This window comes from Macaca fascicularis, chromosome 5 (assembly GCF_037993035.2).
Source record: "Macaca fascicularis isolate 582-1 chromosome 5, T2T-MFA8v1.1".
NCBI lineage: Eukaryota > Metazoa > Chordata > Mammalia > Primates > Cercopithecidae > Macaca > Macaca fascicularis.
Window position 1 is genome coordinate 6,776,082 of NC_088379.1, and position 817,772 is coordinate 7,593,853.

Consider the following 817,772-nt stretch of genomic DNA (forward strand, 5'->3'; position numbering starts at 1 on the left):
AATCACACAGGTAGCACATAACTCCTCATTCAGTTCTCCCCCACAGACGTGCCTGAGGGTCCCAGAGAATGGAAGCCTCGGGGGAGAGAAACGACAGGGTACCTGGATTCTTCAGGAAGCCAGAGAGGCTCTGCCCCACCTGCCACAATTGCTGAGCTAAACAGGAGCGTGTGCGGGTAAGTTTCCCTGCACCCTGCCAGGAGCCAGGCCCTGCCTCTGGCTTTCTTTTTTTTTTTTTTTTTTTTTTTTTTTTTTTTTTTTTTTTTTTTGAGACGGAGTCTCGCTCTGTCGCCCAGGCTGGAGTGCAGTGGCCGGATCTCAGCTCACTGCAAGCTCTGCCTCCCGGGTTTTTACACCATTCTCCTGCCTCAGCCTCCCGAGTAGCCGGGACTACAGGCGCCCGCCACCTCGCCCGGCTAGTTTTTTGTATTTTTTAGTAGAGACGGGGTTTCACCGTGTTAGCCAGGATGGTCTCGAACTCCTGACCTCGTGATCCGCCCGTCTCGGCCTCCCAAAGTGCTGGGATTACAGGCTTGAGCCACCGCGCCCGGCGCCTCTGGCTTTCAAGAGGGAGTTTTGGGCTTCAGGTTCAGCAGGAGGAAGGCAGGTGCTGTTCTGCGGGTCTGCTTTATTGGGGCTTTATTGGCGCTCAGTTCCACAGCTGCAACCTTTAGCTACAGTGCCAAGTGGAATCTAGTTTTCAAAACTCTGATAATGAATATCTGCATAGAGATAAGAGAATATGGAAAACATAGCCATAGAAACACATGGAGACGCTAAGGAAACCATGGAAATTAGAAGCATGATTGCAAAAATAAAGATCTCTGCAAAGATTGGAAGATATGGTTGAGGAAATTTCTCAGGAAGTAGAACAAAAAAAATCAAAGAGAATCCCAAAGAAAACAGATGAGAAAAAGGGATAACCTTGGCCAGGCACGGTGGCTCACACCTGTAATCCCAGCACTTTGGGAGGCCAAGGCAGGCGGATCACTTGAGGTCAGGAGATGGAGACCAGCCTGGCCAACATAGTGAAACCCGTCTCTACTAAAAATACAAAAATTAGCTGGGCATGGTGGGGCATGCCTGTAATCCCAGCTACTTGGGAGGCTGAGGCAGGAGAATCGCTTGAACCCGGAAGGTGGAGCTTGTAGTGGGCCAAGATTGCGCCACTGCATTCCAGCCTGGGCGACAGAGTGAGACTCCGTCTCAAAATAAATAAATAAATAAATAAATAAACAACAAAGCTAACCTCCTCTAAGAGGCCTCAGCACACAGATGTGAGGAGTTCAACAAAGAAAATGGAGGCAAGAAAATATTCAAAAGTTTTCTGACCTGAAGAATCAAACTTTGCAGATGAAAAGAAACCACTGTGTCTGGCACGACAGCAGAAAATCCACCCACTTCCAGGGCCATCCCTTTGAGGAATCAGAACTCAGGGAGACTGAGAACACTGTAAACCATGGCTTAGGAGAATCAGAATACGTCTTCAGGCATCCCAGCAGCAATAAGGGAATGGAGTGCTGCTTTCAAAGTCTAAGAAGAAATTTTCGAACCTCAAATGCTGGCTATGCCCCTTCAAACTATTAATTACACTCGAGAGGGAAACAAAGACGTTTTACCCACGCGAGGTTTTGTACCAATTAGCTTTTGATGTGTAATGAAACACCCCAGAATTTAGGGTCTTTTAAAAAAAAAAGAGTAAACATTGACTATTTCTTACAATTCCGTGTGTGGGCTGGGAGGCAGAGTTGAGGGTGAATGTTTAAGAACGGCCTCACTCACAGGTTTTCTGGTTGTCTCAGGGTAACACAGATGCCATCAGCAGGCGTCTCTGTCACCCAGGGGGCTCTCCCAGGCCAGCCCTGTGATCGCCCCAGTGTTACCAGAAAGCGGTCTCAATCCAGACCCAAGAGCGGGTTTTTGGATCTTGCACAAGAAAGAATTCAGGGCGAGTCCACAGAGTAAAGTGAAAGCAAGTTTATTAAGAGAGTAAAGGCAAGAAGGAATTGCTAGAAGGAATTGCTATCCACAGGCAGAGTAGGGTGTTCCCAAGAGCAAGAGGAGGAACGCATGTGCCTTAGGTACAGTGCTTGTTTATATACAAGACAACAAACCACAAAATCCTGGGGGAGGTGTGCTCTGCTGCTAGGGCTGGTGACTAGGGATTGTTCATCTTTGTGCAACTACTGTCTTCTGCAAGAATCTTTACAGCAAACCTTTTCTTTTTTTTTGAGATAGAGTCTTGCTCTGTCACCCAGGCTGGAGTGCAGTGGTGCAATCTCCACTCACTGCAACCTCTGCCTCCCAGGTTCAAGCAATTCTTCTGCCTCAGCCTCCCAAGTAGCTGGGATTACAGGTGCCAGCCACCATGCCTTGCTAATTTTTTGTGTTTTTAATGGAGATGCATTTCACCAGGTTGGCTAGGCTGGTCTTGAACCCCTGACCTCCGGTGATCTGCCTACCTCAGCCTCCCAAAGTGCTGGGATTACAGGTGTGAGCCACCGCGCTCAGCCACCAAACTTATTTTTAAACTAAGAATGCTTTTGTTCTTAAGGTATTGGGACATCAGGACATTTCCTGGGTTTGTTAAATCCGGGGTCTGTTCGGTAAACATTGTTCACTTATTCCCTATCTGTAAATCTCCTGTTGACTAAGAATGCCTAACCTCCTGGGAATGCAGCCCAGCAGGTCTCAGTCTCATTTTACCCAGCCCCCATTCAAGATGGAGTCACTGTGGTTCCAATGTCTGTGACACTGGAGCTCCCAAGGTCAGTAAGATAAGCCCCAAGGCACACCTGCTTCTCAAGTCTCTGCTTGTGTCACATTTACTGTCGTCCCGTGGGCCAAAACAAGTGACAGGACCAAGCCCAGGTCACCATGAGAGGAGACGACCCAAAGGTATGGACCTATGGTGGGGAATTTTTCAAACTGGCTCCCATTCACGTAAAGACAATTTCTCAGGAAGCCGCTGGAGGGTGTGCATCACTAACATGAAACCAGGAAAGAAGGAAACCCATGAGGCAGGGACCCCTGGTTGTCCCTGACATCTGACCTTCCCTTTGCACATCACAGTGGAGTTGTTGTCTGGACACAGGATCGTCCGCCAGAGCCAGGTGGGGCCCACAGAGAGGACATGGAAGTGATCTGCTCCAGGCACTGCTGTAAGAGGGGAGAAGCCTGTCCTTCACCTGCCCTCCCATCCTCAATGCTGGCCAGACTGTAGACGCAGGGCTGGAAGTGTAACCGCCCAGGGGGTTCACCTCGCCCCCTGCCTGGACAGCACCGATTTATCAAGACAGGGGAATCGCAATGGAGAAAGTAGTTTATGCAGAGCCAGTTGTGTGGGAGACTGGAGTTTTTTTATTATTCAAAATCAGTCTCCCCAAGCATTTGGGGATCAGAGTGTTAATTTTAATTTGATTAATTAATTAATTTGGAGACAGAGTCTCGCTCTGTCACCCAGGCTGGAGTGCAGTGGCACGATCTTGGCTCACTGCAACATCCACCTCCTGGGTTCAGGTGATTCTCCTTCCTCAGCCTCCCGAGTAGCTGGGACTACAGGCACCCGCAACCATGACCGGCTAATTTTTGTATTTTTAGTAGAGACAGGGTTTCACTGCCTTGGCCAGGCTGGTCTCGAACTCCTGACCTCAAGTGATCTGCTCATCTCGGCCTCCCAAAGTGCTGGGATTACAGGCATGAGCTACTGCGCCCGGCCAGGATCACAGTTTTTAAAGACAATTTGGCGGGTAGGGGCTTGGGAAGTGGGGAGTGCTGATTGGTCAGGTTGGAGATGGAATCACAGGAGTTTGAAGTGAGGTTTTCTTAATGTCTTCTCTTCCTAGGTACAATGGTAGAACTGGTTCAGCCTGGTTACTGGTCTGGGTGGTGTTGGCTGATCCATTGAGTGCAGGGTCTGCAAAATATCTCGAGCACTGGTCTTAGGTTTTCCAATGGTGATGTTATCCCCAGGAGCAATATGGGGAGGTTCAGACTCTTGGAGCCAGAGGTTGCATGACCGCTAAACTGTTCATTTCTAATCTCGTAGCTAGTTTGTTAGTCCTGCAAAGGCAGACTGGACCCCAGGCAAGAAGGGGGGTCTTTTTGGGAAAGGGCTGTTAGCAATTTATTTCAGTCAAACCATGAACCGAAGTCCTTCCCAAAGTTAGTTTGGCCTATGTCCAGGAATCAACAAGGACAGCTTAAAGGTTAGAAGGAAGATGGAGTCGGTTAAGTCTGACTTTTTTCACTGTCGTAATTTCCTCAGTTATAATTTTGCAAAGGCAGTTTCAGGAGCTGGAGCAGCTAGTTTAGATCTCAGGATAGAAAATGTGGGTCAAAAGAGAGAGAGCGACAAGAGAGAAGAGACCTGCCTGGAGCCAGCACGCTAGCCTGGGCCACTTACTCAGATGCTGACCTGAGAAAGAAACACAATTCTGTTTTGCATAAACTGTTGTACTGGGGGGTCTCCGTTATAGCAGCCTAGCCTGTTTCCAAGCTAATCCATCTGGGATCCCAGAAACAGGGATAGCACAGAGGAGAGACGCAAAGGGAACACCCGGGTGACAGTGAGGGAGTCCCCAGGGTGACAGCTGGGTGGTGGGCCTGGAGAGTGAACAGTCCAGATTGACACAGGAAGATGGAAAGTTCCAAACAACAAATCTACGGGGGCTGGGGAAGCAGAAATTGAGAGTTTATCTGATAGTTTTAACACATTGAGAAGAATTTTCTATTTTTCACAAATGAATTAGTGATCAATGTGGAAAAAAATAGGCAAACAAAAAACTAGATAATTATTAGGCACAGCGTAAACAAAAAGTAATCATAAGCCAGGCACAGTGGCTCACGCCTGTAATCCCAGCACTTTGGGAGGCTGAGGCAGGCAGATCACCTGAGGTTAAGAGTTTGTGACCAGATTGGCCAACATGGCAAAATCCCGTCTCTACTAAAACTTAGCCGGCTATGGTGGCAGGTGCCTGTAATCCCAGCTACTCAGGAGGCCAAGGTAGGAGAATTGCTTGAACCTGGGAGGTGGAGGTTGCAGTGAGCCAAGATCACGCCACTGCACTCCAGCCTGGGTGACAGAGTGAGACTCAGTCTCAAGAAAGAAAGAAAGAAAGAGAGAAAGAAAGAAAGAAAGAAAGAGGGAAAGAAGGAAGGAAGGAAGGAGGGAGGGAGGGAGGAAGGAAGGAAGGAAGGAAGGAAGGAAGGAAGGAAGGAAGGAAGGAAGGAAGGAAGGAAGGAAGGAAGGAAGGAAGGAAGGAGATCGTAGTGCCTTCCGTGGCCCAGCTGTGAATCCTATTTACACAGCACAGAAATGGTGGACACTGATTTAACAGGACCCGGTGAGATGGTCATATTGGGAAGGTGGCTTGTCCACTAAAGTCTGGTTGAAGGAGGCTGGGGGGCCATATGAGAGATGATTTTTCTTTCATAGTGTCCATGCATATTAAGTCAAACTGGAAAATCAGAAATAGTGTATGAACATGTTATTCCAAAACATGGAGGTAACTAGCAGAAGAAGCAGCTGAAAGGGGTGGAGGCCGTTCCTCTAAGGCATGGCAACGGGGGGTGAGAGCAAAGGGATAGAGGCTTTAAAACCCATGAGCATTTAATTTAACTTAAAGAGAAAGGAAGCGAAGATGTTGCGGAAAGAGGTCCCAGTGCAGACCCCAAGAGAGGGTTCTTGGATCTCGTGGAAGAAAGAATTCAGGGCGAGTCTGTAAAGTGAAAGCAAGTTTATTAGGAAAGTAAAGGAATAAAAGAATGGCTACTCCATGGACAGAGCAGCCCCGAGGGCTGCTGGTTGCCTATTTTTATGGTTATTTCTGATGCTATGCTAAACGAGGGGCGCACTATTCATGCCTCCCCTGTCTAGAACATGGAGGGTAACTTCCTGACATTGCCCCTGCCTTTGTAAACTGTCATGGCACTGGTGGGCGTGTGGCAGCAAAGGCGACCAGAGGCCACTCTCGTGGCCATCTTGGTTTTGGTGGGTTTTGGCCGGCTTCTTGACTGCAAACTGTTTTATGGGCGAGGTCTTTATAACCTGTATCCTGTGCCAGTCTGCTGTCTGATCCTGTGACTTCGAATGCCTTAATCGTCTGGGAATGCAGCCCCGTAGGTTTCAGCCTCATTTTACCCTATTCAAGATGGAGTTGCTCTGGTTCACACGCCTCTGACAGTCTGCCCTATGTGTCCTGATGGGTGGGGTGGAGAGTGTGAGAAGGGTTCAGGGACTGGCAGAACCTGAGCTGGGCTGGCAGGAGAGGGAGCAAAGCAAAGGCTTCCTGGGTGGAACATGCTCTGCTCTGTCTCCATTCTGGAGCAGGATTTGCTGATGACAGTCCCTGCACTTCCTCAGGCCCCCGCTTACCTAGCTGCCCACTGGAAGGGAGCATGTCTTGGCTGCGCCCAGCACAGGATCCTTGAGAACTGGAGAATGAATGGATGATGGACTAAATCCATAAATTCATGAATGATTGAATAAATGATTGAAGGAATGAATGGCTCCATGAATGAATGATTGTGTAAATGATGGTGTGATGGATACTTTATTTCTCAACAAATCGTAGCCACCCTGAAAAGCAGATCTTTATAATCCTGATCTCACAGAGGAGCCAACTGAGGTCAGAAAAGTTAGGAGGCATGCCCAAGGCCCATCCTACAGGTAGTGACAAGAGTGACCACTGATTGAGACCTACTGCGTGCCGGGCCTTGTGTTGCACACTTTGCACTCTATTTCATTCTACATAAACCTGTGAGGCATGTCCTATGAGTGCTCCTGTTCTAGAGGTAAGGAACTTGAGTTTCAGAAAGGTTAGGGAACCTGCCCAGGGCCACACAGTAAAGGCAGAGGCCAGGCTGGAACCCAGGTCTCTGAAACCTATGTGGTCATAGGTTCCGGAGCTGGGGTCTGGTCCCAGTCTGTCTTGACCCCAGCGCGCCTCTGTTCTTCCCGCACTGATATCGCGAGGTAAAGGGTGGTGAACTCCATGCAGCCTGCAGAATCTAGGGGAAGTCGTAAGGTTTCTGTTGGTACCTGTATTAGGGTTCTCTGGAGGGACAGAACAAATAGGATCTATGTGTCTGTGAAAGGGGGTTTATCAGGGAGAACTAGCTCACATGATCACAAAGGAAAGTGTCATGACAGGTGGTCTGCAAGCTGGGGAAGAAGGAAGCCAGTAGTGGCTCAGCATGAGTCCAAAAGCCTCAAAAGTAGGGAAGCCGACAGTGCAGCCTTCGGTCTTTGGCTGAAAGCCCCAGAGCCCCCGGCAAACCACTGGTGTAAGTCCCAGAGTTCAAAGGCCGAAGAACGTGGAGTCTGATGTCTCCAAGGGCAGGAGGAGCAGAAGGAAGCATCCAGCATGGGAGGAAGATGAAGCTGGAAGACTCAGCAAGCCAGCTTCCCCCACCTTCCTCCTGCTCAGTTGGAGCCGCGCTGGCAGCCGGTTGGATGGTGTCCACCCACATGGAGGGTAGGTCTTCCTCTCCCAGTCCACTGACTCAAATGTCAGTCTCCTCTGGCAACACCCCCATGGACACACCCAGAAACAACGCTTCACTAGCTATCTGGGCATCCCTCAATCCAATCCAGTTGACACCTCACGGTAACCATCACAGTACCCATCGGGATTCATTGTTCATATGCTACAAAAAGTTCCTGCGTAATAACTTCCGCCACTTTTTGCTGAAAGAAATCCAAACAGCCTCGAAGAGGGGACAGCCTCCTTGACTTAACTAAACACAAAGCCCTCCTACGTTTGGAAATACCTGGAGACACTGGTCGGTGTTCTGCAGGGAGCAGTCGGCTGCCCCACCCAGCTCTGGGCCCCAGCTCCCTCCTGTCATGGGGCTGACGTCCTCGGGGCTCTTCCAGCTCCAGCAGAAATGGGGAGTGGGGTACCGGGTCCCCTCACTGCCTGGCTTGCCGGGCCAGGCTCTTGGCTCTCAGCCCGTTGTACACTTAGTCTCAGCTGGGGCTTCCCACAACGCAGCACCCGAGTTCTTTCCATCTTTGGGGGTGGGATTCAGCACAGGACCCCACTGTCCTAAAGAGACAGGTTATTCTGTGACTAACATAGGAAGAAAATGGTCTTTCTGGCCAACAGCAGAAAAAAGCACATCATGTAGGCAGAGGAAAGCTAGAAACAGTGAGGTTAGCTGATTGATCACTTCTGGAAAGAAAGAAAAGGGAACCGAAGTCTTTTCTGTTTTCTTGTTTGTTTGTTTGTTTGATTTTCCCCAGGCTACTTTCCAAAGTCACGGCAGAAGTTCAACCCTTTAGGAGCAACTTTAACAATGGTTTGCCAGCCTCCAAGGTGCGGTTTCCTAACAACTGGGAAGCTTTTAGAGCTCCAGGTAATTGATCAAGTTATGAGTGAGTCAAGAAACAGCAAAGTCCTTTTTAGAAAAACAACAAAGCCCCTTTATCTTTACCTGGGTGCTCTTAGAATTATGCGTGGGGCCCACACAGTCAGATGACATCATGAGCCTCAGAGAGAGACAGACTAGCTGCAAAAGGCAGCAACATTCAGGGACAACAGGCAAGGAGCAGGAACCCAAGGGTTTTCCAGGAGACACCTCAGAGAGGGACTCAGGAGCCATGCAGAGGGGCAGGGGCGTGGGAATCTGGGACTCTAGAGCCCTGTCAGTGGCCCAGTCTGACGCCTCACTCCAGCTGTGTCTCACTGGAGGCTGCAGGCGAGAACCATCTCCTCACCTTTTCCAGCGTGAGAGACACCCACATTCCTTGACTCATGGTCCCTTCCTCTATCTTGAAGCCTTCCAATCTCTCACCCTGACCTTCTAGCCTCCCTCTTACAAGGACACTTGAGATTACATTGGGCCCTCCTGGATAGGAAAGTCCAGAATCATCTACCCGGTATCAAGATCTTTAACTGAATCCCATCCGCAATGTCCCTCTTGCCATACGAGGGAACACACGAACAGGATTTGGGGATTAGCCACCCGGACATCTTTGGGGGCTGCAATTCTAGTGCCCACAGTCTTCAGGATGGAACTGTCTATTTTGCAACAGCTGCCAGGATGAGAAAATGCATGGTATGTGTCCAGCATATAGTGGTTGCTCCATTAATGTTGGTGAAACTGGGCAGAGCATCACGGCGCTCACGGTAGATGACTGTAGCACTTTTCTCTACCTGCCATTGTGCTATATTCACTGATTGGTGTGTGGTCCATCTCCCCACAAACATCCCTCCCAGCGGGGCAGGGGCTCTTCTCTGTGCATTGCTGCATCCCCTGTGCCAGGAAGAGTGAAGCACACAGCAGGGGCTCAATATTTTGGGTGAATGAGCATTCATTTTATTTGTCACGAAGAGGAAGCACCATTTATTGGATAGGGGCCTGGCCGTCAAAGCATACTTTCCCCGGGCTGCTGGATGAGATGCACTGGGCCACGTGGCTGTTTAATAGCCCCGACACCCCATCCTGCTGACTGGGAGCTGGGGTGGTTACAGGATTCTGTCCTCAGGTGGCAGACTCAAGAGAGACAGGTCCTGCTTTGTGGGAATCTGCAGAAATGTGGGTTTTTGTCACCTCACTTGGAAGTGCGCTTGCATGATGTAGGATTCAAAAAAAAAAAAGGAAAAGAGCATTTGAATAATCGAACTTTGAATGCCTGGTCTTTAAGAGCATGTCCAAAGGAGGCAGAGTGGTCTTTCTGATGGCTTCGCCGCCCGAGAATGGACAGTGAAGGCCCCTGAAAGAACGCCCCGGGAGCTGGGCTTCCAGAGGGCTTGGAAACTCTGGTGCCAAACCCTCTCCTGGCACTTGGGATGGCACCACCCAGTTGGGTCTTTCTTGACTCATTCTCTCAAATGCTACTACCTCATGGAAGCCAAGTGAGACTCTGCCCCCGGTCCCTCCCTGGTTGTCCCACAGCTCCGTGGGGTGAAGGCCCAGCCCAGAGCAGGTGGCCGGGACGGGGTGTTAAATAACTGCTGTTTCTGCAGACGGCAGGTTCTTTCCTGGGTGGTGGGTGCGGGGGGGGAAGAGCCTTTCCGTAAACCCCAGGACAAATGTGGAGACTGCAGTGAGCCCAGATAGCACCACTACACTCCAGCCTGGGTGACAAAGGGACCCTATTTCAAACAAACAAACAAAAATGGTGTTGCTAAGTTTTGAAAACCACTGACCTAGCCCAGAACTTTCCATTTTACAGATCGGGACACTGAGGCCTGGGGACAGGTGCTAAATGGTGCCTGGTGGCATAGGGCTTTGTGGCAGAATGAGTGAAACTCCGGACCATGCCCAATCTGGACTCTGCCCAAAAGACAGCACCACTCCTCCTCCAAGCTGTGCCTCTGCTGGTTGGTTAGAAACTAATCAGGGGTGCTGAGTGGCAGCGTGGTGGCCCAGGGGAAGGGGACGGGGGGGGAATCTGTCCTTCCTGCTGTGCTATGTGCCATGTGCTACTGTGCTATGGCCTCCACTCTGCACCTCGGTGTCCTCTTCTGTAGATGGGGGATGTTAGAGCATCTTCCTCATCCAGGTGTTGTGAGGAGATGCTGTGTTGTCATCTTTGTCCACTCGGAACGCATCATGCGGCTTCCCTCCTCTGCACAGTCAGTGGGGATCCTGGGGGCAGAGTCACAGGGCGAGGGTCCTCCATGGCCTCACAAATCCGCAGGATGGGGAGAGGAAGTGGGACTGAACTCCAACCTCATCTCACTGCCTGGGAAAGAAACCCAGGGGCGAGCCCGTGGCTCGGAGGGATGACACCTCCCGCCTCTCGTGTGGTTTCACGCAGCACCCCCAGGCAGGACAAGCCAGGATGGGAGGACAGTGCGGGGGTGTAGCTGCCACCACCCAGTGCCGTCCGAGGAAAATGGAGCAACGACATCCTGCACGGCAACACCAGGTGGCCAAGCCAGAGCGTGTGACCACTCGACATTCCCCATCCACAGCAAAGAGGCGAGGCCTGCTGCCCAGCAGAGAGCAGCCCAGCCTACGGGGGACAGGAGCAGGTATAGGCCACATCCTCAACCTCAGGGAAGACACCAAAGACCCAAGGGGCTGGGACAGACACAGGCCGCCCAAGACGGGTGAGGCTTGCTGAGGGACCTCCAGCTGCTCGGGCACCCCCGAATGACTACGTTCTGCTTATAATTCCACGGGGTCATCACTGCAGATGAGGGAACACAGGAGGCGGTTTCACAACATACTCCGGCATGGGCGGCAGCCCCCACACCGTGAATCAGCCTATAGGCTCCGCTTCATGGGTAACTGGAATTCGAGGATAATTCGGAAAGTGACTATGCACTTTCCGCCCAGTAAGATCTGAGAGGATGGCTGGGCTGACACTCCATGGTCACCTTCAGCACAGGTGTCTCTGCACAGGCAGCCCACGCCCAGGCCACCCCACAGTTACAGCAGATGCCCCAGCTGGAGGTGAAGCCAGGGTCTGGCTTTGGCAGGAAGCTGTCAACTGTGAAACGTCAACCTTGCTCTTCTGTAACTCAGACCGCGCTTGCATTTCATTCGACAGGAGTGCGGGCTCTGCTGATTCTCACGCACGTACAAGAAATACTTCTTTTCAGTAAAGGAAGGAAGGAAAGCACTGCACGTTCCACCAGAGGTTTTTATTTCAGCCACTCAGGACCCCGGCTTTCTGCTCTACAGCACTGAACATGGTCAGGCTCTTCCGAGCACTGACAGGACCCCTCCCCCCGCCCCCCACCACAGGGTTCTCTGTTTCCCAAGTCCCGATGGATTCAGGCAAGACCCTCACAAACTCACCCACTACCTGCTGGACAGGAGGGTCATGAGGCAGCCTGTAGTGCTGTGCTCAGTGTGACACACTGCCAGTGCGCCGCCTCTCCCAGCCTCTGCTGGGGCTGGGCCTTGAGCACATGATAGGCGCCAGCTGCTGTGCACATCCCCCAGGAAAGGGGAACGGCTGCTAAGGGTTAGCAGTGACCAAAGAAATAAGAAACGCTATTGTGGAGTTTACACAGATGCTTATTTGGTTCTTTAAACAACAAATCCAACACAAAAGTAAATAAGAGGCAACGGGGCGCTTGAAGGTGGGTGAGGAGAGGGAATCTCATCTGTAAAGTGCTTTTCGAGACACAGGAACCTCCTAGTCTAGCCTGGCACACCCACGTCACTCAGAAAGGTCGGGCTCGGGGTGGAGATGGCATGCAATTCCCAACACACTGGGCATTCACAGTGGACAGAGCTACACAGCGGCCACCCCTTTGTCGGGGTCCACGCAGTCTACACATGGACGCGAGGTCTCTGCAGTCAAGGTCTGCACACGTGGGCACACATGGCACTGGAGCACGCCTGTCGGGCTGGGGCCACACTGGGGAAGGGCCTCACGGCAGCATGCACCGGAAGCTCCTCGTGGCGGACCATCCTCAGGCCGCCGACAGGAACGGGAAGAAGAAGAAGTCGAAGGCGAACTTCACGGCGCCATGCACGGTGCTGCGCCAGTCGTGCTCGATCTTCACGTGCCGCCTGGCGGGCGACAGCTGGGCCATGCAGTTGAGGCAGCTGATGGCCTTGAGCTCGAAGACAGGCCACTTGCTGCCCAGGCGGCCCTCCAGGATGGTGCTGAACTCGATGACGCTGCCCTGGCGCAGGCTGAGCAGCACGCTCTTGAACTCGCTGCTGGCCCGCAGCACGATGTCCTTGGTGACGTCGTCCTCCTCGCGGCCGCGCGAGCCGTTGGCGCCGCTGCTGAATGGCATGCCCACGGTGATCTCGAACTTGTAGCGGTCGAACTTCTTGATGTGGCAGGGGTGCTTGGCCAGCAGCTTAAGGCGACAGAGCTCCTCCTCGGCCGTGGAGGTGTTGCCAGGGCTGCAGGCAGGGTAGGCCTCGCCGTAGAGGCAGCGCATCCAGTCGCCGATGAAGAACGGGAGCATGTTGATGGCCGACTCGGCGCTGTTGTCGATGTCGGTCACGCGGACGTACTTGAAGCGGCCGGTCCACGTGACCCTGTGGCCCTCCAGGTGGCTGCAGAGGATCTGGGTGCGTGCCATGTTGGTCTCCTTCCAGGCGCGTGGCCCACACAGTGCCCCGTACTGCTGCCAGGTCAGTGTGGAGTTGTAGACCTTCATGCCCTCTGAGCGGTACACATAGAACCAGCAGAACAGCACGATGGCCGTGAGCCACACCAGGATGAGCTTGACCATAGAGCTCCGCGTCAGGGACTTCACCATCCCCACCACGGAGAAGCTGGCCTTGGTCCACCAGCGCAGCAGCAGGGGCACGCTGCAGACCGCCATGGTGACTGCGATCTTGGTGAGCTCCAGAGACATGAACCACCGGGCGAACTGCAGCACGCCCACCAGGGCCAGGCCGGCCACCAGGATGGGGAGGGCAAAGAGGAAGAGGAAGTAGCCGATGGAGGCACGGAGCAGCCCCAGGCCGGTGGACTCCAGCAGGATGACCACCGAGAGCTCGCACCACATGAAGCACACCAGGTAGGGCACCAGGTAGCAGTAGGTGCCCTTGAAATTCCTCAGCTGCGCCATGCGGAAGAAGAGGTAGAGCAGGTAGACGTAGAGCAGGCAGGGGACGCTGACGTTGAGGACGACCAGGTGGCCGACAGGCACAGTGATGAAGGTCTGGCCAAGGACCTTCAGGTAGGGCCAATTCAGGGGCATGGAGGGCAGCAGCGACAGCAGGCCGGCGGTGACCTCGGTGGCCAGGGCCCTGCGCGTGTAGGGCTCTGCGTGGGTGCTCAGGCTCAGGTAGCTGGTCACAGTAAAGAAGCCGGCGATGACAGCCAGCTCCGAGCAGGGGATGCAGTCCTTGCTGGCGATGGGAAAGGAGAAGATGACGAAGACAACAGAGAGCAGGAAGTGGGCGTAGGGCTCCAGGTGGTTCCAGCCGAAGTTGACTTCGGCCTGCTCCACGTCCAGGTTGGGCTCGAAGCGCAGCAGCAGGTCAGTGAGGGTGCGGAAGTTCTCCCAGGCCTTGCTGTCCTGGAACACCTTGAGGGTGCAGATCACCATGGAGATGAAGGACAGGTAGAAGATGACCAGCGGGATGAAGAAGGCGAAGAAGTCGATGGTGAGGTTGCTGATAATGAAGAAGAAGATGAGGGCGTTGATGTGGTGCGTGGGGATGATGGTGGACAGCCAGTGCATGCCCGCCCTGGAGGCCATGTCGATCAGGTACTCCTTGATCTCCATGATGGCGTGCAGGGGATACTTGACCACCTAGGGGAAAGACGGTATGTGGGAACCAGGCTAGGACAGGACCCCCACCGCTCCCATCTCATGCCTCCCTCTGACCACCCTGCCTCTGGGCAAAAGGAACATGCACTCCTGCGTTTTCCCGTTGCCGGCCCCATCCTAGTGGTCCTCCCTCCATCCTTTTCCAGGTGGCCCTCCCCACGCTTGCGGTCCCTGTGGGCCCTCCCTCTTCTGGGCCTGGAGCCCTTCTCTGTCCCGTGCCTGGCTCCCCACCTTCTGCCACCGTGACTAGACGCATGTGCTTCTCTCCCTGCAAGACCTCCAGCAGCCACGGGCTCCCCACTTCCCTCCCCTCAGGGTCACCCACATGAAGAGATGATGGAGCCCTAAGATGCCTGTCTGGGAGCTGGTTTTGTGACCCAGCTCTGCACTGCAGCAAGGATGTCACCTTCCTGAGCCTCCATGAAGGGAAACGGCAATCCTCATGAGGCTGGGCTCTAGGAGGGGAAGCCGCAGGCAGTCCTGGGAGGGGCGGCAGAGCAAGCGTCAGGAAAAGGGAGTTCAATGCAGACACAGGCAGAGGGACCAGCACCACTCTCCCAGCAAAGACACCATTCAACGGCACGGGGCGGCCAGATGAGCTGCCCTCCCTGTGGCAGAAGACACTGAGAAGCAGCTGCCAGGCCACCTGCCGCCCCTACACACACGCATACATTCACACACACACACAACCCACCCCTACACACACGCATACATTCACACACACACAACCCACCCCTACACACACGCATACATTCACACACACACAACCCACCCCTACACACACGCATACATTCACACACACACACGCAACCCACCCCTACACACACGCATACATTCACACACACACACAACCCACCCCTACACACGCGCATACATTCACACACACACAACCCACCCCTACACACGCGCATACATTCACACACACACACAACCCACCCCTACACACACACATTCACACACACACACACAACCCACCCCTACACACACACATACATTCACACACACGCAACCCACCCCACACACACGCATACATTCACACACACACACACAACCCACCTCTACACACACATACATTCACACACACACACGCAACCCACCCCACACACACGCATACATTCACACACACATACAACCAACCCCTACACACACGCATACATTCACACACACACACGCAACCCACCCCTACACATGCATACATTCACACACACACACAACCCACCCCTACACACACGCATACATTCACACACACACACAACCCACCCCTACACACACGCATACATTCACACACACACACAACCCACCCCTACACACACGCATACATTCACACACACACACAACCCACCCCTACACACGCGCATACATTCACACACACACAACCCACCCCTACACACGCGCATACATTCACACACACACACACAACCCACCCCTACACACACGCATACATTCACACACACACACGCAACCCACCCCACACACACGCATACATTCACACACACACACGCAACCCACCCCTACACACACGCATACATTCACACACACAACCCACCCCTACACATGCACATTCACACACACACACACAACCCACCCCAACACACGCATACATTCACACACACACACAACCCACCCCTACACACACACATTCACACACACAACCCACCCCTACACACACGCATTCACACACACACAACCCACCCCTACACACGCACATTCACACACACATACGCAAACCACCCCTACACACACACATTCACACACACACACGCAACCCACCCCTACACACACGCATACATTCACACACACACACACAACCCCTACACACACGCATACATTCACACACACACACAACCCCTACACACACGCATTCACACACACACACGCAACCCACCCCTACACACACGCATACATTCACACACACACACGCAACCCACCCCTACACATACGCATACATTCTCACACACGCAACCCACCCCTACACACACGCATACATTCACACACACACACAACCCACCCCTACACACACGCATTCACACACACACACGCAACCCACCCCTACACACACGCATACATTCACACACACACACGCAACCCACCCCTACACACACGCATTCACACACACACACGCAACCCACCCCTACACACACGCATTCACACACACACACAACCCACCCCTACACATGCACATTCACACACACACACACAACCCACCCCAACACACGCATACATTCACACACACACACAACCCACCCCTACACACACATATTCACACACACACAACCCACCCCTACACACACGCATTCACACACAACCCACCCCTACACACGCACATTCACACACACACGCAACCCACCCCTACACACACGCATTCACACACACACCCACCCCTACACACGCATTCACACACACACACGCAACCCACCCCTACACACATGCATTCACACACACACAACCCACCCCTACACACGCACATTCACACACACACACAACCCACCCCCTACACACACGCATACATTGACACACACACACAACCCACCCCTACACACACATATTCACACACACAGAACCCACCCCTACACACACACATTCACACACACACAGAACCCACCCCTACACACCGCATTCACACACACACACACAACCCACCCCTACACACGCACATTCACACTCACGCAACCCACCCCTACACACGCATTCACACACACACACACAACCCACCCCTACACACGCACATTCACACACACACACAACCCACCCCTACACACACGCATACATTCACACACACACAAACCCACCCCTACACACGCGCATACATTCACACACATACAACCCACCCCTACACACACGCATACATTCACACACACACATGCAACCCACACCTACACACGCATTCACACACACACACACAACCCACCCCTACAAACACGCACACATTCACACACACACACGCAACTCGCCCCTACACACATGCATACATTCACACACAAACCCACCCCTACACACACGCACACATTCACACACACACAACCCACCCCTACACACACGCATACATTCACACACACACACGCAACTCACCCCTACACACATGCATACATTCACACACAAACCCACCCCTACACACACGCACACATTCACACACACACAACCCACCCCTACACACACGCATACATTCACACACACACACGCAACTCACCCCTACACACACATTCACACACACACACGCAACCCACCCCTACACACACATACATTCACACACAAACCCACCCCTACACACATACATTCACACACAACCCACCCCTACACACACATTCACACACACACAACCCACCCCTACACACACACATACATTCACACACAAACCCACCCCTACACACGCACATTCACACACACACACAACCCACCCCTACACACACATACATTCACACACAACCCACCCCTACACACACACATTCACACACACACACAACCCACCCCTACACACACACATACATTCACACACAAACCCACCCCTACACACGCACATTCACACACACACACAACCCACCCCTACACACACACATTCACACACACACGCAACCCACCCCTACACATGCACATTCACACACACACAACCCACCCCTACACACACATGCACACACAAACCCACCCCTACACGCACATTCACACACACACACAACTCACCCCTACACACCCACATTCACACACACAACCCACCCCTACACATGCATTCACACACACATACAACCCACCCCTACACACACGTGCATACTCACACACACAACCCACCCCTACACACGCATGCACACACACACAAAACCCACCCCTACACATACACATTCACACACACATGCAACCCACCCCTACACACACACATACATTCACACAACCCACCCCTACACAATTCACACACACACAACCCACCCCTACAAATGCACATTCACACATGCACATTCACACACACAACCACCCCTACATACGCACACATTCACACACGCACTCACACAACCCACCCCTATACACATGCACACATTCACACACACTCATGCGACCCACCCCTACACACAACATGCATTCACACAGGTGCACACCCACCCCTACACTGTGCACACACATGTACACACCCAGTCCTACACGTGCATCCTCACACATGCACACCCACCCCTACACACGTGCACATATGCACACCTACCCTACACGTGTGCACCTATACATACACACCAGCGCACGCCCCCCATGGTGCTTATAATAGGCACACAATCCCATACAGCCACGGCCAAAGGCTGCCCTCCCCCCACCTGTGGGTCCTGCTTCCCTGCTCTGCACACAGCGCTGAGGTCAGAAGCAGCTCTTGGCCTTCACCACAGCCAAAAGGAGCAGAGGGCTGAGGAAGGCATGCTGGGAGCAGCATCAGGATGGGGTGAAGCAGTGCTGCCACCCAGGGCCGGCCCCCATGCCTGCCTGGTCTGTGCAGAACTCAGAGGCCCTGAGCCCTGCCAGAACACGGGGCAGCCAGGCAGAGGGACTGGAGGGGATGTGGGAGAAAGTGGCCATGGTGCCAGTGCTTATGCAGCATGGTGTGGCATACAAAGCAGGGTCTGGGCATCTTCAGAAGTGCCAGGAGCCTGGACCAACACCAGGAAGTGGACGCCTAGGAGGTGGCCCCACATGGGGGTACGGAAGCCTGGCTGCGTGTCCAGAGTCTACTGAGGGGCTACGTGACACAGCCAGGCTGGAGCACCGACAGACAAGAAGTCGCAGCTGCACCCTATGAGCTCAGGGCCTCGGGGAAGCACCAGCCCCCACAAATCCCCTGGGGCAGGCTTTCTCCACCCGGCCCACCAGAGGGCCAAGGAGGCATCCCAGGTGAATGGCAACTGGGTGACAACACCAGAATGTGGCCCTCACCTGCCAAGAGCCTTGGCTGTCAGCTCTGGAGGACCAGAACACCTGGAAGCAACCGGAAGACTGAGTCTTCCACAGATGAGAGGGACAGGCTCATGGAGGAAATGGAAGTAAAATGAGTGTTTGCATGCACATCTACACACACAGACTGAGCCTTCCACGGATGACAGGGACAGGCTCACAGAGGAAACGGAAGTGTTTAGGAGTGTGTGCATGCACAACTACACACACAGACTTGAGTCTTCCACAGATTTGAGGAGAGGGGCAGGCTCATGGAGGAAACGGAAGTGTTCAGGAGTGTGTGCATGCACGTCTACACGTATGGGGTAATATCTCTGCTGCTTCGTATATATTTGTGACAGTCCACTTAATCTCTGTTTTATAACAAGCAAATAAATGATTAAAGCAGCCAATAGCTCCCCCAGGTCTCTCTGGGGTCAACAACCTTCTCCACGAGCAGAGAGGTGCTCACACTGCCAGGAGATGGCCAGGGGTGACTAGGGAAGACCAGGCACTACAGGGTTTGAGGGCATTTCCAATGCTTGCCAGAGAGCCAGAGGGCATTTATGAAAACCAACCTACTCCAGGGTTTGTCTGGGGCGAGCCCCTGGAGTATGACGCCAGGCCAGCTGGCTAAAATCAACAGCTAGAAATGAGTCAACATGTGCGTCAGCCGGCAGGCTGCTCAGTTAATCCCTGTGTGGGGGCCTTGCTAACAGCAGGACAACTAAAGGTGGCCTGGCCCTCCACTGCTCACCACCACTGTCTCACGCACGACCGCCATGGTAGCAAGGGGGTGGCCTTGGTAAAAATTAATCTGAAATCCCGTCTTACTCAAAGTCATGCACATTCTTTTGCCTAGAGGAACACATACAGCCACCTGGTTGAGAGGGCCCTTAAAAGACAAGGAAGATTCTAGAACATTATGTCGGATGGCATCTTGCCTCTGCTCAGACAGTGTGGAGGGGCTGGCCATCCACCTGAACTCAATGACCAGGGAACGATTCTCTTTTTAAAGCCCCAATTTTGGCTCCCTGCAGTGTCCACTCAAGACCCTCCTCTGACATGGGATTAAAAAGTTCAGTCTCCTTTTCTGCAGAGAAGGTTCAAACAAATGCAACTCCTGAGATGGAAAAAGAATGAAATTTTAAAAATGAGTGAGGAGTCTGCTTCTATGAATAGAACGCGGCAGAGCTCTCGGTCTGGGCCCGCGGTGATCAGCCCTTCTGCTGCCACGAGAAACCTGCATCACCACACAGGTGGCCGAGCGGACCCATGAAGAACGCGGGCTGCGGAAGGGAGCCAAGACGAGATTCTGCTCAAACCTGTGGGCAAAAATGTTCCCGTGTCGGATTTTCCAATTATGTAATGTTAAAAATGTTCGGATTTTCAGATATTATGAAGTTTGTTTTCAGAGGATTTTATCTACGATGACAGCTTGCACCTCCAGGCTCCAGAAGAGAACTGTGTGGAGTCTGGAACATTCTTTGTGGGAGTAAGCCTGGCTCACAAAGAGGCATCTGCCATTTTCACTTTGGGTGAAGACCTCTCTGTTCTGCAAACGGCTACTAAAAGCTGGGACAGCTCTCAGCCGGGGGAGATGCTTGTGACGATTCGTTACCTCCCTCACAAGAGACTTCTAAGAAGACAAGCCGCAAAGGAATCAAAGTGCTCTGACAGCTTCAAAAACCGAAGCGAATCGGAGCCTTGTTTATTTCTTGTCAGAATAGTTTAAATCTCTCCCTTCTAAAAAGGACTTTCAGGCTGGCTGGACACAGGGTCTCACGCCTGAATCCCAGAAGTTTGGGAGGTCAAAGTGGGAGGCTCACTTGGCCCAGGAGTCTGAGACCAGCGTAGGCAACAATAGTGAGACCCCATCGCTACAAAATTGTTTCAAACAATCAGCTGGGTGTGGTGGCCCATGCCTGTCATCCAGCTGTTTGGGAGGCTGAGGTGGGAGGGTAACTAGAGTCTGGCACGTTGAGGCTGCAGTGAGCTGTACTTCACTTCAGCCTGGGCAACAGAAGAAGACCCTGTCATTAAGTAACAGAAAAAAATAGGACTTTCAGGCGCTACACAATATTGGACTCACCATCCATAAATAGGTGACATAATGCATCCAAACAGGATGCATATGCGAGGAGGCATTACTATAACAGTACTTACACCAGACGGCATAAACTGGGACACCTGGGCCATGGCCGCCTGGCCCAAGGGTCTTCTCCAAGTTGCCCTTTCACCTGTGACCCTCACTGGCATTTCGGGAGTGTCTTTGCCAAAACCATGCCAGAACCCCAGCTTCCTCATCTCCCATTAGTAAGGCGATGATGGCACCCAATCTCTGAATATGCCCGCCTAGGGCCAGCTCTGAGCAGACCGTCAGTCAAAACCATGTGCTCGCTTGGTTCAAGCTCTTGGCCATCCTGGCCCACGTCTCAGAACTTCGGCAGACCGGTCAGTGTCATACCCTGGACATACAAGTGGGAGGAGCAGAGCCTTCCACCTGCAACCCTAGAGGACTCGCAGCTCTGGGCACTCGGTGGGGCTCACACTCAGACTCATCTGGCTCCGAGTCCCCGGAGCAGGGCTGTTGTGCCTGCTGCTCTCTGGGCTGAAGCCGCTCCTGCAGCACCTGGGTTCCTGCTCTTCCCCCCCGCGAGGGTGGGCTTACTCTGACCCTCTCCCTGGCTCCAGGATGGTGACCTTTCAGCCTACTGCCTGCCTGACAGCTGGTGGCCCAACATCTCCTGGTCCTGGCCCTGACTCATGCACCCATCTGAGCACAATGATGGCAGTTCCTTCAGGTTCTCAGTCGGTTCAGAAGACAGAACCCCAGGGTGTGTGCATGATGCTGCCCGCAGGCACTGTGACAACCATCTGCTGGGGCCCCTTGTGCTGGCCTCAGTGGGGATCCTGTGTCATGAGGCCAAGCTTCTGGAAATCCTGGTACTCTCTGCAGAGTGAGACAGGCACACATCTAATTGAACCATGCGAGCTGAACCGTGGGCAACTCTGTGAGAGGCCATAGGGCCACATGGCCAAGAAAACAAGCTGTCAGGCCCACATTGCTGGGCTTCCCCGCTTTCCCCCTGCTGCCCAAGCTGCTCGTGTCCTCCAGGTGTGCCCAATGTCACCCTGCACAAGTGCCACCCACCACGCTCCCACACTGGCCTCACTCCCTGAGCCCTTGCAGGTCCAGGGGCAGTGGGCGCCTCTGCAGGTCCTCCCTGACCTGATGGACATGGGCACTTTGTTTTGGGGGAAGGCATCTCAAGGCACTGGCCTCCACTCTGGACATACACGGAGAAATTTGCTAAGTGACGAAGTCTAGATGAAAGTCGGCCTCAGCCCGCCCCACCGCCCCCTACGCTCTGCACAGAAGGACCCGAGGCCCCGTGCTGGCCATCCCAGCACTCCTGCCCAGCACCGCCCCTGGTTTCCGAGCCTGACAGCTCAGGAAAGAAAGGCCTCCCTCCCGAGGACACATCCTTATGAGGACAGATGATGTCCCGAGGTACCAGCGGCGCGGTTCTGGGACACTCTGTGATAGACGAGAACCTCCTCACCTGCAGCTTCCTGGAAGGTGCCCTGCCTAAGGTGTGCGAGTCCTCGGGAGGCAGGCTCTGGCCTCACTGGGGTCTCGGTCACTCACCTTCAGGCGCAGCGGCAGGTCCTCAGGGCTCTTCCCCGCCAGCTCGTCATCATCTTCGTCGTCCTGCAGGAACAGGCTGCTGGGGATGACGCCCTTGGCGTACTTCTTAGTGATCTCCACAAAGTCATCCAGTGCGATGTAGTTCTTGGCTGAAGCATGAGAGAAAACAGCATGGGGGCCCCACACTGCAGCCCCACTGCCGCCCTATCACAGAGCAGTGGGCTGGGGATGGTGGCGTGGGGCCAAGCTAAGAAAGGAGCTGAGTGGGTTCAGGTGGAGGAAACCCTTCCCCGGGCAGCCTGAGGGGTGAGGACCAGGCTGGGTGAGGAGGAAGGGGGCAGGTTTGCCGAGTGCCAGCCTCAACTCCTGGCCCCCGGCCCCTGGGTGTGCTGTCCCCACCCCAAGTGTCCCTCTCTGCCTAGCTCCTCATGCCTGGAGGCCACTTACCCACACCTTTCACCCAGTTCACCTACCAAGCCTCACAACCTGCATCTCCAGTGCATGCTGACTCCCTCCTCTACCTCCAGCCAGCGTGTGGCTTCTCACAGCACAGGTGACAAGCCGCCCTGTAGGCCAGCACCCTGCCAACCGCTCCATCCAACACGATCTGCGCCCCCAACCCCTCCGTTCAACATGATCTACCCAGGGCCTACTGTGCACCTGCTAACCGCTCCATCGAACAGGATCTGCCCACACCTACTATGTGCCTGCTAACACCTCCATCCAACACGCGCCCTGCCATGGGCCGACTTACCCCTCCATCCAACATGTTCCACCAAGAGCCTGTTACGTGCCCACTGACCCCTCTACCCAACGTGATCCACCGAGAGCTACGCGCCCACTGACCCCTCCATCCAACATGATTCCTAAGGAGGGAATGAGGCCCCTGAAGGACCCCAGCTACCGTGGGTGAGATGGTGTCCAGGAGGGCCTCCATGGGAAGGATGAGAAAGGAAGGACCATGCTGGGGCAGGGCAGAGGGAGACAAGCCAGGGTGCTGCAGAAACCCTAGGGAGGAGACAGGCTGCATCCAAGATGGCAGCCGTGATAGTGGGCGCTGACAGACCTCCTAATGGATCAGCTGTGTGTGCAGGAGGAGAGGAGTCGGGGCAGCACCCAGATGTAGCAGCAGCAAAGAGAGATGAGGCAGCTTGGGGGGCCCACACAGGTGGCAGGTGGCACAGGCCTCAGCAGCTCACTGTAGACACCCGAGCTGTGAGCTGACCATGGGACAGCCAGGTACAGGAGATGTGGAAGGAGCATGGGCAGGAGGCAACCCGGGCAGGCTGGGGGCTTTCGGGTTGAGGATGGCGTCTGACACACAAGAGTGGTCACCAAGGCCACCCACACATTTCCCTACCAGGGCACAGTCCCTACGGGAAGACCCTGGTCCCCACAAGGAAGGCCCTGTCCTCATAGGATGAATACCTCGGGCAGGATGTCCTGTCCTGAGAGACAGAACATGAGTCTAGGGACCCCAAGAAGGAGTGGCCAGGGTGGCAGCAAGGGCCCCGGGCCTGGCCGGGCAGAGGCTATAAGGAGAAGAGCAGTCATTTTTGCCCACGCTGCCGACGGACCAAGTCAGACAAGACAAGAAGTGGCTGAGCAAGGAGGTCACTGATGGCCTGGACGAGCCGCTTCGGTGGAATAATGTGGGAGAGGCCTGAGAGCACGGGAGGGGGGACGAGACACGGGGACGACAGACGCCTCTTTCTGGGAGTTCTGTTGGAAAAGCGGGCAGAGAAACAGGTGATGCCTGATGGGAACGTTCTGATGGAGGGGAAACAATGGGGGTGCTGGGGTCCTGTCCCTGAGGGCCCGGCGGAGGGGCCCCCAGGCTGGCAGTGCTGACTCCTAACTCACCCCCAGCAACAGAGACTGGGCCCAGCAGCGGGTGTGCCCGGCTCACCACAAACCCCTATGGGAGTGGGAAGTGAGGTGGGGTCTAGCCTCTGCCTGCAGTGCCACCCAGGATGGAGACCCAGGCTGGGCTGCTCCTGCCCAGAGGTGCCTCCCTTCAGGACAGCAGGCACCACGCCACCTCAGTGGCAGGACACTGTCACAGCCTCTCTGGTCCTTGGGTTTCCGAGTCACAGATTTCTTCCCATTTCCATGTGAGGCGTTTCTTTGTCTCCCCCAAATGGAGCAGGAAACCCGCAGCCCCAGCACCCATGCCCGCCCACGCAGAGGCAAGGGCTGTGACCACACCCTCTGGACAGTTTCTCACTGGCCCAGCGGGAAGGTGGGATCTGTGCTCCCACCTGTACTCTGCCCTACACGCCACAGAGGCTCCTAGGACAGGCGACGTCCTTCAGTCCCCTCGTCTGATCATCTCGCTGTTCAGAAGGGAAACTGAGACCCAGAAAGAAAAATGAGACCTGCCCATGTCACAAGAAGAGTCTGTGGCAGACCTGGGTCTTGGCCCAGGCCCCCACTGATACTGAGCCCCCGAGCCCCCCGCCTGTCTATCTTCTTCAGGACAGGAGCTCCCGGTGCCTCAGACTGCCGAGTCTACCCCACGTGGATGGAAGACAGTGAGGCTGGCCAGCTGCACCTGGAGGATGTGAAGTCTCTTCTCATTCTTTGACCACAAACATCCCAAAGGCACCCCCAGCTCAGTGTGCCCCAGAGCTCTATCCCCCCGCCTAGGCTCTGCCCGCTCTGTTCCCTGCCTACCTACAAAGGGCCTATGCTGGGGCAGAGCCCCTTCCACACCCTGCTGGGTCTCCTGGGCCTTTGCTCATGCTGTTCCCTCTGCCCTGGGCCCCTCCCCTAACGCCCTCCTCATCCTTCCCCACTCAGGACTCCCCCGCGGGTCCCCACCCCCGGTATTTCCCTGTCCAGGAGGGACTGGCACATCATGGTTTCTGTCCTGTGTCTGCCTTCCCTCCAGTGCGTGCACTCCAGGTGGGCAGTGTCCACTCCCAGCATCCAGAACACTGACCCCCAAATGGACCGCCTGAGATCCTAGCAGGGCCAGGATGGGGTCCCACAGGAAGGAGAGGTCACCCTGCAGACACGGGCCGGGAGGCATGGGTGAGACGGGGCAGGCCAGGATGGGGTCACGCAGGAAGGAGAGGTTGTCCTGCAGGCGTGGGCCGGGAGGCATGGGTGAGACGGGGCAGGCCAGGGAGAGGTCCCACAGGAAGGAGAGGTCACCCTGCAGACACGGGCCAGGAGGCATGGGTGAGACGGGGCAGGGCTGCACTCACACTCACTGCTGACCAGGCGCTCCAGCATCCGCCTCTGCTTCTGCAGGGACTTGGGCACAGGGCCTGGCTGCACCCCTCCATCTGCAGGGGACAGGGTGGATTAAGAGTCAGACAGGCTGACCATCCCCTCGTGCCCTGCAGCCCACCAGAAACTGACGCACTGTTCCCAGGGCACACCAATTCCAGGGGCGTCCTACGTTCTGGGGATCACAGGGCCCCAGGGCAGGCAGTGCAGGGGCCACCACACCTCTGCACCTCCAGCTGCCAGGGTGGACTCCACACCCTGTAGTGTGCTCCCACTTGGTGATGGACACGGTCCGTCCATTGGTAGACGTGGTCACAGAGCACTGGGCAGAATACCCTCTGGTTTGTTCAATGAGTGAGCGCTGGAGCCAGGGCAGATGCTGGCAAAATGCCACCCACACACCTCCCCACTAGGGCATGGTCTCTACAGGAAGGTTCTGGTCCCCTGGTCCCCACAAGGAAGGCCCCTGTCCTCACAGGGAAGGTCCTGGCTCCCGTGGGAAGACCCAGCCCCTGAGGGAAGGTCCTGGCCCCTGCGGGAAGGCTGGCGCCCAGGGTGAATCCTCGCACCGTGCTCGTTGACCTGGCCGACATTCTCCAGCAGCTCCGCCACGGCCACCTGCTTCTTCTTCTTGGGGTTGAGCTTCCAGTACATGACCAGGGCTGCCTTGCGCACGGCCCTCTCCAGGTCGGTCTCGGAGGAGAGTTGCCTCACTTCCCGTTCATTCTCGGATGTGATGCCTGAGGGACAGGATGTGGTCAAGGCCTTGTGTGCCCTGCCTAGAGCTTTCAGTGCCACTCTGACTCCACCAACTCTGCCTGGAAGGCTGTCGAGGGAGACTCATACAAGGTGTCAGGACCTGGTTACCAGGGAAGGATGGATGGACACCTGGCCCAGGAGGACGTCGCACCGTGCCCCTGCCACGTCCACTCTCCAGCTGGGAGGCCAGGCTGGTCTTGCAGCAGACAGCCCCAAGCGCACCCTATGTGGTGGCAGGAAGGAGGCAGCCTCTTCCTGTTCCTCCTGTTCCCGTTTCACCCTCCCAGAAGGTGCTGCTATCCCCCTCTCAGAGGTGCAGACACCGAGGCACAGGCCTGTGTTCTGGCTCACCCAAGGTCACACATTCAGAAAGAGGCAGAGCTGTGTTGAACCCACGGTGATCTCACTGCAGTCACAAACCTGGGCGCACTGGCAGGGCCACCCGTGTCCACAGACCTTTCCTCTGTCTCACACACGGCACAGAGTTTCCTCTGTCTCACACACAGCTCAGCCCTTTCTAAGGAAGGCTTGGACAGCAGGCAGAGGGAGAGCAGGTTTTACTGCTGGTCTGCGGCTACCCTCCTCCCTTTACCCTCAACAGCCTGGGACGCCCACACAACCCAGTAGAGGGCAGGAGGACTCGCATGGAGATCCTTTTGAACATTTCCCAAATTTTCCACGTGACCGTGTATTTCTTTTCAAATCAGAAAGCACAACTGCACGTCAGAAGGTGTGTGCAGCTGGGGGAAACACAGGGGGCCAACCAGCCTCCTCCCTTGCACGCTCTGCTCCAGCAGCCTCTGGGGTATCCCTGGCTCCTGCCAATGAGCCGTGTGGGCCGCCTGAGCCCCCTCCAGATCATTCCACCTGCTCTGGAATCAGGAGGCCAGACTGGTGAGAAATTCTGGCTAACAATGCCATTGTTAGTTTTTTCAAAACCGTCAGTTTGGTTTTCAAAGAAAGACTCTGTATAGTAAATGTAACTCTTAAAATATTATGATACAAGCTGGCTGCAGTGGCTCACGCCTGTAATCCCATCACTTTGGGAGGCCAAGGCGGGTGGATCACCTGAGGTCAGGAGTGTGTAACCAGCCTGGCCAACATGATGAAACCCTGTCTCTACTAAAAATAAAAAAATTAGCTGGGGTGGTAATCTCAGCTACTCAAAAGGCTGAGGCAGGAGAATTGCTTGAACCACAGAGATGGAAGTTACAGTGAGCCAAGATCACGCCACTGCACTCCAGCCTGGGTGACAGAGTGAGACTCCACCTCAAAAAATAAACAAAAAACAGAAGACAATACACCAAAATATGGGAGCTGCTTCTGGGCTTCAAGGTTATGAGTAATTTGTATCTTTATGTGTTCTACATATTCCAAGTTTTCTATGATAAGCATAAAATACTTATACAAAGGTATCATTACAAAAAACACCTTTGTGACACCCACTTTCATCTTTCCCTGAGACATGGAACCTTCAGGAAGCACACTGCCCCACGGCACCAGGGACAGCCACTTCCCTTGCGCAGGACAACGTCCTAACTGAGCACCCGTGGCCTGAGCTGCATCCCTTTCCTCCCCTGCCTCTCTGTTTGAAAGAGATTATCTTTGAGCGGTCAGCCTGCCTCCTCCCAAAGTGAGCACACCTGCCCAGGTCTGCGTGGGCCCACAGCCCCTCAGCTGGTCCGCCCAGACCGGATGGACGTCAGCTCAGGGGCATGGGCCACTCTGACTGCAGGTCACATCACAGTGTCCAGCTTTGCCTCAGGGAAACTGCCTCTCAGCTGAACCCAGGATCGATGTCTCCGTTTGGATCAGAACCCAGCAAGGAAGCAGGATGTATAGTTACCACTTGGAGACACCAACACAAGCCAAACAGAATGAAAATGGCTTGGTCTGTTAAATATCCCATGTTAGGTCCAGAAACAGTGTCTAAAATGACAAGGCCACCAGCAAAACAGAAACTGAAATTTCCCAACAGCATCACCGGCATTAGGTTTGGTAAGATTTTAGTTGTTCAGTTAGCAAGCAGCATTACAAACTGCTCAACCCTCCAGAGGCTGTTCTTTTTTTTTATTTTTTTTGAGACGGAGTCTCGCTCTGTCGCCCAGGCTGGAGTGCAGTGGCTGGATCTCAGCTCACTGCAAGCTCCGCCTCCCGGGTTTACGCCATTCTCCTGCCTCAGCCTCCCGAGTAGCTGGGACTGCAGGTGCCCGCCACCGCGCCTGGCTAGTTTTTTGTATTTTTTAGTGGAGACAGGGTTTCACCACGTTAGCCAGGATGGTCTTGATCTCCTGACCTCGTGATCCGCCCGTCTCAGCCTCCCAAAGTGCTGGGATTACAGGCTTGAGCCACCGCGCCCAGCCTCCAGAGGCTGTTCTAAGCCTCAGGCAGACCCACCCTTTCTGTCCGCCAAGCACCGGCGAAGCAGCTTCACAGCCTCCCGCCGGCCCTGCTTTGCGGCGAGGACCAGCCAGTCCACAGCAGTGCAGCTGTTGAGTTCTTCATCCGTGTCGCCGGCCAACTGCAGGTAGTGCTTCCCCACCTGCAAGACAGATGCCAGTCAGCCTCCAGCTTCTCAGACCCTCTCCCACCCCATGCTCCCAGCCAGCCCACCTCCTTTCACCCACTTCCCTTTGTCACCCAGGCCAGGAAGGAAGGGGCGGAAATGGGGTTACACCAGGCATGTCCACTAGGCTAGGCCCTACTGAGCCTCCGGCCACTCGCTCCTCCTCAAAACAAGGTGAGGAAGGTGTGGCCACCCCATCCACACAGTGAAGGAGTCATCACGGGCTCCGACTGGTACAGGCTCTCTTCCTTGAGTTGCTCCTGCCTGCCAAGGCTTACCATCAGTGCATGGAAATCAGAACCATGACTGGGTCCTTTACACCTCTCAAAACAGGGGACTACAGAAAGCCAGGGCTGGAGAGAGGCCAGCTAGCCAGGGGTTGGCACTGGCCCCCTGCCTGCTTTTGCAAATAAAGTTTTTTTGAAATACAACCATAACCACTCATTTGCATGTTGTCCATGCTGCTTTTATGTGCTCCACAGCAAAGCTGAGCAACACGAGAAATTGTGCGGAGTCCAGAATATTCACTATCTGGCCCTTTGCAAAAAAAAAAAAAAAAAAAAAAAAATCCCTGCTAAAATGGTTCAATCTTCTCATTCTACAGATGGAAAAAGTGAGGCCCAGGGCACAGAGAGCCCATAAAAGGGCTCACTACGCTCCCCCAGCCTCCAAATGCCTGGGCAAATGGATGTCGGAGGAACTTTTAAATACAATATGGCTGTGAGGTCAGGAAATAATTTTTTTTTTTTTTTTAAGATGGAATCTCACTGTGTTGCCCAGGCTGGAGTGCAGTGGTGCGATCTCGGCTCACTGCAACCTCCACCTCCTGGGTTCAAGTGATTTTCCTGTCTCAGCCTCCTGAGTAGCTGGGAGTACAGGTATGCACCACCATGTCTGGCTAATTTTTGTATTTGTAGTAGAGACACGGTTTCACCATGTTGGCCAGGCTGGTCACGAACTCCTGACCTCAGGTGATCCACCCGCCTCGGCCTCCCAAAGTGCTGGGATTACAGGCGTGAGCTGCCACGCCCGGCCAGAAATTCTCCATTTATAGTTTTGCATCGAAGCTTTTCTCCTCCTTAGGGAGAAGAGGGGGCGGGACACTGCTCAGGATAACTGTGGTCACCTGCTTGAGTCCTGTGCAAGGGGAGAGAGTGAGGTGGGAAGAACTTGCCTCCACAGAGGACACAGGACCCCCGGCTACCTCCTGTCTCAGCCTGCTGCTGGCTTCTCCCCTTACCGTAATTCAAAATTCAAAATTCAAAATCATTGTATTTCTGTCTGTCTACTTGGGTTTTTTGGGTCTACTTCTTCCACTAACCTGTCACCCATGAAGACAGGGCCACATCACGTCCCCAGCACTGGCACAAAGCCCAGCCCGTGGCTGATGCTGAGTTAACGGTCACTGCTCTGAGGGCCCTGTGCACACAGCTAAAAGCCAGGTGAAAGGCCAGTCAGGGAGACAAGAGTGTGCAGCATACACAGTGTATGTTGGGGGGTGGCACAGAGCAGGCAGCTGCAAGAAGCCAGGAGGTCATCCTGGAGGAGGTGATGCCCAAGATGAGGTGTGAGCTGGACAAAAGGGGGAAGAGCGCTGCTCCCCAGAGGGGTGCCAGGAGGAACACTGGCACAGTGAACATGGGCACCCCACCAACATGGGGCTCAAGCGGGGTAGGGTGCATCATGCTGGCTCCTGACCCCAGTCTCAGGCACCAACACTTCTCTGTGGGCTGTGGAGCTCGTGGCCAGGCCCGTTGTGCTGGGGGCAGCGTCCTGAAGTCCCCGCCGGCACTGCAGTCCTCACCTCAGTCTGTGCCTTGGGGTCCCCGGCCTTGGCCCTCTCCAGGATTTCTTCAAAGGGGATTTCCACGTCTCCTTTTGTAGGCCCTTTAACACAGAAGAAACAAACACACATGTCACAAAGCCAACTTTGTCGCTTGTCAGAAGGACGGAGGGGACGGCAGGAGGCTCTTCAGATCTGCTGCTGCTCATCACCTTCAAATCCAGGCCAGGAGTACAGAGAGACACAGACACAGAGAGGGAAGATGCCCAGAGAGTCACTGTTTGCCTTCCGATCACAAGCAGCCCCGAGCAAGGCGAGCAAACTCTACGCGGGTGGGGTGGTTCAACAGCAATTCGAAGTTCTTGGGGTGGGAGGCACGGGAAGCAGGGGAGCACAGAGCCAAGTCCCACCATCATGCCCCTCGGCTTAGGCCTGCTCTAGCTGGGGCTCTAGAAAGATCCAAGGACTCAAGTTTGACAGCCCATGACCTAAGGAATACAAAGAACCTGCATCCAAAGCCCAGCACCCCAACAGATCAAGTTCATGTTTTCCATGATCGTACCAACATAAAACATATTTTTTTGGAGATTATAATCAGTGTATATACATCTTGATATTACCTTTTCCTTCTGAAGAGTGAACGCCTTAGCCTGTTCGAGCTGTTATAACAAAAATATTAATACCATAGACCAACCCTGGTGGCTTACAAACATCAGAAACGTACTCCTTTCAATTCTGGAGACTGAGAAGTCCAAGATCATAGTGTTGCAGACTCCGTGTCTACTGAAGGCCTGTGTTTTGGTTCCGGTCTTCTGGCTGCGTCCTCACAGGGTGGAAGGGGCAAGGGGGCTCTCTGAGGTTTCTTTTATAGCGGCACTAATTCCACCGTAAAGCCATTGCTCACGATTCATCACCTCCTAACACCATCGGACTGGGGGAGAGGATCTCAGCACATGAATCTGGGAGAGACACAAACTTTCAGTCCACAGCAGTGGATTGTCCTCTGGTTTCCCATGATCCGCTGCAGTCAGTTCACCGTTTGGGTGGCTCCTAGATCTGTCAAGGAGACATAGTCAGGTTACTGGGCCTCTCCGCTCCTCTCCATCAGGTCCGTAGGTTGCTTCCGATAACCTCTTGTTTTCTCCAGTGGTGCCATGAACCGTTTCTTTTCTTTTGGGAAGTCATTTTCCTAGCACAGGTTCTCCAGTTGAATTGTTAGACCAAGGGTCCAAACATCAACTACAGTTCGTGCTGTATGTTACTTCCTAACAAGTTATCTGAATGTATAAAAGCATCACGCAGTCTTACCCATTTCACCCAAGTGTGCTGACAGTGGGACAGGCTGCATGGATTCCAGTAACACCACACCGAGGACCAGCCTTTCTGGTCCAATTCTCCCAGGGCCTTCCCAGAACCATCCCATGCCAGGCTCTGAACCAGCTCTGCAGCACCAAATGCTGCCTGGCCACTGCCTTCAGAGGACCCAGGTGTACAGGAGACAGGACTCCAGTGGGAGACAGCATGGGACGTGGCCAGGTGCAAAGGCACAAAGGAGGGGTCACACCCAGTTTGCAGAGGGCAGAGGGAGGCTGGGACAACTCAAAGTTGTAGGCGGCAGGTGAGGCCCTCACAGGTGAAGTTGTGTGGGTGAGACACACATTTGCAGAAGGGAAGAATTAGATGGATTCTTTACAAGCTCTTGTGGTCAGGCAGATGCACTCCAGCCCTCTGGATGGGCAACTTGCCGACACAAAGGCCCCTATCCCTGGATGCCCCTGTCCCTGGATACCCCTCTCCCTCGATGCCGCTTTCCCTGGACACTACCCTCCCTGGTCGCCCCCCTCCCTGGAAGCCCCCCTCCCTGGACGACCCCTCCTTGAATGTCCCTCTCCCTGGACGCCCCTCCTCCTGGACGTAACTCTCCCTGGACGCAACTCTTGCACAGAGTTTCGGCCTCAGCTTCCTTGCTGGGGTCCTCAAGGACGTTGCTCAGAGATGGCATCAGGTCCCGCAGGGCAGCCCTTTTGGACACCACCCTCCCCAGAGTCCTGAGACCTTGATGCTCCCTGAATCCAACAAGGGTAATTCTCCCTCCTTGCTGCCGTTGCCCCGCGAGCCCCCCCGCGTGCTTTCTGGTTGCAGGCTCAGCAGCAGGCTCAGCAGCAGGCTCACGATTCCTAGAGGAACTGCAGACACAGAGCCTGCAGGCATCAAGGCCATGGGCCCACACAGCAGTGTGAGCGATCACAATGACACAGACCCACGTGTGGGTCCACGCTCAACAGTAAGGTGCTGTGTGACCTGGTGCAGGTCACATCACTGCTCCGAAGCAGCTTCCATCTGATCGTTAACATCAATCTGACAGGATGGTTTATGATGAAAAGAGATGCTTTGCAGTGAGTGGTCCAAAGTTGCTGTTCACAAGAGGAGGCTTTCTCTTCCCTCCCCACTTCCCCAGGACACCCCAGGGCCGTTGCTGTGCTTCCCACCACAACGCCAGCACCTCTCGCGAATTCAAATCTCTTTACTTGACGAAGTTCACAAGCCATATTATTCTTCCCTTTAAAAAAAAAATCAAAACATGGAAGGTCCAAGCCTGTATGGTGGTCTAAAAAGATTCTTCCAGTCCGTAATTAATTTTTCACAGAAGTTATTCACAGCCTGACATTTCTTTTTTTTTTTTTTTTTTTTTTGAGATACAGTCTCGCTGTGTCACCCAGGCGGGAGTGCAGTGGCGCAATCTCGGCTCACCGCAAGCTCTGCCTTCGGGTTCACGCCATTCTCCTGCCTCAGCCTCCCGCGTAGCTGGGACTACAGGCGCCTATCACCACGCCCGGCTACTTTCTTGTATTTTTAGTAGAGACGGGGTTTCACCATGTTAGCCAGGATGCTCTCAATCTCCTGACCTCATGTGATCCACCCGCCTCGGCCTCCCAAAGTGCTGGGATTACAGGCGTGAGCCACCGCGCCCGGCCAATAGCTTTCAAGACATCTTCCCAATATATAGAATCTTTTTTTTTTTTTTTTTTTTTTTTGAGACGCAGTCTCACTCTCATCGCCCAGGCTGTAGTGCAGTGTTGTGATGTTGGCTCACTGCAACCTCTGCCTCTCGAGTTCAAGTGATTCTTCTGCCTCAGCCTCCTGAGTAGCTGGGAAAACAGGCGGCTGCCACCGCGCCCGGCTAAGTTTTTTGTATTTTAGTAGAGACGGGGTTTCACCATGTTGGCCAGCTGGTCTCGAACTACTGATCTCAGATGATCCGCCTGCCTCAGCCTCCCAAAGTGCTGGGATTACAGGTGCGAGCCACTATGCCCGGCCCAGAATCTTAATGAGATGGACAGACACCCTCTTCATTATTCCAGTTTCCGTATGGCAGTGGTGGGCTTGTCCTGAAGACCAATTAGCTTAGTCCATAAAGCAGGAGCCTTCATGGGCTCAAAGGCAAATCCCAGCATGCTCACTGCTCATGCCAGAAAGATCACCCCCAGAAGCTGGCTGCGTCAGTGTGGACCACCTAGGCCCATGAAACACACATTTTTCTGTGTGCTCGACCTCCGTTCCTTGCTTTTTCTGATGACTGCATCTTGATGCCCCTTTTGGGGAACCCCCCCACTCTCATGGTCTGGGTGGCACTGCCCTGTCCCCTGTGCTGCACAGAAGGCCTGCACCCCCACCTGGCCAATCAGAGTTGCCAGGTCATCTCCCTGACTACAGCACCTGGTTCAGCGATGGACACAGCCTAGCAGGGTTTGTGCTAGAACTGCTGGGAAATGGGCTTTCACCTTCTGCTGATCTTGGCACGTGGATGCCAGCTTGAACTGTGGAAGGTCACCCTGTGGGCAGAGCCCCTGAGAGAGAGGCAGCACAGGAAAGCAGAGTGGAATGGGGGCAGGGCGAGTACTTCCTGATGACATCACCTGAGCCCCCAGATCCAGTCATGCCTGAAGCAAACTACTCTAGGCTCTACAGATCCATGGACTCATCAATCCCTTGCTCCTCTACTTTTTTGGCTTGTGTCAACTTACATTGAGATTTTGTCACTTGAAACTAAAAGGGTCCTGAATCTAATTCATTCTTTGAAAGTCTGCCTATTAATCACAAAACAGCAGTGTGATCAGAGCTGGATACCATGGGCAGGTCTCCTTCCCTCTGTGAGGTTCCATGGAGAACACCCTTCACCTTTTTAATTATTTGTCATGCACAGGCCATATGGATTTGAGAGATTCATGGATGCCACGCGGAATCAGTCAATGACCCTCACTTTCTTAGGCACTATCTAGGGCCTCCTCCAGGATGCGCCCCTTCCCAGCACAGCCCACTGCCATTTCTTGCTGGAACCTGGGTCATCATCCATCGTCTATCACAGGTTCCGCCAGCCTTCGTGGATGCCATCTATGTCCATGGGTCTCACCCATCTTGCCCCCAGCTTCCACTACGGCGCTGGACAGTACACAGTGAGCAGATGTGGGGAGGAACAACGGGGATCCCAGGAGGGAGCCACTGCGAACAGGGCCTGCAGCTGCCCTCTCTCCTCCCCAGATCCTAGCATAGTCCAGGACACAGCACCTGCCTGGCTGAGCAGCTGAACTGCCAAGCTCAACTCCCTGACTTAAACAGATATTCTGCAGAAACAGAAAAGGATGGAGAGAAGGCTTCTTCCCAAACACAGAACATCAAATCCACCCAAGGGGCAGTGGCTGGGGCCTCTCTCCCCAAACAGCTGGCTCCAAACGTGCACAGAATTCTCCCAGAGTGGGCTGGGAGTAGGGCAGCTGGCTTCCACTTTCACATTACTGATGCCTCCAGACATGCTTCTATAGTGTTTAAAAAATTTTGGATGTATGTCAAACGCTCTTACGAGTACAATCTTAGGCATGTAGTAAATAAATACAATGTAACCCTCCCATCTCTAAGGGTGCTGCTGCCCTCTCCCTGACTCACTGGTCCTGGGCAAGCCCTTGACCTCCACGATCTCTCTGCTCCTCTCGTGACGACCACAACAAGGGGCTGTGCCAAAGGGAAAGGTGGAAAGAAAAGAGGATGTGCTGTGTGCTGTCATTATCCCTGTGCCAGAGACAGGGCACAGGGTGGTGGCCTCGCACTACCGGGGCATCCCCCACATGGGGAAGTTGAGGTCACCCTGCACCACAGGCATCCCGTCAGCCTCTGGGACACTGACCATGGTTCGCGTGAATGAACAGGCTGAATGGTCCTCAGCCCTCTCTTCCCAGGGCTGGCTGAGCTCTGAGGTGGGAACAGGGCAGACAGTGCCCTGGAGGCCCTGGCAGGGAGGGCACCCTTCTAACAGGCCCTGCCCAGGGGCGTTGGACTGGGCCCCCATCACTGACCCAGTGGACCTTTCCTGAGCAATGGCCAAACGCCAGTCTGGGGTGCCAGGAGCCGAGGGCACCAAACTGAGAGGCAGGACTCCTGAGCTCACCACAGCCCGCCCTGGGCCAGGCGAGAACGAGCACGTCCACCCATGAGGGTTGGGGCTGGGTACACAACTGTAGACTTCACTCGAGGCGGGAGGCTTCCTGGAGGTGATGTCCGAGGCTTGGAGCACAAGTAAGACAGACACGCTGCCAAGTTCCCAGAAGACTGAGCCTCCCCAGATCCTGCGGCCAGTCCTCACAGTGTGGTGTGGGGGCTCAGCAGGAACACAGCAATCAGATGGGCCAGGTCAGGATACAGAACAGACATGACAGCTGCTTCCTAAATAATCAAGGGCAGGTGCCCCAGCAGCCGGCACAGCCCTGAGCAGCACCTCCTGCTGTGCCTGTCCCCAGGGCAGCGGGGGCTCCGCGCACTCCACATCTGCGTCAGAGCCCCAGCCCCTCCTGGGCCCCGATCTAAGACTAAGCTCGCACCCCTCTGGGAAACCCCCAGGACCCTACCTCCTGCTGTGCCACCACCGTCCACCTGGCAGCCCCAGCCAGAAACCTAGAGGCCACCCTGGCTTTCTCCCCTCCCTGTCTACCTGTCCCTCAGCCTTCCTGTGGCCTGGTTACTCCTCTCTCTGCTCCACCTCCTGGCTGGCCTTTAATGTAAACAATCCATCTGACAGCTGAGGCCCACTCACAACAATCCCCTCTCCCTTCCCTGACCCTCGGGGCCCTGCTTGGCCTGGCTGACCTCTTGACACCATGGCCAATTCCTCATGGGTCTTGGGTGCCCTCTGCTGGGCTCCCTCTCTGCCCAGGGTGCCCTCAGTGTAGGAGCTGGGGTGCCTGCTTTCCCCACGCCCGAAGGCCCTTCTTCGTCCCTCACTCAGTGGCTCTGGCTGGCAGTGCAGCCTCGGTCAGCATTGGTGGGTGCTTCCCGGTGGGGTGCACCTCCTCCCCAGGGCTCCTGCTCCTGTCCATATCTGTGTCCCTGTGGCTGCCAAAGCAATCCCCCTATCCCCCATGGTTGGAAGGCCTGGCAGATTCAGCAGGCATGTGGGCTGGCCGCCCACTGGGGTCAACAGAAAGGGCGTATGACTGCCCCAGAGTCTCATAGTGAGCTGCGCCACCTCATAGGAGGGTGGGCCCCCGGTCAAGGTGGTGGCAGCACTGCTGTAGAGACTTGTAGAGACAAGACTGCTGCTCGGAGACGGAGTGGCAGGTACGGCTTGGAGAGCTCCCGCATATCGCCTCCTTCCTCCCCCACCAACCCCGGGCCGTGTCCTACCAGTCGACCTGTGAATGACCAAGGCAGCAAGAGAGCTAAGGGCCACACAGTGGGAAGGGGTGGGGCCTTGGCTGGTGCCCAGGAGGCCTGAGTGCCCACCAGAGCCACATGCTTAGCACACACTTAGCACAGGCTAAGCACATGATAGCCACAGCACGCCCAGCCTGAAGCTTTCCTTCCTCCCACCTGCACCAGGCCAGTCCCTCTGTGCGGCTGAGCCTGCCCTTTAGCCCCAGGGCTAAACAGAACAGGCCCAGAACAGACTCTGCCAGGGCGCGGACTCGCACAGCAGTGTCATGGTGGCTGAGTGACTTGGTGTCAACTCTAGGTCTCTGTGCCTGCTGGATCACCTAGGACCAGGTGTGACCAGCCCAGCTTTATTCTCTTGTTGAGCAGAACAACAGGTTCCCCCAGGGCTGAAGACAACACTGGGGTGATCACAGGACTCACCACAGCTACCTGTGAAGAAACGGCCCCCCGCCCAACAGCTCTGGGGCAGCCATGGATAGGCAGGTGCTGGCCGTGGCCCACTGGCACATCACTTGGGCTGCTGTCAAAAATCAGAACAGACACCACTTCTCAGCACACGGGCATCCACACTCCACACAGGACAGTTTCCCCTCTCAGGGCTGCCATGAGGAGTCACGCCCTGGCACAGGGACACCCAAGAGCCCCACAGCTCCCTGCAGTCTCCTTTCTAGCCTGAGTCGCTGTTTGTCTTTACCTGTCTGGGCCCGGGAGCCCCTGAGTTTCTAAGCCCTGACCCATTGGCAGTGGTTCCCCAGGTGGCAAGTGACTTGCCAAGGCCACAGGGCCAGGATGGGACGGAAGTGTGGGGCTCCAGCCCAGGGAAGTTTCTGAAGCAGCCCCGCCCCAACCTTGCTGAATGGAGGGCTGAGAAGGGGGTCAGTTCCTCAGGGAGGCAGCCAGAGAAGGGCGACCCCAAGGCTGCTCTTCTCCTGTTTCCCAAGTGTACAGGACAAGGAACAGCTCAGATGGGCCTCCGATGGTGCCTCCTCCAGGCAGTCTTCCTGATGCCCTAAAGAGTGACCAGGCTCTCCTGGAGGGCCCCTAGGGGACTGCAATGTGGGCTGTCCCCCGCGCTGCGCTTAGCCCCCAGAATGTAGTTCCTTGTTCACTCCTGTCTCCCATATTGCTCAGGGCTCCTGGAGGGCAGGCCTGAGCCTTCACTCCTGTCACCAGGGCCTGGCCAGGCACTGGTCTAGGGACAGGCCAACCTGCTCTGTGCACTTCTGAGCCTGTGACATGGGGATCCCTGGGCACAGCTGACCTGAGGTCCATAGTGAGCACAGGCTCCACGGTATGTTCAAATCTCCCCTCCACCCTTCACCAGCCACAGGACGCCAGGTCATCTGCTTAAGCCCTCTATCCTTCGGTTTCCCATCTGAAAAATGGGGCAGCAGCAGAGCCTGCCCCCCAAGGCTGGTAAAGAAGCAAGTGGGCTAATGCCCTAAAAAGATGCCTGGCTCAGGGAGTTTCAGTTAAATAGCCACTCTTGTTGTCACCTGTTGGTATGTTAACTGATGCTCACCCATCTATGTTGGCTGGACGGGGGAGCCAAATAACAGACTCTCGCAGCAGCTGCTACTGGCAGGGACGCTGGGCCCTGCCCTCCCTGTGGCCATTGGGCATGCAGGGCCAGGCCTGCTGTGGCCACATCAGTGACCAGTGACTGGGAGACGGGACGCCCACTGCCCCCAGCTGCAGGTCCAGTGTTGGGGTCTGGGCTCTCAGGCAGCGCCCAGGGCTTGCTCTTCACCACCCCCACACTGGAGACAGAAGCCAAACAAACCACAGCTGCTTCCTGACTCTTCTTATCTGAAACACACACAGTCTTGGACTCTGTCCCTTGCAGGCTGTTCTCATTACCCAGATTGAAACCAAGCTTCCCAGCCCTGGTCTCTGTTCCCCCGAAGCCGTGAGGCTAGGCCCAAATCCCGGGGTCAGGCCCTTGTCCACCCAGAGGCCTCCAAACAAAGCGGAGGAGCACGGTGATCTTTTAAGGAGATGCAAAGACAAACAGGACCCAGGGCTGTGGTGAGATTCTGAGGGCGCGTCCAGTAAGAGCGGTACGTGGGAGTCTCAGTGCACTGCGACCAGAGCAGGGAGGCCCCACGGCCCTGCCAGTGAGGTGACTAGAACAAGAAGGAAACCTGGGCCACTCGAGCGCCTCGTCTCTCACCCGCTGGGTCACTTGGCAAGTCACCTAGACTTAGTGCCTGAGTTTCCCCTCTCAGGACGGCCATGAGGAGTCCCGCTCTGGCACATGGACAAGGCTGGTGTACACAGCAGGAACTCACTATGGATCTGGGGCTTCTGCATGGGCAGGAGGGGCAGTGATGGGCCAGGACTGAGCCCCCTGGCAGCGGCCTCTCTAGCAAAAGTGGAGGCTGACTGAGGCCTGAGTGAGCTGGAGAAGGTGCCCAGAGGCCGGACTCCTCTGGCTTACACCCACCACCCTCACACCACCACCTGGGAACCAACAAGCCTGTCAGCTCTGCCTGTGAACATCAAGGGCCTCAGCTCTGCTCTGAACACCCAGGGCCTCAGTCAGCTCTGCCTGTGAACACCCAGGGCCTCGGTCAGCTCTGCCTGTGAACACCCAGGGCCTGGTCAGCTCTGCCTGTGAACACCCAGGGCCTGGTCAGCTCTGCCTGTGAACACCCAGGGCCTCAGTCAGCTCTGCCTGTGAACACCCAGGACCTCAGTCAGCTCTGCTCTGAACACCCAGGGCCTCAGTCAGCTCTGCCTGTGAACACCCAGGGCCTTAGTCAGCTCTGCCTGTGAACACCCAGGGCCTCAGTCAGCTCTGCCTGTGAACACCCAGGGCCTCAGTCAGCTCTGCCTGTGAACACCCAGGGCCTCAGTCAGCTCTGCCTGTGAACACCAAGGGCCTTATCTCTGCTTGTGAACACCCAGGGCCCCAGCATCCCGCCTCAGGATGGAGGTGAAGGATGCCCGTCCCTTACAAGTCTCCCTCAGGGAGAGGAGAAACTCAGCACCAAAGGCTTCGCCCGCATGTGGCCTCACTCCCGACAGTGTGGCTGTCACCTCTGGCCTGCCACCCTAGTTGGTTACAGAGGGCCCGTGAATTTACTCCACACGTTTGGACGCTGTTGCAAACGGAAGCTGTGAAGTGCTGCAGAGGTCCTGGGAAGAGAAGGACTGCAGAGGGGTGGGGGCACCAGCACCACCTCGAGTGGGTGCCACAGAGGTGACAGGTGCAAGGCTCGAGGACGTGGGTGGCCCCAGCGGACGGATGCCTGTGCACAGCATGGGAGCTGCACAATGCTGAATTGCAGGGGACCTGGAGGGGGGACCTTCCAGGGGTGGCTGGACCCCGTTCCCACCCAGCTATCCCTGAACAGCCCCAGCCTGGGCTTCCCGGCCTGCCCCCTTACCGGTGCCGTCTGCTCTCTCCCGGCTCCTGGTGTGCTGGGCGTGGGGCTCAGCGGGGGCTGCTGCATCTCTAACACCAGGGCCAGGGCCAGCCTGGGGTCCGGGGGCTCGGGGCCTTTCGCTCCTCTCCTGCTCCAACGAGGCTGTGGCATTGAGTCGGGAACGCGCCTGGGGCTGCGGTGCTGGTGGGGGCTGTGGGCAGGAGGGGCCCAGCGGAGCAGTGTCGGAGTCCATCCTGCCTGAAGAAAAGTCAGGGTCAGGCCCACCCAGCACCGGCAGAGCCCGCTCGGGCACTTAGTGTCTGCTGGAGATGGAAAAGCAGAGGGAGGCAGGCGGGAGCTGCCAGACACTCCATACAGGATCTCGTGAACACTCAGCACAGCCCCCATGGGCCAGCCCTGCTTCCAGGGAGGAAACCGCGGGAGGACACTCACCCATGTGACTCTACAGATGGCACGGCACTTACAATCCCAGACCAGCAAGTGCCGAGGCCCGGAGTCCTTGCCTCACTGGGCATGAGCCACACAACCCTGACCTTCCCTCATTCAAGAAATGGGGATGACGATAGCAACACCCAGACACCACCCATGTGGAGCCCGGCTGCAGGGGGCTGAATTGGGCCCCACATCATGTGTCCACCAATGTCTGTGAACATGCACTTATTTGGAAAAACAGGTCTCTGAAGACGTACTTAAGGATCTTAAAATGAGATCAGCCTGGAGTAGGGAAGCCCTGGCTCCAATAGTTGATGGCCTATAGGAAGAGGAGGGTAACAGAGCCATGTGGAGATGGGTGACAGCGGGCAAGGAGCAGGAGGACCACTGGCCACTGCCAGAAGCTGGACAGAGGCGAGGAACTGAGCCTCCCTCAGAGCCTCCGGGAGGGACCCACCCTGCTCACACTTTGACTTCAGACTTCTGCCTCCAGAACCATCACAGAACAAACCTCTGTTGTTTTAAGCCACCAAGTTTGCAGTAGTTTCTTACGGAAGCCCTAGGAAACTACGATGCTGGTACTGAGTAAAGTTAAGTAAATATGAGAGGGGAAGGGAGCTGGGGAGGGGAGAAGAGGGCAGGGGAGAAAAGAGGGGGAGCCAAGCTGGTGGAGCCGGGATTCATACCCAGCTCTGCCGCTCCACAGCCCCCACCCCAGGCCCAAGCCATGGCACCGAAGTCACAGGACTGATGCCCCAGAAATCAACACACGTAGTAAAAAGCAAACTAGGCAAACAGTGCGGTGGGGGCATCAGAAGAGACTAGAGTGCACAGAGATCCTGTGACCCGTGTCACGCCGGAGCAAGGGCTTTATTTTATTCAACAGAGGCCCTCACACGCTGCTTAGCAACATGGAAAAACACCACCATCCCTGTAATGAAGGACAACCACTGGCCACAGACACAGAGCTGAAAGCGTTGCAGGATCCTGAGCCCCGGGACCCAGATGGGGCCCTGGGTGAGAGGCGTTAGGGGTGGGATGCAAACCCCTGACGCTGTTGGACCTTGTACCTGCCGTGTGAGGCAGTGGAAACTCTTCCTCAGATTCCCAAATGACCCTCCCAAGCTCAGGGCCACAGCCATCCTCTGAGGGGCAGAGCAGGGAGAGGCTGGTAAGCAGAGAATCTTGCTCCCAGCCCCAAGCTGCCGCCGCGCTGTGCTCCTGGTTCTGTGCCCACCAGCTGTGTGGTCCTGAGCAGCCCACATCCCTCCCTGCACCTCAGCCTCCTCATCTGAAAATGGGGACAGAGCAACTGTGAGGACCAGTGAGACCAGTCACCATGGGTGGCACGAGGGAGTCCCCCGGCCACCTCTGAACACCCAGTGCTTGGCACGGAGCCGGGTTCCAGGAGGTGCCCAGAGGTCACTTTTGGGGGCAGCCATGACTGGAAGAGTCAGGAGTGGCCCCAGGCTCCCATACACAACAATTTCTGCTCCATTCCCAGCTGCAAATGGGTCCTAAAGATCAGATCCGTGCCGCTCAAGAACTCTGCATATTTCAGTCCACACGGTCCTCCCTTACAGGGACTGAGCCCTCAGCTTAAAACATCCCCCAGGTGCAAACCATGCATGGTCAAGCTTGGGAGCCTGCTCTATCCTGTTTCCAAGTTCCAAGCTCCCGGGAACTGGCACCTTCCACAAAAGCAGTCATTTAACTGCACGTGCAGACCTAAGTGCCCCCTTAGTCAGCTGTGGCAGAGAAATACAGGATTGCAAGTGGAACCCACACGCTGTGGACAAACAGAACCACGGTCCTGCAGGCCACCGGACCACCTGAGACGGTGAAAAGTCAGGTCTTCAAATGACACATGGCCATGTCTACCTTCTCTCCCATGGTTCCCACTGCCCCCAAGTCAGGTGCCACTTTCTCAGAGAGGGAGGGCACCTTTACTGAAGGCTGACCTACGCCAGGGCATCTCTGCCATCAAGACCAATGGCTCTGTTCTCGGTACTTGTCTTTTCTCATGAGTTCCTCGCATGGACCTGGAAGGTAGATCCTATTGTCATCCCAGAGTTATAGATGGGGAAATGTTTTATCTTTCAACCTCACCCCACTTCAGACAGGAACCCAGGTGCAGGGAGCGGAGGGACCTGCTCAAGGTCAAACATCTGCAGGTACCAGAGCTGAAAATCAAATCCAGACCTGCCCAATTCTAACGCTTCTGCAAGCTCATTTCTGAAAACGATGACTCTGAAATCCGACCGCCACTGCATCCTCTCTCCCTGGGCCCAATCACCGCAAAACGCTGGCTACCCTTCAACATCAGCGCACAAACACTGACCTCCACACTTCCCTCTCCCCAGGGCCCTCTTCCTGGAGTGCCTTCCCACCCTCCCCCAGCCTAGACCCTAAGCACCCTTTAAGTCAAGAGCTCCAGCAACACCTCCTTTGTGGGAGCTTCCAAGCTATGTCTCTTCTGAGTCCTTGTCTTCCTCACCTGCTCAGGTAAACATACAGCACTCAGGTGATCACCTCTCCATCAGAGCCCTCCCTCTGCTAGAAGTTACAGCCGGAAGCAACACGGCCTGGGGTCGGTTACCCTTACTAGGGGCCACAGGACCTCACTGTGTCTGTTTCTCTACATGTAAAACGGGGATAGCACCTCCCACATAGGGGTGCTATGGGGATGATGCGTATGATGGAAGAGAAAGCAAATTATTGGGCATTTAAAAAAACCCTAAGCCATTACACCCAGGTGCTAAACAAAGGCACGTTCAGTTGGAAAACACTTCGTAAAAGGAATTTCAGGAAAACAGATTCTAGCTGGCCTATGTACCATGTCACACTGCAGTTTAAAAAAAAAAAAAAACAAAAACAGTTTAAAGTAAAATCTCTGGTTAGCAAGAATGGATGAATACAGGGGGATTAATTTTCAGGTTCCCTGAGGGTCGGCCAAGTCTGGTTTGGATCAAAGGGCTTGTTATTTCAAAACCAGCAAACCCGATCATGGTTGGTCCCAGGGACAATGAAGATCAGAAACGATCTCCTGGTGGAAGGACCTGCTGTCTGGTCCCTCCCTGAGTTTTCCTGAGTGTGGCAGCCACTGTGAGCCCTGAGGGCAGGGGCTGCGGCTTATCCGCTCAGAAGACCTGCTGCCTTGCCTGGCCTATGTTAAGCACTTAATGTATGTGGGCAGAAGCCTGAAGTAGCCTGGCCTAGGGCAGGAGCACCATCCAGGCAATAATGCTGTGGGACCTTAGCAAGTCCCTCCCCCAGATCCCAGCATCCAGGCGTCCCCAGCTACATCTACTCTGTACCCCCAGATCCCTACCTGCACGGTGGGGTGCTCAGCCTCAACTCCCCACTGGTGACCACAGCAATGGCTTAGAAGCCGTCACTGTGTAAGATCCACAAAAGCAAAGTTGCTAGCATTCTTTCCCCATGAGCACTGAGGTGTATTTTTATCCCATCCAAACATAAGGAGTTCAGCGGAGAGGCCGCCACCCGGAGAGGGCTGCAGGGATCATGCATCCACTCAGACCCACAGCAGAATGACCACATGTGGCCTTCTGCCCTAAAGGCTCTGGCCCTCACCCAGGCCGCCCCCATTCTGTTCTCTCTGCGGGGGCAACCCCACCTCCCAAGCCAGCGCCTCAGAAACAGCCCCCGTGGGAAGCCGAGGTGATATTCACGCTCTCTCTGATCAGTGCTTCTGCCTCCAGGGGAGCCACTGGAGATGCCCTCGGGGGTCACACACAATGTCTGTCACGTGGCACTTTCAGCACTGTCCAGAAAGGGGCTGGTTATAAAATCTACACTCCTCCATACGGTGCAATGCTGTGCTGTGCAGCTTGTAAATGTGACCTCGTACATGAACATTTCGAGACAAGGAAAAGGTCGGCATAACACTGTTAAGGCAGGATTTAAAGCATTAGCCAGAGAAGATATTAGCAAGAGTCTGTTTCGGATGAAAACAAAATGTATCTGCAAAAAAAATGGAAGAAAATGCCCCCTAAAAAAGATACTTGCTGTCTCTGGGTAAAGATTATGCGTGGTTTCATTTTATTCTTCTTTTAAACATATTTCCCTAGTTTTCTATAATGAGTGTGTAATGTTTTTGAAATTAAAGCAAATGTTCTTTTAAAACCCATCTGTGACCAAGCCCTAAGGGAGCAGGCCCAGGAGGTCCCGGCCCTGGGAGGTCTGCTCTGGCATGGCCTGACCCAGCCCCCTGGCACAGTGCTGCTCCTCAAGACAAGGGCACAAAGCCCTTGATGGATCCCAGGTACCTATTTTTGCTCAGAGTATTAAGGGCCAAACCAAGGAACATTCCAGCTCTATCCAATGTGGCACACTGACAGAACACAGAGGGATTTGAATTGGGACTGCCCCAAGCAGCAATCATGACAGCCATAGTGGCCAAGCCCCCACCACACACCTGGCACTGGCTCCAGGCCTGGCCTGGATGGGCAGCAGGTGTGGACTAAGGGTAGGTCCATCTTGTGCCAGGCACTGTGCTGGGCCCCCCTGACCTAGAGAAGTCTCGTCCAGGGCCAGCATTGGAACAGCTTCATCTAGATGGGAAGGGTAACACCTAAACAGATACCCACAAAGACGGCACAGAAGGGGGCCCTCACTCCACTGTGGGAAGAGGCAGGCCAGAAATCCTGCAGGAGGCCTCAGCTGAGCCTTCTGGACAAGCAGGCAGGAGCCAGGCAAAGTGGGAGGTGGCTGGGCATTCCAGCAGGGGGTGTGCCCAGGAGTGGAGGCAGCAGAGGGACAGTGAGCCGGCCTTGTGGCCAGGAACATGCAGGTGGCTGGGAAGTGACTGCTGGGGAGAGGACACAGGAGGGAGAGGCTGAGTGAGCAGCGAGGCAGGTCCCTGAGGGCCTGAAGGAATGCTGGCTCAGGAGGCGGACTTGACCCGATAGCCCAGAGGGAAGTGGCAGCTGAAGAACCAGCAGGGCTGTGTGGAGCCAGGCCTGGACTGGGACCAGGGAGGAGCCTGGGGGCCATCCAGGGAGAGGCGAGGGTCCTGAACCAGGGCAGGCATCCGAGTGAGGCTCAGGAGCCAGGAGAGACAAGAGAGAACCAACTGGGAGTGAGGAATGAGGGGCACAGGGGGTGGTCTGGTTTGCGGCTGGGGCTGGCTGGCTGCGGTGGTACCACTTCTGGAGGTAGGGCTGTGGGAGGGGAGGGGGGCATGTAGGCATAAAGCTCCTGACCTATTATGATTCTTATTGCCACCATCATGGATGGGTGTTTGGGGTCTGGCAGTGCAGACATCGCTGGGGGTTGAGACTGAGCTGGGGTCCCCTCTGTGACCAGCCCCAGAAGCCTGTCCAGCCCTGGTCTGGGATGGGCAGGGCAGGCCTAAGTCAGAGACACCCTCCATGCTCTTCCATCCTGGGAAAGAAGGTGAGATGGGGTCTCCCAGCAAACTTTTCCTGTTTCTGCGAAGGGAGGAGGACAAAGGAACAGGCAGGGAAAAGAGGCTGAATACAACGGAGCCTCTATGGGAATCACAGACCCTTCGAGACAGAAGTAAACAGGTGGGGACAGTGGCAAAGGTGGCCTCCGAGCTTCCTGTGGTCTCCCTACCCTGCTGCAGAGAATGGGCAGCCAGCACATGGGGTACCCAGGGCTCAGCTCCTTGAGTGATGGATGCTGGCAGAAGAGAAGGCCCTTTACAAACTGCAAAGCCCTGGGCCAAATGCCAGGGGTCATCGTCCAAGGTGAGGAGAGGCTGGGCTGCTTCTGGAGAGATGGGGCAGAGGCCTCACACCAGGCTCCGCCCTGATCAGCTTCGTGGTCCTGGGCTGGCACCAAACCCTGCTGAGCCTCAGCTTCCTGGGATGCCAAATGGGAACTATAACTTCTCCACCTAAGGCTACCGAGAGGGTTAAATCTGGGTGGTGGCGGGGGGTGGGGGGTTGCACAAATGCGACTTCCTTGGAATTCATAACATCAACTACTAAGTGGGTGAGAGGCCAGGGCGCCATCACATCCAAAAGGGCTGGGCAGGATTCTCCAGAAAGTTTTCGTTGATCAAATAAAAAAACTAATGATCCAGAGGGTGGAGTTCATACGAGGCAGGGTCCAGGGGCCGCCACTGAACACCCTCAACTCTCTACTGAGGGACCCGGAGAGGGAGAGGAACTGCCACGGTGCTCCTAAGTGGGCTGTGGGGATTCAGAGTGACCCCTAAGCTGCCCCGCGGGCGGGCGGGTCCCTCTGGGGGACTGAACTCCCCTTCCCCCCACAACACCTCACGGGGGTCCAGGCGCGTTCTAGCGACCGGGCGGGCACCGAGGGCGGCCGTGGGTCCCGAGACCGCGGGGGAGGGGCATGACGGGGCAACTCGGGGGCGGGGAGGATGGCGCGGGGCGCGGGGAGGGGGCCTGCTCACCGGCCGATCCGCCTCTCGGGCCTGCTGTCCAGCCCGCGGCGGGGTTCCAGACGACAGCGCGCGGGGGCCCGGGGCGCGCCTCCCGAGTGACCCGTTCGGGCCCGGGACAGGGGTCGCCTTGCGCGTTGCAGAGCCGGCGGGATCCGCGGCCCTCCAACTTCGGGGACCTTGCCGGGACTCTGGGACCAGCCACCCATCAGCTCGGAAGGGGAAACTGAGGCTCGAAGCGGGCAGTGCCTCCGGGCTTTGCCCGCCTCCTGCGCGCCACCGCGCCAAGGCCCCAGCCCCGAAGTACTCACCGGCCCGTGAGTGGGCCGCACGCGGCTCCGCGACGCCCTGGGGTCTCTGGGCCGGCAGTAAAGTTGTTCTGGAGCAGCAGAACACACCAAAATCGGGAGACCGACTGCCGCGGCGGAGCAAACTGCACTGGCTGCTGAAGAGCCGGCTAGCGCGGCCCTCGGCACGAGGGGGCGGGGAAGGGGCGGGGCCTTCGGCCGCCCTCCACTCCAGACGCGGTCCCCCGGATGCGGCGCCAGCTCGGCCTGCTGAGTGGTCGGTACAACTGCCAATCACGCCACACCTCCGCCAATCAGGGCACGCCTCGCCTAGCTGCTGCCCGGCACTCTCCCTGCGCGGTTGGGCCCGAGGGGCCAGAGGGCGGGTCTGGCTCGCCCACAGCGAAAGTTTCCGAGCGGACTCGGGCCCTGGCCCCGCCCCCGCCCCGGCCACAGAACGTCCAGTTGCTTAGCGAGGCCACTTGCCTTCTCCTGTAACAGGTGGTTTGGACCCGTGGAGAAGGCTCTGGCTACCTTTCATCCACCACTCCGGCCTCAGCGGCCCCAACTGCAGATTCATTACATTTGCTGTTGCAATATTAACGCACGTCTTGAGCGCCTATTCCGGCGCTGCAAGAGCGTCTAAGGGCTCCCCGAATAACAGCAGCAGAGATGGAAAAATGGGGCCTGTTTGAAACGTGTGTCTGCAGCCAAGTGCTGCTTTCAGTGCACAGAATCAAATGCAATGTAGCAAGCTTTTCACACGGTGACTGTGGGATTCCTTTAAAGAGTGTGTTAGCCCAGGGAGTGAGCAAGGCTCCGGCAGTTTGGAGACCCTCTCCTTTGGTTGCTGTCTAGGAGATGTGGTTTGGAGACGAGAGAGAGGGTCTATCCTTGAGAGGCCCTCGGGCATGTGAGAACCTGCCTGCTCTGTCTCTGGTCCCCACAGCCAACCTGAGGTACCTGTCCTAGTTATCACAGCAGAAACTGCGGCTCGAAGTGACTGCCGGCGATAGTACTTACCAACATGTTGGGAGCAGATATTCCAGATGGCTTTGGAGATGAGTTCTGAACACACTACTTTGCAGGACTTTTGTCAAAGCGGCATAGTTCATGTCAGTCACCTCATTTGATTCTCCAGCTGCCCCCACTGCCCACCCTCGATCCCCAATGTTCACCTGTGACCCTGTGAGGCTTGCAGAGGAAGGAGGAAACCTGCCGTGAGCCTCGCCTGCTCTGTCCAGGTTGGCTTAGGGGCTTTCACAACTTTCACGGGCCCCCCTGGTAACCCAAGGAGGCAGGTGGCATTGGGCCCATTTTTATTGATGTGAAAATTGAGGCTCAGACATAGTTATTTGCCCAAAGTCTTGAAGATGTCTTTCCACCTTATCATACACTAACTGTAGAAAATTTGGAGAATTACTAAAAGTAGAAAGGAGAAAAAAATCACTCAAAGATGATTACTGTTGACATTTTGAGACTGATGCACATTTAAGAAAATAATAAATATTAATGTGAACACACAATCACAGAGAGGCTGACGCACTTCACAAACCCTTTGCAGGGACTCCTTAAGCAGAGAGAAGAGGATAGATTGAAGAGTTCCTCCTGTGGAGGTCTAAGGGAAGAGAGAAAGTGCAACAAAAATCTGCAAGACAGCTTAGGGAGTCTCCATCAGAACACAGCAACATGGAACATACGCCACGGAGCTGGAGACTGAAAAAGCAACAGGCAAATTCAGAAAGAGAAGAGTGGAGGTAAGGACAAATGAGCAAACTGGAAGATAATATGGAGTAAATGCTGCATGATATAGAGGAAAAGCACTTGAAAATCATCAGTACAAAAGGCAGAAACTGGAAAGACAGTTCCAGGAGGTGTATTACGCAAAGGATAGGTACTGCAGGAAGAGCTACAGGGGAAACAGAGGTTAGCAAAGTGCCAGGAGAAAGTGTCCCTGGGAATCCCAGATGCCAAGGAAAAAGAGAGGGTATTGTAGAGTTCCAGAAAGAACAGGTCACATCTAAGGGGAGGAAAGTTGAAGTGGTTCCTAGGGGACTTTGGAGCAATGTCCAGGGACTCTGATTATAGGATCAAGGATCCTTACCGTGGCTACTACAAGATTCATCTGTCTGGACAAAAGAAAGAAAATATCCAATGTGGCAGGACAGAGAAAGGACCCCAGCCATGTCCCCTTTTAGAGGAAGATATTCAGAGTTCCCCCGTCACCGAGACAGTTCAATCACAGTAGAGATTTCAAGATAGAGCAAACGCTCAGAACAGGAAGTGGTGTTGAGCAATGACCCTTGCAAAATATACAGTATGGCTAATCCACATGTGCCTGTGATTTTGTAACTAGCAATGTCACATAAGGATTCTTAAAACATAAGCTACATGCTGCAAGAGAAAGTTGTATTAGCCTGGAACTAAAAAAAAAAAAAAAGAAGAAAATAGAATCTTATCATGGAGAAGTCAGAATATTTTAAGATCACATTTGGTTGAGGGGAGAAGGAGGAAGTAAAAGGATCTGATTTGGTGAGTGGGGAAGGAAAGCCTTTTGGTAGTGGAGAGGGGGGCTTCATTACCATTTACTTTTAATACATTAGCAGGGGAAGATTGGTTTAATTATGACTCTCAGGAATTGGAAAGTAGCAACTCACGGGAAAGAAGCAGAGTAGAACTCCTGAATTACTAGGTAGAAGTTGGGGGAGGGATGGAGGGAGAGTAAGGAAGCAAAATTAAGGGGGAAAAGTAAATACTAGCAAGAACAATAAGCTTAATGACAGTAAACATGAGATAAAATAAATAAAGCCATGGCTACCAGACTTCATAACACAGGTGAATGGGCTGAATTTCCCATCCAAAGTCTGTAAGATTGGGGCATAAACTAAAGTCCAGTTAAGCGCTATTTACAAGAAACACACCAAAAATATTGAGAAGTAGAAGCTCACAGCAGACATTTGCAAAATGGCAAATTACTATTGATAAGGAAGACTGCGTGGTGGAAAGCATTCACGGGAACAGAGTGGTATTATGTAAGGGTGCCAGGCACAATCCACAGAGATTTCATTGTCATGAATCTGAATGAGCCAGAAAATCTAGTAGCCACACACTTAAAGCAGTAACTGCTAGAAATACTAGAACTCATTAAAACACAGCTCTGGTGGGAGAAAGAGCCAGCTGTTCAATGCTGTCTCTTCTAGGACGCCTGTCCTTGTTCCACCAAGAGCTGAGCCCTGCGTGTTGCTGTTGAGTATTGAATGAATGAATGGATGGATGGATGGATGAATGAGTCACCTATGCCAGGACTTCATACAAGCTCTTTCTTGCCCACAGGACAGTGTCCAAACTCTTTAACCTGATATCCAAATATGCCCCCCACAATTCAGTCATTTGATGTCTGCCCATGATTTTCAGACTCTGCATTCAAGTTCTTGCTCCACTTCCTTCCCTACACCTATTTAAAACTTACTTCCATTTACTCAACAAACGTTTACTGACTTTTGGCCAGGCGTGGTGGCTCATGCCTGTAATCCCAGCCCTTTGGTGGGCCAAGGTTAGTGGATCACTTGAGGTCAGCAGTTTGAGACCAGCCCGGCCAACGTGGTGAAACCCCATCCCTACTAAAAATACAAAAAAAAATTAGCCGGACGTCATGGCGCATGCCTGTAATCCCCGCTACACAGGAGGCTGAGGCAAGAGAATCGCTTGAACCCAAGAAGCGGAAGTAGCAATGAGCTGAGATCACACCACTGCACTCCAGCCTGGGCAACAGAGTGAGACTCCATCTCAAAAATAATAACAATAATAATCATAATAAAATAAATACAAATAAAAAAATGTTTAGTGACATCCTACCTGTTGCAGGCATTGGGCTACATGCCAAGTACTCAAAGGAAATGAAGACAGAGGCTTGGTGAGTTATCATCGGAAAGACAGCAGAGTTTGGGGGTTTACAGGCTATTGGGGTACCAGGCCCCCAACAAGATCACTTCCTGGAGCCTGTGAATGGCACCTTATTTAGAAAAGGGTTTTTGCAGGTGTGATTAAATAAGGATTTTGAGAAGGGGCCATTAGCCTGGCTGATCTCCTTGCAGGAGAGAGGCAGACAGAGATTCGGCCACACACAGAGAAGTTGATGTGGACATGGAGCAGAGAGAGATTCCAAGACGTGGGCATTGAAGATAGGAGTTCTATGGCCACAAGTGAAGGGATGCGGGCAGTCCCTGGACTCTGGAAGAGCAGGGAACAGATTCTCCTTGATTTTTGCCCAGTGATACTGATTTCAGACTTCCAGCCTCCAGAACTGTGGCAGAATCCATTTCTGTGGTTTAAACTACTCAGTTGTGGCAATGAGTTTTTAGCCCACTGAGTTAATGAGATAAAAACAACATGGGACAGGCATGGTGGCTCACACCTGTAATCCCAGCACTTTGGGAGGCCTGGGGGGTGGATCACCTGAGATCGGGAGTTCAAGACCAGCCTGACCAACATGGTGAAACCCCATCCCTACTAAAAATACAAAATTAGCTGGACTTGGTGGCGCATGCCTGTAATCCCAACTACTGGGGAGGCTGAGGTTGCAGTGAGCCGAGATCATGCCATCACACTCTATCCTGGACAACAAGAGCGAAACTTCATCACAAAAAACAAACAAACAAACAACAACAAAAAAAAAAACATGTGGCGCTGGCTGGGCGTGGTGGCTCACACCTGTCATCCCAGCACTTCAGGAGGCCAAGCCCCAGGGATTGCTTGAGCCCAGAAGTTCAAGATCAGCCTAGGCCGGGCGCGGTGGCTCAAGCCTGTAATCCCAGCACTTTGGGAGGCCGAGATGGGCGGATCACGAGGTCCGGAGATCGAGACCATCCTAGCTAACACGGTGAAACCCTGTCTCTACTAAAAAAAATACAAAAAACTAGCCTGGCGAGGTGGCGGGCGCCTGTAGTCCCAGCTACTCCAGAGGCTGAAGCAGGAGAATGGCTTGAACCCGGGAGGCGGAGCTTGCAGTGAGCCGAGATCGCGCCACTGCACTCCAGCCTGGGCGACAGAGCGAGACTCCACCTCAAAAAAAAAAAAAAAAAAAAAAAAGATCAGCCTAGGCAACATGGCAAAAACCCATCTCCACAAGAGAATTTAAAAATCAGCCAGACGTGGTGGCATGTGCCTATAGTCCCAGCTACTCAGGAAGCTGAAGCGAGAAGATTGCTTGAACTGGGGAGTTCGAGGCTGCAGTGAGCCAAGATTGCACCACTGCACTCCAGCCTGGGCATCAGAGTGAGACCCTGTCTCAAAAGAAAAGAAAGGAGAAGAGATAAGAAAAGAGCAGAACATGTCGGGGCATGGCGGCCACACATTGGACTTCCAGCAGAGCGCAACTGTAGGACCACCCATGTTGGCATCCCTGGGAGCCAGGCCCAGGAATCTGCACTGTGACAGGTTCCTGGCGGGGGATTGTGAGACACAGGAACATTTGAGACCCATACTATAAAGCAGGGTGGTTCATAGTGTGATGGGTCCACCAGACCAGCAACATCAGCATCCAGCATTCCTCAGTCACCTGGACGCCTGTTACAAATGCAGAATCCCGTGCCAACCATGGACCTCCTCAGTCAGAATTTGCATTTTAATAAGATGCCCTTGGGATTTGCATGCCCATTAAGGTTAGAGCCAGTGGTGGCATGTGCCTGTAGTCCTAGCTACTCAGGAGGGTTGGGCAGGAGGATTGCTTGAGCCCAGGAGTTCAAGACCACTCTGGACGATATAGTGAGACCCTGTTTCTAAATAAATGAATAAAGCAAGCTGGAGAAGCCGTGCTCCAAGCCGGAGGTGCTTAGCTCAGGCTGTGCACATAGAGCCACCTGGAGAGCTTGTCCTGCCCGGGTCAGCTGGACCAGAAGTCTGCATTCTATGGGGAGTCCTGGATAGGGGTGCAGCAGAGCAGACACATGGGTGCCTTTGCAATTTAGCAAGGTCTGGAGCTCACTCAGGCCATGTGCCCCATCCGCTGCCTCTTTTCTGAGGCGATCCCGCCAGGCCTTGACCACGCCTAAGGTAGGAAGCTCTCTTTTTTGTTACACCCCAATGGATCTTCGTAACACGATGTGACACACAGGGTGGCCTCCCTCGCTGTCCGAGAGTCTGAGGCTATGGAAGCTCCCCAGGATCATACACCCTGCAGCTGCTGTACCATAGAGCCTCTGGGTTCCCACCCTCCTCCTTCCTTCTCCCCGACTTCCCTGCTCCTATCCCACCCTGGGCCCGCCACTCCTTCTCCCTCCTTCCCAATGTTCCCTTTATAAACCTGAGTTCCCTGCCCACTCTGCAGTCTCCTTGGAATCACAGCCCAAGTGGCTGGAGTTGTGGCTGGTGGGGGTGTCGTGGGGGGCTTGGTGCTGGTCACACGGCTCTGTGTCACCAGGGCTGGTGCCACATCAGAGGCCCACGCCTGCCAGCACCTCCACACACACCCCCGTGCACACGCCCACCTGCACACACACATACTGCGTTGTCACCGGGTAGCTCTGAGCCCTCCCATGGGTCTGAGTCGTGATGTGCTCATCTCTGAAGGCAGAGAGCGAGTGCCACTTAACAGCCCGCAGATGAGTCACCAAGTGCATTGGGAAGTTTCATTCGGGGAATTAAAAAAAAAAAAAAAAAAGCCAGGATGCAAAAGCAACTTTGAGGCAGAAGGAAAATGCCCTGTGTGGGGAGAGGCGCTGTTCCCAGACCTGCCTGTGTCCCAGTCGTGTCCCTATGTCACTGAGCAGTGCCAGGTGAGGTCCCCCACCTCCCCAAGCCCTCACCTTTGAAATGGGCCCAGCCTGCCCTGGGTGCAGGGAAGAGTGACCATGACAGCAGCCAGCATGGGACGTGGGCACAGGTCTCAGGTCCCAGGGCTGTGTCACCAGGACTGGACACTGGACACAGGACACGGCAGCAGCAGGGGCCTCATTTGCTGAGCACATCAATATGCCCACACCACACAGCTGTCGTTTCATGCTGAGTCTCTCTTACAAATGTCAGTCATTGGCAGGAAGGGCATTCGTTCAACACCTGCTACCTGAAATGCAGAAGGGGAGCTTGCTGGATTTCACAGATGGATAAGTGTGCAGTGGCATTGCCACAGGGATTGGAGGCCGTCGGACCAAAGAGGTGACCCAGAGTGGCCACGGGCACAGCACTCAACCTCAGAGCCTCTGGTTCTTGGTCTATAGCCTGGGGACGATCCCACCTCCCAGGTTGTTGTGTGGATTTAATGAGCCACCAGGTGTAATCGGTATTCAGGAAGGGGTGGCAATGGTCTCTGGTGTGGCTCCCTCACAGGTCTCGCTGGGTGCCATGGTGTGAGGTGGAAGGGTCTAAGGCACACAGCCCTGTACCTGCCCTGGAGGGACTTGTTATGTCTGGAAACTGGAAACCCCAGCTGTTATTCTGGGGAGGGGCTAGCCGGAGGAGAAGTGATGCCAGCCTACAGCTTCCTGGCAGGGGGAGAAATTGCAGCAGGTGACGGTGATCAGGGAAGGCTCCCTGGAGGAGGTGCTGGCTTTATTCTTCCCCCTACTCCCCTAAGTATTTTTGAGATAGAGTCTCACTCCATTGAGTGTAGTGGTACCATCTTGGGTCACTGCAGCCACGACTTCCCAGGCTCAGGTACTCCTCGTTCCTCAGCCTCCAGAGTGGCTGGGACTACAGGCAAACACCACCACATCTAGCTACTTTGTGTATTTTTGTAGAGAAGGGGTTTTGCCGTGTTGCCCAGGCTGGTCTTGAACTCCTAAGCTCAAGTGGTCTTCCCATATCTCTCTGCCCCCCAAAGTGCCGGGAGTACAGGTGTGAGCCCCCACACCCAGCCGCCCCCTATGCCTTTTTAATAGACCTTATTTCTAAGAGCAGTTTGGGGTTCCCAGCAAAGCTGAGTGGAAAGTGCAGATGGTTCCCATAGACCCCACCCCTCCCCATGCAAAGCCTCCCCCACACCTGTTCCAATGGATAACCTGCACTGACACATTGCTATCTCCCAGAGCGCAGCATTTACATCGGGGTCCACCCTGGGCATTGTGCATTCTGTGGGTTTGGAAAAATGGAGAATGACATGGACCACCGCTGCAGCATGAGACAGAGTGGCCTCACTGTCCTAAAGCTCTTCACGCTCCACTGATTCATCCCTTCCTCCCGCTGCCTCATGGTAACCACTGATCTTTTCCCAGTCTCCATGGTTTTGCCCTGTCTGGAATGTCACAGAGTTGGAACGGTGCAGTGTGTAGACTTTTCATCCTGGCTCCCTTCACTCCGTGATATGCAGTTCAGCTTCCTCCATGGCTTGGTAACTCATTTCTCTTTATTGCTGAGTAATATTCCATTGTCTGGATGGACCACAGCTTATGGATCCACTTATGTATCCACTCACCTCCTGAAGGACATTGTGTTGGCTTCCAAGAGGCACTGACTTTAAATCAGGGAACTGAGCATGGGGAGGGGTTATGACACGCTTAGGCAATGTCATTAGACCTGGAGCAACTCACTGGACCTCCCCGAGTGTCAATTCAGTAAATCCTTTGCCCCAAAGGGTTATTGGGAAGACCTGGGAGCTAACCTGTGTGGAAGTGGAGCTGGTGGACATCGGTTTCCTCCATAACCACACCAGAGACCATTGCCACCCCTTCCTGAATACCGATTACACCTGGTGGCTCATTAAATCCACACAACAACCTGGGAGGTGGGATCGTCCCTAGGCTATAGACCAAGAACCAGAGGCTCTGAGGTTGAGTGCTGTGCCCATGGCCACTCTGGGTCACCTCTTTGGTCCGACGGCCTCCAATCCCTGCAGCAATGCCACCGCACGCTTACCCATCTGTGATATCCAGCAAGCTCCCCTTCTGCATTTCAGGTGGCTGTAAAGAAGATAACACGAAGGTCACAAAAGATGTTTTTTTAGACAAACACCCCCGGGGTGTGGTTTGGGGTGGAGGAGCATTTGCAGCATCTCTTCACTTTTTTTTTTTTTTTTTTTTTTTTTTGAGACAGAATCTTGTTCTGTCACCCAGGCTGGAGTGCAGTGGCATGATCTCGGTTTACCACAACCTCAGCCTCCTGGGCTCAAGCAATCCTTCCGCTTCAGCATCCCAGCAACCCTGTAGCTGGGACTACAGGCACACTTCACCACTCCCAACTAATTTTTTTGTTTTAGTAATTTTTGTAGAGATGGGGTCTTACATGTTGCCCAGGCTGCTCTTGAACTCCTGGGCTCAAGCAATCCACCTGCCTCAGCCTCCCCAAAGTGCTGGGATTACAGGTGAGAGCCACCACGCCTGGCCTCCTCCCTCACTTATTTCAGCCCTGAGTCCCTCCTGTCATCTTTTCAAAACCCAGAGCTAGGCTGGGCACGGTGGCTCACGCCTGTCATCCCAGCACTTTGGGAGGCTGAGGCAGGCAGATCAAGGGCGCCAGAGGTCGAGACCATCCTGGCCAACATGGTGAAACCCTATCTCTACAAAAAATACAAAAATTAGCTGGGCATGGTGGCGTGTGCCTTTAGTCCCAGCTACTTGGGAGGCTGAGGCAAGAGAATCATCTGAACCTGGGAGGCAGAGGTTGCAGTGAGCCGAGATCGCGCCAATGCATACCAGCCTGGTGACAGAGCAAGACTCTCTCTCTCAAAAAAAAAAAAAAAAACACCGAAAAATGAAAAACCAGAGCTGGTGGGAGAGGGAACTTCTTGTTCACTTTAGCAGGAAACAATAGAACAAAATTTTAGACATCACAGCACTTAGGAAATGTCAAGAAGAGCCAAAAATTACCCAACTCAGAATCCTCCCAAAACTTTCCGGACACCTGCTTGGCTTGGCAGCAGCGATCAGAATAGCACAGCTCCCTGTTGCCATAGAGACAGGCAGAGAAAGTGGGGGGCGGGGTGGGGAGCACTTTTGATGTTTGTGGGAGCAATTTGAACAGTTTTAGCAAAGGAGATACTGTTTTTGACAATCTTTAGAAATATAAATTACCCAGAAGCTTGCTGTGATCACAGATCATTGTTTTCCTTAATTGTTCAATACAATGGAAGCTGCCAGACTCTGGTTGCAACTTGCTTTGTGAAATGCCAAAGAGCTTCTGGCAAGAGAAAGAGAAGAAACCTGGGTATAGGAATGATCTTGGCACTCTCTCTAGGACTGCCGTTCTGGTGGGACCCAAAATGCTACATGAACTCATTTCGAGTTTTTCCTGGGGGAAGTATAGTCCTGGTGGTGATTCTCAATTCTACTTACCTTTGTCCTGCCCTGTTCAGGGACCACAGGCTGGCACCTTGAGAGCTCATCCTCTTTGTCCCTGAGCAAAGAGGGACAGTCTGGCCTGACATCTGTGCAGAGACCCTGCCTGCAGAGACACTGGGGGCCCAAGACATGCTGAGCTTTGAAAGCAGCACAGGCAGGTATTTTCAGAATAAGGCTCAGGGTGGCAGGTGCGGAGCATGGACGGTAGGATCCAGAGATGGACTGTGAGGGGCTGGGGAAAGGGTGGCACTGGAGCTCAGTCTTAAAGAAGAAACAGCTATCAGGTGGATTCCATCACTCCCCCTATTTTATGGTTCAGGAAACAGAGCTTTTACTGCCTTGTCTGGGGTCAGGTGGTAGTTGATAGAGACAGAATTCATGCCCAGCCTGACCTCACTCTTGTTTTTTTTTTTTTTTTTTTTTTTTAGACGAAGTCTTGCTCCATCGCCCAGGCTGGAGTGCAGTGGCGCGATCTTGGCTCGCTGCAACCTCCACCTCCCGAGTTCAAGCAATTCTTATGCCTCAGCCTCCCAAACAGCTGGCGCTGGTCACCACGACCAGCTAATTTTGTATTTTTAGTAGAAGTGGAGTTTCACCATGTTGGCCAGGCTGGGTCACGAACTCCTGACCTCAGGTGATCTGTCCGCCTTGGCCTCCCAAAGTGCTGGGATTACAGGCGTGAGCCACCGTGCCCGGCCCAGCCTGACCCACTCTTGACAGCTCAGAGCCTCCTGTGGGAATCAAATGGAATTGATCTTTTGCAACTGAGGTTCAGAAAGCTTAAGATGTTTGTTCGAGGCCACAGAGCCAAGGACCAAATCTTGTCTTCTCCCTCCTGGCATTTCTCACACCCCGACTGCTCATTATCAACCTGCCACATTTTAGACTGCTACCTCTGAGGTTCCTCTGGGAGTTGAATGACGGGTAAATGTTTCCCATCAGTGCACCTGGGTATGTGTCTCTATGATGGCTTTGCTATGGAACTTGCACAGCGGTTATCCTGTATGACCAGATGGAGTCAGACCTTCCTGAAGGTGAGATAAGATGTGTGTGCACATCTGCCTTCTCCCCACACCTCTGGGCCAAGGGAAGGGCTATTGAACTGAATTGCAGAAAGGCTTTGCAAATTATAAAGTGCTAATAAGGCCATGCTTGGTGGCTCACACCTGTAATCCCAGCACTTTGGGAGGCCAAGGAGGGCGGATTACTTGAGGTCAGGAATTCAAGACCAGCCTGGCCAACATGGTGAAACCCCATCTCTACTAAAAATACAAAAACTAGCTGGGTGTGGTGATGCGCACCTGTAGTCCCAGCACTTTGGGAGGCCGAGGCGGGAGAATCACTTGAGGTCAGGAGTTCGAGACCAGCCTGATCAACATGGTGAAACCCATCTCTACCAAAATTACAGAAATCAGCTGGGCATAGTGGCATATGCCTGTAGTCCCAGTTACTCGGGAGGCTGAGGCATGAGAATTGCTTGAACCCGGGAGGAGGAGATTGCAGTGAGCTTTTACCACTGCACTCCAGCCTGGGCGACAGAGCAAGACTCTGTCTCAAAAAATTTTTTTTAAAAAAGTGCTTATAAAACTTCTTGACTGTAACGATTAAGATCGGTACTGCCTGAGGAACAATTGAGCTCTTTGATAGAAAGCTGAGAGCATCACTATCAGGAATTTCTCACAAAATGAAAAAGTCATGAGAAGTAATTGTGGGAAGCACCGCCTCCAGCCTGGAGGAGAGATGGCTTGCAGGGGCGTGAGCTACCAGCCGGCCTTTGCGCTCGCTGCCCACCCTGGAGCACCCTTCCCTGCTCCAGGTCATCTTAGAGGGGACTTCTCCGACAGCCCTGACTCCCCAAGGCTGTGATCTCTCTGCCATTTCTTTCATCCACAGGCCTGGTCACGGTCCTGAGGTTGTTTGTATTATTACTTGTTGAAATGATGAATGAATGAATGAATGGATGAATGGATGCTTTCACATCCTCCACACAGTAGTCCAAATGACATCAATCCCATCGTGTCACTCTCTTGCTTAAAACCCTCCATAGACTTCCTGATGCACTTAGAAGAAAACGCTCACTCCTTCCTGTGGCCTCCCAAAGTGACTCTCCCCGCTGAGCTCAGGCCCCGTCTGCCCCTCACACCCACGCAGCCACACTGGCCTCCTTCCTGTCCCCTGAAGACACCAAGCTCTTTCCCAGTCCAGGGCCTTCGCCTGTGCTGCTCTCTCTGCCCAGAGTCCCTGCTTCACAAAGGCGCTCACTCAGCCCTCCTTCCCCACACCTTCACATGGCGTCCTCTCCTGCTGCCCTCCGCTGCACCCTCCCACCCCTGCTCAATGCAGGCTGTCTTGGTCTCCCTTGTTTGTGTTTTGTTTGTGTCTTTGCCTGTGAATTGCGTCTTCCTCATTCTCCCTTCCTGGCCTGCAGATGGCTCGCCCACTGGTTTCTGCCCCTCGCTGGTGGTGCCCTGGCTGCCGTAACAAAGCGCCACAATGAGTGGCTTCAGACAACAGAAATGCATTCTCCCAAACAGTCCTAGGGTCAGGAGTCTGCAACCCAGGTGTGGGCAGGCTTGGCTCCTTCCTGGGTCCCTGCCTCTCTCCTGGCTTCACTGGTTGCTGGTGGTCTTTGCGGCGGTGTCGCTCCCGTCGCGTCCCCATTGTTCCGTGGAGTCTTCCCTGTCTCTGTTCACATGGCATGAGCTTCTCTGTGTCTGTATCCAGTTTCCTCTTCTTCTTCTTCTTTTTTTTTTTTTTTTTTTTTTTTTTTTTGAGATGGAATCTCACTTTGTCTCCCAGGCTGGAATGCAGTGGCCTGATCTTGGTTCACTGCAACCTCCACCTTCTGGGTTCAAGCGATTCTAGTATGTGATTCTAATACAGCACTTGAGTTTTTTGTTTGTTTGTTTTTTGAGACAAGGTCTCACTATGTCACCCAGGTTTGAAGTGCAGTGGTGTGATCACAGTTTACTGCAGCCTCGACCCCCTGGGCTCAAGAGATCCTCCCACGTCGGCCTCCTCAGTGGCTGGGACTCTAGGTACACGCTGGCGCACCCGGCTAATTTCTATAATTTTTGTAGAGATGGGGTCTTGCCATGTTACCCAGGTTGATCTCAAACTCCTGAGCTCAAGTGATCTGCCCGCCTTGGCCTCCCAAAGTGCTGGGATTACAGGTGTGAGCCACCATGCCCATCCAAACTGACCATTTTAACTATTTTATTTTATTTTATTTATTTTTTTGAGATGGAGTCTTACTTTGTCACCCAAGCTGGAGTGCAGTGGTGTGATCTCAGCTCACTGCAACCTCTACCTCCTGAGTTCAAGCGATTCTCCTGCCTCAGCCTCCCGAGTAGCTGGGATTACAGGCATGCACCACCATGCCCGGCTAATTTTTGTATTTTTAGTAGAGATGGGTTTTCGCCACGTTGGCCAGGCTGCTCTTGAACTCCTGACCTCAGCCTGCCTTGGCCTCTCAAAGTGCTGGGATTATAGGCGTGAGTTACTGTGCCCACACTCCTCTTCTTAAAAGGGCACCAGTCCTCAGAGTAGGGCCCCTCCTAGCTGCTACAGGTGGTGAGACAGACATGAGCAGGGCAGGAGAAGGCTTCCCCAACCCACTAGGAATGTCAGGGTATTTGCTGCCGGTCACATAATGACCTCATCTTCCCTTGCTTACCTCTTCCAAAACCCTATTTCCAAATGAGGTCATATTCTGAGGCTCCAAGTGGGCATGGATTTAGGGGCCATTTAAGCAGTACACCCACACTGTCCCTAGCAACCAGTCCAGGGTATTTATTGACTGATCAATCAGATAACCACTGTGACCTGAGGAGGGTGAGAGGTGACCGGGAGGGCCCGCACTCCCACCTTTCCTCGTTTCTCGAACCACTGGACTTCCCGGTCAGCCTCAGGTCAGCCTGGAGGGCAGAGGTCAGCAGCATCCCAGAAATGCAGGTCCCAGGGCAGCAGCCTTACCAGAGGGTGACTCCAGGTCACTGGGCCTGCTGCAGCTTCTTGTCTGGCAGAGGCTAGATGATCATCTTGCCAGATTTGCAGAGCAGCTTCAGGTGCCCGATGGATGAACAGAACCTCAGAGCCTTTCTCACTTCAAGGCTGTGTGATTTTCCAACATCACAACCCCAGCCAGGTACGGTGGCTCCCACCTGTAATCCCAGTGCTTTAGGAAGCCAAGGTGGGAGGATCGCTTGAGCCCAAAAGTTACAGACTAGCCTGGGCAACACAGTGAGACCACGTCTGAAAATTAGTCCATTTTCACACTGCTATAAAGAATTGCCCAAGGCTGGGTAATTTATAAAGGAAAGAGGTTTAACGGATTCATAGTTGAGTATGGCTGGAGAGGCCACAGGAAACTTACAATCATGGTGGAAGGTGAAGGGGAAACGAGGAACCTTCTTCACAAGGCAGCAGGAAGGATAAGTGCTGAGCGAAGGGAGAAGAGCCCCTTATAGAACTATCAGATCCCATAGAACTCACTCACCGTGATGAGAACAGCATGGGGGAAATGCCCCCATGATCCAATCGCCTCCCCGGTCTCTCCCTTGACATGTGAGGATTATAGAGATTACAATTCAAGATGAGATTTGGGTGGGGACACAAAGCCTAACCATATCACTGTCTCTACAGAAAAATATAAATAGATAAATAATTAATCAGCCAGCATGGTGGCCCACACCTGTCGTCCCAGCTACTCTAGAGACTGAGGCTGGAGGATCACTGGAGCCCAGGAGTTCAAGGCTACAGTGAGCTACGATTGAGCCACTGCACTCCAGCCTGGGTGACAACTCCCAGTGCCCTCAGGCTGTGTGTGGTCACGTGACTGCTTCTTACCAATGGAAGCCTGGGAAATGACACGTCCCACTTCTGCGCTGTGGGTTTAAAGAAGCCTCTACCTTCTCTACACAGTCATCCTCCAACTGCCACCAGGAGGGGGCCCTCTGAAGCCCTGGGGAGCGTGAAACCACAGGCTAGACGCAGGTTGGGTCCCTGAGTCACCGTGTGGAGCAAGGTGGCCCACCAACCGGGAGCACCAGCTTGCACTGTTAGGGAACAAAAATGAACTTCTGTTGACCAAGCTCCTGCAATCTGGGGTTGATATGTTGCCGCAGCTAGCCTTGTCCCATCTAACACACAAGCCTGCCTTCGATCCCCGTCTCACCCTCTGCTAGCCAGCTTGCCTTGGGCAAGTGCCTTTCCTCCTCCCAGCCTTGGTTTCCCCATCTGTAACCCAGGAGTAATATCTGCCTCCAAAAGCTGCTGTGAGGAGTATATACGGTTACTAATCTAGGCGCAGCGATCTGCACAAAAGCTGGCACCAAGTAAGCAGCCTTAACCAAAGTTAACTTCCCTCTCTGCAGAACCCACACCTTTCCCAGGCCATTGTACAACCTCTGTCCCTCCCCCACTGGGAGCCAGGCATGACTGCACACACTGACAGAGGGTTTTGTGGAGCAGACTAGGCATTATCTGAATAACTCAATACCTAACAATAAACCAAAAGAGGCACTCACAGTTTTTCAAAGGAGACCAGAATGACAAAGGTATTCCTTGACCTCTCTCTAGGGCATGCTGAACCCTCAAATAAGCATTCTTCCAAGTCTCTGCACTGGTTATTCTCAAACATTAGCATGCAAATGCATCTCTTGGAGAAAGTGTTACGTTGCAGATTCTACGTCAGTAGGGCATAGGGAGTGCAATCTTGCTATTCAAAGTGCCATCTGTTTTTCCAGTGGTGCCAGCATCACCAAGGATGAGCTAGAAATGCAATCGTGGGCTCTGCCCTGGACCTGCCCATGGGAATCTGCATCCTAACCCAACCCCCATCTGATTCCTGAGCACAGTCACATTTGAGTCCTGTGCTCTAAAGTGACAGAGTTCAGATTTTGAGAGTCTGAATGAGGCAAGGTAGGAATTTTCACAGCTCTGAGAGAGGGTTCTCCTGAGAGGGGACAGACATGGCGTTTGCACAGGCTCACACACTGCGGTATGAGAAACATGATCACACTCACTCATTTCTCTCATTATAGATCTTCACTTCCCTAGAACCCACCCTCCCGTTAGACACTAGCTGTGCCTCCTTTAGCCTGACGGTCCTCTCTGGAAGGTGCACGTCTGTCTCTCAGCCCAATTCAAAGAGGTGGGAGAGGCGGCCCCAGCCCCTGTCGGCTTGCTGGGCACCTGGGGCTATGGAAGAGGGACTGAGGCTCAGGGAGATTAAGTGACCACATCCCACAGCTACTATGGCTGCTGCAGGATTTGAATTTAGGACGATCTCGCTGGACCCTACTCCCAGCAAGACAAATGAACACAAAACCCCAGGGAGACAAATTAACCCAAAGCCCCAGGCGGTTCCTAACAGAGAGTGAAGTGTCTCTGACCTTTAGCTGCACGTTAAAACCCCCGGAAGAACTTTGAAACCAGAAGCTCAACCCCCCATCCCCCAACACAGATTTTGTTCCATTGGTCTGGGTGAGGCTGTCCAGGAGGCCCTGCTGGGTGGCTTGGAGGCCTGTGTAAAAGGCCAGGTGCACCACTCCATGGTGTCAAAACCAGCCCAGCCCCCTGCTCTCTTACTAGGGCTCACATCCGGTACCAGAGCAGGCACATGGCATTTGAGCTTAGCTTTCATGAACATATAGGCGTCCTCCAAGCACAGCTTGCAGGGAGGGGCTCAGGTAGATGGAACGGCATCCACAGGGGTCCAGGTTTGCGGAAATGGGTTACCTCCCATGGTCTCCCCATTTCCTTCCTTGTCTGCCCTCCAGGCTCACCAGAGCAGCCTGTAATGTCCGGGCTCATCAGTCCTTGGACAAAGCCCTCCAGGGCTTCTGTCTTCTCAATGTAAAAGCCAAAGTCCTTCCAATGCCCCCAAGGCCCTGCGTGGCCTGGCAGTGTGGGCCCCATCTCCCACCGCCACCTTTTTTTCCTCACTGGTCTCAAGCTGGCCTTGCCGATCGTGGAACATGCTGAGCCCACTCCTGCCTCAGGTCCTTATACTTACTGTTCCCTCTGCCTGGATGCTGCACAGCCACGCCCAGTTCATGATCCCAATACATGTGCCACCTTCTCAGACACCCTCCCTGGCCACCCTAGGGGACACTGCAGCCCTCCCATCCCATCCCCCTTCCTGTCTCCCTGCTGGGTGCCATAAGCTTAGCTGTTGATTTCTTTGCCTGCCTCCCATTAGAACGTGAGTCCAAAGAGGGAGGGCTCTGTTTGCTCACTGCTGCCTCCCCAGTGCCTACAGCACTGCCTGGCACCAGGCAGGGGCTCTATAAATAGAGATGGAAAAAGGGAGGTGGGCAGGCAGGCTTGGGCTTAGGTGGGCCCAGCAAGAGATTCCCGTGGGCAGGACAGCTTGGTGTGCACGGCCAAGGAGGTTGGGTCCCAAGCCGAAGGACATCGAACTCCAGGCTGAGGAGTGTAGATGTCACCTGCTGTATCACCCAGGCAATAGGAAGCCCCTAAAACCTTTTTTCCCCCCAAGACGAAGTCTTGCTCTGTCACCCAGGCTGGAGCGCAGTGGTGCGATCTCAGCTCACTGCAACCTCTGCCTCCCGGTTTCAAGTGATTCTCCTGCCTCCCGAGTAGCTGGGATTACAGGCATGCGCCACCACGCCTGGCTAATTTTTGTATTTTTAGTAGAGATGTGGTTTCACCATATTGGCCAGGCTGGTCTCGAACTCCTGACCTCATGATCCACACGCCTCGGCCTCCCAAAGTGCTGGGATTACAGGTGTGAGCCACTGTGCCCCCGCCCCTAGAGGCTTTTAAGCAGGGAAGTGGCCTGGTCAGAGCCATGCTCTGGGGTGATATGGCCTCTACCACTTTGGCCCAGCAGGCTTGAGGATCCCAGTGAGTGCCCCTGGAGCCAAGCAGAGGACTGGATAGGACCCAGCGTGGGGAGGGAGCCTCCTGCTCTTGTTACCTTAGCAGGAACCCCAAGAACACTAGGACCGTGGGCAACCCCTGCAGGCCCGTCCTGCTCTGCTGGCCAAGGCTTGGAGCTCTGCCCAGGGAAGGAGGTGCCCATGAGAATGCCAGGGAGTGCGAGCTCCCCCAGAGACCCAGGCAACGAGCACCCACTCGATTCCAGGGCCCAGAGCCCTCGGGAGGACGCCCTCAGCATTTGGGCTGCCGCCTTTTGCACTCCAATACTTGAGTTCAAGTCCTGGCTCCACCACTGACTCTGGGCTACAGGGACCCGGGCTACAGCCATGTCCTCCTCTGAACCTTGGTTTCCCCATTTGTGAAATGGTTGGGTTTGTGCCCTCAGCTCTGCCCTCTCTGACCTCACACCTCCCTACCCATGCCCAGAGCCCCCTTGATACAGACAAGTATGCCGTCACCTCTGGGATGCTGGGTACCTTAACAGTCCAGGCCTGCCAGACACTCCAAATTCTAGGGCCTCCCAGGGCCTTAGATGACAGTAAGAAAAGGCCATCTTATCTCTGAAGACAGAAGCCTGGAGCTTGGTTCTATTTCCCTGGCAAATTCTGGGGCACAAACCAGAAAGCTGCAACAGGAAAAGACCCACACCATCCAAGCCTAGGCTTTAAAACCGAGAGGGACCCTGGGAATCCTGCGCTCCAACTGCCTGCACTTTAAAGATAGAGGCACGAGGGCCAGGAGAGAAGTGACTTGCCCAAGGTCACCTGGTGGCAGTGAGCACCGTGCAAGCCCCCCGCCCCCCAGTCCTGGATTCCCACATCCCTGCAGGCTGGTTCGACTGTAGGGCCTCTGCTGTGGAAATCAGTCCTCCCACCTCAGATCTGGAGGCCCTTGGCCAATGCACATTTCCGATTAAACATGCCTTTGAGGCCAGACACGGAGGCAAAGTGCTTGAAAAATCCAAGCACTTTGGGAGGCTGATGTGGGAGGATGACTTGAGCCCAGGAGTTCGAGAGCAGCCTGGGTAATATAGTGAGACCATGTCTCTACAAAAATAAAAATAAGAAAATTAGCTGGGCGTTGTGGTGCACACCTATGGTTCCAGTTACTCGCGAGGCTGAGGTGGGAGGATTGCTTGAGCCCGGGAGGTTGAGGCTGCAGTGAGCTATGATCACACCACTGCACCCCCTCCTGGGTGACAGAGCAAGACTCTGCCTCAAAAAAACAAAAACAAAAACAAAAGCTCCCAAACAAACAAAAAAACCCCAACTCTCACCTTGGCCCTCCCAATAAAAACCATGCTTTTGAGGAGGTCAGCAGAAAGCTCTTGTCTTCGGGGTGGGGATCGGGGTTGTAGAGGAGGATTTGACTCTTGGAGGTAACTCCCAGCCCTGTTTGTGCCATTTTTTTTTTTTCTTTTTCCAAGTTCCTGCTTGGCAAATCAACTAACCACTTGACTCTTGTGTCCTCTAGTGGTCATACTTTGAATAACAAGAATTAGGACTAATTTAAAGGGCAAAGCACTCAGGTAATATTGCCCCAAGCAGTTTGTCTAGGGCCATGCTTCTTAGACTTTCCCAGGCCTACAAATCATCTCGGAATACTATTAAAATGCCGATTCTGTCTCAGTAGGTCTGGGACGAGCTCGAGATTCGGTATTTGTAACCAGCTCCCAGGTGATGTCGATGCGGCTGGTGCTTACAGCACACTTTTGCGCAGGGAGGAGATTCAGCACTCAGAGTCACCTACATTCCCCTCCATGCAGGTCCCCTGTGCCATCTCACTATCTGATGCCAAAGAAAAGGTGCAGAGGTGACTTCCCCAAGGACACATAGTGGTGAGGCAGGGATTTTCACCAAGGATCTTTTGATTCAAAGCCAGTACTCCCCACATCCGTAGTAACATATTAGTAGACTCTTGAGGGGAGACATTCTATGTTAGCAGATATCACAGACAGCATGGCACAGTCCACTCAGAGCCCAGAGCTTCCCACCTGCGGGGTCCTCCCTTGCTGCGTAATTTGAAAGACCCAGTGCAAAATAAAAATTCAGGCCCCTTTTTCAAAAAGCAGGGGGAAAGTCCAGTTAAAGGAGTTAAATAGAAACCTTTTCCCTTGAAAAATTTATTACTTATACAATGTAATAAGGATGATAGTGATGCATGAGTAACAACATCAACTTACAAATTTGTCAAAATAATATTTTGGTTGTCATTATTTATATAATAAAACAAAAAATACTTTATTAATGTGATAACTGGATTAGAAGCTTTCCCTGACTCACTTTTCTGCAAATTCATTTATTAGGTCCTCAAAGCTTATGCCTTTAGCAACTTTGTTTTTAATCGATCTAATTGAATGTGACGTCAGTTGCTCTTGGCAAATACAAGCTCACAAGTCATTTTAGGTCACTTTTCATTTTAAGAAGGACCTTTCTGCTGATGCATTTGTTATTTGAGCTTTTAAGAGTATCTTATAGGCTGTAATAACTTTGAGATACATTTTTGATAATTTTGAAATACAAATGTCAGTATATCTAGAGCTGATGATTCTTGCAGAACAATTTTTCTAAAAATAGTTAACTCCTTATACAAATCATTTTTATGTGACTCTGAATTAAATTTTAAATGTAGACAGATAGTGGTATTTTAATGTTTCATGGCTGACCTTCCTGTAACCTGTGGGGGTCATACAGAGAACCAGCAGTGGCTATAAGACTTGAATGTACTACAGTGTAACTGCCCATTTGTGCCTTCTATCACTGTATCTTGAATTACAAGGGGAATTTAATTTTAAAATTGTCTTCCTCTTTAATAATTGTGTCATCAAAGCTTGGTACAAAAATGTTGTTCTTTTAGTCAAATGTGACCATCTTTATATTTTTCTATTTCTAAGTTATGGATATTTGCTTATTATAATGTTGCAATAGTTTTTGAAACCAGAGATTCTAAACTTGTTGGAGAGTTTCAGTAACTCCCGATACGCTTTATTATAGTGTCCCTGTGTGCACTTCTGTTTTGTAAGAACTTACAAAGTTTACTGCTTGAGCCTGGCAGTCCCGATCCTGGCCTGAGAGTTCCATATTTATGCAGGGGCCTCAGGGGCCACAGGGGCTGGCTCTTGGGATGGAAGGGCTGGCCGGCCCCCAACTATGGTCTAGGCACTTCCCAGCGTGGAGAGAGGAAATAGCTCAGGCCCGCGACTTCAACTTGCCTGGTCATAAAAGTGCGTAGTCAAATTTAAAGGGGCCGTGATGAGGATTGTCTAAAATTTTAAAGCTGCATCCCACGCTTTATTAGGAAGTCCCGAAAGCAATTTAGTGGGCTGTGCACAGTAGTTAAAAAAATATGAAATAGAAAAGAAAACAAAGGGTCAGAGCGCACCTCTGAAGTGGAGTAAATATTGTTGGGCAAGGCGCTTGGTCTTAGTTATATCTGTGTGCTGGATCGTATGTAAAATCCATTTCTTACCGTGCCTCCTGTCCCAGCAGGGTGACTCAGACTGTGATGCCACAGCTCTGCTTGCTAGGGGGCACAGTCGTGGCTCACCGATGAGTGCAGGCATCTCTCCTTCTGTTGCCAGGGAAGCCTCCCCACCCAGCTCATTCCTTTTTGTCCCAGGGCAGCCATGGTCCTGTTTTGTGCTCCGTTACCCCTAGTGATCTGGTTTCCTGGGGTACTTTAAATTTGTGCAGAGAAGCATGTCCTGCCAAGGCCTGGGACCCAAGCTCCAGGTGCAGGCCAGGCTGGCATCGGTGACCTGACCCACTGGGAGGGGGCGTGTGTGCACCAATGTCTGTGTCTGTCACTCCTCTCCGCTCCCCGGCCTCACACGCAATGCTGAAGGCCCAGGTTTGGCTGTTTCGTCCTCAATGACCCAGAATGGTGGCCCTGGGTCTTGTAAGTGCTGGCTCATTGGGTGGAGATGTGTGGGCACCTCAGCTGAGGGGCTTGCTTGCTGGCCAGACATGAAACCCAAGGCCCAACCTGAACCCCAAGGTGCACTGTGAATGGAATCACTTTAGCAATAAGGCTCAACCACGGGGGATTACACGAGACGAGACAGTCAGCACAGGCATGGCACACACCAGGCAATCCATCCAGGTGTTATTATCACAGCATCTCTCAGAACTGATCCTGGGAGAGTGACTGTCAATAACAACATGAATAACTAGGTCTAGAGCCCCTGCAGGATACAAGTATCACATCTGCTTTCATCCTTGCAGTAATCCCATCAGGTGTTGACATCCCATTTTACACATCTGAAACCTGAGGCTCAGAGAGGTGGTGCCCTGCTCAGTGCCCCACCTGAGCTAAGGTGGAGATAAGATTGAGTGTGGGGATTGGGCGTGTCTGCTGACATTGAGACTGGCAGTATTAGCTCCCCCAGCTATTCTAACTCACTTGTGGCAGGTGGGGAAAAGAAGGCGAAGAGGTGGGCTTCAGGTCCTGCAGGCTCCTGGAGGTAGCACCAAGGCTAGAATTAACCCTGCCCACCATCTGCAGGTAAATCCTTCCACTTGCCGCCTGAGACACCCACTGCACCTCCTGGACCATGGCACTGCCCCCTCCTTACTTGGAAACTGCCACTTTTGTGTTATTTTGTGGAAAAGCCCTGTCTCAGTTCCAGGTGCCTGGGGATAGCTACTACCAATTTGCTGTGTGTCTGGGAAGACCCCTTTCCCCCTCTGGGCACCTGTATTCCCTGTGATGACAGGAAGGGGCTGAGCTAAATGAGCAGAGTTGCCAGATAAAATACAGGATGCCCAGTGTGATGGTGAATACTGAGTGTCAACTTGATTGGATTGAAGGATACAAAGTATTGATCCTGGCTGTGTTTGTGGGGGTGTTGCCAAAGGAGATTAACATTTGAGTCAGTGGGCTGGGAAAAGCAGACCCACCCTCAATCTGGGTGGGCACCATCTAATCAGCTGCCAGTGAGGCTAGAAGATAAAGCAGGCAGAAAAATGTGAAAGGAAAGACTGGCTTAGCCTCCCAGCCTACATCTTTCTCCCAGGCTGGATGCTTCCTTCCCTAGAACATCAGATTCCAAGTTCTTCAGTTTTGGGATTTGGACTGGCTCTCCTTGCTCCTCAGCTTGCAGACAGCCTATTGTGGGACCTTCTGATCGTGTAAATTAATACTTAATAAATTCCCCTTACATATATGGATCTATCCTATTACTTCTGTCCCTCTAGAGAACCCAGACTAATACATCCAATTAGATTTGAATTTCAGATAAAAAATGGATAACTTTTATATAAGTATATCCCAAATATTACAAGGGATATACTTATGTTAGCAGTGGTGAATCCATATGGGTCTGTGGCAACTGCAATTCTTTGCATCCTCAGAAGAAATAATTCAATCTAGGGGCATGAGACAGAGTTGGAGACCGAGGCAAGTTTTAGAGTTAATGTGACACTTTATCTTTAAAAAGTTTTAGAGCAGGAAGGAAAGGATGTAAAGTACACTTGGAGGAGGGCCAAGCGGGTGACTTGAGAGATCAAGTGAGCGGTTTGACCTTTGACCCTGGGTTTTGCATGTTGGCATGCTTCTGCGGGGTTGTGTCCCTTCTCCCCGACTCTTCCTTTGGGGTAGGCTGTCTGTATTCACAGTGGCCTGCCAGTACTTGGGCGGGGGGCTGCATTTGCAGTGTGTTTACCAGAGTTGTACGCATGCTCCTTTGAGGCGTGTTTCCCTTACCAGTGAAGTTTTCCTAGAAGGTTACAGACCAGTTAAACTCCACCATTTTGCCTCTTAGTGTTCGCACTTGAGCCCACTCGCCCAGCTCCTGCGATCTAATTGGAAAGCTGCTGATCACCATCTTCAGGTGTTTCTAGGGATTGGGAGACAGCCTTTCCCTGGCACTGGCTGCATGGGGGTCGGGGGTGTCTCTCCTGCCGTGATCCTGTCTGACTATGTACCTACTGAACGTTGTTTATCTGGCATTGAGATTTAGCTGGTGGTGTCTGTATTTCTATCTGCTTTATCTGTCAATCCTATTCATAGTCTAATTTGGAGAATCTGAGTGTCAATCACTCATCAAGATTGGCCAAGCGGGCACCAGGGGCCGGGCTCTGGAAGAGCTCCCAGCCCAGAGGGGAAGCAGGGAGAATGCCCCACACCTTGGGGAGGGGGTAAAGTGGGAGGGCAGGGCCAATAGGGGCGGTGTAACTGACCAGAGGGAGAGACTGGTCTGGAAAGAAAAGGGCGCCCTTCCTCCTGCAAATGGGGTTAACGGCCCTGCAGGCCCCGCGGCCAGAGCAGAAAACAGACACAATCAGGATGGAAAAGAAACCCGCGCCTTTGCTGACGGCACCTCCAACAAGGTGTTGGGCTCCTCTCTTCCATTTGTAAACGACTCGACCTGCCCCGCCGCAGGGCTGCATGCAGGAAATGCAATTGTGTGTGCAGGGTGCGCGGCACAGAGCAGGCCTTCCAGGCGCTGGGAGCTGTCATCCACCTGGTTAGGAGAAGGGCGCTGGGGCTCCTGGACAAGGCGGCCTTCGCGGGGCCAGAACGAGCTGCTTTCCTCCCGCAGATGCCGTGTCCACGATGGCTTCTTGCTCCGGAGCCCACCCTGCTTTGACTCTGGGCAGCCCCCGTCTTCAGCGAAAACTACACCTCCCAGCAGGCCTTGCAGCGCCCCCCCTGGCCCCTGGGATGCGCGAGGGGCGCCCTGGGACTTTCTGGAAGCTCTAGTCCTGCCTGGAGAGCTGGGCGATGCCCGAGTCGCGAGGCCCCGCAGGGCGATGGCTGCAAGCAGTGCGGCCGCGCACCCGGGTGGCTGCACCGAGAGCGAGCGCCTCCTGACTGCGCAGTCCCTGTGCTTTCGTTGTGCTGCGAGACCACAGTGGCCAGGGCTCTGCCCCAGACAGCTTCCGTCCTGGCAGCTCCTCCCGCGCTGCACAGGAACCCCCTCTCCCACTGCGGGGTGCGCGCCCTTGATCGGCTCCCAGGCGCGCTGGCGACCCTCACACCCAAGCGCCCAGGGCACAGCTTCCCAGGGGCAGCACCGCCCTCCCTGCCCACAGGCTCTTCTGGCCTTCTGTGCGCACGTTGCCACCGGCACAGCAGGCCGGAAGTCCTCCTGGAAGCGGTCCTCCTGCAGACTGGAGGGAGCTGCTGCACAGACACCCTGGCTACCTCGCCATCACGTGTTGACTCTCAGATGCAGGGGCTGCGCTGGCTTCAGGCTTTCCCGGCTCCAGTGGCTGGGATAACCCCCTAATTCACAAAGCTGTCTTCCCTTTCCAGTTTCTCTTCCATAACTCCCGATGTGATATAATAAATTCCTCTTAAAAAGTTTTAGCCTGTAAATTGTTAAGTACACTGAGTTCTGAGACTCTCCAAAGAACCAATATATCCGTATGTTCTGCTCCCCCGTTCTTCGTTCTTCATTTTGAAGTTTAACTTCCTCGTTCTCTTTGTCTCCTTGCCCCTAGTTTCAGTAAACAACCCTCTCCTAGCCTCTATCACCTGCTCTGTCCTGAGTCACCCCTGGTCACCTGCTCTGGCCTGAGTCACCTTGAGTCACCTGTTCTGTAGCTGTCCTTCCCGCCAAACAACTCACCCCGCCACTCCAACTCGTGTCCTTGCTCTCTTTGAAATGATCAATCGGAATTAGCTTAGACTGTGCAGTCCAACCCTAGCCAACAGGGGAATGACAGAGCAGTAGGGGCTACTTGTGTCAGGAATAGAAACCCCTTCCCCTCCCTTTTTCAGGTGTGCTTTTGCCATGGCTCCATCCATGAATCACACCCTTCTATAGAAGTAAAATTGCCTTGCTGAGAAAATGAAATTTATGTCTGAGTGCTATTTCTTTTGCGGCCATGAAAATGTATTTATAACATCCCCTACCTGGGATTACCTCCCAAATAACCCACTTGCATGCAAATGCTTATCTCAGGGTTGGTTTCTTGGGGATCCAAACCTGGACAAGTTGATTGCCTTACTCCATCTTCACCCTACTCTTTGAGGCTGACAAGTAGCGATTATTGTCCTAATTCAATGGCGAAAATCAACTGTGCCCCAAGTCACCACGAAGGCCCACAGGAGGTAGCAATGGGCTCTAAATAAGGACTCCAGAGGCCAAAACCAGAAGTGGTCTGTCCCCACAGCTGCTTGGTACCTGTGCACATGGTCAGAGTAGGTGTGTACATGTCCCTCTGAGGGATGTCAGGTGTGGAAAGATGGAGCCACATTACCAAAATCTTCCCAAATCAAAGCTACCCAGGTTATAGTCCACAGTAGCAATATTTACAGTGCAGATGCTCTGCTGAGCCCCAGACACAGACACAGACTGAGCTGGTTGCTCACACACACACACTCACACATGCACACATACATGCACATGCATGCACACACATGCACACTCATGAACACACCCACGCACACACAATTTATTTTCTCCTTGGTCAGCAAAGTTGTCTGACTGTCCATCTGCAAAGCCCTGGGACTTTCCGTCCTTCCTTTGCTGCTATGGAAGCCACCCTTGAGCACCTGGGAGGGGTCCTGGAGGCTGGTCCTGGGGCAGGACATGGCTGTATGCTGCAGAGTTGGGAAGGGAGAGGAAGAGTTACTGCCAGGACAAAGCTGGGGGAGCACCAGCCTCACTTGATCGTAACTCACTCACTCTCCTCTTAAACCCTCCTGGAGACCTACTGGGCCTGGGAAAGAACTTGGAGGCTTGCTCTGCCCTGGGACTGGGTCTTGAAGGCTGAAGCCCTGCTCCCCACCTTGGCACCCCTGGTACCCCTGCTGTACATGACTCAAGGTCACCCCGATGCCTTGACCACACTGGTACCCCTGATTCACTACCCCTGTGCCACGCTTCTGAGACTCAAAGCCCTGTGAAGTCATAAAACATCCCTAATTTCTGGACTTCCAGTACCAAGCCCAGGGCTTGGCATACAGTAGGTGCTCAGCAGATGTCTTCTGGAAGGAATGAGCTGAGTGAGTGGACTGGAGTGGGAACTGCAGGAAGTAGAGAGAGTGGCTGGAGCCAGGAAGGAGCTGAACCTGGCAAAACTGGTTTCTGGACATTACTTGATGCTAGATGCATTTGTAACTTTGCTTTCTGAAAGCCAGGTTCCTTTCTCATCACACTGCCCAGGTGCCAGCTCCAGCACCTTCCATCACACCTTCCCTGTGAGGATGCTCATGTGAATGCGCATCTGACGTTAGCCAGCCCCCATCCCACTGCCCAACAGCCCACAGCATTCTTCACTGCTTCCCAAAGCGGCCAATGTCATGACTGCAGGAATTGCATCTGAGTGTCAAGGAAGAAAGAACAGGGGCTGGTGGGTTTATTAACACTAAAGAACGTGTCTCCTACCTGCTCCCTGCATCCAATGAGACCCAAGTCTGCCTATTCCTTTTTCCTTAGTAGCCCTTGAGCCTGACCACTTTCGTCTAATCCTACATGAGGTATGTGTAAAATTTCACATGGAAATCACTCCAAGGCCAATGCTGTCACTCAAGGTCAGGGGAATGGGAGGGGCGTGGAAGGGAAGGGTCTCTCTAAGCTTCTGCAACAGCAGGGCCCACCCACCCCTCTCATGCCAGGGGCCTGGGCCTGAGCTTCACTGTTTGAGAGCAGGAGTGCTCCAGCCTGTGCCCAGCCGTGGTGTGCTCTAGGAGTCACCGCACCATCGTGTGCTGGTGTAACCTTAGGCTATTCCCACTGCAGTGTCCATCAACAGGGACAGGGTGCTGGGGTTGGCTGCATCACACCGTACAGAGGTGACAACAAAGGGGACTATGTGTAGACGGGAAGGAGTGCTAAGTGAGGCACAGGAAGCACACCAAGAACAATATGAACAGTGCCCTCCTCTGGGTAAGAAATAGGAATCGTCGCCGGGTGCGGTGGCTCAAGCCTGTAATCCCAGCACTTTGGGAGGCCGAGGCGGGTGGATCACGAGGTCAGGAGATCGAGACCATCCTGGCTAACACGGTGAAACCCCGTCTCTACTAAAAAATACAAAAAAAACTAGCCGGGCGAGGTGGCAGGTGCCTGTAGTCCCAGCTACTCGGGAGGCTGAGGCAGGAGAATGGCATAAACCTGGGAGGCGGAGCTTGCAGTGAGCTGAGATCCGGCCACTGCACTCCAGCCTGGGCGACAGAGCGAGACTCCGTCTCAAAAAAAGAAAAAAAAAGGAAATAGGAATCGTGCTGCTGACAGACGAGCCTTTCTGCTAGTGTTTGTACGGTGCCGACGGCTGGCCAGTGACGCACTAGTGAGGCCGCATCAGGTCTGTTTGGCAAATGTCCCCCAGACCATCCACCATCTAACGTGTTGAAACCTGGCTCAGCACGTCACCCCCAGGGACCCTGCTCCAAGGACAAAGCCTGCTTGCTGGTGGTGCCCTGAGAAGTTCCGGTTTTCAACTCTCCGACTATCAACCCATTCATCCATAAATAGAAAAATGCTTAGAAGGAAAGATGCGCATGAAGATGTTAACAGTGAAAACGTCCAGGGAGAGGAAGGGAAATGGCTGCAGTTCCTGACTGTCCGAAGGATCATGTCGGAATATTTTAGGATGAAATGGCATTCATGATTTTTTCTTTAAAGAAAAGAGTATATCCTCCTGTTCTGCACAAGGATGCATCATTTACTGCTCTTCTCCCTCCCTCCCTCTGCGTTTCCAACCTCCTTCCCTTTGCACACACAGGTTTTCCTGCTAAAAGAACGTCAAAGGAGATGTGAAAATGCTCACGCTCTTCTGCAAATGGAAGCTGCAGGATGGATTTTACCTTTACGTCCATCTCCCTATCTCTCTTTCTCTCCATTTTTCTATCTCTATGTCTATATAGAGATATAGTTAGATATATTTATTTAGATAAATATAAGATAAATATGCAGATATACAAATACCATGCAGATATATTTAGGTAGGGAGAGAAGTAGGCGGATAGATTCAGATATTTATAGAAACAAGACTGGAAACACTGCACTGAAATGTTAACAATAGGGTTTATATTTTCTTCATATACTTTTCTGAAATTTTCAAAATTTTCTTCAGTGAATATGTTTATTTTATTTATTTTGAGGCAGAGTCTTACTCTGTCACCCAGGTTGGGGTGCAGTGGTACAATCTCAGCTCACTGCAACATCCACCTCTTGGGTTCAAGCAATTCTCGTGCCTCAGCCTCCTGAGTAGCTGGGGTTACAGGCGTCCGCCACCACACCCAGCTAATTTTTATATTTTTAGTGGAGACGGGGGTTTCACCATGTTGGCCAGGCTGGTCTCGAACTCCTGGCCTCAAGTGATCTACCCGCTGTGTTCTCCCAAAGGGCTGTGATTACAGGTATGAGCCACCACGCCCAGCCTCAATGAATATGTTAATTTTATAAGCAGAATAACACAACAATTTTATTTTATTTTATTTTATTATTATTTTTTGAGATGAAACCTTGCTATGTCACCCAGGCTTAAGTGCAGTGGTGTGATCTTGGCTCACTGCAACCTCCACCTCCCGGGTTCAAGCGATTCTCCTGCCTCAGCCTCCCAAGTAGCTGGGATTACAGGCATGTGCCACCATGCCCAGCTAATTTTTTTGTATTTTTAGTAGAGACGGGGTTTTGCCATGTTGGCCAGGCTAGTCTTGAACTCCTGACCTCAGGTGATCTGTCCGCCTCAGCCTCCCAAATTGCTAGGATTACAGGCAGGAGCCACCACATCTAGCCAAAACAACAAATGTTTAAAATGTGACAATACGCATGGTTTCTCCTCATTTTATTCCCTTTGTTCTCATTACCGGGAACCACCATGACTGCTTAAACTTACAAAATTTGCCATTGAAGAGTCCACACCACATACTGCCTATGACCAGGTAACCCCTCTTCCCAGAGAGCCCACCCCACAGCTCCATAAAAGGGCATGTGTAAGGATGTTCATCACACCCCTAGCTATGGGTGTGGGGAGCTGGGGCAAACTGGGACCTGCCAGGAAGGGAATGGGCCCACAAGGCAGATCTGACAGAAGAGGCCAGAGGCCACGTGGCAGCATGGATGAAATAGAGTATTGAGTGAAACAAGCAAGCAACACGAGCAGGCTCATGGCACAGATTCCCACGCACCAGGAACACCAAGGGACCAAACACTGTGTATTTTATAAGGGTACATAGCAAACACATCCTAGCATGCAAGGTTTGTAGAGTACCATTTTAAGTGGACCAAGTGGTATCTACTCTTTGCTTCCTAAGCACCTCCAGGTGGGCCCCCCCCACCAGCTGAGCCATGTGGGCGCTTCCCGCCCCAAGCCTCCGGCACGCACATGGGGCCATCACCTGGAACTCCACCAGCTGCCTCTGCAGGGCCTCCTCCTCTGCTCCAGCTCTTTCTACAGTCCTCCTCAGCTCCCTGAGCTCCAATTCCTTGACTGAGAGGAAAGGGAAGAGAAGACCATCATTGTCTGTTCTTCTCAATCCAAAACCTCCCCTTCCTTAGCTGTGCAACTTTGGACAAGTTACTTAACCTCTCTGTGCTACAATGTCTTCAGTCTTAAAAGGAGATGTTCCTGTAATCCCAACACTTTGGGAAGCTGAGGCAGGTGAATCACGAGGTCAGGAGTTCGAGACCAGCCTAACCAATATGGTGAAACCCCATTTCTACTAAAAATACAAAAATTAGCCAGGTGTGGTGGCACGCCTGTAATCCCAGCTACTCAGGAGGCTGAGGCAGGAGAATCGCTTGAACCTGGGAGGCAGAGGTTGCAGTGAGCCGAGATCGTGCCACTGCACTCCAGTCTGGGTGACACAGCAAGACTCCATCTCAAAAAAAAAAAAAAAAAAAAGAAGAAGATGGAGATGCTACTAGTACCTACCTCCTTATGCAGGTGATGACTGGTAGCCCTGTATAAACAGTTCATTCTTGAGATTTTTTTACAGGTGCATGCCACCATGCCTGGCTAATTTTAGTATCTTTGGTAGAGATGGGGTTTCACCATATTGGCCAGGCTGGTCTGGAACTCCTGACCTCAGGTGATCCGTCAACCTCGGCTTCCCAAAATGCTAGGATTACAGGTGTAACCCACCTTGCCCAGCCCTTGAAATAATTTTTAATAGAGTTTGTTTCTTCCTCTGATAGTTTAATTGACATCTATCCATTGGGGAAAATGTGGCAGACACAGAAAGGACTGAAGAATTACATAACATCTTCTTTCATCTTGCCAGCCAGGGATAACCACCATTACCATTGATGAGGGTTTATGTGTGTGTGTCATTTTACATAGTTGACATTGTTGAGAAGTAGTGAAGAACAGAGTTCTTGGACCCAGACAGCCTGGATTTAAATCTCAGATTGGCCATTCGCTGTTCAACCTTGGACAAGTTACTTAACCTCTCTGTGCTGCATTTTATCTTTAGAAGGAGATGATATTAGTATCTGCCTCGCAGTACTTTTATGAGAATTAAGACAGGTTATTTGTATGAAGTGCTTAGAACTGTACCTCAATGAAAACTTTATTCTTCATCTGATTGTAATTTTTACTATCGTTATTCCTCTAGCGACTTTTCTGTTTTGTTCCACCTCATATTATAACCTCTCTGTAGGTTACTCTGACTAGGATTATAAACCCTAGGTCATCACAGTTGCCAGGGAGTTGCTGAACTTGATTACTCACTTTTCAGCAATCTATAGACAAACCCTTGCGAGAAACACAAGTCGAGTGAAGCAAAACTCCTCTCTGGATGCAGACTTCTGAGCGGAAGGGATTCGGGGCCCTCAGCTTCCTCCTCTGACTCAGCCTCATTTGAATCTTGTCCTTTCTCTTCTTCCAGAGGCTCTGGGTGCTTTGAGTATGCGGCAGAATCTTTTTTGAATTCCCCTAAAAAGCAAAGAAAGCCTGTCACAGAGGTCGGCCCATGAGCATAGAATGAGCAGCACTTCCAGGCCTGGCTCTCTGTCCAGATGTGTGCGAATCAGTCCCCGCCTCAGGGTCCCCCATCTGGTGGACAGAGAGACAGACAAGCGGAACACGTCAGGACCAGGCAGGGGCAGAGGCCAGCAGAGGAAGCCTCTTGGGGGAAGGGTCCTTGACTGATAATTTTTTTTTTTTTTTTGGCCTAACAGCTTTATTGAGATGTAGTTCACACATCATGGTTGGGTGCAGTGGCTCACGCCTGTAATCCTAGCACTTTGGGTGGCCGAGGTGGATGGATCCCTTGAGTCCAGGAGTTCGAAACCATGCTGGGTAACACGGTATAAAACCCATCTCTACAAAAAAACCAGCCAGGCATGGTGGGAAACGCCAGTAGTCCCAGCTACTCGGGAGGCTGAGGTGGGAGGATCACCTGAACCTGGGAGGTTGAGGCTGCAGTGAATTGTGACTGTACCACTGGACTCCAGCCTGGACGACAGAGTGAGACCTTGACTCAAGAAAGAAAGAGAGAAAGGAAGGAAGGAAGGAAGGAAGGAAGGAAGGAAGGAAGGAAGGAAGGGAGGGAGGGAGGGTGATTCAGTGGTTTTTAGTAGATTCACAGACATGCAACCATCACGGCAATTTTAGGACATTTTCATCCTTCAAAAAGAACCTCTTAGACTTTGGCTGTCACTCCCTTATCCTCCCGAAACCCAGCCCTAGACAACCAGCAATCTCCTTTCTGCCTCTACAGATCTCCTGCTCTGGACATCTCGTGTGAATGGAATCACACAGTGTGTGGTCCTTTGTGTCTGGTTTCTTTCACTTTGTTTTCAAGTTTCCTCCACATCATGGCACATATCACAGTTCACTCCTCTGTACGACTCAACGTTGCGCTGTGGTAAGGATGGACCACGTTTTGTTTATCCATTCAACCCTCGATGGGCATTTGGTTTGTTTCCACCTTTTGGCTATTACGAACTGTGCTGTGATGAGCATTCATGTTTATATTTTTGGTTGATGATACATTTGCAGTTCTTTGGGTATACACATAGAAAGTGGTAAAGAACAGAGTCCTTGGAAACAGACAGCCTAGAATGAAACCTCAGATTGGCCACTGGAGCGGAATTGCTGGATCACACAGCAACTCTAGTTTAACCTTTTGAGGAGCTGTCAGACTGTTCTCCAATGCAGTGTGCCCTCTGACTCTGCCAGAGCAGCAGGGTTTCAGTTTCTCTACATGCTCGCCAGCACCTGTTATTGTCTTTTTGATGGGGTTTTGAAGCATGAACAGGTGCCAGACTGGCACACAAAGGTGAAAAGCCACAGCAGGAGAAGGGCAGCATGCAGGGAACCACAGGGAGCCACACAGCAGGTGCCTTCCATTCCTAAGAGGGGGTGGAGGCAGAAAATCACTGATCCTTCCAGTCCCCATACCCATCATTGTAACCACGGGCACCCAGAATGTGCCACACGGTTAGAGACTGTGACATGAGGAACATCGAATCCTACAGCAGCCCTTGAGGTTAGCACGATGATCCTGTTTTCACCTGAGGAAACCAAAGCAATGGGTGAAGAATTTGCCCAAGGTAAAAGAGGTAGTAGGAGACAGAGCAGGGATTCAGGCCCTTGATGGTGACACAGCACTGTCCACTAAGCTGTCCCTAGGTGGAGACGCCTGCTGGACTCCCCACAGAAAGGAGACATCAAGTCCTGAAACTTGGGGAACTCCTGCAGAGGCAGAAAGCTTGTCCTAGGCTGCTGGACTGGGATGCGGAGCAGGGGGAGTGACACCAGTGGGAAAGGGGTTGCTCTTTGGGGTGACAGAGATGTTGTAAAGTCCACTGCAGTGATGGCTGCACATGTCTGAAAATGTACTGGAAACCACTGAACTGTATAGACTTTCAGCCAGTGGGCACTATGGCACGGGAATTACAGCTCAGCAGCTGTGCTGAAGAAAACGCTGGACCCCTGCCCCCATCTTCTCAGCACCTCGTTTTGCAGACGAGGAAGCCGAGACCTGGGCTGGATGTGGAAGAGCAGGGAAGGTTCTTCCGGGGTGGAGATAGCCAAGGCCTGGTCTCGCTCCTCAGATCCCAGGGCTACAAGAACCATCTGAGACCCGAGCCCTAAAGAATGCAAGGTTAACAACCCCCTCCCCAATCAGGGCCCAGCCTCGGAGACGGCAGCTGCCGGAAGCACTGATTTCCAGAAAGATCCACCAAGAAAAGCGGAAGTGGGAAAGCTCTCAGGAGCCCGACTGCTACTGTACAATTGTAGGTGATTTAGAAGGGAGATGAAACAAGGTTTGCCCATGTCTGTTTCCTTTTAAATAATCACAAAGGCCCCCAGAGAGTTACACTGGTTCACGGCCACATACGTCTACAGCTTTTCATGGTTCCCCAGCACGTGGTTTTATAGATTTTGAAATAGGCCTGAATTCTCTCTGGTGGGTAATTTACACAGAATAACTCTACCCATCCAAGCACACATGTTTTGCTCCAGAGCAGGTGATAAGACGCATTTTCTGTCTTCAGTGCCGTTATTCACCCTAAACAAGACATTACCAAGAACAGTTCATTTCCTTTCAAACACCAGACGTAGCACGAGCCTCCTGGATATTCCTTCAGCAAATATTCAGTATCTGCTATGGATCAGGGATGCGCCCGGATCCCCACACAGCACTGCCCTCCAGACCTGTGTGTGCGCGTGTGTGGTATGAGTGTGTCGTATGTAGTGCGTACTACACGTGTGTGGAGTGTATGTGGGTAGTGTATGTGTGTATATGAGTGTGAAGGGTGGGGTATGTGTTGTGTATGTACTCTATAGTGTGTGTTATATGTAGCGCATGTGTATGTTGTGTGTGTGTAGAGTGCATATGTTTGTATAGTGTTGTGTGTAATGTGTGTTGTGGGACAGTAACAGGGGATGATCATTGCAAAGTGAAAGGTATGTGTGGAAGCCTTAGGAGCCCTGGGGAGGCCCAACCCCAAGTCGAGGTCAGGACAGTCTTCCTGGAGGAGGTGACCTCTCAGCTGCACTGGGCCCTGCACGAGGCACTGTGTATTCACGGGAGAGCACTGCCCGGCAGGCGGTGTCATCCTTGTTTTACAGACGAGGCCGGGGAAGCACAGGGTGGCTGCATAGCTGGCCCTGCATGACTCAGGAAGCAGACTGCAGAGCATGTGAACGTGAAACCTAGTTCTATTTTAACAACCCTAAAGGATAGGTGGGAAGAGAAAACCCAATGTCACCCCTTAGTCCAGCACCTGCCATGGCTGTTTTCATGATCATTCTCTCGATTTTACACAGATGCAATTGTAGTGGGGCCTCTCTGTGTCCAATGGGTCTCATTTCACTAGAATGCAAGATGTTTTAATGCCAGGATATTCATATTCATCCACATGCTTGGCCCTTAGTTTCATTAGCACAGAGCTCTGCCTCGTCCTTCCTGTGTCCCTAGCACCTCGCTCTGTTCCTGGAAGGAATACATGCTCCAGGGTCATTTGTTGAACACATTCATTCATTCGTCCACTCATTGGATACTTATGGAGCACCTACTGGGAGTGCCAGGTGTGGTTCTATGCCCAGGGTTCACCACAGTGAACAACACAGACAAAGCAATAGCTGAACTTGAGGGCCTTCTCTTCCAGGGGGAGATAGGCAATAACACCAGGAATGAGCAAGTGGAAGAGGCTGCGAGGCGGCGATGCAATCATGAAGAGAAACGGGCAGGGGCTGGAGTTTGCACCAGTGACTGGGGTGGCATCCTTGGGCAGGAGACAGGTGAGCAAAGACCTGGATGAAGGGTGGTCACAAGAGCCCTGAGGCCACATGGGCACAGAACCTGATCATAATCATGGGCACCCAGAATGTGCCACATGTCAGAGAATGCGGCATCCGGACCCGAGGTGGCTATGGGCCTGGGGTGCTCTGGGATAGTTAAGGAGCTCGTAGAGTTGGAATAAAGTGACCAAGGGCTCCAGGAGAAGCTGAGGTCTGTGTCCTGGGGGGCCCAGAGCAGGCGAGCCTGGTGAACTAAGAGGAAAACAGATACAGTGGAAGACCTATCCTGTCCTAAACACCCACCTGGTGGTAAGTGGGCTTGGCTAGAGTCTGTCTTAAAATTGCATTTTATTTTTTCTTTTCTTTTCTTTTCTTTTTTTTTTTTTTGAGACGGAGTCTCCTCTGTCGCCCAGGCTGGAGTGCAGTGGCGCGATCTCGACTCACTGCAAGCTCCGCCTCCCGGGTTCACGCCATTCTCCTGCCTCAGCCTCCCGTGTAGCTGGGACTACAGGCGCCCGCCACCGCGCCCGGCTAATTTTTTTGTAGTTTTAGTAGAGATGGGGTTTCACCGTGTTAGCCAGGGTGGTCTCGATCTCCTGACCTCGTGATCCGCCCGTCTCGGCCTCCCAAAGTGCTAGGATTACAGGCATGAGCCACTGCGCCTGGCCAAAATTGCATTTTAATAACAAGAGGCGTCATGTGGGCTGCCCATTGGTGACCTTTGGTGCAGGTGGAGTCAAGGCCAGTGTTTGTGGCTGAGCAGCCTGGCCCAGGCTGCTTACCTGTGAGGCGCTGCAGGTGCTGCCTCTGCAGCAGGTTGCTTCTTGTTGCTCAGGGAGCTGAAGAGCTGCCTGCAGGTCCCACAGTACAGGCCATTGTGTTCATCTCCCTGAGGACAGAAAGGGTTTCAGGTGAGCAGGGAGGAGGCTCAGGCGGTCCAGCCTTCTCTGAACGTAAAATCAGCTGAAAAAGACACATGGGCGTTGTGTGGACAGGGCTGGGTCTGGCAACTCCCTTTCCCCACTGTAAATTTCCTTGCTAGGTGTGATGCGTGTCTGAGCACAGATGAGAATTTCAATTCATCTCAAGACCTCTGTCATCCGGTGAGAGAGAAAGTGCTAGGGCCTCGGTAGATAGAGGTGCGTTTTGACAGTTGGCGGTGTTGTTTGAGAGAGCATGTAACCAATTCCAGGTCTTGCTTATTTTCAGAGGTTTTCTGAAATCTTAAACCAAAATGAACTCTAAGATGAAACAAGAACGCATCCTTTTAGCAGAATATGTATGCGCTAATCTGCAGGTGCCTGCATGTCTGTGGAGTGTTTCTGGAGGGTGTGCTGCAAACGGATCATAGTGGATGCCTGGGGATGTGGAGGTGGTTGTGGGTTGGTAAGGAAGAAAGTAAGGTTCTAGAACTCGCTGCATGCTCACTACTGGCAGCACTCCATGAGGCCTGGGAGACGTGGTGGGTGGATGACATTGGACAGGGAGATGGGAGCCAGGTTGTGGAAGGCCTTATCGTAAAGGCCATGGGGAGCCAAGGCAGGCTCCAGGAGAGGGTGGCTGGGTTGCTGGGAGAGTAGCCTGCAGCCCAGAGCAGGCCCCTTCCATCGGGAGTGGCTGCAGGCTGGAACCCCACTTAAGTGGCTCCTGCCACAGCAACCCAGCCTGGTCCACCGAGGACTGACCTTTCAGGCAGATGATGCACTCAGGAAGTCTTTTGCCCTTTAAGTCCTTAAGTCATGTCCTGATGATACAAGGTATTATATGCAAAGCCACTTACAGAGTGATTATAAGTGCATGCTGAAATTTTAAAAAAGGAGGGGGTATAAAGTCAAAAGCACAAGAGACCCAACACCCCATTTCTACTCACTACATAGTTTCTTGTGTAGCCTTCCAGAAAATGCCATTGTAAACACATGGATCTGCCCCTTAAAACTCATTTTCAGTCATTCTTCATTTGTTAATTAAACGTATATTTCACTGTCAATTAAAACTCAAAGGGGAAACACCTCCAGCTTCCATCCAGCTTGTTCCCACATCGGATGAGTCCTTTCCCCACCCAGCCCCATCCTCGTGCCCACACGCTAGGCACAGAGCCTGGTCCAGGCATCCTGAGCTGCTCATGACTCCCCAAACCTGCAACGCTGCTGCCCATCTCCGGGCCTTTGCACATCCTGTTTCCTCTGCCCGGAACACCCTGTCTGCATCATGTACCTCTGCATCCACCCCGTCCAGGGCTTCCTCTGGGAATTTCTCATTTCTTCTCCATTAGAGGTCATCTCAGAATCGCTGCCCTGTGAGTCTTCTTGGCCTCACCCAGCCAGCCTCAGACTCCTTTCCGTGTGGACACGCTGCCACGGAGTAAGAGATGGATGTGTGGGCCTCACTTCATTGATCCACAGTCTCCTGTGTTCAAATGTGTGTCTCCTAGGGCTGCTGTAACCAACTGCCATCAACTGGTGGCTTAAAATAACAGACACTGGGCCGGGCGCCGTGGCTCAAGCCTATAATCCCAGCACTTTGGGAGGCCCAGGCGGGTGGATCACGAGGTCAGGAGATCGAGACCATCCTGGCTAACATGGTGAAATCCCATCTCTACTAAAAATACAAAAAATTAGCCAGGTGTGGTGGCGGGCGCCTGTAGTCCCAGCTACTCAGGAGGCTGAGGCAGGAGAATGGCGGGAACCTGGGAGGCGGAGCTTGCAGTGAGCTGAGATCGCACCACAGCACTCTAGCCTGGGCGACAGAGCGAGACTCCGTCTCAAAAAAAAAACCAAAAAAAAAAAAAAAAACAAACAAACCAAAAAACAAAACAAAAAAAAACCCCCAAAAAACAACAGACACTTATTCTCTCCTAGTATTGGAGGCCAGAAGTTTAAAATCAGTCTGACTGGGCCAACATGATGGTGTGGGCAGTGCACAGTTCTCCTGGAGGCTTCAGGGGAGAGCCAGTTCCTCACCTCTTCCAGCCACTCCTGGTGACCACATCGCTCCAGGCTGCCTCTGCGATCACAAGAACTTCTGTTCTCCTGGGTCACATCTCCCTCTGCGTTCCTCTTGTTGGGACACTGGTGGCTGCATAATTTCCCCCCGCCCTGCCACCACCAAGATCCTTCACCACATCCTCCAACCCTCCCACCTTTTTTCCATCACAGAAGGTGACATTCACAGGGGCCAGGCATTAGGACATGGATGTCTTCCGGGAAAGACCGTGTTTCAGCCTCCCACACCAAATGAGGTGTGATGCAGCTTCCCTCCCAAAACACTGACATCAATTTCTGAGAAGTCAAGGCCCTCACTCTCAAATTCACTTCCTGGGGTCCCTGTTTCTGATGGGAAACAAAAGACATCCTTTAAAAAAGAATTTGTCTCAGAAAAGGACTCAGCCCTATTTGGGGGACACCAATCAGAGGGTCAGAGCCGCCTTCTTTGATTGCAAACATCATTTGAGGGGTCTTCGTGTTACCTGCCGGAGGAGGAGGATCAATGCTGTTCAATTTAATCTGAGGCCTGAAAACCCCAGTGAGCCAAGAGGAAACACCAGGTACCTCTGATGTCAATGTATAAGCACCTGGCTAGGTACGGAATGAAGATGAGAGAGAAACGAGCAAAAATGAAAACTTCATTTCTTAGCATGGCAGATTCTAGGTGATATTTTAAAAATGCATATTGACTACTAATACATTTTATATGGCTAACTCTTAAAATTACTATGTTTTAAATAAGGCAGTGACATATTTTATTTGTTTAAAGACCAAGCTGTGTTGGAGTGACCGTTCTTGGTAACACACCAGGTTTTTTGCATGATGACAATTTATAAACAATCCCCCAAATGAGGAGAAGGCCGCAGGGCCTCAGCATGAATGAAGAATTCAGCAAGATGAGCTGTTCTCTGCTAAGCTCGGACAAATGGCATTTTGGGAGAAAACCAGGAGCAGGAATGACAGCTGTTCTTAGGCACCCTCTGCTTAGCTCTGGTACCAAGAGATCTGACATTCATGATGAGGACCAGAGGCCTTGCAGCTCCCCTGGAACCATCACAGACGCCACCAGGCGTGGGTACATCTGCTAGTTCTATGCCAGACCAGAGATTTTCCAGTTGATTATTTTTATCTACAGGCACTTGATTGAGAACAAAGGTTATGTGGAAACCCAGTAAGTACGATGGGCCAGAGTAGCTACCTGTGGACCAACTCAGCCCTCTGTATGTTTTTACAAATAAAGTTTTATTGGCACACAGACACAGCCCTTTGTGTACATATTTTCTATGGCTGCTTTCCTGCTACAAGCATAGAGTTGAATGATTGTGACAGAGGCCATGTGGCCCACAGAGCCTATGACAGTTGCTATCTATCCTTTCCCAGAAAAAGTTTGCTGACCCCTCCTTTGGAGGAAGTTAGGGTGGGGGCCGTGCCCCAGCGCAGAGGGAGAGGCACTAAGTGTGAACACTTACTGCACACTTGCCATGTACCAGGCGCTGAGTACCAACCTCTCTGTGGGTTAGCTCATTCATCCACACTGAGCCCTGAGAAGGGCCTGTGACAGCCCCATTTTTCAGATGAGAAAACTGAGGCAGCGAGTGTTCCAGCAATTTGTGCAGGGCCACAGAGAGCCCCCAAGTGGTAGAGCTGGCATTCCAACCTGGGTACTTGGACTCTGGAGCCCACACCCTGGTCACTAGGAAGGCAGTTCTCTCAGCCAGTCCCGGTGGGAGCATGGGACACACGTGGCTGGTCTTGGAGTCTCGTGGATGGCAGAGCCCCTGATGCACGCTTCCTCCGGTGCTCAGCCAGAGAGGCGGCAATGTGAAGGATAGGCAGGCCTTGCTGTGATGTCCTAGGGACGCAGGCCAGCCCGGACCATGGAGAGCGCAGGCAGGAACATGCGGGGTGAATGGGGGTGGACCCAGGACCACTGGGAGAGGCCTACCTCTGCCCTGGAGCAGCCACTGGTGGGGCCAGAGACTGGCGCCTGGACCCCCACTGACAAGGACACTTCAATGCTGCCCTGCGGGCCTGTGCCCCTCAGAGGAGACTGGAATCCTGGTGGCTGGTGGCCACCCTGTGGGTCTCAACTTAAACGTGCCTCTGATGGGCTCTGCGTTGAGAATATTTTCAAAAAGCATGAAAAAGAAAAATGAGTGGAAGGTGCCCTCCATGGTGAAGGCATAGTGAGTAGACAATGAATAGGGTTCCCTCCTCTGCCTCAGGCTCTGGGGGCAGAGCTGGGCCCCCCAGATGACGATTCTGGTGTCAATGGTTTGTTTGGGTATTGACCTCAGGAAGCACCGGTAGGGCTGGGAGTGAGTCAGGTGACTGGGAAGGGCCATTACAGGAACGGGGCTCAGTCCCATGGGAACTCTCTGGGGTGTGGAACCCACCTTGGATTTGTGCCAGCATGGCAGTGGTGGTGGAAAGCTGCCTGCATGGGTTTACATGGATGCTCAGTTTGCTAGCTCTGCCCTGCACATCTGGCCCCATGGCCATCTGAGAAAAGCCCACAGCAGAGATGCTGGGCTGTGGGAGGGTGCCGCGACGTGTAGGAGTGGTGAGTGCTGCAGGAACCAACTTGCAGCATCGTCAGTGTGGGCCCATGGGCATGTCAGAAATGCAGACTCCCATGCCCCACCCTGAGCCTGCTGGAGCAGAACCTGCCTACTAGCAAGACCCGCAGTGACCATGTGCATGCAGGGATTTGAGACCTGCCAGGCCTGTCACTGTGATTCCTTTCCCTTTTCTAAACGCTACAAAGTAACCACTGCCCCAGCACTCCCTGAATGTCCACTGACCCTCCCAAGTAGAAGGGAACAAGCTGCCTCTTACCTTTAATCTTCAACCAGTTCAGGATGGGCTGAAAAGGGAGACTGGATGTCAACTGCTTTGGCTCTTCAATCAGGGTGACTGCTGTGAGCGCTGAAGGAGGTGGAGTAACACCAAGGGCTTTCCCAGCGCACTTTCTGTTGTGTAAACATCCCAGACCCCGACTTGGGAGAGGGGAGCTCCCATCCACCCCTGCGTCCCCACTCACCACACAGCGCCTTGTGGGCTGCACACCTCTGCAGGAAGGCTCAGTAGGCCTCAGGGCTCTGGAAGGCCTGCAGCTCTCAGATGTAGCTCTACTTGGCCTCGTCCACAGGGGACACATACCTCTGGAGGAAGGAGCACAGAGATTCTGAGGCGCTCCAGATTTGGGGTTGGGATGGGGATGGAGGCTGGTCACCCTCTTGTCCAACCTCCCTGGGGCTCTTTAGGATGATCCCAGGAAGCTACTGCTCAGCTTCTGCTTGCACACCTCCAGGGACAGGAAACTCACTACCTCCAAGCTAGTTCATTCATTGTTTGAATGGCACTGTTTTCCTTCCCATCAACTGGCATCTGCCTTGCTGTGGCCATACCATTCTCTAGGTTTGGTCCGATGACTTCAGAGAAAGGCAGCATTATCAGCTCCCACCTGGGGAACCTTAGACTTCTCTTCAATGATCCCTCATGCAAACATCAGCACTTTTCCCTGCAGAGGGTCCTGGGCTGGGCACTAGTGACAGATCCTAGACTTATTTGACAACTGGCCCATGTTTCCTGGATGGGCCACTCTGTGTGACCCAGTTTAGGAGATGCTGCCAAAAGCAAGAGGACCCATGAATTGCTCTAAATGGGTGGATGAGTGGCACCTCATGTCTGCACTCTAGAGGGTTCCCTCTGGCTCCGGTGGGAGAAATGGATTAGGAGGGAATGGCCCCTGGTGGTGTCTGAGGGCTGCCCAGGCCCCATCTCAGGGAGGGACTCGCTTTGTATTCACCACAGAGAACAGGACTTACCCCTTTTTGTCCTGAGACAGCTGAGCCCACTGAGCAGCCAGCATCTTTGTGATTTCCGTGAAAGGCAGATCGGGGTGTGTGGCCCTCAGCTGACTTCTCTGCTTGTTCAGGAATATCACGTACCTGTGCCGGGGAAGGGACGTACGTGGCTGTGGGAACCAGTGGGGAAGGGAGCGGCCGGGGGCGGCTCATTCCACTTTCCTGTTTTCATAACAAGTCACGGGTTTGCCCATCTTGTTCAGTCTAACCAGAAAACTGGAGGCTAAGAGGGGAACATCCTCCAATGGCTTTGCTAACCCAGAGTCTGGTAAAAGGCCTAGGAACGAGAAGAGGGGCTACCCATAGGACACGAGGTATATGAAGGCTGGGTGGCTGTGTCTGGCAGGGGACATGTTCAAATAGCCATGCTGCATTATGTGGACAAAGCACTTAACCCACCTGTGCCTCAGTTTCCCCCTCTGTATAATGAACATAATGCCACCTGCTCACAGGTGTGGCCTAATACTCCAGGTGCAGACCCCTCCCCTTCCTGATCAAGGACTTCTTTAGAGGGGGAGGGAGAAAGGCTGTGGCCAAACCAGTTTCATCCATATGAGCCACAGGAATACTGAAGAAAGCCCCTCAGCGTTAGAGCCGTGTGAACCCTGAAGATAAAGTGTACAAGCTTCCAGATGGGGCAAGGCGACCCTCAGAGCTCTGGTCAGCCGCTGGCATGGAACCTTTCCTCTATGGTGCAAGATTCACGGGAAAGGGACAAGGTCCCAGGTGCTGAGAAGGGTGGCTTAAGCCTCCTGAACGTTAACCAGCTTGCCCAAGGCCACAGAGCACCCATGTCTTCAAACCTGGGATGGAAAGCAGACCCACCAAGCCCACACCTACCCCTTTGCCTGTCTGGAACCCAAGCCTGGTTCTTCTGTCCTCTCTCCTCTAGCACCAGGACCTCATTACAGCTTAAATAACTAAGCAGCGCATCCCACACTCCCAGTGGTTTCAGGTTCCCTAACTAACCAAGGGCCCTAAAAGAACAGACAAAGGCTGAGATGGGATCATGCCAACCCAGCCACGTGGCCCAGGCCACAGGGTGAGCCCTGCAGATTACTTCAACGTTGGGTCAGAGTAATCTCCTGCATCTTACCCTGTCGTAGGAGCACGGAACAGCAAGGTCCCTCAGGGGGTTTCTCTTCTTGCCTTTAGGCCAGCCCCTTTTCCTTTTCTGAAATAGAAGCACCACACAGGAAAACCTCAAGACCATCAATAATGACTAACCATATTCAGATCACAGCATACAATCATGCCACCACAGGGCCCTGGGCTTCACACAGATGGCCTCTGACCTCCTCGCAGTTCCACGGTAGGAGTGAGCATCCCCCTGAAGTTGGGGGAACTGAGGCATGGAGAGATGCAGTGATCCCCATAGCATCGCCCAGCAGTGTGGGAGCCAGGACCTTTCTTCCCACCCAAGCTGCGTGATGGTCACTGGGCACAATCAAGAAAGTCACCCGAAGTTTTAGTTACTAGGTCCACGGGGGATAGGACAAAGCCTTGGCACCGGGAATGGTGGTGCAGAGGCTTGACAGCTGAGCTGGCAACTCCACTGGGGTTCTTGTCTCAGCCCTGCAACTGACCTGCTGTGCGGTATTTGGCAAGTTATGCATAGCTCTTTGCCTCAGTTTCCCCATTTGTAAAATGAGGATCATAGTCCCTATCTCGTGGGTTGCAGTGAGTACTGGAAATGTTGATATTCGTGCAGTTTTGAGAGCAGAGCCAGAAGCCCAGCAAGTGCTCAGTGAGTGCAGGCTGGCATGAGTGTATACAGAACCCTCTCCCACAGACGCCAGCTCTCAGGACAGAAATCCAAGTTGTGGGCTCACTCTTCCATCATTTCATTTCTGGGTTCGTAAACAGTGACTGAGCCCTCACTGTCATCAGGAGCCTGTGCCAGGCTCAGAAGCTACAGGGCTGGATAAGGCACAGGCTCCGCCCTCAAGTGGCTCACAGTGCCACGGACAGGCTGATTTTATAGAAATAATTGTAACAGTCCAGCACAGGGGAATGGGGTTATAGGATGACAGCCTGAATACCCCCGTCCTCCAGGCTCAGTTTCAAATTTTCCTGAACCAAACACACATGACAAACATGGTAGAGAATAATCAAAACGTGACCTTAAGAACCTCAGCTTCCAGTTTTCCAAGCTCCTTCACAAACATGCCCATGTCAGCCTTTCCAAGGCCAGGAGATACAAAGTAAGTCGGTGGCCCAGGAGGCTGGCTGGGTGGCACTGCCACAGGCAGGTCAGCTGTGCTAGAGACCAAAGGACAGAGGTGGTCAGGCCACACACGGGTTGGGGCAGTGGCTGGCACTGGGGGCTTCAGGAGCAGGAGGGCTGAGCAGAGGCCAGGCAGAGGCAAACAGTCCGGTAGCAACCATGTGTGATAATGAGATAATGCTGTGGAGGAAGCCAGGCACCAGGCACACAGTAGGTGGTCAGTGAATGACATTCTCACTGGCTCACTCCTATGCACAGACTATGCTGATCCTCGGAGTCTGAGGACAATTCTTTCAGCACCCCGGAGAGCTCCCAAGGCCCTGGGTTGGCTCTGATTTCATCGAATGGATTCTGCTACCATTTCTACAGACCACCATTTCTACAGCTTGAGTTCACCAGGGCTCTCAAATACACACATATCCCTGAATCTGAGGGTTGCCTTTCCCAGTTGAAGCGAATATCATCATTGCATGTCACAAGAAGACACTCAGAAAGATGACGTGGCTTGATCACTGAGCAGCAGTGGCAAACAGAAAGCCCAGAGCACACCCACGGCTCTTGTTAGAGACAGTGCCTCCTGACAGAGGCCCACAACTCTCTGGGGTCAGGGGGATGTGGGCCAGGTATCTTCTGCCCTGGAGCACAGGGGCCACCTTCTCCTCTTCTCCTGGCCAGCTGCCCTGCTCTGGTACGGAGAAGGTTTTTTGTTGTTGTTTAATTGGAGGGAATATTATATTTATTGTAATTCTCTATATGCAAGTATTATAAGTAAAAAATCAAAATAAATGTGTTCATCATTTTGTGGCCATCTGAGGCTCTTTGCTTCAGCTCTATTAAAAAAAAAGAAAAGCTTCTTGAGTGTTTTCTTAATTTGTCCAGAAACCATAGTGACTGAGACAAAGGGGAAGGCACAGGATGTTTTTCTCTGAAGCTTTCCGTTCTTGTTGAATTCCTCATGCAGGATTTACACCGAATTGCCTTGCCCTAAATAGAGTCACGTAGACAGCGCGCTCATCATTAGTACAGGGTGTTACTACGTGGAGAACGCTGCCCACACACGGGAGTGTGTCAACTACAGAGGAAACGGAGGAATAGAGCACAACCCAGCAAGGGAAGGCTGAAAAACCTATTTTTTTGAGATATGGTCTCCCTCTGTTACCCAGGTTGGAGTGCAGTGGTGTGATCTTGGCTCACTGCAGCCTCAATCTCCCAGGTTCAAGTTTTAGAAAGTGAGGCCAGTAGCAGAGCCGCAAATTAATTGATTGGCAAGATTCCAAGGGGAAAAATCCATTCCGACAGGCGTTTTCACCAGCACAGCCATTTTATTAGGTTGGTGCAAAAGTGTTTTCAGTTTTAGCCATTACTTTCAATGGCAATTTCAATTACTTTCAAAAGTGCAGCTACGTTTGCACCAACCTAATACATTGAGATTGCAACAGATGGTGAATTTTGGATATTTAGTTTTTTTAAACAGAATTTTGTTTTACTAAGAGAAGCTCCTTTGGGGGTCAGCAGAGCACAGCAAAAGCAAACAGGGGCTTGAATGACAGCTCTGGGCTCACTCCCAGCTCTGACACTGTGTGACCCTGAGAGCCCCTTTACCCCGAAGCTGCTAACTGGGAAGTAACAAGGAGCAGTGGTTGGGTCGGGGAGCTAATGTTTGTGAAGGGCCTGGCACATGGCAGAACCCGACATATGACTTCCCTCTGTCTCCACCAGGAAGGGAAAAAACTCAAGTACAAACCAATCAACCAGATTCTGTAAGCTTGCTGAGCGAGCCTCAAAGGGAAAAGGATTTTAGTTTATGCAATGTATCGTTTGTGAGCCAGACCCAAGCTCGGAAGATGATTACAATCACAGTTAGGAAACGGCCCATCGCCTCTGTGGGTTTACAAACAACTGCCCTAGCAAAGTCTAGGTCCTGGCTGTTTCCAAGGACTTTGTCAAGGGCACTCAGCACTCTCCCCATCTGAACAGTGGGAATGTTGATTACATCGTTCTAGACACCATGAGAAAAGTTAAACTGTTAAAGGCTGGGTCTCACCTTTTGAATCTATGGTCCTGACTTTGAAATTCTAGTTCATTTATTCCTGAAATAAACTAACCCTGTGCTGTGGACTGAATTGCATCCTCCACTCAGCCCCCACAAATTCAGATGTTTAAGCTCTAACCCCCACTATGACTGTATCTGTAGATAGGGTCTTTAGAAGGTATTTAAGGATAAATGAGATCATGAGGGTTGAGCCCTAATCCAATAGGACTGTCACCTTCTAAGAAGAAGGCAGAGAAGTCTTTCTCTCTCTCCACCACATGAGGACACAGTGAATCAGCCAGCAAGTGAGGGAGAATTCATCACCAGAAATGGACCCTGCTGGCACCTTGATCTCGGACTTCCAGCCTCTAGAACGGGGGGAAATTTCTGTTGTTTAAGCCACTCCATCTATGACACATTGTTATGGCAGCCCAAGGTGATGAATACACCGCAAAAGAAGTACTTTAATACTATTATTATATATATTTTTGAGGGTCTCACTCTGTCACCCAGGCTGGAGTGCAGTGGTGTGATCTTGGCTCACTGCAGCCTCAACCTCCCAGGTTCAAGCGATCCTCTCACCTCAGCCTCCCAAGTAGGTAGGACTACAGGCACACACTATGACGCCCAGTTAATTTTTACTTTTTGTAGAGACGGTGGTCTCACCATGTTGCCCACGCTGTACTTTATTATTTTTGAACATGGGACTGTTAGACACCAGCGGCCCTCCCTTGCCTCATTTCTCATCTCAACTTGAACCACATTTGCAGACAGGATTCCAAGGGGAGTCTTTACAATGCTGAGTGACAGTGGAGCGTGGTGGTCAAAGTGTGGATTCTGGAGCAGACTTCCCGGATTGGAGTCCCAACCTTTCCATGTACTGGCTCTGAAACCTTGAGCACATCACCTACCCTCTCTGAGCCTCGGTGACCTCCTCTGTACAATGGGGTAACCAGCTCTTCCCTCACTAGCTGCGAGGATTAAATGACTAGGTATAAGCTCTGGGATAGGTGCTGGAGTGCAGGGAGCCCTTCGGTTGGCTGCTATTGTTCGGATGGCAGCCCACTTACATTTGAATCCTGCTCCCCCACTGCACACGTTACCTTCTGAGAATCATCAGACCTTTTGGAGTCTACCTCCGCTCGTAAAGTGGACTGGCTTGTTGTGATCTATATGAACTTCTGGGACATATTCATAAAGAAATGGCATCTTTTTTCACCCTTACCTCCTTCCTGCTGGCTGGAATGCAGACATGAGGGCTGGTGCTCAGCAGCCACTTTGGACCATGAGGCAGAATGCCAAGGATAGCAGAGCAGTGAGATGGAAGGAGTCTGGTCACCTGCTAATGGAGATGCCTCCATACCAGCCCTGATCATGTCTCACTTTTATTGTACACTTATTATGGATCAGAACCTTTGGTATGTCATGATTATTATGTAGTTTTCAGGAATTCCTTTGAAGTGAGCAATGTAATCCCCATTTTAACGAGGAGGAACTGAGGTCAAGATTTAACGTGCCTTGTGCAAAGTGTCACAGCTAAGAGGTGGCAAAGCTGGGGCTCCCATATAAATCTGTCTGCCTCCACAGTCACCCTCTTCCAACCACAGCCCCCCTCTTCAACCGCAGCCCCCACTGCTGCCCTCCACAGCCCTCCTTGCCAGCTGCCTCTGCCACACAGAGGATTGATCAGGGCTGTCCCCGACATGAGCTCTGCCCACTTCACCCCAGAACCTTCACCAGCAACCCCTTCTTTCCTGGAGTAGGCAGGTCCAGGAGCCACACTCGGAGCACAGATCCTGCTCTGCCACTTGCTGCATGATCCTGGGCAAGTCATTTGGCTTCTCGGGGCCTCTATTTTGTTCTTACCAAAAAGTAGGGATAAAAATGCCAACCTCGCAGGATTGGGAGGATTCAGAGACAACATACAAGGCAGCCCAGTCCAGAGCTCGGAGCACAGAACAGGCTATAGGTACCGCTGGTATTGCTCTTGTTAAGATGCCAGTGCAGCCTGTGAGGCTGTCCCTGGCTGGCCCTGGTTACTGCACTTGCCTTTGGCTCCTTGAGTCCTGCTCCCTTGGGGCCCCCTTGGTTGGCCAGCACCACCTGCTGTACAGGCAGAGATGCCATGTCCTGGCATTGGACTTGAATCACTGATCTCCCGGCGGGCAGGTCGCACACCCCAGGTGAATGTGGCAGAAGGAACTCTGTAAGTATGAAAATAGCCAGAAATGGCCCATAAAGTCAGAGACATTGAAATCACCACCCCCTCAGAGTTCATCCAGCACAGGCACTCTAGGAAGTACATTTGCTTTTCAAACGCTCACAAGTGAAGCCTAGGTCAGGGGTCATGTTTCCGGGGCACAGATGGAGAGCTGCCCAGGGTGGCCGGTGCCTGGGAACAATTCGATCCCTGGTGAGCAGGCATATCTGGGGGCTGGTGCCTGTCCCACAAGCCCTGCTTCTTGCCCAGTGGAGTGTTATGACTAAAAGTGTGGGCTGGAACCAGACCATCTGGATTCAGGCTTGGCTCCTGTGAATTTGCTGCACATGATTACCTACACAATTACGTTCACTTGCAGGAAACTGTTTCCTCTGGTAAATTCGGGTGAATTTCAGACCCACTTCAGAGGATCGTTGCAAGGCCCACTCACGCAACACACAGGGTGCTTGCTGAGCACTGGGCACAGCAGACGTCGGTGCATGAACAGACATCCCAGGCCTCCTGAGTTTACACTGCGTGGGGAGGAGGGATTAATGAGGGACTAATGAAACTTACAAAGTCCTGAGAGCAGCACCTAACATTTAGGAGGCCTCCAGTCCATGCTGTTATTTTGGAGGACTTAGGAGGCCCCCAGTCCATGCTGTTATTTTGGAGGTGTTTGCAGCTATCACTTGAGAAAGTCAAGAGTTGATTGTGGTGAAGTCACTCCCCTCAAACCCCATGAGGGAGGCAGGGCGGTGATTACTCCCCAAGTTTACGTATGGGAGAAGGTGGGGTGGGACACTGGCATAGCTCAGGTCTATTTGGTGTGTCATTTATCTCACGCACACACACACACACACACGAGCCCATGTGTAGATGGGGATACTGAGTCACAGGGAAGCAGAGTTAGTCCAGAATCACACAACTGGGCAGAGCCCAGGTGAGGTCTTGGAGTTTTTTTGTTTTTGTTTTGTTTCGTTTTTGAGACAGGGCCTCGCTCAGTTGCCCAAGCTGGAATGCAGTAAAATACAATCACAGCTCACTGTAGCCTCCAATTCCTGGGCTCAAGCAATCCTCCTGCCTGAGCCTCCTGAGAGCTGGGAGTACAGGTCTGTGCCACCACGCCCAGCTATTTATTAAAGTTTCTGTGGAGATGGGGTCTTGCTATGTTGCGCATGCTGGTTTTCAGACTCCTGGGCTCAAGTGATCCTCCCACCTTGGCTTCCCAAAGTGTTGGGATTACAGGTGTGAGCCATTGCACCTGGCCCCAGGTGAGGTCTTGAACCCAGGTCTGCTGGCTGCCAGCTCCAGGGTCTGCAGGGCTCTTCCTGCAGAGGGGGACAGTAACAACTCTCTAGGTGCCATCCTCAGATGTGACCCCATCAGTGCCCCCTAGCCTTACTTAACAGGCCACAACACAGAAAACGCCTCCTTGTCAAGGCCTTTGAGACATCAATGCCTCTGAGATTTCGGGAAGACAGGAAGGAATACCCTGACATTCCTGTTGGCTTCCTGGGAAGAGGAAAGGTGGCAAATAGTGGTGACCACACCCAGTGCTCTAGAACTTTCCTGTCCTGTCACCTTGTCTGTATCTGCATGGCCTCGCCTGGCCCAGGCCTGGTAGTCCCTCACTGGGACTATTCTTATGTTTTTAATGGAATTTTTGTTTTGAATCATAACTAGTGGGTACAGTTTGGCACCCGAAGGGTACCGAAGGGGTGAAGATAAAAGGTAAAGCTGGCCCTGCCCTAGTCCTGCAGCACCCAGTCCCCTTTCTGGAGGTGCCACTATGGAGCTGGTCTGTGCATTCACAGATGCTTCTGTGCCCTGAATGACGGCTCGCCAGACACATCACATCTCACTTGCTTCTTTCTCTGCAGAAAGGGCTCCAAGACGTCCCATTTTGTGGTGAAGGCTGCACCATATTCTGCTGTGAAGATTGTCCACGGTGCATTTAGAAGCCCCCGACAATACATGAAGAGGTCACTCCTGGTCTCTGCACACATGGTGTCTCATGCACATGGGAAGTGGGTTGCTGGGTCAAAGGGCATGTGTGTTTGTAATCCAGATGGACCCATTTCATCCCCACCAGTAGCATAGACTCACCTTCCTCCCAGGGCCCCCTGTCTCTGGGCCCACAGGCAAGAGTCCCACCCCTGCCCCTCTGCTCACACCACCTGTGGCTCCCTCTGCCTTTGACATGAAGTCCAGGCCCCCAGCTTGACACTCAAGGCACAAAGAGGCTGGGCCTCACTTCCCCTCCAGTTCCACACTCATCCGACAGACACTGTGAAAGGTGGCGATCAGAATGGACGATGATCAGACCCTTGACACACTGCCCCATCTAACCTCCACCTCCACTCATATTACTATGGCAATATCCACACCCATTTCACAGATGGAGAAACAAGTTCAGAGTCAGTGACTCCCTGAATGTCCACAGCACAGCAGTGTGAGATGCAGCCCTTCATCTCTCTTTCCACTTCCCCAGCCACCCTCCTGCCCCGTGCAGCCTCCTGTGTAAGTGTGGATGCCCTCACCCCAGTGAGACCAGCCCCACATCTTCCCCGCCTTGACTCGCTTTTCCAAGAGTCCGGGCACAGCTGGACAGCTGGGAGGAGCCGGGTTGGCCAATTGCTCTCAGCTGACTGATTATCTCAGTGGAAGACATAACTATGGTGGCGTGCCAGGCCCCAGGCAGGGGCTACAGAAACAGCAGTGGGCAGACAGTGCAGCCTGCAGGGAGTCTGCAGTCCACCCAAATCTTAGTTCCATGGAGGCAGGCCCATGGTGATCGCTTTGCCGAATGAATACTCTTGTTTTAATTATGGGTCAACCGAGGCTCAGGAATGCCCTATGACTTGCCTAAGCGCTCCCATCCTGAGATAAGTGGTGCCTGCCCTGCAGCCCAGGCCTTCAGACTGGTTGGACAGTGCAGTGGTCACACCAATGACTCATCTTGTCACCCACAAGCCATGTCGTTTTTTCGTGCCTCAGTTCCCCCACCTGTAAGATGGGGCTACTAAGAGGGAGCCCCTGAAGACTGGCCTGGTTATTAACATGTCTGGCTCCCAGGAGGCCAGATAACCAAGAGCGGCTGTCATCCCCACTTCAAGGTCCATGAGAGAAAGAGAAAACTGTTTTCCAGTTAAACTTTGGGCCCCAATGCCACTTGCCCTCTGGTGATAAAAATACATTAATCAGGAGCAAATGACGGGATTTTCACTTAATTATCCTACAAAGTCAGAAAACAGATTTTTGTTTGTTTTTTCGTAAGAGAATGTTCTGGAGAGAAACCTGAACCTTTCCAGTGTCAACTTCAACATGTCCACGGCTGGTGCTGAAGCTCTGACACCCACCGACCAGGGTTTCAAGTCTGTTTACACGATTAGCTACCCGTGGGGCTGGTCCAGTCACCGAACGCCTTCAGGTTCCCACTGGGAGATGGGAGTCACGGTGCGTTACATGGGACAGGTGATACAGTACCCCGGGCCGAGAGCGCCCCATCAATGCAACTGCCTTAGGACAGGAGTTGCCTGTGACCGCGCGTCCCCGTTCGCCCGGAGCAGCGGCCCTGACCCGCGTGTCGCGGGCCTGGACTTGCAGAGGCCGGCTCCGGAGTCCGGGGCGTGGCTCCTTTAGCACCGGCGGCGCCGGGCGGGGATGGCGGGGCACGGGCCAGGCACCTGCACCGGGGAGCGCGCGGGGAGGCGGCTGGGCCAGGGGGGCAGGCCTGAGCCACGTGCCAGCCCCGGGGAATCGCTCGGGTGTTCTCAGCCGCGCTGCGCCGGCGCCCAGACCCCATCCAGGGACGCCCCCACTGGGGATCAGGGCACGCGCGACAGAGGAGGTGGGGGACCCAAGTCCAACCACCGAACCGCAGCCTCCCGCGGTACCGCTGCAAGTCGCTCGCCCGCAGCTGCTCCAGGGTCGCGTGGGCGGGACCGCCAGAGGGGCCGGGCCGCTCCGCGCGTTGCTGTACTCCGGCCTCCGGCCTTTCCGAGCAGCCCAGGGCTGGGAGGGGACAGTGGGCGGGGCAGAGGGGTGGGCGGGGCAGAGGCTCCGGGCAGCCCCGCCCCACCTGCCGCTCACCCAGCGGAGGCCTGCGCCCGCCCTGCAGTTACGTAAGTGCCCTCAGCGGGCGAGAGGGTAGCCTCGCCCGCGAAGGGTCGTCTTCTACATTATTTATATGACTTTTAATATTTTCGAATCACACAAGAATACATGATACATCACCACTGTAGCGAAATTAGAAAATTCAGAGCAGCTGCTCTCCGGGAGTCCTTTTCAGAGTCAACCACCTGTTAACCCTTTGGTGTACCTCCTTTACATAAAAATATTCAAAGTATAATTTAAATGACAGTTTTAAACATTAGAAATGGCCAGGAGCTCCACACCTCCTTCCAGTGGCAACGCTTCCATGTTTGCACATCCCCTTCCTGCCCGAGACAGGTGAGCTGGTGACAATCACAGGGTTCACCATATCTGTGGGTGGTAATTTTTGCGGTTGCCTAGAGACGGCACAGTCCCTGGAGCCCAGCAGTCTGGGCTCATCAGCCACCTCTGCTGGGTGCCGGTGGGCTGGTGACTTCACATATCTGGGGCTCAATCTCGTGGTCCGTTCACTGGAGATAATAATAGTGCCTATTACCGAAGAAGGTTGTGGGATTAATGATTCAATATTCCTAAAGTACACAGGAAGCACTCAACAAACGAGTAAGCTATTATTACTGAGGTCTCCTTCATGTATCAAGAACAATGTGCACTAATTATGTAATAACATAATTTGGTCTTTGCATACTCCCCCAAAACTTGCCACTCCATTCCCTCATTTTCTTTTTAAATCAACCAATATCTTCAGCAAATAAGTCACTACAGCTCTGTATTCTTTAGTTCCTTGTTGTATAGAATGGAGATAGCATGAATAGCACTTGCCTCCCAGGGATGTTTGAGGATTAAATGAGATGCTGAGGGGTGAATGTATATAACTGACTGAGCAGGACGCCTGACATGCATTACCTGGCCAATAAGAACATAAACAAGCTGAGTGCGGTGGCTCACAGCTGTAATCCCAGCACTTTGGGAAGCCAAGGTGGAAGAATCAGTAGAGGTCAGAGATTTGAGAACAGCATGGCTAGCATAGCAAGACTCCATCTCTTTTAAAAAAAATTAGCTCAGCATGGTGATGCATGCCTGTAGTACCAACTTGGGAGGCTTAGGCAGGAGGATTGCTTGAGTCAGGAAGTTTTGATGTTAGAGTGAACTATGACAGCACCATTGCACTCCAGCCTGGTCAACAGAGCAAGATGTTGTCTCTAAAACACACACACACACACATACACACCCCTATTCTTATCACTGCATGTTGTCCAGTGCTCAAGGAGAAGCAAACCTGGGCTGGGAATCTAGAGCAGGAAAGGAGCCCAAAGGTCTAGGGCACTAACCCATCCTTCCTCAGTGGCGAAAACTGAGTCTGGAAGAGGGTAAGTGACTTGGCCAAGTGAAATTCCATCTACCTCCCCATGAAGCTTCTCAATTTAGTCCAATTAAGTGTAGCAAATACCTGCTGAGACTGCCTCCTTACCAAAATGAGTACAAAATAGTCTCTGAAAATAAATCCTCGAGAATAGCTAACAAATTACAAAATGTAAGAACATTCAAGTGAGACCCGAGTGTTTCTACATCAGAGGATACAAAAAGCCACTGGAATCTAATCAGTAATTGGTGTTGATATAGGAATGGACAAATAGATGAATCGAACAGAAGATGGAACTAGAATTAAATCTAGAACATGTGCTAGACTAGTTTATGACAAATGTAATAGTTCGATTCAGTAAAAAAGAATAAATTAACAATATCGCTGGTAACTGGCTAGCCATCGGAAAGGGGAAAATGGATTCTGGCCTTATGCCAAATAAGAAAGTAAATTTTAGAGGGATTAAATACCTAAATGTAATAAAGTAAACAATAAAAAATTTGCAAGAAGGCTTTGGGATCCCAAAGGTATGCTCATCTGAATATGTTCAACTGAAACACCTTCACAGATTAAAATATGGAGATGGGAAACTATTTACAACAAACTCAAAATGCCCTGCTGAACTCACAGGAGAATCCAGAGAAGTGCCCAAAGACGATGCCTCTTCACAAAAGAGAGGAATAATCAGCCCAAACCAGAGTGGCTATGAAAATGGAAATCCGGGCCCAGCGGGTACAGGCACCTGCAACAGGAACTTCAAGCTGGAGGGATTCATACGGATATAGAGGACAGGAGAACAAAGCCGTCTCTGCTGCCTCTGGGTAGAAACACATACACAATGCTAGAGAGTCCTTCCTGAACTTCTGTAGCCAGAGGACTGCTCTGTTGTGTGTCTGAGGTTCAAATTTATACTGCCCCTAAGGTCAAGAAACATCACCCAGGCAATGAAATTGAAATATTATAGTTACAGATTGGTAGCGCCCCCTGGAGCCTAGAAGAAACAAATGCCAGTGCTGTCTGGAGAAAAGCATCCCCAAAGCAGTCCCATCACGAAATATCCTGCCTGAGCTCATAATAAAAATTACCCAACACATGGAGAAATGACTCAATGTAAGCAAGAGTCAGCTGAATAATAAACAATACGTTTGGGTCCTCAAGCATTTCTGATAGTAGACATCTAATTCAGAGAGCAAAAATAATCATGTATAAACATAAAATGTGTTAAGAAATTAAAAATGGAATTTAAAAGTTCAAAGAACAAAAGTCAAACAAAATGACCAGGAAGAATTGAGAAAGAACCAACTAAAACATCTTGTAGTAAGAAATACAGTGAATGTGCTAGGCATGGTGGCACATGCCTATTGTCCCAGCTACTCAAGAGGCTGAGGCAGGAGGATTTGTTGAGTGCCGGGGTTTGAGACCAGCCTAGGCAACATATTGAGACTCTGTCTTTAAAACAAACAAACAAACAAACAAATTTAATGACTGAAATTGAAACCTCAGATTGCCTGAAGACAGAATGAACCAGAGGACAGATCTGAAGATATTACCGAGCATGCAATGCAAAGTGACAAAAAAAGATAAATAGGAGAGGTTTGAAGACATGCATGATAGAATATAAAAGTCTAACACTTGTCTAATTGGAGTTCCAGAAGATTAAAATAGAGAAAGCCGAGGAGAGGCAATATTTGAAGAGACAGTGCCTAAGAATTTTTCACAACTGTTCAAAGATGACAAATTTCAAATCTAGAAAAAACAATGTATATCAAGCAGCATAAAGAAAAATAATCTACATATAATAATTTCAGATGAAAGAAGGCATCAAGAGAAATCAAGAAGCAACAAAAACAGAAAAGATACTCCACAAAAAATAAAAGTGACCATATGTCACCAATTCCAAGATATATATTTTTCCACAATTTAACACATTTCAAATTGGGACTAATCTTATCATTGATGGAGTCTTACAATTATAACTGGCGTTTTTCAATTTCTTACTGTTAATAAAATAATGATGGATTGCATATTCAGTGGTATCTTATTAACATTTATGAATGAAATATGGTAAACTGGCCACAGAGTTGTCAACAGAAATAACAGAAACCCAAAGACAGAGAACTTATATATTTAAGAAGCTGAGAGAAAATAAAGAGCTGAGATTTCTGTTCCTATTCACGAGGAAAACTGGACAAACTATATGAAAAAATTTTGTTTTCAGATCTTGGGCAACAAACAGAGCACAACAGTAATCTCTCAGAGAAGAAAAGCACATAAGGTGAATTCCATGATGACCTGGCACTTTTTCAACTGTAATGCAAGAAGAGGAACCCAAGCAGAGGACGGTGATTTTGCTGAGCTGAGGACAGGTAGAAGGCAGAGAAAGCCAAGGAAGCTGGGATTTGAGAGGCAGAGTATCAGACAAGAGAGAGCTATGCACATAAAGAGCTCTACAACTCTACATTTGGGTCCTCTTGAATCTCTGAATGAATACTAAGCCAAACATATATCAGACGAAACTTTTGGCATTTAGGCAAAGAAAAGCTACAAGGGAGCTGAAAATTGAATAACTACTGGATCTCTCACAAGACTGGTTGACATTTGAGTTCTAATCAGTCACAGTGGAAAGACCTTGCTGAATTCCCTTGGCATTCAGTAGAGAGCCCAGAATGGTCATGACTTAGGAAAAGGGCTGACCGAGCGATCATGTAAAAGCAACCCTAGGATCCAACCTAACAAAAATTAAAACTAAACTGCAAAGGCATCAAACTGATCCTCAAGTAAATTAAGTGTTGGACAGAACAAAGCCAAACATTCTTTAAAGGAAGAAAGCAAAACTCAACACTCAATGGCATAATGTTCACCATGTCCAGCTTCCAATAAAGATTATTAGACAAATGAAACATGAAAATGTGAACTTTTTCAAATTATTCTTTGATGATAGTAGTTTGAAATTGGAGTTTAGTAACAATGAGATGTCTACAAAATTCCTCAAATATTAGGAAATTAAGCAAAACACTTCAAAATAATACATGGGTCAAGGAAGAAATCAAAAGAATGAAAAGAGGGGAAATATAGTAACATATTTAGGAGTGAATGATAATACATACTGTGCACATAAAATTAGTGGTCTAATTTGTATGTTAAAAATGTAGATGTTAGAACTAAAAAACTGGACAAAAAACACAGATACCAATTACCTCTCCCTCCACCTTTTGGCAACCACCATTCTACATTGTACCTATGAATTTGACTACTCTAGGAACTTCATATCAATGGAATCATAAAATATTTGTCCTTTGTAACTGGCTTATCTCACTTAGCATAATGTAATTCATGTCACAGAATGTGTTTTACACATGATCTGTGAGAAAATAAATTGAGGTTAAAGCATTTATTGTTTGAGATGACAATTGAGATTTTGATTCCTTTAGGATTTGATTTATTTTACCATTAAAAAATGGTAAAATGTCTATATTAGTCACTGAAAATATGGAAGTAAACTGTATAACTTTAAGACAGTAGAGGAAAAAGAAATAAGAAAAAAAGCTCAAGCAATCCAAAAGAAGAGGGAAAAGAGGGAGAAAAGGAAGTAAAGAAAAAGCAAGACAAGTAAAAATACGAAATCAGATGGGTAGAAAGAACTCCAAAAATATCTGTAATTACAGTCTGTTTAGGTGAATACACTGGCTGGTTATCATGTTGGATAAAAATACAAAACCCAACTGTATGCTGTTTTCAAGAGATGTACCCAAAGCACGAGGAGGACACAGGAAGGTTGAAAGTCAAAGGATGGAAAAAGGCATGAGAAGTGAAAGATAGCTGCAGCAGCTCTGAATATTGGACGAAATCATTAGATTAAGATTAGATTAAGTAATAATTAGGATAAAGAGGTTTATTACCAAATAATAAATTCACCATGAAGAGATCCCAATTCTAGAACTTCATGCATGACACTGTATATAAAACAAAAATACATAAAACAAAGATTGAGAGAACTAAAAGGATAAATTGACAAATTCATTCCTTTGGTGGAGCATTTTAACATGTCACTTAAATTATTTTTATTGTGGTAAAATATACGTAACATAAAATCTGCCATTTTAACTGTTTTTAAGTGATTGTAAGTTCAGTGGTATTAAGTACATTCGCATTGTTGTGCAACCATCACCACTACCTATCTCTGTAACTTTTAGGTCACCCTAAACAGAAACTCTGGACCCATTAAACACTGACTCCCATTACCCCTCTCTCTACCCCTTGGCAACCAGCATTTTACATTGTATCTGTGAATTTGACTACTCTAGGAACGTTGTATCAATGCAATCATAACATATTGGTTCTTTGTAACTGGCTTACGCCACTTAGCATAATGTAATCCATGTTATAGTATGTGTCAAAATGTCTTCCTTTTTAAGGGTGAATAACACTCTGTTGCAGGTACATGTAACAGATCATCATATTACTCATTCATCTGTTGATGGACACCTGGGTTGCCTCCACATTTTGGCTGTTGTGACTAATGCTACTATGAACATGAGTGTGCAAATATTTGTTCAAGTGCCTGCTTTCACTTCTTTTGGGTATACCCAGAAGTGGAACTGCAGAATTGTATGTTAATTTTATACTTTTTTTTTTTTTTGAGAAATAGCCATATTGCTTTCCACAGTGACTTAACCATTTTAGATCCCTATCAACAGCATATGAGGGTTCTAATTCCTCCATATGCTCACCAACACTTCCTATTTTTTGTTTTTGTTTTTTAAACAATAATAGCCATAGCATCAGTCTGTTTGGGCTGCTATAACAAAACCGCTATAGACTGGGTAATTTATAAGCCATAGAAATTTATTGCTCACAGTTCTGGAGGCTGTAAAGTACAAGATTAACTCACCAGCAAATTCTGAGTCTGGTGAGGGTTTGTTCTTTGCTTCATAGATGGTGCCTTCTGGCATTGTCTTTACATGGCAGAATGAGCAAACAGACTCTTCTGGGCCTCTTATTAATCCCATTCAAGAAGGTTCCACCTCAGTACTTAATCACCTCCCACAGGGCTCACCTCTTAATACTATCACATTGTGGATTCTGTTTCAACATATAAATTTTGGGAGGACACGACATTCAAATCATAGCAGGCATCCTAATAGGTGTGACGTTTCAACATACTCTTTCATTAACAGGCCAAAGAGTAAAAAAGAAAAATTGGTAAGAATAGAGAAGATTTGAACAACACAATTAATGTTTTTGATTTAATGAGCACATGCAGAATCCTCTGCCTCTCATATAAAGAATGCATAATTTTAAGAATGATACATTTACAATAGTGAAATAAAATTTACTGAAAATAAATCTATTGACATATATGCAAGACCTTTGCACAGAAAATTATACTTCCATATAGAAAGATGTTTAAGAAGACCTACATAAATAGGAGGATTCATAACTGGGAGAACTCTGTCTTAAAAGATGTCATGTCTCTCCAAATTGTGTGATGGGTTCAACGCAATTCTAATCAAAATCCCAACAGAGTTCTTTGCAAAAGTTGCCGAGCTAGTTCCAAATTTTATATAAAAGAGAAAAGAACTAAGAATAGCTTAATTGCTCTGAAGAAGATGAACAAGTTAGGGGAACTTACTGTGACAGATATCAAGACTTGCTATAAAGCTAAAGTAATTATGGCAGTGTGATATTAGCATGGAAATAGACGAACGGAATAAAATAAGCAGACCATGCATTCATGGAAGCTTGATATATGTCACAGGTTGAATTGAGAAAGGATGGAGTTCTAAATAAGTAATGCCAGGACAACTGGTTAGACAACTGGTTATTCCCATGAGAGAAAAACATAAATAGACTCTCTAGGCCCCATTGCACATAAAACGCAATTCCAGAAGCATTTATTCTCAAAACAAAACAGTAAAACTTGAAAACATTTAAAAGGGAATATGGGAGAATATTTGTATTGCCTCAAGAAAGGAAAGCATTGCTTTAACTAAACAGAAAAAGTGCACATCACAAAGGAAAATATTGACTATATTATTATCATTATTATTTTAGAGACAAGGTCTCACTCTGTTGCCAAGGCCTAGAGTGCAGTGGGGTGATCATAACTCATTGCAGCCTTGAACTCCTGGGCACAAGTGATCCTCCAGCCTCAGCCTCCCAGGTAGCTGGGACTACACGCATGCACCACCATACCTGGCTAGCTTTTTTATTTTTTGTAGAAATGGGGTCTCATTATGTTTCCCAGGCTGGTCTCAAACTCCTGTCCTCAACTGATCTGCCTGCCTCAGCCTTGTAAAGTGCTGGGCTTACAGGCGTGAGCCACTGTGCCTGGCCCTACTAAATTAAAGTGAACATTTCTATATACCCAAAGGAAACTATAATAATATGAAATGACAAGCCCTTAATCAAAAGAATATATGTGCAAGGGGCCAGGTGCGGTGGCTCATGCCTGTAATCTTAGCACTTTGGGAGGCTGAGGTGGGTGGATCACATGAGGTCAGGAGTTCAAGACCAGCCTGGCCAACATGGTGAAACCCTGTCTCTACTAAAAATACAAAAATTATCCGGGCATGGTGGTGGGTGCCTGTAATCCCAGCTACTCAGGAGGCTGAGGCAGGAGAATTGCTTGAATCCGAGAGGTGGAGGTTGCAGTGAGCTGAAATCGTGTCATTGCACTCCAGCCTGGGCAATAAGAGTGAAACTCCATTAAAAAAAAAAAAAAAAGAATATATGCAAAACATGTACCTACCTTACTGTACTTACCTTACTTTGGTTGGCAAAGATTTAACATTCAGCCAATACTATACACTGGCAAATATGTGGAATAACTGGTTTCTTACAGACTGTTGGCTGATGCCTTTGATTGGGTGGATTGAGCAACAAAAATTCACTTCTCACAGTTCTGGATGGTGAAGTTCAAGATCAGAGTGTTAGCATGGTCAGGTTCTGGTGAGGGCCCCCATTTTGTCTTGTAGATGGTCACCTTCTGGCTGTATCCTCACATGATGAAGAGAGGGATCATCTCTCCCCTGTCTCTGCTTATAAGGGCACAATCCCATTTGTGAGGACTCCATCCTCATGACCTAATTATCTCCCAAAGACTCCACCTCCAGATACCATCAGAGTTAGGATTAGAGATTCCACATATGAAGTTTAGGGGGACACAAAAACTCTAGTCCTTAGTAGTTGGATAATAAATTGGCATAAACATTTTAGAAAACGTAGTATCTTGTAAAGTTGAAGATATTCATGACCATGACTTAGCAATTCCATCTCTATAACATATACTCCAGAATAATGTTTCTCAATCAGGGGTGACTTTGCCTTCTGGAAGGCACTGTCTGGAGATATGTTTTTGTTGTCGCATTTTGAGGGAAGGATGTGATTGGTGTCTCTTAAGTAGAGACCAGGGATACTGCTATGTATTGTACAATGCCCCCCTTTATAAAGAATTATCCTGCCCAAAGGTCGATAGTTTTGCAGTTGAATATCTCTCCTCTAGAAATATCTTATGCATGTGCATCAGAAGATAAGAATGCAGGTGCCCATAGTGGCACTGTGTAAAATGAATAAAACTAATGTCCATTCCCAGTTCAGTCGCAGATATCAAAATCGATTTAAAAACTTGATATTAATTAAAAAATAAAATGTGGAAGAAGACGTATGATACCATGTATATGAAATTGGAAAAAGATAAACACATGCTTGAAGATAATGGTTGCCAAATAGGGAGAGGTGTGTGGGATATGGCTAATATTCTATGTGTTATGTTGAATGGTGAGTCCATCTATGCTTGTTTATTATTTTATCTTCCTTGAATATAGTAAAGCCTTGAAGTCATGTCCCAGAAAGCACAGATATCACAATGCAACAATTAGTGATTGGATCCTGTTCTCTGACCAGCCCCTGTTCTCAAAAGGGATAATCAGAACTTCTCACTGTCTGGAGGGGCGGTGAATATAGACGTGACTGTGATCATTCAAAGCTTTCTTGGGTTATTCCAGGACCACTTGCACATGGTATAATTCCACTGCGTTTTGCGTGTGTGTGTGTGTGTGTGGGTGTGTATACACGTGCCTTTCCTTACAGACAGTGTATGGATGCAAATGAAATCCTCTTATTGTGCTTTAGAGAACATATATGTGTTGTATACATGATATTTGGCATTCTTACAACATTTCATACTCAAAACATTTTTAAAATAATAGAAAACTTATTTACTTAAAGGTATTTTATAAGGTCACATTTGCCAGCCAAACCACTTTCAAATTTTCTTGTACTGCAAATAAGCACTGTGTAACTGTCCAGTGGAACTAAGTTTTCTCACACTCTCAAGAAAATCTTGGAGGCTGCATAATAAGTCTATGTGTCCTGGAGACTTTCTACCAAGAATAAAACTCAGAAGCTATTTTTAAAAAGAGACGCATATTTAACTATATAAAAAGTTTATTGTTGTGTGGTAAAAGATGCCATGAAGTCAAGAGATGAACGCTGGATCTGGAAAAAGTACTTGAAGGCTGGTGACAGGCAAAGGGGTAATTGTTATGCTGAGAGCTGTAAAAGTGGACAAGACAAAACGTCCCAACTAAAAATGGGCAAAGGATAGAGAACAGATATTCTCAAAAGTGCAAATCAAACCTAAAAGAGCAAATCATATATATATATGTGTATATATATATGTGTATATATATGTATGTGTATATATATATGTATATAAAACCAGGTGCTCAAATCCACCAATGGACAGAGAACTGCACATTAAAATAACAAGGACATATCACTTTGCACCCATCAGAGTGACAACATTTACACATGCTGCAGCGTGGGTTGAGGCTGGCAATGCAGGAAAGACATCGAAGCAGAAGGGTGTGTGTTAGAGTCTTGGGAAGGTAATCTACATTTTTTTTTTTTTTTTTTTTGAGACAAAGTTTCACTCTTGTTGCCCAGACTGGAGTGCAATGGCATGACCTCAGCTCACTGCAACCTCCCCCTCCCAGGTTCAAGACATTCTCCTGCCTCAGCCTCCTAAGTAGCTGGGATTACAGGTGCCCGCTTCCACGCCTGGCTAATATTTTGTTGTTGTTGTTGTTGTTGTATTTTTAGTAGTTATGGGGTTTGGCCAGGCTGGTCTCGAACTTCTGACTTCAGGTGATCCACCCGCCTCGGCCTCCCAAAGTGCTTGATTACAGGCATGAGCCACCGCGCCCGGCCCCTATCTTGTTTTTAAAAAGGAGTATTTTGAATGGTCCCAACACAAAGAAATGATAAACATCTGAGATGATGGCTATGCTACTTGGCCTGATCTGATCACTGCACATTATATGTATCACAAAATCACTATGTACCCCATGAATATGGACAATTATTATTTGCTAATTTTAAAATGTAAATTAAAAAGTTTAGACCTTCTTGGCCAGGCACGGTGGCTCACATCTGTAATCCCAGCGCTTTGGGAGGCCGAGGCAGGTGGGTCTCTTGAGGTCAAGAGTTCAAGATCAGCCTGGCTAACATGGTGAAACCCCGTCTCTACTAAAAATACAAAAGTTAGCTGGGGGTGGTGGTGTATGCTTGTAATCCCAGGTACGTAAGAGGCCAAGGCATGAGAATTGCCTGAACCTGCGAGGCAGAGGTTGCAGTGAGCTGAGATTGCACTCCAGCCTGGGTGACAGAGCAAGACTGTCTCAAAAAAAAAAAAAAAAGTTTAGACCTTCCAACCAGCCATTCCACTCCTGGGAATCCATCCCATAGAAATAAAAGTAGTCCTGCTATCTGAGGGTTTGTGGAAGAATATTTAGCACCCATGGCTGTTGGTTGGTAATGACAAAAGGACATCAACCCATAGGGAAAAGCTCTGTGAACTGTGGGATGGCCTCAGCCTGCCAGTCTAGAGATTTCCCCAGATGCTAGTAGGAATTTGCATGAGGTGTTGATGAGTGTGAAAAGTGAGAAGCAGAAAATGTGATTATCACGAATTCATTTTGTAAAACAATGACCCCCAATCCCCCATATGTATGTATGTATATATGAATGTAGTTATTTATTCTTATGGAGAAAAATATTACAAATATGAAATAAAACAAGCTAGGTTGTTAACATGAGCTATTTGGTGGGGGATATGATACGGGAGGGGGAGGAGGAAGTATCCATAATAAAAACATCATGCATAAAATTAGTGCATTCCTGGAAAATTACACACATGTATCTGCTCATGAGCAGAAGCACGAAGGCAGGGTCACCTGAGTGTTTGCGGGATTACCCTTGGGTAGCAAGATTCAAGGTGACCTTTGGTTTCTTTTTTACATCTGCCTGTACTGTTTGAACTCTTTCCAATGAGCATGTATTATTCATGGAGACAGAAAGAGCCCACAGATAGCTGTTTTCATTGAAAGGTAGAAAAGACAGAAGAATGCCCAGGCATAGGGATCCTGTCGCTGGCAGACTCTCCCTGTGCTGCTCCATGATGGAGAACCTGGAGACTCAGCCTGCCTCACAGCCCTCCTGACTGATCCACCCTCATTTTTTTTTTTTTTGAGACAGAGTCTTGCTCTGTCACTCAGGCTGGAGTGCAATGGCATGATCTTGGCTCACTGCAACCTCTACCTCCCAGGTTCAAGCAATTCTCCTGCCTCAGCTTCCCGAGTAGCTGGGACTATAGGCATGTGGCACCATGCCCAGTACTTTTTGTTTTGTTTTGTTTTAGTAGAGATGGGGTTTCACGATGTTGGCCAGGCTGGTCTCAAACTCCTGACTTCAGGTGATCCACCTGCCTCGGCCTCCCAAAATGTTGGGATTACAGGTGAGAGTCACCTCGGCCAGACCCACCCTGTTCCTGGAGGAAAATGCCACAGGCCCCTGGTCCCATCTCCCTGCCCCAGGGAGGAGCCCTATGCTGTACAAAAGCCTAGATCAGCTACCTTCATATTCACCAAAAGATGGACAGTGTTCACCATTGCCTTTACAAGTTTTTGAGATAATTCTAGATTCGCATGCAGTTGTAAGAAATAATATAGAGAGATCCCATATCCATCCCCCTTTATTCAGACATCTCTGGTTTAACATGAACTTGTGTGTGCATGTTTAGTGCTGTCTCTTATCATGCGTAGGTTTGTGTGCCCAGCACCGCAGTCAAGATACAGAACAGCTCTAAACAAAGAAGCCTCAGCTACCCTTTTATAGCCACAGTCATTTCTCTCTTCCCTTTCCCAAGTCCTGCCAACCACAGATCTGTTTTCTATCTCTATAATTTTGCCATTTTGATAAAGTTATATAAATGGAATCACACTGTCTTTTTCACTCGGCATACTCCTCATCCCTGTCTTTTTGGATTTGAAAGTGAACTGATGGAGAATATGCACTTGGTGTGGTTTCCTGATCATTTTGTCTGAGTGAACATGGTCAAGTTACCTATGCTCTCTGTCTCCTCTGGAACATGGAACTGGCGCAGGGATGGAAGGAAGGAAGCTTTTCTGCCATGAATGCTGGCAGTGTTCACCAACTGAGCACATTGAATGTGCCAAACTCTGTTTTAGGTGAGCCATGAGTGTCATCTCCTGAAACAGCCTAACTAGCCTATGAAGTAGGTTCTGTTCTTCTCAGCACTCAGATGAGGGAGCGGGGGCTCCAGGTGATGCAGGGAGTGAGTGGTGGAAGCAGGATTCCAGTCCCAGACTGCCTGGCAGGCGTGGGGCTCTGGCCCTTGACCTTCCTTTTCTGGATCAGTTCAAAAGCCTCTAGTGCCCACCTTCCCATCAGCCTCCTTGCAAAGGCTGCACCAGCTTCAGTGGTGCAGTGCCCTGTTCAAAATTCACAAATCAGCAGATGTTCCAGTGTGGCCTTCAGGGCTCCCCATGATCTGACCTTGCCAGACCCTCCAACCTTGTCTGTCCTCTCGGGGATGGCAGGTGGGAAATTCATGGCGTGGTGCATATGCTTCCAGCCCTGTGCACATGCTGGTGGTCCCTCTGCGTGGCTTCTGCTCTTCTTGTCCAATCTCAAGGATTTTCTCCTCTAGGAAGCCTCTCTGGACTCCCTAGGCAGCCCTCACTCTGCAATTTTTTTTTTTTTTTTTTTTTTTTTTTTTTTTTGCCACGGTCTCACTCTGTTGCCCATTTTGGAGTACAGTCGCATACATTACTCACTACAGTGTTGAACTCCTGGCCTGGCCTCAAGTGAATTTCCCACCACAATCCTTCCGAATAACTAAGAGTACAGACACTTACCACCACATCTGGGTAACTAATTTTTTTGTAGAGACAAGGTCTCCCTATGCTGCTCAGGTTTGCTTGAACTCCTGGTTCCAAGGGATCCTTCTGCCTCAGCCTCCCAAAGCACTAGGATTACAGACATGAGATACTGCACCTGGCCCCTTCCTCTGCACGTTTATAGCCCAGGGCTACCCCATCATAATGATCCATGTACTCTTCTGTCTCTCCCACAGGCCCATGAGCCCTTGGGGGCAGAAACAGCTGTTTCCCTGCTGTGTTCCTGGTGCCCCCAGCACAGTAGATGTGCACCAGTGTTGGTGGGATCTTCCACGGGGCTGGTGAGGTCAGACTGCTCTTCCACACATGCTCACAGGCCTTCTTTAATCCTGCCACTCACATCCTGCCCCAAGAACCCCCAATGGCTCCCTTCCATCTGGAAGGTCAAATCCAAACTCCGGGCCTTCATGCTCCTGTTCACCAGGCCTGGGACACTGTTTCTCTTCCTCTGCTTCTAGCTAGCTAATACTCAAGCTAACCTCAAGGAAGACTCTCCACCCCTCAGACCAAGCCAAACTCCATGTTACATGGTCTCCTACCACCTTCTCTTCCTCCTTTAGAATGATCACACTCGTAGATAAATAATTGTATAATTCGTAATAACTAAAGGTATATGCACATCCTGGAAACTGTGATACGGGAACTCATTTGGAAAAAGAGTCTTTGCAGGTATGATTAAGTTAGGGAGCTTGAGAAAAGATCCTCCTGGGCTATCTGGGTGAGTCCTCCATCCAATGACAAGTGTCCTTATAAAAGACACTCAGACAAAGAGGAGGAAGCCGTGTGAATATGGGGGCAGAGACCGGAGTGATGCAGCCACAAGCCAAGGAACTCCTGGAGTCACCAGGAGCTGGAAGAGGCCAAGAAGGATCCTCTCCTAGAGCCTCTAGGGGAAGCACAGCCTTGCCAACACCCTGACTGTGGAGTCTGGCCAGGCATAACTTTAAGAAAATAAACGTCTGTTGTTTCAGGCCTCCCAGTCTGTGATACTGTATTAGGGCAGCCCAGGAAACAAACCCAGAGTCATATATATTCACTCACTTAATCCCCACCCAAACCTATGCAGTTATTATGATTAGAAGATTAATCTTACAGATAAGGAAACTAAAGTTTCACTTACTTGCCTAAGGTCACCATGGGTACCTCGCAAAGCTGGAATTTAATCCTGGCAGCCCAGCCCCGCAGTGGTGGTGGTGACCACGCTCTACTCTGCAAGAGCAGCAGGAACTGAAGTTTCTTTCCAGCATCCTTGCAAGTGGCCATCCCCTCCCAGGTGTTGGGTGCTCACAGCTTCCCAGAGAGGAGTCCCTCTGATGAGAATGTTTGTCTTTATAGGGAGCTGAAACCTGCCTCCCTACCACTTCCAGGTGTGGGCTCAGGGCGCATGGGGCGGGGAGAGCAGCTTTGGCTTCGGAAGACTGGTGGCTTCCACGCTGCTTGCTGTGAGTGAGCCCCTGGGTCCCAACCTCTCGTCCCTAATAGGGAGATCTTGGTGGTACCTGCCCCCCCGCCTCGTAGGTCGTCCTGAGGGTTATGTAGTGACCATGTGGTGGCAGTTGGGGGTGGATTCCCTGTGAAGCTACGTACAGACCCTTCCAACGCCTGGGAGGGCCTGAGCTCTGGGTTCATGTGGTCATGCGTTTGGAAATGTTTTCCAAAAGCGAGATATTTTAGCTGTAACTGGCTAAGCTGGCTGCCAGAGTTGCCAAGATAGGGTTCCACAGACAGAAGAGCTGTAACAACAGAAACTTATTTTTCACAGTTCAGGAGGCTTCAAGGCTGAGATTAAGGTGTTGGTTTCCTCCGAGTCCCCTCTCCTTGGCTCGCAGATGGCCGTCTTCTTGCTGCATCTCCACAGGGGCTTCCTTCTGTGTCTCAGTCTCTTCTTCTAAGGCCACCAGGCATATTGCATTAGGTCCCACCCTCAGGACCTCATTTAAGCTCAGTGACCTCTTCAAAGGTCCTGTCTCCAAATACAGTCACATTCTGAGCTCCTGGGGGTTAGGGCCTCAGCACTCAGGTTCTGGGGGACACAGTCCAACCCACGACGCCCTCTCTTTCCCTCTGCCACCCTCATCACGCTGCCTCTCATTTGGGAGCTGATGGGGAGGCCAAGGGCATTTTGGGGATGTAACTGAAGGGGGGTTGAGTTGGGGATGCCTTGGTTTGGGTTTAGTGGGGTGTGTTTATGTAGGTCTGAGCCAGTCTGTGTGGGTTGAGCCATTGCTCCCTGAACAGGCTAATGGCTCCCAGGACTGCCCTCCTTGCCACGGCACTGGCAATGTGTGCTATGGTGCCTGGTACCAGTAGTCTATGCGCAGTGGAAGACACATGAGGGTTGAAAATGTAATTCTTCCAACAGGAGAGGTCTGGATTTGCAGACCCTCAGAGTCACAAGGCAACTGGAGGGGTCACATAGCCCAGGACTGCTCAGCAGGAGTCACATGGGGCATTCCTGGGATTCCTGGACCTTGCCACTTTGAGGCTTCAATTCAGTGGGATGTGGAGGAGCCTGGGCATATGCATTTCTCCTATGCCTCTCCAGGGATGGGCACCAGCACTGAGGTTTAGGAGGTGTTGGTCGAGTCATGTTCTGGTTTGCAATTTTTCAGTTGCTTTTCATCATGAAAATTAATAAAATCCCAATAAGAAACCTGGAAGAAATAGAATTCTTCCAAGTCTTAGCATTCATTTATGAAAGAATGATAGACCTTTCTCCAAATTTGAAAACAATCTCAAAAAACTACATGACATTACCAATAATGAGTTATGAGGCTGACAAAGTTTTCCAATCAACATTCAAATTGTTCCCATCATTATAGGTGTACTCTGAATTATCTTTCTGTTTTCTCCACAGGAAAAATATTATAAAATCATTGGCTTCCAAAGAGGTAATAAAAAATGATGAAGAAGCTAAAAAAATGTAAAAAAAAAGATAAAGGTGGATGTCAGGTATCCAATTAATAAAATTTTATGTTAGTTTTCTAATGTTTTTGCAATGTTTTTGGTATTTGTCAACTTAAAATATTTTAAAATTTGTCTTGTTTTGTTATTATTCTAAGTAAGTTTTCATTTTTGACCAAGTCTTATACTGGGGTTTTTAAATTATTCTTCCTAAGAGGGACTGTAGAGGCCCCAGGTTTTACAAAACCTGGATCCACTAACTACTAGTTGCCTGTTCAAAAGTCATTCTTCTTCTTTTCCTCACTAATGGAACCCTGACTTTGTTTCAGGCAGCAATGTACCTTCAATTTAAAAAAAAAAAAAAAAATCCTTGGCCGGGCGTGGTGGCTCACGCCTGTAATCCCAGCATTTTGAGAGGCCAAGGTGGGTGGATCACCTGAGGTCTGGAGTTCGAGACCAACTTGGCCAACATGGCAAAACTCCGTCTCTACCAAAAATACAAAAATTAGCTGGGTGTGGTGGTGTGGGCCTGTAATCCCAGCTACTTGAGAGGCTGAGGCAGGAGAATTGCTTGAACCCGGGAGGCGGAGGTTGCAATGAGCCGAGATCACACCATTGCACTCCAGCCTGGGCAACAGAGCAAGAGACCATCTTAAAAATATATAATAATAATCCCAGCCTTCTCTGAAGCCAGGACTGGCCATGGGACACTGTCCCAGCCAATGAGATAAAACAGAGCTCTCTGGGGAGAGTTTTCAGGAAAGTGGTGAAGTGGAGCTGACCTAGTGTGGGTATGCCTTTTGTTCTTCCCCTTCTTGACTGGAATAGTGATGAGATGTCTGGGAAGAGGCAGCCAACTTGCCGTGTAGAAGACACTTTGAAAAAGAAAATTACATCCTGAGGGTGAAGGAGTGACAGAGGATAAAGTGAGGAACCGCTTGCCTTTGGGTTTCTTGTTGAGAGAGAATAAAAATCTGTTTAAGCCACTGTCTAGTTGTGATCCCGATTACTCACAGTCAGACATAACCCTTAACCTATCACAGATATCAAAGTACCACCAGCTGGGCTTTTTAAACAATAGAAATGCACTGTCTCACTTCTGTAAGCTAGAAGTCTGTGATCAGGTGTCAGCTGGTCCACACTCCCTATGAAGCCCTGGGGAAGGATCTGTCCCAGGCCCTTCTCATGGCTTCTGGGGGTTTGCTCCCATCTTTGGCATTTCCTTGGCTAGCTAATGCCTCGGCCTGATCTCTACCTTCATGTTCACACGGCATGCTCCCCTTGCTTGTGTCTCTGTATCCAATTTCTCCCTTTTATAAGGATAGAAGGCAGACTGGATTAGGGATCCAGCCTACTCCAGTGTGACCTCATCGTAGCTAATTACACCTACAACGACCCTATTTCCAAGTAAGGTCATATTCTGAGGTCCTGGGAATAAGCACTTCAATATATGAGCTTTTTTTGGGGGGGGGTGGTTAGCAGGAACGTGGGAACACAGTTCATCCCATAATACCTGGGCATTGTCCCTGATTGTCCCTCCCTCCCTCCTGCCCACGTCCAAGCCATGAGCAAGTCCTGCCAGTTCTGCACGCAGACTGCTCTGATGCGCTGATACTTCACTGTATTAGGGTGGGGTAGGCCCCCACACTGCCTCCTTGTCCCCACTCTTGACTACTTCAGCCCATGCCCCAAGGGCAGCCAGGGCATCTGCTAAAGATAGTCTCACATCTGCTCACAAATATCCTAGTTCCTCTCCACTCCCTGAACCTTAGAGGTCTGCACTTCCTCCTCTTCTGAGGTTACGCATGGTCATGTGACCTGCTCTGGCCAATGAAACGTGAGCAGAAGAGATGAGCGTCCCTTGGGAGGGAAGCTTTCAAAGCCAGCATAATTGTCACCTTTCATTCATGCTGCTGCACCATGTGGGTGCTCGGCTGGGAGCCACCACTCCGATGAACAGAGCCCCACTGACAGAGGAAGGATGTACCATGTAGCAAGACACACCAGGGAGATTTGGGTTTGGTTGTTACTGTGGCTAACACAGCTTATCCTGACTGGTGCAGTTTAAAAAATATCAATCTGACCATAGTCCATGGGACCACCTTCCAGGCGAGACAGTCTCCAAACTCTGCCCAGCCTGCAAGACCTTGCAAGCGCTGCCCCTCTGTGCCCCCACGCCCCATCTTCCACACTCTCCCTCTCATCATTCTGTGGCCCAGACACTTTTATCAGATTCTCAAACATGTCCCGTTCCCTGCAGTCAGGGTGTTCCCCCACGCTGCTCCCTTTGCTGGGTGCTCTTCCCTCCCTTCTCCTTGCTAGAAAGTAAGCTCTGGTGGGCGCCTCTTCCTCTCTGCTGTTCACTATGGTGTCCCCACATCTTCTTGACTGCCTGGCACACAGTAGGTGCTCAATAAATATTTGTCTAATGACACTGAATGAATGTTTGCCCAGCTGAGTCCTGCCCCTCCCAAGTCTCAGCTCGACAGCACATCGTTCATTTGGCTATGACCTGGTGATGTGGCTTTGCTGGGGGCAGCCTGGGCTGGTGGGGGCAGCTCCCTAGGCTGGCATATGTCCAGTTCTGCCCCTTGCTGGCTCTGCCGACTTTAGCGTGCGCTTTAACCTCTGACCTTCAGACCTCTCATCCGTACAGAGGGGGACATGGATCTCCGGGGTCGCTGCGTCTTCCTGACCACTGACGGCCAGGACGGCCCCAGCCCCGCTTTACCTGCAAGCTCCACGCCAGGCTCGAGCCCCCGAGGGTAGGGACAGCTTCCCGAGGCCCGAGCCTTGACCAGAGCCTGAAAGCTCCTCCCGGGGGTTGCTCCGACTCAGCGAGGCGCCAGGGTGCCCGGCGCGGCTGAGGGCGCTCAGCGCCGGGACCCCAGCCCCGCCCGGGCCGGCCGCTGGCCTAGTGCGCACGCTCCGGCAGCTCCGCGCCCCCTCTCGCGGCTGCAGAAGCTCTCCCAGAGTCTGCCTGGGGCGGGGGCGGGGGCGGGGAGGGGCGGGCGCCTCGCCCTCCTGCCTGACTGGCAGGAAGACAGACCAATCGGACGGGCTCCCTAGGGAGGGGCGGGGCCGTGCCGGAGCCGGGCGCCGGCGACCAAGGGAGCTGCAGCCACCCGCGTGCGGCACGCGCCGGCCGCCTGCCCCTATCGCGGCCACCAGTGCCGCGGCCTCTCGACTCCCGCCCCGCCGAGCCGCGCGCGCGACTGCCATCCTCCTCAATTGCTTTTTACGATTTTTTGTGCATGCATTCATTTTCTGTTCCGTTTTGTCCTTTTTAAGGCGGTGGCGGCGGCGACACCGGCGTAAGCTCGCAGCGGGGAGGGGGCGGCCGGAGGATGCGGCGCGGGGCTGCGCTCGCTACGCCCGCTGCTGCTGCCCGGCTCGGGCCTGAGCGCCGAGCAGGTGGGTACAGGTGCGCCGGGGGGCGGGAGGAGAGGCGCGCGCAGGCCAGAGAGAACCCGTGGACCCGGCGACCGAGGGGCGGACCCGGCGGCGAGGGACGCGGCGACCGGTGCCGCCCCGCCCCATCGTCCATCTCCCCGTCCTCCGGTCATCGCGCCCCCTTCGGGTCCCCCTTCCACTCTCGCATCCCACCTCAGCGTTCCCCCACCCTTCCGTACCCATCCCCCACTCCTCTTCAGACCCCCTTGCAAAATCTCCCAGCCGCTGCGTCGCTTCCCCCAACACCCCCTCCCGGTTCCGCCCCCAGCCCCCAGCTCTCCTTCACGCCACCCCTATTTCCACTCCTCTCCGGATTCCGCCCCCAAGCCAAGGAGCGGGAGGGGGGACCCACCCGGTGCCTGCCGGAGTGGCCTGGGGGGTGTGGCCGGCCGGTCCCCTCGGTGTCTTCCGCAGGGTAGGTCGTAGTCCCCCAGATCCCCGCCCAGGTGGCAAAGAAGATGGAGCTGGGGGCCGCGCCCCGGCGGCGGGGGGCCCGCGGGCGAGGCCGCCCAGCCTGCACCCCACCCCACGCACGGCACACGCCGCCGCGGCCCCTGCCACGCACACCCTCGCGCTGCTCCGCCCACGTGGGCGCCGGGGAGGAGGCTGGAGAGATGGGAAGAAAGGCTGGCACCCACCCTCCTGCCGGCCCAGCGCGCCCTGGGCGCGCTGGGCTCGGAGATGGCGCGCAAGGATTGACTCCGGTGGTGCCAGACACCTTGCCGGGCGCCGTGCGTCGGGGCCAGCGGCCTCGGTGGCCTACGTCAGTGCGCGCGCGGCGGCCTCGCCTCCCAGCTCCTCGGTCCTTCGCTCCATCCCCCCTGCTGTGGGCTCCTGAGGATCCGGCCAGGGCAGCCCAGATAGAGGCCGCTTACGAGGCTGGCTCTTCTTTTCGCCTTAGAAGCATCCCGCTCCCACACACCCCAGCTCGCCGGTCTCCTGAAGGCTGGGCCAACCTCGGCTCTCCGCCAGCCTCTGCCCGGCTCTCTGAGCTCCAGCGATACTGTATCTAACCGCCAGCCCTCCTCCGCCGCTCGCCCCATCTGCGCACACTCGCAGGCACACTGTCCTTGGCCTTTGCCCGTGTTGTGCTCTCTCCGGGAACGCCCTAACTTCGGCTGGCCAGCTCCTTGTAGACCAAGGTCAGGGAGATCCCCTTGCCCCTCCTGAGCTTTCCTGGACCGCGGAGCTGTCCCAGGATGCTGTTACCATCTGACGGCCTCTGCCTTCCAGAGCAGAGGAGGAGGTGGGGAGGAGGACAGGGGCAGCCTCAGCCCCTCTCCCAGGGCTCCACCCACAGTGAATGTTGGGCATAGCAGGGACATCTCCCCTAAGTCAAAGCAACCCGCTGGTGTGGAGGGCGAGGCCATGGGAGGAGTTGGCCCTTCCTCTAGCAACCTGGGCTTGTGGGTGGTGGCTCCAATAGCTGGGATGGGCAAGGAGGAGGGACACATTCGAGGATGGAGTGGGGGGATTAGGATCCTTTCCTAGCAGGGCACTGTCACCCTCCTGGAGATCTGCGGGTCTGCAGAGACTGATGTTGCGGCGCACAGTGGAGGTTTGTGGCTTGTTGCAAGATTTTTGTTGCTGAGATATGTACCGGTTTGTAATGCTGAACATCTCCGCTCTGGAGTCTGGGGTAATTCTTACCTGGAGTCTTTTTGCAGTAAGCCGCTCCCAAAGGATCACAGTGTGGACCCAATGCATGAGATGACTGGCATTTTCTTCCTTCACAAACCACCTATGACTCCCACTGCCCCCACTACCTCACCAGTTCCTTCCATCCTGACTTCCCTGGCCCATCTCTCCCCTCTTCCTGCCACGATGTCTCAGCCACGCCTGCTGCCTCTGTGTTGTGTAGACATGTCTTCACACTTGGGTTTTTCCCCACATGCTTTTTTTTCACCCCCCTCTCTAAAACAATGCTCCCCTCCCTTGTGTATCTGGAGAACGATTCATGATAAAGTCCAGCTCTTAGGTTCCATCACTGTGATTTTCCAAGACTCTACCGGAAAGATTGTGTGGTTCTCTCATTGTGTTCTCAGAACTTTTCATACACGTCCAGTGTGATATTTGTTTGTATAGTTTTTCCTTAAGCAGATCTTGCCCACTAGAGACTGGGGACACGGGACACGGGACACAGTGAGGTCACCTGAGAGATGGTCCCACTTTGGTCGGGGCTCTGTTTTCCTAGGGAGATGGCCACACAGACACTGCCCGTGCTGTCAGAGAGCCATGTGCAGGGAGAGGGGGACAGGCCCCTGCCTTGGCCCAGCCAGGAAGGCTGCCTGAGGAAGTGGCAGGACCGTGGCCCCACTCTCTTGGTGTGTAATGGTGGACTGGGCTGTGGGACAAGTGGCAGAGGGAACAATTTCTAGTCCATAAGGCAGCAGCAGTTGCCACTGCAGGCTGTGGCTCTCTGTTTAACTCCTCGAGGGTGGGACCTTGCATCTCTTCAGGCTCTGAGCCAGACTGCCAGGGTTCCCATTCAGGCCCTGCCTCACTTAGCTGGGATTGGGCAAGTGCCTCCCTGCTGGGCTTTCTAACTAAATGGGGGCTTCCCTTGGGGAGTCTGAGGATGACTGCGGTTTGTCCCAGTTCTCCTGGGTCACTCCTCTCCCCATAGTGGCAATGGGATCAACCTGCAGGGCTTCTGAAGTTGGACTCGCTTATACTTTATCCCTTATCCTTGTGTGATCTTGGGTAAGAGGATTAACCTCTCTGAGCCTCCGTTTCCTGTATAAAAGGGGGCAGTGGTATCTCTTTGGCTAGGTTGATGTGGGGATCAGAGGTGTGGTCCCTGAGCAAAGGTAGCAGCTTTATGAGGGATGATGATGGTGAAGAAGCTATGAGAATATTTATTCATTTAGCCTTGTCACAGAGCAAACTCCCATACCCACATCTGGGGTCCTTCTTTAGCTAACAATGAAACTAATGATCAGAGCAGTGGCCACCGTTGTGGTGGGCTGAGCGGTATGAGGGACCAGGCTAGGTCAGTGGAACTGTGTTGAGGACCAGCTCCCACCCTACTGACAGTGTGACATCGGGCAAGTCACTTAGCCCCTGTACTCACTTTCTTTGTCTGGATAAGGGGAATGAGGGCCACATAAGGAAATATCGTCACTTAACCTCCCGCTTCTGCCTTGGGTTATCTCATCTTTGCTGCATAGCACCACACAGGGTGAGGTCTACGTGAACACCAGAGAGGGAGCCGAGTCTCAGGACACCAGGGGACTCAGCAGTGGGGCTCCCTGACTCCAGGCCTCAGATGTTGCCCCATGGAGCACACTGACCCCTGTAATGGAAAACGACCTTCCAACAGGGATGGCATGAGAAATAGATCAGAAAGCCTTCTTGGTGGTTTTTTTTTTTGACAGTTTCTTTCTTGTTGCCCAGGCTGGAGTGCAGTAGCACAATCTCGGCTCACTGCAACATCCGCCTCGTGGGTTTAAGCAATTCTCCTGCCTCAGCCTCCCAAGTAGTTGGGATTACAGGCACCTGCCACCAGGCCCTGCTAATTTTTTTGTATTTTTAGTAGAGATGGGGTTTCACCATGTTAAGCAGGCTGGTCTCAAACTCCTGACCTCACCTCAGGTGATTTGCCCACCTCAGCCTCCCAAAGTGCTGGGATTACAGGCATGAGCTACCGCCCCTGGCCCCTTCTTGGTGCTTTTAATGGAAGCACATCACCGTCATGTCCATAGTGGCCATTGGTGCTGCTGTAAACCGAGACTCAGACAGTGACCCAGGGCTGGCCACTGGTGGGACCACAGCATCCTGACTCTAGCCCTGGATGCCTTCAGAAAATGTTTTCTTTGCTCATGCTTTTCTGAGGCCAGGTGGACAGTACAGGGGTCATGGATCAGCAGGGAGGGGCAGGGACAGGGGAGGAGCTCTGGGGGTCTCATGCTGTGAACGGCTGGGTTAGGAACCCCTCCTGTAGGACGTGAGAAGCAGGCGTGCTTGCAGGGAGTGGCCACAGAGGTCATTATTAGGTTGATGCAAAAATAATCGTGATTTTTGCCATTACTTTTGCACCACCCCCATACTGGAGAGTAGAGGAGAAGGGGCCCGTGGTGAAAGCACCTAGGGGCAGCTCAGAGTGTGGGAGGGGCAGCTCAGAGTGTGTGGGGGGGGCAGCTCCACAGTGGGGCCAGGGCCTCCCTCCTGCCTTTGATGTTAGTATCGGTTTTCAGAACCCCAACGAGAAGTGTTATGCCTTTCATAAGTCTGCAGAGGTGAATTGACAGAAATACCGTTTTTCTTCATTATAACAGTTAACGTGTGTGAATGGCACTTAGCAAGTGCCAGGATCTGTGCCAGGGGCTTTTGTAAATAAAGTTTTATTAGAACACAGCCACGCCCATTTGTATATGTATGGTCTGTGGCTGCATTTGTGCCAGACTGGCAGAACTGAGCAGCTGGGGGAGACATCTGTGAAGCCAAAGACATTTACTCCCTGGCTTTTTCTAGGAGGAGTTTGCCTCCCACTGGTCTGTGCTGTCTCTGGTCTGACTGAACCCATTCAGTCCCAGAGGGAGGCACGCACCTGCATTTCTATTTTATAGATGGGCACAGAGGGGCTCCGAAGCTCGCTAGGGATTATAAAGCGAGTATGTTCCAGAGCAGGGATTTGAAGCCAAGAAACCCATGTTCTGTTTTGAGGGGAGGAGACAGGGGCAGGGAGATTTATATTTTTATTAGCTTCTAATTTAATTTTACCATATTTAGAGAATGTGGTATGCGTGGTATCTATTTTCAAAAATTTGTTAACAATTCCTTGATGGGCTAGCACCTGACCATTTTAAAATATATTTTTATCATGGTTAATATACTAAATATATCAAAGTATTTAATCATAGCTGATATATTAACCATTTCTAAGTGTGCAATTCAGTGGCATGAAGCACATCCAGACTGTTGAGCAACCAGTGCTACCATCCACCTCTGGAACTCTCTATCATCCTCACCTGCAGCCCACATTCTTCACTGATGCCCTGTGCTGTCTTGTGGGAGTTTTGTGGAATAAAGCAAATGTTAGTGGCATCATAATTTAGCATAGAAGGCTTTGACATCAGACTTGGGTTTGAGCACCGGCTTTGCCATTTACCAGCTAATCTTGTGCTATTGTCTGCAGCCCCCTGAACCCTCTGCAACTCAGGTTCCTCATTTGGGAAATGGGGATCACCCCAGTCTGGTCCTTGCACATCCCTCGGTTGTGAGGATGAGACTAAGGAACGGAGGTGAAAGGCCTCGTCTAGCATCACACAGTGGACAGCAGCTGCAGTGGCTGCTCCCTTTGTTGGGCACCACCACCCTCTTGTGTTAGGTCAGCCCGTTCCCCTCTGTGTGGTCTGAGGTGGCCCCTTTATCTTTTCCAGGGCCCGCAAGCATCCTCAGGACCCACTGCATATCCTAAAACTCCCAATTGGCCTGGGAGGACCTGAGTACAGCCTGCCTGCTGTCCTGTCTCCCATGGGAGGACCCGGGTACAGGCTGCTGCTGTCCTGTCTCCCACCGTGGCTGAGACTGGCTGAAGGGCCACTTTAAGGAGTAAAAGGCGTTCTGTGTGCACCAGCCAGGGACTGCCAGCGGGTGCTCATTGTGGCAGAAATACCCTTATGCCTGCCAGGTCAGAGGGAGGCGCTGGCTCGGTGTGCTGGCCTCTGAGCTTCTCCCTCGGCTGCATTTTGAGTCAGGAGCCTGGACTGGCCCTGGGTCCCTCCTCAGTGCTGGAGGGGGTGGGACGCATCACCACGGGGTGGGTGTCCTTCCGGTGAGGACTGTGAGGGGTTGACAGTGGAGGCAAGGAGTGAGCTGGTAAGTAGCTTTCTGCTTCTTTTACCCTTGGGGCTTCTGTCTCCTGTCTTCTCCCACTCTACCCTGTTGCATCTGGTGGCTGGTCGCCCCTCTCTGCTTGTTCTGACATGGGAATGTATTGGATGAGATCATAACCTGTGCTTTCCATTAAAGCAGTTCTTTTCCCCCTTCTTTTTCTTAAAAAAAATTGAGGTGAAATTCAATCACTCTAAATTAACCATCTTAAATTATACAATTCAGTGGCATTTACTACATTCACAATGTTGTGCAACTATCACCTTGATCTAGTTGCAAAACAATTTCCTCACTCTCGAACAAAACCCTGTGTCCATGAGCAGTCACTCCTCACTTCCCCTCTCCCAGCCCCGGCACTCATCCATCTGCCCTCTGTCTCCTTGGATTTGCCTGTTCTGGATATTTCGTAGGTGTAGATCGTATGTGGCTTTTTGTGGCTGACTTCTTTCACTTAGTCTGATATTTTCAAGGTTCACCCGGGTTATAGCGAGTGTCGGTGCTTCCTTCCTCTTTATGGCTGAGTAGTATTCCATGGTGTGAATATAACACAATTGTCCATTCATCTGTGGACGGACATTGGGGTTCTCACCTTTGTGGCTGGTGTTGGAAGCAGTGCTCAGGGTGCCAACATTTTCTTCCCAGGGCTGTGGCTGCCCAGGTCCTGTTCTGTAGGCTTTCCCACCCTTTCCTCCCCTGCTCATTAATGCATCAGTTCAGTCCCTTGTGATGAGCACTGTGCTGGGGGCTCCCAGCCTTGACTTGTCCTTGAAACCTGCAGAATGGTTTGTTGGCTCCTCATTTTCCAAGCAAGAGCGTGGGAGCGCCCCGAGGCAGGAGGGACGATGTAGGGGCCAACCGAGTGCCCCAGAGAGGCAGCTGGCACAGCACAGGGAGCCCTGGCCGCCTTTCTTTCGGTTGCTGGAACATGCTGGATTCTTGCTGCTCAGAGCGCTTGTGTGAGCTGCTTGCTGCCTGGAATGTTCATCCCTGCCCTGGCCCAGACTGGCTTCTTTTCATCCCTCATGTCTGTATTAGTCAGGGTTCTCTAGAGGGACAGAACTAATCGGATATATGTGTATATGCAAGGGATTTTATTAAGGAGAATTGACTTACCAATCACAAAGTAAAGTCCCAAAATAGGTCATCTGCAAGTTGAGAAGCAAGGAAACCAGTGGCGGATCAGTCTGGGTCTCAAAACCTCAAAAGTACGGAAGCCAACAGCACAGCCTTCAGCCTGTGGCCAAAGGCCCAAGAGTCCTGGCAAACCACTGGTGTAGGTCCAAGAGTCCAGAAGCTGAACAACTTGGAGTCTGATGTCCAAGGGCAGGAAGCATCCAGCACGGGAGAAAGATGGGGCCGGAAGACTCAGCAACTCTGCTCTTCCATCTTCTCCTGCCTGCTTTATTCTAGCCATGCTGGCAGTTGGTTAGATGGTGCCCACCCACACTGAGGGTGGTCTGCCTTTCCCAGCCCACTGACTCAAATGTTAATCTCTTTTGGGAACACCCTCCCAGACACACCCAGGATCAATACTTTGCATCTTTCACCAATCAAGTTGACACTCAATATTAACCACCACAATGTCTCAGCCTAAATTTCTCCTCCTTGGGGAGGTTTTTGACTGTCCCAGATAGTGGCTGTGCCCCTGGTCCCCATCAGTACCCTGTTTACTTTTGAGAATCATCATGATCTGAAATGGTTTTATTGTCATTTCCCCTCCCCAGAAGCTAGAATCAAGCACTATGAGGGCAGGAACCCTGCCTGTGGGGTTTCCCCTCCTCTGTCAGCCTTGGACATTGGCACAGAGCAGGTGTTCACTCAGTAATCACTGCTACTGACTTAATTTCTGAACTCTACCCTGCTAGCTCTGATGATCGAGTGCTTGCTCCTTCATCTTTCTGAGCTTCACTTCCTTCTTTTGTGAAATAAAGAGAATGTCCCTATCTCTTGGGGTTGGTTTTGGATGTAGACCAAAACCAAAACAGGCTCAGTGGCATCTGCGTGCAGTGTTTGTCAGCCGGCGCTGCTGCTGGTGTTACTTGTGGAAGTCATGGTCATTGTGATTGTCAACGAGTTTTCCAATGCCAGGTGACTCTGACGCTTGCTCTGAGGCCACCAGGGGACCTCCTGGAGCTGAGCTGTCCTATTTCAGTAGCCACTCGCTGGTAGGGGCTATTAAGCACTGCAGTGTGGTTCCTGTGGACTGAGATGGACTGTGAGTGAAAAATACACCCTGGCCAGATGCGGAGGCTCACGCCTGTAATCCCAGCACTTTGGGAGGCTGAGGAGGGTGGATCACCTGAGGTCAGGAGTTCAAGACCAGCCTGGCCAACATGGCAAAACCCTGTCTCTACCAAAAATACAAAAATTAGCTGGGTGTGGTGGCAGACACCTGTAACCCCAACTACTCGGGAGGCTGAGGCAGGAGAATAGCTCAAACCCGGGAGGCGGAGGTTGTAGTGAGCCAAGATTGCACCATTGCACTCCAGTCTGGGTGACAAGAGTGAAACTCCGTCTCAAAATAAATAACTAAATAATAAATAAATAAAATGCACTCCTGGGCTTGAAGATGTATGAAAAAAACAGAATATAAAATATCTTAGTAATAATTTTCACATGAATTTCACTTCAAAATGATGCTATTTTGTGTATATTGGGCTAAATGAAATATATTATTAATTTCATCTTCTTTTTACTTTTTAAAATGTGGCTACTAAAACTGTGAAATTACATGTGGCATACATGTTGTATTCCACTGGGCCTTGCTGCTGTAGCTGTAAGCTCCAGAGGGCAGGGTCCAGGCTCAGGCCTATGGGGCTCAACCTCCTGCTCTGCCTTCTGTGAGGTCTGTGACCTCAGGCAAGTTAATGAAACGGTTTTTGTGCTTCAGTTTCCTCCTCTATAAATAAGAAGCTCAGCTGGATGACAAACAATGACAATGCACCTTTGAGGGCCACCTTGTGCCCTGCTAGGATCTGGGGCCCCATTAGGACAAGGGGTGGCAAGGTCTCTGCCCACAGCAGCTTACGTTCTGGGGGAGGGGGACCCATAGCCTCCACAGTTGAAATACAGAGGCTGACCCAGCCACTAAGGCCCGTGACGAGTTCTCTGAGGGCCTCAGGAGGGAGATGCAGGGGATAGTCACACGGGTGTTGGGAGCTGCATCTCTGGCTGTGAGCCCTCGGGAAGGCCTGGTGAGGAGCGCAGGGGTAGAGCTGTCTGGAGTCTGGAGCCTGACGCACACTGGGCTGTCACTCACTGGCAGTCAAGCCCATGACTTTAGCGTGGCCCAAGAGTGTCGGGCCACTCCATTGCCTCTTGGCCACTCAGTGGCTCTAGCCTGTGTAAGCCTTTTGCAATATTCATTGCACCAGGATTTAAGAGTTTGCAGCCTCATGTTCATTTTCTGCAGTCCCTGCATCCCCTAGTGTGGGCGAAGCTGCTGTTTGTCCCCATCCTGGAATTGCCCCACACCAGCTCTGATGGCTGAGAGTGGCTGATTCTCAGGATGTGGTGCAGGCTGCCTGCTGTCTTGTTTGATGAACTCCCTCTGCTCTGGACCCCATCTCCACTGCTTTCTGTCAGGCCCAGGAGGGGACTGTGAGCTGAGTTCCCAACTCAGCCAGGAACCACGAGGGAGACATGTCACATCACCCTGGGAGCTCCGGCATTCTGGGGTATCACCCCATCCCTGGCACTGGGTGTGTATGCTTGCTCCATGTGGAGAGATGCCTGGGGGCAACTTTGTCCTGAGATTTGTAGGGGTCAGCTAACACTGTCATCCTCACTTTCCTTGTGCACACCTGCCCTCAGGTGCCTGGCATTATGCTGCCTGCTGGGGTTGGGGGTGGGAAGTCAGCAGGAAGAGCCCCAGGTGATTATCGAGGATGGCAGTGGACCTTCCTCCCAGCCCTCTCCTTGGACCTCCACCACCTCATTGCTGGAGAACGAGTGACTTATCTGAGCTTGCACAGGTGGAAATGGCAGTGGTGGGTTCAACCTAGTTCTGGCTACTCCTAACGGTGCTGTTCACTTATGGAAAGAGTGTAGGATGAGCAAGTCTACGGAGGAAAAGTGCAACATGGGAACTTTGTTAATACAATTGCATTTATTGGGGATTTTTATTGAGTAAGTAGATTTTAGCTGCTCTTGCAACGAAAAATGTGTAACTATGTTAGATAGAGATATGTTAATCTGTCTCACTATAGTAACCATCTTAGGATCCATATGCAGCCTGTAACATCATGTTGTAAATTTAGCCTGGCATTGCAGCCCCCCATGGTCTGCTCCCAGTTCAGCTCCCGCCATTTCCCCCATGAACCATAGCCCTCTCCTGAGCACTGCTCCTCGGGTGCCACTTCCTCCACCCTTCTTGGGCCCCAGGAGTAGGGAGAGACCCACTTACTTACTCTACAAATGAGGATTGAGTGAATGAAGTCATTGGGGCTGGATTCAGACAGGCCCAGGGGCAGGGGAATGGACTAACGGGGCTTCCTTCTCTCCTCTGATTTTGCCAGTGTGGCATGACCCACCCTGCCTCCCTCTCCTGCCATGCCTGCAGCAGAGCCCGTGTCCAGCTACACAGTCCCCCGGCTGCTCTCGACTAGGCCGGGCCTTTGCACATGCTGTTCCCTTTGATGGATCTGCCTGTTCACCTCCCCCAGCCCCATCCACTTGTGCTTAAGATCCATCATGCGCCTTCCTCCAGAAAACTCCATCCCCAGACTGGGCCAGGTATAACCCCAGGACCCTCACTGCCCCACGCCACCCTCTGCCCTGGCCACAGTGTGTTGCAGCTGCCAGTGACTTGTCTGACTCCTCCGCTAGACAGAGGGCTCTATGAGGGTAGGAATGCTTTCTGATTCACACTGGAACTCCCAGAGCCTGGCCAGGGCAAGGTGCACAGTAGGTGGTTAATAGATTTTTGGCTTTTAGTTTCAGATTCCCATAATGTCAGTGTTGGGAGGGACCTTAGCAGGAGCACAGTATGTTCTCTCTATTGCTTGCATCAGGTCCACTCTGCGCTTAAAAAAACATCACTCTGTTCTCTGCAGAAGCCACCTCTAGTGACAGTCAATTGTCTGAGCCTCAGATACTATAATGCTTGGGGTGGGAATACCCCAGATTGTTTTATCAGTCCAGAGATGACATTTACGAAGGTTCCGTAAAACTCAAAGTTTCCCTTTCCCTCCTCAGACTGGGATTTCGCTGCCTTATGGTGCAGCCTGCTTTTAGTTTAAGGCAGCAGAAAAATGTTAGAAGGCTGTTCTTCAGAAACAAACCGCATGCCTGTGTTCCCGGAAGGTCACATTTCCTATTCCATTAGCCTGGTTTTTCTCTTTCTCCCAAGCCATACCCTCCGAATGCACTTTGGAAGACAAAGCTTCTTTCGGGACGTTGGCAGGGCTGCATTGTTGGGCCAGGGCGCTGGGTGAGTGAGCTCATTATGCCCAGCGGTAATTGGATTTCTGCAGCAAGTCTTGGAGCCTTCCAGGCTCGGGGCTTGACGAGGTTCTTTTTGCAAACCAGATATCTTATTTTGAAAAAGGGCCTGGATGCCCCCACATTGTGCCTAATCTATTTAAACCACTGGGCAGATGGATGCTTTCCTGACATGATCTGTCTCTCCCAGGAAGCACCATAGGTGCCCAGGATGAACCGAGTCTGTGAGAGCCTGGGCATTGCAGAGCCCTGGATTTTCCTATAGGGATGGCTAAAAACGAATGCAAGACACTTCCGACTGAAGACACAAACAAGTCTTATTGCTGGATAGGATATTAGAAATTGGAGTGCTCTAGCCAGAAGATGGGGGAGGGATGCTGGTGCCCTCAGGTGCCCCAAATAAATAAGTTGTTCATTTGGAATTTGACGATTCATTTGCTCCTGGATTGTAGCTTCCCTTCATCATTGTTAGTGAGCAGAGGGCTTTGGGGATGTGCTAAGAGGTCAAGTGGCAAGGTGTGTTAAGTGGGGTGTGGTAAGTCACTCTTAGGTAGGGATGTGGGCTGAACAGTTTGGGGTGGTGTCTTATCTGCTTATCGTGGCAAGTGCAGAAAGGACCTCTGCTTATCAGAGCCTCCTGAGCATAGGTGAGCAGGTGTCTGTGAGAACAATGCCACAGCATTTGAAAACACCATCATTGTGGACTCTTATGAATCCTGACCATCCCTTCCCACCTTAGTCTGAAGCACTGAGCTGTCTCCACACTTCCAGTCACCACATGTCACGAAGGGGATCTTGAAAATCTAATGGCCCCATTCTGCCTCCTTGTAAGAAGGTCAAGCTGTAGACTTCCAATCTTCCAACCCAGGAAGCTGGTAGTGGACGTTTTTGTAGGTGGTGTTCAGAGACTATTGGATAAATAATTGATTTGGTTCCATTTACTGGAACCAAAATGAAAAAAAATCATGACAAATTTGAAAATTAGCCATTTAAGAAACTTAACATTGTCAGTAATTTTGTTATCTAAATTTAAAAGAAATACCTCTTTGAAGTCCTTGCTCCTGACTTACATGGCAAACATGGTGCCTGATTCATTTAGTGCAAAAGAAGGCAGTAGTGGAAGAATAAAGGAGCAAAAAGACATGAGGCATATTGAAAACAAAATAAAATGGAAGACATAAGTCCAACTATATCAATACTATTAAAGATGAACAGGTTAAATAAGCCAATCAAAAGGTAGATGTTGTCAGGGATAAAATATATCATCCAAGTATATGCTGTCTTAGCCCTTTCAGGCTGCTATGACAAAACACCTTAGACTGAATAGCTTATAAACAATAGAAATTTATTTCTCACAGTTCTAGAGGCTGGGAAGTCCAAGATCAAGGCACTGGCAGATTCAATGTCTCATGAGGGTCTGCCTCCCCATAGATAGCAGTCTTCTTGCTGTGTTTTCACATGGTGAAAGGGGTGAGCTACCTCCCTAGGGTTTCTTTTACAAGGGCACTAATCTCACTTATGAGGGCTCACCCTCATGACCTAATCACTTGTCAAATGCCTCACCTCCTAATGCTATCATACTGGTGACTAGGAACATATGAATTCTTGGAGGACATAAACATTCAGATCATAGCACTATCTGTAGGAGACACACTTTAGATTCAAGGATACAAATAGATTGAAAGTGAAAGGATGAGAAAAAAATATATCATGCAAATAGCAACCATAAGAAAGCTAAGGGGCTATACTGATATTAGACAAAATGAGATGAAAACAAAAAAAGTTACTAAAGAGCAACATTTTATAATGACAAAAAGTTCAATACATCAGGAATATATAATAATTATAAACATATTTGCACCTAACAAGAGAGCACCAAAATACATGAAGCAAAAACTGACAGAAATGGGCTGGGCATGGTGGCTCATGCCTGAAATCCTAGCATTTTGGGAGGCTTAGGCGGGCAGATTGCTCGAGCCCAGGAGTTTGAGACCAGCTTGGACAACATGGTGAAATGCTGTCTCTACAAAAAAAAAAATGCAAAATTAGCCAGGCATGGTGTTGTGTGCCTGTAGTCCCAGCTACTTAGGGGGCTGAGGTGAGAGGATCACCTGAGCCTGGGGAGGCTGAGGCTGCAGTGAGCTGTGATTGCACCACTGCACCCCAGCTTCGGCGACAGAGTGAGAGATTGTCTCAAACAAATAAGCAAACAAACAAAAAACCTGACAGAAATGAAAGGAGAAATAGATAATTCAACAATAATAGTTGGATATGTCAACACCCACTTTCAATAACAGATAGAACAAGTCTACAGGAGATCAACAAGGGAGCAGGGAACTTGAACAACACTTTACACCAATTAGACCTAAAGGAAACCTATAGAACACTCGACCAATGACATCAGAATAAATATTCTTCAGTGCCCATGAATCATTTTCCAGGATAGACCATATGCTAGGCCCTAATACAACCTCAATAAAATTAAAAGGAGAGAAAACAAGCAAACAAAAAACCAAAGCAGGTTCTGTGACTACAATGTAATGAAGTTAGAAGTCAGTAGCATCAAACCGTGCCTGGCCTGTAGCTGATGTTCGATTCTTGCCAGTCAGACACCGGAGGCCCCCACTTTTCCCTTCCTGTCTCATCCTCCATCACTCCTGCTTGCCCCTTCACTTCCCTTTGCAAACTGACTACTTTACTTCCCTGACTCTCCCCACCTCCTTTTCCAACTTCCATGCTTTTGCTCACCGTCCCTCTTTCCTGGAATGCCCGTTCCTTGGACTTCCCCACCCTGCTGTGCCTCCTCAGTCTGCATCCTGCCCATCCGCCTGACCTGCCCCTGCCAGCTCCGGGGAAGCCTCGTCTGCTGTTCCTCCATTCCCCTCACTTTAGCTGGGAGCTTTCCCTGCTGGGGACTTGTGAAATTCTCACCATACCTTGTTCATTTTCCTTCCTGTGGCCCCTAACTAGCCACTGTGTTGAGTGACTGGCCGTGTCCACTTTCATCTCCGTTACCGAATGGAGTGCCCCTCTGCTCCCTCTTACTGTCCAGCACAATTGGGTAATGACCTCCGCACTGAGGTAATTTTAAAAAATGTCCAGTCTAAACTAGTCTCATATTTAATTGTAGTCTATAAATATTTTCTCAATGTAGTTTTAATAGTTTAGATAGAAGACCTGGCTGTGGACTGTTAAAGGTATTGTCTAGAATACCTGCTTTAATAAGCCTTAATCAGGAGGGTTTGTAATGAACAGATCAGAGACACGGTTCTCAAAATGAGGTCCTAGGCCAGCAGCAGCCTCATCTGGGAGCAGCTCAGAACCACGGGTCCTCTGGCCCCGCCCTGATCTCCTGGATCAGGGATTCTGCAACTAGGGTCTGGCTTTTCACAAGCCCCCAGAGCAATTCCAATACGCTCTCCAGTTTGAGAACCAGGGCAGACAGGGCTGGTTCCCACTTGTATTAGTCAGGGTTCTCTAGAGGGACAGAACTAATAGGATAGATGTATATATGAAAGGAAGCTTATTGGGAGAACTGACTCACACGATCACAAGGTGAAGTCCCACATCAGACAGTCTGCAAGCTGAGGAGCAAGGAAGCCAGTCTGAGTCCCAAAACCTCAAAAGTGGGGAAGCCGACAGTGCAGCCTTCAGTCAGTGGCCCAAGGCCTGAGACCCCTGGCAAACCACTGATGGAAGTCCAAGAGTCCAAAAGCTGAAGGACTTGGAGTCTGATGTTTGAGGGCAGGAAGCATCCAGCACGGGAGGAAGATGGAGGCCGGAAGACTCAGCCAGTCTGCTTTTTCCAGCTTCTGCCTGCTTTATTCTAGCTGTGCTGGCAGCTGATTAGATGGTGCCCACCCACACTGAGGGCAGGTCTGCCTGTCCCAGTCCATTGACTCAAATGTGAATCTCCTTTGGCGAGATCCTGGCAGACACACTCAGGAACAATGCTTTGTATCCTTCGGTCCAATCAAGTTGATAGTATTAACCATCACTCCCCTTATCCTGTAGTTATGCGTTCTATCTGTTTGGCTGTTTCTAAAATAATTGACAATTGGTTGCTTCCCTTCGATAGGCACAATCACCCCAGCTCTCTTGCTGAATCGACAGGTGAGTGCAGGAGACCCTTGTTTCCTAGAGTGCAGACGGCAGCTCTTCCCGTCCATGTAGCACACATCCCACACTGGCGCTCAGGTGTGCTTGGCTTCTAGTATTTTCTTGAGGAAGAGGGAAGGCACCCTGGCTCTTATAGCACAGTCACCTTGCCGCCTCTCCCTCCTTGCGATGCTGAGTGTGGGCTGTATTGTCATTTCTAGGAAAGGAGGGAAGGCGGCAGAGTCTGAAAACCAGAAGTGGGCTGGCAGTGGGGAGGTCTGAGTTCGAGTCCTGCCCGCTTCCTGCCTGTGGTGCCTGGGAGCGGTCCTTCCTTCCCTAGGGCATTTGTGGAGTGTCTGCTGTGTGCTGGGCACCTGGTTTCTGCCTACTGAGAAGGGATGGTACTCACAGAACAGTGTGATTCCCTCACCTCTCTTTGAGTTTGTTTTCCCATCTGCAAAATGAAGTCTTTTCAAAAATAAAATTTTTAAATAGCTCAACCATCCTGCTCCAATATACAAAACAGAGAAGTGATGGTTTATTCTCACATTTATCTTACGACTTTAAACTGACAACATTTACTAGTTATAAGGTCAGTTAATGAGGACAGTGAGGTTGCTCTGATGAATTCAACTGTCAGAACGAAAAGTGTAGGGTGACAGTTGCAGTGTGAACAGTTGTGGCATCCTGAGTATTAATGGACTTTGTTGTGGTTGTGAAAATATTCTGTCGTAATGATTTGCATACTGCATTTGTGATTCTGTTTTTGGGAGTGACTTGCCTTGCATTCTCAGAGTGCATTTCACTGGAGATGACAGGAGAGGCTGTCCCCCAAGCCCTGCACAAAGCTGAGTGTTCACCTGGCAGCCCAGGTCCCTGCAGTGGGGTCTACCCGGGTTAATATTGGGTTTGCAGCCCATTTGAGTTGGTATGATGTTTTCATAGTTTAAAATTATTACACCTAGAAAAAAGAAGTCAAGCATTTGTTGCTCCAGACCTTTGACTCCCGCCCCCCGCCAAACATCTTCAAGGAGCACCAGGGCTCCATGGAAGGTGGTTTGAAAACCAAGTCCCGGCACCCTGAGTGCTGAAGTTTCTGTTCCATTTTACTTTCATTTTTAAAATTATTTACTTATTTATTCATTGAGACAGAGTCTTGCTCTGTCACCCAGGCTGGAGTGCAATGGCGCAATCTTGACTCACTGTAACCTCTGCCTCCCAGGTTCAAGCGATTCTCCTGCCTCAGCCTCTCAAGTAGCTGGGATTACAGGTGCCCACCACCAAGCCTGGCTAATTTTTGTATTTTTAGTAGAGACGGGCCGTGTTGGCCAGGCTGGTCTCGAACTCCTGACCTCAGGTGATTTGCCTGCCTCGGCCTCCCAAAGTGCTGGGATTACAGGTGTGAGCCACCGCACCTGGCCCTGTTCCATTTTAGACATCAGCCAGCACCCCTTCACAGGGCACCTGTGTCTGTGTGTCTAGATATCTGTGGTATTGTTATCTGCCTGTATCGTGTTTAGCTCTTTGTTCTGTCTCAACCTTCAAGAGTCCTCGTATTACTAAGATGGGACCTGGGAACCTGGAGCCTCCAGGACCATCACTGGCTGGGCTGAGCTCAGCTGAGCGGGAGGAAGGGCTGCCATGGGAGCTGGCACTGGTCTGACCTCCAAGTCTCTGCGAGCAGACCTTGAGGGACCTGTGCCTTCCTAGGCATCTCCAGGCCATATCTGCTCCCTTCTTCCTTGGGATGGCTGTGGAGTTATAGGGAGTGTTTGGGAAAAGGAACAGTTGTATCTAGAAAGGGTGATATGTTTCTGAAATTCACACCGTGCTGTCACTCCACCGCTCCAGGGGCTCCCCGCTGGCCCAGGATAAAGCACAGACTCCTGGTTGTCACACACGTGGCCTCATCTCCTGATGCTCCTGCTGTTACCTACTGTCTCAGACCATTTGGCTGCCGTAGCAGAAATACCATAGACAGAGGGGCTGAAACAACAGAAGCTTATTTCTCAGCGTTCTGGAGGCTGGAAGTCTGAGATCACGGTGCCAGACAATTTGGTTCATGGTGAGGCCCCTCTTCCTGGTTCGCAGGCGGCTGCCTTCTTGCTGTGCCCTCACATGGTGGAGAGAGACAGGAAGTAAGCTCTCTTGTGTCCCCCTCCTTTTTTTTTCGTTTTCTTTTTTGTTTATTTGTTTGTTTTTTTTTGTTTGTTTTTGTTTTTTGAGACAGGGTCTCACTCTGTTACCCAGGCTGGAGTGCAGTGGTGCAATCTCTGCTCATTGCAGCCTTGAGCTCCTGGGCTCAAGTGATCCTCCCTCCTCAGCCTCCCGAGTAGCTGGGACTACAAATGTGCACCACCACACCTGACTATTTTTTTTTTTTATTTTTTGTAGAGATGAGGTCTCATTATGTTGCCCAAGCTGGTCTTGAACTGAGCTCAAGCAATCCACTTTCCTTGGCCTCCCAAAGTGCTGGGATTACAGGTGTGAGCCACCAAGCCTGGTCTCCTGTCCCTTCTTATAAGGTCACTAATCTCATCATGAGGGCTTCACCCTGATGACCTAATTACCCACCATAGTGTTTCAATGTATCAGTTTGGGGGGACATAAACATTTAGTCCTTAAGACTGTCCCTTACCTTATGGAATCGTCTGCTTTCCCTGAACTTGCCCAGACCCCTCCTCCTGTCTGCACAGGCTCATCTCCTTGAGCATCGCCCACTCTCCCAAAGCCAGGGAGGATCCTTCCCTGTACATCTGTCTGTCACAGCCATGGTCACAGTGTGTGACTGATGCGTTTCACAGTCTTCTTCCCCACTGGTTGGAGTTCTGTGAGGGAAGGGGCTGTGTGAGATTCATGTTTGAGGCTCAGCGCAGGGTCTGGCATGGAACAGGCACTAGGATGCTGTTGAATGAATGAATGAACGGAGCTTGCGTTGCTGCCTGTCTCCCTCTCTGATGCTGATTGACTTTTCTTTGACCCCTGCTCCTCCATCTGCATGTCCTGATTTCACCCCTGCCAGAGCCCACTTCGGATGTCCCTTCCTTCACCACGCTGGCACCCATAGCCCCTGGTCTCCCAGTTATCACCTGGGCTTGTTACAGTGTCTCCTTTGCTTGGCTAGGAGCTCCTCAAGGAGTAGGGGAGCCCTTGGGACATTGAGGGACTCTGCAAATGTCTGCACCTGAGAAGGACTTCCTTCCATACTGAGCTGCTGGTAACCTGATAGTGACCTGGCAGTAACCTGGTAGTAAGCTCATCTTGGTTTATGTACTCCAGGCCTGTAATTACTGTTCCTCTTTAAGCCCCTGGTCTCTTCCTGTCTCAGCACGACCCTCCCCTCCACCCTTTCTGGAACTGCTTTCTTGAGAGGAAGCCTGAGAAATGTGAACTGCGTCCACCAGCACATCTCACAAAGCCTTGTGCACACAGGAGGTGCTTGGTAGGTGTCTGTGGAGGAGCGCCCTGTTCAGCATGTAGATATACCAAGCCCACACGGGGTGGCGGGTGTAGAAAGGATGTAGAAACCACAAAAAGAAGTTGCCCTTCGCTTGGAAGTCACTGACTACCCCTTCTTATTCTTGGTGGTGTGGTGACTTGCTAGTCTCTTGACTCATTTCAGCAGAGGTGAGACACAAACGACCTGATGGCTGGGGCCTTTTCTGGGACTTCTTAAGGGGCCTTTGCATGTTAATAAAGAGGAGATTCCAAACTGATGCAATGAGTTGGCCAAGAGCCAGCAAGTAGCAGTTGAAAAAGAAAAAGTTTTTATACTCAGCCTGGGACTCCAGCAGCTAGACTCCTCCCTGCACAATGTGCCATGGCCCTCTGAGAACAAAGCATGTTGACAGAAAATTAAATATCACTGAATTAGCTGCAACATCCACTTGCTACAACCTCCACCCCCCACTTGCTAACTGGGTCATGTTGGTCAAAGTACTTCATACCTTTGCTGGTCCATTAAAATGAGGGTACTAAGAATACCCATGTCGCAGGGCTGCAGAATACTAGGTAATTTGGAGAGTTTGGAACAGGTCCTGCTACGCAGTGACTGTATTACTTGGTGACTGTTATTACTTGGTGCATGTTTGTTGAATTGTAGTAAATTATCTGATGGGAGAGGGGTGGCTGTGTTGTTACGGTGCTTAATTCTTCTTGTAGCACAGGTATCAGTCCCCATTGCCTATCCTCGCCTCCAAGTTTCTCTCCTGTTCAGCACCTGATAAAATTTTATAGTGAAAATCTCAATAAGAAAGAAGACTCCACGTGCACAGAATGTTCTAAAGGAAGCTTCATTATGTTCTCTTGAATGTTGATAAACAACTCTCATTTCTATTTGATGAGAATTTTATGTGGGTTCTGAATATGTTACGAGTAGCAATTTTATCAGAAATTATTTGTGTTTGTGGGTGTGTGTGGTGGGGAATTGAAGTAGGTGGTTTTCTGATGATATTGGAAGCATTTCATGAACTGGGATATTTTGAAACTGCTGTTTTATGAAAGTGTTGGGGCTAATTCAGTGGCACTTAATTTTCTGCCAATATGTTTTGTTCTCAGAGGGCCATGGCTTGTGGAGGAAGGAGCCTGCTGTTTATCCCTGAAAATGTTCTTGCATGGCTTCTAAGAGGATGTCAGGCATGCTGCTCGTCCTCAGGATAGAAAACAAAACAGACACAGTTCTTTGGGCAGCTGAGAACTGGTCTTAGATTCAGAAAGACCTGGGTTCAAGTCCTGACTCTGTCATTTATAAGCTATGGATTTTAAGAAAGTGACTTTACCTCTTTGAGCCTCAGGTTCCTTATCTGTCAAGTGGGGAGACTACTGCTACCTGTTTTCCAAGGAGACTTTGAGGATGGATTGAGATGAGGTGTGCCCAGCACAATACCTGGCAGAGAATAGGCTCTTTTGAGTGGCAGCTGTTGGTTTAACTGTTGCTTTTGGTCTGGGGGCAGGAGTGATACTCCAGGAGACCCATGCAGCCTGACTCAGGGCCACTCCTGGGCCACTTCCCTTCCCTTGTTCTCTGCCTGGTGCAATGAGCAGGGTCACCTTTTGCAGAGGAGGTGGTTTTGGGTCAGGGCAACGGGCTTGGTTTCCTGTGGGTTTGTGGCTTTGCAGTGTTGTCCCTTGGCGGTGCCTGTGGGGGGTGTCAGGAAGGTAGAGGAGGGAGGAGGTGGTGCATGCGGCAGGGTCCCCCTGTCTGGGGCTCAGCCTTCCTGTCCTGTTCCATCCAGTCAGCCTCTTGGCTGTTGTATTTACTGAGTACTCACCTGAATGGGTGCTTTAGTTTCCTCTCTAAGCCTCTCAACCACCGTGCAAGAAGGTAGTAGGAAACAACCCCGCAGTCATTTAGGGGTTAGAGTTAGTCAGTCTGGGGCTTCGAGATGAGAATCTCACCCTCTCTCCAGCCACATAGGGCTACCCAGGAGGTTTCAGCGAAGGTGGCATGGGAGACGTAGGTGTGCCTGTGGGTCCTTCTAAGACCATTTCATGAAAAAGAGCAACAAAGGTTTGAAAAGCACATTCTAGGCTTTTCCCAACTACTCTCTGAACATATACCCCAGTTTTATTTTTTCCTGGGAATATGCTATACCAGCTTTGTAACCTGATCTTTTTGGATGTGGCAATCTATTCTGAAGACATTCCAAAGAAACAATTCATAAATGAATGACCAAGTGTGCCCTCTGAGCCAGGCACTGTGCTGGGGCAGGGAGACAGCTGGTGAACAATCCCGTGTGAAGAGGGAGGGACCTTAATCAAGTATGAGGTGCTCTGAGGTTGGGAGATGGGGGAGGTTTGTTTGGGGATGAGGTCAGTGGAAGCCTCTCTGGGGACATGACCTATAGAATATGGTAGGATATGTTAGTCTGTCCTCACATTGCTAATAAAGACATACTCGAGATGGGAATTTATAAAGAAAAGAGGCTTAATTGACTCACAGTTTTGCATGGCTGGGGAAGCCTCAAGAAACTTACAATCATGGCATTAGGGGAAGCAGACACGTCCTTCTTCACCTGGCCGCATCAAGGAGAAGCAGTTTCGAAATATCCCAGTTCATGAAATGCTTCCAATATCATCAGAACCTACTTCAATTCCCCACCACACACACTCACAAACACAAATAATTTCTGATAAAATTGCTACTCGTAACACATTCAGAACCCACGTAAAATTCTCATCAAATAGAACTTACTCACTGTCATGAGAATAGTATGGGGTAAACTGCCCCCATGATTCAATTACCTCCCGAGAGGTCTCTCCCACCACACATGGGGACTATGGGAACTACAATTCAAGAGGAGATTTGGGTGGGGACACAGCCAAACCATATCGTAGGGTAACAAAGGAAAAGCTGCTTACCTGAAGGGTAGCCATGTCTCTCAATTCAAAAATGAGATACAAAACATTAAAGGATCATTTTTTTATACCCATGGGGGACATGGCTAATTACATCAAAGCCTTGGGCTGCTGTTTCCTTCTCTCCTATTCCTCCACTCCAGGGAGGAGGGGCGGGGACAGGAAGCAGGAAGTAGGCGTGGCCAAGGAGGCGGGGTTAGAACTGGACAGGAAGTAGAAAGGGAGGAGTCATGTTTGAGCTTAAAAGCCTGCACACATGCACTTGGAAGTGGAAACGTCAGGTTGAGTGGTTAGGGTAAATCTCACGTCTTCTGTGCAAAATTAACTCTGAGTTGAGGCATCTTGGCTGGGGCTGGGGAAGAGAGTAGTTGTGGGCAGAGGAACGGCCTGCAGCGTGTGCAGAGGCTCAGAGGCAGTGCAGAGGCAGTGGCTGCCCAGGTCACTGTGAAGATGGTGGCTCTGATGTGGGTAGTGGCATTGGGGGTGGAGTGGAGGGGGTTGCATTGATGTTTGGGGGATACAGCCATTGTTAGTATGGCTATTATCCGCCTAAGTCTGTGGGAGGGGCTGCTCTGCTCCAGACCATGCAGTGGATGCTTTAATTCGTTTAATCCACACAACAGCCTTAGGACAGAGAATTGAGGTGGTGATGCAGGTCACACAGCAGAAGGGCTAGATCTAGGATTTGACTCTAGGTCCAACTGACAGGGAAGCCCAGGCTCTTTCTCTTACACCCTTCCCAGGAGGCCCAAATGTTCAGAGGCACAAGCTGTGGCAAATATGGAGGGCTTGCTGGAGTAGGTGATGATGTGGCTTATAAACCGTTGCTAGGCTAAGTATGAGGCCCAAAGTAATTAGAGCACAGGACTGGGAGTAAGGGGGCTGGGTTCAAATCCTGTCTTTCTATGTATATTTGGATTAGCCACGCCCTCCCTGGACTGCACATCCCATCTGTGCAATGGGGAGGTCGGATCAGATGGCCTTTCTTAAAGTCCTCGCCAACTTGGGAGCTCACTTCTTGTCTACGTCAATATTTGCTAAGTGTTTTTTCCCTTTGGGAAGATTGACATTTGTCTACCAACACCCTCCTACCCGAAGCTCCCTTTTGGTTTCAGGATGCCAGTGGGTGTCTAGGCATGGTCACATGGTAACTGCTCATGACAACAAGGTTTGTACCGTTCCCACCATTAAAAACATTATTTCTGAGACAGGGCCTTACTCTGTCACCCAGGCTGGAGTGCAGTGGCACAAATCATGGCTCACCGCAGCGTCAACCTCCCGGATGCAAGTGATCCTCCCACCTCAGCCTCCCCAGTAGCTGAGACTACAGGCAAATGCCATCATGCCTGGCTAATTTTTGTATTTTTTGTAGAGGCAGGGTTTCGCCATGTTTCCCAGGCTGGTTTCTAACTTCTGGGCTCAAGTGATCCATCTACCTCAGCCCCCCAAAAGTGCTAGTATTACAGGTGTGAGCCATGGCACCCAGCTTTTCCCACCACTTTGATATAGGCTCCAATTTCTTGCTGGCCCCACAGGCTGGCAAATCCTGGGTCCTTTTGCATGTTCAGTGGAACCTTGGGTGAGTCATTTTACCACTGCAAGCCTCAGTTTCTCCATTTGTAAACATGGAATTATCTTCCAGCCCTTAATTCCCTGACCCCATTGCCCCATTCTGAGTGTGTCTGGGTGATATGGCAGTGTGCCAAGTCTTGTTTCTGCAGAACAACAGCACTGTGGTAGGAGTACTGAGGAGCTTGGTAAATCAATTAAAGTGTACAATACAGCTGAACTTTGGAAATCCTTCCTTGGCCCCATTCAGTTAGGCTGGAGGTCCTATCTGGTTTTACCTCCTAAAATATTTGTATTCATGGTTCACCTCAGGCCTCTTCATAGCCCAGCAGACCAGGACACAGCCTCAGCACTGTCTCTGCCTTCAGGAGCCCCCTCCGTGGAACCTGCTGCCAGACAGTCCTCCGTGTTGACTCTGGAGCACCTGGTCTGAAATGCATGAAGGGGTGATCTGTCCTTTTCCACCCACCTGGCTCCATTGCTCCCCACTGTGCTCAAAGTCAAACTCAAGCCTGTTAGAGATTTGTAGTCCCTTCTTCTCACTTGATCTCTGACTACTCCAGGGCAGCATTACACCTTGTTCATCTCTGTATCTTTAATGCCTGGAAAGTATCTGGTACTTAATAGGTTTTCCATAAACAATAATGATGCTAACTACCATTGTATTTATAATGAGCAAGGGACCTCATCTGCTGTAAGGATTCTCCATTTACAGCCTTGTGGGCAGATAGTTATCTCTGCTATATGAAACCTCAGGAAACAGGTTCAGAGAGGACAAGGGCCTTGATGGGTCAAGAAGATTGTTGAGTCAATCTACATTTAACTTTTTAATCTCTCTAAAGAGAGTTCCAAGGCATCTGCTACTGTAATTGGAAAAAACAGTCTGAGTTTTGAATCCTGTCTTTTCCAGGTGCCGAGAGAGCCACGGATTGGCAGGCATGCCCCAGGCACGAGCAGGGTGCTGGTGTTCTAAGGCAGCATCCATCTGCCTGGCAGAGCTGGGTAGGTGGGAAATCCCGCCTGGTGCCAGCCCTGCTGGAGTGAGTCCTCGGCTGAAAGCAGGCCACCATTTTTATCCCCTGTGCAGAGTGGATCAGTGATGAGTAATGAGTGAGATGCTTGGGGACGCCTTATCCCTCAGTGTCTGCTGACTTCTTGTCAGTATTGCTACTGGGAACTTTGAAAATTGTCTACAGAATTCATGAAAGTGTTGCAGAAAGGAAAAATGGCATTCACCTGTACTCCCAGCACTGAACTGCTGTGTTGGTGTTCTTTCAGGCTTCGTCCAGAGGCAGCGTGAATGTCGAGACTGTTGGTAGAGATGAAACATTTTACTTTTTATTGCGGAATGAAGGGAGCCCATTTGGAGCTCACTTACTTGTGTCCCAGTTCTATCACATAGGAGCTGTGTGATTTTGGGGAGGTTCCTCAACCTTTCTGAACCTTCAGGGCCTCAGTGGCCTGGAGAGTGTCACTTGCCTACGTGTCTGTGCTGTGTTGCTGCCGCCTGATGTTGGTCAGTTTGGCAGGTGAGGGGAGTTTGGGGGGACTTGTGGGAAGGGGAGGCGGGGGCTTAGATGAGGAAGGGCCTTGTCCAGGCTAAGGAGTTTGGTTTTTACCTGCAGGGCAGTAGGAGAACCAAGGAGAGTCTGCGGATATGTTTTACTGTTTTTTGTTTCTCAGAAGAGCAGTGGCCGTCACCAGGATCAAGAGACACTGGGTCAGAACTCCACATGGCTGAGGGTGGCCACCATCCAGGGGCAGATGGGGCCGAATGGGTGGGCAGAGGGTGAGGAAGGGGCCAGGGTGCAGAACAGTTGGGAAGACAGAAGGAACCAGTCCTTGATGTGATGGGGCCACCTGGGAGCTGGGTGTCGTGGTCTAGTTCGGGATGCTGAGGTATGGCCGGGAGGGGCTGGGGCTTTACACGCCCAGGAGCCCTTTCAGGAGAGCCTGGTGTAAATGGAGCATGTTTTAGCAGCTCCGGCGGGTTTCGGGAAGTCTTCAGGCTCTAGAGATGGGGAAACTGAGGCCTGCAGCAGTGTTGCAACTTCTCCACAGGACCCAGCAGGTTGAGAGCTACGAGCCCAGGCCTGTTATTCTGCACCCTGGTTTGCTCTGGTGCATGTGGCCAGCTCTCAAGAACAAGAGGGAACCATTGGGCCTGAGGGCATGCGACCTCTGATTTCTTAAACACGGAGCCGAAGACCAGGCCTGTCATCAGCCAGGGATTCACGGTCCTCTCTCGCCGTGCCTGGACCCTCCCAGCAGCCCTCCCTCGTCATATGTCACACGTGACTCTTGCCCTGGTGATGGCGGTTATTCCTGATTGTCATTAAGTTTTACTTTTCCACTTATTTTGGGAGTTTGTGGTTCATAATACCTCTGACGGAGACCTGGCTGCATCCTGTTTACAACTGCTTTTTCATATTAAATAAGTGTTCTGAGGCCTGGGGCAAGGCCTCACATCATCATTTTGCTATATAAGGTATTATTGCAACAATTGGTAATGTTTGCATAGGAAATGTTATCAGTGATAAAATTTCTGATTTTGATCATTTTGTTGTGATTTTATGTATGTATGTATGTATGTATGTATGTATATATGTATGTATGTATATATGTATGTATATATGTATGTATATATGTATGTATGTATATATGTATGTATTTTGAGATGGAGTCTTGCTCTGTGTTGCCATCTCGGCTCACTGCAACCTCCACCTTCCAGGTTCAAGCGATTCTCCTGTCTCAGTCTCCCGAGTAGCTGGGATCACAATGCCTGGCTAATTTTTTTTTTTTTTTGTATTTTTAGTAGAGACGGAGTTTCCCCTTGTTCGCCAGGCTGATCTCGAACTCCTGGCCTCAAGTGATCCGCCTGCCTCAGCCTCCCAAAGTGTTGGGATTACAGGCGTGAGCCACCGTGCCCAGCTGGTGTTATGATTTTATAAACGTCCTTTTCTTCAGAGATAAAAATCACAACATTTAGGGTGAGGTGTCATGGTGTCTGCAGCTTACTGTCAAATGGCACATAAGGATAGAAATACATACATCTGTCTTTATAGATAGATAAATGGGATAAGGAAAAATTAAACAGTTGGTGAATCAAGATGAAGATGTAAAGGAACTCATTGTTTGATGTCTTTGGAACTTTTCTGTAGGTTTTGGAATTTTCCAACAAGACATTTTTTTAAAGGTGTTCCTAGTGGCCAGACTGTATCCACCTGTCAGTCCCGTGGTCTTGGTCACCTGAGGCAGAGAGGAATGCTTGCTCCATAGTTCATATTTGGCATCCTCTTGGGCAGCAGTTTTGGACATAAAGCCAGAGGCTTTTGACGAAATTCATTCCTCCCCCCATAGAGAAATCATTACATTTTTAGAATCTTTGCTTTCAGACCAATTTTCCTTCAAATTTTCATTTCTTTCCTTCCTCTACATTTTTATTAAAGTTTGGTTGCCTTGTAAGATCACTGAAGTAGTGTTTGTAGTTTTAACTATTCAATTAGAGAAGAGACTAAGGACATTAACAGACCTTCTTTCTCTCCATCCCTCCAGATTCTGCCCCGTGTGTGGTAACCAGTGGGAGGTGAAATCTCCTGAACTTTTTCCTGTGCTTGCAGGAACCCACACAGATATGCGTGAACATCTTGCAGGACTTGGTTTCTTCTTTTCCTCGTTTATCTTTTGCTAATCAGGTTAGCCTCCTGCTGACCTTGAAGTTTCAGCTGGGGCATCACCTCCTCCAGGAAGCCCCCAGGCTCTCAGCTCCAACCTCACCCCAGTGCAATCATCTGATTCCAGCCTCCTCCTTTGTCTGATCTTGGGTAGTGTGAGAGCAGCATCTGTTCCTGTTTCACCCTCTGCACTCGAGCTGGGAGCCAAGAAATGCACAGTCAGTGTCTGTGGCGGGATCACGGGGGCGGGGTGGGGCATCTTGGGCAGGGACGCCCCATGAGCTGAGCTTGCAGGTCAGATAAGTTTTCTCCATCAAACAGCCCTTCCAGCTTCTGGGAACAGAGTCCTAGGGCCCTGAGCACCTGGGGACAGAAGGTCCCTTTGGGGACCTTGGTCACTGCCACTAGGGGCTCCCATCCCCTGGCTGATTCTGTCCCTGCACCATGTCCTGTGTGGGCGGGGCAGAAGAGATGGCCGTGAGCTACCTAAAGATGGGGCCAGGGCCGCATCCTCTCTCCTCCCCAGGGTTCAGAACAGGCTGGGGTTCTTGGGGGTGACCGGAAGAAACCCAGGCCGGAGCTGGAGCAGCATGGGATTTGGACAAGGGCTGGCCTGGGTCTCTGTCTTTCCAGAACCCCCAGTCCTTCCTCGTTACAGGCACCGTTTTCTGTAGCTGGGATTTATTAATGTTATCAGCAGATCGTCTGGTGGGTGCCAGGGGACCAGGTCACTGCCAGCTGCAGGAAGTTGGAAGTTGAACAGGATGTAAAGCTGAGGGCTGGCTTCTCGGCCGGTGTGCCCGGGCAGCATGGAGGAAAGCATCCTTTGCCCTGAGCAGCTTTCCTGCCAAGTCAGACCAGAGAAATCTGTGCTGGCCTGATCATAGGATCCTAGCCATTAGAAGCATTGGACCAGTGTTTCAGAAGGATTTACCTTAAGAGAAAAGAGTGGGACTGAGAATTCCTACGTGGCCTGGTGTGGGATGTGTCCAGGAAACAACAACCGGGTATCACATGGGAGCTTGTGGGAAGATGGAAGGAATTCTGCTGTTAGTTGTTGCTTATTAATAAAAAATATCAGTAATGCTTGGCTGTTAAATGTCTGCACGGCTTTGCAAGAATATACATATCACCAGGTTTGAAACAGGCATTGTCCCCACTTCATGGAGGCATAAACTGGGTGGTGAAGTGATTTTTGTGCAGTCAGGGATTGTTGACACATTCAGCCAACAAACGAGCCTCGATTCCTTGCCAGGCAGGGAGTTGGCATTTGAGATGAGAGAAGCACAGTCCCACCTGCACGGCACTCCTGGGTTTGGTAGTTTTTGAGGGTGAACCACCAACCTTCAAGACATGTACAGACTCTGTCTTCTCACACCTATCAGTGTTGTGCACTCGTGCTCTTGGTATTCCCTCCTAGACACAATCCTGGGGGGATCGAGATGGTTTACATCACAGTGGGCTCTGGATCCCTCCCTCTCTGTTTCTCATCTTCCTTTCTACTACGCTGATGTTCTTTGATGGCTGGACACGTATTGGCAATGCCTGCTGGTGGTGATGGTGATGGTGGTAAGAGTGGTGGTAGTGCTGCTGATGGTGGTGGTTGGTGATAATCGTGGTGGTGGTGATGGTGGTAAGGAGGGTGGCAGTGGAGGTGAGAAGGGTGGTGGGGCTGGTGGTGGTGATGGTAGAAATGATGGTGGTGTTGATGTTAATGGTGGTGATGACATTGATGAGGACAGTGGTAGGTGTGATGGTGATGGTGGTGGTAATGGTGATGGTGATGATGGTGATGCTGGTGGTGATGGAGATGGTGGTGATGGTGATGGAGATGGTGGTGGTGCTGGTGATGATGGTGGTAGTAGTGAGAAGGGTAATGGGGATGGTGGTGATAGTGGTCAGCATGGTGATGGTGGTGGGGGTGGTGATGGTGGTGATTATGGTGAATTATGGTGATGGGGATGCTGGTGGTGGTGATAGTAAGAAAGATGGTGGTGGTGATGGTGATGGTGGTGGTGGAGGTGATGGTAGTGATTGTGATGGTGGTCATGGTGATGGGGATGGTGGTGGTGGTGTGGTGGTTCTGGGATGGTGGTGATAGTGATGGAAGTGTGGTGGTGGTGGTAAGGGTGGGATAGTGATGTGGTGGTGAGGGTGGTGATGGGGATGGGGATGGTGGTGGTGATGGTGATAAGGAGGGTGATAGTGGAGGTAAGAAGGGTGGTGGGGTTGGTGGTGGTAATGGTAGAGGTGATGATGATTGTGTTGATGTTAATGGTGGTGATGACACTGGTGAGAACAATGGTGGGTGTGATGGTGGTAATGGTGGTGGTGCTGATGGTGATGGAGGTGGTGGTGATGGTGACTGATGATGGTGGTGGTGATGGGGATGTGCTGGTGGTGGTGGAGTGGTAATGATGGTGGTGGGAGTGGTGATGGTGATGGTGGTGATGGGAATGTGGTGGTGGTGAGGGTGGTGGTGATTGTAGTGGTGGTGGTGATGATGGTGAGGGTGGTGGTGATAGTGGTGGTGGTGATGGTGATGGAGGTGGTGGTAGTGGTAGTATTGGTGGTGGTAGAAAAACTTAAAAATTACAGAGTGCGTTGTAGGCACTCTTGTGAGCACTTTACCTGTATTAATCTGATGTCTACTCATAACAACATGGGGTTGTTGTACCTATGAGGTAGGTACCACCACTAGCCCCATGTTCCAGGTGGGGCATCTGAGGCACAAGATCACATAGTTAGTACATACTAGAGTTGGGATTCAAACCCTGGCAGACTGGCTTCAGGGCCTGCAGTAAGCTGGGGTTACCCGAGGTGTGATTCTTGGACCAGCAGTTTCGTCATCTGAAAATAATTCACACACATACACACACACACACACACACACACACACACACACACTTCCTAGGGCTGGTGTAACAAATGTCCACAAACTGGGTGCCATAAAACAAATGTATTCTCTCATAGTTCTAGAGGCCAGAAGTCTGAGATCAAGGTGTGGGCAGGGCCGTGCTCTCCCTGAAGGCTCTAGGGGAGGATCTTTCTTCACCTCTCCCAACCCCTAGTGGTGGCGGCAGTCCTAGGAGCTCCTTAGTTTGTGGCTGCATCACTCCAGGCTCTGCCTCCATCGTCATGTGGCCTCCTCCCCCTGTGTCTGTTTGAGTGTCTTTTATAAGGATCCCAGTCATACTGGATAAAGGGCCCACCCTAGTCCATCATGGCCTCATCCTAACTAATGACACCTGTAGCAACCCTACTTACAAATATGGCCACAAGCTGAAATTGTGGGGAGGACATGAATTTTGGGGGAAGCACTCTTCAACCCAATACATAAACATTTTTAAAATAATAGCGTTACTGAGCTATAATTCATGTACTATAAAATCTGGCCTTTTAAAGTGTACAATTAAGCTATTCTTAATATAGTCACAGTGTTATGCAACCATCATCACTATCTAATTCCAGAGCGTTAAAATCTCCCCAGAAAGAAATCCAATGCCTATTAACAGTCCCCACCACCAACTCTTCCTTCCACATGACCCCTGGCAACCACTACATCTACTTGTCCCTATGATTTTTTTTTTTTTTTTTTTGAGACAGGCTCTCACTGTGTCACCCAGGCTGGAGTGCAGTGGTGCGATTATGACTCACCGCAACCTCAGCCTCCCAGGCTCAAGTGATTCTCCCACATCAGCCTCCCAAGTAGCTGGGACCACAAGGGCATGCCACCAGGCCTGGCTAATTTTTGTGTTTTTTGTAGAGACAGGGTTTTGCCGTCCTGTCCAGGCTGGTCTTGGACTCCTGGACTCAAACGATCTGCCCGCCTTGCCCTCCCAAAGTGCTGGGATTACAGGTGTGAGCCACTGCCCCTGGCCATCCCTATGGATTTCCCTATTTTAGACATTTAATCTAAATGGAATATTCAATCTGTGGTATTTTGTGCCTGGCTTTCTTCATTTAGTGTAACGTTTTCCAGGTTCATTCATGTCGTAGCAGGTGTTGGGACTTCATTCCTTCTGATGGCCAAATACTATTCTGCTCTATGGAATATCATAGACCGCATTTTGTTTATCCATCTGTAGCTGATGGACACTTGGGTTGTGTTCATGTGTTGGATGTTAGGAATTGTGCTGCCATGAACGTTTGTGTACATGTTTTTGTGTGCGTATATGTTTTCCCATCTTTCAGTTATATATTTAGGAGTAGAACTGCGAGGTCACATGGTGATTCTGCGTTTTACATTTTGAGGAACCTCCAGACTGTTTTCCAAAGCCATTGCCGCATTTCATGACCCCACCAGCAGTGCATAAGGATCCAGTTCTCCACGTGCTCACCCACACTTGTCGTTGTGCGCTTTTTTGATTGCAGCCGTCTTGGGTGGAGCGTGGTGCCATCTCGCTGCAGTTTTGATTGGTATTACCCTGAGGGCTGCTGACGTTGAGCATCTCTTTAGGTGCTCCTTGGCCGTTTGTGTGTCTTCTGTGTTGTACACGGGGTGATGTGGAGGAGGGGCGGATTCCTCATTGTCTGCATGCTGTCAGCTCTGGGAGACAAAGTCTAACTGGTGCCACGATCTGGCGTGGTCAGCCTGACTGGTTCAAGCCAGCTCTGATTTCTGGCATGCTCTAAACTGAAACATTCAGTGCACTCAGTTGTCTATTTTTTTTTTTTTTTTTTTTTTGAGACGGAGTCTCGCTCTGTCTCCCAGGCTGGAGTGCAGTGGCCGGATCTCAGCTCACTGCAAGCTCCGTCGCCTCCCGGGTTCACGCCATTCTCCTGCCTCAGCTTCCCGAGTAGCTGGGACTACAGGCGCCCGCCACCACGCCCGGCTAATGTTTTTGTATTTTTAGTAGAGACGGGGTTTCACCGTGTTCGCCAGGATGGTTTCAATCTCCTGACCTCGTGATCCACCCGCCTCAGCCTCTCAAAGTGCTGGGATTACAGGCGTGAGCCACCGTGCCCGGCACTCAGTTGTCTTTTAATTTTCAAGTTGAGATGGTCACAAATGAAATTTAAGACATCCATAGAGCTGTGGAAAAGCTGCATGCCTTTGGGCAGGTCACATCTATAAACTGAGGATAGCAGTACATTCATGGTGGGGTGGAGGGAGCTGACACGTGTCACTCTAAGCTCAGTGCCCAGCCCATGGAAGCCCGTGGTTAAGGCTGGTGGTTGTCAGAAACGGCTCTGTAGTTTTGGGGCTCCTTGTTAAAAAATGATTAAGAATTTTAAGATGGCATCAGAAGAGCACTAAGCACAGGCCCTTCAAAGCTCGGGGCCCTTTGCAGTGGCCCAGGTTGCACAGCTGTGACACCATCCCTGTCTGCTGTCCTTAATCACTATCAGAGGCAGATTCACTTTGTGGGAAGGTGGCTGTCCCAGGGTGGAGGAGGAGAAGTTGAGGGTAGGGTGGTGAGTGAGGAGGTGGCTAGAGTGGTCCAGGCCAGAGCAGACAAGGTTGGAGGGAGACAAGGGCCACTGTCAGCGGGAGGAAGAGCCACATGAAAGATGAAGTCCCAGCTCTGATGGGGCCTGGGGACTGGTTGGATGCAAGAGGGAGGGAAGGAGGGAGTGCTCCAGGTGGACTGACAGGCAGTGGGTCTGGATGAGCGGCCAGAACATCGTGCTCTTTGTGGAGGCAGGGCCCTGGAAGGAGGAGCAGGTCTAGGGGAAGATGATGGATTTCAAGAATTTTAATAATACCAGCAGCCCACCCTGAGTGCCCCCTGTGCACCAGGCACTGTTCCAAGTACTTGATGTGGGATAGCACATACAGTGTTTGCCAGATCCTAGGAGGTCGGGGTTGTTATAACCCCTATCCTGAATGACGATCAGAGGCAGGTTTGCTTTGTGGAAGGGTGGCTGTGCCAGGGTGGAGGAAGGGAAGTGGGGGGTGAGGAGGTGAGTGGGGAGGTGGCTATATGGAATATCACAGAGGCACAGAGAGGGTAAGAAACTTGCCCGAGACCACACAGCTGGTGAGGTGAGCCTGGAGCCTGTTCTTTGGCCTTTAGGCCCTGTGGCCGTTTGGGTGAAAGTGCGCAGCACCCCTGCGGCTGCCACAGACCTCGCCTGTCGTTTTCCCGTCGGTGGGTGGTGCTGCTCGTTCTACCTTTGGCTACACCGTGATAGAGAGGATTCACATAAAATGCCACACATGCTGCCTGACATAGCAGATAATGAATGACACACCTATTGTTCTCATTATTATTCAGAGTTATGCATGGAGATTTCAGCGTGGCTGCAGGAGGTCCTCCCACCCCTATGGCCTCAGGTAGAGAGCCCTGGCTGCCTGGGCCACCTGGGCCTGCACACATCCTGGCTCCTGTGTCCCTGGCCACAGTCATTGCTTGGGTGGGCCATGGAAGGGGCATCTTCACTTCAGGCAGCTTATTGACTTTCCTCCTTTGGCCATTGCCTTTCCAGGAAGTGGCCCGGCCCACTCCTCACCTGGGCCAGTCTTGCTTGGAGAGGGGAGCCCAGGGGGCCTTCAGGCAGGCTCCTGGCTTTCAGGAAGCTAGACATGATACTGGATTCAGAACCCAGGGTTCAAACAGGTTGGCTTTTACATGTCGGATCAGTCTTGGGCTGAATGGAGGCCCCCCAGAAGCTAAGCCCACATCCTTCTTGGAACCTGTGAATATGCCTTATGTGGCAAAAGGTGTGATCGAGAATTTTGAAAGGAGGAGCTCATCTTGAGTTTTCTGGATGGGACCAGGATCCTTCTAAGAGTGAGGCAGAGGGAAACTGGACGGGCACCCAGGGGAAGGTGACGTGAAAGTGGAGTGGAGGGCAGAGTGATGCGTCCACGGGCCCAGAAATGCCGGCAGCCCTCAGGAGCTGGGAGAGGTGAGAGTGGACTCCGCTAGAGCCTTGGGATGGAGTGAGGAGGCACTGACACTTTCATTTTGGCCCAGTGATAAGAAATTTTGACTTCTGACCTTCAGAACTGCGAGAGAATACAAATCTGCTGTTTTGAGCCACTAAGTTTGTGGTACACACTGACCTTGGAGATATTGCAGGTTCTGTTCCAGACCACTCAATAAAGCAAATATTGCAATAAAGCGAGTCACATGAAATTTAGATTTCCCAGTGCATGTAAAAGTTATGTTTACACTCTGTTGTAGTCTCTTAAGTGTACAATAGCATTATGTCTAAAACAACCATGTACATACCTTAATTTAAAAATACTTTAGGGCTGGGTGTGATGACTCATGCCTATAATCCCAGCACTTTGGGAGGCTGAAGTGGCAAATCACTTGAGGTCAGGAGTTCGAGAACAGCCTGACCAACATAGTGAAACCCTGTCTCTACTAAAAATATAAAAATTAGCCAGGTGTGGTGGTGTGCACCTGTAGTTCCAGCTACTTGGGAGGCTGAGGCTGCAGTGAGCTAAGATTGTGCCACTGCACTCCAGCCTGGGCTACAGAGCCTATATCTCAAAACAAAACAAAACAACTTTAGCTATTTAGCTAAATAATGTTGATGATTATCTGAGCCTTCAACATAATCGTTTTGCTGGTGGAGGGTCTCGCCTTGATGTTGATGGCTGTTGACTGATCAGGGTGGTGGTTGCTGAAGGCTGGGGTGGCTGTGGCTATTTCTTAAAATAAGACAATGAAGTTTGTCCCATCGATGGACTCTTTCACGAAAGATTTCTCTGTAGCACACAATACCTGCCAGCATTTTGCCCACAGTAGAACTTCTTTCAAAATTGGAGTCAATCCTCTCAGGCCTTTCCACTGCTTTATCAACTAAGTTTAGATAATATTTTAAATCCTTACCTGTCATTTTAACAGTGTTCACAGCATCTTTACCAGGAGTAGATTCCATTTCAAGAAAGCACTTCATTTACTCCGTAAGAAGCAACTCCTCATCCGTTCAAGTTTGATCATGAGATTGCAGTCATTCACTCACATCTTTAGGATCCACTTCTCATTCTAATTCTCTTGCTGTTCTCACCACTTATGCAATTACTTCCCCTGAAGTTCTGACCTCAGAGTCATCCATAGGGGTTAGAATCAACTTCTTCCAAACTCCAAACTCTTGTTAGTGTTAATATTTTGACCTCTTCTCGTAAATCATGAATGTTCTTAATGCCTCTAGAATGATGAATCCTTTCCGGAAGGTTTTCAATGTACTTTGCTCAGATACATCAGAGGAATCACTATCTATGGCAGCTATAGGCTCCCAAAATATATTTCTTAAGTAATATTACTTAAACATCAAAGTTATTCCCTGATCCATGGGCTGCAGAATGGATGGTGTGTTAGCAGGCATGAAAACAACATCAGCCTCCTCTACATCTCCATCAGAGCTCTTGTCAATGAGCCATAACATTGTGAAAGTAATCTTTTTTTTTTTTTTTTTTTCCTGAGCAGTAGATCTCAACAGTGGGCTTAAGATATTCAGTGAACCATGCTACAGGCAGATGTGCTGTCATCCCAACTTTACTATTGCATTTTTAGAGTACAGGGCCTTAGGATCTCCTAATGGAAAATGAGCATTGGCTTCAACTTTGGCACGTCATCAGCTCTATTAGCCCCTAGCAAGAGAGTCAGCCTGTCCTCTGAAGCTTTGAAGCTAGGCATCGACTTCTCCTTTTTAACTCAGAAAGTCCTAGATAGCATCTTCTTCCAATATAAGGTTGTTTCATCTGTGTGGAAAATCTGTTGTTCGGTGTAGCCACCTTCATCGATGATGTTAGCTGGATCCTCTGGGTAACTTGCCGCAGCTTCTCCATCAGCACTGTCTGCTTCACTTTGCACTTTTATGTTACGGAGATGGCATCTTTCCTTAAACCTCCTGAGCCAACCTCTGCTAGTTTCAGACTTTTCTTCTGCAGCTTCTCCACATCTCTTAGCTTTCAGGAGAGTTAGGGCCTTGCTCTGAATTAGGCTTTGACTTAAGGGAATGTTGTGACTGGTTTGGTCTTCTACCCAGACCGCTCCAATTTTCCCCATATCAGCAACAGGGCTGTTTCACTTTCTTACTATTTGTGTGTCCACCGGAGTAGCACTTTGAATTTCCTTCAAGAACTTTCCCTTTGCATTCACAACTTGGCAAGAGGCCTAGCTTTCACCTTATCTCAGCTTTCCACCTGCCTTCCTCATGAAGCTTCATCATGTCTAGCTTTTGATTTAAAGTGAAAGGCATGCAACTCCTACTTGATCACGTAGAGGCTATTGTAGGGTTATTAACTGGCCTAATTTCAGCATTGTTGTGTCTAGGGAATAGGGAGGCCTGAGGCCAGGGGGAGAGATGGGAGAATGGCTGGTCAGTGGAGCGGTCAGCATACACGCAGGATTTATCCGTTAAGTTCTCTGTATTATATGGGCATGGTTCATGATGTCCCTAGTTCCAATAGTAATATCAAAGATCACTGGTCACAGATCACCTTGACAGATAACGAAAATGTTTGAAATTTTGCAAGAATTACCAGAATGTGGCACAGAGACACGAGGTAAGCTGTCGGAAAAATGACACGGATAGACTTGCTTATCACAGGGTTGCCACAACCCTTCAATTTGTGAAAAATGTAATAGCTGTGAAGCACGATAAAGTTGGGTGCAATAAAACAAGGTATGTATGTGACACCACAGCAGCCACAGGAAACTAACACAGCTTCCATCGTGGGAGCCCCAGGGTCTGAACTCTGCAGAACCCCGGGCTGGCAGCTCTCATGGGTACAGCTGTTTTCTTCTGTTGAGAGTCATGTCAAACCCTGAAGCTGGATTTGATTAGCAGACAACAGAGCCAGATGTTCCCAGCATCTTCCAGTGTCTGATGCTGTGACCTCACATGGTCCTGGTGAGGCTTTGCCTGGAAGCCTTGCTGCTCGCGGGCTAGTACGGATGTGCTTGCTTTGGTGATGGGAGGGAGTGGCAGTGAGTGGCTCTGGATTCAAGAGAGTCCTCGATGGTTAGGGACCCAGGCTTTGGAATCGGGAACACTTGGGTCCCACACCTGGCTCCTGGCTGGGTGACTTTGGGCAAGTCACTTAACTTTTCTGAGCCAGTTTCATTACCTGTAAAGTGGGAATGATGACAATGAGAGTAATGCTATGCCCTTAACAGGCTGTTGTGATGGTTAAGGAGCTAACAGATGGGCAGTGCCACACTGAGCCTGGCAGGTTGAACAAGATGGTGCCTTTGTTGTTGATATGAATGCCTTGTGCAAGTTAACCTGCTAACCAGAATACTAATACTGCATTCTCTTTTTGGAATGGAACAAATGCGAAACCTCATCTGGATTGTGTAGAAGGGACCAGGGGCCCTGGCTCCACTCGCCCTTGTCACTTGGCTCACATGGCCTCTGGAGGCGACTTCCCCAGGACCCTCACCAGAAAAGACGAGGGTTGGGCTAAAATGGGTGCCGAGGGTTTCCCAGGCTCTGGCTGCCTCAGCTGCACAGATGCAAGCTCAGCTGCAGTGCAGTGTCCTGGTGAGTCCCTCCTCTGCTGGCCCTGTCGCCACCTAGGTGGGCCTTCCAGCAGCTGAGAAGTCCCATTCCTCATAAGACCAGCGGTCTGCAGTAGCTCCCGCTGCCCTCCAGCAGGATGAGGTCCAAGCTCACAGCCCCTTGGTGACCTTCCCTGAGACCCTGCTGACCTCTTGGCCCCTTGTCTGGCCCATAATCTACCCCATCCCAGACATGGCTGAGCCTGAGCTCATGGCTGGCTGGTGCAATCCACTCCTTTCCTTCCTGCTCGACTCCATCAAGGAGGCAGCATGTACCCGTGGTATGAGACAGACACCGTGGGGAACTTTGACCCCACCTATTCCTTGACCCCATGTTGAGTATATCACCAAGTCCTCCCACGTGTCCCAGCAAGAAAGCTTTCAAACATGACTCATTCTTCATCGCCTCTGCACCATGAGCCCAGCCCAAACTTGCACCATTTATCTCTGGGACACAGTGACAACCTCCTGGGTTCTACCTCATCTAATTCGGCCCTCCAGTTCCTCCTCCACACTGCATCCAGCATCCAGAGTGGACCTTTTCAAACCCCAGGACCAATGAGGACACAGTCCTGCTCAGAGCACCCGTTGGCTCTGGTCACCCTTGGACAGCAAGGTGGACTTCCTGAGTCCAAGGCCCTGAGACCCAGGCCCTCCATGGGTTCCTTGCCTTCCCTCTCCTTGCTTGTATACCAGCTCTCTCATCTGGAATGTTCTATTTTTTTTTTCCCACTGGGTCTGCCTTCTTTCTTCTTTGGAGCTCAGCTCAGCATAACTTCTTGGTCTTTGGGGACCTCCCCATCCAGGCGGGTGGTGCACTCCCACCTTCCCATTGGGCCAGCCTCCTTTCCTTTAGCACACCTGCCAGCTATGCCAAAGCCCACGGGGCAGCCAGATAGGTCAGATCACAAAATGTGGGCTCAATCTTGCAATATAGAGGCTAAGGGAGGTGAGTGGAGGCCACAGAAGTCAGTGGAGGTCAGGGGAGATGAGTGGAGGTCAGGGAGGTGAGTGGAGGTCAGGGGAAGTGAGTGGAGGTAATTGGAGGTCAGGGGAAGTGAGTGGAGGTCAGGGAGATGAGTGGAGATCAGGGTAGATGAGTGGAGATCGGGGAGGTGATTGGAGGTCAGGGAGGTGAGTGGAGGTCAGGGGAAGTAAGTGGAGGTAATTGGAGGTCAGAGAAGTGAGTGGAGGTAAGTGGAGGTCATGGGAAGTGAGTGGAGGTCAGGGGGATGAGTGGAGATCAGGGTAGATGAGTGGAGATCGGGGAGGTGATTGGAGGTCAGGGAGGTGAGTGGAGGTCAGGGGAAGTGAGTGGAGGTCAGGGAGATGAGTGGAGATCAGGGGAGATGAATGGAGATCAGGGGAGATGAGTGGAGATCAGGGTAGATGAGTGGAGATCAGGGGAGGTGATTGGAGGTCAGGGAGGTGAGTGGAGGTCAGGGGAAGTGAGTGGAGGTGAGTGGAGATCAGGGAAGGTGAGTGGAGATCCGGGGAGGTGAGTGGAGGTCAGGGTAGGCAAGTGGAGGTTGGGGAGGTCAGTGGAGGTCAGTTGGTCAGGGGAGGTGAGTGGAAGTCAGTGGGTCAGTGGAGGTGAGTGGAGGTGTAGGGGCGGAAGACCCCTCGCAGGGAAGTGAAGAGGCAGTGCAGACTTCAGACGACAGGTGGAGACCATCTGGAAGGACTGTAGAGGGGCAGGGACGGGTGGAGATTGGCCTGTTGGGGACACAGGAAGACCTGTTTTGTTTGAATGGAGATGAGCAGGCGTGTTGAGAATCTGATGATGAGGGGTCCTGGAGGGAGGGATGCTTCAGGAGCCAGGATAAAGGAGGGTTTGGGAAAAGGTGGGAAGGAGAAGGGGTCCAGGGCCAGGGAGCAGGGCACGCAGCATGCGGGAGGGAAGCAAGGGCTCAAGGGTGATCCCGTCTGGATTGCACTTCAGTTTTCTTCTGTGCCCTTAATAAAGAAATCACATTTTCTTCTCTTTCCTGAACATTCTGTGCAATTTATTCCTAGCTCCTTTCGATTCGGTTATAAATGGGATCGTCTTCCAGTTTTATCCACTAATTGGTTGTTGCTGGTATAGAGGAAAGAACATTATGCTATCTGGCACTTTCCTTCACCCAGCAACTTAGGAGGACTCTAAAAATCCCATTAGTTACATCTCAAACCTGACGTTTTGACTTTTACCTGCTGGGTGCCATTGATGTTCTTCTCTCTGACCTAATTTCTTCTCTGTTTTGTTGGCCTGAGCTTACCCTCTCCTGTTTCCTCAGTTCTTTTTTCCTTTCCCTGTCTTTGTTGGGAGCATTCCACCTTCTCTTTCTAAGAATTCTCTTTTTTTCAAACAGCCTAATTCCCTTACTCCCAAAAGGAAATCACTATCTTGCTTTAATCCTGATCATTAGGGTTGTGACGTCCGTGAGTGTCTGATGTGGGTTTTTCTCCATGAATAATGGGATCACATTGTTTGTGACCCACTTTGCCTACAGCAGGTATGATGAACATCTCTCAAGCCCCCATGGTTTGGATCTACTATGATTTATTTAACCAGTCTCTTGCCAGGCGCATCTTTGTGGATTATTTCCTTAGGATAGATTTTCAGAGTGAAGCTATGAGCAAAAGCAGTCCACATTAAACAGAAATTGCCCAGCAGCACCCTAGAAAACATGTGCCAGTTTGTACCCAAGATTGAAGGAGAATAGCACTTTCCCAGAACCTTGCCAACAGCAAATCTTTAAAATCTTTGCCAATATGATGAGTGAAAATTTGTATCTTGGTTCTCGTTTCTTTAGTTACCAGGGAGGCCGAACATCTTGTCTGTGTATTGGCCATTTGCGTTTCTTCTTTTGAGAATTGTTTCTCCATTATGTATACTATTTTTTTCCACCTGTGTGTTGCTTAAAGCAAATTTGACTTCTGAAACCTCTTAATCTATTAAGAATATGAACCTGGGGTTTGTTATGTCACAGACTTTTTTTTTTTTGAGACGGAGTCTCGCTCTGTTGCCTAGGCTGGAGTGCAGTGGCATGATCTCGGCTCACTGCAACCTCTGCCTCCTGGGTTCACGCCATTCTCTTGCCTCAGTCTCCCGAGTAGCTGGGACTACAGGTGCCCACCACCACGCCTGGCTAATTTTGTTGTTGTTGTTGTTGTTGTATTTTTAGTAGAGATGGGGTTTCACCATGTTAGCCAGGATGGTCTCGATCTCCTGACCTCGTGATCCGCCCGCCTCGGCCTCCCAAAGTGTTGGGAATACAGACGTGAGCCACCGTGCCCGGCCACAGATTTTTTCTTCCAACTTGTGGTTTGATGTTTTTGCTCTATGATGATGCTTTTGCTGTACAGAGATTTAAAATGTTTGCCTTTTGTGAATGCTTAGACCTTTTCTCTCCTCCTCAAGAGTCTTTAAGTATTTTTTTAAGCAGATTTGTGGTTTCTTTGTTTGTATTTAAACTTGTAATCCACATGAAAGTTGTTTTGCTGTGAGGCTGTAGGTGCCTACCCAGTTTTATTTGTTCCTAAATAGCTAGCCTTGGGCCGGGCGCGGTGGCTCAAGCCTGTAATCCCAGCACTTTGGGAGGCCGAGACGGGTGGATCACGAGGTCAGGAGATCGAGACCATCCTGGCTGACACAGTGAAACCCCGTCTCTACTAAAAAATACAAAAAAACTAGCCGGGCGAGGTGGCGGGCGCCTGTAGTCCCAGCTACTCGGGAGGCTGAGGCAGGAGAATGGCGTGAACCCGGGAGGTGGAGCTTGCAGTGAGCCAAGATCACGCCACCGCACTCCAGCCTGGGTGGCAGAGCGAGACTCTGTCTCAAAAAAAAAAAAAAAAAAAAAAAAAAATAGCTAGCCTTTTGTCCAATGTTAATCCAGTGTTTATTGGTCGGCTATCATTTCTTCACCATTGTGTGTGTGTGTGTGTGTGTGTGTGTGTGTGTGTGTGTGTGTATGTTTAAATTTAAAAATACATATATATTTTTGAGACAGGGTTTTGCTCTGTTACCCAAGCTGGAGTGCAGTGGCACCATCATGGCTCAATGCAGCCTAGACCTCCCGGGCTCAAGCTATCTTCCTACCTCAGCCTCTTGAATAGCTGTGACTACCGGGGCATTCCACCACGGCTAGCTAACTTTTGTATTTCTTGTAGAGATGGGGTTTCACCATGTTGACCAGGCTGGTCTCGAACTCCTGAGCTCAAGCGATCCTCCTGCTTCAACCTCCCAAAGTGATGGGATTACAGGTGTGAGTCACCATGCCTGGCCCATTATGTGTTTTAAATTCCTGTGTACATCCTTGGATCTGTTTTTGGACTTTCTCTTCTGTCTCATTGATCCATCAAATAGCCTGATTTTTATCCAATACATTTTCAAACCAAATTTTCTTTCCTAACCTAAAAAGATGGACTTCCTTTGTGGAAATGATGACTACTAGCTGGGGCTGGTGGGGGTGGGGGAGTGGAGAAATGGCCCTATGGGATGGGGTTGAGCACTCCCCCAGGCCCTCTGGAATATCCTCATCCTTTCTTTCCAGTGAATCATGTTCCATCTGTGACTTCAAACCCAAACCCCAGCCCTTTATTTTACTCCAAAATTTGCTCTCCATCTCATCCAGCCAGGCCCTGTGCTGTGGGTGACCAGGTGAACATCACAGGGGTCCTGCCTCTGGAAGCCTTCCTGGAGCCACGTTCACCTGTGGCCATCACTGAGAGTCCTACATGGATACAGACTGGGAGGCAGACACCACCCCATCCCACTACCATCCCTATGATGGAAGGTTCTGGACTTTCAAGTGCTTCATATCTGAGCTTGTGACCCCTGGTGAGAAGCCTGTAGTGTCCACAGGGCAAAGCTGGGATGTATGGAGTGTGCACTGCGTGACCTACAGCATGGTCTGCCCTCCACACTGTGAGGGGATCTGTTCTCCCCTTCCTTGTGTTCCAGGTCAGGAGAGGAGGTAGAGAGAGCGGGAGTAACTTGACCAGCATCTCACACGGGGAAAGGGACAGCGCTGGCCGACAGCTTGAGCCCTACCTCATAGCACATAGCCCTGGACATGTGGCCCGGATAACTCTTCTGAAGTTGTAGAAGCTGTGTTCTTTGGGATAATGAAGTAATCCATAGAAAGAAAGCTGTTGCATCAGGAGTTAGTGCTGCTGATGCAAACCAAGATGCCCTTGGTTCTAACAGAGCCCAAGGAAAGGAAATAGACAACAATCTGGTAGCTGTGTTGGCGTCTAATTTAAATTTTTTCATCAGAATTCTTGACTCTACGGTCCCTCACTCACACCCTACTTGGTATGCTGCTTCATGGCTGGTGCTTACGGAGAGGGAGATCTAACCTTCGCAGGGAATGTGAAACCACGGACAACTGGTGCCAGTTTAAACAGGAGAAAGCAGGGGTTAGGTAGCATGGCCAGGGCTATGCTGGGGAACATGTCTGAGCTGGGACTCTAGCAGGATTGTAGCTCAGAGATCCCGGTTCTGAGTTGTGATGGTCTGTGCCAGTGGCTCATGAAAAGATTAGGAAAATGATGGATTCTCAGTCAAAAAAGGTAAGTGTTATGGAAAGTGTACACTGAAGTGTGATTTGAAAATTTGAAGATTCTTATATCTATAATTTGTAGCTTCCTAAACATCACGAATTACCTGAATTACCATATAAATTGCTGCTTTTCAGAGAGTTTTCAATTTAATCTCATTTGGTTCTTCGAACAACCCTGTGTTGTGGGCCAGCTTCCCATTCCGTGCACCTTTTTGTACAGGGAGTAACCTGCCCAGGTGCACTCGTCTTAGTCCATTATGTGTTGCTATAACACAATATCACCTCCTGGGTAGTTTATAAAAAAACAAATGTGTTTCTTACAGTTCTGGAGGCTGGAAAGTCCACGGTCGAGGGGCCTGCATCTGGCGAGGGCCTTCTTGCTGCATCCCATGGCAGAAGGCAGCAGGGCAAGAGAGTTCCAGAGAGAGAGCCAAGAAGGGGGTTGAACTCAGCTTTTTATCAGAGATCCACTCCTGCAATAATGGCATTAATCCATTCATGAGGTTAGAGCCCTCATGACCCAATTACCTCTTAAAGATCCCCCCTCTTAACTCTGTTGCATTGGGGATTAACAGCGAACTTTGAGGGACACATTCACACCACCAGCCATGGAACTTGTTATAGAAAATTCAGGGCTGTGGCTGTTGGCTGACAGGGTGTGGGTCCACTGAACAATTGTAACGTGACCAGCACCTGTCATGGGCAGACCATGCCCATGTGCCAGGTGTGGCCATGAAATTCCCAAGACCAGACATCTGGGAACAGTGGAGCTGGGATGTAACCAAGGTCTAGCCCAGAACTGACCTTTCTTGTACATCCTACAGCCTTCAATGAAGGAGATATTTTAGCTCCCACATCCCAGTGGATGCTGTCAGACGTGTCCTGGGTGAAGATAGATGAAAGCCTTGGACGTGCATCAGATCTTTGAGTTGCATCTCAGCAGCTAAGCCCTGGGTCACCAGGACAACTGGGGGCTGAAGCCGAATGCTCAGAACAGATGGCTCTGGATTTATTTCTGCAAATTATAAGAAAGGAAATGCACAACAATCTGTTAGCTATGTTGGCAGCTAATTTAAACTTTCAAATCAGAATTCTGGACTCTGTTAGGTACTGTATTTTATTAAATCTAAGCTGCTGTCAATTGGGACATGCATCATTATTTTTGTACCACTAAAGACATGGGAAAAAGTGCTGTTTGTTAAATGATGATGGACATTGAATGTGAGATGAATCTTGATTTCAGAAATGTTAACTTAGGATCAGTGTAATACAGTGGCATTCAGTTGTTCCAGTGTTGGTGGGCCACTTCTGAGGGCTGGCTTTGCGCGTGGCTGGCTGGCTCTGTGCTGGGCGTGGTACGGTGAGAAGATGTTCCTGGTCTCTGCTCCCAAGAAACCCATAGATGGGTCAGGTATTTAGAAACGCCAATAGATTATTTCAGAAGAGTTTGTTGATTGATGGGTTCTCTGGACCACCAAATATTTATTGAAGATCCATTATTGTGCTGGTCACTGTTCTAGGCACTGAGGACCCCATCATGGACAGAAGTCACAGAGCTGACCCTTTCCATGGCAGTATTCATGCCCAGCAGCGGTTCTCACACATTACTGCGCAGAAAAAATGTATGTGCTAACTTAAGATTGCCAGACCCCGCTTCTAGACAGTGCCATTCGTGAGGTCTAGGGCGGGCCCCAGGAAGCCTGCATTTTAGCAAGCACACTCGGGAATCGGGATTCACAGGTCTTCACACCAAAATTTGAGATGACAGAGCTTCAGCTTAAAGGACTCCATACTCTCCCATTCTGTAAATGTGCCATGGGGCACGCAGTCGTTGGTGAATATTTAGCAAATATTTAGTTGGCTGCTTATTTTCCTTGTTGTAAACAGCACATCTATGCATGTCCCTGCACGTAAATCCTCCGTGAGTTCTTTAGGGGAAATCAGGTAGCAGTGCTGGGCGTTTGGAAGTTTTCAGAATGAGTTAGGAGTTTGCTGTCATTTTTCCAACCACCATAACCCGCCCTGGAACCAAACTGTCTGGATATGAGTCCTGCTTAGTAGCTGTGCAGTTTTGGACAAGCGTTTTAGCCTTTCCATAGTTTTTAAATCTCTACAATACCTACATTTTAGGGTTCTTGTGAGGGTTAAATGTAAAGTTCTCGGAGCGGAGCTGACACAGGATACGGGCTGGGTAAACATTGGCGGTGGTGATGGTTGGGTGGTGGTTGCTGGTATTAAAAGGCGTTGAGCGCAGAGCAGGGAATGCTGTTTCCCCCTCAGGAGGAGCATGCGTCGTCCTCTTGGGCACACCAGGGGCACTGTGGAGGGAAGCTCCAGCCAGGCATTCATGTATAGGCCTTTTGATGCCGGAGAGTCGACTGCATTTTCACAGATCCAATTTCAGCACACCACAACACTGTCACCAGAAGTATCTTCCCAGCAGGCTGGGCTGGCGTCTCCCACCTGTCTTCCCACTGCTCGGGAATGAGCTTTAAATTCTTTTATCCACAGGACAAGGAAGGAAGCCTCTGAGGCTCAGACTCCACCCCACCTAAGACTCCCCTGCCCCAACCCCACATCTTTCCCTGGGTCCTCGCGTTGGTTTGTGGAGTGAGAGGGTCTCTGGGGGGCTTCCTGTGGGAGGCGATGGATGCATAGACCTTTGAAGGATGAATAGGAGCTTCCCAAGTGGAGGAGGAAGGAAGGACTGTCCACTGGAAACGAAGACAGAACAGGATGTTTAGGGCACTGTCTGTAGTTCATGATGGCTGGGGCTGGGGAGTTAGGAGTGGGCTGGGTGGTGAGTAAACTGAAAGAGGGGTTCAGTGGGCCGGGTTGAAAGGAGCTCCATTTGCCAGGGCTGCAGAGTTGGGCATGGTCCCTGCGTGCAGTGGGCTGTGCGTGTAGGGCTCTTGGAAGCCTTACTAAGTTTCTTGGTGTCTGCCTTTTCAGTATTGTCTTTTACAAGGCTGAAATGCACCCTCTTCCTTTTATATCCCCCTGCTTTTTTTTTTTTTTTAAAGGACTATAGACATCTGACAAATTCCTTGTCCAATCGCTCAGGGAACTAAAGGCTTCTGTTTGGTTTTTAGCTTGTGGTGAAACGGGGACTTGGAAGGGGACGGGTCTGTTCACACTGTCTGTGGTAAATCCCTTCTGGGCACACAGATTTAGCATCCTAGAGGGTTTTCCTTGCAATGGTTTTGATGTGAAAATGACTGAATTATTAAAGTAGCTCAATGGCCTAAAATAGGAGCAACTCCCCAGTGCAGCCTCTCTGCACATCCAGCGGTTTGCTGCTTGCTTCAGCCTCCGCCTGTGTCCAGCTCCGCTCTGTCTTCCCTCCTGCGAGGGCCAGTGTCTCCCTGAGTGCAGTGTTTATCAGCTGTGCGGGACACAAGCGCATGCTTTCTCACCACGGGCAGCAGGATGTCGTCAGCCAGAGATGGTCTGGGGGCTGCAGAGATGGCCTTGAACTCTCACTGTGGTTCAGCAGCCAGTATTTAGTAAGCATCTGCTGCATACAAGGCCTGGGCAGACTCTGTGACAAGTAAGAAGGAGGATCCAGACTTTCCCAGACGAAAGGAGCCTCAGGGAGCGGGTAGCTGGTTCCGCATTTCTCAGTGAGAGTGCTCGCCAGTGTTGCAACGTGAGATTTTAGGTGAAAGTAGCAAAACAATTTATTTTAATAATACTTTAGTGTCCATTAGGGAAAATACAACTGTATTTTATAGTTATAAACTACAGCACATGAAGCCTATGATTTGGGGGATATGTTTGCTTAGAATAAGACTGAAGTAGTGTATAAGTTTCTCAAAAGTCAGTAGTGTTAAAGAAAAGTACTAAGCACATAAAGGTGAGGTGCCGAGGGGCACACGGGAATGTGATGGCCTTCCCCAAAATATTCTGTCTCCAGATTGTCAGGGCTCTCTGAGGTGCACACTCTTACAGTGCGGATGACACCTCTGGAAAGCTGACTTTAAGAAAAGAAGGACCCTGCGTTTTATGCCAGAAGTCACAGCAGCGGCAACTGATGACTGAGGTTTGAGAAACACCATCGGCCCCAGTGCTCATTTTTCAAAACACGAAATTGAAGCCTAGACAGGGCCAGGGTCACGAGGCTGTGGAGAGAAGGGGCTTCAAATTCCAGGTCTCCTGATGTTCAGCGTGGCTCCTCTTCCCACCCACACCCGCCTGTGACCAAGGCCTGTGTGAAGGAGGCCAGGCTCGGGGACGACCCCTGGAGCTGAGGCTGAGGGACAGGGACGGCGGGGCCTCTGAGCAGGAATCAGGGTGCTGTGGAATGGTGAGCAGGTGTCGGCCTCTGGTGAGCCGGGCACTAGGAGCGTCTGGTGGAGCTTGATTTTGAAGCCTTGGCTGGGAAGTGTGAATCTGCCTGTGCAGTCTTCAGGCAGGTAGGGGAGGGGGATGTGCGTGGGTGGGGCCGATCACAGAAGAACAGACTGAGCTCAGGATAAAAGGTAGGTGATGAGGGTTTGCTAGAATTGGGGCTAAGCGATGCCCACTATCTTCTGTTGTTTTGAGACGGAGTCTCACTCTTGTTGCCCAGGCTGAAGTGCAGTGGCGTGATCTCGGCTCACTGTAATCTTGCCTCCTTGGTTCAAGCGATTCTCCTGCCTCAGCCTCCTGAGCAGCTGGCACTGTAGGCACCTACCACCATGCCCAGCTATTTTTTTTTTTTCTATTTTTAGTAGAGACAGAGTTTTGCCATGTTGGCCAGGCTGGTCTCGAACTCCTGACCTCAGGTGATCCGCTACCCTCAGCCTCCAAAAATGCTGGGATTACAGGCATGAGGCACCACACTTGGTCAGGATGCCCACTTCTGTGAGAATATTGCAAAGATCTACTGCAAGAGTGAAGTGTTGACTATTGAGATCAAAGAACTAGTATTTAAATACAGGAGTTAAAGGGTCACATAAATACTCCCCGGCATCAGGATCAGAGGTCGGGTTTTCTCTTAGAGACTGCCTGCCTTTTATTCATGTGGACACATTCTTCCGATGCCTTATCTCTGATCGTAGGATGCAGAGCAGCAGGCAGCTCCCCAGCCAGTTGGTGGCAGGGCTGGGTGAGGGCGGCTCTAGGAGTCGGGGCTGCAGGCTTAGGTAATGCAGCCTCCACCAAAGAGGAAGAAAGGAAGGCTTGGATGAGTGAGGACTCTCGATCACAGTCCCAGTGGGAGGTCATGACCCCAAGTGGAAGAAATTTCACCTTTTTACTCCCATTTAGAGCAGTGTTTGCTGGTTAGTTTTATTCCGAGCTGATTCGACTTCCTCCCTCCCTGCTCTCTCTTACTCTCTTTCTCCTCTTTTCCCACCCTCCCTCTCGCCTTCCTTCCTCTCTCCCTTCTTCTTCCCCCCTCTCTTTCTTCTTCCTTCCCTTCCTTCCTCCTTCCCCCGCTTCCTTTCTCCCTTCCAACCCTGAGACCTTTATTAAGTGGTTACAATATCTCAGGCATAGTGGTGAACCCGGCAGTGGTTACCAAGTAAGTCATCATAACAACAGCAGCTAATGTTCAGGGGAGGTCAATGTCATGCACCTGGCACTGTGCTCACTGCTTTTACTTATATTGTCTCCTTGAATTCTCATAACAACACTATGAGTTTGGTATGGTTTTTGAATAATCCCATTTTACGAATGAAGAAACTGACATCTAGACAGGTGGAAGGACTCACTAGCCTAAGGTCTCACTCCATACCCTTAGCCACTTTGCCATCCAGCTTCAATCTCTATTGAGATCCACCTTCACCTCTAAGTTTCAAAGAACTTGAACAGCAGACAGGAGAACAGGTGGTTCCAGCCAAGAGGACTGGAGGACTCTGAGCTTAAATGCGGCTGTGATGGTCACAGTGCTGTGAGTGCAACTAGGTGGGCGGTGGGAAGCTCTAGGAAGACTTAGGGGAGGTGACATTGAGGCTAGACTTGGCCAGGTCTAGGGTGGTGAGGATGGTGGGTGAGTGAGTGGAGGGCCTTCTGGGCAGAGAGAACAGCTTGGGCAGAGGCTGGAGGCACACCAGAGAGGGCGCTGAGCATTTAGGGATTTGGAGGCAGTATTTCTTGGTGCAGTGAGGAAGAATATGGGAGTCTGATCTCGTCTTTCATCCTTGGCTCTGCCATTGCTGGGCTTGAGATCTTGAGAAAGTTGCAGACATTCCTTTAGTTTTCCCATAGGGAAAATGGGAATAATTATACAAGTCACTGCAGAGGGTTGTTGAGAGGATTAAATGAGGTCCTGTATGGAGCATAGACGCGGTGGCCATTGTTTTCATTTTTGGCGTGTAGGGTGGCATGGCCGTGTCATAGTTGGGAGGGTGGCAGGAGACAAGCTCAGGAGCTCGAATGCCAGGCCCAATACTTGGGCCACAGCCTGGAGACAGTGGGGGACTGGGGAAGGTATTGGGGGTGGGGCTGCACAAGGTCACGTAGAAGCCAAAGCTTGGGGAGAAAGAGCTGCTATGCCCAGCAGCCTTCACCAGGTGTTTTGCTTTTGGTGGATGACAGAGACCCTCTGGCGGGGCTGTAAACATGTGTCATCTGGGCACACTCAATGCTGACTGCTTCAGGTGTCGCACTGGGTGTCTTCTGGGGGAGACATTATTGCTGTCTTGCTCAAGTGGAGGAGTTTGAGGCTGGGATGCGGAAATTTCATGCCCATTTTTTTTCTTCCTGCCATGGTCTAGGAAGCTGATTTTAGAGGCCTGCCTTTTAACATGCTTTTAAAAGATTTTTCTTCCCACCTGTAGCATCAGGGCAGTTTTCTGGGGCCCAGATGGAGTCTGTTGGGTTTCGAAGAGGAAGCCAGACAGACGCTGATGCAGGTGCTGCCGTCCCCGTGGTCTGTTCATGAAGGTCAGGAGTCGGTTGAGCGCCGGGGGAGCTGCCTCTGAGGCAGGGATTAAGAAGCGGGTGTCTATTCCTGGATGCAGAAACCACTCAGTTCAGCAAACAGGGCTGTGTACCTGCTGTGTCAGGCCCAGGGCAGGGCCCTGGGGACGTAGAGGCGGATGAGCCGCGGACACTGTCCTTGAGAAGCCCGCTGCACAGTAAGGGTTTTAGATAAAAGCTGACACCAGGGGCCAGCCCCAGCCCCTGGTCTCCGCGGGCTGCTTGCTTTCTCTGAGGTGTTTCTCCTTCTCTGTACTGGGAGGTTGGGTGGGAGGGAAGCTGGCACCTCCTTCAAAGAATTATGAAGATTACTGAGCTAATACACATAAGCCCAGAGCATGGGGCCTGTGCCAGCACTTCTGTCTCTCTCTCTCTCTCTGATGGAGGAGAATGTTCTGTGCTCTGTAGCTGAGGCACTACCTGTGTCATTCACTTTCTTCCCCAGAGCTTGGCAAACGGCAGGTGCTCTGCAAACTTGCAGGCATGTTTGTTGGAAGAATGAGTGTGTAATTTACCTTGGAGGATGTGAGATTTAGGCAAGGGGAGATTTGGAATTGGTGGGTGACACTCCCGGTAAGCAGGGGCAGTGGAGGGTGCAGAGGAGAGGTAGGAGGAGAAGCCTGGCGGGAGGGTGGGCCATGGGTGGGGAGAGCTGGGAGTTGGATGGGAGAGGTCACTGGGGCAGCATTCTAGGATCTTGACCATCAGCCTGATGCAGTTGCTGAGATGCTTTTGATCCTGGGTGGAAAGTGTTCGGCCTCATCTTCCCCAGGCCGATAGCAAAGGAGGGCTGCTCTGTGCTGGTGGGGGGTCAAGAGGTGCAGGGCCCTGGCCAGATCAGGAGAAAAAAACCCTGCAGGGAGAAAGGGAACTTGATATACTTTGGACTTCATGAGCCGATATAAATATTAAAAGTTAAATCAGGAACTTTTTGCCCTGTTTGTTTAATCTTCAGAAGAGAGATGAAATGGATATCCTTTCTATCGTGAGCATGTGTGTAGCAAACTGGGGTTATGAGTCTGAGTTGGTTTCAGGTCCCAAATTCAGTATTTCTTGCTTGCTGGTCTCGGGCCACATCCCTACATTTCACTGGGACTCCACTTTCTCACCTGGATCTGGTGAGGTCATTCTCCCACCACAGATGGCGAGGGTCAGCTGTGGGTGGCCTGGGCGGGCCTGCGCCAAGCACTCCTTCCCTGCTTGTCTTTTCCTTCTGGGAAAAGCCCTTAGCGGTGGCCTGTGGGGAGAGGAGACACTTATTTTGTCTTCTCTTCTGAAACTCTCACACTTTTTATTTGATTAGCATGATTTTACTTTTATTAAAATTACTCATTTTAACTGTATGTAGTTAAAAAGATTACTTATTTTAAAAAGACCCGACAAAGCATTCAGCTCAGTCCTGCCCAGCTGTCCAGCCTCAGCAGCCCTTTCCTAAGGCCATGGCCGAAGTCAGTGCAAACCCGGCCACCGTTTCCTGCGGGTGTGTTCTTGCCGGTTACATGGCCTCTTGGAATTCAACTCCCACCACCCTGCTGCAAACCTAAAGCATCCGTGGCACCACCTTGTCACCTGGGCCAGAAACCCAGATGTCTTCCTTGACTCCTCCCCCTCTCACCACACCCAGTCCCCATGCCCTGGCTAGAAAATACTCCTTTTTGTTTCTACATGTCTGCCGGGATGTCCATCCATAAATAAAATGGGTGCTTCTTCTAAGCTAGGCCTGAAGACACTGTGGTCATGCTGGCAGACGAGGTCCTGGCTGCCTGGGCGTTGCAGCCTCAGATGTGATGGGTGTGTGGGCGGGAGTTGGAGGCATGGTGATAAACAAGTAAAAATAAACAAGAACGCAAGGCTGCCATTACTTGGAGCTCCTGCAGGCTCAGCCTGCAGCCTCCCTTCTTCCCCCGCTCCTGTTTCTCACAAGTAGAGGGCACCAGGAAGTGCTGGTGAATGGAACTGGGTGAAAAAGCAAAAGAAATTGGCTCCTGCCATCTTGAAAAGGAGGACGCGCCCGATGCAGAGTCTGAGTCCACACAAAGCATTCCGATTCCTGGTGGCGTCCCATGTATCTTGAAGGGCTGCGGGGAACACTAATGAGTGTAAGCATTTCCTGGAGCCCTGAGGCTGAGGTTTGAAGTCCTCATTTGCTTAGGGAGAAAGAAATGCAAAATGGTGATTCTTCTGTGCTAGGAAAATGTTCTGGGCATGAGCCAGCCTTCAAGACTGTAGGTAAATTGCTCTCCTGGGGCATCTCACCGGGAAATGCAGTTGCCCTGCTCTTGGTCTGAAACAGGTACACCACAGCCATCACATCACCCCACTCCAGCTGGTATTCAACTTGGGGGTGCACGAGAGTCCAGTTAGCAGGTACGTGTTACCCAACCCAGGACATCTTCAGAAAGCTGCTTAGCAGTGGAGATCGGGTCTAATTTTCACTGCCGCACTCGCTATTCTCTGAGCACCTACTTAGTATCAGACACTGTGGTTGGTCCCAGGAGCACAAAGATGACTAAGACATGGTCCTTGCTCCTAAGGAATGAAAATTCAGAGAATATAAGCTCAAGGCTGATAGGGATTTCTGTCTGTTTTGTGTTTCCAATGCTGAGAACAGCATCCTCCACACAGAGGGGAAGCTCAATGAATATTTGTTGAATGAATGAACAGTTGGATGGGAACACGTCTGATGCCAGCCCCGTGGGGCCAGGGTGGCCATGTCAGAGGGAAGCACAAGAGCTTGGGTGCCCTGCAGCAGATGATGGGAGAGACTTGTGAGCTGAGGAGAGAGCGTGAGGACCCAGGCCAGGCCCTCTGGGCATAGGGAGGCGCAGAGACAGAACCCACACCTAGGTGGCCTGAGAGTTGGTGTGGAGCCGGTGGGGGAGAGTGAGTGTTCAGGGGCCGTGGATGCAGATGGTTAGGGCTTTGTTTGCCTGGCCAGCGGGCTTGAGCTGGATCCTGAGCCTGGGGGACCGTTTGGAGCCATCTAGTCACAGGAGTGACACAATGGGAAGCTCTTGAGGACCACATGGAAGACAGTTGGGCCAGCAGAGCCCGGGAGACAGACGAGGCTGTCAGTCAGAGCCCAGCCTGGCCTCAGCTCTTAATTCACCAGGCCACTGCCCAGACATTCTCTCATGTTTCCATGACTGGCACAGATGTATTCTGCATGGACAGCCAGTCACTATTTCCTTGTTACTTACTGATGTGTGCCTTTAAAACAAAACAAAACAAAACAAAAACAAACAAAAAACACAACTGAGTTAAGCCTTGGTGCCGTGGCTCACACCTGTAATCCCAGCACTTTGGGAGGCTGAGGCAGGTGGATCACCCGAGGTTAGGAGTTTGAGACCAGCCTGGCCAACATGGTGAAACCCTGTCTTTACTAAAAATACAAAAAAAATTAGCCAGGCATAGTGGTGGGTGCCTGTAATCCCAGTTACTCGGGAGGCTGACGCAGGAGAAAATCACCTGAACCTAGGAGGCAGAGGTTGCAGTGAGCCGAGATCATGCCATTGCACTCCAGCCGGGGCAACAAGAGCAAAACTCCATCCCAAAAAACAACAACAAAAAACTGAGTTAGGCTCTTAAGCGATGGTATTTCGATAGCTGGTCTTTTAAAAATTCTCATCCTTTAATGAAGTAGAGAAGTTTCTTATGTCATCTCCTCATGTCACCTTAAGTGTGTGGTAGGGAGAGTGAGGACTTTGGAGTTCAGACCCACGTTCAAATCCTGTTCCACCACTGGAATCACCTTGGCTGCTTTAGAAAAATACCAACATTCGTGCCCCACCACAGACCAGACCACCCTACCTCAGATCCTCTACATGTAACATAACATTGACCATCTTAACCGCTTTTCAGTGTACAGTCCAGTAGTGATAAGTACATTCACATTGTCGTGCAACCATCACCACAGTCTATTTATTATCAGGACTTCTTCAGCTGGGTACAATGGCTCATGCCTGTAGTCCCCACATTTTGGGAGGCTGAGGTGGGAGGATCACTTGAGGCCAGAAGTTCAAGATCAGCCTGGGCAACATGGTGAAAACCTGTCTCTACAAAAAATAAAAAATTAGCTGGGAGTGTTGACACACTCCTGTAGTCCCAACTACTTGGGAGGCTGATGTGGGAGGATCACTTGAGCCCTAAGGGTCAAGGCTGCGGTGAGCCATGATTGTGTCACTGCTCTCCAGCCTGAGCAACAGAGTGAGACCCTGTTTCAAAATAAATAACTTTTTCATTAAGCAAAACAGAAACTATACTCTTAAACAACAACTCCTCATTTCCCGCCCCCCTAGCCCCTGGCAGCTACCATTTGACTTTCTGTCTCTATGAGTTTGACTTCTCCGGTATTTTTGTGACTGTTTATTTCATTGAGCATAATATCCTCAAGGTTCATGCATCTTATACCGTGTGTCAGGATTTCCTTCCTTTTTAAAGCTGAATATTCCACTGAATGTATAGACCACAGTTTATTTGTCTATTCGTCTGTTGAGAGACACTTGCAATGTGTTATGGGCTGAAATGTGTCCTCCCCCAAAATTCCTAAGTTGAAGCCTTCATCCTCAGTACCTCAGAGTGTGACAGTATTTGGAGATACAACTGGTAAAGAGGTGGTTATGTTAAATTGAGGTCATTAGGATGGTCCCTAATTCAGTATGACTGGTGTGATTATGAGGAGCTATTAGGACATGGACATACACAGAGGGATGACCACATGAAGACACAGGAAGAAGACAAGGTCTACAAACCAAGGAGGGTCTTACACTAAAACCAGCCCTGCCAATACCACGATCTTAGATGCCCAGCCTCCAGAACTGTGAGGAAAAAAATTCTGATATTTAAGCCACCCAGTGTGTAGTGGTTTGTTGTGGCAGCCTAGCACACAAATATAGGTTGTTTCTACCTCTTGGATATTGTGAATAATGCTGCAGTGAACACAGTGCACAAATATTTCTTCAAGACCCTGCTCTTATTCTTTTGAGTATATACCCAGAAGTGGAATTCTGGGACCATATGGTAATTTTTTTTAAGGCATGGGTATTTTTAAGAGCACACCAGGCTAAGAACCCCTGGGACTATGAAGGCTGTGTGAGCTCAGTGCAGGGACAAGACATGAATATTGGAGTCAAACTGTCTGGGTTCAAATTTTGGTGCCTCCACTAATCAGCTCTGTGACTTGGGCAGGTTACTTTACCTCTTCACCACAGAGGTTCTGTATATGTCAGATGGGGAGAACTCCATTTGTTGTGAATGTTGAAGGAGATGCTGCATGGAAAGGGCCTGGCTCAGTGCCTTGCATGAGGCAGGTGCCTATGCATAGTGGCTGTTTCTACAACTCATTATTAATGATCATGCTGATCCAGTGGTGATGCAAAAAAGTACCTGCATTCTCTGGACTATATCTGGCTGTTTTCTTATTTCATTTTCACGTTGTTCATTGCTAGTGTATAGGAATACAATTAATTTTTGTATACTAAGCTTGTATCCTGCCACATTGCTGAAATTATTTATTAGTTCTAATAGTTTTTTTAGTAGATTCCTTAGCATTTTCTACATATAAGATTATGTCATCAGGAAATAGATAATTTTACTTATTCTTTTCTAATCTGGGTGCCTTTTATTTCTTTTTCTTTCCTAGTTACCCTGACTAAAACCTCAAGTCCAGTGTTGAATAGAATTGGCAAGAACAGACATCTTTGTCTTGTTCCTGATCTTAGGGTAAAGCGTTAATCTTTCACCATTGAGTGTGATGTTAGCTGTGGGGTTTTGGTAGATGCTCTTTATTGGGTTGTGAAAATCCCATCTGTTCATTCCTAGCTGATTGAGTGTTTTTATCATGAAAGGCTGGTGAATTTCGTAACGTGTCTTTTTTGTACCTATTTACTGGTCATGTGGTTTTTATCCTTTATTCCATCAATATTGGTATAATATTGGATTGATTTTGGGATATTAAACCAACTTTGCATTCCAGTGATAAATCTCACTTGCTCATGACATATAGTTCTTTTGTATATTGCAGGATTTGATTTTCTAGTATTGTGTTGTGAATTTTTGCATCTATATTTGTAAGGGATATTAGTCTGTAGTTTTCATGTGATCTCTTTGTCTGATTTCAGTATCAGGGTAATACTGGCTTCACAGAATGAGTTGAGAAGTGTTCTTTGCACTTCTACTTTTTGAAAGAGTCGGATATTCACTCTTCTTCAAACATTTGATAGAATTCACCCCTGCAGCCATCTAGGCCTGTGCTTTTCTTTGTATCTAGGTGTTAAGTATGTTTAGTATACCACTGTGTTCAACGTTTTGTTGTGGCATTACAGTTTTACCTCAATGGAAAGGGAATGACTGACAAGGCCAGGGCTTTTAAAGGACCAATTTGCATCAGATTTGCACTTTTTTTTTTAACATACAGGATGCGGGGGCCAGAAGGGCCTAGGGTTTGTCCAAAGCAGACCTCTGTGTCATGATGCAGCTCCTGCTTCCTGAGGTTCCTCCCCATGCCAGGCTCTGCACTGGGTCCGGGTGAACCTCTCTGCTTTGACCCCATGGCGTGCCTGTGAGATGCTGTGGTCCTTGCTCCAGCCCTGGAGACTGAAAAGAAGGGAAGGCACTCGCCCAGAGCCATCAGCCAATCAATGGAAGGGATGAGGCTTGCCTGGCCTGGGTCCTACAAGCCTTCTGTTATTCCCTGATCATCAGAAATTGTTCTTTTTCTTCTCTATTTAAATAAAAAAACTGTTCTAGAGCAGCGTGCATTAGAATCACTTGGAGGACTTGTTAAAACCCACACTGCTGAGTCCACCCCCAGGTTCTGTTCAGTAGATTAATGTTGAGGCCAAAGAATTTTAATTCCTAACACGCTCCCAGCTGATGCAGATGCTGCTGGTCTAAGGATCCCAGTCAGAGAACTGCTATTGTAGGGGAGGTGCCCAAATTAACTGAAAAGTTTAAAAATATTACCCAGGGGCCGAAGGCATAACTAAACGAGACCAGGTGGGACCCAGGCCGAATCGAGCAGGCCTGCCTCTTGTCCCATTGTGGAGGTGGCACATGCTGGCTCCAGAAGGGACCCAGTGACTCTTACCAGCCTGGGTCCAGATATGGCCCCAGAGAGGAGTTGGTGGCAGCTGAGTTTCGAGGCCTTGCTGATGCAAAGGAGGCTTCCCACACCCAGATCCCAGAATTGGCTGAGATTCAGATAGGAAGTCAGGAAGCCCCCAAGTCTGTTCATAAATCTTTTAGAATGTATCCAAAGGAAAATAAAAACAAAAATTAAGATAGTGCTTTCTGCAAACTCTACCACGCACCAGGCACTGTGCAAGGTGCTGTGCGTGGGTTAACTTAACTCGTACTCACAGGGAAGAGCTGTGCTGCTTTCTGCTTAACAGGTGGGCGACAGAGGCTCAGAGAGGCTGAGAAACTTGCTCAAAGTCACACAGTGAGGCAGAGCCAGAGTGTGTGTTGAACTTCAGGCTTCCAGAGTCTACCAGGCTGCCCCCAGAAGGCATTGAGGCAGTTTTTCTTTTTATATTGATAGGGTAGTGAGAGATGAGAGGCCATACACACACACACACACACACACACACACACACACACACACAGAATGCTGGACTGAGGGGCCACAGGACTCCACGCTGGGCTCTGTCATTGCCGGCCATGTCCTTTAAACCTTTCTATCCTCTGTTTCCTCATCTGTAAGCAGTGAAGTTGTTGAAAATCCTGTGATGCCATTTGTACCCCTCGGCGGATCTGTCACATAATGGGCTCTGCCTTCGTAAATTGATCTCTGCCTGCGGCCAGGCCCCGTGGCCAGAGCACCCCCATCCATTGCCATCTCCTGGAAACCTCAGGGTGGCGGCCGGGAAGCACAGCTGTGCCTGTCCAGAGGCCACACACTTGATCCCATTGCCAGCTGCCTCTTAAGTCTGAGAGCAGAGAGTCTGGCTATATTTTAAGGATTTAGGGTTGGAATTCTGATTGTTGTGAATATGGTAGATTAAGAAAAGCACCAATAATATGAAATAAAAGCAAAATCCCTTAGCTTTTTCATGTTGCTGAGCATACGTAGGACTTCTATCATGTGACAAATTCGTGTAAGATTTTGGCTGGAGGTGCAAAAAACAGTCATTTGAAAAACACTGGACTTGGCCGGGCACGGTGGCTCAAGCCCGTAATCCCAGCACTTTGGGAGGCTGAGATGGGCGGATCACAAGGTCAGGAGATCGAGACCATCCTGGCTAACATGGTGAAACCCTGTCTCTACTAAAAAACAAAAAAACTAGCCAGGCGAGGTGACGGGCGCCTGTAGTCCCAGCTACTTGGGAGGCTGAGGCAGGAGAATGGCGTAAACTCAGGAGGCGGAACTTGCAGTGAGCTGAGATCCGGCCACTGCACTCCAGCCTGGGCGACAGAGCAAGACCCCGTCTCAAAAAAAAAATCCAAAACGCTGGACTCAGGAAAGACAGAACATGAGAAACTGCCCTTTTAAAGCACAGTGCTCTCGGGGGCTCCCTTTCCCCCTGCCTGTGCGGGTATACATAGGTACGAGCCTCTTTGAAACTGTGCAGCTTTTGGCCAGTGAATTGGGAAGGGAATCTCTCCATGGGGAAAAATTCTAAATCTGTACAAAATCCTCGGAAATAACCAAAATGTCCCTAAATCCAGGATGGAACGAGGTAGGAAGGCCTCCACCACTCTTCAGAGTGTCTTGGAAAGTTCTTATTTCATGATGTGAAGAGGAAAAGATAAGCTAGAAAGTGATTGGTAGACGTGAGTTTAACTTAAAAACTACCCCTGGAAAGGCAGCCCAGAAGGAAGTCAGTAGAGTGTTCACAGTGGGTGGGGGTGGGGGATGGAAGAGAAGTTTCTTTTTCTCTTCCTTTTCCTTTTTGTGTTCTCCTAGGTTTCTTTCTGGGAGTAAACTTGATTTTTAAAATGAGAGAAAGACAGTTAATGCCCTTAGGAAGAGTAAGCTCCTCTCCATGCCAGAGCCCGCCGGCAGAAATGAGTGGTTTTCCCATCAACTCCGGCTCCCACCAGGCTGCTCAGTGGCCGGGGAAGTTGCCGAAGGGGTGGACAGTCAGCATCTTCACCATCAGTGTCCTGGAGCCACTTTCCATTTGTTGCGGAAATAGCTCTTGCATTTATCCACCTGGCTTCTGTGGATGAGGGCTGGACTAGTTACCAGCAAGTTAAGATGGAGAATCGTGTGCATTTGGGAGTGGAGGAAAAGGGGCATTCACAGGCCAGGCCCCGGGGGCATAGGTGCTGTTGCCCTAATTTTATGGGGTTCCTAAGGACTGTAGTCAATATTTGTTTTGTAAAGCAGCAACTCAGGAAGGGTTTCATCTACCACTTTGTTTTTTGAGTTTTTTTGTTTTGTTTTGTTTTGTTTTGTTTTTTGAGACAGGGTTTCACTCTGTCCCCAGGCTGGGGTGCAGTGGCGGGATCTCGGTGCATTGCAACTTCTGCCTCCCGGGTTCAAGCAATTCTCCTGCCTCAGCCTCTCAAGTAGCTGGGACTACAGATGCACGCCACCACGCCTGGCTAATTTTTGTATTTTTAGTAGAGACGGAGTTTTGCCATGTTGGCCAGGCTGGTCTCAAACTCCTGGGCTCAAGTGATCTGCCTGCCTCAGCTTCCCAAAGTGTTGGGATTACAGGCATGAGCCACTGTGCCCAGCCTCATCTGCCACTTCGAATGTTAGTAGCTGCTTCTCATTCTATGTGATACGATTTGGATGGTAGCGACTGGTTGAGGGGTGGGCCCCCCACCTCACATATGGCTCCTTCACTGTGAATGCTGGGCAGGGGGCCCATGCTGACTGCTGAGGTTACAGGTTCCAGATGCCTGGCCCACAGATCTGGCTCTGCTGTCACCCAGCTCTGGGGTCTTACGCAGGTGCTTTTCCCTCTTTGGACCTCAGCTTCTGATTTTGTGAAGGGAGGGAGCCCACCATTCTTCTCCAGTGTCTACCGGACACCAGGCACTGCGCTGAGGACACATGAGCTCCGACCAGTGTCTGTGGCTGAGCTGAGGTCGGTAATTTTCTTTACTGCAGTTGCCTACTTAATTGCATCTTATTGCCCAAAGGATGACAGCAGATGAGAGAAATATTATTCTACCACGTTGCCTGGGATGCTTTGTAATCCCTTTTCCAGGTAAAAGCATTACATTTTCATGGTGGAAAATGTCTTGGAGAAGACAGATCAAAAGGAGATAAAAAATCGTTTATTTCTCCACCCCTTCAGGAGCAGTGGGGACAGAGGTCCTCACACTGCAAACCACTGTCACCTAGCGGGCAGACTTCCCTCTGATCCTGCAGAAAGACTCGAGCCACACCACAGGAAGGAGCCTTAAGCTGGTCAAGGGGGACCAAGAATCACTGACCCCCAGTGTTGACGAAGCAGGCCCTGAGCACACGCTCCCGGGCTGGGTCTGTGGCGGGTCTTTTGGGGGAACAGGGATGGTGCTCCCGCTGAGCCAGCCTTGCCATGCGGGGGGATTTATGGTTGGCTCATCATCAGGTGTGCACCATGATTTATGTGGGAAGATGTGTATCACACAAATGTTGGTGAAAGTCCCTCCTCACAGAAAAAAAAAAAAAGGAAGAAAACAGAGAAATAGGGATCAGCCCAGAGGTGTGGGTGGAGAGCTGCACGAATATCGATTGTTTCTGCTGCCGTCAGCCTTTCTCCCCTGTATTTATGAAATTGGTCTCCAAAAAACTGGGACAATAGTTTATAGCTATTCTCAGCACATCTCAATACATCTAATAAATGTATTCGTTTCTTAGGGCCACTGTACCAGGGAATACGCGAGAGAAATGGATGGTCTCTTAGTTCTGGAGGCTGGAAGCCCGAGATCCAGGCGTGGGCAGGGTTGACTCCATCTGAGGCTTCGAGGGAACTCTGCCCCAGGCCCCTTCCCTGGCTTCCTGTGCTTTGGGGGCCGTCCTTGGTATTCCTTGGCTGGTGGAATCCTCCCCATGACCTCCTCCTTCGTTGTCACATGGCGTTCTCCTTGTCTCTGTGTCTCTGTGCTCCCACTTCCTTATTTTATTTTATTTTATTCTATTTTTTGAGATGGAGTCTCACTCTGTCACCCAGGCTGGAGCACAATGGCATGGTCTCAGCTCACTGCAACCTCCGCCTCCTGGATTCAGGCGATTCTCCTGCCTCAGCCTCCCAAGTAGCTGGGATTACAGGTGTGTGCTACCACACCCGGCTAATTTTTGTATTTTTAGTAGTGACAGGGTTTCCCTCTGTTACCTCGGCCTCCCAAAGTGCTGGGATTACAGGCGTGAACCACCACACCCGGCCCCATTTCTTCTTTTTGTGGAACACCCATCGTATTGGTTAAGGCCCACCCTCCTGACTTCATCTCAATTCGATGACCTCAGTAAAGATCCTGTCTCCCATAAGGCCACCTCTGAGGGTACTGGGGGTTAGGACCTCAATGTATGAATTTGGGAGTGACACAATTTAAACCCTTTAACATAAATCAAGAATACTTTTCAATGTCCTTGAAACGCTCTTCTGATGCTGTGGTTCTCAAATGCTTTTAAAAGGGGTGGAAACCTTTTAAATAGTGAAATTTTCTGGAGCCCATGGGAAACCTCCCAAAGCAGGTTAAAATTCAGGGGGAAAGTGGGACTCAGGCATAAGAGGAGTCCAGAGGAGAGCAGGGCTGACCTGCTGGTGTGTGCGTGTGTTTCTAATGATGTCACATGCAAACAGTTACAACTTGACTAAGGCCACCGAGGATGAACAGACAGGGTGGGGTGGGGAGACATATTCCAGCCAGAAGGAGGCTCTCGAGAGTTCAGGAAGCCCAAGAATCAAGGCAGTAAGCAGTAGTTGCTTAGCGCCCGTCTGGCCTTGCTCTGTTGAAAGTGCTCTGTGTGCATTCACTTTTGCTGGGGCAGGTATTATGATTGTCCTCATTTTTCCAGACTGGGGGAAACTGAAGCTCAGGGAGGACAAGTCACCTGCCCCAGGACAAACAGCTAACAAGTGGTAGAGTCAAGATTTGTACCCAGTCTGAGGCCAGAGCTGGCCGTTGAGAACACACCACTGCACAGCCGTTCCATGGTTCTAGAACGTGAAGTTCTGCCCCAGTGGATGTAGGTGTGTGGAGGGTCTGTCTGTAGTTAACACAGTCAAAATATTTGGTTTTCGGCGTCTGTGTGTAAAGTGGTTTTGTGTGTCCCTCTTTAATTTTAACTTGGGTTCTAGGCCAGGTGCAGTGGCTCACGCCTGTAGTCCCAGCATTTTGGGAGGCCGAGGCAGGTGGATCACCTGAGATCAGGAGTTTGAGACCAGCCTGGCCAACATGGCGAAACCCCGTCTCTACTAAAAATACAAAAATGAGCCAGGTGTGGTGTAATCCCAGCTACTCGGAAAGCTGAAGCAGGAGAATCGCTTGAACCCAGGAGGCAGAGGTTGCAGTGAGCCAATATTTCACCATTGCCCTCCAGCCTGGGTGACAGAGTAAGACTCTGTCTCAAAAAAATAAAAATAAAGATAAAAATAAAGTAAATTAACTTGGGTTCTGGGGTACCCCAGCTCTCGTCTGTGTTCAGGTGCAGACAACAGAAGCCACTCTGTCCAGCTACTTTAAGTAAGGGACGGAGCACAGGGAAGTAGGTGCTGGTGGTGGAAGGTCACAGAGCAGGGTCTTGTCTGGGCTTAGGCTTGACCCCCAGAGTGCCACCCCAGAGCTGGCCTCTCAGGAGCTGCCACCTCTGCCACCTCTCGGGGCTGGGGGATTGGGAGCCACTGTCCCAGAGCCGGTTACAGCCTCAGCTGCAAGCCAGGAAGGAGAAGGCCATGGTTGGACCCCCAACACCAGAGCACACCTTGTCTTGCAGGCCCATACCAGCAAGTGGGCGCCTTGCCCCATCACCACCTGGCTCTCACTTGTGTTCAGGTCAGGCCTGTGTGATTGAAGGATTGAAGAATTGAACGAATGACAGAACCTAAGTGATGTGCACAGCCCTAGCTCCAAGGGAGTCTGGGAGATGTAGTTTGAGGCTCTTTAGCCTCCACAGTTCAGGACAGCACATTTGGTCCCCTGTGGGGGTCATTTCCTGCAGGTGCAGAGAGAGTGTGGATTGACTGAGAAAGAGCCTCTCTCGAATGAGGCCATCTGGAATGTTCGAGCAAATCACAGCTCCTGATTTCCCCGAGCAAAGGACTTGAAGGGGGTTCCTACTTAGCACATCTGCTGTCACCCAGGGTGTGAGACGACTTTTCAGGAACTGTATCAGTTGTGACGTAATTAAGGGTCCGTGGGCCAGAGCCTTGTGAATTTCCTGAATCCTAGCAAAGGTATAGGAACAGCGCCATCTAAACCTGATCCGTCTGTTAGGAAAATGCCAGTGCGTGCCGTCTTGCAGCCACTGTGGCTGCTGTGGCTCAGCAGGCCCTGGTGAGCCCCGCTGCCAGCACGGGGAAGCTAGGACCTGGCATAGCACGTGTCCTGTCAGGTAGAGCAGGCAGAGCTGCACATGGCTCGATTCCAAGGCACCGTGGAGGAGGCTCTGCAAGGCAAGGAAACGGGCAGCACCTTACCATGAAAACGGTGTGGGGGATGGGGGGTTGAGGAGAAAGAGTGATTATTCCCTCGGTGGGGACATCGGAGGGAACACCGTGTGGGAGTTTGATTCCTGGTGCAGAGAAGGACTGGAGGGAGTAGGCTGCAGAGTGCCGGGGGCCTGACAGAATCCTGGCTCCCCACCCCACCTCCCTGAGCCTCAGTGTCCTCATCTGTACAATGGCATGGTCAGTGGAATCCCATGGGCTTGCCAAACTTTGACGCAACTCTGTCTAAATGCCTGTTACGTGACGGGCAGTGCCGCTGCTGGTAACTAGCGTTTTGCTTTCTGCCAGTGGTTCTGCCAGAGGACTTTCTGTATAGTAAGGACCCTCACCACATGGGTTGTGGTCAGCTGGCTGGACTGGACAAGGAGGAAGGTCTTGTTATTTATTTACTTATTTTTCCTGGGCAGGCCATTTCTTGGAATTCCAGATTCTTTAGTGTGGCTCCTGACTGGGTGTTAATCACCATAAAAAAATCAGAAAAGCAGGCAAGAAAAGGATAGCTGAGCAAGGGGCAGGTGACACGAGCCGTCCTTGGCTGTGTGACCGTGGACGGGGACTTAGCCGCTTAGTGCCCGAATTGTCTCAGATACAAAATACGGAAGTGAGGCCTCCCTCTTGGGACCTTGAGAGGTTAAGATCACTCTGGGCAGAAGCCAAGTTCCTCCCAGCAGGTCCCTCAATGTCATGGCTTTGCTTCCCTTTCCTCCCAGCAGGTCCCTCAATGTCACGGCTTTACTTCCCTTTCCTCCCAGCAGGTCCCTCAGTGTCACTGCTTTGCTTCCCTTTCCTCCCAGCAAGTCCCTCAATATGGTGGCTTTTGCTCCCCTTTCCTCCCAGCAAGTCCCTCAATATGGTGGCTTTTGCTTCCCTTTCCTCCCAGCAGGTCCCTCAATGTGGTGGCTTTTGCTTCCCTTTCCTCCTAGCAGGTCCCCCAGTGTCGTGGCTTTTACTTCCCTCATTCCTGCTCCCAGTGGGAGATGTTACCACTAGGGTGCCTATTTGTTGGAAGTGCTTAAATATTCCCATGGTGTTTTGGGTTCAAGCAGACTGAATTATGAATTCACAGATGCCTGCATTTAGACGTCAAGCACATAAATACATGTTATTTATGTATTTATTTATTTACCTTGAGTCTCACTCTGTTGCCCAGGCTGGAGTGCAGTGGCGCGATCTTGGCTCACTGCAACCTCCATTTCCTGGGTTCAGGTGATTCGCCTGCCTCAGCCTCCCCAGCAGCTGGGAATACAGGAACCCACCACCATGCCTGGCTAATTTTTGTGTCTTTAGTAGAGACGGGGTTTCACCCTGTTTGTCAGGCTGATCTCGAACTCCTGACCTCAAGCGGTCCACCCACCTTGGCCTCCCAAAGTGCTGAGATTACAGGTGGGAGCCACTGTGCCCAGCCTCGGTACATATTGAACGGACACTTCGTTCACTCCTTATTTTTGCTGCCCCCTCACCCCACCATTCCTTAAGTCCTGTGACACCAGCTTCTGCCAAGGTGTTAGGTGGCCATCTGAAAATGTTAGTAAGAAGTTCCGTGCGAGCCACGTTGTGCTGGGTAGTGTGGTTTGGGGGAAGAACCAGTGGAATGGGCTTTAGAAGGCTTGGGTTCAAGTCCAGCCTGGCTGTGGCTCTCAGAGTCTCTGGTTTCTCATAGGTAACATGGGGCAAGAAGCAACTTCTCAGTGGGGGTGGTATGGTTGATGCAGTGGTATGCAGGGGACTAGATTATTTTAATCTGCAAAATGCTGTGTACATGGTGGCTTTTTTTATCAAGGCTGGGCCAGGCTGGGCCTGGGAAGTGCCCATCCCTGGAGTGGGGTCGGGCACCTCAAGGAGCATCTCATGTGTCAGTCTGCAAGGGCTGCCATGATGGGGTCCACAGACCGGGCGGCTCACACCACAGACATTTGCTCCCAGTTCTGGAGACTGGGAGCTGCCTCCAGGGTTGGTTTCTTCCGAGACCTTTCTCCTTGGCTTGTAGACAGCTATCTTCTCCCCTTGTCCCCGCATGGTCTTCCCTCCGTGTGTCTGTGTCCTATTTTCCTTGTGTTGTTAGGACATCTGTCATCTTGGATTAGGCCCCCTTTTACCTGACTTACCTCCCTAAAGACCCTGTCTCCAAACATGAAATCATGTCCTGAAGTGCCGGGGGTTGGGGATTCAACATAAGAATTTTGGAGGGACACGAGTCAGCCAATATACCATGGCTTGAGAATGGGAGAGGATGGGGAGGAGCAGAGACTGAGCAACTCTGCCCCAGCCATACCAGACTGGAGACACACGAGCCCTATACCTGCCGTCTCCACATGTCCAGGGCCTGCCGGAGAGCCCAGACGCTGTCCTGTGTGTGGAGTCCCCAGGTGGAAGACAATTCTTTTGTCTCTGGGCATCCACAATGGTTTATCTGCATCTACACTGCGTGTTTTGGGCTGTCTTTATTTATGCATGCACCACCCTCCCATGCTGGGCTTGAGGCTGTGGTGGGGGAGGGAGGGCGTGGCTCATCTCTGCCACCCCAGGCCTGGTTGCAGTATTTGTGTGTGTGAAAGAGGACATTGTGACACCATTGTGTAGACAGATTGAGTCCATTTCACAGGCACTCAAGAGCTGCTTTGATTCTGGCAGGCACTGAGCCAGGCTCTTGGGAGGTTGAGGCAACAGGCCTGGCTGTCATGGGCGCCCAGTCTGGTTGGGGAGATGGGCAATGCCAGCACAGCATGATCAGAGCTGTGAGAAAGGGAAGCTTGGGGAACTGTGGGTATGCAGAGGAAGCCCTTGACCTAGCCTAGGGGTGGGAAGTGGTGCCAGCTAAAGCATCCCAGAGGAGGTGATGCCCAAGCTGAATTTTAAAGAAGATGAACAGGTGGAAAAGAGGGGGATGGGGCATTTCAAGAAGACAGCATTAGTCAGGTTTGATGAGGCAAGGCTGCAGTAACAAAGAAACCCCAAAAGGTCTGTATATAAGTCCATTCTCACATTGCTATAAAGATACTACTTGAAACTGGGTCATTTATAAAGAAAAGAGGTTTAATGACTCACAGTTCCACATGGCTGGGGAGGCCTCAGGAAACTTACAATCATGGTGGGAGGGGAAGGGGCATGTCTTACATGGCGGCAGGTGACAGAGAGCGAGTATTTGAAGGAGGAACTGTCGAACACTCATAAAACCACCAGATCTTGTGAGAACTCATTCACTATCATGAGAATAGCATGGGGGAACTGCTCCTGTGATCCAGTCACCTTCCGCCAGGTCTCTCCCTCAACATGTGGAGATCAGGGGGATTACAATTCAAGATGAGATTTGGGTGGGGACACAAAGCCTAACCATATTAGTCCATTCTAGTTCACACGTGCTCTAGTGCAGGCCCAGTCCAGTGTGTGATTCAGGGATCCAGCCCCCTCTGTCGGGTCATCCCACCATCTCAGTGCATGGCTTCAAAGGTCCTTGCATCCAAGAAGAGAGAGAAGAGTGAGGTGAGCTTTGAAGAGCTTCAGCCCAGAAGTGACACAGGTCATGTCTAGTCATATGACCCCTACCTCCTGCAAGGGAATCTGGGAAATGTCAGAAACCGTGTGGAGGATTTGCCAAGGACACCATGGGGAACACACTTGCTGGGGTGCTAAGGCCTGGAGAACAGTGTTGATGGGAAGCACGGTCTCAGGGCTAAATTCGCTTTGCAAGAAACTTGGTAAAACAATGATTCTCCCTCCATGCCCCCCCTGCCCACTACCCACTCTCAGGCATTAACATCACGGCTAGAAACTAGACCCACAGAAGGAACAGAATTTCAGAGGGGAGATGAATGAATCTGCTTGTGTCAGGCTGGGAAGGATTAATTTCTTTGAGAACTCTTGTTCATTTGCTTTTTGAGGAATTGGGTTTAACATGGGCTCTGTCTCTCTATTGCTCTTCCTCCCTCCCTCTGAAAGTATAAATAACATGGAGTACTTGTTCTATGCTTTTTCATGCGGAAACAAAATGTTTATGGTTGTGCGTCTTCTAAGGCTTTCAAAGAGCTTGTGCTCAGAGTCACCGGCCCCATTATCAAGGGGGGTACCTTGGCACTGAGCAGAAGCGGAGGTCTGCCTATAAAATATTCAGGAGCTTAGCTAACTTTAAAATTCTGGCTGGCACAGGCATTGTCTTTGTGATTTTCATTCAGATTCGTCATTATGAGTTTTCTTGGTATTCTGTTGGGCCATATTATTTCATTATGAGCTCCTTGAGTATCATTTTTTATAATGACATTTTTATCTGATTGAATTTATTACAAAGATCTTTTTTTAATTAAAGAAATAAGGCTTGCTTTTTTGGTTGTAGTTTAGAGATTGTGTCAACACCAAGAGATGAACAGTGGCTGGGAATTAATTGCTGCTTGCATTTCCCTTAATTGACTATGAATGTGTAGAAGTTGGCTGGCTTCGTGCATGCGAGTCTTGAAATGCGGTGCTTTCTTGTAGCACAGCAACAAATAACACAAGTTGGGCCTTGTTTTTTGATCTACCCCAACAGTCTCTTTTATTGGTATATTTAGACCATTGACATTTAAAGTGATTATTGATAGAGTTGGATTAATATCTATCATATGTGTTACTGTTTTATATTTGTTACCCTTAATCTTTGTTTCTTTTTTGTCTTCTCCTTTTCTGCTTTCTGCCTTTTTTTTTCTTTTTCTTTTTCTTTTTTTTCTTTTTTTTTTTGAGGCAGAGTCTGGCTCTGTCACACAGGCTGGAGTGCAGTGGTGAGATCTCAGCTCATTGCAACCTCCACATCCCAGATTCAAGCGATCCTCCTGCCTCAGTCTCCTGAGTAGCTGTGACTACAGGCGTGTGCCACCACTCCTGGCTAATTTTTGTATTTTTAGTAGAGATGGGATTTCACCATGTTGGCCACGCTGGTCTTGAACTCCTGACCTCAAGTGATCTGCCCGCCTTGGCCTCCTGAAGTGCTAGGATTACAGGTGTGAGCCACCGTGCCCGGCTGCCTTCTGTGGTTTTAATAACATTTCCATGTTCTGTCCTGAACATATCAATTGTACCTTTTAACAAAGTTTTTTTTAGGAGTCATCCTAGAGTTTGCAATATACAGTCACAACTAATCCAAGTCCAGTTTTAAATAACAACACACTGCTTCCTGTGTAGTGGAAGCATCTCATCACACGTGAGTCCCGTTTTGTCTCTCCCATTCGTTGCTCTTATCCATAAACTGTACCCATGAATTACACTGTTGCTGTTATTATTTCAAACAAACTGTTCTAGTCAATCAATTAAGAATAAAAAACGATTTTATTTTATCTTCACATATTCCTTCTCTAAAGATCTTCCTTTCTCTATATGGGTCTGAGTTTCTGACCTCTGTCATTTTCCCTCAGCTCTGAAGAGCTGCTTTTCATCTTCCTTTTCCCAAGGCAGGTGTCCATGGCAAATTCTTTGAATTTGTGTTTGTCTGAGAAAGACTTTATTTCTCCTTCATTTCTGAAGGATAATTTCACAGGCTACAGAGTTCTACGTTGGTGAGATTTTTCCTCTTCTCAATACTTTAAATATTTCTCTCTCCTCTTTCTTGCTTGCATGGTTTCTGCAGGGAAGTTAGATGTATTAATACATTTTTTTTGAGACAGAATCTCACTCTGTCGCCAAGGCTGGAGTGCAGCGGCACCATCTGGACTCACTGTAGTCCCTGTTCCCCGGGTTCAAGCGATTCTCATGCCTCAGCCTCCTGAGTAGCTGGAATTACAGGCAAGCACCACCATTCCTTGCTAATTTTTGTAAATTTTGTAGAGATGGGGTTTTGCCATGTTGGCCTAGGCTGATCTTGAACTCCTGGCCTCAAGTGATCCACCTGCTTCAGCCTTCCAAAGCATTGGGATTACAGGCATGAGCCACCATGCCCGGCCCCAGTATCTTTTCTTTACTTCTCTGCAGTTTGCATATGATATGCTAAGTGTAGGGTTTTTTTTTGTTGTTGTTGTTGTTTGTGCAGTTATCCTTCTTGCTATTTTCTGAGCTTCCTTTATCTGTGGTTTGGTATCTGACATTAATTTTGTGAAATTCTCAGATACCATTGCTTCAAATATTTGTTAAATTTCTTCCTCTCTTCTCGTCCTGTTATTCTTTTTTTTTTTTTTTATGTGTTTATATCTTTTGTAGTTGTATAGTCTTGGGATATTCTTTTTTTTTTTTTGGAGACAAGGTCTTACTCTGTCATCCAGGCTGTAGTGCAGTGGTGCAATCACGGCTTACTGTAGCCTTAATCTCCTGAGCCCAGGTGATCCTCCCACTTCAGCTGAGGTCGGAAGTGTATATCCCCACACATGGCTAAGTTTTGTATTTTTTGTAGAGACAGGGTTTTGCCATGTTGCCCAGGCTGGTCTCGAACTCCTGGGCTCAAGCAATCTGCCTTCCTCAGCCTCCCAAAGTGCTGGGATGATAGGTGTGAACCACCACGCCTGGCTGTCCTGGGATATTCTGTTTTATTTATTTATTTTTAGTCCTTTTGTTGTTGCTTTCCAGTTAGGAAATATTCTATTGACGTATGTTGAAGCCCACTGACTCTTCCTTCAGCTGTGTTCAGTCTACTAATGAGCCCATGAAAGGCATTCTTCATTTCTGTTACAGTGCTTTTTATTTCTAGCTTTTCTTTTTCATCCTTTTTTTTTAGAAGTTTCGTCTCTGCTTACATTGCCCATCTGGTTTTGCATGTTGTCTGCTTTTTCCATTAGAATCCTTGGCATATTAATCATAGTTCTCTTAAAGTTCCAGTCTGATCATTCCAGCATCTCTGCCATGTCTGGTTCCAATGTTTGGGCTCCCTTTTTTGCCTTTTAGTATGCCTTGGAATGTTTTTTGTTGAGAGCCAGACATGATGCATTTGGTAAAAGGAACCTAAACTGGTTCCTGTGGAGGTTTTTGCTGTGGTGTGGTGTGATTCTGTGTGTCTGCCTGTCTGCCTCTCCAAATGTTAGGGCAGTAAGTTGCCCTATGACCTCAGTTGTCTGACGGATCCAAGAAAAGTTCTTGATTTGCATTTTGTTTAACTTGCCTTGTTTAGATGGGAGTCATGCTTCTAAGTTCCTTATGTGACAGACCAGAAACTAAAAGTTTGACTCAGTTCTCATTGCGTCCTCCCTCCCTCCCTCCTTCTTCCCCTGCCTCCCTTCCTCTTGTATAGAATCCCCCACTTCATTGGGTAGGACTTTGCCAAAGTGGCCTGGGGCAGGTCAGCGCACAGTATTGCCCTAACTGGAAGTTTCTCTGATCTTTTTGGGGTTGGCATGATGAGCTTGGACCTGGGCTCTGTGGGTCTCTGACCATGAGGCCAGAGGTGTTCCAGAGTCTTCCCAATTTAGAGAGGCGTCTCCTCCTGAGCTTGGCTTCTTTGGGACATACCAAGATGGACTCTTAGGACCAGGAGAAGGAGACTGTTGAGGGCAGGGTCGTCGCGGTGTTCAGCTGTTGCTGTGTCTCCTGCAGTCCTCCACAGCAGAGGCGAAGGTGCTGATTCTTTGACTGGTGGACAGTGACAGGTGATGGTGACAGTTGAGGCTGCCAAAAACAGGAAGGGTGTTTTGACCTCAGAATACTTTTCTAGGGACAGGAGTGGTGCTCCAAGGAGAAAGCTCATTGTAACCTCTGGTCATATTTACAGTGCAGAGGGATGGTTTCCTCCTGGTCTGTGTAGGGAAATATTGAGAACAGCAGCTGAGTGGGGGTCTGGACGAAGGAGCTTTCAGCAGGAACGGCCATCAGCGTCATGAGGGCAGGGCATGGTGGGTCCTGCTCGGTATCCTGGTCCCTGTACCAGCATGGCACCTGGCTTTCAGGAGACGTGGCACAAATTTGTGCTGAACAAATAATGGGGTGATGTGTTTCACCAGTCGACTTCAATCTGATCTCAAACCTTATAGATTATAGAGATCAAACACTCATGGCTTTGTTTATCCAGGAACAAGGCCAAGGACCCTTGATGGTCAGTACCTTACCATTTAGCCAAGGGCCATATTTAAATATCGAGGGTTCCTGGCTGGCATGGGGTGGGGCCATGCCCAGCATCTGACCACACATGTGCCAGCTCTTGTCCAGTTGTTCTTGACTCTGAGGAGGGGGGACTCTTTTATATCAAGGAATCAGGAAACATGTGTCCCTTGATGGCTGGATGGCGTGTGTCCTTCTGCCTGAACTCTGTAGATGTGAAGACATCCTACAGGGTGAGAGTGAAACTGGGAAATGTGACGTCTTCATCATCCAGCAGGCATCCAAAGACGGCTCCCAGGGGTACTGACACCTGCTCAGGGCAGCCACTTTGCCTGGTACTGGAGACTCAACTAAACCTGATGGTGTGGAAGGAGCTCCGAAGGTTGCAAGTGGACCTGATGCCCGGGTGAGATGGCCAGGGCCCGGGCAAGGCACCCCGGAGGTGCGGGGGTTCTGGGCAGTGGGCCTCCACAGGCAGGTTCCTGTTACTGCTGGTTTATCTCTCCGCAGGGGTGGGGTGTGGCTGATGTTTGCTATAGGTGGTGCCTTCTGGTGGCCCTGGGTGGGTGGCTAGGAGGAGGAGGGGCAGGGAGACCCTGAAGGCCTGTGAGGTCAGCCAGTTGCAGGTGGCAAGGCTGGGGGCACCAGAAGGACTCCAGAGAGGACTTGGCAGGTGGAGCATGGGACTCGGGCAGTGCACGTGGGGAGCGAGACCCGGAGGGAATGGACGGAGGAGGCACGTGGCTCCCGTGTTTGCTCACCCGGGCTGGGGCTTTGTCAGGCAGACAATGGATCCATTCAGTTTTTTTTCCACTTGAAGAAGCACATTGAAGACCAGCTGGGTCTCCTGTTGTGGGGACAAATTTCCCAGGCCACGGGCTTGGACCTTGTGCCAATAAAACTCCCCTTCCCTCCCTCCCTGCTCCTGGTCCCCTCTGAGCTCATTCACTGCTCGCAGCCCCCGGGCCCCAGCTACGGAAGCAGGTGGCCTCCTGTCCACCCGTTTGGAGAACACACCTGCAGGGACACTTCCCTTGCCCTGACTCCATGGACAGCCACCACCTGTGGGGCTCTGACAGTCCAGGAGCCTGAATGCAGTGAGAGATCCTCCTTTCACAGATGGGGAAACTGAGGCCCAGACAACTCAGAGCACTGACCCTAGACCCTGAGTGACCCACCTGGGAGGTGAATCCATGTCTGTCTGGCTCTAAAGCCCTTTTCGAACCGCATGACTGTGGCCAGTTACTGTCTCGGGCCCCAGTGTCTTCACCCGCAGGTGGAGGTGGTGGTAGTCCTGGCATCACAGCCTTTACAGGGCATTGTTGTGCGGGTCAAATGAGATTGTCCTGCGAAAGGCGCCTGGTAAATAGCAGGTGTGACCCAGAGACGGGGGCGGTGGGATGGGAACTTTCCCATCTCTAAAAGGCTCCTGTGTGCAGGAGGGAGGGTGGAAGCAGTCTGGGGGCTTCTGAGTGCCCGGAGGAGCTAAATAGAAGGGTGCCGGGTTTTGTTTGCTTCTTTTTGGTTCAAAATGAGAAGTGCTTTCCGAAGTGAGGGCTACCAAGGGTGAGCCTGAGGCGGGGCTCTTGTCAATGGAAGGACTTTCAGAGAGGCTGGAGGACCGCGTGTCGGAGAAAGGGGATCAAGGAGGGAATCCCACAGGAGTGAAGGGGGGACGTGACCTGTGGGGCCGTCCCAGGTGTGCACTGGCCTTGTCTTCCTTCGCACTGTTTCTCTTCACACGGTGCAGGGCCACAGTTCTGGGCCACCTCCCAGCCTGCCAAGTCCTGTCGCAGCTGTTGCCCTGTTTGGACTTCACCAACGTGCCAGTGAGGTCACCGTTGCTACTGTCCCCACCAAGCCACTGGCCGGGGAGCCTGAGGCTGACAACCAGTCCTCCCCTGCTGGGCCCAGCCTTTGCCGGCCACCCCTGGCCCCTTCTTGCTCCCTCAGGCACAGGCTTCCCCCAGTCTCTCCCATCTCCTCTGCTTCCCATCTTTCCTTCCAGAATGGCCGGCTTTCCAGCAAACCCCACGGTGTGTTTTCAGTGTGTGGGGTGTGCCGTGCCTTTGGCTCTGAGCCTCAGTTTTCTCATCTCTAAACTGGGGTAACAGCCTACACTCTGCCTGCGCCTGGGTTTGCTGTGGCTCAGATGGGTCAGGTGGGCAGGGTGGGCAGTGCATGGTAAGGTGGACTGGGCTCGCTGGCCAGGTGACGTGCCAGGCTCTGAAGCCCCCCAGCCCAGTTTTCCCTCAGAAGAAAGAGAATGACATCCCTTGGCTGGGGATTGCCAGGGAGCCTGCCCTGCTCAGAACCACCAACTCTGCGCTGCTGGGTGTGGTATAGGGGGTGTGTCTTCTGTATGTGCGTGTGGCATATGTAGTATGGGTTTCTGTATGATGTGTGTGATGTCTGTGTATGCTGTGGTGTGTGTGTTGTACGTGGTGTGTGTTTCTGTATGATGTGTATATTCGTGTGTGGTGTGTATCTGTGGTGTGTGTGTGTATGGCATATGTGGTATGGATTTCTGTATGATGTGTGTGATGTCTGTGTATGGTGTGGTGTGTGTGTTGTATGTGGTGTATATTTCTGTATGACGTGTATATTTCTGTGTGGTGTGTATCTGTGGTGTGTGTGTGTGTGTGTGTGGCATATGTGGTATGGGTTTCTGTATGATGCATGTGTAATGTCTGTGTGTGATGCAGTGTGTTGCATGGAGTATGTTTCTATATGGTGTGTGGGTGTGTTTCTGTATGGTATGTGTGTGTTTCTACATGGTGTGTGTGTTTCTGTATGGTGTGTGGGTGTGTTTCTGTATGGTATGTGTGTGTTTCTACATGGTGTGTGTGTTTCTGTATGGTGTGTGGGTGTGTTTCTGTATGGTATGTGTGTGTTTCTACATGGTGTGTGTGTTTCTGTATGGTGTGTGGGTGTGTTTCTGTATGGTATGTGTGTGTTTCTACATGGTGTGTGTGTTTCTGTATGGTGTGTGGGTGTGTTTCTATATGGTATGTGTGTGTTTCTACATGGTGTGTGTGTTTCTGTATGGTGTGTGTGTGTTTCTGCATGGTGTGTGTGTGTGTTTCTGTATAGTGTGTGTGTGGGGTGTGTGTGTGTTTCTGTATGGTATGTGTGTGTTTCTACATGGTGTGTGTGTTTCTGTATGGTGTGTGTGTGTGTTTCTGTATGGTGTGTGTGTGTTTCTACATAGTGTGTGTGTTTCTGTATGGTACATGCATGTTTGTGTGTGTAACATGCACAGAATCACCCCCTCCCGGGCACATGAGGGACTCTTAGGTGTTTGTTGGGTGCAGAATGAACAACCTGACCCAAAACAGGAAGTCCGGACAGTGTGGGTCACTGTGGCCATAGATGGAGCTGGGAGAGTGGCATTGAGTGGCCTCCGTCCCAGCTTACTGGGACCGTGTGGCCCTGCCTGTGGGGAGGGGCTTGAGGGTCTTGGCCCCTGGGATGGGAGGGTCCTAGGCGAGGGGTCAGCCAGTCCGGGTGGGGTGCTCCGGCTGCTGGAGTGCTGATGACATAATTGCCCAGGGAAGTGGGAGCTGAGGGCACCTCAGCGAGCTGGGGCTGGGGACTGTGGTGCCTATGTGGGGTGGTGCCCGCCCTATGGCCTTTGACCATAGCCTGGCTGACCACTGGTGGGGAAGAGGCAGGTTCTCCTCTCCTACTCCGTCTGTGACCCAGGCCAGCCCCGACCTGTTAGGCCTCAGTTTTCCCATCTGTAAAATGGGTCTGTCTCCTGTGGCAATCTCAACCCAGCTGGCCTCATAGTCCTGGAGATAGATGGTCACGTGGTGGTGGCCTAGAGTCAGGCTTGGGCCTCAGGGATGCCCGACCTTGCTTGCAGGGCAGAAGAGGTTTGCCGGAAAGAAGTGTGGCCCAAGTCAAATACTGGGGACAGTTAGGAGGTGATCCCAGGTGGCCTGTGAGCTAGGGAGGGGCACATGCAGAGGCCTTCAGGGGACAGCAGGCATGACCCAGGCTGGAGCAAGGAGCAGGGTGCAGTGCAGAGGCCTGGCTGCTGTAGCCATGGACACTTTTTCCCCTACAGGGCATCAGCAGGGAACGGTGGGGAGGGTCACTCCCCATGGCCCTGGAGCTTGGATGGATTGGCATGTAGGCCTAGACCAGGGGAGGCCACTGTGTCACACGAATGCAGACAGGCAAGGGTGAGGGCTGGCTGGGGCAGTGGCAGTAGGGGATGCCTCTGAAAACTGGTGATAGGGGGACAGCTCTTGGCTGGATGTTGAGGGTTGGGGAAGGCTGAGGCCCATTTTCAGATTAAGCTGCCACACTTAAGCGTGGAACTGGGTCCAGGTCACTAAGTGCTCCTGAATGTGCTGGTACAGGTGGCTGCTCTGTCGTCATTTCTATGTTGATGAGACCCGCCAGCTGTGACCTCCTGGCATCAGTGATGGGACACAGGGCTTGGGAGCCCTGGCCACACGTGGCCCTCTCTGGGATTAGCAATCGTCGCCAACGCTCGTCCCATGTGGTGCCATCTGCACAGCCCACCTCCATTATGTATGGAAAGTCCTGCGTGGAGAGAACACAGCCGGGCCAGGGCCATGAAGGGGATAGTGGCAGAGCTGAGGCAAGTGAGTAAGCCTCCTGCTCCTCGTTCCGGGTTCTCTCTATGGCACTTCACCTCCAAGCCCAGAGTATGTGTTAGGAAACCTGACTTGGTTGACATTATTGACTACGCCTTATGGAAGGTTCACTTAAAACGCCCTCTAACTATTTTGCATCAGTATAAAAAGATTCGGCAAGCACCTTGTTAATTTCCTGTAATTGGAAAATGAGATCTCCTAAGAAAGTATCTCCTAGACTTCCCAGGCCTTTTCTTTCTTGTGTGTTTTAGAGACAGGGTCTCACTGCTCTGTCACCCAGGCTGGAGTGCAGTGGCGCCACCATAGCTCACTGCAGTTTTGAACTCCTGGGCCAAGGTGCTCCTCCCACCTCAGTCTCCTGGGTAGCTAGGACTACAGGCTCGCACCACCACATCCAGCTAACTTTTACATTTTTTTTATACAGACAGGGTCTTCCTCCATTGCCCAAACTGGTCTTGAACTCCTGGGCTCAACCATCCTCCTGCCTTGGGCTCTCAGAGTGCTGGGATTACAGGCGGGAGCCACCATGCCTAGCTTGAGGCTTCTTTTTAAGTATTAAAAGACTTTTTATTTGAATATCCTCTCTCTCTTTTGGGGTGGTGGCATGGAGGAAAATCTTTGATTTCTAGAAAATCTTTGCTGTCTTTCATTTTCCTGCCTGTGTCTTCGCCTTTTGCACAATGTGGTCTGTCAGTTCCCTGTGTCTCTCAGGCCCTGGGCTGGAAGAACAGACAGCTCAGCTGCTAGGATTTTGTGAAAATCCTGAGAACCAAGCTGTGTGCCTGGGATGGGGGCACACCTACCGTATGGTGTGCCATGGCTCTGGGTGAGGGGTTTGGGCTCCCCGGAAGCCATGCCTCCTCTGCCAGTGGCAACAGCTCTGTTCCATGGGACTGTACAGCCTCAAGATAGGTGTGCATTTTTGGGGTGATGTTGAAAACTAGTAGCATTGGCAGAAAATAGAAAAACTAACAAGAGCCTTTTGCATTTCCTAAATTATTAGAATGTTAACAAGTGACATCTTTCATTTAAAAGGTTTTGTAGTTTGCAATTAAATCATTATCATTGTTAACTGTTACCGAGTCCTTGTTACGGTCTGGTCCCTGTTCTGAAAAACCTTAAAAGTATGAAATCATTTCATGCCCAAAACAACCTTAGGAGGAAGGAATTATTACTAGCCTCATTTTCTGATCAAGAAACTGAGGCACAGAGAGGTGAAGTCTCCTGTCTGAGGTCACACAGCTGGTAAGTAGTAGAGCTAAGAATCCACCCAGTCACTCTGGCTCTTGAGCCCGTGCTCTCACCCTCCACGTCCCCCTCCCTGACCTCCACATCACATGGGCTGGGCGCTGTCCTCCCAGCTTTGCAGCTGACGAAACGGCAGTTCAGGGATATGAACTGACGTCTCCCGCATCGTAGAGCCGGCACTTGCTTGTGTGGGACTTGAATTCAGGTCAGCAGCTGCTCCCTCTAACCTCTATTTATATCACATTATGTTATTTTTCTTCATAAGGCCTCTGCCATGCCTTGAATCTCAGCACAGTCTTTTAAAGACAAGAATCTTTTGTGATTTCATGCTAAATATGCAATGCAGAGTCTTTGTAGGTCCTTTAGAAAATGTATCCAGGCAAAAATCAAATCCAAACAGAAGGAAAAACCCAACTACCCTTACCTCTTTCAAAGATGATGTCCACTCTCAATAGATTGTAAATATTTGTCTGTGCTATTTTATTATTATGATTATTATTTGAGATGGGGTCTCACTCTGTCACCCAGGCTGGAGTGCAGTGGTTAGATCTCAGCTCACTGCAACCTCTGCCTCCTAGGTACTAGCAATTCTCCTGCCTCAGCCTTCCGAATAGTTGGGATTACAGGCTAATTTTTGTACTTTCAGTAGAGATGGGGTTTCACTATCTTGACTGAGCTGGTCTTGAACTTCTGACATCAAGAAATCTGCCTGCCTCGGCCTCCCAAAGTGCTAAGGTTACAGGCATGAGCCACTGCATCCGGCCCTGTCTATGCTATTTTAAATGCCTACGCTTAAACATAAGCCTGCCTACAAATGCACATATATACAGTGTCTATTATATGCAGTATATATGTGCATTATATATATGTATACACTGTAGTATGCTGTATGTACGATTGTATAAGTTGCTTTTTCCATTTAATAGGTGGCAAACATCAGAGTTGGCAGGGCGATGGCCACAGATCAAATCTGGTCCACAGATGGATTTTGTTTGGGCTGAATGATATTTATACAAATCTATGTGAATTCATTTCTAACATATACAAATTGGGAAATTTCACATAAAAATCAATGTCAGCTTTCTCTGGAAAATTCAGATCTGGCTCCTCTTTTTAATGCTCTTGGGCATCGCTGGAGCTGCGTTGCGATTACTGGAGTAGATGGCGTGTGCCGAGGGCTCACTCCGGTGACTTCCCGCACGGGGAGCTGTGTGCTCCCTGCTAGGTCCGGGGGCAGGCCGCCTGTCTGTGATGGCGTACCCTCCTCCACTGCATACCCATCCCTGGGTTTACTGGTGCAGTTTTGTAGTACAAGGAATTCCCTATGGCGGTGCATTCAGGTTGCTTCCAACTTTTGCTCTCCTGATGCCTGGCACAGTTCTTCGGAAGGTGAGAGGGAAGTTGAAGGCAAGAGAGTATTAACCTCCAAATAGTCAGGTTGTTCCGGGCCTGAACACGGAGGACCATTTTATGCCCTTGCTCCTTATGCAGCCCACTATTGATAGAGTCATAGGAAAAATCCTGGGTCAAGCTATGGACATTGTTGGCAAATCCGGCAGTGCACGCCAATGAGAATGATGATGATGATAATGATGATGATGATGATGATGATGATGATGATGATGACGATGACGATGAAGCAGCTGCCTTTTTTTTTTTTTTTTTTTTTTTTTTGAGACAAGCTCTCTCTCTGTTACCCAGGCTAGAGTGCAGTAGTGTGATCTTGGCTCACCGCAACTGCCGCCTCCCGGATTCAAGCGATTCTCCTGCCTCAGCCGCCTGAGTAGCTGGGATTACAAGTGTGCACCACCATGCCTGGCTAATTTTTGTATTTTTAGAAGACATGGGGTTTCGCCATGTTGGCCAGGCTGGTCTTGAACTCCTGATCTCAGGTGATGCACCTGCCTTGGCCTCCCAAAGTGCTGGGATTACAGGCGTGAGCCACTGCAGCTGGCCTGCTGCCATTTTTTGAGCATTGCTTTGTGCCGGTAAGTGTGCCAAGAAATGCCCAAACCTGAAGGCACTTAGCCTCCAGCAGCGCTGTGGAGTGGGGACTCCGACAGCCTCTGAGTCCCCACTTGGCCCATAAAGGATTCATGGAAGGAGCTGAAGCTGGCCTGGGCTGCGAGCTTCACTCTGGTATTTCAGTACTGCTCAAAAGAGAACCTAGTACCATCTCTTTCTTTATTTTGTTGATTGCATAAACAGCATGCCCCCATCACAGGACTGAAAGCGAAATCGCGGGATGTGAACTGATGAGAAGCACACTTGCCATCTCTCCAGGTGCTGCCCGGCAGGGCTCACACGCCACTGTTGTCCGTGGGTCTCCCTCCCTGTCAATTCCTTGGCTGTTTCTGAGTTATCTAGTGTGCTTTTGCTCATTTGGCCATCAACAACTTTTGGATCCTGAGGTTATTTCCAGTTTTCCATTGCCATCAACAATAGACACATGAAAAAATGCTCATCATCACTGGCCATCAGAGAAATGCAAATCAAAACCACAATGAGATACCATCTCACACCAGTTAGAATGGCGATCATTAAAAAGTCAGGAAACAACAGGTGCTGGAGAGGATGTGGAGAAATAGGAACACTTTTACACTGTTGGTGGGATTGTAAACTAGTTCAACCATTATGGAAAACAGTATGGCGATTCCTCAAAGATCTAGAACTAGATGTACCATATGACCCAGCCATCCCATTACTGGGTATATACCCAAAGGATTATAAATCATGCTGCTATAAAGACACATGCACACGTATGTTTATCGCGGCACTATTCACAATAGCAAAGACTTGGAATCAACCCAAATGTCCATCAGTGACAGACTGGATTAAGAAAATGTGGCACATATACACCATGGAATACTATGCAGCCATAAAAAAGGATGAGTTTGTGTCCTTTGTAGGGACATGGATGCAGCTGGAAACCATCATTCTTAGCAAACTATCACAAGAACAGAAAACCAAACACCGCATGTTCTCACTCATAGGTGGGAACTGAACAATGAGATCACTTGGACTCGGGAAGGGGAACATCAGACACCGGGGCCTATCACGGGGAGGGGGGAGGGGGGAAGGATTGCATTGGGAGTTATACCCGATGTAAATGACAAGTTGATGGGTGCTGACGAGTTGATGGTTGCAGCACAGCAACATGGCACAAGTATACATATGTAACAAACCTGCACGTTATGCACATGTACCCTAGAACTTAAAGTATAATAATAATAATAAATAAATAAATAATAAAAAATAAAAAGAATTAAAAAAAAACAATTCAAATTATGCTACTCGCAACATCTTTAGGCAGATTGCTCTTTCCTTTCAGGAATTACCTCCTTAGAATAAATTTCCAGGAAGCATATTACTGTGCCTGGGGTGGGAATATGGCTGTAGCTTTTTAAGTCAGCACAATCAATTTGGATTTAGATATTTAAACCAAAGTCACATACTTACTCAGAGAGAGATTTTTTTCATAAGGGCTCATTAAGTAATGAATGTTTGTTTAAAAAAAAAAAAAAAAGTTGTGGCTAGATTCTTTAGGATAAACTGTTTTCTGTCCACGGAAAGGATTCGACTCTGCCAACCTACCTCATTCATATTTTCTCCAGGGAGACCCCTGGGATCTCCATGTAATTTTTGGTGAAGTGTGCAGGAAGTGTTACAAAGAAGACCTATTGGTGATGGGCTGGAATTTCTGCTTATCAGATATTTGGATTTGAGGTGTCTTGAAGGAGCTCATTTTCTTTTTGTGCCTGTGTTTTGTGAATCCTGTTATAAAAATATCAGGCCATGTGGGGCTGGAGGCAGGAAACCTGAGTTGGAAATACCATGGCAGCCACCAGGTCATCCAACAATCTTGGGCAACTCTCTTCTGCTTTCTGAGCCTTACTTTTTTCATCCACACCTTGGGAGCAAAGGTCCCTTCTAATCTCACCTTGTAGGTTGTGAATTGTGACTGTAGAGGGATGTGAGCGGCCCTGTTCAGCAGGGAGACATTGTGGTTTCTTGGTGATATTACACACAGTGAGGAGAGGGGCGAGGCAAGGCTCATTCAGACTTGTGTTCTGAGGAGCTGGTTACCTTCAGGCATTAAACAAAGTGCTGAGCATGTCCCAGGACTGGTTTGTTGTTGGTGTTGTTTGTTTGTTTTTGAGACGGAGTTTCGCTCTTGTTGCCCAGGCTGGAGTGCAATGATGTGATCTCAGCTCACTGCAACCTCCACCTCCTGTGCTCAAGCGATTCTCCTGGCTCAGCCTCCCAAGTAGCTGGGATTACAGGCATGCGCCACCACACTTGTCTAATTTGTATATTTAGTAGAGAGGCGGTTTCTCCATGTTGGGTCAGGCTAGTCTCAGACTCCCGACCTCAGGTGATCCACCCACCTCCGCCTCCCAAAGTGCTGGGATTACAGGCGTGAGCCACTGCGTCCGGCCCCAGGAGCGGTTCTTTCCTGCTTGCCTGGTATATTAATTTCCTGTGGCCTCCATAAAGAATGACCACAAACTGGGTGGTAAACAGAAATTTACTCTCACAGTTCTAGAGGTCAGAAGTCCCAAGTCACGGTGCTGGCAGGGTCACATTCCCTTAAAAAAAGCTGTCAGTCCTTCCCTCCTCCAGCTTTGGGTGGCTGTCAGCTGTCCTGGCTTCCCTGGTGTGGCCGCAGCGCTCTGGTCTCTTCCCTGGCTTCGCGTGGTCTTCTCTTCTGTGTGTCTTCTCCGCGCATCTCCTATAAAGACTCCTGTCAATGGATTTAGACTTCATCCTACTCCAGGAGGATTTCGTCTTGAGATCTTTCACTTCGTTACATCTTCAAAGGCACTTTTTCCTAACAAGGGCACATCTGCAGGTTCTGGGGACCAGGATGTGGTATCTTTTTGGGGGCCACGATTCAGCCCACCTCAGCCCTCATCAGCCAGAAGCTGGCCCATGCTGGCCAACCAGAGCTCTGCCCTTGCCTCCTGTGGCCTCAGTCCAGGGTCCCAGCCCTTCTGCTTGCCTCTACAATGTTGTCACCACGAAGCTGTGCTTTAATGAAGGGAGGAAATTTTGCAGCAGGCCTGAGAAGGCCAGACAAGGCCCTGCACCCAGTGCATGGGCAGATGTTGTTGGTGGGCATTGTGGAAGGCTGTGGGGTTAGAGCAAGAGCCTGGCATATAGGTCAAGGTTGGCGAATATCCACCTCCTGCGAACCAGTCCCGTTGGTTCCAGAACTGAAATATCTCTGCAGCCCACCCATCTCTGACACCACATGCCCCTTGTCCCAGCCTCCATGTCATTCGTCTGTGTCTCAGCAGCCCGGGTGATCTTTAAACAGCAGGATGATAGTCGCAAGAGCCTCTGCAGTGCTTCCTGTGTGACAGGCAGGGACCCATTTTACCCTTGCCACCACCACTGGGGTACAGCTATTACCATCTGCACTTCAGCGAAATGGAAATTTGAGTCACACCCTGCTAATGGCTTCCCAGCATGCTCAGGGTAGGGCTTGAACTCTGTCCAGGGCCAGCTTCACGGGCACACGACCTGTGCTGTCCTGCAGGGCCTGCACTCAGAGGGCCTGGCTCTTGGCTTAATGCTCTGCTGTTGCCATCATGCAAGTCTTAATAATTTTGAACAAGGAGCCTCACATTTTCATTTTGCACTGGGCTGCAAATACATAGCTGGTCTTGACTCTGTGCTTGGTGTAGAGCCCCCATGTGGTCTGGCAGTTTGCCCTCCCCACTGCCTGCCCGTGACAGGTGATATTTGATAGCTGTGTATCACAGTGCCCTGTAGACTTTTTCTTTCCAGCACCTATCACAAGCCATCATTATTTTATGTATTCATTTCCATAGTGGTCTCCCTGACTAGACAGTTCTGTGATGGCCGGGACCTTGTCTTGTCCTCCTGCATGCCTGGTATTTTAATTTCCTGTGGGCAATTAAAGGGCACCCACGCTGTCGAGGCACAAATGGCATGGAGGCTGGGACAAGGGGGCACGTGATGTCAGAGTTGGGTGGGCTGCAGAGATATTTCAGTTCTGGAGCCAACAGGACTGGTTCACAGGAGGTGGATATTTACCAACCTTGGCCTATATGCCAGGCAAGGCCCAGGATCAGCAGCGGGGCTCCCCGTGCCTTCAGGAAGGAGCATGCTCTGAGGACTCCGTCTCCTGTGTGTCCTGAGCAGTCACCCTCCAGCCTGTGGCGCTGAGCCACTGCTGTGCTCCTTCCTCCACAGTGGGTTGTGCCATCTTCTGCTTGGTGGGCAGTGGGCTCAGAATGAGAAGTCCTGGGTGCAGCAGACACCAAGCTCAGCTCAGGCAGGAGAGTTCCCTGCTGTTGCTCCTGCCGACGAGACTTTTGTGCAGCCCGCAGCTGGAGGAGCTGATTATAGAGATGCTGCGTGGCGCTGTGAGCGTCAGGACCATCAACAGTGTGTCCATGGCACAGAGGCCGGCTGCTGGGGCCCACCCTGAGCTCTGAGGTTGACTTGGCCCAGAACTTTGGACATCCTCCCCTCCTGCACTCCATTCATCTCCACACTCACTGTGGCCCAGCCTGGCAGTGTTTGGAACGGGGTGTTGAGAGTACCAGGCTTGGCATCAGCCCATGGAGATTTATTCATCCTGGAATTGGATCGAGCTTGGACTTTGGGCTGGGCACGGTGTGGGGCGCACAAAGGTGGGAGCTAAGGTTCTGACCCAGAGGAGCTGACAGTTGGCGCATGCTCAGGGTAGGGCTTCAACAACTTTTGGGTCCTGGACAGGGCAGCCCTCTCCCCCACCAGCGGCCCAAAGAGTTGGCAGACCTGCAGCTGCCCCATCCTGCCTGCGAGGCTGGCGGGCCGCTCCTGTGGATGTAGTCCATTTTGTTTCTCTTCTTCTTTCTTCAGGGGTCCTTCCTGGCTAATTGCAGATATTTTTCTTGCCTTTCTTAAAAAACAAAACAAAACAAAAAAAACTGCACTGTTTCTTCTTAAAAGCAGTCATTGAAGTAGAAAATTGCACTTACCTAGAAGAGTCTAAAGAAGAGAATAGATATCACCTGTAACTGCATCCCCGAGATGGTCCCTGTCAGTATCCTGGGCGTGTGGCTGCCATGTCCTTCCCACCATGTCCCCAGGGTGCAGGGCTGGCACCTCGCAGTTGCTCAACACGTATTTGTGACTGAGTGAAAATAATGAGCAAATATATATATATATATATATATATATATATATATATATACGTATATATATAGCAGAAAATCGAGACTATAAATTGTATTTTTTTTATTTTTATGTATTTATTTATTTATTTTGAGATGGAGTCTCCCAGGCTGCGGTGCAATGGCACGATCTCGGCTCACTGCAACTTCCGCCTCCCAGGTTCAAGCAATTCTCCTGTCTCAGCCTCCCGAGTAACTGGAATTACAGGTGTGCACCATCACGCCCTGCTAATTTTTTGTATTTTTAGTAGAGAGGCGGTTTCATCATGTTGGCCAGGCTGGTCTCAAACTCCTGACCTCAGGTGGTCTACCCACCTCAGCCTCCCAAAGTGCTGGGATTACAGGCGTGAGCCACTGCACCTGGCCTATTTTTTTATTTCACCTTTTTCACTCTGTGGCGCTGACCTTTTCCCCATGTGGAGTTTTCTGTCGGGGCTTAGACGTCATTGACGTCATCTATCCCTTCTGGCTGAGCACTGTGTTGTTGTGATGGACATCCAAGTGTTTCTATCAGAGACTTATCTCTGGTGTTTCCTTAAAGCACATTCCTAGAAGTGGCCACACAAAGGAATAAAAAGGAGCAAGCTTCCTTTTTTGGTGTTGCATTTTGTGTGTCTTCCTGCCCATCAGGGTATGGGGAGGTGCACTTCAGACCCGAAGGCTGATTTCTGAGAACTGCTGTGGTTATAAAAGCGGCAGGTCAGCGGAGGCGAGGAATGAATTATGTATCAAGCTCTAAGTCAGATCAAGGCAAATGGAGTTCATACTTCTCTGAAGACAGAATGTACCTTTCTGGAATCGATCAGCGGAGATGTTGATTAGCCCAGAATAATCCTTCATGGTGTTTTAAGAAACACTACTCTCTCTTGTTCAGGAGAAAGGCACCTGGCCTCCATCACTGCCTCCCAGATTTTGTAGATTGGAGGGATGTCCCAGGGCCTCAGCGCTAGCAGGTCCCGCCTGACTTCAGTTCAAGGCCACTGAGCATCTGCAACTCGCCGGATGCACTGGTGTTGCGGGGACCCCACCCCAGACCATTCCTGGGCACCCCTGTCCTATACTTCCTGCATCTCCCACCCACAGGCTGAGGTCACATGGACTCCAGGAGGCCGAATCCAATGGCCAGCTTCGGGTTCTCACCTTGACCTCTTCGGGGCTGCCCGCTGTTGGCACCTTCCTTCTTCTAGACACGCGATCTTCTGCAGCCTCCCTTGTGCCTTCTCTCCTTCCGTCCTGTTCATGGCCTGCCTTGCCACTTTTGTCTCATCTGCCCAACCTCCCAAGTTAGCATTCCTCCACACCGGAGTGTTCCCTCCTCGCTCTGCATTCATTCCCTACGTGATCTAATCCCAACACCCCACTCACTGGCTGTGTGGACTTAGGTAGCTGACTTCACCTCTCTGTGCTTTCATTTCCTCATCTCTAAAATGGGTCTAGTAAAATCCTCTCTCACCAGGTGTTCCAAGCATGATAGGACAGGATTCCCAGCTCCTGCCACAGGCCCTGGTACATGATGGGCACCTCATGACTCTCCTGTTGTCACTCACTCATTCATTCACGCACTTGGCGGATCCTGATGGAATGCATCTTACGTGCTGCCCTCTGTTCTAGGCATGGAGGACACAGCGGGAGCAGAGCAGGCCCAGGCCTTGCTTACTGGGAATCCATCCTCATGTAGGGGATGTAGATGAGAACTAAGTCAATTACAGTTTGTCAGATGGAAAATGAGACGGAGATGTAGGGAAGGGAAGGGAGAGCAGAGGCGGGCTTTCCGAGGCAGCTCGGGGCGGTGGTTAGGCTCAGTCCTGGCTCACCCGCTTCCAGCTGTGGACCTTGATCGGGTTCATACTGTTTCCTCTCTCAGTAGCTGAGTGACATCACCAGCAGTCAGCCTCTGTGTGTCTCTGTTTCCTCATCTGTAACACTGGGTGACATCACCTATCTAGTAGGGAAGGAAACCACTAACCTCTGAAATCAAAAAGCCTATTTCTCTAAGTGTGGTCCTCAGACCCGGCTCCAGAATTGCTGGGATTGTGGATAGAAATGCAGATTCCCTGGCCTACCATGCTCTGGGTGAGGCCCAGGGCCCTGCTTTTTGGAAGAAGTATCTTAGGAGTCTCAGGCTCACTGATGTTGGCAGACTGTGGTCTACAGGGTGCTGAGATGGGCTGGTCTCATCCTGATGGGAGCAGGATGGACTGAAGCTACTCAAAGTGTGGTCACCTGGGAGCCTCACCTGGAAGCTTGTTAGAAATGCAAATCAGATTCTCTATGGGTGGGCCCAGGACTCCATGCCTTAACAACCTCCAAGTGATTCTGCTGCAGCCCCCATCTGGGAGGCTCTAGGTCAGCTCTGGGAGTGGCAGGTCATCCTCCAGATGAGGCAGTTGCCTGGCCCAGGGTGCCCTAGGCAGGAACACCAGCTCCCCACCCTTCTCTCTCTGCTAACTTAGTTTCCCTCCTTCCCTCAGGATCCCAAGTGATGGTGGTTTCCTCGGAGGGCAAGCTGAGCCCTGCGCGACTGGTTAGCACGGTGGAGCTGGTAGCCACGCCTGCTGGCTGGCGTGCGTGAACGGGTGTGAACCGCAGGATCTCAGCACCTTGACCCAAGAGGAAGCATGTCGAAGAAAGGCCGGAGCAAGGGCGAGAAGCCCGAGATGGAGACGGACGCGGTGCAGATGGCCAACGAGGAGCTGCGGGCCAAGCTGACCAGCATTCAGATCGAGTTCCAGCAGGAAAAGAGCAAGGTGGGGGCTGGCGCCAGCTCAGCAGCAGCTGGGCTGCAAATGTCCCTTTGGGCAGTGTTGCCCCTGGGACATGTATGGAGAGCCTGTTCCAGGTGGGGGGCTGAGGGTAGGCGCTTCACCTCTCTAGCCTGCGGCCTGTCCCTTTGCAGTACAGAGACCGGTGGGCAGGAGTCCGGGCCCCACCAGTGCTTGCTGTGACCTTGGACAAGCCACTGAACACCCCATTCTTTGATTTCTCTTACCTGCAAAATGGGGCTTGTCAAAAGAAAAATGTTTGACAAATTCAGTTTAGCACAGTTTAATTGAGCAAAGAACGATTCGAGGATGGGGCAGCCCCCAGAGCAGAACAGACCAGGTTCAGAGAAACCTGCATGTGGTCAGACAGCTTTCATTATGGGGACAGAAAACAGAGGTGCTGAGGCTACTTGTTTGATTACAGCTTGACCCTTGATCCGTGGGTCACCTGTGATTTACTGATGCTCAGCTTCTGTGATTGGCTGAGCCTCGGCTGTTTGTTTAAAAATGCTCCTAAGTCAGCCTCTTGGTTAGTTTGCTTGCTGAGTTAGGTTGCAGTTCATTATATAGGAACTCATGCATGAAGGCACCCTCAGGCTAAGTTTAGTTTAATTTAGCAAGGTCATGGCAGTACCAGCTTTTCCTAAATTCCAAAAGGGAGGAGGGCATAGTGAGGCATGTCCCACTCCCCGCTTCCCATCATGGCCTGAACTAGCTTTTCAGGTTAACTTTGGAATGCCTTTGGTGGAGAGGAGGGGTCCGTTCAGATAGTCAGGAGGCTTCAAAGTTTATATTTGGTTTATGCTGCCTTGAGATCTTGTAAGCCACATATGTGCTTTCTTAGACATGATGGGGCTGTGGTCTGGACTCAGGGCTTGGCTAGGTAAAGAGCTTGGAACAGAGCCTGGCTCTGGGATATGAGCTACTCTCCTCTCTCCTAGAGCAGATTTGAGCTTTGGAGCTGGTCAGGACAGTGCCTGGTTGGGTGCTGGGAGTCTAATTAAAGCATGGGATGTCACAGAGGGGAGGAGCCCAGACTTTCTAGGCAGACCTGGCTTCAAACCTCAGCTTGTCCCCTAACTGGTCTCGTGATCTTGGCCAGGTGACTAAAAGTCTCTGAAACCTCTGTCTGCTCATCTGACACCAGCTATTATGGTGTAATAATAGCTGTCTGGTTTAAGATGGTCATGAGGATCTGATTAATGGATGCAATAAAAAGACCCATCAACATCTCGTGCCCAGGCCCAGCTGCAGTCCTGTTTGGTGGCCTGGCTCTGACTTGGGTGGACTTGAAGGTAGAGCAAGCCCAGGGCTATGAGCCCAGAGAGGAACCACTAGGCAGGCTGAGGACAGAAAGGGGATGGAGATGCGGGCTTGCTCCTGGGTGGCTCAAGCAGTTGAGGGTCTAACTGAAGCTCTGAATGTGCCCTCCAGCTTCTGATGTAGCACCTGGAGCAATGGGTGGAGGCTGCTTGGGAAATTGCATCAGGCATCCCCGTCTTGTTGAGCTGGGACTCAGGCCGCCAATGGGGTGCTGGGCCAGATCCAGCTGCCAGGTGGGGATAGGGCTGGGGCCTGGGCTCTGGCTCCAACCCCCAGCTCAGGATGGGCCACACAGAGCAGAGGCTGAGTTCTGGACTGGGGGAGTGGGCTTCTGAAGCTTGGGGACAGAGGCACCTGTCTCCGCCCCTAGGTGTTCAAGATTCCAGTCCAAGTGCATCCAGCCTCTTTTAGTCATGGATGCTGGTGATATTGACCTGTTCACCCTTTAGCCAGGTCAAGAGGCCAGGTCACCTCTGGGGCTGGGGCTGACTGGTTAGGGCTGCAGGGACTTGCATCTTGTATCTGGACGTAGCAATAGTGGCTGTGGTGACAGGGAAAGCTGCTCACTCACATCACACTGCCTGGGCTCCATCCCCTCTCCACCACCACCCCTGCCTGAGGTTTTATAAGCTGTGTAACCCCCTGCCTCAGTTTTCCCATCTGTAGATGGGGACCTCTAAGGTGTCTGCCTCCTGGGTTGTTTGAGGAATGAATGAGACAGTCACACACAGGGCCTGGGTGCTGCCTGTCATATTCTCACATGACCATCAGGGCGACATTTGTATGCCTACTGTGCGGATAGCGCCAGGTGCTTTAGAGGGTGTCATGACCCTGGCAGGGAACTGAGAGGTCAGGTGCGGCTTCCCCCGTGTTACAGGTGAGCCAGCCAAGGGCTGGAGAGGGCAGGGACTTGTCCAGGTGTGTTAGCTTGCCAGGGCTGCAGTAACCAAGTCCCACAGATGGGGCGGCTTCCACAACAGATGTTTGCTGTCTCACAGTCCTGGAGGCTGGCAGCCACAGATCCAGGTGTCAGGATTGGCTTTTTCTGAAGCTTCTCTCCTTGGCTTGCAGTCGACCACCTTCTCCCTGTATCTTCATATGGCTTTCTCCTGTGTGTGTGTCCATGTCTGTATTTCATCTTCTTATGAAGACACCAGGCAAATTGGATTAGGGCCCACCCTAATGACCTCATTAGGATCTGTCTCCAAATGCAATCACATCCTGAGGTCCTGGGGGTTAGGACTTCAACATATGAATTTCAGGGGACACAGTTTAGCCCCACACACGAGGCCAGCACAGTAGATGGTACTGCTGGGTTGAAAGCCAGGCCCATGCGGACCCCAGGCTGGGCCTCCCTGTTACCAGGCTGCCTCCTTGCCTCTGGGACATGTAGCAATTCCCACTTGGATGTACCCTGGCTGCTTATTTTCTCAATCCAGCCATCCCTGTAGCCCCTTGAGGTTGACTTTACCCATCTGGCTGCTGGGAGAATTTTGATTCTCTGAGAATTCAGCCGTGTGCTTATTGACTGGTACAAAAAGAATAAATGCAAACTTTACAATTGCATTGAAGTGTTACTTTGATATGATCTCATAATCACCATCAATGTCCCATTTAAAGTGCTGGTATTTAAGCACAGCATACCTGTTGAACACTGTAGGATGAGGGAGGGTGGTAAACGTGTCTGTTCATCAGCAAGCCTGTGGCACGCATGCTCTGTGCCTGGGCTGAGTGAGAAGTGTTTGGAAGTAACTCAGAGACAGCCCCTGCCCTCAAGTCAGATGGGTACAGAGGCTCACAGGAAACCAGCAATATAGCAGCCCTGGGCACATTGCATCAAAGGTTTTAGAAAATAGTGCAGGGGCAAGCAGAACCCAAGACTTCACAGGGGCAGTTTTGTGGGGGTTTTTTGGAACACTTCCTTACTTTCTGGCATCGTAAGATGCCCCAGGCTCCGCAGTGGCTCACGCCTGTAATCCCAGCACTTTGGGAGGCCGAGGTGGGTAGATCATGAGGTCAGGAGAACGAGACCATCCTGGCTAACACGGTGAAACCCCATCTCTACTAAAAATATTAAAAAATTAGCTGGGCGTGGTGGCAGGCACCTGTAGTCCTGCTACTTGGGAAACTGAGGCAGGAGAATGGCGTGAACCCAGGAGGCGGAGCTTGCAGTGAGCCGAGATTGTGCCACTGCACTCCAGCCTGGGTGACAGAGCGAGACTCCGACTCAAAAAAAAAAAAAAAGAAAACAGATGCCCCAGGCTCATCTTGTATATTTCCTATCCCAGCCCTAGATCCAGCAATTTCTCTGAGGAGTCCTGGTTCCTTTTATTGGAGAATGGCATTAGAAACAAAGATCTGGGCACCAGGTGTGCCCATTACTGCTGGGGTGTCATTGTTTCTAGGCCCTCTCAGCTGCCAGAACAAGGAAATATATGTGTATACTAACCTGCATATGTACACATACCTGTAAATATTTCTATATATGACATCTATATCCACAGAAAGTTAAACATGAGTTCTTACAGATGTCCCCGAGATGAATCCACTGCCACATGGCTCACTTCAGCCTCCTCTTGCTTGTCTGTAACCTCTTACTCCAAGTGGGAAACCTGGCTTCCCCATCTGCCATCCACTTCCTTTGTTCAACATTATACATGTATGATGGTTTCAGAGTAGTTAACCTGTACCCGTGAGATTTAGAGGGCTTTGAGCCTGGAGGGTGTGGTAGGGAGGGCTGCTGCAGGTGGCTTGGGCAAGGGGGAAGTGGGGAAGTGGCCAGGCCTGGACATAGAGAGCCAGTGCTGCCGGATTGGACAAGGATGGGGATGGAAAGGGGCGAATCTGACTCACTCTCTGAGTGGGAATGGCGAGTGGGGGTGGTTCTTGTGGTTCAGATAATTTCTCCAGGCCAGCCCCCACACCCCCAGGGCATGTTCCCTCTCTTGGCCTTTGTGCTACGGCTGCACCATTTAGGAGTGAATGGTGTGGGTGCCTCTACACGTGGGGTAGCTTGGAGGCACCTGGAGGTAAAGTGCTGGGTGGCTGTTTTCGGCCTGCTCAGTTGGGTGGAGTGGTGGGGGTGGGGAGTGCTCTGTGCACATCAGGGGTCACCCCAGCCTCACTCTGCTGCTTCTGCAGCATAGGTCGTGTCACTTGGGCTTGGCCCTCAGCAGCTTTGGGCAGAGCTGGAGGGACCCACCAGGGCCCTGTCCCCAGGCCCCTGCCTCTCTGTCACCGTCCCTGCCCTACACACCTGGATCACCAGCCTCAGCAGCACCTCTGCCCCTCCCAAGAAGCAGCCCCTCCCCCCCCAGGCTGCCCCGTATAGGCCTCTGCCCACCCTTCCATGTTCCTCATTCCCCTTCTACCTGTGACTCTCCCGAGAGGCTGCCCACACCTGATGCACAAAGTCAGAACCACGATAACAACAGACTTCATTCGTCCACCTACAGTCACCTCATCTTCCTCCTCCCAACGGGCCTTTGAGGGGCAGCTGTTGACATCCCTGTTTCCTAGTAGAGGAAACTGGAGCTCTGGAAGGTTGTGTCGTCAGAGTTCTTTAGAGAAACAGAACCAATAGATTGTGATACACACACACACACACACACACACACACCACAGAGTGAGAGGTTTTTTGTTAGTTTTAAGGAATCGACTTACGCAGTTGTGGGGCTGGCAAATCTGAAATGTGTAGGGCAGACCAGCAGGCTGGAGATTCAGGCAAGGGTTGATCTTGCAGCTTCCAGTTCCAGTGCAGTCTGGAGGCGGAGTTCCTTCTTCCTCAGGGGACCTCGGTCTTTCTTTTGAAGCCTTCGACTGATTGGATGAGGCCCACCTACATTGTGGAAGGCACTGTGCTTCACCCAGAGTTTACTGATGTAAATGTTAATCTTTTCTAAAATATACCTTCACAGCCACATCTGGACTGGTGTTTGACCAAACGACTGGGCATTGTGGCCCAGCCAAGTCCACCCACAACATCAACCACCATAGAGGTAGAGAAATTTTCCCCGGGGAAATGCAGCTCATCAAAACAGATTAGGATCTCATTGGATCTGACCCTGCTGAGCTCAGATGACTGTCAGCATTAACCAGGGACTTAAGACAGTGTTGCCTCGCAGTGGGGAGAACAGTCAAAACAACATTTTGTCCATAACCGGGACAGTTCTGTTAAATACTTAAAGTTCTGGCTTCCTGCTACTAAATCCACTAGGAAAAGATGCTGATTGCTGCCCCCAGGGTAAGGTGGACAGAGCATGGACTGGTCGCCTGGCTTCATTCCTATGATTGTGAGTATCTGGTGAAAGGAGAGGTTGCTGTGTGTTTTCCTGGTTTGGTTTTATTTGCTTCTTTACCTGCTGTTATAAGGAAGGATTTATTAATACTCAGGTATCATTGTAAAACTTCTCACCGAAAATTCATTTTAACATGTTACTGTGCTATCAAGAGTGTGGTCTGGGGAAAATTGTGCCATTTTCCCTGGAAGCAGCTTGTCCGTCAGAGACAATTCATTTCAGGTCTGCAGAGAGGGGCAGAATTCAGGAAAGAAGGGCTTGTCAAGTGTTCCTGTGGAATGTGTGTTGAGTGATATTGAAACAAAAAGGTTAAAGAAAGCATTTTGAAGTGTTTTAAGAACACACTCCCTTGGGACATTTTATAAGTAATGTTTTGAATTGTTTGCTGATAGAATGAATAAGCTCAAGGCAGGGTGGGTTGCCTGGCAGCAGCAGGGTCCTCATCCCTCACCCTGGGCAGGTCACCAGACCGTCTCTGAGCCTTGGCTGCCTCGTGATAAAACGGAGAGAGGGGAGAAGGGAGAGGGGAGAGGGGAGAGGGAGAGAGGGCTATCTCCTTCCCAAGACCGTGAGGGGTAAATGTGGCAATGTGGGTGATGCATTGGAGTCCCCAGCCCAGCTTGGGACCTCGCTCAACAAGAATGATCCCCCCCTGCTCACTGCCCCCCAAGACTTAGAAGCCTGGTCTGTCTTTTCCAACTCCAGAGTCCGTGCATGGGGCCCTGGAAATGTATTTCTGGTTTACAATCTTTGGCGTCTTGGTGACGATTTCTGCAGGGTGTGTTTTGTGATTGAGCAATTGTCCTTCCTCACATGTCTACAACCGGGAAGAGATGTCAAAGGCTTGAATACCTCTCCAACATCCTCGGGGGGTTGCCACCCCCGCGGAAAATCTCGGGGAACTAGCAGGAGAGATTCTAAGTGGGGCTGGCAGGAGGGTCGGCCTGCAGGGCATTGCCGAAGGGGGAATCCGTGGGAACGTGGGCCCAGGTGGGTGTCTTGGGCGCGGGGAGGCTGGGGCCAGCTCCCCCAGCTGTGACCCTGACCCTGACCCTGACCCTGACCGGCTCTCTCGCCGCTCTGGCTGCAGGTGGGCAAACTGCGCGAGCGGCTGCAGGAGGCGAAGCTGGAGCGCGAGCAGGAGCAGCGACGGCACACGGCCTACATTTCGGAGCTCAAGGCCAAGCTGCATGAAGAGAAGACCAAGGAGCTGCAGGCGCTGCGCGAGGGGCTCATCCGGCAGCACGAGCAGGAGGCGGCGCGCACGGCCAAGATCAAGGAGGGCGAGCTGCAGCGGCTGCAGGCCACACTGAACGTGCTGCGCGATGGCGCGGCCGACAAGGTCAAGACGGCGCTGCTGACTGAGGCGCGCGAGGAGGCGCGCAGGGCCTTCGACGGAGAGCGCCTGCGGCTGCAGCAGGAGATCCTGGAGCTCAAGGCAGCGCGCAAGCAGGCAGAGGAGGCGCTCAGTAACTGCATGCAGGCCGACAAGACCAAGGCAGCCGACCTGCGCGCCGCTTACCAGGCGCACCAAGACGAGGTGCACCGCATCAAGCGCGAGTGCGAGCGCGACATCCGCAGGCTGGTACGTGCCGCCCTCTCCCCAGCCCACGGGCACGCAGCCTTCCCTCCCTGCACGCGTGGGGGAAATGCGGAGCTCCGAGGACCTGCTGTGCTCCAGGCATTGTTCAAAGCACTGGGGCCCCAGCAACGTCCTTGCAGTCTTAGGTATGGTAAGGAGGCTTTGGGGCTGCAGGTAATCGGCTCAAAGAACAGTTTCCCCATTTGTCAAAGGAGTTTAATGTAGACTAGCGAGGGTTGTTGCAAATGCATATCGTGATAGCATATCTGAGTGCCAGGCATTTATTAATTCATTTACTTCAACTACCATGAGCAGACTTCCATCTCCAGGTAAGATGCCGCAGGTCAAGGCAGGCCGGCCCACTGGCTGCAACAGCAAGGGAAAAATACAAATTGCAAATAGGCCTGTTTTGAAAGATACTGGAGATCTGTGGAAGCTGTGGAGTGTGGATGAGCTAAAATTCCGAAGGGAAGGGGAAAGAGCCCTGCCTAGGTGGCCTGAGAATTGCCAGCTGCTTTCTTCCCTTGGGGCATTTGTGGATTCTGGGTGTGGGCTGAAGATTGGATGTCCTAAGAGAGATGAGTAGGATTTTTTGCCATCTCAGGGTGGGCATGAAAGAATGGAAACCAGAGGAGCCCCACCTAGGCCAGCTTGCTGCACAGGAGATCCTCCTGAGTCCTGCAGTGATGGGGAAGGCTGGTGAGCCCAGCTGGAAAGGCAGAGTGACAGCTCCCATGCCCTCACTGGACGTAGGAGGCAAAGGGAGGGGGCCCACCACAAACACATGGCCAGTCTGCCCCTCAGGGCGTTTGTCACACTTTGAAGCTGTGTGGGGCAGGAGGCTAAGAAGTAAAGTAAGCTGAGGTTTTCAGACTGGATCAAACAGTAACAGTGATATTTGCAAGAGAGACACCTTAATTATGAGGACATGGTGACACAGAGCATAAGAGGATGGGGAAAGATACACTGTGCAAACACTTCCCAAAAGCAAAGCTGGTCTGTCTGTATTAATGTCAAAGGCTCTAAGGCAAGAAGTAATACTAAAGACACAAAAGGACAGTTCTTAATAATAAAGGGTCAATTCAGTGGGAATGCATTCAAAAACAAAACCTCAAAATGTGTAAAAGAGAAAAACATCAAAACTAAAAGGAGAAGCAGAGAAATCCACAGTTATGGTTCAGGACGAACACACTGCTATCAGCAAACAGTAGAACACACAGACAAAGAATGAATAAAGACATGATTTCACCAACACAATTAACCAACGTGAACTTACCTGACAGAGCACTCTATTCCACAACTGCAGAATTCTGTGGATGTGACATACTTTTATCAAAATAGATCACATTTCAAAATTTGTGGGTTGTAATTAGTCCTTAGAGCAAAACATATTTTAGACAAAAAGAAGAAATGCTGAAAATCAAGCATCTAAGCTTCTATATCAAGAAGAGAGAAAAAGAACAGCAAATTAAACCCCAGAGAGCAGAAGGAAGGAAATTTTGAAGAGCAAGAAACAGTGAAATAAAATTAATAAAGAAAATCAACAGATTCAAGAATTAATTAAAATTGATAAATTGACAAACATTTAGCAATATTGATAAAGCAAAACAGAGACAATAAGTTACTAATATCAAAAATATAAAGGGGGAAATACCACAGCTCCTACAGACAATAAACCCACAGCAAACAGCATATACCAATAAACTTGAAACCTTGATAAAATGAACATATTCCTTGAATAAGCACAATGTACCAAAACTGACACGAAGCAAATAGAAAATCTAAGTAGTCCTATAGCTCCTAAATAAATTAAATCTGTAATGAATAATTACCCTATGAAGGCCCAGACCTAGACGGCTTCACAAGTAAATTCTTTCAAGTGTTTAAGAAAGAAGTAAAACTAATTCTAGCCAAAGTCTTCTAGAAAATAGAAATTAGAACACATTTTAACTAACTCATGAAGCCGGTGTAACTCTGATTCCAAAAGCAATAACATCACAAGATAAGAAAACTTTTGGATTACCTTTTATGAACATAGATTCAAGAGTACAAGCAAGATATTAACATATCAAATCCAGCAATACATAGAAAGGCTAATAAGTCATAACCCAGCCGAGTTCATTCTGAAAATACAAAGATTGGCTTCATATTCTAAAATCGCTGAATGTAATTCAACATAATGATATGATAAAAGAGAAAAAAAGTGGTCATATTAATAGATGCAGAAAAATCTGTTGGTAAAATTCAATTTCATGATACAAACTCTCAGAAAACCAGGAATAGAATAGAATGTCTCTAATATGATAGGTGGTTCTGTCAAAAATCTGTTACAAGCAATATACATAATGATGAAATATTGAACATTTCCCACCCAAGTTCAAGGTCGAAACAAGATGTTGACTGTTAACACTTCTAGTCAACATTGCACTAGCTGGAATGTCAAATACAAAAGACAGTAAACAAATAAAAGTTTTAGAGAGGGAGAAAAAAGGAAAACTCATTATTTGCAGGTGCTATGGTTGTGATGTAGAAAATCCAAGAGACCTGTGTGAGTTCATTACTGTTGCTATAACAAAATAACACAGACTGGGTAACTTATATATAATAGAAATTTATTTCTTACCATTCTGGAGGCTGGGAAGTCCAAGATCCAGGCACTGGCAAGTTCGGTATCTGGCAAGGGCCCAGTTTCTGCTTCTAAGATGATGCCTTGAATGCCATGTCCTCACATGGCAGAAGGAATGTAATGACAAAAGAGGCAGGCAGCTAATATTTCTCTTATAAGGTCATTAACTCCCTCCATAAAGGCTTTGCCCTCATGACTTAATCACCTCTTAAAGTCCCCACCTCCGAATACTATCACATTGGTGATAAGTTTCAATGTATGAATTTTTGTGGGACACGTTCAGAACGTGGAAAGTTCTGAACATGGAAAGACCCTGCAAACTATTAGAATTAATAAGTGAATTTATCAAAGTCTATATATACAAGGTACATACACACAGATTATTTCAATCTATTAGCAATGAACAATTAGAAAACGAAATCTTAATATCATTTACAGTAGAGCACCAAAAAACTCAAATGCCTAGGAGTAAATCTAATGAAAGTTGTGTAAGATGTCTCCCGGAAAACTATAAAACATTGCCGAGAAAAATTTAAGGAGATCTAAATCAATGGAAAGGGATATCATTTTCATCGATTAGAAGACTTAGTATAGATATCATGTTTTCCATGATTGAGCTACAGATTCAGTGCTATCCCTTACCAAAATCCCAGCAGACTTTTTTTTTTCTTTTTTCTTTTACTGCGTCTTGCTCTGTTGCTCAGGCTGGAGTGCAGTGGTGTGATCTCAGCTCACTGCAACTTCTGCCTCCTGGGTTCAAGCAATTCTCTTGCCTCAGCCTCCTGAGCAGCTAGGATTACAGGTGCTGCCACCATGCCCAGCTAATTTTTTTTTTTTTTTTTTTTGTATTTTTAGTAGAGATGGGGTTTTGCCATGTTGGCCAGGCTGGTCTTGAACTCCTGATCTCAAGTGATCTGCCTGCCTCGGCCTCCCAAAGTGCTAGGATTACAGACGTGAGTCACCGCGCCCAGCCCCCAGCAGACTTTTTAAAATGCAGACATTGGCAAACAGATTCTAAATTTGATGTAAAAAATTGAAAGGTGGTGGATCACAATCTTGAAGAAGAGAAAAATTGGAAGTTTCATACAACCTGTAACAAAGTTTACTACAAAGCTACAATAATCAGACAGTAAGGCTGAAGGTTAGAGAGGTCAGTGGAACAGAAGAGTCCAGAAGTACATCTTCACGTATGTGGAAAAAGATAGCATGGCAGTTCACTACAGAGAGGATGATCTTTCAATGGACAATATTGGACTGGTTAGCTATCTGTAAGAAAACAAACAAACAAACAGGAAATACACACACAACACACACACACCACACACACACTCTGTCTGTATATAGTATGAAGTCTATATCGTACTACCCAAGAAGATTAATTCAAAGTGGTCCATAGACCTATGCATGAAAAATAAAACAATAAAGCTACTAGTAGAAAACAGACTATTTTCATGATCTTGGGACGTGGTAAATATTTCTTAAGCAGGACACAATACACTACTTACATGAATATACTATTCAGAGAGGGTTGTGCATTGGACATGAAATAATCATTGTTCATCAAAAGACACCAATAAAAGAGACACAAGGCAAATTACAGGCTGAGAGAAGAGCTGTTGAATACCTATACCGCAAAGGACTTTTGTGCAGATTATAAAAACAACTATAAAACAATACGAAAAATAACTCAATTAAAAATGCACAAAAACTTGAAAGAATATTTCAAAAGCAGGATAATTAAATGACTTAACAAATATGTGAAAAGGTGTTCTACCTCACTGATCATCAGGGAACCAGAGTAAAATTACAACTAGATATAAATTCTCATCCACTAGAATGACTGCAAAAAAAAAAAAAAAAAAAAAACCAGACAATAGTAAATGTTGGCTAGCATGTGGAGGAATGAGTACTGTCATTCTGATAGGACTTTAAAACGGTATAGCCACCTTGATAAGTGGTTTGGTAGTTTCTTAAAAAGTCTAAAAAAAGGACACCTACGGACTCTGTAGTCCTACTCCTAAGTATCTGCCCAAGAGAAATGAAAACATGTATCTACATAAAGATTTGTACATGAATGCTTATAGCAGCATTTAATAGTCAACAAGTGGGAAAAGCCAAAATGTCCTCAGTTGGTGAATGGATAAATGTGGCATGTCTGTATAACACAATGTGAGTCAACAATGAGACGGTATGAAATATTGATTTATGCTACAATATCTGTAACATTTCTGAACCTCATAAACATTATGCTAAATGATAGAAGTTAGACACAAAAGACCTCGTATTGTATGCTTGCATTTATATGAAATCTCCAGAATAGCCAAATCTATAGAGACAGAGAGTAGGTTAGTGACTGACGGGGACTAGTTGGAATGGAGATTAGCTGTAAATGAGCATGAGGGATCTTACTGGGTGAGGAAGGTTCTGAAACAGATTATAATGATGGCTCCACAACTTGGAAGACTTACTAAAAATCGATGAAGTTCATGATATATAAATTAAACTCTAAAATGTTTAAAACAAGAAAAATTGGAAATTTAAATAGGATTGATTAAAGTTTAACAGTGGATCTTGTATTTGCATTTAAAAAGAGCATATTTATAAGAGGAAGAAAAGCACACAACGAGACAATACTACTCAGGCACCAGGATGGCTAAATTAAAAAGCTAACAGTGCCGAGAAATGGCAAGGATGTGGATCAGCCACGCCCCCTGGTAGCATCTCATACACTTAAGTGCTCTAAAGCAAAACAGACATCTGTTAACTCAGAATTTCATATCCAGCAAAAAATATTATTTTACAGTAAGAGTGAAATAAAGACCTTTTAGGTAAAAGGAAGCTAAGATTATTTGTCACCAGAGGCTGCACCACCAAAAATGCTAAAGGAGGTTCTGCAGGTGAAGAGAAACAATGCCAGATGGGAATTTAGTTCTCTTGGAAGGGAATAAAGAACAGAAGAAATGGGTAAAGGAGAGTCAATGTCTGAGATGATCTTTTTTTCTCAATTTATTTTAAACACAGTGACTGTTCAAAGAAAAACAGTCACATTGTATTGTGGGGTTTATGATATACGCAGAAGTAAAATGCACAAAAAAATCTAGAAAGGATGGGGTGGTGGTAAATGGATCTGTACTCTTGCACAGTCCTTCAATCTTGTCTGAGGGGGTGTGTGACGCTATGAATTCAAGGAGGCTGTGACAAATCAAGGTTCAAAAAGGCAGCAAAAGGAGGCACAGCTAAAAAGCAAAGAGGGGAAATAAAATGAGAGACTAAAGAAATCTGTTTGCACTAAAAGAAGGTAGCAAAGAAGGACCAAAGCAGGGAAAAAAACAGATGGGACAAATGGAGAAGAGACAGCAAAATGGTGGAATTAAACAAGTCATATCAGTAGTTACATCAAATGTAAATGGACTAAACCAGTGAAAATGCAGAAGTTGTCAGAGTGGATACAAAAGTCACACTTTAAATATAAAGACCCGCTTTCCCTAAAGGAAAATGATAGAAAATATGCTCTGTGAGCAATAAATGAAGCAATAAGATGGATAAAGGTGTATTTAGTCAATGGGATATTACACAGCAATGGGAAAAAATGAATTTCCAAAACAGGCAAGAAAATGAATGAATTTCCTAGATGTGGTGTCATAAACAAACCAAAGAAGATGAGCACAAAAGCTACATACTGCATGATTTTACTCACATGAAGTTTAAGAAAGGTAAAAACTAATCTAAGGTGCTAGAATAACAGTGTGGATGACCTCCGGGTGTGGCGTTGATCAGGAAGCGGTAGGAGCCAGCCTTCTCGAACATCAGGAATCCCTCCCTCCCTCCCTTCCTTCCTTCCTTCCTTCCTTCCTTCCTTCCTTCCTTCCTTCCTTCCTTCCTTCCTTCCTTCCTCCCTCCTTTCCTTTCCCTTTCTTTCCCTTTCTTTCTTTCTTTCGTTCGTTCGTTCTTTCTTTCTTTCTCTCTCTCTTTCTCTCTCTCCCTCCCTCCCTTCCTTCCTTCCTTCCTTCCTTCCTTCCTTCCTTCCTTCCTTCCTTCCTTCCTTTTCTTTCTTTCTCTTTCTTTCTTTCTTTCTTTCTTTCTTTCTTTCTTTCTTTCTTTCTTTCTTTCTTTCTTTCTTTCTTTCTTTCTTTCTTTCTTTTCTTCCTTCCTTCCTTCCTTCCTTCCTTCCTTCCTTCCTTCCTTCCTTCCTTCCTTCCTTCCTTCTTTCTTTCTCTCTCTCTCTCTCTCTCTCTCTCTCTCTCTCTCTCTCTCTCCTTCTTTCCTTCCTCCCTTTGTTCCTTCAGATGAAGTTTCGCTCTTGTTGCTCAGGCTGCAGTGCAATGGTGTTATACTGGTTCACTGCAACCTCCACCTCCTGGATTCAAGCGATTCTCCTGCCTCAGCCTCATGAGTAGCTGGGATTACAGGTGCCTGCCACTACACCTGGCTTTTTTTTTTTTTTTTTTTTTTTTTTTTTTTTTTTTTTGGTATTTTTAGTAGAGACGGGGCTTCACCATGTTGGCCAGGCTGGTCTCGAACTCCTGACCTTAGGTGATCCACCTGCCTTGGCATCCCAAAGTGCTGGGATTACAGGTGTGAGGATGAGGAATGTTTCTTTTTTGAAACGTTCCTCGTTGCACAGAGGCGGGGGGCATCTGCTATGCACCACACTGCACAGGCTCTGGGCTTTCACAGTGAACAAGACAGACTCAGTCCCTGTCCTTACAGAACTTGGATCCTAGTAGGGGGAAACACACAAGAAATAATCAAAGAGAGACAGATAAAAATGTCAGATGAGAAGTGCTGTGGCAAGGATGGGAAAAGGTGGCATGTAATTGAGTGACTCAGGGCTGGTCTAGATGATGCTCAGGCAGGCCTCCCTGCACGAGGGACACTGAGGAACGGACACAACGGACACGCGACAAGGAATGTTTCTTTTTTGACCTGGGTGGTAGTTGCGTAAAGTGTGTTCAGGCAGGTGTGGATTTGCATAGCACCTTGTTAAATGAGACTCATGCATATCAGAACCATGTTCTTGAACTCCAAACTCCACATTACACTTTCGTTATCTCTGATTCAATTCACAGTCACAGCTTTTCTGTTCCACAATGTAAGTGAGCCATAAAGGGCATTGCATTTTAATTATTCTTTCCGGTTGCATAGAGAGAGCTTTCACTACCTTTGAAATACTCAAAGCCAGACAAAAACTTAACATCCTGATCTTGAGTGATTTTGATCAAGGGAATCAAATTCTCCAAGCTGCCTAAGCAAGCATGGGCCTAGCTTTTCCCATGGAATGATTGATTCACACCATTTGTCAAATGAGGATGAGAATGAACACTTCTTATTGCATTTATTGTTGCAAAATGGGGCAGCTTCCCCTGTCCTTATGGAGTTCTGCAAAGGTGGTATAGAAATAGGTTGAGCATCCCTAATCCTAAGGCCCAAATGCTCCAAAATCTGAAACTTTGTGAGTGCCAATGGGAAGCCACAAGTGGAAAATTGCACACCCAACCTCCTGTGACAGATCGCATTCAAAATGCAGGTGTACAACGCAGTGTATTCAGCACACCCAAGGGGAAAAAAGATCCCCCTAGCCCACTTCGGCTGTGATATAGCTTCCATCCACACCCAGACTCCCCCAGGCAAGCATGCTTAGATGTTACCCCGAGCACATTATCTTTTCCGCTATATCAATGGTATGTGTGAATAAGTGTAAGAAATGGTTGCTTATTGGTAGCGTCTAAATTCAGAGTCAGAACTGGGCAAGATGGCTCATGACTGTAATCCCAATACTTCAGGAGGTTGAGGTGGGAGGATTGCTTGAGGCTGAGAGTTCGAGACCATCCTGGGCAGTGAGGCCTTGCCCCTACAAAAAATTTAAAAATTAGCCGGACGTGGTGGCGTACTCCTGTAGTCCCAGCTACTCAGGAGGCCCAGGTGGGAGGATTGCTTGAAGCCAGCAGATTGAGGCTGCTGTGAGCTATGCTCATGCCCCTGCACTCCAGCCTGCGTGACAGAGAAAGAGTCTGTCTTGAATAAATAAATAAATTCACTGTCAGGAATGATGGTGATGCCAGACAACCCCAGACTGTCCACTTGGGTGGCTGAGACAGTGAGACTTTTGCTTTCTGATGTTTCAGTGTACACAGACTTTTGTTTCATGTACAAAATTATTAAAAATACTGTATAAAATTACCTTTCAGCTAGATGTATCAGTGTATGTGAAACATAAATGGATTTCATGTTTAGACTTGGGTCCCATCCCCAAGATATCTCATTATGTATGTGCAAATATTCTAAAATCCAGAAATCCTCAAATCTGTGACACTTCTGGTCCCAAACATTTCAGATAAGGGATACTCAATCCATACTCCCATTTTACAAGGTAAAAGTTGAGCGGGAATTTCATACTCAGCCTCAGGCCATTGATCCTCTTTAAAAACTCGATTCTGAATGATACAGGATTAAAAGCAATGTCCAATGGGATCTGAAAATGAATTTGTTATAATAACAAATACTATTCTACCCCCAGTTTCCTCAACAGAGTATTTGATGGACAGATGGCATGCAGGCCTTTAGAAAAATGGAGAGTGAAGATCTAGCCTGAGAAACAGTCTTTAAACAATGTGGCACAGGGTTAACATTCTCAGTGTATAAAAAGTTCATCAAGTTTACAAGAGGAACAATAATTTATAATTAGTCAAGCCATGGGAACACTCAGTTCACAAAAAAGAAAAGCAATGCCTATTAAACATAAAAATGAGTTTAACCTCACCAGTCATGAAATGCAAATTAAAACAGCAGGATGCTATCATTCCCAATCAAATCAGCCAGGATTGTTTTTTAAAGGTGGGGTATAATTCAAGTGTCAAAAGAGAAGACAGCAGGTGCCTTTGGCAGGTTGTTCTCAGCCCCAGGGCCTTTCCACAGGCACTCCTGGGTCCTTGGCCGGGAGTGCTCTGCCCCTGATCTTTGCACATCTGGTTCTTTCTCACTGAGTAGCTCCCACCTCGGTGTCCCTTGTGCAGGGAGGCCTGCCTGAGCATCATCTAGACCAGCCCTGAGTCACTCAGTTACATGCCACCTTTTCCCATCCTTGCCACAGCACTTCTCATCTGACATTTTTATCTGTCTCTCTTTGATTATTTCTTGTGTGTTTCCCCCTACTAGGATCCAAGTTCTGTAAGGACAGGGACTGAGTCTATCTTGTTCACTGTGAAAGCCCAGAGCCTGTGCAGTGTGGTGCATAGCAGATGCCCCCCGTCTCTGTGCAAATAACAGCTTTAAGCACGCTCCTGCCCTTTAGCTTGCTAATTCCACTTCCAGGAGTCTACCGAAGGAAATGTGCAAAAGCATGCACAAAATCTTACATACACATCAGATGGTGCTGTGTGTGTTCTGCCAGTGGTCTATTGCATCTGCATTTGCTGCCTTGAGTTTCTGAGTCAGGACAATGACTCAGGCATTTATGACAAGCTATAGGGACTTGGGAAAGTGAACACAGAAGATTAAATACAGGATGTAAGGCTGCAAACAGGACTCTGTCTTGCAGAAGTAGAATGAGGGATCCTGACATCACGGGGGCTTTCCGTTTCCTTCTCTGTGCTTTGTTGTATTTTTAATTTTCCTTCCTTCTTTTCTTCTTTCTTTCCTTTCTTCTTTCCTCCCTTTCTTTCTCTCGCTCTCTCTCCCGTTCCTTGCTTCCCTCCCTCCCTCCCTCCCTCCCTCCCTTCCTCCCTCCCTTCCTTCCTTTCTCCCTTTCCTTCCCTTTTTCCTTTTCTCCTTCTTTCTTTTCTTTTCTTTCCTTCTTTATTTCCCTCCCTCCCTTCCTTTCTTCTTTCTTTCCTTCCCTTCTTCCTTCCTTTGCTATTTCTTTCTTTTCTTTCATTTCCCTCTTTCTTTTCTTTCCCTTCCTCCCTACCCCCTCCCTCCCTCCCCCACTCCCCCTTCCTTCCACTTTCCTTCTTTCCTTCCTTCCTTCCTCCCTCCCTCCCCTCCCTCCTCCTTTATATATTTCTTCTATCTTTTTTCTTTTTTGACAGGGTCTTGCTCTGTTGCCTAGGCTAGAGTGCAGTGGTGCAGTCACAGCTCACTGCAGCCTCTACTTTCTGGGCTCAAGCAATCCTCCCACTTCAGCCTCCTGAATAGCCAGGACCACCTATGCCCAGCTAATTTTTTTGTATTTTTTGCAGACACAAGGTTTCCTCATGTTGCCTAGGCTGGTCTTGAACTCCTGAGCTTAAGCAAACTTCCCACCTCTGCCTCCCAAAGTGCTGGGATTATAGGCGTGAGCCACTGCGTCTGGCTGTATTTTTCATTTTCTGTAATGGATCCGCATTCCTTTCCTAGTAAGAGTTGTATTTTTCATTTTCTATAATGGATCTGCATTCCTTTCCTAATAAGAGTTAAAACTTTAGTTTTAAAAGAGTGCCACTGTTGGGAACTAGTTGACAAGGTAGGAGGAATCAAGGCCACCTTAAGGCCTTGGACCTGAGGATCTCAACTAGGAAAAGAGGGGCCGATGGGCCAGCCTAGGCTGGGTGCCTGCAGCTCCTGAGAACCCAGGGGCGCCGGAGGTTGGTTGGTTTGTTTACTCCCAGGACTGTCTGCCGAGCCCTCTCACTGGGGCCGAGCCCTCTCACTGGGGCCGGGCTGTTTTCTCAGCACAATTCCTCCTGTCGGTTGGGTAGGAGTGGCCCACTTCTGGCCTTCTCAGTGGCCCTTTCGCATCTAGCTTGAGGCATCTGGGAGATAAAGGAGAGTATTTTCTTTCTTTTTTGCCAGAAAATTATGGAAGAGAGTCTATATATTTTCCGGGTGCTCCATTTGGTGAGCACCTGCTCTGAGCTAGACCCGGGGCTAGCACAGATTGTTTGAGATTTTATTTTATGCTTTTATAAAGCCATAATGGTTGTTTTTAAAACTCATGAACTGAGAGTGGCATGTGTTCGATGCATGTTCCCTATATAGATGCCTGCTGGGCCAGCCTCTCAGGGGAGTGGTGGAGGGCCGTGGCCAAAACCCTGCCTGGCCCTCTGCAGGGAGCTAGCAGTCTATAGGGGTGACAGGTGACACCCCCTCCCATGTGATCTCAGCTTGGGAGGTGAAGGGCAGGACATCTGGGGACTGCCCGGCCCAGCTGGGGCAGCAGAAAAGAGGGAAGATGCAGCCTTCCTGGGCAGGTGGGACTCTGGAGCCCCGGGCACAGGTTGACCAGACACATCGTGTGGTGGCGGGCAGAGGCACCAAGCCAGGACTTGTCCCCCACCAACTCCCACCACCTGCAAACCTGGCTCCTTCTTTGAGGAAAGTGACCTCTTCCCAAGTAAGTATCATTCCTCTCTGGAGACAAGATACTTTTCAGGGCATAGCAGCCACACGTCCCTGTACAGGTGGACATCATTCATTGTACTACGGGAGGTGTCTGGTTCAGGACCCTGAACTTTAAGAGACTGCTGACCTTTATGAGGCGACTGCTTTGCGTAAGAATTCGAGTGATAGTTTCTGAAGCTCTCTTTTTGGGACATCTCATTGGGTTGGTTATCAGCCTTGGAAGAGACACATGATCTGGACTTGCTGCCAATTGCTGCATATTAATAGTAAACAATCAGTTTAATGGGAGCTGGACACTGTTTATAGTCATCCACGGCGATGAAATTTGCTGTCGGTCAGAATGGCCCAAGAACACATAGAGCCCTGGGCAGGACAGTTCCCCCTCAGTTGCGTATTTATTTACTGAGTTGTAGAGAAAAATAAGACACGGTTCCAGGCAGCAAAGAGCTTACAGTTAACAGGAGTGTGAGCAGATTATTCTAGTGTGAGCAGGTCAGTTCAGCAATAGGACCATGCAAGCCAAAGAGGCAGCAGCAAAGAAGAGGATGTGGTCACTTCTGTGGGTAGATGCAGGAGTCATTTCACAGAGGAAGTGAGGTCTGAGCTGGGTTTTGAAGGATGCATAGGCGTTTGTTAGGTGATCCTATGCAGAGGGAGAAACACTGGCAAAGGTTTGGAAGTAATAGGGCCATGATGTGATCATTTTAACCATATCTCTAAAATAGCCATGATGACATCTGATACTTGAATTCCCAGTAAAATACCAAATGAAAATATAATGGAATCCTGTTGTCAATTACTGGAGACTTTGTTTTCTTACTTTTAATAGAAGTTTTAAAAGTGTGAAGTATTTCTGGCAAAAGATATAAATGAGATCATAAACAAACACCTGTGCCCGCCACACAGTAGATGAAGTGTCACAGGTAGAATCGAGGCCCCTGCACCTGAAGCTGGGGGAATGACTCCCAGGAATGCGTTTCTGATTCTATCTCCTATGCGTGTGATGATGACTGACGTAGTGGGTCTGAATGAATGCTGAAAAGGTTTTCTATTCTCTGCCTTCCGATGACTTGGGGTCAAGGACCCGCTTAGAAGGGGCCATGCTTCCCTGCAGACCTCACCATGGTGTGCACTGAGAGCTTCAGTGACAGAATAACGACAAAGGGTATTTTGCTTATATTCTACCTTTTCCTCCTATAGACTTTCATAGCTGGGCAGAACAAATAATGTTCTCTCAATGGCTTAAAACCCACCTCTGCCAAGCCCCGTGCATTCCCAGAGGAGCAGGAAGGGGGTGTGGCCATGGGGAGGGGAGCCTGCCGCTGCAGGGGGTGGTGCTCTGGTTTCCTCTTGGGCGTCGGTACACAAGTCCATTGGCAGGAAATGGTTCTTCACCCAGTGTCTCATTTTGTAGCACAGGAAGGAGACCCAGGGAAAGTGAATGACTTCAGAGAACAGAAGTGCCTGTACCCACACTGGTCCCCTCTCACTGACAGTACAGGGCTCCTCTGTTTGCAGGTTGTGGGCTGGCCAGGATTCCACCACACCTGGAATGTGCTCTTCAGGTGAGGATGGCTGGGAGGGAGGGGGCAGGACACCAGTGAAAGGCACTGAGAGTATTGCTGGGGAAGAAGGGAGCTCTCTCTTTTCATTTTCTTGCCTTTTAAAAAGTCCTGATGATTTGAGGATATAGTCATCTATTCCCCACCCTCAATATCAGAAAAACTCTGAGATTCCAAAGGTTCTTAGAAACTAAGAGCCTCCTGGGGAGGTAGTGAGTGTCCCAGCATGGGGAGGGTGTAAGCTGGGGCTGGGGGCCCTTTGTGGGAGGTGAGATGCTGGAAGAGATTTTGGGGCTGGAGGCAGGTGACAAGACACCCTTTTAAAGTCCTCATTCAGCTATAGCCTGGGTCCCACAGTTGGTGACAAACCACTAGTTCATGCCTTAACCCCATACTGTGCCAAGAATGGCAGAAGAGCTGTGTCAGTTTAAAATTTCTAATTTATAGACAGTGCAAGCACACCAATACTGAGTCCTCAGGAACAGTTTCCAGCCCCTTTTCTCTATCACGTGTGTTCATGGGTGTGTGTTCGGGGGGAGTCATCACATGGTGGGAAGAGAAGCCTTTGGAGAGAGGCAGCCCTGGGTGATTCTGGGTTCCCCGTTTGTTTGCCATGTGACCCTGGGACAGGTGGTTACTGTCTCCAAGCCTTTAGCACTTCACCTATAAAATGGGGTATTCCCATATCTGCCGAGAGTTAGAATTAAACAAGCAAGTGAGCTAAAGCATCTAGCAGCTTATAGTTTCTGTAATAGGATACCTGTAAAATATGTTCCTCTGTTATAGGAAAGATGTATATGTAAGAGAAGTAAAATGGGGGAAAAAAATCCCTGTGTATTTGCACAAGAGACGGTTTGAGCTTAATTTAAAATGTAGCAGGGATCTAGTATCATAAAGGCTCCGTTTCCATTTCAATGCCAAACAAAAATCTCCCCCATTCAGGTATCTCATTGTGTGGATGGTTTTCACCCAAAATGGCCCACTTAGGAAAAGGAGTGAAAAGATCAAATGTCCAGTTCTCCTATTCACCCACACCCTGTCTGATAAATATCACTCCTTAAGCAAACCTGTTGCCCATGGCAACATATTCAAGAGATGGGCTGCCAGTTTCATTTCTTTGTCAGCTGGATTGGATTAGAAATGCAAGAAGGCTTTTAGACTTTTGTCTACACATTAGGATGCCTGGTAGTAAAAGTCAAGAAGAAAAGATGGTTATGGTCAACATGGGGCAGTGACACTCTAGTTTGAGGTGGTTATGGTCAATCTGGGGCGGCAATGCTCTAGTTTAAGGCAGTTATGGTCAACATGGGGCGGTGATGCGCTAGTTTAAGGCAGTCATGGTCAACATGGGGCAGTGACGCTCTAGTTTAAGGCGGTCATGGTCAACATGGGGTGGTGACGCTCTAGTTTAAGGTGGTCATGGTCAACATGGGGTGGTGATGCTCTAGTTTAAGATGGTTATGGTCAACATGGGGTTTTGACACTCTAAGGCGATCATGGTCAACGTGGGGCAGTGACGCTCTTGTTTAAGGTGATTATGGTCAATCTGGAGCGACAATGCTCTAGTTTAAGGCAGTTATGGTCAACATGGGGTGGTGAAGCTATAGTTTAAGGTGATTATGGTCAATCTGAGGTGGCAATGCTCTAGTTTAAGGCAGTTATGGTCAACATGGGGCAGTGATGCGCTAGTTTAAGGCAGTCATGGTCAACATGGGGCAGTGACGCTCTAGTTTAAGGCGGTCATGGTCAACATGGGGTGGTGACGCTCTAGTTTAAGGTGGTCATGGTCAACATGGGGTGGTGATGCTCTAGTTTAAGATGGTTATGGTCAACATGGGGTTTTGACACTCTAAGGCGATCATGGTCAACGTGGGGCAGTGACGCTCTTGTTTAAGGTGATTATGGTCAATCTGGAGCGACAATGCTCTAGTTTAAGGCAGTTATGGTCAACATGGGGTGGTGAAGCTCTAGTTTAAGGTGATTATGGTCAATCTGAGGTGGCAATGCTCTAGTTTAAGGCAGTTATGGTCAACATGGGGCAGTGACGCTCTAGTTTAAGGTGGTTATGGTCAACATGGGGCAGTGACGCTCTAGTTTAAGGTGGTTATGGTCAACATGGGGCAGTGACGCTCTAGTTTAAGGTGGTTATGGTCAATATGGGGCAGTGACGCTCTAGTTTAAGGTGGTTATGGTCAACATTGGGCGGTGATGCTCTAGTTTAAGGCACTCATGGTCAACATGGGGTGGTGATGCTCTAGTTTAAGGCGGTCATGGTCAACATGGGATGGTGAAGCTCTAGTTTAAGGTGATTATGGTCAACATGGGGTTTTGACACTCTAAGGCAATCATGGTCAACGTGGGGGAGTGACACTCTAGTTTAAGGTGGTTATGGTCAATCTGAGGTGGCGATGCTCTAGTTTAAGGCAGTTATGCTCAACATGGGGCAGTGACGCTCTAGTTTAAGGCGGTCATGGTCAACATGAGGCAGTGATGCTCTAGTTTAAGATGATTATGGTCAACATGGGGTTTTGACACTCTAAGGCGATCATGGTCAACATGGGGCAGTGACGCTCTTGTTTAAGGTGATTATGGTCAATCTGGAGTGACAATGCTCTAGTTTAAGCCAGTCATGGTCAACATGGGGCAGTGATGCTCTAGTTTAAGGTGGTTATGGTCAATCTGAGGTGGCAATGCTCTAGTTTAAGGCAGTTATGGTCAACATGGGGCAGTGACGCTTTAGTTTAAGGTGGTTATGGTCAACATGGGGTGGTGATGCTCTAGTTTAAGGCGGTCATGGTCAACATGGGGTGGTGATGCTGTAGTTTAAGGCAGTTATGGTCAACATGGGGTGGTGACGCTCTAGTTTAAGGCGGTCATGGTCAACATGGGGTGGTGACGCTCTAGTTTAAGGTGATTATGGTCAATCTGAGGTGGTGATGCTCTAGTTTAAGGCAGTTATGGTCAACGTGGGACAGTGACGCTCTAGTTTAAGATGGTTATGGTCAACATGGGATTTTGACACTCTAAGGCTGTCACGGTCAATGTGGGGCAGTGACGCTCTAGTTTAAGGTGGTTATGGTCAACATGGGACGGTGATGCTCAAGTTTAAGGTGATCATGGTCAACATGGGGCAGTGATGTTCTAGTTTAAGGTGATCCTGGAACCCATACTGTGTGGCCTATGGCTTCTGAGAAACCCTGGTGTGGTGTTCTGTTAGTTTCCTGGGGGCAGCTCTAACAGGTGTCCTCTTCTTTTAAGGATGCCAGTCAGTGGGTTTAGGGTCCACCTTAACTTGGTATGACCTCATCTTAATGGGCATCTTCATTTCATCTGCAAAGGCCCTATTTCCAAATAAGGTCACATTCTGATTTTCGGGGTAGACGTAACATTTTGGGGGACATTATTCACCCCACTAACTAATTACCACACACTTGGAGGCTTACAACAATGACATTTATTTTCTCTTCAGTTCTGGAGTCCAGAAGTCCCAAATCAAGGTATCAGCTGGGCTATGCTCCCTTGGAAGGCTCTAGGGTGAAAGTGTTTTCCGGCCTCTTGTAGCTTCTGGTGTGGCCGGCAGTCCTTGGCATTTCTTGACCTGCAGTTGCACCACTTCAGTCTCTGCCGGCACATGGCCTTCTAGCCTGCATGTCTGCATCTTGTCCTCTTCTTCTTCTTCTTCTTTTTTTTTTTTTTTGAAATGGAATCTCACTCTGTTGCTCAGGCTGGAGTGCAGTGGTGTGACCTCGGCTCACTGCAACCTCCACCTCCTGGGTTCAAGCAATTCTCCTGCCTCAGCCTCCCAAGTAGCTGGGATTACAGGCATGCACCACCACACCTGGCTAATTATTGTATTTTTAGTAGAAACGGGGTTTCACCATGTTGGCCAGATTGGTCTCAGACTCCTGACCCCAGGTGATTTCACTTGCCTTGACCTCCCAAACTGCTAGAATTACAGGTGTCCTCTTCTTTTAAGGATGCCAATCAGTGGGTTTAGGGTCCACTCTAACCTGGTATGACCTCATCTTAATGTGCATCTTCATTTCATCTGCAAAGGCCCTATTTCCAAATAAGGTCACATTCTGATTTTCGGGATAGACGTGACATTTTGGGGGACATTATTCACCTCACTACAGGTACCAAGAATGAGAATGGATGTTGGGATAGTGGCCTCTGCTTCAGTCTTTGAGTCCCCCAAACTTTGCAATAAAGTGGAGCTCACAAAATCAGTCATGGGTCGGTGGGCTTGTTTTCACTGAGATATGTTTCCTGGTATACTTGACTGCCGAGAAACAACCAGACTCTGTTCCTTCGGGGCAGAGGGGACAGTGAGAGCTTGGAGAGGACAATCTGCATTTGAGTCATGGTTCTGCTGCTAACTGGAGTGTTAGCACTGGGCCTCAAGTTTGCATGTAACTTGGGGTAAATGATGTCCACTTTGAGGATTTAAAGACTCAGAGAGTGTCTTTTAAGTATAAAATAGTACCTAGCTCATGCTAGCATTGAGAGGAGCGATAGCCAACATCAAGTTTGTCATTCTTTCCTGAACTCTGTTGATTGCGATTCTTTTGGTCACAAGTGACAGAAATTCCATATCAAACCAGCTTAGGCCACGGGAGTCTATTGGCTCTCCCAACTGAAGTCATGGAATTTGCTGTAGGAGCAGCTCCAGGTGCACTAACGATGTTATCCAGGATCCTGGGTTCTTGGCCTCTGCTCTGCCTCCCGCTGTGTCATTCCCAGGCTGTGGGCTCTCATGCTGTGTTGGGGGGATGCCACCACTATGCCAGGTCCTGTGTTCTTACACCACACCGCCCAGAGTCCCTTTCTCAGCTCCTAAAGAAAAACAGGAGGATCCTGGCGCTGCCCTCTTCTGGCCATTGGTTCTGATTGGGTTGTGCATCCATCCTGAAGCAATTACTGTTGGGGCTGGGACATTTGGGTGGCATAAGCCAATCAGGGACTGCCCTGGGAACTTACAGTGGTGTTAGTTCCACCCCTTTCCTACTGCACATGCTAAGACTGGGTGTGTGGGAGAAGGGGAGATGGATGCAGGAAGGAAGCTGAGGGATGTTCCATACGGTCAGGTGAGCAGTTCCAGGAAGCTCAGGATTTCATCCGGGTCCCAAGGGCAGTGAGGTAGGATCACTGAGAGCTCAGCTTGTGATCCAGGAGTAAAGTCAGTGAACTGTGAGTGTGCCTGCCTCTTGCTACATGAGCTTGCCAGTGTCTTAACCTCTGGGGCCTCAGGACTCTCATGCTGGCTCTGGAACGTGTTCTGCATTGGCCGGCCGGCCATTTCTAGATGCCGTCTCTGCTGTTTGAGAATATTTTCTAGGAAACTTTCTTGTGGTGGCTGGGGCAGAAGCCCTCTGTCTCACTTACTAGGACAAGGGGGAATTGGTGCTCCTCCAGGTGGAGAATTTGGGATCCTGGAGATGTCTTGCTCGCGATGGTGCTGCCTTTTGTGGGGAGCTAGTGGGGGCTTCACTGCAAAGCTGACACTGAAGGGCAGATGAGAACCCTCTCTTACCCATGATGGACAGACTATTGGCTTGCAACACCCTTAGCTGCCCCTACCAATTTCCCTCACTTTGATGTTGTTATTGTTGTTTTTCTCCTCATAGCACAAATCACTCTGAATCGCTACCATGTCTGCTTATTTAATATGTTTATTGCCTACTCCCCCGTCCCGCAGAATGGAAGCTCCCAGGGCAGGGAGTCTGATCTCTTTTGCTCACTAATGTTTCTCAGCACCCACTGATAGTGCTTAGCTCAGTGTGTGTTGAGTTAATGAAAGCGTGCTTGAGCGAATTAAATGAATAAGCTCCTTCTGCATAATGATTTTTGCTTTGGGGTTGGCATCTACCTTGGCAGTGGTGTTTTCAGCATGTTTAAAGATTCCTCCTGGGCAATGGACGGTGCTCCTACCCATTTGGAAACTGCAATACTCGGGATTTGGGATTTGGCCCAAGCAGGTAGATGCTGGTGGACCATCACCAGGGAGAACAGTGGGCACATTCAGCGGCTGCTTAGGAGAAACTGCATGGGGCACGCATTGCAGGGGCCAAGAGATCATCCTGGCCGATGGAAGCAGCCTTTTGTCTTCCAAAGAAGGTGCCTCAGAGAGCTCTGAAGTATAAATTAGTACCTAGCTCCCAACTAGCACATAAGAGAGAAGTGATACCCCTGGCAAGTTTGTTGTTCTTTCCTGAGCTCTATGTTGATTAGGATTATTTTGGTTGCAAGTGACGGAAATTCCACATCAGAACTGTAGCACTGTGGTACTTGGCTGGAAAACCTGTCAGTCTGGAATCTAGGGGTACCATTTCCTTTCTTCTCTCATCGCTATGTTATTTTTTCAGTTTTTAGCGGTCTTCTTTTAAAATAAAATAGCCTCGTGTTACCTAGGGGCTAGAAGAGATTAAGAGTGGCAGCGAACACTGATGGCGGGCTTGCGATATGCCAGGCACTGTGCCAGGTTCTTCCCATGGTTGCTCCAAAGCTGCTCAACAGTTAGGCAGAGTTGGTTCTAAAGTCTTCTTATTGTCCACATTTTACAGAGACAGAAGTTGAGTCAGAGAGGTGGCCCAACCTGCCCATGGTCATATGGTAAGGGTTGGGGGGTGGGTGGGATTTTAGCTGGTTTCTCTCTGCTATCAGAACAGGGCCCTTCACCTAAATTCTCTGCTGTGGCAGTCTGTGTCTGAAATCAAGGTATATGATTTAGAAGTAAGAGCTTTGGATCGTAATCCACTGAAATGTAACCTGCTACATGAGCGGGCTGAGCAGGAGGAGCCTTTGCATCTGTTTCCTTGCAGTTGCTGCAACAAATACTCTCAAACTTCATGGCTTAACATGACAGAAATGTGTTCCCATACAGTTCTGGAGGCCAGGAGATTGAAATCAAGGTGTCTGCATGCCCACACTTCCCCCTAAGGCTGTGGAAGAGGATCCTTCCCAGCCTCTTCCTGATGCTGGTGTTGCTAGCTGACCTTGAGTTCCTTGGCTTGAGGCCGCGTCCCTCCAGCCTCTGCCTCCATCCTCACATGGCCTTCCCCTCTGTGTCTGTCTTCTCCTCTGATAAGGACACCAGTCATAAGGGCCCACCCTGCTCCAGGATGACCTCATCTTAACTAATTGCACCTGCGGTTACCCTCTTTCCAAATAAGGTTCCGTTCTGAAGTTCCGGGAAGGCCATGGGTCTTGGGGGGCTGCTATCTAACCAGAACAGTGCCCTCACTGGAGCATCCAGAAAAAGCCAGAGGGGATGACCTGGGGCTGACACTTCCTCTGCATACTTTTTTTGGTGTGGTTTCCGCACTGTCACCCGGCCCACTGTATTGAGCCTGTGTCCCTTCTGACACTCCCCCGTAGGAAGGCTGGACAAGACAGGGCTGGGGGTGAACTGAAGATTAAGTTCAGGTTTGTAGGTGGGGAAGCTGTGGTCCCTCCGAGATCCAAGCAGAGGTGTGAAGCAGCCAGCTGGTTCTGTGATTGTGGAACTCAGAGAGAAGTCAGGGCTGAGGCACGTGTTGAAGATCTGCTGCATCCGTGGGCTTGATACCATTGGGAAGGACCCGGCTGCCTTGGAGAGGATACAGAGTGAGAAGAGACCTGAGCCTTGGAAACTCCAGGCTTCAATGACAGCCAGAGCAAGACAGTCTATAAAGAATATAGAAACTGGGAAGTGACCTTGGGGAGAGGGAACAGGAGGTCATGAAGTCAGGGAGTGAGTGATGGAGTCAGGGCGGGAGGACAGAATGTCATCTGGTGGGTTCGGTGGCCAGGAGAGCACTGGTGACCTTGGCAGGAGCTGTCTGGTGGTGAGTGTTGGGGAGCTGTGGCCAGGCAGGAGAGGGTCAATGACTGAGAGGGAGACATGGGCCTGGAGACGGAGAGAGAAGCCAACTCTGCCAAGAAGCTGAGCTGCAGAGGCGTGGCTGGGGGCTGGCAGTGTTTTATTTTATTTCATTAACATAAGAGAGACAGGAGCATACACTGATGTCAGTACGTGTGTCAGGTTGAATATATACGTGCCTTAACCCCTAGCTCTGTCTCCTCTGTCTTGGGGCAGTGACAGGGAACAAGCCCTGGGCTGTGGGCTATGCTTGCTCTGCATCTGGAGTTTACTGAATTCAGTTGACTCAGGCCCGAGACACTGCTTTGACCTTTCCCTGGGCTGAAGGCCCCAAGCAGGGGAGAGATTTCCTTGGTCACAAGCCCCTAGGGCTGACTGCTTGTTCTTTCTCCTTTTCAGATGGATGAGATCAAAGGGAAAGACCGTGTGATTCTGGCCTTGGAGAAGGAACTTGGCGTGCAGGCTGGGCAGACCCAGAAGCTGCTTCTGCAGAAGGAGGCTTTGGATGAGCAGCTGGTTCAGGTCAAGGAGGCCGAGCGGCACCACAGTAGCCCGAAGAGAGAGCTCCCGCCAGGGATTGGGGACATGGTGGAGCTCATGGGCGTCCAGGTGAGGGGCAGCAGCTTGTGCCAGCCTCAGGCTGGTCCCCCATCCATTTACGGGGCATTCTTCTGGTCAGCCACAGAGGACACTGAGGCAGCATGTATTCATTCATTCACTCATTCACTCAGCATTGGAGGGGATGTTATAAATTCCTGGATAAATTCCTGTTATAAATTATAAAGTGCTGGACACTGTGTGAGGGGCCGGTGCATGGTGGCCTTTGTAAGAGATGCAGGGTGGGAAGGGCCTGATCACAAGGTCCCCAGGAGCCACGGAAGGATTCGAAGTCTCAGTGGCCTTCTAGGTGGAGTCTTCCGCAGGTGTGCAGTGGCCTTGCGTGTTCCCCACCTTGCTGTGTGGCATGTGGGCCCCTGAATAAGGATCTCACCCATTATGTCATGTGAATTTTCTAAGAAGGCTCCACACAACTTCTTCAAAGTACATTTACGTCTTGACTTTTTTTTTTTTTTTTTTTTTTTAGGATCAACATATGGACGAGCGAGATGTGAGGCGATTTCAACTAAAAATTGCTGAACTGAATTCAGTGATACGGAAGCTGGAAGACAGAAATACGCTGTTGGCAGATGAGAGGAATGAACTGGTAAGCAGCCCTGAGAGACAGGCGGTGCCTCACAGGGTGCAAAGAAGGGGCCCCGAGTCCCCGAAACATGCCCTGCACAGAAAGTTAATGCAGAGGCCTTCTGGTTCTCTGAACTTAACTTCTTTCTTCTTTTTGATTAAAAATCTAACACATGCTCATTGAAGAAATCTCTTACTGCCATTTGTTTTTGCAGGAACTTATCTTGAGCAAACAATTGGAGAAGTTCCATGAGAAGCATGGAGAGGATGTTCATTGCAGTGTTGTTTATATTAACAACCCAAACCAAACCAAATCAAAAATTAAAAAACAAAAAAACCCGATTGTTCAATACTAAAGCACAGGGCATAGTGATCATGGAATATTTATACAATGAATTCTAGACTATCATTAAGATTGATGATGGAGACCCTATTTAACTGACATGGAAATGTGTTCGTAGTAAATTAAATGAAAAATGCAGTTTACAGAACAATAATACATTGTCATCATCTTGAATATTAGAAGTTATTCTTTTTTTTTTTTTTTTTTTGAGACAAAGTTTTGCTTTTGTCTCCCAGGCTGGGGTGCAATGGCATGATCTTGGCTGACTATAACCTCCACTTCCCGGGTTCAAGTGATTCTCCTGCCTCAGCCTCCCAAGTAGCTGGGATTACAGGCATGCACCACCACACCTGGTTAATTTTGTACTCTTAGTAGAGATGGGGTTTCTCCATGTTGGCCAGGCTGGTCTTGAACTCCTGACCTCAGGTGATCTGCCCACCTCAGCCTCCCAAAGTGCTGGGATTACAGGTGTGAGCCACCACACCTGGCTAGAAGTTATTCTTTTAGGTGGTGTAATTATGGGTAATTTTAATTTGTGCTTATCTATTTACTTTTTTGCATAAAATTGTATATACTTGTAAACTAAAACTTATACATTACTTGTAAAAATAATGAACATAGACTTCTGGTTAAAAAAGAAATCTCCAGTTAAAATAGCAATGTCATGAATATGTTTATATTTTCTGGATAAGAGCAAAACTAATTTTTATGTAATGGCAGTTGATACATCAACTTCTTGACAGATGCCTCATAACTTTTATGTTTATTCTAATTTCTATTATGAAGGGAAGTATATCAGAAGAATATTTGAAAAAAATGAGTGGTGAACAGCGTCAATAAGTATCACCTCTCCACAACTTTAACAGGATCAAAATAAATTCGCTTCCTTCCAGTATTTTTAAAGGCTTTTTTTTTTTTGCTTTAATCAGACTGTACATCTAATATTATGTCTCCACTCTTCATTTAAATATTTATAAGCTCATAAATACTCATGAGCTGCATAATAGTTTACTGAGTGGATTAGGAAAAATCATAGGCTTCTGGAAACATGTCAGATCAGACTGAAGTAGTTAAAAGTAGAAACTGATAAGTTTGCCAACGCTTCAATCTTTTGTTTTTTTTGAGGTGGAGTCTTGCTCTGTCGCCCAGGTTTGAGTGCAGTGACATGATCTCAGCTCACTACAACCTCCACCTCCTGGGTTCAAGTGATTCTCCTGCCTCAGCCTCCCGAGTAGCTGGGATTACAGGCACTTGCCACCATGCCTGGCTAATTTTTGTATTTTTAGTAGAGATGGGGTTTCACCATGTTGGCCAGGCTGGTCCTGAACTCCTGACCTCAAGTGATCGGCCTGCCTCAGCTTCCCAAAGTGCTGGGATTACAGGCATGAGCCACCGTGCCCGGCCTCAATCTTAAAATCGTGAGGTAACTACTGCTAGTTTGGGGTGGTTCTTACATGTTTTTAACGTTTAAATAAATACCTTGAAACCCACCAAGAGACTTTTTATTTTTATTTTTTATTTATTTATTTTTTTTTGAGACGGAGTCTTGCTCTGTTGACCGGGCTGGAGTGCAGTGGCCGAATCTCTGCTCACTGCAAGCTCCGCCTCCCGGGTTCAAGCCATTCTCCTGCCTCAGCCTCCCGAGTAGCTGGGACTACAGGCGCCCGCCACCTCGCCCGGCTAGTTTTTTTTTTTTTTTTTTTGTATTTTTTAGTAGAGACGGGGTTTCACGGTGTTCGCCAGGATGGTCTCGATCTCCTGACCTCGTGATCCGCCCGTCTCGGCCTCCCAAAGTGCTGGGATTACAGGCTTGAGCCACCGCGCCCGACCGAGACTTTTTATTTTATGGTTATGAATTGGGATTTTTTTCCCCTGCTGTGTATTGTTCTGCAACTTGCTTTTTTCACTTCATGGATCAATTACAGCACTCCCCATCAGCGCTTAGAGATCTGTCTTTGTCTTTTTACCGGTGGCTTGGTAGTCCATTGTGTGGAAATACCATGGTCTGTTCAACTCTCTTCCCAGTGGTGGATCTTTAGGCTGTTGCTGCTTTCTGGATTTCTGTGAGGTGCCACATGCCTGTAATCTCAGCACTTTGGGAAGCCAACGTGGGCAGATTCCTTGAGCTCAGGAGTTTGAGCCCAGCCTGGGCAACATGGCAAAACCCTGTCTCTAAAAATACAAAAAATAATTAACTGGGCACAGTGGTGCACACCTGTAGTTCCGGCTACTTGGGAGGCTGAGGTGGGAGATCACTTGAGCCCAGGATGTCAAGGTTGCAGTGAGCTGAAATCATGCCACGACACTCCAGCCTGGGTGACATAGTGATACCCTTTGTCAAAATGACCCATGTCATTTTACCTACCTTCTGTCTCAAAAAAAAAATGCCATGTAGAAGATACATATGGGTCTTTACTGACTTTAAATAAAGGTTCAAGTCAGTAATGACACACATGTATCTTCTACATGGCATTTTTTTGGGGGTGGGTAAGTTTCTAGAAGTAGAATGCATGGGTCACATGGTACATTTTATATTTCAACCTATACCATCAGAATATTTTACCTTAACATTTACAGCCTGGGGAGTAAACTCAGGGGTCTAGAGTCAGTCCCTTGTGTTTAATTCTTGGTGAATTCAAACCACCAATCTTTGCAAGAGTGCAAAGCATTCTTAGCACTTTCTTTGTGAAGGTGGGCCCATTGCCTCCTCTCTTTGGGCTCAGGTTCTTTGTCTATAACATGGGGATGGGGAAGGTGTCCCCTTCACATGTGGTGGCTGTGCCTGTAGTTGTCATAATATTGATAGATATTTAAGTTGTTCCTAATTCTTTCCATGAAAATAACACTGGGGAGACTACCACTATGCATTTAGTTCTCACCATGTGCCTAGGATACAGGAGCTGCCATGATTCTCATTTGATAGATGAGGAAATTGAGGCTGAGAACTTGCCCATTGTCATGCAACTAGCAAACAAATGTGTCACCCAGGACACTGGCCTCAGAAGGGGTCCTAACCGGGTTGAGTCTCTGCTCACCTTGGTGCTGTGACCTTGGCCGTCTGTTGTCAAGTCTCTGTACCGTCTGAGTCTCTGTACCTGTTTCCAACCACAGCTGAAACGCTCGCGAGAGACCGAGGTTCAGCTGAAGCCCCTGGTGGAGAAAAACAAGAGGATGAACAAGAAAAATGAGGATTTGTTGCAGAGTATCCAGAGGATGGAGGAGAAAATCAAGAACCTCACGCGGGAAAACGTGGAAATGGTGAGCTGTGGGCCCCTTGGGGCCAGCCCTGGCACTCCCAACTCTGTCTGGGATTCTCCAGCCCTGAACCTCCCAGTTCACATGTTCTGGGCCCCACCTGCCACCCACCTCCCCACGAAGCACCAGGAGCAGCGTCAGTCACAGATATCTCTCGCTTCTCTCCACCTGTCTCACATTCACTGTTCTCTGGGTGTTTGTGTCCGGAGGGAGTCAGACAGCTGCGTCCTTAAACACATCCCCTATTCTCTCTGAGCCTCTGTTTCTTTATGCATACATGGGAATGAAAATATCAACACTGGAGGATCATCAAGAGGATGAAATGACAGCATGTAAAGACCTCACAGGGAACAGGCCCAGAGGACACCCAGCATGTGAAAGCCATTACGATGATCACTGGTGATGCTTTGCAGAGGGGTTTCTCCTCCAGCTAGGATGCCTGGTGTTTGTGGTTGGGGCGGGTGTCTTGTAGCTGACAGTTTACAGAATGCTTTCAGATTCATTGTTCAGAGTAGTATCAACCCCCGTTTTACAGCCGGGAAGACAGAGGCTCTGATGGCACACACGCTCTGCTGTCCGCACTGTAGCAGGTGCAGGGGTGTGTGTGTGTGTGTGTGTGTGTGTGTGTGTGTAACTGCTGTTGTGTGGAGTCCTCTCCTTCCCCTGCCTTCCCCTCCCAGCTCTCTAGGCTCATTTCAGATGTCATCTTCCACCCCCAGGCCCTGCCCATCCCTTCCTGTCAGCAGTGTGCATGGTGAGCCCCACCTTGGACTTGGCTTTGGTCTTCCCTGTTCCCTCTTCCAGCACAGGACAAGATGGCCACGTATTAGTCCATTTTCACACTGCTGATAAAGACGTACCTGAGACTGGGTAATTTACAAAGAAAAAGAGGGGTTTAATGGACTCACAGTTCCACGTGGCTGGGGAGGCCTCACAATCATGGTGGAAGGCTGTAGGCACATCTTACATGGTGGCAGACAAGAGAAATTGAGAGCCAAGTAAAAGGGGAAACCCCGTATAAAAACATCAGAGACTTATTCACTACTTATTCATGGGGTGGGGGAACCGCACCCGTGACTCAATTATCTCCCACCGGGCCCCTACCACAACATGTGGGAATTATGGGAGCTGCAATTCATGATGAGATTTGGGTGGGGACACAGCCCTATCAGGCCATCCTCTCCCTCATCCTCCCATCCATCCTTCTGTCCCTGCACCCCTGAGCTCCACTCCAGCTCCGTCCCTCACAGACATTGTTGGCGGCTAACCCTGTGGTGGTCTCTCTCCCTGTGGCTGCAGAAAGAAAAGCTGTCAGCGCAGGCCTCTCTGAAGCGGCACACCTCCCTGAATGACCTCAGCCTGACGAGGGATGAGCAGGAGATCGAGTTCCTGAGGCTGCAGGTGCTGGAGCAGCAGCACGTCATTGACGACCTCTCACTGGTACATCTAGCACAGCTGGCGCGGCTGCCCCTGGTGGGGGCGGCACTGGTGACGTGGGTGTCAGGAACAGGCGTTGGCGCTCAGAGTGATGCTGCTGAGCTGGGTCAGGGTCAGGCAGTGCTGACTTTGGGAGTCACCAAGCTCACCCTGGTGTGCACATTCCTGCTTCATTCTGCCATCAAGCAGCCTTGGCTTAAATGAGATCACTGGAACCTGAGGACAGTTTCCATGGCTACCCTTTTCTCACATCTTCTCCCTGGCTTGCTGTGGTTAAGAAGCAGTATCAGTTTTAAGGATGTCTTTTGGCCTTTAGAGACTTGGCATGATCTGTTCCAGAGAAGACTTTTTGTTTGTTTGGTTGGTTGGTTTTTAGCTTAGCAGTTGCAGACTGTGAATTTGGGCCCACAAACTTGAACCTTATAATCAGACTAGCACCTTGCTAAGGCTGCCTGTGTGAGTTTTGGATGTGCATATGGGGCATGGATCTCTCAAAGGGGATTGAGCATGTCCTAAGCAGGTGGGGAATTACACCCAGAGAATTCCACAGCTCTCTGTGAAAGGAGCTTAGGCAACAGGCAGAGAACACCTGAAGGGAGCTTTAGCTGGATCTTAGAAGCAGAATGCGTTCTGCTCACCGAAGAGGGTGTGTGATGGTTCCATGTACTGGTCTTCAAAGAATAGAAAAGCTAGTGATCAAAATTCTAGAAAAGGCTTTGATTATAATTGTCATGTTCATTTTGCCTGCCTCCATCTCACTTTGCCTCTTTAACTTCTCTCTTTCTTCCTTTCATCCATCCATCCATCCATCCATCCATCCATCCATCCATCCATCCTTTCATCCTTCCATCCACTTACCTATGCATCCATCTATCCATCCATCCATCTTTGCTTCATTACACGAAAGACTCAATGCAATTTAGGGTGAAGAATATATTTCAATGAAATAACAATAAAGTCAAAAGGTGGATAATAAAATCTCCCTGTAGCTCTCAGTTCAGAGAAGCAGCCATCACTTAGGCACTTAGAACTTGAACTAGCCATGCCTGGTGCGGATGGGCAGGCCCAGCTCCCTTTGAGAGCCAGTGGCTTTGATTCATGAGATGTGAGCCTGGCTGGAAATGCCAACCGTTGTGTTTCCTTCTAGGAGAGAGAACGGCTGTTGCGCTCCAAAAGGCATCGAGGGAAAAGTCTGAAACCGCCCAAGGTGAGCCTGCGATGGTGCACCTGCCCTGCCTTGCCACTGTGTCACAGATCTGCAGGGCAGATGGGCCGTGGGAGGGGGGAGGTTTCACAGGGGTCCTGAAGCGGACACACACAACTCGGCATGCCTGATGATGAAAAGCCTGTCATCGCTGTCTCTCAAAGCAACATCAATATGGCCGTGTCGTGCGACCCAGTTATTGTAATTTATTCATGGAAAACTTCCTGATGAATTCTCTACTTAGGCCTCAGGGTATATTCACCCAAAATTAAAAACATAAATACTTAAACCTTTTGAAGGATTTAAGGGACATTGAGGGTTGGTTTATATCAGAGCATATCCTGTTCTGAAAATACTCAGGAGCTTTGTGTTGTGTTGGAATCATGCAGAACTGTCGTCTTTTTGGAAAACACAGGTCTGCTGTTTCCTAGTAACAGCGTCTGAAGGAGTCGGGCTTGTAAAATTCAAATGCCCACATGGACCAATCTGGAACTGATACCAAAAACAAACAAGCAAACAAAAACATAGTTCGCCTTTAAACCCATAAACCTATTTTTTGCTTCCACAAAGACACAGGTCTCCTCTCCCTTTTTTTTTTTTTTTTTTTTTTTTTGAGACAGAGTCTCACTCTGTCGCCCAGGCTGGAGGGCAGTGATGCCATCTCGCCTCATTGCAACCTCCACCGCCCAGGTCAAGCAATTCTCCTGCCTCAGCCTCCCGAGTAGCTGGGATTACAGGCATGTGCCACCACACCTGGCTAATTGTTGTATTTTTAGTAGAGGCAGGGTTTCACCATGTTGGCTAGGCTGGTCTCCTCTCCTTTTTTTTGAATACAGGTGCCCCGTTTGGTTTATCTTTTGATCGAGATGTGGTTATAGAGAAATATTTCTCAACTATAAGGAAAACGGCTGTGCAAATGTGATAGTGAATGGCCAAGGACATATAGTCTTGGTGTCAAGGTGGCAATAGGGAGTGGTGGGGACTGTGGCAAACTGGGCCCTGAATCCTGGTTGCTATAAGAAGGTGGACTGGTGGCATCAGATAGTCTAGTCTTTCAGGATAAATGTAAATCCTTATCTGTTAGTTTCCTAGGGCTGCCTTAACAAAGTACCACAAAATCAGTGGCATAGAGCCACAGAAAAAGGCCGGGCACAGTGGCTCATGCCTGTAATTCCAGCACTTTGAGAGGTCAGGGTGGGTGGATTGCTTGAGCCCAGGAGTTTGAGATCAGCCTGGGCAACATAGCAAGACCCTGTCTCTACAAAAAATTTTAAAAATTAGCTGGATGTGGTGGTGCCTGAAGTCGCAGCTATTTGGGAGGCTGAAGCAGGAGGACTGCTTGAGCCCAGGAGGTCAAGGTTATAGTGAGTCATGATTGCACCGCTGCACTCCAGCCTCAGTGGCAGAGCAAGACCCTGTCTCAAAAAACAAACAAACAAACAAACAAACAAACAAAAAAACAAGAAGGGAAAAGAAGTGTATTGTCTTAACAGTTCTAGAGGCCAGAATGCTGAAATTAAGGTGTCGGTAGAGCCATTGTCCCTTCCTCTAAAACCTATAGCAGACCCTTCCTTTCCTTTTCCTAGCTTAGAGCAGTTTCCCAGCAATCTTTGGTGTCCTTGGTTTGCAGCCACCACTCATACTAGATCAGGTGTCCATCCTATTTCAGTGTGACCTCATGATCATTTAACTACATCTGCAGTGATCCTATTTCCAAATAAGTCACATTCTGAAGTACTGAGGTTAGAACCTCAACCTGTCTTTTTAGGGGATACAGTTTAATCCATAACACCTTACTTTATGTGAAATTGAAGGACATAAATGTTGGATTTTAAATGTCCGTAACACTGTGGTCTGAATACAGGTTGGGCATCCCTAATCCAAAAACCCAAAATCCAAAATGCTCCAAAATCTGAAATTTTCTAAGCACCAACATGAGGCCAGGGAAATTTCACACCTGGTCTTATGTGACAGGTTGCAGTAAAAACACGGGCAAAACTTTGATTCATGCACAAAATTATTTAAAATATCATATACGATTTCCTTCAGGCTATGTATTATATATAAAGTGTGTATGAAACAAATGAATTTCATGGTTAGACTTGGGTCCCATCCCCAAGATGCCTTATTCTGTTTATGCAAATATTCCAAAATCTGGAAAACATCCAAAATTCCTTCTGGTTCCAAGCATTTCAGATGAGGGACACTCAGCCTGTAAAATATATACCTGTGGGCCACATAAAATATAGCTATGGGTGCAATTTGGCTCCCAGGCTGCCTCCTGGTTGCCTTTACTGCAGTGTTCAGATAATGCCACTTAGAGTGGCCTGGCTCATTGATGATTTGCTAGGTCCTGGATTTGTGGATGAGTGGGTATTTACACAATCTCATTGAATTCTCACAGCCACCTCGTGTAGTTGGTATTATTTTTTCAATTTTACAGCTATAGAAGACATACAGATTTAAAATATAGAAAAAACTCAGAGAAAAATTAAATTGACAAGGCTGAGTTTCAAACTCAAGTCTGAGACTGCGAGTCCCAAGCTTTTCCCACCAAGCCGAGTCGAACACGGGCAAATCTCTGCACATCGACCTTGGAAACTCAGAAATGGGTGGTGGTTTGAGTAGAGCTTGTTTATATTTATTTATTTGTTTATTTTATTTTTTGTTTATTTACTTATTTTTTTTTTTTGAGATAGAGTTTCGCTCTTATTGTCTAGGCTGGAGTGCAATGGCACAATCTCGGCTCACCACAACCTCTGCCTCCCGGGTTCAAGCGATTCTCCTGCCTCAGCCTCCCAAGTAGCTGGGATTACAGATGTGCCACCATGCCTGGCTAATTTTGTATTTTTAGTAGAGATGGGGTTTCTGCATGTTGGTCAGGCTGGTCTTGAACTCCCGACCTCAGGTGATCCGCCTGCCTCAGCCTCCCCAAGTGCTGAGATTACAGGCGTGAGCCACTGCGCCCATCCTATATTTAAATATATACTTTTATAGAAGACATAGAACCACATTATAGAATATCTGGGGGGGAAAAAAAGTGATCTATCACCTGCGGTGCCTCCCCGGCACATTGGTGTTGCTATTTTAATTCATTTCCCCAGCTGGAACTGCGGTATGCACATTTGCACCCTGGATTTTATTTAACATTAGACTGCCAGCCTTTATCCCGTGATAGCTGTCATTGTAAACATAAATTTTTATGGCTACATAATCTGTGGAGGAGATGGGCCATAAACTGGTTTACTGTTCTGCGATTGTTGGGCACATTGCTTTCGGCTCCTCGGCACTACGAACGATGCTGCAATAAATGTGCTTCTGTTGACGCAGACAGCTCTTTCTGGCCCAGCTCTATTTTATTCCCTGACTGTTGAACGTGTCATTAAGTGACTACACCATTATTTAGCTACCCTTTCCCCTCCCTTTGGACTTGCTGCTTCTGTAAATGTCGCCACAGCAACCAGCTTTTGTCTGGAAAGCTGTGTCCATAATCAGAATCGTTTCTATGCATCGATTCCCTGAAGTTGAAATGTGGCTCAGAGGGCGAGAAGGCTTTGACCAGAGAGCATCGCTCCCACCCCACCCCACTGCCTCACGGAAAAGTTGCACCATTCGGAACCGCTCTGCTGGGAATGTGTGTAACAGCTGTTTTCACCATGGGACATACGTTTAAAAGGCACAAATCTAAAGATTGTGCAGTTTGTCCCATTAACGGGATGTGCTGTGGCATTACGCACCCCATAGAGCTTCCACGTGGGGTTTTGAAAATCCATTGTTGAGCCAATACTTTATTTTTAAAATCTATGTCAGAATGCCTGGAATTAAACAGAGGTTTCTCTCCCCCCATCTTCCTGATTTATTTATTTATTTATTTATTTATTTATTTATTTATTTATTTTTCTTTCTTTCTTTCTTCTTCTTTTTTTTTTTGAGACAGACTTTTTACTCTTGTTGCCCACGCAGCAGTGTAATGGCATGATCTCAGCTCGCTGCAACCTCTGCCTCCCGGGTTCAAGTGACTCCCCTGCCTCAACCTCCCAAGTAGCTGAGATTACAGGCATGCGTCACCACACCTGGCTAATTTTGTATTTTTGGTAGAGACGGGGTTTCACCCTGTTGGCCAGGCTGATCTCGAACTCCAGACCTCAAGTGATCCACCTGCCTCGGCCTCCCAAAGTGCTGGGATTACAGGCATGAGCAACTGCACCTGGCCATTCTTCCTGATTTCTGAATGTGTTTATGGGAGGAGAAATTCACAAAGGGTTAGAATTGAATCGTGATTTGCTACATTGCCTGTACAACGGGCAAGGACAGGGGCTGCGCCTGTCCTGCCCACTGTGGGCTGTTCACTGCCTGGCACAGAGGAGGTGTTGACTAAAATAGTCCCTAAATAGTTGTTGGCTAAATAAGCGAATGGCCTTTACTGGAAAAATGTATTTGTATGACACTGGATTGTCCCAGAAGAACGGCGATGCGTGGTCACTTTAATGAAGATAGTCCTGGGTCATTAGGAGGCCGAATTTGGGGATCTGTGTAGAAACTTTCCTGAGTAGGTTTAGGGTCTTTTCTATTCACTGTTTCCTGGGCCCACCAGCATTTTTTCTTTTTCTCAAGATTCAGTGTAGACTTCAGTGTGGACCAAGTTTTCTCCCATGTTCCTACATTGTTCCTACATCTCCCATGATCCTGGCATTGTGCAGGGCTGGATGGAATTGGTACTTGGATCCATCTGGGCCCGAGCAGGTTTTGTAATCCAGAGTTGCCTTTCAGGCCTAAGAAACTTCTTTTCCTTCCCTACCACAGGCCACAGGCATTCAGTGCACTTGACTTTCTGTATCTGTGGGTTTCATATCCATGGATTCAACCAACCTCTGACTGAAAACATTCAGGAAAAAAAAATGGATGGTTGCGTCTACACTGAACATATACAGACTTTTTTTCCTTTTCTTTTTGTTTTGAGACGGAGTGTCGCTCTGTTGACCAGGCTGGAGTGCAGTGGCGTGCTCTTGGCTCACTGCAATCTCCACCTCCTGGACGTTTTTCCTTTTCATTATTCACTAAAATACAGTCTAAAACTATAGTCCTGCATTCCTTAACAACAGGGACACATTCTGAGAAATGCGTCATTAGGCGACTTTGTCATGCAAACATCATGAAGTGTACTTGCACAAACCCAGATGGTCTAGCCTCCTACACATCTAGGCTATTCAGTCTAGCCTGTGGCTTCTAGGCTGCAAGCCTGTGCAGCCTGCTACTGTACTGAATACTGTAGGCAGTTGTAACCCAATGGTATTTGTGTATCTAAACATAGAACATGTACAGTAAAAACACAGCGTTATGATCTTATGGGACCGTCGTTGTATACTGTTGGGGACTGAGATGCTGTTATGCTGCACATGACTGGGTTCACAGGGCGTCTGCATTGTATTAGGTACAATATTATAAATAATCTAGAGATGAGTTAAAGTGTACAAGAGGATATGCGTAGGTTATATGCAAGTACTGCACCAATTGGTATCAGGGGCTTGAGCAGCCGTGGATTTTAGTATTCGTGGGAGGTTCTAGAACCAGTCCCCCATGGATACCGCGGGATGACTAGACTAGTTTCTTTTTCCCCTGAAATGCCCCCATCACTCTCTGTCCCTCACACATGGAAGTGCTGTAACACTTTGCCCAGGGCTTTGCTTGACAGAATACTGTGGTGAATGCATTGAAGGTTCCAGAATTTTCCAGAAATCTGACAGCCCTATCTCTGCTCTCCAGCTCCTGACTCTGTGTAAGAAAGATCCTAGCAAACCTCCCTGGACTCCCTGCAGGAGGGCACCTCCAGTCCGCTCCCACACTCAAGTTTGCAGAAGATGCAGTCAGGGCAGAGCAGAGGGTGCCAGCCTTTGTCTTCCTGGGACATTTGTGTCCCTGAGGGCCATGACTCAGTCTTACTGGGCCTGTCCAATGGTCCCCTTTTGGGATCTCCTCCAGGGACAAGATTGGTGTCAATTATCTCATTTCCCAGGAAGCCTGCTGGTTCAGCGTGGGCTCATGTTAGCCCCAAGGGAGAGGCTGGGGGAGAAGGCTCCTCAGTGGTTCCTTGGGCCGTGTCCTGGGGACTGGGGTACGGGGCTTGCTCAGGACCTAGACCTCTGGCCATGTGGCAGTAAATTGGGTTGCAGGCCATTGAAACTTGCACAGAAGTTATATCATCTTAGAGTTCTAAGCATATGCATAATGGCTAAAAATCAGCACAGTTTACTCACACACTTTGGTTGAAGGTAGGACCGATCATTTTGGATAAGGTTGGGAAATCGTAGCCCCAAGCAGTAAGGGAGTCAGACCCTAGCTACTAGCTGGATGGGATTGGCCAAGTCACCTAAACTCTCAGAACCTCAGTTTGATTCATAAAATGAACATTACATCCATGGGATCAAAGGAAGCTTCTGGTTCTTTGCTTGGTGCATAGCAGGTGATCAGGAAGTCAGAGTGTCTCCTTCTTCCTTTATCTTACAGCTCAATAACTTTCCTTTGGAGAGCCTGTAAAATGCAGATTCCCAGGCCATGCCCACACCCGCCTCCCCCACTAATTTATAATAGTGAGGTGGGATCTCAATGTCTTTTGCAGTGACCATTCTTCAATGGAGGGCTGTGCACTGGGAACCATCAAAGCACCATGGGAAGGAGAGGTCCTTTCTTGAGCCAGTGCATCAGGGCCGTGTCCTCTCCTCCCCGAATGACCTTGGGTCTGCTGTTGCCAGGGGTTGGAGGATGCCTGAGGTCTGGTGGGTCATTTTTGTCAATGACTCTTGCATCCATTCTGATAGGACCTATCAAAACACGTAGGACCTATCTAAACTTGACCCCTATCCCCGCACGCCTGAGGCCAAGCCTGCTGCCTGGTGGAGGGAAGGACAGGTGCTGGCAGCTGATTATGCGGTACCTTTGCCTGCCTGGGACACTCAAGTATCTTTGGAAAAAAAAAACAAAAACAAAGTCTTGCTCTGTTGCCCCTGCTGGAGCGCAGTGGCGAGTTTACTGCAACCTATACTTCCCGGGTTCAGCCAAATTCTCCTAAGTGGCTGGGGTTACAGGCACATGCCACCAGGCCTGGCTAATTATTTTTTATTTTTTTATTTTTATTTTTGTATTTTTAGTAGAGACAGAGTTTCGCCATATTGGCCAGGCTGGTCTCGAACTCCTGACCTCAAGTGACCTGCCTGCCTTGGACTCTCAAAGTCAAACATTTTTTCATCATGTGCATGCATTTTTCATTTGCAAGTTTTGCCAAAGCTACCTATTTTTTCCTTCGTGGTTGTTTGCAGTTGACCTTATTCCCAGGCTTCCTTCCCCACGGCTGTCACTGGTCCGTGAGCTCATGAAGGCTGGATGGTGCCCTGGGATCCAGCTACTCGAAGCTGCTGGCACAGTGCCTCGCACTCAGAGGGGCTAATAGTAGTAACTGTGTGAAACCAGTGGCTACTTCATGTCTGTCTTCAGGGCTGGCCTCGGTTGGTGTGCAACTGTGGGCCCTTTGCTGGGAGGGGCAAGGGCTTGCTCCCCCCAGCTCAGCAGTGACCCTGTCACCTGGTCCCTCCTCCACGGCAGCCATCAGGATTCATTTCATGCAGCTCTGATCAAAGGTAGAGAGGGCACTGGTAGCAGGACTTTGTGCCAGCCTTGCCAGCTGAGTGGCTGATGTAAACCAAAAATCTCTGAGGCACGTCTCAATCAATTTAGAAGTTTATTTTGCTAAGATTAAGAATGTACCCTGGAGACAGATCTGAACCTTTCTCCAAAGATGATTTTGAGGGCTTCAGTATTTAAAGGGGAAAAGCAGGCTGGAGGGGAAAGAGGGAGGGTGTGGTCACATGACTGAATCCACAGGTTGTGAGAGAAAAGGAGCAGGTAGGGGAATAGTCCAAATTATGTAATTGTCTCATGCTCAGTAAATCAGCACTTTACATAAGATAAGGTGAACATGAAGCTGCTACCTGTGGAGATGCTTAACCTTTTCTCTGCAGCTCTCTGCTTAGGAACAAAGGGAAAGGCAGCTTCTTGTATGGCTCAGCTTTCAGCTTAAGTTTTTCCTTTTGGTGTAGTGAAGTGGGATTCAGAGTTTTTATTTTTCTTTCATAGCAGGCTCCATGCCAGAAGCATGGGACGTCCCTCTGAGCATTGCTCCATGTCCCACCTGCTGGGGGCCCTTTGGTAAAGGACTCAGGAAGATGTGGGTCCTGGGGATAGGACACTGGGACGATTATGACGAGACAGGAGCTGTGTCCTGGGCTACACCCTGGCAGCTCAGCAGACAAGCACACACACCGTCTGTGCCAGTCCTGGAGGCACTGCCAGAGGAGCCGCAGCTGGTGTGGGTGGAGCAGAGCTCGGGAGGCTGACCTGGCCACAGAGGCTGCCTGGGTGCTTTGTCCAGGGTAGCAAACACCATGGGGACATCTGGCTCCCATTTGCAGACTTGGGAATGGACAGGTGCCATTACCTATGGTGGTTCTAGGTAATTTGTTCACACAGGGCAGGAAACCCCAGCGCCAGGAGTGAGCAGGGTAGTGAGTCCTGGACTCAGGGAGGAGCTGCTGCAGAGGCTGGGCCTTTAGGCACCTGGCCTCCTGCCTGGTTTCAGGAGGTGACTTCAGGCCCCGTGGGGAGGGGCTTGAGGCAAAGGTTCCAGATTGTAGCCCTGTCCCTCCAGGCCCCCGCTGTCTCAGGTCTGCACTGCCTGAGGCCAGGCCCAGGTGTCTCAGGTCTACACTGCCTGGGTCAGGCCCAGCTGTCTCAGGTCTGCACTGCCTGGTCAGATGGTGCCTCATTAGGAAACATGGCTTAAAGGGTAGTTGGCACTAGATTGAGTAGCACAATCGAGTCACACAGTTCATCTGACAATCACTTCCAAAGGACTAGAGCATCATGCACTGTTGAAGTTGAAACATACATGAACTTCGCTATGTGCATTTATTTTATGAATTGCCCATTGCCCTTTAATATTGCTTTGGTATCTGTCAAAGTACAGACATTTTAGTTTTCCATGGTAAAGTCTGTCTAGTTTTTCTCCAGCAGGACAGTTTCTGCTTTGGATGTTATGTCTGGTGACGCTTCTCCGAGAGATGGAAGACTCTCAGAGACACCCCTTCTGGGCAGGGGAATCTGAAGACTTTGATCTAGTTCAAAACATTAGTTTTTCTGTTAGATAATGGTTTGTTTTGGCCTATAAAAAATGGTAAAATAAATGCTGACAAAAGGATGGTAGAGAAGCCAATGAATTTGGCGAGTCTAGGGTGCGTATGAGGTGGTCCAGGGACAGCAGAGAAATTTCCAAAACACATGAGGACAGGGGCAGCTCCTCGGTTTGATCCTGAGGGAGAATCTCTCATGGCTTTGCCATTGCTAGTGCTGCCCTGGGGGCCTTGTGATTGTTTGGGGACCCAGGGCCTGTGCCATAGTGTTGACAACAGGCTCTCGGCTCAGGGAGGATGGGATCTGGGAAGAAGGTCCCCAGAGAATAAACTGGCTCGGAAGCTGTCCTCTGTGACGAATGCACCCCAGCCCGCCCCTGGAAACCTCTCCCTTCAGCCCACGGTTTGTGGGGCCAGCATCGGGGCTGTGCCCTGGAGCTGGCTTCCCTTTTACTGAAGGTGCATCTTCTGGCACACTCCTGTTCTCGGGACTCTGCAGCAGACGGATCCACAGGAAGCCGGGGAGACACTAGGGAGGATGTGTTAGAGGAAAGGGGAGTGTGTGGGGAGAGAATTGGTGCTTTTTCCTCGGACTGGAGGAAGCCCTGAAAATGGATACCGACGAGGTGGCTTTTGCCTAAGCCCACACACAGGGGCTGGCGTGTCTGCAGCATCGCGCCACCATGGAATGTGTCCTCTTTGTGCTGTATTTCTCTTTCTTCCTGTGTCTCTGCGCCCTGGTGTGCCTGTACTTCTCCGGCTGCCAGGAGATGACCTATAAGCATGAAGGTAGGCAGCTGGCTTGGGGTTTTGTTTTTTGAGGTTCTGTGGAGGTCCCCGGCTGTGACCGACTGATGCTCCCGCCTGTGACAGGCAGCTCTGTTGAAAATGAAAAGAAGACGAGAAGACAGGTGGTTGAGAGAGGCTGGATCTGGTTGAGGGGCTATTTGTTTTGGGGGTACCTTCTCTTTTTCCTTCTGGTTCATTTGACCCGCTAAGGAGGAGCTCCTCTGTATATTCAGAGTGTAAATGGAGAAGACGTGTTTACTCTTCATTCATTTTGCCAAAACTGATTTTTTTTTTTCTTTTGAGACAGGATCTTGCTCTGTCACCCAGGCTGGAGTGCAGTGGCACAGTCACAGCACACTGCAGCCCCAACCTCCCAGGCTCATATAATCTTCCCACCTCAGCCTCCCAGGTAGCTGGGACTACAGGCGTCAGCCACCATACTCAGCTAACTTTTAAAATAACTTTTTGTAGAGATGGGTTCTCACTGTGTGACCCAGGCTGATCTTGAACTCCTGGGCTCAAGAGATCCTTCTGCCTCAGCCTCCCAAAGTGCTGGGATTACAGGCATGAGCCACTGTGCCCAGCCAAAACTGAATCTTAATCTGAATCTGGATTCATCTGTAAAAACAAGTCCACAAGAAGAGGCTTTGGTTGCAAGGAACATGGAAGGCTAGAGGAATTACCTTTTTACTCAGTAGATGGGCTCAGAATGAGCAAATCATGGACATTTTTGCTTCTAATGTATCTCTTGTGAGGAAAAACCCAGAGACTCTTAGAAGAGTGGAGATACAGAAAAATGAACGGTGTCTTTCATGTTTGCCATTTTTTTTTAAAGCGCAGTGTGTGCCAATCATGAGAGGAAACAATGTTTTCTAGGTGGTTCTCCCCTCATTCCTTGAGAAGCAGGTGGTGAATTATTTCCTGCATGTGTGGAAAATGCAGAGCAAAACCAGTTGCATTGCCTTCAAGGAAGACGGCTACTGTGTTTTCACTTTAAACATTAATGTATCTTTTCTATTTTTTATTAATAAAGGCACAAATATATCAAGATATTGAGTACATGCAGGCTTCCTGTGTAATATAATCACTCAACGAAACTTTTCTCTAAAGGAAACAAACTAACCCAGCGTTATAAAATGTTACAAAAAAGTTAAGGCCGGGAGTGGTGGCTCATGCCTGTAATCCCAGCACTTTGGGAGGCCTAGGTAGACGGATCACTTGAGGTCAAGAGTTTGAGACCAGCCTGGCTAACATGGTGAAACCTTGTCACTACTTAAAACAAATATATATACACACAAATTAGCCAGGTGTGGTGGCATGCACCTGTAATCCCAGCTACTCAGGAGGCTGAGGCAGAAGAATTGCTTGAATTTGGGAGATGGAAGTCGTAGTAAGTTGAGATTGTGCCGCTGCACTCCAGCCTGGGCGACAGAAGGAGACTCTGTATCAAAAAAAAAAAAAAGAAAGAAAAGAAAAGTTAAAATGTTTTTTAAAAATACTCTGCATAAAAACCTGAGGGGTTGGGTCCCAGACAACCCCTTGCTGCTATAGGAACTCTGTGTGTGCTGGGCCTGGCCATGGATTCCTCTCCATTGCGGCAGGGTTCAAATTGGACTGCCGTTTTGTGTTTGGTTTCTGCCCTAAGAGCTGCTTCCTCTTTCCCTCAAAGCAGCGTAGTTCCGTGGAGTCTTGGTCTCTGGGGCCATATGATATGATACTGTCAGGGGCTCCACTGCGTCTGAAGTTAGGCTGTTTGCAAAGGCTGCTCTACTTTAAACACAGGCGGCAGCATCGGTAGTTAATGCCCTGTATTAGGGCTTGAGAGTTCAGTCCTTAACTAGCAGTCCTGCAGGGTCTTTAACAGCATCAGTAGTTAATGTCCTGTATTAGGGCTTGAGAGTTGAGTCTTTAACTGGTAGTCCTGTGAGGCCTTCACAATGGATCGTCCTAGGTAATTGAACACTGAGTCATTACCCCCAGGAGGGCCCCTGACGCTGACGTGGATGGTCACAGCCCAGCAGTGTGTCCTAAATGTTTGGAAAGTGTGTGACTTGAGGATGCTTCCTGGGCTACAGCAACAAATAGACCCATCCCCAGAGGCCTTGCGATTAGCGGTGTTTGCAAGAAATAAGGTCAGCTCAGCAGCTGCTCAGAAAAATGTGGAACCTGGAGCTCAGGGGGATGACCTGTGTGTGCAGAAGAGCTTGAGTGCTGCAGATGCATCACTCCTGTGGGTGCCATTGTCACTATGGGGTGGCACTACCACTGCTCTCTAGAGCCCGTTGGAAGAGTCCATGATGCCTGAAGTCAGGTGGGCTTCCCATCGGGAGGGGAGATTTGAGTAGATGATCGTCTCCAGCCTCTGCAAGGAGAGAAATGACATTGAAGTCGATGGTGCCCGTAGTCCTCACGTACTTGCCAGTGAGACTCATCTGGGGCATGTAACCACATGGTGCCCAACTGATGCCAGCTGTGTGAATGAATGGAAAGGGTGTCATGTGCAAAACAAAATCTGTTTGTGGATAGATAAACTAGTGTGGCTTTGAGTTCATTCACCCTGAGATACAGTCGGGAACAAAAGGGCCAACCCCCTGCCTTCATGGAGCTTCCATTTCAAGGGGTCGGGGGAAGACCATCAGTAAACACAATAGCTTGCTAGATCTTACGTCAGGTGGGAGACATGCTATGGAAAGGAATAAAGAAGGAGGCCCAAGAGGCTGGGGTGGGGATGAGGCAGGAGGGACCTGGGCATGGTGGCCAGGAAGCCTTTTCTCATATGATTGCATTTGTGCAGAGACCTAAGGGAATCTAGGGAAGGAGTCATGTGGATTCTGGGGAAAGTGTCTCGGAGTGCAAAGGCCCCGTGGCAGGCATGTGTGGGGTGCAGGATTGGAGAGCAGGAGGAGAGGAGAAGAGAAGGAGGGAGAGATGATGCCAGGGCAGGATGGGAGGTAGATCCCGCAGGGCCTTGCAGACCACTTGTAGCCTGCATGGATGTTGGTGGTTTTAATAATTCCAGACAGAGATATTGGTGGCTGGGACCAAGATGAAGGTGCCAAGGAGAGAGGGGGTCAGAGGGCTGGATTTTGAGTTGAAGGTAAAGTCAACAGCGTTTCTCCCAGAAAGGGCAGGCATGACAGGTGAGAAGAGAGAGGATTCCTGGGATGGGGGCCTGAGCAACTGAAGCATGAGCTGCTGCTGCTGCTGCTGGACTCAGGTTAGATTGTGGGAGGCATGTTGTCAGGGGTAAGTCACTGCCCACTAGGATTCCACAATGCCATGGAGGACGCAGCTGACATATGAGTCTGGAGTTTGAGCGAGAGGCATATTCCCCGTGCATATTAAAAAGCAAGGAGGAATATGGGGGTTGGGGGATGCAGTGCGCAGAAAGACAGGTGCCAAATGCAAGAACGTTCTGGGTGACATGTGGTGGTGGATGCCTCCCTTGAAGCCCCTTCGGAAACTGTGTAAGGTGACAAGGATGTCCCTGCATCTTCCCTGCCTTATGTCTAAATTATTTCCTAATCACATTATTAACTCTGGTGCCAGTCACATTTTTCTCACATTTATAGTAAATTTGAGTAAAACACACGGGCGGGGAGGGGCCCTTAGTATGTGGGGAGTGCCTGGCTTTTCTCTGTGGGTTGGGGGAGCTCTGGGTGAAGCCATGTTGTGGATGAGCCAGCAGAGCCTCGGGCTGGGCTCTGGAATTTGGTTTTGATTCCTTCTTTATGGTCTGAAAAGCATTCATTGATTGTAAAAACAAATAAAAATCCTTGTCAGGGGCTGTTTGGGAAAAAAACAAAAAAGCTATGTTCCTAAAATAAGGGACACTGATCTGGCGATTGTGGGTCAATGTCTGCAGCCCCCAGGGGATGGGTGCAAGCTCCTTGGGGCAGGGACCTGGCCTGGTTTTGATCCTGTTGTATTCCCCAGGCCTGCCCCCATGTCTGGCCCATAGAAGGAGCTTTGCCAGTGTTTGCCGAGTGAGTGAATGAATGGATAGACAGATGAATGAAGCCCCATATTGTGTGATATTTGGAGTGGGAGAAGTGCCAGCAGGGTAACTCAGAGGCCGGCATATAGCGCCTTACGATTTGTCTCTGGATCTGAGTGATGGGCGCGTGAAGGTCTATTACACGATTCCTTCTCATTCTGTGAATGTTCCCAGTTTTCTATAGTAAGTTAAGCAGAGATTGTCTCTTAATGTAGGTCTGGCTGGGACTTGGGCCATGCATTTGCCATGCTATTCAGAGCACTGGGACTGTGGCTGGGCTCTCCACTCCTTCAAGTTGTTGCCCCCTCTGGTATCCATCTTCATCCAGTTCTTCTCCTTGGAACTTGACATCTCCCTGGGCCCTGTCCCCCTTCTCGTTGGTACAGCCAGTGCGCTGCTCATGGAGCGTGACAGAGTGCTGGGCTGCTTTCTGGGCACAGGGCACGCATGGCCCCCTTTTGTGCTCACAGGTGTGGTGGCGTCTCACTCCATTTGTTAGAGAAGGAGGCTGGCACTCCAGGGGCCAAGTGGCTTGCACAGGTCTACAGCTGGAGAGCCAGGGCCAGGGCCAGACTAGCTTTCTCGGGCTGCAAACCCTAGGGTCATCTGCCACCTGCTGCCACCTTTTATCCCACCCAGTCAGTTACAAAGCCCACCAACAGCATCTTGGAATGCCCCAGTGGCCCAAATATGAATCGTTGCCCCCCTGCATTGGCATGCCCACGACCAGGGGCTGGTAGACTCTGGCAATCCTCAGTCATTGCTAACATCATACAAATTGCATTTTACAGAAGCATGTTGTGGAGACATTTTTTGGATTTGATGAGGAGTCTGTGGACTCAGAAACATTGTCCGAAACATCCTACAACACAGACAGGACGGACAGGACTCCAGCCACGCCTGAAGAAGACTTGGACGATGTAAGCAAACCTGAAGAGGGAGTGGGACCTCACCCCAGATGCTCTCGGGGTGGCACCTCCTGCTTTTGGTGGTTGCAAGTTTCGCTCCCTTGCCTGTAGTTCTGAACCCCAGATGACCCATTCTTACCAGTGCATTATCAAAGCCAATGGCGTGAAGGGAAGGCGAACCCCGCGGCCGTGGGCTCCATGAATGGTGATGGGAGGGCAGCACGTGGGGACCCTTTCTTTCCCCGGCACTGATTTCCCCACCAAGGAAATCTGTGTCTGCCAAGTTCAAGCTGGGTCACTGAGGAATGTCACCTTGGGTTTCCTCACCATTTGCAATTAAAACTGCTGCACAATGGTCTCTCCCTGGTCCCCACACATGTGTGCACACACGCACACATGCACACACCGCACACATGCACACACGCACACGTGCACGTGCACACACACGCGCACACACCGCACACGCGCACACACCGCACACACGCGCACGCCGCACACGCGCACACGCCGCACACGCGCACACGCTGCACACGCGCACACACGTGCACACCGCACACACCGCACATGCGCGCACACCGTGCACACCGTGCACACGCACACACGCACACACAGCACACACCGCACACACAGCACACACCGCACACACGCACACACCGCACACACGCACACACCGCACACACCGCACACACCGCACACACCGCACACACCGCGCACGCGCACACACCGCACACACGCACACACCGCGCACGCGTGCACGCCGCACACGCCGCACACGCCGCACACGCCGCACACGCGCACACGCGTACACACCGCACACGCGCACACACGTGCACACCGCACACACCGCACATGCGCGCACACCGTGCACACCGTGCACACGCACACACGCACACACAGCACACACCGCACACACCGCACATACCGCACACACGCACACACCGCACACACCGCACACACCGCACACACGCACACACGCACACACTGCAGGGCAGAAACGGCATCATTGTTTTTTGACTAAGATAAAGTATATAATCCAAAAATATATAAAGAAGAAAGAAGAGCCCCTGAAGTCCCATCACCCCAAAGTCGCCACCTCACCCTGTCCCGACCACCTGTGCCCATGGGTGCATAGCCAGGTTCTTGAGCGAAGTGGATTCACGAGGGGGCAAAGACCAGCTTCGTTCCCACTCACCTTCCCCAGGTGAATTCTTTCAGGCGTGCTGATGACATCTCAGGCAGACCTTGTGGGCTACTATGCCTTCCAGTGACAGGAATAGTCACATTTGATTAATTTCCTAAACTGCAGACTTCATTCAGCGCAGACCTTCCCCTTGCTCCCTGCCGGGGCCTGTGTCAGGCTTGGCTGATGTTTCCCTAGCTCGCTCTTCTGCCTCTTCCCATGCAGGCCCCTGGTGGCTTTTTCTGAGCCCAGGGAAGGGCAAGAGTGGGAAGGGGGTGCGGATGTGCTGGGGTAGCTGGCCCTCAGGGCAGTGCCCTCTGGCAGGGGCAAGTGGATTGTGCTGCCTCTTGGGGGAACACTTTTCCAGGTCTCCACGAGCTCTGCTTGCTGTGCTGCACCCCACAGCTTCCTGGTGAGGGACTGGGCACTGCAGCTCCTTGCGCCCCAACGTCCCAAGACTCTGAATGGTCCGCCTCCCACACACCTCTGCTCGTTGTCCTCGTCCCCTCCTGGCGGACTTTTCTGTGGAATCCCATCTGGAATGAGTTCTAGGCTGCTTTCCTCCCATGGGTCTATTTGCCGTAGGAAAATGTGGCAAGTGCTGTGGGTGCTGGCACATCCGACCCCAAGGTGGCCCTCTCCTTGCTTTTCCATCTTGTGCCAAAACTCTAGGGGACACGTGTCACCTCTGCAGGTCGTCCCCTTGACATCCCTTCTCATGCTGAGACAGACACACCATCCTCCCCGAGAGCCCACCAGCCTCAGCCCAAGTGCCGACTGGAGGGAGGGGCCTGGCCGGTGCTGGAGACACACCACAATCCATCAGCCTGTCCTGCACAGGGGTCTGGACTGGGCTACTCAGCCTTTAGGGTCTTGTTCTCAGCCATGGGCCTTTTACGTTTAACTTAAAACAGGACGCGTGTTTTCAGTTTGCTTTTTCCCAGCCAGTGATACGTAATAGGCATCTTTCAGCGCCAGAACAAGGGATTGCCTCCTCCTCTCTCGTGGCCATGTGGGGCTTTGCCTTGGATGAGCATCATGCACTGATGGGGGATTTATGCTGTGTCATTTTCCACACCTGTGAACCGTGCGTGGAGCTCCATCGTATTTGTGTCTTTACACACTTACGTGGCCATCTTCCTTTTTTTTTTTTTGTGGAGACGGAGTCTAACTCTGTCGCTCAGGCTGGAGTGCAGTGGCATGACCTCAGCTCACTGCAACCTCCACCTCCCAGGCTCAAGGAATTCTCCTGCCTCAGCCTCCCGACTGGCTGGGATTACAGGTGCCCACCACCGTGACCAGCTGTTTTTTGTATTTTAGTAGAGAGGGAGTTTTACCATGTTGGCCAGGCTGGTCTCGAACTCCTGACCTCAGGTGATCTGCCTCAGCCTCCCAAAGCGCTGGGATTACAGGCGTGAGCCACCATGCCCAGTCTTCTCTTTAGGATAAATTCCCAGAATGGGAGGTGCTGAGTGGGAGGCGTCACCCTTTACAATGGGGACCTTTGCTTCTGGAGTTGGGGCTGGTTCCATGGTATCAGCCCTTTCTCTCCCACCTGCTGCCACATAAGTCAAGTGATTCCTGTGGGTGGGAGCTCCTGGGAGGAGCGCTGATGACTGAGGAGGTGCCTCCTCCCGGCAGCCTTTTCCTCCAGTCCCTAGTTGCTTCCTGGCAATGCGAAGCTCCTTAAGTACCTGTTGGCAGCACTGTGAGATGTGGCCGTTTGATGTTGCCTAAGTTGACCCTGGCACTCAAAGCCACAGCAAGTGTTTGATTATTTATGTTTATTATTAAAATCAATCATCAATCGTTTATTATTGTAATTATGCACTTATTTGTTTTCTTCTCTGTTATGGGAAGACCACAGCCCGCGAGGAGGCTGACCTGCGCTTCTGCCAGCTGACCCGGGAGTACCAGGCCCTGCAACGTGCCTATGCCCTGCTCCAGGAGCAGGTGGGGGGCACCCTGGATGCTGAGAGGGAGGCCCGGGTGAGTGCAGCCAGCCTCAGGGCTCGAGGGAGGGGCCCCAGATCATGCAGGTCCTTTCCAGAAGTGTGACATACCCTGGCTTGGACACTCAGAGGGCATTCTGAGAGGTGGTGGGGAACCCAGAGCAAGGTCTTTGCTGTGGTGACATTCTAGATCCCTCTCTGCATCCTCGGTGTGATGTCAGGAGCTCTGGAACGCTGAGCTGTTAGAGGAAGCAACGCTACACATCACCCGTGCCGTCTGTTTGGAGGAGAGCATGTGTCCAGAATTTAAGACTAAGTGATGAAATCACAGACGTGGTCGGCTTGCGGGCTTCAGGCTCCTCTCCCTCCAGGGCTGCGAGACCCCGCCCTCCGGGACATCCACCAGAACACTTGCAGGGACTTTGGGGTGCTCCCCAGCCACCAAGGCACTCTGGGCCCTGTGGCCACCTCAGTCCAGGACACGCCATTCCTCAGGCTGGGCTGAGCTCTGCCTTCTGGAAACCTCCACCCGCTGGCCCTTCTCCCACCTTTGGGAGTCACATAGACTGGGTCCTGCTCTCCCTTCCTCCTGTGAGTGCGGGGTACTCCCGGAGAGCACACACGTGCTTCCCTGCATCCCCTTTCCCATCTCACCCCCACACTGGTCCCCTGAGGCAGGGGGAATTAACCTCATCTTCCAAATGAAGAAACAGGCTCAGAACTGAGCAACTTGCCCCCAAATGCCCAGATGGTACCTAGCAGAGCTGGGAGTCGAGGCCAGGTTTCTTGGACTGAGGGCCTGTGCTCTTTTTCAGAGCCCTGTTTGGGAATTCCACAAAGGGATGGATTTTGGTGGTCTTAAAGGTGATGGGCCAGAATGGGACATTGCCTGGCAGATCTGATGGCAAAGGCAGAGAGGAGAGGCCATGCCCACATGGAGCTTGTTCCAGGGGCAGCAGTGACCCTGTGTGGGGGGAGCCAGGAGTAAGGGGGAGCCAGGAGTAAGGGGGAGTCAGGAGTAAGGGGGAGTGAAGTCAGCAGGGCAGGAAGCTTCTTGTCCCACCGTAAAAGGCCCAGTCTTTATCATCTAGGTCAGAGGAGGGAAACTGTGAGGCTTTGTGTGGGCGGAATCATTTTTGTTTTGCTTTTTAAATTTCGTCTACTTGCCAACATTTAAAAGTCAAGAGATTCCATAGAGAAATCCAGGTTTGTGACCTCTCTTGAAAGGTCAGAACGTCTGGCAGCAACAGGCATCCCATTTCATGTGGCTGCTGCTGAGCGGCAGCGCCTCCCTGAGATGGGTCATGTGCCTCTGGTTTGCCACAGTCCCCACCACTCCCTGTTACCCCACACCCTGTTGACTTCCCTTGTTTCTATGACTTGCTTGGTGCTTGAAGTATTTTGCTTCGCAGCCCCTGCTGTAGATGATAAGGGGCCTGGACGGGGGCTACACAAGTGTGCAAGCGTGTTGAAGTTTGATGATAGTTGAATGAGCTTCAGATTCAGTGAGGACTGGACTTGGTCAGAGAGCTGGTCCTGGACCCCCAGTGTGGCTGGCTTCTGGCTCACTCACCCCCTTGAAAAACAGGGTCCCTTCTCCAGGCTTCATTTTCCTTGACTATAAAACCAAGCAAGTCGGACCTGTCAAACTCTCAAGGCTGTTCCGTTCTTAATGATTTTGTGTTTGAAGCTGAGCCATGCTTCTAGTAGGGCAAGGTGGAATATGTGCTCCTAAAAGTGAACCTGCTCCTAAGGTTTGCCTATAAGGATCCTAGGCATTGCTTGCATCGAGGCATGACACTTTCCACTTCCCTGTCACCCACTGGAGGTGACCAGCTCACTGCCTGGTCTTTTCCCTTCCAGACTCGGGAGCAGCTACAAGCTGATCTGCTGAGGTGTCAGGCCAAAATTGAAGATTTGGAGAAGTTACTGGTTGAGAAGGGACAGGTGAGCAGGAATGATCTGTGCTCTGTGGATCTTTGCTTTTCTGTCCCCTCGGTGGTGTCCCCAGGGCTCGCCCGTGTGCCGAGGGGGATATTCTGTGGGGCTGGATCAGGAGCTCCAGAGACACTAGAGGAAAAAACACTAGCAGAACCCAGGCACGGGTGTGCTTCCTACTGAGCCTGCGTGCCGAGTTTAAAAAATCAAAACAAGGTATGGCAATCTAACTTGGCCTTTTCTTTGTTTGTTTACCAAATGCACAAAAAGGAGGTAATTCCAAAAGCAACGGTGTGATCAAAACTGTTTTTGACTTGAACCTGAAGAAGAGCTGTCACTTCCTATCAAGATTTTAATTGTGAAAAAGAACCAGCACCCATGACTAACCCTGGGTTATTGCAGAGGCCCCACCTCTGGTCTCTGATTGTGTCTTAGAACAGTCTGATCCTGTGCTGCTCAGGTTAGAGTCACCTGCACCTACCCATCCACTGCATTTGATTAGGCAAGGCCCGGTTGACAGTAAGACACAGCAGAAAAGCAATGCCTGGGCCTAGACCTGTCCTCTGGAGTCGGGGAGATGCCAGAGGGGGCTCTGGGTGGAAATCTGGCCTCTCAGGGGGTGGCATCCAAAGGTTAGTATGAGTCGGCCTCCTCTGTGTCAGAAGTGCTGCTGTGGTGACATAGGTGACATAACCTGAATGTCTCCCTGGCCCCATGTGACAAGGTGTATTCTGTTCACACTCCTGTTTCTCCCTGGGGCCTCTCAGGGATGCAGGACAGGAGGCACCATCGTCTTGGAACTGCCCCATCTCGAACTCTTCCTCTGCTTGGCTGTTTGCTGCCTCAGCAAAATTCATCAGTCACATGGCCTCACTAACAGTGAGGGTGCCAAGGAGGGTGTGGGCAGATGGAGTGTCTGGTGGCCCCCACCCCCACCTGCAGAGAGGCATCTATGGGGGACTGAGGAGGCCGGGCAAGGTCTACTACAGGTCTTAGGCCCAGTGGGACACAGTGGGAGAAAGCAGGCGTGAAGCGAGGGGTGTAAAAGATTCCAGGCAGCTTAACAGAAGCAGCTCCGGAAAAGCACTGCAAAGCTGCAAAACCAGCAGCTCAGAATGGCTGCCACAGGGCTCAGGGTTGAGACTGAGGTTCCCATGGAGGTGGACGGCCAGCGACCAGCATGCATGCCTGGCACAGAGTAGGTCGCCACAGCAGACTTTACCAATGGACTGCGTGGGGGAATGTGAGTCTCCAGCCCTCTGGAATGACTTCTGTAAACCGTGGTCTGCATCCTCCGTGTGGTGGGATTGTGATGCAAAGATCACACACTATAGCTGGCCACCTGGGTCAGAGGGCAGCTCTGCCACTTCCTTGTTGCATAACCTTGGGCAAGTTACATAATCTCTTTGTGCCTCAGTTTCCTCATCTTTAAAATGGGGCTAATAATAATTCCTAATACCTTAAGCAGGAGGACAGAGGAGAACCCAGGAGTAGCTGGAGCAGAGATCCAGGTGCCAGATGATAAGGCTTTTTTTTTTTTAGGCTGCTAGCCTCAGTTTCCCTCTTCTAGGCTGAGCTGACATATCTGTAACTTGCCTGATCACAGTCTATGACTAACTTAGTGTTGTAAGTAAATGTTTATTCCTTGGTGCTGCAAGGAAAAATCAGCATTCAGACAAAAATGTTCTCAGCAAGGCAATTTTACTTTCCACAGAAAGGGTGCTGCCTGTCAGCAATCAGACACATTGAACAAAGAAAAGCAGGGATATTTATTCCTTACACATTGGGTCCTTACTGCTGCGTCCTATCTCCATTGACTAGAGCTGGACCTCCCAGTCTAAGCTAGACCCAACTGACTAACAACTTAAAACTTTTCTAGATAGGTAAAGGCAATAGAGAACAAAGGAAAAGAGGAAGTTGCTTGTGAAAAGACTTAGAGAAGTAATAACATTTCCAAATAAGGAAGGGGCATAAGCTGCAAGCTGGGACATGTTTGAGCATGTCTATAACAAATATCTTCGTTAAAGTACAAAGACCTAGAATGTACTTATTCCCTTATATCTAACAGCTACATAGGAGGGGCTTAACAAAGAGTTATTAGTACAAAAGCAAGGAGGCTTGAAGGAAGTTAGTTTTTTAAAAGAAACTATTATTTCTAACACTTATGATTTATTCTTTCATAAGAAGGGAAACTTTGAAGAGGAACTTTTTTACTTTCTGCACTTGGCCTCCCCCAGGGGGGTAGGTCCTCACTGTGTGGCCTGCTCTGCCCTCCATGCCTGCTGGAGAATGGCGCCAGTCTGGGGCAAAGCCTGTGGCTGTTCATCCAGCAAGCACTTCCCAGAACCCTCACCCATCCCAGGCCCAGTGCTGGTACCTGGGACACTGGGTCAGTTTGCTGTTGAGTAACAAACCACCCCAACACTTAGTTGTTTAAAACAGCAGGGATTCTATTTGCACACAGTTCTGTGGATCAGCAGTTTTGGCTGGGCACAGCCTGCCAGCTGCTGACCAGGTGCCTCTGCCTCAGGGAGGCCCACCTGGCTTCTTTCCCCATGATTTGGGGCAGGGAAAATGGGCAAGCCCAAGGCCCTGGCAGGGTCCAAACCTCTGCTCAGGTCACCTCTGCTAACATCCCGGTAGCCAGAGCATGGCATGGCCCAGCCCAGCTTTGAGGTTGGAGAAATGGACCCCATTACCTGCTGGGAGGAGCTGCCAAGTCACATGGCAAAGAGGGTGGACACAGAGGTGGGAGGGAGGGTTGCAGCCATTTTTGGCCACGATACGCCACAGACAAAAGGTGGGTGGAGCACAGCCACTCCTCACAGGTGCTTGCAGCCTGTGAGGCCCGCATGTGGGTCAGCATGGGAATGACGCAGGTGCCAGGTGCCAGGGAGACAGAAGCCTGGAGGCAACCAGGGCCTCTTCTGAGCATTCCATGCACTTGGGACCAGACCCTAGGCCAGGCCTCTGCTTCTCAGCATCCTAGAACACCAAGATTCTGTGAGCCCAGCCCAGCCTGGTGCTTGGGAGGGGCCTCTGCCCAGTCCCAGCTCTGTGGCTGACCAGCAGAGAAGGGAGGAGGGAGTTGGAGAGGGCTTCCCATGCCTTTACTTATTCCTTCATCTGCCCATTCCGCGATTCACCGAGTACCCCTGTCCCCATGTGCCAGGCACTGTGCCAGGCTCGGGGTGCCACAGTGACAAGATGGACTTGGTGCCATGTGCTCACAGGACTTATCCAGGAGGATATGGCCAGGCAAAGAAACGTGGGAAGGGTGTCACAGGCAGAGAGAGTAGAATGAACAAAAGCATATCTGTGGCTCTGGCCAGTCCACGGGGTATGAGGTCAGCCTTCCGCAGGCATGGAGGGTCTGCCAGTGTGGACCAGTCACCCTGGAGCCACGTTTCTGTCAATTAGACTGACAGAATGGAGTCATCGCGCTTTGGGGAACGTGAATGAAGTGGAGAAGGGATGCCCCACAAACCAGCCATTTCTCTTTTGGGGGTTTAAAAGTTGACAGGGACAATGAGGACACATCACGGCTGTCATTTTCTATGACCTTTCCTTAGTCAGTTTCATAGAAAGTGGCCTTTCTCACTAAAAGTTTGTTACTTGGCCATCTGTTTGCTTCCATGAATGTGACCGTATTTAGTGCTTTTCCTTAGGATTCCAAGTGGGTTGAAGAGAAGCAGCTGCTCATCAGAACAAACCAAGACTTGCTGGAAAAGGTGCGTGACCCGCCTCAGGGAAGCACAGAGCCCCAGGGCAGTTGGGACCCCGCAGCCCTGCTCAGACCACACGGGTCATGCCCAGCGCCATTTGGGTACTCTGGTGACCAGGGCCTCAGGGCCTGCACGCCTCTTATGAGGAGAAATGTCCTCCTCACATGGAATCAAAGCCACATCCATGGTTCTGTCCTCTGCGACCAGGTCTGCAGAGTTGGTTTAGATCATCCTCCTGGGGTACGCCACAGAAATGCAGAGGCCTGGCCTGTCTTCCCAGGCCACCCTGCAGAAATGGGGAGGGCTGGCCCCAACCTCTGGGGACACCCTGCAGAAACGTGAAGAGCTGCCCTGTCCTCTGGAGACAGCCTGCAGAAATGGGGAGGGCTGCCCCGTCCTCTGGGGACACCTGCAGAAATGTGAAGAGCTGCCCTGTCCTCTGGGGACAGCCTGCAGAAATGTGAAGAGCTGCCCTGTCCTCTGGGGACACCTGCAGAAATGGGGAGGGCTGGCCTATTGTTGGGCTGGTCCATCTTCCTGACATTGGGCTCCAGGCCACCTCTGCTGTGGCTTTATGGTCCAAAGCCCTTCACCCACCAGTGTGGTGGGCACCCGAGGCAGGTCCATGGGCAGATCCTCAGGCCATCTTTACCCAGTGCAGCTGACCCATAATGGGAACTGGGCCTTTGTTCTTCTCTTTCTGGTTGTGGAACTTTCCAGAGCTCTCGGGGAGTCTGCTTGGGGGTAGCTCTAATGCTTTGGAATTAAAATCGTAGCTTATTTTTTCCTAATTGGTGTACAATTCACTTATTCCTTTTGTAAATTTACTGTGTTGTGCAACCATCACCACAATGCAGTTTTGGAACATTATCGGCCTGGTAAAGACCCCTCCTGCCCATGGGCAGTCCCCCCTCTGCCCTGCCTCCCGGCCCCTGGCAGCCTCCAGTCCACTCTGTCTCTGGATGTTGCAAGTAAGTGGAGCCAGACCCTAGGTTAGGCCTCAGCTTTTGAGCGTCCTGGAGCACGAGGACTGGAGGAACCTGGCCTGGTCCTGGTGGGGGGCCTCGGCCCAGCCGCCTCTCTGCTGCTAACCAGCATGTGACCCCATTCCCTTCCCTACATTTCTCAAGAGCGTTTGGGACAAGGGCATTTGGGACGGCAAGCAGTCCCAGGCCTTGGGAGAATTTTAGCATCTTTGGTGTCTTGTTCACTAAATTCTGGGAGCCATGGAAAGCCCTCACCTCACCCCTCATGCCATTTCTAAAGGTCTCCCGGGGGTGGGATCACCTGGCAGAGGGCCCACTCTAGCCTTCTGTAATGGTGCTATAGGGCCCGCTCTAGCCTTCTGTAATGGTGCTATAGGGCCCCGCTCTAGCCTTCTGTAATGGTGCTATAGGGCCCGCTCTAGCCTTCTGTAATGGTGCTATAGGGCCCGCTCTAGCCTTCTGTAATGGTGCTATAGGGCCCCGCTGTAGCCTTCTGTAATGGTGCTATGAGGCTTTCTTTACTCAAAGCCCTCATTTACTTACGTTATTTTAGTGACTTCTCGCTGCTGCCAGGTGATAGGTGCTACTGTTTCTCTTCTTGGACAGAAGCTGAGGGCTGGAGTAGTTGGCTAAGTGATCCAGCATCTCCCAGCTGGGACTGGGATGCAGGCAGTGTCACTTCCCACACTGATCTGCACTCTCAGAGAACTCTTGCCTTTACGGCTTCTTCTGCAAGCTCTGTGGGGAAGCAGGAGGGGGCCTCCCTGCCGCAGTTGGCTGGGCCGCTGTCTGGGTAGGCTGAATCTGGTGGGGCTTGAGTTGGAAAGACCTGGACAGGCTTTGGGTGTGGCACTCTTGCTTCCCAGTGTTTGGCCGCAAGGGAGGGACTTAATAGCCCCATGCCTCAGTTTCCCCATCATTCATTTATTCAGCAAATATATAAGTAGCCCCTACTCCACTGGGCCAGGCTCAGAGGTGCAGGGGTGAACCTGGCCCAGCCTCTGTCTCCTTCATTCCCAGATGCATCAGCAAGAAGGACCTGCAGCACCTGCCTCCCTTGCTACAAACCCTGCCCTCTCCCGCCCCTTGCCCACATGGCCGGTCCTCTGCTTCCCTCCAGCCACTCAGTCAGGTGGCCTGTGACCAGGGGACCCCAGTGCTCCCGCCCATCCTGTTAATCCGTAGGTGTCTTTGCTCTAGATTTACAGACTGGAAATGGAAGAGAACCAGCTGAAGAACGAAATGCAAGACGCCAAGGATCAGAACGAGCTGTTAGAATTCAGAGTGCTAGAACTCGAAGTAAGAGACTCTATCTGTTGTAAGCTCTCAAACGGAGCAGACATTCTCTTTGAACCCAAACTGAAATTCATGTAAAGCTCCCAGACGTTTTCAAGCATGTGGAAAGGGGACATGTTCTAGTTTCTTTCTTTCTTCTTTCTTTTTTTTAAATCTGTATGTTCAGAATAATTTCACTGCCTTAATGTGTTCTGGAGAGAGTGCCCACCCAAGTCTATGGACATGTACCAGAGCTAATATATTTATTGCCTATGGCTTGTTTTGCACTTAATAAAATAATTTGTTTTTGCAATATTTTGCCTTTTTTATTTGTGTTTCATTTCCATAACTACTTCTTTCCTGCATGCATAGTCACCGGGTACGCATTCTGCACACCCAGACGGAAGCACTGTTGCAATTAATAACACACCTTTTTAAGTGATCTTGCATGCAGTAAATCTCACCTTTTGAAATAGCAGAGTCTGACCTGAGCCAGCAATTGACTCTAGAATGTGTTTAATGCCAGTTTGGGCTAATTTTCTATTTGCCAAGGTAAACACAAGGTAAGTAAAGACAGGGTAGAAGGATGTATTTGCATAGGCGTTTAAGAAAACTAGTTACGTTGTTCAAACTCTTTTATGCAGTAAATACAGACCCAGGCATTGCAGCAATATTGGGCTAAAGAAATTACTATTTGCAACTCAAACTGCAACTCAAAACTACTGGAGGGAGATCAGTTGCTGTTCACGTGTAGAAATCCCGTTCCTTCGGGAACTGCCCCAATGCACCGAGTGAGATTCAGTGAAACAATACTAATGGTCTTACTGCTTCCAACTGAAATCTTACCTCGGGTGTGTTACTGTATTGCCTTGCTCTCATGGTACGTCATAATCCTTCTTTTTGTTTCTGTTGAAAAATCATTGGCATTTTAAACATCACTTAAGTTTGTGATGAGTTTCTCTAAGCACCTGTAGTGGCGCGGCTCTGCTCTCTCTCAGCTGAAACCTTTGCATGCGTGAAACCCCCAAAGTGAGCACCCTCACAGTGTCTGTGGCTTCCCCAATTTTGTTTTCTCCTCCCGGCTTGAGTTACAATTCTGTCTGCATTAGAACTGACCATGTGTACCTTGTTGTGTGGGCAGGGACCTGTGGCCTGAGTATTTCTCACACCAAGTGTGACTCAGCTCTTGGCTCAGCATGACATGAGCATTTTATTTGTGCGGCAGAATTGGAAGTTATGTGAGATCATTGTTAATACTCCTGCCGCTGTTAGGGAACCTTTCACAAATCCTTGTTATGAGTCTTTCTCATGAGAATTCTATAGGCACTAACCAGTTCACTAAAGTTTTCTTTAATGGTCTCCACCCTCCTACAGAACCACCAGAAACAAAATGGCTTTTTTTTTTTTTTTTTTTTTTTTGAGACGGAGTCTGGCTCTGTCACCCAGGCTGGAGTGCAGTGGCGCGATCTCGGCTCACTGCAAGCTCCGCCTCCCGGGTTTACGCCATTCTCCTGCCTCAGCCTCCCGAGTAGCTGGGACTACAGGCGCCCGCCACCGCGCCCGGCTAATTTTTTGTATTTTTAGTAGAGACGGGGTTTCACCGTGTTAGCCAGGATGGTCTCGATCTCCTGACCTTGTGATCCGCCCGTCTCGGCCTCCCAAAGTGCTGGGATTACAGGCTTGAGCCACCGCGCCCGGCCTTTTTTTTTTTTTTTTGAGACAGAGTCTCGCTCTGTCACCCAGGCTGGAGGACAGTGGTGTGCGCTCTGGGCTCACTGCAACCTCTGCCTCCTGGGTTCGAGTGATTCTCCTGCCTCAACCTCCCTAGTAGCTGGAATCACAGGCACACACCTCCTCACTCAGCTAATTTTTGTGTCTTTAGTAGAGACAGGTTTCACCGTGTTGGCCAGGCTGGTCTCAAACTCCTGACCTCAAGGGATCCACCTGCCTCAGCCTCCCAAAGTGCTGGGATTACAGGCATAAGCTACCATGCCCGGCCTACAAAATGACTTTTCATATAAAATCTGAGCTTTTGGGGCCACTTTTTCTATGGAGACGCCATTTAAGTAAATTTGCTGATACAAAGGCATCTGTGGAATGGAACCATCATGAATTTTTTTTTTTTTTTTTTTGACTAATAAGGGGAAATAGGGTTTTCTTACTAGACTGTTTCAAACCTAGTTTAGTCAGGTTAGGGCTTCATGGAAATTAATTGAATTACTACCCAGTCCTCCCTCTTTCCTTCAGTCTCACTCCAGAGCATCTTCTTAAGCCCTGCCGTCTAGATTCGTGCCTCTCTTGGCTACATCTCTTTGTTGAATTATTCAAGACACCCATTGGTTCCGTAGCTAGATTCTGCTAGAATGGCCCAAAGTGTGTTATTTTGTACCTTACTGTAACTTTGCTCAAACCAAAGCAGTTTGATTGAAAGGTGTAATTTGCAAAGGTCTTCTCTGCTGCCCCGCCATGACAAATCTGTCCATCGCTAAAGTGTTTAAAGTGCGTTCTGTGCAGGAAACACATCTGAGACCTGAGTCCTGTTCTGCCTCTGTGCTTTAGCCCTGTAAGTAACTAGGTTTTCCCGACCTTTTAAAAACTCATCACTTATGTATGATTAATAAATACCTATTTTGGGAAAAGACTTGCTCTTCTTCCTCCCTTAGTAATTGAGCTTTGCTGTAAGTCTAAGGCAGGGGTAGAACGATCACTGGTTGTGCTAGTTTGGTTCAAAAAAAATTGTGAATGTTATTGGCAGATTGTACTGGAAAGAACAGAAAGTCAGCCTTTGGGGCCGGGCGAGGTGGCTCACGCCTGTAATCCCAGCACTTTGGGAGGCCGAGGTGGGCGGATCACCAAAGGTCTTTGGAGTTCGAGACCAGCCTGGCCAACATGGTGAAACCCCGTCTCTACTAAAAACAAAACAAAACAAACAAACAAAAACAACAACAACAACAAAATTAGCCCGGCATGGTGGCGCATGCCTGTAATCCCAGTTACTTGGGAGGCTGAGGCAGGAGAATCGCTTGAACCTCAGAGGTGGAGGTTGCAGTGAGCCAAGATTGTGCCATTGCACTCCAGCCTGGGCGGCAAGAGCGAAAAAAGAAAGAAAGAAGGAAAGAAAGAAAGAAAGAGAGAGAGAGAGGGAGGGAGGAAGGGAGAGAAAGAAAGAAAGAGAGAGAGAGAGAAAGAAAGAAAAAGGAAAGAAAGAAAGGAAGGAAGGAAGGAAGGGGAGAGAGAAGAAAGAAAAGAAAGGAAAGAAAGAAAGAAAGAAAGAAAGAAAGAAAGAAAGAAAGAAAGAAAGAAAGAAAGAAAGAAAGAAAGAAGAGAAAGAAAGAAAAAAAAAGAAAGTAAGTCAGCCTTTGGGTCCTCAGAGTGCAGGACCTCAGACTCAGCCTCCCTGAGCCACTGCCTCCCCTTTGTCTACAGAATGAAAGCAATGAGCCTGCCTCCTGGGGTTGTGTGAGGATTAAACGGGAGAGTGGTGTGCCTGGCACAGGGTAATAAACCATAGTTGGCGGCTTTTGCTATCTATTCAAATTTAGTGCAACTGTGTTTTTTAAATTTTGTAATTCTGTGACTTCGCAATGGATAAAGCCATGGTACCCTGTTAACCATTTCTCCCTAGATGAATAGGTAAGAAGTAAACACATTTCCAAAGGAGAACTGCTGCGTGGGAAGGCGTGAAAACGTCGTAGTTCACGGACGAGGCTGCTTCTAGTCCGAACTCGCGCTTTTTAGTAACATCTGTGCCCACTGGAATTCCTTGATTTTTGCTGAGTAACGTGGGAAAATGGCAAGCGGTAAATAATCCGGTCACATTCTGTTTTTAAACCGAATCTTTTCCCCAGGAGAGAGAGAGGAGGTCGCCAGCATTTAACCTCCAAATCACCACCTTCCCTGAGAACAACAGCAGCGCTCTCCAGCTGTTCTGTCACCAGGAAGGAGTTAAGGTAGCGTGCCTGGGGGGTGCCTCTGCTAAATGCCAGCCAAGGGCTTGCTCCGTGCCCGGCTCAGTTGTAAAGGGGGAGTGCTGGGATAGAATTGATTTTCATGAGATACCCCTTGTGTTAAAAGTCATAGTTTGACCATTTATTAAGGGGTCACCAAATGTGACTCTATTTTGACCCATGTGTTTAAAACAGCAGAGGCTTGGTGTATTGCCCCGAGGGTGAACCCCAGCTCCACCGCTGCTCTGGCCTGTAAACTTTCTGAGCCTTAGCCTCTTCGCTATGAAATCCAAATGACAATACCCACACCATGAAGCTGGGGTGATGATGAAATCAGATCATGAACAGACGCCAAGTGCCTGGCCCTGTGCCTGGCATAGCAAGGTTCTGTAGAGGGTGGCTGTGGTGGCTAGAAGGGTCCGGGGTTTGCCATGTCCTAAAGCCCTGCTCAGCTCCAGGGACAGTGTCCTGACTCACCCAATTCCATGGCCCTTCTAGAAAGCAGTGTTTGTGCTGGTGTAACACTCAGCAAATGAGCAGCAGTTATGCCTTCTCTCCCTCACTCCCCAGAGGAACGGCTGGGCACAAAACTTGGCCGGAAAAGAAAAGAAAGAGCACGGTGTCTTGTCGAGAGGAAAGGCCGTGGCCCTAGAAATTGGTGTGGTTGGTCTCTGTAGCTCACACAAAAATGAACGTTGGAAATCTCTTCCAGGATGTGAATGTTTCTGAACTTATGAAGAAATTAGATATCCTTGGCGATAACGGGGTAACTATGAGCGATCGGTTTCTGCTTTCGTGTTCTTGTTTTGATCTGGGTGTATTCTGTGTGACTTTCGTTTTGTTTTGTTTTTTTTTTAAATTTCTCTCTGATATAAGAGATCTAAGAAGTACAATGTAAGGCTTTTGTATGGCCGTGTTCCTGGGTGGGTGGAGGGGTTGGTATTCGTCAGAAGTGGGGTTCTGAAGTTAGGTTCCCCTGGCCTGTGAGTGAGGAGGGGATGGGAAGGCCTGAGAACCCCTACCCAGAATGCAGGTGGAGTCACATGAGATTTCTGAAATCAGAAAGGGATCTTTTGGCTATCCTGAAAGATGAACTTGAATGTAGCCATGTTTCACAAAAGCTTAGTGTCACTCTGTGAAATGTCCCCAAACAGAGGGACAGGAGCTGTGTGCCTGATGTGCTGGCCCCATTAGCGAGAGGGAGCTGACCCTCGGGTGCAGCTCGGAGAGAAGCTAAGAAAGTTGCTTGGTGTTGGCCGGGCATGGTGGCTCACGCCTATAATCCCAGCACTTTGGGAGGCTGAGGTGGGCGGATCACCTGAGGTCAAGAGTTCGAGACTAGCCTGGCCAACATGGTGAAACCCCATCTCTACTAAAAATACAAAAACTATCCAGGCGTGGTGGTGTGCATCCCAGCTACTGTAATCCCAGCTACTCGGGAGGCTGAGGCAAGAGAATCACTTGAACCCAGGAGGCGGAGGTTACAGTGAGCCAAGATCACACCACTGCACTCGAACCCAGGTGACAGAGACTCTGTCTCAAAACAAACAAACAACAACAAAAACAAACAAAAAAACTTGGTGCTGACTGTCTGCACGTGGATTTGGGATCCAGTGTCAAATGCCCTTGCCCATTTTTGTGTTTTAGAATTTGAGAAATGAAGAACAGGTTGCAATAATCCAAGCTGGAACTGTGCTTGCCCTGTGTGAAAAGGTAGAAGCCAGCGGCATTTCTGTGCTCACACCTTGTCCCGGCTTCCCAGCACCATACAAGAAACTGTACATTGGCGTCTTGCTTTGCGTGGGAGCATGCATTCCAGTCCGTCTGCGTCTGCACGTGCCCGTGCATGCCTTTCCGTTTTCTTCATGAAGGAAGTCCCACATGCTCGCTGTAGAAAACCCAGAGATGCAGGAGGAAATCAAAACCCGGTGGAGGAAACCGTCTGTCACATTTGTGTGTTTCCTTCCAGTGGTTTCCCTGTGTCTGTTGTTTTTAAACTTAGTCGAAATGATGCTTGACATCCGGTTTTCAATCAGGCTTTAGAAGCATCCTCCATGCCATTTAACATGGTTCATAAATGTGTTTAAATGACTGTGCATCTCTCCATCACACAGTTATACTGTTAGTTACTGAAGCCCCTCTTAGCTGTTAGATATCACAGGTGTTTCCACTTTTTTTTTTCCTTACAATCATGCAGTGGTAAACTGCACATTTTTTACACATAAATTTCTATCTACATCTTAAAATACGCCCATAGGATATGTTTTAGAAGCAGAATCACTGGGCCAAATAGTAAGAATGTCTTGAAGGACTTCGGCATGGTCAAAACAGTGTCCAGAAAAGCGGCACCAGTTACCCTTCTACCCACAGCCTTACACGTCGTTGATTGATGCTTGACATGGCATGTTACCGCTGCCAAGTACTTTGTCGATTGGATGGTGAAAACTGTATCATGTCATTGTTTTAATTTTTATTTGAGTGCTAGTGATACTGAGGTTTTTTTGTATGTATTATCTATTTTCTTCTCCTTCCTTGTGAATTGTAATTGCATTTATTTTGAGGGTTTTCCATTGGATTTATTCACCCATCCATGCATTCATTCATTTGACAAATATGTATTCATTGTCATTGTCTTTCTTACTGACTTCTCTGCGTGCTTTACATATTAAAGATATTAGCTTTTTGACCTGTTTGTTACAAAACACATTCCCGATGTGTTTGCCTTTTACATTGGTTTAGGGTGTGTTAGAAATACACAACTGTTTAGGGCTAAAGACCTTTTCCTTTCAAAGCACATGAGTTCAACTTTAAAATGCTATTTTTGCAGTGATGAGGTCTTAATGATCTTAGTTGGGATTCATTCCTGAATCTCTGGAAGGGCATTTAAACTAGAAATAGTTTCCTTCCCAGGGCATTTGTTCAATCCCTCAATCAAGTAAAGGATACTAAATGTTGGTAACAGATTTATGGCCAAACCTTGCCCAAGGTCACACTGGTAGGCAGTGAGAGGATTGGAACTCAGCTTTCTCCTATTCCTATCATCACTAAACCTGGCTGAGCTTGTGTCCTCAGGTGAACTGCGGGACGGGGATGACTCACACCTGGCCGGCTGGTGGCCATCAGGTGCAGGTGCAGGTGCAGGTGCAGGCATGGGGTGGGGCACATGAGACACATTCAGCACACCTTCCTTTCCAGCAGCAAAACCCTCCATGGCTGTCTAGGCTCCTCCAACAGTGCTCCGTGTAGAGTCACACAAAGTGCTGATTAAACACTTATGACGTTTATGACTCAGTTTACTCAACATCCACTGGAACATTTACTGAGAGAGAGCATCTTAGTGTCAAGTGCTGAGCACAGCCCTGGTAGACGTGGAGATGTCACATCCACCAGTGTCTGATTTGATGTCGGGGAGGCCTCTCCTGGCTTGGGTCTTGGTGACACCACTTGCCAGCTGCAGGGGTTTCAGCCGGTTTCTCACCACGTCTCTCTCAGCCATGACACTGAGCATCCTGGTGGCTCACAGTCTCTGTCGGAATCCGCGAGGCTGCATATTTCAGTGGCATCAGGCATTGCCATCTGGTTCAGTCAGGCACCTGGGGCCATGCTTACTTCCTGGAGATGCTTGGTCAATGCCTGTGGATCGGGTGAGCAAGGAGCAGGAACCTGCCAGTGACTCAGGGGACTGGTTCGTCACGGGGCTGGGGCAGAGGGCGTTGGAGGGCCAGGGCACCAGCTGGCAGGAGGCTTCCAGCCTCCGTGAGAGCAGCCCTCTGCAGGGCGCTGAGTTCTCCCACCTGAGCCATTCCTGATGCACCCCTCCCCACGCCCAACCCACAGCAGGTGTTCCAGGCCCGCACCTTAGGTCCCCAGCGCTCCTCATCCTCTGGGCATCTGTGAGATTAGCAGCCCTCTAGGACAGATGAGGAGGGGGAGCCTGTCTGGGATCCGGCCACTGTCTGCTTGACCCTCACCATGCTGTGCTTGCCTGGCAGCTGCCGACCTCCCCACTTGCACCCTGCCCACCCCTACCGCCGCCCGCCTGCCCCTGCCCACTAACCTCCCCAAGCCGGTCAGCCTGGTGCCGTGCCTTGTGCCCTACACACTAGAGAGCCATGCCGGCTGCCCTAGTCTGCCAGCCCCTCACAACCCCTACTGATGGTTATGGGGCCCCGATTCTGAGCCTGGCACAGAGGTGCCCAGCTCCTTGTCTTTGAGGACTGGACTTAAACCATGGTTTTCTCAGGTTGGGTTCTAGGAGACACTGGCCCTGCCATTTGTCTATGGATAAAGGTCCACTAAGCTTGGGAGTTGCCACTTGTCTTCTCCCAGCCTTGTTGGTGTGAGAGCTCCTCAGGTCCAGAAGTGGAGCCTCATGTGGGGTGGGAACTGCATCAGCAGGACCCTCTGAGAATCTGGCAGGACCACTAGGGGACTGACGGTCTGCTTTGCCTGGGACTGACAGCTTTCCTGGGACGTGAGAATTGCAGTGCTAAAAGAGGGACAGTCGTGGGCCAACAGGGACAAGCTGGTCACCCTAGAGCCGACAGGCACTGCAGGGAAGTTTGCAGAGGGGGAGGGCACCTGCAATGTCACTGCCAGAGAAGGCTTTCACAGACAGGCCCAGTTAACCCCCATGCCACTAAATACTCCTTATTTTAAAAATTGTCGTACCATACTAGTATCCGAATAAGCGGAAGTCAATGTCAATGTTCCCTTAGAGGCATGAATTTTTTTTTTTTTTTTTTGAGAGTGAGTCTCACTGGTTGCCCAGGCTGGAGTGCAGTGGCATGATCTCAGCTCATTGCAACCTCCACCTCTAGGGTTCAAGCGATTCTCGTGCTTTAGCCTCCTGCAGCTGGGATTACAGACATGTGCCACCATGCCTGGCTAATTTTTGTATTTTTAGTAGAGATGGGGTTTCTCCATGTTGGCCAGGCTGGTCTCAAACTCCTGACCCCAAGTGATCTGCCCGCCTTGGCCTCCCAAAGTGCTGAGATGACAGGTATGAGACACCTCACCTGGCCTTGAAGCCCATTTCTCAGTGTGTAGGTGAAGTGCAACCTGAAGGAAAGTCCTATGATGTGCCTGTGTTGATTTCCCTGCAAACAGCATCTTGCACCGGGCACGTGCCTTCCTCATCTCCACCCACTGAAGCCCTGCCCAGTCATCAAGGCACAGGCATCCATCCTGGCACCCGTCAGCCCCACTCCGGTTAGCCACGCATAGGATCAGGGCAAGGTCTCACTCGCCTCAGCACATGGCACGTGCCCTGCAGAGAAACTGAACCATGAGACATTGGAGGGTTTATAAATCATAGCAGTCATATCTCTTCTCCCTCAAGTTCAGAGTGGATCGAGAAAAAGACACTGGCCTCAGCCAGGTGGGAATGCCTTAAAGGCCGTGTTTTCGCTGGTAACGATGGATAGGAGAATGAGGCATAGGTCTGAGCCATAGTCAGACTTTCTAATAGTTGGCCCCGAGTTGAAGCCTTGGGACCCTCCCCAAAGGGAGAGGAGAGAGATGAGCCCCACCAGTTGCAGGGGATCTAGGCTCTGCACCTGAGGGGTCCTGGGAGTCGGGGCACAGAGAGCGGCCCCCACCCTGCAACAGGCCACCCCCATGAGGCTGCTCAGATTCCCATTAGCACCTCCCTGTGGGTGGACTCCCTTCTCCTCCCCAGCCTGAGACCCCCTCTCCTGGGGTTGGAGCATAACCATGAACATTGTTTCTCCCAGGAGTGACTGAGGCCCCATAGCTCTCTGGCCAAACTCTTTGATATTAAATTTCTGATCTCACGTGGCCGGGGGTCCTCATGGCCAGCTCGCTCTTCTCTTGTGTTCTCTCCCAGTTGCTAAAAAGGTCTTGTTAAATTTATTTTTTATATGCAAGTTTTTAAACGACAGCAACAACAAAGCTCAACACTGTGTTCTGTAGAAACCGTTCTGAGAGTAGCTTGTTGTCATCATCCAAAAATGGATTTCCCGTTTTCATTTCATTCATTTTTTGACTGCTTGCATGAGGATGTTAACAAGGAAATACCTGTAACTCCTCATCCAAAATATGCTTATCTGTTTCTAAGAAAACACGCATCTTGTCTGAGCCTTGTTTGAGGAAGTGCCGGCCACCGCGGCTGGCACAGGGTGCTGGGTGCTGCCTCCGTGGCTTGTACTGGAGTATATACTGGGGTCCGAGCTCACGGTGACGTTAGGGAGGGAGTTCTGTGACAGTACTCGATCAGTTCTAGTCCCATCTGTACAGACAGCACACACCACACCAACCTGCACACCCTCGATTCTCCTTCATTCAACAGAAGTTTATTAGGCACCTGCTTGTGTCAGGCCTTGTGCCAGTCAAGGAAGTCCAACAGGAGGTAAACATGGTCCCCACCTTCAAGGTGGGCAGCAGGGTGAAACAGACAACAGCGCCTGTCAGGTGAGTGCTGTGACCAGACATTCACAAGGTGACTGACATGGGCACCATGGAGGGTAACTGACCCCATGGACTCAAGCAGGGTAGGCTTCCTGGAGGAGGTGACAGCTAGCTCAGGGCCTAAAGACTGAGTGATGCTAGCTCAGTAAAGGCCTGGGGCTGAGGCTGGGGCCAGGAGAGGTAGGGACAGCACAGGGAAAGGCTGGGCATGTTCGAGGAGCTCTGTGTAGTTAGGATGACCAGGGCCCGGGATTTCAGCAGGGACAGGAGAGTGCTGACTGATGAGACTGTGAGCATTGCAGAGGCCACCCCACGCTGGGGCCTTGCCAGTGTTGTCGGGAGTGAGGGGATGTCTTTGGAGGGCTCTGAGCAGAGCAGGGAGGTTCCATGAGCCCATGTGTGGTTTTTAGGGAACTTGCTGGCTGGGGGGCAGAAAGGGATTTGTGGTGTGTGGGGAGGTTTCAGATATGAACCTGGGGGCTGAAAGGGGAATGGGGGGTTTGTGATGGGGAAGGAGTGCTGTGTGTGGGTTTGAGAACCAGAAGGAGGTGAAGCCAGTATGTTGGAAGTGGACGGAAGGAAGGAGGGGGCACTCTTCCCCATCAGGGGTCCTGGCAGGCCCTGGAGATTCCTTGAGACTTGGGAGTGGAGGGGTGCAGGAGGCAGCGGCACACAGGGTGTGGTGGGGCAGATCTGGGTGGGAGACATTTCAGAAAGGGTAGGGAGGGTGGATCCCGGGGGGAGGGCAGAGTAAGGTGGGGAAGGCGGAGGGCAGGGCTCCAGGACCTCACAAGGGCAGGGTGACCTCATGAGGGTAACCAGCTGCTGCCAGAGGAGGGGGAAAGAAAGGAGTACAAGGAAACTAGGGGATCCTGGGGTCAGGAAAGGAGGCTTTCTGCAGCTGGGGCCTGGAGTTAGGAAAGGGGGTGCTCCACAGCCGGGGCCTGGGGTCGGGAAAGAGGGAGCTCTGCGGTTGGGGCCTGGCAGCGGGAGGCCATCCAACAACCTGAGCAATGAGGAGGTCAGTGGTGTTGTCAAGCCCGGACATCTCTCGGTGCCTTGACCTCCCCGCAGCCCTCCCCCACATGGCAGCCCCCCTGTGCTGGCCTGGACTTCCTCCCATCTTAGGGGCTCCTCATAGAGACACATCTGCATATGACACCTGCTTCCGTGCTCACCCCCAGCCCAGACCCCAGAGGGAACGTGGACAGAGCTCCCACTCCCTTACCTGGCACTCAGGTGCACGCCCTACCTGTTTGCCCCCTATTCTGTGCCTGCACCCTCATGTCCTGGCACGAACCCTGCTTTCATGCTCCTACACCCCCTATCCTGTGTGTGATTCCACTTCCTCTCTTGGTGGCACCAGGCACTCTGGGCTGCTCCAACTCACGTTGCTGGAGGGATGAGGGCTTTGGCGTCCTGCAGGCTGGGTTCCAAGTCTCCATTCTGCACCTGTGTGACCTTGGACAAGTTACTTAACTTAGCCTCCATGTCTTTACCTGCAAAATGGGGGTGATGCTGCCTACTGCATGGGGTGGTCGTAAGAGGGTCAGATGAGGTCTCCTGAGTGAAGCATCAGCACAGAGCAGGCACTCTGTGACATCAGCTACACCACGCCACTTCCTCTGCTGTACACACTCGCAGCCGTCCACACTTGGGTCCACCCAGGCTCTGAATCCAGCTTCCACACCACGTACATGTCACACTTACACCTATGACCTCCTGCACATACAGGCTGGACCATGCACACACAACCACACCATCCGCAGGTGCAGGCATGTGTGTGCCGTGACGTGATCCATTCCTGAGCACACCCTGAAAAAGCCGATCTATGAAATTCACACACCTGTGAAATTCCAGGGCCCGTTGGGTTCTGACTCTCACTTTGCTGCACCCCTCCTGTCCCTGCTGTTTTCTAGTGGCTGAAGCAAATAGAGGGGACCGAGGCTGCCCTGACCCAGAAGATGCTGGACCTGGAGAAGGAGAAGGTAAAAGATTTGACTGCCTGGGGGTGGGGGGAGAGGGTTCGAAGAGCAAAGTCGATTGCAGGAAGGCTTTGCATGTGTTTTCCTAATGATTTGCATGCATTTCTCAATTTTGCTTTTGCCCCAGTGTTTGTTCTGAGTAATTATCACCCATTTACTTACTCTTTCACTTGCTCAGTTACTCATTGAATACCTATTTTCAGAACCTCTGCTGTGTCCCAGGTGCTATGCCAGGATTAGAGGCTTGGTAATGAATAAGTGGGGTCCCTGCCACCAGGAGCAAGCTCACAGGCCTGCAGGGTCGTGCAGTCATGAGCTCCTGTGAATGCAGCGTGAGGATGTTAGGAGAGACACAGCCCAGATATTGAAATGCTGGCGCAGTGACTCTAGGAACACACGGGCAGGGCTCAAACCTTTGCTGGCCATGAAAGCTTGGGAAACTGGACTTTAGTTTTCTCATTGATGAACAGGAAACTCCAATCTGTGCTTTGCTGGGCTGTGGGATGAGAAATGCTAGGTACATAGCCAGGGTTGCACTGTGCTTGGCACCTTGGGTACCTGATAAATGGTGGTGGAGGTTATTCACTGGGGTTATGGATGTATGGAGAGCCTGGGGAGGACAGAGAAGGTTTCCCAGAAGACGTGGTTCTTGAGTAGTCAAAGGCCGATTCGAGTTCTCCAAGGAGAAATGGAAATGGGAGGAGAAGGAGGAAGGTGGAAGGACTCGTGGGGCCTAGGAGCAGGGAGTGGTGCGGAAAGAGCCCTGACTGGGGCCAGAAGGCCTGGGTTTCTACTCCCACCTCTGCCATCACCGAACTGCGGCATCTAAGGTGAGGCTCTGGTCCTCCCTGGCTCTTTCCTTCCTTGTCTATAAAAGGAAGTGGCTACAGGAGATGAACTCTAACCCTGAAACCCGCAAATCAGTCATAAGAAGAGATTTGCACTTTGGAGAGATCAGGCTTGCCGGGTCTTAGAGAGTGATCCAGGGACATGGGAGGCAGTGAGAAGTGTGCTCAGTGAGACCGATCGGGAGGTGGGTGAGGCAGTTCAGGCAGGAAGAAAGAACCACATCTGGGACCATGAAGACAGTCTTCTGGGGCCACTAAGACGCAGCAGGAGGAACCCAGAGGGACTCCTGTGAACTGTGCCTGGGTTTGACGTGGGTCCCTTCCTTACAGTCAGGTACCCAAGAGGAAGGGAAGCAGGAGGAAGGGGATAGTCTTGACCGAGGATCCATGTGGGGCTGTCAAGGGTGCCCCGGGTCAGTGAGGCTCCCGCTGGGCGATTCACGTGGGGCAAACAGGGAAGACCACCAAGTCCCTTCTCATCTGAGTGCCCCCAATTCGGTGAGACTGCCACTGTCTAGCACACGGGCTCTGAAGCTGTCATGGATTCCTGTTCTGACGCTGGTCCCTGATGGCGCCTCCCTCTTTCTCAGGACCTGTTCAGCAGGCAGAAGGGCTATCTGGAAGAGGAGCTCGACTACCGGAAGCAAGCCCTTGACCAGGCTTACCTGGTAGGACCAGAAGTGGGTTTGACACTTTGGATTCCTAGACTCCACATTAGAGGCTGCTTTTCCCTCCGGGGCTGACACTGCATTTAGGGTGCTCCCCAATGCCAAACAGGAGCGACAACAATGCCATCTCCACCGTGTGGCTGGAATGACTGTACAGATGGTCCCTTTTCCCAAATCAATCGTGATTTTCAAAAATATTCAAAGTTACTTTAATGGTTTTCTTAGACATGCTTCTTAAATTCTAGTAATCATTTGGGATGAATGGGAAGAACCTCTATTTCTTATATGTTTGATGATACTTAAATAGTTGGACTTAAAGTCCCAAAGCAAGTTTTCCCATAAATAGGAAAAAGAGATGATCACAAAGGAACGCAGAGGTAAAGCAATTAGATGAGGCCAGGTGATTTTCAGAACCGAAGGGACGAGGTGTAAGGTTGGATGTAATATCGCATTTGGCTTGCAAAATTGGTTCTGTGCATCCTGGTGATTAAAGTACAGTGAGATGATGTTCAGGGTCCTGTGTCCTCACACTCAAAGCTAAGTGCTCCTGGCACTGAGAGAAATTCTCCTTGGGGGAGGCGGGGAGTTGAGTAAGATCATGGAAACGTGTCTCTGCAGGAGAGAGAATTTAGAGTTCAATGCCGTTCCTTGTAGGAAGAAGCTAGTGTGGTAGAGACTCTTGAGCAAATCTGTGCCCAGATCATTTGCAGTTAAAGTCATTTTACAAAAATGGGTTTGCACCTACAAAATGCAGAGCCAATCACTAAAAAAATGACTTTAAAACTCTGCTTCCCATGAGAGGCTCCAGGAAGACAGAGAGCAGGTAGCCTGGGCTTAGCTCAAATGGACAGGAGATTCTAGACGTGAAGGCTGGTGCAACTAGCTATGACCCTTGGCCCTTCCTGTCTAGGCTGTGAGGCTTGAATCCCTTCAGACTGAGAGCAGGAGATGCAGACGATTAGAATGGACTAAGCCTTATCAAGACACATTTCCCTCTGGGCACACGACGTATCAGCAGTGTTGAGGGCAACTAACGAATGGAGACATTCTCATCTATACCCTGGTCTGTCTCCTGCCTCTCTAATCTTTTAGGTTTTTCCTTGTTTTGGTCCTGGCTTGGTCCTTTTGAAAACACCCTGCAGGATGGGCCATCCCTATCACACATCCCTGTTCTCCCCTAGCGTTTCCCAAAAAACGCTGAGGAATGTGATTGTAGATGGACCCTAGGGCCCTGCAAAGCGTAGCGCAATAGAGTAAGTTGGAAAACTCTGAAGGACCTCTTGGGGTCTTAGTGTGCTAAAGGGTGAGTCGAGGCTCTGAGAGGAATGTAAGCAAGCAGTGTGCCAAGTTCACTGGATCATTGGACCTTTTTTCAAAGGACATCTTGCAGAACTGGCATTTCTGAAAACACACTTCGGAACACCTTGGGGTCCGCCCTTCCTTTGTCTAAGCACCAACTCAGGGAGGCCTGAGGGATCCCTCAGAGTGCTGACTCTGCAGAAGAGGCCCCTGCATGCTGGTTCTGCCACCATATAGAAGCTACCTTCACACTTGGAGTATTTGAAAGCCTGCCGTGGGCAGTGTGCTCCCAGTGGGATTTCAGTCGCACGGGTAGACAGGAGTTCTGACGCAGCTCTGGACTCTCATGAACAGTCAGGAAGTGAAATGCTCTGAGAGGGTGGCAGGGTCGTGTGTCCATGCTGGGGCCAGGACAGCAGGTGCCAGATGCAAGCCTGTGTCCCTTTGTCACTGAGCTGAGTGAGGTGGGGCAGGCCCGCGACGGGGTTTCCAGAATCAAGTGATGCGTTTCCATCTGGAAACTGGCCACGCGGGGGTCTCCTGGGAGCTTGGCTGCTGAGTAGAGAAGGGGTGAGCCTGCAGGCACCAGCAAGCTCTGCTCCATGTGGAGCCCACCTGGGGGCCCTGCAGCTCTGCCGGGAAACAGATTCCGGTCTTCTAATTCCCCAGGGGCAACCGTTGGGGTGGGCAGAGGTGAAGGTGATCATGTTTGTTGGTTAAAATCAGTCTGGCTCAATGGGCCTGGATCCCAGCAGGGAAAAGTCAGAGGAGACTTGAGAAGCAAGTGGCCTGATAGTGATGGAGGGCTACTGAGTTAGCCTCTGCCTCGGTGATGGAGGCCTGCTGGGTTAGACTGCCTCGGTGATGGAGGGCTACTGGGTTAACCTTGGCCTCAGTGATGGAGGGCTACTGGGTTGACCTCTGCCTCGGTGATGGAGGGCTACTGGGTTAACCTCTGCCTCGGTGATGGAGGGCTACTGGGTTAACCTCTGCCTCGGTGATGGAGGGCTACTGGGTTAACCTCTGCCTCGGTGATGGAGGCCTACTGGGTTAACCTCTGCCTCGGTGATGGAGGCCTACTGGGTTAACCTCTGCCTCGGTGATGGAGGCCTACTGGGTTAACCTCTGCCTCGGTGATGGAGGCCTACTGGGTTAACCTCTGCCTCGGTGATGGAGGCCTACTGGGTTAACCTCTGCCTCGGTGATGGAGGCCTACTGGGTTAGCCTCTGCCTCGGTGATGGAGGCCTACTGGGTTAGCCTCTGCCTCGGTGACGGAGGGCTACTGGGCTAACCTCGGCCTCGGTGATGGAGGGCTACCAGTTAGCCTCGGCCTTGGTGATGGAGGGCTACCAGTTAGCCTCGGCCTTGGTGATGGAGGGCTACCAGTTAGCCTCGGCCTTGGTGATGGAGGGCTACTGGGTTAGCCTCTGCCTCAGTGATGGAGGGCTACTGGTTAGCCTCTGCCTCGGTGACGGAGGCCTACTGGGTTAGCCTCTGCCTCAGTGATGGAGGGCTACTGGTTAGCCTCTGCCTCGGTGACGGAGGCCTACTGGGTTGACCTCGGCCTCAGTGATGGAGGGGTACCGGTTAGCCTCGGCCTTGGTGATGGAGGGCTAATGGTTAACCTCTGCCTCAGTGGCATGTTTCTATTGAAACTCATGGTTCCTCTATACCACCTGTAGTTTCTTTGGAAGAGAAGTAGCTGTCCCTTAGTAAGGACTGTGGGTGGGGATTTAGGAAGGCAGAAAAGGAGCTAATTTTCTTTTGTCCCTAGACATTCCCATAAGATAGCTATATTTAAGTGTCTTGCTGTGAAAAGGAGTAACATCCTGTAATGATGAAAACTCAGCTTTCGCAAGGATCCCCAGTTGGTCACTAATGTCTCATTCAGCTTTGCCAACAAAGGGTGTCTTCCTTTTGTGAGGGGTTGGGGCAATTAAAACATTGCCACTGTTTGCTTTGGGCTAGAGTTGCATTCTTAAGGCAGCTGAAAACCAAATGCAAATCCAGACATATTTTCCCATTGGCACCCATTAGAAAAGGGGAGATTTGTTCCCAAGGTGAGGAGAGTCGATTGGAAGCCAAGGATGAAATAAAACTCAGGTGACTTGCACCTCTGTTTGAGTCATGCATTTTAAGGGAAGGTTATGATTACTTTTTCTTCTTGCCCTTGTCCCCTCTTGTGCATAGTAGGGGCGTCTGGGTTGAATAGAGTAAAAAATGCTCCGGATAACATGTGCGTGGGGCCGAGTTGCTCCCTCACAGCCTGCTCCCCTGGGCACTGCTGGCCCTGTGCTTGGCCCCTGCCAGATGCCCCTCCCTGCCCAAAACCCCCTCCCTGACTCTGCCTCCACTGGCAGCAGCCTCCTGGTGGTTCCTGTTCACCTCCTTGTGACCTTCCTCTGTCTGTGTGATCTGGGCTCCTCAGAAAATCCAAGACCTGGAGGCCACACTGTACACAGCGCTGCAGCAGGAGCCGGGGCGGAGGGCCGGTGAGGCGCTGAGCGAGGGCCAGCGGGAGGACCTGCAGGCTGCTGTGGAAAAGGTGCGCAGGCAGATCCTCAGGCAGAGCCGCGAGTTCGACAGCCAGATCCTGCGGGAGCGCATGGAGCTGCTGCAGCAGGCCCAGCAGGTAGGCGTCAACAGCTGCTGTGCCCATAGCACCCCCGGCATCCCTGTCGTCCTGTGTGCACCTTGGCACCCTGATGGACCCCTGACTGCCCCAGGCTCTTTCCAGGGAGAGTTGGTGGTAAAGCAAGTTTCTAAGAAGCAAGATTTCACAGATGCCCGTCATAACTCCCTGTGATGGGGCAAGACATTCTATAGAGCAAACACTGAAACATTCATCCAAACCAAGTGCCTTCTCCCTCGGCCCTCCTCCTCCAGCAACTGCACGCTGTTTCCAGGTCAGATGCTGGTCACAGGGAGGCATCAGCTGAATGGTTTGCTTTTTTGCTGCCTTTTGTGATGGTGGCTCATTTGAGGATTGGGCCTTCCAGCTTCCATTGAGGTCTGAAAACCTCAGTGGAACCAAGGTTCCATGTTGCATGTGAGTTTCATGTGCTACTGAGCACACGGGGAGCTGGGGGCTTCATGACTCCTGATTGACCGTGAAGGGAAAGAAGTAGCAGCATGCAGAGCATCTATTGGGCGCTCACCGTGTGTTGGGCAGTGGCTCCCTGCACTGCAGATCCCTTATCTCAGGGACCCTACGGGTGGGCACTAGGATGTCCACTTTCCAGACAAGAGAACTGAGGCTCAGGGAGGTTAACTCATGTGACTGAAGGTCACCCAGATAGTAAGGATCTAGATTACTGGCGGGGAGGGATGTCACAGAAGGAAAAAAAGAAGGGGGATGTGGTCAGAGAGAGAGAGAGAGAGAGAGAGAAAGAGTTTGACTTATTTTACGGAACTAGCTCACGCAACTGTAGATAAAGATCAGCAAGTTCACAATCTGCAGGGCACAGCAGAGCCCCAGGGAAGAGTTGTTGCAGTTCAAGCCTGAAGGCCATCTGCTAGCAGCATGCCCCTCTCCTCAGGGAGCTCAGTCTTTCTCTCAAGGCCTTCAGGTGATTGAATGAACCCCCCCACACACATTATGGAGGCTCATCTGCTTCATTCAAAGTCTACTGATTTAGATGTTTATCTCATCTATAAAAGACCTCCACAGAAACATCTAGTTTGTTTGTTTGTTTGTTTGAAATGGAGTCTCACTCTTATCACCCAGGCCAGAGTGCAGTGGCACGATCTCAGCTCCCTGCAACCTCCACCTCTCAGGTCAAGCAATTCTCCTGCCTCAGACTCCTGAGTAGCTGGGATTACAGGCACCCGCCACCACACCCAACTAATTTTTGTATTCTTAGTGGAGATGGGGTTTCTCCATGTTGGCCAGGCTGATCTCAAACTCCTGACCTTAAGTGACCCGCCCACCTAGGCCTCCCAAAGTGCCATGATTATAGGTGTGAGCCACCATGCCCGGCAACATCTAGAATACTTGACCAAATATCTGGGTACCATGGCCTAGCCAAGTTAACATAAAATCAATCATCATCACCATCAAAGGGAAAGGGTATTCTGGGCAGCAGAGCAGTGTGGTGTGGGTCAGCTTAGGGCAGCAAAGAAGCTGAAAACACAGACACTGGGACCAGACGGCCGGGCTCTGAACTCGCTCTCCCACTTAGTTGTGTGGCCTTGGACACATTATTTAACCTCTCTGGGCCTCAATGTCTTCCTCATGGGGATGATGACAATGCCTGTCTCACCGGGGCATGGTAAGGTTTAGATAATTATTACTTGTAAACTGCTCTCAATCAGTGCAGCCCACTGTGGATTCTTGCTGAGTGTAGTCTATGGGTGGAGGTAGCAGGAGCAGATGGGGAGTTAGGAGCTGGGTGCCGGTTTGTCTCTAAGGCCAAGCACTGTGCCTTCTTTCCAGGACTTGCTCACTGAGTATGCAGCAAATGAAGGAATTGATTTCGTGTTCAGGAGATCCTGCTCAAAGGACAGAGCGACATTTGTGTGTTTGAGCCAAAAAAAAAAAAAAAAAAAAAAATCGTTACCCCACTCAAAGATTCAAGTCTCATGGAATGTGCTGCTTTTGGTGGCCTAAGTCTGAAATGTATGATGGGTTAGAGAGCACACCGTAAAGATACAGGGCAATGCCGCATTCCACTGTGACTCCTGGAAAAGCCCCCATGCTGCACATGCTGAGAAATGAACCCAGGATCTGAGTGATTTTTTTAAAAGCCAAAGAGCAAGCCATGGCAGTGTCTGCCTGCTGGGCAGTGGAGGACTCGCATCCCTTAAAGAAAACAGTCATTTAAAACGCAAGTGTTTTGTGGTGTTTATGTAAGATCATACGGGACAAATAACTTCCTTTTACCAAACTGTGTAGTCAATTGCATGGAGAAGCTTGAACAGTAGTTTAACCAGGGTTGATATTGCTTTTCCTTTATCTTTGGATCATTTTCAAATTAGTTGAGAATTCTGCTGAAGGTAATTCATAGACACTCCTTTCTCCCACTGAATATTGAAACTTCCCTGACCTCAGTTTTATTAAAATACAGTGATAGGCTGGGCGTGGTGGCTCAATCCTGTAATCCCAGCACTTTGGGAGGCTGAGACGGGCGGATCATGAGGTCAGGAGATCGAGACCATCCTGGCTAACACGGTGAAACCCCGTCTCTACTAAAAAAATACTAAAAAAAAACTAGCCAGGCGAGGTGGTGGGCACCTGTAGTCCCAGCTACTCAGGGGGCTGAAGCAGGAGAATGGCGTAAACCCAGGAGGCGGAACTTGCAGTGAGCCGAGATCCGGCCACTGCACTCCAGCCTGGGCGACAGAGCAAGACACCATCTCAAAAAAAAAAAAATACAGTGATATGTACATATAAGCTGAAGTCAATACATTTATTCAACAATACATTGCTCTGAGGCTTTAATGGGATAAGATATGCAAACCAATTCACCTGGTACATGGTAGGTCTTCAGTGAAAGAGGACTCTCTTTATGTCATAATGCGTGGATGTCAATACCCAAGGCAGTGTGCTGCCCCCTGGCCACTCAGTGTGGTTCAGGGACCAGGGACATTGGCATGATGCTGAGGCCTGCTAGAAATGCAGGTTCTCAGGCCCTGCCCCAGGTCTATGGAATCAGATTCCACATTTAAGAAGATCCCATGGTGACTTCTGTGCAACTTCAAGTTGTCAAACCTTGTCTTATAGACGCATGGCTGTGAGTTCTAGGGGGATATAAGGGTCTTGTTACTTTTTTGATTTAGTAAGAAAATGAGTTATTATTCCTTCCCTTCCCCATCACCCTGTCTCCCTCCTCTAGCACACCAGGCAGGAGAATCCAGTACCTACCTCCTCCCTGCTTTGAGTTCAGCTCCAGAATGGTCAGCAAGGCTTAACGTCTGCTGGCTTCAGCTTCTTCATCTGTACTATGGGTAGTTCTGAGCGGCTGCGCCTCCAGGCATTGCCTTGAGGCTCCGGTGTGGTTCTGCAGGTGAAAAAGCTTGGCCAAACTCTCCCAGTTTAACTGTTGATGCCGTGATGTGTGCCGACTCTCGCTCCCCTTCTCCACGTAGTGTTGCACACGTGTAGTAGCAGTGGGAGCCCGGAGCCCCCAGCCAGTAGCCCGGAGCCTTCAAACTTAGGAGTGCGTCTGTTTTACTGGATGCTTCCTTCAACAGGTCTTCCTGGAAGTGGGTGGTCTAGGTATGACTCCGGGGCAAAGGGGAGACTTTCCAGCCAGCCCCAGTGGCCACATGGTGCTGGGGAAATGAGATGCTGCTGCTTCTGGCTTCCATTCAACAACTATGCGTAGAGCACCCACCCCATGCCAGGCACAGTGCTGCCTGTTGGGAGTGGAACAGTGGACAAAGTCCTGCTTCCATGGGGAGGATGTTCTTAGATTCTGGGGAGGGGAAACAAGCAAGACTCGAATAAATACTGAAGATGTCAGAAACAGGCAGAGGCTAAAATGGTGTGAGGAGGTGAGCCAGGCAGCCACCTGGCAGAGAGAACAGCAAGTACAAAGCCCCTGAGGTGGGAATAGTTGACTGTGGTTGAGGAAATGCTTTATGTTTTCTAACAGCTGCAATTTTCAAAAGTAGTACCCTGTGTATAGGATTTTACGGAGAAACCACCACCCTGAAAGTGGTTGTAAGGAGCACCATTAAAACACCTGTTTGAAAACAGGTGTTTAGCTACCTAATTAAGTCTTCAAACCGGCTTAAACAGATGGAGAGATGAAGGCACAGAGACAAAACAGCTGGATGAAGGTCAGCCAGCCACAAAATGACCCCTCCAGGCCAGGCCTGTCCTGAGTCCACTGCCAGAGCCCTGGTCTCCACACTGCATGACCCCCTGAGGGTTCACTATTCATATTTTGCGATTCTTTGCTATCATTTGGTAGTCTCCAGAAATCTGGTATTTTCAAAAGAGTATTGCAAAACCTACATTTTTTTTTCCAAAGGGAAGTAATTCAAACCTGCATTACCGTGATTTTTTCCCCTCCAGGAACATAAAAATTAATGTTTTAAAGTTTATATATGGAAAGCTATGATGTAGCATTAGAAGCCACAGGCTCTCGGGTCAGACAGATTTTTATTCAAATCCTGTCCCTAGTGATGATGTAACCTGAGGCAAGTTAGTTCACCTCTGTGAGTCTCAATTTTCTTGTCTGTAGAATGGGTACAGTCAACGCACACGTCTTGAAGTGTTGTGGTCAATGGAGAATTTCTCTAAAGTGCTCACAAAGTAAGCACTCAAGGAATATCAGCTAACATTTGCTGCACTTGGCCTTTCTAACCCAACCTAATCATTATCGTGTCTTCTCTCACCTTTATATTTATAATAGTCCCTAACACTCATGTATTCAACACAGGCGACATGACATAGTACAGCCAGGTGCCCTGGTAACACTCACCCCACTTCTGATCTGGCCCAAGCACTGGCTGCCTGCTTCAACCATGGACAGACCCTCCCAGTCTCCCAGTTTGCTGTGGACATTGCCATTGTATTTCGCCTGGAATCCGGCCCACAGGGTACAGCGATGTCCCCTGCCCGTCCCCAGCTGAAACTGGCATTTTCCAGCCCTGTTAACTCAGAGGAAAAGAGGATGTGAAAACATCCATTAGTGGATGGCACCTTTCCCGACAGAATGATTCTGCACTTTTGTAAAAGGTTCTGCCTGAGTGAAGGTTGGAGTGAAGCCATTGGGGTAAATTCACTTTGTCCTGCCCTCTCTGAGGGTTCAGCAGCACTGGTTTCACTTCCTAGCCACAGTCGGCCTGCAGAGACATCTGCTGGGACAATTCACGATGGCAATGCCCTCTCCATTGTCTCTTTTTCTGCCGAAGCCTTCCTAACACACAGCACCACCACAGCACCTCCCCTGAAACCCTCACTGGCTCCCTAGTGCCCAGAGTACAAAGTCTAGGTTGCTTAGTCTGACCTTCGAAGCCCTCTAGAGCCCCTTCCAACTGCCCCAGCTGCATCGTCCACCTCTCAAAGATGCCCCTGCTGGCCATCATGGCACTGTGTTTTGTTTTATTTTGTTTTATTTTGTTTTGTTTTCAGTTGTTGTAACATTAGTGTACCAAGTACTGTTCTAGGTGCTGGGGCAATATTCCAGCCCAGGGAGACAGGGTGGCGCTGACACACAGAAGGCGCTCTATAGATGTTGGTTGAATGAAACTCACACGAGTCCTATGAAGACAGGTCATTGATGCCATTTTTCACGGGAGAGCAGAGTGAGGCTCAGAGAAGGTAAGCAACTTGTCCAAGGTCACACAGCCAGGAAGCAACAGAGCTCAGCTGTGAACTCAGGTCATCAGATCAGGAAACTCTTACCCACTGCTCCTTCTGGCCTGCCACACTCTGATGAGAGACTGTTTCCTAAGCATGAACGTCAAGAAAGATCAGAATGACAGCCAGGCTCTCAGGCTGATTTGTAAAGCCCAGAAGTTGTTCCTGGGGGATTCTCAGAAGTTGTTTGGAAACTGTAAAGCCGGACATTAGATTACAAAGCCTTGTCCTACAGATCCCATTTTGCCCTCCGAGTCACGGAGTCCCACACAGATATCACAGCAGAGGGTTCCAGACACAGAGAGATCGTGTCACTCACCCAGAGCCCAACAGCTGCTACATTCGGGGCCCAGAATTCAAGCCAGGTTCAGGCCGCATGCCCGCTGACTCAGCAGCTCCTTGGCCGCCCTGCATGTGAGGGGGTTGCCGGGAAACCCCTGCCACTGCCAGACTGAGGTCACACCATTCCCTTAGGGTGGGAGAGAGTAGAAAATTACCGGTTGTAAAAACTAACTTATGGTGTGCTCAATGCCAAGCTCTGCTCTAAACACTTGGTACAATTTTGCTTGTTAAATCCTTAGATGTGGGTGGCACCCGTCTATAGATAAGGACACCAGGCCTCAGGGAGGCGGAATAATGGCCCGAGGTCACAGATCCAAGAGAATCATTTTTTTTCTCTGTCTCCTTCATGGAATCCATTCTGTTTGGCTGCCCCTGTGATCATCCTGAAATCAAAAGCTCATCATGTCCCTGCTTAGAACCCGTCACTGGCTCCCCATGGCAACCCCAAAGCTGTGAGCACCTCATCGGGACATGGGCCATTCCAGACCCTCTGAGCTCTGTCCCCGACCCCACGCCTCAGGCCCCTTGGCCTCCTGCATGTGCCGTTCCCTCTGTCTGGAATTCCCTTCCCCTGCTGTGCATCTGGTGAACTGTCATAGGTCCCTGCTGGGTTCCACGTCTCCTCCAGCCCACAACTCAATCCCTCACCCCTCACCCTCCTCACGCCTCTTTAGTTATTTATTTATTGAGATGGAGTCTCGCTGTGTCACCCAGGCTGGAGTGCAATGGCATGATCTCGGCTCACTGCAACCTCCGCCTCCCAGGTTCAAGCTATTCTCCTGTCTCAGCCTCCCCACAGGAGCACACCGCCACACCCGGATGCCTGGCTCATTTTTGTATTTTTAGTAGACGCATTTCACCATGTTGGTCAGGCTGGTCTCGAACTCCTGACCTCAGGTGATCCACCTGCTTCAGCCTCCAAAAGTGCTAGGATTACAGGCTTGCGCCACTGCGCCTGGCCCCTCTTGGTTTTCTTGATGGCGTTTGCGTTCATCTGATGCCCTTTCTATTTATTTGTATGCTGCTATTGTTTGAACCATAATTGGACTATAAGGGGAGAGACTTTGTCTTTCTCCCCAGGACTGAAACACGCCCAGGCATATGGAGCCCTATTTACTGAGTGACTAAATGTGCCCACAGCGGTGGTTCTCAAAGCAGGGGCCCTGGACCATCCACGTCCTCGTCACCCAGGAGCTTGCTGGCATGCACCTTTCACGCAGGCCCCACCCCAGCCAGGCTGAGTCAGAAGCTCTGTGGGCGGAGCTTGGCAATCTGCATTTAAATAAGCTCTCTGGGTGATGCTGACACAGGCTGGGGAACCACTGCCCTACAGAATGCAAGACGGCTTCTCTGGGCCTAAATAAATCCACTTTTAATTTCTGCTGGCTGGAATCGTCCACCCTTCCACCTCCCAGCATTGTCTCAGTGCATGAGCTCTGTATCCCATTCAGGGCGGACAAGGGGCAGCAGCCCACTGGGCAGAGTTGCCCCAGAGGAACCCACTTTGGTGGGGCCCTTGATGGGGCTTAAGCCCTGTGAGCACATGAAGAGCTGGAAACGGGGGAGTTCACGGGGGAGTTCACCAGATTCCCTTGGTGGAGAGGCTGCGTGGGACGGGAAGGAATGAATGGTAAACCACCCAGGAAATTAATTCTGCAGGCGCAGCACCAAGGAAGGTGACCAAGAGTCCCGGTTTGCCCAGGACGGAGGGGTTTCGTAGGACTCACACCAGGAAAGTCCTGGGCAAACCGGATCTGTTGGTCACCATGGTACCACGTGCTGAGTGGGATTCTAAGAGGGTGGGGTGGATGCTGGTGCAGTGGCTCCCACCAACACCTCCTCTGCCCTTCTCCCTTCCCCCCAGCCCCCAGGCTGCAGCTAAATAAATCTTGGACAAGTACGTGACTTGGTGTCACATCCCAACCATGCCCTTTATTAGCTGCTCAGGGTGCCTACATGTTTTGGCCCAGTCTCAATGTTTTATTTTCAAAAGATCCCCTCTTAAGAATGGGTACTGTGTAATTCTATTTCCACAAACTTCTAGAACAGGCACGATCCATTATTAGCAACAGAAGTCAGAACAGAATCCCTTTGCAGGGCTGGAATTGAGCCAGGGGACCAAGGCCTTCTGGGAGCTGGGACGCTCTCTGTCTTGCTTTGGGCGGTGGTGACACGGGCTTGTGCACGTATCAGAGCTCACCAAGCTGCCCGCAGTGTTTGTATCCTTTATGGTTTCTGTGCTAGAGCACAATAAAAAAATAAAATAAAAATAAAAGCAGAGGTTTTAAACCTGGAAAATGTACTTTTTCTGACACATAGCCTGGTGTATTTCAGAGAATCCGAGAACTGGAGGACAAACTGGAGTTTCAGAAGCGGCACCTGAAAGAACTGGAGGAAAAGGTAGGTGACTGCAGCTCACACTGTCCCCAGGTTTCTTTCCATGAAATGTTAGCGCGGAATCATTTTATTTCATAACGTCCAAAGCATAGACTCTGTCTCCAGCCCTCCTTTCTCTGCCCTTCTTCCCCCAAATCAGCACCTCATGGAAATTGGTAGCTCCTCAAAATTCCTTCCTGGTAAAGGCATTTCCTTCTCAATGGCTGTCAAAAATTTGCAGGCTGGGGCAACTCTGTATATCTTTTTCACCAAAGCCTTTCCCCAGAATCCCTCCCCTGCTGTCTCACTAGGAAAGAGGTGAAGCATGTTAGCCCGCTGAGGTCGGTGGCATCCCCCTAACCACAGACACAGGTTCTCGTCCAGGGACTCATTCATTTTTAAATACCTTCTGTATGCCCCAAACCAGTTGCATGTTCCTGGAAGACGCAGCCTCTCCCATCCCAGAGGACGTGAGGCTGGCCTCTCACTGGGCTTTGGGTATGTTCCACCAGCCCATTTACCATGATGCCCATTTTATGGGTGAGGAAACTGAGGCAGAGATAGATTAGGACACCTGTCCATGGTCCCGCAGCTAGGAAGGGATGGCTGGGGTCTCCATGGACGTCATAGCCATCCCACCCTGCCCCTCCATATGACATTGGTCCAGACACACACATGAGTCTTGCTCAGGACACACGCAAAGCAGCTTTATCATGGCATTGCCCTTCATCTTCTTCCACCTGATGGCTGTGAATCCTTGAGGACAGGGTCTACGTGGTGTTCATCTGATTCAAGACATTTCTTGCCGCAGGATAGGGCATCATCAAATGTTTGTGGATGAGTGAGCAAATGATCCTAGATGAGTACAGAAAAACAATAATTGCCTATTTAGTGTCACAGAGGTAAGTTCCAGTGTGGCAACAAGATGGAGGGCCGCTGAACCCATCCAGGAGGTCCGGGGGCCGGCATGCCTTTGCCCGAAGAGGGGGTCCCACCTGAATCTCAAAGGTCGTGGTGGGATCAGCTTGGGAAGAGGAGGTAGAAAGGGCATCTCTGGGCTTCATGTGTCTGAGGCCAGTCTTGTGAGAGAGGAAGCTGACTCATTTCAGGGACAAACCAGGGCAGAAGTCACTGGAAGGCAGATTCCAGGGCTGTTCAAAAAAGGGATAACAGCCTTTCCAGTCCTGTAGAGAATCAAATCATGTGCCCAGAGAGATGGGACAGCTCTTAAGATTTCACCTGTGTTTCAGATGCTTCCTCTCCCTTCTTTTGTGAGAGTCGGCTCCCTGCAGAGGAAATCACCTTCCCATCTCTGCTGGAGGCGTAGGGCCCTGCCAGGTCGCAAGTGGACTGAGGATCTGTGCTCGCCTGCCAGTTCCCTGGTTACCCTCATGGGAACCCCAGTTTTAGCTGATTCCTAGAGTCCCCATCTGCCAGATGCCCCCCCCACCAACTCCCCAAGGATATTTTGAGAACTCAGGGGGGTCTCAAGTATGATTGAATTTAAGAATTGCTTGAGGCATAAGCTGGCTTTGCAGATAGATGAGCCTGGGCTCTCCTCTGGTCTTGCCCAAGTGGGCCCAGAGAGCCTGGGAAATTCACCCCTTTGCCCCAGGCCTTGGTGTTCTCATGTGCTGCTAGGAATGGTGCTCTGTCTCTGAGGGTGGATGTAGGGATGAAATTAGGTTGAGGATATGAAAGTTCGCAGCCCAGGGCCCAGGCAAGGCATGTGGACTGGCAGCACCAGTTCTTCCCATCTCATAGGTAGTTCTACCACTTCTGTTGGTAAAATGGGTCACAGAGCCAGATATGATAAAAGAAAGGCTTAAAACATGCCCAAGGTCATCCTTGCTGATGAAAATGTTAAAAATCAGGTGCAATGAGCACACACTTAAAATAACACTCACTATATCCTCAGCAGTGAGAATACCTGGGAAATGTTGGAATCCTCTTTCTGGCTCTGTTTTGACTCTTTTCTCAAAGCCAATGTTTGGGGACTGGTCTGTCTCCTTTTGCCGCAGAAGGGAGTTGTGGAGGCTGGCATGTAGAGCAGGAGGGACTGGCCAGGATGGACGCCTGATGAGGCCTGTAGGGCTGGAAACCTTCCAAGATGCCTCATGCCACCTTCATTTCCTTATAGGCACTGGGGTCTGTGACCGTGGAAATAGCTCCAGCCACCACTATCCCTGGCTCATCAGTCCCTTTGTCATTGCCAGAAACTCTTTCCTGCCACACCCCACTGGATGGTCTTAATGAATCCTTCCCTCTCCCCAGGCCTCAGTTTCCCCATGTGGAAGATGAAGGGCTGGGTGATTCCCAAGGCCCCTTCTAGCTCTGACTTCCAGTGATCCTACACCTTGTTTAGAAGTTGACGGCTGTCAGCTTGGACTTTTCCAATAAATAATATAAGGAGATATTACCTTGTTTTTGGGGGAAAAAAGGCCAACTCAAGGATTATTTTCAAAAGCGCCAGCTGATGTTCAGATATGTTTCACCTAATGACTTGCAACTTCTTTTCAACAAAGCAAGTCCTGAAAAGGGTAAGAAAAGAATTCTACTTTTAAGTCGACGTGTTTAATTTTTCCTCCTGTTAAGACCGTTTTTCCCTGATTTTTTTTCTCTGTAAGTAAACTAATCAAATGACATGAAAGATTTTAAACAGTGACTCTCTTGGAAGAAAGAACCCTGGTAAAGTTGGTATAGGGCTGGGGTGTCTTTGACTTCCCTGGGCCACATTGAAAGAAAAATTGTCTTGGGCCACATATACATTACACTAACACTAACAATAGCTGGTGAGCTAAAAAAAAAATTGCAAAAAAAAAAATTCATAATGTTTTAAGGAAGTTTACATTTGTGCTGGGCCACATTCAAAGCTGCCCTGAGCCACATGGGGCCCGTGGGTAGAGGGCTGGGCAAGCGTGGTGTAGGGGAAAGGGCTCTGCTGGTCTGTAAGTTGGACTGGGTGACCTTGAGTGGAATTTACCTTGATCTTTGGTGCACACATCATGCCCCCGTCTCTTGGTGGGAGCCACTGACCACGACCACTGGCTGGGCCTTCCTCTATTTATACTGGCCTGCCCACGTTCTGCGTGAAGTCCACATCACAGCACCAAAAAGACCTGTCCCGGTCCAGAGTGTCAGTCTCCCCTGTCTGAGTTAGCCGCATGTTTGGGGAGGGGGTCGGGATAACCCACCCTGAGTGTGGAAGGCCCCAGGTTGCGTTTCCCAGGGGAGATCAGTCCCTAAGGCCTGTTTACTTCCCATTTCTCTTTCCCAACCCAACAACTCAGTGTCATAATTCTTGTAAAATGCTGTCATTGAGTTCCATACTACATATCTTACATCTGTTTTCTTTTCTTTTTCTTCTCTTTTCCTCATTTTCTTTTGGTATTATTTTATAGTTTTTGTTCCTTTTTTTGTTTTTCTCACTAGCATTCATTCTGTGGCCTTGATGACTTCAGTGAGCCAAGACCTCGGGTTGGTATCCTTTCCTTTTCGCAGATGAAAATGATGATTTTCTAAAACGGGAGGAGTCCTCCCCAGTCCCTGACGGTCCCGTTCCTTGAGAGATGAGGCACTGTGGAAGGTGGCGTTGTGCTGGACGCCTCAGCTCACGGGGCTGGGTCACCGGGGGAGACCGCCCTGAGGAGGGGCATCAGGGAGGCTCACTGTGAAGAAGATTCTCCTCTGTGGAGTTTCATCCACAAAGGGGGACTCTGTTTTATTCTAAAGGTTCTCTCCAGTTTGGCTTCAGTCCCTGGTGCTCTCAGTTGCCATGTGGACCAGTAAGTCCTCTGTAGAGTCCAGAGTCTTTGGCTTCCAGGTTCAAGGGCTGCAGGAGCAGGAGGTTGCTGGACAAATGGCTCATGGGCCCAGACTGCCACTTACGTGCAAAGTGCCCCAGGGTGCCCATGTAAAAAGCCATCCAGCTCCCTCTCACCCCTGTCCTGTGCTGGGTTTTGACACCTGTGCCATGCTCAGGAACCTCTGGAACAAGGCCACCTCAGCATCTGGTCCTCCTCTGACCACTGAGCCCTGTGTGTCCCCAGGACCCAGCTCCCACCCTAGACACCTGGGCCCTTGCACATTCTCCCTGAGAGTGACCATTTCAGAGCCAGGGGCTGCCAGGACCCATAGACTCTAGAATTCTGTCTTTGAATCCAGCCCAGGCTGAGGGCCCCCTGGGTTCCGGGGATACCTACAGTACCCACCAGGTAGCTACCTGGACCCCTTGGGCTGAGCTCCGAGGCCAGGGCCCTGCCTGATGTCCTCATGGGCGTCCCTGAGGCTGACCCCAGTCCACAAAGGCTTTGGTCTGGTACCTTCTGTACCCAAGTGTCTGGGACAGTGCTGGACACATGGTCGATATTCATTCGATGTTTATGGACTGAGTAAGGGAAGGATCTCAGGTCTTAGAGGACAGCTGACACTCAGTCCCATCTGATCAGGGGTGGGGGTGGCCACAGGGGGTGGGTGGGTGTTAGGGGATGGGTGATCTGATCCTGCTGCTGCTGCTGCTTCTCCTGGGTTGTGGGGGAAGGTCCCTCAGGGCTCAGCTGGGGTGTTCATGACAGCAGTGGGGGGAGGGGGCAGATAAAGCCAAGGGATCCTGCAGTCATTTTAACCCTTGGTTCTTGTGTCGTTTCAAATTATGTTTTAATCTTTCAGGATAGAAAAAGAGTTTATGGAATAAACTGAGTCCCTACGGCAACCCCAACCCCACTCAAACCAAATTCAACAGCGAAACAAGCTATTCAAAGTCCAGAGACTGCAAACAGAATTTATGTATATTTGACAATAGCTTTAAGGGGAAGCCTTTGGACGCATGGCTGGGTCCTGGCCAGCCCAAGCCGTAAGGACTCTGCAGGGACGATGGGGATTTTGTCAAACTTGGAGCCACATCCATGTCCCAGCTCTGGCACCTTGAAGGCCCAAGGGGGCAGAGACCTGAATGCCAGGAAACTAAGTGCAATTACCAGAAACCAAGGGATCGGCAGCCACTGCACTGTCTGGGGACAGGCCCGAGTCCTCATCCCCACGCTAGATGCCTCCCCAGGCCACAGTGTGCGTGTCCAGCTGGACCCGGGTGGGTGCCGTCTCTGCCCTGTGTACATAAATCTCCACGAACCGTGGTGTGTTCGTCCCAGAGTTTGTCTGCCGGAGCGACTTGCAAGTGTCCTTGTAATGTGAATCCCAGTTCAAGTTCTGCTGAGCAAAACCTCTGAATCTGTTCACAGCTGGATTCAGCAGCTGGCAGCCAGAGAGACAGGGCAGGACTCTGATGAGGGGCTGGAGCCTTGCCCATCATGGAGGAGCTGACCCCAGGGACCTCAGATTTCCGAGGGGAGGCCGAAGGCTCTGTCACTCTTGTGGGTGTGACACGGCAAAAGTCTCAGAGCATGACTGTCCCTGCGACCAGGTGGACTGAGGACTGATAGAGCAGACGTGACCACCAACCAGGCCACACTCGGGCCTGTGTTGCATCTCGATGGTAATTTGCAAGGGGCTGCCAAGGAGGAGACGCTGGAGCACCTGCAGGAACTAGGTTATTTCCACAGCGGCCCCGAGACCAGGTCCTGCTGTCACCACTGTGGGGAGGAAGTGAGCTCTTCCTGCCTTGGGAGGCCACCCCTGGATAGAGCCAGAAGAGCTGTCAGGGTGTTGGAGGCCTCCCTGGAGAGCGGATGGAGTGGGGCAGCTACAGAGAGTCAGACACCAGCTGAGGATGGTCAGCCCAGGAGGCAATTCCCCAAGTTAATTTCCGATGTTGTTCCTGTTGTTATTCTAGGCTGGGTGGGGGCATCTCCAGAAGAAGCCACCTGCTCACAGGATGCTTCTCCCAAACTTCTGCACGGGAAGACGTTTGGAATTAGAATAGATGAAGTGAAACAGAAGACTGAATGTGATGAGGAGGCTGGCTGTGTCTGCATGGGAAAAGCCGGCTGAAGGCCAGGCCGGGTCATCCTCAGCTGGTTGCAGGTGGACAGGCTCAGGCCCTGCTCATCAGGTGGAAGGAACAGGTCTGTGGTCTCTGGTGAGAAGGACCTTTGGACAAAAGGGAAATGACTGAAATTTAGGCAGTTGAGGGAACTCATGGGGTGAGGGCGACAGAAGAGCTAGAAGTTCTCAGAAGACCAGATCCACGGATGGAGAAGGACACAGTGCCCTGCACAGAAAGGGCCCTGCCAGCCGGGGAGGGCTGCTCACACCACATCCCAGGATCCATCTCTAAGCAGAAATGCACCAGGATGGCCCAGCATTACTCATTCTCTTTTGAAATCAAAACCGCAAAGCACCCACTAGCTCAGCCTCCGTAACTTACCAACACTTGGTGAAATATGAACAAACTGATGTCGGTTGAAAACATAGGCATCCTAGCAGCCCAGGGGGCAATGGGAGAGTGGGATCACACAGTGAGTGAAAACAAAGGCACGCCTACTGTTTCCGGCCGGGAAGCACAGGATGCATTGCTGTGCTAACTTCTGCGGGCAGAAGTCTAGGGGCACCCATGGGTCTCTGGAATGTCGGTCCAGCACTCTTGTAGCCACTGCAGGAGTGCGGTCCTCACGCCTGCCTGTCCCCATCCTTCATTGGGTGAAGGGCAGTGTCTGTGTCTGCTGGGCTCTCCCACTGAGATCATGTGACCGAAATGGCCTTGGCTTTGAAGTCAGACCCATTGGTCCCTGCCAGCCTGGCCTCTTCCTGCTGCGGACACTGGCAATGTCCTTGCCACTCTGAGGAATGGTGGTGATAGTTCCCATGTGAGGCCTTGGGAGAGGTCTGAGCTGGAGGGTTAGACCCGCAGGCTCCTGCAGGCCACCGTGGCTGCTGGTGGGAGACATAGCATCCTCTGTTCTCTCCTTGGGAGTTGTCCTCAGAGGAGTCCATACAGCCGGCCCGGGGCCAGGACCCGTTCTCTTTGGCCCTCCACGAGGCGGTGCAGGATGAAGCATGAGGCTCACACTGGCAGGTATGAGGGTTTCCCTGCATAGAAATGCAGAGTCCCTGTTAGGAACCAGTATTTCTTGTCACAGTCCCAGCCATGACTTCCCGGCTCCCTGCTAGGCACAGTCCTGGCTGCTAGGACCCCAGTTTCAGGAAGCTTCAGAGCTGTGCTGCGCCCCAGTGCACTCACCCCTCATCCACAGCCCTGTGCACAGGTCAGGCACATCTGCCAGGGCTTTGAATGTTGTCGTCTAGTAACACGTATGTGGCTTCCAGGGCAGCAGAGTTACAAAGTCTGGGGAACCCAAGGTCACTTCCTCAGGTAGAAAGGAGAAGTGTAGCTCCACACTTTAGCATAGCCCTCCCCACGGGTCAGCTGGGAAGTTCAGCAGAGAGCCAGCCCCGAATGTTCCTGGCACAGAGATGTCCGTGGTGCAAACACAGGTTTCCACTTCTCTCTCTTACACCTCAATCCTCTGTAGGCCAAAGGCGACCAGGGAGGAGCTGGGGCAGAGAAGTCAAGGGGTCAGACTGCGTTCTGTCACCGCCACTCTGGCCGCCTCCTGCCGGCTGAGGAGCCAAGGCCGGGACTGAGGCCGGGAGACCAGTTATGCAGGGACAAGCCGGGCTGATTTGTCCAGGACGGCGGGGGGTTCTGGGAACACAGGACTTCCTGTTTTAAAATGGAGGAGGTTCTGGGCAAACTGGGAGGTCATTACCCCACGGGTATGAGGCTTTTCTCACCGAACCCCACTTCCCTTCCGGGTCTGCAACTGGCTGCAGGTGTTTTGGCTGAAGCGCAGTGCCTGTGCCGAGCAACTTAGGTGAAATGGGCTTTGTATTTCACACGAATGCCCTGAGAGCCAGCTCACGCTCAAGGGTGTGAAATCCTACACAGCCTGCCCCCAGTTCGGTGCTGGGCCCTGAGGGGAGGGGAGGAATACAAATGTGTGGGTGGGCGGGCGTCTCCCCCAGTCAGGAGCAAGGCTCACCCTGGCTGGTTGCATGCCCCGCTTTAGCTCCGGCTTCCCCATCCTTCCCAAGCAAATTCAACATCTGCTCCCATCCGCTGCTCCTTTATCCCCCGGGAGCATCCAGGACTGTGGCCCCCGGGTCTTCCTCGCCGGCTGTAACCCCTCTGTAACCAGTAGCAATCCTGCCTGACACCCCCAGGACAAACAGTGGCCAGTTTGACCTTTGGTTATTTTCTCACATTTAAACAGGGTTTGCCAGGGCTCTGCCAAATTGGGTGGGAAATGGCAAACATGCCGTTGTGGGGTCCTCTTCCCTCCCGCCCCGCCTGGTTGTCTGGACTCCTAGGGCCTTCTGTAGGGACTCTTGGGGCCTTCTGTAGGGCCCTTCTCTACGCCCCAGATTCCGGCTCTGAAGTAGGGTGGAGTCCAGGTCTTCACACGGCCAGACCTCCTTATTTCCCTCCCAGCTTCCCCCCAACTCTCAGGGGCTGTTGTTCCAGTAGAAACAGGGACTCTTGATTTCTTCCATAGCCTGTGTTCTCCCTGTTACCACCCTCAGTCTCAGGGAACCTCCCCAAGGATCCCAAGGGGTCAGAACCCCATCCTTACATCTGCACATCAATCTGTCCCCTTCTCCTGCCCAGGCCCTGTCACTTCTGAGGGGCCTGCAGGCTCAGATCTCCACCCCAGGCTACCACAGAGGTTGGTAAACCATAGGCAGGCCACGATTTTCTCTGTTTGACCTTCTTCTTCCCCCAAGATCCTCCGTCACTTACCTAAAAGACCTTCAGCTGTCACTCAATCCTCCTGCTCTGCATTGGCTCCTCCTGGCTGATGTTCCTCGGGGCTCATGGTGCAGTGCAGATACAGGACCGACCACCACCCCCCGCCACCTCCCCAGAGCTCAGTTAGTCATCGCCACAGCGGGGAGCGGGGACTGCTGCCAGTTTCATCTTGCAGGGGGCCAAGTCACTTGCCTAGGATCATGTGGCAAGCAGGCTTGAAAGTTGGACGCGGCTGGACAGTGTTGCGTCTGCCCCCCATCCAGCAGACAGCATGCGTATTTAGTGTGTGCCGGGTGCTCTGCTGAGGGCTTTGCAGGGATTGACTTATTTATTCCTCGACAGCTCTTCACTTAGGCACGATTTTTACCCTCCTTTTTTCTTTGAGAAGTTAAGTAATTTGTCCAAAATCACATCTGAGAAGCGATGGAGACAGGCCTGGAACCTAGGCAGCCTGGTCCCAGCGCCTGGGATCTGAGTGGCTCTACTGCACCCCCGCCCCCCGCCTCTGACCGCCCCAGGTCCACTGAAACCCCTTGTGGCCACCAAGACATTGGCCACTGTTGGGAAAATATGATTAAAGACAAAAGCTTCTCCCAGCGCAGAAAACCTCATCACAAAGAAAAGAAAAAAAAAAAGGTTTTATTATTGAATAAGCATTAAACCAAGATATGAGATGCATTACAGGCAACCCACTGAGAGATTGCAAAGACAGAAAGAAGTTTCAACCTTTTGTATAGCCAGGCAGGCACAATGCATGCACACATTCTCTCACCCTCATCCCTACGGAAAAGGACTTGATAGCGTCATTGCTTCACATGGTTCATCCTAAACTCACCTGGCAACTAGGGCAACCCTCTGTGTTCATTAATTTGTTTTATACAAAGGGAAAAAAAACGTCTCCTGCACCTGGGTTCCACCCTTCTGTCACTTCCTGTGACAGGTTTTGCATTTTGGAGCCAGGCGCCTGGCCAATTAGGCTCCTTCCTCCCACTGAACACTAGGGGCGCTGTTTTCCTTGGAATTTACATCCCAAAGAGGCGGTGCCCAGGTCCTTCAGGAAAACATTCCCGGGTCATACAGCTGGCAAAAGGCTTATTTCGCTTTAAAAAGGATTTACACATATTTCAAAGAGACAAAGAAAGAACTTACAAATTTTCTAAAGTAAATGCTCTAAGAAAAGGGAGGGGGGACGTTTCTTATTTTTAACAGGGAGATGGAAGCCTCTTATTTTCTGTTTGTCTGCCTCCATCTTGCTCCTGCCAACCCGAAATGCTGGATCCTCAAAATGACATTTGACCAGGCACCTCCCTTCTCCCAGGGGCCCACAGAAACGCCAGAGTCCTTGAGTGCCTGTAAGAGGATGGCACCCAGCCTCCTCTGTCCTCACTCCCCACTTCCTCCTTCTGTGTGTCCACCGGGCCAGCTCAGTCTGGTCCTCCCGTTCCCTTCACCTGTCCTGCCTCTCTGTGCGGGGCAGTGGCCTGAGGATGCTCCCCACCTGGGGGAGTCCCCTCCCCACCTCTCTCTGCTGTAATCCCCCATTCCTCCTACGATCTCTTCAGCCTGGAGCTCCCTCCCCCTCCTCCGGGTGCCCAAAGGATGCATTTGCTCCTGTTTTGGGGTCTTGTTGCTCACCTATGACCGTATCTCCTGTGTCAGAATGCACACTCTCTAGTGTGGGAGTCAGATCCATATTTGAATCCTGACTCTGCTACCTCCCATCCCACCTGTGAGGCCCAGATAAGCTCCTTCACCTTGCAGAGCCTCCATCGGACCATCTGTATAATGGTCATGTTAACGCCTACCTCATAGGGTCACTGGGAGAATTGGACTGGGTAAGGCAAGAGAGGCCCCCGCCCCTGGTGCAGACGGCACCCAGGGCAGCATAAATTTCCCATCCTCTTCCCCTAGCAAACTCTAGGTCCTTGAAAAGTATGTGTTGTACTCAGAGAGGAGGTGTGGAACTTTATTCATTATGTGGTAAAAAGATGAGCTTCATTGACTACTGGGCGTCTCCAACATCTGATGGCCTTACCTGGAGATCTTACTTTTCCTCTCTGTGTTCATCACCGGGCATTTCATCTCATGTGATTTTTCTGCAACTTTTTCTTGCTTCGCGTGAGTTCTGGCATGCTGACTTGTAAAATGAGAGGCTTTCATTCATATTGTATGATGCTTGTGCAGATGAAACCCAAGTCACCCACTCATGAATAATCCACCTGTTCTTGCCCTTCTCAAAGGATATTCTCCTGAACAATCTGAAGTCACAACCACCACCTTGAAACCTCCAGGAAGTCAATGTTGCAAACTCACTTAATTTTATTATTAAGTCTTGCCCCATGAAATATTTGCGAGATGGAGCCAACAGCTAAGGGACGGACTGAGAAGAGTTTCAGCTATGTCATCAGAGCCCCCAGCAGTGAGGGGTTCGACATAATGAACGTTGATGTGAAGATTGACACATCCTGGATATTCCAGGACATGGAAGATAGTGCTGAGGAGCAGGCAGGTCTTCAGGAAGAAGCAGCTGGTCACCCAGACGTGGATACGGGGGCCCTCAGGAGGCAGCTGGAGTCCTCCCAGCAGAAGCTGTCAGCAGCGGTGGACAAGTACGTGACATCAGAGTCCGGGCTGAGAAGCAGGTAGCGATGCCGTTTTGATTTCTCTGTGTGTATTTCACAAACCCCAGGGCCATCAGAGTGTGTCACCATAGTGTGTTGAATCACACCACGCAGTTGGGGAAACCACCTCTCCACAGGCACGTAACCTGCCCACTCAGTCACTTGCCTTCTGCTTCTCCCGCCTTCCTTCTTCGGCTCTGTACCTGCAGGCGAGGCTGCCTGGGCTCCTCTGCTCAAAAGCTTCCATGGAGGTGCAGCCAACGGGAGGCCCTGAAATGGAGGGAGGCGGGGAGAAGCCAGGTCCTTTCCCTCTCTTCTGCTCTGGGTGACTGTTCCATGAAAGGGCCATATGTGCAAAGTGACCCAGAAGGACAGAAGGAACGGAGAAACCAAAGAAAGAGGCAGACAAATCCAGTTGGTCGGTTTGGGGTGATTTTTTTTGGGGAACTGGCAGACAGAAGCATGATTTTAGGCAGCTGCCAGACAAATAGATGTCCATGCAGCAAACCTTCCACCCCCAAGCCAGGGCTTATATCCTGGGGAAAAAGCGTTTGTGCTCTGGAAGGCTTGCATAGGTGGCTACAGGAATCACAGCCTGTGGTTTCTGCAACAACAGGGGTGGTTTTGGAGGAAACTCACAATGAATAGGTGTTTCTACGTAAAGAGAACTACATCAAGTCCACATCTTGGAGGCATTCGTGGACTCAGGGTTAGTCAAGAGTCACGTGCTGGATTAGCATTTAAAATAAAGTCGCTCTTGTTCCCACAGTGACATCTCCCACTGTGGCTGTAACTCAGACGTGCTCTCAGCTTCCTCTGTGGTCCCAGCTCCCACTAGGTGGCCTGGCTGCTCCGCCCTGCCCTGGTAACAGCATCTCTTCCTTGTGTGACCATCCAGCCCCCAGGGCAGAGGTGGCTTCTGGCAGTTGCTAATCCAGGCTGCTTGTCATCTCTGTCTGGCCTTCGGACTCTGCTGTCATCTTTGAAATAGGTTCTCTGCATTCATTTCTCTCTGTAGAACTTCCTGGTGTGGGCTCTGTTTGCCTGATGGAGTTGACCTGGTCTCAAGGTGGAGCATTTGAATCCAGGTCTTTCTCTAAAGCCCATCCTGTTTCCTGATGATGTCTTGACACCCAGACTGGCAGAACGAGGTTAGGCCTTGCATGTAGATCAGAGACACCCAGCATGGAAGCACAGTGCAGTGGTGGCGGGGATCGATTCTGACAGGCTACTCATATCCCAGCAGCCACGTGCCTTGGATTTTTGTAGGACTTCCCCATTTTCTTGTACTTGCCTTTGTTTCAGTAAAGGCAGGCCATTGAATGTGGATACACATGTGATTCACTTTTCTTCCCTTTGGTGAAATTTTATGCATGAAGAAATTCACAAATCAGAGAAATTCTTCTGTTACTCTATGTGATTGCCCATTCCTTCATTCATTCAGCAACACACTTACCCTCCAAGAGTCATATACTAAGTTATGTTAGTTTGCCTGGGTTGCCATGACAAAGCACAGTAAGGCCTCACTGAATGTTGTCCATAGGTTGTTGGAAACTGTGACTAAGTGAACCAACATACAACAAAACCAATTTGTTTTTGTTTATTATTTTGCTTTGGTTTGAGATAGAATCTTACTCTGTTACCCAGGTCGGAATGCCATGGCATAATCTTGGCTCACTACAACCTCCACCTCCTGGGTTTAAGTGATTCTCCTGCCTCAGCCTCCCGAGTAGCTGGGACTACAGGGGCCCATCACCACACCAGGCTAATTTTTGTATTTTTAGTAGAGACAGGGTTTCAACACGTTGGCCAGGCTGATCTCAAACTCCTGACCTCAAGGGATCTGCCCACCTCGGCCTCCCAAAGTGTTGGGATTATAGACGTGAGCCACCACGCCCCGCCACAAAAGTAATTTGACCATAGGCTAATTGATACAAATAAGAGTTAAGTTCCTACAGCATATTTCAGGTCACAAAAACATCACCAAACTTTCAAATAAAGACCCCAACCACTTCTAATGTTAAACATTGAAATAAATGTGAAAGACTCAAACAAATTTAAATTTAAGAAAGACTCAAAAAAAACACAAGTAAGATGATTATTTACCCAGTTGTTCCAGTTCAGGGCCACAGGTGGCTGGGGCCTCTCCCGGCAGCTCAGGGTGCAAGGCCTGGACAGGACACTCACACCCACACGCACACTCACGCAGGCCGGGACTGTGTCGACAGGCCAGCTCACCTAATGTGCAGTTTTGGGCTGTGGGAAGAAACCAGGGTACCCCGAGAAAGCCCACGCAGACATGGGGAGAATGGGCCAACTCCACATAGACAGTGGCCCTGGCTGAGAATCTTTTTTTTTTTTCTCATCAGCATTATAATGAAATGACATTATTTGCAGACCTGGGTGACTTAACAAAAATTTATTTTCTCACATTTCTGGAGCCCAAAAGCCCAAGCTCGAGGGGTCGGCAGGGTTGGTTTCTCTTGAGGCCTCACTCCGTGGCTTGTGGACTCCACCTTCTCCCTGTGTTGTCATATGGGCACCCCTCTGTGTGTGTCTGTGTCCTCATCTCCTCCTCCTACAAGGACCCCAGTTGGGTTGAATCTGGGCCCACGCTCATGACTTTCTTTCAACTTAATTGCCTCTTTGAAAAGGCTTATCTCCAAATATAATCACATTCTAAGGAACTTGGGGGTTAGGCCTTCAACACAGGAACTCTGCAGGGATGCACTGAGCCCATATCAGAAGTCCTGGGTGCTGAGAGCTGGGAAAGGCAGGGCCCTGGCCCAAGAGACTAGCAGCGTAGGCCCATACAGGGTTGTACATTCAAATCTTCTAGAAAGGTTGGTGGTGGAAACCAGAAGATCAATGGACCCCAGGAAGACAGGCAGGGAACCTCAGCCAAAGGGGACCCCTCCACGGGAGGGGGAGACAGAGTGCCCAGGAGGACACCACGAGCCGTGGGGAGGAGGAGCCTCTGACCGGGCCTGTGGGGGAATGAGGGCTCATCCTCTGTTCTCTTTAAAGATGAGGTACACCATCTTGCAGGAGAGGGCCAGGGGAGGAGAAAAGGGAGCTAGCACAGGGCTAAGCCCTCCCATACTTGCCCCATCTTGGCTCTCTTGGACCCTGCGATGCATAGAGTGACATCAGCGCCTTTAACAGATGAGTAAACTGAGGCTGAGGGATGAAATACTAAGTGATTCAGGGCTGCCGAAAGCTGAGGCCAGGGTCTGAAAGCACGATTCTGAGCACGGATTTCAGACGAATGTCACAATGTGTTTGGGTTTAGCGGGGGAAGGCCAGGTAGTATGTCTTGGATTCGCTTTAAATAAAGAGTTGAAGCACAGAAGTATTTCTTCTCAAAATAATATAACAGCTTTGTTAGAAATGTGAAGAAATCCCACTCCCATCTTCATAACACTATCATGTTGCATATTTATTCCTCGTCTACATGCAGTAAAATTAATAACAGCTAAGTACTTACCGAGTACTTGTTCAGTACCAAGCCACTGTTCACAGGCTTGACAAGTATTAACATAATAAATCCTTAAAATGATACTAGGCCAGCACGGTGCCTGTAATCCCAGCACTTCGGGAGGCCGAGGCGGGCAGATCACCTGAGGTCGGGAGTTCAAGACCAGCCTGACCAACATGGAGAAATCCTGTCTCTACTAAAAATACCAAATTAGCTGGGTGTGGTGGTGCATGCCTGTAATCCCAGCTACTCAGGAGGCTGAGGCAGGAGAATCACCTGAACCTGGGAAGTGGAGGTTGCGGTGAGCCAAGATCGTGCCATTATACTCTAGCCTGGGCAACAAGAGCGAAACTCCATCTCAAAAAAACAAAACAAACAAACAAAAAAACCTAAAAACACAGTAAAAGTATCATCCACATTTGTCATTGGTTTAATTGGGGAACAGTGATACTTCACTGTCAATGTCATATTTGTGAGTGTATTAGCTTCCCACAGTTGCTGTAACACATCACCACAAGCTTGGTGGCCAGAAGTGGGAATCAGTCTTCCTGAGCTAGTAGAGCTGTGGGTGGAGCCAAGCCCTCTCCGAGGCTGGAGGGGAAATCCATTTCCTGGTCTTCTCCAGGTCTAGAGCTGCATTCCTGGGCTCCCGGCCCTGCCTCCATCTTTGGAGCCAGCTGCATGCAATCCTGCATTGGTGGCCACACTGCCATCCCTAGACTCAACCCTCTCTGTCTCCCTCTCTCAAGGATACTTGTGATTGGTCTTAGAGACCAGCCGGCGAATCCAAGTCCATATCCCCATCTCACCATCCTTGACTTAATCCTATCTGCAGTCTCTCTTGCATTTTAAGGTAACATTCATAGGTTCCAGGGATTAGGGCCTGGATAAACTTGGGGCCAAAATTTGCCCTGCCAAAGTGAAATTCGTCATTTTCTGCTTCGTTTAAGATTAGGAATTGTATCAGAATTAAATACTGTTCTCATAGTTATTGTTACAGACTGGTCTCAGAACTAGAAAGAAAGGCTTTTGTTTTTCCTAGCAAATCTCCCCATATCGTATAACGCATTGGAAAGCACTCAGCCTGACTGGCTAACTGGAGCTGCTCCTGTGGTCCAGTTTGGAAGGAGCTTGATTATGATCCTCACGAGAAAGCACGCTCTGGTCTGCCATCCTTGAGACCTTTCCTCAGGGCATGAGAACTGGAATAGGAGAGGGACTCTTGGCCTTATCATTAATAATAATGCATCATGTAATTTAATCTTCATGAAAACCTACTGAACAAGGTTAATGACCTCTGTTTTATAGATAAAGTTACGGAGGGTCATAGTGCTGAACTAGCCCTGCTAAGGCCCCATGGCTGGTGAATGGCAGAGCCGGCAGGCAAAGCTAGTTCTTCACCCAGGCTAGCAGTATCTGTCCTGGATGTGCAGATGTCCAGCGGGGACTTGGGGAGGAGTGAGGATATGCAGAGCTTAGGCACGGAGGCTATGAGTGCACCTTCACGTGTATCATGGTTTCTATTATAGAGGCAAGACTGACACATTAAGGGGACTTGGAAACTAGGCACAATGGGAGACAGGCCAGTCTTCTCAGTGCCTTCTCACCCTATGGGTCCAGGAGCCTGGGCTTTCTTTCTGGACTTTCTGCCCCCACCCTCCTTGTGTCTCCCTCCCACAGAGCTGCAATCAGGGTTCACATCCAGTCTGAGTTCACATCTGCTTGTGACATAGCTCCAGTGTGTTTGCAAGACCATGCAAAGCCTTCCTGTGACTTAGCCATTCCTAATAGACAGTTAAGCCACTTCCAGCTTCTCATCTGGAAGAGTAAGTAATGCAGAGATTAATTTTTTTCAGTTGTAGAAATCTTTTTCTGAATTTCAATCATTCCTTAGGTTTACAAGAATGTAGCTAAAATGGGAGACAGTAGAGCAGAGGCTGACAATGCTAAGTCCGGAAGTAAGACCAACTAGATTCTATAATGCTGTGTGACTGGGCAAAAGTCTGCCCCCTCTGATCCTATTTCCTCCTGTGTGAAGTAGGGGTAGCAGAACCCACCTGCAGCTGGTAATGTGAGGATTCATTGAAACCACCAAGTTAAAGCTCTTAGCCTAAATGGCTCAAGCTCAGGCACTCTTAGTTGGCATTACCTGAATCTGCAATTACTGGCTTCGGTGTGAGGACATTGAAGATTTCTGATGCATGGTACCTAATTGTTCAAATAACGTCTTTGAAGTATTGTAGATAATCTTTAGAACTATATGCATGAATATTATGCAAAACGTCATTTTGCCAGAACATCGAATTGATCAAATGACAAAAACAATAATAATAATAATTTGGCCCCGGGGTCTGCAAAAGCCTTAGGCCATGTTGACTGCACCTGAGCAAGTGCCTCCCTGCTCTTCACGCTGCAGAATTCAGGAGCTGGAGCTGTCAGAGAGGAAACTCCTCCGGAAGGTGGACCAGCTGAACATCCACGTGGCTCAGGAGAGAAGCGCCTGGCTGCAGGCCCAGGAGAAGCTGGCAGCGCTGCAGGGGGAGCTGGCCAGCCAGGTACGTTTCCTTCTTCTTTCCAGTCCCCGTTTCCCGGACTGCAGAGCTGCTGGAACTCAGTAGCAGCTGCAGGTAGACAAAGACAGTAGAGGGTGGGCCTGGGAGAGCCCAGTCAGGAGGGTTAGAGAGATCCTAAGTTCATGGTGCATGGTAGTGACTGCAGGGCCTGGGGCGTGCAGGGATGTGGGGGTGGGGGCTGTGATCTGTGGGGGCTGCACACTTGCTGGAAGCTCTTGTGCCTGAGGACCTCAGCTCCAGGCCACAGTCTGAGGACAAGAGTTGGCTGATGCAGGGCTCCTGGGGTCTGGAGCTCTTATGCAGATGGGGGAGACTGATAAAAAACAAGTAACTCTAAACCTGGATGTGGGGTGACATGGGGGAGTGTGGGAACCCCCCCGGCGTGTGTTCAGGGGGCTGGGGGAGTTGAGGAGAGCTACAGAGAGCTGAGGCCGTGTGAGTTGGGCCTTGTTGGGAAGGGCGTGTGGGGCGTGAGTGACAGCATGGGCCACAGCACAGAGGTGTGGGAGAATACAGAGGATGTCACCCTGCTGGGGATGGAGTGGGTGAGTTGGAAAGTTCCAGAGGGGCCAGATGGCCAACTCCGCTGCATGGCCCAATTCTGAATACAATGGGGAACAAGCTTTAGGGGACTTAAGTAGGGAAGCCTCGGGGTCAGATGGTCATTTGGGGAATGCCATTCTCCCTGCATGGCAGAGAGAGATGGCGGAGGCAGGGGGAGAAGTTGGAGAGCTCCCTGGAGAACGAGTGAGCAGTTAAGGGTCGGGGGCTCTGGAGGCAGAGGCCTAGAGCCAAACCCTGGCTCTGCCACTCACTAGCTGTGTGACCTTGGGCAAGTGACTTAACCTCTCTGGGCCTCAGTTTCTTCATCCGTGAAGTGGGAATGATATAGTACCAACCCCCTCAGATTGTTGTGTGGGTTGAATTGATACATGTAAAACACTCCCAACAGTAGGTATTTAAATGACACTATCTGCTTTTATAATCATTAGCCATTACTGAAATTTTCCAGGGGAAGGATGATGGGGCTGGAGGGTAGGCCATTTTTAGGAAAGGCTGCAGAGGCAAAAACCGCAAAACTCCAAGGTAGCCGCATGCGGCGCCCAACAGTCCCTGGAGGCATCCTGTTCTAGCCTGCTGCTATTTAGAATGCAGCCAGGGATTTTCAAATTGCAGGTTGCAACCCATCTGTGGGAGGTGAGATCAATTCAATTCAGGGGCTCACAACTGGCACTTAAAAATCAAATCAATAGAAACTAAGAAATGGAAAAGCACATCGCATGTGCTAGAGGGAGTACTGTTTTGAGAAACTTGTTTCGGCTGTACACAGGTGTGTATAATGGGCATGATGTTCATAGGTGTTTCATACATGTTTCTTACAGTGGGAAACTGTCAAAAAGCTGCAAAAGCACTTGGCATAGCTATTAGCGGAAATAGAATTGGACGTGGAAATCCAAGGATTCCAATTAAATGGAAAATAGTCCTTGAGATGCCAGGGAGATATCCTAGTGGAATTTTTTTTCCCTTTATACTGAACTTCAGGTGCAGAAAATCGAGTTACTTCTCCTCCTTGGCTCATAGTACCTCCTCATTACCGTCCTGAGGGGAGTTTTAACACAGGTAGAGTGGTGTTGAGTGGGACTCCTCCGCCACTGATGTGATGTCTCGTGGAAAATGCTGTCATAAATACTTTTTGAGCTGTGCCCTATGTGCCTATAGAATTTCCGAGGTGAATTGGACCCAGCCCTGTAATGATGTTCACAGTGTGATGAGGGGCAAAAGATGAGGGTGACAGCAAGTGACACGCTGTTAGGGAATGAAAGGTACTGCAGGGACCAGCAGTTTCTACAAGGGAACACCAAACCCTCTTCTACATGCGCCGTCTTATTAAATCTGTCTCATGTGCTGTGTATGCTCCTGGGAAAGACTCATCACAAAACTCCATTTCCAGATGGGCGGCAGATGTTCAAAGTGATAGCAGAATTGCTTAGGATCTCTCAGTTGCCCCTTGGCTCAGCTGCCACCCAGCCCCCAACCCTCTAACCCTAAATCTCTCGCTGCAAACATTTGTATTTTGAAGCGAGTTTTGCAGGAGTGCATGAGCAAGTTTTCCATGCCCTTCTCACCGGTATGTACCAGATAGCAGTTCTGCTTTGTTGCTGTCAGTGTTTCCAGTAAGCATTTGCATATGGAGATGCCTTGTTTCTGTAGTGAGCTGCGGTCATTCTGAAAGCTGTCAAAGGCAGACCATCCAGGCTCTGAAGTCCCTCCGCCGGGCACCATGCAAAGATCATTACAGAATACATGCCTTCAGGAAGACCGGGAGAATTCTCCTCCCAGGGAATCTGACCCCAACTTTTATCTGCCCCACGTTCCCCAAAACTATCAAACAAAGCTTGTCTGAGCTGTTCCCAGGTTTCCTCTTTCATGTTTGCTCGTAGCTTGTTTGTTTTTGTTTTCCGGAAGCTCCCTGGCAGAAGAGCAGCAGCAAGTGCTGGCAATTGAAAGATTAACATAGAGGCAGTTCTATCCCTTTGCTTGAGTTAATTCTGAAAAGTAGGCAACAGCTCTAATTTTCGCGGTGGGTGGTTCACCCCAGTCCAGCTCACGGCCCATGGGTGGGAAGAGGCAGATATGTTCCCTGGCCAGGCAGGTGGGCAGATGAAAGAAGAAAAGGTCTGAGTCAGGTACAGGGCGCTTAGCATCCTGGCCGCAGTGAATTTTAGCTGCATGATATGCAAGTCACTTCTGAGTATCCCTCAAGCTAGTAACATACCTCCCTTCAGGTGGAGTGTCCACAGTAATGACAGCTACTGTGGTACTGGTGTCCTGACTCACCTGCTGGAGCCAGCTGACCCTGGGTGGGCCAAGCATTGACCCTGTAGATAGGAAATGGGGATCTCTGGGCAGTTCTGGGGTGGAAGTGGGGACACCCGGGAGGCTCCGGAGCAGCTGTGTGCCCTCAGGTGCGGATGTTTTCAGTATCCGGACATCTCCAGCGGCCCTCAGGGTGTGCACCCGCTGATGGCCATCCTGCCACCTGCCCAGCTCCCTCCCAGGACTCAGGGAGCTCTTGAGGGTGCAGGGCCCAGACTAGGGTGGATGAGGTGAGGGAGACACTTGCCTCCGTGCAAAATTTAAAATGATGCAAAACAGTCAAAGAGATAATATTTTGATGCACTATTATAATGCACAAAATGCAAAAACGCACCATGCACAAAATACGGAAATGTTAAGTCAAGACAGAATCAATATGAGCCATGGCGTGTCCTTCGGGCTTGCTGACGCCCTCATCCACCGCCAACTTGTAGATCCGGGAGAAGGAGAGCGTGGCCAGGCGGCAGCAGTGGCGGCTGCGGCGGTTGCAGGAGCGGTTGCGGCGCAAGGACGAGGCACTGGGGCAGCAGGCGGCGGCCCTGGAGCGCTGCCGGCGGACCCAGCGGCGCCAGCTGGGCCTGGTGCGCGAGCAGGAATGCGTCCTGCGGGCACAGGTGCAGCGGCTGGAGCTCGACGTGCGACGCCTCTGCCACGCCGCGGGCCTCCTGTTGGCCCAGCGGGACATCGCGGCCTCGGGCCTCCAGAGCGCCCCCGAGGCGACCGCGGAACTGCGCGCCCTGCAGGCGAGGGCAGAGCGCAGCGAGCACGAGCGAGAGGAGGCAGCGCGCAGGCTGCAGCAGCACAGGGCCACAGAGCGCCAGCTCCGCGGGCAGCTGGAGGAGCTGCGCTGCTTCATCTATGGGCTGAAACTGTCAGAGATCGGCCTGCAGTGCCAGGTGGAGGACCTCACCCAGCAGAACCAGTGCCTGCGAGAGGAGCTGGGAGCCCAGGCCCCTGTTGGTCACTGCAGCCTGGTAAGTGGCAGCAACCCAGGGCAGGAGTGATCTTTTGCCTTTTTCTTTCTCCTCCAGCCACTTGGTCAAGTCTTGGACCCATTCATTTCCCGGGCTCCTCTTCATACACCCGTCCAACCCTGCCAGCCCTGTCCATCGTCCTTCACTGCATCTACTCACCTCCCCACCCCCTCTTCCATCTAACCTCACACACTCATTCAGTGCATGCCCACCTCACTACCCATCCACCAACCGTGTCCACCCACCTGTCCATCCTCAGATGCACACACTTGCCCATCATCCATCCATCCACCTATCCAACCACTCACCCACCTACCCACCATCATTTTCCCATTCATTCTAACAGCTGCTTGTCCACACAGCCACTTATGAGCGCACTTACTAAACCACTTGTTTTCCCATTGTTGAAATCTGTTTGGGCTTTTATAAAAAAAAAAAAAAAAGTATCATAGATGGTGGCTTGTAAACAACAGAAACTTATTTTTCACACTTTTGGAGGCTGGAGGTCCAAGGTCAAGGCACCAGCAGATTTGGTGTGGGGGAAGGGCCTTCTCACTGGGTCCTCACGGGGCAGGAGGGAGAGGGAAACTTCTGGGGTACTAATACCATCCATGAAGCCTCCACCCTCACAGCCTAATTACCTCCCAAAGACCCCACCACCTGACACCCTCACACTGAGGATTAGGATTTCATCATAAATTTGGTGGGGGGAACACAGCCATTCAGACCCTAGCACTCACCCTCCCACTTGTCTAGCCATATTCCACTATCTTCTCATTCACCACACCATCTGTTCATCTATCTACCCCTCTGGCCACTGGCCAGGCAGCTAACCAACCACCTTATATCCCTTATTGTCCACTCACTGTTGTCCATCCATCTATCCAACATCCAATGAGTTCCTGCTGACTGCCAGGCCCCACGCTAGACAAGATCTTCAACACGCTGTGCCACAGGACTCGTATGTGCTTGTGAAGTCTGGTCCCCCTCCTCTGGAAGCAGTCACCTCTTCTCCCACTTCACCTGTAGCACCAAAGGTGACAACGGTTCCCTGGTGGCAATTCTGTGCGTGCATCTTCAGTTCTCCCTCTTTAGACTGTGAGCTCCTTGAGGGCAAGGTCCAGACATGATGGTCTTTGTAGCCCCCATAGCAGCACACAGAAGGGCCTCAGGACTGTGGAGTAGAGAGCACACAGGGTAGGGTCCCTTTCTGGTTTGCATATTTACTCGCTGTGTGACCTTGGACAAACTTCTTAAACTCTGGAGGGCAGGCTGGACATGTATTGATTCATTTCATTGAGGGGAGGGTAAAAGCTTACATTTTATGTATTCCTACCGTGTGCTCGGCTCCATACTGGGTGTTTGCAAAGACATTATTTCATTTAATGCTTATGAAGGAAGGTGATATTAGCGTCTTCCTTTTGCATTTGAAGAAGCCGAGGCTCAGAGGACAGCATCTTTTAACTGTTGTCACACAGATATTAAGGGACCAAACTGGAATGTAATCAAAATTTCATGAGAGTCCAAAGTTTATCGTTTCTACTGTAGCAGCCTACCTTCTGCAATGAAAGCACTCATTCAGCTCCCACTTCTCCCCTGTGGTTCAATTTGCATTTAAGGAAAAATGAGTGAGCAACTGTAGCCCAAAAAGGAGTGCTCATTTTCTGGAAATAAAATTTATCTTCAAACCTGGACAATCCATTTAAAATTACCTGGAACCTTAAATGATCTGAATTTTCTCAGGATAACGATGTGTGTCTTATCCAGGTTATCTTAGTAAGGGCTTTATTGGTGGTCTTAGTTGACCTTTTTACTGCTTTATCCTCCTATTCTCGCTCTTGTACATTTCCTGTTCATTCTTCTTCCTTATGTTCATCAGATAAAAGGAAAACAAAGTATATAACATTGGCAACTTGTTGTAATTTTGGAAAACAAATTGTGCCTAGATGGAAATTGTCATTTAAAATTCTCTCTTGTAATTTTCCTAAACATAAGACTTTAGACTGTTGGCTTAAGTCCTTCTTCCCCCAATCTCTCCATTCATCCTATCTTCCTCTTGTAAAAGTCCCGGTGGCCCAGGGGAACTGCACCTCGCATGGGGCTCAGCTTTCAACGCTGCACTGCAGGCTGGCCTGCACAGTCACACTTCTCTTGAAAGTTCCATAAATTGCCCATCAAGTGTGGTCCCCAGCCACTTTTGCCTCGGTCTCTCATCAGCAGAGTAGCTGAGAAAGCAGGGTTGCAACTCAGGAACCTGTGGAGTGTAGAATGCTGAGCCTTCAACACTGGAGTGGAGCAAGGTGCTCACACTCAGAGGTGCAGGCGGGAATGAGAGTGGAGATGATGGAGGATTCCAGCACAGCTCTGCCTCCTACCAGCTGAGATGCTTTCGGGCAGGTTCCTAAATTCTCTGTGCCTCAGTTTCCCGAGTGTGAAATGGGATTAATACTGGGATGATAATAATACTAGTGCATCCTGGTATGACTGTGCGAATGAAATGAGAAAGCACAGGGAAAGCTCTTAGCTTAGTGCCCGGTATATTTTGAGTGATCAATCGAATCTAGCTTCTGTCACTGTTAGCATCATCACCACCATCACCATCATCACCATCACGTCATCACTATCACCATCATCACCAACATCACCATCACCATCGCCATCGCATCATCACCATCACATCATCATCACCATCACTATCATCACCATCACCATCATCACCATCATATCACCATCATCACTATCATCACCATCACCATCATCACCATCATCATCTCATCACCATCATCACCATCACATCATCATCACCATCACTATCATCACCATCACCATCATCACCATCATATCATCACCATCATCATCATCACCATCACCATCATCACCATCATATCATCACCATCATCACTATCATCACCATCATCATCATCACCATCATCATCACCATCACCATCATCACCATCATCATCTCATCACCATCATCACCATCATCATCATCATCACCATCATCACCATCATATCATCAACATCATCATCACCACCATCATCACCATCATATCATCACCATCAGTGACACCATCGCTATCATCACCAGCACCATCACCATCATCATCACCATCACCATCATCATCATCATCACCATCACTATCACCATCATCATGACCATTGCCACCCTCCTCCTCATCTCTTCCTGGGCTTGTGCTCATCTAGTAGGATGTTGGGTAAGTCAGCCTCACTACCTACATTGTAATTTTCTCTCTCTTGACTTTTTATTTGTTTTCCCTGAGGGCTTATCCTGGACTGGAGTAGGTTAGATGTGAGTGTAGTTTGTCACCATTGAGCTGTCAGAATGGCTAGTGGGAGCTCAGGCCAACAGGTCCCCAGGGTGTACGGGGCCTGTGGTTACCAGCTCCTGTATCCCAGTAGCCTGTGGATAGGCTGGGAAGGCTGAGAGAACTGCAGTGACCTTGTGCAAAGGGCTATCTGGGGGCAGTTCTCTGGGCCAAGGAGCTGAGAACCTTTACCTGGGTCTGCTGCAGGGCAGGGCAGGTGGGTGAAGCCCCCTGGCTGATAGAAGACCTGGGATGTCAGAGGGGGCGAGGGGAAGGGGCTGGCTTTCATCTTAGGAGCTGCCCATCTGTTACTCACTTAATCCTCAAGCGACATGGCCAGGTAGGTGTCCTCTTGTCTGCTTCATAGAGGAGGCAGAAGGCTCAGAGATGCAGTGCCCTGTCCAGGGTGACACAACCAAAGAGCGAGGACCCGATGTAATTCCCATTCCCTGACTTTCCTGTCGTATCCACCCAGCCTCCTGGGTTGGGGGTTTCCCAGAGGCAGCTGTGGGCGCTCATGCAGCTGAGAACCGCCCTCTGAGGGTGTGGGGAAGGCACCAGCAGTGACCCCGAGTCAGGTTGCCGGGGCTCTGAGCCCACCTGGCGGGGCGAAACGCTGGGGCAGGAGAGCATTGTCTGAGTCAGCAGGAGAGGCCCCAGCCAGCCACAGGTCTGGAGACAGAGTGTGACAGCAGCAGGCAAGGTGTTCCCAGCGGGTTTGGAGCTAGCTGCTGCAGGTAAGGGCCAGGTCACCCGGGGCATTCCCAGGGCTGCAGGTTGGGCCCTGAGGAAATAGGCAAGGCACAGCATGTTATTCTCCTGGGGCTGCTGTAACCAAGTACCTCAAACCTGCTGGCTTAAAACCGCAGACATTTATTCTCTCCCAGGTCTGGGAGCCAGAAGTTGGAAATCAAGGTGGCAGTGGGGCCATGCTTCCTCCTGAGGCTCTAGGGGACAGTCTGCTCCTTGCCACACCCAGCTTCTGGTGGCTCCTGACAATCTTCAGCTTGCAGACGCATCACTCTGATTTCTGCCTCCATCTTCTCTTGGCCTCTTTCCTCTGTGTGTCTGTCTCTGTGTCTCTTCTCTTCTTATATGGACACCAGATCTTTATTGGATTAGGACCCAGCCTAATCCAGTATGGCCTCACCTTAATTTGATCACATCTGCAATGACACTATTTTCAACTAAGGCCACACTCTCAGGTATGATTTATTTTGGGAAGACACAATTCAACCCACTCCACAAAGTTATGTGGCAGATGACGGCTTTTGGTCTCTTCTCCTCCTCCAGGTATTCCCTGACCCCAGGAGCCTCTTCTGTCCTCCCAGGGCCCTCACATGCATGGCTGTCAGTGCTGGGCTGAGCCTCCCAAGGGCAGGGCTGGGGCTGGGTGCACTCTGCCTTCCCAGTGTTTGCTGAGTGCCGCAGGCACACTGACATGCTATACATTTATTTATTTGTTCATTGACTGCCAACAAAACATGCATCTTGCAAAACAGGCACTGTCTTCTTTATTTTCTGCTGCATTCCCAGCTCTAGCACAGTCCTTGGCACGGAAGAGGTGCTGGGTGAATATTTATTAAGTGCAAGGAGGGAGAAGGGAAGATAGCGCTGACTCTCAGTTACCGGAGCCTGTGTGGGTTCAGGCCCCTTTTCAGCCCTGAGGCTAAAAACAGATGATCTGGCTTCTGGGCTTGTTTAGGACACTAGTCTTGGGACGTGTGACCTCCCCAGTGGATTTCTACTGGATGAGAAAGAGCAGCAGTTGTGTCCCTGGTGGTGTCAGAGGGAAGAACCCAAGAGAGTATGATTACAGGACCCTGCTGAACAAACTCTGGATAACATTCTCAGCATAAAATATCATGGAGCACGAACTCCTGACCTAAAGTGACCAGCCTGGCCAACATGGTGAAACCCTGTCTCTACTAAAAATACAAAAATTAGCTGGGCATGGGGGCATGTGCCTGTAATCCCAGCTACTTGGGAGGCTGAGGCAGGAGAATTGCTTGAACCCGGGGGGCAGAGGTTGCAGTGAGCTGAGATCATGCCATTGCACTCCAGCCTGGGTGACAGAATGAGACTCTGTCTCAAAAAAGTAAAAGAAAAAAAATGTCATTGGGTAATCACTGATCCTGCCTTCGAGCAATCTAAAACCGTGGCCCTTGAAAAACTAGGTTAGGAGAATTTCGACTAGCGAGAGGCTTGCTTTGGCTGTGTTTGTGTATCCATTTTATCATGGCTTTTGCATTTCTGGTATGGCTTGCTCTAACTTTCGGTGGAGGTGGGCTCTCCTGCCACTTACCGATGGGTTGCCCTTGGAGGGGACTCAGCACCGCTTCCTAATAACATCCCTTTGGGTATATGGGTTTTAACGGATGAGTTTGAGGGAACATGAAAGTTCAGACCATAATATGGTGGGACCAGGATTTGCCCTTTGGTGGGCTGATCCCATCACTGTGTCCCATGCCCTATTCCTTCAGTAAATACTGGTCAACAGGTCAACAGTCAGGATTTGATGGTATCCATTTGGTGCCTGTGCTTGGCTCCAGTCTGAGCTCAGTACAGGGGCTGGGGAGTAAGACAAGACTCTGTCCCACAGGATGACAAAACAGATTGAGGGAAGGGGGTAGGGGCAGAGGAAGGGCAAGGAAATGAGCCCTGTGGAGTCCGTGGGTCACTGGGGGAGGACCCTGGTGTTGGAGTGGGGGCTGGACCCAGGCTGCAGCGTGTGACAAGGCTGCCAGGCTCTGTCCATCTCTCAGAGGGAAGCTGATAGTTCACAAAGAGCATCTTGAGGTCAAAAAGGGCTGCCTGGAAAGGAAGAATCCCTCCTGAGAGGGCCACTGTGAAACATGAAGCGCCAGCCAGCTACCAGCTCTCAGGATGAATGTAGCCTGGAATTTAAAAATTAACGTGTGAGAACCCATCGATAAGGAAACTGCAGAGCCAGATGCGGCCCTTCGGTGGTGACTGTCAAAGGATCTCCCTCCATATAAGCACCCTGCCATGGCTGCCCACGGCCTCAGGATCAAGTTCAACCTCCTATCCATGGCATTCAAGGCCCCTGGTGTTCTGCTCCTTCAAGCTCAGTCCCCCATATGTCATTTCAGTCACACTGAGCTGCAGGTCCCTGAATGTGCCAGGCTCTTCTGCCTTGTAGCCTTCCGTGTGTCTAGAAGCTTCTAGTGCCCATCCCCACTCAGGCTGCTTAGAAGGCCTTGCGACTTTCTCTTTGTTCGTCGGGAATGTTGCTTCCTCTGGAAGACTTCCCTGATCTCACGTCAACTCAGTGCCCCCATGGTGACATGAGCCACCTCTGGTGGTCCTGATGTCCACTGTGCCCAGATGCCCACCCCCTCAGCTGTGTGCCCCTCATCATCCAAAACTGGTTCACTTTAGCTCCATTCCCAGTCCCTGGCCACCAGCTGTGAAGTGCTTGGTAAGTGAGTGCCTTGATGCACCAGTGAAGCTATTTGCTCCCCTGCCCCTGGGAAAAAGGAAGCTTCTGGCTGAAGGGACTGCTTCAGAGTGGCAATGCTGGAAGTGAAGCATAGAAATGGGGAAACGGTGACGAGGATCTAGTCCCAGAGATGTATGCCACAGATAGAAAATGATCACAAAAGCTGACTTTCGTCAGTTTTTGGAGTGCTTATTGCCTGTCCAGCGTGGTAATGTGTTGCATTCCCCACAACAAGCTTATGAGGTGGTAGAATTATTGATTCTCATTTTGCAGAGGAGGACACTGAGGAAGGGAGGTAAAGTCACTTGTCCAAGGAAGTGGAATCAGCAGCGTCTGAAAGGAGGCACAGGCTTGGCCCCACCTGCAGTGACCCCTTGGCTATGTCTGATGTGCTCTGGGAGCCATGGTGTGAACTACAGCAAGGGCAGTCATTATAAAAATGTTTCGTTTGTTTCATATTCACAAAGCACTTTCCTCAACAGGAACTCATGGACTCTGCAAGGTAGCTGGGGCAGTGCCCTGTCCACAAACCTGCAGTCTGGAGGATTCCCGTAGCTTGCCTGGGGTCATATGCTTCCTCCTGAGGTCATATGTTTTAGAGCAAGTCACTTGGAACCTTGATCCCCAGAGGAATGAGCCACTGCAAGGACAAACCGTGACCTGGGGAGGAGTTTGGGGACAGGGTTTCTGCTCAGGGTAAAAGGAAATAAGAACCATTCATAGTTGGCAAGACAAACGTGGTTTATCTGCAGACGGGTCTGAATTCTTTCCCGTGAGTGTGCACTGGGCACCTGCCATGTCCCAGGTGCAGTGAGCCAGGCATGAATCTTGCCCTCCAAAAGTTTATAGGGGAGACAGACACAGTTGCAAACCATGACACTACAATGATGCTACGGCAGAGGTCGGCACAGGGCTGTGCCTGGCTTGGAGGGTCCCAGAGATGCTCGTGCAGAGAGATGAAAAGCCGGGTTCTTAAAAAGTCCTTGTCCACTGTCATCCCAGAGCTGAGATCATGATCCAATGTCAGGGGCTTTACGAATTACTGTATGATCCCGCCAGCCTCTGTGCCCTGGCAGTGTGCGTAGAGTGACCCCTGGTGGCAGCTCCGTGAATCTCTTTGTTGTTGGGGAAATTCCAGGCAGCCTTGCTCGCTGCTTGCTTTTGTGCAGAACGGCATATTACACATTTGTTTCTCCAGCAGCAAGCGAGAGCTTTAAAAAAAAAAAAGTGTTAATAATGTCAAAAAATAAAACAGGCAAAAGGGATGAACATGCAAATAACATAAAAGGAAGTACAAAATGGCCAATGGTCTTATAAAAAAATATGGTCAGCTCCATTAGTTAAAAAATAACGCCAATGAGAAAAACCTCAGGATCTCATTTTCTTCAGAACATTTGTCGAAGGTTGAAAGGGCCTGCAGCCATGTGGTGCTGGAGCTATCAGGAGTGTAAATGAACACATCCCTTTGGAAGAGCTGTCAACCAATAAGTATTAAATGCCTTTAAAAAAAGGTTTATGCCTGAGTCTCAGCCATTTGACTTCCACGAATATATCCAAAAAGTGATCGGAGGGTGCAGAAGAGTCATATACAGTCATGTGTATCTCAGCTCTGCTTGTAGTTGGTAAAAATTCAAAATAACTCGACTGCCCAATACGAGGGAATTGATTTGATCTGGAACTTTCTCCCTTATAGCAGAGAATATTAGGTAGCTATAAAAACCACACTGCAGAAGATCCTGTAGAGAAATGATCCTTCTATATCATTAAATGCAAAATTCATGAAGTAAAAATTTACATTTTGTATAAATAGAACTTACACAATGTCTATGCCTAGGAAAATGTCTATGCATAGAAAAAAGCCCAGAAGGGCCTCTAACACGTTCGTGTTTATGCCTGGATGTCCTGATATTCCTCATTTTCTTTTTCTTTTCTTTCTTTTTTTTTTTTTTGCTTATAATTGCACATGAAAGCTGAGTCCAGACTAAGTTACAGGCAAATGTTTTCTTGAGGGTTGAAATGTAGGACGGACTGATAGAGCAGGCAGGGAGAGAGAAAGTTCCAGATCAAGTTTAGAAACCTGAGCTCTGCTCCTGTTCTCCCGTCGACTTACTGTGTGACTTTGGACAAGTGACTCACCCTCTCTGAGTACTGCCTTCATCGGTTGGGACATGAAGGGGTAAACTAGACAATGGGCAATGTTTCAGTACAGCGTTGTCTTCTAGGTTGTCTCCACTGGATGTCACCTCCTCGATGCAGGGATCTAGGTATGCTTATCCATGGCCGTGTCCCCAGCTCCAGAACAGGGCTTGCCACATAGTAGGTTCTCAGCGAGCAGTTGTTGAATTGCATTGAAGTCAGCCTGGATATGATAATAAAATCCAAAATGTACACCACCAGTAACCATTTCTACCTTCTGAGCTATGGAGTGGCCTCCACGCTGCCTCCCCAGCCTCCTCCTTTTTCTGTTTATGTAGTCCTTCCTCTTCCTTCAACTTCTCTGTCTCCCTCCTTTCACTTTGAATTTCCATCTCTTCCTTTCCCTATCCTATTCCCTCTCCTTTTCCTTTGTCATTCACTTTCTTTCACTTCCTTTCTTTGATGCCTTCTTTCTCTCTTTCATTTTCCCTTTTCCCTCTCACTCCAATGATGATTTTAAGCAGCTGACAAGGTACACAATTCTGGTTGAGTGGGAACCAAATGGATAAAGACAGGAAGCAGCTGAACGGGACTGTGAGAATGTGGACAGCTGCAGCGGTCAGCCAGGCCCTCTGGGTGCAGGCAGGTGGCCGTCAGGACAGGGTGCCGCTGCCCGGGCCCTCTGGGTTAATTGGTTCGGGTTGAGGCTCCTGCACAGGTTCTTGTTTAAAGCTTCTGGGTGACTGCATGATGTGGCCAGTGCTGAGGCCCCTGGCCTATGAGAAGAAAATGGACAGGACCCAAACCATCATACAGATCCACAGGAGGCCAGCAACCCAGAGTGGGAGGAGATGAAGGCTAAAGAAGGCCTCATTAAGGATTGGCCTTTAGGCAGGTCCCAGAAGGGGAGGAGGTTGGCCAGGCAGAGGGTGGGAAGAAAGATCCAGACAGTGTGCAAAGGCTCTGAGGTGTGGGGAGAAGAGTCCCTTCCAGGAGCACAGACGTGGGTGGGGGTAGCGGGGTGGAGGTAAGGGCAGTGAGGCCGGAGGGGGTTTCAGTGTAACAGGAAGCGTTGAAGGGTGAGAAGCAGGGAGCAACCAGGTCCAGTTTCCATTTTAGTGCCATTGCAGGGGCCTGAACGGTGGGTGGAAGGGAGGGGCCAGGAGCAAGAAGCAGAGAAAGCTTTGCCTGCAGCAAGCAAGCGATCAAGGCCCCTGCCAAGAAGGATGTGCCAGCCAGGTGGCAGGAACAGCACACGGGAAGGTGCAGAGACCGGAGACAGCACGGATGCCCTGGGGCAGGCAAGCAGGTTGCTGAGAGGGAAAGCTGGTGCAAAGCTGCAGGGGTGGGAACAAGGTGCCCAGGCAGCAATGACAGCCCATAAACGGGCAGCAGCACCTGATTTCAGCACTCATGCTGACCCTGTAGCCAGAGGGGAGCCAAGGGGAGCCTGGAAGATCAGCAGGTCTCCCGTAGCTGCAAGAACCTGAAGGAGGTGGGAGGACCAGCCAGGAGTCAGATGCTGGGTCTGCTGAGGGAAGGTGAGGACCTCGGGAGCAAGTGAGAAGGGGACAGGGCACTTACCTGCTCAATTCTGTTGAGACTCTCTCCTGGCCGAGAGTCACACCTGGCACACAGTAGGAGCCTAATAAATGTTTTCTGAATGACTGCACTCGTAAATCTAAAACATCTGCTTTTCCTCAGGTTCGATCTGTCCACCCGATAATGAAACATTTATTAAGCACCTACTGTATACAGGTTAGGGTGAGGGTGCAGACAAAATGAAGCCAAGTTCTCTTCCTAAAGGAGCCCACAGTCCAGTGGAGTAGGTCGGTGAGCCAGCCAACAGCACCAGGCTGGAGCACCGTAGTGGAAGCAGCCAGGGCCATGGGAACCCAGAGGAGACCTGTGCCCAGCCCCTCGTGGGTGGTGGGTGACAGCTGTTTTTGTTTTGTTTTGTTTTGTTTTGTTTGCCAGTCCCACGCCTGTCCCCCATGGCAGGGGGAAAGGAGCTGCCTCTGAATTATCCTGATCTGCAGCAGGGTGGCAGCTGGGGAAGCTCCAAGCTGTGGAGAAGCCCAGGGGGTAGGGTGCTGCCAAAGTACCGGGCAGTCGCATTTGGAGCTTATTGACAGTTGAAGGACAGGACGGTCCAAATTCCCTGGGCAGACACCCTCCTCCCTGGGCAGGACATGGAAAGAACCCGTGCACAGGAAGGGTGCCTTCTTCCAGGATGCCCTGGGCTGTGTTCAGGGTGACTCACTGCCCCCGCCCAGGGAGGAGGCTCTGGACCCCTGCACAGGAAGGGTGGAGCTGGGAGCCTTTGGTGCCCTTTAGGGCAGCAGTCCTCAACCTTTTTGGCACCAGGGACTGGTTTCATGGAAGACACTTTTTCCATGGGCAGTGGGTGTGGGGGTATAGTTTCAGGGTGAAACTGTTCCACCTCAGATCATCAGGCATTAGATTTTCATAAGGAGCACCCAATCTAGATCCCTCACTTCCGCAGTTCACAATAGGGGTCACGCTTCTACGAGAATCTAATGCCGTTGCTGACCTGACAGGAGGCGGACCTCAGGCAGTAATGCCTGCTCGCCTGCTGCTCACCTCCTGCTGTATGGCCCAGGTCCTAACAGGCCATGGACTGTACCAGTCTGCTCCATGACCCTGATTTAGGGGACCTGGATGCTTCTTGGCTGGACAGACACACTCCTCCAAGGACTGAACGCTGCCCTTGTTATCTGTGGACAGGAGTCCAAGTGCTAAGAGGGGACAGTTTGGCCTGGTGAACCAAAAGCACAAGGCCGGGGCTGTGCTGCCAGGCTGTGAGCTCTCTGCCCTCTGAGCCTCAGTTTCCTCACCTATGGAAGGGACTCAAGCTCCCTGCTGGGGAGGGTCCCCTGGGGATGGGCTTGGAGTGCACTCTTCAGCCAGGACACTGATGGCTCCTGACTTGCTCTGTCTTCCTCCAGGATGCTCTGGGCTGTGTTCAGGGTAACTCACTGCCCCTGCCCAGGGAGGAGGCCCTGGACCCCTGCAGAAGCCAAGGCTGGCGGAGCTCCCTGTGGTCCGATGATGCCCCTGGACAAAGGGCCTCAGAAGGTGCGTGGGTACCGCGGTGCATGGAGGACAGGGTCCCAGGCAACACCCATCAAAGGGCTAGCTTGCTTCCTCCTCATCATGTCCCAGTGATGCAGGGGGAAGGGGTGGTCCCCCCTCTCTACAGACAAGAATCGAGGCTCAGAGAGATAGGGTCCCTCACTCAGGGTCACACAGCTGCTGCAGAGGGGATCAGAGTATGCAACTCCCACCAGGGGCCTTTGGCTCAGGCTCAGCTGAACACAGGCTCATACCCTTGGCCCTCGGGAGGGTGCCAGCCAAGGGGCCTCACAGGCCAGCAGGTTGGCAGCAGGGACATGCTTTCACAGAAGTCCGTATGATGACCAGGAGCCATCCTGTCCCCCCATTTCCCACGTGACACCTCCAGTGTGAGGCAGTGAGAATCGCACTTGGCAGGTCTGGAAGCTGCTGGGGCTTAGAAGCCTCTTGTCCCTGATGTGAACCAATATCTCTCTCTCATTTTTTTTGTTTTGTTTTGTTTTTGTTTTTGAAATGGAGTCTCTCTTTGTCACCTAGGCTGGAGTGGAGTGCAGTTGTGCGATCTCGGCTCACTGCAACCTCAAGCTCCCGGGTCCAAGTGATTCTCCTGCCTTAGCCTCCCAAGTAGCTGGGACAACAGGCTCCCACCACCACGCCCGGCTAATTTTTGTATTTTTAGTAGAGACGGGGTTTTGCCATGTTGGCCAGACGTCACAAACTCCTGGCCTTATGTGATCTGCCTGCATTGGCCTCCCAGAATGCTGGGATTACAGGCATGAGCCACCGTGCCGGGCTTGAGTAGTATCTTATAATATCTCATAACCACCTCCGCCATGGATTCCAGAGCCCCTGCACTCAGAGAGCCTGACAGCCATGGAGGCCAACTGGGCATCTGTGGTTTATTTCCAGCCCTCCAGCCTCAAGGGCTGTTTAGGGATGGCATTATCTCGCATATGTGTAACACAGTGGTGCTGCTGACTGATGCAGCCAGCGTTCTCCCGTTATCTCATTTCTGGGGAGCAGAGCTGCTACGTCGACCCAGGTCAGATGTGTCCTCGTGCCAGCTGTGCAGGGCTGGGGTGAGGCTCATTACCCTGTTTGACAGATGAGGATGCTGAGGCTTAGAAAGGTTTGGTGGATTTTGTCCCGTGCAGGAGTCTGTGGGCTGCAGAGGTGGCTTGGAGCCCTGGGGCCTCTGCCCACCTACTGATGGCTGTTTCACATCTCTGAGCCTCAGCTGCCTCCCCTGACCAAGGTGCTAGTGGTTATCAGGCTGCCCTTGGGAGGCATGATGAGGCTCACAGTCGGGGGTGGCAGGGGGTGCCATCTTACCCAAGCCCGGGGGACGTGGTCCCTAGAGGCAATCATGGCAGAGCTCCTGGGAGCGTCTTTGTAACACCCAGGGTCTTGTTGCTTTCCAGGCCAGTTCCTGGAGGGGCCCTGCACCTGGAGCTGCATCGGGTCTGGACGGGCCTCTTCTGTTTTGGCTCCAGGCCCGGAGACCACAAGCGAGCTCCCCGGAGACCTGGCGGGATCCAACCGTGAACAGGTGAGGATGGAGGCTTTCTGTGCACGTGTGCAGTACTCCTGGGTCCCCTCAGCCCTGTCTCGTGCGGGGTGTGTGGCCACTCACAGGAGGTGGGAGGGGTAAAGAAGCTCCAGGTCTGGAAGAACATTCTGGAAAGAGTTGAGAGAGAGATTTGAGGAGAGGAAATGAAACATCCTGAGACCTGGATGGGGAGTGGGGAGGAAGGGGGTCAGCTGGGTGCCAGGCCTGGGCTGCCATGGAACAGACTTCCTCTCATTGGCACCTCCTGACACCCACGAGGCGTTGCTGCCACCTCTGCTCTGGAGAGGAGACGAGACTCCAAGGGCTGCTGTGACTCCCCAAGGCCCCCCGCTTGGAGGTGGACCCCGAGATCCAGGCTCGACAGCCCACACTGCCCCATGCTGGCCCTGAGGGTCAGGAGCCTGTGTCCCGCCTCACCTCCTGTGGCTTGCTCTGAGGCTGAGGCAGTCGTAGCCTTTCTCCACTTCCATTTTCTTGTCCCTGAGAAGCAGAGCCATGCTGGGACCCGTGAGCCCGGCTGTGGTTGTGTGGTTCTAAATAGAGAGGCCCTCCGTTATCTCTTCATTCATTCACGTCCTGCTCATGATGCATCTCTTATTTTTGTTGTTGGCCATCGCATCCCTATATGTCTCACTCCTCACCACCCCCTTCCCTTGAAGCCCAGGGCAACGTCTTAGAACACAGAGGTGCCCCATTTGACAGGTGAGGTGGCTGAGGCTCCAGCAGGTTAAGGAACTTGCTCAAGGTCACACCCAGGATTGAAGCCAGGTCTCTAGGTCTATACCTCTCTGGGGCAAATGCTCTTTTCTCTATGGGCAGCTGGGAGAGGGGCTTGGTGTCTGGATTGAAGGACATTGCAGACAGAGGCAAAGGCAACAGAGGAAGGGGTGCTGCCCACCCACAGCTCCAGGGAGCAGGGAGGTGGTGACCCCTCCAGGCAGGGGCAGCGCTCCTGGCCTTCAAGCCCCCTCTGCCTGAAGGGGCTTTGCTGCTTGTATGTCCACCTGTAAAGGCTCAGACTCCCTCTGTCCTTTGAGATGCTCCCTCTGTCCTTCTCTTCTGGGTCTTAGACCAGCTGAGCCTCTCCCAGCTATTCTAGGGGTTCCACTGAGAACTGCCTGCAGCCTGCCAGGTCTGGGAGCAGCCCCAGGGACTCACAGTGAGCCTAGCTAAAACCAAAATTCATCCTCAGGCTTCCCCAGCCCAGCCGGGGCCTCTGCTGTGAGCTGGGCTCCTCCTCTCTGGATAAACACATCAAATAAGCGAAGATAAAAATACATTTAAAATATCAAGGAAACACCTCCTGTGTGCCCAGCACTGTTCTAGGCCCAGGAGTTGAACAAAGATGAAGTCCTGCCCTCAGGGAGTGGACGGCCTGCACGAGCCCCATCCATGAGAGCCTTCTACAGCGCTATTCACAGTCTGCATCTGTGCTGCCCAAGACGGTAGCCACGGGCCACACGGGGCTAGTGCCACCGCAGAACTGAGTGTTAACCTTGATTTAATTACTTTACATTTTAGGAGCTCCATGTGGCCCATGACTAGTGGATTGGACGGGGCAGGGCTATAGGGGGAGTTAGATGATACAGACAGAAATATATAATATGGTGTGAGGGCATGGAGGGTGCTGTGGGGGAAGATGACATGGGGTGGATGGCCCGAGAGTGAGTCAGGGAGGGCCTTCTCAAGGAAGTCATTTGCACTGAGATACGAATGGAGCCAGGGAGCGAGCCCTGAGGGCATCTGGGGCAAGGACATTCTGGGTAGAGTGAAGAGCACGTGCAAAGGCCCTAGGGTGGTGCCAGCTGTGTCCTGTGTGGGAAAGAGCTTGTCCCCTGTGCAACTGGTGAGGAGACATGGAGAACCCCAGGAGGTGAGTGGAGGTGGGGGTGCTGAATGGAGGAAAGGGCTGTTTCACACCTCATTTTCTCTCTCCATTCGTAGCTTACTCTGGCAGAGCCTGGCTTGGATGAACAGATTCTTCTCCTGGTCTGTGGCTGCCCCCCAGGGGAGTGCTTGGACAAGTCACTCCTCCCCATGGACCTGGCCCGGATTTCAGAAAATCTAGCAGCTGACCCGGCCACAGAGGCCTTTCTCCTGGTGCAGACGTCCGCACTCCCTCTCTGGGGGCCGGCTGGGGACTCCGCTTCTTGGCGACCACTTCTGCTCCAGGAGCTTCCCTCAGATGGACAACAAACCCAAGAAGAGTTGGCCACCAGGTCCCCACCTCCTCCCAAAGCCACAGGACCCCCCAGCTGGGATTGTCACCAGGCAAGAGACTGCAGTGCCTCCCTCTCCTATGAGGCCCCCCACGTTTCAAATCACCAATTTCCAAAAAAATACCCCAAGGATCTGAAAGACACTTGGAACAATGGAGGAGGAAGCCTGGGGAGGAGAACTGAAGAGGGGGAGGCAAGGGGGACTTTGGGCAGGAAGGGGAAAAACCTTGGTGACAAGCACCAGCCAAGTCAGGAAAGCCGTCAGAACCTGAGCTTAGAGAACGGGGCTGGAGCCACAGAGGGCGTGCAGGACCAGAATGGGGCTTCAGAGACCAGGGCTGCCACCTGCCACCCTGGGACCTGGCGGGAGTTTTTGATGTCTCTTCTACAGGGGGAGGCCTCAGTATCAAAGGAGGGTCCCGAATCCCTGAGAAGGAGGGAAAGGGTGGAAGGATATGTCTGGGGTCTCCGAGGAGGACTGTCATCAGAGAAGGAGGAAGCGGCGCCCCTAGCCACCTTCTCCAGGTCTCACGAGATCAAAGAGCTGTGGCCAACAGACAGTCAGCTCCTCGCAGGAAGAGGCAGAGCCGTTGAGAGGACAGCTAGGGACAAGGAGGAAAACCAAATGTGGCTTGGAAATGCTCTGCTTCTGCAAGGAGAAAGCCCGGAGGACGAAGGGCTAGAGGAGAAGGATGAGGCATCGCATCAAGAAGCATCCAATCCAGGGTGCAGGGGTGCCCCGGAGGAGCCTGACTCCCAGGGACATGAGAGCAAGGAAATGCTTTTCTTCGCAGGAGAGACAGGTCTGCCTCTGTTTCCCAGATTTGCCTTATCAGCTGACAGGGGTGAACCCACTGGTCACAATCCACAGGCTGTGAGCAAAGGACACGACAGGTGTGCACTCACAATCGATGAGCTTGCACAGGAGGTGGAGGCTTGTTTCCAGCAGCTGTCCACCCTGCAGCCAGGCCGTGGGGGCTGGCGGCGCTCAGCCTCTGCATGTCGGGGAGAGAACTGGAGCTTTGCTCAGAAGTGGCACAGTGGCGGGGAGACAGCTCACTGTCAGCAGGTTTGGGGAAATCGGGGTATTTGTTCTGATGAAGAAGCAAAGTCTAAAGAGAGTGATGAAGGTGATAAGCCGGGAAAGACCATGGCCCTAGGAACCAGCGAAGTTCCTGGTAACCCAGGGACACTGCCTGATTGGGATGAAGCCAGCCCAAACCCTTCAGAGGGGCCCGCGGAGCCCTGGGGTGCCCTCGAGAGAGTGAGGAGCAGGTTTCGTCAGCTCATTTCTGGGTTGAAGAAACAGCGACGCCAGATTTTACACGACACCACCAAACTTCACGGAGACCAAGAGCGGTGCCATGAAAGAGTGTGCGCCCTTGAAAGAGAGAGAGAGCGAGAGGTGACAAAAATATCCAGGCTCGAGCGGGATAACCACAGGCTGGTAGGGGACATCTCTCAGTTAAAGAAAGAACTGGACCAATATTTACAGGTCATCTCCGACCTTGAAGACTGCAATGGGAAGAGTTACAGCAAAATTTTGGAGCTTGAAGAGGAAAATGAAAAACTGAAAGGGAATCTGGGCCAACTTCAGAAATCCATGTCTGAGAGTATCGGGAAATCCAAAGACACGATGGAGCAAGTCACTCTGGAAAACTGGAAGCTCCAGGCGCTGATCTCGGAGCTTGGCATTAGTTACAAAGAGCTGATAAAGGATATCGTGCTGGGAATAGAAGACATGATCCGGGCCTTAAGCGGGGAGAACGAGCACCTTCTACGCAGGGTCCATGTCCTGGAGAGGGAAGTCACCTTGCAAAGGAGCACGGATCAGGGGCGTTTGGTGAGGGGAAGGGAGCACCTCCAGGGAAAAGCCAAGACGCACACTGTAGACAAAGAGGTGCAGGTAACTCCACTCGCAGGGCAGCTGCTTTCAAGGGCCTATGGGCCACTCTTGGCGGAGGAAGTGGGTCTGGCTGCAGGGCAGACAGGACCTTCCACAGGCGCTGGGAATTCTAGATGCGGTACTGATTCTCCCCCTCCATCACTGGTCTGGAGAAACACTGATGTAGCCAACAACCTGCAAGGAAATGTCGGTGGAGCAGGAGTGAAAGAAGCACCTATGGAGAAAGATAAGAGGCCCAGGTGTTCTGTGGCTCAGGGGCAAGCTCTGAGGTCCCTGAGCAATGGCCCCGCGGTAGGTTGGGTCTGCCTGACAGCTTACTCATCACACACGACTCTGTTCCAGGGTCCACCCCATTCACTTATGCAGTTCACCAGAGTCCTGTGAGGGAGGTACAATCATTCTCACCACTTACCAGATGACAGAAGGTTGGTACAAAGAAAACAGAGAAATGCAGTCAGCGCAGTCGCACAGCCGGTGAGGGGTGGAGCAGGGACTCACACCTCGGTGCTCTGGTCCCAGGGTCTCTGTTCCCACCTGCCATGGGAGATTCAAGCCTGCCCCTCTGCTTAGGCTCCAGCGGGGCACCCAGAGAGTGTTCATATTTTAAGATCAGACCTTGCATTTTCCAACCCTGGGGTTTTTTAAGCAGCCCAAGTCCTAATTCTGTATATTGGGTCTTGAAAGTTACAATGAAAAGAACAATGGGCTGGAGAGCATGATAAAACGGGGTTCCAACCAGGCTCTGTGCTTACAGAGCTGTGACTTTCAGGCCACATGCAGACTTCTCTGAGTCCCTCTCCTCATCTGTGGACAGTTCTTGACTGTTGGGAGTCCTGCAATAAAACACTCATAATATTGCTATGGTGGCCTTCGCCATGTGTAGGATATTTAGTGTTGAGACCCTGGCATTCATTCATTCCATTTTCTATCTCTGTTTTTCTCTCCCATCTTGCTCCACCCTCTCTGCCTCCTTTCCCTTCTCTGTGTCTCCTTCTCTATCTCTCCATCTTTCTGTCTCTTGCTCTCTCCCTCCTGCCTCCCTTTCCCTCTGTCTCTCTTCCTTCTTTCCTTTCTCTCTTTCCTCCCCACCCCCAACAATGTTATTAATCATTTCAAAGAATCTGTTTTCAGTTTTATTGATTTTATTTATTGTTTGTATTTTATTTATTGGTTTCTTCTTAGATCTTTATTATATTCTTTTTTTTTTTTTTTTTGAGGCAGAGTCTCACTCTGTCACCCAGGCTGGAGTGCAGTGGTGTTATCTCGGCTCGCTGTAACCTCCGCCTCCCATAATCAAGCAGTTCTCCTGCCTCAGCCTTTCAAGTAGCTGGGACTACAGGCACACGCTGCCATGCCCGGCTAATTTTTTGTATTTTAGTAGAGACGGGGTTTCACCATGTTGCGCAGGCTGGTCTCGAACTCCTGAGCTCAGGCAATCTGCCCACCTAGACCTCCTGAAGTGCTAGGATTACAGGCGTGAGCCACCGTGCCTGGCCTCATTATATTCTTTCTTCCACTTTCTTTTGATTTAATTTGCTGTTCTTTTTCTTGCTTCTTGTGTTGAAAACTTAGGTCATTGATTTTCAGCTGTTCCTCTTTTGCAATCTATGCAATTAAAGCTATAAATGTCTCTCTAAGCATCCCACACATTTTGAGATGAAGTCTGTTCACTTCAAAATAGTTTCTAAGGATTAGAGGTAAGGAATATGTATTGCCTATCTACTATGTGCCAGGAAATTTATGTACTATCATTTATTCCTCAAAATTGCCTCAAGATGACATTGTTAGGGCCAGGCGCGGTGGCTCACTCCTGTAATTCCAGCACTTTGGGAGGCCAAGAAGGGCGGATCATGAGGTTAGGAGTTCAAGACCAGCCTGGCCAATATGGTAAAACCCCATTTCTACTAAAAATACAAAAATTAGCTGGGCGTAGTGGCACGCGCCTGTAGTCCCAGCTGCTTGGGAGGCTGAGGCAGGAGAATCGCTCGAATCCGGGAAGCAGAGGTTGCAGTGAGCCGAGATTGTGCCACTGCACTCCAGCCTGGGCAACAGAGTGAGAATCCATCTCAAAAAAAAAAAAAAGACATTGTTATAGCTAGCCCTATTTTATTGATTTAGAAATTAAAGTCAAAGAGGATGAAATAAAAACAAGCAACAATAACCAAAAAAAAAAAAAAAACTAAAATAGCTTCTAATTTCTATTATGATTTCTTCTTTGACCCATGGGTTATTTGGAAACATGTTGCTTAATTTTTAAGCATCTCTGGAATTTTTCAGTTATACATTTGTCCTGGATTTCCAGTTTTATTTCATTCCTGTCAGAAAGTATACAGTATGTTATTTTAGTCTTCCAAAATTTGTTGAGACTTGTTTTATTGACCAGGTTATGGTCTATGGCCAACAGTATATCCCACATGCCCTTGTAAAGAATGAACAGTGTTTGATTGTTGCATATCAATTAGGCCAAGCTGGTTAATTGTCCTAATCAAATCTGTTCTGTTTTTGCTGATATGTTGTCTATTAACCAAGGCATGTTTTAAAACCTTCCACTCTGAGTGTGCACTTGTGTATTTCTCGTTTTAGTTATGTTATTTAAAAATCTATATATTATAATGTTCTTTAATTCTTATTTGTTTATTTATTTATTTATTTATTGTTGAGACAGTGTCTCGCTCTGTCACCCAGGCTGGAGTATAGTAGTGTGATCTCGGCCCACTGCAACCTTTGCCTCCCAGGTTCAAGTGATTCTCCTGCCTCAACCTCCCAAGTAGCTGAGACTACAGGCATCCACCATCATGCCCAGCTAATTTTTGTATTGTTTAGAAGAGATGTGGTTTCACCATGTTGGCCAGGCTGGTCTCAAACTCCTGACCTCAGGTGATCCACCTGCCTCGGCCTCCCAAAGTGCTGGGATTGTAGGTGTGAGCCACTGCGCCCAGCCAATTTATTTTATTTATTCACTATTTTTTCTATTTGTCTCATCTGTTCTGTTTTCTTTTATTCTTTCTTTCGCCCTTTTGTTTTTGGTATTAATTATATTTTGTTATTTATTTTTCTTCTCCATTAGCTTATATTTTAGTATTATTCTTTTAGTGGTTACCCTAGGCATTTCAAAAATGTATCTAGTAATTATTTAAATTCACTTTAAATTAGTTTTCTTACCATGTCCTGATTAATGCAAAAATTTTTCAATAGTTTAACTTCATTTATTCTCTTTTTACTTTTTATTATTTATTTTTGTTATATATTACTCCTATATAGAATAAATCTTATAAGTCACTGTTATTTTAAACATCATATCTTTTTCATTTACCCATATCTTTACATGTTCTTGTGTTGTTCATTCTTTTTTACTCTTGTGGCTCTGATTTCCTTTTGCCTTAAGAACTGTGGGTTTTTTGTAGCGAGAATTTTCTGGTGATTAATTTTCTCATATTTCTTTTATGAAAACAATTTTTTAACCTTCATTAATTTTTTTCTTCCCATTGGGTTTTGAATTTTAGGTAGCCAGGTATTTCACTCTCTTGGCTCTTCAAAGTCTCATTCCATTGTCTTCTGCCTCTCATAGTTTCTGTCCAGAAATCAGTCATAATTGTCATTGTTTTTCTCCCTCACTCCCCCTGAAATAAATGTGTTGTTTTATCTCTGACTGCTTTTATAATTTCCTATTTATCTTTGAGTTTTGGCAGTTTCACTATAATGTGCCTAGATATGGTTTTATTTGTTTTCGTCCTGCTTGTTTTTATTTTTTAAAAATTTTTTTGAGCTTCTTGAGCTTGTGTGTTTATGTCTTTTTTGTCAGACTTAGAAAATTCTTGATCATTATTTCTTCAAATATTTCATTCTCTTCTGTTTTCTTTTCCTCTCCTTCTAGAAATTCAGACTTTTTGGTTCTATCTCACATCTTTCAAAAATCCTGTATCAGTTTAAAAAATGTGTGTTTCTGTTTGGATTTTCTATTGACCTACCTTTTAATTCACTAATCCTGTATTCTACTGTGTCCCATCTTCTGTTAAATCTATTCAATGAGTTCTTAACTTCATTTATTATATTTTGCAGTTCTAGAATACCCATTTTATTCTTTTAAAAAGAGATTCTGGTTCTCTGTTGTAATAGTCCATCTGTACATCCATTTTCTTTATTTTTCCTATGTTTTAAAAATATATATAGATCATAATTATTTTGAAGACCTTGAGGATTTTTTTTTCTGCTAATGCCAGTATTTGGATCATCTCTTTGCCTGCTCCTATTGACTATTTTGTTTATTGGTGAACAGTCACATTTTTCTGCTGCTTCATGTCTAGGACTTTCAAAAACTTTTATGTTGGACATTATGTATAATATGTTATGAAGATTCCTGATTATTGTCTTTCTCCAAAGAATGTTGAGTGAATTTTATTCTGGCAGGTAGTTGCATGATCAGCAGATCATCTTATTCTTGTGTAGGCCTATTTAAGTTTTGCCCTCAGACCTAGTAGGGCTTGATATTATTCCTGAGGTGTGACCCTTGCTCTTAGGACTTGGCCTGTCAGTGACATCAGCTGAGTTCCACAGCATTCACCAAGTCCTCTCCATTTTGGCTTTGCCAGAACTCTGCCATCTTCTTAGAAGTGTGTGACCTGTGACATTTCACCGATTAACCTCCAAGCTGCTGTTCTTTGCAAGGCTTAGAGTCTTCTACTGTGTCACAGAGCTTATGATTCAGCCAAGGACTCAAGGGACATTTCTAGGACGATATTTGGGCTTTTATTCTCTGCAGCTCTCTCTTCCCTGTTACTTTGTTCCACAAACCCCAGCAGTCTTAGCATCCCTAAACTCCAAGCTCTATTTCTCCATCTAGAAGGACCACCACTTTCAGCTTGGGCTCTATTTTCAGGACCATTATTTGGAAAATGTTTCAAAGAGAAATCCAGGGAAAATGTGGAGCCTGCCTTGTTGTGCATGCTTTTTCTTAAGGATTGTAGCCCTGCACCAGTCATCTTCCAATGCCTGCAAAACATTACTTGTATATATTCTCCCCAGATTCTATAGTTGTCCAACACCAGTGAGTAGGAGTGTGGAAATCTGGGGAGCTGAATACTGAGCTGAGACTTTCAAGGTTATAAAAGAGCAGCAAGGAAGAGCATTCCAGGTAGAGGGAAAAGCGAGTGGCCAGGCCTTGAGGCAGGACAGAGGCTGGCTCATTGGAAAAACAGAAAGTAGCCAGCATGGCTGGATTCCAATGGGCAAGGAGGGGTGTAGTGTGAGATGAGGTTGGAGAAGTTGTCACAAGTCAGGCTGTAGAAGGCTTTGCAGGCCCTTGTTTTGATCTTTTCTAGATGTCATAGGAAGCCATCAGAGGGTTTTGGGCAGAATGATGTGACCCAATTTATACTGCAAAAAGATCTGCCTGCTCTGAGAACAATGATTTGGGTGAATTGAAGGAGAACAGGTTGAGAGGAGTTGGTGGCTGGATAGCCAAGAGGTGACACTGCGGTTGAGAAATTTGGAGTGAAAACTGGAGCTGGAGTCCATGGGACTTGGTGATGGGCAAGAAGTCACCAACACCCGATGTGTTACTCTTTGACCTAAAACCCTCTGTGGCTTCCTACTGCACTGGACATGAGATCCCAGCTTCCTACAGTGAGCAGTGCTCTGGCCCTGAGACCCTCAGGAGCTTCCACTGTTGCTGCTTACACCCCCAGCCTCTGCACTCCATGCTGCCACCTCTACCCTCATTTTTCACCTTCTTCATCCACCCCTCCCTGCACCCAGCTTTCTCCTCTAGGTCTCCTGTTGGGGGGCCTCTCCTCCAGAAAGCTTCTCCCCACCCCCAGGCTGGGTTCTGTGCAGAGATGAGTCAGAGCCAACTCATGTGCATCTCTTCCCAACTCTGCCTTCAATGATACCATTTTGGTAGCTTGTAGTCATCATGGTGGGAATATTTACACCATGGAAACTGGCAAATGCTACAAATTGGTACTGTCCCCGCAACCCAGAATGTGGTTGCTATACAGTTGCCACCCCCCAACTGGATGATGTCTCTGTTCAGCGCCCCCTTCAGGTCGTCACAGCCTCCTGGCTTCCTTTTATCAGGTTGTATTGAATGTTAAATTACCTGCCTGTCATTCTCCCCACCAGCCTGAGCTCCTGGAGGGCAGTGTCAGCACCGCCCATCTCAGGCCAGTGTACAGCCAGCACATGTGCTCATGATGTCTGCTAGACAGCAGGAGACTCACTGGGCAGCTCACAGGGCTACTGTGTGGGGCGGTCCCATGGGACAACAGGCTGGTCCCACCTGCACAGCCATTCTCTTTAGAGGATACTTGGGTGCTGTCTGAGGGCCCATGGGAAAAAGCCCCAGTCCAAGTCACTGCCAGAGGAGGGAGGCAGAGGAGGCAACGTACTTCCCAGAAAGGCCAAGTTGTTTTGAAGTCTTGGAGCTGAATTTTACAGGACCATTCGGAGCACCCATCTGTTCTTGACAGGGCCCAGCCTGTGCATCTTAGGCCCACGTGGTGTATATTTCTATTAATTAAAAATATCTTCTTCTGCTATTGTATTTTTTTTTTTTTTTTTTTTTTTTTGAGACAGAGTCTCGCTCTGTCACCCAGGCTGGAGTGCAGTGGCCGGATCTCAGCTCACTGCAAGCTCCGCCTCCCGGGTTCACGCCATTCTCCTGCCTCAGCCTCCCGAGTAGCTGGGACTACAGGCGCCTGCCACCTCGCCCGGCTAGTTTTTTGTATTTTTTAGTAGAGACGGGGTTTCACCGTGTTAGCCAGGATGGTCTCGATCTCCTGACCTCGTGATCCGCCCGTCTCGGCCTCCCAAAGTGCTGGGATTACAGGCTTGAGCCACCGCGCCCGGCCTGCTATTGTATATTTTATTACAAGAGAGATGCCCCAGCAGCCATAGAGTTGCCTGTATTATTCCTTCTCCTCCACTTCTCCCTCGTCTCTCTTTCCCAAGCAGGGTAGCTTGGGTTCCCCCCCTACCTACCCCTGCTAGGTCGGGATGAGTTTTGGGGGTCTTACAACTCCCAGGGAAGCTGCCTTCACAAGGGGGAAGGGCATTTGAGAAGCATCTGAGTTTCTGGGCTCCTAAATCTTCACAAATGGAACTTTCAGCAGTGCTGTTCCCTTCTAAGGCCGCCTTAGCAGCATGAACCAAGAGCTTAAAGATGCTCATGTCGGGCTGGGCGTGGTGGCTCATGCCTTTAATCCCAGCACTTTGAGAGGCCAAGGTGGGTGGATCACCTGAGGTCAGGAGTTAGAGACCAGCCTGACCAACATGGAGAAACCCTGTCTCTACTAAAAGTACAGAATTAGCCAGGTGTGGTGGCACAACCTGTAATCCCAGCTACTCAGGAGGCTGAGGCAGGAGAATTGCTTGAACCTGGGAGGTGGAGGTTGCGGTGAGCCGAGATCACACCATTGCACTCCAGCCTGGACAACAAAAGCAAAAATCCATCTCAAAAAAAAAAATAAATAAATAAAAATAAAAATAAAAAAAGATGCTCACGTTGTTGACCCGGAAATACCCCCGATGATCTCAGGGAAAGCGTCAGAGGTATGTCCAAATATTTATGTACAAGGGTCTTTGTCACAGTTCCAATTATAACAGCAAAATGTTAGAATAATCCGAGTGTTCAGCACGGCCACAGGAGGCTGCGCATATACTAACAACAGCATTTTCAACATTATTTGGTAATATGGAAAAACGCCCAGGACATGGTATTAAGGGAGAAAGCAGAAAACAAAAGAAATATATCGTATTTTAAATTTTATATAGAAAAATATGTGTTAATATGTATGTATTTGTATACTTGTGTGTATGTATGTGAGTTATGTAAAAAAATAAGAATTTAGACTTCAAAACCATTTGGGGGCAGTAGCACCTCTCCCATTTTGCCACACTTCCCACAATGCAAAGCCAGCCTCTTCCCTCTCACTGTCCTCCTTCCCAGAATTTCCCTTTGCCATCTGAATGAAACCCGCTACTCTCATGTTAGATCCAAGAAGAGTAAGAGGCAATTGTGTATTGATTTAAGAAAAGTGCCTGTGGGAGATATAGTGTCTTCTGTTTTATATAAATGTATTATGCTTTAGCGTAATAAGCATCTCATAATTTGATTGGAACATTCAATTTCACTCATCACCCTGTTTCAGTATAACAGTGACTGGCATCTATTACAACAGATTCTGGAATGCCACCCCACTGCATATATTTTTGAAGCTAATATTCCAGGCTGTTATTCTGGGACTCTCCAGGCCCTCCCCAACGTCCCCCTCCGGAAACCAAGCAGAACCACCCACTCTTATACATGCACATGTCGAGGGGCTTAGCAGGAAGTCTGCAGAAAATCTATGGATAATAAAGCTTCTGCAGGATAATCGGATTGGGAGTGATTTCTGCTACCCTATTTTCTAAAACTGTTTTACTGTAAGGGAAATGTAAGTGGAAAAAAAAAAAAACAAACTAAGGAGTGGGGAAACAGGTACAGTTTGTTGGCTAAGGCAAATTGTTTGGAAGATAACCTAACAATTTCTTTCAAATCCGTGCGTTCCGCAGCCCCAGGACTCAGAGGCAGAGGTTACTGAGGAGGATCCCAGGCTGCGCGCCCAGCAGCTCCATCACCGGGTGCTGACCCTGCAGTGCCAGCTCCGGGACCAGGGCGCTGCCCACCAGGCATCTCGGGATGAGGCCGCCCGCCTCCAGGAGGAGCTCCAGACCAAGGTGTGGGAAGCACTTTCTTTCCCCTCTTGTCAGTCAGGGCTCCCACACCCCAGGCCGTTTGGGGAGTGGATAAGGACGAGCTGAGCGCTCCCTCACCCTTCCAGCCGGTTGGGAGCAGGTACTGGATTTTTTTTTATTTATTTATTTATTTATTTATTTATTTATTTATTTATTTATTATACTTTAAGTTCTAGGGTACTGGATTTTTAAAGTATAGGACAGTACTAGGAAGGAAAACACAGACTCTATGATCCCTTCTCTGTTAAATTTAAAAATGCACATATGTGGTTTCTTTAAAAAGTCAAGCAGGTTTACAGTGTCATATAAATAAAAGTCAAAGCCCTTCCTCTGTCGGAGGGAAGTGGATGTGTCCATGACACGGCGGTGCAGATGCAAAAGTATACAGGTACCAGAATTGCACAGAATTTAACACGCAGATGCACACGCGTAAAACTGGAGAGAGCTGAAAAAGCTCAGTGAATTGCGGCCATTTCAATTCCTGGTTGTGATATGACACTATAGTTTTACAAAATATTCCCACTGGGGGAAACTGGGCAAAATGTACAAGGGTGCACTCCAGCCTGGGTGACAGAGCAAGACCCTGTCTCAAAAAACATGTACGAGAGAGTTCTCTGTATTGTTTCTTACAACTCTCTGCAAATCTTAATCATCTAAATTTTTTTAAATAAAAAATGTAAAAGCTTTCCTTCTTCTCAACCTCAACCTTTTCTGACTTCCAATATTTTTTCAACCCTATCTACCCACTTTCTGAATGTGTGTAGATGTGTACATGTTTGAAATTATACCGTACAAAACTATTCTGCATCTTCATTTTCTCATTTAAGAATCTTATGGTATTTTCATATCAGCACATACAAAGTGACCTCATTCATTTAAAATCGTGTGTATTATGTCATCATGAGGCCAAATCATAACTTGTTTAATCAAGTTTTTTGTTGGTGGAAATTCAAGTTGTTTCCATTTCTTTGCATTACAAACACAGCTTCAATGAACATTTTTGTCTCTTGGCATATACATCTGCTGTATATCTAAATGGAAAATTTCCAGCAAAACAAAGGATGTATAAATCATTAACTGTGATAGGTAATTGCAAATAATCCTCCAAAATGATAGCATCTTTTGCTATCATTAGCAACGAGTCTACTCATTTGCCCATAACTTGTTATCCTGAATGTTAGCAACTTTACAATTTTTGGACAAGTTGATAGTTGAAAAATACAGCCTCAGCATTACAGTATAATTTCTGGCTCTTCTCCCATGTGTTTTTTGTAAGATCAAAGCATGTTATATGTAGAGTTTTATGTTCATTTGTCCATGTGGCTGCATAGTCCTCATACGTGTGACTGTTTGTGTAGTAATCTATGATTTTTTGTCTATGATTGACTGTGTAGTAATCTATTGGGTGGATGTGGTTTCCTTAACTATTCCCCAATTGTTGCATCTAGAGCTATTTCTATGAACTTACAGATAACTGTTTATATATAACAGTTCGGAGAACTGGGACTACTGGCTCCAAAGGTGGGAATATTGTTGAGTCTTAGCTACGTATCACAAATTGCTTTCCAAAGTAGTGGTATCCACTTCCATGCCACCAGCAATACATGAGTGTGTCTCGTTCACTGGGTCTTCAACCAACACAAGAGCTAGTATTGCTTTTTTCTCTTATCTGTTACTGGCCTGTGGGGAGGGGGTGTGTGTGGAAACTTCAGTTACACACGAATTAGACTTTAAGTATATTTTAAATTATTTTCATTCTTTTTTCTTTCTGCTCAGTTTCAGTATTTCCTTCAAATCTCTCTTCCAGCTAAATAGTACTCTTTGGATGAATCTAATTTGCTCTTAAACTCACTTTAGTTCTTAATTTCAGTTCGTCTATTTTGCAGGTTGAGAATTTCCCTAGGATTCTTTTTAGCAGTTCTCAGTTTTATGATGAAATTTTTGTAATATAATTCCTGAACATCTCAATCGCAGTTGCTTTAAAGAGGAAGAGTGTCTCTGATAACTTTATTTCATGTTCTCACCAGCAGTGTAGGAAGGTTCCAACTTTTCACCCTCACTAGCATTTGCTACTAGCTGTCTTTTTTAATCATAGACATCCTAGTTAGTGGGAAATTGTCTTTCATTGGTTTTGAGTTGTATTTTCTGATGGCTAATAATGTGGAACATCTTTTCACATGCTTACGGGTCATTTGTATGTCTTATTTGAAGAAGAGTTTATTCAGATTCTTCCCGTTTTTCTAATAGGGTTAATTGACTCTCTTTTTGTTAAGTTGTGAGAGTTCCTTTTATGTTCTAGATAGAAGTCCTTTATTAGATATATGATTTACAAATATTTCCTCCAATTCTGTAGGTTATCTTTTTAATTTCTTCTCGTTCGCTTTTTGATTGCAAATGCCCAATACTTCTCTCACTGTGGCATATTTATGTTATTTCCTAAACTGAAGCAGACAGAAGGTTTAATCCAAGCCTGCAAATATGATTGAGTGCCTTTTGAATATAAGACAGTCTGCTTAAAGCTGGAATTTTACTTTTTGAATATATTAGGAATGGTGTGCCAAAAACAGATACATGGAAATGTTCACTGAAATCTTGTTTGTAAAACAAAGAAACAGAACTAATATAAATTTCCATAAACAAATTGAAGTCAAATCAATTTGTTTCGGCTTCGTGATTAAATAACATGCAAGATTTTAAAAGAATGAGGTCAGTTTCTATGTGTTAATATGAAAATAGCACCAAAATTTTTGTATCACATACAAACTGAGCTCATTCTTTTAAAATCTTGCATATTATTTCATTATGAAGCAAGATGCAAGATCTTTTGCGTAGTATAATTTCATATACACACATTCTGACCCATATGGGTATGTTGGTCAGAAGAGGTTGGGGATGAGGAAGAGGCTTGTGGCTTTTTATTTGATTTTTTTAACTGACTACAAAGGGACTGAGAGAGTTAGAAGAACTCACACAACACCTGCTTTGTTGTATCTTATGGCTCAGGAATTCAGACAGGACTCGGCCAGGCTGTTCTGCCCTCCAAGGGATCAGTGGGCATGACTCAGTGGTATCCAGCTGGATGCCAGGCTTGGCTGGGGGATCCCTGGCGGCCTCACTCACGTCCTGGCCCCTCTGCAGGGTGGCGGAAGGCAGCCCCCTCCGGTGTCTTCCCTTTTTCTGTCATGTCTCACAGTCTCCCCAGTGGGCACTTGGGATTCTTAAATCCTGGCTCAGAAACAGAAGAGACCCAAAGTAGAAGCTGCCATTCCTCTTCAAGGCTGGACCCACAAAGGCCCCAGGGCCACTTCCACTGCATTCTGTGAGTCAAGGCTTCTCAGGCCAGCCCAGATCTGAGAGAAGAGGATAGGAACCCCCTCCACGGGGAGCAGTCTCAAAGAATCTGTGTCCAGCTTTCATCTGCCCCTAATAGTAACATGAGTTTATTGATCACTGACAGATGCCAGGGCTTGTTCTAAGCACTTTACATGAATGGGTTCACTGAATCCTCACTACAGTTCTCACCAGCGGGGGGTGCACTCATGTGAGCCCCCTTCACAGATGAGAAGACTGAGGCAGAAAGAGTGTCTTGCACAAGATCTCAGTTCCAGCGACTGGCTGAGCCGGGATTAAGGACCCCTGGTGTCTGGCTCAGGAACTTGTATATTTACCACAAGACCGGAAAACTGCCAGGCTGCTTGGAGACTCAGAAGAGAGCTTGGAGTTGGCCCCGGACACTGTAGCTGGGCAGAGCTGATTCTTGAGTATTCAGAACATCTGTCCTCCCGTGATCCTGCCAGGCAGGTGGTGGGAAAGGCCCCTGTTCCCAGCACTGAGTCCCCATGAGGGTAAAGAGGGCAGGCAACTGCCAGCTGCTCTGAGCCCGGCTTGCCTGGGGAAACTCTGGACAGTGGTAAATGACAGTGCAGTGTTGTCAAAAATGTTGCTTTCATTTCAGCTTGAAGAACTTCAGAAAAAGCAACATGAAGCAAAGTTGGCGGTGACTCCCCTGAAGGTAATATGTCCATAAAATCAATATGAAATGCGTCTTTCAAAACAGGGAGCTTAGTATTTTTCCTATTAGACATGTAATCCACCTCTATTGTATAAAAGTTGGGATAGGGCCAGGCGCGATGGCTCACACCTGTAATCCCAGCACTTTGGGAGGCTGAGGCGGGTGGATTGCTTGAGCTCAGAAGTTTGAGACTGGCCTGGGCAACATGGTGAAACCCCATCTCTACAGAAAACACAAAAATTAGCCGGGCGTGGTGGCGTGCGTCTGTAGTCCCAGACACTTGGGAGGGCGGAGGTGGGAGGATTGCTTGAACCCGGGAGGTCAAGGCTGCAGTGAGCCGAGATCACGTCACGTTCTCCAGCTTGGGCAACAGAGTGAGATCCTGACTCAAAACAAAACGAAACAAAAAAACTGGAAAGAATGAAGGAGACAGAAAGCAGTAGCCCTTGCTTGCACATGGCATTTCCGTGTCTTTTCCTTCGATGTGTTTCCCATGTGTTTGAGAGCCTACGATGTCTGTACGTTTGCCTCCTGCTGTTCCCACTCGATGGGGTGACCTAGGAGGTGAAGCGCGAGACGCCTTGGTTCATAAAATCGTCACCACTGCACTGTGTGCTCAAGCACCTTCCTTTCTATCTCGCTCTCTCTTTTGTATCATTAATTGTATATAAACACTGTGATGCACTTTTTTTTTTTTTTTGAGATGGAGTGTCGCTCTGTTACCCAGGCTGTAGTACAATAGTTCGATCTCGGCTCACTGCAACCTCTGCCTCCCGGGTTCAAGTGATTCTCCTGTCTCAGCCTCCCAGGTAGCTGGGATTACAGGCGTGCACCACCATACCCGGTTAATTTTTGTATTTTCAGTAGAGATGGGGTTTTGCCATGTTGGCCAGGGTGGTCTTGAACTCCTGACCTCGTGATCCACCCCCTCTCGGCCTCCCAGAGTGCTGGGATTATAGGCGTGAGCCACTGTACCCAGCCGATGTACAGTTTTTCTCAGAAAGGTTTTCTCCACATATCTAGACATTTATGTTTAAGATCAACTCCAGGAAATGTCATTACTCGCCCACTGGGTTTAATATGTTCTTTGCTAGCAGGACACAGAATTTGGTTAAGGTAACACATTTCATCTTGAACATGGGCCTGGATCTGGGAGAAGCTGGGGGCTCTGCTCTTTCTTTCTGGTCTCCGGGCAGAGTGGAGAGGGAGGTGCCCTGGGCTGGGCATCAGCAGAACCTGGTTACGCCCTGGACTCCCACTGACCTGCAGAGTCATCCTCCCTCTGGGGCCTCAGTTTCCTCAGCCGTCAAATCAGAAACATGAGCTACACAGTTCCTAAAGTTATTTGCCACCCCACATTTCCATGTCTGTCTGAGCCTCGAGTTGGCGCCTGTAAAATGAAAATCGTCATAATTCCTGCCGAGCCTCTGCAGACGTGGTAGCTGGGAAGGTGCAGAGCAGACCGTGAAGCTCCCGCAGTGCAAGGCTTCCCTCCTCCTCCCTCTCATTGCCATCATTTGCTGCGGAGCGTTTCTTTAAATGAAGACCACAATCCCTTATAAAGTGCTATCTAAATGTGAGATAAGGATAGAAACACGACACTTGGTAGGTGCCTCCCTGCCCCATCTCCTTTTATCCTGGTGTCCATGACAACCCCCATTGTACAGACGGGCAAGTCGAGGTGCAGAGGGGAGCTTGCTCACACAGCTGGTCCGTGGTGGGGCCCAAATCCACACTCTCGATCCCTGCTGCCTTGAGCCTAGACCATGGGGAGGGCAGTGGGGAGCTCCTGGGTGTGTGTGGCCGTCTGCTCCGAAAGCAGCCTGGCTTCTGGGTGCAAGGAGGCGTTGCAGGGAGGAGCCTGCTCCGCTGAGCGGAAGGAGAGTTGGGGATGGTGAGTTGGGGATGGTGAGGAGTAGGGGCCTCAGCTGACCCTCCGGCCCCCAGTCCCCCAGCTCAGCCACACAGCCCTGGTGGTAGCTCTGCATCCACGGCCTCCCTCCCTTTCAGGCCAAGATAGCTTCCCTGGTCCAGAAGTGCCGGGAGAGGAACCGCCTGATCACCCACCTGCTGCAGGAGCTGCACAGACATGGGCTGGGGAACCTCCCGCTCTCTGAGCTGGCACAGAACATGCTCAACGACGTGGCACTGGCTGAGTACGCGGCCACCTTCCTGGCTCCGGGAGTCCCAGAGGTAGAGTCCCAGAGACGACCCTGTCTCTGCTTCCTATGGGGTGTGGACACGTCCCTTGCATGCCCCTGCCTGGCCCGAACAGCCCCTCCTTTCCTCCCTGTCTCCATCCACGGACACGGCTTTTCCTCTGTGCCCGTGCCCACACCCTGGGTGGTCATGGGAAGGTGCATCTGGCAATACTTACCCTTTACAGTGCTCAGGAAATGGTGCAGTGCACAGATGCAAACCGTGATTGTAATTTAGCATCATACAAGCTTCACTGCATGTGTCACAAGATCGATCTTTTGTGCCGGGACCTGTGCACTGGCCACTTCCTCTGGCGGGTTGCTTCAGTCACCCCAGGACCTCCTGTCCATCCTTCAAGGTACAGGTATGACCTTGCCCAGGCAGCCTGCTCTGAGCCCTGCAGACCAGAGAGTTAGCCACAGCCTCCCCTGTGCTCCATTGCACGTGGCTGCGCATGACGGGGCATGACAGGGAGCTCTCCCGGCTGTTGCAGGAGTTTGCGGGCCGCTCTCTGGTGGGCCCAGAGCCGCTCCATAGCCATCTTTGTCTTCCCAGTGCCTGGCTCTGAGAATCTGCCACAAACCTGGAAGAATGTTTGTTGAATGAATGAAATAATGAACCAAATGAATGAGAATCTCCTCTTCCGGTGGTCAACAAAAGAGGAAATTGAGGCCAGAGAGGTTAGGAGATGTGCTCTGGGTAACACAGGCAGTGCAAGTGGAGATGAATGCCAGCTCTCCTGACTGCAGTCGGCACCCATGGGTGCCCAGCCATGCCTGCCCACACACATACATGCAGCCCCGTTCCTAGGGACAAGCCAGCAACGCCCGTGCCAGACCATCTCCGCTCCTTATGTACGCGGGAGAGACGCAGCTCCCACGGTAAACACAGCCAGGGCTGTTTTCCACAGTCCCTCCAGGCTCTGCCTATGGGACTTGCTCTCAGTCCCTCGGCACCAGGTCTGAGTCTCCCTCTGCAGCTCTGCCCAGCCTGGTCTCTGCAAGGCCAACCTCCTCTGACCCTTCCTTTCCCTCACAGCCTTCAGAGGTCCCTTCTGGTCCAAATCATTGCACAGCAGAGATGGAGGCCTGGAGGCCAAGAGGCATGTTCAGGGCCATTTGTTGACTCGGTCCATAGGCAGAACTTGAATCCAGAGCCCCAAGCTCCCAGTCTCTTGCTCTTCTCTTTGCCCAAGGGGTACAAGACTCCTTCAGAACTAGAATAGGGGTGAGAAAAGAGAGCAGAATTTTGTCAAAGTGCCTTCATAGTCCTTGAGATCCACTACAGACCTGATATCTGGGGGTTAAGTGAGATAAAACTGAAAGCAGGCTGGGTACGGTGGCTCACGCCTGTAATCCCAGCACTTTGGGAGGCCGAGGCAGGCGGATCACAAGGTCAGGAGATCGAGACCATCCTGGCCAACATGGTGAAACCCCGTCTCTCCTAAAAATACAAAAATGAGCCAGGTGTGGTGGTGCATGTCTGTAGTCCCAGCTACTCAGGAGGCTGAGGCAGGAGAATCTCTTGAACCCGGGAAGTGGAGGTTTCAGTGAGCTGAGATCACACCACTGCACTCCAGCCTGGTGACAGAGCAAGATTCTGTCAAAAAAAAAAAAAAAAAAAAAATCGAAAGCAGAGTTCCAGGTTGTGAAAGTATCAAATAGCAAATGCAGCTGGTGTCACCCTGGAAGGCCAGCTGTCTGTCTGCTGAGGGGACATCATAGCAGTGGCCCACCTTTCAAGGGCTGCTCCCCACTCTCATAGGCCATTGAGCTAGAATTGAAATGTTCACTGGGGTTGGATAGACTGACTTACAATGACCAAACTCAGAGAGAATGATGTATACACTGGAACATTAATTTTTAAGTTTCCTATGAGAAATAGAACTATTACGCAGGTTGAAGTATCTGATGGATGACTGAAAACTTGTCAGCATATTCTCTCCTTATAGTAGAATTATCTGGAAAATCAAAATTTTTCATTCATTTCCTCATCTGTCACTTGAGTGCCCAGAATGAGAGCAGGGAGAGTTATTATAATAATGTCATTGGACGGATTCATTCATCTCCTATAAGGATGTGCTTCTGGGCTCGGACATGCTTCCGTGGACCAGGGTATCCCTGACAGACCTTTTGAAAGTGAAAAAAAAGTATGATGTGTTTCAGAAATTCAGAGAACTCCAGGCTGCAGAGTGATCCCCAGGGGAGGAGTCGGGGGAGGCTGGGCTGATGGGAAGCCATGGGGAGGAGTGGGGAGAGGCTGGGCTGGATGGGAGGTCACAGGCACCTGTGCCCCGGCGGGGTGTCTGCATCTCAGTTCTTAGTGGAGAGCAGGGTGGGAGTGGCGTTGGCGGCTCCTCCTACTGGTAGCCAGGCAGGAAGCGGATCCAGTGCTGCTTGCTTGATGGACAGTAACTCTCGATTCAGAGGACACAGATGGAATTCCCGATGGAGGCCTTTGGGCTCTGGATAGGAGCCCAGGAGGACTGCCAGGATGGCTGAGGAGACTCTGATGGGCTGGAGGTGGGAAGTGCCAGAGCAGCAAGGGACAGGTCCTGGGAACTCCAGCCAGGCAGTGGAGGGTTGATGTACCTTCCAGGAACACCCCTGGAGGGTCCTGGGCTCCTGGTGCCCACAGTGTCCTGAGACGCTCCCATTCTCTGGCCCCTACCTTTGGGACGGGGGCATGGGCTGGGCTAGGGTCCCAATTGGACAGGCTGCCTTCATTTATCCAGCCAAGCCACGCTGCCCTCCAACTTGCACGCTCTCCCTGGATCTGCTTACTCCACCTTCCCAGCATCCTGCTGCAAGGGTCCACAGGGGACCCTGAGCCTCAGCACGTCCCAGGGCTGTTGAGGGGGTGGGGGCTGGGCCTCGGGCGGGGGCCACTAAGCTCTACTCTTTCAGGAGGAGGTGGCGTGGCCTGGTGCCCATGCAGGCAGCCGTCGGTGACCACCTCCCCTCCCTGCATGTGACTGAATCTTTGTATTTCCATTTTCTTTGCTTGCCCTGGTTTGGGTGGGTGGTGGAAATTGAGCCTCAGTCGGTTCAGCCCCAGTGCCCTTTCCACAGGCATGTGGCGATCGGCTGGGGGGCCATGGGTGCTGGCGCCGCCGTCTGTGCTGGCATCTGCTGTTGTACCGTCCGGGTCACTAGCATCCATGGGTCACCCTTGTATCCGCCCTGGCTTCCTTCCTCCTGCTGTGCTGATTCTCTCCAGCTCAGGCGCCTGTTCTGGAGATGGAGGGAATCCCACGAGGTCAGGCTGGCCATGGCAAAAGTCACTCTTCCTTCTGCTGGGAACACGGGTCTTGCCACCTCCCTGATGTTAGCTGGAGATGGGCCCTCAGGGAACGCAGGCTCCAGCTGTTCTCAGATTCCTAAAACCTCTCTGGAGTTCTTAATTCCACCTTGTCCCCTGGACGCCTTGAATGAGCAGGGCTCAGGGCACCTTGCTGGGCCTGCTTTGCTTCCTCTCCTATCCCCCCACCGACCCCTAGCCCCAGGGGGCCTTTTATTTTTCCTGTGTTTTGCCTGGACCTAGTCTGTTGATATTCACAAGCGTGAAATGAGACACCTTTGCTGTCTATACTCGGTTACCCTGTCCCTGAGACCTTGGAGGCAGAGGCCCGGGTACCAAAGGAGAGGAGAAGAGGGGTGCCGGGGCTCACCTGGGTCACAGCACTGGCTACGATGGCAGCTGGCTCTCCTGCCCTCCCCTAGGGTCTGACCCTGAGGTCCAATCTACAGATGGAAGTTCCCATCAGAGAACAGAGGACTCCCGAGCTTCCTGTGCTCCTAGGGGTGGTTTCCTGTCCTCTCTCTGGGAGATTCACCAGCAGATGATGACACCTTCATTCTCAATAATTACCCATCTCATGAACTTGGCACTTGCCCTTCACCTGCCTAAGCCACCTGTCGTCTTCGGCCGGGTGGAGGCTGCTGTCCCCCCATGGGGCTCTGTGAGGTTTGAATAAGACCCCATGTCAGATGCCTGGCACCGCACCTGTCACACACAGGCACCCAACAGCTTTTGGGGCACCTCTAAACAAACCCTCAGTTTTGCTCCCCTGGGAGCAGCCAGGGGCCTTGGGCACACTAGCAGGGGAGAGTCATCCGGTCGGGGCAAAGAGGTAGGTGACCTAGTAAGGAAGATGCTAATTTTACCTCCTCTCGCCCTGCTGTTTCCTCCCCCTGCCACCTCCTGCTTTCCTCTGGGTATTTGTCAACGAGATCTAGTTGAGGGCCTTTGGAAATGGAATCTGGTCTAAAAAAGGGGCAGTCATACTCAGATGATTGAAGAATTGTCCCTCAAAACCCTGAACTCCCCCAATTCATTAAATCTGCAAATCCCCAAGCCTGGGCCTCCAAGGATCCAGGCAATTATTTTCTCTTTAACTCCTGCCTTTATGAAACTTAGAATATTCCCCTAAAAGTCTGCGTGGGGAGAGAGGCAGGGCTCGCGAGAGTGTAGCACAAGTCTTCATCTGTCCCTTACTCTGTGTCACTGGCATTTAGTGGACGTTCCTTCTCATCTCATTCTGGTGGACTCCTACAAAGAACATATTGGTCCTGTATTTCCATTCCGCAGATGGAGAGGGTGAGGCTCAGAGAACTCAACTGACTTGACCAGGATCACGGAATCAGTGAGTGGCAGAGCCAGGACTCAGTCTGAGAAAGCCCAGCTCTGCCTCTCACACAGCCCCTCTCCAGCCACTCCAGACCCATGCGGTAGTTGAGGAGCTGGAAGCAGACAAGGGTCCTTGCACCCCAATCACATACTGAATGCAGGGCCACCCAGAAGTCAGTTGAGTGCACCTGAGGCTGCTCTGCCAGTGTATCCTCTACGAAGGCAAACAGAACCTCAGTCTCTCATTGAAGGAGCCTCTATCTAATGAGGGGACACCTGACTCTAAGCCCGGGGCAATAAAAGGCATTCATTCAAAGCGCTGGAAATAAGCAGAGAGGAGAGAGAGACAGACTCCAGGAGGAGGAAGCACTCAGGCCAGGCCTTGAAGGACAGAAAGCAGGATTTAACAGCTGGAAGGATGGAGTGAAGGTCTCAAGGCTGCGAGACCTGCTTGGGCACATGCACGGGGGTGGGAGAGTCCATGGTGCTTGAAGCCACAGCAGTGTTGATAGGGGCGACAGCAAAGTGCTCTAAGAGCACCGTTCAGGAGCAGGCATTGTGCCTGGTACCGAAGGCTCCCAGGGGTGCTGGTGTGATCCAGTCACTACCAGAAGATGGCTGAGCCATTACCCATGTCCCTGAGTATTAGGCCCTGCACCAGTCAATTCAGGTTAGAGGGGACCCTTACAGAGCCCAGGTGCGGCTGCAGCACAGGAGGGGCTGTGTGAGAGGCAAGTGGCTGAACTCTGCCAGGTGGAGTCAGGGAAGACTTCTCAGAGGAGGCAACATTTGACTTGGGCCTTGACATCTATGTAGAAGTTCACCAGAGACCGAAAGAGAGGGCAGGGCCCTTCCAGACATGGAGATGGCCTCCTATACCTGGAGGAAGAGTGTGACCAGGGTGTTGGAAGTGGAGACAGGGAAGACAGTTATCGCAGCAGCACTGCACACAGGCCCCTGCCCCCTCGGAAACACCCAGGAGGAAGCGAGATCCAGGCTGCCGGTCTGGAAACAACTCTCACTTGCCTTGAAGATGCAGCCGTTGTTCTTGCTCAACCACCTGGGGGCCGTGGGCCAATCGGTTGAGTGATCGTTGCCATCTCACTTCTCACCCGCCCCGTGCAGTGCGGAACCAGGAGGACACTGGTCTGTGCGGTGGTGCACTCAGACCCAAGCCCAACCTGAATTCCCGGGTGATTGAATCAGGGGCCCCAGGGGAGACATCAGAGTGCCGGATGTCCTCATTAAAATGTTTTTTAATAGCGATTTCTAAAGCACTTTTATTACTCTCTCCATTTGGAGATTTAATTTGAGAAAAGGAAATGGAATCATTTCTCTGTGCCCGTGTTTCCTAAGAACAAAACCAATTCCTGTTCTCCTCCGAGAATCCTGGAGAGAAGAGGAGGGAGGCCTTCACGCACACAGGCAGGGCTGGTCCTACACAGAATGCAGTTTTTTCGGGGAGGGGTGATGGCCCTGCTTGGCCCAGTTGCCGTCCTCTGTGCAAGGCTGTCCCTCCAGTGCCACGCGGAATAACTGCCAAGATGTTTTTTCTTGCAGACAAGCCACCACCTGGACATCAAGTCTGAGATGACGGCAGCTCTAAGAGGTCAGTGTGATTTTTGATCAGGAAAAGCGTGTGTACTCAGAAAAAGTCCAGGCCAGCAGGACGCTGTGACTGGTGGGCCAGGGGGGAGATGCCCACTGTCATGTTCATGCTACTAAAAGGAATGGGACCCACTTCTCCCTCCTCCTTTCCTGTGTGGCGTTGTCTTCTAATTTCACAATGAGAACACACTGGAAAAATACAAACGTTCAAATTCCTCAGCGCTAGAGTTTCACTCCTGGAAACTCATCCTAGGTAGATAATTCTGTATGTTCCTGCCAGTGCATCTACAATAGTGAAAAACTGGGGGAAACCCTCAATATTGTTAAGGAGCCCATATAATCAGTGAGTTACAACATAGTCATTAAAATGGTACTGAAAAACGCCATGCAACAGCATGGGAATTACCATGTTCTACTAAGTTTAAAACTGTTAGGATACGGGCCAGGCATGGTGGCTCGTGCCTGTAATCCCAGCACTTTGGGAGGCCGAGGAGGGCAGATCACAAGGTCAAGAGATTGACACCATCCTGGCCAACATGGTGAGACCTCGTCTTTACTAAAAATACAAAAATTAGCCAGGCGTGGTGGTGGGCGCCTGTAGTCCCAGCTACTCGGGAGGCTGAGGCAGGAGAATTGCTGGAACCCGGGAGGAGGAGGTTGCAGGTGAGCTGAGATAATGCCACTGCACTCCAGCCTGGTCAAAGAGTGGAATTCCATCTCAAAAAAAGAAAAAAAAAGCTGTTAGGATATGGAATGTTTCGTATAATTATAACTATGATTCCATGTGCACGTCTGGGTCTGATCTGCAACTTAGGCTAGGACAGCAACTAAAGTACTAGCCATGGTTACTCAGAGATGGTAACATGAGTGCTTTTTTTTTTTTTGGTTCTGTTATTTTTATTATTCATTTATTTATTTATTTTTGAGATGGAGTCTCGCTCTGTCACCCACGCTGGATTGCAATGACGTGATCTCGGCTCACTGCAACCTCCACCTCCTTGGTTCAAGCAATTCTCCCACCTCAGCCTCCCCAGTAGCTGAGATTACAGGCACCCACTATCATGCCTGGCTAATTTTTGTGTTTTTGTAGAGACAGGGTTTCTCCATGTTGGCCAGGCTGGTCTGGAACTCCTGACCTCATGTGATCTGCCTGCCTCGGCCTCCCAAAGTGCTGGGATTACAGGTGTGAGCCACTGCGCCTGGCCTATTTTTATTATTAAAAAGAAAATTAAGCCACTACCTGACCAGACAGAATTTTCCTGGGCCTTCTTTTACTTTTTTTTATTTCAATAGTTTTGGGGAAACAGGTGGTATTTGGTTGGGTCTTGTTTAAGCGCAGCTTACTACCCTCAGCGTGGGGGTGGAATGGGGGTCCCAAGGGTTTGTTTAGTGTTGTGTTTGGATCAGGTGCTTGATAAAAACATGTAGAACGTCTGGATGGTGTTACCTTTAAGACCGAGCTGCTATTGAGATCTGTTCATCTAGTGGTTCTTATTTCTAGATTCTATTCTTGCCATCTGTGTGGTCTTAGATGAGTTCATTAACCTCTCTGAGCCATACACTCTTTAACAGGAGGAAAACATGACCTTCCTCTGGAGTGTCTGGCCCCTGGCACATAGCATGATGTCAGTACACAAGCAGAGAAAACTGTTCTCAGTCTTTGACGCCTCAGGATGGGCCTGTCCTTCTCTACCTTGGCCTTCTGTCCCTACACCCTGACTTGGCACCTGTTCTCACAGTTGGAGAGGCACAGATCCTAGCTGGTCTGCTTCTGTCACTAATTTTCTCTCTGTGGCCCCAGGCAAGTCTCCTCCCCTCTCTGGCTCAGCTTCATCCCCTTTCAAAGAAGGACATGTACTAGACCGATTGGGTTATTTTTTCACTGGACATGTCTGGAGGGCCACCACGTGCCAGATCCCACATAGGTGTTTCTGGGCTTACGAAGCTAAGCCGGCTTGCGAAGGCTGTGGTCCCTGCATGGAATGAGCTTGCAGCCAGGTAGGGGAAGGCGAGGCAGGCAGGCAGTTTTCTGGGATGTTCCAAGATCATGAGAGCACCATCAGAGGCGTGTGGGTGACGTGCTTGGAGAGCTCAAAGGCATCTGAGAGGGCCTCTGCCCCAGGGCATGGGATCTAGGAATGATCTGGGCATGGCTAGAGAGTGAAGAAGGTTATGGCAGGGCCCAGACACTTGTAGACTTTTCACCTTGGTTCCTGGGTGGAGGCTTGACTGAGAATTTTCCCTTCCAGCTCAGACATATCTCTTGAATCCTGAAATGGACAGTGTCCTGCAAAGCTCATGGTCTTCAGAGTCCTGCCCTGTTCCCAAGCCGGAGTGGCCAGCACAGACAGCCCAACTGGATTCTCTGAAGGTGAGAAGGCACCTGTCACCTCATTTCGTAAATGAACTTTGTTATTGAAAGTACAACACATTTACAGCTTAGCAAATTATCCAAGCGATATGCACCTGGAAAGGTAGCACCAAGTCAAGAAATAGAACACAACCCACTCCCCAACAGCTCCCCAGGTTTCACCCTCAGTCTCTATGGTCTAATTTTAATGTTTGTTTCTGGTCAAATCATGTGTCCTAGGTCTGGTGACTTTTGTTTTTGTTTGTTTGTTTGTTTGAGGAGTCTTGCTCTGTTGCCCAGGCTGGAGTGCAGTGGCATGATCTTGGCTCACTGCAGCCTCTGCCTCCTGGTTTCAAGCAATTCTCCTGCCTCAGCCTCCCAAGTATCTGGGATTACGGGTGCCCAACACCACGCCCAGCTAATTTTTGTATTTTTAGTAGAGACGGAGTTTCACTCTGTTGGCCAGGCTGGTCTTGAACTCCTGACCTCCTGATCTGCCCACCTTGGCCTCCCAAAGTGCTGGGATTACAGACGTGAGCCACCACTCCCAGCTGTCTGGTGACTTTTAGTGGATGCTGGACATCATGTATGAAACATTGACGATACAATTTGAGGCCTGACAGTCTCTCCATCCACAGAGGACTTCCTTTGTTCTGGTCAGGGCAGATCATCTTCCTCACATCAGGGCTGAGTCGACGAGGAGTTCCAGTGCTCAGGAGGTCTGCTGCGTTTCTGGTTCACGCTCACTCCTAGGGCATAAAAGCCTGTCAAGTATTTCAGAGCCCTTTCCCCTGTCGGACCCAAGAGGCCGCTCAGAGCTCTCCTTAGCTTTTCACCTTCTCAGTTGGCTCTTTCCTGCACAGACCCTGCCTTCACCTCGAGGGGAAATACGTCCTCAAGTGTCCTGCTCGCTTTTCTTGGCTTCTCTTCTGTTTTCAAGTTTGGTCCCACAAGTCCTCATATCCTTGGTAGCTCTCAGATGGCTCCAGACAAATGTTTTGCTACAGTTCCCCGAGCTTTTCTAGTTGCGCTTACTGCAGGTTTGGTCCTGAAGATCCTAATCAGTCATTGCCAGAGCAGCACTCCCCTCTGTCTTCCCAGAGAACACTTATTTTACTTATGAGCTTTGGGGTCTGGCAGATCTGAGCTCAAGTCCCAGTCCTACCCCTTTTTAGTTCCCTGTGACGTTGGGCAAGTACTTCCTCTGCCTGCACGTAACTCTCAGCTGTGAAATGCGGCTGCCTGTCTGTTACTGTTAGGAGGAGAAATCAGGCAGGCAGAGCTGAGTGTGTGCCTGGCACATCAGAGGTGCTCACAGAAAAAAAAAAGAAAGCAGCCGTTACTCAGAAGGAAAACTGCTCTTATTTTATTTCAGCCGATTGTATTTTTTCTCCCTTCTTTTATCCCTATGGCTTCTTTCCTGCCTCCATGATTACATTAATTCATTTTATCTAAAAGATGAAAGAGACAATAATATTCACCTCGCAGGCTTGTTGGGACAATTCAGTGAAATCATGCATATGAAGTATTTATTATAGTGCCTGGAATCAAAAAAAATGATAGCTATTGTTATGGACCTTAAACTTTTTTTTTCTGACTGGTAAATTTCATTTTAAATGACTTCTTATCTAGGAATAATAACAAAGCTTTGATCATTCCAAGGTTAATTACCTCTGATTTTTAATTTTGATCTACCTTATCGGCAGTGGGTAGAAGATATTCTAGGCAGCCTGGGCGCAGTGGCTCACGCCTATAATCCCAACACTTCAAGGGGCCGAGGTGGGCGGATCACTTGAGGTCAGGAGTTTGAGACTAGCTGGCCAACATGGTGAAACCCCATCTCTACTAAAAATACAAAAATGAGCTGGGCATGGTGGTGCATGCCTGTAGTCTCAGCTACTCGGGAGGCTGAGGCAGGAGAATTGCTTGAACCCTGGAGGCCAATGTTGTAGTGAGCCAAGATTGTGTCACTGCACTCCAGCCTGGGCAACAGAGCGAGACTCCATCTAAGAAAGAAAGAGAGAAAGAGAGAGAGAGAGAGGAAGGAAGGAAGGAAGGAAGGAAGGAAGGAAGGAAGGAAGGAAGGAAGGAAGGAAGGGAGGGAGGGAGGGAGGGAGGGAGGGAGGGAAGGGAAGGAAGGAGAAAGAAAGGAAGGAAGGAAGGAAAGAAAGAGAAAGAAAGGAAGGAAGGAGAGAGAAAGAAAGAAAGAGAAAGAAAGAAAGAGAAGAAAAAGAAGAAAACATCTTAGGTGAAGGGAACACTTGCAAAGAGATGGGAGGGTGAGTGCCCATGAGGCATTTGGAGGCATGGCAAGCAACATCGCTGGAGCATGAAGTATGAGGAGGTAGAGAGGAGATGAGAAGAGGATAATGACAACAGTGATGGCAACAGCAGCGAAACAGAAAACACACCCAAATCTTACTGCGCCGGCATTGGCTCATCCAGTCCCACAAAGGGCTCACCAAACAGATATCAGCATCAGCTCCACTTTACCTGTGAGAAAAGATGAGGCACAGAGGGGGCAAATTTCACCCAGCTCATAAGCGGCTGGGCTAGGCTGGGCTCCCAACCCAGGGCGCCTGGTTCCCTCTGACCCTCTGATCGTTATGTGGCCAGATGGTGCGTGGCCCGGATGGGGCGGGGTTAGGGGGAAAGGAACAGTCCCCTCCTCCCTCCCTCAAAGTTCCAATCTGGAGCTCAGTGTGAGAACAAACTCTCCAGTGTCTGCTCTTGGGATACTGGCCAGAAACCTGTAGCAAAGCTTCTGAGGAAGTAGGTGAAGTAACATGTTGCATGAACGGATAAACCAAAAACGCATCTCAATACCCTTATGGTTCCAAGTTTGTCAAGTGTTCTTCAGCTTTCGTCAAAGTCATCACCACAAACACAGAATCCCACTGGACTGGAAATGCTATGGACTTGAAATGATTTCCTCTGTTGGAAATCATTTCAAGTCCATAGGGGACTTCCGTTTCTTTGCAGCAAGATGGCAGAATGTCAATTTAAACTTTTTCCCCATGCTTTGCATGGTACCTGGCCCGCGGGAGGCCTTCAGAAGCAATTGTTGGGTGAGTAGTTAGCCAGAGACAGGGGCCATCAGGCTCTTTCTCTGGAAGACGCACGGCACCTGCCCCTGGTTCCCAGCACTACATTTTCGCTGCAGTCTTGGTTCTGTCCAGTCATCATGAGCATCTGGGAACACAGCTCCTTGCCTTGGGCAAAAACAGACCGCAAGCCACATATCTGGGCTGGTTTTGGGGAAGAGCTTCCCATGCTGAAAACAAACTTGTTAAGTAATGACACCAGGAGATTCGTGATCTACAAGGAAAATGAGGCATGGAGTTTTGAAGGGCAGTAACTAAATTTGTCACATGTCACACAATTCTATTACTGTATGGTTGAGCTTAGCGAAAAGAGAAGAGAGCTTAAGAGTATACAAACATGTCCTGAAAAGGCTGACAAATCTTTAGTGAATGAGGAAATGTTTAGCCCTCTGTAATGTCAGCCTCATCCTATCACTCACCCACTGAACATCCAACACTGCATCCCAGGGTTCAGCTGTTACTGTGGTGGGGGTTCATGCAGGCTTAAGAGCCATATGGCCTGAGTTCAAATCTTGCAGCAGCCTCCTATTAGCTGTGTGGCCTTGGGCACATCACTTCACCTCTCTGAGCTTCTGTTGCTTCATCTGTATGATGGGATAATAATAATAACACTTATCTCCTTGGTATTTTGTAAAGATGCAATGAATCAATATATGGAAAGCCCTTGGAAGGATATATCGTAAGAACTCAGTAAACTGTTGTAGATCGAACCCTAGGAAATTGCCAATATTATACTACTCTTTCCCTCAAAAACAGTAGTTTCATATTGCTTAAATTATCATTATTATTATTATTGTTATTATTTTGAGATGAATTCTCCCTCTGTTGCCCAGGCTGGAGGGCAGAGGCACGATCTCGGCTCACTGCAACCTCTGCCTCCCAGCTTTGAGCGGTTCTCCTGCCCCAGCCTTTTGAGTAGCTGAGATTACAGGCGTGCACCACCACACCCAGCTAATTTTTGTATTTTTAGTAGAGACAGGGTTTTACCATGTTGACCAGGGTGGTCTCGAACTCCTGACCTCAGGTGAGCCACCCACCTCAGCCTCCCAAAGTGCTGGGATTACAGGCATGAGCCAGGCCGACTATCATTATTATTATTATTATTATTATTATTATTATTATTATAAGATGGAGTCCAGACTCTATGCACACATTAGTAGCCCAGAATGACCTTGCGTTTTAAACACATAACAGAATCCTGCTCCTCCCCAAAAGCCGAGCTCAGACACTGCCTCCATGAGGCCTTCCCAGATCTTCAGTGTGCAATCGTCACTTCTGTCCTGGAGGCTTCGTCAGCACCGTGGGTCTCTCTTTGGGCTTGAACACTGCAGCATAATATCGAGTTTATGTGTCTGCCTCCCCCACTGGATTGGAAGTGCTTTGAGGGCAGGGACAGGGTCAGGCTTGCCACATAGTGATCGCCGATTCCCTGCCTCTGCTGTGCAGCCTCTTCTTCAGCCGTCTTCCACCGGCAAGGCAGAAGGCCCTGCACATTGCAAACCTGCGGCTGCTCTTGCCTCCTGGGACTGGTGGAGAAGTTGGCTCCATTCTGCAGATCTGTCTGGCAAGGCACAGACACACCTGACACACCCTTTAGAGGAAGGAGAAGAGGCATTAGCAGGACTCACATGTTACCTGGTGAGGCGGTCCTTCCTGTCGTTTGCAGAAAAGGTGCCTGAGAGGTGTGAGATGCTGGTCGTGAAGGGATCACAGGCACAATAGTGACTGGAAAGGAGACGTAGAAAGAGTGGAGATTTGAAATCAGATGGGCTTAGCTTTGAACTCTGAGCCAGCCACTTCAGAGCTAATGCATTTAGTGAAGGCATTTAGAATCTCAAACTGTTAAGGGGGTTTTCATCTATAAAGTGGGCCTGATGATAGCTTGTTGGGGGAACTAAGTGAAGGCAAGTAAGATGGCACATTTGGGGAAAGCCCTGAGATGTGCTGGGCATGAGGTTTGCAACCAGCAAGACATTAGTTCCTCTTTCAAGGGAAGGTCACTTTCTCTCGTCACTGGGAAGCAGAAAATTTATAGAGGACATCCACTCTACAGGACTCTTGACTGTATTGTCAAGCACCTGCCGCATGACGTGGAGGGGGAGTCTCACGCTGCCCCAATCTCATTTTCTGACCCAGAACACAGTGAGGACAGCGTGTGTCTCACTGAACTGTCACCAAAGGAAGTGAGCCAATGTGTGAAGAGTATTTGGTGCCAGGCACAGAAAGTGCCCCGTAACTGTTAGCTATCCTTGTCGTCTCTTCCTTTGATTAAACGTGTGAACGGAGGGGCTTTTACAAACATTTGGACGCAGAGACCATTTCACTGTCCTCTTGCCTGCAGCTCCCTCTGTCCTTGGTGTCCACGCTTGATCCTGGAACGTGCCTGGCAGCGGTCACTGTGGAACAAGGACTCCACGCACAACGTCTGCAAGAGAAAGGCGGAATGCCCTGTCCTGCCCTCCAGGCCGATGACGTCCCAGCACCCTCCGAGCTCCTGAGCCCGGCAAGGATCCTGGCTTTTCACCAAGAGCTTAGACAAAGCATTTGCAGCAATTCCCAGGTCCATAAATCACCGCTGGAGTTATAAATGTAATAGGGCCACTCATTCTCCGGAGCCGTTTCATAGACTCCATAAATATTTGAAGCAGAACCTTCAGAGAGTGCTTTAAGAAATTGGTAGCAATCAAAGTCCTCATTTAGTGGCAAGTGGTTTTGCCTTCGGCTTAGGGATTTTGTGTTCAATGTCAGAGCCTGAGAGAAATGCTGGCCTGTGCCTGGCAAATTCTGAGGAGTTTGGCTTCAGCAATGTCGAGGCAGCAGAGGAAATATTTACTGTACCAAAGCCTATTGAATGATTGGCCCAGAGGTTCTCAACTGGGCGCTGTTTTAGCCCCCAGGGAAAATCTGGCCATGTCTGGAGACATTTTGGGTTGTCACAGCTGGGACGCTGCTACTGGCATCTGGTGGGTAGAGGCCAGGGATGCTATGAAACATCCTACAATACCCAGGCCAGCCTCCTGCGGCAAAGAATTACAGCCCGAGTTTCGCCAATGCTGAGGCCAAGAGCCCAGGACGGATCTGAACATGATCAGCCATGAAGAATTGTTTTGTGATTTTTCTGCCCCTGGGGTCCTTCCCATGTTTTAAAGGATTTTTTTTTTGTCTACTAAGTGAAATCCCTAACTTAAATCATTACATATTTTACATTTAAAAACATTAAAACCAACCAGAACTTTCTAATCAGTCCATTTACTCCAAAAATGTCTGTCGATATCCACTGGATGCCAGGCCATGTGGTATGTAGGAGAAGAGATGAGTCAATGTTGATCCCAGCTCCAGGACCTCACAGGACAATGGGAGAGATACTCCTGTGAGTAAATCAGCAGGCACACAAGTGTCACCTGTGCCCTGAGCGACAGGATGAAGGCTAGGGTCAGTTCTACTTGGCTTGGGAGAATTGGAAGTCAGCCACAAAGGAATGGCTGAGCAGCGTCCTGTGGGTGAGGTGGGAAGGGTGCTGCCATATGAGGGAACGTATGTGCAAAGGCCCTGAGGCATAAAACTGAACTGCAGATGTTCCCCTGGAGGGGAAGTGGGTAAAGCATGTGCTTGTCAAGCCAGCTACAAGCAGTCACTGCCTCGTTTCCATCCAGCACCCCTTCCTTCCCCCGAGAACAAAGACTCATGCCCCAAATCAGGTGGGTGACCCAGGAGAAGAGCACTTCCATCCTGAGGGCAGCCCCCCAAAGAGAGAGTCCAGGGGGCTTGGACGACACACACCAGACCCTGACCCAGGCTCACCCACCAGAGATGCCACCTCTCTCTTTGGGAAGGGGCCGAGGAGGGGCTTAAGGAAAAGCCCAAAGCCACTACCTCTCCAATTCTGTCCCCTCCTGGAAGTGGCTGTCCCTTCCGGGAAGGACAAACAAGGACGAGGACGAGGAACTGAGGGCTCCCCAGGAAGTGTAAAAGTACGTAGATTTATTTTAACGTAGGTTAGCTTTTTGTTTGGAAATGAAAATTACACAAAGTTCCCACAGACTCCTCCCCGGGCTTCCCTTGATGTTAGCATCTCATGTGACTTATGTTGTACAATTATAGAAACTAGTGGGTTTTATTTTGAGGAAAATTGGGGAGCCATTGAGACGTAAGAAAGGCAGCCTCAGCACATTGAGTTCCACCCTTTAAATTCATTTATGGGGTTTTCTGATGGGTTAGCACATTCATCCATGTATTCCCGGATTGATTTACCCACAGATCTGTCTATTTATTTATTCAGTATGCATTTAGTGACTGCTGTGCGAGTGTCTGGCTAGATGCTGCTGGGGAAGAAGTAAAGATGATGCTGTCCACCTAGGTTTTCAGGGACCCCCCTGGAGACCCTGTGGCCCCGTTACCACCCCTCAAGGAATCCCCAGATTGAAAACCACTGCGGTGATCCCTTTGTCGGTTCGACCACCCCAGGGCTTCCCTATAATTTCCAAGCTGGAAGTGACCTGCCGCACTGGTTTGGTGATCCGCCTTCTACCTCCCTCTGTATTTTGGGACAACGTCATTAGCTTTGAGCATCAGGAACATGATGGAGAGAGGACAGAAACCGGGTACAGTTGAGGACAGCCAGCTGAGCCCTTGCTGAGCCAGTGAGATGCAGCGTGGTGCCACCACATCTGGTCTCCAGGACTCCCAGGAGCTCAGACGTCCGGCGTCTTGTCACTTCATGCTCCCCCCTGCTGCGCTCACGTGCTGGGCCTGGGCAGAAAGGCAACCCAGGAAATCCATTAAAGCAAGCCAAGATGACCTTTGCAGCTTAACCCAACGATCCCCTAATAAATCATGTTTCCAAGGCAGAAGCCACTTACTCTCTCAGGCCGTGAATTCCCATCTGGGTCTGTCTAGCACTTTGGGTTGGCTCAAGCTTTGTGCCGCGGCTCCCTGGGACACTTTTACAGTGCAGGATGGCGGACTCCTGCATTCCCCTTACCTGGTCTGTAGACCCCAGCTCTTGGAAGGGCACACAGTGACTCCTTGCCACCCATCAGATGCTCCAGGGCAGGACCTGCTCTGGCGACCCAGCGGGTTCAAGCAGGAACTTGGCACACAGGAGCTGGTCTCAGGCTGCCCCGCGGCAGGGAATGACTCTACGAGTGACCTTGAGGCCTCTGGAGACCAGCCAGACATCCAGTCTGGCTCTGCAGCAGAAAACAATTTGTCACACGGACTGTCAGCAAACAACAATGGTGGACTTCCCTGGAGGCGGAGTCCTAAACCCTGCAAGGTAAATGCACCCTTCCCCCACTGCACAAAGGGGCCCCAGCTGGGCTTTTAAGCAAATCAGAGGAGAGGGTTGGCGTGGCCCGAGGCCAAGCAGCAGAAGCATTAGAGTAAGGTCCCTCCATGCTGCCTGGCTCATTTTCCTGTGCTCCTGGGAGGCCTTCTGCTTGAGCCGCAAAGGAGTTCTGCTCAGCAGATGTTTCTCTGAGCATTTGTCAGGACAGGTGAAGGCCTGGGGTCTAATCACAGGAGTCTCACTCCAGGTTCCTGTCCTCCAGAGTCTGCTCTGACTGAGTGACATGAACAGGGACAACACAAGGCCCAGGGGCCATGGAGTGGGCAGCTGACCAGTGAGCAGTCAGGGAGGGCTTCCTGGAGGAAGTGCCCTCTGAGTTGAGCCCTGGAGATGAGTAGGGATCAGCCTGGGAGAGGAGGCCTCCAAGCTAGGAGAAATCATGAGCAAAAGCCCAGGTGGGGTTGGGGTAGGAAATGGTGGTAGAGATACATGGCTTTCTGTAATCCTGGAGTGGAAGGTTCCAGAAGGAAGACATTGCCTTTTTTGTGATCCTACTGTGTGACCCTCTCTGATGTTCCCACAATGAGGAAATCACTTAACCACACACTTCTCACAACCTATCCCCACGGTTATATGCATGACTGTGTATCTGAGGGTAAATTGCTAAGAGGGAATCCTGGGTCAGAGGAGGTTAACATTTGTCATTTTGCTGGCCTTGACCAAACTTGACTCCTCACCTCTCTTTGAAGTTGTAGCGGTTTTTGAATCTACTTGCAGAGCTTGGGGGTGCCTGGGGCCCCCAACCCTGCCAGCACCCACCTGTGATGTGTGGATTCCATTTAGCATCACAGGGCCCTGCGCTGACGGGGGTGCTTCTGAGTAGGGGAGATGGGAGTTAGCAAGCAGGTGTTTGCTTCCTGCCTCCACCGAGGAGCCAGCTCCGTTTCCATCTGCAGGTGCTCACAGGCAGGAGTGATCTCAGCTGGGAGACTGGGATCTGGCTGCCGGAGATGACTGATAGAGCACTGGGCAGTTTGGAGGCATGTGAGGGGCTGAGAAGTGGCCTTTGGGCTGAGCCAGGAAGGTTGATATGGTCCTGCGTTCCTATCCCCATCCACCACGCAGCGGCTGTGGACCCTCTGCCCAGGCCCCTTCAGGCCTGGCTTCCTCTTGGGAAAATGGAAATTACAGCCCTGTGACATCATCTTATCTCGTGGAGCCTTGAAAGGTATCAGGTGGCCAGTGCCCGGCGGTGGCATTCACAGCCCAGGTGTGTGACCACCCCTCGTCCTTTCCCCTGTAACGCTGGAGGCAGGTGACCCAGAAGCCAAGCACACACCTCCGCCTGGCTTTGCATCCCAGCTCTTCCCCTTGCCCCGCCTCTCCCCGCCTCGGTGATCTCGTCTGTAAAATGGGGATGCCTGCCTCCAAGGGCGGTGGCGAGGTGTGAGTGAGTTAGCATCTGTGAAGCGCTCAAGGGGGGGCCCTGTGACATGCTTAGAGCTACAGAAGTGCCGCCACTGCTTTATCTCCATGTGTGTCATTTTTAAAAAACAGAATGAAAACAAATCACTTAAGGTGCGGGTGGGAAGGAGAGGTGGGGGGGGGCGCTCAGAGGGAGACACGCTCACAGCTGAAGAGCTCAGGAGGAAGACAGCAGGGGTCAGAGGGAAGCAAGGCTGCTGCTTCGGGCCTGTGCACAGGGCAGGTCAGCGGAGGTCTGCAGGGGTTGTAACGAGCCTGTCCAGAGGTTTCCTTCTCAGCTTTAATCCTGAAAGTAACAGGAGTTCAACGCGTGTGGCTGCTGAGGCTTCTCTTGGGTCTCTCCCAGCCAGCATCTCTGGTCCGTTCCACTGGTCCGTCTTTTCTGGAACTGCCTTTCCCTTGGATTTGAGGGTTGTTTTGTCTGGGCCTTCTGGAGGTGGGCTGATCTGGGCATCTTCTGTTCCCTAAATGTCCACGTTTGTTTTTCCAGAAGAATTTGCATCCCTGCTGCTTGGGCCAGTACCTTTTACTTGATTTGACCCTTTTTAAAATGAACGAATCGAATACAGGCTGGCACGTGACGCTCCAGAGCCCTCTCCTCTCCATGCACTGCCTGCCCAGGGAAGCCTAGGTGAGAGTGGAGGTCAGCTTTGCTGCCTGGAGCTGATCCCCCTCCCCTATCCTCCCAGCGCATCTTTTCTCCTCTCCTTTCCCTCCCAACACATATCAACTCCCTCCTCTGCTACAGAACCTCAGCCCATTGCTCCCTGGGGCCCTCAAGCCATGGCTCTGTCTGAGTGGCCGAGAGTAATTTAGCATCGGGCAGCAGGTGCGGGGCTGAGAGCAGGGGTTGGGGGAGCTGGGCTCCCAGCTGCTGCTGCTTCCCCATGCCCAGCCCCGGGGCTGGGTTCCTGGTGTTTGCTGGACACTGGACCAGACCCCAGATCAATACCCCACCCCCAGCCTGACACACACAAGGGGACACTGCAGACGGGAGCCTAGAGTAGCCACTCCCCATTGTCACTGATAGTCCATCCATGGCACACACACTGACTGCTCTGGGCCTACTGTGTGCTGCTGCTGTCCTGGGAGCCAGGGAGACAGAGCCGGCTCTTAGCTTGACTGCTGGGTGGGGCTCACTGTCAGGCAGCAGGAGCCAAAGAGGCATCGACCCCGCTCTTCTAGAGCTACTGTGTCTGGTTGTTCAGGTTGTGTCCTAAGCAAGGCACTTGTTCCAAGGGCAGAAGGGGCTGAAATCCAGCCATACTCTCTCCTTGGGCTGTGCCTGACTGGAGGAAACAACGCCTTTTTTAAGTTCATGCAGAGGCTGCCTCAGTCATCCTGGCCAAGCCCTGCCACCTATGTCCATCTGGAGCGGGCATCTTTTTGCAATTCTGCACAAAGGCACTGTGTGGCCCAGCACAGTGTTTTTTGCTGACTCAGACCTAGTGGTGCTGAGTCAGCAGCCTGGTGTGAGCAGGTCTTGGAGTCCCCGAGGCCTCCCAGCAGGGCCCTCCAGCTTGTACAGTGCCAGGGGGGCTGGACCTGCCCCCAGGCGCCCTCCCGCCAGACTTAGGAGGCTGGCACTCTCCCAGGACCTGGCCTGCGAACAGCCCTGCTGTGGGATGGTGGGACAGTGCTCTCTGCTCACTGGCGGGATTAGGATACTGCTGTCACTGAGTCCTGCCTTTTATCCCCAAGTAGTCCCAGCACCTGCATCCTGGGTCCTTCTTTAGGAAGTTACTGTGACTCCACCCATGCCCATCTTGAGGCCAGTTAGTACAAGGACCCAGGGCAGTGGGGATGATCGCGGGGCTGCTGCTTCATAGCTGTGTGTCTTTAGGTGAGTCATTTAACCTCTCTGTGTAAGTCAACTGTGGCTGCAATATTATCGTGTAACAAACCAGCCCAAACTCAGTGACTCCCAGCCATTCTTTCTCACTCTGCAGTCTGCAGCTTGGCTAGGGTGCAGCTGACCCGGCTGGGTTCAGCTGGGAGGCTTTGCTTCAGGCAGAGGACTGGGATTCAGGCTGGCCCATGCCCCGGGAAGTCATGTGAACTTCAGTGGGGTGGGGACTCACGCTCCTCTGCTATGGCAGGAGGAGGAGGAACTGACGGCATCCAGCCTCCTGCCTCTCACAGCGGACCTAGCACACCCGATGCAGGACAGGGGTCAAGACCAGAAGCAGCCACCTGAGAACAGTGCTCATCACAGAGGAGGCTCCCAGCAGCTTTCGGCTCCCTTTGGCTCTTCCTTGAATATCTTCACAATGGCATAAAATATTTCCAGGCAAAACCAAAACTTACGATAGGGAATTCAAGTGGAGTCAGGGGTGGACGCACACAGCCGGTGCCAAAACGAGTCGTTCTTGGAGGCGGGAGTGCCCGGTGCCGGTAACTGTGCATGTCCAGGGCCTCTCTGAGTGCGCTCCTTCCTCTCCTGGAAACCTGGCTTTGCTTCTGGCTTCTCCCTGAGGATCTAAGCAGAGATGTGCAAAAAAGAACGATGGAGTCCTCAAAGGAGCCAACCAGTTTCTTTCTTTAGCACTTGGCCTTTTAGGAACTTTGGAATATCTCCCCGCAAGTTCCCTTAAGGCAGGGAAGTGGTGAGGGAAGGGGTGGATGGAGTGGATGGAGGTCCCCAGCCAAGGACCTTCCACCTTTCCACCCGCAGCCAGGTGGGGAGCGGTGGTGCCTTGACTGTGCCACCCAGAGCCAGAGACCAGCCCCGCTGCTTCTGAGGAGGGGTCAGTCAGTGCTCACGCGCTTCGCCCTGCTCCCTCGCTCTGGAGGCACCTGCTGCCCCCACTGCCAGCCCTTCCAGGATTCTGGGGTGCAATTCGGCTGACTTCTCATTGGCTTTCTGTGCAAAATCAGTAGAGCAAAGAAAGCTGAAAAGTGGCTTAACTTCTTTTCTCTCTTCCTCCTTGTCTATCTATCTATCTATCTATCTATCTATCTATCTATCTATCTATCACCTATCCATCTATCTTCAGATCCCCTCCATCAGCAGGTCTTGTCGCCTCCACCCAGGATCCAGCTGCCTCTTAGGACTCCTGACCCTGGTTCGTTGGCAGCTCCATCCCCGTTGCCTAGAACAGTGCCTGCCTCCTCCCAGGGCTCGATACATGCTTGTTGAATGACTCCATGAACCAGTTGCTTCGTTTTATTTGAATGACACTTCTAAGCACATATTTTATTGTATCTCACTGTCTCAGTGCAAGTTCTCTTAGATGAGAAAATATTATCATCCTTTTTATTTTTGCTTTGGGAGTAGAGGGGGTAGGAAGGCAATGGTTCAGGGAAGAGCAGGGGAGGAGAAGGATTGGAACGCAGCTCCCCCTGCACATTGCCACATTGCTACCTGCCGCTGAAGGAGGAGAGAGCCCGGGTTTCGCTGGGGTTGGGGAAGAGGTCTGGATTAGCGAGAAGGTAAGTCGGACAGAGAGCGAACGCATTATAGGAAGGAATGGAGAAGAAACAGGAAGTGCGGAGGGCGGTAGAGCAGGGAGACTTTAGACTCTCTTCAGCTTTGAAATTTAATTATTCGGCCGGGTGCGGTGGCTCAAGCCTGTAATCCCAGCACTTTGGGAGGCCGAGACGGGCGGATCACGAGGTCAGGAGATCGAGACCATCCTGGCTAACACGGTGAAACCCCGTCTCTACTAAAAAATACAAAAAAACTAGCCGGGCGAGGTGGCGGGTGCCTGTAGTCCCAGCTACTCGGGAGGCTGAGGCAGGAGAATGGCGTGAACCCGGGAGGCGGAGCTTGCAGTGAACCGAGATCCGGCCACTGCACTCCAGCCTGGGCGACAGAGCAAGACTTCGTCTCAAAAAAAAAAAAAAAAAAAGAAAGAAATTTAATTATTCTGTTGGAAGGACTATTATTTATTTCATACCGTCTGTCTTGGACCATTTATTATGGAATTTTATCTGTGCCGTTATTATTAGGGCTGTAAATTTTGCCTCATAGATAAAGTGACTTCCTTTCTCAGCTTCACATTTGTATTTCTTAGTTCATGAAGGTTATTCTCCGAGTGTTGGTTTGCAGGGTAATCAACAACTTGGAATGAGGCAGGCTGGGATACCAGCACCAGATCTGTCATTAACTAGCTTTGGGAGCTAAGGTGACATAACCTCTCTGAGCCTCAGTTTCTCATTCCAGAGTCTCTCCTGCTTCACAATCATGTGCCACCCACACCCGCAATCATTCCCTCAATGCAGGTGGCTTTACTCTATTGTTATGAGAAAAGTCACTTGGTTTAGCTATTTCACACTAAGTTGTGAATGACTGATAGTCTCTCAACCTTGTACAGAAAACTACCTTTTGTAGTTTGTAAAGAGGACGCTCATGGCATAGAGAAAATTTCAGTTGGCAGGTTTGGGAGGAGTGAGATAGAATGAGGGAACTCTTGACGGGACTCTAGTTCTGGTCCAGAAGACAGCCAGCCATCCAGCCAGGAGCTGTGGGTCCACGAAAACCAGGCAAGGAAAGCACGTGCTGCTTTGGGGATGACATTGTGGCCATGAGCCTCTACTGTGTTCTGCGTTGTGGGCTGAGCACCTTGTCTCACTCATGCTTATGCTGACCTGGAGGGACTCTTGTCACTGCCTTAATGCTGTGGGTGATTCATTCATTCATTCATCCATCCATTCATTCATTCATTCATTCCCATGATCAATGCTTGCTGATCGTCTCCTATGTGCAGTCCTGCTTCTTGGTGTATGGGATTTAGCTATGAAATGGGATTCAGCTATGAACAAGTCATAGCTGAATCCTACGAAGGATTCAGAAGAGAAAGGCTACACACAGGTTCATATATATTGTATAATTTCAAGTCCTGATGGATGTTGTGAGGGGAGAAAAACAGGCGGTGGAGACAGTGGATAGGAAACAAGGAGGGTGACCTTTTCTATTGGATGTTGTCAGTCAAGGCGTCCTGGAGGAAGTGCCATTCTGAGTAGAAAACTGGTTGAAGAAGGAAGGCAGGAGAGAGGTGAAGTAGCTTGCCCAGGAGAACTCAGCGAGTAAAAGAACAGATTCAGCCCCATTTTTGAAAATACTTGGTTTTGAAAAATTTCAAACCTTTACAAAAGTACACAGAATAATAAAAGGAACCTCACATAGTCATCAGCAACGTCGACAATGACCAATTTAAGAACAATCTCGTTTCATCTCTACACCACCCCCTTCTCTCCACTCATATTATTTTGAAGCTAGATATCGTATCATTTAATACATATTTTAAATAGTCATGATACCACTGCCACGCCTCAAACAAATGACGACTCCTTCACTTCATCAAATATCTAATCAGTGTTCAAATTTCTAAGTGGCCTGTCAGATTTATAGTTTAAAAAAGTATTTGCAGTTTGTTTGAATCAGAATGTAAATAAGGTCTTCACACTGCGATTGTCTTTTTCTGTGGCAAAATATACAGAACGAATAGGTTGGTGCAAAAATAATTGTGGTTTTTTTTATTTAAAAGTAGCACCAACCTATACAATTTTTTGTGCCAACTTTTGCACCAACCTATAAAATTTACATTTGAACCTTTTTTTTTTTTTTTGAGATGGAGTTTCACTCTTATTGCCCAGGCTGGAGTGCAATGGTGTGATCTTGGTTCACTGCAACCTCTGCCTCCCAAGTTCAAATGATTCTCCTGCCTCAGCCTCTGGAGTAGCTGGGATTACAGGTGCCCACCACCACGCCTGGCTAGTTGTTTTGTATTTTTAGTAGAGAGGGAGTTTCACCATGTTGACCAGGCTAGTCTCAAACTCCTGACCTCAGATGATCCACCCACCTTGGCCTCCCAAAGAGCTGGGATTACAGGCGTGAGCCACTGGCCCAGCCCATTTTAACCTTCAAGTACATTTATTTACATCCCATTTTAACCTTTAAATACATTTATTTACATTGTTATTCGACCATCACCACCATCCACCACAGAACCCTTCTCATCTTCCCAAACTGAAACCCTGTTCCCATTAAACACTAACTCCTCATTCTTATCTCTGCTAGCTCCTGACGACCCCCAATCTACTTTCTGTCTCTATGAGTCCGGCTACTCTAGGGACCTGATCTGAATGGAATCACACAATATTTGTCCTTTTGTGAGCAACTGGCTTGTTTCACTTAGGATAGTGTCTTTGAGGTTCATCCATGTTGGAGCGTGGGCCAGAATTTCCTTCTTTTGAGGGTGAATAATCTTCCCTTGTTTGGAAGAAGCATATCTTGTTTGTTCCTTCATGCATCTGTGAACACTGGTGGTATGTCTTTAAAGTCTTTTCATCTATAGCTTCTGCCTCCTTCTCTTTTTATTTTCTTGCAACATGCTGTTGAGGAAATCAGGTCACTGTGCTAAGTTTTTCATGTGCACACGGCGGGGGTCTTGCTGTTGTGTCTCTGCAGTGGCTTTTGCTGTGCTCTCCCCTCCGCCATCTGTCCTTAAATTGGCCATTGGCTCTAGAGCTTTGATTTTATCCAGAGTCAATGGTGTTATTTTCTTTTTTTTCTTATTTATTTATTTATTATTATTATACTTTAAGTTGTAGGGTACATGTGCATAACGTGCAGGTTTGTTACATATGTATACTTGTGCCATGTTGGTGTGCTGCACCCATCAACTCGTCATTTACATCAGGTATAACTCCCAGTGCAATCCCTCCCCCCTCCCCCCTCCCCATGATAGGCCCCGGTGTGTGATGTTCCCCTTCCCGAGTCCAAGTGATCTCATTGTTCAGTTCCCACCTATGAGTGAGAACATGCGGTGTTTGGTTTTCTGTTCTTGTGATAGTTTGCTAAGAATGATGGTTTCCAGCTGCATCCATGTCCCTACAAAGGACACAAACTCATCCTTTTTTATGGCTACATAGTATTCCATGGTGTATATGTGCCACATTTTCTTAATCCAATCTGTCACTGATGGACATTTGGGTTGATTCCAAGTCTTTGCTATTGTGAATAGTGCTGCAATAAACATACGTGTGCATGTGTCTTTATAGCAGCAATAATTTATAATCCTTTGGGTATATACCCAGTAATGGGATGGCTGGGTCATATGGTACATCTAGTTCTAGATCCTTGAGGAATCGCCATACTGTTTTCCATAATGGCAAAGTCTCAGGATACAAAATTAATGTGCAGAAATCACAAGCATTCGTATACACCAGTAACAGACAAACAGAGAGCCAAATCAGGAATGAACTTCCATTCACAATTGCTTCAAAGAGAATAAAATACCTAGGAATCCAACTTACAAGGGATGTAAAGGACCTCTTCAAGGAGAACTACAAACCACTGCTCAGTGAAATAAAAGAGGACACAAACAAATGGAAGAACATACCATGCTCATGGATAGGAAGAATCAATATCATGAAAATGGCCATACTGCCCAAGGTAATTTATAGATTCAATGCCATCCCCATCAAGCTACCAATGAGTTTCTTCACAGAATTGGAAAAAACTGCTTTAAAGTTCATATGGAACCAAAAAAGAGCCCGCATCTCCAAGACAATCCTAAGTCAAAAGAACAAAGCTGGAGGCATCATGCTACCTGACTTCAAACTATACTACAAGGCTACAGTAACCAAAACAGCATGGTACTGGTACCAAAACAGAGATATAGACCAATGGAACAGAACAGAGTCCTCAGAAATAATACCACATATCTACAGCCATCTGATCTTTGACAAACCTGAGAGAAACAAGAAATGGGGAAAGGATTCCCTATTTAATAAATGGTGCTGGGAAAATTGGCTAGCCATAAGTAGAAAGCTGAAACTGGATCCTTTCCTTACTCCTTATACGAAAATTAATTCAAGATGGAATGGTGTTATTTTCAAGACTGCTTTAAAGGTGGTGTTAAGTTCTTCCATCAGGGGCACATGTCTGGCCGTCTCTCTTTCTCTCTTTCTTTTTCTTTTTTTTTTCTTTTGGTGGGGGAAGAATGGAGTCTCACTCTGTTGCCCAGGCTGGAGTGCAATGGTGCAATCTCAGCTCACTGCAACCTCTGCCTCCTGGGTTCAAGTGATTCTCCTGCCTAGCCTCCTGAGTATCTGGGATTACAGGTGCCCACCACCACGCCTGGCAATTTTTTTTTCTTTTTTCTGAGATGGTGTCTCGCTTTGTCGCCAGGCTGGAGTGCAGTGGCACAATCTCAGCTCACTGCAACCTCTGCCTCCTGGTTCAAGCTATTCCCCTGCCTCAGCCTCCCAGGTAGCTGGGATTACAGGTGCATGGCACCACACCCAGCTAATTTTTTGTGTTTTAGTAGAGACGGGATTTCACCATGTTGGCCAGGATTGTCTCGATCTCCTGACCTCGTGATCCGCCTGCCTCAGCCTCCCAAAGCGCTGGGATTACAGGCGTGAGCCACCGCGCCTGGTCTTTTGCATTTTCAGTGGAAGCGGGGTTTCACCATGTTGGTCAGGCTGGTTTTGATCTCCTGACCTCAAGTGACACATCCACCTTGACCTCCCAAAGTGTGGGGATTACAGGCATGAGCCACCACGCCCGGCCCTGGCTATCTCTCTTTCTGTGATGTTAGCATCCCTATTGCCCAATACCTAGATCATGAACTCATTAGTTATGAATTTGAGGTGTCCTATAATATCATTCTTTCATCACTTATCCGCTGAAAGACTCCTTCTAGCAGCACTTCCCGTTGCTCCCTCTTCAGTTCCTCAGTTAATTGAATTTTCACACCTGCAAAGCTTACATGCTGTGTGAGCCTCGCTCTGTCAGTTCCCAGCATTTACTAACTGCCTGCTTTGTGCTTCTTGCTGGGGTCACAGAGAGAAGTGTCCCCAACCCCATGGGTGGTCACAGACCTGTGGGAGAGAAAAACAGGTACATATGTGGATTCGTCCCAAATTGACCATGGAGGTAGAGGTACTGACACGATCCTGTGGGTGCACATAGGGGACAGACCCTCCGGGAAGTGAGGGGTGCCTGGAAGAGGTGCCTGCGTCTGGATGCATCTGATCTCCTGCAGAGGCTCAGCTGGCTGGCAGAGACCCTGGGGGCTGGGCTGACAGCTCCCACTTTTAGATTTTCTAAGTTTAGTTTTTTGAAACTGAAAGCAGATAAAGCAGTCCCAATTTTGTCGGGGGCTCCCAGGGGGACGATCCAGCTTGTATCCTGGGGTTTCCTTCCATCTCTAGGTCTTGGAGGAGTGTTAGGCTACAGCCTGGGTGAGGCCACATCCGGGGCTCCAGTGGGGATGAAAAGGACCTCAGAGGCAGCAAAAGGAAGGGTTGTGAGTGTGGGAGGCCTTCAGGGCTGCAGTGCGGGAGCTGCCTCTGCCTCTCACCAGTTGATGATTTGAAGGGGCTCCCTAGCCTCTCGGGGACTGTTTTCCCATCTGTTGCTTGAGCTTGCATCCTGTGCATGGACAGGTCGCCTGGTTGCCACGGGTGTTTCTGGAGGCTGCATTCTTTTTCCCCAAGGTGCCCCAAGCATCACAATTACTGTGGTCTTTTCCTCCTATGCTGAACTTCCTTTCTCATCAGCCACCTCATCTAAGAGCATTTGCCTCTTCCAGGCCCATGGGTGTTGAGTTCTCAACACATCTGCAACCCTACTGGGGGCTTGATATGAAAACTCTCCAACTGCTAAAAGTGGAGTCAGTAGGAAGGGAGGTCATTCTTGGAGGTCACGCAGCTCAGTTTCCTCATCTCATGAATGGGGTCTCAGCGGGAAAGAGGTGACTGAGGGAGTCTATTTGTTCAAATAATAAAAGAAGAATAAAACAAGACATTACTGTTCAGAATATTCCACCTTTCATCTTAAATAGGTTCCAGGAATGAGTTGGTGGGAACTCTGATGGGGTGGAGACCAAGCCTGTGACCTTTCATGGCTGTCATCTTTATTTAGATGATGGTCTCTCCAAAGGCACTGGCCAAGAGCACCATGTGTGTTATCACCTCCCACGTTGTTATATGTAAATGCTTATTCCCGGGTGCCACAAAGAAATAGCACTTGAACATAAATGTAATTATCTCAGCAAGGCAATGTTTACTTTCTGCAGAAAGGGTGCTCATCGCAGCTGGAATAATGGCGAGAGCACATCCGCGCAAAGGAGGGAAGCAATTTTTATTCCTTACGCAGTTTGTCCCTGCTACTGTGTCCTGTCTCCATTGGCTGGAGCCAGACCACACAATTTAAACTGAAACCTGATTGGCTAACAGTTCAAAACTTTTCTAAATAGGTAAAGGCAATAGAAAGACAAAGGAAAAGAGGAAGTTGCTTATGAAAGGACTTAGAAAAGTAATAACATTCCCAAATAAGGAAGGGCAGAGGCTGTGAGCTGGGACATGCCTGTGAGTACGTCCAGCGTGGATATTTTCATTAAAGTACAAGAACATAGAATGTATTATGTGCCTGTGAGCATGTCTAGCATAAAGTTAGTCTTTAAAAGAAACTATTATTTCTAACACTTATGTTTATTATTTAACAAGAAGGGAAACTTTGAAGAGGAAATTTTACTTTCTATACACGTCTTTTATCATTCAGCACAGGGGACGCATTGAAGGTCTAGGGGTTTGGGGTTTGTGAAGAAAGCACTAAACCCTCCCACCTGTCCTTTCCAGGTCCCCTCAAGCCCTGGCCTGGCTGCTGTCCTCCCACCCTGGGAGCTCCTTCTGCAGCTGACTGTGCATTCCTGGGAAGCAGAGGGTGTGTCCTGCTCAGGGACAGGACAAGGGGTGAACAGGGTGGCAAGCATGGGAAGCAGTGACCACCCAAGGGTCAGGGGCAAGGAGAGGGCGGGGCCGCTCCTGGAGGCTGGGAGAGCTAGAACTGGGGGCTGCCATAGAGGAGCCTGGCCTCTGCCGGACCTACTCCTGATGGAGTGGAGAGTAAGTTCTAGAACTTTCTGTCCTCCCTTTCTCCAGCCTCCTCCTTGTGCCTCCCATTGGCTGAGCCCAGCTGGAAGCCAGAGGCCAAGGAAGCCAGGGCCATCATCCTTGGGATCAGCCGCCTGGGGCCAGAGAATGGATGAAACTGGGACCAAGAGGGCAGAACAACAGCCAGCAGGACAGCCGAGTGTGAAAAAACACAGACGGCACATGTGCCAGCCCAGGGTCCAGCCCAGCCCAGGGCCCAGCCTGCCAGCTGGTCAAGAAAAATGCAGGTTTCCTTCAAATGATTAATAGAAGCAACTGAGATGGCGACAAGGAGGTTGATGTTAAGGAGGCAGGGGCCGGGGCAAGTCTGATCTGCACCTCCTTGGGCAGGCCTCACCCTTCGGGGCCTCTGTTTCCTCCTCTCCAAGGTGAAGGCCTTGGAAGAAATCTTGCCGCCTCGACTCCACAGGGTCCCACGACTCATTTTGCTCGTTCGATTCCATGTAGGTCTCCAATCTGCAGGTGCCAGACTCACATTCAGGAACCATGTTTGTCAATGAAATGGGAGATTTCCCCTCTCCTGGGCACTGGCACTCTGGCCAGGCTACTTAAATGTGGGAGAAGACACGGAAGAAAACGAAGCGAGTCCCCTGAGATGTGGCCTCAGCCAGGGCCTGGGTTTTAACAGCTGTGGGGTCCCCCGGGAATGTGGATACCTAGCCGAATCATGAATAGCCCTGTAGGAAGATTGATTAAGATGTCATGCCGGCGGCAGGCATTCAAATCCAAATGCTGCTTACCAAGGGAAACCCTCGCCCTCTGCTTCGGCTTGCTTCATGCAGTGGGAACTGGGGGACTGGGAGGGCCTGGAGCTTCCTCCTCCCAGGAAGGGCCGCAAAACCCTCAGCCCAGGGCATCTCCCCATGCACACTCCAGTGCTAAAGGCACTGGCCTGTGACAAATCAGTTTGGAAATCTGAGGACAGGTGTGGAGCCTTGGTGTGAATTCCAGTCATGCCACTTACCAGTTACAAGACCTGGGGCAGGTGTCTCTGTGGTCCTGTGCCTCCATTTCCTTCCCTGTGAAATAGCCTTTGGTAAGGACGAAGTCAATCAGGCAGCTGGCTGGCTTATCCATCTTTGCTGCTTGGAAGTGTTGGTCCCCTCTGCTCTGATCTCCCTTTCCTGGGGAGGTCTTCCCAGATCCCTCCACCCCAGGCCTCTGAACTCCTGGCTTCCGTTTCCCACGGCGCCGCTGAGCCCTGTCCCAGCTGCCCTCTTCTGTTTCCTTGTCACCTGCCTGTCTCCCAGCAGGCTGCCTGCTCCTCAAGGACGTGGGTGCATCTGCTTCCTGTGGGTACCAAGCTGAATCTTTATCCTCCATTCCAGCACAGGCCAGGTGTGGGGGATGGCATTTCCTCCACTGGGGCTTCCAGAAGATTCTCCGAGGTATGAGCCAGGGTGGGGCTTGTGCTCACCAGCTATAGCGAATGGTGGGCCATGTGACTCTGGGCCATGCTTTCTATCTGGGGGCTGCCCCCTCACTCACTCCTTCTATTTGTTCCATCGATCATTTCATTCCACAAAGGTTCACCTAGCGTCTCCAAGGTTCCAGGGAGAACAGGATGAAGTTGAGAGAATACGAGAGAGAGAATCATGAGCCATATAAACAAGACATTCCTCTGCAGAGGACTGAGGGGCAAGAAGGGGCCTCCAGCCTCCATGGGGGGCTGAGGGAGGAATTCCCCAGGGAAGGCCTAGGAGAAGCTGAGAGCCCAGCCTTTGGGAGAAGAAGGGCACTTAGAGACTGTCCACTGTGACTCTCTCTGGGGAGGGAGGAACCAGGAGGCAGGGACACTTGATCCCCGGAGCACAAGTATTGTGACTTCCTCGCCAGGGTTTTATGTGTCTATTTGTCTCTGTATGTCAGAGACATGTGGCACAAGAGACAGGGTTCAGACGGGGGCTGCCAGAGGCCTCCCAAAGAGCCCATTGTGGGACTGTCCAGCTGTAACATGACAGGTAAGCAAGGACTGCTTGAGGGGACCCTTTGGCTCCCCACTGTCTGGCCTTGCCCTTGTCAGCATCCATCTTCATGTCTAGACAGCTGTACGGGCTTTATCTTCACTCTCAAAAGGAACTTGTCGTTTAACGAAATAAGATGAAGTATGATGAGTCTAATCTTACGTAGGGCAGTGCTTGCTAATTGAATGTGATTTCTGGAGCTGATAAGGGATTATTGTCAGGTTCTCAATTTCCTGTCCTTCTTCTGACTCCAACGTTTTTTGACGTGTCAGAGGCTTCATAGCTGAGACACTCAAAAGTACTTCCCGCCTCTTACATGGGAATTCGCAGTTTGTAAAGCATCTCCTGATGTGTGCTCTTGTTTGAGTCTCACAGCTGTGAGGAGAGAGGATCAAGGAAGAGGATGCCCATTTTGCAGATCAGAAAACTGAGGCACAGTGAGGTCTGGGAATCTTCCCAAGATCACACAGTTGGGGTGAAGGGGAGAGGCTGGTTTTCCTCTGATCCCCCAGCTCCCTGGAAATCGGACCTTCGGGCTGTCCCAGATTTCACCCCTGGTGCTTGGACATGAGTGCAAAGGTGCACAGCCAGTAAAATCCAAAAATCAAATGTGGCTATTCCAAATGTGAACCCCTAGAAAAACTCAGGGGCTTAACTTCAAAGTGAATGCAAAGAAACAAAACCATTAAGATACTGTTCGGTTCTGTTGTGTTCAGAGCAATTTTAGAAAAGATGTGATCACTTTAAGAAGAAGCCGGCCGGGCGCGGTGGCTCAAGCCTGTAATCCCAGCACTTTGGGAGGCCGAGACGGGCGGATCACGAGGTCAGGAGATCGAGACCATCCTGGCGAACACCGTGAAACCCCGTCTCTACTAAAAAATACAAAAAACTAGCCGGGCGAGGTGGCGGGCGCCTGTAGTCCCAGCTACTCGGGAGGCTGAGGCAGGAGAATGGCGTAAACCTGGGAGGCGGAGCTTGCAGTGAGCTGAGATCCGGCCACTGCACTCCAGCCCGGGCTACAGAGCGAGACTCCGTCTCAAAAAAAAAAAAAAAAAAAAGAAGAAGCCTACTGCGGGTGCCTAACAGACACACAGCATCACAGAAACAGCTGCCGCTTCTGTGAGGAACGAGGCCAAATGTTCATTGAGCATCGATTCTGGCTCAGGCTAGAAGTTTTCCAAGATCCTGCCTGGAACACTAGGATAATCAAATATCCTTTCGTATGTGCCTAGTGCCTAACCAAGCCTGGCACGGCAGAGAGAAAGAAACATATTTTAAATAACATTTTTCTGCTTATAAAAATTAATATATATGTATTTGAGTGAATTTGGAAAATAAAAAAAAAATAAAGTGACAAAAACACATGGAATTCTACCAACAAGAGATGTTCATTTTCAACATTTTGACATTTATCCTTAGGCATCCAGGCTTTTTAAAACACGAGATCGTACTGTATGCGATGATATTTAAAGCATTTCTCATTCAACATGCAGTATCGACATGCTATGTTGTAGGGGCAGGATAGCATGTTGGTTAAGATAATGGATTCTGGAATAGTCTCTCAAGCTGTGGGCAAGTGCTTAATCCCGTTGTGCCTCCATTTCTTCCTAAATAAAATGAGGATAAGAGCAGCACCTTTTTCATACTCTTGTAGGAGTAAACAAACTAAATATGTAAAGTGCTTAGAGCAGGACCTGGCATAGAGCAAGTTTTCACTAAATGTTTGATGTTATTATTATTTCAGTAAAATTATTTAAGCCTTCCTCGCTCATCCCCACTACTTACTTCGTGCTGGGCATTTTCCAGGGTCTTTTCACACATGTTGTCACATTGCACTTCTAAATGATGCCAAGAAACTGATATTGCCTCCCATTTCACAGATGTTGAAACTGAAACTTGGGGCAGACAGGTCACTTGCCAACTCATACCGGCAAGCCAGAATCAAACCCCTTCAGGTCCTGTATGACCCCCAAGCCTTTGGACAGTGCCCAGACCACCCTGCTCCCGATCTTAGCTCTAAACAAACCAGATTGGCACTGTGGATGCTGCTATTGATTTGTCTGACATTGATTGTTGCTACTACCTAGGGTTGTGTATGCAGGAAAGGAGGCCTTTTCAGTCCATTTGTAACCCAGCCCACACCTCTGGTTATTTCAAATCAGCTGCCACCTCTCCCTAAAGCTTCCTTAGACAGCTGGGACTGAGATTCCTCCAGGAGCAATCCTGTCTCCAGTGTCTGGTAGATGCCTGGCGTTCCATAAATGCATGCACAGTTGAGCTGAAAGCCACTTTTAAAAAATAAACATTGATAACTGGAGATGCTTTTGGGACTGAAACCAAAACCCAAGAAAGACAAAGAAAAGAGATGGGGTATTTCATTTAGAGAAGACTTGGAACCTACTGCCCCAAGGAGCACCTAGTGAAAGTGAGAGGAGGAGGAGTCCCATTGTAAATTGGAAAAGCCTTGGCCTGGGGCCAGGCCAACCTTAGTTCTAATCCCTGTGTGACCTTGAGTGAGTTTATTCCCCTCAGCCTCCTCCATACAATGGGGACAAGGTTGCGGTAAGGACAATAGGAGAGAATGTGTTTGGACTATTTAGCGTGTGCTGGGCATGAGTTTAGACTTTTAAGAGCAGAAGCCCTGTCTTCTGTGTTGTAGAAATTGGTGCCCTTAGTTTCTAGAAGAGTATTGGGCAGGCATGAGGAAATGTTATTGGACAAATGAATATTTAACAAATAAAAGTTAGTTTCTCCCTCCCTACCAGCCTGCACAGGTTCCAGGGAGTAGTTAGGAGGATGCGAGATGAGGGTGTGAGAAGATGGGGGAGGAGATGGTAGAATAAGAAATAAGCAATGTAAGGAGTAGCAACGGGTGCAGGAACCAGAACCAGCATGCCAGAGTCCCAGTCTCAGCTCTGCCACTGGCAAGCTCTATAACTGTAGCCAAGTTGCCTTATCTCTTGGGGTGAGCAAATAGAGACAGCGATAGTACTTAACTCGCAGTGTTGTTGTCAGAATGACAAGAGCTTTAAACTTATAAAACACTCAGCATAGAGTCTGGCACAAAGAAAGCACCCAATTAATGTAAATCATCATCATCATTATCATAACATTTTATTAATTAGAAGAAAAAAGATAAATTAGATATGGTTGGGTAATAAACCACCTTAAAGCTTACTGGCTTAAAGCTACAACCATTTTATATATTCATGTATACACATTAGACGTAGATTGGCTCTGCAGGGTGGTTTTCTGCTGGTCTCACTTAGGTCATTCATCAGATAGTTCTACTGGGGCTGAGTAGTCTAGGAGGGCTTTGTGTCTGGCCATTGGTGCTAGCCATCAGTTGACTGGTTTTTTAGCTAGAATGCTAATCTCTGCTCCCTGTATCCTCTCAGCCTCCAGAAACTAGCTCAGGTTTGTGCATATGGTGGTCTAAAGGCATGGTTCCAAAAGAGAGAGCAGGAGCTTCAAGGTCTCCTGAGGCCCAGGCTCAAATCTCCCACAATGTCACTTCTGCATCTTTCTGTTGGTCTAAGCATGTGGCAAGGCCAGTCCAAGATATGGAGAACCAGACTCCACCTCTAGCTGGGAGGGGCAGGGGAGTCACATTACAAATGAATGTACACACAGAGGTGGGAGGGATTCTTGCAATCAGCTTTGCAAACAGTCCTTCACTGGCAGGAAATGACATTTTTGAGGCCCTGATTACTTACCAGGCACTTCAGCTTCCACAGATGTATCCACATAGCAAAATGGTGAGGCGAAGACTTCACCGTCACCAGGAATACTATATTCAGGCCAAGTCTGCCAAGCCATTGAGGCATCTGAGATGGTGGGATTCAGGCTGCAGATCAGGACCTGGGGGAAGGACACCTGGGTTCTTTCTGTCAGTGAGAATTGCAGAATTCTAGGAAAACCATAATTGTAAAATGAATTACAGATAAGAAGTAAGATTTCTATCAAGTATGTCAACTGAATGATGAGGTTCATACATTTGGAAAGGAGAGCTTTATTTCCTATAAAGGATTGCAGCCTGCAGGGTGGCCATTCTGGCAGGCTAGGGAGCATAATCTCCAGCCAGAAGCCAGAAACAGACACTTCCAGCGAGGGACAAAGAGAACAGAAATTTATGCTGAGTTGGGTGGCCAGATATACATATTTAATTAGTTATGGGAGGAGTCATGAATATTTATGAAAGGATAAACATACACGTGTGCAATTGAGCTTCATGCATTTCCATGGGACCCACGTTCAAAAATGGCAGCATTAGCATGATCGGAGGGTGTTTTCAGCCGTCTGACATCAAAAGGTGGGGCAGAGGATGCCAAAACCCTTTTTGCATATTGTCTGTAGACTGGCCAGAACCATTTCATGGTTGGTGGTCTCTTATCACTGCTGAAGCAGTGAGAACTAAAGGAGCCAAATCCTGGAGAGGGGAGATCTTCTGAGAGTCGGTGCTGCTCTCCTGCTGGGGTTTTCTACAGTCTGGGGACCGGGAACAGGGCTGAGCATCCAGGCCTGGTTCAGTGCAATGACCACTGATGGGGTTGGAGAGACAAATTAGAGACTTGAGTGGCTTCAAAGGCCAGGGTGGGTTTCTCCTCCAGACGTTTGTCACATTCCAAAGTTGTGCAGAGTGGGGAGTAGGAAATGGAGTGAGAAAGCCTCTGAACAGCAGAGCAGAGTTTTCCATAGTCTAGATGCCCAGAAGAAAAGGATCAGTGTTACTCTGCCAGAGAAGCCATCAGTGAGCACACTGGGCCCTCACCTGGCTGCTGTTGATATTTGACCCCATGGTGCCCTCAAAGTCAAGGGGGAGTTTCAAACAGAGAAGGACTTCTTGTGGTTTAGGAAGACCATTTTGGATCCCTGTGGAGAAAGGATTGAAAGAGATGGGAAACGAGTGTAGAGGGGACAGGGAGAGAGGATGTTGCCTGGTTGTGGACAGTGGCTGATGTGCCAAGTGGTGACTGTGGTGTTCTCTCTCTTTCCTTCCTTCCTTCCTTCCTTCCTTCCTTCCTTCCTTCCTTCCTTCCTTCCTTCCTTCTTTCTTTCTCTTTCTTTCTTTCTTTCTTTCTTTTCTTTCTTTCTTTCTCTCTTTCTTTCTCTCTCTCTCTTTCCCTTCCTTCCTTCTTTCCTTCCTTCCCTTCCTTCCTTCCTTCCTTCCTTCCTTCCTTCCTTCCTTCCTTCCTTTCTTTCTTTCTTTCTTTCTTTCTTTCTTTCTTTCTTTCTTTCTTTCTTTCTTTCTTTCTTTCTTTCTCTCTCTCTCTCTCTCTCTTTCTTTCTTTCTTTCTTTCTTTCTTTCTTTCTTTCTTTCTTTCTTTCTTTCTTTCTTTCTCTTTCTTTCTTTTCTTTCTTTTCTCTCTCTCTCTCTCTCTCTCTTTCTCTCTTTCTCTTTTTCTTTCTTTCTGAGTTTCAGTCTTATTGCCCAGGCTGGAGTGCAGTGGCATGATCTTGGCTCACTGCTACCTCTGCCTCCCAGGTTCAAGCGATTCTCCTGCCTCAGCCTCCGGAGTAGCTGGGATTACAGGCACCCGCTACCATGCGCAGCTAATTTTTTGTATTTTTAGTGGAGACAGGGTTTCACCATTTTAGCCAGGCTGGTCTTGAACTCCTGACCTTAGGTGATCTGCCTGCCTTGGCCTCCCAAAGTGCTGGGATTACAGGCGTGAGCCACTGAGCCCTGCCCCCTTTTTTTTTTCATAAATCAGAAAAGCAGAGAAGCATGAGCAGACAGAGGAAGGGAAGCTATTTGATGGAGACGCCATCTGTCACACCAGCAAACTTGGGAGGATTAGGGGAAAGCAAAGGTGGAAAAGAGGCATCATTTGTCTTAAATGTTTAAAAAAAAAAGTTGACATCATACTATGAAAGAAGTTTGATAGATTTTGCAATAGGAGAGAAGAATTTGTCTTGATTAGCGTGATATTAAGTAGAATTAAAACTGAGGATAGGTTCAAATTAAATTTTAAAAAGGTTATCTGAGACTTGGAGATGAATCAGCTCAACCATCTCATTTGAGGAAACTGAGGCCCAGAGGGAAAAAAATGGCCTGTTCAAGGGACCTAGTAAACTGATTGTAAAACCACCCTAATATTGTTTCTTATTCAGTGGTGGGAAGGCTTGTCTTTCCCCATCCTAAGGCCACCTCCTTAGATCAGAGGGTCCTTCCTTCTGTGACCCTTGGATCCTTGGGTCCCACTTAGCACTTTGTAATAGTTAAGTTGTTGGAGGGGGTTATTGAAGAGAGAGCCCCTTGGTGACAAAGACTATATGATTCTCTTAATTCCTGTTATGGTCCCTTTGATCCATGAGTCATTTAGAAGGATATTTTCAAATTCTTAATATGTGGGGTTTTCCTTATTTTGTTCTTATTATTTATGTTTTAATTCCAATGTAACGAGAGAATATGGTTCATATAATTTCCATTTTTTTTGCTTGTCAGGGCTTGCTCTATTTCCAAGATTATAAATGCATTTTGCAAATGTTCCATGTATGTTTTGAAAATATTATGTATTTGGTTATTATAATAATGTTTCAGACTATATATATATATATATATATATATATATATCCATTACATGAAACTTGTTCATCGTAGTCTTCAAATTTTCTTTGTTTCCTCTTTAGTATCTTTGTGTGCTTGATCTGTCAAGTTCTGTGAAAGATGTGTTTAAATACCCAACTATGGCGATTCTCTTTCTAATTTTCTTAGTTTTTGCCTTATACATTTTGAGGCTATATTATTAATATTTAGTGCATATAAGTCTAGTATTTTTCTATTATACTATGAATCTTTGTTTTACAATTAGGCAGTAACCTTTATGATCTTTAATAATGCTTTGTGCTTTTGATTCTATTTTGTTTAATGTCAATATGGCTATTCTGAGTTTCTTGGGCTAGTATTTGCTTGGTACACATTTTCCCATAATTTTACAGTCAATCCTTCTCTGTCTTTATGTTTTTAGTATGTCTCTGTTAACAGCATATAGCTATATTTTAAATTTTTTAAGCTGAGAACAATCCTTGTCTTTTAAATGGAAGTTTAGTTCATTATAATGATTATGATAACTGATATATGTATATCATAATATATATGTTATAGCTTATATATATATATATATATATCCATCATCTTATTGTGTGCTTACTGTTTACCCTGCCTTTGCTATGCTTGTAATTTTTCTCTTTTCTTGCTTTATGCAAAACTGATTAAGTTTTCTCTAGTCTACTTTTCACCCCAGGTGTACATGTTATTTCTATTATTTTAGTGGCCACCCTTCAACGTTTCAATGTGCATTCTTGGCTTGGCATCTCTAACTTCCCCACGCACAGAGAATCCTAAGAAGGCTTTAATTTTCCTACCTCCCCTGGCATCTGTCATATTTCCCAGGAATAGACTTTCACTCTATTTTTATACTTTTCACATTAGCCACTATTATTATTTTATATAGTTAATACATTTTTAGATTTACCAGTTTCTTTACTTGCCATTCTTTCTTGATTTTTTTTTTCTTTTGAGTTTAGTTTAGTTCTCCCTGGAGCACATTCCTTACGAGTATTCTTTTAGCAAGGCATTTAGCAGTAAAAACCTCTTAGTCTTTGCCTGAGAATGTCATTATTTTGTTTTTATGGTTAGGTGATCATTTAGCTGAATATAGAATTCTAGATTCTCTATTATTTCTTCTTGTAATATGACAATGCTATTCCACTGGCTTCTGGCTTTCATCGAGAAGCCTGTTATTGGTGTAACTGCTATGTACTTTTAGGTAATCTGTTTCTCTCTCTCTGGTTGCTTTTAGCATCTTCTATTTGTCTTTGTGATTCTGGAGTGTTGCTATAAGACATATATTCATTTTTATCTATCCTCCTTGGGGCCTATGATTTCTAAATCTGAGAATTTGTATCTTTCAGCATTTCTGAAAAATTGTTATTATATATTTGAATATTACACCTTCAACCCCTTCTCTTTCCTTCTGAAATTCATATTAACAGTTTTAGATTGACTCAGTTTTTTCCTTTGTGGCTCATAACCGCTATATCTAACTTATAACTCACTCTGTCTTTCTTGTTTTGTTTTGTTTTGTTTTTGAGATGGCGTCTCGCCGTTGTTGCCCAGGCTGGAGTGCAAGGGCACAATCTCGGCTTACTGCAACCTCCACCTCCTGGGTTCAAACAATTCTCCTGCATCAGCCTCCCGAGTAGCCGGGATTACAGGTGCACACCACCACACTGGCTAATCTTTGTATTTTTAGTAGAGACAGATTTTCACCATGTTGGCCAGGCTGGTCTCGAACTCCTGACCACAGGTGATCCACCCGCTTCGGCCTCCCAAAGTGCTGGGATTATAGGCGTGAGCCACTGCGCCCATCCTCTTTCTGTCTTTCTAAGCTATATTCTAGGTAATTTCATTAGATAAATCCTGAAGCTCATTTTTTTTGTTTTTTTTGTTTTGTTTTGTTTTGTTTTTTCTGCAGCATGAAGACTCTGTAGCCAGACTGCTGGGGATTAAATCCAGGTCATGTGATCTTTCTGTACTTTGGTTTCATCATCTTTAAAGTGGGAGTTCCACCTACTACCAAAGTGGGTTCCTTCCACCTACCTACCAAAATAACCTAAAATTATTTTGAGGTTAAATAAGTCAATACAGATAAAGCTCTTAGAGTTGTACTGTCCCATCGTAAGTGCTGTATCCAAGTTAGTTAGACATTATCTTAATTGTTTTAAGAATCCACTTATGGTCTCTATTCAATAGTTCTACTGTTTGATGTTCTTGGGGGAACTTAACCTTCCTGATAAATACATCTTATGTCTTCATTCATAAAGGATTGCTTTCTTGGGCGTTTTGCAATGTTGGCTTCTGGGGCTTTTTTTTTTTTTTTTTTTCCCAAGACAGGGTCTCACTCTGTCTCCCAGGCTGGAGTGCAATGGCGCAATCTCGGCTCACTGCAACCTCCACCTCCCAGGTTCAATCGATTCTCCTGCCTCAGCCTCCCGAGTAGCTGGGACTATAGGTGCCCGCCACCACACCCAGCTCATTTTTGTATTTTTAGTAGAGACGAGGTTTCACTATGTTGGCCAGGCTGGTCTCAAACTCCTGATCTCGTTATCCCCCTGCCTTAACCTCCCAAAGTGCTGGGATTACAGGTGTGAACCACCGCACCTAGCCCTGGGGCTTTATCTATAGGAATCCTGTGTGTCTCAACGTCAGCCCCGAGTATATCACAGGCTCAAGGGAGTTCAACCCCAAATTCCCATGAGATATAGGGCTATGGTTACATCTTCTTAAGGATGGCTTTTTTCTTCTCACCTAGAACTCAAGCCAGGACAAACTTCCTCTCTATCTTCTAATTCCCCCTGTTACTGAGGGGACAGCCCTCCAAGGACATTGGTTCGGTTCCAGCTCCCTGACTCTGTCTGCGTCCACGTCGAACTGCATCCCCTGGTTTACAGAGGCCAGGGCAGCCTTCCAGGAGTGGCAGTGGCATCATCACTTGTGTGGGTTTTCCTTTACTGACCTGTGAGACCTGCTCCTCCTATAGAAGAAAAAATAAGGCCACCTTAACTGCAGCAATCATGAACCTAGAGCTTCCTATGTGTCAAGTGCTGTTCTAAGCAGTTTCTATATTTTAACTCATTTAGCCTTCATGACAACTGGATCTGCACACATGTTTTGCAGCTGGAGAAACTGAAGCATAGAGCTGTTAAGTAACTTGCTTGGGGTCACCCAGCCAGAAATGTAGGGAGCTGGGATTTGAACCCAGGCAGTTTAGGGTCACATGTATGCGCTTAAGCCTATACCGGGTTGTCTCTCAGGCTCTGGGAAGACACTTTGCCTGGTTCTTGGGCCCTAAAAGTGAGTACACGATAATAGCTGTTGGCATTATTATTGTAAATGGCATTATTATTGTTGCTGCTGCTGTTATTTACAAGTAAACCCTGGTTCCAGGCTTTAGGAGCTCATGGGCCAGGACATCCAGACACACATGGAAGGGAGGCTTGCACTCCAGCCTGGCTGTGGCAAGTGTGCAGGGCCTTTAGCTGGCCTGGGGCAGGTGGTTTGGAGCTGAGGAAAAAGCATGGGTAAAGAACATGCCAGGAGTCAGTGTGGCCAGGAGGAGGGTGCGGAGAGGAGCGGCAGGACACAGAGGAAAGGTAGACAGGGGCCAGACGGTAGAGGATGCTTGAGCCAGACCAGCGAGCCTGGAGCTTCTCCTGCAGGGATGACAAGCCACACAAAGTCCTTTTGTGGAGGAGTGGAGCTTGATTTATTTAAAAGGCTGAACTCTGCGCTGAGTTTTCCAATATAAGGAAGCTTGCAGAGGAATTTGCAGGCAATGCTTTCTGAGCAGGAAGAGAATAACGATAGTGAGGACCTGGAAAGGGCCAATGTGTGTGGGCAGTCGTGGAGTTTCAGAGCAGCCGTGACACCTGTGTCGCCACCAAACACTGTCCACCTTGCCTTACCATGCAGCCGTCTCCTCTCCACAGCCATCCAGCGAGGTGCTCACCCCTTCTTACAGATGAGGAGACCAAGGTGCAGAGAGGCGAAGTGAATTGCCAGCGGCTGTGTTAGAGCGGGAGGGCGTCTAAACCTGTGTCCTTAACCCTACACCATGCTGCTGCTCCAGTTTTAGAAGAAAAAAGTAGGGAGGTGGTTCTCGCTCACAGACACCCTTCTCTCTCTTCCTGCTTCTACTCTCCTCTCTGTCATCTCTTCCTTCCCTCTCCTCTTCCCCTCTCCCCCTTTCCTGACCTCCTCCTCCCAACCCTCCCCACCACCGGACTTGTCACTAGGACCCCCACATTGGCTTTTATTCTATCCTGGAGGGAACTTCACCATCCCTCGCTCACTCCCATGCCTCCCAGGGCTGCATCAGTGCAGGTCTTGGGAACAGCATCCTTCGAGGGGGTCTGGGCCAGAGAGGACCTTGCTATGCCCAACCGGTTTCCCATGGGCACCCGAGCCCCACAGGGAGGCGTGATTATAGTCAAAACAACTCCTGCTGAGCATGCCTCTTACCCCCAGCTCACTTAGTAGCAGACATTAGAGGGTCTGTGCTGGCTGAGTGCTGGTGTCGGGGACACGGGGATGAGCCACATAGCTCCAGCACTCGGGGGCTCCAGCCACATGAGCAGGTAACTGGCGTGGAGTCTGGTGTGTCCCAGTGTGTGCCAGGAGAGCCCAAAGGTCAGGGTCAGGGGTCAGCCCCACAGCAGATGGGGAATATAGAAGGGACGGGAGGTGGAGGGAGGACCTGCCATTCACAGAGGCTGGAGAATTAGGAAAAGCCCCAGCACAAAGTTCCGTGAGTGGCAGACTCAGGACCTTGGATCTTTTCCCAGAATCAGTAGGGAGCCTTGCAGAGTTTCTAAGTGGGGTGGTAATAAGCAAACGCTGCGCGTGTGTTCCATGAAGCTAATTTTCAACAGCACTCTTGACGAAGTGTTTTCACACGCATCCCAGCATCTGCTCCTTCCTCCACCCTCTGTGAGAGACGAGGGCAGCTAAGACATCGCATGGAAGAGAAGATCCAGCGGCAGAGAGGAGGCTCACTGGGATTGCTCAGGATGCACAAGACAGCACCAAGCTCCCATCCAGGGCTCTGGCATCAGGGTCCTGATCCCTGGTGCTGGGGGCAACTCTTCTGAGGAGAAAGTTGTTTACAAAAACTGTAAGGCAGAGAGAAAATGATGATCTTTAATATTAATGATAATATGGTTTCCGCCATTTATTGAGTGCCTGCTGTATGCCAGGAGCTGCACCACCATTAAAAATGCACTATCTCATTTAAACCCTATAACAATTCGTGAAGCTAACTAGTAATATTCTCCTCTGGGCAGAAGGAAACTGAGGTTCAAAAAAGATACCTTCTATTTCTGCAGGTCTGGGATTGAAATCCAGCTCTCTTGCTTTTCAAATACTGTAATGCAGCCGGGTGCAGTGATTCACACCTGTTATCTCAGCACTTTTGGAGGCTGAGGTAAGAGAATTGCCTGAGCCCAAGAGTTCAAGACCAGCCAGAGCAAGATAGGGGACTCCATCTCTATAAAAAAATAAAAATGAAATAGCTGGGCATGGTGGCATGTACCTGTAGTTGCAGCTGTTCAGGAGGCTGAGGCAGGAGGATCAATTGAGCCTGGGAGGTCGAGGTTGCAGTGAACTGTGATGGAGCCACTGCACTCCAGCCAGTCTCCAAAACAAACGAACACTGTAATGTCCCCTCCACAGTCTGGTGCCTTGCTTTTCCAGGTAGATGACCACCTGGCCACCTCAGATTCAGGACCTGGTCGCCCAGACAGCACCAGGCAAGCTGTCCCCTGCCTGCCTCCCTCTCTGATGGCTGGATTCTTTACGGAGCCCAGCCTAGCTACTCAGATGCATGCTCCATAAATGGGCCAAGGAAGCAGTGTGCCAGAGTGGAAATGCGACACGCTTCTGCTTTCTGGGGCATTCAGCCAGGAACTGTGTGCGTGGTTCACCTGCCTGTGAAGACAGCCGGCCAGTGAGTTTACACCTGGCAGGTTAGTGAGTTACACCTGCCTTCCTCACCTGAGAGGAGGGGCAGGAGGCCAAACATTGCATGGAAATTAGAGACAGTTGGTGGGGGCAGGGGGTGGGGGTGGCATTGGGAAGAGCTTAGCATTTCGGGGTCAGGTGACAACTCTGTAAATACTTACTGAGCTGGTGACATTGCCTGGCTTCTCCTCTGCTCTTCTGTGTGGTTTGCACAATTTGGCTCCCCTTTCCAGCCTCACTTTCCCCTTCTCTTTGTGCTCTGCTGATTTTCTTGAATCAATGAACAGAAGGAGGAAGTGACATTGAATGAGACAGTGACACCCCGGGGTGGTGATTTCTGTGTCAAAGCCTAAAGGAGAGCCTGGATCCACGGGGAGGATGGGAGGGAGGGGTGTGCAAACCTTAGGCTCCTCAGAAACCTTCCTGGAGGAGGCAGAGGTGAACGAGAGGGATCTCCCTGCAGAGAGGGTGGAGTGGGCCTCCCCGTCAGACATCACAGGGGCTGCTGATGGCTGGCGTGTGGAAGGACGGGAGGAAAACAGCCGCGCAGAGCCTGTGTTTGGAGCATGGAAACATGGCAGACTCGAAGTGCAGAGGGCAGGTTTCTAGATCAGCTCGGCCTCTCCAGGGCTGCACGACGTTGGGGAAAATTGCTCTATGTTTTTAAACTTCCTTTGTGTCTTCTGTGAAATGAGAATCTTGGCAAATCACTTTATGTTTGCACCCGAGAGGCTGACAGTGAAAAGTTTTTGCAAACCGTAAAGCTCTGTTCAAATGCAAAGATGTGTTCTTCTACATGGGAAGCCAACACCACTCCTAGATTCCCTAACTGATACTTGCTAGGTGTCCCTTGCACCTGTGCATCAGTGTTTGGGGGCTGCCTCTTGGTTCTCTTTCCTTTGCCCTGAATACAAACCCGTGAGGTCATGGGAACACACCAGCCAAGCAGCCTGGACGTTGAGTCTGCAGGGACTCATTCCAGGGCGTGTTTTCAGCTCAGCCCCAGTCTTGGGGAGTTCCTTTTCAACTGAGCCCGACAGAGATGGATTCCGGTGACCTGCAGAATCCGGGATATGGCTCTTTCATTCTAGTCTCACTGAGACAGATTTAGGCACTCCCACTTTCATGTGAGCTTTGCCAGCTGGACCTGAACTGTTTGCTCATTTATGCACAAGGCATTTGTGCACTCCTAGCCAGAACTGTCCCTCCCTTCTTTCCTTCTTTATCCCTTTACCCCTTTGCCTCTCTGCTTCCCACCACTCTTCTTCCACTTATATCTTCCAACATTTTGAGGAGCACCTGCCAGGCCCATGCTGGGCATCATGGACAGCAGAGGTGAATCTAAGCATGGTCCCTGCCTTCATGGTGCTCACGTGCTTGCAGGGGAGACAGGCACTGGAGTTGAGTGCAACACTGTAAACTGTAACACGTATATTTCATTCATGGAGGGGGATCCGGCTCTGGAGAGAGCTGGAGGGTGATGAGCAGACCCACCTAGGGTGGGCAGGGCCCCAGAGGCGCTTGCTGCATGCCCGCTGTGTGCAGAGCTGCTGCACACATGCCCACAGTGAGACACAGGAGGCACGGTTCAGACACATTGATTAAAGTTGTTAAAATTGTCTAGTGTTTCAAGATTCAGAAAACCTGAACACTTTGGTTCTTCTAGCAACTTTATGAGGTGGTCAGCTGAACATAAAAAAGGGGTTCAGAAAAGGCTGGTGGTGGATTGAGCCAATACCAGAAGCTAGAGTCAGCCTGCAGGGGTAGGAAGTCAAGCAAGGGTCGGGGACCGGAAGTCAGGGTTAATCCCTATAGAGCTGTCCAAATAGCACCCGACACATCAAGACACTCAGTGGGTAATGTTACCTCTTATAATTGGTTACTGTTTTCCAAAGAAAAGGAAGGTGCCCAGAGACCATCCAATCTAACATCCTCGTTGAACAGAGGAGGAATCTGAGGCCCAGAGAGATGTCAATGGGAAGGCAGCCACAGGACACTGAGTCAGGCTCCCTGATTCTCAGCGCTGTGCACCCACACTCTCCACCACACAGAGCAGCCTCTGTCATGAGCCCAATGTTTTCTCTATCAACACCTGGTTGTCACCATGCCTGGAAGTATCACCTGCATCCTGTTAGATACAGGAGCACAATTTAAAGGCCATAAACATTCACGAGGATATAAACCTATCAAGTAAACGCCACCTCAAACTTGGCATCTCTAGTAGAGCCCAATAAAATTTGCTGACTGCGGGGTAGCTAATATTTAAAGCTGGTTATTGTCACAACAGACTTTAATGGTTTAGCATCTTCAATGCTTAATTGCCCTTTATTAGATCATTGCAGAATGAGATAATTGGACCAAGCACTTGAACTTCTGACTCTGTCCTATTTATTTGGTGGTGCACACAGATGGGGAATTTCACAAGTGCCTTTTAGGGCTGGCGCTCACAGAGCTCTGGGCAGCCTGGAGTTCACTGCCACTGTATTTACTCAGGGCGTGCTTGATTCATAAAAGCTGCATTTCTTAGAGTTTCTCACTTTCATTTTTTCTGCTTATAAGAGGTAAATTATACATTTCCTTTCCCCTTTCCTTCTGTCCTTTTGTTTCCAGTACAAGTCACTGTTATTAAAACACAATTCACTTCAGAGTCAGTTCTCTTGGGTTTATAGAAGTGCATATTTCATACTGAGCATAAAAGTCAAGGAAATTTAATGTTATTCCTAAAGGAGAATGTGCTCGCTTTTGCAAAACAAAATGTAAATTCTGGCTACCTTGGTTGTTGGGTTTGGGATAAAGGAATATTTACATAACTTCCCGCCTTCAAAGTGATGCAGATATGGGCTTGAAAAAAAATGTCTGCTGACAGGCACATCAGAGCCTGAAAAGTATTCACACCTTTGAAAACTGACGGGTACTAGCTGCTCTGGGGGTTCTTGATTGGTCACTGAGACACAGATTTAACTAAATGCACAATTTATCATGGTATGATTTATAATAGTGAGTTCTTAGCAACAATCTGAATGTCCAGCTGCCAGGAAATGGGTGAGTAAATGATATATTCACTCCATGAAATAGTGGCCTTTTCAAATTTGTTGAGCTCATATTTATTGAATACTGTGGATATCAGGGACAGTGTTAGGAGGTAGCTATGCAATGATGAGTGGGAAAATTATGCAGTTGTTAGCAATCACTGCTGCAAAGATGATGCTTTGGGGAAATCTTATAATACGAAGTCAAACCCCCCCAGAAATATTATTATCTCAATTTTGTTGAAAGCACACAAAACACTGGGAAGGTTGACTTATTTTTTGTTTTTATCTCTTCCTCCAAATATCTGTAAGGCACATATAAAACATCTCTAGTAGGGAAAAACAAGGAAGTTTTTTAAAAAGCATTTGATGTGTTCATTTGGAGGTTCCCCTGTTAGGAATTGTGTCTGTGTGCCGGAAGTCACTGCACCTTTGGAAGTGACAGGAGAAGGTGCCGTCCACAGTAGAATAGCTGCTGGCCCCAGGGAGATGTTTTATCACCGGGAAACATGCAGGGTGTTCATGCCTTCAGCTCATCCCAGTACCCGTCCTTCTTCCTCCAGAGCTTCATGGGAAACCACAACTTCTCCCTGCCCGTCCCTGTCAGCACACAGGTCTGCCGGCTGGTTTCCATAAGCAGTTGGTCAGAGCAAACAAAGGTCTTTCATCATCTGCTCTGTGAACTCCCTTGGTGGCCGGGAACCCAGCTGCTGCTGTCTGAGGTAGCTTCGGTGTGTGGGTGAGTGTGTGTCTGTGTATGGGGGTGTGTGTGTGTATGAGAGGGGAAGAGTGAGAGCTAGCCCATGAAAGGGCTTTGTTTACAGTTTTTGCCTTTGTCCTTATAAGATTACCTTGCAGTTTTTATTCCAGGATCCTGTGTATGGTAGACACTCAGTGAATAGAAAATGGATACTGTTTCCAAGTAATTTTGTGAAAGATTTTTATTTTTGCCTTAATGAGCTCTATCTGAATTAAATTTTCAGGTGTATTATGAACATTTACCCTTTATAGATGACCATAAACATTATGTTCCTTAATATATTGCAAGTTGCACGCATTAATGTGAGCTCCATATTTGCAGAGGCCTCTAGGAAGCTGTAACTGGTACTCAGGTGAGTGAGACAGGCCTCCTGTGCAGTGGAGCTCGTCGACTCAGGACATATCAGTGGCAGGACACATGGGGGTTCTGGGACCCCAGGGGAGGTACCCAGGCAGGTGTTGGGGAGGGGATTGGCAGTGCATTTGAGGAAGGTTTCCTGGAGGAGGCCATGTCTGAGCTGAGGCGTGAAAAATGGGTATATTAGTCTGTTCTCACACTGCTGCAAAGATACTACCTGAGACTGGGTAACTTATAAAGGAAAGAGGTTTAATTGACTCGTAGTTCTGCATGGCTGGGGAGGCCTCAGGAAACTTACAATCATGGCAGAAGCAGAAGGGGAAGCAAGGCACATCTCACATGGCGGTAGGAGAGAGAGAGAGAGAGAGAGAGAGGGAGAGCAGGGTTACTCCCACTTTCAAACCATCAGATCTCATGAAAACTCCCTCACTATCACCAGAACAGCATGGGAGAAACTAGGGGATACCCAAGCCATATCACTGGGTAGGAGTCGTCAAGCAGAGGGCAGAGACAGAAAGCAAGAGAGTAAGCTCCAGGCAGAGGGAACAAAGGAGCATGGGGGAGAGGTTAGAAAGACCGGAGGGAGTGGAGTGTGGTCGAAGTGGGGAGTGGTCAGTGTCAGAGATGGGCTGGAAAAGGAGCAAGGCCTGGAGGCTTTGGACACATGACCTTCTGAGCTGTTGCCATAAGACCTGCTTCTGGGCCCTGATTCTGCAGTCTCTCTCCCATGGCCTGTCCTTTGGCCTCCAGGCACAGCTGGCTCCAGGGGAGACTGCACCCGCCAATCATTCTCTGCCACCTCCATCTCCTGCTTTGTGGTCACCACCATCTGACAAGCATGCATCTGCTCCCTGTCTTCCCCTTCCACAGTAGGCACTATAAGAGCAGAACCTTCCATGTATTTCACCAGAAACATGGGCACAGGGAAAGCAGTCATGAAATATTTGCTGATTGGATAAATGGTCAGTGAATGAATGAATATGGATGAGCCGCAGAGCCACTTTGGTTTTCCTGGGGCCAGAGTTCAGGTTTCCTGTTTGTGTGGGAAACAGCTGGAAGGATGAGTGGTGATGCAGGCAGGGTGGGCCTGGGGGCAGCTTTTGAACTTACAGCCTGGTTTATTTCAACCACTTTATTGTGCTTGTCATTTGGCTTAGAAATATGGTCTGTGGGCCCGGGGACACAGGTCCTGTGCTGGGTCATCTGCCCTTTTAAAAAAAAATTGAGGCAAAATTCACATGACATAAAATTCACCATTTGAACCACCTTAAAGTGCACAGCGGAGTGGCTTTTAGCGCCTTCACAGTGTTGTGCAACCATCACCACTAATTTCAGAACATTTTCATCATCCTAAGAAGAAACACTGTCCCCTTTAGGCCCTTGAGGCAGTCCCTGTCTGTTCCTTCCCCGCTCTGGGGTAACTGACATCCAGCGGCCCACCTTCCGTCTCTGTGGGTCTGCCTGCTCTGGACACTTCATGTGAACAGAATCATGCACCACGTGGCCTTCGTATCTGTTTCCTTCCACCTAGTGTCCCATTTTCAAGGTCAGTCCCCGCCGTAGCAGGTGACAGTGCGTCATTCCTTCTCATGGCCGAGTAATGTTCCCCTGGATAGATGAGCCACATGTAGGTTAGCCATTCATCAGCTGGTGAACATTTGGGTTGTCTCCATTTTCTGACTATTATGAGTGTTTAGGTCACAAGATTAATATGTGCTCATTATAAAAATCTAAACTTTATTGAAAGACACACTGGGCGAAAGGAAAATCCCCTGGATCCCCTCCTTCCAGCTATCATGTCATCTGCATGGATCTGTGTGTGACTCCACTTTCCCCATGGCAGACTCAGCTGCTGACGCCCGCAGGAGCCCCTCTCTGCCCACAGTCACAGCCTTCCCCGTGAGGCCTCAGGTTTCTCTGCATTGCTGAGATCTTGCCCTGGGTCTGCATCTCCTCCCAGCCCTCCCCAGTCCTTAAGACCCCCTTCTGAACTTACATCACCTAGTGAACTCTAGCTCAACCCCCACTCCTAAGGGTGGGTCCTGGGCCTGGCTCAGTGCTTCCCCAATCCTGGTCCTCGCTCCCAAACCCTGGTCTAGGTGTCTGTCTCCCCTACCAGACCGTGGGCCCCCCAAGGCCAGGGCCATACCTGGGCATTTCTGTGACCACAGGGTCGTGCTCAGGCGGTGCTGGGTGGAAGCTCACATTGGTGGGAGAAGCAGGTTACCATAGAAACCCAGTGTTATGCTTGGTGAAAGGACAGGATCTGCCCATGGGACGCAACCATTCTCCTCTCGGCATTTCCCGGGGCCAGGCTGGCTGCTTCTGCCAGCCCTTGTCCGCTGGTAGCGTCCTCCCGACAGGGCGACCATCAGTCCCGAGGCCCTGTGGCCTTGTCTCAAGCTTATCTTCCAGTTCTCAGAACATACGGTCACCAGTTCCCACACAAGCTTCAGGGTTCCCTGTGCCTCCCTGCCTGGAATGGTCCTTTGCAAAGAGAGTCAGGGAGCCTGGGGCCTGGGGGTCCCCCAACAGCCCTCCCCCCTAGAGCTCACTCCCCACCACACCTCTTTGCTGCTTCAGGGGATGTGGCTCTCCCCTCACCGATTGCCATATCCCTCCCCTCTGCCCATCTCAGAAGACCCTCCATCAGCTGGTCCCAGCTCTTCCCCACTCAGTGAGGTCTGTCTCCACTCCTTTGCTGGCCTCTCCCTCCCCACCCGAGTGGCCAAGACCAACATCTTGGCAAACCCAAGGGCAGCTTCCTGGTCCTCCCCTACCTGGTACATGGCCACTGCTGAGAACCTCCTGCCCCACCCCCCAAACCTCTCCCACTCCCCTTCCTGGTCAGGGAATTCCCAGGCTTCCTCCCGAGCTGTGCACCTGCCATCCGAGTGCTCCTTCCCAGGGTTCCACCCTTGCCCTGGCACGTGGCGCCCCCTGGGACCTCCCTGCTGAGCTCCAGACCTTCTGACCTGCTGTTCTGTAGTAATGCACCTTCTTGTTCCCACCCGGATGTTCCATGGGCAACTGAAAGTCAGAGCTGCAGCTGGACGTGGCATCTTCATCCCTAAAGCCGCTTCGTATTGTGCAAGTGGATACCCCTCTCCCCACATCCACGCGGAACTTAATCTCGGTCCCCAGCCCAGGAGCCCCTCCTCCTTCCTCCCCGAGAGAGGCGGCTGGCCACTCTGATGGAAGAAGACCTGGCCTGCTGCTCCAGGCCTGCCCTGAGTCCTCAGCACTTACAGCCCTGCAGCCAGGTACTGGGGCTTCTCAGCGGCTCATGCTCGGGGCCAGGCCAGGAGGGTTCTCTATCCCTGCTCAGCCTCCAACAAATGCACTCATTTGGCCTTTCCTGCTCTCTGCTCCTGCTGGCCCTGGGTGTGGGGCAGGCTGGGAATGTGCTGTGCCTGTCCCAGTTCTCCCTAAGGTAGGCCTCCAGGGCTGGATATGGGGAGGGTCCAGGAGCCCCCACTTTTGGCCTCGAGCCTAAGCCATCAGCTCCTGGAGTTTAATCAGAAATGGATGATTTTGGTTTCCATTTGACTCTTGGCTCTTGTATTAGTCAGGGTTCTCTAAAGGGACAGAACTAATAGGATAGATGCATATATGAAGGGGAGTTTATTAAGGAGTATTGACTCACATGATTAGGAGGTGAAGACCCACAATAGGCAGTCTACAAACTGAAGAGCCAGGAAGCCAGTCCGAGTCCCAAAACTTCAAAAGCAGGGAAGCCGACAGTGCAGACTTCAATCTGTGGCCCAAGGCCTGAAAGCCCCTGGCAAACACTGGTGTAGGTCCAAGAGTCCAAAAGCTGAAGAATTTGGAGTTTGGTGTCTGAGAGCAGGAAGCATCCAGCATGGGAGGAAGATGAAGGCTGGAAGACTCAGCCAGTCTGCTCTTCTACCTTCTCCTGCCTGCTTTATTCTAGCAGCACTGGCCGCTGACTAGATGGTGCCCACCCAGATAGAGAGTGGGCCTGCCTTTCCCAGCCCACTGACTCAACTGTTTACCTCCTTTGGCAGCACCCTCACAGACACACCCAGGATCAATAGTTTGCATCCTTCAACCCAATCAAGTTGACACTCAATATTAACCATCACAGCTCTCAATGTGTGTGGCCTAAGTCTGCAGGTTGGAGCCATTGGGAGGAAGATTGGTGGGAGGGGGCGGGTTAGGAGTGACCACACAGCGTCACATATTCCCTACTCATGGATCATGCCTGGCACCAGGCCAGCCTTCTCCCCCCAACACCCACTCCCTACTCCTCACGCAGCCCTGTGGGTTCTGCCTCCTTTCTATCATTCTTTCCATCTGCTTGCACCTGTGCTGGTGGGGTGGGGTCCAGGCACTAATGCTCACCTGTCCCCAGCCGCCCCTGCCACAGAAGCCTCCTTCCTGAGTCTGTCTACCTAATCTGCATCCCCCTTCCCCTTGTTAGCAATGAACACAATTAGTAGCACACGTGAGGTACCAGGCTCTGCACTTGGCCCAGAGTTCACACTCAGGGCTCATTGCTGCCATTGTTTCTGTCTTCGTTCCTGTTGTTATTACTGGACTTGGAGTCAGAAGCAGGTTCGAATCCCAACTCCACCATCCTTTAGCTGCAGTCCTTGGGCCACATTTGTAACCTCCCTGAATATCAGTTTCTCATCTGTAAAACAGGAATTATAATCGCTCCCTTGCATTGTTGCTGAGATAATTAAGTTAATTACACGTGCAAAATGTCAGGTGCCTTTCCCTCCTGGAACAGGTAAAATCGCGTCTACTCCAGGAAAGTTCATTCTGAGTCCCTCCTTAGAGTTTCTGTGGGCTCCCAGGGAGGTAATGGGTGAAAAGTGGTTTGTGAATGCTGAAGTGCTATAAAAACGTTTAGAATGATGATTACTAATTACAGTCTAGGGCAGCTGGGAGAGAAGCTGGGGTGAGGTGAAGGTCTAGGCTCCTGCCTTTCAAAGGCCTCTCGGAGCCATAGGGCAGGGTTGGGAGGAGACAGAGCAGATGAGGAGACCATGAGTTGTGTGTTACTTGGAGCCAGGAGATTGGAGTCCAGCAAATTCCCTGGGTCCTTTCCCACCCTGGAGTCTGACATCCATCTACCCATTTGATGAGCATGCCACGAGGGCCACTCCAGGCTAGGCACTGCCGTGGATGCAGGAGCTGGAGGGGACAGGAGGACAACCCTTCTCCTGCCCTCATGGTGCTTACCATCTACAAGTGAGATGGTTAGATAGGCAGTTTACAAGCAAGGCACACTCCCCGCAGACTTCTTCTGCAGAGTCGCCCATTGCATGCCATGCCTGCCCCTTTCTGTGGGCCCAATTCCCCCAAGGACTCTGTCTTATTTCCCGGCATAGCCCCAACACCTGATGTAGGGCCTGGCACCTAGAAGGTGTTTGCTAAGTAAGTGTCGGATTGGACCAACTCAGTGAAAGCTGACTTCTGTGCGGTAGAGGACCAGGCATGTGTTACCCGACCCGCAACGTTATTTGTTTTTCATTGTGTAGGAAACACGGAGTTAAGGTTTGCATCTTTTCAGGCAGTTGTTTTGAAAGACGCAAGTCCTGGGGTTCTGAGGAGATGGGAGGGCCCATCCTCTGTCCTCGTCCATCACTGTCACGTGCACTGCAGCGGGCCCTGGCCGGCCGCTCTGGGATTAGCTTTCCCTGCATGCGGCCCCTGTGCTCTGGGCTCTGACAGCCTCCACCCTGCAGGCTTGTCTTCCAGCCACTGGGATCTGAGCTGGGGCAGCCACCCTGGGATCTCTCAAGTGTGTATTTCCTCTGGGCTCTCATCACTCTCCTGCTTGACCAGAAACCAGCATGCTGGAGGCAGAGCGGGGGCTGCTGTTTCTAGTTACTAGGTTCCTTCGGGGGCTTTTTTCCAAATGGGGTCAGAGAGCCACTCTGCTGCCTTTCGTGCCTGACGCAGTAGCTGAGCCTTCTCTGCCTTCACAGGCAGCCCTCTGGCCACACCCTTATCACAGCTTTCCCTGGCCCCGTTTCCTCACCTCCCAGCACCGGCCGTCAGACTGCTCTTTCTTTAGAAAGGCAGCACTTTTTATATCACTCCTGTGTGCAAAAATACTTCTTATATCCGCCCCCTCTTATCTGCAGGGTAAAATCCAAACTCTCTACCTTGGCATGGAAGCTTTCCACCCTCTCAAGTGTCCCCTCCTCCTCTCTCCAGCTCTGCCTGCCAACTTACCCACCCGGTGGTACCTCCCGAAACACAGTCAGCATCTCCTCACCCCCCAGCCTCCCTGGAAGCTTTCCCCACGTCGAAGCCCTCCTGCTTTTTGATGCTGGCAGGGTCCGTCAGCTGGAAGCCAACTCTAACTTTGCATTCTGTTACTTTATCTGCACTGTCTCACGGCATTCATCCTTTCCCCCGTATGTGCACAGAACATGTGCCACCATCTACATACACAGACACGCATGTGTGTATATATATCCTGGACGCCATTTGTCCCAGGGCCTCAGGCTCCTCCTCCAGCCCACCACCCGACTGGGAGGCGGCTCTTGGCTTCTTTCTGAGTTCCTGAACAGAATCCACTTGCATGGAAGGACTGAGCAATGCAGATTTACTGAGGAGTCTGTCAGGGAGCCCAGGAGGATGACACGTCGTCAAGCCTATGACAGGCAACCGAACATTCCCGCCGGACACCTCTCATCCCCTGGGATCCTCCCTCAGCGTGGAAGGGTCCAGCAATGGATGGGGAGCTGGAACTGCTCCTGGGACGTTGCCTGGCTCTTCCTGGACCAGCTGCTTGCTCAGGTGTCAAGGTCTCAGGTCACTCAGATAAGCAGGCCACATCCCAGAGAAATGCTGGCTGTGGTCAGAGTTCTTCAGCGTGACGGTGACTGTCCACTGCTCCTTCCACTCCTGGAAGCACCTTACAACCTGAGGCTTCCCATGGGCTCAGCCATTCTGCCCTGACCAGTGAGACCAAAATCTAGGACCCCTTGGAGCTCACAGCACAGCTTTGCAGTAAGCACAGAATTGTTTGCGTTTGCTGTACCATCATGGTACTTGTGATTGGAAAACCAAATGCAATATTTGGTCAGGTGCTGTAGCTCATGCCTGTAATCCCAGCACTTTGGGAGGCCAAGATGGGTGGATCACCTGAGGTGAGGAGTTTAAGACCAGCCTGGCCAGACAGTGAAACCCCATCTCTACTGAAAATACAAAAATTAGCCAGGCACAGTGGCACATACCTGTAGTCCCAGCTGCTTGGGAGGGTGAGGCAGGAAAACAGCTTGAACTTGGGAGGTGAAGGTTGCAGTGAGCCGAAATTGCACCACTGCACTCTAGCCTGGGTGACAGAGCAAGACTCCATCTCAAAAAAAAAAAAAAAAAGCAATATTTATTCTCTCCCTTCATCCTCCACGCGGAGATGATCATCACAACCAGCATGGAGTAGGTACCTGCCATGTTTCAGGCCCTGTTATAGGCACCAGGCACACCTCAACCCACTTCATCATCACAACCAACTCCAAAGTAGACATGACTGTCATACCCTCCTCACAGATGTAAAAACAGATCTCACAGCTAGTAAGTGGCAGAGGTGGGATTTGAACCTGGCAGTCTCGTTCCAGAGCCTGAGCTCCCAATTTCTATGCAACAAACACTAATGCACATAGAGTCATCCTCGGTATCCATGCAGCATTGTTTCCAGGACCTTCTAAGGAGACCCGCATCCGAGGATGCTCAAGTCCTTGATAGGAAATGGCACGGCATTTGCATACAACCTACACGCTGTGTGCTGTAAATCATCTCTATTACTTAAAATACTTATAATTACTGTAATACCTAATACAATGTAAATGCTCTGTAAATAGTTGTCATACTACGTGGTTGAGGGAATAATGACAAGAAAAGTCTGTGCATGTTGAACACAGACTAAGTTTTCTTTGAATATTTTCAATCTCTGGCTGGTTGAATCCATGGATGTGGAACCCATGGATACGGAGGGTCACCTGTGCCCAAAGAAACCACTATTTCAGAGTTGATTCTGGTGAAGCGTCTTCCCCCATGGGCTTTGTGGGAGCTCAGCGAGAAAGCGTTTTCTTGTCTGCCGTGGCAGCGGTTTCAGCTGGTGTGGTCCCTCCAGGGCCCAGTAGGCACCGACTCTTGTTTGCAGCAGCCAGCCCTGCAAAGGCCGGACTGCTCATTGTCTCAGCGTGGCATTTGCTGACCCAGGGTTAATGCCTTGGGGTCAGGGTGGTTGCGTTGGAAGGGAGATTCTGGAGACAGCAGCTGTCCTCCCCACCCATGCTTCTGCTGGTAGCTGCTCAGGGAGACCTTCCTGGGAGATGTCCTCGACATGGCCTCCTGCAGGGTCTCTGTGGGGCTGCTGAGGCATGAGGCAGGTGATTCCCCTTTAGGAAAGGGTGTGCCCCCCACCCACACCTGCCGCTGCCTCTGTCCACTGCCTACAGGGAGTGAATGGAAGACGATCTGATGTGTCACCTGGAAGGGGATACACACTCCAAGCCAGTTCGTCCAGACTTCTAGAACCTTCCTGAGCTGTGGTAGCCATGGAAACCGGGCACTGGATCTGCCAACTCTCAAGCCTGGGGCTTCCTCTGAACTGGAAACAGGCCCCTGAGTACATCCAGCTCCGGAAATGGCACAGCCAGGGGCCCTGAATGACAGAAGAGTCCTGCGATCCAACGTTGCCCCCCAACTCCAGCATCCCCCGCTGCCACTCACTAGCAATGTCCCACCTGGGAAAGAGGGAGCCATGTCTGTCCCAACCAGAAGCCATGGCAGCAAGCTCTCTTGAGAAGCACCGAGACTTGAGCAAGCCCTTTGACTCCTCCAGGTCTCAGTTTCCCCATCTGTGCAGAGGAATGCATTCTGGACTGGTGATTCTCAGCCCTGGCTGCACATTAGAATCACCTGGGAGGGATGTGCTTTAAAAGATAGCAATGCTGGGGTCCCCCGCCAGGAGACTCCATTCATTTGGTCTGGAATGGTCCAGGGATGGACACTTTTGGCAGTTCCCCAGTGGTTCTGGCATGCTTCCAGGCTGAGAAGCACCGGCTGGGTGACCTCTGCAGTGGGGCCCACTTGCAAGGGATGTACAATAGTAGTTAAATGCAGAAGGGCTGAGACAGGTCATCATTTTCCTTAGTGTGCCTTTGGGATGCTTGGATGCAGCAAAAAGTCGATTTACAAGCCCCAGCTAAGATGTGATTTGCTCTCTCATTTCCCTTCGAGCTTCCTTCTGAAAATCACGAGGTGAGCCCAGACCAGGCACAGCCCTGAGCTCCACGCCTCTCTGGGCTGCAGCCACTGTGGCTGGACCCGGACCAGGAGCCCAGTTCATGACCAACGAATGAGCCCACTTAAGCCACTTAACTGTGGGAGGACATTGGTTTGTTTTTATTTCCAAAGGTGATGGTGTGAGCCAGTTAGGAATGTGGTTCTGAAGTGAAGTTATCCAGGTTTGAATTCCAGCAACACTGCTCTCTATGATAGATGCATAGCCTTGAGCGAGGCCCTCCCACTCTGTGAGTCCATTTCCCCATCTGTGAAATGGGAGGTGAGGTGTGATTTGTGCTACCTGGATTTGAACTGGCTGAATGTTCTTTCTGCTGTGTGATAACTGAAGCTCACCATCCCTGCTGCGGTGAGAGGTGCTTGTACGATATGACCTCGCCTCCTCTTTTGTTTCTTGTGGTTGAGTTTTGAGTTTTGGGGGGCCTACTGTTTCTGAGGGCTTCTTCCCGGAGCTTCCTGACAGCAGAAGTGACAGCACAGTTGCTTTATCCAATGTTGCCCTTTGATTACCTGCTTCACCCTCGGGGCCCTAGAACCATTTTTCTTAGTCGTCATTTGTGTCAGGCCAGTCCTCGCCTCTCTGATGAATGACCAGCCGCATCTCATTGCATTCTGTGCCAATTGCACGTCACCTCTCGCCTGGGCCCCTGCTTGGCCTGGGATGATTTATGGAAGTCGAAGGCAGGATGACTCCTAATGACGTGTGCAAACCAGGACCTGGGGTGGGCTCAGCTGAAACGCTGGAGTGCTCTATAATTAAATGCCTTCTGGGGTTGGGTGTGTGCTTTCAAGGCTCAAGAAAGAAACATATTATAGCTTTCAGTAGAAATACAGAAATTCGCTGGGCACAGTGGCTCATGCCTGCACTTTGGGAGGCCAAGGTGGGCAGATCATGAGGTCAAGAGATCGAGACCATCCTGGCCAACATGGTGAAACCCCGTCTCTACTAAAAATACAAAAATTAGCTGGATATTGTGGTGCGTGCCTGTAGTCCCAGCTACTCAGGAGGCTGAGGCAGGAGGATCGCTTGAACCCGGGAGGCAGAGGTTGCAATGAGCTGAGATCATGCCATTGCACTCCAGCCTAGCGACAGAGCAAGACTCCATCTCAAAAAGAAAAAGAAAAAAAGAAAAGAAATACAGGAATTGAAACCTCTAACTCTCCTGCATCAATGGCTTGAGGTTGTTATTCTTTTTAAGCAGCATCCATATATTTTTTAGTTATACTTTCCTGTATATTATGGTTCACAAGCACATTTTATTTTAAAGATTTAAAATGTCTAGCTTTTGCAGCCCCAGGCTGGCTGAGCAGGACTGTGTGAATGAGCCCACCTTCTCAGATTTTGGATAAGTTATTCAGTGTCTCTTGAGCCTCAGTTTCCTCATCTATAACATGGAGATAAGGATACCGTATTCATACAAATTGAGAATTACATCAAAACATGTGGGGGCATCTGGTAGCACAGACATGATGTAGGTGACCTGGAAATCTTGGGTCCACTTTCCTTTGGCCAAATCTTTACTTAGGTTTGGCTAATTAGGTGTCAAACCAGGGAAAATTCCAACTTCTAGGGAAAGGCAGCCCTGGATTTCCACCGTCCTCAGTCCACATAGTGATGCCTTTGGGGCCTGATGGCACTGTCCCCAACCTGCCTCTGCTCTCAGCTGCAGTGCCTTGTTGCTGGCAATCTCAGATTCTCTTTGTGCCCACCTCAAGCAGAGGCTCCTGTTCTCTAAGCAGAGGATCTGCAAGGCCTTCTGTGCACTCCACAGAAGCACTTTCAGGGCCGTGACCCTATTTCTTGCAGGAGTGACCTCAATACCCATCTGGATATTGTCTTCTCCGCCCTCCCTGTCTCACCTCCCTGCTCCCTCACTGCTGCTTCTGGGATCTCCTCCCATATAAACCACCTACACCCCGTCTGGGTCTCAGGCTCCGCTTTTGAGGGCGCCCAATCCAAGACAGGCAGCTTTTAGGAACTTGCAGGGTAATACCTTTGCCCTTGGGTGAGTCACCCTGCCCTGAAGGCAACCTGGTTCTCCTTTGTGTCCTGCGGAAGAAAGGAGGGTGCTGCGATGTGAGGCAGAACAACCCAGTGCCCAGGGTCTGAGCTCTGGGGGCAGGTCTTGGCTCCCAGCCTTCTCTGTGGTGGGCGAGGACCCAAGGCCATCTGTTCTGCACGGTTAAGCCCCACCCCTCTCCTAGTTGATTGGTCAACAGCCAGACACCAAATCCAGGCAAGGCGATGGGAATTCTTCACTCTGAAACTATGATTCTCTCTGCATGGGCCCCCCAGAGTAACCGGGAGCTGTTGGTGCGTCTGTTCCCCGTCCAGTGAGGGAAGCCAGGGCAGAATAAGAAAGGAGAAGTCACAGCCCACGGGAATCAGGAAGGTGGTAGGGCTTCTTGGCAGTGCTTGGGTCCCTGGTCACGGCTGTGTGGAGCCGAGCTCCGCCCCTGTGCTAGCTGCACACCCATCCCCTGTTACAGGACTAGCTTCGCCTTCCTGTGCCATTTTTGCCTAGGCAACTTCAGTTTGGTTCCTTTCACAAGTAGCCAAATTGCGCATGCAGATACGAAACCTGGTCTATCTCAGTGAAACCTATGATTCTGGGTAGCCAACTTGCACGTGCAAATACGAAACCTGGTCTATCTCAGTGAAACCTGTGGTTCTAGGTAGCCAAATTGCGCATGCAGATACGAAACCTGGTCTATCTCAGTGAAATCTGTGGTTCTAGGTACAGTGTACTTCCCAGCAGGTAAGTACAGCCTAAAAGGAACACTCAGGAAAAAAAGGAGAGGGAAGTAACCTGGATTGAGCTTCTAGAATGTTCCAGGCACTGAACTTACCTCCTGTGAGGGAAGAGTGAGTCAAGCAGGAGACACTTAGCTGCAAGAAACAGGACACATCCTATTGAAACTAGCATATGTTTATTACCTACTTATCAGGGAGACTGAAGAGCATGGCATCAGGGGTGGTTTGGTAGCTTGGTGATGCCACCAACCACTCAGCTGTTTTCCATCCTTCAGAACCACTGTCTTCAGTTTGCTAGCCTTTCTTCCTGGTGGTCATTGCCTCGTGTCATAATGTGGCTGCTGTGGCTTCAGTCTTCACAACGATGTTCCAAGAAGAAAGGAAAAGGCAAACCTCCAGCATACACTGGTGAGGTATGCCCACAAATGTGTCCCATGGTCATTCCTACCTGAAAGCCAAGATCCCTTTTTTCAAGCTCTAGTCTAGGAGAACACAAAGGAAAAAGGAACCAGGAGTAGCTGTGGGTTGGCCAACGAACCACGTCTTTCCCCAGTAGCATGTGCGCACATAATGGTATCAAGAACAAACTGTGTCTGAGAATGGCAGGAACTGGATATGATCAAACCTTAGAGTGTGTGGACAAAATGATGGGAAATGGTGATGTTGACAGGCAAGATGAAGGGGAGCCTGCCATGGCCCTGGGGACCACTGAGGCTCTTAAGGCAGGTGGACCCAGGAAGTGGATATTTCAGGACTACATTTACAGTCTAGAAAGATCCCTCTGGCTGTCCTGGAGGGTGGTTAGGAGGAGAGTTGAATTGGAAGCAGGGCAGAGACATTTGCAGTGCCTGTCCTGTGTATTGAAGATAATATTTTTAGGCGTAGAATTTAGAGTAACTACTTTCTGAGCCACTTATTGGATCAAGGAAGTGACCGGACAGACAATCGAGATTAAACTAAAACTCATTAGAAATACAGGAGAATTTATCCTACTGGGGAAATAGACTATGAGATGGCACCTTCATTTGATTTTTGATTTGATGGAAAGGGCTTTTATTTGCATTTCTGCGTGCATAAGCAAATTCCAGGCTACATTAAGTTACTGACTCAGCCTTGTAAAACAAGCTCAAGGTTATTATGTCCAAGTGAGATCAAGTACAAATAACTTTAATGCTATAGAATAGGACATTATACCCTCTAAGTATTTCTAACAAATAAAAAATGAGAAGCACCATTGCACACTTTTCTTCAGATAGATCTGCTGGCTTTGTAAGAGAGGACACGGTATACTTATATAGGTGTTACAAATTCAAACTGTGATAATCAATTTTAAGTGATGTATGCTTATTACAGAAAAACTAGAAAACAGAGAAAAGCAGTTAAGAAGAAAACATTAAAACCCATAAAAGGCCTGGCGCGGTGGCTCATGCCTGTAATCCCAGCACTTTGGGAGGCCGAGGCGGGCGGATCACAAGGTCAGGAGATCGAGACCATCCTGGCTAACACGGTGAAACCCCGTCTCTACTAAAAATACCAAAAATTAGCCGGGCGTGGTGGCGGGTGCCTGTAGTCCCAGCTACTCGGGACTTTGAGGCAGGAGAATGGCGTGAACCCAGGAGGTGGAGCTTGCAGTGAGCCGAGATTGCGCCACTGTACTCCAGCCTGGTCGACACGAGACTCCTCAAAACGCAAAACAAAAACAAAAACAAAACCCATAAAAACAAAATCACTATTAACCTCTTGGCTCATATTCTTTTTTATCCCTGTGGGTAAGTTTCCATACAATATCATAATTATAGTCAGTATACAATTTTATCTACTTTTTCATCTAGTCTTGTAGGCATTTTTTCATGCTAACATTGTCTTCATAAACTTTACTTCTCATGATTACATAGCATGAACCTTTCTCAACCCTTGTTATTGAACATTTGGGCTGCTGTTTTGTTTTTGTTTTTTTTGGGTTTTTTTTTTTTGCTATAATAAATAATGAGATGATTATCATTGTCTATAAATCTTTGTCTTCATAGAAGATTATTTATTGGAGATTGATTTATTGATTATTCAGAAATTGAATTATTTTCTCAAAGGGAATAAACATTTTTAAAGCTGTTGATACCTATTGTTGGTTCAGAAATTCAAACTTGTGATAAAAGTTAAATCAAAAGCAGACAATGCAGCGAGAAGGCCCCGCTTTCTGTATTCTTTCCCTTGGCAGCCTGGAGGTTTGGTCCCAACGTCTCTGGACGATTTATTGCCTTATTTCCAAATAGGATCAATACACCCAGGAGCCTTAGTGTAATGAGATTCAAAGGGACCCCGACTCCTGAACGAATCCATCAGTTGGACCAGAATGTTAAGAACAGCGAAAGTGAAAATGGCCCTAATGAATCTTGATATTGAAACAAAGATTAGGGCATTTTGAGAAGAAAGCATTTTATCTCATCTATATTTTCCATACCCCGTGTGATTAGGAAGCTCGTGGAAATTGAACAGTTTCTTCTGTTTCATAGTATATGCTGTTTCTACACACTAGAGCTTGCTCTGACCCCCACTACCCTCACTCAAAATGTATTCCCAAAATAGTCATTGCCTGCCTGCCATTCCCCAGGCATTGTGCAGAGCACTAGAGATATGGCCTCCTTCTCATTAAGGAGCTATGGTCTGGTGTTTTCAGTAGTTTCCCAGGATCAGATGGCAGCTCTGCCATTGCTAAGGCCTCTGAGTATCTCCTTCTTTACACCAGCCCTATGAGGGAGGCATTGTCATCCTCATTTTACAGATGGGAAAACTGAGGAAGAAAGAGGTTAAGTAACTTGCCCAAGGCCACACAGGTAGTCGGTTCCGAAGCTGGTTATACGAATAAAGTTTTATTTTCTATAGTTTGTGATGTTTTGCCATCTTGGTGCCTTGTTGGCCAGAGAGATATGACCCCTGCCACGGCTGGCTAATTTCTAGTGATGGAAATGACTCCCCTGTGAGCATGCCTTTCATATGCAAGTCAGACAATCCAGAGCCTGGCAGGTTTCCAGCCTCCTCCTTTATCTAACACACCAAGCCAACATTTCCCCTGCCCCATGTCATCCCAGGTATCAAACAACCAGAGAACATGCAAAAATATAACCCAGAGCATGCAACAATTTTAAAACTCTCCAGTCCTTGGCATGCTCAGTCTTGCCTCCCCTGCCTCACTCATTTCTTCCCGCAGAACCCACAATAAAGGCTCTGGGCCAGGCTCTCTCCGCACTCCTTCGCCTCCTGCTTCCCTCTGTGGCCCTGCATGACGTGGCATGCCCCTTCCTCTAGGGAACTGTGAGTAATAAACTCTTCTTTCAAACACAGTTGTCTCTAAGTCTGTCACATTACCATACCTGATTAAAACAAAATCCTGGGTGCATTTTAGAACACTGGTGCACTCTTTTACCATCATACCTCTTTTATAAGGGCAGATATATTTCCTGGAAAGTAATTTGGTGGAAACACTGCTGAAAATGCTTTGTACACTGATCCCAGCTCATTTTCCTCATAAAGGCCTATCTACTGCAGTTATAAAAATGTTTTGCTCATTCCAGTTATTTCCTATTACATTTGCAAAATTGGTATCCTGCTCTCATTCATTCCTGCATCCATTCATTCATTCATTTTTACATGTATGTCTTCCCCAAATACACACACACACACACACACCCCCATACACACACACACATACACACACACAGTGGAGTGCTGGACTGGAGCTGGCTCTTCCTGGCTTTTGAGAGCCAACTGCATCCATCTCTTACCAACATATCAGTGGCTTAAAATCAGCCATAGTGGGAGTGTTTATACCACAGAAATTTAAAAATGCCAAAAATCAGGTCTCTCTCTGTGTGTGTGTGTGTGTGTGTGCACGTGTGTGTGTGAGAGAGAGAGAGATGGAGTCTCACTCCGTTGTCAGGCTGGAGTGCAGTGGCGTGATCTCAGCTCACTGCAACCTCAGCTTCCCAGGTTCAAGCGATTTTCCTACCTCAGCCTCCCGAGCAGCTGGGACTACAGGCACACACCACCTCCCCAGCTAATTTTCCTGTTTTTAGTAGAGATCGGGTTTCACCATGTTGACCAGAATGGTCTCGATCTCTTGACCTTGTGATCCACCCGCCTCAGCCACCCAAAGTGTTGGGATTATAGGTGTGAGTCACCGCACTCAGCATTTTGTTTGTTTTTTGTTTTTGTTTTTGTTTTTGTTTTGAGAGCCAGTTGTTAAACATTTGCTAGCTCACCACTGTGGTTCTCCATTTCTGTTCCCCACCAGGACCTGAGGGCAACAAGTTTCCTCTTTGTCTTTTCACCTGGGGCAGGCAAAATGGATCCTGCCACCTTGAGCAGTGAAGCAGGCCAAGCTGGGCCTTTCTGCATGTTTTCTCATTCTGAGGGACCTGTAGGCAGCCAGGGAACGAGGCTCACCTATCTGAATAGACCCTTCTCTGTAAAGGGATCCCTTGCTGGGGTTTTAAGTGGCATGTGAGGCATTCCCTCCCTGGCTTCACACACATTCTGGCAAGTCTCGTTTTAACTTCATTCATGAATGAATTCCCCAATAGTTAGAGTTGTCCATGAAACAGGCTTCCCTGGCACAGCTGGTGGGCTCCCCATCAGAGGACACATCCATGTTTGGGCAACCATCCACCACAGATGCTTGATGTGGGGGTTCTGGGTTTGAGAAGGACCAGAAAACCCCACAAGTTCAGAAGGCATAGAAAAGGAAGAAGCCCATTGGCTCTGATGAAATATCTGTTAGACAAACAGGGACATGGTGCTACTTTCAAAATCAATAGAGAGGCATCCCCCCCACCCCAATGACAAAAAAAAAAAAAAAAAAAAAAAAAGAGAGCACCTGAGGGCAGAGACTTTACCTTATTTCCCCTCAAACACCAAAAAAGCTTCTTGCCCAGGGCTACACACATAGAAGATTCTTGAAGAATGCTGGCAGGGGGTGAGGTAGAGAGGTTATTGGTTGAGGAACTGGGGAGGCCACTCTAAGCTCAGCCATGATCGAGCTGGGTGATTATTGTGGGGTCATTTTCTCTCTGAAAATCTCTTCCCTCAACTGATTATACAAGGACACGCTCTAGATAATTCCTTAGGAATAACTAGTGTGTTAATTAAAAACACCACAATTCACACCAATTCTGTTTATAGCATAGTGTGGATCATAAACACAAACATTACTTAAAATATAAAAATTAGTGACCAGATGGAACAGATTGACGAGATTCTTAAATTTTGAAGCTTTTTGAAAGGCTTAAATTTTATATTTCATTCCCTGTGAGAAATGCTAACTATCCCCTGAGGAAATATGTTGGAACCAGGTTGCGTTCAGTAAAAATCACATTAAGTTGAACTGGGTTTAACCTGTCCTTGCTCAGCACCTGCTCTGTTCACATTTTCTCATGAACAGTTTCTCTTGGGGTTGTTTTATGTATGTTTCTCTGTGTCTTGCTCAAGAGCATGGGTCCTGAAGTCTGACAGATTTTGTTTAAAATCCCAGGTCCATTAATATTGCTAAAATTATGATACTACCCAAAGCGATCTACAGATTCAATGCAGTCCCTATCAAAATACCAATGCCATTCTTTACAGAAATAGAAAAAAAATTCTAGAATTCACATGGAACCACAAAAGACCTCAAATAGCTAACACAATCCTGAGGAGAAACAAAACGCTGGGGGCTCTACACTCCCTGACTTCAAAATATACTACAAAACCATAGTAACCAAAACAGTATGTACTGGTACAAAAACAGACATATAGATCAATGGAACAGAATAGAGAACACAGAGACAAATCGACATATCTACAGCCAACTGATTTTCAACAGAGGTGCCAAGAAAATACACTGGGAAAAGAACAATCTCTTCAATAAATGGTGATAGGGAAACTGGATATTCACATGCAGAAGATTGAAACTAGACCCCTATCTCTCACCACTTACAAAAATCAACAATGGATTAAAGACTTAAATGTAAGACCAAAACGGTGAAACTACTGGAAGAAAATATAGGAGAAATGCTTCAGGACATTGGTCTGAGCAAAGATTTTATAGATAAGGCTTTAAAAGTGTAAGCAACAAAAGCAAAAATATGCAATTGTGATTATATCAAACTAAAAAGTTTCTGCACAGCAAAGGAAACAACCAACAGAGTAGAGTGACAATCTATAGAATGACAGAAAATATTTGCAAACTATACATCCAACAAGACATTAATATATAGAATGTAAGAGGAACTCAAACAATTTAACAACAGAAAAGCAAACAATCTTGATTTTAAAATGGGCAAAAGATCTGGTTGCAGTCAGCAGCTAGATGATTTATTTCCCTCTGGGCACCTAACCCTGCTTTTGGTGGTCAAGGCCAGTGTGCTCAGCCTACAAGGAGGTCATGTGGCCCCTGCATGACGTTGAAGGGTTTGAATTTCAAGAGACGAACTCGAAGACGGAGGCAGGGCTAGACATGACAGGATATTCTGTAAGTCTTGCTAAGTTTGGCTGCGTCCTAAAAACAGAGAAAGACATGTAGTAGTTTGAAGCAATGGGATGATGTCATCAGCTTCCCAGGTATTCTGACTGCTGTGTAGAGTGGATTGTGTGGGGACAGCCTGAAGCAGGGAGCCTGGTTAGGAAACTCCCTGTGGTCCAGCTAAGAAGCAGTCATGGGCTGGGCTGGGAGAATGGCCATTCAGGGGAGTGAGTGACAGAGCAGGTAATCCCCATTCTATACTTTCCAGGCATTTTAAATCTGTGAAGTAGGTCAGGCTGGTTCTTCTTTGGTTTACAGATCACAGTGAGAGAAAGGGCAGTGACAAAATGGTCCCCAAATATGATATTCCCACATCCTCTATGCATCCTCATTGAAGGCTGCATGACCTTGGGGGTTAGGTGAATGGTGTCAAGGGCAGTTGCATATGTATTGGTCTCTCCTATCGGATGGTGATCTCTCATTGAGGAGCTTTTGTCTTCACAAAGGTCTGGAACTAAGTAGGTCATGGACTGGTGTCCCCATTTTTGCCCTCATTTTCTGATACCCCAGGGCTTTCCCCCTCCCATCACATGGTCGTCTCCCTGCCTGGAGTCTCTGCCATTGTCTGCTTCACACATTTGCTTCCTCCACTGGACTCTGAAGGGAGGCTATAGCCTAGTCGCTCCCAACTCCCCAGGGCGTGTGAATGCCTGCTATGGTTTTATAGAATCGTCACATCACAGAGCCCACTGGTTAAAGTCAGGGGTCCTCTCTGATATCCCCACAGGTGCAGTGCAGTGCAATGAGCTTCCTGCAGGTACCCTGTCATAAAGTCTCAGTCAGCTCTCTCAAGTGGATCCTTCATCTGACTCTCTTTAGCACACTGTTACTTCTGTTAACCTAGCATTTCCTTCTGTTCTGGCATTATACTTGCTTGCTTGTCTGTTTTACTCACTCAGATATGAGGCCCTTGAGGACACATGTGTCTGGGTTTTATTCATCTCAACATTCTCCATAGCCTTGAACACAGTGCCTGGCATATAGTAGGTACTTGAAAATGAGCAAATAGATGAGTGAATGAATAAACAAGCAAATGAGTGAGTGAATGAATGAATGAATGAATGAATCAGTGATTGCTCAGCTTTTGTTGTTAAAAAGTCCTTCTTTACCTTCAACTGAAATATGTCTCCTGTTAGCCAGCTTTCTGGGCTGATTCTACTCATTGACTCCACGCAGCACACTCTCCTCTTCCTCGTGGCACCTTCTCGTAGAGTGGAGCCTCAGGGTTCTGCTTTCTGTTCTTTGAACAGGCCAACCTGTTCTGCCCAGCTTGACCCCACCTTAGGGCCTTTGCACTTTTGTCTTTTATGCCCAAGATCCCTGGCCCTATTGCTTTCCACGGCTGGATCTTCTTTGTCATTTGGGTCTCAACTCAAATGTCACCTTCTCAGAAAGACCTTTACTAACAACTCAATCTAGAGCACCTCTGCCCTCAGCCCTCAGCCCTCATACGCCTCTTTATCTCTCTGGGCTGAATTCTGGATGATTTCCTCAGATCTGCCTTTCAATTTACTAAATCTGCCTTCATTTGTGTCTAGTCTACTGTTTAGCTTGCCTGTAGAGATCGTCCATCAGTTATTCTGTTTTCCATTTATAGAACATATATGCAAATATTGTGATCATTAATATTTAAAAAGGCTTCCTTTAGAATTCCTATTGCATGACCCTCCCTCCCTCCGCCAAAAGTGATCTATCCTATTTGTTGTATCTGATGATTGTCTCTCAGATGTTGGATATCTATAATTCCTGTGATTTTTTTAGATGAAACTTTATCAGAAATTATCATCTTGTAGTGTCCCACATGGGTTTTGGAAGTGACCCTGTGGTACTTATTACTTCTTAAATGTTGTTCCATTAACTTAATGGTGAATGCAGCATCTATATGTTATCATGCATAATGTAGGGAAAGAATATTGCCTTCTTGTGTTTGATATCACTCACCTGCTTCTAGTGACATTTACTTCAAGCTTAACTTGTTGCTTTGTCCCCCTAGTGGAGCATCACTGACTGCAGCAGTACCCAGATGCCAGGTGCTTCTGAGCTTAACACGTAAGAGTTCCCCCAGCTTAATGCAGGAGCACGGAACTCATTGGAAACACAGATTTCCGAGACCTGCCTCATGAACACTGAATTCATAAATCTGAGATTGAGCCTAAGAATCAGAATTCTTATAAAGTTCTCCAAGTGATTCTGATTTATATAAGTTTGGATACTAATAGACTTATAAGCTTCGAGGATTTAAATTTGGTTTATTTTTATCTTGCTTATTCCTTCCCCAAAAAGGATTTGAAGCTGTGTACCTGCAGATAGATAAAAATACATTTTGAAAAGCAGACTAAAGACACCTACACGAATAATGCCCTGAGCAGGTTGGCTTCCTTGCTAACACCCTTGGGATGGATGAGACCACGAGCTGTGTGAGCCATCTCTGCCCAGCTCTGAGACCCTTAGCATTGCAGCAAAGCCTGGCTTGGTGAAATCAGTCATGGGGCAACTGTGGAACTGCAAAGGGATGCTGTGCACAGACAGGGTTTCATTTTTCCTAGGGTCCCTCTCTGCACACTGTCACATTGCTCAGATATGTTTATTAATCTGGCACATCCATGAAGGCTCTTCTTGGCAAACTGAGCTCTTTAGACCCACTCTCCACTACTCACGCTGTGCTGAGCCCCTCCCAGCCTGTATTCTCCCATACTTCTTGGCTTCTGCCCAAACTGTTTCCGCTGCCCAGAAAACTCCTGTTTGTATCCAAGACTGCTCAAATGTCACCTTCTCCAGACAGTCTTTCTTTCACCCTCCTTCATGTTCTTCCTTCCTGTCATCCTTGCAAAATCATTTTTGAGTCCTTACCATGTCTGGAGTCCCCGCCCCCCACTTCTCTCCATGCCAGCATCTGCCATGCTGCCAACTGTCACAGGTTCATCTCCTGCCACATCACTCTTTGCTTCTCTGTTTTCGTCACACCGGCTCCTCCTGCTCCCTCCCTCTCTCTCCAGGGCTTTTGCACAGGCTGCAGGCTCCTCCCCTGACACCTGACACTGACTTCTGCTGTCCCTACCTCCAGTGTTACCCCTCCTCCTCTACAGCAGCACCTGCTACCTGCACTTGTTTTGTGATTCCTATGTCACCCTCTGTAACCTGAGGAGGGCAAGCAGGGCATCCCCCTGCTTAGCACAGAGACTACTACACAGCAGGTGCCCAAATGAAGACATGTCAGAGCACCCCAGTTTGTCTCTTTCTCCTTCAGTTGTTCTCAACCTTCTTTTCGCCATTGGCCCCTTTGAGAGGCTTCTGAAAGCTAGAAACCCTCTCTACACAATGTTCATGAATGCTTAGTTACATAAAATTTCTATATCATTTCAAGGGTGTGAACCCCCCCAAATAAAGAGAGCATTATCTAATAATTCCAAGCTAAGATTCTTTTCCGGAGAGCAGCTGATAATTGCATGATAGATACTCCATGATATAAGGTCCACCACATACGGAGTTTAAAGTGGGTCTCCCAGTGATGTAAAGGCGTGTGTGTGTGTGGATGGCTTCATGTGGAAGCCGCACTGGTTGCTATGTTCCCTTTAAGAACCGGTTTCCCTGATTTTGTCATTGCAGGAAGGAAGACAGCACAGGGGCAAACACAGCAAGCTGGAAAATACTTACATCCTTCTCAACTGACCGACACGGCAGAGGTGGCCTATGATTTATGATCCTTTCCAGTGAGCCAAATTATAAGCCAAGCAACCATCTTCCTGTCTCAGGTCACTAACAGGGAATATTTCTACTCTGTATGGTATCAACCTGAGGACCCAAGAGATGGCTGTTGACTGTAAGAAGCCCATATTTATTGCCATGGGTGAGTGGCAGGAAGCCGGGTCTGGAGTCCCAAGGACCTGTCGGCTCTGCTGCTCCTACGCTGGGTCGCTGTGCACAGATAACTTACCTTCTTCCAACATCCTCTTCTTCATCCGTTTGAGGGTCATATGCCTACTTGACAGTTTTGCCCTGATAGCCAAATGAGCTAATGGCTGGAAAAGTGCCTGAACACTGTAAGATTCTTCTCACATGTCAGGGTCCTTGTTGTGTTGGTAAAAAGGAGTTCCTTCATCTTAGGTACTTCACTGACGGTTGTCCTGGAGCACACTCTAAATCAATCAATCAAGCACTCATTGATTTACCATTCTGCATAGCTTTCATCCAAGATGGGTGATGAGGGGATGATAGGATGACGGTTTTAAAAAAATCATTGTAGTAGTTATCTTGATATTATAGAGCTCCTGAAGAAGCTTGGGCTAGGATGGAGTTCCCAACCTGCACAAAAAGTTGTATGCATGTGAACTCTTTCCTAGGGAGAAGGAGCATGGATTTAATCAGATTTGCAAAGAAGACTGGTAGACAAGCAACCAAGGAGCCAAGCCCCCTAGTCTAGGCAGAAAGGACTCTGTCCGGAAACCCAGAGACCGACTCTGCCTCCAAATTGCTGGCGACTTTAAGGCTGTCCCTTGGCCTCTATCCACCCCAGCTCCTTATCTGTAAAATGGGTGTGGCACAGTATTCCAGTTGCTAAGTTCCTGCTGAGGGGCAGGCTCTGGCCAGACCAGAAGCTTCCACACTCAGCCTTCTTGCTTCCAGAGTAAGCGAAGAGCTCTTCTTCTCTCAGCTTGTGTCCATGAGTTGCGCCCAACTGACCACGGCACCCCAGAGTGCCCAGGCACGCAGCCTCACTTCAACTCCTTTCGCTCTGCAGTTACAAAGCATCGCGGCCCAGTTGCTGTGCCTGGACCCAGGGAGTCTGCTTCCTCTGATACCATTTCCCTGTAAACTGCAGGGCTGTGAGACCTGCTTACACTGGCAGCCAGGGGCCTGACAGGGACCTGTGAAATCTCAGCATCGCCCAGGAAGATGCAGTGAAAATCCAGCTGTTGAGTGGGGAAACGTCAGTGAACCGCATGTTTTCCTGCCCTGGCTGCTGTGAGACAGTGGGCGGTGCCCGGAAGTCAGGCCTGGTGGATGGAGTTGGCCATGGGTGTCCCAGGTCTCCGCAGAACCTGGGGCCGTGGTCAGTGCTGGGTGAGCAACAGGCAGGCCCCACATCACATTACAGACCTTAGAGAGTTTCCAGTCCACAGCAGGTACTGGCAGCCCTTGCGCCAGATTTGGCCCACAAATGTGTCATGGTTGGCTTATTTATATTTTATTTTTTTCTAATTGTGAATGTACCCCGTGCCACTGAGCTGGATACTTAAAAATGGTTCAGAAGGTACGTTTCTCTAAAACTCTAAAACGTATCTTCTTAATCATTTTTAAGTATCCAGTTCAGTGGCACGGAGTGTATTCACACTGTGGCGCAACCATCACCATCATCCATCTCCAGAACCTTCTCATCTTGCAAAATTAGAAACACCATATTCATGAAAGACTCACTCCCCATTTCCCTGTCCCACAACTGCTGGCACCCACCCTTCTACTTTCTGTCTCTATAATTTGACCACTCTAGGACCTCGTGTGAGTGGAATCATACGGTCTTTGTCCTTTCATGACTGAGTTCACTTAGCACAATGTTTTCGAGGTTCATGTGGCAGCATGTGTCAGAGTTTCCTTCCTTTTTAAGGCTGAATAATGTTCCGATGTGTGGATGGACCACATTTTGTTTTTCAGTCACGTATTGAGGGACCTTTGGGTGGCTTCCACCTTTTTGGCTATTGTGAATATTGCTCCTATGAACACAGGTGTACAAAAACCTATGTTGCATTTTTTAACATTGGAGTTAGCAAGTGACATTGAAAAACCAAGAGATTTCATATACGAATCTCGATTTCTGGCTTCTCGTGGAAAATCAGTGGATCTGACAGCACTGGGCCTCGATCTTCCTGGCCACAGTCAAAGGTGAATGAAGCCAGCTCGCTCCCTCCCCCGCTGACAGGCACCCCACCCAGTGGACTGCAGGGCCCCCGCTCCTTTCCCCTCCACTCACTGCAAAGCCTGTCTGGTTTCCACAGGCTGTGGCTTGGTGACACCTCGTCTGCCCAGCACCCTCCCGTTATGGGTGAAAATGCAGAGGCCCAGGGAGGACGGGTGGCTGCGGCCTGAGGTCTCACTGTCCAGGAAGTGATACAACTGCCGAAACGCAGGAAGGGCCTGCAACTGGGCATTGCAAAGCCTTGATTCTACTTCCAACTCTGCCACCTGCTTGTCCCAGGTCCCTGGGACAAAGCCCTGAAACTTTCTGAACCTAAGTTTCCTCTTTGGAGGAAAATGGGAGAAATGGCACCTTCTCTTGCAGCCTCATGAAGTATTGTGAAGACAGAAGGAGATGATGTGCATTGGCAGTTGGGATGGGAAGGGGTGTTACTAAAAGCACAGGCCATGTCAGGCAACCTAGCGCCTGGGGTTCTGTTTTCTCATCTGCAAGACAGGAAAGGGGGCCATACCTTTCCCCACTGGGCTATTCCAAGGATTAACTGAGGCAGGGAAGGAAAGGCATCTGGCGAGGGCTTGGCACCCAGCAGATGCTTCATAAATGCTACTTTTTAACAAGTAAGGTCACGTCCAAGGGTTCCAAATCCTCTTCCTGCAGAACACAACCCGGCAAGAGGTGTAACATCATAGGAATGACCAGCTTCAGAGTCTATTGGCCTGATTTCAAAACCTAGGCTTGATGCATTAGCCACTGAGGGCACTGGGCAGGTGAGCCCATCTCTCTGAACTGCAAACTCTTCCATTGTTTAGTGGGGAAAATATCACTGTCCTTGACAGCACAGGGAGAAATGAGAAATGGAAGGCACTTTGCACATAACAGACATTTAATAACATCTAATTCCTTTCCTTGCCTTCCCCAGCAGAAATCTGTTTTCTAGGTTAAAAAGATGGCATGTTTTCCAAATATCTTCAAAAAACGAAACAAGGAAAAGTGTGGTTTCCAGCATCCCACTGAGGCTTGTCAGTCATCAGGTTTCATTCACTCATTCAAGGAACAAGCATTGATTGAGCACCACTAAGCGCCAGGCACCACAGTAGGCCCTGGGGTTCTAGGAGAGAACAGAGTAGACCAAATTGCTACCCTGGTGGGTGGACTTCTGCGTAAGTCTGGTCAGTCGCTCCATGAGTACTCATTAAGTGCCTCTTCTGAGCTGCCTTTCTAAGGGCCCTGGCTTTACCTGGAAGGCTCATCTGTTGCTGTCTGTGTGATTCCTGCATATCTGGACCCCACCCACTTCTCTGCCAGTACCAGAGAACATACCTGTCTTGGGCCCCAGACCTTTAGACAGCATGGTGATTCTGCCCGCCTGTGCTGCTTCTGTTACCCCCTCAGTCCTTTCCAGGGTCCCTGGGCAAGGCCAGTGAAGCACTCCTGGGGTGAACACTCCATTCCACTGCACACAGGACACCCTGTGGGCCAGGTGTGGGCCCCAGAGAGCCTTGCCTCTTAGTTTACCTTTAGGCTTTGAATGAAATGGGAATATGGATGGAAAGCTCTTTGTAAGATCTACATGTATATACAGAATTGGTGTTATTTGACTTTGATCTAGAGAGATGACAGAGACCACCTGATGTAGGAGAAAGAGGTTAGGGTTTGAGACCAGCATAGTTAGGCTGCAATCTGGGTTCTGCAACTTATTAGTTCTGAGACTAGGGAAAGTGGCCTGCCCTCCTCAGTTTACTTGCTGGGCAAATGGAGGTAATAAGAGACCCATCTCGGCACCTACTGTGCGCAGTAATGGAAAAACTGGTTGGGAAGGCATTTTGCAGACTTACGTCTTATGCATATACTCTACTCATGTCATTAATTTAATGCACATTTATTATACACCTACTGTGTGCCATTGTGAACAAGGTGATCTGTCATATGACAATTCGGAAGAAAGTCCACAGGCTAGGGAAGAGAAGAAATACTTGTCAGATGGTGGTACCGCACATTCATAGATTATGATTAGCAACAGCCAGCAAGTTGGCATGGCAACGTTTCCCCGTGAACTGCTAGGCACTGTTCTTAAAATAGGTATGTTGGAGGTGTGGCGGCAGCGGGGACACGCTGAGGTAGTGTGGTTTGATTGCTCTGCAGACCAATGTGGGCTGTGTGCTCAGAGTGGCCCTGCCATTACCCTTCCCAGGCAAGCCAGTGGGACAGTGATTAAGGTGGCAGATCCAGAAACATCCACTGTTGGAGCTGGAGACAGCCTCAGATTTCATCTAGTGTAAGCATCCTTCTCCTCCCCATTTTACAGGCAAGGAAACTGATTCCCAGAGAGGTTACCTGACATCTGCGGTCCAGTGACAAAACCACTTGACTGCAGATGGGAGTGAACCTGGCTTCGGATGTCATTATGCAGTATTCTCCAGCTGTGCCATGGGGCAGGCTCTTCTGATTCAGAATTTTAGGTCTTGGTCTGATGCAATTAATTTTCTACTGGGTTCCAATCTATATGGCATCATCTAGCAATAGATATTAGTTTAAGGAATTCTTTCATTTTGTGTGGAATTCATGCCTGCATTTCACCCTGGGGAAGCCCTGAATCCTAGGATATCTTGGAAACTCACCTACTTTTTGGATAGACTTACATGACTGAGCTTTCAATCCACCCTTCCATAGCCTTCCTTACCTAGTTTCTCCGTGTGAAATCAAGCATCAAAACTGATCAAAGGTTTTTGAATTGCTTTGGAATGAGATGATTATATGAGCGTAGGTACCCATCATTGCAGAGAACAGGGAACCCAAGTCCTTTTACAGATGAGGTCCTTTCTATTTGTTTTACTCAGCAATTTATTGAGTAAACTTTTGTAAACTTGAGAGGGGCTTTTCACCTTCAGGCTGGTGAGCTTTTTTAAAGAGATTCACAGCTCCCCTTTGATTCCAGGGTGAAATTCTAGGTTTGAAATGTGAAACCTTCTGAGAACTCAGCCAACTTCTGAGAATAGGGTGCTAGACATTTCTGACATGTTTTAGACACAATCTTTTTTTCTCTGTTGAGACAGTGCCATATGTTGGGAAGGGCTCTGGGCTGGGAGTCCAGGCAGGGTAAGAGGGGCTGCAGCCCTGCCACTTACCCCCTCCAGGTCATTTGAAGGATGTAAAGACTGCATTCTGTAGTGGTGATTCTTCACCCTGGTTGCATGTTGGACTCATCTGCAGAACTTTTAAAAAATCTGATGCCCAGGCCTCTCTCCAGGCCACTTAAATCAAGTTGTATTGAGTGGGGCCCTGGGCAGAGATCTATTTGAAAAACTCCCCAGTGATTCTAATGGGCAGCTGGGGGAGAACCATGGGAATACAGTCACATAGTCTCTTTCCATTCTCCCATTCCCTGTGCTAATTAAGTTCTAAAATACTACTGTGGTTTCTTCTGTGTTAGACTCATATTTATTTATACTCATGGCTAGGAAAGAAATGTGCCCTCAGAGTCGACAGGAGGAAACTTCTTATCTTTGGAGTATTTTTGACCATGAGTTGGCTTTGTAACTCTACCCTCAGAGGGCCTTTTAAACAGCTGATGTTTCTTATGGAAATGAAATGCATGATGTGTTACTGCATTGAGCTCCACTGTGGCAGAGACTGGAGCTGAGCTCTTGGTAACTGGTCACTGCACAATTCCATGAAGGTTCAGATAATATAATTGGGTGGTACAATAGACACACTAAATGAATCTCTTGGGTGCAGTTGTTTGCATCCTAAACTCCAGAATATCCAGAAAGATATATTCTATGATAGATATATCTACCAGTTGGGTAAGCAAACAAAAGTAGATTTATCTTCGACATGTGCACCAATGGCCAACTGTGTTCCTACTTGACTTTGAAATAAATTATCTGGTGCCTTAAGGTGGTGTAGAAGGAAAAAATCCGTGGGGTTTGTTAATGTATTCAGTCCTCTTCTCTGTATTATGGGAATTTCTAAAAACAGATAATTTGTACCTTGGACCTAAAACCGCTTTCAAGAATTCAGTAGACTTGGGATTGAAGGATTGGGTTTTCTCTTTCCAGTGTGAACTTCCCTAAATCCTACTCTGGCTTCAGAAAGCACAGCTCCTATACAAGCCTGACTTCTGCATCCTTAGTGTAAATGTAATGTCTTAAGTCATGGAAAGACTAAAAGAAGAATTGATAGCTCAAAAATGAGTTTTTTCCAACACATTTTTTTTTTTTTGGTCTCTGAAAACACCAGCAGGCTGTGTCCAAGCATGGGCTGATGATCCCTTTATGTGATGACAGAACGAGGGAAGAGAGAGACAAATGAATGGGATTGTTAAAAATGGCGGAAAACTTGATATCACCTTTGAGTCAGTAATATAATATTTGTCAATAGGACATTGAAAGTGATGGGGGAAATAAATGTCTATGCAGTGACGTTATAACCATTAATTCTTTAGTGGACAAGGACAAGGTCTGCACCTAACAGAAGTAGGAGAGTGAGTTATGGGGCCAGACACATGACGGCTCTGCCACCGACTAACTGTGCAAGCTTGGACAGGGTACCTACCTCTGTTAGCCTCAAAGTCCTCCATGGAAATAGTGGGTAAGGTGTGAGGATTAAAGAAATAGCACGTTTCTTAAAGCATTCAGCATGTCAGTGGATGCTGGGAGCCTTCCCTGACCCCTTTGAAAATGGGCTCTGCACAAACACATTTTGGTGGGAGGCTGGGGCCTATCCTACCAACCTGACTTGGGGGAATAAGATGATCTCTTCGCAGTTCAGGTTTCCACAACCAGCTTTTGCCGGGAAGGCAGGGAAGAGGCGTGGGTGTCATTGGCAGAGTGATAAGCAAGGCTGGCAAGTTCATCTTGGTGGTCTCCTTAGTTCTTCCAGGTTAAATCCTGGACAGAAGTCACATGAAAGCTGTGAAGCACAGACATCAGTTTAGAAATTGTGTACTTTCCTGCTGAATCCCAAATGCACAATAACTCTACACCTTGCGGTTGCATGAATCTACAAGGTCTCCTATGCGTCCTCATTAATAAACTCAAGGCTGAGAATTTTGGCAGGCCAAGTCCTGCCCCTCCCCAGAGTGAGCTGCCTTGGTTCACATGGGAGTGGTCCAGCGACAGCACCCGACGCCTCCCCTCCAGAAGCTCTTCAGCAGGACCTGCCTCGGGTCCTGGGGCAGCTGTCCTCCGATGCCTGCCTGCAGTGAAATAATCAGTCCGTGAAGATGTTCACTGGATTCCCGACCAGTTGTGGGTCGGGCTCAACCCTCCCTTTGGGTTTTCAGGATTTGTAATGATCGCTCCATTTGTGTAAAATAGGCCGGCATTTTCTCTTGTTACTGAGATGTATTTTTCTATGTTAGTTAAATGTATAATTTGTGTAATTTTGTACATTAAAATGTATGCTTTTTCACAATTAAAGGGTTTTTTTTTTCCCTTTTGAATGTTTTATTTATTGATGGTTTGTTACAAAATGTTGTCGACCCTGACGTAACATAAAAAGGCAATGGAGCTAGGAGTCCCTTGATTTTTGGTGGGGAATAAATGCTTTTCTTGATACTCAAATCCACTTTGCACAAATAATTAAATGATTTCCTTTATAATCCATTATATATCTGTAGTAATTTCTGATTGCTGCTTTGACAGATGACCATGAACTCATTGCCTTAGAACAACTCACATTCATTATCTTATAGTTCTGAAAGTCAGAGTCCCTGGGCTACAACCGTTGGCAGGGCTGCCTTCCTTCTGGAGGCTCCAGGGAGAAACTGTTTCCTTGCCTTTTCTGGCTCCTAGAAGTGCCCACATTCTTTGGCTTGTGGTCCCTTCCATCTTCTTCAGATCTCTCTCACTCTGACCTCTGCTTCTGTTCTCTGATCTCCTGTTCTCAGACTCTGACTCTCCTGCCTCTCTCTCACTTAAAAGGACTCTTGTGATGACACTGGCTCCACCAGGTGATCCAGGATCATCTCCACATCTTAAGATTCTTAAGCACAACCACCGAGTCCCATGTGCCATGTGGAGTAACATGGGCAGTAATTCTAGGGATTCAGGTGTGGGCATCTTTGAGCATCATTATTCTGCCCACCACAGTTCCCATATGTACTGATTTGGAGGCCACAGAAAAAAGCAGACATTTAAAAATCAAATGAGCCTGTATTTAAACTGCATCTCTGTCACTTGCTAGCCATGTAACCAGTTTGTTTAACTTCTCTGAACATCTCTTCTTATATCTGAGATGAGGACAATAATCCATTACTATATACCTAATGATAAACTACAATCCCCTTTCCTTCATTGTTTGAAAACATTCTTTTTTGCAATGAATTAATTTTTTGTTTGTTTGTTTGCCAAAACAAAATCCACATTGGACCTGAACTGGCCTCTTGTCCTCTCCCATCTGACATGTCCCTTTCATTTCTCTGCCATCACCCAGGAAGAAGGTTTCATGTCTGACAGGATGAGCTCAAGGTTTGTCCTTCGCCAAATGTAGTGGTGTAATTCACTTATAAGAACTCTTTCCCAGGAGGACTGGGAGCAGTTGAGGGATGGGTTGGGGGATGGGGGAGGTCACAGCTGTCGTCAGGATGGGGGCAATTTTCTCAGATATTGCCTTTGTTGGTCCCTGGCAGATATTGCTCCTCTCTGTCTCCCTGCAAGCTGGAGGGTGCATTTCCAACCTTATACCCTGGGTTTTGTTTCCTACGTCCCTTTCTCTGTTGCACTTGGGTTACTGACCTTGAGATGAGATGGTGTGGAAAAAACTCAGACAAACCTGAGTTGAAATCCCAGCTTAGTCACTTCCCGGTGGTTAACTTGAGCAATGGGCTTAAGGTTTGTCATCCTCAGCACTCCAGCCTGAAGATGGAGGTGGCCTGGTTCGCCACGTGGGGCTGTCTGAGGAATCCAGCAGTGTGTAAGGCGGAGCATGATGCGCAGAAATGACCTGTGTGTGCAAGAACCCTTATGCACAGTAGGCAGCTTCAGGAGGGTCCGATTGCCTCCTCTGCAGGGGGAGAACAGAGTGAGAGGAAGGGATATAAAGTCAGTGACACGCAGTGGGCGCCACAAAGGTGTGTTAGATGAATGTCGAATGATTCGTTGCCCAAGACTGCATAGAAAACGGGATTCTAACTCAACCACCTAGACTCTTCTGCCTAAACCAGGTCCCTTTATCTCTTATCTCCCAGTGGGATCACCTCACTCAGGCTCTTGGGGAGAGGAAAGGGTAGTTGTTTCGATGTGGACTCTGGCACCAGACTACTCTGTTTAAACCTTGAAGTCTTACTTGCCAGTTATGACCCTGGACAGGTTATTTATGTCTCTGAACCTCAGTTTTCTCATCTGTAAAATGAGGCTAAAATGGTACTTTCAAGGTTGCTGCGAGGCATAAAAGAGTTACTATCTGTTAAGTGCTTACAATGGTCCGGGCACATAGTAAGCTTTCTATAAGCAGAAGCTGTGAAGATCCTTTCCTGCTTGTGCATAAAGTCAGCCCTTTCTCAGCTCCTTGCTTGTGTCACTCCCTCTAATCTTGGCAACTGCCCAGCCCTTTCTCACAATGGCAAGTGTTTTCTTTAAAACAGTATGATTTCCATCACCACCAGCAAAGCCTGAGAAACTGTGTCCTCAAGATGTTGAGAACAGATTCAAGCATGCAGTAGGAGGCCTGGCCTCCAAAGTTCCACCTAACTCAGATTCTTGAGTTTTCTGATATTTCTCTGGGTTATGTCACCCTGAACATTTGTGGAGTTTTAGAAGAAGTTTCTATGTGGTCTTCAACATGAATTGTTCTTGCCTGGAATGGGCTTGGAATAGTATTTCACCAGACAGAGAAAAATTTTCATTGAAAAAATCGAAAACACTTGCGTGATAGCCTGGAGGCCGACAGGCCTCAACAGGAGTGCCTGTGGCAAATCTGCACAGTGGACCCAGGGACACAAGGAAAGAGGAGCCAGGATGCGGCTGTGGTGGGTGGAAGGCAGACGGAGGCTGTGTGTGGAACTGTCTATTCTCACATTCAGCACTCTCCCCCATTAGAGTATACACTTGTTGAAGGCAGACTTAGAAATACTCATCTGTGTCCCCACACTAGCTTCTCTCTCAAGCACAGAAAAAGAACTTGCTAAATTCCCACCAAGTGGATAAGCCCACACTCTAGGCCTGGCTGAATCTCCTTGAGGTTGAGGCCCTGAGGGAGCCATTTCACATCTCCCCTCCTGTTTCCTCTTCCAAGAGTGGGCAGGTAACAATACCTACCTTCTGCACAGACCCCTTGTTGCAGGGTTGAAAGACAGTAGATTCAGGGAGGTGTCAGCTGAGGCCATGGATCTGATGGCCCCAGGATCCTCAGTCCATGGGGCCGAAGAGTCATAAAACAAGAACATGAATCCATCTGTCTGGTATTCTTGGAGCTTGGGCACACTGCGGGAGCTCTGGCTTGCAGCTGGCAGGGCCGGGGGTTGAAGGGACAGCTCCCAGCACGCAAGGCTGTGGGTGGGGGGGCATTGCAAGAAGAACTGATGCTCTCCTCTGCAGTCCCCACCCAGTCCTGACTTTGCTTGTCTAGACTGGCCCAAGGAGGGGGTCGGCAGCTGGCAATTCTGCCTCTCCAGGAAGTGCAGCTGGGACTGCAGGGTCCCCAGGGACTTGCAGGATCCTCTGCCTGATAATCGTGGAGAAATACGGGAAGGTGTCTATAGGAGGCAGGTGGTGCCTGGCCTTAGAGGAGAGCCCCAGCAGAGCGACCTCCACGACAGAGGAACCCCAGAACGCCCAGACTGCAAGCTCCAGGAGCAACAAAGGTCGACTGTGCCCCTCGAATGAGGGAATATCTGTCCATCTGGTTGACTGCCAGCTGTGTGTGTGTGGTCATCTCTGTCTCTGTGTGTCTTTCTCTGGAGAGTTTTCATTTAAGCTTTTGACTTCCTTTATTCCTGGTGTGGACTTGTGTGTGGGTGTCCTGTTGCCAGTTTACGATGCACAAGTGTGGAATTGCCTTGAGCTTGCCTTTGATATTGGTGTGTTGTGTGGTGTCATTGTCATGCACCTGTATGTGTGCGTCACTGGTTCTCACGCAAGAATGTATTTCTTTTATGTGTCTGTCGGAGTGTGCCCCTAGCATGTCCCTCTTGGCTGCTGCACCACCCTTCCTGGACCTTACCACCCCTTGGCCCACCATATGGGTGCTTTTGTCTCCAATTCCCCTCCTCAGCAGGTCAGCTCCTGGAGGGCAGGCACTTGGTCTATTTTGTCCATGGCTCTGTTTCCAGCTCCTACAACAGTGCTAGGCACTAGTGGGCGCTCAGCAAAATAATACTGAGGGAATGAACGGTGTGTCCAACGCATGTGCCTCTCCAGTTGTGCAATTAATCTTGGTGTGATGCTGTGTGTGAGTGGGGTTGTGAGACAATGAGGATTTCTGTTGCGTGTAATGAACTTGGAATGTGCACAAGCATATATATGTATGTGTGTGCAACATTGAGTATGGTGTGCATTATCGAGCCCCTGTGTATCTCGGGAGAGCGTGTGTAATTGACTCTCTTGTGTGTGCCAGCATGTCTGTGCATCTCTCATGTGTTTGGCGTAATTGGTGTGCAGGTATGAACCCGCGTGTGCCTCCAGAGCGTATGGGCGCGCGAGTGTACCCACACGGCTCCTGCCCCACGCTCTCCTCGCGCCCTGCGCTCCGCCTGGGGGCGGAGAATGGGGGTGCGGCGAGGGCACTGCGGTGCTTCGGCCCGCCCTCCGCGCTGCGGTTCGGGCGCGTCACCATCCCTCCCCGCCCCAGCCGCGGTCCCCGCCTCCCGGTCCTTTGTAGCTGGCCGGGCCGCTAGCCCGCAGCCGCCCGGAGGCCCCGCCCCAGTCCCGCCCCGGCGCGCGCCCCGCCCCGCCTCTCCCCTCCCCGGGCCGCAGTCGCGCCGGGGCCGCCGCGGGCCCGCACCGAGGCGCGGAGCGCGGGGCACGGCGGTGGCCAGGGCCGCGGGCGGGCGGGTGGGAGCGCGGCGGGTGGCCGGCCTTGGACGGGTATGGCGGACCGGCGGCGTGCGTGGAACACGGAGGACGACCTGCCCGTGTACCTGGCGAGACCGGGTAGCGCGGCGCAGACCCCGCGCCAGAAGTACGGCGGCATGTTCGCCGCGGTGGAGGGCGCCTACGAGAACAAGACCATCGACTTCGACGCCTACAGCGTGGGCCGCCGCGGCTCGGCCCGCACGCCGCGCAGCGCTGGCCGGCCCGACGCGGTCGGCCTGCCAGGGCCGGGCGGCAGCGAGGACACCAACAGCGACGTGAGCGAGCCCTCGGGCTCCGCGGTCAGCTCTCCCGGAGAGCGCGACGAGCGGCCGCCGGCGCTGCGCATCCGCTGCCCCGCGCCCCGCCACCTGCCCCTCGGCCGGGACAATGGCCAGGTACCCTCGGGGCGCGCGCGGGCCGGACGAGGGGGGCGGGGCCCGGGAGGACCCAGGGCATGGGGCGCCCGAGGGCCATGCCTGCGCTTCGGGTGTTGGGGCAGCTGCCGCCAGGCTGGGGAGAGCCACGGCGCGGCCCCTCCCCCACCTCATCATGCAAGAGGTTCCTAGAGCTGGGGCGACTGGGTCAGGGCTGGCCGGCGTGGTCCGTGAGACTCGGAAGGGATCGCCCGGGTCCAGTCCGGGCTCCTTTTCTGCAGAAAGGGAGAGCGAGGTTCTGAGAGGGGAAGTAAGTTGGCTAAAGCCACCGCATGGACGCTTAAAACGCGAAGGAACCTCTGAGATGAATCTAACCCAGACCCCTCATTCTATTTTGTGAAAAGAACTAGAGCTCCGTTCCGCGTTGGTCCATTCATCCGTCCACTCACTCGGTAGTAATTATAGAGCACCCACTGTGTGCCAGCCCCAGGAGAGGTTCCGCGAGTCGCCTGCGGGCACACAGCTTCAAGCTGGAAGGAGCTTTTTCCCGAGTGCTCCCCTCATGCTTGCTGGGGGGAAGGATTTGACTAAGGATTTAGGTCGTCGGGCAGTTGGAGCCGTAAACCCCTGTCCTCAAGCGTCAATATATTCAAGGGGCACTCCTGAGCTCCACAGCACACACCAATGTGCCTGCTTCACAGAGCAAGGTGGAGGTAGAGCTGGGATTTGAACCGGGATCTCTAGCCTCCTAGACCTGAGCATGGGGCCGGGAGGATCAGGGAGAGGGAACGCTAGGGCTTGGGCCCTGTGGGTATTCTTTCTTGAGCTGGGGGTCACCAGGGAACTGGGGGAAGAAGGGTCGATGCATGGCATAGCCTTTGGTTGGACCGACAAGATCCAGGGTCAGGTGCCGGAAAAACGGAAGTTGAAGCACCCCAGGGCTAGGGAGTTTTCGAATTGGTCCAGACCTGGAAGCCGGAGCACTGCTAGGTGCCGGGCCCAGGGTAGGCGCTAGGTCCCTGGCTCAGCAACCTGGCCCCACCCTCCAGAAGTTCCCAGGTTAGGGTGAGCGACGGATTCATTGTGATAATTAAATCAGTTAATGCCCGTAGGTAGTGAGCATTCAATAAATGTTTGTTGTTGACTTTTATTACAATCATTATCATTTTAATTAAACCTTCCCCTCTTAAATGCTGTGAGTGACCCAGAGTGAGCCTGGAGGGAAGCAGAACTTGATCGGGGCAGATATCTGGGAGGGCTTCCTGGAGGAATAGGAGCAGGGGGCTGGTAGATACGGTGGTGGGCCTCTTCGGGCCCCATCCCTTCCCGGGCGGGCTTTCTGCAGCTCCAGAGCTCTCCGTGGTCCTGAAGTCGGCGCCTCGCGAGGGAGAGGTCCAACAGCAAGGGTGTGTGTGTGTGTGTGTGTGTGTGTGTGTGTGTGTATGGTGGTGGGGGTGGTCAGAAAGGGAGATGGTGCGAGAGTCTGTGTGTGTGTGTGTGTGTGTGTGTGTGTGTGTGTGTGTGTGTATGGTGGTGGGGGTGGTCAGAAAGGGAGATGGTGCGAGAGTCCAGCCTCCTCTTCCCCCATCCCTTCTTTATCTCCCCCATCCACTACCTTCCCTGGTGTTCCGACCTCTCTTGGGATCCAAACCCCCGAGGCCAATGGGGAGGCTTCTCGGTCGCGGGCGGAGAAGCCGGACCAGCACCAGGGAACCCGGGTTTCCAGCCAAGGCGCTTTGCTCTGTTGAGCGTCAGCTTCTCCATCTGTCAGATGGGGGTGGCCGTCTTCTCCTGGCCTTCTTCAAAGCGTGGTGGGGTACCAGAGAGGCGAGGGCGCTTTGTGCACTGCCCGTAGCTGTCCCAAGGAGAGTTCCTCTGGAGCTGCGGTCAATGTCACCAACGCTAGCATCACCCCGAGGGCGCAGGCTGGGCCAGCCCCACAGCTGCGCCCTGACGCTTGGAGACGCTGTTCGCTTCACCTCTCCGGTTCCTCTCCCCTATTCCTTCCTCTTCTCCATGTGGCCCCTTCTGCCTTTCTCCATGGCTTCTCAGGGACCGGACAAAAGGCAGCCGCTGTGGCGCGCCCAGGGCTCCGACAGCACTCGAGCTTCGCGACTGTGGAACTCAGGGGCTCCCGACCTCCACGGAGGGAGGGTTTTACTTTCTGCTGGCAGAGTAGCCTTGAGGCTTGGGTTACAGCGGGCTCAGGTTCCCGGGCGGGCCTCACCGCTCCAGGGATTTGCAACGGGTGCCCCGGCCCTTCCCCCCCGCCCACATGGCTTCTCCCTGGGCTGCAGGAGGGGTTTCTGCGGCGCAGGCGCAACGATTGCCGCTGCTGGAGGCTGAGCGTCTGCGGCGCTTTGTACCGGCGAAATCTGCTTGGGAGCAGCGATCTGTTTGGCCAGTGGCAGGCGGATGCTCCTCCCCCTGATACGCACGTGGTCTTGTCCCTTGCTCTGGGGGCTTTCTGCTCAAATCTCCAGACTGACCCCAGGGAACTCCCTGGTACGTGGAACCTAGGACTTAACAACTCCAAGGAAGGGAATGTAGGATTTGGGGAAGGACAGTGTCCCCACCTGCAATTTCCGGTCATTGACAAAGATTTTAGGCCTCGCTGAGAGCCAGGAATGCATGAATGCGTGGAGGGAAATGAGTTGTAAACAGTGTGGGGAAACCTGGCTTCTCCATGCTGCTTTGCTGCAGCTAATATGTTTTGCACCTGGGGTACATCATTTTACCTCTGTAAGCCTCAATTTCCTATCTGTAAAATGGGAAAATTATGCCTAGTGTTCCTGGGGATACTGAGCTGGCTTATCTGTGAAGCTAAAACCTCACCTCTATTTTAAGGCCCAGGTGTCTCTGGCCTCCTGCCCTGGATTAGGGGAATGGCCTCTGGGATGGTGGAGGTCAGGGCCCCAACCCCCAACCAGGGTGCTGGTGGAGCTGTATCATAGACTTGGCCACCCTCGCTCTGGATGACAACTTGGAAGCAGAAAAGATGAGTTATTTCATAGGACCTGTGGGGTTGGATTTCGCATGCAGAAAATGAACAGCGAAGTGGTGGATAAGGTTGGTGTTTTATTCTGCCTGGGGACTTGGGGCACCTGTTCAGTGAGGTGGGGGCTGGCTGGGACTCCCCCTTTTCCTCCATCTTTCATCTTTTCCCCTCTGCTGTTATGAACCTTGTCAAGCTGTGACCTGGCTTCCTGCCCACCTCCCTCTGGAGCAACATCTGGATCATGGACCCCGGGGCTGGTGTCCACACTGCTGGGAGGCAGGAGCACCCTAATCCTCCTGACTCCCAGCTTGTCCCCAGGGCTGTGGAGACCTTGGTGCCAGTGGCCCAGCCCTCCAGACACCTGCTGTCTTGGAGGCAATTCTGCGGGGTGACCTGGTGGCCCTGTAGCAGGACCAGCCGCAGACAAAACTCCTCAGACACCGGATTAAAGAAGGAAGTGGTTTTTTATTCGGCCGGGAGCTCGGCTCTTAAGACGCGAATCTGCCAATGCTCCTTGACGAATAAACCACTTCCTTCTTTAATCAGGTGTCTGAGGAGTTATGTCTGCAGCTCGTTCTGCTACAACCCCAATGCCAGGCTGCTGTGTGGTGAGGGAGCTGCTGTTGGAGTAGAACAGGTCAGCATTAATTAAGGCCGGACTCTTCTGTCCCTGCTGTTACCTCTGCCAGTTACGGAGATTCCACCTTAGAGGCCCCCAGGGAAGGCTGGTTCAATGCTAAGTTGGAGAGGGTGTCAGGGAGAGGCTTCGCGGTGGGGAAGGCAGTGGAGATGGGTCTAGGGGAGTGGGCAGCCTTTTGTCTGGGGAAGACTATTCAGGGAGAGGGTACAGCGTGAATAAAGGCTTGGGGTCCGAGATGGAAAAATTGCTTGGTGCATTCAGGGAGAGGCACTCGGAAAGGACAAACGGAGGCTATGGAAGGAGAGGCAAGAGGGGAGCGGTCGTTGGGCGCGATCCTGGAGGGCCAAGAACGTTCCCAGCAGCTTGGGCCGGTCCTTGGCCCGAGTCCCACACTCCCTCCCCCCACACCCCCGCAGATGTTCCAGGGAGGCCTACAGATGCGCGGCCGCACACCTGTGGCACCGCCAGCGGGCCCTGACCGCGCCGTCGTTTTCTTTTAAACAAGCCCTGAAAACCAGACTCTCTAGATCGCGAGAGCGAGGCCAGGGCCCGCCAAGGGCGTGTGCGCCGGGCGGGGGTCGGCGGGGCTGGGCGGGTGGGGGGCGGGGGCGGAGTGGGAGATCGGAAGGGAAGCGCTTCCTGGTTCGAGCCGAGAGGGGCGAATCGGGCTCCGCTCCGCGCCGCCGGGAGGAGCTGTCTGCAGCCCCCTCCTCCCGCCCTCGCCTCTCCCTCCTCCTTCTCCCGCCCTCCTCGCCGAGCCGGGCGGTGCTGGCAGCCGGAGCGGCGGCGGGCGGGCCGAGCAGCCTGGGCAGCCGCGCGTGGGCATCCACGGGCGCCAAGCCTCCGTCCCTCTCTCCATCCCTCCCGGGCCTTTGTCAGCGCGCCCGCGGGGAGCGAGGCCGAGAGCGCCGGACCGAGTCAGACAGCCCCGCAGGTCAGCGGCCGGGCCGAGGGCGCCAGAGGGGGCCATGTCGTACCAGGGCAAGAAGAGCATCCCGCACATCACGGTAAGCGGCCTCCGCCCCCGCTGCCCCACTCTGGCCTTCGTGGGCTGGGGGTGGGCACCCGGCAGGGTCCAGATCCGTGGGGCGCCTGCAGGGGCGGCCCCCGAGGCCTCCTGCGTCGCCGCGGGTGGGGCGGGGCCGGTCTCGGCATTTCAGCCCCCTCCCCCAGCCTCTGGGGACAATGGGGGTGGGGGAGCCCCGTGTGGCGGGGCGGGGCTGGAGCTGGGAGTCCCTCTCCCCGCGGGCTTGCCGCCCCCTCCCCCCACGGGATGTGCCAGAGGATGGCGTGGACAGGGAGGATGCGGAGCCGAACAAAAGAGGGAGGGGCGGGGTCCGAACCCCCTCCCCGCAGGCCTCGCGCGGGGGTGGGAGGGCGAACTGAGCCTCCCTCGCTCGGCCCCGCACCGTCCGGCCCATGCACCTCACAACCGGGTACCTCCCCCGCCAGAGGAGGGAAAAGACCAGCGCTCCCCGCTCCCCGCCCCTACTGATGGAGTGGAAGTCGGGACCTAGGGACAGCGCCATGATGGAAGCTGGGTCCACCTCTCCCCGCAGCTAAAAATAACCTAATGGGGTGACGCTGGCGGCTGCGGCCCGGGAAGGGTTAATGCTGCTGACGCTGGGCCGCAAGAGGGTGGGGATGGTAGTGGAGGCAGAACAGCAGGGCTGCGTCCCTGGGTGTGGCCGGAAACAAAGGAACCCCCGTCTTTACGCTTTGTCTCGGGGTGGGGAGCTGAGGGCGCAGCGGTCAGGAGCTGGCCCTCCGCGCCAGTTCCTGTCTGGCATCAAGGTGGAGCCTGACTGTTCCTGAGGGATGTGGACCACTGGAGCCCATGTATGCAGGAGCAGCCCGGGGCCTGGAGGCGGGATTCTGGGCGTGGTGGAATCTTCCAGGGTAACTCCTGAGGTTTGACTACTGGAGACTGAGCCTGCTCATTTATGCAAAATTCAGGCTCCTGGACAGTCGCAGGGCACCTGCCAGAGGGCAGCCTTGGGTAGGCAGAGGGATTTGACACTTCCACTCACCTGCCAGTGGCCTGTCCTGTATTGCAGGCCTATTTCTTTGAATCGGGGCAGCAAGGCTTTGCGGGTGGCATTATCCATGTAAAGCTCTCTGAGGCTGAAGCATGGGCTGAGGGCCTCCACCAGAGGGTCAGGAGGGAACCCAGGCCCCCTGCGTCCCCGGCACTGTTCTGCATCCGCCCCAGCTCTGGGCCGAGTCTTGAGTTAGAAAATTCCTCCTGGGCCCAGCCTCAGCTGTTGCCAGCAGGCCTCTGCCAAGCCCCCATCCAGAGGTGGTCACCACCTCTTCTCCGTCCCTCAGCTCTGCCCTCTGAGACATAGAGGTGTAGGTGGCCCATTTGTAAACACTGTAGTTGGTCGAGAATCACCAGAAGAGGTATGGTTGCTCCCTCCTGGGCAATGTGAGAAGAAGGCAGGTGATATTTGAGCAAGTCCCTGCCTTGGGACCCTCTAACCCTGCCTCCCAAGGGAACTGAGGCAGGTGATGGGGTCAGGGGTGATGCAGTGACTCAGGAGTTAGGAGCTCTGGGTTTGAGGCTGTGTGCCCACAGCAGGTCTTTGCTGCTCTCAGGTCCCCAGTCTCCAAGGTGGAAACCTAACAGGATGGCCTGCAAGGCAGGTCTGTGGGATGCTCCCTTAGAAGGTGTGCAGTCCCAGTCTGCTAAGCTGAAGTGGTCACCGGGCCTACTGGCTCTCACCCTCTGGAGTGGAGATGCCTTGGCTTTTCCAGCCGATGGAGCTGGGTGTCCGATGCCTCTGAACCTCAGTGCTCTGCTGTACAATGTAGGCCCCTTCACAGGACTCCTGAACATCCTAGGTGACCCTGCCAAAGCGTTTAGTGTGCTAGGTGCATGATAAGGGCTTCAGATCTGCTGACAGGTCTTGCTGCTTTAGTTCTTCATGTGAAACAATTAGTCAACTTCTATGTAAAGAGAAATCAAATGAGTGGTTCCAGCAGCCTCTGGTTTCAATGAGCATGGGAAGGAGAGAGGCTGTAAGTTCTGCTTAGTTCCTGGGAAAGAGGGACTTGATGAGGATCATTTGTGTTCATTTGGCTCACATCAGCCAGAAGGGTTTGTGATGTTAAACAAATCAAAACCTTCAACAAATCAGAGAAGATCCACTTCTATGGGGCTTCACGGTAGGGCCTTTCATCTTCCTGAAGACCTTTTGCTAATAACACACATACACATGTTGTGACAGGAACCAGATCCCTGCCTTAAATGCCATGTAACAAATGGGTGAGCACTGTGGCTTTTCAAATGGCTGCACCTTAACCTGTTCCATAGTAGTCATTTGACAAGTTAATGCAAACCCATTGGCTGTTAATGGGTTTGTCAAATGACTGGGTTTGTCAAATGACTGCCATGCCAGGCACAGTGCTGGGTGCAAGGAACAGTGGGAAAGAGATGAATGGGTTTGCCCTGGTCCTTCTAGAGCTTAGCCAAGGCTGACATTTCAGCCTGAAATGGTAGTGAAGTGTTAAAGGTATCACACGGAGGGGCAAAGGAGGCCCCAGCAGGGACACTCAGCCTGGTCCTAGGGGAGGCAGAGGGCACAGGAGGAGGGAGGGGTTCTTCGTGTAGCCCGTGGGGCCCCAGAGGCAAAGGAGTTGGTGTGCTGGAGAAACTGAAGGAAAGACGGCATTGGGAGAGCCCACCCTCTGCTTCCCAGGGCAACCTCTGCATAGTTAGATCAAATCATGAAGGCAGATGAGATGTTTCTGATAGCGAGGGTGTGTGGCCTGTGGAGAGGCCTGGGGGCTTAGAAAGGATCAAGTGTGGTTCATGGGAAGAAGTGCTGGGGTAGCAGGCATAGCTCTCAGCTTCATCCCCAGGTCCCCACCTGCTTGTTGCTGAACCATCCCGTGCCCCTCTGAGCCTCAGCTGTCTCATCTGCACAGTGGGGATAAGGGTGTAGCTCTGCCAATGAGTTCAGAGACTGGAGAGGTGGGAACTAGAGTGGGGGAGGTGAAGGGGCATCACAGGCAGGGGCACAGCATGGGCAAAGGCAAGGAGGCTATTCGGTCTGCTCATGTTGACGATGATGGTGGTTTCTTCCTCTTTTTTCCATCTCAGCCTTTTTCTGAGATAATATAGTAGCCGGTTAGAGATGGAAGAGCGAAAAAGCGGAAATACTTAGCTCCTGCCCGCAAGGACTGTTTGAAATATTTATAAAGCTCTCTTTCATGCGTGGCTTTTTTTTTTCTTTTAATGAATGGCACAGTTGGGGATTAACTTAGCTGAAGCGGCTTCTTGTGCCCACTGCAGTGAGTAGAGCATCCTGGGTGTGGCTCTGAGCAAACAAAGGCACATGGCTTCCTAGCCCTGCAGAAGCTGTTGGCTGTTAATAGAGCCACGGAAGAGGGGAGGCCTGCTCAGCTGTGAGAGGAGTAAGGAGTGTCCCATAATGATTACAGAGTATTGTTAAAAATGAAGCTTCATGAGTACCGATCCCATGTGTTTTTGCTCTAGTCCAAGCATTCAGCACAATTGCCATTACCTCTCACCTAGTTCTATGCATCGTACTGTGAGAAAGGCAGCCTAGGTAGATCACCCCTCTTTTCCAAAGAGTAAACTGAGGCTCAGAGAGATTCAGAGGCTTGTAAACGTTCTTCATTGGCCAGTGGAGGAAGGAGAGCTTACGTTCAAGCAGGGAGGGTAGATGGGCTGGTCTGCATGCTAGGAAAGCCACTGCCTCTGTGTGTGTGTGTGTGTGTGTGCATAGTTGTGTGTGTGAGTGCCAGTGTGTGTCTGTATGTAAATGTAAGTGTATGCCTTTGGTGTGTAAATGTGTTTGTGTGTGGGTGTGTGTGTGTGTTTGATAAAACAGTGAAGATGACCAGAAAAGAAAGATCAAGTAAAAATCACATCAGGCTGAATAGTTGCTCTAATTTGCAAGTACACAAAAAACGTGTGAGGCCTATTATGCTTTTTCTCAAGGGTGACATTCAGCCTATCTATGGATACCCAGTTTATTCCCTGCCTTTTTGCATAAAGGATTTGAGATGTCCACAGTGATTTGTCATGCCTATGGTGAAATCAGATGGAAGTCGAATAGCAGGACTGAGGATCAAGGAAGGACAGAACAAATGTGCCAGTGATGAGGACACTGGAGTGGCCATGATTAGTCATCCACTACTGACTCTGAGCGTCTGTCATCCAGGGCAGAGAAGCAAACACCCTTCATGATGTCAAGGTCATGATCAGAGAGGGAGAGGTGGAGCATTTTTAGGGAAAACATTATTTTGTTTAAATCAAGTTCTTAAAAATGTCTCAGAGGGGATATAAAAGTGAAAGTGACATAACTATGCCACCTTAACGCTGAATGCCCATTTATTCTAATGAACATGGCCAAGACTGAATACATGGAGCACACACAATACAACGTACATGAGTGTGCATGGCACATAGTAAATGTTTAACAGGTCATAGCTCCGTTCTGAAAACTCAGGCTGTGTCTTTGAGGAAATGAAAATTCAGAATGGTAGCTAACCAGCAGGTGTGGTGAGAAAGCATGTGTGTGTGTGTGTGGGTCCCTGATTTTAATGATCTTGCCATCTAAGTAACAAAGTGCATGCACATAAAACAACTTAAGAAAGACTGAAGGGTGCCTGTAATTCCAGCACTTTGGGAGGCCAAGGTGGGCAGATCACTTAAGGTCAAGAGTTTGAGACCAGCCTGGCCAACATGGTGAAACGCTGTCTCTACTAAAAATACAAAAATTAGCTGGGCATGGTGGTGAGCACCTGCAATCCCAGCTACTCGGGAGGCTGAGGCAGGAGAATTGCTTGAACCTGGAAGGCAGAGGTTGCAGTGAGCTGAGATCATGCCACTGCACTCCAGCCTGGGTGACAGAACAAGACTGTCTCAAAAAAAAAAAAAAAGAAGAAGAAGAAGAAAGAAAGAGAAAGAAAGGAAGGAAGGGAGGGAGAGGAAGAGGAAGGGAGGGAGGGAGGGAGGCAGGCTGCGGAACAGGGCACAGGTGTCAGAGGAATTCAGAGAAGAGATGATTCAGCCCTGGCAGAAGGAATGAGAGGTGGCTTCTTGGGGTTTGGAGGATGACATCAGCCAGGTGTTAAGGGACTTGATTGGTGGAGGGAAGGGAAGGGCATGCAAGGTGGGTGGAATATTTCACACAACTGAATCAGAGGATGCAGAACTGGAAATACATGTGAATGGGTGGGGCTATGGGGGGATTCTGTAAGGTTTTGGAAATCAGGCAGAATGCACCCAAGGGGATGGAAATAAGACGTGGGTTCTAAGTGTGTCTCAGATGTGAATGGGTTATTTGATGTTGACCAAGTCACTTTCTCTCCTTGGGCCTCAGATTCCTTTTCTTGACAGGGAGAGTTGGATTAGATAATTCAGTTCCAAGTTCTAGGCCACTCTGATCTTCTTCCATGGTTAATAGGAAGACACTGGAAGTTCTTGAGGTAAGAGGCTGGTACTATGAAAGCAGCTTGTAGGAATGTGGATTCTGAACTCAGACTATCTGGCTTTGAATCCTGGCTGTTTTACTTACTAGCTGTGTAATTGGGACAAGTCACTTATTCTTTCTATGCATCAATTTTCTCCGTACAGATTTATGTTTGGAAATCAGAATGATATTTCCTAAGATTTTTTCCCCATAGAATTAAATGACCTAATATGTGTAAGATGCTTAAAATACTGCCTGCACATAGTAAATGCAATGTGGGTTAGCTCTTATTATTATTACCGTGGGATGGTGTATTAGCTTTGCTCCATAGCACACAACCTAAGGTCTCAACAATATACGCTTATTTTTTGCTTATGCTACATGAGGGCTGTGGGTTGGCTGGAACTTTGCCCTGTTTACTGGTGGGTAGTGAGTCTGCTCTGTGCATCTCCTCACTTTGAGACCCAGGCTGAAGGAGAAGAAAAGCATAAGAGATTGGCAGCAACCTGAAATATCTTTAAGAACTTGTACTCAAATATAGCATATTTCACAGCTACTGATAGTGTACTGGCCAAAGCAAGTTGTATGATCAAGCTCTAAATCAGTGGGAGAGAAGCACAAAGTCAGTCTTTCTGGAGGAGATGTGAGGATTAAATGTGAAAGTCCTGACATGTGAAAGATGCTAATACACACCTGTGGAAGCTGATGATGAGGTGGTCAGGAAGCACAGGGACTGGGTTGGGAGAAAAATCCCACCATTGGTTCTTAGGTTGAACTGGATTTGGGAGCAAGCTCCAAATTGAGGTGTCTCAGTGGACAATAAGGAATAGATTGGAATGAGGGTGAGAGGCAGGGGACAGAGATAGAAATTAGGGGCCCATGTACAAAAGGTATTGGTAGAAGACAGAAAAATGCAAGCTATTTCAACACCCAGTGGTTCTCAGCCTGTGTGCTGTGAGCACAGTGGTGTACTGAAAAAAATTCTCTGCAGATGTACTGCTAAATTTTGATCAGCATTTAAAATTTATGTTTACTACAACCAAGTTTATGAATTATTGTAGCATCTCGCAGGTGGAGCCCTGAGTATTCACAAGCAGAGAGATGTTGAATAGAGTCTAATTTGCTGTAAGTAAAAGTCAGCTCTTGCCATGGAAGAGGGACACCAGAGGACTTTGCCCTGAGGGCATATAAAAGAACATGGTCAGGGCAGTGGACAGCACCATGGTGCTGAACAGTAACCAAGTGTAATCACAGCTACTATAGACCTGTAAGACAGCCACAGTCACACGGTAGTGGGAGGGCATGGTGATGGTTGCAGACATACTTGGTGTAGTTTTAGATCTTTAATCCTTCAAGAATGCTGCAAAATTTTATATGATTTGAAAGTATGTCCTGAATACAGTAAGGTTGAGAACCATTGCCCTAGAGAGCTGTAATGACCAAATCATAGCTTTGCTCTGAGAAGAAACAACTCTGAGTTGGTGTTGGTAGTTTGGGAAGTGGAGTGGGATCTTGGATGCTTCATAGAGAAGTTGGTCTAGAAAACAAGAGCAAGCAGCTAAAAGGAAGAAAGCAACGTTTGTGGCTATATGAGGTTGCAGTTCCTCACTCCTTCGCTGGGCCTGTGTTCCAGGCATCCAGAGCATTCTCCTTGACCTGGCACACCATGTGTGGCCCTCTGCCTTTGTATCAGCTGTGCCCATTATCCATAGAGGATCCCTCCTCCTGGGCTGGGGGTGGCGAGCACTTTGATTCCAGTAACTTTGGCTTGTTGCTCACGTCTATCTGCTCCACTTGACCATGGATACTTGGAAGACTGGGAAATTGTCTGATTCTCCTCAGGAGCCCCTCAGGAAGACTGGGGATTCACAGTGGGGATGCCACACTGTGTGAGTGAGTGAATGGGGCCAAGATTGTGGCCTTCCTTGCTGAATGAGGTTTCAGCCACAACTGCGTTTAGTCTTCCTTAACAAGGCCCTATCTGTGGATTTAACATGAAGGTAGTTACTATGCAGAAGGAGAAGAAGGTGGCATGAGGAGTTTGGAGCTCAAAGAGAAAAGGTGTGGGGGCCTCTGAAGTGGTGCTTCGACAATGGGGAGAGGGCAGATCTGGTTTAGTAATGGGCTTCACTGCATTTCACATGGAATAGGAAGCTTTTGCAAAAGGCACTTTTTACACACAAGCGGGATCATCACATTGCACATCTTCGCCTCTCCCCAGGGCCTTGACTGAATAATGACCTGGTGTTGGAACTTGGCGTCAATTCCATGGGAAGACTCATTGGATCTGATGTAGAATTGCATACGGCAAAAAGGTGGCTATTTGAGGAAATTTTGAATCTGCCCCCAAATTATGTTGCCATGTATTTTTTAATCATACCATATCCATAAACCCTTAGGGCTTAAGGTCTAATAACATCTCAGCAAATGTTTGATTTCTATAACCTCAAGGTTGAATGAAACTTCTAAATTATGTAAAATTTTGTGTTGTACAATTAAGGAGGAAGAAAAATTGTCTGTCTATTGCTTCTCCCTTGCCCCCACCATTCTCCCCTCAGTGCAGAAATTATGAATATGCTCTCTTTGCATACCTCCAATGACAGGGAGATTACCACTTTACATGGCAACCTGCTTTACTCTTGTACAGCTCTGTTGTTGGAAAGCTCTTCTTTATGTAGAGTGGGATTCTGCCTCGTGCCCTACTTTTGTTCTCAGAATCTTCCCAAATTTCTTCTTCCACACTGCTATTCCTAGAGGCACTGGAAGATGTTTTCTCCATTACTTAGGACCTTCTCTTTTCCAACACCACTCCAGTTCTTTATTCCTCCTCTAGCATGATTTCTGCATGCGGTGTTAGGTTTTCCTTTACCTTCTTTCATTTTCCTTTCCTTTGATCTCATTTCTTTTTTGCTATATTTTATTTCTGAATGTGCAGAATAAAAAGCAATCCAAATAAAACTTTAATTACTGGGGACCTCTTAAACTAGTTTAAAGGCTTTCTAAGGCCATCAACTCCTCTGGGATGCTGATAAAAGCAATCAAAGCTTTTTCCTGAGTCCTCAAATGCGTGAGCATTTGGCATAGAATGTTAGAGCATTTGGCATAGATTGTTAGACTTCATAGGCCAGTGTTCAGTGTATTGGGTGCTTTTACATATTATTTCAAGTAATCTTGTGAGGTAGGTATTTTGATGGGTTCCATTTATAGATGAGGAAACTGAAGCCAACAGAGATTAAGTATCTTGCCAAAGATCACCCTGCTAAGAAGCTATGTGGGAATAAGCTGCCGTATCCGATGCCAAGGATTTCAGTCTCATGGAGGAAATAAGATACATTAAAATGAGCTGGAAAATGAGTGTCATGAACCAATGCTGACCAGAGATGCAAGCCTCATGTTGTGGGAACTCCAAAGAGTGACCTTGTGATCCTGGACTCAAGACACTGCACGTGACTAAGGAGTTGGAAAGCAATGAGCAGAGCAGATGTGGCCAGAGATCCATGCTTCAGGGAGGCCATAGACGAAGGTACAGGTTGTGAAGGTGCAGTTAGGGAGGCAGAGTGTGGTGTGCATAGATAGATGTGGTGGGGCGCGGCCAAGAGAGGGCAGGGCTCAGGCCAGGAAGAGCCTAGGAGGTGTGCTTTGTCCTACAGACGAGGACAAGCTGGTGAAGGATTTTGAGGAGAGGCGACGCATGGTTGGATTTGCATTTCAGAAAGGTCACTGCCTATCATATGGAGCGGACAAGATATGTGGCAGGGAGATGGGGCGAGGGCTTACTGGGGGCAAGTGCACACTGGGAGGTGAAAGTCAGCAGGTAGGTATTAGAACAGTTCCAGAGTAGATGCAACAAGATCTAAAAAAGAGTTAGGCTTGGGGTGGGACAGATTAGACAGAAACTGAAAATGGAACTGAGCATTTTAATGAGATCTGTTACCCCACATTGCAAGGATTAAAAAAAAAAATAAGGCACTGTGTGAAGTGCTATCCGTGGGTTAATTCATTTCACATTCAAAATTTTCCTCTGCATTTGTTGGAAACAGAAGCACAGAGAGGTGAACTAACCCATGTGACACAGTTTGGAGGTGTGGGGCCACATAAGAGCCTAGGTAGTCTGCCCTCTGCACCCATGTTGTTAGGTGCAGTCTGACCTCTGCATTCATGTCCAAACATCGCCTCTGTTAAACGAGCATGCAGTGAGAGAGTAAATATAAGTACCTGGCTCCCAGGAGGCATCGGCAAGGTTTATTAGGTGATGGGTCTCTGCATGTAATGTCTTTCCCCTAGAAAGCCTTTTGCAGTTTTCGGAAGCCTTTAATCTGCCTTAACAACTTTTGACCACATTCACAATAATTGTGTCAAGAGGGCAGGGGAGGTGCCAGGCCTGGAGTATGTACTTGATAAACACTGAACAGATAAGTGTAGTCTGTTGCTGCCTGTCCCTGTTTTACAGAGGGGGGAAATGAGGCTCAGATGCATCAGCTAGGTACACTGAAGAGAACACTGTACTAGTCTCACCACCGAGAGGTGGTGGGGTGGTCTCTGTATAGGTGCCAGGTGGAATTCGGTTCAAATCCTAGCTGCTGTACCATCTCTTGGCTGTGTGACCTTGAGCAAATTACTTCTGAGTTTCCTCACTTGTCATACTTATTCCCACTTTTAAGGTGATTTAAGAATTAAAAATGAAAACCCATGTAATGCAGAACTGATCCTTAATATGAGTTCAAGGAATGTGCACTTCTTAAGGCAAAGGAGTTCTATCCAGATTTCTTTCTATAGAGCAAGAAGCACAGACCAGAACACAGAGAAACGGGTCAAGTCACCGATCACACATGCAGCTAGCATCATCTTTCCCCATGCAGCATGCAGGCCCACTCTTGGGGTTGTGACAGAGGAGTGCTGTTTTAAAATCAGATATTCAGTCCATCAGGGAGTGCTCCCTGAAAGTCTGCTGGTACAATGGGACCTGAAATTGTGCGCTTATAACTGCAGTTGTCATAGAAACAGGCATAAGCTCGGGAAAAAAAAGTCCTGCAGTCCATGGGGACCACCTGTGTCTCCATTCATGAAGCGGGGAAAGCCACACTGTCCCCTATCCATGAGAGGGGGAACGAATGTGTGTTAATTAGATTCAGGCTTATACCAGTTGCCACTTCGTGGATTGCATGCCTGGATAGTGTGGCAAAGGGCCACTGGCTGACAGGCTGTCCCCGGAGGCAAAATCAAAGGCAAATGGATGGTTTCTGTGAATAAATATGAGTGTGTAGCTGAATGGGATGGCAGCATTTGCTGTTTCAGGGAGGCCAGAGCGGAGAGCTTGCTGAAGGAGAAGGCTCTGGTTATTCAAGGTAGGGACCAAGCCATGGAAGTTTGACGTATTTGAGCTGTAAAACCTCTCATGCAGCAAACCCTGTGACTCCCAACACAGAACCTTTCTGATGTATTAATTCGCTTTGATGCAATGATGCTACCTAACAAACATCCCCCTAGACCCTGTGCCTTACAGCAACAAATATTTATTTGTGGCATTGGGTTTGTGGGTGGTAGGTGCTTAGCAGGGCTCAGCTTGATTTGTCTTCAGTCTTCTGTTGGGGTCAGGTGTGCTCCTCATATCCTGTCATTTTGGGGCTGCCATTCCTTGGGTCCTGTGGTTTTCATGGCCGAGGAGTGGACTGTCAGGGAGAGCTGAACCCACCTGCCCCTTAAAGCTTGTGCTCGGACTGGTGCACCCCCAGCCAAAGCAGGTCACATGAGCAGCACACCCACTGTCAGCGGGGCAGAGGGCTGCACTGCACCCACTTTGGGTGAGGACTTGCCACAGAGGGTCTGTGTTGAAATTTTCTGGGGATGTTTGTTAATAATATAAATTCCTGGCTTGTAATCTAGATCTGGTGAATGAATATCTTGATAAAAGCCCCGAAGGGAATTTTTAGCAGGCAATTCCAGGGCATTTTGAGGACCAGCTGGGCCATGGTGTCATGCTGTCAGTTTTCGACAGGGGGTGGGGGGTGGCAGGGGGGTATGCCTACCGATCATCTTGAAGTTTTGAATTGCGAATGTCAGCCTCAATGTCATGAGTATGTGGTTTTAAAGGACTAAAAACTTTCAAAACCCACCTTGACATTTCCTTTGTTCTAAAAGAAAGCGATTCCCGCTGCATTCAATGCTTGGATAAGCACATTTCTACAAAATGGGCTCCCTTGATCTTTTTGAGGCTTATTTCCCTGCTTGCTCTTTGGAAAGAAAGGGTTTCCTCATCTTTCCAGAAGAGACTGGTCTTTTAGTTACCCTGAGCTTTCCTGCCCTTCCCACTGAGGAATCAGGCAACCTCATCTGAATTTGTGTGGCCTCTGAGACCCTATGTTGACACCCGCCTGTTCATGACTCCAATGACTGCCCTAGTGGAGCACGTGGGGGCCATGGGAGCTGCTTGCCCTCACCCCAACTTCCTGGGGTGGAAGAATTAAAGTATTGGAAGTAGTGTCAGGTCTTCATTTACCAACACTGAGAAGTACTTGAAGCCAGCTATGTCCATTTGGAAACATAAATCATGATTATTTTGACTCTGCAAGGCCAAAAGAAGAATTTTTGAAACAAGACTTTTTTAAGAAGCTGAGAAAGAAAAGCAGTAAGAAACTACAAGGTTGGATGTGGCAGGGGGCTGAGGGGTCTTCAGCGTCAGGGTTTGGAGAAAACTCAGTCTCTGTGCCCAGTGTCAATTCAGGACCGCGGACAGCACCAATCCCCACCTGTTCCTCACCTACCCACAGTACCTGGAACTTTCAGAAGACGGTGTCTCTGTATCTAATATTTATTTGGCTGGGATGTTTCCCTTCTCCTCTCCCAGTTTTTCCAGATTTCTGAACTCCTATTTATATTTTGGAACTCAGCTCAATTTTCCCCTCCTTGATGACAGAGCCACAGTCTTTTCTCTGTCACTGTAATAACAGCTTTGGTTCTCTGCTATTTTCCAGATAGCCAAGGTTGCTAAACCAGTGATTTTTGGATAAAGGTTGATTGGATAAGAATAGCATCCCATCTCTTTTTTTTTCTAAAATCTAGACCTTAATAGATTTTGTATGCCTTCTGACAGCCACCTTCATGGTGGAGATGACAGATTTATTCCCACTCTGCAGGAGGGAGAACAGAACCCGTGGAGGTTTAATGCCTCACTCAGGAATAGACAGTGATGCAGAAAATTCACTGTCATCCAGAACCTCCCCTCTGAGCTGAGGCTGACTGCGGTTGCTGCTGTTTGTTTTTTTGTTCTATGGATAAAAATGCCTGAAGCTTTAAAGGCTAGTTTTTGTAAGCAGAGCTCAACCTAATGCTTAATGTTTGTGAAAAGAACAAAAGTGTCCTGCCACTGTCAGCTCTGTCCTCCCAGTGGGGGCTGGATGGGAGATAACAGTAGGTTTGGAGAAGAATCCCTGTCTCCTGCCTGGCTGCTCCTCTGACTCATGAGCTATTTGGCAGTAGAAACACGGCTGCAGCCCAGCACGGTTTTGGTAGAGTCTTCATGAGGATGCCCTCCTGCATCATCTGTAGTGTGCAGGCTTTGCACTTGCCAGACTTCTCTCCCAGCCAGTGGGGTTAGGTTTTCAGGAATTTGAAAAGCAGAAAAGAGAGATTTACTATGTGTCCACCTATGCTTTTCTCCCTTTGTTTCTCTCTTCTCTCCTTTCTTTCCTCCTCCTTCCATCTTTCATTTCCTCTTTATCCTTTTTTTTAAATCTCATCTTCCTTTTCTCTCCTTTGCACTCCCTCTGTCTTTTCAAACTTTCTCTTTCTACTTTCTCCTTCCTTTGTCTCTTGTCTGTTGCCTCCCTCTTCCCCTCCTGCCCAGCAAACATCTGCTAAACACTGTGTAAGGTTCCTGGCTGGTTCCTGAGGATATAGAGATGAAATACTCAGAACTCCCCCGGCCATGAAGGGGTGTCCACCTCAATGAGAGATGGGCACATTGGGGGAGGGCTGTGCATTGGGAGAGGGCTGTGCATTATACTGGCGGTTAGATCATGGGGGTGGACCCCAAAGTCTCCATAGGGGAAGCCAATTACTCCAGATCCACTTCCTTTTGCATTCCTAACAGAGAATTTTGTAGTTTGCATTTTCTCCTTACATTTTATTATCTAGCACTTTTGTTCGTGCTTAAAACTTCCTGGAAAATATTTTAGTAGCTGTAGTAGCTGAATGATACCTCATTACTGGTGTGGTTATACCATTGTCATTAATTCTGGATCACGTCTTTGTGTGTCATTTTTTGACCCTGTTTTGGACATTTTCTGGAGGACAAATTCCCAGCACTAAATTTATGGGTCAAAGGACATGAACATTGTTAAGGCCTTTGATACCTGTTGCAAACTTGGCTGCCACATATTCTTACTGAGGAATCCCAGCTTTGAGGAGAAGATAAAGACGATTTCTCCCACTTCTCCCATTTCCACCCAGCGCTCATGCGATGTCTTGTCTTGGAAACGTTTCTATGTTCTGGTTCCTCCCTGATGAAAACCCCTCCATGACCTTCACCACGGAGCCCAGACTCCCCTGTACACACGGCACTGGGGTCCCTGAGATCTGGCTTCTGCAGTCGTTTCCACATTCCCCACTTTGAGGTCACCCTTCAGCCAAAGGAAACCACTTACAGACCCCCAGGCACGCACCAGGCTGCTTCTGACCTCTGTGTCTTTCCCCATGGAATATGGTCTGGATCTGTGTCCCCACCCAAATCTCGGGTTGAATTGTAGTGCACAGTATTGGAGGTGGGGTCTGGAGGGAGGTAATTGAATCGTTGGGGCGGATTTCCCCCTTTGGTGCTGTTCTCGTGATAGTGAGTGAGTTCTCAGAAGATCTTGTTATTTAAAAGTGTGGCACCTCCCCACTCTCTCTCTTCTTCCTGCTCGGCCATGTGAGGTACTCACATGCCTTCACCCACCCCCCACTTTGCCTTCCGCCATGATTGTAAGTTTCCTGAGGCCTCCCCAGAAGCCGAGCAGATGCCAGCACAGTGCTTCCTGTACAGCCTGCAGAACCATGAGCCAATTAAACCTCTTTTCTTTTCTTTATAAATTACCCAGTCTCAGGCATTTCTTTATGGCATTGTGAGGACGGACTGATACACCGTGTGCTTCTCTCTCTCGGGATCCCTTTTTGCCTTTGCTGTGTGGCTAATACCTACTCAGCCTCCAAGCTCAGAGGAAATGCTTTTCCCCTTAGCAGGGTTGATGTAGAGGCTGCCTCTGTGCTCTGTGGCCCTCTGCACTTCCCACACTGGGGGCAAAGGCCAGCTGTTGATTCAGCCTCCCTCACTGGCCTGAGCACCCCTTGAGGACACAAGCTGCATTTAAGTTGCTTACACCCATCCTTAAACAATGATTTATAGTGTGGAGTTCTAGCCACAGAAAAGGACAGAGAATGAACAATGAGCTGTTCACCTGCCAGACCTGGGCTGAGGAAGCACTTCAAATACACACCTAGGACGCAGAGCCCAGAGGAGCCTTTGGGAGGCCGAGGTGGGTGGATCACCTGAGGTTAGGAGTTTGAGACCAGCCTGGCCAATAATGGTGAAACCCTGTCTCTAATAAAAATGCAAAAATTAGTTGGGCTTGGTATCCCCATCTTATAGATGAGGAAACGGAGGCTTGGTAAATCACGTGGATAATAAGTGGAGTCAGGATCCAAACCCACCTCTGTCTTGAGTGTGGACGTTTTGCTTTTAAGCAGCACTGACACAAGAACATGATTTGCTTTAGGTCACTGCTGTCACCATGGAACGAACTGGCATCTCTGACATGCCCGAGCTAATCAATTCAGCTGTTAGACTTTGGCTGAGTTTTTCATGAAATGCTTTATTTCTTCAAGGTTTATGCATAATAACTTTTTTTGAGATGGAGTCTTGCTCTGTTGCCCAGGCTGGACTGCAGTGGCGCCATCTCAGCTCACTGCAACCTCCGCCTCCTGGGTTCAAGCAATTCTCCTGCCTCAGCCTCCTGAGTAGCTAGGATTACAGGTGCCCACCATCACGCCCGGCTAATTTTTGCATTTTTAGTAGAGACGGGGTTTCATCATGTTGGCCAGGCTGGTCTCAAACTCCTAACCTCAGGTGATCCACCCACCTCAGCCTCCCAAAGTGCTGGGATTATAGGTGTGAGCCACTGCATCCAGCCTAGTTTTTACATAATAATTTTTATGCAGAGCATACCATTTTTCACATCTGCTGTTTTCCCCTCACAGTAATCGTGTGAGAGGCAACAGACAGCACTGGTATTTTTTTTTGTAAGTGTGTGAATTTGGTATTATTAATTTTAAAAACATACATTATGTAACATTTACATTTTTTGGTATACAGTTCTGTGCACTCGTATTTCCTGCATGAGAAAGGCAGCCTTAGAAGGCAAGGCCCGTTGATCTTAGAACTTGTAGGGGGTATTCTAAGTTCTATCTTTTTACGAGGTGTCATGGATTCTAGAGTTTGAGAATGTTTAGACATGGGACAGAAGCGTGGCTTGGTGTCTGGAATGCTGGACAGGCCATTAGGAACCCTTGGCTCTAGGCTGCACCCTTACTAGTTGTGTGAACTTGGAGGTCACACCTGTCTGTGGAGCTCATTTCCATACGAGGTGGAATCAAGACCTAACATTCCGCACAGACCGTTCAATGCACATGGCCACAAAGTGCGTAACTCCTTCAAAGCCCGTTTCCCACAGTCTCTTCTGTGGGAAAGTATCTCTTCAGATTTTCCACACCACAAAGGGACCTGAGTTTGGAAAAGATATCAACTCAGTTCTCCTCTGGAATATCCATATCAAATATCAGCAGAGGCAAGGATCTGAAAAGTTCTGTCGTAAAGACATCATTGCTTCCGTTTAACCCACAGATTTCTTTTTTTTTTTTGGTGGGGGGGGGCGGAGTCTAACTCTGTCACCCAGGCTGGAGTGCAGTGGCGCGATCTCGGCTCACTGCAAACTCCGCCTCCCGGGTTCACGCCATTCTCCTGCCTCAGCCTCCCAAGTACCTGCGACTATAGGCGTGCGCCACCACGCCCAGCTAATTTTTTGTATTTTTAGTGGAGACAGGGTTTCACCATGTTAGCCAGGATGGTCTCGATCTCGATCTCCTGACCTTGTGATCCGCCTGCCTCAGCCTCCCAAAGTGCTGGGATTACAGGCGTGAGCCACCGCACCCAGCCTTAACCTAGAGATCTCTAAACTCACGGCACTGGGGAACCCCTGTCTGGGCCCGTACCTACTAAAGTCTCTCTGAGCTTGAGTTCTGAAGCACATGGCTTTGAAAATGCTTGTTTAAGAGGCAAAGGAACTACTAATTTTAAGAAAGAACATGACGAGGTTGAATCAGCACTTGGCTTCCTATGGGCTTTTTTTTTCGGAAGTAGACCAGCACCTGAGAGACACTAAGGGCTTGGAGCCCTGGGCGCCCCTGCTTGCAGTGTCTGGTGGTGGTAGTTGGGGAGGGAGTGGATTTGAACACGAGCTCCACCATGTGATTCTAGGAAGAGCATAGCAGGTTGGGCCGATCTTCTGGCACACAGTGCATTAAAATGCCACCTTTCAGACTGAGCCTGAAAAGCCCCCTATTAAATGTGACAAGGCAGACGGGTGCCTGCAGGGTGGCCGTGTTCCGGAAGCCATGCACCAGCTGCTGGTGACTTATGTTTCCTGTTCTGGAGCCGGGGAAACATGCACGCCAGCTTGTGGGTGCTTCCTGGATGTGCAGAGCCCGGGCCTCTTTTTCCCATTGGTCCTGGAATGCCGTCAAGAGGCTTGGTGAGTTTCCTCCCTGGGGATGCACACATCTCTTTTAGGGATACAGATAGGTTGTGGGGCCTAGGAGCAACTTACCTTGAAGCATCTTCCTCCAGAGACCCTCCTGCTGAAGAACAGGATGTGCCTTGTCACACTGCTTTTCCTCTACTCCCAGCTGTGACGTCTTTCTCTCCATCTTCACCCATTCATCTGTCAAGAATCAGTTCAGTCACCCAGACAGCCAGCCTGGCTGTGTCCAAGATGCCGGAGAGGCAGCAGTGAAGAAAACAAAGTCCGTTGCCTCCGTAGAGCTCACGGTATAGTAAAGACAAGTTTACTATGCAAACTCCAGGCAGTGCCGTCCCCACCAACACCCGTGTCATGCGTCCCCGGGGAGTTGTGTCCCGCACAGCCAATGGGGTAACATGCCAAAGCTGTGATTCCAGTGCAGCAAGTCACATTTTAGACAGACCTAGAAATACATAGTCTGCCAGATGTGCTGTAAGTACTATGAATACATAAAACGGATAAGGGATGTAGGGTCAGCTGGTGGGGTGGTGGCGTGTGTTGTCCCAAACAGGGCAAGTTGAGGGGACAGCACTCAGATAAGTAACATCAAGCAGGGCCCAAAGGAAGTAGGAGCAGGAAGACTGCCAGGATCCTGGGACTCGAGATGAACTGGGGTCTCGCTGCCCGTGGCTTTCACTCTGAGGGAAATATGATTCTGATGCAAGAAGCTTTGGGCAGCTAACTGCATGATGTGTTTCTGATTCCTTAGTTTGGGTTAAACTCTTCTTCTCTGGGCTTGCAGGGCATTGTGGCGGATGCTGTAAAACCATGGGACCTGGTCCAAGGGCACACTGAAGTGCCTTCTGTACACTTCCTCAGATGGCCTTGGCAAGATCAAGCTCTAGTTGCCCACAGTGCTAGCCAGGTCAATATGCACTCTATTGAACAGGATACCCTCCCTGCAGTCCCTGGAGCCACTTCCCAGATGCACCACTTGCCTCCAGGTTCTTGAGTGAGGCTCTGCTATCAGAGTACCACCTACTGTGGGTTGTTCTTGTCAGTTTACTTTTATTTTTTTTTTGAGACGGAGTCTTGCTCTGCGCTCGCTGGAGTGCAGTGGCACCATCTCGGCTTACTGCAAGCTCCACCTCCCGATGCAGTGAGCTATGATCATGCCACTTTACTCCAGCCTGGGTGATAGAGCAAGACTCTGTCTCGAAGAAAAGAAAAAAGAAAAGGAACACAAATTAACAAACATTAATAATAAAAAAGAGTGCTTAGTGTTTTCATGCGAAGAATGGGGCACTCCTTTTGGAAAGGAGTTTGGTCATCTTTATCAAGGGCTGTAAATAAGGTTTATGTCGTTTGCCTCAGTTGTTAAGCTTCTGAGAGCCTTGCCTAACAAATCATTCAAACTAAGGAAGGAGTTTTATGCACAAAAATGTTTTTTTGCAGCAATACATATCACTGTAAAAACCAGAAAATAACTTCAGTAACCAACAATGGGGGAATTATTAAACAATTTATTATGTATCCCTAAGATGGAATATTTTATGTTTATTTTAAAAATATAGTCATGAAGCGGGGGGGTCAGGCACAGTGGCTCACGCCTGTAATTAATCCCAGCACTTTGGGAGGCCAAGGCAGGCAGACCACGAGGTCGGGAGATCAAGACCATCCTGGCTAACACGATGAAACCCCGTCTCTACTAAAACTACAAAAAATTAGCCGGGCATGGTGGCGGGTCCCTGTAGTCCCAGCTACTCAGGAGGCTGAGGCAGGAGAATGGCATGAACCCAGGAGGTGGAGGTTCACGCCAAAGGCCCTGTTTCCAAGATCGCGCCACTGCACTCCAGCCTGGGCGACAGAGGGAGACTCTGTCTCAAAAAAAAGAAAAAAAAAGTATATGTATATATATACATAGTCATGAAGAATGTGCGGCAAGTTGGGATGTGATTATGGTAAAATGCAGGAAGGACAGAATTGTGTTCTTTTTGGTTCCCATAATATTCTGGTTTCTGACTTGCATATCATTCCCTCCGCCTGGAACACTCCATATGGTGAAGCTTTGTTTGTGTTTATGCATAAACATGTTTATGGCTGAGTTCCATTCTGGAATGGTATTGACAAGTAGAAGAGGGTTGAAAGCCTAGGTCTGTGCCCTTAGGATAGGCTGGGGGATTGAAAATGCCCTTTGGAGAACATCATCTGAATACATGAATATTTACATAGACATATTCATACAGTCCTGTTTGTGTGTGTGTGTGTTTATCCGCCTTCCTCTAATGACACATCCATTTATCTATCCATAGTCATACAGAGTGTAGATATAGGAAATATAAATAGACTGTTTTTTAGACTTATTTTCTGGGTCTACGCTTTCTCTGCCCAACCCCCCAGATAAGGTTGGCAGCGCCTTTGCTTGGCTTCCATGGCAGGTCACCACTCTTCTCCTCTTCAACCCCACATACCCTATGACTTGATAAACATCTGTCTCTCCATCTGTCAACCCCGGAAAGCAGATTCCAGCTCTATGCCTGGTCCCCTCTGGCACTCAGAGCATCAGTTGGTAGCTGATCGGTGCTTGGATGAGTGAGCGGATGTGTGCACTGTGGGGAAGAAAACAGAGGAAAAAGGGTGGGGAGACATCAGAATGTCAACCGGGAGTTATACGGGGAAAGTGGGGTTTTTAGTCTCTTCACTATCTTTTAAAATGTCTCTCAGTTGATCATTATCATATTTAATAATACCTTGATAACTCCCTGTTCTACAAATGACCCAGTTTCTTCAACAAATGAATGACATTCAAAAGGGAGGAGGGGCCAGTGCAGATGCTGACAGAGACTGCCGAGATGATGAGGCAGGTGTGCTATGGGGTCTGGTATGGCTCTTGATTCAAACCTTCCAACTACAAAAAGACATCCATGAGTCAATCAAGGAACATTGAACAGGGCCTGATTATTGACTGATAGGGAAGCTATTAAATTAATTGGGTTCGTTGGGATAATGGATTCTGGTTTTGTTTCTTTAAAAAGTCTTTACCCCTTTCCTGTTTAGAGAAAAAAAAAAGTGCATCTTGCTGCCCACACTCATTTCTCGGGGCAAACGGGAAGTGGGTTAGCAGTGAGAGAGATCTAGGAAAGTATTTCTGGGTGGAAAGATACAGTGCTTGGACTTTGTTTTAAAACATCTCAGCAAAAACAAAACAAAGTGAGAGGGGAGAAAGGTGAAAGGAGAACGGGAAGTGTTGGATAGAGAAGTATTGAAGCTGGTGATGGATCTGGGATGGGGGAAGTTAAATGCCTTTACTTTTGAAAATATTTGATAATTCTTTCATTCGAAATTAAAAAGAAAAAAATTTCTCCTGGCTTTTCTCCAAGGAACCTTAATACTTTGCCTTGCTTTGCAGAGTGACCGACTCCTCATCAAAGGTGGACGGATCATCAACGATGACCAGTCCCTTTATGCTGACGTCTACCTGGAGGATGGACTTATCAAGTGGGTTGATCAAAACGGACCTTTTAAGAAACCTGTGTCGCCAGGCTGCCTGGCCTTAGATGGAATGGAAGGCTGGCATTCTGCCCTGGAATGACAGGGCTGTGTGCCTGTGTTTCAGGGGTAGAGACCTCACGGAGGTTGGGGGAGGTGCACGCTGCGGGTGGACAAGGGGCTGGCATTTCTCAGGTGCCCTCCTGGGCTAGGCTCCCTGCCACACGGCTGAGGCAGCTCCTCTCATGCAATGCTCACACAAACGCTGCAAAATGCAGACATGTTTCCTGTTTTGTGGTTTTGGAGGCAGCAGGCCAATGAGTCTGGGTACCTGGCCCCATATGACGGGGTGAGTTAGGGTCAAGGCCCGGATTCCACCCTAAGACAACTGAATTCACAGCTCTTCCTTCCACCTACCCACAGTTTCTGGAATTGGGTTGAGGGGAGCAGGGAGGAAGGAGGAATGTGTGGCTTCCAAGCCCGGCCTTGGCACTTAAAGAAAAGATGGACGTTGGGGCTGGAGTTTCCTTTACTTTCTTCTCATTGGCTCCCTCCTCAGTCCTGCTTACGACAACCCAGGTGTCTTAGCCAGCTCTGGCTGCCGGAACAGAATGCCACAGGCTGGGTGGTTTAAATAGCTGCAGTTTATTTCTCACAGTTCTGGAGGCTGGAAGTCCCAGATCAAGTGGCCATCAGGGTTGGTTCTTCCTGAGGCCTCTGTCCTTGGCTTGCAGACACCACCTTCTGGCTGTCCTCGGGCTCTTTCTGTGTGTGTGCACACTCCTGGGGGCTCTTCTCCTAAGGACACCAGTCTTGTTGGATTCTGGCCCCACTCTTGTGGCCTCATTCAACCTTAATCACCTCCTTAAAGGCCCCGTCTCCAAAGGTAGTCCCATGGGGGTGGGCTGGGGCTTCAACATGAATTTTGGGAGACAAAATTCTGTCCATAACGCCAGGCAGGGGTCTGTAGGTGGCCTTCACTTTTCTTTTCTTTTTTTTTTTTGAGACAGAGTCTCACTCTGTTGCCCAGGCTGGAGTGCAGTGGTGCGATCTCAGCTCACTACATACAACCTCCGCCTCCCGGGTTCAATCGACTCCCCTGCCTCAGCCTCCTGAGTAGCTGGGACTACAGGCATGCACCACCATGCCCGGCTAATTTTTTGTATTTTAGTAGAGATGGGATTTCACCATGTTGGCCAAGATGGTCTCGATCTCCTGATCTCGTGATCCACCTGCCTCAGCCTCCCGAAGTGCTGGGATTACAGGTGTGAGCCACCGCGCCCGGCTGGCCTTAACATTTTACTGGTGGGTGAGGATCGGTACAGTTCTCCTTCTGGGAGTTGTGCCCTGGATTTGCTGGGTGCTCAGCCTCTTCCCTTGAAATCTGGAAGAGGAGAGAAGGACACTGTTTCAGGATCCAGCATGAGTGGTTGGCACAAGAAGGAAAGGCAGAGGGGAATTGGAGCTAGGGGAAGGCAGAAGGGGATTGATACCATTAACAGAATCATCCTGGGGCCCGTGTGGGCTTTGGGGATGATGATGCAGGAGGAGGAGGAGGAGGCTGGGGGAAAGGGGCTGTGGAGTATTGGGGGCATTGAAAGAGACTACATATGCAAATCACCCAGCGAAGAGGGGTACCCAGAACAGTTGAGCCCTCCCTGCCTCCCCCCAGCTCACCCCCCAGTTCTAGTCCTAAACTTTGACCATTTCAAGTCCAGCTCGGACCTCCCCTCCTCTGGCTTCATTCCTTGCTTACTCTTCTGGCCATAATGAAAACTTGGGACTCACAGGACTTGCAGGCTGCTGTCACCTCAGAGCCTTGCACCCATCAGTCCCCTGCCTGGAACACCTTTTCTCCCTGCCCCTCTGCCTTCCCCTCATCTCTTGTTTGTCCTTGTGGGCCCAGCTCATGCGACTCCTCCTCCAGGAAGCCTTCCTTGACCCCAAGATGGTGTGGGGTGCATCCCTCCGTCCCCAGAGCCCGTGAGCTGCTGTCTGTTGCAGCCCTCGTCACACTGCATTGCTCCTTGACCAGGGCCTTGCCTCGTGGCCCCCACCCTGGGGCCCAGCACCAGGCCTGCGGAGTAGGTCCTGGAGCGCCAATTCAGGGAAAGCATAAACAAATGAATGTTGGCCATCAGGTGGTGAGGGTGCTCCTGTCACATGCAGGGCACCTGGATCCCGAATGGTTAGGAAGGCAGATGGGGGGTGGGGAAGGGTGTCAGGATGCGTCAAAAAATGAGGTTTTCTAACTCAACCATGGCTTAGATATAGAGAAAGCAACTCCGAGGGAACACCCCTTTGTGTGGGGTTTTGGGCTTCTGAAGCCTGAAAGGTAAAATGACCCTTAGAATGATCTCGTGGGCTCCCCGCTCCCACACACCACCTGCTGCTTTGATCTGACCACATCCACGCCCGTCCTTCCCGGGCCAGGCCCCCTTATAGAGGGCCTGCAATCCCAGGGGGTATACAGATGGAGCAAGTGGCCATGGGTTGAGCTGCATTCATTAAGTGCCTGCTGTATGTATGAACATCAAGAATCCTAGGACTCCGGCTAACCTGGCTGTTGAGGAAATCTGCAGTTTCCCTAAATTCATTATCTGTCAGCCCCTCTTGGTCGTAAACCCCTTTTACTTGAATCCGTTGCTGAGAAGCTCTCTGAGTGTCAGCAGTTCTCCTCTGGCCTTGTGAAGCTGAGCGAGTGACAGTGACTGAGACCTCACACGGCCCTCGGGTGTTTATTCTGAATGTGCATCCTGCAGGTGGAGAAGGGTAGGTGTGGAAGAGCCAGGGACCAGCTGTGCTCACCCCAGGGACCACCTGGCACGCAGAGGCACAATTATTCTCCTCCACTTTAATTAAACCCCAAGAATCCTTTAATTTTGTGGCCATTTGCCAAGTTTTCTTAAGAACCGTTCAGCTGTCGTGATTCATTGGATTATGATTCATCGGGGTTTCCATTTAATTCACTTAGCCTTGGTGAATCAGGTGCCGGTGGTTGAGAGTTTCTTCTGCACTGTGGGGTGATGGTGTTGGGGGAGGGGCGTCTGTCTCATTCACTGAACTGAGCTTCCTCTCTCCTTTTTCCCTTTCAAGCACGTTGCTATTGAGCACCATTCAGTGAGTCCCGTTTAGTTTAAACCCAGTTCAGGGAGAATCTGGCTTCTATATACGGGAAGCAGGGCAACAGTAAAGCCCGCTGGTCAGAGCTCTGATCTTAGTCTTGAGTAGACCTGGGCTTAAATCCAGGCCCATCACTGACTTGCTGGGTGGCTTTGGATGAGTCACTACACCTCTCTGAGTTGTGTTGTCCTCTTTTGCAAAATGGGAATACCTCCTACCTCACAGGGCTGCTGGCGGGAGACCAGAGAGGGTTTGTTAAGAGGCTATGATTGTGCCTGGTAAGAAAGAGCCTCTGGCTGCAGAGATGGCACTCATTGTTGAACATTAAGCATCTTAGGACTGTGGCCAACCAGGCTGCTCAGGAAATGTGCTATTTCTTAAAAAAAAAAAAAAAAAAAAAAGAAAGAAAGAAAAGCCAGGCATGTTTGCTCAAACACTTTGGGAAGCCAAGGCAGGAGGACCCCTCGAGCTCAGGAGTTCCAGATCAGCCTGGGCAACATAGGGAGATCCCATCTCTACAAAAAATTAAAAAACAAAATTAGCTGGGCATGGTGGTATACACGCCCGTAGTTCCAGCTACTTGGGAGGTTGAGGCAGGAGGATCGCTTTGAGCCCAGCAAGTGAGGCTGCAGTGAGCCATGACGTGCACTACTCTACTCCAGCCTGACTGACAGAGATCCTGTCTCAAAAATAAATAAAAGAACCTCTCATCAGAGTACTTGTTGGCCCCCACAGCATGGTGACTCGGTCACAGGCTTGAATCAGACTGAGCTGTGATTCTGCTGACACTCATGCGTAGGTCCGTGCCCATGTGTAGACACACCATGTGCATGTCTACAGCCAGTGGCTCTTCTGACTGGACTGTGCCCAGGTCTTTGCCTGGGTTGGCATTTGGGGTGCTACCCTGTCCTCTGTTAGAGCTGGTTGTGAGCATTCAATGAGAGAAGCCGTGATGCGCTTAGAAGACGCTGTTCTCCTGTTGCTGTTCCTTTTAAGTTAAGGGCCAGGTGTCTTCCTGACCCCTTTCCCTTCAGCTGTTGGCAAGCCCACACGTTTGGAGAGGACGGCAGAAGGATTGGGGAAGACAGGATTTCCCTCAGTCAAGTTGGACATTCTGGGGATATTATAAGCAGTGGCAGTGGACATTCTGGGGATATTATAAGCAGTGGCAGTGGACATTCTGGGGATATTATAAGCAGTGGCAGTGGACATTCTGGGGATATTATAAGCAGTGGCAGTGGACATTCTGGGGGTAAGGGATTGGTTATAAGCAGCGGCGGTGGACATTTTGAAGGTAAGGGATTGGTTATTAAAAGCAGCAGCGGTGGTGATCCTGGTGGAGGTGGACATGTGTGGTAACATTTTCTGAGTGTCCACCTTGTCCCTGGCACTGTGCGGTCCTAGGCTTATTTCCTGGGTTAAGAGCACAGTGTGTGGCACCCACTTTTTCGGGGGAGCCCCAGCTGGGATCTGCTTGCTGGCCCAGGTTCTCCTGGGAGCCCAGGAGGGCAGGGGCTACTGTCTTGGTTGCCTGGCTGTGGGTTCTGTCTAGAACTGCACTTTTGGTCACTGAAGCAGCATCTTCCTGGGTCTTTACTACTGGCGTTTCATGTGACTTAGAAAATTAATATACTGCCCAATCTCAAGAGTTCACAACAATTGGATTTTTTTTTTTTTAAGTAAAAATCACTCACAGATCTCATGGTCTGAGCCAGACCTTGACCTTGGACGCTGCTGGGTCCTTTTCCTGGTTCTGGCTGAGCCTCTTCCCCCAGCGCCTTGATAGACCTCCTGACTCTGGTGCCAGCAAATAAAAACCAGAAGCCACCGTCATCAATAAGTCACCTACAGAGATCCCCGGGGGCCTGGTTTCTCTTTTCGTAGGCTCCTTTCCCTCCTTCCCCATTTGGAATTTACCCTCCTTCTGGAGGAAGTTTTCCGGCACCTGCTACATCGGAATAGATGTGACAGTCAGCGTGTGCATCATGCTGGTCTCACCTCTGTTGGACTGAGCTCTGCCACCCCCTCCACCTGGAAGCCTTAGATAACGGGCTGGATGAAAGAGCCCCTCCTCGTGTCCCCTGGCTCTCTCTGCTATACTGGACTCTAACAGTCTGCCCACCTGCCTTACCTCCTGTTAGACTGTGAGCCCCCTGAGGGCATGCGCCCTGCCTGAGTTATCTGTCTACCCAGGGCCTTGTGAAGGGCCTAACTCAGAAATGTTTATTTAACAGAACTGAAGCTGTGGGTTGACTGCCCATTCTACTTTTCCTTTAAGAACCAAGGCTGTCTCTATTGTTTGCCTCCAGACAAATAGGAGAGAACTTAATCGTTCCTGGTGGAGTGAAGACCATTGAAGCCAATGGGCGGATGGTTATTCCCGGAGGTATCGATGTCAACACGTACCTGCAGAAGCCCTCCCAGGGGATGACTGCCGCTGATGACTTCTTCCAAGGGACCAGGGCGGCCCTGGTGGGCGGGACCACGATGATCAGTGAGTGACACTGTCCCCTGCCTTAGGGACATAGACTGTGAGGTCCCCTCTTCATCACCAGCATCACAAGTGCTCAGTGTGTTCAAGGCTGTCTGCACAGGGTGCCACTGGATTTCATTCTCACTGCAGCCCTAGGACACAGGTCGCCGTTTTACAGAGCACACCATGTGTGCCACTGGGGCTACCCAAGATGGCTTAATAAACAACATGGTTTTATAGGCACCAATTTTAAAAAAATATTTTTAAAATATTGAAATACCATCTCATTGGTATAATTGCTTAGCATGAGACTGAAGTCACATTTAGATTTTTAGAAACAAAATTTGTTTAAAGAAAAGCATTAAGTGAAGAAGACATGGATTATAGGGAGATAAAGCAAAAAAAAAAAAAAAAAGAAAAAGAAAACCCTTCAACATGATGTGAAGATGGCTGTGGTTTCAGAACCCGTGACATAGGTATTATTGTGACAGATGGGAGAATAGAGGCCCAGAGAGGTGAAGCAACTTGCCCAAGGAGACATAGCTGGGAAGTGGTTGTATTAGTCAGTATTGCTGCAGTAATACTGTGATAAGACCGCATAACAAACAGCCCCCAAATCTCAAGCAACACTTGTTTTTCTCATTTGAGGGTGTGCAGGAGTGGGCATGGGGCTGGAGTGGCTGTGCTCAGCTGCGGGTTGGACTCGGACACCATGGGTCTCCCATTCTGGACCCAGTGACTCCCCAGCCACTCTGTTCTCCTGGTGAATGGCAGAACGCAGGGGGTTCTGGCTGAAACTTGCCTCCTCTCACTGCCTCATCTCTTCACTTCCATGCTGCAGCTTCCACCCACATTCTGTTGGCCAAGGTCAGTCACGTGGCCAAGCCCAAAGTTGACAGGAGCACAATTGTGCCACAGAGAGCCCTGGTGAGGCTGGGGAGGGAAGGAAATACTGTGGGCAATGAGACCAGTCCCCAACAGTGCTCGGTCTGGGAAACTGGATTCCTCCTCCATAGCCCTGTGCAGCCCGATTGCTGTTTCTTGTGTTGATTTTGAAGAGCTGCTTTTGCTTGAATTCATTTTAATAAGCAATTTGAACTAAATAGGCCACAGTTTATTGTAAATGTTCTGTCAACTGTTAGGCTCTTCAGTTCCAGGCTACTTGTCTGTAAGCTGGCCCCAACCCTGCCCGTCTCTCCCACTTCTTCACAAAGGAGTCCCTTTGGAAGCGTGGTCTGTGGGCTGAAGCCCACTGCTATGGGTAGAGTTTGCCAAGTCCCTGAGCCAGGAGTGGGGCTCGACTTCTGAGGCAAGCACTGTCCTGATCCCTCTTCCAAAGGGCAGCCCGTGGATCTGCTGGATGGGAAATGGGAGGACGATCTAGACTTGGACTTGGATCCCAGCAGCCAGGGTTTGAACCCAAGCACACTGGCACTCGGCAGGCACCTGCATGACTGTGGCCAGCACTTGGCCTCTCTGAGCCTCAGCTTCCTTGTCTGTAATGTGGGCCTTACCGTGGGAAGCGCCTAGGGTGGTTTGGAGACGTACATGAGATTCCTTCATGTAGTGCATGGGACATGAGAGTTCTGAGAGATGGGCACGGAAGTTCCGGGCTCAGGGGGACTGCCTAGGGCAGGGGAAAGAGTCCTGGATGAGGAGCCAGGGTTCCTGGGACGTCCCCTGCTTTTCTCCATCACCAGCTGTGAGATCCTGGGAAGCCCTGCCCTGTAAACCTTATCCTCCTCGCCTGTGAAGGGCAGTTTCCAAAGTGTGTTTCATGGAACACCAAGAGCCTGTGAAAGCACACGAGGACCACAGTCCGGGGCTCTGAAAGGGTCCCCGCCCTGCCCCATCTTCATTCAACAAATGTTAATTAAGAGTCCGCACCGGGTGCTGTATCAGGTGAACAAAAGCAGGAAAGATGCTCGTTGTCAAGGGCCTGTCATCTCTCTGGGAGTCACTAATCATCCACATGTATGACTAGAAACTGTGACTCCTGCTGCAAAAGAAGGGTGCACAGTGCTTTGAACTGAGGGGCGGGGCCTCAGGGAAGTGTTCTCTGAAGAAGCGACATTCGTACGGGGATCTGAAGAATGAGTTGGAATTAACCAGGGGAAGGGGGCAGAGAAGAGCAGAGCCCCGGGAGGAGGGAATAGCATATGCAAAGGCCCTGAGGTGAGAACATACCTCCCATTCCAGACACTGCAGGGAGGCCTGCGGGGCAGGGGTGTGGAGATTGAGGGATGACATCCTGTGAGGCAAGGCTGCAAGGAGAGGACAACCCTGAGCCTCAATGACCTGATGAGGCTGTGGCTCTTTCTCATATGGGTGACAGGCAACGTTGAGGTATTTTAAGCAGGGAGAGATGTGAACTGTTCCGTGTTTTGGTGAGACGGTAATAGAGTGGCCGGGATGGGATGTGGCAGGACCAGCTGGGAGGCGATGGCATAATACAGCTGAGAGATGAGGGCGGCGTGGCCGTGGGCTGGGCAGAAGTGGACAGCTTCTGGGTTTTATGAAGGCCAGTCAACAGCCCTCGGTGCTGGGTCAGACATGGGGCATGCGAGGGAAAGGAAGTGGCACGGGTGGCCTGGGCCTCTGGCTGTGGACATACTTGGTGATGTCCACCACAGCTGGGGTGGGGATGGGGACAGTACTGCATGAGGTTGTGGACATTCTGGTTTGGGGGAGCTTTTGAGTCATCTCGGTGGAGAAGCCAAGAACACAACCGGGTTCAGAGTTCTGTAGCTCAGAGCAAGTGGTGTGTTTCAATGAGCTGGTGCAAAGAAAAGGGATCCAGTCAGTGAGCCTAGTGAACAGTAGGGGATGGAGTCCTCAGGATGATTGAGAAGTGGCAGCCAAAGAAGTAGGACAAAGGAAAGAAAAAGCCAGAAGGTGGCGTTGCCATGGAAGCTGGAGAGGAACGAGTTTAAGAAAGGAGGGAGGGACCTTCTGTGCCCCGAGAGGCCAAGAAACTGAGGACTGCATGCTCCCGTTAGACCTAGAGATGTGAGGGTCATATTAGCAAAGGCTGATGCTTTAGGTGGATGGAGGTGTGAGTGGGAGGAGGAAAGGTGAGACTTCTCTTTTTGACATCTGCCTGTGAAGGGTGGGGGTATGAAGAAACAGGGCAGTAAGCTTCAGAGTATATGAAGTCAAGGGAAGTTTAAAAGACTGGAGGCTCCCCTTCCTCATCTACTTTACATTTAAGATTTTATTTGAAAAAAGGATGATGAAGTGAACTTGTTTGGTCTCGGAGGTCCTTTTCATCTTGGCATTCTATGCCAAAGGAGGCAGCTTGGAGCAGTGGGTAAGAGTTCAGACTATCTGACAAGTCTTGGATAACCTTCCTTCTGCTTACTAGTTGTATGCTCTTGGACAATTGCTTTACCCTCTTTGAGCCTCAAGTTTTTCATCTGCAAAATGGGGATATTAATTTTCACTTTACAGGACAGTTGTGAGGATTGAATAAACGAGCTTATGTAAAGCTTTTGTGGCACTATCTGACAAATAGTGAGCGATGGTGGTGATGATGACAATGGTGGCGATGATGGTGGTAATGAAGACTGAAGATAATGGTGATGATGTCATTGCTAATTAATGGTTATGGTTAATGATAGTGACAGTGATGGCAATATGACAATAATGATGGTGAGAGTGATTATGAAAAGGTTGGTGATGATGGTGGTGATGATAATGGTGGTGATGGTGATGGGGTGGTAATTGGGATGATGATGATGGTGATAGGATGGTAGTGATGAAGATGGTGATGGTGATGATGATGATGATGGGGTGATGATGATGATGATGGTGATGGTGGTGATGGTGATGATGGTGGTGATGGTGGTGATGATGGTGGTGGTGGTGATAATGTTAGTGATGATGATGGTGGTGGTGTGGTGATGGGATGGTGATGATGGTGGTGGAGTGATAATGATAGCGGTGATGACAGTGGATGGTGGTGGTGGTGATGGTGGTGATGGTGGTGATGATGATAGTGATAGTGGTGGAGGTGATGATAGTGATGAGTGATAATGATGGTGATGATAGTGGTGGTCATGGTGATGATGGTGAGGTGATAATGATGGTGATGATGGTGGTGGTAGTGGTGATAATGGTAATGACGAGGGTGGTGATGGTGATGATGGTGATGGTGGTGGAGGTGATGATAGTGATGAGTGATAATGATGGTGATGATAGTGGTGGTCATGGTGATGATGGTGATGGGTGGATAATGATGGTGATGGCGATGGTAGTGGTGATAATGGTAATGACGAGGGTGATGATGGTGATGAGTGATAATGATGGTGATGATAGTGGTGGTCATGGTGATGATGGTGATGGGGTGATGGTGATGGCGATGGTAGTGGTGATAATGGTAATGACGATGGTGATGATGGTGATTATGATTATGATGATGGTGATGGTGCTGGAGGTGATGATAGTGATGAGTGATGATGATGATGATAGTGGTGGTCACGGTGATGATGGTGATGGGGTGATAATGATGGTGATGATGGCGGTGGTAGTGGTGATAATGGTAATGACGATGATGGTGATGGTGATGGGTTGATAATGATGGTGATGATGATTGTGGTGGTGATAATGATGGTGGCTGTCATAGTGATGATGGTGATGGTGTGATAATTATGGTGATGATGATGATGGTGGTGATGGTAATGATGGCAATGATGGTGGTGGTGGTAATGATGGTGGCTACCATTGGAACATTTGAGTCTAAAGCATTATGACGCATATTTCCCTGTCCCAGTTGACCATGTTGTTCCTGAGCCTGGGTCCAGCCTACTGACCTCCTTCGAGAAGTGGCACGAAGCAGCTGACACCAAATCCTGCTGTGATTACTCCCTCCACGTGGACATCACAAGCTGGTATGATGGCGTTCGGGAGGAGCTGGACGTGCTGGTGCAGGACAAAGGTCAGTTAAAGCCTCAGAACGGGGTTTTGAGGAATCCCTGGTTCTTTGGTAGATCCAAGGATTATGTGGAGTGAAAAATCCCCCTGTCTGCATCTGCTCTGAGCCTGATTATGAGCTGCCCTCTGCCCCATGACAGTGAGGAAACAGGCTAGTCCCTTTACAGAGTCCATCCTTTTCTCCTTGAAAACCTGTGGGCTGTCCTTGTTCTCAGAAGCAGATCCAGTCTCTGCAGCCTACCATGCTAGGCCCTTGCTGATCTAACCTCAGTTTTCTTTCCTATCACCCTGATCACTAGCCTGGTTGCCATCTCTGAAACTGGCTATGCTGCGAGGCCGTTGCTCATGCAGATCCCCTGCCAGGAATGAATGCCCTTTCTCCTCTGCCTGCCCAGTGCTACTCACCTTCGAGACCCAATTCAACCATTACCTTCTCCCATTTCCCCACTCAGAATTGCTTCATTCCTTGAATAGCCAATGCTGGTTACTTAGGCCTCCTTTGGGGCACTTTTTCCATTGTTCCTGGATTATGGGATGTTGTCTGTCTGGCTCTTCTGTCAAACCCTGAGTTCTGTGAGGGAGGGGACCGTGTCTGTATGTCCCTGCTTCCCACCTTGGCTCCCCTCTGTTTGGGTTCACACCAGCACAATGTAGACACTTCATGGTGTGCATTACAGCGAATGGAGGGGAACTGATCAGAAGACACCAAGGAAGTGAAGAACAACAGAACGGAAAGAGTCAGGGCATGAGCGATCTGTACAGAAAGGGGCAGTCAGGGCCCCTCTGAGGAGGCAGCCTCAAATGGTGGTGCCTCAAGGAGAGCGAGGGTATGTTTCCCCAATATTTAAAGAAAGTCAGAAAATGGAAGGAAAAAAATTGTTTTCCTCTGGTTCTATCCCCAATCACAATTTACTCTTCATGTGAAGGATTATTGCTTTCCATTCCCTGTGTATTTGGATGATTTTTCCCTATGTGGTTGTGCAATAGCTGTTATGTGGAACCCTTCTTTTTTCACTTAACATTTTACGAGTCACATTACTCTTCATCAGTAACTTTTTAATGGCTCCTAATGTACAATATAATGGTTAATTTGCTTAGCTATTTTCTTTTTATTGGTCATTTAGGCTTTCTATTTGTTTTATTATAAATCCTGTTACGGTGAACATCTTCATGTATAAACATTTGGTTGCATTTCTAATTTTTCTTCAGATTTCCAGAAGTGGAATTAGAAGGTCGAAGGTTTTAGCATTTTTCAAGATTATGACGCTTATTGCCAAGTTGGTTTCCTGAAAGATGCATCCCCTTGTACCCCTGCAAATCCTATGCCAGAATCTCTAGTCCCTGCACCTTTGCACCACTGGGTGTTACTGCTTCTATGAAATTCTTGCCGATTCGATGGGTGAAAGACACCACCATTGTGGTTTTCGTGGCAGTTCTTTACTGATTACATTCAACATTTTGCATACATTTTTCCTTATGTGAGTATCTGATTGTATTCTTTGCCCACTCATCAATTTGCATTTTCATATAGCTGTTTAAGCTCTTTCTATAAAGAAGGCATTATTGGCCATGGTGGCTCATGCCTCTAATCCCAGCACTTTGGGAGGCTGAGGAGGGAGGATTGCTTGAGGCCCAGAGCTTGAGACCAGCCTGGGCAATATAGTGAGACCGCGAAAAAAAAAAAAAACAGCCGGGAGTGGTGGTGCAAGCCTCCCAGCTACTTGGGAGGCTGAGCGGGAGCATTGCTTGAGCTTGGGAGGTTGAGGCTGGAGTGAGCACTGCACTCCAGCCTGGCTCGGAGAGCGAGACCTTATCTTTTAAAAGAAAAAGGCATTATCCTTGTATTGCAGTTGCTGCGTGATTCACTGCAACTACATAACAGTAATAATCCAAGGAAATTGACAGTCTTGTATCTTACTTCCCTTACCTAATATTAAGTTCTGAGCAATTTTCCCTAGGTTGCTGCCCTAAGTGAATGGTCGTTTAGGGTGCCCCTCACTGAGATGCGAGGGTCTCTGGAGTGGCAGTGGAGTTTGTAGGGAAAGACACTGGGCTCCATGGGGCCTAGTGGGTCTGTGCTGCTTGCAGGCATCCAGGGAGCCCTGTGCTGTGTGCATCTGGGCTGGGTCACCAGCAGGCGAATGGCGATTGTGCTCAGGTCCTGGCAGCAACCTTTCTACTTTGTATGCTTCTATGAAATCAACTAACTTTTTAGATTCCACATATAAGTGAGATGGTGCAGTATTTGCCTTTCTGTGCCTGGCTTATTTCCCTTAACATAGGGTTCCACAACTTCAACTTTGTTGCTGCAATGCAGGATGTCCTTCTTTACTAAGGCCTCCATTGTGTACATTTACCACATTTATAAAATCCATTCATTCATTGATGGACCCAGGTTACTTCCTAATCTTGGCTGTTGTAAATAATGCCGCAATGAACACGGGAGCGGGGGTATCCCCTGGACATACTGATTTCAATTCCTTTGGATTTTTAGCCGGTAGTGGGACTGCTGAAGTATATGTTAATTCAGTTTTTAGTTTTGTGAGGAGCCTCTGTACTGTTCTCCATAAAGGTGGTGGTGCTAATTTACATTCCCACAAAGGGTGCTCAGGAATTTCCTTTTTTCCACATCCTCGCCAACACTTGCTATCTCTTAGATGCAGGTCTGGTCCTTCCTTCCTTCCTTCCTTCCTTCCTTCCTTCCTTCCTTCCTTCCTTCCTGCCTGCCTGCCTGCCTGCCTGCCTGCCTGCCTGCCTGCCTGCCTCCCTCTCTGCGGGTTTTTTTTTTTTTTTTTTTTTTTGACGGAGTCTTACTCTGTCACCCAGGCTGGAGTGCAATGGCGAGATCTCAGCTCACTGCCTCCCATATTAAAGTGATTCTCCTGCCTCAGCCTCCAGAGTAGCTTGGATCACAGGTGCACACCACCACGCCTGGCTGATTTTTGTATTTTTAGAAGAGACAGGGTTTCATCATATTGGCCAGGCTGGTCTTGAACTCTTGACCTCAAGTGATCTGCCCACCTTGGCCTCCCGGATTGCTGGGATTACAGGCGTGAACCACTGCTCCCGGCCAGGTTTTTATTTTCTAATCAGCTTAAACACTCTCAGCGGCTCCACATCATCCTCAGAATAAATCACAAGCTGTCCGCCTGACTCGTGAGGATGCGCCCACTCCTCCAGGCCGGCTTATTCCAGTTCCTTGGGCCCAGAGCCCCGGCCCCCTGCACCTCCGTTTCCCATCTGCTCGAGGCTGCCTTTGGCCCTTGGGGCTGTGTGAGTGAGCGCTGGCCCCTTCAGGAACACTCTCCCTGCCTTTTCCTAGCGATTCTCCTGTTCGTGCTGCGCTGCACTCCCCTGGGAAGCCTTCCCTGAAGCCCCCTGACAGATGCAACCCCCCATGCATCCCCCACATAGGGATCATCAGACTGAGTTGTCTTTGCCCGTTGACTTGCTGGTATTCCCACACCCCAGCCCAGATGGCGAGCCCCCTCCGGGCAGGGACTTGTCGTCTTGCTCACAGTTGCATGGCCGGTGCCTGCATACGGAGAGATGCATCAAATATCAGCGAACCAGCTGATTGATTTCCCGAAAGATGCCCTTAGTAACTTCTGTATCCCAAGCGCTTAGCACATGCCTAGCATAGAGCAGGCTCTCAATAAATGTTTATAATATGAATAAATAAGTTAGGGAAGGAAAAGAGAGAGAGAGACGCAGGGAGGGAGAAAAGAAAGGGAAGGAGGAACACACCTGGTTTCCTTTGTCCTAAAACGTTTTAGTGCATCCTTCTCTAAGTCAGAAGGCCTTCCCCAGAAATCTTGATAGTCGTCCTGAGCGTACTGTACAGTCCAGTGCAGGGCATTTCCAGGATGGGAAACCAGCACATTTGGTGTAATGTCCTCTTTGCAGAAATGGGGAAAGTGAAACCCAGAGAGGTGCAGTAACTTCTCCAGTGCTACACAGCAACTGAGGCCTGAACTCAGCTCTCCCGGGCAGAGCAGCTGTCACTGTTGATGTCTTTATGGGAATTGCAAGCACAATTTTTTTAAAAATGGGATAAAAAAGCATGTGCTTTAGGACATTTCTAGAAGCTGCATGACTAATGTCTTTTCATCTTCCTTGCAGATTCTTATTACACCCTTCCTTATCCTTATCACACCCCTCCCTCTCAGCCTGGGGAGTTTCCACCTCCTCCTCCTCCTCCTCTTTCTCTTCCTTCTCCTCCTCTTCTTCCTTCTCCTCCTCTTCCTCCTCCTCCTCCCTTTCTTCTTCATCACCTTCAGATTCTGCTTAGGTGTGACTTTCCCTGGAAGCTTCCTTTGACCTTCATCCACACCCTCAGGCTGGATAGGTGCCCCTTTGGGGATCCCAATGGCACTCATCTCTCCTGGTGACTACCACTCTGCTCTGTGGTCATTGATTTATTGGAAAGATATGCTTCTGTTTTTTCTTAAACATTTTTTTTATCCTTTTTATCTTGAAACAGGCGTCAATTCCTTCCAAGTCTACATGGCCTATAAGGATCTCTACCAAATGTCCGACAGCCAGGTAGGTCCCTCACACTCGCCCTCTCCCCTCTTGTCTGGGCAGGACTGGGCCAGCTTTGCCAGTCCAGGCAGCACAGGGCAAGGGAGATTGTGAGAAGCCACGGGGTTCGAGTCCTGATTCTGGCACGGAGTGGCTGTGTGATATGGTGTCAGTTGTTGCCCTTGCTGGCCTTGTGTTCTTTTCTGACCGTGTGAGTGGCATGTAGAAGGGGGTCCCTGGTTTGGCGGCTCCCAAACCTGGCTTATCCTCAGCATCATCTGGAGAGCTCACTCAAATACCAATTCTTAGTGCACGTTACGGATGTTGGGTGTTGGACTCAGGAACCTGTACTTCCCAAAAGCTCTGCATTTGATTCTGGGATTCAGGCAAGGATGGGGACCATTTCTGAGCTCTGACACAGGAAGACAGACTGCCTGGCCTTCCCTCACAGCAACTGCAACAGGCTAGGCAAGTCACCTTGTCACATTTGTAAGATGGAACATTTCTGGCCCTGCCAACAGCAAACAATTATTACGTAGATGCAGCAAGTCAAGGGAGATGGAGCCGCAAGTTGTTCTTCAGGAGTAGCTGTTACGACTTACAGGACACCTGGCCTTCTTATACTACTGGGTCTCCTAGTTTTGTTTCATTGTCACTTTCCTTTGCTCTGCTTGTTAGTGTGTGCAGAAAATCATGGAGGCTACAGCGAAGCCAGGCTGCAAGCCCTGGCCATACTGGCTGCTTGCTGTGCAGCCAGGGGCAGCTCTCCCAACTTCTCTGTGCTTTAGGCTCATAATAGCCATGCCTTATAGAGGCAGTTGAATGATTTCATAAGACGAGTAAAGTGCTAGGATGGTGCCTAGCACAGAATGCTGCCATACAGGCATCAGTAAGCAGGGTAACTGGTTATTACCATGGAGATAGATGGGCAATGGGAGAAGCACTTTATGTCCTTCCTTTCAAATAAACACTTGGGGTTACAGAAAATAACTTATCCCAAGATGTCCAGGAGGCCTTTGATACAATCAACAAAAGACATTCAAAGAGCTGAAAATTGGTTCAGTTACATAGAAAACATAGCATGTGATGTGCTGGCATAATTGTGATTTTCACCTGTTTCATTGTAACCACTGGAGCCCTGGGCATGGATGGAATCGAGCAGCCTCTGGGTGCAGGTTCTCAAAAGTGCTTCATGCCTCCACATGTCTTCCCTATTTGCTGAAATAGGGATGTGTGTCGGAAAGCAGGCATCCCAGGGGATGTTGTCTTGCATGCATGGAGAACAAAGTTGAGATTCAAGTACCCCGGAGAGGGAGCTTCATGGCTTTGGCCCTTACCAGGGGCAAATGCCCAAATACAGATTCTCCTCAGGTAGGAGGAGAACACTGGGCAGTGGGCCGGGCCTGTTTTGGCTAATTGAGAGGATGGTTAGCATACTATATATTATCTGAGTATTGGAGTGATTAGAGAGCTTGTTTTCCCCACCCCACCATTGTCTATAAAATGGTATGGGTTCACATTTTTGTAAGGATGCACACATCTTCTGTGGCATGTGGGTGGCTATGGTACAGCCTCAGCAGATTTAGTTAGACAATTTCTGTAAAACTAACCGTGATTTCTCAGGACCAGTTGTTGCCATTAACACCTACAGGTGTTTCAAAAAAGCCAACCCAAAAAGACAGCAAAAGGCACAGATAGGCACTGAGATTGAGTCTGTCTTCATGCCCTGGGGTGACTTGGACCAGTTGTGCCCCATCCTCAGCTCCCTGCTTTTGGATCTACAAGATGTCAGGGTCAAGGAATGGTCCTTCCAAGTCTGACTTGTATAGCAGCACATTCCATCCATATGAATGTGTCTGCAGAGGCTGGCAGGTGAATGACTGAATGGGTGTGAGAGAAGAATGGTCTTCGTGAATGCACCTGCTGTGATTTGTTTTTTTTAAATCTCATACCAACCCCTGTTTATCTCTCCATAGCTCTACGAAGCCTTTACCTTCCTTAAAGGGCTGGGAGCTGTGATCTTGGTCCATGCAGAAAATGGAGATTTGATAGCTCAGGTGAGTGGCGTGAATTTCCACTCCTTCTACCTCAGTCTGATTCTTCTTGTTGCAAAAGATTTGATAAAAGAGCATTGGTTAGTGGGGAGGCTATACAATGAAAGGTCAAGCCAGGAACCGGGTGTCATATCAGACACACCAGGTGAGAGTCACTCACACACCATTGGCAGGCCGCATTGACTCTAGAACCTGTTTTCTGACCTGTAAATGAGCACAATATAACTGCCCTGTGAACCTTGGAGGGTTTGCATGAGAGAATGAGGATGTGAATGAAATGCTTTGCCAACCCCAAGGAGGTGTTCCAGGCCAGCCTCCTCCATCTCCTAGTCATGTGACCTTGGGCAAGGAACTTTTTCCCATGAACGCTCTCATTTTTCATCCAGAGACACCCACCTGGTAGTGTTATTGTGTGGATCAAATGATATTATGTGCCGTGGTTTGAATGTGTCCTTCAAAAGTTCATATGTTGAAAACTTAATGCACAAGCTAGTAAGTTGATGGTATTTGGAGGTGAGGCCTTAGGGAGGTAATCTGGGTTAGATTAGATCATCAGGGTGGGGCCCTCATGATGGGATTAGTGGCTTTATAAGGATAGGAAGAGAGGCCTGAGTTGGCATGCACCTGCTGTCTCATGTTTTGCCCACCGCCATGCTATGATGCAGCAAGAAGGCCCTCACCAGATGCTGGCACCTTGTTATTAGATTTCCCAGCCTCCAGAACCATGGGAAATACACTTATTTTCTGTATAAATTACCAAGTCTATGGTATTCTGTTATAGCATCAGAAAACAGATTAAGACATCATGTACATGAGGTTCAGAATCTACACATAATTGACTGCAGCTGTGCAAAAGTTTTGGATAAAATGAGACATGAACATATTTTGATAATTCTAGCTATGAGGTGGAGAATATGTTGGGAAAAGAATGCAAGCTGGGAGTGGTGGCTCATGCCTGTAATCCCAACACTTTGAGAGGCTGAGGTGGGCAGATCACTTGAGGCCAGGAGTGTGAGACCAGCCTGGCCAACATGGCAAAACCCCATCTCTACTAATAATACAAAAATTAGTTGGGTGTGGTGGAGCACACCTGTAATCCCAGCTATTGCAGGTGGGAAGACAGCTATTACAGGTGAGAATGCAGCTATTACAGGTGTGAGGCTGAGGCATGAGAATTGCTTGAACCTGGGAGGTGGAGCTTGCAGTGAGCTGAGATTGTGCCACTACCCTCCAGCCTGGGCAACAGAGCGAGACTATCTCAAAAAAAAAGAAGTCAGCGTGACCAGCTAGGTTCTATTCCAGCAGTTCTCATAAGAAATGAAGAAAGGAGATAGGAGATGGAAGAGGTGAGTGTGACAGGAGGGAAACGCAATCTACAGGACCCAATCTACAGGATTGGGTGGAGGAAGAAGAGAAAGAAGTCAGGGGAGCTTCTGGGTCTCTAGTGCAGAGGCACGGATTGGTCATAATGCTGTAAATCAAGACCAGGCACATAGGGGAAGGTTTGGATGCAGCCAGTAAAGGTAGTTCATGCCAGGCCTGATGCAAAGGGCTTCACATATTCATACTCACAACTACTCCATATGGTAGATATAATTATTCCCATTTTATAGATAGGGAAACTGAAGCTCAGATATGAATAAGTTGCTCACTGTTGCTCACGGGGCAGTAGAGCCAGGATGTTAACCAGTTCCCTCTGGTTCCGGAGCACAGTGGAAGAGCAGCATAATGGTTCAGTGCTGGAGATCTAAAGCTTCACCATTAAGGTTCTTCTGTTGACTTCACTTCTTCTTATCTGGGTCCTTATAGTTTTTCTGCACAATTGACATTCTTTCAAATTCAATGTAAAAAACAAACAGTGCCTTAATTCCATCATGCAAGAGTATTCTGTTCATTGCTAACAGGTCACTGCATCCAGCCCACACTCAAAAAGAAGGGATTATACAAGGGCAGGAATGTCAGGAAGTGAGAATTACTAGGTCCACATCTGAGACTTCCTCCCAATCTGTCTTCTGGCCCCCATGATTGATGACCCTCTCCCGTGCAAATTACAATCACCCCCTCCCATGGTTCTTAAAAATCTCATGACAGCATTAGCTCAAAGTCTGGAATCTCATCATCCGAACCAGATCCAGGTGTGGATGAGGCTCCTTGGCTGTATTTCCCATAATCTGTAGGTCTATGAAGCTAAAGAAGGAAGATATCTTCTCGACCCTCCTGACATACAACATGCAGGGGTGGACCTGACATTTCTATTCAAAAAGGGGAAAATAGAAGGCACCAAGGAGTCACTGGTTCATGGCGGTTCTGCCATCTGGCTGGGAAATGTTGGCAGTTCCTTGATTGAGTCTCAAAGCCTGAGAATAAGTCTCCATAGCTCTTGGCTCTACCTTCTGAGCTCCTGCTTCCATCCTTTGAGTCGTCCGTCGTTTTTCATGAAAGGTCGTGCATGTCTGTCGCAGCTGAGTGGTTTTCTCAGCCTGCTTCTTGCTCAGTAGAATTTTGGGGATCAGCCAGGCATGGTGGCTCACGCCTGTAATCCCAGCATTTTGGGAGGTTGAGGCGGGCAGATCACCTGAGTTCAGAAGTTTGAGACCAGCCTGGCCAACATGGTGAAACCCTACCTCTACTAAAAATACAAAAACAAAAAACAAAACAAAAAAAACTAGCCAGGCAGTTGCCTGTAATCCCAGCTACTTGGGAGGCTGAGGCAGGAGAATCACTTGAATGTGGGAGGTGGAGGTTGCAGTGAGATGAGATCATGTCACTACACTCCAACCTGGGTGACAGTGAGACCCTGTCTCAAAAAAAAAAAGAGTTTTGGGATCCAACTGCTTCTTTTCATATCAATGCCTGTGTTCAGTCTCAGCTTCAAGTATTTTGCTAAGGCAACTCTCCTAAAAATCTGTGGGCCTCCTGTGAATCTCACTGGGGTTCACACTGTAAGACAAAAGGCACCCACCAATTTCTTTCAGATAATCCCTCCGCTACCCTGATGAGAGAGCTGAGAGACACAATGGCAAGCTTCCTAGAGGCCCTGTAGTTTGACTGAGACGGTCCACAGGCATAGCCTTCATCGCTTTGAAATGTCTCTTTAAAAAAATGTGTTTTTTAATTTTTTTGAGACTTAGTCTCATTCTGTCACCCAGGCTGGAGTGCAGTGGTGCAATCTTGGCTCATTGCAGCCCCCATCTCCTGGGTTCAACTGATTCTTGTGCCTTAGCCTCCCAAGTAGCTGGGACTGTAGGCATGCGCCACCACGCCTGGCTAATTTTTGTATTTTTAGTAGAGACGGGTTTCACCATGTTGGCCAAGCTGGTCTCGAACTCCTGACCTCAAGTGATCTGCCTGCCTCAGCCTCCCAAAGTGCTGGGATTATAGGTATGAGCCACTGTACCCGGCCTAAAGGGTTCCTATTTAAAGGATCTCTTTACTGTGACTGATAACACTGGGAGGCACCACCCCTCACCTTTCTGAGTTCTTACCAAGGGACTGTAGAGTCACATCCTTGGTTTCATCCCAAGACTGTTGATGGCTGCTTCTCGCCTCCTGTGAGGACTCACTGGCAATGTCCTCAGAGGCCCTATTTCTTCTTAGAGTCCATTCAAGGCTATTTAAAATGCTGTTTCAGAATTCATTCTCTGCCTGGTTCCAGAGCCTCTTCCATATATTTAGATATCTTTTATGGTAACACCCTCCTTCTGGTAGCAAAACCTGTACTAGTCATCCATGATTGCATAACAAATTACTTCAGAACATAGCATCTTAAAGCAAATTATCTCATGGTCCTATGGGTCCGGACTCCAGGTGCAGCTCAGCTCTTTCTGGCTGAGGGTCTCACAGGCCATAGTGAGTGGCAGGTGGGGCGGTGAGCATCTCAAGGCTCAACTCGTGCGGGATTTGCATCCAGCCTCTCGTAGGTGGTGTATTTCTGGATTTAGCTCCTTGCTAGCTGTCAGGCTAATGTGATGGTCTGTTCTTTGCTGGCTGCTGGCCAGAGGCCTCCCTCAGTTCCTTGCACATGGGCAGCCCCAGCGAGGCAGCTTCCTTCAGAGCAGATTAACCAAAGAGCAATAGGTGAGCAGGTCGGCAGCCAGAGTCTCTGTAACCTGACCTTGGGAGTGACAGCCCAACCCTTTTGTCTTGCTCTGCTCATCAGAAGCAAGGTGCTGGGTCCAGCCCATACTCCAGGGGAGGGGACCCCGCAGAGTCTTGAAAAGCAGGAGGCAGGATCACTGGGAGTCGTCTTAGAAGTTGCTGCCACACAAATCTTAGCTGATTTTAAACTTTCTAAAAATGGAACCATACAGCACACACACTCTCTTATGTCTGGGTCCATTTGCTCAATCCGAGGCATGTGAGATCCATCCTTTGGCCAGGCGTAGCACTAGCTTTTTCTATTTCATCGCTGTGTAGAATTCCATTGCACGAATCTGCACAGTGTATTCTCCAGTTGTTGGATATTTGGATAGTTTCACATTTGGGACCGTGATGCGTGAGGCTTCGGTGCTTGTTCTTGCTCCACTCTTGTTCAGCCTTTTATTAAACATAGGTTCACATCTTTCGCTGGTATATACCTAAGAGAGGAATGGCTGGGTGTGTGTAGATTCAGCTTTGGTGGTTACTACTACACAGTTTTCCAACGTGCACTCGCGCCCCCACCAGTGTGGCAGAGGCCCAGCCCCCAGCTCCTGAGTGACACATCAGGGGCTTGGCTCTCCTCACTCCCCTCACTGCCAGCAGAGATTTCGCTGTTCCAGCTGCAGCACATCTTTTGGACATCTGCTTTCCAGCTTTCAACATTTTGTTCCTGTGGTCTTCTCTGTATTTTCTTGGTTCCTGTGTATCTCTTTCTGTTGTGACTTCAGTGTGTTTTGGAAGGCAGTGAAACAAATGCATATGTGTAGTCCGTTATTTCGACTAGAAATCCTACTCTCATTTTTGTTTTTCCTCATTATGTCATCTTTCATCCTCCCTTCTTCCCCTCTCCTCCCTCCCTCCTGCCTTTCTTCCCTTCCTCCCCTTCTCTCTATTCCCCTTCCCTCCCCTGCCCTCCCCCTCCTTACTTCCTCTTTCCTTCCAGAATGGTAACTGACATCTAAACAATTTCACATAGGGATTTCTCGGTATTCTAAGATCCTTTTGTAAACATTTTCTAAAAATGCTTTGTAAACAGCGTCTTCAGTAGCTGAAATTATTCCATTGTTTACTTAAATCTACCCAGCTGTTAGACTTTGAAATGGTTTCCCATTTATATTCTTGTAACAGCCTCGAGCATAATAACCACAGACGCACAGTTGAAATTGTGATTTCCTTTCATGGTTGATGGGGCCCGGGGTTCATGACGGGGTCATGTCCAAGAACAATGACACACACACTGAGGAAGTTAAAATTAGCAACAGCACAGCTGGCATCTGGGCAATGTCAAACTTTTTTTTTTTTTTTTTTTTTAGAAATTAAAGTGTTCCTGGGACAAAGCAACTTTGGGCCAGATGGATTTGAATCTGGGCCATCAGCTCAGGGAGCCATTTCAAGGTTATATGATAAGTTTGAGGTAGTGGTTTCCTGCCAGAAAGACAGATGCCAAGAAGAGGCAGCTGAAGTAGAGATGAGAGCCGGCTGCCGATTAATGAGCGGGCGCTCGCTCATCAGGTTTTGTGCTGAGCGTGTTTCGTATGCTCGCTCATCTGATCAGCGCAGTCACTCTGCAATACAAGCACTGGTATCCCCAGTGTACAGAAGAGAAGACTGAGGCTCAGAGAGCTTGACCAGCCTGCCCAAAGTCACAGAGGAGGCTGTTCTGGATCCGGACTTCCAGTTTTGGGACCTTTGATTTCAATGTCAAAGACTGGAGTAGGATTCCTAGTTGAAGATATCCATGTTGTACCCAAACACCACGTTTCTTCTCAGAGGAGAGCCCTGCAGGGAGACTCCGAGATCGAGAGGGTGGTGGGTGGTCTTGGAAGCTCGTGTCTTATAATCCTGCTGCCTCTCATTGATCCCGGGAGATTCAATATAAAGCAGGTGCAGATGGAGCCATGCAGGGCTGCAAAGGGGAAGGTGGATGGGTGTGTAGTGGAGGGGACACAGGTCACTGCCGCCACCCAGCACACTGTTAACCTGGTGCAAGCCACTCACCTCTGTGGGACCCAGCTGTCCCCTCTGTCTAACCAGGGGGTTGGAGGAGTCACTTCTCCCAGCTCTGGCATCCTCTAATCACTGACTCATTCGTTCTTGTCTTGTAGGAACAAAAGCGGATCCTAGACATGGGCATCACGGGTCCCGAGGGCCATGCCCTGAGCAGACCTGAAGAGGTAAGGACTCCCGAACTCAGGCATGACTCTGACACTCACCACTGAGCACTCACCTTGATGCTCTTCCAGCTGGAACAGCCCAGCCAGGACCCGGCTCCTTCCCATGTCCTCTCCCAGACCATCCCAAACCATATTGTCTTCCCCGGGAACCCTGGGGCCTGCTGGCTGGAGAAGCCAGGAAGAGGTGCTGCCTCTCCCAGGGTCCTGGAACTTCACTCCAAGGCCCCGTGGGTGCTTCAGTGTCCCAAGTGGATATGGATTCTCACGGAGAACTTTGCATAGTGGATGATAGGAAAGTGGAGCCGCATGCCCAAGCCCAGCACCCGGGAGACAACGCCCACTGCCTGCCCTGCTCCCAAGCCTTGAAGAAGGATGACTTCCCCTGGAGTGGCTCTGTGTATCTGTGTGTGTGTGTGTGTGAGAGAGTGTGTGAGTGTGTGAGTGTGTGTATGTGTGTGTATGTGTGTGTGTGTGTGTGTGTATGTGTGTGAGAGTGTGTGTGTGTATGTGTGTGAGAGTGTGTGTGTGTGTGAGTGTGTATGTGTGTGAGTGTGAGAGTGTGTGTGCGTATGTGTGTGAGAGTGTGTGTATGTGTGTGAGAGTGTGTGAGAGTGTGTGTATGTGTGTGAGAGTGTGAGTGTGTGTATGTGTGTGAGAGTGTGTGAGTGTGTGTATGTGTGTGAGAGTGTGTGAGAGTGTGTGTATGTGTGTGAGTGTGTGTGTATGTGTGTGAGTGCGCGAGTGTGTGTGAGAGTGTGTGTGAGAGTGTGTATGTGTATGTGAGTGTGTGAGTGTGTGAGTGGGTGTGTGTGCATGTGCACACACCCACAGGGAGTGTGGAAGGAGGAAGGCAAGCTGATCTGGCATGGAATGGAGTGGGCACCCTGGAAGCCATCCTTTGAGTTGAGGACACTTTCTTTTTACTTTCTTTCTTTCCTTTCTTTTCTTTCTTTTTTTTTTTTTTTTTTTTTTGAGATGGAGTCTCTCCCCGTTGCCCAGACTAGGGTGCAGTGGTATGATCTTGATCTCAGTTCACTGCTGCAGCCTCCACTTCTTGGGTTCAAGTGATTCTCCTGCCTTAGCCTCCCAAGTAGCTAGAACTACTAGGCACAGGCCTGTGCCACCACACCTGGCTAATTTGTGTGTTTTCTTTCTTTCTTTTTTTTTTTTTTTGGGATGGAGTCTCGCTCTGTCGCCCAGGCTGTAGTGCAGTGGCGTGATCTCAGCTCACTGCAAGCTCCACCTCCCAGGTTCACACCATTCTCCTGCCTCAGCCTCCCAAGTAGCTGGGACTACAGGTGCCCACCACCATGCCCAGCTAACTTTTTGTATTTTTAGTAGAGATGATGTTTCACCGTGTTAGCCAGGATGGTCTTAATCTTCTGATCTCATGAAGAGAGACTGGGTTTCACCATGTTGGCCAGTCTGGTCTCAAACTTTCGACCTCAAGTGATCCATCCGTCTTGGCCTCCCAAAGTGCTGGGATTACAGGTGTGAGCCACCGTGCCTGACCAAGTTGAGGACATTTTCTGTTGCCCTTATCAGGTCATTACTGAGTCTCCTGGGCCCGTGCCCTGGGCCTGGTGTCTGCCGGACACGGGACACAGACGTGAGTGGACATGTTCCATGTCCTGAGGGGCTTGAGATCCACCCAGTGCTCTTCATGAGCTTCATGGCCCAGGGATGGCCACGAGCTGTGTGTTCCTGGCCCATAGTGAGGTCAGGACGGAACCGGGAGGCAGTGGTATAAAGTTGTGTAGCGCTTGGATGTTGCAGCTGTATCCCAGCGTGAGACCAGTGCCCCGCCCCAGAGAGCAGGGGCACTGTCAAGCGCTGTTGGACTCAGTATGTCCTTCTCATTCGATGGAGCAGATTTCCCTTCTGACCACATTTAGTTAAGGAAAATGGAGATGGGTGGTAGCTGTGCCCCCAGCCTTCCCTCCTGTGATACTGTGTGTGCTGTGTTCAGCTGGAGGCCGAGGCGGTGTTCCGGGCCATCACCATTGCGGGCCGGATCAACTGCCCTGTGTACATCACCAAGGTCATGAGCAAGAGTGCAGCTGACATCATCGCTCTGGCCAGGAAGAAAGGTATGCAGCCGGCCCTGGGCCTTCTAGGGCAGCTGGGGCCTGGAAGGGGGTGTCCTGCAGGTTCAAGTTCACTCCCTCCCGAACTCAGACAGAGTTCTGTCTGAGGAGGGAGAGGTGAAGGGGGGATGCTCCTGACACAAGGATGGTGGCTGGAATTCTTTGGTCCCATTGACCCTAGGACCCTAGGACCCTAGGACATTCACCTTGATAAGTTCAGCTCCATTGAAAGAGGATTTTAATCATATATTATATTTAATCTAATGGATCCAAATATTCAGCATGTCATCAATGTAAAAATCATTAATATTTTGCATGATGTTTTCTGTGCTCTCTTCAAAATTCCATGTGTATTTTACATGTACACAACTCAGTTCAGACTAACCACAGCCTCAGGTTATTGGTGGCCACATGCGGCTCAGGACTGCCTTATTGGACAGAGCAGCCGTGGACCCCAAACACGTTGTTTCAGTGTTTTTAAGGGCAAGCTGACAAGTAGAGGCTAGAACAGCACAGCTTGCCTGAAACTAGCCCCGTTTTGAAGATAAGGAGACCCGGGCTCAGAGAGGTTATGGAAATCTGGAAGCAGTACCAGCCGGGAGTGCGTGAGCAGGCAGGTTCTGGAGCCACAGGAAGCCATAAGGTGGTCACTAGCCCCACATGGCTATTTAAATTTAAATTAAGTAATGTTAAATAAAATGAACAAATTAGTTCCTCAGTGGCACCAGCCACACCAGCTTAAGAGCCACATGTGGCCAGTGGTTGCTGGTTGGGCAGCTGTGACGTAGGGCACCTGCCTCACTGCAGAGAGCGCTGCTTGATGGGCTGCCCTAGAGCCGGGCAGAGCTCACAGCCGCCTCTCCTGCTGGGCAGCAGGTGGCCTCGGGCGAGGGCAGCAGGGTCTCTCGGGCCACATCTCTTGCCCTTGGTCTCTAATGCAAAGATCTTTCCTGGGAGCCCCAGCTTCCGCCTGCAGGCTTTTCTGGAAGAAACCCACCTGGCCCACTCCATGAAAGGCAAGCGGGAACTTCTGGGAAGCTGGTACTCGGGATGCTGGTACTCGGGAAGCCGCCCTCTGGCCCTGGGCTGATAGAAACACATCCAACTCGCTTTCCCCTGGGGTGGGACAACCCCGAGGCGTGTTCCCGAGCAGGACTGAGTGCCGAGGCCCTCCACTGTGCCTCGATGAGAAATCTTCCTTTATTGGCTGCTTTCCCTGCCTTATGTCACTTCCTCAATCCCCAGCCAGTGTTTCCTGGAATCACCTCCCAAATAAGATGCTTGAACTAGAGTCCTAAGATCTGCTTCCAGCAGATCCCAAACCGAGACAGCAAATCGTGGCTCCGTGCCTTGGCTTACGAATCTATAAAAGGACATAATAATGTCCAAACCCTAAAAGCAACAGCTGTATCCACAAGGTTGCTGGGTGAGTCAGCTGCCGTCCGCCCCACGGAGCGCTTGGCGGGGTGTGGACAATGTGATGGAACCGGGCCTGACACCCAAGGTCCCTGCGGTGCAGGCGGTGATGCCTGTGAGAACGGCGGCCAGTATTCCGGCCTTCAGCCAGCCCCGTTCTCCCTCCACAGTCTTCCGATTTTGTGCCTTTGACATCTGCCTCAAGAGAGTATTTGCTTTTAACCAGGCTTGTTTGTGTTTGCCCCTCCCAAGGGCCCCTAGTGTTTGGCGAGCCCATTGCCGCCAGCCTGGGGACCGATGGCACCCATTACTGGAGCAAGAACTGGGCCAAGGCTGCGGCGTTTGTGACCTCCCCTCCCCTGAGCCCGGACCCCACCACGCCGGACTACTTGACCTCCCTGCTGGCCTGGTGAGACCTGTGAGAATGTGGGGCTGGGGGAGGCAGCTGGGGCCTTTGGAGGCAGAGAGTTAATGGCGGGAATCCGCAGGCTGGTTTGGACTCATGATTATAGAGGAGGCTCTGCCCCGTGCTCTGAAAGGACAGCGCTTGTGTGGCTTACAACAGGCCTTCAGGGACCTGAAGATCTGTGGCGTCCAGTGACTGTTCCATTCACATCTATTGACCTCCTCCTGTTGAGCCAAGCTACTGTTAAGCACCTGCTCTGTGGCAGGCTCCATGGTGTATTGGGAAGCACTCAGGATTAGGGATGGAGACAAGGCTGTGTCACCCTGGACCTGGGACATCACCCGTAACACCTCTTGGTCCCCCTCATTTTACTCAAAGCGGGAGCAGACAGTACCTGTGGCAGAGCTGCCTATGAGACAGTGCAGGAAAACGACCTGGAACCGAGGGCTCCAGAAGTGGCCGCTGCTGCCTCTGCTGCGCACCTGCTGTGGTGCACGCACACCGTGCAGCCCAGCACCTCAGCCCCTTCCCTTCTGTTAGCCACCACGAGGGACGAGCACTTAGCAATAGCAAGGCCACACAGCAAGCCTAAGTGTCCAGGCCGCTCTGGAAGCAGAGATGCATGCTTAGAACCCACCGGGAGGTTTGCAGAAGGCTTTCTGGAGGAGGTGGCATCAAGACTAAGGCTCGGGGATGCGTAAGAGTTTGCCCAATAGGGGAGGATAAGACGGGGCTTCTTGGCAGAAGGAACCTTGGAGGAGGGGGCAGCGGTGTGCACCCACGTGGAAATCACTGTCCCCCTGATGATACAGAAACCCTTGACTGGCATAGCCAAGGACTTACTCAACATCTGCAGTCCGATGTCTGGTGGGCAGCTCACGTTTACAGAGAACTGCAGATCTTCCCCCGTAAAGCTGCCACCCCCGCAGTCTGGCCCGTCTCAGGAAATGCCAGGAACACGGACCAGAGGCCCTGGAGTCTGACAGTGCCTCACCTGTCTGCTGTGGCCATCCTGGCTCAGGCCACCGTCCTCCCTGGCTTCCTACTAAGCCTTTCTGTTTCCACGCAGGCCCACCCGCCCGCTACCCATCACAGTCTGCTCTCAGACATTTAGAACCTAGGTTAGATCGAACACCCCTCTGCTCGGAACCAGTAAGTCCTCTCCCGGTGAAACCCAAGTCCCCACAACGTCCCACAAGGCAGAACTCAATCCGGTGCACATGCCCTGACCAACCTCCCTCCCTGGGCCTCCTCTGCCCTTGGCTCCCTTGGTCCAGTCCCGGCTTCATGCTGACCCTGAACCCCAGGCAGGACCCTGCCTCAGGGCCTTTCCACTCATGGGAACCCCTGGCTGGTTCTCTCTTTCTTAGACACCACATGGTTTGCTCTATGACTTCCTTCAGATCTTTGCTGGAAGGCTCCTTCTCAGTGATGTAATTTTCTGATTATCCTCCTGATAACGGCATCCCCAGCCTGTCCCCAGCACGCCTCACCCCACCTGCTTTAGTTGAATCCCTGACACTCGCTCTGACAGCGCCCATGTGCCCCATTTGCCTCTGCTTATTGCCAGTCTCCTCCATCCCTCAGTAGAGCTGACACATGCAGAAGCTCTCTCTTTCTGTTCTTAGATGCACTCCCTATGCCTTAAATTGTACCAGGCACTTAGGAAGCACGCAACACAGTTTTGTTGAATAAATGAGTGAAGATAACTTCTAAATATATTCCTCTGCATTTAGGTAATGGCTAACATTTCCTGGGCCTCTGGATTGGAGGACAGCCTCACCCTCTTCACCCTTCATTTAGAACCACAAATAATGGTCCATTCGTTTTTATATTTTATTTTATTTTATTTTATTTTTTGAGACTGAGTTTTGCTCTTGTCGCTCAGGCTGGAGTGCAATGGTGCAATCTTGGCTCACTGCAACCTCCACCTCCTGGGTTCAAGCAATTCTCCTGCCTTAGCCTCTTGAGTAGCTGGGATTACAAGGGCCCACCACCACGCCTGGCTAATTTTTTTTTTTTTTTTTTTGGTTTGTTTTTTAGTAGAGACAAGGTTTTGCTGTGTTGGTCAGGCTGGTCTCGAACTCCTGACCTCAGGTGATCCACCTGCCATGGTCTCCCAAAGTGCTTGGATTACAGGTGTGAGCCAACACACTCGGCCTCTTCCATTCATTTTACTGTCTTAGGTGTTCAGCTCAGGGCACCTGATGTATCAAAGAGTATATGTTTTTGAAACAGTTTTTGAAACACCAGGGGATGAAAGGGTAAATCCCAGTGAACTTGTGCCACTTTGCTATAACCAGTGAATAGTGTTTGTTCTGCAAGTACAGCACAAACACACTGGCCAGCCCTTGTGCCAACTGCCTTGTGTCAAGAAGACAAATGTCAGCACACATTTCTCGCTTTGTAACATGCAGAGCATGGGGCCAGTGATATCCCTGGGACTTGTGAGGTGTGCAGGCACACGCTGGAGAGTTTCTCTGTTACCCACTGGCTTCCTTGTCTATTCGTTCATTCACTGGCTGCACTGCATGTACCTGTCTGAAGTCGGGATTTGCCTTCAAAATGAACTAAGGTCTGAACTCCACCTTGTTTTGTCCTTGCCAGTGGGGACTTGCAGGTCACAGGCAGCGGCCACTGTCCCTACAGCACTGCCCAGAAGGCGGTGGGCAAGGACAACTTCACCCTGATCCCCGAGGGTGTCAACGGGATAGAGGAGCGGATGACCGTCGTCTGGGACAAGGCGGTGGTAAGGCTGGATCTGTTCTCAGGAGCGTTCGAGAAACACCCTACCTGCCCTGTGAAAGCCAATGCATTACGCACGCTGGGTTCTTAAAAGTTCCCTTCTTACATGGAGGCAGAAGCAGATATACTAGGAGGGCGCAGGAGGGAACGCGTAACTTGTGAGAAAGTAGCTCAAGTCCAGGAGAGGCCTCTGCATTCGCGGATGTCACCCTTGTCCTTTATATCTTAAGATTGAAAAATGTTTTGTTTTGTTTTGTTTCCCAACCACGTCTTAGTTCATGTGAAAATGGCTCTGGGCCGGGCGCGGTGGCTCAAGCCTGTAATCCCAGCACTTTGGGAGGCCGAGACGGGTGGATCACGAGGTCAGGAGATCGAGACCATCCTGGCTAACACGGTGAAACCCCGTCTCTACTAAAAAAAAATACAAAAAACTAGCCGGGCGAGGTGGCGGGCGCCTGTAGTCCCAGCTACTCGGGAGGCTGAGGCAGGAGAATGGCATAAACCCAGGAGGCGGAGCTTGCAGTGAGCTGAGATCCGGCCACTGCACTCCAGCCTGGGCGACAGAGCGAGACTCGTCTCAAAAAAAAAAAAAAAAAAAAAAAAAAAATGGCTCTGTAACTCTGTGTGTATGCCCGGGCACACGTGTTAGGAGTTGGGGTGTGGAGTGGGTAGAGAGAAGAAGAGCTGCAGAGGAAGAGCTGGGTTTCACTCTGATCACTGACCTGAAACCAAAGATTTTTATCTTCTGTTAAACTTGGGCCTGGTGACATGGACAAGATGTCATCGTGGCTCTTGTGTCAACATACCTCTGTGCGGTTAATTAAATGTCCTCTCTGATGAGGCTGGGCCCCTTGGGGTTCTTGACGATGGCACGTTTTTAGCTGGGAGAGGAGAGAATTCCAAGCCTTGCAAGGACTCCAGCTGGCAGGCTTCCATTTGTGCCCAGCCACCCCTCCTCCTGGCCCCATTATGAGATGCTCTTCTCATCTGTGGGTCTTGCCTTTAGGCTACTGGCAAAATGGATGAGAACCAGTTTGTTGCTGTCACCAGCACCAATGCAGCCAAGATCTTTAACCTGTACCCAAGGAAAGGGCGGATTGCTGTGGGCTCGGACGCTGACGTGGTCATCTGGGACCCCGACAAGGTGAAGACCATAACAGCCAAAAGTCACAAGTCGGTAAGTCCTGGCCTATTTGTGCTGCTGAGATAAGTGATTCTTCACTGTAACCATTTTAAAAGACTAATTAAAATGATTTATGAATTTTCCACCTAGAATGTGATCTGATACATAGCCTGACTGGAGAGACTGGGAGGAGGGATTTGAGCAGGCTCAGTTAAGCTGCTTCTCCTTCTCTCTCTGTCCTGCCCGTGGATGCACGCGTTGCCAGCCATCTGATACTGCTTCTAATGTGTAAGCTTCAGGGCTCAGCGAGGGAAAGTATTAGGTCTAAGGTTCTCCATTTAATTATCAAGCTAGAAAGGATTTTATTTGGTATATTAGAAAACTCCCACTCAGTTTTGCGGCTGGCTGCTCATAGACAGGAAAAGTTTGGCCCTAAAGTGCATACTTTTTCACATTCCATGCCTATCATTATGGGCCATTTCTGCTTTGTATCTTATATGCTTTTGATTTCTCCACTCATCCAGCAACCTACCAAAGATGCATGCACAGAAAGGGCGCGTGCAGAGACGGCAGAAGAGACCTGTGCCTCCCTGAAGGGCTTGCTTTAACACCTTGTGCACGGCCAGCAGTGGCCTTGGGTCTGGATTAACAATTACACGCACAGACCCAAGAGGCCACAGTGGTCCCTGGCTCACTGGAGTCTGTGCAAGCACACAGGCCAGAAGCAGGGCATATGCACACCGTGATGGAGCTGCAGTGGGTGTTCCCATAGTCCCTGGGCTCACATACTGGAGAAGGAGACCACAGATATGGGGACAGGACGCCAGGCACAAGGAAGTTTCATAAGAAAGCCACAGGAAACACTTGTAGCAGCTCATGGGCATGGCCCTGGAGTATCCACTTGGCTGCAAGAGACACGGCCTACAGAAGCAGAGGTCTTAGCTGCTCACTGACCTTGTCCGGCTCACCAATCCAGGTCATTCTTACAAGACACAATGCTCCCTGGTAACACTTGCTTCTCACAGTCCCCATCTCCGGGGAACAGGGTGCCTGAGATCATCTTCTCATGGAGAAAGGTTTCTGCCACTCACATGTACAGTCCAGCAGGGCATGCAATTCTACTATTTATTATTATGAATTATTTCATGTGTGTACACACTGCTTGGGGTCTGTGCACATAGGAGAAGCAATGGGAGAACATCTGAGAGGGTCTTGTCAGTGACAGGGTGTCTTGGTCCATTTTGTGCTACTGTAATAGATACCACAGACTGGGTAATTTATAAAGAAAATAAATTTATTTGACTCATGGTTCTGGAGGCTGGGAATTTCAATATTAAAATGCCGGCATCTGGCAAAGGTCTTCTTGCTCAGTTATCCCATGGCGGAGGGCAGAAGGACAAGAGAGGACAAGTGTGAAAGAAATATCAAGAGGACGCTGAATTCACTTTTATAACAAGCCCAGTCTCACAATAACTAACTCACTCCTGTGATAATAGCATTAACCCATTAATGAGGGCAGAGCCTTCATGACCTAATCAGCTCTTAATGATCTCACATTTTAGTAATATTGCAATGGCAATTAAATGTCCAGTTGAATTTTGAGGGGATATTCCGACCATAGCAGAGGGTGTGCACTCCCACTGCCATCTGGCTGTGGGAGCTGCTCCTTGCTTCGTAAGGTGATCCTCATCTAGAAAGGAACGTGAATGTCTGAGTTAGCCAGTCAAAGGTCAGCAGAAGAGGACCCAGAAGGAAGTAGACTGAGCTGGGATTGTCTCACTATTTCAATGTGGGATCAGGGGCCACACCAGATTCCATGCTTAGGAGTGGGCACTCCTGGATTATCATCACAATCCAGCCAAAGACTGTTTTGTAGTTACTCCGTGCTTAGCATTCTCCATGCGTCATCTCATTTAATCCTCAGGATCTTCTAAGTTAGGTATGTTGTTATTGATAAATGAGAAAATGGACAGACAGAGGACATGTGCGTTAAGTTTCCTCTGGATGCTGTTACAAAGTGCCACAGGCTGGGTGGTTTAAACAAAAGAAATTTTGTCTCTTAAAGTTATGGAGGGTAGAAGGTGAAACCAAGGTGTTGGCAAGGTGTGCTCTCTCTGAAGGCTCTGGGAACAGATCCCTTCCAGGCCACTCGTCGTGTCTGACGTCCCCCGCAGTACTTGGTTCCACAGCGTGTAAGGCATCCCTTACATCTCTGCTTCTGTCATTGCCTGGCCTTCTCTGCTGTGTCTTCTCCTTTTGTGGATGCCAGTCATTGGATGTTGGGCCCACCACACCCCAGTGTGACCTCATCTTAACTAATTACACCTGCAAAATCTCTGTTTCCAAATAAGGTCATATTCTGAGGTCATGGGGGTTAGGACTTCAACATATCTTTTTTTGGGAGCACGATTCAACCCATAACAATATGTAATATACCCAGGGTACCCATCTGGGAGGTAATTGTCTTCAGGTTAAACTCGGGGAAGCATCTCTTCTCTGCGTGAGGCAAGATTTGAATTATTTTCAGAGCAACAAGAGGGCAACTGAGGATACCATGAAGTGGTTTGACCAATGGATTTTGTCTGTTTCATTTTCTTTGTCCAAAGCAATGCCATGCACATAATTGCAATTTTTTTCAGAACATGGATTGAGAAATGTTGTTAGAGGTTAGTTTTGTTTTTATATGTTTTTTAAAAATTACTTTTAACAATGAAGAGAGATCATTTCTTGAATACTGACCAGTGATTAGATTTTAGATCTACTTTTCTATAAAACACACCTTTTATTCTTTCCTATCGTTGTGGAAAACATTCACGTCAAAGTGCCACGTCATGGGTGTGCATACATATTTGTATATCATAGACTATCTGGATGTTTTAAACTTTCTTATCAAGATATAATTCACGTACCATAAATGTCACCATTTTCAAGTGTACAATTTAGTGGCTTTTCGTACATTGAGAAGGTTGTACAATCATCACTAATTCCAGAAGGTTTTCATCACCTCCAAAAAAACAAAACCCTGTGCCCATGAACAATCAGTCCCCCTCTCCCTCCCCCATTCCCTAGCAACCAGTAACCTGCTTTCTGTTTCTGTGGATTTGCCTATTCTGGACATTTCATAGAAATGAAATCATCCAGTATGTGGCCTTTTATGTCTGGCTTCTTCTACTTAGCATCATTTTTTTGAGGATCATCCATGCTATATCATGGATGGGTACCATGTTCCTTTGATGGCTGAATAATATCCCCTTGTAGGGAGGAACCATGTTTTGTTTATGCACACATCAGCTGACTGGCTGCTTTTCAAAGGGTGTAAAAGAAACCAGTCCTTCCTGGAGGGAACCAGGGAACAGGGGCTCATGGATGGGAGAGACAAGAGGTTTTTTAATCACGGTGTTTTGTGTTGTTTAAATTTTTACATTGTTTGTATATTACCTTTAAGAAAAGAAGGAATTGACATTTAAAATTTGGTGGTGTTGTGAAATGCAGGGTGTGGCATTTGTGATAGGACCGGGGCCTCCTCACATCTCGCAGCTTGAGACTCTCACCACAGCAAAGCATGTTCCTCACCCAAGCGTAGGGACAGCAGCCCAGATCCCCATGGGCTGGCCAGTTTCAGCTGGGAGATGGGTGACTGGTTCCTTGCACCACCTCTCCGTATTCACAATTCACGTTTCCCTCGGCACAGTTATGAATCACTCCATAGTGGAGCCCCTTTAGGGTGAGGGAGAATTAGGTTAGCAAATGCTGACGCTGGAAATGCACTGTCTGCCTGGGTCCTGTGAGGCCGGCACAGTGTCAACAGCTGTGTGTAGGAGACGTGATTGCCTGGAACCCCCAAGAATGCACCTAAAAATCATCAAACACCATCAGATTACAAACCAATATAAAGAATTGATAGTTTTTCTGTGGAAGAATCAAAAAATCACTTTGGAAAATAGAATGGAAATCAAAATCCTATAATAGCAATAAACACTAAAGACTTGGTCTGGCATAGTGGTTCATGCCTGTAAACCCAGCACTTTGGGAGGCTCAGGTGGGGGAACTTGAGGCTAGGAGTTTGAAACCAAACTGGGTGACATAATGAGACCCTGCCTGTACAAAAAAATAAAAAAAATTAAGCAGGCATGGTGGTGCATGCCTGTAGTCCTAGCTACTTGGGAGGCTGAGGCAGGAGGATTGCTTGAGCCCAGGACTTGGAGGCTGTTGTGAGCCATGATTGTGCCACTGCACTGCGGAGTGAGACCCTGTCTCAAAACAAACAAACAAACCAAAAAAATAAAAAACTAAAGACTTACATAAATTCAAGGACCTTTACACTGAGAAGATTCAATATAGTGAACATATCAGTTCTTTCTAATCTAATCTATAAATTTGATGTGATCCCATCAGAAAATTTAATTATTTAGCTAGGAAAGCAGAGTTCCCAGATGGGAAATGTGAGAGTAGCTGAAATAGTTCTGAAAAAAGGGAAGACTGGGCTGGGAGTGTCAGTCATCCTAGTTATTAAAACATGTCATAAAGCTGCAATAAACCAAACAGTTTGGCATGAGTACAAGAAAAGAGAGCCAAGGAATAGACTGACTGCCTATGAGAATTTGGCTTACAATAAAGGAGACAATTAGAATTGGGAAACGATAGTTACTCATCCAAATGTGTTAGAACACCTGGCCCATGATGCTTAACATCTCTCTGCCCTGCTATTTACTACCAAAGAAATCAAACCATGGATCAAAGATCAAGATAAAATTAAACTATGAAAGGATTAGAATAAAACACACATTTTTTAAAAAAATGATAATTTTGAAGGGGAAAGGATCTTGCTAAGCAAGACACAAAACGTAGAAATGGTAAAGGAAAAGAATGGTCCGTTTGACCATTGACTACATAAAAAATATACAAAATAATCTGTGTGGCAAAAACAATTACTTCATATGAGTTCCAGACACAGAGGACCAGGGAGGGAGGAAATATTTGCAACACACATAACAAAGGATAAATTCTTTAACATTGAGTGTGTACTTTTAGAAATCAGTAAGAGTGGCAAGACCCTGAGAAGTAGAACAATGTGCAAAACGGAGTGACACAGTAAAAAATATAGAAACGGCATGTATTGATTTAAAAAGAGACCCAGTCTCAGTCACAAATGCAAATAACAACCTAGAGATAGTATTTTTCACCTGTGCCAGCAACTGAGATCAGGAGTTTAATATACAAAGATACTGTTTACCAAAGGCTGTCAGGTAGGCTCACAGAGTTTTGTTGGAAATGGAAACTAGTGTTGTCTTTTTTTGGAGGGCAACTCTATCAAAGGCGAAAATCCATTTACTCTTTGGCCCCAGACTCCACATCTCAAAACATACTCATGTGTGCAGATTGTGGATGCAAAGTCTGTTTCAGCATTATTTTTAGCAAAGGCATGGCAATGACCCAACTGTTTATCCTTGGGAACTGGGCATATAAATGGTCGTACATCTTCCTGATGAAATACGGTATAGCAATGTAAAAGTGTTTTGTATGTGTGCTGATATGGAACAATTGCTGAGGTAAGGAAAAATATGGTGAGAAATGTCTGTGTAGAGATGTGTATGTCAGACAATTATTCATGCCTTGGACATACCTAGAGATACAGAAGAAACTCTTCAAGGCATATGTCTCATACTCAAGTAGAAGACAGATTTACCTTTCTATCAAATATCTTTTTTACTATTTGATTTTTTTTTCAACCATATATGTGACCTACTTTTAAAATAATAAATAAAAGCAGTTGGCTGGTGACAGTTGACACACAAGTTCAAGTATTCACTTGAAGTGTGATGGAAGGAACATATGGGTTTTATTTTTTGTTGTTGTTGTTTTCTGGAAGCAGAGTCTCACGCTATCCCCCAGGCTGGAGTGCAGTGGCGTGATCTTGGTTCACTACCTCCGCCTCCCAGGTTCAAGCAGTTCTCATGCCTCAGCTTCCTGAGTAGCTAGGATTAGAGGCATGAGCCACTGTGCATGGTCAAATGTATGTTTTAAAGGAAATGTTATTTTGTCTTTCAAATTAGCAGAGAAAGAAAAAAATGGCATTATCCAATGCTGGAGGGCGCTAACATGAAATGTTCCCTTATTTTTTTTTTTTTTCTTTTTTTTGAGACGGAGTCTTGCTCTGTCGCCCAGGCTGGAGTGCAGTGGCCAGATCTCAGCTCACTGCAAGCTCCGCCTCCCGGGTTCACGCCATTCTCCTGCCTCAGCCTCCCGAGTAGCTGGGACTACAGGCGCCCACCACCTCGCCCGGCTAGTTTTTTGTATTTTTAGTAGAGACAGGGTTTCACCGTGTTAGCCAGGATGGTCTCGATCTCCTGACCTCATGATCCGCCCGTCTCGGCCTCCCAAAGTGCTGGGATTACAGGCTTGAGCCACCGCGCCCGGCCAAAATGTTCCCTTATTGCTGATACAGTGTCAGTTAGTTTCATCCCTTGGGAAAATAATTTGCCCATAGGGAACACATGCTTTAAAACAGCTCATATTATTTCACCCAGTCATTTGATTTTAGAAACCTATCCTAGAGAAAAAAATATTTTATTTAAAGAGACATTTTAAATAAAACAAAGAACATTGTATTTATTTTTATGTCCAGTATAGTCAAAGCAGCCACACTGCATAACCCCAGGGGGACCCCCTTCCTGTTCGTGATGCCACAGAACAATATTGATTTGATTATAGAACGCTACCAGCAGCCTACATGCCCAACAGTGAGCTGTTGGTTACATACATTGTGGACCATACAGTGGAATATTAGACAGTCAATAAAAGGTGTTTTTAGAGAGGAAAAAAAAAAACACTGGAACACGCTTATGATATAATGTTAGGCAAAATCGCTGTTATGAACAGCTCGGTTGGAGCAGAGCAAACCCTGGGAAGTAACGCTGAGGCTGTTGGTGCAGGCAGTGGAGTACAACATCTTCGAGGGCATGGAGTGCCACGGCTCGCCACTAGTGGTCATCAGCCAGGGCAAGATCGTCTTTGAAGATGGAAACATCAACGTTAACAAGGGCATGGGCCGCTTCATTCCGCGGAAGCCATTCCCGGAGCACCTCTACCAGCGCGTCAAAATCAGGAATAAGGTCAGTGTGTCTGTAGGGGAGCGGGCCCACCTGTGGGACCAGAGCCGACAGTGTCTCTTGGAGAATTGAGATCTGACATGTGCAGAGTTAATAATGTCATCACTCTGGGAACCTCCCTTTCCTTGTCTGTTAAGTGGGTTGAGACGCTGGCCTGGGCTCCTGTCTGAGGACAGGAGTGAGCATCAAATGAGGACACGCAAGTTCCAGGGCTTTGTAAACTGTAGAGGGGTGTGCACCCTTGAGGGTGGGTGGATCATAGGAGGGATGCTTACCAAGTTACTCTGGGCGCTGTCCTGCGTCATCGTAAGCAATCCTGCCCACCCACTGGAGGTGCTGTGATCCTTCTGTTGCAACCCAGAGCCAGGAAGGACTTAGCCAGAGTCACAGCCCAGAAACCCTCGGGTCTGGCCCTTTGGAGCAAGGCGTTATCCCTGGCGTCTTGCAGGCAGGGCTCCCTTCAGATCTGCCCTTTCTTCCTGTCCTTCCTCCCTTGACATTTCTGCCCTGTCATTCCTTATCTTCCTTGAACAACCTTAGCGCTGACCTCAGGACATCTATCAAAGGGAAGGAGCAGTCTCTATTCCTAACTTCAGAGCAACTCAGAGGAGGGAATTTTTTTACAGCTGAGATAGACTCCCACCCGTAGCCAACATCTTCCCTAGCCAGGCCCTCCCATCCCCATGGCACCTGCTTTCCCCATGAGACAGCTGATGTTTGCCAGAAAGGCCAGCTTAATGTGTGTGTGTGCACGCGTGCATGTGCATGTATGTGTGCATTATGTGTGTGTTATGTGTGCACGTGTGTATGCAGGCATATGGGGATGTGTGTGCATGTGTTGGAGTGTGTGTGCGTGTGTGTATATGCGAGTATGGGGGGCGCTGTGTGTGTGTGGGCATGTATGTGTGTGTGGGCATGTGTGTACGTGTGTGTGGGCATGTGTGTACGTGTGTGTGGGCATGTGTGTACATGTGTGTGTGGGCATGTGTGTACGTGTGTGGTCCTGCTCTTTGTGTGCTTTATAAGTGGCACCAATTGAGATGGAAAAGTCCAGAGGCCTTCCTGCATTCCCAGGCTCCAGCCCCAACTGTGAGGCTCTGTGTCTGGTTTTGGTCCCTCCTCAGCTTCCATAAGGTGTAGCACCCAAGTCAAAGACACCAGATTGCACAGATGCTTCGCACCGGATGGAGGAACAAGGGATGGGGCAGAAACAAGTCAGATCCGGGACAAGGCCAAGCACAGGCGACAGGCCACTTGTGGACAGGGGGACTCCTGGAAATCCCTGGCTGGGACACCCACCGAAGAGGCAGAAACAGCCCTTGGCGGGCTTCATTTCCTTCTTGGTCTGAATCTGAGGCCTGCGGTTAACTGTCTGCTTCCGTGAGAGCAGATATGTGACCCCAAACGCCAAGACAGCAGTTTGCAGGAGCAGTAGGACCAGGGGTCCCATCGCACGGGGATTCCTTCACGCCTGCAGGAGCTAGGCCAGGTGAGGGAGAGACCTGCACCAGAGCCTGCCTCTGGCCACCTGAGCTTCAGGGAGTGATGAAGGGCCTCACCCAGGAAGCAACGCAAAAGCCACAGAGAAAAGCGGACAGGATACAATGAGGCCCAGGGAGTCAGGGAGCAGGGCTCCAGGGACAGAGGGGAGGGCCGTCAACGTGATAGGCAGGTGGTGGGTCTTTGAACTTAGTGCTAAAATTGAGGCTTCCTCCTATGGGGAGGCAGGAACCCAGAGTTGGGGATCAGTGTGCTGTCACCTGCTATGGAGAAGGAGGGAGCCGGGGCTGGGGTCAGGACACTGTCACCTGCTGTAGAGGGTGAAGCCCCGTGTTGGGGTAGGGCGCTGCCACTGACCCATGGTGGGACCCTGGGCAGGTCCCTGAACACATGCTGTTCTCCAGTGCCTGGAGCAGGTGCCCTCCCAACCTTGGCCACCCTTGAGGTCACCTGGGCTGCTATCGGCAGTTCCTAGCGGGCTGACAGCCTCCTGCCTGGAAGCCCTGCTGCTTTCATGGTCTCCGCCCCCATAGCCCTTTCCCAGTGGGGCTGGGGCTGTGGTTCTGTTGTCCTCCTTCCCCATCCTCCTGCAGGCTGGTGCGGAGGTGTGCTCCCCACAGTGTCCCCAGCCCTGCCCCCCACAGACCTGGCCCACTCCTTGTCCCTCTGTACTGAGTTTTCTCCCTCCCTGTCTCACCTCCCCACTTCTTCCCCCTTTCTGGAACCATCTTCCAACAAACTACCTGCCCCCTGAATCTTTGCCTTGCCATTGACTTCTGCAAGAACGTACATGAAGATGGGGCCTTTGCTGCTGTGTGTCTGGGATTCAGAGGTCCTTTCCGGGGGTGGGTAGGCGGTAGTGTCAGGGAAAGCGATTTCTTCTTGGAAGGCATTTGGGGTCCTCCTGCATGAAGCTTTGTGTGTATGTGTATGAATGTGTATGTAAGTGTATATACGGGTGTGTATATCTGAGTGCGTATGTGTGTGGGCATGTATGCATGTGTATACATATGTGAGTGTATGCCTTTGAGTGTGAATATCTGTATATGTGTTTCAGAGTGTGTGTGCATGTTCACGTGTGTATGCTACTGTGTAGGCATATTTACTGCATGTGCATGTGTATATATGTGCATGACTGCATATATGCGAGTGCATGTGGTGTGTGCTTCTACGTATGTGTATGCATGTGGGTATGTATATGTGTATGTATGCATGCTTGTGTGTATGAACGCCTGTGTGAGTGTGGGTGCATATGTGTGATGTGCACATGTCATACGTGTGTGTGTTGTGTATGTGTGCATGCACATTCGAAGTGACCTCAGGTTTCTCTCTCACCCACAGGGCTCTGCTTTGTCTGCCCAGAAAGGCACAGGTGCACAGTGTCGATCAATCACACTCTCCCATCCTCTGTTTAGGTTTTTGGATTGCAAGGGGTTTCCAGGGGCATGTATGACGGTCCTGTATACGAGGTGCCAGCTACACCCAAATATGCAACTCCCGCTCCTTCAGCCAAATCTTCGCCTTCCAAACACCAGCCCCCGCCCATCAGAAACCTCCACCAGTCCAACTTCAGCTTATCAGGTAGGAATGAGTGGCGGCCCAGGCTCCCCACATGTGCAGCAGTTCAGGCCAAGTCCTTCCTGCTGCTCCTGAGGAAATGGACACGTGGCCTTGGACACTAGATGAAGAAGCAGGGAAGGGAGTATGCCCTGCCCGAGCCTGTTCTCACTAGTGGGGCAGAGTGGGCTGGTATGGTCACCAAGCAGAGGGGGGTCCATGTTAGGGGGGCAACATGGTGGTACCTGACCTGGGTTTACAAAGAGTGGCACCAAAATTGTCCCAGTACTCATCCTTACACACACTGGGAACATTTTCACTCTTCCTCATGAAGGTAAACATGAAGTGGTGGGGATGAGCAAGAGATGGGAGTAGCTGCCATTTGCAGGGCGTGTGGTCTGCGCACGTCTTTAGCCTGTTTGCCCACTGTGGTGTTGTACTTTCATAACCCGTGATCTTATTTTATCCTCACTACTCCATAGAGTGACATTATATCTATTTATTTAAAGAGGAAACTGAAGACCCAAGAAATTCAGTATCAAAATACCAGGACTTGGTGCTCAACAAATGTGTGGGAACAAAATTAGATACCTACTTGATCCCTCCTGACTTTCTTAAGGCCCCAGGGCAGTGTGTCTGCAATTTCGACAGATGGCCACATGAGGGCAGGCACGCACACGTTGAGAAAGTTAAATTGGAATTTTGTCCTGCAAACTCTTTGAGGCGTTGCATGGGTTCCACACTGTGCTAGGTACTAAGCCTATGGTGATTTTTTTTCTTAGAGGGCCAGATAGCAAATACTTTAGGCTTTGCAAGCTAAGAGGCAACATCTAGGATGTCAACATCTAGGATGTTATATTCAATAGCCATTTGAAAATGTACAAACTCTTCTCAGGTCATGGACTGTACAGAAACAGACGGTGGGCTGGATTTAGTCAATGGACCAGCTTGCTAACTCCTGGTCAGGAAAGGCGATATACTTAGCAAAAGAGAGAGTGGAAGGGGCAAAGAGAGAGAGAGGATGAAGTATCAATTTAGGTTGTGTGGTGGCAGAACCTCTCATCCATTCAGGAAGTGTCTGATTCAGTGATCAGGCAGAGGGGGCATGAATCAGGGAAGCCTCCCCATTCATCTCACTCTCCATAAGACTTTCATGGAAGAGCTTCCAGTGTTTAATATTTTTGTACAAAATGGAACCTAAATAGAATGCTAATAGTCATGTGATGCTCAATCAGCAAAACAGGGATTGGCTTCAGTCCTGGGAAAAGCTGTCTGGTTGCCAACAAGACACACGCTCTCAAGGAGTTTGCAAACTGGACCTCTTCTCTGAAGTTATGCAATTAAACGTTGCTCAATTGCAATTAAACATGGACAGAAAATCCTCCTCCCCATTGTTCTTAGAACAAGAATAACAATGAAGTTAAAAGCCTCCTGGAAGGGCCACTCCCCACCCTTGTTCTCTCAGTTTCACTCTTAGTCCTCCTGAGGCCCACAGCACCACTGCTCTCAGCCAGCCTCAAGGCAGGTTGATAGGTGACTTCATTTGGTACCAACAGCACAGATGCTTTCCAACATCAGTAAAAACCTCACAGATGCCGTTTTTAAATATCTGCATATTGTTACATATAGAGCTGTAGCATGGATTAGTGTCTGTTTTTGTCCATTTACATTGCTATAAAGGAATACCTGAGGCTGGGTAATTAAACAAAAGAGGTTTACTTGGCTCACGGCTCTGCAGGCTGTACAAGAAGCATGGTGCCAGCATCTGCTTCTGCTGAAGGCCTCAGGCTGCTTCCAGCATGGCAGAAGGCGCAGGAGAGCTGGTGTGTGCGGAGATCATATGGCAAGTGAGGAAGACAGAGGAAGAAGGCGGAGGCGCTAGGCTCTTTAACAACCAGCTCTTCTGAGAACTAACAGAGCAAGAATGCACTCATTACTATGAGGCTGACGCCAAGCCATTCGTGAGTGATCTGTCCTTCATGACCCAAGCACCTCCCATTAGCCCCCACCTCCAACTTTGGGGTCAAATTTCAATACGAGGTTTCCAGCAGGTATTTTCAAAGTACAGACACGTAACCAGCAAGGTACAGATGGTTATAAGGAAAAAGGTACTAAGTGCTAGGCCTGATTCCAGGCCTTTAGGGGATTCTCGTATTGCAAGAAGACATATACTGTCTACCAGTGAAACAGTGGGAGAAAAGAAAAGTCAGTACTCTGAACCAAATTCTTAGTGGCTTACATAGACAAATGAATGTCAGAGTTGGAATGGGCTTGTCTAGTCTACTGTTCTAATTGTGCTGAAAAGAAAATGAGGCCAAGGGAGTGGGGTGGTGTCTTACTCCAAATTGCCCAAATTCAAGGCATTACTAAATTACTAGTAATTCAAGGAATTACTAAATTCAAGACATCACTAAAACTTGAGTCTCCTTCCTGTTGCAGGTGGCAACTATGTGGGGCCAGTGTTCTGCAGCTAGTAAAAAGAATTCACCAAGACCGTTGTAGGTAAAGAAAGTCAGATTTATTAGAAAAAGTATGAAAGGGTGCAGTGGGTAGGTCAGCGAGAAAGGAGCTGACTGCAAGGAAACAAAGGCTTGCTGGAGATTGTATAGGATGGTGCTTGTGCTGTGTACTGAAGAGGGCTTTGTGCAGTACTGATAATGCTGTGGATGCAGTGAGCTAACTTACGTTTTTCCGTTAGCCAAGGGTCTGGTGATAAGTTGCGTGCAGGAAGACTGTGAGTTATTTGTGCAGGAAGGCTGTGTTCTAGACCATGAAGAAAGGCAGACTTACAGCTTCTTTGCTTTTATCTTTTTGCTTTTCCTTGGTTCCACCAGCTGAACATCCCCTCCCCGATTAGAACTCTATACTTCCCACCTTTCAGCATTATCCATCTTTCATGATTTACTCATTTAATAGAATGTTTGTTGAGCTCCAGGCACTGGGTTTGCTGCTAGAATTTTACATCTTTATGCAAGAGAATACATAAAATTAGAATGAATGGTTGGTTTTGAAAGTTTAAAATTAAGAACCTCTGCACACCGCACGCCCCTCCAGATCCACCTATTGCCGAGGGAAGTAAATCCAGCTTGCATAGTTCACATGCACGTGCACACACATATGCACATGCATATGCAAATGTGCACACACAAAATATGTAAAATACCTTTGGAGTGTGGGACACTGTGCCTAAGAGCACGGGCTTTGAAAACCAACCAGTTTGGGCTTTAATCCTGGCTTCCCCACCCAACACCTGTGTCCCGCAGGACACGTGGCCTGAGCCTCAAATTGCTCACCCGTAAGATGGGAGTACAAACACCCCCTTCATAGTATGATTGTGTGCCCTAAATGCAGTAACATGTTAAAGCACCAAATGTGTGCCTGCACACAGTAGGCACTCAGTAACTTGTTTGATCACCTGTCTCAGCAATGTCAGATTTTACTGGGGACTTTGACAAGAACAACACAAGGTGGTCAGGGCTGAAGGAGGGAGAGCCCAAGGACTGAGGGGCACAGAAGAGGGAGCAGTGGACTCTGCAGAGGCCAGGGGGGCTTCCCATGGCTGGTCCTGGACTGAGCCCTGAATGAAGGTCGGTCCAGTGGAGAACACCTGAAGACGGGGAGGGGTCATGGTTTCTGCTAAGGTGCGGGGCATGGCAGAGTACATGGCCTCCAGGAACAGCGTGGAGCTGATGTTAACCGATCCCATCCAGCAGCGACTGGCGCTCTCTTTCAGGTGCCCAGATAGATGACAACAATCCCAGGCGCACCGGCCACCGCATCGTGGCGCCCCCTGGTGGCCGCTCCAATATCACCAGCCTCGGTTGAACGCGGATGCGCAGAGGAGCTAGCGTGAAGGATTCTGGGAATCATGTCCATCCCTTTTCCTGTCAGTGTATTTGAAACCCACAGTTTTAGTTGGTGCTGATGGAGGGAGGGGGAAGTCGAAGGATGCTCTTTCCCTTTTCTGTTTAGGAAGAAGTGGTACTAGTGTGGTGTGTTTGCTTGGAAATTCCTTGCCCCACAGTTGTGTTCATGCTGAATCCACCTCGGAGCATGGTGTTTTCATTCCCCCTTCCTAGTGAACCACAGGTTTTAGCATTGTCTTGTTCTGTCCCTTCCACTTCTAACTCCACTGGCTCCATGATTCTCTGAGTGGTGGTTCCTTTGCACCCTGTAGATGTTCTAGGATAGTTGATGCATGTTACTAAATTACGTATGCAAGTCTGTGAGTGCGTCTGAGGGGACATCGCCAAGGACTGACTGAGACACGATGCCGAGACCTCAAGCCCTGAGAGACAGTCCCAAACCTCTTGCAGTGAAGATGTTTACTCATTGCCCCCACCTCTGGTCCACACTAGAAAGAAGCTCGCCCCACCCCCACCCGTGAGATCCGTGAATTCTCGGAATGGCAGGGGAAGCCTTGCACTAGGTTGCAAAGAAGCATCCTCCACATCCTGTGTCAGAAACCCTGGTCTCCGTGGCACTTGTAACTCACCGTGCTGTCTTCTGGTCTGTGTGTGTTCTTCAAGCCAGCTCTAGGCTTCAGGCCGAGCCAGGTTCACACTCAGAAAGAGGTCTCCCCATCCCCATTCGGGGCTGACAATGGGGGGGGGGTGATGGCTGCCCCTGGGTGGCCTGAGTCCTGGTCCCTCCGAGGCAGTTGATGGGGCAGTCAGATTTTTAAAGTTTTGTACAAAGTTTTCCTTTGTAATCACTCCCATTTTTACTTAACAACCAACTTGTTGTGGCTCTTATTTCTGAATTCAAAGCTTGTGAAAAAATAAAGAAAATGAACTGCCCACTGACCTGACTGGGGCACTTTGATTTCAGTGGTAGTATCTGGATTGTGTACAAATACTTGGCAGTCCCCCCACATGGTAATGAATGGTGGCGGCTGCTTCCTGAGGACTCACTCTTACAGACTGGTGGATGTGGGGGTGGGAGGAGAGGTTTAGTTCATGACTTCTGAAGGCTGAGTTCCTGAGACCCAAGGAGGAGAAGAGAGGGAAGATGGCTGATGGGCGGGCTTCCACAAAATAGGCTCAACTCTTGCATCTATTCCATTCTGTTTGGCCTTTACTGGCTCTCTTTCTTCTTATATTGTATGGATCAGCCTCAGACTGGAAACTTCAGTCTCCTAAACTTCACATTTATTCCCTCCATTTCCATGAGCTAGAGATACAATAAAGGAGGGGCAAAACACCAGGCAAAGTTGCTTGCTTCCATTAGCTATTAGTAATAGTGATGACAATGATGGTGGTGACAGTAATGATGGTGGTAATGGTGATAATAGTGATGACAGTGATGGTGATGATGGTGACAATAGTGGTGATGATGGTGATGATGATGATGGTGGTGTTGGTGATGGTGATGAAGTTGGCGGAAATGATAAATACATGGGTTAATATCTGTGTAGTGCTTGCTATATGCCAGGTGCTCTATGAGGTAGGGATTATAATCCCCATTGTACAAATGAGGAAACTGAGTCAGAGTGAGATCAATAACTTGTCTAGGATCACACACTTAGGAAGTGATGGGACCAGGATTTGAATCTAGGACCCAGGCACTTTGGGCCCTAGTCCAAAGCTCCTTGCTCCTAATTACTGAGCTCCAAGGACATTTGAGGCAGATGGCTTTGGATGGCCTGCTCCCATATCAACTCAGTGCTTTTCATGTGTCCTTCTCCTCCCCTACTCCTCAGCTTCGTGTGGATACCTTCGTTAAGGTTTAAAGAAGTGCTGGCTCAGGGTCAGTTATAGACTTCCTTGAAACAAGGTTAACTAACTACTGAGAAAGACCAAGAATGGATGGTAAGGATTTTTGGATGGAAAGACCAAGAATGGATGGTAAGGATTTTTGGATGGAAAGACCAAGAATGGATGGTAAGGATTTTTGATGTTCAGCTTTGGCCCATTTGGACTAATAAAGGGAAACTTCCAGAAGAGTAAAGTTAGCAGGATGAAGTTATCCAGTCTGCTCTCTGGGCCTCACCTCCTCAGTCCTGTCAGGGTGGAAGTGGAAGCAGAAGCAGCCCTAGCACCTTCTCTAAGACAGACTCTGATGGGGTGCTTGCCTGACTCCCAGGTCATGGGAACCACTGTCCAGCCAGCATAATCTGGAGCCCATGTCGAACTTCAGGTTCCCCAGCACCTCCAAGAGGCACAGTTACCGGGGATAGGAGACCTGGTGGCTCAGATAATCCTTAGTTCTTGACGACTAAGCTGCAACACTCCTTTTAAGGCATGTGACTTCCTTTTACCTCTTGAGATCTTGGAAGGAGGGAGAGAGAGTTTCTCAGAAAGTTTTAGAGGAAGGCTATTTATTCTCATTCATTCATCTGCACCCCAATTCTTTTAGCCATGTCACATAACATACTCACAGGCCCAGGGACTAGGATGTGGTCATCTTGGTGGCAGGGATGGCGAGGATTATTCTGCCTACCACAGTAGTCTTCTAGGTTTTCTCTATAAGTTTAATTTTTCACATTTAGGTCTATGAGCCATCTCTCAATAATCTTTATGTACAATATAAGGTAGGACTGAAGGTTCTCCATCTCCCATATCATCTCCCATTGACCCAACACCATTTATTGCGAAGACTATTCTTTCCCCCATTAAGATGCAGTGGGGCCTTTGTTGTAAGTCAGGTGATTATATCTGTGTGGATCCTTCTGATTCAGTGGTCCAGAAGTGTGCTGCCAAATCAATGTTGAACAATGGGTGAAGGTGGGTGGGGTAGAAAGCCCTTGTTTGTAGTGTTAGTTAGGTTCTGTGAACCCCACTTCTGGTACCAATTTTCTGTCTTAGTCCGTTTTGCATCACTGTAACTGAATACCTGAGATGGGGTAGTTTATAAAGAAAAGGAATTTGTTTCTTACAGACTTTGAGACTGAGAAGTTCAAGGTTGGGGTGGTGGTGGTGCATTTGGTGAGAGCCTTCTTGCTAGTGGGGACTCTGCAGAGTCCTAAGGCAGTGCAGGGCATCATATGGTGACGGGGCTGAGTGTATTGGTTCAAGTCTCGCTTCGTCTTCTTATAAAGCTGCTGGTCCCACTCCCATGATAACCCATTAATCCATTGACTCATTAATACACTAATCTATGAATGAATTAATCCATTCATGAAGGGAGAGCCCTCATGACCCAATCACCTCTAGCAGGGCACACCTTTCAGTACTGCCACATTGGGTATTAAGTTTCAACGTAAGTCTCTCGCCATGGCCAATTTCAACCTATCAACATGAAGTAAATGGGCTTGGATCCAGAGCACTTAACCGTTGGCTCTGATGTCCCAGGAGGGGCTGGTTCTGGCCCCTCTGCATTTGTTGGTGTATTAGTCCGTTCTCACTCTGCTGATAAAGACATACCCAAGACTGGGTAATTTATAAAGAAAAAGAGGTTTAATGGACTCACAGTTCCACGTGGCTGGGGAGGCCTCACAATCATGGCAGAAGGCATATCTTACATGATGGCAGGCAAGAGAGATAATGAGAACCAAGTGAAAAGGGTTTTCCCTTATACATCAGATCTCTTGAGACGTATTCACTACCACAAGAACAGTATGCGGGGAAACTGCCCCCATGATTCAGTTATCTCCCACTAGGTCCCTCCCACTTCGTGGAATTATGGGAGCTACAATTCAAGATGAGATTTGGGTGGGGACACAGCAAAACCATATCAGTTGGTTTGTCTATCTTTGCCTCCAGATTGCATATTGACTCTTAAAAGTGAGACAGAATGGGCAAGGTCTTTGCACATACTCTTCCCTCATCTACGTAAAGCCAAACCATTTTCAGATGTCACCAGCAGGGTCTACCATGTTCTAGCCCCCAGGGTTGGTTTGACCACCTTGATTGTAAACAGTGGACAAGAGAAGGTGCTACCCTTAGCCTGTGGCCAAATCTCTATAGACTCAACAGAGCTACTCTTCTGACAAAAGCACGTAACCCTCCTCTGTGTTACTCTTTCCAAGGCAGAATGTGGCCTTGATGATGCCCATTGACAATTTGCCTAAACGTTCATTCCAATCAAGTCCATTTATGAAGTGAAAAAGCATGAAGTTTCCTAAGCAAAAGGGGCTCTTAGCAACTTGAGGTTTCTATTTTTCTCTTAGCTCAGACCTGCAGAGATTTTAGAGGAAAGGATCCCGGGGCCCTGGTGCACCTGGCTTCAGAGTAAAAGCCTCTCACTGGTAGCCTGTTCCCAGGAGGAGAAAAGCTGTGGCATGGCTGTGCCAGGTGTCCAGGGTCCATCTGGGAGTTTTCTGGGAGATCTATCAAACCACTCAGGCAGCCTGGCTATCCATTATGCCTGGATGTGGTCTTCAAAGCCTTTCGCTATCAGACAGGAGCCAAACACCACGTGGGTAGCCTGGGGTCCCGGCTGGTGCCAGTTTGCAATGGACAAGACCCCCAACACGAAGCAGGAAGCCTCTGTAGCCACTGCCCTCCCCCATCCAGGCCATTGTATTTGGAAGGAAGAATGTTGACCAGGACCTCCATGACTCTAGTTTCGTAGCAAAAAAGAACACTCCGTATCCCAGCGTTCACCTGTAGCCATGTGAGCAAATGCCTGCTGCAGGGGATTTCTCCTGGACCAGGTGTCCCTGTGACCTTCAGGCTGGGGTCTCACCCTATTCCTTCTCCTGACCTGTCCTGCCTCTGCTCAGAGCATGAAGGAGGTGTCTAAGCAGTTTCCAGAGAAAGGAGAACATGGACAGGAGCCAGTTCTCTAGGATTGCCTGGGCCCAGAGTTCTCAGGAGGTTGAAGGGTCCCTAAGCCTGAGACGGCAAGTGCCTTAGTCCAGGTCCTCTGAGACGCAGACACTGAGCCAGGATTAGATGTGGGTGAGATGTGTATTAGGGGAAATACCTGTGAGGGGAAATGAGGAGGGAGCCAGAGGAGGCAGAGTCCACAGATTGTGATGCAGCTGGGAGCCCCATGATGGAGGGAGAGAGGGAGGGGACAGAGGGAAGAAGGGAAGGGAGGGAAGGAGGGGAGACAGGGCAAGAAGGGAGGGAGGGAGGAAAGAAGGACAGAGGAGGAAAGGAAAGAACGGAGGGAGGGGAGGGAGTGAAGAGAGGGAAGAAGGGAGGGAGGGAGTGAAGAGAGGGAAGAAGGGAGGGAGGGAGGGAAGAGAGTGAAGAAAGGAGGGAGGGAAGCAAGACTCTGGGGCTGCACAGTTCTAAGTCTCAGCAGGTAGAGCAAGAGGTCCTGGAGCCCAGGCTGTCCTCTGGAGGAGCCCTGTCATGCGGACTCAGGAGGCCTCCATATCCCTGCCTCATGCAGGCACTGGGAGCACCCTGCAGGAAGTGTGACCTCCACGCTCACACAGGGAAGGATTTCCGAGCATGGCAGGAAATCCCCAGGATGTTAGTTGTTTTTGCTCCTTGCTGTTGAGGACCCAAGAGGTACATGTTCATAGCCACCACAGCCAGAACAAGGCGGATGAAGAGCTGACCTCAGACCAAGTCCGGTGGCTGCATTGCAGGCCATGGACCAAGCCCATCAGCGGGAGCCCAGTGGGGAAAAAATAGATTGTCCAATCTGCTGACTCAGGATCTCTGGGATGGGGCTAAGAATGTTTTTAATGAGCCCCTGGGTAATGCTGACACACAGCCAAATCCATATGCCACGGGGAGAACTTATTCCCAGCCTCCCTCCCTCCCTCCTTCCCTTCCAATCCATACACCACAGGAGGAAAGTATATACTCAGCCTTCCTCCCTCCCTTCCTTCCAATCCATATGCCATGGGAGGAAAGGAATATTCCCAGGCCTCCCTCCCTCCCTTCCACCAGGTGACCATGAATGCCTGTTATACACCAGGTGGCATGTGGCCGGTCAATGGTGTACATTCCAGGGGGGATGTCAGGTGCAAATCAAATGATTCCTCAAAGCACCAAATTGCACACTCTGTTAAGGGCTATAGAGGAAACATTTAGGGGAGAATAGAGAATCCCCTCTCCCACTCTTCTGGTCTCCATAGAGGGAGGGGCTTCCACTGTCTGGGGGAGAGCACAGGGGACTTCCCCGGCCCCTCTCCCTCTCTCTCTTTTAATCTTCTTTGGGGAGGAGGAGAAATACCTGATTGGCCAGTCTGGAAAGGATTACTCCCAAGACAGTGCCTGCCTCTGGATCAATTCGTTCCCCCTATAAATCATGTTTTACCCTCTAAACAGTCACATTTCCCCCATTTCCCGACTCCCTATGAGGAGGGGTGTGGAAGCACCTGGACCTCACTGGTTTGTGGGGCCGTCACTCTCCTGCAATTCCCCCTGCCACGCACATGACATTGGAATGCTTTTCTTTTTCCTCTTGGTCTGCCTTGGTCAGTTCTTTCTCAAGGAGCCTTCACAGGGTGGAGGAAAAGCTTGCCCTCTGTGCCCCACAGCTGATTCACTGTAAAGCTAATGGAACTCACACTTCTGACACCCGTGCACAGACCCCACCAAGGCCCGGGATTGGCCTTAGCCACAGGTTCACCAACACATTCCTTATAGCTTACAATGCCACAGTCAGATCTTTTAGCTGCAATCCTTAAGACCACTGTTCCCTTTCCCGCTGATGCCACTGCATGTCAGGTGACACTAGGGAGGCCTGGGACATGTGGAGGATCTGGGTAAGGGCCGGTTGAGTTGGGTTTCGTGGGGTTGTTTACGTGGGTCTCACTGTACACCTCTGTGTATAGTTCTGAACTTGGACAAGAAATAGAGGAAGGTTATTTATCTCGCCCCAACCCCGATCCCAGCAGCAAAAGCACACAGGACCTAGAGTCTAAGGGGGGGCCCTGACCTTGTTCAGGGTTGGGGTAGAGGGGGATCTCTGGAGATGTGAGTCCTGCCTCCATGTGAGGAGTGGCTAGGAGCCACTGGGCAGAGGGCTGGGGAGGGGGCAGGGGTCTTCCAGACAGAATGCACATCACGAGCAAAGGCCCAGTGCGGGGAAGGGGTGTGGCCCACGTGAGGCCATGAGAGGAGACAGGGGCTGGGTGTGAAGGGGAAGGGCGTCTGCTGGGCCACAGGGGTGGGCTCAGCCTAGACCTCTCTGGGCCTCATGGTCCATGGTAAAGATCTGGCTTTTTCTCCTAAGAGCCAGGGAACGCCGCCCATAAGGCCAGGCAGATTTGTGTTGGAGAACATGTGATGGGCAGACGGCGGGAGCAGGAGAGGCAGCAAGATCAGCACCGCCCTGGCCAGGGCCTCAGGAGGAACGCTGTGCAGAACGTGACCCCTGGCTGGCCGGGAGGGTCCTGGGAGAGTGCACTCACCCTGGGAGGGTACAAAGAACCGCACTGGCTTCATCCTGGGGTCTCAGGCCAGAGGGTGCTATTTTCACCAAAGAATTAATTCATGAATTCATCATAATACATCATCTGTCATGGTCCCCTTCCAAATTCACATCCGTCCATCACCATAACAGCCCACAGCCCATAATAAGAACTGGGGATGGTAACCAAAGTGGAGGCAGGGCACCTGAGAGGCATCCTGGGGCCACACTGCTGATCCTCTTCTCTCTCCCCTGGCCCTGAGTGTTGCCTTCGTGTGGCTCAGCCCTTCCATCCTTCAAGCCTTCATCAGCTCCAGGGTGGCCCCGAGTCTGTGCCCAGGTACACTGGCTGGCATGCAGTGTCTTCCAGATAGCCATATCTCATTTTAATCAGGGAGCAATTCCAGCGTGGAAGTCCCCATCATGCTCCCGTTGGCAGGTACAGGTGCCAGTTTGTGACGGATGAAAGCACCGACAGCCCATGTGTCTTCATCATGGAGGCCTGTGCCCCAGACTGTGCCCAGCACAACAGCTGGGCGGCAAGGGTGGGGCAGGGTCGAGCAGCAAATGACACATTCCCTTTGGCTGAGGAAGCCACCCCGGAAGCAAAATGCTCCATGCAACAGCCAGGGAGTCTGGCCGCAAGCTTGGTGGCGGGGAGACAGCCAGGAGCCTTCTTAGAGGAGAGGGGTCCCGTGATCGAGGTCAGGAGTTCGAGAGCAGCCTGGCCGGTATGGCGAAACCCCGTCTCTACTAAAATAAAATACAAAATCATTTAGCCAGGCGTGGTGGCACATGCCTGTAGTCCCAGCTACTGGGGAGGCTGAGGCAGGAGAATCGCTTGAACTCAGGAGGCGGGGCTTGCAGTGAGCCAAGATCGTGCCATTGCACTCCGGCCTGGGCGACAGAGCAAGACTCTGTCTCAAAAAAAAAAAAAAAAAAGGGATTTCTATGCAAAGCAGGTTCTGAGAATATTGCACCGAGGAAGCCACAGCTTTGCACAACTCCATGGAATAATGAAATACTTTAGTGAACCACAAGAGGGAGCTGTCGGTTAACTTTGGAGAGCCCACTGGCTGATGGGTGAGGAAATTGAAGAAAGCACGCTGATATTAAGTTTTGGCCACTTCTGGGAAAGAGTCACTCGTTCCTGACTAAGAGAGTCTATTTCGGGTTTTAAGAAATGAGAAGTCACAAATGGCCCAGCAAATCCCTGAGAGAGGCTCCCAGAGCCTCTAGGCTCTGGGGATTTGTGGACATGTCCACGCCTATGTCCTGGATTTGACAAGGGCAGGCACCCTTTGACTCAGCGCAGTGGGTGATATCCTGGGGACACAGGGCAGTGTCTGGCGACATTCTTGGTTGCCACGACTGGTGGGAGTGCTGGCATCTGGTGGGCAGAGGCCGGGGCACTGGAACATCCTGTGATGCTCCGGGCAGCTCCTTCCCCTGAAGAATGATCTCGCCCGAAATGTTCACAGTGCTGAGGGTGACGGTCCCTAACCTCCACGAAAGGAACAATTTTCCCTCCAGGTGGGAAAGGCCTCTCCTGGCTGTGGTGAGATGGGCTGGTCTGGAAGTTTCTCTCCAAGTGGGAAAGGCCTCTCCTGGCTGTGGTGAGAGGGGCTGGTCTGGAAGTTTCTCTCCAAGTGGGAAAGGCCTCTCCTGGCTGTGGTGGACAAGAGGCTTGTCTGGAAGCTTCTCTCAGGGTGGGAAAGTCCCCTCCTGGTTGTAGTGTATGAGGGGCTGGTCTGGAAGTTTCTCTCAGGGTGGGAAAGGCCTCTCCTGGCTGTGGTGAGATGGGCTGGTCTGGAAGCTTCTCTCCAGGTGGGAAAGGCCTCTCCTGGCTGTGGTGAGATGGGCTGGTCTGGAAGTTTCTCTCCAAGTGGGAAAGGCCTCTCCTGGCTGTGGTGAGATGGGCTGGTCTGGAAGTTTCTCTCCAAGTGGGAAAGGCCTCTCCTGGCTGTGGTGTGAGGGGTTTGTCTGGAAGCTTCTCTCCAGGTGGGAAAGGTCCCTCCTGGCTGCGGTGTGAGGGGCTGGTCTGGAAGCTTCTCTCCAGGTGGGAAAGGTCCCTCCTGGCTGTGGTGTGAGGGGCTGGTCTGGAAGCTTCGCTTCTCTCCAGGTGGGAAAGGCCTCTCCTGGCTGTGGTGGACAAGGAGCTGGTCTGGAAGCTTCTGGATGCTCTCAGCATCTATCCGGGAGAGCAGGCACCCCCATGACATCTCTCTGCAGGGGGAGGGGGTCTGCTGTCTGGAAGAAGCCACCCCACAGGTGAAGCGAGGGTGGGGCCACACCCTCTTCCTCATATTCTAAGTGTCCTCAGAGAATACATTTCTGCAGGTGTCATTATGTATCTGTGTGTCCTCAGCTCCAGGTGGGCCAGGACAGGCCTCCAGCCCAGGGATTGCAGGGTCTGCATCAGGGGTCCTTGGCCTGAGACTCGGACCCCTCAAGACATCCCTCCTGGGGGAGAAGGATCCATGAGGCATCAAGCCACCGCTCCAAGCCAAATGAGATGCAAACTCACACAGACGTGTTTCCAACATGGGAATGCCTAGTTTTCTCAGGTGACAGCACCCACCATACTCATTTATGCTTTTAGGGCACATTTCTAGTCTTTCTCCATCCCTCTCAGAGGAGCCTGTGATGTAGAGATGCCACTGTCCTCTCCCTCCTCGCCACCTGTAGGCGCTGTGGGAGGGAAGGCGGAGTTCACACCCAGACCCAGGGCTTTGGGTCCTGTCCCGCTGTCTGGTCTTAAACTACAAGTTGCTTCTTCTCTTTAGCATCTTCTTTGAGTTCTCACTGTCCCCAGCTTCACTTTCTTGCTGACTCAGCCTTTTGCTGCTGAAACAGGAAAGGCAGCCAGTCAGGATGCTGACTCCATGCCCATCCTGATGCCATAACTTACCCAATCGGATTAAATGAAAATGCAGCCAAAGGTGATCAAAACAATTTTCACTTTGACATGGGTCATTAAGAAACAAATAGAATCCCTGTTTCCCTCTCTTGGGTAGGAGGTCATGCAAGTGCCATGACCACAGCCAGCCCTGGTCAAACAGGGGACTGCCCAACACTTCAGGCTGGATGCCAGTGGGGCATGGAGGTAGGTCAGGGCTCATCTGGCCAAATGAGACACAAACAGGAAGGGTATCAGCCATGTGGCACCCCTGCTATCATCATGGCTTACTGCCCACAAATTGCATTCATATCCATCATTTCTTGAAGCTTCACATTTAATGCCTCTGAGGGGACTGATTTTCCTGCCCAGACTTTTGACACATAGCAGCTGAGTGCATTTACCAAACCCAGCCACAGGCAATAGGCCCGGGGCCCAGTCGTACCTGAGTGAGCCTGAGGTGTGGTCCCCGGAGGCGAGGTCCTCATCGTTGGGCACCCCCAGGTCCCCTCTTTCCCGGGGCAGGGGCTTCTTCTTTTTAGTCCTTAGGGGCTTCTCTGTAGAGGACAGATGAACTCAGGCATGGCTCTGCGACTTTAGACAAGTGACAACTTCTTGCAACCTCACGCCAACCCAGCCTGACGTTTTTGAGCATGTTGTGTGGGCCAAATGTGTGCTTGGTACCTTATGCTATTAACAGCCACTCAACTAATGAGGAAACTGAGGCCCGGGAAGGTGACGTACTCTCCCAAGCCTGCACAAGCCAGTAAGTGGCAGAGCCGTGGCTTGAGCTGCAGTCTGCTAGGCTCCCACTGGGTTTCCACTCCACTCAGCTGACTGGAAGACTTAACGAAGCAGCAAGCAACTGAAAACGCAGCACCAGTGTGATAGCTTTTGTTTTAACAGATCTCTGTGTTCTCATACCACCTTTTGAGTCGCTCTCCCATTACCAGGCTAAAACATCCTGTGATGTCACTGAAGTTGTCACTGGCAGGGGTGGGAGAAGGGCTTATTATCCCCACTTGGCAGATGGAAAAATGGAGTCAGTAAGGAGACACGGCCAGTGAACACCAGACCTAGGAACTGGAATTATCCAATGCTAGAGAGCAAGCGGGCCTGCGGGGTGGCCTAGCCAAGCCTGCTCACTTACAGACAAGGTCACAAAAGCCCAGAGAGGCTAGGCACAATGCCTAAAGCCACACAGCGAGTGAGCAGCCAGTGTGGAACTAGAACCCACATCTCTCAGCCCAGAGTGCTTCCCGCTGCAGCGCAAGCATCTGCGACTCACCCAGCAGCCCACGCTTAGCGGGGAACAGTCTACTTTCAGCGAGGGGCACTCGGGCCAAGGCTGCCAGCTCGGAGATGAAGTTCTGTTCAGCTTCCTGAAATGCAAGCAGAGAGGAGCATTCAGCTGGACCTCCCTCTGCCTTCCGGACTTCTCTAAATCCCTCTCCCCTTGGTGAAGTCTGACACTCGAGGCTGGCCACCATGTCCCTAACGTGGAGGAGAATTTTCTAAGATACATCCCAGAGAGGAGAGGAGCAGGAGGACGCACTGACATCTACCAGCTCCTGCTGCGTAACTGTGGGTCCTCACTCACACCGGCCATCGGTCTTCAGTTGACAGAGTACACTGAGGTCAGAGGGCCTCAGTGACCTGCCTGGAGCAGGTGCAGCAGAATAGGATGGGACCCGCTTCTGCCCGACTCCACCGGCTGGGCTCTTAACTGCCAACACCGTGGTGTAAACAGACACACCAGAGTTCCATGACGCATTACCTGTGTGACCCTGGATAGCAACTTAACCCGTGTGTGCCTCAGTTTGTCCATCTGTAATGGGGACAGTAGCAGTCATCTCTTTTGTTGGAAAGTGTGTAAAGCTCTCAGCTCATGACTGTCTATCATAGACCCTCAGTAAGTACCTATCGGCACCACTGCTGGATTGTTATCATTGTACTCTGCGATTGCCATCGCCAGTGGAGAACACTCAGAAAGAGCCAACACTCTGCGAAATGCTTCCATTCTGGAAGATTTGATTTTTTTAAAGGCAGCCACTTTGCTTAGCCACACTTTATACTCTCACCTTACATCTCACTGTAGAACCTCACACAGATGGGATTTTCTGTGATGAAATATGCACTTTCTATCATGAGAGCTGAGCTTCCTGTTTGCTGTAAATAAAGTGTAAACTTTAGCTACCGCCAACACTGCCTGAGTGACACAGAGGTCACCATTACACCGGAAGCCTCCTGGTGGCCATGCACACACAGGGAACTGCCCAATTCTCTGTCAGGTCCATAGATGAGGCCTGACCAGCTGCTCAGGGCCTGGCCCTGCTTGGGGTGCTGCAGCCACTGGAGGGATTCGCACAGGCCACACCTGCCCTCCAGGGGCTCAGGGTCCCAAGGTGAGGCTGACGCACCCTTAGCAGCTGAGACTTGGCGGGTCAACGATGCCACAGCCAGGGAAGTGCAGGGACCAAGGAGTCCCCTCACAACAGTCCCCATGGCTGACCCACGGTCACAGGCTGGCTTTTGCTAGTTCTGCTCCTCTGTCAACCACTGCTTTTTGAAGGCCCAGTTCTGTAACTTGTACCTGCAGCTGGGTCTCCAGCTGGGCTTCCAGAAGGTCCATGACTCCTGCCTGCTGTTGCTGGGCGTGCAGACGCATCTGCTGGTGCACCAGGAACTGGGCCAGGAACCTCTTCTGCTGGGACAGCATCCTGCGGGGAGGAAGGCAGGCAGGCAGGGAGGCAGGTAAGCAGGAAGGGAGGGAGGAAGGGAGGAAGGAAGGAAGGAAGAGAGGGAGGGAGGGAAGGAAGGAGAAGGGAGGGAGGGAAGGAGGGACAAGGAAGGCAGGGAGGCCGCTGACCCCTGGGAGCCCCAAGAGGGGCCTGGCCATCAGGGGCACCATTCACAGTAGCTCCAGCTCCAGTCCCCGCAGGCAGCTGCCTCTCCAGCAAAGCGGACGCCCTTTACAACATGCAAGTTTACAGAGTCCTGCCCACAGTTTCCATGTGATCTTTGGAGGAGCTTCATGACACCAGCAGCAGAGTAGAAAAGCCAGGGGGAAGAAGCCCAGAGAGGTGGGGGCCTCCCTGAGGACACATATCTGTGAGGTGGCTGAGCAGAAGGTGGCATCTTCTCATGAGAAAACAGTCTTACCCCCAGGGAGGGGCATTCTTCTAAAAGGAGCAGAGGCCTACCTGCTACCCATCCCTGATTTTAAATCTCAGAATTGCCCTGGCCCCTCCCTTGTAAAATGAGAAGCTTCTTGGGATGCAGCCTCTGGGAAATCCCAAATATGGCAGGCAGCCCTGTTACTCTCAGAGAGGGGGACAGAGCTGGAGCAGAGGCCAGGTCCCTGAGCCCCAGGGCCCACCCACCTCTCTGGATGCCCTCAGTTCCTCAGCAAACAGGAACATCCAAATCCAGCCACCCTGTTTCCATTATTACTCCCTGCCTGCCTGCTTCCCTCCCATCTTTTAGGGCAGATTTTCTGAAAGGGTTCAAATTTCCAGACCTGAAGGCAGGGCCACCTTTAGCATGGACAGGCAGCTGTGCGTGTGGAGTGCCCGGAGGTGTGAAAATGCCACCCTGCTTCTACCTCATGCTCTTCTGTCTGCCAGTAACACCTTTCATCTCTGTGTTTTTGCCCAGCAAATTCCTGTGCATCCTACAAGACCCCGTCATCCATCCCTCCACCCCTCCCTCCTTCCCTCCTTCCCTCCATCCATCCATGCACTCATTCATACATTAAAGTATTTCTGGCCTGTCAAGTGCTGTGCTGGGTTCTGAGACACAGGTGTGAACAGAGACTCACAGTCCCTGTCCTCATGGAGCTCTAGTTTGAGTGGCAGGAAGGGGGGTGGACAGTAAACAAATCACTCATGTGGCACAGCTGAGGCCAGCGCTCCAGGGTGCAGCCTCTCTCACACCTTCAAGGAGGCCGAGTTCCACTAGAAACCGTGCCTATGGACATGAACAGACATTCTTAAAAAAAAAAAAGACACACAAATGGCCAAGAAGCACGTGAAAAATCGCTGAGCATCACCCATCATCAGAGGAATGCAAATTAAAGCCACAAGGAGAGATCATTTTACCCCAGTTAGAATGGCTATCGCTAAAAAGACAAACTATAACACGGTGAGGATGTGGAGAAAAGGGAACACTTAGCACCACTGGTGGGAATGTACATCAGTGCAGCCTGTATGGAAAATAGCATGATTTCTCAGGGAACTAAAAATAGAATGACCATTTGATCCAGCAATCCCACTACTGGGTATCTACCCAAAGGAAAATAAATCAATATATCAGAAAGATACCTGCTCTCGTGTGTTTACTGCATTATTCACAATGGCAAAGATATGGAATCAACTGAAGTGTCCATCAGTGGAGGACTGGATAAGGAAAATGTGGTCCATATACGTAATGGAATACTACTCAGCCATAAAAAAGAATGAAATCATGTGTTTTGCAGCAACGTGGATGGAACTGGAGGCCATTTTCTTAAGTGAAACAACTCAGAAACAGAAAGATCTCATGTTTTCAGTTATGAGTGGGAGCTCAATAATGTGTGCACATGGACGCAGCAAGTGGAGTGATGGCCGGGTATGGTGGCTCACACCTGTAATCCCAGCACTGGGAGGCCAAGGCGAGTGGATCACCTGAGGTCAGGAGTTTGAGACCAGCCTGGCCAACACAGCAAAACCCCATCTCTACTAAAAATGCAAAAAAAAAAAAAAAAATTAGCTGGGTGTGGTGGTGGGCACCTGTAATCTCAGCCACTCGGGAGACTGAGGCAAAAGAATTGCTTGAACCTGGGAGGCGGAGGTTGCAGTGAGCTGAGAGCGCACGATTGCATTCCAGTCTGGGCAATAGAGCAAGACTCCATCTCAAAAAAAAAAAAAAAAAAGAGTAGAAGGATGGACAACAGAGACTCAGAAGGGTGGCGAGACAATGGGAGGGGAGTGGATGATGAGAAATTAATGGGTAAAACATACACTATTTGGGTGGTGGTTACAATAAAAGGCTCAGACTTCACCATTATTCAATATAGCTATGTCCCAAAATTGTACTTGCACTCCTTCAAAAAAAATAAAAAGAAAAGAAACTGCCTCTCTGAATTCAAGGAGGTGCGGCTGGGAGGAAAGGGTGTCAACAGCCATATATAAGTTGTGAGTCACAGATGGCCTCATGCACCCCCTCTCCCAACACTGCGCTTCCTTTTCCTCTTCCATAAAGCAGGTTGGCCCAGGTGGCTGCTGAGGCTCCTTCTCTTGGATCACCTGGGCCAAAGTGAAGCCCTTGGACCACATCTATCAGAATCCCTTGGCGGGGAAGGGTGCGGCTAAAATTCAGATTCTTGGGCTCCCCTCACACTTTCTAAGCCCAAGTCTCCAAGTGTGGGCCCAGAACCTGCAAGTTTAGCAGGAAAGCTGAGTGATGCTTCTGCGCCCCACATCTGAGGACTTGCCGGACCGTAGTTTGCTGGGAGCCTGGAAAGTCAGGGCAAGTTCAGTCTGTGCAAATCCTGCAGCAGCGTGTTTCCTGACAGCTGTTACTGAGCCTCCTAAGAACAGCCCGGTCGGCTGGTCCCTTCCCTCAGGCCTTGTGAGGCCCAGAGAAGCCAGGAGAGCCAAGCCTGCCTTCTGACCTCCAGCACTGCGGGATAGGAAGTCTGCATGGCTTGGGGTGCTACATTTGCACTCATTGTGATGGTCACAGTTACAAGAAGCAGCCACCTCTTCCTTACTTCCCTGTCCTCTCACTGTGCTTCTGCGGGTCACCTCCCAGGTAAACAACCTGCCCCCAAATCCTCGCCAAGGTCTGCTTCTGAGAATGCCCCACGTACGAGAAGGGAGGCACGTGTCCGGGCTGCGAATGCCACTTAAACCTGGAATGAAGCTGCCACCACACTTTGACCTGCTCATTCATTTGTGCCAGGTGCCATTCCAGGTGCTGCGTGGAGGGCAGAGACCAGGACAGAGGCAGTGGGTGAGGGAGGCTGATAGCGCACAAGTCCACGGGCAATGCACACGATGGCACCTGCTGACGGCGCCACAGACAGACATGTGAAGGGGTAGAGGACGTCCCTACATGGGACCTCAGTTGGGACCTCACCTCTGGTGGACCGCCTGGGAGGTCTCATGAGCACCACCTGCCGTCCTGCTGCCCGACGAAGGGTTGCTGAGTTCTTGCTTTTTCCGCAGCTTGTAATTTTCCATCCTCTCACCTAGACCATTTAACACAAGACAATCAGGGACTCTGTTTGGAAGATCGACTGTGCCAGGGCTGGGGCAGATGCTGGGGTGCAGGGTAAGCGGGACACACCAGCTCTCAAAGAATGTGTCATTCCACCAGCACAGGGACAGGGCGTTGTGTGTGCCAACAACACGGCTTCCATCACGGACCAGGCACCGCAGAAGGAAACCATCTATGATGCGCCCTGTCCACCTGCTTCACCTCCAGCTTTCTTGTATCAGGAGAAAGGGGGGCTGACTAAGAAAAAGTCCACACTGAGAGGGCACCACAAAGAACTCAAAAGCCACACTGTAAAGGAAAAGTGATTGGCCAGGCAGAGTGAGGGCACAGTGCTGAAGTGGGTGCCCTCCAGGGACTTAGGAAGTCTGGGCTCTGAAGTCATGCTCCATATCTTGGAACTCCTTCTTGTTTGGAGATTAAGCTGCTCAGAAAACTCTTGACTTTTAAAAGCTTTAAAAGTAAAGTGAGGCCGGGTGAGGTGGCTCACACGTGTAATCCTAGCACTTTGGGAAGCCGAGATGGGTGGATCACCTGAAGTCAGGAGTTCAAGACCAGCCTGGCCAATATGGTGAAACCCTGTCTCTACTAAAAATACAAAAATTAGCCAGGCGTAGTGACGTGTGTCGGTAATCGCAGTTACTTGGGAGGCTGAGGTAGGAGAACTGCTGGAACAAAGGAGGCAGAGGTTGCAGTGAGCCGAGATCATGCCACTGCACTCCAGTCTGGGCGACAGAGCGAGACTCAGTCTCAAAAAAAAAAAAAAAAAAAAGGAAAGTGATGAGGCTGCCTGAGACAGGCATGGTTTAGACCCGGTCATCCCAGTATAATTATTAATAATGCCCCTGGTTTGGACAGGCAACTAACTATAAGACTACCTCTTCAAGATACCTCTCAGCTGAAAACCCAACTCACGTATCGGTGGCCATGGCAGGAGGCCCATCACACTTAACTAGCTGGATGAGTTTGCTGGCACTTACAGGGAGATTTAACCTGGATGGCCTCTGGGACATAGCATGTATGACTCTTAAATAAAACAGATTACTAAATAAGGAAAAAGGAGTTGATGTGGCTTAAGTTAAGCTATATTGTTTCAATGTGTTTACTGTGAAATCCCTGCATTAGAGCTGGGGTATCAGGAAGCAGGAAATAAGAGCTGAGAGGATGGATGGGGGCTGGGGTGGGGCAGTCTCCAACCCTAGTCCCACAGATGGGGAAACCAAGGCCTACCGAGGGAAAGAGACATGCCCCAGTTCTGGAATGTTCTGCAGCAGCAAGCAATGTCTGTCTCCTGCTAAATGAGCCCAGCTCTTCCTTTGGAAAACCTGGCAGATCTCTGGGCACATGCCAAGATTTTATTTGAATCTAGGCCTCAAATTCCTCAGGAGAAGGGGCAGACAGAGGTGGCCTCTGGGCTCAGCTGAGAGGAGAAACACTCAGGGAAGCCTCTCCCGGGATCGATTCCAACTCCGGTCCTTGGACACGCCAGGCAAAGCCCATCAGAGAAGAGGAATTCCTGCTCGGAAGCTCTGGATTCAGGGGAGGGTGTTATAAGAAGTGGCATTTATGAAACTGGCTTCCAACCATCCTTACCTGTATGTTCCTGGAACTGGGGATACTGTCCTTTCCATCACCCCAGGGTGGCCTTTTACAAGAGCCTATGCAGGAAAATTCTTGGGGTCTCAAACACCCCCTGGGCCACTGGGCTCATGGTCACTGTGGTAGCTTTAACTAAGTAGGTCTCCATCTCTTTGACCACCAGGAAGCTCACAGACAAAATCACTGAATGTCTAATTAGGATTTGCAGGCAGATGTCCTAGATCAGGGGTCCCCAACCCTGGGCCACAGACTGGTACTGGTCCCTGGACTGTTAGAAACCCAGCCACACAGCAGCACGTGAGTGACAGATGAGTGAGCGAAGCTTCATCTGTATTTACAGCCGCTCCCCCATCGTTCACATTACCGCCTGAGCTCCACCTCCTGTCACATCAGCAGCGGCATTAGAGTCTCATAGGAGCGTGAACCCTATTTCAAACTGCACCTGCGAGGGATCTAGGCTGTGCGCTCCTTATGAGAATATAATGCCTGATGATGTGCCACTGTCTCCCATAACCCCCAGATGGGATTGTCTAGCTGCAGGAAAACAAGCTCAGGGCTCCCACTGATTCTGCATTATGGTGAGTTATATAATTATTTCACTGTATATTCCAATGTAATAATAATAGAAAGTGCATGATGGACGTCATGTGCTTGAGTCATTCCGAAATCACTTCCCCTTCACCCTGGTCTGTGGAAAAATAGTCTTCCATGAAACCAGTCCCTGGTGCTGAAAAGGCTGGGGACTGCTGTCCTAGATAAGCCCTGGCCCTGACTCCATCTCAGTATCCTATCCTTGTCCTGAGTGATCGACTTAAAACACTCCCATTGCACTGGATGTGTCCTTGTGCATATGGTTCTTTAAGTGCCTTTTGAAAAAGGCTTTTTGAGACAAAGCAGAGGATAAAAAAATACATTAAAACATTGAAAGAATTAAATTCCCAAAAATAAAATTCACAACATCTGACATCCTGTTCTGCCCCAAACTAAAAGCACACGTTGCCAGCCTCTTCTGGGGCTTCCCCGAGGGGGGTCCCGTACCCTGCAGGGTCTTCAGGTGCTGCAGTTTTCTCTCCTCGTGGTCCTCCATGATCCTTCCGATATGCTGGTAATATGCCTGCACCAGGCGACTGACACCAGTGCTGGTCACATAGACGCTCTCCACTGCTGTCTCCATCAGTGTCCTCTGAGGGGAGAAAGGAAGGACGGACGGGGACAGCAGAGAAGTCACACGTGGGAGCCACCCACGGCCCATCCAGTCCCTGCCTCCCCATGCCCTGGTTCAGATCTTCCGCCTACTCACCAACCTGGATTGGTCAGGAAGCAGGCAGAGAGTGCATGGCTGGTTTAAGCTAGTCACGGGAATCCTATCTTCTTAGGTCAGGGATGCCTAGGGCTGGCTGTTTAATCTAGTTCTGGCCAATGAAATGTGATGTTAGGGAAAGTTTGCTAAGAGGCCTTCCCTTCTTTTTTTGAGATGGAGACTCACTCTGTTACCCAGGCTGGAGTGCAGTGGCACGATCTCGGCTCGCTGCAACCTCTGTCTCCCAGGTTCAAGTGATTTTCCTGCCTCAGCCTCCCAAGTAGCTGGGATTATAGGCACGCACCACCAGTCCTGGCTAATTTTTTGTATTTTTAGTAGAGATGGGGTTTTGCCATGTTACAGGCCAGGCTGGTCTCGAACTCCTGACCTCAGGTGATCCGCCCACCTCGGCCTCCCAAAGTGCCAAGGCCTTCCGTTTCTAAACATTAAGGTGGAAGACCAGCAGGTGAAAGACTGCTGTTCCCTCCTCCTGCCTGGAATGCAGGCCTGATGTCTGGAGTGACAGTGGCCATTTTAAGACTATGAAGCAACGAATTAACAGCAAGAATGCAGGGTGAGAAAGAAAGAGCCTTGTCCTTGGTCACATCACAAAGCCACTGTGGCAGCACCTCCACATTTCTTGTGCTATGGGCTATTTCTTTGAGCCATATTACTTGCAGCTACATGCATTTCTACATGATACATCTTCAGACCAAAGCAGAAAAGACAGGAGACCCTGAGACATCCCATCACTGGGGATGTGTTGGTTGCGCACTGACAATTATCATCCTTTTCCTCATAAGAGGTTGGGTAAAAACCAGAAAAGCTCATCCCCATTTCAACAAATATTTAGTGGATGGTGCTAGGCTTTGGGTAAGAAAAAATGCCCACTTACTCTCACCGCAGCATCTGAGAAAGGTACCAGAGCACACAGGTGTGGAGCAGAGGCTGCGGAGGTGAGGAGACTGTACAGTCTGGGGTGGCCGCGCAGGTCCGAGCTGGTCTTCTAACTCCCGAGCCCCTGCTCATCCCTTACTGCCAATGGTTCTTTCCTTCTCCTCTGCCCCATCTGCAAAGGGGGCTCCCACTCTACCCCTCCAAGGACCCGGGCTCCGGCTTTGCACTTCCTATCGGGAGCTCCCATCCTCTTTCCCCGAAGGTCAGCAAGCCCACCCACATCTTCACATCCTGTGTGCACCTGCCTTCCTGCCAGAGTAGAGTGGCGGACACCCCACTCTGCACCTACCTCTCCTCCCTTCCCCAGGCCCTTCATCCTTGGCCACCCCTTCTCTCTTCCTCCTCAGTTTCCTTCTGGTCAGTCTCCCGTACCCATAGGCACACACATTTGCGCTAGTGTTCCAGGAAGCTTCTGAATACAGGTTGAATAAATGAGCATTCTTCTAGAAACTAAACTCAATGTTCTTGTTTTTTTGTTTTGTTTTGTTTTTTGTTTGTTTTTTAGACAGAGTCTAGCTATATCACCCAGGCTGGAGTGCAGTGGCGCGATCTTGGCTCAATGTAACCTCCGCCTCCCAGGTTCAAGTGATTCTCCTGCCTCAGCCTCCCCAGTAGCTGGGATTATAGGCTCACACCACCACATCTAGCTAATTTTTCTATTTTTAGTAGAGACGTGTTTCACTGTGTTGGCCAGGCTGGTCTCAAACTCCTGACCTCGTGATCTGGCAACCTCGGCCTCCCAAAGTGCTGGGATTACAGCCGTGAACCACCTCGCCTGGCCTCACTTCACTTTACTTTTTTGTAAGTGTGAAGTTGTGGTGGTACTGATTTTCCAATCTCAACTCAAAATCCCTCTGGAAAGCTGAGGACAAAACACGACACCCTTATACCTTATTCCATTTCCATGCAGCGAGCATTTCCTATTAGGTAACACGTGGACAATTTTAGGGACAGGGTGACATTCCCAAGATCACCAGCCAGGCACAGCCCTAATGTTTGGATAATCTGAGGCAGATGTGAGATTTAGAATAAGACAGGGTGTTGCAGAAATGTGGGTCCAGCCTCTTTGCTGCACAGACGCACAAAGTGACTCACTTTATGAGATGAAAGGAACTCCTTGGAAGGCTCCTGGAAGAGCTCCTGCGCTTCCCGATGCCAGGGCTGCCTACTGGGCACAGGGCTGCAACCTGCTGCTGTCTGCCAGTCACAGACACACTTCCTGCAGTGGCCTGCAGCGAGTGAGGTGCTGTAAGGGACACCCCACCTCTCCTTACAGCTTGTAAGGGAGGCACTAGGCAGACGCAGCGTGTGTGCTGGTCATTCTCCTGCAGCCCCAGCGCTGCCACTCACTAGGTGGGAGGCTGGAATATATCCTTTGCCCAATCGTAGGCCTCTTTTTCCCAACGGGAAGAAAAGTGATCCTGACCAGGCAAGGATTGTGGGGAAAATCCAACAAGATGAGATCGGAAAAAGCACTTAGTTAGACTTAAGTGCAACACTAATGTGACTGCTTACTGTTATCATTTTTATCACTATTGTTTATGATTATCGTCAATAGATAAGGAGTTAAACCACTGTCTACTCCAGCTGAATTGATTTTTCGCGGCATTGCTCAGTCGTCAGGATGAACTCCAGAGAGCTCCAGTGTCTCAGCAGAGGCGGCCAGGGGTGCGGAAAGCACACATATCTCTCTTTCTGAGAGAGGGACTTGGGTTCGGATCCTGGTTCTGCCACTGACCAGCTGTGTGGCTCTGGGTGAAACCACATCCCAATCAGTGCTGCTGTAAAGACAGAGCCCGTGCTAAGGATGATGCAATGCAGGGCCTAACAGCAGGAGGAGAACCTGTGACCTGCTGCGACTGATCCTCCCCTTCTGTGAGGGAGAAGATCCCATCTTACGGATGAGAAAAACAAGTCATGGAGAAGTCAGGTAAAGTCTACTAGGCCACAAGCTCCATGAAGGGTGTGGCAAGGAGCAGACCCAGGCATGGACCCTACCCTGATCCTTCTTGCCCTCGGTGTCCCCAGGGACAGAGATCAGTGCATACCTTGAAGTCATCCCTGTCCTTGTCCCGGCTCTTGGTGGCCGCATTCCGTGCGTGCACCAGCAGCGCCTGCCCAATGGCACACTCCATGTGCTGCTGCAGAAGCTGCCCCACCTCCTGGGCCTCAGCCAGGAGCCGCTGCTGGAGCTGCAGCCGCGTCTGCTGCGCTTCCTCCTCCAGCCGGCTGGCCTCCTCCAGCACGCGCGTCTCCTGGGAGAGAAAGTACTGGGAGTGGGGGCCAAGTGCGCCTCTCACAGAGAAGCTCTGGCCAGGACTGGGATGTGGGGTTGTTTCTGTTCAGGGCCCAGGGATTGGAAAAGGGATGGAGAAAGGGCAGAAAGGGCTTGCAAAAATCAATGGATGAGGTTAGGTGTCTGTTAGGTGTCTGTGTCCCCCGAAAAAGGGCATTTATTGAGCACCAACTGTGTGCCCAGTACCATCTATGACCCCTCACAAGATGGGGGGCCTTGCTCATCCTTCTAGAACATCATGAGACCTGAACACTAGCACTGAGGAGGACACAAAGGCTCGGAGAAGTTAAGCAACTTTCTAAAGTCACACAGCAGAGCCAGGTTTTGAGCCAGATGTGAGTCTCTTAGGACATCATAGAAGCTGAGGCAGGGCACACAGGGCCCTGAGGACTGCCTTTATTTGTAGAAGTAAGACAGGAAGAAGTCAGTGGGGCTGGAGAGAGGTCCGTGAGTCCTGCGTGCTCCTCGGAGCTCTCCTGGATAGAGCTAAAGAGACTGTGGGCTTGGGCCACATTCGTGGGTCAAGGAGCAGCAGCTGCTCCCAGAGCTTGGGGGCTACGTGCAGGAGGCCTGGAGTCAGCCTACCTGGGTGTCAATGCCAGCTCTACAACTTGCTAATTCTTTCTTTCGATCTGTCATCACACTTCAAAGAGACCACAGAGGCCTTCTCTACCACACCCCCAATGACAATTGCACCTGTCCGTACAGTTTTTCCAGTATATTTCTCATTATATCAGTGATACTAAAAACTTTTGGTACATGGGTGGCCCTACGGGGGCTCCATTGTCTTCACTTGTTATGCTTAAACTGTGTCCTCTCAAAATTCGTATGTTGAAGCCCTGACCCCAAGTACCTCAAAATGGCAGGTCAGTAAGTGGATAGTGCCTTTGAGGAGGTGATTAAGGTAAAGTAAGGTCATTAGCATGGGCTGTGATCCAATATGCCTGGTGTCCCTATAAGAAGAGACGGGTTACCCACAGAGGAAGGACCTGGAGGACACAGGTTGAAGACGGTCAGATACAAGCCAGGGAGAGTGGTCTCAGAATCAAAGCAGCCCTGCCCATACCCTGATCTCAGAATTCTGGCCTCCAGGATGGTGAGCAGGGAAATGTGTGCTGTGTAAGCCGCACAGTCTGTGGGGCCTTGCCATGGCAGCCCCAGTGAATGATTACCCAACCCTGCAGCACCAGGGGTGGTAGGATTTGGGTGCTGGAAGCTGGGGCCTGCTGCAGGGGCACCGCCTGTCTGGAATGGGTGGGGCCACCATGCTGGTCTTACCAGGGCCCTGAGCAGCTGCCACTGATGCTCGTCCAGGCACTGGGAGGACCCCTGCTCCAGCGCACGCTGTTCCCGCAGCTCCTGCAGGAGGTGCTTCTTCCCCGACAGCCGCATCTGTGTCAGGGTGGCCAGGGCGTTGCCACGGAGTGCCAGCCTCCGGAGGGCCGAGCGCAATAGCAGGTCATGCCCCTGCAGGACACACCGCGTGGACCTTTGAGGAAAGCAGGTGGGGGGTGGGGTCAATGCTCTTGGCTTCACGGAGCCAGTGACAAGCTCCCCAAACAGCCACAGCCCACAGGGAGCTCCTCCTAAAGGAAGCAGGTTGGAATCCTCTTAGGCGTGGGTGCTCCCTGGGCACCACACCGCCATCTGCTTGTCTATTAATTTTTTTAACCTCATCACATCCTGCCCAGCTGTGCAACGCATGTGTACAGCAGCCTGTGGTATGCAGCCACTAGTATTAATGGCATGAATCAAAATCAGCACATCCAAAACTGAAATCTTGAGCTATTTTTGACTTCCTATTTCAGTGATTCATGTAAAAAACCTCAGCCTGCCAGAGGTTCAGAATTTGGTTGTATAACTTGAGGTGTCCGCTGAGAGGCTGAGAGGTGAACAGAGAGGTCTAACAGTCAGCTGCCAAGAAGAGGCTGGCAAACACTCCAGGCTTTTTGGTGGCTGCCTTCATCCTAGGAATAAAAGCCATTCCTCACAAAGACCTAATTCAGAAGCAGCTGAATTCCAACGTGGTGGAATGAATCTTCCACTATCTGAAATTCCTGCTAGAAGTAACATAAAATCCTCTCTGGAAAGAGATCGTATCATTTGAAGTCTTAAATTATCTCTACAATTTTTCATGCTTAGTGGTCATCATCCAATAAAAATACCCTGACATGCAAATAGGTGAGAATTAACTAAAAATAAAAGGAAAACAGACAATAGAAACATGCCCACAAGATATCAGAAAACACAATAGTCAGACAGACCTTTACACTAATTATGATTAATATGTTCCAGAAATTAAATAATAAGATGAAGAATTTCAGCAGATAACTGGAAACTATACAAGGAATCAAATGGACATCCTAGAACTGAAAACACAATAACTGACATGAACAACTCAGGAGATGGGTTTAACACCTGATAAAATATGGCTGAAGAGAGAGTGGTTGGAAGATACCTCAAAGGAAAATGTCCATGCTGAACCACAGAGAAGAATAAAAAATACAGAGTAGCATGTAAGAGACATATGGGATAAAGTGGAAAAGCCTCATAAATTCTGTCACTGGAGTACCAGAAAAAGAGGAGGGAGAGAATGGGTAGTGGAAGATCTAAAGAGAAAACATCTGAGAATTTCCATAAACTGATATAAAAACCCAAATATATACCAGCATGAGGATTTACATTAAACATAAATGGACTAGACATTAATACAATTAAAAGACACAGGTTTTCAGTCTAGACAAATTCCCCAGTTGCTCTCTGTTGTCCTCAGTATAGCTCACCAGGTGTCCCTGGTCTGAGCCTACTTATGTTTCCATCCTATTCTTTGTTTGCTTGGTTGGTTGTTTGTTTTTGAGATGGTGTCTCACTCTGTAGCCCAGGCTGGAGTGCAATGGTGCGATCTCAGCTCACTGCAACCTCCGCCTCCGGGGCTCAAGTGATTCTTGTGCCTCAGCCTCCCAAGTAGCTGGGATTACAGGCACCCGCCACCACACCCAGGTAATTTTTTGTATTTTAGTAGAGACAGGGTTTCACCATGTTGCCCTGGGTGGTCTTGAAATCCTGAGCTCAGGTGATCTGCCCACCTCAGCCTTCCAAAGTGCTGGGATTACAGACATGAGCCACCTCACCCGGCCTCCATCCTCTTCTGATGTTTCCCCTGTATTATTCAATTCCATAGCTAGACACCTGCTTCTTGATGGTATACACAATTTGTTTTCTGTAAAGGGCTGGACAACTAAAAAATAGTTATATCAATACCCGAAGGAAAATAAATTGAAAATAAATTCTACCAAAAAGACATATACACTTATACATAATACATATATATACATAAGTGTATATATAAGATATATACACTTATATGTTCATTGCAGCACTAGTCACAATAGCAAAGACACAGATTCAACCTAGGTGCTCATCAATGGTGGACTGGATAAAGAAAATGTGGTACATATACACTATGGAATACTATGCAGTCATAAAAAATAATGAAATCATGTTATTTTTAGTAACATGGATACAGCTGGAAGCCATTACCCTAAGGAAACTAATGCAGACACAGAAAACCAAATACTGCATGTTCTCACTTATAGGTGGGAGCTAAACATTGGGCACATATAGATATAAGGATGGGAACAACAGACACTGGGGACTACAAGAGGGGGCCAAGTGTTAAAAAACTATCGATGGGGTGTTGCATCCACTACCTGGGTGATGGGAGCTGTACCCCAATCCTCAGCATCATGAAATATACCTTTGTAACAAGCCTGCGCATGTGCCCTCTGAATCTAAAATAAAAGTTGCAAAATAAAACTAAAAAATAGCTATATCAAAATTTTTTTCTCAGCTGGGCATGGTGGCTCATGCCTGTAATCCTAACACTTTGGAAGGCTGAGGTGGGTGGATCATTTGCGGTTAGGAGTTTGAGACCAGCCTGGCCAACATGGTGAAACCCCATCTCTACTAAAAATACAAAAATTAGCCAGGCATGATGGCAGGCACCTGTAATCCCCCCTACTCGGGAGGCTGAAGCTGGAGAATCACTTGAACCCGCGAGGCGGAGGAAGGCTGCAGCGAGCCGAGATTGCACCACTGGACTCTAGCCTGGGCAACAGAGCAAGATTCTGTCTCAAAAAAAACCCAAAAAAGCAAAAAAACCTCACATATATATATACACGTATTTTTTTTCTCATATGAAAGAAGGAAAAAAATACCAGCAAATTGAAAAGACCATATTGCACTAATAGTTATAGCAAAAATGTGAAAAATGAATATAAAAACTGATAATTGGGGAGTGGCTGCAAGAGGGCACAAGACATCTTTTAAAAATTGCATTGTAGCAATTTTTGGGGTGATGGAAATGTTCTAAATTTGGATTGTGGTGATGGAGTAGAACTCTGTAAATTTACTAAAAATCACTGAATTGTACTCATAAAATAAATGTATTGTAAATTATACCTGAAGAAAGCTGTTTAAAAAAGTTCCTGTGACAGACAACTCTATGAAGTAGATATCATTAGCCCATTTTATAGATGAGGAAATCGAGGCTAAGAAACATTAAATCATTTACATTCAAAGGAAGCCGACGGGCAGTCAGTGTGCCCACTGTACAGATGAGGACACTGAGGCTGGACAGAGCATCATGCAGGACACAAAGCCCCAGGCCTTCAGGGAGCTGTACTCACTCTTCAGTGAGGCCGCCAAGTCGGCCCAAGACGCCGCGGATGGTGCCTTTGTGGTCCTCCCGCAGGTGTGTCTGCAGCACGCTGGACAGCGCACACTCCTCCATCCACACCTGAACTCAGGACAGAGGGACAGAGCGGGTATGTGGTTACTCATTTCAACAATCCTCCTTGCTCAGATTGTGCATTTTGTTTCTTGTGTGTGTGTTTCTTTTTTAAATCCCTTTCTGCTCTGATTTCATTAACATTTTCTCTTGCATTTTCTTCTAAAAGCTTAAAATCTTTCCTATCTGCATTTAGGGAAAATGCAAATGGGAAAATTTTAAATACTTTAAATTGAAGTATCTAAAATTTATTTTCTGTGGAGTTAGGAAGGGATCTAATTTTCTCTGGATAAATGGATAATTAATTGTGCCAACAATGTTTATTAAATAATTTATTTATTTCTGGCTTTCCTCCAATGCCACTTTGTCTTGTATAATTAACATATACACACACATCTTGTCCCAGCTTCTGTATTTTCTTCTATTGGTCTATTTCTGCACCAATACCATGATTGCTAACGTTGCAGCAATTAAACATCAGTGCAGCGAGGGTAGGTCCTGTCTTATCCTCTTGTTCAAAGCTGCCTTAGCTATTCCTGGTTGCTTTTCCTTTCATATGACTTTTAGGATCAGCTGGTCAAGTTTAAAAAGTCTCTTTGGAATTTTCTCATAATTGGGTTGATTTTACAGATCAATTTGGAGAGAATCGCCATCTTTGCAAAATTGAGTTTTCCACCCTAAGACATGCCATTTCTCTCAGTTTTCTTTATGCCTTCAATAACATTCTAAAAACGTCTCCCTTAAGCTTGTATACATATTGGTCAACTTATTTTTAGGCATCTTGTGGCTTTTATTCTGAAGATGATCTTTCTTTATCACTGGATGTTGCTGGTATGGAGGAAATCTACTGGTTTGGGATATTGATTTTGTATGTGGTGACATTTCAGAGCAATCTTCATAGTTGTGACAGTTTGTAGATCCTTCTGGCTTTTCAATAGAGACATTCATATTATCCACAAATATGGTGCACAAAATTCGATGTAGGAGCTTCTGCTCATCCTAATTGACTGTGTTGTTCAGAACAGATCTTTTCATGGCCTGACTTACTGTCTGATTGGTCTGTTATTTTCTGTGAGATGGGGTATTAAAATCTCCCACCATAGTTTCAATTTGTTCATCTTTCAAGTCTGTCAAATTTTGCTTTAGGTGTTTTGTGGCTAAATTGTTGTATGTTCCTCTCACACTATGTAATGACTCTCTTCATCCCTAAAACATGTTTTCTGCCTAAAGTATAATTTGTCAGATCTTAGTATCATGCACTTTCTTTAGGGGGATATTTGCCTGGGATATTGTTTTCCTTCCCTTGGCTTTCTAACTTCTGATGATCTAGCTGTGTCTCCTGTAATGCCACATAGCTAGATTAGGAAATGTGTTTTTAGCAATCGAAATGAATCTGCTAGTATTTATTGTGACTAATGGTAGGCTTGGACTTATTCCCACCATCCAATCTGGTGTTTTCTAGGTATTATGAAAAGTGCATTCTTCTCAACTTGTTTTTCTCTTTTATTGGATTCACCATCTTTTAGGTCTCTAACCTGCATTTTGGGATACTTTTTTCTCTCCCTTGAAAGTCATATATTCTGCTTCGTTATTTTACTCTGTCAATGCACTGCAAAGACCGTCAGAGCTCCCCTGCGGCTGAACAGATTGGGTTATCACTTCATGCAGCGAGGGAGAACATGTAGAGGGGTTAAGAAAGGCCCAGGTGTGGGCTGTGGGAGGTGATCTGGGGAGGGTTTAATGAAGCCAGGCTTGGCTCAGCCAGGACGGGGTGTCTGGGCATGTTCGGGGTGGGGAGTTGGACGATGTCCATGTTTGGTCTGTGTTCAGGTATGGTGGCCGGTTGGCCTCATTTTTGGCTCCACCTTTCATGGAACAGAGGGCCTCATCTTGTTGATGCCCAGTGGTTGGTTGTTCAATAGGAGAACACCCAGGCCCCGCTGTGAGTAACGGGCTGGCTTCTGGATGGGAGGCGCTGTTCTTTTCTCTCCCATGTGATTACTCTTCAGTTTTTAAGTTGTCTATTTAATTTGTAAATATAAAGTTAATACTTCTGCCCTCCTCCAGACTAGAAGGAGAAAGAGGATTCCAGTGTTCTCTCTGCCTTCTGGGATACCGCTCTCCATTATTGTGGTTCTGTGCTGTTTTCTAAATTCTTCATCTAAACTGTTCATTTCTAAACTCTTCAGTTCATTGTTTGAACCATCAATGATCCTTTGCCCGGGTATGATTTGTTATTTCCCTCACTCCCTCTGTTCTCACTCTTTCAAAAATTGCCTATTTTATTTCTACAGAATTAGATATGTTCTACTTCTATAGGATTTTGTCATCCTATTCTCCATGTCTCTTCTTCCATATTTTCCGTCTCTTCAGACCTCTAAGCTGTCTTCTGGGACCACCTTCTTACACTCATCTTCCAGTTCACACACTGTTTCTTTAGCCACCATTTAATCTGCTATTCTGTTAACTAATCCAATTAGATTTCTGTTTTCATTACTATAATGTTCTTTTTTCTTTGAGATGGAGTCTTACTGTCCCCAGGCTGAGTGGTCTCCTGTGAGATCTCAGCTCACTGCAACCTCCGCCTCCCGGGTTCAAGCAATTCTCCTGCCTCAGCCTCTGGAGTAGCTGGGATTACAGGTGCCTGGCACCATGCCCGGCTAATTTTTGTATTTTTAGTAGAGACAGGGTTTCACCATGTTGGACAGGCTGGTCTTGAACTCTTGACCTAGGTGATCCACCCACCTCAGCCTCCCAAAGTGCTAAGATTACAGGCGTGAGCTACCACTCCTGGCCTCATTACTATAATTTTCATTCACAAAGTATATCTTTTCAATGTATTGTCTTGTTTCTTAGTATATTGTTTTTAGGGCTATTAATCTCCTCTGTTTTTAAAAGAACACACGTTACAAGCACATTCTAACGAGGTCCAAGGTCCCACAGCTAATAAACAGTGAGGCAGGAACTGATATCTACATCTTTCTGTCTACAAAGTTCAAATATTTTCTAAATCCACCATGCTCCTCCCTGACGATCTCACATCACCAGGAGATGCACCTAACTCAGCAAGACCGTGCTACAACCAAGGACTCCATCCTTAAGGTGAGAGTCCTTCCCTTTTCCATGGCTTTTTAAAAGGCCCTACCTCTGGCAGCCTGGAGATGGCGCACACTGCATTTGGAATGCATATTAAACACAGAGGCCTGGACAGAAGCACCAGCAGCCTAGACTTCAGTTCTGGTGGACGCTGTGATGCGTAACACTTGTGCTTAACTCTCACAAAACGACACTATGCTATCTGGAACATTTCATTAAATCCCATCTCTGACTCCTCTTTGTGAGGAGTTTACAATAATCTGTCAGAGTGCTAGGGAAACCAGAACATTCTAGAAAATTCGGCACAGTCTTTTTTTTTTTTTTTTTGAGATGGAGTCTCACTCTGTCGCCCAGGCTGGAGATGGCGCGATCTCAGCTTACTGCAACCTCTGCTTCCTGGGTTCAAGAGACTCTCCTGCCTCAGCCTCCAGAGTAGCTGGGATTACAGGCATGCACCACCACGCCTGGCTAATTTTTGTATTTTTAGTAGAGACGGGGTTTCGTTGTGTTGGCCAGGCTGGTCTTGAACTCTCAACCTCAGGCAATCTACCCGCCTTGGCCTCGCAAAGTGCTGGGATTACAGATGTGAGCCACCACGCCTGACCAGTCTTGATTCTTTGAAAGGTGAGTTTGCATTGCCATTAAAGTATATACGGGTCTTTGCTGTGTGTTTTGAGAATGTAGCTAAAACTAGCAACAGGATTTAACGATGATTGATAAGGTCAAGATCTCTGGACCAGATGGTGCCTGCAGTTGTCACACAAACCTCAAACCTCTTCAGCATTATCAAATGCAGGCTTGTACATGCTGACATTCAGAAGAGGTGCTTCCTCGGGCTAGAGTGCTGGTCATTGCTACCAGGTCATTTTGTGGCCTCGGGTAAGTTTTACTCTTTTTTTCAAACTCTCATGTATTATGGGGCGAAAGGGAAAGAGCTATTGATTGATGCCTAGTATGTGCTGAAAATTTGGGAGTGTCCTCCTGGAAACAGGGAGGGTTTTTAGGTGGGGTGGGCTCTAAAATCAACTCCTGAGGGAAACACTGGAGTGCTGGGGGTGAGGGGGGCACTGCAGTTTTAAACAGCATGGTCAGAGTAGGCCTCATAGCAAAGGTGACATGGAGCAAAGACTCGTAGCAGGGTGGGATGAGGCAGGAGCGTGGCTCCAGCAGGAGCCAGAGGAGTGCAAGGAACCAGCGGGGCTGCGGGGAGCATGCCGGTGCAGTCAGAGGGCAGCCAGGGCCTGACATGGTGGGCTCTGCAGAGTGTGGTGAGGTCTGTGGCTTTTATGCTGTGGGAAATGAGAAGCCACTGGGGGTTCTGCAGAGAAGCAACATGATGTGACTTAGTGTTCCCTATCAAATCTATTGTGCTGACGACTGTAAGATGCCCAGTTATTTCCGGTATCACTAACAGAGAAAAGTCACTGCCAATTAAATTAAAATGTATCTTGATTTCAGGGGTGTTAAAATATTTTTAAATGTGTATCCTAAAAATTAGTGGCATATAGGATGTCTTAAAACAGGGGTGTCCAATCTTTCGACTTCCCTGGGCCACACTGGAAGAAGTACTGACTTGGGCCACACATAGAATGCGCTAACATGAATGATAGCTCATGAGCTAAAACAAATGCAAAAAAATCTCATGATGTTTTAAGAAAGTTTATGAATTTCTGTTGGGCGCATTCAAAGCCATCCTGGGATGCATGCAGCCTGTGGGTTGGACAAGCTTGTCTTAAAAGTATCATTCTAGCTAGGGGTTGAGAATGGAGGTAGAGCAGTTGGTCAGCTATTGCAGTAACCCAGACCAGAGTGGTTTTGACTAGGGTGCTAAGAGGGGAGGTGCTGAATAGTGGTCACATTCAGGATTAGACTGCAGGTAAAACCAATGGGATTTTGTGTCAACCAATGTAGGGTGTGAAAGAAAGAGGAGTCAAGGATGACCCCAAGGTTTCTGCCCCAATTTAGTACAAAAACGGAGGAAGGCTGTGGGTAAGGCAGGTTGGCAGGAAGAGCAACAGCTCTTTTTGACGCACGAATTTCTCAGATCTATCAATCATCTAAATGGAGACTTCATGTAGATCTGAGTTCAGGAACGATCCTGAGCTGAGGGTGTAAATTTGGAAGCTGTTGGCTCTCAGTCCAATGACCCTTGAGGAACTGAAACCTGACAAGAGCCATGTGAGTGAGCACAGAAGTGACTCTTCTCCAGTCAAGCCTTCAGATGAGACTCCAGCCCCAGTCCAGGGATTGGATGTTGCCTTGTGAGAGGCCCTCAACAAAGGGCCCAGTTAAATTCTGCCTGGACCCCTGACCCACAGAAATTGTGAGACAGTAAGTGCAAGTTGTTTTAAGCTTCTACTTTGGGGGTTACTTGTTACACAGCATTAGAAAACTAATACAGATGGTGTGTGACTGGATGGGATCACACTGAGACAGTGCATGTAGATAAAGAAGAGGATTGGATACTGCACTCCAGGGCTCTCCAGTGTTCAGAAATTAAGGAGTTGGGAAGGGGCCAGCAAAGGAGACTGAGAAGGAGAAAGAAGTGAGCTGGGAGGAGAAGCAAGAGAGTGAAGTGGGTGTTTCAAGGAGGAGAGAAGAGACCAACTTGGCCAAACACCACGCCTGAGTCCAGTAAGAGGAGGCCTGAAAGCTCTGCACAGAGGAGAGCAGACTTGGTGATGAAATGATGAAAACCACCTGGAGTGGGGTGCAGAGAGAGGGAGAGGAGAGTGAGGTGGGGAGCCAGGATTCAAACTCAGACAGACTGCCTCTAGCACTGGTGTTCTTTACTGTTTACGCTAAGGAGTGCACCAACTGCCACATTCCCTGCCCCACTCCTACCACTGGTGTGTTAGTTTCCTGTGGCTGCTATGACAAATTATTACAAATTTGGTGGCTTAAAACAACACTTATTACCTTACACTTCTGGAGATCGGAAGCCTGAAATGAGGGTCGGCAGGTCTGCACTCCTCCCCAAGGGTCTGGGGCAGAATCAATTTTCTTGCCTTTTCCAGTTCCTAGAGGGCACCTGCATTCCTAGGCTCACAGCCCCTTCCTCTGTCTTCAAGTCCAGCAATGGCTGCAGAGTCTTCCTCACTGCCTCGCTCTGGCACTGATGCTCCTTTTTCACTTATAAGGACCCTTGTGATGACATGGGGCCCAGCCAGATCACAGGGAGAATATCCCCATCTCACGATCCTTTGCTTAATCACATTTGCAAAATCCTTTTTGCCTTGTAGCCAGACATATTCACGGGTTTTAGGGATTAAGATGTGGGTCTCCTTGGGGGGCCATTATAGCCACCTACCGCAAAGGGACTGGGAGAAGCCCAGACATCTACATTAGAGCAGATTAAATTTTGAAAAACACCATTCTACAACCTGTTCCAACAGTGTAATTCACAAATTCCATAATTTTTAACCACTTCCCTGAGCAATGGGATATGAAACAATCAACTGTCTTTTTGCATAGAAAACAATGTGGGAAAGGCAATTTGCAGTTGATGTGTTTTTGATTTTCCATGAATAGCCTCATTGGTGCTTTTCTTTTCATGGCTAATATTCATCTGAACCACAGAGAGCTCATTTCTCCTTTTTTTCATCAGTGAGGAAATATGGCAGGTAGATCTCTAACTATCGTGTGTTAATTAATTAATTAAATTTATTTTATTTTATTTATTTTGAGACAGAGTCTCGCTCTGTCGCCCAGGCTGGAATGCAGTGGTGCAATCTCGGCTCACTGCAGGCTCCGCCTCCTGGGTTCACGCCATTCTCCTGCCTCAGCCTCCCAAGTAGCTGGGACTACAGGCGCGCACCACCATGCCCGGCTAATTTTTTGTATTTTTAGTAGAGATGGGGTTTCACCATGTTAGCCAGGATGGTCTCGATCTCCTGACCTCGTGATTCGCCCGTCTCGGCCTCCCAAAGTGCTAGGATTACAGGCGTGAGCCACCGTGCCCAACTATCATGTGTTAATTTAAGGCAATTAAGTAACCAGTAAGTTAACTATGACATAGACACCTTGAGAAAACAGTCTGGGGTCATACTTATGTAATCAGTTGATGAGGTAATTAATTCTCCTGCTTCCTTCCTGCATGCAAAACTCAGCTGGAAATCTTCCCCACATGCCAAGAAAAATTCACAATCATATGCTCACAAAGTAAACAAATAAAACATTACAAACAGAGCTGTGCATAGTCTACTATTTGCCTAAAATAACTTAAGACTCATAACCAGAGAGTTTTAGATGAATCATAGGTGTTTTGTCAGAAATGAAATTCTGGATTCCTTCACTGTCAATGCCATTAAATGAGTCAATAGATACTGTGCAAAAAGTCTTTTAAATGAGTCAATAGATACTGTGCAAAAGGTCTTAACTTGCATTATCTCCATGCAGTCATTTGGATATTGTGACCCTTAGTTTTCACGCAGAAGCTGGAGTTCTGAGGTATCTTTAGCAAGCTGTGTAAAATCAGAGTTGCAAGAGGTCAGCTCACTGGCTAAAGTCACACAGCCCGTTAACGTGCCTGCTCTGGCTCAAACCCCTGTCTCAGGCTTCTGAGGTTATGGGCCTGGCTGCAAAACCACAATGGTCTCTAAAAGGTCCCTACACTCATTTAGTGGGTCCACTTCAGAGGCCCATTAGGCTTACTTGGTTTCTAAGACACTGAGGCTCAGGTCCTGCTCCCTCCCCAGAGACTGTAAATGAATTGGTCTGCAGCCCAGGATTTGGAATGAATTGGATGAATTCAGCTTCACTTAGATCCCTTAGAAGAATACAAGGCAAAGGCAACACTGTCATCATTTCCAAAGCTGCATTATTGTTGCTGGAAATGCAACAAGTTTTCCTGAACATTTGCCATATTGCAGCCACCGGGCTTTGAATAGGCAGTGTAAAGATGAAAATCAGGGTTGCCGTCCTCAAGGAACTCATAGCCAAATGCAGGAGACAGACAAGTCACCTATGACAGGGCAACCAGATGCTACTGACAGAGGACTGAATGAACTAGAAGGAGGTCTAAGAATTCATTCGGGCAGGCAACTAGGCCCTGTGCCTGTCCCCACAGCTGTGACTGCTCATGCGTTTGCACAATGCTTTCCTGTATCTACTTTGTACTTTCTATTGCCCCAAGGAATTGTTTTAGGAAACCTCTTTTAGACGGATGCATCAGTCAGACTGATCTTTTGTAACTAATTGCAAACCCAACTTAAAGAAACAGGGCTTGTTTCTGACAATAAGCATGTAGGGGCTGGCGGTTCAGGTCTACAGCAGTGGCTTAACAGCACCGCCAGAGGCTCGGGGCTGTCTGAGACTGTTCCAACCACTGGAGCCCACCAGGCTCACACAGGCTGCCTCTAGGGCAGAGAAAGGCTGATACACCTCCAGGCCTCCCGTGCGTTCTAGGAAGGAAGAATGGGACACTGAAGAAGGGGGTTGCTCCAAGCAAAACCAGCTTTGGTATCAGGAAACAGAAGCCCTTTGCCTTGTTTCAAAGGCCAGAGCAGTGTCACTCAGGGATGGCTAGTTGCAAGGGATATGGATATTGAGGATGTTAGTTTCACAGTCTCTAGAGGGCCGAAGGCAGGGGAGAAAGGACTTGTGGGCGGTCTTGGTGGATGCTGAATTTGGAAATGCCTTCTTTCATTTAACAGTTTATAATTTTTTAAAGATAAAATCAATACGGCTGGGCGCAGTGGCTCACGCCTGTAATCCCAGCACTTTTGGAGACTGAAGCAGGCAGATCACTTGAGTTCAGGAGTTTGGGACCACCCTGGCCACCATGGTGAAACCCTATCTTACTGAAAATACAAAAATTAGCCAGATGTGGTAGCATGTGCCTGTTATCCCAGCTACTCGGGAGGCTGAGGCAGGAGAATCGCTTGAACCTGGGAGGCGGAGGTTGCAGTGAGCTGAGATCGCACCATGGCACTCCAGTCTGGGTGACAGAGCAAGATTCCATCTCCCAAAAAAAAAAAAAAAAAAAAAAATCAATCTGTATTATTAATTTCTCATTGCTGCTGTCCCACATTGCTACAAGCTGTGGCTGAAAACAACACAAATCTATTACCTTACAGTTTTGAGCCTAGGAGGCTGAAATGGGTCTTAATGGGTTAAAATCAAGGTATCAGCAGGGCTGTGCTCTTTTTTGGAGGCTATAGGGGAGAATATGCTCCTTGACCTTTCCAGCTTCTAGAAACAGCCAGAGTTCCTAGGCTCACAGTCACAACATTCCGACCTCTGCTTAGAACATCAACCCTCCTTCTCTGACTCCCACCCTTCTGCCTGTCTCCTGTAAGAACCCTTGCTGGGCTTACCAGCATCCCTACCTCAAAATCCTTCACTCAACCGCACCTGCTTTTTGCCATGTAAGGGAACACAGCGTAGATCTCTTTGGGGGTAACGATTCTGTCTCAGCATAAATCCATGATCTTCATAATCAGACTCTCACTGAAAAACAGGAGTCCCATGTGTGCCACTGCCCCACCCCCACCGAGTCCACTCCCTGTGAACCGCTTTCCTTCCTGCTATTTGGTTGGTTACTCATTTCTCTCGTTCTAAAGAACAAGCTTTGCTGCTCTTCTTGATCAATTAACTTAAGGTATGATCTCTGACTTCCCGCTGAGGGAGATGATGGCTCTGCTCTCTCATCCCGCCCCCGTGGTGGGCCATTGTGAAAGGGAGGCAAGAGTCATCTCCGTGGAGCACCTACAATAGGCAGCAGTGGGTGTTCAGGATGTGAGGTCTCTCACGCTTCTTCATGTGTTTCTACAATGCAGACCCCAGCCCCTGGGTTCCCAAATGCCCGCACCTGCTGGTCTCGCTCTTGGAGCTCCTGGAAGAGTTCCCACTGCTGCCTCCGGAAGCGATCTGACTTCCCCAGCTGCCAGGCAGCGTTCTCCTGGACTTCCTGCCTCAAGTAGTCACATTCTTCTGCGGGGAGGCCAGTCATGCCAGGGAGCGTCTGAAGGAACAGGGCGTCCACGAACTTCTGGAAAGTGTCCATGGTGCTGCAGTACAGCTCCTGAAGCCGAGAACCACAGATGGGGTCACAGGTCATGGCAGGACCCTGTGTGGGGTCTCAGCTGCTCTCTGCCTCTCCTCCACAAGCCTCCCACAAGACACAAGGAGACCCACAGACAGGAACTCTCAAGTCACACATATGCAAGCATGCATAGACACATACACAAGTACACTCCCCCACAGGCACACACACTTGTACACACAGACACATGCACATGTACTCATACACATATGCATGCAGACAAGGCACATATACACACATGCACACACACACACGAACACATGCATGCTTTCATACACATCTGAGCCCTGCACACACTCCTACATACATCCATGCATAGACAAGTGCACACGTACACACATACACTCATATATACTTGCACAGTGACACACTCTTACACACACACATGCATAGCCTTGAGATGCACCACTCTCAAGCTCCACTCAGCCAAGCTTCACACCTGTTCTCCTCGCCAAGCTTCACACCTGCTCTCCTCGCCAAGCTTCACACCTGCTCTCCTTGCCAAGCTTCACGCCTGCTCTTCTCCCCCAGTGAGCTCTTCATCTCTGGCATCTCCTCAAAACCATCATTTGGGCCTCCCCTGGGTCACTGTCTAGATTATTTTCACAATCCCCACTAGTCTGTCTCCCCCTCCACCCTCCATGCTTAAGTGAGTTATTTTCGTAAACTTCACGTCTTATCATGAGTCCTCCTGGCTCAAATAACATGGAAGATCTCTGTTCCCCTTACACTCAGGATCACCCAGCAGGGTTTCCGGGCAGCTCAGAGATGGCCCCAGCTGTCCTGCTTCTTGTCTCATCATTCTGTTGCCTTCCTCCCCCACCTCCCCCACCCTGATATCTTTCTAAAAACTATGAAAAACAAACCCACACCATAATAATAATATTAAGCATCTGTGAATCCACCACTCACATCTTTTTCTTTTTCTTTTTTTTTCATTTAAAACATGGAACCTTACAGGTAGCCGGGCATGGTGGCTCATGCCTGTAATCCCAACACTTTGGGAGGCTGAGGCGGGCAGATCATCTGAGGTTGGGAGTTGAAGACCAGCCTGGCCAACACAGTGAAATCCTGTCTCTACTAAAAAATACAAAAATTAGCCAGGCATGGTGGCGCAGGTCTGTAATCCCAGCTACGTGGGAGGCTGAGGCAGGAGAATCACTTGAACCTGGGAGGCGGAAGTTGCAGTGAGCTGAGATTGTGTCACCGCGCTCCAATTTGGGTGACAGAGAAAGACTCCATCTCAAAAAAAAACAAAAACAAACAAACAAACAAAAAACATGGAACCTTACAGGTTAAGTTGGAATTCTTTATGGCTCCCTGCAATTCTTTTCCCCACCCTCTCAGCCTCAGACAGCCATCCCCATGAACGCAGTGACCCTCTCTCCAGTTTACACATCTACACTTTCCCTGCATATCATGTTCATAAAGGTGGCTTTTGGTGTGTGTGTTCATTCACCCCATAAATGGCATCTCATTGCATGTTTCATTATGCAGATGCTTTTTGTTTTGTTTTATTTTGAGACAGGATCTTCCTCTGTTGCCCAGGCTGGAGTTCAGGGGTGTGATCACGCTCTCGACTTTCTGGGCTCAGGTGATCCCCTCACCTCAGCCTCCCAAATGGCTGGGACTATAGGAGTATATGCCACTATGCCTGGCTAATTTTTTTATAATTTTTTGTGGAGACGAGGTTTTGCCATGTTGCTCAGGCTACTCTCGAACTCCTGAGCTCAAGTGGTCTGCCTGCCTTGACCTCCCAAAGTGCTGGGATTACAGGTGTGGGCCACCACGCCCGGCCCAGAAGCTTTTTAAAGCCACTCCTTTTGCCCCATCTCCAATTACTTTCACACCTAGAATGGACTCCTCACCCTGAAAAATTCCTCCAAAATAATCCCTTCTCTGGAACCTTCCCTGGGCCACTAACATGGGCATTTCTGACCCTGAGCTCCCACCAGCCGTTTGGTTAGCCCACCACGGTATCTAAGCTACAGTTTATCTGTCATCCCCCAAGACCACAGCTCCCCGATATAGCGGTTTTGTCACACTAGGGTCTGCACCCACATATCATATCCTCCCCAACCAAGCACGTGCCGGCAGTCCCTGAATACGCCATGCCCCAACGCAACTAGAGCACCCACGTCCCCCTCTACCCAGGAACTCTCCTCGCATGTTCCAAAAATCAATTCAAGGTCTCCTATTCTGGCAAGGCCCCCTGACCACAGGGTCTCATTAGGTGCAACGTGGCTTAGCTGAACATCTGCTTTCCTTCCTGGAGTCTGGAATCTTGATACATGACAGGAAAGAGGTGTGCCCGTATGACTGATTCCAACAGAGCCCCTGGACTCTAAGCTCAGGATGTATTCCCTGGAAGACATTTCACACATGCTACCGCAACTCATGTGAATTAAGTGCATCCCGTGTGACTCCATGGGGAGAGGATTCTGGAAACTTGTGCCTGGCTTCCTCTGGATTTTACCCCTTGTAGCTTTTCCCTTTGCTGATTTTGCTTGGAATCCTTTCACTGCAATAAGTCCTAGCCATAGGTACAACTATAGGCTGAGTCTGTGAGCTGTCCTAGTGAACCACTGAACCTGGTGGTCTTACGGACCCCAGAGGAGGTGCCCCTCCTTTGCTGCTGCCCCTCCAGCACTCACCACCCTTTGCAGGCACTGGCTGTGTGATTGTCCTTCTCATGGACAAAACCACAGAGTTTCTTCTTACCACCTTTTCATTTGCAGGGCCTAGCAGAGTCCCCAGGAAATGACAGGTGATAATAAATATAATTGTTAAGAATTACTAATTTGAGTCAAGAACACTGTTTTTGCATAATATCACTCAATCCATACAACAGTTCAATCAAGGCATTCTATTTAATTATCATCATTTTATAAATGAAGAAACTGAGGCACAGAGAAGATGAGTAACTGGAACACAGTTTATAGATGGTAGGTCCTGGCCATTGGACTCTTGGACTCATACCCTTAGCCAGTGTGCTACACGGATAATTGGTTTTTTGAAAGGAAAAAAACATATTCTCACACATAGACCTAGTATTGTGTATGTCCCTAGGTCATACTTGCTGTGCTCAATGAATATAAGTTAAATTTCGTTCAAATCAATGTGAAATCAACCTAATGAATGCCATACTCTTAAGCTCATGGCCAACCCTGACTTCGGTCAGAATAAAGTGATCATGACAAGGGCATATGGAACCCACATTCTTTTAAAAGATTTAGAGATTAGATTTCTGATATGGCTAACCAGATAACTTGGATCAATTCTTTCACTGGGGGTGAATGAAAAAGATAGGTGAACAAAATAATTATTAAATCTTCATAAAAGTTGCAAAGAGCTAACAAGATTGTGATGAGTACATAGGCCAAGGGCTGAGAAGACACATCTGGAGGGTAATACTCAGCCTTTGGGCTGCTTTTACCTGGGGAGTGTTGGATGATTCAGAGGAGATGAATGAACAGCTAAGCAGGTCTTTTGACAGCCTGAAGCTGTCAGGAGACAGAAGTTTGAGTTCATCGTTCATTATGGGTAGGGGCCTGGTAAACCATTCCACACTTAGGGTTGGGACCCAAAAAGGCACACTGGAGAAATATTAGCAAAATGGAAGAGAACCAGCCCAGACTGGGTATACAGACTGTAACCTGGAGTCAAGTTATTTAGATTGCCCAAGATATTTTAAGCCCTGACTTCGAATTAAGGTGACCCTGGACCACTAGAGGTGCTGATATCTGACAGTATCATTGTATACCTGAAATTATTTCTACAAATAAATGTGCAAATTTTAAACATAGTATACAAAATATAAACAGACACATGAGGATATAAGATAACATAATCAAAGACCTACACAAACAATAGGCATCAGAAACAAACCCACAGGTATTTCAGAGAGTAATTACAAGTCAGCATGTAATTACAAGACATGGTCTTTAAAGTATCAACGGTTATTATGCTCATGAAGTTAAAAGCCACTCTTAAACATTTAAGCAAGGAGCTGGAAATTATAAAAAGTGACACTACTTAGTTTAAAAAGAGCCAACTAGCAGTTCTAGAATTGAAAAATATTGTCCAATATTAAGAACTCAATGTATAGGTTTAATAGCAATTTAGGCACAGCTGAAGAGAGAATTAGCACCATGGAAAATAGATCAGAAGAAACTAGCAGAACAAAGCAAGGGGAAACTAAAGGATGAAAAATATGGAGGAAAAGATAACAACATAGAAGATACAATGGGAAGGTCCAACATGTTAAATTGGAGTCTCTGAAGGGTTAGAGGGAAAGTCTGGGTAGAAGCAGTATTTGAAGAGATAACAAAATTTCCCAAACTGATGGAAGAAATTTACAGACAAAGAAACCAAGGCTTCCTCTTTATATGTAAAAGAGAAGTTAAATAAGTTGCACAAATTTACACACAGCTCTGACAGTTGGGGTCCAGTGCCCATGACCTTGATGCTACTCAGGTAAATATTTTTTAAAGAATGAATGCCTGAATGAATGAATAAATGAATAGCCAGCACCTAGCAAACACAGGGTCACTTTTTGCTACATGAATAGCAGATAAAATAGTCTTTAAGAAAAATAAAACAAAACATGACTAGACACAAAGGGGTCATTTCCTAATGCTGAAAGGTTTAATTCACTGGAAAAATGAAAAAGTTATAAACTTGTAAGTACTTAATAACATTACCAAATCAATAAAATTTGCCAAGTTAACAGAATAAAGGAGAAAAATATTACACTGATTACCTCAATAGAGGAAGATAAAAGCATTTTACAAAATTTAATTTCTATGCATGAGGAACACACTTAGCAAATTAGGAACGGAAAGAAACTTCCTTAACATGATTAAAGAAAAAAAATAACAGCTATATTACACATTATATCTAATGGTAGAAACCACAAAGCAATATTAAGAAAAACTAAATTAAATACGACCTAAATAAATGTATCAATCCATGTTTCCGGATTGGAAGACTTGATATTGCAAAGACATTAATTCTCCTCGAATCGACCTATAAATTCCAAATCTTAATCAATAACTATATGGGATAAAAATTGAAGCTACACATATTCTTTAATCCAATAATTCCACTCTTTGGTATATCCAAAAGAAATATGTGCCCACAGCTTCTACAAGAAAGTTCATGTCAGCCAATGTGTAACACAAGAAGACTCCAAAGCCCATCACTAGTAGGATGGGTAAATGTATGGCATTGTATTTACACAACAGAACACTCCACAGCAATGAGGAAGAATGAACTACTGCCACATACAACCACATGGATGGATCTCTCAAATATAAAGTTGAGTGAAAGGCCAATGGGACAAAGCACATGCTGTACGATTCCATTTATATAAAGTTCAAAAACCGCCAAAGCTGCACAACAATGTCCGGGGATGTGCTCTGAGATTTACAACTGTAAATCAAACCAGGGATCTGATTTCTGTATCAGCTGGATGATGGCTCCTGGGAGCGGGGAGGGTGTTAGGATGGAAAGGAAGCATGGGGGTGTTCTGGGGTCCCAGCTACATTCTCTTTCTTGCTCCACGTGGTTTCATAAATGTTTTACAATAATCATTTGTTGATTCGTAAGATTATGCTGTATTTATTCATATGTGTTCTATTTCACAATAAAACCAGTTTCAATGAATGGGGATGATGGACATTGTTTTCCAGCCTCTGAGAATCCCAATTTTCTTGCAGGAGACAGATTTTTAAGTTGACTCTCATTCTTGGACTCTCCAATTCTACAGCAGTGGTTGGGACAAACCTTTTTCTTTATTGTTCACAACTGTCAAATCACAACAATATGCGGGATTTGTAAATTAGAGAAGGGTTAGCTTTGTAAAAGCAACACAGTCCATTAGCTTAGGCTCCTTCTAATAAAAAATATGCTGGATCCTGTCTGCTCCCTGGAAAGACTCAAGTCTGCATTCTTTGTCACATGGTCTGACAGCCCATAAAACACATCGCTTCCCACTAAAGCTGGCACGTGTCACTTGGGAGATACAGATTTATTCTGTGCCTGAAATAGAACCAGAATTAATTTGCATTATTGCTTTCCCAGTACGTGTAAAGGGGTCAGGACAGAGGGGAACTCCGATGGGGGATGGAAGCTGGCCCTGAGCCTTACCTCTTAAGCTTAGGAGGATGTCCCCTTCCCCTCAAACAGTAGCACACACAGTCCAGGCAAAGACAAACGGTTCACTCTGAACTTGCTCCTTCACTCAGGTGTCTCCTCTGCAGCCTCATCCAAACCACCAGCTGCCCTCCCCAGGTTTCTCACAGAGCAGGGACTTGGGGCAAAGAAGGTACCCATACTCCAGAGCTTTTCAAAGCTTCCGTAACCTACTCAAGGCTCAGTCTTCTTATCTGTCAAAGGGGGCTGAAAATACCTGCTTTGAGGGCTGATTATGAGGATGAGAAAGGATTTATGGGGATTGGCTGGCTCAGAGCACACAGCAAGCACTTAATAGATGCTAGCTAGTATCATTAAAGTTGGAGAAGTTAGTGTGTGGTTCTCAAGAAGTGTTATCCACTGCTATTGTCATTCTAGGAACAAAGCATTTGGGGGAAAATAGGTGAGAATAATTCCCTCTGAGCAGAGGTAGTTTTTGTTTCAGTTGTTTGCAAGGCAAGCAGGAGGAGGGGACAGATGGGAGGGAGGGAAGGGAGGGGAAGTACAAGGCCAGAAATGGGCAGACAGCCCAGTGGGACTGAAGTATAGGGTGTTGGGGAGGCACAGGACTAGTGAGGGGCCAGCATCACACGAGGGACCCAAATGCCACACTGCCAAGTAGAGACCTGGCAGACTGGACCATGGTGGGGTTCAAGCAAGGCAAGGATGTGGCCAGGGCTGAAGATGCACTGATGAAGGTTCAAAGTCCACGGAATGGATCTTTCCGGGATTCCCTGGACACAGCCCAGCCCCTGAGAGTCCTTTGTTCCTCATCATAGGAATCAAGAATGTTCCCCAGGGACCCCAGCCCGACTGTTTTGAAGATGCACATTTAACGACTTCAGAGTAAAGTGTGCTCAGATTCCCCTGACAAGTGGGTCCTGGAGAGCACAGGTGAGCTTGGATCTCTTAAAAATGGGAAGTGGGTTGAACAAGGGATAGGAGCTCCAGCATCTGCAGGACTGGGCCATCCACCAGCAGCGTGACCATGGGCCAACTCCATTAAAAAAGGAGGGGAGGATACCTGTGCTATAAACTTGCAGAGACTATGGGGGATCCCAGGAAACACCTGGGCAGCTCAGTGCACTGCCTCCCACTCTTTCTCCCGGCACCCATGCCCCTTGCCACATAACATTGCAGGGAGTGGGGAGCACTTCCCTAACTGCTACACTGAGTTCAGGCATGTGACTTGCTTTGACCGAGAGAATGAGGTGGAAGTGTGCTGCTTTGGAGGCTAGACCTCAGCTATTGCTATGAGAAGAACATGCCCAGGCTAGTCCACAGGTCTTAGGGGGAAGATGGGAGAGACATGGAGCAAGGTTGAGTCAAGTTAATCAAGCCCGGTGTAGATCAGCCAAATTCCCGAGCTGCAGACCATGAGTGCAAATCACTGTTGTTTTCAGCCCCTGGGTTTCCAGGTGTCTTGTTACACAGCATGACTGTGATCATAGTTACCTGGACAGCAGGAGATGGAGGGGGTCCTAAAAGTGAAAGCTCTGGGATAAATATGTGTGTCATCCTCACAGCACGCATACGTTCATTTTGCAAATGTCTCCTGGCACCTACTGCAGGCAAGGCCCTGTGCCAAGGACACTGCGGTGACCGAGGCAGGGGTGGACCCAGACCCGAGGGAGTTCACAGCCCAACAGGGGGTCAGACATTGTACATATGCTCCCCACAGGCTGTGACACATGTGATGATCAGGAGGATGGAAGTCCTAAGTTAGACAGGTCTAAGGAGAGGTCAGAGAAGGGTTCCCCTAAAGAAGTAACATTTCAGCTGAGACTCAAAGAGCAAGAATGAGCTGGCCAGGCAAAGCCCAGGGAAGGAAGACAGTTTCAGGCACTGGTGTGGGAGGGACAAGGGTACCCTTGGGGGAACTAAGAGATAGCTGAGGTCAGCTGGAAGTCAGGGAGCAAGGGACAGAACTTTAGGAAGGGTGATGAGTGGGCCAGGTTGTGTGGACCTCATGGGCCAGGCTGGACAGGTGGATCCTGTGGGCCAGCTTGGGTGGAAGTGTCATGGGTCAGGTCAGGAAGGCCTTGTGGGTCAGGTTGGGGGCATCTTGTGGACAGGCTGGATGGGCCTCATGGATCAAGCTAAGTGGTCATGGTCATCCTGGGCCAGATTAAGGATGTTGGACTTCTTGAGAGCAACAGGAGTCATTTTGGGGTGTTCACTGGCTCTTTCATATGGTTAAGAACTTAAAAGGAAGGTAGCCAAGAATTCCTGGATCAGAGAGGTTAAGTGATAGGGTCTAGGCCACACAGCAGGTATGCAGCTGAAATGGGCCCATAACCTGGTCTGTCTGCTTCTTGAATGACTCTTCTCCCCTCTGCACCTCTTTGCAGGGAGGTAAGATGGTTGTGAAAATTACCAAAAGGAAAGAGGGGTAGCATGTGATACAAGGGCACTTTGCGTTGTACTTCTGTAAAGAAAACACAACCGATTTACCCCAGTAGTTTTACTAAATTATAATAAAAACCACAGCCAGGCACGGTGGCTCACTCCTATCATCCCAGAACTTTGGAAGGCCGAGGCGGGCAGATCACGAAGTCAGGAGACTGACACCATCCTGGCTAACACGGTGAAACCCTGTCTCTACTAAAAATACAAAAAATTAGCCGAGAGTGGTGTCGGGTGCCTGTAGTTCCAGCTACTCGGGAGGCTGAGGCAGGAGAATGGCGTGAACCCGGGAGGCGGAGCCTGCAGTGAGTGAGCACAGATTGCGTCACTGCACTCCAGCCTGGGCGACAGAGACTCTGTCTCAAAATAATAATAATAATCATAATAAAATAAAATAAAACAAAATAAAAAGCCACATTTCCTTAGCCTGTTACTGTAAAGGTAGATATGCATCACCCAGCCTATTTTTCTGAGTCTCTGCATCCTTGGTCATGGTGTATAAACCCTTTAAGCCTAATAAGGACCATGGAAACTGCCTTGAGTCTGCAGCGCCCATGGACACCTGCTTCCCAGCAACGGGGAGGTCTGTGGTGCCCAAGCTTCTATCATTTCCTCTCAAGATCTGCTTCCAATACGTTACTTGCCCAGAAAATCAGGGTTTTCATGGTCTTCAAGAAACAGATTTCTTTCACTCTTGGGAAACGTACCGTTTTTCTCTGTGGTTCACAGAATGTCTCCCTCAAGATGTCCACCTCCCAATCCCTGGAACTTTCGAGCATGGAACTTTACACGGTAAAGAGACTTCGCAGGTGGGATTGAGTTAAGGATCCTGAGACGGAGAGATGACCCTGGATGACCCAGTTGGCTCCAGTGTCATCAGAGGGTTCTCATAAGTGAATGAGGGAGGCAGGAGGGTCACAGTCAGAGAAGATGTGATGGAGGAAGCAGAGGCAGGAGTGGCGCCATAGCTGGCCCTGATGATAGAAGAAAGGGCCCTGAGCCAAGGAATGTGGGTGGCCTCTAGAAACTGGAAAAGTCAAGAAAACCGTTTCTACCCTGGGGCCTCCAGGAGGAATCAGCACAGCTGACACCTTCATTTTAGCCAGTGAGATCCACATCAGACTTCTGACCTCCAGAACTGTAACATAACTTTGTGTCACTTTAAGCCACTGAGTTTGTGGTCGTTAGTTACGGTGGCTATACTAATATATAATATAGTATAACTATACTAACTAATACCTCATATGACATCTTCAGAATGACAATAGTTTAGCTGATTCATTGATATATATATATATATATATATTTTTTCTTTCTTTCTTTCTTTTTTTGAGATGAAGTCTCGCTCTGTTGCCCAGGCTGGAGTACAATGGCGCGATCTCATCTCACTGCAACCTCTGCCTCCCAAGTTCAAGCAATTCTCCTGCCTCAGCCTCCTGAGTAGCTGGGACTACAGGCACCCGCCACCATGCCTGGCTAGTTTTTGTATTTTTAGTAGAGACGGGCTTTTGCCATGTTGGCCAGGCTGGTCTTGAACTCCTGACCTCAGGTGTTATCCACCCGCCTCGGCCTCCCAAAGTGCTGGGATTACAGGTGTGAGCCACCACACCCAGCCAATTCACTGATACATTAACTGATTGATTGATTTGTGTATTCATCAATATTGACTGATTGTCTAGAGTGGGTTATCCCCTGGGCATGACCCCAGGGATGGAGAAATGAACAAGGAGGGCACCAAGGAGGGCACATTCCTTCTCCCTTCTTGTGTTTCCCGAATCACTATTTCCCACGTGAATATTACAAGTCCTGGGCCTGACTCCTAGGCCCCAGCTGAGTGACCTTGAACAGACACTTTAGACTTCCAGTGCTGTGCAGCACCTAATCTTGACCAAAGAGGGGTCTGGCCTCTGTCCTTGGCCCCCAGTAGGTCACCTCTCAGCCCCTGGAATGTTTGGCCTGATTGGAGTGTCTTTGCTGACCTGGGGACCTTGACAGTCTACACTATCACGGTGATTTATGGCAGGGAGGCCTTAGGGCATGTGGTCTCAGCTTGACCTCTGAAGGGCTGGAGGCTCAGGGCAGCTGTCGGGGTGTGGGTCAGCCATGCCAATGTAGCTGAGCCCCAGTAAAAACTCTGGGCACTAAGCTTGGGCAAGCTTCCCTGCTTGGTGACACTCTGTGTGCCTTGTCACATATTGTGGCCAGGGAGAGTTAGTGCTGCCCCCAACTCCACCAGGAGAGGACACCCAGAAGCTCTGTGCAGGGAGCCTTCCTGGAGCCCTATGCCTCTCCCTTGACTGACTTTGGTCTGTAGCCTTCTATTATCATCAGCCCAGCTCGGACGGAGCACAGCAGCTGTCAGGGGGTGCTGGGAGTCCTTCTGGTGAGTTGAAGAGCCTGAGGGGGATCTTCAGGACCCCTAAACTTGCATCTGACATCAGAAGAAGTGAAGTTGGATTGGGAACTACTCTCAGACACTTCATAAGCACCTGCTATTATGACTGTGTTCTTCAAGGACGGAGTCCCATGTTTTCTCTCCTTTTTCTCAGCCCTAACGTCCTGGGACAGCCTGAAGCTGAGAAGGACCCACATGACAGGGCTGTGATTTCACCACCTTCTCCCAGGAGCCTTTCAAGAGAAATGGCAGTGGGGGGACAGTCAGACATGACATCCAAATGGACAGGTGGGTTGTGTGGTCCCTGGAATGGGATGATGGCAAACTCTGCCAAGAGCCCCGTTGTTACTGGGATGATGCTGGGTTTGGTGCAGCAACCTGTTCGTGAGGTGCTGAGCCACAGAGCTCATGCAATCGCATGGCATCCATCCCCACTGAACTGAAAATGGACTGTTTTAAGGCTGAAAGACAGTGAGGATTCAGAAAAATGCACTTTTCTCTGCAGCCCTGAGAACCATTAGGTTATGATATGGTTTAGCTGTGTCCCCATCTACATCTCATCTTGAATTGAAGCTCCCATAATCCCCATGTCATGGGACTGACCCAGTGGGAGGTAACAGAATCACTGGGGTGGGTCTTTCCTGTGCTGTTCTTGTGTTAGTGGATAAGTCTCATGAGATCAGATGGTTTTATAAAGAGGAGTTTCCCTGCACATGCTCTCTCTTGCCTGCTGCCATGTAAGATGTGACTTTGCTCCTCATTTGAGGAGCTCAAATTGTGAGGGCTCCCCAGCCATGTGGAACTGTGAGTCCATTAAACCTGTTTCCTTTATAAATTACTCAGTCTTGGGTATGTCTTTATTAGCAGTGTGAGAACAGATTAATACAGGTGACCATCAAATTTATCTCACAGCCACTGTGCCTGCAATATCATGATAAGTGCCATGCCCAAAGAAGGGGTAAATTAATGCGTGGGCACAGCCAGCCAGCCAGCCAGCAAGGCAGGGTACCTTGAGAGCGTGTTCTGTGCACAGACACCTTTCTATCCAGTGAATGATGATGAAGGAGAATATTTCTTTCTTTTTTTTGAGATGGAGTTTCGCCCTGTCAACAGGCTGGAGTGCAGTGGTGTGATCTTGGCTCACCGCAACCTCCGCCACCCGGGTTCAAGTGATTCTCGTGCCTCAGCCTCCCGAGTAGCTGGGATTACAGGCGCCCATCACCACAACCAGCTAATTTTTGTATTTTTAGTAGAGATGAGGTTTCACCCTCTTGGCCAGGCTGGTCTCGAACTCTTAACCTCAAGTGATCCATCCGCCTCAGCCTCTCAAAGTGCTGGGATTACAGGTGTGAGCCACTGTGCCCAGCCGAGAATATATTTTGAGTGTCATTGTGTGCCCAACACTCTTCTATATGCTTCACCCATGTGAGCTTATTTAAACCTCTTGATAGCCATATGAAGAAGGCCTATTAGTTCCACTTTAACAGAGAGGAGGTGGGATATCGATTGTCCAAACAGACACAAAGCTCCAGGCTTTCTCACTGCCCCGTCAGTCAGCACCATCTCTTTCATGGGCCACAGCAGTCTCCTACCAGGGCTCCCTGCTTCCGCCTCTGCTCCTACAGTCTGTCTTCCTCATGGAAACCACAGTGATCCTTATAAAACACAAAGCAAGTCACCTCCCTGCTCAAAACATGCTGGTGATTTCCTGTCTCATTCAGAAGTAAATGCAACTATCTTGGGACGGTCTGCAAAGCCTTCCAAGATGAGGCTCTCTGGACTCTCCTCCCTGCCTTGATCCCCAGCTTCCCCACTGCCCTTACACTGGCCTCAATGCTGCTGCTGCTGCTGCAACCCCAAGCATACACATGCTGCACAAAACTGTGCTCAACAATACTTGTTGAATGAATGAATGAATGAATGAATGAATGAACAAACTCTCCCAAGGTGCCTGGGACTGAGGAAGAAAAGTAAAACTCTAAGCTGCCAACTGACTAAATAGCTGGGGCTTCTTGGCCAATGGGACCCCAGAGAAAGCTGGGAAGCTGACTTCCCAGGGCCGTAAAGGACGGGATGGGAGGTTGAACACTCCTCATCGTACCCCTCCCTCACTAGCCAACCACCATAAGGCTTTCTTCCCTAAGGACTAAACAGAAATCAGCTCTTTCAAAAGACTCCATGCTGATCATATTGATGGCTGGCTTATCTTCCCAGGCACAGAACAAAGACGAGATGGATGCTTCCTTCACCCCTTCCTGAGACGCCTGCTTCCTCTGTTCTCTTTTTCTTCAAACGTTCACCTGATCTTACCGAAAATGTAGATTTACCAGGTATTAACTAAAGTCTCCCAAGTGTGTAACTGTTCCTTTCATTGCTGCTCCACCCCCGACAACCACCCACCCTCCCCTTTTTAAAGGAAAATGTATAAATACTAAACCTTCTGAGAACCTCTTTGGAAAAAACAGCCAAGTCTGTGACTTGTGTTTTCCCAGGTGCACCCTCAAGCTGGCTCAATAAACTGCGATTGATTGTGACACCTGCCTCAGTCGTTCATTTTGGTGGTTGAGATTCACACCCAGGACCCTGGCCCCAGATCTGGGCTCATCCCCCCTGGACTCAACATCTGCTGAGATCATGCTCCCTGTGGGGCAGGCGAGGAGGCGTTCACTGAGCACCTACCATGTGCCAGGTCTGGGCCTTGGACCTGCTCTCCTTGGCACCCCCAGCCACCAAGGTAAATGGGCTCCCAGTCTCTGCTGCACAGAGAAGGAAACCAGAGCTCAGAGCAGTCCAGGCTCTGGCCCAAGGATGCCCGGCCAGGAGGGAGCAACCAGCTCTCCAATTGGCAATGAAGGATTTTAGCCCGCTCCTATGGAATATTAGGTAAAGCAGTTTCCAGTAACCAAGGGCAACGATTTCCCAATTGAGGAAATGTAAAATAAACCAAGCGTCCTGGAACCTAAAGGCTTGTGATGAAATGGCAAAGTAAATAAATCTAAGGAAATCCCTCCAGAATAATTCTGGGACACAAACTGACACAGGCCTTGGGCCAGGTCGGGAGTGGTGGCTCACGTCTGTAATCCCAGCCCTTTGGGAGGCCAAGGCGGGCGGATCACCTGAGGTCAGGAGTTCGAGACCAGCCTGACCAACATGGTGAAACCTTGTCTCTACTAAAAATACAAAATTAGCTGGGCGTGGTGGCACTTGCCTGTAATCCCAGCTACTCGGGAGGCTGAGGCAGGAGAATCTCTGGAACCTGGGAGGCGGAGGTTGCAGTGAGCCGAGATTATACCATTGCACTCCAGCCTGGGCAACCAGAGCTAAACTCTGTCTCAAAAAAAAAAGAAAAAAAAAAACATTTCACGCCCATTTCCACTGTGTCCCACGGCACTTTCATATGCAGTACATCTCATGTACCTCCTTCTAGAAGACAGACTCCAGCAGGTATCACCCCTCGGCACACCCGTCACCCTCTCCTGATGTTACATTAAAAGGCTGTCTTCACTTTCTTCGCTGAAGCTCTCACAGGCCCAGCAACTAGGCCCACACAGGGAAAAACCAAATGCATAACTTCCTAAGGATGTCATTTAGGCATCACTGACAACCCTTCATTGAAACCGATGTATTTACCAGCACCCGCTGGGGCTGGCCGGGCACTTTCCTTTGTGAAAGGAAAATACCTTGGGCCCCCAAAATCCCTAAGCAAAAAGGAACACTCAAGCTGAAAACTGCTTAGGGCAAACCTGCCTCCCATCTATTCAGTCATCTCTCTGCTCACTGAGATAAATGCCGATCTGACTGCCTTTGGAAAGGATAATCAGAAACTCAAAAGAATGCAACTGTTTATCTCTCGCCTACCTGTGATCTGGAAGCCCCCTCCCCGCTTGGAGTCTTCCTGTCTTTGCTTCCAGTTGTCCCACCTTTCCTGAACGAACCAATGTATTTCTTACATATATTGATTGATGTCTCCTGTCTCCCTAAAATGTATAAAACCACGCTGTGCCCGGACCCCCTTGGGCGCATGTCGTCAGGACCTCCTGAGGCTGTCACAGGTGCGCATCCTCAACCTTGGCAAAATAAACTTTCTAAATTAACTGAGACTTCCCTCCGATGTTCTGGGTTTACATTTATACACTGCTTGCCTTACCCTTTGCGGCAATCATTGTGTAATTGTGAGCAAGCGATCTAACCTGTACCTCACTTTGCGCAATCTTGGCGATACTCTGATGCACAGCAAGGTTTGAGAGCTGCTTTAGAGAGGATGGGTGAGAAGCCAACAAGCTACCATGGGGGGTGAGGAGGACAATGCTGCTGGTACCCACCCCATAGCCTCTGGGCCGCCTGGGCTCACCTCCGGCAGGGCACAGTAAGTGGCCCGGCTGGAATCTGAGCCCAGGATGTCTGGCTCCAGAGCCTGGGCTTTGCTGTTACGCTCCACAGCCCGCACTTGAGGCAGGATAGGTAGTCAAGGAAGTGACCATGTCCTTGGGACACGGCGACCAAACCGTCAACACAATAAGTCCCAGTATTCACACTCTGCAGTCCGGCTCTTTCAAGCACAGTTATCTGAGTAGGGAACGTCCCCTGCAGATGGCACGAGCACTTTGACTTTATCTGTCCTCAGACTGACCCTCTGCTCATTATAATAGTAAAAAACATACCCTTGGGCGGAGACTTAAGATGCTAATGAGACATGTGATGTTTGAACAAGTGTGTACAGCTACTGAACATGTGCACTCGGAGGACCACCCCCACCCCGCCAGAACATGCTTACTAGTGATGCCTCTTCCCACCCCCTTATGAATAATCACATAAGACTCCCCAGAAAGGGAGTTTCCCCAGTAACAGTTAAGGCTGTCTCATCTGCTCTGAATATCTCCCAGGGTGTCCTGTCTATTCTGCACCTCATTTTCAGAACATTCTTTCTCCTTTGCAGTAAATTGCTCTATGCTGCATCCCCTTTGCTGCGGTCTCTTGTTTATATTCTTTTACACTAAAAAGAACTGAGGTTTCACAACAGCCGTCAACATGCTAAGCAGCATGGCTGGGGTGACCACACCAGCACTAACATTAGAAAGTCTTTATTTTAAATCTCATCTTCCCCGCCTGCTGGCTGTGTAAAACCTGGGCAAGATACATGGGCCAGCACAGAGAGGTTATGTAACCAGCCAAGGTCACACAGCATGTTAGTACTCAGAGGAAGATTAGAACTTGGTTTCCTCATGCCCAGCCGGGGATTTGAGTCTTGACTCCTCTGGGGACAAAGTTGTTCCTTTCCTGCCTGCGGGCCCCAGGGCTTTGACAAATTGAGCCCCATCCTACGCATTTCTGGAGAAAACACTTCTTCACTCCTCCTCTGGGAAGGAAGGAAAATGCAGTGTCTTCCTCGTGAATCTCATGAGAATTAAATAATCAAATACTCAAGAGGCACTTAAGATAGGAGCTAGCCCTGAACAAAGATCGGTTTCCGTTTGGTTTCCTGTGGCCGCCATGACAAAGCGCCACAAACTGGGTGCATTAAGACAACGAAGTTTGTTCTGTCATGGTTCTGGAAGGCATTAGTATGAAACCAAGGTGTTGGCAGAGCCTCCCCCCTCCAAAGGCTCCGGGAGGGGCCCTTCCTGGGCTCTTCTGGCTTTTGGGGGCTGCAGGTGTTCCTTGGTTTGCGGCTGCATCACTCCAGGCCCTCCCTCCGTCTTCACACGGCCTCTTTCCCTGTGTCTCTACGTCTTCTCATGGCCTTCTTATAAGGACACCAGCCATCAGAATTAGGACCCACCTGAATCCAGTAGGACCTAACCAATTGCACGATCTAACCAATTACATCCGCAAAGCCCTTATTTCCAAGTGTGGCCACATTCTGAGGTTCCAGATGGACATGATGTTTTGAAGGACACTGTTTGGACTAAATTGTGTCCCCTCCCAAATTCTTAGGTTGCAGCCCTAACCTCCAGTATCCCATATGACTGTATCTGGAGGTAATTAAGTAATCAAATTCTTATGTTGAAGCCCTAGCCTCCAATATCCCATGTGACTGTATTTGGAGACAGGGCCTTTAAGGAGGTAATTAAGGTAATTAAGGTCATCAGGGTGGGGCCCTAATCTCATAGAACTGGTGTCCTTATAAGAAAAGGGAGAGACCAGAGCCCTCTCTTTCATTCTCTCCCCTGCCCTCTACTCTTCCAAGCACAGAGAAATGACTGTGTGGCTGGGCGCGGTGGCTCACGCCTGTAATCCCAGCACTTTGGGAGGCCGAGGCAGGTGGATCACAAGGTCAGGAGATCGAGACCATCCTGGCTAACATGGTGAAACCCCATCTCTACTAAAAATACAAAAAATTAGCCAGGTGTGGTGGTGGGCGCCTATAGTCCCAGCTACTCGGGAGGCTGAGGTAGGAGAAAGGCGTGAACCCGGACGGCAGAGCTTGCAGTGAGCCGAGATGCACTTCAGCCTGGGTGGCAGAGCAAGAATCCATCTCAAAAAAAAAAATAAAAGAAATGACCGTGTGAGGAGGCAATGGGAAGGCAGCTGTCTGCAAGCCTGGAAGACAGGCCTCACCAGAAGTCAACCCTGCTGGCACTGTCATCTCAGGCTTCAGCCTCCAGAACCTTGAGAGAACACATTTCTGTTGTTTAATATACCAGTCAGTGGTATTCATCAGGTTAACAGAGACACGGTTAACAGAGGTTAACAGAGACACGGTTAACAGAGGTTAACAGAGACACGACTGACCCAGTGCAGCTCCCATCCAGATGAGGAGTTGTACTTCCCACCACTGCACGAGCTTCTCCCTGCTGGGGATGTCCGCTGACTCCCTGTCCACTTGGGTCTGGTCTCATCCAATGCTTGACTCAGCATTGCCTCCTGCAGCCTGCTGTCCTTGACCTCCCCTTCACCCAGGAGCCCCTTGCCTCTCCTCTATACTCAGAAGCAGGGAAGCTGTCACTGGAGACGACATACCCTGGCATGTCCTGAGTGCCAGCTGCTGTCTCGGGGCCCCATACACAGTCCTCCCGGCACACCATGAAGAAGAACTATGACCGTCCCCATTTCACAGATGGGGAAACCGAGAGCTAGAGACCAGGTGATGCTCCTGTGGTCACACAGTGAGGAAGTGGAGAGCCAGGACACAGACCCAGGCCCTCTCCTCCTCCGGGTGCTGCCCAGCACCCACTTGTTGATTCCTTCATAGCCAGGTGTCCATACTCCTGCCTTTCTGACAGCTGACGATGCTGCCTGAGGCTGGGGCTCTGTCTGGCTCAGCATGGCATCCTGTGACTCCTGCCTCTAAGGAGGGCTCAGGTGCCCTCTCCTGCTCTCTCAAAGCCTCCCTGCAGGGCAAGCACAGCCGGCTTCACCTCCCCACCCCAGACCTGCACACGCTTGCACATGGGAAAGAGGTGGTGTGGCACGTGATCTCCGACATCCCCATTTCAGCTCGGCACCCCTTCTTCATCACCACTTTACACGATGACACCCAGAAATCCTGGGCCTATTTCTTACCTGAGGAGAACTGATTTCCAAAGAGCTTTGCTAACAGGGATGTTTGGAGACAAGAATCCTCAGCACCCCAGAAATGGACGGTGCCTCAGAGAGGACCGAGGCCAACCACCTCGGTTTCTGATGTGGACAAGGAGGATTGCATGGAGGGGACGCGACCTGCCTGGATCACCGGCCAACGAGTGCCGGGGTTGGACCTGAACCACCTCTGGGGTCCCCGGCCAGGAGGATGTGAGGTTCTCGCACACACACAGACCCTGGACCTTCTGTGCTGGTCCCCACAGAGACCATGTACCTGGCAGAGTGCAACCACAGCCTCGGTGGCTCTGACATTCTCCTCTTCCTCCAGGTCACATCGCATCAGCCTCTGCCTCTCCAGGACCTCGTGAAAAGCCTGTGAGGAAAACGAGAGCTGAGTCTTCTAGAAACATGCAGGGTTTTTTTTCCCAGAAGGTTCTCCAACTGTCCCCTGCGTCTCAGGTCAGAAAGAAGGATGTTGGCCCCTGTATTACACACAAGGAAACGGAGGCATGGAGCCGTCACATGGCTTTCACAGCTGATGCCACGGCCAGCAAATCTGCTTTCCAGGAAACACCACAAACCACCACGCTTTTGTTAAACCCAGGATGAGCAGGGCCACTGGGCCACTTCTGTCACCCTTCTGCCCTGGCCACAGCCACCCAAACGTCACTTTCTGACCACCCAGGCCACAGGAGACCCACTGATGGGAGCCCAGCAAGGGTGACGCAGACTGGCAATTGGAGGTCAGTGCAGTCAGCAACCAGCCAGGCCCCATTCTGACCATGTGGCAGAGGCCCTTTCCTGAGGACCCCAGCAGAGCAGCAGGAGACTGGGTTACCCCGGGCATCAGCAGAGGGAGACCCGGCCAGGCCTAGACAGAGCACCAGAGGCCCCAGCACCAGCAGAGGGAGACCCGGCCAGCCCTAGGCAGAGCATCAGAGGCCCCGCCATCAGCATAGGGAGACCCGGCCAGCCCTAGACAGAGCATCAGAGGCTCCGGGCATCAGCAGAGGGAGACCCGGCCAGGCCTAGGCAGAGCATCAGAGGCCCGGGCACCAGCAGAGGGAGACCCGGCCAGCCCTAGGCAGAGCATCAGAGGCCCGGGCACCAGCAGAGGGAGACCCAGCCAGGCCTAGGCAGAGCATCAGAGGCCCGGGCACCAGCAGAGGGAGACCCAGCCAGCCCTAGGCAGAGCATCAGAGGCCCGGCACCAGCAGAGGGAGACCCGGCCAGGCCTAGGCAGAGCATCAGAGGCCCCGGCACCAGCAGAGGGAGACCCGGCCAGGCCTAGGCAGAGCATCAGAGGCCCGGGCACCAGCAGAGGGAGACCCGGCCAGGCCTAGGCAGAGCATCAGAGGCCCGGGCACCAGCAGAGGGAGACCCGGCCAGGCCTAGGCAGAGCATCAGAGGCCCCGGCACCAGCAGAGGGAGACCCGGCCAGGCCTAGGCAGAGCATCAGAGGCCCGGGCACCAGCAGAGGGGCGAGGCAGGGCAGAAGGACAAAGGAACAGACTCTTCTCAGGGAAAGGCTGCAGCAGAAAATTCCCTGTGGGGGAGGTGTTTCAGTGGAGTCTCTAAGGACAAGGAATGGCTCCCTGGAGGGAAGATGGGGAGCCATGCTCGGAGCAGCAGCAGAGACCAAGAGGTAAGACCACATAGGACCTTTGGGGACGCTACGGGCAGGAGGTGAGATGAGAGAGAAGGGCGGGACTGGAAAAAAGTGGGTGCTGAGTGTGTGCTGGGAGCCTGGTGTTATTCATTCATTCTCCCACCCATTCCATCCTCCTTCCTTCATTCACTCGTTTGCCCATTTGTCCATGTCCTGGTTCACTCACGCACTCATGCGCTCATTCACCCTTCCCGGCCTGCGACCCACGTACCCTGAACGCCAGCGCCGAGGCGTTCCGAGGACTGTACCGAGACCCTGGGACACCGAGGTCACCCAGGCACTGTCTCCACACTCTGGACTCACAATGGGCTTTGTGACATCAAGGAAAGGGGCCCAGAAATCTCTAAGTAATGAAGAGCTGAATAGCCTTATCTTCCTCTTATTTCAAACGGGTCTTCTCAAAGACAGAAAAACCCAGCCTACCCCTATGTGGCAAACCCAGAAGCTCCCAGTGTGGCCCTGGAAGAGGCTCCCTGGGTAAGGGAGGCAGCTAGACAGGGACCTAGAGGCCTCTCCTCTGTTCTCAGGAGACCCCCCCATTGGCTTCTCACTGCAGTGGTGCCACCACCACCAGGTTGGCCCCCGGGGAGGGACCCTGGGCCTCTATTCTGGGCTGAGCCTGGACCCCGACAGGGTGCCACCCACCTCTTGGCAGAACTGAGATGCGCTGTACCGAGTGCTGATGCAGGGCAGGCGAACCCAGGCAAACAGTGAGGCTGGGGCTGCCCCTTCCTTGGACTCACTGAATCCTAACAATGCTGTGATACAGGTGCCATTATGCCCATTTCACAGATGTGGAAGCTAAGGGCCAGAGGGTAAGCAACATGCCCAAGGTCACCCAGCTATTTAGTGGCAGAGTCAGCACCCAAACCCAGGTGTGGCTGGCCTCAGTGCTCAGTGCTTAACCAGCCTGCAAGATGGTCACGGACAAGCTGGCCCTCCCCCAGCCCCACTGCCCATTACCAGGGAAAGCAAGCAGAGCGAAACCAGAGCTCGGTGGTCTCTCTGAGAACTGGCGAGCCCAGGTCCTTGGAGCCTGCACTGGGGCCAGCTGACTCCTTTTCCTTGGAGGGTGACGTCTTGCTTTCTGTCCTCCTTCAGGTCTTCTTGTCCCCTTCTCAGGCAAGACCAAGGGTACCTCCGACCTTGACCACTTCCTGGCCCTGCCCACTCAACCCAAGCAAGGCTGGGGGCTCCCTTCCTTCTCCTGGACTTGCAGCCGACCCACAAGGGCCCTGTCCCTGGGTGTGTGAGCCTGCCTTACTCTCGGCGACACACTTGTCCCCTCTGGGCCACACACTGCTTCCTTCACGTCATTGCCACCATCTGTGCGCCCCTGCTATGCGTTTGCACTCTGCCAAGCTCTCTACGGATCCTACCCCCTCCTCTTCTCAGCAGCCCAGTGAGGGCAGCACTGCTCTTATCACCCGCTTACAGTCTACTAGGACACTAGCGATGTAGGGGCTAAGGGACCGAGATTCGGTCACTCGGCTGACGCACGGGAAGTAGGGAGATAACCTCACATCTGATGAATACCTCCGGCTCCCCGTGCTCAGTCACGGGGACAGAGCTACCACCAGCTCACCCACATGTGCAGAGGCCGGGGATGTGTGTCACCTTGAGAAACTTTTCTGGGTCAGCAGTCGGCTGGGCCTCAGCCACGAAGCTTCTCCGTTCCTCCTCTTGGGCCAGCGTGAGTTTTGCCGTCCCCTCCACCTGGTGAGCCAGAGACACCTTGACCAGGTCTTTGCCTCGCTGGACAAACTCTGGGATTGAAAAAAGCCACAGCACAGGAGGTGACTCTCTGAGCCAGACTTTCAGTGGGGACCCTCATGTGTTCTCCTGTCCAGAGGCTGGGGAAGCTTGTGTTGGCCACAGAGATAGTGCCCGCCCTGCCGGTGACAGACCTGGGTTTCCTTCTGTGGGTCCTACTGGAAGTGTGACCTCAGCTAAGCCCAGATGCCTCTACGTCTTGAGCCTTGCCCCACCCGTACCCCAGGGTCAGCCTTGGGACAGGAGCATGCGTGGGACACACACACGGCTCAGCCACCCCGCACGGCTCAGCCACCCCGCACGGCTCAGCCACCCCGCACGGCTCAGCCACCCTGGACTCCCCTTCCTGCCCCACACGCTGGACGATGGCCCACCCTTGCCCACCCTGCCGCTGAGCAGGGCCACATGACTCCGGCAGGACCGTGAGGGGCCGCTGGGCGACACGGGCCACTTTGTGTAAATTTCCAGTGTGAGACCCTCACCCTCCTGTGTCCCTCTGCAGTTCCCGGTGACTTTGCTGCAGGACACGAGGGCTCAATCAGCCCGAATCCCTGGTGAGTGAGGGCAGCAGGTGACCCCTGCCCTGGGCACTGGTCCTCATGGCCTCTGCTGTCCAGAGAAGGGAAGACAGCCCCAGAGAGCAGCCCAGTGACCCAGTCCCTAGGGCAGAAGCAGAAAGGCCGCCTGTGCCCACGTCATGGGCACACTGCCCCAGGCTGCCAGCCCTTACACCGCTCAGCCCCAGGGACCCAGAAGGCCAGCGTCGTGGACCACGGCACCCGCGCCCACGGCTCACCCCGGCTGAAGTGCTCCGCCTCCTGCCAGAAGGCCCTGTGCTGCTGCGTGAGCAGCTCCTCCTTCTGCCGTCCGGACAGCTTCCCCTCACCGGCCAGCAGCTCCAGGCCACGGGAGATGGCAGCCAGCCGGCACCTCGTCTCCTCCTGGACTTGCAGCTTCAGAAACTCAATCACTTTTGCCATGTGTGCCCGCCCCATCGTCCTCTCCAGGGCATCCTGCAGAAAGAAACACACAGGACCATAGCTGGGGTGTCCTGGGAACCACCAGGGCACGTTAACTCATGGCTGGGAGGAGACTGCCAGGGTCATTAACTAATGGCACTGCCTGGCGATCGGCTTCCGGGAGAGCAGAGCTCAGAGGAATGAACTCCCCTTCTCCTTCATGAGTGAGATCTGGGTCTGCTCCCCAGGTGAGGATTAAGTGCCTCTCCTAGGGGTGCAGGGAGGGTGACGCTGGTTAGCACATAGGCACTTAGTCGCCAGTAGCGCTCCCCAGAGAGCCACTCTCCTAGGAGAGAATCCAGATTTGCAAACAGTCAAGGAGGAAAAGCCACCTTGCTTAGAGTCACCTCCCCTGGCCAATCTGGCCCTGTGGCCCCCACAGGGCTGGGGAGGAAACGCGAAATGCCAGCAGTTCTGGCTTTCTTTCCAGCCCCAGAGAGCCTGACTGGGGACGGCTGAGATTTTCAGGGGATTGATTGGCTTCCAACATGACTCCCCACAGTCAGATTCTGCAGAAGGCCCTCCCCGGCCCCACCTCATCATTTCACAGACCCTTAGAAAAGACAGGGGGAAATGTCCACCCAGGCAGCCAAGGCCCTGCACACCCGAGAGCGGCTGCTCGTGGAATGAGAGTAAGGGGGAAAGGAGGAGCGGGCGGGGGCCTCGGCATCTCCCTCGGCACAGACTCTGCACCCCCTACACCCAACCACGCCTCGCTCAGGCCTGTCCTCAGTGCTGGGCCGAGGCCACGGGCCAGTCCTGCTCCCCAGCCTCCCATCTCTGCCTCAGGCTCTGACCCTGCCTCACAGACCAGGGGGCCTTTCAGAGATGCTGATGCTTCTGTCAGCCATGGCCCCAAACCCTCCTGTTGCTGCCCTGAGATCAAGTCCAACGCCCCGGGCGTGGTGCAGGAAGCTCTGTGGGGCTTTGTCCCGCACACCTGCCTGCTCCCGGCCACCCAGCCTCTGCACATGCGGAGCCCTCCTCCTGGAACACCCTCGCTGCCTCCTCTCACTCCCCTGCCTGGCCAGGTTCTTCTCGTCCTCACGGGTTCTGTGGTCCTTCCCTGCTTGTCCCCACCCTCACTGGTCCCCTGCTCTGTTCCCCACTGCCCCAGGGTTCCTGTCTTCGAGGAGGTGATTGTGAGGGGCAGTCCTAGCCTGGACTGAGAGCCCTTGAAGACAGGGGCCAGGCCTGAGTTGCCCATGTCCCCATTGACCAGCCATGGCCACACTGCACTGAGCTGCACTGGCCTCTGTTCCCACAAGACCAGGGCAAGAATATCCCCCAGTGATGGACACGGATGGCGAGGCTCATTCCAGCAGCCTGTGACCACTAGAGGGCACACGAGGATAAGCGGAGGTGCTGGGTGGACCACAGGAAGACCGGCTCTGGCCACCTCTAAAGAACACAGGAGGATGTTGAGAACCCAACACAGGCTGACTAGGGTAGGGTGCAATCGATGGGCTTATATTGGAGGGAGGATGAGAGTGGAGAGAGGTGCATGAGAAAAGGGATGTGGGATGTGGGATGGGGGCCCCGACCTGCTCTGAGTATGGCTGAGTCCTCGACAGTGCCGGGCTCAGACTTGGCTCCTTGGACCTGGGCACAAGCTCCTCACCTGACCCCCGCCACATAGATTTGACGTGAGGATTAAGTAAGTCAAAATATGTCAAGCATTGAGAACAAGGGCCGGGGCACTGTGAGCCTCTGAGTGTTAGCTGTTTTCATCATTATCTACAGCCGGTCCCCACATTTGTCTTGGCAGCTGTTTATTTCTTGTGTGTCTCAAGAAACTGAATCTGATCACCGCCAGGGTCCCTTTGAAGGGCTCTTCCAGTTTTAATATTCAGAGATGCACATTCCAGCTCCAAATGCCCAGGCCAGAAAGATGGGATGCCACTGTGGGAATTCCAACTCTTCTGGGTTCTGAGATACAGAAGCCATATTTTCCCCCTTTGGTACCCGGTATGCAGGCACAGTGAATCCATCCCTCTTCCATACAAACATAGACCGTGTAGCCCTGTCCACGCATCATTACAATAATTTGTTGTTGTCTGTTTCTTCTGCTGACATGTGGCCTGTGGGGCTCTAATGACTAACAAGTACTGAATGCTTCCTATGTGCTGGGCTCTGCTCTAAAAAGTCTATATACAGACGAGTCTTTAACACTCTCAACTACCCCTGTGAGAGAGCAGGTGCTATTACAGCCCCCATTGCACAGATGATGAAACCAAGTCACAGAGAGGTTAAATTATCTGCCCAAGATCACTTAGCTAACGAGTGGCAAGACTGCAGCGGGAGCTCCAGTTTCTTCCCCGAGCCTGCATTCCTAACCTCTGCAATATGGTTTCCATTAACAGCATGTGGCACACAGTAGGTGCTCATTAAACACTGGCTGAAGGACAGTCATGCTGTTAAACTGGATGATCCCTTTTCGTCTTCCTGTTTGGAAGTTATTGGCTGATACTCTGGCCAGAGTCAGCTAAGGATGTATTTTCTTTTTTCTGCATCAATATCCTGCTGATAGCAAAAGAAAAAAATAAAGGAAGAAAAATCTTTCACCTTTGCAGAGCATTAATATGAGTCAGCAGCCCTATCAAACTGAAATCCAATTCAAAGGGGCTTGGGCAGCAAACCAGGCAGCTTCAGGCCCAGGCTCAGCGATGTCATTAGACAGGACAGGGATCTTAGGTGGGTCCCTGAGTGGGCTCCTTATCAGTACGCTGCGAATCAAATATCTTCCAAGCCTAGCTTTCGGTAGTGTTGAGAGAAAAAGCAGGTCATGTGTGCATATGCTGAGAAAAAGCATATGAAGTTCTCAAACAACTGTGTGGACGTGGGGGTCTTGTTACAGTGTAGACCTGTGTGGGAGGGGTGGAGGGCAGAATTCTGCATTCTAACCAGCTCCCAGTGCTGCCGATGCTGTGGTCTGTGGATCACACCTGGAGGAGCAGAACGGATTGGGAGAGGCCTGCGGTGTGCAAGGGGTGGTGAGGGTCTGCCGGGGCTTGGCTTTCTCACGGGTCCGAGGAGCTGAGTCTGTGCTGAGGGCGGGGAGGCCACTGGAGGGTTCTGAGCCGAGCAGCCACAGCGGCTGGTGCACAGGACAGGGAAATGGGCGCAGAGCAGCATCAGAGGACTCATTCCCTGGGCCTAGTACACACTGACTGGCGCACACAGGACAAGCCCAATGTGTACCAGGAGGAACCCAATGGTGACTGGGGTATTAGGAGTCACTCAGCATCTACCCAGGCCCTGTCTGTGGCAACTCTTAGCCCTATTATTTTATAAATAGAGGAACAGACGCTCAGAGAGGCTAAGTAATGTGTTCAAGATCACACAGCTCCTAACAACAGAGCCCAGAGTCAAAGCTGCATTTGCAGATTTCTCTCCCATGAGTGTCCAACCCTTTGAATGTGAGGACTTTTTTGCTTATCTGTGGTTGGCAGGTTTCACAAAAATAAGCAGGGACCTTTTTTGTGTTTTGGGGTTTTTTGCTCATCAGCTATTGTTAGTGTTAGTGTATTTTATATGTGGCCTAAGACAATTCTTCTTGCAATGCGGACAGGGAAGCCAAAAGGTTGGACACTCATGTACCAGGGGTTTGTATCCCTGGCCTCCCATCAGAATAGTTCACAGAGTTTTAAAACCCACGATGCCAGGGCCTCCACTCCAGACCAATCACATAAGAACCTCAGAGTGAAGGCCAGGAAAAGGCATTGTTTAAGAACTCTGCAGGCAAAACAGGGCAGTCAGGAAAGTAAATCAATGCTGTGTCTACACCAGTGGGCGTCAACCCCAGCACCCACTGTCGTCATTGGGGAGCTCTAAAAACCCTAGTGCCCAGTCAGGTTGCACCCCAGTCTGATTAAGTCAGAAACTCTGGGATGGAGACCCATCTGGGGCCCAAGAATCAGTACTTTTTAAAGCTCCCCAGATAATTTCAATGTGTAATTTCAAGTTTAGGACCAGTGTTCTATGCTGTAGTAATACTGAGCTGGCCAGAATCTTTACTCATTGGATGGATGGATGGATGAATGGATGAATGGATGGATGGATGGATGGATAGATGGATGGATAGATGGATGGATGGATAAGTAGGTGGATGGATGGGTGGATGGGTAGATGGGTGGGTGGGTGGATAAATGGGTGGGAGGGCAGATGGATGGATGGGTGGATGGATGGGTGGATGGATGGATGGGTGGATGGATGGATGGATGGATGGATGAATAAATGGGTGGGAGGGTAGATGGATGAGTAGATGGATGGATGGGTGGATGGGTAGATGGGTGGATGGATGGGTGGATGGGTGGATGGGTGGATGGATGGATGGATGGATGGATGGATGGATGGATGGGTCAATGGGTGGATGGCTGGGTGGATGGCTGGATAATAAATAAATGGATGAATACATGGATGAATGAATTTACTGGGTTTTTTTTTTTTTCCCTGAGGCTCTACATAACCAGCTACAACATGAATCTGTTAGATTTAATCATGTCAAGCCTCGGGATTCCAAATCTCTAGTCTGAATATCTTTATGTTCCCTGCCGCCCCCTCCAGCATTACCAGAGCCTGCAGCTCCTGAGAATCGCACAATAGCCCTTCGGCGGCAATCATTCTTTCCGTCAGAGTCATCACGAGCTGTCGGGCTTTGGAGCTGGAACACTTAAACTGGTCCACAAGAAAGTGCTGGATGTTCGCCATCTGTTTCCAGAAAGCTTCCATCTGTGAAATGAGCACAAGCAACATGAAGTGAGGGAAAAACTTACTTAAGAAAGCCAAACGGTGCATGCTTGGGAATTATAATTCACTCCTTATCACAAATAAGGATTCTAAACGATTCTACAATTTCAGTGAGTTTATCTTGGCAACAATCACATTCTACAGTAAAGTTCCTTCTGGTTCCATTGCAAGTGCCAGTCAGTTTTGCGACGGTGTTCCAGCAGACACAAGAGCACTGCTGCTAAGGTAAGAAAGCGGTAGCTTGTCCAGCCTACAGACTCTTGCATGGGTCATTACAGCTACCTAGGGGCAGATGAAATGTGACAATGCGCTCATAGAAGCTTTGGGAATTTTAAAAGGGATTAAATACTTCCTGGAAGTAAAAGTATAAACTGACGTTTAAATGTTAGTTTTTGTTCTAAAAGTACAAAAGCTTAATATGGCAGAGATGATGCTGACCATGAAAACATTTTGCTTTAAAATCTTCCCACCCCCTCATTTTATCAGGAGCAGAGCTGGGAATTCCTAAGTGGCTTAGAATGCAGGAGGTCTAATTGTGTCATCACAGCCAGTCAGAGCTCTAAGGACAATGACACTAGGAATCTGAACAACTTTCCCTCATGGCCCACAGGCTGTTCACCAGGCTCTGTGCTTCACACATTTGATATCATGATAAAGTATCTATCCGGAGATGTAGGAACGGGCTCGGGGGAGTCAGGTCACTTGTCAGAGGTCATGGAGCCAATGAAAGCCAGGATTTGGCTCAGTCCCATTTAACTCCACCGCTGGGGTTGCCTCCATCTCAGCTCAGCCTCTCAGAGGCTGAAATGGACACATCTGGCTGGACCAGGCATGGGAGGGGGCAGGGGTTAGTGACACCAGAAACCCATGCTGATCTTGTTGCTGTGACTCAAGGTCATGAAACTCTGTCAGCCTCAACTGCGGCGTTGGTCTGGCTCTGCCAGGAGGAAGCCTGCACCCAGATGAATGCCCCCTATCAATGCAGCTTCCCATCTCAGGGCCCCATTGCCTCCCAGTAAACCCCACACATGCTGCTGGTCAGCTCCTCCTCCCATCCCTGCCAAGAGGGACCTCAAACCTGCCTGGCACCCTCATGTTCTCACCTTGCTCTTCCCCTTGGAGCCATCAAATGACATGCCTCCCACCTGACATGAGACTGCAGACTGTCACACCGCCAACTCGGCACACCCTGCTCTGCTTACACCAACTGCTTACGCCAACTCTGCACACCCTGCTCTGATTCTCTTGGCGTCTGTGACCTGACTTTCTCCTGCTTCTGCAAAGCCCATCCAATTCTTCCTCTGCTTTCTTGTCCCAATTCTTCTCATCCCCTCCTCCTTAAATACGGGCAGGATTCAAGATTTGACACCAAGCTCTTTTCTCTTCCCATTTTACACACATTTCTAGGCCAGAGATCACCATTTTTGGAGGTCACCAATACTTTGGAGAATCTTATGAAAACTCCGAACCCTCTCCCTGAGAAAGGCAGACATGGACAAGATGCTGCACATAGCATTGGGGGTTCTGTGGACCACAGGAATCCAGGCTGTGCCCTCTTCCTTAGCATCCTGGTCCACAGTTCTAAGAACTTTCTAGCCCTCCAGGTCCTCTAACCTGGGCTCTCATGGAGACCCTCCATCTCCAAGCCTCTCCTCTCAACACTGGACCTATTCAGAGGAGAGGAGCACTGGCTCCCTCCCTCCCATGAGCTTCTTGCTCTGGGGCCCTTATTTTAGCAGCACTGACCCTGGACCCCCTCCACCTCCCCACCTGCCGCCCCTTGGTAAACCACCATAGCTTCTCTCACATGTTTCCTCACCTCTCCGTCCTATTGCAGTTGCCTTAATAAAGTTCCTGCTGGACTAGGCCAGTAGCTCTTCACCACCCTCCACTCAGTGCCTGGGCAGCCCTTCTAAAGGAGAAGCTGAACCCAGCTACTCCCTGCTTCAAAGCTTCAGTGACTCCCACCTCGCTGGCATAAGACAGAAGCCCTCTGGCCAGATCCCTCTGGCTTTACCTTACCTGGACTTGCTCTCAGCCCTCTTTAGCTCCTGTCTCCGCCTCATCACTGGCCAGCACCCACACTTCTCCCAGCCAGCCTCTCCAGGGCCCGTTCTTCTGTGGAGGCTTTCCTAAGCCTGGGGTAAAACGAACTCTTCCCTCCACTGTGCCTGCCTTGGGCCTTCTCCTGTGCTTCCTTCTATTACAAGACATGTCACCCTGTGAAGCCCTCACCTGCTCACCTGTTCATCTCTCCCGGCCTCTCTCAGGCAGGGCCATGTCTAAATGGTTTTGAGTCCCCAGTGCCCAGCACAATCCCTGGTGAAGAGCGAGTGCCAAGGACATGTTTGTTTAATACATAGTATACGAACAGGGGGTGGAAGAATCCAAAAGAAAAGAAAAAGATGTTTCAGGGAAGCCATTCTGTCTAGAATTTAAAACATGCTTTCATGAGCGATGCCTAGCAGCTTTCTTCTACTCTATTCCAAAGGGCAGTGATGACATCAAGGGTTATAGCAATCTTTGCTTTGAATGACAGAAAGACTAATCTGAAATTTAAATGAGAATAATTCATGATATAAAAAATAAACCTCCCTTTGTGAATTGTTGCTGCTTAATTACTTCTTCCCTATCACTTAGCATCAGAAAGTGGATCCTGCCTCTAGGGCAGAATGCGATAGGGGAATTCAAGTATTAGGCACACTTCTAACTATCATCCCTCTAATTTAGCCAATTTAACTGTTTTAGAAACCAAAATTTGTGTACAGGAAAGAAAGTCTGGCACGCACATTATCGATTAGCTGTTCAGAGTATTCCCTCTCCTTCTTTTCCACATCAGCCAGACTGATGTACTCGGAGTCACCAGCCCCCGACATTTCTGTGTTTGACAGTTTGACCTGAAGTCCCTTTTCTAGATCCTCCAAATCCTGAAGAAGAAGAAAAAAAGAAACCAAATAAACAAAGAAAAAGTTTAGTGTGTCTTAAATTCTAGAAAAATAAATGTTTTTATTTTTCACATTTCACAAAATATTTTTTAAAAATAGTTAAATGCTCTGGGGGTTGTTGTACATGAGGTTTGATAATAAACCTATTAGCAACAAACTCATTTTCTCATTAAACATAGAGCCTCAAGAATAATGAATTATTTTCTTCTATATCCTCCCTCAAAAAAAAATTATACCATACTTTCAAAATCAATAAAATAGTATCTTTCAATCATTCTGAAGTCCTGGAAAATATCATGACATCCAGTGGGTTGGAAAGGAATGTTTCTTTGCTCTTCTTCTGGTTTTCCTGGGAAAGAAGGACACCCCGGGGCCGGAAGTGGTGTGTATTTGATTGGTTGGTTTAAAAGCCAGAAGCTTGCCCAGCCTCTTCCTGTTTGTGATGGGCCAGTCAGGGGAGGCCACTGCTCTAGTGTGATCTCAGCCTAGAGTGAACTGGGTAGCCAAGGCCTTGTTTCTGTGTGGGGAAGCCTGAGGTGGCCCAGCATTGCCCATTACTAGCTAGGTAATTGAGTGAATTCTGGGATTCAGTATTAGGAAGCCATGATAGCTGTGCACTGAAGCTACGTCCTCCAAGCTGGCCTCTAATCAGTAATAAAGCTACATTTCCATATCTGTCTTCCTGACTCTCTCAAATGATTCTGAACTCAGGAAGGAAAAGGTCAGTCCTAAGAATAGAGTCCTACAAACCCCAATATAGAGTGTGGGAGACAGTTCCATTTTCTCTATGTTCCTTGTCACATAGCCAACAGTGTGGAATGGGTCCAGGTACATTAGGAAAAATAACATTGATATAAACTACTATTGAAGACCCAAGCTGAGGCCATATGTGTTTTCTAATCCTCACAGCATCTCTGCAAAAGAGAAATTATGACCCATTTCCAGGTGAGAAAGCTGGTTTATGGAAGGTAAGATAGTTTGTCCAAAGATGCCCAGGCAGGAAGGGGCAGTGCTAGGCTTGTCCTTACTCTTCTAAATTCTGGGCACTCCTTGTCCTCTTCTGAAAGTTTTAAGGTTATTGCAAGTGTTAAATGAAATTATGCATTTAAATCACTTGGCTAGACAAATAGTAGCCACTATTATAATTAACATGCTTGCTTAAGTTCAAACAGCCTTGTTTAACTGGTAGAGATGAGGTCTGCAGACTTCAGGGCTCTTATTCTTTCCATTATAACAGACAGTATTGTTTCATTATTCCTAATACAATTATAAATGTCATCATCATCATTATCATTTTTGCCATTGGAAAGTCATTTGAACTCATGGAGTCTCAGTTTCCTCAGCTGTAAAACAAAAATAATAATGGCCACTCACAGGGTTGTCATAACTATTAAATGAAATAATGTATGTCAAGCACCATGTGCACTGCCTGAGGACCATGACCATGGTGGTGGTACTGAGGATGACAGTGAAGACAATGATGTCCTTCCTCCTTCCTGGGATGCAGTGAGTCATCCTTCCTCATGGAATCCAGTGGAGTAAAGCAGCAGCATCCCTTCCCAAACCCCCAGGTCTCACGGTGGTGGGAACAAGGACAATGATGATATGATGAGGACTCTAATGAAGGTGAAGGTAGAGGTAGCAGTAAAGATGATAAAGATGGTGATGATGGTGGTGCTGATGAAGACTATCACGACAATGATGCAATGATGATGGTGGTAATGAGAATGATGACAGTAACAATGATGGTGATAATGAAAATGATGGCAGGGGATGATGAAGAAGAGGCTGGTGATAGCAGTAATGAGAATAATGATGACAATGATGGTGAGGATAAGGTGAGATAGGAGACTGGCAGGACTTGTTTTCTGATCACAACCCTGCTGATCAAAACGGGATCTGGTCCAGACAGGATAAAGTGAAGAAACCAGCAGGAACCAGTGGATGGTGATGAAAGTGATCCCTTGCTGCCCTCGTTGCGCATTAGCATAAGACACTCCCACCAGCACAACCACAGATTACAAATGGCATGTCAACAACTCAAAAGTTACTACTCCTTTCTATGGCAACAACCCAGAAGTTACTATCCCCTTTTTAGAAAGTTCTAAATAAACTGTCTCTCAATTTGCGCTGAACTGCCCCTTAATTTGCATGTAATTGAAAGTGGGTTTACAAGAGTATAAATACAGTTGCCAAGCACCCATATGTTACCAACTCTGGGCACACTATCTATGGGTTGGTCCTGCTCCACAAGAAGTGGCACCATCCACTAAAAGACTTCCTAAGTGAAGTCAAGTACCCTCCTAGGCTACACCCTATTCTGGAGCTTGCCTGCCCTGCAACACTGGTAGTGGTGATGGCAATGAGGACGAGCATGATGATTATGGTGGTAATGAAGATGATGATGGTGGTGATGGTAGTAATGAGAATGCCAATGATTACAACAATGACAAAAATTATGCTCATGATGATGGTAATGAGGACATGAGGATGGTGATGGTGTTGGTGATGATAGTGGTCATGAGGATGATGATGATGGTGGAAAAGACAGAAAGAATGATGATATCAGTGGTGACAATAGCAAATATGATGGTGGTGATGGTGATGACAACAATGACATGATGAAAAAGAGAACTGTGATAGTAGTAGTGATGGTGATGATGGTACAAAATAAAAACGGTGGTGATAAGATAATGATGCTTTTGGTGGTGGTTGTGATAATGAGGATGATAGCAGCCTTCACAAATTCACAGTCTAACTCTAACTATGATGTTGCTTTGGTGCATCATACACATCTCTCTTATCCTTTCTGCACTCTCACAGAACAAGAATTATCTCATTGCACAAAAAAGAAACTAGGATTCTGAGAGCTTGTAAAAGATAAAACCGGGATACCAGCCTCAATCAATCTGACTCTAAGCCCTGATTCTTTGCTGCGCATGAAACAAAATAAACTTTCCATAAAAGACTGAGAATAGAATACAAAGTAGTATACATAGCTATAACCAATAAACAAATTATGTCTTTAAAAATATCCCACACTTATGCAGAAAAAAAATTAACAGTGACCGCCTTTGAGTAGTAGATATGACCAATATTCTTTTCTTCGTTGTAAATAGCATTCCAGATTTTAATAATACACTTTTCAAAATATTTGTATACATACTTTTATATTTCACTATACTGTATTAAAAAGTATATATTGTAATAAGCTACTTTTGTATCATAAGTTGTATATATTATAATAAACTATTTTTAAGTTACCTTGAAACATAGGTTGAAGACTTACATTTTCCTGTTTTGAAAGGATCTTCTGGTATAATTCATCATCTGACTTCTTTTTAGGAAGAAGGTCAAGGAGGCACATTTTAAAAATCTGAATAAACATCTATTGCCAAGAAAGGAAAGATAACGAAAGAAAAGTTTAACCAATGGTATTTTTGTCTTTTGCTTTCTATTGTCTCTTCCTCCCTCCCTCACTGGCTCTCTCCTTCTTTTCTTCTCTTTCACCCTCTCTTCACACATGTTTTTTGCTGAATGAAAGGATCTCAGATTATAAATTATGACAGTGGCCCATAATGGATTACATTTTCATGAAGCTTCCTTAAAAAGCTTCATTTCTTCCTCATGCATGTATTCAACAAATATTAGGTGCTTATTCTGTGCAAGGCCCTCCACATCCCCATTTCCATGTGTGAAGCAAATATAAAAAGCAAAGGAGGGTATGCTTCTTTGAAGGAAGAATCAGGGGGATAGTTGTATGGAACTGGAAATGCAAAGTTATCCACGTCAGTCTCCTGTTTCAATGGATGGAGACGTCCTTTAAACCAGGAAGGAGCCTCCCATAAGTAGGGATACCCAGGAAAGTAAACAGGGGCCTGTATCCACAATTTCTTGATCTATTCACCCTTGTTAAGACATCTGGATTATTTCCAGTTTGGGGCTATTATGAACAATGCTGCTGTGAACATTTGTGTGAATGTAAGTTGTCATTTCTCTGAGCTAAATGCCCACAAGTGCAATTGCTGGGTCTTCTGGTAATTACAATTTAAGTTTGATAAGAAATTGCCAAAACGTTTTCCAGTATGGCTGCAGGTACCATTTTATATTTCCATCAGCAATGTATGAGTGATCCAGTTTCCCGACATCTTTGCCGGAATTTGGTGTTGTCACTATTTTTTATTTTAGCCATTTTGATGAGTGTGTAGTGATATCTTATTGTGAGTTCAACTTGGATTTTCATGCTGGCTTAATGACATTGAACACCTTTTTAATGTGTTTACTTACCACCTATAAATCCTTTTTGGTGAAGTATCTGTTTATGTCCTTCCCATTTTCTAACTGGATTGCTTCCTGTCTTCAGCTGAGTTTGGAAATTTCCTTATCTGGTCTAGGTACTAGTCCTTTGGTGGACATCTGTTTTGCAAACGTTTTCTCTCACTCTGTAGCTTGTCTTCTCATCTTCTTAACGAGGTCTTTTGCAAAGCAAAAGTTTTTAATTTTAATGAATTCCAGTTAATTTTTCCTTTTGTGTGTCATACTTTTGGTGTCAAGTCTGAAAACTCTTTGCCTAGGTCTAAATCCTGGAGATTTTCTCTTACATCATTTTTTCTTTTTCTTTTTCTTTCTTTCTTTTTTTTTTTTTTTTTGAGATGGAGTATCACTCTGTCGCCTAGGCTGGAGTGCAGTGGTGTAATCTTGGCTCACTGCAATCTTCACCTCCCGGGTTCAAGCGATTCCCCCACCTCAGCTTCCGGAGTAGCTGGGATTACAAGCATGTGCCACCACACCTGGCTAATTTCTGTATTTTTAGTAGAGATGGGGTTTCACCACATTGGCCAGGCTGATCTTGAACTCCTGACCTCAAGTGATCCACCCACCTCAGCCTCCCAAAGTGCTGGGATTATAGGTGTGAACCAACCATGCCTGGCAATATTTTTTCTAAAAGATTTATAGTTTATTGTTTACATTTAAGTGTGTGATCCCTTTTGAGCTAAATTTTGTATAAGGTGTGAAGTTTAGGTTGAGGTTCTTTTGTCGTTTTTATTGTTTATGGATGTCCAATTACTCCAGTACCATTTATGGAAAAGCTCATCATTCCTCCATTGAAGTGCTTTTGCCTCTTTGTCAAAGGTCATTTAGATATAATTGTATGGTAAGGCATTTTCTTTTTCTTTTATGAACTGGTAAGGCTTTTTTTTTTTTTTTTTCTTTTTTTTTTTTCTTTTGAGACGGGGTTTCTCCGTGTTGCCTGGGCTGGTCTCGAACTCCTGAGCTCATGCAACCTGCCTGCCTCTGCCTCCCAAAGTGCTGGGATTACAGGCATGAGCCACTGCACCCAGCCTGGTAAGGCATTTTTAAATGCAGGGTTTAGCACACTTTTTCAGTAAAGGGTGACACAGCAAATTTTTTTTGGCTTTGCAGGCCATATGATCTCTTTTGCAACTACTCAGTTCTGCAGTTGAGGCATATGCCACACAGGCGCACAGGCAATATGGAAAAGAAGGGGCATGGCCAGATTTGGCTCAAGGGCCACAGTTTTTGATCCTTCTTTTAATGGGTTAAGGCTTGTTAATCACTCTTCTGTGCCAGCCTAATGTACGTATTATATATACTATCACTTGATCTCCATGGCATGCGGGGAGGTTGGTACCATCTTCCCCATTTTGCGGATGAGAAAATGCCCAGCAACTTGCAGGGGCCACTTGCCTCCTGCCACACAGCCACACGCGATAGAGTTGAGATTCGAACCCAGAACTCTGCCCACCAACCTTCACTGTATTTGCCAATGACAATGAGCTCTAAGAAGAAAGTGGCTTTCTACCCACTGAAGATTGATATAGTGTAAGATATAATAACATTATTTTTGCAAGATGTTAGTTTCGAATCTACTTTCTTCCTGACCCCGAATGAATCAGTAATGTTTACAGCCCTCATCCTCTCCCTTTCCATAGTGCCAACTCTGACATAGTTACAGACTCAAATGAAGGTACAAAAATAATACAAGCATACCATGGAGATATTGTAGGGTTGATTTCAGGCCACCTCAGTAAGGTGAATATCACAATAAAGCAAGTCACACACATTTTTGGGTTTTCCAGTGCATATAAAAGCTATGTTTACGCTATACTGTAGTCTAAGAGTACAATAGCAGTATGTCTAAAAAATGTACATACCTTAATTTTAAAAATACCTTCCTCCTAAAAAATGCTAATGATCATCTAAGCCTAAGATGATTATTTAAAAAAAGTTGTTGGGCTGGGTGTGGTGGCTCATACCTGTAATCCCAGGACTTTGGGAGGTGGAGGCAGGCAGATCACGAGGTCAAGAGATCGAGACCCATGCTGGCCAACATGGTGAAACCCCGTCTCTACTAAAAATGCAAAAATTGGCTGGGTGTGGTGGCGCAGGCCTGTAGTGCCAGCTGCTCAGGAGGCTGAGATGGCAGAATCGCTTGAACCCAGGAGGCAGAGGTTGCAGTGAGCTGAGGTCTCCATCTCAAAAAAAAAAAAAAAAAAAAAAAAAAAGTTGTAATCTTTTAGCTGGTGGAGGGTCTTGTCTCAATGCTGATGACTGCTGACTTATGAGGGTAGTGGCTGCTGAAGGTTAGGGTGGCTGTGGCAGTTTCTTAAAATAAGACAACTCTGAAGTTGGCCACATCAACTGACTCTTCCTTTCACAAAAGATTTCTCTGCAGCATGCCATGCTATTCGATAGCAATTTGCCCACAGTAGAACTTTAAAACTTGGAGTCAATCCTCTCAAACCCTGCAGCTGCTTTACCAAATAAGTTTATATAATATGCTAAATCCATTGTCATGTCAACAACGTTCACAGCATCTTCACCAGAAGCAGATTCCTTCTCTAGAAACCTCACTTTTGTTGCTCATCAATCAGAAGCAGCTCCTCATCCATTCATGTTTCATCATGAGATTGCAGCAGCTCAGTCCCATCTTCAGGCTCCACTTCTAATCCTAGTTTTCTTGCTATTTCCACATTTGCAAAGACTTCCTCCACTGAAGTCTTGAATCCCCTCAAAGTCATTCATGAGGATTGAAATCAACCTCTTCCAAACTCTTGTTCATGTTGATATTTTGACCTCCTCCTATGAATCATGAATATTCTCAATGGTATCTAGAATGGTGAATCCTTTCTAGAAGGTTTTCAATTTATACTGTTCAAATCCTTCAGAGGAATCACCATCTATGGCAGTTACAGCCTTAAGAAACGTATTTCTTAAATAATATGACTTGAAAGTTGAAATGACTCTTTGATCAATGGGCTCAGAATGAATGTTGTTAGCAGGCATGAAAATGACATTAACTTCCTTGTACATCTTCATCAGCGCTCTTGGGTGGCCAGGGGTTTTGAAAATGACCAGTAACATTTTGAAGAGAATTTTGTTCTCTGGGCAGTAGGTGTCAACAGTAGGCTTAAATCATGCTATAAACAGCTGTGTTGTGATCCAGGCTTTGTTGCCCCATTTATAGAGCACAGGCAGAGTAGACTTAGCATAACCCTTAAGGGCCCTAGGATTTTCAGAGTGGTGCATGAGCACTGGCTTCAACTTAAAGTCATCTCCTGAATTAGCCCCTAACAAGAGCGTCAGCCTGTTCTTTGAAGCTTTGAAGCCAGGTGCTGACTTCTCCTCTTTAGCTATGAAAGTCTTAGATGGCATCTTCTTCCATGACCACATTGTGCTATTTCATACATGTTGAAAATCTGTTATTTAGGGCAGCCACCTTCCTCAATGATCTTCACTAGATCTTCTGGGTAACTTAATGAAGCTTCTCCATCAGCACTTGCTGCTGCTTCACCTTGCACTTTTATTTGTTCTGGAGACAGCTTCTTTCTTTAAACCTCATGCTCTGCTGGCTTCAAATTTTTCTTCTGCAGCTTCCTCACCTCTCTCAGCATTCACAGAATTGAAGAGAGTTAGGGTCTTGCTCTGGATTAGGCTTTGGCTTAAAGGGATGTTGTGTCTGGTTTGATCTTCTATGCAGACCACTCAGACTTTCTCCATATCAGCAATAAGGCTGTTTTGCTTCCTTATCATTTGTGCGTTCACTGGAGCGGCACTTTCAATTTCCTTCAAGAACTTTTTCTTTGCATTCACAACTCGGCTATGTGGTATAAGCAGCCCAGCTCTCAGCCTATCTCAGCTTTGAGCTACCTTCCTCACTATGCTTCATAATTTCTAGCTTTTGACTTAAAAGTGAGAGACATGCAACTCTCTTTCACTCAAACACCTAGAGGCCATTGCAGCGTTACTAACTGGCCTAATTTCAATATTAATGTGTCTCAGGGAATAGGGAGGCCCAAGGAGAGGGAATAGCCAGTTGGTGGAGCAGTCAGAACACACAGAACATTTATTAAGTTCGTTGTCTCATACAGATGCAGTTTGTGGTGTTCTCAAACAATTACGATCATAACGTCAAAGGTCACTGATCACAGATCACCATAACACATACAATAATCATGAAAAAGTTTGAAATATTGCAAGAATTACAAAATGTCACACAAAGACATGAAGTGAGCATGTGCTGTTGGAAAAATGGAGCCAATAGACTTGCTGGATGCAGAGTTGCCAAAAACCTTCAATTTGTAAAAAAAAAGAAAAAAAAAATTTGCAGCATCTCTGAAGCACAATTAAGTGAAATGCAATAACGCCAGGTGTGTCTGCACCAAGTGCCATGTGCTCCTCCCCCAGGAGTGGTTCTGATGTCACCATGGTGCAGTATCAAAACTGGGAAACTGCCACTGGTTGAATACCGCTGTCTACAGGCCTTATTCAGTTTTCACCCATCTTTATGCACATTTACGTGTGTGCATGTGTGTGCGTGTGTATGTGTGTGTTCTATGCAATTTTACCCCATGTATAGATTCACATAAACGCAGCCACAATCAAAGTAATATTCCAGCACCATGAGAACCCCCTAGTGCTGGTGCCCCCCAATCTGTTCTCATCCTGGCCACTCTTTTTATAGAGGTTACACTCCAGCTTCTCCTGCCTCTTGGACAAACCCAGAGCCAGTTTCTTCCTCCTCAGGGCCAGCCAGGGAGCTCTAAGTTTCTGGGATGCATGAGGGCCTCATGTGGTCTGAATAATTTCTGAACCCCAGCTCATCTCTCCCAGGGATATAGAGCTTTAGGTCTCCAGGCAGCACAGCTCCCAGCGGCTCCTCAGGTTCTTACAGTCCCAGCACTCGACAATAGAGTTGTGCTCCTCACAGCAGGAAGGACTGTGCTGGGAAGCAGCTCTCCCAGGGCGGTGCCAATCACACGTGCAACACATTTCTCCTGAGCACCTTTGACGTGCAGGGTGCAGGGCTACACCTGGGCATGCAGGGGCCTTGCACTCAGACCTTGTCCAGGTCTGATTCTGCCATCACCAGCTGTGTGACCTTGGGCAAGTGACTTAACCTCTCTGAGCCTCAGGTTCCTTGTTAGTGAAGTGGCATGTAAACCTTTAAAGAAGATTTAAAGCACCGAGCCTACCAGAGTGTACATGCAGAATAATCGCTGCTGTGACCATGCCAGTCACACAGCTGTGACATGGAGCCCAGGGTTCTACCCACAGAACCCTCTCAAAGTGGGAGAGCTTGACTTCCCAGTAACTCCATATAGCAATAGTTGAAAGGATGTTTTCTTTAAGCCTTTCCTAAAGTGGCCCAGAGAGGTGAAGCAACTTACCCAAACAGCTCCTAGTTGTCAAAGGGTGGACTAGAGCCCAGGTCTCTCTCCCTTAATCCAGTGTTCCTGGAACCTCCCTGGGTTTCCGCCCATGAGACTCCCCGCAGGGAAGCCTGACCATCTCCCCAGCTCTACACTCCCTCAGGTGCCCCCTTCACATTCACATGGTGCTTTGTCACAGGCCTTTGTTATGCTGCCTGCCACTGTTTATTTTGTGACCTCTGTTTACTGCCCTCCCCACTGCCCCAGAGAGTGGGCTCCACAAAGGCAGAGGCCGCCCCTGGTGTCTGACACCATGCCTGGCAGTGTGCAGAGGCCGTGCCCCTGTGCTGGATGGTGAGTGATGGTGAACACTCCCTCCAGGACTGCAGGCTGCTCCCTGTGGTCACTCGCTGGCTGTGGGGCGAGGCTGGCCAAGACTACTCTGCTCGCCAACTGGACAGGCTCTGAGCCCAGAAACAACTGGTCCTCCCAGGGAGCATGGAGCCTTGGAGAAAACAGCCAGGGCCGGGTGTAGCTCACTGAGGCAGGCTGCAGACACAGGCTGCCTGGTGGCCCCCATCCAGGGACCTCCATGGGGCTGGGGATAGAGGGGATGAAGGGCCATGCTCTATTTCTTGAATTGTAGCATATTTACGGTTTCAAACATTGGCACCCGTTTATGAGGCCAGTCAGTCCTGCTTACACAGAGCCCAAGTTTCTTTCAGGCACATCCCCAGTGTGCTATTCTTGTTCTGTTTTTGTTTTTTGAGACAGGATCTCGCTGTGTCACCCAGGTCAGAGTGCAGAGGTGTGATCACAGTTCACTGCAGCCTCCATCTCCTGGACTCAAGTATTCCTCTCACCTCAGCCTCCTGAGTAGTTGGGACTACAGGCATGCACCACTGCAGCAGGCTAAGTGTTTGTTTGTTTGTGTTTTTGGCAGAGATACGGTTTTGCCATGTTGCCCAGGCTGTTCTCAAATTCCTGGGCTTAAGCAATCCTCCCACCTCAGCCTCCCAAAGCCTGAGATTACAGTCGTGAGCCACCACACCTCGCCTCCAATGTGACATTCTTGCCCTTCTCCAGTTTATAAGAGTGTCCTGTAGACATATCTGTGTGTCTGTCCACCTCTGTTCCTAGCTGTCCCCTTTCTCTCATCTGCCTTCTCTCTGTAGGGTCTCATCCCTCAATCAGTAATTCAGAGAATGTGCCTTATGGAGAAATAACACTTATTTTTAACCGCTGTTGTCTTGATGCCTGAATACACCCACCAGGGTTCTGCAGCTACACTGGGACTCGTCTCTCTGGTTTCCCATAGCTCAGGTCTACAGTTGATGCAATAAGAGGCCAGGTGCACCTGGCAGAGACTAATGTTGTTTTCCCCACATCCACAGTTCTGAGTTCTCGTTCATTCAGTCAAGAGAACACGTGGCCCCACAAAAAGGTACTGAACGTCTCATCTCAGCGCCACCCCTGCAGCTTTATCACTTTGGGTAAGTCATCCACCCTGTGCCACAGTTTTCTCACCTGCAGAGTGGACATGATAATGACACCCGCCCCTCTGGGTTGTGCTGAGGTTTAAGGGTGATACTCCTGGGACCTAGCACATAGCAAGACTCAAGAAAATTCATGTTCATAAATATTCTTATCATAATTATCATTCCTTTAAAAATATTATTCTCTTTTAAATATCTCTTATCTCTATCTGCAGCAGGAGGTGGTACCCCGGGAGGAGGCACGCATCCTTCTGCTGAGGCCCCTACAGCTCTGGTTAAAGTCAAGGCCATGCCCCACCAACAGGCATGAAGTGCTTTTCCATTGTGTGTCTGGATGCCTGACAGCGCTGCCTTCCCCACCTCGCAGCGGCTCCGTTTCCACTGACGTCTGCCTCTCAAGGGTACCTGGGACTCACTGCACCCAGAGGCCCTGTGCCCAGCTCCTGTCCCCGTGAAAAGGAGGGAATGCGAACATCTCCACCTACCATGTGCTTTTCCTGCCTCAGTGCTGTGTCCAAATGCAGCAGGTCTTTTAAATGAAGGCTGTAGATACATAGGTCGATGTCTACGCTGCAAAATAAAATGAGAATCGGAAAAGACTTTCAGGGTATCAGAAATGATGAGTCAGGATATTGGCATGTCCCTAATCAGTGCAAGCCACAGCACACCCTGCCTCAGACTCTCATTCTGCAGCACACTGAGGTCCTTACACTTACTCCAGGTTTATAAGAAGGGATCTAATGAGCTATTTGAAACCCACTAACGGCCGGAAGAGAACAGCTGGTGTCAGAGACATAGCTGCCTGGGGCTTCCAAGAGAAAACCAAAGGAGAGAGAGAAGGGAGAGAAATAAAAATGACGTTTCCTCCTTTGAGTATTTTCTAAAAAACATTTTATTTACTTATCTTTTCAGAAACAGGGTTTTGCTCTGTCTCCCAGGCTGGAGTGCAGCGGTACAATCACAGCTCACTGCAGCCTCCACCTCCTGGGCTCAAGCAATCCTCCCTCCTCAGCCTCCTGAGTAGCCAGGACTACAGGCGTGTGCCACCATAGCCCGTTGATTTTTGTATTTTATTTTAGAGAGGGGGTCTCACTATGTTGCCTAGGCTGTTCTTGAACTCCTGAGCTCAAGCAATCCACCCACCTTGGCCTCCCAAATGTTGGGATTACAGGCGTGAGCCACGGTGCCCAACCTCAAGCATTTTCATGTCTATCATCACATGTCATCTTTCCTCAGTGCCTTAGCGGAGACATACTCATGCCCATTTTACAGATGCAGAAACTGACTCAGGGAAGAGAGAATCAGAGAAATCAAGTGACCATCAGAGGGTCAGCGGGGGCAGATACACGGCAGAGTGTAAAAGTCTTTGACCTTTTTTCCCTTCAGGCAAATACATTTTAAATGATGACTCTCCCACCCAAACCATTTCAAATCCTCTAAGTCCAAATGCTGAAAGAAAGCCGTTCTAAGCCAGGCCTGGCCAATCCAAGGAGGCCCCTCTTCAATGAAGTCCCTTCTGCCTGGGCCACTTTCAGGCTCAAGGCGCCGAGCCCAGTCTTTTTGCAGCAGCCCTGAGCAGAGGCCGTGCCCTGGCTCATCCCACACCTTGGATTCACGGAATTGTGGAGCAGAGAGAGGCCTGAGGCCTGGTGTGTGAACCTGCCAGCCTGAGTTTCTCGAGCCCCTACCATGTGCAGAGCCCTGTTCTGGGCTGGATCAAACCTGGCTCCGTCACTAACCGCTGTGTGACCAGCAAGTCACGCAACCTCTCTGCGTTTCCCTTTATTCTTTGTGGACTGGGGGAAATGACAGTACAAACTTCACAGGGGTATTAAAAGAAATTCATTCATTCACTGATTAATACTTATTGATTGCTGAACCTGTCCCAGGCTCCCCCTCACTGGGCAAAATCCTCATGAGATCATCAATCCCTGTAAAGTGATTAGCACTCTGCCCACTTAATCAACTTCACCAGCAGCTAAGGGCATGCCAGTGATTAAATGAGGCCTCCTTGTCATCTCTCCCCGGGGATCAGGCCTGACTCCATAACTCCAGTGTTGGGCAACACAGCACAGGAAGTGACAAATGCATCTGGGGCTCCGACGGTGACGCTGGGTCACTGTGTGTCCCCGGCAGAGTCACTGAACCTCTCCGGGCCTCTGTTTCCTCCTCTGACAATGATGTGACTCCCTGGCCCACTCCAAGAGGACCGGAAGCCTCATCCTCCATCGCCCCCTCTCCTTACCTCTCACAAGCCAGCACCTCGGGGAAGGCGTTCACCCGGAGGAAGGTGCGGCTGAGAAACCTGTCATCGCTGGTGGCCGAGTGGACGCTGGATGAGGAGCTGCAGTCGTCCTTCTCACCCTGGCTCAGGCTCCCCAGGCTGCTGGAAGGGGAGGCCTCTACCGGCTGGTGCGGCAAAACAGCCTGCTTTAAGTTTTCATGCAGAGACGGGTTGGAGGAGCCATCGGCCAGAGGCTGGGGTGGCAGTAGGAAAGTCACACTCATTCCATGTGATGCCTCGGGGATTTGATCTAGTATTCATAATTCTACCAGTGACTCATGCTAGCCGCTCACAGGAAGGCCTGGCTGGAGGAGACTGGCCAGGGTGCCAGCAGATACCACAGAGCTTCCATCCCAGGTTCTGCCACACCCACATCCCAAAGGCCCGAATCACAGTTCACTTGTCCTCATGAGGTCAGCCCCTCTGCACCAGGCTCCTCCTAAACTGCCAACCTGGATCTGTTCCCCGGACACCCAGCTGCACCCTCCTCCCAGCTGCCAACTCTGACTTCCTCCACAGCCAGTGCTTGCCCTGACCCAGTTCTCTCGCTGCTGTCTGACCCCCTGGCCTGCTCCCTCCATGAATCCTGCCAACCACCTGTGCTTTGCCTGCACAGAGCAGGAGTCACCCTCCTGTCCCCTGCCCACCAACGGGCTCCACGCTCCTAATCAAGAAGCTGGAGCACCATGCACACCAGGCCCACAGGGGGTCACAGCCTGGGGCCTGGCATGGCTAGAGGGCCCAGCAAATGTCAGCCTCCACCTCTGGTGGCCCAAGCCACACTGAAGTGGCTCTGGCTTATACGCTCCCGGTCACTTCATAATTCTGGGCCTTTCCAGACTTTGGTCCCCCTGCCTGAAACACCCCCCATTTGTTGTTTGCTGGGTGGAAGTGTCCCTCCCTCCAGGTATGGATTTCGGACGCCGTACAGGCTCCACAGGTCCCTGGGCATCTGCCTCTTGCCTATTTCATCACGTACTGTCCTGCATTCTCAGTGTATTCTGATCCACCCAGGCAGTGAGGGCCTTCAGCGTGGGGCTGACGCTCTGCTGACCACAGCGTGATCCCCAGGGCCCATGCAGGGCCTACCCAGAGGATGCAGAAATGCCCTTTATCCACCACCCGTCCCACCCTTCAACCATGTGAAGGACGTGGTTCCCAATGTGGGTTCCAGGGAATAGTTCCATGAGCCAGTTACTGCTCACCACAAAGGTTCCATGGAAAAATTAGTTCGGGAAAGCCTGTGTTAAACAAGGTGACATATTCCTTTGGTGCAGGAATTCTCAGAACCTTCAACAGGCTTTGGCTGTCTTCAAAAGCAAATAATAATTGAAAGATCCTAACATGTTCTGAGTGCTTAGATGTTGTGTGCTGTTCTGAGCTCTTATGTATGTTATCCTGTGTAACACAAAACAACTGGGCAAGGCAGGAGCACCAACATCCCCATTTCACAGATAAAGAGACTGAGGCAGGAGAAGTCAGGAAGCACCACACAGTGAATGGCTGAGATGGGGTTAGGACTGAGTCGCTGTGACTCCAGAGCTCGTTATCCTGACCACCGAGAAGGCAAGCTCAAACTTATTTCACTAGGAAACTTTTTTGCACAAAGCACCTCCCAGGCTGAGGACTCCTGGAAGCGCCATGGAAGGTGTAACCATAGCCAAATGTTGGGGTCTGACTCAGGCTCTGCCACTTCCTGTCACATGACCTCAGGTCACTAGCCACTCTGGGCCTCAGTTTCCTTATGTGTAAAGTGGAGACAATATTATTTACCTGATAGGCATAACACCAAGTTGAAATGCCTAATGCATGACAAATACTGAGCACGACACTGGCCCAATGCACGTAAGTGTTCAGTAAGTGCCAGTTGCTGGCATTAGTCCAGGGCTCTGTGAATGAGGATTAGCGCTCAGAACTGAGTCGGTATCGGTGTTTGTATTAGTGTTAAAAAGGCAGAGAGGGAGCTGTCCTACTGTGCTGTCACCTCGTGTCCCTGGGGATACGAGGAACCATGAAACTTCCTTACCGTGGTTACCATGGGCATGTCCTGTTCCTGATAACACTGCTGTAAGACAGATTAACCCTAAGTTTTGCTCCATTACAAAGCCTCAAAACTATCCCTATTAAAACAACTTGCCATAAAACCCTCAAACAGGACTAAACATCGCACAGTGAATCCCCCCACTTTCCTCCCAATCTCTGGCACATGACGAAGTAACTGGCTTTCTACGATGGCGCTCAGGACTCTCACCCGGAACTTCTGATTGATGGGGTAGATGACTTTGGCCTTCAGGGCGAATGCTGTGATATTGCTGTTGGAAGGCGGCTCACATTCCTGGGAGAGAAAGACACAAATGGTGTGGGAAACTTTCTGTAAAATGAAGGGTAAGTTGTCAAGTTTTTCCAAAATGCCACATCCTATTTGTAATAGCAGCCTCAGAAAGGGACGATGATAAGTATATTTAGATTCATGTTAGCTCTTCCTTGCCAGAAGGAAAATGAATGGATGGGTGAACAAACAGATGGATGGATAGATGGATAGATGCATGAATGAATGGGTGGGTGGGCAGATGGATAGATGGGTGGATGGATGGATAGGTAGACAGAAGAATAGATGGGTGGTTGGATGGAAGGATGGACAGACAGACGGATCGGTGAATGAAAAGGTAGAGAGATAGATGGGTGGATAAAAAAATAGATGGGTATATGGACAGACGGACGAACAGACAAATGCTATCAAAAGAGAATGGCACAATGTTCATTTAATTACAATTCTTCAGCTTTGGAAGAAATAAAGATTTGAATAACTTGAGAATAATTAACAAGAGAGTCTCCTAAGGAATTAGAAAAAGCAAACATACAAAATAATTTTAGCATTGCCAGGGGTATAAGCACATGCAGTCATATTCACACAGGAGTTGGGATTAGACCCTTAAACAAAAGGAAGTGGTTGGGCAAGTCTTCTAACTTCTCTGAACCTCAGTCTTGCCAGATAGTAAACCAGCAGAGTATTTGCCCTCAAGAACCACATACACGAAGCACCCTGCTAAGTCACTAGAATAGAGAAGCAACTCATCAGTGGGCCACTGTGCATAGTAGCACAAAAACCACTGTCAAATCCTGCTCAGCAATCACCTCTCCTGACTCATTAATAAGAAGCTGGATGGACTTATCCATGGCCTGCCCTATATCCCCACATCCTCTGCATCTCTCTCCTGTTGGGTCATCCCCACCCCAGCCCTGCACTTTGTAAAGTCAGTGCTGAATCAATGCTTTGGAAACAACCAGATAGTGAATGAAGATAAGCAGACAGGCAAGCCTGGAGCCTGGCACTGCAGACCATGAGAAATCTCTACTGGGCAATTCTGAACACACCAATGGAAGAAAACTACATCTACGTCAATTCCAGTGCTTCTCAACCACATCTTGAAGAGTGAGCTCCATCACCAATGACCGATTTTCAATCACAAAGTTCACCTTGGAATAAGACACCCTATTGTGGGAAACACAGAAGGATTGATCACTTGCTCCTAATTTGGGGTGTTGACACAGCCTCCACTGAGCCAGAACTGTGACCTAGATAGGTCTCCAGGAAGAGCTGCATCGTGACGCCCTGTGAGCAACACGAGAGGGACACTCCACACCAGGGGCTCCTGTTCTTGTCATTTCTCTGTACCTTACAACTCACAAAAAGACTTGGGTGACAAGAATGGGGGAAGACCCTTCATTATACCTTATACAAAATTAATTCAAGATGGATTAAAGACTTAAATGTAAAACCCAAAACTATAAAAACCCTACAAGAAAATCTAGGCAATAACATTCAGGACACAGGCACAGGCAAAGATTTCATGACAAAAGCACCAAAAGCAATCGCAACAAAAGCAAAAACTGACAAATGCGATCGAATTAAAGAGCTTCTGCACAGCAAAAGAAACTATCATCAGAGTGAAAGATAATCTACAGAAGTGGAAAACATTTTTGCAATCTATCCATCTGACAAGGGTCTAATATCCAGAGTCTATAAGGAACTTAAACAAATTTACAAGAATAAAACAACCCCATTAAAAAGTGGGCAAAGAACATGAACAGACACTTCGCAAAAGAAAACATTCATGCGGCTGACAAACATATGAAAAAAAGCTCAACATGGCTGATCATTAGAGAAATATAAATCAAAACCACAATGAGATACCATCTCATGCCAGTCAGAATGGCGATTATTAAAAAGTCAAGAAACAACAGATGCTGGTGAGGCTGCGGAAAAAAGGAAAACTTTTACACTGTTGGTGGGAGTGTAAATTAGTTCAACCATTGTGGAAGACAGAATGGCGATTCCTCAAAGACCCAGAAGCAGAAATGCCATTTGTCCCAGCAATCCCATTACTGGGTATCTATCCAAAGGAATAGAAATCATTCTGTTACAAAGATACATGCACGCGTATGTTTATTGCAGCACTATTCACAATAGCAAAGACATGGAATCAGCCCAAAAGCCCATCCATGATAGACTGGGTAAAGAAAATGTGGTACATATACACTATGGAATACTATGCAGTCATAAAAAGGAACAAGATCATGTCCTTTGCAGGGGCATAGATGGAGCTGGAAGCCATTATCCTCAGCAAACTAACACAGGAACAGAAAATCAAACACCGCATGTTCTCACTTATAAGTAGAAGCTGGACAGTGAGAACACATAGACACACTGGGTCAGGGGAACAACACACACTGGGGCCTGTGAGGGGGTGAGGAGAGGGAGAGCATCAGGAAGAATAGCTAATGGATACTGGGCTTAACACCTAGGTGATGGGATGATCTGTGCAGCAAACCACTACGGCACATGTACCATAGGTTTACCTATGTAACAAACATGCACATCCTGCACATGTACCCCAGAACTTAAAATAAAAGTTGAAGAAAAGGTTTTAAGAAGTAAAAAAAAAAAACTAACAGGGAAGACCACCAACATACGCTACCTCCCTAAGCTTCCAAGGACCCTGCCACAGAGGTCACTGTCTCCACTTCCAGACAGAGAAAATGAGTCACAGAGAGGTGAAGCCACATGCCCAAGGCCACACAGCTAATCATCGCTAGAACCGGGATCTGAACTCAGCTTTGCAGCCCCAGGTCCGCCCTCTTTAGCCGATGCCAAGCTGGCTCTGTCAACATGATGCGAATAACAGCAAGAGTAAGTGCCATGAAGTTTAAAAGGAAGTGGGGGTTCGTAGAGAAGGTCCCTGGGCTTGGCTTCACCGTGTTCAGGAACCTACATCAGATACTGAGGCACCGCACACTCCCATATCCCAAGTCCCCACATCCAACCAACCACCAATCAATCCCATCAACTTAACCTCCTAAATCTCTCTGTAATCCATGGCCCTGGCCTATGCCTCCAGCATATTTACCCTGAAGGGCTGCAATCACTACCTAACCAGCTCCTCATCCATGTATTGAGGGTCTACCGTGCCCAGCCACCTTATGCATGTTTGCCCATTTAATTACACACATGAGTCAGCTTGGGAAGGTGGGGACTATTATTATCACGCCCACCTTATGGTGCTGCGAACTGAGGATCAGAGGTTAACACCTTCCAATTCATTCTTCACATGGGAATCAAATGTTTTTTTTTTTTTTTTTTTTTTGAGACTCCATCGCCCAGGCTGCAGTGCAGTGGCACAATCTGGGATCACTGCAACCTCCGCCTCCTGGGTTCACGCCATTCTCCTGCCTCAGCCTCCCAAGTAGCCGGGACTATAGGCGCCCGCCACCACGCCTGGCTAACTTTTTATATTTTAGTAGAGACAGAGTTTCACCATGTTGGCCAGGATGGTTTCAATCTCCTGACCTCGTGATCTGCCGGCCTCGGCCTCCCAAAGTGCTGGGATTACAGGCGTGAGCCACCGCGCCCAGCCCGAATGGTCTTTTTAAGCATGAATTTCCATCGATGCACCTCTTAAAACCCTTCCTGGCCTCCCTCTGACCTGAGGGTATAGAGCCTGGCCTGCTCTCAATGCCCTGCATTCTGGCCCACTTTCTGCTTGAAGTTTTGTCAGTGAACAAGGAATGGCAGGAAGATGGAAAAGGCTGAACTCAGGACTAATTTGCAGGGTCCACTGCAAAACGAAAATGAGGATTCTTATGTAATAATGATTAAGAATTTCAAGACAGTGACAGCAGAGTCCACCAGCCAAGAGGGGGCGTATCTGAGCGTGGTCCCTGTGACCTCACAGGTCACACCCAGGACAGCAGCCCTGGCTGACTATCCAGGGGAGACACATTTGCTCAAGGGAAAGATTCAAAAGCAAAAGGGCCCTGTGCATTTTTAAACTTCCTACAAACAGGGGAGAAAAGAAAGGACAAAGAAAAGAGTGACCATGAGAGAAAAGCAAAATCCTTGCTTCCCAGGAGTTTACCTTCAAGAGGGGAATACAAAACAAAAACCTAATTATGAAAAGGAAAGGGCCGGGCGCAGTGGCTCGCACCTGTAATCCCAGCACTTTGGGAGGCCAAGGTGGGCAGATGATGAGATCAGGAGTTCAAGACCAGCCTGACCAACATGGTGAAACCCTGTCTCTACTAAAAACACAAAAATTAGCTGGGTGTGGTGGCACACACCTGTAATCCCTGGTACTCAGGAGGCTGAGGCAGGAGAATCGCTTGAATCCGGGAGGCGGAGGTTGCAGGGAGCTGAGATCGCATCACTGTACTCCAGCCTGGGCAACAGAGTGAGATTTCGTCTCAAAAAAAAAAAAAGAATGAAAGGATGTTGGTGCAGGGCCCACCTGAGACCTGTGGGTGCAGCACCTGGGGATGGAGGAGTCGGGAAATGGGCATCAGACACACACCCTGGCTGGCAGGAAGGCTCCACCTGATCTGTCTACCTGCAGACTGCAACCCCTGCAGGGCCAGCCCAAGGACGGTCATGGTCTTTGCCAGGGGATGAAGGATGCAGAAGCATGTGATACCTGAAATCAGGGAAGGAGCAGGCTCTGCTACCTGAACAGGAGCCACTGCCTTTAGTTTTTAAAAGCTCTCCTCATTAAGATCAGGTGTCCTCCAAATTCCAAGAGTCTCCCCAGCAAAGCAATGCAATTATTTAGAAAATTGGTTGCAGCGAAATCTACAAGGTAAAACTTCCTCAGCTAGAGCAATGCAATTATTCAGCAAATTGGTTAAAGTATAATTGCAGGAAAGGAAAAGCCATTCCCGTAACCAATATAAAGGAGTTCTTTTCAGAGAATGCGTAAATGCATCCTTACAGGCTCTACCCACTCTCCCTCCCTCCACAGCAAAGGAATGGGATGGAGAGACGGAGGCTGTGGAATAGCATGCCTCAGAGCCTTCTGGAATTTTCTGTTTGTTTTCAGCTGAGATGAGTTGTTCATTAAACAGAGGTCATCCAAGGCGTGGCAGGAACTACAAGGCCCTGGTTTTCTGTGCACTGGAGGACAAGAAAGTTATAGCTCAACCCACTGGGCCAAAGCAGCCCTGACCGCATATTTTGACAAGCTCAGTCTGCAGAAAGCAAGAGCATTCTGACAAGCCGGTCACTGGAACAAGCAGATCTTTCACTTAACCCTTGGTAATTATTAGCTTGATAATAGGCATCTGCTAGGTGTAGCTGAATAGTGAACAAGTAAGACATTACTAGGCAGAAAAAAATAACCTTACAGCAGGGTAGAAAGACTTAGGCACCCCTGCAAACACTGATTGAGCACCCATTCTGTGGCAGGAACGTTCACACGCATTAACTCAGCCCTGGGTGACTCGGGGATGGCAGGGGGAGCACCATCACTGCTGTCATTTTAAATGAGAAACCTGAGGCTCAGACAGGTTATGCTTCCTGCCCAACATCACACAGCAAACATGTGGCAGAGCTGGGACTGGGTTCCAGGATTGTAGGTCCTAAAGCCAGCACTGTTTTCATCACATTCAAGGACACCCTATGTGTGAGCTGCGTTGTTTGTTTAACAGCTTTGAGATTTAATTCACACACCCTGCAGTTCATTCACGTAAAGCATAATATTTCATAGTTTTCAGTATCTTCAAATATGTGCAGCCATCACTATAGTCAACTTTATTTATTTATTTATTTATTTATTTTGAGACAGAGTCTCGCTCTGTCACTTAAGCTGGAGTGCAGTGGTACAATCTTGGCTTACAGCAACCTCTGCCTCCTGGGTTCAAGCAATTCTCCTGCCTCAGCCTCCCAAGTAGCTAGGACTACAGGCACACACAACCATGCCCAGCTGATTTTTGTATTTTTAGTAGAGATGGGGTTTCACCATGTTGGCCAGGCTGGTCTCGAACTCCTGACCTTAAGTGTCTGCCCGTCTCAGCCTCCCAAAGTGCTGGGATTACAGGCGTGAGCCACCATGCCCAGCCTATAGTCAACCTAAAACATTCTCATGGCATCAAAGAGAAACCCGGTCCTCTTTTGCTGTCACCCCATCCCTCCCCTTCCTCTGCCCCAGCCCCCGGAAACCACTAATCTACTTTTGTCTGTATAAATCTTCCTGTTCTAGACATTTCACAGGAATGGAATCCTATAACATGTGGTCTTTTGTGAGTGGCGTCTTTCATTTAGCATGTTTTCCAGGTTCATCCAGGTTGTAGCATGGATCAGCCCCTCATTTTATTTTATGGCCAAATAACCTTCCAATGTCTGCATATATTACATTTTATTTTTCCAGTTTTTCCATTTGGGTTGTTTCCACATTTTGGCTATTGTGAATAGTGTTGCTTTGAACATCTGTGTACAAGTTTTTGGGTGGACATCTGTTTTCACATCTATCAGCACATTCTAGTAGTGTGAGAGGGTGGGATGGGGCAGAGCAGTAGAGAGAGAGATGAGCAGAAGAGAGACGCAGAGACAGGGAGATGCCGTGTACCTGCAGCTCACACACTGCCATAAAGACACACACAGAAAGACCCACAGACACACATGAGAGAGTGATGGACTGGGACATACACAGACACACATGGAGAGGCAAGCACACGGTGTCAGAGACAGCACAGGGCACATCCAAATAGGGGCTCAATCAGTGTTTGTAGGGAGGCCTAAGTCTTTCTACCCCACTGTAAAGTTAACTCATATTTTCCTGCCTAGTAATGTCTTACCTGTTCACTATTCGGCTACACCTAGCAGATACCCATTATCAAGCTAACAATTACCAAGGGTAAAGTTAAAGATCTGCTTGTTCCAGACTCATCTCCTGCAAGCCATGTCCCGGGATAGCAGCAGAGGCTTGCCCATCTCTCCCCGGCTCCACGCTGGCCAAGAGCAGGGCAGTGCCCCCCTCCACAGGATCCCGCCAGCCAGGGAGGGAGATGCAGGGCTGATGCAAAAGCTGATTGTTCAGAGTAACTAGAAGCTGAGCCCTACTGACTTTGGACCTTTGGGGAAATCCGTTTTTAAATCCCCAGCCCACTTTCTTCTGTGGTAAGCTGAGGCTGCGGAACAGGATGGAACAGGTTGGAAAGGGGCAGAGGCTAGGAGTCGGGTGTGCAGACGTAGCACTCCCGAGCAGGGGCCCGGCAAACCCAAGGACAAATATCAGCTTGGCTACTCTCCAGCTGCGGGACTCAGGAGAGTAGCCTACCTCTGAGCCTCGGCTTCCTTATCTGGAAAACGGGAATATAACTTAGATCAGCCTCACATGGCTGCTGAGAGAAGGGCAGGAGATCACTCACGTGAGTGTTGGCATCACTCACAGGTGAGAGGTGTAAAACTGCCTGGCATGAGTAGATGCTAAAAAATAATACTAGTTCATTCCCCTTATCCCAGAAGACGAAGCCTGCAGTACTTTCTAGGGGACAAGGAGGTGACAAGAAATGTCACATCCTCTCCACCCACGGGGCTCACCCAGAAAGCGATGTTCTGTGGATAGAGTAAGGGTTCCAGGAAGGCAGGAACAAAGAGAATTTTTTTAACATCTCTTCCAGAGGCCCAGCACTCCCACTCCTAGAGATTTAATTAAAGGAAGTAAAATGAAATGAAAATAAGCAAACGTATGCACCAACATTCATAGTAGGCTTATTCATCACAGCCAAATTCTAAAACCGGCCCAGTCCACCAATGACACACCCACCAAATGGAAAGCAATCAACAAAGCGTGGCACATGCACACAGTTGACTGCCACTGAGCAATAAAAATGGGGGAAGAATTGATATACACAATGAAAGGGAAACATCTCAAGGCATTCTGTGGAGGAAACACAGGCACGAAACAGCACAGTTCCATTTGCATAAGGTTCTAGAACCAAAGAACCAACCAACGGAAATCCCACGCATGGGTGCCTCTGGAAGTGTGTGGGGGTGGGGAGTGACCAGAAAGGGGCACTAGAGGACTTGCTGGGTGATGAAAACATTCTCAGCGGGAATATTGGTTCTAAGGGGTGTGCAATTCTCAAAACTCATCAAACTGTAAAACCTAAAGTCTGCACATTTGATTGTATGTAAATTATGCCTAAAAAAAGCAGCCCATTGGGAAACTATATCTGTCAGAGGCTTGTCTACGTGACACCTGGCTGCCAGGGGGACACCCCACCTCCCACATGTGCCTCCACAAACAAACACCAACACCGAGCTTACATCAACAGCTTCCTTGTCCTTTGACATCTGCACTTCTCTCTTCCTCCTCCTTGATGGGGAGCCAGTTTCCAAGGGGGTCTGCGCATTAGACTCCAAATTCTTGAGCAGATTTTGAGTGTCGTCTTTCTAAAACCCAAAGGTCAGGAGTTGGGGGTAGATAGAAACACAACACTGAGGTCAGTTGGCCTAGTCCCCACCAAGACTTTTGCCAGTCAACTCCCCCAGTCCAGCGGCCACTTCTGCTCGCCTCTGTGCTTCTCAAGCTTGGTCCTCTGTGTGTAATGCCTCCCACCCTATGTGGGGTCTGCTACACATCCTTCAAGACTGCACAGGTCACCTTCCTGAGAAGTCCCCCTAAGGCCTCCAGGATGCCCCCATTTCAGTGCACCTTCAGGACTTGAGCTAAGATGCAGAGCAAAGCTTGTTCCATTTTTCTTCTAGGTTGGGACCCCCAGTGGACTGGGAGCTCCTTGGATTTAACAACAAAGCACGGGAAATGGCACATGCATATTAATGTTCCTGTTGATTTTGATCACTTCATTGAATGGTTTTTAAGAAAATATGTTAGGTGACCTGAAGTTATAGAGTAGTTTCTATTCTGAACTACAATGAGTGCTCATTATTTATGGATTCTGTATTTGCCAATTCCTGTACTTGCTAAAATTTATTTATAACCCCCAAACCAATGCTCATGGTGCTTTTACAGTTATTCACGGATACACACAGAGGATGAACAATCTGAGTTGCCCGGCATGCATGTGCTCAGTTGAGATGGAACAAGGTAGCACTCTGCCTTCTTGTCTCTGCTCTCATGCTGTAAACATCCTTTTCATACTCTAGTAGCACAGTTTTTGCATTTCTGTGCTTTTTCTTGGTGACTTTACTGTTTAAAATAATCACCAAACACAGTGCAGAAGTGCTATCTAGTCTCCCAAAACACAAGAAAGCTATGGCATGCCCTCTGGAGAAATGGGTGTGTTACAGAAGATTCATTCAGGTATGAGTTACAGTGCTGATGTCTGTGAGTCCAATGTTAATAAATTAAAAATATCTATCAAATAAGATATCTTTAAACTGAAACATACATAGAACTATGCTACATATTGACTGGTTAATGGAAATGTTGTGACCAGAAGCTTGTAGGAACCTAACCCTGTTTCTCCCCTAGGAACAATGGTTCAGTGTTCACTAATGCTGTGTTCTCAGTGAGTTTACAGAACATAACTACCACAAATAAGGAGAATAGACGATATTTAAAATTCTGTTATCCTGGATACTTCTCAACTTCCTCTTTAATCACTAGCTGCTCATGAATATAATCTTTGAAGTAAAGAAATATCACCAGTTTGTCACTGAGTTAATCAGCTACTATTACTGAGCATCTGCTTTGTGTCAAGCCTTGTTCTAGGTACTGGGAATAGAGTAATGAACAAAATACACAGCCTCGGCTTTTGTGGCATTGACATTGCAGTGAGAGAAGAAAGATGCAAACAAATAAATGAAAAAATACATAGTAATTCAGGGACAATCGTGTTTTAGAGTAATAGTGGAGGGTGGGGGAATGAAGGATGATGGCAGACAAAGTCTCTTGGACAAAGTGGCATTTGAGAAGGAACTTAAAAGAAGTGAGGTCATCAGTCATTGAGATATCTCAGGGAGGAGTATTCTAGAAAGAGAGAACAGCAAGTGCAAAGGCCTTGAGGCAGGCCCATGTTGGGCATAGAGAGAAACCTGTGTAGATGCAGCAGTCTGGGGTGAGTCTTGGGGTAGATGATGAGGCCAGAGATTTGGGGGGTTGTTTACCAAGCATGGTTGGCCTGTACAAATGTCCTGCAAAGAAGAACCCAGTCAGATAGTCCTACAGTAAAGACATTGACGAAAAAAAATACCTATCCCACAGAAGGAGCACCAGCATCACTTGAAAATGTCCAGAGGGTCACCAGCCATTTGAGGACAGACTCTAATACGAAAGATAAAATCCAAAACAAACAAAAGGAAAAAGCAAGCAGGGAACACACTACGCAAGGCAGAGAAAAAAAAAAAAAACACCTTAAATAAACAACTAAAATATTATCAGAGAAATCAGAGAAGGTATTCCATTCATGAAATAAGAACAGGATAGAACATTCTCAGAACAAAGAAAGGACTCTTGAAAATTGAAAATATGAAAAACTCAATACAAGTACAAAGTTAAGAAACGTCTTTCTGACGGTAATGTAAAAAAGACAAAGAGGGCTGGGCGCGGTGGCTCAAGCCTGTAATCCCAGCACTCTGGGAGGCCGAGACGGGTGGATCAGGAGGTCAGGAGATTGAGACCATCCTGGCTAACACGGTGAAACCCCGTCTCTACTAAAAAATACAAAAAAACTAGCCGGGCGAGGTGGCGGGTGCCTGTAGTCCCAGCTACTCAGGAGGCTGAGGCAGGAGAATGGCGTAAACCCGGGAAGCAGAGCTTGCAGTGAGCTGAGATCTGGCCACTGCACTCCAGCTTGGGTGACAGAGCGAGACTCCGTCTCAAAAACAAACAAAAAAAAGACAGAGATAGGAAGTGAGAGAGAAAGACTAAGATTGGAAGCCCAATTCAACCTAAAAAAATGATAGGAGTTCTTGGAAGAAGAGAACATACAAAAGGAAAAGAATCATCAAAGATATCAAGAAAATGATTCTCTATCAAAAGGACATTCCAAATGCCTGGCACCGTGGATGACAAGTGACTTTCACCAAGACCATCCTGGTGCAATTTTATTTATTAGGAGCAAAGGTAAAGGTTCTTTAAGATTCTACAGAGGAACAAAAGGAAAAGAGGTTTCATATAAAGTATCAAGGATCAGAATAGAATCAGTTTTCTCAACAGCAACCATGGAAATTATGAGATGAAGCAGAGTCCCCACCTTTTATGGGCCTGCAAATCCCCTGCCCTTAGCCTGGAAATAAAGGAAAATCCTGACTTTCTTCAAGGGAAATTATCAGCAACTTGATAAGCAAGAAGGTAATAGTAACTTAAAACAATAGCCAGGAAGTTAGAGTCAGGAGATGTTTGGTTTCCCTACAGAAATTAAAGATAACACTTAACATATGTCCTGAGTTGTTTTTCAGAAACCTGGACCCCCATCAAATGGATCCACTGAGAGGCTGAGGTCCTCCGCTGCCCCTTATCTGAGATCTGAACTCTGAGCACCATTCTTTGTTTGAAAGTTCTTCCTGGGGGGCCCGGAGGAAGTCATGCCCAGGAGCCTGAGCTAATGTTCTTTTCTGCTGAACCCACATTTTAAAACAAAGCTTCTCTTCCTTGACAAAATGCATATCAGAAAATCTTTGAATCTACCTCTGACCTACAAGCCTCCACTTCAAGATGTCCCGCCCTTTTAGGCCAAAACCAATTGTAACCTTCATGTACTGATTTACAATTTTGCCTATAACTTCTGCTTTCCTGAAATCTACCTATACCTTTAAAAACCCTCACGTGCAAGTCATTGGGGAGGTCAGGATTTGAGCATGAGCTGCCTAGTCCTCCTGGCTTGGTGCCCTGTGAATAAACACCTTCCTTTTTACCACTGCAAAACCTCAGTGTAGCTATCTGGTCTTACTGTGCGAGGTGAGTGGGACCCAGTTTGGTTCCACAACAGTTCTAAGACAACGGAGGCCAGATGCAGTGGCTCATCCCTGAAATCGCAGCACTTTGGGAGGCCGAGGTGGGAGGATCACGAGGTCAGGAGTTCAAGACCAGCCTGGCCAACATGGCGAAACCCCGTCTCTACTGAAAATACAAGAATTAGCTGGGCATGGTGACGCACGCCTGTTGTCCCAGCTACTTGGGAGGCTGAGGCAGAAGAATCACTTGAACCCAGGAAGTGGAGGTTGCAGTGAGCCAAGATCGCACCACCGCACTCCAGCCTCAGTGACACAGTGAGACTCCATCTCAAAAAAAAAAAAAAAAAAGACAATGGAAAAATGCCTTCGAAATTCTGGAGGAAAATTATTTCCAATCTAATTATTCTTACCAAATTAAGTATAAAGATAGAAGAATATATTTTCAGACACAGAAGTTCTCAAAAGAGTTGCATCCATCCCTTTTTGAAAAAGCTACTGAAGGATGTGCTCCCGGCATGCAAGGAAATTAGCTAATGAAAGGGGAGTGCAGGGGAATCCCTGAAACAGGATTCAACCCAGGAGAGACATGAGAAAGTCCCAGCATGATGAGTAGCTGCTTCTCAAACTTTAAGAACATGTAAATCACCAGGAGGGCTTATTAAACGCAGCTTGCTGGACCCAGAGATTCTCATTCAGTGAGTCTGGGGTAGAGCCCAAGAATTTGCATTTCTATCAAGCTCCCCAAGATATTGATGCTGCTGGTCTGGTCCACACTTTAGAGAGCTGTCTAGAGAATAACCAGCTCAAACTAGAGCTTGTCAGAATGTTTCTCGGAGACATGTTTTTCTCAAGAAGATAAAATGGATCAAATATCTAATGTATTCAATTGTCTTGAACAGAAAGGCACATATATGGGGGACAGTTAAATGAATGATAAGTACACAGAATCTAAACAATTGAAAAAACCGAGGCCAGATGTGGTGGCTCATCTGTGATGAGCCTGTGATCCTGGCACTTTGAGAGGCAAAAGCAGGAGGACGGCTTGAGCCCAGGAGTTTTGAGACCAGCCTGGGCAACATGGCAAAACCCCAACTCTACGAAAAACAGGAAAAAAAAAATTAGCCAGGTATAGTGGTGCAAGCCTATAGTACCAGCTACTTGGGAGGCTGAGGTGAGAGGATCACCTGAGCCCAAGAGGTCAAGGCTACTGTGAACCGTGATCATGCTACTGCACTCTAGCCCGGGCAATAAAGTGAGACCCTATCTCAAACAAAACAAAAAACAAAAAAAGAGAATAACTATTAATTTCAGGAAAAACAAAATGTTGTGCAAGAAAAGAAGGTATTCATAACCATAACTGATCCTTAACTTACAGTAAATGATGTTTGCAGAATTGTAATAATGGAAACACTGAATACTAATTTAACCAAATTCCCCTATAATCTCCCTACCGGGAGGGTGGTAGTGGTGTTGGGAAGAGTGAACATCTTATGGAGGAGGGGAGGCAACAGAGCTAAGTCCTCTTCCTTTCCACATTGGAGAGTCAACGGCTATTACACACAGAAAAAAAAAAAAAAGCAAGCAGCAGCAATATAGGCACGTTATTCAGAAATGGGAAGTAAATTCTCAAAATAATCAGCTGAAGGAGTTAACAAGGCCACTGTGGAGAAGTAGAAAATGGGTGGGGCTACTGCTCCTTTTGAACTAATACTTTAAATTATGTGCATGAACAACTTCGATGTAAATAAAACAGGTTTAATGATGAAATAAGTTAAAATAACAAAATAAAACAAAAACAGCAAAAGGAAAGCAGTGCAAGATAACACTGTGACTTGGAACAGAGGAGGAGAACAACGAATGCCCAGAAAGCAGGGAAGTACCTGATCTAGCATGGAAGGTCATGAAGACTTCCCTGGTTAATAAGGCGATCTCTCTGGGTCCTGAGGGCTGAGCAGGGTGGAGTCTGAGAAAGGCCAGTGCAGGTGGAGAGAACAGATATACAGAAGTGCAGAGGTGACAGAGAACAGTGAGATGTCTTGAGTGGCTGGAGAGCAGGATGAGGCAAGTGGCTGGGCACCTGTGCGTTAGGATGGGTACTCTGGAGAAGGTAAGCCACTGTATGCACCATGCTAGAAAACTGGGTATTGTTTTATTTATTTATTTATTTATTTATTTATTTATTTATTTTTTAGATGGAGTTTCATTCTTGTTGCCCAGGCTGGAGTGCAATGGCATGATCTCGGCTCACTGCAACCTCCACCTCCCGGGTTCAAGTGATTCTCTTGCCTTAGCCTCCCCAGTAGCTGGGATTATAGGCATGCACCACCATGCCTAGCTAATTTTGTATTTTTAGTAGAGACAGGGTTTCTCTATGTTGGTCAGACTGGTCTCTAATTTTTCTTTTTTCTTTTTTTTTGAGACAGAGCCTTGCTGTATCGCCCAGGCTGGAGTGCAATGGCACGATCTCGGCTCACTGTAACCTCTGCCTCCCAGGTTCCAGTGACTCTCCTGCCTGAGCCTCCTGAGTAGCTGGGATTACAGGCTCCTGCCACCATGCCAGCTAATTTTTGTATTTTTAGTAGAGGCAGGGTTTCACCATGTTGGCCAGGCTGGTCTCAAACTCCTGACCTCAGTTGATCAGCCTGCCTTGGCCTCCCAAAGGGCTGGGATTACAGGCATGAGCCACAGCGCCTGGATGGGCATTATCTTTTGCAGGCAGCCAGGAGTCACTGGAGGTGTTTAACCAGGAGGGTCATAATGTCTGACGTACATTTTATAAATAAAAACTAGACGAAGGAGACAGGAGGAAAAGAATCTCATTAGAAAGAAGGTTGTTGCAAGAATCACATCAAACTGTAAGAAAATCCTATTAGTCCTACTTTGAGCCACAGACCTCTCAATGGCTGCCACCCTGGTCTGAGCCACCATCACCCTCAACTGACTAGCTGTGCAAACCCAGATGGCTTGGTTAATCCCGGTAAGCCTCAGCTGATTCAGCTAGGAAATGGGATACTAACCACCACCTGACTAGGTAGCAGATGCTTAAGGCTCTGGGTTTGGGGTTCAAACCAACTAGGGTTGAAATTCAGCCCCACTGTTTACTCATCGTGGCACCCTGGTCAAATAACTTTACAGAGCATCCACTGCCTCACTGTAAAGTGGGGATAATGGCAGTTCCTCCACCTCATGGGGTGAAGGATAAAGAACCAGATGTCTACAAACACTGCATAGGGCACCCAGCAAAGTCTCTGTCTGTGGCTTCCCTTTCCGTCTCCGTGCAACAAGCCAGCATCTCTTAGTGTCTCTTAATCACCAGCAGGATCTGACAACCCCCAACTCACCTACAAGCATCTTGCATTATCTTAGTTTCAGCCCTGATCAGCCCTTTGCAATGTAACGCGTCCCATGAGTCACCACATTCTGATGCCTACATGGAACCCGCACAGGATCTGTCTCCTCTTCCCACAGGCCAGAAATGGGGGCAGCAAGACCATGCCATCTTGTTTCTGATCTCACAGACTTTACCCTTCCCCGCCCCAAAGAGGCAGAAGCTGCAAGGATCTAAAATAGTGGCCATACCACTACTGATGGAATGCCTGCCATACGCCAGGCGTTGCCATGCACAGCCAATTCCATGAGGGCCACTTGCATATGAAGCATCCACTGGTCTCCTTCAAGCAGCCACCCCGTCCCTCATCCATGCAGAGAACACAGTGGCTTTGGGGTTAGACACGTCTGTCACTTTAGCAAGTTACTTAACTCCTCTGTGCCTCAGTTTCCTCATCTGCAAAGCAGAGACATTCATGAAATCAACTCAAACTGTTGTGGAGATTCATCGAGATCATTTAGGCAGAGGGTCTAGTTCAGGGCCTGGTAAACAGTCAGCACTCAATAAATACTAGCATTGCCAGTGCTCCATCGCAGACTCCCCATGCGGTGTCATAACTGATAGTTCACTTGTAAACTTGCAACTCGTCGTTCTCCTTGAGGCTGTGAACCTCAAGCAGGCAAAGCAGGGTCTCTCCTGCTCACGAATGTGGTGCCTAGGCCAGTGACTGGCTGTAGAAGGTGCCCGAAAACTTTTACTGTGAAAAAACTTTTACTGATGAATGAAAAAATGAATGCCAATGTGGCGGCTGGAACTCAGGCCAGACGACGTAACCCACACCAGAAGGACGGAAAAGGCAGAAGCAGGAATAGGCATTCAGGCGTGGGAGTCCCAGCAGCCCTTCTGTCCACCACGGTGAGCGGGGTCAGCATCCTGTCCAAACCCTTGATGCTGCAGATAAAGAGACCGAGGCGTGGCGCGGATGGGTTGCTGTCTAGGATCACCCAAAGGAGCGGGATGTAACAGGCACCGCAGGGGACCTCAGGTCAATGCCCTCTAGTCACCCCGCCACCTTCCTCCTGTAGCAGGAGAACCCGACGCCTGAGCAGTTGCGCGCGAAGTCCCCAACCAGGCTCAAGGAGTCACAGAGCCAGGTCTCCAGGTCCGCACGACAGAGAAGCTACGCGCCCCGCGCCCCGCCCCACCGCTGTCTGCTCGGCCGACCCACCTGGTGTCGCGGGCTCCGGCGGCCCGCGCGGCAGCCGAGCCAGAGACCGAGGCCGAGGCCGAGCGCGGCGCCCAGCAGCACGGCGGGGGCCAGCAGCGCGGGTGCCGACCGCAGCGCGTCCCGGCCCAGCAACAGCCGCGCGTCGCTCTTGCAGGCCGCCCCGCCGCCGGCCATCTGGGGCGCTCAGGCGGCCGCCCCGCCGCATCCCGCTGCTTGCTGCACCGTCCCCGCCAGGGCGGCGACGCGAGACTCGGAGCCCGGGCGGGCCAGAGGCGCGGCGCGCCCCGCAGACTTTCCGGCCTGTGCAGTCTCCTGACTCCTACTCCTCTCCCCTTCCCTGCTTCGCCGAGCCGGAGGGAGGAGCCTGGATCACCGCTCAAAACTTTCAGCCACCCCGGCCTCAGCTCTGCCCCTGCACTGAGCATGCCCAGCAAGAGGCGCGCCTCCCAGCCCCGGACCTTTCCGGAGGGGGCACGGTTTCCACCGGGATTCCTGAGTTCCTGGGGAAGAAGAGAGACCTTGATCACCGAGGAAGTCTCCTTTAACTGTATTGAGGCTTAGAATATGCTAAGCATTTAGCTTAATGATCTCATTAACTTTCTCCATAACCCTCTGCGGTGGGTGCTCCGGTCATCCTCCTGATGAAAACGCTGGGACCAATGCAAGTCCAACCCCTTGCCCTTGCCCCTAACCTCTACCCATCAACCTTCCCGGGGCCACACCGCCCTCCACGCCTCTGAACTTGCTCACGCGAAGTCTCCCGTTTTAATCTTATTTTCTCCCAGGGAAGGTCAAGACAATAGGTGGAGAGACCGTTACCCTCAGTCTCCACTAGGAGGATGGGTAGAGGGACCCTTACACCCAGTCCCCACTGAGACGCTGGGTAGAGAGACCCTTACACCCAGTCCCCACTAGGTCCAGGACACTGCACCATCATTCATTTACTCAGCAGTTGGGGAGAATCTGTTTCTGTGTTGCAGGCTGGGGGATAGGCCAGCCACAAACCAGGCAGTGTCCAGGGTAGTGAATATCTCATAGTTGTGTAGAGGGGTAAACAATTAGACCAGTTCATCACTCTGTGTTTGCTTTAAACAAACATTTATGGGGTAGCTACTAGATGTTTGCTTTTGTCCTGGGTGCCTGGGTAAAGTACACATGCATGTGCATGACTGCACACTTGCACGCAAGGGCACACACAGACACACACACACTCCTACCCTGTGGAGCTTAATTACCTGTGTGGGCCAGGCTAGGGGACACACCATGTGGATCTGTTTCAGCAGAGGAGGGCTTTGCCCTTTCAGCCTGGATGTCCAGCTTGTTTCTAATTTGTTTCATCATTTCTTCGTGGCAAGATGAGAACTGTTACCCAAATTCTTCATCCTTTTTATAAATGAAGAAACTGACAGCTAGAGAGGAGAGGTGACTCATTTAAGGTCTTGCAATTAAGGAGTGGGACAGAATTATTGTCCCATTTACACCTGTGTCTGTCTAGCTTCAGGACAAACTCTCCGCTATGGGGAGCTTCTTATATATTTCCTTAGAAGCATCTCCAAGTTCCTGGGGACGCATGAGGGCAGTAACTTGATGCTGTTGTTTTACGCTGGGTATTTCCACGAATGCTTAGGCTTTAGTTTTTAAAATGCGGTGTTTGGGCCGGGTGTGGTTGCTCACACCTGTAATCCCAGCACTTTGGGAGGCTGAAGTGGAGGATTGTCTGAGCCCAGGAGTTTAAGACCAGTCTTGGCAACACGGTGAGACCCTGACTCTATAAAAAATAGTAGTAAGAAGATGTTTTAAATGTAGGGTTATTTGCATTTTACTTTATGATAAAGTTGACTATTAAATTAACCTTTAAATTACCGACTGTCAAATAATACCAATGGTCCAGCAACATGCTTGGCAATTAGCCTGTGGCCTTGTCTCATGCCTGACAGCTGCCACGTACCCCCTGGTGTGGGGAACTTGGCTTATAAATTCTCAGCTTCTCAAACCCCATGGCCTTGTCCATGTTAGCTCAGGAAAGGCCTGTCCTTGGATGGTCTGGGTTATGGGGAGATAGGCTGCCAGGGGCCAGGCTCACTGGCCTGAGACTTTAGACAGCCTAACAGGCTGCCCCGGAGGAAGGATGGCTGGAGTGGAGCCCTCTCCCGTCAACAGGTGTCAGCTGTCACTCAGGACCTAGGCAGGGATGAGGAAGCAGACAAAAGGCTCCACCTGTTCCCTTTTTTGTGTCTTTCTCCTCCTCCTCCTGCCTCCCTTGGCAAAGCAAACCCCTGACCCCACGGAGAGTTCAGGGAGAGCTTGCTCAGGGCTGCGACTTCAGACACCAGCTGCCCTCTTTCTAGGTCTCCAGAGAGGTGGCCCAGCGGCTGGCCTGTTTCCCACTGGGAATGCGAGGGGCACCCGGGCGGGCCCAGGGCTGAGCCACAGCAGGCTCGGGCAGTGGGTGCTCAGCTGGGCTGCACTGAACGCAACCGGAAGTGAGGGTCCTTTTCCTTCTCTCCCCGCCACCCCCTCCTCCCGGAGCTGTCCTGAACCCTCTGGGTGCTCCAGAACTCGTGGCCCCGAGCTCCAAGTGCTTCTCGGTTTTCTAAACGGGGATGAGGAAACTCCGGATTCACATCCGTGTGTCAGGAAACGGTTCCCAGGAGAAGTGCGTCTGAATAGAGGCTTACAGACCCAGGTAGGTGGTAGCGGAGGGGCCCTTGGGGCCCTGGTAACCTTGAGGAGCAGGGGAGTGACCCGCTCTGATTTGGTTTGGGCGGAAGCAAACCCAGGCCTGGCCGCCGGGCGCCCGGGCCGCGCCAGCTTGCTCTTCCCCTCCCACGCCCGTCCGGCACCTCCCGGCCGGCCGAGCTCTAGATGCGGGTGTTTGTTCCAGAAAACTTTCGGCTGCGGCTCGCACTGAGCATGCTCGGCGGCGGGGCGGGCCTGGGGTCCGGAAGCTCCGGCGACTCGGCGGCACCCGCCGCTTTGAGGTAGCGGGTCCCGGCAGGCGATGGGCCCCTCGGGCTCCCGGGGGCGCGCCACGTGGGTGCTGGCCGGGGGCCTCCTGGCGGTAGCCCTGGCCCTGGGGGACCGAGGCTGTCTCGACGCCAGCTCAAGTCCCCGCTGGCGCCCCCTCGGCGCGCAGCTACCCCGGCATCCCCAGGTGGCTCCCGGGTCTGGGCCCGGCCTGAGGACTCCTCCCGGGCGGAGCGGGGTGGGGCCCGAGAGCAGCACGCAGGTAAGGAGGGCCCGCCCCCAGGCTCCGGTCTGACTCTAGTGGTTTGACTTCGTCTACACCGGGGGTGGCAGGGAGGACCCTTAGTATTTCGCAAAGAATGAGGGAGGGCAGGATCTGAACAGGGTGCCTCGCGGCCCTTAGGTGTATCCCGCTTATGGCCAGAAAGCTTCGAGGGAAACTGGAGACCTTCCTCGGGGTGTGGCACCAGCGGGCTTGGACTTCACCAGCGACCCGGGTTCGAATCCTGTTCTCCATTTTACGAACTTTGACTTAGGGCAGGTCACTCCTGTGCCCCAGTTTCCTGATCGTTGAAACAGGGCCGTGGTGGCGTCCACCCCAGAGGGTGGAAGTGGGTTAGATGAGCTCACGCATACAGAGCGCCTTGCAGAGGCCAGCACTGGGAGATTGCAGCGGTTGTTGAAAGTGGGGACTCTTGGCTGGATTCTTAGGTGACTGAACTCTCCTGGCTGATGGATTTAGCCACTTCCTACTTCACCCTGGCCCTCCTTCTGTGGTCCTAAACTCGAAAGGTGTGGATCCCTGCCTGTCACCCTAGACTTGACCTCCCCCCACAAAGTTGGTCACCAGTCCTAGTGCCTTTTCCTCCAAATCAGCTCGGATGTCTGCCCCTCCTCCCTCCCCACTGCCACCCCCTGGCTTCACGTCCCACCACTTCACCTCTAGCCCTTGGTGATGGTTTTCCCACTTCTTGCATCCATTTTCCCCCAGACCTCTGGGGTGGTCTGTCCTGGTAGACATCCCACCACTCCCGTCCCATGCTGGCACTCTTCCCTCCCCCACCTTATTGTCCCTGGCAGCACACCCAGGCTCCTATTCCCAGAAGTGCCCTGGCCAGTGGTCTGGCCATTGATGCTACCCTGAGGTCCTCCCACCTCACTCCCCGGGTGGTGGGTCCTGTCCTGCTGTGTTCTCTACCCCAGGACACTTGCGACACTTCCAGAAGTTTAGCCTTAAAAGAGACCCTGCTCCCTTTCTGTCTTTAGGTTTTCACTGGAGAAATGCCATGTCAGTGTCCTGAGCTTTCAAAAGTCTAATGACAGAACATGTTCCCTGGGTTCTTTCATCTGCCCTGTGAGGTGGGAGTATCTGGCCGGTTTTGCAGGTGACAAAACCAAGGCTCAGGGAGTCGAATCCCCAGGCCTGTCCTGTGCTCTCTCCCTGGCCCCCGAGTTCAGAGCCCGTGTGCCTGGCCTCACCTGCTTTGCACAAGCTCTTCCTTCTGGGAAGCCAGCGTCAAGATCCTGGCGCACATTGGTCTCTGTCAACCACAGTGATGTTGAGGGTGGTCCCTGCCAGAAGGGAGGGACGGTGCCTACTGGGAAGGGCCTGAAGCCATCTAGGACCATGGTGGGTCTAGAGCACCTCACCCTTAAGGGCCGCCCCTGCCTTTGCAGGAATCTGGGAATGAGCACCTGTGTTCAGGTGCCCTTGGCATCTTGAGCACATCCCCTGGGCCCTGGCCCTGCCCACACCCATCCCAGCTGTCCATGGGACCAGCCTTCCTCCATCTCTCTGGGCCTGTCTTGGACAGCCCTTCTGCACACTGTACAGGAAAGAGCTCCAGCCATGTGTGTCCCTGCCTCGGCCACTCCCTCTTCTGGGGCCTGGGGCAAGTCACAGCCCTCAGGTCTCTGCTTTCTCTTCTGAGCAGTGGTGTAAGGGCTGTTTCCAGAGCACAGTTCCCTAAGGCACAGGTTAGTTCTTCCTATTGTAATTATTTGATGCCTTCATGTAATTATTTGATGCCATCTATCCATCCATTCATTCAATATCTATATCTCTCTCTATATATTAATTGCACCTTTGCTAAGTCCCGTGCTGTGTGCAGGGGGCTGGGAGACCAATGCCTAATTGCACACTGTGATTGCTGTAAGGAGGAGGATGGGGAGCCATGAGAGAGGGCGGAGGAAGGAGATCATTTAGTCTGGGAGGTCAGTTGAGACTTGAAGGATGGGCAGGTTTAGCCAGGGAAAGAGTGGGGAGAGGACATCCCAGGTGGAGGAATCATCGTGGGTGCGGCCCACATGTAGGAGGGGCTTGTCATATTCCAAGTCTCTGGCACCCTGATGCTGGGACATGTCTTGGTGAGAACATTTAACACATCGTTTTGGCTGCTTGTCTGTTTCCTTTGCTGGACTGTGAGTTACTGTGGGCGGGGATTTTACCTTTTTTAATTTCATCATTTGATGCCCACTGGGAATGCATTTTATTCCCCAGTGGTTCTTAAAGTGGGGCCCAGGGACTCCCTGGGGTCACTGAACCATTATAGGGTCCATGGAGTCAGAGCTATTTTCACAGTAATGCTGAGATATTACTTACTTTGTCTACTCATTTTCTCACAATTGTGTGATGGAGTTTTCCAAGGTGACAGGAAGTGTGATATTGCAGCAGATTTAATGTACAAGCAGATTTAAGAATCCAACTCTTTCCATTAAGTCAGACGTAGATGAGGTTTGCAAAAATGTAAAAAAAAAAAAAAAAAAAAGTAATTCTTCTCACTTTTTTATTTTAGAAAATAAAAGTTTTAGTTTATTTAGTTTTCAGAAAATATGCTGTTTATGTTAATATGGAATGACATTGTTATTGCTATTTAAAATGAATTAATAGACACTTTAAAATATTCTCACCTTTAATTTAAAGAGAGTACATGTTGATAAATATAATCAGCACAAACAAAAGTTTTTTGGAGCCTTCAATAATTGGCAAATCTGTAAAGAAGTCCCAAGACCAACAAGTCTGAGAAATCACTGCTCGGTAGCAAGCCTTATCTGATGTCCTAAGAATTCAGATGAAAGAAACCACCCAGCCCCTTTGAAAGATAAGTGTCTATTTCAGATTGGGATCCTTTCATCATTTTCACCATTTCATTATGCTAATAGTATCATTTTGTTATTTTACTTGAAGCACCACACAACAGTAATTTAGGTTGGTTGTGATGCCAAGTTCAGTGGATTGGGTGTGTCCCAAATTTGTAGAAAAGAACAACAAAAAATCAGCCAGATACGATGTAACATTATCTGTTACACTGTGTAATTACTATAGCTTTCAAAATTGCAGCCTTGGAATTCCAAGTTAAGGGAACTATTAGTCAAATAAACTCACGCCTGTAATCCCAACACTTTGGGAGGCTAAGTCAGGAGGATAGCTTGAGGTCAGGAGTTCAAAAGCAGCCTGGGAAACACAGTGAGACCCTCACCTCTACAAAAACATATATATATATATTTTATTAGCTGGGTGTGATAGCACATGCCTGTGTATTCCCAGGTTCTCAGGAGGCTGAGGCAGGAAGATGGCTTGAAACCAGGAGTGTGAGGATGCAATGAGCTATGATCTCACTACTGCACTCCAGCCTGAATGGCAGAACAAGACCCTCTCTCAAACAACAACAACAACAAAACAAAACTTCCTGAGAGCTTGGTCAGGAAAGATGGAGATCTTGAGGGTGTCTGTGCTTCACTTGATCTTTAATGGCCGGAGCACCCCAGGGCTCAGTGCTGGGTTCTCTTCTTCCCTCTGTCAACACTCACATCCTTGGTGATCTATCTATCCACTGGCAGCTCCCGAATTTCCATGTCCAGCCAAGACCTTATCTGAGCTCCACCATGGATCTGCAGGCCTACCTGCCATGGTTCGTGGAGACTCATGGGCACTCCACAACTGATGCACCAAGGCAGAACCTAAATCCTGCCCCTAGGCTCCCTTCCTGCCAGTGGTTCCTCTGTCTTTCTTCTTCCTGGACCCGAAGGCCTTGGCACCCTCCTAGCCTCCTCCCTCTCCCCAAGCCCCACATTTAGTCAGCACATCGCGTGGGTTTTATTTTCAAAACACACCCACAATTAGCACAGTTTTCACTCTCTTTACAAACACCATCTTCATCTGAATTGCCACCTTCTCTCTGGGATTATTGTGGAGCCACCTAACTGACCTCCTTGCATCTCCCCTTGAGTACTTCTCTGTTCTCAACAGAGCAGCCAGAGTGTCCCATTTAAAATGACTATTATGCCACTCATCACAGAGTAGCTCATGGTGGTTTCCCATTGTCCCCAGAGCAGAAACCACTCACTCGCCCTGCTCAGGCACCCGGACCTCCTTGTGTTCCTTGAACACCTGGGTGTGTTCTCACCTCAGGGCCCTTGCACATGTCTTTCCTCTGCCTAAGTGAATGCTCCTCCCCCGATACCCCGACAGCCCTTTCAACATCACCCCATTTAAAATAGCATTACTCTCTGTCCCTTTTTCCTTCTTTATTTTGCTCCACTGTTCTTATCACCTTCTAATATACTATTTACGGTATGTTACTGTTTTGTTTGAATTATATATAGTATACTATGATTTTGCTGGTAATTTTCCTAAATAGTGTTTTGAGAGTAGAGCATTTGATGTCTCCTTTGGCGATGTATCCTCATTTTCAAAATAGCACATAGTAGGTGATCAAAAGTATTTGTTGAATGAGTGAATGCAAGTGAAGTAACTGAGGTTGGCAGGAAGTGGTGAGGCAGTGGCTGAGGGTTTGGAACCGGGGCTAAGAGTCTAGAAACATGAGTTCTGACCTCAGCTTTACTGTTTACTAGCTGTGGACACTTGGATATTTCATGTGTCAATTTATAAGTATTTATTGGGTAGTCTTGATGCTTCTGTGCGGCTCCTGGGGATATAGCACTCAACGTGCCTGAGTCTCCATTCTCCTGAAGTTGGTGCTCAGTCCAGCTCGGAGACTCACATTCCTCATCTGCAAAGTGGTGATTTTATAGTTACTTCTTGGCATTATCAGAAATGATGATGATGGTGATGATAAGAACAGTAACAAGAGCAATGATAATAATAGTTATGATGATATGCAGTAACTCCTCACGGGACATCAGTAGGTTCTTGGATACTTTGACTTTAAGCAAAAGAAGCGCTGTATGCTATAGGAACAGCTCTTGTCTGTATTAACTAGCCTATGGTAAATTTGGTTTTGCTATACAGTATGCCATTTGGCTTAAAGTCACAGTTTCTATGAACCTATCAATGATGTTAAGTAAGGACTTACTGGATGGCAATACATAGTAATATGTAGTAATAATAGCAATAATAACAATTGTATATTTGCTGTGTATTTACTCTGTGCTGGGCACTATGCTAAAGCTTTACATTTATTTTCTGGTTTAATATTTTTTTTTTTTTTTTTTTGAGGCCGAGTCTCGCTCTGTCACCCAGGCTGGAGTGCAGTGGACTACAGGCACCCGCCACCATGCCCAGCTAATTTTTTGTATTTTTAGTAGAGACGGGGTTTCACCGTGTTAGCCAGGGTGGTCTCGATCTGACCTCATGATCTGCCCTCCTCGGCCTCCCAAAGTGCTGGGATTACAGGTGTGAGCCACCGTGCCCGGCCTTAATCTTTTAAAATTCCTTATGAAGAAGGTATAATATCCCCATAGTACAGATGAGGAAACTGAGGCCTCAGTGATTCCAGGTGAGGTGAATATGCCCACCAAGACTTGCCTATCCCAAAGCACTTGTTGTCAGTGTCTAGGCTCTACAAGAAAGTGCTTTGTAAACCTGAACACAAGATTTTTGTGCTAATTTATCATCCCTTCTTACAGAGAGAGAACTAAGAGGAAATTACAACCATTTCCCAGATGGTCTAAAAGGACACTGTCCACTACAGTCGCCATGTATGACTAAACTTAAACATTTCACATGTCAGTGGCCCCCATCTGGCTAGTGGCTACCATATTGGACAGCTCAGATTCTAGACCATTTTCATCAATGCAGACTGTTCTACTGGAAGTTGGTTGAAAGGGGAGGAGGCAGTGGAGGGGGAGTAGAGACCAGGCCTCTGGGCCATTCATTCGCAATGGCTGTTGAGGGCCTTCTAGGTGCCAGGCTGTGTCCTAAATGCTTGAGATACAACAGGGCAAGGCAGACCAAGACCTGCCCCTGCTCTTAAGGAGCCTGCATTCTTGGAGCTGGAAAAAGGCAGGAATCATGTTACTCTGTGGTGTGTCCACCGGTGGTTGGGGGCTGGAGAGATGCACACAGCGGGCAGAGTGGTCTGAGAGATGAGCAGCGCTTGTGATATGGACAGGCAGGAAAGGTGCTTCAAGGAGGTGACAGCTGAGCAGATCTCCGAGTGGAGTGAGGGACGGGCAAGGCCGTGTTTCTGGCCAGGACTCCGACAGTTGTTCTGAGTAAGATGAGATGCTGTGGATGGGCTTTGAGCAAGAAAGTGACCCTGTCTCATGTTTCCTTTCCAAGCACCCCCGTGGCAGGGGTGAGAACAGATGGCAGGCAGAGGGGTGAGCAGGAAAGTGGCGAGCAGGCAGGCGGGAGGCCCGGGGGCCATGGAGGGGAGCTAAATGGTGGGCTACTGAGAGGTTGCTGGACTGTGGATGTTTTTTCAAGGTCGAGCCAGTGGGGTTTACTGGGATTGGTTCTGGGTTGAGAGAGAGAAAGAGAAGAATCAAGGACAAATCCAAGGATTTGGGCCTGAGCAAATAGCAGAAAGGAGATGCCACTGGCTAATGTGCAGCAGCCTCGGGTTGGAAATCATTGCTGTTGAGATCGACGTGTCTCTTAGGCGTTCACGTCTGGATTTGAGGGGAGAAATCTGGACTAGAGATTTACATGGGGGATAGTCAGTGTATAAATGACCTTTAACATCTGAGGGGCTGGATGAGCTCACCTCAGGAGGAACTCTCGACTGGAAAGAGTGCCCTGGAGCAACCCCAGGTCTTTTGACTGGGAACAGGAAAAGATCCAACAGAGGAGGCGGAGAACGTGTGGCCTCTGTAAAAGGGAACCAGGAATGCGACCCAAAGGTCAAGGGTGGAGAGCATTTCAGGAAGGGAGAAGGGGCTCACCATGGTCGGCAGAATAATGACTCCCAAAGATGCCCGCATCTAGACCCCTGGAACCTGTGGATATGTTAGGTTTCATGGCCATGGGAGTTGACATTATACAAGGAATTCAGGTTGCTGACCAACTGATCTTAAAATAAGGAATATATTCAGGATTATCTGATGGTCCCAATGTAATCATCAGGGTCCTTAAAAGCGGAAGAAGCAGGCAGAGGAGAGAGTCAGAAGGAGATGTTGGAAGAAGGTCAGAGAGATGCAACGTAAGAAGGACTCAGCTGCTGCTGGCTTTGACGATGGAGGAAGGGGCCATGAACTTAAGGAGCACAGCAGTCTCTGAAAGCTGGAAAAGGGGAGGAAATGGGTTCTCCCCTGGAGCCTCCAGAAAAGAGCACAGCCCTGCCAATACTTTGACTTTAGTCCACTGAGACCTGTGTCAGACTTCTAACCTGTAGAACTATCAGAGAATAAATGTGTATTGTTTTAAGGCACTACATTTGCAGTAATTTGTCCAGCAGCCACGGGAAGCTGGAATAAGCACATATCGAATGCTGCTGGTAAGTGTGTGCAATGAGGAGGACTGGTCATTAAGTGGAAGCTTGGAGTGGCTGTGGTGACCTTGACAGCAGCTGTGTCAGCTTGAAGAGAGGGATGACAGGGAGGAGCAGGCTGGCCACTGGACGGTGCTGTTGGCTGCACCTGGCATGGTGCTTATGGGAGCAGCTGCCCAGGGTGGTCAGAGTCCCCAGAGAGGCACCTCCCCAGGCTGGGGACTGCGGTGAGGACAAGAATCAGAGATGCCCAGAAACCAGCGAGATTGCCCTGGGAGGCCTGGCCGAGGGTACCTGGCACCAGGGCTACCCAAGGGCTTCTCATGGAGGTCAGCCTGGGTCCTTTGCTCCCTGGGAACCTGCCTCTTCCTCCCAAGTGGCAATGTCCACTGGTAAGGAGAGCTTTGTCCCTGTGTGAGGTCAGGGGCCAGGTCTGCTTTGCCTGACATGTGATCCCTAGCACAGTGTCTAACAGGCAGAAGATGCTGGCTGAAAGAATGGATAGAAAGTTCCAGGGGACAGAGGTTGTACAAAGGTACATTTGTGTGGAGTTCAGTGCACCATCCAATGGATGCCTTGCCATCTATTGGCACATGTTCATATCAGAGACCACATGGATATATTTGTTCTTAAGTAATAGACTGTAATTTTTAGAACAGTTTTAGGTTTGCAGAAAAATTGAACACATAGCACAGAAAGTTCACATATACCTCCTCTGCCACACACATACATGGTTTCCCCTATTATTATTTCTTTTTATTTAATTAATTAATTTATTTTTATTTGTTTATTTTTTGAGACGGAGTCTTGCTCTGTCACCCAGGCTGGAGTACAGTGGCACGATCTCTGCTCACTGCAACCTCTGCCTCCCGGGTTCAAGTGATTCTCCTGCTTCAGCATCCCAAGTAGCTGTGATTACGGGCACCCACCACCATGCCCGGCTAATTTTTATATTTTTAGTAGAGGCAGGATTTCACCATGTTGGCCGGACTGGTCTCAAACTCCTGACCTCAAGTGATCAGCCCTCCTCAGCCTCCCAAAGTGCTGAGATTACAGGCATTAGCTGCTATACCCAGCTTATTATTTATTACTAATATTTTTTTGAGACAAGGTCTCACTTTATCTTATAGGCTAGAGTGCGGTGGCATGATCATAGCTCACTGCAGCATTGAACTCCTGGGCTCAAGTAATTCCTCCTGCCTCAGCCTCCCAAATAGCTGGCAGTACAGGCATGTGCCACCACTTCTGGTTAATTTTCTTTTTATTTTATTTTTTTGTAGAGATGGGGTCTCCCTATGTTGTCCTTTCCAAGGCTGCATATTCCATTTTATGAATAGACCACATTTAGCTTATCCATTCATCCATCGATGGACATTTGGCTTGCTTCCACTTTTGGCTATTGTGAATAATGCTGCTGTGAACACAGATGTGCAAATATCTCTACAAGATCCTGCTTTCAGTTATTTTGCGTATATGCCCAGAAGTGGAATTCTCAATCATGCTGCTTTATTCTTTTTAATAGCTGCCTGGTACTCCATAGAATGTTTGTACCATAATTTACTATTTTAAATAGAATTATTTATGCTGCCCGTAACATAACATAAGCTCCATGTGAAAAAACTGAAGCCAAATGTTTGGCTCCATCAACGGGGAATGCTGGGGTGGGTTTGGGAGAAGACTGGCTGGATTGAGCTGCACCCGTTTTCCCTCTTCCCTCACCTCTTGCCTGTCTCTGCCTCTGTCTCTGCAATTTCCATTATTTCCTCTGTGTCCCTCCACAAGTCTCCATCTCTGTGGGTGAGCCTCCTCCACACTTTTGGGGGAAAATCAACCTCCAGTCCGGCTGGGCTTACGTCACACCAGCAGAACTGCCCTAGGTAGGGTCCTGGAGGTCTGTAAGGACTGGGCCTGAAACACACAGACGGTGGCCACAACAGTGTCCCATCGATCCCGTCCCATCTCATGCTTTCCGTGGTGTCTGGCCCACGTGAGAGCCAAGTGAACGGTAGCCACACGGACTAGTCATCGGAACTGGACCCCAAAGCCAGTCCTGAGCATGCTGCTCAGCTCGCATACACATCCTTTCTCCTTCCGTTACACAGAAACCAGCCATTGCGTGCAGGTGCCGGTGAGCACACGTGCTGGGCCAGGCTGCTTGCATGCCAGGCTCTGGAGTGTTACCTTGTTACCGTAGACTGGGGGTGGTGCTGTAAAATGAGGATAATGCTTCATGGGTTACTATAGGGACTACTTGTGCAGTTCACTCAGTGCACATAGTGTAAGCACTGGTACATGGAGAAGGTTCCATCTGGGAGAGCTTTTATTATTATTCAGTAGAGAGGTCCGAGTCTTTCTAGAGCCCAGTGATTGACAAAGATAAATTGGAAGGGTTTGGCCAGGTTCAGTTTAGACCAATTTTCATCACCAGTGAGGCTGAGCAGACTCAGGGGAGGCTTTGAGGTCACTTTTCAGAAGAGGGATCTGAGGCTCAGAGAGGCTGGGACTTAGCCAAGGACACACAGTGAATAAATGGTTCCAGCTGGAGTCCAGTTCTCTCCACTTCCCATCTAGTGTGTTATCTGACACTGTGGAAACTTGCAGGATCTTGGGAATTCAGAGGCTCTTGGCTCACTCAGGGTCACAGAGTTGATGGAGGGCAGGGCTGAGGTTTGAACCCAGGTCTGTCTGATGATAAGACGTTTTAACCACATGGTGCGTCCTCCCTTGACAGCTCCCAGAAATGCATTCATGAGGGCACTGATTCTCTCCCTGGGAAAGGGAAGAGAATTCTCTACTCAGAAGCTGGCGGGGATGGCTGACTTAGAAAAGTTTACTTCACACCTCCGGATAAAAGTGCAGGTCCTTGGCCAGGCACGGTGGCTCACACCTGTAATCCCAGCCCTTTGGGAGGCCGAGGTGGGTGAATCACGAGGTCAGGAGATCGAGACCATCCTGGCTAACACGGTGAAACCCCGTCTCTACTAAAAATACAAAACAATTAGCCGGGCGTGGTGACGGGTTCCTGTAGTCCCAGCTACTCGGGAGGCTGAGGCAGGAGAATGGCGTGAACCCAGTAGGCGGAGCCTGCAGTGAGCTGAGATCACGCCACTGTACTCCAGCCTGGGCGGCAGAGTGAGATTCTGTCTTTAAACAAACAAAAAAAAAATGCAGGTCCTCTCCATGTGAGCCATTTACAAAGATTATTTATCGCCACTTCTCACAAGTATGTGTTCCATGTTGACTCTGTGTCTTTTGAATTTTTTAGGACTTGCCCTGTATGGTTTGGCCCAAAGTAGAATGCTGTCACTTTAAGACTGCAGGTGAGTTTTTCTTCTGGTTGATGTTCTTCTGTTTTGAGCATGAAAAACCAGAAGCCTGAAGCCCTCCTTCCTCCAGCTCCCTCACACTCTGCTGATCCTTCCAGCACCTCTCTACTTTGGACAAGTAGATCATTCCCTGACCTTACAGAACTAGGGCAGTGTGCCTGCACCTCAGAGCTGGCCGAAGTGTTAGTGCACAGTGGAACCTGGAGTGAGGTAGGCCCTTTTTGATATCCCTTGAAGGCATCTGGTGAATGAAACACAGAATGTGTGAATTAACTGGGTGTATCAGTTTTCTGTGGCTTCCCTAACAAATGTTCACAACTTAGTGGCTTCAACCACACACATTTATTCCCTTACAGTTCTAGAAGTCAGAAGTCCAACATCAGTTTCACTGGGCAAAGTCAGGGTGTCTGGTCCCTCTGGAGGTTCCAGAAGAGAGCCCATTTCTTCTTCTTTTCCAGCATCTATGGCCACATTGCCTGCGTTCCTTAGGGATGGATTAGGGATACTGCCTTCCTGCATTTCAGAAGCCAGCAGCATGGCATCGTGCCTCAATAGTTACTTGGCCTGCTTCTCTGCTGTCTGTCAAATCTCTGGCTCCCTCTTATAAGGACATCTATGATGACATTTAGGGCCCACCAGGATAATCCAGGCAATCTCCCCATTTCAAGGCCCTTAATCAAATCACATCTGCAAAGTCTCTGTGACCCTAAGATAACATTCACAGCCTCATGGGGTTAGGACCTGGCTATCTTTGCGGACCTTTATTCAGCTTGCTACACTCAGTGGTCAAAATTCAGCTGACACTCATTTCATCAAGAGGAATTGATTGGCATCTGTAACTGAAACACGCAGGCCCTGGCACTGCTGGACCCGGGAGCACAAGGTTCTCAATGCTCCTACGGCTCTGCCTTTCTCCTTCCCTCTCAGCCGCCCTGCTTTCCTCTGGTGAGCGTCCTTCGCAGGCAGGTACATCCTTGCCCTGTGGTGGGAAAGATGCGGTGGGCAGTCCCCGGCTCCTGAGTCTGATGGCTGGCACCTGCAGTGTAGACTTTTCCCAGTGGCTGTGACAGTTTCAGTGCAGACCCCTGGGCTCAGCGTGGGTCCCTGACCTGTCCCTGAAACTATCCCTAGGGCCAATGTGTAGGATTTTCTGGGTTCTGTGCCTAACTCTGGTGTCCTAGGGAATGGGATGGGCTGGGATTCGGGTGGGCCCCACTTGCCTCTGTAGACTGAGCAGGATTCTTGCTGAATAGAGGAGGGGTCCTCTCTGAAGGGAGGGATCACCTTGGAGTCTTCATTAAAGCGGGGGACCAGGAGAGCCAGAGAAGCGTAAACGGGTGGACCAGAGATGGAGCGCTTAAGGGTAAGGTGTGGCCTTAAGAATTTATGTTCTGCCTGCTTGCTGCACAAGCATTTGTGCCCTAGCCCAAGGTGCTGTGCTGGGGTCCGGAGATGGATGTCCGGTCTCGCTTGCACCTATACGCTCTACTCAGACATTCCTGATGCTCTGAATCAGCTGCTGACCCGGTGGAGCACTCGCTTGTTTCCATGGCGAGGGCCATCAGTCCCCCGATGCTTGATGCAGCAGGAACCCTTATCCCATCCCAACCTGAGGAACTGAATCACCCCCAGATACAACCCAAGGAAGGAAAAAAAATACTGTAATTGGATCTAGGACCCAGATCCACATCTTTTTTTAATCAAATTTTAGGGTTTTTTTCTGCATATATTTTGAAATTCTATAGAAAGTTTCAAGAGCACTTGTAGTCTTTACCATCAATGTGCTGGGTAAGAAAGACTGAAAAGTACATCTTATTTTCCATCAAATTAGTGTGTATTAGAATAGAAGACAAATGTTGAAGAAGGCACAATGCCACCATCCAGGCCATTTCAAAACTAAAATTGCTGACTTGAAGCATTAGATACATCTAAGCACTTTCACGTGCAGTGTGGCATTTGATTGGCTGCTCAGACAACAGCTCTGTCTGATTGGTATCTTAGCCATACTCCCAGGTGAGGGGAACTGAGGCCTGGAGAACTCAGCTGACCTGTGCAAAGTCCCACAGCTGATCAGCATCTGGGCTGCATCCACTGAAGAGGGACCCTGACCGCCCAGCCAGTACCTTTCAAGTGACATTCCTGTGCTTTACACACAATGCCTATGAACTTTCCAAATGTATTGACACAGAGAAAAATCTAAGGGAGTAATTTCTTTATTTTATTTTATTTTATTTATTTTACTGTGTTTTTCTTCTGAGACGGAGTCTTGCTCTATCACCAGGCTGGAGTGCAGTGGCGCGATCTCAGCTCACTGCAACCTCCGCCTCCCGGGTTCAAGTGATTCCCCTACCTCACCCTCCCGAATAGCTGGGACTACAGGCACATGCCACCACGCCAGGCTAATTTTTTGTATTTATTAGCAGAGATGGGGTTTCACCATGTTGACCAGGATGGTCTTGATCTCTTGACCTCATAATCTGCCTGCCTTGGCCTCCCAGAAGTGCTAGGATTACAGGCGTGAGCCACCGCGCCTGGCCTGGGAGTCGTTTGCTACTGGAGGGCTCAGCAGGCGTTTGTGTCTGGCCATGCACACAACCTCTTTAGGATGGTGGTTGGTGGTGTTCACTGAGGGCTTACTCTGCAGTAGGCGGGTGCTTAGAAGGACCTAGTAAGGTAATACCTATACTGTTTGCCTTAGAATTCAGCAAAACGAGGTATAGAGAGGTTAGAGGTTATGCCCAAGGACTCATAGCTGGAGGGGCAGAGCCAGGACTCGAGCCCAGGGCTGTCTCATGTCATGTGTGTAAGAATCACCCCAGGCACCATTCTTGCCCAGCGGTTCTGATTCCTAGGTGGGGCTGCACAACCCAGGTAAGGAGACCAAGCTTTGAAAAATACTGTGTTTAAGCTCTGTAGCTTCCCAACGAGCATGTCTCATTTTCCTGGCAAAGAGATGATACCATTCATTCATTAACTTACTTACCCAGCAAACATTTTTCAGATGCCTTCTGTGTACCCTGTAGTCTGCCTCTAGAGGTTAAGCTCTGTGCCTTACTGTCTTTCTGCATTATATAAGATGTGCACATTGCTGTTTTGCAGTGGAAGCACCACTTGGAATGAAATTGGACAAGAAAATGGAAGTCTTTATCCCACTCTCAACCTCTGCAGCCTCTAGTGGGCCATGGGCTCATTCCTTATTTGCTTTTGTACCTTCCTGGCCTAAGAAGAACTTATTTAAAAGAGAGTCTCCTGTAACACACCGCCTGGTAAGTAGTAAGTTCAGTGCTTTAACGTGAATACCAGAAGTTGGAAAGAAACCAATTTTGGGCTGCGTATAAAATGGCACAGGCTTTTGTTGCTTAAAAAACGCTGTTCCTCCTCTTTCTAATGATGACTAAATATAGTTATCATTGGGGAGTGAATCCATTTATTTTTCCAAGGTGCTATTTCTGCTACACGACATACAGTATTTAGATGGAGAGGAGGTTTGAGTCAAGCATTAGGCTGCCTCGTCTGGTGTTTCCAAAGCAGGGATTGGATTGTGCTTCGACCAGACCAAGTGACTCCCAGCTATTAAAGATGACTGTGCCCATAATAGCAGTGAGCATTTCACAAGCATTTACTATGGGCCGGGCACTGGGTTGAGCACTTTCTATGCATAATCTCACTTGAGCCTCGTTATGAGTTTCTTAAACAGTAGTATTTTTATTCCCCTTTTACAGATGGGAAATTGAGGATTAGAGAGATTAAAAAACCAGTTCCATGTCCCACAGGTAGAAGTGGCAGAACCAAGATTCGAAGCTTCTTCTCTAACCACTACTCCATGCTCTTGCTATTGTTTTCTATTCTGTTTTATATCACGTAGGTTCAGTGACGTAACGTGGTATTGAGAACCATTAAGCTTGGCCAATGAGCTACAATGGCCAACAGCCCTTTTTTTGGGTTCCCTGCTGAGTAGTGATGTGAATTTCCTGGGGCTGCTGTAACAGATGACCACAAACAGCATGGCTGAAAACAACAGGAACGTATTTTCTCACTGCTGGGGAGGCTGGAAGTCTGGAATCACGGTGCTGGCCGGGCCACGTTCCCTCTGCAGGCTCTAGAGGAGGATCCTCCTCCCTCTTCCAGCTTCTGGTGACTCCAGGCCTTCCTTGGCTGTGGCTGCATCGCTTGACTGTCTCCCTCCATCTGTTCTTGGCCTCCTCTGTGTCTGTGTCTTCTCTATGTGCTACTTATAAGGACACTTGTCATTGGATGTCAGCCCTACCTGGGTAGTCCAGGATGATCTCTTGAGATCCTCAGCTTAATTACATCTTCAGAGACCTTTTTTCCAAAGACGGGCACGTTCACAGGTTCTGGGGATCAGAACGTGGACATATCCTTTGGGGGCCACCACTGACCCCACTACAAATACTCATTGTTCTTTCCAGTCCTCTCCCGTAACAGGTAACTCGTCACCTCACAGGGCAGCACCCTCCATACTCAGTCGTCCTTTCTGTGTTGATTTGCTTCACAAGCTGTATTTATCAGTTATTGTTTACAAGATGTTCTATGAAGGTCAGAAGAAGAGAAAGCTTGCTTGAGGGCTTTGGCAAATTCTCTTACGGTCCCAGCATGTTAAAAAGGCATTAGAGTGGGTGTGGTGGACAGAAGCTCAACTGAATCAGAGGCCTGGGTCAGTCTGATGCCGTTGCATATCGTTGGTCTGTTCTTCTGAAAATGGCATTTTTGTTAATTTTCTACACAATTTTCTACGCTGTGGAGAGGGAATTCATGTTGTGGAAAGATCACAGGATTTGAAGTCACCAGGCCTGGGGAGAGTCTCGAGCTTCCTGCCTGTGTGACTTTTGGCAAGAGAGTTAACCTTTCTGAGCCTTGGTTTCCTCATCTATAAAATGGGGGTAATAGAACTCATGTATGTAAAGTGATGGGTGCCATGCCTGGCCCTCAGCCAATGACAGACAGTTTATTAGGCCCAGTGTGGTGGCTCACGTTTATAATCCCAGCACCTTGGGAGGCCAAGACAGGAGAACCACTTGAGGCCAGGAGTCCAAGACCAGCCTGGGAAACATAGCAAGACCCCATGTCTACACAAATGAAAAATAAGTAAAAAATAAACAAGACATATGATTATTAATATTACTGAGAGCTGCTGGAGTCTGGGACCCAGAATACAGCTTGTCCCTCTGCAGGTGACAGGTGCGCAAGGCAGAGAGTGGGAAAGACGTGGCCATCACAGCAAGGAGAACCGAGGAGAGCTTCCTTGATGAAGTAAGGGTCCAGTCCCATTTAAAGGAGGTGTGTGGATACTGCAGGGGCCAGGGCCCTGGGATAGGGAGCATGGCAAGGGCAGAAATGAATAGATACTTGTTATTAGTCAAAGGGAAAGGAAACCTGAAGTTTCAAAGGCAGCAGGAGGCTTGTATTTGATGGATGAGCCCTGGCTTTCCTTTGGAACCTTTTCATAGGAGCCATTGCAGGGTTGGAGGAGGCCAAGTCTTGGCAGGGGGATTCCCTATGTTGATGAGGGATCAAGCTCACAGAGAGGCTGCCCCTGCCCCCAGACACACTGCCCTTTGTCCCAGTGCACCGTGGTGCACAGGAGTGCTGTCAGCCCCCACCTGAGAAGCACATGGTACATGTAAAATGGTATCTTCACTCGTCTGCCCACATCTCCCTTGCTGGTATGTCAGTCTTGGTTGGCTGAGTCCCTGTGACAACAGGTGTCCCACACATGCATCCAGACCGGGAATACACTGTGGTGTAAGCTCATGTCCACATTCTTCTTTCCGTAAGTTTTAATTTCCAATCCTTTAATGCTCTTTTAAAAATAAGACTTCAAGATTACTTAAGGATTAGTAGCAGTAATCCTTCTACCCTCCTGTAAAAATGTCATCATCTTGTACTTTTATTAAATATATGTATAGCATGAAATATTTCTCATTTTCTAATAACTTTTACGTTTTATTGTAGTATGGGGACATTTCAAGAGAAGTTCAAGGGACTTCTGAGAATGGAGTAATTTTTCAGAAATGTGCACTGGTAAGTTTCCATTGGTGGTTTATATTTGAAGAGAAAATAATTGGATTTTGCCCACATCATTTCAGTAGAGTCATGTGTTTAAGAACTGATAAATCATGGGCTTACCTACACAAGTCTGGACACGTGAGCAGTGAACAAACAGCAAGGTCTCTTACATCTCATATGGCAACACTAGGACTGAGATTATTTTTGTTACAATTAAATAATTGTCAGTAAAAATCCACAGTGATCATTTCGAATGGGAAAAAAGTGTGATATATTTTGTTTCAGATTCTAATCATTACTAGGGTACCTGACAGTTTTCAAGGTTGTTTAATGTTTTTTAGGTCTTTAACCTTCCTAATCCCACAAGATGGTTACTAATCCTACATATTATCCTTGTGTCAGGGGTCTCCAGCACCTGCCTTAGGGTCAGTGATTTGCTAGAAGGACTTACGGAACTCAGAAGAGCCCTTCTGCTCAGTTACAGTTCACTACAGAGAAAGGGTACAGATTAAAGCCAGCAAAGGAAAAAGGCGAATGTCGCACAGCCCAGGAGAGACGAGGCATGAGCATTAGCTGTCCTCTCTCAGTGGATGAGTCGTGTGGACAGAGCTTAGTTCTCCCAGCAATGATGTATGACAATGCAGATAGAATATTGCCAACCAGGGAAGCTCACTGGAGCCTTGAGGTCCAGGCTTTTTCTCAGGCTCAGTCACATAGGCATGGAGCACACATGAGACTGACCTCAGTTGTTTGTTCTCCAGCCCCTCCAGAGGTCATTTCAGTACAGCAGGGTCCAAGGCACCCACCACAAATCACTGGCATCAGCTATCTGGTGAGGTCAAAGGACCCAGGCAAGGATATTCCGCAGGCTTTAGAGATTATCTCTCAGGAGCTGGTCAAGGGCCATTCCTTTCTCTTGAATGTGGAGGGTTTGGACAGCCCAGGCTTGCTGAGTTAAGCCTTCCCTGTGCCACCCTCATTTTATCACAGGCCCTCATCTACATCGTTTGCCTTCCTGGATGCAACCAGTGTTAGTAGTAGTTTCTTGTATATCCTTCTAGTGACTTTTTCTGCCATGTGCATGCAGTTATAAGTGTGTGCACATGCATGCCTACTATGTGTACCTTCTTTCTCCCCCACTTTTTTAATTCACGTAGGTGGCAGTATATTACACACACAGTTCTGAAGCTTGCTTTTATCACTTATATTCCAGAGCTCACTCTTCTCAGCACACACGTTGCTTCCTTCTCTTTTTTCCAGCTCCTGCATGTATTTCAGCAGAGCTGGGGAGAAGGTGGTGCAGGAGGGCTGGGAGACAAGATTAGAGGGGAAGGGAGGGCAAGAGTGCAGAGCCCAGGTGATGAGCCTGCTGCATTGGCCACTGGATGGCTTCTAGCAGCAGAGCCATTGAGACACATGTTGGGCAGAGCCTGAGTGTGGGAGATGATCCAAGAGGCAGATGAGCTACTCAGGTCCTTCCTGGAGATCACATGGCCATCAGAGACCCGGGGCTGAGGCTGAATCTTTAAAATAACTAAGTACCAAAGAGCCACTGTTTGCTTTCCTCGGTAATGCTGGTTGTCACAGTCTCCCCAGCCTGACTAGCTCTGCACTTGGACTTTTTTTTCTTCTAAGATTCTCTGCAGGGATGATTTCGCTGTCTCGGTTTCTTTGAAACTGTCTCCAAGCAACAGCTTGGCAAGTGTGGGTCAAAACCCTGCTGGGGGTCTTTGAAATCATACGGAGCCTGATGCATTCCCAGAACCTCTGTGAGGCTGTGCTACCCTCCTTCTTCCTGGATGCCTAATGTGCACAGGTTGGGCTCGTGCCCCATTTGAGGAAGCTGGATTTGTCAGCAAATCTGCCCTCATGCCTTCTCCTCCTGCCCTAGGTGTCTGGGCCAAGCGAAGCACAGACAGCCCACATATGGCTGCTTGTTAACAACACCAAGACACCCTCGTCAGCCAACCTCTCGGAGCTTCTCTTGCTGGACAGCATCGCTGGTCTCACTGTTCTGGAGTCCATAGGAAACAAGACCTCGGAAGGATTCCAGGCTTTTAGCAAGAAGTTTTTGCAAGGTAACAGCAGAGCAGTCTGAAGCCAGGGATGACAAATGAGAATATGTACAGATACTTCCAGGTGAATGTGCTCTGGGTCAGGCATATTCTTAAAGACTTACATGTGTTCACTCACTTAATCCTCACAATGGATCTTACTATCAGGGTATCATAAAAAGAGACCACATTCAATATCTGTAACCAAAAAGCTGAATTTCTCATTTATCTTAATAAGATGTTAGATTTGGGGAAAGAGTTGTGGAAATTTTTAAAAAATATATAGTCAATTTTTATTATGAAAAATTTCAAACATACACAAAAATAGAGTTTACAGTGGATCCCAGTATACGTGTCACTCACATCACTGAAATTAATCATCACTCAGGAAGATGAAAAGTTTGTTTTGGGTTGTGCTGGACAGAGTGGGAGTGGGTTGACATCCATCTCAGTAGCATGTTCCTGAGCTGTCCAGGTGTGTCCAGGTGTGTCCAGGTGTGTTCGAACATGTTCACTGGAGTAACTCCACTGCTGCTTGGTTGATTTGTAGACTCTGCCACCCTCACTGGTTGGCTTTCAGAGGTTCGATTCCTGAGGTGGGCTGTTATTGGTCAATTAAGCAGGTTTAAAACCAATTCTGGGATTCAGTTGGTACCATAGCTTCAGAACTCAGTTTCCCTAGGCAGGCAAAGACATCCTTTATTCTTCATAGGACCTCATTTACAGATGAATAGACTGGGACTAAAGTGGCTGAGAAGCTTGCCCGAGGTCATAGGGCTGGCTGCTGTCAAGGCTGACAGTCAAGCTCAGGCTCCCTGTGCACCCTGGTAACCATTAAACTGTCGTGCTTTTCACATGTCTGGAACTCTTCCCAACTCCATGCCTCCGTACTCACAGCACACATTGCTAGGATTACGTGCTGCTCCTTCCCTCTGAGCCTAGATAAGGCCTCAGAATACTGCGTAACACATTATTATTGACAGAAGCTACTAGTGGAGCTTGCCCACACGTAGTGACCTTTTTGCTGGCTCTGATTTAAATGATGTCATAAAAGTTGTTATGAGACGTCCCAGCTAAGTAACCTTCAGTGCTTTCATGCCTTCAATGATATAAAAATGAATCCGCTATTCTTCAATTCGTGTTCAAAGCATGGAGCATGGGGCCACGAGCAGAGCACAGACGCAGCCTCAGATGGACCTGGGTGACTCCCAGCCTTGTGACTGAGAAGCTGCATGGCTTCTGGAAAGCTATTAAAGTGCTTTGGTCGTGCGAATGTCAGTCCATTGTGGAGTCGTAGAGATTGAATCAAGGAGACAGTGTCACCCAGGCCCTCTGTCTGGTAAAGGGAAGGTGTCCAACACCCTCTCCAGCCTGTGGTCCTGCACATCTTTCTTCTAATTTCCCCGCCGACCTTTCATGGTCCGTGCTCCTGCCAGACCCAGCTTCCTACTCTTCTCCTATCTCCTAGCATCTACTCTTGCTCTTTTGTGGGTCAAGAAAGCACTTCTCCCCAATTCTGAATATACAAATCATCTCTATTCTTTGGGACCTGGCCCTGGTGTCACCTTCTCTAGAAAGCCCCACCCAATCCACTGCCCCAAAGTCACCCCTCTGCCTCCAAACTTCCACAGAGATTACCTGCCCCTTCCTGCTTCCTGCTTGGAGCCTCGTGCCATTCTAGGCACTTTCCACACGTGAATTCATGGACTTCTGCTCTGGCACGTGCACACTGCGTGTCTCTGAACCTTGGCTCTCCATCTGTCCTCTGGGCATGCTAATAACACCTACCCAGGAAGGTGCTGTGAAGGTAAGGGAGCTAAAGCAGGGTGACGCAGCCTGGCTATGGAAAGTGCTCCTGGGCTCCTGGTGTTAGGAGGTATTTTGTTCGTGTTTTTTTTCTTCTTTTCTTTTCTTTTTTTTTTTTTGAGATGGAGTTTCATGCTTGTCGCCCAGCCTGGAGTGCAGTGGCACAATCTTGGCTCACTGCAACCTCCGCCTGCTATGTTTAAGCGATTCTCCTGCCTCAGCCTCCCGAGTAGCTGGGACTACAGGCGTGTGCCACCACGACCAGCTAATTTTTGTATTTTTCATAGAGACAGGGTTTCACTATGTTGCCCAGGCTGGTCACGAACTCCTGACCTCAAGTGATCCTCCTGCCTTGGCCTCCCAAAGTGCTAGGATTACAGGCATGAGCCACCACGCCTGGCCACTGTTGGTGTTATTTTTATTCTTACTGCTCCATTCTTGTTATTTATGCCCATGCTTGGCTCTGCCTACTGGGCTGTATATTCCCTGAGTGCAGTGTCCAAATCATATTTATCTGTGAACTCACCGCTATGCCAAGGAGTATAACATTGACTTTCACCTTGGGACTCAGGTGACTTTTTTTTTTTTTTCCCCAAAGCATAAGTGGATAACTAAAATCAAATGACCAGTCAGGTCCCAGTTCATTGACATTCTGACCTCATCATCATTATTATTTGATGCTTTTCTTTTATGAGAGCCAGTGTTGTTTGGGGAAAAGGTGATGGGACCCAGAGGGTCAGGTGGCTCCCTGTCCATCACCCGGGTGATCCTAAGCCAGTCACTGTCTCTTAGTCTCAGTGTCTTCTTCTGTATGTTGCAGAAAATCACGTGTTCTCCATCCATCTCGGGGCAGTGCGTGGAGATCAGCTGGGTTAATGCAGGTGCAGCGCATGGAGAGTGGTCAAACCACTGTATGGGGAAGGTCTGACTATGACTACCTTACCTGTCATTGTCATTGTCACTGCCATTATCTTTATCACTTTACGTTCATTATCTTAGCTCTAGGATATATGAAAACAAAATGAGATGGGCATGGTCCACTCCTAAGGTCCCAGCTACGCAGGAGGCTGAGGCAGGAGGATTGCTTGAGCCTGGGAGTTCGAGACTAGTCTGGGGAACATAGAGAGAGCCTATCTCAGAAATAAATAAATAAAAATTTTAAAATAAAAATGAAAATGTTGAAGATTTTTAAAACAAAAATGCCAGTGATTCCTTAGGCTAAGTGAGCATTCCTCCTCTTTTCTTTACTATATATACACACACATATATATGTGTGTGTGTATGTGTGTATATATGTGTATATGTGTGTGTGCATATATATATATATTTGAGGTCTGCATACATTGAGAAATGAGGCATATTGTGGCATTTTAGGGCTATAAGTAACCTCTGTTAGGGAGAAAGTCAAGATTGGAGGACAAGCTTAGGTGAGAACAGTGACTGGCAGAGTTAGACGGGCTCTGTCACCCACCTGGCCACACTGGGCAAAGGCCTCCAGTCCTGGTACAGCCTCGTCCGAGCAGGATGGGCTGAGTGCGGCCCACCCAAACTTACCTATGGGATGAGGCGTGCTGCACAGTGAGAAAGGGCTAGGAGAGCCAGCCCTATTGCAGGTAGTGCACCCCCGCTCGTGAATGGAAATGTCAGGAGTGGGAGTCCAGGAGTCCACCCAGCTCACTGTCCCCAGTTTACCACTCAGAGAATTCACACCTAGCTGTGTGCAATACAAAAGGCTTCCTTGCTGCAGGCATCACTGCCATGGTGGCCTCCCTTGGAACCAGGGAAGCCAAGGGCCAGGATGTGTCTGAGGTGTGGTGGGGCACGGCCGGGGGCATGGCTGAGCCCTCACTGAATCACACGTGCTTTTCTCTGCACAGTGGGAGATGCCTTTGCTGTCAGCTATGCAGCCACACTCCAGGCTGGAGACCTTGGGAACGGGGAGAGCCTCAAGCTTCCTGCCCAACTTACCTTTCAGAGCTCGTCACAGGTATTACCTTTGTTACTTTAATCTCTGTCTTGCCACTGCCAGGAGAGATTGTTTTAGAAACAGGGACGCTTCAGACAGAAGACCTGTTAGTTCTTTCCTTCAGTGATGCCACCTAGCAGATAAGGGCACAGGCCCTGGAGTCTCACACACCTTGCCGTGAACCGGGCTCCGTTAGTAATGCCCCTGTGACTTTGCCTAAGTTACTTAACCCCTCTGGGCCTCACACAAGGTTTTCATAAGGATAGGTAATCAATACATGTGAATTCTTTTCACTGTGTCCTGCACACTGTAAGCACCTAACCAGTAGTTACCATTACTGTTCATTTTCCAGGGCTACCGTAACAAAGTACCGCAGACTAGACTTAAAAACAACAGAAATGTATTGTCTGGGAGGCTGGAAGCCGGAGATCAGGGTGTCTGCAGGGCTTATTCCTTCTGAGACCTGTTCTTGGCTTGTGGAGGCTGCCTTCTCCCTGTGTCTTCCTAAGACTTTCCGTGGCTGCACGTCTGTCCTAACCTCTTCTGTAAGGACACCAGTCATGCAAGACCATGACCCAGCCTAGCAACCTCACTTTACCTGATTACTTCTGTAAAGACCCTGTCTCCAAATGCAGTCACATCCTGGGGCACTGGGACTTCGGACTTTAACATACAAATTTTGGGAAACAGTCTGGCCCATAACACCATTACTGTGAGTCTCCCCATCTCTCACTGCCCCTGTGGTGGGTTCACTTATGCAATGAACTGGCTGGCTGCCTGTCCTGGCAGGTGCTGCACGCCCCAGGTACAGGCTGGAGGAGATGTGGTCTCTGACTTCAAGGAGATCATGATGCTCTGCTTCCTTTTGCCATTTTATTGTGGCTTCAGCCCCTGGAGAAAGTCTTCCCTATTCACGGCCATGGAAGATGCGGCTCATAGCATGACTGTGACTGCCCCAGGTCCCATAACAGGATCAGATTGTACCCTGCAGCTGCCTCCTGAGGCCTCCTTCTACCCTGAGGCTGCAAGGCCACTGTGGCATTTCTGCTGCAATGAGGGGAAAACAAAACAAAACAAAACAAAAAACCTTAGACAAATTTAGATAAAAGGAAAGAGGCTAAATACAAGATACAAGAAAATGACATGAAACTATTGGGAAGGACAATTCTCTCAGGAAATAATTTAGTATAAAGTTAAAAAAATAGAGAACAAAGACAGATTTTTGAAACTAAGGATAAAATTCCAAATGGTTTCCCAAAAGAAATCCCAACAATTTCAGAAGACAGGAAACCAAGTCAATTAGAAAGAAAAGATAAGATAATGATAAGGAAAAGATAAGGTAAGAATCAGAAAGCAAATCAGAAACTCTGAATAAAATGAAATGGAAGCTTCAGGAGCTAAAACCCCGGGCAGCTGTGTGTGTTCCTGGGCCGGGCTGGCTTGGGCAGGGGGAGGTTTATGGTTCGGCAGAGCCTGGCTCCCATCATGCTCCAGGAGGACATTCCTCGTGGCTTCCCCTGCCCCAAGCTGAAATAGTCCTGCCTGTTACTTTGTTTGGTTCCTGTCTGTGATATTGACTCCACCCCCTAGGAACCCCCTCCCTCCCTCACTAGAATGTCAGCTCCGTGAAACCAGGGCCTCGTGTGCCCTGTTCACAGCTGCGTCTCCAGTGCCAAAAAGAGAACCCTGCACATAGTAGGTGCTCAGTAACAATGTGTTGAATCCCACTTGGTCCATGTTTTCTGGCTTCGTGCCAGGAACTAAAACATGTTTCTGAAGCCTTGAAGTTTATGTCGTAACTGCATGCATTTACTGGGGTGAGGATTTACGCTTTGTAAAGAGTTGAAGATGATCTTTGATAGCACACTTTAGGCTCCTATCTGTGTATCTGTGGGAACACAGCAGAATGTACTGGAATGTGGGCTCTGAACTTAGCCTCAGGCTCCAGTTCAAGAGACCCTGAGACTCCTAGACACCATACATATTCCAAAGCAGAGGTGACTCAAGAACAGAAAGGGCAAAGTGAATGAATGCCTCAGAGGTGTCTTTTCTTTACAGTCATGTTCTAAAACTGTTCCATTTCCCTCCCATGAAAAGAAGACTTACAGTGTTTTGATTTTCTCCGAAGCCTCCATGAGGTCACCCTGCTGGCCCACAGTGGATTTGGGAAGTCCCACTGCTTCCTAGCGCTGCTGCCATAACATCTGTAGGGCATGGATCAGGGGATTTGTTACCTCGGGAGGGGCATAGCTCAGGTTACAGAAACATGCCTTAGTCATGTCTATAATGAGAATTACATGGGTTGCTGAGCTCACTGGGCTGCAAGCTCTAAATCCCAAGGTCTGGTTCTTTTTTTTGAGACAGAGTTTTGCTCTTGTCACCCAGGCTGGAGTGCAATGGTGCAGTCTGGGCTCACTGCAACCTCTGCCTCCTGGGTTCAAGCAATTATCCTCTGTCAGTCTCCTGAGTAGCTGGGATTACAGGCGCCCACCATCACACCTGGCTAACTTTTGTATTCTTAGTAGAGACGGGGTTTCACCATGTTGGCCAGGCTGGTCTCAAGCTCCTGACCTCAGGTGATAAACCCGCCTTGGCCTCCCAAAGTGCTGAGATTACAGGTGTGAACCACCAAACCCAGCCAGTCTGGTTCTATATAATATTACTGCTATGACTATTGCTATTGCTTTTAAAAATTTTTTTTCATTATTATTGTTTTTGAGACAGTGTTTCACTCTTGTCACCCAGGCTGGAGTGCAATGACATGATCTCAGCTCACTGCGACCTCTGCCTCCTGGGTTCAAGCCATTCTCCTGCCTCAGCCTCCTGAGTAGCTGGAATTACAGGTGCCTGCCAGCACACCTGGCTAAGTTTTGATTTTTAGTAGAGATGGGGTTTTACCACGTTGGCCGGGCTGGTCTTGAACTGACCTCAGGTGATCCACCTGCTTTGGCCTTCCGAAGTGCTGGGATTACAGTGGTGTGAGCCACCGCCCCTGACCTGCTATTGCTACTACTACTGCTGCTACTGCTACTGCTAATGTTACTACTACTACATACAGCCACCAATAGCAGTAATATTTTATAGCACTCCCTAGTGCCAGGCACTCTTCAAGGTTCTATATTACCTAAGTTAATCCTCATAGCAATTCTGTGAACTGAATATGATTACCATTTCACAGATGAGAAAACAGAGGCAAAGAGAGGCCAATACATTGCCCAAGTTTCAACTGCTGTGAGCAGTGGAGCCCTGTATTAACTCAGCTTGGCCCTAATCACCACCCTATAGACTGCCTGTCAGTGGCAAGCTATTGTGCCTCTACCCCCAGGAAGAAGCATGTTCTCACAGTGGGTCTTTTCGGTCACCATGCGGTTAGACAGGTGGATACCATCACACACTTTATTTTGCTGTTTCCTGTATCTTCTCAGCAGAGGAATATTCGAGGACATTACGGATAGACCCACAGGGAGTTGGGGCTTGGAGAATCAAGTGCATTTGAGTAAGAGAAGAACACGTGCAGTGCAGTCAGAGCCCAGGATTGCATCTACCTTTGTGAAGGAGCTAGATGCTGGGAGAGTGGAGGTGACTTACCTTGGTCACAGGCTTGGAGTCAGCTCCCAACCCCAACCCCAAGCGTTTCTCCACAAGGGCATGCTGCCATGCCTTTCTCTGGATGTTAGCGAAGCTGGTGCTTGGATTTCACAAAGCCTCCGGTAGAGAGGGAGGGATCCTATCCCCACATGCCCTTCCCCCTGACAGTGAGACCTTCACAAGCTCTGACCTGTGCAGCAGTTAGGGCTGATTATAGCTCCAGGCTTGGCAGGTTGGAAATCACACCAAATGTTACCCCGTGTGTCAGACCCCAAACTGTTGCTGAAAGCGTTTTTTTTTTTTCCTCTTCTAGAACAGAACACAGCTGAAAGCGCTTTTTTCCATAACAGCAGAAGAAAGCATAACGGTAGGAAACATGACATGCCCTGAGCACCCCCTGCCTTCTATCTGTGTCTCTTCACACCTGTGCCATGTGGGTCCTGCCTATCCTTGGAGCCATGGGGAGGGGCGGCTGCTGGCCTTGGACCCCCAGTTATGCATTGAGGCTGGGACTCTGCTGTCTCTTGGGTCCCCTGTGTGCCCTGAGGCTATCTGACTGGTTTCCCTGGACGACCCTCCACCTGGGCAAGGCAGGTGGGCCATGGGCTGGACAGGCTGAGGTTCCACTGCTTGTCTGTGCTACTGTCCAGCTGTGCTCCTACCTGTTCCCAGTGTTTGCCCCTAGGTCAAGCTGCTGGTGACATTGTGTTTTCCCAGATCTTCCCAAAGCCTGCAGTCTGTGGGTGGGTCTCTCTGCTTCTGCTGTTCACCATTAATACTTCTCCATTTCTGTTCTTCAGTTTAATCATTTGCATCTCACATGTTCACTCGTTCATGTATTAACTGAGTGTTAATTCACCAGGTAACAACACTTCACGTTTCTTAAACACCTACTGGGTGCCAGGCATTCCGAGCAATTTACATATGTGGAATTACATCATCTTCACCACAGTCTTGTGAGACATATTCTATTTTAAAATCTCTGCCATTTCAGATGGGGAAACCGAGGCACATTAAAGTCAAGTAATTTGCTCAAGATCCCATGGCTAGAATGTCAGAGTCCCCAATACCCACCCCCAGTTTCGATGGTTCTCTAGGGTGACTCACGGGACTTACATGTACAGTCACGCACCACATAATGACATTCTGGTGAACAGTGGACTGCATATATGAAGGTGGTCCCATAGGATTACAATGCAGCTGAAAAATTCCTGTCACCTAATGATCATGTGATTGTGTAACATCCATTGTAACACAGTGTGTTTACTCAGCTGTTTGGTGATTCTGGTGTGAAACCTACTGTGCTGCCAATCGTAAAAAGTCTAGCATATACATTTATGTCCAAAACATAATACTTGGCCGGGCGTGGTGGCTCACACCTGTAATCCCAGCACTTTGGGAGGCTGAGGTGGGTGGATCACGAGGTCAGGAGATTGAGACCATCCTGGCTAACACAGTGAAACCCCCTCTCTACTAAAAATACAAAAAAAACTAGCCGGGCGTGGTGGCGGGCGCCTGTAGTCCCAGCTACTCGGGAGGCTGAGGCAGGAGAATGGTGTGAACCCGGGAGGCGGAGCTTGCAGTGAGTGGAGATCATGCCACTACACTCCAGCCTGGGTGACAGAGCGAGACTCCGTCTCAAAAAAAATAATAATGACAATAAAAGACTATGCTACTGGTTTACATATTTACTATACATATTTTTTATTGTTATTTTAGAGTGTATTGCTTCCACTGGTCAAATCCAAAATAAGCTTACCTAGAAATCAGCCTCAGGCAGGCCCGTCAGGAGGGATTCTAGAAGAAGGCCTTGTTATCCTAGGAGATGACGGGTCCATGCCTGTTACTGCCCCTGAAGACCTTCCAGGGGGACAAGGTGTCAGTGTGGAAGGCAGTGAGATTGATGATCCTGACGCTGTACAGGACTAGGCTAATGTGCGTGTGTCTTAGTTTTTAACAAAAAAGTTTAAGAAGTTTTTTTTTAAAAAGAAAAACCTTAAAAATATAGAAAGCTTACAGAGTAAGGATATAAAGAAAGGATCTATTTTTGTACAGCTGTACGGCGTATTTGTGTTTTAAGCTGTGTTATTACCAAAGAGTCAACATGTTAAAAAAAAAAAAAAAACGACAAAGGTAATAAAGTCACAGGGAGGGGAACATCACGCTCTGGAACCTGTCGAGAGGTGGGGGGCAAAGGCAATTACATGTGGAGCTTAAAACCTAGATGACAGGTTGATGGGTGCAGCAAACCACCGCGACACATGTACACCTGTGTAACACACCTGCATGTTCTGCGTATGTATCCCAGAACTTAAAGTAAACTAAAATAAAATATAAAAAGTTACAGTAAGCTAAGATTAACTTATTACTGAAGAAACCTGCACAGCATATATTTTAAAAATAAATTTAGTGGCCAGGCATGGTGGCTCATGCCTGTAATCTCAGTACTTTGGGAGGCCGAGGTGGGCTGATCACTTGAGGCCGGGAGTTCAGCATCAGCCTGGCCAACACGGCTAAACCAGTCTCTACTAAAAATACAAAAACAATTAGCTGAGCAAGATGGTGCATGTCTGTGATTCCAGCTACTCGGGAGGCTGAGACATGAGAATTGCTTGAACCTGGGAGGTGGAGGTTGCAGTGAACCGAGATCATGCCACTGCACTCCAGCCTGGGCAACAGAGTGAGCCTGTCTCAACATAAATAAATAAATGTAGTGTAGCCTAAGGGTACAGTGTTTCTAAAGTCTACAGTCGTGTACAATCATACCCTAGGCCTTCACATTCACTCACCACTCACTCACTGACTCGCCCAGAACAACTTCCAGTCCTGCAAGCTCGAGTTACGGTAAATTTCCTATACAAGTGTATTTTTTTTTCTTTTATACGTATTTTTCTTTTCTTTCTTTGTTTCTTTTTTTCTTAGACAGAGTCTTGCTTTGTCGCCCAGGCTGGAGTGCAGTGGTGCGTTCTCAGCTCACTGCAACCTCTGCCTCCCAGATTCAAGCGATTTTCCTGCCTCAGCCTCCTGAGTAGCTGGGATTACAGGCACCCACCACCACACCCAGCTAGTTTTTATATTTTTAGTAGAGATGGCATTTCACCACATTGGCCAGGCTGGTCTTGAACACCTGACCTCAAGTGATCCGGCCACCTCGGCCTCCCAAAGTGCTGGGATTACAGGCTTTGGTACTTTTTCTATACTTAGATCTATTTATATATACAAATACTTAGCATGTGTTACAGTTACCGACAGTATTCAGTACAGTAACATCCTGTACAGGTTTGTAGCCTAGGAGGAATAGACTATACCATAGAGCTTAGGTGTGTAGTCCGCTAGATCATCTAGGTTTGCGTAAGTCACTCTGTGATGTTTGCACAATGAGGAAATCACCTAACAATGCATTTCTAGGAACATCTCTTCATTGTTAGGTGATGCATGCCTGTAGTTGTACCCACTGCTGTGACTTACTACTATGAAAAGATACAAAGCAAAATCAGCACAGGGAAAAGTTGCATGGGGAGAAGTTTGGAGAAAATCACCTGCAAGTTTTAAGAGTCTTCTCCCAGCAGAGTCATGGAGGGTACGCTTCATTCCCCCAGCATGAGTTGTGATAACACATGTGAAGTATTGTCTACCGGGGAAGCTCCTTAGAGACTCAGTGCCAGAATTTTTACTGGGGGCTGGCCACGTAGGCACTCTCTGCCTGGCGTACACCAGGATTCCAGACTCCCAGAAGGAAAGCAGGTGCTCGGCCTAAGCCACACTGTTTGCACAGACAGTTTGAAAGCAGAGAGCCACTCTTACCAGAAAATAGTGGAAACCCTCCCAAAATCCATGTTCCCAGACATCCGCTGAGGCCCAGCCCTACAGGAAGGGCTTTCAGAGGATGCCAGTCTCTGGCTGAAGATGTTAACTCTTTTCTGCATGGCTAGTAAGTGGCAGGACTAGGATTTGAACCCCAGCAGTTTGGCTCCGGATCCCTGCCGTCAGGCACTGGGCCATACCGCCTCCCAGAGAGCCAGAGTCCTGCACAGAAGAGATGAAGAGAAAGTACAAGGCTGGCCTTAGGTGAGTGTTCGGTTTAGTGGGGCTGTCAGGTGCATTGGTAACAAGTCTCCCTGCTGGTCTGTGAGCTCCTGGCGGGTGAGGCCATGTCGGATTCACCCATGTCCCCCACTGCGCGGTACATTGTAGATGGCACTCAGCAGGTAAATATCCCATGATGGAGCTTGTTGTCATCAATGACGATGATTGCTGCTCAGGAGGAGGTGGCTGGTCGCTGCATGAGTGTAATGAAAGGCGGAGAACACTCATGTAAGGGTATTTGCGAGCCCTTCCCCGCTGCCGCAGACTCACTTGTGGATGGAATTGAGCCATGCCCAGGTCTTCCGGGCTTCCCGTCACCTGCATGTTGCCTTCAGGAGAAAGAGGAATAGTTGCCCCCTGGGATGCAAACCTGTGGATGCAAGTCCTGGCCTTGGAACTGGCGCTGAATTTCAGCCACATCGGCCCCCAGGACAGGCGCCCCCAGGCTGTGGACCACATTCAGGGAGCTCCCTGTTGAGTGGGGAGAGGTGTACGCACAGGGTGGCCCTGTGGTATTGTGTGAGCCCAGCAGACTCTTGGACCGTAAGGCCTGGCTTTGAATCCCTGTCCCTCACTGATTGCATGTGACCTTGGGCACATCACATACCTCTGAGGGCCTCAGTTTCCCCAACTGTGAAATGAGAGTAATAACAATATTCACTTCACAGGATGGTTGTTGAGGTAAATGGATCAAGGGATGTAAAGCACTCAACACAGTGCCCGGCACTGTGAGGGCTCCATAAACATCAGCTGTTATCATCGTCAGTATTATTATTATTATTTACACATGAGAACAACACAGCTGTGCCAAGTGTTCTGTGATGCTGACAATGAATGTTTTGCATCAGGGTCTCATGCTCCAATGCCCATCGGGGTCACACAGGTGCTATAAGTGTATGTCAGGCTCAGTGCAAGATTCTAGGAAGTAATGTAGCGTGCAGCAGCGTGGACACTCGGGTTGCCTGTCACCCACCATCCCCACCCTCACACCGAGGCAGTAAATGGAAAAAAAGGACCGAAGAATGCACAGCACTGGCTGAATTTGTGAGTTTGTGACCTGAAATATAGATTGCTTGCACCATGGACACTGACAGCAGAGAGAGAGAGAGAACTCCATGGGCTGGGTGGACTGGCAGGCTTCCTGGAGGAGGAAGAATTCAATTGGGTCTTGAAGGTAAGATTTAATTAAAGTTGGGGAAGGAGCAGCTGAAGATCTGACTTCTAGGTTAAGCCAGTGTTGACTGCCGGACAGGCATGAACCAAGCACTGCTGGGTGACACACACATAAGGGTGAGGCAAGGCTGTGGCAGTCATGGCGTGTGTTCCAGCAGGGCTGACGGGGGATCCTGCAGAGACTGTGGAATTACACCAGACAGGTGTGGTGGTGATGAATAGGATGAGCTCGCCAGGAGGGTGGCAGCGCCCCTGATGTGTGCATCAGGCAGTTTAAAAATACAGAGTAAAGACGGGAGGCTTCCATCGTGTAAATAGAGATTCTCCCGCATTTGGGAGCTACCCCATTATCTCCTTAATTTCCTGTTACTTCCCTGAGGGTGAAACTGACACATGTCAGCCAAGGAAAATGAGGCCCCAAGAAATTGTTTCTCATTTTTTCTCAAGAAGTTGTCTTCCCCTTTCTGTCTCCTGGATGAGAGTACTGTCTTTTTGAGAGAAAATGAGAATCACACATTGAGTGCAGTTCTCAGATGGCACTAGATAGCCCCTTCTGTGTTCATCACATGTGCCCATGAAAGGACCGGGTACTGTGCCAGGCACCAAGAGAACAGGTTGCAGTGTTCTGCTGCCAGGATCTCAGGTCTAATCAGAGAGAGACATTTAAACCAATTGTTATGGTACCCCAATTCATTCAGAGTGCAATTCCAATACTAATTTTGTTGTTGTTGTTGTTGTTGTTCTTGAGATGGAGTTTCGCTTTTGTTGCCCGGGCTGAAATGCAATGGCACGATCTCGGCTCACCGCAACCTCTGCCCCCCGGGTTCAAGCAATTCTCCTGCCTCAGCCTCCTGAGTAGCTGGGATTACAGGCACCCACCACCAGGCCCAGCTAATTTTGTATTTTTAGTAGCTATGGAGTTTCACCATGTTGGTCAGGCTGGTCTTGAACTGCAGACCTCAGGTGATCCACCCACCTCAGTCTCCCGGTGCTGGGATTACAGGCATGAGCCACCACGCCCAGCCTCCTATACTCATTTTAATGGGACTTTGGAGGGGATGTGAAAAAAATAGTTTCACCTGAAAATATAAATTATGAACCCAGATGGGAAGGTTTTGAAAATGAAGAGTAATGTGGGAGGGTTTACCCTAGCAGATATTAAAAATATTACAAAGCACCGGGCACGGTGGCTCAAGCCTGTAATCCTAGCACTTTGGGAGGCCGAGGCGGGCGGATCACAAGGTCAGGAGGCCGAGACCATCCTGGCTAACCTGGTGAAACCCCATCTCTACTAAAAAATACAAAAAAAACTAGCCGGGTGAGGTGGCGGGCGCCTGTAGTCCCGGCTACTCCGGAGGCTGAGGCAGGAGAATGGCGTAAACCTAGGAGACGGAGCTTGCAGTGAGCTGAGATCCGGCCACTACACTCCAGTCTGGGTGACAGAGCGAGACTCCGTCTCAAAAAAAAAAAAATATTACAAAGCTACAGTAATGCAGCATTTGACTGCTACAAGAAACATCAGACCAGTGGAACAAAAGATAAAATCTACACACACATCTACACATATGTTTTAAACCAATGGGAGAAGGAGGATGTATCATCCATGAATTTAGTAACAACTGACTGGGTCTTTTGAAAGAAAGACAAAAATGAGTTTCCTAATTAGATTAAAATCTAAGTAAATATAACAATTTGTAAAAAGTAAATATGGGCTAATAGGATATGATCTGGAGAAAACTGTGGATTTAGGTACACATAGTTGCAAACTTTACATTTAAAAACTGCACTCAGAAAGATAAATGAGTAACTTGGGGAAATATTTGTAATATACGTAAGAGACAAAAGATTAATGTTTTTAATATATAAAGAGAATCTTAATATTAATTTATAAGAGATGGAAGGCCACAATAGACAGCTATCTATGGTATGATAATTTCCCAAAAATGAGGCTTACGAGGTGCCCTTGAAGCACAGTGGTGGCCCGTGTCACTCTGTAGGCAAAATCACGTGCCTGTGAGTTGGATTTGTAGGCTTGGGGGTTTGCACACAATTGCACGTTATCATTTTTGCCTTCTCCGTGGACATTCCAAGCCCACTAACCATTGCCCTAACCTGCATTTTTTGTTTTGATGACTGCCCCAGCGTCCTATCCTTTGTGCCTCCAGTTTTACTCCCTACCCAACCCATTGTCCACGCTGGAGTGGTCTTCCCTAAAACATGAACGTGCCTGCTTTCTATTCTTGAGGCGCCCCCATTCAGGATCCGTCAGGAAAGCTGATCCCTGCTAACCATCTCCCAGGGCCACTGGGTGCCTTTGTTTTCCATTACGCTCTGGTTTTGCACATGCTGTTCTTATCTTACCTGTTCTTTGGGTAACTTATAAACCTCCTGCTGGACCCTGACCAGCATCTGCACTCTGTGATGCCCTAGCCCTCCCCTGGCCAGCTAGTTGTACCCTTGGCTGCGGTCCTATGCATTGGATCATTTATTAAAGCCTGGCACTGTGTGAAGTTGAGATTAGTCCTCTGGATGGCACTTAATCCATTTTTGTTGACATCAGAATAAAATTGTTGAACTGGAAGAGACCTTAAAGGTTATCTAGTCCCACTTTCTCATTTTAGAGTAAAAACCTCCGGTCCAGAGAGGCTCTGGAAACTGGCCAGGTTCAGAACTCAACACCATTGCAGTCAGAATCATGCTGTGTGATGCGTTCTCTGCTCCAGATGCTATTCGCTAGATTGGTAAATTAGCAAAGCTGCGTTGGTGTGATTGTCTCTGCCTGTGATTACCTTTGACATCTCAGTCTTGCCAGAATTATCAGCTGGGAGGCCAAGGGTCTCTTTGCCCTCAGGACTACCCCTCAAGGACTGTGTGACAAAGGCCAGCAAGCCACTCACCCCTCTGCTTCTTGGGTCTCAAGCTCAAAGTAAAAGATTTCAAGTAAATGATTCGCAGACTCTATTCCAGAGAAAACATTCGTCATCTCCCATGTTCATCAAGCATTTTCTGTGTTTTGAAGGGTTGGGTGGGTGGGATTTAATATAAGGCCACTATGGGCATTTTGAAGAAATGTCCTCTCCTTACCACCACCCTCCATATACAGAAAAGTTGGAAGAATAAAATAGCTTCATGCCGTAATCCCACCAGCAGGGAGAACCATTGTTAACATGTTCGCATCTCGCCATCCACAAGGCTATGAATATATTTAGTACATAATTGAAGTCAAACTCCGTAAACAATTCTTCATCAGGCTTTTGTAACTTGGTGTTGAATTCTGAGCATTTAAAGCATTCATTTTGAAAGGCCTGTTTATCCAGCATCGCTCTTCATAAATGCAGTGACAGAATTCATCAAAGGCATCTGCTCCTGCTAATATGTGATTAAAGGGGTGGTAATCGTGGATGATTCTTTTCCAGAGACAAGAAGGAAAGTAAGGAAGACTCTAGGGGATGGGAAGCCGGGATAACCATCTTTTTCTTTATTCTTAGACAATGAGGTTTAAGGTAAAGATGCTCTTTGGAATCTGAACTTACAGTGATTCTCAGTGGAGTTTGGCTGCAGCATGTTTAAGGGATTCTCAGAAGTATGATTAACGTGGAGCTGATTCTGGTGCTCTCAGCCACTTCCGGTTCTGGACTTGTCACTGCAGCGGTGGGTGCTACCAGCATCCCGTCCCCTGAGCTGGATTCAGGGACATTGTTGGCTCCTCCTGTGTCTGGCCTCTTACATATCCATTCCATCACAACACTCCATTGACTGTCTCCTAGTCTGTACCCTTCCCACCAGCCAATAACAGTAGTAGTAATAGCGGCTCAGATTTACTGACTTCTGTGTACCATAACCCTAAACATTAGGCACTGTTTGTGTGTGCGTGGTAAAGTACACACAGCATAACATTTACTGTTATTGACAGTTACTACTTTCACAGTGTTGTGCAGCCATCACCACTGTCTGCTTCCAGAACATTTTCACCTCTGGAAGGAAACTTGGTGCCCACTGGTGACTTCCCATTTCCTTCTCCCCCAGCCCCTGGCAACCACTCCTCTGCTTCTATCTCTGGATTTGCCGACCCTGTACATTTCAGATAAGCGGAATCACACAGTATGTGTCCTTTTGTGTCTGGCATCTTTCACTTAGCATCACGTTTTCAGTGTTCCTCCATGTTGTAGCATGCACCGGAACTTCATTCCTTTTTATGGCCGAATAATATTCCATTTTATGGATATACACATGTTCTTTATTCATCAGGACGTTTGGCTTATTGTGAACAGTGCTGCTGTGAGCATTCGAGAACAGATTTTTGTTTGAATACCTGTTTTAAATTATTTGGAGTATGTGCTTGGGGGTGAAATTGCTGGGTTGTATGGTAATTCTGTTTTTGACCTGTTGCCTCTCAGAGCTGGGGAGACCCAGCCTCCCACAGTGTGGAAGAGGGTGGATTTAAGAGTTGAACCCTCATCAAAGGCCAAAGTCCATGGTCTTTGCTGGCGTGTCCTGTTGCCTCCTGCAGCCTCTTTTCATGCCCCCCATTTCTCTCTTGGCATCCGGGTTTACCTTCCTCCAGGCTGAAGTCATAAGGCGGCCGGAGTTATCTTTCTAAAATACTGATCTAACCATGTTTCTTCATGGCTTAAAGCCTCTCAGTTGTTCCCCTGATTCCCTTAGGATGACACAGCAAATCCCTAATGTGCTCTCAAAGGCCCCGTTGGGCTGGGGTTGCTTCTCTTGCCAGCTTCAGGCCCTGCTCAGGCCAGTCCTTCTCGAAGCTCGCCCTCCCCCTGGCCCAGCTCATTCTCCTCTGCCCACTGGATCACCTCTTGGAAAGCCTTCTCCTGTCCTTTGAGCTAAGAGAGGAGCTCCCCCCTCTCCCCGAGTCCTCCAGGCTCCCCAGCCTCAGCCCAGACACACTGTGGCATCAGCATCTGCCTGCCTGTTCATTCCTCTGTGGGACGTGAGCTCCTTGAGCAGGGCCTGGCTTTGGTTCCTCCTTGTTCTTCCAGCACCCAGTACAGGGCTCCATTGACTCCTGTGAGTCAGGCAGGTGTAATGTCATATCCAGACACGGAGTAAGTCCTGGCAGCCCACTTGATGTGTCCACTTCAATAGAGAGTTTCAGGGAAACAAAATTATAGGAAACCTTGGTTTCTGCACATGTGAAATGGATGTAAGAATTATGCACTTAAAATGTTGCTTGAGGCCAGGCGTGGTGGCTGATGCCTGTAATCCCAGCACTATGGGAGGCTGAGGCCAGCGAATTATCAGGTCAGGAGTTCAAGACAAACCTTGCCAACATGGTGAAACCCCATCTCTACAAAAAGTACAGAAATTAGCTGGGCATAGTGGCAGGTGCCTGTAATCCCAGCTACTTGGGAGACTGAGGCAGGAGAATCGCTTGAACCCAGGAGGTGGAGGTTGCAGTGAGCCGAGATTGTGCCATTACACTAGCCTGGGCAACAAGAGCAAGACTCCATCTAAGAAAGAAAGAAAGAAAGAGAGAGAGAGAGAGAGAGAGGGAGAGAGGCAGGGAGGGAGAGAGGGAAAGGAAGAAAGAAATAAAAGAAAGGGGAATAAAGCCTGGTCTGGACAAAATTCAAAATTAAAGTTTGAAAGGATTAGGAAGGCTTTTGGCCAGAGACTCAGGAGTTCCAAAATCTGCCTTGCTGCTACTCCTTCACCCCCAAAAGGTGAGCTGCATACCCAGAGTGGGAATGAAAGTGTTAACAGTGGCACAAACCCTTGATGGCTCGATGCAGGGCTCCTGATAAAGGGCCAGCCTAGGAGAGGCAGGTGGGGTGTGAAGGCCACTAACCTCAGCTGCTGGATGTGAGTCTCAGGTCTACTACTTACTCTCTCTGTGACCTTGGGCCATTTTAAAAGCTTATTTCTACAATGACATTATAATTTATAAAGTGGGGGTTAAAATAGTTCCCATCACAGAGTATTATTATGGAGATTAAATGGATTAATACATGTAAAGCACTTGGATCCATCCCTGGTGCTTAGTATCTGCATAATACATGTTCTCTGAAAGGACAATGGTAACAGTGATGCTGCTGCTGATGGTGTCATGATGGCATTGATGGTGGTGGGGGTGAAGATGATGGTGCTGGTGATATTGATGATGATGATAGTGATTGTGATGGTCATGGTGAAGATGATGGTGATGGGATTATTGATGATCTTGATAATGATGGTGGCTATGGTAATGGTGGTGGTGGTCATGGTGGTGATGGTAATAATGAATTTGATGCTGCTGCTGATGATGATGGTGATGGTGATGGTGAAGATGATGGTGATGGAGACATTGATGATGTCAATAATGATGGTGGTGATGGTCATGGTGAAGGTGATTGGCATATTGATAATGTTGACAATGATGGTGGTGATGATGATGTTGATAATGATGGTGGTGATGGAGATATTGATGTTGATAATGATGGTGGCTATGGTAATGGTGGTAGTGGTCCTGGTGGTGATGGTGATGATGAATTTGATGGTGATGCTGCTGATGATGGTGTTGATGGTGATAGTGAAGATGATGGTGATGGTGATATTGATGATGTTGATAATGATGGTGGTGATGGTCATGGTGAAAGTGATTGGGCTATTGTTAATGTTGACAATGATCATGGTGATGGTGATGGTGAAGATGATGGTGATGGTGATATTGATGATGTTGATAGTGATGGTGGTTTTGGCCAATGTGAAGATGATGGTGATGGGGATATTGATCATGCTGATAATGATGGTGGTGATGGAGATATTGATGTTGATAATGATGGTGGCTATGGTAATGGTGGTAGTGGTCCTGATGGTGATGGTGATGATGAATTTGATGGTGATGCTGCTGATGATGGTGTTGATGGTGATGGTGAAGATGATGGTGATGGTGATATTGATGATGTTGATAATGATGGTGGTGATGGTCATGGTGAAAGTGATTGGGCTATTGTTAATGTTGACAATGATCATGGTGATGGTGATGGTGAAGATGATGGTGATGGTGATATTGATGATGTTGATAGTGATGGTGGTTTTGGCCAATGTGAAGATGATGGTGATGGGGATATTGATCATGTTGATAATGATGGTGGTGATGGAGATATTGATGTTGATAATGATGGTGGCTATGGTAATGGTGGTAGTGGTCCTGATGGTGATGGTGATGATGAATTTGATGGTGATGCTGCTGATGATGGTGTTGATGGTGATGGTGAAGATGATGGTGATGGTGATATTGATGATGTTGATAATGATGGTGGTGATGGTCATGGTGAAAGTGATTGGGCTATTGTTAATGTTGACAATGATCATGGTGATGGTGATGGTGAAGATGATGGTGATGGTGATATTGATGATGTTGATAGTGATGGTGGTTTTGGCCAATGTGAAGATGATGGTGATGGGGATATTGATCATGTTGATAATGATGGTGGTGATGGAGATATTGATGTTGATAATGATGGTGGCTATGGTAATGGTGGTAGTGGTCCTGATGGTGATGGTGATGATGAATTTGATGGTGATGCTGCTGATGATGGTGTTGATGGTGATGGTGAAGATGATGGTGATGGTGATATTGATGATGTTGATAATGATGGTGGTGATGGTCATGGTGAAGGTGATTGGGCTATTGTTAATGTTGACAATGATGGTGGTGATGGTGATGGTGAAGATGATGGTGATGGTGATATTGATGATGTTGATAGTGATGGTGGTTTTGGCCAATGTGAAGATGATGGTGATGGGGATATTGATTATGTTGATAGTGTGGTGGTGATGGTCATGGTGGTGATGGTCATGGTGGTGATGGTCATGGTGGTGATGGTGATGATGAATTTGATGGTGATGCTGCTGATAGTGATCATGATGCTGTTGATGGTGATGGTAAAGATGAAAATGATGGAGATATTGATGATGTCGATAATGAAAGTGGCGATGGTGATGGTGGTGATGGTGATGGTGATGATGAATTTGATGGTGATGCTGCTGCTGATGGTGATCATGATGGTGTTAATGAAGATGTTGATCATTATGGTGATAGTGAAGATAGTGATGATGGGGATATTGATGATGTTGATAATCATGGTGGTAATGTTAATGTTGGTGATGATTATAGTGATGGTAGTGATTATGTGGAGCCTTCTCCTCATAAAATTACATATTGAGATTTTACTCTTCTTTGGTCATTCTTCATTGAGGAAGATTGAAGAGTAGAGGCATTGTAGACAGGGCAGGGCCTAGCGTAATTTAACAAAACAGATAAATTAAGAAAGTGAGGGTCATGAGTGGGTTTGCCCCATGGAGGTAGGCTCTGCCTAGGTTTGCTTGTCACTTGGTGTCAGAAAGCAGGAATTGTAAGAGAAGGGGGTGAAAGGTGATGGGATCTGCAGAACTGGCTCTGGTTTTTCCCTCTTCCTGGATCCAGGCTTCCATTCCCACAACTGTGTTGATACTTTAAGCATTGATCTATACCCTGCTCCACTGAACTGCCCACAGTACCTCTACTCTTCAGTTTCTCTTGGCAATGCCCTTGTGGCAAAATGAAAGGAAGATCTCAAGATGTGGATTTAGAAGGTGGAAGTGGAAAGAGGAAGAGATTTGAGGTAGCCTGACTCAGCTGTCCATTTCCACTTCATGAAGTAGGAAGGAGGGAGGCAGGGAGACAGAAGGGGAGAAGGAACATACGAGAGAGTTCTTTTCCTGCCTTTTACAGTAGAGTGATGCTGCCCATATGTAATGTCAATCATACAACTAACTTCTACCATGGTATGGGAGATTAGGATTAAAAACATTTTAGAAAAACATGCAGCCCCCTGGACAGTAAGTAGTGTCCAGCTTTAGTGGGGCAAACGTAGACATTGGAGTCCAGCAGAGCTAATTCTGTTTTAGCTGTGAACTTCAATTAATTTTTTAATCTCTTTGCATCTCCATTTGTCTATCAGTAGAACAGGGATGATACGTGTTCCGGGGATTACAGAAGATTGAATGAAATAAAGTTTATGAAGCATTGTGTTAGTGTCCTCAGGCTGCCATAATAAATCTCCACAAGCTTGGTACCTTAAAACAACAATTTAATTTTCTCACAGTTCTGCAGGCTGGAATTCTGAAATTAAGGTGTTGGCAGGCAGGGCCATGCTCTTTCTAAAGACCCTGGAGAAACATCTTCCTTTGCCTCTTACCTTCTGGTGGCTCCAGAAATCCTTGACATTCCTTGAAATCCTTGGCTTATAGCTGCATCACTCAGTATCTGCCTCCATCTTCACATGGCCATCTTCTCTGTGTGTGTCTACAATCTCCCTCTCCTTGTGAAGACACAATCATTGGATTTAGGACTCACTGTGACCCAGTATGACCTCATCTTAACTTGACTGCATCTACAAAGAAAATTTCTAAATAAGGTCACGTTCATAGGTATTGAGGTTAGGACTTCAACATGTCTTTTTGGAGGGCACAACTCAACTCAACTCACTACATTTACCTCGCCCAGAGGTTGGTGTATTGTAGGTGATTGAAAGTGTTAATCCCCTTTACCTCCCATTCCTTCTTCTCAAAGATGAAAAGACAAATTTTTGCCTTCTTTGAAGGTAAAGGGGATTAACAATCTTGAAAACAGATTGCTGATCTTTAACTACTGTGTTCTTTTACAGACAGACTTTTTTTAGTTTCCTTTCCATCAGTATTTTGACATAACCTCCATGCAATGTTATTTATGTTTATTCAGCTTATCGATTCTTTTCTTGTCTAGTACGTACACAGTCAGGGCTCAGGGAACAGAGGGACATGTCCAGAACAAATGGAGTACTTGCATTTCATTTTGGTGCTAATCAAAATTCAAGATTTAGGATCAGGAGGATGTTAGAACAAGAAAACATAATTGGTTCTCTGATAGTCTCTGATAACAGCCTCTGTGGACAGAGGCTGATTTATCAAAGGCAAGTTATAAGTGACATCACACTTCGATTCAGGTTTCAATAAACATTTGAACTGAAGCTCCTATTTTTGACCTAACTTAACTTTGACAGTCTAGAACGTCACGGTGGCCTCATTGGTCTGTCAGAAAAAATGTAACCTTGACTACAATCTGCATTGTGGCCACAAGAATGAGGAATAGGCTAATTGTCTTCTAGCTCCTAAACAAAACATTCGGTGGCCTGTGGTCTGGAGTCATTTTAAATTAAACTAATTGTCACAGGTTGGCTTTTCTGGAGACAGATGCTGATGCAGAGTTTGGGGTATAATATGCTTTCCATTGTGCAGAGAAGAATTAGCATATCCAGCTGGAGGCTGCTATCCTTAGAAAAACTTGCTTACAAGATTGATCCTGGGCTGGTGACTGGAAACTTGAATTGCAGGATTCCCATCTTCTGAAAACTGATAAGAATGGCTCCCTGTGCCTGAACTGTTTTTTACATATAGTATAGTTTATGCTGATTACTTGCTGTTTTTCTTGGAGTATGAAATTTTGGTACATGCCAGGGTGCCTATGTGATCAGCCTTGAATATAAACCCTGGACACTGAGTCCCTAATGAGCTTCCCTGGTAGAAAACATTTCACATGAGTTGTCACAACCCCTTGCTGGGGGGATTAAGCATGTATTTTGTGACTCCTCTGGAGTCTGGAAGCGTGTGTCTTGTTTACCTTGGACTTTACTACATTCTTCCCTTTTCTGACTTTGCTTTGTATCTTTTTGCTGTAATAAACCATACTTGTGAGTGGGATTGTATGCAGGTGGCCTTGGGGACCCTTGGTACAATCAGTGACCCCCTATAAAAGGAAACGGAAAGGAGCAGGATTGAAAATAGGAAGAAGTGGAGTTGTGATTTGGGTTGACAAAGCCTCAGCAGTCTGGGTGATTTTCATCTATCAAAGTTGCCTTTACATTTTTTTATAATCATCATCATAATAGTAGTAAAAATAATTATTGTCTCTTATTACACAAGTAATACATACCCGTTGTAGAAATATTAGAAAACAAGCATAAAGAAAGTGAAAAACGTCAAGAAATTACATTCAAATAAAATTCTGGAGGATTTTCTTTATAATTTACACAAGTATATGTATATATGCACATTATTTTTATTTTAATGAAATGGAGATTATACTGTATGTATTTTTTTGTAAAGTTACATTAGTATATAAGCCTTTTTATATATTATTAGAAATGTATTCAAAAATCTTCTTTTAAATGGTAGGATATTCAGAACTATAGGGAAAAGGGGGAAATCTTAAAAAGCACCCAGAAAACAAAAACAGATCCTTTCAAAAGGTTATCAGGCACACTTCTGTCAGAAGACAGTGGAGTGGCACCATCAGCATTTTGAGGGAAAGTTATTTTGAGCCTTGAATTATGTAGCCAGCCATACTATCAATCAAACTGAGAACTAAGTGACAGTATTGCTAGATGTGAGAAAAGAATATCTTCTCTAAACAAACTTACTTGAGAATAAATAGATACTTAGGATACTTCATCAAAATAATAAAGAATTATCCAAGAAAAAGGAAGAAATCGGATCCAAGAAACAGTTTTTCTTCAATGAGTAATGCTGTGACAATATAGAAGGCAGTGAAGAAAAAGAAAATCTCTCTATGATACCAGAAAACCTAGAAAGTAGCCAGGTCTGATTAAATCAGAAAGTCAAAGAACTCTGGGAATGATGACTTTAAGAAAAAGTAAATTTGACTCCCTGTAACAGATAGTATTATTAAGAACATGGGTTTATGCTAGGAAGAAAAAAGATAGGCCGTGAAAAACTTGAGGAAAAACAAAAAGTCACACAAGGAAATGCTAATTCACACTGAAGCAAACTAAAAATGTAGCCTGATTTGAAATCATTGATCAAGTGTGAGAAAAGGGACTGAATTAGGAACATACTCCTTTGAGGGGCAGATATTTAGTGACACAGGATTGGATCCAATTACTTTACTCTGCAGTAAGCAACATTTGCCTAATCATAATAATATTGTCTTTTAAAATTTATAGTTGCTGGAATTAACCTATAAACAATAATCAGAATTCTGGTTGCAGAACAAAATATATATGTTATAAACCTAATAAATGCTGGAAGGCAGAAGCAGGGAAGGAGGGGTGGAGTTAAGTGTGGGCCACTAATCTCACTAGTCAGAAGACAAGAGATTTTCTCTAAGTGTAATACCATAAAACTTGGGGTTTAATTATTTAAAGTTATAGAGTGTAGTGGGAAGGTGAGGGTGCCATGGGTTCTTCCTCTGGCCTTTGCAAAATTCTGCCCATGATTCTCAAAAAATGCCACGAATCCTTCGGATTATCATGTATTTGATTTGGGAACTTAACGTTCTTGAGTGTCTGTGATGTGCTAGGCTTGGGGCTGGATGGCACTATTGTGTGCAAATCACCATGCCTCAGGTCTTTCTTTGAAAGACTTGTCAAGCACTGAGGAAATTCAGGCTCAGAGAGGACCAGTGAGGGCCTCTAGGCAGCCAGCTGGCAGCTGGCAGAGCGGGACTCAAATGCAAGTGAGTCCCCTGGCTCCCTGCTTGGTCTACTCTGACACTGGATCATCTGTGTGGCCTGGGAGACCTGCAGTCTGACCATGCATGAATCCTGCTCTCCTCTTGTCTCCACAGGTTCTGCCGCACCACGGCCTCCATGCAGCGGGGTTCTTCATTGCCTTCCTCCTCTCCCTTGTGCTGACCTGGGCTGCCCTCTTCCTCATGGTTCACTATCAGTGTCTGAAGGGAAGCATGCTCACCAGACATCGGGTGAGTCTGCCCTGAGGGTGGTTTGGAAGATGGTGGATGTGAGGTTGAAGTGTGGGTGACAAGATGCGTGTGGGTGACGGAATGCGTGTGGGGTGACGGGATGCGTGTGGGGTGACGGGATGAGTGTGGGTGACGGGATGTGTGTGGGGTGACGGGATGAGTGTGGGTGATGGGATATGTGTGTGGGGTGGCAGGATGCATGTGGGGTGACGGGATGAGTGTGGGTGACGGGATGTGTGTGGGGTGACGGGATGAACCGTTCAGGGAAGGACTGGGGGTGTTGGCTGGTGGGTCTTGGGTTGGTGGGCACTGCAGTGCTCAAGGAGGGGACATGGCAAAGAACCAACTATGTAAGGGCCCCTGCTGTGACTCATTGTCACCCAGAGGTGTACCACCTTGGCAGGAACATATGTCATCTTTCTCCCTCACTTTAGCTTGAAAACACTGAGGTCCATGAGGTTAAACAACTTGCTTAACATGGCCAGGCACAGGCTGGGACCCAGCTTCTGGGGACCCCCTCTCCCTGGAGGCTGAAAATTCCACCCCAGCCTAGGTGAGGAGCCTGTTATGCATTTTGTCCCTGCTTCTTGGAGGAGAGGATTGTCATTTCAAAATGAGGTCAGCCCACAGTCTCCTTGGCGGGCAAAAGTGAGAAGAAAAACGGCCCATCTAATCAGACCTTGTACTGATTCTCCCAAAGCTGTTATCAATCAGAGGAACTAAACACACCCTGCTGCTTTGATGTCGGAGCAGGATTCATTTCCCAGAGATTAGGGCAGATCATGAGAACTGCACAGAGGGAAGCAAGAGTATGAATTTGATTTAAGGCCTAAAGACCCTTGCAGTACTTATTTCCTGGCATCGCAGAATGAACTCTTTTCACATTTTTCTTTATTTTTTTGCCAGCATAGTAGTGGTCAGTGGTCTGCTGTAAAACAGAAGGCAGCCTTCAGAGTTGGATTGGGATCAAAAATCAACCGGACTCTTTTGAGCTGTGTGGCCTTCAATAACGTTATTTCACTTCTGTGAGCCTCAGTTTTCCTATTTGTAAAGTGGGGGCACCAACACTTCCTTGTGGTAACAGCTTCATGATAACACAAGGAAAGCACTGAAAATAATATCTGCCACAGGGACAAGAATTAGTATAGGTTAGCTATAACTATCATGCATTTTTGCAGTGTTAATGATATTGGAGACGAAACAGATCTATCTCTTATCCAATCAGAGGGTTGGGCGTAGTTATCTTTAATGTCACTTCCAGCTCACAGTCCTATATTCTTTTTCTTTATTTTTTTTGAGACAGAGTCTCACCTGTGTCGCCCAGGCTGGAGTGCAGTGGCACAATCTTGGCTCACTGCACCCTCCACCTCCTGGGTTCAAGCGATTCTCCTGCCTCAGCCTCCTGAGTAGCTGGGATTACAGGCGCCTGCCACCACGCCTGGCTAATTTTTGTATTTTTAGTAGAGACGGGGTTTCACCATGTTGGCCAGGCTGGTGTCAAACTCCTAACCTCAAGTGATCCACCCACCTCAGCCTCCCAAAGTGCTATGATTACAGGTGTAAGCCACCATGCCCCGCCCAATCCTGTATTCTGATTAGAAACCAACCAGATCTCTGATGTCGAGGTCCACCATACCCGTTGTGAGGTCTCCTCTACCTGATAATGATAAAGATGATGACAGTGAAATATTTTATAGGTCTTACAGGTTGAAAAGTTCTTTCTTTCCATTGTTCCACTTTACTCACACAATGTCCTCACGCAGGGCTATTGGAATTACGATCCCATTTCTTTGCAGAGAAAACGGAGGCTCAGGGACATTTGCAAAAGTTTGTCTCAGTTTACCGTGTTTCCAGTGGTGTGGCTGATTGGGTACTCTGACTGCAGACCCCTGGCCTTCCCTCCTGGCTTTCTCAGCACATGGAATTTACAAGAAGGCCTAATCAATTATTATTTCTGCAATTCTCCTGAAGGTTTGGCAGTACGACAGCAAGCTGGAACCCTTGCCATTCACCTCAGCTGATGGCGTGAATGAGGACCTTTCCCTTAACGACCAAATGATAGACATTCTGTCTTCCGAGGACCCTGGTAGCATGCTTCAAGCCTTAGAAGAGTAAGAATTCTAAATCCCATTATACTTCCACAGATGTGATGAATGTTTTAATGACAGTGACGTAAGACCAAACACTGAGTATATTTCATTCATTCAGTTAATCATTTGTCACTCTGTAGTCATAATTCAACAACGGCTGTGCACTGAATGTTTGGCATCTAGGAAAAGAAGTGTAGAAGCCATACTTCCTGCTCTAAGGAAGTCTGATCTAGTGGGAAAGACTGAAACATAAACAGAAGTGACCACAAAATTGGGTGACTACCATGCTAATGGGAGGGTCAGGGCTGGCAGAGCACAGAAGAAGAAGTAATTACTTCTGAGAAAGTCATAGAAATGCTTCCCAGAGGAGGTGGCATTGAACTTTTTTTTTTTTTTTTTTTTTGAGATGGAGTCTCGCTCTGTCGCCCAGACTGGAGTGCAGTGGCGCGATCTCGGCTCACTGCAAGCTCCGCCTCCCGGGTTCTCGCCATTCTCCTGCCTCAGCCTCCCGAGTAGCTGGGACTACAGGCGCCCACCACCACGTCTGGCTAATTTTTTTGTATTTTTAGTAGAGACGGGGTTTCACCGTGTTAGCCAGGATGGTCTTGATCTCCCGACCTCGTGATCTGCCCGCCTCGGCCTCCCAAAGTACTGGGATTACAGGCGTGACCCGGGCTGAACTAATTATTTTTTTAAAAATTTTTTATTTATTTTTAACTTTTAAGTTTAGGGATATGTGTGTAGGCTTGTTATATAGGTAAACTCATGTCACAGGAGTTTGTTGTACAGATTATTTCATCATCCAGGTATTAAGTCTAGTACTCAGTTAAGAGGGAGAGAATCTGAATTGATTCTGAAAGCTTATGAAGAAGCTTTCCAAATTGATTAAGCGTGGAAACGATTTTCAGACAGAGGAAAGAAAGGGCAGATGTAAGGATGTGAAGGGGGCAAGGTGCGTTTGGTGAGATGTCAGTAGCCAAGTGTGGCTGATGTGCAGATTGGGGTATTAAGTATAGAAAATAAAGAAGAGGCAGCAGGGGAGAAAGGCCAGACCAGGTGATGTGACTGTATGCTGAACTGAATTCAGTTCTTCTTATGTAGTTAATGAATATTAACATCATACTTCCTATGTGCAATAGCAGATAGTGCCAGACACTGTTTAAGAACTTTACAGAACTAACTCATATAATCCTCTTAACAAGCCTATGAAGTAGGTATTGCTCTCTGTAACATCTTATGGATGAGAACTTGAGAGAGGTTAAGTCACTTGCCCAAGGGCGTATACTAGTAAATGATAGGGTCAGGTTTTAAACTCAGATCATCTGCTCCGTGGTCCAGGCTCTTAATCATTGTTCAAGATTTCTCCTGGATGGACACATGGTTCACAGTCTAATAGGTAACCTTAACTAGATAAGGTTCATCAGCATGGCCTTACCATTCCTTTTTTCCTTTCAACAGATATTTAAGATGACTTCTTTATGTTTTCTTTAATTTTCCTTTTTTTTGGCCAAAAATCTCAATCTTATTTTTTTAATTTACTCTCAAACAAAATTATTTTAAAGTCGCTGTCTGAAGACGTTATTATCTGTACCCTCATTCTGTGTCTGTTATCTGGCATACACTCAGTGTTTGATCATGTTTTCTTGTCTCATATCTCTGTGTATTTTTTAATATGTGCTAGACATTGTATATGAAGTTGAAAAGACAATCTGAGGACGAGGGTGATGTTATCTTCTTCTAAGAGGCTAGTAGCATAATTATGGATTATATTAATCCAATCAGAGATTGAGATCATTCAAAGCTGGGCTTCATTTCTCCCAGATCAAATTCTTATTTGGTTGTATCTGATTATTTTTATTTTAACATGCTTTTTGTTAGACTGCTGGTGATTAATAATGGGGCCAAATGTGAACTCTTCGTATTGGATGTCATTTACAGGAAACCTTTTTTACTCTAGGTTCAAGATTTGTAGCTCTCTGTCCACTCACTGCCCACTGGAGGGTAATTTCTGGGAATTTGGAATCATCAAGATAACGATAAACTATAATGCCTTATGTTTTCAGATAAAATACCTTATGTTTATGTCACTTTTAGAAATGTGCACACCCCTTATTTAATTTGGTGCTCATCATACTGCTTTTTGGTATGGCATCTTATTTTCAGTGTTTGACAGTCAAAGCAGCTGAGGCTCAGCTAGGTTGAGAGGTTTACCCACAGCAATATATCTGGTGAGTGAAGAATGGGACTTGAGCTTCCTCATTGTTTAGGCTCAGGCACATTTATAATTTACAGACGTTCTCTGAGCCCAGTTTTCTCATCTCTCAAACAGGGAACCCATAACCTAGAGCCTCGGGATACTGTCATGTGTAATGATGTGAAAGAGACTTGTGATAGGGACGTGTCCTTATGCGAATAGCTGCTGTGAGCCCTGGTCAGATTAGCAGACCCTAAAGAGAAGTGGTCAGGGTGATTTGCCCTTCCTTGAGTCTTTCTCAAGAAAATTGAAAGCATACTGAACATGGGAGACCTGGGGAGCAAAACTGAGCAGCTTCCTGATCCTCCCTGGGTCCGAGAAATGGTGTCCTGTGACACAAAGACGTAGATCCTAGGTAGAACCAGAAGCAGCTCTGTGTCATGCTTTTCAGGAGCAACTACCTACTGGCCTGAGAGAAGAGCCCCGCTATGTCTGACTCATTCCACTTTGTGAGCTCAATGACTGTTCTCAGAAGAAAGGGACTCCCCTCTTGTTTGAATGGGTGCTCCTTCTTCACTGGGTGCCTGGTGAAGAGCCAGGCCTGGAGCCTCGTAAGTGCAGGGCTGACCTTGTACCAAGAGGGGAGTCAGGGCTTATTCATCCGTTTCTGGGTGCCAGTTGTATGGCTTGGTTAATTAAGCCTTGTGCAGCCATCCAGATGCCATTCTTCATTTTCACTTAATTCCCTAATCAGAATGCCAAGGATTACAAATTAAAATTTGCCACCTTGTCTGAAGTAGTAGGGAGAAATGGACGAGCAGTGGAAGGCGAAGTTATTGGCAGAGGTTCATAAATGTCACTTACTATATTAAGTGGTGTGAGCAGCTAATTATCAAATGACTTCAGAGCTAAAAATCTGTTTTCTTACAAAACATGAAAATGACAAGTAGAGTGAAAAGATTTGGATCATGCAATCAGCACCTGGATATTTAATTTGCAAGTATGTGGTACTCCATAACTTTCCGATTAAAGTAATTAGTACTTTAAAATAGGAAAGTATTAATCCTCCTGTCTTTGTTTTTTATTCAAAAAGTAATGGGGCATAAGAAGCCCAGTCTTTATCCCTACATTATATGAAATTATAAGCAGCCACTGCGGTTTGCCAGTCTTGATGCTTGAGTACAATAGGAATGTTGAAGTTTATAATGGTTTTGTTCTTGCACCTCTGGAATTTTATATTCATTTTCCTTGGGAGCTTCTCTTATTTTGCCTGAAGAGTGTTTAGCATTGATTATCAAGCATGCACTGAGAGTGTTCAGTTTGTGAGCTAAATTCACTCCTCTCTTCCTCTCCCCCAGCTTCCCATCCTCCCTCCCGTCCCAAATTCATTCCTCTCTTCCTCTCCCCCAGCTTCCCATCCTCCCTCCCGTCCCACATTCAATATTTATTGAACTCCAGTTCTGTTTCAGGCATTGTGGTTGGACACTAGTTTTAGAAACCCAGTTTTTTTTTTTTTTTTCAGTTATAGCATTGCCAATTACTTTTAATCTTTCCATCTTGCTGTATAGTCCTGCTTAGATGCTCCCAGAAAGAAAATGTCACTCAGAATGGCAGGAGCTTAGTATGCGTGGAAATCTGTGATACACTCCCCACTAAAAATAGCATTTTTCTCTGGCAAATCAGTTATCCCATTTGTAATTCTAACATGAAGCTTAGCTGGGATTCGAAATATGCCATTAGGTGACTTGATTACCCCCTCATTTCAAGCCCCATCAGAGCCATAACTTTGCTCTATCCTGCTGAGTTATTTTTGACGAGGCGCATTTCCTAGGTGTGCGTGGTGGTTTTTACATTGCTTATTCATAGGCTGTCTTACAGAGAGGATTTGAGGAAGGACTGTTTCCTTTGATTTTTATCAGGCTCCTTGATTGTAGCTATAATGGAGGTGGACTCAGTCTCAGCACATGCTGGGACTAGGAGGAAGGAGGAACTAGGCAGGACCAGCTGGTTCTGGAAGCTTCTAGGGGCATGGAGTGCTGATCGTGTTTTAGCTCCAGCCTTACTCTAGGCCTGACCACTCCACACACCTCTCGCCTGTGATCTTATTTAATTCTCACAACTCTCCCGTTTTAGACCAGGAAGCTGAGGTTCAGAAAGGCTTATTGATTTTTGCCTAAGGTCACACAGGTAGTAATGGATTTGGCTTAGGCCTGAGTGTTTTCAATCTTTTCTTCTATTGACCGAACAGCTTTTTAAAAAGACTGAGCTTAGATGTTTCAGAGAGTCAAAGAAAGTAAGGCAAAAAAAGAAGTTCAGATCTATGTCTGTTTCCTCTATTATTAGAACAAGCTTAGGACTCTTTCTGGATGCTACCAACATTGCCTCTAAACTGTCTTGAAATTGTGTTTGTACAAAGTAAGTGTTTCATGAGTATTTGTCGAATTGAGGCTTTTAAATATGTGTGTTTAGTAGTTTTTTATGTGCCAACCATATGGTATATTTTTACAACTTCTACTCTTTTTATTCGTTGTAAACACTTTAGAGAAATGATTTTGTTCCTCATCTCTAAAAACCTAAAGCCCAGGGAAATTAAACAACTCATCCAAGATTCTTTTGTTCACTTGTTCTTTGATTGGGTTGCTGGTTCATCATGCAGTACTTTTTAAAAAGTAATTAATGGATTGATGAATTCAACAGATTCTTGCCGAGGGCTCCTTCTGCACCAAGCACTGTGGTAGATCCAAGACTCTCGTTTGCCGGACACTAGCAAGTGTCTTGGTTTTTGTCCTTATAGAGCTTACACAAGCACACACAACTCCGTACACTGCTAATTCTTTGATTTTACACTGTGGTCAGAGCTATGAAGGGACAAGGGGCTCTGTTAAAGAATCTTGGAGAGGATGCTTCTAAGGGAGGCTTGTTAAGCTGAGAGCTGGTGATGAGCATTTTGGAGTGGGCAGCATGCATAGGAGGTAGGAAGGGATGTGGACATTTGAGGACTCAAAAGAGGACCAGGCCAGGGTGGGAGGTGTAGATGGCACAGAGATTGAAGAGTCATTAGAGCCAGTGAGGGGCCTTCCCTGAAGCAACACTGCCTCCATTCTTTATCCTGAAATTCTAATTTTCTTCACAACACTCAAGGCTGCCGGAAACTACCTTATGTTTTCAAATTAATGTTGTTGTATTTCGTCTTACCCACCTGGGCAGTAAGTTCTGTGAGTGCAGGGACCTTCTGTCTTGCTCGCTGATTCATCCCCAGTGCTTCCAACAGTGCCTGGCACAGCAGGTGCCACTACACAGTAGGTACACATTACACTTGGTGGAATGCTATAATTGAAAATCACCTGCAGAGAAAACTTGAGGCTATAAGGTACTTGATAGCAAAGACTAGGAGGAGGTGCAGCATTACTGAAACCAGAAGACAACACAACATGTTTCCAGATGTGATGTGGTCCTTCAGGCTACCCAGCTTCTTCCAAGGATGTCCTGTGGCTGGGACACCCTTGCAGGGAGACTCTGTTTGATGGAAGGAATGGACAAGAGTTGGGCCATCATCTGTCATGATAGGAAGGATGGCAGAGTCTATGTAGATGTAGCAGGTGTGTGACTTGGGGAGAGAACATGGGATGAACCTGTCAGATGCTTCTCAATGAAGTTCAAGGTGAGGACAACAGGGGAGGAAAAGGTGGGAATGTAGAAAAGTGTGAAACAGTCCTGACCATGGGGAGGGGGCTTACTAGAGAAACCCAGACTTGCTGAGCAGCATGGACTGCCCATGTGAGGCTGGTGGGCCTCCCTGCCTGGACGAGGTGCCTTCGCCTGCAGTGGTCTCAGTGGTCTGGATGGAGGCACGGAGGCCACTGGAGGGCATGGCATAGAGCCCAGTGGTTAAAACCCAGGCCTGACTGCTGGGGTTGAGTCCTAGCTCTGCCACTTACTGCGTTGGTGACTCCAGTTGCCTTATCTATACAATGGGATGCAGTGCTGACCTTACCCCGGTGCCAGGACCAGAGCTGGCCTGGAGAGCTTTTCCAGGTGAGAGGGAGAGGGATAGGGACTTAGCTATATTAGTATCCTGTGGCTGCTGTAACAAATGACCCTGACCTTGGTGGTTTCACGCAACAGAAACTCACCCTGTCACTGTTCTGGAGGCCAGAGTCCCAGATCAATTGCTCTGGGCTGAAATCAAGGTATCAGCAGGGCCATGCTCCCTTCAAATGCTCTGGGAGGGTTGTTCCTGCCTCTTCCAGCTTCTGGGGCTTCCAAGACCACAGCACTTCTTGGCTTGTGGCCAACTTACTTCCGTCTCTGCCTGCATGTGGCCTCCCCTTCTTCTGTATGTATGAAATCTCCCTCTGCCTCTCTCTTAGGAGGCCACTCGGGACTGGATTTAGGGCTTACTGGATAATCCAGCATAGTCTCCTCGTGTCGAGATCCTTCACTTAATTGTATCTGCAAAGGCCCTTTTCCCTTTGAGGGTCACATTTCCAGGTTCCAGGAATTAGGGCTACAAATCTTTGGGTGGAAGTGATCACAACATCTCAAGAGGATGAGGAAGGAAGTGGAGACTTGAGGGGCCTTGAGAAGAAGTAAAAGGAGGAGGTCAGTGGGTTAGAGGACTCGAAGGGGTGTGTCAGAGAATGGTTTCTGGAATGTTTCCGAGGAGCTGAGGGGTGTTTTTAGACACGGGAATGCTGGGAACGGTTACCTCTCCATCAGCAATGGTTGGTCCAGGGCTCAAACCCAGGTCTTCTGACTCCAAGGCCGGGACATCCTCTGGTGCTTCCTGGCTGTTTGCAGACCATTTGGTGGAGATTCTTCTTGGATCATGCAGGAGGAGACTCACAAAGAGGGAAGGGCCCGAGGTCTGCGTGGAGGCAGCACTTCTCTGAGACCAGAGCGCAGCTCCCCCACCTCCCCTGCTTCCCTCAGGGTTCAGTGGGATAGACATGGTTCCTTGCACATGGCAGATGCTCAGGAAATACTTCTGGAATTGAATCATCTCACTTCATGACCCGTTGTGAGATATTCCACTGGAGGTCCTTGTGGGGTGGTGGTCAGTTTTTCAAGGCTTAAAAATAATGCCCATCTCTTTCCCTTCCAAGTTCTAAGCTATTTTAAAACTCTGACCCCCTCCCTCCCTCCCTCTCTTCTTTTCTTTCTCCCTTCCTCCCTCTCTTCCTTCTCTTCCTTCCATTTCTTCTTCCATATGGATTAAGCATTTGGTCCATGCCAGGGACTGTGCGTGCGTGCTCTCCCTCCGAGGCTCTCAGCACGGTCTGTGATGCTCGGACTGTGACTGTTTCCCATATCAAATCCTGTCCCTTTGGTGGCGCAGGCCTGGCGGCACCAGGTGAACCACAGAAAGCACGTCTGGGCTGGGTCTCAAGGGCCATTAAGACTTGTCAGAATGTGCATGGGGCATTTCCAGCAGGGGGAACGAGTGCCAGAGGAATACGTGCAGGAGACTGGACACGTGGGTGGTGGTGGGGAAGAGGCCTTACTCTCTGAAAGAAGGTCCTTGTGGACCCTTGAATCTCTCCTCACTCCAGCCCCATGATACAGATAACCCGTGTCCAGGCCCTTCTACCTTTCTGGAAGGATCAGTATCAGAGTTCACCTGGAGCACCAGATGGTTGGCAGGAGCAAAGGTCAGCTAAGGTGGACAGCAGCCCTGTCCTCAAACTGGATCCTCGCTTCTGGATTTCCTGACAGGTGGTGGGTTCCTGTGCAGCACCCGACATGGCGGGGTTCTTACGGAGTTTGTAAAGGGGCCGCTGGAGAGCAGAGCAGAGCAGAGCAGAGGGAACGCCTGCTGGGTTCCCACGGCAACTCTCACTGTCACCTTCCAGCAAGGTGAGGGTTTCTTGAGGAGTTCTGTCTGACAAACACCTTCTGTTCTTTTGGCAAGTGTTTACTGTGCTCTCCCTCAGCGCTAGGCATGATGTAGGCTGGGTGCTGGGGAGGAAGCCAAGAAAAGCAGGGAGCCTGTCCATGCCCACTGTCTACAGGGAGAGAGGGCTCATGCGCCGAGACGCATGGTGCAGGGTATAGCGCAAGGTGGAACCACCATTGCAATGGCAGCTTCCACCCCACCCGTGACACTCAGCATGTGTCTCATTCCGTCCCCAACTGCTCATTCTGCTCAGTTATGGCCAGCGGGGCCTGACTCAATGACAGAGTGGCTTCCTTCAGCGGCCTGGAATGGTGCTCTTGCACTCCTGGACACAGATTAACCATGCCCCGCACGCCCAGGCCAAGCCTGGGTTCCAGGTTTCCTCAACGGCACAGTCCATAGGATTCTCCTCACTCCAGGCACCGGGTGGAATTCAGAAAACATCAGCAAAACTCCAGCCACCCCCGCAGTGATGCCCCTGGGCTCCAGGCCTGCACTGCTGTTGCCCACCAAGGATTGGAGGAAACCCTTGGAAATGCAAGGGAAGGGTAGGTGGGCAGAATCGCCTTAGGGAAAGCTGACTGCTAAGTTGAAACCTCAAGGATGTAAATGCAAGGAAGAGGCATCTCCAGTGAGAGGTCTGCTCTGGCATGTGGATTCCAGAACCCAGAGAAATTCATGTGTGCCCCTCTTCTCTCAAAGAGGAGCTTCTGAGAGACCCCTCAAAAATTGCAGTTTCTGCCGCGGGGCCTTCCCTGGGCTCCAGGACTGACTCCAGGCTCCCTCTTCTCCCTATAGGATATATAGGCTGTTTTCAACCTCTTTTCTTTTGGAGACGAAGTCTCACTCTGTTACCCAGACTGGAGTGCAGTGGCACAATCTTGGCTCACTGCAACTTCCGCCTCCCAGGTTGAAGCGATTCTTCTGCCTCAGCCTCCTGAGTAGCTAGGATTACAGGCACACACCACCATGTCCGGCTACTTTTTGTATTTTTAGCACATACAGAGTTTCACCATGTTGGCCAGGCTGGTCTCGAACCCCTGACCTCAGGTGATCTGTCTGTCTTGGCCTCCCAAAGTGGTGGGATTACAGGCATGAACCACCAGGCACGGCCTGTTTTCAACCTCTTGTTTCAAGTTCCCGTTGCAGCTCCAGATTCTTGGCATCTCAGTGGTGAAGGGAGGGTGGGCCTCATTTGTAACAGGCACATACTAAGGAGTCCAGCTCTACTTTTTGTTTACTTAATAGATTATATTTTAGCACAGTTTTAGATTTGTAGAAATATTGAGAGGAGAACACAGAGAGAGTTCCCATTATCTCCCCTACCCAGTTTACCCTAGTACTCATGTCTTATATTAGCATGCTACATTTGTTACAGTGAATGATCCAATATTGATACATTATTATTAGCTAAAGTTCACAGTCTGTTCAGATTTCCCTCGTTTTTACCAAATGCCCCTTTTCTCTCCAGAGGAAAAGACTTTACCAGGGCCTTACCTTTCTTAGGGGAGAGAACATTTTCCCAGCTCATGAGCTAAGAGCTAACCTGAAGATAAAGCAATTTTCACCTTCCCAGGAAAACAGAATCTTAGAATCTGGATACTGCACAGGATCTTAGTGGTCATCTGGCCCAAATTCTCAGCTAGGGCAGGAATAGTCTCTGGTATGCCTAATGGATGGCCAACCCATTTCTACTTGGATGTTGTCATGGATGGAGAGGGACTGCAGTACCTTCAGGGTTGCTGTTATGGGTGGAATTGCGTCCCCTCACAAAGCTATGTTGAAGTCATAACTCCTGGGCCCAGTGAGTGTGACCTTATTTGGAAGTGTAATCTTTGCAGTTGTAACCTCACTAAGGTGAGGCTATTAGGGTGGGCCTTGATCCAACATGACTGGTATATTCATAAGAAGAGGGAAATCTGGACATAGACACAGGACGGACACCATGTGAAGAGAAGCACACACTGAAATGATGCAGCTACAAGCTAAGGAATACCAAGGGTTGCTGGCAACACCAAGCTGGCATGGAACGGATCCTCCCTCACAGCCTGCAGGAGGAACCATCCCTGCCAACACCTTGACTTTGGACTGTTGGCCTCCAGAACTGGGAGGGAATAAGTGTTGTTCTAAGTCATCCAGCTGATGGTACTTGGCTACATAGGAAAGTACCCTAGGAAACAAGTACATCTCCCTAAGCCACACCTTCTGAACCAGAACCTGAGAGCAGGCCTGGGGAGCTGCATTTTGTATCTTCAGATCGTTCTTGTACATTCTGATGTTTAATAGTTTGAGAACTTCTGCAGGAGAGCAGAGTACCCCAAAGATGCATCCTCTAGTTGGTTCAAAGTTGAGTCACAAGAATCCTCATCTAAGGCTGCAGACCCTCCCTGCTACCTCCCTCACCTTGGGGTTTTTATCCACCAGCAGCCGTTGCCGGCTGGAGGATGCTCCTGAGGACCTTAATTTCCTGGCACAGCTGCCTACCGTTTGCATGAGCCAACACCTTCATCTCAGCCTTCTGGTCTCCGAGTGACACATTTCTGTTGGTTGAAGCCACCCACTTTGTGGTACTTTGTTACAGCAGCAGTCACAGGAAACACATGCAGTTCTCCATCTCAGTGCTGGGCAGCTGACATTCCCAGAGGGTGCATCTGTCCATAACCAGAAATCCATTTATACAGTGTCACATGTGGTAAACATGGTGTTTACTACAAACAGGCGGCTGAATTGCGGTGCCATCCTAATGCAGCCTCTCCTCACCTGCACACTGGTCCCTACGTAGGACTTCTCCCCTCTCCCTCCTGGAGCTCTCCACCTCTTCCCATCTCATCAACAGCACCTGAATCTCAGCCATTGCCATTTCTTTCTTGGCCTCTGCCACCAACTTCACGTCTATCCCTGACCATCCAGTCCATTCACACACCAGCCAGAGGTACCTTTTCAGTGAATCCGGTTGGGCCACCTGTGCTGAAAAGCCTTCACCAGCTTTACCCTGTTCCCTGGTAAAACCCAAATCCCCACCATGGCCTGCAAGACTCCGTGTCAGAAGCCTAAGGCTGTTTAGCCTGGTTTGGTGATATTTTGTGTTCACCTGATCATAATCATCAGATATCTGCAAGGTTGTCATGGATAAGACAGTGGAAACTGGGGCAGTGATGGAAATTTTAGGGATATAAATGTCAGCTAATTATGAAGAAGGCCTTTCTGCTTCTCTAAGCTCTTCTATAAGGGGAGTTAGCCTGGAGGGGCAGCTAGCTCCCCATTGTGGTGGGTGCACATGGCAGAGGCTGGGGACTGCCTGGCAGAGAAGATATTGAGAAAACCCAGGTCTTGATTGGAAAGGTGACTTAGCTGACATCCAAGGTTTATTCCATTTCTAAAGCCACCTATACATTTTCCATCCTACAGTTGTTTCCTATGATCATCATCTAACCTTCAGGTAGAGCACATTTGCCTTTTCAAATAAGGGTTTCAAATGTTATCTCTCTACCTACCTATCAATCATTCATTCATCCACTAATCCATCCATCCATCTACCCACTCACCCATTCACTTGTTCTTCTACCTACCCATGTGCCCATGCACCTACTCTTTCACCCATCCATCATCCATTTACTCATCTGTCCTTCCACCCATGCATCCATCCACCCATCTTTTTCACCCACCCATTTTTTCATTCATCTATTCATCCATCCATCCTTCTCTCTACTCATCCACCCATCTGCCCATCTATCAATTTGCCCATTCACCCACCTGTCCACCTGTCATCCATCCATCTATATATCCATCCACTCACCCATCTCTCTATCTATCATCCATCCTTCATCTACCCATCCAATCTTCCGTCCAGCCAGTCAGTCATCTATCAACCCATCTATTCACCTACCCATGCATTCCTCCATTCATTTCATCCATATCCATCCATCCATTCATCCATCTATCCCTCCATCTATCCATCCATTCATCCATCTTTCCATCTATCCATTCACCCATCTGTCCATCTATCCATTCACCCTTGCAGCCATCCACCCATCCATCCATGGGTTTAACATGTTTCCCCTGCATCTTCTTTTCTCTGCCATAAAGAATGAGATCAAGAAAGACATGCCAGACATAACAACAGCCACAGCAATGAGAAGTCATGTTTTCCAGCATCTGTTCTGTGCCAGAGACTGGGCTAAGTGCTTCATGTACTGTTTTGAGACAGTAGGACAGATGGTACAGCAAGGACTCTGGAGCAACATGTCACGGGTTCAAATCCCAGTTCTGTCATTTAATAGTAATGTGACTTTGAACAAGGTATTTTAATTTTTCTGTGCCTCAGTTTCTTTACTTGTAAGAGAGACATTAATCACCTACCTTATAAGACTTTTTTGTGATGATTAAATGGCTTTTATATATATATAGCAATTAAAACAAAGCCTGATCATAAAAGGCACTATTACTAATCCTCTCAGTGACTGTCATTTGTTGTGGGTGATCATATTCTCACATAGCCAACGGGAAACTAGGCTCAGAGACGTCAGTAACCCACCTGAGCTCATGCAGTTCCTGAGGGGTAAAGCTGAAATTAGAAGCTAAGTTAATGTGACTTCCAAGCCCATGCTTCCAAATATAACAAAATTTTACCTTCCAGGAAAAGTTGATTAGGATATGTGTAAAAGAGAGTTAGGAGGGAAGCACAGGAAGGACAGGGAGGATTTGAGGCAGAGAGAGGTAGTTCCACTTCTCCTTTTTGCCTCTTCCGGGGCTGACCGGTCTGTCACAGTCTGGCGGTGGGTGGAGTAGGCAGTGGGCAGTGATGTGGAAACCCCAGGAGGGAAGAGTTAGTGGCATCTGTCTGCATCTTTTGCCCCTTTAAGGAGTAGGGCCTGGAGAGGGAAGGCCCAGTCCCACTTCTAAACATAGAATCTTTAAGAGGAAAATTGTCAGTGAGGAAAGATGCAAACTGCTGACCTCTTATACCTTAGAGTCTAGGTTTTACCAAAGTAGAAATTTAATAGTTTGTCATAAGTCTTATTGGTGTTTTGCTCGTGTAGGTGACTATTTTTACTCTCATTTAACCTCTCATAACAATTCGGACAGCTAATATACTCGGGAGGTATTTTTCTTCTCAAATTTCCATTGTCCATGCTTGCAAATGGATAGTTTATAAACATGATTGATGGTCCCAGAGAGGAATCTTGCAGCATTATCTGTCCATTGGAATTACCTTCTGATGAGGAAAATTTCAGTTTCACTCATACTGGATTGGTTTTGGGGGTCTGTTGTGCTTACACCTGCTACCTTGAAGATGCCAAATTTATATTGTAAAAAAAAATGGCCATGGTGATTTCATTTTCCTTCTGAATTAATTATCCACCATGTTGATTAATGAGTCCTCTTTCAATTTCTGGAAAACATTTGCTGCATGTGCATCAAATTCTATCCTAATTTTGCTCTGACACCTTGCTTGCCATTTGGTGAGAACTTGATTAATTTTTATGTGAAATAAGTAAGAAGAAAGAAAGAAGAATTAATGTCATCTTCTCTCTTTTTTTTTTAATCATCAATAGCTAATCGAAGTATTAATCAGGTCTTGGATAATTTAAGCAGTACTGTTTCCCCTTAGAAAGATGTTATCATCGGCAAACCTATTCCCAAGTTTTAATAGCCTACATTTAGTAAGTGGTTCCTGTGTGCTGGACGTGGTTCTAAACTCCTGTGTGAAGTCAGTCACTTCCAAGAGGAATATCACTTGGACAGTTTGTATATGTAGCAAAACTGGCCAGAGAAAATATGTTCATCTTTGAAGCACAGTGACAAGATGACATTTTTGTGACCTCGATTTTGCGACCTCAAAAAATAATTGTTCCTGAGAAAGCAGTGGGTGAATCCTGCTAACTTTGCCGAGCTGTTGAAGTAGTAAAGGCACGTGAGAGTCAGAGCCCTGCATATGTAGCCCAAAATGTCTCTGTCCGCCTCATGGGATCGTTAGGGACTTTTAGGGGAGTGGAAAAATATGTGTATTTCATTGTTGTCTGAATAATTAAAAATGGCAAAATGCCATAGGGGGCAATGAAAATTTAACTCTTTACCAGTGAACCTGATTCTGTATGGAAATGAAGAATTCTTAATATTTGTTTTCCTCTCTTGCAGCCCTTTGGGAAATTAATGGATAAAAGTTGGCTTCATTAGTGGCATGGTATTTTAATTGATTTAAAGGGACATTTCTTTTGTGGCTTTGGAACACCCTGACAGTTTTTATCATCGCCTCTTCTGACAGATTATCCATAGTGATTAACATTAAAACTGTTACAGTGAAGAGTGCCTCTGGGACTGTCTTCCCAGGCAACTGGGAAGGTGAGCTGTGGGCACCGACTCTACTCCGCAGCCAGTCTTCTGTGAGAGGGAAGAACCAAGAATGAGGAAACTATTATTATTTAGAACCAACAAAGGGCCAGGCTGTGCTGTGTGCCTTCTGTTTCTTCTCTTCTTTAACTCTGAACAGCAACCTATGAGGGTGGTCCTCATTGTGCTGGTGTGGAAACTCAGTTCTTTACCCAGGCCCCTTAGCTAGCAGGTGCTTTCACAGCAAACCACTGGTAAAGCAACTGGTACAGCACCTGCCGTTTTCCCAACACAAGCAGCCACACATTTGGTTGTGTAACTTAATGAATTAATGAATGATGGATGGAGTGGTCAAGTAAGATGTGTTAGTTTCCTATTCAGCTGTAACAAATTACCACAAACTCTGTGGTTTACCACAATATGAATGTATTATCTTAGAGTTCTGGAGGTCAAACTCCAATACAGGTCTGACCAGGTAAAAATCAAGATGTCAGTTGTAGATAGATCAGTGGGGTGGCTATCATTTACAATAATCCATTGCACATATCAGAATAGCTAGAAGGGAATAATTCTAATGTTTCTAGCATAAAGAAAAGACAAATATTTAAGGTGATGTCTATCCCAATTAACCTGATTAAATCTTGCCACATTAAATGAATGTATTAAATTATCACATGCGCCCAGAAAATGTACATCTGTTACTTGTCAATTAAAAAAAAAAGATGTCAGCTCTAGGGGAGGTTCACTTCCTGGCCTTTTCCAGCTTCTTGAGGCTGCCTACATTCACTGACTTGGGACCCCTTCTTCTATCTCCAAAGTTGACGTCATCACTCCTATGTCGGCTTCCTTCGCTGAATGGCATTCTCCAACTCTGACCCTGCTTCTGCCTGTTTTCCTATTTTAAAAGGCCTTGTTCTTGATCTCAATCTTATGGTCAGCTGATGAGTGGCCTTAATTCCCCTTTGCCATGAAACCTAACATGTTTGCAGTTCTGGGGATTAGACTGTGAATGTCTTTGGCAGGGGCACTGTCCTCCCTGCCACATGAGGCTTCTTTTAAGGTGTGAAATCCATTCTGTATGCCTCAGAGTAGAGAAGGGATTTTGTTTTCTGAGCTTGTACAACATTGATTGTTGAGTTCATTTGACATTTAGCCATATACACACTGCCTTGAGGCAGCTCTTGTGTTTCTTTCTTGCTTTGTAACCTGCAGAGCACTCGTTGCATAGACACATGTTCAATAAGCACTTTTTGAGAAAATGAAAGAAGCAAATGAATGACCTATTGTTTAAAACTAGGCTAGGTTGTGTCTTAAGGGAATGGAAGCTATTTTAATCTAAGATGGTAAAATTTGAGCATCAAAAAGAATAATGACTGTAGTTGATCAAAACCTACCAAATGTATAAAAACCTTCGATTTCACAGTGACGCTATGCAGAGGAAGAGAGGGCTTCCTAGGTTTAGTTAAACATTGGGACTCAGAAGACTCTCACAGGGCACTCGTGGCCTCATCTCCTCAGAAGGCTTGAGGGTCTGCAACACCACTTGCTGTGAGGACAGCATTATTTCCCTGTGGGTGTCCTCACCACAGGTCACACAGCAGCCTACACAACTGTTTGGGGGGCATTTTCCTCCCAGGTGACACAGGTCAGGTTCAGGGAGATGCAATCCACATGAAGCAGGTGCAGGAGTCTTTCTGGCTTAAAATACTCCTACCCCACAGGTGGCAATATCTTTTGTAACAACTCACAGACATCGCCCCCAAGGGTCCCACAAGAGATATGCCCAGTTCAAAGAAGCATCTTCCTCAGGGAGTTACAAGGTACGGCATCCCTGTTAGGTATTTAGTTTATTTACCAGTCTTCTCATCCATGTGTAATTTACCAATCTGGCATTATTTTTTTTTTTTTTGAGACGGAGTCTCACGCTGTTGCCCAGGCTGGAGTGCAGTGGCGCGATCTCGGCTCACTGCAAGCTCCGCCTCCCGGGTTCCCGCCATTCTCCTGCCTCAGCCTCCTGAGTAGCTGGGACTACAGGCGCCCGCCACCGCGCCCGGCTAATTTTTTGTATTTTTAGTAGAGACAGGGTTTCACTGTGGTCTCGATCTCCTGACCTTGTGATCCGCCCGCCTCGGCCTCCCAAAGTGCTGGGATTACAGGCTTGAGCCACCGCGCCCGGCCATTATTTTTGCTAAAAGCCATGTTGCCTGGTAACCTATTTGATGTTCTTCCTCTTAGTACGTTTCTGAGTAAGAGTTAACTAAAGCTCAGATTCTCAGGAAGCTGAGAAAAGTTATATAAACCTTTGCCCTCATGCTAAAACATAACAAAACAAGCTGATAAACAAACAAACCCAAACTCATTATTCACCATTGAAGGCTGCTAGACATCAACCCTTTAATTAAAAAATTGATAAAATACAAGAGAAATAATTATGCAGCTCTCTGAACTTTATGTCAGAGTAACAGAATTGTTGATGAAAGTTCTTTTTGAAGAATTTCAGCTTAAAAATGCAGAAGAAATGATAGAATTAGACAATGTACATTTTTAAACCCCTAATGAAATCATGGATCTAGGTAACAATTAGAAATTTACAGGAAAGAAAAACCATTAAAAAGTGTACAAGGTACATGAATAGACACTTTTCATAAGAAGATATACATGCAGCCAACAAACATATGAAAAAAAGCTCAATATCACTCATCATTAGGGAAATGCAAATCAAAACCACAATGAGATACCACCTCACACGAGTCAGAATGGCTATTACTAAAAAGTCAAAAAATAGGCTGGGTGCGGTGGCTCATGCCTGCAATCCCAGCACTTTGGGAGGCCGAGGGAGGTGGATCACTTGAGGTCAGGAGTTCGAGACCAGCCTGACCAACATGATGAAACCCAGTCTCTACTGAAAATGCAAAATTAGCTAGATGTGGTGGTGCACACCTCTAATCCCAGCTACTCGGGAGGCTGAGGCAGGAGAATCACTTGAACCTGGGAGGGAGCGGTTGCAGTGAGCCAAGATCATGCCATTGCACTCCAGCCTGGGCGACAAAAACGAGACTCCATCTGAAAAAATAAAAAAATAAACAGGTGTTGATGAGGTTGTGGAGAAAAAATAATGCTTATACACTGCTGATGGGACTGTAAACTAGTTTAACCATTGTGGAAAACAGTGTGGCAATTTCTCAAAGACCTAAAAAGAGAACTACCATTTAACCCAGCAGTCCCATTACTGAGTATATACCCAAAGGACTGTAACTCATTCTGTCGTAAAGACACATACACGTGTATATTTATTCCAGCACTATTCACAATAGCAAAGACATGGAATCCACCTAAGTGCCCCTCAATGGTAGACTGGATAAAGCAAATGTGGTACATATACACCATGGAATACTATGCAGCCACTGAAAAAGAGTGAGATCATGTCCTTTATAGGAACTTGGATGGAGCTGGAGGCCATTATCCTTAGCAAACTAACTCAGTAACAGAAAACCAAACACCGCATATTCTCACTTATAAGTGGGAGCTAAATGATGAGAACACATGTACACATGGAGGGGAACAACAGACATTAGGGCCTATCAGAGGGTGGAGAGTGGGAGGAAGGAGAGGATCAGGAAACATAACTAATGGGTATTAGGCTTAATACCTGTGTGACAAAATAATCTGTACAACAAACCCCCATGACACAAGTTTACCTGTATGAAAAACCTGCATATATACCCCTGAACTTAAAAGTTAAGAAAAAAAAATAAGTGGATGTTAAAATCATTAGACGCATGGTTGATAAGAAATATTAGAATGCAGGGATCATGCTGACACTGCTTGAACCTATGGGTTCACCCTAATCTTACCCTGTAGTATGGATATAAAGGAAGCACACAGTACAAATATACTACCACTGTGGGGGATGCTGGAAAACGAAAAATGGAACCAACATATAGTCCAGCCATTCCACTACTAGATATATGTCCAAAAGAAAGGAAATCAATATGTCAAAGAGATATCTGCATTCTCATGTTTATCACAGCACTATTTACAATAACCAAAATGTGAAACCAGCCTAAGTGCCCTAATGAATAAAGAAAATATGGTATAAATACACAATGGAATGTTTTTCAACCATAAAAAAGAACAACTTCCTGTTATTTGAAGCAACATGGATGGACCTAGAGGTCATTATGTCAGGTGAAATCAGCCTGTCACAGAAAGACAGATATCGCATGTTCTCACTCATGTGAGAGCTAAAAAAGTGGACCTTGTGAAGGTATAGAATAGGATAGTGGTTACTGGAGCCCAGGCATGGGAAGGGGTAGGTTTAGACGAAGGAAAGCAAGAATATAAATAAAATATATTTATTACCACTGAACTGCACACTTAAGGAAAAGATGGTGGCCAGACGGGGCGGCTCACATCTGTAATCCCAGCACTTTGGGAGGCTGAGGTGGGCAGATCACAAGGTTAAGAGATTGAGACCACCTGGCCAACATGGTGAAACCCTGTCTCTACTAAAAATGCAAAAATTAGCTGGGCATGGTGGCGGGCGCCTGTAGTCCCAGCTACTTGGGAGGCTGAGGCAGGAGAATCGCTTGAACCTGAGAGGTGGAGGTTGCAGCAAGCCGAGATCGCACCATGGCGCTCTCGCCTGGGTGACAGAGTGAAACTCAGTCTTAAAAAAAAAAAGAAAGAAAGAAAAGAAAAGAAAAGATGGTAAATTATATATGTATATTTTGTCTCAATTTTTAAAGGTCACTCAAAAAAAGAAGTAAAACCAATTGAATGAAGATCTTCGATCTAACTGTTAGTTTACAGGAAATACAGGGAATAGAGAGAGGTACGGTGACACCCATGGAAGCAACTGGTCAAATCCAGAACATGGGACATTCTGCAGGATGGTGGCCTGACTTCCCTAATACATCAATGCTGTAGAAGGAAAGATGGAAGGCCAGAATGTTCTAGAATAAAGGAAACTTAGCTGGCATTATGGGATTTTGTTTGGTTCTTGAATTAAATGTTCAATTGTAAAAAGACATTTTGAGACACTTGAGGTAGTCTGAATAATGACAGATACCTAGACATTTCTACTTATTGGGATTGTTTTAATTTTTTTTTTATTTTGAGACAGTCTCGCCCCTGTTGCCCAGGCTGGAGTGCCATGGCCCAATCTTGGCCCACTGCAACCCCCGCCTCAGCCACCCGAGTAGCTGGAGTTACAGGTGCCTGCCACCACACCTGGCTAATTTTTGTAGTTTCAGTGGAGACGCGGTTTCACCATATTGGCCAGGCTGGTCTTGAACTCCTGGCCTCAATTGATCCACTCCCCTTGGCCTCCCAAAGTGCTGGGATTATAGGTGTAAGCCATTGCACCCGGCCTGTTTTAAATATTTTATATATAATAATGACAGTGTAGGGAGTCACACTCTACCTCTGCCCTCTTAGGGGTCCCAGCTGGGCCTGAGAATTAAATTGACAAGAGATAGATTAACAGGAAAACAACATGCAAATTTAATATAAGTTTGACATGACACTGGAGCCCACATAAGGAAATGAAGACCCAAAGACGTGGTTAGAGGTGAATGGTAATATGCTGAGCTGGACAAAGAATAGCACGTTGTGAAAAAACAACTAAATTATGTGGTGAGGCTAAAGGCAGGTAAGAATTATTTTACCAAGATCTATTTTTATAGAATTATGTTGGTCTCAACTTTTCATGCTTGATGATAAGAATGTTGCTTTCCTTCCAATATAGGGATGGCATCCTTCATGTGGGAATTTCATCCCTCTACTTTTAAGAAACAGGTTGGACCAGGCGCGGTAGCTCACGCCTGTAATCCCAGCACTTTGGGAGGCTGAGGCGGGCGGATCACGAGGTCAGGAGATAGAGACCATCCTGGCTAACATGGTGAAACCCCGTCTCTACTAAAAAATACAAAAAATTAGCTGGGTGTGGTGACAGGCGCTGATAGTCCCAACTACTCGGGAGGTTGAGGCAGGAGAATGGCATGAACCCGGGAGGCAGAGCTTGCAGTGAGCCAAGATTGCACCACTGCACTCCAACCTGGGCAATAAAGTGAGATTCGGTCTCAAAAAAAAAAAAGAAACAGGCTGAAGCTCAGAGTGATCTGGTATTTGCTAGTTTGTTTGTCTTTGGAGGCATCTTTAGCTGAAAATAGTCAGTATGCCAGAACACCACATTTTGGGGTAGTATATTTTACCACCCTTTATCAACAAGGTTAGGTAAAGTAGATATGCATGTACATATTCATGTAGACAAGTTACTTGATACATAGACATACACACATCTATCTGTCTGTTGATCGGTCTGTCTACATATAACTCCTTGACAGTTAAAGAAGCACGGTGAGGTGTTTATAGGTAAAATGACAGATCTGATATTTGCTTTAAATTGCTCACACATGAAAGGCAGTAGAGAAAACAAGATTGGTCAATATTGACGAGTTTTGAACCTGGTTAATGTGGAAGTCATATATTGAAGCCCTTGCAAATTTTATAATAGTTTTCTTAAAACCCTTGTATTTTTACAATCGTACACCATTCAAATGATCAAAGATGTTTGACATGGTGGAGGGTGGGGCTAAGTGTGAGGATCCTGATGTATGGCTGGGGGTCTCTTCTGGAAAGCAGTTTGTCTGGAAGTGCCAGGAGACTTACGGATGTCGCTGACATCTGACCCAGCAGTTCCTCTCGTGGGAATCCGTACTGAGGAAATTACTGTGAATATCAAGAGCTCTGTAAAAAGTGATTTGCTTCAGGATTATTTTAGATTTTGAAATTTGCAAGTAATCCAAATGTGCAACAATAGAAGAATGGTCATTGAATGGTGCTGTATCACATGACAAAATATTTTGCAACCCTTATAAAGAAGCATTTAGTTTTTAAATACCACTGGAAGATACCTATAACAATGTTAATTGGAAAATAGCAATGTTAATTGGAAAAAAAAGGATAAAATTGTACCTGCATGCATCTGTGTAAATAGTGGACATTTATGAAAAAATATGCATAGAAAAAAGGCTGGAAGGAAATATGACAAAATGTCTTCATTAGTTTGAATTGAATCATGACCTTCTACTGTAAAGACATGCAGCACTATTTACAATAGCAAGGACTTGGAACCAACCCACATGCCCATCAATGATAGACTGGATAAAGAAAATGTGGCATATGTACACTATGGAATACTACACAGCCATAAAAAATAATGAGTTCATATGCTTTGCAGGGGCGTGGGTGAAGCCGGAAACGCTCATCCTCAGCAAACTAACACAGGAACAGAAAACCAAATACTGCATGTTCTCACTCATAAGTGGGAATTGAACAGTGAGAACATATGGACACAGGGAGGGGAACATCACACAGGAGGACCTGTCAGGGGTGAGAGAAGGAAGAGCATTAAGACAAATAGCTAACGTATGAGGGGCTTAAAACCTTGATGACGGGTTGATAGGTGCAGCAACCACCATGGCACATGTAAACCTATATAACAAACCTGCACGTTCAGCACATGTATCCCAGAACTTAAAGTAAAATAAAAAGTAATAATAAAATAACAAAATGCCTTCATTAGTTCTGATTGAATGATGGATTCACAGTGAATGAAATCTTTTTCTATTTGTCTTTATTTTCCAGACTTATTTTTACCATGAACATAAATTATTTTTTTTCCTATGTAGCTTTTCTTAGCTTTATAGAGGTATGATTAATATATCATAAAATTCACACATTTTAAGAGTACAGTCTGATGTGTTACTGAAAGTATATACAGTTTTGCAACTACCACCAGTCAAGTTTCAGAACACTGTGACTCTGTGAACTGCCTCATACATATTTTCAAGTAGACTTTATTTTTAGAGCAGTTTTAGATTTACAAAAAAATTGAGAAGATAATACAGATAATTCCCATATATCCTGCACCCAGGTTCCCCTATTATTAACATTTTCTATTATTATGTTACATTTGTTAAAATTAACAAACCAATGTTGATACAGTGTGATCATGTATCAGTTGTCATCAAAGTCCATGCTTTATTCAGATTTTCGTAGTTTTTAATCTAATGTCCTTTGTTCTGCTCTGGGATTCCATCCAGGATATGACATTACATGTAGTAGTCATGTCCATAAATTAATTTTTAATGGGAAGAAAAGTAAAATAAACTTTATTTTTAAATCCTCCAAATATATTAGCTATCCATTTTTCCCTTGGTTTCCTTGTCGTTGTTGACTTGTTACTTGTTGACAAAAACATGTCTTATACATTCCTTTTTGTACATCATGTGGTACCTTACAAATTTACTAAGTAAGAGTCAGCTAACGGCCTTCAATAATTGGATGAAGCAGAAGTGAGCGGGGAAAGGAAGAAAAGGAGGACAAAGAAAGCCCTTGCCTCCACATAATTTAAAACCTCAGAGCTTTGAAAGACCGTTGGTTTCTGTTGCAATTTCATGTAATGGACTTCTTTTGGTTTTTGTGTTTCCTAGGTTGGAGATTGCAACCCTGAATCGAGCAGATGCAGATCTGGAGGCTTGTCGAACACAAATCAGCAAGGATATCATTGCCCTTCTACTGAAAAATCTCACCAGCAGTGGCCACCTCTCACCCCAAGTAGAGAGAAAAATGAGTGATGTTTTCAAAAAGCAGTTTATGTTGCTGGAAAATGAAATACAAGAGGAGTACGATCGGAAGATGGTGGCATTGACAGCTGAATGTGACCTGGAAACAAGAAAGAAGATGGAAAACCAGTACCAGAGAGAGATGATGGCAATGGAGGAAGCAGAAGAGCTGCTGAAACGTGCTAGTGAGAGGGTAAGACAGGTCTGAAAGGAAGGCATTCACTTCCCTTTCTCTCAGGGATTTGTCATTTATCCATCTACCCACTCATCTGTCCATTTGCCGCCTCCATCCATCTACCTGTCACCCATCCAACCATCCACCCATTCATCTATTCACCCTTTCATTCATTCATGCAACCATTCCCACCATCCATCCATCATCATCTATCCATCTACCCATCCACCCATTCACCCACTCATCCACTCATCCATCCACCCACTCATCTATTCATCTATGCACCTGTCCATCCATTCACCCACTCATTCACCCATCTGTCCATCTACACATCCATCTATCTGTTCATTTATCCACCTACTCATTTATCCATTCACCCTCCCATCCATGCCACCCATCACCCATCCAACCATCCATCTACCCATCCACTCATTCCCCATCCAGCCATCTACCCATCCACTCATCCATTTACCCATTCACCCATGCCTCCATCCATCTACCTATCCACCTGTCTGCCCATTATCACTCATCTACCCATCCATCTGTCCAGAATTCATTAGCAAAAATGTGTTGATTACTTACTGTCCGTCAGGCATTGGGTTAGGCAGTGAAGGTATAGGGAACAATGAGACATGGTTCTTCCTTTCAAGAAGGTCATAGTCTTATAAAAAAAATCTATACACATAAAAAATGAGACTTTATTCAGTTGTGTTATAATAGAGGTATGTTCACAGTGCTATAGAATTCATGGGTAGAGAAGAAAGGCTTCATTCATAGCAGAGCACGTCTGTAGAGGGCATGGTTCACAGAAAGTTGTGATGTCAGAGTGCATGTGTCCCCCTCTGGACTATAGCCTGTTAGGTTACAGTTCTCTCCAGCACAGGCTCTAGAGTCAGAAAAACCTGGACTCACAGTCTAGTACATTCCAGCTCTGTTCCTGAAGGCCTTAATTAGGCACTACAAGTCTAATGGCAGCCACCTCTCAGGGTGGGTGGGAGAAGCAATGTAGGAAAAGCAGCTGCCCGGCACCTATGGGCTGCAGAAGGCTCTCAGCTCACAGTGCTCAGCTGGAGTTCTCATCACTCAGCCTTCCCAGGGCTGGCCCAGATTGCTCAGAAGTCAGCTCTTGTTTTTCCAAAAGTTGTGTCACTTGCTGCCTTGAAAGAACTAGAGTTTTTTCTGAATGTACAAAATCAAACCTGATTTCTGTTTTCCTCTGTGAAAGAGATGGCTTATTCAGTTCATGTGACCTGAGCCTGCAAATCCTGTTCTGAACATTTACTCCCCTAGGGAGGGCTTCCAACTACTTAAGAACAAGCTTCTGAACTCAGCTTCCCTTCCGCAGACTGTGGCCATCTACAGCTGTCTTGTTAACAGCTCGTGACTCACAGATGGTCATCTGTAGTCAGATGTGGGATGAGCAGTAAAGAAAAGGGGCGAGGTCCTCACTGTCCTGCCCGCATCTGCTCCCTTGCTCCTGGGGCCTCCCTTGCCTTCAGAACCATCTCATTTTAGGGTGTGGCTTGTGTACTCTTTGGCTGTCCTGTCCTGGTTTCCTGTGGCTGCCCTAATAAATCACCACAAATTTAGTGGCTTAAAACAACAGAAATTTATTCTGTTATATAATAGTTCTGGAGGCCAGAAGTCCAAAATCTAGTTGTCGGTAGGATCCTTCCGTGTTCGGTTCAGCTTCTGGTGGCTCCAGGTGTTCCTGGGTTGTAGCTGCATTACTTGAATCTTTGCTCTGTCTTCCTGTGGACTTTTCCCGGGTAACCCTCTCATCTCCTGTCTCTTATAAGGACATTTGTCATTGAATTTAGGTCCCACCTAAATAATCCGGGATGATCTAATAAGATCTTAAATTAATTTCATGTGGAAAGACCCTTATTCCAAATAAGGTCCTGAGGTTAGGATCTAGACATACCTTTTTTAGGGGGTGGGGGTGTCACCATTCAGTCCACTGCAGCCTCCCTCACCGACACTGGCCTCTGATGCCCTGTCTATGACTGTGCTGGTCAACATCACGCATCCTTGAACCGGGCCCTTAGGAAGAATGTATTGAATGCACTGTTCGGTGATTCAGCCTCTAAATGATCCCATTATCTCTCTTTTGATTCCTTCCAGAATCTGTTACAATTTTTTTTTGTTGTTGTTCTTTGAGATAGAGTCTCACTCTGTCACCCAGACTGGAGTGCAGTGGTGCAGTCTTGGCTCACTGCAACCTCCACCTCCTGGGCTCAAGTGATTCTCTTGCCTCAGCCTCCTGAGTAGCTGGGATTATAGGCGCCCGCCACCACGTCCAGCTAATTTTGGTATTTTTAGTAGAGACAGGGTTTCACCACATTGGCCACACTGGTCTCGAACTCCTGACCTCAGATGATCCGCCCACCTCGGCCTCCCAAAGTCCTGGAATTACAGGCATGAGCCACCATGCATGGCCATTTTTTTTTACCTTTAAAAATAATACATGCTTAACAAGGGAGGCCTGGACAGTACCTTAAGGCAGCAGTCAGCAAACAAGGACACACAAGCCCAATCTTGCCCAGCTTGTTTTTGTGTGGCCCACAAGTTGAGTATGTTTTTTACATTTTTAAAGAGTTTTAAAAATCAAACACACAAACAGAAAGAAGAGACCTCAGATGGCAAAGTCTAAAATATGGCTCCTTACAGAAAGCCTATCTGATTTCAGATCCAAAGCTGAAAAAGAAAAAGCCCTGGAAAAAAAAAAAAAAAAAAAAAAAAGGAAGCCCATCCCACCACTCAATGGCAGAGGAACATTCATTTGGCCCATTATTGAGTTCCTACTGTATACCTAACCCTGGAGATACAGGGATGGCTCAGGCCGCCTTCACAGCTGCCCTCAGGTGCCAGCATACATTTTAGCCTTTTGCTTTATCCATTTGTTTTTACAAAGTAAGGATTATGCAGTTTGTATAATTGTATATGTTTCTTGTTTTCACTTTACATCACAGTATACACATTTGCTGATTTTATTAAATACTCTTACAAAATATGATGTATAAAAATAACAGCTCATTCTTCCTTAGCATGCACAGTGTGTCTGGCATTGTTCTAAGCACATCCCATTGACCGTCTCTTTATTGTTCCCAATAACTCAGTGAGGTAGGGACTGAGAGGATCTCAACTTTGACAGGTGAGGAAACTGAGCTGGGGAAGGTTCACCAACCTGAAGCCAGTCAGCCGCATGTTCGGCAGCACGCCCCCAACCACTGTGCACACTGCCCCCTCCTGCAGTGGAGGTTACATGCCTCTGCTGTGTGCCCCATGTGAACCCATCCTATGGGGCATCTAGAATGTTTCCAGTGCCTTTGCGGTCAAAAGACTGCCTGGGGCAATGCTTTTTTATGTGGAGAGCATGAGGACAGGATGCTGGGACTATGCCCTGCTCCCATCTGTCACACAGTCCCTCTCCTCCTCAGGGCTTCCTGACCCTGTATTCTCCATGACTTTTCTGCAGCCTCTCTCCCACCCACACCACCTTGCCCACCAGCGTGCAGTGGGTGGGCACCATCACTCTCGATTTCCTAGGTTACCCTTTTCAAAGACAAGCAGCCACCTTATTTGAACCAGTCTGTTTCCAGAAATAGTATCTGAGCTGCAGAATTTAATAGAAATAGTTTCCTTCCAGTCCATGCAAGTGATTCCATCTCACAAAACCACAGACTACTTTATAATTATCCATCATGTGTTATAGTCATCTTTAAATAAAATACATAAAAATATTTTGGATGTATTATTCCACCAAGAATCGGTTTTAAAAAAAGAAAAGCAAAAGGAGCAGTATCAGCTTTCCTGAGTAAAGTTTAGTACAATACTGAGTAAAGTTTAGTACGATACTGAGTAAAGTACAGTCATCCCTCCCCCGATACCCAGGAAGCATTGGTTCCAGGACCCTCCCCACCGTCCCACCCCATGGATACCAAAATCCACAAATTCTCAAGTCTCTGTTTTAAAATGGTGTCAAATTTGCACATAACTTACACAAATGCTGTTGTATACTTTAAATCATTTCTATTACTTGTAATACTTAATATGATATAAATGTTATACAGTTATAAGTAGTTTATATAAGTGCTGTATAAAAAATAGTACTGTGTTGTTTAGGGAATAACAAGGAAAAAAAAGTCTGTATATGTTCAATACGCACAGAAATTTTTGACCTGCAGGTGGTTATATCCATGGGTGCAGAACCCACAGATACAGAGAGCTGACTGTAATTAGTGGAGAGCTGAAATGTGTTCATATTATAATATTTAAATGCATATATAATGCCTTATAGTTCTCAAAGCATTTCTCCATTGAGAAGCCCTGGGGAGAGTATTGGGGGATATAGGCACGGATGGCAGGTAGCTGGGGATTATTTCCTCACTCTTTTCCTCCAGTAGGCACATTGCCCAGTCACCCTGGGTCTCCTTTCCCCATCCTTAAGACAGGGATAATCACGAAACCTGAGGTCTTAGAGGGCTGTTGTGAGAATAAGTAAGTTAATTCTCATATAGTATCTCAGCCATTGCTCGGCACAGAGTCAACCCTGGACAAGGGTTTACTATGATTCATAACTGAATGTAATTTTTAAAGATGCCCGTGGCATAGAACACAGAATGTGAACTCTTTCTACTTGAAGGTGGGCAAACCGAAGCCCGGAGGGGAAGTGACTGGCAATCCAGCTTCCCGCATCCGGTTCAGAGCTGGGTCCTTCCTCTGGGGTTCGTCTTCTCTACCCAGGCTCTCCCCGCTGCTTTTCTGCCACTTAAAGTGGAGGCCCAGTAGATGTCTTGTCCTGGGCTGCCTGAGGCTTTCTAACCCCTGTGTGAGTCTTTGTCCTAAAGGAAGAGATTCCTTCAGCACGAGAATTCTGACATTTTCACCGTTTCTGATTATTTGTTTTTATAAAATATTTTTACAATGTACCTGTCTTGCTAAGTTGAGTACGGGGAGTATGACAGCACAGTCAAGGCTTTTGAGCGGGATTTCACTTTGTAATGCTGTAGAGTCAATATTATGCACAGCAGCTGCTCCAGCCAGCCTGATACAGGCCTGTGCTTCTCACACTGGAACTTCTGTACCCTCCCTTCAGGTTTATCCCCCCGACTCCCTCCATGGGACACTCCCTCCATGGGACACTTGCTTTTCTAGGTGTTGGAAACCATAGGATACATGTGCCTTATCTCCCTGAAGTCTATTTTATTGAGAAGTTCAATAAGGTGTTGGGGGTGAGTAATCATTACTTTCACATTCCTTTATAATGCACATTTGTGGCCAGGTGTGGTAATGCCAACACTTTGGGAGGCCGAGGCAGGTGGATTACCTGAGGTTAGGTGTTTGAGACCAGCCTGGCCAACATGGTGAAATCCTGTCTCTACTAAAAATACAACAATTAGCTGGGCGTGGTGGTGGACGCCTGTAATCCCAGCCAGTCGGGAGGCTGAGGCAGGAGAATCACTTGAACCCAGAGGGCGTCAGTTGCAGTGCGCCAAGATCGAAGCACTTCACTCCAGCCTGGGTGGACGAGTGAGACTCTATCTCAAAAAAAAAAAAAAAAAAAAGCATATTTGTTGACAATATTTAAAATGTAAACTGTTATATAAGAAAACCCAGATTTCCAACTAAAGGATGGGAAGACTGAGCTGTGTTACGTCCGTATTCCTGCGGAGCCCTTTGGTGGACGGGATAGAGGCTGCCCCTACAAGCAGGGCTTGCTCTTTGTCCCAGTCGCTAGTACTTCCTAGTGCCTGTCACATCAGGGCAGCTTCACTAGTTTGCAAACATGACCTCCCCTACTTGGCAGGCCGGGGGGTGTACCTCTCCTGCTTTAGGGCTTAGTTTTCTCATCTCTGTCACAGGAGGTTGAACTAGGTCAGGGGTGGAACTAGCATCTGCAAGGCTCTGAACTCCCATTCGGAGTGGGCATGAGAGTCCTGTCCACATGTATTTTAGAGAGTGTTTCACTATGGCACAAGTACATTATTGCCTCATACTTTATTCTTCTGCAGACATATAATTCTAAAAAAAGGCCCCAAAGTTTTATTTTAGGATTTGTGTGTGTCTGCTTTTTATCTTGTCTGTGAGAAGCTAAATGGAAATTACCCCTTATTTCATTTCTATTAATTAGAATAAATTGAAGTTTGTGACTTGTCAAATTCTATACTGTCCAAAAAAGGTCACTTTGATGGATGAACCGACATAACTGGGCACCAGCTAGTCGTTCGTAGCGGAATGCCCCTGCGGTGCCCAGACTCAGGGTCCTGACACCCTCCTGGTTGTTGGTGAATTGCATCCTTTGATTTAGATCAAGTCAGTTGTGAATACCATTTCTCTGATATAGAGTGACTCATTTTGTCGAATCTAATCCTTTGTTATGAAATCAGCTTTTTAAAAAGACTGAATTGTTCTTTGGGGGGCAAGGCAAACCGTTGGTATGGGCATGGGTCTGACAGAGTTGCCAAGAGGATGCATGTAAAAACCTTTGACTTCTAGCCTTGTGGCCCCTGCTGTCATCCACTAGGCTTTGCTGTGAGCACCTGCAGGGCAGGGGATGCCATGTGTTGGCCCTTGGACCTCTTTGGAAGGCTCCAAATAATGTTTCTCTTTCTGGCCCAGATTCTGAACAAATCAAACAGTAAGTAAAAGGAGCTGGAGAGACAGAGAAAGCTAGAGATCAGCATATCACCTTTATGAGCTTCTGTGAGTTATTGGAAGTGGAGGTGAGCAGGTCTGCGACTTGGGAAATTGGGGAGCAGGTGATGCTATTTACTGCAACCAGAGAATTCCGGTGGGTGATAGAGCATTCCGACCTCGTTTAGCGTGAGGGAGCTCTGGCCCTTGCCCTCTGCACTGGAGCCCCTTCTGCCTTCCCTGGGCCTCTGCTCAGCCCAGCTATGGCATGATGCCACACCTGCCTGCTTCCCAAGGCCAGGCCTCTATTGGCCATTTGGGATGGCTGTACCCACGCCTCCTGCACATGTAAGCCTTTCCCTGCCTTCGCTTCACCAACAAGCTCCACTGTCACTGCCTGTGTAGTTTCAGAGCTTGGGGCCTGGACACTTGCTTTCAACATCCTTCCTCCCCTGCTGAGCATGAGTGAGAATTTGGGAAAACTCTTCCCTTCTCTGAGCTGTGTTTCTTCTCCTATAAAATGGAGGGTGTCCGTTTTCTATTCCTGCCTAACCAACCACACACATTGAGTAACACTGTCTCAGTGTCCATGGTTAGGAGTCCGGGCACAGCTTCACTGTGACCTATGCTCAGGGTGTTGCAGGCTGGCAATCAAGGTCTTGGCTGGGCTGCATTCTGCTCTGGAGCTTGGGGTCCTGGTCCAAGCTCATTCAAGCTGTTTGCAGAATTCACTTCTTTGTGGGTACAAGACTGAGGCCCTCAGCTCCTAGAAGTTTCCCTTCTACGTAGACAGTTTACAGCATGGCTGCTTGGTTCTTCAAAGCCAGCAGGAGACGGTCTCTGTCTTTAGGAAGGTTCCAGTGCTTTTAAGGAGTCAGGCCCACCCAGAAGAGTCTTCATTTTGATTAATTCAAAGTCAACTGATTAGTGACCTTAATTACATCATCAAGACACCCTCAGCTTTGCCATATAATGTAAACCAACCACAGGAGTGACTTAATCAGATTTATTCCCATGCTCAAAGGGAGGGAATTTATGTGGCGTGTGTATTGGGGACTGGGACTCAGGGTCCATTCTAGAATCCCGCCTACCCATGTGGAGTGAAGAGCAGCTCCCTCTGAGGGCATGAGTCTTACTGAGAAATTGCGGGGAGGCTGTATGCAAATGCATCAGGAGCTGAGTAGAGGTAAGCTTCCTTTCTTTCCTCATGCAGGACCTCATACTATGCAGGCATCCAAGCAGCCATTTCTTAATGCCTCTTTTGCTTCTCCTTACCCAAAGGATCTCCACTTGGGCCTAATTGCTGGTATTTTTCTCTTCAGCGAAGTTGAGAATGAAAGACAGGGGAAATAATCTTGTGAGCCTGACAGCATGATCCATTGATAGTGAAGAGATTTCCATTTAAAAAAAAAAAAGATTTCCATTTTTTACAGGCTATTTTCTAGCAGTTTGATTTGCACATTTCCACCCCTGTAAATATTCTGCTTTAAGATTATTCTAGAAAACATTTAGATAACAGGGGAGGAGAGGTTGGAACAGCATATTCCAGGGCTTAGTAACCTCATTATTGTCAGCTTGGTACTGTTTGTGTGTCTATGTGTGTGCATTGTTTTTGCTGTGTGTGTATATGCTGTGTGTGCACATGTACTTGTGCCTTGTGTGTGTGCATGTTCTGTGTGTGCACATGTGTGTGTGTGCATATTGCATGTGTGTACATTGCATTACACATTGCGTGTGTGCATGTGCACAGATATGCGTGCGCATACTGCATGTGCATGTGTATATATATTGTCATGCATATGTGCATGCACCTGTGTGTTCATGTACACATTGTGTGTGCACATGTGCCTGTACACACTGCATTGCATGCACATGTAGGTGCATGTTCAGTGTGTCAGTTTCTCACACGCTCCCTCTCCTCTCTCCAGTCTGCTGTAGAGTGCAACAGCCTTCTGCGGACCCTCCATGGCCTGGAACAGGAGCACTTGAGGAAGTCTCTCGCTTTGCAGCAAGAAGAAGACTTTGCCAAAGCTCACAGACAGCTAGCTGTTTTCCAGAGAAACGAACTGCACCGTATCTTTTTTACCCAGATAAAAAGTGCTATTTTGAAAGGGGAATTGAAGCCAGAGGCGGCTAAAACGCTGCTGCAAAATTATTCTAAAATACAGGTAATGCCTCAAATCAGCCTGGCTGTGATGGAAAAGTAATTTTTCTTAATTGTTTCAGTAAGTGTCTCCTCTCTCAGAGTTCAGTCCTGCCTCTCCTTTGTACTGTGCACTAGTGAGCTTTCTCTTCTGTTTCTTGGTGTGTGGGTTTCCAGTAAGCAAGGAAAATGGTGGCTTGGAGTACAGGTCTTGAACTCAGGCTAACCTGGATTCGAATTTCAGTTCCACCACTGGTCTACTGCGTGAACTTGAGCAAGTTACATCACTTCTTTGAGTTTCCTCACCTATAAGATGAGTGTGATAGAATGCCCACACTCTCAACGGTGTGATGAAAATTTGATGAGCTGACTCATGGAAAGTTAGTGCTTGGCATAACATATGTTTAATGTAAATAGCAGTGGAAAATAAATATAGGCCAGGCTTGGTGGCTCCCAGCACTTTGGGAGGCCAAGATGGGAGGATTGCTTGAGCCCAGGAGGTGGAGGCTGCAGTGAGCCATGATAGCACCACTGTGCTCCAACCTGGGTGACAAAGCCAGACCCTGTCTCAAAATAAATACATATATATATGCATGTATGTGTGCATGTATCGATGTATATGTAGGGTTTAGTATCTGTGCCTGGATTTACTTGGAGGGATTTGTGTATTTTTGCATGTCAGCTTGAGTGAGAATGTTGTTAGTCCAACAGAATAATTTATTAGGCAGTAGTGAAAATAGTCTATCTGAAACCGTGCACATCACTGTAGAATTTCTTAGGAGGCCTGTGTGAGGTATTTTACATGCACAAGTGCATGCACACACAGGCACACAGAGTGACATCACTGCTTTACAAGAATGCACTTTGTTGTTTGGCTCCAGCACTATCCCTGGTGCTGACAGCTTGCTGTAGCTGATGATAAGGGTGATTGTGAGCACACTCTTATTTTACTGTATGGAACTTTCTATCTCGAATGTCAGTAAGATGTTTGAGAAATGCAAATGTCATTGTTTAGACAGGCTGCCTTTTCCAGGTTTTGAGCCAACCTCTGTTTCTAAAACAGCAAGGGTACCTTTGAATAGTGCTGGAGGCCTTGGAGCAGCATCTGGCAGAGTCAGGTCCACAGGGGTTGATTCGTTCCTCAGTCCAGTAATGTGTTCACAGTCATGAGTGCTTCACTGTGGTTCTTGAGCAGTGCTTTTTCTGATGTAGTGGACACTGCTATCTCATTTTTATCTTTATAAGTGAAAATCGTTCCAGAAAGTTGGCTTGCTGGTGAATTTTCCCACTGTGAAATTCCCTGTTTGTACTAGAAGGACAGACTCCACCCATAGCAGAATGAGCCACATCCACCTAGAGGGAATCAGGGCTTAACGACCAGGCTCTGTTACTCCATTGCTAAGACAGTGGCGAAAGATGAACTGGAACATCCAGAGGAGGTGCGGGCACAGGCAGCCGTCCCTGCATCTGTGAGCAGATCCTCAGCATTCTCCCAACTACTGACAAAGACAAAGGCTGGCCCTGCCCATCCTCCAGGGACCTGCAGCCAGCACCAGGTTGAGTGCATGAGGACTATGACATTAGGGCCGTCCCGGGAGGAGACCTAGTAATGGTCACAAGCCTCCCACTCCCCGAAGGCACCCAGGACATAAAGAGAACGAGCTCCCCGCTCCATTTAATCTAGGTTTTTCCTGGATTCATATACGCACATAAAGCACAAATTCTGTCGTATTTGTAGCTTGGTATTCAGACATCATGGCATTACTTAGATATTTACAGAGTTGTTGTCATTTTACTCTCATGATGAGCAATGGCTGACTCTCAATACCAGAGCACTCAAGTTAAAAAGAATGCATGCTATTGTGAATGATATTATGCCGGAAGAAGTAACTCCACAGGTGATAACAGTACTACCATACAAGCTTTTCTGACCAGAGCTATGAGAGTATTTAAGGATGCCAATTCTGAATTTCCTTATGACCCATCAATCAACTCGCATGGATCCCATTCCGTGGAGAACAGGAACATTGCCACAACCTTCCTATTGTATGGATTCTGGTGCCAGTGGCTCTTAGGGAGATGCTAGTGTGTGTGAAGCCACACCTGACTGACCATGCAGCTTTTCAACGACTGGATGGTGCTAATTCCCAAGTGTCGAGATGTGAAGATGTTACAGCTCTTACGTGGAAAGGAGAACGCCCATGCCATCGTATGTTCCCCATTGAACAAAGCGTTGACACTTTTGGTTATCCATTGTATGGGTGATACTTCCACAGATGGAAAAAGGACAACCAAGCCAGTCCATAGAGTAGTTCTACTGATGTTCTTGGTCTAATTACTATGCCTCTGGTTAAAGTGGGATTTTTGGAAGCAGCCTATTATGATGTTAGAGCACAGGTCCTGGAATTAGACTGCTGAGTTCAAATCCCTGCTCAGCCTTTTGTCTGATGTGGACTCAGTTTCCTCATCTGTGAAATGGGAATAATAGTACTGTCTCCCTAGGTTAAGTTAGATGAGACATGAAACACTCTTGGCCCAGTGTTAGGTCCAGAGAACACACCTCACATTAGCTAGGTTATTACTCTTCTGTGTTTGATTGGGTTTTGTTCATTTTGCAGGCTGAGGGAAAACCTGCTTGCTTTCTTTGTGCCCACCCTGGTCTTGTCTTCTCTGTGGTGATGGGAGCTCCTTGGGGTTGGGCTGATGGCTGACTTATCCCAGAACTTTAGCACGTCCTCCTGGTGCTCAGCACTTGTGGGAACTCCACAGGTGGGAGGGGTGTGTGCATGGATGACGGATAAATGAATAAGTGAAATTTATGTTCTGCAGAGCAGTAAAGTTGTTTTGTTAACTCTTTACCATCTGGGTCTAGAATGCACCTTTTCAAAGCCCTCATTTCTTATTTGTGTGTAATTTTCTCATAAGCCTTTGTTATAGGCAGGTAAGTTAAAGGTGTTAATTGTCATGTTTCTTTTCTTGTGTTTTTCTTATAAAAGGAAAAATAATATTTTAAATGTCTAGAAAGATTATGCTCTAAATTTTAATTAGGCATATTTTCTTGATTTTTTTTTTATTGACAGGAGAATGTAGAAGAGTTAATGGACTTTTTCCAGGCTAGTAAGAGGTATCATCTAAGTAAAAGGTTTGGCCACAGGGAATATCTGGTTCAGAACCTGCAGTCATCAGAGACCCGTGTGCAGGGCCTTCTGAGCACCGCTGCAGCCCAGCTGACTCACCTCATTCAGAAGCACGAGAGGTACCACCCAACAGTGTCCCAACAGTGCAAACTGTCTTAGTCTGTTTTCTGCTGCTATGACAGAATACCACAGACTGGGTAATTTATAAATAGGAGAGATATATTTGGTTCACAGTTCTAGAGGCTGGGAAGTTCAAGATCTAATGAGGGCCTTCTTTCTTCATCATAACATGGTAGAAAGGCATCATGTGGGAAGAAGTGCATGTGTGAGACAGAGTGAAAAAGGGGGTCAAACTCCTGTGATAACTAACACAGAAATGGCATTAATCCATTCATGAGGGTGGATCCCTCATGACCTAATCATCTCGTAAAAGTCCCGTCTCTTAATACTGTCACAATGGCAATTAAATTTCTAGTTTTGGAGGTGACATTCACACCATGACACAAATGAACTGCCTGACACAAACCTTCCTCACTGGAGACCTACTACTTCTGTTTATTCAGCATATGTGCTGACTGCTCCTCACTTATTATTTCTAAAGAAGAATTATCTTGTAAAAATCCTTTGTGTTACAGAATTTTAAAAGCATATGCAATAGTCTAGATAACTGTATAATGAACCCCCCTCATGGCCAATTTTGATGTAGCTACACGTCCCCACACAGGATTATTCTGAAGTAGAATCCCAACAACATATTCTGGAGAAATCAGTGATGTGGCTCACGTCGACCATGTGATCAAGAGCCTACTTCTCTTTAAGATCTAGCACACTGCTGGCTCTTGCATTCACCTTTGACACTAAATACAAACACAGAGATGCTTGTCTCGGATTCCAAATGGCTTTTCAGAGCAGCACCTGGGATTCCGTGTGGTCAGGTATATGGTGGTGTCACAGAGTTCTAAGTGCCATCCCTTGCCTCTCTCCAGCATTCCTTCTCAGCTATTCTTTGAGGTGACTTAATTGTAAAGAACAAAATTTATTCTTTTAGGTTACAGGAAGCTCTGAAATGAATAGGGACATGACTATAAAATGGCTTTCTTATGACAATCTGTTGTTTTACTGTGGTTCTTCTACTTAAGTAACATTGGGACTTTGACCCTCTCCTGCTCTGTTTAATGAGGATTTGGTAAGGTGCAAATTATGCAAACACTCCCCACCTAAAGATGCTAATGAATTTATCACTGCAATTTACTTGGCATTCCTGATTTTAATTTGCACTCAAGTGAAAGAAACAGTTCTTTGCCTTGAAATTAAGGGCCCACCAGCTGGTTGTGAGCAGTCACCAGGGAAAGATGCTTCATCTCTTCTTTTCAAATTCTATTTTAAAAGACATAATTATCCTTCACCTGTTCATTCCTTCAAGGAACCTCTGTTGAGAGTCTTCCCTGGGCCAAGCTGGGGACTCAGCCCAGGGATGCAGGCAGTCTAGGAATGATAGTGGTGATGCTAGTAGCAGAATGTACTTGTCAGGGTGCTCCAGGGAAACAGAACCAACAGGATATATAAACATATAGACAGCATCGTCTGCTGTTTCCAGCTTGCCATACAAATAGCTTCCTATATAAATAGGAACTAGCTCAAGCAATTACGGAGTTTGAGAAATCCCCTTGTCTGCTGCCTGCAAGCCGGAGACCCAGGAAAGCCAAGGGTGTAATTCGGTCCAAATCTGAAGGCCTGAGAACCAGAGGGAGCTGCTGTTGTAAGTCCCAGTCCAAGGGCAGGAGAAGAGATGAGAGATCCCACTGTAAGTTGTAAGGCAGAAAAAAAAGGGACAGATTCCTCTTTCCTCTGCCTCTGTGTTCTATTCAGGACCCCAGCATATTGGATGATGCCCACTCACACTGGGGAGGCCCATCTGCTTTACTGAGTCCGCTGATTCAAATGCTGACCTCCACTGGAAGCACCCTCACAGCACACCCAGAAAGAACATTTCATCTGGGCCCATCAAATTGGTCCATAAAATTAACTGTCACACAGAGGATTCCCTGCTTTTGCCTCTTTGACTTTCTTTGTGCTGTTCTGGATTTTTAATCCACCAGGATTTTTAATCCACCATCTCCCCTTGGAAACTTCTGTCTGCACCAGAGTGGTCCTCTCAAATGTTACTTTCTCCCAGAACTCTTGCCCACTTCCACCCTAATAACGTCTCTCTTGTGTTGAGCTTTCTCTGCCCTTATGCTGCTAGTACTTTAGTAATGTCTTTGCTGCCCATTCTCCTAATTCTTCTGGAGGGTAAAGATTTTCTGATTCAAACCAAACTAATATGGAGATGAATGCTCAGGCACAATAGCAGTTAAGCTACAAGTGAGTTTGGAGACCACATTCCTAACTTTACATCCTTTCCATCTAGAGCAGGGTACCTGGATGAAGACCAAATGGAAATGCTATTGGAGCGGGCTCAGACAGAAGTCTTTTCAATCAAGCAGAAGTTGGACAATGACTTAAAGCAGGAAAAGAAAAAACTCCAGCAAAAATTAATAACTAAGAGAAGACGAGAGTTGCTACAAAAGGTATATAAGGCACGATGCTATTTATTATTTGCATAAGCACTTTCTAATACCTATCAAGTGGAGGTACTGTGCCAGACATTGCCATTGATGCACTAGGATCAGAAGGGCAGCTGGGCAGGCACCATGATGTGCCATCTACTGTTGATTGGTAGCAACTTTTCGGAATGCTGTGTTCAGCAGGATGCTACAGTTCTCATCCAGCCCAAGCACAGCAGAGGATCATGGTAGACTAGTAATGTCTGCATGGACAAGCGAATTAGGAGTGCTGGTTTGTTGCGGGAAGTCAGGGGCCCCGAACAGAGGGACCGGCTGAAGCCGCGGCAGAAGAACATAATTGTGAAGATTTCGTGGACATTTATTAGTTCCCCAAACTAATACTTTTATAATTTCTTATTCCTGTCCTTACTGCAGTCTCTGAACATAAATTGTGAAGATTTCATGGACACTTGTCACTTCCCCAATCAATACCCTTGTGATTTCCTATGCTTGTCTTTACTTTAGTCTCTTAATCCGGTCATCTTTGTAAGCTGAGGAGGATGTATGCTGCCTCAGGACCCTGTGAGGATTGTGTTAACTGCACAAATTGTTTGTAGAGCATTTGTGCTTGAACAATATGAAATCTGGGGCACCTTGGAAAAAGAACAGGATAACAGCAATGTTCAGGGAACAAGGGAGATAACCTTAAACTCTGACTGCCGGTGAGCCGGACGGAACAGAGTCATATTTCTCTTCTTTCAAAAGCAAATAGGAGAAATATCACTGAATTCTTTTTATCAGCAAGGAACATCCCTGAGAAAGAGAATGCGCCCCTGAGGGTAGGCCTCTAAAATGGCCGCTTTGGGGGCAGCTATCTTTTACGGTTGTAGACAAAGGGATGAAATAAGCCCCGGTCTCCTGTAGCACTCCCAGGCTTATTAGGCCGAGGAAATTCCCACCTAATAAATTTTGGTCAGACCAGTTATCTGCTCTCAAACCCTATCTCCTGGTAAGATGTTATCAATGACAATGCGTGCCCGAAACTTCATTAGCAATTTTAATTTCTCCCCATCCTGTGGTCCTGTGATCTTGCCCTGGCTGCATTTGCTTTGTGATATTTTATTACCTTGTGAAGCATGTGATCTCTGAGACCCACATCCTATTCATACACTCCCACCCGTTTTGAAAATCACTAATAAAAACTTGCTGGTTTTATGGCTCAGGAGGCATCACGGATCCTGCCGACATGTGATATCTCCCCCAGACACCCAGCTTTAAAATCTCTCTGTTTTGCACTCTTTCCCTTTATTTCTCAGGCCAGCCGACACTTAGGGAAATAGAAAAGAACCCACGTTGAATATCGGGCGTGGGCTTCTCCTGATACTGGTTTGAGTGACTAATGATGATGGTAGGTGCTAACATTTGTTGGGTGCTTACTTAGCACCGTGCTAAGCATGTTATATAAGATATCTTGTTTAATCTTTACATTAACCCTATGAGGGAGATACTACTGGGTTTGTGTGTGTGTGTGTGGTCAAGGTCAGTTATCTAGCAAGTGGCATGCATGGCATGTATTTGGGGACTCTAAGAATATGATGAGGCTGGAGTGTGCAGAGGGACTAGGGTAGGCCCCAGAAGGGAATGCAGCAGCATGTCAATGGGGGCATGGCGTGCCGGGCTAAGGGGTTACCCTCCATCCAAGGATACTGAGGAATGTTGAAGGGTCTTCAGGAGGTGAGAGAGACATCAGATCTGTGATTTAGGAAGCTGAGGTGAGCACCTTGTCAGATGGAGTTGAGGAACCTGGGAATATAAACCCCATGGGAGGTTCTGGTACTTGTCCAGGTGTGAGCAAATGAAGGCCTAAACTGGCGCAGACCCCTGAGTACAGGGGATAAGGACAGATTCAGGGAATGTATAGGGCATGCAGGGTGACACCCAAGTAGTTGGTTGGTATGATTTGCAGGGAGGGGATGAATAATAACTTTCAAATTTGATCAATGGAAACTCTGCTCTTTTTTTTTTTTTTTTTTTTTTTTTTTGAGACGGAGTCTGGCTCTGTCGCCCAGGCTGGAGTGCAGTGACCGGATCTCAGCTCACTGCAAGCCCCGCCCCCCGGGTTCATGCCATTCTCCTGCCTCAGCCTCCCGAGTAGCTGGGAGTACAGGCGCCCGCCACCTCGCCCGGCTAATTTTTTTTTTTGTATTTTAGTAGAGACGGGGTTTCACCATGTTAGCCAGGATGGTCTCGACTCGATCTCCTGACCTCGTGATCCGCCCGTCTCGGCCTCCCAAAGTGCTGGGATTACAGGCTTGAGCCACCGCGCCCGGCCAACTCTGCTCTTTATTACTAAGTTTGGAACCCAACAGAAAGCCGTGATTCTGACCTTGATCACTGATGCATACCCCATCTTTGAGCATCACCCCATTCATCTCTGAGCCACTGGTTAAGGGATTAAAACAGTGGGGCCCAGGGCTCCATTTCCCTACTGTCTTACCTGAAGGTCAGTGTCTAGAAAGAAGGATGAACTCCATATCCTATAGGAGATTCTGGCAGTCTTCTGTGACTATTATTTCTTGCAGCTACTGTTGATAAACATTACAAGTGGCCCAGAATTAGGATGTAGCTCCGTGAAGGCAAAAACTTAGGTTGCATCCCCACTGTTGAGAACACTGCCTGACACCTGGTAGGTGCTCAATACATATTTGTAGAATGAATGAATTGACACTCTCTGGTCACCAGGACCTATAAACACGGGTTATGGTATACTAGTAATGTCTGCATGGGCAAGGAAATAGGAGTGCTGGTTTGAGTGAGTAATGATAATGGTTGGTGCTAACATTTATTGAGTTCTTACTTTGGAAGAGCATCTTATGTTCTCTCAAAATAGAGCTGAGAGGCCGGGCGCAGTGGCTCACACCTGTGATCCCAGTGCTTTGGGAGGCCAAGGCGGGCGAATCACGAGGTCAGGAGATCGAGACCATCCTGTCTAACATGGTGAAACCCCGTCTCTACTAAAAAATACAAAAAATTAGCTGGGTGCGGTGGCGGGCACCTGTAGTCCCAGCTACTCAGGAGGCTGAGGCAGGAGAATGGCGTGAACCCAGGAGGCGGAGCTTGCAGTGAGCCAAGATTGCGCCACTGCACTCCAGCCTGGGCCACAGAGCCAGACTCCGTCTCAAAAAAAAAAAAAAAAAAAAAAAAAAAAATAGACCTGAGACTATCATGTGGACCCACTGTTATAAAGAGCACCATAATGGACATCTTTATGCATCTCAATTTTTTTTCCCCACCACGGGGCCTTTGCACCAACTGTTCTTTCTCCCAGGAATGTTCTTTCCCCATTTCTTAACCTGATTCAGATGAGACCTCCTTCCTTAGGTCTCACTTAGATCTTCTTCCTTAAAAGCTTCGCTGACCTCCTCATTTAAGTTGTCTCTCAATGATCTTAGCTTTTTGATTCCCCTTTATAATATTATAACTTGCAGATCCTGTATACCTAGCACATAGTAATAACACTAACAGATATTTATTGGCATAAACTATGTCAGGCACTTTTTTATGAGCTGTACGTGTGTGAAGTAACTCACATAATCCTCGCAACTATTCTGAAAGGGAGGTCCTATTATTGTCCCCATTTTACCAATCAGATAGGGAAATGGAGGCACAGAGAGGGTAAAATACCTGCTTTGGATCACTCAGCTTGTGAATGGGGGACCCAGGACCCGAACCCAGGCGGTCTGTCTCCTGGGCTTTACCTACTCAACAAATACATGTTTAATGAATGGTGAACACATAAGGATTCTACCGTATATTTTTTTAAAAAACAGTAACTTTCTAGACCTGGCGCAATGGTTCACAGCTATAATCCCAGCGCTTTAGGAGGCTGAGGTGAGTAGATCACTTGAGGTCAGGAGTTCAAGAGGAGCTCGGCCAACATGGTGAAACCCCAACTCTACAAAAAATACAAAAATTAGCTGAGTGTGGTGGAACACACCTGTAATCCCAGCTACTGGGGAGGCTGAGGCAGTAGAATCACTTGAACCTGGGAGGCGGAGGTTGCCGTGAGCCAAGGTAGTGCCACTGTACTCCAGCCTGGGTGACAGAAGGAGACCCTATCTCAAAAATAAATAAATAATAAATTTAAAAATAAAATAAATTAATTTTTAAAAAAATTAGCCTGGCATCATGGTGCACGTGCCTATAATTGCAACTACTTGGGTGTTTGAGGCACAAGAATTGCTTGAACCCAGGAGGTGGAGGTTGCAGTGAGCCAAGATCGCACCACTGCACTCCAGCCTGGGCGACAGAGCGAGATTCCATCTAAAAAATAAATAAATAAATAAATAAATAATAAACAGAATAACTTTCCAAATGTGAGATTGTTGGGGCAAAGGCTATAAACATTCTGTGCCTCCTGCACCAAAGTGTTTCAGCCAAAGGGCTGTACCCTCCAAGCCCCGCCCCCACTTAATTTTCTTTTCTGAAACTCCAGCACAGGGAGCAGCGGAGGGAGCAGCTCTCCATCAGCGAGGCCTTCCAAGCGGTTGAGGATGCCGGCCAGTACCTGCGCCAGAGGAGGAGCCTGATGGAGGAGCAGGGCGCCGCCCTGGAGGAGCTGCAGGAGCGTCTGGACCAGGCTGCCCTGGACGATCTCAGGGCCCTGACCCTCTCGCTGTTTGAGAAGGCCACCGACGAGCTGCGGCGCCTGCAGAACTCAGCCATGACCCAGGAGCTGCTCAAGCGCAGCGTGCCCTGGCTCTTCCTGCAGCAGATCCTGGAGGAGCACGGCAAGGAGATGGCCGTGCGGGCTGAGCAGCTGGAGGGGGAGGAGAGGGACAGGGACCAGGAGGGTGTCCAGAGCGTGAGGCAGAGACTGAAGGACGATGCTCCTGAGGCCGCCACGGAGGAGCAGGCGGAGCTGAGACGCTGGGAGCACCTGGTCTTCATGTGAGTGCTCCTGCGCGCCCTAATCACACTTCCCCACCCCATTGATGCCAGGGAGATTCCTCCCCTGTGGTTGTGGGGATGGCCAAGCATGAGATACCTGGCACCAGACAGATGACATTACCAGCGTTAATTAGTCATAGGAACTCACGCTCCCCGGGGAGGACCTCGAATGTCACACGGGACCCTACAGGGATTGAGCAGAGTGCAGAACCAGGACCGTAGGGTTTGTAGTAACAAGAGGATGGGTGGCCCCTGGCTTCCAAGGGAAGATGTGATTAGCTTGTCTGAATAATTCCCTGGGCTGAATAACTCCAGGGAGCTGAGTACTCAGGGATAAATGCTGATTCCCCTAATAAGAAATGTCCCCTGGGGAGGGGACATGATCCACGGGAACAGAGGGGGAAGGGGAGCTTGTGGTTAGGCCATTCCAGGCCCTGCTCGTTTCACCAGGCATCAAGGCTGCTCATGATCTTGACCTTCATGTTAGTTCTTCCACCACACTACGTCATCCTTTCACCTGGCCCTTTCATCCCTGGTCCATTTCTCGGACTATGTATCTTTATTATTAATTCAGGAACCATGTAATGACTTCCGCTTCTGAGTGGGATGCAGTGGACCACACCTAACACTCCTGCTGCAGTAACTAGAAAATAATGGATACATTTATTTTTAATATTTAGTTTATTTTTTGTAGAGGGGGGGGGTCTCACCCTGTTGCCCAGGCTGGTCTCGAACTGCTGGGCCTAGGCAATCCTCCCGCCTCAGCCTCCCAAGATAAATTTCACCAGTAATTTTTTAAAGACATGGGAGAGTGGTGGAAACAATGAAGACAAGTTGGAGTCGTATTCCAGAGGGGCCAGTGCCCACAGTCCTTTACTTCCCTGAAACATTTGCCAGCTCTTTGTGCAGCTGGGATTTGGCCTGGCCCAGGAAGGGAGCCTTTTGTGCTGTAATAGAGACCAACAGAGCTTTTGGTGGTTGTTTGTGGCTGGCAACAGATTGGAAACTGGAGGGACCTCTAACATAGCCAGTGTAGAATGAGAGTTGGGCGATGTAGACCAAAATACCCAGGACCACCACTTACATTTGTGCAACTTGTTTAACCTCTCTGGGCCTTAGCTTTCCCGCTTGTAAAATGAAGACCACAAAAACGAAATCAAATCATTTAAGGTGCTTTTGGCATTACAGTGTCACTATCGAGTAGTTTAAATGTGAAGACAATGTTTATATAAGAGCCTGGGCTCATCTTGGACGCTTTAAAGGACACAGGATCTGTCATCAATTTCCCTCCTCCCTTGTAGAAGTTATCTCCTAGAATCTTGCTGGCCTCCGTGATTTAACGTCCTTTCCTTTCCCACACAGTTTTCATCCCCAGAGTCTGACCTTGCTACCAGGAAAATAGGTCCCCAGGTGTTTGCAAAGATTGATACTGTCTTGGTTTGCATTAAGTGAAGTTTGGCCCTTTCCCGTCTCTCTCTTTTGTGATTCTGGCCTCATTTATTTTTTAATGCTTGTTAGCTTTTGCTTTCTTGACAAGGAAAACAAGATGCTGTCTTCTCTTAGTCCATAAAAATCAGATCCTTAAATGCCATTTCTTATTCCCATGAATTGCCCTCAACAGTATTTATTCAGCTTAGCCTACATTCCAGAAAATTCTCCTCTCATGTTCAAATTGACTTTGGACTCTTCGTAGCAAGTGAATTAACTTTGGCATTCCTATTACCAGCTGGTCATTTTCTTCAACTTCATTTGGATTCATTTTGCAGGGAGTATTACCAAAGCCACTGCTGATTTAGCCATTTAACGGGAAAAAGAGAACTCTCACTTGGCTATCATAAAAGTGTATGATTTTTCCAAGGGTTAAAGAGGATCAACTTGCAATGCGAGTCTGCTCATATACTTTGCTTATTTAAGATTCTAAAAGGTTGCAGCATTTATTTCTGAGGCATTATGCAAAAATGGCTTTGCACAATAGATTTGAAACACATTTTTAGAAGCTTTCCAATTTCAACCAAGGTGGGGTTGCTGTAAAACTGGTTGGCTAAAGTAGGAATTAATGAGGAATATCTTTGCAAGAGAAAGCGTGTCTTCGAGCCTTCTTTCCTGAGTTCCTGTCTTGATTTCAAACTCCTTCAGGGCAAAGATCTTGCCTCCTCTATTTCTGTATTCTCTTGGCACTTACGTAACAGAGGATTAAGACAAGAGTGCTCAGGGCCGATCTGGTTTGAAAGTGACAGAAATAATGACTGAGAGTCATCTCAGAGTTGCTTTTACTTTGGGTTCGGCGTAATCAGCAAACAGTGGGGCGAAGGCTTTGCACAAGGGGAGGTGCAAGGGGGTTGCTGCCGTTTCCAAAGGTTGCTTTAAAAATCGTGGGGCCCCATGAAGTGAGGAACCCAAGATGGGTGTCACATGACATGGGGTCAGGCCTCAGACTGTTTTCAGCAGAGGGCCCATGTGGTCTCTGAATGTCTCATTCTCTTTCCAGAGACCTTTCTGGCAGAGCCACAGCCCCACATTCCCACACTGAGATTTGGGTATGGTAAACCTGACTCTGGCCAACCACGTCAGGTGTTCTGCAGATAATTCTGAATTTTAAAGCCTCCGTCAATGCTGGCTGCATTGACAGAACATTACCAGAACATTCAAACAAATCTTCAGAGAATCTTTGTTCATTGAATAATTCTGTCCAGACTTTCTGAACAGATTTCCTCTTATATCTCATGGGCCAGAACCAGCCCCGTTGAGGCTGAGAAAGCAATTGTGTGGCCATTCTCTCCATTAGAGTGGGCTATGGGCCTTGCTGGAAAGGAAGAGGGACTGTTCATTTCCTCGTCTGTAATTTGGTGTAAGGAACAGCAATGATGTAGGTCATTGCATTTGTTTCTGAGCACTACCGTAACAAAGTACCACAAACTGGGTGGCTTAAAACAACAGAAATGTGTTCTCCCACTGTTCTGAAGGCTGGACGTCCAAGATCAAGGCATTGGCAGGACCGTGCTCCCTCTGAAGGCACCGGGGGAGAATCTGTTCCATACCTTTACTGCTGGTGTTTCTGGCAATTCTTGGCATTCATTGGCTTGTAGATGTCACACCCCAATCTCTGCCTCCGTGTCAGATGGCCTCCCTGTGTGTTTGTCTCTTTTCTGATAAGGACACCAGTCATACTGCATTAAGGGTCCACTGTGCTCCAATATGGCCTCATTTTAGCTCACTTCTTAATTACATTTGTAAATACCCTATTTCCAAATAAACCGACATTCACAGGTCCCAGGTTAGGACTTGAATATATCTTTTTGGGAGCCATAATTCAATCCATAACACTAAGTCACTCAGCATGGTTCCCAGCGTGGAATCGGTTTTCACTGAATGATAGCTGTCAATCATTACCCTTCGGAACCAATCACAAGGGACTCCCATTTCCCTGACCTCCCTGAGCTGAGTATTGTGTGTCTCTCCTCTGTCCATTGGTCCTACGTAGAGAATGCTGCTGACCAGGCTCCGCAGACAGTGCTTTGTTTACGTGTCTGTTTCTGAAGCGAGACCAGGTTAATTGAAAGTCATGGACACTGGAAGGCCTGTTGCCTCCTCAAAGACACCCTCACAGCCTGGCCTCATCCAGCTCTTGTTCTTAGCTCCAATACAATGTCCTGTGCAGCACGACGTGCATTAGGTGCTCAAGGAATGCCTGTGGCAGGAATGCATGATTAGGGAGCCAAGGTTTTTCTGCAGACCTAGATTTGAGGAATGAGCTTTGCATCTTCAGCTTCATCACCCCAGCCCAGCCCCCAGGCTTTCTCTGTAAGAGCGTGTCTCTGTTCTTCCTTCCAGGAAGCTCTGCTCCTCAGTCTTCTCCCTGTCTGAAGAGGAGCTGCTCCGGATGAGGCAGGAGGTCCATGGCTGCTTTGCTCAGATGGACAGGAGCTTGGCCCTCCCCAAAATCCGGGCCCGAGTTCTGCTGCAGCAATTTCAGACTGCGTGGCGAGAAGCAGAGTTCCTGAAGCTGGACCAGGCCCTGGCTGCCCCCGAGCTGCAGGTAGGATGGACATGTCAGTGGCCTCTCGATTATAGAAGCAGGGCTGTCTGCCAGCTGCTGAGCCTACAGGGTCTGGCCTCTCCACCACCCTGAGTCCATCTCACCTCATGCTCACCTATCCTCTCCTCTCTGGCCGCATTGGTGTCTAGCTATGCCAGGAATCTCCAGGGTTGTCCCAACTTTAAAGTTTATAGTGGACACCGCTGGTGCTGTGCCCTGATCCTGACACCTGGGTTGTTGCACCATCCACCAGCAGCCTCGCCCAGCCACAATCTTCTCCTGATGGAAGCTGCCTGGCCTGAGATATTACTCTGTCTCTCCTGCCCACTCCTCCAGCCACAGCTAATGACTTACTCTGGGTACAAAAGGCCTTTCTATATGGCATGGAGGAGGGATGCTCAGCTCAGCTCAGGTGGGTCAGGGAAGGAGGGGCTCTTGCACAAGATCTTAAAGGATGATGACTGGCAGCTGCCTTTTAATGAGCAGCTATTATGTGCCTGAGGACAGACAACTCTTTGGTGCAGTTTTTGCTTCAAAGCCCCCAGGGACCAATTTAGGCTCAACTTCACCTGAGACCACAGCCTTGCTTGGCTCTTCCCTTTCCTGTCGTGTTCCCTTGTTCCCCAAGAGGGTGATCCTAAAGAGACCTCCTTCAGGAAACCACGTGCACCTAATCCCTGCCTCAGGCTCTGCTTCTGGGGCTCCCAACATAAAATAAGGCCTTCGAACCTCTGTTTTCTCTGTCATGTATATGCTTTGTAGCCCATTGAGGTCTCGGCTCAAATGCCACCTCCACCAAGAAGCCCTCCCTGAGCACCTGTCTAAAATTACCCTCTCCCTAGGCATTCTTTATCACATGCTGGGTTTCATGATTTTATTTATCATTATCTGAAATGTGCTGGTTCCTTGACTTCCCCTTTGTCTGTGCTTTCACTAAAAATAAGCTCCCCGGCCCATTCAGCACTCAAGAGTGCCAAGTGCATAGTAGGTGTGCAGTCAATTTTGTTGGCTTAAACATCCCACCAGCCAAGCACCAGATGTGTGCAAAACACATCTGAGACTTCTCTTAAGGTAGTAATAGTTGAGACTGAAAACATTAAAATCACCGAAGCTGACATCATCTCCCCTGAAGTTCACAGCAGTGCTAAGAGGTCAATGTGGTGTCCCATTTTACAGATGAGAAAACAGGCCAGCAGAGGAAAAGGGAGTAGCCCTATAGGAGGTAGAGAACTGGGCTGGGAGCTGGTGTTTCCTGACTTTAAACTCACTTCTTTTCCTTTAGAGAAAGAAAAAAACTCAGACACATCCTTTCGGAATATAAACCAGTGGATGCAGAAACCACTTGGAAGCTTTGACATTCTTTTAATTTTTTTTTAAGTACTGTTGTTTTTTTTCCTACTTCCGTTCTTACAAGGAGGGAGGAGATACAGAATAAGAGTAACGGGTAAATTATAAAAGTTTTAAATAATTTTGAACAATGGGGGAAAATAATTTTCACTTCACCGAAGTGAGGGGAGGGAGTCCATGAGCTGCTGGTTCCCCTGCCTTGAAGCTGGTGAGTCCCGGCAGGAACGAAGTTTCTACCTTCAAAGTTGCCCAAGGTGCTTGGTTTTCAGATGGAAATGGCTTTGGCCATTGCCTCAGAGGAGGCAGATGTCATGAAGTTGCTCGCTCCACATTCTCCAGAGGGAAGGCTGAGCCAGCACGGTCAGGCTTTTGCACCGATGGAGCCACAGCTCCCTTCACTTGCTCAGCCCCGAGATAGCAGCAGAGAAGGTGGCGGGAGAGCCTGCTCTCAGTTTCCTAAGCACCAAGGCCTGGGGAGAAAATCGTTGTTTTAGTCTTCATGTTTTCATCTGTAAAATGGGTATCATGAGGATATATGGGGCCAGGTGGAGCAATGTTAGTGGATGCTTAGTGCATTCTCCATCCCTTGGCCGTCCACACCCACCTGTCGTGTCACCACCAGAGAACCCCCGCATTTCTTCCGCGCACACTTCTCTTTGATCTAGGCCCGCAAAACAGGTAGTGTCTACTGTTTGCCCTCATCTGCTGGTGGCCCCCAGGGCTCCCAGACCATTCACAGACATGAGTTTCAAAGGCACTTGCAAATTCTAAAGAGATGTGCAAGTCAGATTCACCACCCTTCAGCCCTTTCTGTAGCTCTCTGAGCTGGGATCCAAGTTCCAACATGACCTCAAGGCTCCCTGTGGCCTGGGCCCTGACCAGACCCATGCTGGGAAGGCTCTCAGGGGAGAGGGAAGGTAGGGAGGGGAATCCTGACTTGTAGCATTCACCCATTTCCATAGTGTAAATCCTCCTCCTAAGGCCAGTTTCAGGCTACCGGCTTGACATCACTGCCTGGTAGTTGGGCAGAGATGTGCACAATGGGCTCCCTGCCTGGCCCTCTCTGGGGATATCCCCTCCCAACCCCAGTCTGTACCCTGGGCTTCCAGGTCCTGTCTGCCAATGTGGCTCTACTCCTAGTGTCCTTATTTAGTTTCCATGTTTTCAGACGGTTTTCTCCACTGTCATGGAAGCATTGCAAGAACAGGGACCTCATTCATCACATCCCCTTCTCAGAGAGGCTGACAGGTCTGAGGTCCCACGGCTAGTTAGGAGGTGGACACAGCTTGGTTCTGCTGTCTGACTGCAGAGCTGAGGTTCTGCCCACCAGATTGTGTGAAGATCAAAGGCTCTGAAACTGAGCTCCTTCCAGAAGAACATACCTCTCTCCTCCCCTGTCTGGCTTAAGGCAGAGATTCGCGGTTTTGGGAGCTGCAGAAACTTCTCGTGACCTGCAAAGCCCTGGGGGGCTGCATGGACTTGCTGGTGATAGCCTTCTTACTAGTGTCTTCCCCAACCCCTCTCCAGCAACAGTCCAAGGTGAGAAAGTCACGGTCCAAAAGTAAAAGCAAGGGAGAGCTTCTGAAGAAGTGCATCGAAGACAAAATTCACCTCTGTGAGGAACAGGCCTCTGAAGACCTGGTGGAAAAGGTCAGTACTTCTGCTTCACCCACTGTTTCTCTCTGCACGTGGCGGGGCTGATAGCTGATGTATTTGCAGGTACACAGAGGCCTTGGGGCTGTGCCATGCATTTCCACCCAACCACTCACTCACTCAGGTGCTATGGTAAGAAAGAGTTGGAAGACCCTCCCCCTGGGCCTTTCCCCTGTGCATTCTGCTTGGAGCCCTCTCCCTCCACTTCTCAGCCTGGGGATCTCACCACATCCTTCAGGCTTCCCCTTGGGTGCTACCTCTCTGGCTGAGTCACTTGCTGTATTTGTACCTGACTCTATCCTGGGGCGTGTGCATCTGCCATTTCACCTCCATCACATTCTTCTTCTCTCTCACACTCTCCTCCATGTTCCCACAAACTCACCAGGCTCTCCCTTCAGCCCCATTTTTTGTTTGTTTGTTTTTTGTTTTTTTGAAATGGAGTCTTGCTCTGTCACCCAGGTTGGAGTGCAATGGTGTCATCTCGGCTCACTGCAACCTCCACCTCCCGGGTTCAAGTGATTCTCCTGCCTCAGCCTTCTGAGTAGCTGGGATTACAGGCGCCCACCATCACACCAGGCTAATTTTTGTATTTTTAGTAGACATATGGTTTCACCACGTCGGCCAGATTGGTCTCGAACTCCTGACTTCAGATGATCCGCCCACCTCAGCTTCCCAAAGTGCTGGGATTACAGGCGTGAGCCACTGTGCCTGGCGCAGCCCCATTACATACGTGATGTTCTAGCACACACCACACAGTCTCCTAGGATGCTTTAATCTGTATTCTTCTGTCTTTCTGGAATTACTTTTCCACCTCTGTTTACCTGGATAAGTAACTTGTGTCCTTTGCTGTCCTGAGCTGTTCCCTCAGCTCTTGGATGTCTCTCCTTCCAAGAAGCCTTCCCCAAACACCCTAGATTTTCCCACTCGTTCCACCCCACTTCCAGCTCTTCCTTACCATAGTACCTATCACGTGGTTAATTTGTTCCACAAGTATTTTGGGGAGGCACCAGTGTCCCAGGCACTGTGTCAGTGCACTCTGGGGTTGCAGCAGTGACTGAGGCAGCCCTGGTCCCCGCTCTCCAGTAGAGGAGAGCACGTTCTAGTTGGGGAAGATGGATGATAAACACTTAAAATGATAGACTGTCGTCAGTGCTATTAAGGACATAAATTAGATGATGTGGCCTTAGAGGTGAAGGAGGCTGGCAGCGGGGTGGACTGTAGGTAGGGGAGGAGGCAAGGTCTCCTCTGCAAAGGTGCTGCTTAAGAGTAGACGCTATGTGACCGCAGCCTGGGTGCCTGTCTGCCTTTCCCAGCACCCTGTGAAGGGTGGATTCCCAACAGGAGTATGTTCAGTGAATGAATGTATGAAGCCATGCTTTAGAGCTGCTGTTTTTGTTCTTACCTTCCCACTATCTCCTTTTTCTAGCTTTTTTGCTTGGTTTTATGTTAGTGCCGGTGTACTTCTCAGAACACGAATGTGTGATCTGGCCAAGAGCCACAGAAACTGCTCTGGGCTCAATGTCTCCCATCAGGTGTGTCCAGGCTGTTGATGTCTTAAGGGATCCAGGAAGTGGCAACTCTATTCCCACCCAGGTTCTGTATGAAATTGAACAGTAAGACAAAGATTAGGCAGATAGGGGCAAAATGTCATCTTCCCTATTGTTAAAGGCTAATTCCAAGAGCTATACATCAATGTGAGAGCCAGTGGGCTTGCCAAACTACCTGAGAGTTAAGCAAACTCCATCATCCAATCACAGTATCACTGGGGGGTTCCTTGTGGGGGGCAGCCTACCCCTAGGGAAGCAGAGCAGAAGTCGGAGTCCCAGAGAGAAGCAAGAGAGATAAGCCAAGCTGTCCCAGTTTATTCCCAGTTTACAGCAAGAAGAGGAGAGAGCCAGAGAGAGGTCAGGTCCTGCGCACATTGAGCTCCTGGCACAGGGAGGAAGTAGCCACACTTGGGGGTAGAGGGAGCATTTCCGTGACTACCGGCTGCTTTGTGATCCTCTGTAAAAGGCGAAACCTGCCAGAGTGAAGGTGACTGTTGTCAGAGAAGAGCTGCTGGTGAAGGGAAAGCTGGGGTTTGGATTGGCAGAGGGAATGGGTATCGTGAACTGTGCTGGAGGCCACACTGCACCGAGGGAACCCAGAGGGTTGAAGCCTTGTGACAAGACTGCTTTTCTGGAGTGCTGGGTCATGGCCAGTGGATGGGGGAGCAGCCCTGTGGAGGAACCTTCTCAAAGACCAGACTGAGAAAGAAAAAGGCCATCTCACCAGCACCCTTGGAGCATAGTCACAGGATGAATGTCTTGAACGAGAAGGTGATGCAGAGGTGGCAACCCATGGGGACATCAGGTGCAGACTGTACCACTCCCACCCAGCGGCTCAAGGCTGGACCTCAACATCCTCCATAACCCCTCCCTGCCCCTACCTCATCTCCCCCTGCTCTGTCTCATAATTATTTCTAATCCATCTCCTCTGTTTCCGGCTGTGCCCAGCACCATTTTTGCCTAGATACATACAGTGGGCTCCCTACTGCTTCCTGTTTGTTCCCCCTTCCTTCCAATTGGTTCTCCTTGCAGCAGGGAGCATCTTCTTCCTAAAGCCCAGCTCTAATCCCTTATGGATCCTGAACCAGCAGACCCGTCTCCTTTTTTTCCCAAACTAGTCATTTTAATAGAAGGAACTAAGCACATTCCTTCCTGTAGTTTTTTTTCTTTTTCTTTTTTTAAAACCATGTCAACCTGAAATAATTGAAAGAATCAGAACCCAGTGTTCGAGAGTTTATCCAAGAGAAAACCTGGGTATTGCCATCTGGGAAACACAGACTGCAGAGAAATGGGGTCAGCACTCTAGAGCTAAAAGTTAAGGTCTTGCTTATATAAGAACAAAACAAAGAGATTTAACAGGATTACAACATTTTCTACACAAGGCTAGTTTGTAAGTTACAAGTTTAATTAGTTACGGTTTGTTTTCTTTTCTGTATGGCTCGTTTTCATTTCCTTTCCAATTTAAAAGAGTATATTTAACATTCCGTCTTGGCAAATGAGATAGCCATGAGGTCTGTGTGTGAGAGAAGAGGGAAGTTAATCTGTAAGGAAGATCAAAAGGAAGCCGTCTTTTCTGGCGCCCTCTAGTCATTTACGGCATTTTACACAACAATGTAGGCTGGGAAGAAGGCTAATCGGTAATCAGAGAAACAAAAGTTCAGCCCCGTAGGTTACAGCTTCCTGTCACGTGACTCAGGCCCGAAAATCACATTCCTTTATGGCACCCAATAATTTAAAGTTTCTGCAACTTAGGTTTCAAATTACTTATTTTCACGACTATTTACATTTTCTCTTGGTGGCAAGTGTAGAATATTGTTTTCTTTGCCTTTTAGTTTTTTTCTCTTTGTTTTTGTTCTGTTCAGGATTTTTGTTTTATTTAGACATTTCAATGCTTTATATCTCACATTACCACTTTTCTTTCTTAGGTTCTTTCAATTTTTTTTTAGTTTTTAATTCCAATACTCAGTATTATTACTGAAAATACCTTCACCTCATTCTCTTTGTTTGTCACCCATGGTCCTTTAGAAGTTTGTTACTCTCCCAGGCCTCTGCTTTCATCATAATGTATAAAAGACGGCTCTGTGTATAATTAACTAGGCTTACAAGGCAATCAGTACACTATACTAATATGGCATAGTGATACTAAAAAACTGTTGCGGCCGGGCGCAGTGGCTCAAGCCTGTAATCCCAGCACTTTGGGAGGCCGAGATGGGCGGATCACGAGGTCAGGAGATCAAGACCATCCTGGCTAACACGGTGAAACCCCGTCTCTACTAAAAAATACAAAAAACTAGCCGGGCGAAGTGGCAGGCACCTGTAGTCCCAGCTACTCGGGAGGCTGAGCCAGGAGAATGGCTAAACCCGGGAGGCGGAGCTTGCAGTGAGCTGAGATCTGGCCACTGCACTCCAGCCTGGGTGACAGAGCGCGACTCCGTCTCAAAAAAAAACAAAAAACAAACAAACAAAAAAAAACTGTTGCTACCCTCTATCAAATTGCTATCAGATACCAGGCTTATAGCTGATGCTCTTCATGAGTGTGAATCTCCATACTCAACATTGCTACAAGAATGGCATCTTGAGGTCCATTCTAAGCTCAAAAAGGTTAGTGCCCAACCCAGGGTCCACCACCAGGCATGTGATCGGACTTGGTCTGCCTTGGCCCTCTGTGCAGCATCTCCTAGTTCACACTGGCATCCTGGTCCCAAGTAACATACTAGTCATCACTTCTTCCATAGCATGAACAAGGGATCCAAGGCAGATGGGGAGGAGACATCTGAGGATCTCCATGCTACAGAGGGTACACATGATGACAGCTTGCCTTGGGAATCCTTGTGTACTGGGCCACCTTATCCAGTTGACACATGAGAGACAGCATCACCAGGGGGCTGTGTGACTTGTTCAGGACCATCCAACGAATGGGTTGTGACCCTTACAACTCAAAGCCACATCCATTTGATTCCAGCTCACCCATCCTGATCTACTTGCCACACATTCATAGACACCTAAGGAAGTTCCACAAAAGGCATTTGTGGAAAAAAAAAAAAAAAGGAGCAAGACATAAGACACTGACCAAGAACATAGTGCAAGAGTAAAGACCAGCTGAACCAGGCAGGTGAGCCCAGCAGGTGAGCAGAGGCCTTCAAGGACGGGAGGTGAAGGGAGCTGGAGGTCTGCGATTCCCTGAGCCTGTTTCAGCACCCTCCCCTGCCCTGACCTCATGTCTGTGGTTTACATTTGGGGCAGACCTTTGTCCTACCTCCCAGCCCACACGCACAAGCCAGACCCTTCACCTGGTCCTGGGCTGAAGACACAGCCATCTGCTCCGGCTCTGGAGGAAGGACTGGCCAGTTGGTGCTCCCCAGGGTGTTTCCAAGGGTGATTTCGATTTCGTTTTTGTCTTATGCATTGATTGAAGAACTTACCTCCCTTCCTAAAGTGTGATGGCATTTTAATAAGAATGGTGCCTACTTCCTTTGTTTGCATTTTAGTGCCAGGCACCTTGCTAGACACTGTATATGTGTGTATGTGTATGTATTAATATATGCATATGATAGAGGTATATGTATGTGTGTGTGTGTACATATGAGCCATCCACATGTGAGTTCTACGTATGAGTACCTATATGTACGTCCATAGTCCATATTTATGCTAGTGAGGTGTACGGAGAGCTAAACACTTTCCATCTATCCACTCTAATCCTTACACAGCGTTAACAGAAGTGCCACTGTTATTGCTCTATGAGAGATAAGGACTCTGAGGCACAGGGAGTTGAAGTGACTCCAGGGTCACGACTGGTCTTCAGACTCTGCGTTCTTGCTGCTCTACTGACCTGTGCCTTGTTCATTACATGCTTTACCCTTCCAAACTTCTACAAGTAAGAACCATTAACATCCCTGTTTTATGGATGTGGAGACTGAGTCTCAGAGATGTTAGTGACTTTGCCCAGGTTCTTTTATGTAGCCAGGCAGTGGCAGACCTGGCACAGGAAGCAGAAGCTCTCTGTGCTGTCACTGTCACGCCACCTCCTGACCACATGCCCTGATCAGAAATGTCAAAGAATGTTTTCACCAAACAATGGCGGTTATTTCCCACAGTTTCATAATGCAGGGTGAGTGTGCCTTGGCTCCTACAACTGTGAAATGCGGCTTGTGACAATGAGAGCCCAATCGTTTCAGGGCTTTTGTGAGGTGCCTTTTAACTTTGGAGTGGGCTGCAGTGCTCATCTTCTTTCCCACTAATGAAGCAGCTCCACATGCTACGTGATCCAGGCCTCACATAGAAAGGCAGACACGAGGCATTTGTCATCTGTGACCTTTTCGTGACAGTCCATCTTCACATTCGGCCATTTCATTGTGGCAGGTGCCAAGAGAATAGGCACTCTTGAGTTGACAGCTTTGATGTTCCTCCTGAAATTGATCGATTACATCTCTTAGCACTTGCATGGCAGTTGTTCAGATGTTTTATTTGCAGGATAATTGCAGAGGGAAAAATGACAGCTCTCGTTCTGTGAATGCCCATAGCTAAGAGTTGCTTGATCATGGTATTAATCATGGTTTTCCAGAGAAACAGAGTCCATAGCAGATAGATAGATAGATAGATAGATAGATAGATAGATAGATAGATAGATAGATAGATAGATAGATAGATAGAGATTTATTCAGATTTATTCAGGGAATTGGAACATGCAGTTATGGAGGCTGAGAAGGTCCACTGTCTGCCATCTAGAGGCTATAAAACCTGCAAACCTGGTGGTATAAGTCAGTCTCAAGGCCTGAGAACTAGGGAAGCTGCTGGTGTAAGCCTGAGAGACCCAAGGCCAGAGAACCAGGAGCACTTTGGATGTCCAAGGGCAAGGAGAAGACGGATATCCCAGCTCTGGAAGAGAAAGAGAATTCACCCTTTTCCCAACTTTCTGTTCTGTTCAGGCCCTGGGGATTCAATGATGCCCACCAACATTGGGGAGGGTAATCTTTACTATCTGCTGACTCAGATACTAATCTCTTCCAGGCTGGTGTGTGGTGGCTCATGCCTGTAATCCCAGCACTTTGGGAGGCTGAGGCGGGTGAATCACTTGAGGTCAAATTCGAGATCAGACTGGCCAACATGTTAAAACCCCAGTCTCTACTAAAACTACAGAAAAATTAGCTGGGTGTGGTGGTGTACACCCATAATCCCAGCTACTTGGGAGGCTGAGGCAGGAGAATTGCTTGAAGCTGGGAGGCAGAGGTTGCAATGAGCCAAGATTGCGTCATTGCACTCCAAGCTGGGCGACCAACTGAGACTCTGTCTCAATAAAATAAAATAATAAAATTAAAAGATGCAAATCTCTTTCAGAAACATCTTCACAGACACACCCCAAAATACTGTTTTACCAGCCCCCTGGGCACCTATTAGCCCAGTTCGATGACACATAAAATTAACCATCACAATCATGTCTTGCGAGTGGGAGGTCCTTTGGGGTTCATGAAGTTGGAAAGATGGAGCTGCATCTTGCTGACACTGCCCCAGAGGCCCACTGTGGAGCCCAAGCCTGGCAGGCCATGTGCTGTCCCCAGAGGGACTTTGACTTCACTGTTGGGCTGCAGAGTATGCTGGGACTAGGAGCACCTGCTGGGTGACCCCTTCCTTTACTGAAATCTTCCGCAGATATCCATGCCAACCCTCAGCCCCAAATTGATATGGCTCTTGTCTGGACTCTTCCATCCAACAGAAGGGGAAAGAGAGGCCGGGAGGCGTTGGGAGAATTGTCCGCAGCCACACCAGCATCAAGTGGTGGAGTTGGTGTGTCTGCCTCCGTAGCCCAGGCCTGTGGCTGGGACTGCAGGGAACTGTTGGGATGAGAAGGCCTTCACCTCCCAAGGTGATTCTTTGTGTTCTTCCCACTGCCTCCCCTGTCCCCTCCCCTTTCTCCCATTTTCTGTCTTCTCCTTGCCCTTCTCTGCTCTCCCCCATCCCTGTTCCTTCTGCTTCCTTTTTTAGGGAATGTTTTGTGTGGTGGTTTCTCTGCGCTAGGCAGTTTAAAGTTTCTGCTTTTGAGATGTTCACAGTTTGAGGTAAGCAGCCAATTCTTCCATCAAGCATTTGGAAGTTTGCATCCTGCTTTCACATGGAAAACCCACCTGACTACTCTGTAGCTCTACCTTGAAAGAGTGTCTGTGTGACTAATTCAGGAAGACTTGTATGACTGATTCCTGGAGGAAAGGAGAGACCGACGAATATGAGCCTCTGGCGGCCGCTTTGTCTGTACAGCTGGTAGATTAAGGGAGGAAGGCGTCAGCTGTGGTCACAGGTAGCTATCCCATGGGGCCAAAGTGAGCAGATGAGAAATGGGAAACTCAGCTACAGATGCCCAGTCCTTCTGATGGACTGATTACAAATGCACAGATACAGAATTTACAGCCTGGAAGACATTGGAGGGCATATACATTTTAGAATAAGTTAATCAAGTTTCTGAATAAATTTCTATTATGATTGCATTAAACTTACAGATTCATTTAGCAGTTGCCTATCCTATCCAAAAATGTAGAATATTGCTTATTTTATTTGGAGCTTCTTTTAGGACCTCTAGTGAAATTTTACAATTGTTTTCATGAGTAGGGTGGCCGTACATCTCAATTTGCTTGAGACAGCCCCAGTTGCCTTATCATCCCCACATTCCTTCCCATTTCTTTCTCAGCTTAGGAGAGAAATCATATGGTGACCTTATGCATAAGGTCTTGTATATTCTTTATGGTGATTCCCATACACAGTATAGGTTTGGCTGTAATCGTGAATGATTCGATTATATGTTTTATATTATTCAATGCAGGCATAAAACATGTAACTAATTTTTATAAGCCTTTCTAGACTCCCATATGCTATCCTGGGAGCCAGACTGCTGGCTCCAGAGTCCTGTCTCTGTCATGTTCTAGCTGTGTGACCTTGAGCAAGTTACTTAACCTCTCTCCACCTTAGTGTACTCATCATTCAAGTATGGATAATAGAAGCGCCTACCTCCTAGGATTTATCTATTGATTCCATTGATGTTTTACGCAGTCATAATGTCAACAAATGACTACAGCTTTGTAGCCTGCCAATTCTTACACCTTGTTTCTTTTTCTAATTGCTGTTTCAATGTCCTTATCTGCTTGTTCCACCATCTCTCTCATTTCTATTGATTGGATTTTCTCTGGTTTATGGATCATATATTCCTGCTCCTTGGCATGCTTGGTAATTTTTGATTGGATGCTGGGCATTGTAAATTTTGTGTGTTGCGTACTGGATTTCATTGTGTTCTCTTTAATAGAGTTAGAGCTCTGACAAGTAGTTGAATTACCTGGAATCAGTTTTATTCTTTGAAAACTTGCTTTTAAGTGCTGTTAGCTTGGGTTAACAGCTGCGTTTAATTAAGACTAATTTATTCCCACTACCAAGGTGATGCCCTTCTGTGGATTCTGCCAGAAGTGTTATTGATTTGTTATTGATTTCTAATGTCATTGCATCTTAGTTAGAGATCAAAGTATGTATAAAGATTCTTTGGAATGTATTTATACTAGGCGTTATACTAGGTCTGCTTTAAAAGATTTGTTCTCAAAAAGGCTGAGTATTTTCCGCTGAGTATGGAAAAGGGAGCATTAAGAGGTGGGTGGGAGCCGGTCATGAGGTCTGCAAGGCTGCACATAGCAGCTCAGATGTTTTGAAGTAAAATCAACAAGATTTAGTCATTTTGTAGAGAATATTTGGTGGGGAGTACCATTGGGGAGGTCTCTTGGTCCATCCTCCTCTCCTAACCTCTCCTGTGGTTGGCTTAGGGGGTTTGGGCCTCATCTTAGTTTGACCTAGTCCTTTCCTTCTGTGTGTCAGCCTGTGCTGAAAGTTACGGCAGACCCCTCGGGAAGGGGATTGGCTTCTGTGAACCTACAGGTTCCCATGGCGCAGGAAGGTCTCATGCCACAGCAAGGATATGGTTGACCTGAGGGGGAGATGTCAAAGTTGCTGTAAGTGATGCTCGGTTGGGTCAGTCCCACCACCCTCCCCAGTGCACAGAGTCCACTCAGTGTAGGGACATTCTGGCCACCTGCCCTGGCCTCAAGCCAGTCTCCTCAGCTTGGGGCAAGTTTGTCAGATCTGTTGGACTGTAAGGCTATCGCTCAAAATGCCTCCTGGCCAAGCCCTTCTTTGCTGAATTCCTGGCCAGGATAGATAATGTGCCTTCTTTCTCTTGCCTCAATGTCTGAGTGAGTCCACAAAGCAGATTGGAGACACAGCACAAATTATGTGGTTAATGTTTTACTTACCCATGATTGGAAATAGATCTGTCTGTCTGCATCTATCTGTCTATCTATCCATCCATCCGTCCATCCATCCATCTGCCTATCTGTCTGCCATCTGTCTATCTGACCCTTGAACAACATGGGAGTTAGGGTGCTGACCCCTCACACATCACAGGTGGAGCCCAGCGGGCTCACCACGTTAAACAAACAAAAATCAAAGTTTCAGAGGCTATTGTGCCTATGATTTGTAGGGCAGAGTTCCCAAAGACAAGGTAGCTCCAACAGAGAGAGACAGAGTGCACTCCAGAGATCTGCAGGGCATCCTCAAGTCTTCAGCTAAGTCCTGCGTATGACGTGCATAAGTAGAACTTGTGTGTAACATCTGAGTCCCCCCAAATATGCCATTATACGAATAACCTACTGTTGACAGAAGCCTTACGAATAACATAAACAGGTGAGTAATATGTATTTTGTGTGTTATTAAATATGTGTAAGAAAGTAAGCTAGGGAAAAGGAAATGTTATTAAGAAACTCATGAGGAAGAGAAAATATATTTACTGTTCATTAAGTGGAAGTGGCTCATTATAAAGGTCTTCATCTTTTGGGAGAACCCGCCCCTGCTGGTTAACGTGGGTTCTTTTCTGTTTCTTTAAGCGTCTCGGCTGGTTTGAGAAATAAAGGGAAAGAGTACAAAAGAGAGAAATTTTAAAGCTGGGTGTCCAGGGGAGACATTGCATGTCAGCAGGTTCCGTGATGCTCTCCGAGCCGTAAAACCAGCAAGTTTTTATTAGTGATTTTCAAAAGGGGAGGCAGTGCATGAATAGGGTGTGGGTCACAGAGATCACAGGCTTCACAAGGTAATAGAATATCACAAAGCAAGTGGAGGCAGGGGGAGATCACAGGACCACAGGATGGGGTGAAATTAAAATTGCTAATGAAGTTTCGGACACGCATTGTCATTGATAACATCTTATCGGGAGACAGGGTTTCAGAGCAGACAACCTGTCTGACCAAAATTTATTAGGCAGGAATTTCCTCGTACTAATAAGCCTGGGAATGCTACAGGAAACTGGGGCTTATTTCATACCTTTGGCTTCGACCATAAAAGACGGCCACCTCCAAGGGGGCTGTTTATAGACCTACCCGCAGGGTGCATTCTCTTTCTCAGGGATGTTCCTTGCTGAGAAAAAGAATTCATCAATAGTTCTCCTATCTGCTTTTGAAAGAAGAGAAATATGGCTCTGTTCCGTCTGGCTCACTGGCAGTCAGAGTTTAGAGTCTTATCTCCCTTGTTCCCTGAACATTGCTGTTATCCTGTTCTTTTTTCAAGGTGCCCAGATTTCATATTGTTCAAACATACATGCTCTACAAACAATTTGTGCAGTTAATGCAATCATCACAGGGTCCTGAGGTGGCATACATCCTCCTCAGCTTACGAAGATGATGGGATTAAGAGATTAAAGTAAAAACAGGCATAGAAAATCACAAGGGTATTGATTGGGGAAGTGATAAGTGTCCATGAAATCTTCACAATTTCTGTTCAGAGATTGCAGTAAAGACAGGTGTAAGAAATTATAAAAGTATTAATTTGGGTAACTAATAAATGTCCATGAAATCTTCACAATTTCTGTTCAGAGATTGCAGTAAAGACAGGTGTAAGAAATTATAAAAGTATTAATTTGGGTAACTAATAAATGTCCATGAAATCTTCACAGTTTATGTCCTTCTGCCGTGGCTTCAGCTGGTCCCTCCATTCGAGGTCCCTGACTTCCCACAACTTTCATCCTCATCATTTTCACATTGAATAGGCTGAGGAGGAGGAGGAATAAGAAGAGGGATTGATCTTGCTGTCTCAGGGGTGGCTGAGGTGGAAGAGTTGAAGGAGGTGGAAGGGAAGGCAGGAAACGCAGGCACACTCATTGTAACTTAAAATATTTTAATTGATACACAATATTTGTACATATTTATGGGGTGCATGGTAATCTTTTGTTACATACGTAGAATGTATAATGATCAAGTCAGGGTATTTAGGATATCCATCACCCCATGTATTTATCATTTCTATGTGTTGGGAACATTTAAGTCCTCCCTTCTTGTTATTTTGAAATAGAAAATACATTGTTATTAACTATAGTCACCCTAATCTGCTATTGAACACTATGTCTTATTTCTTCTATCTAACTGTATGTTTGTACTCATTAACCAGCCTCTTTCATCTCCCCCACACCCTTCACCACCTGTGATAAGTATCCTTCCACCATCTGCCTCCATGAGATCAGTTCTTTTTGCTCACATATATGGGTATGAACATGCGGTGTTTGTCTTTCTGTGGCTGCCTTATTTCACTTAACATTGACGTAACTTTAATTGAAAGCAAATCCATGTGTAAGTGGAAAAAGGCAATTCAAACCCAGTTATTCAAGAGTCAACTGCTTATCTACTTACCTATTATCTATTTCTGCTTTTTGCTTTACTCCAAAACTTGAAGATTTTTGATACCACTATATGAGAGTTCCCTTATTGCTTTTCACAGCAGCATAGCATTTCACTGTATATGTGAGCCTTAAGTGATTTCGTCTGCCCTCAACTAATGGATATTTAGGTTGTTTTCAACCCCTTGATATTTTAAACAATCCTAGACCCTCTGCATATATCCTACACCCCTCTGTAGTGAAGCAGGCAGAGCAACTATTACTGTCTCTATTTCACAGATGAGAATATTGAGGCTCAGGAAGAGTAAGAGGCTTATCCAGGGTCACAAAGCTGGTACATGGTAGAACAGAGACTAAAGCACAGGCCTCTCCATTACCATCCCTACATTTGATTAGCAGATCTATTTGATGGATCCACAAATGAAAGGACATTTCAGTTCCTCTTTGGTGTGATTCTTGTGCTGTGTTTGAACAGCGTGTACACAAATTTCTCACAAATAATTTTTTTTTTTTTTGAGATGGAGTCTCGCTGTCACCCAGGCTGGAGTGCAGTGGCGCTATCTCGGCTCACTGCAAGCTCTGCCTCCCGGGTTCACGCCATTCTCCCACCTCAGCCTCCTGAGTAGCTGGGACTACAGGCACCTGCGACTACGCCCGGCTAATTTTTTGTATTTTAGTAGAGACAGAGTTTCACCGTGTTAGCCAGGATGGTCTCGATCTCCTGATCTCGTGATCCGCCTACCTCGGTCTCCCAAACTGCTGGGATTACAGACGTGAGCCACTGCGCCTGGCCCTCACAAATAACTTTAGGAACATTTAAATGTAAATGACAATGACATAACCATATTTCCTCTTCACCCATCATTTCTGGTCTTATTTTAATGATCTTGCTCTCTGTCTGCATGGCACATCTGCCACGTGTCTGTTCACCCATCCATTATTCATTCACTATTTCCAGATTTCATTATGTGTCATGCATGCACAGTTCACTAGAAATGCCTTCATTCAGAAGTGGAGCTCCTGGTTGCCAGCGACGGTGCATCCTATTGTGTTTCTGCGGCTGCCTCAGCAATTATGTAGGGGTAGTCGGTACTTGTCAGGAATGGCCCTTCACACTCTCTGACTTCAGAAGGGACTAGTGTTTAAGCATCAGAATAATGTGCTGCTTTTCAGTGGCTTGACAAGAGAGAACCCTGGTGGTCCTTAAAGAGCTCAGAAAAGAAGGCATGTTGAAAGGGAATCCATTTAGGAAGGGAAGAGAAAAATCCATCCATCCATAAAGATTGGGAAAGCCTACAGACAGTTATCCTGACATCTCCCCTTGCCCCATCTTATCCCTTGAGGCAGCCTCTGTCAAATTCATCTCCCTGAAGCACCATTTTGAGAGATGTTCCATAGCTTCCCACTGACCCCAATAAAATTCACATTCCTGAGCTTGGCATTCAAGGCCTCATGGTCAGACTTCATCTTACCTTTCTAATCTATTCAGTTTGTACCTTTCATATGCCAGAAGGTTACCATGGTTATCTTGGGATGGTTTTAATTTAGTAACTTTTCTCCTACTTTTTTAGATTGTCTATTTTTTAATTTTCTTTTTCATTGTTATCAAACATATGCATGCCTTCTTTTAAAGGGTCAAATAATTCTACAAAGCTTGTGCTGAAAAAAGAGTAGATTCCTCCAGCTGTGCGCACACGCACACGCATTTTCAGCTCCCCAGAGTTAACGACTTCCAACTGTTTAGCTTGGTCTTTTGGTGCTGACCTCCATAACTCTAAATAGCATGCTTGCTTTGCTATTTCTTGATTTCTCTAATTTGGGATTATCTGTTTCCTTTTCCATATGAAAGATGAGGATTTACTCTATTTTATTCTCTTCACTCAACCTGTGCCACATATCAGCCCTTTCATTATCCCCCACCATAGTTAGGTCAGTATTTATGGCTTCTATGATTATAAGCATGTAAATGTTACCTACAGTTGAATCTTGTAGGAAACTACAATCGTTTTTCTTTACTGTATAACTTTTTGTTTTTCCTGGAGTTAATATTGTCCTTTAGTTTCCTTAGGAAACTGTTTTACTCTCTTTCTTCTCTAAACCTGGACCACATATCAGCTCTTTCCTCATCCCCCACCATAGTTAGATCAGTATTTGCGGTTTCTATGATTATAAGCACTTAAATGTTATTCACAGTTGAATCTTGTAGAAAACTGGGATCCTTTTTCTCTACTTTGTAACTTTTTGGCTTTCCTGGAGTTAATATTGTTTTTAGTTTCCTTTTTGGTTACTTTTCTATGTATTTATCACCAATTTAATCCACTCCTTTTTACTTTTTTTTTTTTTTTTTTAATTTAAGAGACAAGGTCTTGCTCTGTCGCTCAGGGTAGAGCACAGTGGCACAGTCATAGTTCACTGTAACTTTGAACTCCTGGGTGGTACAAGTGATTCTTCTGCCTCAGCTTCCAAGGTAGCTAGGATTATAGGCATGCACCACCCTACCTGGCTAATTTTTTAAATTTTTTATAGAGACAGGTTTCTCACTACATTGCCCAGGCTGGTCTTGAACTCCTGACCTCAAGCAGTCCTTCTGCCTTGCCCTCCCAAAGTGCTCGGATTATAGGCATGAGCCACCATGCCCAGCTTTATTAACCCACTTCTTGATAGTAGACCAAATACCCTATCAGGACCATCACACATGTCACGTCTTCTGCTAATCCCATCTTTCAGGATACATCTCTCTCTCTCTGCCTTCTGTTGTGTTCCAGTTGGAAACTGACATCTGTGCCTCATGTACAATTACCATCTTGGGGTCACACTATGAATTCCCTTCATCCCTCTCTTTCCTGGTTTCATCCTTGTTTTTAGTGAAACACATCTTTTATTAGTTTCCTGGGAAAGGGCACATAGGAAACTTAATATTTTGGATTTTTTCAGATTTTTCCAAGACTGAAAATGTTTTTATTCTGCCCTCATACTTGACTGATAGTTTGACCAATCTAAAATTCTGGGAAATTTTCCTGAGTTTTATTAATGATTACATCTCCTATTGTCTAATTTGTCTTTATAGAACTCTCAGGATTCCAAGGTTGACCTCTTGTCCTTTATTTCTTTTTTTTTTTTTTTTCCTTTTTTTTACTATTTGTCTTTTTGCTTTACTTGCTGGAAGATAGCATAAGTTTTATCTTATAAGCCTTTAATTGAGTTTTTCATTTATGTTTTCAATTTCTAATTCTTCAAGAGTATCTTCCTCCACCATCCTGATGCTGTCTTCCTAAAAAAAAAAAAAAAAAAAAAAAAAAAAAAAAATTATTGTTTTGAGGCTGCTATAACTTGCTATATCTTTCTAATAATGTTAATGATTTTTTTAAATTCCTGCATATTCAGTCTTAACCTCTGTGTTCATTAGAGACTTTCCCAGGTATGTGGTCATCTTTGATGGTCTGACGATATTTAAGAGTGGGATAATAAGAAACTGCCTTAAGGCTCTGAGCCTACAGCCAGGGCTTGTAGATTGTGGCCTTCATTCTGGTGGCTGGGCTGGGCCACTCTGGGGGGGAATCCCCAGTGTGAGTATCTTTAGCTCTTTCATCAAGGCTAGTTGAATCCCCCAAAGACCACTCCAGGTCTTTTGTCTAGATGGTAAAGGCCTGGCTGTCCAACATTTGGGAAGCCAAATGCAGGAAGAGAGCTGGGGTTTTAGTAGTCAGTATGTAAACTTCCAATAGGGCCCTCTGTTTTCAGATGTGCCTGAGTTTCCTCCCCTAAATTCAGAGACTTTTCCTGAGACTATATCTCCAGTCATTTGCTGGGTATAGGGAAGAGAGTGCCCTGCTGAGCAGAGGATGGGTGGGGGGAATTCTAGGAGCCTATTTCCTAATGAGGTGTTTACCCTTTTCTTCTGTTTTAGCTCCATCTTTTACCTCCCACTTCTAGATGTATCTGATGACTACATTTTCTGAGACTTGGGAAGGTAGATTCTGCAGTATAAATTATGTTGCTTCTTGCTTACTCCATGACTTACTTAAGATTCAGTTTTTTGGGGGGATCTATGTAGTTCTTTCCCAATCAGTCATCCAGTTTCTAACTTTCAAAATTTTGCCACTGTTGTTTCCTCTCTCATTTCCTCCATATTTACCCTCTGCCTTAATGAAAGCACTGGATGCATCTTAAAAATTTACTGTTCTTCACTAGGAATCTCCACTGTAAAGATTTTTTTATATTGTGCATGTATTTTATCATTAGAAATGAAGAAACCTCTTTAAAATAGGGGGGAAAATTCAATATGGCAAACCATTATTTTAATCTTTTTTGTGCAACTTGAAAGAAATCCTATTTAATAATGATAGTAAAAATAATAAAGTGGTAATGATGATGACAGCTACTGTTTATTAGCAAACCATTATTTTTATCTTTTTTGTGCAACTTGAAAGAAATCCTATTTAATAATGATGATAGTAAAAATAATAAAGTGGCAATGATGATGACAGCTACTGTTTATTAGGTACTCACTAGCTACCAGATACTATTTCCTTTTCACAGGAGAAACTGAGACTCAGAGAGGTTAAGCACCTTGCCCTGATCACACAGCTAGGTCAGTGGTAAGTTTGTATGTAAGAATTAATAGATCAACCTTAAAATACAACAAAGCAAAACTATGCTAAGTGATGTGAGGTGATGCCCCTCATTTCTTTGGGGAATTTGCACTTTGATAATGTAGATGATAGGGGTGGTAGAAGTAACTTTCTAGGCATATAAATTAATTTGTCTGTGTCTAAAATTTAAGCACTAATGATGCTTATTTAGCAAGATAGTATTTCATTCAACAAATATTAACCCAATGGACCATCAGTGAATCTACTTTCCTCCTGATACAATATGCCACAGGGAGTTTTAAACATTTCCCATCTTTTTACCTGCTCTGGGTATCTTGAACCCATTCAACAGAACATGGATTAAACTTACCTGCTTTTTAAGGGGACCAGCCACTGGAATGGGAATCTTCAAATGCACATTTATATTTCAGCAGCGTTTCTTTAGCCTTATTCTCCCAATGTTTGGATGCAAGTTTCTTGATAATGTTACCAGCAGCAAATCTGTACAAATCTGTGGCAACTTTAATTCTTGACTCCTAAGAAGAAAGACTTTAACCCAAGAGCATAAGACAGAAAGAGAGACTGAGGCAAGTTTTCAAACAGGAGTAAATGTTTATTGAAAAGCTTTAGAGCAGGAAGGAAAGGAAGTAAAGCACACTTGGAAGAGGGACAATCAGGCGACTTGAGAGACCAAGTGCACAGCTTAACCTTTGACTTGGGGTTTTATACATTGGCATACCTCTGGAGGGTTGCATACTGTATTAGTCCTTTCTCACACTACTATAAGGACATACCCAAGACTGGGTGATTTATAATGGAAAGGGGTTTAATTGATTCGCAGTTCCACAGGGCTGGGGAGACCTCAAGAAACTTACAATCGTGGCAGAAGCGGGAAGCAAACATACCCTTCTTCTCATGGCAGCAGCAAGGAGAAGTGCAGAGCAAAGAGGGAGAAAAATCCCTTATAAAACCATCAGATCTCATGATAATTCACTCACTCTCAGGAGAACAGCATGGAGGTAATCACTCCCATGATTCAGTTACCTCCTATGACACGTGGGGATTATGGGAACTACAGTTCAAGATGAGATTTGGGTGGGGACACAGCCAAACCATATCACATCCCTTCTCCCATGATTCTTCCCTTGGGATGGGCTGTTCACATGCACAGTGGCCTGCCAGCACTTGGGAGGAGCCGCATACGCAGTGTTTTTGCTGACGTTATGCACATGCTCACTTGAGGCGTTCTTCCTTACCAGTAGAATGTTCCTAGAAGGTCATATACTAGTTATACTCCGCCATTTTGCTTCTTAGTGCACATGCGTGAGCCCACTTGCCCGACTCCTGAGTTCTTATCGGGAAGGTGCTTATCACCAATTTCAGGTTTTTTCTATCGTTGGGAGACTGCCATTCCCTGGCATCAACTGCAACCAGTTATTATTTTAAAGATGTAGTTAACAACCACTTGACCATCACCTGATGGCCACCTGACATTCCTGGTAGTTGGGGGGCTCTCTCCTGCCCTGCTCATGTCTGACTAGTTACCTACTGTAACAAAACCTCTCTAAATACCTCTCTTTCCACTGAAGGATGTTGCTAGTGGCACTCCTAGATTCTCCTTCCCTTGCCCACTTTTCTCCAAGGAGGAGATCATAATCTGATCATAATGATCATAATCATAAATGCAAGGAGGGCATTTATGATTGGTGGGATTAAAGAAGGAATGGGACAGGCTCAGCTCAGCCCCCTCCTCTCTGGGAACCAGCCTGCCTATAGGAAAGCCCCTCTTATCTGTTTATTAAGTGATGAATTTGGTAGGGAGGCCTACTGTTTGGGGGATTGTGAATTTGTTTGGATACAGATCTGAGCCACATTCTCTAATCTAGTTTTCAATATCAAAGCTGACATTTGGTGTCTGTCTGGGTCACCCTTTCATCTAGTTGTATTTGTTTCCAAACTTGGGCAAGGAGAGGTGTGATGTATTGAACTCTTTAGAATCCCAATAACTCTCTGCTGGTTGATACAGGTAGACTTTATTATATGTTTAAAGGACATTATAATGCATAGAAGAAACTTTTCCTTTGAAATCCACGTGTTGTCAGGGAAAAAGTGTAAGAAAGTTGTTTGAACTTCTCCTTTAAAGAGTATTTAGCAGCATATCATTTTGCAAATGAATTTGTATTATTCTCAGTGGCTTGAATATTTAATGAAGCCTGTCATTAATACCTCATAGAAATGCAAATCTGTGTTGTTTCCCAGGATTTCTTCTAGAAAAGGATTAAAACCCTCTCTAGAGACACATTTTCATGGTGCTGGAACTAACAAACTAAGCTTTCCAAAGAAGAAAAAAGAATTTTGGAGAAGCTTTTTTTTTTCTTTTTAATTTCACTGTCCATGTTGTTCATATATTATATACAAAAAGCTTTACACTTCACCCACATTTGTGCATGCATTTGCATAAATAAAACTTGAGCTATCCCTCATGGCCACCTCACTCTGCCCTCTGCTCTGCATGTCTGCAGGGGTCTGGGTCTTACGGGACACTTGGACCACCACCCACCCAAGAGGGGAAGATGGAGACCACCAAAGATAACGTGAAAACCCTAGCTCATGGCAGGCATGTAATAAAGAAGACCTCTATTGGCTGAAGAATGATGAGGTTCATAAATTTGGAAAGGAGACCTTTATTTCTCGTAACAGGTTGCAGCCTGCAGGGGGGCAATTCTGACAGGCTAGGAAGCATAGCATCTGGTTAGAAGCTGAAAACGGCACTTAGTGAAAGGGGCAAAGGAAACAGGAATTTGTGCTAAACAGGGTGGCTTAATATACATATGTAATAAGCTATAGGAGAAGTCATGAATATTTATGAAAGGAGAAACATGCACAAGTGTCGTCATTGAGCTTCATGCCCCTTCATGGGTCCTGTGTCTCCACTCAAATCTCATATTGAATTGTGGTTTACATAATCCCCACGTGTGTCATTGGAGGGACCTGGTGAGAGGTAACTTAATCACTAGGGCAGTTACCCTCATGCTGCTCTCGTGATAGTGACTGAGTTCTCACGAGATCTGATAGTTTTTTAAGGGGCTTTTTCCCTTTTTCTTGGTACTTCACCTTGCTGCTGCCATGTGAAGAAGGATGTGTTTGCTTCCCCTTCTGCCATGATTGTAAGTTTCCTGAGGCCTCCCCAGTCCTGCAGAACTGTGAGTCAATTAAATCTCTTTTCTTTATAAATTACTCACTCTCAGGCAGTGCTTTATAGCAGCATAAGAACGCACTAATACAGGTCCCATGTACAAAATAATGGTGGTGCTGGCATGATCTGAGGGTGGTGTTTTCTACCTTCTGACATCAAAATGTGAAGTAGAGGACACTAAAACCCTCACTGAGCTTCCTCCATAGACTGTCCAGAACCAATCTGTGGTCAGTGTGTGTTATCAGGAAGGAATGCTAGTTGGTTGCTTTGTCAAAACAGCAAAAAGGAGGGGCAGTGTCAGGTAGTTGGTTAATATCAGGGGTGGAGTCTTTTGAAAGAGCTGGTTTCTATTTAGCCCTTAGGGAAGAAAGCCTAATGATGGTTAGTGAGGGAGGAGGTGTAGCAAGGTGTGTCCAACCTCCTATCCCATTATGGCTGGGAACTCAGCTTCCAAGGTTTCTCTGGGGTCTTCTTGGCCGACATGGGGCCCATTCAGTCAGTTAGGGGGCTTAGAATTTTATTTTTATTGATCACCTTTTACCCAATTCTTGCCATGCCTCGCCCATCACTCAAGTTTTTCCTGTTCAGGGACATTCGGCTCTCTTGCCCTTCTCACGGTCTAAGGGGAAGCTCTGCCTTCTTGTCCCTGACAGTTCAGGGCCTCTGCAGTATGGATTCTTCTCCCCACCTTTACGGCTTCATCTCCCACTTTCCCTCTTAGCTTTTATCTAATTCAGCCTCACAAGTCTCTGTAGGGCCCCCTGCCTCCGTGCCTTTGGTCATGCTGTTCCTCTTCCTGAATGCCTGGATCCTTCAGTGTCTGCTTCAAATGCCAATGTTGTCATGACCTTCCCTGACCCCTCCACCTTCTCCTTTCTCTAAACTACATAGCACCATATATGGAACCTCCGTTATGGAACCCACCATATTCCACCTTTGGTAATAAGAGTATTAACACCATCACCACCACCAAGGACAACAACGGCAACATTTGTTAAACACTCCAATGTGTCAGGCACTGTTCTGAGCACTTAAAAGTATTAGATTATTTAATAATCAGAATAACCCTATGAGGGACTTCTGCTTGTGACCAAGACAGAATAAAAGGTATCAGAATTACTCCTTACCTAAAACAAAACAAACAAAATCTATGAAACAGTGATTTTCAGGACACTGGACAGCAGTCAAAACTGATCCCTAAGAAATAAGAAATAAAGGAATTCAGCCCTGTCATTGTCCCAGCTTACTGACCTGAAAGGGTTTTTAGGCTGAGGCACAGCAAGAAGGCAAAGTCACAGCAGGTCTACTAGGGTAGACCCCTTGAGTAGAAGAGGCAAAGCTTAGAATTTGGGGAAGCCAAGTCGGCTAGATTTCACAGGACAGAATCCCAGAAAAGAAAGAGCTGCACAGAGAAAATTCCAGAGGTGTCCACTGGGTCCCCTTGAGTATTCTGCTGAGACCTGCTCAGCACTTCCATGGAAGAAAATTGCTCAAAGCCAGGGGAAATACCACCCAAAATAATTAGAGAGAAGAGTACCCAGCATTCACACCAGGCTGGGGATAGTGACAGTTTCTTCCAGCCAGACTAGAAAGCCTCAATTCGGAGGGCATCAAATATAGTACTCAAAAAGGTCTTGCCTCGGCAATGGAAATAATGAGCCCTATGCTGGTCCTACATAAAAGAGCTTAAAAACATAACCCAAAAGGTCAGCCTGTTTCCAAGTAGTTTAACTGCATCTGAGAACAAAGCTAAAGAATAATTATAGAAACACAAAAATATCCAGGACCCAACAAGGTAGAATTTACAATGTCTGTAGTTCAGTTAAAAAGTACCAGGCATGAAACAAACTGGAAAATATAACTCCTCATGAGGAGAAAAAGCAATCAATTGAAACCCATCCAGAACTGACACAGATGTTAGAATTGACAGAGAATGGCATTAACCCATTTATGCCTAGTGTTCCATTATTGGAATGGTAAGCTTGTGGGAGTTGTTTATATCCTACTGCTCAAGGTCATCACCAAGTTGTGATTTTTCACACACAAAAAATTGCAACCTCCAGTCTAAATGGGGTAAAACAGTCATTATAATTGTGTTTCATATGTTCAAAAAAGGTTAAGTATAGATATGGAAGACGTAAAAAGATATCTATATGTCTATATTTACATCTATATCACACATTTTTTTTTCTCTAAAAGTTTGATTTGAATATACACACACACAAACATATACGTGTGTGTGTATGGGAATTAACAGCAGATTAGACATTGCTGAAAAAAATTAGTTAACTTGAAGATAATAGCAATAGAAACTATCTAAAATGAAAACAGAGAAAAGTGAACAGAGTACCAGTGAGCCATGAGACAACTTCAAGTGGCCTAATGTGTGGGTAATTGGAATTCCTGGAGAAGAGGAGACAGAAAAAGAAGGATGAAAACATATTGGAAGAATTAATGGTAAAATTTTGCCTAATTTGATGACAACTGTAAACTCACAGATTTAAGAAGCTCAGTGAATCCCAAGCATAAGAACCTTGAGGAAAATTTTTCCAAGGTACATCATAATCAAATTGCTCCAAACCATTGATAAAGAGAAAATCTTAAAAGCGACTAAAGGAAGAAGATACATTATGTACACTACAAAGCTAAGGTCAGGGTGACAGCTGATTTCTTATTTCAAATAATGCGAGTGAGAAGACCATGGAGCAATGTCTTCAAAGCAATGAGGAAAACCTGCCACCTGAAATTCTTTATTCAAAAAATACATCTTTCAAGAATGAAGATGAAATAAATGTTTTAGACTTACAATGCTGAAAGTTTTCCTTACTAGGAGATTCATACTGTAAGAAATGTTATAGGAAATCAGGCAGAAGGATTTTCATAACAGATAGAAATCTAGAACTAAGGGAGGAAACCACCCCTCATATTGTCTTATGTCCAATTTCTGCCTCCAAAGAAAGAAGAAGTAAAAACTAAAAGGCAGAAATGAAATCCACAAGCAGACAGCACAGCGCCACACCCTGAGCCTGGTAATTAAAGATCGACCCCTGACCTAATTGGTTATTTGCATAAAAAAGGCACTGTGAAGATCCCTGCCCTGTTCGGTTCCTTTCTAATTACCAGTGTATGCAGCCCCTAGTCATGTACCCCCCACTTGCTCAATTGATCATGACCCCCTCATGCAGAACCCCTTAGAGTTGTGAGCCCTTAGAAGGGACAGGAATTGCTCACTCAGGGAGCTCAGCTCTTGAGACAGGAGTCTTGCCGATGCTCCCGGCCGAATAAACCCCTTCCTTCTTTAACTCCAGTGTCTGAGGGGTTTTGTCTGTGGCTCTTCCTGCTACAGATCCACACAAAAAAATGAGCAATGGGAATGGTAACTACATGGGTACTTATGTTAGATTCTCCTTTAATTTTAAAAGTCTTCCAAAAATTGACTGACTGTACATCCAATGGAATATTATCCACCATAAACAGGAAATGAAGTTTTGATACAACAAGTAGATGAACTTTGAAAACATTATGCAAAGTAAAAGAAGCCAGACACAAAAGGTTATTCTGTAGTTCCATTTATATGAAATATCCAGAATAAGGAAAATCATAGAAACAGAAGATAGGTAGTTGCCAAGGACTTGGGGGTGGGAGGACTGGGGAATAATTGCTTAAGAGGTGTGGGGTTTTCTTTTACTCTGGGAATGGTGAAAATGTTCTCAGACTAAATAGAGGTGGGGGCTACTTAATCCTAAATGTCACTTAATTGTTGACTTTAAAGTAGTAAATTTTATGTTATGTGCAGTTCACTTCAATACAAGAAAATTTTAAAGATTAATTGACTTGTTTCAATGAAAATAATGACAAAGTAGTATGAAGTTTATAACGTATATAAAATTAAATGTATGGCAGAAATAGCACAAAGACCAGGAAGCAAGAAATGGAAGTAAATTAGCATAAGGTTTGTAAGCCAAAAGTATCTGAGACAGGTCTCAATCAATTTAGAAAGTTTATTTTGCCAAGGTTAAGGACACACCCATGACACAACCTGAGGAGGTCTTGATGACGTGTGCCCAGGGTGGTTGGGGCACAGCTTGGTTTTATACGTTTTAGGGAGGCATGAGACATCAATCAATGCACGTAAGATGTACATTGGTTTGGTCTAGAAAAGCGGGACAACTTGAAGTGGGGACTTCCAGATCATAGTTAGATTCAAAGATTTTCTGATTGGCAATTGGTTGAAAGAGTTATTGTCAATAGAAAGGAACATCTGGGTTACACTAAGGGGTTGTGGAGACCAAGGTTTTATCATGCAGTTGAAGCCTCCAGGTAGCAGGCTTCAGAGAGAATAGATTGTAAATGTTTCTTATCAGACTTAAAGAGTCTGTTCAATCTGAAATTCCAGAAGGAAGGATGGTATAAGGAGGCATGTTCAGCTCCCCATTCCCATCATGGCCTGAACTAGTTTTTCAGGTTGACTTTGGAATCCCCTTGCTGAGAGGAGTAGTCCATTCAGATGGTTGAGAGGGGGGCTTAGAATTTTATTTTTGGTTTTTGTACTCCATGTGAAGTGATATAATATCACTTGAAGTTACCCTGGGATAAGTCAAAGATGTGTACTATAAACCCTAAAGCAGCCACTAAAATAACAAAACAGAGCTATAGCTAATAAAGCACCAAAGGAGGGAAGGGGGAAGCATAAGAGCTCCTCAACCCAGAAGAAGATGGTAAAAGGTAAATCTCAAAATAATTATATTCAGTCAAAACAGCTAGATAGGTTGGACACAGTGGTTCACACCTGTAATCCCAGCACTTTGGGAGACTGAGGCAGGTAGATCACTTGAGGCCCGGAGTTTGAGACCAGCCTGGGCAACATGGTGAAACCCCATCTCTACTAAAATTACATAAATTAGCCAGGCATGGTGGTGCACGCCTGTAATCCCAGCTACTCAGGAGGTTGAGGCAGGAAAATCGCTTGAACCCAGGAGGCGGAGGTTGCAGTGAGCCGAGATTGTACCATTGCACTTCAGCCTGGGTGACAGAGTAAGACGCTGTCTCAAAAAAAAAAAAAAAAAAAACAGCTAGACAAAAAAATACATACTGTATGATTTCCCCTTATTAAAAAAAAAAAAAAAAAAAACTAGAAAATGTAGACTCGTCGATTGTAACTGAAAACACATCAGTGGTTGCTAAGTGGGGGGCAGGGGGTAGGTTTATCAAGAACATGGATGTGTTCACTACCCTGGTTGTGGTGATGGTTTCATAGGGGTAGAAATATGTCAAAATTTATCGCATTGTGTACTGTAAATATGTGCAGCTTATTGTACAGAAGTTATACCGCAATAAAGCTGTTTTGATTAAAACAACAACTACTCTGTGTTGGATGGTATTATTTTCTCCACTGTATAGATGAAGACGCATAGGCATGCAGAGCTTAATGATTTGCCTGAGGTCAAGTAAACCCTGGGCACCTGGCTTGAAGTCTATATGGAACAAAACAAACAAAGAGAAGTGAGACCGCTTCAGAGGGAACCAGAGACCCAAAGGAGAAATAGTAGAATTTCAGGAAGGGAGGATAGGAGGACATTTCAGTCATTTCAGAGAGCACGAACCACAGACACAAAGCGCATGGCGTGTAGGGCACAGTGCGCAGTTGGGAATGGGAGTCCCAGATGTGCATGTGTGAGTGGGGAAGGGGCAGAAGAACAGACCAGACCTGTCCAGGGGGACCTTGGCTGGGATTGGCGTAGGGAGCTCCTTGGATCCCATGCTAAGGAGTTGAACTTCCATCCGCTAGGACATGGAAAGACTTAGAAGTGTTTTCAGGAGAGCGATGGGCTCGGGTGACTCTTGAGGATGATATGTATGGAATGAAGGATGGCTGGGCTCCCCAACCCTCCTGGAGTCTTCATAAGCAGGGACAGTCTTATCTGATGTTGCTCCCTCCAGGTTCCCAGTGCATCTCCATTGTAAACCTTTGGTGGTCCTCAGAATCCCAGGTCTGTGAACTCTGAAAGACTGTTCTCCTCCACCCTCCTCTACTCACTGTTCTTTGTGTTTGGGTCCATTCCTGCCCCCTTCCAGGTTCGAGGGGAATTGCTGCGGGAGAGAGTGCAGCGGCTGGAGGCACAGGAGGGAGGCTTTGCACAGTCGCTTGTTGCTCTGCAGTTCCAGAAGGCGGCCCGGGTGACCGAGACCCTGTCAGCCTACACCGCCCTCCTCAGCATCCAGGACTTGCTCCTGGAAGAGCTAAGTGCGTCTGAGATGCTGACCAAGTCGGCCTGCACGCAGATCCTGGAATCGCACAGCCGGGTGAGTGCAGGCGCTGGGAAGGAGAGGCAGACAGAGCTGGTTCTTTCTGGTACCTACCTCTGCATCTTCCCCTGTGGAATAGGCTGCAACCCCTGTCCTGTCTATGCTGCAGGGTTGTGATGAGGATTAAATGAAGTGACTTATTGGAGAGTACTTTGCACTCTCTCAACCAAAGATGGCTCTATTTCATTGCTCTGAGAAGCAACCCTTTTGGATTTTAATATCTCTGAACCTTGGCAGTTGCCATGGTTTCATTGGCAGTATTGTTTCTTTCGTTATACTAGGGAGGACAACAGTGTATCTTCCAATTAGCACATCCTAAATGCAACAATATATTGGGTTATTTATTATTTTAAAAATTCTAGTTATTAGCGTTATCGCAATGTGCTACATTCTTTCCAAAATGTGCGAGGTATATCCATAAAACAAAAGCTATTGTAATAACTGTTTTGGTGACTAATTTTAGGTCTTTTATGTGTAGATTTTAGAATTTCATTTATTATATATTATTATCATAATTACATATAGTGAGGAAAAAACCCCTCACATTTATTGAAACCCTAGAGTGGGGAGGGAAGCGCTACTAAGTTGTGAATAGACATGCTCTCACTTAAGTGTACGTAATTCTTTACTTAGTTATACTTAAGATTATTACTGAAGCATAATTAATAAGAAGGTACAATTTTATGCTACTTTACAATTACGCTGTTTGTCATTATATTCATCATTTAGCTGTGCAGTAAAGTAGATCTTGTTATTATACTTAGTTCTCAGGTAAAGAAACTGAGATTGGGGCAGATGGCAGGTCAAGTTCTTTGTGAAGACCACATGACTGATTGTGAAAGGAGCCAGGAATGGAATCTGTTTCTGACTTCAACCCATTATGTCATGTCTATGGACTACACCAGTTGAGTTTGCCATGTGAGGTTCCCATTACTTTCTTTAAAACGTAGCAACAGTAGATGCTGAAAAGTCTAAAAGTATTTCGGGAGTGGGCAGACACTATGCACCCTGCGCTGTAACAACTATTTCAGGGATAGAAAGGAAGCAAAAGCATTGTAAGTAATTCCAGCACAAAATAGCCAGATGCTGGACATATAAAAATGAACATATTTTTAATGCTTTGTGAGCTCACAAGGGCCTATGGAAGAAAATCCCTGAAGATATGCAAGATATATCCTAGATAAGGTGAACTCACGGAGATAAGTGGGGGCAACTTCAGGAGCCAGGTTTACCTCGGAACAAAGGCTGAAACCTGCAGCACAGAGACTTGGGATTAATTTTAGAGGAGTGGGAGATGAGGCTGTGGGATGTCTCAGTTAGTGAGAACACCCAGCGAGGGGTGGGAGGAGAAAGCTGCCTGCTGGCAGAACCCATCTCCACACCTGCTCCAGGTGAAGCTCTTCCTGTGAGTTTTTAATCGAAGGCCTCTGCTAACATGAAGAACGAATCCAAATGCGTTTTAGCCATCCAGTCACGAAATCTCCGAGGTGATAAATTAAAATAATTCCAGGTTAGTTCACTGTCTGCATGCAAAGACAGATCCTCTCCAGAAAAAAAATATTCTCAGTGGAGTAGCTCAGGATTTCCATAGATCAAGTTCAGCCGAATGTGAGCTCTCAATTGAAGAAGAAAGTCACCGAACACAAAGAAGCAAGGCAAGATGACCTGCATACAGGAGAAACAAACAAAGCCAGATTACGATCCCTGAATACTTTAGAGATCCAAATTATCAACACAGAATCTAAAATAATAATAATTTGTGAAATTGTTAAAGATATTACAAAAATGATTTAAATTTTTTTTTTTTTTTTTCTGTTTTTCAGACAGAGTCTTCCTCTGTCGAGCAGGCTGGAGTGCAATGGCCCAATCTTGGCTCGCTGCAGCCTTGACCTCCTGGGCTCAGGCAATCCTCCCACGTCACCCCTCCAAGTAGCTGGGACCACATGGGCATGTGCCATCATACCCAGCTTTTTTTTTTTTTTTTTTTTTTTGGTATTTTTTGTAGAGATGGGGTTTTACCCCATCTCAGCTGGGCTCAAATGATCCTCCCGCCTTGGCCTCCCAAAGTTCTTGGATTACAGGTGTGATTTAAAAATTTTATTCACCTGGAGCATATAGTGAGTTTAACTTGCATATATTTAATAAAAGACTCAAAATAACAACAAGAACAATTGCTAGAACAGGGAGAAATTGATAAATCTGTCATCATAGTGGGAAATTTCAGCATACTTCTGTCAGTGGTTGATTTATTGATCAAATGAAACACAGGTAAAGATATAGATGAACTAAACAACACAATTAACAAGGTGTTTTAATGCACATGTAAATAATCTTATAGCCAAAAAATAATGAATATATATCTCCAGCACACATCAGAACAGTTAAAAATAATTGACTATACAATATTATTTTAATACCTTTTGACAAGGGGAAATTAAGTTTAATTCATTTTTAAAAAGATGATTATAAAGTGTCCATAATTTGGACTTTGGAAATTTTTAAATTGATTTTGAAAAATCAATTTTAGGCCAGGCACGGTGGGTCATGCCTGTAATCCCAGCACTTTGGGAGGCTGAGGCGGGCAGATCATGAGGTCAGGAGATCGAGACCGTCCTGACTAATACAGTGAAACCCCGTCTCTACTAAAAATACAAAAAATTAGCTGGGTGTGGTGGCAGGCTCCTGTAGTCCCAGCTACTCAGGAGGCTGAGGCAGGAGAATGGTGTGAACCTAGGATGTGGAGCTTGCAGTGAGCCGAGATTGTGCCACTGCACTCCAGCCTGAGTGACAGAGCAAGACTCCATCTCAAAAAAAAAAAAAAAAAAAAAAAATAATTCAATTTTAGAGGTTGATTTTAGAAAAAAAAATCAAAATTTTAGAAAAAACCAATTTTACAAATTTATTTTAAAACATGCTTTTGAATAGTTTACAGGTCAAGGATAACATAATGGAAATTTAAAAATACAAAGAATAACTGTGATATATGAAATTGTGTAAAATTCAGCTAAAGCAATTTTAAGAGGAAAATTTGTGCCCTAAACTGATATTAGAAAAGAAGAAAGGCTCACAATTAAGATTATATAAAAAGGGGGAAAATAACACATGTATTGTTTTTTATTTTGTTTACACCATGTTTCTTCTAAAACATACAGAAATTATACCTCAATAAATATATGTTTAAAAGTATGTGCATTTTGGGAGGCTGAGGCGGGTGGATCACCTGAGGTCAGGAGTTCAAGACCAGCCTGGTCAACACAGTGAAACCCTGTCTCTACTAAAAATACAGAATTATCCTGGTGTGGTGGCACATGCCTGTAGTCCCAGCTACTCTGGAGACTGAGACAGGAGAATTGCTTGAACCCAGGAGGTGGAGGCTGCAGGGAGCTGAGTTCATGCCACTACACTACAGCCTGGGTGAGACAGAGCAAGTTTCCCTAAAAAAAAAAAAAAAAAAAAAAAAGTGTGTTTCTTCTGAAATACAGCATAAACAAAATAAAAAACAAAACTACCATAGAATTGAGAAAGTGAAGAGATTTTTTTGAGAAAAGTCTAATAAAATATACAAACCCTTGGCAAGAGCAACCATTAAGAAATATAAAAGACAATAATATTAAGAATATAAAAAGCAACATGACTATAGATGCAGTAGAGTTTTTTAAATAAGAGAATGTTGTCAACAACTTTATACAGATGAATTCAAAAACTGAAATGAATTCAAAAACTAGAAAAATGCAAATCACCAAAATTGGCTCAAGTAGAAAAAAAAAATGTCTATATAACCCTGTTGTCATGAAAGAAATTGATTCAGTACTTTAAAATCTTCCAAACCCACACAAAAGACACCCAACTCATTGCCAAAGTTTAAGGTATTTTGCCAATCTCATATATTAATTATTCCTGGTGTTAGAAAAATCGGGAATATTTCTCAACTCATTTTATCATGCTAGATAACTTTAACACCAAAACCAGACATGAACAGCACCAGAAAGAACAATTGTACTTCAATCTTGCATGTGAACATAGATGTACCATTTGAAAACAAAATAGCAGGATACAGCCATCTATAAAAAATTAATACATTATGGACAGGTTGGGTTTATTCTAGGAAGATAAGGTTGGTTTAACATTAAAACATCCATTTACAAAATTCACCTGATTAACAAATTAAAGGGGAGTGACTCATGTGATCATTTTAGTATATAGAGAATAAGTCTTTATATTAGTCTATTCTTGCATTACTATAAAGAAATACCCTGAGACTGGGTAATTTATAAAGGAAAGAGGTTTAATCAGCTCATGATTCCACAGGCTATACAGGAAGCATAATGCATCTGCCTAACTTCTGGGGAGGACTCAGGAAACTTACAATCATGGTAGAAGGTAAAGGGGAAGCAGGCATGTCTTACATAGCCAGAGCAGGAGGAAGAGAAGTAGGGAGAGGTGCCACACACTTTTAAACAACCAGATCTCATAATAACTCCATCACGAGAAGAGCACCAAAGGGATTGTGCTAAACAATTCATGAAGGACCCCTGTGATCCAGTCACTTCCCACCAGGCTCCACCTGCAACATTGGGGATTACAGTTCGACATGAGATGTACCCCCACCCAAATACCATGTTCTTCTCACATTTCAAGATATAATTGTGCCTTCCCAGCAGTCCCCCAGAGTCTTAACTCATTCCAGCATTAACTCAAAATTCCAAAGTCTCATCTGAGACAATGTAAGCCCATTCTGCCTATGAGCCTATAAATTAAAACACAAGTTAGTTACTTCCAATGATGCAATGGAGCCATAGGCATTGGGTAAATATTCCTGTTCCAAAAGGGAGAAATTGGCCAAAAGAAGCAGTTACAGGCCCCAGGCAAGTCTGAAATGCAGATGGTAGTCATCAAATCTTAAAGTTCCAAAATAATCTCCTTAGACTCCATGTCTCATATTCAGGTCATGCTGGTCCAAGGGATGGCCTCCCAAAGCTTGGGCAGCTCAGCCCCTGTGATTAAGCCCCAACAGCTGCTCTCAAGGGCTGGTATTGAGTATCTGCAGTATTTCTAGGCACAGGATGCAAGCTGTCAGTGGATCTGCCATTCCAGAGTCTAGAGGGTAGTGGCCCCCTTATCACAGCTCCACTAGGCAGTGTCCCAGTGGAGACTCTGTGTGGGGGCTCCAACCCCACATTTCCCTTCCACACTGCCCTAGTAGAGGTTCTCCATGAGGGCTCTGCCCTGGCAGAAGGCTTGTGCCTGGACATTGGGGCTTTTCCATATATCCTCTGAAATCTAGGCGGAGGCTCACAAGACCCAACTCTTTCATTCTGTGCACCTGCAGGCTTAACACCACATGGAAGATGCCAAGGCTTACAGTTTGCATCTTGTGAGCAGTGGTCCAAGCTGCACCTGGGGTCCTCTAAGCTGAGGCTGGAGGCAGGGAGCAAGGTCCCAAGGCTGCACAGGGCAGCGGGGCACTGGGCCTGGCCCAAGAAACCATTCTTATCTCCTAGGCCTCTGGGGCTGTGATTAAAGGGCTGCCGTGAAGGTCTCTGAAATGCTTTTAAGGTCTTTTTCCCATTCTCTTAGCTATGGTGGGCTGCAAATTTCCCACACTTTTACACTCTGCTTCCCTTTTAAATATAAGGTCCAGTTTCAGGTCATTTCTTTGCTCACACATATGAGCATAGGTTGTTAGAAGCAGCCAGGTCATACCTTGAATGATTTGCTGCTAGATAATTTCTTCCATGAGATACCCTAAATCATCACTCTCAAATTCAAAATTCCATAGATCTCTAGAGTAGGGGCAAAATGCCACCAGTCTCTTTGCTACAGCCTGGCAAAAGTGACCTTTACTCCAGTTCCCAATGAGTTCCTCATCTCCATCTGAGACTTCCTCAGCCTAGAATTCATTGTCCATATTACAATCAGCATTTTGGTCACAACAATGTAACAAGTCTCTAGGAAGTTCCAAACTTTCCCTCATCTTTCGGTCTTCTGAGCCCTCCACACTCTTCCAACCTCCTTTGGTTACCCAATTCCAAAGCTGCTTTCACATTTGCAAGTATTGTTGTAGCGGTGCCCACTCCTCAGTACCAATTTTCTGTGTTAGTCTGTTCTCACATTGCTATAAAGAAGTACCTGAGACTGGGTAATTTGTAACAAAAGGAGGTTTAATTGGCTTATAATTCTGCAGGCTGTACAGGAAGCATGATGCATCTGCTCAGCCTCTGTGGAAACCTCAGGAAACTTACAATTATGGCAGAAGGCAGAGGGAAAGGAGGCACATCTTTCATGGCTGGAGCAAAAGGAAGAGAGAGTGGAGGAGGTGTTACACAGTTTTAAACAACCAGATCTCATTATAACTCACTCACTCTCACAAGAACAGCACCAAAGGGATGGCGCTAAACCATTCATGAAGGATCCACCCCCATGATCCAATCACCTTCCAGCAGGCCTCACCTCCAACACTGGGGATTACAGTTCAACATGAGATTTGGGTGGGGACACAAATCCAAACCATATCAGTCCTTAACTGAATTTAACACCCATTCAAGATAAAACTCCGTAGCAAATTAATAATAGAAGGAAACCTCCAAAGCCCACAGCAAGTATTACACTCGAGGTGGTTAGCATGGAGGCGGATCACTGCCCTGAATTCCAGATGGAGGAAATAGAGCCTGCAGAGGGAAGAGCAGGTCCAGGGTCATTTAGTGAGTTAGGGGCAGAGGGAGACACCAGGAACATTTAGCCTTCAGTGCATGATTCATCTGCTCATCCTAAGTGCCCAAGAAACACCCTCAGTACAGCCCTAAAACACATAGTTGTGCTTTTTACTTCAAACCACACTGATTTCTATTCGTATAATAATTGGAGAGTACAACACTTACATTTTTTATCTTAAAACTCTTGAGTAACTCCTGCCTCCAGTTTGTTTAGAACAGAGTTAGTGTGTCCTGAGTTGGGAGCAGCTGATAAATCAGATGATGCCGTATTATTAAATGGGTGGTAAGGCAATGCATATGATTATTGCACCCTTACTTGAGTTTGCATTTGAAATGAAGACAGCCTGTTGTTTTGTTCCAGATATTAGACTTGCATTCTGCAATTTGCTCATTCTGTGTAAACCACTTTCCTATTGGGAATGGGCTTTTAGGCTGTTAAACATTCAGGAGAATTAAAAAAGCATGAAATAGAATGCTTTGGAAGAAATTACTCCTAAGAAAACTGTATCAAGTGCACCTCATCTGATGAAAGATTTAGACTCATTTTGCGAACTTGGAACATGTGCAAGGCTTAGTTGGATCAGAGGGCCAAGTGACAATGATAGGCAAATTTAAATGGGATAGACTTACTCCTAACAGATCATGTGACCCCAAACAAATGGTACCCACTGTATTTGCATTTCAGTTTAAATTGTGTGTTTACTTTCCTGAGCCTCACTTGGCATCTTCTTCTTTGTTTATTGTTTTGAGACAGAGTCACTGTCACCCAGGCTGGAGTGCAGTGGTGTGATCTCAGCTCACTGCAACCTCCACCTCCTGGGTTCAATTGATTGTCCTCCCTCAGCCTCCCGAGTAGCTGGGACTATAGGCATGCACCACCATGCCCAGCTAATTTTGTATTTTTAGTAGAGACAAGGCCATGTTGGCCAGGCTGGTCTTGAACTCCTGACCTCAAGTGATCCTCCCACGTTGGCCTCCCAAAGTGCTGGGATTACAGGCGTGAGCCACTGCGCCCAGCCTTGGCATCTTCTGATCTTCCCTCTGCCTTTCTTCCCATGTACCACTGGCCACCATCTGTTGATTCTGCCTGGGTTTTCTCATTTCCACCTTTGGCTGCTCAGCTTCACTAGTCTGATGTATCTAGACCGGAACAACAGAAATAACCTTGATATTAGCCAGCATCAGTGGAGCTCTCGTTATGTCCAAAGCAGTGGGCTAAGTGTTTAAACCTCATGTCCATCCCATGATGTTTTCATACCCACTCTACAGATAGAGGAGCTGAGGCTTAGGAAGGTTAAGTCATTTCACCAAGGTCCCACAGCTGAAAAGCAGACTTTAAACCTCCCTCCAAAGCCCATGCTCCTGTCCTAACTTCAATTTCTGCTTACCTCCCTTTCTCCCTACTCTAGTTACCCCTCTGCACGGTGACCAAGGGGATGTTTCTGAAAAATAAAAGTGATGATTCACAGCCCCATCCCCAGCTCTACATTAAAAAATCCCACCTTTCACCGCTCCCTCTCTCAGATCCTGCATTTTAGCCCTTAGACCTTCTTGCTGCCCCCTGAGCATTGGAGACACATTCAGGCATGTGTCCCTTTGAAGGACCTCTGCCTAGAATGCTTCTGCTGTACCTCCTTGAAGACTCCTCTCCATGTTCTAAGACAAACCCAAATGTTACTTCCTCTGTGAAGCCATCCATGATTCCCTCTGGCAGAGCTGGTCTCTTCCAGCTCCCGTAACCCTCCATCCCAAAGCAGATGATGGCATTTCTCATCTCTGCAACTGTTGACATGAGTCTCACCCTCACTAGACAGTGAGTTTTCATGTCTCACTCACCCCTGAATCCCCCAATCTACCTATTATCTCTCTTTCTCTCCCTCTCTCTCTCTGTGTCTTTCTTCCCCTCCATCCCTTTTCCCTCCTTCCATCCACGCTTCCATCCATCATCAACATCTGTATATCCATTCATTCAGCAGATACCTGTGGAGTGATTACTAAGGGTATTAGAGCTGAGTGATGGGACCCAGAGTCAGAGACACCTGAAATCACCCCGACTCTGCCTCTTGCCCAGCTCTGTGATTTCAGGAGATTCCATTATAGTCTCTTACTTCAGTTACCTTATATATAAAATTAGATGACAAAAAAATTCCTATCTTGTGTTATTTTTTGAAGATTAAACCACTAATACATGTAACTTTTATAATCTGCTGAGACAATCTGGCACCATATTGGCATTCAGTAAATGCCAGCTGCCGTCATCCCCCTCATCATTGTCATTGTTATTATTGTTGCTGTTTCTTCTTCCATGAGCCGTGCACTGTGCTGACTGCTGGGGAGAAAGGAGAACACGTCAGCGATGCTCCTGAGTCCCTGCCCTCAGCATTTAAAATCTGGCGAGGAAATCAGCTGTTAGGGAAGACAATTCCAGAACCAAGTTTTGGATTCCAGTTGTGCCAGGTGGCAGGCAGGTGGAAGGGTGCAGGGGTTTGGAGACGCCATCAGCAGATTATAAACCATGGGACATATTTCCACCTTATATTCTATTCCTGACCAGGGCTCTCCTGGTGCTTGAAAAGCTCTGTATGTTCCACTGTTCCTCTGGTGACACAGACAGGCTCAGATGTGAGCCTCCCTTCTCCTCGAGGTGGGCTGGGGCTGGCATCTGGGTAGAAGTGGGATCTCTGCCTCCAGCTCCTGGCCGTGCTGACAGCATGACAGCACATACTGCTGGAACTCCACTGGACTGTGTTTCCTTGTGGGATGCTGCAGCGAGAGGGATAGTCATAGTTCCACATCGCAGCATACTAGGAGCCCTGCTCAGGAGTTCTCGAAGGCTCAGCACCCAAATGCCTGGGTAGGATAGAAGGCTCTCCATGCTACCAAGAGATGCAGTCTGTCTCTGGCTGATTTTCTTCTGTCATGGTTCTTGGATAGTGTTTCAGTCTTTAGGGGGCTTTGAGACCCTTTTGAGTGTTTGATGCAAGCTTTGGCCTCTCTGCAGAAAGGCAGACCATTTTGTACCTATTTAGGAGGATCAAGGACCATCCTCCCCTGGTGAAGTCCAACCAAGGCCTCTTAGGATTTAACACCCTGTCCACCTTCCAGTCCTAATTATAGTACTGACCAATCTGGTAAATACTGGGTTAAATGTACCTGCATTCTCCAAGGCCTGGGGCCCTCCTGCCTCCCCTCACCACCCACCTAAGCAGGCTGTGGACAGTTTCTTGTGTGAGATTATCTAATCCTGGTGGCCTAAGAATGCAGATTACTTCTGTTTGGCCAAGAAGAGACAGTGTAGACTAGTGGTTAAGAACACAGTTTCAGAGCCAGCTAGCCTGGCTTCAAATTCTGGATCTGCCACTCAATAGTTGCATCATCTGGCAAATTAATTTAACTCTGTCTGCCTGTTTCTTTACCTATAAAGCAAGAGAACTAACAGTATATATTCTGAAGGGTTGTTATAAGGGTTCAGTGAGATTCATGTATGAAAAGTACACAGAGCAGTGCCCAGGACCCTGACGGTAATGGTGGTGTTAGCCATGGTTGCTGTGTTCCAACTTGGCTTTCATTCATGGTGGGTGCATGCAGATACCCCACCATATGCAGTGACAGGTGCCAGCCACCAGGCACTTTGCAGACAGGGAGAAGGAGACACAGCCCTGCCCTCAAAGAGCTCACACTCTAGCAGAAAAGCACAGGACAGTGATTTCAGGTGACAGGAAACGGAGTGCATGCACGGGGTAGTGAGTGGGCACGTGAGGAGAGGGCATCTTCGTCTCCCAAGGAACTCAGGGATCCTTTCACTGAGGAGCCCTTCACCAAGGAGGTTTTTCTTAAGCCGAGGGGTGAAACAAGACTGGGGATTGGTCAGGCAGACAGAGAAAGGCACTGCAGGTGGAGGGAACGGCCTATGTGGAGGCATGGGGGTGACACAGGGGTGAGCGATCGTGGTGCACTCACATTGCACCACGTGGCACAGCTGGATGGGGAACCAGGCAAGACAGGGTCATGCCAGGCTTGTAGCGAGACACCCAGGAGGTCAGATTTTGCCCTGCAGCCCATCCGCCTTGTGCATTGGGGTTCACCCTCTGCCCCCTCCTTGTGTAGGAGCTCCAGGAGCTGGAGAGGAAGCTGGAGGACCAGCTGGTGCAGCAGGAGGCGGCCCAGCAGCAGCAGGCCCTGGCGAGCTGGCAGCAGTGGGTGGCCGATGGGCCCGGGATTCTGAACGAACCTGGGGAGGTGGATTCTGAACGACAGGTCTCTACTGTCCTGCAGCAAGCCCTGAGCAAGAGCCAGACGTTACTGGAGCAACATCAGCAGAGGTACGCTGTGTGCCTCATGGTACCCGAGGATATTAGTCCCCAGCAGGCCTGGAGAACCTGCATCTCCAACTCAGCCCGACCGCACACACCTGGGCTCTCACCCTCTTGCCTAAGGTGTCATCCCATTGCTCCACACGAGCTGCTAGCTTTGTAGCGTACTCCTTCTTCCCTGACACCCTTCTTTTTTAAATTTAATATCATTGACGTTTTACTAAACATAATATTTTTAAACTTTTTATTTTGAAATATAGACTCACAAGAAGTTACAAAGATAGTAGGGAGAGCGCCATACACCCTTCCCCCAGCTCTCCTTCTCGGTAACATCTGACATAATCACGGTACGTGAATTGACATTGTCACAAGACAGCGGACTAGACTACAGGCCTTATTCCAATTTTACCGTAAACGTAGTATTTTATATTCTGCTTTTGTAAAATTATAAGACAGACAGACCCCTAGTCTTTTTGTTGTTCTTTATATTGTTTTTCAGTTCACATTAGACAGTTAGCCTTGGCTGGGGCATTAAGAATCCTTGGAAAAACACAATTTTTAACAGCTTCATAATTTTCCACTGTGAATAAAAAATGGACATGGAAAGGATTGGAGGCGAAGTCTATCCACAGTGTGGTTAATTTTTGCAAACACTCGCATACACATTAATTGGAAGGAAATAGACCAAATTTCAGATTACAGATTATTTTCTTTTATCCTACCACACTCTTCTGTGTAAATGCATCAAAGTGCAGTTCTGTCCCATTGAAATAATTGTGAGGGGGCTCAATCTGTATTGATTTGATTTAACCTGGGATTTTAGGGCATATAGTATTCATATGCTCCTGGAGGAGATGACTTGTGATCAAACTTTTGATTTGATTTGCACCTGCAGAAGATTTGGGGTGTATTAGCCAGTAAGAGCGTGAGGCAGATCCAGGAAGCTGACTTGAATTGGCCAAGGCATGTGTTAAGCAGACCCCCTCGTGTGGGCATCAGGAAGCCTCATGTGAAAAGGTGCCATCCTTTGATTCTGGGTCCACTTCAACCCAAGGGCACATGGTGGGTGTAGACCCCAGTCTTCTTGGTCATCACCATGAGGACTGATGCAGAGTTTTCAAAGCAGCATCACAGAGATCGGCCTGTAAAGCTATAGGAAAGTCTCCTTATAGCTCCCATGAAACTTTTCACTTTGAGGAGCCTTCCTCCTGGGGGACCCTCCTTGACACGTTATTTGCAAACTAGCCTAGGCAAGAAAAAGAAGGCAGTCTTTCTGGCCATCTCTTTCTGTGGACATATTTTTAAAATCATGTGGCTTAGATGTGTGCTTCTTTGTTATTTAAGTAACTAGATGATCTCATAGTATAACTTTGTAACATCCCATAGTATTACTTTATAACAAAACCGAACTCACGTATATTTTATTTTCACTCCAGTTTGAGAGAGGAGCAACAGAACAGTGTCGTGCTAGAAGACTTGCTGGAAAATATGGAGGCAGACACCTTCGCAACCCTGTGCAGCCAGGTGAGAACCGACTGGCCAGGTCTGAGGCCGCCCCTTGCCAGCACGTCATTTCATGTTTTTCTCAGAATTCACATTTCCTCACCTCCAGGATGGTGATGAAAAACCAGCCTTGGAACCTGCAGAGCAGATGTGTGCAGAGCCTCTAGCATGGGCCCAGCACACAGAGGACGCTCAATCAGTGCTAATGGCGGCAACCACGACCGTAATCACGTGTGCCCCGGTCATGTCTCTGCTGTGATTTGGCAGGCACCCAAATATTCTCCTTCTTCTCAATCTTTAACTAAGTTTAATATACAAAAAGTAGGTTCTACCAGGAACAAAGTGGGTAAGAGAAAACTGGGCCAGAGCCATCAATCAGTGAGACTGCACCCCACACTACACCTCTGAGCTGAGATCAGTCAACCTTCCTCATCCTTGGCCAGAGCTGCAGACTCACCTCCCTTCCTGATACAGAGCCCTGAGGCTGTGCGCTGAGCCTTATGCAGTCATGTACCTGTCTGCCTGCTACCATTCAGGTTTCATACACATCCTGCGATGCGTTTCCTGTGCTTCTGGTGTCTGTAAGTAGCAGGAAATATGACTTCAGACGGTGGTGAATGCAAGCCACATGCCTCTGGAGAGGTGCTTGCTGATGCAGTGATATCAGGGTCATGTGCTGCGATTCTTTCCACAGTTCCTTCTCACAGTTCCAGCTGCCATAACTTTCAGAGCAAGGAGGTAAGAGGTCAAAGAACTGCCACCACGTCTGTTCTTTCTCATCAAGGAAGCAAATGCCTCCAAGTCCCTGCAGCAGATTCCCCTCACAACCTGAGAGCTGACCCTGGGCCCTGTTCGCTGCAGGGGAGGTGCGAGTCACTTACTCTCCAGCCTCCGAGAAGGGAGTCAGCAGGGAGGAGGAGTTGGGGCGCTTTTACGTGTCCAGCTGGCTGCGTCCACAGGCACACCCAGCTTCCCGAATGGATTCGTTTCCTATCACTGCTGTCACAAATGACCACCAACAGCAGCTTAGCACAGCTACAAACTTACCTTAATGTTCTGTAGGTCAGAAATCCAACATGGGTTTCTCCAGGCTAAACTCAAGGTGTTGGCAGATTTGCCTGCCTTTCAGAAGCTTTAGGGGGAGAATCTGTTTCCTGCTCACTCAAGTAATTGGCAGGGTTCAGCCCATGGTGGTTGTAGGACTGAGGTCCTTATTTCTTTGCTGGCTGCCAGCCAGGGGATATTCCTGACTTCTGGTGGCACCTACATTCCTTGGCTCATGGCCTCCTTTCTTCATCTTCAGAGCCAGCAAGCGTCCTCATCACATCTCTCTCTGACCTAACACAGCAGGGAGGGTCTCTGCTTTTAAGGACCCACGTGGTGATTATGTTGGAACCACCTGGATAATCTAAGATAACCACTTTCCCATCCTATCTCAAGGCCCCTAACCTTACTCCCACTTGCAAAGTACCCTTCGCCTTGTAAGATGACATCTTCGCAGGTCCCAGGATGGGACCATGGACATTTTGGGGAGGGGTCATTATTCTGTTGACTGTACCAAACAAGGTGCCAGTGTTAGCACTGGAGTGACAGTGTCCAAACAGGGCAGGGGAGGAGCTGGTGCTTCCTGAACACTGCCATACCCTGAGTATTGTTCTAGGCACTTCTGTCTGTTACTCATTTAATCCTTACAGAAAGATGGGAAACAGGCAGGATTCCCCGGTTTTATGAATAAAGGGACTGAGGCACAGAGAGGTGGTGAGGGCAGGAGAGCTCACCACTGCTCGTGGTGGGCTTGGGATTCAGCCCAGCGTGGTGCTGCACAGATTCGCCTCTTCCTGACCAGCTCTGAAGGGTCTGAAGCAGATGACCACTCCGGCCTGTGTCTCTGCGAAACTGGGCCGTCTCCCACTCTCAACTTTGATTCCCCCGCCTTTTTCTTTGTTACTTTGAGACTTCACAGAAAGCCAGCGTCACCAGTGGAATTTCACCCAGGTTCATTTCTAGATTGTGGTTCCTTTTAAATTGTGAACTCTGTATGCATCTCAGTCTGTTTCTGCTACTATATAAAATTCCTAGACTGGATAATTTATAAAGAATAGAAATGCTTTATCAATTTTCTCACAATTCTGGAGGCTGGAAAGTCCGAGATCAAGGCACCTGCAGATGCAGGGTCTGGTGAGAACTGCTCTCTGCTTCCAAGATGGTCCCTTGTTGCTGCATCCTCTGGAGGACAGCAAAGCTGTGTCCTTATGTGGCAGAGGGAATGGGAAGGTAAAAAGGGCTAAGCTAGTTCCCTGGAGCCCTTCTATAAGACACTAATCCCATTCTTGAGGACAGAGCCCTCATGACCTCATCACCTTCAGAAGGCCCCCCTTCCTAATACAGTGGCATTTGGGGTTAAGTTTCAACATGAGTTTTGGAAGAGACACAAATGTTCAAACAATAGCATTCTGCTGAAGAATTGGCTCTATGAGGAATAAATGCTGCCAGACCGGAAGCTGTGGGCAGCAGGGAGCAGGTAGGCTCTTGTTTTTCTCTGTCCCCAACTTGGTGCTTTGTATAGTCTGCCCAATAATATCTACTCAGCTGCATTTCTTTCTTCCCAACTCCCGTGTAATAAAAAGAGTCCTCCAGAGAAACAGAACTGATAGGATGCGTCCCTGTAGAGAAAGAGATTTATTGAAGGAATTGGCTCCCATGATTGTGGAAGCTGGTGAGTCCAAATTCTGCAGGGTTGACCTGCAGGCTGGAGACTCAGGAAGGAGGTGCAATTCGAATCCCAAGGCCATCTGCTGAAAGGATTATCTTCTGCTCAGGGCTGGTCAGCCTTTTTGTTCTCTCCAGGCCTTCAGCTGATGGGCCGAGGCCAGCCACATTATGGCAGGCAATTGACTTTCCTCAGAGTCCACCAATTTAAATGTTAATCTCATCCCAAAACGCCCCCATAGAAACAGCAAGAGGAATGCTTAACTGAGCATCTGGGCACAGTGGCCCAGCCAAATGGACACATAAAATGAACCAGCACATCCAGTCTGGAAGATGGCCACTTCACTCCCAGCTCATCGCAGATCTGCAAAAGAAATAGGTACTAAATGAACTCTGAAACAAAAGGGCCACCACACAGGATTCAAGCACACCAGGCCCTGCACGACTCAGTACTTGAAGTTTTCTTGGGAGCAAAGGCTTGTAGATTTTATCACATACCTTAAGGCATCCCTGTGTCGTAAAAGAGGCCGGCAGCAATGCTCGTGGAAGCCATGTTTTGCCATTTTCTTTTTGTACCAGAGAAAAGAACCATCAGAGCAGCTCAGTTCCCCGTTTCTCTCTTTGTCCTTCTTCCTCCTGCTGCTCCTTCATCCTGAGGAGAGGAGCAGAGAGAAAGTAGGGAGAGGGGCTGTCCACTGGCCACTCCGGGCCTCTCTGGCACCCTCGTCTGCCTAGAGAGCTGTGTCCCTGTGTTGCTTTATGGTCCGTTTCTTTAATTTTTTTTTTTATTTTAATTGGGGAACAGGTGGTTTTGGTTACATGGATAAGTCCTTCATTGGTGATTTCTGAGATTTTGGTGTACCTACCACCCGAGCAGGGTACATTGTACCAATGTGTAGTTTTTTTTGGTTTTTTGTTTGTTTGTTTGTTTTGTTTTTTGAGATGGAGTCTCACTCTGTCACCCAGGCTGGAGTGCAGTGGCACGATCTCAGCTCACTGCAACCTCCACCTCCCTGGTTCAAGCGATTCCCCTGCCTCAGCCTCCCGAGTAGCCAGGATTACAGGCACATGCCATCACGCCCAGCTAATTTTTTTGTATTTTTAGTAGAGACAGGGTTTTACTATGTTGGCCATACTGGTCTCAAACTCCAGACCTCAGACAGTCCACCCGCCTCGGCCTCCCAAAGTGCTGGGATTACAGGTGTGAGCCACCACACCCAGCCCAGTGTGTAGTCTTTCATCCCTCACCTCCCCACTCATTCTTCCCCCTGAGTCCCCAAAGTCCATTATATCATTCTTATGCCTTTGCATCCTCATAGCTTAGCTCCTGCTCATAAGTGAGAACATACAATATGTCGTTTTCCATTCCTGAGTTACTTCACTTAGAATAATGGCCTCCAGCTCCATCCAAGTTGCTGCAAAGGCCATTATTTCATTCCATGTTATGGCTGAGTAGTATTCCATGGTGTATGTGTACCACGTTTTCTTTATCCACTTGTTGATTGATGGGCACTTAGGTTGGTTCCATTATGTTTGCAGTTGTGAATTGTGCTGCTATAAACATGTATGTCCATGTGTCTTTTTCATATAATGACTTCTTTTCCTTGGGTATATACCCAGCAGTGGGATTGCTGGATCGAATGGTACTTCTACTTTTAGTTCTTTAAGGAACCTCCATACTGTTTTCCATAGTGGTTGAACTAGTTTACATCCCTGCCAGCAGTGTAAAAGTGTTTCGTTTGTGGTCCATTTCTGTCTGTAGATAGTGGCATCCCATTCAAAGCTCATGACCCATGTGGATGCTTTTTGTGTCACCAATTTTTGTAAGACTTGACCCAGTGAATTGACTTGTCTGGAGGATTACTGATCGGGGACTACTGGAACTGGAAGGGCTGTGACAATGGGCTGACCTGTCCCTACATTGACTGGTGGGATCCCAGCTATAAAGGTTTAGACCCCTGCCTCAGGAAGAGGTGAATATGCAGGGTGTTTATGAAGTTACTGTTTATCCATCTTGTATCCAACAAATGTTGGTCACTCTGTCTGTTCCAGGAACTGGATTAAGTGCTAGGGACAGAGAAGCACGTGTCACTGACTTCATCCTAAGAGCCTAGTTCCAGAGGCACACTAGGAATGGGACAGTTACAGCAGAGTTGCTTAAAACCAATGCGAGGGACACCTGACCCAGAAGATGGGATCGGGGAAGACTCATGTAGAGTCCAAAAGAATGGGCTGGAGAGAGAGAGTAGCCTGGGAGAAATATACCCCAGGCTGAAGGAAGCTCATGGGTAAGGGCTTAGTGGCCTGGGCGAGCAGGATGGTCAGGGAAGAACGAGTAGTTCAGTGTGACAGTGCTGGGAGGCCATGGATGGGAAGCGTCAGGACGTGGAAGGAGCTTTGGTATTGGGAACAGCACCTTGTCCCGTGCCTTCACTGAAAGCACTTACCAAGGTCATAGTGACCCCATGTTTCCAAGTGGTCGAGTCCCTGTCTTTGTTTCTCCTGACCTCTCTGTGGTCTCTGATCCCCCAGCCCACCCTTCTGAACACATTCTTTCCTTGGCTTCTGGCACCTGGACTCGTTCCCTCCCACCGCTGGCTGCCCCTGTGCAGGCCCCTTGCTGGACACTGCTCCTTCTCATGGCCTTTGTGTGTTGGACGCCTGAGAGCTCTGTCTTTGGGCCTCTTTTCCTCTCCAGCTATCCAAAGTGCTGGGATTGCAGATGTGAGCCACCATGCCTGGCCAAAGCTTCTAATTTTGAAATTATTTTAGATTCACAAGAAGTTACAAAGCTAGTATAGAGAGTTTCAGGGCCCTGCTCCCCATTTTCACTCAGTTTCCCCCAATGGTTCCTGTCAGACAGGATCAGAACCAGGAAGTTGACATCGACGTAAAATGTACGTATAGTTCTCTGTCATTTTTATCCTATGTACATTCATGTAACCAGCAGCACCATCATCAAGGCACAGAGCTGTCAACCACCACAAAGGCCACCCTGGGCTGTCCCTTTAAGGCCACACCCACCTCCCCTGCCCCACCCCTGGCATCCACTGCCGCTCTCCAGCTTCAAGTCTCACCACGCCCCGGTGGTTCCATGCATGGAGTCACGCAGCATGAGACCTTTGGAGACCGGCTGTTTCCACTCGACATAATGCCTCTGGGATCCTTCCAGTTCTTTCTTCTGACCGCGGAGTGGTATCCTGTGGCATGGGTATAGCACGGTGTCTTTAATTGTCCACTGGTTTAGGGACACTTCTGTTGTTTCCAGAGTCCGCACTGCTCTCCTGGTGCCTAATGGCCTCACGGAATGTTGAGGAGCGGGAGGAGAAAGTACCTTCGTTTTGAATCACCCTGCTGCAGGGCTTTTGCTGTGGGGATTTGGGCACTGCCCCAGTGACTTGAGAGCAGTTGGACGGGATGGACGGAGGCTTTAGAAGGGTCCTGGGGAGCCAAGGTTGCTGACCAAATAGGTTTTTTTTTTGACAGCTCTGAAAGTTCGGGAACATGTTTTCCAGACGAAGCTACTGAAATATTCATCACTCCAGGACAGAATGTCCTCAGAATGTGATAAATTAAAAATGGTGGTTCAAGTTGAGAGGCGGCCAGGATCTGAGCTCCCTCCGTTGTTTCCTGTAGGAGCTGAGACTGGCATCGTACCTGGCGAGGATGGCCGTGGTGCCCGGGGCCACGCTTCGCCGGCTCCTGAGTGTGGTGCTGCCCACGGCCTCACAGCCTCAGCTGCTGGCCCTGCTGGATTCGGGTAGCGAGAGACATCCGGACCACGCAGCTGAGGGCGATGGCGGAGCGGAGCAGGCCGATGTGGGCAGGCGGAGGTGAGTGCCGTGGAGGGGCTGCCTCCCGGGGCACGTCGCTGTCCAGAAGGGGCCCCGTGAGTCCTCGAGGTCATGGGAGGCCCATGTATTTTGCCCATACTTTCTAATTTTGTCACCAATTTATTTTTTAAATAGAATCTTAATAAGTTTACGCACAGCCATAAATATTTCATATATGCCCATTAAAGAAAATGTAAAACATGCATAAACAAGGAAGAAGGCCGGGCGCGGTGGCTCAAGCCTATAATCCCAGCACTTTGGGAGGCCGAGACGGGTGGATCATGAGGTCAGGAGATCGAAACCATCCTGGCTAACACGGTGAAACCCCGTCTCTACTAAAAAATACAAAAAAAAAACTAGCCGGGCGTGGTGGCGGGCGCCTGTAGTCCCAGCTACTTGGGAGGCTGAGGCAGGAGAATGGCGTAAACCCGGGAGGCGGAGCTTGCAGTGAGCTGAGATCCGGCCACTGCACTCCAGCCTGGGTGACAGAGCAAGACTCCGTCTCAAAAAAAAAAAAAAAAAAAAAAAAAAAAAACAAGGAAGAAGAGAGAGAAATATCCATGGTTTTACCACCTGGAAAAATGACTGTTAGCATCCTGTTACATTTCTTCCTCCAGAATGTGTTTCTCTGCAAGTGTGGGAGCATGTGTTTGTGTGTTGGTACGTGTGTGTGTGTTGTGCATGTAAATATGTGTATTTGTCAAGTGTGGAGTGCACACACTGTGGATACAGCCTTGCTACATTCTGCATTTCAGAATCTTATAGCAGAAGCGATTTTGCTCCTTACCTTTTAACGCTCATGTAAACATCCCCCTATATAATTCTTATCCCATCACTAGATTATATTTCCTCCTAGTGTTATTAATTTAAATTTTATTCTTTCAACGTAATTGACACTGGCACAGGTGGATATTATTTTTACTGGCTCCTCACGCTAGTGGGTGCAGTATAGAGCATGTAACTGTCATTCTGTCACTGGACATTCGGTTTGGGCCCATTTTTTCCTTAATTATGGGTAACTCTGCATAGACAGTCTCCTTTAAGATGGGGCCCCACGTGTGAATTTGGTCAGTAAAGGTTCTCTATGGGGAAAGGCAGGAAGGGGTGTGGAGTAAGGCGGGTTTAGGGGGCAGCCAGCAGTGCCCCTTGAGAATGAAGTAGGTGGGGAATGAGGCTGCAAGGAAAGCCATGGCCAGGATGAAAATGTTGAGCACCAGGCTGCAGAGCTCACAGCCTCAGCAAGGATGCAGAGGAGGCCGGGAGGGCATCTGGGAGCCCGAGAGCCTGCTGAACTGTCATGATTGTGTAGATAGCATTTGTCCGGAGAAAAGGGGTAATGTTTTCCTTATCAGAGATACTTTTTATCAGAGTATCTGACTCAAGAAGCCAAGAAGCACTGCAGAGGGTGAATAGAGTCTGACTGGGGTGAGGGGGAGGGTGGGGAAAAGGGAACAACAGCCGCGGGTGTGGGCAGGAGGCTACAGGGGCGAGGAGCCTTCCTAGTGGCTTTGGGGCCCAGCATGGTCAGGAAGTGGGATGTGGACCGCAGTTAGAGGGCTGGGTTTAGTCTAGTCAGAGGGCTGGGTGTGGGCGTGGTCAGAGGGCTGGGTATGGGCGTGGTCAGAGGGCTGGGTGTGGGCGTGGTCAGAGGGCTGGGTATGGGCGTGGTCAGAGGGCTGGGTGTGGGCGTGGTCAGAGGGCTGGGTGTGGGCGTGGTCAGAGGGCTGGGTGTGGGCGTGGTCAGAGGGCTGGGTGTGGAAATGGTCAGAGGGCTGGCTGTGGGTTGAGGTCAGAGGGCTGGGTTTGGGCATGGTCAGGGGCCTGAGGTCAGAAGGCTGGCTAGGTGTTAGGGGCCAGAGGTCTGGTTGTGGGTGTAGTCAGAGGGCTGGGTGTGGGCTGGTCAGAGGAACAAGAGGGAGCCACAGGGAGGCCACCTCTGCCAAACTGAGTGTCCAGTGACAGGATGACAGTTACATGCTCTATGCTACGCTCCTCCATGGAATATTAGGAGCCAATCGTATTAATATTATTAATAATATTAAAAATAAAACCAGGTTTTGCAGCCTGGTTTTCCCAGTGCACTGTTTGCCTGCCTGCACAGACATGTAGGTGGCAAGTATTCAAGGAGGTGACTCTGGAGTAGGAACGTGTGTGGCTGCAGGGAGGCCACTTGCGCCTGCCTGCCACCCCTGTGGACCTTGTTTTTGGTGCTTCCCCTGCAGCCAGCTTAGTTTGGGAGGCTGGTGGGGAGAGATGGACAGGCTAAGCTGGGACGAGGCCAGAGGGCTTGAGGTCAGTGTCACCATGGGCATGAGCATGGCCTTTCTTTGCCCAGCCTCATGGCCGGGCAGCCTAGATGACTCAGGAGTCCCAAGCCACTAACCCAGTCTCTGAGGGCAAGGCATACACTATTCTTGTGTCCCCAGCACCTGGCATCTGGCCATTACATCAGTTACGAGTCTTGGGTTTCAAGCAATAGGAACTGCATAGTTAAACCAAGCAAGAATGGGTTGTATTGAGGGCCATGTCAGAATCCAGGAAAGAGCCAGTGCTCAGGCCCCAGCAAGGGCAGGGCCAGGGAAGCACTCGGGGCGTCCTCTCTGGGGTGCTGCCTTCAGAGGACCGCCCTTCTCTGCTCCAGGAGTTAGACTCCTGGGAGACGGCCTGCCTGGCCCAGTGTGGGAGAGGCTCCATCTCCACCACCAGCTGGGCAGGTGTGAGCTGCCAAGGCAGGGGAATGAGTCTAGCACTTCCTTTATAGACTTGACACCTCCCACTCTCCCGGGCAACACTCTCCAATGCCCTCTGCTTCAGTCTAGGACCACACACCTTCGTGGCTTTAGGGCTCCCTGCCTAGCCCACCTTCCAGGCTTCCCCTGTGCTTTCCCAAGTTCTGTATTTGTATATGCATAAGGCACTTGTGGAGCTCCCACTGTGTCCTCTGTCTTAAGTACTAGGGCTATGCAGTGGGTAAGTGACAAAGCCTTGCCTGCGCAGAGCATTCATCCCAGTGGGGGAGGCAGCCAGTATGTAAGTCAGCGCACAAGTCCCATTCCTTTGTGAGTGCCCCAAGGGCTCCCTTTGCTCAAATGTCTCCCCCAATCCCAGTCAGCTTTCTTCTGTCTGTGATCCCCTAGACTTGGCCCCTTGAGGGCAGAGGTTGCGTCTTGATGAGGCTGGAGAAGGCGTTTGATGGATCTGCAGTGAATGAGTGAAAGAATAAATGGCGAATGCTTTGGGGATGCAGGAGTCCTAGTGGCAACCAAAGGTGGCATTGAGAGATGGGTAGGATTACTCATCACTTAAAGATTCTATTCTTTTTTTTTTTTTTTGAGACGGACTTTCCCTCTGTTGCCCAGGCTAGAGTGCAATGGCGCAATCTCGACTCACTGCAACCTCTGCCTCCCGGGTTCAAGCAATTCTCCCTGCCTCAGCCTCCTGAGTAGCTGGGATTACAGGTGCCCACTACCACACCCAGCTAATTTTTGTAGTTTTTAGTAGAGACTGAGTTTCACCATGTTGGCCAGGCTGGTCTTGAACTCCTGACCTCAGGTGATCCGCCCACCTCGGCCTCCCAAAGTGCTGGGATTACAGCCGTGTGCCACCACACCTGGCCAAAGATTCTATTCTTTTTGAAACTATAAGACTCGCTTTTTGCCTGCAGGAAACACCAGAGCTGGTGGCAAGCCTTCGACAGCAAACTGCGAGGAAATCTGATAAGCAGAGGATTAGAAAAGATGCTGTGGGCCCGCAAGAGAAAGCAGAGGTAATGATGGGCCGCTGCCCGTGTGGCGGGGGGGCGGGTGAGCTAAGCTGCTTGTGGGCCAGGCTGGGGAGGCAGGAGATGACAAGGAAAAGGAGGTTGCTGCAAACAGACAAAGATTTGTGACCCTGAAGACCACAAATCTTTATTCAGTGGGCTGAGTTTAGAAGCTGAAGATGGGCTTGTGGCTAGCAGTGAGAGAATGTTCTCAATATTTATTAACATTTAAATTACTGTATTTATTTTAGCTAATGGCTATCTTTAATGGAATATAATTAGAAGAATTCCTTATAGCTACTGTTCACAAAGCCCTTTCATGTCTTGCTGCACTGAGCCTTCCAGACAGTGGGGATGATAAAATGGAAGCTCAGGGAGGTCACAACAAGAGGCCCCAGGCCAGCAGCTGGTAAACAGTGGCCATGAGATCTGGGGCTGCCTCACTGACCCCTTTATTTCCTTAAACTTCCAGCCTTGCGCTTTTTACCTTCACCCCAATGCCTTTTTCCTTAGTTGTGGCTATCACACACTTAGAGAACAGAAGCAAGTGAGGGGCAGAGTAGTCTTAAATTGCTGCAAAGTGTTGACCAGCGTCTCCTGTGATTCCAGCTAGGGAAGATGTAGAAACAAAAAGCAACATCAGGTAGATTCATAGGCGGTTAAACAGTGATATCAGTGTGTGCGTGGTCTTAAATTGCTGCAAAGTGTTGACCAGTGTCTCCTGTGATTCCAGCTAGCGAAGATGTAGAAACAAAAAGCAACATCACGTAGATTCACAGGGGGTTAAACAGTGATGTCAGTGTGTACTCTGGAAACAGTGGCTGTTCAAGGGACGTGTCTACCTCAGTCCTGCCCCTTCCACAATTTCTCAGAGCTCAGTTGAAGGCGCTGAGACCAAGCTTCATGGATTGTTCGTGATAAAAAGCTTGGAACCATTAGTAGCCTGGTTATCATAATATAGTCTTAGATAAGTTAGATCAGGATATTGGCCAAGAGAAGTACATGCAGTCCTAGATAAAGAAAATTAAATTCGTTTTATAGAACTCTAAAATATTCCATTAGGGACATTCCTAGGCTGCACTAATAGAAGTGGAGTGGATACAGATCAAGAGACACGATGGTCCCACTGTCCTGGCTCCCTCTGTGGGCCTTTGCTCTGCCTAGAGGCACCATGGATCCATGGCTGAGAGATGGAGCTGGGTTTGAATCCTTGTGCAGACTTACTAGCTGCAAGGGCAGTAATTAGTGGTGATGGCAATGGAGCGGAATCTACCACATGCCTTCTGGGAGGCTCAGCAAGCCTGCAGTGACATGGAGCAGGTGCATCCCCAGTGACATGGCCTTGTCCTGCCCTGCTTGGGCAGAGAGCGAGCGCTGTGGCTTTCAGGATGTATAGGGCTCTTGGTGGTGGTCACCATCATTATCAAGAGCAGCCTGGGAGTCAGGGGTTGGACTGCCCATGGCCAGGATTCCAGCAACCTTTTTATGGGACATTCTCAAAGTGTGCCACAGTCTACTATGGCAAACACATTTTGCCTGACTTCTAACTGTTGCTTTGTAACCAGGTTTCACCAGCCTGCTTTTAGGGTGAGGCCCATAGGTGTACTCATAAATGTTTAACAATTGGCTGGTGGGGAGGCGGGCAGTGGTTTCTGATTGGTAGCATTTGCCAGTGTCCATGGTATAGGTATTCCCACCATGGCTGATCTGATGTCACACTAACAACATGACGACAGTTTGCAAAACCCCTGAAAATGGTCCAGGTGTGGTGGCTCACGCCTGTAGTCCCAGCACTTTAAGAGGCCGAGGTGGACGGATCATGAAGTCAAGAAATCAAGACCATCCTGGCCAACATGGTGAAACCTCGTCTCTATTAAAAAAAAATACAAAAATTAGCTGGGCGTGGTGGCACGCGTGGGTAGTCCCAGTTACTCAGGAGGCTGAGGCAGGAGAATCTCTGGAACCCAGGAGGCGGAGGTTGCAATGAACCAAGGTCGCACCATTGCACTGCAGCTGGGCAGCAAGAGCGAAACTCCATCTCAAACAAAACAAACCAAAAAACTCCTGAAAATGGAATGGTCATGAGCCAGGAAGAGCTGACTACAGTGCACCGCTGTTACAGGCTTCAGCTAATTCTACAGCAATCTGGTGACCAAGCGGGAAAATAACCTTTCTTTAAAATGGCACTGGGTTGGGGAATTCAGGACCCAGAGAGAGATTCTCTCGGAGAACTCAGAACACTCCAGCGGGTACATTGCCAAAAATGTTGAATTTGATCTTTTGTTCTTTCTTTAGCATATTAAAGAAGTCGTGTCTCCCTCTCAGAGAGAGGATGATATTCTCTGGAAAAGGAAGTTGGCCACACCTGTCACTGGAGCCCATTGGCGAACTGGCCCCTGTACCCATTGTCGGGGCAGAAACCATTGATGTATTAAACACAGGAGAGAAGCTCTTTATATTCAGAAATCCAAAGGAGCCAGAGATTTCGCTGCATGTTCCTCCCAGGAAAAAGAAGAACTTTCTGAATGCCAAAAAGGCCACGAGGGCCTTGGGCATGGACTAGCCCCAGGGAAAGCCCCGCGGGAGCATCTGAAGACAGAAGGGATTATTTTCTCCTGCCCACCAGTGTTGTCTGTTTATAATGTACAACTCACAAGTATAAATTGCACATGCAGAAGGCACAGAGCCCCCAACGCATGCAGACTTTCACGGACTCGGTTTAATCTTGTCTCATGAATTTCCAGATGGCCCACTCTCCTCCGTATCACAAGGACATAAACACTCCGTCCTTTCAGCCTCACCTCCCAGGGCCCTGGAGGAGACCCCCACCCTGCGATCCACACCCCATCCTCCGCTGCATAAGGTATGGACTGTGCGGTGACAGCCAGATTCTCTGCTGTTATGTTTTGTATTTGTTATATATTCTATTTTTATAAAGGGAACTTAAAAAAATAAATGTGTTTTGCACAAAGCTCTTTATAACAAAAGCCATGTTTGCTTTATGTAGCAAGCATTTATTTGTAATTGTGTCTTGCGTTTTGTTCCCTGTGTGGTGTTCAATAGAGAGATTCACCCTCCATCACTCCAGTTGCCAAAACATGTGCCAGCTCCTGGGGTCTACCGTCACCAATTCAAATCAGGGTTATTTTCCCATTTTACAAATGAGGAAATTCAATGGCATAGAAAACTGACATGGTTTTTACAAGATCATAAAGCTCATAAATAGCAAAATCAAGATTCACACTTTATGGCCCCCAAACCTTATCCTTTCTCCTGGCCTTGATCCATGGACACATAACAGCCCTCACACAGTTACCTATAAACAGACTCCATACAAGTGCTTGTGTTTTATCAAGTGCTTGTGTAAGTGCTAACCCTTCTCATCCACACAGCAGTGCGTGAGGCCGGTGATGGGTCACTAGGGCTGGGCCACATCACGGTATCAGCCAGGCAAATAGTACAATTACAATGGGTATTTTCTGACAGTAGGGGATGATTAGGATGAGAGTCCTCTCACCAGCAAGGGAAAAGAGGGATGATTGATAAAAAAAATCACACATCTTTCACATGAGAGTTGCTGCTAGACCTTTCCAACAACTTTACTTTTTAATGGTCACTAATATCCCCAGCAAGGTGAGTATCCCTATTCCCATTTTACTGCCAAGGAAGCTGAGACTCAGAGTTTAGAGAATTTGCCTATAATCAAACCACCTATACGGGAGGAATCCTGAGTCTTCTAACTAAAATGCTATCTGCCTTGGATGTCCCGTTTCCATTGGCAACCAGAAGACCAAGTCTTATTTGCAGTTTCCCATCAGCATGCATGCAGCACCGTGACAAGGACCTTTGCTGGGGTTGCATTTCTCCCAGGGGACAGCAACCGTGCACCGTCTTCAGTTGCCACTTGACTACATGGCTACACTGGCAGGAAGGTGCAGGTAAACGGTTTGAATGCAGGAGAGAAGAGATGATGGTGCCGGTTTTCCCATCCATCAGAAGGTGCAGTGGGCCTCGAGTGAGGACAGAGAAAGAGGAGTGATTTTTACACACAGGGCAGCAGAGTGGAGAATGCATGGTCTTGGGAATAAGCAGACTGGAGTTCTCATCCTGCACCACTGCTTGATGGCCACGTGTTCTTGGCAAGCAGATACAATTGGATCTGTAAAGTCCACCACATCTATGTCCTTCTCCAGCTTTTTAAGGTAATTGTCTGCATTTCTGATAATTTCCTGTTTCTACAAGGGCTCTGCTAGAATTATGCGTAGTTGAAAGTAGGTTGCATGCAAAGATTTCAAAAAAATGGCTCAGAATTATAGGCTGAAGCCTGATTGAAGAGGCTGTTAGCAACAACAGGAGGTGCCCAAGCTGCTCAAAATCTAGCAGTGGAACCTAATTACAACTCCTTATGTTAATAGAGAAAGACTAACTACTGATTTACCTTGTGTAAACTCACTGCACAAAAAATGCCAGCATGTGTTGGGGAAAGCCTGTGTTTCTGGAGTCAGATTGACCAGGTTTAAATTGTGGCTCTACAACTTTTTAGCAGTCATTTTACTGCTCTGAACTTCAGTCTCTGTATCTGTAAAACAAAGGTCCTGATGCCTTATTTTACAGGAGGGATGTTGTAAAGAGTGAAGATACTAGATATTATGTCTATAATGTCTGATGAAATGTTGGTGTGCAATAAGGTAGCTTATTTATTTTATTATATTTTAACATCTTTACAAAATCTATCTGATATGTTTTGGCTCTGTGTCCCCACCCAAATCTCACCTTGAATTGTGATCCCCATAATCCCCGCATGCCAAGGGCAGGACCAGGTGGAGGTAATTGGATCATGGGAGTGGTTTCCCCCATACTGTTCTCATGAGCGAGTCTCATGAGATCTGATGTTTTATAAGTATCTGGCATTTCCCCTGCTGGCACTCCTTCTCCTTCCTGCTGCCCTGTGAAGAAGGTGCTGTTCTTCTCCTTCGCCTTCTGCCATGATTGTAAGTTCCGTGAGGCATTCCCAGTCATGTGGAACTGTGAGTCAATTTAACCTCTTTTCTTTATAAATTACCTAGGCTCATGTATTTCCTTACAGCAACGTGATAATGAAGTGTTTCTTTCATTCCTTTTGCCATTCTAGGTGAAGGCTATTTTCTTGAAGGGCTGTATCTTCACACAGAAGCCTACTCATGAGAGAGAAGCTCCAAGGAACTTGGATTTAGAGGACTTGAGCTCAGGTTTGGGCTTTGTTACTTAAAAGTGGGGCAAAGTTGAGAAATTTACTAAGCCTCTCTGGGGGCTCAGCTCCCTGTGTATTCTGTCTTCAAGGAGTTTGATCTAGTTGCATTGACTAACACAAAAATAAATAATTGGTAAATACAAGTTGTAAGACACACATACAAAAATCCTGCCGTGGGAATTTGGGAGTGAGGTCAAACCTGGCAGGGGTCAACGGGGGACAGCTTTGTGCTTACGACTCCTCCACATTTCCACATTGCACTCTTTGGAAGGAAGTCACTATGAGCAGCACACATTTAAGGAATGGGGACGTAAGTCTACCTCCTTGAGGGTAAAGTGTCTACATAGATAATTTGGAATTTTGCATGGGAGATGATCTCCTCTCCATTTATTTTTTCAATTATTTATTTCTATTGGTGTGGACTCATGGATATTTATTTTATACTTTGAGTTATAATCCAATAATAATTTGTTGCTCTAATTGTTCCAGCTTTCAACATTGGGAGCTCTTTCTGTTGTCTCCCATATCCCTTTAACATAACCCCATCAGTGCAGATTTTTAAGTTTTTCTGAGTACTTCTTTATTTTCTGGCACTAGAAGATGTTCTAAAAGGTGAGCATTATAAAAGATAAGCACTAAAAAAGATTCTCATCTTTTATGTTTCCAGTCCTAGAATCAGACATTCTCCAAGGAGTCTGATTCCTTTTGTTGGAGAATGGTATTAGAAACTAAACTCTGAGCCCTAGATGTGCTTATTGCTACTGGAGTGTTGTTACTTCTAGGCCCTCTAAGCTGACAGAGCAAGAAAGTATACGTGTGCTTACTAACCTGTTTATATACACATGTCCATTAATACTTTCATACGTAATAATCTGTGTCTATATTATGCTGAATATGAATTTACTGATGTCTCCAACACAAATCTATTGCCACATGGATCATTCTGGCCTTCTCCCCTTTTCTTTTTTATTATTATTTTTTTGAGACATGGTCTTATTCTGTCACCCAGACTGGAGTGCAGTGGTACAATCACAGTTTACTGCAGCCTTGACTTTCTGAGTTTAAGTGATCCTCATACCTCAACCTCCCAAGTAACTGGGACTACAGGTGCATGCCACTGCACCTAGCTAGTTTTGTTTGTTTGTTTGTTTGTTTCTGTAGGGATGGGTTCCCACTATGTTGTCCAGGCTGGTCTCAAACTCCAAGACTCAAATGATCCTCCCGCCTTGGCCTGCAAAGTGCTTGGATTACAGGTATAAGCCACCACACCTGGCCCTTCTCCTCTCCATTCCAACAGTGAAAAACGTGGCTCCCATCATTTCCCAGCCATTTACTTAAGTGGTCAGGTCCACTACATGTGTGGAGCATCATCAGGGTTTTGATAACCTGGACCCATGTGGGAAACAGCTTTCTCAGTAGAGTACTTATGTGCAGTTTCTTTTGCATTTAAAGACTTCACTCATTTCCAAAGTTACTTAGGTCGGCATCTTTTTCTTCCAACCTCTTCAGTGAAGTTGTTTCTTACATTTGAAATGCAGTTAGATTATTTTGACACATTCTGCATTGCTTCTTAGAATTCTCTGGATTTCTTAAATGATTTTTTTAATCTGCATATGATAAAGTCAATTTTGCATTGACATGGCACTATGTATTTGTTAAAATGATTGTATAAAATGATATAAATTTGTATAAAATGATATATAATCATTTTAACAAGCACATATTGCCATGTATCCATAATTACACTATCATACAAAGTAGTTTTACTACCCTAAACAACTTCCTGTGTTCCACACGTTCAATCTTTACCTCCTCCACCTGAACCGCTGGCAATCACTGATCATTTTACTATCTCTAGAGGTTTTGCCTTTCCTAGAATGTCCTTATAATCGGAATTTGTCAAAGGTCAGTTAACTGTATTTGTGTGGGTCTATTTCTGGGCTCTCTGTTCTGTTCCAGTGATCTGTGTGCCTGTTCCTTCACCAATTACATACTATCTTGATTACTGTAGCTATATAATAAATCTTGAAATTAGTATGAGTTCTCCAACGTTGTTTTTCTTTAGCATTGTTTTAACTCTGTAGGTCTTTTGGCATTCCATATAAACTTTAGGATCAGTTTGTCATTATCTGCAAAATAACTGCTGGAATTTTGATTGATATTCTGTAAAGATCTATAGATTCCATAGGTCAGGTTGGGAAGAATTGACATCTCCATAGTATTGAATCTTCCAAATCATGAATATGAAATATTACTCCTCCATTTGTCTAGATCTTTTGATTTCCTTCATCAGAGTTTTATACTTTCTAGATACAGATCCTGTACATATTTTTAGATTTAAACCTGATTATTTTATTATTTTAGGTGGTATTTTAAATGGTATTTTTAACATTTCAAATTCCAATAATTTATTTCTGATATATAGGAAAGCAGTCAATTTTTGAACATTAACCTTGTATCCTGCAACCTTACTATCCTCACCAATTAGTTTCAGGGGTTTTTCGTTTGTTTGTTTTTGGTCAGTTCTGAAATGTTCTGTATAGACAATTAAATTGTCATCTGAGAACAAAGACAATTTTATTTATTCCTTTCCAATTTGTGTATGTTTTATTTCCTTTTCTTGTCTTATTGCACTAGCTAGGATTCCCATATGATATTGAATAGAAGTAGTAAGAGCACATCTTGGCCTTCTTCTTTTTTTTTTTTTGAGATGGAGTCTCACTCTGTCCGAGGCTGGAGTGCAGCGAGGCTGGAGTGCAGTGGCCGGATCTCAGCTCACTGCAAGCTCTGCCTCCCGGGTTCACGCCATTCTCCTGCCTCAGCCTCCCGAGTAGCTGGGACTACAGGCGCCCACCACCACACCCAGCTAATTTTTTGTATTTTTTTAGTAGAGACGGGGTTTCACTGTATGAGCCAGGATGGTCTCGATCTCCTGACCTTGTGATCCACCTGCCTTAGCCTCCCAAAGTGCTGGGATTACAGGCGTGAGCCACTGCGTCCGGCCATCTTTGCCTTATTCTTGATCTGAAGAGGAAGCATCCAATTTCTCATTATTTAAGTATGAGATTAGATATAGGTTTTCTGTGTATTTTTTATCAAGTTGAGGAAGTGCCTCTCTATTGTGTGCTGAGAGATTTTATCATATATGTTTATTGAATTTCATCAAATACATTTCTGTATCAATTGATAGGATTTTTTTTCTTCAGCCTGTTGATGTGATGTATTCCATTAAATGATTTCAGAATGTTGAACTAGGCTTGCATAGGGAATAAATCCCACTTGGTCTTGGTATATCATTCTTTTTATAAATTATTGGATTTAATTTGTAAATATATTTTTCAGGATTTGTTCATCTATGTTCATGTGAGATATAGGTCTCTAGTTTTCCTTTCTTGTATTTTCTTTATCTGTTTTTTGTATTACAGTTATACTCACCATGTGAGTTAGGAAGTATTCTTTCTGCTTTTACTTTCTAGAAGATATTATGGAAAATTGATATTATTTCTTCCGTAAACGTTTACTAAAATTCACCAGTAAAATGACCCGAATCTGGAGCTTTCTTTTCTTGGAAGGGTACCAATTATAGATTAAGTTTCTTTAACAGATATAGGTTTATTTAGTTTATCTCCCTCACGTTGTGTGAATTTTTGTAGTTTGTGTCTTTCAAGGGATTCATTCATTTCAGCTAAGTTACCAAAATTATGGGCATAGGGTTGGTCACAGCATTCTTTTATGATGCTTTTACTGTCCATGGGATCAATAGTGACACTGCTCTTTCATTTCTGATATTGGTGATTTGCGTATTTTCTTTTTGTTGTTTTTTGCTTGTTTGTTTTTTATGGTTAGTTGGGTTAGCTGTTTGTCAATTAGATTGATGTTTTCAGAGAACTAGCTTCTGGTTTCATAAAATGTTCTCTATTGTTTTCATCTTTGCTGATTTTTGCTCTATTTTTTATTATCATTTTTTTCTGATTGCTTTAGCCTTAAATTGCTCATTTTTCTTTAGTATCCTAAGGTGGAAGTTTAGATTATTAATTTTACATCTTTATTCTTTTTTTATTTATGCATTTAATAGTATAAATTTCCCTTTAGACAATACTTTAACTGCAATACACAAATTGGGGTAAGTTGTATTTTCATTTTCATGTGGTTCAAAATATTTTTACCATTCTCTTGAGACTTCATTGTCCCATGTGTTGTTTAGAAATGTGTTATTTAATCTGCATATATTATGGTATATTCTGTTTATTTCTCTTTTATTGATTTCTAGTTTAATTATATGGTGATCTGAGAGCATATTTTGTATAATTTCTATTATTTTAAGTTTGTCTTTTTTTTTTTTTCCGGAGACGGAGTCTCACACTGTCACCCAGGATTGAAGTGCAGTGGTGCAATCTTGGCTCACTGAAACCTCCGCCTCCCGGGTTCAAGCAATTCTCCTGCCCCAGCCTCCTGAGTAGCTGGGATTACTGCCTGCCAGATGCCTGCCACTGTACCTGGGTAATTTTTTGTATTTTTAGTAGAGATGGGATTTCAGTATGTTGGCCAGGCTGGTCTTGAACTCCTGACCTCGTGATCTGCCTGCCTTGGCCTCCCAAAGTGCTGGGATTACAGGAATGAGCCACCATGCCCAGCCATTAAGTTTGTTGTTATGTGGCCTATCTTGGTGAATGTTTCAAGCAAAGTTGAGAAGATTTTATATTCTGTACTGATAGAAGAGATTATTCTGTAACTGTTAGATCAAGTTGATTGAGAATGCTGTTCAGGCCAACTATGTTCTTACCGATTTCTTGCCTGCTTAATCTGTGAATTACTGAAGGAGGGGTGTTGAAGTTTCCAACTATAGTAGTGGATTTGTGTATGTTGAATTTGCATATATTGTTAAAAATATTGTGTAAATTTTTCCTTGCACTTCTATCATATTACACCTTATATATGGTGATGAATTGATCCCTTTACCATATGTATTCTGCTTCTTTTTCCTTAATTTTCTTGTTCTGAAGTCTCTTTTGCCTCAAGGCAATATAGCTATCCCAGCTCTCTTTCAATTAGTGTTAGCAAGGTATATCTTTCTCCATCCATTTACTTTTCCATTTACTTTTAACCTGTCTCCATTTTTATAATTAGAGTGGGTTCCTGGTAGACAACATATATTTGGATCTTTTTTAAAAATGCATCTGACAATCTCTAATAGATGTTTTTAGTCCATTCACATTTTAAGTGCTTATTAGTATAGTTGGATTAATATCAGCCATGTTTCAAGTGTTTTCCATTCACTGCTGAATTGCTTGTTTCCCTCCCTTCCCTTTTTCTCCTTTCTCTGGTTTTGATTAATCATTTTCTCTTACTCCATTTTATCTCCTCTCTTAAAATATCAATTATACTTAAAATGATTTTGGGGCTGTACTTATTTCCCTTTTATCCCCTTTTATATATTGACCTTCTATGGAGATGACGACTCAACTCTCCTTCTTATACACATGCATGTGCACACACACACACACACACACACACACCCGTCCTCTCTCTAGTTATCTAATGCAATTAAAGCACAGTTTTAAGTAAATATTTGGCATTTACAACATGAATAACTAATAAATTTTTATGTTTAGCTGAGCCACATAGTGCATTTGAATTAAATACATTTCCTTCTTTGTGTAACTTTTTGTTTTTATTAGAGTTAATAGTTGGCTTGTGAAAAAGGACTCATCTTTTGGAGATGCACACAAATATTTATGGATGAAATTATATGTTACCTGGGATTGGCTTCAAAATATTCTGGAAGGGCTTCTGGCTATGATAGACTTAATGTATTCCCAGTCTTCTCTGTCTCCAAGCTGTGACCTTCACAAGTGTTTCTTAGCTTCTCTTCAGTTCCCTCAAGTGAGACAGGAAAGACTGAGGGGGCTGGAGCCAGGAAAATGTCTTCCCTCTCGCGGTGTGGTGTGGAAGGGGATAAGGTCTGTTAAAGTCATGCAGATGCTTCAGGCCTATTATACAATGCTTGCTTTTCTACTCTTTCTCCCGGAGCCACTGGGGGATTTTTCTTATCCCTATCGTGAGCATCTGGTGAGGTTGCTATCGGTAAAACCAAACAAAGTGTGAGGGCCTCCCTAAGACTCTAGGCCCTTACAGTTTTTTCCTGAACTTCTAACATTTCTTACAGGGCAAGTTATGGGAGTCTACTTTCAGCCCTCAGCAATTCATCAAAATGACCATGAAGTTTTCTTACTGGTTATGGTTCCAGCAGCTTCTAACTCCAGATAAGCAGGACTCAGCTGTGATGCTGTAGGTGAGCTTGTCTTTCCAGATTTGGAGGTAGTGGCTGGCTTTGTGATCTCAGTTCTCAGATGGGTCCAAGAAAAGACACTGATTTTCAGTTTTCTCAACTTTTTCCTTGTCCTGTGAGTGGGAGCACCAACTTCCCAGCTCTTTACATGTTGGGACTGAAACTGGAAGTGGCGTGATTCCTTTTTCTGTCTTCCATTTCTCTCATCATCATATTCCTATTTTTTCCTCCAATTTTCCTCTGGTTGCCAATTTGCCAACAAATATGGCAATGCATATTTGTTGTTGCAATGTCCTCACTTGTGAATTCTTTCATTTCTGTCATTTCCAGGTCAGTTACTGTTGATGAACTTTTGTTATGCATATGGGTAATCTTTTCCTGCTTCTTTGCATGTCTGGGGATTTTTTATTGCTTGCATACATTATTGGGTGTTGGATTTTATTGGATACTTGTAAATAGTTTTGGGTTTTGTTCTGGCATGCTGTGAAGTCTATTTGGATCAGTTGAACTGATTAAGGCTTTATTTTTTCTTTTAACAGCTTGAGATGTAATTTATATATTCTAGAGTTCACTCATTTAAAGTGAACAGTTTAACTTTGGTATTTTGAGAGTTGTGCAATCGAAACTATAATCTAATTTTCAAGAAATTTTATTACTCTTTCAAAAATCTTGTATCTGCTTCTAGTCACTCCCCTAAAACTTTATGTTCCTGCCTACCCTCATCCCAGCCCTGGAGACTTTTTGTCTCTACAGATTTGTTGAGACTTGGTCTTTAGCCTTGTCATGGTTAGGTCCAGAGTTAATTTATTCCCAGTATTAAGGCAATGATATGGTTTGGGTCCATGTGCACCACATCTCATGTTGAACTGTAATCTCCAGTGTTGGAGGTGGGGCCTGGTGGGAGGTGATTGGATCATGAGAAAACCATTTCTCATGAATGGTTTTGCCCCGTCCCCTTTGGTACTGTCCTCACAATAGCGAGTGAGTGCTCGCAAGATCTGTTGTGCTTAAAAGTGTGTAGCACCCACCCCCACCAACCCCACTTGCTCCTGCTCCTGGCATGTGAGACATGCCTGTTCCCCTTCTCCTTCTGCCATGATTTGGTTTCCTGAGACCTCCCTAGAAGCGGAGCAGATGCCAGCATCTTGCTTCCTATATAGCCTGTGGAACCACGAGCTAATTAAGCCTCTTTCCTTTATAAATTACCCAGTCTCAGGTATTTCTTTATAGCAATGTGAGAAAGGACCAATACCAGCAATTTCCATCAGAGAGCTCTAGCTGATCTATCACACACCAGAAGGAAGATGAAATATTTCTGGCTCTTTGTGAACTTTGGGAATTGCTTGGAACTACTGTTTCGTGGTTCTTTTCCTGCTCTGATAGTTTCCTCTCTGTATGCACAGATCATCACTCAAAGGCTTATGGAGGCCCCTCTGTTGCTATCGAGTGTTCTTTCTCTCTCTACCTCACCTTCCTGTTCAGTATTCTGTCTCATAAATTCTAGTTGTCTCAGTTTATTGTCTGTCTCCTCAACCCATCCAGACTTGGGGCCTCTGTTTGGGTTTCCCCTCCCTGATCTGCAGACTTAAAACTGCCTCTGGGCACTAATCAAAGGCAGCTGTGGTTCTGCTTCATTTATTCATGGTCCTGTGCCATCTGTTGCCTGTCTGAGAATAGCTGTTTCCTATAATTTGGCCAGCTCTCTAGTTGTTTAAGTTGAAAGTGTAGACTCAACCTCTGTCACTCTATCATAGCCAGGAACCCTTCCAGGGTATTTTGAAGCCAATCCCAGATACCATATAACTTCATCCATAAATATTTGTGTACATTTACAAAAGATGAGTCCTTTTTATACAAGCCAGTTATTAACTCTAAGAAATACAAAAAGGTACACCAGGAAGGAAATTTAATTCAAGTGCACTGTATGGCTCAGCCTTAAATAAAAATGTATTAGTTATTAGTTATAATGTTGTAAATGCCAAATATTTACTTAAAATTGTGCTTGAATTGTATTAGATATCTGGAAAAAGAGGAAGAATGTGTGTGTGTATATACATGTAAGAAGGAGAGTTGAGTCCTCATCTCCATAGTAGAAGGTCAATATGTAAAATTAACAAAACATTGAGAAGTTGCAAATGTTCCTTTAGAAATATAAATGTTAAAATCATAAGAAATAGCTAAACAATTGAAACTACTTGTTTCTGGAAAAAGAAATGAAGGGTATATTAGCCTATTTTAATGCTGTTGATAAAACGTAACAGAGACTGGGTAATTTATACAGGAGAAAGGTTTCATGGACTTACAGTTCCACATGACTGGGGAGGCCTCACAATCATGGCAGAGGCAAGGTGGGGCAAGTCACGTCTTACATGGATTCTAGTTGGCAGGCAAAGAGAAAGAGCATGTGCAGGGAAACTCCTGTTTTTAAAACCATCAGATCTCATGAGACTTATTCACTATCACAAGAACAGCACACAGGAAAGACCCGCCACCAGGATTCAATGACCTCCCACCGTGCCCCTCCCACAACACGTGAGAATTCAAGATAAGATTTGGGTGGGAACACAGTCAAATCACATCATTCCCCCAGCCCCACCCTAATCTCATGTCCTCACATTTCAAAATCAATCATGCCTTCCCAACAGTCCCCCAAAGTCTTAACTCATTTCAGCATTAACTCAAAAGTCCACAGTCCCAAGTCTCATCTGAGACAAAGCAAGTCTCTTTTTCCTATAAGCCTGTAAAATTAAAAGCAAGTTAGTTACTTCCTAGATACAATGAGGGTACAGGCATTGGGTAAATACAGCCATTCCAAATGGGAGAAATTGGTCAAAAAAGAGGGGCTACAGGCTCCACGCAAACCCAAAATCCAGCAGGGCAGTCAAATCTTAAAGCTCCAAAATGATGTCTTTTGATTCTGTGTCTCACATCCAGGTCATGGTGGTACAAGAGGTGAGTTCCCCTAGTCTTGGGCAACTCTACCCCTGTGCCTTTGAAGGGCACAGCCCTCCTCCTGGCTGCTTTCATGGGCTGGCATTGAGTGTCTGCAGCTTTTCCAGGTGCATGGTGCAAGCTGTCAGTGGATCTACCATTCTGCCGTTCTGGGGTCTGGAGTACAGTGGCCCTCTTCTCACAGCTCCACTAGGCGATGCCCCAGTAGGGACTGTGTGGGTGCTCCAATCCCACATTTTCCTTTCACATTGCCCTGGCAGAGGTTCTCCATGAGGGCCCCACCCCTGCAGCACACCTCTGCCTGGCCATCCAGGTATTTCCATACAACTTCTGAAATCTAGGCAGAGGTTCCCAAACTCCAATGTTTGACTTCCATGCACTCACAGGCTCAACACCACATGGAAGCTGCCAAGGCTTGGGGCTTCCACCCTCTGAAGCCACAATCCAAGCTCTCTATTGGCCCCTTTCAGCCATGGCTGGAGCAACTGGGATGCAGGACACCAAGTCCCTAGGCTGCACACAGCATAGGGACTGTGGGCCAGGCCTACAAAACCACTTTTTCTTCCTAGGCCTCTGGGCCTGTGATGGGAGGGGCTGCTCTGAAGACTTCTGACCTGCCCTGGAGACATTTTCCCCATTGTCTTGGGGATTAACATTGGGCTTCTCATTACTTATGCAAATTTCTGCAGCTGGCTTAAATTTCTCCTCAGAAAATAGATTTTCTTTTCTATTGCATTGTTGGGCTGCAAATTTTCCAAACTTTTATGCTTTGTTTCCCCTTTAAAACTGAATGCCTTTAACAGCACCCAAGTAACCTCTTGAATGCTTTGCTGCTAGAAATTTCTTCCACTGGATACCCTAAATCATCTCTTCAAGTTCAAAGTTCCACACATCTCTAGAGTAGGGGCAAAATACCACTAGTCTCTTTGCTAAAACATAACAAGAGTCACCGTTGCTCCAGTTCCCAACAGGTTCCTCATCTCCATCTGAGACCACCTCAGCCTGGATTTCATTGTCCATATCATTATCAGTATTTTGGTCAAAGCCATTGAACAAGTCTCTATGGAGTTCCAAAATTTCCCACATTTTCCTGCCTTCTTCTGAGCCCTCCAGACTGTTCCAACATCTGTCTGACACCCAGTTCCAAAGTCGCTTCCACATTTTTGGGTATCTTCTCAGCAGCACCCTACTCCCAGTACTAACTTACCATATTAGTTCATTTTCACACTGCTAAGAAAGACATACCTGAGACTGGGCAATTTATACAGGAAAAATGTTTAATAGACTTACAGTTCCACATGGCTGGGGAGGCTTCAGAATCGTGGCAGAAGGCAAGGAGGAGCAAGTCACGTGTTACATGGATGACAGCAGGCAAAATAAGTTTGTGCAGGAAAATGCCTGTTTTTAAAACCATTAGATTTCATAAGACTTATTCACTATCACAAGAACGGCACAGAAAAATACCAGCCCCCACGATTCAATTACCTCCTGCAACATGTGGGAATTCAAGATTAGATTTGGGGGTGACACAGCAAAACCATATAAAGGGGAGGAAGAGTGAGCAGGGCCTATTGTCTTATGCCATAAAATTCATTCAGTTATTTACCTTTATACTTTGGACATGCATTACTTTTGTTAAAAACCTCAACATCCTTGGTATTTGGAATCAGAGTTCTGGGTTCATTCTGGATTCTGTCTCTTCTTGAGGGTTTGACCTCTCACAGCTTCATTTTTCTTATTTATAAAATGGAGACCGTATCATTGGCCAAGTAAGCTGGTCGTAAAGATCAGAAGGACTAAATGTCCAATGCTGAGCACATCAACTGGAAAATGGGTAAATGCTTTAAATCACTATGAAGAAAATCTGTGTGGCAGAATAGGAGATGCACATGTGGGCGTTGTCAGGGGACAGCCCCTATGTTAGGCTCTACTTTGCCCCTCGGACTACCTATGAGACCCTGGACAAATTCTTCAACCTCTTTACTACTCACTGTATTCGCCTGTCAAAGGAGGATATGAAACAGTCCTCATCTTACAATTATTGCAAGGAGTAAAATAGAAAGCAGACTCCTATGCCCGGGTACCAAGACAGGTTAAGTGCCTAATCAATGATGGTTAGTTGTGTTGTATTATTGATGAAATTATATTCACATCATAACAATATATCATAATATAAAAATTGTAGGTTAGTTTTATTGTTGCTATTCAGTTTCAAAATTATGTTAATGAATATCTGATGACCTGAGAAATCAAATTTAAAAATTATTTAGTAAATAAGGGTAATAAAAAAAGAAGCAGTATTAAATAATAGTACCCAGCCTTCAATCACTGTCTATTCAGGGAGGGAGGGAGGAAGGAAAGAAGAGCTCTTGTTTTAGTTAAGTGAGTACATATAAATAAAAATAACTTGAGGAAAGCAGAGTGAATGTTAGCACTGCTTGTCACTGGAGGGTTGTCTACAGGTGATTTTCTTTTATTTTTCCTTTGTGCCTTCTGGTAGCTTCCAAATTTGTGTAAATGAATCTGTTGCCTTTGTCATCAGATAAGAGCACAAAAAATTATATCTGAAATCACAGGTTTGGAATAGAGAAAATAATTTTTCATATTTTACCTTGTAATCATATTTCTGGCTTAGGAGTATCTAAAACCCATTTCACATAACAATAATCAACCACGAAACGATTCTTCTTAGCAATTATTGTACTTTTCTATGATCAGGTAAATTTTCTGCAGACACTCTCCATCAGATAAACACTGAGTTCCACTGCATGTAGATAGTAGTGATGTAAATAAAATATGTGTTTAATTTCTTCACATGTGATGCACAATGTAGAAGTAGGCAATGTGGGCTGGAGAAGAGCTCCACAATGTCATTAAAGCCGTCTTTCTGCTTGGTCATTCTAGGCGCATGGCTTCCACCCTCAAGGTTGTCTGATGGTTTCAGGGTGGCTGCTGCAGCTCCCATCATTTCTTCTTCATTCCAGGTGAAGAGAAGTTTTCAGGGATCTTGGGGTATCACTTTTCTGGCTGGAAATCTCTGTGGCTGGTGGCACCTTTGCCCAAGTTTTGCTGGTGCCTGCTGGGTTCATTCTTCCCACTTGTCCTGGCAGGCTGTGCTCGGCTCACACTACCACCCTAGATCCCATGCCTGCCAAAGGCAGCCAGGCATGGAGTGGCAAGGGGTGCGTGAGTGAGCCAGTGAGGGGTCCAGCCACTGTGCACGGTCAGGCACACCAGCTGCTGCAGTGGGGTGGGCAGCTCCAGGTGCTGGCATGGGCACCAACTCTCTGTGAGGCTGTGGCTAGACCGGGTGCACCACAGGCAGCTTCCATGACTGCCACTGGGGAATGCGGTGGCACACGGAAGCTTGGAGAATCCAGGAACTACTGGGCCCCAAAAAGGAAGTCACAGCCTTGGCTCAGGGGGCTCCCAGGTCTGGGCTCGCTGAAGGGCTGCAGCTCTTCTCTCCTCTTCACCCACAACAAGGCGAGCAAGGGGTGTGTTTCAGCCCTGTTTGTGTTATAGCTCTTTCAGCCTGCCTTCCACAGGTCCCAAGTTCTTATCCTGCGTCCAAGAAGAGTGAAGTTCGCAGACAAGTGGAGGGTAAGCAAGGTGAAGAGGAGCTTTACTGAGTGACACAGTAGCTCAGAGGAGGCCCGGGAGTGGGTAGCTCCTCTCTGCAGCTGGTCATCCTGATGTCTGCTCAGTTTTGACTGAGCCTGGGGCTTGTAGGGGCTTCAGAGGGGAGGAAGTGTATGCCAGTTGGTCCATGGGTGGCCATGAGTGGCCTGGAAAAGGCACCACAAGTTCCCACTCTGGTCTGTGGGACCGGCAGCCGGGCCTCCAGCCTTCAGATCCTCCCTCCCTTAAGGAGGGCCTGAAGGTGGTGCCTCACTGAGGATCTGCCCCCTTGCACCCAGGAGCCTCTCTGTCTCCTGCTGCCATTCATGGCACCCAGGCTGTAGGTGCCAAGAGGCACCTGCAGGCCAGCCAGAAACTGCCCTCAGCACCCCTTTGGTTTCCCTCCTATGCTTATTGGTGTCCAGAGTCCAGAGGGGGCTGAGGCAGCGGGGGGCTGGCGTGTCAACACTGCCGAAAGTGTGTGCACACCTGGCCAAGCTGTGACTTGGGCCTGACTTTGCTCTGAGATCGGAGCAGGCACCGACAGCAGGGAGAAGCCAGGCAGTGGGAGCAGGCACTTCGGAGCTTGCAAGGGCATGGGGGCCTTCCTGGACCCCTGAGAGTGCAGAGATTCCTGAGTCTGCAGCTGTGGTTTGGGAGGCTGCAGCTGTGCCCACGGGGCGGGGCTCCTGCCTGCTCCATGGAGTAGGAGGCCTGGTTCCACGGTCACAACTTGGGCAGCTGTGGCTGCACCAGGGAGGCCCCTGCCCCACCAATCTGGAAGGTGCAGGGCTCCCACTTGTCCCTGGCTCCCACCAGCTCCATGGTGTGTGCCTCCTTGCTGCAGCCAGCATAATGGCAGCAGCCACTCTAGACAGGCTGCTGCTGCCATCAGATGGAGAAAGCAAAAGAGCAAACTATAAAAGATATGTCAGTTCCCTTTAAAGAGCTTTTCCAGAAGCCCCACTTAGTGACATCTGCTTGCAAAGCATTTCCCAATTCTCTCTTCCTCATCCCTGCAGCACCTTACCTCCTGTTGGACTAGGAAACAGATTTTTATTGGTAATGTATTTTTGCCAATTTTTAAATTTGTGGTATAATCTTTATACTAAATCTTTATACAGAACTGAGTCCCATGGCCACCCCAGCTTGCAAGGGATGATAAGAAAGGTCATTTTAAATTGAGACACTCTAGTATGACAGAAAGGGAGAAAGGGTTTGGGTAGGCAGCTCGTCTCTGCCAAATTCCCATGTAGCCAGTAGGGAACCAGAGATGGTCCAGCCTCTTCTCTTACAGGGAGAGGAAGCTCCCATCTTCTGCACAGATTCGCGCTTCCTCCTGATAACTCTGTGTTTTGAGTAACAAATAATAATATCAGAAGCAAACGCTACCTGTTACTGTTCTCATTTTTATATCTGAGGAAACTGGGCTCAGAGGAGAAATTCCCTCAGAGTTACCAGCTTAGCAAATTCCAGAGTCAGGCTTCTAACTCATCTGTCTGACTACTCGGAAGCCATGTTCTTTCCAATACACCATCCTGACTTCCCTGGCCTGAAAATGGAATCCTTATTTATTTATTCTTTCAACCATTTCTGTGTGTCATTTGTTTATGGGCATCTAGTAGATATTCAGTAAATGTTTGTTCTATGGATGGATGGATGAATGAATGAATGAATGAATGAATGAATGGATGAATGAATGAATGAGTGAATGAGTGAATGTCTCCTGGAGAGGAGCTCACTATCCACATGGGGACACAAATCCCATACAGGGCCATCTATAGGTGTTGTGAAGCGTTGTGGACGGAAGCCCCCTTTCTGGGAGTGCCTCAGGAAAACTACACAGAGAATAGAACGTTGCACCTGAGCCTGGAGGGCCGAGCAGGCTGTGTCAGCGAAGGGTGTTGCAAGCAGAAGGAACAGCGTGTGCTCAGGCTTGAGCTGCAATGCCAGTGCTGTAGGGATTTGATTGTGGCTGGAGAGACGGGAGTGAGGAGGCTCTGAAGCTAAGGGAGCCAGGGTGGGCAGGGCTGGTCCTGGGGGCTGTAGGACTGGACCTGTATGTCCTTAGGAGGAACCAGTTGAGAAACCGAGATTGGATCTGTGAGTCTCAATCCTGAACATCCAACGGTGGTCACTCCATGTTTTTGCCATAGTATTGGTAACTCCTCACCCACTCTCTTCTCTGTGTAGTTCTCTGTGGTTCTATTTTTGGAGTTTACAAAGTGAACATCCAATGTGATATGCGGAGAACTCTGGTGATTTGTCCTGAAGCTGTTTCATTGTTTTGAATCATGGGAGTTTACTCTTTCCTCTTGGGGACCTGGGAGGATTGACTAGCCAAGGGCTTCCCATGGAGTCACTCTCAGCTCTCTGACTCCTGCACGGATTGCGTTGCACTTGTTTTGAAGGCTAGCTAATATGGGAGGTACCCAAACTTTCCACAGAATTGCACGTCTTGTGTATGTGCGTGTGTGTGGAGGGGGGTAGCATGAGATGGATAATCAAATTATTCCCAGAGAAAATAAACTTGAATCTCAGAGGGCTCTGTGAAAGCAGGGACGGATCAATTCCTTCTGCTGTTGATCCACTATTCGACAACTTGCAAATACAGGTTGTGAAAACAGAATTTTCTCTTTTTCTGTAACAACTTCATTTCTATATCTAGCCAACATTCCTTTTGCAAAAAGCCTGAAGTTGTGGCCAGGTAAGCCCTGTCAAATTCAGTGATTTCCTAGTTAATTTTAGTTTAAACTCGGGTGACTGCAGGGTGTCCCCCTCCCTCTTCTCCCATAGATTTCAGTTTTCACGTGGCAACTGGGTGTCTGGTGCCCAGTTCCACCCTGTGAGCACCTGGAGGCGTGCAGTTTGCCGGTCTGATGTTCTGTGGTTGATCTCTTCACTGGTCACCAGGGCGCCCACACTGTCACCTGTGCTTGGGTCTCCTCGTGATGGCCCTGGAGCCCTCAGGCTTAGCTGAGGCCTGAGGCCTGCACCCCTTTCTGGGTACAGGAAATGTGCTGTGCAGGGGTGGTGGATGCTGTGACAGTGTCCTGCCCAGATGCCCCTTGCAGCCCTGGTGCCAACCAACCCCACAGGGGCTGGAACTGCAGTTAGGAAGCAGGTGCCATTTCCTTCTCCAGTTCCCCTGACATCTTAGCTACCTGGGGTTTCTATAATATTCCCTATTATCCACCCCCGTGGTTCTGCCTGGAGGGGTTTGGTATGGAACTCCTTCTGGAACACGCTCCCATCAGCCTCTTTCCCAATTCTCCTCTCTTCCTCGTCCCCATAGCACTTTACCTCCTGTTGGGCTAGGAAACTGGTTTTTATTTGTAATATATTTTTGCCAATTTTGTTATTTGTGGTATACTCTGTATACTAAGAACCCCTCCCCACCAACTCCTAGGTGTGTGAAACACTTTGAACCCTGTAAGCTAGCCTCTTGCCTTTGAATGCTTTGGGCTTCAAAATTGTGTCTTCTGTGGATTTCAAGAGCTTATTTTGGAAGTCAATGGCTGAGAATTTAACCCTGATCTACACTGTGTCATTCAGAGGGAAGAGTGTGTTTATGGAGTGCTCCTGCCAGCATGGGGTGGATGGTGATGGTACAGTGTGGGTAAGGTTGAGAGAGACTTTGGTTAGACCAGGATTGTATCCTGTTCCAGGCCAGGGAACCCAGAGAGCTTCTGGCAGTAACTGGTAGGGACTCCAGAGACTGGGGTAAGTGAGTGGATGTCTGAAAAATGAGAACTTACCTGCAGATTTGTCCCAAGCATAGCTGAGTTACCTTGGACTGAGCACTGCAATCCTTGGAGCCTCTGTTTGCATACTAATAAGTCAGAAAAATACGGAATTCTGCTCCGCCCACCTCACTTAACAGTGCGGGTGGAGGAAAGAAGTGCAGGAGGATTTGTTTACATTGCAGGGCAGAGAAAATCATTGGTGACCGATGCTGCTGAGCCTGGCACTGGGCCCTGATAAACCAAGGAAGGGCCTGGGAGAGCTGCTGTTGTTCCTGGCTGTGGGCACACTGCCCCGACACCATGCCATGGCCCTCGTGACGAGGATGGCTTGGAGGAGCCAGTCCTGACAACTGACCCTGTTGCCAGGGACTGTGAGTAGCACTTAATGTGTAATAACCGTGAATGCCTCACAACAGCTCTGCAAGGTCAGGGCTACTATTATCATCCCATTTTATGGATGGGGAAACTGAGGCATGATCATCCAATACTGGGCACAGACTCTCCAGTGTGTAGGTCTACTCCATAGAGTAGGGCCGTCTACTCCATAAACCTGCATCCTTTTCAGATGACAAGGGTGAGTTGTGGCCCCAGAGGTCCCCATGAAAGCTGTGGACATTGGCAAATGAGGATTCTTTTTTGAGACAGGGTTTCACTCTGTTGCCCAGGCTGGAGTGCAGTGGCACCATCTCCGCTCACTGCAGCCTCAAACTCCCAGGCTCAAGTGGTCCTCCCACCTCTGCTTCCTGAGTAGCTGGGACCACAGGTGTGCGCCACTATGCCTGGGTAATTTCTTAAAAATTATTTCTAGAGGTGGGGTTTCACCATGTTTCCCAGGCTGATCTCAAACTCTTGGGCTCAAGTGATCCTCCCACCTCAACCTCCCAAAGTGCTGGGGTTACAGGTGTGAGTCACCACACCCCACCTGCAAACAGGAAATCAGGGTGCCGGCATCGTCAGGTACTGGTAAGGGCTCTCTTCCGTGTTGCAGACGACCGCCTTCTCATTTTGTCTTCATATGGCAGGAAGGGCTAGCTGGCTCTCTGGCGTCTTCTTATAAGGCTGTATCCTTCATGAGGGCCAAACCTCATGATCTAACCACCTACCAAAATTGCCACCTCCTGACACCATCACATTGAAGTTAGGGTTTCAACATATAAATTGAATTTGGGGAGAGGGGCACACACGTTCAGTCCGTTGCTCTGGACATAAACTCAGTGAGGGCAGGGACTGTGTCCTGTTCTCCACTATGTCCTATTACCTAGCAGAGGCCCTGCCATGTAAGTGCTTAATACATATTGGTTGAATGAATGGGTGAATTCCTAATCATCTATTTTTACAGAAAAGGGAAACGAGGCTCAGAGAGGTGAACTGACCTGCCCAGACTCGCCAAGCTGGCGACAGGCACTGCGAGGCCTGGGACACTGAGTTTACAGTGGCAAACACACACACGCACACATCAAAAACCTTGCTTCAAGCCATGGTGGAGAGGTGGAGAGGCTGAGACACAAGGATGTGAAGTCCTTCCTACGTATTCCAAACACGTGCAGAAGGAAAGGAAGCCACATGCTTTCAAAGAAGCTTGTTTTCAACCTTTCCGAATCATCTTATTCCAGCACTCGCTCTCTTCAAGTCTCTGCTTAAACATCATCTTTCACTGAGACCTGCCTGACCTACTCTTTGAAATAACAACTTCCTCTGCGCTTCCCTCCCGCTCAGTTCGTCATCACTGGACACACTCCCTATTGATCTGATGGGTTTTTATTGTCTGTAGCCCGACACTGGGCTGTCAGCATCATGGGAACAGAGACTTTGTGGGGCTTGTTCTCAGCTGTATCCCCAGTGCCTAGAACAGTGCCTGGCACCTCCTAGGCAGTCAATAAATAGTTGTGGAATGAATGCAAATGAGTGAATCCATGAAACTGCTTCTTTTTTGGCATACCCTGATTCCTCCCTTAAAAATGTGTATTCTTACAAAGCAATGTTATCACTATAGTCAGACTAACACTCTGCTGTCTGAAAAGGTCAGAGGCAGCTGGAAAAGCTAAAATTAAAATTTAAAAATTCATTAGCATAGATGAGTGTGCAATGATGGGGAATGTTTAGACCTTGGTTAGGGGAGGGAGCCTAAAATCTAAAGGGCTTCTCTGAAAAGAAACTCTGCCTCCCCACAAGCCTGCCAGCAGTAGATGGTGTCCATGTTTTAGGATTTTGGCAATCTGATGGGTGAGACATTGTATATTCAGGCAATTAAAAAACCGTATTGAGGTATAATTAATATATAATAAATTGCACATAGTTAAGATATACACTTTGGTGTGCTTTGAAATGTGGTATAGCTGTGAAACCATCACCACAATCAAGACAATGAACATCTCCATCCTCCACAAAAATTTCTTGTGGCCCTTGGTAATTCCTCCCTCTAGGGCATCCCCTTGCCCACGCCCAGGCCACAGCTTACCTGCTCTATCACTGTAGATTCATTTGCATTTTAAAGCATTTTATATAAATGGAACCAAACAGCATATACTCTGACTTCTTTCACTGAACATAATTATTTTCAGTTTCATCCATGTGTTGCATGCATCAATGTTCATTATTTTAATTGCAGAGCAGTATGGATGTACCATAAATTGTTTACACGTTCACCTGTTGATGGAAATCTAGGTCAGTCTAGGTTGTAGTCATTACAGATAAAGCTGCTGTGAACATTTGTGTATGTCTTTGTGTGAGCATATGCTTTCATTGCTCTTGGATATATATCTGTGTGGAATGGCTAGAACATATGACGGGTGTATATTAAGCATTGTAAGAATCTGTCAAACAGCTTTCCATAGTGCTTGCACCATTTTACAGTCCACTAGCCATGTAGGAGAGTTCCGGTTCCTCCACATTCTCACAAACCTTGAGGGTGGTCAGTCTTTTAAATTTTACTTATGCTAATAGTCAAGCAGTGATTTCTCGTTGCAGTTTTAATTTGGATTTCATGTGTTTGTCTGCCAACCATTTGTCTTCTTTGGTGGAGTGTCTGGTTAGATCTTTTGGGTTGTTTATTATTTTTGAGTTTTGAGAGTTCATGATGTATTCTAGATACAAAGTCTTTGTCAAATGTATGGATTGGGAATATTTTCTCCAATTCTGCGTTTTGTCTTTTCGTTCTTTCAATGGTATCTTTTGAAGAGCAGAAGTTATTAATTTTGATAAAGTCCCATTTGCCAACTTTTTCTTTTATGGATTTTGCTTTGGCGTTTATCTAAGACATATTTGCTCAACCCAAGGTCACATTTTAAAGTGTGGTTTTTTTTGTAGTACATGGTGCAAGCTATGGATCAAAGTTATTTCTCTTTTCTTGCGCATGCAATTGTACAACATCATTTTTTGAAAAGACTATTTTTTCCACTGAATTGAATTCCACCTTTGTTGAAAATCAGCCATATACATATGAGTGAGTGTATTTCTACATCTGTCTTCTGTTTAGTTGATCTATTTGTTTGACACCAATAGCACCATTTCCTGATTACTGTAGCTTTGATAAGTCTTAAATCAGGTTGTGTTAGGTATATATATATTTTTTTCTTTTGCAAAGTAAGTTGTTCTGGCTGTTATAGGTCCATTGCATTTCCATGCAGATTTTAGAATTACGTGTCAATTCTGACCAAAACATCCTGCTGTGATTTTGATTCAGATTGTGTTGAATCTATAGATCAGTTTAGGGAGAATTTACATCTTAATAGATATTGTGTCTTCCAATCCACAAATACAGTATATCTCTTCATTTACTTAAGTGTTTAAAAAACTTTTCCTTCAGCAATGTTTTGTAGGTTTCAGTGTACTTTTGTCAGATTCATCCATAAGTATTAAGTATTGGAATACTATTATTAATCATACTGCCTTTTAAAATTCCAGTTTCTGTTTTTTATTACTAAAGTATAGAAATTCAATTGATTTTTGTTGGTTTAGTTGAATCTTTCAGGCTTTCTAATCTCACTGATTAGCTTTAGTGGCTTTTTTGTGGATTCTATCAGGTTTCCTATTTAGACAACCATGGTGTTGTTGAATAAAGACAGTTTTTAATTTTCTTTTCCAATCTGGATGCTTTTTATTTCTTTTTCTTGCCTTATTTACTGGCTAGAACTTCTAGGACAATGTTTAATGAGTTGGCGAGAGCAGATATAACCCACTAGTTTCTGATTTGCTTGTTCACCATTGAGTGTGATATTAGCTGTGGGTTTTTCGTGGATAACCTTTACTGGATGGAAGAGTTTCCCTTCATTCCTACTCTGACAATGATTTTAATCAGAAATGGACATTGGTTTTTGTCAAATGCTTTTTCCCCATTGAGATGGCCATATATTCTACTTTTTAAAAATCATTTTATAGAGTAAATTACAATGATTGATTTTTTAAAAAACATTAAATCAACTTTACCTTCTTGGGATAAACTCAGCTTGGTCATGATATACTATTCTTTTTTGCAATCTATTGTTAGTTTCTATTTGCTAAAATTTTGTTAAGAACTTGCATCTAAGTTCATGAGGAATAGTGATCTTTGGTTTTCTCTTCTTGTAATGTCTTTGTCTGGTTTTGGAATCAGGCTATCGCTGGCCTCATAAAATGAGTTGGAAAGTGTATTCTCACTTCACTTTTATGGAAGAGTGTGAGAAGAATTAGTATTATTTCTTCCTTAAATATTTGTTCAAATTCCCCCCTTGAACTTTGGTGCCTGGCATTTTCTCTATTGGAAGATTTTAAACTAAAAGTTAAATTTGTTTGAGTATACAGTATCTGTTTCTTCTTGAATAACAGTTGGTAACGTATGTACTTCAAGGAATTTATTCATTTCATCTAAGTGGTCGAATTTATTGGCATAAAGCTGTTCGTAATATTTTATTATTTTAATTTCTGTGGAATCTATAGTAATACCAGTTTTTTTATTCCTGATATTGATAAGCTATGTCCTCCCTCCCTCCCTGCTTTCATTCCTTCTTTTCTTTCCTTTTTTTGTTCTTGAAGGGGAATCTGAAGTCATGGACTTGAGGTTTCTATTCTAAATAGGATTTGGTGCCATAAATTTCTCTCTAGTAAATATGTTAGTGACACCCACAAATTTCAATAATGTCGGTTCTGGACTGAGTTCAACTGATTTATTTTCTTCTCTATTTTGCATCACATTTCCTGCTTCTTTACTTGCCCAGTATTCCTTGATTGAATGCCAATCATTTTAACTTGTTGGGTGCTGAATTTTGTATTCTTGCACCTTTTGTTGGGCTTTGTTCCGGTATGCGGTTAAGAATTTGGAAATACTTTGATCCTTTTGAGTTTAACTTTTATAATTTATTAAGATTTTTAGTCTATGGCTAATGATTCCTCACTATTGAGACAAGATTGTTCTGAGTCCTCTACCAAATGACCCCTGCCTTCCAAAGTCTTCAAGTCTGGCTGGTGGGAAACAGCACTATTTCCCATCTGTTGTGAGCACTGAATATTGCTCCCTGGAATCCTTTTGGGTGATTCTCTCCCTAGCCTCAAGTACTTTTCTCAACGCATGTACTGATGTCACTCTACTAAATAGTTGAGGATAGCCCCCTGCAGATTCCAGTGTTCTGGCTCTCCATAGCTCTCCTCTCTCCAAAACTCTGCCCTGCAATCTCTTGAGCTCCCCTGGGCTCTGCCTGGGTTCCCTTGCCTGCAGCAGTGTCTGGAAAGTCTCCCAAGGCAGAAATCGGGGCAACTCTAGGCTCACCTCATCTCTCTCCTGCCTTTCAGGGTCACTGTCCTTTGTTGTCTAACGTCCAACATCTTGAAAACTATTGTTTTGCACCTTTTGTCCATTTAAAAATATTTTCCAAGTGGTAAGATAAATCTGATCCTTCTTATTATGTGTTTGTTGACAATCTTAGACTAGTTTTAATTTACCTTTCTCAGATGACAAGGTTATCATCTTCTCATACAATTAATATGCTTTTTCTTTTTCTCTGAATTGTCTATTCACTTCTTAGCTTATTTTTCTCCAGGGTTTTTCTTTCTCCTGAGGCTTTGGGAAACGCTACAGAGATTTGTATGTTAGGAATAATAACTCTTTTTTAATGTATTATGATTTAAATTAAAAATATTTCTCCAGTGTAATGTTTGTCATTTTAATTTTTGTGTTTTTTGTCATGCAAATGTTTTTAAATTTTTATGTAAAAATATTTTCCCTTATTGCTTCTAAATTATTAAATATATTTCTTACAAAACAAAAGACATAAATAATGTCTTCCACCTAATGTGGAAACCGAGTAATAGGTGGAAACCAAGTAATACAAATAAGCTCTTTAAACTTCTCCTGGGTGAGGGGCACTAGGTTCTGATATAATAGGTAGATTGTCAATACCCACATTTTTTAGAGAATAATATCTTAGAAATATATTTGCATTGTATATTTGCATGGGTCTATGTTTAAAATTGGTGCTAAAGCTGGATATGGTGAACCTTGCTTGTTGTATTCAATTGTTCTTTCTTTTAAAGTGCTGGTTGTAGTGAAAGGGTCCATGGGAAAAAATTCCAAGCACAGGAACCCAAGCAGACAGGCCTGTAGGTAGAGATGGGCAGAGGCTAAACAGGGAAGCATAGCAAGGGAAAGGAGGTGCTGTTACTTGCTGAGCATCTGCTATGTGCCAGGCACTGTGTAAGAGACAGATGTAGAAGAGAAAGGCTGCAGTGGGTATGAACATCTTTGGGGCTACTTTGTTTTTGGAATATCCGGCCTATATTTGGAAAATATCCCTCCTTATGATTTCGCTCTGGACTGAATGACTCTGTCCTCCTCCCCCAAAATGTATATGTTAAAGCCCTAGCTCCTAATGTGATGGTATTTTGAGGTAGGGCTTTGGGAGGTAATTAGGTTTAGATGAGGTTATGAGGGTGGGGCCCCCATGGTGGGATTAGTGCCCGTAAAGAAAGACGAAGAGCAGGAGATTCTCTGTCTCTCTCTCTCTCTCTCAATCTCTCTCTCTCTGCATGCACACGCCAAGGACCATGCTGCACCCTGATCTTGGCCTTGCAGTCTCCATAACTGTGTGAAATAACTGTCTGTTGTCTCAGCCACCCAGTCTATAATAATTTGTTATAGCAGTCCGAGCTGACTGAGACCATACATGCCTCCCTAAAGCAGAAGCTCACTTTCTCAGTTTCCCTCGACATTCAGGACAGATAGGTGAGTTGGGCCTCATGAATCAGATGCACTCACATAAAACCTTGATTTGGAAGAGAAAAATAATTGGATGAGGCACGCACATTGACAAATCCACTTTCTGGTATCGATTACAGCGAGGTTACTTTCAGAGAGGGCAGCAGGGCAGAGGTTCTGGGGTCCAGCCTCCCAGTCGGCACTGGGAGCTGAGATGTCTGTGCTCACTGGAAATGGCAATGGGCGGTCCTCACTGCAGGTGACCAGCCAGGGGATTTGAACATTCATCCTGGATATGGTATTCTTTGAGAAGTCTGGACGGGGGGTCCTTAATGTCTTTAAACTGGTATTGAGGGAACCTCTGCCTGTTGCCCGTCACTTAAGGCTCACCGGGAAGCTGACGTATTTGAAACTTGCAGCTTCTTCACAGCCGACAAAAAGAAAAGGGAGATAAATTTTTTAAAATTCTCCTCTTTTCCCTAGAAAACAGAGATGAGAGAAAACCCTTGTGTTATGGCCATTAACCATTTCCTTTGTTCATTCAAATAGGAATCTAGCTTTTTTTCTTTTTTGCACCAGACGCTATGCTAAGTGCCAGACCACTGTGAACTGCAGAGGAAAAACCAGGATGTCAGAACTCTTCCACCGGTGGGGATATTAGAGGCCACAAAGCCTCCATCACTCAACGCAATTGCATCTAAAAAATAATTTTCTGCGGACCACATGGAGGTGAGATGTTTGAGGTTTCTGAACAGGAAGTCCAAACATGTTAATGTGATACATTAGCAGGGTCTGATTATTTTCCCCTAACAAGGTCACAGGAAATTTGTTAGCCCTGCATCAGAATCCTCTGGAAGAAAAATCCTCAGAGGTCACATTAACCCTTTAGTTCCCACTGCTGTGATGAAGTTTCTATCGGGCAGTGCTTTACCTTTTGATGGTCATGGAAACATCCCAGACTCTCACCTTTATATGATGCCTCCATTTTCATCTATCCATCCATCCATCCATCCATCCATCCATCCATCCATCCATCCACTCACTCACTCAACCAATAGTTGCTGGAGCATCTGCTGTGGGCACTGCTGCAGAATCGGGGATGTGGCAGTGAATAGGACCCACAAATTCCCACCCTTCAATGAGTTAACATTTCATGTCATTCTCTCACAGCTTCATGCAGCAACTCTCTAAAATCAGTGTCATTTTTCAAACAAAAAAGCGAGGTGCCGATCATGCAGCCTGTAAGCCCTTTCCCAGTCTTTTCTCCACAGAGCAGCCAGGCTGATCTTTTTTAAAAATGTAAATCACTCCCTGCTTAAAATCTTCTAGTGCCACCTCATTGCCCTGAAGAATAAAATCCAAATTCCTTACCAGAGCCTATAAGACCGTGAAGGATATGCCTCCTGGCTCCCGCTGTGACCTCATCTACCCCTTGCTCATCGCAGTTCTGCCACATTTGTCTTCTCTTTGCTCTCCCAGGACTCTGAGCGGAGTCCTGCCTCAGGACCTTTGCACCATCTATTTCCAAACACTTTGCTCTCTGTGTATTTCCTTGGCTGATTTCTACCATTCAGGTTTCAGCTCAAATATCACCTCCTCCAGTAGGCCTTTGGGACTTGTCCCCTTACCTGAATTAGCACACACCCACCCCTCTTTCCCCCATGCCCTGTTTTATTTCTCACATGACTGTGGCAGTGAGCTTTCTTAGCAGCAATATGGACTCCAGCAGACGAACTCTGGCAGATACAGGGGTGGTGCAGGGGAACAAGCTCTCGTTCACAGCTAGATGTACTGGCTTGCTCTTCTACCCCTTACTGGCTGCAAGGCATGAGACAAGCATCTTAATCTCTCCAGTCCTTGGAACATGGAAACCAGACCATGTCTTTCCTCTGCTCAAAGCCTTTTAAGGGCTTCCCATCCCGGGCAGAGAAAAAGCCAGGTTCCTTTCTTTGCCCTGTAAAGCCATCCAACTGGACCCATTCCTTGCCTGACCTCTTCTCCCACTCCATCCCCCACTGGCTCTGCTCCAGCCACTTCTGCCCTTGCTGTTCCTTGAGCAGCCAGGAACGTGGCTGCCTCCGGGCCTTTGCACTTGGTGCTTTCTCTCTCTGGAATGCTCTTCCTCCAACACCCATGTGGCTTTCAAGTTTTCATTCAAGCATTACCATCTCAGCGAGACCTTCACTAGTTGCCCTATTGAAAATTGCAACCCCACCTCCTCCCCAACCCCTGTCCCTTTCCCTCATTGATTTCTCCCCTTAGCACTCATCAGCCTGTCACGTACTGTCATTTGCTTATTTGCTGGTTTATTGTCTGTCTCCCTCCACCACAATGATGGCTCCATGAGAAACGATTTCTGTTTTGTCAGTGATAATGTTCTAGCATCTAGAATGCAGGCACAGGGTGGGCAGATCGGCTGAATGAATGAGTGGACAAGGTTTGGTTCCTTTATTCCTCTTCCTTGCAGTGGATAGTCAGAGTCTCTTCCTGATATCAGGGTACTGAGTATGGAGTGAGACTCAGGCATTAGATTCCAGCATGCTGCCTGCCGGTGCTGGCCATCTCTGGTCCCATCCCTGCTCAGCTCTTACGCTTGGCTTCCTACCCAAGACAAGCAGCCCCGGAAACAGATTCAGTCAGTGCTCTTCACCTTGAACATCTGAGGGCTGTGCTTGACGAAGTCTTAAAGCCAGTAAGTATCAGCAGCTAAGCTCTCTCTGCTAGATGGTTAGTGCAGAGGCCACACTTAGGCAGCTGCTGGGGAGAGGACAAGGACAGTCAGCTTTAGAAGGAAGGACACAACTGACCTCTGCTTGCTGGCAGACGGGGTGGGCTGCAGAGCTGATGAAAACAGAGGCTCCAAGTCCTGTGTGTAAGAACATGCGGGCTCAGTCACACTGCAAGGGCCTGAGTCCTGGGTCTTTTATATCTGTGTGATATTGGGTGTGCTGGTTAATTTTATGAGTCAACTTGGCTGAGTCATAGTGCCCAGAGATATGGTCAAACATGATTCTAGGTGCTTCTGTGAGGGTGTTTTTGGATGAGATTGACATCTAAGTAGGTGGACTGGAGTAGAGCAAGTTGCCTTCCGTAATGTGGATGGGCCTCGTCCAGTCAGTTGAAAGCCTGAACAGCAGAAAAGACTGACCTCCCCTGAGCAAGTGGAATTTTCTGCCCACAGATGGCCTTTAGGCTGGAGCTGTAGCCTCAGCTCTCCTCTGGGTCTCCAGCCTTCCTGCCTATCCTGCAAATTTTGGACTTCCCAGCCTCCTTAAAGTAAATCTCTATCAACATACCGGTGGCCCTCTGTATCCATGGTTCCGCATCTGTGGATTCAACCAACTGCAGATCAAAAATTTAGTTAGACCCGTGAAAGTTGTGTACAGATTTTTCCTTGTCATGATTCCCCAGACAATACATTTAACAACTACTTATATAGCATTTACATTGTATTATGTATTATAGGTAAACTACAGATGACTTAAAGCAGTGGTCCTCAACCTTTTCGGCACCAGGGACCAGTTGCATGGAAGACAATTTTTCCATGAACTGGCAGGAGGGGGTGGTTTTAGGATGATTCAAACCATTATATTTATTGTGCACTTTATTTCTATTATGATTACATTGTAATGTATAATGAAATAATTATACATCTCACCATAATGTAGCATCGGTGGGAGCTCCAAGCTTGTTTTCCTGCAACTAGATGGTCCCATTTGGAGGTGATGGGAGACAGTGACAGATTATCAGGCATTAGAATTTCAAAAGCAGCATGCAACCTAGATCCCTCACATGTGCAGTCCACAATAGGGTTTGTGCTCCTAACATAATCTAATGCCACCACTGATCTGACAGGAGGCAGAGTTCAGACAGTAATGCAAGTAAGTGATGGAGAGTGGCTGTCAATACAGATAAAGCTTCACACACTCACCCAGCACTCACCTCACTCACCTCCTATTGTATGGCCCGGTTCCTAACAGGCCATAGGCCAGATAGGTTTGTGGCCCAGGGGTTGAGGACCCCTGACTTAAAGTACATAGGAGGATGTGCTGTAGGTTACAGGCAAATACCACACCATTTTATTGTATCTGCGAGGGGTCCTGGAACCAATCTCCTGAAACCAAGAGAGGACCATATATACACATTCTATTGGTTCTGTTTCCCTGGAGCACCCTGAGTAATACAAGAGAAGTCTTTTCATGCCTCAGTGAACCTGGGACTCAGTTTGCTTGTCACTGGTGATACCTCCAGAGCCAGCTGATGTGAGTCCCCACTCCCTCATTGGCTCCTGGCCTTGGGCACATAACTGAACCCCTGCGTGCTCCAGGCTCCTCTGCAAAGTTGGGAGGGTAGTAACAGTGCCACCCTCAGAGGGTTACTGTGAGAATTAAATCCTTTAGTGCCCATGAGTGCTGAAGGCTAGAGATGCACTGGTCTTTACTATCAGGACATAAGGATGGAGAAAATCCATGAAACTGCTCAGCATGTTAGTAGCTTGCTAGGTGAGTGCAGCTCACACCAAGTTCTCGGCACCTGTTAGATGGTACTATTAACACAATATTTATTTGTAAATTACTGAAATCTTATTCACCAGATAAGTATGAATTGAACCCAGACCTACAAAAAGCCTAAAATACTTGGGAAACAATAATTTACCTTAGGAGGTAGTCAGCTGTCTGGTAACCTCAATCAGCTGAAATTTGCTGGCAAATTCAGGAATTGAAAAATCCTAGAGATTCTAGGTCAGAGGGTACAAACTTGCAGTCATGTAGGATGAATAAGTCTAACCTAATGCACAGTAGGAGGACTGTAGTTCATAATACTGTGTTGTATGCTGAACGTTTGCTAAGAGACTGGATTTTATGTGTTCTTACCACACACACACACACACACACACACACACACACACACACACAGTAACTATGTGAGGAGATTGAGATGTTAATTTGCTTGACTGTAGTTGTTATTTCACCATGTGTATCAGAACATCATGCTGTACACATGAAATAGATACAATAATTAATAAACAACTATCCTAGAGAGATGAGGGGTAAGTATCATATGAAGCCACACACTCGATTCTGTGGGAAGGTTCATGGGATCCTCCTTAGGCCCCATGCCTGCTGGCACAATGTCTGTTGTAAAAGGAAGCATTGGAGAGTGGCCTACCTTGAAACCCCTTGGGATTTTATGCTCAATTTTGGAAGCCTGGCATCCATCCCAGTGCCCCTACAGGTAAGGACTTATGCTTTTATTGAATTGCATGTAATGACAAGAAGTTAATACCAACTGATGGACCTTAGAAACTAAAGAACTGGCCAGGCATGGTGGCTCACACCTGTAATCCCAACACTTTGGGAGGCCGAGGCGGGCTGATCACCTGAGGTCGGGAGTTCGAGACCAGCCTGGTCAACATGGCAAAACCCCATCTCTACTAAAAGTAAAAAAGTTAGCCAGACGTGGTGGTGGGCACCTGTAATCCCAGCTACTCAGGAGGCTGAGGCAGGAGAATTGCTTGAACCAAGAGGTGGAGTTTGCAGTGAGCCAAGATCACGCCACTGCACTTCAGCCTGGGTGACAATAGCGAGACTCCGCCTCAAAAAAAAAAAAAAAAAAAAAAAAAAAGAAAAAGAAAAAAAACGCAAAAAACAAAACAAAACAACGTAAGGAACTGAATCAGTTCTTCCCATTTCTGTACCATCAAGGGCATTCATTCATGCATCATATATAAGTTCTGGAACACAAATTTCCAGTTGATATTTTTTAATTCAAAAACAAAAGATGACATAAAAACTCAGCCACATGGGAACATTCCTGAGTATTAAGCTCCCAATGTATTTCACCTTACAAGCATTTATTGAGCTCCTACTATGTGTCTAGAACCACATTAAGTGAGAGGATGTTTAAGATATGTTCTTAGTCTGAAGGAGGTCACAGTCTAGCCAGGTTCACATATTTCCCAATATTTATTGGCATGTGAGTAAATAACAAACTGCTATAAAACTTCATAGGTGGGTGAGACCACTGTGGGTTATAGAAATAAGGAAAGGATTCTTTGGGGAGGTAAGAAATGAATTGAAATATATCATGAAGACTTTGTTGGTGTCTTGGAGGTAACTATAGCACCTCTTTCTTCACCTCCTAATTTTGAACCAATTAAGACACAGGAGCGAGACAGATGGCGATGAAAATATCACGCTAAAAGGCTGCATTGACCCATGTACCTGAGGTGGGTAGCCACATGGGTTTCCTCCTACTTTCCCCCCTGAATGAGGTAGACTCATTCTGCCAGTCATATGTACCACTGACCAGCATAGGTTTCTGAAAGGAATGGCTGAGAGGAGCATGCCCCATTCAGCGAGGAGGCAAAGAGAGGCTACAGATGGCTCTCAGAATCTCTCCCGGAGAGTGGAATGGAAATTCTTGGCCTCTGTGGAAACATGAGGGGTAAGCTATACATATATCCTTGTATGACTAGTAAGTTATGCCTAAATTAAATTTGGTTTGGAAGTGTGTAACAAAAGCAGTGATTCTGGATGGGTATATTAACAACATCATCAACAACAACATCAACATTAATAACATCAACAACATTATCACATCAACAATAGCAGCACAGCAGTAGTACCAACAGCAGCAACAATAATAATAGAATAACATCTCAGCAACAAGAATAAAAATAGCAACAATAGTACTGTCAACCACATCAGCAAGAACATTAACAGTAAAATGCCAACAGCATCATCACAACATCCACAGTAGCAGTGTCGACAGCATCATCACAACACCCATAGTAATGTCAATGGCATCATAACAACACCCACAGTAACAATGCCAACAGCATCACAACATCTACAGAAACATCATCACTAGAGCATCACCAGAGCATCATCACTACTTGCACAGTAACAACATCAATAGCAACATAACAGTATCCAGAGAAACAATATCAACAGCGTCATCACAACGCCCACAGTAAGTGTCAACAGCATCATCACAACACCCATAGTAACAACATTAGCATTATCACAACATCCACAGTAACAGTGTCAACACCACCATCACAGCATCCACAGTAATAGTGTTAACAGCATGATCACAACATCCATAGTAACAGTGTTAACAACATCATCACAACATCCACAGTAACAGCCTCAACAGCACCGTTACAACATCCACAGTAAAGCATCAACAGCATCATCACAACATCCACAGTAACAGTGGCAACAGCACCATTACAACATCCATAGTACAGCATCAACAACATCATCACAACACCCACAGTAACAATGCCAACAGCATCATCACAACGTCTACAGAAACAGTGTCTAGAGCATCATCACTACTTCCATAGTAACATCAACAGCAAATCCAGAGAAACAACATCAACAGCATCATCACAACACCCACAGTAATAGTGTCAACAGCATCATCACAATACCCATAGTAACAACATTAACATCATCACAACATCCACAGTAACAGTGTCAACAGCACCATCACAACATCCACAGTAAAGCATCAACAGCATCATCACAACATCCACAGTAGTGGTGTCAACAGCATCATCACAACACCCACAGTAACAATGCCAACAGCATCATCACAACATCTACAGAAACGGTGTCTAGAGCATCATCACTACTTCCATAGTAACAACATCAACAGCAACATAACAGTATCCAGAGAAACATCATCAACACCATCATCACAACACCCACAGTAAAAGTATCAACAGTATCATCACAACATCCACAGTAACAGTGTCAATAGCATCACTACAACATCCACAGTAACACTGTCAACAGCATCACTGCAACATCCACAGTGACAATGTCAACAGCATCATCACAGCAACAGTAGCAGCACATCAGCAGCAACAGCTGCCACAAAATGGCAACAACAGTGGTATTAACAATAATAAGAACAGTAGTGAAAACATTGTCATCAGCAACAGCAAAAACAGCAGCAACATAATCCGCAGCAACAGCAGCAAAAATAGCAACAGCAGTAGCAGCAGCAGCAGTAACAATAACAAAAACAGCAGCAACACCATCAATAGCAATAACAAAGCTAGGTAGTATTTATAGAGTGCTTATCTCACACCAACCTCCAGGCTAAGTACTGAACATGCATGATCTCATTTAACCCTCACAGGATTTATCTTAAACAGTGGAATAGAGAGAGACTAGATAAAATTATGCCCATGAGATAGGTGTAATCCAGTAAAAAAGGACTCAGTTGTTGAGCTGGGTAGGTCTGGGTTCTAATCCATATTCTTTTGTTATCTAAGCAACCTCAGGCAAGCTCTTTAACTTTCCTGCATTTCACTTTGTAATTTCCAAATGGGGAAAAAAACTGCACCCTGGATTTGTCGTGAGGACTCAGTGAGGTCGTGGGGTGAGGTACTGGCACGTTCCCACGGGGTCACCTGGGTGGGAAGGCATCTTGTCAAATCAGACTCAAGAGGAACCACTGGGAGGATGAGGTTGTGGCTCTGCCCACCCCTTCTCTTCTCCAGTATTCTTTGTCTTTTCATCGTGTTGGTCTCTCCCAGCTGGGAGCTGTCAGAAAAGCTCAGAAGTGGGGGGGAAAGGCAGCCTTTCATCCCCTACGCTTGTCATCCTCAGCTTTCTGCCGATGCTCAGTTCTTTTTTCCTAGGGAAGATAAAAAGAAAACACATAAAACCCCACAAACATAAATGCATCAGACACAATCCTACTTCTTCAAGGCAGAGTCTCAGGAGGCTGCCTTCTAAGGGGAAGACAAAGGGAATTGGACCTTTGTCCAACTGGGAGCAGGCTCTGCATGTGTGTTCTCAGGAGACTTGGCACAAAGGCTAAGGTTGGCTCTCCACCTCCCATTAAATGTGGACACACTCTCCGGAAGCCTTGTGTCTGAAGGCAGCACAGTGCCTTTGAGAAGCTGGTATGCTGGAAACAGCATACTTAGAATGAGCACCAAAGAGGATGGCTGAAGCAACTCCCCCACCTTGGCTGACAGAATTCATCTATGAATATAGGTACTCACCCCTCCTTCTGTGCCAAGCATCCAATCAGTGAAATGGTAGTTATTCCTCCCCATTAGCTTCATGAAGTCAAAGTCTGCTTTGTTTGGTTTCCCACTGTATTCACCATTACTGTTGTCCCCAGTAGGTCATATTCTCCCAGAAAGCAGAGCCTGAGCCAAGGATTCAATGCAAAGGATTTGTCGAGGAAGTGCTCCCAAGATGTACCAGTGAGGCAGTGGAGGGTGGAGGACGAATAGGGGAGGAGAAGAGACTCAACAAGTGTATCATCTTGGGTGACACCCCAGCCTCATCTTGGTCTTAAGTGGTGTGCTGAAGCAGAGATGATATCTCAGGGTTTGTCCTCTCCAAGGCACAGGTGCTGGGCTTTTGTATTCCCACACTGGTGGTCACTGGCTGTGGGTTAGGGGGGATGGGAAGGGCTGAGAGTGAGTTGCCAAGTTGTTCCAGCTCTCCAGGGAAGTCCTCAGTGCTCACTGACAGGGAAAAAAATTGTTAAAAATTGGTTCTTTGAATTGTGAGTCTTATGAATTTGCTTCTGGATGTCCATTGGTAATTGATCCACAGCCTCCCAGGAAGTCCTTGTTTTTCTTAGCATCAGGGCATGCAGGAGCTGGGCTGGATGCACAGGGCTAGTAAAAGGCTTCAGAGGGGGGTCTGAGCTGGGCACCCTCAGAGTCTGCTATGTTTTTCTTTAAGAATTGAGAGAGCGCAGTAAAAAAAAAAAAAAAAAATAGGATTGCATTGATTCTTTTCATGCAGACTCCATGATCTGGACAGAAAGTGACCTTCATTGATGCATTCCAGTTGAGTGAGCACTGGAGACTGTCGCACTGGGGTTTGGGTCAAAGTTCCAGCTGGCAGCAAAGCATTCTGGCTCTGTTTTATCTGCAGCGTCTGCAGTTCCTATATGTGGAGGGAAGAAGGCTGGTGTTCCCAGGTCTCCTTTTATATAATTATAAAATGAGCTTTTATAATTATAAAAGCAATGCATGAAAATAAACAAAATCAACATTCCCGAAGGGGCTAAAATATGCTATTTTGGTAGGTTGACTATTCAGTTAAAGGCACTTGAAAAACAGCAGGTGCAAGGAGATCAGTCTGAACTTCATTTTCTTAAAAGCAGAAGATGAAATTCCCGTGTGAAAGATGTCATCCCTACACTAGAGAAAAAGCAAGGTTCTTATCATCAGGGACAAGAAAGTTGAAGTGGAATGAATTCTGTACAAACAAGCCTTGTTCAACTAACTCTTGTCGTGCTGGCTACTTCTCTATCCAGTTAACCACCCTAGCCCAAGACCTTTTGCCTGATCACATGTTTACAGTTCATAATTCTTTGTCAAATCTGGTATAGAATTAACTGACTCTGACAGCTTCTTTGGGTCTTTATTTCTTTATGAGGCTCCTATGCTATGTAAAACTTGTATTGTGCTTTGCTCCTGTTAATCTATGTTATGTCAATTTAATTCTTGGACCCACCTGGGACCCTAAAAGGGTGAAGGAATATTCTTCTGTCCCAACAGTTTCTGTCCTAAAAGGCTGAGCACCTTCCGATTCACTGTGGAGCCTGCAAATGGGATCCTGAGGGGCCTAATAAACGATAGAAGAAAGTAGCAATTCTTATCAAGGTCAGCTCTCCTGGATTTCTGTCCGTAGCGTCCAGTTGAAAGAAGAAGGTAAAAATTTTTGCATGTTCCTTCCTGCCCAAATTCAACTGACAGGGAAAAAATTTGTTAAAAATTGGTTCTTTGAATTGTGAGTCTTGTGAATTTGCTTCTGGGTGTCCATTGGTAATTGATCCACAGCCTCCCAGGAAGTCCTTGTTTTTCTTATCTCTGTCTTTTTTGTGTGGGTTGTCATAAGGAGAAAAATTATAATTAATTAGATTTGAGGTAGGAGGCTGGCAGGGCTTGTTTTCTGGTCATGACCCCGCTGATCTGGTTGAAAGGATATGGTTGAAACAGAAGGCAGTGAAGAAGCCAGCCAAAATAAGCAGATGGCCATGAAAGTGACCTCTAGTTGCCCTCACTACTCATTAGCATAAAGACATTCCCATGGGTGCCATGACAGTTTACACATGCCATGGCAACGGGCCATAGCAATGGCCCACAAGTTACTGTATATGGTTCTGGAAGCTCTCTGCCGCTTTTCCAGAATGTTCTGAATAATCTGCCTCTTAATTAGCATATAATTAAAAGTGGGTTTAAATACACCTGCCAACAGCTTATACATTGCTGACTCTGGGCACGCTGCTTATGGGTTAGCCCTGCTCTGCCAGTAGCAGCCTGGTTCAATAAACGTTGCTTTCTCTCACCACTGGCTCACCCTTGAATTCTTTCCTGGGTGAAGTCAAGAACCCTCTCAGGTTGATCCCCAATTTTGAGGTTCACCTGTCCTGCATCAGACTCTCCTGCATCTTCTTTGAAGTCATAAGAGCGTGGCTTTGTCATCAGTGGAAACATGCTCTTTGGTTTCTATCAGCCTGGGGCCCGAGCTGTTGGGCTTCTGCTCAGCAGTTAGCCAGCTCTCCAGGATTCTGAAACACAAAGTGTCTCTTTGTATGACTGCGCCAGCTCTCAGGAGAGTTTGTCATAATCGTCTCAGCCTTTGTTGCCCTGTTAACAATGAGGGTCTTTACTTTCTTAGGTATCCTTGGAGGAAACTTTGAATCTGGGGGGGTGGGATTTTTGTACCCTCTTTATGGATGCCTCTTTTGTCCATGATTAAACCATAAAAGGATGATCAGTTTTGAGTGAAAATTGAAGTAAGTATACCTTTGAAGATTTGGACTTTTGTATCTAAAAGTATTTTTTTAAGAGAACCCTCATCCTAAACAACTGTCCTGTTGGTATAAATGTGAAGATTTGGCTTAAAAGAAAAAAAAAACTTATATAAATTATTATCTCAGAAAAAGAGAAACTAACCTAAGTGTTTTTCAAGTTCATGTGGTTTTAGATAATCTTTGGTAAATAAAAACCTACTTAAAGTTTGTTGATTTAATTAAACCAGGCACGTTTGCTGCATTGTCAACATTAAATACAATGCGCACACACAACTTCTTCTACCTGGACTTACTAATCTAAAAGCTTGTGTATGTTTCAGAGTGTAAAATTATAAATTCAACCTAAGAACAAAATAATAAATAATAAGTTGCTTGATATATGAAAAACATGACAATTTAAAAAATTGAAAAGAGCCATATGTTGTACCTTTGTCTTTGTTTCTGTTTTTTTTTTTTTTTTTTTTTTTTTTTTGTGACTTGGCTGATTTGTCTATAAGAAAATAAGACAATGACTAGCTTTGTTTAATGTCTCATGAAGTCTTAATTAACAATTCAGACATAATTGTTAAAACCAAGTAGACTTAATAAATGTAAACAGGGCAAAAGTTTATAAATGACCCTTTCAACAATGGTTACGTTTTATAAAATATGTGTACTTGACAGACTAGATTAAGAAAATGTGGCACATATACACCATGGAATACTATGCAGCCATAAAAAAGGATGAGTTTGTGTCCTTTGTAGGGACATGGATGCAGCTGGAAACCATCATTCTCAGCAAACTATCGCAAGAACAGAAAACCTAACACTGCATGTTCTCACTCATAGGTGGGAACTGAACAATGAGATCACTTGGACTCGGGAAGGGGAACATCACACACCGGGGCCTATCACGGGGAAGGGGTAGGGGGGAGAGATTGCATTGGGAGTTATACCTGATGTAAATGACAAGTCGATGGGTGCTGACGAGTTGATGGGTGCAGCACACCAACGTGGCACAAGTATACATATGTAACAAACCTGCACGTTATGCACATGTACCCTAGAACTTAACATATAAAAAAAAAAAAAGAACAAAGGACAATAAATAGTTCTAAATAATAATAAAATAAAATATGTGTACTTAAAACTAGTTTCCAAAATATTTTTTGCAAGCTAAAACCTTAAAATTATACTTGGTTAAATTAAATGACTGACATTTGTTGAATATCATAATCATTTCCAAATAAGATGTAATACTGAAACATTAATTGCTGAATATAAGTTTAACCTTCTATTCTTTTGGCTTCCTTTTACAGAATAACAAAAGATATTTGGATCTGTTAATAAATATGTCCTGTGCCACACCGAAAAATTGTTCAACAATAAAGCATATATATTTCAGGAGTAATGAAATAATATATTCACAAATCCATAGAAGTTTATAATTGCTTATTTCCTGGCTTTCTAGTTTTTACTAGAAATTAAAGTCACTAAGAGTTAAGAATTCTAATACAAAAACTGCTAGAAATCATGAAGGAAATACCTCAATATGAAAAGCTACAATGAAGGTGAGATGTTATAAGGAATAAAGTTGTGTTTTTTTGCTATCGTTGAGGAAAAGAATAATTTTGTCGGTTTCGAGGTTCAAAAGGTTGCTTCAGGATGAATCAATGAATAAAGGATAAAAACTGGATGGATATAAAATGTTAGAGAGACAGAGAGAGCTAAAGAGAGGATCTAGTCAAACTGACTAAACTGAATGAATTTATTATAAATGTTTTAAAAATGACCCTTAATATCATAAGCAAACTGATGCAAAACTAGAATTTTGTCTTCTCAATTATAAGGACAAAATTTTTTTTGAGCACTGATCTGCTCTTGATAAGAGATTTATTGAAATGTTTTCCTTTTTCTTTTTCTTTTCTTTTTTTTTGTTTGTTTGTTTTTGAGACATAGTCTTACTCTGTCACCCAGGCTGGAGTGCAGTGGTGTGATCTCTGTTCACTGCAACCTCCACTTCCTGGGTTCAAACAATTCTCCTGCCTCAGCCTCTTGAGTAGCTGGGATTATAGGCATGCACCACCCTGCCCAGTTAATTTTTGTATTTTTAGTAGAGACGGGGTTTCACCATGTTGGGCCAGGGTGGTCTCGAACTCCTAACCTCACATGATCTACCTGCCTTGGCCTCCCAAACTGCTAGGATTACAGGTGTGAGCCACTGCGCCTGGCCAAAGTGTTTTTCTTTATGCTTGAAGTAATTTGCCTAGAAAACAAAGATTTCATGTTTAATTAAAATAATTTCCTCTCCTTCATATTGTCTTTATTGTCTTTGATTACTTAAGTAAACTAAGTGTTCTCAATATTAACAAAGCTAAAGTTTTTTTTTTTTTTTAATGATGATATAACTTTCTGTATTTGCCTTTGAAATCTTTTGTCACTTTGGTGTTATTTCATGATCTATGATCGTGTTTTAATTAATAATTTTAACTTTTTGATATTTTCGAAAACTTCCCAAATTAAATTTGTTTGACCTTAAGCTAACTTTAGAATTTTCCAGATGGGTATCTGGAGGATTACAAAAGATTTGTTTTCTCTCCTTATAAAAAGAGAGATATTAAACCAATTAAGCTTATTTGATATATTAAAGTATACAGAAAACATAGTCAAAAACGATATTTAACCTTCATGTTATATTTATATGAATGTATATCATTATAAGTGTTCTAAAAATTATATAAAATTTCTAAAAATGTTATACGTTCTAATACATTATCAGTAATGATTCTAGTTAGCATGTTAAAATGTTGTATGTCATAGATATAACCAAATTCCTTGTCAATTTAATCATTGTTTTAGTGAACTCTTATCAGATCCTTAACCATGGCCATTTTGAGCTGTCGTTTTTCGCAGACAGCTGTTGTTTATTCTGATTCTTCCTGAAGGAATTTACAAACAGCTACTGTCTAAAGTTGCTCCTTTTTCAAACAGAGTCATAGAAAAAGCCTCTGCAAGTACTCTAAAACACAGGTTTTCTAGTAACTTTCAGACCCTATAGCCAGACTGGGTAAGAATTTCCAGAACTCCAATGAAGAAACCGATGAGTTCTTGAAAGTACTATCACAAAATCAAGCAGAATAAGAGTTAATGACATGGGACTAAACAAACTGATAAAGATAATTTTTATGCCTTTTGTCTGAAACACTGATTATTCTTTATGCTTTACAGATTTAACAAAAGTTTTCTGTTTTTTTTCTCTTAGCGATGTATTAAGTTAGTAAGGCATACGTTAGTAAACATAAAGGAGATATTTATCTTTTTTTCCTACCAGATCCCCCCCCAAATTTAGAAACTGTCAGTGAGTATTCTTATTTTCATGGCAATATGGCTGCCTACATGAGTTCAATAAGAATCTGTTCTCTTTACAACAGGATATAATTGGAAACACTGGTTATATTATTAAGGCTTTGACTGGAATATCACATTTCCAGATATGACTAGATAACGTTAAGGAACTAAGGTTGACTTTATGGAGCCAATGCTTATAAAGCTTTCTTGGAAAAGCTGGCCTGGTACCTGGCTTAAAAAGGCCATGCCAGATGTCTGAGCTACAGAGACATGGGCTGATGATTAGGTGTTATTTTATGTTTCTAAATTTGTGGTAATTTGTTACACAAGAATAAAAAGCTAATACAATAATATACAGCTTTCCAAGCCAATGAAAATAAGTGTTCCTACTTCTTTTGCACAATATTATATTTTTTGCTATTATTTTGATGTAGCAAAATATATTCAAACATATTCCTCTTTACAGAAAAAAAAAAAAGGCTCTTGGCTTTATAGCTGAGTAAGGAATGTCACTTTCTGACAGGCCCCAAACCCTCAGGATATTTTGGGAACTTCAAGAAGAGAGGAATTCACTAAATCTATAGGTATCCCAGATGAAGTCTAATGCTAAGTCCTTGGCTTGGTTTCCTGGCCTTTAGAGGCTTTTAAAGGTACAATCTGAGATTCCAGCAAAGTAGACTTTTAAAAAAGTCTAAATAATCCATCGCTATTCTTTGCTGCACTTATGTAAATAATCAGGCCAAGTTTAATGAGACTACATTATTTGACTAACAAATCAGTTTTATGTTGATTACCTTTGGTAAAAATGCGGTGACCATGTTGCAGGCCTTTCCCTTAGTTCAGCTAAAGGCAGGGGTTCTCACCACGTGACCGCGAAAATATAAGCTTGCAGACAAATTGAAGGGTGCACAGTGCAGGGATTTATTGGGTGAAAAGGAAATAAAGGGGGGAACAGGGACTCTCTGTAAGGCCAGACTTCCTCTAGTGTGCTTCCCACCTCGCACCTTGAATCCCAGGTCCCCACACAGGAAGAGGAGGGGCCAGGCTCCTCTGGGCTGCAAACTGTGTGAACTTCTCTGGCTTCACCCCAGTGCACGTTCCCAGTGCACAGGCCAGTTGGAATTTTGCCAGGGACCCCCCTCCCACCTGGCTGTCTCAGTTTTAAAGAGAAAAAAATTATACTTCAGGAGAAAACTATACTGTATCCATTGTTAGATGGATACATTAGGCCTACTCATTGTTTTTGAGGTTTTTATTTACCTATATAATAGTGACTAGATTGTAAATTCTTCTAGTTTCCTCCAGCATCTGGCTATTAGTATCCAAACTAATATTTCCAATTTTCTCCCACTCTTCTGACTTGGAATCATCAAAAATTAAAAATGTCCTTTTCTGGAATTCCTGTAAGCTGAAACTGGACACTTTAATACAGACTTCAGCGAAGTCACTGTAACAGCTCATATATGAACAACCTTTTCAACATGCAAATGGCAAACCAGGGTAACCTGCCAGATTGTCACTGCCTGTCCCACTCCAGTTGGAGATTCTTTGAACCCAACATCTAGACATCTCAACCACTGCCCTCTGGACTCCAAGACTTAAAAGCAGAAGATGAGATTCCCATGTGAAAAATGTCCTCCCTACACTAGAGAAGAGGCAACATTCTTATCATCAAGGACAGGATAGATGAGGCTGAAGGAATTCTGTACAAACAAGCTTTGTTAAACTAACCCTTGCCATCCTGGCTACTTTACCCAATTAACCACCCTAGCCCAGGAAGCTTTGCTTTATCACATGTTCACAGTTTGCTATTCTTTGTTCAATCTTGTAACTGACTGTAACTGCTTCTTTGGGTCTCTGTTCCTTTATGAAGTTTCCCAGGCCATACAAAACTTGTGTTACTCTATCTTCTCAGTTTAATTCTGGAACTCAGCCAGGCCCTTAAGAGGATGGAGGCGAGTTTTTCCCACAGCAGTTCTGAATGGGATGAAGTGAAAAATAAAATCTCCCCATTGCCACTACACCACCTCCAGGTGAGTCCTGCAGTAGAAATACTGTTTAACTTTTTCTGCTTTTACTTTTTCTGATTATCATCTTTATCATTCAGTTTTATATGTTCATATCTATGTGCTTTGATAATTATATTACATACTTTTGGTTATTATCTACTTACTCATTACATTGAAAAAGAAGAGATCTACTCTATTTGCTCTATAATCTACATCCCCTTCCCTCCTACATTTCTTTAGTTTTCTTGATTTGGTTTCTTATTGAAACTAGAGGTAGACTGACTGTAAATAGAAGTAAATAGAAAGTAGTTTAAGCTTCAGGACCTTTAATCTCTCAGGCTCCTTCCCATGTTCTGTACCTAATTTTGTTAGGTCTCAAACTCTTTTCAATGTTCTGGACCTAATTTTGAATTTGCAGTATGTACTCATGTTCTTTAAAGACAGTCTCCAAGTTAGATAAGCTCCAGCCATTCAAAATCTAGATCTGCCCCATTAACTTTATAAAGTCAGTATAACAACATTAACAAGATATAATCACCGGAAAACGGCCTACTCGATTGGGCACCAAGATGGCTGAATAGGAACAGCTCCAGCCTCCAGCTCCCAGCGTGAGCAACACAGAAGGCGGGTGATTTCTGCATTTCCAACTGAGGTACTGGGTTCTTCTCACTGGGGCATTTCAGACAGTCGGTGCAGGACAGTGGGTGCAGCCCAACAAGCGAGAGCCGAAGCAGGGCGAGGCATTGCCTCACCCAGGAAGCACAAGGGGGAAGGGAATTCCTTTTCCCAGGCACGGGAAACTGTGACACACAACACCTGGAAAATCGGGTCACTCCCACCCTAATGCTGAGCTTTACCAAGGGTCTTAGCAAATGGCACACCAGGAGATTATATCCTGCACCTGGCTCAGAAGGTCCCCCGCCCACAGAGCCTCCCTCATTGCTAGCACAGCAGTCTGAGATCTAACTGCAAGGTGACAGCGAGACTGAGGGAGGGGCGCCTGCCATTTCTGAGGCTTAAGTAAGTAAACAAAGCCGCTGGGAAGCTTGAACTGGGTGGAGCCCACTGCAGCTCAAGGAGGCCTGCCTGCCTCTATAGACTCCACCTCTGGGGACAGGGCATAGCTAAACAAAAAGCAGCAGAAACCTCTGCAGATGTAAATGTCCCTGTCTGACACCTTTGAAGAGAGTAGTGACTCTCCCAGCATGGAGGTTGAGATCTGAGAAAGGACAGACTGCCTGCTCAAGTGGGTCCCTGACCCCCGAGTAGCTTAACTGGGAGACATCCCCCACTGGGGGCAGACTGACACCTTACACCTCCCACAGCCAGGTACACCTCTGAGACAAAGCTTCCAGAGGAGCAATCAGACAGCATCACTTGCTCTTCAGCAATATTCTCTATTCTGCAGCCTCTGCTGCTGATACCCAGGCAAACAGGGTCTGGAGTGTACCTCAAGCAAACTCCAACAGACCTGCAGCTGAGGGTCCTGACTGTTAGAAGGAAAACTAACAAACAGAAAGGACATCCACACCAAAACCCCATCTGTATGTCACCATCATCAAAGACCAAAGGTAGATAAAACCTCAAAGATGGGGAAAAAGCAGTGCAGAAAAGCTGAAAATTAAAAAAATCAGAGCATCTCTCCCCATCCAAAGGAATGCAGCTCCTCTCCAGCAATGGAACAAAGCTGGACGGAGAATGACTTTGACAAGTTGAGAGAAGAAGGCTTCAGTCGATCAAACTTCTCAGAGCTAAAGGAGGAACTACGAACCCAGCGCAAAGAAACTAAAAACCTTGAAAAAAGATTTGATGAATGGATAACTAGAATAACCAATGCAGAGAAGTCCATAAATGACCTGACAGAGATGAAAACCATGACACGAGAACTATGTGACAAATGCACAAGCTTCAGTAACTGTCTCGATCAACTGGAAGAAATACTATCAGTGATTGAAGATCAAATGAATGAAATGATGTGAGAAGAGAAGTTTAGAGAAAAAAGAGTAAAAAGAAATGAATAAAGCCTCCAGGAAATATGGGATTATGTGAAAAGACCAAATCTACTCTGATTGGTGTACCTAAAAGTGACGGGGAGAATGGAACCAAGTTGGAAGACACTCTGCAGGATATCATCCAGGAGAACTTCCCCAACCTAGCAAAGCAGGCCAACATTCAAATTCAGGAAATACAGAGAATGCCAGAAAGATACTCCTTGAGAAGAACAAATCCAAGACACATAATTGTCAGATTCACCAAAGTTGAAATGAAGGAAAAAATGTTAAGGGCAGCCAGAGAGAAAAGTCGGGTTACCCAAAAGGGAAGCGCATCAGACCAACAGCAGATCTCTCGGCAGAAACTCTACAAGCCAGAAGAGAGTGGGGGCCAATGTTCAGCATTCTTAAAGAAAAGAATTTTCAACCCAGAATTTCATATCCAACCAAACTAAGTTTCATAAGTGAAGGAGACATAAAATCCTTTGCAGACAAGCAAATGCTTAGAGATTTTGTCACCACCAGGCCTGCCCTACAAGAGCTCCTGAAGGAGGCACTAAACATGGAAAGGAACACAACTGGTACCAGCCATTGCAAAAACATGCCAAAATGTAAAGACCATCGATGCTAGGAAGAAACTGCATCAACTAATGAGCAAAATAACCAGCTAACATCATAATGACAAGATCAAGTTCACATATAACAATATTAACCTTAAATGTAAATGGGCTAAATGGTCCAATTAGAAGACACAGACTGGCAAATTGGATAAAGAGTCAAGGCCCATCAGTTTGCTATATTCAGGAGACGCATCTCACACGCAGAGACACACATAGGCTCAAAATAAAGGGATGGAGGAAGCTCTACCAAGCAAATGGAAAACAAAAAAAGGCAAGGGTTGCGATCCTAGTCTCTGATAAAACAGACTTTAAACCAACAAATATCAAAAGAGACAAGACCATTACATAATGGTAAAGGGATCAATTCAACAAGAAGAGCTAACTATGCTAAATATATATGCACCCAATACAGGAGCACCCAGATTCATAAAGCAAGTCTTTAGAGACTTAGACTCCTACACAATAATAATGGGAGACTTTAATACCCCACTGTCAACATTAGACAGATCAACGAAACAGAAAATTAACAAGGATATCCAGGAATTGAACTCAACTCTGCACCAAGGGGACCTAATAGACATCTACAGAACTCTCCACCCCAAATCAACAGAATATACATTCTTCTCAGCACCACATTGCACTTATTCCAAAATTGACCACATAGTTGGAAGTAAAGCACTCCTCAGCAAATGTACAAGAACAAAAATTATAACAAACTGTCTCTTAGACCACAGTGCAATCAAAGTAGAACTCAGCACTAAGAAACTCAATCAAAACCGCTCAACTACATGGAAACTGAACAACCTGCTCCTTAATGACTACTGGGTACATAAGGAAATGAAGGCAGAAATAAAGATGTTCTTTGAAATCAATGAGAACAAAGATACAACATACCAGAATCTGTGGTACACATTTAAAGCAGTGTGTAGAGGGAAATTTATAGCACTAAATGCCCACAAGAGAAAGCAGGAAAGATCTAAAATTGACACCCTAGCATCACAATTAAAAGAACTAGAGAAGCAAGAGCAAACACATTCAAAAGCTAGCAGAAGGCAAGAAATAACAAAGATCAGAGCAGAACTGAAGGAGACAGAGACACAAAAAATCCTTCAAAAAATCAATGAATCCAGGAGCTGGTTTTTTGAAAAGATCAACAAAATTGATAGACCGCTAGCAAGACTAATAAAGAAGAAAAGAGAGAAGAATCAAATAGACGCAATAAAAAATGATAAAGGGGATATCACCACCGACCCCACAGAAATACAAACTACCATCAGAGAATACTATAAACACCTCTACACAAATAAAGCAGAAAATCTGGAAGAAATGGGTAAATTCCTAGACATATATACTCTCCCAAGACTAAACCAGGAAGAAGTTGAGTCCCTGAATAGACTAATAGCAGGCTCTGAAATTGAGGCAATAATTAATAGTCTACCAACCAAAAAAGGTCCAGGACCAGACGGATTCACAGCCAAATTCTACCAGAGGTACAAGGAGGAGCTGGTACCAGTCCTTCTGAAACTATTCCAATCAATAGATAAAGAGGGAGTCCTCCCTAATTCATTTTATGAGGCCAATATCATCCTGATACCAAAGCCTGGCAGAGACACAACAAAAAAAGAGAATTTTAGACCAATATCCCTGATGAACATCGATGCAAAAATCCTTAATAAAATACTGGCAAACCGAATCTGGCAGCACATCAAAAAGCTTATCCACCGTGATCAAGTGGGTTTTAATCCCTGGGATGCAAGGCTGGTTCAACATACGCAAATCAATAAACATAATCCAGCATATAAACAGAACCAAAGACAAAAACCACATGATTATCTCAACAGATGCAGGAAAGGCGTTTGACAAAATTCAACAGCTCTTCATGCTAAAAACTCTCAAAAAATTCGGTATTGATGGAACGTATCTCAAACTAATAAGAGCTATTTATGACAAACCCACAGCCAATATCATACTGAATGGGCAAAAACTGGAAGCATTCCCCTTGAAAACTGGCACAAGACAGGGATGCTCTCTCTCACCACTCCTATTCAACATAGTGTTGGATGTTCTGGCCAGGGCAATCAGGCAAGAGAAAGAAATCAAGGGTATTCAATTACGAAAAGAAGAAGTCAAATTGTCCCTGTTTGCAGATGACATGATTGTATATTTAGAAAACTGCATCGTCTCAGCCCAAAATCTCCTTAAGCTGATAAGCAACTTCAGCAAAGTCTCAGGATACAAAATCAATGTGCAAAAATCACAAGCATTCTTATACACCAGTAACAGACAGACAGCCAAATCATGAATGAACTCCCATTCACAATTGCTTCAAAGAGAATAAAATACCTACGAATCCAACTTACAAGGGATGTGAAGGACCTCTTCAAGAACTACAAACCACTGCTCAATGAAATAAAAGAGGACACATACAAATGGAAGAACATTCCATGCTCATGGATAGGAAGAATCAATATCATGAAAATGGCCATACTGCCCAAGGTAATTTATAGATTCAATGCCATCCACATTAAGCTACCAATGACTTTCTTCACAGAATTGGGAAAAAACTATTTTAAAGTTCACATGGAACCAAAAAAGAGCCCACATTGTCAAGACAACCCTAAGTCAAAAGAACAAAGCTGGAGGCATCACGCTACGCTACCTGACTTCAAACTATACTACAAGGCTACAGTAACCATGGTACTGGTAGCAAAACAGAGATATAGACCAGTGGAACAGAACAGAGCCCTCAGAAATAATACCACACATCTACAACCATCTGATCTTTGACAAACCTGACGAAAACAAGAAATGGGGAAAGGATTCCCTATTTAATAAATGGTGCTGGGAAAACTGGCTAGCCATAAGTAGAAAGTTGAAACTGGATCCCTTCCTTACTTCTTACACAAAAATTAATTCAAGATGGATTAGAGACTTAAATGTTAGACCTAAAGCCATAAAAATCCTAGAAGAAAACCTAGGCAATACCATTCAGGGTATAGGCATGGGCAAGGACTTCATGTCTAAAACACCAAAAGCAATGGCAACAAAAGCCAAAATTGACAAATGGGATCTAATTAAACTAAAGAGCTTCTGCACAGCAAAAGAAACTACCGGCAGAGTGAACAGACAGCCTACAGAATGGGAGAAAAATTTGAAATCTACTCATCTGACAAAGGGCTAATATCCAGAACCTACAAATAACTCAAACAAATTTACAAAAAACAAACAAACAAACAACCCCATCAAAAAGTGGGCAAAGGAAATGAACAGACACTTCTCAAAAGAAGACATTTATGCAGCCAACAGACACATGAAAAAATGCTCATCATCACTAGCCATCAGAGAAATGCAAATCAAAACCACAATGAGATACCATCTCACACCAGTTAGAATGGCGATCATTAAATCAGGAAACAACAGGTGCTGGAGAGGATGTGGAGAAATAGGAACACTTTTACACTGTTAGTGAAACTGTAAACTAGTTCAACCATTGTGGAAGACAGTGTGGCGATTCCTCAGGGATCTAGAACTAGAAATACCATTTGACCCAGCCATCCCATTACTGGGTATATACCCAAAGGATCATAAATCATGCTGCTATAAAGACACATGCACACGTATGTTTATTGTGGCACTATTCACAATAGGAAAGACTTGGAACCAACCCAAATGTCCATCAGTGACAGACTGGATTAAGAAAATGTGGCACATATACACCATGGAATACTATGCAGCCAATAAAAGGATGAGTTCATGTCCTTTGTGGGGACATGGATGCAGCTGGAAACCATCATTCTCAGCAAACTATCACAAGAACAGAAAACCAAATACCACATGTTCTCACTCATAGGTGGGAATTGAACAATGAGATCACTTGGACACAGGAAGGGGAACATCACACACCAGGGCCTGTTGTGAGGTGGGGGTAGGGAGTAGGGATAGCATTAGGAGATATACCTAATGTAAATGACGAGTTAATGGGTGCAGCACACCAACATGGCACATGTATACATATGTAACAAACCTGCACGTTGTGCACATGTACCCTAGAACATAAAGTATAAAAAAAAAAAAGATATAATCACCATAATATAATGGGGATGGTAATAAACTCTATTTCTTATTTCATCACCTTGAAAGTGTGCCCGTGGACTCCCATTGTGAAAAATAAGTTGGTTAGCACATTGCCAATTCTTTCTCTTTACTCCATACCACCACTCCTGACTTCTATCAGCTACCTCACAAGCACATCCTCTTTACCGAATACAAGGAAAGCATCTGTGCTTTGTCCATGATTTGATTCTAAAATTTTTAAGCCATTAAAAGCTTTTGCAATGTTATGTTTATATGAATATAATTTTTTACTGATATGGTTTGGCTGTGTCCCCACCCAAATCTCAGCTTGAATTGTAGCTCCCATAATCCCCACATGTTGTGGGAGGGACCCAATGGGAGTCAATTAAATTATGGGGGCAGGTTTTCCCATGCTGTTCTCATGGCAGTGAGTTAGTTCTTATGACAGTGAGTTAGTTCTCATGAGAACTGATGGTTTTATAAAGGGTAATTCCCCTGCACAAGCTCCCTTGTCTGTCATCATATAAGACATGTCTTTGCTCCTCCTTCACCTTCTGCCATAATTGTGAGGCCTCTCCAGTCATGTGGATCTGTGAGTTCATGAAACCTCTTTTTCTTTATAATTTACCCAGTCTCAGGAATTTCTTCATAGCAGTATATAAATGGACTAATACAGTAAATTGGTACTGGTAGAGTGGGTCATTGCTATTAAGATACCAGAAAATGTGGAAGCAACTTTGGAACTGGGTAACAGGAAGATGCTAGAACAATTTGGAGGGCTCAGATGAAGACATGAAGATGTGGGAAAGTTTGGATCTTCCTAGTGACTTGTGAATGGTTTTGACCAAAAAGTCCAGGCTGAGGTGGTCTCAGATGGAGATGAGAAACTTGTTGGGAACTGGAGTAGAGGTCACCTGTACTATACAAAGAGACTGGTGGCATTTTGCCCCTGTCCTAGAGATCTGTGGAACTTAGAATTTGAGAGAGATTATTTAGGATATCTGGAAGAAGACATTTCTAGGTGGCAAAGTATTCAGGAGGAAGCAAAGCATAAAAGTTTGAAATATTTGGAGCCTGATGATGCGGAAGAAAAGAAAAACCCATTTTCTGGGGAGAAATTCAAGCCCACTGCAGAAATTTGCATAAGTAATATGGAGCCAAATGTTAATCAGCAAGACAATGGGGAAAATGTCTCCAGGGCATGTCAGAGACTTTCATGCCTTCCACCACAGACCCAGAGGACTAGGAGGGAAAAATGGTTTCCTGGGCCAGGCCTAGGGCATTGCTGCTTTGTGCGGTCTCAGGACTTGGTTCCCTGCGTCCCAGCCATGGCCAAAAGGTGCCAACATATAGCTCAGACCATTGCTTCAGAGGATGCAAGCCCCAAGTCTTGGTGGCTTCCATGTGGTGCTGAGCCTTTGGGTGCACAGAAGTCAGGAATTTAGGTTTGGGAACCTCCACCTAGATTTCAGAGGATGTATGGAAACACCTGGATGTCCAGGGAGAACCTCTGTTAGGGCAGTTGCAGAAGGGAAATGGGGGGTGGGAGCCCCCGCACAGAGTCCCCACTGGGACACTCCCTTGTGGAGCTGTGAGAAGAGGGCCAGTGTCCTCCAGACCTGAGAATGGTAGATCCACGAACATCTTGCACTGTGCGCCTGGAAAAGCCATAGACACTTAATGTCAGCCTGTGAAAGCAGCCAGGAGGAGAGCTATACCCTGCAAAGCCACAGGACCAGAGCTGCCCAAGACGGTGGGAACCCACCTCTTGCATCAGTGTGACCTGGATGTGAGACATGGAGTCAAAGTAGATCACTTGGAGCTTTAAGATTTGACTGTACCACTGGATTTTGGACTTGCATGAGGCCTGTAGGCCCTTTCTGCCATTTGGAGTGAGTGTATTTAACCAATGCCTGTACCTCTATTGTATCTAGGAAGTAACTAACTTCCTTTTGATTTTGCAAGCTCATAGGCAGAAGGGACTTGACTCATCTTAGATGAGAGTTTAGACTGTGGACTTTTGAGTTAATGCTGAAACAAGTCAAGATTTTGGGGGACTGTTGGGAAGGCATGATTGGTTTTGAAATGTGAGGACATGAGATTTGGGAAGGGCCAGAAGTGGAATGATATGGTTTGACTGTGTCCCCACCCAAATCTCATCTTGAATTGTAGCTCCTATAATTGCCATGTGTTGTGGGAGAGATCTGGTGGGAGATCATTGAATCATGGGGGCAGGCCTTTCCCATGGTGTTCTCATGATAGTGAATAAGTCTCATGAGATCTGATGGTTTTGTAAAGGGCAGTTCTCCTGCACATGCTCTTTGCCTGCCGCCATGTAAGATGTGCCTTTGCTCCTCCTTCACCTTCCACCATGATTGTGAGGCCTCCCCAGCCATATGGAACTGTGAGTCCATTAAACCTCTTTTCTTTATAAATTACCCAGTCTCTGGTATTTCTTCATAGCAATATGGAAATGACTAATACATGTACTGAGCCAAGTAGTTTGGTTAGACCCAAGGAGACGAAGCCACTGGTGAAAATATCAGAGTAGGAAAGTGACTTAGGCCTAGGTTTGAAATCTGGTGTTTTCCTTCACTAGCTGTGTGAAGGAAAGTCATTCCTCATCTCTGTGCCTCAGTTTCCTTTTCTATAAAATAGAAATCCTGTATGTGTGTGCAAAGTACTTAGTACACTGCTTAGCATATAGTGAACACTCAGTACACCTCATTGTTGTTATTAATATTATTGATCTTCTGTGTCCCAATTTCCCAGTCAGATTTTTCTCATAGTCCCTTTTTTATTTTAGCTTTTATTTTTATTTTAGATACAGGGAGCATATATGCCAATTTGTTACATGGGAATATTGTGTGATCCTGGAGTTTGGAGTATGGATCCCTTCACTGTGGTAGTGAGCATGGTACCCATTAGGTAGTTTTTTTTTTTTTTTTTTTTTTTAACTCATCCCCTCCTCCACCCTCTAGTAGTCTGAGTGTCTATTGTTCCCATATTTATGTCCATGTGTGCTCAGTGCTTAGCTACCACATATAAGTGAGAACATGCAGTATTTGATTTTCTATTCTTGCATTAATTTGTTTAGGATTAGGGCCTCCAGCTCCATCCATGTTGCTGCAAAGAACATGATTTCATTCTTTTTTTATGTCTGCATGGTATGGTATTCTGTGGTGTACATGTAGCACATTTTCTTTTTTCTTTCTTTTTTTTTTTTTTGAGACAGAGTTTTGCTCTGTCTCATAGTTTGGAGTGCAGTGACACAATCTTGGCTCACTGCAACATCCACTTCCCAGATTCAAGTCATTCTTGCACCCCAGCCTCCCGAGGCTTGCTCACAGCCTCCCGAGGGATGTGAGCTTACAGTTCACACCTATAAGCTGGGATTACAGGTGTGAACCACCATGCCCAGCTAATTTTTTATTTTTAGTAGATATGAGGTTTCTCCATGTTGGCCAGGCTGGTCTTGAACTTCTGACCTCAAGTGATCCACCTGCCTTAGTCTCCCAAAGTGCTGAGATTACAGGCACGAGCCACCGTGCCCAGCCTGTACCACATTTTCTTTATCTAGTCTACCATTGATGAGCATCTGGGTTGATTCCATGTCCTTGCTATTGTGAATAGCACAGCAGTGAATATATGAGTGCACGTGTCTTTTTGGTAGAATGATTTGTTTTATTTTGGGTATACACACAGTAATGGGATTGCTGGGTTGAATGTAGCTCTGTTTTCAGTTTTTTTTTTGTTTTGTTTTTGTTTTTTTAAGAAATCTCCAGACTGCTTCCCACAGTGGGTGTACTAATTTACATGTCCACCAACAGTGAATAAGTGTTCCCTTTCTACTGCAGCCTCACCAGCAACTGTTGTTGCCTGGCCTTTTAATAATAGCCATTCTGACTGATGTGAGATGGTATCTCGTTGTGGTTTTGGTTTGCTTTTCTCTGATGATTAGTGATGCTGAGCATTTTTCCATATGTTTTCTGGCTCTATGTCTTCTTTTAAGAAGTGTCCGTTCGTGTTCTTTGCCCATTTCTTATTGGGGCTATATGTTTTTTACTTGTTGATTTGTTTAATTTCCCTATGAACTCTGAATATTAAACTTTTGTTGGATGTGTAGTTTGTGAATATTTTCTCCCATTCTGTAGGTTGTCTGTTTGCTCTATTGATAGTTTCTTTTACTGTGTGGAAGCTCTTTAGTTTAACTAGCTGCCACTTGTCTATTTTTGTTTTCATTGCAATTGCTTTTGGGGACTTAGCCAAAAATTATTTGCCAAGGCCCGTGTCGAGGAGAGTATTTTTTAGGTTATCTTCCAGGATTTTTAGTTTGAGGTTTTACGTTTAAATCTTTAATGCCTTTTGAGTTAATTATTTTTTATATAGTAAAAGGAAGGGGGTTTTAATCTCTGCATATGGATAGACAGTTATCCCAGCACCATTTATTGAATAGGGAGTCCTTTTGTCATTGTTTCTTTTTGTCAGCATTCTTGAAGATGAGATGGTTGTACTTGTACTTGTGCAGTTTCATTTCTGAATTTTACATTTTGCTCCATTGGCCAATGTGTCTGTTTTTGTACCAGTACCAACCTGTTTTGGTTACTGTGGCTTTATAGTATAGCTTGAGGTCAAATAGTGTCATGTCTCCAGCTTTGTTCTTTTTGCTTAGGATTGCTTTGGCTCTTCGGGCTCTTTTTTGGTTCCATATAAATTTTAGAATAGTTTTTTTTTCCCTAATTCTGTGAATAATGATATTGGTAGTTTGATAGGGATAGCATTGAATCTATAAATTGCTTTCGGCAGTATAGCCATTTTTATACTGATTCTTCCAATCCGTGCGCATGGAATGTTTTTCCATTTATTTGTGTGGTCTCTGTTTTCTTTCTGAAGTGTTTTGTAGTTCTCCTTGAAGAGATCTTTCACCTCCTTTGTTAGCTGTATTTCTAGGCATTTCATTTTCTTTGTGGGTATTGTAAGTGAGACCATGTTCTTGATTTGGCACTCAGGCTGGACATTGTTGATGTGTAGAAATGCTCCTGAATTTTTACATTGATCTCGTATCCTGAAACTTTACTAAATTGACTTATCAATTCTAGGAGCTTTTTGGCAGAGTCTTCAGGATTTTCTAGGTATAGAATCATGTCATCAGCAAAGGGAGATAGCTTTTCTATTTGGAGGCTTTTTGTTTCTTTCTCTTGCCTGATTGCTCTGGCTAGGACTTCCAGTACTATGCTGAATGTGAGAGTGGGCATCCTTGTCTTGTTCCAGTTCTCAAAGGGAATGGTTTGAGCTTTTGCCCCTTCGGTATGATGTTGGCTGTGGATTTGTCATAGATGGTCTCTGATTATTTGAGGTATGTTCCTTTAATCCCCAGGATGTTGAGAGTTTGTATCATGAAGGGATGCTGGATTTTATCAAAAGCTTTTTCTGTGTTTATCGAGATGATTGAAGTTCTGTGGAATTTTTTCTACTTATTCCTTCAGCTCTTTTATTGAATTTTCTATTTTGGCAATAATTGGAAAAACTTTTACTGATGCATAATAGATGTATATAGTCTTTGGGTAGAAGTGATCATTTAATATATCCATATAATGTGTGTGGTCTTGGATTTCTCCGTGTACTTGGGATACCCATCACCTTTCAAAAATTCCTTCATATTCTTTCATTCTTTTTCAGAGTAGCTTGTTCTATTGTTTTATGGCTCCAATGTCTTCTCAAATCTTTTTGAGGAGATGAATTCAATCTTTTAAGTTCTCTTCTCTTCCCCAAATCAACTATGCCTTTTGTGGAGAACGCCTCTGTGTGTATCCTGCCTGCTCCCTTTCCTTTGTGCTATTGATTCCCCCCAGTGCCTGGGTGATCTTGGCCTGTGCTTTCAATTGATCAATAAAGGACCAACCTGATGAACATAGATGGCCCTATGGATTCTGCCATGCTTGTGTGGCTGTGTGTGGTCTCTCAGCTTCCCCAACAAGTGGAAGATTGACTGAGTTTTCCACCTGGGAATGGGGCCTCTCAACCAGCAGGCTTGATGTCAGTCTGTACACACCAAGACAGACAGAGGAGGTGAAGATTCTTGCACATGTAAACTCCACCAATACCTACAATTAGAAAGTTTGCCTTTCTCAGGAGTATCTTTCTGTTTCTTTAGAAAGCAGAATTCCAAGGTCAGTCTTAGAAAAAAATGATGCTACTGCTTGGGTGAGGGTAGAGGGAATGATGTCGGGACACTGATGCCAGGAAGTTCTACAGACATTTTTCAAAAACTTTGTATTTTAAAATCATTTTAGTTGTATCAAAGAGCTCCAGAGACTGCACAAAAGAGTTCTTATATACCCTTCACTCACCTCCCCCTAATTCCAGCATCTTACATAACCATGGCACATTTGTCAAAACTAAGAAATTAGCATTGAGACGTTACTATGAACTAAATTATAGACTCATATGTATTTCACCAGTTTTTCCACTAATGCACTTTCTCTGTGGCATGATCCAATGCAGGACACCTCATCGCATTTAACTGTCAGGTGTCCTTCATCTCTTGTCATCTGTGTAATTTCTTGTTTTGTTGTCTTATCGCTCATGATTTTGATACTTTTGGTAAGTGATGATCAGGTATTTTGTAAAATGTTCTTCAATTGAAGTTTATCTGATGTGTTTTCATTAAGAAATGAAGTTGTGGAAGTTTTGGAAGTGTATGACAGAATGGAAGTGCCCTTCTCATCATATCTTTTCAGGGAATAGATGATATCAACGTGACTTTTTCTGTCAATGGTATCTTTGATCACTTGGTTAGGTGGGGTCTGCTGGGTTTCTCTACCCCAACATTACTTGTTTTCTTTTTCCATGCTCTATTCGTTAGAGCTGAGTCTCTGAGTTCAGCCCAAAGGGTTCCAGGATGACTACCATGCTTTTTCCCTGTACATCCCCCTGGCAGCTCCTGATTGGTAGATGGATTGGTTCCCCGGCCAAGTTGGGTAATGAGTGCATTTTCTGAGACCTTGGACATGGAAGACACAGTAGACTGTCTTTCTCTTTCTCTCTCTCTCTCTCTCTCTCGCTCTCTCTCCAGGTGCCTAATTTTTGGAATTAGATACCCACTGAGGGCACTTTTTCAGTTCATCATGTACAGAAAGCTACTCTCTGGTATGAGACAATGGGTCTGAGTTTCCACCTTTGTGAAAAGGGGATAACAATATTGGCCTTGCAGAAACCTGAGGATCAAATGAGATGATCCAGGCAGAGCACGTGGCCCAGGGCCCAGCATGTGGTTGGTTCTCAATAAACATCAGTTTCCCTTTGTCCAGGCTCTTCATGGGTCCTCCACCTCTGATGCGCTGAAGCCTGGCAAGTTATAGCCACCATACAGTGTAAACGACTATGAGCTAACTGTGTTCACAGAAGGGGATTTTATGTGATGAAACAATAAGAGAACACAAAGTTATCATTTCTGTGCCTTTTGTCTCTCTTTGGTAAATCAAAGCTAGAGAGGTCTATGTGGGCACCATTGCTAACAGAACTGTAATGATTTCTCTCAAATCCAATGAAGTCTCAGTTTCCCTCTGTTAAGAGCTATGTGTTTAGCCAACATGTCTTCTCCCCTTTCCTTACAGAACTTCAATGTGGGCCACATGCATCTCTCATTTCCACATCACACAGGGCAAGGGGGTGCCGATCTCCTGGTTCAGAGAGTGGATTGTAATTGGCATAAACCAATAATAGCAATCCCAATCCCTGTGCCTATGACTGGTTCAGGATGGGCATGTGACCCACATTTGACCAGTGAGTTATAAGGGAAAGTCTGGGGCACTCTGGGACAGACTTCTCTTCTTTGAGAAAGATCCGTAGGAAGGCAGAGCCCCTTCTACGTCCCCTGAGTGCTCTTCTGTCTGGATAGTATGTGCATGTTTGTGGCACCACCTAAAACCATGAGGGCTGCCAGCTTGAAGACAATGCCAGCACATTAAGGACATCACCGCAGTGAGATGGACTAACCTGGGCTCTGATGGTGTTGATCTAAAGCCCATTCTGTGCCATGGATTTTCCCTCCCTTGGACTCATTGTTTTGTTGTTGTTGTTTGTTTGTTTGTTTAGAGATCAGGTCTTGCTCTGTTGCCAAGCCTGGAGTGCAGTGGCGTGATCATAGCTCACTGCAGCCTCAATCTCCTATGCTCAAGTGATCTCCCTGCCTCGGCCTCCCAAGCAACTGAAACTACAGATGCATACCGCTGTGTCCGGCTAATTCTTAAATTTTCTTTTTGTAGAGATGAGGTCTTAATTTGTTGCCCAGGGTGGTCTTGAACTCCTGGCCTCAAGGGATCCTCTTGCCTAGGCCTGCCAACATGCTGAGGTTACAAGGGTTGAGCCATTGTGCCTGGCTGGACTCCTTATTAAGTGGGATAACCCTTATTCTCCTTTAAGGCAGTCGGAGTTGGGTTTTCCATTGCTTGTAGCAGAAAGCAAATAGATACAGTATACCTTTAGAAAAATCCTCTTGCAAACAAGCAATCTTTTCAGAAGACCTCAGTGGAGACTGTTTCTCCTTTCAACAAGGCTGATGTTTTTATCTGAGAGGTAAAGTATGGGAATCAGGGATTGAAGGGGAAGAAGAGGCAGGATATGGGCGTTGGGCAGAGGGAAAGCCAACTCCCTAAGAAGAGAAGCAGATGGGAGAAAAGAGCTCAACCCAAAGTTTCTAAAGCTTTTATTGCTCTTGCAAGAGAGATGAAGGACATGTCTCACAGAGTATATTGCGTGTCAGGCAATAGGAGCTCTAAATACATGATTTTATTTAATCTGTATGCTGGTTTTCTAACATATTATTACTGGGGCTCAGAAATCTCAAGTTACTGGTCCAAGGTAACACAGCTAGATCATTCTGATGCTAAAGTCCTGCTCCTTTCCTTTATCACCTGAATCCAACCTTCAAGTTCTCCAGAAATATCTCAAATCCATCTGTTTGAGAGCCACTGTGATGTAGTGGTAGATCACGGTGATGTGCTCTACATCACTGATCCATCTACATCTTCAGGCTTCCCCCACTGAGCCACCCGCCATGGTGTCTCTCCTGGATTGCTGTTTCATCTATCCAACTGATATCCTCCCAGTTTCTACCCTTGTCCCTACCCCTACCCCATTGTCTTTTGTCTACACAGTAGCCACTCCCCTCCTTAAACAGTTCAAGGGCATCTCATCACACAAATCCAAAATCTTCCCTGGGGTTCCCTAGGACTTCCATAATCTGGTCCTGCTTGGCTCAGCAGCCACATCTGTACCAATTTTCAGTCAACTCACTAAGTTCCAGCACCTTGGCCTCCTTACTGTTCTTGGAAGAACTGAGGGTAACTCTGAACTCAGGGCCCTTTGCCTGTTGGTCTTCTTTGCCTGGAATGCATCCTCCATCATCTCTTTTCCAACTTGCTGGTCTTGGCAAAGGAGGCGTTCATTGAGCACACCAAGGTAGCTCCCCTCTCTGGGTCGCCCTGTTATTGTGTGGGCAGGTGGGCCAGTGTCAAGACCTTAGTAACATCCAGAGCCCTCCAAGATGGAGGTTTGGAGGGCTCTGGGGCTAATACTTCAGAGGTATAGACATAAAATGTCATATAGAAAAGCATATCCACCAATACATTCTTGTCATGACCACAAAGAGTGAACGGGGAAACTCTATGGAAGAAGATGTCTAGAAGGCAAGTGAATACATTCTGGGTTATTTGATTTTGGTTTCTGTGAGAGAATAAGACTCTGTGACAGCTTAGAAGGGAATCTCTACACATTTTCCTCTGCCAGGCATGTCTGTACCTTACTCATTTCTCCCACAATGAAAGAGAAATGTCCCTTCTGATAGGTCTGAACCTGAGCCATTGATGGGGCCACTATTACTAATGGATTGGGCTGCTGTGCTTGGCACCCTTGAGTCTGCTGGTACCAAGGTGAAATTTTGGGACAATTCCAGGGCCTTGCTAAGGCTTTGGTACTGTGCTTCTTGCTTTGACTTGACCTTCAATATTGATATAGTCATTTTGATTCCTATTTTGAGGTTTCCCTAACTCTCTTGGGAACATGGTGTGGTGGTAGGGAACAGAAAAGAGCTTTGAGACAGATGGAGAAAGCTGATTGGTCAGGCAGGACTCAGGTTTCTCTTGGTCTTGGCCAAAACTCTGTTAGAGAACATCCCAACCTCACTCTTAATTGTTAAGGATTAAAAATATGATGTGTGTCTTAGTATGTTTAGGCTGCTATAACAAAATATCATAAACTGAGTAGTTTATAAATGGCAGAAATTTACTTCTCACAGTACAGGGGGCTGGGAAGTTCAGGATTATGGCTGATTTGGTGTCTTGGCAGGATCCGCTTTTTGATACCTTTTCCCTGTGTCCTCACATGGTAGAAGGGGCCAGAGAGTTCTCTGGGACCTCTTAGGGCATTAATTCTGTTTATAAGGGCTCCACCCTTATAGCTCAATCACCTCCCAAAGACCCTACTTCTCAACATCATCACCCTGGAGGTTGACATGTCAACATATGAAATTTAAAAGGACACAAACATTCAGACTAAAGCAATGTGTGAAATTAATTTCTATTTAGAAAATGCTATTGAATTAAGCACAGAAGGTGGTTGCACAAATGGATTTTTAGAAATAGGATGATGCAAGGATGGCAGCTATGTTGCCTGGGAAAGGCTCATGTGTGACTCGCCACTCTCCCTGCTAGGTGGAAAGAATTAGAAAACGTGTGTTGAGAGTGGCAGGGGATAAACATGAAACACAGAAACACCGACAGGGAAATCCATTAATCATGTTTGTCTGTGATCACCCAGGAAGAAACAGATATCTGTTCTTTGTGGCAGTCGCTAATGGAAGAGACTGTGCTGTGATTTCATGTTTGAGATTGGAAGAGGAAAGGGGACAGATAGCAAATGATGCCACAGGAGAGGCACAGTGCGTGGGCTGAATCATCAAAGTGACATGTGTTTGCTAAACGTGGCTCAAGTTAGGGGCTGGGGTGGGCATGTCTGTGCAACTTCCGTATCCACTGAGGACCCACCTTGAGGCAGCTCTGTGCTGGGGGCTGCCTGTGCACAGCCCACCCTATGGAGCCCACAGTCTCCAGCGGGGAGAAGTGGGGCACAAAACCATCAACTGGGCAGTGTGACAAGTGCCGTGGAAACCAAACTACATGAAGCAGAGACTGTGTAGCGGACTTCTGGGAGGGCCTGGTTCCATGGGAGGAGGGTCACAAGAAGAGGGTGACTGATATGATTTGGATTTACGTCCCACCCAAATCTTATTTATTTATGTATTTATTTATTTATTTTGAGACAGAATGTCACTCTGTCACCCAGGCTGGAGTGCAGTGGCATGATCTCAGCTCACTGCCATGTCTGTCTTCTGAGTTCAAGCAATTCTCCTGCCTCAGCCTCCTGTGTAGCTGGGATTACAGCATGCGCCACCACTCCCGGCTAATTTTTTTGTATTTTTAGTACAGATGAGGTTTTACCATGTTGGCTAGGTTGGTCTCGAACTCCTGACCTCAGGTGGTCCTCAGGCCTCCCAAATTGCTGGGATTATAGGCGTGAGCCACGGGACCCGGCCCGAATCTCATTTGAAATTGTAATTCCCCATATTGGGGGAGGGGCCTGGCAGGAGGTGACTGGATCATGGGGGTGGATTTCCCTCTAGCTGTTCTCCTGATAGTGAGTTCTCTCACAAGATCTGGTTGTTTAAAAGTATGTAGCATCTCCTGATTTACTCTTTCTTT

The 817,772-nt window shown here is 48.2% G+C and overlaps 8 protein-coding genes and 1 long non-coding RNA gene across 36 annotated transcripts; 5 read left to right on the forward strand and 4 right to left on the reverse strand.

The window, feature by feature from the left end:
• Window positions 1-11,582: 11,582 nt before the first annotated feature.
• Window positions 11,583-48,469, reverse strand: WFS1 (wolframin ER transmembrane glycoprotein). 3 transcript variants are annotated; one of them, XM_005554443.5, is made up of 8 exons: window positions 48,341-48,469; window positions 41,201-41,433; window positions 31,128-31,210; window positions 29,155-29,299; window positions 26,568-26,738; window positions 25,974-26,054; window positions 22,762-22,910; window positions 11,583-14,195 (listed from the first exon to the last, which is right to left on the reverse strand). In XM_005554443.5, exons 2-8 carry the CDS (start codon window positions 41,430-41,432, stop codon window positions 12,384-12,386), a joined length of 2,673 nt encoding a protein of 890 aa, XP_005554500.3. In that variant the 5' UTR covers window position 41,433; window positions 48,341-48,469; the 3' UTR covers window positions 11,583-12,383. The 3 variants fall into 3 exon arrangements, with proteins under 3 accessions (XP_005554500.3, XP_005554499.3, XP_015305625.3); XM_005554442.5 differs by having other exon boundaries at window positions 41,201-41,437; XM_015450139.4 differs by lacking the exon at window positions 41,201-41,433.
• Window positions 48,470-121,217: 72,748 nt separating this feature from the next.
• JAKMIP1 (janus kinase and microtubule interacting protein 1) lies at window positions 121,218-302,857 on the forward strand. 2 transcript variants are annotated; one of them, XM_005554446.5, is made up of 22 exons: window positions 121,218-121,512; window positions 208,572-208,847; window positions 215,574-216,068; window positions 237,832-238,041; window positions 238,517-238,636; window positions 242,069-242,215; window positions 243,512-243,652; window positions 244,797-244,856; window positions 259,610-259,738; window positions 262,767-262,895; window positions 264,722-264,805; window positions 268,465-268,527; window positions 270,708-270,806; window positions 274,631-274,732; window positions 275,442-275,495; window positions 276,377-276,442; window positions 283,078-283,146; window positions 284,582-284,659; window positions 288,388-288,591; window positions 296,947-297,012; window positions 300,390-300,465; window positions 301,657-302,857. In XM_005554446.5, exons 2-21 carry the CDS (start codon window positions 208,719-208,721, stop codon window positions 300,438-300,440), a joined length of 2,496 nt encoding a protein of 831 aa, XP_005554503.1. In that variant the 5' UTR covers window positions 121,218-121,512; window positions 208,572-208,718; the 3' UTR covers window positions 300,441-300,465; window positions 301,657-302,857. The 2 variants fall into 2 exon arrangements, with proteins under 2 accessions (XP_005554503.1, XP_065400828.1); XM_065544756.1 differs by lacking the exons at window positions 121,218-121,512; window positions 274,631-274,732; window positions 275,442-275,495; ... (5 more) ...; window positions 300,390-300,465; window positions 301,657-302,857 and adding an exon at window positions 127,280-127,371 and having other exon boundaries at window positions 270,708-271,095.
• On the forward strand, window positions 254,514-254,982 carry LOC135970872 (uncharacterized). Its single transcript, XM_074039404.1, has one exon. The coding sequence runs from the start codon at window positions 254,716-254,718 to the stop codon at window positions 254,851-254,853; it is 138 nt and encodes a 45-aa protein (XP_073895505.1). The 5' UTR covers window positions 254,514-254,715; the 3' UTR covers window positions 254,854-254,982.
• On the reverse strand, window positions 291,349-292,412 carry LOC102118852 (uncharacterized). Its single transcript, XR_276892.4, has 2 exons — window positions 291,823-292,412; window positions 291,349-291,698 (listed from the first exon to the last, which is right to left on the reverse strand). It is a non-coding gene; the product is annotated as an uncharacterized lncRNA (long non-coding RNA).
• Window positions 302,647-421,277, forward strand: C5H4orf50 (chromosome 5 C4orf50 homolog). Of its 6 annotated transcripts, none has more exons than XM_045392104.3 (13): window positions 302,647-303,958; window positions 307,933-308,334; window positions 314,208-314,346; window positions 317,676-318,215; window positions 330,110-330,239; window positions 331,658-331,785; window positions 333,751-336,222; window positions 344,482-344,646; window positions 348,620-348,676; window positions 350,687-350,869; window positions 357,065-357,113; window positions 359,362-359,483; window positions 421,085-421,277. In XM_045392104.3, the coding sequence occupies exons 2-13, from the start codon at window positions 308,048-308,050 to the stop codon at window positions 421,145-421,147; spliced, it is 4,335 nt and encodes a 1,444-aa protein (XP_045248039.2). In that variant the 5' UTR covers window positions 302,647-303,958; window positions 307,933-308,047; the 3' UTR covers window positions 421,148-421,277. The 6 variants fall into 6 exon arrangements, 5 of the variants coding, with proteins under 5 accessions (XP_045248039.2, XP_065400827.1, XP_045248040.2 ...); XM_065544755.2 differs by lacking the exon at window positions 421,085-421,277 and adding an exon at window positions 364,908-365,806; XM_045392105.3 differs by lacking the exon at window positions 421,085-421,277 and adding an exon at window positions 364,908-365,806 and having other exon boundaries at window positions 333,751-335,931.
• Window positions 421,278-433,299: 12,022 nt separating this feature from the next.
• Window positions 433,300-505,285, forward strand: CRMP1 (collapsin response mediator protein 1). Of its 2 annotated transcripts, none has more exons than XM_045392117.2 (14): window positions 433,300-433,797; window positions 459,038-459,126; window positions 464,550-464,734; window positions 469,485-469,649; window positions 474,129-474,190; window positions 476,146-476,226; window positions 482,469-482,537; window positions 484,507-484,627; window positions 486,293-486,449; window positions 489,054-489,195; window positions 490,198-490,368; window positions 497,247-497,426; window positions 500,339-500,504; window positions 504,214-505,285. In XM_045392117.2, the coding sequence occupies exons 1-14, from the start codon at window positions 433,417-433,419 to the stop codon at window positions 504,303-504,305; spliced, it is 2,061 nt and encodes a 686-aa protein (XP_045248052.1). In that variant the 5' UTR covers window positions 433,300-433,416; the 3' UTR covers window positions 504,306-505,285. The 2 variants fall into 2 exon arrangements, with proteins under 2 accessions (XP_045248052.1, XP_005554506.1); XM_005554449.3 differs by lacking the exon at window positions 433,300-433,797 and adding an exon at window positions 438,150-438,421.
• On the reverse strand, window positions 502,125-605,203 carry EVC (EvC ciliary complex subunit 1). Of its 11 annotated transcripts, XM_074039411.1 has the most exons (23): window positions 604,852-605,203; window positions 604,056-604,079; window positions 596,705-596,830; window positions 595,976-596,074; window positions 588,359-588,442; window positions 586,069-586,301; window positions 584,309-584,393; window positions 575,943-576,041; window positions 572,498-572,635; window positions 569,532-569,690; window positions 564,737-564,953; window positions 563,785-563,933; window positions 560,773-560,871; window positions 541,748-541,960; window positions 531,740-531,849; window positions 528,330-528,540; window positions 526,804-527,010; window positions 523,537-523,681; window positions 520,762-520,873; window positions 517,235-517,361; window positions 515,930-516,023; window positions 515,087-515,198; window positions 511,780-514,589 (listed from the first exon to the last, which is right to left on the reverse strand). In XM_074039411.1, the coding sequence occupies exons 1-23, from the start codon at window positions 605,023-605,025 to the stop codon at window positions 514,505-514,507; spliced, it is 3,102 nt and encodes a 1,033-aa protein (XP_073895512.1). In that variant the 5' UTR covers window positions 605,026-605,203; the 3' UTR covers window positions 511,780-514,504. The 11 variants fall into 11 exon arrangements, with proteins under 11 accessions (XP_065400831.1, XP_065400835.1, XP_073895513.1 ...); XM_065544759.2 differs by lacking the exons at window positions 511,780-514,589; window positions 604,056-604,079 and adding an exon at window positions 502,125-502,390; XM_074039413.1 differs by lacking the exon at window positions 595,976-596,074 and having other exon boundaries at window positions 603,875-604,079.
• Window positions 605,204-607,137: 1,934 nt separating this feature from the next.
• EVC2 (EvC ciliary complex subunit 2) lies at window positions 607,138-795,346 on the forward strand. Of its 9 annotated transcripts, XR_012434648.1 has the most exons (27): window positions 607,788-608,080; window positions 618,757-618,811; window positions 621,917-622,083; window positions 624,791-624,859; window positions 626,736-626,922; window positions 630,582-630,691; window positions 634,572-634,625; window positions 652,125-652,259; window positions 654,231-654,370; window positions 677,268-677,592; window positions 686,139-686,378; window positions 689,434-689,609; window positions 691,901-692,060; window positions 696,532-696,986; window positions 700,818-701,022; window positions 703,897-704,019; window positions 730,117-730,344; window positions 741,168-741,382; window positions 742,810-742,897; window positions 749,222-749,418; window positions 753,083-753,184; window positions 755,474-756,041; window positions 757,231-757,380; window positions 758,310-758,406; window positions 782,761-782,910; window positions 792,734-792,886; window positions 795,291-795,346. XR_012434648.1 is itself a non-coding variant. In XM_074039405.1 (23 exons), exons 1-23 carry the CDS (start codon window positions 607,853-607,855, stop codon window positions 755,739-755,741), a joined length of 3,996 nt encoding a protein of 1,331 aa, XP_073895506.1. In that variant the 5' UTR covers window positions 607,788-607,852; the 3' UTR covers window positions 755,742-756,165. The 9 variants fall into 9 exon arrangements, 8 of the variants coding, with proteins under 8 accessions (XP_065400830.1, XP_073895506.1, XP_005554510.3 ...); XM_074039405.1 differs by lacking the exons at window positions 757,231-757,380; window positions 758,310-758,406; window positions 782,761-782,910; window positions 792,734-792,886; window positions 795,291-795,346 and adding an exon at window positions 723,980-724,048 and having other exon boundaries at window positions 755,474-756,165; XM_065544758.2 differs by lacking the exons at window positions 607,788-608,080; window positions 757,231-757,380; window positions 758,310-758,406; ... (1 more) ...; window positions 792,734-792,886; window positions 795,291-795,346 and adding an exon at window positions 607,138-607,537 and having other exon boundaries at window positions 755,474-756,165.
• On the reverse strand, window positions 792,001-792,998 carry LOC102121367 (uncharacterized protein encoded by LINC01587). The gene is given in 3 exon segments (XM_005554452.4): window positions 792,001-792,119; window positions 792,838-792,932; window positions 792,934-792,998. Coding segments are annotated over 3 exon segments (279 nt in total).
• Window positions 795,347-817,772: the final 22,426 nt, after the last annotated feature.

Bases quoted from the DNA above. Each gene is read 5' to 3' on its own strand.
- EVC (XM_065544759.2), bottom strand. From the start codon at position 605,025: ATGGCCGGCGGCGGGGCGGCCTGCAAGAGCGACGCGCGGCTGTTGCTG. The intron at 572,636-575,942 runs GTAAGTCTTCAA...CTTCTTCTTCAG, and splicing joins TCCTTTCAAAACAGGAAAAT to GATTTGGAGGATCTAGAAAA. The intron at 563,934-564,736 runs GTGAGCCGTGGG...TTTCAATCCCAG, and splicing joins GGCGGAGCACTTCAGCCGGG to AGTTTGTCCAGCGAGGCAAA.
- WFS1 (XM_005554443.5), bottom strand. From the start codon at position 41,432: ATGGACTCCGACACTGCTCCGCTGGGCCCCTCCTGCCCACAGCCCCCA. The intron at 22,911-25,973 runs GTGAGTGCAGCC...CTCATGCTTCAG, and splicing joins GCGCCTGGTCAGCAGTGAGT to CCAAGAACTACATCGCACTG. The intron at 14,196-22,761 runs GTGAGTGACCGA...TCTTTCCCCTAG, and splicing joins ACCTGCCGCTGCGCCTGAAG to GTGGTCAAGTATCCCCTGCA.
- C5H4orf50 (XM_065544755.2), top strand. From the start codon at position 308,048: ATGGAGCCAACAGCTAAGGGACGGACTGAGAAGAGTTTCAGCTATGTC. The intron at 318,216-330,109 runs GTAAGTGGCAGC...GTCTTCCTCCAG, and splicing joins CTGTTGGTCACTGCAGCCTG to GATGCTCTGGGCTGTGTTCA. The intron at 344,647-348,619 runs GTGTGGGAAGCA...CTTTCATTTCAG, and splicing joins AGGAGGAGCTCCAGACCAAG to CTTGAAGAACTTCAGAAAAA.
- EVC2 (XM_074039405.1), top strand. From the start codon at position 607,853: ATGGGCCCCTCGGGCTCCCGGGGGCGCGCCACGTGGGTGCTGGCCGGG. The intron at 689,610-691,900 runs GTACCACCCAAC...CTTTCCATCTAG, and splicing joins CTCATTCAGAAGCACGAGAG to AGCAGGGTACCTGGATGAAG. The intron at 701,023-703,896 runs GTAGGATGGACA...ACCCCTCTCCAG, and splicing joins TGGCTGCCCCCGAGCTGCAG to CAACAGTCCAAGGTGAGAAA.
- JAKMIP1 (XM_005554446.5), top strand. From the start codon at position 208,719: ATGTCGAAGAAAGGCCGGAGCAAGGGCGAGAAGCCCGAGATGGAGACG. The intron at 242,216-243,511 runs GTGAGCTGTGGG...CTGTGGCTGCAG, and splicing joins CGCGGGAAAACGTGGAAATG to AAAGAAAAGCTGTCAGCGCA. The intron at 284,660-288,387 runs GTAGGACCAGAA...TGGGCTCCTCAG, and splicing joins CCCTTGACCAGGCTTACCTG to AAAATCCAAGACCTGGAGGC.
- CRMP1 (XM_045392117.2), top strand. From the start codon at position 433,417: ATGGCGGACCGGCGGCGTGCGTGGAACACGGAGGACGACCTGCCCGTG. The intron at 433,798-459,037 runs GTACCCTCGGGG...CTTGCTTTGCAG, and splicing joins TCGGCCGGGACAATGGCCAG to AGTGACCGACTCCTCATCAA. The intron at 490,369-497,246 runs GTAAGTCCTGGC...CTGTTGGTGCAG, and splicing joins CAGCCAAAAGTCACAAGTCG to GCAGTGGAGTACAACATCTT.
- LOC135970872 (XM_074039404.1), top strand. From the start codon at position 254,716: ATGGAATGTGTCCTCTTTGTGCTGTATTTCTCTTTCTTCCTGTGTCTC.